Consider the following 1,153,433-nt stretch of genomic DNA (forward strand, 5'->3'; position numbering starts at 1 on the left):
ATCCTCTAAATGTTGGTGTTTGCCGATCAGCTCTTTTTCCTCAGTTGCCCCCTGAGGCATCTCCATATGTGGTGGTACTAACTGGTATCCCTCCGCTGCTGGATGACCGCAGCGAATCACACACTGAATTAAAGAATAAAACAATCCATTGGTTAAATCGCTATAGGCCACTAACAAAAACATGCCAGGGCGAAATTCTCACAGTTAGAAGAGTGACCTGGGTGGGTACCACAGTGAAAGACATAGGAGGGGAATGTGTGATTGTCAACTTCAGGGACCCTGGAGTGGTCAAGCACATCCTTGACTGGGGTGACTCAGGTGATAAGGGTGAGATTATACCATTACCCCTGGGTTACTTCTATATCAGGGATACTACATCTGGGAGGCCAAGATCAAATTACCACTCTAGGGACTCTCGGGTGGGTGACTTCCGTGTTTCTCTAGCTAATCGCTATTCCTGTTTAGGTTGTGTAGATTGACTTCTTCAACCTTCCAGGCTCAATTCACCTGCCCCTTTAGTCTTGGGGGGCATCGTGGATGCTTTAGAGGCTTTGGTAGCAGCAGATCCTGAGGCTGGTGGGGAATCAGTATCAGCATCTTTTCCAACTATTAATGCAACACTAACTTCTAGCTGGACTCTGGGGGGACCTTCTTCTGTCCATTCTATAGAGCCCTCGCCTATCTCTCTTCCCCCTAGTTCCCAAGCTCTGGCTTTCTCAGTCCATTCTATTGAGCCCTCGCCTATCTCTCTTCCCCCCAGCACCCAAGCTCTGGCTTCTTCAGGCCCTTTAGTGGGCTCCTGGAATGCTGCGGGCTTGACTCGAAAACTAGCTGACCCTGACTGGGGGGAACTGGTGGATCAATATGACCTATGCCTGTTCCAAGAAACCTGGATGCTGTACCCCCCCAATAGGGTGGGCTTTGCAACTTTTCATTTACCAGCAGTCCAGGGTCCCAGAGGCAGACCGTCGGCGGGCTTGTGCATTTGGGTATCCTTGTCTCTTGGATGCTTGGTGAAAGTCATTGATTCCCACTCCCCAGACCTCCTTACTGTCATTCTTAATTTTATGGATGGCTCTTCAATGCTGGTTGCCAATCTATATTTACGCCACCCTCCCATAGAGCTGGGGCTATCCATGTTAGAAGCCTTGATGAGCTTCTATCAGGGTCTTTACCAACTTCCCACAGAATTATAGGGGGTGACTTTAATTGCCACTTTGAACCCCTGGCAGGGCTTCCCTCAGTCACTCAGGACGAGGATACTATCTGGCAGATCCAGGAGTGCTAGGCGTATCCAGCCAGGGGCCTAACGCCAATAGCACTGCAGGTAAATAAGCTCCTGGCAACCCACGCTCTTAGGGCCTGCAATGGCAGAATCCCTCCCGATGTCCCAGGGAATTTTACATTTAATCGAGTTGGGAAGAGCTCTATTATTGACTATATATTAGTCAACAGAGAGCTCTGGGCCCAAATAAGGGCCTTCCGTGTCATCCAGAGGGTTGATAGAGACCATAATCTCCTCTCTCTGGAATTAAAACACAAGCTGGGCCATTCCCATGGTAGGGAGGAGTCGGAGATCTCTGTTGCTACGAACCTGGTCTCAGTGGCAGGCGGCAGACGTATTATATGGGCTAAGTTTGTGTCCAATCCTGGTATGGTGGCCAAGCTCTATTCCTGTGTAGTTTCCAAACTTGGGGAGGCTTTTGATCTCCCTACTGGGAATTACGATCCATCCTTCTTTCAGGATTTGGATCGTATTCATTCCAGTTTAATAAGCAAACTCGCAGAATACTTTTATGTCCCAGCAACCAATAGACCACGATTAAATAAAGAGGGCCATTGGTTTAACAAAGCCTGTAGACAGGCGAAAAGAGAATTGGTTGGACTGGTCAAAACCGGCCACGTCTCGAATGTGAGAGAGGCTAGAACCGCCTACAAAGCTTTAATAGTGTCAGCTAAGCTTGAGTGGGAAGAACAAAGATGGGCAAACATAAAAGATGCCTTGGACAGGCGTGATTTCACTGAGTTTTGGAATTTGGTGAGAACAGGCTCGCTGAAGGGATCACCAGCTTTCTCGCCGAACCTGAGCGAAGAGGTCTGGCTAGCTCATTTCAAGCCCCTGTATTCTTTCACGAAAGACTTGGTGGTGCATCCAGGCTCACAATATGGGAGTTCGCCCCCTTTAACATCCCTGGGCGGGGACGAGCTCCTCTCTTTCTCTATCTATGAAATCAAAATGGCACTTAAAAATCTGGCCCCTGGGAAAGCACCCGGGTTGGACAGAATTCCTGGTGACCTATTTTTATGCGAGCAGAAAGTCTGGGTCCCTTATATTTGGCTATTTTTCAATGCAATTTTAAATGGCATGGAAATCCCTGGAACTTGGTTGGGGGCTGAGATCATTCCTATTCATAAAAAAGCCTCTTCTCTTGATCCGGCTAATTACCGCCCTATCAGCCTTATTGATGTTTTGCAGAAATAGTTTTCTCGCATCCTATTAACAAGGGTACAAAGTTGGATTGATGATCATCAAATCCTGACCCCCTTCAAGCAGGGTTTCGTAGTAAGGTCTCCACCATTGACCAACTGTTCAGACTTCAGTTGGTCTTTTGGAAAACGGTAACATTGGGGGGCGGCAGTTTGTATCTAATTTTTGTGGATCTCAAATCTGCTTTCGACTTGGTGCAAAGGGATAAGCTCTGGGCTATTTTGAGGGAGTTGGGGGCTCCTACATATCTATGTAATCTTTTTACACGATTACACCAAGGTACCTTTGCGAGGGTAAGGTATGGACGCAGCGGGGAGCTCTCGGCCCCTTTTCCGGTTGAACGGGGTGTGAGGCAGGGGTGTGTGCTGGCCCTACTCTTTTCTCCCTGTTCAATAACGGATTAATTGACCATCTTTTGGGAGCTAGGGACCTGGACTCCCCTAGTCTGGCTGACCGGAAGATCCCAGCCCTGATGTTCGCTGATGACACCCTACTTCTATCAAAAACGTCCATGGGTTTACAGCGAACATCGGAGGCTTTTTGCCTCTTTTGCAAGTCGAGGAACTTGGAGATCAATTTGGCAAAAACTAAATTTATGGCCTTCAATGCCAAAATCTCCAGCTGCTCGCATCCACATTTGGACGGAGTGGCGTTGGAAAGGGTCTCTACTTTTGATTATTTGGGTGTTACTCTGAGTGATCGGATGGGGTGGGGGCCCCAGGTAGCCAAAGCAAACATGAAGCTGGCACAATCTAGTGGTGGCATTCTTAAAGTGCACACTGGGTCCCCATTGAAATCAGTTGGCCCACCCCTAGAAATATATAAGATCCAGGCTAGAGGAGGGGCGCTTTATGGGGTGGAGCTATGGGGTCACCTGTCTGCCACTTCCCTGACAAGCACCGAGAATACCTTTATCAGACGCTTATTGAACTTACCACAGAGTACCCCTCTGCTTCCCCTACGCCTTGACTTGGGTTTACCCCCCATTCAGGGGGTCATTTCGAACCGCCCTTTGTTCTACTGGAGATGGCTCTGGTCTACACCAGAGCTGCTAAGCTACAGAGACGATCTAAGGGACCTACTCTCTTTAAGGGGGGCTGGGAAAATTCCCTGGCTCCAGCATATTAAAAACACATGCCAGTCTTTGGGATTGGTAGATATTTGGGACGCCCCAGAGCGGACATGCCACTCCCTCTCTAGAAGAGAGTGGGCTGTCACACTTAACAAACATCGTTTGGAATTTGTGATCACTAAATCCTCCCTGGGCACGCTGACCAATAGGTTCCTGGAGGCCAAGGACCATTATCATTTTGAGAAATGTCTAGATGACATCCAACCTCCCTTGGCTAAGAAGCTTTACATCCAATTGAGACATGGGACACTTCCTCTCCGGCAGCCACATCTAATTGGTCAGCCGCCCCTGTGGCCTCTAGTCTTTGTGTTGGTTGTGAAAGGTGCGTAGAAACAGATCTGCATGTTCTGCTCTTCTGTCCGCTCTACGCTAGGAGCAGAGTCAAGTGGATTATTCCTCTTTGCAAATTGCTGGGCCTTAGAGATTACAGGGAGGTGTATAGATTCCTTAAATATGACACTACTTTTGTAATTGTTTTTGCGACTTCGAGATTCCTATGGGCCATCTGGAATGCTCGCAGTGCTAAAATCAAATTGCATGTACCCGCTGTATCTCTGTCTTTTTAGGCCTACTATTTTCTTTACGGACTGATTTCTTTTCTATAACCCATGCTCGTAGTGCATAGGGCTATTCATCTCTTTTAATCATATTTTTAATTTTTTATTTGTATTTTATCTACATATGAATTTATTTGGTGGTAGCCTGGAAATGCTGTCTTTTTTTTTCTTCTTCATGTGTTACTGCTTTTTTGGTTTTTAACCGACAATAAAGCTTATTGAAGTTAAGAAATGTTGTAGAATATGTATATGTAGCATATTTTTAGTACTCATAATATGGTTAGTACTAACTGTGGCCATTCCTTATTGGATCGTTACTAATGCACAAAATAGCACTAATACACATGAAAGGGTAGATACCATTAAAGCAGACAAAGTAGAATTAGAAGCACCAGATGAGTTAGATTTACATCACACTGTGAATAAAAACAATACAGACTTAAATGTTTTTACAAACTTGTTAGTACAATATGTAGAAACCCTGGAGATTACTGACTGGTATGTATGTATGAAATTTACCCGCATCTGTAGCAGAAGGAGTAACATATCATCATTTACCATTGACATACGGTATTTTGTGTAGTATTTTGGCAAGCTTATTCTATAGACCAGGGAAACTGCAGTATTATTATTCTAATGTAGATGTAATCTTTTCTGTGGTTCCTATGCGAAAGAGCATAAACCCTGTCCTTAGTACGAGAGACTCACAATTTATGGGTCAATATTTTCTAACATTGAAAGCAATGGATATAGCTGAAGCACACAAGCACAATTTAACTTGTAAATTGCATGAAGAATAGAAAATATTTTTAAATTTAGTTGAGACAAGGAGACAGGATTTCCAAAGGAGAGATGCTGAACCTAAACCTCAGACACCTAAATGGGCTGAGGGGGAAGTGCATTATGCAAATGGCAAGACTCATGCTGCAATGTCTTTGGATTTTGAAAAGAAGGAGAAAATCTGTCTTCATAGGTTAAAGACCGAATATAACAATGTGTTTATTGGTTCCAGTGACTGTGAACATAATTTCTTAGTAATTGGGGGATGGGGAATAAAAGGGGGAACGGATCCAGTATTTCCTGGACTCTATTATGTGTGTGGCAATAAAGCCTATTTTAGGCTGCTAGACCATTGGTATGGGAGTTGCTATTTTGGAATAGTATTCCCTATAGTTTATCATGTAAAGAGAATCACTGGAAGCAATGAAGACAACAATGAACTAAAACGTGTAAAAAAAGCTAGTTTTTCAGAAATAGTGGGTGACATTTTCGGTGCATTGATACCTTCAGTGGGAGTTCTTCTAAATTCACGGAAACTTTGTCAGTTGTCTACAGTAGTTGATCGGTTATCTACTGACACTGCTGGAGGATTCTTGATGATCAGCACTGAATTAGTTGCGGTCACATCTATGGTGATGCAAAATCGACTTGCTCTTGACATACTATTATAGGGTGGAGTCTGTAAATTATTGAAAACGCAACATTGTTGCACATATATTCCAGTGAAATCATTTATTGTCACATTCTAATGTGTTTTTTCTGACTTTAATATTAGTTCACGTTTGGGCCTCGGAGGGTGACTGAAATCCCTACCCCATATGATCCGCGCACATGCGCATAGAAACTTGCCAGAAACCAGGATGACACACTTGAATCACAGCCAAGGCCACATTAGGCGAAGACGCCTGGGAAAGTAAACCCCTGAACCGGACGAAAGCAACAATTTTGAATAAAATGTATAACTTGTATTGATCATAATGTGAAATGCGGATGGGAATAAAGCTCTGGGAAAATAAATTAAGGGGTGGAAACATAGAACAATAGTCCACAGTGAAATTATTACTTTTAATATAGTGTGATGAACTGACCTCCGCGCCCTGACCAATCAGAATAGGGGAAAACACAAATATTGCAACTTTTGGGGGTTGTCCATGAATACAGAATAGTATAATTGAGGTAAGTTAGTTGTAGACTTTGTCAGACTTGTCAGATCCGTCATTCCGACTCGTCACCCAACACGTATGCTGCTACAGATTATGTCCCAGACGCTGTCTCAGACCTTGTTTGCTGCCAGAATTTCTGCTCGAGAAAACAAGATACTGATCGAGAATCTAAATCAGCTAGAAGGGAAATTTCGGAAGAGGGACATTCGAGGAGAGTAGTACCAGAGAGGGGTGCGACGCTGGCGTTGCACTTAGAAGAGGTCACCTTCCCAGGTCCGAATTTGCCCGATCCTCTGTCTACATCCTGTCCTGGGAGATTCTATCTGGCCCATCTTTAAGGAGTTGGGTTCATCTATCACCTTAGGTAAATATAAATCTGTGAAACCTGTCTTTGTACCTCTCTCTCTCTCTCTCTTTTTCCCTTTACCAGGTATCGTCCTCATTGATCATTATAATGACTTTGCTATATTTGACCTTTATTTTACCTCTTGAGAGAAGGTGCTAAACTGTATTTGATTCTGACTCACAAAAATGTATTGATTTAGATAAAGATTTTAAAACTTGTCATTATCTACCTTGAACTATCTCAGCAACCTGATTCATCAAGTAAGGAATACTTAAAGAGATCAAAATTGGTAAGACTTGGTAAAGGTGATATCAAATTACCAGTAAACTCAAAATTGATATTAGCGGGGTTTGCTTGTTCATCAGAGTGAATGTTTGGGCCCAGGTGACTATTAGGTATGTGTGTGTGTAATCCGAGCTGGTAACCCGCGCTCTATCAGTAGACATTCCCTTTACAAAATCCCTAGCATGGCATTTGCCTCCCAGGGTACTGAGGACGAGCTGTCCAAGCGTTCTCAGGGAGGTAGTGTAGGGAGCAGGAGTTCATAACTCAATATTCAACCAATGGACTCAATCGCTTATTGTCCAGCCTAGTGCTTGTCTTTTTAATTAAAACAAGTACTTTAATCACACCACAAAACTACATACTGCACAATGCAATTAGGTTATCAAATACAAGATTTTAACCCTGGTTGTGTTTTTAGTAAACGCTCGCCGTTTCAGTAATCTCTGCCTGCCTGGCAGTGTCCGCCACCACATACAAAAAGTGGTGGGTGGAGGGAAGCGGTGTGGGGGAGGAGAATCGCAGGATGGGGTTCGGGGGAGGCGAGGGACTGTCTAAAAAAAGAATACTTTTTTTTTTTAAAGTTAAACTTACCTGCTGCCGGCTGCCTCCTGCAATGTGCCTCGGTGTTGTGATCTACATCACATACTCCCTGCAGAGCAGCGCGGGGATTGGCCTGAGTGGGCTGGAAAGACGCTCCCCTCAGGTCAGGGAGTCGGTGGGGCTTCTCTTACCCGGCAATTGAATACAGTCGGGTTAGAGAAACCTTAGTGCACATGTGTGTATTGGTCGGCCTGAGACGGCCGGCCAAACACACATGAGCACTCAGGGTGTGTACGTAGTACTCCACCTCCCCCCTCCCATGCCTTGGCCTGCCCCTCCCTGCACACTCTGGCTGTGCCAGCGGCATAAAAATAAGACAATAAAGAGATATTGTTTCATTTTTTGAGCTTCTGCCTCTGAGTCAGTGGGGTAATGCCCCTCTTCCATTGCAGAAGAGCTGCCCATGCTGCCTAAGCAACCCTAACAGTTACAATTCCCATTTTCTGTGGCAAAGGCATAAATTAGGCGAAGGTGCTGACTAGGTCACTACTCATCCCCAAAGGGTTTGAATGCACAACTCAGTCAATAGCTCTCACCCCACTTTTAAGGCGGTCAGAAAATCTCCAGTCCTCGCTTTTAACTTCCTTAGAGTGTTCCTCAGTCCTTTGCTCAGGTTGCGGGTGAAACCTTGTGGTGCCTGCTCAATGATCTCACTAGTCAGGTGTGGTGATGTATGCAGCCCGCGCCTTCTGTTTCCACAACAACCACTCTTCTGCATGCATGTTGATGGGTGGTTGCAGTGCTGTAGGTCTGGTAGTCATGGCATGGCTCCTCCAGCCTTAGTGATCTTTCAAAACATCCAGCTCCCCTCAGTGGAAATTTGTCAGTATTGTTGCATGATCACAGCAGGTCCTGGGGTCATGACACAGCTTCTCCAGCAGTTGGCTTCTTTCAGCAGTGACGTGTAGTTGTAGTCCGACTGAGCTACACTCAGTGGTGACACATCTTTGCATTCGGCAGTGGCAGAACCAGCTCGCGGCCTGCATTAGCTGTCTGTGAATATGGCCAAATTCTAGTTGTTGGAGTGTTAAGGGAGGAGTAAGGAGGGGTTTAGGGAGGAGTAAGAAGAGATTTAGGGGGTTTAGTGAGGGTTTTGGGAGGGAGGTAGACCCATCCAAAAATGAGTCACCTCACTACGATTCAATCCTATTCAAAAACGACATTTCTATAGTTACTGCTGGCAAACAAAATCCAAAACAGTAAAACATTGAGTCCTGCTCAGAGCTGGAGTAAGACCAGCACCCTACGTGGCCCTTTTTTAAAGTACTGCAACACTCTCCCATACAAAATAATGGAGACATGATTTAAAATAAAACCCCACAGGAAATAATGTTACTTTAAATTATTTAAAATATTTAAAAATATAAATAAATATACTTTGTTTAAAAAGAATCTAAAAATAAAACATTTTTTATTTTGCATTAACATATTTTAATAGCTCTTTTTGAGTTAAAAAGTTAACGTAAGATAATTTTTTAATCATACATACACTTTACCATGGGGAGATCTCCACTACTTGGGCGGACACATCCCTATGGTGAAGTGCAGAGAAAATGTTTTACATATTCCTTATACTTTATCATAGAGAGATCTCCGTCCTGTTGGCAGAGATCTCCACCAACAATGAGTAACTTTACACTCTAGTAACTTCACGCTAGGATTTCGTGAATAGCCCAAAGTAGTAAAGTTACTACAAACAATATTAGTAAACACACACATGTAAATTACTCACAAGTGTAAGATGCCATTGTGAATAGCCCCCAAAATCTTCATCAAATATTTGAAGATAGCCCTGCCTCTCTCCTCCTCACTTCAATGCTTGGATCTCCAGCCTACAGCTACCGGAATGCAGGTAATATACTTCCACTTTCTGGGGAAGCTAAACTTACCGGCTATCCTGCACCGTTCTACACCAGGGACTTCCAAAACAGAGCCCATTACCATCAGTCAGTGTGTGTTTTCTCTCTCTCTCTCTCTCTCTCTCTCTCTCTCTCTCTCTCTCTCTCTCTCTCTCACATCCGGACAGTAGTTTTGAAATGCTCCAAGGCTGCTGCTGGCACCATTCTGAACTAGTGTCTCTGGTGTGTTTTCCCTTCCCCCGTTTTTTCTGGGTTCCTAACCAATGTATTATTATTCAGCCTCTTAATTGGAACAGGTGGACATTTGGGATTATCAGCTATATTGCTTTTGGGGAATTACACTAGCCTGAATTCCTGACACTTTTACGTAGACAATAAGTGTGCGGAATCGGTTCTACACCAGGGGCCCATTACCATCAGTCAGTGTGTTCTCTCTCTCTCTCTCCCTCTGCCATCAGTCCGCTTTCTCTCTTTCTCTGCCCATCCCCTCCTAGTCTCTCCCCCTTCCGTCCCTCTCTCCCTCGTGCTACCACGCATGAATCAGTGACTCGTTGTAGAAGCTCCTGCACATGACATACACACAGAATGCTAGTGCAAGGCCCTTAGGTTCACTTAACAGTGTAGCTTTATACCATTGGGGCCACTAGGCCACATGCTCATTGACACAGATAAAAAAGGTATGGTGAAGTAAAAAAATCACACAACATGGTATACTAAGACCACTGCTTTATGGAGTACACCTAGGACAGAGACAGTAGTCCTTCATCTTCCAAGGGACCTCTGTGCAGATGCTAGCATGATGCCAGGGTCTACAATAACAGACGGGATACCAGGTTCCCATGCAGTTGGGCATTCAGTGCAGAGAAACACACCTGTGTACCATGCAGGAGGCAGTCCCATCTCAACAGCAGCTATGTGCTGTAGGGCCAAGCGGTCACATCTGCATGTCTTCCTGAGGAGATGCAAGTGTGGACACGAGCCTGGGACATGAACTGCAGTGGCAGCATAGAGGACAGGCCACGCGGGAGCGTGCAGAGCACAGCAGAGCGAACAATGAGGAATGGAAGGTACAAGGGCCAACCACGACGAAAGAGCGCGTTCAGCTGTGCGGTTGTATCAAGTGCAGTGTGAACCCAACAGATTTCTCTTGCCGTTGCACTCTAAGGTTGGAGGGAAACTAGATGCACCATGGTGTTAAGAGCCACTGGGGAATATTTACGATAAATTGCCGGAGAGCGGTGTTACTACAAAATTGGTAATGCCGCGCTCCGGCATTTTTTAAACACAGAGATGTGCTGTATTTACAAAAATATGGTGCAGCTCTGCATTCCCATGCTGCATGGGTGTGTGCACTGCAGGGGAGATTGTTTACATGCAGGAAGGGACAACTTTCTACACATAAACAATCTTCAAAGGCGATTTGCTCTTTCTATTTGTGCTGCAGAATGCAGCACACATTGAAAGAGCAAAATACGAGGAGGAATTAATAATTTCTCCTCGTATCGCCAGCCTAGGACCAAGCTTTACCTGTTCTTAGTTTTTGGCAGTGCCTCATCGTTCTAAATATGGGGCAGCGACAAAAAGCAATAGGTGTTGCAGTGGAACACCCACAGCAACCCCCAATGAACACACCTTTGCCGCAGTGAACTGCTGCAGTAAGGGGCATATTTACAAGATGCCGTTACGCCACCTTAAGTGGCTTCATGCCACCTTGTAAATATGGGGTAGAGAGCAACACCACCGGAGTGTCCGAAAAAGTGACGCTCCAGTAGCATTAGGAAGTACAGCAAACAATATTCACAAGGAACTCATTTATAAACGTTCATCTGTTAAATGCAACATCAATGGTTGCTTTTGAATCAATCACACACATAAATGTCAAGAAAAATGACCAAATGAAACTACAATAAAGCCAAATTAATAATAATCACAGTAAGCCCACACACGACCTATTTTCTTTTAAGATATACTAAACCTCAGCCGAGGTTACTTTATTTAATATACAATGTTTGAATCACATATAAAACATCTTATATATACAAAACACATTTATTTCCTACGTTCGCAGTGCAAAGTGAGCCCCAGTGAAAGAACCATAACCTTTTATAAAGTGACACAGTAAAAAAAGAAGAATTTATAAGGTTATTGGAAAATTATAAGGACAGATTATATACAGTATACAATAGTTCAGTCAAAGCTGTCTCTTATTCTATTGTCGACGGCGTTTCGACCCACTTTAAATACTGGGTCTCATCAGGACTGTATTTCTGGGGACTAAAAAAAGAAGGAAATGTAACTATACCATGATCAATATCTTAATATAATGCTTACTGAAGAAAAATAGGGACCATAGGGGCATAAAAATTCTTGGCTTACCAGTGTAAAACATACATTCGTCCGTATAGGATCCAGTATGTGAAATGATATGCTGGATGATGAAGTATATCCAAACCTGTAGGCAGGAAGTATTATTTTTAGTGCTTACTCAACGTTGGAAATCACAATTGAAACACCCGGGTGCAGTGTAATTTGGCACACTTACTTGGACTTATCTTCCTCCAAGTATTGGATTCAAGTCGTAAGTCAAATATTTAGGGAGAATCTTAAAATATTCAGATTTCCTAGGGTTTACTTCACTCCTAATTCGAATTTCTGTAATATATTAACGGGGCTGTAACCAACGGAATCTCCGAAAAACTGATCTAAAATAAATTTACTCACATGATTCGATTTCGTGAGAGAAGGACAAATCTTCTTACTTCAATGGGAACACTACTGGATACACTTTTAGCGGCGCTGACCCACTGTAATTATTTAAAAGTTCTCCAGGTTAGCGCCATTCCCCTATTATATTCTAGACCTACATATAACTATTTTTAATTACCTTCAAACGTCTACTTACTTCGTGAACAGTCGCCGGGTCCACCCATAAACCGTATTGTATTCTGTTCTTTCAGGAAAGGAAGTGTAATTAAGATCACTTTTACTATTAAAAGATGGCCGCTATTCTTGCCGCCTTTTTTTCACAGCCTCGTATATAGAGAGACTGTTGACTTCCAGGTTCGTGTGCGAGATTGAGTCAGCCACGAACAGAATACAATACGGTTTATGGGTGGACCCGGCGACTGTTCACGAAGTAAGTAGACGTTTGAAGCAATTAAAAATAGTTATATTACACTGCACCCGGGTGTTTCAATTGTGATTTCCAACGTTGAGTAAGCACTAAAAATAATACTTCCTGCCTACAGGTTTGGATATATTTCATCATCCAGCATATCATTTCACATACTGGATCCTATACGGACGAATGTATGTTTTACACTGGTAAGCCAAGAATTTATATGCCCCTATGGTCCCTATTTTTCTTCAGTAAGCATTATATTAAGATATTGATCATGGTATACTTATATTTCCTTCTTTTTTTAGTCCCCAGAAATACAGTCCTGATGAGACCCAGTATTTAAAGTGGGTCGAAACGCCGTCGACAATAGAATAAGAGACAGCTTTGACTGAACTATTGTATACTGTATATAATCTGTCCTTATAATTTTCCAATAACCTTATAAATTCTTTTTTTTTCACTGTGTCACTTTATAAAAGGTTATGGTTCTTTCACTGGGGCTCACTTTGCACTGCGAACGTAGGAAATAAATGTGTTTTGTATATATAAGATGTTTTATATGTGATTCAAACATTGTATATTAAATAAAGTAACCTCGGCTGAAGTTTAGTATATCTTAAAAGAAAATAGGTCGTGTGTGAGCTTACTGTGATTATTATTAATTTGGCTTTATTGTAGTTTCATTTGGTCATTTTTCTTGACATTTAGGTGTGTGATTGATTCAAAAGCAACCATTGATGTTGCCAACCAGGTGCAGGACACGCCTCTGCGTCAGAGACCACACCTTCATTCTCCTTATAAAATTATGTGTGCACACCGGACGCGCAGCGGACGGGCGCAGCGGGCGCAGCGGGCGCGCCGTCTGCGCGCCGAAGGCGCGCCTAAGGCAAGCCCGTCTGGGCCCGGACGGCCCTAGGCCCGGGCACTATGCCCAATTGTCCTAGGCACTGCCTCACTTATACCCGGGACATGCTTCTGGCACTGAATCTGCGTAAACACTCCACCTGTAATTACCTCTATACTGGTGATAATCTCTTTACCTGCTGTAGTCTCTGCCACCCGCCTCGCGTTGAGACAGAACGCCATGGCCTACATTTTGGCCTCCTCAACTGCAGGTCGCTCGTCAAACATGCCCACGAGATAAACCTTCTCATTGTAGATCACGCCATCGACATCTTGTTTCTCACAGAAACATGGCTTACCTCCAACAACGGCCCTGATATTGTTAATGCCCTCCCTCCCGGCCACCAAATCTGCGCATTGAATAGACCATGTGGCAGAGGAGGTGGATTAGCCATAATCTACAAAGATCATCTCATTTGCAGAATCGATGATGGCAATATTAAAGACTGTGAAAGTTGTCATTTCAACGTACAAATCTCGCCAGAAACGTCTCTGTCTGGGTTGCTTGTATACCGCCCCCCAGGCCCGCTCACCGAGTTCCCCAGCAGGCTCATTGACCACGTCACTCTCAAGGCAACGACTTCTCCTAACTTCCTTTTATTAGGAGACTTCAATCTACACTTTCTGGATCCAACTGACACCCCCGCAGCCGAATTGCTGCTGGACCTCTCATCCATTGGCCTTTGCTTAATGAATTTACAGGCCACCCATGACAAAGGACAGTTACTGGGTCCGATTTTCACTAACATTCATGACCTTAAAACCCGCGTGCCCCTCCCCCTTCCTTGGACAGACCATTTCCTGATCCCCATTGACTGGCCCCTTGATACTTCCCCCCCCCAACTGCCTAAAATCAGAACTTTCATCAGGCGCTGGCACAAACTTGTACCAGAAGAATGGGCATCCAAACTCAGGGAATCCACCCCTTCCCCCACTCATAACCCCATAACTGCCGACATTGAATTTAATGCCTGGCTCACCCAATCATTGGACTGCCTCCTACCTCGATCTAGCACTCTTAAACGAGCCAAGAGAGTCAACCCTTCCCCCTGGTACACCCCTGAACTGAATGTTCTTCGGAAGGAATGCAAGAGGACGGAACGCGCATGGAGGAAAGATAAGTCAGCAGATAAGAAAGCCGCGTTCCGGTCTTCCTTAAGAACCTACAAACTTGCTCTTCATAAAACCAAGAGCTCATTTTATGAGGAACGAATTAAAAACTCATCTTGCTCCGCTCAGGAAACTTTTACCATTCTAAAAGAACTTCTCCACGTCCCAGATCCCCCTGTGAAACCCATAGACCCTAAATCCGCGGAAAATAAATGTATCAAATTGGCTATATTCTTCGATGAGAAAATCCCAAACATTATCGCCTCTTTACCATCTATCGATGTAGGCTGCACAGGCGATGACAGCCACAGCCCCCCCCCTTGTTACAGTTTGTCCTCTGACACCCCTGCACCCTATCTTGACACTTTCGGTCCAGTAACCACAGAAGAGGTAGCCGCGATGTTTGCCACAATCAAAAGTGGCTCTCCCAGCGACCCGGTCCCTTTGCGCTTCCTTAAGAAAGTGGCTCCCACTGTTATCCCTCCGCTCACGGCCCTCATCAACGCTTCGCTATTGCAGGGAGAAGTCCCTCCTAGCTGGAAAGCAGCCGTTGTCAAAGGTCTTCTAAAAAAACCCTCATTGGACCCTTAGGACTTAGCCAATTATAGGCCAATCTCCCTCCTCCCAGGAAATAGCAAAATCACGGAGAAATTAGTGAACAAAAAGCTATCACAATTTCTAGAAACTAACTACTTGCTTAGGAGCTCTCAGACAGGCTTTCGCCCTGGCTAGGGCACTGACACCGCCCTCCTGGCGGCAGTGGAGAAGGCCAGATGCATTTTAGATACAGGGGGATCAGTGGCAGTGATCCTCCTGGACCTCAGTGTGGCCTTCGACACTGTCAATCACCAGGTTTTAATCCAGCGTCTAAGAGACATCGGAGTGACGGGTACGGCCCTGAAGTGGCTCGCGTCATTCCTCAATCGCCATTCCTTCCAAGTTTGGGAGAATGACAGCCACTCCCATGCGGTACCCCTCCGCTGTGGAGTACCGCAGGGTTCTTCACTAAGCCCGACGTTATTTAACGTTTACATGTCTCCATTGGAGGAATTGGTCACCCCGTTTGGAGTGACGATCATCAATTATGCCGACGACACCCAGCTGGTGGTGACCCTTTCCCACCCCAACCGAGAACCCTCCAATCTCCACAGCTGCCTCACTGAAATCCATGGTTGGATGAACACCTCAGCACTGAAACTTAACGGGTCCAAGACCGAGATCTTGTTGCTTGGTCAAAAAGGGCCCTCCCTGCCGCCCAACACCAGCCCGCCTGTTTAGGTGACCCCCCTGTTCCCAAAGACGAGGTTAAGAGCCTGGGTGTATGGCTCGAGAAAGATCTGACCTTCAGATCCCAGGCAAAAAAAACGGCGGGAGTCTGTTTTGGACTTCTTAGGTCATGCAGGAAGGTGCTTCCCCTGCTCCCCCCCACCTCCCGGAAACTGCTGATCCAGGGCCTTATTTTGTCTAGGCTGGATTACAGCAATGCAATCTATCTTGGAGCCCTGGAGGCCACATTCAACACCTTACAGAGAATCCAGAACGTTGCTGCCCGACTTCTTACGAACACCCCGGTCAGATCATCAGTAAAGCCAGCCTTGAAGCAACTTCACTGGCTTCCAGTCAGAGAGAGGGTGGTTTTCAAGGCCCTCTGCCTGGCACATAAACTTCTTTACAATAAAGGTCCCCCCATCCTTAAAAACTTCATCATTCCTTACAAAGCGACCAGGCCACTCCGGTCAAACCACGAGAACTTCATTACTGTTCACAGAGTAAAAAAAGCCCGGTCTGGAGGCCGCCGCTTTTCGGTAAATACAGCAAAGCTCTGGAACGGTCTCCCCCGGAAACTGAGAACAGAACCAAACCTCCTTCATTTTAGAAAAGACCTGAAAACTCTTCTCTTCCCCTGATCCTCCTGTCTTTTCCGCTACTGTTCCCTCCTGATTTTCTAGGTTCTAAGCGCTGGGATGCTCAAGGGTTACTACGCGCTCTACAAAAACCTTAAATAAATAAATAAATTTAACAGATGAACGTTTATAAATGAGTTCCTTGTGAATATTATTTGCTGTACTTCGTACTTACCCGGTTCACAGGGACATAAGGGTTGCTCTTGTGATCTAAAATACCAGTAGCATTAGGGGCTTGTAAATATACCCCTCTGGTTGAAGATGTTTTTATTCCCTTGCATGTCTCCTGCAGAATGCAAGAAGTTGGACCATGGCCCCTTCTGCACTTTAGTGGAGTTAAGTTTTGATTGTTTCTGATGATGGTGCTTTTTCCTTCTGCTAGTTTTGAAAATGAGCAGCTGAAGCTGGATTGTACTTTCAATGAGTTTGTTTATAAAGCTATGTCCTGTGTGAATGGAGGCTGTTACCAAGCACAGCACTGCTGCCCTTCCTTGAGCACTCACAATGGTGTTAAAGGCTGCGAGAAAGGCTGCTCTTAAGAACAGGGAAAAGGAATCATCTGTTCAAGCTTTGGGCTGATTCCAGGGAACCCTGAGCAATGTAAACATCACTCCACCGTTTCCCATTCTAAGAGCCATCTATCAAGGAAGGCAGGATCTCCATCCCTGCATTTGTCCACATTTGCCAAGTTTAAAAAACTTTTGAAGCCCTGGTTGTTTTAGTTTGTTGCGGTTCTCCTGCGTTGGCTAAGCGCCAAGATGTACCTGCGGGTATGAGTCGTTGCGCTATATCAAGGGAAAATAACATAACACAACATGACATACCAGGAGATGTTTCAATTATATTGAGCAAACACTCCCTATTGTAATTCTTTCACCTTATATTTTTTAGGCCTGGTCCACAGAGAGCTTTAGATTTTTCACCAGACTCATGTAATCAAAAGCTTCATAACTCAAAAATACATACATATGAGCTTTTCATCCATTGGTTTGTTCAACTGTCATTCATCTGTTGCTTCCGCCCACCACAGAATACAGCATGGGGCAATGAGCTGAGCTTTTCATCCATTGGTTTGTTCAACTGTCATTCATCTGTTGCTTCCGCCCACCACAGAATATGGCATGGGGCAATGAGCCAGAGTGGAATGTATACAGTAAATTGATGAATCATGATGTTATCTGTGGATGTGGATCCGAAGGGTTCCATCCAGTGGTTGAGGTTGATACAACAGACGATGGCACCCTGCGGTGCTCCAGAGCAGACAGTGAATTTCTGGGATCTTGTGGCTCTAGGGTAGATGGTGGATGGCGCAGTTGGAAGTGAACAATTGCGTGACTGTTATAGAGAAGCCTTCGCTTCTTTCAAGGTCTTTGGTTTGATGGCCAACTCGCAAAGAATTGTGATGTCGAAGGCGTAAAGAAGTCCGGCAGTGGTCTTTACTCTCATCAGTGAGGAAGGTATCGGCAGCTACTGGAGGAGTGTCTGCCTCTGTGGTGCAGCATGAGTCAAAGCCACAACAGAAATATCTTAGCTATATTTTAATTACAGATCTGGTTACTTTATGAGATCTAATTTATATCTTGTGATGAATACTATGCTGGGAATAGCGTTACAGAGAGCAGTTCCAGCAGCATTTACCAATTTGTTGGTAAAGATGTGGACGAGCAGAGGTTTCCTCCATGGAAGCGGAGGAACAACATCCCACCCCAAGGACCACTGCCCCCCGCTGCTGCGCAGAACGCTGGGGAAAAAAACTTGATAATACAATTATTTTATTTCCATTTTATTTTTACGGCTTTCTGCCAAACGGAGAGGACAGGGTGGGGTCGGTGCGTCATTGCTGCTTATTGGCAGCAATGACGAGTGCCCTTACAGTGTGAATTGCGCATGTTGGTTTGGCCGGCTACCTTGCTAGGGCCAAACCGACATGCACAATTCAACCTCTCCAACCCAGCTGTAGTAGACAGCTTGGTTGGAGAGTAGGCACAGGCCTTGGGTGCTCTTCGGAGCGCTGAGGCAGCCTGCTCCAGCCAATCCAGACGCTTCACTCATGCAGCATGAGAGCAGTGCCTGGATTGGATAAGGACCTGCGGGAGCTGTGGGACCTTGCGCTCGGAGAAGTCTGGAGCCGGGGACTGGAGAACACCTAGGACGTACTGCAGGCTCAGGTAAGTGAAACTTTGTTTCCGTATTTAAATGTTTGTTTATTTGTATGTATGTATTTTTATTCTATTTTTGCCGACTCACCATTTTTGGCAATCAATCAATCAGGGTTTGTAAAGCGCGGTCACTCACCCGTGAGGGTCTCAAGGCGCTGTGGGGATAGGGGCGCAGCGGATTAGATGAGGACTAACTAGCAGTAACCTTACACTGATCAATCATTCACCTTTACTTTACTGTAGTGATTTCCAGCAACCCTTGGCTGTTGTAATCACTTCCACAAAATAACCAGGATGACGCAGTAATAAAGAGTAATGTATAGATACATCAGAATGCTACAAATGCCCAGTAACCCAATAGGAGCAGATATTTTCCCTGCTCTGCGATATTAGCATAAGGACATAAATGATCGGGGATGGTCTTTTACCAACCACTGAGAATTAGCTGGAGTGCTTCCTGAGTTGCTGCGTTACCCGGGTTCTCCTTGTAACTTTGAAGGTACCAGTTACCGTGTTTACCTGACAATATATTTACGTTTTCAATTTTTCCTCCTTCCCAACTGGTGAGTTCCTTGCTGGTTGGATAACTTGATGAGATATTCTGTAGAACATCCTGAACATCTAAGATTCACTTTATTTCCAAAAGGATGAATGACAGCAAGGCGGGTTAGGGACATCAGAGTTTCTTTTTATTTGCCGTTTATATCCTATTTAGGTTTTTTTAGTCTTCCTTATATAATTAAACCATGTCTTCAGGTTACATTAACTGAAAGGCAAAAGTATCTTTTCTTTTCCCCAATAAGAACCATATTTTTCTATGGTGTTCATTAAAACTAAAAATAGTTTCTATGCCTGGTCTAAGTGCACCTTGCCTGGTAGAAAGCCCTGTTCTAATAACATCTTATGCAATGCTTAATTTTTTTGTTACATTTAAAATGTTTAAATCAAGCTAATGGCTGCCACTTTTAGGTGGAATATTTTCATTTTTTTGATTTCTTCTTTTTATTTTTGTAGCTTATGCCTGCAATAAAAAAATCAATGAACCAACACATCTGCTTGCCACTGCCCGACCTCTTGGCTTTGCCAATGATTCACACTCCTGTTTTCCAGAGTCCAGACGAAGATATAGGAATCTAAAGACAGTTCATTGCTGCTGAGTGCCCCTGGCCTCTGCAATCACTAGCAGGCTCGAGACTCACCCTCAGGTGGATGTCAGAAGAGCTTTCCCTCATAGACAGGCGTGTGCAGCCCCCTCAGGGATTCAGCCTCCGCCTCTGGTGCATGAGCGACCTTCATACCTTACTCCTTTAAGTTGGTGCTGAATCAGTTCCTAATGCAGAGAGACACCTCTGGTGGTACAGAACAGACAGATGCACAGAGAGGGCACATCACAGGGAGCAAGCACACTCTATGGCTGCGACAAAGTACACCTGCTGCTGTTAGTGTGCAATATAGGGTGAAACACACCTGCACCGCATGTCGACGTGGACAGCCTGGTGCTGCGCCCTTAGGAAAGTGACCGCGCACCTGACATCAAACACCACCGCACACCCACTGCAGACACGAGGTCTGAACACACCTTCTACCATTGTAGCTAGTTGAACCAGGGCGCTGGTTCCTACAAAACAGCGAAGGGTACCCACTTTTGAGAGGATGCGTCGGTGCTGAGCCCACCCCAGGCACCAGTACAGGACACAGAAGCAAGCCCTAACAGGCCTTCCCTCCTCAATCCTTATCCCTTCCCAGCACTTACCCCGTGAGATCCTACTTCCCACTTCTAGGCACCATGTGACCCAGCAAAAAAACTAAAACCACTCCTCCTCATAGGGAGACCAGACGTCCTGGATATGACAGGACAGCCTTGGATTTTGGACTTATGTCTGTTGCCCTGAGAGTTTTCTCCAAATGTAATCCATGCACGGTTTTGAGAGGGGGTTAGGTGAGGAAGTATTGCTCATAGATCTGACCCCCTCTTGTGGAGATGCTTTTCACAGCGCGCTCTTTAGGCAGCCAACTCTTTACCTAAAATACCTGCTCCATCCTCTCAACTTCATTCGGGGAGGAGTAGCAGCTGAGCTTGACATGTAACATGCCACACCACATGCCTTAGCATGTCTTAGTCTTCTGGCATATGCTGTTTTAAAAGCAATTGCTAAATCTTTTGGTTGTGACCCGCAAACAAGGCATTACTATAAAAACAAGAACCAAGAGTGCGCACGAAGCAGTTCGGGTCAGCCGGCACCACCATATCAACAATTCCCATTGGCAACCACCATATCAACAATTCCCATTGCCAACCACCATACCAACAATTCCCATTGCCAACCACCATACCAACAATTCCCATTGCCAACCACCATATCAACAATTCCCATTGCCAACCACCATATCAACAATTCCCATTGCCAACCACCATACCAACAATTCCCATTGCCAACCACCATACCAACAATTCCCATTGCCAACCACCATATCAACAATTCCCATTGCCAACCACCATACCAACAATTCCCATTGCCAACCACCATACCAACAATTCCCATTGCCAACCACCATATCAACAATTCCCATTGCCCAGCTTCACATCCCAAGCCCGGTCTTGATGTCGTCATTGCCATGTTTTTATGTTGATTATGAATCACAACATTTGCATTTTTTGTCCTCTACGATTACCACCAAAATGCCTGCCTAGTGTTGCACAAGGCTTATTGCCGTAAAAATAAAAGTCCCATGTGTGTAAAATAGCGGCTGATTTAGAGGTTGGCAGAGAGGGCACTCAGTTTCAATGGCAGTTCTTGCCAATGTTGAGAGTTGAATTATAGAAGTGGCAAAGAGAGATACTGAGCAGTGTTCCTCGTTTGGGAATAGGAACACAGAAATGCAACCCCTAGGAAGTTCCCTTTTAACACAGGAGATTTGATAAAATGTGTAATGTGCATTCTTTTTACGGATATTGCTTGGTTTAGTGCTGTAGGTATATTGATTTCTGTACTGTTTGCTGTGCTCTCAATGTTTCGTTCATTCACTGCACTCCATAGGAGCCCTTTGTTTCTGCAGCGTTGCTCTTATAACAGGGAACACTCCCCACTCGTGTTCCAGACCCTGGCTGCCTTTACCCCGGTGTCTTTTCACCAGTCCAGCCTGTCTTCTATTGTTATTGAAACCTGGCTTGTCCGTGGAGTTGGTAAAGCCAAAGTGAGAGGGGTTTTCCATTGGCTAGCGGACAACTCTAAATTTGATGGACATTAGACCCTTGGCATGGGCTTGGTATACCAATTGACTTTTCTTCACCTCCCAAATTGTAAATAAGCCCCATTGTCTCTAACTTTTGTGTTACTGTAAATGTCGTCAAAGAGAGCTATAATTACAGTCCTACTTCTATGTCTGTAGCATGTCCCAGTTTTGGGTTTTGGAAAACTCACCCAACCTCTGCAGATTCTCTTTAGCCTTCCCCCCTTAACCAGCCCCAAAGACTTCCTGTTCTTATGATCTTCTTGGAGTTATTTGGACTCTGCTTCTAGATCCAGCCGGGATATGTGTTTCTCCATTAAATGAGAGTAGCCAGAAATTGCAACAACCTTGTTCAACATTTGGGACTAGGATTCTGCCCCGCATGGAGTGGATTTAAATCCAGAGACACATAATACGTCCAAGCTTGGATGGAGGAGTTTAGGAACCCTGTGCAAATGTCCACCAGAAGATTACAAGCTGGTATCAGCTTGTTATTAGTGATTCTTCTTAGGCATCCTGTGTGTTTGTGGTGCCTTGGACTCACCTTCCACTGGGGCTATTTGTTTGACATCTACCCCAGCAGTGGTAGCTATCTTCACAGAATCTCACTTGTCAAATTCCTGTAACCAACTAGATTCAAGTAGCTCTGCAACAGTGGATTATTACCATAAATGTGAGCAAGATTGGGTTGGGATCAACGTGTGGTAGTCACAGATCAAGGAAGGTGGCTCCCAGAAGATAAGTTTCATTCATGGAACTGGGAGGAGATGATGGCTGTTTTCACACTCTTCTTTACTTTGCTCCTCATTAAAGGGTCAAATCCTGGTGAGGACAGACAACACAGTCACCAAGGCTTAAATAAACAAACAGTCATGACATGGTCTTTCTCTTAATACATCAGAGAACCATCTTGCAACGCTCCTCGTCTCTCCTATTTAAGGAAAGGAGAACAAACAGATTAAGCAGAATCTTTCCTCATTGCCATGACTTTTCAAAGATATATGCCAAAGGTTTGGGACTCCTCAGATAATCCTGTTTGCCTTTTCCCAAATCACTCTTCTTCTATGTTTTCTGTCCAGATTCCAAGAGGGAAAGGCCAGAGGAGTGAATGCACTAACATCTCCTTGGTCTCTTCTCTTTCTGTACGCCTTTCCTCCCTTCCCTTCGAGAGCCAAGTGTTTGGCTTGTCTTCAAAGGGAGAGAGCGGATTTCTTTCGTCTACCTCCATCGTGGCCACGGATAGGCTTGTTTCCTCTCCTCAGGCTCACGGCTCAGATGCAGATGTTTCCTCTGAAGCCAAGTCCCAGGTGCAGCATTCCCTCCTCTCAGTTTTCATCTTAGAGGATGCGTTTATCAGCCTGGCTCTTGAAAGGAGGAGATTGAAGGTTGTGGGCCTCTCTTTTCCTGTTGCAGCTTCAGTACAAGAATCCTGGTGACAATCTACTGGACCATCTTATAATCATCACAAAGTATCCTCTTCTCCTTGGGGTTCTGCGAATACCTTGAATCCCCCAGATTGTGAGCCTAAGGGGGGTGGGGAGGTCCTTCAATGCCTACTGCCCTCAGATTTGGGGAACTGGGTTATTTGTCAATTGATCCTCTGTATTTACAAATCTTTCCAGTTACAGTAGTTTTACATTAGGGACCTGGCTTTTGACCAAAGTTATATCCTCTTTCTGCCAGAAACAGGAAATTACCTTTCCTTCATTTTCTTCTTCTCATTCTTCCCCAGAAGAAGAGTTCTGGGATACACTGGACGTAGCCAGAGCTGTACATATTAATCGTGCTAGGTGTCATGACTACAGACAATGTGAAAATATTTTTGAATTTTTATCACCTTTCGGCAGAGACGAAAGGCTTCTTGTTCTATTTTGAAATTGATGGGTTAGGACCATTATTTCCATGGCATGCGTTTGCTAAGGATCTTCCTTCCCAGGGACAGATGAGGGCAAAGCTACTCAAAAGTAAACACTGCATCTTGTGGCTAAGTCGGTGGTGCCTCCATCCAGGACATCTGTAGGATAGCCGCTTGAATCACTGCATCTACTTTTGTATTTCATTGTAGACTAGGTGCTAGGAATCAAAACTCTCTGGGGCCGATTCACAGAACTAATCTGAGACAAAATCCTAAACTTACTACTTTTGGTATTCACAGAAGGCATTTAGTAGTAGTAAAGTTAGGAATCCTAACTTTACTACTATTAAATGCCTTCTGTGAATACCAAAAGTAGTAAGTTTAGGATTTTGTCTCAGATTACTTTTGTGAATGAGGCCCTCTGGAATTAGTGGCTGAATCCCTAAATGAATTTTTTTCTCTTGAGTATTTTTTAAAATTCATATTAAAGTAGACGTGTTGCATCGACCAGGAAATGGGTATCAGGTTGCTATTTCTACTCTTGCAAATTCTCCCATAGTAAGCACTGGAATGAGATATGGGTTGTCCTGATTACATACCAGTAATCTCCCTTATTTTGATTATCCTTTTCTAATACCAGTACCTGCAACCCTCCCTCCTTTCCCAACTGTGACCGCAAATCAACCTGGCATGGGAATGGCAGGAAGTGTTTTTGCCCATCCCTAAATTTGCTCCCTAGGTAAGGAGTGGGATAAACGTGGCGGCGGGCTAAGCAAAGGAGGTAGTGGTGCTTTTTAATTTTTTTTTACTGGGACTCAAGGTGAATGAAAGAGGGAGGTGGAACCACATGTAGTAATTATTTATAAGAAAAAAGGCTAATTTAAGTAATGAACATGACAGGTACATTATCAAGCATACCTGTTATCAGGGTAGAGTGTTGACTGTAGCACGCATGTTGTTGCTATGTTTAGGGTACTCCACTGAACACACTTCAGGTCTTGGGATAGGAGATATCACAGAGCACACTCAATCCTATCAAGCTAGAGTTAAGACATGAGCATGGTCGCTGTGCTGAAATAGGGTTCAGTGCGGACCCCATTGCTGCAGACTCAACAGGACCATCACTGAACATATTTACAGCCTCTAGGACAGGCTCTAGGGTGGAGTGTGCACTCTGCAAGGACGTGGTGGAGGCCTCAGATATCCGCTGCTGCCAGGTTAGGGTGGAATGTTGAACCCATTCCTGCTGCCGTGAAAGGATACCGCGCTGAGTCTGGCTACCACTGCCAAGATAGGATGCAGCACCTACAGCTGTCTTCAGGCTAAAGCATAGTACCGAGGACACTCCTACTGCCGCTGAACTTCTGCTTCCAAGACTTGGCATAGATCTGAGCACATCTGCTGCCAAGATGGCTACTGGCGCCATTACAGGATGGAGCACAACGCACCCTTGAGGTTGCGTATGGTACAGCACTGAGTCCAAAGGCTGCTGCATGTCAGAGTAGAGCAAACACGTTCCCACTATTAGTAGGACAAAGTATAACACTGGGCGCACCATTGCTCTCATCTCAGGGCGCAGCACTAAGGGCCTGATTATGGCTTGGGCTGTGTAATGCGACCCATGCATCTCTTGTTTATGCACGGGTCAGAATTAGGAGTTCATAGGTATTTAACGCATTTGATCATTATCAGAAGCGTTAAATACCTAATCCTTTGTTACATTTCAGAAGGTCAAACTTGCCGAAATTTAACAGGGAAAAAGATTATGCGATTTACCGTATCATGCATATTTTGGTGCGTTAAACACCAAAATCCGTATCTTATTCACCAATAACTCACAAGAGTTGTTTATAGCACCCGAAAAATAACGTACCCTGTGTTATTGATATTTATCAGGTGTGATAAATAGCACTTAAACTTGTAATCATGCCCTAAGTATACATTCTGCTCCTGGAATGGTGCAGCACCCAGGTTATGCTGGTGCTGCAAGGCACAGCACTGAGCCAAACCCCTGCAGCCAAGAGAGGGCACAGAACTCAGCACTATTGCGATCAATGTGGAATACAGGTCCATGTGTACCCCCTGCTGGAGGGAAAGGGTACTGCACAAAGAACACACCTAACTAGTGGAACAGTGTGTTCAGCTAAATAATCGTACTGCCAGAATGAGGTATAACAGTGAGAATAAATGAAAACTAGAGGAGCACTCCTATTTCCACTTACTATCTAACTTTTTTACAATTTTTATCCTAGCGTGCTGCAGGGGCTGGCATACTGTCTGGTCATGCCAGTAGATAAAGCAACATATTACAAGTTATTAGAAACTTGACCTCTGCGCACTGTGGCTGTGAAGCAGTTGTTACACACTCTTACAAATGTTCTATCCCACTGTATTCTTAATCAGTCATCAATATAACACATCAAAATCTTAATTCAAATTTGCTCAACATTTTACTCTGTTCAAAATCATAGAAAATTCAAATGGATTCATTCATATATATTCATTCATATATCGAAGAGATCTTGTTGGTGCCCTTGAAGAATACTTTTTTGCAATGCCCAATGCATTTCGGGCCGATTTGGCCCTTCCTCAGGGGCTTGATTCTATAAAAAACACATAAATGTCGTATTTACAATATAATATGCATGGAAGCAATTAGAAATTACATACGAACGTACATGCAAATGATACATGGCGGTGACAAAGATGATACAAATGCACATATTTTGTCCAAACTTTAGTAACCCAATGGCTTGTTGAATATTTCCATAAGTCAAAAACTTAAAAAACATGAGAAATTATTAAAAATTATTAAAACAACAGTGCTCTTAAGGTGAGACGACCACCACAAACCGAACATCAACCCAAGTGGGGATAAACACAAACTTAAAGACCGCTCTCGAAGACTATTTCTTATGGCGGGCAACCATACGTTAGCTTCTGTGGAAAGATTTAAATAAATCCTTAATCGCTACGATGAAAATGATAAAAACCATGAATTAAACCGATGTGCACACTCATATTCAGAACTGACCTTGCAAAATGCTGCCGTAGACTTGAAGATTAATTCACTTGGCTCAAATCCGAATACCTACAAAAATCGCAAGAGAGAGTTGTTCTCCCCGTAAAGTAATCTTAATAGATAATACCTCCAAGGAATACTGCTGTCTATAGCCAAATATTCTTACCTCTCTCAGCGCTCAAGGCTGCCGAAATGTTGTTACGTCTGAAACAATCTCATGACTACCAACCCACGTCGGGCGCCATTATCCCGCAAATACAATGACGTGTGCTCGTATACATGACGACCATAGAAATGAACATAGGACTACAACTTTGTAGTTCTCCTACTCAATCCAAATGAAAAACTACCCGATTCACGACAGAAATCATATGGTGAAAAACCAAAGATAAAGCTAGTAGCATTATTGGAAATAAATATAAAACGTACGCACCCCATATCCTCTCTAACAATAGATCAAACACATGAATCGGGCTAAAAAAACAACGATGTGCACAACAAAGGTTAGTGAGTGCAAAGAAAGAAAACATAAACAAAAAGATATAAAAAATATTTTGCTATAAAAACATAGTCACATAATACATGTGTAACATGAAAATTGTTCAACATCATATCCACATAAATATGTGTATGAAAACACTCTCATAACGCCCACAGGCACAATCCCCAGTGATGTGCTCACAAAAAGCAACCTAAATCTACTTTGTCATTAATCCCTTTCGGGTCCTGAGTGTCCAGCTTTTTTATTCAATAAACCTCTCTTTGTAACAAGGTCTTAGTTAAATCTCTTCCAGGTATATGGTCTATTATTTCTATAACCTGGAATTTTAATTGGGCTATTGAATGCCTTGCTGTCATCCAATGAAGTGCTAAACTACTTTTGGTATTACTATTTCTGATAGTACTTTTATGTTCGGATATGCTGGTATTTATTTTTCGTCCTGTTTTACCAATATAAAACAGACCGCACGGGCATTTTTTTCCATAAACCAGATTTTTAGAATTACAGTCTGCGTTATGTTTCAATTTTATAGTTTCCCCTGACATTGGATGTTTAATTACATTACCACATATTACATTTTTGCAGTGCACACAATTGGATCACCTTTTGGTGCCCTTAAATTCTTTACAAGGTGTTATAGGCCTTTGTGTCAACATTTCCTTTAGATTTTTAGAGCGTTTATAAGCGTGTAGTGGTCTCTCCTTAAACATATTACCAAAGTCACTTTCATTTGCTAAGATTTCCCATCTGTTGTTGATTATCCTCTTCAGTTGTCTAGAACTAGTAGAATATTTAGAGACAAATACTTGTCTGGTCATTTCAATTTTAGGTTTATTTTCCAACAGACTGACACGTGACCTGTTTTCCATTTTCTTAATCGATTCATCCAAAATATTTTCTGGGTATCCTTTTGACAGATATCTTCTTTTAAGTGTGCAAATATTGTTTTGTAATGAAGTGTCATCAGAACATATTCTTTTAGCACGTAGAAATTGAGAATATGGAAGATTGTGAATCAAATTTTGAGGATGCAAACTATGAAATGATAAAGCATTATTCTTGTCCGTCATTTTGTGGTAAACCTCAGTATGAATATTTGATTTTCCACTTTGACCAGTACGTTGTTTTAATAAGGCCCATTCCACAGCTACAATTCCTCCAAGGTGAGGAATGGAGGTATATAATGCTTTGACATCTAAAGTGCACAAAATCACTTCCTTGTGCAAAGTTACTGATTGGAATTTTTGAAGAAAGTGTGTAGTGTCTTTAACATACGAATATCATTTTTGAATGAAAGGTTGTAAAAAATGATCAATATACTGACCAATAGATTAAAAAATTGTCCCACATCCTGTCACTATTGGTCTTAAAGGCGGGTCTTTGAGGTCCTTATGGATCTTAGGAAGCATATAAAATCCCGGTCTTCTCGGGTTAGCTTCCGTCAAATAAGATTGTGTTATGTGTGTAATCCATCCCATTTCTACAGCTTTATTTAAAATATTTTCAAGAGTAAATGTCAACTGTTTCGTAGGGTCTTCATCTAATGAAAAATAAATAGGCGGATCCATGATATGTTCATTCACCTTCCGATTGTAAAAGGTCTTGTCCATAATCACGATAGCTCCTCCCTTATCTGCTTTCTGTATCACTATCTGAGAGTTTTGTGCTAAAGAATTGAGTGTATTTCTTTCATTTTTAGTGAAGTTGACACTTTTCGAACAATTGGTATTTACTTTCCGAAGATCATTTTTCACAAGATTCTCAAACGCGTCAAGCACTTTGTGCGATGTGGGAGCTTGAAATGTAGATTTTCGTTTAAACTCGATAAATTCAGGTTCCGGTCTTTCAATTTCCGTGGTGTTCACATTCGAAAAGAAATAACGTAAACGTAAAATCTTCATGAATTTAAAAAAAGCTATCTCATTCTCCAGAGCATTTGTCTGGTATGTGGGAACATACCCTAATCCTTTGTTCAAAATCCTAGTTTGATGAGAAGTTAGTTTAATAGATCAAATGTTAACAATTAAGTTGTTTTCTGACTCCTCAGGTTCTGTCGTGATTTTTCTTTTACTTCTCCTTGTTTTCCTGTTTGTTTCCCTGGTGGTTGTCTTATATCCGTCTCCTGAGCTAAAAAAGACTTAGAAGTGGATGCTGTTGTCAGTGCTGTTTGATCCCCATTTGATTCTTTGCGGGCAGTTTAAATTCTTTTTGCAACTGATGGAGGTGGTCTGTTGACATTAGTGTCACCCTCTGTAGCCACACTTTCTTCTGACGACGTATTTGTGTTTTTCTTAAAAAATACTCTTCTTTGGGCATAAACTTCTGCCCATGTGTAAACCTCATTAAATTTATAATCCAAGGTATCTGTTTTGTACTTTCTTAGTTTCCCTTCTTGCAATTCCCTTGAGTACACATCCAATTTCGTGTTGATTTCCTCCAGAGTTTTATTCAAGTCGTCTGTTTCCATTCTTGTTTCTAAATCCATACGAATGACTGAAGTTTCTTCAGTGATTTCATTAATTACTGTTGCCAATTCTTTGATTAATAATAAATCAAATCTAGTGAGCATTTGTTTAGCACTGCAGACCAGCATTCCCTGAATTCCTTTTTCAAATGAAACCTAAATAACATAGGTTTAATAGACAATCTTGGGATTCTTTTTGCACGGTCATACTGCACCAAGGTGGAGGCATGTAGGCGCTGATTGAGTTGTCTCCTTGTTAAAAATTCTAGTTGTTTCAGTTGTTGTTGTAAAGTGCTTCCCTGCACATTAATTGATTTGAAATCATGTACAAGAGAATACTTTTCAGATGCTTGTTCATTTGTATAGGCCAATGTAGTGGCCCGATTTTCTGTCAAATTAGTAATCGCATCAAAGGACATATTTAAATGTGGGTGCTCCCTCTAAACCAGACTGTAGAAACTTGAAATAAATGAAAACTAGAGGAGCACTCCTATTTCCACTTACTATCTAACTTTTTTACAATTTTTATCCTAGCGTACTGCAGGGACTGGCATGCTGTCTGGTCATGCCAGTAGATAAAGCAACATATTACAAGTTATTAGAAACTTGACCTCTGAGCACTGTGGCTGTGAAGCAGTTACTACACACTCTTACAAATATTCTATACCCACTGTATTCTTAATCAGTCATCAATATAACACATCAAAATCTTAATTCAAATTTGCTCAACATTTTTTTTTTGTGTTGAAATTTTTTATTGAGTTTTATAAGGCGAATACATTAGAGCATATACAATAATAAATAAAAGAAAATAAATTCATGTTAAAAGGAATCATGGAATAAGATATTGATAAATAAATACGATATAAATATGCGTTTAAATAGATAAATACTAGTTAATGCAACAATGAGATCAAAACACAGAATGAAATGTAATAAAAGTGAGCTATAGGGAAAAAAGAGGAGAAAGACCTAGAAGAATAAAGAGTGCTGAAAATATAAAGAAATAAAACAAAGAAAAGGTAATTGAATAAAAGCAGAAGAATACCACAACGGAGGAAGCAAAGGATTGGGGGAAAACAAAGAGAAGAGAAAAAACAAAGGACAGAAAAAGTGAAAGCTGATTAATGTGTTTGGGTAGAAGTGGAGGCCGGAGAATCAGCAGCATTTGATTTAAGAAATGGAGACCAGATTCGAAGAAAAGTGTCAGCTTGATCCTGAAGGTTACAGATTGTACGTTCATGGGAGGCAGTTTGCATCATTGCCACCAACCAATCCTCCTGGGAGGGAGGTAAAGTTGATTTCCAATGACGCAGTATACATATTTTGGCAGTAGCAATTGAAGTATGAAAAAGGCGGAGTTGTGGCTTCGTGAGCTTTGGGGAATGACGTAAATCATGCAGGAGAATGTTAGTAGATGTAAGTGGCAATTTTAGGGGCATAGTGGAATTCAAGTTAACACCAATAAAAGTCCAATAGGATTGGATACTAGGACATTCACAAATGATATGAGTAATATCACAACCTGAATTGGAGCATCTCCAACAATTAGAATGAGAGAGAAGGCCAGCTTGGTGTAATTTGACAGGAGACCAGTGCCAATCATGCAGAATCTTGAAAAGACAAAATTTGAGCCTTGATTCACGGGCTCCCTTATTTAAATTCTCTAGAATCAAATCCCATTCAGTATCGGAAAAGGAAATTGAGAGGCGAGATTGCCATTTACGCTGGAGATCATGTGAAAGAGATTTAGAAAAAAGATGAGATGAAAAAATTTTGTATATACCAGAAGTAACACCCTTAAGTTTCCCCCAAATGTGCAAATAGGATAATATAGGGGAATCTTGCAGGAGCCATGGTGATGTTCCCATATGGGTCTTCAAACATTGTTGAAGTTGAAGATATTTGGAAGAATGATGAAGGGGAAGATCAAATTCTACCCTAAGCTGAGAGAATGACTTAAAATCCCCATCATGCAGAAGTTGATCCGGATAGAGAATACCTGCAGCTCGCCATTCAGGCCAGGATAACATACGACCATTAATACGGATCCCCGAGTTATTCCATAGGGGAGCCTTAGCATGGATTCTTGAGTTTAAGCCTAATAATCTATGACTTCTCTGCCAGGATTTATGCATGGCAGATAACATTGGGTTTTTTGGGTCAAAACGACTAGTGCCACTACCATACAGAGGAGAGAGGTTCGATTCTGAGGATAGGAGATGTCTTTCTATTTGAACCCATTGTGGTAAATCTTTGATGCCAGGTAAAAAATATGAGATTTGGGAAACATGTAACGCCAAAGAGTAGTGTTCAATAGATGGAAGGCCAATTCCGCCAGATAACTGGTGAGCCTTTAACTTAGTGATAGCAAGGCGAGGCTTCACAGTACCCCAAATGAAAGTTTTAATCTGGGCATCTACTGATCGAAGTAAAGATAAAGGGATCTGCAGAGGAAGCATACCTAGAATGTATATAAATCTCGGAAGGGTAACCATTTTAACCGCCTGAGTTCTGCCCCAAAGAGAAAGACCCAAAGCCTTCCATTTATCAAAATCCCGTTGCATTTGGGATATAAGAGGAGATAAATTATCTGCAACCATGTCTTGCAATCCTTTATTAACGAGGACACCCAAGTATTTAAGGCGTGAAGACTGCCAATGAAAAGGAAATCCAAAAATGGCTGCTTTTGTGGTACCGTTAGAGATGGGTAAAGCCTCACTCTTGTCCCAATTAATCTTATAACCTGAAAAAGAGGAGAAATCATTAATAATGTGAAGAAGAGAAGGAATCGACCGGGGAAGACTAGTAAGGGTGAGTAGAATATCATCAGCATACAGGTATATTTTAGAATGTCCAATTGGAAGGGGGACACCAGAGACCTCATCAGATTGATGAATGGTAGCAGCCAGAGGCTCCATAGCCAGAAGAAACAGAAGGGGGGATAGTGGACATCCTTGGCGTGTCCCTCTCTTAATCGTAAAGGTGTCTGATAGAAACCCACCACAATTTACCTGAGCAGAAGGGTGATCGTATAATAAGCGTACCTTATCAATAAATTTCGTACCTAAACCGAATCTATCCATGACCTTGAAGAGATAGCTCCATTCGATGCGGTCGAACGCTTTTTCTGCGTCAAGTGAAAGGGCTAACGCATCTTCCGTAAGATGTTGAGCCGACCATAGCGCATGGGCCAGAGAACGCAGATGGTTCCGGGAGGAATGGCCCGGTACAAAGCCTACTTGAGAATGGTGTATCAAAGAAGGCAAGACTTTACGCAAACGCGAAGCAAGAATGCTGGCCAAGATTTTAATATCAGAGTTCAATAGAGAAATGGGGCGATAACTACTGCAGAGCTGGGGGTCTTTACCTGGCTTTGGAAGCACAACAATAATAGCCTTGTTAGAAAGGGGTCCTAGTGAAGATGTACTGTCCGCCTCCTGGAATGCGGCATGCAGGGTATCAATAATATTGTGACCTGCCCAGCGATAAAATTCAGGGGGAAATCCATCCTCTCCAGGGGCCTTGTGGTAAGGCAGGGCAGTAATCGCACTAGAAACCTCATCTCTGGTTATTTCACCCTCGAGGATGGCTCTGCCCTCCGCCGAAAGAGAAGGAAGATGCACTTTTGCAAGAAATGCTGTCATTTTATCCGAATCCATGCTATTATCGGAAGTGTAAAGAGATTCGTAAAAGGAGGCGAACTCATTAACAATGTCTTGAGGTTTTGTGCACAGGTGTCCTTGCGCAGATCTAATGGCCGGAATGGCCATAGACGCCTCCCTCTGACGCAGCTGCGCGGCTAATAACCTTCCCGCCTTTTCCCCTTGCTCGTAATGTCGACCTTTCATTTTCTGTAAAGCGTATTCTGCTTTAGATGTAAAAAGGCTATTTAAGGCCATTCGAGCTTGCTCGAGTAATTTACGATTTTGTAAAGACGGAGATATGGTGTATAAGCGAGAATAAGTTTGTATGTCAGATTCGAGCTCACTTTGTCTCTTTGCATTTTGTTTATTAGCAATTGCTGCATCACGCATTAATTGCCCCCTCAAAGTAGCCTTCGCCGCAGCCCAGAGAGTCCTGCTGGAGGTGACAGACCCCTGATTAGTAGAAAGATAATTTTGAAGGTGAGATTGCAGTTGGGACTTACCAGTAGGAGTCCTGTGGCGTTGGAGATTCATTCGCCATGGCTTACGTCCAGGCCGAGAAAGACCCAGATCAAGGGAGAGGAGAACCGGAGAGTAATCAGACAAGGCCGCTTCCAGGATGCAGGAGTCTGGAACGAATTGAACTGTGCTATGTGAAATGAGGAAGTAATCAAGACGAGAAAATGTACCATGGGCCGATGAAAAGAAAGTATATTCCTTATCCGTTGGATGGCTGAAACGCCAATGGTCAACCAGTCCAATATCTGATATGATGTCCCCTAACAAGGCTCTGTCTGACGCATTGCCCCTATCTAATGGACCAGTTTTGTCTAGAATGGAATCTTGCGTTACATTCCAGTCTCCGCCAATCAAATATTGCGATGCATTAATTTCAAGCAGCAAACGGGATCATTGAAGAAAGAATGTTTTTTTGGTACCCGTAGGAGCATAAACAGACCCTACACAAATGTGAGACTCTCCAATTTTAAGTTTGGCAAATACATAACGGCCATTTACATCTGACCATGTTTTAGAGACAGTGACCGGGAGGGATTTGCGAAGGAGGATTGCTACTCCACATTTGCGGAGGGGGCCTGTATCTGAGGAATCGTCTTGTTGAACGCTACTATGAATAACCTTGCCCACCCAGTCTCTACAAAGTTTATCTGATTCTAGAGCATCCAAATGGGTCTCTTGAAGCAGGGCCACATCTACATGTTTGGTCTGGAGATAGGAGAGTACTTTCTTCCGTTTTATGTAATGGGTGAGGCCATGTACATTCCAAGTAATCGCATTAAGAGAATGTGCCTGTGCCATAGTATAATAGAGCAAAAATCAGAAACAGGAAAATGAAGCACAAAACAACGTGTTGAACCAGACAAAGAAAAAAGGAAAAGAAATGACAAAAGGAAGGGGAAACAGAAAGAAAATAAGTGGAAGCAGTACTTCTAATTTAGATGAGATGCATAAAGGAAACAATAAAAGAGATAAAGACGAAAGGAGATAAAATTTAGAAAATAGTACAGTAATAAAGAAACTATAGAATATTAAATAGTAGCGAGTAAAGAACAAGAAACCGCAAACTGTTACCCGCGGGTCTGGGCGCACTAGAGCGCCGCCGCGGGAAAAGACCCCACAGAAAGAGAGAAACAGTTAGGAATGCATTAATAATATAGAAGAGAAACCCAAAAGAGCATTGTAAAAGAGAACAGAAGAAGGTAGAGAAAGCCAAATAGAGATTGAGAAGCGACATTACATAAGAAGAGAAATCTAACAATAATTAAATGTCAGGTAGCCTAAGTGCATAAGACATATCATACACATATCAAAAAGCCTATACCAATATGCATGCGAGCAAATAAAATAATACAACTATAATCAAACAATTAGGCGCCAAGGCACCCAAGTAACTGCAAAACCAGTTAGAAATATGCAATAAAATTGTAACATGGAGATTAATAAATGCAGGGAGAAAAAAAGAATAGCATTATAAGGCAGAGAAATAGCAGAAGGCAAAGTGAAAAGGAAAAGAAATAAGATAAGAAGCTAGTGAGAAAGAGGTGAAAAAAGGCAATCAAATATTATAAGAACAGCAAAATATGTCAAAAATATAATAATGAATTAACAATAGAAACAAGACTCGCAAGGACCAGGAGTCTACCATTAACTGCCAATAGGTCTGGAAGTAACTATTTCCACAGGAGGAAGTATTATTCAGTCCGCATCTGAAGGGGTTTTAAGAGGAGAGCGGGACTTGTCTCTTTGTAAGTCTTGTGGGAATGTGGCTGCCGAAACCGATTGTATTGCAGATTTCCTATCTTCTTGTGAGCGATGAAGTCGTTCAAGGTCCCTGCCCCGAGGTCTAGGGCTACTGGGAGGGCGCCTGTTACGTTCTGACATTGAAGTAGAAGATTTAGGGAGTGATTGGGACGGGATTGGCTGTGAGGATGCAGTGAGAACCTCCATATCTTGAGGTTGAAGGCAGTCCAAAAATTGCTGAAGATGTTCTGGATCAAAAAAGTCCTTAGAGACTCCATCTTTGGTAACACGAAAACGTGCAGGTTCAAATAGACCATATTTGATATCTAACTGACGTAATTGAGGTCGCATGGAGAGAAAGGCCTTCCGCCGCTCATTGGTTTCCTTGGAGAAATCGGCTGCCATATGAATGCGATGGCCTTCAAAAGAGAAGGAACCTTGAAGTCGAGCAGCAGATAGTAGTTGTCTAGTTTGGTCATGTCGGAGAAAACAGGCAATGATCGGCCGTGGGCGCGCGGCAGGATCACCACGTGGAGGACCAATTCTATGAGCCCGCTGTATCTCCAGAGGTGGGGTAAAAGAAATACCAGTCATCTGAGGAAGTATACGACACAGAAATGCACTGGAACTCTGCCCTTCAATGCGCTCTGGAAAACCAAAAAAACGAACATTATCCCTCCTGCTTCTGTCCTCCAAATCAATAAGTTTGCTATGGAAGAATAGGAGGTCTCGGTCTTTGTTGGGAAGGGAGTCCAAGCGGTTCTCCACCGTCTGAACTCTGGAGTCAAGAGATTCAATCTTCGCATGAAAGCCAGTGAATTCTGCTTTAATTGATTTAGTCTCCTCAGCTAATGATGTAATTGTGAGGTTCATGTCATCTAATCGACGACTAACCTCAGATATTTCGTGTAGAATACGTTGCAGAGTTGCCGCCGATGTCTGCCCCCCATTAGAGGTCGAAGCCGAGGGTAAAGCGGGAGGAGAGGAGGCAGTACCTTTCGTTGGCATGTTGATGGTCTGCTTAAGAGCTTCTGCAAAAAGAAGTGGCTTAGATGACTTATTTCCTTGCTTAGGGGCAGGCATTTGAGGAGAATATTTGACAGAAACTTTGAAAATGCGTGAAGGCGTCTTGCTGGTAGACGATTCTTGTATATAAACACAAAAATACAACAATTCCAGACACTAAAATGCAAAAGTACATCACATGAAGGGGAAATCCCTGCTTAGTGAGGAAAATAAAAATCTATGAGGCCTATGTGTCCCCATGTGCACCCCCCCAACGCTTATGTGCACATACATGTAACCTATGTATTTCCCCTCCATGGCCTTTCTATCATGATGCTTATGCTATAACGTGGCCTGCCATCATCCAGTCTCCCATGAGAGAAACGACAAATCTGTATTGAGGCCTACACGTTTTTCATCATGTTTTCCTGCATTTTCATGAAGCCCATGTTTATGGCTCAGCCAGAGCCGAAAAGAGGTTTCAGGCCTCAGAACGCTCTGAAAGCTGCAGCTGCGTATCCTTGGCCTTGCACACTTGGGCCTCAGCCAAAGGGGCCCCGACCGAGGTGCCGAGACAGTATTGAGCACGGTTATCTGCTTACTCCTACTGAAACCACATTCCTGCCTGGAGAAGGAGGAATATAAACATGACCCATCTGCAAAGGAGAAAGCCTAGCCTTTCTGTCTCTTTTTGTGTGATTACAAAGCTCACGTCAGTGAAAAGCTCATAGCCCCCGTGCAAGACTTCAGCAGTAAACGAAGAAATAAATGCCACATTGGCTTTTGGTGATGAGCAACCTATGTCACAAATCAGTCCCTGCTCCAGACTTTAGATATCAGATAATACAAGATGTGCTGGTCGTCTTGACACTGAAGGCCTAACTTCCAGACTTCCTGACTGCACAAGCAGCCTTCCCCACGTCAGTTACACGTCATGCTCGAGTTGAGCACAAGTAAGGCAAAGTTCCAGTACAATTCCAGCTGATCACGCAACCCCCTCCAGGTATCCACCCACCTATGACAAATTACCTATTATCATCAAGTGGACGCCCACATGGACGCCCACCTTCACGCCTACTTACACGCCCACATGCTCTTATCTCATTCTCTCTTGCTCTTTTGCTTACGTACAATTGAGAAATGTATATATACTGTACTCTGTGAATAATGTTTTGAGAATATTGAGAATACTTTTGAGTCCCTTCCAGATCCCTTGTGGTGATGATACTATTCTCCCTTTGACTCGAGTTATTGGACTAAAGCCCTTTTTGAACCTGATACCACAGACTCAGCCTCTTGCTTTATGCATGATCTTATTAATATTCTGAAATTCTGAGAGCGTAATATTTTATTTACGACATAATGGCGCCCGAACAGTTCAATCTCTTTCCCCACACGCCGGAGATGAGGGTCCAGTTTTGCCCCCTTCCATAGCCGTGACGGACTTCAAGCGCGCACGTCGCGGGTCTTCCCGCCAACTCCCTCAGGCCAACGAAGGGGACGGACTGCGACCAGGCATCCAGACGAGGCGGTGAGGAACGCAGATTGTCCTACCCAGAGCCCACCTGCGAGAGAGCTGTGTCCGAGGTATACAGAGGCCCACCAGGTTCCAAAGTTCCGAAGTACCTACGTCACGAGTCCGGTCCAGTCCAGTTCAGAGTTTCCGAGGCCTTCCGTTCCGTGCTTCCCGGTGAGTACCGTTACTGGGGACGCATCTAGACGTGCGCATTAATTTGTGCCGGTCAAGACGGGTTTGGGTACACAGACCCGGTCTGCACTGTTTTAGCGGTGTATCTGTACTGTTTAGCAGTACATCCAGTATTATGCAGTTAGCTAGTTTTATTCTAATTATCGTTGTTCGTTTTAAAATGTTTTAATGTGTTTTAAATGTCGTGGTATGAGTGATTGTTCGATCTTCATTACTGTGTTTATTGTATTAATTGTGTTCAAGTCCGAGTAAGAATCAAGTAGCAAGGTTTAAGATGCCGTTATTCTCAAAATTAAGACAGATAAAAACTAGAAAAGAAATGGTCGGAACAAGGAGGGGTACTGACTGATCAGGGTTGGATGAATAAAGGGCAAATCCACATGGTTTCTTCCTGATTCGATGGTACAAGTGATTATAAATACCGCACATAGTCCTGCACGCTTAGGAGAGAAAGCAATGATAGATAGCTTACAGAATATATGGTTCAACAAGCACCTGCGTGCAGCAGCGAAACAAAAGGTCAGAACATGTATGATCTGTTGCCAATTCAATCCAGGTAAAGGCATTCCGATGGAACAAGGTGGATTCCATCCACCTGACCATCCTTTTTTTGAATTGGATTATATCCCAATGAACAGATGTAGAGGTTACAAATATGTCCTGGTACTAATGAAGCAGGTGTCCCTTCTGTTAGGGTATACCTGGAAATTCCATTGTGTGCAACATCCTGAAGCAGCAGGCCTTGTAGAAAGACATAATCAGACATTGAAAATTAGACTAGCAAAGATTTGCGCAGACAAAGGTGTAGATTGGATGGTAGCCCTACCGGTTGCCCTCTTTTACATGCGAATGGTAGCTCATTCTAGAACAGGCTTATCTCCCTATGAAGTGGTCTTTGGTAGACCACCGAATATGTGGGGCACTCCAATGCCTAAAAAGATTACTGATGTTGATAGTAACATGCTGACGGATTACCTGGCGTCCTTGATGTCTGCACTACTCTCTTGTTGTTCGCAGGTTGCTGCCGCCTTCCCTGACAACACCCAGGTCAAAGAATACTCCATCGCTCCTGGATGGAAGGCGCCGAAGTCAGTGCTCTGGACCATGGGGACGGCCGTTAAAGTCAAAGGGCGGAAAGGATGGTTGCACCTTCACCACTCTTTTACAAGGGAAAAAACCTTTTTCAGACTTTGAACACCATTTTCTAGAGGAGACTCCACAGCAGTTTCCATAAAGCTAAACTTAGATCTAAAAAGTCAGAACCCGTTTGATCAATTAAGTCCACTAGGTGGTGAAGCGGTTGAACATGTATTCTGGCTTGCATAAGATCTTGGACAATAACATTAAAAAAAAAAAGAGCAAGATAAGAAGCAAATACTGTAAAATATTACGTGGTAGATGTATAGTGACTGTGATTTTTCTATCTCTTCTGTGCATCACGATAATATGTATCAGCTTAATACTACATGCTATTTTTCCTCCTATTGCCTCACTCTTATACTCCTCCACTAATGATACCATAAAGCACACATTTAGTGATCTGCCATCCCATGAGTTATCATATCGACTTGCCTTACGCAGCAATACCTTCATTCAGATGCTGCACCATTCACATCAGGTTAGCAATGCTACAGACTGCTGGGTCTGTGGCCGACTACCCCCGTATCAGAAGGTAAAGGGAGTCTTGCCTCTTTTTCCTTTTCCGTTCTCCCATAATGGTTCTTGCGGAGCATGGTTTGCCTTAATGACATCCATCAACGGTGATGCCATAGAATGGCAAGACAAGGAGTGTAGGGGCGAGTGGGTATGGGGTAACTTGAATAAAGTCATGAACAAAGCATGTTTCCCAGATGAAGAGGGACTTCCCCAAATGAAAGGTACAGATCTAGAAAATGAAGAGTATCTGCAAGGAAATGCGACCCTCGATTTTATAGTGTTGAACGTAAAGCCCCAACACATGTCAGGTCCGCCTTCAATTACTGTTCTGCCAGTGAAAGGGAACTTGTGTGTCAGAAAAGAAGGCTCAGTACATTTGGGGCACAGTGAGTGTGATACTATAATAGTATTCAAAGACAAAGGAAAGTCCTATTTCAGAGCATCACGACACACCTACTTTATTTGTGGCCAGACAGCCTATGTGCAACTGCCCTTAGACTGGGGTGGGACGTGCTACATATCATTTCTTTCATTCCTAATAACGCACCGTCTGTATACAAAACAATAACAAGGCTCCACAAGATTGCCCAAAGCATAAATCAAGACCCAGGCACGTGGACATGGTCCGGTTGGCTCTGGGGATTAATATCGGCTTGGGGATGGAAAGTGTTGACCGTCTGTGGGTTGATACTATTAATATTATTCAGTTGTTGCCTATGTCTGCAGTGTGGCCCGGCCATTTGTGGCCTGTGTGCTACTGCATGTGTTCCACATCCCCATTTACAAAGCATTGAAAATTGAAAAATAATGCTGCAAGAACAGATCGACTGTCTCATGAAAATAGACGTTACATAGGGGGTTCACTAGGGTACAAGGAGGGAATGAGGAAAATAAAAATCTATGAGGCCTATGTGTCCCCATGTGCCCCCCCCAACGCTTATGTGCACATACATGTAACCTATGTATTTCCCCTCCATGGCCTTTCTATCATGATGCTTATGCTATAACGTGGCCTGCCATCATCCAGTCTCCCATGAGAGAAACGACAAATCTGTATTGAGGCCTCCACGTTTTTCATCATGTTTTCCTGCATTTTCATGAAGCCCATGTTTATGGCTCAGCCAGAGCCGAAAAGAGGTTTCAGGCCTCAGAACGCTCTGAAAGCTGCAGCTGCGTAGCCTTGGCCTTGCACACTTGGGCCTCAGCTAAAGGGGCCCCGACCGAGGTGCCGAGACAGTATTGAGCACGGTTATCTGCTTACTCCTACTGAAACCACATTCCTGCCTGGAGAAGGAGGAATATAAACATGACCCATCTGCAAAGGAGAAAGCCTAGCCTTTCTGTCTCTTTTTGTGTGATTACAAAGCTCACGTCAGTGAAAAGCCCATAGCCCCCGTGCAAGACTTCAGCAGTAAACGAAGAAATAAATGCCACATTGGCTTTTGGTGATGAGCAACCTATGTCACAAATCAGTCCCTGCTCCAGACTTTAGATATCAGATAATACAAGATGTGCTGGTCGTCTTGACACTGAAGGCCTAACTTCCAGACTTCCTGACTGCACAAGCAGCCTTCCCCACGTCAGTTACACGTCATGCTCGAGTTGAGCACAAGTAAGGCAAAGTTCCAGTACAATTCCAGCTGATCACGCAACCCCCTCCAGGTATCCACCCACCTATGACAAATTACCTATTATCATCAAGTGGACGCCCACATGGACGCCCACCTTCACGCCTACTTACACGCCCACATGCTCTTATCTCATTCTCTCTTGCTCTTTTGCTTACGTACAATTGAGAAATGTATATATACTGTACTCTGTGAATAATGTTTTGAGAATATTGAGAATACTTTTGAGTCCCTTCCAGATCCCTTGTGGTGATGGTACTATTCTCCCTTTGACTCGAGTTATTGGAATAAAGCCCTTTTTGAACCTGATACCACAGACTCAGCCTCTTGCTTTATGCATGATCTTATTAATATTCTGAAATTCTGAGAGCGTAATATTTTATTTACGACATTAGTTATCCCCAAAACCATAAGCAAAGGGTTAAAGCATTGATGAAGATAGTGTAACTGTCGCCATGCTCAAAAGCGCATAAATAGAACTGAGATAAGATGAAACAACATATGCGCACTTATGACATTAATAACCACAGTTGTATTTGCAGAATGAACAGGGAAATCATGAGCCATATCAAAGCAAAGAATACACAACCTGACTGAAAAGATTGACTAAAGCACTATAATGACATTGAATTAAAACATGCTATTATATGCGTCACCCAAGTTGCGTTAAAAAGAGTCATTTCCAGGCAGCACCAGTCGAAGGGCGCAAAACTACAACTATCACAAAGGTGAGGCCACTCATAAAAGGGTGAAAAAATTAAATTTGAAAGGTCAGTTTTGAGTGACAAATCGCGACTTGTTCTTGCAGGAAGATCGTTAACTTTGCAGAGGGTGTGGCGCAAAATGACTGGCTGAGGTGAATGACAAAAAGCGCCACAATGAAATTATAAAATGAGTTAATCCTACCAGTAGCAGACCAGCAGCACAACAAGAACCATGGCTCCTGTGAGGTAATATTGCTGAGGAAAATAAAGCAGCAGACAAAATTGAAGGAGGCGCGGCTACATGAGGAGGCAGGTATTCAGCAGTAATAGTATTCAGCAGGGCGGGACTTCATGAGGAAGGCGCTTGACAGCAGTAGCGAAGGCGCGGCCTCATGAGGAGGCGGGCGCTCGACATCCACAAGAGCACGACCTCGTAAGGAAGCGAGTGCTCCTCAACAGCAACAAAGGCGCGGCCTCATGAGGGGGCAGGCGCACTCCATGGACAGCAGAGGCGCGGCTTCAGGGGGAGGATGAGGCAGCCGAAGGAAGCACGTCAGGCGGGCTGCGTCAGGCAAGCAGCGCCACACAATCTCGTCGAGACGATTAACACCAGGAAGACTGCGCCGTCACATCCCTGGAACACGCTCAAATCGTGCCCCCCACCTTCCGGCAAGCACAGGGCACGTGAAGAGGACTCCAAAGCCGGTAAGGGGTAAAATATTTCCGTTAAGAGCCCATCCCGCGGCGGAGCTCACTCGTCAGGCGGCCATCTTCCTGCGTGGCCAGACCACGCCCCCCTTGCTCAACATTTTAATCTGTTCAAAATCATAGAATATTCAAATGGATTCATTCATATATATTCATTCATATATCGAAGAGATCTTGTTGGTGCCCTTGAAGAATACTTTTTTGCAATGCCCAATGCATTTCCAATAAGGCTACTAGCTTTATCTTTGGTTTTTCAACATATGATTTCTGTCGTGAATCGGGTAGTTTTTCATTTGGATTGAGTAGGAGAACTACAAAGTTGTAGTCCTATGTTCATTTCTATGGTCGTCATGTATACGAGCACACGTCATTGTATTTGTGGTATAATGGTGCCCGACGTGCGTTGGTAGTCCTGAGATTGTTTCAGACGTAACAACTTGTCGGCAGCCTTGAGCGCTGAGAGAGGTAAGAATATTTGGCTATAGACAGCGGTATTCCTTGGAGGTATTATCTATTAAGATTACTTTACGGGGAGAAGAACTCTCTCTTGCAATTTTTGTAGGTATTCGGATTTGAGCCAAGTGAATTAATCTTCAAGTCTACGGCAGCATTTTGCAAGGTCAGTTCTGAATATGAGTGTGCACGTCAGGTTTAATTCATGGTTTTTATCATTTTCATCGTAGTGATTAAGGAATTGTTTAAATCTTTCCACAGAAGCTAACGTATGGTTGCCCGCCATAAGAAATAGTCTTCGTGAGTGGTCTTTAAGTTTGTGTTTAATCCTCACTTGGGTTGATGTTCGGTTTGTGGTGGTCGTCTCACCTTAAGAGCACTGTTTTTTTTATAATTTTTTATAATTTCTCATGTTTTTTAAGTTTTTGACTTATGGAAATATTCAACAAGCCATTGGGTTTCTACAGTTTGGACAAAATATGTGTATTTGTATCATCTTTGTCACCGCCATGTATCTTTTGCATGTACGTTTATATGTAATTTCTAATTGCTTCCATGCATAATATATTGTAAATACGACATTTATGTGTTTTTTATAGAATCAAGCCCCTGAGGAAGGGCCAAATCGGCCCGAAATGCATTGGGCATTGCAAAAAAGTATTCTTCAAGGGCACCATCAAGATCTCTTCCATATATGAATGAATATATATGAATGAATCCATTTGAATTTTCTATGATTTTGAACAGATTAAAATGTTGAGCAAATTGGAATTAAGATTTTGATGTGTTATATTGATGACTGATTAAAAATACAGTGGGATAGAACATTTGTAAGAGTGTGTAACAACTGCTTCACAGCCACAGTGCGCAGAGGTCAAGTTTCTAATAACTTGTAATATATAACAGCGAGAATGCCTAAAGTTGTTATGATAAGGTATCACCTCAGGCTCTTTTCTTGTTACTGAGACAGGTGACTATTTGTAATAGTTTCTTTGCACAGTTGTTTAACATTGAGCTTTCGGCATGTGCTAGACATGTTGTATGTTCTTTCTAAGAACCCCATGGTTACATCCTATGTGGGACACTGTTTAGATCTGATTGGTGTGCCTACTTATGTACTACATGTTGGCCATTTTTTTCAGCCCCTGCCTGACGCGTGGTGTGTGGACTGTGTGTCACAATACATCTCCTTTTACACATTTCATCTTACTTGTGCTTATGTGTCTACTTCACAAGAGAGAGGCCCAGGCCCGTGCTTGCAAGGGATGAAACTATATTTGAAATTGTGGTAGCCCTGCTTGCAGCTGTGGAATCTTTGATTTTCTTTCCCTCTAGTGAGGCTAAATGTTGCTCCAATGCATCGAGAAGACTGCTTGGTGCCTGAGAAAGATCTGGAATGTCTCCTCCATCAATCCCAACTTGCTCAGCAACCTTTAACAACTCTGAGATCCTGGTCATTTGAATTAGGAATTTCTTATAGATGTCGAGGCCTACTTTGCATTGTGTCGTTTTCATGTCAAAATACTTTTCTTAGGGAGGAGAAGTCGGGTCGTCATGAGCATTCGGCGATGGGCCCTTCAGAATGGAAACGAGGCACACCCTGTCCCAAGCACATTCTGTGTCGACAGGACGAGGCACAGCACTAGGTACACACTGTCCGATGCACACTCTGTGTCGACAGGACGAGGCACAGCACTAGGCACACACTGTCCAATGCACACTCTGTGCTGATAGGAAGGGGCACAGCACGAGGCACGCACTGTCCAATGCACACTCTGTGCTGATAGGAAGGGGCACAGCACGAGGCACGCACTGTCCCATGCGCACTCTGTGCTGATAGGAAGGGGCACAGCACGAGGCACGGACTGTCCAATGCACACTCTGTGCTGATAGGAAGGGGCACAGCACGAGGCACGCACTGTCCCATGCGCACTCTGTGCTGATAGGCAGTGGCGTAACGAAACTTGAGGGGGCCCCCCTGCAAAGTACATGGAGGGGGCCCCCCATTCTCCTCGCCAGTCAAGAGCCCTCAGGCCAGCGACCCGCCATACTGCAGGGGCTCACCCCAGCCATAAAAAAAGGATTCTGGTTCCTCTATTGGTCACATCCGCCCTCTCATCGAGCGATTTACATACATCAGTAAATGCTGCTGCGCCCTTCAGCAAAGTTACATAGCACTGCCTCCAGAAGGCCCACCAAACACATCCTCCTACTTGATGAGCCACCTTCAAGCGAAGCCCTCTCAGTTAACCACCTCCAAACTCAGAGCACTTCCGTCGTGCCTGCTACTAACTCATCCATTACACTCTACCCTCACCCCTATGAAACCCGCAATTATGCTTTTCTGCCCGCCTTTAAAACCACCCCTCGGATGTCACTGCAAACCTGTGACCGCCGCCTACTGCTCCCCTGTCCATCACCCACAGAAAGACTGATGACCGGTCACCATCTAACCACTGCCTACCAGTAAAGACAGAGCCTTTCAGCTGCTGGCCTCCCCAATGCCACTATGGAAGTTTTAAAAATGTTGAACAATCTCTGCAACTGACCACCTCAAAACATTTCTTCCTGCTAGCCTATACGGCATCAAAGCCGTTCCTGCTACTTTTCATCCTCTGCATGATGCACACAATAATATCAAATGTACAAAGGGTCAGATTTTTGTTTCCTCACGCCAACATTAATTTACACTATGTACCCCACTAAACCATCCCTGCTGTCAAAGGCAAACCAGATCCCATATGTAGCACCAGTCAACAAGTACCCCAAGGACAAACACCAGAGAGAATGAGCGATTCATGAATTAAACCTACAATGACAACGTAGCATTTCCCCACCAACTGTCAGCCCAGCGAAGTCTGCAACCGCACAGTAGCCATCAATACCAGCAACGTCTAAAGCGCATTTCCACTTCCTTTCTTTGGCAGCTCCTGATACATATACGTATGCCTTCTGGGCGCCATCTACCACAGACCACAGCATTCTTTGTGTCCCTAAGACTAACCAAATGCTGTCGGTGAACGCTTCTCTTCCCCCTTCCTTACTAATAACTAATGGAGGATAACGAAAAAAAAATATAGTATTTTCTTATGCAAATAGCGTATCAAGCACTTGCTGCCCAGAGTCCTCGCCAGATCCACCCAAATCAATATTCTGCTATCGCACCATCCTGTCACCCCTATTATTATCTGAAGATATTTTTGTATCCCTTCCTTGAACTGGGAAAAGCAATACTTTGCACAAAAACAAGTCCCTTTAAAACCTTTGCTACTTACAGACTCGCAAAGCACTTCCTTGTTTTACTAACTGTTGTAAAGCAAACGGATAACTCATTCTAGGATTGGGATTATTGTTTAGAGGTGTGGAAGTTAATACTGAGACATAGGATGATTTTTTGCATACATTCGTTCTTCCCTGCATGCGCACACAAAGCAACATTACAATTTAGCTAAACAAATTGTTCAGAAATGTACCGGAAGGTAAAGAAACAGCCCAAATAATTTTTACAAAGAAAAATAGACAATCGTCAACTTTATACCCCATGACATAAAAGCCTTAGCGTGCACAGCTTGCTCAAATCCACGCTACCTAATTCTACCAAACTCAGCACATTTGAACATCTCATAATTCCATGCCACACAATTCAACTATAAATAATTTAACCCTACATTCCATACCACATAATTACAATCCTAAAAATGAAAAAACATATATTTCTACTTCACTCCATACCACATAAGTCCACATCACATAATAACATTCCACACAACTTAATAGCACTCCAAACCACATAATTACACTCCACACAACAAAATTTAAGTATACATAATTCCACTTCAACCTATATAATTATACATCACACAACATATTTACACTCAACTTTAAAACACAGAATTACCCTCCACAAAATACAACTCTGCAACATGCTACATAATTCCACTCCGCACAATTATACACCACACCATGCCACATAATTCCACACGTCTCACAATTCCACAATTCATCCCCACACAATTCATCACACATAATTACTCCACATAATACCACTCAGCACCACATAATTAACCTCCACATAATTATGCTCTCATCCATATTGCATAAATACACTCCACATAAATCTAGTCTATGCCACGTAGCAACATTCCACATACACTCGTTCTTTCCTGCATACGCACAAAAAGAAACATCACAATTTAGCTTAACAAATTGTTCAGAAATGTACCGGAAGGTAAAGAAACAGCCCAAATTATTTTTACAAAGAAAAATAGACAATCGTCAACTTTATACCCCATGACATAAAAGCCTTAGCGTGCACAGCTTGCTCAAATCCACGCTACCTAATTCTACCAAACTCAGCACATTTGAACCTCTCATAATTCCATGCCACACTATTCAACTATAAATAATTTAACCCTACATTCCATACCACATAATTACAATCCTAAATATGAAAAAACATATATTTCTACTTCACTCCATACCTCATAATTCCACATCACATAATAACATTCCACACAACTTAATAGCACTCCAAACCACATAATTACACTCCACACTACACAATTCAAGTACACATAATTCCACTTCAACCTATATAATTATACGTCACACAACATATTTACACGCAACTCCAAAACACAGAATTACCCTCCACAAAATACAACTCTGCAAAATGCTACATAATTCCACTCCACACAATTATACACCACACCATGCCACATAATTCCACACGTCACAATTCCACAATTCATCCCCACACAATTCATCACACATAATTACTCCACATAATACCACTCAGCACCACATAATTAACCTCCACATAATTATGCTCTCATCCATATTGCATAAATACACTCCACATAAATCTAGTCTATGCCACGTAGCAACATTCCACATACACTCGTTCTTTCCTGCATACGCACAAAAAGAAACATCACAATTTAGCTTAACAAATTGTTCAGAAATGTACCGGAAGGTAAAGAAACAGCCCAAATTATTTTTACAAAGAAAAATAGACAATCGTCAACTTTATACCCCATGACATAAAAGCCTTAGCGTGCACAGCTTGCTCAAATCCACGCTACCTAATTCTACCAAACTCAGCACATTTGAACCTCTCATAATTCCATGCCACACTATTCAACTATAAATAATTTAACCCTACATTCCATACCACATAATTACAATCCTAAATATGAAAAAACATATATTTCTACTTCACTCCATACCTCATAATTCCACATCACATAATAACATTCCACACAACTTAATAGCACTCCAAACCACATAATTACACTCCACACTACACAATTCAAGTACACATAATTCCACTTCAACCTATATAATTATACGTCACACAACATATTTACACGCAACTCCAAAACACAGAATTACCCTCCACAAAATACAACTCTGCAAAATGCTACATAATTCCACTCCGCACAATTATACACCACACCATGCCACATAATTCCACACGTCACAATTCCACAATTCATCCCCACACAATTCATCACACATAATTACTCCACATAATACCACTCAGCACCACATAATTAACCTCCACATAATTATGCTCTCATCCATATTGCATAAATACACTCCACATAAATCCAGTCTGTCACGTAGCAACATTCCACATAACTACACTTCACACCATGCCTCATAATACCACTCAACATAATTTTCACCCAGCAGCGAACACTTCCACGTCACACATTTCAACTCTACACATTTCCATTCCACACCACATAATTCAACAACAAACTACATAATTCAAAGCAACAACAGAATTACATAACACACCACATACATCCAATCTACACCACAAAATTCCACATCATGCTATAATATTTAACAGCACACCACATAAGTAAACTCCACTACATACTACTCCACAACGCAAAATACCATTCCAGATAATCTCATTCCAAGACACACAATCCCACTCCATGACACACAATCCCACTCCACATAATTCCAGTACACTCAATACCACAGAATTACTATCCACATAATTACATTATTTCGCTACACAGATCCAATCCACACAATACAATTCCACAACTAACAATTCCAATCCAAACCACATATGTCCACTTGACACCACACACATTCACTCCACTCCAAGCAGAAAACACATAGGTAAAATACACTGTCCTTTACAATGTCAATAGCTCTAACTCTCACAAATGCGAGACCAATTGCATTGCAAATGCTTGTTTACCTTCCAATGCGACCGAGCAGATCCTGTTCATTTTTTATATTTTTATTTATTTTATGGAGTTTTATATAGCTCGAACTTGACCCGTATCGGGTATCATAGCGCTTTACATGAGCACCAGTTGCGTTACATGAGGACACATTCATATTTGTTAGGCACAGGTAGATTAAGTGATTTGCCCAGAATCACAGGATGTTCAGCGTCATTGTTGAAACTCGAACCCAGTTCCCCAGATTCGAGGTCGACCGCCCTAGCCGTTAGGCCAACTCCTCTCCCAAGTATGAGTAAGAATAGGCATAAGAAGGGCTAAACAGAAGAGCTGAAGTATTTAGATGTAAAAGTAGTGGAAGGTAGGTTCAAGTAGGAGTATGCAGGAGTAAGAGTGCAAGTAGGATTAGGTAGGACTAAGTTAATGGTAATAAGGGCATTGGTAAATACGGTAGCAAAAGTAAGAATAGCAGTTAGAAGTCGTAATAGGAGTAAGAGGAGAAATGAGTAAGAGCAGGAGGAAATAGGCGTAATAAATTGTAAGTGGAAGCAAGAGTATGTTGGAATAATAAAACGTAAGAGTGGGAACAAATATGAGGTGTTAGAGAAAGGTAAAATTAAGAGGTTACGTAGCACAGTAAGAGGAAGTATGCAACATATGAGTAGAAACAAAAATCTGCAGTAGGCATAAGTAGGAAAAGTTAGTAAATTAAGTGCAAGATTAATGAAAGTAAGATTGAAAGAGACCAAGATGAGAAAAGAAAGACGAAGACAGCAAATCCTTCCATATTCTTCTACGACTCCAGTGCTAACAAAGCATGACATGCTTTTCATTTTATGCACACATCAGATGAAGAGCAAGGACCTTCCATTAAGCGATATTGTAACACGCTTCAGTTGGTAACTTGCGTGCAGCTGAAATAGGTACAATTTATGTGTTTTATAGCGCTCACAAACAGCATAAGCGTGTTTCTTGGCACTATTTCAACAAAAGTTAACACTATGCCACTGGCAGAGGTGCAATTTGTTTTATTAATGGGTTGCACACAGACCGGTCTCTGTGACGTGCTGTTCGACGAAAAAGTGCAAAAAAAGACTTCTTAATACCACGTGAGCAGCACTTCAGAACTGTTTGGATAAAGCTTAGCCGATGCCCGGGAGCCGAATAGTGATTTTTGTGTGTCTCTGGCGCCCAGTAGCAGTGCGTTTACCCCGAGGGCCACATTTCGCATGTTCTGATTTGAACTCACCATTATAGAGAGAATGAAATACTAGGTCATTTATTGTCACATGCAACAAGGGTTGTCAATCCCGGCCCCCTTTCTCTGTAGTCCCCGGCACCTGTTTAGAGGTGGACAGGAAGGAGCTCTCTCTCCTTCCAGCACAGCAAGCAATACCACAGAACAGCGCCAAGACCAACACAAACGGCTCCCGGTAGCTCAGCTCATGTGCCCCGGTAGATGTGAGGCTGTGAGCTGATGAGTAAGAGGTTTAGGAGCAGGGTGAGGAGCTGGCAGCCTACACCAGGGTGGAGCAACAGCACCGAGGCGTCTACAGCAACAGGGGATGGGTCTCCTCAGCTCCGAAGTGTGAGGCCAGCACGTGGGAGCCATGCAGCGGCAGCCAATGCTTGTGAAGCAAGTAATCAAGCATTGGCAAAGGTAAAATAAAACCAAGCTAGTGCCAACTAACACGAAGGGTGGGACGGGGAATGGTAAAATTGGGGGCAGGAGGCAGGCCCCGCTCCAGGAATTTTTATTTGGGTGGGCCAAGGGTACATTCGGGTGGGCCACTGCTGGCCCAATTTATCGCTTATATATCTAGCCAGGCCTGCTTCTGGGCCCTCCTTTATCTCTCCTTACTCTTACAAGGCACAGTAAAACGCACTCTTTTCAAAGTCTCTTTCTAAATGTTATCACTCTCAAAAAGTGCTTTTCTTCCATGCAATGTCCCTTTGATGGGAAGAGGAAGTTTCTAAGGTGGGAGTATCAAGCAAGTGACACTACCCGGGCTTCCTCTGTGCGAGCCTTCAGGGAGAAACCCTCTTCATTACTACCTCCACCAGACCTCTGACCGTGCCTCGCACTCCCTTCCAGGCTTGATTATCCACTTTTCTACCACCCCTCTCCATCACACCTTATCTCACACCTGACCTTGGGCCCTAGCCCCATATCAGCCACCATTCAGTTCCACTTTCACTATTCCCAGTAAAAAACAATAGTAAAATCACCTTCAAACTTGAAACATTGAATATAGCAGTAAAAATAATTAGCATGCATGATAAAGTATGCTCCACAGTTGTCCTAATCACCTGACTGTTAATTAAATAAATGAAGACAGGGCCGGCTTTATTGCTGGTGCAAACGTCTTTTTGACCTCTTTTTTGACCTCTTTCTCTGTAGATAGCTTAACTACCACCCTCCACCAGTGCCCTTCATCTCTCCGTAGCCACTCCCCCTGATGACCTCCTCCTCAGACTCTCTAACTACCACCCTCCACCAGTGTCCCCCATCTTTCTGTAGCTCCCCCACACCCCATGACCTCCTCCTCAGATACCCTCAGTGCCACCCTCCACCAGCGCCCCTCATAGCTTCGTATTTCCCCCCACTCCATGACCTCCTCCTCGGATTCCCTGCCACCCTCCACCAGTGTCCCCCATCTTTCTGTAGCTCCCCCACACCCCATGACCTCCTCCTCAGATTCCCTCACTGCCACCCTCCACCAGCACCCCTCATAGCTTCGTATTTCCCCCCACTCCATGACCTCCTCCTCGGATTCCCTGCCACTCTCCACCAGTGCCCCTCATCTCTCTGTAGTTCCCCCCCCATGACCCCCTCATCAGATTCCTTCACTGCCACCCTCCACTAGTGCCCCTCATCTCTCTATCGTTCCCCCACCCCATGACCTCCTCCTTGGCTTCCCTCACTGCCATCCTTCACTAGTGCCTCTCATTTCTCTGTAGCCCCACCACCCCATGACCTCCTCCTCAGATTCCCTCACTGCTCCCTCAACCAGCGCCCCTCATCTCTCTGTAATTCCCCCCGAGCCCCATGACCTCCTCCTCGGATTACCTCACTGCCACCCTCCACCAGTGCCCCTCATCTCTCTGTAGTTCCCCCCCACCCCTGACCTCCTTCTCAGATTCCCTCACTGCCACCCTCCACCAGTGCCCCTCATTTCTCCATAATTCCCCCCACCCCCATAACCTCCTCCTCAGATTCCTTCACTGCCACCCTCCACCAGCACCCCTCATCTCTCCGTAGATCCCCCCACCCTTGACCTCTTTGGATTCCCTCACTGCCACCCCCCACTAGTGCCCCTCAGCTCTCTGTAGTTCCCCCACCTCATGACCTCCTCCTCCGCTTCCCTCACTGCCAACCTCCACTAGTGCCCCTCATTTCTACATAGCCCCCCACCCCATGACCTCCTCCTCAGATTCCCTCACTGCTCCCTCCACCAGCGCCCCTCATCTCTCTGTAGTTCCCCCCCACCCCATGACCTCCTCCTCAGATTTCTTCACTGCCGCCCTCCACCAGTACCCCTCATCTCTCTGTAGTTCCCCTCCACCCTGTGACCTCCTCCTCGGATTCCCTCACTGCCACCCTCCACTAGTGCCCCTCATCTCTCTGCTGTTCCCCCCACCCCCGTGACCACCTCCTCTGACTCCCTCACTGCCACCCTCCACCAGTGCTCCTCATCTCACTGTAGCTCCCCACCCCATTACCTCTTCCTCGTTTTCCCTCAATGCCACCCTCCACTAGTGCCCCTCATCTTTCCGCAGCTCCACCCCCACTCCAGGACCTCCTCCTCGGCTTCCCTCACTGCCACTCTCCACTAGTGCCCCTCATCTCTCTGTAGTTCCACCCACCCCGTTGACCTCCTCCTCTGACTCCCTCACTGCCACCCTCCACCAGCGCCCCTCATCTTTCTGTAGCTCCCCACCCCATGACCTCTTCCTCGGATTCCCTCACTGCCACCCTCCACTTGTGCCCCTCATCTCTCCATTGCCCCTCTCTCATATCCATTCCATTTGTTGTACAGCGCTACTCATATGAGTGTAGGGTGTCACAGTACTTTACATAACAGCACGCATTATACAGAGACAATAAATCAGTCTATGGGGAATGTCACATAAGCCAATGAGGATTACAAGGTGTAGAAATCACGTCATCCATACTGGTGGGCAATATATTTTACAGGGGTTTGGACTGGAGAAGCACAAACTCAGGATTTAAAGAGTACTCCAGTGGTTGGGGGTCAGCTTTACTGATTAAAATGTATAACTGCCCAAACAAACTCTTTTTGGCAACATTAGAATAATGAAGGAATGGAGAAGTTCTAACTATATCACAATACAAAAAAGCGAAGTTTGTATGCAGCTCTTTAAAGACAGTTCATAGGTCACTGTCCTATGTTAGGATAGTAACTTCTGAACTGCAAGCAACACAAGGATATCTGTGACAGAGGTAGTAACCCACTGAGCTATTCTCATAAAATACAGTTTATCAGCACTTAAAAACTACCAACAGACAAATGGTTAGTCTGCAGCAGGATCGTAAATCACCAGTTATCTGCACAGTTTTTATTGTAGTTGTACATCGGTGGCAGATTCACTGGGAGGGCCAAGGCTCATGTTTGGCCCACCCCACCCTCTAGAACCGGGCCTGGCAGGAGGTAACATATCCTGCACTTGTTAGTGGTGTGAGACAAAGAAAAGGGTCAGCGGCAGGAGGATATTTACAGCTGGGACTAATTAAAGTCCCAGATAACCTATCTGTAGAAATGTAAATGCTGCATTTTAAAACATATCAGGCATTTGTTATCAACCCACAACATAGCATGTTTTTTGAAGGAGCTCACAATGAAAACTCACAATTAAAACTGCTAGACTTACCGACAACGCTGCAGAATATTATCTGTCCTGCTCTTTACCAGTCTAACCTCTCTCCCTGAAAGCCCCGGTGTTTCTGAAGAGTGCAGGGCCCCATCCTTTTTCCCGCCGGGCTCTGACTGAAGAGAAACAATGTAACTTGTTACTTTGTTTCTCTTCAGTCCTGCCCTGGGTCAGCGCGAGGAGCTCTGAGCAGGCTGCAGACTGCACCTGCTTTCTAGAGCAAAGCATTTCTCTCCCAGCTCTTTACCGAAGAGCTGAGGGGGCCCCCTTCACCTAACCGAAGACTGGGGGCCCCCCCGCACCGCGGGGGCTGCGGGGGCGTTTGTTACGCCCCTGCTGATAGGAAGGGGCACAGCACGAGGCACGCACTGTCCCATGCGCACTCTGTGCTGATAGGAAGGGGCACAGCACGAGGCACGGACTGTCCAATGCACACTCTGTGCTGATAGGAAGGGGCACAGCATGAGGCACGCACTGTCCCATGCACACTGTGCTGATAGGAAGGGGCACAGCACGAGGCACGCACTATCCCATGCACACTCTGTGTCGACAGGACGAGGCACACACTGTCCCATGCGCACTCTGGCCGAAAGAACGAGCCACTGCGCTAACCTCCTGGATTGGAGGAGAACTGAGCAGTTCTCTTGTGGATTTTCCTGTTTGGCTCCTTAGGAACTGCAGGCGTGGGTCCTTCCTGGCATCCCAAGTGAGCTCGGTAGTCTGCTGCTCACCCCCCCCCCCCAATATTTGTGGATTTCTTGACAAAGACAAGTCTGCACACAGGAGTCAATGTGCGTTTTTTCCTTCACGCCCTTGATCCCTCATCGCACCGTATGTACATTTCTTTTTTTTGTTTTTAGATTTATATGGGTCAGTGCACTGCCCGTTGGACTCCTAAGGCTACGAAACAGTGAGGGTATTTGTTTTCCTCTTGGGGGCCGTAACAGTTGCAAACAAACAACTGCAAATGCTGTTTTGGACATACACTGAATCCTTCTCTAATGTTTCGTCTCTGCTACCTTTGGGCACCTATCCCCTATGACGTGCAATAGGGGTAGACCCCCACTTACCTCCTTTACCTTCCATGTTCTTTCAGAGGGTGAGTGAATTCATAAACAGGAGAAGAAAGGGGAGGGAAAGCAGGGGGGTGTATGGAATGAAGCAGTCTTCTCCTGTGTGGTATGGTTTCCAGGTACTTACCTGTGTTTTGTATGATTGTATTGTATAAGAGTGCCGACACCCTCGATCTAAAGGACGCGAGATCAACCCCATCATGTGTCCTGGCCTTTCCAAAGTAAACCTGTGACCCTACTGTGTAGACGACTTCTCCCACTTATATGGTATCCCTCCTTCTTCCTTTTTTCCCTGGGACCAATTGCCCGTGCTGTTTGAAGTAGCCTGGAGGGTTGGTCTAAAGGTGAGAAGGAGGACAATCTCCGTTTCCATCGCTCCTGGCTTTCAGGTGAGTGGGGACGCGACACCAGGCCTTCTCTAGTGGGAAAGAACAAGGCACCCTTGGGTGTGGGAAACGCTGTTTGCTACTGGTTGCATGCCGCTATTGCACAGTCTCTGCTGTGGTATATTTTAAAATTACCCCTTCGTTTTTTATTTGTGTTGGGCTTCATTTGTTTTGCCCTGTTTTTTACCGTGTGGCATTGGATGTCCGCGCTATTTCCCCAGTTACGCATTTCTTGCATTTTAAATCGTTGCATCCACCGCTTCTAGAGCGGGTCCCTGCCCGGTATAGCTCGACATTGCCGCCATATTGGGGGGTAGGAAGGTCCGTTTTGGTCCGTTTTGGAGCGCCATTTTTGTCAGCGCTCTAGCGCTCCGTCGGTCAGGTCAGCAGCCTACTTAAATCCCATACTCAGGTGGGTCAGTCTGAACAAGGCACCCTTGGGTGTGGGAAACGCTGTTTGCTACTGGTTGCATGCCGCTATTGCAGTCTCTGCTGTGGTATATTTTAAAATTACCCCTTCGTTTTTTATTTGTGTTGGGCTTCATTTGTTTTGCCCTGTTTTTATTGTGTAGCATTGGATGTCCGCGCTATTTCCCCAGTTACGCATTTCTTGCATTTTAAATCGTTGCATCCACCGCTTCTAGAGCGGGTCCCTGCCCGGTATAGCTCGACATTGCCGCCATATTGGGGGGTAGGAAGGTCCGTTTTGGTCCGTTTTGGAGCGCCATTTTTGTCAGCGCTCTGGCGCTCCGGTGTCAGGTCAGCAGCCTACTTAAATCCCATACTCAGGTGGGTCAGTCTGAACAAGGCACCCTTGGGTGTGGGAAACGCTGTTTGCTACTGGTTGCATGCCGCTATTGCAGTCTCTGCTGTGGTATATTTTAAAATTACCCCTTCGTTTTTTATTTGTGTTGCGCTTCATTTGTTTTGCCCTGTTTTTATTGTGTAGCATTGGATGTCCGCGCTATTTCCCCAGTTACGCATTTCTTGCATTTTAAATCGTTGCATCCACTGCTTCTAGAGCCGGTCCCTGCCCGGTATAGCTCGACATTGCCGCCATATTGGGGGGTAGGAAGGTCCGTTTTGGTCCGTTTTGGAGCGCCATTTTTGTCAGCGCTCTAGCGCTCCGTCGGTCAGGTCAGCAGCCTACTTAAATCCCATACTCAGGTGGGTCAGTCTGAACAAGGCACCCTTGGGTGTGGGAAACGCTGTTTGCTACTGGTTGCATGCCGCTATTGTACAGTCTCTGCTGTGGTATATTTTAAAATTACCCCTTCGTTTTTTATTTGTGTTGGGCTTCATTTGTTTTGTCCTGTTTTTATTGTGTGGCATTGGATGTCCGCGCTATTTCCCCAGTTACGCATTTCTTGCATTTTAAATCGTTGCATCCACCGCTTCTAGAGCGGGTCCCTGCCCGGTATAGCTCGACATTGCCGCCATATTGGGGGGTAGGAAGGTCCGTTTTGGTCCGTTTTGGAGCGCCATTTTTGTCAGCGCTCTAGCGGTCCGGTGGTCAGGTCAGCAGCCTACTTAAACGACTCATGGATACGCGCAGCGGTCGAGCGCAGCGGGAGTGCCGTTTGAGCGCCGGAGGTGTGCCAGAGGTAAGCCCGTTTCGCCCGTTCGCGCCAGGTCGGGCCCAGGGCTTGGCCCCTCTGCCCCAGTATGCATGCCACCTCTTGTGTATTCACGTCAGTCTCTATTAGTATTAAATGGCAATGTACTTCCGACTTGTTACCATTCGTTAAACTTAGCCCGTGGACAATCCACGTGTACTTATTGTGCATTTGGGACTACAGAGAGTGACAAGCCGAGAAGCCCACGTGAACGGGACTTAAAAATGGCATTAATAAACTGTCGTTCATTGCCTAAACATGCTGTTGAGATTTCTTTCTTACTTCTCGACAAGTCCCTGGATATCTTGTTTCTCACGGAAACTTGGTTGAGCCCTACCTCAGACCCTGATATTGTGCGGTCTCTGCCCCCTGGGTATCTGATCCAGCACAAGGACAGAGCTGTAAAGATGGGGGGAGGGGTTGCTATCATTTACAAGGACAACATTACATGTCGTTTACTTGAGTTCTCAATTTCGGATAGCGAGAGTGTACATTTTGTCATTACAACCTCCCCAGCCACCTCCTTCTCAGGCTTCCTGATCTATCGCCCCCGGGCCCTTTGGAACTTTTTCAGGAAAAACTGACTGAATCAGTGATGGATGTAGCCACCACTGTCTCTAATTTTCTGGTGCTGGGGGATTTTAATCTTCACTTTAATAAACACTCGGACTGGGCTGCCTCTGAAGTCACAAAGGATCTGGGTAGCTATGATTTAAGCCAAAAGGTATTATATCCTACTCATTCGAAGGGCAACCTTCTGGATCCTATTTTCTGTAACATTCCTGGCCTCATTTCCGAAGCCCCTGTCCCGGTCCCCTGGTCAGACCATATGGTGGTTCCTTTTAGTTGGAAGATGGCTCAGTCTAATTCCTTCTCAAATCCTCACAAAGGGCTAGCTAGGCATTGGTCCAAGCTTGACCCCTCTAAATGGGCAAACATCCTGAAGCATACTGAACCCTCAGTCCATTTGGACGTGGAGAGAGCCAATCAGGAGTTTAACCTATGGATAGAGCGGTCCTTGGACAGTCTGGTGCCCAAACAACCGATCACAACTAAGAAAGGCCTCATCAAGCATCCTTGGTTTAATCAAGAGTTGAGAACTCTAAAACAAGAGTGTAAAAGGGAAGAGAGGCAATGGAGGAGAGAATTTAGTGGTGAGAAAAAAAGCAGATACAGAGCGGCCTTAAAGAAATATAGGACCGCTCTGACCAACACCAAATCTGCTTTTTTTGCCAGTAAAATCGAGTCCTCTGCCAATGCTCCCAGGGAAATATTTAGAATAGTGAAATTGCTGACTAAAGTCCCCGACCCGCGGCCTGATTCGGATGAAGCAGGCAGGCGATGCGAAGAATTGGCGACCTTTTTTCGCACCAAGATTAAAAAGATCATTGATACGTTTCCCCCTTTATCTTCTACCGACTTTCAAGTGTCACCTGCCAGTCAGAACCAACCGGACCATCCCAGGCTCTCCTCCTTCTCTCCTCTTAGGGAGGATCTTTTGCCTACTTTGTTGAGCTCCATAAAGAGTGGTTTCCCATGTGATGCCGCGCCGATGAACATCTTAAATGCAGTCTTGCCGATCGTTAGTAAATCAATTGCGAACATGGTGAATGCTTCTTTGCAATCAGCTATTGTGCCGAGAGAATGGAAGGTAGCAATGGTCAGGGCTTTGCTTAAGAAACCTAGTCTGGATCCAGGGGATTTCTCCAACTATCGCCCTATTTCTTTACTACCGGGCATCAGTAAACTGATTGAGAAATTGGTCAACTCACAATTAGCTTCCTTCTTGGAAACTAATAATTTGCTTCATCCATCGCAAACTGGGTTCAGGAAAGGGCAGGGAACAGAAACAGCCTTGTTGAGGGTGGTGGAGGATGCCAGGAGGATTCTGGACGATGGTGGCAGCGCGGCCATTATCCTCCTGGACCTCAGCGCCGCCTTCGACACGGTTAACCATCATATTCTGGTTTCCCGTCTCAGTAATGTGGGAATCACGGGCAGGGCTCTTAAGTGGCTAGAATTCTTCCTCGAGGACAGATTTTTTAGAGTCTTTGAGGATGATTATTGCTCCGGTTCGGTTCCATTACAGTGTGGGGTTCCGCAGGGGTCGTCCCTCAGCCCCACATTGTTCAATGTGTACATGGCTCCTCTGGTGGAGATAGTGGCCCCTTTCGGGGTCCAGCTGGTGAGCTACGCCGACGACACTCAGTTGGTGTTCTCCCTGAATCAGTGTAGACAGTCTCCCCCGCAGTTGCGTAACTGTTTAGAAGCTGTGGCATGTTGGATGGATCAGTCCCATCTTAGACTGAATGGCGGGAAAACTGAGCTGCTGTTGTTGGGACGGCGGGCCAGTTTTGACAATGCTACCTTTTGGCCTTTGTGTATGGGGCCGGGCCCCACTCCTAAACCAGAAATTAAAAGCCTTGGGCTCTGGCTCGATGCGGAACTATCGTTCAGAACCCAGGCCAGGAAAGTTGCTGCTACCTGTTTTGGGCTTTTAAAGACCATGCGGAAAATTCTCCCACAACTGCCGGAAAGGGCCAGAAAATTTTTAATACAATCTCTGATCCTTTCCAGGATAGACTATGGGAACACCATGTATTTAGGAGCGCCAGCCTCTACGATTAAACGACTTCAAGTAGCCCAGAATGCGGCGGCAAGACTTCTAGTGGGCGTTAACCACCGCACATCAGCCAAACCCGCTCTTAAATCTCTTCACTGGCTTCCGGTGAAAGAGCGGGTCTCTTTTAAATCTTTGTGTCTGGCACATAAACTCTTCCATGAGAAAGGCCCTCCCATTCTGGAAAATCTGGTCATTCCCTATAAATGCCCCCTAAATCTTCGGTCTAATGATCAGAGTTTGGTAGTGGTCCCTCGAATTAAGAGATCTCGTTCTGGTGGGCGCCTCTTTGCAGTAAATGCATCCAAACTATGGAACTCTCTTCCTCTGGTTCTTCGCCGGGAGCCGTGTCTGCTTGTATTCCGGCAGAAGTTGAAAACCTGGCTTTTTCCGAGGACATAGAGTCGCGCTTTGGGACTAGTTAATGGTGTTCCTTTTGTCCTTGGGTTACCCTTTGTTGAGCGCTGGGATGCTTTCGAGTAGCCATGCGCTATATAAGAGACTCTTCAATTCAATTCAATTCAAAAGAACACCAACTCCTATTATCAGTACTCCCCGTGCAGATGTATTGTCTCCTCCCTGAGCCTAACTCCGAAAACAAAAGCGTTATTCTAACTAACCAAAATGGATTCCTCCACCCGTAACTGAGACGTGAGAAAGAACAAATCCAACATGCACATGAAATTCGAATATCAAACCTAAACGAGAGCGTCCAGGGAAAATGCATTTCAGGCCTACAGAAATCAGCCAACATAAGAGAACAACGTACAGGCCCTATGAAGCCACATATAAATAAACATTATTACTGAGCATTTCTAAATCAACACATTACACGAGCACATCAAATACAGAAATAATTAAGAGCATCCGGCACAAATTCTGCACGCTAACATTTTCAACTAAACATGGATGCACACTTCAGCTGCACCACTGTGAGCTGTGTTTACAGCTGGGCAGACTACAGGAACAGGCTCCTAGTCAGAAAAGGGGCGCTGTGTTAGCCTGCGCAGACCAATCATATGCTACCTCTCATGCTGAAAACAGCATGAGAGCAGCTTCATGATTGGTTACGTTTGTTGACTTTTCACTTCATTGTCAGGCTTGGAGGCTCTGTGGTTTGTGAACATTGGATGGTGGGCCCGCATCCTCCCTGTGCACCAAAGTCGAGTAAGTACTTTTTATTTTTATTTATTTAAACAAAGTACGTTCTCCGACTCGAAAGGCTGCTGTTTCATGTCAAGTAGTTGCTGTATTTATTTCTACCCACGCGCTCCGTGACCTCTTTGCACGTCATCGGCATAAGTATGCTGCTAGCTTGCTGTGTGAAGCACAGGGCTTTTGTCTACAACTGTGTAAAGATTTTGGTTCATATGTTTAATGCCATGAGGAGGGCCTGGTAGTCATTTATTAAACTATTCAAATAAAATGTATGGGTTATTTCCTGCTCCAGGTATTATGTGGGGAAGCCAGAATCTGTGAAGGGGGCTGGGGCAGACACATTGTAGGATGTGACTTCAGGCCCTGTGGCAAAGAGCTGGGAGTGGGCGGGAGTTCAGCATGGTTAATCCCCACAGGCTGGGGTGCAAGGGAGGTGAGGGGAGAGCTCCAGATATGGAAGAGGCAGGCAGACGGAGATTGGAAGCGATGTGGGGAGAACTGAGGGAAGACAGATGGGGGGGAGAGAAGGCACAGAGTTGGCGCCCATGAAGGGAGGGAGGGATGGATGGAGGGAGAGAGCCCCGGCTATGAGAGAGGAGGGGAGATGGAGGAGAGGGAGGGTACCTTTGTCATCCCCGTCTTGCCTTGTCTGCTTAGGAGAGAGCTCTTCGTTGAAAGGAGCTGAATTAATTAAGCTTGTGCTCAGAATTAAGAGGGCCCGGACAGGGGGCCGCCTTCTTTCGTACAACGCCTTTAGACTCTGGAACTTCCTTCCTCTCTCTATCCGCAAGGAAGCCAATCACTTAACATTTCGCAAACAACTGAAGACATGGCTTTTCCCATAATTCCACCTGCTGCTCTACTCGCCTCCGCAGGGCTGGGATGCTTTCGGGTAGCCATGCGCTATATAGGAATATTTTCAATTCAATTCAGCTTTCCAAAGAAACTGGGTCCTGAGCACAGGACCCCGCCCTAAAGCCCCATATATATCACAGCAACGCCACCATACAGCCCCACCCCCTCATTACAGCACCTCCACCATACAGCTCCTGCCTCAACTCGCTCTACACTCAGCGAGCCTTGGTGCCTCCCTGCTGGCAACCTCTGACTTATGTCCGCACCCCTCCCCATGCCAGAGAGTCTGTTATGTAGATTTGGAGCAGTTACTGTTCCTTGTAAATACATCTTAGAGCCTTTTCATGCCCACCGCTGCCAGGACGAGAGAAGCCACTGCCGCCAGCCCTGCATTCTTGTCTGTCTCGCCTCTTCCATGTATTGTGTTGTTTTTGGCCTGAAAACATGTCTCGGTTGCATGGGGTCACGCTAAGCCACCCTTGCGTTAGCTCCTGCTTTCTTTAGTTTATTCACATAGAGGCGCATTACTAAAAATAACAGATTACACGTTGTCGACCTCGGAAGGATGAAATTCAAATTACAGGATTCAAACTCATGGCCAGATGTGAGCTGGGCCACCTAACGACTTTACTGCGTCATCCGTGCACCCTTGCCGGATTTGTATTGTAAAGTAATCTGAGGTCACGCATTACTCAGTGGGAGATCAGTATGGCAGCTGCGGAGCAGGTTTTAAAGTGCTTTATTCTTTTGATATTTGAAGTATGTTCTGGGGAAAATACCAGCGTTCGGAGATTTTCCTAATGTTTCACCTGGTTCCGGACATCCAAGGGCCTCGTCATCAGTGCGGACTCCTGACATGACTTCAGCCTTGTTGTTCCTCTGCAGGGCCTCCCACCCCCTCTCACACACACTGCAGGACTCTGCTTGAGAGTGTGGGTGCAGGGAACATTTGGGGGCATATTATCAAGCCAGGCGATAAAATTATCGCCACTTTAGCGGCAGAAAACTGCCCCTAAAACGGCGATAATGGGCTTGATAATATGCTCTATGTAATTCCAATTGAAGCTCATGTTAAATGTGAAGGACATCTAACCCGAGCTTCAATTGGAATTCCATAGAGCATATTATCAAGCCCATTATCGCCGTTTTAGCGGCAGTTTTCTGCCGCTAAAGCGGCGATAATTTTATCGCCTGGCTTGATAATATGCCCCCTAGTTCTGCTGCAGCCTGGGGTATGTGTGCGTATAGGTTGGATGGTGATGGTGAATGTTGAGACTGTGTGCGATTGCAGAGTGTGTTGTGTGCGTTTATAATTGCAGGGTGAGCAGTGCGCAGGGTGAGTAATGAGAGCCCACTGGGTGAGTAGTAAGATTGTATGTGTGAATGATGTGCTTGAGTGAGCGCAGAGTGAGTTGTGTGACTGTGTGAATGCACTGGATAAGTGGTATGCCCTTGTGAGTGCAGGATGAGCAGGATTCTTCTTATGTGAGTGTAGGATGTGTGAAGAAGTGTGCGCCTGTGATTGAAGGTGAGTGAAGCACTGTGTCTGTGTGACTGCAGGGTGAGTGATGTGCCTGCATGAGTTAGGTTTTACGAGTCTATTTGTACCTTTTCTTTTTCAACCACCCCCAGGGTTTGATTGGAGGTCGCATGCACTTTATACTCAACTCAAACCTTTCTGCCTTACCACTTTTAACAACCACCAGCCGCCACTGTCGGGAGTATCTACTGGTCGATTAGAGAGCAGTATTGCTGGAACAATATTTCAGAGTGGGGGTACTGCCATGAATGTTATATTACTGAGGCCTTGTGAAAAATCCAAGAGTCAGAAAAAAACAAATGTAGCAAATGTGCGATCCCATTAAGCAGGCGTGTGGTATTGATAGGGCATACAGTCGATGGTGCATTTTGGGGCACTGCTGTGGTAGCACACTGTCATTTTCAGACAGCACAGTTTCTGTTGAAAGGGCGTCTAAATTTGATTAGAACAATGGAATGTTGGGGGCTCCATTGAAGACAATAGAGTGCTCCGGGCTTCTAATGGCTGGTAGAAGCCTGGAGCATCAGCATTCCAATGTTTGTTCACAGCTGTTGCTGTTAACAAAGGCCTCAAGGAGCTTGAGGGGATTTCAACCCCTTGGGCTCCGAGAGGCCTTAGTTTTACAAATTAGAACATTCTGCCCTCTAGGGGCAGAATATTCTAATAGCCTTAGAGGCCTCCGTAGCGAGCTCTACCGGCTATTAAAAGTTTGCTCCCCTGTTAAAGGCCGTTGCTGACACTGGTGTGGGCCTTTAATGGCCGGTATAGCCTGCTACTGCGGGCTATAAGGCTATAACTGACATGCAGTTTTACTGGTAAAACTATGTGGCGCACAAACAATAATGTGTGGAAATCGGGGTTTGCCGAATATTTATCATTTGCGCATCACCAATTAAAGTGTCTTTATTTGTTTGAATCGTATTAAAATCTCTCACTGCAGAAGTACAAAAATGTGCTTCATTTGTTCTTTCCTAATTGCTAATATATTTTGAAGGGTGTGGAGTTCATTAACAGGTATTTATAGGCTGTTGTATGTTAGAAAAAGACTGACATCCTACTGCCTTGCCTTTCCTTTACTGTACTCCAGCAAGCAGTCGCGGTCGGTAGTAGGAGTAGCTGCAGGGCTGTGACGTGGGGAGGGGGAGGGGCAGGGTGGGGGGGTAGTAAACTATGGATTACGGAGGTTTACAGGTAAGTTAACATATAAATTAATAAAACTAATTTCGTTACGTGCACTGCATCCCCAAATGCGATGCAGTGCACGCAACGAAATTCTTTTAATTAATTTATATGATAATTTACCTGTAAACCTCCGTAATCCATAGTTTACTACCCCCCACCTGCCCCTCCCCACGTCACCGCCCTGCAGAAATAAAAATTAAAGGCCAGTTTCTGAATAAGCAACAGTTTTGTGAGAAGGCAAAGCCTGACATTGGACCTTGTCTCTGAACGCGCAGCAAATGTGACAAGATAAACACAAAATGTAAATAATGGCATCGACAATGCTCGTTTACCTTCTAACCTCTGGTATAGTTATTCTGGGGGTGCTACCGCCCTCCACCACCCCATCCCCCCACACTTCCAGCGCGTATGTTAGAGAGACATGAGGAGTAACTGTGCTCTAAAACACATATGGTATTCGCTCCTGAAAAGGGGACCAGGAGTTGTATTTTCTGAAACACTGTTCTGCAGCACCATCTAGCGGCTACAAGTCGGTATTGCTGTTTCATGTGATAGTTTTCTTGTTTCCCAATTCGATACTTTTTTCAACACCAGGCTGATATCCTTTAACCCCTTCAGTGCCCGCCCCTTTCCCCGCCCTGTGCCGGCCGTTGTATTAGCGGGCGGGGTCTATGACGAGCTGGACTCGTCATGGGCACAGCGCCACCGCGGCCCATGACGAGTCCAGCTCGTCATGGGCACTGAAGGGGTTAATGATGAATGGTTTTCATCTACAAGAGCAAGCAGTTTGTGATGTTTTGTCCTCTATGACAAGTTACTGTGATTCATTTTGTTGAGATAACTTGTTTTTCTCTCTATTTGGTATTAAGAATGCCATAAAGTATCGGATTCGGCCTTATTTCTCATTAAATGTTTGTTTAGGAGTGCCTCTCCAATCAGTAGTTTTTCTTTCTCATGTTTGTTTGGGTCTTTTTTGGACGGTTGCCCCAGGGAGTGAGCACCCAAATAATTTTGGGAATTATACAGAGTGCGGTATTGTGTAACGCAACCGTTCTTGTTCTGTTAGTAAATAATGTACATATTATCTCTTTGGAGGCTTAGAGCAGTGGCGTAACAATATTTGAGTGCCCCCCCTGCAAGGTACGTGGAGGGGCCACCTCTGGACTCTTATCAGGAGCTCCCCGGCCGAAGTGCAGTGCTGAGGGGGCCACCTGGAGCTTGGGGGCCTCCCCGCCCTGCGGGGGATGCGGGGGCCTGTGTTATGCCCCTGGATTAGAGGATGCCTTGGATGAGGGTTTATGGCATGGCTCTACATTAGCTTTAAAACCATGGTGTAAATTTTGGTCATGCACCCAATAAGAAGGTTGTTTTAGCAAAATAGAGGCATATTATCTGCTTCCGCATCAAGGAGGGCTGTAAGCCTATAGTTTCTGTGGCCACACTGGTCAACCTTTTTTGTACCTGGGTCTCCAACCTTCTCTGTAGTGAGAGCTTCTTCTGGTCACTGAAAAGCCTCATGAGCTACTGCCTAATATTCTGGTGTTAGATAATCGTACATAAACTCCCAGTAACTTAAAGACTGCCCCTAGAGTATCCCAGCCCTGCTCCAGTGAGCATATAGGCCACTTGAGCTATACAGCAAATTTTAACTTGTGGGTCCCCAAGGATCAGGTTTGTCCCTTGTTCATGAATCACACTGAGAGGTGAGAGTCTAATTTAGACTTGTGTTCTCATTGTCAGGCAGTACATAACATGACACTGCTCATTTCGAGAGTTAGGGCACGAAGGACCATTAACAATAATATATTTTCCATGACCCATGCAGACTTTACAGCTATTTATAAGTAAACATATCTCGACAGTGCCTAGCACACTGCACAGCAATTAGAAAATAATGAAACACACATTGACATATGAAGAGGTTGCTTTAAGAAGGTAGGCACTCTTTTAACAAAGGAAGAAAGAACAGGAGAAAGACATAAACAAAGCAACGATGAATGGAAGAGAAAGCAAGGAGAGGAAGAAAGGAAGATAAATTAAGGAGAGGAAGAAATATAAAGGAAGTAGAGGTAGAAAAAAGAAATGGGAGGAACAAAATGGAGGGGAAGCAAAAGACAATCAGAAAAAGAAACAGGAGAGGAAGAAAGAAGTGCAAGGAAAAGACTGAAAGACAGTGAAAGAGAGAAAAACAGAGAAGGATACAAAAAGAAAAAAGCAGTAAGAAAGGGGAGTGAATGAGAGGGAAAGGAGAGAGAGAGAAAGGTGGATTGAGGGAGGGCATGTGAAAGAGAAGGAAAAGAAGAGAGAATGAAACAAAAAATGAGTGGAAGAAAGAAGAGGACAAGAAAAACAAACAAAAAGGAGAGAATTAGAGAAAGAAGATATGGGCGAAGGCAGAGTAGCAAAGAGAAAGAACCAGAATAAAAAGGGAAAAGAGAATAAGAAAGCAAGAAAAAATTAAACAAGCTAGACAAAGAAGAAACAATAAAGAAGGAAAGCAAAAATGACCAAAAGAAAGAAACAGAGGAAGAAGTGAAAGTAGAGGAAGAAAGAAAAAAGAAAGAGGTAGAAAAAGATAAGACTTAAACAAGAAAAGAACAAGTCAGAAAGAAAAAAGGCAGGCAAGGAAAGAGGAAAGGAATGCTAATAGAGTACAAATTGAGAAGGAGTAGTAGAAAAAAAGTAGAGCAAGAAAAAAAAGTGAAAGAAAGAAAGAAAAAACAGGAAAGGGGGTAAGGGGGTAAGGCAAGCTGGCAAGATGAAATGAACATGAGATGAAAAAAGTAAGTAACACAGAGAAAGAAGTGAAAAAGAAGAGCAGCAGAAGAAACAAGAACTAGAAAGAAAAAAGTGGAAGAGAGCCAACAAGAAATTGCAAAAGAGAGAGAGGAAGAAAACAGACGAAGAGAAGTTGAGAAAAAAACCTGAGAATGAAAGAAAAAAGAAAGAAGGAGAAAGGCGAGAAAGTGGGGAAAAACAAGAAATTAGAGAAGAGTGAAATTAAGCAAGGAAAAAAGCTGTAACTTACCAAACATAAAAAGATGGATAGAAGAGAAAGAGAAAAAGACATAGCAAAACAAAGGAAACCAAGAAGCAGCTATCGAAAGAAAATGAAAGAAAAGTGAAAGAAAAGAAACAAGGAAAATTTCAAAAGGTGAGGGCTACGTGACCATGCATTTTTACTTCTCCAAGTCCCCCACAGAAAGCAGTGAACTGTGTTTTAGTGTTGCTTTAGCATTTTGCCAGCTGCCTATTCTCAAACCAGTTGACATATAATTCATGTGAGAGCTGCTCAGAAGTAGTCTGAGAGCTACTGGTAGCTCGCGATCGACCTATTGGAGATCCCCGGTAGCAGATGAAGAAACATGGCCCCTCCATGACTGTCAGAATCGGATTTTTAAAAAATTGAAAATTCTATATGAAGCTGCATTCTCTATACGTTGTTTTGCAGCGCCATCTAACGGATATTGGTTGGTATTGCTGGTGTATATCTCTTTTTCTTGTTATTGTACAGTGAGTGAGGTAGTTTAAAAGATCACGCTGGTGCCCTTTCCATCAGACGTCTTGAGGCGTGACAGCAGCAGCTCAAAGCCTTTGAGCCAGAGGGAGAGAGAAGGTCAATCCGAGGGCAGCACATCGAATACAGCAGGAGCCTCATTTATGAGGAAGACACGTAGTGCAGCGTAGCAAGTCACCTTACTGCACTCCATCTGCGTTACAGGGAAAGGGCAGGAATGCGTCGTATTTAAGCAATATGGTGCATCCCTGATCCTTCTGCAGGCTAGCGCGAATGCAGGCACCCTTGCACCAAGGTGCAGGGGTCCCTGCATTGCAAGCAGGATTGTTTTTGTGCAGAAAGTGGCACCTTCCTGCACATAAACAATTCTCGAAGGTATATTCCTCTTTCTATGTGTTCTGCAGAAGGCAGCACACATAGAAAGAGGGAGAAATGAGGAGAAATAGAGATATTTCTCCTTGTTACGCCCCGCCCCCATGTTTTTGCGCATCCCCAGGTTTACAGCGTCCTGTAAATCTGGGGATGCGTCAAAATCCATGGGAGTTGCATGAGAACACCTGCACACGCCCCTAGAAAGCCTATGCTGGGCAGAGTAATGCAATGCAGCGATTTGTGCTGCGGTGCGTTACTCCAGATGTTTTAAGCCACCCAGAGCCACCCAAAGTGGCTTTGTGTGGCTTCAAAAATCTAACTTAGAAGGTTGCGTCATGCATGTTCCAAGTTGCGTGGTGCAAACATGATGTAAGCCTCTCATAAATGAGGCCTCAGGTCTAGACCGCTGATGCTTTAAACCATCTGCAACTGGATTCAACCAGGATCAGACTGGAAAGAAAACTGGCCTGGGCATTGCATTAACAGCAGCTCCCATTAGTGAATCAGGTAGCCAAAAATGTAGCCCTGGTTTGAAAATCAGGGTAGTTTTAAACTTGTAAACGCGGGCTTTTTAGGGCTTTATAGGTGTTTTGCAAAGCATAGAATACCAGGCTCTTGTGCTTGCTGCAGGCAATGTTTGTGGTAATATCAGTGAAATCACAGTAAAAACCACCCTACCAGGTCATTGCATTTTCACATTTTCCCTGAGCTTGACATTGCCTTTTAAGCTCTTTATCTTTGCATTGCTGTTGTTTGTTTGGTTTGTTACACACAGCACCTCACACATCCTCTCTGATGATAGCTGCCCAGTCCACGTTAGGAAAGGCGAACATAGGGTTTTAGTTTTTAGAACCAGTTTACCTCTGTGGAATCCTCTGTGCAATGTGGGGGCTCAGCACATTTCACATCAAGACTGAGCTCTCTTCCCCAAGGCCTGGCACTGAGTTTGCCAACAACAGGAACTAGTAACTAGTACCAGCAAGGACAGCCCCTCTCGATATCAACCGCAGGAGCTCTCTTAGTCATGGGTTCCTTATACTGTTACTCTGGGTTGAGGGTTCTTAGTGCACTACCCAAGACTAACAACTCAACTCGACTTACATAGTTTTTGTAAAAAGGGTTCCTTTATTCACATCTTCCTTCATATTCTTTTTAAAACGTTTCTTCTATGTTTTTAAAGAATAAGAAGATGTGAATAAAGGAACCTTTTTACAACAGTTGTGATGGAGTCTGTACACTATGTACCTTAAGTGACTCACAATTCTTACACATCTGTTATGGTGAGTGGCGGGGGCTGATCATCTGTGGGTGAATTGTTCTATGGAGCTGAGCTCCTGTGTGGGAGATCAGGAGACGGGTCTTCTCGAGCGATGCACAGAAAGGTCTCACTAGAAGTGAAGGGTGCGATTCTGGTTGTCTCATCCTCACCTTTGTGAATCACTCATTCTTATGCAGCAGAATCGAGCTTATGCCCGAGGTCGGATAGTATCAGAAAGGCAGATCGCTTACTAAATCCAAATAAATACTGGAGCTGACGGGAAAGGTTGATGCCCAGGGTAATGCCAGTCTGCACATGGGTACAGAACCTCTGCATAAGCTGCACAACATGGCCGGGGGGAGGATTCTACTCAATTTCCAAAATGTTATGGTTTTCCAAATACCCTACCAATTTTTTGCTAATGTATTGTTCCATTACTTTTATGAGATAAGGGAGTTGTGAGATTAGGCAGTCATTATGCTCCAGCTAGCTGAACAACATCTTAAAAAATCTGTTTATTACCATCCACAGCAAGTAAACTGAACCCCCCGACTCATGCAAACCACTGCTGACTACCTGATGTCACTACCAGAAATAATCTCAATGATGTCTACAACACAGACACCTAGATCACACTGACCTCCACCCACATCATCACCCTGGTCCCGCAACCCTACAGCATGCAGCGCATGAACAGGCTAAGCCAAGCAGGAGCAGGGATTGCACTTACCAACCGAGTGTCTTCGCCCTGCACACTCTTTGAACAACTGCAGGCCAGTGGGTGTCAGCTGCTGTGTTACGAGGTTTATCTAACTACAACACCAACTTTTGGGTTTCATCTATTGTCAAAGTGACCTCAACCCAACCTTCACCACCAGTATGTCTGGTTTCATCATACCAGCCTCGACCAGTCTACAGACACATCTACCCCGGCCCTCATCATCCCCAGTGACCCGGATCTGAGCCCAGTGAAGGAAAACTTCCTTAACAACAAGTAACTGCAGGTACATCACAGTGCATCGAACACTCCGAATGATCACTAGCCTACCCCAAAGAACCCCTGTGCTCCCATTACTAAACGACCTCGGAAGGAAATCACTGGTAGATATAGCCAGGTTACGCCCCATTTTACATTAACGTAGAATTTGGTGTACCCCGGAACTGGTCACTTTTGCAAAGGGACTCAGGGATGTCGTTGAGGCCGATCACTTCCACAAAATTGGCAGGTTATGCCAAACCTATGGGGAACCCCATCTAGTACCCAGTTCCCATCAAGAGAAACAATCAAGGAAAGATACTGAGAAACGGTGGGTCAAAACAGCATTAGACCAAATGACAGTACCACACTGACAGGGAGGTCTGACCTGTACCTGTGACCGGGAAGGAGTGCTGCCTACCTGATGGACCAGGTGCGCTGCCTGCCTGGCTGCCCTGGTGTGCGGAGCTGAGCAGAAAACAGCCTCGGCGACACTGCAGTGCTGAGGCCTGGGGCGATCGTTGGATTGCAGCATCTACTGCTGGCCGTGGTGCGGTGGCTGCTGCACGGAACGCGGATTACTTGACGGTGGAAGGTGCTTGGTCTTGGAGGACCACTCAAGTGTCGTCAGGTAGGGCAAACCTATACGCTTGGCAGTTCGCGATCGCGCAGATGACCCCCTCCCCGTCTTGCGGGAAACAGTGGCGCAGTCCAGTTGAACCGCGTTAGGCCTGGGCCGCCATTTTGGAGGCCTGGCGCGGCACACTGAGCGAAGCTGCCCTCGTGAAGATATAAGGGCGAAGGTCTTACATCCAAAACTGGTAAGGCTTGTTTAAAGGTGCTGAGGCGAGCTAGTTTGTTCCAGCACACACATTGGGCATGCCCTACCCCAGCACATAACTGGACTTGTGCCACAGCCCTGTCTGTGAGATTGCAGCCATTCAGACGCCACTACTGCCTCCCCGTGGAAACGCCTTCGGGGGCTGCCCAGACATGCAGCTTGGTGCTTTGGTGAATTCCCTTGTCCAGTGCGGTGAAGGGTTTGCGGCGAATTGCTGAGTGAGTCTGTGACCTAACGTGTCTTTCCCTAAAAACACAGTCTTGCATGGTGCTGCCCTGGCTGTGAGTGAATTGAGGCCACAACCTGTGGTTAAAGAGGGGGCACACAAACTGACAGCTTGAGTGTGCGGAGCTAGAGTTCCACAAAGTTTACTGTGAAATCTGCTTGGTGTGGACCTGTGCTGTGATTATGGGACAAGTGGACAAAACGCAGCCTAAGCTTCACTTTGAGCAGAGGAAATCCAGACTTAGGGAGCAAACTCCGGAAGAGGGCTTGGACGCACACGCTGATATGTCATATCCAGTGGAGGGGGGACATTCATAACTTATTGGCTGCAATGCAAAAAAGCTTATCCACCATTGAAAGTAAAATTGACTCTTTGGCGTACCACATGGATCGTATGACTGAGCGTATGGATAAGCAGGCGGAAAGGCTTGATATGACGGAGGGCAGAGTTATGGAGGTGGAGGAAGCACAGACAGAGATGGATTCTGAGCACAAGCAGATGGGAAAACTGTTGAAAACATTGCAGGACAAGGCGGAGGACCTTGAATCTCGGTCCCGATGGAGCAATATTCGTTTTTACAGGCCTTCTGGAAATCACCAACGTCGGGAACATGGAACTGTATGTGGAGGAGCTATTGGTACACTGCTGGGTTGGGAAACATTCTCCTCCATGTTTGTAGTGGAGCGGGCTCATCGCTCGTTGGGCCCGAGACCACCGCAGGAGCAGCCCCGAGGCCTATCATTGCCAAACTGCTGAATTATAGAGATAGGGATGCGGCACTGGAAGTGGCTCGGGAGAAGCAAACTCTACACTATGAAGGCTCAGCAATTTCACTTTATCCTGACTTCACGATTCGAGTACAGGAGGCAAGTAAATAATTTGCACCACTGAAGAGACAACTGCGGGAACAAAACTTGGACTATGCCATGTTGTATCCAGCGTGATTACGTGTGAATGGGCAGGGTCGCTCTCGTATTTTCATGGATCCTAAAGTGCTACAGAAAGCCTTGAAGAATAGTCAAAGGACAGAGCGCACAACAAAGAACTGTCTGATCACGAGGGAGCGACTGGAGGCAGCCTGGAGGAATAGGACTAATTGCCTTGATGCACATATTGGCAGATAAGATTTTGATTTGCGGGGGTGGAAGTGATGTAAACTGTGTTGAAATTGTATAGCTATCAACATTGTGGAATGGGGGAGAGCAGGTCAGCAGACTCATGACGGGCACTAAGAAGTCTCATCTGTAACCACAGCCTTTGGTAGGGTTAACATATTTAGGAGTTGTACCATGATGTGAGTAATTCATAATAGTTATGGGGCTGTGGAGTTGTTAGACAGGTGCACGGACTGTGCTTGATGGCAGACGGATCAGGCGAATAGCCTATAGAGGGTGAGTGGAAGGTGTGAGCAGGTACCATCCGCCCACGTGCGTAAACCACAACCTGGTGAAGTGCCGATTTTGTTTGTTGTTTAAAATCGACATATGTAATTTTTATTACAAAGTAGTGATCTTGGAGGGGGGTTCTCACCAATGCAAAGTTGGGGTATGCATGGCGTGGGTGGGGGGGAGGGTAGAGAGACCTAATTCACTTGTTGTGATTTATGTGAAGTTACCTGATTTGACCATGCATGACTTAAACTGTAATGCAGTAGACCAAAGCGACACCCAAGCAAACGTACATGTTGCAGTGGGGATGCCTACCAATGAACATGACGCAGGCACAAACCAGTAGGATACACATTTTAACACGGAATGTCCGAGTTCTTAACGACCATAGGAAACTGAGGAAGGTTCTAGCTTATCTCACTAGATATGACATAGATATAGCTCTATTGCAGGAGTCGCACTTGCCCCTTACTAGCAGTATGCTACACAACAGTGGGCTGCAGGGAAACACACTTATAGCTGGGTTCACTTCTCATGCCAGAGGAGTGATCACTTGGGTTAACCCAAAATCAGAGCTAAAATTGGAAGCAGTGCACACGGACTCGGAGGGGAGATTTGCTATCTCGAGATGCAGTGGGAAGGGGCTTGATTTGGTTTTGGCAAACATTTATGGCCCAAACTATGATAATCCAAAAGTCTATGAAGACTTACTGGAGAGGATGCGTTGCTATGGGACTTGCCCCCAGCTTTGGGGTGGCAAATTTAACTGTGTATTAGATCCGTGGCTTGATCGGTCGGGAGGCCCGGTTCGTCGCCTCACAGCTACTGCTCGACCAATCATCGACGCGGCGATGCAACTAGAATTATGTGATGTATGGAGAACGCGATCGCCCGGGAGGGGAGGATAAACCCACTACCCTGAATATCACGATTTACATACTAGGATTGATTATTGGTTTGCTTCAAGGGCCATGTACACCCAGATCTGGGATTGCGTTACCTCCCCCGCACCTTCTCAGACCACTCTCCAGAGCTGCTGGTTATGGATAGTCCACATAAACATATCCACCCTTTTACTTGGCGTTTCCCTCCATACTCACTGCTCGATTCAGTTTTTAAATCGGAGCTGACGGTAGCTATAGAAACTTTCTTTGAGAGCAATATTGGGTCTGTTGACACATTCTCCGTGGTATGGCTAAACATTCAGAAGTTCACTGTGCGCTCCGAAAACGGCTTTCGGACTTGGAGAGCAGCTTGAAGTCTCTAGAACAAAGGTTCCTATCCAGCACAGACGAAAGAGTGAAAGAGGAATTTCAAGCATTGCTAAAAGAGTACCATGATACGGCCGATTCAGAAATCAAACACTTAGGTAAATATGTGACGGCCCGCAATTACGGGGAGGGAGAGCGACCAGGCTTGGTTCTAGCCTCACTGCTAAAGAAACGCACAGAGACGGCAGGTGTTGTAGAACTTAACAATGAGGACGGGGCACCTTTAGTTAATTCAACGTCGATAGCCGGTTGTTAGAAGGCGACCTCAGAGGAGCCCGGAGGGGGCCCTGACTATCCTGAGACCAACCCTCGAGGTATCGTAGCCGGGCACTGCCGGGAGACTCCTCAGGGGAGGAATCTCGTATCTAGGATCGTACACTCGGCACCACACGACAAAGAGACACCACACCGGGAGTTCTTAAGAACAAATCTTTATCAGATCGGAGTTGTAGGATCTTTATGATCAGCAAGGCAAATATATACAAGTGGAGCGCGGGCTCACAGAGTCTTGGAGGGGGGTAGGAGGTAGCGGGACAGTCTTTGGGGATATGGATCAAATGCAGGAGCGTACCCGGCGCACAGCTCACAATCCTCGAGCTGGGGGATACGCTTGTCGTCGTCGGGGTCCGGCGGGACCAAGAGAGTCTGTGGGAGCCGCGAGTCACTCAGCGGGGCTCAAGCACACGTCGGAGGTCTTACGATCTTTTCGGGGAGCCGCGAGTCACTCAGCAGGGCTCAAGCACAGGTTCGGATGTCTTACGATCTTCAGGGAGCCACGAGTCACTCAGCAGGGCTCAAGCACAAGTTCGGAGGTCTTACGATCTTCAGGGAGCCGCGAGTCACTCAGCAGGGCTCAGGTGTTTCCAAAGGCGAATCTGCCGGACAGTCCCAGAGCACCCCTTGTTATAGGACGACTCCTCTTTGATGTCCGGAGTCTGTGCAGGCAGGGGTCTTGTACCTGGGGGTCGCTTGTCGGGGTTTCCTGCCATTGTCTTTTGATCCTTTCAGGGCCGGGTCGGGAGGAGTCCCAGACACCCAGCAGGCGTGGAGCCAGCCCTCGGTGGAGGCCGGCGGGCCGATCGAAACCCACCTTCCCAGGGAAGCTCAGAGGTGCGATGGAAACTGCTCCTCCCTCTCTCATCCCAATGGGAGCGCGATGTCCCCCAGCCGGAGTGGCGCCTCTAGGCCAGGGTCGTGCTGGGGCCGGGCGGCCATCATGGTGCATGAAGTGGGCACGCGGGCCCGGTGTGGCCGAAAGGAGGAAGGCCACGGACGGGGAAGTCCGGGTCGGGTGTGTGTGGGTTCTGGTGGGAAGGATCGGCTAGGCCGTGGGCTCGGGGGCTGCGTGAGGTGCATGGGTCAGGTTATGTGGTGCGGGGACAGGGATGGCTTATGCTACGAGGCCAGGTCTAACACGCGTCCCCCCCAGCTGAAAGCCGGAGAGAACTACCCATCCTCTTGGGGGTTCTCTTCGCTGAGGCGGCAGAACCGGGAGAGGCCATCGGCGTTGGCGTGGTCAGTACCAGGGCGATGTTCCACGGTGAAATCCATCCCCTGGAGGGAGATTGACCACCGCAGTAGCTTGGGGTTTTCTCCTCGCATCTGCATGAGCCATCGCAAGGGGCGATGGTCGGTTTGGACCTTGAAATGGGTGCCGAACAGGTAAGGGCGTAACTTCTTGAGGGCCCAGACTACGGCGAACGCCTCGCGCTCGATGGTGCTCCATCTGTGTTCTCTGGGCAACAGCCTTCGGCTGAGGAAGGCTACGGGCTGGCCTAGGCCTTGGTCATTCACCTGGGACAGGACGGCCCCAATTCCATGCTCGGAGGCGTTCGTTTGTACCACAAACTCCTTGGAGTAGTCGGGAGCCTGAAGGACGGGGGCTGTGCACATGGCCGTTTTTAGGGCATCGAACGCCTCTTGGCAGGCAGGGGTCCACTGCACTTTCTTGGGCTGTTTCTTGGACGTGAGTCCCGTGAGGGGACCGACTAGGCTGCCGTACCCCCGGATGAATCTCCGGTAGTAGCCCGTGAGGCCCAGAAAGGCTCGGACCTCCGTTTGGGTAGTGGGGGGTTCCCAGGCTAGGATGGTGTCGATTTTGGGCTGTAGAGGGGCGACCTGGCCGCTTCCGACCTGGTGCCCCAGGTAGGTTACCGAACCTTGCCCAATCTGGCACTTGCTGGCTTTCATGGTGAGGCCTGCATGGCGCAGGGCGGTTAGCACCCTCCGGAGGTGCTGGAGGTGCTCACTCCATTCGGAACTAAAAACTGCGATATCGTCTAGATAGGCAGCGCTGAATTTTTCCAGCCCGGCCAGGACTCTATTTACCAGTCGCTGGAAGGTGGCCGGGGCATTTTTCATCTCAACGGGCATCACGCGAAAGCGATAGTGCCCATCCGGGGTGGAGAAGACGGACCGCTCCTTGGCTCCTTCTGTGAGCGCAATTTGCCAGTAGCCGCAGGTGAGATCGAAGGTGCTGAGGAACCGAGCAGCCCCGAGTCGGTCAATGAGCTCGTCGGCTCGGGAAATGGGGTGGGCATCGGCTCGGGTGACTTCATTGAGTCCCCGGTAGTCCACGCAGAAGCGGAGTTCTGGGGCGACACCGGGGGCAGCTGCTTTCGGGACCAGGACCACGGGGCTGGCCCAGGGACTGTCTGAGGGTTCGATCACTCCTAAGGTCAACATCTTCGAGACCTCGACTTGAATGCAGGACCGGACCCGATCAGGGACTCGGTAGGCTCGGTGTTTCACCGGCGGGCTGTCTCCGGTATCCACGTCATGGACACACCAGTCGGTGACTTGGGGGACCAGGGAGAAGAGGTCGTAAAACTGCCCTAGGAGCTGGCGGCAATCCTCACGTTGCTGGGAAGTGAGGGATGGGGGAGAGGTTCACTCCCTCTACGGAGCCGTCCTTCTCTTTGGTGCACAGGAGATCAGGGAGGGGATCCGACTCCTCCTCGGACCCGTCATCAGTGGCCAGCAGGAGGTTCAGCTCCGTCCGCACAAAGTGGGGCTTGAGGCGGTTCACGTGGAGGACCTGGAGGGGGTCCCGTGGTGACTGGACGTCCACCAAGTACGTGACCTGGCTCTTCTGCTCAACCACTTTGAAGGGCCCGGTCCATTTATCCTGGAGGGCGCAGGGTCTCACGGGGGCCATGACCCATACCTGCTGGCCCGGCTGGAACTCGACCAGAGTGGCATTCTGGTCGTACCAGCGCTTCATCTCTTCCTGGCTCGCCTCCAGGTTGGCCTCGGCCATCTCTCGGAACTTCCTAGTCTGGTTTCGGAGGGTCAGGACGTATCGGAACACATCTCGCGGGTGGCCTCGGTGCACCGCCTCTCACCCTTCCTTGACCAGGCTGAGGGGCCCCCGGACGGGGTGCCCGTAGAGTAACTCAAAGGGGCTGAACCCCAAGGATTTCTGGGGAACTTCTCGGTAGGCGAACAGGAGGCAGGGGAGCAGGACGTCCCACTTACGCCGGAGGGGCTCTTCCAGTCCCGCGATCATCCCTTTCAGAGTTCAGTTAAACCGCTCTACCAGGCCGTTTCCTTGGGGGTGGTACGGGGTGGTGAATTTATAGGACACTCCGCATTGTTGCCACAAGGACGTCATGTATCTGGAGATGAAGTTCGTACCGCGATCGCTCACGACCTCGCGGGGAAAACCCATACGGGAGAAGATTCCCATCAACGCCCGGCCCACCACGGGGGCTGTGACGGTGCGCAGGGGTATGGCTTCAGGGTATCGGGTGGCATGATCCACCAGGACGAGGATAAAGCGGTGCCCTTGGGAGGTTGGGGGGTCCAGAGGCCCCACGATGTCGATCCTGACCCGCTCAAAAGGGGTACTGATGACAGGGAAGGGTTGGAGGGGAGCCTTGCGCTTTCCTCCGCTCTTCCCACTGGCCTGGCACGTGGGACAGGACTTGCAGTGGGCTTCTACATCTGCTTTCATTCTGGGCCAGTAGAAGTGAGTCACGAGGCGACTGTAGGTTTTGTCCTGGCCCAAGTGGCCTGCGAGGGGAACGTCGTGGGCCAAGCCCAGGAGGAGGTCTCGGAAGCGTAGGGGTACCACCAGCACCCGGGCGGATCCTAGCTCCACCGACTTCTGCTCGCTGTACAAAAGGTCATTCTCCCAATACACCCGGTGCGTTCCAGTTTGGTCGCCCGCGGCCTGGGCCTCTGCCTGTTGCCGGGGCCCGACCAGGGAAGGACAGGTAGCCTGCTCTCGGCAGAACTCCTCTCAGGAGGGGCCCCCCTCGTGGCGCCACTGGGCCAATTCGGGCAGATCGCCTAACTCGGTGACCTGTGCGGAGTCGGAAGGTGGGGGTTCGTCACTGGAGACCGACCCTCCTTGTGGGGGGATGTGGGGACCCTCGGCGGGGACCATCCTATCTTCAGTGGTTGGGGCGTCGTCGTCTTCCCCCAGGGGGGTCAGTCGGGCCGCCATGGATCGGGTGGTGGCGCACACCCACTCAGGGAGACCCATCATCCCTAGGTGGGTCTTGCGCTCGACTTGTTTCCAGGGGGAACTTTCCAGATCGTTCCCCAGGAGACAGTCGACTGGCTGGGAGGTTCTCACTGCGACTTTCAGTTTACCGACCACCCCTCCCCATTCAAAAGGCACCAGGGCTACCTTACACAGACTTTCTGTATTGTCAGCGGAAATGACCGGGCAAAAGACGTTGGGGAGGACCTGGTCTTCGTTGACCAAATGACTGAGGACACCGGTGATGCTGGCCCCGGTGTCACGAAGGGCTTCTACTTGGTGGCCATTGATCGTTACGAGCTGCCCATATTTCTTCGTGTTGGAGGGCAGGAGGCTTCCAGGGACCATTTCTCTATCTCCTAAGGATACTAGGGCCATGGCTGCGGGTTCCCACTCTACGGTCTCCTCAACCTCCTCCCCCAGTGCTACATTGGCTATCTGTCTAGCGGTGGGTGCTGCCTGGGTGATGTGTGGGGCCATGGGGCATTCAGGGTCGTTGGCGTAATGCCCGGGCTTCTGACAACGGAAACAAGTGATGGTCACCCGGTGCCCCCGTCTCAGGGGAGGGCCGGATACAGCTGGTGGGGGTGCCGGGAAAGGCGGAGGTTGAGTTTTCGGGGGACTGGACTGGGACTCTCTCTGCCCTCCCTGGTTCCCCCCCCCTCTCTGGCGGGGTGGTCCCTGACTAGCTCGGGGGTACTCTCCTACAGGGCCCCGGGAGACCCGGGTGTTGGTCCAGTGATCCGCCTCGACAGCCAGCTTTCTCGGATCCGTGAGCTTGCTGTCGAGCAGATGCTGGCGCAGTTCCACAAAGCAGTTCGCAGCCAGGTGTTCCCACAACATAAGGTCGGTTAGTTCTTCTAGGGTGGTTACCTTGCTTCCCTTGATCCACCCATCGAATGCGCGGCTGAAGAAGTTTACATACTCCACCCAGGTGGTGCCCGGGATCTTCCTGCAGTCCCGGAACCGCTGGCGGTACATCTCCGGGGTGAGGCCGTACCTTGTGAGGAGGGCCTCTTTCATGTGGTCTTAGGAGGTCTGCATGGAGGTTGGTAGGTTGAGCAGGGTGTCTCTCCCTTCGCTCAGGAATCGTCCCCACAACCCGGCCCCCCAATCCTTCTGCGGGACCCGATGGGAGGTCATGGCGACCTCGTAGGCCCTGAACCACTGTTGAATGTCATCGTTTTTGTAATAGTCTTTGACCACATCCTTGGGGATGTGGACCTTCTGCTTCGCCGGGGAGGCCGCCTCTCGGTTCCCCGGGGGCCGCGTTTCTTCGCTTTTTGCTTTTAGCTCCATTTCCTTCAAGCTGCGTTCGTGCTCCAGTTGAAGTCTCCTTCCTTCGTGTTCCCGTTGGAGTTTCTTCTCTTCTAGTTCTCCTTGCACCCGCATCTGTTCCACTGCTAGCTTTTTCCCGGCTAATTTCAACTCGCCCTCGATTTTGAGTTTGGCTAATTCGAGTTCGTGATGGCGACTTCTTTCTCTGTCTGCGAGTTCCTCCGGGGATAGGCCCCCGTCTGGTACGAAGCTTCGCACCTGGTTGCTGCTGTGTTCTCCTTGGGAGGGTCCAGCTTCATCGTGGGGCTCCACCGCTCCTTCTGGGCGGGGGGCTCCCGAATCCACCCAAGCTTTCAGTGCCTTCTGCATATCTTCTTTGGTGTTGAGACCAGTGGTAGCGATTTTGAGTTCTTTGCAGAATTGCTTCAGTTCTCTGTGTGTGTACTCCTCCAGTTGTTCCGCCTGGAACACGGTACTGGTGTCGTTTTCTGTGAGAACCACGGCGTTTCCTTCTGCCATCTTTGTCGGTAGTGCGTCAGCCGTTCACGGTACGATCTCTAGATTATGGGCCCGAATCCCGTCGCTTGCCACCAATGTTAGAAGGCGACCTCAGAGGAGCCCGGAGGGGGCCCTGACTATCCTGAGACCAACCCTCGAGGTTTCGTAGCCGGGCACTGGCGGGAGACTCCTCAGGGGAGGAATCTCGTATCTAGGATCGTACACTCGGCACCACACGACAAAGAGACACCACACCGGGAATTCTTAAGAACAAACCTTTATCAGATCGGAGTTGTAGGATCTTTATGATCAGCAAGGCAAATATATACAAGTGGAGCGCGGGCTCACAGAGTCTTGGAGGGGGGTAGGAGGTAGCGGGACAGTCTTTGGGGATATGGATCAAATGCAGGAGCGTACCCGGCGCACAGCTCACAATCCTCGAGCTGGGGGATACGCTTGTCGTCGTCGGGGTCCGGCGGGACCAAGAGAGTCTGTGGGAGCCGCGAGTCACTCAGCGGGGCTCAAGCACACGTCGGAGGTCTTACGATCTTTTCGGGGTGCCGCGAGTCACTCAGCAGGGCTCAAGCACAGGTTTCGGATGTCTTACGATCTTCAGGGAGCCGCGAGTCACTCAGCAGGGCTCAAGCACAAGTTCGGAGGTCTTACGATCTTCAGGGAGCCGCGAGTCACTCAGCAGGGCTCAGGTGTTTCCAAAGGCGAATCTGCCGGACAGTCCCAGAGCACCCCTTGTTATAGGACGACTCCTCTTTGATGTCCGGAGTCTGTGCAGGCAGGGGTCTTGTCACCTGGGGGTCGCTTGTCGGGGTTTCCTGCCATTGTCTTTTGATCCTTTCAGGGCCGGGTCGGGAGGAGTCCCAGACACCCAGCAGGCGTGGAGCCAGCCATCGGGGAGGCCGGCAGGCCGATCGAAACCCACCTTCCCAGGGAAGCTCAGAGGTGCGATGGAAACTGCTCCTCCCTCTCTCATCCCAATGGGAGCGCGATGTCCCCCAGCCGGAGTGGCGCCTCTAGGCCAGGGTCGCGCTGGGGCCGGGCGGCCATCATGGTGCATGAAGTGGGCACCCGGGCCCGGTGTGGCCGAAAGGAGGAAGGCCACAGACGGGGAAGTCCGGGTCGGGTGTGTGTGGGTTCTGGTGGGAAGGATCGGCTAGGCCGTGGGCTCGGGGGCTGCGTGAGGTGCATGGGTCAGGTTATGTGGTGCGGGGACAGGGATGGCTTATGCTACGAGGCCGGGTCTAACACCGGTAGATTTAAGATGCATTACTTGTCACTATATTGCTCTAAGAGTGCGGGAGACGATGCCGAAGTACTAGATTATCTGGCACACATTAAACTGCCATGGTTGACGAACGAGCATAGGGAATGCCTCATGCGACCTTTAGAGGCTGAGGAAATAGCTGCAGCACTGGCCGGGATGAAGTCCGGTAGTGCACCAGGCGTCGATGGCCTAACGGTAGCCTTTTATAAAGAGTTTAAAGAACTGCTCATCCCACATTTAACTACACTGTTTGAAGAGATGAGTGGGAGCAGCCTCATGCCACCCTCAATGAGGGAAGCTTTAATTGTTACAATATTAAAACCAGATAAATTGCCGACTGAATGCGCATCGTACCGCCCGCTGTCGCTCCTGAGCGTCGATACAAAAATATATGCTAAAATTTTAGCAAACCGTCTAGCTCCACTGGTACCGCTATTGGTTGCGCCATAGCAGGCTGGGTTTGTCCCTTGCCGAAATCTGACATATAACTTGAGAACGGTTTTCGGGGCACTACAGCACACAAGACAAGCCATCAGGAGGTTGCAGTGTTCCTTGTAATGGAAAAAGCTTTTGATTCTGTGGAATGGTCATTCATGATTCACGTATTGGCGAGACTTGGGCTGGGAGGCATTTTTTTTACAAATGGTAGGAGTTCTATACAATTCCCCCACAGCCAGAATTATAATTGGCAACATGGTGACTGACTCGATTAGAATAACTAGAGGCACGCGTCACGGGTGCCCGCTTTCCCCGATGCTTTACGCTCTGGTGGTGGAGCCCCTGGCCTGCGCACTCTGAGAGTACCACAGTCACAGGGGAATCCGTTTCCCGGGATCTAATTTGATTATTTCCACATATGCTGATGATACATTATTATATATTAGAGACCCTGATCATAATTTGTCACCAGTACTGCGCGAAGTAGTTAAGTCCGGAGCGATGTCAGGGCTTAAGGTCAATTGGACTAAATCGACCATCTTCCCGCTCACTCCGGCTACAGCCCCCTTCACCCCCGACTACCCACTTAGTTGGACGACCGAACCGGTGCGATACCTGGGAGTTAAGGTTCACACTGATTAGGAAGTAGTTTTCAAGGAGAACTACGGGAGAGCAGTCAGTAAATTGGAAGAGGACGTTGATCGATGGATACGCTTGCCATTGTCACTTGCGGGTAGAGTCTCGATTATGAAGATGGTGGTGCTACCCCGGTTTTTGTTTTTATTTGCAAATATTCCAATGGTCCTCCCTTGATCTTTCTTTTGGACGATTACATCATTACTAGTCAGATTGGCTTGGGCTGGGAAGCATGCTCGGTCAGGTGGGATATACTCACGCTACCATACCACATGGGCGGGCTGGGTGCTCCGGACCTAGATTTGTATTATAGAGCGGCGCAAAGCGCACATGCACACTACTGGATTCATGGCTCTGCTGGTACTGCTCACATTCAGATTGAGAACGTTGTAGTGACACCTCTCCCATTGCCAGCTCTCTTGTTTAACCCACCTGATCGTAGGACTGGAATTCTTAATTCTATTAATGCGACAGTCCATGCTTGGCAGCATCTTCTGAAATTGCAAGCAGGGGCTATTTTATATTCTTCACTGCCACCACTGGACTGGTGCCTCTGGCTACCACCATGTAAGGAAAAAGGGGTAACTAGGACCTTGAACTCCATAAAAATTAAGACGATAGGGGATATGTTTTTGGAGGGCAAAGTAAAAATGTGGGGTGAAGTAGATACACTGCTCACAAGATTCCAATTTCACAGGACAAGGCAATCGTTGAAGGAGATTTTAGGCAGCGACTTAGCAGAACCACCTAAAGTGACTCCTCTTACATATACGATAATAACCCACTCACCTGAGTGAATAGTTTCTACTATTTATAAATAGGCACAGAGGTACCGGGAAACTCACTACACTAAGGCTAGATTGGCTTGGCAGGCAGATCTGGGTAAATTTATTGATGACAAAACGTGGAGATATTGCTGTGAGAGCACGAAACGTATTTCCTTGAATGAGCGCCATAGGCTGATTCATTTTAAATTTCTAAATAGGGTATATTGCACCCCAGAGAGGCTGTGCAGGTACAGGACTCTGCAGAATGTGAACGCTGTGGTGAAAGCTCGGCCGACTTTTTTCATCTAGCCTGATTATGCCCGGGGATTGCCAACTTCTGGGTCCTGATTTTTAAAACTTTTGGAGATATAACAGCTATGACATTGGTTCCTGACCCTATGCTTGCCCAATAGGGGTATTCCTTACACTTGCCAAAAGCGATAAGAAGGCTGGTTGATATGGGGCTATATTCATAGCCCCATATCAAATGTCAAGGTACTTATAGAGCGCACTGTCACCAGACGGCCACCTTGCGGTGACGCCTTTGCGGTTTCCTTGCGCTGATACTCATACCGCTGTGGAACCCCTCCTGGCTTTCCCTGTGAAGTGTCCACTCCTGGGCACCCCCAGGGTGAAGCCAGGCATCCTTAGCGCTGTTGGGGCCGGTGTGGAGGCTAAGCAAGCTATTGCCCAGAGTTGCAGCGTGGGGCCCGTGATTAGAATAGGCACCGAGGCGAGAATAGACAGGTCTGAGGAAATTGAGCCCGAGCCCCGCCGAGGTGGGAATCGAACCCTGGTCCCTGGCCAGAACTCTGCTTCAGGGTCTGCCGCTCTAACCATTGAGCCACACTCCTCAACCAGCCTTCTAGGCGTAGAGTAGCAATCTCCTAGTCCCGCGGCCCGATTCCCACTGTGGCATGCTGGTCAAGGGATATGGTGTGCTGCAGTACACAAACTGAATATTACAGTGATCTGCTTCCCCCACGTAATCAACCTAAAATCGTCTGGGAATTATATCAAACTTATTTGGCTACCAAAGATAATGAGACTATGTGTGCAGACACCCCTGAAACATGAGTAAGTTGAGTAATGGCATGTAGCGCTGTTGAGGAGGAAGTGTGCAGTTTAGTGGTTATCTTGGGTCCTATCCTCCGACTGCCGGTTTGGATTGCTGATGCGGGCTGGTGAGGCGATCTAAAATGCTGGTACCGTCTATTAGTCTTACAGCGTGCTGTTCTGTTTCACAAGTGTTATTGTTGTGGGCTGCAGCGTACAATTATGAGAGGGTATATCATTTGGCACTAATACTGCATGACGGATTGTGATATTGTATGCCATGCACATTGATGCATAAACTGTCTCTGTTTTATGTTATTAATAAAATTATAATTAAAAAAAAAAAGAATTAAGGGCAGTGTGACTGGCAAACAATATGAGAAACAGAGGCTCTTCCCCAGGTGGCATTAAGGCTGGTGGCAGGTGATGCCCACACAGAGTTATAGTGGAGCAACCCAGAGTGTCTTATGCCATGATCTGTAAGTCTGTTCCCAAATTAACTGAATGACAACGATGAAATAACTCTTTTTTTTTTTTTAGTACTGCAGCAAGTTTCTGTCAGGAATATCAGGAAATATTGTGCTAGCGCAGTACCTTAACGCGGGCATGCAGGGCTTAGAGTCTCCTTTAAGTCCAGAAGAGGCCAAGGTTGGTGAGTACGGAGGAGGAGGAGTAAGCCTACTACTCACTTCTGGGTTGTGGGCAGGACTTTTGGGGCCTTGCGAGTCAGTGACTATCAAAGCCCAGTGTCAGCACTCAATCAGTGGCTGGCAACATCCAGTTATTTTGACTTAATATGCTTCTGTTAATTCATCACTTGGCATTTGCGAACCCTCATGGTTTGTTAATTTTACCTTTCTCGATTCACTGCCTGCATTTGTCCTCCATCTTTTGTTTTCTGTTGACCCTTTGGTGCCTGCTAAGTCCTTTTACTTCCTTGAGTCTGTGTGCTTTGCATCTAGAAGTGAGCCGATGCGGCTCTCCATCTTCTCAGCACCTCTGTGGTGAATGTATCAGTTTCTGCTTCAAACTCTGCAGCCATTGGCTGACCCGGCATGCTGCCTCGCTCATTCCAGCAGTCCTGGATCTTCTCCTTGCCTCTTCGCCTCCAGGCCTGATTCTTGGTATGGCTGGGACTAGTCGCAGGATGTTCTTGCCAAAAGACAGGTAAGCTATAAACGCCATTGGTGTGATATATCCTGAGTTCCTGACACTTTTACAAAGACGATGGGTGTGCAGAATTCTTACAGGAGGACAAGGGGGAGCACTGGTGGCTGCCACTTGAACTGGTGTCAACAGTTTTTGTTTCTTTGCAGCTTGTGTAGGACCATGACAGGTACAGCACCCTCATGCTCCCATTTTCCAGACAGGGAAGTGAGAAAGAAAATCCACTTGCATCTGTGCCTTAATTCTTGCATATAGACTATGAAAATAATGCCCATATGTGCCTTAACGTGTGCTCTTAGATTTCATTAATCAATTGGGGACATATTATCATGTTAGATGTGAAGGACATCTAACCTGAGCTTCAATTGGAATTCCATAGAGCAAATTATCAAGCCCATTATCCCCGTTTTAGCGGCAGTTTTCTGCCGCTAAAGCGGCGATCATTTTATCGCCTGTCTTGATAATATGCCCCAAAGTACTTAGTTTTGTTCAGCTTGAAGGCCACCAAAGCCTTAGATATTGCACACTTACATGCACTTTGAACACATTCTCGTTCCGTTATTCCATGTCATACCACTGCACACTTCAGCTGAACTCTCCTAGTAAGTGTTCTGAAGTTACCACATCGTAGCAAAGATTTCAGAAAGTAGTAGAGTCGCTCTTGGTGGCAATACATGTTTCTGTTCAGTTAAGGGTCTTTTCCAATTCCTATCATATGGAAAGTCTGGCACTTGCTGATTAGTGCCTATCTGTAGGGTTTTGATTATATCACATGCTCTTGCTTCCATTCACTCCTGTTGAGAAATAGTGTATTAATGTGGCACCACAAGGGCTGGATTTTAGCACTATATGCTCCAGCTGATTGAGGGAGAAGCTCTAGTCCATTGAATAGGTAATTGCCTTGCTTCTCATCCCTGCTAATCTCTGTCCTAACATATACTGTGTACTGTGTTGGGCTAACCCCATATTAAATGTTACCTAGGACACAGGTGAAGATGTATATAATTATTAATTTGTGTATTAGCATTAGAACTGAAATGTGATGTACTTTATCTGTTGCAATCCGGTTCTTTCAGGTACTGGGGACACTGAGTTGTCTGATGACGCTGCACCATCTACAAGTGGGGGAGCAACAGGCAATCAGAGGAGAGAAACTGCTCCTCCTCCAGGCAGCAATATGTGTGACCAGCATGGCTCAAGAAGAGGAGGAGGACGAACATGAGGAGGGGCTGGTCGAAGAGGAGGACAAGGATGAAGAGGAGGGCATTGTTGCCCCAATGCCTAAAAGATGGAAGGCCACTTCACACCCAGGCATCAATATTCCTCCTATTTCACTTTGGAGGATTGCCAGTCCACAGCATTCACCCAAACAGCTACAGAGGCCTATGTCACCATCACCTAAACACAGCTCTCACATTCCAGCTCGATGTGTAGATTCTCCTGCAGGCTCCTTCGCTGAAGGTGCATCTCAGGTCTACACTCAATGATGGTATACATTGGGAGAAAAATTATCTCTTGGTCTCCCTCGATGTTAGCAGTTTGTACACCAGTATCCAACATGATCTGGGTGTACGGGCTGTGAATCACTTCTTCAAATCCAGATCCATTTCATTGACTCAACTCACCATTCCCAGATGATTTTGAAGATGATTGAGATCTGTCTCAAAAATAATTTTTTTATTTTTGATGACATCATATACAGGCAGTCACAGGGCACGGCCATGGGAACCTGCTTCGCCCCCAGCTATGCGAATCTTTTCATGGGCTGGTGGGAGGAGCAGGTTGTCACGGAAATGGCGGAATTCATCAATGTGGCCCTGTGGCTGCGCTACATTGATGACATATTCTTTATATGGTGTGGTGACGAGAAATCAGTCAGAAACTTTATTGACAAACTTAATGACAATGAACTTAATCTTCAGTTCACTGAACATGTCAGTAATAAGTCATTGGAATTTCTGGATGTACTCTTGGAGGTAGTAGATAATCAACTATGTACCAAACTTTTCCGTAAGAAAACATCGGGAAATAGTATACTGAGTGCTAACAGCAGTCATCCACGCAATTTGATATACAGCATCCCTTACGGAGAGCTACTAAGAGCCAAAAGAAATTGTAGCTCTAGTGAGGCATATAAGCACGAAGAGAAAACTATGTGCCAGAGATTCAGAGAACGGGGATACACGAATAAAGTTATCCATGAAGCAATTTCTAGAGTAGAACTGAAATCTAGGAACGAACTTTTGTATCCCCAATGTAAGGATGAACAGGAAGAATGTCTCAGATTTGTCACCACATTTTCAGGCCAGGCCACTGAAGTACGTAAGATCTTCAAAAAACATTGGCATGTGTTGCTCACTGATGATCATCTCAAAAAGGACTTGGCCAGTAACCCCCAAATTACCTTTAAGAGAGGACGATCATTGCGAGATTTATTAAGTCACAATCACATCACTGAACGGGAGAGTAATTTCTCTAAGGGGACACCAGGTTTCAGGTGCTGTCGGAAATGTAAAGCATGCAGAAACAGCAGTGATTGCAACACATTACCGGTACCTAACTCCAATAGAGAGTTTGTAATTAAGAAGAAACTTACATGTAACACCACGTACTGTGTTTATGTTCTGATCTGTCCCTGTAACATGTGGTACATTGGGAGCACGAAACATGAGGCGAAAAAAAGAGTCTTGGAACATCTTCGTGCTATACGAAATAATAACAAACAATATTCCTTGGCACGACATTTCTTTGATAAACACATGCAAGATAACACACTAGTTCGCATGGTGGTAATAGACACAGTTGATCTGGGTGTAAGAGGTGGCAATAGAGGATTGTCACTAAGAAAGTTGGAATCTCGGTACATTATTGATTTGGGCAGTCTGGCCCCTATGGGGTTGAATCTAAGTGAAGAACTGGCAGTGCATTTGCACAATTAAATTGAATATGTATTGTCTGCTGTAAAGAGGTTTTCATGATTTTAACTAGATTTTGTTTATTTTCAGATACTTCTCTCACGTGTGGACTATTTAGTTGAAGATTATCTAAGATCTATATGTATGTGGACTTCTGTCAATATGCTCTTGTCGACACAGTAGCCCACTTGGGCGTGATTTTTCGAGGCACATGTTATTCAATGCATATGTACGATGTTGATAGATTAACCAGAGAATATGCTCTCCTGTCTTCTCTTATACATTTGAGCTGATAGTTATTTTTGAGAGTTTGGTTGGCACACTTCCGATATGAAACCCATACACGCAGCTAATGTGGCCATTGTTTACTATGCTTATTATGCGGCATGTACCAATATTTTGTTTTTTACTGTCCATTTGGACGATGAATATGTGGTGGTTTTCCTCTTTCCAACTTTTACAGCTAATATTCGGTAAAGCGATTTTTACATTATTCCATTTATGTAAAGATACGGTTTGATTTGGAAGGTATATTGATTTATAAGCTGTTTTTTGCATTTCATCCAAATGATCATGAATTCATAGTAATAATTATTAATTTTCTGTGTCATGAATGGATTTGGGATTAACGTGCTTGCATTTCCATGTATAAACAACATTGTAAAATGGCCACTGCATTAGCACTTGGATTAAGCTACACGAGTATGAGAAGTCCGTTTTCAATTTTTATGGTTAACTTACTTTCATGGTGTATTTAAACATGGTGTAGTGTTGACTTTACGAGCGTGATAAAGCCGTAAAGGTGAAACGCGTCGTTCTGCTTGCTGGATTAAAGAATTTGCTTTCTACGGAGTGTCCGAGTGTTTCCTTGGTTTGAAGGGGACAGTGAGGAATATATATATATATATATTCACAGAAAAAACCATAGGTTTCAGGCACGTTATAGTTAGGAATTAGCATTTAAAAAACCTCAGAAATTCACTGAAAAAACCATAGGTTTCAGGGGTGTTATAGTTAGCTGGACTTTTCACTTGTACAAAACCATTGAAATTCCCCCGTTATAGTAAGTTCAGCTAACTATAACTCGGGCGCCCGCAATGCACTGCTGATGACGTCACATATTACATCACTCATGACATGGTCAGTGACATCACTCATGACATCACTGATGACATCTCAAATGACATCACTGATGACATCATCCAGTGAATGTGTGTTTTTCTGAAAATTAAATATGTTTTATATATGTATATCTCAAGGTCGATGGAAGAATAAATGGGTATATAAGTGTCTAAATGGATGATTTGTTTTTGAAAAATTAAGTGTATCATAGTGAATACATGGCTTAGTGAGTAATGTTTAAATATGTAAATATCTGTATCAGTCTCTCACTTTGTGTATAAGTGGCTGCATGGGTTGGTGAGTAGCTACATGGGTGTCTATATAGGTTATTAGTTGGTTTTTTGAGTATCAGTCTGAGTGTCTGCATGGTTCGGTGGGGGGTATTACGTAGTGCATAGGTGCATGAATGAGTGACTCACTGTTTGTATGTGTTGAACACAGCATGTGTGCAGGACTGTATGGGTGGATGAGTGTGTGTATGGGTGTGTTAGTGAGTGAATGACTGTCTCAATAGTGTCTTTATGAGTAACTACATATGTTTTAAACTAGTATATGTGACTATTGGTGTATATATGTGAGTATATGTGAGAGTGAGAGATTGAAAGAGTTCCTGTATGAATAAGTATGTGTTTCTATAAGTGATTGTTTAAAAGACTAAGTATGTGTAAGTTTCCGTAGAATGAAGTATGGTGGTGTGTGTATAACTGTATATGCAAGTAAATGTATGTTTGATTCTTTATTAGCATGAGTGACTATGTGTGTGAGTAACTCTATGGATGAGTGGCATTGTGTAACAGGATGTATAGGTGTATGAGTACATATGATGAGTGAGTACATGTATGAGTGACTGTATAAGACTGTTGGTGAATGAGTGGATGTGTATGTGGATCTTAGAATTACTAAAGAGGTTGTTGTAACTGGTATTGGTATGTCCATTGTTTTGAAAATTTTAGTCTCTATTTTTGAATGTGTGTATCAAAGGTTATATTAGGGTGAGAGGAGGTCTGCCACTCTATCACAAGGATGATGTCATCAGTGATGTCATCAGTGATGTCATTTGAGATGTCATCAGTGATGTCATGAGTGATGTCACTGACCATGTCATGAGTGATGTAATATGTGACGTCATCAGCAGTGCATTGCGGGCGCCCGAGTTATAGTTAGCTGAACTAACTATAACGGGGGAATTTCAATGGTTTTGTACAAGTGAAAAGTCCAGCTAACTATAACACCCCTGAAACCTATGGTTTTTTCAGTGAATTTCTGAGGTTTTTTAAATGCTAATTCCTAACTATAACGTGCCTGAAACCTATGGTTTTTTCTGTGAATTTCAAAGGTTTTTTAAATGCTAATTTCTAACTATGCCTACAGAGATAGGACATGTGAAGAAAGAAGAAAAAATGCACAGAAAGAAACAAAAGAAGTGCAGAAAGAAGCAACAGAAGTCCTCAAATACGAAGATAAGTGCAGGAAGAAGGATAACGTGCAGAAAGAACAAAAAGAAGAGCAGAAAGAAGCCTTGTTGCAAAATCATCCTGTACCCTCAACTTTTTCAGATGGATACTGGTGGTAACTGAGCCTGACTAACCAGTCCTAGAGCCAGTGCTATGTTAAAAGACACTTAGAATACAGTGAAAACACCTACATACACTAGGGAACATTATGCGTTGGGGTCCCCCTGTGATTAGCATGACCTCCTCTGTAAGCCCCTAGTATATAAGAGGGCATGGGGATTAAAACTACCTCTTAAAACAGGCCACAGGGCGTTTTTGCACATGTTAACTCAGGCCCCGTCCCCTCCCTTCACCACTGTGTAAACACGCCCTGTGTCCTTTTTTAGTTGGGAGATTAAGTTCATTTGAATCCTGAGGGTCCCTGGGGTCCAACTAGCCCACTAGGTACCTCCAGTAAGTGCCACAGAGCTGCGTTGCAGAGAGGTGTAAAAAGTGGCACGGCCTGGACCACCTCTCTGCAATGCAGCTCAGTGGCGCTTACTGGAAGCACTTGGTGGGCTAGTTAGCCCCCAGGGGCCCTCAGTATTGAAGGGAAATTATATCCCCAATTTAAAACGTGCCATAGTGCGTGTTTGCACACGTCACCTCAGGCCCCGTCCCCTCCCTTCACCACTGTGTAAACGCGCCCTGTGGCTGTTCTAAGTTGAGAGATTAAGTCCCCTTGAATCCTAAGGGTCCCTAGGGTCAAACTAGACCACTAGGTACCTCCAGTAAGCGCCACAGAGCTGCGTTGCAGAGAGGTGTAAAAAGGGGCTTGGCCTCAGAACACCTGGCTGCAGCGCAGCTCCCTGGCGCATACTGGAGATACCTGTTGGGGGCGCGTTTGCAGAGTGCTGCACGGAGGGGGCATGGCCTCCGGCACGATGCCAGTCTTTTATTTATTTTAGTTTTTTAAGAAGGGGGGCTGTTTGGTTCCCCTTCTTATTCTAATTTATTGGCCCTGATGACCCCATCCCCCAGGGCCAGTCTCCTAATTATATTTTTTTGACCCCAATCCCCAGGGCCAGCCACTGTTTTTTATTATTTTTAAAAAATATATATTTATAGACACACCTAGGACATGCTGGACAAACCGTACGTACCTATCACCATGACGATTTGCGTGATATTCATTAAAAGGCGACTATGCATGCAATGAATCCACGTGGAATGTATTTACACGACTAGTGAAGCTCTGACATGTCTGATGCCCTACCGTGCCTAATCCCGGTAGACACCCTTGTCGTTTATTTATACAAACTTGGGTAGCTATTGACGGGCACATTTAATACACATGCACACCAAGCCATTCAAAGGGGATTCGACAAAAATTCGACCAAAACTATGCAAGAAACCCCCCTCACGGTTAATAAAACACACATCCACTGCCGGATGTGTAATACTTTTTATTTTACTCTCTGGAAAGGGGACGAACATCACTTGAGAGTCACAGCGCGCTCCTGACAGAGCCCAATGCTGTGTTACACCCACCATTGCCTGCCGTGTGCCACACACCTCTGTGTTGTATTCCACTAGCTAGTGCATATGCTATGACACTCTCTAGCCCATGTGCACTGTAACACCACCCCGTGAATATGTCATGCCACACTTGTCTTCGCACGGGTTATATTGCCCCATCTAACGTGCCTTTCTCGATGCCTATGTTATAACGCACAGTGCTATGCCATACATATTACAATCTGGGATCCATATCTTTGTCACAGTGCATATGCAACCTTACACTCCCCAGCACATATTTTATATTACAACTTTAGAGACTAGTTAGGTTACACAACACTGCCCTGTGCATATTACACTCCAAGGCGCATATCGCATAGCACGCGCTAGTGCCTGTGCTATCTCGCGCTCTCCAATGAATCTGTCATTGCGCACAATGTATTGCATATTATATTTCACGCCCGGTTCATCTTATATCACACTTTTTGGTGCATAGTTTATACCATACACTATATCTAGTTTTCATTTTCAATCGTGCTCTCAGGACTATGTTCTATATAACACTGTGTTCACCTACCCTTTTCACGGGCATTACATTTTGCGATAGGGGGTGGAGGGTCAGGGGGTGTTTCTGCCAAGTGAGCCCGGAGTCACAGTCACAAACGTCCTCTTCTTCCTGAATAAAAGTGAGATTATGCTGCATACTTGTTCATATTTTAAGTAGTTCGCACAGACACAATGTTTTAAAAACAATAAAGTTCCTAATACCCGCCTTCTCTGAACAGTTAGCTTGCTGCCCCATCCCCTTCCTCCCTATCCTCTGTTGTGTGAATCCATGGACTAGCCTCCTCCCTCCTGCCATGCATGGTCTGATGTGCTGCCACTGCCCTCAGTATGATGTACCAGTCCACTCCTCCTGCCCTCCATTGCCCAATTCTATGCCCCATCATTGACCTCCTGCTTAAACTCTGTGCTTAGCTTGCTGCCCCTATTCTCCTTCCCCCTGCCCTCCGATGTCTTTGTGCATGCCCCTGCTCCATCCTTTTTGCCCACCATGTCCCATGGACCTGCCACTCCTATCTACTCTGAGTGTTCTGTTGAGCTGCCACTCCCCTCCCACCTGCCTAGCATTGTCAGATGACTGTAACCTGTCCCTGCCACCTCCACCCTGCCTGTCCACATGCCATGCCCCTACCTCTTCCTCCTGTCCTGCATGGTCCATTGTACTGCCACACCCTTCTGCCCTCCCTGGTCTGTTGTGCTGCAGCTGCTCCTCCTGCCTGCCCCGTGTGGTCTGTTGTGAGGTCCCTTCCCCTGAACTTTCTTGTCTGTGCACAGGTCCTGACCCTCCCTTCTATCCTCCATCATCCTTTGTGCATGCCCCTCCACCCTCCTTCTTGCCCATCATAGCCATTGTGCTGCCACTAACCCTCCCACTTGCCATGCATGGTCTTCTGTGCTGCCATGGCCCCTCCCACCTTCCCTGTGTGGTCAGTTAGCTGCCCCTGACCCCCTCCCACCTTCCCTCCATGGTCTGTGTGTATGCCATCACAGTCTCACTGTTGCTCTTCATGGTGTGTCTTGCTTCTAGTGCCCATCCTGCCTGACCTCCATGGCTATCTTGCTGCTCCTGCCCTGCCCCCTTGCCCCCAGCCCTACTCCCTCCCTCCTGGCTTGTCTGTTCCATTGTAATGCCCCTGATCCGTCCCTCCTGCCCTTTATGGTCTGTTATGCTGCAGCTTTCTCTCCTGTCTGTCCATTATGGTCAGCTAGCTACCATTGCCTCTTGCCCCTCTGTTCTCTGTTGTCCATGTGCATGGTCCTGTCCCCTCCCTCTTGCTTTCTATGGATTGTTGTGCTGCACTCCCGTCCTGCATGCCCTGTGTGGTGTATTGTGCTGCTGCAAACCCTGATGCCTGCCCTGCAGGGTCAGTTTGGTGCACCTCTCCATGTCCCTCCTGTCCTCTGTTATCCAAGTCCATGTCCCTTTCCCATTTCCTTCCATGATCCAATGTACCATACTTGTGAACATTTTGAACTTGGTAAGAGGGAGATTTTGAAAAAAAACTGGGGTATTGATTTTCCCTTTTGAGTTACATTGAAAAAGAGGATATTGTAGACAGGAGACAGATCAAATAAAGCCCATTTGAGCTTAAAAACATTGGACGTTTCCTGGCTGAATCGGGTCTGTTGGCATGTATGGTTGTACTACCATTGCCTCTTCCTTCTGCCCACAATGTTCTATTACATTGCCACAGGCTTGAAGGAGGGTAGATTTTGTATCACAGGGGGCCCCTGGCCCGTTCTGTCCACACCTGAAGTATGAGACCCTTGTCCTTGCCCTGCCAGCTGCATTTGTAGGCCGTATTAAATTGACCAGCGGGTCCTGTGTTGCTATATAATTATCCTGAGACATCCTTACCACTCAGCCAGTATAAAACCCCTGTGTAGGCCCTTCTGTTCAATATGTAGGCCTCTTTGTTAAATTGACCATAGCTCTGCAATTTTAGTGTATAGCAGTCTGAAGGCAGGTCTGCGAGGCCTTCTGCTCCAAACCAGTAGCCCCCACCTAACCCGAGTGCTCCGTGCTCGGTATCAAAGTTCAACATCCCCCTGAAGCTGTCGACATACAGTAGGCTGCATCCTGGACTGGTACTTGCTTCCTGGGCAGGTTTCCCGCTTTTAAGGAAGTGGCAACCGCAGAGCGTCAAGTTAGGAGAACTGAGGAGATTTTATACATGAATATATTGAATTCCCGTACAATACCCATTATTTTCTGCTTGCTCTATGGAACTTACGATAAGCGATTGGCCTGAGAGACTGACCTTTTCACCCAGTCCATTGTCAGCATTAAGTGGGTAAATGACGAAATGTCTGGTAAAATCTGCAGACGAAGCTTTTGGGTAGCATACGTAGGTAGATGTAGCGTGCAAAGGAGCCCACAAAATGATATAAAAAGGGAGCACCCACAGATATCGACGGACTACCTCGCCGTCTGTATGTAGGTTAACAGGCAGTGCAGGTTTTCCCCAAGAGCTGGGAGCTCTTGTCTTCCTTTGCTTAAAATGTCTTGCTCTGCTTTGCTTGAAGTATCTTATTCTATTTTACCTATATGAAATGTCATGTTATGTTTAACCATTGTTCTCTTTACTTTTGCATTTAAAAGATTTTGTATTGTAATTGCAGGAATGCTTGCTCTAAGAGTAAACGTGAGTGTTCCTAGGTAACATTTTCCTTGGTGTAACTTGTTTCTCATGATGCATTTATAGATGTGTTTTCTCTATCTCTCTGTCAGTACATTAATTGAAATACAGAGAATATCATGACAGCTGTATGATTATCTGGATTCTGTATTTTGTACTTTATGTCTCTATTCTGCGGTTTCTTTGAAGTTGCATCTTCTCATTAAACTGCCATTGTATTCTGCCTCCAATTCCATGTCTCATATGTCTGTTTTCTTCATTTTTGGAGCAAGCGTTCCTAGGCACCCCGGCTCAAATTAAGGTGCCCCTTTTGTCCCTGACTCACTCTCCTGCTCAGTTCTGTGGTGGCTCCCGGGGATCTGGGGACCGCCCCTAGCTTCCTTGACCCGTAATAGATCTTGCCTCCAACAGCCTCTCTTGCAAGTCCTGTATTGTTGGTTTGTTGCCCCTGCCCCCCTTTCCACTGCCCTCCATAGTCTGTTGTGCTTCCACGGCCCTTCCTGCCTGCTCAGTGTGGTTAAATTGTTGCCTTTGCACCCTCCTACCTGCCTTCAATTTTCAGAGTCCGTGCCCCTGGCCTCTGCCTCTCAACAGTATCCTAATGAACAACTAGATTGCTAACATTCTATATTTATTACAAAAGTGTGGAACGCCTGACATCATCTTGATGTAATCAAAACTGTAATACCTAGAGCATTTCCTTTAGAAATTACATACATGAGAGGGTCTTATTGGCATCAAAATTATGGTTAGTGCTCTAAAAGGCTAAAATAAGGACATATTTTCTGAGTTTTCAAATAGCGACAAAGCACTTTTAAATTATTTGTTATCTTTATGTTTTTTTATCCAGTTGACCACTTGATTAAATGTTGCACTTAGGGGAGATGATGTGGTGTTACTTCCAGAACTGCAGACTTTGCAACTGGGGAACCAGGTTGAAGTTTCTGCTTCAGCTCGACATTCTGTGATTCTGGTCAAATCACTAAGTCTCCCCATGTCTACAACCAAAATGAATGTGTTCTTGTGTGATGTAACCAATGCTCATGTAAAGCACTCCAATACCTGACAAGTCTGCACTATATAACACTGCAAAAACACAAAATAATAAGTGTTTTGCACACTTCTGTCATTGGGCTATATTTGGGCTACATCTGGGTGATTTTGGGCTACATTTGGGCTCTTTTGTCTCCGGTGGCCATCTTGGGAGATTTATTTGTTATGAAGTTTCCTAATTTCCTCATGTACTGCAGTCTCCTCAGTAGGAAATGCTTTCAGTTTTTTACTTTGATTCCATCATGAAGGTATTCAGATATGTCACACATTTGCCATAAATTCTGAATGTTAGCACTCTAGTTGCTCATTAGATCACTGTAGTAAAACTACTGCACCATGGAAGTCTGCTCCTGGTATTAAAAGTGCATGTTTCAGTCTGCATGTCAGAATTTTTTAATGAAATAGAAGAGGATTTGAGAAGTCACTCAAAATGTGCCCTCATTTTCTTTCTTCAGCATTAATCATAATTTCTATGGCAAAATGAACCTCCTCATTGTGTTCCTTTTTAAATTAAATGTTTTAAGTGTTACCAGTTTATTCCAATCAAGATGGCTTCAGGTGTGCCATACTTTTGTCATAATGAAGACAGTAAGCGCTCTAGTTGTTTTTAAGAACATTCTGGGACATTCTGTCATTGGGCTATACTTGGGCTACATCTGGGTGATATTTGGGCTACATTTGGGCTCTTTTGTCTCTGGTGGCCATCTTGGGAGACTTATTTGTTATGAAGTTTCCTAATTTCCTCATTTACTGCAGTCTCCTCAGTAGGAAATACTTTCAGTTTTTTACTTTGATTCCATCAAGAAGGCATTCAGATGTGTCACACATTTGCCATAAATTCAGAATGTTAGCACTCTTTTTGCTCATTAGATCACTGTAGTAAAGCTACTGCTCACCAGGGAAAACTGCTGCTGGTATTGAAAGTGCATGTTTCAGTCTGCATGTCAGAATTTTTTAATGAAATAGAAGAGGATTTGAGAAGTCACTCAAAATGTGCCCTAATTTTTCTTTCTGCAGCACTAATCATACTTTTTATTGAAAAATGAACCCCCTCATTTTGTTCCTTTTTAAATTAAATGTTTTAAGAGTTACCACTTTAATCCAAGCAAGATGGCTTCAGGTGTGCCATACGTTTATCATAAGTAGGACTGTTAGCGCTCTAGTAGTTCTTTGGAACACTCTGGGAAGCTGCAGTAGAACACAAAGGAATCAACTGACAGTCTCTGCCCTTGTTGGATGTACATGTTTTACTGAGAATGTCAGACTTCATTCTCACATGACTGAGAAAGATAATGTGAATTTACAGAAAATAAGCTCTCAGTTTAGCCTATAGATCACCTTCCAAACCTCTGTGGTAAAAGCATGAGAAAATATTTTTCTCTCAATCATGATATCCCAGCAGAAGGCTTTTTCACATGGTGAAATCACCTTAGAACATACCACAATTCCTAAAATGAGTATGGTACCATCAACAAATGATTTATAATGTAACTAAAGTCTTAAAACCTTCTATTAACTGCAATGCTTTTTAATGAGGTGCTATCATGTATATTGGTCCCAAGATGGCTGCCAACACTTCTTGGATGAAGTGCTGACAGCCAATCAGATCTCAGGATGAGATGTGTGGTTAGGCTCCGCCCACATATATATATGCTTTTAAATGCTATTTTCTCAGGATCTACTGAACAGATTTACACCAAACCTACAAAAGGCACTTCCTTGACCTGAGGACTACCTCTCTGCCAAATTTCAAGTAATTCTGTTCAGCCGTTCGGGCTGTAGCTGTGTCTAAAGGTCCTATTGAAAAATGCATGGGAAAAACGCGTTTTGGGACCCCCCTTTTATCTCAGCCCCCGCTTGACGAATCCCCCCGAGACTTTCAGGGTAGGAGCTGAGCGTAGCGCCCCACCTATTTTGAAAAATTCGTGAGGATTCGTCAACCGGCGCCAAAGTTATTCAAAATAGAATGTTGCGGATTTCCTATGGAAACGTGGTCCTAACTATAACTACCTACTGGCGACCGCCAGTAGGTAATATATATATATATATATATATATATATATATATATATATATATATATATATATATATATATCTTTTATAAAATGTAACACTTTCTCATAGGAAATGGGACAAAGGAACACAAATAAAGTATTCAGGCAGAATGTGAAAGGTAACTTAGAGGTGGTTTGGCAAAAGGAATCAGTCAGGGGCACCAGTCTATATACAAAGGGGCAATCAAATAAGTCTAAAGTCAAAACGTAGTTCACAGTCAAATAAAATAATAATATCGGACCCCAAGCCATATGAAGTCTTGAAACTAGAGTCCTAGCTTGGGCGACAAAGTCACTGGCCATCCTTGCTCCAGTTTTTGCTGGGATATTTAAATCCTACACCGATGCGGACTATGTTTGAATGGCCAGTGCAGGGCAAGACACCCCATGGGAAGAGACAACACGAGGAGTAGCAGGAAAAAAAGTGAGGACAGATAAACTTGAAGACGGCACAAAAGTTGGTGGGATGTGTTTGGGAACCAAAGTAGACAATATAGCTGCAGTCAAGCTAGTGATGGTGGCATTTAAAGATTGCAGGTGCCCACAGACTGGCTCTTGGAGCATCTGGACCTCTCCCGTTAAGTCCTGGATTTCCTGAGAGAATGCTTCCTGAGCATATACTAGTGACGTCATCAACTCCTTGAGTGAAGCCACACGGACAGACTCACATGGAAGGGAATAGGCCTGAGAAGAGGGGTGTGGGGTGAGTGGGGCAGGTGTGTCCCTCAACTCATGGTCCAGTAGGGGGCACTTGGAGGAGAAGTACTTTTAGAGAGTGCAGCTGGAGGCCCTGATCAAGTGGGCGCCTCAGGAGTTAAGAAGTGGCTGGGGCAGACCCAGATGCTGTTGGGCCAGTTTTAGTGACACCACTTCAACTTGCTCTTCTTGTAGGCTAGGAGAAGAACCTACATTTTCCTCCACCAAGTTGGTGGTGCCCACTTCCACTCCTCCACAGGAGGCCTCCACCTGGAGTAATTTGGTTGTTGAGTGTGTAATTCTCCGGGCGGGATCAATACCTCTGATGGTGGTCGGTTCCTCCTTCTCCTCACTTGTGGTGTCAAGCCTAAGTGCCCGCCTCTGAGCAGAGGGTCTTCTTTGCTGCCCCAGGTCCTGCTCAGATGCTGCTAAACCAGCCTGATCCACTGTAAAAGAAACAGAAACACAAATATATATGTGGTTAAAATATTAGCCAAATAAATGAGCCAAGTTACATATTACAGGCATTGTAATTGCTTGACCAAAGGAATGGGTATCCTCTGCAGTTACATGTAAATGATATAAATTAGATGTACTTTAATTAACTAATTTACTATAAAAGATAAAAGAAGACACATTTCAAGTATTTACAAGTTTTTTTGGCAGAGTTTGGAAATGTTGTTGTTAACAAATAACTCAAGGGAAATCCAGTTTTATAAACTGGGTACAGACATTGTTTACTTTACAATTAAAAAGTATTTCAGCAACATATTACAAGGCATAGAAAATGACTTAGTACTGCTATATGTAAGTTGTTGAGTACATTTCATCACAGTCTTCATAAAATGTGTGCACTTACTAAACTAGGGATGTGCATGTATTGTATGAAGTAAGGTAAAGTTACAAAATGTCAGCCTTTACGATATTACAAACAACAAATAGTAGTCAAGACAAACAACAAACAAAACACAGGCTTGTTGGGACATAGTAACATCACAAACGTTCATACTACTAATAAGCATGTTAAAGAGAAAAGGTCAGCATCCCTTCAAAGTTTAAAAGGTCCTTGTGTGATTGGTTTGCCAGTTGCAGTATTTTTGTAGAAAACATGCACTTGTAATCCTATTGTGCCCATTAGTGAATGAGGACTACAAGGCCCAGAATTCTAACAAAAAAGCAGAACTGACTGTCATACATGGACCTGGGAAACTTGGCAGCTATGACACAGGTTAAAGGCCACACACAACACATGATAGGACCTCTCTCTCACAAGTCACATCAAACGACGTGACAAATAAGAAAGGACTGTCTCTCTGCTACTCAACCTCTTCCAACACAGCATAGAGGGTCAACCAGGCTGCTCACAGGACCCTCTGGTACAGTCGGTCATGCGCATAACTCATGAGCACAACATTCTAATTACATACATTATGCAACATTAACAAAGTTGTCTCAGGATGGAATTTATACACATTGTGTTAAATGTCCACCAATCATCATTGACAACAGACTGTCCAACCACATGAAGGCCAAAGCTCAACTAGCAGCTGAAGAGAAAAAAAGAGTTGACCATCAGATCATGCACCTGCGTACCCTGACTTCAGTTCGGGATAACACTCCAGTTCCCTAGATTTAGACTTTGGTGAGCATTCAGAGGCATGAGTAAGCCCTGTTGTATGGCAATATTGTGCAATACACAACAGGGTACCATTATCTTGCACACAACTTCAGGGGAGTACACCTGCATCCCTTGTGTGGGCAAGACATCTAAATAGCAAAGTTTGTTTGTTGTTTGCCCCTGTTGCAATTTTTCCCTCAACACCAGACACGATCAGGGGAGGATCAAGGGTTCGCGCATGACCCTTCCAAAGCCTCCCAGGCCCTTTGACCTAAAAGCTTGCTTCATTAACTGTAGGTCACTGCCAAAGCATGCCCTTGACATACATTAATCTCTAGTAGACCATAACTGGGACCTTATGTTCCTGACTGAGACATGGCTACGTGAAGACTCTAACCCAGCTGTAGCCTTAGCTATCCCCCAGGTCTATGGCATAGTTTGTGCAAATAGACAAAACAATAGACCCAGGGGGTTTAGCGATCATCCATAAAGACACCTGGGAGATCACTACTTCCTACTTGTGGCAGATAGGCAGTATTGAAGGACTCCCTTTCTGTAGCAAACTATCCGCCTCTGTCTCCTGCTCGGGGCTCCTTCTCTATAGACCCCCAGACTGTTGCCATAGTTCCTCCCTCACCCTGGTTGACTACATTGCCCAGGCTAGCACGCGCTATTCTAATTTCACAATTTTGGGCGATCTTAATTTTCATGTTGACGATCCCTCTTGCTCGCATAGCGCACGTTTTATTGCAGCGCTTGCTGGTTGCAACTTGGTCCAACTAGTCTCTTCACCGACACATAAAGCAGGTCACACACTGGACCTTATATGCTCGAATCTACCGGACATTACAGTTCACACCCCCGATCCGGTGATTTGGCCGGCTCATTTCTTGTTCCTTTTCCAGTTACCCTTGAAGGGCGGGCCAAGGGCCACTTCCTTGCCGAACGATTTGAGGAGGAATTGGAGTAGGGTTTCCCCTGAGTCCCTCACCCTGCTTCTGAAGGACTCCGAGCCCTCCCTTTCAAATAACCTTGATGACAACATCACAAACCTGAATGCTTGGGTCAGTGGTGCCCTTGATTCAATTGCGCCTCGGAGGCCTGTCAACTCCGTGAGAACTTCCACTTCCTCCCCTTGGTTCTCAGCAGATATCAGAGCCAAAAAAAGGGATTGCAAAAGACTGGAACGCAAATGGAGATGATCTTATTCTCAGAAGGACAAAATTGGTTATCGAGCAGCGCCGAAAGAGTACCGTAAACTTCTCATCGAAAAAAAAGAGATTTCCTAGCCGGTACGCATTGCCAGCGCCAAGAAATCTTCTAGAGAAGTTTTTAAGATTGTGAAGTCCTTCGCTAATCCATTAGCATTCATGCACCCAATTACCCCATCACAGGAGCTATGCAACAGGCTTTCGAATTTTTTGAGGAGAAAACCTCCCAGATAAAAGCGTCTTTCCCAGCAGCACCCCACCCCTTAGGGGTGGACACATCTAGTAGCCTATATGCCATCCAGCTAGTGTTCTCGGAATTTGCAACGATCCCCATGGAGGCATCCCTGGCTGAGCTCCAGAAATGTAAATCCAGGTCACCTGGCGAAACCTGGCCAGCGAAACAATACAGTGCATTGGCTGAGTGGCTTAATCCCCCACTTAATGTCATTTGGAATTCCTCTCTCAGGCAGGGGATCTTCCCATCGGCCTGGAAACAAGCGTTTCTTTTCTCTATATTGAAAAAAGCTAACGCTGACCCTGAGGTCACCAGTAATTACAGGCCCATTTTTCTGCTCCCTGCCCCTGATTAAGTCTTAGAGAAATTAGCGCATCAGCAGCTTGCGGCTTTCATTGAGTCCAATAGTATACTGCATGAGTCCCAGTCCGGCTTTCACCCTGGTTTCAGTAAGGAATCCGCACTGATTGAGATGGCTGACTCCATTCACTGGGCGGTGGATGGAGACTCCGCGGCCATGCTGGTGCTTCTCGACCTGTCAGCGGCGATTGGCACGGTGTCCCATTCCCTCTTACTGGATCGCCTTAAACGGATTGTCATCCAGGGGATGTCGCTGGACTGGATCGCGTCTTACCTACATGACCGTGAACAACAGGTCTCGATCCACCTTTCCCCTCCCCGCTAAACCATTAAGATGGAGGGGTGACGCGGGGATCGGCCCTGAGCCCGCTACTTTTTAATATCTATTTGACACCACTGGCGGAGCTCATTTGAAAACTGGGCTCAAGGTGACATCCTATGCGGATGATACTCAACTGATGTTCACCTTCAGCGAGGTATCGGCATCTACCTTTGACTCACTAAAAGATTGCATTAAAAGCATCTCTGCCTGGATGAGCAGCAACTTTTTAAAGCTTAATGCAGACAAGATCGAGGTCTTGTTTTTTAACCAAGCTGTACCACCCTCAACGGCCATTTGGTGGCCAGCTGAACTGGGATCTGCCCCCACACCTAAGGACTCGGTCAAGAATTTAGGAGTCAGGTGGGAAAAAGACCTGTCCCTCGCTACCCATGTTCAACTTGTATCTGTGGCCTGCTTTGGCAAGATGAAAACCATCAGAAAATGTACTGATTTCTTGCCAGTCAGCTTGCAAAACCGTTGTCCATGCGTTAATCACCACCCATCTCGACTACGCTAATGGACTCTACATGGGTCTGCCGATCGGCCTGATCTGTAGGCTCCAGATAATTCAAAACACGGTGGTTAGACTGGTCTGCAAGGTCCCGCTCCGCCAACCTATTTCTCCTCATCTTAGGCAACTCCATTGTCTCCCAATAGCCAAGCGCATCGAATTTATGAACCTTACGTTTGCTTTCGGGCGTATCAGGGCAGAGGGCCCAACTACTTGAGGAAGACCCTTTGCCCCTACCAGCAGGACACATCCCTAAGGTCCAATCACAAACGCTACCTCACCACCCCCCATTTCGCAAAGGCAAGAATGGTGGAAGGACATTCTAGGTGGGTATCACTAAATGTTGGAACAACCTTCCTGCTCAATTACGCACAATGCATTCTGAACAGGAATTTAGAAAGGCCTTGAAGACCTGGCTTTTTAGTTGCAATGACTAGGTGTGTACATACCACTACTTTTGTCGCTGTCCGTTTAAGTGCCGGGACACCCCATTCAGGGTAGCTGCGCGCTCTACAAATATCTTTTAATGTTATTATTAAGGAGACCAAAAGTGTGGTCTATAATGACTCGTGTACGAATTGTGCCCTATTGTACCTCTGCTGAGATACTGTGCTTGGACATCTGTAAGGTGCTGAGGTAAAGATCATATGGCCCGACTCCATCTTGAGCAGGCTGAGACTCCATTTTCTCTCTTCTTGTAGAATCATTGCCATGCCTGCCTTTGATGCAGATCTTGTCTGCCCTTATCTTTCCAATACCCGGTGAAAGTGTCAAGTCATTCAGACAATGACACAGATAAGACACCTAATGAGCAGACATTGACATTGCTACGACACCTCATGCTACATCAGTCTATGACAAGTGCTATGTTATCTCTATCTGAAGGTCAAGAAAAATAACCAAGTGTATTCTGAATTGATGTGTAATTACCTTAATTGTGTATAAGAATGCGTCTAAGAGTAGCATCTTGCTGCACACAGGCTACATCAGAAATTCCCATCTCAGATAAGATATAGTATAAAAGGGCTGCCACTTGACCACTTGTCAGGTGAGGTCCTTCCCCCCAGAGTATCGTGCAAAATACTGCCAGAAAGGATCTTGACTGCCGGAGATGCTGCTGCATCTTACTTTCTACTGAAAGCTGATATTGAACCAAGTCCAGGAGGAAAGGAGCTGATGCGATGAATTTTTACCTTTTGCAGGGAATACAGCCTCCCTGACTTTTGACAACTACAGTGCTTTGCTGTAAACTGGTATGCAGTGCTCTGATCCCCCCTAAGAAAATTCTAGATGCAAGTTAACAACTAGGACTCCCAACATACCACTGTCAGCCTCAACAACCTTAACCAACCAGCAAACACCTGCAGAACGATCACCACCTGGTCTCCGCTCACCACTCAGACCACCACTGCCATCATGTCGCCCATCCACTCTGGGGTGCCCACTGACCCCTGCCCACCATCTCTTCAAACCCAGAACCAACCCAATCAGCATGGAACACACCTGCATTCTTAACACCTCCATCTCCACAGCAACCTTCCGGGATAGATGGAAAATTCAAAGGTGTTTTGGCAATGTCGACCGTTTCCAAGAGTGTAGGTTTTCAGCAACTAAGGAGGCATTCTTGGATCTTTCTTGAAAAACAAGCAAAAACAAATTGATCACGTATGTAGATGTCGGATTGAGCCTCAAATTCACATGTGGAAGCAAAAACTCGTAGTTCCAAAATGTATTTATCTACACTCTAATCTGCACGCTGTCTTCTCCTAAAGAAGTTATCTCTTTGTAACATTAAGCTAGGCTCTTGATCATACTATTTTGCCAAGCGAGCTAATACCTCTTTGTAAGCATTCCAGTGCTCACTATCGCCAGCCTCTCCTAGGGGCGGAGGAAAAGAGGGTAGATTTTCAAAGACATGCTGAGCAGCTAGTCCTAAGCAACCATACAAAATTGCTACTTTACGAGCAGGTGAAAACTTGACTGCGTTAATGGCCACAAGATGCATTTTCAAATATTTGTATCCATTGCCGCCAGCTGATACTCGGTTTTCCTGGATGTTGTAGAAAAGGAGACGGCTCTGCGAATTGCTGTGACGTTGCCATGAGCAGTCATTAAAAAAATTGAACACTGTACATGCAACTAAATGTAAGGCTGAAAGCAGCAACAAAATTAAACACTGCACAGGCAAATGAATGTACGTGAATAAAGTTTTCACATATGTCCCTGAAAACACACTTTAGCGTCACGTTATGTAAAATATTCACTTGTTCTTTTCTCTCTTTTTTTTTTTTTAAATTAACAATGCCGCAGAGCAAGTACAGTTGAAGGTGAGCCTGTCACCAAAGTTGCAGGCTGATAATTAAGTAATGTTTTGTAAAAGGTGAGCCTATCACCGAATTTGTAGGCTCCAAAGTGGCAAATGAGTTAATAAAGGCTTTTCGACATAAAACAAAAAGGTGTGACTGTCATCGTAGGTGTCGTCAAGCTTAGATATTACCTGAATATTGATGTCGATCGTTGAAGTGAAAACGGGCCTGTCTGGGCAGCCCAATCCAAGATGGCCACCGGTGTTATGGCGTTTTACCGTGCGTGCATGGCAGATTCAGTGTGGGTGTGCCGACCACTCGGGTAGAAGTGACGTCAGGCCCTGAAACAAACTCCGAGCCTGCTCCGCTGAAAGTGCCGCCCACACATGTAGCGATGACATCAGGCCTTGAATCAAGCTCTGTGCCTGCTCCGCTGAAAGACAGGAGCGAAGGTGCCCAGCAAACAGGCCCAAAGAGAAATGACGAGGGCCACAGTGAGCCGCAGTGCTGCGCCGCCCGTGAATCGATCCTTCCTGAGAGTAATCTGAAGTCGGTCATGGGTGCTTGGCATGTAGGTTTGTCCGGTTGTCCCCAGATGTGGAAATGAAGAGACAGGCTTCCAAGAGGTGCGGTAAAACATAAGAATTTATTCCGTTTCAAGAGCCCCCACAACCGAGAGCTCCCGCTGTGTACTAGGATCTCTGCCAACTGAACTAAAATTCACAGAGTCCTGGCACACATTGTTCCAGCCTCAGTCGTGGAACCACAATCAAATAATGCATTACATACATAAAGATCGGAGACATCCACGCGCTTGGTGCAGCGCGAGATGCCTCTGCAAGATGCTGCCTACCACAGTAACCCAGAAGCATGGACACTGTTATGTGCCCAGGTTAGGCCCATGTACCAACCCTGATCATTTTCTTACATTGTCCTCTTTCTGCACAATAACTTTTCATTGTAACCTTTTGCACAAATTTGTGTGCGTGGCAATGTTGGATTAGTTTCTCTGAAATGGCTTTGCTTATACATCTGGTTTCACTCAACACTATCATGATGCCTCGAACACTGAGTACAAGGCCTTTACCTCCGCTGTATAAATGTCGGTCTATCTTCATCCATGGGGCGACAGCGCTGTCTGCATATTCATAATAATACTAATCTGCATATACATCACAAGGATGCTTTTTATTATAAATAAAGAAGCATTTCTGGGGGTTAGTGAGAGGAGACACTTTAGCTGACGTCAAGGGGGCCCTGCATGCTGAGGCTTCACCAAACAGCTGCCTAACATCTCCGTGAGGGGTGACCAGTTCATGACCAAGACCGGGGTCCTACATTTTGTGTGCCAGGTAATGAGATTGGATCATCCCATGGGGGGATTCTTGGGTCTAGAGTACACACCTGCACATACTCTAGACGCACATAGAGTAGGGATTGCATAGTAGAAGTACGCCTGATTACCACCTTGTTTTATACGCCTGCATATATACACTGTTTTAGCACCGTGGTGGAAATATACCTGCTATTTACTTTGTTGGTGCTCGTAATTACTTTTGTTAGAACTGGAGGGGCTCTAGTTGGCAGAGGTAGGTACCTTTGACCAAATAGGGACCCTTGCTTCTAAGTCAGGGAAAGGGGATTAAACTATTGGATAACCTCTGCACACCCCCTTGGTAGCTTGGCACTAGCAGACAGGCTAATCTCAGAGGCAGTGTGTTAAGCATTTGTGAACACTTACAGTAATACAGAGAAAACACTACAGATGGGCACCACACAGGTTTTATAAAAATAAGTATTCTTTATATAGACTTAACACAAGACTACAAATGACAAAAATTCACAATACTGTACTCAAAATAGACTTAAAGATGGTAGAAGTCACTTAGTTCAAGTTGATGATAAATGCGACATAGTTCTCACAAAAGTACCTGGATGCGTAACGCAAAACAAACAAAAGGTTTGCAGGGATGGAGATGCGTCGGTTCCTTGCTTCGGGGGAGATGATGCGTTGTGCCTCAATGCTTGCGCAGAGTAGGGGATGCGTCTTGGTCCTTACCGGAGAGGAGGTGATGCGTTAATTCTCGTACTGAGTTACGTTTATGATGCGACAAGATGGCTCCTCGATGCGATGCGACAATCCGGTGCTATGCCATAAGATGGCGCCCTTGATGCGACGACGTGAAGACAATGCGTGCACACCCAGCGGCCGTGCGGTGGACTCTGCAACATGGAGCCGCAACAGGCCCTGCGACACGCTTCTCCGGTGATGCGACGGCGACCTCTGCGGCGGCGACATGCTTCTCCGGTGATGCGTCGGGTAACAGCTTTGACGAAGGCACGCTTCTCTGGTGATGTGGCGGTGACCTCTGTGGCAGCGACACGCTTATCCGGCGATGAGACAGCAACAGCTGCGACACGCTTCTTCTCAAGTCACGCTTCCAGCTCCCAGCGACATGCAGGCTTCTGCATATAGAATTCCCAGCAAGGAAATTCAGAGGAGAGCTGGTGGTGAAGTCTTTTGTCCCTGAGACTTCAGCAGGAGTCAAGCACAAGTTCAAGCCCTTGGAGTAATATTCTGCAAGATTATGAAAGTTCTTTGAAAGTTCCTTCTCCTCACCTTGGCACTGAAGACACCACTGTAGGCCAACCCAGCAACACAGCACACTGGCAGGGGGGCAGTCCAACTCCTACAGCTTCCTTGGTTCTTCTTCTTGGCCGAGGTTTGTCTTGTTGTTCCAGAAGTGATCTAAAGTCTTGGGGTCTGGGTCCCCATATTTATACTACTTAATCCTTTGTCCTCTGAAGGCAGAGGGGCCTGTACCTAGTCCAAACCAGTTCTGTGCAGTCCTGGAGCACTTTGTTTACAGGATTCCTTCTTTCCTTTGTCAAGGTGGGCCAGGGTCATCAGACGCACCACAGGAGGTGAAGCCAGCATTTTGAAAGGCAGGCACTGCCCGATTCAGACCCAGGTGCTACTCCTCCCACCAGTCTACATGCAGATAGGTCTATTCAGCCCTGTGCTGACTCACCCTGTCTCCTGGAATCCCTCATCCCCTGTCACTCACAAAACTAGACACACAAAACACAAGCTAGCAGAGGTAGGCTGGATGGTTAGGTAAGAAAATACCTACTTTCTAAAAGTGGTAATTTCAAACACAGAACGTAAAAAAACTAACTTCACTAAAAGATGTATTTTATCATTCTGAGTTCAGGCACACTAAACTCGAATTTCTGCCATGTTCCCTGGGTCAGTTAGGATTATAAGGTGTTATAATCAAGCTGCCCATTCTGGCCTATGTGGACTGGTAGCCTTGCAATAGTGAAAAAAGGCTGTAACTCACTATTGGGACATGCCACACACACCAGGGCATGTCCTACCTTATAATTACAATGCACCCTGCCCTTGGGCCTACCTTAGGGGTGTCTGATATGAAGAAAAGGTTTAGGGACTGGCAAGTGGGTGTACTTACCAAGTCGACATGGCAGTACTAGACTGCACACAGGCTCTGCAATGGCAGGCCTGAGACACACTTTACAGGTTGCTTCTGTGGGTGGCACAACCAGTGCTGCAAGCCCACCAGCAGCATTTGATTTACAGGCCCTGGGCACACAAGGGTCACTATTCTAAGGTCTGACAAGTAAATCAAATAAGCCAATCATGGAGTCACTAATCAATACATCAATTTAACATAGAGAGCACTTGCACTGTGGCACTGAAAAGCAATGGCACAGTTCCCAAAGCATCTAAGGCAGCAAAACATATAAAAAACAGAGGAGGCAATCAGTAAAAAATGGAAGGGAGACTCATGCCAATGGTACCAGGGCTAACAACTTTCATATGCTTTTCTCTACTTATTATCACTGCACATGTATTCTACACGAGAATAACGATGGTTCAATAACTATATTGAAAACATCCCATTGTGTATTCTCTGTATATTTCTCTGAGAACAAGAGTACACAGGTGTCTGGGCGAAAAGCTTCTAGATCTGTTACCACTATCCCTGAGGGGCGAGGGTTGTCATGTTCAGTGGTTGCCAGAAACCATTCACTCCCTGTTTAGGTTAAGAGGACTTATGGTGACACTGTGAGATAGCTGCTCTCTAGGCCAACATATACTGCAGGGTGTATGGAATCAGTCTAAGCACCTCACCCACAGTTTATGTTGTCCACAAACGCACTGATCCTATGGATTAGTGGGAACTACACGACAACACCACTTCAACCTTGTATTGGGTGGGGTTCTGCAGGGCTACAATAACTACTATGCACATTTGAATTTGATGTATTGAACTAAGTTCATTCATGCCACCCATGAGTGTGAAAACAAACCTTGTAAAGTGTTACTTTACACGACAGCGTGAGGAGATGGGGAGCGAAAGCATGAGCAGCATCACCTGAAGGGAAAAAACTAAATTAGATTTAAACTGGCCTTTGTTGTATTTACTGCCCATTGTGTATCCCTATCTACATGCAGTGTGTGCAAAGGCCATGTATGTAGCTTGAATTGTAGTAATTTTTTATTACTGTGGAAAAGCCACTCACACTATTAAGACTAGCCCTGTATGGGGAAATAGTATGTACCAAGAAGCCACATGCCACCAAGTTCACCAGCAACCAAATAATGTGCAAGAGGTGACTGCTGGAAAATGAAGCTGGCGTGTGTTCTGCCAGTAAACACAGCATACACCCCTGGCATCACAGACCGCCTCCATGATTATGGAATGCCAGTGGTGTCCTTTGCAGAAAAGGTGTGCAGTTTGGTAAGGTGACAAAAGTGCCACCTGGGTAAAATCAATAGGACATAGCACACCAGGGAAGGTTGGAAAGGGCATAAAAATCACTAGCAACCCTTTGCTTTCCAGCGAGTGATTGTGACATGCGTATGTATCACTCTTCGGCTGCTACATCTCAGGAACTGATGCAAGCATCTAGACTGACCTGCCTGTGACATGGCTACAATGTCACAGGACACCCGCTGGAATGATCCAGAGGCAGCAAAAAGGAGAGCACCTTCACATAGGCTGGGATAGTCTGGACGTAGCACGTGTTTGAATCCAGCACCTGCTCCCACTCAGAAACCATGTTCATGATTACATCGGGTAGGAAGTGGACTCTGGAAATCACATCTTGACTGGCAATCCCAAAGATATTAATCCTCTGCCTTTAAACTCTCTCCTTTTGTCTTCTTTTCCTCTCATAATTCCTAAACAAAAGATTGGGCAAAATCAAAAAACTCATTCAGCGACATAGTGAAAGCAGGGAAAGTGTTCGTGTCTGTTCCTTTTTTATGTATTCAGCCTGGCTGGGATTGGCTTACTGTGTAAAGAGATTCTGATGAAGATGGGTGGGGGCTTGTAGAACATCTGTAAACTAATTCATAGTTGTGTGAGAATTGTTTCAAACAATGTTTGATATATGAGTTCCGAATTTAGCTCTTTACATATCAAGTACACACAGATTTTAAAAGATTAAAAACCACCAAAATACAGAAAAGGTTACTCAATATTAATTTTGTAGAGTGAGTTGAACCTTTGTTAGACAATAAAAAAATGATAAGATCTTTTTAAAATGGAAATTACTAAATTACATTTCCATGTCATTTATTGCATTATAACTATGAACGCCTATTGACAAAAATATTATAAACAATATACCTAATTAATGTAGTTATTGTAATTACTTTTAAGACTATTAAAGGATGTTAAGCTGTACAACACATATATGTGAGGTTGTTGCAGTACCAGGGTGCCACCATGTAAGGGCCCTTGACTTACTAAATTGTTATTTTGCCTAGTTGTAACTAAATGAGTGCAGTGTGTACATGGCAAGGGAATTACTCTTTTATGGGTGTGTAACAGGCATCTGTAAACCCCTCCAAGCTCTTCCCTAAACACCTCCTTTCTCCTCCCCATTCCCCTCAGATTTAGTAGTCAGTTAGTCCCTTTTTCCCACCACTCTCCTGTTTCCCTCACTCATTTACTACCAGAATCTTTACTTACATGTGCTTAGAGTCAGCAGTCAGAGCAGAGAACTCGGCACATAAAAAGATAGAGCAGGCGAAGTCTGCGGACTCTTTCCCACAAGTGCAAAGTCTCAGCAGTCGTAAAATTACCAGTGGTAGTTTGTGAATATAACATAAGATTACATAACATGTGTATTTGCAAAGTGCACGTTTACCCAGAAAAGTATCTTGGAGCTGAATATTAGATGTTTATTGTCACCCAACTCAATGGTAATTAAAACAGTAGTAAATTTATTAAAAATGTAAGTTGACCCATGTGAATCACGCCCTTTGATCCAAAAGATTTCAACATTCATTAAAGCTATAGAATTCCTATTTTGAATGTCAGCTGGCAAAATCAATGGTAGTAGACTGGCAGTGTTATTCTCATTCTGTGTAAATAAGGCATCTACCCTACCATTACTGGAACCAGATTTATCATGAATGTATATTCTTAACCCCCTCCTTCCTTGGGTGCAACAAATCTGAAGAAAGAGTTCACTGAATATTGTGATGGTCTGAGCTATAGAGACCTCAGATTTCAAATCTATTTTGCCAACATAGCCTTGGTGTGAAAGTAACAGACTTTGGGGCAGATTAACAAGCCCCTTGCGTGACTTTTGCGCTGCAGTTGCGTCACTTTTTTGACGCAACAGCGGCGCAAACAATGCGGCCTATTTACAACGTGACGCTTCTAGGGAGATGCGTCACGTTGTAAAGCCCTGCGTCACATTATAGCTGCGTCAGATATAATGTATTCAGGGTGGGCGTTCCCATGCTGGAAGGCCTCGTAAAAGTGACTCAGTGAAATCTACAAGATTTCACTGCGCCACTTTTAGGACCCCACTGCGTCAAAACCTTACGCCTGCTTCAAGCAGGCGTAAGTAGTGACGCAGTGTAGTGGGACTAGGCCTCACCACGCATTTCTGGAGTTGCGTCGTGCTTGCGACACGACTCCAGCAAATGCGTGACTTTTCCGCCAACAGATGCGTCAGAATTTCTGACGCATCTGTCAATCCTTACGCCATAGTGCGCTGTATTGTAAATACGGCGCATCTATGGTGGCGCAAGGGTTTCTAAGGTTGGCGCAGAGAAAGTGACGCATCTATACAGATGCGTCACTTTCTTGTAAATCTGCCCCTTAGTTTTCTGACACAACTGAAAATTCTCACTTAAAAAAGGAACATTAACTGCACAACCAGTAACAGAGTTGCCATTACTACACAATGTCTTTAAAGGATAATTGTGAGCTTGTTATTCAAGTTTTAAATCAATTGATACAACGATCAGAATGTATTTGTTTTTGCTGCCCAATCAATATTAGGATGTAAGGTTAACCATGACATTCTCAAATTGACATGAAACTGAAATTTATCCTTAAATCAATACAAATCTTCTCAATGACTTCCAAAACATTACAAAGAAATCATGTGAGAGTGCACACGTAGAAGCATGAGGATAATGCTGAGACATCTACTTCCTTAACCTCTTCAGGAAGAATTTTCTTGATCACTGGCATCTGTAAAGATTGTACAAACGTAATGTCCAAATATGTCCCTGGTTCTTCTGCACCTAAATGTCTTAGATAATATAATCCTGTTCATAAGAAATAATTTTTAAGAAATTGGGTCATTGGTTGAGGAGATTGGAAGCCCCACCCAGGCATCAACCACAACAAGTCACTAAATTGATCCATAGCATTATTCCTAATAGCTTGGCACAAAGCAGTCATCCTTAAAGCTTTCGCTGCCAGGCCTCCCCCGTGCCACGCCCTTTTTTGGCTATTTGGGGTAGTTCGCACTTAGGTACCCATAATGTTTTGTCCACATGAGGCATCCACATCAAATTGGCATTCTGTTCTTCCAACATACTGACGATTCTGCAGATACCCAGGGTTTGCAGATTCCCTGGAGGGGATCGAGAAAGTATGGAAAATACAGCAAAAGTTTAGCTTTTTGGGGATAAATTTGAAAAAAGTGCTGCAGAAGAAAGCGTCCTTTTTTTCCCCCTGCAAATTGTATCAACAAAGGGTTTCTACTAATAAAATCACCATCTTCACAGCTTTCAGGAACAGGCAGACCAAAATGTTCTACACAGTTTGGCATTTTACTGGGACTTAGCCTATGTTTACACTTTGTTCTGCTCTCAACATCCGTCCAGTTAGTGGTAGAACTTGGTATGAAACCGATAATGGATCCCGGTAAGCTATATATTTCTGAAATGTAGACAATATTCTGAATTCAGCAGGGGTCATTTGTGTAGCTCCTTCAAGAGTTTCCTATAGAAAGTAGCAGTTGAAATAAAAGAATATTAAATTGGAAAAAACAGCCATTTGTGCCTACATTTTCACGTGTAACTTCTTCTAAATATGGTAGTTTTTTGGAAGCTATAATCTGTTATGTCCGTGAGACCTTATTGGTTGCGGAGATATATGAGACTTGTAGGTTCACCAAGAACCCGAGGTACCCAGAGTCATTAACTGGGTTGCACTGTGCAATGGGTTTTCATTGTGTACCGCGTATACAGTAATTCATTTGGTAAAATATAGGACTGAAAAATAGGTATCCTAAGGAAACCTATGTATATTTCAAATGGGAATAAGATATGGAGTTTAGAAGCAGTGGTTATTTGTGTATCTCTGAATTTGTGGGTACCCATATTAGCATCTGAATTGGAGGGTAATGTTCAAAATGAATTCTTTTTTACACACTATCTTACATTTGGGAGGAAGAAATGCATAGAAAAGAAAATGGTAATAACACTTGTTCTACTATTCTGTGTTCCCCTAAGATTCCCGATAAAAATGATACCTAACTTGTGTGGGTAGGCCTAGTGTCTGTGACATGAAATGGCCCAAAACACAAAGTTTCCATAGAAAACTGACCCTTGTTCCTCAATGTGCCTAGCTATGGATTTTGGGCCTTAGCAAAGCGGACACCTAGTGAAACCTAGCAAACCTGTAAATATTTTAAAACTAATGGCACACAATTGATGGACGGAATGCAGAACAAATGAAAACATTCACCCCCAGTCAAGAGATCTGGGTTAAATCCATCATTCTCTTGCTCACCATGCCACCCCAGTTTAGACCTGGCCATATGCAAATCAGTCTTGACCCTGTGCCTCATGGGAACAGTCCAGCCCGAACTGCCAAGCCAGGTCCTCCCTGGACCAGAAACAACCATCCTAGGACCGGTTTCTGGGTTTCACCCCTCTTCAGCCAGGATAGCTGGATTCCAGTGGCACAGTGAGCCCAGGAGTCACGTCTGAGCATACCTGGCACACTTAGAGCGAGAAAGCAATAGATACAAAATTGATGGACGGAATGCAGAACAAATCAAAACATTCACCCCCAGTCAAGAGATCTGGGTTAAATCCATCATTCTTTTGCTCACCACGCCACCTCAGTTTAGACCTGGCCATATGCAAATCAGTCTTGACCCTGTGCCTCATGGTAACAGTCCTGCCCGAATTGCCAAGCCAGGTCCTCCCTGGACCGGAAACAAGCATCCTAGGGCTGGTTTCGGGGTTTCACCCCTCTTCAGCCAGGATAGCTTGAATCCAGTGGCACAGTGAGCCCGGGACCTATGTCTAGGCGCACTTAGGGCGAGAAGGCAAAAGACACACTATTGATGGACGGAATGCAGAACAAATCAAAGTGAGCAGCATTTTTAGTCTTTCTGAGTGCATTTCTCTTGGTGCAGGCCAGGGGTTTTAGCAGGGCAGTCCTTCTTTTTCTTGTTGTTTCTTCCAGGCAGGTATCTGAGATGCTGGGCAGCACTCCCATATTCATCCAGGCTTACGGGCTGCCAAGCCGACTAATGGGGTGCAGGGTGCCACCCTCAATGATGACCACTTTCCCAGAAGTTTTGCAAATTCTTTTCGCAGAGAGCACTGTTCCTCAAAAATTAAAATGGAGACAGTCTCTCCAGGAGCTTCAGAACTGGCTATGTCAACCCACAGGTGTGGCTAACTTTCCCTAACACTCTCCTTCCAGACCCTCTCCTAATTCAATTACAGGGGCTCCCATCTGTCTGGGGATGCGAGAAGTGGGTGTAGGCCTGGTTCCTGTTCTAAATGCCATTACCTCTTTAAAGACCAGTTTGGCTACCCACCCCTCTTCCTGCCTTTTGCTCTGCAGCAGCAGATCTCATCCCACCCGATGTCCCCTTTATCCCTGTTCAGGCAAATTCACACCTCATTAAGAGTGCTTGGCTCAGCTTGTCAAAAGGCTGGCCAATCAGAAGAGGGCTGGTACAGGGTTGGATTCAGGCACATCAGAAAAGCAAGTGCTATAACTTATTTTCTGTAATAGTTATAATAAATCCAATCTTGGTAAGTTGTTGGGTTCATTCTTACTATGATTTTAACACTTTGAATTATTATTTTAGCTCAATCCTGTCAGAACTTTATTAAAATTAAATAAAGCCTTCCCATTATAGCCTATGGAGCTAATGTACTGCAATGGGAGAGGCACCCTAGCATTGGGGCACCTAGAGAAGACCTTAGGGGTGACTTACAGGTATAAATAGGGTAGTTTAGGACTTTGGAAAAATATTTAATTCTAAGCTAATTTGGACATAGTTTTATTCTAAAAGCAGCCTGCAAGGCAGGGCTGGCTCTTAAAATGACCGCAGGCAACACAGCAGTGCTTACTTAAGTGCACTAAATCTACTGGGCCTCTAAACCTAAAGGCCCTACCATACACTAGGGACTTACAGGTAGGATGTCAGTACCAATTGTAATAATACCTAATTACCATGTAACTTTTACACCGAGCACAGGCCCTGGGTCTGGTTAGCACAGAGCCCAAGGCACAATCAGAGTCAGAAAACCAGCATCTAGTATTCAAAATGGGGGCCAAAAGTGGGGGGACACTGCAAAAAGTCCTGGTTTCTCACAGTGGTGCCCCTGTCTCATCTAGGAGCACCAAATGCATGAAACTATGCACTTTTAAAATGCCCAAGGGCATTTTGGGGTACTCCTTTCTAGAAGCAGTGAACAATAAACGAGTGACTCCTGCCACTCTTTTATTATTCATTTAAAAAATATATTCTGGGTGTCTCGTGCTCACTTGGGACACCCAGATTCTTTTGTTTTGGTGGGTGCCACAGGGGGAACCCCAGAGCATCCACCGCTTTGCCAGCTCCCCTACCAGCACCCATCACAGGTCTGCCAGCAATTTTATTCAGAATAATAGTGGGGCCACCCTCCTCAAACCTTTAGGGCACCGGGGACCCCATTCCCTGAGCCTGTTTTTTTAAAATTAAGAGTATGGGGCGCACAGCCTCTTCCCAAGCCACTATGGACTCCGTGGACCCCATCCCTTGGTCTTTTACGTTTTTTGAGGGCTTGCAGCACCCCTTTCTAAGCCAATAGTGGTGCCTGGGACCCCATCCCAGGAACTCTTACATGGATGCCCCGGTGCCAACTTGGGGCCCCCACAAAACACTATGTTGGGACCAAGGGGGGAGCCCTGGGCCAAAATATATTGAAAGGGGAGGACAACGTGTGGCCACCCTACTCAAGCCACTATAGGCCTCAGGAACCTCATCTTCCAGGGCCTATATGTTTTTTAAGGGGAGGGTTCTGTAGACCCCTCCCTGAGCCAATAGTGGCCCCAGGACCCCAATCCGCCAAGGCCTTACATGGGACCTAATCCCCCACTCAGCCCCGTCGTTTACAAGCATGCACCCATCCTGGCTGCATTGAGAGAGGACATAGCTCCCGCCAGGTGGGAGCAGGTGACTTTCTGAGTTGCCCTGCCCGCAAGAGCGTGGGCAGGGAAACACATGTTTGCTCCCACCCGGCGGGAACATTTTTAATGATTCCGGTGGGTGGGTGCAGACATGGCTTCCCTACCCACGCACCTGCGGGCAGGAAAAATACTCTTTCCCGGCAGTGGGCTTCCCGAAACACAGTCAGGGAGCTGAGCCCAGGGGATGGGTCCCCGGGCCTTCTTGGGTTCAGGGAGGGGGTGTCGCACCTCATTTCCATTGTATTTGGCTCAGGTTAAGGGCCATGCATGCACCCACTATTTGTAGTATTTGGCCCCGAAGAGATGGGGCTATAGGACCCTCCCAGAGGCTTGGGGAAGTAGGCCGAATGCCCTCCTCCCCAAAACATCTAATTCCCCGGTCCCCCAGGCCCTGACCCCCTGTGGGGTAATTTTTTTTTTTGGGGTAGCCTTCGTTTAAAAAACAAAAATATTCTATTTTGCTGCGGATCCTTCATGAATTTGCCATAAAAAAATGACATTTCAAATTTAAATTTATATTATCCAGCAGTGGTCAGCAAAAGACTATCTAAGGAAAGTGCATGTGATTTTCTAACAAAGAACTCTGTATTTGCTTGAAGCAGCCAGAAAAATTATACAAAAGTGGATCATTACGTTCAAATAATGGAATACTCCAATTTCAGCATTTCCATTCAGATAATACAGAACACAGACTGCTTGGGATTGATTATTTGGCAAGGCCATTGGCCTGCACAAAAGTGTAATTGATGCTGATTACAAAACAATGTCTTTAGATCACCTATAAATCTCTTGAGATGTGCTAGGGGCCTAATGGTTCCCACTAGGCAATCTGTCAGGGTGCAAAAACATGGAAATCAGATCCGACAGGAGTGAGGATATGTTTCACACTGTGTCAAAATAACAGCCAACTCCACAACTCTGTAAGCCTGGAGAAATGAGAAAGATGACAACAGAGTGAAACAGAGACACTGGATATAATCTTACATTTAGTCACACAGCTGGAATTAATATTCACTGCTGAAGCACTGACATCTAAAAAGTAAAGAAGAACTTCAAAATAACAATAGTTTAAATATTGACATTTTAACCTGAAGTGTCGTCTAAGATATACTTGTTGAAGAACTCCGTATTTCCACTCTCCATCACAATTTGAAACTCTGCCTTTTTCTGAGCTGGAAAACAATTACGTTTTGATACAGCAGCTGTATGACCATGAAGATCTTAATAGGTTTTATTAGCAATGAGAGCTACATTCAAAATGTGAAAACAGCTTTCCATGCTTGGTCTGTGGTCACGATAACAAATGGATAACTGTAACTTGAAAGCATTTGTTAATGCTGCATGTGTAGTTTTGAATATGTATTCAATATCTTGGGTATCAGAAAACCATACAATAATTCTTCTGTGGTAATACTTACATTGGAGTTTGCAATATTTCAATGCAGTTCATAATCCTATCGAAACAAGTCCTAAAGAGATGAACATTTATTGGGACAACTCCTCTAGAAACAAGTAAGTGCTGTAGAGTTTGTTATACCTATGGGGGACTCCAAACAAGTGCAAGATACTTTTCTGGTTTCCAGATATCTTTGTTGACTTCACGAAAGAACAAATAACAGAATTCCAACAGGAAGTTCTGGCTACAGCTCTATGTGCCAGGAATGCTTAACAGGGATACTAGAGATCATGAGAGACTTACGCCTTGTTCTTCAAGATGACTTCCTCCTGCAGCACGTCTTGTGAGAGTCTTGTGGACTCATCAGACATGTAGGGGCATATTATCAACAAACGGCGTTAAAATTATCGCTTTAGCGGCGATAATGGGCTTGATAATATGCCCTGGAGAATTCCCATAGAAGCCAATGTTCTGGTGTCAACATGGGCTTCTATGGGAATTCTCTGCGGCATATTATCAAGCCCATTATCGCCGCTTTAGCAGCAGTTTTCAGCCGCTAAAGCGGCGATAATTTTAACGCAGTGCTTGATAATATACCCCCCAGTCCTTATCTTTTTCCTGTACAGCGCTCTGCTGCCTTTTGGCTTAGTTCACACTATATAAATACCACATACATACTTATATGTAAACAATTGCTTCTTCTGTCAAAGCAGCATCCAGATGCTGCTCACCCTTCCATCCTCCATGGCTGCAGAAGACATACATGCTAAAGAGCCTTGGGGTAGCACATCATGTGGGACCAGCACACAATGTTAAGCATACCCTATGCTGCGTCCTGACATTAATGTCGGAGGGTGCATTGAGGTACAGGAGGAAGCTTCTTCGTTGGCTAGTGTTCTTAAAATGCGTGATTCTAAAATGGCAACATCTCACAGGGTTACATTAACAGTGCAACTTGAAGTCAATATGCTAATCTCTCTGGAAAATCTGAACCTCAAGACTAGTCCCCAGTAACCACACAATACATCTTCATGCTGGAAAAGTTAAGTAAGTGTTCCAATACAGTCTCACTGAGCGTTTTTGTAACAATACACCCCTTCCAAACTTCTGCTCACTGGTTCGGGTGTGGAAGGTTACTCACTGGTTTGGGTGTGGAAGGATATAGATGATAGAACTGCCGTATCAGCTGTGGGCATGGATAGTCCTGGCTGGTATCTAAAATCTATTCTCAAAGCCAAGTCGTTTCCAATGTATTAAATGCATCTATTTTTTCACGTACTCTTTTAGAATCAAGCATAGCACTGATTTCATTTTCAGGTTCTTTATCAATAACTATTGGAGGTTGCTTGGGTGGTATTCATAGTCCATCTGCTATAATTTTGAGTAAAAAAACAAACAGGATGTATGCACAATGAAGTTGGTCATTCCAATTTAACTGCCACATGTTTACTTTATGAGGTCCAATGAAGCAAACCTGGTCTCCAATTTGTTAATCAGGTGCTACATTTAGATGTTTGTTAGCAAACATGTTCTGCTTATAATCCTTTTTTTTATCTTTCTTATGAACTTCTTGCAAAAGATCAAACAAATCTTGTAGTTCAGGCACGCCTTGTGGTGGAATGTAATAAATTGCAATCATTAATGGATGAGTCCCTGTTAATAAAAAGGAGAAACATTTAGAGATGCATGAGGGTTGTTACTGTATGCAAACTCAGCAAGCCATAAGGATGTTACCCAATCATCAGAAACTTGTGATAAACAATAATGTAAATATAGTTGAAGGCTTTGATTCACTCTTTCTATCTATCCATCCAATTGTGGATGATGATTGGATGACAGACAGGCCTCACAGCCCAATAAATTAAAAGGGGTTCTCCAAAATCTAGAAATAAACTGTGCCTTTGTCAGAGATGGGATTCCATGCAGAGGCACCATGTGTTGCACACAATAAGAGGCTAAATGTACTGTTGAGGACCAACATTTTAAAGGTATAATAAACTGCACCATTTTAGTAAATAGATCTACTACTACCTTATCAAAATATCTTTTTCCAACTGGTAACTCAAAAATGAAATGGTATACCGAGGAGGTGGTAGAGGTAAACTTTGCAGTAGCTCAGCAAGTGGTAGATGAGAATCCTTAGATTTGGCACAGATTACACAGGTTGTCACATATTCCTTTGAATCTTTGAACATTAAAGGCTGCCAAAAATATCTTGACAACAACTATACAGTTTTACTATTTCCAAGATGACCAGATACATGTGAAGAATGACATCACCGTCAAGACAGATTCTGTAATGCTTGAATTAGTTTAAATAGCTTGTCTTCCACATTAAACACATATTTGCTATATGCCTTCCTTTAGCTTCTAACCAAGACTGGTCCACTGATTGTTGCACTTTACAAACATTTTCAATAAAATTATTGGGTACTACACTTATTATTGCATCTGATGAAATAATTCAAGGTGTTTCAGGAATGTTATCCATAATCTCATAGACATATCTAGAAAAATGTATCTGCTTTAGCCCTAAGATTGCCAGGATAAAACTGAATAACAAAATCAAAATTGTTAAACTATTTTGTTTTGCATATTTATCATGCTGAGAAGGCTCTCGCTGATTTCAGCAATTGGAGAGTATGATGATCCGTTAAAATAATTACTGCATAGGCCTCCCCACTGGAGGACAGGATACTTGATGGTCACCTGCCCGAAAAGACCATATCCTTAATATATAAAAAGCTGATAAACAACATGGAAAACCCCCTCCAGGCACTGCGGGGAAAATTGGTGAGTGACGGCATTGAAATGGATGACGAAGAGTGGCAGGAAGCAATATCCTCCCCGAGAGTAGTCGCAATCCCAGCGCGCCTTCGGTTGGTGCAGCTCAAGATCCTCCACAGAGTATATGTCACGGGACCACGATTGCTACATATGGGAGTCTCCGGGGGGGGGAACTGTAGAAGAGGGTGCAATCAGATAGGAACATTTCTTCATATCATTTGGGAATGCGATCATATCCAAGCCTACTGGTGAAAGATATATGAAGTACTGGGTGCAGTGTTGACGATCCCTCTCCGCTTGGAGGCTCGCAGATGCCTCCTCAACATCTGGGAACCCACAGATCTTAACACTCATCAAACGCAGTGGGTCACACTAGGGCTAATGGTAGCAAAAAGAAATATCGCACAGCTCTGGGGAGCAGCAAATGCGCCCACGATTGTAGATTGGAAAAAAGACCTCGATTGGTGCATGTACAGGAAAAAGTTTATATATCCCGTGGTTGCCCCTGAAAATGGTCCAAAATTTGGAGCCCCTGGAACTCTTATCAAGGAAATATATGTATCCTGCCCCGTAGTGTTGAAGATGATGATGCCCCTACTCCGCAGCATCCAACGAAAAAGTAATGTTGTATTGGTGCATAAATGTTTGTCTCCACTGTATGCGAACATGCTAAAGTCTTTGTATTGTATGCTTTATGTCGATGATTGTTAATAAAAAGAATTATAAAAAATAAAAAAAATTACTGCATGTCTAGTTCCTAATCGGTATTGTCTACAGGCGCCAAAACAACCTTTATATTGCAGTAACTCTTTATCGGCAATTGAAAAATTACACCCTGGTGTAGCTGATTGATGAGAATAGAATGCCACAGGGTGTACTTGTCCAGTGTCGATGTCATGTTGTAAAAGGACTCCTTCAACAGCTATTTCTGATAATTCATTTTTATTGATTTAAGAGATATGTAGAGCACCTAGTTACTCTAAGGAGTGTCCCCGTGCTAGACAGTAGAACCATGTCATTGTCAGGTAGAGTCAGAAACGGTTAAGGCTCACCAGTTCTACAAACTCTGCCTAAAGAGCCAAGTCTTAAGGTTTTTGCGGAACCTCACCTCGCCTTTATTTATGTATGGTATTTAAAGGCACTGAACTGTCACCAAAACTGGTATCCTTGTGCTAGCATACAAAGAACTTAATTATCTTGCTAAGAGTGCACATATCAATTTCCTACTGCAGAGTGGAATTTACTTCGGGAAAAGCCAGGTCTTTATGGGGCCTTCTGAATTGCAACAGTTCTGATTAAGCCCTCAATAAGTACGGAAGCTCATTCCATATCTGAGCTGCTTTTACTGAAAACACCCGGCCCCCTTGTCTTGATCTTCGTTACTTATGGATACAGACAAGGTTTGCAATGCTTGATCGGAAAGATCTTGGAGGATTGTATCTTTTAGATCTAAGTGGCACAGGACCATATCCTTTTAGAGCCTTGAAAACAACACACATGGCCTTAAACATAATCTTCTGCTTCAGAGGAAGCCAGTGTAATTCCTTCGAAGCATCACTGGACGAAGTGCCCATTGAGCCATGTCTACATGTACTCTGTACAGTCGCTTAATTAGGTATCCAGGTGATCCAAGAAGTAGGACATTACAATAGTCCAGTCTGCTCAGTATGACACTCAGCACCATCATAGTTCTGGATTGAGGGGGTAACAAAGGAACCACCTTCCCAAGACTACGTAGTAACACAAAGCACATGCCTACCACTTTAGTCACTTGATTCTCTATAGACAATTTATTGTCAAACACAATCCCAAGGTTAAGAACTGAGTCTGAAGGCAGTAACACCTCCTTCGAAGGAAGAGGCCAGATATTATGGGGTAGTGTCATAGGGATTCTACCTGATGCACAGCAAAGGAACTCAGTTTTATCCCTGCTAAGTTTCAGTGAGTTACTATTCATCCACTCACTGATTTCAACCATGGCTCTCTGAAAGGCTGTTACTGTCTCCCACTGATGATTGGACAAAGAGAGAATCAGTTGCATGTTATCCGCATAGTTGACCAATTTCAGGCCATGTTCCTTAGTAAAAGTGATAAGGGGTTTTCTACACACATTGAATTGCACAGGGCTAAGAGCCGATCCCTGTGGCACTCCCTGGTGCAATTTTTTGTTAACAGGAGGAGTAATACGGTGGCAGAGCAACAGTAGGACATCGATCTGTTAGATAAGATTCCATCCATTTCAGGACTGTGTCTCCCACTCCAATTGTTGCTAGTCTGTCCAATAAGATTGAATGGTAGACTGCATCAAACACAGCCAACAGATCGAGCATTATGAAGACTGTCGACTGGCCACCATCTACCCTCATCTGCAGTTCATTAAGGGCAGTATTCAAGGCGACTCTGTGCCATGACCCAGTTAATCCCTGAACTGCTCCTCCTCAAAGAGAAAGTGGGTTTCTAAGAAATGAGAAAGACTTCCCCTCACATATCATTCTACTAGTTTCACAAAGAGAGGAAGGAGCGATATGGGTCTGTAGTTGGTTAGAATCAGTGGATCTGCAGAAGATGTTTTTTAAGAGGCGTAACTATAGCCTTCTTCCATGCAAATGGCACGATCCCTGACTCCAAAGATTGCTTACATAGTTGCAGAGAAAAGGGGCTAACTCTTCCTCAAACTCTTTCCACACTCTATGAGGTGTGGGATCTAATAAAGATACTGAGGTGGTGGATCTAGCAGTGGACAAAAAAAACTCCATTGTGATGGGTTCGAAAATATCGAACCACTGGGCTTGACTTCCGTTACCTCTACTCTATTCTGAGCCAAGTTGGAGCAAGTTTTAATAGGAGCACCAATCTCTTCCAATAACCTGCTAATCTTATCGAAGAAGTTAGAAGGGTCATCGCAAAGCTCCTTGGATGGAGTGATTGCCTGTTTAGTGCAGTCTGAGTTGGAAAGCTCCTGAAGGATATCAAAGACCTTTCTTGTGCTATTTCCGGGAACAAGAATTTCATTGACCTTTTTTGTTTTTAACAGAGTTTTATATAGCACGAACTTGACCCGAATCAGGTATTAGAGCACTTTACATAGCACCAGTTGCATTACATGAGGACACATTCATTTTTTATGTATTTTTCTGTTAGGCACAGGGAGATTAAGTAATTTGCCCAGAATCACAGGGTGCTCAGTGGCATTGCCAAGACTCGAACCCAGGTTTGAGGTCAACTGCCCTAGCCGTTAGGCCAACTCCTCTCCCTTGGCTTTGCTGACCTCTTTCTTGTAGTTGTAAAGAGATATCTCTAAGTTTTTCTTATCAGCGTCGAGGTATCCCCACCGCCACTTCCTTTCCAGCTGTCTACATGCTAATTTAAGCCTTTTTAGAGAGTCAGTATACCACGGTGCAGAGGACCTATGCCGAGCTTTTGAGATGGTGACCGAGATCACATTGTCCAGGGTTTCACAGATCTCCTGCTTATACACTGAGCAGTTAACTTCTATGGAGTTCTCCAGGTCAAACTCATAGCGGAGATCAAACATAGGCAGCCCATCTGTTCTGTTAAGTTTATTCTAGGCACTACCTGTCCTTAACGGCAGAGGAGCTGGGTTGAGGTGGCAGGGCTCCCTTCCATTATTAGAAATGAGATTAGGGCATGTCAGTCCAGCATAATGGCAGAATATCTAGTACTGGGATCAGATCATTAAAGGCACAAATGAGGTTTAGGGTGTGTCCTGCGTGATGGGTGGGGCCACACACCCGTTGTTGAAGACCTAGATACTCAGATGACTCAGCAATTCCTGAAAAGGAATCCCCTAAGATAATAAAGTTTGAATGTGCTAACGCCATGTTGGTAAGAACTTCCAACAGGGGGGTGAGGTATGAATTTGGAGGCCCAGGGGGCTGTAACATAGAACCCCAGAAAACGTATTGCCTCTTTCTGTTTTTAAGGCAAAGCCTACGGTTTCTGGGCCTTTAATGTCATCCAGCAGAAGCAGCAAAAAATTCTATTTCCCCCTTATTACCTCTGAGTTTGTGAAAAAACTTAAATCCAGGGGGACAAGCCAGACCAAGAGCTATTATTGACTCGGAAATAGTCCAGGATTCTGTAACAAACAGAGCATTCCAGATCCCAGTCTCGAGTAGCAAATGAATTTCCATGCTGTGCTTCACCACAGACTTTGCCTCCAGTAAGTCACAACTTAAGGCCAAAGGTAACTTGTTCTTAACATCTACAAATGTCTCAGTCTGAGAGCCTCCCCCTCAATAATGGCTTCTGAGATATAGATTCCAGATTGCTTACCTATATGTAGTAATTTGTTTCCGGTGTACTGAATCCTAGAAACACAGCAATCCTTTTCCTAAAACCTGCACCAACCTCAAAAGGTCTAGTTGTGTCTGAGAGGGTCAGAGAAATGGTGCACCTACAAAACTAAGGGGCATATTATCAAGCCCCTATCGCCAACACAATGTCACTTTTTGTGACGTTGCGGTGGCGATAGGGTCAGTGCCCTATTATCAAGGCAGCGTTAAGCCACTTAACGTGGCTTAAAGCCACGTTAAGTGGCTTAACGCTGCCTTGATAATAGGGCCCCTTTCGCGCAAAACTTAGTGTGAAAGGGGGTGTGCAGTGGGTGTTGCGGTGGGCGTTCCACCGCAACACCCATTGAAGTCGACGCTGCCACCTTTTATCAAGTTTGGCGATAATAGGTGGCAGTGCCGACCTTAAGACCAGAAAAAACCTGGCCTTAAGGTGACGAAACGAGGAGAAATGCTTGATATCTCCTCGTTTTTGATTTTTCCATGTGTGCTGCCTTGTGCAGCACACATGGAAAAAGAAAAATGCCATGGTTTGTTCATGTACAGGAGTGTGTCCCTTCCTGTACATGAACAAACCGTTTTTCAAAATGCCATTTTGTAACTTCCATGTGTGCTGCACGAAGCAGCACACATATGGTGCAGCCTGCCGTTTCCGAAGTGGCGAAGAGAGGCGTGAAGCCAAGACGGCTAACGCCTCTCTCCGCCACTTCCTTGGCAATATGCCCCTTAGTTTCAAATGACAATATGCCTCATTAGCTTCTACAATCCACACAAAATGTACCCCTTTACGTAACAATCATGTAATTGGATAAACAGTAGTGGAAAATTATCAATAAAGAGACTGTAAAAACTAGCAAAACACACAACAGACTTGGAATATACTTCATGGATGTTGGAGCCTTCCAAACCGAAATAGCTTTCACCTTTTCAGGGTCCATAGTTACCCCTGATGGATAAATAACAAAACCCAAACATTCTAAAGAATTTACGAGGAAACCACATATTTGCAACTGTGCAAAAAAGTGATTTTCTCTAAGACATTGCAATATTGATTGAACAAGAGTAATTTGTTCCTGAACCAAATTAGAATATATCTTAACGTCATGAATATTGAACACTGGACATATCCCCAAAAATTCCCATACTACTTCACTAATAAAGATCTGAAAAGCTGCTGGGGCACTAGAGAATCCAAAGGCATGACGAAATGTCCAAGCAATCCAAACTTTGTTCTGAAAGCTGTTTTCCATTTGCCACCTTCTCAAACTCTGACAAAAAGATTTGCCCCATGCAGATCCAATGTTGTGTAGATAAGATTTCAAACTTGGTCTATTTATTCAGAGACCAATGGCAATGGAGAGCAATTCTTGATGGTAATCTATACAAGTTCTTACTTCCCCATATTTTCAGGCACGGAAAAGTGGTGCATATGCAATAGAGTTACAATGACGTATATCATCTATCTGTAAAAATTGATCTAGATTTTTTTTAGATATTTGTTTTCCTTCTCTGTAAGTGCATAAATACGACTACAGGATAAAGTAGATCCTGATTGCAAATCAATGCCGCAGTCACGGTCTCTATAAGGTGGTTGCTTTTACCTTAGCAAAGACATCCTAGAATTCTTCATATACAGGGGCTCATTTATGAGTCCTTGCGTCACTTTTGCGCCGCCGGTGCGTCACTTTTTGTGATGCATCAGCGGCGTAAAAACTGGACCTTGTTGCACCATATTTACAAAGTGACGCATCTAGGTAGATGCGTCACTTCGTAAACCCCTGCGCTACATTATACCTGCGTCAGGTATAATGTATGCAGGGTAGGCGTTCCCACGTAAGTAAGCATCGTAGAAGTAACGCAGTGAAATCTACGAGATTTCACTGCGCCACTTCTAGGGTGCAAATGCATCAATATCTTGCGCCTGCCACACAGCAGACGTAACACTGACGCAGGCCCTTTCACATGGGGCTTGCCCCATGTGAAAGGACACATTGCTGGAGTTGCGTCACTTTTGTGACACACTCCAGCAATGCGTCACTTTTGCGCCTACAGATACGTCAGAAATACTGACGTATCTGTGGCTCCTTGCGACATGATGCGTCATACTGTAAATATGACGCATCATTGGAGTCGCAGGGAGGGCGCAGTGAAAAGTGACGCATCACTGCTTTCACGCAGTGATGCGTCACTTTTCATAAATGAGGCCCTTAGTAGGCAGTCTAACACCATCCTCCTTATTTTACTCTTGGTCCGCAAAACATTGCATTTTTTCTTTTCCATGTGGTTGACAGTTTGATTGACAGAATTCCGAGGCAAATGTTAATGAACATCTTGCCCAATCAATACTTGGATAATGCTATTGAAGCCAGGATACACCGACAATTAACTGGAAATACGGGGCATTGATCAAAATCAAAACTAGTTTCCACTTCATGCTTATTTGAACGGAAAAAAACACTGGCATTGTGGCTAGCGCGGTCGACCTCAAAGCTGGGAAACCGGGTTCGAGTCTGGGCATAGGCGCTCAACATCCTGTGATTCTGGCCAAATCACTTAATCTCCCTGTGCCTAACAGAATGAATGTGTCCATCTGTAACGCAACTGGTGCTTGTGTAAAGCGCTCTGATACCTGATATCTTCGGGTCTAGTTTGCGCAATATAAAACTGACTAAAACGCACAGATTTTTTATTTTTTGTTAGGCACGGGGAGATTAAGGGGCAGATTTATGTTCCCTGGCGCATCCCTGCAAATCAGCATGGATGCGCCAGGGAAGATGCGTCACAAAAGTTTACCCTTGCGCCACAATAGATGCGCCGCATTTACATTGCAGCGCATTGTGGCGCAAGGATAAACAGATGCGTGACGCATCTGATGGCGGAAGGTTGGCGCATTGCTGGAGTTGCGTCGCAAGCGCGACGCAGCTCCAGCAAGGCTCGGGGGTGCCCTATCGTTACAATGCTGCATCAATCCTTACGCCTGCTTCAAGCAGGCGCAGGGTTTTGACGCAGCATGGCCGGAAAAGTGACTGTTTCACTCAGCCCCTTTTCGGAGGCGTTCCTGCACCGGAACGCCCTCCCCTGTGCAGGTACGCCCACATGTGGCGCAAGCTTTACAACGAGACGCATCTCCCTAGATGCGTCACGTTGTAAATGGGGCGCAATATGGCGCAGGGTTTACGCCGCCGCTGCATCACAAAAGTGACGCAACGGCGGCGTAAAAGTGGCGCAACTGCAACATTGATCTGCCCCTAAGTGATTTGCCCATAATCACAGGATGTTGAGCGCTCAGGCCCAGACTCGAACCTGGTTCCCTAGCTTCGAACCTGGTTCCCTAGCTTCGAACCTGGTTCCCCAGCTTCGAGGTCGGCCGCTCTAGCTGCAAGGCCAGTGTTTTTTTCTAATGAGATAAATGCAACCATCTCCCCCGCCTCCTATCAGAGGCACTTTCCTGGAGGGTCGGTGTGGCCCTGCCGAAGCCCTAACTCTCAATTTCACCTCATTAGCTAGAAGCCTTGCCCAACCCTCAATAACACATGGCGTCTTAGTTCTGCTTGAGAATAGCCTGGTCCCACCAGGGCCGAGACGTCTGTGAAAACACCGATAAAAGGCTACTAGAGGCAGGTGGGGTACTTTCAGCAGCCCCCCGGTACTGGGCAGGGGGTGTAGAAAGGGAAGGGGGCTTCTCTTTGATGCGAGCCCCAGAGTGGCTGTGGAAGGGGTCCCGCCTCATTATATGTAAGGCTGCCCGGGGGGGGTTGCGCAGCGGCCCGCCCCTTGGAGGGCGGCCGCCTTAGTGCCACAGGAAGGCACAGGGGTGGGAGGTCGAGTCCCTGGGCTAGTCCGGGGGAGACCCCAACAGATAGCTGTTTCCGGCGAGGGCGGGGAGGAGACAGGGGTACATATACTGTCTCCGCCCCCTCCTCGTCCTCTTGTCCGCTCGTTCGCCTTGAAGGGCTTGCGTCGTCTTGTCGCTGATATCTCCGGGCCTGGTCGTGACTCGCGCGCCTTGGCAAGGCTCGCCGTCCATCGTTTGCTGGCGAGGTGCCACGGGGTGGCCCGCTGGTCTGGCTGGTGCCCCTCTTCTGTGTGCGGTGAGTCGTGGAGCTTGTAGCTCGGAGGTTGTGTTGTTGGTATGGCCGTCTCGCATGCCCTGCCCCTGCTGGGGATTTTGGTGGCGGGGTGTAGCAGTTCAGCACAGTCCGAGTAGTCCGGGTGTGTTTTGTCCCTTTTGCAGAGCCTCCACGCCGTGTCGTTTCACGTGGTTCGTTGGTACCACAGGTGTCCAGGTTTTGCGTGAGGCCGGTTAGGATGAATTTTGATCGCCCCTCCCCTGTGACTGGTTGGTATTGGGGAGGTTGCGTTTCTGCCGCGACAATTACCGGGCCTCACATTAACGTCAGATAACTCGTGTGATTCGTTATCCTCCTGGAGAGCGAGCGGGATTTTGTATTGTTGAGGGTTTTGACTCCCGTGAGGTTCGTGCAGAGGGTTGGTGTGCCTGCTGCAAAGAACGTGTGCCAAGAGGATTACAGAGTGCGTAGGGTGTAGGTGGGTCAGCTGGTAGCTATTTTCAAAAGAGGCATCCTTTTGTTACTTGCAACTAATAAATTAAGGTCCTAAATTCAACAGTGTGCTGCAAACGTTCATCTAGAACTGCATACACACCGCAATGCATTCATTATTAGAACATTATTTAATGTTGCAAAAGGGTTAATTTGGCTAGATATCGACTGGGAACTTGTGATTCTTGACAACGGGCAACCTTAAATTATACTGCTTACCAGTAAGGATGTCCTGAGATGGCCGCACTTATCTCCGGGGATGGGCGCCCCCCCCCGTATATGTACGTTATCCAGATGTCGGCTGAAATAGGCTTTCACTTATCTCACCGGACATTATTGAGTATCGGTACCGAACATAAAGGCCACATAGCCTCTACGTGCCATGCACAATTCAGGTTCTCGTCCCCAGCGTTATTTGTCCAACCGCGTGAATCTTATAAAGCCCGCAAGGGCAGTGCTTTAGTACAAGGCCCCTCCAAGGGCGCACCATTACCCCTTTCATGGAAGGTAATATGGCCCCCTTCTTTCTGGTTCCTGGTTTCTGTGGTCCGGGAGGCGGACTCCTTTTCGCCAAATATTCTAGGGAGTGATGCCATAATATTACTGTATAACACCGGACCTAACTCGCACAATTACACAATGTGTTTGTACGCTGTGAATTAATTCGTTTTGAAAATTTTCGGCTTTTTAAGTGATTGAAATTTGAGTTTATTTGGTTACACAGGTAGAATACCCAATTTACAACGTTTTGAGTGTAACAATGCTAATTGGGTAGAAATTTAGACCACAATGCTTGGGTTTTTAGCGTGCTCTGGCAGCACCTGTCTGTGAGTTTGGCATGACGCCGCCAGTTTCTGCGGGCTGATCTGCTCCACTGCACCACCTGAAGGGCAGAAGCACTGTCACATGTATAGTGAGCAATAATTTGTGTGCTGCCTTTTTAATAATCTAATATGAACCTCTAAACCGGCCTGTATAATTCTCCAATAGATCTCTATAGATTCTGCATTTCCCAATCTAGTTAGTTAGAGATACAATTATTTCATATTGTCACAACATTTCTATAGAATCCACTTGACTACAGTTTTATATACAAAATATATATTTTTTTATTTGTTTTTACTCTTTTTTCATCTTATTAGAATTTATACATAATTTAGAAAATCGAGCTTGTTAAATTTTATACTCATAATTTGAAATACAAACTTTTTTACAAAACGAATAATTGTGAGAAAAGACATCCTAGACATCTACAATATAAAAGAAAGAAAAACATTTGCTATCCATTCATACTTCATACTTGCATTTAGACAAGAAAAAGTAAGGAAAATAGTCTAAAATTGAAAAGGAAGCTAAAACTTTAAATTGGTCAGATTTCTCCAGTTGACTGAAAATGGGAGGATGTTGGCTTTCAATATCTTCGATATTGGCAATTTCGCGGTCAACGCGCGTTTCAGTGGGTGAACCACCTTCTTCAGGACCAACTGCCAGAGTTAGCAAGTGGGAAAGTTAAAAAGGATGTCAGGGTGTCTGTAAGATAAACACAAGGAATTTGAAATTGTCAAATGATTGGGAAACACTTAATTTCATTTTCTAAAGTTAGAAGGGGTTGCTATCATGCACTTTAGATGTGGAGTTTTTTTGAGCGGGGGAACATGCATATTGGGGTGGGATGTGAAACTTCAGAAACAAACCAGGGGTGATTTGTGCATAACATTGAAGTAAAATAATAGAAGGTGAGGTGAGTTGTGAAAGTGAGGTCCCAGAAAATAGGTTTATAAAGATCACAGGAAAGTGTACGGAAAAACTACCTATAAATCCATGAGATGATATATAGGTCTTTGGCCTCACAAGTCTATTGTGACTTGAAGCGACAGATGCTTGATATTTCTAAAGTAAATAGAACATTGAGAACTTAGACAAGGATTCGATCTGTGGCAGCATTTAAAAGGCTATAATCAGAGTGTCTATCTAAATACCTTGGAAGGTCTGAATATGGGCATGTATACTCACTCAAGAGTATGTATGTACATCTTCCGGTATTTGTCAGAGAAGCGAATGCTGTGAAACTACAGGAAGGAAAGCTTTCATGTCATACTGTCTCATGGTGATTGATAAAAATGGAGCTGGGTAATTGGAAGGTCAGTCATGTACCTCGTGTTTGATTTCCTATTCCAAAGTGGTTTCCACGTTCAGGCAGCAATTCTGGCGCTCCTTCTATCTATTATTCCACAGGATGAACGTTTGATTTAGGTAGGTGCGTCCTGTTACGGCATAGCGCTGTGAAGGGAGAGAGGCGTTATATAACATTTTGAGTTGCGAGTGGGCATGGCAACTGCAAGATGTAATGACATACAATAATGGCTGAGATAGACCAAGAATGTAATACTATGGAGGTTTAGAACTGATATGAGTCTCTCGAATTAAATGCCCGATATAACCGGACCAGATCTATAAGGTCTCCAAGATTGTGCTAAGCGAAAGTCTATAGCGCCATGCGTTGGTCATACAGAAACCTCTTTTGCGTGGCTATGACGTACTTACTGATGAGGCAATAGGTTAAAACAGACAAAAAGCGATCTCTATGGGTTTTTATTATCCAAAAAACTTTGCGATGACACTATCGCTAGTCTACCTGTCTGCCACAGAGAACCTGTTAGCATCGGGAAGATTGTGGAGGATACTCAACAAAGGTCGACTGATACCCGACAAAGTTTCAAAGACCTCGAGTTTAAACAAAAAGTATAGCGGCCTGCTATGACCTCGCCAAAAGCTTCATGTTATCGTTAAGGGGCATACCTCAGTTCGCCTTGACGCCGTGGAGCATCCATCGCCAGGAGTCGACACCTGGTGTTGTGGCATTGTCGAATTATAAGCGAAATGTAAGTCTCGCGAGATGACGTACCTTCGATAAATGAGTGGCTGGTATCTAAGTCGATATCTAGGCGCCATCTTGGAATGGGGTTCTAATCTTACTAATTGTAAAGTAAGTTGCGTGAAGGGGAGGCAAGAATTCGTAGCTGTTTGTATACAAGACGAATAAAGATGACAAGCTGTTTATATGTGAAACGAATAGAGATAACATATGAATAAGTTAGAAATTAGCATCCGGCCTTACTTTTCTAAGTACGAATCAATGCATCGCAACGAGAATCTCTCGTGTGTGGTCCACATAGCGTGATGGATATCCCTCTCATGCTTTTCTTTCTAAGAAAATGTAAGTTGTGAGCGAGCCGCAATACTATTGCGAGTCACGCCCAGCTTATGGCTGCAAATATCATTTGCAAAATCAGCGCCATATTAGAGTGGGTGGTGGTTCTTACGTGTTGACCACAAGTGAGGCCTTAATGCTATATCAATTAAGAGTGACAATCATAGATTCACGATTTGGTAGGGTCTCCTGACAGCTGCATGTAGGTTAGTAGTAGAAGGCGCAAGATTCCAATTGGTTCACTGAGGGGAATGCCTACAAGATGGATATATGGGGTGACGCTAGGCTGGTGTCAAGCAGAATAGTATGTGCAAACAGGACAGGCTACATATGTGTGTTATTATGTGGTTATCCAGATAATCTCTTCATTAAGGCCTTGCCGGACAGTATCACAATGGAATATCCAGAAGGTCTCTCTGTTTTTTCGTACTTTGTGCGTATCTTGGCCCAATTTTGGAATTACCTTTTCTAAAATAAGCCATTTAAGGTCTTGTTCCCCATGGTTATGTTCCAGATAATGTTGAACCATCGGGGCATGTTCTTTTCGAGTTCTGATGGCCGATTTGTGCTCCGAGAGCCTAATACGGAATTCACGGCCAGTTTCTCCTATATAGCCTAGACCGCAGGGGCAGAGGATGAGGTAGATTATGTTGCTGCTCCTGCAGTTTGTGTGACTTTTAAGTCTACCTCCTCTGGTTCCATATGCCCATGTGTCTGTGATGATGGCTGTGGGGCAGGCGTGGCAAGAACCACATCTGTGGTTGCCTAGAATTTCTGGTAATCCATTTATTGTGCTTTGGACCAATCGGATGTTAGTTTGTCGCATTCTGCTATGTACTAGCTTGTCCTTAAGGTTGGCATTTCTCCTAAAAGCTACTAAAGGTTTTTCAAGAGCTTTGCTGCTTTCATTCGTGTTAAGAATTTTCCAATTCTTATTCAGTATTTGCTGGACTTTCTGATTGTAGTTAGAATGGTTAATTACACAGACAAGTCGTTCCATGGGATTTTTTTCCCGGCCCTGGAAAAGGCTGTCACGGTTAAAGTATTTAGCTCGTTTAAGAGATTGTTTGATGAGGCGTTTAGGGTAGCCTCTAAGTAAGAGCCTTTTCTTTAGGTCTTCTGCATGTTTGTTGTCTTCATGTAGATTAGTACAGTTGCGTCTGATTCTAAGAAATTCCCCAAAGGGGATAGAGTCTTTTTGGCAGGAAGGATGAAAGCTAGTGTGTTGTAGAATAGTGTTCTTAGCTGTAGGTTTACGATATAGACTAACCTCTATGTTTCCAGTGCCGCTGTTTATCCATATGTCCAAAAATTCAACTTTTTCTGGCGAGTAGTGTGCAGTGAATTTTAGATTGTATTCGCTATGGTTGAGCCAGTCAATGAATTGATTGAGGTCCTCTACAGTTCCTGTCCAAATAAAGAAAATATCGTCTATGAACCTATGCCAGGTGGCAATGTTTTCGTAGAAGGGAGCAACTTCGTTGTAGATATGTTTTAGCTCGAATTCCCCCATATACGTATTGGCTACACTCGGTGCACAGGAAGCCCCCATGCTGGTGCCTTGTACTTGCTTATACAGTTGGTCCTTGAATTCAAAGTAGTTGTGATGGAGTACTGTATCTAAGCATTCCAAGATAAAAGCATTGGGTCTCTCACCCTGTATTCTGTTCAATAGGGTTTCCACTGCCTGTAGTGCTCGGTCTTGGGGTATATTAGTATAGAGAGACTCTATATCTAATGTTACCAAAAGTTGGCTTTCTTTGTTAAATGGCATGTGTTCCACAGTTGCAATCATGTGGCCTGTGTCCTTGATGTATGACCGATATTGTTTGGTGAGGGGGCAAAGAAACGAATCTACGTATTGTGACAACGGTTCTGTAAGCGAGTTAATAGACGAGATGATAGGACGCAAGGGGGGATCCCGTGTGTCTTTATGGGTTTTAGGAACACCATAAAGTGTCGAGGTTGTCGCGTTGTTTTTGTTTAGGAAAGTCAGTTCTTTTTGGCAAATATAGCCATCTCTGAAAGCTTTTGACGTGCTAGTCTCTATTTTTGTGTGCAGTTCCTTCAAAACTGATCTACGGGCTGGTTGGTAGTGCTCTGGTATTTTGAGCATTGCTTCTACTTTTTGTGAGTAGTTGTCACTGTCAAGGATGACAATACCACCTGCTTTGTCACTCGGTTTGATTATTATGGAGTTGTTGCTAGCTAATTCTTTGAGAGCTGTGGTTTCAGATTTTGTCAAATTTGGAGTTGGTTTTCGAATGAATTTGGTGACTCTCTCCAATTCTTTAATTACCGTCTTTTCGAATATTGCAACTTCAGGTCCCACCATTTCCAAAGTTGGTGTAAAGTTTGATGGTGGTTTGCAACCCGAGTAATTTTCTTCCTCTTCTAGCGGAGTTAAATCTGACATAAACTTCTGTAGGCGGACTTTCCTAAAAAAGGAGAATAAGTCCTTGACTTTCCTAAAAAAGGAGAATAAGTCCTTGACTTATTCTCCTTTTTTAGGAAAGTCCGCCTACAGAGGTTTATGTCAGATTTAACTCCGCTAGAAGAGGAAGAAAATTACTCGGGTTGCAAACCACCATCAAACTTTACACCAACTTTGGAAATGGTGGGACCAGAAGTTGCAATATTCGAAAAGACGGTAATTAAAGAATTGGAGAGAGTCACCAAATTCATTCGAAAACCAACTCCAAATTTGACAAAATCTGAAACCACAGCTCTCAAAGAATTAGCTAGCAACAACTCCATAATAATCAAACCGAGTGACAAAGCAGGTGGTATTGTCATCCTTGACAGTGACAACTACTCACAAAAAGTAGAAGCAATGCTCAAAATACCAGAGCACTACCAACCAGCCCGTAGATCAGTTTTGAAGGAACTGCACACAAAAATAGAGACTAGCACGTCAAAAGCTTTCAGAGATGGCTATATTTGCCAAAAAGAACTGACTTTCCTAAACAAAAACAACGCGACAACCTCGACACTTTATGGTGTTCCTAAAACCCATAAAGACACACGGGATCCCCCCTTGCGTCCTATCATCTCGTCTATTAACTCGCTTACAGAACCGTTGTCACAATACGTAGATTCGTTTCTTTGCCCCCTCACCAAACAATATCGGTCATACATCAAGGACACAGGCCACATGATTGCAACTGTGGAACACATGCCATTTAACAAAGAAAGCCAACTTTTGGTAACATTAGATATAGAGTCTCTCTATACTAATATACCCCAAGACCGAGCACTACAGGCAGTGGAAACCCTATTGAACAGAATACAGGGTGAGAGACCCAATGCTTTTATCTTGGAATGCTTAGATACAGTACTCCATCACAACTACTTTGAATTCAAGGACCAACTGTATAAGCAAGTACAAGGCACCAGCATGGGGGCTTCCTGTGCACCGAGTGTAGCCAATACGTATATGGGGGAATTCGAGCTAAAACATATCTACAACGAAGTTGCTCCCTTCTACGAAAACATTGCCACCTGGCATAGGTTCATAGACGATATTTTCTTTATTTGGACAGGAACTGTAGAGGACCTCAATCAATTCATTGACTGGCTCAACCATAGCGAATACAATCTAAAATTCACTGCACACTACTCGCCAGAAAAAGTTGAATTTTTGGACATATGGATAAACAGCGGCACTGGAAACATAGAGGTTAGTCTATATCGTAAACCTACAGCTAAGAACACTATTCTACAACACACTAGCTTTCATCCTTCCTGCCAAAAAGACTCTATCCCCTTTGGGGAATTTCTTAGAATCAGACGCAACTGTACTAATCTACATGAAGACAACAAACATGCAGAAGACCTAAAGAAAAGGCTCTTACTTAGAGGCTACCCTAAACGCCTCATCAAACAATCTCTTAAACGAGCTAAATACTATAACCGTGACAGCCTTTTCCAGGGCCGGGAAAAAAATCCCATGGAACGACTTGTCTGTGTAATTAACCATTCTAACTACAATCAGAAAGTCCAGCAAATACTGAATAAGAATTGGAAAATTCTTAACACGAATGAAAGCAGCAAAGCTCTTGAAAAACCTTTAGTAGCTTTTAGGAGAAATGCCAACCTTAAGGACAAGCTAGTACATAGCAGAATGCGACAAACTAACATCCGATTGGTCCAAAGCACAATAAATGGATTACCAGAAATTCTAGGCAACCACAGATGTGGTTCTTGCCACGCCTGCCCCACAGCCATCATCACAGACACATGGGCATATGGAACCAGAGGAGGTAGACTTAAAAGTCACACAAACTGCAGGAGCAGCAACATAATCTACCTCATCCTCTGCCCCTGCGGTCTAGGCTATATAGGAGAAACTGGCCGTGAATTCCGTATTAGGCTCTCGGAGCACAAATCGGCCATCAGAACTCGAAAAGAACATGCCCCGATGGTTCAACATTATCTGGAACATAACCATGGGGAACAAGACCTTAAATGGCTTATTTTAGAAAAGGTAATTCCAAAATTGGGCCAAGATACGCACAAAGTACGAAAAAACAGAGAGACCTTCTGGATATTCCATTGTGATACTGTCCGGCAAGGCCTTAATGAAGAGATTATCTGGATAACCACATAATAACACACATATGTAGCCTGTCCTGTTTGCACATACTATTCTGCTTGACATCAGCCTAGCGTCACCCCATATATCCATCTTGTAGGCATTCCCCTCAGTGAACCAATTGGAATCTTGCGCCTTCTACTACTAACCTACATGCAGCTGTCAGGAGACCCTACCAAATCGTGAATCTATGATTGTCACTCTTAATTGATATAGCATTAAGGCCTCACTTGTGGTCAACACGTAAGAACCACCACCCACTCTAATATGGCGCTGATTTTGCAAATGATATTTGCAGCCATAAGCTGGGCGTGACTCGCAATAGTATTGCGGCTCGCTCACAACTTACATTTTCTTAGAAAGAAAAGCATGAGAGGGATATCCATCACGCTATGTGGACCACACACGAGAGATTCTCGTTGCGATGCATTGATTCGTACTTAGAAAAGTAAGGCCGGATGCTAATTTCTAACTTATTCATATGTTATCTCTATTCGTTTCACATATAAACAGCTTGTCATCTTTATTCGTCTTGTATACAAACAGCTACGAATTCTTGCCTCCCCTTCACGCAACTTACTTTACAATTAGTAAGATTAGAACCCCATTCCAAGATGGCGCCTAGATATCGACTTAGATACCAGCCACTCATTTATCGAAGGTACGTCATCTCGCGAGACTTACATTTCGCTTATAATTCGACAATGCCACAACACCAGGTGTCGACTCCTGGCGATGGATGCTCCACGGCGTCAAGGCGAACTGAGGTATGCCCCTTAACGATAACATGAAGCTTTTGGCGAGGTCATAGCAGGCCGCTATACTTTTTGTTTAAACTCGAGGTCTTTGAAACTTTGTCGGGTATCAGTCGACCTTTGTTGAGTATCCTCCACAATCTTCCCGATGCTAACAGGTTCTCTGTGGCAGACAGGTAGACTAGCGATAGTGTCATCGCAAAGTTTTTTGGATAATAAAAACCCATAGAGATCGCTTTTTGTCTGTTTTAACCTATTGCCTCATCAGTAAGTACGTCATAGCCACGCAAAAGAGGTTTCTGTATGACCAACGCATGGCGCTATAGACTTTCGCTTAGCACAATCTTGGAGACCTTATAGATCTGGTCCGGTTATATCGGGCATTTAATTCGAGAGACTCATATCAGTTCTAAACCTCCATAGTATTACATTCTTGGTCTATCTCAGCCATTATTGTATGTCATTACATCTTGCAGTTGCCATGCCCACTCGCAACTCAAAATGTTATATAACGCCTCTCTCCCTTCACAGCGCTATGCCGTAACAGGACGCACCTACCTAAATCAAACGTTCATCCTGTGGAATAATAGATAGAAGGAGCGCCAGAATTGCTGCCTGAACGTGGAAACCACTTTGGAATAGGAAATCAAACACGAGGTACATGACTGACCTTCCAATTACCCAGCTCCATTTTTATCAATCACCATGAGACAGTATGACATGAAAGCTTTCCTTCCTGTAGTTTCACAGCATTCGCTTCTCTGACAAATACCGGAAGATGTACATACATACTCTTGAGTGAGTATACATGCCCATATTCAGACCTTCCAAGGTATTTAGATAGACACTCTGATTATAGCCTTTTAAATGCTGCCACAGATCGAATCCTTGTCTAAGTTCTCAATGTTCTATTTACTTTAGAAATATCAAGCATCTGTCGCTTCAAGTCACAATAGACTTGTGAGGCCAAAGACCTATATATCATCTCATGGATTTATAGGTAGTTTTTCCGTACACTTTCCTGTGATCTTTATAAACCTATTTTCTGGGACCTCACTTTCACAACTCACCTCACCTTCTATTATTTTACTTCAATGTTATGCACAAATCACCCCTGGTTTGTTTCTGAAGTTTCACATCCCACCCCAATATGCATGTTCCCCCGCTCAAAAAAACTCCACATCTAAAGTGCATGATAGCAACCACTTCTAACTTTAGAAAATGAAATTAAGTGTTTCCCAATCATTTGACAATTTCAAATTCCTTGTGTTTATCTTACAGACACCCTGACATCCCTTTTAACTTTCCCACTTGCTAACTCTGGCAGTTGGTCCTGAAGAAGGTGGTTCACCCACTGAAACGCGCGTTGACCGCGAAATTGCCAATATCGAAGATATTGAAAGCCAACATCCTCCCATTTTCAGTCAACTGGAGAAATCTGACCAATTTAAAGTTTTAGCTTCCTTTTCAATTTTAGACTATTTTCCTTACTTTTTCTTGTCTAAATGCAAGTATGAAGTATGAATGGATAGCAAATGTTTTTCTTTCTTTTATATTGTAGATGTCTAGGATGTCTTTTCTCACAATTATTCGTTTTGTAAAAAAGTTTGTATTTCAAATTATGAGTATAAAATTTAACAAGCTCAATTTTCTAAATTATGTATAAATTCTAATAAGATGAAAAAAGAGTAAAAACAAATAAAAAAATATATATTTTGTATATAAAACTGTAGTCAAGTGGATTCTATAGAAATGTTGTGACAATATGAAATAATTGTATCTCTAACTAACTAGATTGGGAAATGCAGAATCTATAGAGATCTATTGGAGAATTATACAGGCCGGTTTAGAGGTTCATATTAGATTTTTGTACTTGCTCCCTCCTCTAGGGCCTCAATTTAAATAGGGAGACCCTCCTCTCATTGTTTGTCTGCCTTTTTAATAATACACAACGTGGTCCCGATCTGGGGTAGCTTGTACCTGACGCTGTGGTATGGTGTCTTGTTCGGAACATGCAGGGCATTCGGCAGAGGTAGATGGCGCCGTGTGAGTTGCCTGGTTCTTTCGGGTCGTTCCTGCCGCTACAATTCACGAGAGCGCCCGAGTGCAGGGGTATATGGTGTGCCCGTCACCCCCCCTTTCCCTACGTATGGGGCGGAGGAACGACAGGCTTGTTAGGAACGGCTAGACTGCCGAATTTGGTGCCGGCAATCGGTGTTCGATCCTTGGGGTCGCGTCCACATCGCTTAGTCCGCCCGTGCCGGATCATGTAATGCAAATACGGTGTTTGGGTTTAGCGCTCCATTACTTTCTGGTACAGCTCGCGACATTTTGCACAAGATTACTGGTTCGGGACAATTCGCGAGCCTGCCAGGGTTTGGGTGTATACTCTCCACTTCATTGAGCCTTACTGTTCACTTCGACAATGTACAGCGTGATGTGGAGAGGCAGACTGTGTCGGTTATCCTGGTTGGAGGGGGATTGGATCGCGGGGGATGGGCGGCAGGAGCATGCATAGCTTTCCCTCCCGCGGGGGCCGGGCTGCTTATATAGGTTTCAAATATGCACTTTCCTGCTTTCGGGTACGCCACTAATGTCTAAGGATGTCTCCCTGCTATGTAACTTTAGTTGTGTACGTCGTCCCCAGTAAGGAGTTGCTTTCTGTGAACAATAGTTACCTTTTCGAGTGTCAGACTGGTGTAGAGAGCCAGACTTTCTCCAGGTGCAGGGAAGCAGTTCTCACTTTCCAAGTTGGTTAGCCAAATCGGAAGGGTTGGTGGTCGGAAATTAAATTCGGAAGTGCCACCAGCCCTGGGACGGGGGGCAGCCCGTCGGGTAGCTTTGATAGCGAGAGGGCATTGGCGTGTTTTCGAAGCTTGCCAAGGTATTTGCCAGGCGTTTCGGGCAGCTTCTCGAGAGAATGGGTTTCACCAGGTGTCCTGCCCTCATTGGCAGAGGGCAGCATAGAGCTCACACGCGCGCTTGACGCTACGTGCGGGGGTCATTGATCAAGTTGCGGAAGAGGTGTGGCGCCGTGGCCAGAGCGACTGCCTCTTGAATCTGGGGATCACGGTTCGATCCCCGGCACCGGCGGCAGATTAGCCCAGCACCATGTGGCTCTGGGCAATAGCTTGCGTAATCTTCCCGATGGCCCCCAGCGCCTAGAGACCCTTATGGGTGATTGTTTGCGCTTTACAAATGTGGATTATTATTGGCGACCGGGTGTGGCAGAGCCCGAGACATAGGCGCTCAGCAACGGTGTGGGGCACTTTGACTGCCCGTTGCAGTTTGCCTAGGTAAGCGCGGCGCTCGGCGGTGGTAAGTCCGGTAGAGCTACCATAGTTTAATTAATTGGCGTCTCGAGCGCAGGCTCGCATGGTCGTCCACCTTCACCAGGATAGTCCTTCAGCACAAGAGCACACTACTTCTGTCCCCTTTCCTGTATTTAGACCACTGGGAGGTAGTGCTGCGCATTGGGAACATTACTTAGGCCTTCGAGTGCTCATCCGTTTTGGCTAATATTAGGCGGCCGAAGTTGGGAGAGGAAGTGGTTCGTGGGTGGCGCTGCCGCTTCTGGTGCAGGAAACCAGGGTTCGAGCCTCGAGCTTCCGTACACATCTTGTCAGTCTGGCCAAATCACTTATTTCTCCTCGTGCATGAGTGTTTAATTTAATTAGCGATGTACAGCGCTCCATTATCTTCGGATTGAGTTCGCGCAATATATATATGGGTGCAATTTACGCACAGCCAGCCTGGATCCTTGTGGTGTAAGGGAGCTGGTTCTTCAGGGTCGCCCAGGCAGGGAAGGGTCTCTTAGCGGCAGCCGGCTAGAAGGTGGTCGGCTTTTTCGCCAGCGCTGGGTGCACATCGCCAGTCCGGCTTCATTATGCCTGCTGCTTTCCAGTGCGGGCACGCGCACTGTGTCCCTGTTCTTCATTCGCTTCTGCGGGTCTCAGCTGGTTAGTCATTAGTGGTCTTGTGGAAGGGGGTGCTGTTTGTAGTAAATATAGGGAGGCAGTGACAAGTGCTCAGTATGGCATGCAACAGGAGCTCACGTTGAAACGTTTCTACACCATGAGTGCACACACATTTACTTGTATATCTGAGATGCTATTCCCTATGCGCGTTAGATTAACGCTATGAATGGTGAGCAGTCAGGCCTTGCATCGAGCGGGTCATCTTACGAACGTACGGTGGATGGTGGCCGGGCAGCTTGCCATGGCATTGCCTGAGCTAGTCGAGGAGCCCTGCAGACCAGTTTTTCGCTCCTTTTCATTTTGAAGCATGCGCAGGGTGCACTCGGCGCTGGTAGTGTCTTTCCTAGAGAATTGGCTGTTTACACGTTTGGGGGGAAAGCCCAGCGGTCGTACTCGCAGGCAGGCTGACATGAGGTAGAATAGCTCCTGGTGGCCCTTGCAACGGAGCTATGATGGGGATTTATTTCTCTACACTCAATTATAAGCACTGATCAGCCGATAGATGGGCGGACTAGGTGGTGCTCTTCGCGTAGTACATACAGAGATGCGATGCCAGGTGCGCAGTATGTCAGGTAACTGGAGCTCATGTTTATCGTTTCAACACCTTTGCGCTCACATACAGATATTATTATATCAAATGTATTTCCCTATGCGCATTAGAGTAACGCTATGAATGGTGATCATGCAGGCTTCCACGGAGCGGGACAACTGTCAGGCGTCTGTAGCTGCGCAGGGCTCCCTCGGCTTGTCGAGGTCTTTTATATTAACCGAGCACTCCTGGGACTCTTCCCACTATGTCCGGGAGCAGGGGGAGGTGTCACATTGCATCCAGCACCTAGGCCAAGCAAAGAGTTACGCCGCGTGTTGAGTGAGTGTTAATGTTACCTGGTCGTTCATTGGGGCCCCTTAGGGTAGGATGATCTAGTGGCAAGGAACAGCTAGGGTGGTTCACGTGTGCTCAGCGATCATGCAAAAAGTATGCATCGCGGGTTCTGGCTCACACGGAAGTGGGCTAAGATCACTCACATCACAGGTGCCGAGGCCTGCTCCGATGCCTGGCACTGGGGTCCCAGGTTTTCTTCTGAAGGGCCAGGCCTTCAGATGCTGAAAGGATGTCCGGTTATCTACTCGATTGTTAAACGATTGGTTATTTCCTGGGTCATCCGCGGGTGTAGAGCTTTAGCCGCTGGTTGTCTTTCCATCGGGTCGGTTTGATGCGGGATGGTGGCTTTTGGGCACAGCCACGTGGTGGGTCTTTCTGTGTCTGACTGGCCTTCCTTTAATCTCCCCGTTTGTCACACACGGTTGTAAGACGGGGGGCAACTAGCCCTGTGCTGATGGTGTTGTTACTACTGTTATTAGTATCAAACACATCAGGTGCCCGTTGCACCCAACATTAGGTACTCTAGGTCGCATCTCCAGACAGGACTGCCCCTCCTTCCCCCTCCAATTCCTGGAGCAATAAGGGTCCGCGAGCTTCCACATCATTCGGTAGGAGGATTTCGTACAGTCTTGGGGCAGGTCACAGGCCGCTTCCTCTCGCTGTGTTTGTTCTTCTAGGTGTGGTCGGGTCAAGTGACGGAGGAGAGCTATCATCGCGTGGTATATCTGGGCATGAAGGAACGCCGGGCAAGATTGTAGCGTAGGCAGATAGTGGTACTTATCGGGGACTGGATGTTGGTCTCAATGGCATGCCGCCATGCAAGGGGACCATGTACCTAGGTCACGTACATCAGGCAGTGACAGGTGAACTGGGACCATGTGTACTAGAATATACAGGAGTGGTTCCCACCACGGTCGGTCAGATGGGAAGCTGTCATCTTGATTCTCCTTGGATACCCTTACTCCAGCAAGCCTATGGTAAGCTGAGGATGCCGGTTGACGCCGTTAGACCGGCTATTAGTTAGTACCTCACTGTTTTGCCTTGGCTCGGTTGGTTTGTCTCGCATCAGGGCCAGTTTAGGGTTTCTGGCGAATTGTTTGCTCTACGGCTGAAGCGGGCGCTTCTAGAACAGGGCAAGATTGATTAGGCCAGTCAGCAGGACAAAGGTTTTTCGGCACTGGCAGAATGGTCCAGGCTGCGAAGTAGTGCCATTGCAGAACATAGATTTGTCAACATTCTGCTAGGAAATGATGAGCAGCATTAAGGTATTGAACCATGGGGAGGATTTGTTGTGGGTTCCGTGCTCAACAGGAGCAAGGGAATTGCATTCGGTTCATCAAGCTACAGGTACGGTCTACAGCACCAGAAACTGTAAAGCTGCTAGGTTCGCCCGGGCTGGGCTGCCAATGTCATCTAACTTTACATCCAGCCACTGAGTAGGCAAAGACATATGCGATGGTGCAACGGGCACTCAGCAGTAGTTAGTTGAGTGTCTTCTTACCCCGATATAACGTCAGGGATAAAACGTAGGTTGTGGCCACACACGACCAGGCACTCTAGGGCAGCTGGGGCGGGAGTGTGCCAGTGCCAAGAGGGTGCGGGTTGCCTGGCTAGGGCGGCTGGTTTGGAGGGAACACTAATATGGATCGCCACAAGAGCACATTTTGCACTCATAGGAGGCTGAATGGATACTTTTATGGCATGGTGCCAGTTGCGGTAGTTATGCGCAGGTTTCTTGGCTGTGTCAGGAACATTCAGAATGCAATGCTGGTGGTTAGCCTGTTGTCATGCTGTTGAAAGGTGTTTTAGCTCAGGCATGGCCAAGCATGGGTCATAGGCCGGTGGCCTGCCTTGGGATTCGTGCTAACAGGCAGGTGAAGCAGCCGAACTTGGACGGGCTTGGTTTTGACCCTGGATACAAGGGCGGAGCCTGGTACTCACTTAGTAGCCCGTCCTTGAGTTCGACGAAACAGGTACCTTTGATGTGAGTACCGGGTAACTTCTCTCACCCTCCAGCACCGGCTGGCAGCTAGGCAGGTGGTGGAAGTGGCTTTCCAACGGGGGCGAGATGGTCCATATGTTTAAGGGAAACCCCGGGGTGACACTTTGGGCTAGAATTCAGCTGGAGAACAATTGGCTTCCCCAGTATTCAAAGTAGAGAAGAATTTTACACGCTGGTTCTCCTCTGTGGTCACCCTGTCCTGTCTCTCCCTGGTATACTAGCAAAATTTGGGGAGGGCAAGGCTTCACATTTGGTGGTTACTGATAGAGGAAGTATGGCGTGCTTGTCAACTCTCACCCCCTCCCGCATTGGGCCAGGCAGGAGTGTCTTGTTGTCTTGTCAAAGGGGATTGTTCTTCAGCCATGCAATGGCATCCTTTGACCATAGCCTAGTTTAGGTTTAAGGTAATTCCAGTCAACAATCCACGGGGGAGTTTAGATAGGATGGGGGCTCCTGTCCTGATGGTGCATGCTGGTCGCCGGTCCGGTGGGGCGTAGACTTGTTTTGGCTGGACCTGGGAGTAGCCCGGTATCAGCATGCGGTAGGCAAAAACCTACCTGGAGCCATGCGCAGTTGCGCAGAGCAAAGAGGTTTTGGCTTCATCAGGCATGGTCTTAGACCCGCCACAGGGTGCCTAGAGGTAGATGGGGTGCACCTCTCTAGTTTAGGCATGGATCTTTCCTACTGGACCTAGGGGAAGCTTGGGCTGCAGCAGGTTGTAAGTAAACAGGTCTACCTTGGTGGGGGGCCCTGGTAGTGACGGTGGCCACTCCCAAGGCTGTGGAGGAGTTACAGGGCGATCCAGGGTCTGCACATACCAAGGGGTACAGCATGCAGCAGCACCGCGGGGTGCTAAGCCAGGATACCCAGGGATGTTTTAGCGTGTCCCCTGGAAGAATGACGGCGCCCCGTTAACCGAAAGGCGGTTGTGGGTCTGAGCAACCGGGGGCTGCCATGTATGCTCCGCCCACCCATCACGGGGGGGCGTGTGAAGCAAGTGGACTGGTGGTCCACGGATGGGAGGGGTGGACCCTCCCAATATTTGGTATACACCAGTTGGCGTTGCCATGGTGACTCTAGGCTTATCAGACGGGCAGGCGGCATAGGGCTGGCCTGCCCTGGGATCGCCCGTAAGATAACCCACCTTGTTTGCATATTGGTTATGCTAATAAACCTGCAGCAATATTTCTCCACTTACATTACAGTGTCGTGTGTTTTATTTATGTACTTATGTGCTTTGTGATAACTGTTGCCGATATTGGCACTATTAGGACTGCGGCAGGGAAGGGGTTAAAGAGGTCTTATGATGCCCAACTCATTGAGAGAACTTGAGTTGGCTGCTTCGAGCTGGGCAAACATCCCTGGAGATAGCCTCATTAAAGTGCCTGGAAATTCCATTTCATGCCAGGGGAGGATGCCACTGCCGTGCCCACACACTGAACCAGCGCGGGTCTATAAATGAGGCATTCAGAGTTAAAGCGGATGCTAGAAAGAAGCCAGGCGGCACAATGGGGCAGGCGCGATCTGTTTCCAAAAATACCATTTATTTTGGGAAAAAGTTCTGAGGCGGTGTGACAGGTTTCATCTATACACTTTCTTTCCATCTGACGCCGCGGTTACCATGGTTACTTTCTGCGGTGTTATAACAAGAGCTGTTGTGATAGATTCATTAGGACACAGTTTGTTCTGTTCCTTCTGTGTTTTTTCTCTGAATAAGCCAGTCTCCTGGCTGAAACCGCGGGTCGAGAGCTGTGAATCGATAAACGGAAGCAGGGAATCGAGTAACCACAGTGCCGTGCAATTAAATGCGTGTATCACGCATGAATCAAAAGCAAGGAGGACCTACCCCCAGAACTGGAGCTATGGATTCATGCCTGTCATGGCGGCACTTCCTGCTATAATTAATAATAACAATAGCATATTGTTCTTATGCAGTGTTGCGAAACACTGCTCTGTCACTTCTAAGCACTGTATTTCACAGGTGTTACTATTGCTCAATGCATGGCACTCAATGTAGCAACCTCAGAAGGATAGAACACTGAACTGGCGTTGTTGGGATTCAAACTTGTGACCTGGATATCTCAGTGAGGAGTGTTCAGCTCACTGAGGCATCCTATTGCCATATCCCTTTCAGTCTGTGCAATAGCAGATTGAGGCTATTACACTTGGATTGTCCTTAACCTTCCATTGCCCATCTTTCACCTCACGGATGTACTTTTCAAAGGTCCAAAATGGCTTTTCATTTGGTTCTGATTTAGAACAGCCCTGGACACGCAAACTATCTCAACGTTGTTAAATTGAGCGGACGGAGTAGTGTGAGAAGCTGCATAATAACTTATGCAGCTCTTGACAGGGTCTGTGGCATTAGGGCCACTTCCAACCCTGATGAATGAGTAAAAAAAAACTGTGAACGCACTTTCATAAAGATATGTCCTTCAACCCACAGTTAAATTCGGTGGTCAAAACAGTAACCTCCAGCTATCAATGCTCTGGAAGGAGGTAACTCCTGTCTTGCCACCTCTAAGAGGAGCATTGTTCAGTTCAATGCCGGACAGCTGCCTCCGCGCATGTGCAGACCGAAACACTCTCAAACCCGGAAACTGCAGAGCATTCAAAAGCAAGCAGCCAGAATGTGTCAACTTCAGAAAATGTGAACTCTACTCACCTTCACGGAATTCTCACCACTGACTCTTGGTCAACACAGGGCCAAATCACATTCAAGGGTCTCCACAGCATGCACACGGCACTACATACATAAGGACCTACATAGCTGCATAATCTGACCTCTCCTCACTGCGGTACTGGAACAATTTACAGGGTGGGGCGCTGCTTTCAATGCCATGCCACTGAAATCATAGGGATAGTGAAACATCCAGGTGTGGCACAAGGAACAACTGTAGCCAATGAGCCGCGCCCACTCAGCAGGAGAGTGGTAGGGGAGCAGTGTGTGCACGGTGGGTGGTGCATTTTGGAGCGCCCAGTACCGAATGCACGAAACAGGCAGGGCACTGCCATTGGCAAGGAGTGCATTACCCATGGATAGTGCCCTTTGAAACGGGCACTGCATTTTCATCAGACATGTAGTGTCACTGCTGGAGCACCATGTATGGAGAGTGTGCGGCAAGCAGGGTTCATCACGTATCTACCATTTGCGCATCACTCAAGTAAAGTGTTTCGGTTTGTTTTGACTCTATTAAAACCTTTGTTGTGAGGAGCGTTAGGAAACATTTGACACCCCGCATACAGCCTTTACTTTAACACCCCCCCCCCCCCCCTGTACTCCAGCGAGATTGTCCCTTGAGTCCTTTCTTTAGCTGCAAGGTTATCTTCATAAACTTGCAGCCAAAGAAAGGAAATGTAAATAGCAACCTCCATATTAAAAGAGCGAGCAGCAGTCTGTCAGGAGACTTTGCCTTCTATTTCATCTTTGTCTATGAACAAACAGCAAATGTAATTTGATGTTTTTTAAAACACAAAATGTAAAAAGCTGTTTATTCAGGGGCGGGCTGGCCTCAGGGGCAGTAGAGTGTTGCCCACTAGGCACCAGTGGCATAAATTAAGTCCTTTCCATGTCCATGGACTACTGCGCTCCCTGGCTGCTCCGTAGGTTCAGCCTGCGGAGGCAGGGCGCTGTAAAGGCAGAGGATGGCCAACCAGGGACTGGAGATTGGCACTGAATGCCGACCACATCCGCTGTCGTCCAGTGCGCATGTCTAGTTGGACCAATCTTGGACTGTGTCCGATCCGACATGCGCACTTCAGGCCTCGAACCCAGTGCTCTGTTTGGGAGTTTGGGAGCCAGGGGAACACAGCACAGCGCCTCTGGCCTCCTTCAGAGCGCTGTGTTCACCTGCTCCAACCAATCGCTGGTTTGCTCTCATGCAGCTTCAAGTATAAAAAGCATGAGAGCAAAGCCTGGATTGGTTTGGGAAGATTGGCTGACAGAGTCGGAAGCCTGGATATTTCCAGTGCAGGCAGCAGCCGAGAAGAAGACAAGAAAGAAGGCGGAGGAGAGGCATGGGGCGGATGCGGCAGCCAAGCAGGCAAGTTTATTTACATTTTTTTTACCCCGACTCGCCACCCCCATTAAGAGGCAGCCGCCACTGGCTACAAAGCATCTACAAACAAGTACTGTATCCATTTGATCAACGCTGCATCAACCCCATCAGTGTCTAAAAAAGCAACAATGAAACTGTCAGCTACATTGTGTCTACAAATTAGCACATTATCAATTCCCCCACTACTTACGACTACAAGCAGCTACATATAATACCACCTGCTGCGCTGCACCCACGAGCAAATACTGTATCAATCTCACCAGCTCCACTAGCGCCATCAATGGCTGCGACATTCTCAGATAAATTGCAATAACAAGCAATGACTGTATCAGTCTCATCAGCACCACTAGCACCATCAATGTCCGCGACATTCTCAGATAAATTGCAATAACAAGCAATGACTGTATCAGTCTCCTCAGTTCCCTCACAGCCACCACCAGAGCCTACAGGCAACTATTGACAACACTCGATACATTGCCTGGAAAAACCAGCCCTACATCAACCATGTCGAGTCCTCTACTACCGTGGAAGCCACGATACCCCCAGCGGCATCGCATCTACACACAAGTACTGTATGAATCTCGTTCACTCCCCAGCAGCCCCACCGACTGCCAGCAGATGTAACACACCAGCTGCAGTGCACTTACAAGCAAGCACTCCATCATTCAGCTCAACTCCACAATCACCCCCTCGTCGACGGCTGCCCCATCGCTAGTAACACTTGCCCCTAACATGGACGCAAGGATGCATTTTGCGCTAAGAAATAGCGCTGAATGCAAGAGAACATGCATAGCAAGCGCGAGGACTTGGTAAATGTGCATGTGGGGTACGATTTAGCCCAATTTATCCCTGACATTTTGAGCTATTTTCCTAGCACAACATGCAGGATGCATAAATAGCGCTATATGCATGACTGTTATAAGGAAATGAAAGCAGGCTTTGAAACGCGGATCACAGACCTCTATGTATTAAACAATTGTTATTGATAATCTAATCCCACTGGAATAATGAAGACCGAGTTGATCACGCCTAGACTTTAATCCACGGATCACATCCAAACCTGAACACAGAGCAATTGACCCCCCCGCCTCCTGTAATGAAACCAAAGGCACCAGCAAGACAAGGCATTAGGGATTCCCTGGCTTTCACCCATGACAAGGGACAAGCAAACCGTTTAATCGAAGTATTGCAGCCCTGCGGAGAAGTGCGGTCGTTGGCCTTGGACGGTACATCAGCCGGCTCACAAAAAGTGGCGCACCAGTGACATTAAAAGTCCAGTACCAATGGTCCTGGCTGCTGCATGTGGGAGCCCTGCTGAGAATGTGTGCACTGCACTGCAGAAAAGGGTTGTCACTGTGGAAAAAGTGATGGCTGCCCTTTTGAGAGGTGCTGGTACAGAGTGGAATGTACAGGTGCCCTGTTCAAAAGTGGCAGCATTATCCAATAAAGGGATAGCAGTCTTCTGAGATGCATTGGTCCACTCCTGTTGAAGGTATGTCACACCCGAGGAGACATATTGTGTTGCACAATACAAGCGGGTCCTCGGATGCTTGCCCTGCCCACTAGAAGCACAGCAGCCTGCTGGGAAGAAGTGACGCTGTCCAATAAAGGTTCAGCAGACCTGCTGAGAAGTACCTGCCTTGCACAATCAAAGCATGGCATGACGTGCTAGTCCTGCCCAGTATATGTGCAGCAGGCTGCTGAGAAGATTTGGTGCCATCCAAAAAACGTATGCCAGCCCTGCTGAGCAGTACTGATGATGTCACATGGAAGATATATCAGCCCTGCTGGGACATGGCAGTACTGCCCCATTAACAGTATGGCAGTCTGTGAGAAAGTGGCTCTGTATATACTGTTCCTTAATAGGTACAGGGTGTACAAAGTCCACAGACCCCAAGGGTTTAACAGAGGTTAAAGTTAGATATAACCTTACTCTCCAAAGTGGTAGCCTGGTCGAGCAGTAAGGCAGTATCAGAGGACGTGTAAAGCATTTGTTGTACACACTCAGTAAGCAAATAGTTCCACACACTCAATAACTGAACTCTAGGCCAATGGATTGTATATAAAAAAATATATGCTTGTTTTATTTTAGAACCAACACTTGGAATTAAAATACACTTTCTCGACAGGAGATGTTTCATAAAAATACTTTTGTATATGCAATAGACTTTTTAGTAACCAGTTACAAATAGTTGCAGTAGGCAACTCTATTTCTAAACACAATACATTGAGCTCAATGATAAATTCAGATTATATGCAACAGATTACTTTTTAGATTACTTTTGTAATTCCAGGCTTGGATCCTAGATCCAGTCCTGGGTCAGTTCTCAGAATCAGCTGTTGAAAGTCGACTTTGGTACTGTAATGATTTTTAACTAATATTTAGCTATTTCAAAAGTGAGCACTTCGAAAATATTTCAGAGCATACAATCAATGAATCCCTATGGAAGGAAATGTAGGTTACAGGTACAGTAGGTTATCGTTACTTTTGTAATCCAGTACTGGGTGTCTAGACTCAGTACTGGGACATTTATCCAAAACAGGTAAGTAATTACGTTTTCAGATGTTATGCGATTTTTGAGGAATATTTAGAAATTGCAGAAATCAACACTTCGAAGAAATTTCACAGAAAAGCAGTCAATGGTTTCCTATGGAAGAAAAATGGGTTAAAGGTAAGTATAGTTGTGCGTACTTTTCAGAGTCAGTGCTGGGCACCAAGATCCAGCACTGGGAGCTCACCTAAGAGCAGGTGAGTAAATTCATTTTTGGCACTCAGCTGATTTTTGGTGAATATTTTGAGTTTTGAAAAGTTCACACTTGGAAGAATTTCCAAGAAAAAGCCAGTCAATGTTACCCTATGAGGAAAATGAAGTTAGCGGTTTAAGGGTAAGTACTCGACTGGCAGAGTTGAAATTCTGGGCATAGACTCAGGGGTCCCCCAGTGTCGGGTAGGTACAGTCAGTTCACCCTCAGCGGTTTCAGGACGGCCGGGTGCAGAGAGAGTTAGGCCCAATGTTATCCTATGAGGGATAGGGGGGCCTGGGTTGGTGGCTGCTGTCGGGCAAGCCACGCGGCTGTGGGAGCTGGGCTCCTGGTCACTTACTCAGGGCAAGTGGGGAAGTAGGATAGAGTAGAGTTTTCACTGCCAGGGCCACTCGGGCGGCTGGGTGCAGGGTGCTTTTGAGCCGTCGGGCGCTCAATTGATTTCTATGGGAAATCTCCGGTTTGGAAAAAGACTGCAGGCTCGGGGACGAGGACTCTTCAGGTGCCACCACCAATTCGAGGGGTAAGTTGGGTAGTTGGAGAACAGGTAGGTACCCCGGGATTGGGCACAGAGGGCCGTGGGGCGCCAGGTGCAGGGGTGCCTTTTGATGTCGGAAATCTTACCCTCTTGTTGATCGCGGTTGGGGTGGCACTCTGTTCTGAGGCTGCAAGCTTCTTCAGGATAGTCGAGGGGGGTCCTTGGGTGCCGGACTCGGGGTCACATTCGCCGTGGGGTCGTCCTCGTGGGTTTAGTTCACTCCAGCACCGGCCAGGCTTGGCGGGTGCAGAGCGGGCTAGGATCGCGGTTCCGGGCTGCTGCCAGGGGTGAAAGGTAGGTTCTGAGTAGAGCCTCTACTCATGGTAGTCCCAGGAGATCAGAGTTCAAAGGTAGCCAGGTCCTCCGGGGTTTCTGAGGTTGCTGGCCACAAGAGATGCCGGGCTTAGAGCAGGAGCAAGTCCGAGGTCGACAGGCCGGTAGGGCTGGGGCCAAAGCAATTGGTGTCTCCCTCTCCTTTGCAGCTGCAGGGCAGGTCTTCTTTTCTTCTCGCTCTTCTTGTAGTTTCGGAATCTGGAATCTGGGGAAGGAAGGTTCAGGGTGCCCCTAAATACTAGATTTAGGGGCGTTACAGGTAGGTGAAGGCCAGGGACCAATGGGTCCTTGTCCTGGGGTGGGTACACCCCCTATCCTGTCCCTCTCCTGTGGGAGGGGGGCAGTAGCCTAATCCTGATAGGGTAGGGCCTCCCATCTTCAAGATGGCGAGAGCCCGGAGATGTGCTTCACCTCCCCTCCCCCACCTGAGGGGTGGGGTGGGCAGGCTGGCACATCCCCTGTCCTTGTATGGGGTTTCCGGCCAAGCTTCCCGCCAGAGTGGGGGGTTGCAGTGGCCTGGAGAAACTCCTGGAGGCGGCAGGCCTTTGAAGCTTTCCTTTGCTCATCCTGGGGGATGAGATCTATCACCTCACCCAGGATGTGCATTGTTGCAGGCCCGGGAGAGCAGGGGCTCTCCCACCCAGGGGTCCAGCAACGTGTCTGCTGTGTGGCAGCCTGGCAGTCTCAGAGCAGACGTGGATTGTAGGTTAGATGTAGGAGGGCATCTCCAAGATGCCCTCTGGGGTGCTTGGTACATTAAATCTCACACTGGCATCAGTGTGGGTTTAATGTGCTGAGAAGTTTGATACCAAACTTCCCAGTCTTTAGTGTTGCCATTATGGTGCTGTGGAGCTCGTGTTTGACGAGCTCTCAGCACCATGTACTCTTAAATGGCAGCACTGCACTTACAGGGCCCGGGAATGGACCTGGGTACTGTAGGGGCACAGGGCTCCTGCTCCTGTGCCCACACCATGGGCATAAGGCACCCAGCCAGAGGGGTGACTGACATATGTCTTGGCAGTGTGGGTGTTGGGCATGGCACACAGAGATGTGTGCCATGGCACACAGAGATGTGTGCCATGTCGACTCTTCATTGTGTCCTGCACCCAGACACTCAGCCTGCAAAGGCAGTGTGTGTGTGTAAGGGTACCGGGCCCCTAAGGGTGGCACAATGAGTGCTGCAGCCCTTAGGGGTCTTCCCTGGTCACAAGGCCCTGGGTACCTGGGGTACCATTTACTAGGGGCTGACATGTGGCCAGGGTTTGCCTTGATAGTGAGGCCTGCATTGTGCAGGGCCTCTAAAACTTTCCCCAGGTGGATCAGGTGATCCTGCCAGGTGGAGCTAAAGGCAGCAATATCATCAAGATAAGCTGCACTAAAGGACTCCAGCCCAGCCAGGACATGGTTCACCAGCCTCTGGAAAGTGGCAGGGGCATTCTTTAACCCAAAGGGCATCACAGTGAACTGATAATGTCCATCAGGGGTGGAGAATGCTGTTTTTCTCTTTGGCTCCTGGGGCCATGCCAATCTGCCAGTACCCTGCAGTTAAGTCAAAGGTACTGAGGATTTGGGCAGCCCCTAATTTATCTATCAGTTCATCTGCTCTTGGGATAGGGTGAGCATCTGTCTTGGTGACAGAGTTGAGCCCTCTATAGTCCACACAGAACCTCATCTCTCTCTTTTCACCCTGTTGATGAGGTTTGGGGACTAGAACCACTGGGCTAGCCCAGGGGCTCTCAGAGGGTTCAATGACTCCTAACTCCAGCATCTTGCTGACCTCAGCTTTGATGCTCTCCTTGACCTGGTCTGACTGTCGATAGATTTTGTTTTTGACAGGTGCATTGTCACCAGTGTCCACATCATGGGTACACCAGTTGGTCAGACCAGGGGTCAAGGAGAAGAGGCTAGCATACTGCTGCAAGACTTGCTTGCAGTCAGTTTGCTGTTGGGCAGAGAGGGTGTCTGATAAGATCACACCATCCACTGACCCATCCTTTGGGCTGTAAGAGAGGAGGTCAGGGAGAGGTTCACTCTCTGCTTCCTGCTCCTCATCAGTCACCATCAGCATGGTGATGTCAGCCCTGTCATTGTAGAGCTTGAGGCGGTTCACATTGATGACCCTCTTGGGTGTCCTGCTAGTGCCCAGGTCAACTAGATAGGTGACCTCACTCTTTCTTTCTAGGATAGGGTAAGGGCCACTCCATTTATCTTGGAGAGCCCTTGGTGCCACTGGCTCCAAAACCCACACCTGTTGCCCAGGTTGAAATTCAACCAGTGCAGCTTTTTGGTCATACCAGTGCTTCTGGAGCTCCTGGCTGGCCTCAAGGTTCTTGGATGCTTTTTCCATGTACTCAGCCATTCTGGACCTTAGGCCAAGCACATAGTCCACTATGTCTTGTTTGGGTTCTTGAAGAGGCCTCTCCCAGCCCTCTTTTACAAGACAAAGTGGTCCCCTTACAGGATGACCAAACAGAAGTTCAAAGGGTGAGAAACCTACTCCCTTCTGTGGCACTTCTCTGTAAGCGAAAAGCAGGCATGGTAACAGGACATCCCATCTCCTTTTGAGTTTTTCAGGGAGCCCCATGATCATACCTTTCAATGTCTTGTTGAATCTCTCAACAAGGCCATTGGTTTGTGGGTGGTAGGGGGTAGTAAACTTATACTGCACCCCACACTCCTTCCACATGTGTGTTAGGTAAGCAGACATGAAGTTGGAACCTCTGTCTGAAACCACCTCCTTAGGAAAACCCACCCTGGTGAAGACACCCAGGAGGGCCTTGGCTACTGCAGGAGCTGTAGTAGTCCTAAGGGGAATTGCTTCAGGGTACCTAGTGGCATGATCCACTACCACTAGAATAAATTTGTTCCCTGAGGCTGTGGGTGGCTCAAGTGGACCCACAATGTCCACTCCTACCCTTTCAAAGGGGACCCCCACCACTGGTAGTGGAATGAGGGGGGCCTTTGGGTGGCCACCTGTCTTGCCACTGGCCTGACAGGTGACACAGGAGCTGACAAACTCCTTCACCTTTTGGTGCATCTGGGGCCAGTAGAAGTGACTCACTAGCCTTTCCCAAGTTTTGGATTGCCCCAGATGTCCAGCTAGGGGGATGTCATGAGCCAAAGTTAGGAGGAACTCCCTGTACTTCTGTGGCACTACCACCCTCCTGGTGGCTCCAGGAGTGGGGTTTCTTGCCTCAGCATACAGTAATCCCTCTTCCCAATAAGCTCTGTGGGTACCACTGACATCTCCCCTGGCTTCTGAAACAGCTTGCTGCCTCAGGCTTTCAAGAGTGGGACAGTCTCGCTGCCCCTGGCACAGCTCTTCCCTAGAAGGTCCCCCTGGGCCCAAGAGTTCAACCTGGTAAGGGTCAAGCTCCATGGACTCAGTTCCCTCAGGGGTATCCAAATCCTCTCCCTGGGGAGAGGGGTTCTGAATGGTTTGCTGTGTAGAAGCTGGTTCCCCAGTCTTCTTTCCTTTTCTCTTGGTTGGCTGGGCCATTATTCCAGGCTCCAGACCTACTTTTTCACCCTTCCTCTTGCTCTGTGCTCTGGTTTGCACACACACCAATTCAGGGATGCCCAGCATGGCTGCATGGGCCTTCAGTTCAACCTCAGCCCAGGCTGAGGTTTCCAGATCATTTCCAAGCAGACAGGCAGCTGGCAACTTTGGAGAGACCACTACCTGTTTCAGGCCAGTAACCCCCCCCCCCCCCCCAGCCTAATGTTACCATGGCCATGGGATGACTAGTGGTGACACTGTCAGCGTTGGTGACTGGGTAAGACTTCCCAATCAAGTATTGCTCAGGGGAAACCAGTGTGTCTTTCACCATAGTGACACTGGCACCTGTATCCCTCAGAGCTTCTACCCTAGTTCCATTCACCCAGGGGTACTGCAAGCATTTCTTTAAGTTGGGTTGCCACACAGCTACAGTGGCAAACTCCACTTCTCCCAAGGAGACTAGACTGGCTTCAGTGTGTTCCCAGATTTGCTCAGGGTACACCTCTGATCCCACTTGTATGCTTGCTGCCCCAGGAGTAGCTGTACTGGGTGCCTTAGGGGCTTTGTTTTGGGGGCAAGCTACAGTTAAGTGTCCTTGCTTCTTGCAGGTATTACACCAGGCCTTTAAGGGATCAAAGTTCTTCCCCCTATATGGTTGGGGCACATAGGGAGTAGTTTGGGTCCCACCCACCTGAACAGGTTTTTGGGGCCCTTTGGAAGACTCAAACTTTTTATCTTGGGGATTCTCACCACCTTTCCCCTGGGGAGGTTTTGGGACCACTTTCTTTTGGTCACCCCCAGTGGTTGTCTTAGCCACCCTAGTCTTGACCCAGTGGTCTGCCTTCTTTCCCAATTCTTGGGGAGAAATTAGACCTAGGTCTACCAAATGCTGATGCAACTTTTCATTTGTGCAGTTACTCAAAATATGTTCCTTCATGAATAAATTGTACAATCCATTAAAATCCTGCACACCATGTCCAGCTAACCAACCATTCAGTGTCTTCACTGAGAAATCTACAAAATCAATCCAGGACTGGGTCTGGGTTTTGTGAGCCCCCCTGAATCTAATTCTATACTCCTCAGTGGTGAATCCAAATCCCTCAATCAGAGCTTTCTTCATGAGGTCATAGGATCCTGCCTCTGGCCCAGAAAGAGTCAGAAGCCTGTCTCTGCAGTTACCAGAGAACAGTTCCCACAGGAGTGCCCCCCAGAGAGGTTTCTTCACTTTTCTGATATCACAAGCCCTCTCAAAGGCTGTGAACCATTTGGTGATATCATCACCTTCCTCAAATTTAGGGACAATCCCTTTGGGGATTTTAAGGTCAGAAGTTTCCTCCCTATCCTTATTTTTATTATTATTGCTGCCACCATTAATGGGTGCTAAACCCCTCTCTCTCCTTTCTTTTTCTAGAGCCAGGAGCCTGGACTCTAGCTCTAATCTTTTGGCCAGCCTCACAAGGCTGTCCTCTTCACTGGGGGTTCCCCAGTGTTCTCTCTGGGACCAGAGCCACCGGTGTAGTCTCTAGGTTCCCAGATGCTAATCCTTGGATTGGAGGGTATGGGTGCCCTCTCCTCCCTAGGGAATAGCATGGGGGGGGGGTTGTTGTCAACCTCCTCGGCTTCCCTTTCCTCATCTGACTGGCCATCACCATGTTCAGATGGGTGGTCCTTAGCATACTCAGCCAAGAGCTCCTGGAGCCCTAGTTTGGTTGGATGCAGGCCCATTTGTAAATTTTTAAGTTTGCATAAGGACCTCAATTCCTTGAAAGACAAGTGTAAGTAAGGTGTGAGGTCGAGACCTCGCGATTCTTGGGGAAGATGGCGGCCGGTTAATGTTACCGGTCGGGAGCGCCTCGTCACCAGTCCGTGAAAAATGCTAAGTCCGTTACTTAATGTCCCTTTTTTAGTGATCTCTAACTAATGTTAAAAACCTCAAGCTGCCTATGCCTGAAAAATGAAAAGCGACCTACGTGTACAGATCATCGACACGGGGTTGAGAGCGTCAGGGGTTCCGCGGACGCTGCGTTCAGATTCAGGCTGCGGCTCCTCGCTTGGCGTCTGGGCGGAGGCGCAGGAGGCAAGATCGGGTTTCTGGCGAGCGGTGGCTGGTTTCTCCTTCCGGGTCGGTCAAGGCAGAGCAGCGGCGCTTGAGTCAACACCGTCAGCATCTCTGAAACTGACACAAGAGCAGATTCCGGGACTTCAGAGATTACAGAGATTTCAGACCCTGATTGTCGGCGCTAGCTGTAATGAAACTGACGTAGCTAGCGAAAATTCAGCGTACAAGGTAAGGGCAGGGGGCTGCATGAAGAGGGTAAAGAGATTTGGGGGAATCCCGCCTGTAAAGGCTTCTATCATCAAACCCCCTCCTGTAGCTGAAAAGGAAACGAGAGATAAAACCTCTAATGATAATACAGTTCTAGTTCTGTCCTCGTCTTCGCCAGTAATACCAGTAACATTAATAGCGGATAACTTGACCTTGGAGAATACAGAAGAGGCCAACAGTGACTCTGGAGAATTGAATAGAGGGATCAGCTACTGTCTAAGAAATAAGCAATTTCTGGCTGAATGCCCTTCGACTAGCCCTAACTCAAAAAACTCCCAGATTACCCCTACCAGCACCAAGAAGTCTAAGGGTAGAAAGAGAGGCACTGCGACAAAATCATTATCGTCAACCTCTAATTTAAAAAATAAAAATAAGCAGGACAAGGCAAACGATTCCCTCTTAGAGACAAGCCTTAAACCTAAAATTACTCCTTCTCTTAGATCTTTCTTTAAAATCCAGACCCAAGAGGAAAAACAGCTGAGTGGTCAAAAATCGAGTAGCCAAAACGTGGTAACTACCCTGCGAGCCAGTGTAGACCAAGATAACGTGTTGGCAGAAACTAACGTTACTGCCATGAACTCGGTAGGGATCCGACCCAATGTCAGGAGCAGCTCGAGTGAGACAGAAACAGCGGCCATGATTGAACCTAGTTCCGACCCAAGATCGGCATCAAAGATCAGGGGGGAGTTGAGTCCAATATGTATACCCACTGTAGTTAACGATTTCTCTCAGGCCGATTCACCCGAAGGTGCGTCACTCGATTCCAACATGGTTGACCATCAGATACCAACAGCCTCCTCGAGTAGCCTACTTGAAACTGTTTTGACAGAGATGAGGAACAATTTTGCAATCTCAGAGAAAAACCAACTAAAAATTCAAGAGACCTGCGAAGCTTTTGATACTAAGTTGAATGCTCTGGGAGAAAGAGTTAAAATAGTAGAAACCACAGTGGAATTTCTGAGTAAGGAGGTAGCATCTTCGCAAAATGAAATCAGCATTTTGAAATCTAATGAGACCGCCCTTCGCGATAAACTGGAGTCGCTTGAGAACCAATCCAGAAGGAATAACATAAAACTTCTTAATATTCCAGAAGGTCGTGAGGGTGGAGATATGAAAGGCTTTGTTACGGGCTTACTTAAAGAATACTTCCCTTGGGCAGATCTAGAAGTGTTAGCTGAAGATATACAAAGAGCACATCGAGACCCATTTGGGAAAGATAATCTTAAGAAAAACCCGAGAAAAATTCTTGTCAATTTCAAATCCTAATCTCTTAAAGAAAGAATACTGGGTGAAGCTTTAAAAAAAGGGATTTACAACAAGGACGATTGGTCCTTTAGAATTTGATCTGATGTCGCCAAGGTCACGCAAGACAGACAATGGCAACTTGGACAATTTATGTCAGAATTAAAATCTCTTGGGGCGACTGTGCAGATGAAATTCCCTGCATCTTTAAAAATCATGTGGAGAAACAAAATGCACAATATTAGAGATCCTAGAGAGGTTGAACAACTACTAATACAAATAAAGGAACAACAATAAGAAAATAAGTTATGGACTGGTAGACAAAGAGCTCAAAACGGCAAATTAATTTGCCAATGGAAATAAGGGAGGCTTCCTCAGGGTGGGTCTCTAGAGACATTGTAATTCAAACAAGTAAAAAAAAAAGTGCACAAAAAGGGTGGGGAGCAAATCAGGGAAAAAATTAAAAAAAAACGTCCTCAAAATACAATCAAGAAGATGGAAGGGGATCTAAGTGCAATAGAAATCTCGCCTAACACAAAAGAAAAGAAGTATCTCATGGATGATTCTTTGACTGTAAAAATTTTATCCTGGAATGTTAATGGCCTTAGGAGTAAAAATCGAAGAAGGGTGATACTAGAATATTTAAAATTGTCCGAGTGTAATATTTTGATCCTTCAAGAAACTCATCTGCTGAAGGAAGAATGGGCAGACACTATAAAAGACCTTAGATGGATAGATTCATACGTTTGCACGGACCAGAATTGTAATACAAAGGGAGTTATTATTTTATTTAAAACAGCTGCTAAAGTAGCTGTCACAGCGAGTATAGTTGACAAACAAGGGAGATGGGCTGTAGCTAACATAAAACTACAAGGTAATCCATTTACAATAGTTGGATACTATGGTCCCAACTGTGATGACTCTGAACCACTGCAAAATCTCTATACCCAGCTATTATCATCAACAGCCCCCATAATTTGGGGGGGGGGACTTTAACATCATTTTAGATCCAAATCTCGACAGGCATCCTTCAAGGAAAGAACTAAACCTACCAAACATGAGACAATGGTTATCATTGAGCATAAAAGATCTTGGTCTAGTGGATATCTGGAGAGAAAAACCCCCCGGAAAAAAGGGATCTACTTTCCACAATAAAAGACTGGGCCACTCCTCCCGAATCGATTTCCTTCTTCTTGATTCCAGTCTAGGGCCAAATATCACTCGAGTAGATCATATTCCGGCACACTTATCCGACCATTCAGCAATAGCCCTGGACCTACAGGTGAAAAAAAACAGCGTTCCAGGGCGCTGGACAGTAGATCGTACAATCTTTTTGGATAACCAGAGCATAGATCATCTCATGACTGAAACAACAGAATTTTTTAAGATCAATAAAATGAAGATGTCGCCACAAATAGTCTGGGACACTTATAAATCAGTCATGAGAGGAAAAATTTTAAACATTGCAGCCTGGAAAACCAAAACGAGCAAATCTAAGATCAAATTTATGGAGGATGAATTACAAATTATTGATACCAAATTGGCAGTAGAAGCATCAGTCTCAAATAGAGCGCAATTGATAATGGAAAGGAACCAAAAAAAGATAAATCTAGCTGACCACATAGAGATTAAATTAAAAGAAAAATGGGAGATGAGCAAACTTTCACAACACGAGTATGGGGAAGGATGCGGGAAACTGCTAGCATGGAAACTAAAAACTGAACAAACTAGAAACAAGATACTCAAGATATTTAAGGGCCAATCGGGAATATTAACAATAGAAGACGATGAAATCAGAGAAGAATTCCAAAATTTTTTCAGTAGTCTTTATAAAGAGGACTGCTATGCGACTGAGGCCCAAACCCAAGACTATTTAGACTCTATAGACCTTCCCTCTATCAGCGAGCAAGAGAGGGTAGAAATAAACAAGAAAATAGATGAAGAAGAGGTCATAGAAGCTATTAGGAATCTTAAAAGGGGAAAAGCACCCGGGCCAGATGCCTTACCAAATGAATTCTATCAGTCACTAAGCAAAGCCCTAACTCCACATCTCGCTGAATTAATGAATGACATTTTCATCAATAAAAAGAATCTCCCGACTTCATGGAATGAAGCTATTATTAGTATTATCTTGAAACCCGGAAAAAACCCAGACCAGTGTGAATCATATAGGCCCATATCCCTTCTAAACTGTGACTACAAAATTTATACCCAAATCTTAACAACAAGACTGACTAAAGTAGTCAATCCCCTAATTGATAACAACCAGAAGGGTTTTATGAAGGGCAGACAAATTCAAGAACTAACTCAGGAACTCACTGCAGCCATAGACATAGCAACTCATGAAAAACTTCCACTAGCTATCATCACCTTGGACGCAGCGAAGGCGTTTGATAGGGTTAACTGGGCATATTTGAACGCGGTTTTGAGTAGATATAAACTCGGAGACAATTTTCAAGATTCAATTAAATTAATATATAATAACCCCTCAGCTAGAGTCCTAGTCAACAATAGCCTCTCAAATAAGATACAAATTACGAGAGGAACTAGACAGGGCTGCCCTCTGTCACCCCTTCTCTTCAATCTGTATATAGAACCCTTAGCAACAAAATTAATGAACAACTCTAATATATCCCCGTTCGCTTATAATGGATGGACGAAAAAAGTTGCCCTTTTTGCAGATGACTTGATGATCTTTACTGATAATTTCTTAACATCTCTTCCTGACATTGAGGCTTCTATTAATCAGTTTGGAGCACTTTCTGGATATACGGTCAACCAAGCAAAATCTGAAATTATGGTGTGGAACTGCACCAATAATCACCCCTTGATAAAAACAAAAATAAGATATCTAGGGCTAGACATAATTACTGATATAAATAAAATTGCGGAAGTAAATTTTAAAAGGCTCCTTGGTGAAACTAGAAAGCTTCTAAAAACCTGGAGTGGTTTGCCGTTAACTTTTATGGGAAGGTCAAACATCATCAAAATGACGATACTACCGAAATTTACTTATATCTTTAGCACGATCCCGTTAGAGTTTGATAGAACATCAATAAAGAAACTACAGGGAGAGCTAAACTCCTTTATATGGGCCAATAAATTCCCCCGAATTGCATGGAATAAGCTTAGAAAGAAGAAAGATCAAGGGGGTATAGCTAGTCCAGACCTATTGCAATACTGTCGGGCCTTCCAGTTTAAATACGCAAGAATCTTATTAAATGACTACGAATCTTATCCACCTCACTTGCAAGCCATAACGAGACCTGTGGGAAATTTTTTATACAAATTTGGTCACCCAAAATTCTACAAAAAAATAAAACTAAAGGTCCTCCTATCCGCAGTCAAACTGTGGACACAAATAAGAAAATCAACTAAAATCCCTTACTACAGTGAATACGCCCCGATATGGGAGTCCCCTGGCACGCCAGAATGCCTCCAAGATAGTCTTTCAACTCCTCTCTTCCTAAATGGGGTTACTAGATGGGGGCAACTGATAAAACAGGCTCCCATCATAAGCTGGTCCCTCCTAAATAACATTATGGGAGGTTCTTTATCTAAATTTAAGTTTTATCAACTATCCAGCTGGATCAAGACCCTGACGGAACCCTATGAAGGAGACAGAGAAATGGAGCTTAAAATGTTTAATATCGGAACTCATAAGAAAGAAGTCTCCTTATGGTATTGGATGCTTATAGAAACAGGAGAAGACAACCTCAAGACATTAGAGAAGATCTGGAGTAATGCACTGCCGACAAACGACATCGAAAACCTATGGCAAGTATCTATGGGGAAATGCTGGGGTGTTATAAAATCTGCTGCCCTAAGAAGAAATCATCTGTTCACTCTTCATAGAGCGTATTGGATGCCGAAAAAGCTTTCGAAATTCAAAAATTCAATTCCGAAAAAATGTCCGAAATGTGATGAAGTTGAAGCAGACGAATTTCATATGTTTCGGCAGTGCCCCCAGATTGATGTCTTTTGGAGAGAGGTGTCCAAAACCTTGGAGAAGGTATTTAAATATCCAGTTGATGTAAGTACCCATCTGGTTATATTTGGGATTAGAGAAGAAGGGGCAAAACTTGTTAAATTAACGAAAGAGCAAGAAAATCTGCTCTTTACCTTAATTCTTCTTGCCAGGAGGGAAATATGTGTGAATTGGTTAAGATCTGACACCCCCTCACACATGGGGTGGGTAAATACTGTACATAGGATTTCAAGACTAGATAGGAGTGGGAGGGCCAACAAAAGATTTAAATTCTGGGAAATTTGGGAACAGCAAAATGTCTCGACTAGTTAAACACGGGTCCAATGATTATGCAATAACAATACACCTGAAGTCTTGACGACTAGAGTAGCCTGAATGGCTAGCTCCACACACTTTCCGTAAAAGGGTCAAAGAGATACAGCATCCTTGACAACTCTCTACAATGGGAGTCACGAAAGAGAGCTATCCAAATGTCAAGAGATCCCTGAAAAATCTCATACACCCGGTATTGCACAATGAGGACTAAAAGACAAAAAAAAAAAAGGCGTGAGGTCGAGCTCCTCCACCAGGTCCATGATATTATTATCACTAATAGCTGGGTTTGTTTGAGACATTCTAACCTGACAGTTCTAACCCTCTACCCTGACTATAGTGACTTTTATTTTTCTAAAATTCTAACGGGACTTAAGCAAGGCCCTAGCAAGACTTTTAGTAATTTTGGAAAGACCAATCAGAATTCTAAAGACAATTTTTAGGAGTTCTGTCGTGTGGTCAGATGGTAACCAAGTAGTCCAACAAATGCAAGTTTGTTTCCCACCGCTGATCCACCAATGTGAGAAAGTGGCTCTGTATATACTGTTCCTTAATAGGTACAGGGTGTACAGAGTCCACAGACCCCAAGGGTTTAACAGAGGTTAAAGTTAGATATAACCTTACTCTCCAAAGTGGTAGCCTGGTCGAGCAGTAAGGCAGTATCAGAGGACGTGTAAAGCATTTGTTGTACACACTCAGTCAGCAAATAGTTCCACACACTCAATAACTGAACTCTAGGCCAATGGTTTGTATATAAAAAATATATGCTTGTTTTATTTTAGAACCAACACTTGGAATTAAAATATACTTTCTCGACAGGAGATGTTTCATAAAAATACTTTTGGATATGCAATAGACTTTTTAGTAACCAGTTACAAATAGTTGCAGTAGGCAACTCTATTTCTAAACACAATACATTGAGCTCAATGATAAATTCAGATTATATGCAACAGATTACTTTTTAGATTACTTTTGTAATTCCAGGCTTGGAGCCTAGATTCAGTCCTGGGTCAGTTCTCAGAATCAGCTGTTGAAAGTCGACTTTGGTACTGTAATGATTTTTAACTAATATTTAGCTATTTCAAAAGTGAGCACTTAGAAAATATTTCAGAGCAAACAATCAATGATTCCCTATGGAAGGAAATGTAGGTTACAGGTACAGTAGGTTATCGTTACTTTTGTAATCCAGTACTGGGTGTCTAGACTCAGTACTGGGACATTTATCCAAAACAGGTAAGTAATTACGTTTTCAGATGTTATACGATTTTTGAGGAATATTTAGCAATTGCAGAAATCAACAGAAGAAATTTCACAGAAAAGCAGTCAATGGTTTCCTATGGAAGAAAAATGGGTTAAAGGTAAGTATAGTTGTGGGTACTTTTCAGAGTCAGTGCTGGGCACCAAGATCCAGCACTGGGAGCTCACCTAAGAGCAGGTGAGTAAATTCGTTTTTGGCACTCAGCTGATTTTTGGTGAATATTTTGAGTTTTGAAAAGTTCACACAGAATTTCCAAGAAAAAGCCAGTCAATGTTACCCTATGAGGAAAATGAAGTTAGCGGTTTAAGGGTAAGTACTCGACTGGCAGAGTTGAAATTCTGGGCATAGACTCAGGGGTCCCCCAGTGTCGGGTAGGTACAGTCAGTTCACCCTCAGCGGTTTCAGGATGGCCGGGTGCAGAGAGAGTTAGGCCCAATGTTATCCTATGAGGGATAGGGGGGCCTGGGTTGGTGGCTGCTGTCGGGCAAGCCACGCGGCTGTGGGAGCTGGGCTCCTGGTCACTTACTCAGGACAAGGGGGGAAGTAGGATAGAGTAGAGTTTTCACTGCCAGGGCCACTCGGTCGGCTGGGTGCAGGGTGCTTTTGAGCCGTCGGACGCTCAATTGATTTCTATGGGAAATCTCCGGTTTGGAAAAAGACTGCAGGCTCGGGAACGAGGACTCTTCAGGTGCCACCACCACTTCGAGGGGTAAGTTGGGTAGTTGGAGAACAGGTAGGTACCCCGGGATTGGGCACAGAGGGCCGTGGGGCGCCGGGTGCAGGGGTGCCTTTTGATGTCGGAAATCTTACCCTCTTGTTGATCGCGGTTGGGGTGGCACTCTGTTCTGAGACTGCAAGCTTCTTCAGGATAGTCGAGGGGGGTCCTTGGGTGCCGGACTCGGGGTCACAGTCGCCGTGGGGTCGTCCTCGTGGGTTTAGTTCACTCCGGCACCGGCCAGGCTTGGCGGGTGCAGAGCGGGCTAGGATCGCGGTTCCGGGCTGCTGCCAGGGGTGAAAGGTAGGTTCTGAGTAGAGCCTCTACTCATGGGAGTCCCAGAGGATCAGAGTTCAAAGGTAGCCAGGTGAAATTCAAAATCAGAGGCCTGCTCACCTGCTGGTGGTCCCGTTCGCTGGTCTGCTCTGCCAGCCAGCGCTGCTGTTGCCGCTACAAGGGTTCCTTCAACCGTGTCTCTCCCCCGCCGCCATAGCATTCTGAGGCCGAGAGAGAGGGGGAGACTACAATACCCAGACTTCCTTGCGGACCCTCACGTCCTGACGCCACCTACGCGCCCGGAGGCGCACAAAATACCGAGGCTCCCTCTGGGGAGCGGGAAATTCAAAATCAGAGGCCTGCTCACCTGCTGGTGGTCCCGTTCGCTGGTCTGCTCTGCCGGCCAGCGCTGCTGTTGCCACTACAAGGGTTCCTTCAACCGCGTCTCTCCCCCGCCGCCGCCATAGCATTCTGAGGCCGAGAGAGAGGGGGAGACTACAATACCCAGACTTCCTTGCGGACCCTCACGTCCTGACGCCACCTACGCGCCCGGAGGCGCACAAAAGACCGAGGCTCCCTCTGTGGAGCGGGAAATTCAATATCAGAGGCCTGCTCACCTGCTGGTGGTCCCGTTCGCTGGTCTGCTCTTCCGGCCAGCGCTGCTGTTGCCGCTACAAGGGTTCCTTCAACCGCGTCTCACCCCCGCCGCCATAGCATTCTGAGGCCGAGAGCGAGGGGGAGACTACAATACCCAGACTTCCTTGCGGACCCTCACGTCCTGACGCCACCTACGCGCCCGGAGGCGCACAAAAGACTGAGGCTCCTTCCGCGTCGCGGGACGCGTGCGGGCGGCGCCGGGCTAAGCCCGGGCAAAGGGCGGGCCGTCTGTGGCCGTCCGGGACAGGAGGAGGCAGGGCTGGGCCAGATCTCCTTCGTTTGCGTACTGTAAGTAGCCCGACTATGTGAAGTTGTGTGTTGCTGGGACCGAGTATACCAACTATTGTGACAGTTATAACGAACAGTTTACAATCTCTTGTGTGAGCTTCAGAAACTGCTATTCACACCTATATACTGTTGTCCAGCTGAAAGTTTTCGGGACTGAGTAATTTGAAGTGTACAGTGCCTTGGTCTGAGGATGGGGAAATGGGCTTGCACTGTGAGACAACGCGATCCTACCCCCTCAACGAGCATGTCCAAACCCACATCCATAGATAGAATGTTGGAGAAAGCCTTAGGTGTAGTGGCCACTGAAATAGAACGCACTGAACGGCGTCTTTCTATTACTCCAAATCTAGAGCAAATTACTCAAGTTTCTGATTCTTTAACCACTACACGATCACTAGAAACAGAGCCCCCCAAAGAACATTCCCTAATTGAGGTGATCCAAACCTTAGATTGTCCAAGAGAGGAGGTTCCCCGCTGCTTTGGTCGTAAATGTAAAGAAAAAACCAAACACATTACGAAACCACCCATAAAAAAAAGCAAGGGACAGGCCTTGTCTTTGGAGAAGGGGAATCAAGGTAGGCCTACTGAGGCTGATACTGCAACTGCAAATGTTCAACTTGAGTGGGTCACTGCACTGATGACGAATCTGCAACTGCAGATAAGACTCATCATTAAAGAAGAACTAACCCCTGTACTAGCAAGGTTGGATAGCTTGTTATTAACGTGGAATGCACGGGCACAAAATCAAGAAACGTCCATCAATATAAACAACGAAAGGAGTATGGTGAATGTCCCGGCCCCAACGAGCAATAAGCAATCTGGGTCGACCTTAGCAACTAAGGCCCCCTCAAATATGACCCCACAGGGAATAACGGTTGACGACAGGGTGGGTTCTGTCCTTAATGCGGGTTGTAGTCTGGCCCCAACCAACTTGGCGTCCCAGGTCCGACCGCAAACGCCATTAGAGGTTACACGTAGACGGGGGCCGGTCGAAACTCTTCCAAATCAGGATTACAACGATTTTGTACCAAACTTTCAAACACAGGGTCCCCCAACTATCAATCTACCACCCGAGTCTGCACCTTATGTTTTGATCCTAGCAGGAACCCCTGCTCTAAGGGAGGGTACACTCGAATCTCATGAAGAGCTAAAATATAAAACCATTCATTGGCTTGCTAATCACAGTAACTTTAGCTATGAGTATACCCATGAGATCTTGACCACAAGAAGGGTAGGATGGATTGGTAAACACCAAAAGGACATTCAAGGAGACTGTGTAATAATTAATTTTAGGAATTCATGTATCATTGAGCACATTCTAGCGACAGAGCACGGAAAAAACAGGGGGTCCATTATTCTACTTCCTCTGGGATATTTTTACCCCCCGATAAGGCCTCTCTACCAAAAACATCTATTCCAGTTGAAAAGGAGAGCTCCTTTTACAAAGATGGATCCTCCCAAACCGGCTCAATTGTTTTATAACTATCCAATTTTTAATATCCCCACCAGTAATAGGTATAGTTCACTTGAAGGCGTGGATTGACATGGGGACCCAGACACTATCACCAATGTGGGAACTGTTACGACAACACCTGATTTTGAGCTCTAGGATAGGATAAAAGGGATGACTTCTAAGACTAGGGAAGAACTAGTTAAAGTGAGTCAGATCGGCTCCAGTAATCTAAGTTTTTCTTCTCTGCGTTGTGATCTTTCTGAACCCATAGATCACTCGAGTCACCTTGTTTGTAATCCTGTTGCCAGTGTAGAACTATTAAATGTTTCCCCATATAAAATAGCTATGTTACCGTATAAGAACTCTTCTATTGCCGAAATTACTAGGGTTTTATCTTGGAACATAGCGGGATTGACCAGTAAACTTGATGATCCTGAGTGGGGTACGTTCATTGATGGGTTTGAAATCTGCATGTTCCAAGAAACCTGGGCAAGAAAAGAGGTTCTTAAATTAGGATATGCCAATTTTTAACATCCTGGCATCCTCGAGGGGAAAAGGAAGACCCTCTGGGGGTCTTATTATTTGGGTACGTTCCCATCTGGGGTGCTCTGCAACCGAAATAGACACAGGCTCTAATGATATTCTATGTGTCAGGTTACAGTTTTTGGCTAGGCCCCCCGTTGTTTTAATAAATGTATACTCACGCCCGTCTCCAAAAGGTATTGAATCCAATACTTTGGAGGAATTAACTACCTTCCTCGGTACCATTGATACTAACCAGTTGATCATATTAGGTGGGGATTTTAATTGCCAATTCGAACCGCTGGAAAGTTTGCCACTGGATGGTCTGTATGATGAGGACCAGTTTTTAAAAATCCCAGAGTCAGGGTGCCCCAAAGTTAAAATTTGGTCCCCTTTGGCGATCCAGATGAGTTGTCTCACTATGAGGCATAGTCTTCGTGCCTGTAATGGGAGAGCAACATCTGTGACATCGAATAGCCATACATTCTACAGCAAGAACAAGGGGTCTATACTAGATTATATTTTAATTAATTCACATTTTTGGGACATGATGCTGGATTTTAAGATAATTCCCCGTATTGACAGTGATCATTCCGCCCTTGTGGTGGAACTTAAAGCGCTGAACACAGGGAGTCTGCTGGATATGGGTAACCCCCTTGACCCTAGGCTTGTGGTCTCCTATTGCAGAAAGAGAGTGAAATGGTCTAATTTTATCCAATCAGAAATAAAAATGGCCACTTTATACGATGCCTTGCTCCCAGTTTTTATAGATGCGTCCAACCTGTCGAACTTGACCAAAGAGAGTTTAGACCTTCAGCAGGCCCAATTAAATTTTGATAAACTAGGTAAAATTACCTATGATTTCTTTTTCCCAACAAAAAAACTGAAAAAAGATAAGCAGCCTATCCATTCTTGGTATAATAGCTCCTGCCGTAAGGCAAAAAAGGTTTTGGTATCAGCTATTAAAAATAAAGATCGTTCTTCAATAAGGATCGCTAGAGCACGCTACAAAATAGTTATAAATAAAACAAAACAAAGCTGGGAAGTAGAAAACTGGGCTACTATGAAAATCGCTTTGGGTGATAGAGACATGAGGACCTTCTGGGGAATAGCCAATTCAGGCACAACTACTCTACGCAGTGCGGTCGAACCAAATTTAGATGAACAGACCTGGCGGACCCACTTCGAAACCTTGTATGCCAAGGAACCTGAAGCTGTCCATGCTCATGGCTGTGATCCACCAATCTTTGGCCAAGCGATTAACGAAGATTTAAATCCTTTATTTGAAGATGATCTGATATTGACCATCTCTATAAAGGAAATAAATACCGCATTAGCTAGTATAGCTCCGGGCAAAGCCCCAGGGTTGGACAAGATACCCGGTGATCTATTTAAAAGAGAATCTGTTATCTGGGCTCCTTATCTTTGGATGCTTTTTAATTCAATTATGCAAGGCATGAAGATTCCTAAAAGTTGGTTAGGTGCGGAAATAATTCCGATTTTTAAGAAGGGTTCCCCACTTCTCCCGACCAAATACAGACCCATAAGTTTAATAGACATCTCCCAAAAAATTTTGCGAGAGTTCTCCTCCTCAGACTACAGTCCTGGATGGAGGAGAGGGACATCTTGTCTATCCTCCAGGCCGGGTTCAGAGAAAAATTATCAACTCTGGACCAAGTCCTAAGACTGCAATTATTATACTAGAAAACTGTTTGCCTGCAGGGGGGTAGTCTTTTTTAATATTTGTTGATCTAAGATCAGCATTTGATCTGGTCCCAAGGGAGAAATTATGGTCTGTTTTAGGTAGGATGGGGATTCCTGTTTATTTAATAGATCATTTTAAACGTTTGCATGAATGTAATTACGCCCAAATTAGGTACGGGAAGGATGGTAATCTCACTGCTCCTATTCCAATCAATCGTGGAGTTAGACAGGGTTGTGTTCTTGCACCAACCCTGTTTAGCCTCTACATTAATGGCCTAATTGATACCCTGTCAGCAGCAAAAGACCTAGATGCCCCCAAGCTAGCCTCTCGTAGAATTTCGGCCATGATGTTTGCCGACGACACCCTTTTGGTTGCCAAATCATCCATGGGGATACAAAAGGTTTTGGATAAATTTGAGGAGTTCTGTAGGGATCGAGGTTTAGAAATAAACCTTCCATTTAATTGCCCAAAAAGTACACGTCCCAATCCATGCCTAAATGGTAAACCCCTCGAAAGGGTGTCATCTTTTGTGTATCTGGGACTTACAATAACCGAGTCTATGGACTGGTCAGCACACATTACAAAATCTACGTTAAGACTAGCACAAACTTCAGGAGGGATCATGAAGGTTTTTAATAAGTCCAGCAAAAGAAATGTTAGTCCAGCTGTGGAAATTTATAGGGCTCAGGCAAGGGGTGGAGCATTGTATGGCGCAGAGTTATGGGGCCACCTAAACACGCCAAAATTATTGCAGGTGGAGAACCAATATTTAAGACAACTATTTAGACTGCCCCGTAGTACCCCTCTGGTCCCGCTACGCCTGGATACAGGCATAACGCCAATAGATGAAGTAGCGGGACTTAAACCCATTATGTATTGGCGACGTCTGTGGACAACCCCCGAGCTTATATCATACAGGGAGGAGCTCTGAGAGGTACTAAGGTCATGTGGTTCTTTGAAAATTCCATGGTTTGACCATATAAGACTTCTCCTAACTAGCCTGGGCCTTGGAGATTGTTGGCTTCATCCCGAGTCTGCTTGTTTGTTAATATCAAAGGGTCAAATGAAGGCATGTTACAGTGATTATAGACTAGCACAACTTAATAATTCCTCTGGGACAGGGAAATGTACTAGTGCCTTTTTAGAAATCAAAGCCTTTTCACGCTTTGAACCGGCAATTGATCTCATTACTCCACCTGCAGCCAGGAAGCTCTTTTTACAATTTAGATACGGGGTACTCCCACTACGTTGTTTTACATCTTAATGGAGTAAACAAAACCCGACCCATTGTCCAATGTGCGATCACCCCGAGGAAACAGAGCTCCACGTTTTTTTCTGTTGCTCTGGGCACCAGAAGGCAAGGAGTCGCTGGTTGGCTCAGATCTGCAGGAATCTTGGCACCAGGTCTTGTTTTGAAGCATTTAGGATACTGAAATCGGATACAAGTATCCCAATAGTTTATTCGGTGGCCGGCTTTTTATTTTCAGTATGGTGCACTAGAAGGGCCCATTTGAGAACCCAGAATGTAAATTGATTGCGTTAGCATATGCTGTATTTTTATCTCTTACCTATTTATTCATGCATTAGTTTTAATTATAGGATTCTATCTTCCTATTTTTACTGGAAAATTGTTTTTAGTTTAATTTATATACTTATTGCTCCATGAACTCTCTAACTAAAACCGTGATATCTCTGTCCAAATTTTATGATGCAATGATTCGATGATTTTCTAAATCTGAAACTGTATGCATAACTGTATTGTTTTTATTTATTTGTATGTACTTTCTAGGACATTTTGTCCGAAATAAAGTTTTCTGACTTGACTTGACTTGAGTAGAGTTTTCACTGCCAGGGCCACTCGGGCGGCTGGGTGCAGGGTGCTTTTGAGCCGTCGGGCGCTCAATTGATTTCTATGGGAAATCTCCGGTTTGGAAAAAGACTGCAGGCTCAGGGACGAGGACTCTTCAGGTGCCACCACCACTTCGAGGGGTAAGTTGGGTAGTTGGAGAAAAGGTAGGTACCCCGGGATTGGGCACAGAGGGCCGTGGGGCGCCGGGTGCAGGGGTGCCTTTTGATGTCGGAAATCTTACCCTCTTGTTGATCGCGGTTGGGGTGGCACTCTGTTCTGAGGCTGCAAGCTTCTTCAGGATAGTCGAGGGGGTTCCTTGGGTGCCGGACTCAGGGTCACAGTCGCCGTGGGGTCGTCCTTGTGGGTTTAGTTCACTCCGGCACCGGCCAGGCTTGGCGGGTGCAGAGCGGGCTATGATCGCGGTTCCGGGCTGCTGCCAGGGGTGAAAGGTAGGTTCTGAGTAGAGCCTCTACTCATGGGAGTCCCAGGGGATCAGAGTTCAAAGGTAGCCAGGTCCTCCGGGGTTTCTGAGGTTGCTGGCCACAAGAGATGCCGGGCTTGGAGCAGGAGCAAGTCTGAGGTCGACAGGCCGGTAATGCTGGGGCCAAAGCAATTGGGTCTCCCTTTCCTTTGCAGCTGCAGGGCAGGTCTTCTTTTCTTCTCGCTCTTCTTGTGGTTTCGGAATCTGGAATCTGGGGAAGGAAGGTTCAGGGTGCCCCTAAATACTAGATTTAGGGGCGTTACAGGTAGGTGAAGGCCAGGGACCAATGGGTCCTTGTCCTGGGGTGGGTACACCCCCTATCCTGCCCCTCTCCTGTGGGAGGGGGGCAGTAGCCTAATCCTGATAGGGTAGGGCCTCCCATCTTCAAGATGGCGAGAGCCCGGAGATGTGCTTCACCTCGCCTCCCCCACCTGAGCGGTGGGGTGGGCAGGCTGGCACATCCCCTGTCCTTGTATGGGGTTTCCGGCCAAGCTTCCCGCCAGAGTGGGGGAGTTGCAGTGGCCTGGGGAAACTCCTAGAGGCGGCAGGCCTTTGAAGCTTCCCTTTGCTCATCCTGGGGGAGGAGATCTATCACCTCACCCAGGATGTGCATTGTTGCAGGCCCGGGAGAGCAGGGGCTCTCCCACCCAGGGGTCCAGCAACGTGTCTGCTGTGTGGCAGCCTGGCAGCCACACAGCAGACGTTGATTGTAGGTTAGTTGTAGGAGGGCTTCTCTAAGATGCCCTCTGGGGTGCTTGGTACATTAAATCTCACACTGGCATCAGTGTGGGTTTAATGTGCTGAGAAGTTTGATACCAAACTTCCCAGTGTTTAGTGTTGCCATTATGGTGCTGTGGAGCTCGTGTTTGACGAGCTCTCAGCACCATGTACTCTTAAATGGCAGCACTGCACTTACAGGGCCCGGGAATGGACCTGGGTACTGTAGGGGCACAGGGTTCCTGCTCCTGTGCCCACACCATGGGCATAAGGCACCCAGCCAGAGGGGTGACTGACATATGTCTTGGCAGTGTGGGTGTTGGGCATGGCACACAGAGATGTGTGCCATGTCGACTCTTCATTTTGTCCTTCACCCAGACACTCAGCCTGCAAAGGCAGTGTGTGTGTGTAAGGGTACAGGGCCCCTAAGGGTGGCACAATGAGTGCTGCAGCCCTTAGGGGTCTTCCTTGGTCACAAGGCCCTGGGTACCTAGGGTACCATTTACTAGGGGCTGACATGTGGCCAGGGTTTGCCAATTGGGAGGTTGTGTGTTTAAGGAAGGAACATAGGCCCTGGGCACCTGATTGGCAGGAGTCCAGGGTACACTCAGTCAAAGTTCATTCAGCAATTTAGCAAAAAACTGGGGGCATACCATGCAAGAAAGAGGGCACTTTCTCACACAGTCACGCTGAGAAACGTAAGTTGTATCGATGAAAGTATTGCAGGCCTCTTAAGGGCTGGCACTGAAATGCTACTGAAATTATTGATTACTTTACTAAAGTAAAGTTCACTCAAAGACTCGCTATGGGTTTAGGTAGCAATTTAGTGTATTTTACATCAGTTTTATAGACAACATGTCCAATGTAGTCCTTAAACCTGATGATATTCTATGTTGATCCATCCTTAAGGTGTTGTGAATTGATACTAGAGACACATTGGCACATTAATAATTGAATAAATGAGCAGCGTATGAGCTGCATGATTCCACGATGTTCCATACCTAGGAAGCTCGTGCACGCCCTTTACTACAGTAAGAGCCCAGGATATGTTTCCCCATTTCCAGCACTACCATAACATCTCCTACTCAGTCCAGTGACAAAAAGATGGGAGTTCTAAGCAGCCTGGCATGCATGACTCCCCAAGAAAGGGTACAACCTGGTAGTCATGCAAAAGAGAAGGGGTATGGGAAGCCTGAGTGGTCAGACCTTCCACACCCACCTTGCATGTTAAGGGAACTGCAGAGAGTGAGAGAAAGAGAGAGACACACACAAAGAGAGACAATAGAGTGCTAGAGAGGGTGGGGGGAGTACACAAAATTGAACAGGAGTCCATGTCCATCCTACAGCACTACCGCTCACTCTCAGAGCATCTGATGTTTGGGTTTGAACCCTGGATGGAGTGTGTCTGGCTAGTCATCTCCTGTGACTGGAGACTGAGCCGGCACCTCCATCTAGACCAGATCCTCCCATGCACTCCAGATGTAATGTGTACTTGTCTCACTGCTGAATGCCCCAGAACATATGCCTACAGGACGCACGTGGATACTCATGTCTGTGTGTGCACTGTGGTTCTGTGAGGAGCGTGTATGCCCTTGTTGGTGTGCTTGTGTCTTTAGACCTCCTGTGAAAACTCACTCAATGATTTGTTCATTCAGTTTATTAAAATATCCTCAATTTCACATATTTTGCATTATTTCAATGGAGACATTTTATTTCACCTCCAAATTCCTGTACATCTTTTTAAAAACAAGTCTATTGTTGACCAATGATTATACCCAATGTGCGTTAAATGGTAAAAAGTCCTTAGGATGTGGGGGTGGAGGGGAATGCCAAAGTTCCTTGTAAATGAGAATTATAATCTATCTAGTTTTCAGCAGCAGTGTTAGACTAGTATGCTTTAATGCACACCACCTACTTTCCCAGAATTTATTTGGGGAGATCTTACAAGCTCTTTTTAAAATTTCAATCCCATCAAATTTTGAGAAATCCTAATGGTTTTGTGTCCTTCTAAATACATCATTTGCAAAAACCTTCTCAGAAAGGTATAGGGGAGAATGACTGGCCCTTGTCAAATTGCTGTCAGAATAGAACATTGCTCCTGGCCCACCATGCTCTAAATTGCTTCGCTTGCTGACAATATTTGCAAATATTGCTTGGGGTAGAATAATATCAATAATTAAAAAATACCAAAAATGTGTTGCATTCTTAAAATGTCATGGGGGAAGTTAGGCTCAGTGCTTGTGATGCTCTTAGTATTCTGATCCTTTTTCCACAAAGGATGCTGCTGCTGCACAAATTAAATTCACTTTGGTTGAGGCACAGACAAAAATCAGCACTTGAACTATCTCATTTTCAAGATTTATTTAAAATATTTCTTCCCATTAGATTACTTTACAATCTATTGAAGAAATAGTCATTCGTCTTTAGCCATGTTTCGCAGTATCTTCCACTTCTTCAGGGCTTCAGCATGTTTCTACTTCTTCAGGGCTTCAGCATGTGTCTACTTCTTCAGGGCAAAAAACAACAAAAGAGTGCACAACAAACTCATTTAGTGAGTAGAAACATAAGAGAACAGAGATAGCGGGAAAATAGTCTCTCTTGTGAATAAAAAAGAACCCTCACTCACCAACCTGGTTGGTGACATGCTTCATCACTGGGTTCCCACCAGAGAGACCGAATGCCTCCCTGGTGTGCTACAATGCCTGGTTACAGCGGAGCGGGTTTCTTTCAAGTGTGATGAAACAGAAAAAAGTGATTTAAAAAGGGCTTGGTTTAAACCCAAAAAAACTTTATTCACAGTAAACAAAGCACTGTTAAAATGGTGATTGGATGTCAAAATTGTCTAGCCAAAATTAACCAGACTCATCCAAAGTGTAAGTGAATAAAATCATGGTCAACATTTTTCTGGCTCCTGTTAGCTATTTTAGCGAGGCTTTCGTCAGGACCAAAATAGAAAAAACACACCACGGCGGTATGCACACCCTAAGGTGCACCCTAACCTGTGATGTTTGTAAGAAATTGTTTTGAACTTACAATTTGTAGTCGGGCTTACCACTTTTCAGAAAGCCATATGTATTTTTAAGAAGAAGGGGAATTACCCCATGGGTCCGGATGGGGGGCGCGTACTTATAGTCACACTTACTCCAAAGTCCGCCGGGGTCCTGCTATTGGGCAGAAGTAGGTCAGTTGCGGGCATTGGACTTTGGAGTTAGTGTGACTATAAGTACGCGCCCCCGTCCGGACCCATGGGGTAATTCCCCTTCTTCTTAAAAATACATATGGCTTTCTGAAAAGTGGTAAGCCCGACTACAAATTGTAAGTCCAAAACAATTTCTTACAAACATCACAGGTTAGGGTGCATCTTAGGGTGTACATACCGTGGTGTGTTCTTTCTATTTTGGTCCTGACAAAAGCCTCGCTAAAATAGCTAACAGGAGGCAGAAACATGTTGACCATGATTTTATTCACTTACACTTTGGATGAGTCTGGTTAATTTTGGCTAGACAATTTTGACATCCAATCACCATTTTAACAGTGCTTGGTTTACCACAAATAAAGTTTTTTTGGGTTTAAACCAACCCCTTTTTAAATCAATTTTTTCTGTTTCATCACACTTGAAAGAAATCCGCTCCGCTGTAACCAGGTGTTGCAGCACACCAGGGAGGCATTCGGCCTCTCTGGTGGGAACCCAATGATGAAGCATGTCACCAACCAGGTTGGTGAGTGAGGGTTCTTTTTATTCACAAGAGTGACTCTTTTCCCACTTTCTCTGTTCTCTTACGTTTCTACTCACTAAATGAGTTCGTTGTGCACTCTTTTGTTGTTTTTTGCTTGAATTTACCAGGGGAATAAGAGTGTCTTACTTTCACTCTCTCTCTTGTTTTTGAGATATATACTTCTTCAGGGCTTCAGCATGTGTCTACTTCATGAGGGCTTCAGCATGTGTCTACTTCTTCAGGGCTTCAGCATGTTTCTACTTCTTCAGGGCTTCAGCATGTGTCTACTTCTTCAGGGCTTCAGCATGTGACTACTTCTTCAGGACTTCAGTATGTGTCTACTTCTTCAGGGCTTCAGCATGTTTCTACTTCTTCAGGGCTTCAGCATGTGTCTACTTCTTCAGGGCTTCAGCATGTTTTGTGGGAATCTTACTTATACATTTAATCGGACGACTCCTAACATTGTAAGTGCACATTTTCCAATTGTTTTACACCATGAACGGTCCATGATGCAGCCTGAGTTTAGGGGCGTAGCTAACAATAACGCAGCAGGTGCTGTAGCACGGGGCCGGGATGTATGGGGGGCCCACTTTACCTCCATTAGTAGCTATTTTTCACTTCCAAACCAGAGGATTTAGGCCCAATTTCCATGTCTGCATTAGGGCCTGCTATACCACGGAAAAAGAAGGGGGCCACAGCCATGGCAGCTCCAGAGTACAGATGTGGGCAGATCCCGCGGGAGGGCAAGGGGGGGTCCAGTGGCCACTGAAGTTGAAGTTGAAAGGAATTTATTTAGCGCTCTATCACCAAACGGTTTCTTGGCGCTGTAGACAGGAAACTAAAACCTGAGAGAGAAAGAGAGGAGAAAATTTAAGAGGGGTAGGCTAAAGAGAACAAATGAGTTTTGAGTTTGGCTCGAAAGTCCAAGTAAGAGGGGGTGGATCGGATCACAAGAGGGAGCGAATTCCAAAAGAGAGGGGCAAGAGTAGAAAATCTGGTGCCGCCAGATTTCTTCTTGCGAAAACGGGGGACCTTAAGAAGAGACAGAGTGGAAGAACGAAGGTCTCTGCAAGGAACATATGCAGTTATTTTAGATCTAACAAAAGAAGGGGCAGTACCAGTAAGGGACATGAAGGTCAGGCAGCCTATCTTGAAGAGTGAGCGTTCCCTGATGGGAAGCCAGTGTAGAGTCCGTAGTACAGGAGTAATGTGACTAGTTTTAGGAAGCCTGTAGATAAGGCGGGCCGCTTGGTTCTGGATAAGTTGCAGAAGACGACATTCATATGCGGGAATGTCGACGTAAAGGGCATTGCCTTAATCCAGACGGGACGAGATGAGTGCCAAAATGATGAGTTTAAGAGCTTCGGCAGAGAAATAACGAGAGATTTTGCGAATGGTTCTAAGGGCCATGAAACACGAGGAGACTACAGAACTAATCTGAGGACGCAAGGAGAGGTCTTGACTAACTTTAATGCCCAGAGTTTTCACAGCGGCTGAGGGTACTGGAGGAGAGCCAAGAATGGTGTCAAGACAAGCGAAAGAAGGTACCACGCACCTGAAATTCCCTTCCTCCACGGGAACAGCTGGACTGAAGACCTGGACTCAATTGACGAGAATTTCCCAGCTCCCCTGCCTCGCTACAGCGAATAAAATTCACTTCCAGCAAGAAGGGGGAAAGGGGAATGGGATAATAGAGAGACTCCACTGTGATGCCTGTTTCTCCCGGGCTAGTCTGCCTGCTTCTCCTGGACTAGGGTGGTTACTCTGGCATCTGATCTCTACTGTGGATTTGCCCCTCTCTTTTAGTTGCCTTTTTTGTGCTCCGCGCTAAGCAAGCGCTACTGTGCTTGATGACTGCTGCTGCGCTTGATGGTGCTCCTGCGCTTGATGGTACTGCTGCACCTGATGATTACTGCTGCGGCAATTGGTGGTAAGCAATATATATATATATATATTTAACATACAACGAGATGAAGTAGATTCTTTTCTTGTTATCGGCACTGCAGAAGAAAGTTCCTCATGGAAACTAAAAGCCAGTAGACTGAATTGTACTCTCTTGAAATTTCTGTCAGGAACCCCAAACAATGATTTAGGAAGTCTATGGGGACTGCTTCTTGTTCTACTACCAGGAACGTAGTAGGGAATATCAGTAGCCTGGCAGTCTCAAATTGTTTAATGCTTCAATACGCATTTAAGCATTAGGCCACTCACCGAGGAATGACTGTTGACCTTTTCTCTGTAATAGTTCCTGCCTTGAAAAACCTTCCACAAGACACCGCTGGTAGAGACTCTGGAGAATTTCCACTCACTGGAAATTACAGGAAAGTTCTTGTGACACGAGATGAGATAGAAGACTTCTAACTCCACCTCCGGAATCTGTTGAGCAGCGAAGAATATCCTTCTCAACCCCCAACGAATACTTTCTGAAGTTCTGTGAGAGACTCGAAAGACACAGCCTCCTCACAAATTTCTACAGTTGAAGTGCGCCGCGGTCAGGGAACGCGCGCACGTTCAAACATCTGCCTGTCAAACACTAGACCGCTAACCCACAGACCGCCCTGAGAACGGGCGCCCTGTTGGTAATAGTTTTTAACAGACTAGTCTTCTTTTGGGAACGTCTGAAGGAAGGGAAGTGAAACAGCCGACTCCAAGGGTAATTGAAAAGTTTTCTTTTGCGATCAGAACCAGGGGAAACCGTGCAGGAACACGTTTTGCCGTTCTTGACAGTACCCCCCACCAAGAACTCCCCTCCGCTCTCCTTTGGTTTATTGGGATATGTCCTATGAAACTCACGAACCAATCTGGGGGCATGGATATTTGAACTGGGCTCCCAAGAACGATCCTCCGGACCAAACCCTTTCCAGTCAATTAAATAGAAAACTTCTCCTTTCTTCAGTTTTGAGTCTAGAATCCTCTTGACTTCAAATTCTTCTCCAGCCTGTCTGTGAACTGGAGCTGGAGGCAAACCCATTCTCATACCCACGGGGTTTTTCTTTACTAATGATACATGGAACACTGGGTGAATCTTTAGACTAATGGGAAGCTTGAGTTTCACTGTAACTGAGTTCATCATCCTTTCTACCTCATATGGACCTACAAATCTAGGCTGGAATTTACGATTCCCCTTGAGGCGCATGTATCGAGTGGATAGCCAAACCTTGTCCCCTGGCTCAAAAACGGGATTCTTCCTTCTTTTCTTGTCTGCCTGCACCTTCTGTGTTGCCTTTGCCTTAATCAAGTTCTGAGTTGCTACCTTATAAGTCTCTTGTAATTTACGCACCTTCTCTTCCACAGCTGGTACTAGACTTTCAGACTTATTCACTAAGGTATTGGGGTGTCGACCTGAATTCAAAAAGAACGGGGAAAATCCGGTAGAAGAGTGAACTGCGTTATTATACGCAAATTCAGCTGCCCAAATTAACTCAGGCCAATCTCCCTCCTGATCCATCAAGTACAAGCGCAAATATTGCTCCAGTTCTTGATTTACTCTCTCCGTTTGCCCATCAGTCTGTGGGTGAAAACTGGTGGACAAACGAGAGTCCACCCCTAATTTGCCTAGGAAGGCTCTCCAGAATCGTGAAATGAATTGAGGACCCCTATCGGATATGACCACCTTTGGAATCCCATGTGCCTTGACTATGTGTTGAGTAAACAGAGTGGAAAGCTGAGTTGAAGTTGGAAGGGATTTCAATGGGACAAAATGAGCCATCTTGGTGAAATGATCTACCACCACCCATATAACGGACAACCCCTGACTAGAAGGAAGATCCACAATAAAATCCATTGAGATGGTGTGCCAAGGAGCTGGTGCTATGGGCAAAGGTTGAAGTAACCCTTGTGGGGCTTGTCTTATGGCCTTCCCCTTGACACAACTAGCACAAGATGCCACATACTGTCTCACCTGAGCTTCCAGACCGGGCCACCAAAAGTCTCGTTTGATCAATTCAATGGTCTTCGTGACCCCTTTGTGGCCGGCCAAAGGATCATCATGACAATGCTGTATGACTCTTTCTTGTAGATCAGCCTGTGGAACGAACAATACTCCGTGATGATAGGGTTTCCCATCTCTACTTTCTCTCTCTGGGTCCTCTTTCAACCACTTTGCCAGATCTTCTTGTGACATGGAATCTCTGATCTTCTCTTCCAATTCTGAGTAGAGTATCGCCCCAATAATCTTTTCCTCAGGAATTATGTGAACTTCTCGGGAAGTTTCTCTTTGCTCACTTGAATTTAGCCGGGACAAGGCATCCGCCTTTCCATTGTCTGCTCCTGGTTTGTATGTCAAAACAAAGTTGTAATCTGCGAAGAACAACGACCATCGCAATTGTCGTGGCGAAAGTGTTCGCGCTGACTTCAGGAACTGCAGATTTCTATGGTCTGTATAGACTGTTACTTCATGCTTGGCCCCTAATAGGTAATGTCGCCAGTCCTGAAAAGCATCTTTCACTGCCAAAAGTTCCTTGTCTGCAATGGAATAATTGACTTCAGCCGCTGTTAACTTCCGTGACCTGTAAGCAACAGGATGAAGTTGGCCAGTCTCTCGATGTCTCTGCGACAAAATTCCTCCAATCGCCTGATCAGAAGCATCCGCCTCCACATAAAATGGTTCCTCTATGTTTGGATGCTGCAGAATTGGAGCGGAAATGAAGGCCCTTTTTAAAGACTGAAAGGCTTCCTCAGTCACTGGTCCCCACACGAAAGGTTCTTTCTTCCTCAAAAGGAGAGTGATTGGACGAACTTTCTCCGAAAAATTTGAAATGAATCGCCTGTAGAAGTTAGCAAATCCAATGAATCTTTGTATTTCCTTGACATTTTGTGGAGGGGGCCAGTCTCTTATTGCTTTTACCTTGGAATCGTCCATGGCCACTCCTTCAGGGGACAAAATGAATCCCAGAAATTCAACCTCTGTGGTGTGAAAAACGCATTTTTCCAACTTGACAAAAAGCTGATGATCTAGCAACTTCTTCAAAATGGCGCGCACATGTTGTACATGTTCTTCCATATTAGCAGAGAAAACAAGGATGTCATCAATATATACCACTGCAAAGCGGTCAAGGAATTCTCGAAGGATATCATTTACAAAATGCTGAAAGGCAGCTGGGGCATTGCACAGGCCGAATGGCATTACCTGGTACTCAAAGAGGCCGAATCGCGTCCGGAAAGCTGTCTTCCACTCATGCCCCTCAGCCATTCTAACCAAATGGTAGGCTCCGCGAAGGTCCAACTTAGTGTAGATGCAAGCATCCTTCACCTGATCTAAAAGTTCCGAAATCAGTGGTAGCGGGTATCGGTTCTTCTTTGTCACCTGGTTCAAGGCACGATAGTCTATGCATGTGCGAAGCTTCCCATCCTTCTTCGGAATGAAAAATAAAGGAGAAGATGCCGGAGACTGAGAGGGTCGGATGAATCCATTAGCTAGATATCGATCCAGATACTCCTTCAGATGTACATTCTCAGCTTCAGAGAGGGCATAGATTCTACTGCACGGCAAGAGTGCCCCTGGTTCCAATTCTATGGTACAATCATACTCCCTATGTGGGGGCAATTTATTGGCCTCCTGTTCATCAAAAACATCTCTCAAATCCAGATATTCGCTGGGAATCGCTGGAACCTCCAAAGCACAGACCACCAAAGACGGCTCTGCCAATAACGTTGCTTGGGAGGGCTGGAGATGGGTTTCCTCTCCTTGAAAGCAATGTTCCTTGCAATAATCCGAGCTCATTTCCACCGATCTTCTTGCCCAGTCAATCCTTGGGTTGTGTTCCGTGAGCCAGGGCAAACCCAAAATGAGCTGAAACTGAGGGGCATCAATCAAGGCAAACTTTAAAATGCTCCTATGGCTCCCTGGACCTTCCAAGATGATCTCTTCAGTATCCCAAGTGATGGGGCCAGAAGAGAGATTTGTTCCATCAACAGCCCGCACCGGTTCTGGCTTGATTTTGCGGACAAACTGGATTCCTAGGGATTTGGCAAATCTTATGTCGCAGAAATTCCCTGTTGCCCCAGAATCAATCATGACAGAAATGTTCTCCATAGCTTTTATTCCAAATTTTATCCCACAGGGGATAATCAAATGAGGGGCCGCGGACTGAAGGGTATTAGCAAGCATTTGTGGATCTGGAGTTGACTTCTCTTCTGCGCCCACCAGAGCAACTCCTCCTACTGGTGGGGCTTGTCTTTTGGCACTGTGCTAATCTTAGGCCTTCGTGAACATTCCTTGACAAAATGCCCGGCAGTTCCACAATACATACACAATTTTCCATTACGTCGCCTCTCCCTTTCCTCCTTAGTTAATGGGCCTCTAATTGACCCAATTTGCATTGGTTCTTCCCCCGAAGTTGTCTCAGATGACTTAACCGGATCAGACCTGGCTCTGTCGAAACGCGGAAGGAAAGGCCGTACCTCCTTGCGACGCTCACTCCGCCTCTCATTTTGCCTCGAATCAATCTGAAGTACAAGGTCCATTAATTCTGACACATCTGTGGGTCTCCTAGGGATTTGTGCCAACCCATCTTTTATTTCCTCTTTCAGTCCTCGATAAAAAATGGCCGCCCTCTTTTCCTTTGGCCACTTGGTTTCCACTATTAGTTTATTGAATTGGGCAATATAGGCTACTAACTCCCGACTCCCTTGTCTGAGATCCAAAAGTTCATTGTCTGTCGTTTGTGACACTGTGCGCCGATCAAAGATGCGAAGAAATTCTTCCTTGAATTCCTCAAAGTTATACAGAATTGAGTCATTGCAACTCACAAGCGGCATAGACCAGGCTGCCGCATCTCCGCTCAGGTAAGACAGTACAAAGGCCACCTTGGATTGGTCCTCTTTAAAAACGATAGGCTTGCAAAGGAAATGCAAAGAGCATTGGGTGAGGAAAATTTGCGCCTTATGGGGATCACCTGTAAATCTTTCTGGGGCTGCCAAAGGTATAGTGGGAGACATGGCATGGATAACCTGAGTGGTCAGTTCAGACGTAGATGACGTGGGCGAGAAATGGAAAGATTTAGGGGCCTTAAACTCAGCACTATCTCCGGAAACCAATTCTTCCACCCTCTGCCTAAGGAAATTCGCTTCCTGACTAGACTTCCTGACCTCCTCACTGAGAGTCTTATTTGCCTCCATGGTGACATTTAACTGCTCCTGAATTCTTTCTAGCACTGCTGCCAATGTCTTAACATCCAGACCCTCAGCCATACTGCTCAGGTGGGATAGTTGAATGGCACTTCAATCTGTCAAGACAAGCGAAAGAAGGTACCACGCACCTGAAATTCCCTTCCTCCACGGGAACAGCTGGACTGAAGACCTGGACTCAATTGACGAGAATTTCCCAGCTCCCCTGCCTCGCTACAGCGAATAAAATTCACTTCCAGCAAGAAGGGGGAAAGGGGAATGGGATAATAGAGAGACTCCACTGTGATGCCTGTTTCTCCCGGGCTAGTCTGCCTGCTTCTCCTGGACTAGGGTGGTTACTCTGGCATCTGATCTCTACTGTGGATTTGCCCCTCTCTTTTAGTTGCCTTTTTTGTGCTCCGCGCTAAGCAAGCGCTACTGTGCTTGATGACTGCTGCTGCGCTTGATGGTGCTCCTGCGCTTGATGGTACTGCTGCACCTGATGATTACTGCTGCGGCAATTGGTGGTAAGCAATATATATATATATATATTTAACATACAACGAGATGAAGTAGATTCTTTTCTTGTTATCGGCACTGCAGAAGAAAGTTCCTCATGGAAACTAAAAGCCAGTAGACTGAATTGTACTCTCTTGAAATTTCTGTCAGGAACCCCAAACAATGATTTAGGAAGTCTATGGGGACTGCTTCTTGTTCTACTACCAGGAACGTAGTAGGGAATATCAGTAGCCTGGCAGTCTCAAATTGTTTAATGCTTCAATACGCATTTAAGCATTAGGCCACTCACCGAGGAATGACTGTTGACCTTTTCTCTGTAATAGTTCCTGCCTTGAAAAACCTTCCACAAGACACCGCTGGTAGAGACTCTGGAGAATTTCCACTCACTGGAAATTACAGGAAAGTTCTTGTGACACGAGATGAGATAGAAGACTTCTAACTCCACCTCCGGAATCTGTTGAGCAGCGAAGAATATCCTTCTCAACCCCCAACGAATACTTTCTGAAGTTCTGTGAGAGACTCGAAAGACACAGCCTCCTCACAAATTTCTACAGTTGAAGTGCGCCGCGGTCAGGGAACGCGCGCACGTTCAAACATCTGCCTGTCAAACACTAGACCGCTAACCCACAGACCGCCCTGAGAACGGGCGCCCTGTTGGTAATAGTTTTTAACAGACTAGTCTTCTTTTGGGAACGTCTGAAGGAAGGGAAGTGAAACAGCCGACTCCAAGGGTAATTGAAAAGTTTTCTTTTGCGATCAGAACCAGGGGAAACCGTGCAGGAACACGTTTTGCCGTTCTTGACAAATGGGGGCCAGAACGCAGAAGACTAGGGGTTGGAAAGACCTCCAAAGAGGACCAACTCGGTCTTTTCGGGGTTCAGTTTCAATTGATTAAAGTTCATCCAATTGAAGATGAATGTAAGAGTGGAGTGTACCTTAAAGATAGAGTCAGGGGAGGGAGAGAGATTGAAGATGAGCTGGAGGTCATCGGCGTAATTAAACGCTGTGACCTCCATATCCTGTAAAGCAACAATAAGGGGGTGAATGTAGAGATTAAACAAAAGGGGAGATAGTGAAGAGCCCTGGGGTACTCCGCAGATGACGGGGTTAGTGGGAGCAAGAAAACCCTCTAGGCGAACGGCCTGAGTGCGGCCGGTTAAGAAAGAGGTGAGCCAGGCCAGGGCCGAACCCCGCAGGCCGGCGCCCCCGACACGGTAGAGAAGGATGGAATGATCGACCGTGTCGAAGGCGGCAGAAAGATCGAGGAGAACTAGGGCCTGGGGGGAATTGATGTCGGCACTGCGCTTGAGCTCATCTACTACAGAAAGGACAACCGATTCCGTAGAATGAGCTGGCCGAAAGCCAGCCTGATTAGTAGCTAAGAGGTGGTGAGTTTCAATGTAGTTGGAGAGTGACGTGGTAATGTGACTCTCCAAAATGTTGCTTAAAAGTGGCAACAGTGAGATGGGTCTGAAGTTTGAGGGTACAGCAGGATCGGCACCAGGCTTTTTGAGAATAGGAACAACAGTAGCAGTTTTGAACAAATCAGGTACAATACCGAGGGCGATAGAGGTAATGATTTAAAATGATTTAAAATTCCATGTGAGGGTAGCCCACAAAAGCGCCCCCATACTTATTGGCTGCCAGAGACCAGGGTGTCACGGGAGGGATTGGGAACGGGTCACTTTGCAGATCTTTAAAGTGCATATAGTTGCGTTGGCCCCCTCTGTGCACTGCTGACCCCCAATGTGACAACTGCACCACAATTAGGAGCTGTTTTTCACTACCAAACCATGGCCCCTACTCCGCCACTGCACTGAAGCTCTTCCATCTAATGTTCTGGTCTCTGCATGTGTCCCCCTGACGTCCTGATGATGAAATAGGAATCACTGAGTTGAGTGACAAGATACAACTGGTGTCCAGCGCCAAGAAACCTGAAATGGCAAACTTGCACTTTATAAATACACCTTATGTAACATTATCTTAATTTTTCTTGCATTTATGGTTTTTTTCCGAAAACTGACAACTTTGTCCTTCCCCAGGTGACGTTGCTTGGGAGTAATTTTGTCAGTTCGTTGTAGCTTCACCTGTCCGAGTCCCCCAAACTGTTCATACTCATTACCGTGAACAAGACCAGAGGTTGTCTGAGAGAGATCTCGGCTTGTGGCCAGCACACCATACATGTGTCTGCATCACGCCTTCAGGTGCAGAGGGTGTTGTTTCCACACACATAGCCTATTAACACACAAGTAGAGAAATAGCAGAGAATGGGTGTTATTAAACAGGCTACTGGGTAATTAGCACACAAAGAATGTTTGCTAACTTGTGACTAGTAAAAGAGGCATTACCCCTGCGAAAGAGAACAGAAGGTTAATGCACCTGCTGATAAGATCAGTTACATAAAGGCCACAGGTAAGTTGGCTGAGCTCCTCCTTCTGCTAAGTAGCAGCAGAGTTGCATTGTATTTCCACATTTTATAGTGCTTGCTACCCCTATGTGGGCCGCTAAAGCGCTTGCCTACAGGAGTAGCATGTTACAGCATGAAGGGTCTGTGGCTGGAAGGATGATGTTTTTGTTCTTATGATTCTATGTGGGAAGTATTTCCATGCTGTGCGTGACGATCACCGAGGTGCGGTTATCGTATTATGATATGCAGCGCGTAGCAGTGTGTTGAATGATCAAGTGTAAGAGGCAGCTTTTTAGTTTTCAGTATCCTGGTAGCTTTGGACAGTTCTGCAGGTCCCTTTATGGTATTTCATATTAAATAGTCTGCTTACATGGCTACAGGATTAGGTTGTCCAATCTGAGGCTTGTACATCATTGTTGTCCTCAGGGGCATGGTTGGAGGGAGAGAAAACTGGAGGGATCTATTGGGATGGACATTTTTATTATCATCCCATATATGAGTATCTATGTTTCATGGCTGCTAATGCATGCCCTGAACAGGGCCGCACAGTGCAGTCGAAAAACAGGAAGTAGTGATGAAGACTGAGTACGTGGTCTAGTCTTTCTGCGTCTCCAACCTTGGCCCACCCTTCCGGAAGCCTGTGCTTGTTTGTTGGCATTCTTGAGTGAAGACCAACAAAATCTGCCCTGGAGAAGTCCCATTTGCCTGTAATTGAGCTATACATTGTTTACTTAACAGTTTCCACGTGGGATTCTCAACATTTTCTCCATTACTGATTCCAGTGCTGCTGGATTCCTGGCATTTTGGCTCCTGCTTTTCTCCCTCTTCATAAAAAACCCTGCAGAGACAAAAAGATATAAAAAGGTATACCTGCATGTAAGCTTACTAAATGAGGATATATACTTACCTTCCATTGCAGTGGCTGCAAGAACCTTATGGATGGTAATATTCTTACTCTGCAGAGCGTAGCATCATGGTGGATGCTCCTTAGGACCACTCATTGAAACTCCATGCCATCCTTTATAATCCTGTCCCTGTGAGCAGCGGCATACGTCCTTAGGCGGCTTGGCACCTGCTGTGACTGGGCTGGACCCATGAGTCGCACCACCAGGAGCTGGGAGGACATGTAACTGGAGCAACGACATAAGTGATGAGGCCTCACTGGAGCCTTTGAGGGTGCTTAACTCTGGGCTGAGAGAGAGGAGACTGCTATTAGATCCTGCCCGTGCTGAAACTGTCTGCATGGCTGCACTGTGGGAGGGCCGGGAGAGCTGGACGACGATGTCTTAACACAGCCGCCCACTGTGCACCACTGGAACCTGCACGGGTGAGCACCACTGAGGGGTTGATACCATATGCAAGCCTGAACCATCTCCCTTTCTCCTGATGGTGCAGCGGCACTGGGACTGACAACGTGGGCACAGTGATTGGAGAGTGCCCCATCTACAGAACTCCCAAATCTCAAGGCGGGGTGGCTGCCGACTACTCTGAATCCGGCACGTTGAGGTCTGTGCTCCTACTGGGCTGGCCCCTGACGCACCTAGTCTTCTCTGGCCCTGGCCCTGGCCCGAGGCCTGCTCGAACTACCATGGCCCTACCAGTGTCGTGAGACTGCCTCTCGCACAGACAAAAGTCAACTGCTTGTGCTGCCCCCTACTAATCACTTTTGCCTTGGCCCTGGGGCAAGTGGGTTGACCACTACTTGTGACGGGTGTTGGACCACTCTGAAGAGGAGCTGCACCCGAGGTATGTATTAAGTGCGCCGGACACACAGCCACAACATGGTTAGGTACAAGGGGGCCTACTCTCCAGCCCAGCTGAAGAAAATTGACAAATTTGCTACCTCGCAGACCGGTGCACCCATCCTCCATGAGGATGGCCCCTCAAGACAAGGGGAGCTGGATCCTAGTAGTACAGAAACCATCCTCCAGGCCATACAAGGCTCTAGTGAAGCCGAGGAATTGAAAATCAGGGATGTACGAAAGGATGTGGCTCTGCTAAGACAAGATCTCTGCAACATCATATCCAGGGACAAGGAAGCTGAGGATAGGGTCTCCACACTGCAAAATGAACTCTCCGCTAATAAAGCCTCTGTCTTCAAATAATTTGCACATCCAAGCAGCTGGAGTTGCACGCAGAGGATGCAGAAAACAGGTCCAGGTACAACAATCCCCGCTTCCTGGGTTTTCCTGAAAACATAGGACAACATCCCAAAACTTTCATTGAATCCTGGCTACCGCCTGATCGCCTCTCTCAGTGGTTCACGCTGGAACTAGCCCACAGACTGCCCCCTGTTCACCTCCACAGCAGATCAGAGCTCGTATATTAAACTTCCGAGACAAAGTCATCATTCTTAGGGAAGCCTGACTAACCAGGGACCTCCACTTCCAATCTACGCGCATCATGATTTTCCTAGATTTTCCACCAGCGGTGCAACACAAACGCAAGGCCTTCCGAGATGTCAAAACCGTAGAGTGATGAACTTGCAATACACAATGATGTTTCTTGCCACCTTATAAGTATGATCCATCACTCACGCTTACTTCTTTGAGACCCTGAATCAGCTTGGGATTGGGCAGCTGTGATGAAGATCCTATGACCCGTCACAGGTTCTCCCTCTGGCAAACAAACAGGTAATCGTACCTTTGCCCGAAACCCCTGCTTTAGCGTTCACGGCAAAGGATGAAAACCCTTAAGCAACATGGCACCACTACCCATGCATCCGCGGGTATTAAGGCCCCAGGAGCCCACCGGGGCTCTCCTTTGCCGACCCACCAGCCAATGCAACCTATTTTCAGGCCCTTTTGATTCACCGCCCGATTTAACCCCTATGCATTTGCAGATCCGGGAAGCCTAAGTGACACATTGATGGGCACTCTTGCAAGTTTTCAGCGTAGTGGCGTTTCCAGCTTAGTGGAGTTTCCTATGATGTGTAACCCCCATAGCATACATTGACTGTTTTTGTTTCTTTTTGAGGGATTGTTGAGTGATAGATGCTTCTGGGAGGGAGGTATGGAGTGGAGGGAGTTAGTGGGGTAGGTGATAGTTGTTCTTGGGTTTTGGGTTTGTTTTACAATTCTTGTGTGGATTATACTCACCAGCCACACATTTCACACCTTGCTCTCACATGTCCCGATAGCCTCACCCCCATACTGCAACAATGGGTCCAGCCACTCCGGGGACATCCCATGAGGCTCTGCGCTTGACCATGATTCTCCCTGCTTGCCATGCCTAACTTCACAATACTCACCTGGAACGTTAATGAGCTGTTGGACCGTATTAAGAGGAATGCTGTCTTGCGGTACGCCAAGCAGTGGCTTTCCCTGGTCCTCATGCTGCAAAAAAAACCACCTGGTGGGCACGAGAGGCCCCTTCCTGGGACGCTATGGATACGATAGGGTATTCCATGCGAGCATGTCCAGAGATTCTTCTTTCTTTTGGAGTAATTGATGGCATGATGGAATTCTTTTTGTTTATGGTCAGCCGTAGATCAATTCTCTATTGGGTGCCATAGTGGTGTTTAGACAGTAGTACTAGTGTAGGATTTTCCTTCCTCTATATTTCTTATTTGTTTCAGTCCCTTAGGAATTCATCGTCATTTACAGGATTCCAGCTGCTAGGTTATAGATAGAAAGTGGGGGGGGAGGGGGCTTGTTAGGTAAGAAAATACACATACCAATTTCTGTTCTATTTTAAAGCTTTGTTCATGCCTTAGAGGCGAAAGACCCAAACACGTATTCCTGTAGACGCATATCACTAGAACTTTAAAGAAATCTGCTGTATGGTCCATTGCAATTACCATGATATCCTTGGATGCTATCTTTTCTTTTTAACTCCACGTCCCCCTTCCCCCAGGGTGCTGTTCTTACCTGGAAGTATAGGAGCCGATTCACAGAACTAATCTGAGACAAAATCCTAAACTTACTACTTCTGGTATTCACAGAAGGTACTTACGATTTAGGTATTCACAGAAATCACTCAAGACTCCTAACTGTACGTCCGCAGTCGGGCCGGAATCTCCGCACCCGGACTGTACTCTCCGCACCCGGACTGTACTCTCTGCACCGGGACTGTGCTCTCTGACTAGGGCCGTACTCTCCGGCTCTAGCCGTAATCTCCGTTCGGGACGTATAAAGTGTAATCAGTGGGTTGGAATGCAATTTATACAAAAAGGAACATTAGGAATGTGTGATTAATGGTAGAGGAAGTCATGAAAAATAGTTTGGGCAGGGAAAAGGTTATGGCCAGACACTACATCATAACCCAGAAAAGTTTGCTCCTTTGCATCCTGGTACATGCAGTGCACAATTTGCGCTCCTCTCCGTGTTGACTACGGTGTCAACACTACAGTCAACACTAAGGGGACCGCCCTTAGTGTTGACTGTGGTGTTGACACTACAGTCAACACTGAGGGGAGAGCAAATTGTACCATGAGCAATGCCTCCTACAGATTTCTTATGGATAAGCGTATGATGATAAATGGTGCAAGCCTGGAGCACAGTGTTCTGTGTGCATTTAACTTGTAGGTATAGCATTCCTTTTCCTTGGGAGAGTCTGTGGACACTGCAGAGTGCCTTGAAAATCCCCTTCTAGCTACAGGTAGCCAGTGGACTGACTGAAAGACTAGAGTCATACATTCTCTTGGGTGATGGAGGAGAAGAGGGCTAGCAGCAGCATTTTGGAGTTTTTGCAGTTTATGTTGGCATGCAGGGTATTGGAAGATGCGGCGAAGTGGTTTTATTGTGTAGAAGGCACACTTTGTGACACTATTAGCATGAGGAATCACAGATAGGTATGAATCCCTCCTTCCACCTAGGTTTCTAAATTCTCTTGATGTTATTGGAAAGGCTTCAAGTTCTTTAGGCCATATGGCGGTAGGTTTGTAGTTTTCACATTGTCCACCTATCCTAATTTCTGTCTGTGTGTTTTTACGCTTTAGATGGTTATTCATCATCCGTGTGTTTACAGCACAAAGGCAGTCATCGAGTTTTGAATTGTAGAATTGGAAAATCATTCGGCGGTCACCTGCATAGTTGTAACAGGGGGCATATGATGAACCCCTGAGAAAGGCCAGTGCTGTGTGTGAAGAGGTGATTTGAAAGGGGTAGTTGGTACTAACACCAGCTACTTTAAAGTGGTGTGAAGCAGCAAACCTTGTACAAAGCACTGTTTTGGCCATCAGCAAAACCTTATTATTTGTGAGTGTTGTGTACCAAAAACATACACAAACACATTTTTGTTTTCCAGAACTTGGTGTTCTTGCAGTCACAATATGGAGCTTTTGATTTTTTTCAGGTACCATAGTAACGTTGCCAGTCCCTACAATACCCAGTTTAATGTGCCGACTGGCGCCATTGAACCCTGTGATTTTATCTCACTGGACTAATTCACCCCTCTTATTGAAGTTTACTTATTTAAAGGGACCATCCAGTGTGGGGGAAAAAACAGTCCTCTTCACCCAGCCCAGCACATATACCAATCACCAATAATGAGCATTCTCTGAAGTTGCCTTGTTTGATGTCAGCCGCGGTTTTGAAATATATTGTGACGTCGTTCCCAGGATGGCCCTTTTATTTACCATTCAGCAACACTTTGTATACCATCAACGTGCAGTGAGATTCTTTTCCTTAAATCATGGCTGCACTGAACAACATCTGAAGGGGGCAATAGTATGAGGTCTGGGATCTGGGGCCCTGAAAGTGAAAATGACTCAGACATCTGTCTGTGTTTGCCCATCAGCATGAAGTAGAAACATTGCCACAAACAGAGGGTAAGGAGGGCAGGTTGTGAGCTCTGCACTCACCCCTGAGACCGACATGTGCCCTCAGCAGTGCCACTTCAGCGCCAGGGTCGGAATGGGACAGAAATAGGCCTGGGTACCAAAATACAAGTGGTCCCTATTACAGAAGCAGTTAGTTTTAAAGCGGCATCATTTGGAAATCGGGGCTGCTTTCCAACTTGTAAAGACACCCTGTTGTGTGTTGATAGTATGGGACACTGCATACACTTGTGCTTGCTGCAGAAAGTGTGTGTGGTAATATCAGGATATCAACAGTAAAAACATGCTCAATAGCCCATAAAAGGGACCAGCAACAAGCCAAGCATCCGGCCTAAACACTGGCTGGTGAGACTGCCCTATTGGCCAGTAGGACCCCATTCACTGCTTTGTGATTGTGTGGTAACTTTCCATCAAGGCATACAAGTACTGTGCCCTCTGGCGATTTTAATTTAGCAGAAATAAAGGTGTTATACCTAGATTCTGACTGGATATGGGTAACAACATAAACCTCTCCGTCTGTTTTATTCATTATGAGTTGTCTGCTTGTCATCCCAGTGAACTCAAGCTAAGCATTTTAGATCAATTTATGGTGGGATTATATTTTTGCATTGTCTCTAGGTACTAAAGTTATCTGTACCCTTTTTATCGGTGTTGGAAAGTCAATATTCTGTATCTGTTCTCTTGGTGCAAGGGAGTTTAGCACTGTGAACTCACTAGGAGGCTACATGCACGCTCTCTAGTCATGAAGTATTCACTGACAATGATTTTGTTGGTCAATAGTTCAATGGAAGCAAAAAGAGACACCCAGAATACATTAGGCTCTCACACAAGGGCCCAGGACTGGAAACAGTGAATGTAATGTTCTGGGGGGAGGCGGTCCCTTCAGCTCTCAATACCAACCCTCTCTTCCCCCACCGTCTTCTGCACTTCCACCTTGCACCATATGCTCACCTCTCATCCTACACCTGTCAAACCCTATCATCTCACCCTTGCAGTGTGTGCCCGCTCCTCACAACATATTGAACTCTGTGGCCTTCTGCGTAGAGACATTCAATTTAGTTTTTCTTTAGTGAAAACATGACCCGGAAGTACAAGAACAACGTGAGAAGCAGCAGTGCAAGCGCCCCCTAACACCAAGGCCAGTCCCAAAAGAGAACACTGTATTCTTTACCACCAAACATAGCACATACGACATGTAGAGCAGGAAGGCAAGAGTTTCTTGGGTGACAAATAAGCATTCATTACAGCTACCCAAATATTAACCTTCTAGTGCACTTCTCAAGCTAGAAAGCATTTAAACACAGGAAAAAACGAAATGATTAGCATTACCAGTGCATTTTTAATTCACATTTATAGGGTATCCTGCTTCATGAAAAGTGGAGTCTTCATCTGATGTTTGTAGTTCAAAGCAATTGTAGAGTAGCTACTTCAGAAATATCTTGGGAAACAGTTTTTGCTTTCACAACTCTATTTTTACTTTGTAAATTCTTTGATATTTGTACTTTCACATATCTATCCATCTTTTAGTAGAACACTCCCTTAGACAACTTAGGAAGGACAGCACTATGATATATATATATATATGTATATATTACCTACTGGCGGTGGCCAGTAGGTAGTTATAATTAGGACCAAGTTTCCATAGGAAGAGCATTTTTTGTTTTGCTTATAACTTTGGCGTTGTTTGATGAATCTTCATGAAAGTTTCCAAACTAATTCTTTGTTCACATCAGCTCCTATGTTTAAAGTGTGGGAGTGATTCATCAAGGGGGGGGCGAGAAAAAAGGGGGGGTCCCAAAATGTGTTTTCTCCATGCAATTTAAATAGGAAACTGTAGACAAGGCTACAGGTCGAACAGGTGAACGGAATTACCCCAAATTTGGCAGGGAGAAGGTTCTTGGTCTGGAAAGCACGCTTTTGTTTATTTGGTGTAAATCCGTTCAGTAGTTTTGGCTAAATATCTAAATTTACAGATATCGATATTTGGGAATTCTGCCATCTGATTGGCTGAGGCATTACAAGCACAAGCTTGCTGCTTATTGGCTGCGAGCTGTTGCAACTAGGAAGTGTTGACAGCCATTTTGTGATTCAGGTGAAATGAGTTAGGGGAAAAAAGGACGAAAAGAGTAGGAAACAGGAGGATAGGAGCACTGTAACCTCTGTGGGGCAGTGCGAAGCAAAGTACTCACTCCTACCGGTCTGAAAGTGCGGTGTTGCTCAGGGTGACATGATGCTGAGATGAGATGCTGCTACAGTCGGGTATGAAACCGAGAGCCTAAACCATGCGCTCATTGCTGTAAAGTGATGTGCTCTGGTCTTTGTAGCATACCTGTGCAAGTAGTGTTAGTAGGCGTTTATAACATACAGGGAGTGGGAAGCGAACTACTGACCCCTACTGTGCGTTTATACTATACCGGAAGTGGGAAGCGAATTACCCACGCCTACCGGTGTGAAGACTCGGGGATCAAACCGAGCTGATTGCTGTAAAGTGATGTGCTCTGGGCGCTGTAGCATACTGGCCACTGTAGTATTACTGTGTAAGTAGTGTTAGTATGCGTTTTTACTATACAGGGAGTGGGAAGCGAACTACTCACCCCTACTGGTCTGAAGACTCGGGGATTAAACCGTGAGCCTAAACCGTGAGCTCATTGCTGTAAAGTGATGTGCTCTGGGTGCTGTAGCATACCTGTGGAAGTAGTGTTAGTTTGCGTTTATACAATACAGGGAGTGGGAAGTGAACTACTCACCCCTACCAGTCTCAAGACTCGTGGATGAAACCATGAGCTCATTGCTGTAAAGTCATGTGCTCTGTGTAGTATTCCAATGTAAGAAATAGCAGAATGTTAGTATGTAATGCTACTAGAATGTAAGTATGTAATGTTAGAATGTAGGGCTGGCATGAGGGGAATCTTGGGGAGTTTGTACACGGTGCTGGAGAAGACGGTTGCCTTGCTGTCTGCTCCTGTTGGTAGCTGTTTAAGCTGTCTGTTTTTCCTGCAATAAATCTACTTATCGATCCACTGCTGTCTTCCTCTTCACTACATAAATTTGGCGACGAGCGAGAGAAGGTAAAAAGAAGGCAGCACTCACCAATATTTTGAACTTCCTTGCGTTCTGCTGAAGACCCGTTTTCTTGGTCAAGCTGTTTCTACTCATCCCAGGGTCATCGGCTCATCGAACTATGTGATCCTACCTCTGGTAGGATTTATATTTTTTGATTTTGGGCTTCCTATGCCTCTTCACTACACGTGTGCAAGTAGTGTTAGTATGCGTTTATACTAATTCTGTAGTTATACAGTAAACAATGCATCATGGACCTATGGAGCGCCACCTCCCTGGCCCAGCTCATACAATGTCCCAGGGTGTGCATCCGCGGGACATTTATGTTTGCTATTACAGGGCGGGAGCATGGCTTCCACCCTGTGATAGCAAATCCTTGTTTGCCTCGTTGAAGCGAGAGGAGGAAAACCTCGTATCCCTTCAATAAAGTGGATACGGATGGTAAAAATGGAGAAAAGAAAATGAAGCGGGATCTCACCCATTCATTTAAATGAGCCCTCTGGTGGGTAATGTTCCGGGGCCAATCCTATTATTATATTCCGGGGTCTCTACAGCACTGGGGACCTTAATCTCACATGTAAATTAGGCGCGGGTGGGCATAGAGACATTTCGCAGCCTAGGGGATCGCCACCTCCCCGGGTATTGTTTACTAATTGTTCGGGGGGCTTCGAGGCTAACTCAAGTCCGGGGATCGGCAACCTCTGGGGCTTTACTTAAATATGCAGGATGGGCCTCGCCAGTCCCTGAAGCCTCGGTGGCCCTAGGCAGTGCCTTATTGGTTCGGTAATCACACGGGCAGTACTCATGGTGTTATAAAGTGATACACTTATAGAACCCTTGCCATTGTAGAATTACCCAGGCTTCATTTATGTAATAGTCTGTTGGTTTATATTTGGTAGGTGCACCGCAAAATTACAAATGTTTTCCCTCATAACCTCCTATCAACCGCCAATTTTCACAATAAACTACAGAAAAAGAAGACCCATACACTCACTTATTTATTGGTAAAAAAAAAATAACCTTTATTAAAACAACACATATAAATGGAAACACAACTTTATTCGAAGAAACAACAGTATAACATGAAATAAGTGGGTGGGACTCCTCCAGGAGCAGCGTACAACACCTGCAATAGAAAAAAGAACCATAAGTATGTGTGTCATGTCCAAGAGAAAAAGAAAGGTAGTCAGAATGAAAGGAAGAAAGTGAGAATGGGACAGAGAGCGAGTGGGTGGAAGGGAGAAGGGGAGGGAGAGTCAAAAGAACAGAGGGACGAGGACATGGAGCGTCGGCCTACTGCACCCAGCCCTCACTGTTCACCTCCCGTCACCCGTGTGTCTGGGACGCTGGGGTTAGCGAGAAAGAGTGCGGTTCAGCAAGTCTTTAAAATGAAACAGAGAATATGAATGAGGCCAGAGATTGCATTATTATCTACGGCAACCTGTGCACCCAGGCTGCTGCACCTACATTATTATCTACATGTGTGTCATGTCCAAGAGAAAAAGAAAGGTAGTCAGAATGAAAGGAAGAAAGTGAGAATGGGACAGAGAGCGAGGGGGTGGAAGGGAGAAGGGGAGGGAGAGTAAAAAGAACAGAGGGACGAGGAGATAGAGCGTTGGCCTACTGCACCCAGCCCTCACTGTTCACCTCCCGTCACCCGTGTGTCTGGGACGCTGGGGTCCGCGAGAAAGTGCGGTCCAGCAAGTCCTTAAAATGAAACAGAGATATGAATGAGGCCAGAGATTACATTATTATCTACGGCAACCTGTGCACCCAGGCTGCTGCACCCCAGCCCCTTCCCCCGCACTGTGCTCAATTGCAGCTCCTGCGCACCAAGGCTTCACTGCTCACCTGCCACCACCGGTGTGTCCAACGACATGCCGGTGCGAGCTCCAACTCCGGGGTGCCTCTCTCAGGGTGGCACAGCCGGTCTCCGGTCTGGGACGGTGTATTAATACCACGATGGAAGGCATCAGAATGCCCAGGGCATCATCATGGGCTGAACACCTGCTGCGCGCATTTTGGTGCAACTAACTCAGTGTCTGAAAAGGGAGAAATAATATAATGCTGGAAACGTCTTGAGGTAAATTAAGGTTTATTTCAAGCTTAATAGAGAACACCAGTTGAGTGCATCCTTCCTTCTTGAAGTACGATCTACCAACTGTTAGTGATAATCGTGGTTCAAAGAGGAGTTGGAGTGTACGAGAATACACAAGGTTAACCCCTTCGATGCGAGTGACGGAGCGGTTCCGTCATGCGCGTCGGTTGTGCTGTGCGCATGACGGAACCGCTCCGTCATGGCCCCGCCCGCGCACGGAACCTTCAGCGCGGCGCGGTAATCCACGCCGCGCTGAAGGGGTTAAATAATAATATGTTATGCCAAAGTTCACATACAAAGGAACAGAGCGCATGCTAGAAGCATAATGTGCGCGTGTAATGCAGTGATGCAAGCCTGTGTGCATGTACACTTAGTAATCAGCTCACTACAGTGCCCCAAAAGCCAACGCCACGTGTCTGTAGGGCAGCGCTGCCCGCTGGCTCAGGCCTACAGTACGGTCCAGCAGGTCCTTAAATTGAGATAGAGATGTGACTGAATGAGGTCAGAGATCACATAATTACGCACGGCAACATCGCTTGTTCGCACCTGCGCACCCAGGCTGATGCACCCCACCCCTCCCGCAGCACCGCGATCAATTGCAGCCCCTGTGGACCCAGGCCCCACTGCTCACCTGCTGTCATTGTTGTGTGTCCAAACATGACGGCCAGCAGGGTTCACAATTCAAATGGAGTTTTGATTGCGAGGATGGTGTACACCTCATGGATCCCTTTTTTTAATTGCGCATTGTGATATGCGAGGTGGATGCAGCCATATCACCTGAGGCAGTGTGGAAGAACTGGGACATGTGGCGTTGTCGTTATCCTATTTATATGTACGCAAAGTGGGCTGGGCTTGCGTACGCCATGCCAGCGTAGGGGTGTGAATAATTATTCCGGGGACCTGGGCATTGTTCAGTTCCTGCCTGGCCAGGAAGTGTACTTATGTGTGTGTCCCTGTTGCAGTTTTGACGTCGTACAATCCGCAATCCGTCGTACAATCGGCATGTACCGAGAGGGCGGCTACTATCGGTAATGAGATGCTGTCCTAAAACATTGAATGGTCAACATCACATGTCGTTGTCAAGCTTGTGTATAAGCGCAGACAAGCATGTCAATGGTGTGCGGTATTATTGAAAGTTTTGCTATTGTGAAATGCACACATGTGAATTGGCTTGGATGGAGGGAGGATCAGCAGTAAGGCTACGTCATACACAGTGATAATGCTCATTACAGTCAAGCAATGCATGTCAAACGTGAATCTGAAAGTCTCACATATGACACACTAGTATACTGGTGAAGCCTGACAACAGAGCATACTGCAACACAAATATACACATTACTCTTTACTGTTTGTCACATGTGATCTAGGATGTGCACTCTTCGAGCCACCAATACCCAGGCTGAAAGGCAGCACAATAATGCGGACACATACACACCAGGGGCATCATGTAACACACATTTTTTTTTTGATGTAACATTTCAGATGCATGGCCATCACACGTGGAAGGCTACTGTACAGACCACAAATATTGATCAAGATGATCGTTGCATGTTGTGTGTAGTATAAGATATGTGTACACAGCAAAAAACTTTTCAAAAAAGCTCTCTAAGCAGAAGAGGTGTCTCTCATCAAACGCTGTAGAGAGAATGACTAAAATGGGTGGGGTCCTCCAACTGTTACAATGGGAAATGTTATGAACCAATCAAATGCTTTTTTTTAAGGTCACATGGCAATCACGGACCAAGCGCGGAAGGAGACCGCACCGACGCAATTTTGAGAAAATATATTTACCATTATATAAGTTTATTACAGTTAGAAATATATAAATGTTTAAAATATTTTAGATTATCGCTTGCTCTCATATACACTTTAAACTTATTTAGATATAGTTTTGAGACATTAAAAAAAAATGAGGGAATGGCGTACCCGGCGCTACACCATACATCTATGATGTAACACAGGGCCTGGCAGCGTGCACTCATCGCAACACTCAGCGGGCGTGACCCCATACGTACATGACGTAACGCGCGACTTGGTACTGCGTACCCATCGCATACCAAAGTAGCAGCTGGCGCGACCTCATACATATAGGATGTTATGCGGGACGCGGTGCCACGAACCCATTGGATACGAAATATGCATCATTTACGAGTTTAGCAATATGGCGGATAGGATTTGCGTGTTGATAGAGCTTGCTACACTACCGGTGCGGGACTCCAGTTTTCTAAAAAAAAATATATATATATACATTTTGTTTTTGAAGATACAAAACATTACATAATTTTTAAAGTAAAAAAAAAGGATAATAGAGTTCCAAAATATTACAGGAAAAAATATAGGTTTTATAAATATTAAAATATGAAATTAACATTTCAAAAACCTTCGAAATTCACTGAAAAAACCATAGGTTTTACAGACGTTATAGTTAGGAATTAGCATTTAAAAAACCTTTGAAATTCACAAAAAAACCATAGGTTTCAGGGACGTTATAGCAAGCAGTGGCAGCGCAGGTAAGCGCACTGGGCATTGGGAGTGATTCTAAGACGGTCATAAACCTTACCGATACTGTACTAAGTGAACAAGAAACTAACATTTTGGCATTAGGACTAACATTCAGTGCTAAAAGTAATTTCGATTATGCCAATACTAAAATCGATGTGTTCAGATTTGTTCGCAAATTGAAATTGCGTAAGTTCTATTCAACTCACAAATCTACCAAAACAACGGTATCTGCACCACCAAATTTAAGTCCCACTCTATTAACGGCAGGAGATGCAGAGCTCCTACAGGACTTATTGCATATGCAGGATGAAACCGCAACTCTATCAGCTAATCCAGGTTTGGGACATGGAGGATTAATAGCACCTACCCCATTTAAACCAAAATCAACATTTTGTCCCCTGATGTTGAAAGATAACATAGATATGTTTCAAGACAAAGTGTCACAAGAATTAAAGAATCTGCATCAAAAACAAGCCAATGCAAATATGAAACATCGGTATCGTGACTTTCCCTATCACCAGCTTGTCAGGAAGTTGCAGAACAATGTAGACATTGTTATCCACCAGTCTGATAAGGGCGGAAACGTGGTACTATGGCCAAGAGATATGTACATGGAGGAGGCACTGGGCCAACTGAATGACAGGCAATGTTACAAAAGATCATCTATGACTGAGGTTAAACAGGCTTGGAATTTATTCCATACAAACCTAATGGCTTGGAGAAGTATGGGTTTAATAACAATGGAGGAGTTTAAATTCCTGAAGAATGACCATCCGGTGATGCCGATAATTTACTTTATTCCTAAAATTCACAAAAACAGCGTGAAACCACCTGGCCGTCCCATCATTTCCGCTTGTAACAACATCATGGAAAACACTAGTAAATATGTTGATTTTTTTCTGCAGGAATTTGTAAAGAGACTTCCATCGTACATTCTAGATACAGGTGATCTATTGAAGAAAATAGAGGGAATACCGTGGCAACCGGGGTACCTCCTTATCTCTTTGGATGTATCCTCCCTGTATACTAGTATTCATCACAGGGATGGAATGAAGGCCATAGAGTACTACCTTAATCTGAGACCCATCGATTTTCATGAGCATAACAGAATGTTACTGTCAATGATTAAAATGTGCCTTGAGAACAATTTTTTCTGTTTTCTAACCAAGTATTCCAGCAGGTGAGGGGCGTGGCTATGGGGGCATGTTTCTCCCCTAGCTACGCCTGCTTACATTTGGGGTATTGGGAGGAACATGTCCTCATACCTACATACACTAAAATCATGTCTGAGAACATTGTAAAGTGGTATAGGTATATTGATGACCTTTTAATAATTTGGAATGGGCCAGAATGTGAAGCTAAACAATTTATAGACAATCTGAATAATAATGAATTGAACCTTGGCTTCTCCGGGCAAATCAGTGATACATCTATTTGTTTCTTGGATGTAGAAATCCGGGTTTGTTCCAATACATTACAGACTAAATTGTTTAGAAAACCCACGGCTGGGAATGCCATATTACATGCCACTAGTCATCATCCGGCACATGTAATTAGAAGCATTCCGTATGGGGAAATGCTTCGTATAAGAAGAATCTGTAGCAATGATATTGACTGTATTATTGCGCAAAGAGAGTGCAGGGCAAGGTTTTTGAGTAGAGGTTACCCCATGGAACTCATCAATAAGGCCATATGCAAAGCTAATGAATCAGGCAGGGCACTTGCACTTACAGGCAGAAAGAAATTGGTTCCCAACGAGCAAAATGAGTCTAGATTGATTCTGACGTATAATAGCCAACATCAAACTATCCGCAAGATCATAAAGAAAAATTGGGCATTGATTGTGAATGATCCGGTATTGGGGAGCCAATTACCGCGATCCCCTAGTATCACATATAGGAGGGCAAGATCCTTAAGCAATTGCCTAGTATCTAGCAGCCCAGAAATATGAACCAATAGTTCCTGGCTCAAAGTAGCACAGGTTTTTTTAAATGCACAGTCTGTAAAGCCTGTAAAAATGGGGCTAACAAAACAGAATATATGACTCCCCTTAGCACAAGACCTGTCCGTATACAGCACAAATTGACTTGTAAGACTGAGTACGCGGTGTATGTGCTGGAGTGTCCGTGCGGCCTGCGCTATGTGGGCAGCACCAAGCTGCAGGTGCATAAGAGGATACTCCAGCACCTACGAGCCATTACCAATGGGGACACCGCGTACCCAGTCGCCAGACATTTCAATGAGGTTCATGATAGAAACCCGGCAGGCCTAAAATATTTTGCCATAGATACAGTCCCGCCCCTAAGAAGAGGTGGTAATCGTGAGTCATTACTGCGCAAATTAGAAACAAGACACATTATCCTCATGGACTGCAAAACACCTCATGGACTGAATGCCAGTGAAGACTTTTTTACCTGTCTCTAAATAATTTTAATGTAAACTTATAAGGCTGCCTTCTCCCGTGACCTATATGGTCTTTTAATGATTAGATAATTTTAGAGTACTATTTTATACACTTGGTTTGCACATATTTATGTTATTTTATCTTTGCATCTTTGCACATATAGCAATAGGATAGAAGTGGAGGAAATGACTTACATTTGTCTTCTATTTTCGATGAAATGTTTGTTAACATCTGAGATGTCGTACACAGAGCATAAAAACCTTTAGTATCCCCAAGGAAACTAATGTTTAACAAACAATCTTTTTAAACAGATATCCGATTATTTATATATGATATTTACCTATTTATTTATCTATATTTATATAGGCATAGTCCGTTTTTATATACTTGAGAATTCACATATGTTTTAAAGTCAATATGTGGAGGATTCTGTGATATATATGTTTTTATGTATGTATTTATTTATTTATATATAATCTGTGTAGATATCCGTATTCACTCCATTATCGTATTTTACGATGATTTCAAATCATGTATTTTACATTGATTCTGTTCTCTGATCTATCATACATCATTTTTAAGTTGTGATGTGATCAGAGTATATTTTCTATGTCTATTGCTAAACAGCACACCTGATGCAATTGGTAATGAGTTTTGCACTTGCACTTTAAATACTTCCTTCACGCCCTCAAACGTTGTCATGTGATCAAGGCCCCACGAGGGCTGAAACGCGTAACGGCGGCATTGGTGTTGGGCACTAAATAAACGCTGGCACGAATTTACTTTGGGTTCGCTTCGTCTTTTCCAAGGATTGGTTACCTGTAGGCAATTTGCTTCATATATATATATATATATATATATATATATATTCAGTGAAAAAACCATAGGTTTCACACACGTTATAGTTAGGAATTAGCATTTAAAAAACCTTAGAAATTCAGTGAAAAAAACCATAGGTTTCACACATGTTATAGTTAACTGGACATTTTACTCGTAAAAAACCATTGAAATTGCCCCGTTATAGTTAGTTCAGCTAACTATAACTCGCGCGCCCGCAATGCACTGCTGATGACGTCATATATTACATCACTCATGACATGGTCAGTGACATCACTCATGACATCACTGATGACATCTCAAATGACATCACTGATGACATCACTGATGACATCATCCAGTGAATGTGTGTTTTTCTGAAAATTAAATATGTTTTATATATGTATATCTCAAGGTCGATGGAAGAATAAATGGGTATATAAGTATCTAAATGGATGAATTGTTTTTGAAAAATTGATTGTATTACTGACTGATTAAGTGTATCTTAGTGAATACATGGCTTAGTGAGTAATGCTTAAATATGTAAATATCTGTATCAGTCTCTCACTTTGTGTATAAGTGGCTGCATGGGTTGGTGTGTAGCTACATGAGTGTCTAAATAGGTTATTAGTTGGTTTTTTGAGTATCAGTATGAGTGTGAGTGTCTGGTTCGGTGAGGGGTATTACGTAGTGCATGGGTGCATGAATGAGTGACTCATTGTTTGTATGTGTTGAAGACAGCATGTGTGCAGGACTGTATGGGTGGATGAGTGTATGTATGGGTGTGTTAGTGAGTGAATGACTGTCTCAATAGTGTCTTTATGTGTAACTACATATGTTTTAAACTAGTATATGTGACTATTGGTGTATATATGTGAGTATATGTGAGAGTGAGAGATTGAAAGAGTTCCTGTATGAATAAGTATGTGTTTCTATAAGTGATTGTTTAAAAGACTAAGTATATGTAAGTTTCCGTAGAAGTAAGTGTGGTGGTGTGTGTATAACTGTATATGCAAGTAAATGTATGTTTGATTCTTTATTAGCATGACTAACTATGTGTGTGAGTACCTCTATGGATGAGTGGCATTGTGTAACAGGATGTATACGTGTATGAGTACATATGATGAGTGAGTACATGTATGAGTGACTGTATAGGACTGTTGGTGAATGAGTGGATGTGTATTTGGATCTTAGAATTACTGTATAGGTTGTTGTAACTGGTATTGGTATGTCCATTGTTTTTAAAATTTTAATTTCTATTTTTGATTGTGTGTATCAAAGGTTATATTAGGGGAAGAGGAGGTCTGCCACTCTATCACAAGGATGATGTCATCAGTGATGTCATTTGAGATGTCATCAGTGATGTCATGAGTGATGTCACTGACCATGTCATGAGTGATGTAATATGTGACGTCATCAGCAGTGCATTGCGGGCGCGCGAGTTATAGTTAGCTGAACTAACTATAACGGGGCAATTTCAATGGTTTTTTACGAGTAAAATGTCCAGTTAACTATAACATGTGTGAAACCTATGGTTTTTTTCACTGAATTTCTAAGGTTTTTTAAATGCTAATTCCTAACTATAACGTGTGTGAAACCTATGGTTTTTTCACTGAATTTCTAAGGTTTTTTAAATGCTAAGTCCTAACTATAACGTGTGTGAAACCCATGGTTTTTTCAGTGAATTTGCAAGGTTTTTTAAATGCTAATTTTGTTTTTTTTCTTCTATTTTTTTAAACATATTTTTATTTTAATTTTCTATCCTTTTTTAAAGACTATGGTTAAATTTTTAAAATTCTATAATATGTTTTTTTTAATATATTTTATAAAATAAACATGTAAAATTTATTAGCAATACATTTTTTCCTTTTTTTAAAATTTTTTTTTAGTACGCGTACCGTAAGCTTACGGTAAGCGTACGGTTTACGCAACGTCCGTAATTTATCTACGCTGTTTGCGTAGAGTTACGCAATTTGCGTAGCCGCGCGTCCTCCGCGTGGGATGCGTACGCGTGTACGCTACACGCGCACGTTACGCGGAAGTGTCGGGTAGTGACTGTTATGCGCATGCGCGCAAGCGCGTGTCTTTTTTACGCGCATGCGCACTTTTGCCGTAAGCGTACCGTAAGCGTACCGTAAGCGTACGGTAGGTCATGTGATCATGAAACACAACTTTTGATTGGTTGAAACTACTTTCAGTTCTAGAACTCTCCTACACCACACCCATTCCCCTCATTTCTGCTTGTGATCCCTTGGGAGAAGGAGCTGGTTTGTCTTTGGGATACGATGGCAGAACAGCAGGGCTCTTCTGAGAGTGAGGCTAGCACTAGCAGCACTGTCTTGAGGCAGAGATCGAGGAAACAAAAGCCCTCTTATGTATGGGATTATTTTACTTTTCCTGAAGGCCAGCAAAAGGTGAATGTACCCTTAGTAACTTGCAGGCTGTGTCAGCGTGTACTTTCTAGAGGTAATCCTGACAGGAAGTATTCCTTTGGGAATCACACCATGAAGAGACACCTCCAGGATGTACACAGAAGGACACATGGTCATCTTTTTGGAGGTAACTCTTCAGAAAGACAAGCAAGTACATCCACAGCAGCTCTGCCTGGACCATCATCTGCAGGGCTGACTCCTTCTTCTGCAGGTCAGGTGAGCCCTTCATCTGTGGGGGGAGCATCTCCTTCTGCTGGCCCTCTGGAAATTAACCCTCGTTTTCTGAGGGTTGATATTCGATGTGCCTCTTGTCATGATCTAATTTGTCATAGGGAGACCAGTGTTTCCCTAGTGAACAACAAAATAGATCAGCACACTTGTCACAGAGACTAATTTTTCCATGCTTTCTTTCCTCTGTCCCTGCATGAACACAACGGTTCTTTTAAGAGCCAACCTTATCTTTCATCTTTTTTTTACATATGAACAACAAATCTGTTTCTGCTTTCCTCCGTGACTATGGTATGGGTGCCATTTACCACAACAACTTGCGTTTTGACATGCAAGACATTTATAGAGGAGATGGTGTGCACTTCAATGATAAAGGGAACAGAGTCTTCCTCTTGAACCTTAGACTCTGCATCGGTACTTACTTGTAGGTACCACTAAAAAATCATTTCATAAACACAACGGCTCTTTTTAGAGCCCCCTAATATCTAAACACTTAAATCTGAATTTCATTTATTTTTTTATTTTTTTTCTACCGTACGCTTACCGTAAGCTTACTGTACGCGTACCCCGTGATTTTTTAAAAAAATCAATAAATGTTTTCTTTGTACTTTACAGTCCTTCTTTGACCCCCTCACCAATGTAAGGGGGTCTGTAACTTTCCTCATTGCCCCCTTTTCTTGTTTTCACTCTTTTTTTTCTGAGTGAAACACACAAAATGGCGGCCGCCGCTTCCTGGTTTCGGCCGATTCGAATGTTTTCTAAGATCTAACAGCCAATCAGAATCGCGCTCGCGCACGCCACCGTACGCTTACGGTAAGCGTACGGTAAGCTTACCGTAAGCGGGCTCAGATATATATATTGATTTAAAGGCTATTTTCTCAGAATCTACTGAACAGATTTACACCAAACCTACAAAAGGCACTTCCTTGACATAGGGACTACCTCTCTGCCAAATTTCTAGTAATTCTGTTCAGCCGTTCGGGCTGTAGCTCGTTCTAAAGGTCCTATGGAAAAATGCATGGGAAAAACGCGTTTTGGGACCCCCTTCTATCTCAGCCCCCGCTTGACGTATCCCCCCGAGACTTTCAGGGTAGGAGCGGAGCGTAGCGCCCCACCTATTTTGAGAAATTCGCGAGGATTCATCGACCGGCGCCAAAGTTATTCAAAATAGAATGTTGCGGATTTCCTATGGAAAAGGGGTCCTAACTATAACTACCTACTGGCGACCGCCAGTAGGTAATATATATATATATATATTCACTTAAAAAACCATAGGTTTCACACATGTTATAGTTAGCTGTACATTTCACTCATAAAAAACCAATGAAATTCCACGTTATAGTTAGATCAGGTAACTATAACTTGCGCGCCCACAATAAACTGCTGATGACGTCACATATTACATCACTCATGACATGGTCCGTGACATCACTCATCACATCAATGATGACATCTGAAATGACACATTGTGGATTGCGGTCGCGCAAGTTATAGTTACCTGATCTAACTATAACGTGGAATTTCATTGGTTTTTTACGAGTGAAATGTACAGCTAACTATAACATGTGTGAAACCTATGGTTTTTTCAGTGAATTTGTACGGTTTTTTAAATGCTAAGTTATGTAATTATTTTTTATTTTTTTTTCTGGTTTTTCACCGTGCGCACACCCTGCGTTTTGGGACCCCCCTTTTTTCTCAGCCCCCGCTTGACGAATCCCCCCGAGACTTTCAGGGTAGGAGCGGAGCGGAGCGCCCCACCTATTTTGAAAATTTTGCGAGGATTCGTCAACCGGCGCCAAAGTTATTCCAAATAGAATGTTGCGGATTTCCTATGGAAACACGGTCCTAACTATAACTATCTACTGGCGACTGCCAGTAGATAATATTATCTACTGGCGGTCGCCAGTAGATAGTTATAGTTACAACCTAGTTTCCATAGGAAATCTGAAAATTCTATTTTGAATAACTTTGGCGCCGGTTGACGAATCTTCGCGAAATTTTCAAAACGAATGGGGCGCTCCGTTCAGCTCCTACCCTGAAAGTCTCGGGGTGATTTGTCAAGCGGGGGCCGAGACAAAGGGGGGTCCCAAAACGCGTTTTCCCCATGCATTTTTCCATAGGACCTTTAGTCGCAGCTACAGCCCGAACGGCTGAACAGAATTACGTGAAATTTGGCAGAGAGGTAGCCATAAGTTCAAGGAAGTGCCTTTTGCAGGTCTGGTGTAAATCTGTTCAGTATTTCCTTAGAAAATAGCATTTAAAAGCATATCAATATCTATACGCGCGCACAGTGCCGTGCGCGAGCGCAATTCTGATTGGTTGTTAGATGTCGGTAAACATTCGAATCGGTCGAAACCAGGAAGTTTCGGCCGCCATTTTGTCTCTCGCAGTCTGAAGGGGTGAAAAAAAAGGTGGAGAACGTGAAAAGGGGGCAGAGTGGACAGTTCCTGACCCCCTAGCCTTGGTCAGGGGGTCACAGAAGGACCCCCAAGTGCGAAAAAAACAATTTTTTTTTTTTTAAATCGCGAGGTGCGCGGACGGTGCGCGCACGCCCAACCGTGGGCGCTCAGTGCGCGCACGGTGAAAAACCTGAAAAAGAAAAAAAAATAATAAATACATAACTTAGCATTTACAAAACCGTACAAATTCACTGAAAACACCATAGGTTTCACACACGTTATAGTTACGAATTAGCATTTAAAAAACCTTGCAAATTCACTTAAAAAACCATAGGTTTCACACATGTTATAGTTAGCTGGACATTTCACTCGTAAAAAAACAATGAAATTCCCCCATTATAGTTAGTGCAGGCAACTATAACTCACGCGACCGCAATCCTCTGCTGATGACGTCAGATATTACATCACTGATGACATATGTGTCTTTATGAAAAATAAATATTTGTAATATATGTATAGCTAAAGATTAATGGAAGAAGACATGGGTAAATAAGTGTCTAAATACAGTGATGTAATATCTGACGTCATCAGCAGAGGATTGCGGTCGCGTGAGTTATAGTTGCCTGCACTAACTATAACGGGGGAATTTCATTGGTTTTTTACGAGTGAAATGTCCAGCTAACTATAACATGTGTGAAACCTATGGTTTTTTAAGTGAATTTGCAAGGTTTTTTAAATGCTAATTCGTAACTATAACGTGTGTGAAACCTATGGTTTTTTCAGTGAATATATATATATATATATATATATGAGCTTGCTTCGCTCACACGTTTCTCCAAGGAAAACAAGAACGAACGTGGACCTCGTTGTGTGGTTCAAAGATATTTTATTCCTCCTTGCCTGCCATTACGCGTTTCAGCCGTCAAAGCGGCCTTGATCACATGACATATACTTATATAGATATATATATATTTATATATATATAGGTATACACACACACGCACACACACATATATACATCAATAATTTATATATTATACACCAATATAGGGCATTTACTGCCAGGTCCAACATTAGCACTGAATTCCAATGGTTTATCCTTTTGTGTGTTATGTGATGTGATATTGGTACAGCCAGTGTGCATCACATGCTATAACCAGAGTGTTTTGCCCTGTTGCCTGTATGCACACTCTCGCCATCACGCTAATGGACCAGCCCAACATGAAAGATAGCCAGCATATATTCTTACACACAAACCTTCTAAAACACGCAGTTGTGATTTTGAGAGCAACAATTATTGATCTTAACCCAGTACATCTGCACTCTGCAGACAACCATCTTCCAATGCCAATAAAGGGATTCTGCTTTGATTGGGGCTATTGTGACGACTGGAGAACACCTCCCAACCTCATGCATAACACTAACATTCCACACAAAGGCTACACTTACCAATAATGCATAGCAAAAGGTGTAGCCACTTACTCGTAAATCTAGTAGGTGCATTTGGTCCCCTGGAATAAAAATGCAATGCATGCAGTGCAGCAACCCAGGCAGAACCTGGTGACAGTGCCTGCTTAGGGTGGATTACAGTAGACTTGGTTGCCTAGCTGGGAAAAGCCTTTAAAAAAAATTCAACGCATGAGTGATGTTCACTTGTGCTGGGGAAGCTTCTGCATATGCAGTGCCAGGTTGGCTTGTCAGTTACAGATTCCCACATCTAAAAAAATAAAAAGAAACACATTAATACTCTCGCACAAGTCTCCAGAGCAGTGTTCGTACCTGCGTGATTCCTGCTGGGTGTGCCAAGGAGTGTAAATTTGCTGTCGTTTGTGAAGGATCCAGAACTTGCATGGAGAAAGAAGTATGAAAGGCAGGCATTTGTGAAAAAATGCTAAATTCCACTTTCTTGGGTGTATTGTGCATTTGGCATTTATGCTGGGACTACTCTGGCCATTTGCACGTTCGCTTCACTTTTAAGTAGTATCAGGTACATGATTGCATTTAATGTCAGGGACGGCTGAAGTAGGTGCTCACTTTGTGCATGCATGTCAGAAGTGCTTGTGGGGCCCGGGCCATCATAGCAAAGCGTGGCCATTTCAAAGGGAGGGGACCCATTCCAAAGTTTACAAATATCTCTTGTAAGGAAAGAGAAGGCAGGCGGATGGGTATCAGGCACCATAGAGTGGAATTGGCATGTTAACTGCCTCGTCAATAATAAAGATGGCAGCTTAGGGATTATAGTTTCCGGTCCAGGAAGTACCTAGTTTGGCAGTTCGGGCTGGACTGTTCCCATGAGGCACAGGGTCAAGACTGATTAACATATGGCCAGATCTAAACTGGGGTGGCATGGTGAGCAAACAAATGATGGATTTAACCCAGATCTCTTGACTGGGGGAGAATGTTTTGATTTGTTCTGCATTCTGCCCATCAGTTGTGTGTCTTTTGCTTTCTTCAAAATTGCAGGGCCTGGGGAAGAATGTCCCCACAATGTCTTTAAGGTTTAAGAAATCTCTGATTTCTCATGTGCCACAACAATTTGCACTTTTAAGTAATACTCCTATATGTGTGCATGCACAATTGTTTCCCATCCTTACACTGTTTGTAAATCTCTCTCGTTGTTCCTTTCCATGATATGCTGGAGGGTACTAGAAGGAGCTTCATTGGCCAACAAGTAAGGTATCCTACTCTTGACACTGGAATGATGCGAGATAGACCGTATCAGCAGTCAAAGCAGGCAGTCCTACTAAGGTTGCCACCTGGTGGCATGGCTAGTAGTTTAATGTCTCCATCAGCACAAACATTAGGAAAGTCATCTAAACCCTGTATCTTTTCCCCTTTTTAGTACATACTTTTAACAGTAAATGTAACAAAACACTTTAAAATGTGTTCTTACAGCTGCCTGATTGCCCCCAGGGTGATAATTAAAATAAATACAGAAACTCCATATTAAAAATTAAGGTAATTTCATATAAAGTTCAATGCAAGAGTCATGTATAGGGTTTTGCAGAGTATTACAGCAAGAACAGATGGCTGATATTGTTTCATGGGAAGGCGGCAATCCTTAGCTAGAAATAAAGACATTGGTGCTGTGTTCCCTGTAGTGAGTCACCCAGGGCTCTCTGGAGAGGCCCTCACCCGGATGCACACAAAGTACATCCTCTGGCCAGGCTTGGCCAGAAGCTATAAAATAAAGGAGCGTAGACCGCACATGGTCTTACTGCCCATACCGTACTCCTGTGTGCATAAGCATTATGTGGGCTTGGGGGTCGCATGAGGCCTAGTCAGCAAGGTCCCGTACCGACATCAGGGCGCCTTGCAACCTTGGCGACGAAGGTGTCTCCTCGCTCATGTCCTGTAGCACTGGCTGTCTGCTGCCTCGATCCGGCCAGCTCCAGTGCTCAGTCATCACAGCCACTGCGCGGCCACACCTCCACCTATCAACAGCTGCCTGCCACGAGGCCTACCCACATGTGGATCTGGGCCGCTGCTTGACCCCTGCAGTCGGCAGTGCTCTCTGGCTCCATCTGAGGCCCCTGCGCTCCATGAGGACAACGTCGGCCACCATAGCCTCTCTGCTGAAATGCTTGCCCTGCGTATGTGCATCTGGTGGGAGCCACGCCGGCTCTCCGTTAAGTCGCACTCCTGTCCAGCGGCGGTTCCTGCTCCTGCCTCAGTGCAGCACAAGGGCATTCTGACCCCTTCCATTGTTAAACCCCATCTGCCTACCTGCTCTAGCACCAATCAGCCCACCAGGCCCCGCGCTTACTGTGGCTCAGACTTCTTCAGTCTGTCCTTCCCTCAGCTATCTCCTTCTGCCTCGAGGAAAGTGGGTGGAACTTCAGTATTCTACCTAGTTCCATTGAATCCAGGATTTTTGCCAATTTAAAAGAGAGACAAAAAGACATAATAAATTTGAACTTTAAGTGCAGCAGTGCAGAGAACTTTGGGCCACACCTGACCTCATTCCACCCCCCACCACCACCCAGCTATGGTGGATGATGCAAATGATGCGCCCCTCAGAGGTATTCATTCCACAGCATGCACTTGTGGGTGTGCTTCAGCCTTTCAGTGAACTCGCTGACAGAACAACAGCGTCGCCTGGCTAGAGAGGCTAGAAACCTATTTTGCTGCCACACGAGAGACTGGCAGAGCCATAAAATGCTGCCTCCTGCTCCACTATGCAGGAGAAGAAACTCAAAAACTGTTTGAACACCTGCCCAACACCGGCCGTGCCACTGACTATGACGCTGCTGTCAGAGCGCTAAACGGTCACTTTGACCTGCAATTAAACGCCAATTTTTGACGATTACAACTTTGCCAATGCAAAGGGGCGTCGATTGACGTATTATATGCGTGACAGCACAAACTAGTCAGCACCTGTACCGCAGATGACCAACTAAAATAGATAAGGGCCCAAATAATAAAGGGGTGTCGCAACAAGACTGAGATGCCTCATCCTACAGCAACCTAATATCAGTTTGGACGATATCCTAATCATAGCACAGTCCAATGACCTGTCCGCCATAAGTGCCAATGAAATGGACATCACCATCACCCAGGCACCAGAGAAGACCTCTGTCTAACGCCATACGCACAAAAGGGAGAGCAGACATGACCAAGACACGTGGACCTCTGCTGCTGGAACCTCGCTGACGTTACTGCAGCCATGAGTAACACTCCCTGGATTATTGCCCTACACAAGACCGAACGTGCTCCAGCTGCCGAAAGAGTAACCATTTTGCGTCCATCTGCAGAGGTGAAGCCAGGAGAAGTGGCTCCAGGGGAGGAGACCGCTACCCAAAATGGTCCGACAGCTGTCCCTGAATGATCCGGCGCTGCCAGACACCGCCAAAGGTACACCATGGTGATGTCGGCAGCTAGAAAACTCATCCTCTGAAGACGAGGAAGAAGAAACATTCCTCAACACATTCAAGAGAGAGCTAAAGCGTCGCCAGAGACCACAACCCTCCTGCATCTTCCATATCGCTTGGTTTGAAGTCAAAGCTGTCATTGACAAGGGGGGGCATCGGTAAATCTCAGTGGAATCCAGTAATACAACAGTCTCTAACCCAAATCAACACTCACCCCGTCTCATACAAAGATGTTCACATATGGCAGCCAATCACCACTACCCTTACGAGGGCGCATGTCTGTGCAGGTGAGATCCAGTAATCAGGAAGTCACAACAATGTTCCACGTAGTCTACAAGGAGGCTGACACGCTTCTGGAGAGCCACACCACCATAGATCTGGGCCTTGTGTTATTTGCCTACAATGCAAAGGTACTTCAAATTGACGATCTTCTCAACCAATTCCCTGGTTTGTTTGACGGCCTTTGGTGCTTGAAGGCCTCTCCAGTCAAACTACACATTGATCAATCCATCAAGCCTGTGGCACTCCGCCACTGCCGTGTCCCATTCCACCTGAGACCACAAGTTGAGCAAAAACTTGACAAACTCAAGAAGCAAGGTGTGATTGAAATGGTTCAGGGCCGACACCCTGGGTGTCCCTGATGGTGATTGCTGAAAAGCTGAAACAACCTGGTCAAATACGCCTCCGCATTAATATGCATCTCCTGAACCGTGCCATCAAGCAGGAATGCCATAATACACCCACTATGGACAACATCATAGCTGACCTGAACAGCTCAAGGTGGTTCTCAAAACTGGACTCAAATGCTGGCTACCATCAGCTTCTCTTATCTGAAAATATCAGATATATCACAACATTCACCACTTATCTAGGGTTGCATCGTTACAAACGACTGCATTTCGGCATATCCTCGGCAGCCGAGGTTTTTCCAAACTGCAATAAGAGAAACTCTATCAGGACTTCAAGGTGTCATGAAAGTCAATGATGATATCCTCATTCACACAGTGACAGCCAAAGAGCATCACAAGCACTTACTAGCTGCCCTGAAATGCCTCACAAGGCATCAAATAAGTCCTGCACCATCCTCAGTCTCCGAAGTACACAGTTTTCTTGGTATGGCCACATATTGAGGCCGATTCATTCCAAACCTCACAACCCTTGCCGAACCACTAAGAGCCCTGACTAAGGCGAATGCCTGCTGGCTATGGGTCTAGAGAGAGATGACACATTCCAGAAAATAAAAGACGCTCTTCTGAAAACCACCACCATGGCTTACTTCGATTCAGAGAAGCAAACAGAACTGCTCTTTAATACGAGTCCAGTGGGAAGTCATCAACCAAGAAGTTGAGTCTGGCAGATGGGCACCGCTAGTGTACGCCAGCAAGACGCTGACCCCAACTGAGACACGCTATGCCCAATTTGAAAGGGAGGCATTGGCCATCAAGTGGTCATGTGGACATTTTCACTTGTACCTGAGTGGTAGACCTTTCAAAGTAATCACAGACCACCTGTCTCTTGTCCTGCTCTTCACCGCATCCCCCATGTGAATCGAGAAGTAGGCCATTCTACTGCAGCATTACCATATGAAAGTAATATATCGGCGTAGGTCCAAAAAACCCACAGACTTCCTCTTCAGTCACCCCCTCTAACGGGTGACGTAGGGACTGACATGGTGGATGCTGTAGAAGATTATATCCACATGGTCTCGGAGACTGCCTGCCCGAGATCACTTAGTCTCAGTGGCTTTGAAGAAGCTAGGAAAGGGGATGCTGTGATAATGAAGGTGAACGTGGCCGTGAAGAAAGGATCCTGGCAGAACTTCCTGCCGGATGCCAATAAGTGGATTAGCCAAGACAATTAGAGGTTGTTCAAAATGTGGAGAGTACACGACGAATTCAGCACATCTCAAGATGGCATTCTACTGAGAGGACACCGACTCATACCTGCCAAGCTACAACATCAAGTGACACTGCTGCCCCACTGCGGACATAAGGGAACTATGCGGATGAAGTCCTGCATGCAAGAAAAGGTGTGGTGCCCTGACCGTGAAGCCATGGAAGACAAAGTGGTAAGACAATGCCCTGTGTGCCAAATCTCAAACCCTCCTTAAAAGCCAGTGCCCATCATCACGGAGTAACCAGGACCACCCGTCGTCCAAATTCAGCCTTGACTTTGGGAGTTTTTTAGATGGAAGGATCACTATGGTTATGATCGACAGCTACTAAAAATATCCTATTGTTGAAGTGATTGACTCGACCGCCTTCATGCATGTGGCACCAATTCTGGAAAGGCATTCGCAATGTTTGGCCAGCCATCCGAAATAAAACCGATAATGGACCACTTTCCCAGGGGTCAGAATTCTAGGATCTCCTCAGTCACCTGCGTATACTCCACCATCACATCACTTCCCAAGGGCCACAAACAAACAGCGAAGCTGAAAGATTCATGCGTACATTGATTAAAACACCCAGGATTGCTGTTGTGGAATATGCCAATCCTGAACTAAGCCTCCAGAAGTTCCTCTGCGAGTATTGCGGAACTCCGCACTGTACCACCGAACAAGCCCCGTGAGCTCTAATGTTCAACGGACCCCGGCAAGACACTATCCCAACAAACCCTGGGTGGAACCTCTTCGCCTTATGACCCCCAAGAAACTCAAACCTGGTGCAACATTTGCGTGAGCCAGATGCTGCGAGCAAAGGCACCACTGATCCTGCCAGGAGACAAAGCCATCCTCAGAGATCGCAGGCAACGGTGGAAGTTCAGGACACCCTTTAAACCAGGGGTGTGGACAGTACTGAGGGTTGATGGCACCATGATCACGGCAAGTAAGGGCAGCGAGACATTTGCAAGAAACATCTAGTGGCTCAAGAAGGTGGACACAGCCAACCAGCGGACAGCTGCTGATGATGACACAGAGGAGAACGCTAACCCCAACGTGACCATTCCCAGCCAAAGAAGACACAACACGATAGAAGAGAACAAGGCAACCAAACACACTCAGACCACTTGCGTTGCCAAAGACACGCCAGACTGCTCACACCGCCATCAGTATCACTTCCAGCCCAACCCACGGCCAAATCAGCATTTCAGAGACTTTGTGTGCCAAATCTAACAATGACAATTTATGTCTGAGTTGAGAAGAGATATGGGGCTTTGGGTCACCCACCATGCCGCTCGATTGTCCCCCCGCACAGCACCATACTGTTGGGGAAAGACTTGTGTGGGAGGGGGCTGGCATACCCTTGCACTCACCGGGACAAAGCTGACGCCAGGGACACGACAGCGGGGGAACTGACGCCAGACCAGGGACACGACATCGGCACACCACATAAACGGCGTGAAGGGTAGCGGCCCAAAGAGGACGCCAGGTAGGCGGGAGAGGTACTTATACCTAACTCCCCACCCACCCCTGGCCGGAAATGATGCGGGGCGCGCAGACCCGGAGGGGGTCTCTCAGCACTAGGCTGTATCTTGTGCCCTCATGTGGCATTAAGGCGGCCGTCCTCTTATAAGGGTCCCTTGCGTGGACCGCGGGCAGCCCCAGAGCCAGGCTGGCCAGAGGCTCTAAAATAAAGGGGCGTCGACAGCACGTGGTCTTACTGCCCCCTAGGTGCGTGTGCATTCTGTGGGCTTGGGGTTAGCATTATGCCTTGTCAGCAATGCCCCGTACCGACTTCAAGGCCATACAAAATTCCCCTCACTGCAAACATTAGAGGGGGTCTGGCCTTAAACACACATTACACACATGTACAAAGTGACAACAGTGGGCAGCGCGCTCTAGGGGATTTCATTGTGTATCAATTTGCCCCACTGCATGTGGATCACCAATTTAGCCAAAATGCCAACACGCATGCGCACCACTGTTGGCTAAAAAGCCAGGACTGGTTAAAGGTACCCTGAACAAAATAGTGAGACGCGCACGGTTTTGGAAGACTTTGTTGTTGCCTTCATGAATTCAGCATTGGAGACAAACTTATTTGAACAGTTCCCAGCCTAATCCTTTATACGCCTGGCACCTTTGAATGGAGCACCGTGCTGTTGTTTCCTCTGTTGTGCTCTTTTGTTGGTAACGTGGCCCTGACTGACTGAACAAAGCTCCCCTCTCTCTCTCTTCACGAGAAGGCGGAAGGGAGCGGCGCGCGCTCTTTGTTTTGCACTCCGAATGTTCTCGCGCAGGCGAGGAGCGCTAACACTTCCAGTTCTTTGCAAAGTGTTTCTCTTGACAGCACCCTATTAAGATTCAGCGTACCAGCAGCGGTGGCAGCAGGCGTAGCCTAGCAACGGCATCGAGGTACTGGCACTGCCCCTGCAACTCCGTAAGGTAGCGTGGGCAAGTGGTGCACTGGGCAAAGCCTGTGGGTGTGAGAATAGCACTGGTGGGCGCCAACTATGTCATCTCTTTATCATTCATTCTCTCTCTCTCTGGTCTCTTCTCTTCGCTTTACCCATCGCCCCTTGCTTTCCTTATTTCTATTCATGAATTTATACCTCTCTCCGATCAAACTAGTGTAATTATATATATGTGTGTGTGTGTGTGTGTGTATATATATATATATACACACATTTATATACACACATTTATATACATACATTTACATACACACATAGATGTGCACACACATATGTGTGTATATATATATATATATATAACACACACACACACAAACGCACACACACAATACACACGCATGTCAGAATCCTGCAGTATGAACAAACAAGAGATTGTGGGGACCCGCAGCTGAAACTCACAAGTAAGGCCTGTGCTATGATTTTTGGCTGCTCTAGTTGAAGTGACAGCTTGCTGCCTTTTGCTTCCTGTTGGTAATACTGATTGCTGTTAGTAGGTTCCACTTCTCGTGCCTCCCAGCACTCCTACACTAGAAAGGGGCCTATAGATGTCATAGGGGCAGTAGTGACTGTCAACTCTTCCCCTTTGGTACCTGGCAATGCCCTCGCTCACCCTGGTCTCAGAAGTCAAGAAAGCAGAAACAGAGTAAAGGGTGCTCTGTTTACTTTTTGTTGTGGGAACATCTTACCCTTTGCCTGGTATTTACAAGTGAGCAGGAGACCGCAGAGGGCATAAGGGTCGGACAAGGGGCATCACAGCTGTCTTAGCTCATCTCATGGAAGCTCTGGCCATGAAACGGTTAAACATCACACGTGTGGATGACTTATAGCGCCAGCAGGAGGCAACACTCCCCAACCCCCCCCCACAGTAGCATGCATGTCAAACGCATAAATAAAACACACCACACAAATTTTGTTTGGGTAAGAAACTGCTGCAGGTTTATTACATACACCGTTATCTAATATGGTGGGTTATCTTACGGGCGATCCAAGGGCAGGCAACCAACTGGGCCGCCTGCCCGCCTGATGAGCCACGCAGCACTGAGGCGAACCCCATCTGTGCTGCCCCTTCGGTGATCCTCTTCCCGGATCACGGTCCCTTATTACTCACGCCCCTTTCAGGGCGGAGCGTAGCAAGGCAAGCCCCCTGTTGTTCAGGCCCACAACCGCCCGAAGGACTAACGGGGAGCCGACACGGTTTTCCAGGAACCTCCTATGAGGTTCCTGGGCTCTGGCACCCCCTATGGTGCCGTGCAGAGGTACCCTTTGGTACCCATTTGCTTCCAGATCGCCCTGTAACTCTGCCACAGCTCTGGAGGCGGCCACCGTCGCCGCCAGAGCCCCCCACCAAAATAGCTATAGTCTTGCCCGCTAGCTCTCCTGTCTAGAGCCTCCTGCAAATCTAGATGCAAGGCAACATCCCTGCTGGTTAATGATGCCCCATCTATATCCCAGTAGCCCTAGATGTTAGCATTGATCAGCTGTGTCTGAAGAAACAAAACGCCCTTTGTGCCTGTGAAGTTGTGCTAAGCACTATACACCTCACGCCGCAAAGGTCCACTGCGTCACAAGACTCAGCCCGACCCACTCAGGGCGGGACAGTTTCAGACACCCTGGCTCAAGATGCCCCACCTATTTGCTGTTCACACTGGATGCCGCCCTTCTGGCACCATGTGTGGCTGGACACATGTGTCTCCGATCTCTGGGACAGCAGCTCACTTGTTAGGAGACCGTTACTACCCCCGCTAGCCAATTAAGCTATTAGGGCGGGAAGGGGCACCGTCCCTTTCCTTGCTAAATCAATGCGCACATGGATGTCCATAATGGCGTATGAACATTGAGCACGGCTGCACCCCAGCAATTGCCCTGCATCTCATATACTTTATAGGAATTGCGACCGCTCAGCCCCCTCTGGGAAGCCCCCTAGGCATACCCGCTTAGAGAAACTGCTGATTCGATACAGGGCGCACTGTCTGTAATCTATTGCCTAACCTTTGATGTGGAAGATGCCACACACCGCTTAGGTCATGGGGATCTAAAGGAGCACACCATTATCCCCCGGGCGTACCTCTATGTGGGACTGGCTCCACCCAGCTGTAACGCCAGAGACACACGGGAAAGGTAGGCAAGTCCTCTTGTCCTATCCGGGCCTAGGTGTACATTAGCCAGCATTATGATTGCCTAGGACCTCCGATGCGAACCCACAACGCGACCAGCAAATGGACCGGCCCCTGCGGACCCAGCGGGCAGCGTGCCCAGCCGCACGACAGGACCCCCTGCCGGGTGATCCTTCATCCCCACAAGCCACACCGCCAGCCCAGGAACCGGGGGGCAAGGTGGCCTGGGGGCAACGTTCGCGCTTCAGTGCCGGTAGGGACGGCCTGCAGGCGGGGATCTGGTGCGGCCCCCCCTTAGAGCGGGAGGGCCGCTCAGGCAGATGGCTAGTAAGAATGGGGGGAGGCCAACGCACTACAGCCCCCACCATCGCCGTTCGAGCCGGGGGCATCACGCGGGCCATCACCCGCAGTCCCTCGGCCCCGTTCAGGCCAGGACCCCAGCCGGGAGGGCATTCAGACTGCTACCGTTCTATGCCCCCTACCTGGTCGTAGCCCTCCCGGAGCTGGCATCCATCCCCCCTGGCGGGTCACCGCCTGGCCGAACCTCGTCAAGCACCCAAAGGGAGGTGGAGGGGGGGGATGTGAAGACTCACCGCAATTGTCGCTCCCAGATCAAAGGCGACCGAGGGCAAACACGCGACGAAGACGGCGTGTCCGGGGCGCAAAAGAGGAAGGACAGAGGGTGGGGGAGGCCTATATACCTCCCCCCCGTTCCTCGCACCCCGGAAATGACGTGCCCTGCGCACCGCCGCCACAGGCTGCCTGAGTAGGGGGACTCCTCCTCGAGTGGTCCCCATAATCAGAGGAAGGGGGGTGGGCTGCTGCCTTGCTGGCACTAGAGGCCCGCCCTTCTAGGGCATCCTGCAGGCGCCAGGGCAGGCGCATTTTAAACAGGAGTGGCTATACATCTTACATTACAATTTCAAGAACCACAAATGTTATTCGAAGGCTTAAGCTGCCTTAGAAGCAAATTAAGGCCAGTCCATTTTACATAGCGGTGAGGAGTGGGGACTCACCCTGTTGTATTTTGTTATATAGGATGGTTGCATTGTACACACAAATTCCACAGACACTAGTGCTTGAAATCTTCCTCCTTGGCGCTCGTCCCACTTGGTTGCCTGCAAATGAACTTTGTTTTGCACTGAGCGATGGGTCGCTTATATTGCAAAATCATTTCATGAAATGGAAAATCCACCTGTACCGTTAAGGGGCTCTTTTTGCAGCCAATGAGCTTGTGTGTAGTTTGTGCAGAGCCAATGACTGGACTGTCCGTCCTGCCACTCTATTGTTTTGCTGTGTGCTGCAGGACATGCCTGCCTCGATCCACCCATCAAAGCCCTTCGGGCCCCATGCCAGTTGCAGTCTTCTGCCATGTGAAGCTGGTGGGAGCACAGTTGCCCGGGGCTTATTTTGGTTTCCAGTCAGGGCCTGGCTAGGCTTCACACGCAGGGTCAATTGTTTTGAGGATTGTTCTCTGAGAACATTTCCTCTGCCATTAGCTTAGAACAACAAGCATTGGCAAAGCAAACAACGCCTCTCCTCTAACAAGCTAAACTATTAGCTTTGCACACATGGCCGATAATCGTGCAGTAGGTTTTCAATGAAAGAAAACCCATTCCAAGATGGTCACCAGTGAACACACATGCATCATGATGCACGTGTGTGCATGCCTGGTGATACATGGTAGCAATTTTTAATGCACTGCTGTATCTTGGTAGAGGACCATATTAGAATGGTGAATTATAATTAAAATAAAGAGAAAACCAAGTGCGCACCAATGCAAACCCGAAACTGCTCTGAACTCAGGGGTATATTTTAAGGGGAAAGAGCGCATCTAGTGTGGCTCTACCTCATTTCAGTGAAGAACTGTGTTGCTTCTCCTAGCTAGAATTAGACTTGTCAGATTTTTAGCCTAGCAAACAACCATTTTTGTTTCTAGATGTCTGCCTTTCAGCTCGGTGTCTGCATTATATTCTCCTGGGAGCATCAGAGATCGATTTACAGCTCTTAAAAGGCCTCGTGGAGTTCACACACATCACTAGAACAAGCATTTTGCAATGCAATAGGTCTCCCATTTACGCGAGTTTGAGCTATTGACATTGCAAATAACAATGCCTTTTATTTTTGTTTTCATTTTTAAAACATAAATAAAAGGCATTGTCATTTACAATGTCAATAGCTTACACTCGTGTAAATGCGAGACCTATTGCATTGCAAATGCTTGTTATTTACTGCTCTAAAATAGGCTTCTGCCATCTTTGAATGGTAAATAAAAAAACGACTACAACCTGCCATATGCATGTATATGTGTGGTGAGATATATGTGTTCAGACATCATGCCGGGCAGCCGTACTGTGCTGACCTATACATGTGCAGTGCATGCCTGATCATGCAAGTGCTTGTACATCATTGCACTTTTTTTTGCCAATGTTCGGCATTGGCAAACATTATTAATATTTTTTTGATGTGGAACAGCATTGACAAATGCTTTAGCAAAGTCAATAGGTGTCCATTGCTTTTATAAGCAAGACTGATTGGCTTTGCCAATGCTTGTTGTAGTTTTCGGTAGCTGCCTGTATGTGCTTTGATGCACCGAAGGGAGAGGGTATAGCCAGCCTGGCAGCAGTAAGGGCTGCAGGTGGGCCTGGTGAGCTCGTGCAGGAGGGTTTAAGGGTAAGCGCAGTGGCAAAAGGTGCTTGGGCCATTAACATCGGTTAGAACCTTGCAGGCGACAGATCCCACATATTGCCGAGGGCGGAGAGTAGGCAGAGTATTTCCACACCATGATCTTGCGCCCGAGGTGAGAAGTGTTTTTCACTCTGTGAAAGTCTGCGCTGCGTAAAGTAGCGGGCTGGGGAAGGGTGAGAAACAAAAATTCAAGGCATGGTAGTGACATAGCGAGTTGCAAGTGTTTTGGGACTCACCACTTCAACAATGGGAACTTTTGTGAATTTGAAGAAAAAAGGAAGATTTAGTGGAGCGTTAGCCCTTCCAGCGATTCGAAAGTAAATGTTTCAATCATTGCCGGAAATTCCAATCCATCCTCAAAGTCTTTTCTTCGTTCTTCCGGTCATTATTTTATCACTTTTCTCCTCCCACAGACCTTTTTGTTCTATCTTTATTTTTACTGAAAAGAAGCTGGAGTCCTTCCCGGTCCATAATGGTCTTAAATATTGCCAAATATATCTCTATAAAAGCTTAGGCTCGTTGTTGCCTTTTATTTTCACACATTTAACACTTCAAAAAGTTCAGATTTTTTCTTTTCAAAAGGACTTGTTTGCAAGTACCTGGGCAGAATGGCGCTGTTTTCCAGAGGCGCTTGGGAAGCCTTGAGGAACTTACACTCCTTGACACTGACCTTGCTCCCTGCACACCCGTTTGGACCCCTTCCTGTTGGAAGACCATGAGTTGATTTATTGGTTCAACTTTAACAAAGTGCACGTGCAAGTAGGGCTAATCTCCTGTTGCTGCAAACATCTGACAGATTCGCAAAGTGTAGAAAGTAACGAGACAAGTTGGAGAGGGGGTTTGCTGGGGTGTCCAGTGCAGATCCAGGAGGGCAGAATGAATGCCATATTTTCTGGATTTTCTCTGCCTATGAGAGTGAACCCCTTTTCTATGTCGTCCTGAAAATATGGCAGGAATCCGACCCTCCTGGGCCTAACTTGTACAACCTTGCCGAGAATAAAATTGTGCGCGCGCGAAAAATGATTGATTGTGACTCTGAGTGGCTTTTTGGACAAATAGGAATGTAAGGCCCATTGAAAAATATGGCCATTTATTGCTCAATCACGGAAAATATCCAATATATTTCTCCGTGAGGTTCTGATAAATTGCTCATTGGATAATATGAATATTTCGAGTAGTCGTTGCAACATTTACGCTTTGGGAACCTGTTGTCAGTGCGGCCGGGTGATATGGCGCTTACAGTCTTATAATGTGTTTACCTTCATATCTCCAGACCACCCGTTCAAGATCAGATTGGCCAGGATGAGTCACGGTGTTATTCTGTGTTGAGGGAAGGCTTCTGCTAAGCAGATGGAGTTTAAACAAGCCCGCGAGTGGTGCGCCTGCGCGCCACTGCGAGACATCTGGTTTCAATTATCGCGCCCGTGTCTGGGCACGATAATTGAAACCACATGGCCTTTGGTGCGCGTAATAGACACCAATAGGCCATGGGTAGAGCAATGCGTCCGCCTTTGGCCTATTGCGTGCCGTCTTTGGGAAAAACACACACGCAAAGGCCAATCGCGGAAGCCAAAAGGAAAAGCACACTCACAGGTGTGTGCGATTCCAGGCTCCGTTTTAAAACCCTGTACAAAAGGGCTCTCGCCTGCGCTAACAGTGCTGCACACTGCAACGCTAGGGTGTTTGCCCTAAAAAGGAGCCTCTGTGAAGGAGTCAGGAGTGACTTCGGCTCGTTGATCGGGAACCCAAACTATGTCAAGAGGTCGCTCGTCATCTGGAAGTGGTTTAAGACTTACTGTGATGAGCCCGCATTCAAAAGCCTGTAGTCAAGGTAGGGAAAAAACGGTATCCTGAACCTGCAAAGGTGGACAGCAATCACCGCCATCACTTTTGCGAAGACTTGAGAGGCCAAAGGGGAGCATGGCACACTGAAAATGCTTCTGGCCAACCATGAAACACAAGAAATGTCTATGGGACTGCAGGACGGACACATGAAAGTACATGTCCTGCAGTTCCTAGTTCACAATCAGGTCGCATAGATCCAAGGCAGACAGAAACTGGGCCAGTGTTCGCATTTCAAATTTGTTCTTCCATGGAAAAGCATCAATAGGACTAAGATCTAAAACAGGGTGAAGGCCTCCGTCCTCCAGCACAGGGAAACAGCAGGAGTAATAGCCCATCCCTATTTCTGAGGCCATTAGCCTCTCAATGGCCTGTTTCAGCAGTAAAGCTCAGCTCTTGCAGTAAGAGGCATAGGTGCTGCTCTGAAAGCCATTCTGATGTGGGTGGAAGCGGTGGAAAGTCGGACAGAAACAGAAGGGGAATAGCTCTGCTGAACGATCTGGAGGACCCATCTGTCGGATGTGACAGATTGTCACCCTGGGAGAAAATGTCCAATCCTGCTTCCCATTGGGTGGTTGTAAGCTGCTAAGGATGAACTTAACTGACTTGAAGGCTGATGATGCAGGGTAGGGGAGCTAGAAAGATCAGTGTCTCCGGTGTCCTGCAGCTCAACAGCAACTAGTGGACTGGGGTGACTGCAGCGGGTGAGTTGGGGGCCTGGAGTTTCCTACATGCCAAACTTCTGGTGTAGCATGGGAAGGGCTGGAACATCCGAGACACCTGTCTGGCAGAGGATGGAAGGCCCAAAGAATGCACTGTGTCCAGGTAACCACCACCAATAGGTAATGGGCGGAGCAATGTGCCCGCCTTTGGCCAATTGCGTGCTGTCTTTGTTAAAAAGATGCACGCAAAGGCCAATAGCGTGGGCCAAAACAAAAAGCACACGCACAAGCGTGTGCGATTCTTAGGTTAATTTTCGAAAGCCCCTACATGAAGTCTTCGCCAGAACAGCGCATGCGCTGTTACAGGCTCGACCTGAAAAGGTACGAAAGAAAGGAGCTAGAGCTAGACATGGAATGAGAGTACTAAGCATTGACACAAGCAACAGCTGTGCCTTTTTTGATATTGAAATATTCTTACTTACTCAAATCCCACACATACGGAAACCAGATCTGGTGGTCAAGCCTTCTACATTGCTGCCAAAGCGTGGAATAACCTGCCACTACACATAAGAGCTTTCTTCTCACTTCTTGAATTCTGCAAGAACCTGAAGATCTGGCTTTTCTAGGTGTTGTGACTGCTGCGCTCCTGGTTTCGGATGCGGCAGGGACAGAACCGTCAGGTTTAAAAGCCCTCCTCCTATGGTGGAAGATTGCTTAGCATTCTATTTTATTTAGCTTGTTTTATAAAGCGCGCACATGAGCCATGGGTATCAGAGCACTGTACTTAGGGTTGAATGAAACAAGATGAAAGGTATAGATAGATACATCAAAAGTAATGGGCTGTTGCAACAGATATCACACTTATACAACCGTCAGTCCATTAATATTCCATTAGTCGTTATTGTTCTAGCAAAATTTGTGGTGGGTATTTGCTGCTGCTCTGAAACTGTTGAGATTCATGTACCCAGAGAAGCAGAGTGTTCGAGGGTTCTCCTGTAAACGACGTGCCTCTGACCAATCTAGAAGTTGTCGACATTGAGACGTCTCTTGTGCCCTGTCTCTCCAAAAGACTATGCCAGGAATCTATTAATTAGGATCTTTTTGACCTCTTTTTTGAAAAAGTGGGTCGATGGATTGAGCGTACCTTGGGTGGTAAGGAGTTCCGGATCCTTGGCGCTGCCCCGGAGAAGGATCGTGTTTAAGTTTAGTGTTTTCGAAATCTAGGCAGTTCAAGCCTGAGAGAATTATCACGTCTTAGGTAGTGGCTGCCAACGGAGATTCGAATCTTTTCTGCCAGTTAACTTGGTTCTTTAAAATGTAATGCTTTGTGTGTGAGGCAGGCAATTTTCACTTCAGTTCTTGCATCAAGGGGAAGCCAGTTTGGATACCTGATGGGGTGATGTGGTCAAAGCGTCTAGTTCCTGTTACCAGTCTCGCTGCCGCATTCAGATTCATTTTGAGTTGAGATGTTCTTGTTTTGGGTAGCCCTGACAGGGTCGCCGAGTGGTATTCTAGTCTGGAGACCACAAGTGCTTCTACTGCTTGTTTGAAGTCCGAAGGTGGAGAAATAGTTTCAATTTTTTCTGTATTCTGAGTTGAAATGTCGCTCTATCTTTTGTGCCTGCAATCTTCTGCTGCAGAATCACATTCTTTCCCTTCCGGGTCACTGGCACATTGTGTCCGACGCCTTCGGTGGTGTTTCTGGCCATCGGCCTTCTCCTCGGTTCTCGGCATCTTATGATTCCTGCAATCTGTCCAGCTCTGCACACAAGCATCCCCTGCAAAACACAATAGGAAAACTTAAAGAATCAACGTTTCAAATGGTGGTAACGCGCGCTGTGCAAATGTGAAGATGATGACCGTAGATGCAATTCTTATCTGATATGCTCAATTGCCTGTCAGACTTTGCTTTTGTTCCACAGTGGTGACTTTACTGAAATAGACAATTCAGAAAGAAATATTAGTTCCTTGTTTCTGACTTTCTAAAGAAATACGTATTTCAACTTAATAAGGCTCTACACTATTTTTGTGTGCTATTTTTATTTTTTGACCTTAGTCTTTTTCCAGAAATATATATAAAAGGTCATTGTGTGTTGATAAATATATATATATATATATATATATATATATCTCAGAAGAAAGGTTGAAGCACTCATGGGTTTTCAGGATATTTTAATTCACAGACGTGTTTTGGAGTAATTCTTATTCAATGCTTGTGAGCTTTCAAATGAGATCGGTAGTTTGCTCAATTTAAACCCATTGGTAAATTTCATCTGTGAACATCAAAGAGGGACTCACACGTTGTTTACTTATATGATCTTTTTTAGTTGCGAACTTAGAGTGATATCCTTTGTTCTTCCATGGATGGTAGTGCCAGTGTACTGCATCGATGCTGAGTATTATAGGAATGATTTCCAATGTCCTATGACGCCTTCAATGGTTCCGAGCACACAGCCTTTATAAACATGCTAATATGGCAATAATTAGAGTCCTTATTTCTCGATTAACCCTGCATGGGTTTGCATTTAAAAACACGCTATTCAGGCTGTGGTATTTATTAGGGCATCATGTGAGTAGACTTATTTAAATAGATGATATTATTTGTTTATTCTTAATGTTAATTATTCACAAACGTAATTAATTTTCACTTATCCTATAAATTTGTTTTTCAATGGAGCTCTGTGTTTAATGGGGTTTTGGGTAGGTAGTGTTTTTTAAAAGATATATTAATGAATAATATCTGATGATTTATTGCTTATCACATTTCTTAAATGATAATTTCTTTTCTAATTTGAATTCTGTTACAAATAGATTTATTATTTTATTTAAACTTTTGAGGTTTAGTAGTAGATTACTAGGTATATCAAAATATTTTAAATAATAATTTATTATTACTTTTTTGTTAATGTTTTACTTGGTTATGAATTATTTTCATCGTTAAATGTGTCAAATTATTTTATATATTTGAAATTTTGGGCTTTTTGAGTTTTTTGCAAGATATGCTAATGTTAAATATTTAATCATAATTATGTTACACATTTGTAATTATAATTCATTGATTGGTTGATTTATAGGGCTCAAAACTTTGTTGTATATTTTTTTAAGTATATGAATTTTTAAAACATTTTGGGGAGAAAATTGTGTTGTGACATTATTATGAATATGATTTTTTTAATTTGAATTGTTATTTTTTTTAATATTCTTAATTAAATTTACTTTGTATAATTAAAACAAAATATGTTATATCTAAGTGTACTTTTAGAAAAAAATTAAAATTTTATTTGGGGGTTTAGAATTATTAAATTATATTTGTCCATTTGTAAGACTCTCTAAAATGTATGCACTTTCAGCATTTTTGTGGGATTGATGTTAAAATAATAAATCTGTCCCCACTCTAAATATATGCATTTTCGCCAATGTTTGTGGTACTGATGACCCTTTCCCACTGCCGACAATATATGCACCATTTATGTAAGACTGGAAGTACAGTAGTTAATTTAGCATTTTCCTAATTTCCTCCAGATATATTCTCTTTTCCAAATATTTTTGGAAGACTGGATTTAAAATAGCAAAATCGATTGCCCAAATATATGCACTTTCCAGAGGGCTTGTGGGATTGTTGTTAGTTCAGAAATACGTTTATTAAGGGAAATGCAAATGGGGCGCCAACGACTCCGGAGCCCACCCTGGGAAATGCGCAGGCAGTCCAAGCACCCGGTGCCTCGCGGAGGCAGACACCACAGGTCCCACCGCCAGGTTCCTCATAGGCTATGATCGATGCTCCCGCCTCCCCTGCCCCCTCCCCTCGTCCGCGTTCGTGACCACCCCGACCTTCTCCCATACGATGGTCCAGCTCTCGAGCGCATAGCTACAAATATTCCTGATAGGCGACATAGTGCACCCCCATTCCCTAGTTCTCTGCCCCCAGTTAGTTCACGGTTATTTAATGGCTGCAACCCTATAGCCTCTGCGACACCCCTCACAGGGGTTCAATCACATTGCACGGCACCCATGCGGCGAGGCGATCACTGCGCGCTCCAGTAGGGCATACCCAGAGGCTGGTCCCGGACACATACCTGCAGCCCACTCAGGGTGGAGGCGAGCGGCCTGAGGGCCCACGAGACTGAGAGACCGAAAGGGCTGTGACTGGGCGCTCCTGATATGCAAGTCTCTATGATAATGGCGATACCGCCTGTGCCTGCGTGTATTATTGTTTATAAATGCCAATAATAATGTTTTACAAAAAAAAAAATTAAGGGAAATGCAAATCTCAATATAAAGAGCAAGATAACAGTACATAGTCACATGAAACATGTTTTGAGTACAAGGAGGAGGTAGGTATACATGCAATTCAAACTGGTTTATCTGAAAAGAAAGGATTAATAAAAAAGAAAATCACAGAATGCGTAAACTATAATGCAAAAGAGGAATAATTTTGCAAGTAAAAATTACAATAAAAGAAAGTCATGGAGGTTTGGAAACTTCTTGTTGTACAGGAGTTAGAGAAGATGAGCGTCTAGCACAAGCTTCGATGAATGTTGTAACAGGTAGCCATAAACACAGACGTTTTGTGGCCATGCTAATGGGGTATGTGAGAAGTTGGCCTGGTATATGCTGTCCACTAGTTATAGTGGGCACCTTGCACCAGTCCAAACAACCCCTTATTGATGATAAGGTTAAAGACAACCTTTATTGAAAGCTATCCTAGTGGTAGCTATGGAGAGCAGCCTTCAGGCTAAGTCTTGAAGGAATGTAAAGCAGCTTGTTTTACCAGTCTATAATCGCATGAATGACCAAATGAAAGGAGAACCACACCAGGTATACATATATAAAATATATGTATTTATTACTAAACCACTCCTACTAGTCTCTTTATGAGGCTAGAGGTCAAAACACACAAGTTACAAGCATTTAATCAACAGTAAATGGCACAGTAAACGATAGGCCCCAGGGGGAGACCAAACCATATACTAATTAGGTGGTATAAGAACCACGACTTGACTAGACACAAGGCCTAGAGCCTGTAGAATCGCTGGGACTCCAAGGAACCACCCAGGGTAGTGACACAGGGGACCCACGGAGAACGTGTGCAGTGTGAGAACACAGCCGCGGTATTCCGTTAGCTTCTATGGGGAAAGTCACGGTTGGAAATTTAAAGTTTAAGGACACTTAGGAGAAGACTTTCAGCAAACCCCTTTAGACTTAAGGGTTTCTAGGGCCCACACCCACGGGAGCACTGGAGTACTCGAGTTACCTCACCCAGGGAAGCCGGGTGCATAGGTGTCAAATGGTGTCGGGTCGCGTCGTTGTTTTCAATGGCGAACTGCTGAAAAGTGCTGCTGCCGGGAAGAGAAGAAGTGTCCGAAGAGATCCAAGCCTGGATCGAAGAGGTGGAGAACCTAAAAGCAGAGGGGACAGAGTCTGGGTCACTTGACAGTGACCAGGTGTACGATAGACGAATGCCCACTGATGTCGGGTGCTTCAGGTGAGAAGACGGGAAGCTTGACTCTTCAGCCACGAGTATCAGGAGGTGTCGAGGACAACCAGGAGATGGATTCGAGCTGTCACATAAAGGATGTTGAGTGCTGCAGCGTCGGTGCCCGGATTGAACACAACAAGCCTTGGCAACAGCAACCCACGCAGGAAGAGAAGAAATGCTTTGGTGCGGACCAGCAGGGTCTGAGGAACTCCCCCAGCAAGGAGGAGTAAGGGCACATCTGGAGCAATAGGGAAGCCCAGAGTTACCTTCACAGGGACCAACCAGTCGACGGACCAGGGAACGCAAAGGAATCGCGAGAGGAATCACATAATGGCGGCCCACGGGTCACTCGGAGTGGGTAGGGCAACAATCTTTGGTAGATTCTCTGCTTGGGGTCTGGGCTACAAGTAACCCAATGCACAGTCTCAGGGGACGTCGATAAGCTGATGCACTTGCAAATGTGCATGGTGTCCATGGGTTCCGGTTCCAAGGTACCCACGAGGGCTATGGGTCTCAGCTTTGCTGGGGACTCTTTTCGGCCTCTGGGAAGTCTGGAAATCCCCCTCTGGTGTTGCAAAGTCTTCGGTGTCCGGCGGTAGCTTCAGAGATGCAGACCGGACAGATGCTTCTTTGGTGCCTGCCAAGCAGGGGAGTAACTCCTTTACTCCAAGGGAGATTCTTCAGTCATCTGGCATTGAACAGATTGTCGAAGGTCCAGGATTCAGTTGCAGAGTTTCATCCAGGAATATCTAAAGTCCTGTTGCCAGGTGTTCCTATCTTATACCCAAGGAAGGGGTTGGACTAATTCAGGGGACCCACCTATGGGAGGGTTTGGAAAGAGGGGTGGCTACATGCATTTCCTTTGTCCAGTTTCGCGCCAGATCAGGGGCTGGTAGCCCCTGAACCGGTTTGAGCTGGACTATGCACAGGGACACCAAAGGTGCCCCCAGTGCAGGACTTCAAAGCACTTTCAGAGGGCACCCACCCAGCCCCAATACACTAAAGCAGCCTGTCTGGGAGGTGGGAACACCTCCATGTGACAGGAAACCTATTGTCCAGGCCTCCCCTGCTGGAGTTTCGGTCAACAGCAGGAGGCCAGACTCGTGTCTGTGGCTGCAACATCCATTTTGTGATGCCAGGGCTCTTTTAGGCAAGTACGGTGCTGTTATGTCTCTCCCTCTAGAAGGGTGGGATCATACTCCAGTTACTGGTGTGGGGGTATGATTCCAAGGTGTTTGACACCAAACACGACATGTTTCCGTGCAGCCAGTCCAAAGTAAGCATTTACCGTTTGGTCAGGCTGCATCACAGACAACCCCGGAGAAGAAATTCTGAAGGCTGCAGAGGGGCTCTGCTCATGCATGGGCACCCTCTCACACAAAACCAAGCACCCTGCCTTTAGGATTGATAAGGCCTGCCATAGGGGTGACTGATAGGTTTATATGTGCAGTGATAGGGTGAGATATAGTGAACCTATATCAGGGGTGCATGCACCACCTTACTCAGGCTGCAGTAGCAGACCTGTGGTGTCATTTTGGAGGGCTTCCCAGGGGTGGCATAATACATGCTGCAGCCCCTGGTAGGCCTCTGGGGTACCAATGCCCTGGGTACATAGTATACCATATACTAGGGACTTATAAGGGCACCCCAGAATCCAATCTGTGGTGTACCTAAGGTACAGGGAATCCATTTATGAGAGAAAGCAGATAGGCTGGGGACCTGAATAGCAGGTTCCCAGCCAAACTAAGTCAAAAACCATCAAAACACCATGAAAAAAGTGGGGGCAACCATGTAGTCAGATTCCGCTTTCCTACAGAGTACACGAAAGCTGTATCTAGTCTGTGATTATAACAAATAGCATACCACCAATCTTGGTAGGATAATTTGGTGAAGTCTTTCCAATTTTTAGTAATCTGTTGAAAGGCAACCGCCAATAAAAGGTCTACAATATTTGTATTAGAAGTATGGTCTGACCATACCGGGGATAAACTACCAAAAATACACTGGAAACAGAAAAAGGAAAGTTGGAGTGAAAAATGTAATTGATTTGGGTCCAAACCTTTTTACAAAAACACATGAACAGGTGGGCATGTAAAAAGTAAGTAGTGAAGGGCCACATGAGGGGAAGAACAAGTCCAACAGTCATCCAAAACACAAGCGTGCCTTTTATGCAGAACAACTGGAGAGAGTAAAAGCCTATTATAAATAAAAAAAGAGTGTCTGCGTGGTGTTGGCAGCTCTCGGGATTTCCTAATTTTACCCCATATCTTGTTCCAAAAAGTAGTTGACCAGTCAACATCCAGATCTTTCTCCCAGGAGAGTTCTATCTTGGATTTGTCCCATGGAGTGCATGAAAATTGTAAATAATAGTAAATGGCAAAAGCTTTGGGGTTAACTTGTAATAGGGAATGCAATTTATCAACCGGATAATTGACAGGGGTAATGAAGGAGTTGGGAGGTGTGCAACGGGTGTATGTATCCAAAATAGCTTGTTTTAAAAGTGTATATTTAGATTGGAAGGAGGATGGTAGACCAAACAAACTTTTAACCTGCGCAAAGGACATGAATTGGTCTTGTGTGTATAATTGGTGAACCCATATTAGACCCTTTTGCCTCCATGATTTCCAGGAAAAAGGTTTATCACGTATCAACATCAAGTTGTTGTGCCATATCGTGGAGTTGGAGAGAAGAGACCCACTTATAGGATCGGTTAAGTGTGCAGGTTTCAGAATCTTAAATGTATATTTAATTATTGGGGACAAAAGGTGTGTGGTTTTCGCGAGAACGAGAGATACTCTTGAAAGGAGAAAGGGGATAGGAAGGAGAGCTCAAGTTTAATCCACAAGGGTGTCACGGTTAAGCGCAGGTAGATTGGGGAGGGTTACAAACGTCATGCACACAGAATGAATATGGAGACTACGACTCCCAGAATGCCTGGGAGTACTGGCCAGTCTTTTCTTTCTTTTCTTTATTTAAGCCCCACCTGACTGAAACACGGGGCTTGTCACTTTATTGACAAATGGCCTTCCGACAGCCGCTCCGTATCGCCTGCTCATTGAGATCGCCTGGAAACACCTCTGCCTTGGAATCAGGAGGCTTCACAGAATCCCAAACCCAGCAAAGAGAGTCTGCCTTTCGGGAGAGTTGCGCGGATGCGAGCTCTCCCGTTTCCTGGAGCAGACTGCTCTCACCCTGATCGCGCGCTGTAGCACGATCGCCTCAAGACCTTATCTCGTGCTGCAACTGACACGCGACGAAGAGAAATTAATCTCTTTGTAGGAGACTAGGCCTGGGCGGTAAATTCCGTTCCGCTCGCGGAATTTGCGGAATTTCGGTAATTTCGCGTTCCGCTGAGAACGCGAAATTGCCCAAAATTCTGCTTTCCGCGACTTCGCGAAATTTTTTCTTGTTCGCGTTCTCAAAATGCGTGTTCGCGAGATATTTCTCCCCGAGCACGCAAACAGCAACTGCGAACAGGAAAAAAGCATCGCGAACAAGCAATTCCGCGTGTTCGCGGAATTTCTGCATGTTCGCGGAGATTTTTTACCGTTTCGCGGAGATTTGCGTAACGCGATTACGCAAATTCCGCCCACCCCTATAAGGAGACACGAGTTAGCGCCATAGAATTGTACTTAGCCCCAAAGCTAAGAAACGGCAATCCACGCTCAGGAGATCGTTCCTCCCATAACACTGGCTGCAGAACTAACAAAGAAAGGAAAAGAGACTCTGAGTACTGGGGGCTAGTATTATTTTTGGTTTTTGTTTCTTGTTGAGCATGGTCGTTTACTGACACACTGGAACCGCGTGTAGGGAAAGAAGAGACACTTCTTAATAGACAAGACTTAACAACTACAAGAGGATTATCTGCACTTAAGATAAGTACCTCTTCTATTTTTTTTTAATAACTTTATTAGTACCGGACTACCTTTGGAACTTATCCTGACTACTATAGGAAGACTTCTCTGGATTCCTTTTTGTTGCTTTATTTTTATCTTTTGTGCCTGTTTGAGTCTGGATATGTGCGGCATTACTGACTGTAAGTTATCACACATAAGAGTATATTGTTTATGGTGGTACGGGAGGGATTTCACGAATGTTGTATTGTGTCTCATCTACAGGGAACACGGGGCAGTCGTAGGAGTGAGACCTACATCTCCTGAAGATTTTCCCATTTGTGGTTTCCGCTGCTGCATCTTTTTGTTTCGTTTGTCCCTTTTTTCGCTTTCCCCTATGGTGGTATGACCTCTGGAGTGGATATATATATATATATATACTCGCAATTGATTCCATAAGGAGGAAAAGATTAGCTGGCATCTTTCATCGTTCCCGCTGTACCCGGCTTCAGAGGTCAGTGATTAACCACTCTCTGTTGTGACAAAGGGGTGTTTTGCAGAGGAGTGTGAGAGCCATCTGGATGATTGCCGAAGCAAAAAAGATTTTTGATATATAGGAAAGTTAGGAAAATTAACACCACCCTCCGATTTTGGGCGGGTCAATTTTGATAAGGACATGTGAGATTTTTTATTGCACCAAAGTAAAGAGGATAACAAGGAGTTTTTTTTTAAAAAAAAATTGAAGGAATGGATAGTGGGATGTTAGAAATCATATAAAGAACTATGGGGGACAGCATCATTTTTATGGTATCGAGACGGCTCCACCAGGATAGGTACAGAGGATGCCATTTAGCAGTTAAAGATGATAATTTCTGTATACAATTATCCATACATCTTGAAATTGTATTTGAGATGGAGGAAGTGAAATGGAGACCCAGGTACTTAATATATTGGGGACACCATGCAAAGGTTGAGAGAGCAAAATCATCTTTAAAGGTATATTTCGCCAGGGGTAATATTACACATTTATCTTTATTTAGTTTATACCCAGAAACAGCTGCAAAGGAGTCAACTTCATTTAGAAATGCAGGAATAGAGGATTGGGTTGGGATATAAATAACAATATATCATCAGCATATGCTGCCAATTTAATGTGAGTATCATTAAAATTAAAACCCTGAATGTCCTTATTTTGACGGATCTGCAAAAGAAATGGTTCTAAGGCTAGGTTAAAAAGAAACAAGGACAGTGGACAGCCTTGGCGAACACCCCTTGCCAAGGTAAAGAAAAAGGATGACGCGCCATTAGCACACACTGCTGCTCTGGGGTTAGAGTATAAAAGTGAGATTAAGGAGATTATCTTAGGTCCAAAGCCAAACCATTTGAGGGTTTGGAAGAGGTACGACCACTCCACTCTATCAAACACTTTTTCAGCGTCCAGTGCTAAGGCGGCCAAAGGATGTGTACATGTGAGGATTTAGATAAAGTATCAAAAAACAAACGGGTGTTATCTGTGATGAAACGCCCTTTAACAAAACCTGATTGTTCCAAACCCAACAAGTCAGGAAGGTGGGAGTCTTGTCAAAAGGCTAAAGATTTAGAGAAGATTTTATAATCAACATTGACTAAAGATATGGCCCGAAAGTTTTTACAATATCTCAAGTATTTCCCCTCCTTGGGGATAAGGCAAATGAGAGCTTCAGAGAAAGAGCCAGAGGATTTACCCGAAGACAAAAAGGAATTTAACAAAACATGTAATTAATAAGGAGGCAAAATGTGTAAAATAATTCGACTGTAAAGCCATCCGGGCCAGGGACTTTGTCTTTTTTAAGTGCCAAAAGTGCAGCATGAAGTTCTTTTTGTGAGAGGTTGAATTCTAAATTAGAAAGGTTGGGTTGAGCAGAAGGAGATCGGTGAATGTCAGACAAAAACCGAGAGATGTGCTGCTCTGTAGGAGAGGCTTCTGAAGTGTAGAGCGTTTGATGGAAATTAACAAATTCATTTAAGATTTTGTCGTCTTTATATTTTAATTCCTGCTGGGCATTCATAATAGATTCTATATTAAGCTTGTTATGCTGAACTTTTAAGTAATTGGTTAGAACCCTGCCGGCCTTGTTCTGTCCACCATAAAACTTTGCACTGGACCTTAATAAGTAGGTAGAAGCATAATTCGCTGATTCCTTATTGAATTGAAATTTAACATTAATAAGTTCTGACAAACAGTCTTTTGACCTAGACGAGCAAAAAGAATGTTCAAGTCTCTTTATCTTAGCTAGGAGAGATGTGGTAAGCTCTTTTGACTTTTTACGTTTTTTAGAGACGAAGGCCCACATGCATCAAAGCAAAAACCGGTCGCAAACGGGCAGATTCTCAGAATCTGCCCCTTTGAGACCGGTATTTTTGCATTTGGGATGCATCATCCCAAATGCAAAAATTGCAATTTAAGTAATCTCTAAATTGCGATTACTTAAATTGCGATTGTATTCAAGGAATCTCAAATTGAGATTCCTTAAATGCAATGCATTAAAGTAAAAATATTAGCGATTTCGCTAATAGGGGGAGCAAATTACCATGAAGTTGAACTTCATGGTAATTTGCAAAAACTTTGAAAAATGCACTAAAGTGCATTTGTCAAAGTTCCATTTTACACACACACATGCCCTTGGGGCATGCGTGTGTGCAAGATGTACTCATATGCAGATTTCAGGGGTGCAACAGGGAGTCCTTTTGACACCGTGGCACCCTTGAAATTGCATGAGCAATTTGCGATTCTCTAATTGAGAATCGCAAATTGAGAAAGTCTTCCCATTCATTCCTATGGGCCTCTAGGCCCATAGGAATAAATGGGGAGGTATTCCTTAATTGCGACTCGCAATTTGCGAGTCGCAATTAAGGAATGTTTAGAAATCGCTATTTTTTAAGCGATTTCTACATGCATAGCCTTTTGCTATTCCTTATTAGCGAATCCTTATTTTTCGCTAATAAGGAATCGCAAATGGCATTGTTGATGCATGTGCCAGATAGCCAATAATAAAGTATCCAGCCGTTGCCTTAAAGGCGTCCCAAATCACATGAAAAGAAAGGTCATCAGTCTGATTGAATAAAAAATATTAGTTGAAAAAGGAAGTAAATGAAGAAATGAAGGTCTCGTCCAAAAGAAGAGAATTGTTAAAGCGCCACTTCCGTGGGGTGTAGGGTTTCTGTAAAATGTCTAATTGCATAGTAATAGGTGCATGATCAGAAATTAGAATGGATCCAATCTCTGCTGCTTTTAATGACTGTGATATGTTATGAGAGATGAAAAAATAGTCCAATCTTGATTGAGTATGGTGAGCTGGAGAGTAATAGGTGTATTCTTTAGTAGTGGGATTGCACAGTCTCCAGGCATCAATGAGCTTGTATTGTTTTATAGTCTGTACAAATGATTTGTGGGCAATATGAGGAACAAAGGAGACCATTGAACTACGATCCAAAAAGGGGTCATAAACTTGATTATAATCACCTGTAAGTATGACATTTTCATCAATAGAGTCTGCAAGTTGCTGTGCTAAGGACGACCAAAAGGAGGGATCGCCAACAGTAGGCGCGTATACATTTAACAAGGAGATTGGAACTTTATCAATCAGAAGCTTAGTAAACAACCATCGACCATTTTCATCAGAACATTGTGATAACATTTTAACAGAATTGATTTACAGCATAAAGTAAGAACCCCATTCTGTTTGCCATTACCTGGCGTGTAGAAAACCTCCCCAACCCAACCTCTTTTCAATTTTATGGATTCCTCTGCTGTTAGATGAGATTCCTGTAAACACGCTATATCTGCACCAAGCTTGGCTAGGTGAGTCAAGACCCTTTGACTTTTAATGGGAGATTGGAGACCTCTCACATTCCAAGAGACAATATTTAAAGACATACGTAAGATAAGAGGATGAGTGTGAAACAACTATCCATATGAAAAAACAAATAAGAAATTGCATACCAGAAGACAATCAATCAATCAGTACATTTATATAGCGCGCTACTCACCCGCGAGGGTCTCAAGGCGCTGGGGTGGGGGGTGCTGCTACTGCTCGAATAGCCAGGTCTTGAGATGTTTCCTGAAGGTGAGATGGTCCTGTGTCAGTCGTAGGTGTGCGGGGAGGGAGTTCCATGTTTTGGCTGCCAGGTAGGAGAACGATCTTCCTCCGGTGGTGGACAGACCAACTAATTGTAATACGAACCATTTAATGTTGTTTTTTTTTAATGTTTTAATTAAAAACACACAATATTTAAAATTACATCTTAAAAAGTTCATTTCTATTAAAACATTAAAATATTAAAATACATCTTAAAAACTCATTTATACGTCTTATAACCTAAGTTGCACATAATCTATTTGCTGCAGCTCAATAAAGGTATTCAAAAATACTTTCACTTTTTGCATAAACTTCCCCATAGCAACAGCAATATCTAAATTAGTAATTTCGGTTAATAGTGCGGCAGCCTGTGTCCTAGTTTTTATCTCATATAGCTTAAATAATGGTTTTAAGAACATCAATCGTAATTCTAAAAGCCTGTGGCAATCTAATAATATATGTAACAGATCACAACGTGTGTGCAAAGTGCAAGTACATCTTCCCATCTTGTCAATCATGGCGCTTTTTACCATATGGTTTGTATAACATGGGTTTACCCCAATTCTTACCCTAAGGACCTCCCTCCGTAATCCACAATCTGGTAGCCTATCAATATAAGGGAAACATTGATTATCTTCCCAAACAGTAATCATGAAATCTACTGATGGTTTAGTCCCAAGATACTTTCGATCCTCTACAATAGAAATTTCCTTCCCCAGCGATTTGAGGATCTTTTTTATCAATATTTACCAAAGAATCGTTAGGGCCCAGGGTAACCTCCATCCTACGGTATAACTTCTTCATGGTTGCCCTGATCTCTTTTGCCCATCTTAACTCGCTTTTCTCTACCTCGTTTTTACACCATTGGGATACTTTTAAGTTTCCATCCGCCCCTAACCGTTGCCAAAAACGAAGCAGGGCCATACCAGCCAACATACCCCATGAAGTCAGTCCTAATTCCAATCTTACGGCCTGAACCATTGACGATTGAGGGAGCGCAAATAAGTTTTTTAAGTTTTTACCTTCCTCAAGGTCCCAGGTCGTCTTCCCACTTAGATATATCAATTCAGCACCATACAGAAATTGTGGGGGTACCATAGCGGAATAAGCTTTTAACACTGGGCCATCCGACAATTCACCATAGGCTTTGTTAAATATTTTCAGGCCACTGATTGTTGTTGAGGATCTCAATTTTAATGCATCTAGATGGGTATGCCACTTCATGCTCTTCTCAAACCATATCCCCAGGTATCTGTATTCAGAAACTGATTCCACCTTCTCGGCCCCCATCCACCAAGTAAAGCTGGATTTCTTTCGACCAAAAGTCAAGGTTTTGGTCTTATCCATATTAATCACCAGTTTTTTCTTCAGACAATAAGCTTTAAAAGAATTCAGTTTCCTTTGCAGGCCCACTTCGGTCTGGTCCATAATTACCAGATCGTCAGCATAGAGTAAGCAGGCAATATGCTTCCCATCAAGTTTCGAGCTAGCCCCAATTGGTTCCCCTAGAATCGAAGGTAGGTCTGCCAGGAACATGGAGAACAACTGGGGAGCCAATACACATCCCTGCCGTAGCCCATTTCCAATCTCTATTTTCTTAGATAAACTACGTCTATATCTAGAATTATCTGGGCCCAATTTTTGGTATGCAGGATTTGTATCAAGCGTAGCAGTTCATTTGGGATCCCATAGCTAGTTAGGTCCTCCCATAGGAGCTTCCGATCCACCAGATCGAAAGCGGCCCGGAAGTCTACAAAACAACAAAATAAATTACCCCGTGTTTCCATTGACTTCCGTGCTATTGCCCATAGCGCAAAACAATGATCAATTGTAGAATGGCCTGCTTTAAACCCCCCCTGTTCCGGTGGGATAATCTGTTTTTCCTCAGCCTAGTCTTTTAATAAATTCAATAATGCTTTTGCAAAGACCTTTTCCCCTATATCTAGGAGATTTATCAATCTATAATTTTTCGGTAAATTATAATCACCCTTTTTATGTATGGGTCTTATAATGGCACCCTTCCAACTTTCTGGGATAATTCCTGTTTCCAGGATTATTTGGAACAGTTTTGTAAAAAGGTCGACCCACCATTCCGGTCTTGTTTTTATTATTACAGCCGGTAAGTTATCTGGGCCTGCCGCACCGGTGAGCTTCAAACTGGCTATTATATTTTTTATGTTTTCTGAGGAAAAATATTCTTTTATGTCCTCTGGCAACGGCGTCCAGTCGATAGCTCTTGGATCTTCTTGCGTTGGCCATTGCCCATAAATTTCTCCCAGGTAACCCACCCAATACGAACCAATTTTATAAAAAAGAAGTAGGGACAATAACGATAAAGTGAATTCCCATGTGACAAATGCAAAGTACAATAAGGGAGAACATTATATGCAATATTGAGACAAGCAGAATAAGATAGGAGTATGTCAAGGAAATAAAGATGAGGAATAAGATAAAGAGTAAAGGATAAGAACTGGAAAAAGAGGCAATGTGCAAAGACAAATTAGAGGCGAGTGACAATGAACGAGTGGAGAAGAGAGAAGGTACTATTGAAAACAGGGAAAAGAAAAAAAAGAAAGAAACTATACCTAGAATGAGTCCAGAACATAAAGAGGGTGGGGTGGAATGAGGCCACATGGAACAATGGCACGTCCCGACTCCACAAGGTGAGACGGGTAAAACTTCGGGAAGAGCAACCATAAAACATGGGGGAGAGACAATACGAAGAGGAACCTGTAGGGGAGAAAAAAAGTTAGTTAAAACAGTTACGACATTATAAAGATATAATCGACTAATAAATCCTTATAATTGTAAACCTGCAAAAAACAAACATTGAATTACACTAGATAGAACACAACAAGCTATTAAGTAGCCTGTGAACTACACGAACAACTCAACGGAGTAGTTATATGAGTTCGTATCTAGAGTTCCTGCAGAAAGAAAGACATCTATGACGAGATTGCGAAATTTCCATCTTGTCAGGCCAATGAGAGTTCAAGAAACTTTTGAGCTTGATCGGGTCATCGTAAGTAACGGTACTGTTGTTGAAAGTTACTTTGAACAAGCAAGGGTGAAATAAGCCGAATTGGGCACCGATGGAACGCAAAGCAGGTCTCATGGTTAGAAATTATTTTCTTCTGTTTGCTGAGGGCTTTGCATAATCCTGCGAGAAAAAAAGTTGGTCTCCTGAGGATGAAATCTGCTTCAGAGATCGGACTGCAGCTAGTACTTTGAGAAGATCTGTATACTCTAGAAAGTAGAGTATAACACCACGTGGTTTGCATTGAGCAGATGACGAAGGATGTAGGGGGCCTAGCCTGTGAGCACGTAGAATGTTCAAGACGGTAGTTTCTGACAACTTGAGCACCGTTGGCAAAAAGGATTTGAAAAAAGCTATAGGGTCGGACCCCTCTGAGCCCTCCAGCAAGCCATAAATGCGTAATTATTCCTCCTATTCCTGTTTTCAAGGTTTTCAATCTGCTTCTGGCAAGATGCAACCTGTGATTGAAGAACTACCACCTGAGCACAGGTCGAACTTAGGGAGTCCACACAGTGTTCTACTGCAGTGATTCTCTCTTCCATTTTTGCCCAGCCATCTGTCAAAACTTGTATCTTCGAATTAGTCTCCTCTAAAAATGGACGAAGCGCACGTATTTCTTCCAAAACAAGGTCCAATGAGACTGACGAAGTTTGCTTTGGTGGTGACGGTGGGTCTTTTTTCAACCTCTTGGTTGAAACCTTGGTGACTGTAGAGGAAGAGGCAGAGGAACGTTTTGGAGAAGAGGCCAGAGAGTCCTCCATTTTGATACGATGAGCATAAAGGTGTGCACGAGAAATAGATGAGTGATTTGCAGGACACACCAACGATTTAACTGTTTTCAGTCTGCCCATGAAAATGACAACTATAAGTGGTCATACCTAAAAAAAAAAAATAATTAAGCAGACACAATTTCTATCGCAGGTAAATAGAAGCAGACACTTGAGACCACAACGAACTTAATAGTGAAGAAAAGTGCACTCAAGAGCTGTAAAAGTTGTCATGTCCATTGAACCATAAAGAACATGTAATACATAGGAAATATCCAGAGTAGGATATGCAGGATTAGATAAATAGTTCATACCAAAGAGAGGTGCCATAAAAGCCCCTGGTTTAAAGAAGAGACCTTAATTATCAAAGAGAGTGCCTAATATCAAGTATATATTAACAAACATGTCATTAATATCAAAGTACATATGCAATAGAACAAACAGTGTCATATTTAGGAACCTCTCCGTAAGTATCATGGAGTCTAAAAGAAACCAGGAATAAACGTGCAAGGATGGTCAATGGAGGTGAGTGACTTGTGGGGTTGAGTAGAGCGCATTAATGTTCATGAGGAATCTTGCATGAAGGGGCTCCGTAGAAGCAAAATGGCCGCTGGCAGCTCAGGCAAAGCAGGAAGAATTCCTGTCATTGACGGCAAAACACTTTTAAATAAAGCGCACGTTAAGGTAAAACTGCTTGTGAGCTATGTGCATCTTAGCGCAAGGGGGTTAAGAGCACAATAGTGCAGAATTGAGTGGCTCCAAGGGGAGAGAAAGTCTCCTCAGGTCACGAGTAGAGACAAAATGGCAGGCGCCATGAGCATCGGAAGAAAAATGAGGAATGCAAACCGAATGACGTTTCCTCCCGCGACGAAAGTCACTCCGCTTGAGTTCCAACATCTACGCTGATAATTCCGCCGGTTCTCTTCACTTGCAAGTCATTGCAAAAACCCTCGTCTACACCGCCGTCACCGGGAGCTCTACGGAGACACCAGCCATCTTCCGTGGGTGCTAGCCACGCCCCAAAATTGGGATTGTTGTTAGACTAGTACATTTGACCCTTCCACTCCCCCCCAACTACCCCCAAATATATGCGCTTTGCCCAGTGTTGGTGAGACTTGAGTGAGAATAGTAAAATCTGACTTCTTCACTCCCCCCTAATATAGGCAATTTCCCAATATTACTGGGACTGGAGTTAGAACAGTAAATCCTTTTCTCCCAGTTATGTGAACTTCCATCAATATTTGTAAATGTGACCCCCGCAAAATGTATACAGCTTTCCCAGTGTTTTTGTTATTGGTGTTAGAACAGTAAATTTGCCCCGTTTACTTCCTAATACATATATACTTGTTCCCACGTTGGTGGGATTGGAGTTAGAGTAGTAAATATGAACCTCCCAAATATATGCACGCTTTCCTCAATTTATGTTGAGCTGTAGTTAAATAGTAAAGCTGCCCCTCACCCAAAACATTTCCCAGTGTTTCTAGGACTGGAGTCAGAATAATAAATCTGATCCACCCCCCAAATATATGCTCTTTTTCTAGTATTTGTGGGACTGGTGTAAGTGCAGTAAATCTGACCCTCCCCATCACTTTCTCCAATATTGGTGCATCTGGAGTTAGAATAGTAAATCTGACCTCCAAATGATATGCCTTTTCCACAATGTTTGAAGCTTTGGAGCTATATTAGCAAATGCTATCTCCACATCACATTATATTTTTTATGTTTGAAATGTGATTAATACACTTTATTTCACATTTTTTATGTAATGATTTGTTGAGTTCTTGGTATTTTTTGCTATTTTATATGTTTCCCATGTTTAAGTAATTTATTAAAGAATTTAGAAAAGTATGCAAATATAATACTTGATTATTTATATCATATTGAATGGTTCCATGAGTATTGGGTATGTGCTATGAGAATATTATGTTTACGTTTTAATTTTATATCTATTAACATTACATATTTCTATATTTTAGTTGTTTTTAAACTTGTATTATTATTTTTCAATACATTTGTTGTTATTATACTTTTATATAGTATATATAATTTTAATAATCAGATATAATTATAGAATATAATTAATTACTTTTATTAATATTTAGAAGTCTTTTTACAGTGATACTGGAACACTATATTTTCATAGTAGTTATTTTTTTTAATTCTCTTGATTTAATTTAACATACTATATTTTTTAGTCAATATTTTGGTCATTTACTGTTGATCTATTGGAACTCGATATTTTGGTCATGGATATTTTGACCTTGATATTTTTGTAGGCCATTATTTCTGTATTTGATATTTATAACTATAACAATAGTTTAAAGGGTTACTATGTCAGCCTGCTGTACAGTTGATAGTTTGCAGAACCCAGGTTCCAATCTTGCTCAGATAGCTGCGTAGGTGAATATGCCTACTGTGCAGATCAGCACATGCCCTGAACTTGAGTGGTTCAAATCTAGACCGACTACACATAACTTTCCATTTATAAAAGGCTGCAGTAAGGAAGAGCCGGGGCTACCTAATGTTAAATAAAATAATGATCTAAATAACACGCAGTTAAATTTAATGGCCTTAGGCTATATTTTCTGGTAGCCTTCATCAATTAAATCTGATAGTTAATTATGAGAAGCCAAACAACCCCAGTGTATTTTATGATTTTTATATTTTGTATTCTTAGGACTAAAAAGTATGAATTCAACATCCCCTTTTCTTTGTGAATTGCATTCGCGGGCTCCACTGAAATGTTAAGAAAACACATATATGTGTTTCATGTTTATAACAAGAAAATGCTTCCACACTTACCTGTTCCTCTGCTTCCCCCATATTTCTGTCCCTGTGCTATCCTCATCGCCACAGACCCTTGGTTCCTTTTACATCCTGCTGAACTTTGAAATAAAAGTGGTGTCCAACATATGAACATGACAAGAGGCTTCTATTTAATTGATCATCGCATTATGCACTCCGCGGCATCTCCCACTTTCTTAGAGAGAAATGCCACGTCTGCTACATGAAGAAAAACACACGCCATGTGAAACACTGGGTGAGATTGGCAGTGCCTACCAAACAAGTGTGGCGGTCCGGCTGTCTTGCTACTCTGAAGTGGAGCTGAGTCAAGCTATGATTAGCTTTCGTGATGCATATTTCGGGTTGCACCCCTCTACTGTCATGCCATGTGTCACATCTTTTTGATATGTATTTAGATTTATAGAGCACAACTGTCACTTCGGGGAGCATCCTGGCGCTCAGACTTTAATGAGACAACAGAGCAGGGCAGCGGGATATTCTACCAGATAAGATGAGTGAGAGGACTAAAGTGTCTGAGGCTTCGAAAATACAAGTTTTCAGGGATTTCCTGAAGATAGATTGGAGATGGATGGGTAGGGTGTTCCAGGCTTTGGTCCCTAGGACTGCCACTTATTTGTCCTCTTTAGAAATGAGATTGAAGTTGGGTGGCGCAAGGAGATTTGCTGATGAGGATCTTAAGAGGCGTTGTGCCACATATGGGTTAACTCTGGCGCCACGATATGTGGGTCCTGATGACCTAAAGGCTCTGTAAGTAATAACCAGGATCTTGAAGAGAATTATTTTATGTATAGGCAGCCAGTGTAAAGATTCTAAGGCAGCTGAGGAGCCACGAGGTAGTTTTAGAACAAGGCGAGCTGCTGCATGTTGAACTCTCTGTAGTTTCTTCAAGACAGACTTTTGGCTCCTGCGTATTGGCTGTTACAGTAGTCTAGTCTGGACGCAATCAGAGCCACTGCCTTTCTAGCCACACCAGGTAATAAATCAAAAAACGTTTTAAGAAACTTTATCAGGTGGAAACATGTGCCGGCCACCGAAAGAGCTTGTTGATGGAAGGATAATGAAGTGTCAAATTTTACTCCCAAATTCCTCACTACATTCGCTGTATTTGGCGGAGGGGGGATATCATTCGGCCACCACGGGCTGGGCGAGAAGGTGTTAGATTTTCCAAGCAACATGATCTCGGTTTTTTGGTTGTTGCCTTTCAGGTGTTTGGATTGCATCCAATGGAAGATGTCTTGTTTCAATGTTCCTTTCTTTCCTAATTTGCATATCTTCTCATTTCTTTGAGGCAAGCGTTTCTTTTTTTATGTTATGTGTCCATTAGCTCTGTAGCACTTTCATGATTCTGCACACTTTCTTATTTATTGCATAAAAAGTAGCTCTTTTATGTATCACCGACAGCTTGTTTAGAGGCCTGACAAATTTTTTAGGTCTCGCTGAGCCCAGCGCATGCGCTGGCTCGGAGAGACATTTTGGAGGTGAGTTTTCAAAGTGCTGCTGGCTGGCCTAGCGCTTGCGTTCACGCGATCTTGCACGCGCGAACCGCTAGCCTTCAACAGCACTTTGAAAACTCGTGCTTTAGCGCGTCATTGCGATCACTTTCGCTTTCAGAGCGATCGCGATCGCTATGACTTTCGCTTTTACGGTGTAAATAAAACGTTATAAAAATAACCTTTTCTTTTTATTTTTGATTAACCCCAATTAAAAAGAAAACTGGCCTCTAACCCTTTTCTATCATTTCTTTGAAAAAAGAATGCAGCAGGAACCTCAGAGAGGGAAATTAGATAGTTATTTTAAGGCAGCCAAAGTTCTCAAGATCCCTACCGCAATGCACTGCATTGTCTGTTATTGTCCGTTTCATTTTCCCCTCTGAACAAGTACCACAGAACACCGGGCTTTTTTTTTTTACTTAAGAAATTCAGATTTTGGCAAGGGGAGTAGAGAAATGTAGTGGCTTTGTGACTTGTATTCCAATATGAACTGGCGTATGGCAGCTGATTAAGTTGTATATTCTAATACGCGTACTGTTAATCACGATCGCCCTGATATAAACGTGCTTGATGATTTGTCATGATTTGTTCTGTATCTTGTTTCTTTTATTTTCTACTCTTTTGGCGTAGAAGGTAGGGTAGATTGTACTTTATTGAGAAGCAGACCCTACATTGACCATGACGGTGGTCCTGAACTTAGTGGTGGTTGTATTTTTAAAAAGTACAAAAAAAATCAATTAAAAAGGTTTTGGGGTAGTTCAATTTGCTTACCTCTGTGCCTTTTGGTACCTGCTTGTTGTGGTAAGCTTTTTGTGAAATACATTTTTTGGAATCACTTAATAATCGAGCACCTGAAAACGGATTCTAAAACTTCTGGAACATGCTTTCGAAAGCTTCTTGACACCAGATTGACCAAATGCATGCAAAGGTGTCGGTGTGCACAACTACCTGGAGATGCCTGGCAGCAAATACTCTGTTTTGTGTGCGCACACTTGGGCAGTAGGTTTCTGGCATTTCCAATGTAGGCGTCGACTTGAGCAGTGAAGAGAGCTGAGCAAGACCATAGGGTGAGCGCAGACTGCAGCTTAAGACCTAGCAAGGGGTGATATTTCATGGTGAATGGAGTTGGCAACATTCACATTTTCCTCTGCTTTGTAGGACTATCTATTGTTTTGAGCTTTGGTGGCAGTGGGCAAAGCACATTAACCTGGTATGGAAAGGATTGAAAGTCTGGATGAGGAAGATCTCAACCCCCTCCAAAAGCAAATTTAACTAGCAAACAAGTGGATTAAAACCATTTACACAACCAGACTTCATAGGCCATGCAAGCTTTGACATTGCTGTCCAATAAATTTGCACACATGAGACATCACCCGCAACAGCGAACCAGAGAGAAATATGAAATTTCTTTCTATTTTTGACTGTTCACCCCTCTGCCAATGGATCATAGGTATTTTCCCACCTCAGACTTTTTGGCGGTTGCAAAATATCTTTCGGAGAGGCACTTTTTCACCATTTCAGTGTTTTAGGGCTTTAGTAGTCACTCTCCCTTTTGAGAAGTTTGATTTCCTTTTCCTAATTTAAACCAGTCATTCCAAATGTGATAGCTGCTAAATTGAAATAATGCATTTATCTGACATTCTGTATGTTTTAAGGATGTATGCAGCAGATACATTAAACAGAAGTATTAGGTGGTATATGCCCTGTTCAAGAGAACCCTACATAATGTTCTATTGCAATATAGGACTTATGTGAATTGCTGTTATTTTGTTCCGAAGGTAAATTATGATAGCAGGTGAAGAGCATTATTTTTTCCTCTTTTTCTGAAAACAATAAAGCTCATCTGAAAACCTGCGGTTCTTTCCTTCTAAAGCAAATATATTACATTTTATGAGTAATTATTTTTCTTTCAGAAATCTTTCCTAAGTCGTCCTATATTTTATTGACACATTTGCACATGCTAGTCAACTTCTATTCAATCCATTGGCCGATGGATAGTCTTGTGCGTTCCCAGACGTTCTCAAAAGGCTGACCAACCGTTCCTCGCAGGCCTACACTCGATTTACATATGGTTAAACTTGACGATTGTTGCCCCTCTTAACCCCTTCCACGCGCATGACGGAACCACGCCGTCATGAGCCACGGGCAGCATGTGCTCATGACGGCGTGGTTCCGTCATGCTGCAGCCGCTCCGCCCACGCGGCACTAATTCCCCACCTGTGCGGGCGAAATAATGAATGGGCGGAGTCATGACGGAACCACGCCGTCATGAGCACAGCTCGCCCGTCACGAGCATGGCGGCACCGCGCTCACCCCGCACCCCCCCAGCACCGTGGTGGATTTCACGCCGCAGCGAAGGGGTTAAGTGTTCTAGTTAAGGAAATAAACTAAACAACAACTTGGAGATCACTTTTGCTCATCACTACTATCTGAATTGTCCGCATAGCTGCACACAAGCAAGCCGGGCCTCTGTGACACCTGTTTAATTGACCTAAAATGTTTAATTCCAGGGTATCTTTACACTTCTCCAGGCGTTCCCACCATCTTATGCAGCGGTTGGGTTAGGGAGCTGGCAATTCTGTTTTAGTGTTTATGAATATTGACGAAGGTTTCATGATGGGTAAAATATTAATTACTTCTCCTTCTCTCACCTAGTTGCCAGTGCAGCACATCCTGGGGCTCGGTGGCAACCTGCCTGCCTTAAGTGTCGAGATCCTGTTTGAGACCCTCTGCCTGTTCCACTTTTTTTTAATTTTCTTTATTTAAAAGGAAGAAACCTTTCTCACCAGTTATCGATGGCACACACAGCGCTGTTGAGGGTTCATTAAATAACAAAAGGTGAAGGGGTTATTCAGTTCAGCGTCTCCATCCCGCATGCAAGAGCCCGAGTCCGGACAAAAAGGATACAAGAAGAAACAAGCATTGGCATAGCCAATAGGTCTCGCCTTTGAGACCTTATAAGTGTTTAGCCATGCAACAGTTGATGTTGTTGCACCAAGGATATTGTACTGCATAACTAAATACTTATAAGGTTCCAAAGGCGAGACCTATTGGCTATGCCAATGCTTGTTCTCATTGGTATTGTGGTAAGAGGTCTGCTAGGTTTGATCATGAATAAAATGCTTTTTTATTGCTCATTTCCAGCTTGACTTCAGTTGATGGTGCTGTGAGCTATCTTACTGAAACTTTGTTTGTTCTTCGTGGCTGGGGCTGGTCATACTCTGGGCCTTTTTCTGCTGGTTTATAATTCTGAAATTACCTAGTATTTGCATTCTTAATAAGTGTAATGAGATACAGTTTCCTGTAGTCCCCATGTGATCTGATGTCTCTCCACTCTAAAGAGTACCAAGGATGGAAAATACAAAGTTATTAGTGAAGAAAGTCTTTGAAGGAGAGCGACAGAAAGGGACAACAGACTAAACAAAATAACACAGTTAGAAATAAAAAATGGACAGAGTGAGGCGGGACAAGCACTATAAGTGGAGGCAGTGAAATGGGCTTGGTTTTGGAAAACGGCAGAGTATAAAAGGACATAATCGTTTGTCTCATAAATAAAAAGCCACTTTGATGATTCTTAAACACATGAGATGTAAAGAACCAAGAGCTTCTTTTTACACGATAAATAAGAAAGCATGCAGAACCATGAAAGCACTACAGAGAGACTAGTGGGAAAATGGACACATTAAATAAACATATATAATTTTTTGAGAGAATCGTGAAACCTGAAGACAGTAAAAGTAGGAGGGCAACTAAAAGAATGCAACATCTTTCAGAAGTTCAATAAAGAGAGAGGAAAAGCCCAGATGTATAAGAAGCTAAAAGTACAAAGTAGAGAAATTCTGGCTCCTCGCTCACAATGCACCAACAGATAAACACCGTCTCCTCGGCCCGCTTCAACGTATTCCGCCTGCTTTAAAAGACCTTCAGATGGATCCCCACCGAATTCAGGAGGACAGTCCCCCATGCCCTCATTATCAGCAGACTCAACTACGGCAACGCACTCTACACCGGTGCATCACAAAAACTCCACCGAAGACTCCAGAATGTCCAGCACAGCCACATCACTCATCACCTCTGCAACCTCCACTGGCTTCCACTCGACAGAAGAATAACCTTCAAACTCCTCATTGACGCATACAAGGCTCTTCCCAACGCCTGACCTACATACCTGAATCACCGCCTCACATTCCCCGTACCAAACAGACACCTCCGCTCCACCCAGCTTTCCCTGGCTACCATCCCATGAACCCGCAAGCCCAGAACCGGAGGAATGTCCTTCTCCTACCTCGCCTCCAAGACAAACCAAATCTGCCAAACCATCCCAGGAAATCACCATTGCTGATGCAATTCAGGAAGGACCTCCAGACTTCACTCTTCGGATGAACTTAGCACGTAATCCTCTCCACTGCGCACCCCTTTCCCCCACAGTGTCTTGAGACCCTCATGAGTTAGTAGCCGCACCTTACAAACCCTGATTGATTGATGAAAGAACAAAAGTAGTTTACTAAAAAGGAGGAAAAACACAACTAAGGAATACTATTCTTGTTTATCCTTTGTTTCATGCATATCAATCTGTGTTCTTTTGCAAGGGTACAGCTGGTGGAAGTGAAACGGAAGCGTCTGCACCATCAGCTTCTACACCATCTGGAAAAAAAGTGGAGAAGAAGAATTATGTGAGAAATAATTTTGTTCGGTAGAAGATTGAGTCATGCATAAAATGTATTCTTCTAAAAAACATATTCCTATACAGATAGTTTCTAGGTAGTTCTCCCCAATGCTGCATTAATTAATACCCCTCTCCAGCAAAGTGTTGTCAAGGCTTAAATACAACATCTGTCAGAAAGTCAGAAAATTTGTAATGGACCTTAGAATGCTTTTCTGCTCTTCTCAGTAGGAGAGTAGCACAATACAACAAACTATTCAGTCACATTCTCACCAAATAGCTCAAGTATCTGTTTCTCAAGATACTGCTGTTGCAAAGCTAGCTGACATTTTTCCCAGAACCAAGGAGGGCCCAATGTCCCTTCTCTGGTATTACAGAAGTACCCACTGGGAGAGGATCCCAACTTTGTTACAAATTTTTAACATATAGCTAAAAGCGTTGTTTGGTCTGTCCAAAGATGGGGATAGTACGTAGCGCAGTTATTATCAGAGGATCTCCAGGGTTGATTATTAGGTGGCAAATTATGGAGAAGTTACGCCTTATCGTGAATTAAAGAAAGCCATCCTTGAGACACTTGGCAAAGACTGAGAAGCCTCTCCAGTAGGGCTGGGAAAAGGAGAAATGGGTAACAGGAGAGGCTTGTGTGGCTTTATTTTATTGCCTCAAGGAATTTGGTGATAATTGTCTAAAGCCTGAGCCTTCTACTAAAGAGGAGATAATAGATATAATTAATCTAAAACAATTTTTAAATGCTATTGCCCCTAATATTCAAAGATGGGTGCGGCGGCATAGAGATATCAATTTCACTGCTGCAGTTTGTTTGGCATGTGCATTCTCTTGTGTGCATGGCCAGACACCTAAGCTTCAGGAAAATAACTTGGGAAGAGAGAGACATCCCTTGGTAAAGGTGTCAAAAAACCTCCATTGAATAAAACCGAACTAGCTTTTCCTTCCAAACCCAGAATCTCTGGTAGTACATCTGAGGAACCCCGGTGCTTTGACTGAGGTCCCTCAGGTGTATGCCAGATTCATTCCCATATTTTGCCCATGAAGAAATAATGAGGAGGCTATGGTGATTGGGTTAACAAGAATGCATATTATATAGGTGAACAATCAAAGCCTTTCCACTGGCCATATAAGTAAGTGGGGGGCCAATGATGGCCTTGCTTGGCACAGGAAGCTATCCATCACTAACTTAGAGTCAATAACACCAGAACAAATTGACCTTAGGGAAGGGGCTACTAATAAATGTGTACATGGGTATAAAAAAAACACATCCACTCGCTCATATATAAATTTAGAAAGATTCCAGTGCAGTCAAGGTGGAGTGGTTCCCAAAGGCATTCATTATTTGGACTGGCAATCCACATTTTGATTCTTTGCTTGACAAAAAAAACAAAAGTTGAGAAGGGGACAGAAGGAGAGATGAAAAAGAAACTAATTTGTCAACTATTCCTGTTCTCGTTAACTGATATGATTGGAAAGGCAGTAAGGATTTAGGGCGAGTGCAAGTGAAGTGTCTGCCAAGGACCGCCTGTGTGAGATCTCTCAGAGACATTCTGATGTGCTCACCTATTGCATTCAGTTTTACAAGGTTGCTGCTGACACTACCTGGGTGGAATACACTCAGATTCCTTTATTACGGAGAGTGCCAAAGGAAGAGCTAGCAAGAGTTTCCCAAGCTTCCGAAATTCCAGGTGGACTGAGCCAATTGCTGAACCAGTTGTTTCTTCTTCTGAGGTGCCTGATCAGCTAATGCAGCTCAGATCCACTAGAAGTCCCATGTCCAGTGTCAAAAGGAAACAAAGACGTAAGGGAGGTTTGTATCTCTGTTGTCCACCCTTACCATTTGCTGTATAATTGTTCTGTTAAACCCTTCAGCCACTAGGAATTGCCATGTCCTGCCTTTGTAAGGTAGACGGGGACAGGAGATTCCACTCTTCGTTCCTCTGATGCATCCAATTCATCGTGTTAGAGTTGATCCTTCAAGTCCTTCCTGGCCAGCATGTCTCAGTTCCTGTCCTGTTAGATCCCAGTGCCTCTAGGATGTATATGGGCTTGAGTTGTGCCCAGAGACTCCAAATTCTGATCAGGAAGAAGTTATCGCTAAATCACTTACAAGCAATCAATGGATCTCTCTGTAATTCAATTTGTGTGACCAATTTTTTCTGCTCTTAGTGTCATTAGGCAAGCATAAGGTGATGGTTGCTTTCGATCTATTCACATCTCCTAACTATGCCACAGTCCTTGGGGTACCCTGGCTGGTACAACACAATCCTTATGTCGATTGGGACAACTGAACTGTATCTCTATCATCACAGTTGTGCAGATATACATGTTACTCAGATGGAAGTTATTGGGTTCCAGTGGTACAAGAATATTCTGAAGACCATTGTCAAGCTACAATACATAAACTTTGTCTATTCCCATGGGTTACCAGGAATTTTCTGCCATCTTTCAGAAGCCTAGATCACTGTCTCTTCCTCCTCATAGAGATTTGGATGTGCGTTCCCAACTATACCCAAAGACATAATTCTCTTTGGCAGAGTTTACTCTCTATCCCAGCATGAGGAACAGGTTCTGAAGGAATATTTGGATGAGACTCTTCAGAATGGCCTGATTGTCTGGGCTACACATCAGCTGCTGGAGATGCACTTTAATTTATCCCTAAGAAGCCTAAAGAACTGATACCTAGCAATTATTATCAACATTAAGGACTGTTGCCCACTTCGACTTATCAAAGACATTTGTGAGTTCATTCGTGATGCACAATATTTCACAAAGTTAGCTGTCAGTGGAGCTTGCCACCTGCTCCAGATTAAGGAAGGTGATGAAAGATGGCCTTTTGAACACCCATCTGACATACAAATATTGAGTCATGCCCTTTGCTCTTACTACTGCTCTAGCGGTTTTTCAGTGGTTCATCAATAGTATAGTCTGGGATGTCCTGAACCAGTTTCATTTGGTATACCTGGATGATATTCTGATTTTCTCTGCTTTCCTTCAAAGCATCGATTGCATGTTCATTCAGGTCTTCTTGGCCTCCGAGAAAACCATCTATCCTGTAGGGCATAGTACTATGAATTTGAGAGGACAGAAGTGGAGTATCTGGGGTATTGCCTCTCAGAGGATGAATTGTCTATGGATCCTGTTAAGATCTCTGCCATTTTGAATAGTCCAAGTCTATCAAGGAGATCCAGAGTTTTTTGCAACTGGCTAACCTTTATACAAGGTTTATTAAAAACTTTGCTGTAATGAACAGACACATTTCTGCCACTCTGCAGAAGAACTTATCTGAAGTTTCTTTTGGACTCAGGAATCCTTTATCAACCTCAAGAAGGCTTTCACCCAAGCCCCTATTTACAGGCACCCAGATGTGTCCAAGACATTTATTGTGGTAACCGATGGCTCTAATTTTGCTGAGAGCAGGTTTGCTTCAGCTCCAGGACGTGGATAATCTGAAGCATGCCATCTTCTATCTCTCCCAGGTCTTAAACCGTTGTGAACAAAGGTATACCATTCTGGAACACGAGGCATTAGCCCTTAAACATGCCTTAATGGAGTCCCAGTTTTGATGGGAGCAGTCTCACCATTTGAGGTTTGGACAGACCATTGAAATCTCCAGTTTAGCAGAGCATGCAATGTAGAAATAGCAGACAAGCTCGCTGGGCCTATTTCTTTTCACAATCTGACGTTTTTGTAACTCATATTCCTGGCACTCAAAACATTCTGCCTGATGCATTGTCTATATGGGACACTTCGTTCAAGAAATCTGAAGCACCTATACCTTTGCTCCCTCACAAAGTTGTCTGTCTGCATGGTCATTCTTACAGCATGTGATGGACACTCACGCTGAGATCTCTCCAGAAGACCATGGCGCTCAAGAGTCAAGTGCTCGTGGCCAAGTGCCAGAATCCATATTTTTTACAGCAGACCTTGTTGATTCCAACTAAGAGTCTTCAAAGCAAGGTTCTGGAAATATGTCATGATTCATCAGTAGCAGACCGTCATGGAGTGAAATCAACCATAGAATTTGTCTTGTGTTTCTTCACGTGGCCTACTGTTTAGGTTACGTCCTGTCCTAGCTGTACACAATTCAAGGTAGTCCATGATAAGCCATTGGGTTTTTTCAGCCTTTGAACTTCCTCCACATCCTTGGCACACAAATTCCACTGACTTTATTGTGGACATACCCCCTTCATTTGGAAACCGAGTTATCACGGTCACTGTAAACCATTTTTCCAAGATGGCTCACTTTTCCCTATTTCAGAGGTTTCTGTCTGACGGCATGATGGTTAGGAAAGGGGAACAACCTTTACTACGCAACTTTTACAACGCACTACCATTACAACGAAACTGTTACAACGCGAGTGCATTGACAACGCAGGACATTACAACGCAAGTCTTTACATCGACTTGCACTAGATGGCGTGCTAACATTAAAAATAGTGTAGTTTACTATCCCAACACCTTCCCTACTGTTACGTGGACTGGAGTTGGAATAGTAAATTACACTTTTTTAATGTTAGCACGCCATCTAGTGCAAGTCGATGTAAAGACTTGCGTTGTAATGTCCTGCGTTGTCAATGTAAAACTTTTGTTGTAACAGCATGCGTTGTAACAGCATGCGTTGTAACGTCATACATCCGTTAGGAAATTCCTTGTCTAGGTTTTGGCACTCAGGGAACCCTGGGTGTCCAGGAGGTGAACCAGCGCTGGGCCAACCCTCTTAACAAGTGACCTTTTATATGTCGACTGAGAAGTAAAAGGAGTTAGCCTGAATGAAACAAATTGACAGTGTAACCCATTAGGCTACACAATAAGGATCAGGAATCAGTGAATACAGTTAAAGGGCTTTGTTACAAATTTGCAATCAGGTTAAGGTAAACGAATCTCAAAACCATGCTGTAAAGATACAAAATAACAACTGGATAACCCAACCTCCTAGACACGAGTAATGTTGAAAATCATCTAAACCAATAAGGGTGATTAAGTCAAAAAGGATCTCAATAAGTTGGGGAAATGCAGAAAAATAGGAAAACGCGGGAAGTGCTGGAAGGTGTTAGCATTCCAGAAGCTCGGTCAAGAGTCTTTTAGGGATAAGGGAATAAGTGTTATCCTAAGCCAAACACAGCAAAGAGTCGAAAGGGAAAGCATAGAGGTCCGTACCTCTCAAGGTTCAAAGGAATAATGCTCTGACATTGGACAGTGTGAGCACCAGTTATTACCACAAAAATCTCCAAAGTAACACCCCTTATTGACATCATCAGGGGCTCCATTGTTGCTTCCATTCTCACATCATGAGCTGCAACATTTGTGGATTGTCCCAGACCAAATCTGGGAATTATATCATCCTTGGAGAAAGAATATAGGGGCATATCAGCAAGCTGGCGATAAAAAATTATCGCCGCTTTAGCGTCTGTTTTTGGACGAAAAGTGGCGATAATTTTATCGCTTAATCAGCAAGGTCACGCTAACGCATGATTCCTTGCTTTAGCTTCCTTTCCCATAACGCCCACCTTTGCATCTCTAATGAGATGCAAAGTGGGCGTTCCGTCCCAAAATAACTGGAGAAATGTCGTTAACCGACATTTCTCCAATTATCAAGGGAATCGATAACAGGCACAGCGATAAGAAAAGTAGCGCTAACCACAGTTAACGCTACTTTCCTTACGCCTGCTTTCACCCTGTGCTTAGCGATAATTATCGCCGGCCCTTGCTGATATGCCCCATAGGCCTTCTGATGTCAACTTAAACGGATTATTCAGTTGTGCATTTTAAAAATGCGTGTTCACATACAACTACAAACAAATGGAAAATGTCAGTACATTAGGTTCAGAGGATCATTCATGTTACCCTTTGAGTAGAGGTAATATTACTTTTGGATATGTGTATTTAAATGTGATTAAGAAGTACATTGTAAATGCAAATATGAAAACATTAGTGCACATGTTACAGAAATCTTTCTAGTTCCTTAAGTAAACACGTATTAATAATGAAAAGGATCATTTTATCAGGGTTTTAAGGAGCGCATTTCATTTAATAAGGTTAAGGCACACAGTTTATATAAATCTCTAATTCTACAGTGAATGCACTTCAGTAATGAGTTTTAGTGCAACACTGTACATAAATAATGTTAGGATATACAGAGTATGTGGTGAGTGCACGTATATATTACGTATTGTGACGTGTAAGGGTGGAGCCAAAATTACGCAGCTTCAATACCCCTCTGATGGCGAATAAAGCCATCATATCAAGATATAGAACTCTTATCAGATGGACCATTTATAATCTCATAGGCTTCATAAATGCTCGTCTGGAATCCTCCAGATGCTTCATGTCATTATAGTATTTATTTTGTCTATCTTCTAATTTTATGTCTGCTCTGTTTCCTTTCACTCTCCTTTTCTCTTGTGCTCATTGGTATCCCTTATAGACTACAAATAGGAATAATCCACAAAGAACAATTATCGGTAGCGGTCTCAAGATGCTTCCAATAATTCCACTCCCTAAGATTCCAAATCATCTGTCTACAGTAGAAAATCTATTCACTATTGCTTCCCAGGCACCTGTTGCTTCCAACTCTTTCAAATCTTTCTTCGGATCAGTAATGTTACTAATGTATTTATTTAAGTCCTGACTTTGTCAGGAATGTAAGTACAACATTGTTGAACCTTTAATATTCTGCAGACTCCGCCCTCCTTTGCGAGCGGAATGTCTAACGCAAGTCTATTTTGAAAAATGATTGACCTAATAGATACCATCTCAGTATCTACAACTAAAAATCTTTCGGCAGTGCTAGTAGACAACTTGTCAACCACAGTAGGCAACTTCCTATTCTTATGAGAAGTCAGTATCACTCCTACAGATCGAATAATTGCACCAAAGATGTTGTCTACAATTTGACCAACACTGGCACCTCTTTTGGTCCTAGCAGGTTCTTCCCACATGATAGACATTTGGAAAACTATTCCCATATAACATGAGCCATAACATCTCGTAGGTAACCTGTAATAGGCGTTTTCCCACAGATATAATACACTCTGAGAATAACAGGATCTTCTCTTTCTGAATACAATCACCAATTTCCACAGGTTTCAAAAGTGTGGTCACATTCACTCCTACTTACAAAAGTGGAGTCTAAATTGGATTTTCTAGTATATAAACACAACTTTCCTTGATGTTGCCAATCTAATACTAACGTTGATAAATGTCCTGTTAATTTATATGCAAGCTTTTCTTTGGCCCAACTCAGTGCATTTGTATGGTTTGCTGCTCTAGCCATCATATTTCTCTTCCTGTCTTGAACTGAATCTGTGAATCTCTTCTCTACATCTGTCAACATACAAATCAAATTGTGTCTATGAGCATAAGCAGTAACTAATGTCATGGTAGATTTAAAAAAAATGTCCCTGTATGTCTAGTGTTCCAGCATCAGGTTGATGATTCAAATATTTCAGCGAAGGAATTTTTGAAAAAACCAAGTCATAATTGGAATAATAATATTGGTGATGTCCCTTTCCATAGAAAAGTCTCATCAACAGATTTTACACAACACACCATAATTTAGAGGCAAGTGGTGATAAGTGAGGCCCCATACGGTGTAGGCGGGTAACTGCATACACTCTTAGCAATCATTGGTATTTATAGTATCAACATACTCATAAAGCAATTATGAATAAATATTCAATGCATAATCTCCTCTATATGTGTCTACATGTAAGTTTTTCTCCTCAAATGAAGGCAAAATACCATCAGTAGGAAGTGGTGCTTTAGGGACACTTGTAGACCTAATTTCCACCATATTAGAACCCTACAAGTAAAGCAATTAATATTATGATTACTACTACAAACACTCCTGCACATATGCATCTATGTCTACCACTATTGTAATGCAGATCCATGGTTTCTCTGAGATCAGACCATTTGGGTGTAATATAGCAGCAGCAGAATCATCTCTGTCAAGTTCCACCTGTGCAAATGGAAAACAAAATCCATGCAATGAAATGCATTCTATGTCAGGACCAGAGATTCCGATTATGCTTCTCATTTCTTTACTACTATATAACCCGCAGCCAATTACAATAAAGTTTAAACATTACTACATTTTTTCCATCATACCCTGATATCATGTGACGAACCATAGAGCCACTGCCCTATATAAGCCCCTTACAGAGTCTGTGTCCTCTTTCTTTGCTGCTTCGCAGCCAGTTAAGTACACTTCCAGTCTTATCTCTAGAATATAGGATTTTGCAAACTGGCCAGTAGCATGACTACGGAACACGACTATAGCTCCTCTTCTGAGGCTGAGGTCCCGGACTCATTCCGAGAAGACGATGATGGTTCCACTTCTCACCAGAGCTTAGATCAGAATTATGCCTCCAGGCCTGCCAAACGCTCGCGGAAGGAGCGCCATCTGGACCTTCCCCTGCAACCAAAGTTACTCACTTTCGAGCCCTCAGAGATTGTTCACCCCAAGTCCACAGCCTGGCAGCCTCCCCAGAATGGTAGCCGAGTATGTGCAGGCTCATCTGCATGAAGCTCCAGACCAGACCTCCAGGGTAAGGGAGCTGTCCCCCAGAAGTGGACCCCGCAATGGTTACCTACCTCAATAAATACTCCAAAGACCTTAAAAAGGGAATAGAGAGGGCCTGGCCCTCCTGCCTGGACAATCTCCTTGACATGACCGGCCACTTAATGAAAATAATTGAATTAGGTTACCAGGCAAAGGAGTTGGCCACTGGAGACAGTGCAGGGGTACAAATTAGAACTGTACAGTTCCCCCAGACAAGTTTCCCTTCCTCCAATGATGTCTCTTTCCCTTCAAGATCAAAGCTTTATCTCCGCCGAAATTCAGACCCTTTTACAAAAAGGGGCCACAGTAGTCACACAACCTCATCCCCTAGGTTTTCTCAGCAGTATCTTCTTAGTAGAGAAGAAAGGGGGTGGAGCACGGCTAGTGTTGAACTTAAAGGATTTCAATGGTTGGGTCGTTTACTGACATTTCAAAATGGAAGGCATCCATCTGCTCCGTGATCTCCTCCAGGAGAGGGACTGGATGGTCTGTCTGGACTTAAAAGACGCATACCGTTTCATTCCCATTTTCGCACCCCATCGGCGTTTCCTGCAGTTCCTGTGGCAAGGAGTATATTACGAGTACAAAGTCCTCTCCTTCGGTCTCTCCTCTGCGCCATTGTCTTTGAGACTCGGGAGGTCCGGCTGATCATTTACCTGGACGACATAATTATCATGGCACGGTGTCCCATGCTGGTGGTCACTCACCTCGAGTGGTCAATTATGCTCCTGCGGAGCTTAGGATTCATTGTGAACTCACAGAAGTCGATTTTTATACCAGCTCAAACAATTGAATTTCTGGGGTTTCAGATCGACTCTCGTATGTGCCAGCTGATGCTCCCTGCACAGAAGGTCAGGAACATCAAAAAAGAGTTGAGATTGATTTTGAGCAGGCAGACTGTATCCTTGTGATCAGTATCCCGAGTAGTGGGTCTGTAGGCCTCCTCGATACAGGCGATTTTTTCAGGTCCCTTGCACTATCGAGCACTTCAAAGACTCAAAATTCGGCATCTCCAGAAAGGCTTCAGTTATGCCGGGCACATTCACCTCTCAGAGGATACGAGGTCGGAGATGGTGTGGTGGTTGGATCACATGGAGGCCTAGAACAGTGGGGCAATCTTTGGTTTCACCCCAGAGATAGTGATTGAGTCAGATGCCAGCCGCTGGGGTTGGGACGCCAGGTGTGGACCAATCTCCATGGGGGACATTGGTCCCAAAACGAACTGACCATGCATATCCATTGCCTGGAGCTTCTTGCCGGCTCCTGTGCAATTCGCAGCCTCTCTCCTATAAAGATGGACTGCTGCATTTTACTTCGTATGTACAATGTCTCAGTGGTTCGCAATGTGAACAAGCTGGGGAGGCAACATCCCGTGTGTTGGCGGAGATTGCCAAGGATTTTTGGCACTTTTACCTTCAACATCAGATATCGGTGGAGGCAGAGTTTCTACTGGGCCGCATCAACACTGTGGTGGATTGGCAGTTGCATAATCTTCGCAACTTCAGTGATTGGAGACTTCATCCCCAAGTATTCAATGCACTGAATCATCTCTGGGGCCCCTGCCAGATAGACCTGTTCACCTCACGCCTCAACTGGCAGGTCCCATCCTTTTTTCAGCTGGCGTACGGATCCGGAGGCCTTGGCCACAGATGCTTTTCTCCAAGTTTGGAATTACAATCTGTGCTATGCGTTTTCTCACTTCTTAATGATTCTCAGGGTACTAGCACAGATGCACCACCAACAGGCGGAATTGGTGTTGATAACGACACTCTGGAGAGCACTAGCATGGTTCCCAGTCCTTTTGGAATTGTAGTGTGCTCCCTGATCCTTATCTCATTTCGGTGGAATCTCCTTCTGGATCCGGGGGCTCTCCACATCCACTGATATTGTCAGGGCAACTCTCCCTAGTGGCGTGGCGAGTTTCTGGGACAGATGGAGTTTCCTTGGACTTCCGAAAGAAGCTAGTAACTTCATTAATGATGCCTGGTCAACCAATACTCACAAGCGATATGCCTCCTGTTAGAAAGGATGGTGTGGCTGGTGCTGTGAACGCGACGTCAATTCCGTTGGAGCACATTACACTTTGGTAATTAATTTTCTGTCTTCCCTTGCCTCCACAGGTATGGCTTACAGGATGGTTAATAATTTCCGGTCAGCCATTTTGGCAGGCCAAGATCAGGTGAATGGTAAACCAGTTGGTGAACATCCTTTGGTATGAAAACTTCTGAGAGCCCTCCGTATGGTCCACACTCCATGTCCAAAGTACTTGGTGTTATGGGACGTGTCCATTGTTCTACTATTTTCAGAAGCATGGCCAGTCAATAAATTTCTCTCGAGAAAACAATTGTCCCCCAAACTGACCATGTTACTTTGTCTTGTATCTTGTGAAAGAGTTTCAGATGTCCGCGCCTTAGATTTGGTGGGATGCAGTTTTTCCCTTGGAGGTGTTACGTTCTCCATTTCCAAATGTACTAAATGCAATACTTCTTCGGTCTCGTATCCGGCCTTTCTGGATAATCCCAAGCTATGTGTGGTTCAATGTTTTAAGGCATATGAAGCGAGTACTGCTGGATTTCTTACAGATATGAATGGACAAGTATTAATTGCAAAAACCTTTTCGCCCCGTGACTCTGGCCACTTTCGCGAGATGGGTGCGTCGGGTGAGGAGCAAAGCAGGCATTGAGGTCTCCATGTTTGGAGCGCACTCGGCTCGAGGGGCAACGGCTTCCAAATGTTTTGCTTTAGGCGCCAACCTCGCTGACATCATGAAGTTGGCAGATTGGTCGACAGAGTCCTCTTTCAAGACATTTTATTGTAAACCTGTTGTTGATGTGGCTTCTGTTGTGGTGGCAAAGCTATAAACAAGCTTAATCGGAACCTCTGGTCTGGACATAGAATTAAAAGTTTGCAAACATTTGTGACAAGAATTTTCAATTCTATAAGGACACGGAGGCGAGGATTATCCCACCCAGATTAGGATATTTTACAGTTTATTGATGTAATAAATCTAATTCTTATTGTTTTTCCCACTCCTTTTGTTATTAATGTCATTGATTTATGACATGTGTGGCAAAACCAGTGTTACAGTATTTTCCTTTTCCTTCCCAGGTTCGGACAGCAAGTGAGATTTTCATGAAGTGGTGGTCTTGTTTTTTTCCAAAGCTGACCGAAATCTTCACTGAAGGATTCTTGGCATCCTGCTAGTCAGAGTTTTGAAGCGGATCCCTGTTGGCTCTTGTGTTATGATTCATAATAGAAGGTCGATTTGCCTGGACGGGACTCATTTTGAATGTTCTACAAAGTTGAATGGTTTCAAATTGATGTAACTGTTTCTACTGGATTCTAGACAACGAAAGAGGACACTGAGACGCTGTAAGGGGCTTATATAGGGCAGTGGCTCTATGGTTGCCCACGTGATATCAGGGTATCATGGGAAATGTAGTAATGTTTAAACTTTATTGTAATTGGCAGCTGGTTAATATAGTAGTAAAGAAATGAGAAGTATAATCCTCACTTCTGTGTCCTTAATAGAATTGAAAATTCTTGTCACAAATGTTTGCAAGTTTTTAATTATGGTATTTACAAAGTCTTTGTGAGTCTTCCTTAGCCCTACTTCGTGTTCTTCTAAATGACAACCTCACACGTCATCAGCAGACTCAGGCCTAGGAACTCTACTTCCTTCCCTAAAAAGCCTATTCAAATGTCTCTAATAAATGCACAGTTCACTTTCACAAAAGATTACATCCAGGATAAAGTGCCTCTGTCTGTTTAGTGGCAATGCAAATTCAAAACGTAGTTCTGCCATGAAATTCAGTTCAGGAAGGCTCATTTGAATACGAATCGTTATAACAAAATGTCCAAAATTCACACTCCCAGTCATTGATGGCAAGATATGTCCATTCAGGTGAGGCGCACTTCTGACAGGGTACTTTTGCTCTCTTTGATCTTCTTACTGCTGGCCCTTCATCATCATTGTCACTTAGGCCAGATTCCCGAGTCTCTTCTCGGATTGGGTGTGGTACACGCACTTCAGGCAAACTCTGTCCCCTACTCTCCTGTCCTCTTTGCCACAGGACTCCAGGCACTACTCACGTTACTGCTGCACTAGGCCCATCTCCAGCATCTGATTCTGGCGTTGTCAACACTACAGGATAGCACCTTCTTGTTCCAACTTCAACTGTTGACTCATCCAAACCCCTTTTAGCCCGAACATGTGCTGTCCCAGATTTTTGCTGGTCCCTTACAGCTTGACTAACCTGTTCCCTTGTCGCACTGTAATACCGGTACGTCAGGGAGAGGTGCTGTTATATCATCAAGGGACACAGCACTCGGCGAGTATGGACGGCGTGCTCCCAATTGGGGAGACCTCCACACTTAACAGCTGTTGTAGTGACCAAGATAACTTGATAGGGTCTTTACCACCGAGGCTCCCAGCGCATTTTGCACATGTGTTTCTACACTATAACCCAGTTGCCGGGACTGAGCTCATGGCACTGCTCCTTTTGGGGCAGGGCTATAGCCTCTCCAACCTGATGAGACACAGAACGCACCACATCAGCCAGTCCTTTGCAGTAATCATGAATCATATCATCCAAAATGTTCACAAGTGCATTTGCAGGCACAGCTGGCAGTCTCGTGGATCTCCCCATGATTGTTTCCTGCGGGAACTGTCCTCTAAGCAGGGGTACTGAGTAGACTCATCAACACCAGAGGCAAAGCATCAGGCCACTTCAGAGATGTTGAAACATACACTTGAGCCAATCTGGATTTCAACGTTCCAATCATCTGTTCCACAATGCCTGAAGCCTCAGGTCAGTAACTGCAATGTAGCCTCTTCTCCACCTGCAATGCTGCACACAACATCTTCAGGATCTCATTATTAAAATCAGTTCCTCAGTCTGACTTAAGAGAAGTCATGAACCCGAACCGTAGCATGAGCTCTCTTAACAACAACTTAGCTACTTTGAGACCGTCATTTCTCCTGGTTAGGTACGCTTCAACCCAATGCGAGAAGATGCACACAGTCACTAAGACATATCTCAACCCAGTGCACACAGGAATCTCAATAAAGTCAAACTGCATACTGTTGAAGGAACCACCTGATGTCCCAATGTGACTCAGTGTTACTGTGGTTCTTCTCCCTCCATTCATTTGTTGACACACAGCACACCTGTGACACAACCCTTCAGCCATCAATCTGAACCTGGGGTTAAACCACATTTGCTGAAACAAACTGTCTGACAACACAGGTCTTCCATCTCCTGAACCCCAAATGTCATCCTTGTCTGTATTGACACAACCTGCTCTAACCCAGCCTTGTTGTTCTACTTCTGACATGTCCTCCTGCAGTCTCTTAACTTCCTCCCATGTATTAGCTATGGTTGACATAAGGTTGTAATTGGTCTCATGTTTTCCCTTATTTTAATATTCATCATTAAAAGTACAAGCATTAAAGGCACAATATCTGGCAGTCTCATCAGAATACCTGTTGCCCACAGTGGTGTGCAGAACATTTCACAACCACAATCTGGGCAGGTAGCTATAGTGCCTTCAACAAATTATGCATCCTTTCCCCATTGTGTATTGGTGACCCTGAAGAGGTCATGATTCCATGTAGTGTAGTCATGGAGGGCACCAAAGACATACTATCAGTGAAAATGGCCACTTCCAGCTGGTCTGGAATACAGCATGCTTTAGTAAGAACAAGCAATTAGGTCACTTGTGCAGAAAACACTCCTTGAAGCCGGGAGGCTTCGACAGCACCTGAGACAGTATAGACTGGATAGGCAGCGCTTAGGCTTCCTTGGTCTCGTAAGCAGGAGCTATCAACAAACTTTACATAATCTGATTCACGTAGTGGCACATCTTGTATGTCAGATCTTGGCGCACAGTTCAGTAACATCGAGACAGTCATGCTCAACCTCCCTTCAACAACATCATTTCCAGGAATGAGCAAAAGGTTAGCAAGGTTTAGAGTATTACACCTCTTCAGAGTGATATTGTCTGCTGGAAGTATGACCTGCTCATACTTGTTCATACTGTTGGTGAGATACTGGGTTCTGGTGTGAGTCAAGATGATTTCTACAGAGTGGGGGACAAAAACAATCAGAGGATTATCTACAACAATACTTTCACACAGCTCAATGAGGACACTTGTGGATGCCACTTCTTTGAGACAGCCAGGTAAAGCAGTAGCTACTGCGTCAAGTGTAGCTGAAAAATAGGCAACGGGTCTACTAGCATTCGCATGCATCTGGGTAAGCACTGAGAGAGCACAGCCCTCTCTCTCGCTGCAAAAAAGTGAAGCATTTATTGTAATCAGGCATTCCCAGTGCTGGGGCACGACAGAGACTTTCTCTCAGCTCTGAGACGACACGCATGCAGATGTCATCCCATGGTACCAGATCTGACACATTCCTGTGTGTCAGCCTCTGTGAAGGCCTGGCCACTAGGGAAAAGTTGGGAATAAACTGTCAACTGTAGCCCATTATTTTCAGAAACATCCCGACTTCCATCGGAGTAATTGGCAAATTCATTTTCAGAATCGCAGAGAATCTCTCTTGCGACAGCTTCATTGCTCCTTTCTCAATGTGATGCCCAAGAGACAGAACCTCTTTCTTACAGTACTGCATATTGACCTGGTACACTTTATGTCCATTCTCAGCTAAGTGGCACAGCAGGGCAATGGTATCTCATCTACAAGCCTCTTGTATGTTTGATGCCACCAATAGGTCGCTAATTTACTGGACCAAGACTGAGTGAGAGGGCATTACCAGGGACTCCAGATTCTTTTTGAGCATCTGGTTGAAGATGGACGGACTCTTCGTATACCTTTTGGTACTCGGCACCATGCCAAAACACGGCTGACGAACAGAAATGCGAAGAAGAATTGATTGTCCTCATGCAATGGTATGAAAAAAAGGCTTGCCACAAATCGATGACCATTAACCATTCAACCTCACTTGGAATTTGGAATAAGATCACAGCTTGACCACAGGACAACAAGGAACAACAACGGTGTTAATTCTCTTAAGATCCTGCACTATCCTACAATTTCCATTGGACTTCTGCAAGCCCATACAGGGTGAGTTACATGGACTCCCCAAAATCTCCTTCAAAATGCCTTGTTGAATCATTGAGCCAATCACAGAAGTAATCCCAACAATGATTTCAGGGGTCAGATTATATTGCGGGATTCTCAGATACTCCGCATTGGGTTTCACTGTTATGCGGACAGGTTCAACACCTTTAATGACTCCTATGTCTTTCCCTGAAAAGTTCCAGATTTCAGGTAGCACTGTATCTCTCAACTCAGGGGGCAGATCATCACTTGTCAACATATAATACAGTCGGATATCTGTATTCTACTTACAAGTTTGAAGACAACATCTTTATCATGAGTCTGAAAATTCAGTGCCCCTCAGGGTACAGTAAATGGAGCAATTCAGTTTGCACAAAAGGTCTCGTCCAAGCAGATTTGTAGGAATCGAATTACACACCACAAATCAGTTATTATCTTCAAAGAACCCAATTTAACAGGTTCAGCGACAGGGCTAGTCAATTGTTTGTTGGCAACTTTTACAACTTGGATTCTTTTTCCCATGAGGGTTAGGTTGGGAACCTCTATTGTTCTAACAGTAAAGCAGGTAGCACCAGTATCAATTAGGAATGATACAGGGTGGCCATTCACATCACCTTCCATGAATGGACCACTCTAGTCCACCTCTAAGGTTGCACCAAGCATGCAATCTTCCTTCCCTCTCAGGGACCATCATTGCGACAGGTCAGAACCGGAATTCCCGTCTGCTTGTATCATAGGGTACTGCTGAGATGTACCCTGATTTACAAAAGGGTTGGTGTAGGAGGCTGGCTTAGTATATGGTGCTCACTTATGTAAGTGTTACCAAAGGGGATGGTGGACGGAGCGTTTGAGCAAATCAAACACTCACCCGCAGTCAACTGATCTGGGTTTAATCCATCATCATTCTTTAGCTCACTCCACCACCCCAGTTCAGACACGGCCATATGCAAATCAGTCTGACCCTGTGCCTCATGGGAACAGTCCAGTCCGAACTGCCAAGCCATGTCTTCCCTGGACCGGAAACAAGCATCCTGGGTCTTTTGCTTTCTCTCCCTAAGTGCTCCGGGTATGCCTAGACGTAGGTCCCGGGCTCACTGTGCCACTGAAGAACCGGGGTTTAACCCAGCGACGTCAGGGGCCCGCCTAAGATCTTCGAGTTCACCTGTCTTGGTATACAGAGACACGGAATACTTCTGGATGGCATCAGAGACCAAGTTTATTAGCTGCAGCTAGTAACAGTGATCCTAGAAATACATCACGGTGTAAATTCTCAGGAGACTGCTCATTTTACTAAGGCGAGATGTCTCCTTTTATACCCAATATTCACATTATAAATGTACACCCACTGCACAAAATTCTAGCCAATAAGGTACATTTTCAAACAAAGTGTCACATAACAAAAACTCAATTTACAGTATCCCAACCCAAAAGTTAATTATTAGGAATGTCCCAAATTCAATCTCCACAAGCTGGACAAACCTATAATTGAAAGCATAACCCATGTAATGAAGAAACATTAAAAAAAAAACGGTAACAGATGCTGAACAAGATAAGGCATGTGCAAGGAAACTAAAAGTTAACGGATGTCCTGAACATTGATTGGCAATCTCAGACAAAGATCGATCAGGGAAATTGGCTTTGCGGGGTCAGTTTCAGATGCAGAGGTCAGTTTCTTACAGTTCATTTCAGAGTCAAAAAGAAACCTAGTTAATGTATACATGAACTAAGAAGGCCAGGCCACTTTATTCGCCGGGCTACCTTCACAGGCCTACGTGAGGGCAACACAAAATGGTGGCACAGAACAAAATGGAGTCAGACTCGAGAATTACACAACCTCAGACCCTCCTTTTGCCATTACGTAGGCAATAACCTAAGACTCATGTTAATCTGAATCTAGGTCTATGTCGATATTCATTAGGTCATCAAGGTGTTGCTGTAGCATCATCTTATTATTCTCTACTTCTCTCGGGACAGGTCTCCGAACACACATAGTAGCACAAAGACTACAAATGGCGGGACCACACTGGATGCAAAGACAACAAGAGAAAAGGATGGTTAAAACCATACCAAGGAATGTCAAAATCTTCCATCCCCATTTGGACAGCAGTCCCCAAAACCATCCCGTCAATGACCAGTCTCCTTCGTCTACATGGATAGACTCAGAGATTTTATACAACCTAGAGATGGCTTGGTACACTGTAGGGGCATTATCTGGTATGTAAACACAGCAACTGGATCCAATCAATTTACATACTCCTCCTCGATCTGCAAGTATGATGTCTAATACCATACGGTTCTGCAAAGTCATAAGGCGGTCTGCTTGAAGCTCAGGTGTAACATTACTAAGAGCACCTGCTGTCTCATTAATAGTAGCTTCAACAACGAGGACAAGCTGTCGAATATGCCTACTATTGATCATAGGACCCCAAAAGGGCAAGAAGCCCTTGAAGAAATCTCCTACTTCGTGTGCTGCGGTATCTTCCTTATTGAAGACACCTCTACCATATCTCGTTCTATGATAGTCTGAAACAGTAGTGTATGTAGGGGGAAGTAGAAACATCACATAACACGTTCCTGAAAAATCAGGTGGCAACCATGTGTAGGCTCTGTCATGACAAACAAAATATGTGCCTTTAGCTGGCACAAACGGTGGAGCAGTCCGAGATGAATAGACATAGGTTTGAGCACACACACTCTTACCTAGCTGAGCTTTCGGATTCCGACCATTACCTTGAAAACAAAAGTTGCCTCGGTGGGGTACAATCCAAATAGGGGGGAGACCTTTTTCGTCTCTCCTTCTCTGTCAAACTGGTACTATATCCAGTCACGTTCCAACCAACGTAAGCCTGCACCTCATCCTTAGGGATAGCATTATATGCATCAATATCTCGGATCATAGCTACTATTCCCCTTATTAAGGCACTATTGCTCGAGTTATCTTTAAGGGAATGTAAGGGGCGTACCTCATTTGCATAGATAAACATGGTCCGAAAAGCCCACACAGACCCATTAAAAGAAAAAGGCAAAACCAAATATGGCATACCTTTATCTGTCGTATGAGGCATAAGACCACAAACCCAACAATTAGTGGTATTTACTACTAACTGATGCTGATGCAACAACTGTATAAACGAGTTGTTGACAAATTCTGATCTCCTTGTCTGTTCATGTTCAGGCAACGTATAAAACTGGTGCAAAGAAACAGTAGTGAAACAAAGCACAGGTTGGGAGGTGGGTGCAGATGTCTGTTGTGTAGCATAGACAGTCCAACCCACACAAGCTAATGTGATACTTAAAAACATCAAAAAGCACAATATTATAAAACATGTACTATGTATCAATGTACAAAATCTTGTCTTAAGATCTATTCTCTCAACATCTCTTTCAGTTACAACAGACTCCATCCTCTAACGTGCTGCTCGCGGCAATTTTCCTTCTTCACTCAAGTGTGCGTCCAGGCGTCCTAGACGTCCCTAGAACCGCAGACCTTTCGTCAATACGCTGGCCACCCCTTAAGTTCTTATACCGCGACCCTGCAGCTGAACCCGGATGGTGGTTCGAAAAAGAAAAAGAAAAATAGTCTCTTGTCTGAAAGAGTGTAATTCACACAAAAAAATCAAATTTTATTTGTCCTTTTTAGACCTTAAGAAGTTGTAGCATTCTTTACCAGACACAGTTTGATCCTGAAAGAGTGTCTCTGGGTGCGTAGTATCAAGTCTCAAACACGGCGGCACAGCTTCTTGCAAGACTTTATCATCCGCACGTTCTGACTGAGTCCATTCCAGATGTGCATTGCTAAAAGGTACAAATCTCGGAACCCTTTCACTCTCGGAATCGGCAACACCTTCCCGGACCCACTTATCGTACGGTAAGGGCAAAGGTATCTTCTTACAATGGGTACCATGTACCCAGTTTTTCTTGCCGAACACCTTAATAGCAGTCCGAGTTGATAACAGGACTTGGTATGGACCGGTCCATCTTGGTTCCAAGTTCTTTGACCTCTGGAAATTCTTGGTTAGAACCCAGTCGCCAGGTTGAATCTTGTGGCCTGTGTCTACAGAAACTGAAGGCAAAGTGTCATGGACCTGTTGGTGAAGAACACGCAATTTAGCAGTCAAATCATGTAAGTAGTCAACCAACATAGGGTACTCGATATCACTGTACTTCTTAGGCCTCGGCATACCCCAGACATTCGCCGGGCGTCCAAAAACAATCTTGTATGGGCTAAGTCCCACGCGAGAATGTACTGTCGTTCTCGTGGACAAAAGTGCCAATGGTAAGGCATCTGGCCATGTAAAACCAGAGCTCGCTTGCACCTTGGCCAACTTCAGCTTCAGAGTGCCATTATAGCACTCCACCAGGCCTGCTGACTGGGGGTGATTCGCAGCGTGAAATTTCTGTTTAATACCCAGACCCGCACATACTTTCTTCATAATCAGACCCACGAATTCACTTCCATTATCACTCCATACCATCCTCGGCAAGCCATATCTGGGAAAGAATTCTTTAAGCAAAACCTTGGCTGTAGACAAGGCAGTATTATCCTTTAGGGGGTAGGCCTCTATCCATCTGGAAAAGGCACAAACAACCACAAGGACATACTTCAAGTTATTGCATCTTTCCATATGAATATAGTCTATCTGCAGCACCTCGAACGGATACGTTGGAGGAGCAAAACGACCCACTGGAGTTGGGGTTCCCTTTCCAGGATTATGCATCAAGCAAATCATGCAGTGTTTAACCAAATTCTCAGCACACTTAGGAATTCCACCATTCTGCCATACCGGAGCCAACAACTTACATATCCCTTTTGAACTAATGTGAGCCAACCCATGAGCCATAGTAACCACCGGAAGCACATATGCATCCGGCAACAACCATCGCTGGTGCTCTGACAACTCAACCCAACAGCCTGTTGAATCCAACATTCCCGTACTCTCTCTCCACATACTCAATTCTTTCTCAGTAGCTTCTGCCTGAATCATCTTCACACTTTCTGTTGTATCTTCACACATTCCTCCTTCCATAACCCATCTGGTAGGACCTGCAACATACATCCGACTCGTCACATCTTTCGCCGTTTCTCTCGCTACTTCATCTGCAAACGCATTCCCTTGACCCACATCATCCGTAACCTTCTTATGCGCACTACACTTCACTATCGCAATTTGGGTCGGCAAAGTAAGTGATTCAAGAAGTTCACTCACTAATTGTCCATGCTGAATTTTTGTACCATGGGAAGTAAGAAATCCTCTCTCTTTCCACAAGCAACCAAAACTGTGAGCCACGCCAAATGCGTATTGGCTATCAGTATAAACATTCACTCTCTTTCCTTTTGACAACACACATGCTCTAGTCAATGCTATCAACTCCGCTGCTTGCGCTGAATTCTGTGCAATACGTGCTGTTTCAACAATCGTGTGCAAATTTGTGACAGCATATGCTGCAGTCGTCTCTTCATTCGGAAGCTTAAAGCACGAACCATCTACCCATAGGGTACCATCAGGATTCGAAAGAGGAGTATCTTTCAGATCAACTCTACCCTTCGTTTCCTCCTCTGTCCGGAGAACACAGTCATGCTGTTCCTGAGCATCTGTCTCTACAAAAATCGGCAACAATGTAGCTGGATTCAATGTGTTGCACCGCTTGATGTGCACATGGCTAGCCAAAAGCGTCAACTCATAACCTGACAAACGCGCACTGGTAAGATGTTGAGTCTTCGTTCTATTTAATAGGGTATCCACTGCATGTGGGACCATCACAATCAATGTATTAGCCAATACCAAACCAGCAGACTGTCGGATAGAAACAGCCGCTGCCGCTGTAGCTCTTAGACAACTAGGCAACGCCCTAGCTACCGGATCTAAAGTAGCTGAAAAATACGCACATGGGCGCTGCTTGTCTCCAAATTGTTGCGTCAACACTGACAACGCACAACCTTCTCTCTCGTGTACATAAAGTGTAAAAGGTTTACTGTAGTCGGGGGTACCCAACACCGGAGCAGAACACAATGCATCACGCAATTCGGAAAAACTCTTCTGACATTCGTCAGACCAAGGAAGAGGGTGTGGTGTGTCCTTAAGAGTAAGTGCCAACAAAGTTTTCGCTAGCAAAGAAAAATTCAGAATCCACTGTCTACAATACGAGGTGATACCTAAGAAGGCACGCACCTCTCTCTGTGTGCATGGCACAGTCATTTGGACAATCGCTTGAATACGCTCTGGGGTCAATCGCCTTCCCTCCTTCGACAAGAGATGACCTAAGTAGGTCACTTCTTGGCAGCAATACTGCAACTTCGAAGGTGACACTTTATGATGAAGGTCAGACAGGTGTCGCAACAAAGAAAGAGTAACTTCTTTACAAATCTCTTCATCATCAGAGCAACCAACAGATCATCAACAGACTGGATAAGAGTAACACCAGAAGGCAATGCAAGAGTATCAAGCTGAGTTTTCAAAGCCTGACTTTAAATGGAGGGACTCTCACAATAACCTTGAGGAGCGCGCTTAAACCGGAAACTGCGGCCTCCTAAAGAGAAGCCAAAAATATCCCTACTTTCCTCAGCAATCGGAATACTGAAGAAAGCGTTCTTCAGATCAATAACAGAAAACCAAGCAGCTGAGGCAGGGATCATAGTCAATAAAGCAGTAATGTCCAGGACGACAGGAAACTGTGGCACAACGATCTTATTGACCTCTCGAAGGTCGATCACAAATCGATACACAGGTGGCTGAGAAGAGTCAGTACGCTTAAGAAAAGGCAGAACAGGACTGTTGCACACATTACCTCTCGTTTCTTCAACCACACCTTTCTCAACCAAATCATAGATAATCGCTAAAAGAGCTCTTTCACCATCCCTGGAAATTTTGTACTGGGGAATGCAAGGTAATTTAGCATTCAAGGGTAACAACATAGGGTGTAATCTGCAAGAGACCAACATCATTGGGACCTGTAGCCCAAAGTGCATCAGGGAGAGAACGCAGTTCCAGTGGAAGGCGATCCTTAGACAGATACATCGGGGAAATCACTTTCTTACCCACCGTAAGATGTACTCCCGAAGGAGAACAATGTAATGTCGCATGCAATCTTTTCAACAAGTCCAAACCCAACAGATTCTCGCCACAGCCCGTCGTTAGAATAAGGGGAGCCTCCAATTCACAAGGACCAATAGAAAGGGGCAAAGGACAAGAAACCGGATTACAAACTGGGGCGCCAGAAAATCCTACTGAAACATTGGTCAAGCCAGACAAAAGGTGCGCCGGGGAGTTTAGAGTGCATGATAGAACTCTTTGCTGCACCAGTATCCAAAAGAAAAGGTTCTGTCACACCTGATGTAATCACCTCAACATAAGGTCCACTCTGGTCTACTGGAACTGACACTACTCCCTCCCTTTGTTCATGGTTGTCCTAACTATCATTAAAACCAGCACTCTCACTTCCAACATAATAATCATCAGTGTAGTACTGAGCGGACTGGACGGTCGGAACATTCTGTCGGTCAAAATAATTCATAGAATTCTGAGGGGAAAAGGAACGTTCATTCTGGGGAAACGTACCACGTCCCCTACCCCTAGGTACTTGTTGGAAACCACCACGACCTCTCAGACCAGACATACCATTCGCACGCTGTAGCAAAATCGGGCAACTATTTTTGAAGTGACCTTCTTCTTTACAATAAGCACACTGATTAGGGCCTAGCGGGAGTCGCGAAGCAAAAGACTCAGGCTTCTGCAACAGTTTCTGAAACTGTGGGGGTTGCTGAAACTGGGAAGGTTGCTGAAACTGACGCTGATTAGGGCGAGGCGGATAAGCCTGCTGCAGAAGAACTTTCGTTTTGAATTCTCTTGTCTTCTTCTCTACTTTATCCTTCTCATCTTTATCTCTATTCTCATAGTATTGTGCAGTAGCCAATATCTGAGCCGAAGAAGAAACAGCCCATGAACTCTCAGAGTCCTTTAACTTATTAGAAAGTTCAGGAAGTAAATTAAAAACAAACTTATCTACAAACAACCTCTGACTCGCTGAAAATGAGCCGGTGCAGCCGCAATACCATGAGCGGCATCAGCCACAACTGCCTCTCTCCATACAGGGGGAACCGCCCTCATAGGATACTGCTTCACTTTTCTCCTAATAGAAGGGTCAGGTTCGAACAATGACTGAGGTGGAAGTCTAAACCTAAAAGTAAGTAGTGTCTCTACCGCTTCCTCAACATCGGAACCCACTATCGTCCCTTTAGCAAATTCAGACTGAACATTAAGCAATTCCAGTGGAATTGAACCCAACTCATTATCTTCCCACTCCTGACGAAGGAAGGTACACATGACATCAAAAACATACCTTTGTTTTGGTGCCTCCCACTGTAGGAAGATATCCATAACCACTTGTGGACTGTACTTGGAGGTATTCGAAACCCATCTACGAGCAAGGAGATCTAACACTGCCCGCTCTTCGGGACCAGGGAGCCGACTACGTCTCTGCTTACGTTCAGAAACAGGGGTCATATTCAGTGACCCAAAGAAAGGAGACACAAGACTAGTGACAGTCTCAGTCATTCGTTGACGAGCGGAAGGAGAAGAAGTTGACATGAGGACAGGAGACAAAGTGTTTTGAGGTGACAGAGACGTAGGGACAGAAATAAGAGAAGTCGAAGATAAAGGAGTTTAAGGCAAAGGAGTTTGAGGCAAGGCTAGTGGCAAGGCTGGCGGCCCTGGAGGGGGCTGCGCCAGGGGAGGAAGGACCACCTGTGAAGCAACGGGTGGCTGAACTACAACAGGGGGTTGAATGACAACAAGGGATGCAACAACTGGAGGTAACGGAGGTGCAGTAGTACCCTGCACATAAGGGGGTGGTAATCTCAGTAAATGTGACATCAAAGGATCCTTTTCAGGGTCTACAGTCACATTTGAAAGGGGAGGTGGCAAAGCCAGGTAACATTTGTCAATGGCCATGCAATGTTGTCTATCTGACACTTCAATCGCACGATCTTCTTCATCTTCCTTAAACTGCCTAGCAGCTTGCATTACCGATATATTCCTTTCCTTCCTATCTCTCTTAGCTTGCTTAATTTCTCGCTGTTTGGCTTCCTTACGCCAAAGGCAGAAAGAGTCAAACATCGCCGGCCGGGCTTTCTTCTTAAATAGTGCAACTTCTAGGTTATCTAAAACATCTGATTCAAAACTACCATGTTGGGGCCATCGTAAAACACCATCTTTCCTTGTATAACGGACCCATACTGCAATAAAGTTAATGGGACCTACACCATGCTTTGAATAGAGCTCATAAGTTGGAGTTCCAACCGGAGGTATCGGACACGAGTCCTCCAATCGGGAATCCCTATTACAACTACAACAAAACCATTTCCTAAATTTGCTAAAACCAGGCATCTTTTACCTCACTAGTCTTGCTTCAAACTTCAAGCGGTTATCAAAAATGATACACTTGCAAATATACGAACCCCCCGGCTTCGACTATTGCAATGGCTGAATCAAAACCAAGAAACAAAACAAAGTCGTGGGAGCGACCCACTTATACTTAACCAAAATGTCTGTCACGCCACCAGAAGACCGTCTAACGTCTCGCCTTACAAATCATCACAAGAGGGTCCAAGACAGGGCGACAGTCACGGCAGCAGTCCTTCGCAGCCGTCGGAAAGGGGAAGCCTCGCAGAAAAAAACCTTCGGTCCACGTCGACATGCAGGGGTCGATGAAGTGGCGGCCGTCCTCCAGAATTTCCTCACAGGGCTCCTCACAATCTTCGGGCTTGGACCAGTACTGCTGAAGTCACCCAACGCTGGGCGCCAGTTGAAGAACCGGGGTTTAACCCAGCGGCATCAGGGGCACGCCTAAGATCTTCAAATTCACCTGTCTTGGTATACAGAGACACAGAATACTTCTGGATGGCATCAGAGACCAAGTTTATTAGCTGCAGCTAGTAACAGTGATCCTAGAAATACATCTCGGTGTAAATTCTCAGGAGACTGCTCATTTTACTAAGGTGAGATGTCTCCTTTTATAACTAATATTCACATTATAAATGTACACCCACTGCACAAAATTCTAGCCAATAAGGTACATTTTCAAACAAAGTGTCACATAACAAAAACTCAATTTACAGTATCCCAACCCAAAAGTTAATTATTAGGACTGTCCCAAATTCAATCTCCACAAGCCGGACAAACCTATAATTGAAAGCATAACCCATGTAATGAAGAAACATAAAAAAAAGAAACGGTAACAGATGCTGAACAAGATAAGGCATGTGCAAGGAAACTAAAAGTTAACTATGTCCTGAACATTGATTGGCAATCTCAGACAAAGATCGATCCGGGAAATTGGCTTTACGGGGTCAGTTTCAGGTGCAGAGGTCAGTTTCTTACAGTTCATTTCAGATTCAAAAAGAAACCTAGTTAATGTATACATGAACTAAGAAGGCCAGGCCACTTTATTCGCCAGGCTACCTTCACAGGCCTACGTGAGGGCAACACAAAATGGTGGCACAGAACAAAATGGAGTCAGACTCGAGAATTCCAGAACCTCACCACTGGAATCAAGCTATCCTGGCTGAAGAGGGGTGAAACCACAAAACCGGTCCTAGGATGCTTGTTTCCGGTCCAGGGAGGACCTGGCTTGGCAGTTCGGGCTGGACTGTTCCCATGAGGCACAGGGTCAAGACTGATTTGCATATGGCCAGGTCTAAACTGTGGTGGCATGGTGAGAAAAAGAATGATGGATTTAACCCAGATCTCTTGACTGGGGGAGAATGTTTTGATTTGTTCTGCATTCCGTCCATCAATTGTGTGTCTTTCACTTATGTAAGTGTAGCACCATATACTAAGCCAGACAACCCTTATGAGATTTTGGTGGTCCTAGACAACCTTAGAAATCTCTCTAAGTGGTAGCTGTGGTGTGGAGAGCAGCCTTCAGACTTAGTCCAGAAGGTGTGTGAAGCAGCTTGTTTTACCTGTACTTAATCTTACGGTATAGGTTAAGTGAAAAAGAACCACACAGTGATGTTATAAAAATATGTATTTATTATAAACACTCACTAACACATTGCAATATCTCCTACCCGGAGATATAACCACAATATACACAATACTTTGATCATAGAACACGTAAGTCGCACAAATACACAGTGGTCCCCAGAGGAGACCAAACCATATACTAAAATAGTGGAATGCGAACCACGACCTAAGTCGAGAATTGACCCAGAAGACATAGAAGAGCCAGAGACCCAAGTAACCACCCAAGGCGAGTATCTAGGAACCCCATGGAGGTTGTGTGCAGAGTGGGAACACGACCGCTTGCTCAATACAAGTCAACAGGTAAGTCGCGGTTGCAGTTTTAAAGAAAAAGAACCCTTACCAGCGGACCCAGAAGAAACCCAGTGGTAGATGGAAGGTTGGAGAGTCACCCCACCCGTGTATACCCCAGAAACCAGGATACCTGGAGTAGTAAGTGGGACAACTCTAATACAGTGGTAGAGGCACTTCAGGATTGTAACCTCTTATCACAATACTAACGCGGAAGCGTTTTTCTTCCCTGATCTTAATAGCATTTGACTACAAGGCTACCCCCCTCCCAGGACCCCGTGATACGCATTTTCCACTCTAACAGGGTAAGGGTGCTTAAAAGCGTATGGGCAAAGATAATGGCACGAATGACATATACTGACACTCTTCTCCCAGTTTGCGTGAAGCTTCCGCACAATGCGACAACTACAGCGGCGACATCCTTGTTCAGAAATGCGACGGCAGCAGATCCGACGGCGGCGAGCTTCTCTTGGGATGTGAGGCGCTTTCCTCGATGCGGTACAATGCGACAGTTCCAGCGGCGACACCCTTGTTCAGAAGTGCGACGGCAGCAACAGCGACGGCAACACGCTTCTTCCTCATTGCGAGACTCTTTTCTCGATGCGGTGCAGTGCGACAACTCCAGCGGTGACACCCATGTTCAGAAGTGCGACGGCAGGCAGCAGCGACGCGCTTCCTCTTCGTTGCGAGACGCTTCTCTCGATGCGGTGCAGTGCGACAACTCCAGCAGCGACACCCTTGTTCAGAAGTGCGACGGCAGCAGCAGCGACGGCGACACGCTTCGGCTTCGTTAAGTTGCGCATCCAGCTCCTTGCGACACACAGTTCCTCAGAAGGCCCACAACAGCATCAGGCACTTCCAAAGAACTCTGGGGAGCTGGGGGTTGAAGTCTGTTGTCCCTGAGACTTCAGCAGGAGGCAAGCTCTGTTCCAAGCCCTTTGAGATCCTTACAAGTTGAAATAAGCACACAAAGTCTCTTCTCCTTCCTTTGCAGTCAGGCAAACCACTGCAGGCCAATCCCGCAAGCAGCACTTCAGCTTAGGGATAGTCTTTCCTCAGTTTCTTCAGGTTCCTCTCCTCAGTAAAGGTTTCTTCTTGTTCCAAAAGTGATCTAATTTCTTGGGATCAGGGTCCCAATATTTATACCCCAAAATCCTTTGTCCTCCGAGGGCAGAGGGGCCTTTGCCCAGTACAAACCAGTTCTGGAGCACTCTGTTTACATGACTCCTTCTTTCCTTTCACAGCGCAGGGCAGAAACATCAGACGCCCCACAGTAGGTGGAGCCAGCATTGTGGAGGGAAAGCACAGCCCTGGAGAACTCTGTTGACATGATTCCTTCTCTCCTTTCACAGTGCAGGGCAGAGATATCAGACGCACCACATGGAGTGGAGCCAGCACTGTGGGGGGCAGGCACTGTCCTATTCAGGTACCAGGTGCAACTCCTCCCTTCCATCTAGATGCAGATCCCTCTATTCACCACTGGGCGGACTCACCCTGTCTCCTGGAATCCCCCAGCCCTGTCACTCAAACTCCAGACAAGGAATACACAACCTAGCAGAGGCAGGCTTGAAAGGTTAGGCAAGAAAATACCTACTTTCTAAAAGTGGTATTTTCAAACACAGAATGTTAAAACCACCTTCACTAAAAGGTGCATTTTATCATTCTGAGTTCAGGCATACTAAACTCGAATTTCTACCATGTTCTCTGTGTCAGTTAAGATTATAAACATGTAATAATCTAACAGTCCATTCTGGCCTATGGAGAACAGGTAGCCTTGCAATAGTGAAAAACGAAAATGGTTGTAATTCACTATTAGGACATGCCACACACATCAGGGCATGGCCTACCTTATGCTTACAATGCACCCTGCTCTTGGGCCTTCCGTAGGGGTGTCTGATATGAAGAAAAGGGAAGGTTTAGGAAGTGGCAAGTGGGTGAACTTGCCCAGTCAGCATGACAGTACCAGACTGCACACAGGCTCTGCAATGGCAGACCTTAGAGACATTTTACAAGGCTGCTTCTGTGGGTGGCACAACCAGTGCTGCAAGCCCACCAGCAGCATTTGGATTTACAAGCCCTGGGCACACTCAGTGCACTGTACTAGGGTCTGACAGGTAAACCAAATCATGGAATCACTCATTTGTACAATAGTTTACAATAGGGAGAGCATATGCACTTTAGCACTGATCAGCAGTGGTAAAGTGCCCAGAGTCATAAAAAAGCCAACAACAGGTCAGAAAAAATATAGGAGGAAGGCAAAAAGTTCAGGGATGACCCTGCAAAAAGGGCCAAGTCCAACAACTACCGAGTAGATAAGTATGGAAGATTACGAGGCAAAATTAACACAAGTTTTTTTTTCTCAATCACGAACATCTGTGTTTTGGCAAACGTGAGTTCACCTCTCTGAATTGTTTGAATTATGTCATGAGTGAGTTGATATTTGAGATGTGTGTGGGAAACTGAAACAGGCTCTCTCATTCTTTCACTTTTGAAGTACAAATGGTACACTATGCTAATACGCTCACTGCCGCGTCTGGGCAGTTTTGGATTAATAGTTCCAAATAGAACTTTACAGGGTGTGGTCACAGAAACACAGACCATGAATGAACAGGATGAGTGCACCCACGCATGATGAAGAGTTGCACTTTAAGATGACAATTGAATTGCAATGTTTTTGGTCTTTTTCCTTGTTTTCTCCTTTTTCTCCCAACGGGCGGAATTTTTCGTTAAAGAAGAAGGGAGATAAGTATTCTCCATATTGTGATTGTCTTTACTGTCACTTTGAGCCACGAAGATTGCAGCTTTCTGCACCTTCAAAACTAATATATACGTCAGCGTAGTTTGTTTTTGATCTATACCAGGGAGGGAATTACATTGTGCCCTGACAAAAGCCCTGGACCATTTTTGGCCAACCATTTTTGGGCTGAAATATGTTGGCAATCTTTTAGGGTCTTAGGACCATAACCTCCATCAAAGACCCGTTTTACACCTTTTAAATATCCACTACATCCCCATTAATAAAGGGATACCTGGAGGTGTAGTAGGATTTTTATCTTTAAGTCCCCCTGGCCTACATCTCCTAAGAGCTCCCTGAAATTCGGTCGAGCCCACCCAGACCTTTAGGAGTCTGGGTGAACCCGATGATGAAGCATGACACCAATAGGGTGTGTGAGGGTTAAATAACAAAAAGGAAATCTTTCCCTTCCACTGTTGTGGTTTCTGTCATCTAAGGAGTTAATTAGGCTTTATGAGCCTTTCGGGGTCTGGATACACTTATTGTGAGTAGAGTTTGATCTTGGGAGGAGGTATCCTCACTCTTCACCTCTCTTACCCCTCTATGTGGATAGTGGGGTACCTTCCACTGCCACTAAGTGGTCACAGTATATTGGTTTACCAAACACTACAATTATAACTGAAATACCTTGGCCCAAAATATCATCATAGTAGAAAGAGTATCTTGGTTGGGAAAACTGCCAAAAGATGGCCAGGGAGACTATTTTGTTATTTCTTTCTGAAACCTGGAAATGGTTAGATCTTTTTTCGAGGAGTTTTATAGTGGAGGGATAATGTCATTAAAGTCTCAGAAAGAGGTCATTACCCCAGCCCCTCTAGGCTTCTTTTATAAACCAGGCATGGCACATCTAGGTCTTCCTGTAAATAGATTAGCACTGGCAGACAGGTTGATATCAAATACCTTGTCAAATAGATTTTTACCTCTCAGAAGATGCAGTGATTTAGACTGACAACAACATGTTGCCGAACATAATCCTGCCACCATCAAACCAAATCAAGTTTTAAAACAAGCCAAACGTTTAAAATCTAAGACCCTGATGTTGGTAATATGGAACATTGCAGGTATTAATAAGAGACTGAGTGATGAAACCTGGTTGGATTTTGTAAGTAAATGTCAAATCATCTGTATGCAAGAAACTTGGCACACAAAACCATTCCATATTGATGGCTTTACAACAATTGATACACAAGCTACCCCCTCTCGAAGTGGAAGGGCTAAAGGGGGTTTGGTGGTTCTAGTTTCCGTCACATGCCCATTGACTTTTATGAAAGCTTACACTGATTCACCTTATTTTCAATTCTTGTGTTTTTTATCTGCGGATAACCAGCATTTCGTTATAATCAATTTCTACAATAATGTTTTTGATAATACTAGAAACCAAGTTATATTGACCCTTGAGAATGAACTTGATTTATTCTTAAAAAATAATAGAAGCAATTGTTTCCTGATTTGGGCTGGTGATTTTAATAGCAAGAAATATGAAACCTTAGACGGAAAATGCTGTGGATACGGGGACGAGCTTGGTGAAAGTTATTTCCATTTTCCACATAACATGTAAGGTGATACTGTAAATGGGGTTATGTACAAATATAACTTAGAATTGTTGGACCAATTTATGCCGGAGGGACAACCTCAGCTATTAACCTATGAAGGTCTTGGCCAGGGCTCAATTATTGATCACATACTAACGTCTGTATCTGGGAGGGATCAAATAGTGAGAATGAAGGTACTAAAAACCTGTTTTAGTGACCATCACCCCCTATTCCTTACTGTTAAATTAAATGAGATCTCCCAAAAAGGGCCTTGTGTAGCGCCTTTCATATCAACGCAAGGTGGAAAGGGTATCACCATCAAGTGGTCTGGAGTGAGTCCTAATTATTTTGTAGACAAATTAAAGCATGATTGTAAAAACGAAATGGAGATTTGTACTAAGGGAGACTCCACTGACCATCAGATTATTGGGTCTTTCTGTATTATTACTTCTGAGATATCAGGGGGCTTGAAAAGAAAGAGTAAAAGGAACATACAGAAGAAAGTTAGCTGGTTTGACCCTCAATGTTCAAAGGCCAACAAATCTTTTTAAAAAGACCTAAAAACTAGGCCCAGAGATAGTGCACTTATTAGTACCCAGAGGAGGATTTACATAGAGTCTATTATAAGAAGGAAAAGGGATATTCAAGATCACGCCTGGGAAAAACTCAACCAGGCTGCAAACAGAAAGGATGCTTCCTTATTCTGGAAAACGATTAACCACCCTTATTTTAAAATTGAGAGCCTGGTACAGCCGTCAGAATGGGTAAGCTATTTCAGCCAGGTTTTCAACCCAGAAGATAAACATCCTATCCTGTCAGAAAATATAAACTCAAATGGAATCTTGACACCCCTAAAAAGTACAGTTTTTATTACGATCGAACCCCCTAACCTAGCTTTTATTACTCAGGAGGAGGTCATACTGGCCCAGGAGAGATGTACAAATGGGAAGGCTCCAGGCCCTGATGGGATGCCAATAGATATTTTTAAAACTCACACAGATCTTTGGGCCCCTCTTCTACAAAAAGTTTTTAATGCTATATCATGTGGCCTGGTGCCAAGAACCTGGACAGATAGCATCATCGTCCCAATTTTTTAAAAAGGCGATAGAAGTAATGCTAAATGTTATCACCCTATCTCCCTTCTCGACACAACTTCGAAATTGATGGGCAGAATCCTCCTGGAGAGGTTGGAAACATGGGCAGACGAAAATAAAATCCTCAATGAATCCCAGTACGGTTTTAGAAGAGGGATAGGGACAATCGAACAGTGTGTATACTTACATCTTATAATCAGCAAATATACAATTATTAAAAATGGTCATTTACATCTTTGCTTCATTGATCTTACTAGTACCTTCGACCTAGTAAATAATCCGAAACTATGGCAAACATTGACACGCATGGGAGCACCCAATGACATCATTGTATATCTCTCACAAATATACAGTCGTTTGAGTACTAGAGTCCGTTATGGAATGGAAGGTGAATGCACAACTACCTTTCGGGTAACACGGGAAATCAGGCAGGGTTGTGTAATCGCCCTACTTCTTTTTTCTTTATATGTCAATGGAGTAGACGAAACTTTGCAAAAAGTAAAGGCTGATGTCCCTAGAGCAGGCAATCGTGATATACCCAGTTTGCTTTATGTGGACGATGCAGTTCTTTTATCAAGAACTGCAAATGGGCTGCAAACTCTAATTGAGAAATTTGCTGACTATATGCAGGAGAAGGACTTTATTTTGAACTTGAAAAAGACCTCCACGATGGTGTGTGGGAGGGGAAAAACAAAGACTAGGACCCACTACATAAATAATGTCCCTATTGCAGCAACAAACTCCTTTGTTTATTTAGGCTTAACATTTCCAGCAAATGGACAATGGGGAGCCCATATTGAACATTGTTAATTAAAATTTACCCGGATAATAGAAGCAATATTTAGATTCTCTAAGATAATGGGTAACAAACCCATCAGGGAAATTATGACATTGTATAAAAGTAAGTGTCTATTTATAATATGTTATGGTGCTGCGCTATGGGGAGCAACAAACCATTCCATCCTCCAGACCCAAGAAAATAATTTCCTACGGAGATTGTTAGCTGTGCCAAAACCTACCCCCACGTACAGCGTACATAAAGAGCTGGGTGCCCCATATATTAAGGACTTTATTAGCCTGGCAAGTCTAAATACCTGGTATGGAGAATGGAGTAAGGAGGGCACAACATTTACCCAGGATATTATTAAGGATTGCCTTGAACTAGAATACGGGGAAAAGATTCCATGGCTGATGCACATAACAGCAAAAAGCTCTTCAACATCGTGAAGGAACTCTCCAACCCCAGCTCCAATTCCAACGACATCCAGCCATCACAAGACCTCTGCGACTCCCTAGCCACCTTCTTCCACCACAAGATCACAGACATCCACGACAGCTTCAGCAACCAGGCCCCCCCCACCCCCGACAGACAGTCACCTCAGACGCACCGCCCCCCAGCCACTTCGACCCTCTGCTCTCCTGGACCCACGTCAACGACGAAGACACCATCAAAATCATGAACACCATCCACTCCGGCTCACCATCTGACCCCTGCCCGCACCACATCTTCAACAAAGCAAGCTCCACCATCGCACCCCATCTCTGCAAGATCATCAACAGCTCCTTCGAGACTGCCACCTTCCCGGAGAGCTGGAAGCACGCCGAGATCAACGCCCTTCTCAAGAAACCCAAGGCAGAACCCAAGGACCTCAACAACTTCCGGCCCATCTCCCTCCTCCCGTTCCCGGCAAAATTCATCGAGAAGATTGTCAACAGGCAACTGACCTCCTTCCTCGAAAAGAACGAAATCCTGGACCCGTCCCAATCTGGATTCCTCAGCAACCACAGCACTGAAACAGCCCTCATCGCCGCCACCGATGACATCAGGGCCATGCTGGACAATGGAGAAACCGCGGCCCTCATCCTCCTGGTCCTCTCGGCTGCCTTCGACACCGTCTACCACCACACCCTCCACACACGCAGGGCTCCGCGACAAAGCACTAGACTGGACCAGCTCCTTCCTCACCGGCAGAAACCAGAGTGTCCGCCTCCCCCCATTTCCCTCTAAAGACACCAAGATCATCTGTGGCGTACCCCAAGGATTGTCCCTCAGCCCGACACTCTTCAAAATTTACATGGCACAGCTCGCCAACATCGTTCGATCGCACAACCTCAACATCATCTCATACGCCGACGACACCCAGCTGATCCTCTCCCTCACCAAGGCCTCCACCACCGCCAAATCCAACCTCCACGAAGGAATGAAGGCCATCGCCGAATGGATGATGAAGAGCCGCCTGAAACTGAACTCGGACAAGACGGAGGTCCTCATCATCGGACCCACCCCCTCCGCCTGGGACGATTCATGGTGGCCGGCCCCACTGGGAGCTGCACCGACGCCCACTGACCACGCACGCAACCTGGGAGTCATCCTGGACTCCGCGTTGTCAATGACCCAGCAAGTAAACTCCGTCTCCTCCTCCTGCTTCAACACCCTCAGATTGAGAATGGGAATAGCCCATTTTTTAATTGCCTTTCCATCCATGGGTAAATGGACAGGAAACCTTCCAAAGTGTCCTTGAGATGGAAAGTCAGACCAGACTACTTTGCATTTTGTTTTATTTTGTGGCTTTCATAGAGATCTAAGGAAAAGTTTACAATGGCCACTGTTTTTAAAGGAGAGACTGTTCACATACAAAACTGCTTTCGAGTATATTTGTAATCTTGCAAATACTAGAATTTGTAATGCAGTAGCAGTTTACATCCAGAAGGCGACTAGAATTAGGAAAAATAATTCACACCTTGAGGCTCTTACATATGAAGATGATAGGATGTACACTGATAACTGACAATTATCTGTTATGAGTTATGCTTTTGATTGTATATCATACACATGACATTTTATGTATAAGGTTCTTTGGGCTCGCTACTGGAACTCACATGCACTTTATCGTACTTCCCCATGATGAAATGTGAAAATGGCTTGTTTTTGGGATGTATTTAAAAACTGTATATCCTGCACATGACACTTTATGTATAAGGTTTGTTGGACTTGCCAGTGGAACTTAAATGCACTTTATCGTAATTCCTGCAATGAAATGGGAAAATGTTTTTAGTTTTAGGATGCTTTTATGGTTGTATATCTTGCACATGACACTTAATGTACAAACCCAAAGGCATTTTATCATACTCCCCTGCGATGAATTGTGAAAATGTTTTCCACTTTTTGTTTTTAGGATGCTTTTATGGTTGTATCTTTTAACCAAATAAAGCTTGTCTTGACTTTGAATGAAATAAACAAGAAGTTCAGTCACCCCAATAAAGAAACTTAAGAGCAGAATTTGATGCTCAGAGGAGAATTTCTGATCCTGTCTCCTAGACATGAGTAATGTCCAAATCATCTAATTTAAGGTCGAAACCAATAAGGGTGGTTAAGTCTAAAAGTATTTCAAAAAGTCAGGGAAAATGCAGAAAAATAGGAAAATGCAGGAATTTGCGGGAAGGTCTCAGCATTTCAGAAGCTCGGTCAAGAGTCTTTTAGGGATAAGAGAATACGTTTTAGCCTAAGCAACACTCAGCAAAGAGTCGAAAGAGAAAACATGTGCGGTCTGAACCTCTCAAAGTCCAAAGGAATAATGCTCTGATATCAGACAGTGTGAGCACCAATTACCACAAGAATCTCCAAAGTGATACCCCTGATTTGCATTATCCGGGGATCCATTGTTCCTTCAATTCTCACATTATAAGCTGCAACATTTGTGGATTCTCCCTGACCAAACCTGGGAACAATATCGCCCTTGGGCATCTACAACTCCTTGCTACATTACTGTCAGCTTATGCTCTGGTTCTCCATGTTCTTTGTCAAGGTCCTCTTCTCAGGCTCTCTCTATCACTAATAAAGCGTTAATTAATTCTCACACTAACAACCCATGTGAATATACCTGCAAGGAAAAGAAACGCAGGCAAAAATGGAAAAGCAGCATCTTATGCAGAAATAATATAGGCCTTCTAATGTCAATTTAAACATGTTATTCAATGGTGTATATGTAATCTGCATATGTACATACAACTAGAAAAAATGGAAAATGTCAGTACATTAGGGTCAGAAGTAGATTCATGTTAACCTTTAAGTAGCAGTTATATAACTTTTAGATACATTTGTGTAAATGGGACTAGGAACTACATCAAATATGAAAACATTATGCACACGTAACAGAACTCTTTCTAGTTTCAAGTAACACGTATTAATAATGAAAAGTATGATTTGATCAGGGTTCAAAGGAGCACATTTCATTTAATAAGATTAAGGCGCACAGTTTATATAAATCTCTAGTACTACAGTGAATGCACTTCAGGACTGAGTTTATGTGCAACACTTTACATTAATAATGTTAGGATACACAGAGTGCGTGGTGCGAAGTGCACATATATTGCATATTTGTGATGTGTAAGGGTGGAGCCAAAATTACGCTGCTCCAGAGGCCTCAGCAGTGCCCCCGAGCCCCCAATGCCGCAGATGGGCTAGCTGGATGCAACGGTGGGCGCTCCAATCATGGAGCTCAGGCGGGAAATGTCTTGCCTGGTCCTGCCCCTGGGCAATGCCTCCCCATCTGCTTTTTAAGGCAACTCCACAGTGTAGGAGAGTAGGATCTGCACTTATGTTGCCCCCACTTTTTTTCTGATGTATACACTGGTTTCTGGCTATAGTCTGGCTGGGTCCCTGCTAATCAGGGCCCCAGTCTCTCTGTTCTCTCTAAACGACTTGGTGTGCATATCAGATGCACTAGTGATTGGATACTGTGGTACCTTATGAGCCCCTAGTATATGGTACCTTAGATACCTAGGACATAGGTACTTCACAGGCCTACCAGGGGCTGAAGCATGTATTATGCCACCCCTGGGAAGCAGACTCAATCTGACACCACAGGCTTGCTACTGCAGCCTGTGTGAGGTAGTGTTAGCACTCCTCACTGAGATATAGGTTTCTATATCTCACCATACACACACATATAAACCTGTCAGCCACCCCTATGGTAGGCCCTATCAATCCTGAGGACAGGGTGCTTGGTTTACAATGTGAGGGGGTGCCTCTGCGTGAGCAGGGCCCCTCTGCAGCAACCAGAGTCTATTCTCTATGGCTGTTTGTGGATGCGGTTAAACCATATACTCTTAAGTGCATTTAAATGCTACCTTTGGAATTATTGCATCAAAACATGTCGTGTTTGGTGTCAAACAACTTGGAATCATACCCCCACATCAGTCCATGATGTGGGAGCATGATCCCACCCTTCTAGAGGGGACGACATGTAAAACGATAGAAATCGTATAGAGCCCTGGCATCACAAAATGGATGCCACCAGCACAGACACTGGGCTGCCCTCCTGCTGCTGACTGAAACTCGCAGTGGAGGAAGCCCAACAAAAGGCATCCTGTCACAGGGAGGTGTCACCACCTTCCAGACAGGATTTAGTGTATTGGGGCTGGGTGGGTGCACTCCTAGAGTGCTTTGAAGTCCTGCACTGGGGGAGCAGTAGGCTCCTCTGTGCATATGCCAGCTCAAACCGGTTCAGGGGCTACCTGCCCCTACTCTGGCACGAAACTGGACAAAGGGAAGTGGGTGTAACCACCCCCTCCCCTGACCCTCCTAGAGGAGTGGTCATAGAGCTAGTCCCTCCCCTATCTTCACTATAAGATAGCAAACTTTGCCATTGCAAAACAGATAACCCTGGACGACACTCTACAAAGAAGAATCCTGTCCCTTCGATGTTCCACTACCTTTGGAAGACAGAAGAATCTCCCTTGGAGTCAAGAAGTGACTCCCCTGCTTGGCAGGCACCAAAAACCTTAATCAATGGTTGCAAACTTTCCCGCTCCCGTCGGAGTTCGAAGTCCCGGCTGCCCCGGAAGTGGATTTCCTGACTTCTCGACGGCCATTGTGAGTCCCCAGCGAAGCTGTGGTGAGTGGACTCCACGACTGCCGAGGAACAGCAATACCCGGGGACCGTGCACTATTGTCAAGTGCAAACCCTTCACAACGTCCTACGGACTTGTGCTTTGGATCACTTATGGCCCAAGCCTCCAGCAAGTTTTTCAGTGAAAATCAGAGGCCTACCCTGTCCCGAGTGACCGTGGGCTCCTGTGAAGCATTTCCTAAAGAGGCGTCTTTGCGATCCCTTACCCATTGGCTAGCGTGTCCCCCGAAGACTTTTTGATCAACTAAAAGAGCTCCCCTGGTTGCTCCAGGCCTGACCTCCCTCACCTTCACTGGGTGAGTCCCTCAGACCTTGCTGGTTTGCACCATCGACTTTCTTCAGTCTACACGAGACTTGCAGTTGCTAAGGCTTGTTGGCTCCAATCTGGGTGCCGACAACGCCATCAGCTGCAGACTTTGTGGGACTCTCCAAATACAGCCGCTGGTCATGCTCGATCTCTCCTGGACCTCGTGAGCGAAGAGTTAAAACTCCATCGATGACCTGAAATCACCCGACATCCGTGGTCATCCATCTTCCTGGCCACCGGTCACTGGCAAGTGACTCTGAACACTGTCCCTTCAATTTTCAGGTCTTCTCCATCTTGAATCCAGGCTTGGATTCCACCGGACACTTCTTCAGTCAACGCAAGCAGCAAGTCTTCTTTGGTCTCCATAGAAAACAGCGACGCGACCCGACACCAAAAGACACCTATGCACCCGGCTTCCCTGGATGAGGTAACTTGTGCACTCCGGTGCCCTAGTGTGTGTTGGCCCTCGAAGTACTTACCTTGTAAGTGGCTTGCTTGTAGTCTTCCTCGAAGTACCCTAGAACTTTAAAAATCAAACCGCGACTTGCACCATTATAATCAATAGGGAACCCGCGGCTGTGTTCACACACTGCACGCGTCTCCCGTGGGCCTGTTACTTACCTGCTAACACTGCAGTAGTGAAGCCCCAGCGATTCCCCAGGCCCTAGGCCTTGTCATTTTGCAAGTCGACATCCTTATACCATTTTATTAGTATATGGTCTGGTACGCCCCTAGGGCTCCAGCCATATTTGTTCTTCATTTATTGTGAAACGTTGACATTTGAATGTGTATCTGGCTTCTAATCTCATAAAGAGATTAGTAGAGTGTGTCTAGTAATAAATACATATATATTTGATATATATACCTGTGTGGTGTCCTTTCATTTGGTAATTCAAGAGAGTATAAGGTAAAACAAGCTGCTTTACATTCCTCTGAGACTTAGCCTGAAGGCTGCTCTCCACAGCTATCACTAGGATAGCTTTATTTAAAAGGTTGTCTTAAACCTATCTACCATAAGAGTCGAATTGGACTGGTGCAAGGTGGCCACTATAACTAGTGACCAGCATATGCCAGGCCAACTTCTCACACACAGCTAGTCCACTTCAAGTTTTTGTTCTTGTTTCTTTAACCCTTTTCATCATGACTTTTCCTCCCTCGGTGTATTCCTGACTTTCCCAATCCGCTATGCCTTCTGTCATGTGGTGTTTGATGTCATTTAATTTTCCTGTTCTTTTACTATTTAAAAATGCCAGTATGGTTGGAGGGGGCTTCACAACAAAGCTGTGTTACTTTGCTTGTTTCCTTGTGCCCTCCACTTGCTGATCCTGAATCTTCACTCTTCCTCGCCTGGATTCCTGACTACAGGTTTTCTCCAACGCTATGAAGACTTCATCAGCAAGGATGTTTTTTTACGCCTTTGGGTTTTTCCTCCTGTAAAGCTGCCCGCTTCTAAAGGGCACTTGACTACCACATATTCCAGTGTGTGGTGACATTGTGGCTTCTGGAAATTGTCCTAACCTCGGACAGCAGAAGACCTGGATTAATGGTCAAGTCCAGCCCTGAACAGTCCTATTTGTCACCCGTTACTATCAATGCCCATAATAGATGCACTGTTTCAGGGAGTGGATATACGCTTGGTAACCCCCTTAGTGCGAGGTTATAAATATATTTAACCCCTTCGCTGCGGGGGGTAATTGCCCCACGGCGCAGGGGGGAGGGAGGCAGCGGCGCTGTGCTCGTGACGAGCCCAGCTCGTAATGAGGCACAGTGGAGCTGTGCTCATGACGAGCTGAGCTCGTCACGACTCCGCCCACTAATTGATTCTCCCGCAGAGGCGGGGAATCAATTGCACGTCGGCGGAGCACAACCGTTATGACGAGCCCAGCTCGTCATGAGCACAGCTCCACTGTGCCTCATGACAAGCTGGGCTCGTCATAAGCACACAAGGGGTTAAGTGACCCTGGTTTATGCAACATGGCATAATCCAGAGGTCATGACATTAGGACAAATAAGAACCACGCAAACACCAAATGCCATGATATGTCTTTTCTCCTAGTGGTTTTCACAAAGACTCAGTGATTGCATATAAACTTACTTGAAACGTGGGAGGGTCCTGCCCCTACTCTACAGTTCATTCAGTAGAAAGTAACCCTAAACCAGAAGTGGACATTAACATTGAACTCTATTTGAAAGATCCCCAAAAGAAAGAGTTAATGCAAACGCTTGACTTTTTCCCAGGATTGTTTTCAGGTCGCCGAAGAGGAACCCATGTGATACAGCCATAGAACCTCGAAAAGTAATCTGACAAGGGCCTTACTGTATACCACAAACTCTTCGAGTGGCTCTAAAAGAGGAAACTAAAAAAGATGCTCAAATAGGGGTGATAGAACCTTCAAATACTGATTGGAAGCCCCCTGTAATCATAGTGTCCAAACCCGATGGCTCTATACATTATTTTTTTATTGAATTTAGGATTTAAAACCAAATGTCAAAAATGCGATTTTTTTACTAAGGATAGATGAGATGAGTGACAGTCGTTAGAGGCTCAATACATAACAATATTAGACCTGACAAAGGGTTAATCCATATCCCTTAAACCCGGCTGATTAAATAAAACGCTTTTTGTCATCTCCTGGTGTTTGTATATCAATTCATAGTACTCCCTTTTGCAGTGCATGGGGCCCCAGCCATCCCCCAAAGGATTATGGACTCTTTTTCATCATCTCCTCCAGGGTGTACATCTGCCTAGTTAGACATTAGACATTATCATTTTCTTTTTTTTTTTTTTTTTAATTTTTTATTGAGATCAGGACAGGAGACCGGGACAACATATAATCATTAAAGTTACAGACAATAAAACAAATTAATCAAACCAAATCATACAGACAAATCAAAGAAGGGCATGTAAATACAGATCAGCAATCCTATCAGCTTTGTCCAAATCAACTCAGTTACATAGAAATATGTGTACATCAGTCTTTACATAGAGTTGACGCGCCCCAAATTCTATTAGTTTTTGGGAGAAATTTGTGACCTCTGATCTTAGCTAGAGAAGTTTCCATAGTGTGGATTTCTTTGACAAGAAGCCACCACTCCATCACGTGTGGAGGGTTACATGAGATCCATGTCCTAGCAATAGTGAGTCTGGCACAACCGATCAAAATATTGAAAAGATCAGTTTGTGAGGCTAAAGATGAGTGATTCAGCAGGGGGATGCCGAGCAATACATTAGCCAAGCTTATTGTAATTGGCTGTGTCAGAATCTGCGTGATACCCTGGCTAACTTTAGACCAGAATTCAGTAAGTCGAGGACACGTGAACATCATGTGTTCAAGATTGGCGGCTAGCAGGTCGCATTTGGGACACCTAGTCCGTTCGCTACTGGAGCGGTTACTGGACCATTTTGAGATTTTATCCGGAGTATAATATAACTGAAATATCGTTTTATATTGTTGGAAGCGTAGGCTGGAAGACTGGACTGAGCGGTTAAAACTACTTAGCGAAGATGATATCTGATTAGCTGAAATATTCAAACCCAAGCGGAAACTCCATTTGTCCGCAATATTCCCGCAGTCGTCCAGTTTGAGCGAGGTAAAAACTTTATAGCCTAAACTAATGAGTGAACTAACCTTAACAGGATAAAAGCAGTTCCATATATCTGAATCTTCAATTTTTAGTAGCTTTTATCATTTTCAATAAAACTTGGAGAGACCACCGTCTACATTTAAGAGCAGTTTTCAACACCTTAAGGAGGCAAGATTACACATAAACCCAATGGGGCCGATTCACAGAACTAACTTAAGACAACATCCTAAACTTACTACTTTTGGTATTCACAGAAGGCATTTAGTAGTAGTAAAGTTAGGATTTTGTCCTAAGTTTGACTTAAGACAGACTTAAGACAAAATCCTAACTTAAGTCTGTCTTAAGTCTTCATTAAGTTTGTCTTAAGTTTGTCTTAAGTTTGTCTTAAGTTTGTCTTAAGTTTGTCTTAAGTTTGTCTTAAGTCTGTGTTAAGTTTGTCTTAAGTCTGTGTTAAGTCTGTGTTAAGTCTGTCTTAAGTCTGTCTTAAGTCTGTCTTAAGTCAAACTTAAGACAAAATCCTATTTTTACTACTACTAAATGCCTTCTGTGAATACCAAAAGTAGTAAGTTTAGGATTTTGTCTTAAGTTAGTTCTGTGAATCGGGCCCAATAAGAGCAATCTAGCCACTATCCAAATGAAGAATTTAAGGTACAAATTCCGACAAGGACACAAAACTTCTCAGAAAAAAAGGTAACAGCCATCAAAGAAGTACGTTTACCCCAAACCACAAGAGGTTTTAAAAAAAAAAATTAGTTTGTAAAGGTTACCATGGAAGAGTCACACCAATCTTTTGCCACATCACAGCTCCATTAACAGACCTAATTACCAAAGGAAAAAAAAAACAAGCCACTCAGTGTATTAGTTTTTGAACAGTGCAGAAACTACATTTGTTCCTACCCCATATTGCAGTCTCCAGATGTTTCTAATGTTTTCTTATTACACACCAATGCTTCTGGAGTAGGGGCATTGAAGAACACCTTCACAATAATGGGCCAGTGCGGCTCCACTGCAGTGATATGGATAAAAAGATCTGGTCCCAACAATGGATTCACAAAGCACAGTACTCCTGCCTCCACGGCTCTTCATGCTATACACGTGAGAGGGACTGCAGTTGTCTGTCGCATAACCAAGGATGTGCTTCCTGCGTCCAGCAAGGTCGCGGGCAGGTCCAGGACCCACCTCATGCCAAGGGACAGGCCTAAGCCTTCACGCACACACTTGATTGGCAAGACGCTAAGGGCAAAATCAACATGCAGGATACCAGACACAATCAGCCAATCTGTAGAAAGGATCATCATTGCACACCATGCAAGGGACATTTCAGTCTATCAACCTTGGAAGAATGAAAGACTAAGTTGGCCTTGCATGGATTCGAACATCCAGCCTGCATATCACACTTATCTCAGCATCAAGTTTGCAACTCACTGAGCTATCTTACCAGCTACATACCTGCTAGCCTCAGCCTGCCTGCAGGAGACGGGTGGGTGCACTGGGCACTATGCTTCTTCGAGACTCCACGTCTCTAAAATATTTTCGCCATTTAATTCACTTAGTCAATGTTCCTTGTGGTTTTGGAAATCCAGATCATGACTGTAAACCCCTAGCACTATAAAAACGCGCACATGGAACACTGAGTCCGAGACACATCACAACACTTAGCTTGCTTCCAGTCCAAACAGCAACAGGTCAGAGGTCAGCAATATGCAATACTGATCAAGAACACTGTGCATTCATCTTTGTCTATCATGCTTATGGTGCATGTGTGTGCACAATTTTCCTTGGGAGCTAGACGAGCTCGTAGTCAGTACAATAAGTATGTTTAACTTAGAGTCAGGTCTGTTTGACATGGAACATACGAAGTGCCTCTTGGTATGTTGAGTCCTGAGACAGGAGTCAGCTGTGTGGCTGAGAGATTGTGGGGTGTTCAGGAACTCAATTAAACTAATGTCTCAACTTTTCAAGTATCTTGCAGTGGCAACGTAGCGAAAGGTATGGATTTTGTGGAAACAATTTGCTGAGCTCTGGGCTATCGAGTGAAAGTTTAATTTACTGAACTGTTGAATCAAGTTACACTCAATGACTCCTCCTGAAGGCAGTCCTGGGGATGTCTTGCTGTCCATCCGCACTGTCAGGTCTGACCACCACCCAAAACATGGTTTGGAAAAACAATAGGTCTGTATTTAATGCGCTAACGCATGGAAACATAGCCTCGGTATAGTAAAGCCAGACACATATAAGAAATCAAAACTGCTCTACTCCTTGGCCTTCACGACAGTCCTGCTTTTGTTTCTATTTGAAGTGAAAGCTAGATGGGAAAGGGAGTCTTCATTATGATTCTTATATCCTTATTATAAAGAATTATAATGATGCATCCCTTGACACGGGAGCCATCAATACAGACCACCTTTCGTTTGTGAGAAAAGGTAGAAGGAATGGCAAGGGAGCTTTCATAAATAAAGGTTCCCTTGACATATATTCACTTCCCAAAAATAAATAAGATTTAAAAAAACTTTACAACCCCAGTGCCATTGAGAAACCACCAGGGTTGGACTGGGACAAAATGAAGTCCGGGCACTAAAGTAAAAGTGGCCTTTTGTTATTGAATTAGAAAGCTAAAAATGGCCTTTGTTTGCAAATTGTGGCAATTTTGAACTTGCAAAGACATGCTGTATAAGTGCTTTGCAAAGTATGGACGACTGCGTGGATTTGTGCCTGCTGCAGGCAATCTTTGTGTTAATATCAGAGAAATCAACAGTAAACACCATCCAGCATACCATAAAACAGGTTCATAAACAGCAAAAACTGGCCCATGCAATGATCTGTGAGACCAGCTCTTTGGGCACTGCTGGATGCCCTGCAGGCCAGTCCGACTCTGGAGGATGGGCAGGGGAGGGGGAACAATGAGAAACTCACAGGGGAAAGACAGCCATAGGAGGGAGGAATGAGATGGGGCGGAAAGTGGGATAAATGAGAGCCAGACACAAAAGAAAGAGGGTGTCCAAGAGAGGAACAAGAGGCAGGTGGAGCAACGAAGATTGACATAAAGGCACGGGGGTGAGCAGGGACGGCTACTCCTTTGGAGCGGAAGTGCATCGCCCCACTTAAAATCCACCAAACCCCAGAAAAAGAAAACAGTAATTTATTACCCTTTTATTTTTCTTCCCCGTCCTGAACAGAGCATTAGGACGGGGCGGGCTGCTGCTGAGTGACAGCAGCATGTCACTCAGCAGGTAGAAGGGTGGGCTGGTATGGCACCGTTTAAATTGTGCATGTCTTTCTGACCAACTGTCTTAAGATGGCCAGCTACACATGCGCACTTCAAACAGCTATAACTGAGCTAAGACAGCTGGGCTAGAGCAAGCCAAAGCCTAAACAGCGCTGCCACCAAGCCGCTGCTTGCACAGAGACCTGTGAGCAACACACTTCGCACCGCCTCGCTTCACACCGCCACCCTGGTCTCACCGACGATGTCGCTGCAAGCTGACATCGACGCTGCTGTCTGCACTGTGGTTTGGGGCACTGCTCATAAGTTACACGATGCACCGCCCCGTCCCACACCACAGTCTTGAGCCACCGATGCCAGCACCATTGACTCTAGAAGATCATCCACCGATGCAGCTGCTTACACTGCGACCTGTGGGCCCCACACACTGCATTGCTCCATCTCCCACCACACCCTTGGGTCTACCGACAACAGCGCTTCAGCAACGATGACACTGCTGCTTACACCGTGACCTGGCAGCACCGCGACGAGCTCCGCTCCACTTCACACTGCAGCCTCAATGCCTGCCGATGCCGGCACTCCTTACTTCAACCTCACAAAGTACGACCTGCAACAAGTGGGATCTCAATGGCCAGACGACTCCTGCACCGACCTCCGGAACGGATGCCTGCCGATGCTGGCCCTTTGGAACTCCTCGTGAGGTCCCTCGTTGCCCTGGATTTCTAAAGGAGCTGTTTTGCGGGTCTTCCCGACACCGTAGCAGGACCGCGACGCCACGGCCGGCCTGAACCGTTGGATTGGTTTGTTCACGACTCTGTGATAGCCCCAGATGGAGCTATGTACTACAAGGAACTATATTTAAAGTCTATGTTTGCATTATTCGTATCTTAATGACTGTATGTTGGATTTTTATCGTTTTACCCAGAAAAATATTGGCTAGTTTTCTAAAACAAGTGTGGTGTCCTTTTGTAGTGTTTTCATGTATTATTGTGTGTTATGTGCAAATGCTTTACACATTGCCTCTGCCATAAGCCTGACTGCTCGTGCCAAGTGTATCCCCCTTATCCTGACTAGGAAGAAGGGTACCTACTTGGACAGGGTAACAACCTGCCAACTAGAGACCCCCATTTCCAACATTGGTTGTCAGCGGTGTGGATAGGACTTGCATTTGCCCTTGACCTACAGTGATTGGTGTATACTACTACCATACCACGTTCTGTTTCCTTCTTGGTCTATTTTTGTATTTCCATCTTTTTGAACTTGAACTTCCTGCTGCATCATGGCTGAATCAACAGCACCATCAGCATCCCTAGAAGTGGCTTTTGATGAGGATAGGTTGGAAGCCTACAACGTGAGGGAGTTGAAAGCTGTATGCAAAACCCTGAAAGTTAAAATCAGAGACCTCACCAAGAAGGAGGAGCTACAAAAGGTGCTGAGGGCATGGTAGCAGCCAGAAAAGCCAGTGGGCAATCTGAAGTTCCTAGTGGGAAGGCCGAGGAGCCAATTCAAAGGGTGGATGTGCTTTTGTGAGGGGAGGCACCCTCCAAGCCAGGCAGCAGTGGTCTGTCCCCAGAAGAGCTGGAGGACAGGTGAGAGGCAAGGAAGTTTGAACTTGGAAAACCTTAGGCTGGAGAATGAAAGGGAAGACAACAGAATAACAATGAAAGAGAGGAAGGTGATTCATGAGCGTGGTATCAAGGAGCTGGAGCTAAATAGTAGGTCCAGCACAGATAGTGGCAGCAATACCTCAGTGCACTCAGATAGAGTAGTACATATTCCCAAGAATGTAGGAAACAAATACAAGAAGGGAGATGACATACAAAGGTGGTTTCAGGGCATCTATCCACATGAATGGGGTCCCTGACAAGAATTGGGGGCAGGATTGTGGCCTCTTTTCCTCGACGAGGGGAGGGACACCTTGTTGGCTTTGGGTATGGGGTGCAGCCTACTGTGAGAACAGCAGACATCCCAAACCTACCCCTCTCGGGAGATTGCATCCATGTTGTAGGCGTTTCAAATCAGCAAATTAAAACCCCACTTACAAAGCCAATAGAAGTGCACATTGGAAAATTTAAAGACATGCATAGATTCATAGTCTGCGATTCCAGTCCTGTAAATCTATTAGGTAGGGACCTGTTTTGCAAAATGAATTGCACAATCTATTGCACACCGGATGGTGTCACATTCCAAACTCCAGATGAAGATCTTATATATAAGGTAATGCTTGCTAAGCAAGGTACTCAAGTAAATTAAATGTTTTCCTTGATGACTCCAAATGAATTACTAGAAGAGTTGAGAACCACAGTGAACCCAGAAGTGTGGGATTTTACAGGAAAAGAAATTGGATTGATGGCAAATGTAGATCCAGTGAAAGTGACCGTGAAAGAAGGTGCAGTCTATCCAAACACACGACAATAAAGGATGAGTACAGAAGTGAAAGCAGGAGTTGATCTAGAACATGGGTACTCACAAACTTTCTCTTTGGGGCCAAATTTACAGTGTGGTTTGTGGCTGAGGGCCGCACTGGTAGGGGCGGGGTCAGAGGGGGAGGGGCGGGGCTAAAGCAAAAAAAATTGTGACCATGAGGTTGAACACAGGTCCCTGCAGCAGACGCCTTCGTCCACTGAGCCACCAGACCCAGCATACACAGATCTCTCTCTCTCTCTCTCCCTCTCCCCCTCCCTCTCCCTCTCTCTCCCTCCCTCCCCCTCTCTCTCTCCCCCGGTCTCTCTCCCCCTGTCTCTCCCCCTGTCTCTCCCCCATCTCTCTCCCTCCGCCGCCCTCCCTCCGTCTCCCTACCTCTGTCTCCCTCCCTGTCTCTCTCCCTCACTGTCTCCCCCTGTCGCCCTCCCTCCATCTCCCTCCCTCCCTGTCTCCCTCCGTCACCCTCCCTCCCTCCCTGTCTCTCTCCTTCTCCCTCTGTCTCCCTTTGTCTCCCACCATCTCCCTCCCTCCCTGTCTCCCTCCCTCCCTCTCTCTCCCTCCCTCTCCCTCCTTCCGTCCCCCTCCATCTCCCTCCCTCCATCTGTCTCCCTCCCTGCCTCTCCCTCCCTCCCTCTCCCTCCCTCTCCCTCCCTCCGTCTCCCTCCATCTCCCTCCCTCTCCCTCTCTCCGTCTCCCTCCCTCTCCCTCTGTCTCTCTCCCTCCGTCTCCCTCCCTCTGTCTCCCTCCCTCTCTCTCCCTCCCTCTCCCTCTGTCTCTCTCCCTCTGTCTCCCTCTCCCTCCCTCTCCCTGCCTCCGTCTCCCTGCCTCCGTCTCCCTCCCTCCGTCTCCCTCCTTCCCTGTCTCTCTCCCTCCCTGTCTCTCGCCCTCCCTTTCTCCCTCTGTCTCCCACACTCCATCTCCCTCCATCTCCCTCCGTCTGTCTCCCTCCGTCTCCCTCCCTCCCTGTCTCCCTCCCTCTGTCTCCCTCCCTCCGTCTCTCTCTCTCTCTCTCTGTCTCCCTCCCTCTATCTCTCCCTGTCTCTCTCCCTCCCTCTTTGTCCCTCCCTCTCCCTCTGTCTCCCTCTCCCTCTCTCCGTCACCCTCTGTCATCTCACCCGTGTGTGTGTCAGCCCTCAGCCTGGGCTGAGACAGCTTCCCAGTGCACACACACAGCCCCCCTGAGACAGCTTCCCAGCACTCACACACAGCCGCACCACACCTGAGTACTTCACAGGTCTTTAAAAGACCATTTACATGTTAATAAAGCTTTGTTGTATTTCACCTCTTAGGCCCCTGCATCTCCACTTTGACAATCACTGTAATCCCCCGGCCCCCACAGGGCAGAGTCTCAGAGTCCGGGCTGCTGCAACCGGCAGTGTTTACACTATTTTTTTTTTAAAACACATGTAGGATGTCTGCAAGGTCAGCGGGCCGCCGAGGAAGGCTTGCCGGGCCGCTGGCGGCCCGCGGGCCGTACTATGAGTAACCCTGATCTAGAAATTGAACGAATGATTGAACAAGTCATTTTAAAAGAAATAATGAGTAGTCCTGGTAATTCGCCCATAATAGGACTTAAAAAGCCTAATGGAAAGTATAGAGTAGTACAGGATTTAAGGAAAATAAATAAAATTGTAGTGCCTTGTTGCCCAGTAGTACCAAATCCTGCAGTGATTCTATATCAGATACCCTGGAATGCAGGCTGGTTTAGAGTAATTGACTTATGCCAAGCCTTTTTCTCTATTCCCTTACATCCAGACAGTCAGTTTTTGTTTGCCTTTAGGTTTGAAGACCGCGTCTTGGCATGGTGCCGGGTTTCTCAAAGGTATACAGAGAGCCCCTCGATCTTTAATCAGATCCTGAAAAAGTGTTTAGGAACACTAGTCATGCCCCGAAACTCAGTCCTGGTACACTATATCGATGACCTACTGGTTGCATCCAGGACTCGTGAAGACTGTGTCACTGATTCAATTGCATTACTGAATCATTTGGCAGAAGGTGGACACAACAATTCTCCAGAGAAATTGCAGTTTTGCCAACAAGGAGTGAAATATTTAGGCCACAAATTAGAAAGAGGAGTCACAAAAGTAACTCCAGAAAGTATAAAAATAATCAAACAGATGTCACTACCCCACACCCAAAAGGAAATGAGAATGTTTCTGGGAGTAGTTGGGTACTGTAGGCAGTGGATTATGGGGTTCTCCCTGTTAGCTAAACCATTAATTCAGATGACCCGAAGATGTGCAAAAGACCCGATTGTTTGGACTGATGAATGTGTTGAAGTATTTATGAAATTGCGTGACTGTGTGAGGCCCCTGCTTTAGGCATGCCTGATTATACAAAAGAATTTGGTTGTTCTGTTGTGAGAGAGAAGGTTGTGCACTTTTCGTTTTGACCCAAAGGCATGGAATGAGCAGACATCCAGTAGCTTATTTCTCTGCTACTCTGGACACCGTGGCTTCAGCTCTACCTGGCCACTTAAAGGCAGTTGCTGCTACTTGTTTGAGCCTAGAGCAAAGTGAACCGATTGCGATGGGACATTCAGTTAAGGTTTTCGTCCCACATTCAGTTGAGATTCTTTTAACAAGAACTGGAACTCAGCACCTTACTCCCAGTCGGATGACTAAGTATGAAAGAGTGATTCTGGGAGCAGAAAATGTGACAGTAGTAAGATATACAATATTGAACCCTGCCACACTATTGCCAGATCCCTATTGTGAAGAAGTGAAAGGTGACGTGGATCATGATTGTTTGGATGTGACTGAAATGTGTACAAAGCCCCAACACATTAGGGAGGAGCCTCTGAAAGAGTCAGATCACAAACTCTTTGTCGATGGCTCTTGCCTGAGAATTGAGGGAGGAGGACTTAATGCAGCTTATGCAGTTTGTAAAATTTCAGGAGTCATTGAAGCATCCCATTTACCAGGAGTCAAGTCTGCACAAGTAGCCAAATTGATGGCCTTAATTAAGGCATGCAAATTAGGTAAAAATTGGAGGATAGCCATATTTACTCTCAGTCAATATGGTTTCGGGATTGAGCAAAACTATGGCCAGATTTGGCTGCAGAGGTGATTTCTGACTTCATCAGGATCTCTGATAAGAAATGGGAAAATTGTGAAAGAATTATTGGAAGCAATACAGTTGCCAAAAGAAGTAGCAGTGGTCAAGTGTGCTGCTCACCAGTCAGGAAATGACTATGTAGCAGCCGGTAACTGATATGCTGACCAAATTGCTAAATATTGTGCAAAAACTAGCATGGCACTAAATTGAAACAGATGGCAACTTATGTTTTTCTCAGCTCCAGAAACATGGGATGAGGTGAGACAATCACAGGATAAAGTTGAGGTGAGTAAAATGGAAATTTGGATGAGAGCAGGTTGTACCAGAAGAGCAGAAGACGATGTATGGGTTTACCCTGATGGCAGACCAGTTATGCCAGATTGCCTACTCTCCCCAATGACCAGAATGTATCATGGTGACACTCATGTAGGTAGAGATGCAATGATTAGACTATTAAGGCAAAATTGGTACAATCCAAAGTTCAGGGAAGTAGCAGAGAGTCTTTGCCAGAGATGCTTAATGTGTCAGCAGCAGAATCCAGGCAGGAAAACAGTAGTCTCTTGGGGAAAAATTGGACAGGCAGAAGGTCCATTTGTGAGACTGCAGCTCAACTTCTTAGAATTGCCTCCATGTAGATCAATGAAGTACGTCCTTGTCATAGTGTGTTTGTTTTCACGATGGGTGGAGGCATATCCCACTAGGAGAAATGATGGTCTCACAGTGGCTAAATTACTGTGAAGGGAATTAATTCATCGATTCGGTTTACCAGTCACTTTGGAATCAGATAGAGGACCTCACTTTAATAATGAAATAATTCGATTAATCTGTGAAGCATTCAAAATTGATCAAAAACTGCACTGTGCATACCGCCCAGAGGCTTCTGGAGTGGTTGAGCAAATGAATGGCACAATCAAGTCAAGACTGGCTAAAATGTGTGCATCCACATCATTGTCATGGTCAGATGCATTGCCTCTTGTGTTGATGGGCCTCTGAAGTATTCCTGACAGGAAAACCGGACTAAGTCCCCATGAAGTCATCATGGGAAGGGCAATGAGACAAGCATTTATTCCTGGAAACAAATTGATGAGCATAAATGATTATTTGGTATTGGACTATTGCAAAGGATTGGCTGACCTAGTGCGTTCTGTCTTTCACCAGGTTGGAGAAGACGCAGTTGCCAGGCAGCCAACGCAAGTGCGTGATTTGAATCCTGGAGACTGGGTGGTAGTGAAGAAACACGCCAGAAAGACGTGCCTAGAACCCAGGTGGGATAAACCTCGCCAAGTCATACTGGTCACTACTACAACAGTGAGGTGTGCAGGGTTACCCAATTGGATACATGCTAGCCATATCAAACGGTTTCCAGATCCTTCTGATGAAGAACTGACTGAATCAGTTGAAGTAGCTGAAGGTTGTGAAGTCGAAGAATCTAGAGTGATAGATTCCGAAGTAGTAGACTTGGAACAACCGAGCACAAGTCAGGAAGGACGGATACCAGAAATTGATATCCCTGATGTTGTTATCCAAACAAGAAGCAGAACACAATTAGAAAGACAGGACAGTAGTGAGGACCAGAAAGGTGTAGAAGAACACGCTCAGGACGAAGAGAACAAAGCAACCCTAAAACCTGAGCAGGTACAGATAGGGAAAGAAAAACACACTCAAGTAGAGCTGACTGAAACTGACCACAATCCTGAGAAGGGACAGATAGGAGAAGAAGAACACGTTCAGGCAGCAGCCAAGCAAATTGCAGTAAGTCCTGATAGGGACCAGTTACGAAAAGAAGAACAAGTTTGGGCGGAAGAAGAAAACCAAGTTGAAAATAGACCCAAACAGGGCCAGCTAGAAGAAGAACATGAACATGTTTAGGCAGATTAAATAATAATAAAAAGACCTGAACACTAACAAATAGTGAGTGATTCAAACGAAAAAGAACAGACGGTGCCAAGACCCTCTGAAAATAAAATAACATTGAGTAAGGGCGAAGAGGGTGAAAGTGCAGTACAAATAAAAAGAGCCAGAAATGGTGATAACTGGCCAGCAGGAGTGAAAAGACTTAGATATGTTCTGAGATTAATAAAAGAAAGACCAGAACAAGTAAATGAGATCTCAAGTCAAACTCGGACAAGACAAAAGAGGGAGAGAAACTTACGAAGAAGTCCATGATTGAGAATTCTGAACAATAAATACCAAGGCCCTGAGTGCACCTACGTTATATTGGAAGAATTTGAGATTCTGGACATAAGAGAGGAATCTGTAATTCAGAATCCTGCACAGATTCAAGAAAAAGAGTGAGACTTCCTTAAATTAAAATCTGAAATTCCTGGTGCTAAAGTAAGAGGAGAAATTATCCTCTCAGAGTAAAATGACAAGAAATAGAGTCACTGAGCAACCGAAACAAAGTTTTCTATGAAGATGTTGTAAAGCTTGTATATGTAGTGTGATATTAGTGATACTAATATGGTTATTCTTAACAGTAGCAGTTCCTTTACTTATGATAACAAACAAGAAGAATGACACAGGTACTAGTGAGATTACAGCTACATTTAACCCCTTCCTTGCGGGGGCAATTCCCCCACGGTGCTGGGGGGGAGGGGTCCGCGGCGCCGCTGTGCTCTTGAAGAGCTCAGCTCGTCATGACTCACAGTGAAGCTGTGCTCATGACGAGCTGAGCTCGTCACGACCCCGCCCACTGATTAATTCTCCCGCAAAGGCGGGGAATTTATCGCGTGTGGGCGGGCCGCGGCCGTTATGATGAGCTTAGCTCATCATGAACACAGCTCCACAGTGACTCATGACGAGCTCAGCTCGTCATGAGCATGGAAGGAGTTAAAGGAAATAGGGTAGAATTACAAGCAGCAGATGAGACAGACTTCCATCACACAGTAACTGATAATAACACATCTTTAAATGTTTTTACAAAGTTATTATTTCAGTATGTAGATACAGTGGAGATTAGTGAGTGTTACATTTGAATGAAATTACCAGCGTCAGTATCAGAAGGAGTAACATACCACCACATACCATTAACATCTAGTATATCATGTAGTGTATTAGCAAGTCTGTTTTATGCAACTGGAAAACTTCAGTATTATTATTCAAACTTAGATGTAGTATTTTCAGAACTTCCTATTCGAAGGAACATGAATCCAGTACTTAGTGCTCAGAGTGCACAGTTCATGGGTGAATTCTTCCTGACAATGAGGACAATAGATTAGTTAAAACACCCAAGCATAATTTAACCTGTATTTTTGAATTTAGCTGAAGAAAGAAGGCAGGGCTTCCAAAAGAAAGCTGCTGAACAGAAAACTAATGTACCAACATGGGCTGAAAGGGAGGGAATTTATACCGCTGGCACGGCTCATGCTGCGATGTCCCTGGACTTTGTAAAGAAAGGGAAGACCTGCATTCATAGATTAAAGACAGATTATAATAACGTATTTATTGGTTCCAGTGACAGTGAACATAACTTCCTAATTATGGGAGGTTGGGGACTAAAAGGGGAAACTGATCCAGTATTTCCTGGGGTTTACTATGTGTGTGGTAATAATGCTTATTATAAGCTACCTGCACAATGGTACGGAAGCTGCTATCTGGGGAATGTATTTCCTAAGATATATCATGTTAAACAAATCACTGGAAGCAATAAAAACACTAATGGACTAACACGAAGAAAGAGGGCTAGTTTTTCAGAAATAGTAGGTGATATATTTGGTGCATTGATACCTTCAGTGGGAGTCATACTAAATTCACGTAGAATTTGTCAATTGTCAACAATAGTTGATCGTCTATCGACAGATACTGCTGGGGGTTTCTTGAGATAAATACAGAGATGGTTGCTATTAGATCAATGGTTTTACAAAATCATCTTGCACTTGACATATTATTAGCAAAAGAGGGCGGAGTCTGTGAAATGCTGAAAGTTCAACATTGTTGCACTTACTTTCCGGACAAACGTAAAGAAATTAGAGGGTACATAAAGAATATTACAAAACTTCATGAAATTTTGAAACCACTGGAGGTTGACAGTGTTTGGGAAAGACTAACAAAAAGTATAACCAAAAGGGACTTGGGTTACTAATATAGGAAAAGGTCTTTTAGGTCAAATAATCCTACCCTTAGTTGGTGTAACAATAATAGTATTAACAATAATGATTTGGTGTAGATGTTGTAGAAGAAGAAGAAAATATGAAATAAATGAAAAAGGAAGGAAAAGAAAGACGGAAAAATGGAAGAAAAATGGAAGAAATGAAAGGAAGTATTTATAAAAAGATGAAAGATTTTGAGAACACATAGAAAGATGGAAACGTGAAATAGGAAATAGAACTTGAGGAATACTGAAAGCTGGAATCTGTTTTGGGATGGGTAATTTATGATGGTACAAAATGCCATCAGAGAGGGGATTGATGGAGCAAGGACTCGTTCATATGAGACTTGCTTGTATCCAATTTGCTCGTTTAACTCATTAACATGAAATACTAATTGTGTCTTGGGAATAATCATTGCACATTTCATCAACATAAAGGGATAGAGAAGCTTGCCTATGTGTTTACTAACCATTAATACGGATAGTGGACTAAACGCGGCTTTAACAGGGAAAACCTTTATTGCGCATGCGTCAATTTTATCTGCTCCATATGACGTCTAACAGCTTGGAGGGAATTTCCTGCGCATGAGCAGAACGCATCAATATGGCGTCTTTAAGACCCACATGCATGAACCTGCTTTGCTGTTTAGAAAAGCTAATGTGGGGAAAGTACTAATAAATAAAGGGAAATAGAGTAGAGGTGGGTGGGTGGTGTACAGTGAAACCGTTTATTTGTGAAATTCATATTTTTTCTTTTTGACCTTTTCATTAGTTCGTATTTGGGCCTTCTCACAATGACTCGAGTGTTCTGAATGAAAGTCGTTTGCGCATGTCTGACCGAGGTTCACCCGGAAGGATGACTCCATGTTTGAATCACAGCCAAGGCCACGGACTGCTAAACCCTGGGAACCCAAATGTCAAAAGTTCATCTAATAGAATCATATGGGACATTATTGACAATTTGTTGCAGATATGAATAAAATCCGAATGGGAAAATAAAGAATGAATATAAATTAAGGGCATGGGTTTACGAACAATAGACAACTTGAATAAAGTGCTAAACCAGCATGGTGTGATGACCTAATGCCTTTGCCTGTCCAATTAGGATTCGTATTTTTACGATATTGCAACTTTAGGGGGTGGTACATGAATCCCAAAATGTATAATTGGGGTAGTTTAGTTAGTTAGTTGAGAGAATTCTTGAGAGAGAGGAGAGTGAGCATGTTGTGGAAGTGATGCTGTGAGCCAGAGGTGCTGTCGAGTGACGAGTGATGCTGATGAAAAATTAAATGCAGAATTTCCTACCTTAAGCAATTGATTAGATAAGAAGATCGCGGAAGAATCTCGAGGAGGAAGAGTGTGTCAAAGAGGGGTGCGACGAGTCAGTCGGTTCTAAAGAGATCCACTATCCTGTCCTGAAGCCTTTGTCGTGTGTCCTGTCACAGGGGACCCTTACCAGCTCTTTGGCCAGGAAGTTGGTCTTCACACCATCTTTGGTAATAATTCAATTTGAATATTTTCTGATGTACTTCTCTCTTTATATTCTCCTTTCTGAGCAAAAGCCATTGCATTGAATCTATGAGTGTGTTTGATTAATTTAATCTTCCTTCCTATGATTGATGGTGCCAGTAGAGTGCATTTGAGATATTTCACTCATTTAAAATGTAGATGAAGTTTTAAAAACTTCCTGTGTCTGTGCTTATTTTGCATATAAAAATCATAAGAAAAATTAAGGTTATGTGCATCTTCACCATCAACTAGTTCCAACTAATTTGGTCCATCGACCAAATGGAAAGAACTTATTGATCAATGAAAGGTTAGTTAGGATGAACAACTAATCTTGAGGAATTAATCAATATATAAAACTTTTGACTCCATCAGTTTACCAGGTATTGTGTATGTTTTGATGGGCCCAGGTGAGTATATGGTATTAGAGTATCTGTTGTTGGTGCTCCGCTGTATCAATGAGAGTGGGGGGGAAGTGTAAGGCTCCTCTCCAACCTTTTCCCGTTATAGGCATCCCTTTTGAGCGGGTGGGGATGGACATTGTGGGGCCTCTGGGCTCCAAGACATCCATGCGTAACAGGTACATCCTGGTCTTGGTGGACCATGACACCCAGTACCCAGAGGCTATCCCTCTCAGGACAACGACCGCACCCGTGGTGGGTCTGGTGTTAATGGGGATCTTTTCCCTTGTGCTGTTCCCCAGAGAGGTGGTATCAGACCGGGGTGACAATTTCATATCCAAGTATTTACCATCCCTATGGGAGGTGTGTGCTGTATCCTACTGGTTCACCACGCCATACCACCCCCAATGTAACAGTTTGGTAGAAGGATTCAAACAAACCCTGAAGGGTATGATCAAGGGTCTGATTGAACCCATGAGGAGTATGCAAGAAGTCCTCTTACCATGCCTTCTCTTTGCTTACAGGGGGATAACGCAGAATTCATTAGGATTCAGTCCCTTTGAGTTACTGGATGGGCACCCTCAGTCTGGTGAAAGAAGGCTGGGAGACAGCTCCCAGGAATACTCCACAGGATGTATTTACCTACATGCTGGCCTTTAGAAACCAGACTGCTCCAGGAGGCTCACTCAAGCTCCAGGAGACTCGCTCAGGCGAACCTAGAAGACAGCCATGAAGAGATGAAATGCCTGTATGACCAGAACACCACCGTGGTAGAGTTTCAACCTGGCCAGAAAGTGTGGGTCGTGGCCCCAGTAGAGTTGTGTACTCTTCAGGACAAGTGGAATGGGCCTTTTGAAGTTGTAGAGCACAGGAGAGATGCCACCTGCCTGGTGAACTTGCAGACCCCCAGGAACCCTTTGAGGGTCCTACATGTGAACCGCCTCAAACCTCACTTTGAGAGGTCTTGGCAATAGATGATGGGGTGGAGGCGGAGTGAGCCTCTCCCGGATCTCCTATCTACCAAGGAGCTTGATGGGTCAGTGGAAGGTGTGAACCTCTCCCCTACCCTGACCCCAGAGCAGCAGCGTGACTGTCGCCAGGTGTTGGGACAGTTTGCCATCCTGTTCTCCCTGACCCCAGGTGTCATCCACTGAAGTCCAGGCACCGAGGCCTTGTCTAGGAAGTAGTCTTCCAGGTAGACCCATTTGGGAGGGTTACAACCAGAGGAACTGTATGCACTGTATAACTTGTTGTGTGAGCACACCGTGGGTTACCTATGGAAGGGTGTGGCTGCAGTTCTCCACCTTTCCCCGTCCTTTCCTGGAAGGGGGAGGAACCTGGTATACTCAGGGCCAGCAGCAGTGATTGTGCAAAGGGCACGTAGGAAGTGATTGCAGCTTCCGCACCAGGGGGGTTGCAGGCCTTTGTTGAGCGCATCCACTTTAGGTAGGGGGCATAGGCATCACCGCACCCTGCATAAATAATCTCATATAATGCTTCAGCGGTCTGCTTACCTTTCTATATGGGGGTAGCTTGTTATTGCTCTTCACATAACACAACCGCTTATGCAACCTACACGAGTACATAAAAAAACACTCTCTCAAATAATGGCATTAGTCAAGGATCAAACAGTACATCAGGTGGAAAACCCGGGATTAGAGCTCAAGAAGCCTATGACGAAACCAAAGGACTAGCAGGCGGTTCCTTAGGTAATTTTTTTTTATTAATGTCGATAATATTTCACCATAGCAGGCTGGCAACCGCGCCCTGTCCTTACAAGAGAAAATAAACGAAAGTGGATGCAGGCATGTGGGCGCACTGGATGTTTATAAACCATCACTGCGCGCGCTGCGTGCGTCAGCCGGGGCACTGCACGCGCTGCGCACCCACAGTACCTGTACTCCCGGCGGTCGGCGCCAGTGCACACTGAGGTGCAACCTGTGACCAGAAGGGGCACGGCCAGGGGCTGGTAACGGCTCGCGCGCATGCTGCCGCTCTAGTTCTCGGCTTTATTTGTGCCCCGGAGGCAGCGGGCACGGCTTCCTGTGCGAGCTTGTGCGCCTGAGCCTTCGCCGCTGCTGCCTCTCTACCTCACCGCCTGTGGTAAGTGTGAGTGTTCAGAAAAGGCAGCATTTTGAGGAAGTGTGCGGTGCACGCCGAAGGGTGGGGTTAAAACAACGGACAGCCCTCCCCTTCGCCTCCTCAGTGGGAGGAGGCGGGAGAGGCGGCAGTGTGCAGTTTCTTCACCTGCCAGCATTGCACATACCAAGGGAGAGAGAGAGGGAGCGAGTGGAAGGAAGGGGCACGGAGCGCACCGGGCGGGGGCAGGGCGAGCACCCCTTTTCCAGGTACGTGCGTGCTCCCCTTCTTTTAAACTGATGTGTTTATTTGTTGCTGTTTGTGAACGTTGGTCGTGTTACTGTAAGCACAGAACACCACTTGACCCCTGGACAAACTCGCAGATTAATTGTCAACATTTGAGAAGTCCAAGCTGCAGGGAGATGTGGGTGTGTCTCACGCGCCCCGCAGCGGGGGCCGGGCAGTCATTTCTCAACCAGGGACATGCTGCTGGAAGAGGCATGCAGCTGGGACAGGAGTCTGGGCATCGGGGCCCTTCGCATTGGCAGGTTGGCAACACCTGGGCAGCCTTGCTGTGGGGGCTTCCTGGCGCATGCAGCCCTGGAGGGCACACACTCAGAATCCGGAAGTGAGAGCCAGGAAGGCTACTGTGCGCGCGGGTGTGCAACCGCGCGGCCTCAGAGCACAGATCAAATTGCGTAAAAGCACAAAAGGCTGTTTACTTTTTGAGTGTGCGCACTTCTCTCGCCGTCTCTATTTTCATAGCCCAGGGGGCTGGAAGGAGGAGGCTGGAATCCGGTGGCGAGTGCAAAGAAAGACAGAGGAATTCTTCTTAAGCAATCAATCGGAATGCAGTGGCATTTTTCTAGTGAGGGTGCAAAAAGTCCTACCTTGGGGCTATGAGCAAATTTCCAATTTGCACTGCCCTTTTTAAAATGTCCCTGGGAACTCCAGAAATTCTAATGTTGAGTTGTCACCCATGGAACTGTCTCAACAAGGGACATATATGGTCTTGAAAGCTAGCTAACAAAACTATGGCGTGGCCTAATAAAAGAATATTGTCAGTAAAAGTCTTCTTTGTGCTTAGAAACCACTTTTCTTCTATCTGTTACGCTAGTTCTCTTCCCCAAGCTCTCGGGTTTCTGTGGGATAATTGTACTGGACAGAATATGTTAAGATACAGATTTTCTGTACAGTTTCACGGATCACACATGTGGACACGGGCGATACTTTGAGTCCCAAATACTTCCCTTCTCTGCCAACAGAACCGTGCAACTTGTTGGACTGTGATGGTTCTGTAGGAACTGCAATACATTCTATGTTTTTTCGCAACTGATTGGCTAATACCCACACAGTGCAGTAACTGCTACATGATTTTCCAAACTGAAATCCTACATATTTTCCATAGAAAGCGAGCAATTTAGTGAATAACTTGGGCAATTGTTATAAGGTGCAGCTTCCAGGCGCTGCGCGAAGAAGGCAGTAGGAAATATCTCAAGGTAGAATTGGAGAGGTATGCTTCAGCAGATCTAAAGTTTTTAGGAAGATGGCTTCCACCTGCAGATATTTAGTTTTGGAATATTTCCTTGATTGTGCAGCCTCTCCTGCTGGAATGACTGCATTTGGTGATTTCACAATGGGCTGCCATGCAGTGAACAATAATTCAGTGTCTGTATTAGAAACACAACTGACTGCGGTGGTATCTGCGCGACCATTGGTTATAAAGCACAAACAGGCTGAAAACTGGATATTTTCCAGGCACCTGATTAATAGGTGTTGATAATACCCGGCTCACTGGAGCAATCTCTAAGGATAGGAGTCTGGGATGCTTTGCTGTTATTTTCATCTTCAGCTTGCATGTTTACAAACAGGCGATCTAATGATATGTTGTAGACCCCCTGTAGCTCCATGGGTTATACATGACGTATATTGCATGTGTTTTTTTTTTCTCTCAACTGATACAGTACATTTTTTACTACTATAGATCAAATTCCGACATGTCATTTAGATTTTGTCTCTTAATATGAACATAAATGCGATAATTCCTTAGAGCTACTTGTCCACAGTGATCAAAAACAAAACTTTGGAAGTGAACCAAACTCTGAAGGGGAAGGAATGACAAACTCACTGTCGCGCTGCCCATTGCTGTAACTGCCGACATTTCACAAGTGTTTCCCTAGACACAAAGCAGAATGGATTGGCAAGGAACATTTTACTGTTTAATGTACTTATTTTGCTGGAGAAGACAGAAATATTGTAGAGGAGATGTGGCGTAGTGGGTAAATGCTAACCTTGGAAGGTGAAGACATAGTTTCGAATCCTGGCTTTGGCCCTTGACCAAATGCACCCTGTGAACCTGGGCACATCACTACCACTACACTCCGCTCTGCCCGATATTGTAAATATGTGTAATGTTAGAATGATACACTCAGAACCCCATGTTTCCAGCACGTCCTAGTGCATGCGATCCGTTCTCTGCTGGACCCCACACCCATGATGCTCTCTGGCCACCCTCCTATCTGAGGCTTGTCACATAGTGGGAATATTTTCTCTCATGCGCTTAGCTACTAGGGCCGTACTGTACAAAAGTAGCCTCTGGCACCAGCAATTTTTGGGAGATCACTCCATCCACACAGCTGCTTTCATTCCCTCCACCTTGCCCCTCCCCCTTTATCCCTATATATTCAAGGCAAGTGATTTCCATCGAGATAGTGTGTGCCAAGGCACTTTGCCCAAAAAGCAGCACTGCCCTAAGGGGCAACAACGTGCGGGTTTAGAGAGTCTGTGCCACAATGCGTGTGTGTGCGTACGCCTCGGCGTGTGCGAGAAGGATACTTATATTTCTAAAGCATTCACCCCCCCCAGGGCTTTCTTTTATTCTAATTCCTGAAAAAATGCCATTGCTATGGAGATGATGGCCATCGCTGACATGTAGTAGCAGTCACTTCCACGCGGTGCTGCTCTTTTGTTTACTGTGCCATCCCTGGCATAAAGAAGACCATCCCTGGCATCTGATGGGCATTTCTGGCATATCTACACCTTGCATGCAGTTGCCCTCAGACCCTCCTTGCACGTGAGAGGTCTCACTGAGTTCTGAGGGCCATCACTGCCATTGGCTGGCCACCGTTGGCATAAAATGTTGATCTGGTGGCCATCTCTTTCATCTGATGTGCCTCCATGGGGAAAGAAAAGGCATCTCTGGCAGTGATTCGGTAGGAGTAGTCACCCCTGGTATCTGGTGGCCATTCCTGGCACACATAGATAACATATGATGGTGCCGTCATTGATGACAGAACCCGTCCCTGGCATATGATGTGGAGAAAATTCATATACAAAAGTTTCTATTTGAGGGACAAATGATTTTATTTTCAGAAAACAACGATTCAGTGTTTAGGAGAATTGGCAATGGTCTTAGTCAAAATAAAAGTGTTAAGCGGGCGGGGCAATATTGCATTTTCAGAGAATTACATGCTTTATTTGGTGAAAAATGTGTTTATTGGGCCAAGTTGTATTTACAGCCAAAATAAGTGTTTTTTTCCAGAAAATGGGCAGTTTATGTTTATCGACAAAAAAGTGAATTTATTTAAGGATATTCAGAGCTGATATGTGAGTAATAATATATTCTGAGAGTAGAAGGAAAAGTGCTTGTTACGGTATAATTTCCTTTTTTAAAGTTATGGTTTAATTTCCTTTGTGTCGCTGTGTCAGGGGGCACGCACTTGCTGTCTTGGTGATTTCTTCATTACTCTTCTGGAGGCCTTTCATGGTCTATAATGATATATGTTTATTAAATGATTATCTATGCACGCCTGACACTGTAAGATCAATGCAACCTCTACCTGCTGTCCGAACCCGTCATGTGCCTGCAGTCTGAGCCTGGAATACCTGTGGGCAACAGAGATATTGCTCTGTTTAGGGCTGTAAAGTCTATGTAACCTTTGAGAAAGCTTTACAGGTTAAAGGCGCAGATTGTGAGATCCGTGTGACTTTTTATTTTTACATGCTGTATCTCAATCAATCAATCAATCAATCAATCAATCAGGGGGTTTAAAATGTGCTACTCACCCGTGATGCTGGGGGGGGTTGGGGTGCAGCTCTGGTCAGCTGAAGAGTCAGGTCTTGAGGCTCTTCCTGAAGATATACAGAGTAGGGGCGCGGCTAATGTTGACTGGGAGCTCATTCCAGGTTTTGGCTGCGATGTATCTCGCAAGGACATTTTCAGCTGTAAGACTGGGAAGGGTGGGAGGGAAAGTCAGGTAAAGGTGATAGAGAGATGCTTTGTACATTCAGAAAAATGATGGGCCACGTCAAATGCCATGCATGTATTTGTAAAGTCTGCAAATCTATAGGTTTTTCGCCAATTTCTTAGGACTATCGTGTTATAAAAGGTACTATTTGGCCCCATTTCTTAAACAAGCATTTACAATGCAACAGGTCTCGCATTTGCGAGAGTTTAAGCTATTGGCATTGTAAATGACAAAAGGCCTTTTATTTATCTGTTTTGATAATTAACAAATATATAAAAGGCATTGTCATTCACAATGCCAATAGCTCGAACTCTTGTAAATGCGAGACCTATTTCATTTTAAAAGAAGCGGCCACCATTGTCCATTGGAAAGTGAAAGCGAGCATGGAGCGCTGAATGTTGCAGGAAAGCATGTCATGCTTGCAGTAGGAGAAACTCATTAAAGAAAATAGTGCTTACAGAATAAATAAGACATACCCTGTATCAACCGAAGTACAAGGGCCAGTCCTTATGGGAGGTTACAAATGAAGACAAGGTGGTACTAAGGAGGGACTAACAAGCCTACTAATGAATCATAAGCCAGCATTCACAAAGGACAACGACACAAGCCAATGAAAAATATGGGCAGAGAGTGGGCGGAGTTTCAAGTCCATACTTGAATACAGCATGCTTCGTAGAGCAGCGCATGCGCTGACCAGGGTCGACCTAACAAAAATATAAATATATATATGTATATCCCTAAAGCCAAACTCGGGGGGTTGGGGGGGGGGGAACGTGTGTTGGATGGTTCGTCGTTGTTGCTCTGTGCCCGTGTAGGCAGAGGTAAGATCGCTGTCCCACCTGGCTCAGGGTGTCTTGGGGGGATGGGTTAGTGCACTGGTTCTCCTGGCAGTCTCAGCAGCCGCTGCACGACCAGCAGCCGACTCTGGGGCGGTGCTGCATGTGCAAGGAGCACAGGGGGGTTCTCCATGTTGTGAGGACTGCATCTGGGGGCGGAATCTCACAGTGTGGCCAGAGGCCACTGGGGCATTAAAGGTGTCACCAAGGTCAGGGAAGAGGCCTCGCCTGCTTGAGGGATAAAGGCAATGTTTCCAGGCCCCTGGATTTGCCCAATATAAATGCTGCACTTTGTAATTTATTTTAATTGTGGTAAGCACAGCTGGTACCTCTTTCGGTTTGATTGTTTTCCTTGCCCATTTCTGTGATAGAATGTTTCTAAATTGTGTTTACAGTTTGTTGTATCTTCTGTTTTTTGCAAGAAGGCTTTAGGATAAAGCCATTTGGAAATCCTTTGCCAGACAAGTCCCCGTTTTAATTAAATATTGATGAAACAGGGAAAACTATGTTTTTTAAAGTTAGTTTTAGTAACTGGCTATTATAATTTAAAACTGTTTAATAGATATGCTTCACTGTTAATTTTCAGTAAAGATTGTTTAAAACAAGCTAACATACAGTGACCCATCATTGGGGTGGGGTCAAAGGTTCTGAGATGTCATCATTGGTCAAGTGGGTGTGGTAGACGATGTTACCGCCACAGCCCTTAGGATTGTGGTGAAATTACATCGCCAAACAACCTTTCATCCATTCATGGCCGACCCAATGAATATTGTTCTGAACGTGTGGAAGTTTGTAGCGCATAGTTACAGAAGTAACCGCCTTGATGTGCTTATGATAGCAATGCCTTTTTTCATTCATCAGGATTGGTGGCTGTGCATTGCTATCAAAAAGTAGCTTCAAATTTTGTAAATAATATTTTAAACTAAAAAGTCAGTGTAAAAAATTCTTCTGAGGCCATGTTGCAATGATTCTAGAGCAACTTAAGTAAATCGTAGGAACGGTCACATCTTCTTCCCTAAAAACCATCTGAAACCCACCCACTCATGAAATAGTTGCGCCTACCTGCCTCCTCTCCCTCCGACACCCCTTTCCTCCTCCCAACCCTTTGAACACATCCAACCTCACCTCTTCTGATTAAACCATTGGTCCTCAGTTATCCTCTTGACTTTGTTTCTTCCTCATCCCCTCACACCACTTTCTAATTCTTAGCATTTATACTTGCTAATAATCAAAGTATGTGTTTTTGCCTGCTGTCACCATTATTTAGGTATATTATGTTAAAAGTAACTCAGACAACAACTTTTACTTTCCCAGTTCAAACCTACATGTAAACCTCGTGTGAAACTGAAAGACTTGCAGCTAATGCCAGACCTATTGGCTTTGCCTATGCTTGTTTGAATTTGGGCTTTTTTCAAGTTTTTCCTCTTTCCATGCTGAAAACGTTCCTCAATCACTCTCTATTGTCTATTGATTCATCCACTCTGAACACCTGCTAACTCCCTGCCCATTTCTCCAGTTTCTTCTCCCCCCTGCTCCTTTCCTTGCATTTTTCAAAGTTATCCCACTTCACTTCCTACTGACATCCAATTTATCTCCTTTCTCCTTCTGTTTCTTTTCCTGTCCCCTCCAGTCTGTTAAACATTTCACTATTTTCCCTCTCTCTGGTCCAGGCTCGTTTTTTCTTTTTTTCTTTTTTGGACTCGTTTTAATAGATACACAAGACTAACTAATGTTTTTTTAATTTATTTTTACTTTATTCGATCTCTTGTGTACAGATCATAAAAGTACATAAAATCAGCTATAAGACAATTAAAATATGGCCAATCACAATTCTTCCATATGAGCAATCCCCCCTTAATCAGGATTGCAAGTAAATTCCATAAAGTTAATAAACAAACAATAAACATATTCTCCTGATATTAATGCGCATATTTCCATTTCCTCATACATGCCCAAAGGAAAGATGCTACTGTAAAACAGATAAATATATTCGGAAGCGATTTGAAAAAATACAGTGCAACTCGGGATTGGCTAAAATTAAGACTCTTTAAAATTGGTACAATAAAATACTTTCTTTCTTGGGCATACAAACTACAGAAGAATAACAAGTGCAAATCATTCTGTGTGGGTTGCAAGGGCACGTTGGGAGGGAGATCAAAGATTTCAAGAATGTATTTTTGGTTAACTGTAACAATTCAGACGGAGCCATGCCCCATACACCTGCCCCGTATGTCGCAGCCGACACTGTTTTGGCCTGATAGATCTTTTTTAAGGTGCCCAGGGGTCTGGCACCCAGCCGCCTAGTAAATGTTTTTAGAGCCACTAAGCTCCTATTCATCATCGATGCTCAGCCTTCCACCTGCTGTGTCTAAGACTGATTCTTATCGAAAAGGATTCCTAAATAGGAAAAGGTATTAACCACTTCAATTTTCCTAGAGTCCATATGAAACTGCGGTACTTTATCTTTTTTTCCTGCCCCTGCAATTAAAATGTATGTCTTTGATTCGTTGACCCTTAGGTCCAGCGAGCTCATAATAGCCGCATATGCTGTTATCAACCGCTGGAGCCCCACCCCAGTTCTAGACAGGAGTACGGCATCATCGGCATATGCCAAGATAGGGAGCTGAACTAATGTATTTTTTTTATTTTTGCCTTAAATAAGAATTTTTTCAGTTTCTAATGTTTTTACAGTTTGTAAGAATCTTTCGAAGGCCTTTTAGTTTTTCATGCTGGACACAGGATTTGAAGCATAGTTTGGAAGTTTTTTTGAATCATTTTGTAAATATTTCGATTTTTATTCACATAAATCAGTCACCAAAATGGATAATCCTGGAAAGATATGTTCTTTATTCTGGATTCAGAAGGCTGTGTGTTTTTAAAATCATGTTTTCGCCAGTATCACAAATCGCCCATAAATAGTACATTGCTTTCATAAAGTGATATCATATCCCAGAGGAACACATTGAATTCCGTTGTACAGGAGAGCTCTCCCTCCACTCACACCCATCTCTCTCGAGCAGTTCCTGACCCAAAATAAACAGAAGCACAGCTGGAAAGGCCACCTATTTTTAGCCAAGTCACGCCTGAGCCAGGCCTCCCCAAGCATGCTGCTCCGTTTCTTCCTCAGTGAATTCTTTAGCTCAGGTAGTTGAGAAGCACATGCAGGGTACTTGGTTTTGTTAAATCCATGTAATGGTTCATCACTAGAAGTCTAGGCCAAGCTTGGGTATAGTTTGAACCCTCCATTTTTTCTACAGTCTTTCACAGGCTTCACCCATGTGCAGCGTTGAAGTGAGGGAGGGGCTGTTAGCCACATTCCTGGACATCACATCCAGCGAGGTTATTGTGAGAGGGGATTATCTCGTTATTCCAGGAGACTGTGTTCCAGCTATGCAGAAAGTGGCCGATTCCCACAGGCTCCAACCATGAATGACTACTAGTCATGCCACAATACACAAATTTATATTAGGACGGATCCCTAGTTAGGTTAGGGGGCCGAGAGGAACTCTATGAGGGAGTACACCCTCCCGTGGATAAACACTCGATCACTATAAGTACTCCCGTAATGGACCAATCAGCAATAGAACACTCTGCAATAGGGTCCTAGGACCATAATATCCCTAGCAACCCTTTTCTTTATATTTTAACATCAGTGCCAAACCCAAGAATAAAGGGAAACTGGGGTTTGACGCCGATTTTTAATCTTTATACCCCCTGGCCAAAAATCATCTCATCAAGTGCTCCCTGAGATGTTGGTCGAGCCCACCCTGACCTTTAGGCGCCGGGGTGTCCCAATGATGAAGCATGACACCACTAGGGTGTGTGAGGGAAAATAACAACAAAAGGACTTGCCACCTTCCCCACGCCTAGGTGGTGTTATTTACTTCAAATAGGGCATACCAACACCTGAGCTGGCAGCAGAGTGTTCTATTGCTGATTGGTCCATTACGGGAGTACTTATAGTGATGGAGTACTAGTCATGCCATCCTGATACGTGAAGCATCATATTAAACATTTATATATATATATAACTAATATTGACACATATTTCTCATTCTACAAACCTATGTATGATGAAAGGCTGAGTCAGTCTTACCTGGCTCTATACCTGTGCCCTGCAGGTTACTTGTGTATGTGTTTCTCTATATACACATGCGCACACACACACACACACAGATATAGATTTTTCATTGTCTCAGCGGGCTGCCTACATGCACTGGGGAGAGGGGCAGTTGGGGGGCGGGGGGGAGAGGGATGCCCAGCAACAGACTAGGACAGCCCTCCTCAAATATTTTATTTTTAATCTATCACCTCCACTGCCTTAAAACTGGGGTCCCAGCTGCGTGACTTGATGAATATGCACTTTGCAACAACCCTGAGTGAGTGCCTTTTCCTTTCTGATGCAGTTCAGGAGATAAAATAAAATATAAACAAAACAATGTATGTGTGTGTGTGTGTATTCTTTCTCTCTTTCCCTTTCTTCCCAACTCGACCCCCCTCACACCTCCCTAAGCAAGTAGTAACAAGGTCAGCCTTTTGATAGAAAAATATTTCTTGGTTTTTATAGTAACTTGGGCGCTGTTTGACGAATCTGTATGAAACCTTTTAAAAACACAGGTTTACCCACTTTGGCTTCCTCGTGGAAAGTTTCGCACCGGCCTGTCAAATGAGGGGGTGGAGGGGTTCTAAACATTGATTTCCCATGTTGATTCTTATGGGAAAGTTTGCTCTCTGATCCCGCTGACCGGAATTACACTAAGTTTGGCAGAAAGCTAGAACCTTACTCGGAAAGCAGGCTTCTTGTTATTTGGTTTACATCCATTCAGTAGTTTTCAAGAAATTAGCATTTAAATAAGTGCATGGAATGGGCATAAAGGGATAATAACCAGAAAAAGTTGGTGATATCTAGTATGCTGGTGTCCAGATATGCTCCGATTAGCCAATTTGTTAATTCTTTGATCAATCTTGATTAACTGGAAACAACATGGACAATATGTGGTGGCAGCCATTACAGGACTCAGGGATATGGCCACTGTGTCCTGAAAATGATTACGTTTGAGTGCGTGGCATGGCCAGCGTGTTTGAAAGTGCTGCTGGCGTGGAGCTGCAGCCGCTGGCACAGAATGCGAGCCTTGCAGTGCTCGCTGAGCTGGGAGAAGTAAATAACCTGCTGCTAGGAGCACGGCGTCTCCTTTGCATAGAGGAGTGGTGCCAGGGGTGCCGCTTACACCCACCACACACTGGAAGTCTGTCATACGGTGCACGTAAACAGTGCCACCCCCTTCAAGCATGCCTCACACTCCCAACCCAAAGACACACAAACCTGCTGACGGAAAACGCCAGTCGGAGGCTGGTGGGTGGGCAGTGCCAATCACGGCCGTCCCCCGCCCAGGGACTTGTTGCACTCTCCTCCAAGGAGAGCAGGCGGCACCATATCCAATGTCACTGACCCTGTAATCTGCCCTCAACCCCACAACATTTAAGCCAAGAAGCTCGGTTACGAGGGAACCACGCAATGCTGGCCCAGGGGTAGCCACGAGTAAAGTGTGAGGTTTTATTGTGGGTTATCACAGGTTAAAGCCAGTTGAGCAAGCACAGTGCAAGCGCTGTGCAGGTAAAAACCTTTTTTTTAAAGTTCCGGAGAAGCAGATGGAAGTTGTATTTCGGCACCAGCACAGGAGGAACAACTGTAAACAGTGTGCTACAGCCAATAGAAACAGAAGAAATGTAAGTGGCAGGCACAGGAACCAATGAAAAGCAATGTAAGCAAGGGGGGGAATGTAAACCCCTTTTAAGTTTTATATTAAAAACAAAAGATTTCAGAAGCACAGCGCAAGCGCTTTGAAGGGGAAACCTATAAAGGGCAACTTGCAGTGCTTAATTTGTATAAAAAAACCTGATGGGCTCAATGATTTCCTCAAAAGACTGCTGCCTGTGCAGTCAGAGGTTGGGGTTGCCAAATTCCAAGGCTGTCTAGTTTTGATTCCACCTTGTGCCTCTTTCATCGACTGCCACACACTTCCTGTTCCATTATCTCACTCTTGGAGGTTAGTTTTCATCTCTGCTTTCTTGATTTGTCACAGGTTTCTGTTCCTTCTTCTGCATCTCCTCTCCCCCGCCCTGTCTCCTTTTTTTGGTCTAGGGTCTGCAGCTGAAAATAAGCTCCAGTCCCCCAAAAATGAGTTCCCATAGGCCCCTGCTTGCAAGCACCGGCTCAAATTTATTTTACGACTGGGCGACTACAACAAAGCAATAAAGTATAATGGTGAACACCACAAGTAGGTTCAACGCTGATTAATCAATGAGCACAGAAGAAGCGCTCCACTGTAAGCACTTATGTTGGGGGCGTATGTAACACACAATACTTAGAGGCCACTACTGTTTTATGGGGTGTTCAGAAAAGACTATGATTGAATAAATCTGATATGTATTCACCACACACACAAGGACACATTCCGGCGCTATTTGTGCAAGTTTAGGTCGTAGAACTCTGCATTCGAAGCTCTTCATAAAATGCAAACATTGAAGATGCAAGTTCCAGAGTTCAAAGTGCTGCTGGCTACAAGTGCTATGTTTGTATGTATTGGTATTTATACAGCGGGAACCTCGCCAGGAAGCCATGAAGAGCTGTGTATTCCATTGGGGAGGATGAATGGGGTTGGGAGACAATCTTAGATTGTGTAGATCAAGTGGGTAGTATTGAAATATATGGCATACATTACTTTCTTTAGGCAAAGGAAGAGAAAGAGATTTTCCCAGAAAGAAACAATTGTGAACCTCGAGCTGAGCTGGGATTCCTGCTTGGGTCCCCAGGTTCCAAGTACAGTAACTCTAACCAGTAGGCCACATCTCTTTCCACTAGTGTTTAGGTGAAGGTGTCATGCATAACATAAGATACCACGTATGTCTGGCGCTAGGATGCTCTTATGGGTGACAGTTTCATGTTTGCAAGAACTGCATTCATTGATATTTGTAAAGTGCACACAATCCTGTAGCTAGTAACAGATCTTTAATCTAATCCAACTATGTGTTCTCCAACTCAGCGGTTCTCATTTTATCAACCTCAGGAGAATTAAAGGCTGAGTGGGCATGCTGGGATCTCAATCTCTGACCTTGAAATCAAACACAGTTCCCTGCAGCAGATGAATTAGCCCACCCAGCAGTCAGACCTGAAAAGGTACAGGACAAGGGGAAAGGAAACATGCAATGATATCCTGACAGTAGGACTGCAGATGATTGTTCTAAGGAGCATGCCATACTGTTCCTCCTGAGCAGACTTGCTACCTTGCAGCATATTGGCCAGAGGCCAAGTTTGCAGCACAGGGTTTTCATATGAATACTTGGTGCTTTCTAGTCTTTGACTGTCTCGCCAGGTAATGAAATAATAATAGAAAAGCCCAAGGCTGACTAGTGCGTTGCCTTGCGTAGTTCCCGTTCTCCTTGGGAAGTATAGACTCATGTACCAGAATGCTTAGCATTGTTGAATGAGCTGACAAACGTCTACTGTTAGACTAAATTTATCGAATCACTGTTTTTGAAATCTCTCAATATGACCTCTTCATCAACTCCGAGTCAGAAATACGTGGTCAGACGGCGGGCACTGCATTCTATGCCGGAGGCAACTGACGGACAGATCACAGGTGGGGTGGCACATAACCAGCAGGACAAACTTGCGAACAGGAAAAACCCAGATCAGTCCCACAGATAGGCAGTGACATCACAATGGTCTGGGGAGACTGGTCCCAATAAACACACATGGCTGGAGGGGCGCGCATTCCCAAAACACCATAAAGTTAGATGGCACATGATGTTAGGAACACTCAGCCAATCAGAACACAGCAATCACGGCTCCCCATTCTGGACATCTGGACACGTTACCCACTGACCCTCACTGTGTCCACGCAAGGTCGAGACCCAACTGCATTCGTCATCGGGTGGGAGTAATTTATGGCTCCATGACTAGGCATACATTCCTCTCACAGAACGGGATCTATAAATTGTTTCATGATGCGTCAAGAAATGTATATAAAGACGCTCACATCGATTGAGCTTTGAGTCAGTCCTCAGACCTGTTTCTGAATGCTGGACTCCTGGCCGCAGTGTTTAATTAAACCAACTGCCCCTGTTTGGCCAAATGCCTCTTGTCTTTGTTTTTTCAAGCTAAATTCATATTTGAGCAACACTTATTGACCCAAGGGATGGGTCCCTCAAGCTGTGGAGGCTAACCCCTTCACTCAGTCCGCTGGGACTCTAAATTCCAATTCAACAGCCAATAATTTATTCTAAACTGTGGTTAATGTTTAATGGCTGCAGTTTCATTAACACATTCAGTCATACACTCCACTCAGTGGTGGATGCAATACTGTTTAGCAGTGGCGGCTCGCCGTGGGAGTGCTGCGGGGTGGTGGGCGGGGGAGGGAAAGGTGTCGGACATACGACGGCCAGGAGTAAAGTAAGTAAATACATAAATAAAACTATTTACCTTGCACTCGCTGCATCGCCGAGTTGGCAAGCAGTGGGTTACGGGACCTGGGTGCGCCTTGGGGCGATGTTTTTGGGGTGGGTGGTTTGACCCCTTTGTTTTTTTCCAGCAGGTTCTTTCATTTAGAAGCCTAAAACCTACTTGTTGAAAGGCCACCCCGCTCAGGCTGTCTACGACTGGGGTTCTAATGCCACGAGTCTTATTATTTATCAGTAGTCAAGCGAGAATCCTCATCTTTCTTTACAGAGTATTGAAAATTCATTCAAAACTGCCACTGGGTTGGTGGGTCTTCCTTCTCTGTGCCAAATGGACCCACTTTCTAAGGTCCCTTAAACTGGCCCACTTGAAAGTAGCCTGCCAATATTGTCTGTTGGGAGATTTGCACACTTTTCCTTGGCACGGCTGCCACCCCCCCTCCAAGGTGAACATCATGGTGCTCTGTGGATTCCAGTTCCCTACTTGCCTTTTTCCTCTCATCTTGGGTGGTGTATGGGGCATCATTTCGTTCACTTTTATGCGCTAGTAGCGAAACCTGGGCCAGGTTGCCTCTTCCATCTAATGCCTCCACATCATAATTCCTCTGCTGATGACGTCTCCCAGTGGTCTTGCGAGCCCACTCTGCCCTCTGTTGCTATGTTCTTGGGGGAGGGGGGAGAGGAGGGGGGGGGATCGAGCATGGCTTGGAAGGAGCTGATGAGTCGGGTGAGCTTGGGGAATGGAAGGCACTGCTGGCCCTGGAACGCAACACTGCCAAAGGGGGAATGCACCACTACTTTCACTCAGCCCTCCGGAAGGGTCAAAAAGACCCCCGTTAGGTTACCCAAGCCCTAGAGACCACACATGCACGTGGAACTGTCCTAGCCCAAACAATAGAAGCAGGATAGGCCTCCTTTCACTACACTGTCTCTTTCTTTCTCATCCTCAAATGCCACTCACTTCCAATAATGAAAGCAGAAGTTGCCTGGAGGAAATTCTAGATGGTAGTGAGGATGCCCCCTTATGTAAACTAGAAAGCGCAAGGGTCTCTGGGATTTAAGAAGAGTTTTGGGCTTGCATGGAGGGGTAAGGGCAGAAGAGCTACACGAGGCAGGCCAGTTTTCTTTTGCTCTGTCAAGGCAGCCACCAACCAAGCACTTCATCTCGCCCCTTCGCATGTGCAGGAGGCCAGTTTGGCCAGAGTCTGAGCAGCAACCGACTAGGGCTAGCTTGCCTCTGGGAGCCTGTGGGGCTTGAAATGTGCTTGGTGGGTGAACCTCTCTTCAAAGTGTTGGCTTTCTTTGGCCTAGCAAGAGTAGATGGAACCTGGGCCTTGTAAGGGTTGTGTCATTTCTGCTCCGGTTGCTAGCCTGGATTTATCTGCCTTTGCTCGTTCGTGGGGCGGATACATGTACTCGTTCAGCAGCAGGCCTTATTTTTGCCTTTATTAAAACAAAATGAAACAAGCATTGGCATAGCCAATAGTTCTCGCCTTTGGGACCTTATAAGTGTTTAGCCATGCAACAGTTGCATAACTAAATACTTATAAGGTCCCAAAAGCGAGACCTATTGGCTATGCCAAGCGGCCGTGCGGCCGCGAAAGTGAAAGTAATCGTGGTAAAGCGCGCGCGCCCGCGCAAATGCACTGTAGCTCTAGGCTGGCCTGGTAGCACTTTTTGGAGCCCTGTCAATAAGTCTCGCTAGACCAGCGCATGCGCTGGGTCCGGCGAGACCTAAAAAGGGTGATTGATTTCAAGTCATGTCGCCAAATTCCCATTTTTGCCATGTTGGCATCCTTTTACTGATTCGCCACCGGCTGTGCCTGGAGAATGTTGCCAATGATTACACTTCTTTTGGGTGAACTTTCAGAGGGCATCTGACCGCCCTATAGCTAGTCTGGAGTTATGAACTGCCTGTGTAGTAATGCAAAAAGAACAATTGATGGACAGAATGCAGAACAATGTCATACATTCACCCCAGTACATAGATCTGGGCCTAAATCTATCGTTTTTCTGCTCACCATGCCATTCCAGTTTAGACCCAGCCACATGATAGCATGCAAGTTGTATGGTTCCAGATGTGTATTACAACAGCCCTAGACACATCTGGTTATCTCAGCACCCCAGGTGGTAATGCCCCTTTGATGAATTGTTTTTATTCCTCTTAAAGTTTTATCTGCTTGTATATCTTTGTGGCTGTTCTTTGATGGTGAAATACCAAAATAAAGTAATATTGGTATGGTATGGTAATGCCCCTCACGCCCTTATACCCGCCACCTGTGGTCACACCGTTATAGTCCTCACCTGTGGAACCTCATGAGAGAACAGGCATAGGGCCAAGTAACAAGAAAAAACCTGTTTGCATCACAATGCCGAAACTCCAGGCTTCTGATGCAAGCTACATTACAGCATTACAACAACCTGTAAGTTGTAGTCCTTATTACAAGTATAATTGGTACTTCTAGCTTTCCCATCCCCTGACCCATCACACCGCCAGCAGCTGCAGCCCATGAAACGATACCTGCACCTCGGCGGGCATCATGTAGGATGGCATGGAAGCAAGGCCCACCCAGGCTGAAATCAAAACCACTCCCTGCACAGTGCAGCGTGCTCTCCATGTGGGTAAACACCTCAGCGCCTCCCACAGCAAGAAGCACTGTATAAATGCGCCAATACAATAACAAGGCACGGCGGAAGGCACCGCCCACAGACTAGCGCTCTACGCAGGCAGGAGACAACGGTACTCTCTCCACAGTACCAGTCTCAGGGTTACCAGACGTCCCACAGGCCTGGTAATCCACTCCCGAACCTAATGCATTCTGGGATATGGAGTCCGGGCTTCACCTGAGCTGTTGCAGTTGATAACAAGCACCCATCCGTTGTTACATGGAGGCAACGAGTTTCCTTGCTTTCAAGGGCGCCTTTGTACGTTTCCCGCTGAACATTGCTCGCCTTCTGTGTGTTTACTCTCTGCAGGAATTTAGGCGCAGAGGCTCGGCCAACAATGCCTTCCAAACGACAAGAACTCCCGTTCCCCAGATGCAGTCTCGAGAGCTCAGGGAGTCTTACAGAAACACTGCGGCCTTCAAGTGTGGGGGCGTCTCCTCCAGATCAACCCTTTTCTAAAACCTTCCCCAGGCCAGAATCAGGCAGTTACCTGACAGCCTTCCAGCCGCCCCTCCCAGCCCAGCAGAGACGTGTTCAGTCAGTACCTGCTGTCTCTCGGCATCTCTGGCCGGGCGGTGGAAATGCCGCGCAGGCGTCGACTCCCAGGCTTCCACTCCGGGGGGAGGAATGTAGTGGCCTCCCCCCCCCCCCCCTGCTGCTCTGGTGGACACATGAGGTCAGCAGCAGGCTCCTTCTAGTCTAAGTCTGTCGCCTACCGCTCACGACCGTTTTGTTGCTGCAGAACTGTTCCAGAGTCCTCATGCAAGGCAAACATCAGCGCCTCGTCGGGTTTTTTTTTAAGCGCTATGTAAATACAAAGTTGTGTTTTTTGTTTCTTTACTAGTTCGAAGGCGTAATGTTCCATCGCCCAAATAATACAGTCGGACAACCCAAAAAAGCGCTACATCAGGACTGTATAAGCGCTATACATGTATAGTTCAGTAAACAATGTCGGGTCAACAATGTCTGTCACGTCACATTATAGTTACCCTCTTCTGCACTGAATGCAGCACGTGGTGCCAATGTTTGCTGAGAATACTTCCTTGAGTTAGACTTTGCGTTAGGTAGTTCAGCAGGTAATGCACCTTCAGTGGAGAACTCTATGATGTTTTCTTTAGCAGGTGACTCCATGCCCCTGGGATGCAGTTCTTCCCATCCAGGAATTTCTTTTTACAAATCCTTGCCGACAGGTGTTTTCGAACATTTGGTTCAATTAAAGTGGAACATGACTACAGCTCCTGGAAGCATGTATGTGCTCAATGAAAGCGCAAGACTGTAAAGATGGTGTTTCTGTGCCATGGAGTCTAGTCATCCTAATTTAGTCCGGAGGCCATATCTTTGAATTCCAGTGTGACTGGTGTACTTTTCATTTTAGTGAGACTTATCACCAAGGCACTGGAATTATCCAGTTCTGCGTTTTTTCCCCTGCATATTTATGGATTTTCGGCTCTTGCCACATAAACCATCATCTTCTGCATAATTTGCAGATTTTAGCAATTTTTTTTTTGTAGCTCAAACAGATCAAAAGATGCTACCACATGTGTCGCTGCGCAGAGACGGGCATTTTGTCACACGAAGGCAGAACACCTTACATTTACTAATCGCTGTATTTAGGTGTTAAGCGGATCTTAATGAGGTGAAACCTTTTGGCTTTGCTTACGGTTTTTATCCAAGCTATACGGCATCCCCGAAACTGTGCAGCAGCATGGATAAAGAGGAAAGAAAAAAATATGATGCAGGAATTAATTTGTATTTATTTATCAATCCAAGTTGGATCGGTTCAATACAAAGAAAAAAAGTAAAATAAAAGTGATTTAAAATAGGTGGAGGATGGGGGAACCAACACGGAGGGGGGGGGGGGGGGGTAACTCAGCGGGCTGGAGGGGGTGGGAGCAACACAGAGGACTCAGGTAGGGGCTGTAACAGAGCATGGAGAGAGCAATGCGGGAGCGAGAAGAGGTGCACACTGGGGAGAGAGCAACATGGAGCTGGTGAGAACCTCACTGGTGAGAGAGCAATGCGCGGGCAGGGTGCGGGGGACACTTGGGCAGACGTATCATGGAGGAGGGTGGGGAGAAGAACACAGGTGAGGGAGAGAGCAACACGTAGCTACAGAGGAGTCGAGAGAAGTACACGAGGGACGCAGCTGAGAAACACAAATACTTTTATGGAGTGTGCAAACAAAAACAAAAAAGTAGTGCCTGAAAATCAGTGGTGGAAGGACACAAGTAATGAGGTGATGCTTCAGAGGAGGGACAAACACAAGAAGAGGAAGGAAAGCCCACAGAAGGCATCACATAGAAGCCAAGCAAGGAGAATGGCACTTAACCAACCAACGGTAAGCAATGGGCGGGCTTTAATCTCACTATGAACTGGCAAGAGGTCTTTTCACCAACAGTCTAGTGGGAGAGTGTTGAGAGATAAGGACGGTGCACAATATAGCACAAGTTAAGTAGTTTCGGTCTTGTGACACAATCTTTATTTTCTTTTTACAATACGGCACAGCCAACGCGTTTCGTTCCCACGGAACTTCGTCAGGGCTTTTATTGCATCCGTTTAAGAAAAATCCTATATATCCATTTCATTCTAGCTTCCTGATATTGAAAGCAAAAATTGCGTTGATCTCCCAATATAATGAGATAAACGTAATCCTCACGACAGAACGAATATCGGTCCTATCCAATCAAAAGTTTCATTTCTGGAAAGTCTCCATGCCGACCATAATAACGGTCCACTCGTAGTGTTTCAAGCAAATTTGCTTGCATGACACGAGGCTGCTTGTATGGTAGCCAAGTGGGTTACATGCCTGCTGCTGGAATCCGTGTGCAGCTGCAAGTAACAGATTTTAATTCTGTTGGCAGTCCATCTGCTTGTCATCCTTGGGAGATTGCCAAGATCAGTGCCACCGAATAAAAACAACAACACCTGTTACTCACGTCACTTTGAAAACGCTTGACAACAGGGGGTATATATATACATATTTTCTTATTAATGAGCTGTATCAAAAATTTGGGAGCAACGCTGAGGACTCCAGCAGTGAAGTCTAATTAGTTGTTGAATTATTTTAGTGATCTTAATAATACCAGTAGTGATGATGTCAAGCACATGCTGATCTTGACATCTCACATCTCTACATGTAAATCCTTTTTTTCAAACTTTCCTTTTGCCTTACCTCCCCTTCTCACCTCACTGCCCCCGTTTCCCTTTAGTATCCAGCTCTGTTCATTTTCAAGCCTGGCCCAGCAATAGCTTTAGCTGTCTCATTAGCTCCATGTTTCCCCCCCCCAAAAATCATTAAAAAAACATATACATACATACAAACAGGCTCCTAAGGTCTGCCCTCTATCGATTGGTCTGTTGAAGTGTCACTCACATTTTTTCCCCGCTTACTATAGCATACAGTATGGAACAGCGGGTCAGCCTGCTTCATCCATGGGCTGTCCGGAACTGTGAGTGACAGCATTTTGCCTGTTCACATGTGCACAGCTGCCTGAAAAGAATTACTTTTCAGTGTTAGCAGTGGTGAGTCTAGGCTGCCAAACCTTTCCTTTATTTGTTTATTTTTTATATTTTGGCAACCCTTTATTTTTATATATTGAATTTGTTGGCCAGTAAAGATAACACACTTGCTGATGTAGTGGTATTTACCAATGCTTGCCTCTTTTTTTATATTCGCTACGGTTAAGTGCTTAGTAGCACTGCTCAATGTTTTTCATTGATTATCCTTCTAAATTCCTCTTGTATAGTGAGCTAAGCCCAAATATCCAAGTGCTTAAACTAAGAAAACCGGAGGCAGTGCTGCTGACATGTTTCAGCCGCTTTCGGTGTTACCGCAGAGAGGCAGGCACTAGTTTCTCTGAGAATTAGGCGCAGGCACCTGCCTGCAACTGGCATGAGGCCGGAGAGCTAGGAAAGTGTGAGTCTGATCTTACAGGTCCTCTGATGTCAACAAGAGCCTGTGTCCAGGTGCTTCCTAGCCTGGAGACTATAGGCCTTGTTCTAAAGAGGGGGGATTCTGACCCTGTACAGAATGATGCCACACTGCCTGCCAATTAGATACATTCTGTCAGGTTACCGTCAGTGGCAAAAGCACCCACAGGTAGAGCATTACCATCTGAAGCAGTTTCATTACAGCTAGAGTTTTCCATCACAGGAAATACCACCAAAAATTGCATAAAAAAAATCATCTTTATTGATTTCAGACACAATCCAGTAGTTGTCACCACAGTAGTCAAACATATTAGCACGTAAAGGCAATTTGTGAAAACAAAACGAGAATGCAAGCCTGAGACCCCCCCCATTCTCCTGCTAGACAGGCAAGGATTGGCACAAACTCATAAAGTTCTTCAGTAAACCGTCACAACGGAATATGAGACATTACCCAGTATCGTTCGTACCTCTCATCAGTAATCGCCAATATGTCTGCGGCTCATAAAGATCTCAACACTAGAGGGTTTGAGCGCAGTCATGGTCAGCGGGGGCCTCGCTAGCTGATTTGCCACCCGGTGGGTTGTCTGGTGACTAAAGGGCCGAGTCGCTCCCTCCTGCGTACCCCACCACTCAATCCTCTTGTTGGACATGCAGCTGCCTCTAGCGTGTAGAAGCATGCTGAGCCACTCGTCCCACCTGGGGTTGAGGTTACTGGCCCAGCTCCAGAAAGATGGTGACCACCTCCCTCCACTGATCTGCCAACAGTCGTCTGCGTATCCCTCTATAGTTGTCAGCATGCAGCAGTTCCCCTCCAGTCATCTCCCATTATTGTACTTCAGCCCTCCATCTACTCTGATGCGGGACATCAGGAGACTTCTAGTGGTGAGCAATGCCCCTGCGCGTTACCACCAAGGCCAGATCCAAGAATTGGTAATCCACTTTCCTTTCAGGGCATACCTTATACAGCCCCAAGAGGAAGATTTTAAACGTGTGCCGCTGTCTATGGTTTAATGTGCGTCCAGGTGTGTTACGACCTGCAACCAAAATCGCACTACAATCAAGCAGTCCGAGATCATGTGTAGAAAGACCGCATTAGCCTAGTACATCTAGTAACACCTCAAGTCTGTAGTTTGTAGCATGGTATTCAGCCTGTGTGGGGTGTGACAGGTGCGTTGCAAGTAATTGAATTGCGTGTACTTGAATCTGGTATTGCACGTAGAGGAGTAAGTGCGCTCAAAGATTTGGGGTAATTCCTTATCTCAGAACGTCCAACCAATATGAGTCTCCCATGTAGCCTTCATTACCGGTAATTCATCCGTCCACATTCTCACTGTGGACTTGTACAACCAAGAGACCAGGTGTAGGAAAGTAGGTTTCTTTTGCAGTACCCCTTACTTTTTGCCTGACTGATGCATCTTTGACTGAGCGTGCACTAGGTTTCTGCTAACCAGTTCCCAGTTCCTGTGTTCTTTCCCAAAACTGTACTTTGCAAAAGGTATCAGTGGTACCAAGGGTCTTGTGACCAAAGAGGGTCTATAAGGGCTGCAGCATGTATTTGCCACCCTAAGAGACCCCTCACCAAACACAAACATACTGTCACAGCAGCCTGCATGTTTTGGTGCCGATAAGTTAAGAGTCGACCTGGCACACATCCCTTTGTGCCAGGCCTACCAGCACTGCAAGAGGCATAATCAAGTCACCCCTACATCAGGCCTTACAGCCCTAAGGCAGGGTACACTATACCTTGTGTGGGCATATCTGCATGTGCAAATATGCCCCTATAGTGTTCAAGTCCATTCTTAGACATTGTAAGTGCACAGTGAAGCCTTACTGAGTATATGGGCTGGGAGCTTGTCACTATGAGTTCTACAGTTCCATGATGGCTTCACTGAATTCCAAGATGTTTGCTGCCAAACATCTCAGCTTAATAAACCCACACTGATCCCAATGTTGAATTTATTTAGAAATGCACTCAGAGGGCACCTTAGAGGTGCTCTCTGCAATCCTACCAACTCGCTAGTGTGTGTCTGACTGAGCCGCAATAGCCTGCTACCTCTAGACATGTTTCTGACCCCCTGAGGTGGGAACCTATTGCTCTCGTGGGTCAGAAACAAAGCCTGGTCTGGGTGGAGGTGCTTCACACCTTACCCCAAGCAGGATCAGCATAGAAAGGCCTCAAAGGCTTCCTGCCCTTTGTTATGCTGACCTGGGCCACTCCAGCTAGTGGAAATGCCTGCCCTCCTGACCAAGCACCATTTATGGCGGCAAGGTCGGCAGTAAAAGAGTAACCAAGAGAGGTGTGTCCCCTCTCATCCAGGGCCACCCCTAAGGTGGCCTGAGCTGAAGTTACCCTCCCCCTTTCAGAATCCTCCATATTGTTTTGGAGGACTTTAGCCAATAGGGTTAGGGATATGCCCCTCCCCAGAGGAAGTGGACATAACAAGGGTGTAGGCACCCTAAAGGTATGTAGTCCATTGGCTACTACGTTCTGACTCCTGTAACGCCCCTAAAGTTAGGATTTAGGAGCACCCCTGAACCCTAAATCCTCAGATTATCGACGACCTATGAAGAAGAGGACAAAGAAGAGTTGCTCCTATAACGATAAGAAGCTCCAACCCTTGACTTGGTCCCAGCCTTGTCCAGCCTGTCTGCGAACTTTGAACTTTGCTAGCTTCCACGACTCGTCCCGCAGACCCGCGACCTCCAAAACCCTGGAATCCTGATCTCCTGTGGACAGTGGACTTATCCAAAAGAAAATCAGCTTCCAAAGACCAAAGCTGTGCCTGCAGAACCGCAAAACCAACTACCTCTGCACCCAAGGCCCGAGTCCCAGTGACCCACTGGTCCAGCGAAGGTCCCCCAGTGTTTCTGAGCAAGAGTCCACCGTGGGCTGACCCCTGCCGGACTCCACGTCAAAGCCTGCAACCCCTGCACGATGAGCCCCCCAACTACGACCTGCACCGGTAAGCTGTTTTCCGATGCCAAAGGACATCCCTGCACCCAGAGCCCCTGGGGATTGGGGAGATCAACCGACGGTGCCCTGAAGGTCCAGCACATCCCATCTTACCTGTGCAACTATAGGTCTCTTTCAATCGGCCTCCTGGTCTGAGCCTGAAGACTTTTTCCTACTTTGAGATTCCTTATTGGTTTTCATTGGGCGCCCGACACTGTGTTGGCACTCTGCACCCGGCCGCCCCTGAGCCGCTGGAGGTGTACGTTTGGTGCTTATTTGTGGCCCCCTCTTGTGTTTACCTTAAGAACCGGAGACTGGGTTACCAAACTGTGCTACTTAACTGTAAGTAGTACCACTTTGATTGCCCCCTTTCTTCATTGGATAATATTGGCACCAGATACTGGGTTTGACCTCTGCACCCAGCTGCCCTAGTGCAGCTGGTGGTGCAGTTTTGTCACTTGCCTGAACTTTGCCTTATACTGATTCTTTGTCCAGAAACTCAATATCGTAAATCGTTTACGTTCCTGTAAATTGCTGTGTTTTCTCCCATAGGATAACATTGTATGGTTGGAAAATGCTCTGTGTCCACTTTTTACATTGAAAAGCATTGATATTGCAAAACATATTTACATGTAACAAAAGTATCTTTGGTTCTATAAAATAAATATACTAAGTATTATTTTTACAAACCATTTGTCTTGGATTTAGTCATTTAGTGTGTGTATTATTTATCGCCTGTTTGTGTACAACAAATGCTTAGCACTGACCTCTGATAAGCCTAACTGCTCGCCCACACTACCACAAAAGAGAGAATTAGTATTACCTACTAGAGCCTCTGTAAAGCCTCTGGGGATCCACTGGACTCTGTGCACAATATACCTCATTTTTGTATAGTATATACAGAGCTAGCTTCCTACACCAGGTGCCTCCCCCACAAAATATTAAGAGAGTCTGCAGGAGCTCATTTGCAGTGGACTCTGGCATGAGGGCCCCAAACATGTGACTTAGGGCTCAGGTGAGCGCCCCGCATGCCAGGAATTGGGTGCAAGGGAGGACGTCCTCGGTCATTAGCCCCTCCAATGGTCAAAAGTAGCCTTTCTCACAGCAGTGTCCTACCGTCTCCAACCCTGCCTCTGACCTAGGCAGCATCCTCCTTGCCATGAAATAGCCACCTCTGGTGGTCAGTAAACCCACAAACAGCATTGCTGGTGCACAGAAGACTGCAGGCCCAACTCGGTGGCACACTCCTCCCCAGCACCTGAGGGCGACACAGAGGAGTCTCGACTTGCAGGCCTGGAGAAGCTGAACTCCCAATAGTAGTGCCAGCTCACTGGCCACTACTGACCAGCTAGGTCAGAGTCCACCTCCAGGAATCCAGGGCAAGTTAAGGGTGTAACTGCTCCCTTTGGCTTTACACTTACGATACAGAAATGGTCGGCCAGTTCTCACTATTTTGTCAATAAAGGGGTGCCCAAAAAGTTCAGTGGCCTCTATCTCAATTTCAAGTGCTCAAGTTTGAGGTTTTCTGGCGGCGCAGTGTCCAGAGGGACCGGATGCATCCACAACAATCTAGGGTGTCATCAAAATCACTAGCTACTGGTGAGATAGGTTGTAAATGGAACCAGAACCCATTGGGCTATAACCAGATCTTTCGTATATAGATTGGTGTTGATGTCATCAAGATATGTGAACGGGTTAACGTTGGGTTGAATGAGATTAGCCACCCATGACCTGTGCCATATTATCAATCACCTCCCTCCAGTACACCTGGATAACTGGACATTCCCAGATCTGACGGAGAAGAGAAGCACATGCAGAGAGGCACTTAAGAAATAACAAGGTGGAGTCTCGTCCCATATTGAAGAGGCATGCTTGTGTGTAAAAAACTCTGGAGGTTCTTAAATTGAATCAGTCCGTATTGGGCTGAAATGGCTGCTTCTCTTGGAGGTACAAGAGGGTGTCTCCAATCTTCCTCGGACAGATCGCAGACTTCACCCACACAGACCTCCCGTAGTGCACAGAACGAGTCTGGGGAATTAATATCAGATGACGTTCAGCTTTTGAATAATGATGCCATGTGTAAGCCATCCAACCCTCTCTGCAATAGTCACTTTAGTATTATCCATCTAGTGAGCTATGTCTCTGAGCAACAGAGCCATCAGTGGCTTAGATGAGGAACTCTTACTTTTCTACAGTCAAGGATGGCAATGGACATCAGAGTCTCCACCTAAGAGTCTGCTGACTCACAACCTTACATTTATAATATGCCAACTTCAATGGCTGTCAATCACTTCTCAACCACTGAATTTGCTAAGGGCTTTTCTTCTGTCTTGGTATGCCAGCTAAGACGTAACATACATACTAAGTTTCCGAATTGGCTATGTTCGATTTAGGATTTTGCGTGCAGATTGTAGTGGATTCATAAAAGTGTTTGGACATACCCGAACATGGAAAGCAGCGTTTAGCTCAGAACTTATGGGCATAATATGGGCCCAACCCTTCAGACCCTCCCTGCCATCAGCCTTATGGCTGTGAATGTGGTTGAGATATGGGAACGCAAGGAACCTTCACCACACTCTGTGGGAGATGAGAGGCTACATCATTTTGCAGTACGCTACTGTCAGAACTGGTTCTTTCTTGGCACACATGAAGAAACAGAAAAGATGGCAAAACCTAGACCAGCATTTGCTTCGAAATAGGTCTAGGTGAGTTTGCCAAGCTGGGCTTGGCAGAGAGTCCACTTAACAGTAGGGGTGGGCATTGCCTTTTCCCCATGATTCACTGCCATTGGGCTATGGATTTGGGCCCCACCATCGGTCACATCATCTTCGGGCAGAGAGAGAGTTCCTATCTGCAAAATATGAATAGTAAAAGATTCATAATTGTAACTGTGAACAACACACCACCTTTGAAATGGCTGACCAAGAGCTTCCCGAATAACTCAAGGATAGCTTCTGGCAAGATACAGAAAGGACTGGTGGTAAGAAATGCAATGGAAGAAATGGTGAAGATGAAGTGGAAACTTATAGGGGATAAACTGTGTTCAACCACAAGTAAAACATCTCAAGGAACAAAAGCGGAAAAGGAAAGGACTGGGTGGTAGAGTTGAGCAACCACTGAAGGAGTAAGGTTGTCTCTAAACGTCATTCAGTGGCCAGAGTGCCCCACTTCACTCATAATTAGGGCTCCCGGTTTTATGGTAATCTATTTTTGGACATTTCCTGCCTTAATTATCCATATTTATATTTTGTCAACTTTATCTGTTTTTATCCATTTTTTATGGGATTTGTGAAAAAAATAAAGCAGAAACTGGTATATTTCCACTTTATTTAACCAATAAATATGAAGTCATGCTTGAATGCCTGCCAGGTTTCAGTGATATGAACACCCGAAGAAGATACATCAATGCATTTATATGAAAATATGCACATTTCAGGATCAGCCTTGTGCATATCTGCTGCAGTTTGAGCCTCTTTACTAAAATTCCTTTCCTTTTTAACCCCCTTACCTATCAATCCACACAGTTATTGGCCTGGGAGTCATGGCAAAGTGTTTTTAAAATCACTGAAAAAGCAACCCAATTTCCATTTATATCCACATTTAAAAATAAATACAGACAAGAAAATAAATGTTTTTCTGTCTGTATTTATCTGTAAAAATCAGGAAAAACGGAAAACAGGGAGCCCTACTCATAATCTAGGGCCAGATGTACGCGTTCTTTTTTGCGTGCGCAAATGGATTTTAGACGCGTTTGCGCATGAAAAAAACCTGTGGCCCATTTACTAACCCTATTTTGCGAGTCGCTAATTAAATAGCGACTCGTAAAATAAGATTAGCTAATCGCTATTTGGAAGGGGCATTTCAAGGGCGTCCCTTCCTAATAGCGAGTCCAACACCTATGTAAGAATGTTTTGCGACCGCAATTACCGTCGCAAACACTTCAGTTTACCACCCTCTTCAAGAGGGTAGTAAACCATTTGCAAACGGAAAGGGGACCCCAGGGGACCCCTTCCCCTTTGTGAATGGGTGTGCAAACATTTTTTCAGAGCAAGCAGTGGTCCCAGGGACCACTACCCGCCCTTAAAAAATGAAACAGAAACGTTTCATTTTTTTTTTTTTTAAATGCATCCCGTTTTCCTGTAAGGAAAACGGGCTGCAGTAAAAAAAAATGCTTCATTTAAAAGCAGTCCCAGACATATAGGTCTGCTGACCCCAGCAGGCCACCATCCCTGAGAGTGCCAGCCATTCCCAATGGGATTGCAAATTGTGCCAGCCTCATTAATATGCATGAGGCATGCAATTTGCGACCCCACTGGGAATCGCAAACAGTGTCTCAGACACGGTTGTACATTGGAAATTGAGACTCGCAAATTGCGACTCGCAATTTGGCGCGAGTTGCAATTTCCAATGGACATACATCTGGACCCTAGAACCTGATTCAAAAGCCTCCAGTGCTCCATTGTACCCATTATGTAGGATCTTACTGAATAACCAGCACTCAAATCCTAATCTCCAACTATATGCAACTAGTACGTAACCACATTCATAAGCTAGGAACTTCTACTAAACTAGATCCCCGTTTCACCCCTAGCCTAAAACCTTATTGAACAACCATGAACCCACCACCATTCTAATCTTCAGGCATATACAACTAGTACCGAACCCCACTCATAAAGTAGGACTTTATTCAACAACCAGGGCCCTATACTATTCTACTCTACAACTATGTACAACCAGTGCTTCACCACTTAGAAATTAGAAAACCTTGTTCAAGAACCACTACCCCACCAACCTCAAAGTCTTGCATCTTGATGCGGGGAACTGGTTGTTGTATAAGGTGCTAAGTTATGAGTTTATTGAAGCAATGGTTGTTGTCTATGGTTGTAGATCATGATTGTGGTGGGGCACTGTTGTATAAGATTCTAGATTGAGTGAGGCGGGGCACCTGTTGGATAATAGTGTATATATTATGAATCTGGTGGGGTACTGTTTGTTGTATAAAGTTCTGTATCATGAATGAGGAGTGGCACTGGTTGGCACTAAGGTTCTAAATCATGAGGGAGATGGGGTACCGGTTGTTGAATAAGGTTCTAGATGATTAGTATAGCAAATCACTGTATGTAAATTAGGACACTTATTGTATAAGATTCTAGATTGAGTGAGGTGGGGTGGTTCAATACGATACCAGATAATGAGTCTGCTACCAATGAGTACGATGAGGTACGGGGCCCTTTTGAATATGGGTTCATATTGTGAGTGAGGTGGGCACTCCTGACTATTGGATTAGGTTGATAGACAGCCATAGTCCTTGGCGTTGTTGTTGCAAAATTCTTCCATTCACTCCTTTCCTTTCCCTGATTGTGTTCTAACACAGTACAACAGTAAACTGGAGGTAGATGTTAACACGTGCCTACAAAGCAGTGACGTATCCTCATCCCGAGGTGGTAGGATGCTTAGGGATACAGACATTGCAGTGACCCAGATAGAGCTGTGATGGCAGTGCAGCAGCATGCAGGGGATATATGCACCATCAGTAGTGTGTCCACTAGATGATCAATGGGACACCTCCCCACCCAACTGATGTAAGAGCTTCTTTATATTTATAGCAGAGTTAATTACAATCTCACCAAGCCTCCTCGGCTTCAGACTCCAGTAGATCCCGAGGGATGTACCGGCCTACTTGACTCACACCTAACTTGATAGAGGTAAACACCGAAATGTACTTGATATGACTTGATTTGTTTGTATTTTATTAGACCTTTTCTAGAGCACCAAGAGGCCCCCGTGGGCTGTTAGAATAGTGACCGTGTGGCTAAGCCTTGGAGAAGTTAAACAAAGTCATTTCTATGTATACAGGACCCAGCCCAGTACAAATGGACACTGAGCTACATGTACAGCAGAGCGGAATGCACCTGAGGTGGAAGAGTCAGAGGTAGTGCAGCTTAATGTGCTCAGGAGAGGGTGGGATTACGTGGGCGGGGCACAGAGGTAAAAAAACGTAGGTGTGAGGGGCGGAGCGACGGATACCAGAGCTGTGGTTGCTGTAGAGGCATAGTCGACATATTCTGGTAGCTGACATATAATTCAACTCACTTGTGGAACAACGTTACTTATGACTAGGAGGGTGGCGAGTGGGGAGTAGGAAGATGGAGGTCCAAAAAGGCAACACAACCAATGACAAAAAAAAGAACAAGTAGCTGGCATAAAAATGCAGAGATGGATCACTCATGTGGCACCTCACTAAATGTATTCAAGTCCGGGGTGGGGTGCAGACTTCACCACACTAATGACTGTTAATAGCCCACTCTAGAGAGTGTGAATGAGGGCACAGGGGGTCTGGCAGGATGACCTAGACATGCCAACATTTGCAGTGTTGTACCCGTCGCTTTTCCAATTATTTAATATCTGATCTAACTAAAATAACCTGAGGGCCAAAATAAGAATTCTGAATTAATTTATCCCAAGTTTGGCCTAGATGATCATTCTGCATTAAATGAATATTCTGCATTAATGTATTGTATCCCAGGAGTGCAGATGAACCTTCTGCATTACTGTATTCTTTTCCTTCCCTAGAACCCTAGATGAACATTCCATGTTAACTTTATTCTATACTTAAAGCCTAGATGAACATTCTGTATTACTATATTCTTTTCCTTCCCTAGAACCGTAGATGCACATTCCATGTTAAGTATATTCTATACTTAGAGCCTGGATGAACATTCTGCGTTTTTTCCCTGGTGCGTAGATGAATGTTCAGCATTATGGTATTCCATCCCTGGGGCCTAGGTGAACATTCAGCATCACTGTATTATGACCCAACAGCCTAGATGAACATTCTGCATTACTGAATTCTATTCATGAAGCCTAGATATGCATTCTCTTTACTGCATTCTATTCCTGGTGCATAACTGTATGATATCCCTGAAGCATAGATAAGCATTCCACGTTAACTGTATTCTATCCCTAGAGGGAGTTTCTGCATTACCATATTCTATCCCAGGAGCCTAGGTGATCATTCAGCATTACTGCATTCTGCACTGGAGCTTAGATGGATGCTCTGCTTTACTTTACTCTATCCTTAGAGCCTAGATGAACATTCTGCATTACTGCATTCAATCTCCATAGTATATATGAAGATTCTGCATTATCGAATTATTGGTTTAAAGCCTAGATGAACATTATGCCTTACTGTTTTCTAGGCCTAAAGCCTAACTGTGCGAAATCCTTGGAGCCCATATGAACATTGCACATTAACTGCATTCTATCCTTAGAGCAGAGATGAACATCCAGCATTACTGTAGTCTATCCCTAGAGTCTTAATGAACATTCTGAATTTCTATATTATACACCTGGAGCTTAGATGAACATTGTGCATTTCTGTATTCTATCCTCAGAGTCTAGATGAACAGACATCATTAACTGTATTTTATTGTTGGAGCCTAGCTGAACGTTCTGCTTTACTGTAGTCTATCCGCAGACTTTATACATGAACATTCTGCATTATTGAATTCTTTGCCTAAATCCTAGTAACATTCTGCCTTACTGTTGTCTATCCTTAAAGCCCATCTGTGTGATATCCTGGAGCCTAGATGAGCATTCCACGTTAACTCTGTGGCGGCTCCTCTGCTTATGCGGAGAAGCGTCTCCACTGCTTTGTAGGAGTGAAATAAAAGAAAATGAAAATTATAATAACACAAAGTTATTATTATTTTATTTGTTCCTGCTGTGGCAGCTTTGCCGGTGGGGCTGCTTTGATGACAGAGGAGCAGGGGAGGAGTGGTGGCACACTGTGGGCTGGCCAGTCATTCACACTTTGAATGTTCTCCACCCAGGCTGTATTACAGCTTGGGTGGAAAACATGCCCAGGCTCTTACTGCCAGTCTGAGCGCCGAACCATGGCATTCATACCAATCACAACGCTACATTGCAGTGTTGTGATTGGCTTAGGGGAGCCGTGTTGGTTTCTGTTCTGGCCTGACACGGAGGAGAGACGTGGCAATAATGTAATTTTTTTTCATTTTTGTACACCCCCCTCAAACACCACCCCACCCCATGCCCCGCCACCCCAAATCTGTGCCGGACGCCACGGCGTTAACTGTATTCTATCCCTAGATGAACATTCTGCATTGCTGCTTTCTAGCCTCAGAGCCCAAATGAACATTCCACACGAACTGCCTTCTATCCCTAGAGCAAAGATGAACAATTAGCATCTCTGTATTCCATCCCTAGAGTCTTGAGCAACATTCTGCATAACTACATTCTGTACTTGGAGCTTAGATGAACAGTTTGCATTACAGTATTCTACCCCAGAGCCTAGATGGACATTCATCATTAAATGAATTCTATCTCTAGAGTCCAGATGAATGTTCTGCATTGCTGCAGGTCATCCCTGGATCCTAGATGAAGATTCAGCGTAGAATTGTGCATTACTCTATTCTATCACTGGAGACCAAATGAGCATTCCTCATTAACTGTACTCCTTGCCCAGGTGACAATTCCGCATTACTGTATTTTATCCCTGAAAACTATATGAATATTCCACATTACTGTATTCTATCCCTGGAGGCTAGGTGAATATTCAGCATCACTATATTCTATCACTTAGAGGTTAGATGAACAGTCAGCATTAATTTATTTCACTTAGAGCATAGATAAACATTTACCTTGTACTTATTCCAATTCAGAGACTAAAATAACATTCTGGGTTAATGTATGTTTAGAGTATAGATGAAGCGTCTACAGCAATTTAATACAACCATTGAGCCTAGAGTCAGCATACTGCATTAACCTATCCAATTCCTAGAGCCCAGATGAACATTCCGCATGAATGTACTACATCCCCGGAACCTAAACCGTGTGCAATAAAACATTCACCCATTGAGCCTATTTGAGTGTTCTACATTATTTATTATTTTCTGAGAGCCTCTATAACATTGTGTATTCATGAATTCCATCCTTGGAGTTCAGATGAAGGTTCTGCATTGTTTTTATTCATCACAAGAGCCTAGATGAACATTCTTTACTGATTCATTTCAGTCATAGAGCCTACTTTATTATACAGCATTCACTTGTTCCTGTTGTGCTTAGAGGAACGCTTGTTTTTTTTATTCCAACCGTAGAGCCTAGATGAATAGTCGTCATAAGCGTATTTCGTCAGAAGAATTTAGCAAGCCTCCACCCTGTGCTTGGAGGCTTTCTGAGTTGTTTTAAACCAGAAAGGGATGGTTGAGGGATGCAGGTTTGACATCCCTCTTGAAACCTCCTGAGGCACAGCCGGGAGTAGCTAGACCAGGGGTCTCCAACCTTTTCTGTAGTGAGAGCTACTTCGGCTCAAAGAAAGTCTTCCTGAGCTTCTACCCAATTTTATAACTGTAAAACAGTGACTGCACTATGACCACCCTAAGCAGGATTATCAGTAGTTATCACCCAAGTACTCCAGGTGCGGTTACCATCAGAAATGCCAGGAAAACATTCCATCAATATACAATGCCTCCACCTGATTTATGAAGCAACATTCAAATCTCCTGACTTATGAAGTAACATTCAAATCTTGACATGCCCTATGGCACAAAGGACATAAGTACAACAGTAGGTCTCCCCAGCTTAACTTGAATTATCATTCATCAGTTTAGTTTCTGAAAATGTACATTTTTCAATCAAATACCACTTTCCACTTTGGGCAAACAAACTCAATTTTCCAGAAGATAGGTCAGAAACCATATATCAGTCATGACCATTAATATTCCAGGAATAGGTAAATGTAGGCCAGTCATGCTCCTAGTATGTAAATGATGGCTGCCAGTATACCACAACTTGACCAAAAATACCCAAAATAGTAAAGGATGACCATTAATATGCCATTGGCACTATTATGCCAGGAACGGGCACAATTATATCAGCGATAACACCCTTATAATGGTGGCTAGCTTACACATTTGCTGGGGCTTGACACCAGGCATAGCTTTCAGGAAACAATCGTGTTAATTATGAACGCACATAAATGCGGTTGAGTCTCTTGATTTTCTCTGGTCTGGATCATGCCCTGTTCTCCTCAGGTCTTAAGCTGATCATGCACCCAACTGTCACATTTTCACTGTAACTCCTGCAGTCCCACACTTTGGTGGGTCAGCACTGATTACTGCGCATGCTACTGCTGCCTACTTCTTTCATGGTCCACTGTTCACACACATGTTGTGATTGATAAAGCAGGGACTAGTACATGGTCAATCTCCTTGTGGCTTAGTTATATTGAGATTGGATACAGAGTGTCAAGTGGCAGGCCCTGTACGCCGATACAGTGTGTGTTTGAGTGTAAGTATGAGTTACTGCCATAGGTTTTGGTGACTGTCACTCTAAGGATCTTGAGATGAGCAGTGCTGCCTTCTTTAATAGAAACCTACTCTCTGAATTTCATACTGGGCTTGACTTCACCTCTGAGAGCTACTTTGAAGGTACTGGCGAGCTACCAGTAGCTCCCGAGCTACTCGTTGGAGACCCCTGAGCTAGACAGATCGAGCACTTCACTGTTTTTAAAACTGTAAAACTTAGCATTTTTAAAAACTCACTCACCCCTCCTGACACACGATTGCAGTGTGCAGGCACCCCTTCACGCAGCAAAACGAGCGCTGGTAAGGGCGAAATCGCTGATCTTCCTCAACCGCCATTCCCCATGCCCTGACTGGGACACGCCCACTCCAAGGCCAGGCGCCCTGCAAAGTGTTATAAAAGGCGTGCTGACTCGCAAGTGTGCAGATAACTCTTGAAACCTCCTGAGGCACAGCCGGGAGTAGCTAGACAGATCGAGCACTTCACTGTTTTTAAAACTGTAAAACTTAGCATTTTTAAAAACTCACTCATCCCTCCTGACACACGATTGCAGTGTGCAGGCACCCCTTCACGCAGCAAAACCAGCGCTGGGAAGGGCGAAATCGCCGATCTTCCTCAACCGCCATTCCCCACGCCCTGACTGGGACACGCCCACTCCGAGGCCACGCCCCCTGCAAAGTGTTATAAAAGGCGTGCTGACTCGCAAGTGCGCAGATAACTCTTGATACCTCCTGAGGCACAGCCGGGAGTAGCTAGACAGATCGAGCACTTCAATGTTTTTAAAACTGTAAAACTTAGCATTTTTAAAAACTCACTCACCCCTCCTGACACACGATTGCAGTGTGCAGGCACCCTTTCACGCAGCAAAACGAGCGCTGGTAAGGGCGAAATCGCCGATCTTCCTCAACCGCCATTCCCCACGCCCTGACTGGGACACGCCCACTCCGAGGCCACGCCCCCTCCCTCCATCACATCTCCATAAAAATGTGCATGTACCGGAAGCACAGCGGACGAGCGCAGCGGGCGCGACGATTGCGCGCCGAAGGCGCGCTTAAGGCAAGTTCGTCTGCGCTCGTCCGCGATCAGGACGCGACCGGGGCCGGTCCCCCTCCCCGACCCACTAGCCATAACACCGCGACATACACTCGGACTGAGTTGATGTCTCTGAGACCCCCCCTTTGCGTGACCTGCCCTTGTTCCACCTCTGACGCTCGGAGCCAGGTCTATGCCTGCACAGTCTGCAATTTCTCCCTTCCTGCTTCAGATCACACTATCAGTACGGCGTACGCTCTGAACCCTGCCTCCACCCGCGGAGCTCAGTCCTCCCTGACCCTCAGAGCTGCGCTGATCAACTGTAGATCACTGAGCAAACATGCCATTGACATCTGGCAGTCCCTTCGGGACAACAACTGGGATCTGCTCTTCCTAACTGAAACGTGGCTGAACGACACCACGAACCCCGCTATCACCCTTGCCTTACCGGAGGGTTACAGTATTATCTGTGCCAACAGACCCAATGGTAAACCGGGAGGTGGTGTCGCCTTAATCCACAATTCCAAATGGACGGTTACCCTCCCTCCATTTGACCAAATTGAATGTATAGAAGGCCTGCCTTTCAGTGTTCAAATCTCCCCGTCCTCCTCTTGCTCGGGAATTCTTATCTACCGCCCCCCTCATTTCAATACTTCTCACTTACCGGCTCTGGCGGATTATGTTATTCAGCTTAGCACACGTTACGCTAACTTCACCGCTTTAGGAGACTTCAACCTCCATGTTAACAAAGATTCCTGTTCGCACAGCAACTATTTCATCTCTACGCTAGCGGCCTGCAACCTAGTCCAAATAATAACCCTCCCACGCATAAAGCGGGTCACACACTGGATCTGATCTGTTCCAACTTACCATCTATTCGGGCGACTCCCCCTACCCCGGTTATTTGGTCGGACCATTTCCTCATCCCTTTTGAGATTGGCATTCCCTGCTACATTAGACCCGTTATCACCCCCAAATCATCAGGCAGAAACTGGAGTCGCATCACCCCTGAAACGCTCCTGGAATACCTAAAAAATACCCAACCTTGCCTGTCGTCTGATCCTGACCTACAGATTGACCACTTGGACGCCTGGATCGGTCAGGCCTTAGATGCTTTGGCCCCTCTTAAACCCATCAAAACCCATAGGGCTGTACCTTCAGCACCTTGGTACTCTGACGAGCTTCGGCAGAAAAAGGCCTCCTGTAAATCTCTTGAACGCCTCTGGAGACAGAATTATTCCCCGGATAGCAAAATCACCTACAAAACAGCCCTCAAAGAATACCGGAGAATGATTGAGGAGCACAAACGGGATTTTCTGGCCTCTAGAATCAAACTCACCAGCAACGGCGTCAGGGAGATTTTCAATATAGTTAGATCCTTCACAGACCCCAACGCGTTGACTCGAACTCAGCCCGCCTCACAGTCGCTATGCGATAAACTCTCACAATTTTTCGAGGACAAAATCGAGACTATCTATTCCTCCTTCCCCACCCCCAACACAGAAGGACGGGAAGAGGAACCCACTACTCTCTCGCCACCGCTGTCCACCCTATTCGAATTTGCAGCCGTCTCAGAAGCTGACTCCATGGCCGAACTACTTAAATGCAAATCAGGCTCTCCAAATGACCCTTGGCCAGCCAAGCAATATAAAAAACTAGCACCCCTACTTAATCCCTACCTGAACCACATTTGGAATGACTCCCTCAGAACGGGCAGTTTCCCTGCTAAATGGAAACATGCTTCTCTGGTCCCCATCCTTAAGAAGCCCAATTTGGATCCGGACCACCCCAGCAACTATAGGCCTATTTCTCTCCTGCCTGCCCCAGCTAAGATCCTGGAAAAGCTGGTACACTCTCAGTTGGCGAATTACATCGAATCCAATGGGCTTCTCCATGACTCCCAGCACGGCTTCAGGTCGGGCCACAGCACGGAGTCAGCCCTTATTGAAATGGCTGACTCGGTGAGGTGGACGTTTGACCGGGGGTCGAGGGCGGTGTTAGTGCTGCTGGATCTTTCAGCAGCATTCGATACCGTCTCTCATAAGATCTTGCTGAGAAGGCTGGAGGACTTAGGTTTGGGCGGCGCTGTGTTGAAATGGTTCTCATCTTATCTCTCGGACCGCACACAGCAGGTTTTCACCCCTCCCTACACTTACCCCGCCAGACCACTCAAATGGGGAGTCCCACAGGGTTCTTCCCTGAGCCCGCTCCTATTTAATGTTTATTTCACCCCCTTGGCCAAGCTGATCGCCCAGACTGGGATTAAATCCACCTCCTATGCTGACGACATTCAGCTACTCTTCACCTTCGATACCCCCTCCGTTTCAGCCTTTGATCCGCTGAAATCCTGCCTTAGGGACATTTCTAGTTGGATGGATGCTAACTCCCTCCGACTTAATGCCGGAAAAACGGAGATCTTGTTTTTCAACTCACCATCCCCTCTGGATTCTAGTCTGTGGTGGCCAGAAGATCTGAGCCAAGTCCCCATCCCTAAAGACTCGTTGAGAAATCTAGGAGTACGTTGGGATAACCACCTCAGTTTCAACACTCAGGTACAAACAGTAGCAGCCTCCTGCTTCGCAAAGATCAGGACTATTAAACGGCTTATTACCGTAAGACTGTGATCCAGGCATTGATAACATCCCATCTTGACTATGCCAATGCCCTTTACCTTGGTATCACAGCAGGCCTTTGTCTTAAACTTCAGACGGTCCAAAAACGCCGCCGCCCGGCTGGTGGAGAGAATCCCTGCTAGACATCATATTTCTCCACACCTTCGCAAACTGCACTGGCTACCCATTGCTAAAAGATGCGTTTTCAAAGCCATGACGCTGGCCTTTCGAGCGTCAAAAGGCAATGGGTCGGACCATTTGAAAAACACCTTGCGACCATATGTCAATTCCAGGACATTACGCTCCAATTCCCTATTTTTCCTGGAAACTCCACGATTTAAACGATCTCGTGCAGGTGGAAAAACCTTTGAGGTCTGTGCCACTCAGCGTTGGAACAAGCTCCCGCTAGCCTTACGCACCTGCCAAACAGAATCAGCATTCCGTAAATCCCTGAAGACCCATCTCTTCTCTTCTTAAACATGCTTTCTGATCCTATGCTCTCTGTTTCCAGAGTTCTCAGCGCCGGGACGCCCCGTTGGGGCATCTGTGCGCTTTACAAAATACACAAATAAATAAAATCCCTCCTCTGGGAGCACCGCTGGGATCTATCACTTTGGGTACTGTGAGTGAGTGCCAGGTTTCCCAAATCATCCCAATTTATAGTTATTTCGTCAGAAGACCCTAGATGTACATTCTGCATTAATATATTTCACCCCTAAAGCCTGTGTGAAAATACTGCATGAATGTATTACATCATTGGGGCGTCTAAACATTCTTCATTAAAACATTCAATCATTAGAGCTCACATAAGTGTTCTGCATGCATTTATTTTTTTCAGACAGCTCACAGAACATTTTGTATTAATCAATTCCATCCTTGGAGCCCTGATAACATTCTGTATTATCGTATTCCATCATAAGAGCCTGGTTTCGGTATTGATTAATTTCAATCTTAGAGCCTAGGATAATATCCAGCATTCATATATTCCACTTGCAGGGCCTAGATAAACACTTTTTATATTCCAACATTAGAGCCTAGGTGAATACTCCTCATAAATACGTTTCACCATAAGGGTCAGGATGAACATTTTATATTCATTCATTCCATCATAAAGCCAGTATGAAGAGTCAGTGTTTATTTATTTCAAGCTTGGAACGTAGATGGATTTTCTGCATTATTCTATGCAGTCTGGGAGTCAGCAACACTTGGCTTTACTTTATTTGAAACTTACAGCCCAGATGAACATTCTGCTTTGATTTCTTCATCACTGTCCATCATTCTTTTGTATGTTGTAAGAGTACCTGGGTCTGATGGGCTGTGCCTGCGAGTATTTCCCTCCTTAGGGCTGCGCAACGTTGCAATGGTGTTCCAAAAAGATTTATTTAAAAAATGTTGTCAAGTAGTAGAAGAGAAGACTTCTCGTACAGAATTTTACACAACTTTGCAGAGGCGGCACAGGTTTTTCATTACACACTTGTCAGCATTTGCCTTGTAACTCTCTATATATCTTACTCTTCTGTTGGGGGAAGTTGGCTGAGGGGGATTTGACAATTCAGTATCCCCATGGATCTGTGTTTTCTTTAATGCACTTCCTATACTCAACATTTACCTTCTCATGTGTCCCACCCCATCACCTTTGTGCGTCTTCCCCTTTTGTTCAAGGCCAAAGTATTTCATCTATGGGCCCTAGATTTTCTGAAACTTGTATGGGCAAGCCCTTCCTTCATGAACACTCTTCCCCCATTCATTGTTCCGTAGCCAAGCACCTTTGGGCGGATTTCACGTGTTTCCCTATTCAGGCGCTACATTGCTTTTTGCTCCAAATAGGCAGAGGGACCAGAAGGTCTTTCTTCTTTTGGGCCTGCCCAAAAAATATAAACTGTGGCACCAGTGGAACCTCAGCCTTCAGTGCCAGAGTCAGGGCAGTTCATATTTTTCAGCAAATATCTTTTATTACCCTGCTGCTCCATACAGAGCATGGATCAAGGTGCTTGCATCTCCCGAACACCCCATGCAGTGATTGACTGCCTCAATTCCTCTCTTATCTGGCCAGCGTCAATGATAATATGCCTTGTGTAGAATTTTAAGCTGTATTAGGCTCAGGCTGGCTTTGATGGCTACTTCTCGGGGTGCATTAGGGCTGCCACCCAAGCTATATCTTCCAGTGGGCCATCACCTGATCGAACTTTACCCTGAGGTCCTGCAGATAATCCGCTATGTTCATTGGAGTCTCACAGATCGATGCTTTGTCCTTCTTGCTAGTTGTTCATTCAGGACTCTCTTCCCCATGGGATTGGTCTAAGGTGGGGGACACTTAGTCCACCATGGAGGAGATAGTGGTCTTTTGGAGCTATGTGTTACAGTATTCTTGTATTTGCGACAAGTTGGTACTCTTCAGTCACCTGGCAGAATGTTGTGGGTCCCTGAGGGCACGCCATATCCCTAAGCCTAGAGATATCTGAGGTCCCATTGCCAGCATCGCTTTAACTCCACTCTTTCTCCAGTAGTGGGGGTTTCCTGTGCTAGACTACCTGTCCAGCCTGTGCCATGCTGGCTCTTTGCTGTGCTTCAATTACTGCTCTCATGGCATCAGGAAGGCTACACCTCCTGACCCAAATATATGCAGTGCACGTAAGATTTCACACCCATGGGTTGCCTGTGCTGTCGTATTGATCGTTCCTCGCCTACAGGTGGGCACATTTGTTCATCCCCTGTACCTGGGCGGCCCTGTAGTAGCATTGGACATTGGGAAGCCCAATCCCTCCATTGTAGACCAGCGATATAAAGCAAACAGTGCAATGTGTGCTGAGCCCCCATGTTACAACACATTTCTCAGCTCTCCTTCCATCTGCTTAAAATAGGCATTAGGGGCCGTGTAAGGAGTATTCTGAATTTATATATAAATTTGGGGAAATGAAAATACAGCAATCCTCATGAAGCAGAAGGAAAGAGGAGAGCATGGCAACTGTTGGAGGTCTCTAAGCTTCCAAACTCACTTTTCTTGCATACGGTTTCCTTTCTTGAGCAACCTCAGATTAAACATCTGCCCACCAGCTACAGATATTCAAGAGAAGGTGAATCATGTTGTATTTAATAGATGAATCATCTTTGTAGAGAAATTGAAATCAACTATGAAAGGTTGCCACTTTGAAAAACGAAAAGGAACCTATTATTTATTGAGAACATATGTTTATTGCTCTAAATGCAACAGGAGAATAGTTATGAAATGTGGATTTGATATTTTCCTTTCTTTCCATCGATTGTCTCCGCTCCAGCTCCAGCCGAACAAGCTCACTTTTTGCCTCTTTTGTCATTGGGTATGCTTGGATGTCTAGAGCCATGCATGCTGCTGCTTAGCCATTCATTCCGCTCTAGTTATCCGCAATGGTTGTCCTCTTTAAATCGAACTAGTCTGTCCACATTGGTCTTTTACCCCCTTAGAACTGACTTCTTCAATTCAAGAATAATCAAGAGAGAGAGTCAACCCTCCTACTTTTGGCAATGAGAACTCCCTAAATCCACCCACGAAAAGATTTTCCTGAATGTAAAATGAACTCTAAACCACGGATCATTACAGTGGCATGCTTCGTCATAGGGTTATCCCCGATACAAGCTGTATCTGGATGCTTCCTACCGCAACCCTCGAGAGAGTACTGGTGTAATGGGTGGGACGTGGAAGTGTAAAATTGCCTACACGGTACCCTGATCTTTTCTTTTAACATGGGACCACTTGGCAATATTAAAAAAAGGAAGCAACACCTTTGAGATCCAATTACTCACGCATCTTCGATTTTTGATTGGTGCAGCAAGACAAGACTGAATGTGTTATGTGAGAGGAATTGAATTTGAAAGCAGGATTTTGTCTTTGAAAATAAAAAAAGCCATGGCCCCCTCACCACGGGAGCTTTCTCTCATGGGTGGGGGTCATTTTGCAGTCTCACTGCCTCTTACCGCCAGGTTTCACCTGGTGGTGACAGACAGTGAAAACATGCCATTTGTCTGCCCACTGTAAATAGTGTGGGCAGTCAAATATCACAATGTCCAGCGGCCCTTATTCTGTTGGGCCATCAGAGGGGAATGTCGCTGTCAACATAATGAAGGTCTGACGACTATATGAGGTGGGCTGAACTTAAGCGTGAGTGAGAAGCTACTCCTTTGCAGCTGCGACGGAGTACCCACACCAACAAATTCTAAATTCTGCCCAAAGTCTTCCACAAAATGGGAAACTTCATGGCAGGAGAATACTGGGATCGGGGGAGTGCTTCAGAGTGACAACAGCCAGAAATAGAGGTTAGTACAGATTAGGGACAGAGCAAGAAGAGGATAGACTGCACACCTAGTCTCTTGAGCAAATATGTCTTCTCCTCTCTGCCACTTTCTTTTGAAAAATGAACCAATGTAATCATCTTTTTTTATATATATACCTCACTCCATCCCTGTACAGCTCCATCTCACCTGCCTTTCTACAGTCTACTCTTGAATTTCTCCCTGGATCCCTTCAGAAACTGAGATCTTTTATTTTGCTACTATGTTTTCCATCGCTATTCTCCCTCACCTTCTTCTGTCTTCTTCCTGCCCTGAGTCCCATTTCACACTGTCTCTCTGGGTCTACAGTCTGTGCTTCATCACTCACTCAAACCTTTCCTGACCTCAGCACATAAACTGCATCTCCTACACCTGTTGTATCCAGTTGCACAATCTTTGTAAAATAAATCTATATTTAACTACTTCATCTACAAAACTTCTCCTTCTGAATCTGATTTTGTCATGTCTGGTCTGCTTCTCTTCCCTGCTCATTGCTGCCCCAGTTATTCTCGTCAGTCGTTGAAATTTGTCTTCAGCTTTTTCTCCTCAACTTCTTTATGTCTGCTGTCTTTCGGTCTAGTATCGCTCTAGTTAGGACTTTTGTTCATGCCTATGTCCTTATCTTTCATCCTTAATCCAGTTTTGTGCTACACCCAATTTCCTTTTTTGTGCGTCCCAGTTTTGACTGGTCTCCCTCCAGCTTTGTCTCTTCTGGCGGTAAATCCTTTTCTTTGCTGTCTTCTAGCACTGTAATTCCCTTCCACTCAAAGTTTGGTGCTTTCTAACTCTTTCCACCTCCAGACACCCCTATAAGGCCTACCACCACCATAAGATCTTCCTTGCATGCTTCCCCTCTACTGCACCTCTATAACTGGGTCTCACTTTAGGCGTTACTCTGTATCTCTTATTCGTTTGTCTTCACTGTTTAGAGTGTACTGTTTTGTAATCTTGAATTGCCTGCTCTTTATGCTGCACTTGGGCGTAAGGCCTGGGCAAATATAAATACATTATTAAAATACTCTGACCAATGGTCTAACCTCAGATCAAATCTCCTTAAGGCTATTCGTCTGTCCAGGTCCTGGGGCTGTGAGATTCCCTGGATTGTGTATACTTTAAGGATTGTGAGACAAATTTGCCAGTTTTTTAAACAGCATTATCTTGCACTTTTCTATTAAAAGCTGAATGTGTTTTAATATATTTTCCACATTTAATTCCTTTTCTTCTGTTGTAGTCCCAGGAAGTTTTAAACATTAACTCTTGTTACTAGAAACTCCTGGACTCTGTTATACATGTGCTTATTATTCAAATAAGCAGGCCCACTCCTTCCTAAACACAGAGCTCCAAAGATGTATGTCAGAAAATCATCTACAGATATCATCTCAGATGAATATCTATAATTAAATACAATGGGGTGATATTTTTGTAAATTATATTTGGGACAATATTTATGTCGGATGATACTCTAATAATAGTGTGGTATCAAACGGGAGTGATGTCACTGTTGAAGGTGTGGATAAAAAAGTGTGGACCACACAGCTGTGGAAAGCTAATATGAAGACTGTGAAAGGGTTGCAAACTCACCCTTTCTCATTCCACTAGGGTGCAGAGGTGATTCAGATGAAAGAGAGCATGGAGTCCCAAGAATAGAGGCCAAACGAGCAGGATTTGGGGGCAGTGTTGCCAGGGGCATTGTGAGGAACAGCAAGCATACACAAAACTGGGCAGTAGAATTTGGAGGGGCAGAAAGGATAGAAGTGTGCAGCTTCAGGAGATAGCAGGAATGGAAAGAGATGCCTCAGGTGGCAACCAAAGGACAGTAATGTGAGGGACCTGCTCACCATCAGTCTGGAGGATGCTGAAAGTGAAAACATGATACTAGCCTGTACGGTGGAGGACGCTGACAGCAGTAACATTTAAAGCATGGGCTGGCATCTGCCATCACAGGATACTCTAAAAGCGGGTAGAGAGGCTCACCAGTGTGGAAGACGTTGATAGAGGTGAGGAAGAGGAGGGCACTGAAGAAGAATTCAAGCGGGACTGATTGATTCCCCGAAATGACCAGGAGTACAGTTTGTCATGGAGCCCACGTCCAAAGGATGGACTGTGGGTAGGCAAATGCAAAAAGAACAATTGATGGATGGAATGTGGAACAATGTCAAACATCCACCCCTGTATAGAGATCTGGGCCTAAATCCATAATTTTTTCGCTCCCCGTGCCATTCCAGTTTAGACCCAGTCATATGCAAATCAGTCTTGACCCTGTTCGTTATGGGAACAGTCCAGCCCGAACTGCTAAGCTTGGTCGTCCCCGGACTGGAAACAAGCATCCTAGGACCTGTTTCAGGGTGTCATCCCTCATCAGCCAGGCTAGCTTGATTCCAGTGGCATGGCGAGCACGGGACCCACGTTTGGGTATATCCGTCCTACTCGGGGTGACAAATGCAAAAAGAACAATTGATGGACAGAATGTTATTCAATGTCAAACATTCATCCCCAGTACAGAGATCTGGGCCTAAATCCATTGTGGCAGAAATTGGGGAACGGGGTGGGGGAGTGGGGGGTTTGCAAGTGACAAGAGATAAACTGAGATATGTGTTTTCACTGTTGGTTTTCTTGCTTTGTCCCCCAGTTTCCTTGTTAAAAATCTCCTCTACCCTGAGAGAGGGAGAACGAGAGAAAGAAAACGAGAGGGGAAAGGGTTATAATTCAGAGATGCTGATGAGCAATGACCAATTCAGTGACGGAGACCGACAGAAGGATTAAAGAAGATACGTTGATAATGAAAGAAGACTCTTAAAGAGTAAACCAAGTTAGTTGGTGCATATATAAAATAGTGCTGAAACAATAATCCTTCTTGGGAGAAAAGAAGTGTGAATGAAGTAGTACAAGAGGAATGATATGAAAGACGGTAATGCAATAAACACACAAAAGAATGGGAAAAGGAACAGAGATGACATAGAAGAATAGAAACATGTTATGTGCCTCAAATCAATACTGATTATTAACCTGCCTGTTGACTCGATGTCTCGGATATCTCCTGGTTGGATTCAGCAAACACAAAATAAAACCAGATAGGAAGTCCTGGAAAAAGAAGCGATAACGGATTGTAAGGAATAAGATAACAGCATATTGGTCAAATTTAAGAAGAAGGGTAATAATATCTCCTCACTGCGTCTTAATTATAGACTTTGTGTATCATTCGAAAACACTCTCCATCGGAGATAAATAAATATCTGGGAAATAGCTTGGAAACTATTTAAAGAAGCAGGTACGAGTTACATTCAGGTTTGTAACCATCCGTATGAGCATCACATTGACAACCTCAGTGCAGGAATTAACATTTCTATTTTTAAAATGTACCACAATGTTATAGCAACCATATGGCCGAAGAGGATGCCTCCAATATTTGAAAAGTAATTTCCAGCATTTCCTGGGGATATGACTATATTTCGATATTTATTCTAGACTTCGGATGTATGACATTACAACGCGTGTCATTACAACGCGTGCAGTTACATCGCATGCGTTACAACGCATGCGATGTTACAACGCTATGCCATTACAACGCAAGTCTTTACATCGACTTGCGGTAGATGGCGTGCTAACATTAGAAAAGTGTAATTTACTATTCCAACTCCAGTCCACTTAACAGTAGGGAAGGTGTTGGGATAATAAACTACACTATTTGTAATGTTAGCATGCCATCTAGCGCAAGTCGATGTAAAGACTTGCGTTGTAATGGTATTGCGTTGTAACATCGCATGCGTTGTAACGCATGCGATGTAAAGGCTGCGCGTGGTAAAAACCGTGTTGTAATGGCTGTTCCCCCTAGACTTCTGTCAAGTATTGTAGTGTGCCCGCAACCGTTCTACTCAACCCTCCAATGGCTCTAAACCTTTTTGACTGTTATCATTGGTATTCTGGTAGGGGTTGACAGGAAGTGGAAGATAAAGAGAGTCCATATGGGAGCTGTTAGAACCGGCGGTCTCTAGTTGGCAGAGGTATACACTTCTGACAAATAGGGACCAACCAACTCTAGTCAGGGAAAGGGGATTACACACTCAGATAACCCCTGCTACCCCCTTGGTAGCTTGGCAGAGCAGACAGGCTTATCTCAGAGGCAGTGTGTTAAGCATTTATGACCACATACAGTAATAAAGTGGATACACTACAGATGGACACGACACAGAAGTTATTATAAAAATAGTATTTTTATATAAGGCTTAGCACAAGACCAAATAACGACAAAAATATACCACAGTCTTAATAAATACTCTTTGGAAGGAAAAATAATAGTTCAAGTAAGGTTTCTTCTTGGCAAATAGTTCTTTAGCAAAGTATTCTTCTGAGCACAGTTCTTTGGCAACAATGTAACCCCCACAGGAGTCACACGACGTCGAGTCTACCAGATTCCCAAGGTTCGGCGTCGACCGCGAGGAGCGCTACGTCAAGCCTGGAGTCGCAACAGACCCCACAAGTACAGTACCTTGAGAAACGAAGAAAACGAGGATCCACGGCGTCGAGATGTCGGCGTCGAGGTCGGCGTCGATCGTGCCTCGGAGTCGGGTCAATCCGCAGCGGCGTCGAGGGATGTCGGGCCGGAGCAGCGCTCACGGCGTCGAGACGGGCGTCTAGTCGATGCGATCAGCAGCGGCGTCGGGACGGGGTCGCTTGGAGGCAGAGCCGATACTCACTCCTCACTGGCGTCGATACCGGCGTCGAGACGGGGTCACTTGGAGCCGGGGCCGATACCCACTGCTCACTGGAGTTGCTGCTGGCGTCGATCGGGCCCGGCGGCGTCGAGACTGCAGATTTTCCCTTGTGTACTGGAAACAACACTTTCCAGCAATTCAGCAATTCAGTAGATGGTGAAGTCCTTTGGCCCTGTGACTTCAACAGGAGACTGGCACTCTTCCAGTCCTTGGAGATTTTCTAGCAAGTGTTCAGAGAGTACACACCAAGTTCCTCTCTCCTTGTTCCTTGGCAAAAATAAAGAAGCAGCTTTCAGGTTCCTCCACAGCAAAACAGCCCTCTGGCAGAAAGGGGAGGCAAGTCCTTAGATCAGCAGGCTTCTTGTCCTTGGTACAGGTTTCCTTGTCAGAAGTGATCTGAGTTCTTGGTTCAGGGGTCCTTCTCTTATACCCCTTTTTCCCTTTGTTCCCTTTGTCCAAGCAGGGAGATTCCCACCATCTCAGGTTTGTTGTGGGTGTTGCCAGGCAGAGGCACCTGGCCTATTCACTGAGCAGGGCAGAGTCCTCAGCCGCCCAGCAGGAGGCGGAGCCAGTATTGTCACTGGCAGGAGCAGGGCTATCAGCCGCCCAGCAGGAGGCGGAGCCAGTATTGTGTCAGGCAGGGCAGGCTACTCTTCCCTCACTCTAGGTGTAAACGCCCCATTCACCCCACACTGACTCACTCAGACCTCTGGAGCCACCCAGCCCCTGACACACACACCAAACCAGCAGAGACAGGTAGATAGTTGGACAAGAAAATAGCCACTTTCTAAAAGTGCTATTTTCAAACATAGAATTTAAAAACCATCCATCCTAAAGGGTGTGTTATTAAATTCTGAGTTCAGGGATACTAAACTCGACTTGCTACCATGCTCCCTGAGTCAGATAGATTATAATGGAGTTAATAATCAGTCTGCCCAGTCTGGCCTATTGGAGGCAGGTAGCCCTTCAATAGTGAAAAACGAAAATGGCTGTAATTCACTATTAGGTCATGCCACACACATCAGGGCATGACCTACCTTTTACCAACAATGCACCCTGCCCTAGGGCCTACCATAGAGGTGTCTGAAATGTGGCAAAGTGAAGGTTTAGAGACTGGTAAGTAGGTTTCCTTACCAAGTCGACATGGCAGTCAGGGACTGCACGCAGGCGCTGCGGTGGCAGGCCTGAGACACATTTTACACGCTGCTTCTGTGGGTGGCACAACCAGTGCTGCAAGCCCACCAGCAGCAGTTAACTTACACGCCCTTGGCACACGCAGTGCACTAGACTAGGGTCTGAACAGTAAGTCAACCAAGCCAATCATGGTAACACCAATCAATGTAACAATTTAACATAGGGAGCACTTGCACTGTGGCACTGATCAGCAGTGGCACAGTGCCCAAAGCAATAAACCAGCAAAAACATCGTAAACAGAGGAGGCAACCAGAAAAAAATGGAGGAGAGACTCATGCCAATGATGCCAGGTCTAACACGTGTCCCCTCCAGCTGAAATGTGGGGAGAACTACCCTTCACCCAGGGAGTCCTCATCACTAAGGCGGAAAAATCTGGACAGACCATCAGCATTGGCGTGATCTGTACCAGGGCGGTGTTCCACCGTAAAGTCCATCCCCTGTAGGGAAATGGACCACCTCAACAGCTTTGGGTTCTCACCCCTCATCTGCATTAACCATCTGAGGGGCCTGTGGTCCGTCTGAACCCGGAAGTGAGACCCAAACAAGTAGGGTCTTAGCTTCTTCAGCGCCCAGACCACAGCAAATGCCTCACGCTCTATCGCACTCCACCTTTGTTCCCTGGGAAGTAACCTCCGGCTGATGAAGGCTACAGGTAAGTCTCGGCCCTCCTCATTCATCTGTGCTAGAACAGCCCCCACACCATGCTCTGAAGCGTCCGTCTGGACAATGAATTCTTTTGAAAAGTCGGGTGCCTGGAGGACCGGTGCTGTACACATTGCAGTTTTCAGGGTGTCAAAGGCTTTCTGACAGGCGTCAGTCCAGATCACAAGTCTCGGCTGCTTCCTGGAAGTCAGCGAGGTCAAGGGGTGCACAATGTTGCCATACCCCTTGACAAACCTCCTGTAGTAACCCGTGAGACCCAAGAAGGCTCTCACCTGAGTCTGGGTTTTGGGCGGTTCCCAAGCCAGGATGGTATCTATCTTGGGTTGCAGGGGGGCCACCTTGCCGCTCCCTACTTGGTGCCCCAAGTACACCACTGAACCCTGCCCAATCTGGCACTTACTAGCCTTGATTGTGAGGCCTGCTCTGCGCAGGGCCAACAACACTTCCTGGAGGTGGCGCAAGTGTTCCTCCCAGCTGGCGCTGAACACTGCTATATCGTCCAGGTAGGCGGCGCTGAAATCTTCCAGCCCGGCCAATACCTGGTTAACCAACCTCTGGAATGTGGCAGGGGCATTCTTCATCCCAAAGGGCATCACACGGAACTGGTAGTGCCCATCTGGTGTGGAGAATGCAGACCTCTCTTTTGCCCCATCAGTCAAGGCGATCTGCCAGTACCCAGACGTTAGATCAAACGTACTAAGGTACCGGGCAGCTCCCAACCGATCGATGAGCTCATCAGCTCTGGGGATGGGGTGCGCGTCAGTCTTGGTGACCGAATTGAGTCCTCGGTAATCCACACAGAACCGAAGTTCTGGTGAAGCACCAGGCGCTGCAGCCTTTGGGACCAAGACCACTGGGCTGGCCCAAGGACTGCTAGAGGACTCAACCACCCCTAAGGCAAACATCTTGGAGACCTCCTCCTTGATATATGCTCTGACCTTTTCAGTCACCCTGTAGGCCTTGTGCCTCACAGGAGTGCTGTCCCCAGTGTCCACATCATGGACACACCACTGAGTGACACCAGGGATTAAGGAGAACAGATCAGGGAACTGTACCAACAGATGGCGACAATCTTGCTGCTGCTCAGGGGTCAGTGTGTCAGAGAGGACAACACCATCCACTGACCCATCTTTTTCTTTTGCACACAGGAGGTCAGGAAGAGGCTCACTCTCCTCCTCCATCCCAGCATCTGTGGCAAGGAGCATGCCCACTTCGGACCTTTCTAAGTGGGGCTTTAACCGGTTGACATGCAGGACCCTTAAGGGGTTCCTGGGAGACTTCAGGTCCACCAAGTAGGTGACATCGCTCTTCTTCTCCACAACCTCAAATGGTCCAGTCCACCTGTCCTTGAGCGCACAAGGTTCCACAGGGGCCATGACCCAAACTTTCTGACCAGGTTGAAGCTCAACCAGAGTGGCATTCTGATCGTACCACCGCTTCATCTCTTCCTGGCTGGCCTCCAGATTTGCCTGAGCAAGATCTCTGAAGCGCCGAGTCTGGTTCCTAAAGGCCAGCATGTAACTATATACATCCTGGGGAGGTTTCCTGGGAGATTGCTCCCAGCCTTCTTTGACCAGACTCAAAGGTCCTCTTACCGGGTGACCATACAAAAGCTCAAAGGGGCTGAACCCTAGAGACTTCTGTGGCACCTCACGGTAAGCAAACAGCAGGCATGGCAAGAGGACGTCCCATTTACGCCTCATCGGTTCTTCAAGACCCATGATCATGCCTTTTAGGGTCCGGTTGAATCTCTCAACCAGCCCATTACCTTGAGGGTGGTAAGGAGTGGTAAACTTGTAGGTTACCCCACACTCCTTCCACAGGGACTTCATATAATTCGAAATGAAGTTGGTGCCCCGGTCTGACACCACCTCTCTGGGGAACCCCATGCGGGAGAAAACACCCATCAGTGCCCGTCCCACCACGGGGGCCGTCACTGTTCGGAGAGGGATGGCTTCCGGGTACCGGGTGGCATGGTCCACCAAGACCAGGATAAACCTGTTGCCCATGGCTGTCTTGGGGTCCAGTGGCCCCACAATGTCAATTCCCACTCGCTCAAAGGGGGTACTGACGACGGGAAAAGGTTGGAGGGGAGCCTTCTGCTTCCGCCCACTTTTCCCACTTGCCTGGCAAGTTTGACATGTCCTACAATGGATATCTGAATCCCTTCTCATCTGCGGCCAATAAAAATGGGTGACAAGCCTGTCATAGGTCTTGTCCTGCCCCAGATGTCCAGCTAACGGAACGTCATGAGCCAACCCCAGTAGGAAGGCTCTGAAGCGCTGGGGTACCACCAGCACACGGGCTGACCCAGGTTCAGCAGCCTTAGGCTCGCTATACAGGAGGTCGTTCTCCCAGTAGACCCAATGTGATCCTGACTGATCACCTGTCGTTTGGGCTGAGGCCTGCTGCCTCATACCCACAAGAGAAGGGCACACTTTCTGTTCAGCACAAATTTCCTCCCTGGAGGGACCACCATCCTGCTGCCAATGGGTCAGCTCGGGCAGGTCTCCCAGTTCGGCCACTTGTTCTCCTGTCGGTTCCAGGGCATCCCCCTCAGGGTCTGCTCCCTCCTGGACCGCGGGAACGATGGGGGACGGTTTCCCGCGCCCCCTGCCTCTTCTCTTCACGGTTGGGACCTGGGCCATACTTTCAGGCTCCGGGCCCCCATCAACACCCTTACTGACTGACATGGACCGGGTGGTCGCACACACCCACTCAGGCAGACCCAACATTTCCAGATGCGCTTTTCTCTCCACCTTAGCCCAAGGGGAGTCCTCCAAATCATTGCCCAAGAGACAATCAACAGGCATGGCGGGCCTCACAGCAACCTGAAGAGTACCTGAGACCCCCCCCCACTCAAAAGGAACTTGAGCTACCTCACACTTACTCTGTGAGTTGTCAGCAGCTACAACGGGGTAGAATGCATGAGGGACCACCTGCTCTCTGGACACCAAGTGACACTTGACAGCTGTCACACTCGCTCCGGTGTCTCTGAGAGCTTCCACCCTATGGCCATTAATGGTCACCCACTGCCTATATTTCTTAGTGTTACTAGGCAGAGGGGTTGGAGGGACCATTTCCACGTCTCCTAAAGAGACCAGGGACATTTCTGCGGGACCCCACCCACCGGGGGCACCCATCTCCTCCCCTCCCAGGGCTACACTCGCTACCTGCCGAGGGGGTGCACGCGGCGGTGCATTCGAATCCTTCATGGGACACTGGGGATCATAATAACGGTGTCCCACCTGCTTACAGGCATAGCAGGTCATGGGGCCCCTGTGAACAGGTTTACCTGTCGGGGCCTCTGGCTTCTTTACAGGGGGAGGCTGGGAACCCTTCCCTTGGTTCCCTTGGGGACTACTTTGGGGCCCTTTCTGAAACTCCCTCTGTTTACCCCTGTCCCCCCCACTCTTCTGCTGGGGACCCTGCCCACCTTTGGCTGAGTCTCCCACTGGACCCTTGTGGACCCTGGTACTGACCCAGCGGTCCGCCTCCTCAGCAAGTTTTCTAGGGTTAGATAGCTTGCTGTCAACAAGGTGCTGGCGTAGCTCTGGAAAACAGTTATTAGACAAGTGCTCCCAAGCAAACAAATCATAAAGAGCATCATAACTATCAACCTTGCTACCCTTTATCCAACCATCCATGGTTCTGCAGAAAAAAGACACATATTCAACCCACGTAGTACCAGGCAACTTCTTACATTCTCTAAAGGTTTGTCTGTACTTTTCTGGGGTTAAGCCATATCTCAGCATTAAAGCATCCTTCATATGAGTATAAGACATCCTATCCTCAGCAGGAAGGCTCAACAAGGTATCTCTCCCCTCGTTTGTAAAGCGGCTCCACAACCCCGTTCCCCAATCCTTCTCAGGGACCCGGTGGGCCAACAATGCTAACTCATACGCTTTAAACCATTGGCTAATATCTTCATTCTTACTGTAATCTTTGATCACATCCTTAGGAAAATAGAACCTACTTTCTGCAGGCACGGATGGAGTGCTGCCACCAGAGGGATTCAACTCTAAACTCTTAGTTTTAAGCTCCATCTCCCTCACCATCTTCTCACGTTCAAACGCTAATTTCTCTCTCTCAAAATCTAATCTTTTGCTCTCCATTTCAGCTTCTCTCTTGCTTCTCGCATTCTCTAATTCCAACTGCCCTCCTAATTTAAGTTTCGCCATTTCTAACTTGTACCCCCTCTCCTTCTCCCTGTCTTCTAATTCTTCGGGGGAAAGGCTCCTAGAGGACGCACTACTGCCTGGAGATGACACTGGCCCACCTGTGGGCTCTTCCTCTTCCTCTTCTTCTTCCTCTTCCGGTACCACCACCGGATCAGAGGGATTTCTGGCCTCTAACCAGGCCTTCAGCGCTTTGAGGAAGCCCTCTTTCTTTGAGACACCTGTGGTAGGAACTTTAAACTGCTTGCAAAATCCTTTTAGATCTTTTAGCGTGTAGGAATCTATCTTCTCCTTATCGAATTCCCCCACAACATTCTCCACAGGTGTAGCAGCTCCGGCATTCTCCATGGTCAAAACTGGCAGTGTTTAAGAAAATAAGCTCCAGGAAAGCGGAGAACAAAAATAGGATATCCTACCAAACGGACTGTGGCTGCGTTATGGTCTGCTTTCACTATGTAGCGTACACTAATCACTGCACATGAGTCATAAATGCAAAGTTCAAATCCTCACCGCTGACCACCAATGTTAGAACCGGCGGTCTCTAGTTGGCAGAGGTATACACTTCTGACAAATAGGGACCAACCAACTCTAGTCAGGGAAAGGGGATTACACACTCAGATAACCCCTGCTACCCCCTTGGTAGCTTGGCAGAGCAGACAGGCTTATCTCAGAGGCAGTGTGTTAAGCATTTATGACCACATACAGTAATAAAGTGGATACACTACAGATGGACACGACACAGAAGTTATTATAAAAATAGTATTTTTATATAAGGCTTAGCACAAGACCAAATAACGACAAAAATATACCACAGTCTTAATAAATACTCTTTGGAAGGAAAAATAATAGTTCAAGTAAGGTTTCTTCTTGGCAAATAGTTCTTTAGCAAAGTATTCTTCTGAGCACAGTTCTTTGGCAACAATGTAACCCCCACAGGAGTCACACGACGTCGAGTCTACCAGATTCCCAAGGTTCGGCGTCGACCGCGAGGAGCGCTACGTCAAGCCTGGAGTCGCAACAGACCCCACAAGTACAGTACCTTGAGAAACGAAGAAAACGAGGATCCACGGCGTCGAGATGTCGGCGTCGAGGTCGGCGTCGATCGTGCCTCGGAGTCGGGTCAATCCGCAGCGGCGTCGAGGGATGTCGGGCCGGAGCAGCGCTCACGGCGTCGAGACGGGCGTCTAGTCGATGCGATCAGCAGCGGCGTCGGGACGGGGTCGCTTGGAGGCAGAGCCGATACTCACTCCTCACTGGCGTCGATACCGGCGTCGAGACGGGGTCACTTGGAGCCGGGGCCGATACCCACTGCTCACTGGAGTTGCTGCTGGCGTCGATCGGGCCCGGCGGCGTCGAGACTGCAGATTTTCCCTTGTGTACTGGAAACAACACTTTCCAGCAATTCAGCAATTCAGTAGATGGTGAAGTCCTTTGGCCCTGTGACTTCAACAGGAGACTGGCACTCTTCCAGTCCTTGGAGATTTTCTAGCAAGTGTTCAGAGAGTACACACCAAGTTCCTCTCTCCTTGTTCCTTGGCAAAAATAAAGAAGCAGCTTTCAGGTTCCTCCACAGCAAAACAGCCCTCTGGCAGAAAGGGGAGGCAAGTCCTTAGATCAGCAGGCTTCTTGTCCTTGGTACAGGTTTCCTTGTCAGAAGTGATCTGAGTTCTTGGTTCAGGGGTCCTTCTCTTATACCCCTTTTTCCCTTTGTTCCCTTTGTCCAAGCAGGGAGATTCCCACCATCTCAGGTTTGTTGTGGGTGTTGCCAGGCAGAGGCACCTGGCCTATTCACTGAGCAGGGCAGAGTCCTCAGCCGCCCAGCAGGAGGCGGAGCCAGTATTGTCACTGGCAGGAGCAGGGCTATCAGCCGCCCAGCAGGAGGCGGAGCCAGTATTGTGTCAGGCAGGGCAGGCTACTCTTCCCTCACTCTAGGTGTAAACGCCCCATTCACCCCACACTGACTCACTCAGACCTCTGGAGCCACCCAGCCCCTGACACACACACCAAACCAGCAGAGACAGGTAGATAGTTGGACAAGAAAATAGCCACTTTCTAAAAGTGCTATTTTCAAACATAGAATTTAAAAACCATCCATCCTAAAGGGTGTGTTATTAAATTCTGAGTTCAGGGATACTAAACTCGACTTGCTACCATGCTCCCTGAGTCAGATAGATTATAATGGAGTTAATAATCAGTCTGCCCAGTCTGGCCTATTGGAGGCAGGTAGCCCTTCAATAGTGAAAAACGAAAATGGCTGTAATTCACTATTAGGTCATGCCACACACATCAGGGCATGACCTACCTTTTACCAACAATGCACCCTGCCCTAGGGCCTACCATAGAGGTGTCTGAAATGTGGCAAAGTGAAGGTTTAGAGACTGGTAAGTAGGTTTCCTTACCAAGTCGACATGGCAGTCAGGGACTGCACGCAGGCGCTGCGGTGGCAGGCCTGAGACACATTTTACACGCTGCTTCTGTGGGTGGCACAACCAGTGCTGCAAGCCCACCAGCAGCAGTTAACTTACACGCCCTTGGCACACGCAGTGCACTAGACTAGGGTCTGAACAGTAAGTCAACCAAGCCAATCATGGTAACACCAATCAATGTAACAATTTAACATAGGGAGCACTTGCACTGTGGCACTGATCAGCAGTGGCACAGTGCCCAAAGCAATAAACCAGCAAAAACATCGTAAACAGAGGAGGCAACCAGAAAAAAATGGAGGAGAGACTCATGCCAATGATGCCAGGTCTAACAGGAGCCATAGCACATCATTGATCTACATGAATGAGCCATTCCATTTAGAGGTTAAAATTGATGTGGTAAGGATGGAGCCCTGGGGTACCCTGCATGAGACAGGGTGATCGGCAACCAGTTGAAGAGGTGGGATGTCAACAATTCCAAGATGGTGCCCGAAAATCCTATGTATGATTTCAGAGTGTTGATGGAAGTGTTCATGGTGTTGAGGAGGGCATTGTCTGCTTTACGTGAGGCTGTCTCAGTGCTGCAGTCTGCTCTGAAGCCTGATTGGTAGACCTGAAGAACATTATCCTTTCCGATGGGCACCTGCAGCCTGGTGGCACCTACTTTCTCTACGATTTCCCTGCTTTTCTTTGTTTCCATATACAGCACTTTTGCTTGAAGTGCTGCACAACCATTCAAATAAATACAGCAAAATCTCAAGAAACAAAGTTGTAAACTTTGAACCCCCCCATGAAATGCTTAATATTTTATGGCATGAGGCCATCAATAACAGGTCCCAGCCTGATTTTCTCTAATTCCAAGGGAAACAATGGGTTTCTTAGACTCGGTAGCTGCTCCCATCATTGTTAAATCTTGGTGGTTCACAAACTTCTTTTCCCTTTAGTGTGAACACCAATGTTGTCAGAAAGCAGGAAAACCACTCCAAGGGCTGCATCAAAGACACATTTTGACTGGCGCTATCTCCTGGCCTTAGCGGTGAGTTAAGGCAGTGCTTCCTCCAAGCACATTTACCAAAGTATTATGAAAACAGGATTCTCAAGGTGGTAATGTTTAACAAGAATGGCTGTGCTCATTTTTTGTCTGCCATTATTTTGTTGTGGAGGTGTTGTGTTCTATTGTTTTTTAGTGCTGCTTGGTTTTTGTGCTGCATTATATCAAGGTGATTTTGTGTGTTGTACTGCAGTTGTGTTATGTTTTGTTTTTACTGTTTTTATGTGATGTGCCATTGATTTGTGTATGTTATTGTGATATGTTATATGTTTACTTTAGATATGTCAAAAAAGGCCACTACATTTCCTGCCAAAAAGGCAGCACATGCCTTGAAAGTTCCTGTGACAAGCAACCATGACACTATTCAGCCCCAAAACCTTTGCATGTGTCTAAATGTAGTAGTCTCAGCGCTCACTTCAAGTGATACGGCACAAGTCACAAATTAGCGCTTGCAGTGCTCCCTGTATTTGGTATGGCCCCAGTACTCCAAGTTAATTGGCTGGGGTGAATTTCTGAAAATCAATATGTGGGACCCTGAGGTTCTACCAGAATGATTCGACGGGTCCTGATGGTTAAATGATGCTACGCTGATATTGTCCTTTCGTGGTTACATAAAAGTGTTCTGGTAGGAAGTTTTTAGGTCTCACCTGCGTGGATATTGCTTTGAATAGTGGGCTTGTAGCCTGCCCATTGCTTATTGTTTTTGACCTTTGTTGTGTCTTTTATTTGCTGCCTTCTAATTAGGCAGCGTCAGTTGTCTTCACTTCCTCTTCTTTTTAAAGGAGCATGGACCAGGTACTGATTGCTTCAAATTTATTAAGGGAGAGTGTGTGGCCTAACGGCTAGGGCGGTCGACATCGAAGCTGGGGAACCGGGTTAGAGTCTCGGCAGGGACGCTCAACATCCTGTGATTCTGGGCAAATCACTTAAACTCCCTGTGCCCATCTGTAACGCAACTGGTGCTCATGTAAAGCGCTCTGATACCTTTGGGTCTAGTTTGCACTATATAATACTCTCCCCCCCTCCCAAAAAAAGGCCCATCTTCTGTTGGGGTTGTGATTAAGGTACTATATTTTTGTTTCTTTCTTCTCCTCCTCCTGCTTGCCCCGTCCTTGTTTCTTCTTTGCCCTTCTTCCTGCCCCCATTCATGTTTCCTTTTTCCCTCCAACCCTCCCTGTCCATATTACTTTTTGTTTCCTAACACCCACCCCGTCCCTGTTCTACTCCCCCACCTAACCTCAATTATTCTCCCTCCTCCCGACAGATGCAAAAAAAACGCTATGATGCGGCCAGCGCTGTCTGTTTCATGGCACTATTTTACATTGTCCTGCTCTCCACCCCCTCCTGCTTACCACCTCAACCTGACTGCCAAAGCCAATAGCTCGTCCATAGGAGAGACCTATTGGCCAATTCTAGTTTTTATTGACTGTCTGATATACTGTGGATGAACAACATCTTTAGCGCAGTTAACAGAGGTTGACTGTTTCCATGGTCTGCCCTAACACATGGTTTTTTACTCGCTCTTATGCTTAGAGTAGCTGCGAAGTTCTGAGAAGTACCAGGGTCTCATCACATATTCTTGAAGCATCACGGGCAGGATTGGTCGTCTATTTTGGCAACCCTTTTTCAGGAATCGAGATGACAAATAAATAGATGTGAAGTGGTTGCCATGAATCTATGTGACTGAATTTAGACCTCTTCCCTTAGCCTATATGTACTGGGATTATGCAAGCAACAACTAAACACACGTCTTTACATAACAGAGGCCTCTCTTGGAAGCACTTCTGATGTGCTGAACATGAGTGTTTTCTTGCTCCATGGGGTGGTTGATTGTCACAAAATTGTTGGACGTTTGTTCCTCGTGTCTCAAACTACCATGCTGCGAAGCTAATGGGGAGGGATGGTTGTCATTGCACTTGACGCTTCTTTTACTCAAAACATTTGTGCTTCTCCATAGGGCATGTAGTGTGAAAATAAATGACGCAAGCAAAGGGACCTGCGCTAGAAAGCTGTGTGAGTCACCTAATGGCTGCCACCTACTGCAGGTTCTCGCCGCGTGCGATCGTTGTGTTCCAGTGGCGTTTACCCAATTTAGGATTTCAACAAAATAACACCGGGCTTCTTCGATTTTCTGTTTACCTCCAGGGCCAGGGAAACAAGCCAATTGGATTGCTCAGGAATCCCAAGGTGCCATTTATGAACACAAGCAGGACGCCATGGGCAGTGCAGGCTTATGTCCTGGTTGCGGATGCCAGCTTGCATGTGCTTTGTTGTGGGAAGACACTTCGGAAAGTTGTGCTGGGAATTCCTGCTTTGCTATTCTTGCCAATGCACAAAACACTACCCGATGCATTTGGCCATCTTAGAAACAGATTTTTAGTACTTAGTAGGCTGGTGGTGGATGGGGTTTCCTTTTCAGAGCTAGGGACAACTGCTGTCACCAAATACACACAGCTTCTGTGCTGGAAACGTCCGATTCTCATTTCCACAAAAGTGTCATAGCTTTCTAGTGCTGATTTAGGCTTGTGAGACGAAGATCGTAGTGTGTGTTGTAGGGAACTCTTCTGAAGAGTTTCTAACACACACAAGTATAGATTTTTTTGTTTAATCGTTTTATATAGCGCTTTACAAGAGAAGGAGAACAGTATCACATTCAAGACACAGGAGGCTGGGTGATTATCCCAGGATCACAGAATGTTCAGCTGACGTCAGGATTCGAACCTTGTTCCCCAGGTCCAGAGTGGCAGCAGTAGCCACTACGCCACATCTCTTCTTTTAGAGTATAGTCTATCAGGCTTAGTTGAAAGCGTTATACTTTTAAAACTAATTTGTACAGGAATTTATTGATCAGGCAAGCCTAAATGGTTATATGTTCACCTGACACTGCTGAATGTACGTCAACGGCTTCCCCCGGAAGCGACTGCAGAGAAACACCACCCGGCGCTTTCAATTCGGCGTTTAAGAGAAAAGCAGATTAGAAACTAACCTCAGAGCAGTGCGTATACTTCTACCGTGTACACTGGATGTGGAAACACCTGAGGTGCAAGACTTCAGAAGGAGCCTTACCTGCACCCCATTGTAAATCAGCGAGCGTTGGGGGGGCTGTGATACCTGATTGGACCAGAGAAACTCGAACGCATTTTAGGGTCCGAGATTCGTGCGAGTTTTTACTTCAATAATCTTTTATAATTTTTTTTATAAAGGTTTAACATCAGAGGATGTATATATCTCACTACACTAATTCACCAGTAATACTTAATGGGTTCAGGAGTAGCGCGGTACTCGCAAAAAAAGCGCTTCAACACCCCATCAGGGGTAGCAAGCGCTATATAAATGCAAATCGTTTTCCTTCTTCTATCCCTCCACTATCCTTCTCAATCCAAAGAACTGACTAAACAGATCCACCACTCAAATTACTTTCATATTTCACTCTACTAATTCACCACTGATCCTTTATGGGTTCTGGAGTTGCATGCTACTCGACGAAAAAGCGCTTCGACACCTCGTCAGGGGTAGTAAGTGCTATATAAATACAATTACAGTGCAATACAATATATAGGAAGCTGTGGATCACTGATTAAACAAAATACATTATCAATATTACTACAAACTTTCCCCTGCGCTCCCTGTTCGAGAGTTCAACGGCCCACCTGCAAATGATAATTCTGCATGTATCTCATGGTCTATTCACCTGCATGCTTTTATGTACATGACATCACAAGATGACAATATCTAGGGTCCCAATATGCAAAACGCATAGAGCTGAGCTTTCCAGGGCAGCACAGAGATGGACTGTGCTCTTCTGTTGACCCATGAGTGGCGTTTCTGGGTTCATTGATAATGGAGCACATGGGCATCTCCATCGCTAATAGGTACCACAGTCTCTGAACCTTGAGAGTTCAAAAGGATGAGTCGGCAAGAGCAAAGTCATCAGTTCAGGATCAGCTTCAAGGGCGGTGAACGTGGGATTGCACGAAGAAATAACCATATGAATTACTCTACTGCAGTTGTCATAGTTGTTTGGTGCGACTGTTTGTCAGAGCCACAGGGAAGAGAGTGAGAGACGTATAAGGGGAGAACCTTGAACCACTCCATGAAGCACACTGGAAGAAAACACCACTCAGGAGGCTGGAGGGTACATGCGGTCAGTGAAGGTACACACGATCAGTGAAGGCACACGCGATCAGTGAAGGCACACACGATCAGTGAAGGTAAGCACTGCTGGAGATCTGAGACAGAAGCCTCACATGTTCAAGAAGGAACCAAAAGGCGTGCTCGGATCCAGACTGATGTGTTCATAGAGCTGAAGAAGGGAAGAACTGCTTATTAACACAACACAGATGCTCGCTGGTCGCATCCTCTAAGAACATTTCTTCTTCTCTTGTCTACATCAGCTGACCATGGAATGTCGAGAAGATCTGGCACTCTGAAACGTAAAAAGACAGTCCCTACATCTACCTGGGTTATATCAATGTCCATTTTCAGATGCCCAGAGGGGCTGACAATCTATGCCAAGAGGTAAAAACATTGGCTCTCATTTAGTTTTGGAGGGGCGGAGAGGCTGGAGCGCAATGCATCGCTGTAATCAATGTCACCTTTATTGGTACATTCCCCAACAGTATGGTTTTGGATTGTGTGTTAGCCTTTCTGTGGTGTTTACTTGTTATATGTTGGCCCTCCTTGAACTGATCTGCTTCAAACTTATGTTTCTGAGTTGTGATAAACCCTTGAAAAGCTTCAAAGTTTATGGACTGTCTAAGAGATGGCTACTTGATGGTTAATTTTACATCCCCGCAGAGCAGATCACTCTTGGGCAGTGCAGGTCTCAAGAAATGTAGACGCTACACAGGACGCCCCACCCAAACCATTCGTGGCACTTATATTAAGAAGACGCTCTGCTTCCCTTTTCCTGGCATGACATCTGAGTCTCACTTCTCTACCAGAGGCTTAAAGTTTCTTTCTGATATACGTGTTCTAAACAGGTCATTTACCCGAGCTTAGTAAACACTTATAGAGAGGGGAGCTAACCTAGCAGAAGTACATGGAGGAGAAGTGTGCTGTTCAGAACCGTGACTGACAGGTAGGTAACATTTTTGTTTAAATGATGTACTTCGTTGTGGAGGCACTATGTCAAATAAAAAAGTTGTGGAGGTCCATTCTCCCCCAAGGGGTTCAAAAAGGCACGCGGCCATCCAGCCTGTGGCCCTCTCCCGCTTGGCTTAAAACCCTCAAAACGTGCATCAAGCTATTCTGAATTGACCTCCCTTCCTCTGCAGGAGATGGAAAAATATTAGTGGTGGTTTACCTGAAGGACTACCTGAAGAGCTACCTGAAGGACCATCTGAAGGACAGCCTGAAGGACTATCTGAAGGTCTACCTGAAGGACAACCTGAATGACTACCTGAATCACTACCTGAAGGTCAATCTGAAGGACGATCTGAAGGACTACCTGAAGGACTACCCGAAGGACTAAAGGTCCTAAAAAAGAAAAACCCTCTGGTGCAAGCCTTCAGTGTTTGTAACGTCACATCCATTGCACTGAAGGGTTTAAACTCTGAGTGAGTACGTCTGACACCAGCCTGGTAGTAACTCCATTGTGGCGCTAGCCCACCTAACCACCCTACCACTTTCACACACTGAAGTGTGTTATCCTCAAATTCTGCACACCTTCTCAGTGTCCCAGGTTTTTTCTTTTACATTTCTGACCCTGTACCTTGGATATGAGACAGCAGCCATGCCTCTGTGGTTAATGCGAGACCACAGGCATGCCTCTGTGGTTAATACGAGACCGCAGGCATGCCTCTGTGGTTAATAAGAGACCGCAGGCATGACTCGCTGGTTAATACGAGAACACCGGCACGCCTCTGTGGTTAATAAACGTAGACACAATACTACTTAGCGTTGTATCCTTAATGACTTTGCCACGCTCCCCACCCATTCCCTCCCTGCCTACTTGCAACACAACCTTGCAAAGCATGGGTCAGTGGTCATGCTTTCATTGAGCTACACTTGATGCAGATTGGTAAAAGCTGTCAAAGCATAAAAAAGCAGGTTTAAAAATTAAGCAGTATATGGATTTAGCATGGGAATTCCTATAGGAAACTTGAGCCACAAAAAACACAGCAACTGAACGAAAATACACCAAATGTGGCAGGCGCGCAGTGCCAGGGTTTATGTTGCGCCTTTCCTTACTTTGCTACCCTTGTTGTGCTCCTGTTTTGAAATTATAAAGAAAAAGTAGTCATAATTGAGCATCTGTTTGTCATGTATATTTCTCTGGATGTGTGCAAAAATATCGATAGAAAAAATAACGTGCGATAGACTGAGTCTTAAATATAATTATTAGCGCCAATGGGGCGATATTTTTTATAAAAGATATTTCGGAAACAATTTTGCTGCCAGACAACACCTTGGTTACTGTAGTGCGGTACCTGTCAGTTCCATTTAATGTATGCAAATTACAAATAAAAAAATAAATGAGCATCCTTGATGTCAAGTGGGTCAAAAGTGGCAATGTTTGCGAAAGTGCACTGACATGATTGGCTGGAATCCTTGACCTAGATTCCAAACGATTACATTGAGGATTCGGCCGGAATGCATAAGTACCCACTTATGCATAATGTAGTACCCACTGCTGTAGCATGCATAATTAGGCAGGCCTCAGCCCACCATCATAAACATATCTCCCTTGGCTATTATGACAGGCATGTGAGAGGTCAAATACATAGGATGCTTCAACTCCGATATTACACCAGCCAGTCCTGGACAACTTGCAGTGCTTAATTTGAGCCGGTGGCGACAGGTGGGGCCCACAGCACTTATTTTTGGGCCACAGGCACTTATTTTTCCTTATCAGGCTTTGACCCAGAACAAGATAGAGAAAAACACAAAAGGGCGATAGAAGGAGGAAGAGAAAGATGAGAAACCAGTGATGAGAGAAGGCAGAGTTGAAGAAGAAGGTGCAGGAGTGCGCCTGAAGGGCAAGAAGTGTCTGGTGATGGATTAAAGATGCATGAGGTGGAATCAAGGCTACACAGCCAGGGTATTCAGCACCACGACCTTCTGTAGTGTCAGTGCATCTTCTGATCAAAAGTGTGACCCCGCAACTTATTATTTTACAAATTAAGCACTGAAGTGGGAGTGTAACAACACAATAAATATTTCCCGAGTGACTAAGAAGAATATTTTGTGTGTTTTATTTTCTCGCTCTCTGCCTTGACGATCTTTGAAATTGTTTTATTTCCCTTCCTAGTCTTCATTAAGGACCAGGCAGGGTTTTAAATGCCCCAGCCCACTTTGGCAGGTGTAGGGCACGGGGGCATTGACCTAGGGAGAAACACTGGCTTTTTTCACGTGGGCTCAAGTTTATCCACACCCGCCTCACCAGAGGCCCATAGGAGGATTATTTATGACCCCTGCATCTGACCATGTCCAGAGGGATGGAAGATGTATTTGTAGCCTCCCACCTTGGCCAAGAGTGAAGGGATTGGTTTCTTTCAACAGAGCCAGAAGGGTGGGGTATGCATGAGAAACGTGGCATGGCTCAGAGATAAGGCAAGCAGGGACTAGCCGTCCGCGTCCAGCAGATCTTATGCCCCAGTATAGTACGGTGTAGGCCTGTGCCCGTGCTATGTGAACAGTAGACAGATGTTAGGGCTGCAGTCCAGTTCCCTGCGGGTGCAATGCAAAGGTGTAAAGTACAGGACGGGAAAGCATGGCCCCTGTGCATGAGTAGCATGTGGGTACTATGCACATGCTTTTTCGATTGCCCATACAGACCATTGCATGTAAGCAGTTCAGGGAGAGGCTGTTCTCTGTTTAAACTGTAGTTAGTGCAGAGTCGAAGTTTTTCATTTGAAAACCAACAAAATCCACTGATTAAAACGTTTGGTCATCTGTATTCTGGGTCTCTACCAAGGTCAAATATTCACCTGCAACCAGTGTGTGGCTTAAGATGGAGGGGAGCCGTGCTGTGATCTTCATGGGCTCACTGGATGTTGAGTGGGGGTGTTGGATCCTGCACAGTGCACTCGTGAGCACTTTAGGGCTGTATCCCTGGAAGGGAAAGAGAAGTACAGAAATGTGTATGTTCGTATTCAAAACTGCAAGAACCTTGGAGGACATCTCAGGTACCCATGGAAAGTGACCACAAACCATGTGACTTAAATATTTTTTCAAAAGAGACTTTTCTTACCTTAGTCGCATATTACTCCTGCTCTGTGCACACTCCCCATACATTTCTCAAATCACATCCCATGAGGTTACCCTTGCTTCCTCATCTCACATATTTCCGTGTTTCACCTCAACAGTTCTCTGCAGAATCATAACCGGAGCTGGTGACAACTTAATCCCATTAGCTCCAAGGCAGACTTGTGAAGACTAAGATCATTTTCACCTGTTAGACGTGTTGCAAAGTTTCAGCTGATAATGAGCTGTGCTATTTCAGGCTCATTACATCTGCCCCCAGGGCAGAAGTGAGACAGTCGCAGATCACTGAAATGGAAGGAATCTCTTCACCGTATCCTCATGGAGGGCGCGGTCATAAACACAGACGAACAAACATTCACCCCAAAAGCCCGTGCTTTGGAAACATGACCCTCACTCGGCCAAAAAAAGAGATACTAGTAAACACCAATGCATACCCCCAGCAACTGAGCATTAACACCGACATGCACAGACATTTCTTCCACCAAAGAAAAGGTACTGGAGACTGGCAGGTGCTGGTGTGGTGTTTCCACCTGGAAACATTGGCCATGTTGGGTCATATATTCTGGTCGTGCCATGAGATCTGACCTATAGGATTACAGGTTTACCAGATTATCATTAGAACGCTAGCCTTGGTTCCATATGTCACTCTTCATGCCCTGGGTCAGTTGGGAAACTGTATCCATTCTCTAAAGTTTGCAGTCTGTAAGGTGACTTTCCAGAACTGGAAGAACGATAGGTCGCCTGCATCCAGCATGTGGCCGGATTCAGCTACCGACACAAAGAGTAAATCTTTTGGTTACACGACTTACCTGGAAGAGGGACCCTACTGCTGAATCTGTCAGATGTTTGACACTGCAGACATCTATCCCTTAAGTGCATGGCCCCCTTCCTGTTGTCTGACCTTTTTATCCACATAGTCCCATCCCCATGAACTCAGAGGTACATTGCTTATGTCCCCCAGGTACCTATGAAACCTGGTAGATCATTCGATTTAATGGTTCATGTATTTTTCTGCCTGTTAACATGTAGAATGGTATAGTCATTTTAATCCATATTGACGATTTGTTTTATATATATAATGAACACTCTTCAAACAAGGCCCTCGTTGAGAAACAAGACTTGCTACCAACATTACCGTACTTTCTCCTAGAAAAACAGCCAAGTAATGGCACAAACTCTGCGGGACTTTAATCCACTCTTTGAATCTTATTTCACTTACTGATTAGAATCAAGCAACTGTGCAAACTTTCCTCAGGATAAAATTCTGCAAAACTTTATAGAAAGACAATGGCTGTATTTCTTGAGAACTGCCAAACCTTGGTAAATGCATCCATGCAAAATTGGCATGTTCTGGCCCCTTTAAAACAGGCCATTTAACTTCACTGTTTAAAAACCCAAAACGAAACGTATTGGAACTTTAACATTTCAATTCAGTTTTTCAACAGCCATATCTTTGTAAACTTTTTGAAAAAACTGTGTGATTCAACTTTAGACATTTGAGGTATTGCTTCATCCGCGCCTGTCAAGTTACAGATTGAAACTGAGACTTGGTGATAATGGCTACCATGGATGAACCGTGCGACCTTTCAGTCTCTGATGGTGTCCCAGGTCTTGCCGTATTGGACCTATCTGAGTGGGCCGTATAATCTTATTTAACAGAGCTAAACTTATTAGAAGTCATGGTCTTGTGCTATCTACGTCGGGAGATCGCCTTACTGTTTGCACTCCATGCCACTGTTTTTGTTATGTCAGTAAACTATGCAGGGGGTTCCCCAAGTTTAGAAATGTTAGTTGGGCCTATTTAATTTGCATGTCAGTCCACCAGCTTCACTCAGCGGCGGCTATTTCGCAATGGCAGAGGAGCGTCGCCCGCTGCCTTCAGAGGAAAGCCAAAAACAAAAAGATAATAAAACAGATTTATTATCATTTTATTTTTCGTCAGTAGCCGAGTCTTGGGGGCAGGGCCTTACTGGGAATGGTGAAGGAGTGGTGGGCACTGCTGTCAGTGCGCATGTCGGTTTGGCCGTCTGTCTTAGGATGGGCAAACCGATATGCTCACTGACATCTCTCCAACTCCGCTGCGTTGCTGGATGGAGAACAACAACAGCAGGCACAGGCTACCAGGGCCCGATGGAGCCCAAAACCAGCCTTCTCCACCCAATCCTGACGCTGCTGTCATGTGTATTACCACCGTGAGAGCAGTGTATGGATTGGCTGTAGGGGACACAGCCTGCGCCCAGAGGAGCAGAAGAGCGGCAAGCAGCAGGTGCATTTTATTTTGTTTGTTTGTTTTGTTACTGGCCCTCGCGCTGCCTCACCACATTTACCCCCGACACCAGCGCTTCTTGATGCACTCTTTTGGTTTGAAGCTATTTATGTATGCAGATGGCACTCAATTACACACAAACAAAGGTTATGTGCTGAATGTGTCATGTCATTCCTTCCAAACTCACCTAAAGCCATTTAGTAGTGGGTGTACCTCAATTGGTTAAAGTTAAACAGAGGTAAAACTTGAGGCTCTGCTTCCTTTTAATCCAGCCCTGTTTTAGAACTTAACCATTTGGCTCATAGACCTAGGTGAGCCTCCCAATCCTCAAATAAGGTGAAAAAAATTAGGATCAAAATTGCTTGACAGCTGACTGAGTTATCCCACACAACCCCCGATCAGTGCGGTGACTCAATCCTGTTTATATCAAATTCACTTCTTGAAAATTAATATATATATTGATTTAAAGAACCACACCAATTCATACTGATGAAAGAATTTGTTTCCATTAGAATTAACTATTCTAATGCTATTTACCTGGGTTTGTTAAACAATATATTTACAATTGAATGCATAAACAAATGAAGAAAACTTGTCAAGCTGTGGTATAACCTTGCTAAGAAATGCTGGTGCTAACAAAGGATTGGTTGAGTAGAGAACAGGGTGGACCTGAAGCTACACATCTATATTTACAAAGTCCTCAATGTCTTTCCGAAGGCCCGGTGGATAGCAACATTCCTTCGATGGGCATCAAGGGTGTTCCAATCCTTAACTGTGCCATAGGAGAACGAGCGTCCACCTAGACATCCATGTGTAAATGTTCAGGCTGGAGAGAAGGTTAGCAGAATCAGATTTCAAGGATCATGTAGTAATATAGTGTTGGAAATGCAAATGAGCGCAAAAAAAGGGTTCTGTTGGCTAAGTCCTTGTGAGACGTGCATAATGGTTTGAATAAGGCATGCTCGCCAATGGGAAGCCAAAGTGGAACCCTAAGATACTTTGAAATATGGACCTGATAAGGAAGAGTGAAGACTGGGCAGGCTGCTGAATTCTGAGTAACCTTTATCCAATATTTAGCATGTTTAAAACTGAGGCAGATTGTGTTTCCATAGTCCAACCTGGAAGATATGAAAGGATTTGTGCTTGTTTTATTGGTGACCGGTTGCTTTAATAGCAGAATTTTTGCAAGCAGTGTGCTGGGTAAAAAATCAGCTCCTGATTAAAAGCTAGCCCTAAATTACAGGCTTGATGGGCGAGTCGGAATTTTACAGATGAAGGATGGCCCCCATTTATGATGCCAGATGGAGCTGGACATGCCATTGATCAACATGTTAAACTTCAAGAGTTTAAAATACATCCATATAGCCATGTCTTCGAGGCAATCTCAAAATGTGCATAGAATGTCCTACAGATTATTAGGTATTTGCAGATGTAGAACAAGTTTGGTGTCATCCTCAGAACACCGAAAATTGAAGCTTTGGAGTCTAATAAGAATAGCTAATGAACGAAAGAGCGCTGGGCTCAGAGCCGAGTTCTGTGGGAGTCCAAAGGTAACCGGGAGTAAAGCTTAGTGAAAGGTGGAAAGTGCCACAGCCTTTTCTCAGTGTATGAGAAATGAGTTTGTCCTGTCCAACACTGTTTAGTGGAGGTAAAAATAGGGTAAGACTCTAGAGATGGTGTCTAAAGCTGCTAAAATAACTAAAGCAGCAGATCCCCCTGAATCCTAGTTTATCTTGGGCAGACGGACAAAATCTGGGCTTGGAGTGGTCAAGGAGAGAGCAGGGATCTAAAAAGGAAACCAGTTGTGGTTTAATAGCTGCCTCCATGATTTTGGAGATGAACAGAAGCAGCATTGCCCAAAAGATCCATGTTGGTACCTTAAGGAGGGGGCGGGGGCACAATCGTTCTTTTCCAAGAAATCAGGACCTTTGCTGAGATGAGAGAAGAATTACAAGGCTCGGTTAGAGGAGCAATATAAAATTAGCAACTTTCAAGTATTTTGTCAGAGAAGGATCCAGAGGGCAGCTTGTCTAAATAGAAGATTAGTACGGGTCACATCCTCCATGAGAAATGGAAAGAGTGACAATGCCGCCACCCAGGAGCATGATGGTAATTGTACCCAAAGCCAGTTGGAGGGACAGGAGAAGCAAGTGCATATAAAGTAAATCTTAGCATGAAAAAGTCTTCAAGAGTTTCACACAGACCTGGGGATGTTGGTATGGAAGAACTAAGACACACTGGACTGGAGTAGGGTTTTACTAGTGTGCTTGATTCTTCAATGGAGTTAGAAGCTAAAAAGAACATGTTTGGAAAATAACTCAAAGCTAGTTTTGAAGATAGCAGACCTGTATGTAATATGCACTTTGACTTAAAGGTGTTTCAGTAGAGGGTTACACATTTTACTTCAGCAGAGTTCAGCCTGCTTACGTATTAGCTTTCATTCATTCATTTTCAGATTTAAAAATATGTTTTAAGGCTAAAAATGCTACTGTGAAATGGACCCTAAATATAGAGTCGACTCAGACCACTTCTCTGAGGCCTCATTCTGATTGAGCTGGTAATGTTGCTTGAGGCGGAAATAGTAACTCCCAGTGTGGCATTACTACTGCATTTTACTTGGGTGCTCTAAATGAGTTTCAGTGTCTGATCTTGGACAGCTCACCTTGCCTTCTGTTGAGCCAGTTTCACAAATGTAAATAAGGAGCGCCTGGAAGCATCTGCGAGGAGGAACTTTCTAAAGCTGTCCTTCGCCCATTCCCTATGCTGACGCCTTGATAGAACAAGCATTGGCAAAGCCTATGTGTTTTGTCCAGTTAGTGTATCGATAATTTTTTTTGCAAGCATATGTCACAAAAACAAGAGGAAAACAATATGTATATATACTGCCACCCGATGTTGGTGGCTAGATGCTTGTAATAAAAATTTAAAAATGAAAAAATGATAACCATCATTCCATTGCATATACTCTTATGTGTATGCATTTTGAACTGGTACAGAAACCCTTTTAGTTTTACTGCTGACCACAGAGATAAATGAAATATTGCTTTTAAATAATGTAATATGAATACAGAGTTTAAATGCACGAGGATGACTAAAAATATATATTTTTTAAATCAAGAACGGAAACAAATAAGCATTAGCAAAGTCAAGTATTGGCCAATAAGGCCTGGCACCGCGGTGCTCTTCTTCTTAGTTGAATGTTCAAATGTGCAAGGGTGTCACAGCTGAAGTGCTGTAGAGTGCGGTGGGAAGAATCACATTATGAATGACTGTTGAACAGGCCAGTGGATGAAGAGGGCTGATCCAAAGCCCCTCTATGTATGTCTTTTTTTATTTCTATTTTGTATTACATGAGGCAGAGACAGCTGAGCAGTCTCCAGGGTAGGTCTAATGAGGGTAAAGAAGCATTTCCAACGAATGCAACACACATTTCACTAGTGCTAGGGTGTTTGCTTAAAATGCTTGTAATGCTCCTACTTTTAAACTGACGTGTTGTGTTGTGCGACTTGCAAAACTCCACCTGTGTGTTTTTCAACAAACGATTACACAGAGAATATGTAAAACTGGCACAAGTGGAGATGCCTCACCGTGAAACAAAATGGACAAACATTTGACTGGAGCTGGTAATCCCAGTTTAGTTGTGCGTGTTGGAGAGCAGAAGGGAACCTCAACTAATGTGTTCCCCAATCATTTCCTCTCGGTGTGTGCCTTGTTTCAATGCCACAAGTCTGCCGCTTTTTTTTCTACGTTGTAGGACTGCACCACTCTCGCCCCTCCACTTCTCGATTGTAAGACTCCACTCACTTCCTCTTTCCAGATTGCAAGGTTCACCACTCTCCCTCCTTTCTTTCAGATTGTAATGTTTGTGGTAGAGACTTTCCCTATTTTGGTAACTTTGCTTTGGCCTGTCTCTTGTCTTCTGAAGATATAACATTTAGAAATGGGCGTGGCCAGTGTGTAACTAATGGTTTCTACTGTTTTACAGCTCTACAAGGCCTAGCCCGTTTGTTAGGCTAACATAACCAGTGTATTCGTAAGGCGCAGGTTCACCAAGGGTATCTTGGCGCCGAAGAACACATGTTTATTTCTACCCAACTCAATGGTACTCATTTTATCGACCCCAGAAGTATGAAAGGCTGAGTGGACCTGCTGGGATTTAAACTTGTAACCTTAAAGTCAAACACAGGCTTCTACATTGGACGCATTAGTCCACTAAGCCACCAGACCCGGCACTATTTGTAGTACATTTGACATATTTCTATAAATCTCACAGTGACCAGGAGAATGGTTTCTTGGTGCTGGAAGATTTCTCTTAGGACTCTGGAGGCATACTTCCTTTTTTTCCTGCCTGGTATTGCCAAGAGTAAACAAGCATTGGCATAGCCAATAGATCTCGCCTTTGGGACCTTATAAGTGTTTAGTTATCCAGCACAATATCCTTGGTGTAACAACATCAAGTGTTGCATGGCTGAACACTTATAAGGTCCCAAAGGCGAGACCTATTGGCTATGCCAATGCTTGTTTTGAGTGAGTGGCTCGTGCAGGTATAGAGATTGTGAGGTAGAGATGCTGCGAGGGCTTTTACAGGAGCTCCTGTGACATTGCGCTTCTTCAAAATGTATCTTGGGTCTGGTGTAATACTTCTAGCCCCCATTCCTGTCTTCTCGCACCCAGTGCATTCTTAAATGTCCCATGCACACTCCTGTTACCCCTGCCCTCTAGTGACACTTAACCTGTCACGGGTGGTGGTGGTGGTGGACATGGTGGTGGACATGATGGTGGTGGACATGGTGGTGGTGGACGTGGTGGTGGTGGATTTGGTGGTGGTGGTGGACGTGGTGGTGGTGGATGTGGTGGTGGATGAGGTGGTGGTGGTGGACGTGGTGGTGATGGATGTGGTGGTGGACGTGGTGGTGGTGGATGTGGTGGTGGACATGGTGGTGGTGGCCGTGGTGGTGGTGGTGGATGTGGTGGACGTGGTGGTGGATGTGGTGGACGTGGTGGTGGTGGACGTGGTGGTGGTGGACGTGGTGGTGGTGGCTGTGGACGTGGTGGTGGTGGTGAACGTGGTAGACGTGGTGGTGGACGTGGTGGTGGTGGTGGACGTGGTGGTGGATGTGGTGGTGGTGGACGTGTTGGTGGTGGATGTGGTGCTGGACATTGTGGTGGTGGACGTGGTGGTGGTGGACATGGTGGTGGTGGTGGACGTGGTGGTGGTGGATGTGGTGGAAGTGGTGGTGGACGTAGTGGTGGTGGTGGTGGACGTGGTTGTGGTGGTGGATGTGGTGGTGGACGACTATTGGGTAGTAGGGTGCTGGCAGAATACGGGTGTAGAGGAGGATCTCGAAGGGGGCACATGGGAGAGCAGAAAGAGGCTGAATATTAGATAAACAAAATGGTGAGTAGATAGAACACAACATAGATTTAACGGGGGGTCCCTTCTTATAGCGTATGTGAATGTTCATTTGCACCCTGTTTTTAGTAAATAGGGGGACCATGGGGAGATTAATTGATTAATCACGCATGATGATCACATGCGATTAATTGATTAATCACGCATGATGATCGCGTGCGGAAGCTGGTGTTGTTCGAGTCACGGCGTTGGCTTACCAATGTGTGATTCTGGGCAAATTAGTTAATCTCCCGTGCCTTATAAAAGGCAATGTGTTCCTGTGTGAATGTGCTCTTGTGTAATGTAACTGGGTGTCTTGTAAAGGTCTCTACTACTCTTCAGTTCAGTTTGCGCTGTATGAATTTGCAAAACAAACATCCAGCAGACCTTGTAGAGCAAGACCCTATTATATCCGTTCATGTAGCTCGCGCACAGCAATGAGGGCTCTGTACAGCCCAGTATTGCATTTAAAATTTAAAGCGCATTAAAGCGCAATGCTCCGTTAATAAAAAAAATACGTCGTGCCTGCAGTGAGTGTGACTCACAAAGAAAAGAAACAAGCCACGGCATCGCTCTGGTTGATGTTTGGGAGGTGCGAGGGGTGTTCTGTGCTCTGTGCAGAAAGGCATTACGGCGCTCTAGTAAATAAATAAATAAAACAAGCGCGGTACGCGAAAGTGATAGCGACTGAGTTTGGAGCTGAAAGTGCACGCTGTGCTTAATGAGTCATGACGTCATGACGAGGGAGGAAAGCCGCGCTCGCTCCCACGGACCCTAGGCCAGGGCAGAGAGAAGGCGGGACATGCACCTGCCGTTGGCCAATTGCATGCTGCCTTTCTTAGAAAGATGCATGCAAAGGCCAATAGCGGGTGAAGAAAACAAAAGCACACGCACAAGCATGTAAGTTTAAAGCCCTTACTAAATGTTTCGCAGACAAAGCATGTGCGCTGGCTCAGGCGAGACCTAAAAATTAACATGCGGCATTGAAAGGCCCAGCCTAAATGAGAACTTCCTTCTGATGCCATCTCAGTGGGCTGTTGTGTGCCAGGAAGGGCGTTTCCAAATGCAGAGCGGTCTGTGGCTCCATTAGGAACCTAGCTCATCATCTGCATCTAAATGAGGACAGACGTGGTGTCTGGCATCCAGTGGCCACTGAATGCAGCCCTAAGGTCTCTGCAGATCTCAGGCTGTGACAGAAGAGTTAGCCATCAGATACAAAAAGTGTGTAACATCTGGCTTCATTCTGCAGTGCTACCCTATGAGATACAACCAATTTTCTGGTCTTCTGCAATCATAGCTGTCACTGTAGGTTCAAGTTTGCTGGAGAATTATCACTACGGTGATAGAAAGGTTACCAGGTAAGGTTCCAGACTGCAGAGCTCTCCCTCAGGGTTAATTGACTGTAATCAATTCTAATCCTTATAACAGTGCGTATCAAAGATGAAAACCAAGATTGTTATTCTAATGTCTTCTAGATTAATTTGCAGTAGAGCAAGCATCCCTCACAACTGGAAACAACAGTGAAAGCTTTACTCACAAATAACAGGTCCATTACATGCAGGGCGTGTGGTATCACTCACAACAGGCAGTCAAGAAAAGAGCAGCTCTTCATTTCTCATCACACACAAATCAGACACCGCAGGCAACAAACTGAAGGGCTACCTTCTAGCTCAGAACATGCCGTGCATGTGTCACCTAGCAACCAAAGAGGCAGCAAAAGAAGAGTCTTCACTCGGGCTCAATGCATACAACATTTGAGCAAGCTTCACCCGCATGCAGCTACTTGCATGCTTTCTAATGAGACATAGACCAAATACAGCAGTAAAAGCTTCTGTCACACAGAGGGTTGGTTTTTAGATAGGACCCACTAGACAGTGCAAGCACTGCCTTTTGAGGGACATATTGTGGGATTACCAAGAACATATAGGAGCCCACCCATCGCTTGCCATTTGTTAGTTATCCGGTCACCCTCATTTGCTTGCTTCTGATTCTGTGGCTTGCCTTGTCCATCTTGTATTTACCCCTACCCTGGAGTATTGTCCCTTTACCTGTGTTTTTCAATTGCTTGCTTTTAGGGCCCTACTTCTTTATTTTGGGTTAAGCACTCCACAAAAGTGTGTGTGTTTTCCAGCTTTCTTCCTGGTGTACTTACCTTGAATCTCCCCTCTGAGAACCATGTCGCCTCCATGTGCTTCTCCCCAGCCCCTGCATTGTGTTCTCGGCCATGTACTTCTGTACTTCTCTCCCGCCCGCTCCATATTCCTGGTCTCCGCTTGTGTGCTCCTCCTGTGCTCCACGTTGCCCTCACCTGCCCTTTGCTACAACTCCCCAACCCTGTCCTCCATGTTTTTAATTATTCAGTTATTAAGGGCCATATTTAGAGATTCCGTGACGGGATGCTCCATCAAAACCTGGCAGCTATCCCATCTGCTGTATTACAGGTGCCATGCGGGATATCACTCACGTTTGTGATGGAATAATAGGGTATAGCTATCAGTGGTGCAGTTGGTGCAGTGGCACCGTGGCCCAGCCTGCCATCGCCGACTGTAGTTTGTTTAAACAAAGAAATAAATATGGCGGCTTTGTTAACTTTTGTTTGTTCGACAACTGCTGGGCTAGGGCCGATTTCTGTTTCCTCTTCTCCTGATAGAGCGCCGGGTGGGAGCCACACCCACAGAGAGCAGTGTGCACTTGGGCTCTCCCTTCATACACTGCCAGCCTGCTGCTAGGCATGGACAGAGATGCTCTGACATTAGATGAATGGACCAGCCCAGCTCAAACAAGGGGGTGGGTGGGGATGGAGCAGTGCTGGACGAACCGGGCCACACTCAGGACTTGTAGGGATGGCAGGGCGGGCAACTCCACTGACAGAGAATGTATGATGTACCCAGGCAGCCAGGTGGCACATTTACAGAGAGATGCCACGTTCACCCAAAGATTAATGCGAGACAGTGGGGCTAGTTGTGCCTGGCTGAATTTAACCCCAAACTGCTACTGGCCCTGTAGAAGAAGCAGTGGTCAATGCATGCGGCTTTCAGTGGTGAGGACAAGAGCAAGAAAACTGAATGATTAACAATTGTAATACAAACTTTTCTTTACTGTCAACATTGGCAAAGATGAAACCTGCTAGAACTCCGAAAAGAAAATAAATATGTTATTAATGCAAACCTCACATAAAAGTGAATCAAGGGACATTCTGGCCAACAGTGCGCTGAGGGACACCCGAGAGAATGCGCTTCTACTGTTACCCACCCACCTCCTTTCCCAAACTCTTTCACGCCCACCTTCCTCAATGTCAAGGACGAAGGACATCTGTCCTCTCACATCAGCTCCTGCCTCAGGGTCAGGGAGCTCTTGTCTCATTCAGTGCTATGAGTATCAGGGCTGTTCTAGATGTTCCTCTGTCGTTGAGGCTCACGGATAGACCGACTCAGCCTTTCATCTTTTCGAGGTGTGTACATTGAGAACCATTAAACTGGATTATAGTAACTAGTGTCCTTGCAGTGCTTCGAAATGAAAGCTGTGCCGTATATTTAGGGCTGTATAAAAACAAGCATTGTTATTATTATTATTAAATGATTATTATTATTAGAACATTGGAATGTTGGGAGCTTCATTGAAGACAATGGAGTGCTCTGGGATTCTAATGGCTGGTAGACAACATCAACATTCCAATGTTTGTTCACAGCTGTAGCTCTGAACAAAGGCCTCACAGAGCCCGAGGGGATTTCAACCCCCTCGGCTCTGTGAGTTCTTTGTTTTACAAATTAGAACATTCTGCCGTCTAGGGACGGAATGTTCTAATAGCCCCCGAACCCTCCGAAGTGGGCCATTAAAGGTCCGCTCCCTTATTAGGGGCTTTTAACACTGGAGCGGCCCTTTAATAGCCGTTAGAGCCCGCTACGGCGGGATCTAAGGCTATATTGGCATTGCCTCAGATTTCAGTCCGAGCTTTGCTCAGGGTCCACATTCTGCATTGGTTGCTCTTTTGTGTCAATTAGATTTTGTAGGCAGCAGTAGAAAATTTGGGCCTGATTCACAAAGCCCATCTGCTCCGGATGGGTAAGTCCTGCATATGTAGCAAATTTGAACTTTTTAGGAAATCATATTGAATATTTTAAGTACTGTAGGAAATCAATGCAGTCACGGATTTCCTTGATAAATGCAATGTATATCATGCACTCAAGTGGGTTTTCCACAGGGCGGGTAGATCTGCATGTATACATGTGATTCAGGTCAGTCTTTTTACTCCATTGGGAAAATATTTGCCCTGTGGAACATGTCTTCTGCCGAAACTTCCATTAAGTATAAGGATGATGCCTCCTGAACCCCCTGGAAACACATTAACTTTATCTCTTGACTGTATCTGATGTGCATGCATGTGTAGGGTACCAAGATGCCTGGAGAGATTATGTGAAAGTCCATAAACTTAGTGGGTTTTCACATGCTTTGGCAGGGTATGCCACCCAGAAACACCCTCAAATCCACTACTGATCTTAAACCTCCAAGTGCAGCAGTTCCTCCATGCCGGTGGAATTGTATTTGTCACAAGCACATTTTTCTAATTGAAAATTTCACTAATCCGGATCCTTTCAATTAGGACATTAAGTTTACATTTGGAAAATGCAGTTTGTGCACACAGAACATCAACTTTGGTGCCCATGCAGGTGTGAGTGAGTCCCTCAGTGACGAACTGCATAAGGCCGTGCATATTTAGAAGCGGTGCACACCACAGTGCACATTTAGAAGCATTGCACACGCAGTGCACATTTAGAAGCATTGCCCACCACAGTGCACATTTAGAAGCATTGCACACCACAGTGCACTTTCAGATGCATTGCACACCGCAGTGCACATTTAGAAGCATTGCACACCACAGTGCACATTTAGAAGCATTGCACACCGCAGTGCACTTTAAGAAGCATTGCACACCACAGTGCACTTTTAGATGCATTGCACACCACAATGCACATTTAGAAGCATTGCTCACCACAGTGCAATTTTAGATGCATTGCACACCACAGTGCACATTTAGAAGCATTGCTCACCACAGTGCACTTTTAGAAGCATTGCACACCACAGTGCACATTTAGAAGCATTGCACACCACAGTGCACTTTCAGATGCATTGCACACCACAGTGCACATTTAGAAGCATTGCACACCACAGTGCACTTTTAGATGCATTGCAAACCACAGTGCACGTTAGATCTTAGTTTAGACTCCTGCGGAGCCTCCCTCTGCCTCGGTACCTCTGACTGCTAATGGCAAGAAGGTGGTGGAGTTGAGGATTGTATCCATCAGATCACAGAATTTTTGCCTCCACCAGGTGCCCACCACTTGATTTTGACATGATCAAGTGCTGAGGAACTCTGGCGTTGTGGCAGTTTAGGGGCTCACCAGAAAAGACCCACTGATGCCCCCCCCCCATTTCCCATGCCCTTGGAAGGGGGTCCTATCACCCATGCACCTGAAGGCTCTCGATTATCCAGCTCCCTACACCCCCAGCTGGCATTTCCCAAGGAATGTAATCCTGTTGGTTGCAAGGAGGCCTGGGGATTCTCAGAGTTTTCCCCTTCAGCGCTATGAGCAAGGCAGTGTGCACACCACCACGATAATGTCCTCTACTGTCATAGCATTCGCCTGCTGAGAAGTGGACGCTCGGTAATCGAAGACATTTCTGCCAGAGAATAGGATGGAGAGGATGGTAAGCAGTGCTTAATTTGTAAGAAATCATGTGCCAGGGCCCTCGTCAGAAGGCCACTGCTGCTTGCACCACCCATTGCCCCTGCCAGCGCTGCCAATAATAGTACCAACACAACTACCAACCATCAGAATCCTACAAGTGTGACAATCCAGCCTATTCCAGGCCACAAAGTCTATGAAAACTGCTTGGACGGCAAGTAAGAGTAATTTTTAAGGTATATTTAATTAGCAAACAACTGTTGTTATGCTGATCACTAATTCAAACAAACAGCGCCACCATGTGACAGACTAATAGGTGCCGGTGCTGACAATTAAGTGCCGGGCTGAGCACCAGAAACCACCGGCTCAAATTAAGCACTGACTGTAAGGTCTCAGTAGGGTTTATGACTTGGACCAAGGGATTGCCTCTGCCTAGGACTGACTCGGGCATTAGTTGTAATGTGTGACAGAACGCATACTTGAGTCTATGCTGCATAGAGTAATCTGAACTTGGTACTGCCCACAGCAGTACATAGATGGATGTGTTGCTTGCAACATTGAGGGCCGGAGGAACCTCAAAGCCAACTAGGTGCTCATGCAGAGCAGCAGAATTTTGAGGAAGGTGGTGATGCTGCATGATCAGTTATCATGTGTCAAATTTGCTTTTGTATATATTCACCTAGAGCGAGAAGGAGGAGAATAAAATCACAAGCACAGACTTACAGATAGGAATAATTCACAATAAAGGTGCTTGGGTTGTCAAAGAGCACACTTGATAGAGTCCTAAGTCAGCTGCAGGTACCCAGCAGATATGGATAGGTCACCTCACTCACTTATTGTGGCATGCTTCATCATTGGTGACCTACCTACACCAAGGTAGATGCCACCTTATTGGACTCAACCGATATCCTGGAGTTCAGATAAAATCAACTGGATATGCGGGGATCCAGGTAGATTAAAAATATCTTGGGGTATACCCCAATGGGAATTTTCTCCTTAATAGCAAAGTACCGCACATATGATTAGGAGGGCATAGTATGGCTTATTGATGGGATATAATGAACCGCCTATCCACTTGTATCTTACCTACATGTTTCAGACACTTTGAATGCCTGTACCTGTCAGCGGCCTTCATGAGGCCCAAACCTGCCCTGCCATTAAAACTACCCTTTTCCCTCCCCCTGCCATGAGGCCTAAAACACTGCCCCCTCCCATAAACTACCCCGACTGCAGCCACCCTCCGCTTTGAGCCCTAAAACTAACCCAACCAATTCCACTGCACTGAGGCCTAAAACCCTGCCCCAAATTTAAAAAAAACTACCACAACCCTCTCCACCCTGAGCCCTAACACCGCCCCCACTCCTAAAAACTCCACCCCAAAACCCAGCCCTTAAAACTACCCTGACCCTCTTCCCCCTGCACTGAGCCCTAAAGCGCTGCACCTCCTCCTAAAAGTCCCCCGCCCTGAGCCCTAAAAGCGACCCACACCTCTAAAAACTACTTCCCCCAACCCGGCCCTAGCCTCACTTACCTCTCCGCGTCTGGAGCTTTCTGTTCCGACGCTTCCTGTTCTTCTCTCCGCCCATCCTGAACACTAGACCGCTGTCTGTCTTTAACCATGCATATGTGTGGTTAAGGCAGATGCGGGGTTCAGGCAAGCGTGGTTATGCTTCTGGGGAAACGGCACGCATGGCTCTGCCTGCGTTGTTCCGGCCATTTCCCCTGCATGATGGAGTCTAAAAGCAAAGAGAAGCGATGTGATTGCCTCTAGGAACAGGCTGAGTGACTTGGTCGTGGCACTGGGCAGGGAGAGCGGATGGAAAGCTCTGGGTTTGAGAACCAGGCAAACAAAAAGTTACATGGGAAAACACTTAGTCATTTCATCTAGTATGGAAAACCTCTTTGCATTGACCTGGATAGCGGCGCTCAGTTTGATTATTAGGCCAAATGTTTAGATACTGTGATAAATGTGATGACATTACTATTACAGCTCCATATTGCCTCCAAATTGAGACTTTTATGCAAATGGAAAGACCCTGTTGTAACCTTTTGGCTGAATGTTTTTCGACATGACTCACATTTAGTTTTCATCTGCCCTACACTGGTAAAAACCATTCCAGGAATCCATTTTCCATTATATGAGGCATACTTACTGCGTCATTAATGCAGTGTTATTGTATCACTTTAAATCAGCACAAGGGCAAAAAGAGTAGTTTTCAATTCAATGTTACTTGTATTATGAATATATCTTACAGCAGTTCTCTTTATGACACCTCTAGTACTTGCCTGGTCGTAAAATAATCCACACGTGGAGTTATTGCGCACAAGAATGGACATTTGGGGCTGCCATGTTGCACCGTTAATGCATATAATATTTGCTTGCAACAGAACCCACCCAAAACCTGCACATCCTAGATATAATGGCTTATGGGTTGTTTCATCCTTTTGAAGTTGGTACAGTGAGTACTATTGAAATGCAAAATATTTCATTTTTCTCTGGCAGATGTACAGAACATATGTCGAGGAATGACACCTTCCTTGGAAAGAAGAATACAGGTAGAATGCAGCTATAATACAGCTAGAGTGCAGCTAGAGTACACCTAGAATGCAGCTAGAATACAGCTAGAATGCAGCTAGAGTACAGCTAGAATGCAGCTAGAATGCAGCTAGAGTACACCTAGAATGCAGCTAGAATACAGCTAGAATGCAGCTAGAATACAGCTAGAATGCAGCTAGAATACAGCTAGAATGCAGCTAGAGTACACCTAGAATGCAGCTAGAATACAGCTAGAATGCAGCTAGAATACACCTAGAATTGAGCTTGAGTACACCTAGAATGCAGCTAGGATACAGCTAGAATGCAGCTAGAGTACACCTAGAATGCAGCTAGAATACAGCTAGAATGCAGCTAGAATACAGCTAGAATGCAGCTAGAGTACACCTAGAATGCAGCTAGAATACAGCTAGAATGCAGCTAGAGTACAGCTAGAATGCAGCTAGAATGCAGCTAGAGTACACCTAGAATGCAGCTAGAATACAGCTAGAATGCAGCTAGAGTACACCTAGAATGCAGCTAGAATACAGCTAGAATGCAGCTAGAGTACACCTAGAATGCAGCTAGAATACAGCTAGAATGCAGCTAGAGTACACCTAGAATGCAGCTAGAATACAGCTAGAATGCAGCTAGAATACAGCTAGAATGCAGCTAGAATACAGCTAGAATGCAGCTAGAGTACACCTAGAATGCAGCTAGAATACAGCTAGAATGCAGCTAGAATACACCTAGAATGCAGCTAGAATACAGCTAGAATGCAGCTAGAATACAGCTAGAATGCAGCTAGAGTACACCTAGAATGCAGCTAGAATACAGCTAGAATGCAGCTAGAATACAGCTAGAATGCAGCTAGAGTACACCTAGAATGCAGCTAGAATACAGCTAGAATGCAGCTAGAATACACCTAGAATGCAGCTTGAGTACACCTAGAATGCAGGTAGGATACAGCTAGAATGCAGCTAGAGTACACCTAGAATGCAGCTAGAATACAGCTAGAATGCAGCTAGAGTACACCTAGAATGCAGCTAGAGTACACTTAGAAGGCAGCTCGAATGCAGCTAGAGTACAGCTAGAATGCAGCTTGAGTACACCTAGAATGCAGCTAGGATACAGCTAGAATGCAGCTAGAGTACACCTAGAATGCAGCTAGAATACAGCTAGAATGCAGCTAGAGTACACCTAGAATGCAGCTAGAGTACACTTAGAAGGCAGCTCGAATGCAGCTAGAGTACAGCTAGAATGCAGCTAGAATACAGCTAGAATGCAGCTAGAATACAGCTAGAATGCAGCTAGAGTACACCTAGAATGCAGCTAGAATGCAGCTAGAATACAGCTAGAATGCAGCTAGAATACAGCTAGAATGCAGCTAGAGTACACCTAGAATGCAGCTAGAATGCAGCTAGAATACAGCTAGAATGCAGCTAGAATACAGCTAGAATGCAGCTAGAATACACCTAGAATGCAGCTAGAATACAGCTAGAATGCAGCTAGAGTACACCTAGAATGCAGCTAGAATACAGCTAGAATGCAGCTAGAATACAGCTAGAATGCAGCTAGAGTACACCTAGAATGCAGCTAGAATACAGCTAGAATGCAGCTAGAATACACCTAGAATGCAGCTTGAGTACACCTAGAATGCAGCTAGGATACAGCTAGTATGCAGCTAGAGTACACCTAGAATGCAGCTAGAATACAGCTAGAATGCAGCTAGAGTACACCTAGAATGCAGCTAGAATACAGCTAGAATGCAGCTAGAATACAGCTAGAATGCAGCTAGAGTACACCTAGAATGCAGCTAGAATACAGCTAGAATGCAGCTAGAATACACCTAGAATGCAGCTTGAGTACACCTAGAATGCAGCTAGGATACAGCTAGAATGCAGCTAGAGTACACCTAGAATGCAGCTAGAATACAGCTAGAATGCAGCTAGAGTACACCTAGAATGCAGCTAGAGTACACTTAGAAGGCAGCTCGAATACAGCTAGAGTACAGCTAGAATGCAGCTTGAGTACACCTAGAATGCAGCTAGGATACAGCTAGAATGCAGCTAGAGTACACCTAGAATGCAGCTAGAATACAGCTAGAATGCAGCTAGAGTACACCTAGAATGCAGCTAGAGTACACTTAGAAGGCAGCTCGAATGCAGCTAGAGTGCAGCTAGAATACAGCTAGAATGCAGCTAGAATACAGCTAGAATGCAGCTAGAGTACACCTAGAATGCAGCTAGAATGCAGCTAGAATACAGCTAGAATGCAGCTAGAATACAGCTAGAATGCAGCTAGAGTACACCTAGAATGCAGCTAGAATGCAGCTAGAATACAGCTAGAATGCAGCTAGAATACAGCTAGAATGCAGCTAGAATACAGCTAGAATGCAGCTAGAGTACACCTAGAATGCAGCTAGAATACACCTAGAATGCAGCTAGAATACAGCTAGAATGCAGCTAGAGTACACCTAGAATGCAGCTAGAATACAGCTAGAATGCAGCTAGAATACAGCTAGAATGCAGCTAGAATACAGCTAGAATGCACCTAGAGTACACCTAGAATGCAGCTAGAATGCAGCTAGAATACAGCTAGAATGCAGCTAGAATGCAGCTAGAATACAGCTAGAATACAGCTAGAATGCAGCTAGAGTACACCTAGAATGCAGCTAGAGTACACTTAGAAGGCAGCTCGAATGCAGCTAGAGTACACCTAGAATGCAGCTAGAGTACACTTAGAAGGCAGCTCGAATGCAGCTAGAGTACAGCTAGAATGCAGCTTGAGTACACCTAGAATGCAGCTAGGATACAGCTAGAATGCAGCTAGAGTACACCTAGAATGCAGCTAGAATACAGCTAGAATGCAGCTAGAGTACACCTAGAATGCAGCTAGAGTACACTTAGAAGGCAGCTCGAATGCAGCTAGAGTACAGCTAGAATGCAGCTAGAATACAGCTAGAATGCAGCTAGAATACAGCTAGAATGCAGCTAGAGTACACCTAGAATGCAGCTAGAATGCAGCTAGAATACAGCTAGAATGCAGCTAGAATACAGCTAGAATGCAGCTAGAGTACACCTAGAATGCAGCTAGAATGCAGCTAGAATACAGCTAGAATGCAGCTAGAATACAGCTAGAATGCAGCTAGAATACAGCTAGAATGCAGCTAGAGTACACCTAGAATGCAGCTAGAATACAGCTAGAATGCAGCTAGAATACACCTAGAATGCAGCTTGAGTACACCTAGAATGCAGCTAGGATACAGCTAGAATGCAGCTAGAGTACACCTAGAATGCAGCTAGAATACAGCTAGAATGCAGCTAGAGTACACCTAGAATGCAGCTAGGATACAGCTAGAATGCAGCTAGAATACAGCTAGAATGCAGCTAGAGTACACCTAGAATGCAGCTAGAATACAGCTAGAATGCAGCTAGAATACACCTAGAATGCAGCTTGAGTACACCTAGAATGCAGCTAGGATACAGCTAGAATGCAGCTAGAGTACACCTAGAATGCAGCTAGAATACAGCTAGAATGCAGCTAGAGTACACCTAGAATGCAGCTAGAGTACACTTAGAAGGCAGCTCGAATGCAGCTAGAGTACAGCTAGAATGCAGCTTGAGTACACCTAGAATGCAGCTAGGATACAGCTAGAATGCAGCTAGAGTACACCTAGAATGCAGCTAGAGTACACTTAGAAGGCAGCTCGAATGCAGCTAGAGTACAGCTAGAATGCAGCTAGAATACAGCTAGAATGCAGCTAGAATACAGCTAGAATGCAGCTAGAGTACACCTAGAATGCAGCTAGAATGCAGCTAGAATACAGCTAGAATGCAGCTAGAATACAGCTAGAATGCAGCTAGAGTACACCTAGAATGCAGCTAGAATGCAGCTAGAATACAGCTAGAATGCAGCTAGAATACACCTAGAATGCAGCTAGAATACAGCTAGAATACAGCTAGAATGCAGCTAGAATGCAGCTAGAGTACACCTAGAATGCAGCTAGAATACAGCTAGAATGCAGCTAGAGTACACCTAGAATGCAGCTAGAATACAGCTAGAATGCAGCTAGAATACAGCTAGAATGCAGCTAGAATACAGCTAGAATGCAGCTAGAGTACACCTAGAATGCAGCTAGAATGCAGCTAGAATACAGCTAGAATGCAGCTAGAATGCAGCTAGAATACAGCTAGAATACAGCTAGAATACAGCTAGAATGCAGCTAGAATGCAGCTAGAGTACACCTAGAATGCAGCTAGAATACAGCTAGAATGCAGCTAGAGTACACCTAGAATGCAGCTAGAATACAGCTAGAATGCAGCTAGAGTACACCTAGAATGCAGCTAGAATACAGCCACCATACAGATGATATTTCCAACACTCTTCTTATCATCCTAGACCTACATAAAGTATTCCGTATGAGAGAGATGAAGGCCCTTAGCCTGATCCAGCAAGTCTTATCTCTTGCTCATATAAAGACCGTTTCCGCCATAGTCTAAATTTAGATGAACCACAACAAAAGTAGCTGATTACACAGCAGGCTACAAAAATAGCTGATTTTCAAAGAGCTAATTGATTATTAGCTTTAAAAAAATCGCTGAGCTGAAAAACTGCAATCTGTAATGGCATAAAAGGCACATCAGTATGCAGAGGAAGGGAGGGATTGTGGACTAAATGTGCATGCACTGCCACACTGAAGGAGGCCAGGCTCAATGCAAGAAAAAACTACAGAGCACTGAAGAGGGCAATAACTCATACTGACCTTCAAATATCATCAAAGGGCCAGATCCCTTCGGGGAAATATTGAACATCTTTTGCGAGGAGACCACTCCAAAACTCAGAAAATAGTATGTGAAAAAATACAACACATAGCTTAATAGGATATTCATACCTTCCTCTATGAATACCGTTCTGAGTTCTTCTTTACCCACTTACAAATCTTTGCACATAAAGAAGTTATGAATCTGGCAGAAAAACCCAAACCTCAGACCTGCCAGAGGAACACAGTTCTGCTCTGTGTTTCAGTGTGTTTTCCATTTGCTTTCCTTTGTTATCGCAGAATTATCAATTTACCCCTAGCGGAAGGTGCAGCTCCTGAATGCCTGAAACAGGCTGCTGGTCCACTTCTGACAAATAACGAGGTACTAGCCAAACACAGACTAGTTACAAATCTCTCCTAATTTAGCAAAATCTTTGAAGTGGGATTCACTTGACCACTGCAGGAAAGCATGGAACGATTTAAGCTGCTCCGTAACCGCCCATCAGCATTGAGAACCACAAAAGTGATGGAAACCTGGGTAGCCAACACCGAAGAGGTTGCTCGCATCATTCTAGATGGAGAACCTCGAGCAATATTGATCCTCCTGCAGTATAAAACAAGGCAGACCCAGTCAACCCACTGAAGAAGAAAAAAAGACTGTGAGAGAACTTTGGTCTGGATCTAACTGTTCCTCCACAATCGGTATCCTCAATTCCGAATATATTCCTGGGGTAGGAAAGCTCCTGGAGGGCTTTATACTTTATTCTTCTCTCCATGACTTTGCCTTAGTTGAAAAATACAATACAAATTGTAGATGTAAGTGATTGACTTATTGGCTTGGCACATAGAGCCTTAAAACAACTAACAACAAAGACGTCTTGCTCCACCAATATCACTGCATGAGTGTAGACTTCAGTCGTTATATGACCAGAACCTAAATTATATGAACTCAGAACAAAATGATCCAGTTAACTTGGCCTTTAGTTGTGGAAAAAAGTTCCAAACTTAGCTCGGAATTTGAGGTCCCTAATGGTAATTTTTAAGTCTGACCTGTCAGTAATCCCCTAAATGAACAGTGTTGTAAGAAGAACCAATATCGAGCTGTTGTCGCGTTGCAAGGTTCGGCTTCTCCTTCAAAATGGGTTGCTAGTTATGGCCTGGATGAACTATTTAATGTAATGCAGTTAACAAGGGTCTGCACAAGACTGTTATAATGTGGGCCTCCACACAAGCAACTTCAACGTGTTCATTAGCGCTGCAAGCTTCTGACTGGCAGGGTACAACCATTAGCAGAAACCAGTGTGAAATTTACTAAGGCAGCAAGGTTGGCCTTCAATTGACAGAAACCAGTTCAAATCCGCCTCTTAAGTCTTGATCCCAGTCTAAGTTCCATGCACAAGGTGTTTTGTAATGAAGGTGTATTCACATTCAGTTTACACAACATGTGCGCACAAAAGACATCAGTGCCACTCATTCAAACACCACTTTCCAACCAGCATTTATTTATTTAGATAGTTTTTTATAGTGCGAATTTGGCCCTTGCGGGTAACAGAGCGTTTTACAAATTTATAGAGAGCTGCACTGTGATAATGATAAGATCAAAAAATATAGGTAGCGCACAGAGAGGGGAGGGCATGCATTACAAGGTTCAGGGAGTAGAAGGGGAAAATCAATAAAAGACAAAATAACATTAAAAAGAACAATAGGAATAAGCAGGGTCAAGAAACGGCAGGGTACAGTCAGGACTGAATACGTTGAAAACAAAGAGGTCGCCGGTGAAGGTAGTCATGAGTGTGATTGAGGGCAAAAAGGTATCTAAGAGTCTAGGGAAGAAATTTGTTCATGAGGAGTTCTTTGACTTATTTCTTGAAGGTAATAGTTGAGGGATTCATTGTGACTTCAGGGAGCAAGGTGTTCCAAATTCTCGGGCCGTCCCAAAGAAAGATTGGTTGTAAGTTTTCTTCTTGAGGAATCTCTGTGGTTTCAAGAGAAGGGTGTCGGAGCTTCAGGAGGATCTGGAGCTGCCAGAAAGTATGAGCTTTTGAGCAATATACCTGGGGGTTGTGAAGTGGAGGGCTTTATGTGTCATGTAGGCAATTTTTTGCTGGATTCTTGCTTTGTATGGGAGCCAGTTGAGGGACTTCAGACCAAGGGTGATGTGGTTGATTCATTTTAAGCCGATAATGAGCCTTACAGCAGCATTGAGCGAGGCCCTTAACAGAGCCTGTTTGGATCTGGGCAATCCAGAGAGGGTTGTACTTCCATAGTCCAAACTGGGACTCACTAGGGCTTACACTGCATGCTCGAAATCATTGGAGGGGAGGACAGGTTTTCGTTTTCTTAGAATGTTCATTTGGTGAGTCGGCTGTCTGGTAGCGGCATTGATGTGCTTCTGCATGTTGAGGTACTTGTTGAGAATTAATCCCAGTGATCTCGCTGACCAAAAAAGATTTTTAAAACTGGATAGATCTGTGTCCTCTACCCAGCCTTAAGGGACTCTTGCCCTACAGGTGAGTGCATCACGTTGACAATATTTCACTTTTACAAGGGCAAAGGTGTTCCATCATTTGCATGCACCATGCCCCCAAGTAAATAGGGGACTGCCCACTTGACATTGATGGGTGCAAAATGTGCAGTGTGTAATGGGTATTAGAGAAGAAATCCTTGGTACACTTGTGGACTGAAACCTTTCCTTGTGTGCCCTGGTAAAAGCTACTTCTATTTCCGATTGTGAGGCTGCTGTGTAGTCTTTGCACTGTTGCCTCGGTCATGGAGAGCTTATATATATACCTAAGGGGTATACCCAACTCACCCTCCTATATCTGGGTATGAAATACAATCATGTATAGAAGAACAATGATACGGAGGAATTAATATATTATTTTTATTTCAGTGTCGGGAACATTCAATTACCCTCACTTTAGTTTTTAATTCTTGCGCAAATATTACCTGAATTAATTTAAGGTACACATACACAATGGGACCGATCTTCAAACAAAACCATACAAATGTACATTTAGAAATATATATACAACACTAAAACAAATACAAACAACTTTATGTTGCCAATACCCTGGAATATTTTTCTGTAGCTGGTGTCTGCCCACTTATTTTGGACGGCCCACTCAGAGGTAGTCAAAAAATGTGTGCACAGAGGCCAAAAGTATCCTTTCTGTAGCTCTCTTGTGTCACAAACAATATTTTATATATCACTCAATACATTTAGTGTGGACTCCTCCAAAGTGAATGACGTCGACTCGGACGCGTTTCAGCCTTTGTGAACTTTTCGGCCTCCTCAGGACGAAGGCAAAGAAACAGTACTAAATCAAGCCAAATAAATATATGCATTATTTCCACTCATATACATATTTGTACAGAGCATGCTGGAGAGACACCCAATATCCCGCACCATAGTGCAACCAGCGTGTGAATGAGGGACAGGATGGTGATGGTGATCAAAACAGAAACCCACTGGCCTTGGAGTGTATTACTCTGTATTACTCTAAACTGCTCAGAACAAGGACCAACTGCCTACTAAATAATACAGCTCATGCCAGTGTTGCATGCAGAATATGGTACGTGTAGTGCAACGCATATGGCCAAACTCCAAAAAGGCAACAAAATTCCTAAAAACTCACGTCATCAAATCCTCTAGAGGTCATATATATAGTGATGATCACCCGAGTTGCGCCTGGGAAGTGCCTAACTGGTGCCTGTTTCCAAAGTAATATCCCCTACAAAAACAAGACAAACGCATGTATGCCGGGCTGTATAGATACCGTCTCCCCAGTTACATTAATGATCTGCTTTTCAGACACTTATTAAATTTGGCCCTTACTTCTCTCCGTCGAAAGGTCAATCTACCGCTGTGAATCAGTGCAGCTGGTGTTTAACACTGCCTGCCAACGGAGAAACTAAACTTACTATAAAAACCAGTAAAAGAATCAAACCTACAATGCTAACACGGGGAAGGAACAATCCTAACGCTAACTCAGGGAGAGAGTATATACATAATGAACAGTAGCATTGACCTTTTGACTGAGAGAAGTAAGTGCCACATTTATTTAGTGTCTGAAAAGCAGATCATTAATGTAACTGTAGAGACGGTATCTATACAGCCTGGCATACATGCGTTTGTCTTGTTTTTGTAGGGGACGTTACTTTGGAAACAGCCGCCAGTTAGGCGCTTCCCAGGCACAACTGGAGGTCATCATTACTATATATATGACCTCTAGAGGATTTGATGACGTGAGTTTTTAGGAATTTTGTTGCCTTTTTTGTCTTTTTGGAGTTTGGCCATATGCGTGCCACTATACCATGTTCTGTATGCAACACTTGCATGAGCTGCATTATTTAGTAGGCAGGTGGTCCTTGTTCTGAGCAGTTTAGAGTCATACACTCCAAGGCCAGTGGGTTTCTGTTTTGATCACCATCACCATCCTGTCCCTCATTCACACGCTTGTTTTATGGTTGCACTATGGTGCGGGATATTGGGTGTCTCTCCAGCATGCTCTGTACAAATAAGAGGTGAGATATGTATATGAGTGGAAATAATGCATATATTTATTTGGCTTGATTTAGTACTGTTTCTTTGCCTTCGTCCTGAGGAGGCCGAAAAGTTCACAAAGGCTGAAACGCGTCCGCGTCGACGACATTCACTTTGCAGGAGTCCACACTAAATTTATTGAGTGATATATAAAATATTGTTTGTGACACAAGAGAGCTACAGCAAGGGTACTTTTGGCCACTGTGCACACATTTTATGACTATTTATGAGTGGACCGCCCAAAATAAGGGGGCAGACACAAGCTACAGAAAAATATTCCAGGGTATTGGCAACATAAAGTTGTTTGTATTTGTTTTTGTGTTGTATATATATTTCTTTATGTACATTTGTATGGTTTGAAGATCAGTCCCATTGTGTATGTGTACCGTACATTAATTCAGGTAATATTTTCACAAGAATTAAAAACTAAAGTGAGGGTAATTGAATGTTCCCTACACTGAAATAAAAATACTATATTAATTCCTCCGTATCATTGTTCTTCTATACATGATTGTATCTCGGTCATGGAGAGCTATCAAGTTATTTCAAAATCTGCTATTATTCCTTCTCACCAGGCTGAATTTACTAGGAGATGGTACCCAGGGGTGTAGTTTGGTCAGTAAGATTGGGTAGGGTTGGGGGGTAGCTTCAGTTTTTCCAACAAACAGGCTGGCATATAATATACAAATAAATTATGCGAATAGCAGTGTACATGAGAGGGGTCTGAAGGGCAGGTGAAAGGGAGAGGAATGCGGATTGGTAGGAGTACTAAGAGAAAACACAATATTTTGTAAACTAACCAACATTTTTGAGGACTTTCAAAAGAGAGAGGGAGAGAGTGAGTGTGCTTTTGTTATCTGTGTGTATGTAAAACTTTCTTGTGAAATCCAACAGACACATCGCCATACCCTGAAAGCACCTGTACCCAACTGTTGATCAGAAAATAAATGTATTAGGGGGGGTGTAACACCCCAAACAGCCCCCTGAAGCTACACCCCTGATGGTACCCTATCAAAAATGATAAAGTGCCCTATTTGCGATGCATAGTTGCTACTGTGTAGGTTGTTTTCCGTTGTATGTGTGAGAGTAGTGTTAAAGGACAGAACTTGAGGCCGCAGTGGTTTCTACAGTGTCTTCCTTTGGAGTAAGTTCAACTAAACCAGAAGGCTCTTTGTGAGTTGATGGATGTTGTTTGAAATAAGAGTGTGGAGGTACACGTGTGTTGAGGTGATGGTGGCCCGGACTCGCTTAGCCTAATAGGATAATCTTAATACATTTTTTTGTAGGTTGAGATTTGAAGTCAAAGCTTATCTGTAGTCCAGACACCCAGTCAGCCTGCGGTGAGCTTGTTGGTAGGTTCTCTGGGGAATTAAGGAGTAGGGCGTGGCAGGTGCATCATGTCCCCTTGGAGGCCAGCGGGGGAGATGAGGATGACGGAGTTATCATATCTCTTGGTTACTGACTTCAGCCCAGGTGCCAGGTGATGCTCAGCATTCAGTGGCGCTAGCCTGTTCTACTGACAACTATCGGAAAGGTGTCTCTGTACTGCAGACTTTGTTATTAGCTGTTTTACTGCTAATTATGTCTGACATTAAATCTTATTTTATTGCTTCTGACCTGGAATGGAGTTTATTTTCTAGTGTTTCTTTGATTTGTATGTTTATTTGTGTTTGTATCCCTCACTAAAGCGTGCAGTTCAGTATGAGCCAGAGATGTTCCTATTAATACTAGTTTTCCCTCGGTCTTGGGCCATTCAGAGGTTACTGGCAGGTGATTTTGTTGAGTATCTGTTGTTCACAGCGAGTGTCTCGCAGACAGTGTGGAAGAGCAGGCGTTGCTTTCTGGAGGCGGTGGTGGGGGTTGGAACTCGGATGCTGGATGAAACGAAGTGAAGGTCAGTGGATAGTCCGAGCCTAGCTCTTCATTAGCAACTGCAAAACGTAGGAGAGAAAACACACCGAAGCCGGAAGGGCTTGGCCTTTTGTGGTGCAGAGATAACACCCCAGGCAGCTGGGCACTGCCGCTCAGAACCACACACACATCTACAGGAGGATTGTTATCTGATGGGCTGAGAATCGAGGTCCTCTCATCTACAGACTGCTTTGGGTCTCAGATCTTTCCTGCTGGCTCTGTTACTCTGTAGCCACTGGAGACTGGCAGAATGTTACAGTGTACCAAGTATTTTACGACAGGGGCCTTTTTCCTGGCGTTCTCAGCAAACCCTGGTTACAAGTGAGACAAACCAACTAGTCTTGAGGGGCAGTACGCCAACCTCTCACAAAGCACAAACGCCCACCATGAAGAACAAATATGGTATTCTCAACCCCCTAACCTTGATGGTCGAAGAGCTGTTCCTGAAGCTGAAGTTCTAGTAGGCAGTAAAGAGTCACTGAACTAACCCCGTAACCCTGAACTCAGATCGAGAGTCTCCAACTGATCTCCAAAGGTGCTGTTAACAGAGAGTGGGGGCTACTGATGCAGGGAATGCCCTTAGCAGCCACATAATGCCCCCAGGCAGATATGGGGGCGATGTAGTAACAGGACCCGGGACACGTACAAAACCAGTTGTCCCCATTTGTAACTGCGACTTCGGGTCAGTACCTGCAAAAGATATCCTCTCTGGAACTGTGTGCTATGCAAATATGGCCAGATGGTTCTGAGGTCAGAGGGGGCAGCCTCCGCCAACCGGTCACTGTTTAATAAGGTGATGGAGGGCAGGTCGAGAGGCGCAATGTGGTATCAGCGAAGGTGCAGTCCTTGAATATTTCCTGTATCTTCACTACCCACTTGATGTTCAGATGTCCTTCTGTTTGGTCCAGCCCACCTAGGCTGCCAGGCTCCCTCGACTCCTGGATGGCTCGCTTTGCTGAAGTGTCCTCAGTGTGGTCTGTATACCTGTCTTTGACCTGCTAGTGAGGGTTGCTTCTTTCCTTGGCTGTCGGTCCATCAGCGTTTTCTAAACGGTAGGATGGGTAGAGTGTCCTAGACTTGGTCTCCGTTCTTGTTGGGTGCTGCAGTACAGGGAGTTCTGGTCCTTGTAAGGTGATGTCCCTGGATTGGACTATAGAGCTCTTTCTGTGTCCAAAGGGCAGAGAAGTATATGACTCTGGAGGGTCAGCCCTTAACTAGGAACTGGTGGAGGGGGGTGGAGGGGAGGGAAGGGAATGGGACACAATAAAAATAATTATCACTTTGAAAATTGTAATTCCCACCAAGCAAGTGCAGGGCACATTTTTGTGGGCTTTTCTGTAATTGGTGGAAGGGAGTGGTCAGCACTCAGCAACTGGTTAAAGAATTATGTTTTTCAAGACAGACATGCCCGACTCCCCAAATGGGAGTACCAGTTTCCTGACCGCTCATAGCTCAGTATAAATGGGGAGACCATTGACCGCCATCAGCATGTTGACTGGACCCAACGCAAATTTGACTTCCAGAGCAGGGGTTTTCTGGCTGATCTAGATTGAGGAAAAAGATCTGCCCTAGCTACATTATTGGTTATTTTTGTGCTGGATGCAGTACGTCACATGGCATGCGTTCATTTAACAGTGACGGAGACTGTAGTACTCCTCTCTTTGGGGTACTAGAAAAGATCTGTGACCCGGTCTGCCAATCAACTGACACTTACCCTCAGTCTCTCCATATCCTGTTGATCGGAGAGTGTTACCCTCCACTGTGAGTACAGACATGCTTTGGGTGGCCCTTAATCCAGCAGAGTCTTACATTCTTGTGGGAGTGAAATTAAGTCTTTGTTGAGAGCCACAGGTGGCCTTGAAATGTGAGGCCATTGGTCAGAAGTAAAGCAGCACTGAATAGAAGGAACAAAATGGAGGCATAAGATCTCAATCGATCGACCCAGCACATCTCCACTACCGTGAGGCTTTCATCCATTGCTGCGTTGGAGAGCAAGAGGGGTTTGGCAAGAGAACTATGAATTCTGTTTTAGATGACTGCAGTTTCAGATAGTCCAAAATCAAGCCCTGAACATGCTCCAGGCAGCGGATGCTTTGTGCACTCTCTTGTTTCATTGTTCAGTTGGGTGCCATCTGCAAATTGATGCTCCGGTGCCCTTCCTCTGCAACTAGGTCTCACAAAGATTCTGTTTACGTGTTGAACCATCTGGGTGAATTTTCAGCATCATAAAACCAAAGAGGACTTAGATAATCAATGTCTTCACTTTTAAGTACTTGCATTTGATTCTGCTCGATCAAGGCAAACCACTGTGGGATATTTCCATCATTCTCTATGTGATTTTCCATTGTATTGTGCAGTGTCTTTGGGTCCGCTGTGTCAAACGCCACTGAGAGGTCAAGAAGGATAAGCAATTGCGCTGCTCTTTTTTCAGCAGTTGGCCATATATTAGGTAGAACCTGAACGGTTGTGTTGTGTTTTTGGTTCTGCATCCTGATCAAAAAAACGTTTGACTGCTGTGTTCCTAGAAAGCGGTCAGGGATGTGTTTTTTGAGCAGCACAGTAATCGCCAGATTAGTTAATGGTGATCCTCATTACTCACGGTCCAAGTCTTACTCGGCATAGCACCGGATTCCATTCCTCCCCGTCCCCATGGCGATGGACCACAAGGACTGGTGACCTGTGCTTGATCTGGCAGAGCGTGTTTGCATGTCCTGGTGACGTGTCATGCTAGAGTCTTTTGGTTTTCAATGATGTCACTGGGTGTTGGGGTGTCTGTGACATTGGATATGTATCCAACCACATGTAGTAAGAACTGTAACTGGGAAACAGTCAAGGAAGACATACCCCAAAAAGCTGGCATTTTCTCTACTTTGACTCGCAGTCCTCGGTTTCCTCCCGTTCTGCCCCACAGCGGTTGCCCAAAGGGATGTTTGGCAGGAAGAGCATTCACCTTGGTCCTCCTCTGTGGTGATGTGAAGGGAAGGATTTCTGCAGAAGTTAAATCTAGAAGAAAACCTATGTATATAAAAATGTAATATTTTATTACTTTGGTTTGGAAGGGTAAATCCTGTTTTGGAATGGGCCTAGTCCTCTTAACCTCCTCCAGTGAGGACTGTGATGACAGAGGATGAAGACTGACATTACTCTCCTCTGCCCTTTCCAGTAAAAGGAGGGTGGTGATTGGTTGGACGTTGTATGAGTGGGCTGGGTCTGCAGATTGTTTCTTTAGCATCGCTGTGACCTGCCCTGTGTTGAGGTTTTATGGTAATGATGCCTATGAGGCAATGATAAGCTCCCCCACTTCAGCTAATACAGCCCAGGCCTGGGCCGGCCTCCTTCTCTAGGCTGGCTGTGATTGGGTCTCCCATGAAACCTGGGACGGTGATTGACAGCGCGCTGGAAACTTGGCAACGCCTCACTCAGGTTGAACGAACAGCTCATGACGGCTTTTCTAAACAGATCATTCATAATAGTAACGTGTTTGAAAATAGGTTAATTCAAAGTTTTGGCGCCCTGCATTTGTGAAGTTAACTGTACCCTGGCCCAACTTGTTGATGGTGTCTGCAGGGCCACGTGCTGGGCGTCCACAGCTATTGATTGACGCATCTTCTTTCGGTTACACACATCTGGAGCCGGCTGCTGCGGGTGGGGGCCAGATGTGCGCTCTTCTATATACTTTCCAGAGTTAACAGCTTCATCTGCTCTCTGAAGCCCGTTTCAGGCTTTTTGCAGAAACCATTTAACAATGGTATGTTCCAAAAGCAAGAATTTATTGTGACACTGTCCTTATGTGGTAAGTATATTTGACTGTGAGCAGCTGCTAAATTGGGGTCACGCCTTGCGGGTGTGTCTGCGTGTGACAGGGCTGTGCGGACTATAATGCTTACAAGAACTACTTCCAGATGTCACACTGGGCGGAAGCAGCGTGAATCATCCCGGCAAAAGCCTCAGTCCGAGCTGCACGGCGGTCACGTGACAAGAACGCCTACATTCTGCAGGAAGCATGCACTTACTTCTGGGGCGGGTTTGCAAGCCCTATGCTTGCTTGATCCCCTTGCATTATGCACTAAGCCCACACGAGCCCGTGTTGACACACACGTTTCCCAAGAGATTCATAGAAAGATGTTTTCCAAACAAAAGAAGGTCAGTGCGTGAACATTGTTTTCCGCCCTCTCCAGGCCAGCGGCCGAGCATGTCTCATGTTTTTTTTCATGTTTAGAGCGAACCCCGAGCCTGTACTGTTGCTGCTGTTGTTGGGGTGCAGCACCCTGGCTTCGGATATTAAAATATACACTTTCGAGGCAGGCAGTAAGGTAAGCTGGCAAGGGGGAAAAAAAATCTGCCGTGGGACATTTCGTCCCAAAGAAAGATTATTATATTTCAGCTATTTTTCATTTCCGAGTTATGGAGGTGCTTCTAAGCACTTCAATAGCCTAGCAAATGCGAGCCTCCTTTCCAGTGTCGTGAGTACCGTTTAAAATAACTCATACGATATAAATCCAGATCCCCAGCCATATAATATTGACATACAATAAATCCTTATTCTTCATTGACAACCCAAATGACATCACACAATAGATACATGAGTTCATCAGACTTTACAACGTGGTACACTATGGACACACCTCATTGGCGATACGTGACAGTGTGTAGTATGGCTCCCCATGTGTTTTATTTTTTAATTAGGTATAATTGTAACATTTCATTATGGCATTCCAAATAGATACTCTCGCTGCACATGTTTCCGTGTATTTGAACTTCCCGTGTAGAGCTTTGACTCAGTTCTAGACGCTAGATTTGACGCGCCTCCCAGCAATGATCCTTTTGTCTTGCCCTCTGGGGCTCGATAGGAAATGTATTCTTACTAGATGTGAGCAAGAGTACTGTGAGCTTTCTTTAGTGCAGCGCCTCATGTCTCTAGAAACTTTAAGCACTAGAATTCCTTTGCCTAACGCAGGATGGCCCAGTGAGTTGAACGCCGAAAGTGTGAGCTATGCAGGTCAAGTTAGTAAGCAACTGAGGCATTGCTAATGAATCAGGAACACAATATGTGACTTCAAAATGTAAATGAATCCCTGTCTCTCGTGCCTGAATGATTAGTTGCGAGTGGCGGCCACAGAGCCCACTCAGGCTGGGCAGAAAGGCAGTTTCAAAGGGGTGTTAGGACAAATCTTGGTTATTTGTGATTATTTGCGGAAAAAATTCCAGGAAAACAATTTTAGTTTTATGCAAACTTGTTTTATACAGTTGCTTGGATACTGAGACTTTCTCTGGGGTGAGCAACATCAAGATACAGCCAACACGTGTTTCGCCCCATTACATGGCCATCCGGCCTGGGTCTTCCTCAGGGCTGTAGTGTATATGTGACATAAGCATGCAGTATGAACAGAATGTGCAAGAATTAGTGGTAAGAAAATCATTGGTACGTTTGTAAGATCGTATGTGCAGTATATTACAGTGTTTGGGACAGAAACATAACATAAGGTATATCATCATGCATATACGATGTCAATATAATTCATCAGACGTAACATTTAGTAGGTGAAGGGTTTAGACGTTATCAGCAAAAACCGAAGGTCGTACAGATAACAAGAAAAAGTTTATATGATAGGTATTTAGAGATATGAAACAAGGTTTAGAAATTGGACAATGTATAGGTACATACGAAGAGTGGAGGGGAGAAGTAAAAGGTAAGAGGTAAATGTGAGAGACTAAAGAATAAAGCCATAGTAGAAAAAGAGAACACTTCGATATAAATGCGTGTAGTGTAATAATCAAGTATAGTCAAGGACACATGGAGGGAGAGAGGAGAGACAGAGGAAACAGATATGCAGATCAATTAGAGTCATGAGGATGCTGCAGTGAGCATATTGATAATTAGATATACAATAAGGACCATATAGTGTTGCATCACGCATGTTTTAGTTAAAATATGCATTACAACGGTGAATACAGATCGAGGTGAAGCAAAATATTCGCGATATATATTACCGTAATTGTCAGGTATGTCAAGGTCCCGGGTCAGAATGGATGGCGGGGATTGCGAAGAAAGGGTGGGAGTTAGGTATAGATCCTTGATCATGGGAGGGTGATCGGAAAAGGGAAGGACCCAGGCGGTAGCCATTACGAATACTACTGGGGTATCTACTAGGACTCTTGTGCTATGGGGAAGCTGGGAAATGGCTATGCTCAAGTGCTAAGAAAATGGGGAGCTAGTGGAAGTAAAGAAAGTAATAAATAAGTGCAGGGAGCGTGAGTGAGAGCGCGGGTGAGAAAGGAAAGTTATGGCATAAGTGCAGGAAAAGCGGCGGTGTGATCGAGGTAGCGTGTCAGGTTCAGCATGGTTACCGTAGGGAAATCTCATGGGATCCTGTATGTCCCGTATTAACAGTTGCAAAAATTCGTCCTTTAAATCTGTAGGAAACATCAAAAACAGACCTGACGGGTTAGGGACTGAAATCGCAATCGGGTGCCACGTAGGGAGGAGCGGACTGCCTCACAGGGGCCAGAGTGCTTGCTTACCTATTATCATAAAGTTGGAGGCGCATCGCCTATGTGCAGTCTGTCCTTGCGGTCGGCATGAGCAGTTGACTGTGGGAGAAGGGACACAAGTAATGTGTCTTCTCCCGATGAGTTCCGGGTCAAAGGGGGGAGGATTTGGAAGGCGGTGGTTATTGGCTCTTAGAGGAACCGGGTCAAGTTTTGATGGCGGGTGCCATCTTGGAGTGTGGTTCCCGAGAGGCAAGTGTATTGCAAGGGAAGTGGTGGCTATAACATATCGGCGGCAATGAAATAGATAGGGTACGTTTGGGCATAAGGTAAAGAGAAGATTATATGAAAGACTGACATTATAGATTCTCGGTATGAAAACCCTATAAGAGGGAAGTGAGAAAGCATATATAGAAGTGACTGAGGGATAACAAAGGATTATATATACTAAGTTGGACTAGAGCTTAGGGAAGGAAAAAGGGCAGTAAGCATAAAAGCAATCACATAGTCTCATGTTAGTCAATGTCACTGTAATGTTATAGAAAGTCCGTCAATTAAAGTGTTAGTTGTCCCTATGAGAGTAAAGTGGAACATGGTACAGTGGCATATTTGTAACAGTCATTCTTCACCTAACCAAACAAGCATCTCAGCGTCTTTATTGAGGCCGATTTTGACCGTGTTGAAGTGGAGGATGAGTTCACTTTCTCTCCTCCTGAGTTTGAGTTCACGATTGCCCCCTCGTTTGGCTGGTCGTATGAGTTCTAAGTCGAAGAAGAGGAAATCTTTTTTGTGCGGATGTGCACTGTGGAAGTGTTCAGTCAGTGGAGGGCCAGTGTTATATTTGTGTATGTTCCTGTAGTGTTCTTGGATCCGAGTGCATAGGGGTCGGATGGTACTCCCAATGTAGGCTCAGTTGTAGGGACAGATGATGACATAGATAACAAATTGGCTGTTACAGTCAATCCACTCTCTGATAGTAAAGTTTTTTTCTTGTGGCATAGGTACTTCGGTGGTTTTGTTGATGCTGAGTTTGCATATGTTGCAATTGCGGCAAGCGTGGAATCCAGCTGGTCTATCTAGGAATGTGGTGACTTGTTTTCGTCTGTAAGTGAATTCGGAACGGCACAGCATTTTCTTCAAGTTTGGTGCTCTTCGGAAAGTCATTTCCGGGTGGTCCTTAGGTGTTCATTTAGGCTCGGGTTGTGTTTTAGTAGGTGCCAATGTTGTTTCAGAATTTTTCGTTTGTGTTGATGTCCATTATGAAAGTGTATTTTTTCATTCAATTTTGGAAACTGTCATTGGTGTGTTTTACAGAGTATTGCGGTTATATCCTCGTTGTTCTAATCTGGATATTATTTCTTTACCTTTGTCCATGAATACTTGGTCTTCGCTGCAATTTCTACGGGTTCGTAGAAACTCTCCTTTTGGGATATTTCTTATGTTGTAAATGGGGTGGCAGCTATCAGCCCTTAGGATGGAGTTAGCCGTTGTTTCTTTCCTATGGAGTTTGCTGTGTAGGATGTTTTCTTTGACATACAGTGTCAGATCCAGGATGTTGATTTCTGTTTTGGAGAAATTGGCAGTGGTTTCTATCTCGCAAGGATTGTTGTCTCCTTGCCAGATGCATAGGATATCGTCTATGTCTCTTCGCCACATGATAATGTGGGTGGTGAAATCCGAGAAATTTGAATCCCATAGCCAGTATCTTTCCACTTGGCTCATAAAGATGCAGGCGTACGGAGGAGCAAATTTGGCTCCCATGGCGGTCCCGCGTGTTTGCCTGTACAATTGACCATTGAATCTAAAGACGTTATTATTTAGACAGAGTTCAAGCATCTCTAATACCATTTTGTTAGTCTCCAAGAAATTGGCTGGTTGTGTCCAGAGAGATCTTAGTGCTGCCTTTATGCAATCCTGGTGTTTGATTGAAGTGTATAGGCTCACGATATCAATGCACACTAGTACGAAATCTGGTTCCCATATAATATCCTGTAGTTTAAGGAGAATGTCTTTTGTATCTTGGACATAAGATGGTATGTCTTTCATAATGACTTGAAGTTTTTTTTCAATGTATTCTCCCAGTCTGGGGCATGGTGAGTTTATTCCAGCTTTGATCGGTCTGCCTGGAGGGGGGTATGTGCCCTTATGTATTTTTGGTAGCAAGTAAAACGTCGGCATTGTGGGATATTCAATGAAGAGGAATGTTTTTTCTTCATAAGATAAAAGCTCCTGGCTGTACCACCTCTCAATTTTGTCTTTGATTTTGCGAAGGATTTCTGGTGTTGGGTCCTGTGGCAGAGGCTGGTAGCATGTCTTATCCGCTAGTTGGCGCTCGGCTTCAATGATGTAGTCATCAATGTGTAGGGCCACTGGATTGCCACCTTTGTCAGCTTCTTTCAGGATGAGGTCCTTCCGATCTTGTAGGGTTTATACTGTTATTCTCTCTTCCTTAGTTATATTTTGTGGCAAAAATTTCGATTTTTTTCTGATATTTGAGGTATTCTTTTTCTAGGTCATGAGTGACCGCCGAGTGGAAGGCATCAGTGTTGTTCCCCGCTGGCAGCTAGGCAGCAAGCAGTGGGAGACAAGGGCCTACGGCTAGAGCTATTGAATTTGGAGCTGGGGAACCAGGTTTGAATCTGAGCATCAGCTCAACATCCAGTGATTCTGGGCAAATCGCTTTATCTCCTCGTGCCTCCAAAAATGAACATAGCTGCCAAGGTTTCAGGTTGCTTATGTTTGACATTTTCATGCTCTCAGTGTAATTATGAGTGGCATTCAATGACTATGAGTGACACTTTCTCGCGAGCAAATCAAGCAATGAAGACGAGGGAAACGTATACATATCAGACATTACACCCATTTGAGCAACGAGAAACTCTAAGAAGATCGATCTTAAAACTGCTGCAAAGCACCAGAAATAGACGGGCACTTACCTAGTACCCTTGTAACCTGATCGTACTGTTGAACAAATGTGTAACCATGATATTAAACATTATACAAGCCTTTCAGAGGCACTATTTTATTAAAGTTCTGTGCACATATGCAGACATGCGCAGTTAAATACAAAAGATAATACTTACTGAATGCAACATATTGTCATTTGCATTATAAAATAAACAATATACTAATAAAGAGGCAACAGTCAGCTGACTCGTGGACTCGACAGCTGCCGCAGACAGCAGCCTCAGTAGAGTGAGCCTGAGACACACATGGGTCACTGCCAGCCAGGGCGCTGTATTATTTCAAAAAGACTTACTGCTCAACCCTAATAAAAACCATGCAGCAGACCTGCCCGCGACGGTCGGCGTGCTGCTACCTGCCCAGCCCCGCAGCACTAGATCACACCAGCCCGTAGGCTGTCACAGAACTACGCCAGGCTACTGACTTTAAGTGAAAGTAATTTGTTGGTCCAACTCCACAGTCAGTGGCTCACCCCGACTCAAAATGATTAGTTTAGTCGACTAGAAATGCTCTCGTCAGTGAATACTACAGTGACCAGACATACTGTGACTGCAGTGTGTGTGATTGCAGATTTCAGCTGTAATACAGGGCAGGCAGCTGAAGATCATGACCGCGCGCTACTGCTATTAAAAGGAAATAATTTTTATGAAGCAGAGTGAGAGATACCTAACTCCTAGCACTCGCTTACTTTGCGAGGCAAGCTTCAATTTGGTACGGGCTGCCTTGTGGCTGCAGCGACTCCTGTGGCAAAACACAGGGGCATGATTGAGATTCCGAGGCCCAGCAGCAGCTGCAGTAGACTGGTGTGCTCTGGGCTGCTGAGGAACTACTCCAGCGGCTGCCGCATTCTGTGGGGTCTGCTTAGCCGTCGGTGAGGTTGGGTCGCTGGGTCATTTTAGATAAAATGATTACCGCGGTGCGAGCAGTGAGCTGCACTGCCATTATCATTGCCACTGCTGCAGCCTGCTAAAACTTTATTCTAAACTGCAGCCATCTGTTCACCTCACCGTGGGTGGCAGGACATCCTGCCTATTAAAGTGTGTGTCACACAACTCATGTCCTGGCTGATTATGTCTCAGTATTAGCCATTGAGCACTCTGACTCTTGACGTCAGTCTGAGTCATCAATCAGTAATGCTACATGGTGTCAAGAATCAGTATTGTTACATTGTAGCCGCTAGAACAGCGGAGCAGGCAGCTGATCCAGGCCCCAAGCCTGCCGAGTGCAAGCCAGCGGCGGCTTGTCCATAGGGGTGCCGGAGCTGCGCCCCACTACGCATCATTAACACAAAAAAAGAAACTGCTAACTGCGGTTCGGGCAACAGGAATGTAAGCAGACGAATTGACAGCTTTCACAATTCGTCTGTTTACATTTCCGGCTTGTGCTTCACTCGGGTGAAAGTGCGCATGTCAACACACAGCGCACGCAGGCGAGGGCAGGAGTCCAGAAGATGGACTGCGCATGTGAGAGAGGAGCACTCTTCATTTCAGCTCCTTACTCGCATTCACAAACCATTAGGTATGCTGCGCATGCCTAGTGTAGTGCAGGCGTCACTGCTCGGGCGGTGACATGTATTTCACACAGTCGCCCCATGCCCTGTCAAATGCCAGGATACAGCTGAGTAAACAAGGGTCAGTGACCCCCAGTTGCATCCAGTCTTCTGATTTGGCAGTCAAAGTACTTCCAAGAGAGCAAAAGAAAAGAGCGGGGAGAAGTTAGTTCCACGTTGCACGTCTTGTATGGAGAGGAGACGTGATGCGACCCGGGACTGGAGGAGATGCCTGGAAAGTTTTTTTTTTTTTATTCATTAAATTAACACCCGCCCTCCCCACGTTCCCCCCCCCCCCTGAATCATGCTGGCCGCGACTGTCATGTCAACAGCAAGAGGACTTCTTAGAAAAAAATTGTTGCAGGAAGTGAAAGACGAACAAGGACTCCCGCTAGTGAAGGGTTGGAGCCTGGTATCACTGCTGCTGCGTGCCGATGGCCAGGACTATTTGCTGTGCCCTTTCAGTGAGATGTCAGTGTGGCCTCTCATGGCAGTGCGGGCGAGTGCTATATACCCTCGGAAAAAACAGAGCGCTCTGAGTTGTGCGCTTCTCCGACAGGCCGAGGCTGTGACCCCCCCAAAGAGGTCTTAAGGAGACACAGCACACAGCCTTGTCTCCTTAAGAGGGACACAGCACACAGCCTGAACTCTTCAGAAGGGACGCACTGCACAGCGAGGTCTCACCTCATTTCCATCCATGCCACATATTTTCATTTAGAGTTATGACTCTGTTATCAAAGATTCCAGCGTGCTGTCAGTTTAAATTTGTTAGCCCTTCTCCTACTGATAAACTACAAAGTTGCTGCTGTCATAATTGTACTAGCTACCTTTTACCCTGCGCCGCAAGAGAAGGTACATTGCTTTTCGGTGACGTCCGGCTCAAATCTACTCTGCTCATTACCTTAGTCTTGCTCCCTTGCGGCACTGTGCTCGTCGAAGCCTAGATTTGTTTTTACATTTTTTATCTACATGTTTTTTTTATAGGCCTTGGGGGTGTAAGAGTGCAGTACAGATGCAGTTGTCACACAAAGGAAGAAGGTGCAGTGCAAAACATCTTTACAGATTCACGCATACAATGTCAGAAACAAAAACACAAAAGCAATGAATCACAATCAGGAGACAGATAAAGGGTCAGTGACACACTAGGACCCGGGAGAAAGGTCCCTGAAAGAAAGAGCAGAGGATCATAGTCTGTGACCATGAAAGATGTAGCTGACCAGGTGCGAGAGCATGCAGAAAGGATTGAGGACTGCTTGACAATTAGGGGTAAGTGAGGGTCCTTGAATTGCACAGAGAACTCTGTGGTATTCAGGGGATTTGAAGGGGTATATTTAGCCGAGAACAGGGATCACAAATACAACCACTACCTGTATTGTTTGACTATCACCGAGCAGCTTTCCGATGCCCATGAGGCCCGGCCTGTGCCATACAAAAGTATATCAAAAGCTACTTAGGTATGATAACGAATGGTTTTTAATCTGTCTGAATACAAACCTCGCCGCAGTGCAGTATGCCAATAATTTTACGCCTCACCACTTTCAAATGTCACCAGCCGCCACTGGGAGCAACACGCTACTCCAGTATTAGTTTCAGTCACTATGGTGCATGATTAGCAGCGCTCCAGCTTGACAGCTGAGGGGGAGCTATTATGCGTGATTTTGCATTTCAGTGAGGTGATACGGACCACCACACTGAAATTCGTTAGTCTAACGCTTGACGCAGGGCTGAATGAATGTGTCCTTGTGTAATGTACCTGATGCTCATGTAAAGCGCTCCAATTTCTTCGGGTCAAGTTTGTGCTATATATATATATATATGTTTTTTAAATGCAGTTAGAAAGTGCACCAGCTGTTCCCATGCTCACTCCAATGCTCACCATCGGCCACCACAAGCACAAAGTCCTTTCCTCAAATGGGTGGGTAAGGTGCAGCTAACAATCCTTGCAGTGAGTCGGAGGCAGCCTGTTGCCCTTGTCGCCACTGTCTCCTGAGGAAGTACAGTTTGCCAAAAAGACTAAAATCAAGTCACCCATCACCCCTAACCCCTCATGGCCCCGTATTGCATTCATTTCTGGGATGGGGACTGCCCTGATGTGGGGCTGTTACCATGCAAGTTGTTACATCGCATGTGTAAGAACGCATGCAATGTAACAACGACTACCATGACAACGCAAACAATTATATCGGATGCGCTTTTAAAACGCATGCGATGTAATGGTAACGAGTGCTATTCTATGCATGGGGTAGTAAAAATATTATTCTTGCTCCTGTAAAGAAAGGAGATGAGTTATACCTGCTGCTCAGCCAGTGTGACTGGGGTGTGGAGTGATGGTGTGTGCTGATGCTGTGGAATGTTGTATGTTTGAGAGTCAGTTGGATCCTGGGCTGAGCAGCAGGAAGGCTGCACCTGGTGGGGCTCTTCATGGAAACTACTAATAAAACATTTTACTTAATCTACACCTGGACTACTGCAATTCTTTTGTTCACAACAGAGAAGCTAAATCAGGAGTTTTGTAAAGTGCCTACAAATATAGTCTCTATGGGAAGGTGCAATCAGACAATGGGCTGCTGTTCGAAAGGGAAGCATCCAGAGTTCTGAAACTACCTCCTGAATTTGGGGATAAATCCACATGGATTACTTCATGCTGACCGTAAACTCAGGGAGCAGTGAGGGGTTTACACAGACTCAACAAGATTCTTCACCTAGCAGATGCTTTACTACAGTCTCCCTGCCATAGCAGAGAGAGGTTGGTTCATCAATGCTTCAGAAACCAGGGACTGCCACCCATTTGTAAAGGACGAGCTCTGCCGGCTCTGGCCTGTATGGCGGGGTGGTAAACAGTCGCGGTGCGTCCATTGGGGCGTTGGGGCGTTGCCCCCCCGCACCCGCCTGCGCCCGCAGCTCCTTCCTCGGTGTCTCTGAACTTAGTTTACTTAAGTTCAGAGACGCCGAGGGTGGGGAGAACTGACAATGCATGTCAGTCAGCATGACATCGGACCGTGGGCGGTCCGGCGTCATGTTGACTGACATGCATTGTCAGACAAGCCAGGGAAAGGCAGCACTGCAGCACAAGTGCGCATGAGTGGGCATGGAGAGTAATTTTTAGCCCGTGCCCAGTCATGCGTACTTGTGTTTTTACTGCCTTGCGCATGCCCATTAGGAGCCCCTCAGTCTCCTAATGGGCAGGCGACGGGCGTAGTGTAAGCTGTGCCCTCAGCCAATCCTGGCGCTGCAGCAGCGCCAGGATTGGCTGAGGGGTTGCCACTCCAGTGCTGACGTGGTGTTCCAGTTTGAAGGGGGCAGAGGTGCCAACGCGGACCAGGAGCAGAGGCGGTCAGGTCAGTTTTTGTTTTAATTTTATTCAGTTCTCCCGCTGCTGGTGGTAGGGTTGGGGTGGTGTTTAGGGTTTAGGGTTGAAATTTGCTAGGGTTCCCGGAGTCTAGGGCTCAGGGCCCGATTCAGGTTCGTGCATAATGGTGTTGGGAAGGTTTTAGGGTGGTTTTGCAAAATTCCATCCAGATTTGGCTGATTTTGGGGTGTTTTTGTGGGTTTGCGAAGGGGCTTGTGTTTGGGTGAAAAGTCTTACCCCTTCCAGTGGATGGATTTGTGTAATTCTTGATGTGATTCTTGGGAATGGCTGGAACTAGTGTCCCAGTGAGTTTGAAGATGATCTAAGTAGTGGAAGTGTGAAAAAAGAGCATTTTTTGTGAAGGCCCTGTTTGCAATGTTATCCAATGGGCGGTGTTGGGGTGCGTGGAGAAGTGTTTTTAGGGGGTTCCAGTGGATCGACAGGAACGGGGCTGCTGTGAGTGGCAGGGAGGTGGAATTGATGGGTGTGCAGGAAGTTTGGGAGGAATTGATCGATGGGAAGGGTGTTTTTTGGCAAAGTCGAGGAAGGGAAAGAGCTGCCATAGGAGCCCATGTTAAACGTGAGTTTTGCATGTTTTTGGGGTTCGATTGTAGAGTGTGGCAGGTGGTTCAGAGTGGATTTGCTTAGCTTGGCTCAGAGTTGGGAAGGTCTAATTTTGATTGCAAGTGTTTTGAAGAAAATCCATGGAGGGGAAGGTGTGTTTTGGGCCTAGTTTCAGAGTGCCTTTTGACGCGACTTTAGGCCCTTGGGAGCTGGCGGTAATGCACATGTTTGGGATGTTAATTTAGGGTGTTCTAGTTTTTTGGGAATGGGTTTAGGGGTGTGGGAGCAATGGTGGGAAGGTCTAGTTTGTGTGAAAAAGAGCAGTTTGGTTGTAGTTGAAGGGGAAAGGGTAATTTGGCCCTGTTTTCTAGGTGTATTTTGTGCCATTGGCGAAGATTGCCTGTACTGGGTAATTGCAGGTGTGCTTGATACGAATAAGCTAGAGCGATAGAAATAAACAGATAGCGGTTGGAGAGAGAGAGGTGAGGAGAGGTAGAGGCGAGGATAAACGGAAGCGTGTGACCACACCAGGGTTGGCAGCTTTATCTCCCACCTTTGCGCTGAAGTGGTAAGCTAGCGTCCAGGTTATGTTACGGGGCACTCCTCCAGCACTTTTACGCCCCGCCATTTTCAAATGTCACCAGCCGCCCCTGGTGGTAAACGCTGACATTTCAACACATGCTTTCTAGAAGCCCACCGATTAGCTCAACCAGTGGTGCAGAAGGACAGGAGTAACTACGGTCTACATATGAGCTGTGACTGAGCTCCCAGAAGGCCCACTCCAACTGACATACAGAGATAACTGTGAAGTAATCCCTCACTCACTGTCCATGGCTTGTCTCAAGTAGGGAAGCCTGCCTCAGAAAAAATGTTTGTCATTCAGGCGTAGCAACTAGCTAAACAACAGCACAGGTAAGCAAAAAAGAACTTCAAGGGAAGTTGAATAAACTATTTTTTTTAACAATGTGATAAAAATGAACAAAGGTGTAGCTAGGGATTAATAGTTACAAATAAAGCAAAAAGCCACTTAGGAAGCATTAGAAAAAGTTTGAAATGTTACCCTATGAGAAATGCAAATGTGAAAACGTGAGTGTTCTCTCTGCAGTTCTCGCTACAGTCGACTGAGTCCTGTGGACGCTTTGAGTCTGTTGGTGCTTCATCAGGGTGAAGGTTTTTTACCTTTAGACTTGGAAACATTCCTGGAGTGTGAACAATTTAAAGCTGGTTGGGCATCGCAAAGTTGGATGGGTGAGAAAGTGAACCCTTGTCACCTCAGAGAACCTATCTAAATGCTCTGAAGTGGAAAACTACAAAGTTGGATCCACTGAGGTTGCATCTTTTTTGGAAAGCTTGGCAAGTTGCCCTAGGTCCTTGCGTATATGTTTCTTGAACTCCAAAGTTAATTGCACATGGTCTAGTGCTGCCTTATGGAAAAATCCTCAAATCTTTTAGGATGAGCTTTTCAAACTCCTGCCCAGGCCTTCCACTTTAACTGGGGTCTCTACCACTCAGCCTTTTGGTCCAAAATAATACTCCTGGTTCAATTTCTCCTTTAGAGTCAACGGCATTATGTGTCTCAAGACCTTCTGCACTCTCCAGCGCCAACATGGAATTTGTACAGGAGTATGCAGGCTTCACTGGTGGGACTTTGACACATTAAATTCTGTAGGTGTGCCGACGCGGCCAGGGCGACTGCCTCTGGAATCTGGGGATCACGGATCGATCGCCGGCGGCAAATTAGCCCAGCACCATGTGACTCGGGGCAATAGCTTGCTTAATCTTCCCGACGGCCCCCAGCACCTAGAAACCCTTACGGGTGATTGTTTGCGCTTTACAAATGTGGATTATAGGTGCCACCTGTCCTGATCCAAAATACCAGAAGCAGAGATTCAAGTAGACCAAGAATCCCTCTCTCCAAAGGTCTCCGGTATGCGGGCAGGGATTCCGGAAATCAGCAGGCAAGGAAGTTGTCTCTCATTTTTAGATGCAGGCAGATTGTCTTTTTGGAGAGGGTCAAGCAGGACATTTTTAAAGGTAAACCAGCCAATCATTTGTGGCGAGATCTGGCCAATCATACGCCATGTTTTGCAGACAACTTATGAAGTTCCTTTCCTGGGCATATGTCTTCAGACTAGATTCAGCTCCTAAATAGGAAAAGGTACTACACAATTAGTTTAATCTCAAATGTCTCCTCTTGACAGGGCAAGGTGGGTCCTCACTGCCATCCTAGACAGTCAGTCATTTGAAATAACAGCTCTGAATGGGACACATCCCCAGACTAGACTGTGTATGTGTTTTATAATACACTAAATCTGAAATCAGGCAGAATATATTTCATATCTCATATCTGCTATAAAGATATAACATACGAGGAAATAACTTCTCTGAGTGTCTTTTCAACCTAAACTACCTACATGCAGCAAATATGGTTTTGCTATGAAAAAATAGCCAGTTTAATGCCACACTACATCTTGTATACCTGACGATGTGTCATGCAGCAGAGGCTGTAAAGAAATGTACACTCTAAAATGTTGTGTTGTGTTTTTGAGGTATCTGCTTTATCAGAGCGATGGTTATACCATTTGGAAATAAATAAGCCTTTGGTTTGAAAAAGAGCACATCTGGCTGGACCTGACAGCAGGCTTCTCCCACTACAGATGTTAAAATACCAGACGTCCAGAGAAAAATTAAAAAGAAGGGAACACAGCATACGACATTATTTCCTTACAAATAGGAAAAGTGAAATAACTGTCTGAGCGAGGATGAAGGAGGGCGATGCAATCCTAAAACTGGCCTGCCTGCTAAAGGAAAGCCAGTCTGCCAGAGTGAAACTTCACCTGTGGAAGCAATCGAGAGAAGGCACCACTGGTAACAGCAAGAACTCACCAAGGGATGACCCTGAACCCTCTGGCTTTCAAATAATGCCCACCACTTGTGTTGGAGTGAACCCAGAACTGAACTTTGATGCCAACTTGGAGAGCTTCACCAGAGGCACCATCTAGATGTGCGTATGGGATGAGCTCAGTGGACAGAACCCCTTTACCCGAGTAATGTTTTCCCATCTGTCCAGAAAGCATTAATGATCTCCAGATTATGGGCCAGATGAACCAAGCTTTTTGCAAATTCGGGCCATTGGCGACCACATTTTTTTATTTTTAATTTAGAAAGGCCCAATTTGCGATTCAGTAACCTATTACCGAATCGCAAATTGGGTTTGCGATTCGGTATTAGGAAGGGGCGTGTTTAGAGGGTCCCTTCCTAAAACTAGATTGCAGTGGTATGTGTGAATGTTTTAAGACCTAAATGCGGTCACAAAGCGTTCACATTTTATCACCTACTTCAACTAGGTGGGAACCCATTCGCAAATCGGAAGGGGTCCCAAAGGGACCCCATCCCCTTTGTGAATGTTTGTAAAAACATTTTTAAGAGCATGCAGTGGTCTTACCAGACCACTGCCTATTCTTAAAAAATGGAAAGAAAACTTTTCATTTTTCTTTTTAAAACACATGACTCCATTAAAATAAAAAAGTTCTATATTGAAAAGCAATCACAGACATGGTGGTCTGCTGACCCCAGCAAAGCACCATCCCGGTGATTTTTGCGATTCCCAATGGGTCGCAAACGGTGAGCTACCTCATGAATATTAACGAGCTAGGTCTATTTGCGACCTCCTGAGAATCTAATACTGTGTTAAACACACATTTGCACATGGGTGTTAGCGATTCCCAAATAGCGAAATGCAAAAATTCGCTCTTTGGTGATCGCAAACACTTTCCTACGTACATGTGGCCCGGTGTCCCTTCATCATGCTCGCTTTGTGTATTTCGCAGTTGGCTTGTGCATTGTCCGCCACTTTAGTATACAGTTTGTTTCCTGTTTGGGGACAAGGAAATCTATGAAATATGTTTTTTAGAATCCCACAAAGATTGCAGGAGGTCCGCTGTTAAATCAGGGTGGGTTTCATAGTACCTGTGTGACACAGTGCCAGCCCTGAGAGTCAAGGACATAACATAAAGTAGGAGAATAATTTGCTCAGTGGCATGCAGGGACTGTGGCTGCTCAAACATATTTCCCTAGATTCAAAACGATAAGCGCAGTTACTGTAATGTCCCTCTACTCAGGAACTGTAGGAGACATGAAAGCTTGCAATTTACATTTGCCTACCTCATCTTGTATTTGGAAAACCTCATCTGATACTACTTTTAGCTGCTTCTGAGGGAGCTTGCCATCAGTTTCGAACTAGCCTATATAGTAATCAGGCAGTGCCCGAAAGGCTGGCCTGTGAGAGATCAATGTGTGGGTCAGTTTTTTGTCTGATTGTGGACCAGTTTTATGGTCTAGTGGGCCAGTTTTTATTGTTAATTTCTCTGATATTACCACAAACGTTGCCTGCAGCAAGCACAAATGCATGCAGTCTCCCATGCTTTGCAAAACACTTATGCAGCTCGTATTTACATGTTCAAAACTGCTCCAATTAGCAAATGTGGCCCACTTTTTTAGTTATCTGATTCACTAATGTGTGCCTCTTTTATTTTGGTGCCGAATCTATTTTCTTTCCCCGTCCAACCGTGCTTTGCCACCTCCATACTGAACATTTGCTTTCCCTGTATTGAACCCTAGTGTCAACGTCCTATCTCTCCTCCAGGCAGGAAGTGAGTGTTATGGCTTCTTCTCCTTTCTTCAGGTAGAAAGTGACTTCCAGTGCTTCCCGCCCGGTGCCAGGATGGACATTAGTATCTGGAGCGTGCTGCCCTCCTCTGGACAAGTAGTGGAATAAAGAGTTTCCTGTCCCTCCTCCTAGCAGGAAGTGATGTCTGGCTGCCTGTCCCTCGCCAGAAAATGGTACCTAGGCCTTTCTCCCCCCCTCCAAGTTGAAAGAGATGTCCAGACTTCCGGTCCCTTCATCATGCAGAAAGTTAAGTCCCGGCCTTCATATACCTTCTCCAGGCACACGTGGTGTCCAGAGCTTCCGTCCCTCATCTAGTGAGGACGTTCTTGTCCGTCTCCAGGCAAGAAGTGGTATCCAGGGCTTCCTGTCCATCCTCCAGATAGGACTTATGTCCTGGGCTTCCCATCCCTATTGCCTTCCTGCTCATAGTCCAATCAGGAAGCTGTGTCCAGAGCTTCCTGCCTCTCCTCCAGGCAGCAAGTGGTGTGCAAGTCTTCTTGCCCATCCGCCAAGCCTTCCTGTTCCTCCTCCAGGCAGAAAGTGAGGTTAAAAGCTTATTGTTACTCCTCCATGAAACAAGTGTTGTGCAGGGCTTCCAGCTCCTCGCCCAGTCAACACATAGTGTCTAGGGATTATTGTCCATCCTCAAAGCAGAAAGTAAAGTCCGGGGCTTTCTGTGCCCCCTGCTCCCTCTTGCTGCTTGAGGCAGCGCTATTTGAATGTGTGCACCAAGTACAGTAGCATGTAACAAATCCTACAAAAAGTGCCTTTGAGCCCCTGTGTCCCATGAAGTGATGGGTTAGAGGACATAATCCTTCAGAAGTGTGCCAGATTATTGTATTTATTCACATGTCCACGGCTAATTGTAGTTTTATTTATAATTGTATATTGTAATTATATAGCACTTACAACCCCTGACGAGGCCTTGAAGCTCTCTACGGCAAGTAGTGTAGTCTAGTTCCTATATCCCTGATAGGCTCATCGAATTGGAATAACATACACTATAGATTTGACATAGGACTGAGGTCAGTATGTCTCTATCGAGTATATTAAACTTAATTACTTGTGTGTGCCAGCTAACTCAGAGGTCACTAGAAACTTTTCGAATATACAAGAAGGGATTAGTCTCTGACAACCGCATAAACATGACAACTTTGTTTCCCTTTAGAATCGGAACAGTCTCAGAATCGTGGAAACAATTGATAACAGTTTCACTCAGTCAATCGTGCATGCTTCGTTCCTACAGAGTTGCACAGAAATAGAGAGACGGGCGTTTTCAATAAAAGGGTTTATTGACCAGTCTTATTTCTCGTGCAAGAGATATGAATTGCTACAATCGTAAGACAGACTGCGAAGTACAATATGTACGAGGTTAGCAGTAAGATAAAATAATACTGCAATAGCATGGTTTGTAGCTATGACTTATATTAATCAAAATACATACATAAATAACATATGCTAAAATGTGATACTCATCTGGTGCTTCTAAATTGTTCTACCCCAGTGTACCTAACCTAAGTTTAGTACGAGGTTTGAAGTAGGTGCTATTTCTAAAGTATAGCTAGCTATATTTTAGTTTAGCCAAGAGTTGCCAAAAGTTTCTCTAAGTTCTAGTCAGCTTCATACCTGAGAATTAGAGAGGTTGAAATCTCTTTTCTGGACTCGATAGTCTAACCCCGCAAGGGAAGTCAGAGAGCACTGGAGCTGGATTCTCTGCGAGGAGGATGACAGCGTCAGGTCAGTGCATCAGGCTGGAACTAGATCTCCTTCCGAACTTGCCGCGGCAAACCGCATAGTCTGGGTTGGATCGAATCCTCCGGGAGCCGCAATTTGCCAAGGCAAGTGCTGGTATATTTATACCTTGAAGGTGTCTAGGAATGCCAGTATTGACGTAAAAGTCGGGCAGAGGAACGTCATGAATGAACCCCTAAGGAATAGATGTTCATGCATACTTAATGAGTTCTTGGAGAAATCAATATTCAAGCTGGGGGAAATTCCTTAAGGCTTAAGGATCTGGTTTTCCAAGAAATCGTTGTGACGTGGATGGACGGATGTAGGTGGCCATACCTGTGTTTGGTTTGTACGGACAATGTCTAAATAAGGGCCGTATTTCTATGTCCAAATAAAGGCAATGTGAATTGTACCTATATAAGGGCATAAATCGGGATACCTATAAACGGAATATAAATCTACACACCACATTAGCATGCCACTGTATCCTAAGATTGGTGGTAAATAGTATATAGATTAGTAATATGTTCTTCCTTTTCTTTTACTTGTAGATTAGTTGTGGTAAATGTGTTGTTTGTTCTCTCGAGTTCTCATTTGGTTAGGAGTGAGTTGAGTAGGCATAGAATAATGGACGTGGATTAGTAAGGGAAAGTTGTTATTGGGAGTACTGGACGTGCGGTTTGGGATGAGTCCGAAAGAAGAGGGATGGAGGAAAAAGATAGAAGGAAATTACATTATATTAGTCCATTTTATTTTTTTTGTAAACACATACATGTATAGAGACATACCGACACATCGAAATAGGTACATGTATGCATGCACACATTTACACATGATTAGGGGCGTCATGAAACCCCTGCTTTAGTAGCTCGGGCAGGAGTGGAGTTCTTTATGGGCCTCTTCTGTCTGGAACTTGGCAAACAATACAGCGTCGATAGAAGAGCAAACAGAAGCAAGGGAAAACAGCATTGAGTAAATAATATAGGGAAAGAAAGAAGAAATACTGGAAGGAAGGGTGAGTAGAAGCAAGTATGGATGAATTAGTGGTTGGATGAATGAGTGAATGATAGGTGGATGGAAAGGTGAAAGGATGGCAAAGTAAAGGGATGGGTGGGCGGATGAGTGAGTGAATGGATAGGTGGATGGACAGGTGAAAGGGTGGCAGTGTAAAAGGGATGGATGGATGGATGGATGAGTGAATGGGTAAGTATATGGACATGTGAAAAGATGGCATAGGAAAGGGATGGATGGATGAGTGAATGGGTAAGTGAATGAACATGTGAAAAGATGGCATAGTAAAGGGATGTGTGGATGAGTGAATGGGTTAGTGGATGGAGATGTGAAAATATGGCAGAGTAAAGGGATGGATGGATGAATGAATGGGTAAGTGGATGGACATAATGACTGGATCACAGAATGTAAAGGTGAAATAGTGGATATCATCAGGTGGATGGAAGGGTGAAAGGATGAATGGATAGATGCATGGATGAGATAAGGGAGCTCCTTTTACGGAGGGCTTGGCTCACTTGCTTCCCTTGCTTCGTGGCATCAGCTCTTTAGCTCTTTAGCTCTTTAGCTCAAAGTGGGGTCAATTTTAATGTTCTGACTACTCCCTTACACATAAAGCTTAGTAAAGTTTTAGTACCAGGCAAAGGCCCCTCTATATGTACTGCTAGAGCTGGTGCTAGTTGCAGATAAGATCCCACAGGTACAGTGCTTTGTGGGTCTGCCCGACGTCTTATCTGCTTGACCTTTTAGAGCAAACATTCCTAGCGTGTTTTCAAGTTTATGTCACGTGCGGTCTGTGACTCCTGCAGTGCTGCTGACGTGTGTCCTAATCAGGCCTGCGAAGGTCGTGCATCAGAAACCTGTGTGGTGCGGATCACCCGGTTTCATGCACTTCTTTCTTATTTTTTAACAGCTGTGTGATCTGTATGAGATAAATGATAATTAGCATGTGTGTGTCTCACAAACCATGCTCAGTGTACATAAAGCGGCGTGGCCACATACATCCATTTTCCATGCAATGCACTGTTTTTGCATTAACTTGATCCATGATGGTGCCTAGTGTTTGTTTATCAGGGTGTTTGCCAGTTCCGTATCCTCTTGGTGCTTGAACAGGCAGAGTTCTGCCCGTGGCTGAGGGGTTCCAAGTGCATGACATGGTTGCAGTTGTACCTAGCCCCTGTGAGCGTGGCATGTGTTGGTAGTCGTCTCTTCGAGGGTGATTTGCATTGGGAGTTCGGGTTTTGCACCGTTTGCATTAGTTGGCACAGCTGTGGTGTGATTCTTGGTGCATATTGTGGTCCTGATGGACGTCTACAAGCAGCAGCGAGATGCACTACCAGCAGACTAGATGCTGTGGGTTTTATGAAGTCCTAGAGTGATAACAGCCTGAACTGCTTAGGTCTTGGTGTTGTGTTTCTGCTTTGGGATCTGTAGAGTTGAAGGCGTGCTAGTGTTTCATTTTTCTGGTTCCCTTGCCTCTGCGGGTATGTCTTGTTGCAGGACTCTAGCCTGAGACTCAGGGACCTCGTATTTCGGCAGTGTGACCGTGCAGCCATTTTGTTGGCAGTGCGGTGGGAGGGCTGTCCACTGATTCCCCATGCTTCCCTGCACATATCAGGCCTGTACATGTTCCCGGCTCGTTAAAAGGTGCTCTACACTTTCCCTTCAGGGTGTCCCCCATAAGGGAGAGCAGTTTTGGAGGGTAGGCAGTGTTTTGACCAAATACACCAAAAATATGATTTATGTGGTGTGTGGCTTTGATCTTTATAAGGGGGTGTGCTGTGGAGTGGCTCAAGACATGTAAGGCCAAGCAGGGCGTTTAACTGGGACACAAAATGTGTGGGGTCTCTAAAGGGGAAGTGGACTATGTAATTAAGGATGTGGCTTACACACATGAACTAAAGTTCTGTTATTCCCAAAGTGTGCCACCCGATAGGGCCAGCTTTATCGCTCGTGATGCCCGGTGCTACAATGTTTGTTGGTGCCCCCCTAACCATGGTGGAGGTGCTGACAACCTCCACCACGGATCCCCTCACCACCACCTTTTAACAGTGCCCCTCAAGTCTCCATAACCACTCTTTTTCAGATGCATTTAATTTGTTATATAGCGCCACCCATACCAGCGTAGGGTGTCAGAGCACTTTGCATCACACACACATTACACAGAGACAATTGTATTGTATTGTAATTACATTTATATAGGACTTACTAGCCCTGACGAGGCGTTGAAGCGCTTTTTCGGCGAGTAGCACGCTATTCCGGAGCCACTAAAGGATTAGTGGTGAATTAGTATAGTGAAATATGAACGTAATTTGAGTGGTGGGTATGTTAGTTATTTGGATTGAGAAAGATAGTGGAGGGATAGAAGAGGGAGAAAGGTTTGCATTTACATAGCGCTTGCTACTCTGATGGGGTGTTGAAGTGCCCATCTAGCTGCCCTTTCTTGACCTTAAATAAAGCTAGGCAATGGAACTTACTTCATGTGATGCAGTTCATATGGACCTCAATTCATGCCCTCCTGAAAAGTCACTCCTCCCTCACCAATTTATCAGGCTACGATGCTCACTAAATGTAATGATATATCCGTCACCTGCTGCTGTATAGATACAATAAGAGGCAGTAGGAACTACCCTTTGATTAACTCATACCACCCCACCCCTCCGCCCCCCCATAAATGCCTTTCTTTTTATTCTTGGTCTCAAGTCCCATGAAGGGAACAGAAGGAACAAAAAGCAAGCAGGGATATTGGGGGTTCAGTGTACACTCCATACCTTGCCTGCAGCCCCTCAGTAGAAAGTCAAAGGTTACCCAGGGGCCAATTTTGGGACACTGGGTCAACTTGAGACTTTATCAGGGGCATAGAGTATGTGACATCACTTTCACTTCTAAATAATCATGTGGCTACAAGTGCCAAAGAACAAAGGATTGAAATAAATAAACTTTCCTGCAATGCTAAAGAAATACCTGCACGAAATGCCACAGTGACAGCAGTAACTTACCACTGATGAAAAGTAGAAAGAATTTCTCCGAGTTATAAAAATGAACAAACCTTTGGAAGTCTGAAAGGATCTGTACTAGCCGGCACTCGAGTCAGAATGGGATCATGAGGGGCATTCTGAAGACAGAACTGCTTCAAGTCTGCGGCAGCTTGACAAATCTTCAATCAATCGTACATGTGTAAATTAGTGTATAGGAAATGTTACATAAGCCCGAAGACTACAAGGTATAGGAGTGACATTTCATCCATACTGGTAGGAAGTATAGTTTAAGAGTGCTTGGTCTGGCGAAGCCCAAACTCAGAATTGAAAACAGAACAACATAGTTGGGGGTTCGCTTTAATAATAAGAATCGATTTCTACCCAAATTAACCCTTTCTCAGTGCTTTAAATGGGCTGGTACTCACCGGTACTGAGTATCGGCACTTCTAAAATGTATCACTCTGAGTACCGGCACTTCTCTACTGCCGAGGAGAGTACCGGTACTCAATAAAAGGTAGGCTCATTGGCTGAGAGTGCTAATGAGCAGGAGTAGAACGTGTCTGGTAGCCAAGGTGCCGCTTCTGCAGCCCCGACCTGAGCCCCAGCTGAGCTGTTCAGCAGGGCTCATCTGAATAATGTCCGGTGCTCACCATCACGCTGTGCTTGACTGAGCAGGGACGTAAGATTCATTTTACCTGCTAGTGTACACGTGTGATTTTCAAAGCGCAGCACTTCAGGTGGTGAAAAGTCAGTGCAGGGTAATACTTTAAACAGAGTCAAGGGCGGCGGATTCTCACACTTCCTGTACCTTCTCTCGATCGGAGGGTTAATGCCCAGACAATGCGATCGAAGAGGCCCCTGGAGCGCTAATCTAACTGCTTTCTGCACTGAGGCACCTACCTGCCTAATGCCAAATGCCTTAAATACCCGGTCTGTGCATAGACGGCTTCCTTATAAGCCAAAGAAGCTCAAAACTAGCGCCGCCAACCCTGCTTGCTGTGACTGCTCCCCGGGTCACGTCAGGTACCACACACACCGTTGCGGAGGAGCCATGTCTGGTCGGCGCCCATGCTGTGGCAGGATGTTGCATATCCTGCCTGCCAGAGGGGCCCCAGGGCACCCAGGAAATCCCCTGCTGTATGGAGTTAAAGGAGGAAGCCGGTGTTATCGATCACCTGCTCACCTCCTCCTGACCTTGACATGATGTGCTATTGCTTTGCTGTGCCCAGCCCAGAAGAGCCCAACTTCTGCCCCAGACTCACCACGCATCGTGAGTCTCATAGTGGGAGCAGATGGCACAGGCTGAGACACTGCAGCAGGGCTCGCTGTCTGACTCTCTGAAGAAGAAGAGACAGGCTGGAGACCCACGCGAGGCCAGGCCAGCAACTCCTCTCGTTGGGTCGTTCTGACAGCTGTAAAGACATTCAGGTAAGTCAGATATTAATTTAATAATCTCCTGCTGCTGACATTTAAAATGTTTGTTACGAAAATGATTAGGGGGCTCCAGCATGGCATACGGCCTTGCGAATGGGCACACTAGAGTTGTCTGTCTGTGCTGAAAACGCACTACGTTTTGTCTAAACTAGCAGTGTTGCTGATTTATTAGTAGTGCAAAGTGTCTAACATCCCTGCTTGACAGTGACACTACGAAGCAGCACCCTTTATTTTCTCAGCACAGTTAGACTTGCCCAGTCAGAGATGTCATTGTTCCCGCTGGAGAGAGGTCAGAGTTTTCTCTGCTGGCAGTTTTCACTCTCACCGTTAATATGCCTCCTTCAAAAAAGCATATTGTGTTGTACTGTATTGTATGTGGATAGCTCAGTGAGTTGCTGTTTTTGTCACAGAGATCCATTTGTTACGTGTGGTTTGGCCGCCCCTGAAGCTAAAGTTGGGGTGGGGGGTGCTGAATTTTTTTTAGAAATTAAATAATAGCTTCAAAAGCACCTGCTGCAGAGTTTGACTTCCTTGTTGCTCAAATGAGTGTGATTTCTGATATATGTCTATTTCCATTGACTTCATACCATGATTGTGGTCGAAAGAAAGTGCCACTCTAAGTGTTACACATCTAGTTGTTGCCTGACTCTCGTGAATCCACTGAATCTATGAAAATGTCACACATTAGCAATCTGAAACGTTAGCAGCTATACTCAAATGGGTGTCATTTCTGATATTTATATGATTCCCTCGTCTTCATTGCTTAATTTTGCTAGCGAGAAAGTGTCACTCATAGTCATTGAAATGTCACTCATAATTACGCTGAAAATATGAAAATGTCACACATAGCAATCTGAAACCTTGGCAGCTATGGGGTCCATTCAGGCCCTGTGCTGTCAACCACATTCACACTATCCTCTGCATTTGTGCAAACACAGGAATCATGGCAGTCCCCTGGCAGTGGCAATTAAAAAAGCCATGGTATGTGAAGAGTATAACATGGCTTTTAACATACCCGAGTCTTTTGTGTGTCTGCTTATGTTTGTGTGTTTGCCTGCATTTTGTATGTCTGTTTTTTGTTAGAAAAAAGTGATAGAGAGGATCAAGACACTCTCAGGAGGTATTTTAAAGAAAATGGGTGGCACTTTGTGTGTACATGTCTGCTTGGCGACAAAGATTCATAAGTAACGTAAAAGGGTGTGTTGGTGGGTGGGTGAGTGGATGGATGAGTGAGCAAGGGTGGATGTATAGATGGATGAATGGATGAGTGGATGGATGAATGGGAGAAAGAGGGTGGATGACTGGATAAAAGATGATGGGTGGGTAAGTGAAAGATTGGATGGATGAATGAAAGGGAGGGAGGATGGGTGAAAGGGTGGATGATGGATGAGTGAAAGGAGGGATTGAGTGAAAGGGTGGATGGAATGAAAGGGTGGATGGTATAAAGGAGTGAAAGGGTTGATGGATAGATGAGCGAAAGGATTGATGGATGAGTGAAAGGGTGGATAAAGAGATGGATGAGTGAAAGGATGAATGGATAAGTTTAAAGATGGATGGATGGATAGGTTTGGATATGAAGGGCGGACAGACGGAATGGTGAAAAACTGAGTGATGGATTAAAAGCTGAATAGATGGTGGACATCAGCAGGTAAATGGTAGGATGAAATGAATGGATAGATCGATGGAAGAGACAAGAGATATCTTCTGGGGAGGGTCATGATGCTTCATTTGCTTGGTGCCATAAGAGCTTTGGTTCGATGTGGGGGTATTTTCAGTTTCTTCCTACTCACGTGCTCAAAAATATATAGTATTGTGCCAAACATCAGCAATTAACAGTATGACATTAGGAAGGTGCAACTATTGCAAAAAAAGGGAAATGTTAACATATTATTGCATTTCTCTTTCATTTTGTGTAAAGAGTTAACCTCCTTTGTTTATATAAACACATTTCTCATGTGTATTGGTGTGTGCTGCAACTATTATAGAAGTCGTTAAGTATCATCATGTCTTGCTCTTAGCCACGCCCACTCACTACATTGCTAGCTCATTTCAATGAGTACCTGCACTTATTTTTTCCCATTTAAAGCACTGCCCTTTTTGCAACATGAATCTATGCTCTTATCTATACTTTGCAGTGTGCATGCAGTTCTTCGATGACAGTTAATAATTCACTGTTCTATATTAGGATTTTAATTTATAAACTGCAAGTAACAAAAGGAGGTCTCCTAGAAAAGAAGTAACCCACTAACCTATTTACATTATATGCAGTTTGTAATCTACATGGTACACGTTCTTAGCAGCAGGCATGTTAACCCTCTGTGATATTTTATGACCAGTCAAAACCTCAACTAGACAAAACTCTGAACATTAATCTTGACATTTTTATGGTTGCCTGGAAATAGGTGGCAGCAAAGAACGCCGCAACACGTGCTTTTAAAATCAAAATAAACTTGCTAACACAGCGCCCCCTGAAGCCAGCGCCCGGTGTGCTGGCACCTGTCGCTCTGCCCTAGAGCTGGCCTTGCCATCCGACCAGTATTTTGGTGCCACTATGAGCTTTCTGATATTGCATACAGATATATAGCACAGAAACTGACATACACCTTAAAACAGCCAGTACCTTTGGCTTTGTCAATGATAAATGAGGAACAACAATTACTGAGGTCTGTGCAAGGAGTAGTGTCTTCAGAGTGTCTCAGTCACTCTTATATCTGCATATTGTACACCTCATCTCTTCCCTCTTCATATTTCACACTGAATGCACTTCCTCACCTCCTTGATTTCACCACCCCTAATCACTCAATACACCCATTCACCTCTAGCACTGCATTTTTTTTTTTACTTTTGCCTTGTCAATATTTTGGCAACTGTATACCTCCTTCACAAACATGGACACAGAATCACAATTTTAACTTGAATACTTGACTATTTCTCTGTGTGCTCTGCAGAGAGGCCAAGGATTGGATGATCAGTTATTTTGGACACCTTTTTGACCCGCTGACAGGCAGTGTGAGAAACCTGCACTGCCTTCATCCTAAACTCCAGAGCTCTTAATGGTGGCCGAATGTAAACATCTGGACGCGACTCTGTTCAAAATATGCACAATACAAGAGTGATACACAATAAAGTACAAGAAACACAACATCCTGAAAATGGCTTACACGCTTAGGAAATTCTAGATTAAGTAAATAGTGTGAAATATAAATAGGAACTAAGGGCCATATGTAGGAAGCCAAATACCGGTCGGTAACGGCCGATTTTCGGTAATTATCCCGTTACCGACCGGTATTTTGGCATTCGCTATGTAGGGGGTATATTTCAGGATTCGGTAATTTACCGAATCGGTAAAATTACCGAATCGGTAATTTTACCGATTCGGTAAATACCGAATCCTGAAATGAGATGTAGGTAACAGTCTAATGAGTGTTGTGAGGGAATTGAAATTCGGTATTTAACACCAAATATAGGTTGGTGTTAAATACCGAATACATTGCAAAAAGCAATATTTTGCTGAAAAAAGAGTGCCATGTGGCAGACATACATGCCCTTAGGGCATGTATGTCCGCCACATGTGCACACATGCAGGAATCAGGGGGGCAACAGGGTGTCAATGTGACACCCTGCCACCCTTGAATGTGCTCCCCCCATTACTGAATCGGTATTTACCGATTCGGTAATGAGGCATACCTTCCCATTGATTCCTATGGGCCTCCAGGCCCATAGGAATCAATGGGAAGGTATGCCTCATTACCGAATCGGTAAATACCGATTCGGTAATTACCGAATTTCTCCGATTCGGTAATATTTACCGAATGATTACCTACATACAAGTTACCACTTCTTAAATACCGAATCGGTAAAGTTCGGTATTTAAGAAGTGGTAAATTGTATGCTACCTACATATGGCCCTAAATCACTGACATGCGTTACCATAACGCTTTTTAAATTCATTGTCCAGAAATCTATCCATGTTTTTACCAGTGAGGTTAAGGAATGCTACAGGGATCCATTTTATGTCTATTTTTAATTACCTCCGGGGGTCGGGGGGGTGGGGTGGGAGGTTGAGACCCAGAGGGACCCGGCCTTCTTAAAGCGCTCAGGACAAGTGTATTGCTTTTTATATGGTTGCTCAGCAAAGGAGCTGAGACCGCTGCCGAGTTTAAGCTGGTCAGGATTCTAGAACAATAAAGGTTTTTTTCATGTGTTTTAGACGGGCCGGGTCCTCTCTGGTTTCGTTGCAATGCCCAACAGCTACGTCATCGCGGAAATAATTTCCAGGAAGTTAATGATCAGAAGCTGAATTGTGTTCCTGAAAACATTTGTTGACACTACTCTCGGAGTTTAGCAGCGTGTTCTGTTCAGGCCCTGCCGAGAAGGGACAAGTGCTGGCCCGGACCCAGCACTGGAGCGGCTGCACAGATCCCTTCCTCAGAGCCTGGGTGTAAACTTGGAACGCGGGAATCTTTACATCTCGGCTCTTTCCAAAACATTGCCGGCCTCGAGGTCTCCAACGAACCCGGAGATGTGGCGCGGGGCAGACAGTTTGAGCATTAAAAGGGAAAGGTGTTCCATTCGCTTCTTGTGGTGCCTGGATCACAGGCTGAATGACATGTCCCTTTAAGCACGTGCGGGCCGCTCCGCGAGCAAACATGCCCATATAAGGACACCCTCTTAGTTCCATCCATTGGGGCCGATTCGCAAAGGCATGTTAGAGTATTTACGAGGGCTAATTCATAAAGGCGTGTGAGGATATGTACAAATTCTCTTTTACATTCTCTTACAGGCATTCGTGAATTTGCTCCACAACAAAAACTACAACGCCACCCATGATACATTGCAATTGAACCAGCCAGGCCCAACCAACCTGAGCTCTATTGGCTCATTTAAGTGCAAGAACACTTTCAAAGTCCATGCTTTGCTTCAAAACAATTGTATTAAAAGTAGGCTCCCCACCAATCAGAACTACTTCCTTCCTCAAGCAAAGCCGGAAATCCTTACAGGTTGAGGATCTTGGGCAGTGCTTAATTTGAGCCAGTGGCTCTCTGGTGCTCAGCACCGTAACTTAATTGTCAACACTGGACCTTATGACAGCTTGCCACATTGTGTGATTTGGAGATGAGCATAACAACATGCATTTATTAGTTCAATATACATGAAAAAGGACTAATACATGCCTTCCAAGTCAATCTTGTACCTTTAAGAGCCTGGACTAGTCACACCTGTAGGAGTGTAATGGTTAATAGTCGTGTTGTTACTGGCACTGGCCTCATTGGGGGCAATGAATGGGTGGTGCAAGCTGCAGTGGCCTCCTGAAGAGGGCCCTGGCACTTTTTTTTTTTTACAAATTAAACACTGATCTTGGGGGTCAGAGCCAGGGCCAGCGCTAGGCATGGGCAGCTGCCCAGGGCCCTGTGCCTGCCCACAGCCATGGGGCCTTGCAAAAAACTGCAGAGTTTCGAGGCCCAGGCGGCCCCCTAAGAGTTTATATTTTTTCTATTTTTATCAATTTCCCCAGCTAGCCCCTCTTTCTGGGCCTAATCGCTGCATCTGCATGAGGATAACAGCGATTAGACAGGTAATTAAAGAGCCCTTAGGTGTGAAGTGTGCCCTGCTCCTGTATGAATGAAAAGCAGGATAACCGCAGAACAAAAGATAGAATGATGGCGCTCAGCTCACCCAGGATGAGGGAAAGGGAGCAGAAAGGTGAATAAAAGGGGTAAGACAAATAGAATAAAGTGAGAGGAGGGGGAAAGCAGATAGGTATGAGTACAGCAGTCAGACAAGAGGTGCACGCAGAGGAGCAGAATCGGAATGTAAAAGTGGCTGGAATGGGGCTTTAAGTGTGCTGGGTCCCGCGAGTCTTAGACCTGATGATAAATTAAAACGGACATTGAAACAGGCTTCTATCGGGCCTTGTATTCATGTCCTTTACTTTACCTGCAAAAACAATGATCCAGTGTCTGCAATATTAATGTATAACACAGCAGCCAGGTGGGGCTGGCCTATAGGGCAATCAGGCAGTGCGTGATGGTCTAACCTGGCAGGTTAGTATGTATGCCGTTTTTGGGCTGTTTGTTGGCCTGCTTTATGGTCAGGTCAGCCCATTTTTACTGTTGATTTTCATGATATTAAAACAAACATTGCTTGCAGCAAAACCAAATCCATGCAGTCTCCCATACCTTTCAAAAAACGTATACAGCATGTCTATACAAGTTAAAAACTGCCCTAATTTGCAAACATGGGACACTTTTCTAGCTAACTAATTTACTAATGGGGGCCACTTTGATTTTGGTGCCGGGGCCTATTTCCTGACCCAATCTCACACTGTATGTTAGGGTAATCCATGGCAGCAATTTTGTTCCTGTTTATATTTCACATGTTTTACTTAATCTTGCATTCCCCAAGGGTGTTAGCTATTTCCAGGATGTGTTTTTCGGTATTTCATTTTACAGCATATTACTTTTGTAGGAGGCACACATCGGAGTGAGTCGCCTCCAGGTGTTTATAACAGGCTACAGTTGAGGGGTTTGAAGTTGAAGCTGAAAGCAGTACAACTTTCACACTGTGCCTGTGGGTCTGAAAGGTGTCCATAATACATGATCATTCAATACATGGCCTCTCTGCAGAGCACACAGAGCAACGGCCCAGTATTCCAGTTGCAGTTGGGATTCTGTGCAAATGTATGTGAAGGAGGTACTCATTGGTCAAAACAGTGACAGGGTGAACGTAAAATAATTTATTGTTGATACTCATTTATCTTAAACATCTAACAGCCATTGACAAAACAAATACTCATGGCTGTTTTTAGATGTAAGTCAGTTGTTGTCTTATATTTCTGGATTCAACCACAAAAAGCTGAGGGAAAGATGAGAAAAAGAGAAGAACATTGAGGGGAGGTCAGCACCAACAAGAAAAGATGAGATGCTCCAGGAGGATGAAAAGGGAGAGGTGGATGTAAATATAAGAGAGACAGAACCAGCAAGGGAACATAAGAAGAGTGGAGAGAGAAGCATTGGTGAGAGGTGGGTGGAAGAAAGCAGGTCCACTGAAAGATGTCTGAGGTTGGGCGGGATGAAATAGGAGGGGAGAGGTGGAAGTTAGAAGGGTCAGAACCAGCAAGAGAAATTTGAATCCTTGAAAAAAGAAGTCAACTTCCAAATCTCTATCATAAAACATAATTTACTCATTGACAATGTGCCGGCTTCTGACAACTCTAGGAGTTTGAAGTAGCATTTGTGCTGTGTCAGCTGATTTGTGGCTGACTCTTGATCGTAGACGTAGAGCAGCCTTAATACTACTAAAGCTTAGCACCACATTTGACACTGTTTCCCAGTCAGTGCTTATAAATCTTCTAGTACAACCTTGAATTTAAGTATCCCCCTGGTGTGGCTTACCTCTATCCAATTTGAGAAATCTGAAAAAACCACTCGCCTCCTATTTCTATTATGTACTAAACCTCTGACTTGTGGAATGTATTGGGTCTCCACTGTTCAATATATAAAATTCCCAGTTAGTCTTACTCCTACAGTCCTTTGGTTTCTTGCTGATATCTTGCACATATTGACACCCAAACATCACTTTCCTCAGTGGCAATCTGGTCTTTCTCCACGAATATGTTTGGACTTGTATGCTAACATTTGATTTCTGAATGAGGACAAATTCATTAAAACTTTATATTGACAAATCAAGGGTTCTCATTTTTATAGGATCTCATGCCATATGGTGTTCTCTTAAGTGGCTGGTGTAGCTGAGTCTATCGCCCACATTGCTGGAGTCAGCAAAAAATCTTGGATTCATTTTCCAGCATCGTCTATTTTTTTTGGAACAGATTAACCATGTTTCCTCCACTTGCTTTTACTACATGCATAAGCAACACAAAATCATCCCTATATTCCCTCTCGCTACAGTGAAGCTGTTGTGCAGTCAGTTATCTTCTCACTAGATTATGGGAATGCCCTCTCTATGGGCTTCCCACCTTTTAGCATTCAGTACCCTTCAAATCGTTCAGAACAGTGCTAGGCTCCTCATCGGAGGCTGCTGCATCGCCATGCTATTTCTTCTCACCTTCCTGCTGTCTGCTGTGCTTTTCGTTTGCAACCCTACATCTGCAAGGCACTATCCATTTGTCGTTGAGCACTGCATTAAAAAGATTCTCTCTTTCTACAGCACTCCATAATGTTCATTTTAGAATCCTATAGTCTGTGCCATCCAAACTCCTGTGCCATCCTAAAGTGTAGATGGCCCTGATTGGAGACAGATCCTTCTCCTTTCTAGTCGTGCAGGACTGAGACTCTCTCCCTCTTGAGCTATGGTGTGACTCCAATCTTCTGGAAAAACACTTAAAACTGCCCTTTCTCGACGTTCGTAAAGCCTGCACCTCTACTTTGGGGCTCTCTTGGTGCCAGAATGCTCAATTTGCATATCATTTTCATTCATCCAATTCAAGAGACCAATAGCTAAATTCAATTAATTTATTGTATTTCCACTTATTAGAGATTTTAAAACTTGTGTGTGTATTTTATTAGGATTATTAATGCTATTTTTAACCATTTTACTTGTATCCAAACTAGGTAAGTATCTTCTTGCAAAGTGGCTTCAAACAATGCATATAATTAATCTGCAATTGATATTACTTCCTATGAGGTCACTTCCTGTTAGGTTAAATCTTATGCAAATAATAGGGGCCTCGCATATTCCTATTCTGCCTGGGACCCCACAAATCCTAGGACCAGCCCTGATCAGAACATATCTTGCCCGGGAAATAACCATCTTGGAAATCCTAACCGGTCAATATCAGAGCTCCGCCCTCTTCCTGCCTACAACAAATAGCTGAAGACCCCTCTTTTCCACATCTTACGGTACCGATATGGTTTTCTCCCAGGCAAATTCTTTTTTTCATTCCAGCGAGTTATGATGCGCAATGTCTTAATTTCAAAATTAGGTTCGTACTCTCCCCTTTCTAGGCAACCTGTGTCTGAGCGCTTTACACCTGTTTTACAGTATTGTCGTTTGTAAAACATCCAGTTAGAAAAACTCCTCATGGACTCCACACTTCTGCTGTCCGTGCTCCTGCCATATATTTTGTATGATATTTGAGTTGGATGTGAAGTGCCAGAATGCCTCCAAGTGCAGGCGTGCTGTATAAAAACATTACATCAATACATGGCGGGGTGTGATGGAAACCACATCAGACTCTATTGCAAAGACAGAGTTCATGTTTTTGAGTCTGATGTGAGGGGCACCTCTCAGCCCAATAGTTGCCTCTTCAAGGAGAATATCCATTGTTGCTGCTGAGTTGGAGCCTTCGCAGGCCTCATTCACTGACGTAACTACACCAGGAGTCTACACTAATGACACACAACCCCTCTATATCTTATTTCTCTTCAATCATTGTGATTATCCATGGTTTTAAATCTTATCCCTTCCTTGCCCCACTCCTATTGGGCAGCGGGCTGCGGCTGACATAGCTAGGCTGGTGTAATATGTTCCCAAGCGACATGGGGAACATTTTTGTAAAAGACAAAATCTCAAAGGGTAGATTGTCCATCTGTGGCTCCTCATCAGACCTTTTAGCCCCCTTCCTGTCCAGGCAAGTCAGGCCAACCTCTGTAGGGCTCCCTACTCTAGTGTGCATCTGGGAAACCGATGAAGACCCTTCTTACTAGGAGGAAGGCTTCCCTCCATGCTTAGATATAGAGCTCCTCGGAGACCCCGTTGTTTGCCACAAAGAAGGAGAAGACCTCAGTGCGAGGTTAAATGGGGGTCTGCCCCTTCAGAATCCCTGTGAACTTCCCGGAGAGATCCTTTCCATCCGAAAAGAAGTGTCCTTATCTGTGCCATGTAGAGCCTTTGTCCACACCCTTGCTCTTCAGAATATATTCTAACATGTCCTACAACACCCTGCGCTCCAACAAAAATATCATGTGACTGAAGCATCGTGTCCTAAACATAATTCAATTGTTATCCCATTGAGTGTAGATTTGCCTTTATTAACTCCAATGAGTCTTTATTGTAGGCAATGTTTAGGAGACAGATGTAATTTTGGTTCCTATATTCTGGTACCACACTACTTTCTTAGACTAATACTGAGCACTTGAATCGCCCTGAGCCATAACTATGCTTCAAAATCTTACAAAATACAAGATTCCTCCTACGCCGGTCATTATTGATATCAGAATTCATTTGGAATTTAGCTTTCACAGAGAATCACGCATTTGTAATGACCCTCCTGAATGATCAACAATTTTTTACCCGGTACAGCTAGGATAAATGCCATGATTTCCCTCCCAAAAGGCACACCATGTTTAGCTAATAGACAGCTGCTCAGATAAAATGTAATGAGTTACAATGAATTATTCATTGTAAACATCATCAAATAATAGCAGATCTCTACTCGCTGTTTCAATTGAAACAAGCAACATGCACAGTGTATCAGTGTGTAGCAGCTCTTCATATATCCAACAAAATGCCAAAGTGACTTCTTAGAAATACTCACAACAAATCTTTTAGAGTACAATATGTAAAGATTTGCTGTAGGAAGTTGTTTGTTGACAGAAACACTACTCTTTAGCCTTCCATACCTGGCAGTCCCAGATCTGTCAATGAACAAACCTGTACTTTTTGACTTGGTAGAGAGTTCACTGTAAGAGTACAGGAAGGTCACAGACAGGTCACACTAAACCCCAAGTGATTGGACTGTCTCTTATCTTCTTCTTCTTCCAGTAGATGTCCAGGAAACACGGTTTCATTTCTTGGGTCAATGGAACAAGCTGGATTCTGTGCTCCGCTTGTGATGGATACCGGTGCTGGTCGCTTCAAATTGAGCCAGCCTTTTTCGTGAGTGGGGTACTCCTTTCCAAAGCGGGGTACCACTCGTATCCCACTGACTTTTGTTCTTTCCGAGTGGTTCTTGCCAGGTCCAGCTAGTGGAGTCACTCTGCTCTTAGCATTTTATTTCTCTGTGCAGAAGGCTAAACCGCTTAGCGGAGTCCTCGCCTGCAAGAGACGCTAACATGAAGTTAGGCATCTTATGTAACATACATTGTGGCCTGCACATAATGCACCTGTCCGATGATAACTTTTTTTGTATAACATTCTGATTGAATTTTCCATCAAAAGGACTACATGGTTAATGTATATATTTCGTATACCATTGCTTGTCACTGTATATATTCCGTATACCATTGCTTGTCAATGTACACATTTCGTGTACCATTGCTTGCCAATGTATATATTCCGTATACCATTGCTTGTCAATGTATATATTTCGTATACCATTGTTTGCAATGTATATATTTCGTATGCCATTGCTTTACATTTCTGGGGACATTTACATCCGACTCGTTTCTTGTTCTCGAGTGGGATCATTGCCAGGCTACATCCCCTTGTATTGTTTAGTGAACCACCGCTCGACTTGACAAACTAAAGACAATGTTAGCAGAGAGCTAATATTTAAGTAAGAAAAAACAACTCGCAACTCCCCCACATTTTGATAGATATTATATTATAGCGTGTGCACATTAACCCACTGAGCTAATATTACCGGGTAGATGATGTGGTGCAGTGGCCAGGGCGGCTGACTCCAAAACACCGGGGCTCATGGTTCGATCCCGGCGGCAGGTTAGCCCAGCACCCTGTGACTCTAGGCAATGTCTCCCTTAATCTTCCCGACGGCCCCCAGCGCCGGGAAACCTCTCCGGAGTTAGCTGGGCGCTTTACAAATGCTCGTGTTTCCTTATTGACACCACTTGTCCGATGCTGATGATTGGCAGTGGGCCTCTTTGATGCAGTGGTAACATTAACCTGCTGCAACACGTTGCCGGCTAGGTGGGTGCCAATGGACAGTGCCAGTTGTTGGTACCCTTTTGAGGGTGCTCATTGATACTGCCTTTCAGATGAAGGTTGGCAGAGGACATTATGCAGGAGCGAGGCTCATTAACCGACTGAACTATCTCACTACGGAGAGTGCCCATGGATGCTGACTCTCAGATGGGAGTTAGCAGAGGTCAGCAAGCACATTAACCCGCTGAGCTATCTCACCAGTTAGGAGAGTGCTCACTAATGCTGACTCTCAGATGAGAGTTGGCAGAGGCCAGAGGGCACATCAACTCACTGAACTATCTCACCAGTTAGGAGAGTGCTCACTAATGCTGACTCTCAGATGAGAGTTGGCAGAGGCCAGTGGACACATCAACTCACTGAGCTATCTCACCAGTTAGGAGAGTGCTCACTAATGCTGACTCTCAGATGAGATTGGCAGAGGCCAGTGGACACATCAACTCAGTGAGCTATCTCACCAGTTAGGAGAGTTCTCACTGATGCTGACTCTCAGGTGAGGGCGGCAGGGGCCGGTAGGCACATTAACCCGCTGAGGTACCTCTCCAGTTAGGAGAGTGCCCTGTGACCCTGCCTTTCAGACGAGGCTTCTCGGGGGCCATTATGCAGCCCCCGCTTGTCTGCTTCAGCCTGCACCGAGTGTGGTTTCACAAAAGAAAGGGCTCGTTAGAACGTTCTTGGATTCTGCTTCCTGTCCCCATCTGTTCTGATCCGGTTGCCTACAGTACACCAAGCTGTCATCAGCCGAAGCTCAGTGTAATGATGTGCTCTACAACTGAGTCACCTTTCCTTAGTAACTTGACAGCCCGTTGTCATGGAAACCATGGATTGAGTTCCCGAATATAAGCTGTCAGTTCTGGTGGGAAAAAAAATCTGTGTTAGAATACTGCTAATGTCGCGCAGCGTGCGCAACATTTCAGGCCCTTATTAGGAGTGAAGTGATTTTTATGCATGTCACACATTTCATCATTTCCGTTCCTTGACGGTTGTTTCTCTGGAGAGCAGGGGGCGATGTCCAGCTCTCTGCAACGAGCATGGGCAGGGTACCAAGGTGGGTGCAGAGAGCCATTTCCTCTAAAGCAGGTGGTTAAGGCGTGAACTCACGTGGGACACCAGCACTTGTTCTCTGGAAAGCCTCACATGACTGTGAGGGCAGCCCAGAGATGGGCACGAGTGGTCACTAGTGATGCCCTGAATGGTCTTCTTGGGAAAGTTGCAAGGACGATTGACTTAAGGGCTGTTGCTGTTATTAGAAGGGATTTGTCATGAGCATCAAATAATTATCACCTAAAATTGAATTTTTTCACTTTTCCAGGGAGAAGAGACCAAAAAGCACCCGGGAACAGAAGACAGGAACCTCATGTGAGTGTTGAAACTTTTTACAGTTTTTACATTAGAAGTTAATACTGACTTCATGGTGTTGTGTTGCTAAATGCAGTTAGGTCGCAATCTTCTAGGGGGCCTTAGCCTCAGTGCTGTTTCCTTGGGTCACTGTGCAGGGGCGGCTGGTGATCTTTAAAAGTGGTGGGGGTAATACTAGCCAAGAGTTCACCCCATTTTTTTTTCTACATGTGCCTCTGGAGTTGCCCATATGTTGAGTTACCTTCTTTATGCCAATGCCCGGATTGTGTACCCCCACGACAATAATTACATACAATATTCCTGCACCAGAATGTTGCCACTGATATTCCCTGAATCTCCCATATGTCAAATATTATCTTCAGTATTTCAGAGGCAGAATTTTGTCCTGGTTTGCTTCCCCCGACCTGCTCCCTCTGCACCAATAGGCCACGTCTGCCATCTCCAGAGCAAGAACTGTCGACATTATGCCGGCGCCAGCATTATGCAATAGTTGTCCTTTTAGGTCAAGTATTTCTTCAATTTTTCTCAGGGTCTGCAGTTTGCCTGGGGTGCCCTCCCTTATGCCAAGAATGACCTCTAATGTCCCAGTGAAAGAATTTTGCCATGGCTGCCTTCATGCCCAGAATTTCCTTCGGTATGCAATGGCCGGCATTTGTCCTCAGAACTATTTCTCATATGTCAGGGCCTGCATTTTGCCGTGGGTGCCTCTTCTTATGGCATGAATGCGGCAGCATGTTGCTTTGGGGGTCAACATAACCCCAGAATTATAGTGAGTGTGCCACAGCTAGCAGCAGATTCACAGTCAACAGCACGCAAACAAACACACTCGCACTCACACTAACACTCACTCCCTCTCGAAATCCCTCTCTTCCCCTCTCTCACTGTACCTCACACTCGCTCACCCACACTCACTCCCACTCATAGTTACTCACTCACAAACATACTCATTCTCACTAGTTCTCACTCTCCCACAAACACACACACTCACCCTTTCACACTCAGTGACTCTGGGCCCTGGTGCAACTGCATCTGTTGCAACAGGGATTGCTACACACTTGATGCCCTCCCACGCCCTCTCATAATCTCCAATCATTCACACCTTGTAACGCAGTCACACTCATTCACTCACTCCCTCACACTGACTTACACTTATTCATACACTCACAAACTCAGATTTTCACTCTGATTGACTCTCTAAAACACATTCACGCACACTCTAACTCAATTAAAATCACTGCCAATCACTCACAAATAAAACCACACTTACCCACACATGCACAGAGGAACAATATTTATTTTTACTACCTAGCTCCCTTGAAGTCTCCACGGCGGCAGCGGCAGAGCAGGAATCTGGTGCTGGGCATTAGAACCAGCAAGCATGACTCCCGACAAGGAGCCAGGCAGAGCAGCTGGGCCGGGGCGGGTTTGAGGAGTGGAAGGCCCACCTCCAGCCCTCTCCCAGCTTCTTGATAGGACTGGAAGCACCGCCCTATCTGGGACAGTGCTTGGGATCCCGCCCCTGCTGCTGTGTCTGGCTCTTCATTGGCTTCAGTGATGCACTGATATGCGCCTTGGCAGTTACATTTCAGCAAATACACTGTGCTGTCTGAGGCATGTGTAGTGTCTGCTAAATAGAATGGATTTTGCCCTGTGAGGGGATGTAGTTGAACCGTGCCCCTCACATGTGCAATCCAGACATCCAGATACAGAGTGCTGTATTTCGTAGCAGCACTCTGAAGCTGGATCATGCCTCAGTCCCCTCCCCTCCTCCTGCCCCCATGGTTTCCCCCACATCATGTTCCTCCTCCTGTCAACAGAAGCCTGGAGAGGAGGCCAAGAGGGCTAACCTGTGTTCTGACAATATTCATGAAAACCCAAAGCTTGTGTTTTCCTGAATGCCTCTCAGTTTAATCTTTAGCCGCAGAGGCAAGGGGCAGAAAGTGGTACCTCACAGGAGGCGGGGCTGTGGCCCTTAGCCCCTAATGAGGAGCCGCTCCTGACGTTGCGTACACTTTGGCCCTTTTTGCAAACTTGGCACAAATTGTGCGCGCGGCAAAGAGCGATACTGCTGGAGCGACATTTAGTCCATGTTCAATTTACACTCAACTCCCTGTTCTGGACCACGGAATGAGGGATAACACTCTAGTGCCTTGTGCTTTCCCACAGGCTGAGGTGTGTGAACCTAGAATTCTGGCACTTTCTTACCTGCTGAAAATTGTTTGGGCAACGCCCATGGAGGACACAGTTGGCTCCGGAGCCGGCGTCCCGATCTGGGCACTTGAGGAGTTTGCTCCTGAATCATGACTTGTGCTCTGATCTTAATGAGGCCCTAAGTGCCGCAGGGAAGTATGATGGTAGATTGTGTGTGAGCCACTAAAGAAACTGATGCAGACAAACCATTTCTGGAGAAACTTTTCACCAAGCCCATCTGGGGAAACTTTTCACCAAGCCCATCTGGGGAAACTTTTCACCAAGCCCATCTGGGGAAACTTTTCACCGAGCCCATTTCCCACTATTATTTTGAAGTGAGTGACATTGAGTAAGATGTTAAATCCATCTTGTTGACTACACTACATGTTGAAACAAGCATTGGCAAGGCCAATAAATTGGACCTTTGCAAGCTGGTGCCCTGGTTAACTTTTTTTAGTCAAGCATGTGCCATAAAAATAAAAAGAAGAAAGAAAACATACTTCTGCAAAATACATTTTAAATTAAAATAAATAACATCTGCATGCCATTTTAACAAAAAACGTACTAGTGCTTCCTAGCAGGCACATTTTTGCAAATTATATTTTAAATTAAAATATATAACATCTGCATGCCATTTTAATTAAAAAAAGTACTAGTGCTTCCTAGCAGGCTGGTGTACCTAAAGCAGGCATAAGAACCCTTTATCTCTTTAATGTATATCACAGGGAAATGTGGTTCTTATTACTGTAACCTGACGGCCTACATTAAACATATTATGATGATCAGAAGAAAAGGATAACAGATGGTAGACACAAGTATTGACAAAGTAAAGTGTTGGCTCACCAGCCCTGGCACTGAATTGTACTTATTTTTAGGTTGTTAGGCACATGTGAGTGAGCAAAATTTAATCATTACAGATCAAGCTAGCCAATGGATAATGTGGGCTGACCCATTTCCCTTTCCTATGACGAGTGGAAGTAAAATGTGAATTGACAGTTGAACAGGCAAATGGATAAAGAGTGCCAACCCATCCCCCAATCATCCCCTCCTTCTCCCCCCTTGCCCGAAATTGCTTAATCATTGCTCTTTTGCTCCTTTCTGGCCCCTCCTCCAAACTTGTCCACTCCTGCCAACCCCATTCACTTTTGTGGTTTCTGTTCAGGGGCGACCCAGGATCTTCCCAGTTCCCCTTGCCCTCCTGCCCCGGTCCTGGTTTTTCATATTGCTTCTTGTCGAGTCTTCATTTTTACCGTGTCCTCACTGCCTCTCTTGTAACTTCTTTTGAACATATATTTTCAGTTGCTGCACCCTCACCAGACATTTTCTTAGTTCCTTATCACCTGCACCATTTGTGCAATAGCATTTCTCCTTTTTTTCTGATTCATATCTGGGTCAGACATATTTTTACGTGGAAATAGTTTTAACAAAAATAGCGATGCTCCATTTTAGTGTCATCTGGAGTACATTTGTCATCCAGGTAACACATTAGCATCCTAGCAGAGTCGAGAAAACAAAGACCTTTATTGATATTTAGATAATGGTGGATGAGGCATTCCGTGGGTAAAATGCATTGTACTCTTCGTGATCACTCTGAAAGGCATAAGTATCTCCAGGGGGTATCAAAAGGTGTTATAATACTCCCTCTGCATTGGGCAGCCATAAGAAAAGAATACATTCAGAATATCAGGTACTTCTAACATGCTTTACTATCCTCCCCCTTCTTGCAATCAAAGTGAATTTGAGATGTTAAAGACATTATACCGAAGAACCCATCAAGCCACATAAATAAATTGTCAGATAAACTTGGACCGTAGTAGAATCCAAGATATCATGTGATTTTGGCCAGCACAGTAAATTAAAATACACATTAGCCCATCCTTTAGTGAATGGTAAATGACCACCCTAATTACTTATGTCTTTCTGGCAATGTATGAGAGTGATTACCTGCAGACTGTACTACTCTGACTCATTTAGTCATTACCCGCTATTACTGTGCCCCTTCGTAGTAATTTGGGTAGTTAGTACTACCAACTGTGGGCTGCAGGAAAACAACACAGTAAATATGCAGTGTTGATCCATGGTAACCAGGTTGGATGACTTTGTAGGTGACGCAGCTGGTCTTAAAGGTCCTAGAGAATTTGGAAGGGAGACCAGTGTAGTTCTTTAAGTGTGATGTGGTTGACTTTGAACTCTTTCATCATAAATGGCGCACTGTGTAGGATGTCTTTCAAGTGTGCCAGTGGGGCATCTGTAAGACCGTTGAAAAATTCATTGCTTCAAACTAGATAGGAGTTCCAGGGCTTACGTGGTTCTCTTGAGGTTAGCTTCAGAAAGAAAGAGTTTCTCTTTCTTTAGGAGGAAGAGTTGGTACCATACTGTCTTGTTTTTTTTGTCAACATGTTCTCTGACTGTGAAGTCAGAACCAATAGAGAGGGAGGGGGGAGAGAGAGAGATGCATGTTGGAGGGCTCGAATCAATGGTTGTTGGAGCTGTTGGTGAACAAGGGGCATTAGGTCTCTGTCATTTCCTGTTTGGTGTCTGAATGTGGGCAGAACCGTCTGACCACAATGGCTGACTGTACCCAGTTTTGTTATGTTGGACTTGAGTGTATGCTCCTAGTTTGGTTTCATATTTCCCCTTTGCTTTTTATCTTATTTTTAGGCTAGTTCCTTATTTTAAATGCCAACACTTTCATTCCATATGTACAGCACTTGCTCCATGCCCGACACTGGGCTCTATAGGTACAGATACATATTTACTGTTTGTTTTTGCTCTCTGGCCTGTGAAAGTTTGGATCCACGGGGTTGTTTAGATTTCACTCAAGGTCACCTGCACACCCACTCCTCCCCCGTTATGTGTCCCGCACTGGGTGGAAATGCATAGATTTGTCCTGTTATGTTCACTCTTAAGTGAAGTGAGGCGTAGGTGTGAGTGGGTGGATGAAACAGAGATGCAAAGTGGAACAATAAAGAGTAGTTCGTCCTTCAGCTCTGGAGTCTGAGTCAACTTCTCCCTGTTGTGGAGATATTGGAGCCTCTGTGAATCTACTTCTGCAGCTCTGTGCTTCCATGGTGACCATGCAAAGGATGCCTGCAGGCGCCTCCTCTGAATGTGGCCTTATTATGAAACCTAAATAGATGGGCTGGCTAAAGCCAAGCAGTCAAACATATCTGTCGATATGAAGTATGTCGGAAATAGGTCCAAGGGTTCCTGGTCCACCGCAGATTTTCAAGGTAACCTCTCATAATGGAAAGCAATTCTGTTTAGATTCAATGTATTTAAGTTTATTTTTTGAGGAAATCTTGAAACTCAGGAATGGGTCCAGCCCACCTGGACCTAAGTTGGGCGACCATGATATAAAAGTACTGAGGTGATTGTATAAAATGGGTACCAGCATTCTCCTCTGTGTGGCTCCCTCATCACCGGCTGTGCATGGTTCATGTAGTCTGTGTCCATGTTCCAAAGCGGCTTTACCATCATAGCGTCAGCGAGCATCAGTTAATGTATGAAGACGTTGCCACTTGTGGTGTGGGGCCATCCTGGGACACTCAATGTCAGTGTGTACCATTTCTGTTCTGTAGGTGGTGGGGAGGCCGGCACTTCTTAGATTGTTCGGGTCCCACCATTCCTGGATTGAGCCGGTCGCACTGGTCGTGCTGGGGGGGAGGGGCCGTGGGGGCAGCAGCGGCGGGGAAAAACGGGCTGAAAAAGGCAAAAGAAAAAAGGCAAAAAGGGAGAGAAAAGTGCAAATAAGTCAGCAAAAATGCAAGAAAGAGGGGAGGAAAGACACAGAGGACACAGGAGAGTGAAAGGGGGAGATTGAGATGAGGGTAAAAAACGACAGAAAATGGAGGAAAGACCCAGAAAGAGCGTGAAGGGGGGAGATAGAAGTGAGGGCAAATACTACTGAAAAGGGAGAGAAAAGCAGAGCAAGAGAATGGAGACAGAGGTCCACTGGACCACCAGGGATGAGGCGCAGGTGAAACCTGCGGGTGGAGGAGGGCGTCAAACACCAACACTCGAGAGTGCAGGGGCTCGGGGGAAGGCCTCACTTAATGGTGGAGCTGCGAGGGCGGGAGAGCAATTTCACTGACAATGAGTCAGTGGTCTTGCTCCTGTTAGGAAGAGGATGCTCATTACTTGTGTTTTGTGAGCACTGCTGGTTTGGTGGATGGGTTGGTGGATAGGAATTGTGAGGGTGAGGCTGCAGTTTCTTTTGCTTAGGTGGGGGAGTTACTAGGCAGGTCCTTTTCTTTGTGTGTCTGGCTGCTGTTACCGGAATGCTAAAAGACAGCCAGCGGCAGTATGTTGTGCTTCATTGTGCTTATGTTGTGGGTGTTCCAGGTTGGAGATGGGCCCGGTGCCACCTACCCTGAGAAAAACTGCTCTGATTACCAGACAGAAAGGGGAGGAGCATCTCTAGCACAGACATTTAAAATGCAGCAATCCTGTTTCAGTGGTGTCCTCTATCACATTGTTTTGGACAATGAAACCATATTTAAATTGTATTTATCTTGTGGGTGGTGAAGGTGTATGTGCATGCTTGGGTTCTCATGGTGAACAGTGGTATTGTAACACACTCAAGTAGTACTGTATCCTTCGCCGGTTTTGCATTCTATCTCATAAAGCCTCCACATTATTCCTAAAAACCCTGCATGGAAACTGATCTCGACTTTAAACCTCCGATTGTCGACTCATCTTTCTTTCCATCCTCTGCATGCCTCCTCTCTCTGAGCATGGCCTACTCCAAGTCACATGTATGTTTTGCTTTAACCACTATTACTGTATCCGATTGGACTACCCGCACCTTATTTAAAAAATCTCAACCTCTGCTTAAAATTCAATCCCGGCACTCTAGCAATACTTAATTTCCTGCATCTCATCTGTTAAAACCACCAAACTGTGCATGAATTCGCTTGTCACACCCCTTCACTTAGGATCATACCTAACTCCGAATTATTCTATTAATTTAATATACTGCATAGAAACTGGAGTAAAAGCGTGGCATGCTTTCCTTAAGCACACAAGACTAGTCTCAATAACCAAACATAACCAAAACCCTACTAACCCTGGGATCCGGAGCAGCGTACTGCCCGCCGTAAAACAATACCGCACCTCTTATGATATAGTAAGTGCTATAAAACTACAACTACAATCCAAATACGATATGTAACTCATGCTAACAGTAATATCAGAGCACTTACTGGGTGGGCAGAAGATTTAAGTTCATAGAGGCTGCCTAATAATTCCCTTATACTGCTTGACAGTCATATACTCACATAAGACAAAGCTGCTAAGGGGATGTCCCTCACCCAGTACTGTACCAGTCCACAGCAAATAAACCACCCATGACCAATCGAACAAGCATGGAGTCTGCCACATGCCCATAGCCAACAGAGGTTTCTTATTTTTTTCCACAACTGCATGTCCCAACTAGCTACATACTAGGACCACTTCTTGACATCTCACAATGACCATCGGATATACGATGGGATTAACTAAGTTCATCCCGGCAGATCTCTCCACCATTTCTCTGTTTAACCTATGCGTGGTCAGGAACGTTAACTTTAAACAAAATATCTCAGAATGTAAAACCTAGTGCAGTGGACTATGAACATCAGAAATAGTATAAAGGGTTCTGCAGAGCTGTGCAAAGCTGCCAGCACCCAGACAGCCATACGCCGAGCACCTCTCTCATACACTTCTTCATCCATCACGATGCTGAGCGCTGTGTCCCATTTCACAATAACTGCACCTCGGGCATCATGTAGCACATGGACGCACTTCCCACATAGGATCAAAACAAAGACCACATCCTTCCAACCACACAGCCTGCACGGTGTAGCATGCGGGCAAGCACTTCAGCGCCTCTCATAGGGGTAGTTGGCGCTGTATGAATACTACAATAAAATACAACAAATCGCTGCTTTCATCAAGTGTGTTAGTCTAATTAGTTCAATGGAACCAAAACAAGACTCCAACACCCAGAATGCATTAGGTTATCACACAAAGGTCAGGACTGGAAACAGTGTTCATAACTGGTCATCCTAGTGCCGGCCCCTCAAACAGTTTCCCAGTTTCTGTGGTGACTCAGGGCCATGGGCAATGGCCGCTGAGTGTGTGGCTCTGTGCATTATAAATTACAGCCACATATAGAAGTTGAGTTAAATGAAAAGGGGTCGTAAAGGCAGTAGGAAGGGACGGCACACAGGCATTTGTGTGTTTTGAGGAGATGGGTGGTAGTTCTTTAAGTTTGTTAGAAATTGGGTGAATTAGCTTAGGTGACCAGCATATGCTCCTGAACAAGGCCACGACCACATTACAAACACTGAGCCCGATTCAGATCCATGCAGCTCAGGAGCAGGTACACGCGGACAGAAGATGCCATTTAGTGAGGCCAATTAGAGGCAAGTAAACAGAGCCAGTGAAGTGTGTGCAGAGAGGCTGGGTGATAATTGCACAGCTATTTCGGGAGCTAGTGTGGAATTCACATCTCCTCCCCGAGCCGCATCCTTTCCTTGGGATGCACTCAGCAGGTCCCTTTCTGCGCGTGAGTCAGCCGAGCCTCCATGTATCCCATGATGCATCAGGACCCTCGTGGAGGGGCAGGAATGCCCGTCCACTGCTGCCATGCTGTGAGATGTACCAAACCTATCTCTCGTGCCTTCTACAAACCACACGACGTCACCAGGGAAACTCTTGCCTCTGGTTGGAGATTCCACCCTACCCCAGGCAACAAAAACAAAAGCTTCAGTCACTGCACTGAGAGCGCCTATCTTGGACTCATCTCGCTTCCGCTTATCTCACAGGGGCAGGTTTAGTCAGGCTCGCGGAAGTGACTCGCTGCCGTCTGCAGCAAGAAATGGTCCCCACAGCCTCTGCGTGCGCACTGTACACCGTGCACTAGTAGAAACCCGACATTTGTGCCAACAGCACCTTGAACCACTCATCGACCGCTTTCTCGTGTTCTCTTCTCTCGACTGTACCACGTCATTCTACGGAGGGGACGGTCAGTGTACAGGATGCTTAACAGATTTGCTACTTATGCGTAAATTAGCGTTTTAGATACAACGATTCTGAAGGGAAACACATAGTCAATGATTACTGTAACACTTTTTGTAAAAATTTACAAATAGGCATTGTTTTAGGAAGCGATGCAAACACGTTTCATTTGCTGCACTAGGCCCTTAATTTAACCAACATTATTGGTCTGTTGAAATCGACAACTCACTCCCTTTGACACCCGCCCCCCCCCCCAATAATAGCAAATGGCCTTTGACGTGCTAACATTACAGGAAATGGATGTAAAAAAACAAAAGTACACACTACCTGCTGGTTTATGTCTGATTAACTGTATGCAAACAGGGACGCTGCTGGAGTCATTTCTTGAATCAAGGGTGATGGTCTGATGGAGAGGAACCCTGAGTGAGATCACGAGGAGTGTGTGTGTGTGTGTGTGTGTGTGTGTGTGTGTGCGTGCGTGCGTGCGTGCGTATGTGTGTGATGATAAAACGAAACTGCTGCAAAAACAGATACAAGGCAGTCATAATTGCCACAGTGGAGAGGTGTGGTGCAGCGGCCAGAGCAGCTGACTTCGGAGCACAGGGTTCACGGTTCGATCCCCGGCCCCGGCTGCAGCTCAGCACTCTGGGCAATAGCTCACTTAATTTCCATGATGGCCCCCAGTGCCTTGTGACCCGTAAGGGTGAGTAGTTTGCGCTTTATAAGAGATGTGCCCCCTGCCCTGAGTGCCCATCTGTACAGATCCATAATGCTATAGTGGGCGAAGGCTACTGCCTTACCAGGAGTTAAGCAACACAAGCGCAGTGCTGGAAACATACCTCGGAGTGAACAGGACCTGTGTCACTGGAGTGAGGCCTACAGGCTCACTCACCTTTTAAATGTTTCGCTGCTGTGTGCGTAACTCACCCATGGCCTACGTCAGGTAGATGTGGAGTGCTGCGCAGCGCAGGAGTAGTGACTCTGCGCTGTTTGTATTTGTGCCTGGGAAGGGAACAGGTCAGGGATAGAGCAGTATTGAGCAGTGCCTGTGTGTGGTTAGTGTATGTACTGTGTGTGTGTATGCCTACGAGGAATACATTACATGAGAAATGTATTGCTGAGCAGCGCATACGTCATGAAATAATGAGCTGGATGTGTGTATGCTTGCATGAACTACAATACATGAAGGATGAAGTGTTGTGCAGCTCACACATGGTGTGTGTGGGTTTGCAAATAGCAATCCTTGATGCAATAAAAGCTTCAGGGATGAGCAGTGTGCGCAGACCGAGTGTGTGTGCTGAATGCATGTGTACATCTACTGGTACAATGCATGGAGATAATAGTGCTGGACAGTAGGTGTGCTGTGAGTGGTACATTATATGGAAGACCCTGGGTTCCATTTTGGGAAGGCCTGGCCTGAGGAGAAGAGGAATCCCCCCAGACAGATGTGTATTCCTGCATTCTTGTGAGCTGGGTAGGACTTGAGCACAAAGAAAGGAATAAGTGACTCCTTTTACACTTCAAAAGAATGCTCTTTCATTCAATGACAGATCACAGGGAAGGGGCCTGGACACATCTCAGGAAAGGAGATGGGTCTGATTAGAGAATCATAAAGAGTAGGGCAGGGAGTCTTGGATTGCACATATCACGGTAGCTGACATTCAGGTGTGAGCTGTGGTCACTCCCATGAATTGTTGTTTTCCCGAAAATCCACTCCGAGTCTTGCCTGAAGTGACAGACATCCTTTCACAAGGGAAGATGAATGAGAGAAGTGCCCACTTCAAACAAAGCAGAACCCCAACAAAAAACTTCGAAGACTCAGAAAATGGATTACATTTTGGTGTCTGGAATTGGACTATAAGAAGGGGAGGTTGTGTCCCAAAACTTTGTCACCTGTCAAGCAGCCTGATGAGCTGTGTGGGAAGGGAAAGCTCAGGCTGTATTTAAGATTGGGGGCAAAGGCCTGCTAATCTCCCAGCTGAGGTGAGGGGGCATCACCCAGGAAAACAAAGGCCACCTGTTGTGGAGCCTGGAGCACCAGCGCTTGCCTACTTGCCAAGACCAGTTGCCCTATGGGGAAGAGGAGAGCATTGGAGGGAGTTAGGTCCAGTGGGGAGCCCTATCATGAGGCCTACCTGTGTGAGGTGTCAGCATTCCGCTGTGCCCCAATCGGGCTGTTGCCTTTGTGCAATGTCAGCTTGTCAACCCCTGTATGCCAGGAGAGGGCCACTGTGGACTGAGCCGTGTGTTGAGCGCTGCTGCAGTGACCCCGTGTGCCAGAAGGGGGCCACAAGTAAAGTAGCTACTGAGAGAAATGTTGAGACTTGTAATCGCCGTGGCAGAGATACTTGCACCATAGTTAGCCTGCACACGTATCATTCTGTACCACTCCAACTCCACATGTCAGGAGGTGGTGCCGCTACCAATGTTGCTGAAGGATTCGGGCCACCACCTGAAAGAGAAACTAAGGCTGCGTTTGGCAAATCGAACCCACACTGCGAGGAAACTGTCCCCGAATAACCACTGAGGGCTGCCAGGGATGCTGAGATGACATTGCACCTTTACTGGCTCCAGTAGGGAGATGAAGACAGGATTTCCCCCTCCCACCACTGAGTAAAGTCAACTTACTGTGTCTTCGCGAGCTAAGAGCTGCTCCAACAACTGAGAGAACTATGACGAGATCTGTGGGCTGCCCATCTTCTCCAAGCACAGCAGGACTCGCAGGTGCTCCTGCTGAAGAACACCCACAGCATCTCTGAACTCTTCTGTGAGAGTGGGTAAGACATGAACTAGGGCAGTTGGGCCCCGGGGGAGTCACTGCTACAGACACTTTTGGCTAAAACCTGAAGAGTCAAAGAGTAACTCTTGAGCACAGCCTAATAGCGAGCATTCCCCGGTTGCGGCAACCAGTGAATGTTGAATGACCCCGAACATGTTACATGAAGGAGGGTGGGACAGGGATTTTCCTGATAACTACTGGAGCCCGGACCTCAAATGGATTGTGTTGTTGCTTCTGAATGTTGTATTCGATTGGACATTGATTTATTGTTGGTACAGTTTGCACTATAAGTTGAGTTGTCTTCCCTGATCTTTATCTACCCCACCCCCGAGGGAGACTTGACTGCTTGACCACTGTTACTACTGAGAGTCAAATGCAGACTCGGTACTTGGCCCAGTTGCTTAGGATCCACAGTAGGTTGGGCATCAAGACATCAAGAGTAAAAGGCCTCAACTACCAGGGTTGGGCCCAGTAACCCTTTGTGCCCTGTGGCCCTTTGAAAGGGGTTCTGACAGGCTGCATTTGCAACTTCTATTCATCGTGATTGGTCTGGTTTTTAGCAGTGCAACTGTCAAACTGACCTATTGCAAAAAAAAAACAATGAGTGGGGTTTGGGTGCACCACTTTCAACCAATGGGTTTCTTCACTGCGCCACATGTGGAGAGTTTGGTCTGCCTGAGGAGAGAAATTAGATGAAAATTCACTCAAAACAACTCTGCAGGTAGCTAGAAAATTTCTGCTCTGGATTTCCAGCATGACCAGCCCAAGCTGTCCAATTTTCAGTGAACTCAGAAATTTCAGAACGGGTTTATGGAATTACCACCTATGTTTTGCCCTTTTTATATTTTGGTCAGTCCATGCGGATGCAGAAACAGCGCTGTGAGAAGTTGGCCTGGCATATGCTGGTCACTAATTATAGTGGCCACCTTGCACCAGTCCAATTCGACTCTTATGGTAGATAGATTTAAGACAACCTTTTAAAGAAAGCTATCCTAGTTGTAGCTGTGGAGAGCAGCTTTCAGGCTAAGTCTCTGAGGAATGTAAAGCAGCTTGTTTAACCTATAATCTCTTGAATTACCAAATGAATGTACACCACACAGGTATATATATCAAATATATATATGTATTTATTTCTAGACACACTCTACTAATCTCTTTATGAGATTAGAAGTCAGGAACACATTCAAATATCAACGTTTCACAATAAGTTAAGCACAAATATGGCTGGGGCCCTAGGGGCGTACCAGACCATATACTAAAAAAGAGGTTTAGGAAAGTCGACTTGCAGAGGGACAAGGCCTAGGGCCTTTAGAATCGCTGGGGCTTCACTAATGTAGCAAAAGCAGGTAAGTAAAAGACCCACGGGAGACGCATGCAGTGTGAGAACACAGCCGCGGGTTCCCTATTGATTTCAATGGAGCAAGTCGCGGTTGGATTTTTAAAGTTTTAGGGTACTTCGAGGAAGTCTACAAGCAAGCCCCTTACAAGGTAAGTAATTTGAGGGCCAACACATACTAGGGCACCGGAGTGCACGAGTTACCTCACCCAGGGAAGCCGGGTGCACAGGTGTCTTTTGGTGTCGGGTCGTGTCGCTGTTTTCTATGGAAGCCAAAGAAGATTTGCTGCTTGCGAAGACTGAAGAAGTGTCCGGTGGAATCCAAGGCTGGATTCAAGATGAAGATGACCTGAAAGCAGAAGGGACAGTGTTCACAGTCACTTGCCAGTGACCCGGGGCCAGGAAGATGGATGCCCACGGAAGTCGGGTGATTTCAGGTTATCAAGGGTGTTTTGACCCTTTGCTCACGAGGACCAGGAGGCATTGATGATGACCAGCAGCTGGATTCGGAGTGGCCCACGACTTCTGCAGCTTACTGAGGTGTCGGCAGCCGGATTGGAGCCAACAAGCCTTGGCAATAGCAAGTCTTGTGGAAAGTGAATATAGTCAATGGTGCAGACCAGCAAGGTCTGAGGGACTCACCCAGCAAAGGTAAGTGAGGGCAGGCCTGGAGCAACCAGGGGAGCCCTTTGGTTCAATCAGAAAGTCTTCAGGGGACCCACGAGCTAACGGGCAAGGGATCACGAAGACGCCTCATGAGGAAATGCTTTACAGGAGCTCACGGTCACTCGGGATGGGGTAGGCCTCTAATTTTCGGTGCACAACCTGCTGGAGGATTGGACCACAAATGGTCCAATGCACAAGTTTGTAGAATGTCGTGAAGGGGTTGCACTCGACAATAGTGCATGGTACCCGGGTATTGCTGTTCCTCATCACTCGTGGGGTCCACTCGCCTCAGCTCTGCTGGGGACTCACAATGGCCTTCGAGAAGTCAGGAGATCCACTTCCAGGACTGCAGGGACTTCGGGCTCCAGCGGGAGCAGGAAAGTTTGCGACCGTTGATTCAAAGTTTTGGTGCCTGCCAAACAGGGGAGTCACTCCTTGACTCCAAGGGAGATACTTCCGTCTTCCAAAGGTAGTGGAACGTCGAAGGACCAGGATTCTTCATGTAAAGCGTCGTCCAGGGATAACTAGTTTGCAATGGCAAGGGTTCCCTATCTTATACTAAAAGAAAGGGAGGGACTAGCTTTATGACCATTCCTCTGGGAGGGTCATGGTAGGGGGTGGTTACACCCACTTCCCTTTGTCCAGTTTCACGCCAGAGCAGGGACAGGTAGCCCCTGAACCGGTTTGAGCTGGCATATGCACACGGGAGCCTACTGCTCCCCCAGTGCAGGACTTCAAAGCACTCTAGGAGTGCACCCACCCAGCCCCAATACACTAAATCCTGTCAGGAAGGTGGTGACACCTCCCTGTGACAGGATGCCTGTTGTTGGGCCTCCTCCACTGCGGGTTTCAGTCAGCAGCAGGAGGGCAGCCCAGTGTCTGTGCTAGTGGCATCCATTTTGTGATGCCAGGGCTCTTTCAGATTTCTACCATGTTTCCACAGTGGGTACATGTCGTCCCCTCTAGAAGGGTGGGATCATACTCCCACACCAGTAACTGGTGTGGGGGTATGGTTCCAAGTTGTTTGACACCAAACACGACATGTTTTGATGCATTCATTCCAATGTTAGCCTTTACCGGTAGATTATAATGCACTTAAGAGTATATGGTTTAACTGCATCCACAAACAGCCACAGGGAATAGACTCTGCCAGCTGCAGAGGGGCCCTGCTCACGCAGAGGCACCCCCTCACATTGTAAACCAAGCACCTTGCCCTCAGGATTGATAGGGCCTGCCTTAGGGGTGACTGATAGGTTAATATGTGTGTGTATGGTGAGATATAGGAACCTATACCTCAGTGAGGAGTGCTAACACTACCTCACCCAGGCTGCAGTTGCAGGCCTGTGGTGTCAGATTTAGTCTGCTTCCCAGGGGTGGCATAATACATGCTTCAGCCCCAGGTAGGCCTGTGAAGTACCTATGCCCTTGGTACCTAGGGTACCATATACTAGGGGTTCACAAGGTACCACAGTATCCAATCACTAGTGCATCTAATATGCACTCCAAGTTGTTTAGAGAGAAGAGAGAGACTGGGACCCTGATTAGCAGGGACCCTGATTAGCAGGGACCCAGCCAGACTATAGCCAGAAACCAGTGATAACATCAGAAAAAAGTGGGGGCAACATAAATGCAGATCCTACTCTCCTACCCAACCCCCCCCCCCAAACACAGGGACACTAAACTAACCTTGACCAGTTGAGTCTTCGTGTTCTAAGTGGAAATACCTTGAGAGTCCATCTGCATTGGCATGTTGGGTCCCAGGTCTATGTTCCACTGTATAGTCCATCCCCTGTAGGGAAATTGACCACCTTAGCAGTTTAGGATTTTCACCTTTCATCTGTTTGAGCCATAGGAGGGGCTTGTGGTCAGTCTGAACTATGAAGTGAGTGCCAAACATGTATGGCCTCAGCTTCTTCAGGGCTCACACCACAGCAAAGGCCTCCCTCTCTATAGCTGACCAACGTTTCTCTCTAGGGGTCAGCCTTTTGCTTGTAAAAGCTTCTGGCTGGTCTTGACCTTCATCATTCAGTTGAGACAGTACAGCTCCCACACCCAGCTCAGAAGCATCTGTTTGGACAATGAACTTTTTTGTGTAGTCTGGACTCTGTAAGATGGGAGCAGTGCACATGGCCTGATTCAGGTCCTCAAATGCCTTTTGACAGCTAGCTGCTAACTTAACCTTTTTTGGCATTTTCTTAGAGGTAAGATCATTTAAGGGGTTCACTATAGATCCATATCCCCTAACAAACCTCCTTTAGTACCCAGTCAGGCCTAAAAAGGCTCTAACCTGTGTCTGGGTTGTTGGAGCTACCCATTCCATTATGGTGTGGATTTTGCTCTGCAATGGTTGAACCTGGCCTCCACCTACAAGGTGGCGCAGGTACACAACCTGACTCTGCCCTATCTGGCACTTAGTGGCCTTGATAGTGAGGCCTGCTTTTTGCAGGGCCTCCAAAACATTTCTAAGGTGGACCAGGTGATCCTGCCAGGTGGAACTAAAGACAGCAATATCATCTAGATAAGCTGAGCAATACGTTTCCATACCTGTCAGAACTTTGTTCACCAACCTCTGAAAAGTGGCAGGTGCATTTTTCAAACCAAAGGGCATCACCACAAAGTGGTAGTGCCCACCAGGGGTTGAGAATACTGCTTTGGCCTTGGCATCATCAGCTAACTTAATTTGCCAGTAGCCAGCTGTTAGGTCAAATGTACTCAGATATTTGTCTGAGGCCAAAGTATCAATGATGGTCAGGTTGCCTGTAGATATTACTCTTGACAGGCAAACTGTCTCCAGTGTCCACCTCATGGGTGCACCAGGAAGTCTGACTAGGGGTCAGGCTAAACATATGTCTGAACTGCTGCAGAACTTGTCTGCATTCAGTTTGCTGATAGTCAGTGAGGCTGCTTGCCAAAGCAACACCATCTACTGACCCATCATCAGGGTTCTGTGACAGCAGGTCAGGGAGAGGGTCACTCTCCTCCTCCTGTACCTCATCAGTTGCCATGAGCAAGCCCATGTCAGCCCTGTCCACATATGGCTTTAATCTGTTGACATGGAGTACCCTAAGGGGGCTCCTGGGAGTTCCAAGATCCACCAAGTAGGTGACTTCTCCCTTTTTCTCAACAATTGTATGGGGCCACTCAACTTGTGCTGGAGAGCTGCTGGGGCCACAGGCTCCAACACCCACACGTTCTGTCCTGGCTGATAGACAGTCAGTACAGCCTTTTGGTCATGCCAAGCTTTTTGCAGTTCTTGGCTAGCCTCCAGGTTTTTGGTTGCCTTCTTCATGTATTCAGTCATCCGGGAGCGGAGACCAAGTACATAGTCCATCACATCCTGTTTGGGAGGTTTGAGAGGTAACTCCCAGCCCTCCTTCACCAAACATAATGGACCTCTTACAGGGTGTCCAAACAGAAGTTCAAAAGGGCTATAGCCAACCCCCTTCTGTTTGGACCTCCCTGTATGCAAACAGAAGGCAGGGAAGTAAAAGGTCCCATTTTCGCCTAAGCTTTTCTGGGAAGCCTTTAATCATTCCCTTTAGGGTTTTGTTGAACCTTTCAATGAACCCATTGCATTGTGGGTGATAGGGAGTAGTGATCTTGTAGTTTACACCACACTCCTTCCACATTGCAGTTAGATACCCTGACATGAAGTTGGTACCTCTGTCAGATATAACCTCCTTAGGGAAACCCACTCTGGAGAAAACTCCAATGAGGGCTCTTGCCACCACAGGGGCTGTGGTGGTCCTGAGGGGCATTGCTTCTGGGTACCTGGTGGCATGATCCACTACCACCAGGATAAACATGTGCCCAGATGCTGTTGGAGGGTCAAGGGGACCAACAATGTCAATCCCTACCCTTTCAAAGGGAACCCCCACCACAGGTAGTGGTATCAGGGGGGCCTTTGTTGTGCCACCTGACTTGCCACTGGCTTGGCAAGTGACACAGGAGCGACAAAACTCCTTTGTGTCCTCTGACATGTGTGGCCAATGAAAATGTGGAACAAGCCTGTCCCAGGTCTTGTTTTGGCCCAAGTGTCCTGCCAATGGGATATCATGTGCTAGGGTCAAGAGGAACCCCATAAACTTCTGAGGTATTACCAACCTCCTGGTGGCTCCAGGGGTAGGATCTCTAGACTCAGAATATAGGAGTCTCTCATCCCAATAAACGTTATGGGACCCACTAGCACTCCCAGCAGCCTCAGCAGCAGCCTGCTGTCTGAGGGGTTCAAGAGAGGGGCAGCACTGTTGCTCCTTACTCAGATCTTCCCTGGAAGGTCCCCCTGCCCCCAAGAACTCAACCTGACCAGGCTCAAGTTCCTCTGGGGCAGTTCCTTCTTCAGGCTCTGCTTCTCCTCCCTCAGAAGTGGAATCTGAGATCTGAGACAGATGGGAAGGCACTGCCTTAACCCTACTGCTCCACTTCTTGGGTAGCATCTGGTCCATAGTTTCAGGATCCAGAGCTGGTTCAGCTTTATGCATTTTGGCCTGTGACCTGGTCACAGCAAATACCTCTGCAGGTATGCCTAACATCTCAGCATGAGTCCATAACTCTACTTCAGACCAGGCTGAAGTCTCCAGATCATTGCCCAATAGACATTCGACAGGGAGGTCTGCACTGACTACTACCTTCTTTAGGCCAGTTACCCCTCCCCAGGAGAAATTCACAACTGCCAGACTATGGTTGGTCCTGACATTGCTTGCATTGGTAACCTGGTAAATTTCACCCAGGATGATCTGTGCAGGGTCCACTAGGTCCTCTGCCACCATGGTGACACTAGCACCTGTGTCCCTGAATGCCAAAGCCTGTTTGCCATTTATTATAGGCTGCTGTTTGTATTTGCCCAGATTACTGGGGCTCACTAGGAAGGACATGTCAAGGTCTCCCTCACAAACCAGCAATGCCCGAGTGGGTACTCTGACTAGGCCAGAGTCCACATCAGAACCCAGGGTCAATCCTACTACATCCTTATTCTGATTATCACCTCCACCAGTAGCTGCACTAGGGGTAACAGTTGCCTTAGGGGCTGGAGTGGTGGTGGTTTGGTCTTTGGACTTGGTACAATCAGAAGTCCGGTGTCCTTTCTGTTTACAGAATTTGCACCAGGGCTTCTTTTGGCATTTTCCCTTTGTAGACTGTGAATCCCCACCAGATGCAGATTGTTGGGGCCCTTGTGAAGACTTCTGGTCTTTTGACTTATCCCCACCTTTCTCAGAGCCTTTAGGATCCTGCTTCTTAGTGTCACCCCCTTGGTTCTTGGTTTTCTGCCTCACCCTGGTTCTGACCCATTTGTCTGCCTTCTTTCCCAATTCTTGGGGAGAGGTCAGATCAGAGTCCACCAGGTACTGATGCAACAACTGGTTTTGGCAATTATTAAGGATCTATTCTCTCATCATAAGATTATACAATCCCTTAAAATCCAGTAACTCTACTATCAACCAGCCAACCCTCCAGAGCCTTGGTTGCACAATCTACAAAGTCTGTCCAGTCCTGAGTCTGTGCTTTTTCGGTGTCTCTGAACTTCAACCTGTACTGTTCAGTGGTTAAGCCAAACCCATCTATTAATGCACTCTTCAGGACATCATAATCATCAGCATCCTCTTCTCTAACAGTGAGGAGCTTGTCTCTACCTTTATCTGAAAAGGAGAGCCACACGATTACTGCCAACTGTTTCTGGGGGACCTGCTGAACTTTACAGGCCCTCTCCATAGCAGTTATTCATTTGTGGATATCATCCCCACTCTGGTAGGGAGGAACAACCTTGGACAGGTTCCTATGGTCTGGGATATAATCTCGGATTCTAGGGACACTGTTGCTGCCACCAGGGGTTTTCTAACCCCTCTTTCCTAGAAGCTCTCTGGAGCTCCAAGGCTTCTTTATCTAATGCCAACTGCATGGCCTTAATGGCATATCTTGCTTCCTCATACTGTAGCAGTTTGTACATTCTTTCAGTGGAGGTCTCTCTTCTAGTAAAGTATGAGCTCCTCTGATGAACAGATTCTCTTCCAGAGTGATATGATTGGTGAGATTCCCTTGAAGGGGACCTAACCCTATCTTCTACTCTGTCAGTTCTCTTAGGGAGAATCCCTCTGTTCTGTTCAGATCCTTCTGGATCTGGCCCTTCAATCACAGAGTCCTGGCCATCTTGATTTTCATCATCTGACCCAGACACTGTAATTGACCCACTCCCTGATTCAGATCTGTTAGCTCCTAGAGCCAACATCAGATCATCTGCTGTCAGCAGATCTATCAGGCCTAGTGAGGAGGGACTCTGTCCTAGCTTCAGGTGTCTTGCAACACACATGGCCTTCAGGTCAAAGAAGGTCATGTCCTTATACTGAGGCTGGGTGGACACACTGGCTCCATCCCTTGAGGACATTCTAGTGTTATGCAGTGTTGCACTACCTACACTTGATTGTGGCCTACTGATCCTAGCTTGAGCTGTAGCAAGGGTGTGCTATCCCTTAACAAACAACTCTAAGTTCAGTAGAACTTATTAATACTAAGCTTGACTTTTATATGTACCTTGAGTACCTTTAGTGGTTTTCAGTTAGTAATTCAAATAGAGATTTTCTGGTAAAACAATGGCAAGCTGGAATCCCACACACTGCCCACCAATGTGAGACGTTGGCCTGGCATATGCTGGTCACTAGTTATAGTGGCCACCTTACACCAGTCCAATTCGATTCTTATGGTAGATAGGTTTAAGACAACATTTTAAAGAGAGCTATCCTAGTGGTAGCTGTGGAGAGCAGCCTTCAGGCTAAGTCTCTGAGGAATGTAGAGCAGCTTGTTTCACCTTATAATCTCTTGAATTACCAAATGAAAGGACACCACACAGGTATATATATCAAATATATATGTATTTATTTCTAGACACACTCTACTAATCTCTTTATGAGATTAGAAGTCAGGAACACATTCAAATATCAACGTTTCACAATAAGTTAAGCACAAATATGGCTGGGGCCCTAGGGGCGTACCAGACCATATACTAAAAAAGAGGTTTAGGAAAGTCGACTTGCAGAGGGACAAGGCCTAGGGCCTGTAGAATCGCTGGGGCTTCAATAATGCAGCAAAAGCAGGTAAGTAAAAGACCCACAGGAGACACGTGCAGTGTGAGAACACAGCCACGGGTTCCCTATTGATTTCAATGGAGCAAGTCGCGGTTGCATTTTTAAAGTTTTAGGGTACTTCGAGGAAGTCTACAAGCAAGCCACTTACAAGGTAAGTAATTCGAGGACCAACACACACTAGGGCATCGGAGTGCACGAGTAACCTCACCCAGGGAAGCCGGGTACATAGGTGTCTTTTGGTGTCGGATCGCGTCGCTGTTTTCTATGGAAGCCAAATAAGATTTGCTGCTTGCGAAGACTGAAGAAGTGTCTGGTGGAATCCAAGGCTGGATTCAAGATGAAGATGACCTGAAAGCAGAAGGGACAGTGTTCACAGTCACTTGCCAGTGACCCGGGGCCAGGAAGATGGATGCCCACAGAAGTCGGGTGATTTCAGGTGATCAGGGGTGTTTTGACTCTTTGCTCACGACGACCAGGAGGCATTGATGATGACCAGCAGCTGGATTCGGAGTGTCCCACGACGTCTGCAGCTCACTGAGGTGTCGGCAGCCGAATTGGAGCCAACAAGCCTTGGCAACAGCAAGTCTCGTGGAAAGTGAAAATAGTCAATGTTGCAGACCAGCAAGGTCTGAGGGACTCACCCAGTGAGGGTAAGTGAGGGCAGGCCTGGAGCAACCAGGGGAGCCCTTTGGTTTGATCAGAAAGTCTTCAGGGGACCCACAAGCCAACGGGCAAGGGATCGCGAAGACGCCTCGTGATGAAATGCTTTACAGGAGCCCGCGGTCACTCGGGACGGGGTAGGCCTCTGATTTTCGGTGCACCCGGGTATTGCTGTTCCTCGTCACTCGTGGGGTCCACTCGCCTCAGCTCTACTGGGGACTCACAATGGCCATCGAGAAGTCAGGAGATCCACTTGCGGGGCTGCAGGGACTTCGGGCTCTAGCGGGAACGTTTGCGACCGTTGATTCAAAGTTTTGGTGCCTGCCAAGCAGGGGAGTCACTCAAAATACACGGAGAAACAACCCCTGTGACAAGATAACCTCTTAAAAACCACAGAAAAGGAACAGTGAATTGTTATCTGTTTTTGTTTTATTTATAAAAATATATATAATTGCTAATCAATTTCTTTTTTTTTTTTTTTTTTTTTGAATAAATCATTTCATTTTTTTGTAAATAAATATTCATACATCACTAACTATAAATCAAACTGAAGTGGACGAAGCAATACAATCAACAAAGAACATATATAAAAAGTGACCAAAGTACAATTTACAGAATAATCATAAACAAATATCAACAATACAATACAAAAATCATATAAACATACATTTGCGCCAATAAATACACAATTACGCCGACGAGCGTTTCGGAGTCTTCCTTCTTCAGGGCGGTATAGGTATTACAAGGGCGGAGAAATAAATGATGAGATACTACACTAAATCACACAAAACTAAAGAAATAATAAACATACATTGACTTTAAGCCTCGTCACAAAAAATTCTGTGGAGAAAAGGATATCGAGGTTATCAATTGTCAAATATACGAAAAATATACATTTATCGAGCACATAATGCTTCCAAATTGCTAGAATATGCGGAGAGCTAAAGTATAAAAATACAAATAAAGAGATATAGATTAGAAAGGAAATAATAATAAACGTCCTTTGGTGAAAAAGTAATAGAGTACCCATTGTCCATAGGAAGAAAAATAAAGATTTGAAAAAAAGAGAGATTTTTAGAACGTAAAAAAGAATAATGAAGCAGGGGAGTCACTCCTTGCCTCCAAGGGAGATTATTCTGTCTTCCAAAGGTAGTGGAACGTCGAAGGACCAGGATTCTTCTTGTAAAGCGTTGTCCAGGGATAACTAGTTTGCAATGGCAAGGGTTCCCTATCTTATACTAAAAGAAAGGGAGGGACTAGCTTTATGACCACTCCTCTGGGAGGGTCAGGGTAGGGGGTGGTTACACCCACTTCCCTTTGTCCAGTTTCACGCCAGAGCAGGGACAGGTAGCCCCTGAACCGGTTTGAGCTGGCATATGCACAGAGGAGCCTACTGCTCCCCCAGTGCAGGACTTCAAAGCACTCTAGGAGTGCACCCACCCAGCCCCAATAAACTAAATCCTGTCTGGAAGGTAGTGACACCTCCCTGTGACAGGATGCCTATTGTTGGGCCTCCTCCACTGCGAGTTTCAGTCAGCAGCAGGAGGGCAGCCCAGTGTCTGTGCTGGTGGCATCCATTTTGTGATGCCAGGGCTCTTTCAGATTTCTACCGTGTTTCCACAGTGGGTACACGTCGTCCCCTCTAGAAGGGTGGGATCATACTCCCACACCAGTTACTGGTGTGGGGGTATGATTCCAAGTTGTTTGACACCAAACACGACATGTTTTGATGCATTCATTCCAAAGTTAGCATTTACCGGTAGATTATAATGCACTTAAGAGTATATGGTTTAACCGCATCCACAAACAGCCACAGAGAATAGACTCTGCCAGCTGCAGAGGGGCCCTTCTGACGCAGAGGCACCCCCTCACGTTGTAAACCAAGCACCCTGCTCTCAGGATTGATAGGGCCTGCCTTAGGGGTGACTGATAGGTTTATATGTGTGTGTATGGTGAGATATAGGAACCTATACCTCAGTGAGGAGTGCTAACACTACCTCACCCAGGCTGCAGTAGCCTGTGGTGTCAGATTTAGTCTGCTTCCCAGGGGTGGCATAATACATGCTTCGGCCCCTGGTAGGCCTGTGAAGTACCTATGCCCTTGGTACCTAGGGTACCATATACTAGGGGCTCACAAGGTACCACAGTATCCAATCACTAGTGCATCTAATATGCACTCCAAGTTGTTTAGAGAGAACAGAGAGACTTGGGCCCTGATTAGCAGGGACCCAGTCAGACTATAGCCAGAAACCAGTGTAAACATCAGAAGAAAAGTGGGGGCAACATAAGTGCAGATCCTACTCTCCTGCAAGCGCACATAATGGGTTTACTTTGTGATACTTATCTGCTTACCTGGGCCCAAAAAATTGCTCAGCCCTACTCGTGATGTTTCTCATAAGTTATTGTGCCACAGAGTGCACTGCCTGGTTATTGCGGGAGTGGATGGTGCGCAAAAGCACCAATGTCTCCAGCACTGTGAGCACTAGAGACTCTGGTGTGAACTCCTAAGAAAATGGCATGTCCCTGAAGAATACTCGTGTCAGCAAAACTATATGGTTGACTTCTGAGACCCCTGTGATCCCCAAACCAGCATGTAGAAATATCATCATGTGTCTCAAAACCTAAAATATCGGTGCATCTTAATTTCTAAGCTTTTGAATCTAAATAGATGAAAGAAAGTGACCTTTAAGATTTTACTACGGAATATTGACCTCAACAATATTAAGGGCCAAAATATTGAAAGCTGAGTGCATATAAGGAAGTATAGATATACTATTTCTAACTCCACATACCTTGAAGATATATGTACCGTGCAGGTATATATATGTATATGTGAAGTTAGGAATAGAAAATCTAGAAGTACTTACCTGTCAATATTATTTGTGACATTTTGTCCTCGACGCTCTGTCCCACCGATATTGTGGGTTTAATATTGGGGGGCAGGCCCCTCTTAATTGCTAAAAGATTAGGATGCAGCATAATGCCAGCTGTTTACCGCATAACTGTGTTTATTTAGTTTCTGCTTAGTGCATTTAGATCACTTCTTACATTTTTTGAACATTTTAACAACTGAATAAATTGTAGCATTTTTAGGGGACAGAAGTTTGACAGTAACCTATTAGGAGATATACAGGAAGGTTGTTAGAATTTTGACAACAGACCAGATTGGGAGACATCCGTTACATCGCAGTCTTCACACCGCGATACGTTTACAATGCAGGCATTACAACGCAAGTCGTTACAACGACTTGCGCTGGATGGCGCTATACACTAAGGAATAGTATGATTTACTATTCCAACACCTTCCCTACTGTTACGTAGGCTGGAGTTGGAATAGTAAATCATACTATTCCTATGTTTAGCACCCTCCAGCGCAAGTCGTAACGACTTGCTTTGTAATGCCTTCGTTGTAAACGTATAGCGGTGTGAAGACCGCGATGTAACGTCATATATTCGACTAGACTACCAGGTCCTTCCAGTCTGCTAATGCCCTTTTCTTGTTAAGCCGACATTACATGGTCTCAAACTTGGCTTCTGCGTGGTGTCCTCTGCCCTTAGCTGGGTCATTTAATCTGCGTTCATTATCTTTCTGTTCGGAATTTCAAAGCATTCACTATACTTTCTGTTAACAGAATATTATGAGGTTATTCTCCAGAGCCCACCAGGACAGGATGTTCCTCAAATTCAAAAGCAACCCCTCGATAAATGTATGCAAGCTGCTTCTCTGGTCTTGACATCCCTTCATCCCGGTGCATGGATACAGGCGAACACTGGCTGTGTTGGTCATCTAGAAGATTTGGGTGGGTGTGGGAGTTCACACACACATTTCTACAGCTCATAACCGAGAGCGGCCATTCCAACAGCAGAGTCAGGGCAGTCGTGACCTGCCCAAACATCACCTCACTATGCTTTTTGCTGGAATTAAATTGAAGCTCGAAGATAGGAATCACTGGGTTCTGTCTCTTGTGAGTGTGCATGTTCTAGAGATCAGCTGAGATTTCGAGAGCATTAACAGTGGCAGAAAGCATCCTGGACTACTGTTTTCTCACATCTCAGTAGGAACATCTTGTATTATGCTAGAAAACGAACGCCTACTTCTCATTTGCAACTGTTAGTCTTAGATTACCCCGAAGAACCTGTTTTGAATTGCTGCTCAACTGTCTCCTTCGGTTGCTGCGTTGCCTGCCAATTCAATTCTGTTGACTTTTGGGCACCTCTCTTTTCATTATGCTTCTAGGCTATGCTCGGGTCTCCCTTGTATCAACTCTGCTTCCACGATTTGTGAGTCATCTCTGATACCCCTCAAATTCCACCTCACTAGTACCCATGCAATGAGACTTCCAGGTGCACCAGTTCTCCTGGAGATATGCTTTCACCTTCCTGCTGGCTTGTAGCAGCTACAATAAAAATTGGGTAGCCCCATTGAACCTTCACTCACCCGTCTGACACCCAGTGAGGCATGTACCCGCTGGAACACTCATTGAAAAAATGTTTTGTTTCCTGTACTGCATTCATTGGTATCTGAATATCTCTCCCATGTTCCCCACTCTCCGCCTATTCATGGTGTCATACATGCATATGTAAATACCTGAGAGTTCCTCAGAAGATGTGTGCTTTACATCATCTTCTGAAGGTAAAACCTCCAGATCTGGATACTGTAAATTCAGATGAGACACCATCAGTGGCATATAAGGTGTAACGCACCACCTCGTTCTATAGTACCCGTCCTCACGTGCGCAACATTCTTTTAACTGTCTCACATGCTGTGCCACAGTTTGCAAGCATTATTTGTGCATCAGATCTAAAAATCCATATTTTCGTCTGGTCTTTTGGCTTTAAAGTCCCATATTCATAACGTCCATGTTTCGACGCATGTCCCTTTGGCACATTGTTTTCCATCCGTCGTGGCAGAAGCATTGATCCTTACTTACTATTGAGTCATAGGTGTGTGTCCCCCTTCTTCCACCGCCACATAATGTGAGAGGAGAGTAATATTGAATATCAGGCCTTCGTAACCTCTGAAGTGAATTTGAATTCTATTGACATGTATTTATTTATTTATTTTCTAAAGCACATGTACACCAAATGCTTTAAAGGGGTTGGAAGCTTGGGAAAGAGCAGGGCGAATGGTTGAATGAGTTTGTTTTCAGAGCTATTCTGAGGGCTCAGCAGTTCTCCAGTTTTTCTAAATACCAGGAGCAAATCGTACCATAGTCCAGGGGCAAGATGATGAGAAGACCGCGCCCTCCGTATCTATCCTCTTCACTTGTGGAACTACCAGCAGAAATCGGTGTCCATAATACATGAAACGAGGCATGTAGCTGTCTTCGGGTAAAGGAGGGCATGGTCAAATTTGTAGATACTGAGTAGGTCCACTACAAAGATCTTTTGACCAATAGGAGAGGCAGGGAGACATAGATATAGAATATTACAATATTATATTTTAGTTAATTCACAAGCTGCCAGCATCCATGTGATCATCCAAATTGAGCAATAGCGCCCCCCAGCGCCTTGAGACCCTCACAGGTGAGTAGCGCGCTCTATAAATGTATTGATTGATTGATTGGTTGAGAAAGGGGAGAACCATTTCAAAATACGTAATACTTGAAAGCAGGAGGTGTTCAGATTGTTTGGAATGATCTCTACTATGCAGCGTATGCTTACTGTGTTACAGTTGATCTGCTGCTGTGAGATGTGCGGTGTATACACAAGCTGTTGTCTAGAGCATGTCCCCCCATTGAGTTTTGCTGAATATGTGACGTTACAATGCAGTCGTTACACCGCGGTACGTTACATCGCAGTTATTACAACGCAAGTCGTTAAAAGGACTTGCGCTGGAGGGCGCTGGACTTGGGAACAGTATGATTTATTATTCCAACTCCAGCCTACCTAACAGTAGGGAAGGTGTTGGAATAGTAAATCATACTATTCCTTCGTGTATAGTGCCATCCAGCGCAAGTCGTTTTAACAACTTGCGTTGTAATGACCGCGATGCAAACGTAACGTGGTGTAACGACCGCGTTGTTAAGGTCGTTCGCCTGTTTTGCTTGCACAGAGCCTCGGCTGGAAATACTAGGATCATACTATGGTCACATTTTAGTGTTGTCAGTTGAGGATGTGGAGTGCTGAGGATTATGGGAATCTGAAATGAGTACTCTGCTGGTGTTATTAGATGGATATATATAATATTTCAATTCTGTGAAATAATGGATATTTTTTCAATGATGTCTTTATTTAGTTCACCTCCTTTGTACAGGGATAATTCCCTGTATGAAAGTTAATTTGCTGTGTTTTCAAGAAAGTAAGTGAAAGTGCCTTTCGGTATTGGTCATAATTTACTAAACAAATTAGCAAATATAAATGTGTGGGTTTATTCCTGCAAAATCTATTTTAGCTGACTTTTTATCCTACATTAATTGAGACAGTTGCACATTTTATTCAATTCCTTCTTGGCGTTTAATTTGTAAAATGAGTTGCACTTAAACTCTTTATAGAATTAAATGTCAAAAGTTGCGGTTGACACAGTTCTTGTTTGTAGTTTGGAATGCACAAATAATGCGGGTGAGAATTAGCAAGGGCAAATGTTTCACTGTTCATGATAACATTCAAAGAAGTCGCCCCTGTGCTTTATGAACAGATTAATAAATGCCCCAAATCTAGCACGAGTTATGTAATCTGGTTCCAGCGTGTTTTTTGTATTTCAGGTATTGTTTAGTAGTCCTGGCAAATCTTGTGTCCAGTACTCACACTTTTTTGCATCCCATATATCTTTAGAGTATCTTTCAAATTTTTAATCTTAAACCCTGTTTAATGTGTGAACCATACATTTATGAGGGGTGTGACCACACCTTTGAATGTTGAATGGCTGCCATCGAGCTTTGAATTCAGATGAGAAGTATTTACCATAATTATATTGTGGATTATCCGGCAAGCATCCTCACTATGACAATTTATAATTATTTCTAGAGCCTTGAAGAAGTTCCATAAGGAGTTGGAATGAAACTCGTTAGCCCTTTGTTTAAGTTTGCTATAAAGTAAAAAAGTTATTGAACACAGTGAAACTCCATTGGTCATCCTAGGAAATGCATATGGAATCATCCATTGAGGGATTTGCGAACGGATAATTATGTATTGAAAATTGTGACGGGCATTACTATTCAAGCCTTGCATTCCTCATTTTGCACCAGTGGTAGCAAGGTTTGGTGGCAGTGGGGTCCAGAGGCTTTGCACCACATCATATGTGAACATATAAGGAATGACTAGGGTGTGCATTTATCAAAACCATAGCTGCTTTCTGTATTGTTCAGTTCCTTTCAATTTCTCACATTTTTTGGCATCCTCTCTTTGTGTTTGCAGGGCAAGTGTTTTAGCGTGTTGTCTATTCCTGTTATTGAGTTCACATTTTAATGATTGAATCGGTTTTATATTGGTGGTGTCCTGGCCTAGGAAGACCGTGCCTTTTTTTCTTGCTTTTCCAAGTAGGGCCACGCTTATTATCATTTTATATGCTAACTATACCTCTTTTTGGGGTTTATTCATTGAAATTGCACCATTCATGGGAAAACGTTGCATCTAAAATAAAAGAAGCGTACTAAGAACTGCTTTGCCTTTGAGAGAAAGGATAGACAGTGGTTTGCAGATGCCATTGCACAGGAATGAGGTTTTTCTTCCTCTCACAGTAGTGGAATGTGTGCTCTTTTATTGGTGTCCGTCTGGCGCTGGCAGGAACAAAGCGCATTTGTACACAGGGCACTTTGAGGCAGGCATGTGTTGTGACAGCTCTCTGAAGTCCTGTCAGTGGTTTACTGGTGGTATGGTCCTCAGTTTCAAAGCATGGGTGCCACACCGCCTTTGCACTGCGGTGAGGTATAGCATGAAAGCAAACATGAACAAGCATTGGCATAGCCAATAGGTCTCGCCTTTGGGAGCTTATAAGTGTTTAGCCATGCAACAGTTGATGTTGTTGCACCAAAGATATTGTGCTGCATAACTAAACACTTAAGGTCCCAAAGGCGAGACCTACTGGCTATGCCTAAACCCTCTACTATAGCAGCTAGAGGTGCGGTGGGTGTTGACATGAGCCACTTGGCTGATAAGGCACTAAAATATTGACTCTTTTGAGGGCTTCGTCTGTCTTCAGGTTTGCAGAACAGAAAGAGCTGAGGCGTGTAGGCCTACGGCTGACAACTGAGCCAAGCGCGTGAAGGAGACAGAGGATTGAATGAATAAAATGTGTAAAACCAGAAAAGTAGAGGCATCAAACAGATAGAGGTACATACAAAGATAATAAAGTAAAAACATCAAAGAGGGAAGAAAAGAAATAGATTGCTAAATATAAATGGTGAAATAAGGAAGGGACAAAAGGAAGGAATGAGGAAGGATACAAGTATGAATGGAAGGATAAAACAAAGAAATGTGAAGGGAAGAGTGGAAGGAAGTGTGAAACAAAAGAAGGGTGCAAAGAAGGAAGTGTGGAAGGAAGAATTAAAATTGGGACAGAAGGACAGGGGGTTGGAGGAAAAGAGGAAAACAAAGAAGGGTGAAAGAAGGTTTGGAAAGATGAAAGGACGAGTGAAAGGATGGATGAAAGAAAAGAGGACTGGAAGACTGCTGGAACAAAAGGATGAATGGAAGGGTGGAAAGATGGAAGAGTGCATGGAAGGGAGTTGGGTGGCTGGATGAGTTGAGAATGTAAGAAATAAAGGATGGGTGAATGGATGAACAGTGAAAGGATGACTGGGAGGATCGATAGAGGACAGGAAGGAGGGAAGGGTGAAAGGATGAATGAGTGAATAGATGGATATTAGGTGAAAGGATAATAGAAGAGAAAGTGATTGATAGAAAAATGTGTGAGTGGATGGAAAGGTGAAATACTGGATAAATGGGTCGTGGATTGATGAAAAGGTATTGGCTTTGTCATTGTCTTTTATCCATGTTGTACAGCAGCACGGCTGCCGTGTAGCATGACTGAACGAAAAAACATAAGTGGTATAATGCGGGCAGTGCTGGCTGTGTAATAACTTTTGTCAAAGCACTACAAAGCAGCACTGAGCTATTTTTTAAATACTTTTCAGCCATGCAACATGGCTAATAGTTATGGGAAAAGTGCTAGGACGGCGGGCACGGTTTATTATGTTATTAGAGCAAAGGTTTGAAACACGTGTACATGTATATTGGTTTTCCATATCGTGACAGTGAAATGTGCCTGCCTTGCTTTGCCTGCTGGTGCACACGATCTCTACACATGCACTCAGTGGACAGAAGAGAATGTGTATATATATATATATATATATATATATATATATATATATCCAACGAAACAGGTAAGCCCCAAAAGGAAGGAAGCCTCAGTCACATTTGACTCCTGAAACGCGTCTGGCACTTTTGATTTACCGATGTCTGAAGCCTGTTTTCTGCCTGCTTGCAAGTTTTCAAATAAACGGCATGAACAACTTCGTGTGGTTGAACTCCTTTGGGGCTTTCCTGCTCGTGTGGATTTATAACGGCTGTTGCCAGCCGCGGAGCTTCGACCCACCGCTTCTGAGCGGTTTCGAGCGGCGCCACGAAGGTGCTGCGAGGTACGAAACGAAGGAGTTTGGCGCCTTTGCAGGACTGGTGTCAGCTTATGTTCATTTTGGATCCTGTAAAGCGGGGCAGGCACATGAACGGGACAGAGCACAAACCCACTGGGGTAATAACTTTGATTCATTGCACAGGCACAAGAGCATACCCACTGAGGAACACTGCAGCGCACTACGTGTACCAGAAGGCTTTGAGAAAGGCAACGCCCACTGAGGCAGGTGACATGAATATAAAAGGTGCGTCAGAAACTTTGCTCTTAGTCACTATGCTTTGTCACTGAAGAAGGGAACATTTGACTCCTGAAATGCGTCTGGCACTTTTGATTTACCGATGTCTGAAGCCTGTTTTCTGCCTGCTTGCAAGTTTTCAAATAAACGGCATGAACAACTTGATCTTCGTGTGGTTGAACTCCTTTGGGGCTTTCCTGCTCGTGTGGATATATATATATATATATATATATATATATATATATATATATATATATATATATATTACCTACTGGCGGTCGCCAGTAGGTAGTTATAGTTAGGACCCTGTTTCCATAGGAAATCTGCAACATTCTATTTGGAATAACTTTGGCGCCGGTCGACGAATCCTCGCGAAATTTTCAAAATAGGTGGGGCGCTACGCTCCGCTCCTACCCTGAAAGTCTCGGGGGGATTCGTCAAGCAGGGGCCGAGAAAAAAGGGGGGTCCCAAAACGCGTTTTCCCCATGCATTTTTCCATAGGACCTTTAGACACAGCTACAGCCCGAACGGCTGAACAGATTTACTTGAAATTTGGCAGAGAGGTAGCCATAAGGTCAAGGAAGTGCCTTTTGCAGGTCTGGTGTAAATCTGTTCAGTATTTCCTGAGAAAATAGCATTTAAAAGCATATATATATGTGGGCGGAGCCTAACCACACATCTCATCCTGAGATCTGATTGGCTGTCAGCACTTCATCCAAGAAGTGTTGGCAGCCATCTTGGGACCAATATACATGATAGCACCTCATTAAAAAGCATTGCAGTTAATAGAAGGTTTTAAGACTTTAGTTACATTATAAATCATTTGTTGATGGTACCATACTCATTTTAGGAATTGTGGTATGTTCTAAGGTGATTTCACCATGTGAAAAAGCCTTCTGCTGGGATATCATGATTGAGAGAAAAATATTTTCTCATGCTTTTACCACAGAGGTTTGGAAGGTGATCTATAGGCTAAACTGAGAGCTTATTTTCTGTAAATTCACATTATCTTTCTCAGTCATGTGAGAATGAAGTCTGACATTCTCAGTAAAACATGTACATCCAACAAGGGCAGAGACTGTCAGTTGATTCCTTTGTGTTCTACTGCAGCTTCCCAGAGTGTTCCAAAGAACTACTAGAGCGCTAACAGTCCTACTTATGATAAACGTATGGCACACCTGAAGCCATCTTGCTTGGATTAAAGTGGTAACTCTTAAAACATTTAATTTAAAAAGGAACAAAATGAGGGGGTTCATTTTTCCATAAAAAGTATGATTAGTGCTGCAGAAAGAAAAATTAGGGCACATTTTGAGTGACTTCTCAAATCCTCTTCTATTTCATGAAAAAATTCTGACATGCAGACTGAAACATGCACTTTCAATACCAGCAGCAGTTTTCCCTGGTGAGCAGTAGCTTTACTACAGTGATCTAATGAGCAAAAAGAGTGCTAACATTCTGAATTTATGGCAAATGTGTGACACATCTGAATGCCTTCTTGATGGAATCAAAGTAAAAAACTGAAAGTATTTCCTACTGAGGAGACTGCAGTAAATGAGGAAATTAGGAAACTTCATAACAAATAAGTCTCCCAAGATGGCCACCAGAGACAAAAGAGCCCAAATGTAGCCCAAATATCACCCAGATGTAGCCCAAGTATAGCCCAATGACAGAATGTCCCAGAATGTTCTTAAAAACAACTAGAGCGCTTACTGTCTTCATTATGACAAAAGTATGGCACACCTGAAGCCATCTTGATTGGAATATACTGGTAACACTTAAAACATTTAATTTAAAAAGGAACACAATGAGGAGGTTCATTTTGCCATAGAAATTATGATTAATGCTGAAGAAAGAAAATGAGGGCACATTTTGAGTGACTTCTCAAATCCTCTTCTATTTCATTAAAAAATTCTGACATGCAGACTGAAACATGCACTTTTAATACCAGGAGCAGACTTCCATGGTGCAGTAGTTTTACTACAGTGATCTAATGAGCAACTAGAGTGCTAACATTCAGAATTTATGGCAAATGTGTGACATATCTGAATACCTTCATGATGGAATCAAAGTAAAAAACTGAAAGCATTTCCTACTGAGGAGACTGCAGTACATGAGGAAATTAGGAAACTTCATAACAAATAAATCTCCCAAGATGGCCACCGGAGACAAAAGAGCCCAAATGTAGCCCAAAATCACCCAGATGTAGCCCAAATATAGCCCAATGACAGAAGTGTGCAAAACACTTATTATTTTGTGTTTTTGCAGTGTTATATAGTGCAGACTTGTCAGGTATTGGAGTGCTTTACATGAGCATTGGTTACATCACACAAGAACAAATTCATTTTGGTTGTAGACATGGGGAGACTAAGTGATTTGACCAGAATCACAGAATGTCGAGCTGAAGCAGAAACTGCAACCTGGTTCCCCAGTTGCAAAGTCTGCAGTTCTGGAAGTAACACCACATCCTCTCCCCTAAGTGCAACATTTAATCAAGTGGTCAACTGGATAAAAAAACATAAAGATAACAAATAATTTAAAAGTGCTTTGTCGCTATTTGAAAACTCAGAAAATATGTCCTTATTTTAGTCTTTTAGAGCACTAACCATAATTTTGATGCCAATAAGACCCTCTCATATATGTAATTTCTAAAGGAAATGCTCTAGGTATTACAGTTTTGATTACATCAAGATGATGTCAGGCGTTCCACACTTTTGTAATAAATATAGAATGTTAGCAATCTAGTTGTTCATTAGGATACTGTTGAGAGGCAGAGGCCAGGGGCACGGACTCTGAAAATTTAAGGCAGGTAGGAGGGTGCAAAGGCAACAATTTAACCACACTGAGCAGGCAGGAAGGGCCGTGGAAGCACAACAGACTATGGAGGGCAGTGGAAAGGGGGGCAGGGGCAACAAACCAACAATACAGGACTTGCAAGAGAGGCTGTTGGAGGGAAGATCTATTACGGGTCAAGGAAGCTAGGGGCGGTCCCCAGATCCCCGGGAGCCACCACAGAACTGAGCAGGAGAGTGAGTCAGGGACAAAAGGGGCACCTTAATTTGAGCCGGGGTGCCTAGGAACGCTTGCTCCAAAAATGAAGAAAACAGACATATGAGACATGGAATTGGAGGCAGAATACAATGGCAGTTTAATGAGAAGATGCAACTTCAAAGAAACCGCAGAATAGAGACATAAAGTACAAAATACAGAATCCAGATAATCATACAGCTGTCATAATATTCTCTGTATCTCAATTAATGTACTGACAGAGAGAGAGAGAAAACACATCTATAAATGCATCATGAGAAACAAGTTACACCAAGGAAAATGTTACCTAGGAACACTCACGTTTACTCTTAGAGCAAGCATTCCTGCAATTACAATACAAAATCTTTTAAATGCAAAAGTAAAGAGAACAATGGTTAAACATAACATGACATTTCATATAGGTAAAATAGAATAAGATACTTCAAGCAAAGCAGAGCAAGACATTTTAAGCAAAGGAAGACAAGAGCTCCCAGCTCTTGGGGAAAACCTGCACTGCCTGTTAACCTACATACAGACGGCGAGGTAGTCCGTCGATATCTGTGGGTGCTCCTTTTTATATCATTTTGTGGGCTCCTTTGCACGCTACATCTACCTATGTATGCTACCCAAAAGCTTCGTCTGCAGATTTTACCAGACATTTCGTCATTTACCCACTTAATGCTGACAATGGACTGGGTGAAAAGGTCAGTCTCTCAGGCCAATCGCTTATCGTAAGTTCCATAGAGCAAGCAGAAAATAATGGGTATTGTACGGGAATTCAATATATTCATGTATAAAATCTCCTCAGTTCTCCTAACTTGACGCTCTGCGGTTGCCACTTCCTTAAAAGCGGGAAACCTGCCCAGGAAGCAAGTACCAGTCCAGGATGCAGCCTACTGTATGTCGACAGCTTCAGGGGGATGTTGAACTTTGATACCGAGCACGGAGCACTCGGGTAGGGTGGGGGCTACTAGTTTGGATCAGAAGGCCTCGCAGACCTGCCTTCAGACTGCTATACACTAAAATTGCAGAGCTATGGTCAATTTAACAAAGAGGCCTACATATTGAACAGAAGGGCCTACACAGGGGTTTTATGCTGGCTGAGTGGTAAGGATGGCTCAGGATAATTATATAGCAACACAGGACCCGCTGGTCAATTTAATACGGCCTACAAATGCAGCTGGCAGGGCAAGGACAAGGGTCTCATACTTCAGGTGTGGACAGAACGGGCCAGGGGCCCCCTGTGATACAAAATCTACCCTCCTTCAAGGCTGTGGCAATGTAATAGACCATTGTGGGCAGAAGGAAGAGGCAATGGTAGTACAACCATACATGCCAACAGACCCGATTCAGCCAGGAAACGTCCAATGTTTTTAAGCTCAAATGGGCTTTATTTGATCTGTCTCCTGTCTACAATATCCTCTTTTTCAATGTAACTCAAAGGGGAAAATCAATACCCCAGTTTTTTTTCAAAATCTCCCTCTTACCAAGTTCAAAATGTTCGCAAGTATGGTACATTGGATCATGGAAGGAAATGGGATAGGGACATGAACTTGGATAACAGAGGACAGGAGGGACATGGAGAGGTGCACCAAACTGACCCTGCAGGGCAGGCATCAGGGTTTGCAGCAGCACAATACACCACACAGGGCATGCAGGACGGGAGTGCAGCACAACAATCCATAGAAAGCAAGAGGGAGGGGACAGGACCATGCACATGGACAACAGAGAACAGAGGGGCAAGAGGCAATGGTAGCTAGCTGACCATAATGGACAGACAGGAGAGAAAGCTGCAGCATAACAGACCATAAAGGGCAGGAGGGACGGATCAGGGGCATTACAATGGAACAGACAAGCCAGGAGGGAGGGAGTAGGGCTGGGGGCAAGGGGGCAGGGCAGGAGCAGCAAGATAGCCATGGAGGTCAGGCAGGATGGGCACTAGAAGCAAGACACACCATGAAGAGCAACAGTGAGACTGTGATGGCATACACACAGACCATGGAGGGAAGGTGGGAGGGGGTCAGGGGCAGCTAACTGACCACACAGGGAAGGTGGGAGGGGCCATGGCAGCACAGAAGACCATGCATGGCAAGTGGGAGGGTTAGTGGCAGCACAATGGCTATGATGGGCAAGAAGGAGGGTGGAGGGGCATGCACAAAGGACGATGGAGGATAGAAGGGAGGGTCAGGACCTGTGCACAGACAAGAAAGTTCAGGGGAAGGGACCTCACAACAGACCACACGGGGCAGGCAGGAGGAGCAGTTGCAGAACAACAGACCAGGGAGGGCAGAAGGGTGTGGCAGTACAATGGACCATGAAGGACAGGAGGAAGAGGATAGGGGCATGGCATGTGGACAGGCAGGGTGGAGGTGGCAGGGACAGGTTACAGTCATCTGACAATGCTAGGCAGGTGGGAGGGGAGTGGCAGCTCAACAGAACACTCAGAGTAGATAGGAGTGGCAGGTCCATGGGACATGGTGGGCAAAAAGGATGGAGCAGGGGCATGCACAAAGACATCGGAGGGCAGGGGGAAGGAGAATAGGGGCAGCAAGCTAAGCACAGAGTTTAAGCAGGAGGTCAATGATGGGGCATAGAATTGGGCAATGGAGGGCAGGAGGAGTGGACTGGTACATCATACTAAATTGAGGGCAGTGGCAGCACATCAGACCATGCATGGCAGGAGGGAGGAGGCTAGTCCATGGATTCACACAACAGAGGATAGGGAGGAAGGGGATGGGGCAGCAAGCTAACTGTTCAGAGAAGGCGGGTATTAGGAACTTTATTGTTTTTAAAACATTGTGTCTGTGCGAACTACTTAAAATATGAACAAGTATGCAGCATATTCTCACTTTTATTCAGGAAGAAGAGGACGTTTGTGACTGTGACTCCGGGCTCACTTGGCAGAAACACCCCCTGACCCTCCACCCCCTATCGCAAAATGTAATGCCCGTGAAAAGGGTAGGTGAACACAGTGTTATATAGAACATAGTCCTGAGAGCACGATTGAAAATGAAAACTAGATATAGTGTATGGTATAAACTATGCACCAAAAAGTGTGATATAAGATGAACCGGGCGTGAAATATAATATGCAATACATTGTGCGCAATGACAGATTCATTGGAGAGCGCGAGATAGCACAGGCACTAGCGCGTGCTATGCGATATGCGCCTTGGAGTGTAATATGCACAGGGCAGTGTTGTGTAACCTAACTAGTCTCTAAAGTTGTAATATAAAATATGTGCTGGGGAGTGTAACGTTGCATATGCACTGTGACAAAGATATGGATCCCAGATTGTAATATGTATGGCATAGCACTGTGCGTTATAACATAGGCATCGAGAAAGGCACGTTAGATGGGGCAATATAACCCGTGCGAAGACAAGTGTGGCATGACATATTCACGGGGTGGTGTTACAGTGCACATGGGCTAGAGAGTGTCATAGCATATGCACTAGCTAGTGGAATACAACACAGAGGTGTGTGGCACTCGGCAGGCAATGGTGGGTGTAACACAGCATTGGGCTCTGTCAGGAGCACGCTGTGACTCTCAAGTGATGTTCGTCCCCTTTCCAGAGAGTAAAATAAAAAGTATTACACATCCGGCAGTGGATGTGTGTTTTATTAACCGTGAGGGGGGTTTCTTGCATAGTTTTGGTCGAATTTTTGTCGAATCCCCTTTGAATGGCTTGGTGTGCATGTGTATTAAATGTGCCCGTCAATAGCTACCCATGTTTGTATAAATAAACGACAAGGGTGTCTACCAGGATTAGGCACGGTAGGGCATCAGACATGTCAGAGCTTCACTAGTGGTGTAAATACATTCCATGTGGATTCATTGCATGCATAGTCGCCTTTTAATGAATATCACGCAAATCGTCATGGTGATAGGTACGTACGGTTTGTCCAGCATGTCCTAGGTGTGTCTATGAATATATATTTTTTAAAAATAATAAAAAACAGTGGCCGGCCCTGGGGATTGGGGTCAAAAAAATATAATTAGGAGACTGGCCCTGGGGGATGGGGTCATCAGGGCAAACCAAACCAAACAGCCCCCCTTCTTAAAAAACTAAAATAAATAAAAGACTAGCATCGTGCCGGAGGCCATGCCCCCTCCGTGCAGCACTCTGCAAACGCGCCCCCAACAGGCATCTCCAGAATGCGCCAGGGAGCTGCGCTGCAGCCAGGTGTTCTGAGGCCAAGCCCCTTTTTACACCTCTCTGCAACGCAGCTCTGTGGCGCTTACTGGAGGTACCTAGTGGTCTAGTTTGAGCCTAGGGACCCTTAGGATTCAAGGGGACTTAATCTCTCAACTTAGAACAGCCACAGGGCGCGTTTACACAGTGGTGAAGGGAGGGGACGGGGCCTGAGGTGACGTGTGCAAACACGCACTATGGCACGTTTTAAATTGGGGATATAATTTCCCTTCAATACTGAGGGCCCCTGGGGGCTAACTAGCCCACCAAGTGCTTCCAGTAAGCGCCACTGAGCTGCATTGCAGAGAGGTGGTCCAGGCCGTGCCACTTTTTACACCTCTCTGCAACGCAGCTCTGTGGCACTTACTGGAGGTACCTAGTGGGCTAGTTGGACCCTAGGGACCCTCAGGATTCAAATGAACTTAATCTCCCAACTAAAAATGGACACAGGGCGTATTTACACAGTGGTGAATGGAGGGGACGGGGCCTGAGTTAACGTGTGCAAAAACGCCCTGTGGCCTGTTTTAAGAGGTAGTTTTAATCCCCATGCCCTATTATATACTAGGGGCTTACAGAGGAGGTCATGCTAATCACAGGGGGACCCCAATGCATAATGTTCCCTAGTGTATGTAGGTGTTTTCACTGTATTCTAAGTGTCTTTTAACATAGCACTGGCTCTAGGACTGGTTAGTCAGACTCAGTTACCACCAGTATCCGTCTGAAAAAGTTGAGGGTACAGGATGATTTTGCAACAAGGCTTCTTTCTGCTCTTCTTATTGTTCTTTCTGCACGTTATCCTTCTTCCTGCACTTATCTTCGTATTTGAGGACTTCTGTTGCTTCTTTCTGCACTTCTTTTGTTTCTTTCTGTGCATTTTTTCTTCTTTCTTCACATGTCCTATCTCTGTAGGCATAGTTAGAAATTAGCATTTAAAAAACCTTTGAAATTCACAGAAAAAACCATAGGTTTCAGGCACGTTATAGTTAGGAATTAGCATTTAAAAAACCTCAGAAATTCACTGAAAAAACCATAGGTTTCAGGGGTGTTATAGTTAGCTGGACTTTTCACTTGTACAAAACCATTGAAATTCCCCCGTTATAGTTAGTTCAGCTAACTATAACTCGCGCGCCCGCAATGCACTGCTGATGACGTCACATATTACATCACTCATGACATGGTCAGTGACATCACTCATGACATCACTGATGACATCTCAAATGACATCACTGATGACATCACTGATGACATCATCCTTGTGATAGAGTGGCAGACCTCCTCTCACCCTAATATAACCTTTGATACACACATTCAAAAATAGAGACTAAAATTTTCAAAACAATGGACATACCAATACCAGTTACAACAACCTCTTCAGTAATTCTAAGATCCACATACACATCCACTCATTCACCAACAGTCCTATACAGTCACTCATACATGTACTCACTCATCATATGTACTCATACACCTATACATCCTGTTACACAATGCCACTCATCCATAGAGTTACTCACACACATAGTCACTCATGCTAATAAAGAATCAAACATACATTTACTTGCATATACAGTTATACACACACCACCATACTTACTTCTACGGAAACTTACACATACTTAGTCTTTTAAACAATCACTTATAGAAACACATACTTATTCATACAGGAACTCTTTCAATCTCTCACTCTCACATATACTCACATATATACACCAATAGTCACATATACTAGTTTAAAACATATGTAGTTACTCATAAAGACACTATTGAGACAGTCATTCACTCACTAACACACCCATACACACACTCATCCACCCATACAGTCCTGCACACATGCTGTGTTCAACCCATACAAACAGTGAGTCACTCATTCATGCACCTATGCACTACGTAATACCCCCCACCGAACCATGCAGACACTCAGACTGATACTCAAAAAACCAACTAATAACCTATATAGACACCCATGTAGCTACTCACCAACCCATGCAGCCACTTATACACAAAGTGAGAGACTGATACAGATATTTACATATTTAAACATTACTCACTAAGCCATGTATTCACTATGATACACTTAATCAGTCAGTTACACAATCAATTTTTCAAAAACAAATCATCTCATTTAGACACTTATATACCCATTTATTCTTCCATCAACCTTGAGATATACATATATATAAAACATATTTAATTTTCAGAAAAACACACATTCACTGGATGATGTAATCAGTGATGTCATCAGTGATGTCATTTGAGATGTCATCAGTGATGTCATGAGTGATGTCACTGACCATGTCATGAGTGATGTAATATGTGACGTCATCAGCAGTGCATTGCGGGCGCGCGAGTTATAGTTAGCTGAACTAACTATAACGGGGGAATTTCAATGGTTTTGTACAAGTGAAAAGTCCAGCTAACTATAACACCCCTGAAACCTATGGTTTTTTCAGTGAATATATATATATATGAGAACTAGCCATGCTTTGCAATATGAGCTACTCATAGAACCCGGGGGTCAGCTGATGAGTGGTAAAGTCCCTGCGCTGGTCTCTGCTTTCTGTTTGGAATTATTAGCACGGGCCTCATTTAATGGACGTCTGGGCTCTGCTTTTCTAAGCTCCATCCATCAATCATCATCTATTCCCTTTCAGACCAACCCCCTCCACCAACAGTCACCCGTGAATGCGGATCATTTCACCTAGCAGTATAGTGTACTACTATTGAGACGTTGAATACAAGCCATGTTTTCTAAGACTCCTCAGCTGGGCTACAATCTGGAGTATCTTGTGCTTGACATACAGCAAACATACCTTATAGCACTAATGAGCTCTGTGCTCGGGCCCAGCCTGGTGCAGCCAAAGATGTGTTTGTTGTGGCTCCATTCATTCCTACTAACATGTTAGAGCGCTTTTATCAGAGCGCTCGAATGCACCTCAGCGCTATTTCATCATAACTTTCAGCCATGCAACACAGCTAAAAGTTATGGGAAAAGCGCTATGATGGCAGGGTTGTGAAGTTAAGAATAACAAGCTAATGAGGAGGGAGGGGGAGAAGGGAGAGAGGTAGTGAGAGCAGACAGCAAGGGGGTGGAGGAGGCTTAATGAGCCATGACAGAAAGGCAGATGGCAGCTGCGGGTGTGCACGCTCACGTGCACTCAAGCTTTAGGCCACCAAAAGCCTCTGGTGGCACTTTTAAAACGCACTAACTAAATGTCTCGAAGAGACAGCATGCGCTGTCTCAGGCGAGACCTAAAAATCAATAGAGGCAAATATCTAACGATCATAAAATGCTTAAAAAGAACATGTGTAGTAGTTCCTGTTCTAGCTGACACCAAAAACATTTAATTCGAGTGAAAGTGAGACCACGAAAATAAGACTTCACAAACTCTAAGTGTATTTTTGCCAAAATAAAATAACTCAAATGTGCTTCGCATGCGTTTTTTTTCATCCTATGAAAAATCAAGGTAAAATGTGATTGTTTGAAAACATGGCTACAAACATAAGTAAATCGTTGCCTTGATGCATGCGTGCTGGACACTGTGGTTTAAGCCCTGTCTGATCCTTCTTTTAAGAAATCAGTGCATTCTGGGAGCTGTGGTCTACATTCGCTTTAAGTAACACATTAATTTATAATATTGATTTGTAAGGGAAGCCTACAGTGTTAGGTATAAATAAAGGGAAATAGAAAACTTGAAAAAGTCACGTTTTAGTGTTAAAGAAATAAAGGTACTGAAATGTAGCGCTAAAGATACATATTAGTAGAAAAGCGGCCAATCACTTGCAGATAGTGCTGCGTTGTTGCAGACAGGTCATCATTCCAGAGGGGAATCCTTGCATGGGCCTGGGGGCTGAATTATTATGTCACCCAGTAGAGGAGAGGTCAGTAATTGATTGGGTATGTACAGCAATCTTTCCTCAAGCTCATTTGTATTAAATTACGTTTGTAGATTTATAGAGCGCGGCTTATCACCCATGAGGGTATCCAGGCGCTGTCCATGGGCGTAGGGATATTAAGTGATTTGCCCAGAATCACAGGTTGTTAAGCCGACACCGAGACTCGAACCTGGATCCCCCGCTTCCGAGTTGGCAGCTCTGGCCGCTATGCCACATGCTCTCTTTAATGTATGAAAACATCTAAAGATTAAGTGCACTCGACACCTGCATCCATACATTCATCCTTCCCATTCTTTTTCCTCTTTTACACTGGTGTGGATGCTTGTATTACACAATTAGCAGTGATGTCAACATCTTAATGTCACAGAGCAGAAAGATTCAATATGATTTTGCAGATGTGATACGAGTGTTGTGAAATGTGTACTTCATTCAAAGGAGGCCACGCCTCAGTTAGATTTCCCTACCTTTTACTGATTGGTCTGTGTGAATGACAGCGCATTTAGTCACTCACAGCCTCCAGAACGTCACCATTGCTGTTTGCTTAGCGAGAACCCTTTTCAGGAAAGTGGAGAAAAACCTTTCTTGTTGCAATGAAGGCCCATTGTTATCTGAAACTTACAGGCCCATTGTTATCTGAAACTTAAATAAAGCAAGCAAAAGACACACAATTGATGGACGGAATGCAGAACAAATCAAAACATTCACCCTCAGTCAAGAGATCTGGGTTAAATCCATCATTCTTTTGCTCACCATGCCACCCCAGTTTAGACCTGGCCATATGCAAATCAGTCTTGACCCTGTGCCTCATGGGAACAGTCTAGCCCGAACTGCCAAGCAAGGTCCTCCCTGGACCGGAAACAAGCATCCTAGGACCGGTTTCGGGGTTTCACCCATCTTCAGCCAGGATAGCTTGATTCCAGTGGCACAGTGAGCCCAGGACCCACGTCTGGGCATACCTGGCGCACTTAGGGCGAGAAAGCAAAAGACACACAATTGATGGACGGAATGCAGAACAAATCAAAACATTCACCCTCAGTCAAGAGATCTGGGTTAAATCCATCATTCTTTTGCTCACCATGCCACCCCAGTTTAGACCTGGCCATATGCAAATCAGTCTTGACCCTGTGCCTCATGGGAACAGTCTAGCCCGAACTGCCAAGCAAGGTCCTCCCTGGACCGGAAACAAGCATCCTAGGACCGGTTTCGGGGTTTCACCCATCTTCAGCCAGGATAGCTTGATTCCAGTGGCACAGTGAGCCCAGGACCCACGTCTGGGCATACCTGGCGCACTTAGGGCGAGAAAGCAAAAGACACACAATTGATGGACGGAATGCAGAACAAATCAAAACATTCACCCTCAGTCAAGAGATCTGGGTTAAATCCATCATTCTTTTGCTCACCATGCCACCCAAATTTGCCCAGACGTGGGTCCCAGGCTCACTGTGCCACTGGAATCAAGCTGGCTGCATTCCGTCCATCAATTTTGTGTATTTTGCTTTTAATAAAGCAAGGCATGATCCTTTCCTAAACCTCACCTTCTCAAGTGGTGACATTCAGTCTAGGGCTTTATGATGTCAACAGTACTCCTCAATGGGTGTGCAGGACCATATGACACAGTTACCTGCAAAATATCATCTACATAATGTATAGTTTAATCTAAAGTACAACACTTAAAAGCCGAAGTTTATTTAATGCATCTTTAATCTACATATTCTACCTTCCTCTAGGCATCTATATACCTTCCATGTACTTAAGGATCTATATATGTATTACTTTTCTTCTAATTCAGCATATCCAACGTACCACCCTATTTTTCACCCTATACTGCTCTCAATATATCATCTACCTCAACTCTCTGACTCATCTCAACCCTCTTTCTACTACTCTTTCCAATGCACCACCCTATTTTTCACCCAATACCTATCAATATATCCTCTACCGCCACGCTCTCATTCATCGCAAACCCCATACCACTACTACGATCCCCAAAACAACTCTTTCTAGGCTCTTCCCTACTCTACCCCTCAATGCATCATCTCATACCTCTTTTACTATTCTGATCCCCCAAAACAAGACTTTCTAAACCCTTACCTCTGACTTTTCCCCCTCCACCGCCATTTTACTCATCCCAAGCCTTCTACTATTGCTATGAGCTCCAAAACCAACAAACAAAAAAAGAAAAAAATATATTTCTAAATCCTTCCCTCTTCTATCACTCCACTATCATTTTCAATCCAGAAAACAGACTAATGTCCACAATTCAAATTGCTTTCATATTTCACTATACTGATTCACCACTAATACTATATGGGTTCCAGAGTAGTGTGTAACGCGCCAAAAAAGCACTTCAACACCCCATCATGGGTATCAAGCGCTATATAAATACAAACCTTTTACCCTCTTCTATCCCTCCACTATCATTCTCAATCCAAATAACTAACATATCCACCACTCAAATTACTTTCATATTTCACTATACTATTTCACCACTAATCCTTTATAGGTTCCGGAGTAGCATACTACTCACCAAAAAAATGCTTCAACATCCCATCGCGGTAGCAAGTGCTATATAAATGCAAACCTTTTTTCCCTCTTCTATCCCTCCACTATCATTCTCAATCCAAATAACTGACTAACATTTCCACCGCTCAAATTACTTTCATATTTCACTATACTAGTTCACCACTAATCCTTTATGTGTTCCGAAGTAGTCTGCTACTCACCGAAAAAAGCGCTTCAACACCCCATCAAGGGTAGCAAACAGTATATAAATGCAAACCTTTTTCCCTCTTGTATCCCTCCACTATACTTCTCAATCCAAATAACTGATTAAAATCCACCACTCAAATCACTTTCATATTTCACTATACTAATTCACCACTGATCCTTTATAGGTTCTGGAGTAGCATGCTACTCTCCAAAAAAGTGCTTTGACGCCTCGTCAGGGGTAGGAAGCGCTTTATAAATGCAATTACAATACAATGCAATACATTACATGTTTGACTCATTTATTTGCAAATCAAAGTCGTTAAAAACCTGTGTTTTACAATTGATGAGGTAGTCCTTGTGAGATATTTGTATTGTGTGGATACTACATCAGTCATGGCCCAGTGTTAGCCATATCTTGGAGACAGCAATGCCTTTTTTTTACTACACACACTAAAAGAATAACAGCACAGTATTTTATTTCCTACTTTTAATAACTGTTTCCCTCCTCTAAAAACTATGCTTTTCAGGCAAATTGTATCAAAATTAACTTGTAAAAGAAATATTCAGAGGTAACATGCATTATGGCCCAACAAAGGCATCTCAAGTTTTGGTGACTTTGTGTGGAGACGGTTTCATATTTGATATCTCCAGCACCCATCGATGAAATTATTAGACCATAGCACAAAGTCCATCCCTCTCCCTCTCTCTCTCTCTTATGCTTGACTTTGCCATTCTTACCCCTGCACTATTGCGCACACACCTCTATCTGCACCCTTTTTAATTATTTCTTGAAAGACCTAAAATACCTGCGGTGGACTTTGGGTTGGCTCATTGCTGAACATTGGATGGCATTCTTGTCTGTCTCATTTGCTTACTTCTTATGCAACAGCGTTCCTTCATCTTCCTGTGTTTGTCCCTTCCCTGGGGCATAGCTTCTTGACCATCTTTTAGTGTGGATTACTTGCATTCTTTAATTGTTTATATTCAGTGAACTACTTTTGTCTTTTGCTTTCAGCACTTTAAACATTGGTGTTTGTATGTTATTAGCTTTTCACCCTTTGTTCACAACCCTGCCCCATTCTCTACAGGTTGCTCTATGTTGCTCCTCCACCCTCTAGCTCATCTGTTTTTTCTCCTATCCCTCCCTGTCCAGGTCAGCTTCTCCACTTCACCCTGTCCATCCTGGCTACTCACCACCCCTGGTCAGTAGCACGACTTGACTTGTTACCCTCTCGTTCCCAATTTTTAAAATTTTATTTTTAATTTACTTTTTAGGAGGGCCTGTCAATTTCCATTTGCCACCGGGCCCCTTCTCTCATTAAATCCACTTTGACAGACTTTTTATATATTATTTTAAATATATCGCTCCAAGATAGGCAGTTGCCAATTAGCAACAGTAAATTAAAAGAAAACAAATAGGAGTGACTTATGAGGAGTGTGCCTGCACGGTGACACATCCACAGGCATACTTCATTCATGCTGGTACCGGCGCTTGGGTTATTATTATATATTTTTTGCCAGTACTCTTGAGGATTGGCAGTAAGCTTTATTTCTTTTTGCTGGTGCTGTATCAAGCAAGCCAAAGCCAGGGTTCAGCTCTTGTGTTTCTGTGAGATCGTTTGGCTTTACCAATGCTCTTTACTCTATGTTAACAATTTATAGTTCTATACACATGGATGTTCATGTGTGCTGCTCTTATGTTTAAAATGCAGGAACGGTGGTTAAATATACATCTCTTCTATTAGATCCTTAAATGATCAACATTAAAAAGAATTATGGACCAATACATTTGATGAGTTGTGATTCAATTTTTCATTCATCTCTCCTTAATGTGCTGCAGTCTTTTTTGAAACAAGGTGTGCAATGTATCTGTTAGTAATTTCCTTTTTGGTCGTTGTTACTTGTAAGTCCCTAGTATATGGTACTACATGTGCCCAGGTCCTGTAAATCAAAAGCTACCAGTGGGCCTGCAGCACCTATTGTGCCACCGACTTAAGTAGCCCTTTAAATATGCTTCAGGCCCGCCATTGCAGAGCCTGTGTGTGCAGTTTTAAACTGGTATGTCGACCTGGCAAGTTAAACCTCTTGCCAGGCCCAAACCTTCCTTTTTAATGTATATAAGTCACCCATAGGTTACGCCATGGCCAGCCCAGAGGGCAAGGTGCAGTGTATTTAAAGATTTAGGGCCTCATGTAGGTAGCATACCAGTTACCACTTCTAAAATACCGAACGATACCGAATCGGTATTTTAGAAGTGGTAACTCGTATGTAGGTAATGAGTCGGTATTTTTTACCGATTCGTTACAATTCGGTAATTACCGAATCGGTATTTACCGATTCGGTAATGAGGCATACCTTCCCATTGAGGGGAAGGTATGCCTCATTACCGAATCGGTAAATACCGATTCGGTAATGGTGGAGAACATGCAAGGGTGGCAGGGTGTCACATTGACACCCTGTTGCACCCCTGATTCGGCCATGTGTGCACATGTGGCACACATACATGCCCTAAGGGCATGTATGTATGCCACATTGCACACTGCTACGCGCTTCAAAATGCCCATACACAACCATTAATTATTTACCACCAACTATTAGTTGGTGGTAAATACCGACTCTTAAACACACCCACACACTCCCCCTACATCTCGATTTTGGTTTCGGAATTTACCGAATCGGTAAAATTACCGATTCGGAAAAGTTACCGATTCGGTAACATTACCGATTCGGTATTATTACCGATTCGGTAATTTTTCCGATTCGGTAAATTCCGAAACCAAAAATTGTCCCCCTACATACCAATAGCCAAAATACCGGTCGGTAACGGTATAATTACCGAAAATCGGCCGTTACCGACCGGTATTTGGCTACCTACATGAGGCCCTTAGTCTTGTACTTTTAGGTTTTGTATGTCCTGGTAGTGAAAAACTCTTAAATCTGTTTTTTCACCACTGCAAGGGGTACCTCTACCATAGGATAACATTGGGATTACCTAATTACATTTTATGAGCGTAATTTCCAAATGGGAAGATATAATGTGTTATGCAGAGAGTGGTCCAGAGGACTGCAGCATGCTCTCTCCAGGGACAATCTCTTTATGTCTTGCAGGTCTCAATCGCAGCATTCACAGGTGTTCACAGGGTGTCGCAAAAGGACCGTCGGACTCATCAATATTAATAACAAAATAGTGAGTTTTAGACAAGTATTGAGTTTTGATCTCGTATGGTAACAAGCGTGTAATCTTCCCAGGAAGGGGGCGTGTCACATCGTGGGGAGGAACATGTGCTGGGGGGCCTGGAAGCTCTTAAGCTCCCAAAACAGTAACTTTACCATTCAATTTAGTCTGTCCCATCCATCAACTTTGTAACCTGGTTCTACACAGTTTTTGAACAATAAAGGAAGAAAATCACCATTCCTGATGCAAGATGGCTTGAAGCTTGCTACAGCAAGAGCATTCCTTTGGCATGTCATCACCTGAACAGGCCCTAACCTGTCTGCCCCGAGATGAGCAGGAACAACCAAAATATTTGGGACCGGGGCCGCCAGCCCACACGTCTCTTTGTGTCACTGATTGCGCCCTCCATCATGGCACCTTTCCCTTATCTGCCCTGAAAAGATACATGACTAATGAGAGCCACATGGTCTCTGAAGCATGTAGTCTCCGGTACAAACATGTTACTTGCAGATAAGCTCATTAATGCGTCGTGACATGCTGCATTTGGCAATTTACATACAGAGCATGACATACATACCTAGCACGGCACTGATTTCCTTATTCAGCTTTGGTGTCTTTGGAATTATAATCAAACACCCTAACTTATGGCAATGTCAGATTTTAAATTACAATTTTGAGAATGCCACTTTAGGAAAGTTAAGTAAAGTAAAAAAATAGGGGAGATATGCTTATATTTAGAAAAAGGGACAGGGCGAGTACAGACAAAAAAAACAAAAGGTCCCTATTCTCTATTTATATCATTTAATCAGGATCATGGTTAGTTTACAGTACTAAAGTTTAGTTAATATAAATTATTTATAACTTCTTCAATTATAAGAGTCAGTATCACATGGAATGTCAATTACAACTTGAAAGTCAAATACACATTTTTTTTAATTCAATAAAAATTACACAAGTAGAGTTAAAAAGCATATCGTATTAAAAACCAATTCATACACGGATGAATCACAAGAAAACAAAAGTCGACGCTGTGTTTCGGTGAGTTGGTGTTTGATCACCTTCTTCAGGACAGTTTTCTAGGTGACAAAAGCATTATATTAATAATATTACAATTCTCATATGACTTAGCTGTATCTCATTTGACCTAAAGCAGTCCATATTCAAATAGCAGTTTATTTAATCCTCTTCAAGAGTCACATAGAGAATGATTTACTACCCATGATCCATTATTAAACCTATTAACCAGAAATGTAATTGCATACCTACCTAATGTAAGAAATCGCTAAGGTTAAGATTCCCTAGTCAATTTATGAAGCAAAATGTGCTTGAGTTGGGTCAAGGGTTTTTGACAATATCCCTGAAAAGTGGAGAGGTAGAAAGAGAAAATTAAAAATAAGGATATATTCAGTATTAATTAGGGTGTCTCTCCACATCGGCAATAATTGTACATACCTTAATTTAAATGCCGATTGGCGTTTATTTTGTTCGTTGGTACCACCAATATGTAGTAATTCATAGGATAAAATACAAGGTCTAAAGAGAAAGATTTTGTTGCGGAGATTGTTACTTAAAGCATCTCTATATGGTAGCCAATTAAAACAAAGAGTCGGTTGTATAGAAAGTCTTACCCAGGGATAGACTGAACTGTTATATATAGCCCTCACAGATTTGCAGTGATTGAAGGAAATAATTTACAAATGTATCCCCGTCTGTATCCAATCTGGCAGAGCAAGAACTGTTGTGAAGGCAAAATAAAAATGCTATTATACCCTATAGTAGTGATGGCGGTGTCTAGATCGCTATAAAGGTTCTCAATTGTTACCTGTTATAGTTGCTGTAGTGGTCATGCAGCTGATAAAATGAAATAAAAGCCTGTAAAATCAAGGCGTCAAATTACTTTCCATGAAAGTGTAAGGAAATAATTAAATTATAATAGTGCGCCCTGTCGATTTATCGTTTTGGCTTGATATGCCATTTGATCTATCATCACTATTGATAGTAAAAAACATTCACATATTTTATTTGTTAGAAATTTAGGCCTAATTTTTATCATACCGTTATCTACACCTAAGATGTTACTAACAGTGTGCTTTATTACAAAAGTAATGTTTTATTTAAACACGAATCCTGAGCCTCCTATGATACGAATAACAATGTACTCTGTCACGGGAGGAATATTTTGTTTAAACAAAGGTATTGCGATGTCACGGGAGTGGTATTTTATTTAAACAAAGGTACAGCGATATCGATAAAGTCTACAGGCACCATAAAACAATATTGTTTCAAAACTAACAGCCAACAAAAGTCAACGCGTTTTATGGTGATATAATCCATGCTCAAATAGCCGTTCTGTAGTCTCACTCACCTTTTAAAATCAATCTGGCCTTCCTGCACCAACGAACAGCTTCCGGGTCGGGTTACCCATTTATGTCCGACCCGGACCTTCTTTATATATTCGAAAAAATCTATCCTTCTTTGACAGCAGCCTTGATGATGATTCCAAACTCCACATTGCAGCACTTGAGAACCAACGCATCGCCCCGACTGTGCACCGCTTCCTCGACACCGAACTTCACATCGCAAGCCCTGTCTACGGGTTCCCCGACAACAATGCAGGGCCTCGCATCCCAGCATTCCCGCATCTCGGACCAAAAGCAAAGCTTCGGCTGCTAGACACATCTTTGATGCCGATCCTCACAACGCTCCGCAAAGCAAGATTTAAGACACTCTGTTCAGTGGACCTAACTGGGTCCCTGTGGCCAGCCCGCACTCCATCGCGATTGGCTTGATCGTGATGAGGACAAACAAACTACATGAAGGAGGCCATCTACTTCCAGAAATTCCTGAAGTTGTCTCTTGACGTGGTTTTCCGTGATTCTTGATAATGCTGAAAAGAAATTAATGGGCCTGAAATTGGGAGGATACATTGGCGCTGCCGATGAATCCTTTATCATGAGCATCACATAAGCTTGTTTACCATCACTTGGTACCCGTTCCTCACAAAGTGTTAATGGTTTATGATGTCAGTAGGACATGTGGGGCCTCCTGGGGAGAGGAGATATAATTGCACCCACTGTCACTGACTGAGAGGCCTAGTAAAAGCCTGGATCTTGCATGTTTCTAGGATGATCAACAGTAAGAATTTGTCGTTTTGAACTAATTTTTAATGCTGCTTATTTCAATTAAGGAGAGTTCAGAAAACAATGTTTAGATTGTGTTGTGTGTTCATTATGCTTCCTTGTTTGTACAATAAATGTGTCCAGTAAACTCAGTTTGCAGAGTGTTCAGCTTGAGACTTGTGTAACGTGTCATCTGTCCGTAGTGTGGCCTCACAGCGCTATCAGAGTTTGGGCACATTCACAGACAGGAGTACTTTCTGCTCGTTTAAAAATTTAAATAAATACATTGTGTGGTTGTGGTGACGCCCTCGTGTCTTGTGTTTGGTGCATGTGCCAAGAGGTCTTCGTCATTAAGGGAACACGCATCTGCGGAAATTGGTACATGCACTGATGTCTCCAAAGTCATTTAAAGTATTGTGTCACTAGTGCCCTTTAACTAGGATGACTTTAGTCTGTTTAGTTTAATGTTTTATATGTTTTTGTGGACTTGTATACGGTTTGTGGCGAGTGGGATGCTGTTTTGAACTTTGTGACACCCACGTATATGGTAGGCTGCGTTTGATGTATGTGCGGTGTACTGTCCAATGTGTAATACACAACTATGAAACACATGTACTGCTGTGTACTTTTACAGCATTCACTCACACATAACTAACTGCCAGCAGGTTGCTAGTGGAATAGAAAACTGATATATGTGTATATTCAACTACATTTGGTCATGATTACTTCTGTATAAACAGTAAATAAAGTTAACAGAGTAATGAAAGAAAAAGCAAGACATTCATTATTTTAAACTTTTATCCTCTTGGCGTAGGTACTTAGGTTTGGATTACTTTTCTTGTTAAACCAGCATCAGCAGCCAGCTTTCTCCATGCCAGTATCAGTCACTTAATACTATTAAAAATAAAATGTCTCAGCCTATACTTAAAAGTGAAATAAAGCTGTGAGAAACAGCAGGGGTTTGTAAAAGTGCAACTTTGACAGAAACATTTCCTGGATGCAATTTAACGCTTCTGCTGGAGGCCAACAAAAGGTATTCCAGATGTGAGAGGAAGGATGTAGTGTAAAGGAAGGCTCGCAAGAATGTAATAACTTTAGGATTTGTGCTTGGAAATTGGTTTTTCAGGTGCCAGGGAACTAATTGTTGTTGTTTTCAGAAGGCATTAGGACAGCCGTTTTCAGAGAGGAGGTCAAATGACTTGCTGGGATTCACACCAACAGCAGCAGTCAAAATATTAAAATAGTTGTGAGGGGAGTGCCTTCCGTGAGGAGCCAAAAGGCCAGATGTGGGGAGAGTCCAAGAAAGCAGTGCGCCATGTGAGAGTAGATGTTACTTCCTGTGGCGAAACTACCATAGGTGTAAAAACATGTTTTAATCAAAAAGAACCTAGGGGTCTTTAATGAAGCAATGGAGAGACCATACTCTGGATGAAGTGCTTAAAAAATTATAATAATTCCTATTTATTTCTTTGACTATCACTCAGTGGTGCAAGAAGCTACTTTGCAATGTGAGGCAAACAAGGCGGACACCGAAAAAGGAAGTAAAGACAAAGGAGTGTAAGGTACAAAAGGAAGAGTCACTTAGGGGCATGGAGAAAGCGTATCTTTGCTTATATATTGAAAAAAAATGGATTCAAAGGAACTGGATTTCCACGCAGAGATGTGCGTACTCTGAGGTAAAGGTCTGCAGACGTAGCAGATTTTCTGCCTATGAAAGGGGTGCAAAAAAAAAAAAAAGATTTGGGACATGATGTTGGCTATCAAATGTTTGGGATCTACCACAAAAACATACCTTTGTGAGATTCCTAAACCATTTGAGGCAGTTCCCCACCCTGGAAACATTTGTTAAAGTACACCAGCAAAATGCTGATCTCGTGTGTTGGAAAAAAGGAAGGAATCTTACCAGAATGTTATGGTTTGTAGGGTACAGTCCAGTGCAAATGTATTTTCATGGTGGAAAATCGGCCTAGCCTTTGGTTAGGATTTCTGGGTATACTGCTGGAACACTACATGTACCAGATTTTCATAATCCAGGCATGTAAAATAAAGAGGTTTGAGAATTTCCATAGCATTGTAAATCTAACGTAATACATGAATCGGTTCTTTTATCTACAACTTCATTTCTCTCTATGGTAAGCCACTCTGTGTGTCTTTGTTGCTGGCTCTGCCCATAAAATGTGTTTACTGATGGCCTCAATAGCCCTTGCGTCATTCACTTATTCGTTCACCCCAAAGTTGTGCACAGCGTGTTTGGTATTTAGCACTGAACTCCGGAGTGGTCTTGTCGATCCAACGGGACACTTTCCACGTACCAAAAGGAATCTCCGCTCTGCTGACCGCGCCCTGGCAGAAGTCCCCCGCATCCGCAGAACTAGAACAGGCGGGAGAGCCTTCTCCTACATCGCAGCCAAGACCTGGAATGAGCTCCCCGTGCACATCAGACGCTCCCCAACCCTGCGAACTTTCAGGAAGGGCCTTAAGACCTGGCTCTTCGAGTGATCTGAAGCAGCGACTGATCCGGAACTGCCCCCCTCCCCTAGCGCCTTGAGACCCTCACGGGTGAGTAGTGCGCTTCACAAACTCTTGATTGATTGATTGATCCAGATTGGTGATTTCTTTCTCATGTGGACCATTCACGCTCACATAAATATCAGTCTCTATTAGCTATTACTCCAGAATGAGACACTGCATTCCTGATATGTCTTCAGCTAGGACAGGGTCACCCCAACACTCCAGGTGACTTCCTAGCAAGTCTCCTCACTCTGCCCTACAGGTTTGAACAGTGAAGCTGTGAGAGAATGATGAAATCATGTGATCTGGTGTGAGGGCTTATCCCATCTGTGTCCCATTAAGTGTGTACAATAATATAGACACTGGGTTCAATACTTGTTTTAAAGAATGTGACTTGCAGCATGTCTACATGCTATAGTCGTGGAAGGTTCTGCCCTTGGACCTTAAGTAGGGGGAGGGGGCTTCTCTCATCCAAATGAACTGGCCCCTTCCTGTTTCCTGCATCCCCATCATGGTCCTTTACTAGCCGGATGGCCTGGGGTGAAGGAGACTCTAGGTAATCCTTCCGCTAGTGGCTGTGAACAGCCTTGTGCTGAGCTTGCCAAGGAGCCAGTTCCTATTCTCTGGAGTTGTGCAGTCTAAAAACCTCCAGGAGAGACCATCTTTCCTGAGTGCACATGAATCTGGGAGCATGGACCAAACTTCTGTTGATGGCAACGTTAGATCTGTCACCCATACCAGTTTCTGCCATGCACACTGCCTTCAGTACCTTGTTGCTTATTCGCAGGATTACTGTGCTTAAACAAAACCCTCAAAAGTCTTGCAAAAAAGGGGCTACATTAAATAGATACAATCATCTGTAGACTTTACATGCTAAACAACCAAATTGCCTAAAATGCGTTTTTTCATATAGTCATATACAGATTTTGGAGATAATAGACAATATACTATGGATTAGATTATGGTATTTGTAAAAGGGTGTCAACTGGGGTGAAATTCTGGACCCTTTCCACCTGCTGTATTATTTTACTCCTGCCATTTGCAGCCAGGAACAGGTCTTGATTTGCTGCAAACGTTATCGAGGAGACATCCCTCATTACTAATTGTGTCACTAAACTGTGTTTGCAAATTCTTCCAACTTAATTAGCTTTCAAAATCTTTCAAATTGAAACTGTCTTTTTTTGCTACCGATAGAGGATAAGAAGAAAATATGGGTTTATAATATTCCAGGTTCTCTGCTGATCCCTATTTACCAACCCAATGTATTGATATTATATTATTATTTATGGGTCTAGCAAATTTATTTCAAACCAAGTTTTGAGATCATTCTAATTTGTGGGAGTGTGACTAACCAGTTGACCTCTAAAAGGATTTACTATGTGAATAACCAATCATAACAACTTTTTGGGTTATAGTTTGTGAAATAGTTGTTAAAGTATTTGCATTTCTGATAATCTCCCATCTTTTAATCCTTTTTTTATTCTACTAAAGAAATTACTTAAATTCTGCATTTACTCAGCCGAATAGCACTCGTTACTTAGCATGCGTTTAGTACGCATGCCATTACAACACGTTCGTTGGAACGACAGCGTTGTTAGTTCGCATACCTTTACTACGCAATTCGGAACAACGAATTGCAGTAGGGGGCGCTGGATGTTGGAATAGTATAATTTACTATTCCAACTCCAGTCTGTGCAGACACTAGGGAAGGTGTTGGATTTGTAATCCAACACCTTCTCCCCCTTAACGCAAGTAGTTGTTCTGACTTGCGTAGTAAAGGTATACGAACTAACAACGCGGTCGTTCTAACGACCGCGTTGTAATGGCATGCGAAGTATCGCATGCGAAGTAAATGCTGTTTACCACTCAGCCATCTCAACTATGGAAACTCTCATGCACAATTACTATTTGTCTGCACGTGGTGGACGTGGAATTTATATTTTTAAGAAAAGTGCATCTTTCCCATAACAAAATTCATAAATCAGTGTTATTTTATCAACTGTGTTGTAATCCAGAAGATATGTAAATTGCATCAATGCCTTCTGATAACAATTTATCTTCTGCAGAATGAATTTGTTTGATTTCGGTACATGACCATATGGTTAAAACTCTTTCAGTTGAAATCTGCATAGCTCAAATCTAACCAAATGGTAGCAGAGAGCTGTGCAGTGTTGAGGGCAGAGACACAATTAGAAAGTGAATCTAGGCTGGGATGCCAGGTTTAGAAAGATGACGTGGACTAATTGCGCCAATAGGTGGTATTCTTTTTGGAAAAATGTGTCTTCAGCTACTTCTTAAATTGAAGTAGGGTTGGGGCGCTCGTGATGGATACAGGCATTCTGGTCTAAATTCTGGAGGTGTAGAATGAGAAGACCTCCTGCCTAGTTTTTCTTTACAGAACTTCATCTCCTGTCTAATGGTGTTGTGGGTGTGGATGTGCTGAGAGCCACTGCAGATGGTAAGCTTGTGAGAGAGATAGGAGGGGTTGCTGGTTGAGATGGCTTTGTTGATGATGAAGCTGCTGGTCTTAGAAGTACTGTGGACTGGTAAGTAGGAGTTCCATTATAGTGGGCATAGGGTTGCGATATTAGTTCTTGCTAGGGTGTAGTCTAGGAGGTTACAGAGCAGGACTTTGCCTCCATTCAGATTCAACAGTACAAGGACTTGAATGGCAGTTCTGAAGAGGCTTAGCCACTTTCTGGGAGGAACAGTCTCACTTTCTTTGGTAAAGTAAGCTGGTACCAAACTGCCTTGGTTTCCTCAGTGATTTCTTCCTTGTGGGTAAGGTTAGTATCAAGAGGGAGTCCAAGCAACTTCGTGTCACTCGAAAGTTGGGATTTAAATTCATCCAGTTCTATGTTGGCAAGCCAGGTTTGGACTGGTTGTTGCGTATTGTTGCCAAACATGAGGACATTGTTTTTTGTGGCTTTATATTTCACATACGTGCTTGACAGCCAGGTCTGGATGAGGTGCTGGCAGTGCTTGAGGCATTGGATAACCACAGCGGTGAAGAATTACGTTGAATCACAAGTGAGTGGAGCTCCTGGTCGCCTGTTGCGTGCAGGAATGTGGGCTGCTCCATGCAGGGGGTAATGCAGGGGAACCAGGACAACTAAATGGCACTTAACTGTTTGTAGTGAGACTACTTGTTTAAACCATTCTACTGCGAAAAGTCTGCTAAACTCCTTCACCTTAATTTTACTATAAGAGTTACAAAGTAATGTGAATATAAACGAATAGCAACCAATTACACAAATTATTTAAATGGGAAGAATTGGCTTCTCGTTTGGAGAAAAGGTAGATCGTGCAATCATGTGTTCCCTCCTACACCTAAAGACGCCCACAGTAATTGCAGAATATTTTATATTGTAATGAAATGCACACAGCCGCCCACAGAGTTTCAGAGAAGAATCCTGATGATTAAAGTAAAAGATGTGGTCGCGTGTTAGCACGGGTTTAAATGTCTTAGGTTGTACCTGTAGGATTAATTGAAGCAAGTTGGTAAACACTCGCATTGCCATTGCTTCGGGATCTTACAAACCCCTCTTTTGCAATTGCTAAACCTTTGCTTCCCACACAGGATAAAATGTGGCCACAGCTAAATGTGGATGTACCTAGAAATCCCTCATCTTTTAAGACTGAAGACAGAACATCCGGTGTCTACAACTGTATGCAAGGAGTTGTTTCAGTTGTGTTACTGATTCACTGCAGGACTGTTGACCATGAAGATGACTGGGAAGGATTAGCCCATTTAGTTGACCTCTATTTCAGTAGCTATGAGAGCTATTGTACATCTGAACACTAATGGTAGACTGGCAACAGACCATAAACACCTTTGCACTGGGTAAGAGACTTAACAACATCCAATTGAGCAGGTAGCAGAATCTCTCTGCTGTCACTGAAGCAACTAAACAGGAAGTCATGAAGTAAGGCTCCAGGAAGTCAGCACTTAAAACTCTCCAGGCATCACTCTATTATCATCATATCATCAGGGTCCAAGATGTATGTGCCCTCCTTGTTAAATATTGGTACCAATGAAAATTGACAAATTCCCTTGAAGAGCAAGAAGGAGAGAATTGCAGCTGACTCGCCGAGGAGTCCGGTTTGTAGTAGGTATTGTAATGTACTTTCTGTCAGTGTTATGTTGTAGACACTTTAATTCGCTGAGTGAGTAATGGTGTCTGCCATGGCTGTTCTCCAAGTGGCACATCTGGCTTCTCCAGCTGCACTTCCACCTTCCCTTTTCCAGAATAAAGGAGAAGAAACAGCAAGTCCAGCAACAATTGTCGGTAACACACTTGGCCTACTATGCAAACCAATGAGAATATTCAAAGTCACAAGCTTTTAGATTAAAAAAACTAGTAAATAAAAACGCATGCAATAGCAAAGATTGTATTTTGAATTTTTCAGAGCACTAGGTAGTCCTTTTAAAGTTTTGTAAAAGATGCCCTTAAATAGCATAACAATTCTGTCTATAAATCTTTCTATGTCTGCTGGAATGGGACACTGGAGTAGGGTTCTGTGAACTCCCCCATTTAATCATTTTTGTAATCTGGGACCCCCACTTACTCATTGTTGGAATCTGTGGACTTTACTAAAGGGAGGTCCTCAGCCTAAGCAATTTTGATAATTTGAACAGAAAAACAAAACACAAAAATACAGACACAAGCATTCATCAAACAAATGCAAAAAATGGTTACCAAACATATAAAATAAAAAATAAAAACGTATCTATATATATATATATATATATATATATATATGATAAAAACTTCTCCTCGCTTCTCCTCCAAATGTCGAAGGTACGTCGTCGATAAGAATCACAGCACCACAAAGTACAATCCAGTGATATTTATTTATAAATGGAACAGGGCATACGCAAGAGACGGTCTACGCGTTTCGGCACTCGGCCTTCGACTGGACCATAGAGTCTCGAGGCCCAGAGTGTCAATTTAAAGTGTTGATACAAATTAACAAGTAGAAAGTGAAAACATACTGGGCATTGTCGACAAAACGTTTTTTTAAAGTAAACAATGATTTTGCTATTGATTGCTACAATTCATCCACAATTACAAATGGTTGATTGGATGAATAAGTATTAGCATTTTGCTCACGGTTTTTAAGATAACTAAAAATCAAGGTGAAGTACCGATTTAAAGAAGGGGGAGGGGGGAACATAGTTGGGAAAAAGAGTGATTCCAATTGATGTTGACTTCAACTCTGTCAATAAGTAATATGTATAATATACATAATATTTACAACAAATTCCTTATAGTATCTACCTATAATGTCATTTTAATTGTTGTTTCTTATAAAGAAAAATATATGTACATTATAAATCATGTATTCGTAAAGTACTAGGTGGTCAAAGTTGGCACGAAAAGATGTTAATGATAGAAATCACATCAGATAATGCGTTCCCACTTTCCTGAATAAACCACTTGCAAAAAGTTTTTGATCAGTCTAATCTGTTACAGAGGAAATGAAGGGAATACAGCAGTGTGCAGTTTTATAATATGTGTAACGAAAATCAAGGATCAACTAGTGAAATAGTAGAAACCAGATTGATTCTGTCCTTTTTAAAGGGGATGTCCATGTTCTTCTTTTCCTAATTTATAAGTGTACATGTAGTTCAGCATCCAAATTGTGACCCCATGGTTTTTCGGTGCCAATTGACAATATTGTTCTTGACTCTGCTCTTCTTAGCTCAAGTATTCTGTTACCACCCCTCTCTTTCTGTTTGATGATTTTGATGCCAAAATATTTTAAAAGGTTACTGTCACCAGTGTGGAATTCAGAAAAATGTTTGGCCATGGGGTAGGAAAAATCTCGATTTTTGATGGCACGGAGGTGTTGAAGGATGCGGAGTTTGAGTTTATTGATCGTACTACCTACATATAGTTTCTTGCATGGACATTCTAGAATGTAAATTACGAATTTAGATTCACAGGTGATGTGGTCTTTGATTAATTCTTCACGACCGTTTTGTAATTGATATGAAGTTGTGTTCTTTCCATGTTCACATGCTTTGCACTTTGAGCACTTCCAAAAACCTGGGGTGTTCAGCCAGGATGTTGTAGTTGTTGGTTTGATCTCATAGTGACTATGTGTCAGTAGATCACCCAGAGACGTAGTTTTCCTGTAGGTGATCTGTGGTCTCAAAGATAAGATGTTTTTGACAGTTTCATCCAGTAACAATATTTCCCAGTGTTTTCTTACAATTTTGCGTAGGTCATCACTTTGATTATTGAAATCAATGATTAACCTGGAGGTTGTTTTAGCATCTTTCACCAGCTTAGTTTGAAGAAGATCAGATCGATTTTTTGTGCTGACTCGGTCTTTAGCTGTGTTGATGACTTCCATAGGGTATCCTCGTTGTAGGAAACGTTGACTCATTTCTTGAAGTTGGAAGTTTAGGTCAGAGAGCTCTGAACAATTTCTTTTTGCTCTCAACATTTCCCCATAGGGTATACTCCATTTGAGTTTTTTTGGATGTCCACTGTTGGCATGAAGAATGCTGTTGCCGGCAGTCGGTTTCCTATGCATTTTTGTGCAAATTTTGCCGTTTGAGATATAAACTTCGACATCCAAAAATACAATGTTGGTAGTGCTTATGGTAGAGGTGAAGGTCAGCTTGTATTTGTTAATGTTGAGAGAGTCAAGGAAATTCCTGAGGCCATCAATGTCGCCTTCCCATATGATGAAAAGGTCATCGATATATCTGGACCAAGATCTTATGTTCCTCGCTTTCTCTTCTCTTAAAACCTCCGTCTCCCATACAGCCATCAGGAGATTGGCATACATTGGAGCAAATGAAGTCCCCATCGCGGTCCCTTGTCTTTGCAAAAATAGATCTCCTCTAAAAAGGAAAATATTGTGTGTCAAGCAGAATGTGAGCATGTGTATTAACATATTTGAATGTTCTAAGTAACAAATTGGTCGGGTATCAAGAAACTGTTTCACTGCTGCTATTCCGTCTGAATGATGAATGGATGTATACAGGGATGATGCATCGATGGTGGCCATGATGTAATTTTCTTTCCATTCCAGTTTTTCAATTTTTTGTAAAAAATCCATTGTGTCCCTCAAATAGGATGGTAAGGCTGTGACATAGTTCATCAGGAAGATGTCAATGAAACGAGATGTAGATTCCAACAGAGAGCCGATGGAACTGACAATGGGCCTGCCTGGTGGATTGATGATGGATTTGTGGATCTTTGGGAGAAAGTAGATGGTTGCCGTTATGGGATGGTTTGTTTTTAGGTATGAATATTCTTCTGAATCAATAAGGTCTCTTTCTTTCCAGGTCAAAAGGTTTCCATGGTATTCCTCAGTCCAGTCCTTGATCAGATTTACCGTGAGCTTCTCATAATGCTCCTCAACATTCAATTGTCTGTAGGCTTCTTTAACATAGTCTTCACAGGATTGGATGACTATGTTACCGCCTTTGTCTGAGGCTTTAATGATTATACTTGAATCTTCCCGTAGTTCTTGTAATGCCGTATGTTCAGTGGGTGTGAGATTCCATATCTTTTTCCTTTTGATTTTTTTCTTTGAATGTGACATCGGATGATTGGTTGACATTTTGTTAATTTCCTCTACCATGATTTCTTGGAAAAGATCTATTTTATTTCCTGGAGGGAGTTGTGGGCAGAAAGTTGATCGTGTTTTGAGGCCACTGTTGCCACCTCTGTTGGTTTCATGACCCGTTAGTTGGCAGTATTGTAAGTCAGATACTTGGGAGGATTCACTCATTATTGCTTGTGAGCTTGACTCAGTTTGTAGTGAGGTTGCTGTTCTGAGGGCTGGAATATCCTTTATGCTCAACGGTGGAATACTTTGGCTTGTGAGTATGGGTGATGATTGAGACTTCCTTTCTTCGAAGTATTTTTTGAGTTTAATTTTACGGCAAAATTTGTAAAGATCAATACGTATATTTGCCAGATCCATGTCTTTGTTGGGACAAAAAGATAAACCTTTGTTTAGCAGCGAGGATTGTGCTGTGCTTAAAGTTTTGTTGGAGATGTTAACAATCAAATTGGTTTTCTGTAAAGCTTTCTTCAATTTTGCTTTGTTCTTCCTCTTCCTTTCTTGGGTCTTGCCACCTCTTCTAGTTCTTCGTTTTGGGGCTGTGATCGTCCTCTTCCCCGTGTTGATCCTCGACCTCGTCCTCTTTGTCGCGTTATCATCTGCATGAGGCGCATTTCCCCGGAAAAATCCAAATTTGAAGTGGTTTGATCCTCATCTGCTGAGCTCAATTCGGAGCTTTCCGCTGTTCCTGGTGTTTCATAACCACTGTGTTTGTCCATCACGACACGATTTCTGTATGTGTCGTACTTTCTGGCAAATGTGTATATCCGCCCATTGAGATAATCCAACCTATCCCTGTTGAATTTACTTGCTTTACGTTTTTCAATGTCATCTTCATGTTTGTTGATTTTCTTTTCCATGGATTCAATAAGTTTACCTGTTTCTTCTTCTGAAGAGTATTGGTTTAATTCCTCCTCTAAATCCTTAATGAGTGTAGTGATGCTGGTTAATATATATATAAATCAGAACACTTCTTGATTACACTAAGTACGAGCCACGCCAATCCAGTTTCCAGAAAGTATGTATTCACGGGCAAAAAAGAAGACTTGTTTCGTTTTGGTCACATGACCATTTACGAGAAAATAAAGAAAAGACTCTGGATTTACATCATCATCCAGAGCAATCGTAAGTTCTTTTATATACATAACGATTATGTATATAAAATATTCTGTACAAAAATAAGTGTAGGACTTACTGTTGCATTACTGCATAATTGTGTACAAAACTTAACAAGTTAATTGCGGGAGACGACTGCCTGCTGCTGATCATGGGTCTAGTACCCATCTGTGTCATTCTTAAAATGCGTCTCAGGGTGTAGTACCCAGATTTAACGGTGGTGCTTATGTTATGTGTGAAGAGTGTGGTACAAAAAACAAATTGTGAAAGAGTGCACATATCGTAAAGAATATCAAAAGACTAATCGTAAATAGTCTCACAATTGCATGCCCAGACCGTGTCTATCAAAGGAGAGCGTGGTTGCAAGTACAAACACCTAAAACTCCATGCTCGTAGCTTTATTGGTAGTTGGTGACCCACTCACTCCATCTGGTCCAATCTATGAAAAGGCAATCAATGGTACAAAAGGTTAGTTATATCTTCATACTACATATTCTACAAACTTTATCTACAAGAATATTTACACAGATCAAAGAGTCTAATGATTATTAAAACACAGCTTGCTAGCAGTCAAATCGAGGCATAAAAACATGCAACAGAATGTCAAAAATTGCACTGATAACATCAGTTTAGACAGGTAGTGCAATAACAGAACAGTAGTAAGTCCCAATAAAATAAACAAAATTATTAAAAACCTGTTCGGAACAGGAGTTCGTAGCGAAGGTATCGGGAGGTTTCAATTAATGCAAACTAGAGCTGCAGATGCATTTCTTCATCAATATTCACCCCAAAAGGAGCGACACTACCAGCCTGCAGGATAAACCTTGATTCTGCTCTACGTAATGCTAAGACCCTGTTGCCACCCCTGGGGTTTCTAGGAATTGTGTCTAGTGCAAAGTACTTTGCCTTTGTCCAGTCACCTTCATGATGTTGGTGGAAGTGTCTGGCAGTGTTGTATGTGAAGTCTTGGTTCGTGATGGCTCGCCAGTGTTCGAGTATTCTTTTCTTAACAGGGAAGGTGGTTGAGCCTATGTACCACTTGCCAAATGGGCATGTGATAACGTAGACTACAAACTCAGTGTTGCACTGTATGTTCTTCCAGATACACCATTTCCTGTTGGTTCTTTGGAGTGTTACTTCTCTCACATTTTTACTGTGGCTACAAGCTTTACATTTGCCACATCTGTGGAATCCTCCCCTTTTGTCTAGCCAAGTAAGTTACTGATGTTCCATGTGACTCCTCACTATTTGATCTTTGATAGATTGGCCTTTCCTATATGTTATGGCTGGATGAGGGCCTAGTTTATCTTTTAGTGATTTGTTTTGCAAAAGTATGTCCCATCTTTTCCTCACTATTTGGCTAAACTGATGTGATTGGGAGTTGTAAGTTGTTATCAATCTTATGGTGGAGTCTGGTCTCGTTTGATGGTTCTTAGGTGCTTTGTATAAGGCCTCCTCCCCCTCTATCTCATCAGCTTTCTTTTCCCCCATTCACAACATGTTCGGTGGATATCCTCTAGCTCAAAATCTTTTTATCATTTCATTCTTGTTTTTCTTGTATGCTCCATCTGAGCTACAGTTTCTCTTGGCACGGAGAAACTCACCAAAAGGGATGCTCCACCTGAAATTCGGTGGGTGGCAACTTGCAGCGCGTAACACTGAGTTTCCAGCTGTTTTTTTTCTAAACAAATCTGTTTCTAGTTTGTTCCCCTGTGCTGTTATTCTGATATCAAGGAAATCTACACTTTCTTTACTGTATTGCATAGTAAATTTTAGATTTACTGAATTGTCATTTAGTTTTTTTTACAAAATCAAGTAGATCCCCTTCTGTGCCTTCCCAGACAAAAATAACGTCGTCAATAAATCTGAGCCAGATATTGACTTTGTTGGTCCAATACTCAAGGGCTTCACTCCAGAGCACCTGCTTCTCCCACCAGCCTACCAACAGATTGGCGTGGCTGGGAGCGAAGCAGGTGCCCATCGAAGTACCCTGGATTTGTTTGTACAAGACTCCATTAACCCCTTCAGTGCCCGCCCCTTTCCCCGCCCTGTGCCGGCCGTTGCATTAGCGGGCGGGGTTTATGACGAGCTGGACTCGTCATGGGCACAGCGCCACCGCGGCCCATGACGAGTCCAGCTCGTCATGGGCACTGAAGAGGTTAAATGTAAAGATGTTCTCAACAAGGCAAATTTCGATCATTTGCAAAAGCATCTTAGTGTGTGCCAATAAGTGTATACTTCTAGTTCTCAGGAAGTGTTCACATGCTCTCAGTCTGTCAATATGCCTAATGCTAGTATATAGACTCTCGACGTCTAAGCATACCAGCCAGTAATGCTTGTCCCAATGTCTATTCTCAATTTTTTTGAGAAAATCTTTGGTGTCTCTAATATATGACTTTAGGTCTTTAACATAGTCTGCTAGAAAATAATCCACATACATGGAGACATTCTCTAGCAGACTATTCTTCGAAGACACAATTGGCCTCCCTGGTGGCTGTATCGGATCTTTGTGTACTTTAGGGAGTAGATAAAAGGTGGGTATGGTCAGTGTCTCATTTCTGAGGAATTTATGTTCATCCCAGTTAAGCAAATTCTCATCAGACCACTCCTTAAGGAGGTCAAAGAGTCTGGTCTGAAGCTTGGTAATGTAGGATTTATCTACCCTAGTGTAACAGGTTGTGTTGTTCAGCTGTCTCATGGCTTCCTGAATATAGTTTTTCTTCTCCCATAAAACGATGTTCCCGCCTTTATCAGATGGCTTGATGATTATGTTTGTATTGTTTTGGAGGTTTTTTAAAGCCTCCCTTTGTGCTTTGCTTAAATTGGGTCTCGTAACTGGTCTTCTCAGAAGTTGCAGGATGTCATGGTTCCCTAGCTCGTGAAAGACATCTATGTTATCTCTAGGAATCTGGGGCCGGTATTTGGATTTGGCTCTGAAAGGTGTTGTTTCGGGTGTCATAGGATCAAATCCTAGGTTCTCTACTGTGGTGATAAGGTCACTCAGGATCAGATAGAGCACTGGCCTGTGACGTATGTGCTTGTTGCTCATTCCCTAAACTATCAAGAGTTCTTAAAATTTCTATGTCATTAATAGAAGTGATTACGGGAGTCACATTATCTGCCTGTATTAGATCCCCCTGCTACCTTGATTTGTGAATTTTAAAAAGTTTCAATTTACGTACAAACAGATACATATAAATTTGTGTTTGTGTGTAATCGATAGGAGAGTCTGGGCAAAATGTCAAGCCAAGTTTAAGAACCTGTTCTTCAATTTCTGTCAAATGTCTATTAGAAAGGTTCATTACCGTTAATTCTTGGTCTTCCATTATTTTCCCCTCTGGTTCTGGCTCTTGGTTCCCACGCCAGTGCTGTCGTTCTTTGCTCCGCCGGTCTCGCCGTCTTTTACTTTTGGTTTTCGTCCTCTGCCTTGATATCTTGTTCTATATAAAATTCTAATGGAAAGGTCGGATCTCTTCTAAATTCAATTGAGGCCACCCATCCTCCATATTATATTATATTCTGTTTGATGTACTTGCACTGCTCTCACGAATCAATCTGAGGATACCAACTTAATTTTCAGCCACAAATTTTTAATCCCTTTACATTTACACAACGTTTTACAATTTCCAACTATACAGTTTGCTTCTTTAATTATATACACTTTATTAATATGTTAGTATTGTTTAATTTTTAAAGCATTCACTGACCCCCTAAGTTGACACCACAGATTCCCTGGGGTCCCAGGGCCACAGTTTAACAACCCTATGCTGTAAAGATTAGACGCATAGCTACAATGTCTGAGCTTCTAGGTTTTGACATACTATATTGACTGGTGTTGCTTTGTGTCTCACGGTGAACCAAAGGTAGCAGTGCACTAAATTAAAAACCACATAGAATGGAAGGTGGAATTGGATGTACGCTTCTCGTCTCACACAAAATTGAGCGGAAGTGGTTACAAAGCTGGGCCACAGTCTGAGCTTTCGACACAGCGACTGAACCTGCAGGTATATAGGTTACCGGTCTATGGCTTGTGGTGTAGGCACGTATCTGTACTGTCTTTCTCCTGCAGAGTTTCCGTTTTCATTACAATGCCCTGAGTCTCAATGTTCCATCAGCAATGGAGAAACTTTTTTAAAACACTGCACAAGCATGTAGAGCCTCTGGGTCTCCACAAAATACTGAGTAGAAACAGGCTTGTAGCTGCCAGCTTAGATAGTTTTTAGGATGTAGATTTGCTGTGATAGTGCTTTACGGTCTATAGGGTTGGTTGGCAAGACTTTAAAACTAAAGCCAAGGAGGAGGGTGTGCTTTGGGATGATTGTGAGACCGGACTTCCTTGAACGATTCAAAGTGAGACGAGTCTGCAACTAGAGGGTGGAGGAGGATTTTACTCTGCCGTCCTCCACTAGCTGTCAGTTAAAAAAAATAATAAAAGGCTGCATGTATGGTGCATATGGAATTGCCAGGCACTGGCCCACAGTACTCAAAATCTATACCTTATTATCCTAATCTAATACAGGGTCTGTTGCCTCTTTGTTGCATGTGCATGAATTTTTCGAAAGATGCAAAGCCATCTCTTCAGCATATGCACAGTTCTGGAAACCTTTACCCCAAATAAAAATGTAACATATTACATTTTGAAAAGTATAAACAAGTTAGATGATCTGGACATTATGTAGCCCATACAAACCTCTATTCTACATGTCTGTTTGAACATCTTTTAGGAGTTCTGTGTTCCTTCTCTGGTTGGCCAATCTCTGTGCTTACACTCTGGGCCTCTCCCGAGGCTGTCAGCCTTAAGATGAGCAATTCTCTGAATATTTGGTGTAAACAGATGTAGATATACATGGGTTTTTGTGCACCACCTTACCTCCATAATTTAGCAAGGAACCTAGCGACCATGTGTTCTGTGGCCCGGTAATTTACCAGTAGAGGCTTCATTTAGTGGTCATCAGCAAAGGCACCTGTAATCCAAAGGCACCCACTTGGATTGTCTATAGCAGCTTTTTATCAGTATCCATTGGATTTTGAAGATATGTTTTAGTTCAACAATTATTGAAGCATTCTTTGCCCACTTCCTGTGATTTCATCATGTTGAGAGGCTGCAGGGTATGACTTATGTGTGACTCTATAAATTAACAACAGGAGAGAGAGGGAGTTTTTTTTGGAGCCACTCTTAGTCCCCCAGGGCTAGTATAGATCAACAACAGAAGAGTGTGTCCATCAGGTGTGAACGAGTGCAGAGCGATGTAAAAACGTGAATCACTATATTTTTAAAAGAACCCTCACTCACCAACCTAGTTGGTGACATGCTTCATCATTGGGTTCCCACCGGAGAGACCGAATGTCTCCCCGGTGTGCTGCGACGCCTGAATTACAGCGGAGCTGGTTTTTTGTGTGTGGATGCAGTGCAAAGGGTGATAGTGTAAGTTAAAATATGCCACAGTTTAAACCAATAAGGAATTTTAATAGTGGTAAACCGGACACAATTAAAAATAGTGTGGCGGACGTTAAAAACTGGTGATAATTGGGCCAGCTACGTCCTAAATCTGGTGCAAAGTGATTAAAGTGGTCAACATGTTTCTGCTTCTGGCGTTAATACACGAAGCATTCTTCAGGACCTAGTGTGAGACCACCACGGCGGTATACGCGCGCTAAGGCGTACCCTAACCTGTGGGGTCTGATACCGCTTTAGACTTACGGTCAAGATTGCCCTTCAGGAATTTCTGAGAGCTTCAGTTGTGATGTTCAAATCAGTTTCACTACATGAGTCCGGGTGGGAGGCGGGACTTGTAGTCACACTTACTCCAAAGTCATCAGCCCTCTGCAAAACCTACTTGGCCCTCCTGCGGACTCGGATATGTGTGACTCTCTCATCATGGAATCAAAGGTGGCGTGATGTCAATTCTGCTAATCTTGTGATTTTGGTTCCGTGTCTTACTGGGGCGAGTGTAGGTCTGGGTCTTGGTCCCTTCAAGTTCATGTGTGGGAGAAGAAATGGTGGTATGACTTTCAAGAGCTGTTCTCAGCAAGTGACCCCAGCATACCACAGCTTCTCCACCTTTTCCTACAACTGTTGTGGATGAGAATGAGGGAACAAATCCACCTTTTATATAAAAGGTCTGAGAATACCCTTATGCCTGTTGACCCCCGTCCATGATAGAATGAATAGTTCACTCATTGAGTGCACCTGCCACTTGAAACTGAGCATCCTGGTGCTAAGCTGAGGGCCCACATAAACCATATGCGATGGCACTGGAAGAGAGACGAGCTTGAAAAGGAAGGGGTTAGATTAAGGAGTAACAGAGAGCATCGGGGGCTCGAAAAAGCCAGGTCTTCATAGTCTTTTTGAATTTGGCTTCAGTGTCAATAAAGCGTAAAGACCATGGAAGTTGGTTCCAGGCTTTGGTGCCTAGCACCGTAAAGGGCTTTCTGCCTCTGGATTTAAGTCTGAAGTGTGGGTGCTTCAAAACATTGGTGTTGGATGATCTCAGCACCCCCCTGGGTCTTGTAAAGGCCGACATGGGCTGTGAGGTATTTGGGTCCTATGGAATTAAAAGCTCTGAAAACCAGTAGGAGGATCTTGAATAGGTCCCTCTTGTGGAATGGTAGCCAGTGTAGGTTTTCCAAGGCCGTGGAGGCTGAGCTCCATTGAGGGAGTTTGAGCACCAATCTGGCAGAGGCATGCTGTAGCATCTGCAGCTTAGGGAGTAGCTGCTTGGAGCATTCTGCGCACAGACCATTGCAGAAGTCCAGTCTTAAAGTGATTATAGTGAAGGCGACCGCTTTCCTTACGCCCAATAGAAGAAAATCAAAAAATATTTTTAGAGCTTTTATGATATTAAAGCACATTCCTGCTACTGTCAGAAATCGTGGGTGGAAGGATAGTGCGGTGTTGAATTTGACCCATAGACTAGTTGCCACTTCAACTGTGGCTGCGGGCAGGAGCACGGAGTTGGGCCACCATTGCATCGGGGAGAACAGGTTCTACTTGCCGAATAGCAGGATTTCGGTTTTATCCGTGTTGCATTTGAGGTGGTTTTTTGCATCCAAAGGATTAAATTGGAGAAGCAGTTTAAGAAATTGTGTTCAGAACTGAAAGTGCCTTTGTCTAGGGATAGAATAAACTGAGTATCATCAGAGAAGGAAGTGGTGGAGATTCCAAATGAGGATATCAGGGTAATGAGGGGAGCCAGATAGATATTAAATAGCGCTGGGCTGAGGGATGAGCCCTGCGGAACTCCCATCACTTGTCTTTCTGGTGGTGAAAATTGAGGTGAGAATTCCCATTGCCTCCTGTCAGTCAGGAAAGAATTGATCCAGGACAGCAACTTATGAGGGATATGCCGCATTCTTGGATCTGTTGCAGGAGTATGGTGTGGGAGGTGGTATCAAATGCTGTGGAGGGATCAAGCAGTATCAGTACTGCATTGTTACCAGTGTCTAGGGTCATTTTAATAGGTTTGGAGACTTCCAGTAGGGCTGATTCTGTGCAGCGTTTGGGTCTGAAACCGTCTTGTCGCAGGAGTAGTGATTTGAAATTTTCTAGAGATGAGTTGACCATTTGCAATTTTTTCCAGCATTTTGCCGATCATGCAACTACCTTTTTGGGGTATTGATATTGCTACAGAACCGGTGACAAAGATGCCAAGGTGGAAGAACAAATTAATGAATGCAGTGAAAGCTTTCCAGCTTCATCAGTCGCCACAGGCTTTTCAATTCTCCAGAATACAAAGTCAATGTCTTCCACATGTGTATCTGGTCTGTCCTGAGACCAGAACACAAAGCCAGTGTCTTCCACATGCGCATCTGGTTTGTCCAAAGATAGAATTCCAGACGGGGGAATATACGTTGAAATCAAGGATGTGATGACAGGTTAACTTTGCATCCCCATGAATCCTTCTAAGTAAAGAAAATATACACTGCGGCTTGTGTGTCGATTGCTCTGTGCCATGCATGGCCTGATATTGACTACTGTGGATAAACACAACACCGCTCTGCAAGTGTTGTAGAAAGTGTGCAGCTGGCACAGCGACCGCCCGCCCACTCACACCACTCTTCATGAGTACAAAGACAACCTGCAGCATTCTATTTCTGTTTCTCCTTTGAGTTCTGCCTCAGTTCTAAGAATTAATTTTATTCGCCTGCTTTCCTCACACATATAGACTTTTCAAAAGCTTTAACACAAAGTCAGGTTCTAAATTTTAATCTATGTCACCAAATTTATATTTATGTACATATGGCCAAGTGAAGATATGTTGAAGGGTAGTTATGGTTCTTCTTTCCAAAGAGAATCATTATACAAATGGATGTTCCCCAAAAAATGTAATTTGGTGAGACTTTATGGTTATAATGCAAAACCTAAAAAACACAATGAAATGTGACACTTATGGTGAGTAACTCAGCTACAGTAGATACCTCCACCCCGACTCGTGCATTGCTCATGATCCCATACATGAAAGCACAAGTAACATTAACTGATGACATCACTGGTGACATCACATCACTATTAAGATCACGCTCAGGGAGTACAAGCCATGAGTTGATTGTAAAAGGGTTTTGAAACCAGTGCTCGCTACAGTGGTGAACAGCAAGATGTTGGTGCTGGACCTGATATGTGGCCTGGTTCCACGTTCATCCCCGCTCACCGTAGAGACCACTGGCTAGGCCATGAGCCATGGCGAGTTTATTCTGTGTCATCTTTGGTGAAACACTGCAGACCTGCCAACCTACAACTAAGTTTTGTTGTGTCAAGAGGGGGCGTGGCCTTGGAGTGCGAAGCCTCATGCAAAGAGTTACATCGCCATAATAATCAACACAAACACTTCCCACACTTGATATGTTTACATTCGGTAATATATCCAGAATAATATGTCCCACAAGACTTTTTAGTTTAAATCATTTATTATCAAAACATGTATATATCATACTTTTTTATATTTTATTTATTTTATAAGAGTTTTTTCTTTCTAAAGCACACATATTCAGACATTATACATATAATAGACAATTAGCAGCATTGTACACAAATAAGAAAAGAGCCCCAAACACATGATAAAAAACCATGCAATAGCTGTACGTCTCCAAAATAACAAACACACAAAAATCATATAGTGAAGAAATAATACAATAATATACTAGGCTACATTGAACATATATACAACATTACATACAATGTGCAAAAGACACAAAAGAAATGCGCCGATGCGCGTTTCGGAAGTACCATGTACTTAAAACTCCTTCATCAGGGCACAGAGTTCACAATTTAAGCAGTGGTCAGAAAGGCCATCTGTAACTCTTGCACAGTATCCATATATTATAGTGCCACAGGGCTCTGTGCAATATAAAGCACAAGTTGGCCAGAGGTTCCAAACCAGGGAAGCAGAGCTTCTAGAGATGATAGCGGGTCCCAAACACAGGAACTATATCACTGATAATTCGGAAAAAGCCAGAGGATGTCTAAAGGCTGAAGTGGCTAGTTTTCATATAGTCCTCAAGGGGAGGGGAGGGGGCAGCATGGACTCAGTCATGAAGGTGACACAATCAATGGTTTAGTAACGATAAATAAAATCTAACAATCACGGCAGCGCAGTTAATATTTTTATAGAAATATAAGACAGTGAGCTATTCGGCTGTCCTATAGTGTTATATCTAACCCTGGGCGCGACACTACGCTTCGCCCACGTAGTGTACGTAGCGCTGCCTGCTTCGCAGTTTTCGAAGTAGGCGAAGCAGGCAGCGCCTACGCACACTACGTGGGCGAAGCGTAGCTGCCTGCCGCCCACCACCCGCCTCCCGCCCGCCGTACTTTTAAAAGAAAAAATTAATTTGTAATAAAGGAAATTAGGCACTTACCTGACGCGCGGCGTCTCCCGGGGCTCCCTCTTCCTGTTTTTCAATTTTCCTGACTAATGCGCATGCGCGGACGCCCGCGCATGCGCATTTCTCGCAAGAAATGCGCATGCGCGGGCGTCCGCGCATGCGCATTTGTCAGGAAAATTGAAAAACAGGAAGAGGGAGCCCCGGGAGACGCCGCGCGTCAGGTAAGTGCGGCTTTAATTTGCTTTATTACAAATTAATTTAATCTTTTAAAAGTAGGGTGGGTGGGTGGTGGGTGGCGGGTGGCGCGTAGTGGGGCTACGCGAAGCGCGTAGTGTGCGTAGATTTGGGCACACTACGTGCTGCTTCACGTAGCCCCACTACGCCCACTACGCCCACCCTTAGTTATATCCCAGCAGCCAAACTTGAGGGGCTCATAAATCACGGAAATGTCATGGATGCAGCTGTCCTAAGATGCTGAATTCCAGCAGCAAAGATCGAGGGGCCCATGCTCCAAAATAACATCAGGGGGAAAAACGCCGATGCGTGTCGTCCGGCTCCGTCCGGCTCTCTGATTCTCCGTAATCGTACGTGAAGAGTTACATCGCCCCCAGAATCTGAAACTCTCTCCCACCTGAAATAAGACTGACTCCCTCCACTACCTCTTTCAAGAAAAAAATCTAACTCCTGTTAATGAACACATTCTTGGTATAGATCAACAGAATTCTGCCTCTTGCGCTTCTTGTTCTCCGATCCCGTGTGTACTTTTACTACGCTTAAAGATTTGTATGTCATCGCCTCATTTACTTGTAAAGCGCTCTGATACCCGCAAGGGTCACGTTCACGCTATATAAAACTTTTCAAATAAAATACCTAAAAGGCACTCTTCCCTCCACAATTCCCACCAACGGCCCTTTAAAAACAAGCATTGGCATAGCCAATAGGTCTCGCTTTTGGGACCTTATAAGTATTTAGTTACGCAACTGTTGCATGGCTAAACACTTATAAGGTCCCAAAGGCGAGACCTATTGGCTATGAAGAGGACTTAAAGAGAGGGCGAGCCACAATGGATGCAGAGTAGAGGAATAATACAAAGGAAAGGGTGTCAAACAGTACAGTAGAATGAAAAGATAGAGGAAGCGATAGGTAAATGCAGGAGAGCAAGAGAGCCAGGATGAAAACAGAGATTAGAATATGTGCAGGGAAATTGAGGACAGCAAGAGCGCAAGAAAACAGAGTACAATATGAGGGAAAGGGAGACAGCCAGTCAGAATGTAAGGAGAGAGGAACTGGAAGGCAAGAGGAGGGTGCGCAGGAATACGAAGGAAAGTACACCGGGAGGCGAAGAGGACCGAACCGATCAAACATCAAGCGAAAGTGAAAGTGATCGCGATCGTGAAAGTGATCGCGATCAAGCTCTAGGCCGGCCATGGTAGCATTTTTTTAAGCCCTCACAAAAAGTCTCGCCAGATCAGCGCATGCGCTGGGTCAGGCGAGGCCTAAAAAAAGAAAAGGGTGGCTGAGGCTGCCGCCGATGTCCTGTGGTGTTTTCACACCTCTTGATGGACATCGCCTACTTACAGCCTGCAAAGACAAGGTGAAAAGTAAGGGTGGGCGTAGTGGGCGTAGTGGGGCTACGTGAAGCAGCACGTAGTGTGCCCAAATCTACGCACACTACGCGCTTCGCGTAGCCCCACTACGCGCCACCCGCCACCCACCACCCACCCACCCTACTTTTAAAAGATTAAATTAATTTGTAATAAAGCAAATTAAAGCCGCACTTACCTGACGCGCGGCGTCTCCCGGGGCTCCCTCTTCCTGTTTTTCAATTTTCCTGACAAATGCGCATGCGCGGACGCCCGCGCATGCGCATTTCTTGCGAGAAATGCGCATGCGCGGGCGTCCGCGCATGCGCATTAGTCAGGAAAATTGAAAAACAGGAAGAGGGAGCCCCGGGAGACGCCGCGCGTCAGGTAAGTGCCTAATTTCCTTTATTACAAATTAATTTTTTCTTTTAAAAGTACGGCGGGCGGGAGGCGGGTGGTGGGCGGCAGGCAGCTACGCTTCGCCCACGTAGTGTGCGTAGGCGCTGCCTGCTTCGCCTACTTCGAAAACTGCGAAGCAGGCAGCGCTACGTACACTACGTGGGCGAAGCGTAGTGTCGCGCCCAGGGTTAGTGAAAAGCCACTTCCTGCATTGTCTGCCACTGTGGGATTTCGGCTGTTCACCGGAAGGGGCGTAGCTTGGTCAATAATATGGTAGGGTGGGAGGGGGGGTGAGTTTCAGATTTCCCAACAATCACGCTGGGGTATTTTGTTAAAACAATATATGAGAATCAGAGATGAGGGGGGCTCAAGGGACAGTGGAAATAGAGAGGAGGCCAGATTGCTAGGGGCACTTAAAAATGTATATATATATGTATATATTAAGTGGGAGATCTGCAGTTGGATTCAAAAGTGGAGGCGTGGGGCTGGTTCTCAGTGTAGCAGTGGCATCTGAGGAAGACTGGTCGAAATGCATTATGCCTTACCTGCGTGTTCATTAAAGGCTTCTTTCCTGAGTTCCTCGTGTGGCCTCTTCCTACAGTTTTGCTCGAGGGTTCGTGGACATATATATATATATATATATATATATATATATATATATATATATATATATATATATATATATATATATAGAGAGAGAGAGAGAGAGAGAGAGAGAGAGAGAGAGTGTGATAGTGTGTTTGGGAGAAATAGCAGGCTAAATCAGACAGTAACTTGTACCCAACTGTTCAATACAGAATCATTTTTTAGGGGGTAGTAACACCCCAACCCCCGAACCTATGCCCCTGTTCCCCGGGTGATCGTGTGAAGGAAGCAGACATTGTGTGACACAGTGGTACTGTGTGAGCTCGCAAGCTTGACACTTCACCCGGTCTCATGCCTCCAGAACGTGCTACACATGACATGTGGCAGGTTTCTCTGAGCGTAGGTTGTGGGGTAGGGCCTAAGATTATGCCACTGAGCAAAGCTTTTGGCCGTGCATAGACAACTATGCAAAATGTGTGTCACACACCCTGTATCATCCACTGTGCCCCAAAACTATGCTGTGGACCGCCTTTGGCTGTGCAAAACGGGCTAGGAGGACAGGGTGCGGCGGGATGCCACAGGTAGCAACAAAAGGAGGTTCTCGGAACACTCTCAGACCTCAACCAACAATCAAAAAAAGGTAGCTTCAAGATTCCCAACATCATGCTGCCCCATAGCGCATTCCCTCATTCCTAAACTTCAATATTCCCGGTGTCATCCTGCCCCATAGCGCGTGCCCTCCTTCTTAGCCTCAAGATTCCCGATGTCATATTCAGGGGCGTAGCTTTAGCAGCCACAGCGTGGGTGGGGGTGGTGGGGGGGGAGGGCTCTTGATGGGCCTCTTCTGACTGCAACTCAGCAGATAAAGATTCGTACTTAAAGTGAATGTTTGGGAGGGTGAATGGATGGGTAAGTGAGTGAAAGGATCGATGTTAGCAGGGCCGGCTTTAGCGCTGGTGGCGCCTGGTGCGACAATCAATTTTGGCGCCCCCACACACCATGACCCCTCCTCGGATTCTCTCACTATCAATGGGCAAAAGTGTGCCTCATCTCTGCAATCATAAGCTATTGCTAAACATAACGCCCCACCTGAGGTCAGCGCCCCCTCCACAGGTCAGCACCCAGTGCAGCCGCACCAGTCGCACTGCCCTAAAGCCAGCCCTGGATGTAAGGATGAATGAGTGAAAGGGAGGAATGATGGATGAATAGATGGGTAAAATGATGAATAGATGGATGAGTAAAAGGGTGGATGGATGAATGAGTGAGTGACAGGATGGATGATGATGAAAGAGTAAATGGATGTATGGATGAGTGGATGAATGGAGTTAAATGTTGGGTGAATGGGCGGGCTGAAAGGGTGGATGGATGAGTGAAAGGATGGATGGCTGGATGAGTGAGTGCCAGGATAGATGTAAGGATAAATGAGTGAAAGAATGAATGGATGAGTGAAAGAGAGTATGGATGGATGGCTGGGTGAAAGAATGGATGGATGAGTGAGTGAAAGTATGAATGAATGGATGGAAGGATGAGTGGATGAATACGTCTAAGGGTGGATTGGTGAGTGAAATCATGGATGGCTGAATGAAAGGGGGGTCAGTGTAAGGGTGAGTGAAAGGGAGAATGGATAGATGTGTGAAAGGGTGGATGAGTGGATGAGTGAAAGGGTGGATGTCTGAGCAAAGGAAGGATTATTGAAAGGATGGATGAATGGATGAAAAGTGGATGGATAAGTGAAAGGATGGATGACCGAGTGAAAATATGGATAGATGAATATGTTTGATGGATAGGTTTGGATATACATGGGCGGGAGGATGGACGGAATGGTGACAGACTGAATGTTGGAAGAAAGACTGACTAGCTGACAGAATGTACAGGTGAAATAGCAATATCAGCATTGTGGATTGAAATATGAAAGGATACATGGATAGATGCTCTGATGCAAGAGACAGGCAATCTCTTCTGGAGAGGGTCCCAATAACTTGCTTGCGTTGCTTGGTGCCATGAGAGCTTTGGTTCAAAGTGGGGTGGGGTGGGGGTATTATCATTTTCTGGCTGCTCCCTTGGTCATACTGCCCCGCAGCACGTGCCCTCAGTGCCCTCATTCGTAGCTTCAGTATTGCCAAAGTCATACTGCCCCACAGCAGGTGCCATGACTCTTTGCTTCAAGATCCCCAACGTCATACTGCCCCACAGCGCGTGCCCCCACTCTTACATTCTACTGCTGCTGTGAGCTCACGCTCAATGTCGCCACGGCACCACCCCACACATTTAATGAACAACTATCTGTCTCTCTCATACAAAAACACATCACACAAATACGCAGAGACAACTAGTTCAGTGTTTCGATGGTTTCGAGAGATTGGAGCGGCCCATGTGATCAATCCTCCCACGAGGCACTTTTTTTCCATTTTCCATTCTGAAAGATAGCGCAGAGGTGGGTGCACATCATCAGTGTGAGCTTGCCGCCTTCGTAGTCTCCGCTGGATTCACCTGCTCTCTGCGTGCTTGCCAAAGGTCACAGGTGCGCAGCCGAAAAGAGCACGCCAGGAAATGGAACAAAGAAACCCATATCGAAAGCGAAATTCGCGATTGGAGGTCATCGCTTTCGTTTCTCAGATGCAGTTCACTGGGCGAGGGTTTTTTGCTGCGTAATTTTGTCTTTAGCATTTATAATGTTTGCTAGGAGGAGGTGGGGAACTATCACGTAAACGGTTAGGAGGTAATCTGGGAAAAGTAAGCATGTTCGCTGTCTTTACTGTAGGTTGAATAAAGTACTTATCTGCTTCCCAATTAGTTGCATTAGTGTCCTCGCAAACTTGTTTTACGGTTGTCAGAAATTAGAAAAGGCTAGGGCCAATTACCCAAATGGTCCAGTCTCAGGTTGCAACTTGATTTTAAAAAGAAACATTAAACTTAATGTTTTTTTGTCGGCGATGTACGTACATTCTAAGTTGAACCAGCGCTCTAATACATTATCCAAATGTTATGTAACAAGATTTTATTAAGCGCACATATCACCCGAGGGTCTCAGAGCGCTAGCCAAAACCATGGAAAGGAGGTAAAAAACAACAGCGAGGGGGAAAAGTGATCAAAATAAACAGGTTTTTAGCATTTTTCGAAACTGGCGATGGTCAGAGACCATGCGTAGATGCAAGAGGAGAGCATTCCGCAGAGTGGGTGCAAGATGTGAGAAGGATTTCCGACCATGCCTGGAAGTACCTATCCTGAGTGGAGTTAAGAGATACTTGGATCCCGATCTCAGAGTTCTACTGGGCTAGTACCATTTAAGTATTTTTGATAAGTAACAGGGCCCGTTCCCAGAGGTAGTTTTATGAACCAGAGTGATGATCTTAAAATGGATTTGTTTCCTGATGGGAAGCCAGTGGAGGGCTCTCAGGCTTGGGTCTGACGGAGATCGCGACGGTAGATTTAGAGCAAGTCTGGCGGCAGTGTTTTGTAGAACCTGAAGTTTAGTGAGAAGCTCTTCATTAATGGAGGCCATAAGAGCATTCCCGTAATCGAGCCGACTGATTATTAGACCCTGCACACGCGGTTTTCTTGATTCAGATGGAATCCATTGGAGAACCTTGCGCAGGCTCCGCATTATTCCATAGCAGATGCCTGCTACCTGATTGACATGGTCTTTCATGGACAATTTGTTGTCAATTATCATTCCCAGGATGCGAACAGCATATTTGGGGGAAGAACAGGGGCTGAGATTCTGGGGCCACCAGTCATTAGACCAGTGCTCATTCGTCTTTCCGAAATGGATGATCTCCGTTTTGCTTGCATTAACCGAAGGGGATTAGTTTGCATTCAGGTACTGATATGGGTCATGCAGTTTATGAATCTGAGCTTGGTGTCGGATAGGTCAGTGTCCATGGTGATCATAGTTGCGTGTCATCAGCATACGACACCGTGTCGAATCCATAGGATCTGATCACCTCTGCAAAGGGGGCCAGATAAAGATTGAAAAGAGTGGGGCTTAGGATAGACCCCTGGGGGACACCTTTATCTACCATCTGACTTTGAGAGACAAAGGTGCCTATTTGGACCCTCAAGGTTCGATCTGTTAAGTAGCTCCTAAACCAATTTAAAGCGCTCCCTCTAATCCCTTTCTCCCACAGTCGATGTATCAGTGTACTGTGGGAGATGGTCTCAAACGCTCCTGACAGATCGAGTAGGACAAGCATAGCTGACTGCCCGCGGTCCTAGGCTAGTCTTACACTGTCAACTACCTCTATCAGTGATGTTTCAGTGCTGTGGGCGGCCGTGAACCCTGATTGAGAAGGGTCCAATAATTTATTTTCCTCCAGAAAGATGGAAATTGGATTATTGACCAAGGACTCTAAAACCTTTCCAAAATAAGGGAGAAGAGATATTGGTCGATAGTTGGTAAGTTCTTTAGGGTCAATAGAAGGCTTTTTCGGGATGGGTTTGACCCTTGCTGCCTTCCAGATGGTAGGAAAAGCGGCACTTTTTAGAGATAGATTAAGAAGATCGGTTAGACTTTTGAGGAGGACTGGGGCGATGTTGGACATAATATGGGGTGACAAATGTGTAAATTTTTGTGCCTCTTAACCGACCTTTCTTACTTTTACTGGTAAATACTCACAAGAATCAAAATAACAACACATCAATGTTCCCCATAAATACAATGTCTGCACACAATTATTGCTTTTTTTCTTAGTTTTTTTTATTTTAGTAAGAAGCAAAAAGATTTTTTTTGTATCAAAAAATATATTCATATTACATTTCCTTTTTTTGTACTTAACAGAAATTCTAGAGATGAATAAATATAAATAATCAATAATGTGAATAACAATTACCTTGGTATCAAAAAACCCCACTTGAACAATTGAAAATGCCCCTCATCAAGCAAACATAAATATCTTCATTCACAACTTGCTAACTAATCTTGCATCACAACATACATACCATACACAAAGAAATATACACAAAGGAAATTGTAAAAACACACAACTGGATAGATCTTCTACACATTAATTTTACAATTTGTCGAGTTTTACTTTGATGACATTGACATCAGGCTGGATTTCTTTTCTCATTGAGTTAAAATTAATCCATTTAGTGCTTGTTGTCCAGTTGTGAAGTAGCTGGTCTACGTACGTTTCGGTGAAAGTATAACTATATTCACCTTCCTCAGGACCATCAAAAAGTAAAAAGGAGGGAGAGGGGACTTTTATTCTGAAAATATAAACACATTGTATATGAGATATAGGGAAAATTGATGTACTAAATGTTTTATTTGGAACAACTATTTATGTCTATTTCTTTAAGATTGCTTATGCATGCAAGTCTCAGCAACGAAAAAGTGAGGGAAACCTTCAAGGTAGAAGAAGATAGAAAGTGAATTCACACCCTACCGTTACGTAGAAGACTCTACTTATCGTTTAGAGACAGAAAGCCATATAAGTCTTGATTCATACACCCATTGATTAAGGAAAGAAAGAATAAACGAGCCCAGATACCCTGCGTTAAATTAAAACCAATAATTACTAAAGAATACCTGTTTGAGGATGTCGAGTGGTCATTATATGTGTTGATAGGCCATAGCTGCCAGTTCCTCTAGGGTGGCTGTCAGGTAGGACTTGATCCGATATATACGTGATCTATTAATAACTAGAAATGAATTTGAATCAGATTAGAAGGGTATTCTTATTTCTAAAAGGGTTGTAACTCAAAAAGGGTGGTGTTTTCTCTTACTCTTCGAATATAGAATTATTCAGTGTCAAAAGGTCTTGTATCGGTAATATTCTCTCTGGATTAACATGTGTCAGCGCCAGATATCTGTTGTCTCCTGGATTAGGGTATACCTACAGTGGAAGGACATGTAAGATGATGATTCTAAAGTGCAGAAAACTTATGTCATTGGATGTATCCAAGGTGCCTACTATTAATCTTACCTTCAAAGAAGGTGTGGGAGACAAAAAAGGTGTTTTCCTTTGGCCTTGCTTAACTTTTAAAGAGGCTTAAATGATAGTTCACCACATAGGGTTTTGAGTGGCTATGTTTATCGATCAATTCTAGAAGACAAAATAGACAGGTTTCTAATTATATTCTAATCAAATATCAGGGTTTATAGGAAACACACAAAGAGTACATTTAAAAATGCTTAGCATCACTATATCACGTTATGGGACTGTCTCTCTGTTCATGAATCATCTATCTAGGACATGTCGGTGTTATTGTCAAAAGGATAGCTGATACAAGAGCTTGATTGGAATATAGTTGAGGTTTTATTGGAACTCTATGTTTCATTTACTTATTGTGGCATAGATGAACGGGTTATCATTTTGCTAAAGCTACATGTTAAATTCACTTGTTATGGTATGAGTGGGCAGGTAGTCGATTACATAAATGCAAAGATCCATTTACTTGGTTTTATAACGTAATTTTTTTTTTTTGAACAATATTGTCACATGAGGTGCGTCTCTAGATAGACTAATCTTAGACTTGATCATCGAAATTTAGAATTCTATCGACGCTAAGCATTTCTAGAAAGTGTGTCTTGTCACTATATATCCCTTGTAGTGTGTATGACATAAAAAGGCTTTATCGTTATTTAGAACCGGACTAGAATTGTACTGTTGCTGGTACAATGAGGAAAAAAAAAAAAAATGTTGTCCTAAAAAGGAAGAAAAAACATCTGCTAACATACGAATATGTCAGTCACTAGCCTAAATCGATAATAGTTAAATGAATCAAGTGAAAAGTAAAGCAGGAAGGGATCTCTATCTCTAAATATATTAGACAGGCATATGGTCTTCTCGCTCTCAAGTTCAAAGATTCATTGTCGTAGAAACGGACAAAGTAAAACCGAGTCCGTAGAGTAAAGGAAAGAAAAATCTAAATCGTGTTGTCTGGAATTCACTTACCTTCCGTAATTCTGTAGAGCGTTGCCTTGTTTCTGCCCGATACACAGCTTGTGTCGGTCAGTTTTTAGCGTGTTTAAATATCCTGCGTGTCATTGCGTGATCTCGCGATATATTATCTTTATTTCCAGTTTTGTGTAACTACGGTTATTGTGACATTGAGCGCCATGTTGGAAAAGGCATCTCACAATGGAGAAAGACATGCGTGTCATTACGTAGTCTCGCGGTATTTTCTTTATTTCCGGTTCTGTGTAACTACGGTTATTTTGGCGTTTGAGCGACATTTTGGAAAGGACATCTCACAATAGAGAAAGATATGGAGTGAGAGAAATCCTAAAGCAATACGCTAAGTTTAAGGCGGAGAACCGGAGTGCCTAGGAAAGCGGTTATTAGTGTATGTGTTTGGTTGTATTGTGTGCGAACAGAGTCGTCATCTTTACCTGAAGAAATATCTGTACATGGGATCTTTCTATAAAATCAAACTGCAAAAATGGCAGAACAGGCAGCTAGTGGCAAAACGCCTTCTATATAGTAAGGCAGACGTAAGGAGGAGCTACCCGCAGCGAAATAGTATGTTAGGGCTTCCTAGATGGTAATCTCTCAAACTAGAGAGTGCGTCCTATTGAGTGGTAGAACATATGGACGCCATCTTGAGAGGGTTAGATGAGACAAATAAATCCATAGATTGTCATAATCTATGGTGTTAGTCGTACGTGTAGTACTTGACAGGGAGCGAGCACATAGATATCTTATGTGTTCAGGAGAGAAGCTGGTTTCTGTAGAGATGTTTATTTCAAAGAGATACAGTGTATCAGTCTATAATCCGAGTATCTATTGTTCATGTGATGGAGCAAAAATACGCCATCTTGGAGAAGTTTAAAAGATGTAGAACAGATACTAGTTCTAAAAAAATGAAGAGGAGAAAGTTCAACTGAATATCGTTTATAATCAAAAGGAATTCTTACTACAAAGAGATCCAGAGTCCAGGGATTTATTCTTAGCGTATAGTATTTCTGAAGTAGACCAGTTGGACATAATCTAAAGGGGAGTCATAGATACAGGAAGACAAATTAGATGTAAATCTCCATATGGTTACTCGCATTGGTGTAAATCTTAATCAGAATAAGGCGAATCCTAATGAGCTTCCAAGGGGAGTTCGTACTAGGAGAAAAATCAATTGTTAGTATGGAACCTGATGCTGCCTGTGGAGTTACTAATTGTTTAGTAAACATGACAATGATATTGATATAAATAGATACTCTAACAAACTCCTGTGTATAAGAATCAGGCATAATGAGGATCAACTGAGAGACATCATTGTCTATTAAATATAAAGGACATGTCAGCTTGAATGATAGTAATCAAAAAGGTAAAATACATGGATTTATGATGTCACTAGCCATGTAATATCTTCATTTAGACCTTTTTTTACTGTGTCTAAAGAGAAGATCCAAAAGGTTTCTCGTTGTTTGCGGGTTTTAGTTGGGTCTTTACCCGGTGTGCATCTGACTCGTTCCAAAATTAACCAACGAAGGTCTGTTTCTGTGTGTTGGTTTTCTACATAATGTCTGACTAGAGGTGCTTGTGTTTTGCCTGTTCTTATGGCAGATTTGTGTTCAGACAATTGTATTCGAAATTCTCTAGACGTTTCACCTACGTAGCCTAAGTTACAAGGACATAGTATCATATAGATCACATTGGAGCTTCTACAGTTAGTCATAGTTTTTAAAATACCATTTCTTTCTCTGTAGGTCCAGGTCTTTGTGATAATGGCTGATGCACATGCGTGGCAATTGCCGCAGCTATAATTGCCTACTGGGGGAGGTAGGCCATCTATAGTAGTTTGTTTAGTTGGCACATGGGGTTTGTCTCTGCTATGTACTAGTTTGTCTCTGAGGTTGGGGTTTCTTCTGAAAGCCACCAACGGTTTCTGTGTTGGTGTTTCTTCATCATTTACATTAAGGATCTTCCAATTTTTGTCTAGGACTTGCTTGATCTTATAGTTCAAATTGGAATGATCTATAAACGACACCGAATAATTCTGTATTCGAAGAGTAAGAGAAAACACCACCCTTTTTGAGTTACAACCCTTTTAGAAATAAGAATACCCTTCTAATCTGATTCAAATTCATTTCTAGTTATTAATAGATCACGTATATATCAGATCAAGTCCTACCTGACAGCCACCCTAGAGGAACTGGCAGCTATGGCCTATCAACACATATAATGACCACTCGCCATCCTCAAACAGGTATTCTTTAGTAATTATTGGTTTTAATTTAACGCAGGGTATCTGGGCTCGTTCATTCTTTCTTTCCTTAATCAATGGGTGTATGAATCAAGACTTATATGGCTTTCTGTCTCTAAACGATAAGTAGAGTCTTCTACGTCACGGTAGGGTGTGAATTCACTTTCTATCTTCTTCTACCTTGAAGGTTTCCCTCACTTTTTCGTTGCTGAGACTTGCATGCATAAGCAATCCTAAAGAAATAGACATAAATAGTTGTTCCAAATAAAACATTTAGTACATCAATTTTCCCTATATCTCATATACAATGTGTTTATATTTTCAGAATAAAAGTCCCCTCTCCCTCCTTTTTACTTTTTGATGGTCCTGAGGAAGGTGATTATAGTTATACTTTCACCGAAACGTACGTAGACCAGCTACTTCACAACTGGACAACAAGCACTAAATGGATAAATGGATTAATTTTAACTCAATGAGAAAAGAAATCCAGCCTGATGTCAATGTCATCAAAGTAAAACTCGACAAATTGTAAAATGAATGTGTAGAAGATCTATCCAGTTGTGTGTTTTTACAATTCCCTTTGTGTATATTTCTTTGTGTATGGTATGTATGTTGTGATGCAAGATTAGTTAGCGCGTTGTGAATGAAGATATTTATGTTTGCTTGATGAGGGGCATTTTCAATTGTTCAAGTGGTGTTTTTTGATACCAAGGTAATTGTTATTCACATTATTGATTATTTATATTTATTCATCTCTAGAATTTCTGTTAAGTACAAAAAAAGGAAATGTAATATGAATATATTTTTTGATACAAAAAAAATCTTTTTGCTTCTTACTAAAATAAAAAAAACTAAGAAAAAAAGCAATAATTGTGTGCAGACATTGTATTTATGGGGAACATTGATGTGTTGTTATTTTGATTCTTGTGAGTATTTACCAGTAAAAGTAAGAAAGGTCGGGTAAGAGGCACAAAAATTTACACATTTGTTTCTTTTCCCCCCTCTTGGACCTCAAAGTAACTGGGGAATACCTTTTTTCTATAATCATAATATGGGGTGAGACAGGATCAGTTGGGGAACCTGATTTTATTTGAAAGAGGGCGCGATTCATGTTCTTCTCAGTGAGTTCAGTGAACTCACAGAAATGATTTAAAACAAGATCCGGACTACTAATAACAGCTGTCTCAGGATATTCAGTCGTTGCATTAGACTATGAATAAGGTACATTTTTTCCTCAAAGAATGCTGAAAGTTTGTTTGCCCATTCAATAGAGGTGGGGCTTTTGGACTGGCAGGAATGGGGGTTGGTGAATTCCTTTAATATTTTATACAGTGCTTTATTTGAGTTTGCAACTTTATCAAATCGATTGCTAATGTATCTTTTTTTGGCTAATTTTATATTGTCAAGTTAATGTCTATGTATGAGGTTGTACTCCTTTCTATCCGCAATCTTTCTGGTAATCCTCCATTTGTGCTCGGCTTTCCTACTGGCCAATTTATCCGGTTTTAGATCTTCGATAAACCATGGTGAGGCTTTATACTTAAGTTTAACTTTAGTTAGGGGTGCTACAATATCAAGTGCCTGAGTAATTGCCTTCTCAAAAGATTCAGCTGCTTGATCTATGTTATCGGTGACTTTATAGGATGGAAGGCTGAGGTGGGGTACAAGGGTTGATGGACCGATTTTTTTCCAAGGTCTGCTGAGCCTTTGTTTACCGATTCGATTACTATATATTGGGGCGGACTGTAGGCAAAATTTTAAAAGACAGTGGTCTGACCAAAGCGTAGGAATAGGTAATTCTATTTCAATGTTAGATGAATTTGTGAACAGGAGATCTAAAGTATGGCTTGCTTCATGCGTGGGCCCTGTTATCAATCGCCGTACGTCCAGTGATTCAAGAGCAGAGATCAGTTGGATAGTCTCGGGATCATCTAGGAGTTCTGCATGAAAATTAAAGTTGCCGATAAGAAGAAAATTGTCGGCTGCTAGCACATGTGGGCAATTATCTCTGTCAACTTATTGGTAAAGTTAGTTTTAGTACCAGGTGGTCTGTAGACTAACGCACCTCTCCAGGTTCCATCAGTGTAGTTCTCTATTTTTAAAACACACCGTTCCACCCATTCGGTATGGAAAGTATCGAGTAGGTTGATCTTAATGTCGGCCCTAGCAGCAATTGCTAGTCCTCCTCCTCTCTTTTTGGTCCTGTCAAGGTGGTGCAATGGGGAAAAGCTACTGCAACATCGGGGAGGGCGGCCTCGTGAGGCCAAGTTTCAGTGACATGACATATGTCCGGTTTTTCCGAGTCAAGTAGGCTCCATATCTCCAACGTATGCTTAGGAATCGATCGAGCGTTAAGATAAAGCCCAGTTAGTTGTTTGGTTTGCATGGAGTGTTCAGCCCCTGTTATCCCTTCCGCGTTTGTCCTCGTGTTGGTGCAGGGGGAGGGTACAGTGATAGCGTGTTTGGTGTCTGAATGATCAGGAAATAATGCTGGAGGGTGGACCATGGGGTTGGTCTCGGCTTGGCCGGGCTTGCTTATTTAATGCTTTGAGTTCTGCGCTTGAGTAGTGGTAAGCTGCCATTTAAAATAGTTAAAAATGCAAGTGAGCCGATGGCTGATGATCTACAAGATAAAAGGCAGTGAATATTTTTTAATGTGCAGGGGTTCCGGCAGCCAGCAGCGTCCAGGCGCGGACGGGTGCAACGGGCGCAAATGCGGTAAAGTCTTTGATTTATTGTTTTAGGCTGGCATTTGTTTTCTGAAATTACTAAACATGAACATATATGATTTTGATCCGCCCTTTGTCGTAGGTTGTCCTTGTCTAGGAGATTGGACACAAGCTGCAGATCCTTGCACTGTTATTGCTTGCTCTTATTACTTATGGGCATATCCTGCTGACCAACGCGTATGGTTGACGCTTGGTAGACCTGTCAAACAAACAACATATAAGAAGCATTTGCTTGCATATAGAGGTCCACATCAGCACTGTACCCCACCACCAACGCAGGGGGTCTAACTTCAGCAGCTACTGATCTGTGGAATAATTGCACCATACGTGTCTACAGTCACCAGGGAAAATAGTAGCCAATTGAAGAGCAATCAATGGAACATTCAGCTATGCCCAGAGTGGTCACCCGTGTTTCCGTACCACACTCCCTGTCAATACATTGAAACCGCATTACACAAACTAGATTTACTTGGAAGATACAAGGAGGGTGATCTACCCGTTTCCAAGGCACACAACCCTGGATCTTGCCAAGCCAAGAGCTGAGAAACCATCCAGATTAAATCTGAAAGGATCACATTCACTCCCTTTCGAGATACTACAGTTACTAACCCTGCCTCCGAAAGAGAACCAGGCCTGGCAAAGTAAAATACAAATCACCTTCCTACTTCTCCAGAAAGATCTATCTTGCCATATCTCTCACACATGGAAGATATTCATGGCATGAGGTATGCCTGTGACCACAGCCTAAAGTTTCCAGATCACCAGCACCAAAGGTAGCAGCAGAAGACATCAGAGGCAGGGGCTCACATGTGCAAAATTAAAATGAAATTTAGCTTCGGAATATAGATAATACATGAGAAAAAAGATTGAAGCAGAGCAGCAGAGGTATATCCAATCTGCAATAAGAGAAAAGTACTAGCGGGATGTCAGGCTTTGGCCGGGGATGTAGACGTATAGAGAATCCCTGTCTTCCCCAACTCTCTTTAAAGGAATTGAGAACTCAAATACCTCTTTAGAGAAAGATAGGAGAAACAGTGAAGGGAAAGAGAAAAAACAGGTGCACTTGCTGGGGTGCGGCACAGTCTGGAATAACTGGCATGGACTGGCATGGACTTATGTCTGTTAATGGTCTGCTGTGCATCCGTAACCTCAGGGGTGAATGGAGGGAGTGCTACATAAGTAAGGTACAAGTCAGTTGGTCAGTGTACAAGAATTAATAAATATGAGCTGGTGCAAAGAGGGGTTCCCCATAATCAGAAAGAATAGGCCACCCTGATCGAGGGTTCTGTTGGTAGTAATAACATTAGAGATTTATCTGGGTTTTACTGCCGATCTCCAGGATGCCAGGAGCAGTAGAGTACAGCACAGCAGCAGGTAAGTGGTAGGACAAAGAACATATAAACAAGATATGGCAACAAGCCCTGGAGGTGAAGGGAAATGACAAATCTAAGGAGGAACCGGGAGGGAGGAAAGCATCAAGGTGATGGGATGCAAGGTCAAGCATATGAATTGAAGGGAAGCATAGAGCCAATACAACCACAAAATGTCAGGCAAAGCCACACGTGCAGTGCTGTTAAGTGCTGATTCTGTCATTGTTGACCTGTGACCCAGGAAGTCTCATCCCCTGTGATGTTTAGCTTCTTAGGGTTCCCCACATACCCCTGCCCAGTCTTCCTGTGTAGCGTGCCACTCCTTTCCCTGTCTGAGTCGCCTGAGCCTACAGCCGAATTGAGAAGTGATCGGACGCTGTTGTTTGTGTACCAGAGGCCTTAGCAGGTCTAATTTTGCATACCTGTCTCTGTAACCTCTTTTCTGACCTGTAAAACTGACAGGGAAGAGGACATAAAGGGAACAGGGGGATCAGTAGAATTATGAAGTGGAGGGAGGGGCGGTGGGGGCACGGGCTGCAGACTTAGTCTGATAGATGGGTTTTGAATGGTGAATCTTAAAGTTATGGCAAAACCGGGCTGGACTGTTCCCAGGAGGCACAGGGTCAGACTGATATGCATATGGCCATGTCTGAACTGGGGTGGTGGAGTGAGCTAAAGAATGATGATGGATTAAACCCAGATCAGTTGACTGGGGGTGAGTGCTTGCAGTGTTCAACACTCCGTCCATCATCCCTTTGGTTTTGCCCCGAATCTTAAAGTTATTACTGAAAGAAAGTCGATTCAGTTAGGTGTAATGATTGAAGGTATCTGGTTCCTAATCTAAGGCTAAAGAAGAGAAGGCCTGGTTCTGAGTCTTGCTTCTCAATCTTCCTTTTCCTTGATTTATCAATCTCCTTAAGAAGGTGGGATTGTCTTCACGGTTCTAATGGTCTATGCCTGCTTTAGGATAAACTCTGCTTTGGTCTGGCATATGTGAGTAAGAAGAAAGAAGATCCAGAGAAACGTTCTGACGAAACTCAAATTGCATGTATTCAAAGAATATTTATCTATAAAGTGAAGATCATCGTAACACAACATAGCGAGTATTTAAAAAGCAGATGTTATGACTCATTAGTTGAAGAGTCATCTTTTTATTATAGGATAAGACTCTCGAGTATGTTTGTGGTGTCAGCTTTATTTGCACCTCAATATTGTCTGATGAACTATTTTTGGAGTATTCTTTTTCCAATCCATCCCAGTGGTATGATTCCCAAAGAGATGGCTCAGGTGAAATATTGTCCTTTGTCTCCGTACACCAGTGAGATTCATTTGGGGCAGGTAAATTGCCTCTAGAACAGAACCATGCGACAACAAAACACCCTCTCCATGCTTCAACCTGGCACCACCAGGCCCTTGTTCCTGAATTTGCAGACTCAGTGGTTGTTTGCCAGTCAAGATGTGCTTGTGAAATCTTTTCCAAGGACTTTATGCCATACAGTGTCCCATTGGGGACAGTCCTAAAGAAAGACTTTATACCATACTACTTTTGTTAAGCATACATATTTATTGATGATTTATTAAGTGTTTTTATACAGTGTGTACAAGGATCAAGAGGAACAAACAAGTGCATTTTAAGAATGCCAGAGAGAGAATGTCATTGCCATACTCCAATCTGGAAATTACAAAAGTTTGGAATATTTCTTTGAGGACTTTTTTCTGGTAGGAATGATTAGATCCCCATTAAGAGCCTGAGCTGGTAGTTTTCATTTTGTTTGTGTTGTTAGTATACTTTCAGCGCTGCGCGGATTCCCCCGCGGTGCTGAAGGGTTCGAGCGCGGGCGGGGCCATGACGGAACGGTTCCGTCATGAGCACAGCTCAACCGATGCTCATGACGGAACCGTTCCGTCATGAGCATGGAAGGGGTTAAAGGTTCAGAAGTTTAGATGGAACCCGTCAATGTGCTGCTTTCGATGATGGCAGTGGTGCAGTCCAGGATGTTATCAGTGGAGTCAAACTAATTTTGAATATGCCTATAAGCAGATGGAAGTGAAATAAGTATAAACTATGTTTAAGGAGGTGGGAATTCATTGAGGAGTTAATGTTGTTAAGCATTGACACCAAGAGGGAGATGTCCTCGGGAGTTGGTATCAGCTTATTTATTATCGGATGCTCCAGATTCTTTGATAATGTCTTCCAATGATTCGAGATATAGATTTAAGAATGTGAGATCTAGAACAGGTCTTTGGGGACCTCCTTGTGTACTTGGAATTGGCATGGATAAGAATATCATGGTTAACAATGTCAAAGTCCACTGATAAATCAAGTGCTATCAAAAGGCAAGAGTAACTGTTATCCAAGATGCAGAAAGCAGCATCTAGGATTACCAGGTATAAAACCAGAATGAAGGTTGTTCAAGAGATTATTTTCATTTAATAACCAAGACAGTTGACTATTAGCAAGTCCGTTAAGGATATTCAGAAGAAATTGTAAACTGGAATTTGGATGAAAATTATTAAGATCACTTGTATCTGCAGATGGTTTTTCAGGAAGAGGAATCCTGGCCAACTTTAAGATAACTGGGGAAAACTCCTTGATGTGTAAACGGTTGAGCTTTTACCAGTGTGGCACCAGATGTGATCACATCTCTTTGGTGAGGTTAGCTAGCATGGGGTAATTGACAAGATTTCTTTTTTTGAGATAATGGAGTGGAATTCTTATTATGAAATGACACAAAAGGTTTTCAAGCTCTTAGAGAATGTTCTACTCAAAACTGGGCCGAGTAGTAGGAAAGAGATCCTTCAATCATTTTGATTTGAGTGTTAAAGAGTTGGGAAGCACCTTGCCCTTCTTTTGAGGTTCAAATACAATAAACGTAAGACAGGAATTCCTAAAAATTTCAAAGACCTTCCTTGCTCAATTTTTGGCTTTGTCGCGTTGACATAAACGGACAATGATTTGACTTTGAACGACATTTTTGGTAAGATTTTCTACCAGTGTGGACGCTTTCAAGTTTATGTCTGAAGGGATTTCCTTGCCAGACACTCTATTTCTCTTACATGCAGGATTATCGCATTGCGTAAGAAGGACGTGGGCCACGGATGGGCAAGGACCTCCAACAAATAAACTAGACCATATGTTGCATTTAATGGGGAACGGTAGCCACTTGACGAAATGGTTGTACACGGGCATCATGGAAACACATGCTTCTCCACTAGGAGCATTGCTGGCTAAGTGGGAGGCAGATATGGAACTAGAACTGACGGACAAAGAGTGGACAACGCTTCTGGCCTACCCGAAAGCAGTGTCACGCAATGCGCAATTTAAATTAATTCAATACCTGATTACGCAGAGGGCATACCTAACACCACATAGACTCCACAAGATGTTCCCTACAGCGTCCTCGGGCTGCCCGAGATGTATAGAGACAGGTGCAGGGTTCGTTCATATGTTGTGGGCATGTCCAGCACTCACACACTACTGGGTGCAGATAGCGCAAATACTAACGGATGTGGTTGGTGGGTCGACATGGAATACGGCAAAGAGCTGCATACTAGGGATATACCCACAACCAAAGGGATACAAGGTGCAGGCACGTTTTGCTAACCTAGCGTTACTACTAGCAAAAAGGCACATTACTAGGAGGTGGAAGGCAACGAGGCCACCAAAAATAGAGACGTGAAAGGAAGAAGTAGTGAAGTGGAACCTAGCCGAAAGCGCTGTGATACGCAGAGAGGAGCAACGAGGGCAGAGAAAAATACCCATAGCAATGGCATGGGACATGCTGTGTGAAGCCTTTAAAGCACGGGATGGGTCTGCGCAGGCGGAAGATGACCCGATAATTGAAACATTATAGGTGTCGGCACTGGGCACTCATTTTGATTCAGTGTACTTTTGGGCGGCCCTTATGAGAAGCAGGGCCAATTGTGTTGGGGAGTGAGGTATCGTACATGGGATGATTTAGAATGAAATATGCTAAACTGTATTGTGCTGCTGACCCATGCTGCTTTAATATCTCGACTGTAATAGATTACTACCATGTACGTAGCGGATTCCAGATGTGTTTCCCAGTTAGTTACTGCGGGAGGGACTCGGGTGGTTGACTTGAGTGTAATAGGAATATGCATTGCTCGCTCAAATGATCGAATGTGGTTCACACAGACAGTGCACACATACAAAGCCGAAGGATCATGCTATATAATTATATGCACTGTAGTAGAGGACTAGCGAGTGTATGTCAAGGCAACTGTAATGCTTGCAAATGAGAACTGCATTGGTATATACATGTATCGGCATGGGTGCAAAATGTTTGTTTGCACACTTGAAAAAATTCAATAAAGTTTGTCTTAAAAAAAAATGTCTGCACCAGTAGTGTTCTGACAATCTAAGGCATTTTGCTTTCCTTCATTGAGTTCTTTGGTGTACGAAAAGCCAGATTTTTTCCTTAAAATCTTCTCTCCTTGAGAGGGGCACAGTCACTTATAATATGTGTCATAGTATTATTAGAGATATTGGTTGAAATTTTCATACATATTTTTATTTCTTTTTGTTTCAGGAAACATGTAACATTGACTTCATGAAAAAGTGAGGCAGCCCTTCTTTTGTAGTTGGTGGCATTGGTAGAGATACTTGAATATCTGTAAACATAAGTTAGTGCAATAGGCGAGGACCCCTACCCTACAACTATGGAAAGTGAAGCAAACCATATTTCTTGCAGCACTTTCTGCGCAAGGCTATGACTAATAGTGCAGAGAGCTCAAGTCAAAAATGCAGAACCTATAGGGAGAGGAGCTCAAGTAAAAAATGCAGAGCTTATAGGATGAGAAGCTCAAGTCAAAAATGCAGAGCCTATAGGGAGAGGAGCTCAAGTCAAAAATGCAGAGCCTATAGGGAGAGGAGCTCAAGTAAAAAATGCAGAGCCTATAGGGAGAGGAGCTCAAGTCAAAAATACAGAGCCTATAGGAAGAGGAGCTCAAGTAAAAAATGCAGAGCCTATGGTAGGCTCCCCGAGATTCCCATATGTTTAAGAACGTGTGAGTTCACCCTGTATTGTCATATATCATTTGCTTAGATGCAGCACATTGATCCATACCTACCCTCCATTTTAAGGCTATACGGCCTAGCTGATTCACCCGTTCCCTTGCAATATCTCACTTTGTGACCATCAGCCTCAGTGAGCATGACATAGGTCTGTTCCTGGGCATTCCGACGTCATTGTGAATCCCGAGGATAGTAAATTGTGTGGTTCTCAGGATTCTCATGTCCATTACTTCGGAGAGCTCATGCACTATATCCCTGCAGTACATTTGTTTCACTTTGCAATCCCAGATCCTGTGGAAGAATGGCCCTTCTACTCATTTCATTTCAGGTCAGTGTCTGGCCAGTTTTATTCGTCACCTCCCTTGGAAGCACACGGGTGGCCTCGCAGTCCACATCTTCCATGGGACAGATATCTCCCTCCCATGTACACCTGACATGCTGTTACTGGCCCATTGTGCTATATATTAGCAGCTTCAGTTATTACTCCCCTGTCTTGTATCTCTGACACTGTCCTGTAATCCAGGGGAGCCTCATCCTGTAGAGTGAGCCATTTTAAGGGGCAAATCCCAATGCATGTAGTAATTGCTCATATTTAAATCCCTCAGAGAGCTCTAGTTCGTTTGTACACACTCTGTAAACTGGCTGAAAGTCATTAGTGCAGCCCCCCGCATGTATGACCTACCCTGGAGATTCCAATGTTAGTCCCAGTGACAGAAGTCCTTCAGTTTAGGCATCTCACATCAGCAGGGACGTTTTCATTTCATCATCCCACATCCATCGCACACGACTCTCTTGCTCTCTCATCTCTGCCTTAAAACTTGGGTAGTTTGAAAACTGTTATTTTAAGTATCCCTAACAATCCTCACTCCTCAATTTTCTTACTGCCCCTTAAGCCACCCTCGTGTCCTGCGTCTCATAATGTATTTTAACTTACACCCCCCAATCTTGCTGACCAAGCTATGCCCATTCTGACCCTTCACTTGCAAAGGCCAGTGATGATTCTGCATTCACTCAGGCACACCCCTCACAATGCACTCACAAAGCATGGTGGCTATCCTGCACTCTCACACGCACACTGCTCACACACAGGAAAACTCAAAAACATGGACCAAGTGTGGTACTGCAGTGCTAGCCAGTGAAAGCTTCCTTTAAAGATATGGATCAAGTGTGCTACACAGGGCCAGTCAGCACAAGCTTCCCTCAAAGGCATGGATCAAATGTGGGCCTGCAGGGCCAGTGCAAGCTTCATTCAAAGTCATGAACAAGTGTGGCACTGCAGGCTTCCTTCAAAGTCATGGAACAAGTGTGGCACTAGGCAGCACCATTTAACACCTCTCTTAGATACAAAGAATAAACAGCATTTCAGATTTGGTATAAATGTAAAGGACAACACTTGGGTGTTTGAGTGCAAGCTTAACTCACAAGCATAGCAAGATTTCCTCACACAAAACCAGTACAGCACCGGGGATGAGTACACGCTTCCCTCACAGCCTTAGAGCACACACCGGTCTGGCCAGAGAAAAGGCAAGTTTCCCTCGCATGCACAGAAAGTGGATTGCATCTGCAGCAGCAGTCCAAGCCTGTGTGTATGCACACCCACAACCAATGTGCAGCATGTGGCAGCCGTGTGCATTCCCCTCACACAGCACAGGTAGAAGATGGTCAGCAGCAGCGAAAGTTAAGATATACTCACATTCAAAACTGGTATCTCACCGTCTGCAGCATCTGATGTGTAGAGATTTGTGTGTTTGTGAGCCACTGATGACTCGAGCCAGATGCTAGGCACTGGTTCAGCTCACTGCCATCTTGAGCACAAAAAGAGCTGAACTTTCATGTGGCTTCTGCCTGCTACCCAGACTCTAATCCCATGCACCTAGAACGAGAGACAAAGCCATAACTTTGACGTCCAACAGGAGTGAGAAAGGGATATCAATCTAGTGGCTAAGTTACACAATGTGAAACCAGAAAACTTAGGATACATTTTGGCTTGGCCGCTTGACCAAATTGTGTGATCACAGGAAATTGTTTTATTTGATCATGCCTCTGAATTTTAATTATTGCAATGAGAAAACCTTGAAATACTTGAGGATGTGTACTGTATACAAATCTCTCTAGTGTTTGGCTTAATCAGCTATAATACTGTTCCTTGTAAAATAAGAATATAGCCCACAAATAGGGTGTACATGATCATTTACTTGCTTTTTAGTTCACTAATGGTGTTGTCTTAGGGGTGGGGAGTGGCGCATGAACATTTCTAAGGTAATGTTTAAAAACTACCACTTTTCAATAAATGCCTCTCAATGCAGTGATATAATCTGATGTACTAATGTGAAACACTTGTTAAGGAAATATATTTTTTTCAAATTTGAGGACTCTTTATCATATTTTTATATAATAGTTTTTTGCACGATTTCCATGTCCATTGCTCAGCTTGTGTCTAGGATCTCACAGACAAGATAGACTGTTAGAGCCAAGAGAGACCCTTGGCCCTGCTCTCCCTGTTAATTTGTTGGCTCACTCACCTCTACTACACTATTGGTTATAACAGTTACTTGAGTTCCCCGACGGTCAGTAACTCGCTCTGAGGAGCTACATCTTGTTTATAGGTCGCGCATTCGAGACCTCTTGTATACACTTTAGTATATACTTTAGTATATATACTTTAGTATATACTTATATGTGTATGTACTTTGTGGGCTCTGGAGATCAGCCCTAGGACTTCTCTGCTTCCGCTTAGGGATTTTTTCTGTTTAAATGCCTCTATTTAACTCACTTGATAGAAAACGACCAGCAGAGGTCAGTAAAATACCAGATTTGCTTTCTGCTGAGGGACTTTGTTTTTTTAATTTTTATGGCAACTGCTTCTATTTAACTTTCTTGATAGAAAACGACCAGCAGAGGTCAGTAAAATATCAGAATTACTTTAGCATTCTCTAGATTTCAGTCCATAGAAATTGTCTTCCACGAGCACCCGTAGACAATAATATTTTTTCCAACTCTTGTATTTTCAGTGATATGACCACTGAAAGCCCTGCTTTTGCATTAAAAACAGAGCTTTGGACTATACCATTTCCCACAGAAAGGCAATATTTCTCTCCATATGTTCCCATACCTGGCGTGTCGCGCATTTTGATGCTTACTTTCCCTCCATGTTAAAGAACAGTAGATGTTTCAGCACCCAGGCTAACGTGCTGCATAGCTAAATACATATAAGGTCCCAAAGGCGAGACCGATTGCAAAGCAAATGCTGGTTTGAGATTCTGACTGGTTTCCACGGGTCTCAGAAGGATAACTATTCATAGTTCTGGTTTTAATAAGGAAGAATTATGCATTAGCAACTCCGAGAATATGTTTCAAAGTCAACTGCACATTTTTGGATATAACATGAAACAAACAACACTCAAAAAATTCATTTTCCCAGCTCTATCACAATTAAGTCTATGTTCTTTTCGATCCGCCATCATCTGCCCTCACCCTCAGGCTGAACGCAGGGATTAATGTCACTGTCTTGTCTTCAGAAGTCACACAGTAGTATGGGCATACTGTCTTTGAATTCTGCTGCAGACGGACAGCCAGGCCTGAATGGCGAGCTCTACATTGACAAAAGTGAGCATGCGCACTGCTCAGCCGTTCAGTGCTCAGTCAATGAGGCCTTGGCAGTGCCCTTGCAGGTGCTTCTGTGGATTCTTCTGCTCGGTGTCCAAGTCCTGCAGCTGAGTGCTCTGGGCAGAGCTAACAGCAAGGGTTGCAGAGCTGTAAGAGCTCTTGTGGCCCTAGTAGGCAATGGTGCTGGAGCAATTTTCAGACTCGGTGATGCCATTCATTTTGCATCCCTGAACTCAAAGGGATTCTGAAAAATTCAAGCATCAGACGAAGAAAAAGGGTTACAAATAAGTCACGTCCAGCCAGTAGGAGAGTGGGAAGGGTGTAGCATGTAGCTGGTGTTGCATTCTGTAGCACACTGTCACAAATACATTACTAAAGCATGGTGTGGTAGCACATCGCTATTTACAGACTACACATGTTTCAATTAAATGACCACTAAATTTGCACAGACTTGCAGTTTTTACTTATAAAACTATATAGCGCACAAACAATAATGTGCGGAAACTGAGCTTCAGTGAATGTTTGTCATTTGAGCATTACTAGGTAAAGTGTCTTGATTTGTTTGGACCCTGTTAAAATCTTTGTTTCCATCACACTTCAGAATTAGAAAAAAGTGCTTAATTTGAGCTTTTCCAAGGGTTTATTTAGTTAGAAATATAATTCTACAGTTCATTTAAAAGTATTTAAATTTTGTGTGTTTTAGAAGAGACCAACATCCTACAGCCTTCCAGTTCACACGCAAGACTATCACATCGTTCACTTTACAAAAACCCACACACTTTGCAGGAAATGAAAGACAAGTAAGCACCAGTCTCCGTGTTAAAAGAATAACCAGCAATTTATCAGAAGACTAGACTGACATTTTACCTCTGTGTTTGAAGGCATGGCAAATCTGACTAGATAAAAAAAAATATTTTTAATTCTCATTCATCTTCGAAACTCGAGGCTGCAGTTGGGCCCTCTCCTACCTTTAGGCCCGTTCCACCGCCTACACCACTGGTAGCTACGTCCCGGCTATGGAGGTTGAATCTTGTAGCTCTGCTGGGTATAAAGCTGCATTGGTGTGAACGAATTAGGGACGCTATCGCCTTCCGAAGTCTGCTTCTGTGTCGAATCTTCTTCTCGAGGTCCACTGGCTGGACGTGGATAAGCGAATGCAATTTAAAGCCTTGCGTTAAATGCACCAGGCCAGATCTGGCACAGGCCACGATATGCTCAAGACCTGGTGGTGCCTTACACCCCACGGGCATGCTTCCATCACTGATCCAGTCCCTCTGCAAAGTGCTTGAAATCCGCCCGGTGCGTATAGGAGGTTGGTCCTTCTGGCGTACCTAGGCCCAAAGTTGTGGAATCCCCTCCTGGAATATTCACAAAGTTGCACCTCCTTAATCGTGTTCCGTAGGAACTTGAAGACCTGGTTATTTTAACATGTGGGCTCAATCCATCCTACCTTTGTCCAGCACTGAGAAACCTTTTGGGGTAGCTGAGCGATTTACAAGACGTAATAATAATAACAACACTATGGCAGGTAGGAGTCTATTGGCCGTAATCTTTGCGAATATGTTCATGTCCATGTCAAAGAGCGAGCACGGGCAGTAGGAGGAGCATCTCTGAGGTCACTGGGTAATTCCTCAATTTCACGTACTTCCTGGCACGGGTTCAGCAGGTGGGGACCAATCTCTTGAAGATTTCAGCTAGTAATCCATTGAGACCTGGTGCTTTCATACACTATGACTGTCAAACGAGTCCATTATCTCATCAACCCTCATGTCACTCAAACTCAGATAGTTGTGGAAGTCCCAGGCTCTCTGGGAAAGTGGATATCACCCTATCTCTCACCTTTACATTTTAGTAAAGACAGAAGGAACCTGGGCTCATGGACATTATTTTCTTTTTCTTATTAACAATTTCCCCAACCCATCTAGTCTTTTCCTTCCGCCTACTGAGCCTCGCCAGTAGTCGGGCCATCTCATTCTCATCTTCATATCGCCACTTTTGTGGTTTTATGGATTCTAGCTTTGACCTGTTTTAAACCTAACTTTTACAATTTGCAAGTCAAACATCTTCTTCCATGGGGAGGTAGACATGCCCCTTTCTACGTTGGCCATGCTTCCCTCTACAGTATACCAAGCCTCACTCTTTGTATGTCCTTTCTTATCCTAGGTTACACCCCTCAGCACCATTTAATATTCCTTTCAGTGTGTGATGTGGGGTTGTACTGGCTCAATATTTTCACTGAAGTAATTATCAGTCGCTACTATCATCTCCCTGACCATCTCCCCATCACGAGTTCCCACGTTTTCAATCACCAGATGCCGTTGTTCCATTTGGATTGTATTACTGTGACCAATAGCATGGGGGAACGGTCCGCTCACCAAATAGCCATCAATATTTGGGGGATCCCAACCATCGGAATTAAAAATAGTCCAGTCGGGAGAACGTCTTCTGAAGCCCTGAGAAAAGGGAGTATTACTGCTCAGTGACATGTGTTGATCACCACCCTACGGTCAAACCTAAACTCCCCGTGCACAGGGTCTAATGAGTGAGGTGACCAGCACTATTTGAAGTGCTATTTCACCTACCTTTATATCTGGATTCATGACATCATTGTAGTCACTACCATTTATGTGCAGGGTGGATGTGTCTCCTAAAGCAGGGAGCCAACCTTATCTATCGGTTATCAATGTAGCCGTAGATGGGCATGTGCATTAAAGTGTCTGTCCTGTCCCACGTTCCCTGTATAAGTACTTAGCATCCACTGGAGTCCACTCCTTGATCCCTGATTATAAGGGGAGGATAGTTTTGGTACGATTCCGACCACTCGTAAGCCGTTAGTAAATGGTGCATGAAACTCAGCGATATATTTCATCCTTCTGAGTAGCCTAGAGGCATTACCCAGTGGGTGAGTTTCCTATAGAAGGAGTAGGTCGGGGCCTGTGCATTTCAAGTTCTGCCCCACTACTTCTCTCTTAGTCCCAACCACAAGGCCATTAACATTTAGTGGTAGCACTTTCAACTGTTTCTCATTCCCTAGGTGTATGTCTATATATGCGATTCATGCACTCAGCCCTGTCAATCCAGGGTGCCTCTGCTGTAATTAAACTAAAATTTGGAACAGACTGTAAAACTACCGAACATCTCAATATCCCCTTCCTTAGTGTTCTCCAGCCTTCTGTATATTGGTCTCTGATATGTTAATCTCTCCAGTATATAAAAGATCTGTTACCTCCCACCTCCTTAAACCCTAGTTAATTGTGAAGCTTTACAACCTCTAAATCTATGTGTCCCATACGGTTACAGTTAATGTGCGGCACCGTAGGAGATGAGCCGGTTAGACCTCCCGGGGGGCCATGTGAGTGTGTGGTTTACCATGGTCCTGCATCACCACACGGCAATGCACACTGCAGAGTAGAGTTCTTGGGTGTCCTGTTGGAACCCAGTGGAGTGACCAAACTTCTCATCCTCCATCCCTTGTTCCAAGTCACAGCCGAGCCCGTCTCCTGCATTTCTGCATCCCCCATCTACACCTGTGTAGTGGCCAAAGGGGAGCGGGACGGTTCCCTCATGCATTTATTTTCTCTCTTGCCTTCCCCAATCTTTGTATTGCATCAGTACCCTCTGGTGCTGAAGTCATTTTAAGCATCTCTGAGGATGTGGCCTTACGCCTAGAGCGGTTGACCTAGAAGCTAGGAAACCGGGTTCGAGTCTCAGCAGGGACGCTCAACATCTTGTGATTCTGGGCAAATCACTTAATCTCCCCGTGCCCAACAAAAATGAATGTGTCTGTCTTTCAACGTAACTGGTGCTCATATAAAGCGGTCTGATACCTTTGGGTCAAGTTCGAGCTATATGAAACTCCGGAAAAAAATAAACAAATCTCTGATCCATTTTGGTAAAGTCTTGCACTCCGCCACGTGATGAAACGTCACCTCAATGGTATCAAATAAAAACTGTGGCAGTTGGGTTAGAGAAGCACATATTCCAGATGCAAAACTCCCATTTCATCTTTTACTTCTTCAAATGATTGTCTCTGCTTGTGGACCTCTCTAGGGTAGTCTGGCAACAACATCATATGCAATGGCTAAAATTCCATCTGCCTCTTTAACCTTGTTACTTTCAAAATATCCCCATCTCTGTAGTTTGTGATGAGGGGGACCAGCTGGCCCCTGGTGGTGGTCTTTGCACCATCGGTGAGCATGTTCAGTAAGGAAGCATGTGCATTCATCAATTGTATTTTGATTTTAGAGTTGTCTTATTGGTTACCAAGCCCTCAAAACGGTTACAGACGAAGAAATTGTTAGAATCGGCAGCAATGTTAACCTAACCTAGTGCGCAAGTGTTAATCCACGGTTCCAGTGTCCATATCAAATGTCTAAAAAGCTGGAGGACTATTGTACACTGACTGAAATGTTTGAGTCTTTGTAGGCATCTTGGTAACTCTTTGTCTATCTGTTTTATTGTCATATGTATGTGTAGACAATGATGAATTTCCTTTTTAAGTAATGTGTAGCATCAAAATGATAACACATTAAAAAAGCATAAACTATTTTTGTATGAAAAAATAATAAAAAATACATATTTTTGGAATTAACACTGTTGTACGACACTGATATTGGGGTTGCGTTGTCCATGAGCCTCGGGAGGCCACACTAAAAAGTAATATAGCTCAGTTGAGAGGCTCCTTCTTCTAAATTTGACAGAAGATGGACCATAAATAGGGGCCTGTTATCTTCTTTGTGAACTAGACTAGGGATGAGGCCTCTCTGATGTGAAGGATAATAATGTACTTCCATTACGCAGCTGTAATAATGTCATTCTGTGCATCTGGCAGAACAGTGGAGCAAGTGGGGCGATCCGCGGTCATCTATTGATCCCAGGCCGCGGGCGCTCAAAGCTCGCCTCTTGGAGGCACTAGGTAAGGCGCTCTTCCAAGCAAAGCTCAGGTCGGACTGCCCACAGGACGCTAGCCACCCGGCCCTTTCCTTTAGCAGAGCACTACTGAGTAACCAGCTCTTGGCCAGCTGTTCCCTGCTACTTGGGCTGGTTACAGGGCAGCCCTGAGGAATGCACTCAATCTGCTGCCCGCTCAGTCACCACTCGTATTTCACTATGAAAACAAGCAACAGTGCCTCCCTCAAGGAATGAATTTAGGGGGTCGGCTGAACTCCCCCACAACCAGTTGAGCAGGTTTTAGCCACACACCTTCGCTTGTGAAATGTTGAGGCAGTTATGAGACGGACACGTCGAGGCCTGCTTCCAGCCCTGTGAGCAGATCCGAGCATCAGTCGCCTGATGGCCCACGGGCTTCCACAAGCTTTGGCTACTGCGCTTGTTCTCCTCTGTTATGTAAGAAAGTTACACTTAGGCTTCACTGCGTCCTGTGACGTAAACTGCGCTGGTAATGCCACACCCGGCGGTGCAGTAGTTTGTGGGGCGTGGAATTACCGCGGAATATCTTCCCCTCAGGATTGGGGCTGCTGTGATTTCAGAGAATGATTCTCCTGTGCAGGAATAATTTGATGCCCTTGCCCCTGAGGATAACCTGACATTTCGGGTACAAGTGAAGCCTGCGAGCATGTAAAGAAAGAAGAAACATTAGCAAAGTAGAACTGAGATCGCCAATCCACCACACATTACAATTCGGGTGCAGATATTCTAAAGCGAAAATCATCATGTGCAGATTGCTGCATGCAAATGAATGGTTCATAGCCGAGAGCCTCCTTTGGGATTGATATGGGTGTGTTGATGGGTGTAGTTTCAAATTAAAGATGGAGCTGTTGACTGGTTAGAGTGTGTGGTGTTATATAGGGCTGGCACAATCCTTACTGGTGTTCTTGGCCAGCTGAGATTGTTGCACTCCTCGGTAAAGGGAGCAGTGGTCCACTTTCCCTCTCAATATCTAAGGCACCCTAGCGGTGGCCTCCCGGAGAGGGCCCTGGCACTTAGACTTTTACAAATTAAGCACTGCTCCCTGGGTCTAACCACAAGTCAGGTAGACACAAAAGCAATAGAATTGTGACTTAGGACACAAATAACCTCGCCCTAAGAAACGTAAATGATGTGGAGCTAGTAGTTGAGTCAGTGTAAATATTTAAGGCAACAATACTAATGGAAAGCAATAAACAATTAAACGATCAGCGATTCTCCACGCTAACTAGTTACGCGACCCCCAGCGAACACAACAGTGAAGTATTATTGTGCCACAATGTTTGTTTATGAAAACGAACACTAAATATCAAAAATCTATGAACAATTGTTTGCAATTTATATGTTGTTTTTAAATTGAGTGTAGGTTGTATGAGATGTGTGACTGTAGACATGACTGGAATAGTATGATTGAATCTCTTTATTATTGAAATGATTATTAATAAAATACATTTTGTAATTTTTGAAGATCAGTAGGTTTTTTGGCTCTTTTTCCCAATGAATTCCTTGTTTTTCATTGATCGTTTAATTGTTTATTGCTTTACATTAGTATTGTTGCCTTAAATATTTACCCTGAGCTAGTGGTTGCTAAAGGTCGGCTCCAAAGTGAAGCTCACCCACAGCAGCACTTTACTGAGCCTTATATTTGAGTCTTGCGTGGCACTGTCCGCAGACACTCCTATAAGCCTGGGGAGTAGCAAGAGGCGGACCTGCCCTGCCCTGCATGGCGTTCTACCCCTCCGGGTCTAATGGCACCCATGGCAAAACCCTCTCACTCCTCGATAAACACGCCCCTCCTGCCACTGTACAGCTGTGTAACTTGTCATCCCTCCTGATGGTGTCATGACGAACACCGGTGAAAGCTGTGCTCTAACTTGACGTTGAATACTTTCTGTGAATTGTGTGCACATCTCTAGGCTAGAGACTGTCCGGCACATGCATCAAGCATTTTCGCAGAATCGGGCCATTTATGGCCGGTAAAATGCCATTTCCGATGCATCAAACCCAAAACTCATTCGCAATATAGGTAATCGCAAATCTTGCGATTATCTAAATTGCGAATGCTTTTAGGGAATCGCAAATTGTGATTCCCTATAAGGGATGCATCAAAGCCTTTCCTAAATGCGACTTCGCATTTAGGAAACGCTAATTACCATCAACTGCAAGTTGATTGTAATTTGCAAATACTTTGAAAAATGCACAAAAGTGCATTTTTCAAAGTGCCATATGGCGGGCATATGTGTGCGCCACATGATCATGCATGCCAAATTTGGGGGTGCAGCAGGGTGGCCTTTAAGGCCCCCTAGCACCCTTCAAATTGCAAATGCAATTTGCGAGTACCTATTTGGTACTCGCAAATTGCGAATGGCTTCCCATTCATTCCTATGGGCCTCTAGGCCCATAGGAATGAATGGGAAGGCATTCCGTAATTGCGAATCGCTATTTGGGATTCGCAATTAAGGAATGTGTAGGAATCGCAAATATTTTTGCAAAACCTACATGCATAGGCAATTGCGATTCCTTAATAGCGATTCCTTAATAATCGCTATTAAGGAATCGGAATTGCCTAGCTTAATGCATGTGCCCGTGTGTTCTTTGTCGCAGCTGAGTGGAGACAGTGTTGTAGCAGTGCAGTACAACGCATGTGCTGTTATTGGAACACTGGAGGCCCCCTTATGACTAAGCCTACGAGATGCCAGTCGTCAGTGTCACACACTTCATTGCCAGCTGAATACACGTCACCTGGCACGGACTCCATTGTCTTGAAATAGTACAAAAACCAACTGCGTCATTTTAGATCCAATAATACACAATATCTCGTTGGAACCGAGCTTCTTTAAATGTTGTTTTTGAAAAACATGCTTTTATTGAAGCCGTAAGTATATTTTTTGCTATTGGTTTTGCTGTTAAGGCACTACACCTGCATTTAATGAATTTAATTGTATATTCATCAACCGGCTTGTAGTTCCAATTGTCTTATCAGCCAGTGTAATCAAGTAGGCTGCATGGAGTAGTGGTAAATAATCTACAATTGCTTTTATAGGGTCTTGACCAGTGTTTTGAAGTCTGAAGGAATGAGCACCAGGCACATTATAGTTTAATTTAAAGATGCCTCTCTGTTGAGTCTCCTTCAAAGCTTCAGTGGCTCACAATGGACAAATGGACGCAGTTCAAAGCATTATGCTACATGCATAAAGCCAGGTCGAGCACTGGTCCGTGGTACCTACACGAACTGGTGTTACCTTACCAGGGTACTCGCTCCCTGCAGTAGAGCAACTGGTACCTCTGTACGGATCCCAGAGTCAAGCTGGCCCACATGGGCGGCCGCTCCTTCCCACCTTGCCCAAGTCCCTGAGAAGCTGCCCCTCACTGACCATCTTTCGCAAAAATCTGAAAACCTGGATCTTCTAATCTTGTCTTATTCTGCTAGTCCCCAACCATGTTGCTAAAGCGCTTGGAAACACTGTTGGGTAGCTATGCGCTATACAAGACTTTATACTAATAATAATTGTTATCCTGAATAAGGTTTATCGATTCTGATATTGAAAAAGAGATCATAGACGGGCTAATACAATTGACATAGCTTAAGTATAAAATGTTATTACTAATATGTGCGATAACATGTTGTTTACTGTTGATGTGTGTCGATTGTTGTTTTCTTGCACATCTTTCCTGCCTTCAAAGTGTTCTGTTTTCTCTTTGTACTTTTGTATATAGCTTATACTGCTTTCCTTAAAACAAAAAAGTTATTTTCACACATACTGGAAGACCAACTTAGGTATGCATTTGTCTTCCAGTATGCATCAAACAAGGTATATGTTTCTGCATGCCTCACACCTAGCAAAAAAAATAATTGTTTATAAAAGCAACCTATACTTTTTTTACTGAGAATATTGTCCTTGAGAATTTTTGCAGAATTTCAATCAATTAAAGGGATTTGTATAGCGCTACTTTTCACCCGTGAGGGTGTCCAGGCGCTGCAAAGTTACTGGACTCTAGCATATACTATTCTTAGTGTCTCATTTCAAGTCACTCGTAAATTGGTGGTGGAGATACTAGGGGGTGGAGATAAATATACCCGCCGGTATTTGCACCACAGTTACCAGCTATTATAAGTTTCTGGCCCTGTAACTGGGGAAACATGCAGCTCTCTCAATTACTAGACCTAAACCCTCATGCAATTCCATGATTCCTGGCCTTTTACCACGCACATTTTGCATTTATTTTCAGTAGATGGAATATGTGCCTGGTAATGGAATGGGTTTTACCTTGTATGCTGCCACACCTGATTAAACTCGTAATTCAATAGGGGAACTATCTTACACAGGAATATCATGGTGCCCTGCATGTAAGCGGGCCTGAGTGTGAAAATCTGAGCCAAGTTGAGGAATAAGTTGGAGTTGGTGGACAATAATTAGGGGTGAAACAATTTTCTGTAACCATTAAGGTAACCACCAAAAGGCCATGAGCGCTCTCAAATCAGGGCATTTACTGGAGCTCAACACTAATCTAGATATAATTAATTGGATCTATAGGTTTTGAAGTAGAAAAAGTACTATTTACCCATAATTTAAGATTCTCATCCCCATATTTGTTAGATCGATTGATCCAGCTCATTGCAACCTTTAGGATTTGTGAAGTGCCCACACCACTGTACAGCCTAACCGCTGTAGGAAGAGAGATGCCCTGAATAGCCGAGTCTATGGCCTTGTCCCATAGCAGGCACCAATCTCCCAAGCACCAAGAGCCATGGAAAGGACAAGTGGGAAGAGGAAAGGGCGGCAATGACAACTTCATGAAACACTTCCATGAACCACCATGCTTGCTTTTCTTTCTCAAATCAAACTGGTTGGTGAAGGACTGGCTGATCCATGGTGATTTCTTTCCAACATGTTGCTCCATTGACGGAACGTTCCAAACCTATTGTTATGGTATTTTGAGACAAGCAGGAGACTATTGATAATTTTCAAAATGGGTCTTACAGTGTGGTTCTGCACTGTTTAGAGCTGTATCATTGTTTTGTGCAGAAGATGTGTGGAGCTGTTATAACTAGGCCTAAACAACTTTTTGGGGGATTTCATATTTGGAAATACTTGGTTAAAGATTGAATACCAGAATATTGTTTACAGAAATATTGCCTGACATAAATATTGTGTCTTAAATCTCATTAAAAAAATATCATCCCATTGGGTGTGATTTTCTATTAACTTTAAAGGTGTGATATTTTTGTAGATGAGATTTAGGGTGCACTTTTTATGAGTCCCTACATTTTAGATGCCTCAATGGGCAATGGAGATTTTCCCTAATTTAAGAGAGATGTGCACACATCCATGTTGTTTTTAGCTTTAGGCGGTCCTATAAAAATGTATTTCGGTCATAGAATGGCTGCCATAAATTGAGGATGCTAGATTCAGAGAGATCCTCATTGATTATCTGATAGGTACCAAGTATTTCCAAATATGAAATCCGAAAAAGCTAAAAAAGTGTAAAACGCTACCGTTTAAAGAGCTAGGAAAATATGGCCATGTTACTGCTACTAGGGTTTAGGTAAACACCCAAAATATCGAATCCAAAATATCTACTGCCCAGAATATCGAAGTTAAAATATAGAGTGGACAGAATATCGACTCTACAAAATATAGATAGGTCAGAATATCCAAATTGGGGTACAAAATATCGATTACCAAAATATAGACCTTAAAAATATAGATTACCAAAATATAGACCTTAAAAATATCGAATACCATAATATCGAATTGTAAAATATAGATTACCATAATATCGAATTTTTTTTTGTGTTATGTATGGTAGTATATGTGTTAAAATGATGTATTATTGTTGTAATGTATGTTTAATTTATTTAAACAAATGAATGTTATGTAATTTAATTATTGCGTAATTTAATTCCGTAGCGGGTTGTGGGTTTATAGGGGAATAGGGTGGGAAGTAATTTAATTATGGTTAATTAAATGTTAATTATATTTATATGTTTTGATAATTAATTAATTAATAATTAATTATTAATTGGTAATTTATTTTTATTAATTGGTAATTAATTGGTAATTAATTTATATTAATTGATAATTATGTTAATTGTATTTGTTATTAATAGGAGCGGGTTGTGGGTTTGTAGGGGAATAGGGTGGGAAGTAATTTAATTATGGTTAATTAAATGTTAATTATATTTATATGTTTTGATAATTAATTAATTGATAATTAATTATTAATTGGTAATTTATTTTTATTCATTGGTAATTAATTTATATTAATTGATTAATTGATAATTATGTTAATTGTATTTGTTATTAATAGGAGCGGGTTGTGGGTTTGTAGGGGAATTGGGTGGGAAGTAAATTAATTGTAATAAAGTAAATAATTATTTATTTATGTGTGTTGATAATTAATTTTTAATTGGTAATTAATTATTATTAATTGGTATTAAATTTTTATCAATTGATAATTAATATTTTTAAATGGTAATTAATTGTTATTTTTAAAATTAAATTAAATTAAAATTATTTTTAATTAACTTTTTATCAGTATTGATAATTAATGTCATTTTATATTTAATTTAAATCATTACTTTCCCTACTTTTGCACTCTCTGGAGTGGGAATAGTAATTTTTACCTCTACGCTATCCAACGCTTTCCCTACTGTTGCACTCTCTGGAGTGGGAAAAGTAATGTTTACCCCTACGCTATCCAACGTTTTCCCTACTGTTGCACTCACTGGAGTGGGAATAGTAATTTTTACCTCTACGCTATCCAACGCTTTCCCTACTGTTGCAATCTCTGGAGTGGGAATAGTAATTTTTACCCCTACGCTATCTAACGTTTTCCCTACTGTTGCACTCACTGGAGTGGGAATAGTAATTTTTACCCCTACGCTATCCAACGCTTTCCCTACTGTTGCACTCTCTGGAGTGGGAATAGTAATTTTTACCCCTACGCTATCCAACGTTTTCCCTACTGTTGCACTCACTGGAGTGGGAATAGTAATTTTTACCCCTACGCTATCCAACGCTTTCCCTACTGTTGCACTCTCTGGAGTGGGAATAGTAATTTTTACCCCTACGCTATCCAACGTTTTCCCTACTGTTGCACTCACTGGAGTGGGAATAGTAATTTTTACCCCTACGCTATCCAACGCTTTCCCTACTGTTGCACTCACTGGAGTGGGAATAGTAATTTTTACGCTCTCAGTATCCAACAAAATCTCGACTTTTTTAAAATTACTTATATTATGTTTACATTTTAAGCTATTTTATATTATATTATATATGTTTTATTTAATTATTTTTAATATTTAATTAATTTTATATTATTTTTAATACATTTAAAAAATTCGATATTTTGGCTAACTATATTTTGACAGTCTATATTTTGGAATCGATATTTTAGTACTTACCTGTTTGTAGATAGGGAGTCGATATTCTGTCCCTCGATATTTTAGTGTCGATTTTTTGTATAGTCGATATTTTGTCCCTCGATATTTAGTCACTGAACCTAGGGTTTATGCTCACGAGTTGCCAAATGCAGACAGTCCTCTACCTAAGACATCTGCCTGGTTCTACAAACAGTGCTTAATTTGAGTCGGTGGTTTCCAGTGCCCAGCACCTGCATTTAATTGTCAACACCGGCACTTATAACATTCTGCCACATGGCTGCGCTATTTGTCTAATTTAGAGAGAAGGTAACAGCAGTTGCTTTTTCATTCAATGTACATTAAACATTGACTAATACCTGCCTCCAAAGTCACTCTTATAGCTTTGGGGGCTTAGAATAGTCAGAACTGCCACACATGTAATAGTGTGATGGTGTGTAATTAAGCAGTTACTGTAATTGGCAGATCTGAGGGCGTCAATGGGTGGTGCAAGTGGAAGTGGCCTCCTGACGAGGGCGCTGATGGTTATAATTTTACAAATTAAGCAGTTTACAAATGTGGTCTCATACTTAAGTTTAAATAATTGACGTACACTGAAATCTGCAGAAGAACGTCTGCTAGAAGTGCCTGAAATTAAATATTAAACTAGTGAAGCCAGAAGGTTCTCTGTCGTCATTACCAACAGCCAGAACAAAATACCTAATCTGTTTGCGTGCAATGGCCTCTCAGTCCACCTTGCTGGGGGAGCTAAAACAATTAATTTTTCAAATAAATTTGAATTAACAAAATGTAACCAGCACTAGTTTGAGAGGCGGATTGATCAGGTTGTCCTGGTGCTGGTATGTTTTTAAAATCAACATTTCTAGATTGCAGATATTGGGCTGCTGTATGTGCAATTTTGCACTGAGATTTTCACTTACTGGCAACTTGCAAACACAAAATTTCCATAGATTGACCCGTATAAAAATTATATTTTTTAACTGTTAAAAATTGTACTAGCTGTGTAATATTTATGCTGTCGTTACTGCTACCATCAGCAATATCAAGGCTTGAATAATTAGCCGAATGGCACAGAGCAGTAATTTATAGCCTGTGGTCTGTGGACCGCGAATCCTTCTCAAGGCGTCTGCGACTGCTTAGAAAATTAGATAATATAACAGGATAATAAAGTGCATGCAAATAAAGAAGGAAAAGGTAAAATGTAAAATTTGAAAGCGTTCTGTAAATGGGAAGGAATTTGAAATTGGAGGCTAAAAGTTAGTATCCTGAGATTGATTCGTGGGAGTGGTGCGAGTGCATCAAATAGAATAAAGTACAGGCGTTGAGTGGGCTCAATTGAATTTAGAAAAGCTCCAACCTTCCCATTAAAATTAAAATTTTGATTTATAACAATGTTGTTTGGGAATTAAATCAAATATTTCACCATATATGTATTTGTTTAATGAATGCTTGTTTCTGTATCTTTTGTGTATTGTTTTACAGTTCAAATCATCAAACATTCTAAGGCCGGGATCCCGGCTTCCGTAAATGGCTCAGTGGGTGTCCCTGGATTCCAGTAATGATTCAGTGGGGGCCCATTGTTCCAAGGATAATTAAGTGGGGGTCCTTAGAAGTCAAAGGTTAAGACACACTGGCATAGAGCAACTGTGGTGCAGTGCAACTGTCCCACAAAATGCACATTTACCTGCCAGTGTACAAAAAAGTGCACATGTTGACACAACATTCACTGCAATAGTTTTGCACTATGTAATCTGGACCTGGCCACTGCTTTATGTAATTCACACTAAAGCTAGGCAGTTGCATACTTAGTTTGTAGCGACCGACTCAGCTCATCAAAGGGACATTGTTTTGCCTTTGGATGTAAATATTTGAGCCTGGGTGTTGTGTAAATCTAGTAGTGTGCCCAGATCCTTTCTTTGGCTCACTAAATGAAACAAATGACATGTGATGTAACTCCGGGTGATGTCACAGGAGTACCATCACCAGGAGTTCCTTGCACGCCTCCCTAGGAAAGTTGTACTGTTGCTTGTGGGAGGTAGGATTCTGGAAACATGTGAATGACTTTCACTTCCTCTCACAAAAAGTTAACTGAGGCTCTGCCCATTAATATCACATTTTAATGTGCAGTGTCTTCACTAGCTGGCACATGCATCAACAATGCCATTTGCGATTCCTTATTAGCGGAAAATAAGGATTCACTAATAAGGAATAGCAAAAGGCTATGCATGTAGAAATCGCTTACAAAATAGCGATTTCTAAACATTCCTTAATTGCGACTCGCAAATTGCGAGTCGCAATTAAGGAATAACTCCCCATTTATTCCTATGGGCCTAGAGACCCATAGGAATGAATGGGAAGACTTTCTCAATTTGCGATTCTCAATTAGAGAATCACAAATTGCTCATGCAATTTCAAGGGTGCCAGGGTGTCAAAAGGACTCCCTGTTGCACCCCTGAAATCTGCATATGAGTACATCTTGCACACACACATGCCCCAAGGGCATGTGTGTGTGTAAAATGGAACTTTGACAAATGCACTTTAGTGCATTTTTCAAAGTTTTTGCAAATTACCATGAAGTTCAACTTCATGGTAATTTCCTCCCCCTATTAGCGAAATCGCCAATATTTTTACTTTAATGCATTGCATTTAAGGAATCTCAATTTGAGATTCCTTAAATGCAATCGCAATTTAAGTAATCGCAATTTAGAGATTACTTGAATTGCAATTTTTGCATTTGGGATGATGCATCCCAAATGCAAAAATACCGGTCTCAAATTGGCAGATTCTGAGAATCTGCCCGTTTGCGACCGGTTTTTGCTTTTATGCATGTGGGCCTAGATGTCGTCCAGTCTAGGCTGATGGTTTGCGTTGATTATCCATAGTTACTATGTTCTCCGTGGCCGCTTGTCTAACATAGAAATTGGTTAATGGGCGAGAGTTTGTTTATTTATAGCCCAAGTGAGCAATCATAAGTTTTTAATATATATTGGGTAATTGCATACATTTTTATTGCATACTTTATATGTTAAACAAAGAGATTGAACTTGTATTGTAATGTATATCCTTGTCTCTTCTTTGTTGCAGTATTTACAGGAACAGATCATGCACTCTTAAGGGTTCTGTCCCTTGTCTTGCCTGTTCTGGTGCTGTGGTACTCTGAACTCGTAAGTACCTATTTTTACCTTCTTGTGCATTCCACCTAAGAGCCTGCCTTTAGCCTTTGCTTTGTATTACATATTTTATGCTAAGATGTTGCCACCTGCCTACTAAAAGCAATGACTTCTAGAACACGTGGTTGCTAACACAGCTGCATGAAAACAAGTGTAAAAGGACAATAAGTCATTTCTTGTATTTCCTCCCTGCAAATGTGAATCGGAGTCGGGAGCTAGTATTGCACGAAGGTGGTGGGGCACAAAGTGCTTCCGACCAAGTTCATAAATGGAAGTCAGGAATTTGCTCCTCTCTGCCCTAGGTTTGGAGACTTGTGCTTTTCCAATAGTATTAACGTACATATCATTTATGTATGAGGAATCTCTTCCTAGTGTAACTCCCCGCATATTGAGATGTAACACAAAAGTGCATGAATTCTTCTTACATCTTTTGTTTCACTGCAGAAAAATGATCTTATCTACTGAGAAAGTCTCTAAACCCCGCCATTTATTATGGAGGTGTTCTTTCCCCATCATCATCCTACAAATGCACTTTGCTGTTGCACATGGAATGTTCCGCCAATCCAGAGTCTATCAGTTGGAATTTGGAGTATATGGCTACAAAGTGAACATTTTGTTGACTTATATTGAAAGTAGGTGTGCAAAATCACCTTTGAATTGTGGTTATTCACTGTGGATATTGTCCAAGGAGACTATTTGATCTCCAGGCCCAAGTGTATCTTGGCGTTTTCTTGACCAATGTTCATGTGACCAGTGTATTTTGTTGTGATGTCATCTGATATGTGACAATCACAAATTGTCCCTTGATAAAATGAATGTGTATGTTGCTTTTTTGTTATAATATGAGTAAAAACTGTCATAACTGAGGGACTTTCTTTTACTACTGCTTGCATCTTCAATATATCATGGTTATAATGAACTTCCTTGTGACCAGATGTATTGAGACAAAGAACTACCAACCTGACCACTACAAAGAATGACCAGATAAGAACAAGAACCATTTAGGAAAAATAAATGGGTCTTTGTGGTCAAACGGGAGAGTATTCTAAGAAAGCACCAACCAACTCTTGCTCTCACGAACCACAAAATCAAATTAGATGCCCAAGTGTTTATATTGGTGTGTACCAAGTAACAATGATTTTCATCAGTTTTAGACCACAGCCAGACACTGCTTTGTCAATCAAGCACATTAGTTTAAACCAAATTTATTTCTGCACTAGAAGCCTCAGTAACATGGTCGCAGATATTAAGCTTTGGAAACTATCTGACCACATCTGTTTATCAAGAGTAAGGACCCTAACCAGAATAACTCCTAGACTTTTGACCTTTTCTGGGTGTCAGCTGTTGGTGGCCAAATATTGTGGGTCCATGTTGAGGCCTGACGTCTCACTAGCATAACCTTCATTTTATCAGAAATCAATTTAAAAAATGTGTTCTATTTTGCTCAGACATTGCCAACATGGCCTCCTACAGTTCCTGACTTCTGGTCCACGGTAATCACAAACCGTTTATCATCAGAGCAGGAAACTGCTGGGAAATCAAGGGATCTGATACCTCCCAGGGATTGGACATTATGTTTGAAGATTACTAGTAAAAAAGGATCTCTGAGGAACCTCCCAAGTATTTCCTTATATTGCTAATGGAAACGGGTGGAATCACCCTCTTGGTCTAGTCTGTCAGACAAACATCAAACTACTTCAAGTCTCTATCATTGAGGCCTGTTGCTGTTAGACGGTTTACCAAAATGTTATGCTCCTACATGTTAAATGCTACTAGCAGACTCCAGGACTCCAATAGTACCCTTCAAATCTAGAGTTGTCCTTTCATTTGTCTATAACCAAGGCTAACAAGGTCTGAGAGCAAGCATGGTTCATTTCAAAACTGTTTTCTGACATGTACAGATTGCATTGTTTATTAATTGTCCTGCTTGGATATCCCCAGCAGTTCCCAATTTGAGACATCTTGGTGAACTTATATGAAACAAGTGTTTATTAACTCCTTTGATGGTTCAGAGTGGCTTTTCACTTCCCTCTTGGCATTATTTTAGACGGTTCTCTCTTTCGGTCTCAGTCTGCAGCCCTTTGATAGTTGGGTCATACGAGTGCTCATTTTGCCAAGGCAAAGTTGCACAACACTCTATGGGAAGTTTATTCAGACAGACATTGTGTCACCAGAGTTGCAGACATACCCTGCTGCGAGATGAATTGATGCTGACCAGCAACAGGCATGGACCAGGGAGGAAATAGCCATGCTGGGCCCACATGTCAGTATCTGGCCCCAACTAGTGGTTTAAGCCGTGCCAGGTTCCATGAATTAACAGGGCAAACTAGCTTCAAAACCAGTAGAATTTCAGCTCAAGCTTGGAGGCCTGTGGAAGAAGGACCGCTGCATTTCTGGTGTTCCTGACCTGCAGCAAACCTGGGGAAACTGGATATTCTATTGAAGTTTCTTATTGGCAAAGGTTCATCTCCTAGAATTCAGACAGTATTGAAGCACACAGAGAGAATTCCAAGCACACATAGAAAGAAATAGCTGGGAATATATTAGTACTTTTTCCTGGTGCCTGGCAGACTTGTATTTGTGTGCAAGCTTCGACCTTGAAATTATAATTTCCGACGTGACCTAAATTTAACACGAGATTTACATTTGAGATTAGCCCTGCTTCATGAAACAAGTGATCCCCCTGAGTTAAGCTACATCAGTACCCGATCGTCGGCCACTGCCCTGGGAGTGGCAAAAGTAGGACTACTGAGACATTGGAAAATGGACAAAGTCTCACTGTTTAATGACTGACTGGACCACATGTTTGCCAGTATGCTGATTGTTAGATGGTTTTATGGAATAGGGGGTATCTCTGCTCCATTGTATGTTTCTGTATGTTTCCTTCTTTTTTTCATTATTTTCATCCCTTAATTTTCTTTATTGTTATAAATATGTCTGCACTGATTTCCGTCGTGAATAAATAGAGTATTATCAGTTAGCTTTGATAGGACTTGTTGAACCTGGCATCCTTGCTGTAGTTTCCTCCTAACTTTTTGCCTTCAGACCTTCTGTTTGTTCACTTCGTTTTTTTCCAGCTTTAGGATTCTGGACACTTAGCCACTGCTAACCATTGCTAAAGTGCTTGTTCTGTCTCCTTAAAATATGGTGGAATTGGCTTATCCCAAATTGGAATATTAATGTATTTGTAAGTCCCTAGTAAAGTGGCACAGGGCCTGTAAATTAAATGCTACTTGTGGGTCTGCAGCCCTGATTGTGCCAACTACTTAAGTAGCACTTTAAACATGTCTCAGGCCTGCCACTGCCACCTGTGCATGCAGTTTTAAACTCCCATTTCTGGTGTTTTGACCTGGCACAATAAACCTTTTGCCAGCCCCAAACCTTATTTGTTAAGTTACTTCTAGGGTAGGCACTGAACAGCCCAGAGGGCAGGGTGCGATGTATTTCAAAAGTAGGACACGTAATTTTAAGTTTTACATGTCCTGGTAGTGAAAAACTCTTCAATTCATGTTTCTCTATTGCAAGGCCTGCATCTACTATAGGATAACATGGTTAACCTATTACATTTAATAAGCTGTAAATTCCTAATGGGAACGGGTATTTGATTCATGTTTGGTATCTTTGGAATTGTGATGAAAAATCCTAACTTATGGTGACGCATGATTTTAAATTATGATTATAAAGTGGCACTTTTAGAAAGTTGGCATTTTCCTGTCCTAGTCATTTAGTGCCTGCAGCAGTCTGTCTCTGGGTCACATGACTGGATGTAGTCAACAGTTGGGCTTTGTGTATTTCTCCTAGACAGCCACACACAATAGGGAGCTTAGGTAGCCTGTATGGACCATCACTGAAAGGATGGAAGGGAGGAGCTGGGCACGGCCCCACTCACACTTCAATAGGCTGTGTACTTCCTCCACACAAAGGACTGCATACACTCTGTAGTTAGCCTGAAGCCAGGGCAAGGGAGACCAGGAAAATGTGCACTTCAAAGGCAAACCTCTAGAAGCTTCTCCCACTTCAAAGGCAGAACTGGGTACAAATATTGAACCTCACACAGCAGCTCTTCAGTAAACTTTTTGATCTTCTGCCAGGAAGAAGGACTGTTGTGCTCCTGAAAGGACTGCTGCTCTGCTGGACTGCTGCTCTGAAGGATTGCTGCCCTTCTGTGCTGGCCTGTTTCCTGTTGCCCTCTTGCCTGGTTGAGAAGGACTGGACTTGCATCTGCTGAACCCAGGACACACGATTGACTTCAAGGTCTAGTTGGCTGGCCTCCTGACTTAAGCATCAGGAACAGATGGATCCAATAACCTTGACTGCAGCATCTGGACACTGCCATCTGTGAGTCAACCCTAGCAGGGGGTGCCACCCCAGTCCTGGACCCCTGGAAGTGGGCCTAAATTGTTTTGCCAGTCGCTTTGGTTTCAGTGGAACTGACACCAAGTCCTCTGTTGCTGGGCGCCATTCTGAGCACACCCTCTGCGTGGGTCTCATCTGTCTCAAAGATCGGCAGTGCAATGCAACTTGCCAGACTCCGATCGCAGCTTCGCAGCTCCTCGGAACCAACGCATCGTCCGACTGGGTGATGCATCCTTGAAGTCGATCTTCCCATCCCAAGCCCTCATTGATGGGAGCCTTGACGACAGCGCAGGACCTCACTTCACAGCCTCCCATATTCCAGAACCGACACATCGCTTCTGCTGCGTGATGCATCTTCGACGCAGACCCTCACAATGCTCCTCAAACCAGGATTTAAGGTACTTTTGTTCAGCAGGCCTAACTTGGTCCCTGTAGCTGGCCCACGCTTCATGGCGATTGGCCGGAACATGTGACTTGGTCCCAGTATGGTGCAACCAGATATCCACCATTTTCGCTTTGTGCTTTTTACCGCTATTTTCACTGAAATCTTTACATTTGCATATCTCTGGTTCTACTATTTGGATTTTTGTCGTGTTGGTCTTGTTTTATTTATTTTAAAAATGAGATCCGTTTTGTGTTTTTCTCTTTATAACTGTTTGAAGTGATGCCTTTATACTTTATACATTGCAACTGATAGCTCGGTTCAAAACTACTAGAGGGTTGAGCACAGGTTAATTTAGCATTGGCTTGTGCCTCTCCCTGACAAGAATTGCGGTTGCTGCTTGACCAGGACTCCCACCCCATTTAACCTACAACCCAATTTCTTACAGGACTTATCCTAATACACCAGTAGTTTTAGAGGTAAAAAACGATTACGCCCTGAGGTTATTATTGTTATAGGAGTATCCTTTATCCATATATATATATATATGGGAAAAGTACGTGGAGACTATATGTGGGTGGAAACCCCTGTCTGTGTCCTGACTGGTGTTTGATGGGAAATGTAAACGGGTGCTTCGCTGATTTTTTTTGTTCTACTTAGTTTGATGAAAAACGAATAAAGACTTGTGATAAAACATTATTTACTTTTAAAGTGATATCTACCATGCAGAACACCGACCGCCTGGTTTAGTAGTCTGTGCAGTAGAATCAATGGGAGCACAAGAGTTTTTAAGGCTTCTGATCACGGTTCCCACTAGCTTTGGGTTGGTGGTAACATTGAGTTTGAAAAAGGCAGTAACAGTATACACAAAACTGGTGAACCAAATATTGGTGCGTGTTAATTCACTTCTGAACTGTAAAACAGATGCAAAGACACAGCAAACATCTGGCAAATGTGTAATGTTCTGCTGTCCCTTATTATTGCAATACTTTAAGTTAGTAACTATGGGCCTTATTTAGAGTTTGACAGACAGTTTACTCCGTCACAAACACAACCGAGTGCCCGGTCTGCCAAACTGAAGGTTTTCTGCATCATTTGCAGTCAGGCAGATAGTCGGCTCTCTGTTGGTGGTGCCCCTGTTGCCTCTGTCGATGAAAAAGCTTCATCCGAGAGCCTGTCAGTGGAAGGGCATTATATTGCCTGCTCTATTAAGGGTGGATGGTGTTGTGCCCTTTTTTCTGTCACTCACTACAGGTCTCGGTGAGGGACTGGAAAACAAATAATGATCCTCCACATGCAGTGGGAGTAAATTCCCTGAGTGTGGGAGTGATTAGTTATTTGATTCAAATAACAAGCAATAGTAATCTCCCACTTAGTGAGTTTGTTTTTAAACAACAAAAGCTTTTGTAAAGTTTGGTGGATAGTTGCCAAAACAGACGGCTGCCATCCACCAAACGTTTTGTACCTTGTCTGCGATTCGTGTCAAGGCATAGAACACACTGCTGGGCCGGCAGTGATCTCTAAATTTGGCAGACAATAGTCCTTCAGGGTGGTTGACGTAATTTCCTCCACCACACTGGCAGACTGTACTCTGCATCATGGGTGAGGGCAAGTACCGAAACACCGGGTCCTGGTGGTACAAAGGGAGGAGAAAGCAGAGCAGCAGGCTGACACCGGGATCTGTTTCACTTGCCTCTGGTCACTCCATGTCTGCACCATCACACAAGTATGTGCATTCTCACCCAGTCCTCCTCCTCTGCCTTCAATTCACAAACATGTCCTTGACATGATGCAACTCAACCACTGTGCAGCTTTATTTGATTGCCATATAAACTTCAGGTGGTGCAGATTGTGGTAGTTAAAAACAACTGCAAATATGTCACCTTAACGCTTGCTACACTCTTTTATACTAGCATCACTCTTTTTAGTATGGAATCACATCCCGGTGACCGAATGACAATACATGGCTTAGCCCATGGGTGTTGTAGAGAAAACTTTCCAAGGGAGGAAGGTCCAGTGCTTGATCAGGTTGATGCCTATCACATGCCTGAATGTTGAGATTGTGCATTCTGTTGACCAGGAGATCAAGCCCACTCTGTCTTGGAAGGGGTTCAGCAGGCTGGTGTGGGTTTGCACATTTATAAGCTTGAATTCAATGTGAATGTTGTGGCTTTGAAAAGTTTTTTCTGACAGTTCTGGGCTGTCCAGTCCTACTTTACTTGGTATAGCCCAAAGAGAACAAGAGCTGTCATGGCACACCTCTGACTTCCCACTGTACGCGTCAGCTCTGTTGCCACTCATTGAAATCCTAGCTTTATATTCGGATTCTCAGGCTATTATATGGAGGAAAGTTCACCCCAACACAATTTTTATATTCCTCAACAGCATTATTTTTGCTGTAGCAAAAGGGCAGATGACAGTGTGAGATACTGTACTGCTGTTGACACCCCGGCTTCCTGGGCGGTTTCTGGGTGTCAATGACTGCAGCCGCGAAAGAACAAAATAGCACCTAAATCTCGGGGTGCGAAGTAACATGTGGAATAACACCCAGAAGTCTAGAAGCTGAGTTAATTATATCAGGCTTTCTGCTGTGCACGCCAGATATATTCAAGTGATGATTATTTTGCTAAAAACATCCTTGCATGTGTATGCGCACCCTGCTCCCTCCGCATGCAGACAACCATCCAGCTGGCCTGGACCTGTCTTGTGATGGTAACTTGTGCTAGTAGTTGTTTAGATGTCTATGCACCAGCAGAAAAGACACATCTAGGTGAAAGGTTGGTGAGTAGGGTCGGTAAAGCTTAAATTCAGAGATTGGATCATTTTCCATAAAGTGCACATAGGAAGCTTCAGAGAAGAAGGGTTTTAATAATCTGTTACAAACAACAATATTTAATTATGTGCTGACTGGAATGCCTGGTTTGTATAGAAAGAATAAATTAAGTTCTACTAATTTGAGGGTGGTGCGTAGATTGTAAATTTGAGGTTTAATATAACTTTACAATTTCTAATGGTTGCATACTTTAAGTTTGGTTTGTATAGAAAGAATAAATAAAGTTTTGCTAACTATAATTAGGCTTTAAACTTTGTGTTTTTTCATTGAATTTGTGTTATTTTTTTATTTGGTAACATATTCTGTAAATTCATTATTGTTTTTCTTTTTATACAGTGGTTTGGAGTGGCACAGAGTAGCGTAGAGTGGAGTGGGGTAGATTGTGATGGGATAGAGTGAAGTGGGCTACACTAGGGTAGCATACAGTGGAGTCGTGTACAGTGGAATCGCATACGGCAGAGTAGCCTATGGTGGAACAGTGTAAAGTGGAGTTATGTAGAGTGAAGGGGAGTGGAGTGGCGCAGAGTGGATAGGTGCAAAGTGGAGAGCACAGAATGGAGTAGAGTGAATTGGGGTAGAGTGAAATGTGGTACAGTGAAGTGGGTTAGGGAACACTGGCATACAGTAGAGTGGCATATAATGGACTGGGGTACAGTTGAATGGTGTAGAGTGGCATAGACTGAAGTGGGGTAGAGTAAAGTGGCATAGTGTCGAGCAGCATAGAGTGAAGTGGAGTACAGTGAAGGTGGGTGGAGTGAAGTGGAGTACAGTGCAGTGGCGTAGAGTACAATGGTGTACAGTGCAGTTGCATACAGTAGAGTGGTGCATAGTACAGTAGAGTGGTCTACAGTGAAGTGGGGTAGAATACAGTGGCGTACAGCAGCATGAGGTAGAGTGAAGTGGAGGTAGAGTAGAGTGGCATAGAGTACAGTGGTGTACAGTAGAGCGGCATGCGCGAAATTGGGTAGAGTAGAGTGTTGTACAATAGAGTGCTGTAGAGTATAGTGGTAAAGAGTACAGTTGCTTAGGGTACAGTCGTGCAGCTTCCGAGCAGCACTTTGGGCACCGGCACACAATATTTTCCAAATTAAGTACTGGCTGTTGTCTAACAGAGCTTTTGTCGCTACCCTGCTAACAAACATTCATACAATGGATATAAGGGGACTCCAGTTTTCTCACTTCATGCTACTGGTCTATCGTGATGCCTCCTAATGTTTCCCTTGCAATGCAAGATGAACTATTTTACATCTGAAAAGTACAATTACGCTTTTAAATGTCAGCGGGCCGAAGACCAAGGCAGCGTAGTGCTGAATTCCCCTCAGGCCTCTGTAATCCACTGTCAGACACTCCCTGCCCCCTTTTCTCACACTTGTAGGTTCCCGCTTTCTCACGGGGTAGCAGCTTTCCATGTTCCGTTTTTCCCCTCTTACCCCGTTTGTGTGTTGTCACTCTCTTGCACTTGGGAAATCTCTGATAAAAAAAAATGTGTTCCGGTCCCCGAAAAACAGTGCCCGCTGTGATCACCCGCGCCCTCCACCGGCTCAAGTAAGCACTCACAACAACGCAGTCAAGAAAGAACTAAAAATACGGGAACTACAGATCGGCTTAGACAGCTTTCAGTGTGATGTAATGTCTACCATGTCACAGAGAAGATAACGTAGATGCTGCAACGTAGCGTGTTTGCTTAGGTTTGGTAAATTCTGTACAACGGCTAGACTGGGAAAGAGGAACTCCTGCCAGTTTCCTTTTACTGCAAAACCAGTTGTCGCCTTCCTTTCTGTGGCTGAGACTTTGAAGTGTTGCTTTTAACCTCACAGTGCAGCCATATATTGTAACATCCACGTTGAGTCTTGCTAGAGTTTCATAAGAGTTCTTCTAGACAGGCCCCTGAAGTGCTTCCCTGAGGCCAGCTGAGTTCCAGCTGAGTTCCAGCTGTCCTGCCAGGAGCCAGTCCAAGTAACACTAGAACAGCCTTCTACAGTGGGGCCATTCCAAGTCAGCTCAAAGCCGTGGCACAATACTGTACCATCGTCAAGCAAGAAAGATGCCCTGCGGCACCAGCGTCTCAACACCTGTCCAAACTCACACATCACTTCCTGCATAGAGTCGCCGGCTTCAGAGGTGGTTGGGACATACCATGAAGAGCCGCACTTATTTCAGGTGGACAGTCCTGTTGGGTGGAATTCCTACCTATTCTTCAGACTTGCACAAAATATCACACTTGCATATTACAGCAGCATTCACCATAATATGCCTCATTATCGACAAACAAAAACAATGCATCGCCTTAATATCATGTACAACGCCCATGCACAACACCCCAACCACTCCATCAACCATTTCAACTCACACAACCATGTCACACTACATAAACCCTGCAAGACCATTTCAAAATACTAAAACCTGCACCCATTAACTACTTCCAACTATGCAACTACAACACATAGCACAGTAGCACCAAACACACCACACCTTCAACATCAAAGTACCACGCACTACTCCCTCGATCCATTCCACACCTCACTTGACCAGCCCTTTGGAGGGCACACCCATACTTGTGTCCTGGTTATAACAAGGACATTGGAGATAAATACCAGTCACTGATACAATTGAATTAAAATACAGAGCTATCCAACAAAGAGATAGTCAAATATTATCAAGACGCTCTAGGGCTATCCGTTGAGTCATGTTTTTCATAATCAAAATAGTCCTTACTGATGATCAGTCACTGACCGCAAACAAAATAAGACGAAAGCTGGGAGTAGGAAATGAGACCGGGCAAGCCCATGCTTTACACTCACACTGGCTGAACAGAGGAGCGCTCTGCTGCTCTACCGTGAAGGTCATGCACCTAGCACAACTCCACAACACATCAGTAACCATCAAGCAGTATTAAGACACTTCAAACGTTACACACACAATGGCAAAAACCCTGCCAGAGTAAGCAAGCGTTGGTGTTCAATCACAGGTGCCGCTCCCACATGGGAACCCTCAAGGGCTCTAACTTTCAGGTAGGACTATAGAGAGCAGGAAGCTCCTGGAGAATAAGAGCGGTGAGGTGTTTTCACCAAGTAAACCTATACTACAGATGCAGAATACTCACCAAAGCAATAGTGCCCTGGGATGCTCTGATAAGACAATCATTTAAGCACTTGCCAAATGCCAAACAACACGTTTCCCATGAGAGCGCCCTCCCTTCTGGACCACCCTTCACCAGGACACGAACATCAAAGATTGACAAGGGGCCATTGTAGAAGAGTGCTATATAAAACACTTTTAACTGATGTTAATATTTTCGTTTGATAGTTTTATGTGCCTGACTTTGTTATGAATGTTTGTGTAATCTGGAAGTCGTGTTCAAATTCCAGTGGGTGGCTATAACCCTTTCACCTTCCATAAAAGTAGTAATATTGACAGTGTAAACACATAGGTCTCAACTCACAAAGTGTGGAAGTGTTAGTAGTATTCCCTTGGTACTCATACATGTATAAACATCTAAAATGGGATGAGTCAGGAAATCTACATTAACAATTAGTGCACATGGAAAGGACAGTTCCCTTTTTGCGCTTTTACTAATAGGGGCTGGATATTTTGGAATTGAGTCACAAAGGCATTTATGAGTACCTGAAGTAGTACATGAAGAGTACTATCACGTACTCACAAATACCTTTGTGCATCTACCCCATGATTATTACTTTCTGATCCTTTGCACTCACAGGGCGATCCCTCAATGCCTAGTAACCCCTCTTGGATTAAGTGGAGGCTGGGATCACTTTTAAATCCTTGTATGAGCTGCACCTGACTCTCTGCTGGAAGAAAGCATTCCTGCCTGAACACCCACACAGGTCTGCAGATGACAGATTTCATTTCTGGATGAGTCAGTTTTTATCCTTTTTGAGAATTTAATAAGGAGGGATAGGAGAATAGGCAGGGGGCAGAGATGGAAGAAGCTGCAATTGTGGAGGTGTAATATATGAGGTATTTAAAGTTTGTGCAAAGAGACTGTAGCCAATGCAGAGATAATTGCAGCAATGGGCTACCATCGAAGGGTGGAAACGGGGGGATTTGTAAGGAGGAAGATGTGAGCAGAGCGGAATACAGAAGGGCAGCAGAGATGCTGCCCATATTACAGCAAGGGGACGGGGAGGGGGAGAAGAGAGGACACAGGGGGAAAGAAGATAGAGAAAGATGTATGAGAGGGAGGGGTGGAGTTACGTCTGAACAAGATGGTAACTCGGTTAAAGAGTGCCGCTGAACCCTATTCCATTAGTTTTTGAGTGCTTTTCCCCCCGACAGTCAGTCCTTGGCTAGGGTTGATGGTGCCACTTGACCCAGCGCTACCCCCAGAGGCTATTGAGGGTACCCGAGTGATGATTTGACAGCGCGTGAAGAGCGTCGGCCATGTACTTATGTGTGGGCACTCAATGAGGCTATTTCTCTAGGGGAAGTGTGAAATCCTCACTTAAGAAAGACAGCAGGAAACAGGCAGGTAAATGATAGTAAATTTAATCCATAGAAAAGGATCCCATCCATCCAGAAGCTGGGACAAACGATCACTGAACCAGTTTACATATGAACTTTCCACATAGAGTTCTGTGACATCACAGATGACACAGCTAACATTCTTAACCTATCAACCAATAGAAAACTGAGAGATTAAAAGAGTATGTCATGATCTTGACATACTACACACCTCCCTTTGTTACACAAAATTAAATTACAATTGAATCACTTGTCTATGCATAACATATCCATGCATGCCAAACAACAGGATAAACTTATTAAACATAGTCTGATAAATAAGATGGTTTCTTACAACACCTAGATGAAACACGATTCCTACCACCTATAGTTGATTTCAGATGTGCATTACCATCACCTTCACTACGACAACATTCCACTCTACCCTTTACTACTACTACTCTGTTTAAATTCCAGATTCTGTGATCCTGAGTTTTAACAGCATTCCTAAATACCTTAATCACTTTCATGGGTTTCATAAACTTGGAGACCGAATTCCCCACCAAGCCAGGACGTTTGATCATTATCAAATCACCCACCACAACATTAGTTGTTTTAACAGTTTTTTTTTTATCAAAGTAAGACTTCCTTAATTTACCTTTTTCTTCATCACGCCTTTTAATCAACTCATTGTCACACTTCCTTTCTTTACCTTTCCCCAACTCATACCTATTAACCCAAGTAGGTTCCACACTGGTGTTAGGGATTCTTCCTCTAAATAACAGAAAAGGTGTTTTACCAGTGGTGGAATGAGGAGTTAGCCTATACTCTTCAATTTTTTTGATCACCTCATCTTTCCAATTTAAAGACGAAGATTTAGCTAGTGCAATTGTTTCTTTAATCACTCTATTAAATCTCTCCACCATCCCATTTGCCTCTGGATGATAAAGAGAGCATGTTTTATGTGTTATGCCTTTAGATGCCAGAAAACTCTTCATCTCTTCTGAAACTAATTGCACTCCATTGTCCGTCAATATAGATTCAGGTATCCCCTCTTTAGAGAATAAATTCCTCAAACAATTAATAATGTGAGATGAATCAATGGTTGAAAGAAAGAACACCTCAGGCCACCTTGAAAACATATCAATTACCACTAATAGAAAAGTTTGAGACCCACTTGAATGAACTGGACCTAAAATGTCTAAAGCAATGTCCTGCCAAGGATTAGCAGGACGTCTCCTTAAGACCATAGGCTGGACATGTGTGTTTTTGGATTTATCACTTAACGTACATGGAATACAATCACGAATTGCACGTTCCACTTCAATGTCCATCCCCGGCCACCAATAAGACATTCTCAACCGTTCCTTGCATTTTGTAATACCTGCATGAGAGGAGTGCACCAGATCTATGAGTTCCTTCCTGAGACTCACAGGAGGAACTAGTCTTGTGCCCCGAAATAAGAGGTCATTCTCTATCGACAATTCATTACGCACACCCCAAAACCTTTTTGAGTCAACCGATCCTTGCTTGTTACTGTTCCAACCTTTCTTTACAAGATCAATAATTTCCTTTAACCCGGAATCTATGGCCATTTCATCACACCACCTCTTCTCACAAATGATCTTTTGCTCAATGGCACATACAAGTTCATCAGAATCCTCACAATCCTCATCTGAGGAAATAGATATGGGAGTAAGCCGTGACAGAACATCCGCCACATTGTTCTCAACTCCTGGTATGTACTTGATTGCAAAATTGTACTCCTGTAACCCTATTATCCATTTGGTAATCCTGCTAGAAATTGAATCCAGACCCTTTTTTGTAAATATCTCCACCAAAGGCTTGTGATCTGTCCTCACCTCAAAATTAACTCCCCAAAGGAACTTTTTCAATTTCTTAATTGCCCAATAAACCGCGAGAGACTCCCGTTCCACAACTGAATATCTAGTTTCAGGATCCTTGAGGCTGCGTGATAAGCACATTATTGTCTGCATGCCTTCTACACCTTGCTGTTGTAGAACAGCCCCCAGTCCCTTTTCACTAGCATCAGTAATAAGTATAGGCTTAATCTCAGGATTAAAGCTAGCAAGTGAAGGAGCCGCCTTAAGTTTATCTTTAATATCCTTAAATTCCTGCTCACAACTTTCAGACCAAGTGAAGTCTACACCCTTCTTTAACAGATGTCTCATATTCACTGTACCATTTGCAAAATTCTTCACAAACTTTGCGTAATACTCCACAAGTCCTAAAAACTTCATTAGTTCACTCTTGTTCGACGGCGAACTCATTTCCTGAATTGTATTAATTAATTCGACTTTGGGTTTTACACCATCACAGGTTATATTGTGCCCTAGATAGTCAATCGAGTTTGTTCTGAACTTACACTTTTCAGCTTTAATTGTTAAATTGTAGTCTGAAAGCCTTCCCAAGACCGACCTCAAGCGTACATCATGTTGGCAATTGTCTTGCCCGAAAACCAAGATATCATCTTGATAAACATGCGTACCAGGCAAGCCATGCAAAATCTTTTCCATTACCCTTTGAAAAACCGAAGAGGCCGATACTAGCCCAAAGGGCATACGTTTGAATCTAAACGTACCAAAAGGTGTTATAAAAGAGGTGTAATCCCTACATGACTCCTCCAACTCTATTTGGTGATATGCCGAAGTCAAATCGATTGAACTGAAGACTTTGGCACCGCCCAAAAGAGACAATAACTCATTTATATTTGGAAGGGGATACTTATCAATCACCACAGACTTATTTAATTGTCTTAAGTCAATGCAGAGCCTCAGGTCCCCATTGGGCTTGCGAGCTGCCACCACCGGAGCCAACCATTCAGTCCCTTCAACCTCCTCTATAATGCCTCCCTCTTTCAGTTTTACAATTTCCTTCTGCATGTCATCCTTTACCGAAATCGGAACATTTCTTACTTTACAACATACAGGAGTAGCGTCCTTCTTAAGTACAATCTTGTGCTTGTAGCCTTTGAGACATCCTAATTTCTTTTCAAACACCCTAGAATAATCTCTCCTGAGATCCTCAACAAAGATATCCCCCACTACCTTCTCAATGGAATTAATGTCACTTTTGAATTGGATAGGAGGATCTCCATTGGGGTCAAGAAAGACCCCCAGATCACCTTGGTGAAACCAACTGATGATACTATCACCCTTTTTAGATACATAAACTTTTCCCGAAATTAACCTCCCTTTATATTCAATAAGGCCTATGAAATACCCATGCAACTTGATAGGCTCTCCCCCATAAGCCAATGGTCGTATGTCAGGCTTAAGAAGCTTAACTTTGCCTTTCAACATGTTCATAAAGAATTCACTTGAGACTATGGTGATCTTAGCCCCTGAATCAAATAGAACTCTAGTACTTGCTCCTTCTACCAAAATCTCATCAAATGGTGAGTTTTTCTTCTTTTCACCAGTTACCACCTGTACTACAATTTGACCACACTCATAGTCTTCGGGATCATATTGATTGTAACTGTAATCATGAACCTCTACCTCTTTTACTTTCGGTGTACCCTTACGATTGCACATAGAAGCGAAATGACCTTTCTTTTTGCATTTAGGGCATAATAACCCTAAGGCAGGACACTTAGGATAATTAGCCAAATGTCCCACTTTTCCACACCTGAAACACTTGCTATTACTCCATTTCTCTTGCATTTTATTCTTTACAGACATGGATTCCGTTTGTGCCCTATCACTACTTTTACGAGTTACTTTGCTATCCCCTTTCACCTCTTGAACCTTACAGTCATTATTAAAATCCTTCTTTATCACAGCAACACACTTTATGGAGTGTTCAATCCTTTTTGCAACCACAAGAACCTCATCCAAGGTAGGTTCATCGCGTAACCATAACTCTTCTCTAACTTTCTCCATATTACATCCAAACATGAATTGATCACGAATGCGTTCATCGGTTAATCCCTCAAATTTGCATGAAGATGCTAATTTTCTTAAAACAGTAATGTAACTTTCTACTGTTTCTTCCTCAGCCTGCATTCTCTTCGCAAATGTATACCTCTCCAAGATAGTGCTCACCTTCGGTAAATAGTGTTTGTCCAATTTTTTTATACAAACTTCATAATCATTAAGACCATTTGCCTCCTCCTGAGTTAACTCAGGAAGATGGTCAAACACATCTTGCCCCTCAGATCCTAAACAGTGTAGCAAAAGAGCAGATCTTCTCTCAGCGCTTAGTGAAGGACCGCACACCCTAGCATACCTCTCAAATACCACCTTCCACTTTTTCCATTTTATTTGAGGGCTGCCAGGTTCGGACAAAAAGAAAGGGGCAGCAGTAACATTTTGCATTCTCGCAGCACTAATGTTTTACCTGAATATAGAGAAAGATAATAAGGTTAAACCTTACAAACAATAAATCATGTTAAATGACAAAAATAATAAATGCTGTGCGTATCAGCGAGAAGAAGGCAGCTGCACGCAGAATCACAGAAAAGTGATTGAATAATCCAGCAGTTATTAGTACATCCAAAGTATGCAGATCAAAAGGAACGAACAAGTTACCTCGTTTTAAATAAAGTATTTTACGCGTATGCAAGTCTCCTAATTTTCCCAGAGAAAACGCCAGCAAAATAAGAACAGCAGAACCTGTAAGCTGAAATCCGTGTATCGGTGTGTGCTTTCCCGTTGCCTAGATACGCAATGCACACGCAAAAGCAATGACGACTCGTTTGTTGCGTTGCTTAGGAACCTGACGCTCTATCACTGAGATGGATATCGAGTCTGGAGCGTGAAGACGTGATGACGACGGTGAAGGCCCCAGGTTCTCGCGAGATGACGGAAGCGATTCCTCGCAATACGAAGAGTTCTAGCGAGATGACGGAAGCACAGAACAGATTCCTCGCAATCTGAAGAGTTCCAGCGAGATGACGGAAGCACAGAACAGCTTCCTCGAGATCCAGTTCCTGTGAAGCCACTCTCGGAACACAAACAGGTAAAGTTCCAAAACGTTAAAATTCAAACAAGACGTCGAGTGCACAGTGTCCCATCCAACGTGTATGTTTAGAAAAAAAAACAAAGTCACAAATCAAGCTAGGCATTTCGTAGAGACAGCTCTAAGAGAGGGGTTTTCAAAGCTCCACAGTAAAACGTAGATAACGTTAATTGAAATCACAAAAGATTACCAGAATACAGACGAGCCCGCATCGATCATCCACGTACATCCATTGAAAATGCGGCGAAGCTCCCAGTCTTTCCTGATAAAATATGAGGATGCATGCATCCGCTCCTCCGTTGCAGCAAAAATATGTCCAGCTTTAAAAATTCACAAAGAATTGTCCGTGTTAGGATCCCTCATGGATGCGCTCTGCCGACTACGCCAGTGTGAAATCCTCACTTAAGAAAGACAGCAGGAAACAGGCAGGTAAATGATAGTAAATTTAATCCATAGAAAAGGATCCCATCCATCCAGAAGCTGGGACAAACGATCACTGAACCAGTTTACATATGAACTTTCCACATAGAGTTCTGTGACATCACAGATGACACAGCTAACATTCTTAACCTATCAACCAATAGAAAACTGAGAGATTAAAAGAGTATGTCATGATCTTGACATACTACAGGAAGCTCCTACCGCAACTGCTTCTTCAGCGTACATTCGAGTACTGGTGCTGCCGGGGGCTCAACCCCCACTACCCCTGGTAATCTGTACGCCTCCGCGGTGCAGCCTGCCACTTGTAACCAAACTGGGAGCCGGCGGCCCGGCGCGACAGACCAACACGCCAGTGCCTAATGCTCTACCATACTGCAGGGCGCTGAGTGAGGCTAGTTCCCCGGGGCCCAGGGCGTCGGCTCCTACCATCACAGCTTCTCCAGTGGTCAGAAGTGCAGTCAGGGGCTGGTGCTGCCAGGGGTTCATACCAAAACAAAATTGATTACGCCCACCCCACAATATTTTATGAATTGCTAATGAGTCTCTTGTATGGTATATCACAATACATTAACGTTGAGCCCAACACGAACTAAAATGTGCAGTAACATTTTTTTGATTTCCACAGCAATGTTTATCTCTCATGTGAAAGATATATTTAATGATTCAGATGGCTTATATATATATATATATATAGACATAAACTTTCCAACCTTTGTCCCTTGTAATGTACAAGACCCCACCATCCCAACTTCAGTCACCTTATAGAAAAAGATATAAAATCACAGATCATTCAACACTCACTCTTTCATACCTCATTCATACCAATGATACCCCTCATATCTAATCCAATCAAAACCAACAAAAAATAAAGAGCTTCCTAAGTCCAATAGATCACACAATACAAATCAGTTCAGGTAAACATCGATGCATCTCTTTCGACATATTCATATTTATTTTACAGATTGACCCCTCAGTATCACTTCAAGGACAATTACAATAATTCATGTCCTCGAATAACCAGATTTATATCTTCATTTAAGTTCCCAACTGGTGCGATGCGTGATTTGATGTGAGACTACCAACGAGTCATACACCTTCTTCGGCGCACATTGATATATCCAAAATGAAGAAGTAAGGAGGGTCAGAAATGGAGGACGAAAACATTCCTGAAACATAATCTATACTGGCAAATAGATTAATTCAAGCTTATATTGGAAAATGATTTCGCAGAAAATAAATCAAAAATACTAGAAGTACTTAGTGTTTCGTGTTATGTGTGTACTGTAGGAAGCTGGCTCTGTATATATACTATACCAAAGTGAGGTATAGTGTGCACAGAGCCCAGTGGATCCCCAAAGGTAGGCAGAGGTAAAGTTAGGTAGCACCTCACTCTCTAATTGTGGTAGTGTGGTCGAGCAGTAAGGCAGTATCAGAGGACAGTGTTAAACATTTGCTGTACCCACTCAATCAGCAAATGATTTCACACACTCAAAGAATGAACTTCAGACCAATTGGTTTTGGATAAAAATATTATTTTAGCTTTTTTATTTCCTAGAACCAAGCAAGCCTGACACAGGGAAATTGATAAATAATTTGCAGTAAATATACAGTTTGAAATGCAATTGTAAATGTTCTTTGAAATGGTTACAGTTTTAATGACTGGTAATGCAATACTGTGAAATGATGTAAATATACTTTGTATCGATTTTGCAATGAAAATTACAGGTAAGTTACTTTTACGGTACTTTTGAGATTACTTTTTAGATTACTTTTTCCACTCAGTGGGATATGCCTAGATATCACAGTGGCACATTTCCTAGTGAAAAGGTAAGTAAAGTCAGTTTTGCACTTTTCAGGTTTCCATACAAATCAACTCCACACTTTGAACATTTTTCAGAGAAAACAGTCAATAGGTTCCTATGGAGAGAAATGAAGTTAACGGTTACCAGGTAAGTAATCGGTCTTTGGAGTTGAACTTTTGGGGTTAAAACAAGGGTTCCCCCCCAGGGTCAAGGATGCACTCCCGTTACACCCTCTGCGGCACGAGGGCGGCCGGGTGCAGAGTGTTGAGGCCCAGTGTTATCCAATGGGGGATAGGGGGCCTCCGGTTGGTGGCTGCTGGCAAGCAGGCCACTTGGGTGTGGGAGCAAAGCTCCTGGACTTTAGCTCAGGACAAATGGGGAAAGAAAGTAGCACCAAAGGTGCACCCGCAGCGGCACTAGGGCGGCCGGATACAGGGTGCTGTTTCAACGTCGGGCGCCCTGTTAGTTTCAATGGGAAACCTCAGGTTTGCAAAGACACTGCATGCTCGGGGACGAAGGTCTTCTGGGTGCGACCACCACTTCGAGAGGTAAGTTGGGAAGTTAGGGGTTGGTTAGGCACCGTCGGTTTGGGCACACAAAGCTGTGGGGCATCAGGTGCAGGGGTGCCTTTTTGGGTCGGATTTTCTTACCAGCTCCTGGTCGCGGTTAGGGGGGGGGGGCTTCTGGATTTAGGCTGCAGGCGTCGGCTGGAGGCTTGAGGCAGGTCAGGGGTCACCGAATCTCAGGTCAGAATCGCTGGGGTTACCTCCTTGTGGTGTTTGCCCACTCGAGCTCGGGTGCAGAGTGGGGCGGATCCACGGTGTACGGCCGGAGCCAGAGGTTGCAGATGAACAAATCCGGTGTTCACGGGAGACAAAGTCTTTGTGCTTGAAGGCAGGCAGCTCCTCCAAAGTTTTCGAGGTTGCTGGCTGTAGGACACACCGGGTTTTTGCAGGTGCAGGTTCGAAGTGGAGACAGGCCGGTAGGGCTGGGGCCAAGTCAGTGGGCGTCTTCCTCTTGCTAGCCTCGGCATGGCTGTTCAGTCCTTCTTCTTCTTTTCTTGTTGCAGGTTCTTGTCTGAGGAAGCAAGGTTCAGGGGTGCCCCTAAATCCTAGATTTAGGGGTGTTACAGGCAGGTAAAAGGCAGGAACCAATGGGTCCCTTCCCTGGGGTGGGTACACCCCCTATTATGCCACCCTCCAGTGGGAGGGGGGCATGAGCCTGTCCCTGGTTGGCTGATCCCCCCCATCTGCAAGATGGCGGGGACTGGGAGTTGTGCTTCACCTCACCTCCCCCACCTGAGGGGTGGAGTTGGCAGAGTTGGGCACACCTCTCTTCCTCACTTGTTTTTCCCACCAGTTCTCCTGCCCAAAGTGGGGGCAGAACCAGTGGAGACCAGTTGCTGAAAGCAGCAAGTGGCCTGAGGAAGCTCACAAAGGCGGCAAGCCTTTGAAGCTTCCCCTTCGTGAACCTTGCCCATCCTGGGGGAGGAGGCTTGGCACCTCGTCCCAGGATGTGCATTGTTTCAGGCCCAAGAGAGCAGCAGTCTCACGACCCAGGGGTCCAGAAACATGTCTGATGGTGGCAGCTGAAAGCAGCCACTCAGCCTGGACACTAGTGGTAGGTCATTTTTCAGGGAGCATCTCTAAGATGCTCTCTGTGTGCATTTTTCATTAAATCCCACACTGGCATCAGTGTGGGTTTAATGTGCTGAGAAGTTTGATACCAAACTTCTCAGTTTTCAGTGTAGCCATTATGGTGCTGTGGAGTTGGTAATGACAAACTCCCAGCAGCATATACTCCTAATGGCAGCACTGCACTTACAATGTCTAAGAATGGACTTAGACACTGTAGGGGTACAGGGCTCATGCACCTGTACCCTCACCACTGTTATAGTGCACCCAGCAAGAGGGGTGACTGATCTATGCCAGGGCAGTGGGTTGTAGGTATGGCACACTTTGTTCTGCACCAAAACACGCAGCCTGCAAAGGCAGTGTGTGTGTGTAAAGGTACAGGGCCTCTAAGGGTGGCACAATAAGTGCTGCAGCCCTATGAGGTCTTCCCTGGTCACAGTGCCCTGGGTACCTGTGGTACCATTTACCAGGGGCTGACCTGTGGCTAGAGATGCCGATTGGGTTAGTTTTGGGGAAAGAACACAGTCCCTGGGATCCTGATTGGCAGGGACCCAGGGCACATCAAGTCAAAGTGCATCAGTAGTCTGGCAAAAAGTGGGGGGGTTACTGCAACAGAAACCCACTTTCCTACATGTACTCGACAAACAGAGAAAAACTATAAACAGACCGCCACCCAAATCACCAATGTGAAACAGAAATAAATAAACGAACCACTACCTGATCACCATTGTGAACACCTAGCATAACTCTCATACCTTAGATATACCACCACCAGGTTAAGTTATGAATGAAGGAATGTACAGTGGAAATTAAGTTATTCGACTCGGATGATAGCCATCATGTTCAATAACCACATCAATGCCTCATAGTTCATTAATGATCACTTCCAGGCTATCCATAGAAAAACAAAATTCTGATAGGGACTGGAGAAAGGTAATCAACCAGAAGTGGCTAGACATGAATAACAAACCAGAAATTAGCCAAAGATTGCCCAATCACAATAATAGGTAAAAATAGCTGAGTTTCTAAGGAGAAACCAACTCATACCTCAATATCTATCTCACTTACTTTTGGAGAAAACTCATAATCCAATAGTAAAATATGGAGGACCAATCATACATTCTATATATTTAGTATAAGTCCAAGTGGTTCATACAGCTTAAAGGTGGCCAATAGCGTCCAAACTATCCATTCTACAAGGAATGATTAAAACAATAATGAACAAAAATAAAAGCATAAGGCTAAGCACATTTCCAAATGATAAACAAATCTCACGATCACTCATCTTTATATATAACATCTTTATATATAATGGTAGTTCAAACCTATCTCATTGATGAGCATATTTCTATTTAAAAGCCTCCCCGTTGCACTGTACATATAAGTAGCATACTCATAGGTATATTTTGAACATGCGTACTTCAACCCTAATGTAAAAGAGGCCCGATGTAATACCCTTTTTTATTGGGACCGTCTAATGGCCCGATCCAGAAAGCCCCAAGATCAATCCCCAATACACTCCTTACCTCATTCATCATTCGACGGTCACATGGTTAGAGATATTCAGCATACTGATCTACTCCAAATATAGAAATCCGAGATGCCTTAACTTCCCTTTTTATCCACCTCCATGCACGTCACATGACCCTAGAGTTTCTGGAGTTTGCATATATAGATGACACTAACTTGCTATGAAATGGAGCCGCCATCTTGGAACGGTTCTTTGGAGGTACTACCAACCTAACATATTCCCGATTGTAGCCGATACGGATATCCTATGCCACAATGCTGACTATGTAAAGGTCAAAAGACAAACATTTTTTCATACTGGCCAGAACTGTAGGCTTGTTATTCTACAGAGAAACCACCATTGGTACTAAGTTAAACAGCCCATCTTTGTGTATCTTTGGGGCAGCCATTTTAAGGTGACGTGTAAAGCAAAATTTTCCTAAGAGTATCAGATTGAAAATGAATAAAGAGATAGCTAACTAGGAGCAACATCCTGAAAAATTCTACTAGAGATGTACATAATCTACTTCAATTACCCTCATAATAGTGTTTACGATAGTGAGTAGGACCATCCCTACCTGAATAGGCCTGCAATTAAAAATCAATAGTACAAATTTTGAGCTCCAGAAAGGCTTGTATGCTCCCTTATGAATCCCAAGAATTTACTGAGAATACACATCTTCACTAGTTTAAGAACGGAATTATCCCAGTGATCTACCTATGGGATAGGTATGGAGAGCTGTTTTTACAAGGGATCACATCAGTAAGGCTCTCCTTGCATGTCCCCAAAATGAATATCCAGTATGCTTCAATTTTCTAGCAATATCCACTATTGTCTCTCCTTTTAAAAGAATGGATCTTTTCCAGGATGGTCCATTTTAGGCCACTTTCAGAGTGTTCAAATTGAGCCCGGTGCTGTGCTGATGGAGCCTATGTTCTGTTGTTTTGTATGGCTGACTTGTGTTTACTATATATTATCCTAAATTTGCATCCTGTCTCCCCTATGTATCCCAGGCCACATGGCTGCAGAATAAGGTAGGTCAAAATTCAAATTCAAATTTAGCTTTATTCGATTTTAGTCATTTAAAATCACAAAAGCATACATATTCATAAAAAATGGATAAAAGCATTTGATAAAATACATTAGTTAAAATACATTATCTGTCATAAAGTGGCGAAAAGTGCTTTCAAGTATAGGTGAGTTAGCCTGCAGAGTAATGCATTCCAGGCTTTGATCATAGTAAACATTATGCATTTACACTTTTTCTAGCTCTCAGTGCATTTTTCAGAAAACCAGACATGGCACATACAGATAATACACTGTCTAAAAATTGTAAATATAAAAATAAGGTTGGTCACATTGGAAATGCAACAATTTATAATTTCCTTCAAAGCGACTTCCACTACTTTGTATTCAATACTGTGGAATGCAATAGCCCCATCACATGCACGGCAATGCCCACACTTGTGGTTACCACACACCAGGTTCTGATGGATTTCCGACAATAATCAACCCCATATTCATCCTAGATCGTACCAACATACTTCTGAGATTGTGGTTCCTTCTGAATGCATAGAATGGTTGAAGCAATTTCATCTCTCCTTCATTCGTATCCAATATATGCCTTAGGGAGAGTATACTCTGTCTCACTTTTTGGTCCACATTGGAATACCGTGTCACACACACCAAGGTATCATTGCATTGTTTTGTGCTCTGTTGGAACATGGCATCTCTATTGTTGTATTTATCTCTTTTGAAATAATCGCAAACCAGTCGTTTGGGATATCCTCACTTGATTAACTTCTCTTGAAATATTTCAGCGTTTTTTACAAAGTCCTGAATGTTGGAACAAATTCTACTAATGTCGAGGAATTGGCTAAAAGGGCTGTCTTGCTTCAGACATTTCGGGTGGAAATCTTGAAAATGAAGCAGAGTGTTACGAACTGTTGGCTTGGTGTACAAGGAGACCTCAAGCCTTTGATCATGGTGCGGTATCCAGATGTCTAGGAACTCAACCCTCTCGCTGCTAGTATTGGGGGAGAATTTCAAATTGTCATCACAAAGCTTGAGCCACAGAAAAAAAATTAAGAGTGTTCTTCTTAGCCGTGCCAAACAAAAATATGTCATTGATAAATCAAGGGCAGTGCTTCATATTCTCAAAGAATGGCGCCATCTCATTATATATGTATTGTTCCTCAAAAACACCCATGTAAATATTAGGTACACTGGGGGCACGTACGAAGCAAAGCCATTGATCAAAGGTTTTAAAAATGACACAATATATTTAGACAATGGTTCAGTGGTCACTCCAATCATAGAGAGCACCCCCGGTAAAGCGCCTGACTACGCGGTGCTGCCTTTCGATTATGCTTGAACTAGGATTCGGCGGAAGGGCATGCCTGACCTGCACACCGGAGCCTAATGCCTGACCACACTGCGGTACAGAGATTTTCCACCTTGATGCCTGATCTTCAGTTCTTGCTGTCCTGACGGCCGAGCCTCCCGCTTCCGGTCCTGGAACTTTCTGGCAGCCGTCTTGGACTGGGCTTGGCGAGCCTGACTTATGTCACTACTCTTACTGGGCACCTCCATCTTGTACTACTCATATCTTTATTGTATTGCCTCACTGCCCATATCTCCCTCCCGTATCTAATGCAACTTTCATCGCCCTGAAGCAACATCGCATCTCCTAATGCCATTTGTTGCTAAATGGGAGCGTAGCTTGGTTTATAGCCTCTCTCTTGCAGTCTAGGTCACAGCATCCAGCTAGGTCTCTCCATGCCTGGCAATAAGGCATTGTGGCAATTTCCTTTTTCTAAGGCTCTTTTGGGAAGACAACAACCCTCTGCCCCACCACTAAACTGGACATGGCTTCCAGCGCTCTGGAAATTATATTATCAGAGCTCAATGACATCAAACTGTCCATCACCAATATCGACCATGTGACCTTGGAGACCACTTTCAGACTGATCTCACCACCTTTAAGTCCCAACTCTTACGAGTTGATGGCAGGCAGACTGATGTGGAACAAAGGATTAAATTACTGTGGGGTTGGAGCACTGATATCTGGAACCTCCAATGTAAGGTAGTGGAGCAAGGAGTCTCTGGATCAAGATAAAAGTGTGAGATGGTGTTGAATGCTGCGGATAGGTCTAGTAATACCAGCATGGCTGTGAGACCTTCGTCAAGAGAGAATCTGATGGTGTCTGATACCACCACCAGCGCAATTTCTGTGCTGTAGGAGGCACGAAAGCCTGACTGAGAGGAATCCAATAGGGAATGGTTTTCCGGAATAAATATGAGTTGTTCGTTTACCAAAGTTGAGGAATGGAAGCAGCGATATCGGCCTGTAGTTGGATAGCTCAAGGGGTTCTTCATTAGGTTTCTTTAAGATAGGCATCACTTGAGCTGCTTTCCAGCTCGAAGTAAGGGTTTCAATACTAAGAGAGTGATCAAACAGGCAAGCCAGAGCCAGAAGAAGTGCCGGGGCAGCAGTCCTCATGATGTGTGGGGTGAGAGCTCAGATGGTGAACCTGATTTAATTTTGTTCATCAGGACTAGGACTTACTCTGAAGTAATGGGGTCGTAATCCTTTAAAAGAGCCAAGTGGTTATTGGCTGAGAGAGCGTAGGTGGGCATGTCTGCTTATGTAAAGCCGCTGGATAAATTACGGTAGATTTTGGACAAATGTTTCTTCGAAGTGATCTGCGAGGTCATCGCACAGAGACTGGGATGCTGGAATGGGAGAGGTGCAGGCAGTAGGGTTAGTACACTCTTTTTGAATCTTATATAATTTCTTGGTCAAGTTTCTAGCATTAATAAATCTATTCACTGAATGGGTCCTCCGACCTTCTCTAATGTTTATGTGGTAAGTGCCTAATGCCGATTTACAGGCCATTTTACCAGGGGGAGATTTTGTGGTTCGCCATTTCCTTTCATGGCTTCTACACACCGATTTTTCCGTTTTGAGATAGATCCTCCAATTACAAAGGGGACAGGGCTTTATTCGGCCTTGGGTGTCTAACTTTAGCTGGAGCAATTTTATCTAAAGCCTTAGAAAAGGAGTTCTAGAAATCTTGCAGGTCGAGGTTAACATCTGAGTGCATTGAGGAGGGTTGGGTGGGAGAGAATGGCATGAAAGACCTTCTTCTATGGCCTAATCATTCTGGGGTCTGCTGCCTTGTGACCAGTTGGTTCCCCAATGTGGAGCTGAAAGTTTATGGAGACATGATCCGTCCAGACCAGTAGGATAGGGGCGTCGGTAAAAATAAGATCCAAGGTATGACCCGCTATGTGAGTGGTGCCTTCCCAGCGACTCAAAACCTGAAAGCAGAGGTATAGTTTCTAGAGTGAAGTACAACTGTGCATGATAGTTGAAGTCACCTATCAGCATAAAGTTATCAGCAGCGTGAATGTACAGTACTAGACAATCAATTTGCTAGTTTCTGAACTCTTTTTTAGGTCCTGGAGTGCATTAAACTAAAGCCCCTTTCCAGACAGCATCCGAAAGTGTCTCAAGTTTGAAAATATAGAGCTCAACCCAGCCAGTAAGGAGAGAATTCAATAAGGTGATTTTTGCCGGATTGCGGAAAGCATTAGCCACTCCACCTGCAGTTTTAGGCTCTATCTGGTCTAATCAGTCTGTGCTCAGGGGGAAATGCTATAGGAATACTGGGAAGTGCTGAGGGATGGAGCCATGTTTCAGAAATAAAACAAATGTTGGATTGGTCAGTATCAAGAAGATCACATAATCGAACAACATGTTTGGGGATGGATCAGGCGTTACAATGGAGGCCACGAAGCTTATGCCTCAATGGGGCTTATTATCAAGCACAATGTTAAAATTATCGCCGCTTTAGCGGCAGAAAACTGCAGCTAAAGCGGCGATAATGGGCTTGATAATATGCCGCAGAGAATTCCAATAGAAGCCCATGTTGACACCAGAACATGGGCTTCTATGAGAATTCTCAAGGGCATACCATCAAGCACATTATCGCCGCTTTAGCGGCAGTTTTCTGCCGCTAAAGCGGCGTGATTTTGACGCTGTTTCTTGATAATATGTCCCAATGTTCTTGATGGTCAGCACTGCAGGAAATAGCCAACATCTCTTGTATGCAGTGTCAGGTGTAATATCCTACTGATTATTATATTGCCAGTGAAATAGGTATATCCTTGTTCCATGCAACAGGCTGCAAGTAGAGTATATGCAGGGCCGCTCAAATTATGCATCACTTGAATTATGGGAGACTGAATTATGTCTCACATAGTTTGTGATTCTTCTAATGTCCGAGTGCCATGTTGAAATGATTATAGCAATCAGTAGCTGGTTTAACCCCCATTACAAGTTGGCCAGAATGCAATCATTTTTATGGAGGAATTGCAGTTACCAGTGGTGCAAAATTTACCACTCATGGGAAGATGACATAAAGACCACATCTGACATTAAATTTGAACAGGTCATGCCTGTTGAAATTTACCAGGAGAAAAGCCTGGTAAATAAGAGAGCATAAGGGTTTTTGTGTGCAATGCACTAGTAACACACGCTATCCTCATTTTTAGAGCAAAACCTGTGATTCGAGTAATTTATCTCCCAAAATATATTAGGCGCCCAGAGGTTTCAGATTTTATCAGGGGCAATGTCTTATGCCACTCCTAAACAGGGCTTACTTGTGCTGTTCCATTGCTCTATGTGTGCAGCAATTATTTGTTCTTTTTCTGGAATATAAGTTGAGTGCAACAAATTCATATTATCTGGAAAACGCTGTGGCCGCACAATCACATTTTTCAGTGCTTCTGACTGCATGTTGAATTTAATAAAGACAACAATGTGTGCTTGTGTGACATTTTGATATCATAACACAAGTCCCTATCTTTGACGTATTGTGTCTCCTTCTAAATTTCTAAAGAGAAGGCATACACGTAGAATAAGTGCTAGCCAGCTTCTTTTTAGGTCTAGCCTAAATAATTCCTTAGCTGTCTTGCCAGCCTCATGTTTTCCAGAACATATCATTCAGAAAATACATACATGCATAGGAGCTCCCAATCAACACTCTTTCACCACTGGTCTGTTGACCTGTCACTCAAATTCTGCTCCCTTTCACCCCAACAGAAGGTATACATCAACAGACTGGCCCACTCCAGCCACTGGATGCTTTCACTTTGACTGACTGCATTTTGCGCTTGTACACATACATCTAAAATTAGTTCTACAAAAAAAGAAATTGTTAGACACTTGCACTTCCCAATGACTGATGGTCCTTATATATAGTAGGGTTACAACAACTATTTTCAGAACTCAAGACATTTGTAAAATACAAGGGTCATTCCTCGCTAGAAACCAGTTTAGGCATATTTATTTATTCTACTAAAAATGAGCGCAAGTCATTAGAGTAGCTAGAGTGTATTTGCAAATGTTTGAACTGAAGACACCCCCACAGGTTTGTGATAGACATTTCAGCCACTTTTATCTGACTTGCGAGAGCCCTCGAGTAACTACTTATACTATAGAACTTTTTCTCCCCTACTGAAGTGTTGTAGGATTACTGTCAGTGTGCAGTAATCATTCCTCTTAACTGCAAGACAAAGTCTACTCCCATTGAAACATAGACAGCCTAAATGTACTTCTACTTACCAGCTAATACAAGTTCCTCTAAATAGAGTGGTGTGATCAACTCTTAAATTTGTGTAAGAATGTCAGTGCTTTTGCAGTTGACAGGTGAGGGACACCAAGTAAAGACTAATGGAACTGCAGCTTCATGCTTTTTCATCTGACTCAATAGGGACCCCTAGTAATGACTAGTGAAACTGTGGCTTTATGTACAGATTTCAAGGCTTTTGCAATTGACTAGAAAGGGACACCTAGTAAGAGCTTGTGGAACTGCAGCTTCATGAAATATTTGCAGTGCCTTTGCGTTAAATTTTTGAGGGACACTAGTGACTACTAGTGGAACTGCGGCTTGTGTAAGCGTTTGTCAGTGCTTTTTCATTTGACTTTTGAGGGCCTCCTTGTAAGGACCTGTGGAACTGCACATTCAAAAAAGATTATCAATGCATTTTACTTGAGGGACACCTAATAATGACTAGAGGAACTGCCGCTTTAATTAAGAATTTCAATGCTTCTGCATTTGCCTTTTTTAATCAATTATTTTAAACCAAAATTACAAAAATCCAATCAGTAGAACTGGAGATTTGCAATTTTAAAGATTTAAGTGAAAATGGTGCCTATAAGTATAAAGCACCAACTTTAGTTATTTGGTCACGCTGGACCGAGACAAAGTCGCAAGTTCAGGCTGACTGCAATGGAGCGCCGGCCGGATACAGGGACCAAGTTAGACCAGGTGAACTAAGGATCTTAATTACTTGTTTGAGGAGCTTTGCGAGATCCTGCTTCCAGGATGTGTTTCTTTGTTCGAAAGAAGCTGCGGTGCAGAGTCCTGCTTTGTCATCTAGGATGCTGTTGATGCAGGGCTTGTTATGTGAAGGCCTGCATTAAGGATGCGTTGTGCAGCGGCAGTTCCAAGGAGACTGCAGGCTGTGATGCAAAGTCCGGCATCCGGATTGCATCGCACTGCAGCAGTTAAGAAGCAGAGCTGTGAGGAAATACGTCATTGTGGGATTCTGCCCACGATACCAGAGCTGGGCTGGCAGAGCATCTTTAGACCTACTTCCAAGGGTCCAAGACTGGGGTGGCACAACTTGGGGGGTAGGACTCACAGTAGGCAGAGTCCAGGTGCTGAGTTTAAGGTGGTTGGAGTCTTTGGTGTCCTTGAGGCTCTGATCAGGAAGCCAGCCAACTAGCCCTTGGAGTCACTCAGGTGGTCTTGGGTTCAAGATGAAGGGTCAGTCCTTTCTCACTCATGCAGCAGGTCCATAGGTGTACTAGAGAGTTTGGTATGAGGATACACTATGTTCGAGGCATATGAGCTGCAGATTACACACTTTTGCATAGATCGCCATCTGGTGTTGGGCCCGGATGTTTGCAGTTTGTTTTTCCTCTTGGAAAGTCTTTGGAAGTCACGAGGTCGGTGACTCCTCCCTTGGTTCGTATTGCGCATGGGCTTCGGCTCCATCCTCAGATTGTTTTTTTCCGCCATCGGGCTCGGATGTAATACTTCGCGCTCCGGTTCCGAACATTTCCAGTTGGACGATCGAAGCGGAATCCTCGCTCTTCGCGGTATTGTTCAGATCCTGATCTCCTCAATCACCTTCTCTCCGACACATCTTCGATTCCAGTCGTCGACGCCGGCCTTCGGGCCTATCCAAGCTCCGGTCCCGGCTGATGGAAAGAACTCCATTCAAGAAGTGTCCTCGATGTGGGTCCAAATTCCCCCACACCGATCTTCATGAGGTGTGCAACCTCTGCCTCTCCCCTGAACTCGAGGCTCGAGACTGTCCCGCCTACAAGTCTTTCAGATCGAAAAAGACTATTCGAGATCGAAGGGCCAGACGAAACATGGCGCACTCCTCGACCTCCGTTCCAGTCGACATCTTCGGGGACGACGTAGAAGCTCCGGGACAGCAGCACACCGAAGAGGACCTCGTCATTGCTTCCGAAGCCGACGACTCGGATGTGGAGGACATCACCCCGGCGCAGAGGGTCGTGAGTACTATACCCCCTCCCACACCCGCGCCGACACCGAAAAAGGCTTCGGTCACGCCTTCGCCTCCGGGCCTAGGCAAGACCAAAGACGCTGCTTCGAACACCCCACCTTCGGGCCCGGTGAAGAAGCCTAAAAAGCTTTCCGGCGGCTCGGGCTCGAGCCAGCCTGCCACCGGTGCCGATAAACACACTTCAGCACCGAAAACGAAACCAGCCTCCACCTCGACACCGAGCTCCGCACCAAAGCCCTCGGTGTCGAAACCCAGCCTTTCGGTACCGACCAAACACCATAAGGCCCTCGGCACTGACACTTCCGTGCCGAAGCCTACCTCGGCACCAACCAAAAAACCGGAGGTTCCAAAAAAGCACGGCACGGACAAGCCTAAAAAAATCATCGGCCCCGAAACCTTCGGCACCGACGGAACAAACATTGTCTCAGAAACTGTTTACACCGGATCCCTTGCAAAAGACACTTACCAAGGATCCAAAAACTGGACATTTGGCACTTTCTTCTAAAAAGAGACATTTAGACAAACCGGCTCCGCCTCCACCTCCAAAGAGGAAAGACTGTGCTACCTCCCCTTTCAGAGTGCCTTCCCCACCTCTTCCACCTCCTCCACCCTCTCCACCCCCGCCTCATCGCTCTCCGACCCCATCTCCAGACCATGATGATCAGGGGGACCCATACGACGATCCAGGGGATGTGCCACAAGACCCCACCCCTACAGGATCCCCAGACCCATGGGACAATTATAATAATCCAGACATTCCAGATGTCCCACAAGTTGACCTTTATCCATCCAGGCCATCTCCACCAGAGGACTCATTAGGTTTTCACCACCTACTTCAGAGGGCGGCACATTATCACGGGGTAGAGCTACACACTGACCCGGTAGGGGAAGATTTCCTCCTCGACACCTTTGATACCGCACATAAGTCTACTTCCATACTACCTATGCTCAAGGGGGTAATAAAACATGCGCCAGAGGTTTTTAAAGACCCAGTCAGGGCTAGGGTCATTAACCCACGCATAGAAAAAAAGTATAAAGCTGCCCCCACAGACCCTGCCTATATCAAAGGGCCAGCGCCACTGGATCCCTTAGTGGTCTCCACTGCACGGAAAAGGTCAAACTCCCAAGCGTCAGGCGAAGCACCACCACCTGACAAAGAGTCAAAGCTACTGGACGCGTCAGGAAAGCGCACTGCGTCACAGGCAGCCAATATATGGCGTATCGCCAACACTCAAGCGCTATTGGCCAGATGCGACCAAGCGCATTATGATGAACTAGAAACCATCATGCACCATCTCCCAGAAAAATACAAAAATAGGGCCAATAAATTAATTCAAGAGGGTACGACCATAACCAACACCTCTATAGGCTGTGCCTTAGACGCAGCAGACACAGCCTCCAGGGCCATTAACACTAGCGTCCTCCTCCGTCGCCATGCTTGGCTGAGAGTTTCAGGGTTTAAACCGGAGGTACAGGCCTCCATATTAAATCATCCATTCGATCAAGAACATCTATTCGGTCCAAAGGTAGATGAGGCCCTCGAGAAGATGAAGAAGGACACAGACACGGCGAAATCTATGGGAGCCTTGCAGTCACACCCTCCTAGGTGCTCCTTTTGCCGCTCTTCCTTTCGGGGCACGGCCAGAGGCTACTCCTCAGATAGCGCGTCCACGTCCTACAAATCCCTTGCTCAATCCACCTTCACAAGGGGTTATCAAAGAGGCGGATATAGAGGCAATAACAATAAAGGCAGAGGCCATACAAATACCGCCCGCTCTGCCACACCGCCTACCCAATGACTTCCCCCTGCTCCCTCCAGACCATCCCACTCCGGTCGGGGGCAGGCTACAAAATGTCCTTCATGTCTGGGAGACCATCACCTCCGACAGATGGGTGACCCAAATTATTCGTTAAGGGTACTGCCTAGAATTGACATCTACCCCCCAAACATTCCACCCAGGCAACGCCCAATGTCACAAGAACATTCCACGTTACTAAAACAGGAGATAATCTCCCTCCTACAAAAACAGGCGATAGAACAAGTCCCCGCCAGTCAACAAAATTTAGGAGTCTACTCCCTATATTTTCTGATACCAAAAAGAGACGAGACTCTACGACCTATCTTAGATCTCCGGCCTCTAAACACATACATACATTCGGACCATTTTCATATGGTAACACTTCAGCAGGTACTTCCGCTTCTCTCCCAGAACAACTTTCTCACCATAATGGACTTGAAAGACGCATACTTTCACATTCCGGTACACCATGCTCACAGAAAGTACCTCAGATTTGTAGTGGATGGGCAACACTACCAGTTCAAGGTGCTCCCATTCGGGGTCACAACAGCACCAAGGGTATTCAACAAGTGCTTAGCGGTAGTGGCGGCACACCTCAGAAGACAGCACATTCACGTCTTCCCATACTTGGACGACTGGCTAATAAAAGCCGCGTCCTACAACCAATGTGTACATCACACCGCCACTACAATCCAACTACTTCACCAGCTAGGTTTCACGGTGAACCACCAAAAGTCCCAGCTAATACCATCCCACATAAAGCAATACCTCGGTGCCACCATAGACACCTCAAAAGCCATAGCCTACCCCAATCCTGCCATGATTGCAAGCATTCAGGCTTTGCGTCAAAGATTCATACCTCAACACTCTCTCCCAGCAAGAGTGTTTATGCAACTAATAGGGATGATGGCCTCTTGCATTTTCATAGTGCCTCATGCAAGACTCCAGATGCGTCCACTCCAACAGTGCTTAGCTCGCCAATGGAACCAGGCCCAGGGGCAACTGACAGATCTGGTGTTGGTAGACGGTCGCATCCATCGCTCTCTGCAGTGGTGGAACACCACAAATCTTTCCAGAGGTCGACCGTTCCTGGACCCGGTTCCACAAATAATACTAACAACGGACGCATCGCTCTCCGGCTGGGGAGCTCATCTACTGCACCTCACAGTGCAGGGCACATGGACGCCGCAACAAAAGTTACTCCACATCAACCATCTGGAGTTACTGGCAATCTTTCTAGCCCTAAAATCCTTTCAGACACAGGTTTTAGGCAAGGCCGTCCTTATTCGCACAGACAACATGACGGCCATGTGCTACATTCAAAAACAAGGCGGCACACACTCTCCACAGCTCTCTCAACTAGCACAGAGCATATGGAGATGGGCAATTCCACACAAAATCTTTCTCCTAGCCCAACATGTCCCAGGAGTCCAAAACACCATGGCAGATCTGCTCAGCAGACAGATGCAGCAGATCCACGAGTGGGAACTTCACCCGCAGGTTCTTCACCCATTCTTTCAGATGTGGGGGCATCCACACATAGACCTCTTCGCCACCCACGAAAACAAAAAATGCCCAAGCTTCGCCGCCAGATACCCACACCCATTGTCCAAAGGCAATGCGATATGGATGAACTGGTCAGACAAATTTGCGTACGCCTTTCCACCTCTCCCACTAATTCCATTAGTGGTGCGAAAGCTACAACAGCACTCCCTCACACTGATTCTAGTAGCTCCTACATGGGCCAGACAACCGTGGTACACCACGCTGCTGGAACTCTCGGTAGTGCCACACCAAAAGTTACACCTCTCACCATGCCTACTAACCCAGAACCATGGAGAGATCAGACACCCGGACCCAGCTCAGATCAACCTTGCGATCTGGCTCCTGAGATCCTAGAATTCGGATACCTTAACCTTCCCCCTGACTTTATGAACGTCATCAAAGAAGCTAGACGCCCTACCACTAGAGCCTGCTACGCTGCAAAGTGGAAAAGATTTGTTGTTTATTGCCACAACAACACAATCAACCCTCTAGACGTATCTATACAGCACATCATATGCTACTTACTCCATCTACAAAGGTGTAACCTAGCATATACCTCCATTCGGCCATACCTCGCAGCAATTGCCGCTTACCTACAAAACAGACAGCACCTATCACTTTTCAGAGTGCCTGCCATTAAAGCCTTCATGGAAGGCCTCAAACGAATAATTCCCCCCAGAGTACCACCCTCACCTGTGTGGAACTTAAATATAGTTCTCACAAGGCTAATGGGTCAGCCTTTCGAACCCTTGCATAAATGTGTACTGCAATTTCTCACATGGAAAACAGCTTTCCTTGTAGCCATCACTTCCCTTAGAAGGGTCAGTGAGATACAAGCACTTACTATACAAGAACCTTTTCTCCAAATGCACCCCAACAAGGTTGTCCTCCGTACTAACCCAAAATTACTACCCAAAGTCATTTCCCCCTTTCATCTAAACCAATCAGTAGAATTACCGGGTTTTTCTCGCAACCTCAAACTGTTGCAGAAAGGGCTCTACACACACTGGATGTTAAAAGGGCCTTACTTTACTATATCCAGAGAACACAACCTTTCAGAAAGACAAAACAACTGTTTGTCTCTTTCTCTCCACCACATAAAGGCAACCCCATCTCTAAATCAGGGATAGCTAGGTGGATTGTAAAATGCATACAGATTTGCTACCACAAGGCAAAACACACGCTATCTGTTCCCCCTAAAGCCCACTCTACACGAAAGATAGGGGCTTCTATGATTTTTTTAGGGAACATACCATTAGATGATATCTGCAAAGCAGCTACATGGTCAACACCGCACACTTTCACTAAACATTACTGTGTAGATGTGCAAACCAAGCAACAAGCTAGTGTGAGCCAGGCTGTACTAAAAACAATTTTTCAAACCACTGCAACAGATACCGGTGGTCGCCGCTAAGGTTGGGAACTGCTATATAGTCTATGCAAAAGTGTGTAATCTGCAGCTCATATGCCTCGAACGGAATATGCTACTTTCCAGTATGCATCTGTTCTTGGCACGTAGAGCTGCAGATCTACACACGCCCACCCGCCTCCCCGGCTACCTGTATCTGTTCCAGTCTATCTTATTTAGATACAACACACATGGGTTTCTTCACTATTATTACTACGCTCCATCTTTCCCTGTTGGCGAAAAACAATCTGAGGATGGAGCCGAAGCCCATGCGCAGTACGGACCGAAGGAGGAGTCACCGACCTCGTGACTTCCAAAGACTTTCCAAGAGGAAAAACAAACTGCAAACATCCGGGCCCAACACCAGATGGCGATCTATGCAAAAGTGTGTAGATCTGCAGCTCTACATGCCAAGAACCGATGCATACTGGTAAGTAGCATATTCCTTATACCTGGTGCCCTCTTTGAAGTAGGAGAAAGTTCTAAAGGTTTCCGTTTCCACCATCCCTGCCCCAGCTTGATTAGGGACACAAAAGCCTAGTGTCAAAACTCATTGTGAGTGTGCTGGACAAAGCTGTTGTGATGTGCAGGCATGGTTGGTGACACCTACCCTCCCATTATCAAGTCAGAGATGGCTCTTCCTGTCAACATCAATTCCCCCTTTGTCTCACTGTCTGGAAGCAATATACACAGATTAACTGCCAGCTACATCCAGTCATGTGGCCCAGGAGAAAGGCTGCAGGCACCAAATGGTTGGGACAAGAAAATGCTAACTTTCTGAAAGTGGCATTTTCCAAATTGTAACTTAAAATCCAATTTTTTCATTAAAGAGGGTTTTAAATTGATTGCAATTCTTTAGACACCAAACATTCCTCCTAGCTACCAATTGAAAGTTATCACTTTTTAAATGTAATAAGGTAACCCAATGTTGTCCTATGGGAGAGGTAGACCTTACAGTAGTGAAAAATGAATTTGAGTTTTTCAGTACCAGGACGTGTAAACGTTAAAAGAACTTGTTCTGAATTTTTAAATACTCTGCATCCTGCCCTATTGGTTGTTTAGGGGCTACCCTAAGGGTGACATATTTGTAATAAAAAGGAAGGTTTAAGCGTGACAAAAGATTTCTTTTTCCAGGTTGAAATGGCAGTTTAAAGCAAATTGCACACCTAGGCAGCAATGGCAGGCCTCAGCCATGTTTAAAGGCTACTTAAGTGGGTGGCAAAGTCAGTGCTGCAGGCCCATTAGTGGCATTTAATTTACAGACACTCATACATAGGCTAGTACTTGGTGCACACATTCTTCCATGTTAAGTATAAATGATCATGGTGACACAAATCTCTCTAATAACTTAAGGCTGCTTACAATACTTAGTATCTACTACGTAGAATCTTTGCCCTGTTAGAAACTTTTTCTGCAGAACCAAAAAACGTACGTGGAACTTACTGGTCACGAGTTAGAAACTGTCATCTGCACACAGAGTCACTCTTCAATCCAAAGATTTATAACATGTTCAATACATGTACACAGCTATGATGCATAAGAAGCACATGCGTTTTGTAAACACACATATTAGCTGGGCATAGGCTGTACAAAATAAGGTAGAAAGGTAATTTCGTAGTTACCCGACACTATGTAAACTATAAAAAAAACTAATACACTCCTTGGATTATGTCATCAATGATCTCATCAGTGATGTTATTTGAGATGTCATCAGTGTTGTCATAAATGATGTCATAGAACATGTAATGAGTGATGTAATATGTGAGGTCATAAGCAGTGCATAATGGGGGAACAAATTATAGTAAGCTTTGCTAATTATAACTGACAAATTTCTGGGTTTTGTTTTTTAGTTCAAAACGTTAATGTTGTCACTAACATATTCACCTAACAATGTTACTATAATCTTTGGTTTGTTCAGTGAATTTCTGAGGTTTTATTTACACAAAACAGATCTTTTTATCACACCTAACTATAGCGTTACTTTAAACTTTGTTTTTCAGTGAATTCTTAGTGTTTTTTTAAATGTAAAGTAATATTTTATTAACATACGTAAAGTGGCGGGGGTTGGTCACAGGGCTTGGCCTGCAGCAAACCTCCCACTGACAGCCAACCCCACGCTGCACACGACCATTGGCCATGCACAGCAGGGAGTTGGCAACAGGGCCTGGTGTTGGCAAAGTGACCCGAATACAGCAAACCCAACCCCCTCCCTTGCAGACAGCCAACCCCCATGCTGTACACAGCTTTCATTGCCTGTGTCGTAGGGTTAGCTGCAAGGCCTGCTTTGCAGCCAGGCTCTGCTTCCTACTCCCCGCAGGCAGCCGACTCCATGCTGCACACAGCATTTGGCCATGGGCAGCAAGGTGTTGGCCACAGGGCTTGGCCTGCTGCCAGGCCCTGTAGCCCCCAGCAGGCTGCAAACCCTACACTGTGCACAGTCTTTGGTGTGCGCAACGTAGGGCATCAGGGACCCTATCCCGTGGGGCAAAACATATATATTAGGAGGAGGGGGCATGCAGCCCTCTCCCTAACACTTAGTTGGCCCCGGGGACTCCATCCCTGGGTCCAATTCCAATAAAACAGGGGACGAGATTGTGCAGCCCCCCTCCCCTAGCCTTAATAGATCCTGGGGACTTCATCTTCTGGGGCCTAATACAATAAAAACCCCTCCCTGAGCGCTAATATGCTCCTGGGACCATATCCCCTGGGGTCAAATGCAATAAAAAATGGGAGGCGTTGCATGGCCCCTGTTTCCGAGCTCTAATAGGCCCCAGGGACCCCATTTTATTTTTAAAGAGAGGCGCTGCACGTGGCTCTCCTCCCTAAGCCTCTTTTGGCCCCTGCAAACCCATTCGCCAGGGCCCAGAAAGTACTAAAGGGTGGAGGTGCACAGCACTCCTCCCTGTGCCTAATTAAACTCCAAAAACCCCACTCCCTGTGGCCGAAATTTAAAAAAAAGCATAGGGGCAAGGCCCCCTCCCCGAGCCTTTATAAGCAAGCCCTTGGAACCCCATCCTGCAGAGCTGTACCTTATTGTCGGCCCCCACACACCTGTCCTTCTCAGACCCCATCCCCCAGGGCTGTATTTTGTTTTAAACAAAGGATGAGGGACATGCGTGTCACCTCTCCCCACAATAATTAATTTAAGCACCTGGGGATGGGGGACCTAGGGTAGGAAAAAGCTTGCAGCCCACTCCCCTTAAAAACAAAACAAAAAAAAGTCCCTGCGGTCCTCAGGACCTTTATGGTCGCGCGGCCCCTCTCCCCTTAAAGTTAAGTAGTGGACCTGGGGGATAGGACTTGTAAAGACTCGGGCAGGGCGCCACAAAGACCCCCACCCCTTTAAAAAGCATAAGGCCCTGGCGGAGGAGGTCTCCTTGGGGAGAGGTGCAACATGGTCTTACATGGACCTAGTTGTTTCCTGAGGCAGAAGCCGGGAAACGCGCGCCACAATTCGTATTTTTTCTGCTAATTCTCTTTCATCGCTGTTAACTATTAAATTGCCACTTTGCAGTTACTTTTAATATTACGCTGTTTTGCCATCCCGGGGACCCACGCTCTTGGGGATCGGGGGCAGAAACCCGACTTCCTGTTAGGGATGGCCACCATTTTGGAGGCTACAAGCAGGCAGCGGGCTAGTTGATAAGCTCCTACTTCTATAAATGCCAGATCCTGAGCGCACGCGCAGCACCTAGTTGTTTCCTGAGGCGGAAGCTGCTACAGTTCGTATTTTTGCTGCTAATTCTCTTTTATCACTGTTAACTATTAAAAATAGCCACTTTGCACTTACTTTTAATATTACGCTGTTTTGCCATCCCGGGGACCCACGCTCTTGGGGATCGGGGGCAGAAACCCGACTTCCTGCTTGGGACGGCCGCCATTTTGGAGGCACAAGCAGGCAGCGGGCTAGTTGTTAAGCTCCTACTTCTATAAATGCCAGATCCTGAGCACACATGCAGCACCTAGTTGTTTCCTGAGGCGGAAGCCGGGAAACGCGCGCCACAGTTCGTATTTTTGCTGCTAATTCTCTTTTATCGCTGTTAACTATTAAATTGCCACTTTGCACTTACTTTTAATATTACGCTGTTTTGCCATCCCGGGGACCCACGCTCTTGGGGATCGGGGGCAGAAACCCGACTTCCTGATTGGGACGGCTGCCATTTTGGAGGCTACAAGCAGGCAGCGGGCTAGTTGTTAAGCTCCTACTTCTATAAATGCCAGATCCTGAGCGCACGTGCAGCGGACGCGCGCCGTGGGCGCGCCTAAGGCAAGCCCTTCTGCGCCCGTCCGCGCCCTTACAAGCCCTGAGCCAGGAACGGCTGCCCAAATTAGGGCTATCGCCCCCCACCGGACCCATGTAACTTACTCCTCTAAAGCCTTATTGGATATCAGAACTAGGGAAGTCGCCCAGCTCGCCCCAATGTTTAGCTGCCTCAATGCTTTTCTTTTAAATCTTGAAGGGCCAGTAGCATGCAAGACCTGTCTCTTTCACTGCAAGCTAAACACCCCTGACTCGTCTTCTGGGGTAGACCCGTCTGACCTAGGCTATCTTAGCCCTAAATTTATTCTTTGTAACATCAGGCCATGGTGATCAGTCGCCTCGACTACGGTAATGCCCTACTGGCAGAATTAGGCCCGACGCTGCTAAAAAAACTGCAGGTCATTCAAAATACCGCCGCGCGAATGATTCTAAACCGCCCTGCGGATTCACCTTCAGCCCCTCTGTTGCGAGACCTTCATTGGCACCCGGTCGGGAAACGATCATACTTCAAGACCTGCTGTCTTACATACAAGGCCCTAAACGGCAAAGGTCCCAAATACCTGTTAAGTAGGCTCACTAAACAGACTTCGACCCGCAACCTTAGATCAAACTCTTTTGGGTTCCTGAAGATCCCCCGAATTCGTCTCTCCCGCTCCGGGGGAAAGGCTTTTTCATACCTTGCCCCTCGCTATTGGAATATTGTGGTAAATATTCTTTTTTTACCTTGACTGAATTTCAGACAGAATCTAAATTAAAGTAAAATAGCTCAGAATAACAAGAGGCAGAATCCGTGGTATAAGAGATTTTCTGAATGGGCTTTATTCCAAAATGGCCGACTCGAGTGGCGGCCTTCAGGTTCCGTCACCACGAGGGTTCAGGAAGTGAAGTACAATACTTTATTGACAAGAAGTAACTTTTATAGTTCATACATTACAATGAAATGAATGCAAAAGGCGTAACAATTGATAAGAGAAATGACCTATTGGTGCGTAATCGAAACTAGGCGTAATAAGGAGCAGAAAGAAACATGATTGGCTCTGATTATCATGCATAGGTGGATCTATAAGATAATACTTAACATAGATGCGCGCGCAACAGCATGACGTGTGATTGACGTGCAACTAGGGGGTGAAGGGGACTTGACATTTAGCTCTACATGTGGAGACGAGAAGTCTGGGGGGTCAAGTCAACCTAATCCCAAATCATATCTAACATCCTATGTTTAGAGAACTATGTTATCCACAAGAAAAGACTCTCGGACAGAATCTATTCTATACTGACTGTGTGTGCGTGTACAAGCGTCTAAGTGTCTATATGAGATGCGAGGGGCAGAAAACTTTCCATGGCAACAGGGCTATGAATTACTTGCAGGAGGACGGAAAGGCCGAGTCCTTTGCTTGTGAGCTTAGAGGAAATGTTTACCTAAATCACCGAACAGGAATGCATCGGCTGAAGAGCAAAGTAGATAATTCGAAGGTGAAATACAGCTTCTTGGCAGGCAGGCAAAAACTGGCCGAGGCAGGCACCGTTAGCTGCACAGGGAGTAGGACAAAGTTCATGGATACAGATGCGAGCTCAAGCTGAAGCTGTCAGAGACAGAGAGCAGGGAAGGCTTTAAGGACAGGATCGGGCCTACTTGCCTGAACTGTAAAAATGGAGTAACTTAGCCATATAAAGTCGGTGGCCTTTCATACTTAGGAATCGAATATCCAGCCCATTGATGGCGGATCTGACAGAGAACATGTTGACGGTGGACGCACATATGTTTGCGTTTTGGAAACTGGAACTGGAGGGAACATACATGTACTTGTGACATGCACATAGAACCGTTGGGGTCCAAGATAGGGGACATAACTGACCAGGAAAATCCACATTTCCACATTCCCTCCTTGTCCCCTACTTGCCCTTCAAGAGATATCAATCTTCATCATTCCATCGATTTGCTCATGGAGCATCATTTCTTCTTCCTTCTTCTTCCGGCATTTTGAACGAGAACCTTGATATGGAATGCATGATGTGGCACACAGACCACAAATCGCTGGTCCACATTGCAGGCATAAACAACAACTGAAGAGCATAAGAAGGCCAATACCTAGGAAGGATAGAACTCTCCATCCCCAGGCTGATATCACACTCCAAAACCACCCGGACCACGTCCAAGTGCCTGGATTTTCGTGTATCTGGCTCACAATCTTATGAAGGCGTGTTATAGCTTTATATACAGATGGCGAATTTTCTGGTATGAATATGCAGCAGCTGGATCCGATGACCCTGCAAGCTCCGCCCCTATCGGCCAGGATGACGTCAAGGACAAGACGATTCTGGAGAACAACAATTCTCATTACTGATTGTTCCTCTGTCAGATTGCCTAGGGCGGCTATAGTCTCGTTTACTACAGCTTCGAGAGTCTTGGTTAGTTTACGTATCAGCTTACTATTTGATATTGTACCTATATAGGGAAAGATACCTTTATTGAAATCTACATACTTGTCCCATGCCGTCTCAGTATAATCGACAACTGGGAGATCTCTTCGCTCTCTATTGTGTACTAAATGAACATTTCGATGATAATCAGGTGGAGCTAGGAAAACAGGTGGCAAAAGGAATGCTATGTAACAGGTACCATCCCAATCTAGGGGCAGACGCATATATGCCGTCTGACCACATATAAAGTAAGAATGGCGAGAAGCTCTAAATGAAGATTTACCTTGATCACTATATTCTACTGTAGTAACGCATTGGCTATGGCCCATATGTATGGAACCAACTTTTCTTACACATAATTCACCCTTAACTGAAAATACTGACATAGTGGGCAGAATTAGTTCAACTTCGGATTTGACATTCAGAATCATAAGATTAGGTGTAAAATTACCTAATTTATACACTTCATTTTCTAGATCAGTTCCTGTTCTACTGGGGCGACCCTCCTTATTAGGATGACAGACTTTGAATAAAACTAGATTCAGATTTCCCCATATCCAATGTTGTTGATAAACTGCTGTGTCTGGGTCTATGGAGTTTAGTAAACTAAACCATGCTCCACAGGAGCCATTGTGTGTGAACGGATGTGGAAAGAAAGGCAGAACTCCTTTGTTATTCTGATAGGGAGGGAGTCGGCCACACACCCAACAATTGGTGGCATTACTAGTCTGATGGGAATGATGTAACATACTAATGAAAGTGTTATTGCGCAGCGCAAGTCTATAAGATAATTCATGTGGCGGTAGGTCACTAAAAGAATGTTCAGCAGCAACATTATAAACATGTCTAGAAATAGGATGATATATGTGCAAAATCACACTCGTAATAATTACTAAAACACTCAATAAAAACAAAATTAATAATGTCCTCATACAGTAGCTACGCAGTGATTTACAATACGCCTGTCGTTTCAACATTTCTCGGGTATTTTCTCTACTCAGGTCCAAGGGATACATGTCGGAGACAATTCAACCGCTTCACCTTGGAGAGGACTTAAACAATCAAATTGCTCGACTGTTTGGGCCTAAGCTTTAATTTATAGCACTGAGAGTCATTCTGTTCAACAAAAGGAAGTTTTGAATCAGTCTGTGAGGGAGTGCAGGGCACAGTGTCTATATCCGAGGATAGTCCATGAAATTTCTTAATGTTGCTGGAATGTATCCAGCCCTTGCTGCCCTCAACTTTCACGGCTGTTCTTGTGGTCAGCAGGACTAGCTTCGGTGCTTTCCACCTGGGCTCCAACTGGGTCTTCCGATCAAAATTTCTCACAAACACCAGATCCCCCGGAGCAACGTCATGGGGTTTCACCTCAGTGTTGTCAGGAAAAGCTGCAGTTACCTGTGAACGACAAGATTGTAGTGCAGACATCAAGGAAGCCAAGTAATCTGTCAGCATATTACAATTAACATCAGTTATTTTACGTGGTATAGGCGTCCCCCACATATTTGGTGGTCTTCCGAAGATCACCTCATACGGGGATAGCCCTGTTCGAGAGTGTGCTACCATTCTTATGTAAAATAGTGCAACTGGTAATGCTACTATCCAGTCAACACCCTTCTCCTTACATATTTTAGACAATCTGATTTTCAAAATTTGATTATGTCGTTCCACGAGACCTGCTGCCTCGGGGTGTCGGACACAGTGGAATTTCCACTGATATCCCAACAAAAGTGAGACATGTTTCATTAATTCGGATGAGAAAGGCTGGCCGTTATCTGAATATACAACACGTGGTAAACCGTACCGCGGGAAGAATTCTCGAACTAACTGTTTGGCAGTAGTCGGGGCCGTGTAATCTGATACTGGGTACGCCTCAGTCCATCGGGAGAGAGCGCAGACAACTACCAGAACATATTTGAATCCTCGACATCGTTCCATCTGGATATAATCCATTTGGAGCACTTCAAAAGGATGATCAGGAGTCTGGAATCCACCCTGTTCTACGGGAACACTTTTTCCTGGGTTGAACTGACAACATATCATACAGGTACGGACTTTTTGTTTAGCTGCTGCTCGTAAATGTTTGTTGAACCAAATGTGTTGAATGCTATCTAGCATAGCTTTCTCTCCTAAATGCGCTGGGCTGTGAATTGTAGCTATAATGGCCTGGACCATAGAGTCAGGAAGAAACCATACAGATTTCTCCTTCGTCATCCATCCCTGATCTGTCTGGATCCCTCCTAGTTCAGTCCATTTCTTTAATTCCTCTGCAGTAGCATGTGTCTGTATGTCAATTACGTCAAGTGCGGGATCCTTAATTGTCATACACTGTGTTGGTGTCTGAACTATTGGCTTTGTCATGTCTAATGTGCGATTCTGAGCAGTCTGTTTAGCTGTTCTGTCAGCTAAATCATTGCCTTGAGAAATGATATCAGTAACCTTCGTGTGTGCTTTACATTTCATAATCGATATGGCAGTTGGTAGATGTATTGCGTCTAACAAGGCATGAATGAGGGTTCCGTGCTGAATGTGGGCACCATGGGAGGTTAAATAACCTCTCTCTCGCCACAGCACGCCGAAGTCGTGTACAACTCCGAATGCATAACGTGAGTCAGTGTATACATTAACTTTCTTATTTGTGGCTTGAATACAGGCTTGTGTTAGAGCAATAAGTTCTGCTGCTTGGGCTGACAAAGTATCTATACAATTTGTCTCAATAACTTCAGTGTCTGTTGTGACTGCATACGCGGCCACTAAGTCTCCTGTACTTGCTCTCATGCACGATCCATCTACATACAACGTCAGGTCTGGATCTAACAATGGAACGTCTGTCAAGTCTTGTCTAGGTTTCGTCTTTATTTCAATAATTTCAACACAATCATGAGCTAGTGGGTCTGTTCCAATTACAGGTAATAGTGTAGCAGGATTCAATGTATTACACCGTCGGATCTCTATGTGTGGCTGAAACAATGTCAGTTCATAACCGGTAAGTCTTGCTATGGTCAAGTGTTGTGTTTGTGTTCGGTTCACAAGAACTTCTACTGCATGTGGTACTTGTACTGTCAATGGATGTCCTAACACTATGGCATCGCTTTGTCTGATTGCTAAAGCTGTTGCTGCCACTGATTTCAGGCATGCGGGCAAAGCCTGAGCTACGGGATCTAATGTACTGGAAAAATAAGCACATGGCTTGCGTGATCCTGCTTGTTCCTGTGTGAGTACTGACAAAGCAGTACCTTCGCGTTCTGTGACAAAGAGTGTAAAATGTTTGCTATAACATGGTGTTGCTAAAACAGGTACTTGACATAAAGCTTCCTTTAGGCTTTCAAAAGCTTGTGTATGTTCCTGAGTCCAAGGGAGAACAGTCGATGTGGCTGCCTCCTGTGTGGTTAACTGAATGAGTGGTTTTGCTAGAAATGCGTACTGAGGGATCCACTGCCTACAATATGAAGTGAGGCCTATGAAAGCCCGCACCTCCTTTTGTGTCTGGGGTATTGACATGTTAGCAATTAACTGGATGCGATCTGGTGTAAGCTGCCTTCCCTCCTTGGACAGCGAGTGACCAAGATAAATAACTCGCTGGGCACAGAATTGCAGCTTAGAGGGAGACACTTTGTGCCCCTTGTCGGCTAGAAAATGTAAAACTGTCAGAGAAGCCTTTTCACATTCAGGTTCGCTTCTCGCGGTGATCAGCAGATCATCGACATATTGAAGCAGTGCAGTATTGACTGGCATGTGGATACTGTCAAGTTCTCGTTTCAGTGCTTGGCTGTAGATGCTGGGGCTTTCTGTGAATCCTTGGGGAGCGCGTGAGAATTTAAAGCTGCGCCCATTTAAACTGAATCCGAACAAATATTGGCTTTCCGGATCTATTGGGACGCTAAAAAAGGCATTCTTGAGATCAATTACAGTAAAGAATGTTGCTTCGGAATCAATTGCTGTCAATAATGATGATATATCGGGGACCACAGGAAATTGTGGCACAATGCACTTGTTTAGTTCCCGCAAATCAATAACCAATCGGTATACTGGCGGAGCAGTAGGGTCAGTTCGTTTAAGAATCGGAATTATCGGTGAATTACATACATTGGAGTCTGTTTCTACAACTACTCCTTGGGCAATTAACTCATCAATGATTTTCAGCAAAGCCACTACAGCATCTTGCGGTAACTTGTATTGTCGCATTCGTGGTAATACCACTCCTGCCTTGAGTGTAACTCGGTATGGTGTAATGTTCATGCAACCAACATCAGTAGGGCCTTGTGCCCATAGATGTGCTGGTAAAGTCTGTAGTCGGGGATCCATGTCTCTAGACACATAGTGACCTTTAAAATCACGTAAAAACAACCTTATTCCTTCCGGAGAACAACATATTATGGCTCCTAGGGCTTTCAGAGTTTTAATTCCTAACAAATTTTCTGGGCATGATTTAGTAAGCAATAAATCTGTAGTTCGTGTCAAAGGTCCTATCGTAAGTGGAAGAGGCTGTGATACTTCGTTAACAATAGGTTTTCCTGAAAAACCAAGGGAAACATTTTGAGAGCCTGAGAGGGGTGCCCCTGGAACTTCACTACGTTTTATAGTTGTACGACTTGCCCCTGTATCGAGTAAGAATTTTCTATCTTGACCTAATAATTCACTATGTACATAAGGTCCTTCTTGATCTACAGGAATCTCGATAAGCGGTAAGTCAACTTCCCTCTCTAGGCTGGTTCATGCGTAACGCTGATACTCAGGATATTCATACTGTGCGGTCTGATACATTTGTCGTGTGGTGGTTTGTGTGGCAGTAACAGGCAACGGTGGTGCAGCTGGCACAAACTGTATTGGCTGTTGTGCGGCTGGCATGGCCTGGGAATGTGGCATAGCTCCTTGTTCATTCTGATCTTGTCTGAGTGGCCGTGATCTTTCTTGTGTTTTACCTATGGCGATATTGTGTTTTAAAACTGGACAATCGTGTACGTAATGACCTGGCTTTTTGCAATAATTGCATGTCCCTTTTACCGGTCCTGCTGAATCGGACTGTGTCATACCCTTTTTATGTCCTTCAGCCGGTACTGTCTGAGACACTAGCATTTTCATTTTTGTATCTTTCATACGTCTTTGTTCGTGTTCTTGTTCATCTCTAATTCTATTGTGATGATACTGTAACATTTGTAGCATTTGTGACGGAGTGTTACTTTGCCAGGTACTCTCGAATTTCAATATTCTATTCTTTACTGGAGGTAATGCATTTTCTACTAATTTTGTCACAAATAAATGTGGATACGACTCACTACTTGTTTTTATACCACTATTTATTCCAAAACATTTTTCAAATCGGGCATAGTAGTCACTTGTGTCTTCATCATGCTTTTGTTTACAGGCCGTGATTGCACCCCAATCTTCCTTTTTCGTAGTTAACAAACGTGGCAGTACTTGTACTAGTAAACCTGGTAATGCTTTGACTTTATCCCCGAGCCCTGAACCTGCAGCTCGGGCCTTTTCTTCCGTTTCTAATGCTGTCCAATCTATCTTTTGGTCTCCCACTTCCCACTCTTTTTCTTTCAGTTTTTCATAAATACCAGCAGGTAAGAGCACCTTTAATATCGTCATAATATCAGGATAGGTATACTCTCCCATCAGCAACATGTCCTTAATTTCTCGGTGGAAACCCGCTGGGTCTTTGTCATGACTTGGTACTACTTTCTTCATTTCTAACAATTCAATTTTTGATATGGGTGTGTATACAAATACACGGTGAAACTCATTGTCTTCGCCTTTTATTGGGTGCACTTCTCGTAAGGGATTTTGTCTATCCATATAATACGGCGTTCTTTCTCTGCGGGGCAGCGGGAAAGAATCCGGATTTACAAAAAGGACATACTGTTTACGTGATACTAATATTTCTTTAATCAACTTGTTACTAGAACCTCTCCATCTGTTCGTGAGTAGTTCCGTTAATATATCAGGTAAAGGACCAGGGTCAGCATGTTGGCTCTTATATAATATAAGGAGTTGCTGAATCATATAGATTCCAGCTAAACGTTGTTCATCTGCACTAAGGTTAAAAAACGTGTGTGCTACGGTCTCATCACCGTATTTTTCAGGACTGTCAATCCAGTGAACGGCTGATCTGGCCAATTCTTGCTCATCCATGGAATCGAGGAGGTGGTAACCCCTTCGTTCTCGTAGTAGTTTATCTGCGGCTTGGAACAGATGTTCAGGAGACTTTAAATTTATTACAGGCGTCGGATACGTTCTGCTATTATTTGGACATACAGAGTGTATGGGATCAGAAAAACATCTAGTATAATCACAGGATCTTCCTCTGCCTACGTATGCTATGGTTTCTGACTGTCTTGCGGAATTCCCTGATTCGGAGACTTCATCTTGCTCGAACTCGTCTATTTCCAATCTTTCTTCGTGAATGCGTTCTATTTCTCTACGGATTTTTCGGCACATGGCTATTATACAGTTTTTCTTATCGTGTCTCCCTTCTGATATATTCTGGCTCCATCTTGTAAGAATAAGCATTGTATTCGGGTCTACCCCCGGACGGTCTTGATTTCTGATCACACAGTTTATGAGGAAACGTAACAGTTCCCCCTGTATCTCTACTTTCTGGAATTCCATAGCTCTGTTAATACATTCTGGGTCTCGCCCTGTTTGGACAAAATGATATATATTATCTAGATGCGTAGTCATTCCTGGTAACCTCGCTAAATACTCTGCGGCTCGTCTGATACGTAATGATGCCAGGACCATTTCGTCCTCTTTACCGACCACCGGGTCATATCTACAATCTATAAGGAGTTCCTTAAGCGTACGTTCACTTACGAATTTGGGTGTACGTGAATGCGCTGATTCTTGAAAAATAAGTTTATTTATTCTAGGTGGCGTAAAAGTATTGCTTGCACCTCCCGTGGCCCCTTCAGGGGCGTCGGGTGTGAATGGATTCGTCGAACGTGACACAGCAACTATAGGTGTCGATACCACTGTAGAATCGATTGCGGGGACAGATGCGGAAACAGACGTGCTTGCCGGAGCTCGCGTCGGGACTTGCTGTTGCACGGGGACAGATACCTGATCCTGACGTTGAACCCCTCCGCCAGACGGTCTATGTGGTGTGGGGTTAGCATACTCGGGAGCTGCGTCATCTAGATATGAGGAAAGAAAAACATCTTCTGCGGTTCTGGGATGCCCTTTTGGATGTACCTTAATTGGAAATAATGGGGGTGGCAAGTCTTTTGGCATCTCTGGAACAGCCTTAGGTAGTCCTTCGGCTAGGAGGGGATACATACCACTCATAAGAGCGTTTCTTTGTCTATCTACTTGTTCTGATTTTACTCGGATACCTTCCTCAATTAATATATTTTCTTGAACTTCCTTTGAACTCTCTTTACTCCTCTCTGCCTGTCTACGTGCTTTTTCTGTACGTCTATGAGATTCTTTACGCCATAACTCAACAGCGTCTTTCTGTGACTGTCTGACTTTTCTTTTCCATAACTCTTCCTCCACTTTCATGATGCACTCTGCATCCCAGGTTCCCGCTGCGGGCCACCTTTGACTTTCCGGCAATCCCTTGGTATAATCTACCCATAGATCAAGAAACAATATGGCATCTAAGCCATGCTTATGATACATAAAATGCCCTGGGGTGTCCCTAGGAGGAATAGGAACTGCTTCTTCAAGCACCCCTTTTCTAGTAGTAATCTGTCTTAACTTCGAGAAGAGCGGCATCTCGACAACTGATCTGATACTTACTCTTGAATTCACTTAATACGGAAAACACAATAATGAACGGTGAACAATGAACAATCATTCATACCACAATATGCAAGACATTTGAACACTTTAAACATTTAACATTAAACATTTTAACCTTTAAAAATGACCAACAATGATGACAGTCTGCATAACTAATCACCAAGCAGAATTCTTGACAATAACTGAATACTTCGGAATACTTGATATACTGCTAAACAGTACATATACACTGCTAAACAGTGCAGACCGGATTTGTGTACCCAAATCCGTCTTGACCGGCACAACCTATGTGCTGTCAACACGCCTCCCCGGCGATGGTACTCACCGAGTAGCTCCTTGAAACGGAAGGCCTCAGAGAATGAACGGGACTCGATGACTGCGGACAGCGGACCCTCTGGACATCGGGATTTCGACAACCTGGTGGGCCTCTGTATACCTCGGATCTTGCTCTCTCAGCTAGGCTCTGGTCGGGATACTTCGCACTTCTCACCGCCTCGTCTGGGTTGATCGCAGCCTCAGTCGCCCCCGCTTGACCGGAGGGAGCTTACAGGAAATCCTGCTGGTACGCGTTTATGGTCCGTCCAGCTGTGGCAGGAGACCGGGCCTGCAACGCACCGCCGGCGCGTGAGATGAGAAAGTGTCCCTGTTCGGGCGCCATTATGTGGTAAATATTCTTTTTTTACCTTGACTGAATTTCAGACAGAATCTAAATTAAAGTAAAATAGCTCAGAATAACAAGAGGCAGAATCCGTGGTATAAGAGATTTTCTGAATGGGCTTTATTCCAAAATGGCCGACTCGAGTGGCGGCCTTCAGGTTCCGTCACCACGAGGGTTCAGGAAGTGAAGTACAATACTTTATTGACAAGAAGTAACTTTTATAGTTCATACATTACAATGAAATGAATGCAAAAGGCGTAACAATTGATAAGAGAAATGACATATTGGTGCGTAATCGAAACTAGGCGTAATAAGGAGCAGAAAGAAACATGATTGGCTCTGATTATCATGCATAGGTGGATCTATAAGATAATACTTAACATAGATGCGCGCGCAACAGCGTGACGTGTGATTGACGTGCAACTAGGGGGTGAAGGGGACTTGACATTTAGCTCTACATGTGGAGACGAGAAGTCTGGGGGGTCAAGTCAACCTAATCCCAAATCATATCTAACATCCTATGTTTAGAGAACTATGTTATCCACAAGAAAAGACTCTCGGACAGAATCTATTCTATACTGACTGTGTGTGCGTGTACAAGCGTCTAAGTGTCTATATGAGATGCGAGGGGCAGAAAACTTTCCATGGCAACAGGGCTATGAATTACTTGCAGGAGGACGGAAAGGCCGAGTCCTTTGCTTGTGAGCTTAGAGGAAATGTTTACCTAAATCACCGAACAGGAATGCATCGGCTGAAGAGCAAAGTAGATAATTCGAAGGTGAAATACAGCTTCTTGGCAGGCAGGCAAAAACTGGCCGAGGCAGGCACCGTTAGCTGCACAGGGAGTAGGACAAAGTTCATGGATACAGATGCGAGCTCAAGCTGAAGCTGTCAGAGACAGAGAGCAGGGAAGGCTTTAAGGACAGGATCGGGCCTACTTGCCTGAACTGTAAAAATGGAGTAACTTAGCCATATAAAGTCGGTGGCCTTTCATACTTAGGAATCGAATATCCAGCCCATTGATGGCGGATCTGACAGAGAACATGTTGACGGTGGACGCACATATGTTTGCGTTTTGGAAACTGGAACTGGAGGGAACATACATGTACTTGTGACATGCACATAGAACCGTTGGGGTCCAAGATAGGGGACATAACTGACCAGGAAAATCCACATTTCCACAATATGCTACCTATTTCCCTGCGTGGATGTTCTTCCATTAGTATTTTCAGAAAACAACTGAAAACCTTTTTGTTCTGATTACTGGGAATTCTCTCTTCCGTCACGTGTTTCTCTTATCCTCCTTAGTCTTCAACTAGGTACAGCGCCGAGAAGCCCCAGGGTGAGTCGTGCGCTTTAGAAATCTCCCTAACATAACATAACATAACATAACATAACATAACATAACATAACAATCTCAGGCCGTAGCCAGCAGAGAAATCTCTCATGTTAGACAGATCTCACATTCTCAGAAACTAGGGCTGCTGTTCAGGTTATAGATATAATACAGCAAACATATACTTTATGTGAACCATTCTTAATGATTCTGGCTTCACTATCTCAATAGTATGATGAAATGTCTCCACATCAGTCATTGGAAAACCAGTGGGCAAATTCTTACTTATCCTTTTGGTTAAATAATCTAATGCCTCCAAACCAAAGCTTACCCTCTGCTAAAGAAAAGTTCCCTTTGACCTAAAATATCAGCTTTTCATTTGGGTTAATGCGCAAGTTTGAGTTTTTAAAGATTTCCATCAAATATTCACTTTTATTACTGCCCCACCTTGTATCACTATGTTTGTTGTTGTTATTATTATTTTTATTACTATTATTTTATTTATAGAGCACACTGGCACTGTGCTAATGCCTGTATACCGGTATTTGGTTACATGAAGGTTTTGGTGTTGGTTACCACCTCTGACTAACTCGGGAAGTAGAATATTTGCTCTGTGAGAATCCTCGTAAAGCCCTCCTAGTGGCAGATGTATATTGTTTTGCCAACTGTGACTTTGTACATATTTCTAATGATGGCACTGTCTGCTTGATGGTTACCTTGTGGGAAAGCCTATGCTCAGTACAGCAGGTCTGAGTTGCTTACAATGGCACACCAATGATAAACACTCGGCGGCAGCGGGGCGTGTAACATAGGTATACAGGCGGTGACCGATCTTTGACTACAAGACGGCACCATAGTTTACTGACCCGCATGGTGCAAGTTAGCACCATTCAGTAGAAAAACTACTGGATCAGTAAGAAACATAGGTGAGTGCAATAGGCCTCATTTGCTCTGCATTAACATATTGCTTAACAGATAGCAGAGATACTTTGGAGTAGACATTCTAGCCCTGAAGAAGGCCCCAGACCCGAAAGGGCTCACGTCGAAGGCCGAAACATGTTGGTATTTTATAGAGGGTATATTTGAATAAATTTAATTAAAAAAAAACCCACTGAATTTCACAATTGTATCTTATACCCCGGGTACCCTAAGAATAAAAATAGAGTTTGGCTATACCTGTAGATATTTTTAATATCACCCATCTGGTTCCCTGCATAACCAGTAAATACTTTATATAAGAACTCCCATAACATCTTTGGTTGAGTCCGCCCAGGTAGTACCATCTTACCTGGGTGTGGAAAGACGCCAATGATGAAGCATGTCACTATTAGTGAGTGAGGCGTCTTCTCCAATATCTTTGGATATCCTAACACTCAGAGTGGTTATGTACTAGGACAAACCATTTTGTCGGATTCTTTCCTTTCCCTCTCTCTAAAAAGCTTTTGTTCACCCCTTCGTCGAATTTATTCGACAATCTGTATATCCGTTTGGAGAACAGATAACAGCAGTTGCCTTTTGTGATATTACACCAATGATGAAGGCTGCATACCTGATTGGTTTGTTGGAAAAAGGAATGTCGGATGCCATAGGTTCGATCTGTCTATTTAGAAAAGTTGAAACAAAGGCAGAAAGCTTGACTTATGCATTGTGGAAAGGATATGTTAACCCTTTTAGCGCGGCGTAGAATCCGCCGTGGTGCGGACGTTTCCGTGCGCGGGCGGGGCCGCATCGGCCAACGGATGTGCGCAGCACTACGGAGGTAGTGCTCGCGACGGCTGTTGGCTGACGCACGCAACGGAGGGGTTAAAGGCAAAAGTCCTTTAAGGGTGTTTTGTTATTACATTGTGATAGAGCCTGTATGCAGTTATTTTGTTACATGGAATTGCACTGATTATTGTATTAGTTCAGGGTTTTGATGTTGGTTACCCCTGTGACTAACCCTGTCGATAGAAGAACTACTCTTGAAAATCCTTATTAAGCCCATTAACGATTGGTTGTATATTGTTTTTCCAACTGTTATTCAATCATTTATAAAACATTTTAACGCTATGCCTAATGGTTTGTGGATAGGCCTATGCTCAATACAGTAGGCCTAAGTTGGTTATGGTGACAAGGCAATGATTAAGGCTATAAGTCAGTTTGATTAATTGGGAAATGTTATGTCTGATGCCGGAGTCTGATTTGTTTATTTGGAAAATTCATGACAAAGGCAATAGGCCTGACTCATTTATTGTGACACACATCTTCTTTCTTTATGTGCTTGACATTTGCAGCAAGGACACCCACATCCAACTTGCAAACACTAAGGCTAATTAAAACAGCTTATTATAGTTTCATACATAGCGATAAGAGGAGTCAGAAAGAGGACATCATCACAAGAGGGTCTCTACTTATGTGGCATGTGTAGTATAAGCTGAGCGGCAGAAAAAAGCACGGAATGCTCATTAACAACTGAACTATCAATCTGACAAAAAATATATTAAACATGTATGACAGTCGTGACCACATACCTCTACAGAGACTTGAACTACGGAATATCCTATTTTTGTATTTTGTTTTGGAAATAGGTCTCAAAGAGTGAAACAGAGGTAGTTCTTGAAAGCCAATGAAGTTATGACAGCATTGGACGATAAACATTTGTAGATAAACTAGACAAGGAGTGCACAAACAGCTAACTAACTAAACTATCCCTAACACAACCACTCTCTGAGTAGTGGTGGAGGGAGAAGATCAAAAAGACAAAAAACCTTCAAAATCACTGGAACATTGCTCTACTAAAGTCCCAAAAATCCCAGGGAGCAGGCTGACACTGACTCTAAGACAAACCTTTCCATCAGGATAGGATTGGCCAGCAAAGGCTTGTCTATCACGCCTTCCTTTACAAAGGGTGATGAGGATCTAGCATCTTGCAATCTGGATCACCTCAACCATAACTGATGTGTTCCCATCCTTGTGAACTGCCTTGGAAGTTGTAGTTCATTCCTCAAATGCAATCATCCATCAGAGAATGTCTCCCACTAGTGCGCACTTGACAGGTTAGAACATGGCTGGGAGGATGACAGGCACCCAGCAATTAAAATCACTAAGAGCACGAAGAGCACTGACAGTAATCCAGGATTTTAGTTTTGGGTACCATGTCTCACAAATTCTGGCAGTAAAAGATTTGCACTGCGGAAATGGTTGGTAGGCTTTGGGGCTAAAGTACATTGTTCGGGAAGAGATATTTAGGTGTATGATAATTTAATCAATGTAATGTGATAGTGCGTTGTTGTCCACCATTGGATTTATGAGAACTGGCTCCATGGCAGAGTTTAAGGATATCCAGTCAAAATACATTCACATATAACAAACTTAAATAGAAGTTGTCTTCTAGTCCACGATGCATTCACTTTTCATTAATTTAATTAGGGATTGCATCAGTGATTATCTTAAACATCCAGCCCTCATTGACCAAGCAGTGAAATGTTAATTCATGTTTGGCAAATGATTTAGTGCATTTTTCTGTGGTCCCGTGTCTCTAGGAAAAATGTGATGCTGCATGAGTGTTCTGCCTTGTTTTTTACATCTGTGGAATGCTGAAGGATTTGTTTTTCTCCATCCCACAGGCAAGTGATGCTCCACTCTTAGTAGACCTCCACATCTAAGGATGTCCTTGAACCCGTCCACTCTCTCCCGGTTGAGGGGTATTTCATTTCGAAAGGAAGAAGAGCCATCTGAGCCCCTGATAGATGACGATACCAACAAGGATGATGTGCGAATTCTCAAAGTCTGTTTCCACAGTAACAACTCCTTCTTGGGAAAGAACTTCAAACTGGTCAAGTGTAGCATCCAAACCGAGATAAAGGTGAGTGCAGTCTGGATGCTGTCTTCCTGTAGGATGTAACATGGCGTGCAGTCATGCTGGTGAACAGTGAAATGTCTCAATTTATTTATGTATTATTTGGAAATTTACGGGAACCCACATGGCAGCTGAGGTCGTTGTATCAGAATACTACTTTATAAAAGCAACGCGTTAACAGAAGTTGGTGTAATTGCGGATATTTCACTGACACTGGCACATTCTGAACGTTGATGTTCTTCAAAGTTTTATTATTTCCCATTCCCCAAAGGTGAGTACACGTTTTTTTGGTGGGGGAGGGGTCCCTTTCCCAATTCCTTTGCTCCCCTCCCCATCCTGCCTATGGGAATTTCACCAACTCCAACTGCAGCATGGTTTAATTAGATGCTGCAGTGCAGGCGGCGAAAATGTCCGTCAGCAATAACAACATGGCTCAAAGTCTGCATACAAAGATGGTGGACAAAATAAATAACAGAAGATAAATAATAAAAAAATATTTAAAGAGGTAGGTACAAGGAGTCAGCAAAGCTTAGTCAGGTGGTCCGCTACTGGTTAGAAAATTAAATAATATTACAGATTTGTAAAGTCTTTATAAATAAAGAAGCAAATTGTAAACTTAAAAGTTCTTAAACATTCTGTAAATGGTAAGGAATTTGAAATTGGAAGCTAAAAATTAAGTTGGTATTCTCAGATTGATTCACGGGAGCAGAGCAAGTGCATCAAACAGAATATAGTATGGATGATGAGTGACTTCAATTGAATTTAGAAAGGCTCCAACCTTCCCATATAAGTTTTATTTTTTTTATTTTTTATATTTGTTTGTGAATTAATGTAACCATTTATGTATTTGTTTGATGAATCCTTGTTCCTTAATTTTGGAGGAATTGTTTTGCTGATTAAATAATTGAAAATGCTTAGGCTGGAGTCTCTGGCTTCCAGTAATGACCCAGTGGGGGTCCCTGGGTTCCAGAAATGATTAAGCGTGGGTCCACAGAAGTCAAAAAGTTAGTATAATCCACCCAGGACCATACTTTTCAGGAAGAGAAGGCTTCGTTACTTAGTTGGAAGTGACAGAGGAGGTGTTGGTCCTGATAGTGCGGGTGATAGAGTTCCAGATTCTGGAGTTACTTCCCAATAAAGACAGTTTCGGAGTTTTCATTTTGTTAAGAGAAGTGTGTAAAGTCTCAGGGATTTGCTGCTCTGAAGGCAACAGGGCGCCCTTGATACACTTAGATTGTTTGATTAGTAGTTTGCCTGAATGAATTAAAGTACTTTCTCTCACAGCTGAAGTTTTTGTGTGAGAGTTAGTACGGTATTACCTTTACATCGCAATACTCCTGGGTGTATACTAAGCTTGGTAGACTTGTATGGAGTGATTGTTTAGGCAACAAGCCGCGTACAAATGTAAATGTTTAAACAACATAGAATATTTCACAAAAGACCATAGGGGTGTGGGATCCTAGAATTCAGGGAGTTAGATCTTGTAAGTGTGGGTATTGAATAATCTCTTGTGAAGGTGGGATGGTACGTAGCTAACAAATACACATGAGTTTTGCTTATTTGCTTCTAGTGCATCAATGTTTGCAGTGTGCTTGTGTTTGGATTGTACACTGTTTTGGTTGTCTGTTTGTATTAATAAAGGGTGTCACTGCAGACATCATGGATTGCGAGGAAACTTAACAAATTACAGAACTTACAAGAAAGCAAGGCTTCTATTGCTTATGCAGAGGGACCTCAGGTTTTGGTTTGCAATCAAGTTCTTAGAAGCTAATAATCAACTGTTTTCAAAACTGAATACCCAATTTCTATTTCTGTTCTGTGCAGCTGTTGGTGAGTACTGGCATAAATGCCCCAAACACAGAGCAGTGTTCTGGAATTCAAAAAAGCTTCAGCAGACAATGAGATTCAACATAATTACTAGATACAGAAATAGCTGGTTCTGTTGACAAGACCAGTGCAATTTGCAGCATTTCACATACAGAATAAGGAATGGGATGCACCCATGAGATTCACAATAATAGACATTTAAAAGGGAAGGGTAGAGTCTAGACTGTTCTTCCGCTATTAGCTGCAAGCATTAGAAGGACACCGACTTCAATAAGAGGACACCGACTTCACTTACGTTGACGGCATGCCAAGGCCACCAGAGAAGCTAGTTGATACTTCGACTACTGAGCTTGCATGGATGACTTCAGCATCACAATCTCAAACAAATAGCTTGATTTCTAAGGCCTGAATAAGACATTAGTGAAGTAGTCGCCCCGGAATGAACAATTTCTTTCATATCAAATATTGAATATTTCTTCAACTTCAACTTCTTGGAAAGGTAGCAAGGCAAACACACTGAGTTGAGGACATGTGCAAAATTAGACATTTGGGCAACATAAAGGTGTCTAAGGACGTAAACAATATTTGGGCCATTCTCTGTTAACACAGTGGCCACATGCACATAGCAAAAGGAAAACTGTTAATTTATCTTAAACTAAATCTTAAAAATAATAGTTATTTACTGTAATGACTAGAGGTATTTAAGTAGAAGTCTCAAATAGTAGCCTATGACATTGCAATGGCAAAAACAAACCAGCATTATTTAGTGTTTAATACAGTGCGCAGGTTGAGCTAAAAAGGCAGTAGACTGAAACAGCCAGCCCCAGAGGATAATAAGGAACCTCTTGAACAACAACGATGCCGTATAAATAGCAGGATCACCTAGGGTGAAGCTGTAAACTGCAAGCGGGTTCTCGTCAAGGCTTAGTGTGGCCCAGCAAGGGACACCAAGACTGATCTCAGCAACAGACTCTCTAAAGTTAAATCTCCCTATCACATTATTAAGGTACACAGACGTTGAGGGTATGACCATTGACCACAGTCAATGCACAGTTTTTACCCTGGCACCAAATATTTCCCTTCCAAGTTGTTTACACATTTTGCTAGGAAAACCTGACAAAATGTGTGTGGAGAAAAGAGGTCAGAGAGATAAACTGCTTGTAATAGTTGGTGCATACATTGTGATAATGCATGTTTTATCTTGGGCCAACCTAATTAACTCTGAATCCCTTGAGGATTTCCCAGTAGAAATACTGCATACTGTACCGTTGGTATTTCATACAGCAAAGTTCACTGCCCTTACATCCTGCACTCTTGTAACCAGATCCTTAAGGTGTATCAGTCTATGTGTGAGCCGGCTTTTCCCCAGGTCACGGTTGCTACTGATATCCCTGTATGAGCTCAATCTGTTTTTCCCCTGCTACTAAATGTGCATGCATCTGCACCATCAGCATTATCGAATTCTTGTGCTAATAGTTTAGTTGCTTGATGTGTGGTTTTGTGGTTAAACCAGCAGGATTCTGAACAAGCTCAGACGAATACACTGAGAAAATAGGAGGACTGTGCTTATCGCCTTCTTTTCAGGCATTTAAGATGTTCCCACAGTGATGTCAGGTAAAGGCCTCTGCAGGAGACAAAGTTAGAAAAACCAACCATATAAGGACCTGTTTTCCCAAATACTCAAGGGTATGGACGTTGGGGTTTCAATTATGTGTCACACTAAGCCTCTGGCATTGAAGCTCAATTTGCACTACTTTCTTAAGTGCAACTTTGTTTTCTGCGCCTATTGTAACACAGACATTGATCAAAGTCTAAAATCACTGTATTAGCAGGTATTAATAGTGTAATTTCATCATATAAATTCTGAACAAGGCATTATCTCGATTGGGGGTTTGTGTCAGGCAAGTTGAAGATGATATGTGTAGGAGCTACCAATGTTTTGGTTTAAAATTGATGGTCTCCAAAAATGACACTACGGCACTGCAGCAGAACAACCACTTGTGCTGTTTAGTGTCTTTTTATGTCACTAATTGGACATATGTATCGGCTTTTCAAACTAAAATGTCAGATGTTTGGGGAAGATTCAGTAGGATGTCAACAGAAAAAGTGTGTTCAAGGAGACAGGAATCCATAATGTGGGTCAGATGTTGGACCCAACATTGTCTCATGTCAGTATCAAGAGAAGAAGAGATTGAGAGCATTTAAGTCTTAGCAAATCATAGCCTGTCCATTAGGATGGGCTCACCATGGTGATGTTTTGTTTGTAATGAATGACTATGGTGAGATGGACCAAAAGTGCAATTTGAAAGAGGCCAAGGAAATATAAAACTGTGGCTGCTCCCATTGTCAATGTAATTAAGACAGTTCGGAGCTTCTAATTTATTAACTACCTCCTTGAAAAATCTCCCTACAAGCTTACAATCCTCTTCTAACACACAAGTTGAATACAGCAAATGGCCTTCATGGTGACCTAAATTAATATGATCACATCATCTCCCTCCTGATGGAACTCCACTGTCATCAGTACCAGCTGCATCTATACAAAGCCATCTTGACCAGAGACCTCAACTATTTGGCTGACAATTTCATCCTTTCAGGTGGATCTTGCACACCTGCAGCAAGAACACTGCATTAGATAAAAGATTAGAGATTAGGAAGTTAAAAAAACTAGCACTTGGAACACCAGTTGGTCTTATCAGGAATAAGCAGGCCCAGAGCTATTTGTTTTGCCAATGCCTGTTTGCTTTGCAATTGTGCAAAGTCACAAGAACAAAACATCCAAAATGTCTGTTTGTGCATCAGTGTGCATGCATGGGTTGCTATTTTGGACACTGTATATTTTTAACAAAAAAAAATCCAAATTGGAGCTAGTACACCAGCATGCATTTCACTTATGCGCAGCTTTCTTGCAATGATTGCATGCAAATTTGGCCAGCCCTGAGTTATAATTTATTGATTTTGCAATCCAAGATGGCCGACAGCTATTTTTAAACTGCAACTTAAAAAATATAGAGGCCAGTTCACAAACTGCATATACTACTAATAAATTTACTGCAGTAGTATTTTTATGTTATATTGATTTGTATAGCGAACTAATCACCCAAGAGGGTATTCAGGCACTTATGCATTTGTGTAGGCTTGTAGTCCCCAAGGTGCTTATATAAAGAGCCAGCTCTTCAGCTTCTTGCGGAACTCAAGAAGTGAGAAGGAGGCTCTTATGTAATAAGGGCGGTCGTTCCATGTCTTGGGTGCGATGTAGGAGCATGAGCGACCTCAAGCTTTGCTTTCGTGGATGCGGGGAATGTGTGAGAGTGAGGCAGAGAGTAAGTGCCTGATGTGTTGGTGAAAGTGTATGCAGCTGTTCGGTTATTCTGGTCCTATGTTGTGTAGGGCTTTGTACGTGTAAAATTACTACAAAATGCTATTAATAAAGCTTTGAGTGTAAATCTCCACTTTCCTATCTTTTCTATGGGGAAATCCTCACATGTAAGTTTTCTACTTGCCACTCTTGAGGCTTGAGCCGAGAGTGAGAGGGAAGCGCTCATCGTTCCCTGTGAGTTCCTTTTAGCGTTTTTACTGATCAAACAGCGATTTTTAAAATTGTAAACTGTACATTTTCTGTGTTCTTGACCTGGTCTGGGGGCTGCTAAAAACGGGGCTTTTAAGTGCTTTTATTTTCACTTCCTGATTCTTAACTCCGGTTCGATTCCACTAAGTCTGTGCTACCATAAGTGAAGCTCACCTGTTCTCATTTCATTCAGTCCCGACGCGCCCGCCATCTTGGGTGTAGTGCAGGGAGCAGTTCTAGCGTCTGTCTCTCTTGCACTATATCTGGGGCGATGGCGCGAACGCGCAGTGTTGCCACTCTTGAGGCTTGAGCCGAGAGTGAGAGGGAAGCGCTCATCGTTCCCTGTGAGTTCCTTTTAGCGTTTTTACTGATCAAACAGCGATTTTTAAAATTGTAAACTGTACATTTTCTGTGTTCTTAACCTGGTCTGGGGGCTGCTAAAAACGGGGCTTTTAAGTGCTTTTATTTTCACTTCCTGATTCTTAACTCCGGTTCGATTCCACTAAGTCTGTGCTACCATAAGTGAAGCTCACCTGTTCTCATTTCATTCAGTCCCGACGCGCCCGCCATCTTGGGTGTAGTGCAGGGAGCAGTTCTAGCGTCTGTCTCTCTTGCACTATATCTGGGGCGATGGCGCAAACGCGCAGCGGACGCGCGCAGCGGGCGCGCCGCCGGCGCGCCGAAGGCGCGCCAAAGGCAAGCCCGTCTGCGCCCGTCCGCGGCCGAACGGGGCCCGGGGCCCTACCCCCTGGTTCGCTTGTCCCCCGGGACTTTCCGGCAGTTCACAGACAAAACTTACATTACACTAAACAAGAACTATAATCCCTATGCCCTACACTGTTAGATAGCTGCTTCCACACCGCGCAGGCGGACGCTCTACCCCTCATCTGCGAAACCTGCAAATGCACCTTCCAACCCTTGCTAAAGGAAAAACGGGCGACAGCGAAATTAAAAATGCTGCTATTAAACTGCAGATCTTTGAAGAAACATAAATTGGAAATACACGATCTATTGACGGAGAGTTGTCCGGATGTTCTATTTCTTACCGAGACATGGCTTGACGAAACTTCATCGCCCGAAATTCTCGAAGCCATCCGTTCTGGTTATTGCATACTCAGATTAGACAGACAGAAACAGAGAGGGGGGGGCTTGCATTATTGCATAAAACACACTTAGAATGCACCCTAGGGAAGGCTTCGCTACCTAATAGCGAGGGTGTTTTTTTCACTATAAAGGCAGGAACAAAAAATATCATTAATGGGCTACTTATATACCGCCCGCCCGGAGGGGCAGCTCAGTTCGGCAACCTACTCACAGAACTAATCACCCAACCAGCACTTCGATACAAAAAATTTCTCATTTTAGGAGACTTAAACCTTCATTTCGATGTTGCTGATTGCAGGGAGGCACAAGACGTAGCAGAAGCACTGAAAGCCCTAGAATTTAACCCCCAATCCAATTCCCCCACACACTAACTAGGCCACCTTCTCGATCCTATCTTTGCCAACTGGGAGGGTGTAATCGTGTCCCCCCCGATCAGAACTATTTGGTCAGACCACTTTATTATTCCGTTCGATATAGAAAACACGTCCTCAGAAACAAGATCCAACAAACCCCTACCCCTGAAACGGAGAGATTGGAAAAAATTCAATCAAGATGCATTTAATCTTGCCCTACTTGAAAAACCTCCACCCCCTAGTAACACCTTACAGGAGGCATGGAATAGCTATGAAACTTGGATGTCCAACGCGTTAGATACGGTAGCCCCCTGGACACATAAACCACCAGCAAGACATACCAAAACGGCCCCCTGGTTTTCTGAGGATCTTAAAATAGCCAAAGTTAAATGCAAAAATTTGCAAAGACAATGGAGGAAAAACTATAACCATAAAAGTAAGTCACTATATAGAACAGAACTTAACAAATATCATAAACTTATAAGAACAGCAAAAGGTGCCCACTTTAAGAGTAGAATAGAATGCGCCGACAATCCCACCAGAGAACTCTTTACCATCTACAAAGAGTTAACGGTCCCTACCAGACTCGAAGCGCAAGACACCTACTCCAGTGAATTATGTGATGCTATTGCTGATCATTTTGTTGGCAAGGTTGATAAAATACATGCCACTTTCACAATCAACACCGATGCCCCTAGTAAGCATGTAGCACCTACAGACAATCTTACCACAATACCTGGTCTGACACATTTCAAAGTTCCCGAAAGACAAGAATTGCTGAACATTGCCTACAGCATACAATCCGGCTCCCCCTGTGACGTGTGTCCCCCTAAGCGCTGTAAGGGAGTCCTGGATAGCATGATTGATCAGATCACTCATATTGCCAGCCTCTCCTTCCAAGAATGCCATGTGCTTGATGCATGGAAAACAGCACAGGTCATCCCACTTTAAAAAAAAAACAATACCCACATCTCCCAACTTCAAAATCTTTGTCCCATCTCCCTCCTCCCCTTTTGCTCGAAGATTTTGGAAAAAGTGGTCAACGGCCAACTCATGACCTATCTAGAGGAGGAATCCCTTCTTCACCCCACCCAATCGGGTTTCAGAGCTGGCTACTCAACGGAATCAGCCGTCCTATACTCCACCGAATGCCTTAGACAGATGGTGGATGAAGGACAGACAGCAGCGTTGGTTTTACTTGACCTTAGTGCAGCTTTTGACACCGTGATGCACACCACGCTGCTGTCCCGCCTCTCTGATATGGGGGTGAAGGGATCCGCCCTTGCCTGGATAAAATCTTACCTAGATAACAGGAGTTTCCAAATGCACTGCCCACCCTTTATATCTTCCCCCCGCAAGCTGACCCATGGGGTTCCACAAGGCTCCAGTTTGAGCCCAACTCTGTTTAACCTTTATATGGAACCCTTGGCCCATATTGTTGAAGCTTTTGGTGTGGATATTGTCACCTATGCTGATGATACCCAGTTAATGATCAAGCTTACGCTCGACCACACGGAAGATGCCACTAATTTCTCCAACTGCCTATCAGCAGTGGCAACATGGATGAACAACAACTGTCTGCGCCTTAATGGCGACAAAACGGAACTTTTAATCGTCGGAAAAGCCTCAAATGCCTGGACGCATATGTGGTGGCCTGCAGAATTGGGAAATTTTCCCACTCCCGCTGAATCTGTCAGAAACCTCGGAGTAATGATCGACTCCGATCTCTCTTTCAGGTCTCAGGTTAGCAAAGTAATGGGTAGATGCTTCAGCACACTAAAAACTCTCCGTAAAGTCCTTGACCTGCTTCCCATCAACACTAGAAAAACACTCGTCCATGCCTTAGTCACACCCCACCTTGACTACGGCAATATTTTGCTCCTAGGTTTAAGTAAAACAGGCCTACATCGTCTTCAGTGCGTACAAAACGCGGCGGCTCGCCTGGTACTTAACCTGCCTCGCAGAGCATCTGGGAAGAATGCTCTAACTAAACTCCACTGGCTCCCGGTTAAGGAGCGCATTAAATTCAAAGCCTTATGCTTCACGCATTGCATCGCCCATGGCAAAGGTCCTAGATACTTACAAAAGCTTCTCACTATCCATCGCCCCACCCGGAATTTAAGGTCATCCGGCGCGATGCTGTTTAAACTTCCCCGCATTCGCAGAGCCAGAATGGGAGGTTGCTCGTTCAGGTACCTGGCCCCTAGGAACTGGAATGAACTACCGCTTGACCTCCGTATGGAACCTTCTGAGACCAGATTTCGTGGCAAACTTAAAACTTACCTATTTCCATCCAACTAATTCCCCTTCTCCACCCCGCCCCTTTCCGCTCTCATGACTCATTGCCTCCTGTGACATAGCAGCAATTCAGCGCGGGGACACACTATTTTTAGTGCAGCCAGGCGCTTTAGAAATGGCTTTCTTATTATTATTATTATTATTAGCCTGAAGCATTATTGTATTTTGTTCTATAGTCAAAATAAATAAATGACATTCATTTACTTTAATATTTAATATTAAAATGACTCAATGAAATTTGAGAGCATTCATCAGGACCAATATATATATATATATATATATATATATATATATATATATATATATATATATACATATATATATATATATATATATATATATATATATATATATATATATATATTTCCCCCTTTTTTTTTTTTTTTTTTTTTTATTAAATAAACTTTTTTCCTTTACTGCAGGGAGACTCCACAGTGGGGGTGGAGATCTTCCTATGGTAAAGTGTAGGTAAAATTGAAAACGTTTCGGGAAATTTATAATAAGAGTATAAATATTTTATCTTAGTTTCCTAATTTCCTGCTGTTAACCTTGTCTAAGAGGGCAGGCCACCCAACTTCTGATTACCACCAACAGAGAATCAAAAAATTAATTTAGCCTCAGTGTCTCACACCATCAGCATCTCCATCATTCCCCAATTACACACAGGGACTTCTCTTTCTTTGCGAAACACGCATGAACTAGGCATAATGAGATGGGGTATTGAAACCCCTGTACATTTTGAGGCATGGGTAGATTACCGAGTGGTTAGCACACATCTGAGATTGAAGCAGATGCTGTTCAGTTACCTACGCAAGAGGTGTAGAAGGTGATATCTAATTTGGCATGGTGTCCATTGTGTTTTCATAGGTCATACATATAGACTGTACAAGAAGTGTTTTTAATTGCATTGCCAAGACTGATTTGTGGAGGTTGCCCCCTTCTGTATTGTCACAGACATGCTGAAAAATATAGACTATATCACTAGTCATAGGAATTTCCTCTGGTTAACATTGATTCGGTTATTTGACCAATCACTTTTCTGTTGCTTCAGTGAGTCTCCCCAATTGGAGGGGTGTGCCCAAACAGGGGTCTCGAGTGTGCCGTTCGATAAGAACCCAAGCTTCATCTCACTGAGAAGATCTCATAAGTCGTCGCTTGTGTCTTTATTCAGAAGGGACTTAACGGACAGTAAAGGCTGTTGTACTCCATTTTTTCGCGATCAACAATCATTGGAATCCTTGTATAGCCGCAGTCAGAGCTAAAAATTAGGGATTGAAATACTACCCACATCTATTTTCAGAGGTTAAGATCGATTCAAGCCACTTTGTCTATCAGGTATAAGCACTCATCCTGTAATTACGCAGCTCTTTTAGTCAATGCAAAGTCTATCTGTTTTGATTATTCTGGTTAAAATTAAAATTCTGAAAAATTCTCTGTTTTAGGAAATTATTAGCTCTATTCTTTCAAGTGGGAGAATTGGACCAGATATCCTGCACACTGATTGCTACGGGCTCCGTCTGAAACACTTGAAGTCTGACGAGATCCACTGGCTGCACCCAGACCTTACGGTGGGCGAAGTCCAGGAGAAGTACGAGTACCTGCACGTGGAGGCAGAGTGGAGGTAACGTTTAATGATATTATGCATCTTCTTCTGGAGCTTGTGATCAAGAACAGCTGTGATTGGGGGATACATTGTGGTCAGTGTAATATGGATACATTGGTTAATAAATATTGAACAAACCAGACCGCTAGATCAGCAGTTCTTAACCTATTGCCTTCTGTTGACTCCCATTGATTCACTACCGGGAACTGGGGACCGATAATTAAGCAATTTCTACAATTTGAAGCATAAAATAATACTAAAAAATAAAGAAACAAGTATAAATAAAACATATTATAAAATACTAAATTCACAAAAAATGCTCAAACATCGAAAATTTTATTTTTATGTGAAGATTGGAGCTTTTTCAAATTTGATTTTATTTAAAAAAAAACACAAAAAAACCCCAACATTCTGGATTCTAGCTTATCACTGTGACTTTTTTGCTCCCAAGGCATGCTTTTTTTGTTGGCACACACCTGTGATTCAATTAAGGCCACCAATTGGCCATACTACATTCTGTTTGCTGTACTTGCTCTGTGTGGTGCTTTTTTTCAAATCCAGCTAATGCTACCAACTTAATCTTTAGCCTTCAATTTTAAATTCCTTCATATTTACAGAGGGATGTAAAATTAGCAATGTGTATATATCTTTAAGGTATCTTTGGCTAAGATGGGGGAGGCATGGTTGGTGAACAGGGTCAGTGATGTGCCTTAGTCAGTATTTTCCCTCAATAAGTAGAAGTGGAATTGTCCTAGTAAGCTACCAAGAGCCCTTCATGATCATGAAAGTGATTAATTGGTTTGATGCATGCACTCTCTAGGGAGATTGAAAGCAGAAAGGGTGGTCCATAAGTATTTGTCATGTACAGATTCCCTCCCACACCTACTCACCCACTTCCAAGTGGATGCTCCATTTTTTGGTGTTTGGACCTCCAGGAGTAGAGGGAGTTGAGATAGTGTCAACTGGTAAAAGGTTCACACTTGAGATGTTCTGGAAGCCAGGAAGTCAATGCTTATCACAAATAATTGAAATTTGTTAGGGTGAGTATAAAACAGGCCACAACTTCTATATGTCTTCAAACCCTTCTGGAGAGGAGAGATCTAGGAGCACAGAGAGAGATAATTATAGGGCGCAGTGACTGCAGTTTTTCAATTTGAGCAATGCACAGAACCAAATGGGGATTTCTTCACAATATTCTCCAAGTATTCACTGAATGTGAAAAGTAGCAATAAAGGAACCTTGTATACTAGATCCCTGATATTAGAACTTCTAAATAGCCAGCAAACAGAAGTAAGTGGGCAAATTAGTAACACCAGTTATTGAGCTCACTTTACTAGTTGACAGTCTAAAGACTCTTGAGGGATCATGTAGAATGTTCTTTGAAAGGAAGGCTGACATAGTAGTATCCAGAAAAAAGGCGGTGATTTGCTAATAACATTTGTGGACTTTAATCTCCTCTCCATTGTATTACTTGAGAGATGCTAGAGGATGCACATTCACCATTTTGTTGCTTGGAAGGACCATGTGGGCCAAGTGCCCCACAGAGGAATATCAAATTGGAATGAGACAACAGTTTTCCAGGTTATGTTTTGTCAATGTATAGTTAGGAAAAGTTACATATAGCATCATGACGAGGCGTTGGTGTAAAATAAAATTGCCAGACTACCATTACACCTGTTTTGTGGGTGCTGAAAGTATCTCTATGAGAATTTAACACCTTTGCCAGCTGCCTTATACTGGAAGTGCCAGGTTGAATATGTATCTTCTGTATTAGAAGAACAGGTTTGATCTCAACATTGGGAATGTTTCCTATATTCTGAGCCAGATTTGCTGAAGGCAAAAATAGTTTGTGCTATAGAGGGAGTAGACAAACATGAGACCTGATTTACAAAAACCAGGAGATTTGCAGTGGAGTGAAAATGAAGGTTGGATGAGTGAATGCAAAACCATGTATTTAGTGCACAAAAAGGCAGAGTAGCCTGGAAAGAAGGCTTGTGCTACCAAGATACAGAAACATGGCGTTTGTTTCTGTCGGAGGTCCTATGGTGGGGATACAGAGTGATGAAACTGTTCGAAGAACAAGTGGAATGATGGATGCAAGAAATAAACACAGAAAGTAGACTGCGGTATTGCTGTACTCTGTCTTTAACAAATCATGTTGAGTATTTTGCTCTACTGTGGAGGCCATCTTTCATGAGTATAAAGCTAATTGAAGCTCACAATAGTGTGTTATTTAAGCAGAATTACTTTTAGTAGAGCCTAGAGAACATAAACATTGAAAGAAAGATAGAGGAGACATGGTGGAGTCATCCAATATGCTTAAGGGAATGATAACCGTGGAAGTATCAAGTCATTACTAGCAAAAGACGACACCTAAAGTTGATGTCATAATATTAGTTTGTTGAAAAGGGTCCTAGCTTTAGAAATTTAAGGCTAGAAAGGGTAGTGAATGAACTAGATGATCTCCCAGTAAACGTGCTGAAGTAAAAAACAATATATGCATTAAAAACTTGCACAAGGGCTAAGTAGAAATCAAGGATAAGAATAGAAATTGGTATTTTAGTTGGACGTCTGTGTTTGAAGAACTAAAACAATGCCTGACTCTAAGTTAGCTCTCAAGTGGTTGTCATAGTATTCCATTATTCCATAATGACTATTCTTAGCAAATTGAGCTTCTTTTTTGATAGAATGTCTATTTACTATCTAGAGGCCGGGTTTTAAATGATTTGTGGCACAGAAGAAGATCAGTGATTATTTGCACACTTGGATCAGATTTAATCCTTATCACAGTCTGGCAGTTTTTAGCATTATGCTTAGTATATGTTTGTAGATATAGGATGTTGTCCCAGATGCTTGGTGCACAGGTGAACAAAAGGCCTGCTACCTTGTTTTTTTTGTTTTTTGCACTTCTTAGCCTTCAGTCTAACAGTGTCCGGGCTCTGGGGGTGCAGGTCACCACCAGAAATGGTGAGCTTGTCTGTAATATAAGCAGGGGTTCTGGTTGTGGTAGCTTTGTAAATTATGCTGCTGGTTTTCAAGATGGTACGGAATGGCAAAGAAGATAATAGAGTTCCATCAAAATGGAGGTGATGTGATCATATTTACTCAGGCCTTGGATAAGACGTGCCCTTAAAGAGGGCCAGTGTGTAGTCTGAGAGGCCACACAGCAGGTTATCACCAGGTCCAAATGCAAGAGTACGAAGGCTTGAACAGCACTTCTGAAGTTGTTTTCTGAAAGAAACTATTTCGCTTTTTTAGAAAAAATAACTGATACTTGGCCGTCTTTGTGTTTTTTGACAATATATTCCTTGAGGGTGAGGCAGGTGTCCAGGGTGAATCTCACTAACTTGCTATTTTAAGGTGAAAGTTGGAGGTCAAAGCTGTTAAGGTTCATGTTATTGAGCCAGGTTTGTATTGTTTCATGTTTATTGTTCTTGGAAAATAGCAGGAATTCTGTCTTGCTGGTTTGAGCTTCAGGTAGGCACTGGACAGCCAGGTCTGGATGATGCGAAGACAATGTTTGCAGCAGAGGAGAATTTTAAATAGAGTGTGCATCATGTGTCGTATTGGTGAATCTTGATGCCGTTGTCTGTGAGTGGAGGACCAAGTGGCTCCATATAGAGGTTAAAGATGACAGGGAACAGTATGGACTCCTGTTGGACCTATTCGGACCAGGAGGTGCCCATATGAAGAAACTGGTGTTGTGTGGAAAGGCAGAAGGAGACCCTGTGAAGGGCATTGCTGGTGAATCCCGTTTGCGACTCCAGGTTGCTATGATTTTGCAACTGTTTTGAAGGTAACCAAGAGTTTCAGGAATATCAGAAATCATCTTCATCTGTGTTCAAGAGGGCATCATCTACCAAGGTAGATGTCTGTGTGCTGCAGTGTGAGCTGAAGCTAGATTGGTAGTTGTGAAGGAGATGATCTTGGAGTTGAAGATAGACCTTTTTTTCAATGATCTTAGCCATAAATGGTAGGTGAGTGATGGGCTGATAATTGGTGCAGTCATCATGGTCAAATGCAGGTTCCTTTAAGACAGCGGTCTTCAACCTTGTCTGTAAAGAGAGATTCTGATCAATGAAAATCATTGTGAGCTACTGAAGACCACACAACTCGTGCATTGTTACCAGGAACCCTCAAGCCCATCTTCTATGCCTAATGTCCATAGAGCCACATACTATGGTTTGAACAAAATACTTTGACTAGGGCACTATGACAGGACTGCCATGCATGGTCTTTGGGGATGTCTGAACATGTATGCATATGAATGAGATATATGTGTATGGGTGACTGAAAGCCTGTGTTGTATGTTCTTTTTGCACAGGACATACCTTTTGCAATATGTGGCACTGTTACATTTATAACACAAACATACAATTATTTTTTTTAAATGGGAGAAATTTAAAGTGCAGAAAATGTTTCTGCATAAATGCTTCATAATATACACCATTATTCTCCACTCTAAATTTCTTCCACCTAAAATAATGGCTGTATTTGTCAGAAATATATATGGCACTGTGTCTACCAGATGCTTGCTGTGTGTAAAGGTGACACTTTAAAATGGTAGAAAATTAAACTGAAGAGTTGATTTTATGTCAATATGTATTCCATAGAACCCACCATTTAAATTTTCTCACATTTCCAAGTGTCATATTTACAAACACCATGCATCTTTGCCCAGTGGCATGTAGACACAGTGCCATATTTATAATAGGAAAATACAGCCATTTATTTAAATGTGTGGAATTTAAAGTGAAGAAACATGCCCCATAAAACATTAAGCCATAATTGACTTAATGGAATGTAGATAAAAACATTAAGGCTTAATGTTTCATTGAAATATCTTTCTTCACAGTTAAATAAAATGACTGTATTTTTCAGTTATATATATGGCACAGTATCTACTGGCCACAAGGAGCAAGAGACCTGCTCCCAGGTCACTTTGAATAGGGAAAAAATTTAAATGAAGAGAACTTAATCATTAAGTTAACTTTTCATTTTGATTTTCTCCCATTTAAAAGCATTCAGAAACATTAATTTGTTCTCACGCTCCAATATTGAATTGTCAAGGACTTTGATTTGAGTTAAATACCTCAGTTTCAGTTCTTCACCTCTGTGCCCCAGGCTGTGTGATAAATCTGACTGAGCATTGCTCATTATCAGGCCCTGCTATCTGGAGTCTGAAGATAATGATGTAAAATTAAAAATAGCCCTCCCTTGACTTTAAAATGAAAATGTGACCCTGTGCTTATTTAAAAATGAACTCAAGGCTGTGAGCTACACTGAAGGTCTCTGCGAGCTACTGGTGGCTCGCAATCTACTGGTTGGAGACATGCTTTAAGAGTAGGAGGAACTGGCCTGTTTAGAAAGTTTCTGTGAAGATGCCTTGAGTGAGGAAGTCATTGGCAATGGTGAGAACGGGTGAGAGGTCATACTCCATGAGAGCTTTGAGAAAGGAAAAGGTTAAGACATCTTCATAAGAAGTGGCTTTTTAAGGGAGTTGAGTATGTCGGTGGGAAGTGTGAGAGATCGTGCTTTGAAGACTGATCACTGTGGGATTGTACGCAAAGGGATGGGCATTGGTGGTTTCATTGAATATATATGTTGTGTTTGAATTTTGCTTTGGCTGCTGTGATGAGCTGTCTGCTTGTTGTATGGACGTCCTACAGTATCGTGAGGTCATCAGGAGTTCTATTTTTTTTCATTTTCTTTTCTGTTTTCAGATAGATCGTTTATTGTCAGCAAGGTATTCAGCAAACCAGGCAGATTTGACTTACACATGCATGGTTTAATTGAAGCATGGATTTTCACATAGTTTTCCTCAAAAATGTTGAAGCTATTTGAGAGGGTTTTAGCATCAGATTTAGGTTAATAGGGTGAGATGAGTTGAAACATTAGGTTGACTCTGGGGAAGTCTTTGAAAGACTGAAGGTTTGTTCTTCTCTTTTGGATTGACCTTGATTTGTTGGTAGGACGTTGCGCATGGATGGCAACGGGAATGGTCCATTCCTGCTGCAGAGGTGATTTGTATTGTTTTTTGGGTGATGTTGAGAAGAAAAGATTGATGATGTGGTCTTTAGAGTGTGTTGGATGTGTGGCATGCTGAACCACGTTAAGTGTGTTAATGAGTCTGAAGTGGGTGTCTCTTGGGTTTTTGAGCTTGTGTTGTCTGGGAGGTTGCAGTCACCGAGGAGGTTGATGTTGTCAGGCTGGATGGATGACGTGGAGAGGAGATCACTTTGTCTCTGATGGGTGACCAAATTTGTCTGATGTTTTTCTTTAAGTCTCGCCTCCAAAATTCTGCGAGCTACCAGCCGAGCTGAGATTTTGAAGTAGTAACTTCATATCAGCTAGGCAGGGGATTTCAAGTAGGTATTGACTCTCTTATCTTGTATTTATCAAGACCGGAGTGTGCTTCGGTTTAAGATATTCTGTTTTCCTGGCACTTTCATGGCTACTAGACACACAGACTTACAGGCACCCGGGACTCCACAGCAAGTTACAGGTTAGGTATGAAATAGAGTACCACACTAGTGCCAGGGTGTGTTGGGGTATTGACTTTTCAAACCTTGGTACCCAAGTTCAGCCCACAGAGACACTGGCACTCAGAATGACAGGTTTCTCTTTTTCCTTTCACCAGTCTTCATAATCCAGACCTACTGAATAGTCAGTGCAATTAATATCCTAAATGTCACCAATGGTAAGCGCTCTCTAAACAAAGCTATGCCCAGCTATAGCGTGAAACTGTGCCAGTTAGTATGAAGCCCATAAAATGCCACAGGATGCTTTTGAATTCCAGTATGGCAGAGGTCACTTCTTTTTAGCAAGACATCTTCTGGTCAAAAACAGAGGAAAGGGCTAGGCCCCTATGCTAGGCTTGTAGGTAAAAGAGCTGCTCTGGTACCAGCTAAGAACAAGCATTACCAAAGTCAATAGGTCTGGCTTATAACTGAATGTGCAAACTCAAGGAACTTCTTATTTATGCAGGCTGAAATGTGTCCTTGTGAACAGAGCAGTTAACGCAGTACCTCTCTAAAGAGCAACCAGGGTTGGAATCAGAGGATCCTGCAGGTGTCTTGCAAACATAACATACCTCTGTTCTGCAGAGAGGTGGCCGGACACATCAGGGTGTCATTTTCTAGAGTTTTAAAAGATATCAGCAAACTGGGGAAAGAGGGGGCATAGGTGTGACGTCGAGGGACGGACCGAGCACCGTGTGCAAGGACAAACTCGCAAAGTGTGATGACAAATCTCTGCCACTTCAAAATTGGCACAATACAACCTGTGTATCTACTAACATATGTTCCATGACGAAAGCACTGACCCTTATTAGTGAGGTTAAGCTCGCATTTCTATGAATGAATCAAGGATTCAAATTAATTGCACCACCCTCCGTGACACATGTAGGTCTGGCTTGGCAGCACAGCTGTCTGCAGATATATCGTTATCAACTCTTTAAACTGGGCTTTGGGGGCAACCAAAGGAGTGTTCCTCCCTCCCTCCCTCACCTCATGCCTATTGGCTAGTTGGTGCATCAATCCCCATTCCATTGGACTGCATGAGGGACAATACTACATCTGAAAAGTACACTTGATCACCAAACTGTCTCTTCATATTTAATTATTTACCTCCTACGTGCATTCTGTTTTGAAAGCAAGCACTAGCAAAGCTGATAAAGTAAGCTTCAATGCGATTAGAAGTATTTGCAAGGAAACACATATAAATAGCATTTGTGAATGCCTGTGTGTACACGTGTTGGAACATGAAATCCAGGCCTACTGGCTTTGTCATTTAATGTTTTTCTTTATATTCGCCAGAGGTGTTTCCTTTATATTATGCATTAATATTCCGCATTTTCCACTTTTCTCATGCAAGATGGCAAAGACCACATTTTGCATCTTAGTCAGTGGAGAGAGTGGTGTGTAAAACACAGTACTATGTATATTTTTAGGCAGTGTATGTATATTTTTAGGCAGTGCAGTCGGTCCACTTACCACCAAGGTTTGGAGGGCCGAGCATCTCCATCAACTCTTACAACCGCCCTCGGGAGCACATCAGTGGGAAACAGCTTTTACAACGTAGTTTTTACCACGTTGTGCCTTTACCACACATTTTGTAGCACGCATCATTTTGCCACATTGCATGTTTTTTACAACACATGCCTTTACCACACATTTAAGGTGAGTTGGGGGCTGTGGGTGGTCTCCCCCCAAAAATACATTGTTAATATATATATATATAAACAATGCATGGTAATGGCATACGTTGCAAAAACATATGGCTTGTAAAAAAATGTAGGTAAAAGAATTCATTCTTAAGGCATGCGATGTATTTCCCTGCATTGTTCGGTCGTACAACCACATTAGTACCCCAACGTGATGGCTGTGCCCTGGTGGTGAACCACGGCCACGCCACTAGTGAGAGTACCAAATACCAAGAACTTATTTAAAAGCAGTGCTTTGGGGATGAAAGGAGATAGCAGGGACTGGGAAACACATAATGATGTTTAAAATGGACAATTCGTGCAAAAGCTAAACCCCAATATCATCAGTCCACTTGGGTTCAATTTATATTGAATAAATATGGAAGATTTAAAAATACCCACTACAATTTTTACTAATCCAGTGGTCCTGGGCAGCACTGCCAACTCTTAACCTTTAAAATTTTTTTTATTTTTATCTTAGTTTTTCTTTAGGGAAAATGGGCTGCATTTAATTACTTTATTTAAATACGGTCACAGGCATGGTGGCCTGCTGACCCCAGCAGGCCATAATCCCTGTGATGGCATCTGATCAGAGAGAATCACAGTTTGTGACCTACCTCATGAATAATAATGAGGAAAGTCGAATTGCCATCTACTCCGATTTTGCGAACGGACCTAGCAATACATAAATGGGTGCGCAAAATCAGAATCAATTCGCAAAAAGCCAGTGCGCAATTTCCAACCCCGTTTTGTGGATTAGTTATTTGTACATCTGATCTTAGATGCATTAAATTATGGTCCATATTCGCAACCAGCTTTTTTCCTACCAGTACAGAATTTTACGAACTAACTTATGTACTATTAGGTTGGTTCCTAAAATTCTGATTCAGAAGGGGTTGTAATCCTTCATAACTCATGAATAATATTGAGGTAGGTTGCAAACTGTGACTCAATCTAATTGGTGGCCTGCTAGGGTCAGCAGACCACTGTGTCACAGATTGCCTTTAAATAAAGTTAACTTTAAAAAAAATGCTGCCCGTTTTCCTTCAAGGAAGCAGTGCTACCTTTAGAACTTTAAAAAAAAGTTTTTTTGAAAGTTGGAAATGAATCTTTAGAACACAGCCTACCTCCAGTAAACGTTTTTTGCATTCACAAAAAGGAAAGGGTCCCCAGGGGGACCCTTCCTTTTGTCAAATGGTTAACCACCCCCGACTAGGAATTTGGTAACTTTTAATGTCTTGTAACCAGATTACAGTTGCAAAACATTGATACATCACATAACGATTGGGTATTTAGAAGGGCTGCCCAAAATATGCCCGTTTCAAATGCCAAATCAGTGTGGGGGTCTCAGTCCCATTTCTAGAGTCAGTAAAAGTTTAATGTACATTAGAAGAAGCATTAAAAATGCTTTGTACATCTGCCACTTAGTGTGGTAGTAGTTGGATGGCTTGATGTGATGGAAGGGGAAGAAGGCAGGGTAGACAGACATATGGACAGCTGGATGGATGGCTGGGTGAGTGGGTTGGATGGGTTTTGTGGGCATGTTGGATTAGGAACATAATGGGTTATTTGTGGGTGTGTAGTTGGGCATGTTGCTTGGATGGATGAGTGAAGGGGATGGATAGATGCATGCACTTATGGATGGACAATGAAGAGATGGATAGATAGTCAGATTGGCATGTTTGACTGCCAGACGTAGAGTGGAGTGGAGGGAGAGATGGTTTTAAGGATAATAAAAAGCTGGTGATATAAACATGCAATATATGCATTCTTGTAATTCTGCATGCACTGTAAATCTTCTTACTGGTCAAAAAAGGTTTAGGTAACTTTGTTTCTTTTTCCAAGGTATGACCTTCGAGTACGGTATCTTCCAGAAGACTTTATTGAATCTTTTAGGAAAGATAGGACTACATTACTATACTTTTACCAGCAGGTGAGATACACGATTTTTTAACCTTATATTGACTGCAAGGCTTTTTTCGTAGTTCCAAAGTGTAAATGTTTACAGTTACAGTACTACATTTATTATATGTAATTTGGAAATGCGCAGCTAGTACGGTATTGTGATGTCATTGCGTAGCACTACTATTATATGATAACAGGACTGCTCTGATGACATATATGTGCTAAGAGCATGGGTGTGATGTAATGTCTGAACAAGTATCAGTTTATAAGCTGAGCAAGGTAATTACTTCCTTTTATCATAAAGTGATCACAGTAAAGCTGTGGAAATATGGATTTTTCTGGTCAGTTATGTCCCCTATCTTGGACCCCAACGGTTCTATGTGCATGTTACAAGTACATGTATGTTCCCTCCAGTTCCAGTTATGAAGACGCAAATACATGTGCGTCCACCGTTAACATGTCCTCTTTCAGATCCGCCATGAATGGGCCGGATATTCCATTCCTAAGTACGAAAGGCCACCGCCTTTATATGGTTCACTTATGCCATTTTTACAGTCCAGGCAAGTAGGCCCTGATTCTGTCATCAAGCTTTTCTTGCTTTCTGCCTCTGAAGCTCCAGTCTGAGCCTGCATCTGTGACCATGAACTTTGTCTCATTCCCTGCGCAGCTCACGAAGCCTGACATCAGCTTGCTGCCTGCCAAGAACTGTATTTCACCTTCGAAATTATCTGCTCCGATCCCTGCCCAATGCATTCCTGTCTAGTAGTTTAAGTAAACATTCTGCCAGCTACCGAGCAAAGGCCCGGCTTCTCTGTCTTCATGCAAGTAATTCATAGCCCTGTTACTATGGAAGATTCCTGCCCTCGCATCTAGTGTAGACACTTAGACGCTTGTACACGCACTAACAGTCAGTATAGTCAGTATAGAATAAGATTCTACTCTAAGAGACCTCTCTTTTGGATAACATAGTTCTTTAAACATAGGATGTTAGATATGATTTGGGATTAGGTTGACTTGACCCTCCAGACTTCTGTCGCCACATGTAGAGCTAAATGTCAAGTCCCCTTCACCCCCTAGTTGCACGTCAATCACACGTCATGCTGCTGTGTGCGCATCTCTGCCAAGTATTTCTGCTGACATTGCGAAATTATTTCATAGGTCCACCCATATGTGACATCACAACCAATGACGTTTTTTGTTACTCCCAGTTCCACCTACTTTTGCTACGTATGTATGTCTTATCTCCACTATCAATTGTTACGCCTCTTGCATTTGCTTCGCTGTAATGCCTATTGTATAAAAGTTATTAATTATCAATAATGTATGTACTTCACTTCCTGAGCCTCCGTGGTGATGGAACTTGGAGTCCACGATTTCGAAATCGTCCATTGGAATAAAGCCCGTTCTTAACCTCTAATACCACGGATTCTGCCTCTTACTTATTGAGCTATTTTTATTATGTTCTGTATCAAATTAAGTCCCGGTAATTAAATTATTTACCACATAAATGGCGCCCGAATAGGGACACTTTCTCATCTCACGCGCCGGTGGTGCGTTGCAGGCCCGGTCTCCTGCCACAGCTGGACGGACAATAACGCGTACCAGCAGGATTTCCTGTATCTCCCTCCGGTCAAGCGGGGGCGACTGAGGCTGCGATCAACACCCAGACGAGGCGGTGAGAAGTGCGAAGTATCCCGACCAGAGCCTAGCTGAGAGAGCAAGATCCGAGGTATACAGAGGCCCACCAGGTTTCCGATGTCCTGAAGTTTCCGAAGTGTTCGAGTCGAGTCCAGTCCGGTTCAAGTTCAGTTCAGTTCCGTCCCGAGGCCTTCCGTTCCGAGCTACCCGGTGAGTACCATTACTGGGGAGGCGTTCTGGCGTGCACATAAGTTGTGCCGGTCCAGACGGGTTTGGGTACACAAATCCGGTCCGCACTGTTATAGCAGTGTATCTGTACTGTTTAGCAGTATATCTAGTGTATCAAGTATATAAATTCAGAATAATTCAGATAATGCCGAGTATTATGTTTAAGTGATTAAGTTTTTCTTAATCGTCATCATTATTGTTGCTCAGTTAAATGTTAAATGTTAAATGTTTTAAGTACGTTCTGCATATTGTGGTGTGAATGACTGTTCATTATTGTGTTTTATTGTATTAAGTTTGTTCAAAACCAAGTATCAGATCAGTTTTCAATATGCCGCTCTTTTCAAAACTAAGACAGATCACAACTAGAAAAGGGGTACTCGAAGAAGCTGTTCCTATTCCTCCTAGGGACACTCCAGGGTACTTCATGTATCATAAACACGGCCTAGACGCTATATTATTTCTTGATCTATGGGTAGACTACACTAAGGAATTACCAGAAAGTCAGAGGTGGCCCGCAGCTGGGACCTGGGATGCAGAGTGCATCGTGAAAGTAGAGGAAGAATTATGGAAAAAGAAAGCTAGACAATCACAGAAAGACGCCATTGAATTATGGCGTAAAGAATCATATAGACGTACAGAAAAAGCACGTAGACAGGAAGAGAAGAGTAAAGAGAATTCAAATAAAGTTCAAGAAAATCTATTAATTGAAGAAGGTACACGAGTGAAATCAGAACAAGTAGACAGACAAAGACATGCCCTTATGAAGGGTATGTATCCCCTTCTGGCCGAGGGATTACCTAAGGCTACTGCGGGGATACCAAAAGACTTGCCACCCCCATTATTTCCAATAAAAGTACATCCTAAAGGGCATCCTAGAACCGCAGAAGATGTTTTTCTTTCCTCATATTTAGATGACGCAGCTCCCGAGTATGCTAACCCCGCCCCACATAGACCGTCGGCCGGGGAGGTTCAACGCCAAGATCCTGTATCTATACCTTTACAACAACAAATCCTGACACAAGTTCCGGCAAGCACATCTGTTTCCTCATCTGTTCCTACAGCTACTTCTATAGCTATGTCCACACCTATAGTTGCTGTATCGCGTTCAACGAATCCTTTCACGCCCGATACCCCAGACGGGGCTACGGGAGGGGCTACCAACATTTTTTCTACGCCACCCAGAATAAATAAACTTACCTTTCAAGAGTCAGCACATTCACGTACCCCCAAACTCATAAATGCCCGCACGCTTAAGGAACTTCTTATAGATTGTAGATATGACCCTGTGCCCGGCAAAGAGGACGAAATGATCATGGCATCATTACGTATCAGACGAGCCGCAGTGTATTTAGGGAAGTTACCAGGAATGGCTGCGCATCTAGATAATATATACCATTTTGTCCAAACAGGGCGAGATTCAGAATGTATTAACAGAGCTATGGAATACCAGAAAGTGGAAATACAGGGGGAACTGTTACGTTTCCTTATAAATTGTGTGATCAGAAATCAAGACCGACCGGGGGTAGACCCGGAAGCAATGCAAATTCTTACCAGATGGAGTCAGAATATATCAGAAGGGAGACATGATAAGCAAAATTGTATAATAGCCATGTGCAGAAAGATCCGTAAAGAAATAGAACGCCTACACGAAGAGAGATTAGCGGTAGACCAGTTTGAACAAAACGAGGAGGAGGAAGGATCAGGACTGCCCACAAGACAGTCAGACACCATAGCCTATGTAGGTAGAGGAAGATCTTGTAATAGTACCAGATGTTTTACTGATCCGATACGTCCGATATGTCCAGATAATAACAGGAATTTCCAAACACCTATAATAAATATGAGGTCCCCCGAGCATTCGTTCCAAGCCGCTGACAAATTACTGCGAGAACGAAGGGGTTATCATTTACCCGATTCTATGGATGAACAAGAATTAGCCAGGTCAGCCGTTCATTGGGTTGACAGTCCCGGAAAATATGGTGATGATACAATAGCACACACATTTTTGAACCTCACCCCAGATGAACAGCGTTTAGCTGGGATTTATATGATTCAACAACTTCTTATACTATATAAAAGCCAACATTCAGATCCTGGTCCCTTACCTGATATATTGACTGAATTACTCACGAATAGATGGAAAGGTTCAGGTACTAAGTTAATTAAGGAAATACTAGAATCCAGAAGGCAGTACATTCTTTTTGTATGTCCAGAACATGTTTCATTGCCCATCAAGGAAAGACCGATGTATTACATGGACAGACAGAATCCCTTACGAGAAGTGCACCCAATAAAGGGCGAGGACAATCAGTTTAAACGTGTATATGTATATACGCCCATATCAAAAATAGAATTGTTGGAAATGAAGAAAGTGGTACCCAGTCATGACAAAGACCCAGCGGGTTTTCACCGAGAAATTAAAGACATGTTACTCATGGGAGAGTATACCTATCCCGACATTATGACAATATTAAAGGTATTGATGCCTGCTGGCATTTATGAAAAGCTCAAGGAAAAAGAGTGGGAAGTGGGAGACCAAAAGATAGAGTGGACAGCATTAGAAAATGAAGAAAAGGCCCGAGGTCCAGGTTCGGGGCTTGGGGACAAAACTAAAGCATTACCAGGTTTATTAGTACAGGTACTGCCACGTTTATTAACTACGAAAAAGGAAGACTGGGGTGCAATTTCAGCCTGTAAACAAAAGCAAGATGAAGACACTAGTGATTTCTATGCCCGATTCGAAAAATGTTTTGGTATAAATAGTGGTATAAAAGCAAGTAGCGAGTCATACCCACATCTGTTTGTGACAAAATTAGTTGAAAATTCTTTGCCCCAAGTGAAGAATAGAGTATTAAAATTCGAGAGTACATGGCAAGGTAATACCCCATCACAAATGTTACAAATGTTACAGTACCATTACAATAGAATTAGAGAGGAACAAGAACATGAACAAAGACGCATGAAAGACACGAAAATGAAAATGCTAGTCTCCCAGACAGTTCCAGCTGAAGGACATAAAAAGGGTACGACACATTCCGGTGCTTCAACAGGACCTGTAAAAGGGACATGCAACTATTGTAAACAGCCAGGACATTACATACACGATTGCCCAGTCCTGAAGCGTAATATCGCCACAGGTATTACAAAAGAAAGACCACGGCCACCTAGACAGGACCAGAATGAACAAGGAGCACCGCAGCATGCACAGGCCATGCCAGCTCCACAACAGTCTATACAGTTTGTGCCGGCCGCACCAGCGTTGCCTGTTGCTGCCACACAAACCACGACACGACAACTGTACCAGACCGCACAGTATGACTATCCTGATTATCAACGATATGCATGAACTAGCCTAGAGAGGGAAGTTGACTTACCCCTTATCGAGGTCCCTGTAGACCAAGAAGGACCTTATGTACATAGTGAATTATTAGGCCAAGATAGAAAATTTTTACTTGATACAGGGGCAAGTCGAACAACTATAAAACGTAGTGAAGTTCCAGGGGCACCCCTCTCAGGCTCACAGAATATTTCCCTTGGTTTTTCAGGAAAACCTATTGTTAATGAAGTATCACAGCCTCTTCCACTTACGATAGGACCCTTGACCAGAACTACAGATTTATTGCTTACTAAATCATGTCCAGAAAACTTGTTAGGTATAAAAACACTGAAAGCTCTAGGAGCTATAATATGTTGTTCTCCGGAAGGAGTAAGATTGTTTTTACGTGATTTCAAAGGTCACTATGTGTCTCGAGACATGGATTCCCGACTGCAGACTTTACCCACACATTTATGGGCACAAGGCCCTACAGATGTTGGTTGCATGAACATTACACCATATCGAGTCACACTAAAGGCAGGAGTGGTACTACCACGAATGCGACAATACAAGTTACCCCCAGATGCTGTAATGGCTTTACTGCAAATCATTGACGAGCTTATCGGCCAAGGAGTGGTTGTGGAGACCGACTCCAATGTATGTAATTCACCGATAATTCCGATTCTTAAACGAACTGATCCAAAGGCTTCCCCAGTATATCGATTGGTTATTGATCTGCGCGAATTAAATAAATGTATTGTACCACAATACCCCGTAGTTCCAGACATCTCTTCATTACTGACAGCTATTGATTCCGAAGCAACATTCTTTACTGTAATTGATCTCAAGAATGCCTTTTTCAGCGTCCCAATAGATCCGGAAAGCCAATATTTGTTCGGATTTAGTTTAAATGGACGTAGCTTTAAATTCACACGCGCACCTCAAGGATTTACAGAAAGCCCCAGCATCTATAGCCAAGCACTGAAACGAGAACTCGACAGTATCCACATGCCAGTTAACACTGCTCTGCTTCAATATGTCGATGATCTGCTGATCACCGCCCGAAGCGAACCTGAATGTGAAAAAGCATCACTGACGGTTTTACAATTTCTAGCCGAAAAGGGGCACAAGGTGTCCCCTTCTAAGCTGCAATTCTGTGTCCAGCGAGTTATTTACCTTGGTCACTCGCTGTCCAAGGAGGGAAGGCAGCTTACACCACATCGTATCCAGCTAATTGCAAATATGCCAATACCCAAGACACAAAAGGAGGTGCGGGCTTTCATAGGCCTCACTTCATATTGTAGGCAGTGGATCCCTCAGTATGCATTTCTAGCAAAACCACTCATTCAGTTGACAACGCAGGAGGCAGCCACATCGACTGTTCTCCCTTGGACTCAGGAACATACACAAGCTTTTGAAAGCTTAAAGACAGCCTTATGTCAAGCACCGGTTTTAGCAACACCATGTTACAGAAAACATTTTACACTCTTTGTTACAGAACGAGAAGGTACTGCCTTGTCAGTACTCACACAGGAACAAGCAGGATCACACAAACCGTGTGCTTATTTTTCTAGCACATTAGATCCCGTAGCTCAGGCTCTGCCTGCGTGCCTGAAATCAGTGGCAGCGACAGCTTTAGCAATCAGACAAAGCGATGCCATAGTGTTAGGACATCTGTTGACAGTACAAGTACCACACGCAGTAGAGGTTCTTGTGAATCGAACGCAAACACAACACTTGACTATAGCACGACTTACAGGGTATGAACTAACATTGTTTTAGCCACATATAGAAATAAGACGTTGTAACACATTGAATCCTGCCACACTTTTACCTGTAATTGGAACAGACCCACTAGCCCATGACTGCATTGACGTTATTACAATCACGACGAAACCCAGACAAGACTTGACAGATGTCCCATTGTCAGATCCAGACCTGACGTTGTATGTAGATGGTTCATGTATGAGAACAAGTACAGGAGAGTTAGTGGCCGCTTATGCAGTCACAACAGACACTGAAATCATTGAAACAAATTGCATAAATACCTTGTCCGCTCAAGCAGCAGAGCTCGTCGCTTTGACACAAGCCTGTATTCAAGCCACAAATAAAAAAGTCAACATATACACTGATTCACGTTATGCATTCGGAGTTGTACATGACTTCGGCGTGCTGTGGCGAGAGAGAGGTTATTTAACTTCTCACGGTGCCCACATTCAGCACGGACCCCTCATTCATGCCTTATTAGATGCAATACATCTACCCATTGCAATATCGATTATGAAATGCAAAGCTCATACGAAAATTACTGATATCATTTCTCAAGGCAATGATCTAGCTGACAGAACAGCTAAACAGACTGCTCAAACTCAAACATCCGACATGACAAAGACAATAGTCCAGACACCAACACATTGCATGATGGTTAAAGATCCTACTCTTGATGTAATTGACATACAGACACATGCTACTCCAGACGAAATAAGGAAATGGACTGAGTTAGGAGGGATCCAAACAGATCAAGGATGGATGACGAAGGAAAAATCTGTGTGGTTCCTTCCTGATTCAATGGTCCAAGTCATTATTAACACTGTCCATAGTCCAGCGCATCTAGGAGAGAAAGCTATGCTAGACAGCATTCAACATATTTGGTTCAACAAACATTTACGAGCAGCAGCGAAACAAAAAGTTCGTACCTGTATGATCTGTTGTCAGTTCAACCCAGGAAAAAGCATCCCCGTAGAGCAGGGTGGATTTCAGCCTCCTGATCACCCTTTTGAAATCCTCCAGATGGATTATATCCAGATGGAACGATGTCGAGGATTCAAATATGTTCTCGTAGTTGTTTGTGCTCTTTCCCGTTGGACGGAGGCATACCCGGTTTCAGATTACACGGCCCCGACTACTGCCAAACAGTTAGTTCGAGAATTCTTCCCACGATACGGTTTACCACGTGTTGTTCACTCAGATAACGGCCAGCCGTTCTCATCCGAACTAATGAAACACGTTTCACTTTTGTTAGGTTATCAGTGGAAATTCCACTGTGTCCGACACCCCGAGGCAGCAGGTCTCGTGGAAAGACATAATCAGACCCTGAAAATTAGATTGTCTAAAATATGCAGGGAGAAAGGTGTCGACTGGGTAGTAGCATTACCAGTTGCACTCTTTTACATGAGAATGGTAGCACACTCTCGAACAGGGCTATCCCCGTATGAGGTGATCTTTGGCAGACCACCAAATATGTGGGGGACGCCTATACCACGTAAAATAACTGATATTGACTGTAATATGCTGACAGATTATTTGGCTTCCTTGATGTCTGCACTACAATCTTGTCGTTCACAGGTAGCTGCAGCTTTTCCTGACAACACTGAAGTGAAACCCCATGACGTAATTCCGGGGGATCTCGTTTTAGTGAGGAACTTTGATCGAAAGACTCAGCTGGATCCTAGGTGGAGGTCGCCTCAGCTCGTGTTATTAACGACGAGGACAGCCGTGAAGATCGAAGGCAGAAAAGGCTGGGTACATTCAAGTCATATCAAGAAATTTTATGGACTACAATCAGATGTGAATACCACACCTCGTGTGTCTTCACCCATTGACTCAAAACTTCCTTTTGTTGAAAAGAGTAATGCCGAACATTATAAACTAAAGCTCAGGTCCAATCAGTCAAGCAATTTGATTGTTTAAGTCCTCTCCGAGGTGAAGCGGTTGAATTGTCTCTGACATGTATCCCTTGGACCTGAATAGAGATAACACCCGAAAAATGTTGAAACGACAGGCGTACTGTAAATCACTGCGGAGTCATTGCATAGTGACGTTATTAATTTTGTTTTTCTTAAGTCTTTTAATAATTACCGCAAGTATATTGTTGCACATATATTATCCTATTTCTAGACATGTTTATAATATTACTGCTGAACATTCTTTTAGTGAATTACCCCCGCATGAATTGTCATACAGATTTGCGCTGCGCAATAACACGTTTATTAGTATGTTACATCATTCCCATCAGGTTAGCAATGCTACAAATTGTTGGATATGTGGCCGACTCCCTCCCTATCAGAATTATAAAGGAATTCTACCTCTCTTTCCATACCCGTTCACACACAACGGCTCCTGTGGAGCATGGTTTAGTTTAATTAATTCCTTAGATTCAAATTCTGCAGTTTATCAAGACAACTGGGTATGGGGAAATCTGAACTTAGTTTTACTTAAAGTCTGCCACCCCAACAAGGAGGGACTTCCCAAAAGAACAGGAACTGATCTAGAAAACGAAGTATATGGATTAGGTAATTTTACGCTTAATCTCTTGATCTTGAATGTCGAATCCGAAGTCACTCCAAGTTTGCCCGCCATGTCAGTATTTCCAGTAAAAGGTGAATTATGTGTAAGAAAGAATGGTTCCATACATATGGGCCATAGTAGATGCACCACTGTAATAGAATTTAGTGATCAAGGCAAGTCGACATTTAGAGCTTCCCGTCATTCCTATTTTATATGTGGTCAGACGGCATATGTACGTTTGCCTCTAGATTGGGATGGTACCTGCTACATTGGATTCCTTTTGCCACCTGTTTTCCTAGCTCCTCCTGATTATCACAGAAATACTCATTTAGTACACAATAGAGAAAGGAGAGATCTCCCAATAGTCGACTACACTGAAACGGCATGGGAAAAATACACAGATTTCAATAAAGGTCTCTTTCCCTATATAGGTACCGTTACTAATAGTAAACTGATACGTAGATTAACTAGAACCCTTGAAGCAGTAGTGAACGAAACTATTTCCGCCTTAGGCAATTTAACAGAAGAGCAGTCTGCTATGCGGATTGTTGTGCTTCAAAATCGTCTTGTCCTTGACGTCATCCTGGCCGATAGGGGCGGAGCTTGTAGGGTCATCGGATCAAACTGCTGTGTATTCATACCAGAAAATTCGCCATCTGTATATAAAGCCATAACCCGCCTTCATAAGATTGTAAGCCAGATGCACCAGAATCCAGGCACCTGGACTTGGTCCGGTTGGTTTTGGAGCGTGTTATCAGCCTGGGGATGGAGAGTTCTATCCTTCCTAGGTATTGGCCTTCTCATACTATTCAGTTGCGGCTTATGCCTGCAATGTGGACCAGCGATTTGTGGTCTGTGTGCCACATCGTGCATTCCACATCAAGATTTTCGTTCAAAATCCCGGAAGAAGAAAGAAGAACAAATGATGCTATATGAACAGATCAATGGATTGATGAAGATTGATGTCTCTTGACGGGCAAGTAGGGGACAAGGAGGGAATGTGGAAATATGGATTTTTCTGGTCAGTTATGTCCCCTATCTTGGACCCCAACGGTTCTATGTGCATGTTACAAGTACATGTATGTTCCCTCCAGTTCCAGTTATGAAGACGCAAATACATGTGCGTCCACCGTTAACATGTCCTCTTTCAGATCCGCCATGAATGGGCCGGATATTCCATTCCTAAGTACGAAAGGCCACCGCCTTTATATGGTTCACTTATGCCATTTTTACAGTCCAGGCAAGTAGGCCCTGATTCTGTCATCAAGCTTTTCTTGCTTTCTGCCTCTGAAGCTCCAGTCTGAGCCTGCATCTGTGACCATGAACTTTGTCTCATTCCCTGCGCGGCTCACGAAGCCTGACATCAGCTTGCTGCCTGCCAAGAACTGTATTTCACCTTCGAAATTATCTGCTCCGATCCCTGCCCAATGCATTCCTGTCTAGTAGTTTAAGTAAACATTCTGCCAGCTACCGAGCAAAGGCCCGGCTTCTCTGTCTTCATGCAAGTAATTCATAGCCCTGTTACTATGGAAGATTCCTGCCCTCGCATCTAGTGTAGACACTTAGACGCTTGTACACGCACTAACAGTCAGTATAGTCAGTATAGAATAAGATTCTACTCTAAGAGACCTCTCTTTTGGATAACATAGTTCTTTAAACATAGGATGTTAGATATGATTTGGGATTAGGTTGACTTGACCCTCCAGACTTCTGTCGCCACATGTAGAGCTAAATGTCAAGTCCCCTTCACCCCCTAGTTGCACGTCAATCACACGTCATGCTGCTGTGTGCGCATCTCTGCCAAGTATTTCTGCTGACATTGCGAAATTATTTCATAGGTCCACCCATATGTGACATCACAACCAATGACGTTTTTTGTTACTCCCAGTTCCACCTACTTTTGCTACGTATGTATGTCTTATCTCCACTATCAATTGTTACGCCTCTTGCATTTGCTTCGCTGTAATGCCTATTGTATAAAAGTTATTAATTATCAATAATGTATGTACTTCACTTCCTGAGCCTCCGTGGTGATGGAACTTGGAGTCCACGATTTCGAAATCGTCCATTGGAATAAAGCCCGTTCTTAACCTCTAATACCACGGATTCTGCCTCTTACTTATTGAGCTATTTTTATTATGTTCTGTATCAAATTAAGTCCCGGTAATTAAATTATTTACCACAAAGCTAAGGCGCTACAACTGTGCAAACGACTCATACACTGCTTTAGCAAGATATGATTTATATGCATCATCTCATCCCTGACAGCCAACATGCATCCTCCTATCCAACAGTGAGCTTTCCTAAGCAGAGCACTGCGACGATTCTTCAACTTGGTCAGGATCTTTAGCAAGCTAGGTATCTACCATAACCTGCCTGAAACTGGACTGACCCTACCACTTCTGATAGAGGAGGTTCTGCCTTAAAGACTTTCAGAACTGCCATCCCTTCTATCACTTCCTGTTTTGAGCAAAGATGATTGAAAAAGCAGCTACCTTCCAACTGAAAGACCAAATCAGCTGCGACCAACACAAGTTGCAGATGATGTCTACACATCACATACATGAGTGATCATTGCCACCTGGTCTTGCTAAATCTCGCTGCAGCTCTGATTACCATCCAAGCTCTGATCAGCATCCGGGCAACATGCATGGGAGCGAATGGCAACAGACTAAGGTAGCGTTCCTCCTATGTTGCCAAACAACTCTTCCAGATGGTGATTTCCATATTCCAAAGGCTACAGCTGGCTTTAGAAGTTCTTCAACGATTATTCTTATCTGCTGTGATCCTCACTTTGCATGTGGGGCATCTCACTTTCATCAAAAATGTATAAAACCCTGGTGAAATCATGTCTCTACCTGGAAGTCTTGATAATTAAGGTGATCCGTTTATTCAAAGATTGCCTCTCCCTCATCCTGTACTGGATATAGAGCGCTTACTACAGACTGAAATATAATTAATCTACCTTCTTTGCCAGCATCACCATGTAAGCTACACCCTGGAAAGTTTCTTTGGCTGGAAGCTTGAAAGTTTTTGTACTCCAACTCTGCGCAAATGCAAAATCACTTGCAGTCACCATTGACAGTGGGTTCTGTACAAACCAGACTACCAAGAAATCTCAGAGAGCCTGGTGCCTGCTCTCCCATTTACTCAGAATGAAATCCTCTCTACCAGTCTCAGTCCCAAGAAAAACCATATCTTGTGGTCCATATGGATGGTAGCAACAAATGACTGTAGTCTGGCCCCTTCAAACGACTTGCGTAGTAAAGAGACATTGCTCCTTCTATACTGGTTGACCTGCACTGGCTGCTTCCCAGGCCTACTTCACCATCAATATCTGCTGTGCCAACAATAAGACAGTAACACCGAGTGAACCATCCCTCCTGCACAGGACCTAGGAGGCCAACACAAGAAGTAGTAACATCCCCAGCCTTGATTTCAAATACTGTGAAAGCGATCAGAAGGAAAGCCTTCTCTAGCTCTGGCCAAAGATGCCTGCACAGCATCCTTTGACACAATAGGAATGTCCACTGGCTGCTGCACTTCAGCAAGAAGCTCACATCATCTCATTTCAAGGAGCACCCTATCCACCATGATTAAAAACCTCTGAGCTCCACAAGGCTGAGGACCAAAAACATACATCTTCTCTCTGACCCCTTCAAACAAACACACAAATGTTTGTTGTTCCCTACTTGGCTGGTTGCATGTATGTACAGCGCTTCATTGCTCCCTAGCTAGGCTTCAGCTATATCAGCACCAACGATAATAAAGCATTCTTCTAGAAAGACACACACATTCTGAATATCATTTAAGAAAAAAAGTGAATTTTTCTTTAGTTGAAGACCTACTTTGTAAGTGTATTTGTTGTCAAGCATTGGACAAGGTTATTTCATAACCTTTGGTCCTTTGAAGCTAGCATGGTGCTCATCTACAATGCCTAGCCTAAGTGTCTCCATTTTCAAAATAATGGGGTGACTAAGAGTAAGGGTAAATAAGTAATCATAGAATTATGTGTTACAAATGAATTGAAGAAAAGTAACTTCAGAAACCCAAAGTAATTTACCCTTTTCCTTTGACAGTTACGGAATGACTACATGCAGCAGTACGCAACAAAAGTGAGCGAAGGCATGGCTTTGCAGCTTGGATGTCTCGAGCTCAGGTAAGGATGTGCATTTACTAATTATTTTTGTACAGATTGACATTTCCTTTGTGTCCATTATGGTACCAAGATCTAACAGACCTATAGATAGATTTCTGGTAAAGCAAAACCAATAGAATGAGACTAAGTATATTTCCACGTTTTGCAGAGTGAATAGGCGTGAGGTATACCAGAGCGCATCCTGTATACTCCGCAGTGCATACAGATGGTAAACCACCAATCGCTGCCTATTGGTTGTAAGACCTCCAGTGCTTAACCCACAGAGAGATACGTGCACATATACACCTGTTGCAGTCACTGGTTCTCTTAAAATTCTGATAAATTGATGACCGCTGAGGCTGTGTTTATATAAAAAAAACGTACAAAAAACCCATTCTATGCAACTTTTTTAAAGCAGTACATCCACAATAAAATTATGAGATGGAATTAAAATAAAAAGAATATTAGGGCAAGCAAAACCGAATGAGAAATGTCTTCCATCACTTTTCAAAAGATGGGCACTTGCCACAAACATAACCACTGGAGCGTGAGAATTCCATTTCATGGGCACTGTGTTCGAGGAAGCCTTAGGGGCTTCACGTTTGGCAAGAAAAAACTGTTCTGAGGATTGAAGGGTAGCTTTGTATCAGCAGTAGGAGATAACATCTTTCTAAATAGCCATCAGTTGTAAAACCGCAAGACACAAAATGACTTCTAATTTTGATCCAATCGTATGACACTACGTAAAACATGTTATTTCCCCATGCCGCCCCTCCCACATTTACAGCAATTGTGGTGTCCTTAGAAAGGGGATTTCTACTAGCATTAAACATTAATCACAAGGGAGCCAGCGTTTACAATGCTGTCTTTACCATGCAATGGCTTTTCCATGATACCTTTACCACTCATTGCCTTTACAATGTAAGGCCTTTACCAAGCATGCTTTTACCACGCATATGCCTTTACCACGCATGGCAGGGTATTTAAGATAAGCGTGTGTATGTGTTTATTTATATGTATGTTTATAATTAAAATTTAGAGGCGGTCACGGTATTGGGGGTAAGCATGTTTTTAGGATTATGGGGTGGATATGGGTACAGGGTGTTTTTAGGGTTTGGGGTAGTTTGGGATATAAGGTGGTAAGGGTGCTTTTAGGCTGTGGGGTGGGTAGGGGTGTAGGCTGACAAGGGTATTTTTAGGGTTTAGGGGTGGTAGGGGTATAGGGTAGTAAGGGTGTTTTTAGGGATTAGGGTGCGTCGCAATGGTCTTTTTAGAGTATAGGGTGGTAAGGGTATTTTTAGGTTTTAAGGGTGGGTAGGGGTATAGGGTGGTAAAAGTAATTAAAAAATGGGTGGCTTGGGGGGTTCCCCCTAGCAAAAAAATTAATTACACACACACACATTCTTTAAAAAAACAAAGGTTGAAGCTCAGTTATACTTATGGAAGCTATTTATTCTTTCTACACAAATCAAACTTAAACTACACAAGCATTAGAAATTTGAAAGTTATAGTTATACCTTAAATTTGCAGCTGTGTGAACAGCGTTTTCAAATCGCTAGCCTTAATACACAAACTTTAACTTACCACTCTACCATGCACACAGTGTTTTCACAAATAATTTAATTTCAGAGGTCATTAGTGTTGTTATGAATGCTATGATTTCACATAGTATAAGTGATGCAATATGAAAAGGTATAAGTAGTTTATTGTAAAGGTGCAATTTATAGGTCATACACTGTGACTAGCAAGGTGACAACACTGTGTACAAAAGTTTGATGACATCATCCAGTGAATGTGGTTTGGTTAGTTATTTAAATATGTATTATATATATATAGCAATTTGCATTGAAGAATGAGTGGATATATAAATATAAATATCTGGATGGAGGATTTAGTAGCAGTGTGATTGACTGTTTACTTGACTAATTTATAGTGTCTCACTAAATATATTGGATAGTGACTAAACTGTGTCAATATCTGTATCACTTTGTCAGTTGTTGTGTAAACTGCTGCACCAGTTGGTTGCTAGCTACGTGAAAGTCTATATTATTTATTGATTAGACTGTGTATTTGTATGGGAGAGTGAATGTGTGTGTGGTTCGGTGGGGGGGGGTGTGACTGCCCAAAGATGTGTGAATAGTTGATTCAGTAGGTATATGAAGTTAAAACTACATGTTATAACAGTTGTTTGGGTGAGTGTATATCTTTATGGGTGTGGCGATGAGCAAATAAATATATGTCTCAATGGTACATGTCCAACAAACTAGAAAAATAAAAGCCAGTGTATGTGTCAGTTGTTGTATATAAATAAGTATACATAAGACTCAGTGACTGTATGGATAACTGTATAGTTGTAATAGTGATTTTATAACACACAAAGTATGAGCTATTATCTATCTCAGTTAAAAAAAAAATTATTAAAGAGAAAGGTAAAAAGGTGGCAAAAACGATACATAGTTTCAAGCAAAAAACAGTACAATATAGGGGTATCCAGCATAAATACACAAATGAGAATATAAAACAAGATCACAGCAAAATAAAATTAGGAATGATACAGCACGCAGTTTGTAAGAATAAATAGAAAAGCGACAATAAAAATCATGGAGGTTTAAGAACTTCTTGCTGAGATGGGAGTGGTAAAACATGTTGCAATGCACACTTGTCAAAAAAGGCAGTAACAGGTGACCATAGCTGAAGTCTTTTCGTAGCCATATGGAAAGGAAAAAGCAAAAATGTATCCAGTCTATGATGGTGACACATATCATACCACCAAGCTTTGTAAGACATTTTTGCAGTCTTTCCAATTTCTCATAATCTGCTGGAAAGCAACGGCTATTAACAAATCCACAATTTTAACATTAATTTCACAACTATCCCATACTGGTGAGAGGCTTCCCAAGAAAATGTCCCCTACGAAAAACGGGAAATTGGTGTCAAAAATTGAGTTAATTTGAGACTAAACCTGGATCCAGAACTTACGCACTGAAGGGCAAGAAAAAAGCATGTGAAAAAGAGTGGCATCAGGAGACGTACAAGACCAACAAGTAGTTTGTACTGTGGGGAACCTTTTGTTTAAAGAGTGTGGAGAGAGCAAAATCCTGTTATATACGTAAAACAATGTTTGTGTTAAACTTGCCGTTCGTGAAGTTTTGCGTATTTTAATCCAGATCTTGTTCCATGTTGGTAGGGACCAGACTACATTAAAATCTGTTTCCCAAGCAGATTCAATCTTGGATTTTTGCCTTGGTATGCCTGTGGATTGGAGGAAAGTGTATTAAGTGGAAGCTTTAGGTTTGGGACGTAGGATAGTAGACAATCCAGTGGATGGGGCGGTAGTTGAGGAATCAGCAGAATTATTGGCAAGTTGAGTGTAAATTTCAGGTATAGTGGTACGGAGGGTATGATATTTAGACAAAAAGGAGTCAGGCAAATTATAAGACTGCTGAAGCGAAGAAAATGAGATAAAGCCATCTTCTGAAAACAATTGATGGGCCCATAATAAACCATGTTGTCTCCATGTTTTCCAATAAAAGGGCTTATTATGTATTAGTAAGATTTTATTATGCCAGATAGTGGAGGCTAAAAAAGAATCAAGAGTGTCATGAGTCAGAGGATATAAAGGGCAAAGAAGTTTGGAAGTGAATTTAAATAGGGGAGTGGATAGTGTTTGGGGTTTACGAGAAAAAGAAAGATATTCATTGAACGAAAATGGAGATAAGAGCGAACGTTCAACTGATGTCCATATAGGACAATCAATTGTGGAATCAAGTAACCAGTATGAAGCCTGTCGTAATAAAAATGCTTTGTGGTAAGAAGGAAAATTAGGAAAGTTAACTCCTCCCTCAGTTTTAGGACGTGTTAACTTGTAGGCCGATAATCGGGGTTTTTTATTGTTTCACAGAAAAGCGGATAATGCTGAATTAATAGATTTAAATAGCTTAGTTGGAATAGGGACCGGAATATTGGAAATGGTGTAGAGAACTATGGGGGAAAGCATCATCTTTATAGTATCTAAGCGACCCCAACAAGAAAGATAGAGGGGGTGCCATTTAGTAGTAAGCTCTGAGATGTTTTTTAAAACAGTTAGTCATACAAAGGGTTACAGTGTCTTTTATTGTGGACTTAAAATATAGGCCTAGATATTTGATATGGGAAGACTTCCAAGCGAAATTAGTTGAAATAAAATCAGCCTTAAAGGTGAATTTAGTCAAAGGTAAAATTTCACATTTATCACTATTTAACTTGTATCCTGAGATCAGCGAAAAGGCACGTACTTCCTGCAAAAAAAGCGGGGATGGATTCAGTAGGATTGGAAATAAAAAGCAAAATATCATCAGCGCAAGCCGCAAGTTCGATGTTAATATCTGGCGCCTGAAAACCATGTATGTGTGCATTCTGACGTATTTTCGAGAGAAAGGGCTCAAGAGCTAGGTTAAAAAGAAAAGGGGATAAGGGACAACCCTGACGCACTCCTTTGCCAAGACTAAAGAAAGGAGATATGAGACCATTTGCACAGACAGCAGCACGCGGATTAGAATATAAAAGGGAGATTAAGGAGATGAATTTAGGGCCAAATCCAAACCACTTAAGTGTGAAAAAGAGATATTGCCATTCAACTCTATCGAAGGCTTTCTCAGCATCTAGTGCTATAGCTGCAAGAGAGTGCTTTAAATGCGGGGCTCTAGATAAAACATTGAAAAATAATCTTGTATTATCACTAATGACTCGGCCTTTCACAAAACCAGACTGCTCCTTGCCCAAAATGGATGGCAAAATGGGATCCAAGCGCAAGGCAAGTGCCTTAGAAAAAATCTTATAGTCTATGTTGATGAGTGAAATGGGTCTATAATTTTTACAATAATTCAAATCTTTACCTTCCTTAGGAATTAGGATGTTCCCCGAAAGGCAAAAGAATTAATCAAAGTGTACAGTTTAGGCAATAATAATTTAGAGAAATGAAGATATAATTCGACAGTGAAACCGTCAGGTCCAGGTGCCTTGTCCTTCTTTAAATGCTGGAGTGCGAACAAAAGTTCTTGTTGTGTCATGTCTGTTTCTAATGAAGACAATTCGAGGGAATGTTGATGAGGTGCACGTAACGAGGCAAAAAAAGTTTAGAGCATGTGACTAGAAGGGTCTGTTTCAGAGGCGTATAATGACTGGTAAAAGAGGGCAAATTCATCCACAATTTCTGCATCTTTGAGTTTTAAAGTGGAGTTATTATCATAAATAGAGTTAATATTCAATTTGTTGTGTTTGGTTTTCAGGTAGATAGCTAAAATTCCCCCCCCCCTTATTCTTCCCACCATAATATTTTGCACTAGGTTTCAATAAATACAATGAAGCATTTTCAGTTGATTCCTTATTAAAGAGTAATTTTGCTTTTATAAGGGTATCAAGAACAACTTTCGAATTGTGCTGTAGTAAAGAAAACGAGCGTTTGCGCGCAATATTGCGCTTACGGGCCACAAACCGTAAAATATAATCTCTTGCTGAAGCCTTAAAGGCATCCCATATAATGGAAAAAGGTAAAGAGTTAGTATCATTCATGGAAAAATATTCCTCAACAAAGCCAGCGAAAGTAGAAGAAAATGTCGGATCCAATAAGAGGGAGTTATTAAATCTCCATCTTTTAGGTATATTAGCTTTAGGTAAAACGTCTAAATCAATTAAAATAGGTGCATGATCCGATAATAGTATAGGTTCTATCTCTGCCTTTGTAAGTGCTTGTGATAAGCTATGAGATATAAAAAAGTAATCAATACGTGATTGAGAGTGATGCACAGGGGAATAAAAAGTATATTCTCTCGTGGTTGGATTGCACAGCCTCCATGCATCTAACAGTTTATGCTGAGTAATAGCATGAACAAAGGATTTATGTGGCTTGTTGGGAACAAATGAGACTTTGGAATTTCTATCCACAAAAGGGTCAAAAGTCTGATTACAGTCCCCTGCTAGTATGAAATTATCCTCCATACAGAGAGTAAGCTGTTGGGCAATTGAGAGCCAAAAGGAAGAATCACCACCAGTAGGACCATAAACATTAAAGAAAGAGACTGGAACATCCTTCAACATTAATTTAACATTAAGCCAACGACCATCTACATCAGACTCCTGTGAAAGAACTGTGAAATTAAGCGACTTGCGACATAGTATCATGACTCTATTACGCTTACCTGTGGAATAAAATACTTCCCCCACCCAACATTTTTTTAGTTTTAACGACTCATTCTCCGTGAGGTGAGTCTCTTGCAGGAAAATTAGATCTGCATTTAGTTTCGCTAAATGAGACAAAACTCTTTGCCTTTTTATGGGGGAATTCAATCCTCTAACATTCCATGATACTAATTTCAGCAGCATAACAGAATATGAGTGTTAACAAATAGAAAATACAAAAAAGAACTTTGAAATGCAGTAAAGAAGTCATGAAAGAGAATAAGAAAGAATAAAACAAACAAAGGTCTATTCATTAGGAGTCATGTACGAGAGTATAATACAGATGAAAAATAATAAGAGAAGATGTCAAAAGTCCAAAGTAGAAGAAGGAAAATTGGAAGAAGCAAAGCTGGAGCTGTGATTCAGCAAGGAAAGACGAAAGCAAACGAGAAATAAGAGAAATAAGTAACACCTGAAACTGGGAACAGACCACCTCGAGAACGAAATTGAGTGAAGTACAAAAGGAGTTAAAGCGTAAAATACGGAGAGTAAAAAGGAAAACAACACAGAGGGTAAGAGGGAAAGGGGAATGCGAAGAGAATAGAGAAGGTGAAGCTAAAACGTGAGAGCAATGGAAACAGTGGGATAATGACATACCTACACGGGGAAAGACCAAGTGGAAACGAGGGAGGGGGTGGAACCACATGGAATGGACGACACATCCAGGGGTCGGCTAAACGGACAACCGGAAGGACATCATGAGACATGAATGAAATATCTGCAGAGGCAAAACAGAAAAAGAAAGAGAAAAACATTAGAATAAATATAACAAGATAAATCAATAACATTAATGAGGAAAAATAGAACAAGAGATACAATCAATAATTAAGACCTAGAAAAGGTCAACAATAGCAGAACCGAAAAACCTGGGAAGAGACCATTCTAAGATATGAGAAAGCCCATTATGGGTAACAGCAACTTAATTAACAGGTACAACAAATAATCACATCAGGCATTGAAAGAGGAGGCATGCCCTGAGGAGTCCATAGCCATCGGTTTACAAGAATAGCTGTAGAGGATCTTCATAAGCAATTGTTTTGCTATTATGTGTAACTTTAAATAGGCAAGGATGAAAAAGACCATATCTGGCTCCTATTAAACGCAGGTCTGCCCGCATGTTTAAGAATGCTTTGCGACGGTTTGCAGTAGCTTTAGCATAGTCCTGTGCGAAAAATAAAGACGAGCCAGACCACGTGACCTTCGGTGAAGCTCTTCCTGCCGAGAGGACTCTTAACAAATCTGTGTATTCCAAGAAGTATAAGATAACACCTCTAGGTCTTGACGAGGACGAGGCCTGTGATGGAAGACGACCTAAGCGATGCGCCCGTTGAATGTTGAGCACTGTTCCGTCTGGCATGTTGAGCAATTTTGGAAGGAATGATTTGAAGAAGGAAATAGAGTCTGCACCCTCAAGACCTTCTCCCAGGCCATAAATGCGTAGGTTATTCTGCCTGTTACGGTTTTCCAAGTCCTCGACTTGTTTCTGAAGTGTAGAGACTTGAGAGTGAAGATGAGAAATGGTGACGCACGTTTCTTTGAAGGAGGAGATGTTTTGTTCAACAGAGGAGACCCTTGTCTCAAGCTGAGACCAATTATCTGTTAAAGTTTGTAATTTAGTGTTAGTTTCTTCCATTAAAGGACGAAGAGCTCTTATTTCCTCCAGAAGTAGCTCCATTGACACAGGCGAAGCCGACTTGGGTGGCGACTGAGGGTCTTTTTTTAAGCGCTTGGTGTTGGACTTCCCTGGGGCAGTGGATGGGGGCTCCATTGCAATGTGCAAGTCTTGAGAAGCAAAGACTGAAGAGTCTATTAGTTTAGAGAACTCAGAGAAAACTTTCGAATTCTTGACAAAAATATGTTTTGGCTTGGAACATAAGGAGTGGGTCAGCTTCGTTCTGCCCATAAAGCACACTCCACGCACTCCGTACTGACTCAGGCAAATTGGGAAACAAACGCAGCGAAGTAAAATTATCACAAGGGAAGGTGGATTCACAAAGAGACGATGCAAGGTGCTAAACAATGGAGAGCATCAACAGGATATGGCAAAAGCGTCCTTCCCACTGAAGATAAAAATTCCCAGTCACATTCCAAACAAGCTGCATGCCCACCAAGAAGCCAGGAGGCAGGGGAGGTGGAAAAACCCAAGAGGAGGACGAAAACACTCTCAAAAGGGCATAGCACAGAACATAGCACCACCTATGAAAGTAGAAAGGCACTGCACTGTCAATTTCTCAAGGTTGCTAAGGTAAAAAATAATAGTAATAATAATTCAGGCTCAAAATAAGAGCATAAAATGGCTGCCAAATGAAGAGCAGAAGATCTGCTGGGAAAGTCTGTCAATGAAGAAAATGCAGCATCAAAGGAGTAAATAGCCGGATAAAAATGCAGCCAGAAAGCAATTAAAAACGTTCACAGGGGGGCAGATGGGCATGAAAAAATCCAAATAACAAAGCCACAATTTCCTGTCAGGAAACGCGCACTCGCGCATCAAAACAAAATGGCGGCCGCGCTATGGAGATAGCCGCGACAGCAACTCACATCGTAAATCTTCATGAAGACGCGTCGCACGGAGGTCCGCAGGCATTCTCCAACGTGCTGCAGACTCTTAAACAGCTTTTCCTGCCTCCAGCCGGGCAGCAGAGGCGCACGAAACATCGAGTCCTTCAGGCGAGCCGGGAGCCTCACCCGCACGCCGCCATTCGACTCGGGCGCCAAGCCACGCCCCCAGCTATTATCTATATGAATAGATGAAGTGGTGTTTTTATAAGTGTATAGCTAAGTAAAAGTAAGTATGATCCATTGTTTGCATAAGTGAGTAGGATGACTTCATAAGTGATTAGGATGTGTGCTGGTGTGTAAAGTCGATATAGGTGTAATAAGTATATTTGATAGTGTTCTATTGATCATTGACAGCATGTATGAGTGAATCTATAGGTAAGTGATTAGATGTGTGTATAGATCTAGTAATCACTGAGTGGGTGTTTAGAAACTTGTATTGGTGTGTCAATTGTTTTAAATCTGGCACTCTGTATTTTACAGTGAGTGATGAAAGGTTATACTAGTGTATGATGAGGTGTATCTGATTGTCACGTGGATGATGTCATCAGTGATGTCATCAGTGATGTCATTTGAGATGTCATCAGTGATGTCACTGACCATGTCATGAATGATGTAATATGTAACATCATCAGCAGTGGATTGCGGGCGCGCGAGTACAACTAACTATATCGGAGGAATTTCAATGGTTTTGTTCGAGTGAAATGTCCAGCTAACTATAACACCCCTAAAACCTATTGTTTTTTCAGTGAATTTCTAAGGTTTTTTTAATGCTAATTCCTAACTATATCAGGCCTGAAACCTATGTTTTTTTCAGTGAATTTCAAAGGTTTTGTAAATGACAATTTTTAATGTATTAATTGTTATACTGATTTTTTTGAAACTGATTTACTACATTTTTTAAACTGTTTATTCTTAGATATTTTATTTTTCTAATTACATTATACATTACAATACAACATATACTTTCTCAGAATGAATTACTTTAGTTTAAATACTTTGCAAATAGGCAGTAGACTTTTAACTACAGTAGTTACAGTTGTTGCAATGGGCAACACAATTTCAAACACAAAGCAACATTGAGCTTAATGTGAATTTCTAGTCAAATGCAATTAGTTACTTTATGGATTACTTTTCTAACCACAGGACTGGATCCTAGATTCAGTCCTTGGATATCTCCTGTAAACAGTTGAGTAAAAGCGTTTTGGTTACAGTAGTGATTTTTAAGGAATATTATTGTATTTTAAAAGTTGACACAAAAATGTTTTCACATAAAATCACCAATGTTATCCTATGGCAGAAAATTCACTTAGCAGTTATGTAGTGTTATCGTTACTTTTTCTTACTCGGTGGTGGATCCTGGATCCAGCACTGGTAAATCTCCTGTAAACAGTTGAAAGAATGTGTTTAAGTCATACAGATGATTTTTTAGGAATATTTTTAGTTTTTGAAAATAGACACTTAGAAACTTTTCTGCTGAAAACCACACAATGGATTCCTATGGAAGGAAATACAAGTTACTGGTAAGTACGCTTAGAATTACTTTTCAGGGTCAGTGCTGGTCTAAAACATGCAGCACTGGGTTCTCTGATAACAGGTGAGTAAAATCAGCCGAACTACGAATTCCGATTTAGAGGAATATTTGTACAATGGTGAAGGAAGGGGGCGGGGCCTGAGGTGACGTGTGCAAACACGCCCTGTGGCACGTTTTAAGTTGGGGAATTAATTCTGCTTCAATCCAGAGGTCCCCTGGGGGCCAACGAGCCCACCAGGTACCTCCAGTATGCGCCAGGGAGCTGCGTTGCAGAGAGGTGTTCAGAGGCCACGCCCCTTTTTACAACACTCTGCAACACAGCTCCGTGGCACTTACTGGAGGTACCTGGTGGGCTAGTTGGCCTGGATTGAAGAGGAATTAATTCCCCAACTTAAAACGCGCCACAGAGCGTGTATGCACAGTATCACCTCAGGCCCCGCCCTCTACCTTCACCACTGTGCAAACGCGCCCCGTGGCGCGTTTTAAGTTCGGGGATTAAGTCCCCTTGAATCCTGAGGTCCCCTGGCGGCCAACTAGGCCACCAGGTACCTCCAGTAAGCGCCACGGAGCTGCGTTGCAGAGAGGTGTAAAAAGGGGCGTGGCCTCATTACACCTCTCTGCAACGCAGCCCCCTGGTGCATACTGGAGGTTCCTGGTGTGCTAGTTAGCCCCCAGGGACCCCCAGTATTCAAGGGGAATTAGTTCCCCCTCTGCAAACGCGCCAGGGGGTGCGTTTGCAGAGTGGTGTAAGGAGGGGGCGTGGCCTCCGGCCCGATCCCGTCTTTTTTTTTCTACTTTTTTTTTTTAAGGGTGGCTGTGTAGCCCCCCTTCTTTTTCTATTTTTTTCTATTTTCAAGAAGCTCCGGGGGGTGGGGGACCCCATCCCCCAGGGCCTGCCCCCAATTTTTATTTATAAAAAAAAAAAATCGGGAATAGGGCCGCGTGGCCCCCCTCCCGACGCCATAATTTTCCCAGGGGACCCCATCCCCCGGGGCATGGTCCTTTTTTTTTTTGAAGTTTTTTATGGAGGGGAGCTGCGTAGCCCCCCTCCTCTGGCCACTTTAAGGCCCCTGGGACCCCATCCTCCGGGGCCGGCCATTGTTTTTTGTTAATGGTGGAGGGGGGCCGCATGGCCCCCCTCCCAGGCCACTAATGGCCCCGGGGACCCCAACCCCCGGGGCCAGGCCTCTGTTGGAGGCCGTGGGGGGGCCCCAATCTCCCCACTGTCCCGGGCGGCTCCCCGCGTCCTGAGAGAGCCGTCATTGCTTTTCCACATGGGGAGCAGCTAACATGCTGCTCCCCATGTGGAAAAGCAATCAGCTTTGCTTCATTGTAGCGAGAGCAGGTTTCCCTGCTCTCGCTTCAATGAAGCAAAGCAGTTTGCAATGAGAGGGCGGGAGCCGCGAGGCTCCCGCCCTGTCATTGCAAACTACAGTGTCCCGGGGGTGGACACCCCGGGACACTGCAGGAGCCGGCCCTGGGGGGTGGCGGTCCCCAGGGCCTATGCAAGGCTCCAGGAGGGGGGCCATGCGGCCTCCCTCCCACATTGACAAGTTGCCCAGGGGGGTGGCGGTCCCCGGGGCTGGGGGGGCCTGAGAGCTCACCCCACCCCAAATTATTTCAAGCCCCGGGGGGTGGCGGTGGGGCTGCGAGCCCCCCACCTATTTTCAAGAAGCTCCGGGGGGGTGGTGGTCCCCGGGGCTGCGGGGGGACCGTGAGCCCCCCCCACATATACTGTCTTCGAGCCCCGGGGGGTGGCGGTCTCCGGGGCAGTGTTGGGGGGATTGGGACCCCCGCACTTTTATTTTTTATTAAGCCCCCGGGATTTGGCCCCCCGGGGGCAAATTAGCATATTCAGCACAGGAGCTCGCGCTGAATTTTTCTTTTTTTATTTCGGCCGAAAATCGCGCTGGGTCCGCGAATCTCAACAATTTTTTTTTTATTCTTTGTTTGACCCTGGGGGTCCTTGTGGGACCCCCTGAGCAGGCCTAGGGGGTCAGGGTGTTTCTACCCTGCCCCCTTTTTGCGTTTTTCGTGTTTGTTTTTTAGGTTTCTTGTGCCTCGGTTCCACCGAGGCACAAAATGGCTGTCAACACTTCCTGATCTGGAGTGTTGACAGCCAATTAGAATACAGCTCGTGCACGGCAGGGTGCGCGCTGGGTGCGCATAGGGTGCGCGGTTCCTCCGAGGCCATAGGTATATATGTACTTTTAACTCTAATTTTCTCAGGAACTACTGAACGGATTTACACCATTTAAGCAAAAGGCATGAGTCTGAACTGAGTACTACCTCTTTGCCAAATTTGGTGTAAATCCGTTCAGCAGTTCGGGCTGTAGCTGCGTCAAAAGGTCCTATGGGAAATTGCATGGGGAAATCGTGTTTTGGGACCACCCTTTTTTCTCGGCCCCCGCTTGACGAATCACCGTGAAATTTTCAGGATAGGAGCGGACCGGAGCTGGCCAAAAGTTTGGAAACTTTTGCGAAGATTCATTAATCGGCGCCAACGTTATTCCAAATAGAATGTTGCGGATTTCCTGTGGAAAATAGGTCCTAACTATATCTACCTACTGGCGACCGCCAGTAGGTAATATATATATATATATATATATATATATATATATATATATATATACATATATACATACACACACACTTGTTGCTTAATAGCACGCTGTGATTAAACATGCTGACACCAAATATATTATCAGGTGGACAAAATATAAAAAACTGAATTATTATAAAATCAATGAGATTCATCAGGGGGTCGTGTCAGTAGATACTCCGATATACTTAGATAGATTAATAAACTGTGTGCACTCCAATATTGTATCTTGGGCTTAATTTTGACTACAAAGTCATACAGAGGCATACAGAGAGGTGAAGTGAGAAACTCATTTATCAGACTGGATGTAAATGAGACAGTGTGGGTTTTATCAAGACTTTGCTGGGGCAATATTTGCCAGAATGTTTTTTGTTGTTTGTCCTGGCAGCATGAACTAAGTCTTGCCACACTTTATCTTCCGCGACTCTAGTCATCTTCTCTAATGTCTGCTTGTGCTGGTGTCCGGCATTCTTTGATTTCTGGCTGTGGGAGCGATCTAATGGCTTGCTGCAGTTCTCTTTTGGCTTCAGCTCATTCTTGATTAAACCAAGGTTTTACTTTAACACAAGGGAGTTGGTTATGTGTGACCTTTTTGTAAAACAGCTCCTGCTACTTGGGAAATAACTGAGCATGAACCTCTATTATGGGAATATTCTCTTCAAGTCATTCATCAAAATTAGCTGTGTTCTTCAGTGAATCCATGATAGATCTCAGACATCAGGTTCGAGTTTGACAAAACCTGGGCCAAGAGACTTGATGGTGATTATTAGCTAGCAATGGAAGAGGCACCTTTGTGTGATCCACAACAAATGGTCTATCAAAGAAAACGCTCTTAGTGGTAGTAATCAAGGAGTTATGATCACTATAAATGCAATTGTCGATATTCATATCCTCGAGAAAGGGCAATAAGTGCAAATCGAAAAGAACATAATCAATGTTGCTCTGCTAGGCCCCTCTCTTAAAGGTCGGTGCTATCTCTGGGTCAGATAGAGTTCAATTGTTACAGGCTGTTAGGCTCCTACCCACCACAATTTAGGTTAACTGGAGAGCTAGATTAAAAAAATATCTAAGAGGGGTACCAGTTAGTGTAGAAATATTCCATTGTTCATCCTACTCAATCAGAGTATTAATGCTAGTGCAGAGCTCAAAGGTGGCATTGAAATCACCAGCAACAATAAGTTTGGCTTGCTTCTGCTGCAATTCAATAAGAACGTCCAAAAGTGCTACAATTGGTGAATCTACACCAGCTGGTAGCGATCTTATATTAGCATTAACATTTCCACACTCACACCCTTAGGAAACTTAAGATGAACTCCCATTAAATCATGGTAGTCAACTTTTAGCACAGTGTGTGTGCAAGGCACAGAATATTTTTTACAAAAACCAGTAACCCCCCAGAAGCACGACCCGATTTCCGAGGTGGTATGGCCTTTATGCTATAGGTGGTAAAACCATTGATATACACTTTGTTATATCCTGATTGTGTATTTATGTATGCTTCCCAGCCTAGCTGTCTCCTAGCTGCTAAGCCAGAATGAGAGTTGGTATTGGAATGTTGGTGTGACTGTGATGTATGGAATGCTTGGGTGCCTGTGTGGATGTGTAGTGACAGTTGGAGAAATGTTTATGGTGTTATAGCAAGTCGTTATAGTTGCAACATGGGTTTAGCTTTGTTGTAAGCATAGGTACTCTTACGCAAGGGAGGTTTCAGTCTGGCAAAACTCGGGTGAGTGGTCGCTCACCGGCAATGTGTTACAGATTACAAATTTACATGCTTATGGGCAAAGAAATGTTGTTTTCTTAAGAGTGTAGTGTGGACAAATGTTCATCTTTGCTTATTGTTATGTGATATCACAGTTTAGGATCCCTTACGCAAAGGGTGACTCTAGTCTTTTATGCTGCACCTCTACGCATGGGTGGTTCTTGTTTTGATGGGTGGTTCCCCACTTCTCGGTGTTGTTCTTACTCTACATACATTTTGTGTCGTGTTTAATGTGTGTAAGTCGTCATGAGCTGCACGTTTAGTCTGCACGTTTGGTCTGTTTTATTTGTAAGTCGCATTGCGCTGCACGTCTTATCGGTTTGTGTGTAAGTCGCCCTGCGCCTCACATGTTGTAGCCTAGGGTGTAAATTGCCCTGCCCCTCACATGTTGTTGTCTTGTGTGTAAGTCTCCATGCGCCTCACATGTTGTAGTCTTGTGTGTAAGTCACCCTGCGTTTCACGTGTTGTTGTCTTGTGTGTAAGTCACCCTGTGCCTCACGTGTTGCCGTCTTGTGTGTAAGTCGCCCTGTGCCTCACTTGTTGTTGTCGTGTGTGTAAGTCGCCCTGCACCTCATGTGTTGTTGTTGGGTGTGTAAGCCGCCTCGCACTTCACTTCTTGTACACTTTGTGTTTAAGTCACCTTGTGCTACACCTGTACATTAGTTTCACACCCTTACACAGGGTTGGTCTTTTGGGTATTGTCCCTTACACATTTGGTTTCACCCGTTAGTTTTGGTCTTGGGTGTTTGTCTAAGGGTGGGTCTACCCTTCTTCTTACGTTTTACGGAAATGTTTTGTTGGGGAGGATAGGTTTATTATTGCTTGCCTATATGTTTACCTTTCCTTTCGGATTAATTTGTGGAGAAGTGTGGCTCACTGGTTAGAGAAGGCATACCCTGAAGCAGAGGTCAGACCCGGGACCAATTCCGGACACGGCAGGGTCTGAGCCCAAGTGTCCACGGACTCGATAACTCTCACTTCGGTGCCTACTCGAATCATGGGTTCACACTCTGCAACTCTCGGCAATAGCTTGCTTAATCTCCACTACGGCCCCCCCGCGGCGGGATGCCTGGCTTTCACCTTGGGGATGCCCAGTACGGGTTATCTCACAGGGAAAAAAGCCAGGACGGGTTCCCAATGCAAGCGCCGAGATGCCCAAGGGTAAGTCGAGCGCTATATAAGAACACACATACATACATACATACATTTGTGTTCAGACTCTTAGGTGTATTTTAGTTTGCTTCCCTGAGTCTTGAACTTTTTCTCCGCTTATGTAAATGCTTGTTTATAGTTCCTCCCATGTTTTATCACACTTTTATTTTTCATTTAAAAGGAGGGAGATAAAGTTATATCCTGATTGTATCTATGTATGCTTCTCCTAGCTGCTCAGCCAGAGTGAGAGTTGGTATTGGAATGTTGGTGTGACTGTGATGCGTGGAATGCTTGGGTGCCTGTGTGGATGTGTGGTGACAGTTGGAGATGGGCTGAGCAGCAGGCGGGCTGCTCCTGGTGGGGTTGGCATAATAGGTTCACTTGGCTTATAGACTGATGTATATATTTACTTACTTGCAACTTAAAGTCAATAAGGAAATACTGAATAAACAACTTGGCCACCTGTGGTAAGATACAACACACCTTATCATTAGACCACGGATGTACACCAGTCAAAGTTTTCTATATAAGAGCCCCATTCAGCTTCACATAGTTTTGAATTAATACTAGCCACATTCCAGGAGATGATGGAAAAATTGGCTAACCTCACTGTCTGGTTTATCCCAGGGCTTGTAATTAGCCTGGCTGTGTATTCCTTGTTCCTCCTCATCAGACCGTTCTGGTGACTCAAGATCCAGGTGCCATGCTTCCATCACTGTCACAGGGGCAGCATATAAACTGGTTACATAAGGACCTAGTATAATGTTTGTAACTGATTCTACATTGAAGGACAGATTACCTGTCAGTGGGCTCAGTCAATCAATTGCATCAGTGCTTGACCAAACCCTTCCAACATTTGGTAGAGTACTAAAAGGATAGTTGCTTGGTCCTGCTTTAATGGATGCTTTAGGGCCTAAAGAAGGGTTTAACCTAAGCCCAATAGCAGGAGAAAAGTTGGATACTTCTAAATTGATTAGCCCGAAAACCATTGCCTTATCATTAAGCGTCACAGAAATGTAGTCATACTGAGTCAAGCCCAGTGGATAGCATTTAGTATGTATGATGTTGGACCTTATTATGGCTAGGCATTTGCGCCTAGTTCTGATCCAGTGTATAACCTTGTTAACTAGTGATTCTGAATCTTCGAACATGATTGGGACAAGTTTAGGAACAAGGGTCATGTACACTATCTTACTGATCCCACCAGGTGCCACTGCATTGGGAAAGCACCACTTAGAATAATAGGATATCTAGTGGATGGTTTCCCAGTAAAGCCAAACCACCTCGATCTCGTCAGTTGACATTTGGGCAGCTGGCGCAATAGCTCGCCTGATGTGGGTGGGGGAGGGGCATGATAAAGTGCTTTTAATCAAGTTGGAAAGGTTGTTCTCATAGTTATGAGTAATACGGGGGTCGGACACTGGTAAAGGAGGACCCAAGTTACCCCCCTCCGAGAAATCTAGGCTAATTGAATGAGCAACAGTTGGGGTCACTTTATGTACCTGTGAGGAGGGAACAGACATTGCGACATTGCCTGTGTCAAAATCATCAATACAGTGTTTGGGATTCCCCCTTTAGATCATTTCCCACCCCACATCTACAATTGGAATAATACATCAATTGTAACTTTGCCACGTTACGATTCTAGAAGTAAGCTTCCCGACTAAAAGTTTGAGTTTGCATAAGTCATGACGCAGGGAGTTTAGTCCATCGCCCTCTGCAGAGAGTGTGATCACAGGAATCAGTGGATTGCACAGAGGCCAGCGTAACTGTCTGCTCGATATCTGCCAAAGATGGAGGGAAACATAGGCAGGATTCCTCTAGAGATTCATACTTATTATGGCAGGGGATAGTAGGGAATATAACACTTTTAGGAGAAAGGGTGGAGTATCCAGTCAGTGGTGACACAACAGGAATCGTGTTCTCAATAGTACCATTTAATCCAGTAGCAAGTACAGATGAATGTACCACCCTCAGTTGAGTTTTCACTGCCTTCCCTTGCCCTTTTGTGTTTGAACATTGCTGTCACTGCCTTATGGTCAGGCTTAGCTGCCTGTGTGGGTTTTTGATATTTTTCAAATGGTCTCAACCTCTTCTATAACTGAATCTATGTCGTCCAATGTACAGTTAGACCCACAGGTCTTTCATATTTTCTTAGAACTGGAGGGATCTTTGGTAGATTCCAGTGGATTGTGTTTTCCCATATTGAGTTAACAAAGCAGTAGTCATTTGTAGCTCATATAAATGCTACCAAGTTATAATTCTGGTCAGAGAACAATAGTTGCCCACTAAAATAGCAATTTCAAAATCAGCAGAAGATGCACAAATTGGATACGTGGTGTATAATGAAGTAATCTAAAGTCTGAGGGCAGTTGAAAAAGAGTGGGCCTTGCTCTGCCTCTTCCTGCCACTGATGGGCACAGGACGGGCCAAGGATTCGGTCGGGCATGGCTCGCACGCGCGTCCCGTGCAGTGGCAACACCGATAACGCTGTGTAGCACCAGAGGGGGTAATAGTCCTGGCGAAGTAATTCCTGGGACTAGGAGTCCCCGTATGCTGCACAACAGTGGGAACACCGATGGCGCTATGTAGCGTGAGAGGGGACACCTCCCCTGGCTTCATCTGCGAGGGTGCCTCCTGGCGAAGTAATTCCTGGGACTAGGAGTCCCTGCATGCTGCACAACAAACTTGCACAGGGGGAACACTGATGGCGTTATGCAGTGCGAGAGGTGGTTCCTCCCTCTGGCCTCAGCTGCAAGGTCCCCTCCTGGTGTGGTAATTCCTTGAACTAGGAATCCCCGTATGCTGCACAGCGGCAGCCCGCCATGCACAATTTTCTTATTGCAAATGTTGTAGTGATATTATCAAAGATGTCATAGGAGATGTCATGACTGGTGTAATAGGTGGGGAACTTAGCAGTGCATGGGGAGAGTGTGAGTTATAGTTTATTGACTATAACTACTGAATTTCTATGGTTTTATGCCTGTAAAATCTGAACCTAACTATAACATCCCTGTAACCTTAGTTTTTTGTGTGAATTTCTAAGGTTTTCTAAATTCTATTTCCTAAATATAGCATCCCTGTGACCTTAGGTTTTATCAGTGAATTTCTAAGGCTTCTTAATGCTATTTCCAAACTATGTTTTCTTTAAATGTAAACTACTAATTAATTACCATATGTTAATCCAACCTTCTGTACACACGGCCAACCCCCCATGCAACCAAACCCACGTTGCTCACGGCCTTTGGCTATGCACAGTAGGGGGGAATCCACAAAGCATGGCCTGCAGCCAGGCCCTGTGGCCAACCCCCATAGGCAGCCAACTCTCGGGCCCCTGGGTGTGTAAGTGGCTGCATGGGTCTGTGAGTGGGTATGTCATTAGCTTTGAGTGTGTATGTGTGTGTGTGAGTGTCTGAGTGCCTGTGATGGTCTGTGAGTGGATGTATGAGTGATGCTCTGGGTATGTAAGTGGATGTGTGAGAGGCTGTATTAGTATGTAAATGGGTGTGTGAGTGGTTTTCTTGGTCTCTTAGTGGGTTGTGAGTGGCTGTATTGTTGTGGGTGTGTGAGTGCCTGTGTGGGTCTGTGGGGGGTCTATAAGTAGTTCTCTGGGTCTCTGAGTGGATCTATCAGTGAATGTATGGGTCCGTGAGAGGGTGTGTGAGTGTCTGTATGGGTGTGTGAGTGGTTTTCTGGGTCTCTGACTGGGTGTGTGAGTGGCAATATGGGTGAGCGAGTGGGTGTGAGGGGTTGGATAGGGTTGTAAGTGGATGTGTGAGTGTGTGGTGGGTGGGTGTATGAGTGGTTGTGTAAGTGGCTATATGGGTCTCTGAGTGGTATGTGAATCATTGCATGGGTGTGTTAGTGGCTGTGTGAGTGGTTTTTCTGTATGGTTGTGTGAGTAGGTGGGTGGATCTATGAGTAGATGTGTAAGTGGCTGTATTGGTGCGTTTGTGGCTATGTGAGTGGGTGTGTAATTCCTGTGTGGGTCTGTGAGTGGGTGTGTGAGTGGGTCTCTGGATCTCTGAGTGGATGTGCGAGTGACTGTATGAGTGTTGTGTGGGTGCGTGAATGTGTGTGTGTGAGTGAGTTTTTTTTAATTTGGGTATGAATCCGCGGATCTGCTGCGGAATCAAATAGGTGGCCACGCTGAGTGTTGCAGTGGATCCATGGATCCGCGCCCACCAAACATAAAGCATTTTTGGATGATTTCTTTCCCATGAGAGGTCCCTCACAGACCCCTACACCAGTCACATGGGGTAAGGATCCCTCTATCCTCATGCCTTTATCCTATTTAGACTTTATTTCTCACCCCCAGGAACCTTGTCCCAACTTTTCTCTCAGGTTGCGGCCAGCCTATCATGGCATTGCTGTAGGCACATGGATTCGTGGATCCATCGCAGTGGCCCCTCCCTGGATTCACTTTTCTAGATATACATAAATCTGTTTTCTTTATTAACTCCAATACTACTGAACAGCAACACCCCCTCCTCATGAAAAATAGGCCGGTCCCCAGGGTATGAGGTCCCCATGGCCGAAATCGGCCTGGAGTAGGCAATGCAGCTCCCTCCCCCATTCACTTAAGGCCAGTCTCCAGGGGATGGGGTCCTCAAGGCCGAAATCAGCCTGGAGAGAGGGGGCCACTCATGCACTCACTCACAGACTGAATCATGGAGGCACTAGCAAACACACTCAGACACTCACCTACTCACAGACCCACTCAGACACTCATATATCCATTCACAGACCCACTTAGAGACTTGTGCACCCACTCATAGATCCACTCAGAGACTCACACACCCACTCACAGTCCCACCCAGACACTCGCACACACACCCACTCACAGATCCACTCAGAGACTCAATCCCCACTCACAGACTCACTCAGACATTCCTGCACCCACTCAGAGACTAGCGCACCCACTCACAGACCCACTCAGATGCTCATGCACTCACTCACAGACTGACCTACACACTCATTGAGGCACTAGCAAACCCACTCAGACACTCACCTACTCACAGACCCACTGAGACACTTGTACACCCACTCACAGACCCACTCAGAGACTCACAGACCCACTCAGAGACTCACGCACCCACTCACAGTCCCACCCAGAAACTCACACACCCAATCACAGATCCACTCAGAGACTCACTCAGACATTCATGCACCCACTCAGAGATTAGCGCACCCACTCAGACACTCATGCACTCTCAAAGACTCCACTCACACACTCACGGAGGCACTAGCAATCGCACTCAGACACTCACACCTTCTTACAGACCGACTAAGACACTCACTCAGACACTAATGCATCCACCCACAGACCCACTCAGACACTCACACACCTACTCGCACACCCAGTGAGACATTTATGCAGCCAGACCCATACAAACAGTCACAGACCCACTCACTCACCCACTGAGTTACTCACACACTCCCTCACACACCCACTGAGACACTCATGCACTCATATACTCACTCTCAAAGGTTACAGGTTACAGTTAGAAAATAAAAGTTTTAAAAACTTTACAAATTCACTGAAAAAATAAGTGTTACAGGGATGTTATAGTTAGTGAATATATATATATAGGTCTAACGTACCTAAAATATAATTACCCTGTGTTTAGAGGTATGCCTGGTAAAGTCATATTCATGGTAAAGGCATGTGTGGTGAAGGCTTTGTGCTGTAAATGCATGCGTGGTAAAAGCATGTGTTTTAACATCATACAACCATTCATGCCTACAGACTTCTCCACACTTTTTTAATTGTGAAGCAGGTAATCCATGGAACCGGTTACTACTGATACAGGTCCCATCATAATCTCTTATTTGAACTCCACATACACCTGAGTAGTTATAAATATCCCAATGTTTTATCATGATGATGTTCTCATTGTATTCTTTTCTTCCTATAGGAGGTTCTACAAAGACATGCCACATAATGCACTGGATAAGAAATCCAACTTTGACCTTTTAGAGTAAGTCCCTTCTCATATTTTATGGATCATGTCTCAGTAGCAGCAGCCTACAACAGTTCCTGTCAAGGAACAAGTATTTGCAATTCTTTTTATGTTGTGCCAGTTCGCTATATAGGATTACATTAACTGAGAATAAACATTGATGTCATTGTGGCCATTGAATTATCAAGTTTCTTTTAGACGCAGAGCTGAATAATTACATGCATGGCTTTCTATACTATACTTCGGAACCACAAAATATATCTAGGAAAAAACGTCAATTCCTAACAGCCTAACAGTTCGAATAAAATAGGGTCAGTAAGAACTGGGAACACAGTTATAAATTGCAAACCGCAGACACGCACATTGTTAATAGCTGGAGAGGTGTGTAGGAAATATTGCTTATTTTGTCTGATAATTTCCCACTTCTTGTGCATGACAGAGATTTGCTATGAGACATTGAGTATTGTCCAATTATATAGCCTTATAGCCTGCTGCCGAGGGCTAACCCAGTTGATAAAGGTCTTGAACCTGAGTTATGGCCTATAATGAGACAGAGGGCCTTTGACAACTAGTATTTTTTTTCTTTAGTATTTTTATTCAGACAGTATAGCAATACAATATATGCTAACCTCGAGAATATAAGTAAAATCCTTGAAGTAAAAGCTGGACTGTATAAAATGTAATTAGAGGAAAACATTGTAAGAAAAGAGTTAAGGAGAAAATAAAGTAAGAAGAGAGGGAGAGAGAGAAGAAGCGAAGAGGCTACAATCTTAATATTATATAATAGAAAGAACTTACTAAAAAAAACTTGTGGATTAATTTATTATACAATACAAAGAGCGATAAATTCAATGAGTTAAGCCTAACAGTGGCTTAAGCTTATTTATTGGAACAGAAAGATAATTAAAATGTATTACTTGCTTGTAAAGTTAAATAATGAGTCAAAGGTACCCACAATGTTTTACCTTTATCTGCTAACAATGTAGAATGGAAGTTGTAGCCATCCAATCGATGGTTATGACATACCAAATTCCACCACTGTTGAAGGGTAACATGTCTGAGGATTTCCAATTAGACGTAATTACCTGCAAGCCAACTGCAAGCAACAGATCAGCTAGTTTACAAAGCATTTTATTTTGTGGTCATGAATTACTAATTCCCCCAAGAAACAAACCAACAATGGAGAATAAATTTGAACCTGAGTGCGGTCCCCTATTCTTGTCCATGCCTGTACCCAAAATTGAGACAGCTTAGGACATGAAAAAAACACGTGAAGATAGGTTCCAGGGTTATTACAATGCCAACAGATGTCCTGCTTAAGTAATTTGAGCTTAAATAAATGTGCTGATGTATGATATTGCCTTTTATAAAAATAATATAGTATTTGAGTGAGATTGGGTTGGCGAGTGGTAGGATGGATTTTTTCCCATATTTTCTGCCAGAATGATACAGGCCAACTGGAAAGCAAATCAGATTCCCATATTAGCTCCAACTTGGATTTGGGTCAGTCAGAAAGAGTTATCAATCTTCTTTTGCCAGACAGGCTTCTCATGGAACCCCAATAAGATTAAATGCCTAGGGCTATTATTTCGCAGCAATCTCAGAGACACACTTAACTCTAACATGGAAGCCCTCTTTGAAAAGATTTAAAAAATCAGCGCAGGCCTGGTCACCTTTATTACTCTCATGGTGGGGTCGCCTTGACACAATTAAAATGATGCTACTTCCTATCATAAATGTTTTTTTCTCATCATTCCAGCAATAAAAATTCCTAATTAATATTTGCTAGCTATTGATATGGTTTCATCTCGATTCTTGTGGCATGGGAAACCATTTTGTATCTCCCTACAGCGCCTAAAATTCCCTAAATACTTCAGAGGGTTTAACTTCCCTGATTTCTCTTATTATCACAAAGCATTTGGTTTTAAACATGGTCAAGACTGTTTCTTGTTCCGTTTGCCGCTCAATCTAAACTTTGGCTTTAGTCGGAGCGCGCTCTTATATTTATGTTCTCTCATACAAAGAGACTGCATATGTCCCACCCTCCCAAACATTCCTGTTCTCTTTTTAAGCCATATTTGGCAGCTCACCTCTCTTCATTTGAGCAGTTTGTTTAGAGTCCTATTTGGTATAATAAAAGGATCAAAGTAAATAACTAATCTCTTTTATGGCAAAACTGGTTAAATTAGGGCCTTTTCATTTTTTTGCATTTACTTCTCAACAACAATGTTATTAGTCACTTTGATACTCTCTCCACCTTTTTCAGTCTTTCTCGGAAACACCTCAAGCAGTATCAGCTATTGGAAACACTGTTGGCTCCAATTCTGGCCTCTTTCCCTACTCTTTCCTCCCAGGTACAAAGTACAAAACCTTCTCGCACTAATATCACCTCCCTCTCCAAAGATTCATTAATTTAACAAATAGTGTAAATGAGGCAGAAAGGCTATAAGGCTATTAGAACACTCCGCTAGCCAATGGTAGAACTTTCTCAATTAGGAAAAAAACAGAAAGACAATCATTGGAATGTTGGAGCAGAAGGCTCATCCCAGCCATTATAAGCCCGGAGCTACTCTATTGTCTTCAATGGAGGTTTCAACATTCAAATGATTTAATATAGCGCTTAGAGCCTAACTTAGTTGGCTCTACCAGCCATTAAAGCCCCGCTCCAGTGTTGAAGGGACTTGGCGTTTAAAGGCCGGTAGAGCCCGCTAGGAGGGTTCTAAGGCTATTAGAACATTCCGCCCCTAGTGTGCAGTATGACCTAATTAGTACAAACAAAGAACTAGCGGAGCCTGAGGGTTTTAAATCCCCTCGGGCTCCGAGAGGCCTTTGTGCACAGCAGCAGCTGTGAAAGGAAAACCACTTTGGAATGTTGCCATCTGGGCTTCTATTAGCCAGTAGAAGCCTGGGGCACTCCATTGTCTAAAATTGAGTGCTCAACATTCCAGTGTTCTAACGTAGATTGACTTCTAAATCGGGTAACCTTGCTCAGCAAAAAACTGCCACATCCTTGGCAACCAAAAGAAGGCCACTCCATTTTGTGAGAAACGGGAAATGAGTTCCTTTAACTCATTGCTACGTTTTTCTCAACCATGGCACAGTCAGGAGACCCACATCTGACGGACCATCGACTAGTTCTGCACAGGGGGAAAGGCAGGCAGCACCTTGTTATGCAGCTGAAAACGTTTGTGTGGGAATTCTTTATCCCCCCTAAAGAGTGGAAGATAATAAATGCTTACAGTGTTATGTGCAAAGTCTGAGACATGAATCTCATCCAATGGGCAAGAGGTCACTACTCCTTTGGGGGCGTAAACAATCCAAAGACACCGAAATCTGAAGCTTGGGCACTAGCGTGGAGGTAGAGGAGGGCGCAGTATTTCCTACAGTGCCTGAAGAAGTGGCACAGAAGTAAAAAGAATCACGTGCAGAATGCTCTGGGTGTTTCGAATCGTAATTGCATCAGATCATAGTCGAGGATGGTTCTAATCCTCAAAGACGGCTTAGTCCTGTGAAAAGACATACTTCCTTGTGCATTTCGCTATTCAGTGATGTAGTTATTTGTTCATACATTTTTAGATGTGTATACATTGTTTTATAAAGCTAATGCCACTTTCTCTGCAGGGATAATGGGTGACATTGTTGTATGTAAGTACTTGTATTGAGAAATTACATTTTATCAGCTAATATAATTGAAATGATAACAACATGTATCAGGTTTCCTGTGTGGGATTTCTAGTTTGCAAAGGGCTGACTCAAGTTGCAGTCACATCAATAGATGATACAGCATTAGTTCTTACCTTTATTATTTCTGGCTTGCAGAAAGGATGTAGGCCTGGACCTTTTCTTTCCAAAGCAGATGCAAGAAAGCTTAAAGGTAAGTCATAAGTATGACACTATAGTGAAGCACGTTGCTCTCAGCGCATGCCCTGTTACCATGGTAATATAATATCAAGGTGAGTAATACCATTTATACAGCACAGTGAATAGCGCCGAAACACCCCAGGGTATTTGTGTGCTATATAAATTGCATAAATAAATAAATAAATAACTGACTTCATTAAGTGTGCTGTACGATATCGGGGAGGGGGTTGACTTTTGAAATCCCCCTTCACTAAGTGTGCTACACACGATTCGAGGAACGGGGGGTGGGTGGCAGAGGGGTTGTTGTGTGATTTTGAAAATCCACTTCATTATGTGTGCTATGCAAGATAGGGGGCGTTTTGTTGATTTTGAAAATTCAACCGAGATTTTACTGAAAATGATACAGTAACTTGCTACACAATTTAGTCTTGCAGGATACTGGTGATGCAGGCTCAAAATATTACCTCCTCCCAATCAATCAGGGGGTTTAAAGCGCGCTACTCACCCATGAGGGTCTCAAGGCGCTGGGGGTGCAGCCCTGTGTCAGCCGAAGAGCCAGGTCTTGAGGCTCTTCCTGAAGGTGAGCAGAGTAGGGGAGCGTCTGACCTTGACTGGGAGCTCGCTCCAGGCTTTGGCTGCGATGTAGAAGGCTCTTTCACCCGCTCTGGTTCTGCGGATGCGCAGGGTTTCTGCTAGAAAATGTATCCGAGCATCATCAGATCTGAAGTGGCCCACACTCAGAAACAGCCATGCTTTTATGAGCTTCTTATGCTTGGTTTGGGCTTTTATGGGGTAAACTTTCAATGATATTTGTGGGCATCAATGTTATCTTGTGCCCACCAAATCAGGACTACTTTCATGGTTCACAGGACCAGGCTTTGCATATTTACTGTGGAGAATTCACAGACGACTTAACAAATGTCTACTTCCATGAGGAACATTTCTGCATGAGTAGATTAACCACCGCTTGGGAATATAGTCGTTGGGGTGTATTTTCGGGCAGGCCACCATGCAAAATGTTTGGAACACTCACAAACTAAAAGCATTTTAAGTTTTACAATCGTATTGCTGGTCCTTTTGCTTTGTTCCACCTCTCGTAAATTCATTTTTGTAAAAGGTAGGAATACGTTTGTTTCTAGAGTGGGGAAAAGTATGGAACACCCCATGAAATGAAGGTGTAATGGAACGGATTTCTCCAAATGGAAATAATGCACATCTGCAGTACTTACTCCTCCAGAATGTCAGCATGTGGACACTTCATAATATTACAGGACAGTGAGAATGCACTTTGATAATACATGGGAGACTGCATAAAAGCCCATCTCCAATTTACGTATTACAGGTGATTTGTGACGTCTCTAATCACCTGTAATAAAGTAATGACATAGCTGCTCAACTGTAATAAGTTATTACAGTTGGGTTGTGTGTCACAATGCCTGCTGCCAGAGCCAACAGCCACTGATAAAGGCAGGTCACAGAGCATATTTACTGCTGTAGTTTAAACAAGGAAAATGGAAACTGTTTTTTTCTTTTGTTTTCTGAAAAGAAAATGTGATCAGCAGAAAGGAGATACCTGGGGCTTTGAGTACCATTGAGTTAGGTAACAATAAACATATGTTCTTTAGAGTCAAGATACCCTTGGGTGAATGTGCACTTTACAAATGCACATTAAGTTATGTTATCAGAAGAAAGGAGATACCTGAGGCAATAGGTTTATTTGTTTACATACTATAGGCCCTTAAAGGAATCTCTGCATGTTTCCACATATTCTGAGGAACAGCATTTTTCATCTGCCTTAAATTAAGCTAATTTTAACATATTTTTGCAAAAGTTGCTAACTGCAATTTTGATGTGTTTAATTTTGCACTACTGATTCTGCTTGGCTTTTTCTTGTCTGTAGTGTACATGAAAGTGTAAAGACACCAAGGATCTAAGTGGACGAAAGGGTGATGATGTGATCATTTGTTGTAAGGAATAATGTACCCCTTGCTGCACAAAACAATTATTTCCATAACCTTCGGCCTTCTTCCCTTATATGGTCATGGACCTCCTCTGTGACTTGCAGTTTCCTCATAATGTATGGCAGGGGAAACTTATATATATAACATATATGAATTAACTTGTATTCATTACTGTGCACATTTCTTTTAAATCCACTGAAAGTCACACAGTTCCCACTTGTGGATTTGTCCACAATGGAGAATTCTTCACATCTAAAGTAGTAGAACCTCACAAGACCCTCCCAGGAATACATATGGACACATGCGCCTGGTGCAGCTTTCCATGCACATAACTGGAAATGTTTGTGAAATCCAGACCGCCGTACATTTAAACATAGGTGCACATCTGCAAGTGCAGTTTTACAACTACAATTGTGAATGTGTCTCCTTGGTTTCAAAAGACTGGATATGATTGCAAGTTAGTGCTGCTTTGTTTTCTTTCTACTGAAATTATTGTGTATGTTGAAGTGAAGAGCAACAAAAGTACTTCATCGCTACTATATGGATGTATATGCATTGTTATATGTTGCTTTTCAGCCCAAGCAGTTTCGCAAAATGATCCAGCAAACGTTCCAACAGTACGCCTCAATGCGCGAGGACGACTGCATCATGAAGTTCCTAAACACGCTTTCCAGTTTTACGTCTATTGACCAGGAAACCTACCGCTGTGAATTAACGGTATGTCCGCGCAAATTTACCAGTCATGGAGTTTGTAGCGGTAATAATAGGAGATTGTTGCTTGCTTTGACCATATAATACATATCGTTGTTGTAAATACCGTAGTTATTGTAGTTTTTGTGGTTATTGTTGTAAGAGTTATTGTTGATGATAATCCTGGAATTGTCCGCCTTGGATATCTGTTTTTTTTTCTTTTTCTTCTGTTGAATTATTGGAAGGGACCTTTTTATTGTTTTAACTTGGAAATATGTTTTGGAAGTTGATTGTAGTTTGTGGTTTTGACATGGTGATTAGATTTCAAATTTGCTAAGGATAAAGATTACACTTATTAGATATGCAATACATTGCATTATTACTAATCATACTTTTCTAAATCTTTATGTGTATATATTTGCTTGTGATAGATATATAAGGGACACATGTTTTGTGATATTCTCATCACAGTATTTGTGATATGTATTTATTGACCTAATCGTGTAGTTTTGTGATGTATCCATCACATACAATCCCCATATCAAGGGTTGGGAGAACAATTCCTTGTGCTGTTTACAGCACACACATAACATGTAAAACACATGCATGCATGTAAATCACACTTATTGTTGGTGCAAATAAGTCATGAACTTTTCGGGGTGTAGGTCACTCTTGGAACTGAATACAATTGTCAATCTACCCTTATGAGTTTGGTGGCACTGTCCTGCTGGAATTCCAAGGTAGTGTATTGTTGATGCCCTCTACGTCCTGATGGATTTCTGACTGTGATCATGTCAGATTCACTAGGATCCCAAAGAGGCTGTGTGCAAAATTGCAGTCAGCACAGAATGCAGGTGCCCTTTTGATCCAGGGAGCGAGACTCCTCTTCCTGATGAGAGCATTAGGGTCACAGGTCATTCAAGGTTTTAGGTCTCTCATAAAGGAGTCAGTGATGCAGAACCTTATTACTTTATGGATGGAGTATTAGGGAAATTTAGATTTCTCCATAATCAATAGAAAAGACCATATGTACTAGGACTATCCCCTCTCCTTCCAGTCAGGTCCCTCTTTCCAATACCTTCTGTCCCATCCCCCAGCCCTTTGTCTCACTCTTATGCTAGGATAAAGCACTTTACAGATAATTGGCGTAACTACCTGTGACATCTGTTTCTGTGTCTTTCTTTTCCAGCAAGGATGGAGTGTTACAGTAGATCTGGTTATTGGTCCCAAAGGCATCCGCCAGCTTACTAACAAGGAGGCGAAGGTAAGTGAAGGGGGTGAGTGGAGCTTATGATATGAAAAGGGACTGGGCTGTAAGGGAAATACAAACATATCTAGGGAGGGGACAGAAAACCGAAAGCATACCAGCCACGCCTGCTCAGTTGTAAACACTTACAAATAAATGGAAGGCCTAGAACAGCACGAGGACTGCTAATGGCCAGTGTAGTAAAATTAGCAGATAGAAATATCAGATATTATCAAAATGTAATCATTGGATTACCTTTTTGTTTCACTTTAGTACCATGAAGGTTTGTGACATCAAGGCCATAATCAATGAAAATGTAGTGTTATTTCTTTAGGGAGACCCCAGGTGGCAATTATCAAAGTGCTGCACAGTGTGCTTGTGGTATACTGTTCATGAGGCTGTATGTTTGGGGTGTAGTTGGTTCCTATGCTGAGGGTGAAGTGTTCTCTTAAGAGGTGTGAAGAACCAGGCTGAATTAGGCCTGGTGGCGCAGGGTACACCTGAAATCTTCTGAGTTCGCCTTAAATGTACAGAGACACGGAACACTCTGTTGGCATAGGAACTTCAATTTATTAGCTGCAGCTAGGTACAGTTGTCCTAGAAGTACAACAGTGGTAGGTTCTCAGGAGACTGCCACTTCAATCCGTGGCTCACAGTCTTTTATAGCGCTTGAATCCCCTAAGGCAACAACCCCCTCAATGTGCAATAAAAACAAACAAATCATCCACTAGCAAACATTCTTTGTACAAGATACAGGATAATAGGTAATAGAAATTCCTTCCCTAGGGTCGTGTTCTCTACCTGACCCTATAGGTCAGGTGGCATGAGCATTCCTAAGTTAAATTAATTTACAACAGGACGTGTTTGCGTGTTGCAGGTGGTGATTCGTAAAACAATTGGAGAGGCAGAGAAGGATCACCAAGGGTCAGTAGATGGTTATCACGGGAATTAGTTGCTTCGAGCCAGGTCTCAGAATGTACTTTGCTCAGAGAGACAGGAAAAGGTCATTTAACATGTTACAGTACAGAGTATGAAAGAAACGCTACGAAGGTTGTCGGTGCCTGAGTGAGGGCAACATCACAATGGTGTCAATACGCAAGATGGAGCCGTAATCAAATTTCCTCAGACCCTCCTTTTGCCATTACTCAGGCAAAAACACAGAGGCTGTTGTTAATCAGAATCGACTTCAATAGCCATGAACTCTACAAGCTGTTGTTGCAGCATTATCTTCGTGTTCTCTGCTTTCTGGGATACAGAATTTGGAACACACAGGGTGGCGCAGAGCCCGCATATAGCGGGACCACATTGTAGGCAAAGGCAACATGAGAAGAGAATAGCCAAAGTCGCTCCGACAAAGGTAAGAATCTTCCATCCCCATGTAGACAGTAGTCCCCCAAACCATCCCATCAGAGACCAATTCCCTTCTTCCTGGTGAACGGACTCAGCGATCTTATGTAGTTTAGAGATGGCTTGGTATACTGTAGGGGCGTTGTCTGGAATATAAATGCAACAGCTAGATCCGATCAATTTGCATACGCCCCCACGGTCAGCAAGAATAATATCTAATACCATCCTGTTCTGAAGCGTGACAAGGCGGTCAGCAACGAGTTCTGCAGTGAGATTACTCAAAGCTCCAGCTGTTTCATTGACAGTGGCTTCTACAACTCGAATTAGTTGTCTTATATCTCTACTGTTGGCTACTGGAACCCAGAATGGAAGAAGTCCTTTCAAGACATCCCCGACTTCTTGTCCTGACGTATCCTGGTCTGACGCCACCCTTCTTTTCTGTAAATGATGCTTGGCATCTGCTATATATGTAGGGGGCAGCAACCAAGCGATATAACAAGTGCCTCTCCAATTACCAGGTAGAGAAGTGTAAGCCTTATTTCCACACACGCAGTATGTATTACGTGAGGGAACCATGCGAGGCCAATCTGTCCCATTCAAGGTCACAATATGTTGCCATTTGCTTGTACCTTTACATTCTAACCCTCCTTTCCTAATACAGAATGGTGCTTGTCCAGGAACCACTAGAAAAGTTTGTCCTTTTTGAGAGGTTTTATTAGAGGGCAGGAAATACAGATCCGTAGATCTGGTTTGGCGATCAGCATATTCTGACTTCTCACTATTCGTCCCATATATCCTTTTTCTATCCCGCCAACATAAATGGTATAGATGTACTCCCAAGCTCCTTACATCTCGGGTATCACCATCTCCAGAAAATACCCAACTGGCACTCAATTCCCACCATGCACTACACGAACCATTAAATGAAAAAGGAAGGGTAATGTATGGTATTCCAGTATTCACTGAACTTGGCAGAAGACCACAAACCCAACAGTTTGTCGCATTAGTAGCCAATTGATGTTGGTGTAGCATAGAAACAAATGTGTTGTTACGGAATTCACTCCTTCTCGATTCAACATGAGGGGGTAGAGCGACATGTGTATGCATTTCAACGGTAACTTTGGGAATAGGCTGCGTAAAAATTACATGTAGTCCCTATCCTATGCAAGACAATATAATACACATTAAAATCAATATTATTAAAGCCACTACAAAACGATTATGCAATAATTTACAATGCTTCGTGCTCATTGCTTGTATTTTGTCCATTCCCTTTTGAACAGTCATTTCCATTTGTAAATGTTGCCCATGACGGGAGGTTGCTTCACTCAGCTGTGATTGTCTGTAGTTCTTTTTATTTTCCTACAAGTCCCACAGGCCTAGAGCCACACCTTGGGTCACAATTCTGAGACTACGATCACGGCCCTGCAACATGTGGAAATCGGGATAAAGACAAAGTCAATGAGGCGCTATTGAGGTATTTTGTTCAGTCTGGGCCTCAAATTGTACCTCTGGGAACCAGGTACAGTTTGTTCTTGGAAAAGGAGATGTGGTTTAGTAGTGTCCAATTTCAATGCCGGTGGTATAGCTGTTTGGAGGACCTCGTCGTCGTCTTTCTCTGATCTGGCAAAGTCTAGGTGTGCATCGCTAAACAGTCCAAATCTTGGTATTCTTTTGCTTTCAGAATCGCTAATTGGGTTACGAACCCACTGATCATAAGGCAAAGGTAGGGGCACTTTCTTGCAATGTACCCCATGTACCCAGTTCTTTTTGCCGACCACCTTCACTGCAGTACGCGTCGTTAGAAGTACTTGACGAGGTTCTCTCCAGCGAGGTTCCAAGTTTTTCGACCTCTCGAAGCTTTTAATGCAGACCCAATCTCCGGGCCGTATGGTATGACCAGGATCCGTTGAAGCCTGAGGCAAAGTATCTTGTACCTGTTGGTGAAGGACACGTAACTTAGTGGTGATATCATGCAAATAGTCAATTAACAATGGATGCTCTATCTCGGAGTATTTCTTTGGCCTTGGGACTCCCCAAACATTTGCAGGGCGTCCAAACACAACCTCATAAGGACTAAGCCCCATACGGGAATGGGTGGTTGTTCTGGTGGATAAGAGAACCAAGGGCAAGGCATCAGGCCAAGCAAGACCCGTGCTGTCTTGTATTTTCGCGAGTTTAAGCTTAAGAGTGCCATTATAGCATTCCACCAAACCTGCTGACTGAGGATGGTTTGCTGCGTGGAACTTTTGTTTAATGCCAAGGCCTGTACATACTTTCTGCATGATCTGACCCACAAATTCACTTCCGTTGTCACTCCAAATAATTCTGGGTAACCCAAATCTCGGCAGAAACTCCTTCAAAAGGACTTTTGCCGTGGATAGAGCAGTATTATCTTTCAGGGGATAGACCTCTATCCATCGGGAGAAGGCACATACCACAACAAGAACATACTTCAGATTGTTACATCGTTCCATGTGAATGTAATCTATTTGCAAAACCTCAAAAGGGTTGGGGGAGCAAAGTGGCCTGCCGGCGTTGGTGTTCCCTTCCCCGGGTTATGCATCAAGCATATAATACAATGCTTAACCAGATTGTCTGCACATTTAGAGATCCCCACAATCTGTCATACCGGAGCCAGAAGTTTGCATATACTTTTAGCGCTAATGTGGGCTGGACGATGTGCCATGGTAACTAATGGGAGTACATAAGCATCTGGTAACAACCAGCGTTGATGTTCCGACAAGTCTGTCCAGCACCCTGTCACATCCAACCTTCCTATACTCTCTTTCCACGTACTCAATTCTTTCTCTGTGGCTTCTGCCTGGATCATCTTCACACTGTCCACAGTATTCTCACACATCCCTCCTTGTGCAACCCATCTAGCAGAGCCCGCAACATACATGCGGCTTGTAGTGTCTCTAGCTGCCTCTTTCGCTATCTGGTCTGCTAAAGCATTTCCTTGACCTACATCATCAGTGATCTTCTTATGTGCACTACACTTCACAATTGCTATCCGAGTGGGCAAGGTAAGTGATTCAAGAAGGTCATTTACCAATTGGCCATGCTGTATCTTAGTGCCATGGGATGTGAGAAACCCTCTTTCCTTCCACAGGCTGCCAAAACTATGGGCCACTCCAAACGCATACTGACTATCAGTATACACATTCACCCTTTTTCCTTCAGCCAACACACAAGCTCTAGTCAGTGCTATCAATTCAGCTGCCTAGGCTGAATTATGTATAATACGCGCTGTTTCCACAACAGTGTACAAGGTAGTGACTGCATAGGCTGAGGTCGTTTCACCATTGGGAAGCTTAAAACAAGAACCGTCCACCCATAGGATCCCATCCGGGTCCGGGAGTGGAGTATCCTTTAAATCAACTCTGCCTCTTGTCTCTTCCTCCGTGTGGAGGAAGCAATCATGCTGCTCCTGAGTACCATTTTCTACTGGAATTGGCAGCAATGTTGCCGGGTTCAGGGCATTACATCGCTTAATGTGTATGTGGCTAGCCAAGAGTGTCAATTCGTACCCCGAAAAGCGGGCTCTCGTGAGGTGTTGAGTCTTTGTTCTATTTAGGAGGGTGTCTACTGCATGCGGCACCATGACAATGAGGGTATTATCTAATGCCAATCCAGCGGACTGGCAAATGGAAACTGCTGCTGCTGCTGTAGCCCTCAAACAGCTAGGTAATGCCTTGGCCACTGGATCTAACGTGGCCAAAAAATAGGCACAGGGACGTTGCTTGTCCCCAAATCGTTGTGTTAAAACTGATAATGCGCAACCTTCTTTCTCATGAACATAGAGTGTGAAAGGCTTACTGTAATCAGGAGTTCCTAACACAGGAGCAGAGCACAAGGCAGTACGTAAATCAGTGAAACTTTTCTGACATTCCGCAGTCCATGGGAGAGGGTGCAGTGTATCCTTAAGAGTAAGTGCCAATAGCCCAGGAGTGTCATCTTTTTTAGAAATTGTCTCCATTTTGGGACTTAAACAGATGGTTCAAGGTCCATCTCACCGTGGAGGGTATACGCTTGACACAGTTTGCACCAATTTAAAGTCCTTACAGATTAGTAATTCATTACCACAGGTTTGGTCGGACCACAGTTTTATTCCCTTTGCCCTCTCAATTCCCCACAAAGTTAGCACAGGCATAAGTGACAGTGACCTTACTAATGTTTTCAAGCGGAAATGGCTCTTATTAGCCTCCAACCCCCTTTTGTTAGCTACGGCTCAAGACACCGCACCTGCACTCATTGGGGAACCAGAAGAGGACTCAGTTAGAATGTTTAACTGGATTACATCTATAGGGAACAAATTGGAACCCCCTAGAAGAGGTACTAGAATTTCTAAAAGGAAAATCCACAATGACCCTTGGTTCTCCAGGGATCTAGAGGATCTTCACCTACACAGTAAGCAGCTTGAGCGTAAGTGGAGGAGGGGATATGAAACATCCAACCTGCATACTTTCAAAGCTTTCAGGAAGAAATATAAGCTGGCTATTAAAATTGCAAAAAGGGAATACTTTTGCAATCAAATTATTATAGCCAAGAATAACCAAAAAGAAATATTCAAAATTGTAAAATCTCTTACAGATCCTAAGGTCCTGCATACCACCATTCCTTCGTCCGTGGCACTCTGTAATGAAATTGCATGCTACTATGATAACAAGGTTAAAAACATTCAAAGGAACTTTAGGACTTTTAGATCGGAAGATTTTACTGATGAAAGATCATCAGATCCTGGTTCAAACCTTCCTGTTCTGCAATCATTTCAAGCTGCCACATTAGCCCAAACTAAAGAGGCCATCTTAGCTTGTAAATCTGGTTCACCATTGGACGTATGTCTTCCAACTTTTTTACATCATATCATTGATGTGGTTAATCCAGTTATTAATGGTATAGTGAATTCCTCTCTCGCTTTGGGTATTGTCCCCAAGGACTGGAAATTTGCCATTGTAAAACCGCTAAAAAAGAAACAGAATGTAGAGTCCTCAGTCTTATCCAACTACAGGCCTATATCTCTCCTACCTATTTTGGGTAAGATCACTGAGAAAATAGTATATCAACAACTTGTCAGCTTCACTGAGTCTGCATCTATCCTTCATTCTCGACAGTCGGGGTTTCGTCCAAAGCATTCGACAGAATCAGCTTTACTGGAGATATCTGACACCCTAAAATTCATCATGGACAGTGGCAGGAAGGCAGTCTTGATTCTTTTGGATTTGTCTGCCGCGTTTGATACCATTTCCCATAACATCTTGGTAGCCAGATTAAGATCATGTGGCATCACAAATCTGGCATTGGCCTGGATCACATCATTCCTGTCTAACAGGAAACAGGTCGTCTCCTTGGGTTCTTGTGTGTCATCTGAACGCACTGTCTCTACGGGTGTCCCACAAGGGGCATCTATCAGTCCCCTGTTGTTTAATATATACATGGCCCCGCTGATCTCATTAATCTCGTCATTTAGAATTGAGACTACATCTTACGCTGACGATACCCAACTCATTCTGTCTCTGGAAGATAGATCAACAACAGTGGAAGAGAATTTCAAAGCTTGTCTCTCAGCGATCATTAAATGGATGAATAACAACCATCTCTGCTGTAACACCGATAAAACAGAGATTCTTCCCATTGGTAAAAAAAATACGTTTCAACCCAAAGACTGGTGGCCAGATGATATTGCAGCCCCCCCCTCAACGGTTGAGGTTGCTAAAAATCTGGGGGTACTGTTTGACTCCTCCCTTTCATTTAAGCCCCATGTTTTAAAATTAACGGGGATCTGTTTCAGTCATATCCGTACACTGAAAAAGTTCTTCTATCTCATTCCATCAGCAGCAAAGAAAACGGTGACAGTAGCTCTCATACTGTCTCGGCTGGACTACTGCAATAGCCTTCTCGTTGGGACGAATAAATCCTCCCTGAGACGGCTTCAGGTAGTCCAGCATGCAGCTGCCAGATTGGTCTTGGGACTCCCTCGTAGATCATCTGCTTCGGCCGCACTAAAGACCCTGCACTGGCTTTTGATTCCTAAAAGAATCCTCTTCAAACTACTTCTGATGACTTTTAGAGCGGTACGGGAGTCGGCCCTGCTTATCTCTCCATCAGATTTAAATCATACACTACAACCAGGACATTACGATCAAGCTCTGCAAATCTTTTGGCAATAGGTATGTTTAAATTGTCATCAAAAGGAGGGAAATCAGCCACGATACTGGGAGCAAAAGCATGGAATAATCTGCCAAAGAACTTGAGGGCAATACAACGTGAAGATCTGTTCAGACGAGCCCTTAAGACTTGGATCTTTGGCCTTACAGATGCCTGCTCTCTGGCCCTGATCTAGTCTGGACAGTTACAGTTAGTCTGGTTATCTGCAGCGCCAGGAAACTCCGTCAGGAGTGACAGTTTGCGCTATACAAACCTTCCTTTTCATTTCATTTCAACAAGGGTTTCGCCAGAAGGGAAAAATTGGGGATCCATTGTCTACAATAAAAGGTAATACCTAAAAAGGCACGCACTTCTTTTTGCGTACATGGAATAGGCATTTGGGCAATTGCTTGGATACGTTCTGGGGTCAATCGCCGTCCCTCCTTTGACAAGAGATGACCTCTTGGCAGCAATATTGCAATTTTGATGGTGAAACCTTGTGGTGGTGGTCAAATAAGTGGCGTAACAGTGAAATGGTAGCCTTTTTACAAGTGTCCTCAGAATCTGCTGCAACCAACAGGCCATCCACATATTGAATGAGAGTCGCCCCTAGTGGTAAAGACATAGTATCGAGCTGTGATTTTAATGCTTGACTATAAATGGAGGGGCTCTCGCAATAACCTTGAGGAGCCCGCTTGAACCGAAAGCTTCGGCCTGCTTGGAGAAGCCAAAAATATCCCTACTTTCCTCATTAATGGGAATGCTGAAGAAAGCATTTTTGAGGTCAATGACAGAAAACCAGGAAGCTGAGGCGGGTATCATTGTCAACAGGGCATTAATATCCGGGACAACAGGGAATTGAAGTACTACAATCTTGTTTACCTCTCTGAGATCAATCACAAAACGATAGACAGGTGGCTGAGAGGGGTCGGTTCGTTTAAAAACAGGCAGAACAGGGCTGTTGCATACATATCCCCATGTCTCTTCAACCACACCATTTTGTACCAAATCATGAACTATAGTCAAAAGAGCTTTTTCGCCGTTACTGGAAATTTTATACTGTGGAATGCGAGGAAATTTAATATTAGGCTTGAGGGTTACAATGTAGGGCGGGATCCGCAGGAGGCCCACATCATTGGGGCCGGTGGCCCAGAGGGTGGCGGGAAGAGATTGTAATTCAGGGGGGAGCTGGTCTTTAGACAAGTACATCGGTGAGGTCAATTTCTTACCTAAGGTAAGACGTATACCAGATGGGGAACAGTGTAATGTCGCATACAATCTCTTCAATAAATCCAAGCCCAACAAATTTTCACCACAACCGGTTGTTAAAAGGAGCGGGGCCTCCAATTTGTAAGGACCTATTGAAATGGGCAAAGGGCGTGAAACTGGGTTTTGAACTGGGGCGCCAGAAAAACCTACAGAAACATTCGTACAGCCAGACAAAGGTGCCCCAGGGAGTTTAGAGTGAATCATAGAGCTCTTCGTCGCACCAGTGTCTAATAGGAATGGCTCTGTAACACCTAGTGCTACCACATCAACATAAGGCCCGCTTTGGTCCACTGGAACTGATACTACTCCCTTACTTTGTCCATGGCTGTCCTAGCTAGATTGGGAATTCTGGCTCTCATCCTCAGTATAATAATCATCATTGTAATAGTTGGTAGACTGAACATTTTGCTGATCAAAATAATTCGTGGAGTTTCCAGGGGGCATGGAACGTTGGTTATTAGGCGGCATACCCCATCCTCTACCTCTGGGTGCTGACTGATAACCACCCCGGGCTCGTGACCCGGGAATGCCGCTCGTACGCTGCAACAAAACCGGGCAATTATACTTTAAATGGCCTTCTTCTTTACAGTAGGCTCATTGATTCTGGCCCAGTGGGGGTCGGGGAACAAAAGGCCCAGGCCTCTGCAACTGTCTCTGAAATTGTGGAGGCGGCTGATATTCAAGTTGGGCAGGGCGAGGAGGATAAGCTTGTTGCAAAATAACTTTTGTTTTCAGCTCTTTAGTCTTTTTATCAAGTTTCTCTCTTTCCTCTTTATCTCTATTTTCATAATACTGAGCAGTAGCCAATATCTGGGCCGAAGAGGAGACCGCCCACGCACTTTCGGAATTCTTCAATTTATTAGATATTTCCGGAACCAAATTTGACACAAATTTGTCTACAAACAGTCGTTGGCCACCTTCCGTGCTCATATCCTGACCACTATGATCGATAAACGTCTCCTCAAAACGAGTGAAGAAATCAGAGACGTTTTCATCCGCTTTCTGCTTACAAGCTGCTAACTTATCCCAATTAACTCGCAGAGGGGGCATCATAGTTTTCAGTAAGGCAATGATCCTAGCTGGGAGTTCTGTAATTAAAGCCTCAGGTTTGGCACCACCCACTTGGAGTCTGTCCGCGGCAAGTATGGCAGCCCAATCACCCCCCAATTCCCCGGGATGGTCCTCCTTTCAAATCCTAGCCCATAATGGTTGTGGGACCACATTACCCATTAGCATGTCTATATCGGCCAAATTCATAATACATGCATCGACAGTTTAGGACAACTCTTTGTAGTACCCAGCAGGATTTTTACGGGGGTCCGGTAAGGACTGTTTAAGGGCCAATACCTCAGATCGTTTCCAAGGAACGTGTACCCACACACGTTGAAAGTGAGCAGGTATAAGAGGATTACCACCCTGAGCTGCAACCTCCTCTCTCCACACTGGGGGAACCTCTCTCAAAGGATAGTGTTTTAATTTTCGTCTAACAGAGGAATCGCGTTTTGGCAAAGACCGGCAAGCAAACATCATTCTAAATGTGACAAGCGTCCTTACCGCATCCTCAAGCTCTGCGCCCACAATCAGCCCTTTATCAAACTCGGCCTGAACATCTAGCAGGCCCTGAGGGGCTGGTCCCAATCCCATATCCTCCCACTCTTGACCTAAAATGTTACACATAGTATCAAAAACATATCTCTGCGTTGGTGCCTCCCACTGTTGAAAGGTGACCATAATGTCTTGCACACTATACTGGGGGCCATTCGTGATCCACCTTCGGGCAAGGAGATCTAGCACTTCCCGTTCATCTGGACCTGGGAGCTGACTACGAGTTTGTCTACGAGGAGGAACAGGGGTCATTTGAAGTGTCCCAAAGAGAGGGGACAAAAGGCCAGAAACGGTATCAACCATTCGCCTCCGAGCGGAGGGAGAATTCGTCATTAGGACAGGAGACAGAACATTAGGCGGGCAGAAGAGGAAGTAATAGGTACAAAGGGAGACAAAGGTAGGGGAGAGCTCGGTAATACCGGAAGAGGCTGTGATGGGGGTGCAGGAACCGATTGAGGAGCGATGGGTGGAACAACAGGTGGAATAGGTGGGGCAGGTGCTAATAATAAAGGTGCATTCGCTCCCGGGGCAGGCGGTAGTGCAAAAGGTACATTAGCCCCCTGCGCATAGGGCAGAGGTAATCTCAACAGATGGGACATTAAAGGATCCTTCTCAGGGTCCACATTTTTCTCTGTAGGGGAAGTTGGCAACACTGGATAACATTTATCTACCGCCATACGATGTTGCCTATCTGAAACCTCAATCGCATGATCGGTCTCATTATTTTTAAACTGTTGGGCAGCTTGTAAAATAGACATATCCCTCCTATCTCTTTTAGCTTGTTTTATTTCTTTCTGTTTGGCCTCCTTACGCCATACGCGAAAAGAGTCAAACATAACCGGCCGGGCTCCAAATTATCTAAGATATTGAGCTCAAAACTGCCATTCTGCGGTCACCGTAAAACACCATCTTTCCTAGTATAGCGAACCCACGCCTCATTAAAGGCTATGGGGCCAATACCATGTTTAGAATATACTTCATAAGTGGGAGTCCCGGCCGTAGGAATTGGACAAGAGTCCTCCAGTCGGGAATCCCTATTGCAACAACAACAAAACCATCTTCCAAACTTACTGAAACCAGGCATCGCTATCACACTAGTTTCTTTACAAACTTCAAGGGGTTAATTAGTCACTTTATAGTACAAAAACTGCACTCACCCCTCGGTTTCGGCTTTTGCAAAAGTCGAACAAAGACAAAACAAAGACAAAGGAGTGGCCACTATACTTAACTTAACCAGATGTTTTCTTACGCCAACAGAGGTCCGTCTAATGTCTCGCAATACCAATCATCAAGGGAGCCAAAGCGTGGCGGCAGTCAGGGCAGCAGGTCTTCGCAGCCGTTGGAAAGGAGAAGCCACACTGTAAAAACCTTCGGTCCACTTACGACATGCAGGGGTCGATCACGTTGTGCGCGTCCTCCGGAATTTCCTTGCGGGGCTCCTCATGATCCTCGGGCTGGACCCACGACCTCTGAAGCCGCCTCACAGAGGGCACCATTTGAAGAACCGGGCTGATTAAGCCTGGCGACGCAGGGTACGCCTGAAATCTTCTGAGTTCGCCTTCTAAATGTACAGAGACACGGAACACTCTGTTGGCATAGGAACTTCAATTTATTAGCTGCAGCTAGGTACAGTTGTCCTAGAAGTACATCAGTGGTAGGTTCTCAGGAGACTGCCACTTCAATCCGTGGCTCACAGTCTTTTATAGCGCTTGAATCCCCTAAAGCAACTACCCCCTCAATGTGCAATAAAAACAAACAAATCATCCACTAGCAAACATTCTTTGTACAAGATACAGGATAATAGGTAATAGAAATTCCTTCCCTAGGGTCGTGTTCTCTACCTGACCCTATAGGCCAGGTGGCCTGAGCATTCCTAAGTTAAATTAATTTACAACAGGACGTGTTTGCGTGTTGCAGGTGGTGATTCGTAAAACAATTGGAGAGGCAGAGAAGGATCACCAAGGGTCAATAAATGGTTATCACGGGAATTAGTTGCTTCGAGCCGGGTCTCAGAATGTACTTTGCTCAGAGAGACAGGAAAAGGTTGTTTAACATGTTACAGTACAGAGTATGAAAGAAACGCTACGAAGGTCGTCGGTGCCTGAGTGAGGGCAACATCACAATGGTGTCAATACGCAAGATGGAGCCGTAATCAAATTTCCTCAGGTGTGCCTTCACCTCTCTTCTGCAGTGCAGGGCGGTGGGGCAGTTCTGATGTTGAGGGATGTCGGAAGCACTATTTAAGTGAAGTGCACAGTAACTGCCTGTAACTGACATATGACCACAGATTCGTGAAACAGTTTTAAGGCCTTCTTTGCACGTGGCAGATGACGGAAGAGAAGGGTTGCACATTTCTGTTGGGAACTTACCTATACAAAATGATTGTGCCCTTGGGAATGCAAACATTAGCTAAACCACAGAGCCAAACTTTGAAAATGTCCAACTTTATGGCAGAACACTACACACCAGGGTGCCACCAGCAGGGTGGTGCAAGATTGGCCCTACAGTTACCAAATTTGGCCCAACTCCCAGAAGAGTTCGGGTGATAAAATGCCACTTTGCATAGGACACTTAAAATATTGTCATCGGCCCTGACTGGAGAATTTTGCGATATCTCAGTGGGTTGTGCTCCCACCACATGGATTGTTGCATAATATGCAGGTTAGAGGTATGATTCAAAGAGGGGACCCCTCGGCCATTCATCGTCACAACTATATTTGTAACCAGTTTGTGTGTAACGACTGCTTATGATCACATAGTACATGACAGGCGTGCACACCAGCCAAAGCTTTTCGCACCACTCTTCACCATGTACCTTCACCTCAGTTGCTAAAACCCAAAGAGCCCCCCAGGGTAATATGAGGCAACATAAAAAGCTATAGATAAATGCAGTTAACCTTTGATAGATCGATATGAAAGAGTACCAATTTCAGTCTGGTAATGGTGCAAGTGTACACACTTTTTGATCGGTCAAAATGTAAAATAAGTGATTTTTCTCTCAAAAATCATAATGACTTCAACGACCCACATTGCTAACACTGTTACAGTCGACACAGTGTTAGCAGAGAGGGGTAGCAAGAATATAGACACTTTTAATACAAATTGTGGTTATTCAATCAAGCCTAATAAAAAAAAGACTCTAGACAGCCCTGCAGAAATGTACCTCTTTAAACACGTATGTCCTAATGTTTCAACCAGTGTCTTTGGGCTTCATCAGGGTTTTTATCATTCCAAAGTCATTTGGACCTTTATCAAGGACCCTTGATCAGTTTTGCCAGCTACTCCTGTGCTTTTCACCATTAATGTACTCATGCAGCCCAAACTTCAAGTGCCCTCTGCATCCAAGCAAGAATGTCTAACGTATCATTTCCTCAATGATGGTTTAAATAATTACAAACCTACAATGAAGCCCTCTGTGTGTTTATTAAAAATATAATGCAGTAACTGCAATTATCCCTATCAATTAAAGAACCTTCATTATCAGCTGTACATGATATGTTCACAAATAAAATTCAGTAGTAGTTGTCTTTATAAGTAGTAAATACTTTAATAAAAACTCTCTCATCATACTGTTAGTGTGACCCCAATAAAAGGCTTAATCTTGATGGTACAGGCAGCCCACACCTGTGAAAACTGAGCGATGGGACAAAAAGGAAATTCTGATGCCAAAGCGCCATACACGAGGAAGGCGGGGAGGGGAAAAACACATTCACATACACACTGAACAGAAAGACATGAATGGCCTTATGAAAATGGTCCACAGTCACCATTTCAAATTTCTTTCTGACAGCCTACCTGCCTAGCAGAATTCCAGCAAATTAAATCCATCAAGTGCTCCCCATTGGAAGACGGCAAGGCGCTTCTTTTGGTGACCGTGGCGGGTGCTCCCCAGGTAAGTTGTTTACTTTTATGTGGCAAACCAAATGCTCCTCTGGTTAGAACATGTGCAAAATTGGAAAAATGCAGCAAGCATCATCATTTATTTATTTTTAGAATTATGAAGAGTGTGAACGGGGAGTGCATTGTAGCATCTTCCCTATGGGTAGGATATCAGAATGCTGTACATAATTTTGGGGAGTTCATTTACATATTCAATCAGGAAATAAATTACAGATATATTAACATCAACAAATTTCCCCAAATGTAGAAATCACAAAATTATGTGTGTTGTAAGGCTAGGATGAATTGAGGTATAGAGGCCGGGTGCACGTACAGTGATGGCTACGGTGTTTGAAGTTCTAGTGTTGGCGAAGAGGCATAGATAATGGCTTGGTCTCTCTGTCGAGATTTTGGCTTGAGGTGCAAAATCCCTGAGTGTGAAAGGGAAAAAAGTAAACTGCCTTTATTATGAAGAGACTTATGTTGTAAACTGGATACCTACACCACGCATTCTTTCATTGTAAGAAATCTAATCTGGGAACTGAGATGTAGTTGTGCCGGCTTCTGTTCAGCAAGCATTGTCCGGTCCATTACTTGCCCTTGGGGCAGTGGTGGGATGGTGTGGATCCTACAGCCTGGATTGTGAGGCCAGTGATAATAACAGTAATAACAATAGTCTGGCCGGCTTTGATTACCTTTTCATGGAAGGGTGACGAAACACTGTAAGAGAAATACCTGAATGAAGTACAGGCAACTCACGATGATTATGTACGTCCATCTTTGTGGCTGGTTTTGTTTTGTTTGCCATAATGTTCCAACTTTGGCAGTTTCAAGCTATATATTCAACGTATATCACCACAGGGGGATGAAGAAAACAGGTCCATTCAGCTGGTAACCCGATGTGTCTTCTGTTGTGTGTATTTTACGTATGTTGATAAGATGGCACTAACAAACTTCTTTCTAAAGCCCTTAGCTATTAAAACCACCTCCCTGGCCATGGCTGAGAATATGGCTGACCTGATAGATGGGTATTACCGGCTACAAAATGAAACAGAAAAATCTCTCATAACCAGTCTCAATAAAGGTGAGGAAATGCTCAGGCTGCCTGTGTGTTCTGATTTGTGGTTAATGTTTGTAATTTGCACCATCAGCATATCAGCATCTGGCTTGATGGACAGTAGAGTTGATATGCGGACAGAGGGCTGAGACAGAAAAAGCGAGCATCTGTAGGATAGAAGCCACAAAGTAAAACAACACATGTTGACCACAACTATTTGCCTGCAGTCCTTTCTCAGCAAATGGACCTCCACACCTTACTGTATGTCATCACATTGGAAACAATCATGGGTAACCTTGGTGATTGAGCATCCTTTGAGCAACCAAATCATGATCTGAAGACCCTGAGCCATAATGAAAGATGTTCCATGGGTCTGATGTCTCCTCACGTGCCTTGTACAGACGTGTTTCCTTTGCATGTCCCAATTGTGGATTGTTGTTTAATTCATGGTGAGAAATCCTCACTTAGATAAGTCAGTGAATTTACCCATTTGGAAATGCAAAATAACAATCAACATCCATAACTTATGATCTGTGAATATGTTCTTTCCTTCCTTTATGTTTCGTTCTATAAGTCCTTGCGCTGAGCCCCTGTGAGGACACAGCCCACATTGCAAGCCCTTCCGTTGTTCACAGTAGTCCAGCACAGGCCCTTGGCGTGGAGTACTCTGTGTGTGGCTTTTGGCTGTGTGCAGCACATGTTGGGTTCAGGGCCTTGCTGAAGGACCTTCTACATGTCCCTAGAGGTCATAGTTCTTGGCCTTGACCATGGCACGTAGGTTGCCCTATTTTTTTACATTTCTTTTTAAATCCAAAGATCTAGATCCATGTAACCCAAAATGGCACTGTGGATCTGTGCCTAAGACTTATCCTTGTTCACTATGAATCCAAATCGAACTGCATTCATACAAAAAGTCTACTCCGGTCATTTGCAAGTTTGCAGGCTGGATCATGTGTCCATTGCAAGAACTTTTTATTCTTGTTGTTTTTTGGAGAGCACTTTCTACCACTCTGTTCCCTGTGGATCACTCACATTGCATAATTGTGCAACCATCAACCGTTTGCAGTTACAGCTAGACATTCCGGCTGCAAGTAAAAAAACACTCAAGTGTAAACTCAATGCGGCTGAATCAAATGACTCACGTTATTCAGTATTCAAAATGCATATCTGACTTTCTGTTTGTCTGTCTGTCTATATATCTGTCTGTTTCTCTGGTTGTCTATCTGCCTGTCTGTCTTCCCTAGCCTCACTGCTTTCTCTACACATTAAGTCAAATTAGACATTAATTCATATGTCCAAGACGCTGTTTCTTTACTCCGTAGATGAAAACCTACAAAATGACAACAACTTTATCTATCTTAAGTCTGATTTATCCTAAGGTATACTGAATATCGCTATTCAACCTCATAAACATATAAGAATCGTAGGCATTTCACCCAGTAAATGGCTAAATGTCTGAATTTTCACTTAATATCTTCTTTTTATAGATCAAGACAAAAGGATCAGTCTGCCACAGATCCCGTCACAGTAAGTACACCCCAATGTTACAGTCTGACAACAACACATTTCTGTGCAGATATTTTATTGTTGATGGGTGATTTACCGATGCACAGCATCGGCAATGATGCTTCACTTCTACTTGAGTCTTCATAGTGAAGGATTATAATAAAATAAAACAAGCATTTGCAATGCAATCGGTCTCGCCTTTGGGACCTTATATGTATTTAGCTATGGAGCAGAAATATTGCCTTTCAGCGGGAAATTGTATAGTCCAAAGCTCTGTTTTTAATATAAAATCAGGGCCTTCGGTGGTCATGTGACTGAAAATACAAGATTTGAAAAAAATATTATTGTCTACGGGTGCTTGTGGAAGACAATTTCTATGGACTGGAAACTAGAGAATGCTAAAGTGATTCTGGTACTTTACTGACCTCTGCTGGTCATTTTCTATCAGGACAGTTAAATAGAGGCAGTTGAACAGAGAAGAAAGTCCCTAAGCGGACCAGACAAGTCCTAAGGCTGATCTACAGAGCCCACAAAGTACATACACACATATAAGTATATACTAAAGTATGTACAAGAGGTCTCGAATGCTCAACCTAAAAAATGACTCTATCATAACAAAACAAAAAATGAAGTATTTGCATGTTGAATATTGTTAAAAAATATATATGTTTTTTTCTAGATGTACTGTTTCCTACTGTTTTACAATTTTTCTGTTTTAAATTTTGTGTGTGCAATGGGATTTATTCACATGTATATACCATGCAAAGCACATTAATATGAGTTCATTTATTATAAGGATAATCAATCACCAATATATGCACAAAAAAGCTGTATGTGCCTCTCCTTTTCTGTGGAAAATATATTTGTTCCATCAAAACATTGACAAGGTGCTGCAGTCAAGTGAAATAGTGCAGATGGTGCAGTGCTCAGAGAGGAGTAAACATGCACAACAAATATACAAGCACATTAGATTCCTTGGTTGGATACCAATTTTCTAGTCATGATGACACCTACAATGACCAGTCCAAAGTTTCCTCATTGATGAAATCTAAATCTAACCCAGGACTTGTGACCCGCTATAGTTCGGCAGGTCTCCTAAGGTCAGTAGCCATCTGTCTAAGTACCTCTAAAACTTCCTAAGAATCGGTGTGAATTCAAATATGTTCTGTTTATGATCCATATGATTCCAGTTGAGAAGAAAACCATAGTTCATACAGATTGTCAGTAACAATGTAGGCAACTGGTATTACTGGAACTGTGGGTGATACAAAGTCTGAATGATTTATAGCAAGTCTGCAATTCCCAAAACAACCAATCTGTGGTCGTGGAGAACAAGCGTGGCTCAGCACTCACCGGTAATCTCTGCAGCGCTCAGATCGAAATCCGCCAGGACATTTCAGAGAAGTTTTGGTTGTGGATAGTCCATACCTTAAGAATTGACAGATACTTGTGTTTTTGAGGTGGAATTCTTTTTAAAACATGGATCTTTCCCCCCTAAATAAAACATAAAAGTAACATGTCATGTTCACTTAACATATTTTTTGCATCAGACTGACTTCCTGAAGTGTTAATAGGCCCCTCAGGCAAATGACATTTCATGATTGGCACCATTGTATTTCTGCTTTATTATGATCTGATCACAGGACACCAGTGTGAATGTCAACCAGTGTAATGCTGTCTAGGGGGTCTTCCTCGTCAAACTATTCTGTAGAAAATCGATTTCACAGAAAGCCATTCTGTATTACTTAGATAGCGCGTAGCTACCCGAAGGCCTCCCAGTGCTAGAACAGTAAGCAAACTAATAGGCTTCAGAGATGACTAATTACTATAAAGTCAAGTTTTCAGGGTCTTCCAGAATAAAAGCTCATTGGATAGCAGAAGTAGTTCAAGCGGAAGGGTGTTCTAGAGTTTATGAGCCAGATTGGCAAACGAGTGACCACCCCAACCAGATCTTCTTAATTAGGGGGTCTGCAGTAGATGTGCTGAGGAGGATCTGAGAGACCTTCTAGGCATTTAGAGAGTAGCAGACGGTCTAAGAAGAGCAGGACCTTTTTGTGAAGAGATCTATGCAGGATGCAAAGGGCCTTCAACTGAACCCTCTTTTCAACGGGGTGCCAGTGGAGGTCCTTTTAGGCCGTTTTTGAAGATTGATCTCCAGGAACAGTCATAAGAAGTCGAGCAGCAGCGTTCTGTATGGTCTGCAACCTCCTTATCACATAGCGAGGTGAGCCAAGAAAAGTGCATTGCCATAGTCGAGGCGGGAGATGATAAGAGTGAAAGTACTAGACCTTTTCTAGAGACACTCTCCGATGGTTGTTTTCCGCGGCATGAAAGCGTAAACGGGGGAAAAAATCATTAGCACACAGTTAATTAGCCAATAATTCTCTTTGATAACCCACTGACAACTACATAAGGTTAGTTAGGTAAATACAAAGCCACAAAAAAATGGACATAGAGACAACTCAACATGAGGGAATAGAAATACAATGGAATTAACAGGAAGCAAAATCTACGCATCCAGTTTAAATGGTGTAGCATGAACAAAACTATTAATTCAAGAAGTAGAATACAAAAAATCAGGACGTATGAGTCCAAATTTCTCTGCATCGAGTTTTGATAAGTGGAAAGCCTTAAATCTATCCCTACTCTAACTCTAAGTTGACATCCCTTCATAAGCATGTTCAGTGGAAAGGAGCCTCTCCACCATCAATGGGTCAAGTAGCATAAGACCAGTATCACGAAGAAAGAGCTTGTTCTAGGATGCTCTCTCTCTGAAGGCAAGAAAGAAGTGGGGCACTTTCCCAAGTTTCAACAATCAGTTATCCACAGGTAGAATTCCCATAGTGCACCTCCCACACATGCCATCCACTCTGGGTACAGTCCTGAGCGTACTTTCCATGGTGTTTTCCATGTACAACCTTTGCAACATTTTGTCCTTGGCTCCCAGGCCTTCTCTCTTGTGAAACCCAGTGTCTTTTCTCTATCAGTCCGAGTCACACCATTGTAACTTCTTCTCTCCTTGTCTAGCTACTAAAACAAAAACATTTTTCTGCCTAGAAGAATGCTTCTTCACCTGCAATACAAAACGTGAGAAAGAACAGATTCCACAGTGCACATGAAAAGTAACTTTTAATTCTAAAGCGAAAATTGTCAGGGACTTGCATTTCAGGTCTACGATTTCACCTAACATAAGAAGAACATCTCATTTTAAGCATTGCAGATTGGCATTACCCTATTGCGTTTTACCTAACACATTTACCAAATTATAGAAATATCGGTGTTAAACACTTTCAGTATATGAGTGCATTAACTTCACTACACAAGTTCTTCATTTTACCATTTTCTGCTAGTTACAGCCATTTCCTACGCTAATACTCCATGCTACTTGACAATAACCTAAAATATGTCACGTAGTTACGTTAATACATTTCACAATTCTAACACCTCGCGTTAATATATTTGTAAGATTATATGTGGGTGAACTCTACGCGCGAATATGATGCATCTCTACAAATGAAGTGAGATTTCCACCCCATCAAGAGGCAGAACAATAAATCTACTGGTTAGAAAGGAAGAAGATTTAACACATGTCTAAGTAGTCTCAGAGCACCAAAGATGTTTTGCTTGGTGCTCCATAGTGAGACTAGAGTCTAGCCACATACCCAGGCTATTTATCACCCCTTTAGGACTGGGGTCTGGATAGGTAGTCTGGTACAGGAAGTGGCGTAATTATATTAACATTGTTGCCCAGTATGATAATCTCGGTTTTATCCCCTTTAAGCTTCAGTTTACAGTTAGGCATCCATCTGGCCAACGCCTGAAGACAGGGGCACAAGCAGAGGTGACTAGAGCTGGGGTCGAGGGAGATAGAAATCAACAGCTGAGTGTCGTTGGCATACGTGACCAATGCCAACCTGAAAGAATAGACAATCTCAGCGAAGGGATACAGATAAAGATTTAAAAGGTAGGGCTAAGGGAGGAGCCTTGTGGCACCCCACAGCCCAAGGGGAGACTCTGAGAATACCAGGAGTGATCAAGCACCTTGAAAGTTCTATCCTTTAAAAAGGACGAGAGATAGTTCAGAGTGCGGCCAACTATGCCAACTTTAGATATCCTGTGGATAAGTGTATTGTGATCGACTGTGTCGAAAGCCACGCTCAAGTCCAGAAAGATAAGGGCTGCTGACCCTCCTTTATCCAACAGAGATCTGAGTGCTTCGCCCACAGCCGGCTGGACTGATTCTGTGCTGAGGTCTAAACCTCATTTGTGTGGGGTAAAGAATATCGTCAGACTCAAGGAAGGCGGAAAGATGTTTATTAACATGCCTCTCCAGGAACTTCGAGAATGCTGCATCAAGGGCCTTTACTAAGAATGGACCGTATTAAATATAAGCTCAAGAATGTGAACTGGCTCTTCCTCTGTGCAAGTGTAGCATTTAAGTTGCTTCCCGTAATGTTTTGTAAATATCCAATCTATCCAAAGGATATTCTACCAGTCAACCAGGAGCTCCTAAGATTTTTCTCTTGGTCACGTCCGGTTGGATAAGTATGTTTCTATTGTGGGTAGAGTATTTTCATATGTGTACCCAAAATGCGGTAGTGCTCAATCCCTCAACCTACGTGCCTGTGAAACGGCATCTTCTTCAGGAACAAGTTGAACCTCCTGTCTTTAAGCTCTGTTGATGGGGAGCTGAAGAGAGCCATTTTGCATTTTGTAGATTTTTAGTTCCCTCCACACTCTTACAACAAGATTACACTTTTCCATTGTTCACTCAACTATTAATGCTGGACCCAGGACTAACTTTGACAGTCATGCAAATGGTTAGAAGATTGTATTGCGAGGTAAAGGAAATGGAGCCTAAAGTAAAGCTGGTGAAGAGCCAAGGCAGAAGAGTGAGGTCAGAAAAGTATAGTCATTGGAGTATGGAGTCAGTAGAGTGGAGATGCAATAGTGGAAGCAGAAGTCAGTAATGTGCTTAATTTTTGAAAGAATAATTGCGTCAGTTACCAAGGATGCATGTTATTGAATCCACGTCATGCTTCTTTAATCCACTAGCAGACACCCCCTGCAACTCTAGCTCCCTCTTGCCAGTTATGACAGTCTCCTTTTGTTACAGTGTGTTGTGTGCTATTGTTTGCAGTGTGGATCAATGTGTTAATGTGCGAATTTGATGGTCGGTTGAATGGAGTGGAATTTGAAGCCACATGAAAGCTTGGCTCGTTATGGGCTTGAGGTTTCAGCAGGATCTCGAGCCGAGTCAGAGCCGGGCTTCAGTCTCGAGCTTGGCCCAAGCTTTCAGCGGCTCACCCACCTCCACTAAGCAAAACTGAAGTGCAGCATTTATAAGGGAAAATTGCATAGCTGCGTCACAGGTTTGGGTTTATTCGTATTTTGCCCAGTTTGATTGAGCTCACACTTGTAGTTTTTACTCTCACGTGGTTTATAATGTTAAGAGTAAGTCGTCTTACATGCTAGGGTAATAGCCATTCCAGGGAAGATGAGACACCTGATCAAGGGCGATGAACACTAACAAATAGGATTTTGAGTATTTGTACAACCTTTGTTGGAAATTTCCCGCTGTGAAAATTGGTGGGCAGTTGGCTTTGTCAAGCACATGAGTAACCGGGCAAGGGGGTTTCTTTAAGGCGAAAAAAAAATGTTTCTCTACGAAGAAAGAATAAATAGCCATTGCAAATGTACCTTAACGTGCACATGCAGAAATATATGCAGGTATGTTATGGTTTTGCGTACATGTGTGTGCCTGTATGTTTTGCGACTGTCGCAGCTTCCCTGACTCTGAATATTTCATTACAGTCAGAGATTTATTCAATTTGTATTTATAAGTCAGAGTTGGCACATTTCTTACTTTGGGAGGCTTGTGAATTTGGCCAATCCGCACTGAGATCTGATGCATACGGTTTGCTCTTCCCAGAGCTTGAGCACTCAGTAATTCGTTAATTAAGCATTTCTACTCTGGTTGTGTGAACTGATTTACATTGTATATTTAAATAAGGTAGGCATCCGAAATAATTATTCATATCACCTTGCTTAAGGGTATAATTGCAGGCAAGTAAGGCATAGAAATCTTAATGTGATGTGTGTACTTTTGGTACAACTCCTGCTCCCTAATTTATGGCATGCTTTAATTTTGTGAGGTTTTAATTTGACTATTTAATGAAAAGGTGTTGGCCAGTTTTGAAAACCGAGCAGGGTTCTAGCAGTGTAAAATGCCAAGCTCGAGATAGTGAGAACTGAACGGGGAAGAACACTCAGAACTTACATGAAACATGAAGTGATTATAGGGTTGGATATTTGCCGGATCCAACAGATTCCCTGTCACAGTTGCTTCACTCACCAGGCTGGAAGGTGTGAGCACATCTGTATGCTTTCAAGAGCCCTCCAATGCATTTCCTCCAGGCCATTTGAATTTTAAAGTCTCCACCATGCACAGAGAGGACATGCTCTGCTCCCCGTGCCACGAGAATGCTTGGTTAAATTGTGTTGACCTTCTTCTCCCTGCCGAACCGAGGACAGTCTGACCCTGATGGGGAGAAACGTCCTTTTTTATTCGCCATGGTCTTGAATGACCTTTTGTAGTAAAGTTCATCCATCCTACAATACCTAAGAAAAAAGCCCATTCTCAGATAAAGATGCCACTGACATGTCTCATTCTTCAGAACATGCAGATGTGTCTGTTCAATTCTCAGTAAAGTCTCTGAGTGAAGTTATCCAATGGATCTATTTCTCAGAAGCTTCCATGTGTATGTTTGTGGACATAAGACAGCCTGAAGGTGGATAGAAAGAGATGGAGTGCTGTGAGTAGTGGGGGATACAGTGCTCCACTGAACGGCACCGGAGGGCAGATACCGTGGAGTATGAAAGCTCCAGGTAAGAGGGTAGGGCTTTGCAGGTGTAGTCTGGTTAGGGTACAAGGGGAACACCAACGGGGAGTTCCCGGATGGTTTCTGGTCTCAACGGTAGGGAGAGCAGGTCTGCGGAGATACTTTCAGAGAGGACGCTCTTCAGATGCATCTATGAACCAGTCGAATAAGTATTACTTGATTAGTTAGATCTTGAGCACTTTTCTGAAGTGGAGGAGTGTGTGTATCATTGTTGGAATACAGCCTGACATAAGTATCTTTACCTAAATATTCATAAAAATATTGCTCCATTTGAGTTAATAATAGAACTGGTACCCCTAGTGGGATATTTTGTAAAACGTATTTAGGACACAGTATTTCAGGAGCCTCCAATCGGTCGATCACAAGCTACTGGCAGCTCGCAGACACCCTGTGAGTAGCTTGCGACCTGGTATCTCCTTTTACCATTGTATAGCCAGTCTTTATTATTGTGTTTAATTTCATGCCTCTTTGCACCTTTTGCCCATCATCAAACAAACCAGCTGCACTGATTGGCTCAATTTAGGTTAGCTGGGGCTGGCAGAAGCAGGTGACATCATTGGCGAAAGTCGGACTCCGGCATGAGCAGTATTAGACTATCCAGCGGTAATAACACGGCCTGCCTTCTGCAGCCGGCCACTACCATGCCATCTTACACAACCAGTGTGCCCAGTGTGCCCAGTGGGCCAAAGCTGCTGCCTTGACACCGAAGCCTAAGGATAAGGCCAGGGTTTTCTGGTTTGCAGGTGGTGCAGCATACAGCGCAAGAGCGCAATCAGTGAAAGTCCTGTGCAGATATAATTTCCAACTTGAGAGGTAAGCTGTCAGTAAAATGTAAGGTACTTTAGTTTTAAAAAATGCGAAACTGTGAATTAAAATAATCATTGTTGCCAGGACCAGATGAAAAGCACAATTGCGTTGTATTGGGAAGAGGTGTGGCGCCGCGGCCAGGATGACTGACTCCGGAATCTGGGGATCACGGTACGATCCTCGGCGCTGGCGGCAGATTAGCCCAGCACCATGTGATTCTGGGCAATAGCTTGCTTAATCTTCCCGACGGCCCCCAGCGCCTAGAGACCTTTACAGGTGATTGTTCGCGCTTTACAAATGTGGATTATTATTATTATTGAACAGGTTGACTTTTCTGTCTTGTGTCAGCTATTCTTCCCATTCTGGAAGTTCAAATGGATATGTGTTTATTTCTGGTGTGTGTTAATTCTTGCCCTATAAAACAGAGAGAGGAGTGAGTTTACAATAAAAGTACTGCTGTTTGTAATTTACTGGAAGCTGATGAGATGAAAATGTTTTTATTTATTGAAATGCCCACATGAAACTTGGTTCTTCTCCGCGGTGCTTGATTAAGAGTGAATTCCCTGTTGATCTCAAAGCTTGTTTATTACTATAGAATTCACAGTTGTATTGACGCTGCCCTGAATGGGCTGACTTCTTTTCTGATTCAGCTTTTTTCCACACTGGACGTACAAGCTGAATCAAGAAAGAAAAGTTAGGTTGTTCAAGGCAACTTTGATGCAACTGTGAATTATATAATGATAAGTAAGCTCTGAAGTTGAACAGGGAGTTCACTCACAAACATGCAGAGCCGAGAGGATCTGAGTTTCATGGGGGCATTTCAATGTAGGATCTGAGTTTCATGTGGGCATTTCAATATAGGATCTGAGTTTCATGGGGGCATTTCAATATATGATCTGAGTTTCATGGGGGCATTTCAATACATAAAAATGTTTCTATCTCATCAGCTTCCATTGAGTTCAAAACAGCACTACTTTTATTGCAAACCCACTCCTCTCTCTCCATACTATAAAGTATGGTGACAACACAAATCCAAAGTCATTCTTATCAGTGTTTCTAGGGCACTCTTTGTGTTTTGTTCAAACCACAGTATTGGCTTCTTAAAAATTAGGCTTAAAGTCAGCGAAGCTGGATGTCGGGGGTCTCTATGAGCAATGCACAATTTGCTCGGCCTTTAGTAGATCATGATGATTTTCACTGATCAGAAGTAGCTCTCACTACAGAAAGGGCTGGAGACCACTGATGTAGATGAAGGATGGAGCTATTTGAGGTCTCTGAACATTGTGATTATCATTTCAGACTTCTAGAAACATTTCATGAGTCTGAAACCTCCAGGCATGAAGAGTCTTCTTCAGTGATAACCAATGGGCTTTACGGATGCCAGCTGGTAGATTGTTGCTGCCTTCAAGGGAGCATAGACCAAGTGACAGAAGGGCATTTATGCAGTCCTTTTCACATAGTAATGGCATCACACTGGAAACCATTCTCAGTTGATGCCAAGTGGTTCCTTATGTTCTGCATGCTGTGTCCTGAAACGAGGGTGTCATAAATGTGGAAACCGAGGTATTTGCACTGTTAGCTGATCGTGGTGCAGTGCAGTCCCAGTTCATTTCATCTAGTCCTACATGGACCTGACCTTGCTTGTTGGCATCCTTTATCTTGGTTATCTTGGTTATATTCAGCTTGAGATAGGACTTAGAACAATAAAGCTTAAAATGCTGCCTGATGCTGAATTAAATGTGTGTATGGTCCATGCCTGCTGAAAATCGCTGGCAAAAAGATGGAGAATTGGCCGACACTTCATATTATGAGGATGGGCTCAGACTATTAGGAGCCCCTCTGCACCAGCTGGGATCTGTTCTTCCAGTATGACTCAGACTTCAACAAGAAGACGCCATTGAAACCCATTTCAAGAGTGAGGTGTTGTTCCGGTCTTAGAGATTGGGGGCTTAGAAGGTTTCACAGTGACCAGCAGGACGAGCATCATTGCCCATCATGTTCTTCAGGCAACCATATTATATACAGATCTACACAAGTAGATATATTGAAACGAGATGGGTAACTCTATTATGTTGTAATATTACCACCGTAGTGTCCTGGTGACATAAACTACGAGGTTAAAGGTCAAATTGTTTGTAAATGTCACAAGATCCCCAAGATGACCCAGTTGGACCATATTATATGTTAGCCGTTATGTTTTTCTGAAAATCTTAATTATTTGGGGTAGTTTGTTTGAAATGCAGTTTTTTAAAAAAGTTTAACATAGCGCAAACTCAGCTCGAAGGTATTTGAGCGCTGTACACGAGTACAAGTTACATTACCCAAGGCCCTGAGAGATTAGGTGATTTGCCCAGAATCACAAGATGTTGAGCCGACACCGAGGCTTGAACGTGGTTAACCAGCTCCAAAGTCAGCAGCTCTGACTGTAGCTCCACAATCTCTCCCCTTCTTAAATGTGCAGCAAACAATGGGCAATGACTGGAATGAAAAGGTTTAGGTTTACCTTTCATGAATAAATTGTTGATGCAACAATAGACAGTGGTAAGCCCTTGCTAGATAATTATGACTACATTTGCCATAAGATTTGCATATTTCAAAACATTATTTCTAGCTAAACTAGATGAAAATAATCCTGCCGGAGAATGTGTCTCCTTTAGTGGCTTTTTACTGCAGAATTTAGATAACATTGCCACATATTCCTAGTAACCCCTCCAATGGTGAAGCTTTGCATAGTGTCTGGGGGATACCATTATAATGATGACCCTCTACTTCACAGGAAGTGTGAAATATTTCCAATAGTTCATGCTTCCCTCTGAAATGAGTTTTTTATGCCACTCCATGTTGTGCAATAAATGCACCCAAACTTGTTTTATATAGTAAAGGGCAGGGTCAGGGTTGTTGGGAGACTGGGGTGTGAGCCGTGGTAAAACAACAGCCACAATCCCATGCAGGTTGAACCACAGAAAGTCAATACATTAATCTGTGCTTAACCATGGGTACCTTGGCACAAAAAGCAGTCAGGATTAAATTAGAGGCAATGTGTAAATTATTTATGCAGCACACAAACAGTAATAAAGTAAAAACTCACAAAATAAAAATCCTAAACCAATTTAGAAATAAAGGGTACATTTAAAATAACATTTGACACCAACACAACAAAAATCCAATCAGTAGAGTTGTTAGTGAAAATTAGTGCCTAAAAGATCAAAGTGCCAATCTAGTCTCCCGGGACTGGGCCAAAGTAAAAAAATTTGACCAACCCTGATGATCCACTGTTGGAATACAGAAAGTGTATTGGGGTCGGTCAGTGCTTACATTTGGACGTGAAAGAAATTCTAAGAAAATGTGTCAGAAGGTAGTCTTCGGGGCAAGGCTGCAGGAGGTGTCCACGAAGGTAGGTCATTGTCGGATAGCCTTGGGTCGAAACCAAAGCAAAGATTTCTACGTACAGACTTAGTCTCTGAAATGGAAATTGAAACATTTCCTGCAGTACGAGGCAGAGGGCTGTAGCCGAAGACAGTTCCACGAGGTCCGATACCCCTTCTAGAGAAGGATTGCCAAAAAGTGTGGGCAGGGTGGCAAGCACGTTGGTCCCAATCTCCTCCTGATTCTCAAAGCACTTATGAGCCAAAGTTTGTCCGAATCCCCACTTTTGGAGTTTTGCTATCTAGGGACCTTTAGCACTACTTCCAAGGGTCCAGGACTGGAGGGGCACCACTTGGAGGGTCAGGACGCACTCAGGAATGGTCCATCGGCGAGTTCAAGAGGGAGGAAGCCTTTTGTATCCCTTTGGCTCTGAACAGGAGGCCAGCAAACTAGCCCTTGTGAGTCACTGTGGAGGTACAGGGAATGATGAAGATCCGGTCCTTGAACCCAGGCAGAAGGCAGTTGGGCAACAATCTAGCAGTGCATCAAAGTGGCTGTCCTTCCAGCAGCACACCAGTACTTCTTCCTGTCAGATTATACACAGTTCCAGAAGTGTACCGAAGAGTTGGTGTCTGAGGTCCTATTTTTATACCCAAGTGCCCTCCTTCTGGAATATGGGAAAAATATTCTAGACAACGACTTTGAAGTGCATGGAATTTCCTGCATTCCCTGCCCTTGTTCCAAGCTGGATACAGTGATAACTTGGGGTCCTTAGGCCCTTTGTGTAAAGGTAGAGCACAGGCTATTCAGTTGCAAGTGGGACTGTGCTCACCCCCCCCCCCATCCTGCCAGCCAATGGCCCATTTAGGCACAACTAGTCTCTCTATTGTGTGACTGTGTGGAATCCACAAAGCCTAACTTTCCCTTACACCCAGCCATGTAGGCAGTAGGCACAAACGGGCTAAGAGCAGAAAAATTTCAACTTTCCAAAAGGTGCATTTTCAAAATTGTAATGAAAACTCCAACTTTACCGTTAAAGAGGGTTTCTCATTACTATTTCATAGATTCCAAATATGTCATAGTTACCTGCCCCCAATTGGAGATTACAGCTGATTAAATGTATAAAGGAATCCCCAATGCCATACAGTAGTGAAAAATGAAATTCAGATTTTTTCACTACCAGGGCATGTAAAACTTAAAAGTACATGTCCAACCTTTTGATTACACAGCACCCTGCTCTATGCGCTACCTATGCAGGGTTGGGAGAGTGGATTCAAAACAGAAGACATGATGGATTCACTGCAGGTAAGTCAGAATTTTTGTAGGTGTCCATAAAGGAATCTTCATTAATGACTGTGAACAACTACGTCCGTGGTGAAGTTAGTTGACCAAGCACATCTGCAGTGATGATATGTAGCTGCAGAATGTTCAATGGGGGATATCCTATGGCTGAACAACCACAATCACGTTGAAGGTGCTGGGGGATTTGTGTATGGTGTGTCTCCTCGCCGGGCAGAGCACATAGTGGTGGAGGGATCCGAAGGTATGCTTTCTTGGGGGGGGAGGAGTGAGATGCTCAAAGTCAGGGAGGATGGGGGAGCCATGCATTGAAGGATGTTGTGGGCTTCAAGCATGGGACTGAGAACAGCTGTTGAGCAGCATTAGTCGACTTGGTTCCCTGGCTAATAGCAGGAATCGTTTCTCAGTACCACAAAGCACACTTTATTTTAAGCTTAAAAGCTTAACCATATGTTTAAAAAATATGCAGATATTCAAGTCTGCCCACACTTCCGCTTTGAATACCCTTGCTGTTTTGTGTTAACCATCTATTGCTTCCATAGCTGTGTCTGCAACGCATGTGGGTCATTGGCACTAACTCAGTAAAAGATGGAGATGATTCTGGTGCCAGTGCTGGGCTTGGTGATTGACATTGGGTATTCATTATATTCCACAGAGACTCAGAAGAGAGAAGATCAAGGATCATGGGAGGGGACAGCATGGGTAAGTGTTTTTAAGGCCTGTGGTACACAGACATAAAGGCAGATGGGACCAAAGGCATTTGTTCCTGGAACTTGATACTGTTTGTTGCATGACATATCCCTAGGGGCATATATGCTGGACCTATAAGCGCCCCTAGTCCCTCCTTTTTATTTGTTATACCAAAGGAATTTGGCCACTCATCTATAGTGCATGTCAGTGGCAATCATTTCAAGATGGCTTCTTCCATTGCAGAGTTCTCCATCACTATCATTACTCATGCAGGTGCTAAAGAATGACTCAAACACTGGAGAAGGGACACACGGTGTCAGGAACATTGACCAGACAAACGGGTTTCAGTGGGGTTTTGTAAAGACAGGGAAAAGCAACACAATTTTGACTCATGATTTTTTACATTAAACTTTACTTTGTGTGTTATATTTGTCAATTCCTTGTATACAAACAATACAACTTATTGTATACAGATTTCTTTGAAATATTAAATTTAACAATGGTACAATATGAAATAAACATCCCTTAAATTAGGATAACATTATCATTGTATTGTGACTATATCTGTCACTTGATGTCCTTTCAATATCGTTGCAATATTAACCGATAAAAGTAATACAGGCAAAAACAACATTGTTACTGTGTCAGCGCTATTTCTCAGATAATCTACAAGATAGTCACAGCGCCGATGCAGGGTCGGGGCAGTGTTGTCCTCAAGTACTGATGACGAAATATGTCCCTAAAGGTAAGAGTCAAAACTGCAATAAAGATTGACTCTAAAAGGGATCTAGATCAGTAAATCAGAAAACCATGAAGGTTTATTAAAATGCAATACAGAAGGCAGAAATATGGTAGGTCTCAATAAATCAGTCAAGAAGTTTAGAAATCAATTGCCATAAAGGCCCTTAGCATTCAAAATGGATGCAGCATGAGCAAAGTCTGGAAAATAGTCCAGAGCGCGCAACAAATCAATAGAGAAACTGACCCACCCTCCAATCAGGGCTTTTTAAACATTTTTACAGCCGAAAGCAATGGAAATCACACAGTCAGCATAGGGTGAGCAACTATATCAACAAATTGTCAAATACTGTACAACATTATTAAATGTTAAAGGTTAAGTTATACATGGTAGTAAACAAATATAGTTCTAATCAGAAAATAGCTACAACAACTGTTATTATTATGATTATTTTTTACCTTGAATATTGATAATAATGCTGAGGCAGCTAATAAGCCATTTTCTTTAAAAAAAATTTACAAGGCAGAATCACACTTGGAAAATGAGAGCAAAGATGCAGCCACAATCCGATCCGTATTATCCAGAGTGGGCTTAATTCGTTTCTGGAGATGTGACATGAGGTTTCACAAATCCTTTGAAGTGTCTTGCTTCAGTGAGATATATCCCATACCGAACAGCGCATTGGATTACAGGAATCTGTGCTATTCCCTGACAACCCCTAGGAGACATGGGGTGAGCTTGACATGCATCCCAGTATTTTAAACAGTGCCTGACTCATTTCCTTTCTGTATTTTTGGAATTTGTACACAACTTCAGACCATGTGGCACCAGTTCTCTTCAATTTCAGTGCATCATGGGTAGGTTGGTGATCTTAGCCAGCCCAAGCGCCACAGTCGTTTGGGTGAATAGTAGGACCTACAAAGGTATTTTGTTTGATTTAGCCGTAGACGTGCTGGATTAGAAACATCCCACTATTCCAACCTGGCCTCCGTGCAGTCTTCATCTTCCAACTGTCCTGTATTGTGTTCCTGTAGGTCACGTAGTATGGGAAATTGGTGCTTTTATTGTTAATTATGTATAGATGTTTGAAGTTCAATGGCTGCCCAAGGGTTGTAATGTTACTTTTGCCTCAGGGGGTTCAATTCTGGGACTGATATAAACACAGGACGTTACCGGTCTCATGTGTGTCACTGCTGCAGATACTTACAGATTCCTAATTTGTGTAGTTCGTAATCTTTGGCTAAGGCATCAGATAACCTGAGGTGTGCAGGTCCCAAAATATCCTCTGTGTTTGAAGTTCCAGTGGCGGAAGCCCTTGAGTTGCCACTTGATAGACATTGTACCACACCATGAGGGAGTCCCTCATCTTGGTGTGTTATGCAATCCTCACCCACTAATAGCACTGTGTCAACACTTTAGCATCATTTTTGTGGAAATCCGTAAGTAATCGGGTGGTGATCACTGTAGTGATAGAGTGTTGAGTTGGTATGTATCTCTATTTCACCTCTGATCTTCCTTAGTATTGTATTGAAAAGCCAGTTATTGATAACTGGTGGCTAAGAGACCCTATAATATATTTGTAGACGTCTGCCATGCTCAGGCCTCCATCAGAATTGGAGTGTTTGCATGCATTCAGAGATATGCGGGCTGCTTACCCTTCCAAAATAAAGTTTTGGTGCATGGCTAACATTTAACAAGCATTTGCAATGCAATAGGTCTCGCATTCACGCGAGTTTAAGCTATTGGCATTGTAAATGACACTGCCTTTTATTTAAATTTTAAAAAAGAAAACAAAAATAAAAGGCATTGTTATTTGTAATGTGAGTAGCTCAAACTTGCGTAAATGCGAGACCTATTGCATTGCAAATGCTTGTTCTGCAAATGTAGAGGGGAGTAGAATTACGTGTTGTCAAGTAGAGTGGAAATATGCAGAGTGAAATTATGATGTGTGGGGTGAAATTATGTGGCATGAAAGTATGTTGAGTGGCTTGGAACTGTGTGGCATGGAGCTGAATTGTGAGATGTGGAATTCTTTGGCGTGGTGTGGCATAGACTGCAATTGTATGGAAATGAATTATGTTACCTGGAGTTAAATTATGTGGCATGGTGTGGAATTAAGGGATGTGGTGTGGAATTAGTTGGCATGGCGTGGAGTAGGATTATATGGTGTGGTGTGGAATTGTGTGGCGTGGAATTGTGTGGCATGGAATTGTGTGGCATGGAATTGTGTTGAGAGGAATGGAAGTATGTGTCATGGAATGGAGTGGAAATATGTGGCATGGAATGAAATTATGTGGTGGACTTGAATTATGTGCCGCTAAGTGGAATTATGTTATTGAGTGGATTCATTAATAGTGGAGTGGAATTATGTGGCATAGAATTACGTTCCATGGAGTGTAATTATGTGGTATGGCATGGAATTAATTGGTGTGGATTTGTGTGGTGTGGCCTAGAATTGTGGGGTGTTGAGGGAAATTGTGAGACATGGAATTGTGTGGCGTGGTATGCAATTGTGTGACATGGAGTGCAATTCTGCGGAGAGGAAGTATGGGGGTGGAGTGGAATTATGTGATGTGGTGTGGAATTATGGGGTGTGGTATGGAATTATGTGGCATGCAATTGTGTGCCATGGAATAGAATTATGTGGTGTGGATTTATGAGAAGTGGAGAGCACTTTATGTGGCATGGAATTATGTGGAGTGGAATTATTTTGCATTCACTGAGATAGACATGTTACTGTGTGGCGTGAACTACAATTATGTGACGTGGTGTGCAATTGTGTGGAGAGGAATTCAGTGCCGTGAAGTGGAATTATGTGACATGGTGTGAAATCAAGTGGTGTGGCATAGAATTAGGTGGCAAGGAGTGGAATTATGCTCCGTGGAGTAGAATTATGAGATGTGACATGGAATGGTCTGGCCTGGAATTGTCTGGTGTGGAATTGTGTGGTGTGAAATTATGTTGGTTTGGGGAGATTAAATTTAGGTGGTACAGTGTGGTACAATGTGGAATTATGTGGTATGGAGTGGAATTATGTCTCATGGAGTGGAAATATGTAGCATGATGTGGAGTCGTGATGTTGCATGGAGTTAAATTATGTGGGATGGAGTTGAATTGTGTGGCATGGAATTGTTGGGTGTTGACTAGTGGAATTATGTGGTGTAGAGTAGAATTAGGTGGCGTGAAATTATGTGGAGAAGAATTGTGTTGCATGGAATTGTTTGGCATGGTATTGTGGGGCATTGAGAGGATTGGAATTATGCGACATGGAGTGGAATTATGTGGCTTGGATCGGAAATATGAGGGTGGAGTGCACTTAGGTGGCATGGAGTTGAATTGTGTGGTTCAGAATTGTGTTGCATGGAGTGTAATTGTGTTGACTGGAGTGGAATTGTACAACGTGGAATTGTGTGGCGTGAAATGCAATTGTGTGATGTGGAGTGCATTTGGGGGACATGGAGTGTCACTGAGTGGAGTGGAAATCATATAGCATGGAGTGGAATTATGTGACATGGTAATGAATTGTGTGGTGTTGAGTGGAATTACGTGCCGTGGAATTATGTGGCATGGAGCCGAATTATGTTGATTTGAATTGTGTGGCATGGCATTACATGCCATGGATTGGCTTTAAGTGGCGCAGAATTCTTTGGCATGAAATTGTGTGGTGTGAAATTGTATGGTGTGCAATTGTGTGCCATGGAGTGAAATTTTGAGACATGGAATTGTGAGGAGTGCCACTGTGTGACATGGAGTGCAATTGTGTGGAGTGGGATTAAGTGATGTGGAGTGGAATTATGTGACGTGGTGTGGAATTATGTGGTGTGGAGTGAAAGTGTGTGGCATATAGTAGAATTATGTGGCATGGATTTATGTGATGTGCAATTGTGTCGCATGGCAAGGAATTGAGTTGAGTGGAAATATGTTGATCAGAATTATGTGGCACGAAAGGGAAGAGGCATTATGTGACAGAGTGGAATTATGTTGTAGGGAGTGAAATTATGTGGCATGATGTGGAATTATATGTTGTGCACTGAAGTGGAATTATGTGGTATGGAGTAGAATTATGTGGCATGGAATTGTGCGAGTGGAAATTTGTGGCATGAGTGGAATTATGAGATGTGGAATTGTGTTGCATGGAACTGCGAGGCCTTGAGTGGTGTGGAATTATGTGGCATGGGGTGAAATGATGTGGTATGGAGTGGATTGAAAATAGGTGGAGTAGAATTATGTGACTTGGAGGGGTAATATATGGCATGAAATTATGTGGTGTGGAGTTGAATTACGTTGCGTGGAACTTGGTTGCGTGGGATTCTGTGGTGTGGAGTCGAATTGTGAGACATGGAATTGTGCAGCATGGAGAGCAATTGTGTGGCATGAAGGGCAGATGTGTAACTTGGAGTGCAATTGTGTGATGTGGAATGCCATTGTGTGGAGTGGAGTCATGTAGGGAGGAGTGGAATTATGTTACACTTTGTTGAATTATGTGGTGTTCTGTCAAATTATGTGGCACGATGTGGAGTGGCATTATGTGATGTGGAGTAGAATTATGTGACATAGAATTGTGTAGCATGGCGTGGAATTGTGTTGCATTGAGTGGTGTAAAATTATGTGGCATATAATAAAGCATAATTATGTATAGAGGTCATTTAAGTGCCTGCTGCTTGTTTACTCTGACAGATGGTCACTTGAGAGCAATGTATCGGAGTTTGGAGCTGATCAATAACGTGTCCACAGGACCCAATGTGTTCTCGGCTCAGAGGGGAAACAGCAATTAAGGAGGATGTCTCTGTCTCCCTTCACGCCCAGGGAGGAGGGAGATGCGAGCAGAGCATCAAAGGGCTGGGTGAGAAGGGAGGGGGGGAATGCAAGGGTCAAAGCGGCGAAAGTGAAAGTAATCGAGCAGAACATCAAAGGACTGGGTGAGAAGGGAGGGGGGAATGCAATTAGCAGAGGAGCAGCTGTGCACGTGCATGTGATCTCGTGCACTCAAGGTTTAGGCCAGCCAAAAGTGTGGGTAGCACTTTGAAAATCCCACATATAAAATGTCTCTTCGAGCCTTTGGCTCACGAGACCTAAAAAGTGACACTTGACTGAGGGTATTCAAAGGGAGAGCATCCCAGGAGCAGAGATCCCCTAGCTGATAAACCCGAAGGGGTGTAAGGTTCAGCTAGCAACATTGTGTTGGATCTGTGTCAATGTGAACTCCTAGATGCTTAAAGTTTGGATCAATATCTTCAATCGGCAACCTACATTCCTGCTGTGTCTCATATTGGGAAAATTGCGGACTTGTTCTGCATTAGCCTATCTCCGGACAATGCCAGATATCAAAGAAAGAACAGTAGATTGTCCACATATACAGCTACTCAGGTCTCTATTTTTGCCTCCCGCTGAAATCCCTGCACCAGTCCATCCTCCCCTTCAGTCCAAATCACCTACGGTTCTATTGGTAATGCCAAGAGCAGTGGTGACGGAACAAACCTGCCTAGTCCCTCGCTCAGCTGGTCTTAGACAAAGTCCCATTTACCCTTATTCTCTCCCAGGGTACCTGATACTGGGTGAGGGTGAAAACCTGGAATGATGGATCAAAATTGGGATCCTCAAACCCCTGAGGAGACTGTTCAAGTGGATACCAGCTGAATGGCAAAGAACAATATTCCAAGCTGTTATGACAAGCAGACTGGACTATGGCAATGCCTTGTATGTGGGTGTGGCAGACCATCTATTTACTAGACTCCAGGGGATTCAAAACGCTGCTGCCAGGCTGGTTTGAAACATGGACAGATTCAGCTCTTCCTCAGCCTGCCTGTCAAACTTGCATTGGCTGCCTCTGAGACAAAGAGCTCGTTTTAAGCCTCTGTGCCACGCTTACAAGGAAATTTACAACACTGGACCCATGATTCTACAGGCCAAAGGGGAAGCCATATTTCACAGCACAATTTGAGGTCAGAGAACCTGGCTCCCGCCAACGTCAAGTAAATAAAAAAAGTTAGAACTGACAGACACTCATTTCACACCTGCCGCGTCCTACTGGAAGGCTTTACCCCTAGATCTCCGTCTTACCGAAAACCATCTCTGGTTCAGGAAGAAATGTTTTCTTTGAGGATCTTATTTTCAGTCTTGTTCTCACAGTTGTAGGGAAAGGTAGGGAGCTTTCAAGCGTCGTGATAGCCCCTTGGCAATGAGTTTTGCGCTCTATAAATAAAATTAATCTTTTTTAGAACCAGCCACCAGAAGTCTCAACTAAAGGAGTCAAAAGTTTTTCTAAGTCAGTTGAAATTAGAGCACAGGGTTATATGAATTCTTGGGCTCGTACAAGTATGATCTGAATTTGCCCTACTCAATGTTGAATACCCCTACCTGTCATGAAGCCATTTTGGTCTTTGTCTATTAAGGATGTAATCGCCCTGGTTATTCTGTTGGCTAGCACCTTTCCTAGGATTTTACCCTCTGCATTGATCAAGGCGATGGGTCTGATCTGGGAGTTGATCTGCATTTTTGACAACTGAGATGGTTGCGTTTCTCAGATCATAAATTTACATGATGCATATTCATTATAATTATTTTTATTATTGATGCTAATGATGAATCATTACGATAATTGCCGGGTACTATAGCTGCTTTGATTAATTTATTCCAACAGTTCAAAATATAAAACATAGCCATATAAACATCTTTTTATAAACGCTTGCTGTCACGGTGGGCGTGTGCGTCGGACGGCCGGGGGCAGTCCGATCTGCGCACGCGTGGAATTCTTCAGCACAGCAGGGGAATTCCGGCCTCAGCGTAGCGGATAATGTCATTTTTGGGGGGAGAAACTTGAAAAGAAATGGAGCTGAACAGTCACATCTTCCTTTAATTGCAGTAGTTGTCTCTGGTTAGGAGGCATTGTGACTTCTTATCTCAACTTAATTAACTAAACAGGATTTCCGGATTCAAGTAATTATTATTATTTTTATTATAATTGTTATTGTATTTATTAGTTATTATTATCGTCATCATCCTCGTTGTTCCTCTTCTTTGCACTAGTAGTATACTAGTAATAGTGTTTAATTAGCATTGTTTTTGTTGTTATTATTGTGGTTATAATTGCTATTATCTATTTATCATTTTTATTATTGGTGTCATTGATGTTATGATTATTTTGCTCTTGTTATTTTTGTTATTGTTTGGTTTTTGTTACTTTTTTTTAATTCTAGTAAAGATTATTACATGGTTTGGGGAGGAAAAATGTATATTTGTTCTTCAGTGTACAGTGCTGCACTTGTGACTTGAAAGGTTTGGATGTATAGTAGGAAAGTTCATACCAGCTGCCAAAGACTCTAGTCTAAGAGGCTGGCATCATTGGAACAGGTATTTTATAACAGTAATTTCAGATTGTCCCACACAGATAGTTACGACACGTTTGTATCAAGACTGATTTAGGGACAGTTACGTAAAGTCAGAGATGCAGAAATCTTGCAAAAGTGATTTTTTAACGTGTATATACAGAACATTCATGCAAGGGGCATAGTTCATATACTTGTGGCACTGCAGAGCCTGGGAACCCCTCCTCCAAGCCTTTGGTATATTTCTGTAATGCAGGCACACAGTGTTAACTTGTTGGGGACTCTAGGCACATTTTGCATGGGTACCCCTCATTTTGCTTTGCGCGATAGGGTCATGGGGCATTCCTAGATCTTTGACCAATGCAGAAAGGCATGGACCCAAATAAGTAGATGGCATTGCAACCTTTTACCTGACTGATTCCCAGTTATCACTGCAAGCCAAAGTTTCCCAACTGCCAATAACATAACTTCATAGATGCTGGTTTTAATAGCTATAACTACAATTCCCTATTCTTAAAGTAAAAGTCAGAAATTGCTCCATTTGTAAGAGTCAACCGTAACTTAGAAATGACAAAATGTATACCTATGTCTGAACAGAAGTCATACCTGCTTGCAGTACTCAGAAAATTTCCTGCAAATCAGTTATATCACAGCACTGCCAGGAGGGACAGAAGAAGCATATGGAATTGAAAAAACAAACACACGTCTGCTTCTTTTCCTAGTCCTCCTTTTCCTAGCCATACATTGTATGTGGCACATTTTCAGTTTGATTTCGGAGGTCCTTATTCGCCCACTAAAAACATTTTCCATACCATGTTTTTCCTTCCTAGCTCTAGCCCTGTTCCCACACTTTCTGCAGCACATGGATGTTGGAGCTTCAAGGATTTTTAAAGCGCGACTTATTACATGTGGATGTTCCCCATGTTAGCACAGAATTTCTTGTGGACTTCTCTGATGCTCCTTTGGGTATAGCCACAAGTGTGACTTAGAATGTAGCTGGTCAGTGCCTAGTGCAGACACAAGGGATTCACAGACTAGTAATACACAGACGTATACCAGCTCTAACACTTTTTAAAAAAATGTTATCAGCTCTAACACTTTTTAAATTATGTTACCTTGTGGAGGCATATAGTTTATCCTGGTAAAAGACTATCCTAAGCAGGAAAAACATTGGTAAACAAAGTTCTCCTTGAAACAACATTATGATAAATCATTGTTGTAGCATGATCACACAGGACACATTTTATTGTAAAATATTATTTGGGAAGGTGTAGTGCAGCAACAACTCGCCAATGGAACTTACCGCTGTATAAAATCTGCCACGAGGCCCACTTACTACTGTTGACATTTTGGGAAAGGGTAGAGCTATGGTTGTTACCAGAGGAGGGTAAATTGTGTGAATGTAGGAAACACACAGAAAGCTGTATCTTTGTGGCCAAAAACAAATACTACCCCTAAACTTGGAGAATGTCCTCCTACAGTTTGTCCACAAGAATAGGTTTTGAGAAAATAGCACCTGAAATCTATGATTTTCCTTTATTTCCAAACATAATTCTGAGTTTTTTTAGGAATCTGAAAGATTATTAGATCTGCAAAAATTCATAGACTTGTTCGCCTTTGAGAGCCTGTCTTTGTGAGTAGAACATCTTCAGCCGTGGAATAGGCCCATGGGTAAATGCTGATTAAAAAAACACCTTGAATCCGAGAAGCTTAACTTGAGTTAATAAGCAAAAGTGATTGTTTTAGCGGCATATTAAAGTATTTTGTTTTTCTATTTCAGAATCTGACATCTATGCTGAAATTCCAGATGAGACTTCAGCTCCCAAATCTTCAAGTAAGTTATATATAAGTTAGGCATGTGTCTCATCACCTGTACAGATGGCTGGTTGAGGAATCATCTGTGGAGCACAAAGCATTCTTAGGAAAAGCAAAGACACCTATCGCCCTGCTTGATTAATCATTTACCTTTTGGAGTCGGTCTACTTAAGAGTCATCCTACTTTGTGTTATGGGAGAAGATTCATGTCAGAATGTTCAGGTAACCTTACACCTTATGAATTACCCTAGTGTATATTCATTGTTTGTACATTTGTATCTTGTGGATATCCTAAAAGCCTGACTTTAATCACCTACCCATAAAGCAGCAGAGGCCGGCCCCAGTCAAGCAAGCCGACGAAAATTGCATTAGCTTCATTAAACTTATTGTTTGTTTAGGGTTTATCTGCATATATTAAAAGTCAAGGATTATGTATGAGAGTAAGTTTTCAAGCTGTCCAAGAAACATGCGTACGTCTTTCAAGACAGTGCCGATTTGAAAGTAGAATTACAGACCTATGGGTATTTAGCTTTTTAATTCATTACTCCTGACATCAAGGCGTGAACAAAGAAGTTGAGAAGATGATGGTGGACGAACTGGAAGAAATTGTTACTGGCCTACATGGTGGGATTGCGTTGGGGTTCTGCCAATTACAGTAATCCTTTTTCTTTAACTTAACATTCCGTCTCTGGGAGCACACTGGAGCAGTCTGCGGGTCACTATAGGCCGTAGAGATATAACTGGGGAGAGCAGTGTGTACTTCTCCAGTTAGTTTACTATCTCGTAGTAATTATCATTTTATGTGTCTCAGTGTCAGGCTAGTGTACTGACTTCTAGGCAGGACAGTGTCAAGAGCTGCACTGAGAGTGATAGGCAATGCCATTTTTCAAAGCGTATGCCAGTAGTTGAGGCCTCATCAACAGCTGGGGACTGACAAGGACATAGGAAATTTTCGACAGGCAATATTCTAGTTTGTGAAATCTGTGTTTGACAATAGGACCTTCTAGGTCAGTAGAACATGGTAATTCCTACATGAAGGGTAGATTGTATGATTAGATATAATGTAGCAAGACCTTGAAAAAGAAAATATTTACAGAGTGGTTGAGAGTCACATAAAAAGGAAGAGGTAGTCAAAGTGCAAATATTGTGGGGAAATAATATACAATTTGTGGGACTTGCTTTAATCTTTCATCTTCCTTTATGAAATTTCAGCCCGCAATAAAATGCAAAAAATAATTATTTGGTGGGTGAACATTGTCACTCCCTGAGCAGTTTTTTCAGGAGTTTTCCTGAAATCCTAGCAAATATGATTTTCACATAAGCAAAGGTACCTAAGTATCATGAGAATACTGGCAGTAATGCGCAAAGACTTGGTAACTTTACTTTTTTTTTTCACAACCAGGGATAAATTGCATCCAAAATAGTTTTCCCAGTGGATAAACATTACCTTACACTCAAATGAATTTGGGGAATACTGTTGACATCTTCCCACCAGAGAAAGGGATTTACTAGTGTTTGCAGTTCTAAATCTCAGACACATTCCATGGAGGAACTAGATGGGAAAGAATTGTGTCCACAAACCAGTACATATGTATGTAGGCACAAAATCTTAGGTCCCGATCGCATTGTAATGCCCATTTTACTCCCCTGCTTGTATACTTGCTCATACAAAGAAAGATAATATATTTTTATAAGTGTAAAAATATCTTTTGTGGATCATAATTGTGTTTTTTACACTTGTAAAAAAAGGTATTTCACATGTCAGCTAAATGTATGTGTGCCAACAGCTTTGTGAATCAGTCATTATATTTTTACTAAAAGGAATATCCAGCAAATACTGATCAGCAACTAGCTTTATAAACATAGCTAGTTTTGTGACGTCCTTCAAATGAATGAGGATATATACTAATAACATGCTCAAAGTGATGGAGACCAGTGACAGAAGTCACAATATTTTTCCTCACACAAGGAACCACCATAGAGACTTTGGCATTGAGGAGAGAGCACTTTATGAGCAGTAGAGAGCATACACAAAAAAGCATGTGCATATAGTTCATCAGCTATTTCCAATGTTTACTGAGATGCACATGATAGTTAGATGCTCAGAAAAAAAGAATGCAAACCATCAGTACAACAGCACTTCAATGTGACAAAATTATAGGATTGCAAAACGGAGAAGGCATTTGTCTTACAAATCGAAAACAGGTTCGAACTCCTGGCAGACGTGGAAGATCAGTCTGAGCCGGCTGCAGACGCAGTCAACAATAAATGGAAACGGGTCTCTTCAATATATGTGAAGAGCAGCAAAATATGTCTGGGGACAAAGCCAAGGAAGAGGACAAAATGTGGAAGACAAGACACATGGCAAGCTATTAAAGACAGGAGGCCAGCAAAAAACAAACGTATGGAGGCTAAATCTGAGAGGCTGCAGGCGAAGTACAAGCATCAGTACATAGAATGGAGGAGTGGTAAATCGTGTGTAACATACAACACCCTTCTCATGGACACGCAAGGCAGACTGCTCACAACAGAGAAAGAGCAGGAAGCACTTTGGGGCCAGCACTTCAAAGACTTCTTAAACAAACAAGTGGCAACAAGCGAAGCTGACATCCAAGAAGCAGAGACAGACTTGGATGTGAACACCGCCCCACCACAGAAAAAAGACAATGTCACTGCCATCCGATCTCTCGAAAATGGGTACCCTCCTGGCCAACACCACCTGAATGCAGAAATGTTTAAGGCAGACCCTGAAACGTCTGCCAAGATCCACCAACCACTGTTTACATCGAGTGGCAATGAAAACAATACATCCACGTCATTGATTTTGAGAAAGCTTTTGCCAGTATCCGCCATGACAGACTCTGGGATATATTGGGGGTCTATGACATGCCACAGCAGATAGTTCTCCTCATTAAGAGCGTCTATGATAATTTTCCCTGCAACATAGGAGATAGTGAGTATAGCTTCGAAGTCAAGGCCCATTGAGACAGGGATGCATGGTGTCAGTGTTGCTCTTCAACCTAGTCATTGACTAGGTGATACATTGCGCTTCTGAAAAACAAGTCAGAGGCATCAGATATATCTTATCCTCTACACAGGAGGACCTTGTCTATGTGGATGACCTAGCCTTGCTCTCTCACACACAGCAGCATATGCAGAAAAATATGTCTTGCCTCCACATCTATGCACAGCAAGTGGGCATGAAGATCAACATAAAGAAATCAGGAGTCGTGACACTCAATATCCCAAACCCTTCACCAACCAAGGAGCTGGAGAGGACATAGTCATGATTGAAGATTTCACCTACCTAGGCAGTACTATCAGACATGATGGAGGGGCAGGCAGTGATAGTAAGAGCAGACTAAACAAGGCCAGGAATGCCTTCAGGATGCTGAAGAATGTGTTGAGACCATCTCATCACAACACCAACACCAATCTTGGCTTTACCAGAGCTGTGTTCTGTCCACACCCTCGTATGGATCAGAGGCTGGCAGATGCCGATAAGCGACATCACCAAACTGTCATCCTTCTGCGCCAGTTAAACAAGAAGAATCTTGTGTATTTTCTGGCCACAAACATCTCCAACCAGGAACTGCTCACCAGGTGCAACCAAGAGAGTGTTGGAATCATTATTATGAGAAGAAAGAGATGGATTGGACCCACAATCAGAAAAGAACAAGACTCCATCACACAGGCAGCCCTCCACTGGCCCCCAAAAGACAAACAGAAGAGAGGCAGGCCAAAGAACACCTGGAGGGGTACTGTGGAAATAGAAATGAAGACTTTGAACCACAGCTGGGGCACCGTACAGATACTTGGCTAAGAGAGACAGAAGTGGAGGTCCTTCAGGGCCGCCCTTAATGGCAGTCGGCATAATGTACAATAAGTAACATGATAGAGTAACAAAGTAAGTTGTTAAATACCGTGCGAAGAACAGTGAATTTGCTGGTAAGTTTGACTTAAAATCATTCACATATAGTAGACATTAATTTATTAATTTTTTGCAACCTTTATTTATCTGTTTTCAATATTAATCAACGAAATACCATGCAATACAAACAACCATGCCAGACATTCCAGGAATACAGGGGGGAGACAGAACCAACCCAGGGATAGGGGGCCTTAGACAGGAGACCCAGGTAGGCATGAACAACAAATGTGCAACCGTGCACATGCCGGAATCATATCGCAGGTGGGCCCTTTCCAAGCAACTAGGTGCCACTGGAACTCTCCCTGTGCGGTGTAATGGAGTCGCTGCTCTGGATGGCCATTCCTGACAAATGGGGACATTTAATAGTAAACAAGTATTTTCAATGTTTCCATGTTTTACAGATTCAGCACACACATACACATTAGACATGATCATACACTATATATACACAGAAGCATTTAGGAGTTCGAGAAGTAGTAGTACAGGAGCTCTCTTTGACGTACTGTTACCAGCCTTTGTGAATCAGTCCTAAAACATCCAACTCCCTATTTGTGAAAGTTCAAAGAGGGCACAATCATTTCTCATTGTGCTAACTGTACATGAAGGCTCCCTGAATATTATTCCTATTTTACATGTTTTAGGGCTAAATCACAAAGGCATGTAGGAGTATGTAAAAGTACTTTAGGAATACTACTTTACATACTCCAGAATGTCTTTGTGAATAGGCCCCACAATTTGTTTTATCCCACTTCTTATCCCTGTATAACAGATTATGCCTAAAGAATTACTGCTCATTCAAAAGTGTTGGGCAGGTTGATTTGAAGGTCTCCTTCATTGTTCCATCAGCTCTCCGCTTCGGAATCTGTCGGGAAGATGTGGCACTGGGCCGGATCCTGGGAGAAGGTTTCTTCGGTGAGGTGTATGAAGGAGTGTACAGGAATCAGGTGTGTTGAAACATTAAAGACCTTCCAGAGTGTTATGCAGATCTTAGAACAATTGAGTAGTAGTGTTGGTGGAGGGTCAGGCAGCCAGGTATTCTCCATAGTGGTATATTTGCAGTGTGCTGGTCTCCCAGAGTTCCTGCATAGGCTTGGTAGGCAAATTGTATTCTGGAAGTGGAAAAGAACCAGGATAGCATAGCATTTGTTGAATTTATGCAAATATGTGTTGATGTTCCCCTATCCAATTTAATTGTAAATCCCACCGGCTATCTGGCCTGCTCCCTTGATTTAGGTGTACATTTTGTAAAAGCATTTCAATGCATGCATGCCATCAATGCATTATATGTAAGTCAACTATGAATTAAGTTTAGTGCAAAGCTGTGGCATCCTTAAGGATTGGATGACTTTTCACATGATGTCTCTGCCCATTGCTTTGTTTAAAGTCATTGATCAATACTGGGATCTAGCATGAAATAAAAACCGAACAGTAACCATGAAAATGAAGAAAGGTATTAAAGTTAACATTGCATGAAAGTACACGGTGCAATCCCTTGAGCTATGTTCCGGGCCCATAAAGCTTTATTGATGAAGGGCTAACAGGAGCAAGGCAAGAGGCTCCGTTGGTGGTGAGGTTGAATCTCCACTGTTTACTTTCCATGGTCCATATGAGCATGAACTTGCGCTAGTTTACTATAGCCTTGCATTGAACTGAAGAGCAGGATCTCATGAATGGGTGAAAATGAGGAATTAAGGAGAGCAGATATCGAATACGCTGAATGCAGGAGAATGTTCCATCTGCCAGTTCCTGCAGGGATCTAATCACATACTCCTACCTCATGTGGTCTGTGTCAAATTTTGCAAAACCCCGTGCCCATAAGTGGTGTTCCATCCTCAGGGCCACAACATAGCAACACGCGTGCGCCTGCATATTGTTGCTCTTCCATAGTATCCCCGGTTGAATAAATATGCAGTTGGTTGTCACCCAACACAAATTCTCACTGTGTAAAATTAACTTACTGCACTGCAGGTATTCGTGAACTTGCTGCACTAATAATGCAACATTGTTGTTATTACGGCAGGTGTGCAGTGTTGCAAAGACGATTCCCCAGCAACTTTTAACACTGTAGCCTTCGTAAAGTAAAGTTCAAGTTTTCAAAACTAAAGACTAATGCCAAATAAAACGTTCCACTAATAGTAGGCACGTGGTAGAAAAACTCTGTAAAAAACTCGGCAGGATAATTGTCTTGTAAAATATTTTGCAAGCAAGCGCCTCAGAAAAATGCGCTTCTGCAAATGAAGTTAGCCAAAGTTGAGAAACTCGGAAAACTTTGCAAACCGTGTGCAGTATGAAGCAGGCCTCCTTTGTCAATCTATGAAGTTTGAAACTTTGCTAACTGGTAGCCTTGTACTTGAGGGGTGACGAGATCTTTACAAAGGAATACATAGAAAACTCCACATTTGTATCATCACTGACAATGGGTAGTGGAGATGCTAAAAACAAACAGACCTGGAGTTGGTGCAAATTAATGCTTTGCACACAGCCCTGTGCTCTCTCATCAGTAGCGCCATCTACCGCCGGGTTTCATAGGAATGCTTTATGCACGTGCTTTAATAATGTTCAAACCAACCCCATTTACAAGGTAACAGAAAAATCCATTATGTTCATCCTCGACCTATAGAGGTGAGAACGGCAAGGAGCCTGTGGATTCACACTGATGGATGGCAGCAGTCATGCTACAAGAATGAAAAAAGACAACACTGAGCCTCACCATGAAGGAAGACCATTATTATGAGCTTTTTGGGTCAGATCAAGGATGTTTATATAATAAACATGAATTCTGCACCAGTGTCCCTCCAGAATCCAAAATTTGAGATGTGTTGAGAGCAATAAAATTAACATTAAAAAAATAAATGATGCCATCATGCTTACAGAAGGGTCAAAGATAAACACTGAATTATAAGTGAGTAGATATACATTAGATGCGTGTAATGTGAATCTACAAACTTCCTCTGGCCGGGCACCTACCAACTTTCTCAAAGGAATCTTTGATCAGGTTTGTCTTCAAATATAGTTTGTCTTTTCTGACTGTGCCCCTCTCCTTTTGATAATGAAGTTCTCTGAACAGGCTTTTATAGTCACAGCTTTTGTTGCCAATTGCCCTTGGAATCTTAAAAGCACCTTCGGGAAACAATGGAGATGGTTTACAAACAGGAGATGAGTGTGAACTGCTGTTGTGTGCAGTTGTATGGTACAGTGTTGATCTCATATCATACATCAATGATAAAAGAAATGTGTTTTACATGATCTTTGAATTGTTCAAATGTTAAAGACATAAGAAACTAAAATTTAAACATTTGAAAGAAGGTAGCAGCAAATATAGCAGGTAGAATGCCCTGTTTGGTCTTCGACCATCTCATTTGTAATAAAAGATTACATGCAGCTTGTGAAATTCTTTTTTATTACAGGCATTTTCTTATGTCAGAGTGTGCCCGAAGCAATGAAATAGGTAATAAGACTGTGTAGGAAGTTAGGACTCCCTTTTTATATAAATCATGTCAAACAAAATTAAGTTGTCACCTTCTGTATATGGAGATTAGGATGACGCTGCTTGGATGAAACATTTTCTAAATAGCTCCTTCTTCTTTCAGAGAGGAGATCGGATCAATGTGGCTGTGAAGACCTGTAAGAAGGACTCTACCCAAGAAGTTAAGGAGAAGTTCATGAGTGAAGCTGGTTTGTACCTGGTCCATACTAGAAATGTGAACTCATTTAGGATAGACATAAATAGCTGTAATCATAGAATAAAGAAATTTCATTCATTGCTAATTGTAGCGTGTTTGTCTCTTGCTGTGTCGCTTCCGACTGCATTTGGCAACTAGGAGTGCGACCAGTATAAAACATGCTGCCCTCTAATGCGACTTGCTTTTTAAAGACATTTTTTTAAAGTGAAGACACAAGCATTTCATTACATATAAATCAAATGTTCTTTTTTTTTCTAATACAAGCTTCATTCAAATCTAGGGTTTATTTTGTGTTCCCTAAAGTACCACATTCTCCCTTAAAGGTATTCAGCCCTTAACTTCGTTCTCTTGAACTTTTTCTATTTCACTAGCCTTAAACAGTGGTTTATAGATGGGCTAGTAATAGCGAAGAAACGTCTTTAAATGTTTGAGAGAGTTACACATGTTTGCTCTTTGTGCATGCCAAAAGTGTTGTAGTGGTCCCAAAGCGTATAGAGAGCGAGTGGGGCACTTTAATTGCAAGATTGATCTGTGCTATGTGCCCCCTGCATGATGCAAGGATTTTCAGATTTTGTAGAGATTTTATGTTTAGACAATACGGAGTATGCATTGTAATATAGGTGAGAGCAGCACTGCTCTCAAAACCACAGTGATGTGATGAGTGATAGGGTGCTAATAAGGATTAAACATATATTTAATCTAATCCATGCACTCGTTATCCAATCAATTTGCAATTCGACATCTGGTGTCGAGGATGCATCATACAGTCGAGGTGATGCATCGGTGCCAAAGGCCTGCAATGCTTGTCATTGAGGCTGCCTTCAACGAGAGTTTTGCGATGCAAGGGCCTGTGCTGGTGAAGCTTTGAGTAGAGGCAGTTCCGATGTGAGCGGCAAGGTCATTGCAGAGTCTTTTGTGTTGGAAGAACCCTCGCAGCAGAGACGATGCGTCAGTTTTGCTCAGGATTGCGCCGCACTGCAGAGGAGATGCGTCGGTTCTGCTGGGTCCACAGATGGGCTGGTAGAGCACCTTCAGGCCCACTTCCAAGGGTTCAGCACTGGGGTGGCACCACTTGGCAGTGTAGGACTCACTGATGCCAGAGTCTAGGTGCTGGGTTCAAGGATGTTGGAGCCTTCTGCCCCTGAGGCTCTAGTCAGGAGGTCACCCAACTAGCCGTTGGAGACAGTTTGGGGTCCTAGGTTCAACAGATGCAGATCCAGTACTTCTCAATCAGACAGACAGGAGGGCAACGAGCAGCAGTCCAGCAGAGTCTGGCAGTCCTTTCAGCAGCACAGCAGTCCTTATTCCTGGTAGATTATCCACAGGTCCAGAAGTGTACTGAAGAGGTGGTGTCTGAGGTCCAACATTTATACCTGGTACCCTTTCTCATGAAGGTGGAAGAAGCTTCTAGAATTCTCTATGAGGTCACCAGGTATCTTGCATGCCCTGTCCTGGTTCCAGACTAACTACAGGGGTATGCAGCCCTTTGTGTGGAGGCAGGACACATACTATTCAAGTGTAAGTATGGCTGTGCTCAGCTCCACCCTCTCATCCTGTCAGAGATGGCCCTTTCCAGCACATCCGAGTTCTCTATTGTGTGTGTCTTGTTAGGAGGAATACACAAAGACCAACTCTCCGCTACACCCACTCATGTGGCCCAGGGACTGGCTACAGGCATTGAATGGCTAAGGCAGGAATATGCCAACTTTCAAATTGTGGCATTTTTAAAACTGCAATTTAAAATATGATTTTACCATGAAAGAGGATTGTCCATTACAATCCCTAAGATACCAGACATGAACTGGTTATCTGCTTCCATTTGGAAATTACAGCGTATCAAATGTAATAAGGTAACTCAATTGTTATCCTATGGGAGATGAAGGCCTTGCAGTAGTGAAAAACAAATTTAGGAATCTTTCTCTGCCAGGAGATCTGAAACTTAAAATGACATGTCTAACTTTTTTAATACTTTGCACCCTGCCCTCTGGGCTGCCCAGGACCTACCCTAGGGGTGACATATGTATTAAAAAAAGGAAGGTTTGGGCCTGGCAAAAGGTTTATCTTGCCAAGTCGATTGGCAGTTTAAAAACTGCACACACAGGCTGCAGTGGAAGACCTGAGACATGTTTAAAGTGCTACTTAACTTAAGTGGTTGGCACAAACAGTGATGCAGGCCTGCTAGTAACATTTAAGTTACAGGCCTTTTAGTGCCAATTTACTAGGGACTTACAAGTCAAATAAATATGCCAATTAGGTGTAAGCCTATTCTGCCATGTTTTAGGGAGAGAGTGCAAGCAGTTTAGCATTGGTTAGCAGTGGTAAGGGCACAGAGTCCTAAAAGTCCAAAAAAACGGGTTCAGAAAATAGGAGGTTGAAGGCAAAAAGTTTGGGGATGACCCTGCAGAAAGGGCCAAGTCCCACATTGGCTGTATCTCGTAATGAAGTTGTGAGATGCGGGACGTCGATAAAATAGTATTCAAACAAAAAAACAAGTGTTTGAGAGCAAATTAGATTAACGAAAATGAGTGATGAAAATAAACCAGTGTTTGAAGAGATGAGGACCTCACAGGAATATATGTCGGTACACCGCAATGCCAAACAACGCATACTTTTACCACAAAGTTATTAGTTCGCAAGCACCATTACAACACAATTGTTTTCTATGCATACCATTAGATAACACAGAAAAGCTTTTAAAATGTCATTACAACGGATCCCTTTACCCCGCATACTTTTTCCACGAATTTTTTGTATTAAAAAACACCCCTATACTACGCTAAATTCTACATCCAAATACACTACCCTACACAACACAAACTCAAAACACTACCCTAATCCCTCAAACACTACCCCCACCACGACACTACCCCTTCCCCCAGACCTGTCCCTACACGCAAACACTACCCTGCACGAATCCCCCGAGACTACCATAAACCCTAAATCACTACCCTACACTACTCAAACACCACTACACTACCCTCATCCCTAAAACACTAGCCCCTGCACGACCTTTCCCCTCCCCCTAGTCCTGTCCCTACACTCTAACACTACATGCACGACCCACTTGACACTAGCCTAAACCCTAAAACACTACCCTACACTACACAAACACCACAACACTACCCTCATCCCTAAAACACTAGCCCCTGCACGACCTTTCCCCTCCCCCTAGTCCTGTCCCTACACTCTAACACTACATGCACGACCCACTTGACACTAGCCTAAACCCTAAAACACTACCCTACACTACACAAACACCACAACACTACCCTAATCCCTAAAACACTACTCCCTGCACAACCCTCCCCCGACCCCCACTCCTGTCCCTACACACAAACACTAACTACCCTGCACGACCCACGACACTACCCTAAACCGAAAAATACTACTCCTCAAACACAACACTACCCTTAATCCTAAAAGACGACCCCCCCCCCACCCTAAACCCTTTAAAACTACACAGCCCCTCTTACCTCTCTCTCCTCGTGGTTCCTCTCTTCTCCTTCCAGCGTCGTCCGAGGTGCGGTGTTCGGTGCACGTCGTTGTGAGGAATCGAAAGAGCCTCAGTTTCCTCACAACGATGTGGATCGCATTACAACGCTTGCGTTGTAACAGCGTTTGCGATGTAATAACATGCGTAGTAAAGGCTACACGCTGTTACAGCGCATGCGTTGTTACGCTTGCATTGCAGTGGTATTCGGATTAAAAGTCGCGTACTAATTTCAAACACTCAAACTTCCATCCCTTACAGAAACAAGGCAAATCCCACAGATGGGTCAGGGTCACACGTGAGAAGTGACTTGGTAAATGTGAAACAACAATGAATATATTAATAGACAATAAGGTCCCAGACTGTACAGATTCCATTCAAAGATTATTCTTATTTTAGGGAAGATGAAATGCTGTTTATATATTAATACGTAGAAAACAATCACGTTAGTAACGTTTGCCATTGTTTTTGCAACAATTGGAGGTCCTACAACAGCAAGAAGACAATAAACACCAATAGACATTGAGACCTTTTTGAAGGTGCTTTGACTTGTGGTACCTTCTCCAACACATATAAGCGCATATTTAAAACTGAAATAGTTTGCTTTGTAGTTTTTCTCAAGGAACAGTAGATGGCGATGTGTGACAAGAGAAGGAACTTTGGAAAGCTACATTTCTGCTTTGTGCGGTTATACACAGTTCTGGCAAACAATAGAAGTTACGGGGCATTGGAATTTACGGAAGAGACGTCCAGAGAAGAAAACATGAGTTATATTTGCATTTGGAATTCATTAGAAGGTGGTGTATTCAAAAATGAAAATATGATTAATATGCGCACTGTTGAAAATAGTGTGGTTATATCAAAGAAAATGACTAAATAAAATGTATCAGGTGTTAAAATGTTAAAATTTTAAAATAAAAAGGTTTTATAGTAGTACCAGTTGGTGAGGTGCCGCCACAATTCGAGGAACATCCTAAGATGCAGAAACCTCTTGGTAGATCACCTCCAGTGTGCAAATATGCTAGTGTTCGAAATAAAATGTATATACAATTTTATAAACAAGTGGCCCTGCATCAGAATGTAAAGTAAAATTAAAGACACACAGGGCCGAATGACTTGATAACAAAAGTAAATGACGCCTGTGATGAAACTCAGCACAACCCAACAGGCTATATCCTGGAATGAATGAGCAAGAGGCATTTATAAGCGGCGGGATCTGTTGTCTTACCGGGCAGCATCTATGTAGAAGGCACAGGGTTAAATTACTATTCGGAGTCAGTTTGAAGGCATAAGGACATCACAACCCTACAATGTCTTATGTTGTATTTAATATAAAGGTAACATCCTTCTGTCAGACACTTCTTGAGGGTTTGCGAAAGCCCCAGAGAGTTGTCCGGAATGCCGGTCTTCTCAATGCTTGTCATCAATAGCTTTACATGTGTAATTTGATGAAGGCATATGAAAAGGTACAACAGATTATGCTCTTGGTATTAAGGCTGGATGTCTAGAGAATATTTGTTAGTTTTGTGAATAATTCTTTGAAGTCCAAGCTGTAGTCTTTGCGCGAGTTTCAGGTGTGGATGTTGGGCTCTCTGCCAAGACCTTGCTTTAACCCACACCTCTTGCCTTTGGTTGTAGTGTTGATGAAGAAGCTGGACCACCCTCACATCGTGAAGCTGATCGGCATCATCGAGGAGGACCCCATCTGGATCGTGATGGAGCTCTACCCCTTCGGGGAGGTGAGTTTGGGGGCCACTCTCTGGGAGTGGGGAGAGCGGGTCTGACCTCACTGTTCGGTGGTGGAAGTGCACGTGATTATGATAAGAAACACGCCTCTTTAATTAGAAGAAGTGCAACCCTCTCTGCTCAAGCGTAATTGCTTATGACATGGTAACGAAACTAACCTAATTCAGTAGAAGAAGTACAACGCTTTATCCTGATGTGTAGCATATGCTAGTCCTCTATTCAGTGATTTGTTTTCTTTTGGCTTGTATAGGTCCTTGGCTGACTGCAGTGCTTAATTTGTGCTGGTGGTTGCTGGTACTTATTTCATGAGACTGGTCACTGGTCCTCTATGGCAGCTTCTTCACTGTTTTGGTCCTGGCTGCCAAGGCCACAAGAGACAGTTCATCATCAGTCCCTCTTTCATTTCCACTAAAACCATGGAAACAAAAGAAGGATCACCAATAAAGCAGACGTCCAACATTCAGTGTATTGGCAGCCCTTCTATGTCTACAGATTGAAGTGAAGATAAAAGTAGGGTTGTTTTTCACACTCCTGGACAGGGTGCTTGCTGAGCCGACTGGCTGGTGCTGTCAGTGATGGTTGGGGGCTCCAGCTGATAAGTGGAGCTGCAGCTGCTGATCACATAGTTAGGAAGGTAAGGCCTGCCTCCCTAATGTTGAGGACTTATAGTTTTAAAAACTAAACACTGCCTGGCTGTCTCAGGAAGAGGCAGGCAACTTGATGCTAAGGCCATGAATCCGAAGGGTTGTTGAATACACATGAGGAGCCTTTTCAACATAGATAACAAGATATGTGAAGCTGGAAGGTTGGCATGTAGTGGAACATGGCTGTAGAGGGAAACATTGACATCCCCATGCCATTGTGCTATCTGCAACATAAGCAGTGCACATTCATCCGACATCTTCCAGGAATTCTGCTCTATAGAAATGCATGACTCATTTATACCTGCATTTTCAGGGCTAGAATTGCATAAAAGCCGGTTGATATGGAAACTAAGTACAAAAGGCCTTCTAGTTTGAACACACCTCTCAGTGCACTCCGTTCCAGAGCTCTGCCAGAGTATGCCCTCCTACAACAGGCCTTTGTTAAAGATAAATAAGTGGTTGAACTTCTCCCAAGCTGAGGATCATCAAGAGAGCTCCGCGCCAGCTGACACAGCGATAAGACGGTAGATGGTCTGTTCACAAGGGGGCAAAGCAGCAGCTGAGGCAGGATGGACGAAGGTCGTTTAAAGCCAGATCTTTGAAGGAAGATAGCCCCCCAAGCAATTGATGGCTGCCAAAGGCGATAAGAACAGTCTTTTAGGTTTGGCTGTTAACACCCCCGAGAGAGCTTGTTGATCGGCATCTGCAGGGGGTTCTCTAGCCCTGAAGGAGAGGCAGGGACCGCGATGAGGGAAATTAGGGTAATTGTAATAGATGCAAACAGCATTGCTTATGGAAACGTGTTTCATCTTCTCTTTGTGAGACTGACCAGGTGCTTGCACCGTCTCAGTCTTCTTTAAGTCTCTGAGGTATATTGAGAGGGCCTCTGTGTCTCTACTTTGTGGGCCCAGTTTCCTGGGTGGAGTTTTGGTGGCTTCCCACTCCAGCTCCCCAGCTTTCATGTTGACCACTTACAAGTTCCTCTGCCAGGTCTTCGCTCCGGGGCAACAAATGAAGTCCCCCAGTCTCACCATAGACAATCATGACCCTAGAGGGTTTCTTTGGGATTCATGCTGGACTCTACCAAATCTTGACTCTGTGCTGCTTGTGCTAGTGCTGCTGTGTGAGTAGAAAATACACTGAGCAAACCCTGTTGCTCTATCCTCAGCAGCTACAATAACTCTACTGGCAGGGTTTGGCTTCCACCCTCCACTTGTGAAGAAACACCACTGTAGCTAGAGGTGATTCCCCGGCGTGAGGGAGAGGGTGCCGGGATCCGCTTTTCATTATTCACCTGTCATGTTCCCTTGCGTCCCTCACCAGCGAACTGGAAGCAGGGCACTCATCACTCGACACGGGACTCCTCCCCCTGGTTGTTCCCGGCAGGTTGCAGTCTAGTCTTTCGGCGTCGCGTAGTGGACGCCGCCGGCCGGCCGTCACTTACGGGCACCTGGGCATATCATAACTGAGAACGGCAGGCTCGGCGCTTCAGATTCCTTCACTGAGCTTCGTAGGCACGCAGGAGCGTAGCGAAGGCTCTTCCAGCAACCGGACAGTCGGTCCGGACCGCGCAAGGGCGCCCAAAGATCCCGCCTATTTCACTCGTACTTGGCACGGAGCCGCCATATTCCTTGTTACCTCCCCAGAGCGCAGTGGCGCTTTCCTTTGCTGAGACGACTCGTGCGACGGCACAAAGTCGCTATAACTGCTTTGTTCACCCCAGAGCGCAGTGGCGCTTTTCCTTTGCCGAGACGACTCGTACGACGGCACGAAGTCGCCATAACTGCCTTGTTCACCCCAGAGCGCAGTGGCGCTTTTCCTTTGTTGAGACGACTCGTGCGACGGCACGAAGTCGCCAGAACTGCCTTGTTCACCCCAGAGCGCAGTGGCGCTTTTCCTTTGTTGAGACGACTCGTGCGACGGCACGAAGTCGCCATAACTGCCTATTTTCTCCCCCAGAGCGCAGTGGCGCTTTCCTTTGCTTAGACGACTCGTGCGACGGCACGAAGTCGCCACAACTGTCGTTACTCCCTCTAGCGCAGTGGCGCTTTCCTGGTACTTGATCTTTTCTACCAGCGCAGGAGCGCTCGTACCCTGGCATACCTTCTGGGTCTTTTCCTTTGGTGATCACCACAATCCGCAAGGACCTCGTTGATGTCATCGCCTGTACTTCCTCAGTGCAAGAACACCTCGCTCACAGGTAACAGAGAAGAGAGTCCTGCTCCACATAGTATTGTGTCTCCCCCAAACGTTCGGGGTATGTGCATATTCTCGCTAACCCCAGCGATGTAGTCACCCCTGTCTCCTCTCTTGCCTTAGGTATCGTGGACTTCTACACAGACTAAGGAGCCACGAAGGGTGTCCCATCACGCCATCCACTGTCCCGCTCGCACCACCCTTCCTGGCAATCTCCCCCGGTTCCCTCCTGGAACTGGCTAGTGTATTTAGTCCTTCCAGTAACAGAAGGGTTCAGGTAGGGGTTGCTCCTGTCGTCCCTGTGGGATCCCTCCACAAACACGAGGTCAGAATTGTGGGGGTCTGACAGAATCCGAAGCCCAAGTCTATCATCCTACCCGGACAACATGGAGGGCCCCGACGTTACGTTACAGGACATAGCAGCAATTTTAACTAACATCCAGGCTGAGAATCGGAGCTTACGAAACGATGTCACTGCATTACAAGGACAGTTGGGTGCAGAACATACAGGAGCCTGGGGCGCACCCCAGGGACAACAAACCCGACCAGCTGGAATAGTGAGACCTCCTTTGTTTAACCCATGGGGTCAGGCACCTACCGTCTCGTCAAATCCTCCCCCTGTTCAGGTATTAGCCCAACCCATGGCACAATTGGCCGCACCAGAACGTTATTACGGCGATAGTACAAAGTACAGCATATTCCTCAACCAGTGCCACCTGCACTTCATGGCCAGAGCAACTGCCTTTCCGGATGATGCCTCGAAGGTCGCCTTTGTTCTATCCTATTTAGGGGGTGACGCCGCTCAGTGGTCCATTTCCCTGGTAGAGAACGACGAACCTCTGCTATATAACTTTCCAGTTTTCAAGGAGACCATGAGACGCATGTTTGCCCGCCATACATTCGTCCAAGCCGCGGACAACGAATTGCTCAAATTAAAACAGGGCAACACTGACTTGTTGCACTACATCACAACGTTCAAACGATTGGTGGTGGAGGCTCACTGGCCAGAAGATAAACAAGTATCAGTGTTCTACAGAGGTCTTCGGGAAGAATTGAAGGATCTCATCTCACAGATGACGGAACCTCCTGAGGACATAAACCAGTTTATTGATATGGTAGTGAAACAAAACTATCGCCTGCAAGAGCGGAGAACCGAAAGGTTCAAAGGAAGTGAGACCAGACTTCCGGTGTACAGGGAAACTCCAAAACCCCGTGAAACACCCGAGCCTATGCAGATCGGAGGCGTCCGGGCTCCCTTGACGAAAGAAGAAAAAGAAAAGAGGCGGAAACAGAACCTATGCCTGTACTGTGGCAAAACTGGGCATTTCGTGCGGGATTGCCCTGCAAAGCCACGCCAGCCCAAGGAGAGGAACCCTTCGGCTCTATCGATCACCAGAGAAGAAAGGACGGGAAACGAGACCTCCCAGTAGATAATGGGGTCTGTCTACTGGGACTACACACCGAGAAGACGCAGACCTCGAACACCTGCGCCCGCCACCACCATATGGGTATACCCGTACTCCTTCAGTCGTCTACAGGGTCCTCCTGGCGTGTCATAGCCTTAATCGACTCTGGAGCAACCGGGAATTACATCGATGCACAGTACATGAGGGGGTTGGGCATGCTGACACAAGCCAAGAAGACACCCGAGATAGTCAAGGCCGTCGACGGTACGGACCTAACCTCAGGATTGGTCAGATACCAAACAGAAGATCTGCGAATGGTGTTGGAAAATCAGCATACCGAGACCATCGCCTTCGATGTCATTGATGCCCCTCAGTTCAGGCTGATATTAGGCCTTCCCTGGCTGGTCCAGCACAACCCCTTGATCGATTGGGTTACAGGCAAAACAACAGTGGACTCTGTTTATTGCGCCCAATCCTGCTTCCCCTCTGCGGGGAAAAAGGCGACCCGAGAGATCCTAGCCTGTATCCTACCTAGAGACGGCATGGGCTTGGTCACACAGGAGTCTATACCCCAGGAATACAGGGATCTGGCCCGAGTGTTTGACAAACAAGGAGCATATACTCTGCCTCCACATCGACATTTTGACTGTAGTATCGATCTGATTCCGGGATCCACGCTCCCTTGTAGTCGAGTATACTCCCTTACAGAAAAAGAAAACAACCATCTCCGCAACTACCTCACTCAATACCTTCAAAACGGGTTCATCCGTCACTCCAAATCTCCGGTCTCCTCCCCTCTCTTCTTTGTGGCAAAGAAGGAGGGGGATCTACGCACGTGCATTGACTTTCGGGCAATGAATGCCATAACCGTTAAGAACAGGTATCCTCTCCCCTTAATTCCTGACTTACTGGACCAAGTGAAAGATGCGGCCATATATACAAAGTTGGACTTGCGAGGGGCCTACCATCTAGTCAGAGTCCGAGAGGGTAATGAATGGAAAACCGCCTTCCGGACGCGGTACGGGTTATTTGAGTACCGCGTCATGCCCTTCGGACTCTGCAATGCCCCGGCCGCATTTCAGTACTTCATCGACGAGGTTTTACGGGAGTTCCTTGGCCGTTTCTGCATAGTATATATCGATGATATACTGATCTACTCGGCGAACATGGAGGAACATCGCCAACACGTACGAGCCGTTCTCCAACAATTGCAACAACACGGGCTGTACGTGAAATTGGAAAAAAGCGTGTTCCATACCACAACCGTGGAATTCCTGGGACACGTTCTGACACCAGGAGGTGTTCAGATGGATTCCAAAAAAGTCGATGCCATTTTAAGGTGGCCAGCCCCGTCCTTCGTGAAACAAGTCCAGAGATTCCTAGGGCTTGCGAATTACTATCGCCGCTTCATTGATGGTTTTTCCCGGATTGTCGCCCCCATTACCGGTCTTCTGCGCAAAGGGGTGCTGTTCGCATGGAACGCCAAAGCAGAACAGGCATTCCGCGACTTGAAAGACCGATTCACCTCGGCTCCAATCCTGAAACATCCTGACCCTACACGGCCCTTTATCGTGGAGGCCGATGCCTCGCAAAACGCCCTCGGGGGAGTATTATCACAGAAAGACGACAAGACGAACATGCTTCACCCAGTAGCATACTACTCCAGAAAGTTGCAGCCCGCTGAATGCAATTACTCCATTGGGGATAAGGAACTCCTGGCCATCAAAGCAGCGTTCGAGGAATGGCGACACTACCTCAAGGACGCCAAACATACGGTGACCATCTTCACCGACCATAGGCATCTACTGTTCCTCCGTTCAGCCAGAGCATTAACGGCAAGACAGCTACGCTGGACCCTCTTTTTTAACAAATTTGATTTCCAGATCACTTACAGACCCGGAAGGGAGAACGCCAAAGCCGACGCCTGGTCACGAATCGAGGAAAACGGAGACCAGAAACCCTCCACAGAACCAGTACCCGTTATTCCCCTCCGCTTCTTTCAGGGTGCAGTTACGCCTTCCAACTTCTTGACACAACTCCACCAAGAGTTACAACAGAAAACCAGGGACGACTGGGCCGGAGACGTCCAAGGGCTCACAGAAAACAACAGATTCCTGTTCAAAGACGGGCGATACTATTTACCGTTGCTCACTCAACAACAACAAGCAATGGTCCTGTGCCACGACCACACCCTAGCTGATCATCCAGGGTATAAAAAAACCAAGGAATTACTGCAGAGACACTTCTGGTGGCCAACCCTTAACCACGACACACAAGCCTATATCGCCCGCTGTGCCATCTGTACTCAAGGAAAAACGCTCTCACAACCCACAGTAGGGTTGTTACACCCCATTCCGGTTCCGCCTTGCCCGTGGCACACTGTCTCGATGGACTTTGTGGTAGAGCTCCCTAAGACCTCCACAGGACACACTACCATTCTTACTATTGCTGACCACTTGACAAAAATGGCGCATTTCATACCTCTAACGCATCTACCTTCAGCGGCAGAACTGGCAACCCTGTTCATGCAGAACGTGGTACGGTTACATGGCATCCCATCAGTTTTGATAACGGACAGAGGTACTCAATTCGTATCCAGATTCTGGACTGAAGTCTGTTCGCTTTTACAAATGGAAGCCTGTTTATCGTCCTCCTACCATCCCCAAACTGATGGCCAGGCCGAGCGAACAAATCGCACTATGGAACAATACCTCCGTTGCCTGCTATTGTCCATGGAAACCGAATGGTCCAAAGTTGTGTGGATCGTAGAGTACGCCTACAATAACAGCAAACATGCGGCAACAGGGGTTTCTCCGTTCTATTGTCTCCAGGGATATCATCCCAGAACGACTCCCTGGGTGGAGGCTCGGACGTGTGGAGTACCTACTGTTCAGGAACACCATGCTTCCCTCCGCACCATATGGCAACAAGCTCGTTTTGAACTCGCAAAGGCCAAAGAATACTACAAACTCAACACCGATAAACACCGACAACCCGAACCAGCCTATGTAGTGGGAGATAAGGTGTGGTTATCCATCCAGAACCTCAACACGCATGGACCCAAGAAACTGTTACCCCGATACGTAGGTCCCTATCCCATAACCCAGATCATCAACCCAGTGTCTATGAAACTTTCACTACCGTCTCACATGAAAATACACCCTGTCTTTCATGTTTCCCTCTTACGCCCTGCACATCCAGACAGCTCATTGGCTGCACCCCCTCCTCCTGTTCCCGTGGAAGACCACGTGGAATACGAGGTTCGGGCCATTCTTGATTCCCGCAGAACTAGGGGAAAACTGTTTTACCTAGTGGACTGGAAAGGTTACGGCCCGGAAGAACGCTCCTGGGAACCCCTGTCACACGTCCGTAATGCTCCTTCCTTAGTCAGAGCCTTTCATGCCCGGTATCCCCAGAAACCTCGCCCTGTTACCCCTCTTTGACCGGATGGGTTGGTCTGTTTTCAGGGTGGGTGCTGTCATGTTCCCTTGCGTCCCTCACCAGCGAACCGGAAGCAGGGCACTCATCACTCGACACGGGACTCCTCCCCCTGGTTGTTCCCGGCAGGTTGCAGTCTAGTCTTTCGGCGTCGCGTAGTGGATGCCGCCGGCTGGCCGTCACTTCCGGGCGCCTGGGCATATCACAACTGAGAACGGCAGGCTCGGCGCTTCGGATTCCTTCACTGAGCTTCGTAGGCACGCAGGAGCGTAGCGAAGGCTCTTCCAGCAACCGGACAGTCGGTCCGGACCGCGCAAGGGCGCCCAAAGATCCCGCCTATTTTACTCGTACTTGGCACGGAGCCGCCATATTCCTTGTTACCTCCCCAGAGCGCAGTGGCGCTTTCCTTTGCTGAGACGACTCGTGCGACGGCACGAAGTCGCCATAACTGCTTTGTTCACCCCAGAGCGCAGTGGCGCTTTTCCTTTGCCGAGACGACTCGTGCGACAGCACGAAGTCGCCATAACTGCCTTGTTCACCCCAGAGCGCAGTGGCGCTTTTCCTTTGTTGAGACGACTCGTGCGACGGCACGAAGTCGCCAGAACTGCCTTGTTCACCCCAGAGCGCAGTGGCGCTTTTCCTTTGTTGAGACGACTCGTGCGACGGCACGAAGTCACCATAACTGCCTATTTTCTCCCCCAGAGCGCAGTGGCGCTTTCCTTTGCTTAGACGACTCATGCGACGGCACGAAGTCGCCACAACTGTCGTTACTCCCTCTAGCGCAGTGGCGCTTTCCTGGTACTTGATCTTTTCTACCAGCGCAGGAGCGCTCGTACCCTGGCATACCTTCTGGGTCTTTTCCTTTGGTGATCACCACAATCCGCAAGGACCTCGTTGATGTCATCGCCTGTACTTCCTCAGTGCAAGAACACCTCGCTCACAGGTAACAGAGAAGAGAGTCCTGCTCCACATAGTATTGTGTCTCCCCCAAACGTTCGGGGGATGTGCATATTCTCGCTAACCCCAGCGCTGTAGTCACCCCTGTCTCCTCTCTTGCCTTAGGTATCGTGGACTTCTACACAGACTAAGGAGCCACGAAGGGTGTCCCATCACGCCATCCACTGTTCCGCTCGCACCACCCTTCCTGGCAATCTCCCCCGGTTCCCTCCTGGAACTGGCTAGTGTATTTAGTCCTTCCAGTAACAGAAGGGTTCAGGTAGGGGTTGCTCCTGTCGTCCCTGTGGGATCCCTCCACAAACACGAGGTAAGAATTGTGGGGGTCTGACATCACCTTTGAACCCCTGCTGCCTTCACTTGAGGGGAGACAGTCCACACAACCAAGAGAGGTGACCCCCATTAATTGTTTGCGCCAGTTTGAATCGATATCAAATGATCTCTAGTATCAAAACAGCCATAAAACTCAATTTATAAAGGGATATCATGTTTTCGCTGATAAAAAGCATAAGGTGACGCATGGTCACCTCTTTCTACTGATCCTTTTCAAGCCTTCCATTATTCTTGGCTTCCTGACATGATTCATCCAAATGAGACACATTTTTCTTCCTGCCCCAGTTAGCAGCCCAGTGAGTGGACTATAGTTCGGATGGGTCGAAAAATGTGATCACGAACCTCTCAATCGACCATTATATCACGCTGAATATTGGGATCTCGCAGTAAGATGTAACTGAGGCTAGGTGTAAGGCAATTACGAACCAGAAATATAAGAATTAAACTGAGTTCCTGGTCTAAGAACTGAGGCAGGAATCATTAGTACTATGACTAGTCGAACTCCTTGATCATGATAGGCCCTGGACATCACCCTATGTAAGGACCCAGGGAGAGAATACGCCTTCTCCAGCTGTGTCACCTATTCATATAACTCCTGTCATTTTCGAATTCCTGTCTCAATAATTCCCGCCCTCCTTGTCTTTCTTTTTTCTCCGCTCTTCTTTGACCAACTTCGCTACGCTCTCTAATGCTAACAGTCCTTCTTCTGTTCTTGCAGCTTGGACACTATCTGGAGAAGCACAAGTCGACACTTACAGTTCTGACCCTCATCCAGTTCTCCTTACAGATCTGTAAAGCGCTGGCCTACCTGGAGGGGATAAGCTGTGTTCACAGGTAACAGCGGTGGGTGGGACACACTAGAAACTGTCTACATGCATGTATTCCTTTTAGAGAACCCTGCTTGTTTTTAGCATGTTTTTATTTATATGTCTAAGGTGTGATTGTACAGTACTCGATAAAAACTGTTTCAGAACATTTTCAACTGAAATACTTTGTGGAAAACACAGATAACCCAATCCGAAAGTGGGATCAACATACTTGCATGTGGCAGTATGCATAGGGCGGATCTTAATTGTGTTGCATACATTAGGATGTCTTCGAACAGTGAGTGGCATCCATATGCAGCCATCCTCCGAATGCTAAAAGGGAATTTTAACACATTTTAGTCAGTTCCATGTGGAAGCACTGCATCCATATGTGGTATCTAAGGGGCGGATTATGATGACTTGTGTACTTGAGTCCGCCCGCCACCCTATCTGAAATTGGGACAGCCCGACAGGCTGTCAGTGGTTCCCTAAGAGGGATTATGATGGTGGCGGTCGCAGTGCCTATCTTTTGTATTGCGGCGGGTGCTGCTGGCTGCAGCACATGACGCAATACAAAAAGCGGTCACTTTACATACCCCTGCCCTACGTGGCAGGCACCATGTGGTGCCTGCCATATGGTGCAGGGATATGTAGGTGCCCCCAGTGTCCACATCGGAGGGCAGCCAAAGTCCCTTTCCGCCAGCCTTTTGATTGGTGGGTTAACCGCCATGAAAAGGGCGGCGGAAAGAAACATTGTCATCCCTACGGTTGTGCCTGGCTTGGCACCGCCACCAAGGAACCCGTCGGATGCATGGCAGTTGGTGTTTCCGACCGCCACCCCTCCGCCCACCATCCTAATGTGGCAGGAAGTTAGAATAGTTCAGATGGAGGTGAAAGCGCCACCGACAGTCGTGGCGGTCTCACCACCATCCTAATCAGGCCCTAGGTCCTGAAAAAACCAAAAGTGATGAAAATAGCACAGAAAAATACCACAAACAAAAGTACCGGTCATACCAAATACAGTGCTGCCATTGTGAAGACTGCCAGTCATGTATGTGTTCATGCTGCCAACACCTGAACGATAAATATCTTTCTAGCAATGTTAGGGCATGTTATTGGCAATTTAATAGCTGTACAGGGTATCAGGCGTGACCTGGGCATGTGCATCATTTCCCCAATGCAGCGAAGAGTCCCCAGCGTTGTTGGTAAATGTGAAAACCATGCTGTAAGCAGTTGTGGGGTAACCACACACATGTATTATCACATCTCCTGGTAGTAGTTGTTATATACCTCCATTGGATAACTTCCCTGGCTGTTGCACCAATCACTAACTGAGGGCGTGCTTGTGAAGTGGGCACGCAGGTGCATTCTTGCTGTCGTTCTATCGCACAAACAGTGCGGACACAGTGAGGCCGCGTGTTTTCATTCATCTTAATTTCGTTTTAAGAGGGATTCCAGGGAATGATGTCACTGTATATCTCAAAACCCAAGCTGACCTCATCAATGCAGCATTCTAGAATGCTTATTGTTGGTGAGTGTAAGAGATACACGGCTGGGTAAAGGGAACTCTCTACACTGGATGGCCCTAGAAACAGCAACTCTAAGAACACCTTTGGGATTTTTGTTCCTACAGCTAGTGAGAGGTTTTGTAAGGAGCAAAGCCGAGTGTTTTTTACTTGATGCATAAATGGAGCATTCGCTTTTGTTGGATGAATTCAAGGTAACTGCTGTACACAGGAACCGGTACTGTTTAATAAACCCATGCAATACAATTTGCATGAATGCCCCTGGTGGGAGGAGGCTGTGTGCCTGTCTCTAGGGTCGGACCAGGACAGTAAAAAGGCACCAAAATAAAAGTGGTCATAATATTATCTGCAGGTATCTTCCCTGGTTTTGTTTTAGCAGAGGGGCTTAAACTGTGAAAGTGTCAATCTGGTTAGAGCATACTGTTGTTATTTCTGATTAAAATTGAAACTGTAAATACATTCTACAAACATGTCTTTGAGTCAAAGAATATTGTATTAAGGGTTACAAACCTTAGGAAAAGTGTACAAATCATGAACCTTCTTCTGCTCTTTTACATTTAATTCTTTATGTTAGTTTGTGTCATTTACATTCTTTAGCTCATTCTACCATTGGTATGGTACAGTGTTGCTTTATTATAGCTCCAAATATCCAATAAATATGCAAACAATGTCCTCAGTTTCAGATGTGGCGAGAGACCGAAACCTATCTTCAGCTATCAAAACACTCTTCCTGTTTTCCTGACCAGTGCTGCATAGAGCAGAAAGGTTTCGGCAGGTTGAAAATCCTTCAAAATATTTTGTAATAAAAACTTGCAAAATCTACTTTTGGAAAAGAGGTTGAATTGAAAAACAATTGCTGGAAACATTGTAGCGACAAAACTTAACTGCTGGACATTTCAACCTTAGACAAAGTTGTGTGAAGTTGACAAAATCATGACAATGCGAGTTTCACAACTGGAGATTGAATTTAACTCTTGACCTGGGCTTTCTCAGACTTTTTCCCTTCTAGAATTCCAAGCCTCTGTACTGAATAGGTATGCATTCTTTGCCCTAGTTTGTAGTTCAGCTGGATGTGTATGTTTGTCTCTTCGATTATGGTGTCTCCAAGTTCAAACAAGCATTTGCAATGCAATAGGTCTCGCATTTGCGAGAGTTTAAGTTATTGGCATTGTAAATGATAATGCCTTTTATTTATGTTTTAAAAACCAACACATAAATAAAAGGCATTGTCATTTACAATGCCAAGAGCTTAAACTGTTGCAAATGCGAGACCTACTGCATTGCAAATGCTTGTTAATTCAGTTTTGTCCACCTCAGAACCACCCACCAGGGTTCAAAGTGAAATGTGAAGTTCACACACAGATTCATCCTGAACCCACCTACAATTCTGACAGGCGTAATTCGGCGTCCACCTTTCACGTCAAGTAACAGATGTGTATAGTGTTAAATTCTAACAAGTACCCTAAATCGCTTCTGCAAGAGCCTTTCCAGTTGTCCTTCAGAAAAAAAAACGTCATGAATGCAAGTACCATAGTCCATAGTCATATATGGCAAATCTCCGTAAGTCTCTCTCATTCTTCAGCTCAAAGTTTAAAAACATACATTTTAAATGTTAAACTGTAGATTATCAGATTTTGACCACCATTCCAGTTGTCCAAGATTAACAGATTTTGATCACCCCTCCAGTTTTCCAACATTTCAGATTCCTACTCTAGACAGCATTGTATTACAGTTTGTCCTTCTGAGACTGTGACCGTCTGCAGCCAGCAGATGGCAATAGAGAGTAACCCCTGACAGCAACTAGTAGAGAACAAGCCTGAAAGCGTCCTGCGCGAAAGTGAAAGCGCACCAGCCCTATGCGGGGACAGGAGATGTGCACGCGTAGGGAGTGCACATCTCCTGTCCGTACACGTGCACATCTCTTGTCCCCCTTTGCCCACCAAACCGACAATAATAGGTCTTGCAAAGGCGAGCAACGCATGCGCTGCGTTGCTAGGCGAGACCTAAAAATATCTCTTTTGGATTTCTAGAGCTGAAGTCAGTGTTTCTTGATCTAGAATACTTTCTCCCACTTTTCTCTTTGTACAAAGTGTCCTTCCCTTTCCATTGACTGCAGGTTGAAATAGGATAACAGGAGTGTGGAGATTGACTGGCCTAGTATAGCACACCATGTTCACCATAATTGGGAAATGAACGCTTGCTCTCTCTTTGGTTTCCAGGGCGCTCATGTGTTTCCTCTTCACATTCATACTTTGTCAGGACAGGTACCTTGGCTCTGCGACTTGTGCATATACCTGGGACATCTGAATAGATTGGGTAGCAGACCTTCTAAACACACATATGGGAGGCCAGCACTGGTTAGCAAAGCATTTGTGTACTTCCTCAAAGTGTTGTAATCCATGAGGTAGTCCAATCTGTTCTCACCCAGTGAACTGTTCACTTAATTCAATTACCTTAAAGTGTGGTTAATGTATCTAAAACAAAGTGCTCCCCATCTGTACTCTATAAGGCTATTGTGAGTCATTGTTTAAACCCAGTTGTAATTCTGTTCCATGATCTGCCCTTCACGTTGCTCAATGAAAATTGCAGACATTGTGATGCCACTACTCAACTGTAATTGGTTATTATAGTAAAGTAGCTATTTACAAAAATAAATACTGGTGACTAGTGATGTCACACTTTGAATGCAATAACACAATGAAAGATATGTTCTAATGCATTTAATGATGGCTTCCGTTTGATAATGATTTAGGGATGTATCACCAGCACTGCATCATCTCTGATACCTAACTGCCTGATCCCTTCACCGTTGCCCAGACTGAGTTTGGTTGTGTACGTGCTCTCTTCCTCTCCGCAGGGACATCGCAGTCAGGAACATTTTGGTTGCTTCTCATGAGTGCGTGAAGCTGGGAGACTTCGGCCTGTCACGATACGTGGAGGATGAAGAGTACTATAAAGGTAGGACATTGGAACGGTCAGCTTCAACTGGACACAGACATCTACATGTCAGATGTTTAATTTGTTTCTGTGGTTGAAGAGCGAATTTGAAAACATCGTAACAGGAACACAGGTTTGGCATGATCCTCCAGAGTTCTCTTTATTAAGAATGATAATAATGTGATATGTATATGCTATAGATGCAAGCAAGTGACTATCTACCTTTGCCAAAGTCCCTGGTCGCTGCTTACTAATTCTGAATCAAGGTAGCGCTTGTCCTTGCCCCGGAAGAATGTATTTATCACATCCACCCAAGATAATTAAAATAAGAAGTGGTAAATATCTGGCCAACATATGCTTCCCCTCTGTTATGACTGGAATCTGGGGTGGGTGCAGGGTTCTGCCTGTTATCAGTTCACTTAAATACAACTCTGCAGAGTAACTTATCTTTCTTTCACGGATTAAATAAAGTATATATATCCGCTTGCGCTCTTGAGCCTCCCTCGTCTTATATTTGCTCATGTTTTTAAGCCTTTGCTTGTGTGTCTTACTTATGATGCCTTTTTCACTCCTGTCAAGTATGGCTGGCCTTAGGGCTCTCCATATAATTTGGTTTTGTTTTAACTCTTGGTTAAACCAGGCTGGTGTGAAGTTCCTCCTGTGACTCCTTTGAAACACTGGCAGCATGCGTTACACTCAACCTTGCCTGTTTGTAGACAAGGCACTTGAACTCTCCACAGAAACATGATTGAGTCAGGGCACAGCTTCCTCCATGGTCCCTTCGAGGAGGGCTTGTCTCCGCCACAGTTTTACCAATACCCCTGTCTACAGTGGGGGCTACATTTGGAGCTCGCACAATTGAACCATCACATAATTCCCGGTCTTAGCACTGTTCCAGCCCTCTCAGGGGTGCAGATCTCTGAACACCACCAGGTTCACCACCCAACACTGCTCAAAATGATCCATTTCCATTTGGAAGCACAGGCTACAACCTCTACAGGAGTGGAACTCTGACTAGGAAAGAAGGTGCATGCTCTAACAGACATCAGTGACCCCTAAATCTTAGAGGCTGCACTAGATCAGTCCCCATCTAACCTACCATCCAAGTTGTGGAACCATCTGGGAGAAAATAAACCAAACTGATATTAGTGTGCTAAATCTTTGTTGGATTTGTAAATGGGGGACATGATGTTTGACAATCACCTTCAAAGCCTACGGTACCCTTGTGTTGATCACCTTTATTGCTGCAATTAGCGACACTAATCGGGGATTCATGAAAGTCCCAATCCCTTCAAAGTTCCACATAGCCTGGTTAATTGGCTCATTGCCTCAGCACTTTTGTTCGTCACGGGGAGAAATATCAGTTTTCAAGCACCAGCTCCATGTCAAGGAGGCTCACTGATCGAACAGCAGCCTTGACGGCCAGAACTTATTTCGTGTATTGACTCAAGACAGTTGCCCTATAATTAGGTGCCCTACACTACCTTATGAATAAGTAGAACACTAAATGTATGTATGTATGATATGGTTTTCATGTGGCATGCAGTATGCAACATGCAATGTGATGTCCGCATTACAGACCGTTGGACCAAAAATGGTGGGAAAATGGAGAAAGCATCTTGAAAAAGTTTCAGGAGAAACTTGAGTTAAGTGTGGTTAAAGGTAGACTAGCTACATCATTGGTCCATTTCAATTTGGTAAAGACAAACATAGGTTTGCTAAGTAAATACATGCATGTGCTTCATACTTTAGAGAGGACAGCATTCAATAAATGTAGTCAGAGATCCGCAAAGCATTGTGGGTACAGTGCATCTGTCAGTTTCTCTGTTCTAGACTTAAAAGACCAATAGCTTGACGTCTGTCAAATTATGGTTGTACTCGATAAAGTCATTTTCTGGACGGACTTCTCACTCATTTTTTATACGGCTATTATGGTATCGTTTTTTTTACATGTTTTAACATTATTCACACATTTTACTTCTTAGCCTCCGTGACCAGGCTTCCAATTAAGTGGATGGCACCGGAGTCCATCAATTTCCGTCGCTTTACTTCAGCTAGTGATGTGTGGATGTTCGGTGAGTACCATGCTTGTGTGTTGTTATCACTTGACAGCAGTGAATCAAATATCTGTTCTTTTATCCCGAAAGTTTGCCTGATTCCTTTACATTTCTGACATCCTTGCAGATGGTTATCATTTAGTCAAAACAAACTCAAGTTAAGAGAGGGAGTTGATGTGGTCTTGCTTCTAAGATGGGACTAAAAGGCTAATTAATGTTCAAATACCAGAGTTGCCAGTAACTCAGAATTAGGCCTGGGCGTAGTCCGCGAAGTAGCAATTCGCGAAGCTACACAAAGTGAAGTTCGCACTACGCGAGCTACGCGTAGCACTTCGCGAACTGCGTAGTACCTTGTTCGCACTGTGCCAGATGTCGTTTTCAATGATTGCACAGTGCGGACAAGCAACCGGCACTGTGCAATCATTGAAAATGGCATCTTGCACAGTGCGTGCTGTCGTTTTCTGCTGCTCGAGTAGATTTTTACTCGAGCTTCAGCTTTCTCAACGCGAACTGGTAGTTTCTCATCGCGAGCGGTCGCGAGCATACGCGACCACTCGCAATGAGAAACCTGACCTCCTCGCGTTGGGAATCTCGCCGGGAGGTTTATTTTCCATGCTCGCGATCGCCAACTCGAAGTTGCTGATCGCGAACAAGGAAAAAGTCTCGCCGGGATGTCATTTTGCTTGCTCGCGGTCGCCAACTTGACGTTGAGGACCGCGAGCAAGCAAAAAATGACCGCAGCACTACGCAACACTACGCTACGCGTGTTCGCACTGTGCTACGCGAGCGTAGCGTAGTGCTTTGCCCAGGCTTACTCAGAATCATGTGGAAGTGGGCAAATCACTAACAGGCACATGCATCAAAGGAAAAACCGGTCGCAAACGGGCAGATTCTCAGAATCTGCCCCTTTGCGACCGGTATTTTTGCATGTGGGATGCATCATCCCACCATCAAAAATCACAATTTAAAGGAATCTCTAAATTGCGATTACTTAAATTGCGATTGCATTTAAGGAATCCCAAATTGAGATTCCTTAAATGCAATGCATTAAAGTAAAAAAATAGCGATTTCGCTATTAGGGGGAGCAAATTACCATGAAGTTGAACGTCATGGTAATTTGCAAAAACTTTGAAAAATGCACTTTTGTGCATTTTTCAAAGTTTCATGTTGCGCACACACATGCCCTTAGGGCATGTGTGTGTGCAAAATATGTGCACAGATCAATTTCAGGGGTGCAAAAGGGTGTCATTTTGACACCCTTGCACCCTTGAAATTGCATGAGCAATTTGCGAGTACCTACTGGTACTCACAAATTGCTCATGCAATCTCCAATTCATTCCTATGGGCCTGGAGGCCCATAGGAATGAATGGGACGGCATTCCTTAATTGCGACTCGCAATTTGCGAGTAGCAATTAAGGAATGTGCAGGAATCGCTATTTTTATAGCGATTCCTACATGCATAGGCTTTTGCAATTCCTTAATTGCGATTCCTTAATAATCGCAATTAAGGAATAGCAAAAGCCTACGTTGATGCATGTGCCAGTAAATGCCCTATTTCTCTGATTGTTAATACTTGTAATGTAAGCACCTAAAACTCATCTTTCCGACCTCTAATCTCACAATCTCCTCCTCTGCCTGGCTGGAGATCTTGGCACAAGGACACCCATGTGGGTAATAGCGAGTATTGCAAATAGTAAATCAGTCAGTCAATCCAATCAATAAATCAATGTTTGCTAAAAATTATGTAATACCCCGACTGAAGTACATTTCTCTGTTACTCCCCACAGAGATTTCTACTATATAAATACTAGTACATACAATAGTCATACTATTCTTGGGCCAATAATGGCGTATTAGGGACCCCGAAGGTAGGTCTTACATAAAGGTATCACTCTTTCAACTCTCTAAAACTTCCCAGACCGCTTCTAACTTTAATGAGATTTCAATAACTCACTCATGAACTTCTCTGGTGCGAAGAAAAATGAGGGCACAGCATGTTAACTGCAGGCTGATGCCCCATTTCTTATTTAATTATTTTTTTGTTTTCCTTGCTGGATTCAGTGTCATACCCAAGAAACACTAGTTCAGTTTCCTTGCAGCTCATTAAAGGTTTGGTATTTAAATGTTAATATTCTGGTAGTATACTAAAACACTTGGGCCTGACTCACAAAGGTAGGTTACACTTTTGAGCAAGTTAACACTTTGAGGTTAAGTTTACTACTTTTAGTATTCATAAACTCCGACTGCAAAATGACTGCAAAAGTATAAGTTGTATGCCTCTGCCCGCATACTAATGCAATGGACGTATTTTTGTGTAAGTGAGGGACATTCCTCTCTGAACCCCTGTTACTCCTCCCTAAGCTTATCCCCTTAGAAGTAAGTGTGCCATTTTTCACACCCACTCTCGTGTCCCTCCCACTTTTATTACTAAATTGTATACTTAAATATGAGGAAACTCTGCTCATATAAGTATAGGAAAAATGTACATTTGGTAGTACGTTTTATAGTAATATAAAACGTACACCAAAGTACAGTATTGTAATCAGGCACATTATAGTGCCAACCACATTGCATATTATTTAGGTACTCTCTTAGGGGCACCTATATTGATCCATTTCTTTGTTCCATGTGTATAACAAAGGGTCTTTATGTTGTTTGGGTTCAGGGGTCTGCCTGTGGGAGATCCTATGCTTTGGAAAGCAGCCCTTTTTCTGGCTGGAGAATAAAGACGTGATCAGCGTCATTGAAAAAGGTGACCGCCTGCCAATGCCAGAAGTCTGTCCACCTACTCTCTTCACCTTGATGACACGCTGTTGGACCTATGATCCCAGTGAAAGGCCAAAGTTTACAGAACTGGTGTGCAGCATAAGGTAGGCTGTCCCTGAAAGCAAGAAAGTTTGTTTATGGTAAAATGGGGCCATTAGATTTGTCATAGTAGTGTGAATTTTAATGTTAATTACTTCATGGGAAAGAAATGATTGCATGTAATATTCCGAAGCAGTCATTCTAGTAGTTCTCTAACATAAGGGATTGCAAATAAATGTAATTTATCAAAATGTCAGTTCTAAAACAAACCTTAACAACATGAAATTATGCAAAGGTCTCAAACATCCTTGTGGCACCTTTTCCTGGATGGACTTTGGATAAATTCTGCATAGTTAATTAATTTGAAAATGTATTGTATCAAATATTCCAAGTGCTAACCCTGTCAATTCTATGCTTAGCCCCTAATAATCTACAGTGTTTGGGGTAAATGTATTTTTAAATCTTATGCTTTTTCCCTAAATTCATCATGATGTGTTGACAGGTCTGCAAATGGCTAGACCAGTTTTGAGAACCTGTTGTTTTGGCTATGTATGTGTTTATATGGATTTTTCACACCTGCTCAGCCAGGGCACCATCAGACTGCAGACCAAGAAGTGTAAAGAATTAAAACAAGCATTTGCAATGCAATCGGTCTCGCCTTTGGGAACCTTTATGTATTTAGCTATGCAGCACATTAGCCTGGGTGCTGAAACATCTACTGTTCTTTAAAATGGAGGGAGAGTAAGCACCAAACTGTTTGACACGCCAGGTATGGGAACACATGAGAGAAATATTGCCTTTCAGCGGGAAATGGTATAGTCCAAAGCTCTGCTTTTAATATAAAATCAGGGCCTTCGGTGGTCATATCACTGAAAATACAAAATTTGAAAAAAATTGTCTATGGGTGCTCGTGGAAGACAATTTCTATGGACTGGAATCTAGAGCATGCTAAAGTGATTCTGGTATTTTACTGACCTCTGCTGGTCGTTTTCTATCAAGACAAATAGAGGCAGTTGAGAACAAAGGTACCCAAGCACACGCAAAAATAAAGTTTACATAAATTAATGCGTCAAGTAGAACATGTAACACAATAAGTAAATCTCCGTTTCTTTCTTCAATTTAATATTCCTGTTCGCATAGTAATTTTGCAGTCTTCACAGTGGTTTCCAAGCCAACACGTGTTTCGTCGCCTCTAGTATTATTGTACATGCGACTTGTTCACGGCTGAACACTGTCTAGTTATCAATCATTTAGTAGTGGAGAATGTATCTGTTGTAGGCGGCTGCCCCCATCCGCGTCTGACTCGAATTGGAGCCAGACGCGGATGGTGGCAGCCGCCTACAACAGATACATTCTCCACTACTCGGAGATGGGAATTTTTCCATAAATATTGAGCACAGCTATCGAAGCGATTCGTCTACCTTACAAGGATTGGGCCCCCCCGTCGATTGTCTGTATGACCTGGAATTATCGTCATACATAAATGATTGATAACTAGACAGTGTTCAGCCGTGAACAAGTCGCATGTACAATAATACTAGAGGCGACGAAACACGTGTTGGCTTGGAAACCACTGTGAAGACTGCAAAATTACTATGTGAACAGGAATCTTAAATTGAAGAAAGAAACGGAGATTTACTTATTGTGTTACATGTTCTACTTGACGCATTAATTTATGTAAACTTTATTTTTGCGTGTGCTTGGGTACCTTTGTTCTTGACTTTTGTGGCTCTGGCCACAATCCTTTTGGGAGGCTAGTGGTTCTCCCCTACCCTTGAGCACCGCCTCTGATTTAGAACGTCACTAATACCAGGTGTACTCACTACAAGCGCCTAGTCTCTATTAAAAATACCACTGCCTAGTTCAAAACCAAATAGAGGCAGTTGAACAGAAAAAAATGTCCTTAAGCGGAAGCAGACAAGTCCTAGGGCTGATCTCCCGAGCCCACATAGTACATACACATATAAGTATATAATAAGTATATACTAAAGTATATACAAGAGGTCTCAAATGCTCGACCTAAACACACAAAGGGGAAAGAAGGAGGATGAGAAAGACTTAAGTACCATCACAAAGGGAGACAGCAGGAACCAGCAAGAGGAATAAACGAGCCAAGAGTGTCAGCTACTGGATTAAAGAGGCCTGGGGTGGTTTCAATTCTACAGAGTCCTGGTATTCGGCCCGCCGACATTTATTTAATAGGGCTTCCGGGCAGAGCTTTGGGCACCCATACTCATTATTTGACAAACTAAGCACTGACGCATCTGAAAAATACTTTTCCTTCGACGATGCACACAGCACTCATCCCACTGTGGCGCAGTGCTTTCCTATTCCAATCGCAGGCTCCCGCACCCCGCGTGCGGAAGTGCTTCGGGCTTGTGCTCTGACCAACTTTCTCCTTTAAGGGACTGTAATGGAAGTGAAGTTCTTTGTGCGCTGCAGGGCTCGGGGTTTACTGCTCCGGTGTCCCGGTGGGAGAAACATCGAGCAGATGAAGCACGAGGCAGGAAACGCGGAAATTACTCGAGAGCATAGCTGCCAAGGTTTTAGACTGCTATGTGTGACATTTTCATAATTTCTGTGTAATTATGAGTGCCATTAGAACCACTATGAGTGACACTTTTCTAGCCAGCAAAATCAACCAATAAAAGATGAGGGAAACATAAATATCAGAAATCTGACCAATTTGAGCAACAAGAAACTCTAAGATCTTAAAACTGCTGCAAATTCATGAGGTGGCTGAGTCATAATTACAACGAAATTATCAAAATATCATACATAGCAATCTGACACCTTGGCAGATATGAAAGAGGGCGAGCATCACTTCACATGACATAGCATTGAAGACCATGCCCATACGTCTGTTCCTGACACTGAGTCTTGTTTACTTAAATATTTCATAAAAGTGATAGTAAGTATGTGTTTTATTCTATTACTATTTTAATGCTTCTCTTGTACAATGCTGATCATATAATAAACTTGTGAATTTTGGTTGGCATAATGTATTGACTAATAAGAATAAAAAGGCAGAAGCAATGCCAATTAGAAAAAAATAAAAGAAAAGGAGCATGGTAAAACGAGGAGAATAAAACAAATAACTTTTACCAGGTGGTGGTCATGACAGCATGGTGCTGGGCAAGCCTCAGGAGAGGCTGGGAGATACACACAGCGGTCACAGCAGGCTGTATTATTTTAAAATGTAACACCAGTGAAGTGAGCAGTCCAGGAGTCTGGCGCACCACAGCTACACAATTCACTTACTTGAACAAGTCAATAAACTCAGAGAACTGCATGTACTCTGTAGCAAAGAGAAACCTTTTAAGTCATTTTTAAAACATACTGCATATTTGCTATGCCGTGGGTTTTAGAACAAGCTGCGCACGGTTCACCCTGCAGCAGAGCCTCTCTTCCTCCTGCAGAGTACATCTTCTTGCCCGAGCTGTGACCTTGGAAATGTCTGGGAGCCCCAAGAGATTGTCACAGACAGGAGACTGGTCGGGCCAGGATAGGTAGGGGACATGTTTGTACTCAGCAAGGCATGTTCGAGTACTTAAATCTCAGATTTCTTTTGATTAAATCCCGGATGTTTATTTTCCAGTGTAAAAAACACTTAAGCCACTCTTTTTAACGAATGGATGAACCTTTCCTCTTGAAGCAATATCGTGATCGGAACAAGAGGACAATACTCCCTGGGGTGCACAATTGAAAACGTCTGAAATCAGTTCTTAAGTGTGTTGGATTGCTGAATTTTACTTAGCCCACATGTATGGAAATAGAGAATTTTCATATTCTGCAGCGTACATTGAAATGATGGTTCTGAGATGGACAGTTTGATTGTCTTGAAAATAAATTGCTGTAAAGTCATTTTGTTTGGAGCTCTGCCGCCGTCTTGTGGGCTCTGTCGGCACTGACATTGGCGCGGTGGATAAGGGAAAGCTGGAGAACATAAATTTTCTTTCGTCTAATTGCTGAACCGCGGATATTGTCTCATCTACAGGGTAGGTTATATACTGTCGTGACCCTAAAGCACTGCGGAATACCAACAAGCATTGGCAATGCAATAGGACTCGCATTTACGCGAGACCTATTGCATTGCAAATAGCAATGTGTGCGGGTGACGAGCCACAAAGGGAGGGGCAGCGGCGAGAAGGCATCGGAATGCGGGAGGGAGGGCACAGGAAGAAAGTAGTCTGTGTTGTGAAGGGGCCAGTAGCCATGGAAGGACACAAATGACTGACATGGCTATTATGGGGAGGGACTAACAAGCTAGGCAGCATTTAGAACCTAAGCCAATGAAGAAGATGGGCTGGAGAGTGGGCGGAGCTTCCACAAAGCTTCCACACTGTAGTGCATACTGCATGCCTCACAAAGCAATGGCAGTGCATTTGCGCTGCAATGCTAGGCGAGACCTAAGAAGAAGAAAGTAGTCTGTGCTGTGAAGGGGCCAGTAGCCTTGGAAGGACACAAATGACTGACATGGCTGTTATGGGGAGGGACTAACAAGCTTAAAATCATCAATCGGAAGGCAGCATTTAGAACCTAAGTCAATGAAGAAGATGGGCCGGAGTGTGGACGGAGCTTCCACAAAGCTTCCACACTATAGTGTATACTGCATGCCTCGCAAAGCAATGGCAGCCCTAAAGACCTAAAAACGATACAGCAGACCTTTTCCATCTATCCCCTTATTCATCCGGATCACCCCAACACTGCTCCAATTTAGGAAGGATGTGAAAACTCACCTCTTTAAACAACTCTACATCACAGTGTATTACCATCCACAACTCAACACCCTCTCCTATTACTCGTTGATTTATGCTTGCCTTTGGCCATGTTCAGCTCTCACAGGCCTTTTGGCTAGGTTTGGCTGGGTTGATGCTATAAAAATACAATTTGCATGCACACAAATACATGCTCTTTATTTGTATAATTAGAGTAATGGTCATTCTGGAAGGCTTGCATATAAATGATCAGCAATCAAAGATACTGCTGGCCAATGTCTACTTCAACTTCTTTGGATCAGGGCGAACAGACGAGTTGATTCAATTTTGTGAATTCCTGGAAATTGTGCTTTGCGAAAATACCAACTATGAAGTCAGTATCTATGGTGATTTCAACCATCGTCACCTGGGAACAGCCCTGTCAGACTCCACCGCAGTGGGTCATTCCACCAATCTGCTTAGCATTTTGATTAAATATCATAGCCTAAAGTCCTTCCAGCACACATTGTAAAACAAATCAGCGGCACTAAAATTTCTAAATACTTTTAAGGGAATCAGCACCCTGGATTATGTCTTCTCCACTGATAAAATCTTAGATTCGCTAGTGAGTTTCAAAATACCAACTTGCCAAGAGAGCGATCACTACCCTCTCCTCACCACCATAAAAGCAGCACGAGCAGGCATAAAAATCTGACAGTAGCAGCCAGCTCAACTGCTGATAAAAGCTGGCAGCTAATAGGAGGGTAAAATGGGGACCAGTGAATATGCGTAAATTCAAATCATCCGGAGGGCTTCACATCAAGAACCAGAACGGCAATTTCTACTGGACAATTGGGACTCAATTATTAACGAAATTCATCAAGCTCTAGGCAATAACTTAGTCCCTCCAGAAGACGTCTACTCATCTAAACAAGCATTTACAATGCAATAGGTCTCGCATTAGTAAAATTTCGAATTTGTGGCGTAGCAAAAATGAATGCAACATTACTAGCTCGAATTTTGTTAATGTAGACCTATAGAGTGTATTGTGGTACAGTGAAGTGGTGTAGTATAGAGTAGAGGACATTATTATAGAGCGTAGTAGAGTGGAGTAGTTTAGCGTGGAGTGGTGTTGAGTAAAGTGGAGGAAAGTTTATTGAGTGGGATTGTGCTTGCTTGTATTATGATAAAATATAGTAATATTATGTAGGAATGAACGTATGAGAAATATAGGTTGGTGGTACTACATTTGCTGTACCAATTTATTTATAATGTGTTTTGTTGTGCAAGGTGACTTTACTTGTAACTGCTTGTTTAGTTGCCTGTTTAGGCTTTAAGCAGTGCATATAAAATAAGTTTTAGCTATTGGCATTGTAAATGACAATGACTTTTATTTATGTTTTTGTTTTTTAAAATGTAAATAAAAGGCATAGTCATTTACAATGCCATTAGCTTAAACTCAAGTAAATGCGAGGCCTATTGCGTTGCAAATGCTTGTTTCCTAATGCATTCATATTTCAGATGCTTTTGTCTGTGCTTGCTCCCCAGTACACAAACAATCATTGGCAAACCCAATAGCACTTCAATTCGATTAGCTTCCCCAATGCTTGTTTTCTACAAATCTGTTTAGCTTATGATTTAGTTCTCTGAGGTAGCATAACACTGATACAAGGCGCCCCAAAAAAAGCGGAACTGCAAGTCCTGGAATGCAACACGTTGTTGCTTATCCGGCCAGGAGCGGCACAAGAGGGCACACAACAACACGGAACCGCCATGTAGCTACAACTATTTATTTGAGCATGCGCGTTTGAGAGGATTTCTTTCTTCATTTAGGGAGGTTGCTGAATGTTTGGTCAAATGTTACTTGAAATGTATGCAACTTCTTAAAGTCGATTTACAGAATAATTGAATAAGGCGATAAAAGGTACCCACAAACAGAAGTAGCCATTCCTGGCTAGAAGGAAATGTGCAGGAATTTAGGAGAACATTAATTCAAGAGAGTAAAACAATATTGCTTACATGTTGGCTCAGATCAGACCTCATCACGGCCTCCTAGGTTATTCTGAGGATCTGTGCGAGGCTGGAGGGTGAGACGTGAGAGAGACAGAGAGGAGAACGGGGCGGTTTGAACGGGCGAATGAGAATTAAAGTTAAAGTTAATGGGGAGTTTTATGCGGCAAAGAGAAATAGGAAGAGATGATGACTGCCAGAAAGAAGACTCAAGGGGAGAAACATGAGATGACAGAAGTGGGGGAGCACGATAAAACGTCCCACTATATTTCTGAACATCTACAACCTAAAAACATTGAACGGTGCTTTAGTCAGCACTCTTGCGGTCCACCGATACATCGGAATCCAGATGCTGCCCTTGCACTGGCCTGTACGTACAGATTCCGATGCAAAATTACGGCGCCATGTCCCTATGGCGGTGCATTTAATAATTAAAATAATTTGTGAATTGGTAACATGAATAGTAAAAGGCGCACCTACGATAAGCGTGCGTTTAGACGTGCTCCGATGCAAACCTGGGCAAGGAGCTTTTATTTTGAACCGGCCTCCGCCTTGTGGAGCAGCTCTGCTTCTTAACTGATCACAAATGTCTGTGCGGTAATGATTTCCATTACCGTGGCCAGCTGGAGCCTCCATCCTCTCCTCTGCCGCAAGAGCCTCCCTGGTATGCGTCTCAAAAACTCCTACATTACTAAACTGCTCTTTCTAACAACTTTGCAGCAACATTGTCATGGTGTCACTAGGGCTTTAATTGGAAGCTTTTTCAATATTATATACAAGCCATAGTTGTTGCTTATTTATCTTATGCAACTGACAACTATTGACAAAACCAATAGTCCTGACTTGTTGTAGGTATGATGTTACTTGTTGTATCATATATCTGGTTGCAATGACAGAAACAGCAAAATAGAAGTTGGGGGACACACTATGCTAAGCACAGATTTTTAGCTTACTGTTTTTAAGACACGCCCTTAATTACACTGGCCACGCCCATTTGAGTGACACCCCAGGTTTTTCATCCCACTTAAAGCCTGAGTATGTCACATTCATAATTTGAGGCAGGGTAGATTAAGTGATTTGCTCAGAATCACAGGATGGTGATCCCGCGCTGAGACTCGAACCTGGCTCCACCAGACTGCTAATTACAAACACAAGCAACTACAGGGTCAAAGTCAGCAGCTTTGACTGGAACGCTACACCCTGGGTAGAGGGAAGGTGGCAGGCAAAATCTATCCACCTTTAGGGGGCCGGCAGATTACACAGCAGTATGAACTCAATTCGTTCCAGACTAGTATGCTGTCATGTATGGGCTGTCCTTCCATTCACCAAAAATATTCAGAAGAACTTGTGGTACCATTCCTTACACGTAGAATACGCTGTATAAGAAGCGGTCACTGGCTCTCTTGTAATTGAAGCAATGCAATGAAAGACGGTCCAATACCATACACACCAACAGTAATTTAGGAAATTGACGCGTGCTTGAAGTTGCGGAAATAAATTGTGCTAGATAGTAAAGAAAATCAGGTTCAAGGAATACCAGTACATGCAGCCGTCGGAAGAAGGATCCTGGATCAGCTGACAAAACTACAAAAGCACTCAAAGGTACACACGTTGAAGAAAACGTTGCCAACAGACTCCTGTGTAATTAAGATGAAGAACCGGGTTTTAACCCAGCGGCGTCAGGGGCACGCCTAAGATCTTCGAGTTCACCTGTCTTGGTAAACAGAGACACGGAATACTTCTGGATGGCATCAGAGACCAAGTTTATTAGCTGCAGCTAGTAACAGTGATCCTAGAAATACATCACGGTGTAAATTCTCAGGAGACTGCTCATTTTACTAAGGCGAGACGTCTCCTTTTATACCCAATATTCACATTATAAATGCACACCCACTGCACAAAATTCTAGCCAATAAGGTACATTTTCAAACAAAGTGTCACATAACAAAAACTCAATTTACAGTATCCCAACCCAAAAGTTAATTATTAGGAATGTCCCAAATTCAATCTCCGCAAGCCGGACAAACCTATAATTGAAAGCATAACCCATGTAATGAAGAAACATAAAAAAAGAAACGGTAACAGATGCTGAACAAGATAAGGCATGTGCAAGGAAACTAAAAGTTAACGATGTCCTGAACATTGATTGGCAATCTCAGACAAAGATCGATCAGGGAAATTGGCTTTGCGGGGTCAGTTTCAGGTGCAGAGGTCAGTTTCTTACAGTTCATTTCAGAGTCAAAAAGAAACCTACTTAATGTATACATGAACTAAGAAGGCCAGGCCACTTTATTCGCCAGGCTACCTTCACAGGCCTACGTGAGGGCAACACAAAATGGTGGCACAGAACAAAATGGAGTCAGACTCGAGAATTACAGAACCTCAAAGAGCACCTACACTGCACAGCTGATAAACTGTGAGGCGATCTGTGCACGCGTCAGTGATGCGCATAAGTATACACTCAAATATTCACCAGCCGAAACACAGGTGAAAGTAAAGTAACTTGGAAATGCGCTTGGGTCCCCCACTCACCAGAGCCTAATGCAAATCAACGAAGAACCAAGCAGAATGTTTTGTCGTCATTTTTTTTTCAAAGTTGCTATTTTAACTTGGCACGTACAGCACCCACTCTGCGACGACGAAACCAACAGGGAACAAGCTCGCGAGTGGTGTGCGCGCGCGCGTGCGCCATTGCGAGCCATGGCCTATTGGTGTCTATTATGCGCACAAGCGTGTAATAGACACCAATAGGCCATGGGAGGAGCTATGCGCACGCCTCGAGCCAATTGCATGCAGTCTTTTACAATAAGACGCACGCAAAGGCCAATGGGGGAGCTCAAAAGGAAACACACACGCACAAGCATGTGCGATTCCTAGGTCAGCTCACATTCCCTGTTATTCTCATACAAAATGTCTCGCGCTGCTCGAGCACTGCTAGCAGTGCACCGCTAGGCACGAGACCTAAAAACCGCATAAAGCCAAATATGACAGACAAGTAGGTAATACATAGATTTGTAATAATCTGGTCTACTGCTCCTAAAATTGTCAGACTTCAATGGCGGACGACAGAGCTATTACGAACAGCCAAATAAAAGTCACGAAAAAATATGAAGTGCATCATCTCTGGGAATCTCTTGGGAAAAGGAGTAAAGGGTCGGCCATACAATACCCAATGTACACCGGGTCAAGGGACAGGGTTTATAAGGATTCAGAACCCAGCTAAGGAGCAGCTCTATCTCCGACAACATTTCAAGCCTAAAACAGGTTCACACATTTTTGTTAGTGGACTAGAAAGTCCAACACATTATTAACGATCTCGGAACGTTTTCATTAGCCAACGCTAGTCTGGAAAATAGTAATATTCTGACCGAATCAGCTTTATTCTCCACTCTATAAAAACTGCAAAAAAAATGTAAATGAAAGCGGCCGGTCATGCTGCCATGGCATCTGTGTACAAACAACAGTAGGTTACGGGGTGACACCTAGCACAGGGCAATGCATGAAAACTCCCGCCCGGTGCAATCACATGGCTCCTCTGGATGCTCGTATTAAGTGGTGAACGATGCACAGCATCGCGCAACTCGCCTAAGATCCCGCGGGCTGTCAGGGTCTGCGCCGATGCACGAGGCGTGCTTTCATCACTTTCATGCGATAAACACCTTGGTGCATTAAAGGCTCAAACACGTAAATAAGAGGGCATGTTTGTTTTCATGTACAGTATTTAAATTACTTAGGCAAAGGATCCACACGTTTGCTTAAGGGATGTTTAAGCCATCATTTTAAGTAGACACACAGATTTCCCGTTTGCTTTCGTGTCTCGTTTAAAAATGATTCATTTATATTTCTGCTAAATTGTATTAATTTGTAGTTCTCTTGCACTTATGTATACATCAACACCGCCCTTGTGTACTTTGGGGACAAAGTTATGTCTGTCCTGATTCGGGGTCACGTGCAAAGGTGTCATTCTTTGAACGAGCATAGGGCTTATAAACCGTTGCAGATATTTGCATTAAGCAAGTGTGCGCATCCCAATGTAAAACAAGAAAATAGAAACTCTTCTCTGGGACTTCTCAGTTGCATGTGTTCTTTTGTTCTGAATTGAACAGTGGGCCATTTGGGCTTTATGGTCATTTTGGCAAAATGAAGAGATTAACCGCAAGTGGAGCCACATCCCATGCCTGCTTTTATTTCAAAGGTGTGGGCTGCGATGAGATGTTAGGTAAGGTTGCGAGATAATTATATATATATAAACGTAATTTAATTACCTCTAAAATTGAATTGGAATACAAGGCTGATGGCTCGCAAAAACCATTTGTCACACTGTCCTATTGAAACGGCTGAGGCCCGGTATTATTAAGTGCCTTTAATCTTTGTCGTTGTGCTTTCTTTGGAAAATTGACTATGTTGTCTGCCGCCCCCCCCCCCGGCCTCCCAAACGGGCTTGTTAATACTAAATGATATGTTTAATCCTTTGTCTGATCTGTATGCATGCATGCGCGCGCCGCAGCCATTTGATAGAAGGATGATGAAAAGGTGGTTAGTATTACATACAAAGATGAAGCAATTTTAACATCAAACGCACGAGGGCCCCGGCGATGAGACAAACAGAAGCCGAAGGGATGGCGTTTACATTGTAAAGGTATCTGAGTAAATATTGTGAACTCCTGTAAATGAACAGCTCCAGACAGGGACTACGAGGGATAATTACCCTGATTAGAGCACACTTTGCGGGCCTGAAAATTACCCCCAAATTAGATCTATATGGGGGCCGCTGCATTTCAAAGCCTCTCCGCCTCCACTGTGAGCCATGGCCTATTGGTGTCTATTACGCGCACAAGCGTGTAATAGACACCAATAGGCCATGGGAGGAGCTATGCGCGTGCCTCGGGCCAATTGCGTGCAGTCTTTTATAATACAACGCACGCAAATGCCAATGGGGGAGCTCAAAAGGAAACGCACACGTGTGCGATTCATAGGTCAGCTCACATTCCCCGTTTTTCACATACAAAATGTCTTGCGCTGCGCGAGCACTGCTGCGCAGTGCACCGCTGGGCACGAGACCTAAAAAGTGCCATATAACGACAAGCAAACAGATAATACGAAAACTGCAAAAAGCAAGTAAAAAAAAAACAAGTGAAGTGGAAATAAAATCAAGGCTATGGTCTTTTTATAAACAATATAAACAGCTCGTTTGGGTAGCTAAACGTGCTCAAGTGGACAAAGAATGGCTACATGTATATACTCTAATGGGTATACGTAGCCAAGCGTACCTATGGAGATATATTAGAAATCAAACTTGCTCGGAAACAGCCAAAATAAACGTCATTGACAAATCTCTGTGGACACAGCGTGTAGAAATACTATGTGTGGGTATAACTGTAAGCAACGATGACTGTGATACACTGGGCACCCCTACAGAAACCCAGAACCCACATGTGCTGCTAACCATCAATGGCATCTCCAAAATCCAAGATAGTCAGAGCCACTGGAATGCCTGGCCCCAATGGTATCCCAGCACAGGTCTTCAAAGATAACACTGATCTGTGATCAGCAATACTATTTCCACTATATCAGTCCTGCCTATCGAACCAGCAGGTCCCGGCGAGCTGGACGGGTTCCATCTTGTGCCCTATATTTAATAAGGGTGACAGGCAGGATCCAGCTAACTACCACCTTATTGCCCTCTTGGACATTGAAGCAAAGGCTCACGCCTCTGCCCACTTGAAAGAGCTGGAGCATTGGGCAGATGCGAACAAAGTAATCCCATTCTGCCAAACTGGTTTCAGGGCAAACTCCTCAACAATGGATAACATAGTGGCACTTTCCTACTTAATTCAACAGGCAACCAACCAGACGCATGCACCTGCACTATGTCTGTTTTGTCGACTACTCTGCTGTGTTTGACTCGGTAGACAGGAACATCCTGTGGAGGAAACTCAGAGGGTGGGGCTCCCCAAATAACTTGCTCCAAGCAAATATATCTTTACACTCCTCAACGTTGGTCAGGATCAAGATACCACCGATTGCAGCTACAAAGAAAATTATGTTGAATAAGGGCCAAGAACCAGGGTGTGTGCTTGTGCCCTTACTATTCAATCTGTACACAGCCGACATGATTTTGGCTTTGAAAAAGGCAAACTTATTTCCCCAAATAGTTGAGACACTAAAGTTACGACATTACAATATGCAGATGACATTGTCCTTCTGTACTACACCAGAATAGGGATCCAGAAAGCACTCAGTGCCCTTCACAAATACAATCTGACCAATAAAATGGTGTCAAATTGCTCTAAGACCAAATCCCTAATCTTTGGCAAACCATCTTAGAAACTAAAACAGAAATGGAGCCTGGGTCCACTAAAAATTAAACCACTGACTTGTGTAATTACTTGGGAGTTTGGGTATCATCAAAGGGAGGTGCCAAAACACATTTGACACATTTAGAAGCAAAGGCAGAATAAATACACATCAGAGCTTGCCAATTTAATAACTCTCTTGAATGTCCCTCCACAGTTCCAATAAGAGGCTTAATAGGAGCAGCACTCCTCCCGATGATCAAATATGACCCGAAAGTCTACCCGGGTCAACTTTTCAATATCATGGAAAAATTCCAACTTAAAGCCTACAAAAGGGTTTTCAGACTACCATGATTTATATGTGGATGCCTAGAATGGTTGGAATTTGGACTGGATAGCCAATAATGTGCCAGTATGGTGACCTTTTGTAAAGTTCTACTACAGAATCATAAAAAGTGCCGCTCAAGACCCTGAAAGAAACCCTCCAGGTTTTCTTTAATTCAGAAGGGAATCCGTGGTCACACTCTCCAAAGATCAATTGCCACCCTCCAAATAGACTAGTCGATATTAAACAAGCTACAGCTCTCGCACGCAGCACTTAAAGCAATACTGAAAAAGAAAACAAAGATATTTTTGAAAACAAGCGACCTTGACAAACTTAAGAACTCACCGCTATTACAAGCTGTGGAAAAATCGTATGCCAAAATGCAGCCACATTGTCTCAGTCCGCAGCCATATCTCGATTGCGTGCTCCGAAAATGTTGCCTTAAGGAAATAATGGTTGCAAGGCTGATGGGCTTACAGTCTGAAGAATTAAATCCCAAATGGCTTTCTCTTTCTAAGATCACCAACTGCAGCCTCTGCGCTTATAAGTTTTGGTCCTTCAACCATCTACTATGTTGCTGTCTGGGACTTCTGCACTCCCGTCACACTTGGTTAAACCACTCTTTCTCGCATACGCAAGTCGAACTTGTAACGAGGCAAGGAGCCTTGTGTTTATGACCACTGAGCCCACTGAGCTGGCCAGATTTGGCAAATATATCAGCCTCCTACAAGCACATATAAAAGATGCGAATAAGAAGTGAAAGACTACACCTGGGAAGGGCTACCTCGGATTTGGCTTGCCATCGCTGTATAGTGGCAACTCAGCAGCCCACACTAGCATCGTTTACTACTCTACTGAAAAACTAGGGAGCCTTTTCTACTGGTCTTCTGAGTTACCATCAGCAAAGAAGGAACTACTTAAAGGTATTTTCATCATCATTTATTTAGGGATTGCACTGAGCGCATGCTAATGATATTCTCAATGGACCTACTCCCAGAATGTCCAGACTGGGCTCTGATAAAGGCCCTAAACATGCTAGGGTGATTCCAGTACCAACTTATTTTTGTGCTGTTAGCATCAGGAAAGTGTTGAATCTTAATGTCAGAGACTTTGTTTTGCCCACCACTTCTTTAGCATATACGGCTCCAATCCAGCAGAACCAAATTGCCCTTCCAACTGGCATTCTTTGTCTAACCTCGTCCACATTATGATAGAGGACACGCTGTTAAACAATTTTCCTCCACTCTCTCATGCTCATAAACACTCGCTTGGTACAGAAAAGGCATCTCAACTTTGCAACTTCATCACTCACCAGAACCTAGACACCCAAAAAATCACTAAAACCTAGTTCATCGTCACATCATCTACTCATCTTCAGTCATTCCAGTTCCCTTAAAACACATCCATCCATCCTGCTCACACCAAAATTGTGGTAGGCTTGTCATCATACACAAAATATCCAGGTCATCATTTTTCTACTGGCCTCTATGGCTTCGTTGGGATGCTTTGCTTGATGCCTCCCATTCCCAGCTCTTCGCATTTCCCCTAAACATGAGCCAAAACATGGTGAATGACTTATCCACCTGAATGAACCTCTTCAACAACCTTCTCCAGCACAGGCAACGCCTACCTTGGCAACCTTACTCTGTTCAATTCCCACCACATTACATCCAAAAAGATCTCCCTTTTAGCCATCCTCCCCTAAATCATGTTCACCTTTTCATTTACCCTCAACCACACACGTAAGTTAAAAAGTTCATCTTTATCCATTACAAACTGCTGCTCTCTTACCTGTGTACAACCCTGGCAGTTATGTTTAACTAACCGCAGTGCTATACCACCACTCCAAGGAATGCCCAGACCCCCACAGATCATGTTCAGGCCCTTCAAAAAATGTCCTCATTGACAGTCTACAAAAAAAACAAAGGTTTGCTATCCAAAACTAAGTAACCCAGATGTCCATCAGAGAAAGATGAAGGCAGCTACGGCATTATATTCCAAGCAATTTCAATTGAGAACATAATTTCTTTACATCCCTGTTTTAATGTTGATTTAAAAAACAATCTTTTTAATTCAATTAATAAAATGCAAAATAATAAAAGTATTGTCTTGTCACAAAGGTGAACTAAGAATTTAATTGTATGTCAGAATATCTAGAACAAACCTATCTCCCTGCCAAAATATGGACTACTGGAATATTGTGCAGGGAAGTATATGCAGCATATATAAGTATATATCTTCTATTCTTAATTCTTCATCCACATACCTATACATATCATCAAGGTACATATCTGTGGACTTAAGTATAGTAAGCCTATATATACTTGCCTCTATGTTTAACTATCACTTTTTTCTAGTTGTCAATATTATGCAGTATTATACAGTATTTTGGCAGCTCATTAAATGTTTGGTATTTAAATGTTAACATTCTGGTAGTATACTAAAAAAACTTGGGCCTGACTCACAAAGGTAAGTTACACTTTTGAGTAAGCTAACACTTTGTAGTAAGTTTACTACTTTTTGTATTCATAAACTCCGACTGCATAGTGACTGCAAAAGTGTATGTTGTATGTCTCGGCCCACATACTAATGCAATTGGCTTACTCTTGTGTTAGTGGGGAAATACCTCTCTGAACCCCTGTTAATCCTCCCTAATCCTATCCACTTTAGAAGTAAGTGTACTATTTTTCCCATCCTCTCTCTTGTGTCCCTCCCACTTTTATGACTAAAATCTATACTTAAATGTGCGGATACTCGGCACATATAAGTATAGGAAAAATGTACGTTTTATAGTAACATAAAACGTACATCAAAGTACAGTATTAGAATCAACCACATATAGAGCCATATGTAGATAATTTCTATTTACCGATTCATAAATACGAAATTTTACCGATTCGGTATTTATGAATCGGTAAATAGAATGTAGGTAAACATTCGGTAATTATTACCAAATCGGTAATATTCGGTATTACTGATTCGGTATCGGTAATAATGCATCCCTTCCAATTCATTCCTATGGGCCTGGAGGCCCATAGGAATGAATGGGAAGCCATTCACTATTACCGATTCGGTAAATACCGAATCAGTAATAGGGGGAGCATATTCATGGGTGGCAGGGTGTCACATTGACACCCTGTTGCACCCCTGAATCGTGCATGTGTGCACATGTGGCGCACATACATTCCCTAAGGGCATGTATGTCTGCCACATGGCACTTTTCAAAAAGCACAAAATTGCTTTTTAAAAGGTATTCGTTATTTACCATCAACTTGTAGTTGGTGGTAAATAACGAATCCAGAAACCAAATATGCACTCACTTGAGTGCCCCCTACATAGGATTTCAGGTTTCGGTAATTTACCGAATCGGTATTTTACCGATTTCTTAAAATTCCGTTTCGGTAAATTACCGAATCCTGAAATCCAGCCACCTACATCTCAATTGCCTAAATACCGGTCGGTAACGGGATATTTACGGATTTTCGGCCGTTACCGACCGGTATTTAGGTACCTACATATGGCCCATAGTTCCAACCACATGTAGAGTATTGCATTTTATATAGGTTCTCTCTTAGGGGCACCTACATCGATCCATTCATATGCCAAGCTTACCTGTTTTTCTTGATAATATGCAGTCATTCCAAAGCTATAAGTGAAGGCTATTGTTCCAGTTAAGCATAAGGCTTTTTATTACTTAATAAAATACCATTAAGCAGGTTCCATTTTGGTAGTATATGCCTCCGACACCCTCAGTGCCACCAAAAATTGGATTCATTTTAATATTTTCACAACACAATGGCAAATTTAAAAGAACTCTAAAAACGTGATCAATTACCAAAGCTGTAATATATACTCAAAACAAAAATGACGCACTAAGAAAGACCTAATGATTACTAAACTAGTTACAAAATTGTAATCTAAACATATATGTATACAAAAAACAATGGGTATAGAACAAGGGGCTATCATAAACTGGAAGCCATAATTCTTTGTAAGTATGCCACTCACCTACCAACCAATTAGCTGACAATGAAATTCTCTTTGACAACCTCAGATCCTCTCTTGAGGTTCTCACTGACACCCAGATGCCTATTTGAGCAAAGAAAGTCAACTAGAACTCAAAGCACTATGGTATACACAATATCACAATCCTTAATTTGAAAGTTTGTAAATAGTTGGTGTGCAAAGGTTTCGGGGCCTTCAAAACCATACACACTGACAACACCCTCCACATCTGCAAATCCATTTGCTACATAAAGACCATCTTTGATATGCGAAATCTGAAGATCACTGAAAAGGCCAACCCCTGTAGGGTTCATTCTAGCCAGCCTTTGACCCTGTTAATTTGCAAGTCCTATTCAACACCCTTCTTCCCCATCGGTAGACAGTCCTCAACTGATTCACCTCCTTTCCTGTAGTCAGACAATACGTCCAGAAAGTTTCCTTCAAACAGCCCCCACACCTGGTCCAAAACATACTCTTCCTATAATATGTTTGTGGACTAATTGATAGTACATTTTCAGAAAATCTGAACTGGATACATTTCCATACAATTAATGTAAATGGTAATAGTTTACATGGTTGGTGTTTGTCTGTAGAATCTGGTATTGATTCAGTCAACGTGGTACAAAGTTTGACACCCTTATTAGAAGCATAGCAGCCACTTGTTGAATGCCTAATTATTTTTGTAAACACTATGCACTCAATATAAGGTTCAGAGGACAGGGTTAGTTTAGGCAACCACTGAGAAGAGAACGCTTCTGTAATAGCTTTAAACCAATTGAACTATTCTGGAGTGCTTGATAATCTTCATTGAGGTATGGAGGACACAGCTCTTCGTGACTAATCTTGCAACAATTACGCCCACTTACTTGGATGACTTACCATCGGTGCTACTTTTCTGCATAACTTTGGTACGGATGGAGGATAATGGGCAGATTTGAAAGAAAGCCTGTGGGTGTCCGGTGAGTGAAACCTCAGTTGGATGGCAAGGGGTGAAGTAGGTGGTTACACTTGTGGCTGGACTGCAAAATTACCAAATACTATGTAAGACTACTTGCTCCTTCCTTTCCCATTTTGAAAACAAGTAAGTGAATTGTATGTGCAGATCACTGTGGAATAACTTCCACTTTTCATATGAAAGCACCGCAAATAGCAAATAATGTATCCTCAGCAAACTTACTGCTTAAGTGGTATCTTCAACTAAACAAGCAAAACGTAAATGTTCCCAAATATATGGGATATGCAGGATTGTTATTAGTTCTATCTAAGCACTTTTGTTCCTTTTGTGTAGTGATATTTATCAGACGGAGAAGGACATTTTGAAAGAACAGGAGAGGAACAATCGTCACCGGCCTCCCAAAATTGTGGAACCAGCTATTTGTCATGAACCACCTCCAAAGGTAAGGGTCTTGTTATTGAACAAAGCATAATATGTTTCATGTATTTCTCTTTTGGTCAGATCAGAGCAATAAACCCTGCTCTGTAAAGGTCCACATGGAAAACTGAGATGTGCTATTCTTAGATATCTCAAAGCCTTTGATCCAAACTTAATGTTTTTTGAGTTTTACAAAAATCAAATTTGTCCTTTACACAAGAGGCATGCATGAAAATCTTATAAACTAAGCTCGGATGTGACATATTGGATGTATATATTCTTCCTAAGTGCCTGCCAGTGGCCTGACCTGGTGGATGTATTTCTCTTAGCGGAGACAGGAGCAGGTGAGCAAGCAAGGATGAGAACATTTAGAATATGGGCCAAAGTTGTTATAAATTGTCTTCCACTTGAGCCTGTATCCTATTTGCATATTTAACAGTAGGATTGTCCTTGTTTGGAATTAGTCTGTACACAGCCTGCCACAAGGGCACCGTGGCTTCACCTCTTTCTCATAAAACTCTTGTTGAGGCCTCTGTGCAACCTTTAGTGGATCTATTTTTATCAACAACTGTAGGGAAGTGGGTTGTTAGTTGGTGTGGTATTCACCCACAGACAGAAATAATACAACAGTCACTTATAGTTCCAGTCAAGTCTCAGTAAATTAATCCTTGCCCAACCCTTGGCAGTTTAGCAAACAAGCAGTCAGGCTGAACTAAGGAGACAGGAATGCATAAAGCATTTAATACCACCAAAACAGTAAATAAGTTAGACACAACACGATAAAAATCAAACACTAATGTATAAAACTAGAGAATATTTGTACCTTCAAAGCAACATCAAAACCATAAAAATCCAGAAAAAACATAAAAACCCGGAGACATTAGGCCAACCACGATGGCGGGTCGGATAGGCTGAGGGATAAATCCTGGTCAAAAGTTTACCTTCTGACTTAGTCTTTTTCTTGGAGCTTTTCTCCGGACGAGTCCTCGGGTTCCACAGATCTGGATATCGATTGACGATGGCAGCCTGCTGCAGCACAATGCTTCGGTAAGCCTCTGGAAGTCTGTGTTCTTGGTGTCAATGGCGGGGAACTCTGGAAATGTAAGTGGGGCGAACCAGCGCACACAGTCCGATTTGAGAGTCGACAACAGCAGCTTGACTCTTGATATCGAGACGGTCTCCTCCTAGAGCTCATCTGCAAAACTTTGCTGAAAGTTTCCCAACTTTGAGATCTTACTTCTTGTTGGTTTCTTTTGGGAAAATAAGGGTCCAACAGCACCATCCAAGGGTTCAGGTTCAGAGACTCTGGATTGCCTTCTGGGGGCTAGGACTCAATTTCCCGCATTGCACTTGTGCAGTCCAAGAAACTCCAGTTGCAACTGTTCAGCTGGGGTGTTCCTCTCTTTGGCTTTGCAGAGGACTTCTTCCAGCTGTTTTACCTAATGCTGGTCATGTAGACCACTCCTTTTTCTTTGAGTCAGGCATGTGTGTGGAGCCTGGTGAGTGCAGCTGCTGCAGTCTTTCAGAGTGCAGGCCTTTTAGGGTGCAGTCCAAGGGTCCTGCAGGGCAGTAGTCCTTCTTCTTCCTAGGGTTCCAGGCAGTGTTCTGAAGAGCTCTTGCAGCTCTGCCATATTTATCCTCCATTGTGGGCTTGCAGGAGGGGTGGACACTCCAACCAATGGAAATAAAGCTGCTTCCTTTTGCCATTACCATTTCCTTTGAAGTTTGGCATATTTGTAAACCAGAATGCACTAGTTTCCTAAAAATCAAAATGAGGAGAATATCTTCTTGGTATGTGTGTCTCTGTAACCCAACCCAGAGATGTGGCTAACAACTGAGTACACTCCCCTTCCAGACCCTCTCCTAATCTAGCATTGGGCTAGAGATCAAGGAAGTGGGGGTTGTCTGGGTCCTGTGACATCTTTTTCCTGCAAAGGCTCCTGCCTTTGAAGTCCAGCTTATCTTCCCAGCCCCCTTCCTCCCTTCCTTTCCCTGGCTTCTCCAGGAATCAAATCTCCTCCCACCAAATTGCTGTATTGTTGCAGCCCCAGGCATCTTCACGCCTACTCACCGAGCAGCTTGGCTCAGTCTGCCAAAGGCTTACCAGTCAGAAGAGGTTGCTATAAGGAGGCTCTAGATAACTTAAGGATAGCAAGTTCTAACGCTATTTTGCTATAATAGTTAAATTCGACATTCAATGATGTTTCTGCTTGTACTGCCATTTCACAATACAACATCTTACATAAAGACACTCAACACATATCTCACCCTTCTGCAGTGATGAGCTCTGAAACTCCAGGCTGTTCATTTGTTATGGATTTATACTTGTGTCTTCACCTTTTTATGTCAACCATGCTGGAGACTAATATGGTGGATCACCTGTCTGGTAGTAATGAAGCATTCAAATACAGAGAGTAATGCAAGTGTTTCTTCAGAGTCCCAAAAATGTTTTTGTAGGACATTTATCAATGACCTTGTGGTAGTTAAAGCTCACTGCAAGGTTATCATTGTTTTGAAATGGATGGGGTAGAATGTAGCCCTGTCTGCATCGCATCCAACTCTGCTGTCTGAATATGCTTTTGTTACCAGTGGGCTCCCACAAATTGTATCATATAATTTAGGTGAATGTATAAACCATTTTTTGGTACTACTGTTAGGCACTACTTTAAATCTCCTGGAAGGGAAAAATGTAATATTTAAACTCGACATTAAGGTGTGCTGCGTCAGTAGCCTGAATTTTAGTCTGTGGTGAGCTTCATTATATGAGGACCACTAAGTTTTCAACTACTGTGAAGTGGGCAAAAGAGTAGAACTCTGTCAGGTGCTTGTGTTTTAGGTTGAGGGGATATCTGCAAAAGCAGTTATTTCTCCAGATAAAAATGCTGTCTAATTCCCAGCTAAAAAGTTCCTCTGAAGTTTAGTTAACCTGTCATTGTTAGCCAACACCCTCTGATTACCGTTCCAGCTTGAGCTCTGTCCCCTCTTGTCTGAACATCGCAGCCTGGTCCTCCTACTTTGGTGTTAGATCGATGTTGTTTGGACCAAGAGCAATTCCACGTGTCCTGTCACCATTCCCTGTTCCCTCTTACCCCCTTTGCTGGCAGTACATACACACAACCTAGTCAAAGGGGGAGAGGTGGCATCGAGAGACTGTAGTAAAGCGGAAGAGCTCAACTGAGCCAGTGGCCACTGTAAGGTTGGCATGGCACACAACAGGGCGCTCCTGGTGATGCCAAGACCATGCAGGGAGCTTGAAGCTACTGGCTCGCATGGTCAGTTTTTGTAGTAAAGCTCACGCTTGTCTCTGAGCCAACACACCTGAAACCAAATGGTTTCATCAGATAGCAATCAGGGAAGGACTACAGAATCACACATCTATACAAGGGCAGTGTCACAGCAACCTCTGTAGGTCTAGAGATGAACTGCCAGTCATTTCCAATAGGTCAGACCTTCTACTGGCCTTCTGACCTTAACTGCTTGAGTAAGTAGTCCTTTTCCTGTCCTTGTTCTAGTTTATGCCTTAACTCCATCCTCCATTAGGAGAGTTCCTTTGAGTATTGTTCCTTCGTACACCTCCCCCCCCCCCTTGCACTATCATAGTTTAGCTCATTTCTTCTTGATCCAGTGAAGGCGCTCTTTGCGGGTTCCCCTCTGACTGAAGATGCTCTCCTGTACTTGTGTCCGCTTCCTATGAAAAATTGGTCAGCGTTTCTCAGAGGTTGCTAAAGTGGATACAGGGTATCAGCAGCATTTTATTTTGGATCAGGCACTACACTTGGAATGTTTGCAGGGGACAGGTGAGTTTGCTAAAAATATTTTGCCATAAGGACCTCTCACTGTTTATTGTCCTTGTCTAGTAGCCGCTTCGGTGTCACTGCTCTCTGTTTCTCTACCTCTCTTTGGGTTCTCTCGCTGTCCAGTCTGCTTTAGTTGTGAGCAGAGGTCCCTTACAGGAGTAGAGAGCTGCATTTTATGTCTAAGGTACATCTGTCTCAAGCCATCAGGACTGAACAGATATCTGTAGCCTACCAATTGGTTGCCTCCTGATTCCACCAGGCAGGCTTGACTGGAGGGATACTTAGTTGTGGAATAAAGCTAAGGAGAGTGCTTTTTGTACTTAAGGCATGTACTTACTACCTCAAGAGGTGTGATGTTTCTTTCAGTAGGCTGGCTGTGTTCCCCTTTTCTGACAATTGTCATTCACGGCTGGAAAAGGTGCAACAAGATATTTACTCTGGGATGCCAGCCGAGATATAGGAGCAAGTAAACAAACTTAAAATGGTTCTTGGGAGACAGCAAGTTAGCAACATTTCCTATATAATAAATGTTTATTTTTAAATTAGTTTTATTTTCATTAATAAAACATTGCTGTTAAGCCACGGTTAAATGAAAGTAGGTGTTTGAAGCCACAGTCTTATTCAGTATGTGGTGCTACAGGATTCCTGAATATGGTACTTCCAGCCTATGTTTCCCTCATAAACACGCAAGTCCAAAAATTGTACTCGCTTTATATCTGTACATTATGCAATTAGGCCTTTCTGCTAAAAGGCCCACTTACTTTTATCTTATGGCAGATTTATTATTTAATAAGTTAGAAGTGGGTTCAATTGGCATTTCAACTTTGAGACATTGCCCACAGAGTGCATTTTGCCCCATGTGCTAGGGTTTGAGTCCAGCAAACGGGTGGTAAAAGCTTGGCTCCAACCTACATAGGGGATTAGACTTTAATGCCATCTGAGCTGTTTGTGCATAATTACACTGCACTTGCACACAATTTAAATATACTTATTCGTTTATCTAAAATGGTACCGGGTTTAAGAGAAAGATGGATGCTGTGAGAGCTTTTTAGCCGCCTCTCACCGTCCAGAGGTTCAAACACCAGCCATCCAAGTCCATATAAGCAAAAATCCAAGGAGAACACTTGAAAAGGGTAGATTTCATTCACAATGTGTTAAGAGAATCTACTAAGTTTCTACACCTGCATTCTCCCCTATGACATCTCTAATAGTCCACGATGTTCCACTTCTCTATCCTGTTCCCTCTCCAAGTCTCTGCCATTCCACTCCAGACTCCTTTCCAGCAACCCCTGATGTTCTCCACTCTGTCTTACTGTGCCTCTTGCAACATGTACTGCTGTTGTCTCTCCTGTCACCCTGTGTCCCCTTCAATAAGTGCTGCTCCTCCTAACTTAAGACATCCTTTGTCTCCACCAGCAAACTCTGTAATGATCCCCTCCAGACATCCTTTGCTCCCTACAACACTCTCTGCTGTTCCTTTTCCCTGATCTGCCTTCTTTCAGCCAACCACTTTTTGCCTTTCATCTCTCTCTCAGTCCCTTTCATCATTCCCTGACTTTCTAGCACTGCACATACAACTGCATGGCCTCTTCTGGTCAAAGTCAGTGGTTTTTCTGGCCGGGAGCAATACCAAGGGGTCTAGTTATTAAAAGGTAATACTGTATTTCAGGTTCTCAATACATTAACCATAATGTTGTTTGTTTTTCATCTACTCTCAGCCCAGTCGACCAAAATACAAGCCACTTGCTCCAATAAACCTGTTAGCGCCCAAGCTTCAGTTTCAGGTAAGAATCCATGGTGTTTACAATGCAATTGTAATTTGTTTTCATTTGTGAATTTTAGTTCTTAGTTAGCAATAAGCATGGTGAGCAACATTTGTTATGCTTCCAAAGGTTTATAGGAAAAACAAATGGAATCATGCAATGTGCAAGATAGATCGATTTCTATCATCCACTTAGACACGGGCTACTGGTCACTTTATTTGTTTTTCTGTTTATAATTACATGTTCGAGGCATATGAGCTGCAGATTATACACTTTGCATAGATCGCCATCTGGTGTTGGGCCCGGATGTTTGCAGTTTGTTTTTCCTCTTGGAAAGTCTTTGGAAGTCACGAGGTCGGTGACTCCTCCTTTGGTTCGTATTGCGCATGGGCTTCGGCTCCATCCTCAGATTGTTTTTTTCCGCCATCGGGCTCGGATGTAATACTTCGCGCTCCGGTTCCAAACTTTTCCAGTTCAACGATCGACGCAAAATCCTCGCTCATCGAGATTCTTCAGATAACAAATCATCTTAATCACCTTCTCTTCGACACTTCTTCGATTCCAGTCGTCGACGGCAGCCTTCGGGCCTATCCCGGCTCCGGTCTCGGCTAATGGAAAGAACTCCCTTCAAGAAGTGCCCTCGATGTGGGTCCAAATTCCCCCACACCGATCTTCATGAGGTGTGCAACCTCTGCCTCTCCCCTGAACACGAGGCTCGAGACTGTCATGCCTGCAAGTCTTTTAGATCGAAAAAGACTATTCAAGATCGAAGGGCCAGACGCAACATGGCGCACTCCTCGACCTCCGCTCCAGTCGACATCTTTGAGGACGACGTCGAAGCTCCAGGACAGCAGCACACCGAAGAAGATGACGACAACCTCGTCAGCGCTTCCGAGGCCGACGACTCAGATGTGGAGGACATCACCCCGGCGCAGAGGGTCGTGAGTACCATACCCCCTCCCACACCCGCGCCGATACCCAAAAAGGCTTCGGTCACGCCTTCGCCTTCAAGCCTAGGCAAGACCAAGGACATTGCTTCTAACACCCCACCTTCGGGCCCGGTAAAGAAGCCTATGAAGCCTTCCGGCAGCTCGGGCTTGAGCCAGCCTACCAGCGGCGCCGAAAAACACCCTTCGGCACCGAAGAAAAAATCGGCCTCCACCTCGGTGTCCAAACCCGCCCTCTCGGTGCCGACCAAACATCATAAGGCCCTCGGCGCCGACACTCCCGTGCCGAAGCCTGTCTCCGAGCAAGAAATCGGAGGTACCAAAAACGCATGGCACAGACAAGCCTAAAAAGCCGTCGGCTCCGAAAACCTCGGCGCCGACCGAACAACCAGGGTCGCAAGAACTATTCACGCCGGATCCTCTGCAAAAGACCCTTACCAAGGATCCAAAAACTGGACACTGGACACTTGACACTGTCTTCAAAAAAGAGACAGTTTGACAAACCAGCTCCACCTCCAAAGAGGAAGGATTGTGCTACCTCCCCTTTCAGAGTGCCTTCCCCACCTCCTCCACCCCCTCCCCCACCTCCACCTTCTCCACCCCTGCCTCATCGCTCTCCGACCTTGTCTCCAGACCATGAGGATCAAGGGGACCCTTACTACGATCCAGCAGATGTGCCACAAGACCCCACCCCTACTGGATCCCCAGACCCATGGGATGACTATAACAATCCGGACATCCCAGATGTCCCACAGGATGACCTTTATCCATCCAGGCCATCCCCACCAGAAGATTCGTTATGTTTTCACCACCTACTACAGAGGGCGGCACATTATCACGGGGTAGAGCTACATACTGACCCAGTGGAAGAAGATTTTCTCCTAGACACCTTTGATACTGCACATAGGTCTACTGCTATACTACCTATGCTAAAAGGAGTAATCAAACATGCACCAGAGGTTTTTAAAGACCCAGTCAGGGCTAGGGTCCTAAACCCACGTATAGAGAAAAAATATAAAGCCGCCCCCACAGATCCTGCATACATTAAAGGCCCTGCACCACTGGATTCCTTAGTGGTATCTACAGCTAGGAAGAGATCAAATTCTCAGGCGTCAGGCGAAGCACCACCACCTGACAAAGAGTCCAAGCTCCTAGACGCGTCAGGAAAGCGCACTGCGTCACAAGCCACCAATATATGGCGTATCGCCAACACTCAAGCGCTATTGGCCAGATACGACAGGGCGCATTATGATGAGCTAGAAACCATCATGCACCATCTCCCTGAAAAATACAGAAATAGGGCTAATGAGTTGATTCAAGAGGGTAAAACCATAACCAATACCTCTATACGCTGTGCCCTAGATGCGGCAGACACAGCCTCCAGGGCCATAAACACCAGTGTCCTCCTCCATCGCCACGCCTGGCTAAGAGTTTCAGGTTTTAAACCTGAGGTGCAAGCCTCCATATTGAACCACCCATTTGATCAACAACATTTATTTGGTCCAAAAGTTGATGAAGCCCTCGAAAAGATGAAGAAAGACATCGATACGGCGAAATCCATGGGAGCCCTACAGTCACACACTCCTAGGCGCTCCTTTCGCCGCTCTTCCTTTCGAGGCACGGGTAGAGGCTACTCCTCAGATAGCACATCCACGCCCTACAAATCCCCTCCTCAGTCCACCTTCACAAGGGGTTATCAAAGAGGCGGATATAGGGACAATAACAATAAAGGCAGAGGCAAAACAAATACCTCCCGCTCTGCCACACCGCCTACCCAATGACTTTCCCCCGCTCCCTCCAGACCATCCCACTCCGGTCGGGGGCAGAATACAAAATTTCCTTCACGTCTGGGAGACCATCACCTCAGACAGATGGGTGACCCAAATTATTCATTCAGGGTACTGCCTAGAATTAACATCTACCCCCTTAAACATTCCACCCAGGCAACGCCCAATGTCACAAGAACATGCCACGTTACTAAAACAGGAAGTAATCTCCCTCCTGCAAAAACAAGCCATAGAGCAAGTCCCCATCAATCAACAAAATTTAGGGGTCTACTCCCTGTACATTCTGATTCCAAAAAGAGACGAGACTCTACGACCCATTCTAGATCTCAGGCCTCTAAACACTTACATACATTCAGACCATTTTCATATGGTAACCCTTCAACAGGTTCTTCCACTCCTCTCCCAGAACGACTTTCTCACCACACTGGACTTGAAAGACACATACTTTCACATTCCAGTACATCATGCTCACAGAAAGTACCTCAGATTTGTGGTGGACGGACAACACTACCAGTTCAAGGTGCTCCCGTTCGGGGTCACAACAGCACCAAGGGTATTCACCAAGTGCCTAGCAGTAGTGGCGGCACACCTCAGAAGACAGCACATTCACGTCTTTCCATATTTGTACGACTGGCTAATAAAAGCCACGTCCTACAACCAATGTGTGCATCACACCACCGCTACAATCCAACTGCTTCACCAGCTAGGTTTCACGGTGAACCACCAAAAGTCCCACTTGATACCATCACACACAAAGCAATACCTCGGTGCCACCATAGACACATCAAAAGCCATAGCCTATCCCAATCCTGCCAGGATTGCAAACATACAGGCTCTGCGTCAAAGACTCATACTTCAACACTCTCTTCCAGCAAGAGTGTTTATGCAACTGATAGGGATGATGGCCTCTTGCATTTTCATAGTGCCTCATGCAAGACTCCAGATGCGTCCACTCCAAGAGTGCTTAGCGCGCCAGTGGAACCAGGCCCAGGGGCAACTGACAGATCTGGTGTTGGTGGACGGTTGCACCCATCGCTCTCTGCAGTGGTGGAAAACCACAAACCTTTCCAAAGGTCGACCGTTCCTGGACCCAGTTCCACAAATAATCCTAACAACAGACGCATCGCTCTCCGGCTGGGGAGCTCATCTGTTACATCTCACAGTGCAGGGCACATGGACGCCGCAACAGAAGTTACTCCACATCAACCATTTTGAGTTTCTGGCAATCTTTCTAGCCCTAAAATCCTTCCAGGCGCAGATTTCAGGCAACGCAGTCCTCATTCGCACAGACAACATGACTGCCATGTACTACATTCAAAAACAGGGGGGCACACACTCTCCACAGCTCTCTCAACTAGCACAGAGCATATGGAGATGGGCGATTCCGCAGAAAATCTTTCTCCTGGCCCAACACGTCCCAGGAGTCCAAAACACCATGGCAGATCTGCTCAGCAGACAAACGCAGCAGATCCATGAATGGGAACTTCACCCAGACGTTCTTCACCCGTTCTTTCAGAAGTGGGGGCATCCTCAGATAGACCTCTTCGCCACCCACGAAAACAAAAAATGCCCAAGCTTCGCCGCCAGATATCCACACCCATTGTCCAAAGGCAATGCGATATGGATGAACTGGTCAGGCAAATTTGCTTACGCTTTTCCACCTCTCCCACTAATTCCATTAGTGGTGCGAAAGCTACAACAGCATTCCCTCACGCTCATCCTGGTAGTTCCAACATGGGCCAGACAACCGTGGTACACCACATTGCTGGAACTCTCGGTAGTACCACACCAAAAGTTACACCTCTCACCATGCCTCCTAACCCAGAACCATGGAGAGATCAGGCACCCGGACCCAGCTCAGCTCAACCTTGCGATCTGGCTCCTGAGGTCCTAGAATTCGGATACCTTAACCTTCCCCCTGATTGCATGAATATCATCAGAGACGCTAGACGCCCTACTACTAGGGCATGCTATGCTGCAAAGTGGAAAAGATTTGTTGTTTACTGCCATAACAACACAATCAACCCTCTAAATGTATCCATACAGCACATCATATGCTCCATTTACAAAGGTGTAACCTAGCATACACATCCATTCGGTTACACCTCGCAGCAATTGCTGCTTACTTACAGAACAGGCAGCACCTATCACTTTTCAGGGTACCTGCCATCAAAGCCTTTATGGAAGGCCTGAAAAGAGTAATTCCACCCAGAGTACCACCCTCATCTGTCTGGAACTTAAATATAGTTCTCACAAGGCTAATGGGACCGCCTTTTGAACCATTGCATAAATGTGAGCTGCAATTTCTCACATGGAAAACAGCTTTTCTAGTGGCCATCACTTCCCTTAGAAGGGTTAGTGAAATACAAGCACTCACTATACAGGAACCTTTTCTCCAAATGCATCAGAACAAGGTTGTACTCCGCACCAACCCAAAATTCCTACCCAAAGTCATTTCTCCCTTTCATCTGAACCAATCGGTAGAATTACCAGTTTTTTTCTCACAACCTCAAACTGTTGCGGAAAGGGCTCTACACACACTGGATGTTAAAAGGGCCTTACTTTACTATATTCAAAGAACACAACCTTTCAGAAAAACCAAACAGCTATTTGTCTCTTTCTCTCCACCACATAAAGGCAACCCTATCTCTAAATCAGGGATAGCTAGGTGGATTGTAAAATGCATACAGATTTGCTATCACAAAGCAAAACGAACGCTATCTGTTCCCCCTAAAGCCCACTCTACAAGGAAGATAGGGGCTTCTATGGTTTTCTAGGGAACATACCATTAGATGACATCTGCAAAGCAGCGACATGGTCAACACCGCACACTTTCACAAAACATTACTGTGTAGATGTGCAAACCAAGCAGCAAACTAGTGTGGGCCAGGCTGTACTAAAAACACTGTTCCAAACCACTGCAACGGATGCCGGTGGTCGCCGCTATGGTTGGGTACTGCTATATAATCTATGCAAGGTGTATAATCTGCAGCTCATATGCCTCGAACGGAATATGCTACTTACCAGTATGCATCTGTTCTTGGCATGTAGAGCTGCAGATCTATACACAAACACCCGCCTCCCCGGCTACCGGTATCCGTTCCAGTCTATCTTATTTAGATACAACACACATGGGTTTCTTTACTGTTATTACTACGCTCCATCTTTCCCTGCTGGCGAAAAACAATCTGAGGATGGAGCCGAAGCCCATGCGCAATACGAACCAAAGGAGGAGTCACTGACCTCGTGACTTTCAAAGACTTTCCAAGAGGAAAAACAAACTGCAAACATCCGGGCCCAACACCAGATGGCGATCTATGCAAAGTATATAGATCTGCAGCTCTACATGCCAAGAACAGATGCATACTGGTAAGTAGCATATTCCTTTTCACTTTTTACTTTTCAAGAAGAACAAGTGGAAAAAAAGTTTAGAGCGTATGAAAGAAATCCACAGAAGCTCAAAATGTCTGAACCAAAGGCAGTTTGAGCAGGACTGTCAATAATTAAAAAACAAGCATTGGCAATGCCAATAGGTCGTGTTGTAAAGGAGTGTTGTATGGTAATGTGACGCATTACAAGTAAATAACTTAGTTACAGTTATGTATTTATGTGGAAGCAGAGAACTGTAGAATAATATTGGTGTAGGTTAAAAGGTCAGGTGACGGTTGCATTATAAATGCAAACCTAAAAATCCATGTAGGTTAATGACTGCCCTACTCCCATCTGTTCTGTTGCCAGAGAAAAACAACATAAAGTATGCAGTTATCTAAGACACTTTGATAACATTCCAATGCGATGTTATTGCCCCTGAAAGTTCAAGCGTAAGCAGCTGGATAAATAAACAAAATGATCACAGCTTTGTGGAAGGCAAGCATTTTTGTGGAAGGACACAACGTCTGCCCATTCAAAACATACTCCTGGCTCCCAACATGTGGACATAACCAAAACCTCTCATATATGCTCACATAATTGTATGGTGGCAGCTGCGCTGTCAGGGTAGACCATAGTAGTATATGACTTTGTACTCATGCTCTCCAACCTACATCAAGCTAATGTGAGCTCGAATAGGAAGCGTAGGAGCAGTAAGGTGGCAAGGCTTGAGGTGTGTTTTTTTACTGACAGATACTGACAATTGGACACACCTCACTTGGAGAGAAATGGACACATAATGTACTGGCATCACCATCTGAGCCTGACTCCAGTCTCCAAAAGATGCCTCAAAACAAGGTTCGAAGGACCCCAAACTTTCAGTAGCACAGCGAGGCCATCGTAATCGCAGAATGAGTTCCATCCAAAGGCCTCCTGTGCAACGCATAATAGTCTCATATTGGCTATGTACTTCATGTTTGGTGTAACTTAAAGTTCATTAAATAATCACACTTCTAACGCTGCGCAAATCCTTGTGGGTCAAATGTGCCTTGGACCTTCTCTACGTTAGTGAAGTCATTCCTCATGGGCAGTCAAAGTAACGTCTTATATTTGTAGTACCATTAATCTATAATGCATGTTTGTGGTAAGATTTCTTATAAAGTGATTGTTTTTTCAAGAGTATGTTCTTAACATATATTTGTCAACACTAGTAACTTTTACAAGAACATGAAAGTATTGTTTGTATTTTGATTTTAATAAAATTGATATTTAGAGCATACAGTGTCCAAATTAGAGGTATTAGGTGCATTTCTCTATGTCGTTGCACCAAATGTGGGGGGTGTACCTATTAGGAAAAATGATTACATTGTATATCTGAAGAGTAAATTTTCAACACAGATAGAACGTTGTGGAGTATGTAAGGTGTCAGGAATCTAAAATGACAAAAGCAAATTTAGTAAATACATGAAGTTGAGTTTATGAAATCTGTGCAGAATTAGATATTAAGCGCCTGAGGGCATAAAGAGTTTTCGAGTGGTTCTCTTTGTGTGTTTCTGTGAATGCCACAGAGCATAGCACAGTTGCCCAGAATATTCAATGGCTGATCAGAGGTTGTCTGTGTCTCTGCATATTGGTAGACATCAGATTCTGCAGTAGATACAGAGCACGCAACATTCTCTTGCAGAACATAAAATGTCTGAGTTGCAGTCTTGAGTCGAAAAAGGAGCATTGTGTGTCTTCTGATGCAGATTCGTCACAGCCTTGCTAAAATGCTTTTTCAGTGTATGTTTGTTGAATTGTGTCTCTGTTCCTTTCGTCTGCTATTGCTGCTGCTGCTGCTAACTCTTTCTGTCCATGTTTGCACCTGGCACGCCTCCTCTACAGATGCCAGAGAGCCTGTGTGCGAGCTCGCCCACCCTCTTTAGCCCGACCGACTATCAGTCGCCATTGGACTCGACACACAGCCCGCCTCTCCAGCGTCACAATGTGTTCAAGCGACGCAGTATGCGGGTAAGACCTGCATGCTTCCGATTTGCCTGATCAAGGGAGGTGTTGGCATGTTGTGTGGCAATAGGGCATGTTGTTGCCACTCTCTTGAGGACTTTTGCCTATGAAGCACCGAATGACACAGAAGGCTATACCAAGGGAATTTAAACCTCACTTCGACACATCAAAAAGGTGACATTGTGTCAAGTGCACTTGACAGGCAAAAAAGGCTAATACTTGCTCGCTCTCAGCCAGCCAAAATATCATAGAGATGAGTTAACAAATATGGTGAACAGCAAGCTCAAATGAGTGTGTATGATGTTTTCTCTTTTGCATGTCCCTATGATCAGCATTCAAAAGACATTAATGTAGGTGTTATTCTATCATCCTTGTATTATTATTTGTATTTGTATACCGTGCTTCAACCACTAGTGAGGTCTTACAGAGGTTTTTGTTGGTGTGTCTGAGTGGGTTGCAGGCGGCTGCCTTCGTGCGGAGTTGGGAAAAAGTGTGGTTGAAGATTTCATAAGATGCACAATGTTTGAAGTTGTGTGTGAGCCTGCTAAGAGTAACAATATTCATTTACATTGACACTTTACAAATGTTGCTTGTGTTGAGAAGGGTATTTAGACAGAATATCGGAAACAGAAATATCAAGGACCAAAATATCGTGAAAATAGGTTTCTATAGGTAAGCAAAGTTTTACTGTCTATAACGCCACATATATGTACCTTGACAATATATATCTTAAAAGTAAGTAAGTGTGGGGTTCAGAATACTATATCTATACTTAACTATTTGCACTTTCTATCTGGATATTTTGTTCCTCAATATTTTTCACACCGTATTATGTCCACCCAGTATTTCTGTTACCAATATTCTGTCAATGATCCGTTGAGAAGGGTATGCAGCAAATATGGTTCTTAATTAAACATCAAGCGAAGGCAGATTGGGTGCTAAGTACAAACCCATTTAGGGTTTACCATTTCTCTACAACTGTATTTTCTTCAGGAATCCTCAGAAAAATGAACGGGACTGAGAGAATGGGTTTTGTTCTTAGAGAGGATGGTCCTGTTGAAAGAACTGATTATATGGTGGAGGCCATGAATCTATTTGAGTGATTCTCAGCCGAGATGGTGTATTGTGTAAGCGAAAACATCCCAACTCAGCTGGGACCAGACAACTCAAAAGCCTGTTGAAGTGGTCAAGTGCTATTACAAGAGCCGTGGCCCCAGAATTTCCGTGCCCGATCCATCGAGCACTAGCCCAAATTTGCTGCGTACACTGAGTGTTTCCCTCAGATAAGTATAATTCCTTTAATTTAATTCACACTATTTGTGCCATTTTATATTTTCACAAACACATTAAGAAGTCATTAAAACCCGCAGAGAAAAACAGGATGTTCAAGAGAAAGGAATGATAGACTATAGGTTGTGTTTGAATGGATTTTGGTCAGTGTGAAAGTAGGAGAAGACAAGTTGTTATTGGGATGGGATTCTAAGGTTGAGGTCAGGAGAAATAAATATGACACATCAGGTGGGACAGGAAAGAGGCAACACAACGCTTTATGAAAAGGGCACAAAGGTGTGTGAAGGGTGTTTCCTAAAAAGAGATAATACAGGCAAGAGAGGGAAGGCTAATGAAATGTAAATGGTCATTAGTTACAAGAAGCTTGTGACCATTGACTAAAGAGGAAGATGATAACAGACATGGGAGTCAATAGTATTCTGAAGAGTTAAAAAGTAAAGGTGAGGAAACTGACAAAGGACTAGCAGCTGTAGTTTAGAAGAGACAGAAGCTAAGGTTAATGATGTGATTTGAAGAATAGATGTTCCTCTCGTTTAAGCAGAGTGGGCAACTTCATCGGTAAAGACAAATAAGGATTGAGTGCCCAGTGCTTTCTAGCAAACGATTAAGTGGTCATCTGTTGTATTAGAGATGAAAGGATATTTAATTGAAACTGTAAAGGGCATTTTGATTCATTTGAAGTAATAGCTTATTGTGTTGTGTTCAGTAGTTTTTTGTTTGTTGTTAAGGGTTCTAACTGCATTGCAGTGTCTTTGAAACTTTACTGAAGGACGTGTAGTGTTCGGCAGACTGCTTTTAGCTGAATAAGCACACCAGTAAACACATGTTTGGCTCAAATAGAGTAATTTTCAATTACAGTAACACTAGCTTAAGTTACCATATTTGTGCATTCACATAAAAGAGGGTATGTCTGTTGGGGTGTTCTGCTTCAATAGTAGGTATTCGGCTATTAAATAAGGGATACAGTGACCCTGTGCACCCACTATGCACCCTTCGAGGCATCTATGACATGCTCCTACTCAGACTTGTTAGAAGAACGAGCACAAACTGGAAAAAGAGCAAATGCTGACCCTATTTCGGCCACACGTCCAATTGTACCTCAGCTCTGATGCAGAGTATTAGCTGTGCTGCGATATTTTCAGTTTGCACTTCAACGAGCGGTGCACAGAAATGCTAGAAGGGTCCATGTGAGGCCAAATAAGGACGTCTTCAGGATTTCCACTGTGCTGCCCAAGGAATGGGTGCTGTCTGTCTTCAAGATTCTGTCTGAGTCTCAAGTCGAACTGCAGATCCAGTTGTAAGAGGTGGGGGAAAAGCCACCTCCTACATATGCAGTATACACTATTTAAGTAGCTTTTTGTTGGTCATAGGCCATTCCACCCTCTCACAATATGTCTGTACCCTTTGTAAATCTGAGACCTGTGCATTTCCAAAAAAATGTCAATCAACCCCATTGGGTCCACATTTATTCTTTAATGTGAATAATGTGCACCCTTTCAGATAACATTTGAAGGGGGGCTACTGGGACCCAACTGTGGTGGTTGTGGTTGTTTGCATCTGGTGTCCTGGGGTCTATCTTACTATGGCTCTGCAAACTGAGCCAAGTCTACCCTTTAGGCATTTGTCTCTCAGGGTTATGAGGTTGAGTCATCACAGGCTTATCAAGGAGGTACTGTGAGGGGTAAGAGCTTGGAACTCAATAGTCAACCAACAGACACAATAATGCATTGCCCAGGCCAGTGCTTATATTGTAGTTAAAAGAATGCAATTTAATTAGGGTTGTAATCCTGTTTGCGATCCTCTTTGAGGAAGACCCTCTCCTCGCTATAAGAGCTTCCTAATGGCTACAGCCCCCGATGTATAGCTTGGGTATCAGCATCGATTAGGCATTGGTACTAAAATGTACCCCAAAGCCTAGACGCACAGTTCTGCTTTCTTTCTCCAGTGCGAGTTTACTAGGCCAATGTCTTCAGATTATGCAGCAGAATAGTTTTTCTACCTCCTCTGTCACTCATTCCACTCACAGTTACCTGCATTACCAGCGTTCAGCGGGCAGCTTTTGTGGCAGAGGCTCTTGTACTGTGGGGGCCACAGCGATGGCCTCACTCAGAACTTCACTGTTGGGCTGAATTGTCATGGCAGGCCCACATGGTGGCACACAACTTCAGCAGCCTCGCAGGCCGGGTTTGGTCAGGACACATGGATGTGCAGGTGCAGCTTCCTGGACGGTCATCATAAAGTGGAAAGCTGATAAGGGCTTCCACATCTGCAGCGATGAGAAATCTTCAATCAGATGTTGTCAGTGACAGCACCAGTCTCTAGGACACACAGCATGATGCCTTAAAACAACAATGTTTGCCAGTTCAGCGTGTTGGCACAGTTCCCAGCAATAATTAGTCCATGATCCCTTCACACAATGATCGCTCCTGGCTTCCCTCTTTTAAAGTTGTCAGCTTCCTCAGGTTTTTCTAGATGCTGTGAATACACTGGGCTTCTTCTCCTGGACAATCCTCCTACGCAGTCCTACATGCTCCTTCTCTCTCTTAGTAGGCATGCAGAATCTAGTGTGTAAGCAGAAAGGGCAAATGATGGCTCCTCACCTGTGGGAGACTAGCTGTCATGCAGAAATCAGCCCAGGTCACACCAGCATCCCCTCGAGTACTGTGCAGAGCACTATATTCCGTGGACATGAGGAGCTTGGAACTGGATCAAAGTGTGGTGCTTTGGATCCTACTTTTACATTTCTTTTCCAGCCGAGATGTGAATCTAGTAACTAAGGCATCAGAACCAGCTTGGCTGGTTCTCATTTCAATGCTAACCTGCTGTGATGGTTCCCACAGTTTGCAGCATTGGTACTGACTCCAAGCAGGAGTATCCAAAGCAAGGGCCCAATGAAGTGCAAGATGTCTGCATCAGGATGTCATCAGCCTTCCTGGTGCAGTAATGATGAACAGACAAAAGTGCAGGCCCTGCATCGAAAATTCCTCACCTTGAACAAAATAGACTGCAGTCCTACACCTTAGCTTTACAATCTAGCAAACGGCAGTGCCCAAAAAGAACTAAACAGCAGCCCCTTGCTTGACGGGACCTCTTTGAATTTCTAAGGGAAGTCCTCTCTCCGTCCTCACTAACTTCAGTGTCTGGATATCCTCCCTCCAGATGTAGGAAAGCAGTCAATACACTTACACATCCTAGAGGGGCTGTATCTACCCCCATCTTGTGCCATACTCAACCAGGGGCCATTCAGAATAGGTTCAACAGATCCCAGTACTGAGACTCTCACCACACAAAGTCCTAATACCATACACGTGCTGTACACTTTTGAAGATACATTCACACGGGGTGTCATCGTAAGGATCTGGGGCTCACATAAGAGCAAAACTGTACATGCGAGGGGACTGAATGCTTAGGATGCTGACAGTGACTATTTTTGTTTGCCTGTATTCTAAGTGCAGCAAGATTGTCTGGCCAGGACATACAGTAGACAGGAACAATTGGTATTCATGTCCACCTCTGTTGTATTATATGTGAGGGAGATCTGCTGATAGCATTGTTGCCTACAACATTACCCTCATTACATGCTCTCTGCATCAGCTCAGACCCTTATATGCGGGGAGGGCTTATTAACAGTAGTTACCACCCTTTGCAGAGGGCAGGAGTCATTATAAGCGATTTTTTAAGTTGGATAGTGTGAGGGGGGTGATACCCTACACAAGCAACGGCCACAATCCTTGTCAGGTTGAACCACAAAAAGTCATTAAATTGATCTGTGCTTAACCCTCTGGTATCTTGGCACAAAAACAATCAGGCTTAATTTAGAGACAACTTGTAAAGTATTTATCCAACACACTAAAGAGCAATAAAGTGAAAACACAACACAAGACAAATCCCACCCCAATTTAGACAAATAGAGTACATTTTAATAAAGTATTTGACCCCAAAATGACACAAATCCAATCACTAAAACTTGAGATATGCAATTTTAAAGATTTCAGGGAAGTATAGTGCCAAAAAACACAAAGTGCCATCTGCAGTTCTCTGTTTGTGTGACTCCTGGCAAGAGTCAGAAGTTCAGGCTGACTGCTGTGGAGCTCAGGTCAGAGACAGGGATTGGTTAGTACTGCTGAAAGAGTTACCTTCTAAAGTCCTGTGCGAAGAGTCCAGTTCACGGTGGAACAGGCCACAATGAGCAGGAAGAGCGTCACAGATGGGCGTCACTGTATCATGATGAGCAGGCCAGGCATCGTGGACGGTCGTCACCATAGCGCAAAGATCCTGTCGGGCATTGCAGGCAGTTGTTGGAGTGTCATGTTGGAAGTCACTGCGGGTTGTCAATGCTGTAGCACAAAGTGCAGATCTCGCGTTCCCGGTTGTCACTGGCGGTAGTTGTTGTGAGAAGAGTCGGGTTCACCAGGGCTTCGCGTTTACTTTCAGCATGGGCTGCAAGATCTTGGCATGAACTTGTCTGGTCGTGGTTGCAAAGAGCCCACAACTTCAGAACTAGCTAGACTGATGCCAGCCAAGGGCCCAGGACCTGGTGAGGCACCTCTTGGGGATCAGAAACTCACACCAGCAGAGACCACAGAAACTCACACCAGCAGAGACCAGCAGGGCCCAACTGCAAGTCTGGGCAGGTCCAGTGCAGCAGGTCAGCTGGGGAGTTACAGGGGAGCCTCTGGAGCTTGTTATGTCCCTGTAGCTCAGAACTGGTCAGTCAGATCACCCTTGGAGTCACTCAAGCTGGGTTGAAGGGAGCAGGCCAGGTCTTCCTTATCAGCAAGCAGGACAGACCCCAAGTAGCAGGGCTGCCGTGCATCCTTCTTCTGTAGTATCCACAGGTCCAGGAGTGTACTCAAGAGTGGGTCTGAGGGTCCCATTTTTATACCAGTTGCCCCTTTTGAAGTGGGAAAAACATCTGGAGATTTTGCCCCAGAGAGCAGTCATGATTTTCCTGCCTCCCTGTCTCTAAGAGGGCACAGTAGGCTAATGTGACATCCTTTGTGAGTGTGCTGGTCCATTGCCTTTGAAGTACAAATGTGGTAGGTGACAGCTCAACCCGCCATCACTTATTATATGTAATAAGGTAACCCAATGGTATTCTATGGGAGGGGTAGGCCTTGCAATCATGAAAAATGAATTGTGACTTTTTCACCACCAGGACATGTAAAACTCAAAAGTACATGTCCAACTTTTAAAATACACTGCACCCTGCTCTATCGGCTGTTTAGGGCCTACCCTAGGGGTGGCATATATGTATTGAAAAGGAAGCATTAGGCCTGGCAAATATTTTATTTTGTCAGGTTGAAATGGCAGCTTAAAACTGCTCACCCAGGCTGTGCTAGCAGAACTGAGATGTGTTTAAAAGGGCTACTTAAGTGGGTGACACAATAAGGGGTCCAGGCCCACTAATAGCATTTGAGTCCCAGGCCTGGGCACCTTTAGTATCAATTTACTAGGGTCTTACACGTAAATAAATGTGCCAAGTGGGCGTAAGCCAACTTTACAATGTTCAAAGGAGAGAGCACAAGCACTTTAGCACTGGTTAGCAGTGGTAACGTATGCAGCATCCTAAGGCCAAAAAAAACAAATCAGCCAAAAACAGGAGAAGTGAAGACAGAAAGTTTGCAAAAACCACCCTACGGCTGACAAGTCGAACAGACAGCTAATCAGAATATCCCCTTTGTGGGCTACAGAAACTGTTACAGACCCATAAAGGGAGCAGTCTCTGTGCTTTCTTTGGTGTACCCTGCTTTGTTGCCCACTCCAGCAACTTACTTTTTATGAGTGACTGTGAAGGGATAATGGCTTCTCTCTCCCAAATAGAAAATAAACAAGCTGACATGTTTGTGTTTTTTCAAGTGAGCTTTTGGGCTTATATTCCTCCTTAATGAAAGAAGGGGAGCTGCCTCCATAGCACGAAAGAGAGCAGCTTCTGATGAGTGAGCGAGAGCGGTGCCCCTGAAATGGTAGCATGGAGCTTTATGTCCATCGACCTCAGTTCTGCAGTCAAAGTAATTCAAACCTGGAGAGATGGTTGAATGCTAATAGCCTCATTGCCCTTATCTTAAGAGTAGTAATGGCTTTTAGTTACCCTCCTCCTCATTATGTGCCTTACAGCCAGTATTGCCCATATTGTGGGCAATAATGATTAATTAGGGAATAGGATATAGGGATTCTCTTAGAGAATGAAGAGTTTTAACAAGCATATGGAAAATTGACAATGACCATGCCCTTCCCTCCCTCCTTCCTAAGGTATCCCTTGGTGGTTGACCAATGAGCAATACATCACACTGCTGTGCCAGTCCCAATGGCAGGTGCTGTGGTATTCATGATAGCAGAAGCCTGTGCTAAGTCTTTTCTAACTTCATACATGAGGTCTAACTTAGAGCTGTGGGTAACAGAAAACCCTGATTTCTGGAGGAAGTGCTACATCTAGGGGAGAATTCAGCGGAGAACCATACTTTTCCTACAGTGGAGGAAATTCTGTCTGAAAGAGGGTTGTTATCTTTTGGATGAAATGGACATTTGACGTAGTTACTAGATTTTAAGAATGTATTAGACTGATTGTGTCACCGGCAGACATGTTAATTTCATAAACGATTGGGATAACAACAAAACAGAAAATGAGCATTACATTTCATTCACGGCTTTTAAGAATGAACACAAATGGGGGGCATGGCTACGATGCTGAACATAGTGGTCGTTCTCTTCTGAGCTCTCCCGACTCTCTACTTCTAATCCACATAATATAAAGATCCAGGGGGGCCCGATCACTTTACTGCTTCATGCCTGCCTGAAGACTCATGCCTGCCTGATATCTCACCACTTGGTTCTCACTCTGGCCATCGCAGACCCAGATATAAGCTCGTTGGCGAGAAGGCCTGTAGACCGCGTAGCAGAGGTGTGATCTGGAACTGGGAGGGCACTCGGCTCTCTCTCTCTCCTGCAGCTACATCAGGGGTGTCATACGTCCAGAAAACTTTTATCCCTGACGTATGAGACACAGCGGGCCTGGAGTTGTGACCCCACTGCTGCAGACAGCACACCACCGCAGGAGCCACGGTGCAGCCAAAAGTGTGACAGGCACCCCTCCCTCTTGCGCCGCCATGCTTACAGAGGCAGAGGGTGGAGCTTAGCACCAGAGATGGCGTAGAGACCCAGAATCAAGGGACCGCTATCATGGAGTGTGCAACGAAACGATGATAGAGGAGACAGGATTGCTGTGAATCCCAAATGAGGTCAGTGCCTGGAAGCCTACGGGCCAACCTAATTGATTGCCATGGGTGGTTGGAGCGGTTGCGATTAGGCTCATGAAAGTCCCAGCTACGCTTGGGCCTAAACGCCTTGTAGCTACAGGATGTCACAACTAAGAGACATATCCAAACGGTCTTAGGATATTACCTCAATGTAAATAGTCGCTCTGTGGAGTTCCTGGAGATCCTCTGAGAAGTGCGCAAGGCCATGATCAACATTTCAGAAACTGGTAAGAGACAAAGGCAAGACGGGACAGCCCTTAAGATCCGCGTTTTAGAATTAGAGACAGAATACGAAGTATCTTGGTGCTCCTCTACTCCTATAGACTCCTTCTATAAATAGACAGTTCGACAACAAATTGTCCTGGACAAAACACAGAGCTGTATATACCACTGGTGAGACAAGGCGAGCAAGACATTGCACTGGCATTGTACAACCAGTTGCAAACCCATTGCCTGTATATCTGATGAAGGTGGCAGACACACTGGGGACGCCGCCATTGCCCAATGTTTTACCTCCTACTGAGCGGATTCATATGCTCAACCCCCAGGGGGAACAACCTTTACAACGCAACTTTTACAACGCACTACCTTTACAACGCATTTTTTACAACGCATAATCCATTACAACGCATGACATTACAACGCATGACACTACAACGCATTTTAAAAAACTACCTTTACAACGCATTCCATTACAACGCATACTACCATTACAACGCATACCATTACAACGCATAATATTACACTACACTATCCAACACTTACCCTACTGTTGCACCCCCTGGAGTTAGAATAGTAATTTTTACCCCTATACTATCCAACACTTACCCTACTGTTGCACCCCCTGGAGTTAGAATAGTAATTTTTACCCCTATACTATCCAACACTTACCCTACTGTTGCACCCCCTGGAGTTAGAATAGTAATTTTTACCCCTATACTATCCAACACTTACCCTACTGTTGCACCCCCTGGAGTTAGAATAGTAATTTTTACCCCTATACTATCCAACACTTACCCTACTGTTGCACCCCCTGGAGTTAGAATAGTAATTTTTACCCCTATACTATCCAACACTTACCCTACTGTTGCACCCCCTGGAGTTAGAATAGTAATTTTTACCCCTATACTATCCAACACTTACCCTACTGTTGTACCCCCTGGAGTTAGAATAGTAATTTTTACCCCTATACTATCCAACACTTACCCTACTGTTGCACCCCCTGGAGTTAGAATAGTAATTTTAACCCCTATACTATCCAACACTTACCCTACTGTTGCACCCCCTGGAGTTAGAATAGTAATTTTTACCCCTATACTATCCAACACTTACCCTACTGTTGCACCCCCTGGAGTTAGAATAGTAATTTTTACCCCTATTCTATCCAACACTTACCCTACTGTTGCACCCCCTGGAGTTAGAAAAGTAACTTTTACCCCTATACTATCTAATACTTACCTTAAATGCAATTTAATATTATGCGTTGTAATGGTATGCGTTGTAAAGGTAGTATGCGTTGTAATGGAAATGCGTTGTAAAGGTAGTTTTTAAAAATGCGTTGTAGTGTCATGCGTTGTAATGTCATGCGTTGTAATGGATTATGCGTTGTAAAAAATGCGTTGTAAGTGCATGCGTTGTAAAAGTGTGCGTTGTAACGACATACATCCAACCCCCAGGGATGGACCCTACTGCTCCCAGGACTTTATAACAGGCCTGCCTAATGCCCCCTGACTGACTCTGACAGAAACTCACCTGAGAGCGATATCACACAAGAGGAGTGATATTACACTAGAGAAAGCCGTGTCCGGTAAAACTCCCAGCCCCAATGGCTTCCCGGCGGAGTTCTTTAAATTGTATAGAAACATGCTTCTTGGCCCACTACATGAGTTCTTTCTAGGTCCCTATGGGATGGGGAACTCCCTCCAAGCTGAATTTTGTGGTCATACACAAACCTGGTCTTCCCCTGGCTGCTGTTCCTCGTACAGTCCCATATCCCTTTTGAACATCAAAGTAAAAATTTGGGCTAAGACCCTAACTAAGAGGCTGATGCTATTGCTCGCCAATCTGGTCTACCTGGAATAGTCTGGCTCCATGCGCCATTGGGCCACAAGACACAATATTCAATGCATCTACAATGCTTTGGCATTGCAAACAGGATACCTGGGGTGTATACAGTCTTCCTAATGGACCTTTATTAGGCCTTCAACTCAGTCCGTTGGGACTACCTGTTTTGTCTACTTCACAGTTTGACTTTGGACCCAGATTTATCAATTGGATCCGATTGCTAAACACTGACCTGACGTCTTGAGAGATGGCGGGTGGACTCAAGGTCAGACTCGTTCCCAGTACAAAAGGGAACGAGGCAAGGATGCTCACTGTTGCATTTATTGTTTGCTTTTGCGATTGAACCCCTGGCAGGATGGATGAGGATAGATGCCTTGGTCAGGGGCTTTGAATGGGCTCCTGGCCTTTGTGGGACAGGTTTGCTCATTATGCTGAAGACGTCCTGATATTTCTAGAGGTTCGAAAGAAGTCCAGATCCCAAGTCCTTCAGATGCTCAGCATTTTTGGGAGCTTCTCTGGACTCTCTATGAGCAGTGCTAAACCCTTAGTATATCCCCTTGCTTGCCCCCCGTCCGCTCTCTGCTGGACTGACAACTTCGAGGTTCTGATGGAGGGTTTTAAATACCCAGGGATGTACATCACAGCAGGCCCAGGACGTGCCTGAGCATGTAATATTCAGCCGCAACTAGATTGCCTGAATTGCGATCTAGGATTTTGGTTGACATTACCTTTATCCATTATGAGGTGCTCCTCCATTTATAAAATTATCGTCCCACCCAGCTGCTTTATCAATTACATATCTACCCCTTCCATCTGCCAAGGGCATCTTTTTGGAAAATAGACTCGCAGCTGCTGGATTTTCTGTGGAGCCACCGCATCCTGAGAATAGCCCTCTCTTAACTTCTATAACTCTACATAGAAACGGGGCATTGCGTATTGGAACATGCTCTCATACTACAGAGCGTCCCACCTCATAATTGTGAATGAGTGGTGGTTTGACACCGAGGCAGATCCTGCCTTTGCAATTCAGAAATAGGCAATGTGAGATACCTTCCTAGTGCATCTGCTATATGGTGGGGTACTCCCTGTAACTCTTATACCGGCCACAACAGTGGCACTTCAAATTTGGAGGGATAACCATAAAGCTCTCAGATGGGTGAGAAGTCTGACTAAGAAAACCCCACTGTGGTGCGGGACCCTACTGCACCAGGTCTCCGACTTATAGGGGTTCAAATCATGGGTTACAATAAGCATCTCCAAATTGAGTGATCATGTCAGGCCAAATAACTAAATCTACAGACAGAATACGACTGTGACCGCACACAGTTCATTAGATATCTGCAGCTACAAAATTCTCTCGGACCCTACATAGCTGGACTCACGGACATACCAGACCAAACCCCTTGGAGGCCATTGATCTTTGATAAATTGACCGACCACAAAGTTTCCCAAGTGTGCAGGTCCTTGGTGATTAACTCACCATATGTATTTGACTGTCTGAGGGAATCTTGGGTGGGGGAACTAGGACAACTCTCTGAGGATGATTAAGGAGAGGCACGCGCCTCCCTCATGAATTGGCAATTGCCTCTCAGTTTCGACTCATACAATGCAAATACCTACACAGGATTTATTACACATATGATAGACTTTGGAGAACGGGGTTGTTGCCTCACCACATTGTCTGTGATGTGATACCAAATAAGGGGACCACCTACACTCATTATGGGCATGCGTAAAGTTGATTCTGTTTTTGGATGGGGTGCTGGCATGCCTAGGGCATGAGTTGAGCTGGTCTTTAGCGCGAGACTCCAGGCTCATTCTCCTTCATGTTACGGCGGAGATAGCCACTGACAGATACAAGACCTCATTCTTAAGGTTGGAATTGGTTGTAGCGAAAAGGGACATTGCTAAGACCTGGAAGGACACAGAGCCTCTGACCCTGGAGAAGTGGAAGTCAGGGCTGGATCAATGCATGACCATGGAAATCCTTATCTACAAAGCAGGAAGTTGCCTGTAATAACACTACAGAATGTGGGCTGCATGGTGCCACTATCGGGGCATTGCCCTCCAACACAGTGAAGACACCCATTGCTCCCTGGAGGATGAAATCAAGAGAAGAACTGGGGGGTTTGGAGGGGAGGGGAGAGGTGAGGTGAATACTAATGAATGTACAGTTGTCGGGTGTTTTGGGGGGGTTAATCCTGTGATGGCAACCCTGTTGCTTATTTATTTAGGCCACCTCTGTTTTCTGGCTCAATTCTTCACAATAATGTCTGAATAGAAAAACAATAAAATGTTGCATATAAAAAGCATAAACACAGACCCTGGATCTCATTACAACCGTTTCACCATCTCAACTTCGACAGAGCAGAGGAATTAATTTTGTTGCAGTGTTAATAATTGATAAACATAATGTTTCTTTTAAAAGTGAGGAGACGCATGTAACAAAATATGAGCTTTATCCTGTAAAACAAAGCTCTGTTTTTTTCTGTTTGTTCACAGTCTGTAATTTTGACAGCAATTTAAAGGAGTTATTTAGAGTCTGGCGAATGTCTCTGTTTGCCCTATTTAGAGTACGTACATGAGGAAGGACAGGACATCGGCCAACTTTTGGCACATGTCAAACATCCCCCAAACTCTAAATTACACCCTGAGCTCTTAGTCTGTGATTAAGTACTGGGTGAGTGAACGAAGGAGTAGGTGGAGGAGTTTTGTTGTGCCTTATGTTCTGAGCTAAGACATTGTGGCACTCAGGTGAGTAATGATACAATCGTACAGAACCTGTAGAACTGGTCATCACTTACAGGTATGAACTTTCAGGACACCCATCATTATCTCTAATAATTCTTTCTCTCCAAAAAGCACGAAGGCATGAGGAATAAACAATGGGATGTGACCAGGGTCTTGAATATAATATAGCAATTCCCCTGTGGAGGAAAATGGTAGAATTGTTAAAGAATGTCCAAGTCCATCTCCTCCAGTGTGAACCAAACAACCTATTGATCACGTTGGGGTCCCACCGTGGCCAGAGACTGAGAAGGTTGCTGTGCTAATATGTTACATTATTTCTCAAAGGAGGAGGACTTTGTAAAGCCAAGCAGCAAAGAGGAAGCCCAGAAGCTGTGGATGGCAGAGCAAGCAAAAATGAGGCAAATTCTGAGCCGGCAGCAGGAGCAGATGGTGGAGGACAACAAGTGGCTGAGGCAGGAGGAGAGATCGCTGGTGAGTCGCGGGCCAGGAGGGAGAGGGGGCCTCTGTATGGGAAGCAGCCATTGCGGTATCCTCATTTCTATCCATGGTTCTGCCATGTGCACTGATGGTGATTGATTTCAGATGCAACGTGAGGGAGCCAGCGTACACGAACAAAATGCTATCCATCATGATTTAATTTGAAAAATTTAATTGGCAAGCAAACGTAAATATTCAATGTGCAATTTAATGTGTGTATCGCCTGAAGGATGCTATTTTTATATAAATCTGAGTATCATCTGCATACTGATGAATTGCAGTGCATGCTTTGAAAGTGAAGAACATAGGCACACTTATAGGGGTTCGACACAAAAGTAAGCGATATAGGTGCATCTTTAGGAGCTCGAAGGATTTCCACATGGGTTTGGGATTAGGTCAAAGGCTGTGTTGCCTAACCTATTCATTTGTTTGATGTGTCTAGGAAAGAAGCAAGCCAACTCAGCACTTCTCCTGTGAAGTACATGTGCGTTTTGACAATGTGAATAAGGTATAGTGGTCAAGGGTAGCTAGCAGGATTGAAAAGCTGTTAAGAATAGAAAAGGACGAGGAGGCAGGCATAGCTATTATTATATAGCATTTTGATCCTGCAAGTTTGAGTGCTGATGCCTTATTCACACAGTGGAGGTTTGTTAGTCATAGAGTGAGTTAAACTGGTCAGCAAGACAAATCTCACCCAGTCGGCGGAGGCATGTGATAGGCCTGTTGTTGGTATGTTTATTGGGTCGGCCATGTGTTTCTTTATGTAGGACTTAATTTGACCTGTTTTGACCTGTTTTTAGAGTATCAGTAAAGATACCTTCTTGTACAGATAACTTACCAGGTTGGCACCCGATAAAGCTGAAAAATACTTTTAAACAATTGTATCTGGGATAGTGTCAATGTTAGAAGATTGGCTTTAGAAATGTAGTGATATTATTTACTTATTCCTGGGATTTTCTTTTAAATAGATATTGGAAGGCAGAGTTAATTTATCATTATCCTGTTAAGGCGCTGTTGTGCTGATGGATTATATAAGAGGTGAAATTGTACTGATATAAAATTCGAGGAATTTCTGGCATTCGGAGGTTTTGAATTCAGTTTCCCTCTCTGGAATAGTTATTTTGGTCTATTCAGGGAAATTTGGACTCAAGCTTGACAATATTGTGCTTTGGTTTTGATGGTATCAAGAGTGTGCGGTTTCGTTATGGCTTTTATGACAGAGAAATTCCTTAGGGTTTTGTTTGATCTCTTGGAGGACCAAAGGCTCCAGACATTAGGGATAATCTTTAGGTGTTTCATGAATGCAGTTTTGTGGTCATCCTTTATAACAGCATTTCTATAGCTAACAAACGTATCATTCACATCTTTTCCAATTTTGGTATTGAAGGTGTGGGCCAATGCCATTTCTGAGATGGAGTTGAAAAATTATTTTTGAGATTCTCTTGTGAGATGAGTGTATTATCCTATGAGCCAGCGACAGATGCATAACCGAAGTAGTAGTCAAACGCCCCATTAATGAACTCGATGAACATTTACAAAATGATTTAACAACTCCATTACTTTAGTATTTCACTTTCGGTTTACCCTCTGCTTTATTTTTTTGTTTATCCAAGAAGAGGCATTTTCTGCATACACATTCTGGGCTTGATTCACTCAAAAAAGTTCTGCTGTGGAGTCACACCTATGTGTTAATTCTCATAAAACTTCCAGACATATTCCTAGGAATCCGGAGCAGTAGCAGCTTTCTCAATCAATCAGTATTTACAAAGCATGGCTAATCACCCGATTGGGTATCCAGGCACTTTCAGGCCGCCGAGGCTTATTCGAACAGCCAGGCCTTGAGGCCCATTTGAAATTCAGGAAGTGAGATGATGGTCCAGAGGTCTTTGTTGTGATGTGGGAGAAGGAGCATCCTCCACTTCTGCTTCGGTAGATTCGGGTAGTATGGCAAGTGAAAGGAAGGCGGAGCATAGGCTTCTCGATGTTTGGTAGAAGTTCAGGTGGTGGTTAATGTAGGCAGGTCCCTGGTTTTGTAGAGCCTCGTGTGTGTGGATCAGCAGCTTGAATTGGCATCTCTTCTGCATGGGGAGCCAGTGGAGTTTCCTGAGGTGGGGTGTGATGTGGGTTCATCGTGGAAGGCTGAGGAGGAGTGTGGCTGTGGTGTTCTGTATGGTCCGAAGTCTCTGTAGAAGGTGTGTGGTGATTCCTACGTAGAGGGCATTGCCATCGTCCAGTTGGCTGGTGATGAGGGCTTGTGTCACAGTGCGTCTTGTATGTAGAGGTAGTCACTTGAAGATCCTATGGAGCATGCACAGAGTGAGGAAGCTGACGGAGAAGATGGCTTTGATCTGTGATTTCATGGTGAGCTTGTTGTCGATGATGATTTAGAGGTTTCTGGCGTGGTTGGAGGGAGTGGGGTTGGGTCCTTGGTCTGATGGCCACCAGGAGTCGTTCAATGTGTTGCTGCTGTTGCCAAAGATCAGTACTTCCATCTTTTCTGTGTTCAATTGAAGGCAGTTGTTCTTCATCTTGTCGATGTTTGTCATGCATCTGAAGAAGGCGGTTCTGGTGGTGGTGGGGTCGTCGGTGAGTGGGAGGATGAGTTGGGTGCTGTCTGCGTAGGAAATTATATTGAGACCATGGGATTTGACGATATTGTCCAGCGGGTTCGTTTATACGTTGGAGAGCTTGGGGCTGAGGGATGAGCCATGGGGGACACCACAGGTGATCACTTTGGGTTCAGAGGTGAAAGGTGGATCCTCTGGGTTCTTCTGGGGAGGAAGGAAGTGATCCATCTGAGCGCTTCCCCTTGGATGCCGATGTGGTGGTCTTTCCATCAGTGTGTGGTGTGATATGGTGTTGATGGCTGCAGAAAGGTCGAGGAGGATCAAAGCTGCCGTTCCTCATCAGTCGAGGAGGGTTTGAGTGTCCTCAGTGGCTGCGATCAGGGCAGTTTCGGTGCTGTGGTTGCCAGGGAAGCTGGCTTGGGAGGTGTCGAGTATCTGGTTCTGCTGCAGGTGTGTCATGAGTTGATTGTTGATTATCTTTTCCAGTACCTTCGCTGGGAATGGGAGCAGGAAAATTAGCCAGTAGTTTTTGAGTTCACTGTGGTCGACTGAGGTTTTTTTTAGTAGTGGTCTGACTTTGTTGTGTGTCCGGACATCTGGAAATGTTGCGGTGGTAAAAGGGGTGTTGAGTAGAGTGGTGAGTTCCTGCCTGATCCTTTGGTTTCTGAGGTTGAAGATGTGGTGCATGCATGGGTCTGTGGAAGCTTCCAAGTGGATGAATTTCATGGTGGAAGTGGTGTCGTGGGTGGAGAGGATGTTCTTGGTGGTCAGTGTGTGGTTCATGTCGGTTTATGGTGATGGTGGATCTGTCGAGGAAGTCCTTAGGTGTAGGTTCGGGTTCAAAGCTTCTGTATATGGTTGCAATATTGTGGTTGAAGAAGTGGGTGAGGTTGAGGCACGCCTCCTGTGAGAGTGTAATGTTGTTTTCGCTGGCAGCCAGGTTGGAGGGTTCCTTAATGATGTTGAAAAGTTCCTTTGTGGTGTTGGCGCTGGTTTCGATGGTTGCGGCAAGGACTGTCTTCTTTGTTGCCCTCAGCAGGTGGTGGTAGAGATTAAGGGAGGTCTTGAAAGCTGCTCTGTCAGAGGTGTCCTTGCTAGTGCGCCTTCTCCTCTCCAACTGTTTGCTGTCTCGTTTCTCTGTTCTGAGTTCTTGGGTGTACCATCTGGCCTTTTCGTAGGATTTTCTGTGGATCTTGCTCTTGATGGGAATGATGCTGTCTGCGCAATAGATGGTCCAGGCATTGACGTTTTTTACTCCCTGTTCAAGGTTGGTGGTGGTAGCAGGGTTGGAAGTGTTAAGGGCATTCACCCAGCTGGTCTCTGAGATTTTGTTCCACCTCCGGTGGGGGACGTTGATCATCTTAGCGGTAGCAGTGTGGGGGCTGAAGTGGACGATGAAGTGATTGGTCCATGTGAGTTCTGTGCCATGGCTGTATTTGACGGTGTGGCTGGAGGTGAAAATTGGGTCCAGCATGTGTCCTGCAGTGTGTGTCGGGTCGTGGACTATCTGGTTCAGTCTGAGGCTGCTCATACTATCGAGGAGGTGTGCGGTATTTTTGTCATTGGGGTCGTCGATGTGGAAATTTAGGTCACCGAGCAAGATGTAGATTTTGTAGTCTAAGGCTAGGGGCGCAATGAAGTCTGTCTTCCCTTTCATCCTCTTGAGTCTGTCTACAGCCTATCATCCAAACCTGAAGTACAGCAATACTTATGGGTTGCATGAGCTTTGTTTTTGTTTTTTGTAGGGGGGGGGTGTTTGAAATCAAACGTTTGCATATTAGCAGAAAGGGCCGTAAAGGCACATTTTATGGATTACACTTCTGTCCCCTAAATAATTGAAGGCCAACGGGTCATTTGGTGGCATCTCTTTAGTCATAGTCAACTAGTCTTTGTGAGCCTATGCACAGCTAAGTATGCATTGTAAAGTCAATATGGCTGTTGTGTCCTGCTGGCCTTAGTACAACATGAACGCTTGACTTCTGGGCCTTCGTTTCGTATAATCTTGGGCACAAATCCCGGTATCACATATTGTACCTCCCTGACGTCTACCAACAGCTTTGATAATTCTTGCTTGTGGAGCCTGATCCAGTAAACACTTTGCATGTTTATATTCAGGCTACAGGTCCACATTGCAAATTTTATGTGTGTTAAGCATGTTTGTGAATCACAAAATGTGAAATTATGAAAGAATAATTTTCACAGAATTTTTTGTCATACTAGATCTTCTCCTGGGGGTGGGTTGTGGGAGTTCCTTGCAGGAATGCCTGATAAATGTGACTTACAAACGTTTGCATCACCAATTCTCATCCTGGATGTGGTCTGACATGTTCTTCTATTAAGGGAAGGAGAGAATCAATTTTCAGGGTGATAGGCACTCGACACCTATAAAATTGGGGGAGCAGGGGAGAAGTCGTTTCCATTGAGAAAAGCATTTTTCCTGACAAGAAAAATTTTGCAATTGCACTAATGCAATACATCTTCTTAAGCATACTTTCTCATTATGTGAATTTACACGCACATTATGCAAATTTACAGTTGCAGAAATGGTGGCTTCACTATATCAAGAAGTCATAGGAATTTACAAACGTTTTTTCTAGATTACACACGGGAATGAGTGACTTTCATAGCTTCCCAGGCAACCTCCTTATAACATTCAGGGGACGCGCGCTCACCTGGTTTACTTGTTTTGTGTTCCTTTTGAGCCAGCCGTGAGGGGCACGGCTCGTCTGAGGGGCATATCGAGTTCCGACATCCCTGCCTTGGACATTGCTGGAAATCCACGCCGTGAGGGGAACGGCCCGGGAAAAGACTACATTACCCAGAGGCCTTAGCGCCCGGCGCGCACTGCACACGTCATCTTGCAGCGCCCGGGCCCTATTTCAGGCCCTCAGTAGCACCGCAGCGCGGGACGCGCGCTCACCTGGTTTACTTGTTTTGTGTTCCTTTTGAGCCAGCCGTGAGGGGAACGGCTCGTCTGAGGGGCATATCGAGTTCCGACATCCCTGCCTTGGACATTGCTGGAAATCCACGCCGTGAGGGGAACGGCCCGGGAAAAGACTACATTACCCAGAGGCCTTAGCGCCCGGCGCGCACTGCACACGTCATCTTGCAGCGCCCGGGCCCTATTTCAGGCCCTCAGTAGCACCGCAGCGCGGGACGCGCGCTCACCTGGTTTACTTGTTTTGTGTTCCTTTTGAGCCAGCCGTGAGGGGCACGGCTCGTCTGAGGGGCATATCGAGTTCCGACATCCCTGCCTTGGACATTGCTGGAAATCCACGCCGTGAGGGGAACGGCCCGGGAAAAGACTACATTACCCAGAGGCCTTAGCGCCCGGCGCGCACTGCACACGTCATCTTGCAGCGCCCGGGCCCTATTTCAGGCCCTCAGTAGCACCGCAGCGCGGGACGCGCGCTCACCTGGTTTACTTGTTTTGTGTTCCTTTTGAGCCAGCCGTGAGGGGAACGGCTCGTCTGAGGGGCATATCGAGTTCCGACATCCCTGCCTTGGACATTGCTGGAAATCCACGCCGTGAGGGGAACGGCCCGGGAAAAGACTACATTACCCAGAGGCCTTAGCGCCCGGCGCGCACTGCACACGTCATCTTGCAGCGCCCGGGCCCTATTTCAGGCCCTCAGTAGCACCGCAGCGCGGGACGCGCGCTCACCTGGTTTACTTGTTTTGTGTTCCTTTTGAGCCAGCCGTGAGGGGAACGGCTCGTCTGAGGGGCATATCGAGTTCCGACATCCCTGCCTTGGACATTGCTGGAAATCCACGCCGTGAGGGGAACGGCCCGGGAAAAGACTACATTACCCAGAGGCCTTAGCGCCCGGCGCGCACTGCACACGTCATCTTGCAGCGCCCGGGCCCTATTTCAGGCCCTCAGTAGCACCGCAGCGCGGGACGCGCTGGCCGCGCCCGGGCGAAGCCCGGGCCAAGGGCGGGCCCGTTTGTGCCCGTTCGAGACCGGACGAGGCTGGGATGGGACACTCCCCTGTCAACACGCAATAAGGTCAGTGCCTTTACAGATGTTCTCAAACGTGTTTGTGCAAATACATGCTTCACTGGTTCAATCGAGACAATTAAAAAGTGTGCTGGTTACAATAGCACCGCGTATGATAATGGCAGGCACAAAATCTATCGTGGGAACGCTTGACCAATTCTTGGTGAGAGTATCCTCGATCCTCGACAAAGAAATAGACCAAACAGAGAAAAGACTATCCTTGGGTTCTGTGATAGAAAAGCGCTCTTCCCTGGGCCGTATATCCAACGTGAAATCTCCGGTCCCAGCTGTAAGATCAGGACCTGGCAAAGAGGTTACCTCGGCGTCTTGTGAGATTATCGCAAATAACGATGTTTCTGATGAAGAGCATCCTCGTTGCCAACCCCACTCAGAAGGACAAGACTTGAACTCAAGACCTAGGGAAAGCCAAGATATCAGCCACGTAAGGGCTAGTATCCCTGCTTGTGTTAAAACCCGATCTGCCAAGAACCCAAAAGATAAAATTATAATGCCATCTAATAGGGGAGCTAGCAAGACCCAAAGACCCAAAAGGAAATATGGCGATCCACCAAACGGCGGACAAAAAGCAAAGACCAGACGAACTATCCCAGATGAGAGCTATACGGAGATCCAAGCTCCCATCGAGAAATCCATCCCTGCTTCTATAGATGTTGCATCAGTACCCTCTACTCGAGCTCTATTTCCACCCTCGCTGCAAGCTTTTGGCTGTGATTTCTGGGGGAAATTAGAATCGATTTTCTACAAAACATGTCTCCCAATATATGATAGACTAGATGCTATAGAGAATAGATTGACCTGTTTAGAGCTTTCGTATGCATCTGCATTGTCAAAGTATAAAAATGCAAGTAGCGAACTAGAGCCCACGATCGCACTTGATAAATTGCCAACTAGAAGCTCTTCTATAGTGAGTACCATCCCTAAACCCACACCCATTCCGCCTATTTCTAACTCATTAGCACTAGATCACATATCACGAGGAGCAACAAACGATATAACCCGCAACACGACGGACGCTAGGGGGCCAATACCACAAAAAGCGCATGTAAATAAGGCAACGAAGAGGGAACTCCCCAAAAAGGTAGTTGGAATATTCCCTAGGCTACATCTTCCCCCAGAATCTACACCCTATGTGGTGATTCTGGCAGGGGTTAAAGCCCTTGAGTGACGATAAGCGAGAAAACTATGGTGAACTAAAAAATAAGTGCATCTTCTGGCTAAACCAAAATCGTCCCTTGCCTCTGAATGTCTCAACTGAGATACTTTTTGCCAGAAGAGTGGACTGGGTAGGTCCCATGAATAAATCAATAAAGGGAGATTGTGTCGTAATAAATTTTAGAGACAAGAAAGCAGTCGAACACATTTGTAATTGGCAGAGATCTAATTTTAATTCGCCTATTCTCTCATTACCTCTGTCTTTCTTTTACTACGGCCAATCACAATCTATCTTACATACGCCTGGTTTATTAGCTCCAGCCAATGAAGGTAGGATCCACTGCCATTTAAATCTACAGGATGGGCTGGACAAGCCCTCTAGTTTAGAGGACTGCGATTGACGTCAGCCCCTGGTTAGGAAAGTACAACATAACATAGATCAAGATATCACCACGAATGCCCATAGCTGTAAACCCATTAACTTGATTACTAATATCAATGATTATCGTTACAGTAGCAAAATTAATTCGCAGAATGCTGAACCATTATTGAACACAAACCAGCTAGGGGCAGTATATGGGAAAGCACCAGGGGGAAAAACGGGATGCCTAATACACTGCACAGATAGCCCAAGCGGTCTGCTCAACATGGGTACATGTTTGGAAGACAGCTTGGACTATCCTGAGAGAACCGGCCAAAGAACCCCACTACAGAATATAGTATCCAACAAGGGGGCAAGGGGGGAAGGAAAGAAAAGAGAACTCTGTCAATCTTGTCGTGGAATATTGCAGGTCTGAGCTCCAAAATCGAAAGCCCAGATTGGATGGCCTTCACGACGGGATATGACATCTGTCTCTTCCAAGAGACATGGGCAATGGATCCTATACACTGCAGTGGTTACCTTAATTTCTACGTACCAGCTAAAAAAAGCAAAAGAGGCCGCCCTTCTGGTGGCCTAACTATATGGGTAAAGCAGGATACGGAGATCCACATAAAAGCAGGTCCCAAGTCTAGCAATGATATAATCTCAATAAGACTGACCCTCCAGTCTGGTCACAATGTGGAACTCTTTAACGTATATGCGCGTGGTCTTCCGGGGGGGAAAAAATCTCCTGTTGTACAAGATCTTGAAGATATTTTAGACCTCTTGCCATCCAGCATACTGCCTTTAGTAGCAGGTGATTTTAACACTTCTTTTGAGCCCCTTGGCCATGACATATCTCAACTTACTGTTGAGGAAGATACTAGATGGGGAATCCCGTCCCTAGAAATTGCTCCCATAAAAAAATGGACAGAGGCTGCAATCCAGCTAAAAGGTCTGTGCTTAGGAAGCCATCTGAGGGCCGCAAATGGCAGAAGTAAATCGGATATACGCGCTAAGAATAGCTTTGTTAGCGGCCATAGGGAGAGCCGTATAGATTATTTTCTTATTCACGTACAGTTTTGGGCAAATCTTATTGATATGACCGTTACTGACCGTATTGAGAGTGACCATCAACCACTTGTGGTGCTGTTTGATCAACCTCCTAAAGGTGGACCTGCAGCACGGCAGCTGAATCCCGTGCAGAATCAATTCTTGGCCAACAATCAGCGTTATCTAAAATGGGATAGGATTATAGAAGACCCAAACTCATTGGTTGCAATAAAGGAAGAAGTAACTAATGTTTTACAATCCCTCGAAACTCTGACAGACATGTGTTCCCACCAGTCTGTCGTAGTAGCCCATAACATATTTTTTGAGGGCTTGAAGAAATACTTTATCAAACCTACTCCCAAAAGACCTCCCAAATACCATAATACTGTGGGTTGGTACAGCGCTGACTGTAAGGAAGCACGAGCAAAACTTGGTAGAGCACTCAGGGCGAAAGATGCTTCCTCAGTAAAATTGGCAAGGGTGGAATACAGGAGAACAATATATAATGCGAAAAGAATATGGGATAATGGAAAGTGGAAAGATCTTCTCGAAGCCTGTAGATTAAGGAATAGCAAGCAATTCTGGGACATCTATAAGTGGGATAGGGGAGGTCTCCCTGAAAAGCCCCAGAATAATGTGGATAAGAATTCCTGGATTGGTTATTTTAAACCACAGTATGCAGCTCCTATAGAAGATGCACCTAGTGGTGACACTAACTACCATGTGTACTACACAGAAGTAGTATTTCTTTTAAGTGACGTGGAACAGGCCTTAGATAAAGTTATCAAGGGTAAAGCCCCCGGGATGGATGGAATCCCTGCAGACGTGTTTCTTAGTGAAAGGTACCTATGGTGCAGATACATCCTGCACCTTGCTAATGCAATTGCTCAGGGTGCCAACATTCCCGCCTCTTGGAAGGGAGCTGAAATAGTCCCCGTATTTAAAAAGGGAGACAAGTCTATTGCGGCTAATTATAGGCCAATTAGCCTTATTGACTCAATCCAGAAGATAGTGGCCCGCCTATTCTTACACAAGATCCTATTATGGGTCGAAGAACAGGACATCCTAAGTCCCGCTCAGGCGGGTTTCCGCAAGCGGACAAGCACAATTGATCAAATCTTCCGCTTTGTTATCATATATTGGAAGATAGTGATCTTAGCTAAGGGTGCATTATATGCCGTTTTCGTGGATCTAAAAGCAGCATTTGACCTGGTTCCACGAACCAAACTCTGGGCTGTTATGAGGGAGATGGGTTGTGCACCTGAACTCCTTTCTGTAGCCATCCGCTTTCATGAGGACAACGTGGCATGGGTCCGCTGGGGGGAGGTGGGTGAGGTGACGGAAGACTTCCCGGTTGACAGGGGTGTGAGACAGGGGTGCGTTTTGGCGCCTACCCTGTTCTCGCTCTTTGTCAACGGTGTGGTGGACTTTCTCTCACGGACCCCCACCGATGCACCTGTTTTGGCCGGTTCACGAGTTCCCATCCTCATGTTTGCGGATGACACGCTGATTATCTCCAAGACCCCAAGTGGCCTGCAGAAGGCACTTGGACGCTTTGAAGAGTTCTGCAAACTGAGGGGTTTGTTGGTAAACACCGAAAAGACCAAATTTATGTCCTTCAATGCACATAGATCATTCGGGGGGAAAATATTCATGAATAACCTACCCGTGGAGGAGGTAGCCTCCTTCACATATCTTGGTATTACACTTCAGAAGGATATGCGATGGGACTCCCAAATGGACCGAGTGATACTAACACACAAACAAAAATCAGGTGCCCTTTTGACCAGATTTAATAAATCTTACACAAAACCAATTTCCCCAGCTCTGGAAGCCTACGGTGCAATGGTGCTGAGCTCATGTTTATATGGGTCTGAGCTCTGGGGCTTTAGCAACTTGGATAAACTGGTAGTGCTTGAAAATGCATTTTTACATAAAATCACAAGCTTACCTGCCAGTACACCACTGCGCCCTTTATTGTTAGATTTAGGTAAAAAAACATTGGCACACCTCGTCAAGCTCCGCCCGCTGCTATATTGGCGTCGCCTTTGGTGCACAGACGAGCTTGAGCACTATAAGTGCGGCTTCATGGACATAATTAAATCTAATTCATCACTTAACATTCCTTGGTTATGCAGCATAAAATCCCTTCTGCGCAGCATAGGTCTGTTTGAGCCTTGGAACGACCCAGAAAATGCTACCTTCCCTTCTAAGAGCAAACTGAAAGCTATCTACTGGGAATGGGTCTACATGATAGAAACTACACAAGGCCTCTCCTCCCACTTAACAGGTCGCTTTCTTGATTTTAAAAATAGTCCATTACTCGAAAGCTACTGGGACATAATAGAGAGGCCCTTTGACCGCAAGCTATACTTTCAGCTACGGGTGGGTGCCCTTCCGGTTGCAGAATTCACTTCAAATTGGAAAAATACTCAAAACAAAAATTATAAATGCTACAACTGCACTGAGGAATGCGAATCTGTCGAACACTTGCTATTTTTCTGCCCAATGTACATACAACCCCGTAAAATTTGGATAAAACCTGTATGTAAATTGTTGGGCATTAGGAACTATCGGACAGCCCTTCGCATTATGAGCACTGACCCTGCCCCTTTCATTTGTATAGCAGTGGCCAAATTTCTAGGGTGGGCTTGGGGCTTACGATCTAAAGCACTGAGATATGATGGCAAATTGTAGCAATCGATTGCACTAGTACAAACCTATTGAAACTTTAACTTTTATGATGGAAACACATACAAAGGTCTTACATACGTGTTATTTTAACTCTGTGAATATCTATATACAGTTTTTAATAGTTTTTTAGCTTATTGATGGTTGAAATATTGAATTTAATGCTTGTCTTAAATATTTTTTAGGTAATTTATATGTGAGATGTTTGTTTGTGCTTTTATGACTCAACTGTCGAATAAAGCTTAATTGAATTGATATAACATTTAAGAAATCCCTTAAAATATGAAATTTGTCCAGCCATTTGCGGAAACTTATTGTAGTAAATATCCAACTTTTCAGTGACTGGCCCATAGTACTTTATAGTCGATGAGAAGGATGTGCCTTTTAGTGTTGTCCTATGTCTCTCATACAATTAGACATTTTTATAGTTCATTGGGCATTAAAGTAATTTAAGGACAATTTAAGCCTTGTATTACAATATTATATTTCTTTCTCCAATAGGATCCTATGCAGAATCCAAAGGACAAAGTCCCAGAAGTAAGTTGAGAAGCATGTACATCACAAAAGTCACTTAACTAAAATAAGTTGTTCACCCTTTTTTATTTTACTTTCACTGAATATTGACACATTGAATCAGTGAGTGTTACTTTTAGAAGTTGTTTCCTTTATATTTGTATGTGCAACCTTTGTCTAAAACAGATTCCTGATAGATTGATCACGTTTTCATCTCGTGTTGATGAGTAGTTTCCAGATGAAATGTTTTGTTGGCTCATCTTCATTTGGCTTACCCATAAAAAATGTTAATTAAGATAGCTGAGCCAATAGCAGAAGTGGGGGGCTACATTTTCAAGGATAATCTTACAGCCTTGCGAGGTCTACACTGGTTGCAAATTTCTGTGACAGTGGGTGGTGAAATATCTGCCTTACCGGCTCCTTCCTGAACTTCTGGTGTGCTGGCGGGCTTAAGACGATGATGCAGGGTCAGCCTATGGCTGTCAGCCGCTTCTGCTTGCGGAAAGAGGGGACAAGTACTGACAAACATTTGGGACAGCAGACTTATGTGAACCTTTGAAATCTCCCACCTGGAATACAGAATTTGGAGAGATCTCAGGGTGAAGTATTTATATATGTACCACTATATTGACTGAAGCAACTCTACTAATGAGAAGGTAGTTATTAGGGAAGAAAGTAGCAACAGCCCCTTTGGACAATAGTGAAAATCCCAACAGAGGTTGGGGGTGGAGGGATCCCAGGGTACGCAGTCCTGTTCAATGATTTATAGATGTTATTGTTATAAAAGGTCCTTAAGCAAGTACTAATTACATGTCAAACATCAAGCTTGAGTTTAAAATCTTTATTTGCTTATTTTGTCTTTCAGCCACCTGAAAAGGAGTCTGTATACAGTAAGAATATGATCATTTTAAGTATTGTTTCTATTCCATACAAAAGTTGTTTAGAAAAAAAGACACCCTTATAGCAAATGCACAATCAATGTGGAAACGGCATTGTGCCTTATAATGGTTACAAGATATTGAGTATTCGGTACATTTCCGACTGATTGCATTGTCCCATTAATGCTTAGTAGTCATTTTTTGCAATATCTTGAATCAACACTAAAAATTTGAATTATAACATTTTAAATGATCGTAGTTTACCACGGGATCCGCCTGAAACCATTTGCACCCTGAAAGTAGCATTTATGATATGTCTATGGCTTTCTTTCTAGGGTCTTGTCCATCTGTTTTTTCTTGTTACTTTGATAATGACTCATTACCATAATTATGTACAACTGTAACTTAGTTGCACAGGATCTCACTCAATTTAATGTGAAGTGGCAGAGTGGCAGGGCACAGCATTTATTAGGGCTCATGTAATTGTAAGTCATATGCTGTCAAATGTAAGTATAAAACCCTCCTGAAAAAGCCACACACCTTTTGTTTTTCTACCATGCATGAAAATACTAACTTACACCTGAAGACCTGGACACACATATTTGCCAAAATAAGTCTGTCATTGTTAGGTTTTTATTTATTACGTCTCTTAGGCATATATAAAGTCATGAGGTCATATGTGGGGTTGGGGGGGGTGCAGGTGAAGTTCTACACAACGCATTTTTATGGGCTTGGAATAGCTACCTTTTGTCATTTTCTTCCAGTTTTAACAGCTGAATGTTAATATTTGGTGGCAACCAGGTTTATCCCTCTGTGCTATTCTCTGACACACTTCAGGTGAAAAAGAGGCACTTTATGTGACACACTCATGCAGTGAAGGAGGTGAGGCATTTGTAATTTAATGTTTGGAATCTAATACCACTTTTTCTCAAGACAACCTATACAAGTTAGGTTACATTATCTTTAGTATATGTAGAACAAAACACCATAGAACGTCACCTCTCCTAGTTCAAGGAGCTAGAATTACTCCACCCTAAACATACCATCTCCTCATTTTAAAGTTGACATTGCTCAGATTAGTGTCAGTGCAAAGCCATGAACAGCCTGATGTGAAGCTCATGTGAAAGAGGACCCAGTTGTTAGTGGACCCTTTCCACAATGGTCTTATTAAACAGAGGCTGTAAACATTTATGGTTCCAGATTGTTTCATTTTGTTTGATATTCTGTTTTTAGCACAACATCAGAAGTGGGAACAAAGTATATTTTAATTGAAAGATTTAAAAACCTGTTTATTTTCTTGTTTAGCAGAATTTACAGCACCACCGCCGAAGCCAAAAAGGTTAACTACGCAGGTGTGTAAAAATGTTTAACCTAATCTTTCCATATCTACATATTACACAGTGTGAGACAGGTGACTGTGCATGGCTTGCTTACCAGTAGCCTTCATCGCTCTTCGTACGGGTTTTACTCCACAAATCCCTTTATATTACTGAGGCGAGTTCTTGCCATGGAAACAGATGACTGAGTTATTCCTAAAATTTAAATGTTTTTCCCAATATTTTGGATTTTATGTGGGATTTTGTCTAATAACACTCTCCGCCTGCTGTTTATATAAAAATATTCACCGCTCGCCATACGTCCTGGTTACTTGCGAGGAGTAGCTCTCGCAGACGAGGGCTGCTGAAGGTCCTAGAAAGGAATCCATGGACTTTCATGAGAAAGACCTATAATCTGCGTAATGAAGATTACCATTAGCTATCAGGCTACTATCGCCTTTTACATCTTATCACCATATCTGTTTATTGAGGATGTATCACGCAATCCCAGATCAAATCCACCTAAGAGTCCCCCGCACTAGGCTGTAAATACACCATGCACAAATTGCAACTCAAAGCACCACTCTAGAAATTGAGTAGTAAAAAGGTTCTTGTAGCATAGAAATTATAAACAAAGACTTAAGAAGAAAAAGCCACATATTTACCAGGCTGAGCAACTGCTAAGAAGAACTGGTCCAATAGGTGTCAAAGACTAGTGCCTGGTGCACAACTGGGAATGTGTGTGAATTTCTAAAAGTAATAATTATGCATCCATTTGTATGGGTACTACTAAAGGTTCAGATTTAGGACCCATTAACAAAGCCATTTGGAGTACCTAAGGTAGTACTCCTGTAATAGTCATTTACATACTATTGAATGCCTTTGTAAATTTGACTCAAAACTTCTAAAATAGAAATACAATGGGATTATGCTGCGACTATACATATACATTTGATGCATATAGTGCCTTGATTCCACTTTTATTAACAGCTTTGGACTTTTGTGGGCAATTGAAAAGGCATATACGTGTATAGAAAATAGTTCTCCTGCACAACTATTCTCTGCACTCATAAATGCTTTCCGGGCCCTAACTTTTTTTAATGAGAAGGGGCTCATATATTTGTAATATATTTGTATCAAGAAACAAAACTAACATGTACTATATTTAGGTAAAGGAACTTTTTTTAATGAGAAGGGGCTCATATATTTGTAATATATTTTTTATCAAGAAACAAAACTAACATGCACTATATATGGGTAAAGGAACTTTTTTTAATGAGAAGGGGCTCATATATTTCTAATATATTTGTATCAAGAAACAAAACTAACGTACTATATTTGGGTAAATGAACTTTTTTAATGAGAAGGGGCTCATATATGTGTAATATATGTGGATCAAGAAACAAAACAAGCATACTATATTTGGGTAGAGAAACCATACACTATCTACCACATGGATCAGTAGTAAGCCTGGGCAAAGCACTACGCTACGCTCGCGTAGTTTGCGAAGTTCGCGCTACTTCGCACTACGCGAATTGCACGTAGCACAGTGCGAACACGCGTAGCGTAGTGTTGCGTAGTGCTGCGGTAATTTTTTGCTTGCTCGCAGTCCTCAACGTCAAGTTGGCGACCGCGAGCAAGCAAAATGACATCCCGGCGAGACTTTTTCCTTGTTCGCGATCAGCAACATCAAGTTGGCGATCGCGAGCATGGAAAATAAACCTCCCGGCGAGATTCCCAACGCGAGGAGGTCAGGTTTCTCATTGCGAGTGGTCGCGTATGCTTGCGGCAGCTCGCGATGAGAAACTACCAGTTCGCGTTGAGAAAGCTGCCGCTCGACTAAAAATCTACTCGAGCAGCAGAAAACTACAGCTCGCACTGTGCAAGATGCCATTTTCAATGATTGCACAGTGCCGGTTGCTTGTCCGCACTGTGCAATCATTGAAAACGACATCTGGCACAGTGCGAACAAGGTACTACGCAGTTCGCGAAGTGCTACGCGTAGCTCGCGTAGTGCGAAGTGCAGTTTGCGTAGCTTCGCAAAGTGCTACTTCGCGAACTACGCCCAGGATTAATCAGTAGCCACTATGATTCACCAAGGCAAACCAAAACAAGTTGGTGGAGGTGTGGGTTACGATACGGACAACAGGGAATAGATCCTGTGGAGGGTAGATCCATTACTAGAGGTTCTCTCACTCTGCTGCTTCCATCCAAATAATTCTAACAAAACGTTGTCACTTTGCTGTCCAATATGGAGTCTTGTCCCATCAAAATGTCCTGGATGGAATATACTCGACCACCAGACATTACTTGTGGATATCTCCACTCTGAATCCCAATAATCAGTGACTTGGATACCCAAGAAATCCACAGTATCTTGATGCACTGTTTAGGTACTTCTGCGACTCACTTGTTCAAGATAGTCTAATGGACATTAATTTCAGTGTTTGCATTAATCTTTTGTCAGCTCTTCTTACCTTAATATTTGTTGCAGAGGCTTTGTCAATTGAAGCTATGAAGTTCCTCTTCCAAGCTCCTGTGCTGGTCTAGAAACAAGTTGGCTAGTGGTAAAACTTGGGTGTGTGGTTCCCTCTTATAGAATTTGAATTTGAATTTATTAAAGTGCTTTCGGGCCACAATAAAAACAAACCTGCCTTTCACATATACAATTAAAAAATATAAAAAGGATTTCAAAAAGTTTAAAAGAAAACTAAAATGCAGCGTACTTTAAAAATCAACATCAGATAAGTCAGGCCCAATTAGTAAAAGGACATAAAACAACGGCTCTGAGCAGACAATCAAGATGGCTCACGAGGTAATAAAATCAATATAGCAAATATTGACGCTGAAAGTGTTCTGATTAAGTATTCAGGAGATTTGTCCAGATGTCCCAGCTGAGCCTCAGGTATAGGCCTGTTGCCCTGGTCACATGTCCCGCAAAGTCACGGAGCAAAATAAAGTTTGGCCCGCTTTGTTTCCAGGTTGCTCTTTGCATTGGATCTTAGTTATAGTAATGGACCTAACTTTGCCATAGTAGCTACAGGCCACATAATATGTTACAGACCCTCGCGACCCAGAAAAGTAATGTCAGAGACCTACAAGTTGCATCTGTTCTGAATTTAATTTAGGAGCAGGCACCCCCCTAGCTATAGTGAACAATCTTCTTTCTCTGTGGTTTTCTAGGAGAACAAAATATTGTTGAGCGTAGGGGTAGGGGTCAAACAGGCCAACATGAGCACTCCATTTTAAGTTTTCAAAGGCCACGGTTGTTTCTTGGAGTCTTAAGCTCGAGGATGGCTTGCTTATTAAGGCGTTTTTCCTCTTGCTTGGTAACAGATTAAGGTTCTAGTATGGCAATATGTCCCGCCTCTCTGCTTTCTTATTCCATTGAATCACGTAGCTGGATTTAGGCTGCATGGAGAAGTGTTCTTTCCAGGCTTTATCCACGTTGTGAGTAGTTCTTGAACTCAACCTTTTCAGTCTATGTTTGGTGGCGGCTATTTGACATTTCGACTTGATTGAGGAGCAACCGACATTCTCCTCCAATACCGCTGTGGGGAAACTTGCTGCCAAAACGTCCTCTCACATTGTCATATCCATTCTCTTGACCTGCCAAGCCCCCCACTGCTCGGCTCCATGGGATATTTAACTACCCACTTTTGCTTAAAAAGCTTTGTCAGTGAAGCTGGAGAACCTGTGATGATGCTCATCCACCAACCTCAAAATTGCATTTGTGGCGGCTTCTGAGTTGCCCTAATGGTTTGTATATGGGTTGTCAATGTTACTGTTTTGGTAATTATCACACCTAGATTTTTAAAGGCTGCAACTTCATCTAGTTTCTCATGGTTTATGAAAAATAAAATGCATACTTGCCGTTGAAGATCATTTTTTTTGTTTTACTGATGTTAAGCACCAAGTTATTTTCCTTGCAGTACATTTCCATTGCCAGAAGCTGGTTCTGCAGGGCTTTAGGGGGTTTTGCTATGAGGATGGAGTCATTGACGTAGAGGAGAGCTGGGATCTTCAAGTCTTTAATTCATGGAACATCTGCTGACGCTTTCATGACTTCCTCACTTATGTCGTTAATATATTCCCTGTTATAAAAAGTCCACAACCAGGTAGAATGAGATCTTGCAATAACTAATGCAAGGTTGACTGGCAGGAGGCTAGCACTCAGACCTTCTGCACTAACCTCCACCCCCCAGAGCAACAAGGGACCATCCTCGTGCACAATGAACTGAGGAGTTTAAGCCCTCATCGCCTTGACCTCTCTAGAGGCATGAAGCAGAGTTAAATTACTGGCTGCACGACACCCTGAGATTGAGATCTGGCGGGTCATAAGGAAGAGTGAGAGCAGGTTCTGACACCTATAGTTTCTAATATACATACAGTATGTTTTGGGTCAACCCTTTGTTCATAATTGGATAACTTCTTTTCTATCTGAATTGCCCCCTCTTTATTTAATGACTGTCTTCGTTTTTCTTATTTTGGGTCCACCCAAGAGCACTTAAGACTTGCAGTGCTTAGTTGAGTTGTATCCTTCCACATTACTTCCATTCAGTTAACTACTTTTTCTTTTCCTTTAAGTACATGTGTTTTCTTGCTCACTTCCCATGTGCTTCTTCAGCATCACTTTAGCCCAGCCCCCTCACTTTCTCATTTTGCTCACCCCATTCCTTTCCTCAGTTTGTCCTCTTTCTCTTTTTGCTTCTCCAGCCCCTCCCCAATCACTTCTGTTGCTTATCCCACCCACTTCCCTCTTTTTATTTTCTAAATATTTCCACCCCTACTCCATCGTTACTTCCTGCTTCTCCCCCGCTTGTGGCCCCCTTACCCGCCCCTAGGCAAATTTATTGTACTTTCTTTGGCCCCCTACACTATCACTGTGCTCCTATCGTAAATAATTTCAAGATGGCCGCTGGTGAGTACCCCTGTGCATGCATACATAGTAGGCACCAAGAAATCGTTTTGTATTATTTAAACAAGCCCATTAAAAAATGCCCTCAATTGATGTGTGTGCATTCACCGTGGCCATTTTTAAATGGGTTTATTGAAATATTCCAAACCCATTCAAAGATGACTGCCATGGATGCACATGCATCCACTGTGGCCATCTTTGAATTGGTTTGCTCGTAAATAAAAAATGCCTTCTAAAAAAGGTTCCTGGATTCACTTCTATCAACAGCAGCTATTTGATACATTTTAAAAAATATTGGCAACGCCAACGGTTTTCACTGCTGAGACCTATTTGCTTTGTCATTTTGCAACAGTGTGATCAGACATATGTCAATGTGGAGGGATGTGTGGGTCTCTGGTGTTCTTTGCAAGCCTTTTCCTTGGTTTCATAGGGATCAAGCATAGCATTTTGTATACATCAATTTGCAAATTTCTGAAAGCTATGTACTCATTCCTCTAAATGACATTTGACATGTTATATGCATGAAAATATATTTTAAGTACTTTGATACTATCAGTTGGTAAGAAGTAAGTTAAATTCCTAGCCTTGCTGACACTCTTTATGTACAAATCACACTCAGTTTCCTGCAGATAATTTAGTTTTTAGAATATTGGTGCGGGGTTTAGCAGTTCCTCCTTCTTATTGTGTCTAGGGAAAGTGCAAGCTGGATGCTATACAAGTTACTTGATCAAATGTACAAATAGATTACATTTAGATTTCCCAGTAAAACCATATACAAGTCATAGTGTCCAATACTTATTACCTATTTTCGGTTTAAAATGTCTCCTCTTTTCCTGCCAGTCATTGGCGATATCTAAGTTGAATAGGTAGGCATTAAGACCTTTCCGAAGAGCTTGATGGATGATTTTCTATTGATGTCAATGGGTATCTGTGTTTCAAGATTTTGGGGCAGCAACAGAGAAGGCTTTGTTACCAAAGTTGAGGGTACATGATTTGGGGAACAGGATTTGGGAATCATCAAAAGGGATTGATTGCCAGATCTGAGTATTCCTTGAGTATGGCGCCAGACAACTCTCTTGACCATTTTGTGTACAATAGTAATGGCTTTAAAACATATTCTATAAGGAACTGTAAACCAGTATAGGTTTCTTCTGGCACTGGAAATCAACTTTGACTTTTTACGCCATTTATAAGCCAGTTTGCTGTATTCTGGACTCTTTGTAACTAATTCAGTAAGTATTTGGTAGTTGGCAAGATAGTGGCATTTCCATAATCCAATTTATTGAATTATGCCGTTTATGATCGGGGTTCTGAGCTTCAGATTAGTGTATAGAAAGACGTATGTAAGTGTTTTTTCAGAAGAAAGAAACAAGGCTGACCAACCTTGGTTGCATGAGTCCGAAGGCCCAAGTCAGAATCCAACCTGGATCCGGAGGTTGCGTGTGGAACTGTCTGGTTTTGGGAGAGGACCCATACAAGAGGGACACGATAGTTCAATGTAGGAAGTACTAACCAAAAGAAGCTCAGTTGTATCTGGATTTAGCTTTAAAAGATTCTTGACATCCACCACCATATCATATGGGGCTTCTAAGACTGGCATGCATGTCTTGCTGGAAAGATATTGCTATCAAAAGTGCCTAAGATTCAGGATCGCCAAAGAGCATTGCATTTGTTTGTGCAATTGAAAAACGATACCTACCTACAACTAAGCACAGTGCTATTATTATTTCAATGCAGATGAGACTGAATGAAGTCTATTGCCAAAAAGTAGATAATGGGGAGGTCTTTCCCAAGAACCATTAAAATATATAGATCTCCAAAAATTGTGCAAGAAAGCAATTAAATGCTTAATGAAGCCACTGTTTGTGATTACCGTTCGCTCATTGGCCAAGTTGAGTGCATGATAACAAGTACTCCTGTGTCGCAGCCTGGCCGGATACCCATCTTGAGTGGGCTGTTTAGGGCTCTCATCTCCAAAGCTGCAGCAGTGCATAACCGCAGCTCGGAATTACGTAGGAGCTTCTGTTTTAGTTCTAGATTATGGTTAATTTAAATTTTTCCTCACCAACAATGTGCATTGTTTAGGACTTGTAAAAATCCATGTTTTGCCAGAGCCAGTGCTTCGATAAGCCTTTGCTGGTTGCATGCGAAAACATTTTGTCTTGGCCAGTCTTGGGCACAGCCCTGGACTTCAAAGTTTGCCCACATTGCCATCTGACATTGAAGTTTCCATAAACATATGGCATTCAGTCAAGACTCTAGAGCTGTTTCACACTTCAAATTCTAAAGCATCTTCAGCCATTCTTGCCTGCCCAGCATAGCTTCTGCTACTTCCACCTACCACTAGACACTAGTTTGTCATGTCCAGAGTCAGGGCTTGCTAACCTAATGATAACCGAGCCCGAACCGCTCCATCTGGAAACTCTGTCAAAGTTCCTATTAGGCTGAGTGTGGCTCCTTCAGCCAGCCCTGACTTTCCAGCATAAGCACTTTGCATGCTGGGAATGTTATACCTCTAAGGGTAAACGTGTCATTGGCAGTATGACAGCTTTGCACCATGAACTTGGCTTCACATGTCATGCACAGTGCTGTTTCACAGACTTCCCATCAGCTCCTCTTTTATGGGATTTCTTAGACCCATAAGGCAATAACTGGTGCGAAAACTATCCTAGTGCAAATAACATTAGTTCCAGTTAACTGCTGTTCTATTGTACCTGATTATATCCTGTGGGGATAAGATGTTTTTGCACCTGTTTTTGTCAATGCTTGTACAGATTGCACGCTGTTTGACATGAACGATTACAATTACTTATAAACTAGTGTTTAATGCCTATGCCAATTTGATCGTGCATCCTAATTAAATCAATTGCTCATAGGTGTGCAGAAATTTGCACCCATTTTAGCTCTCAGGAGTCTAAATGATGCCATTAGCATCATGCAGCTATTTGCATGTTCACACTAGATGTTAAATGGTTTATATTCAATTGTTTGTTCCAACCACTTTTTAAAAAAATATTTGATTTTCAATTGTAGGTGTCTTTACGTTTAAAAACAGGGTTTTTTTTGTTTTACCTTTCTTTTTAAGAAGAGCTTAATTCCCCTTCGATTACGGCTCTGTCTAACATCTCTGCTTCCACTCCATTTATTTTGGCATTCATTATTTTCAATGCTGTAGCACTAATATTAACTTGTAAGTAGGCAGCACTATTACAGGAATTTCCTGCGGTCAAGTTCATTTCTGTGTGTGGGGCTGACCATGGTTTGTGTCTGAGATTACTGGAAAGGTTTACAATTGCTGGGCAGGGGCATGCCATTTTCTCATCTACATTATTGTTATTATTCATCATGCTTTTGACTCCATGCTTTACAAGTTCTGCTTTTTACGGTTTTAGGCTCAGCCCATCCAGCCTATTCAGCCAACTCCAACTGCAAACCTGGACCGAACAGAAGATAAAGTTTACTTCAATGTGATGGAGCTGGTCAAAGCAGTGCTTCAGCTCAAGAATGATGTTGGCCAGCTTCCTCCTGATGGGTATCCTCTTGTTGTAAAGGTGAGCACCAAAGACCCCCCCTGCTATGGTAGTGATGTGTGGTCCTCTCCTGGATGCTCACTGGCTGCTGAGTCTTTTAGTGTCTGCCAGAGAATGGACATGAGACCCTTCTCGGATTATGTAGAGGATGTGTGCTGATGCCATGGAAAGCCAATAGTCCTTCTACTGGCTGATGGAGAGGATCATTATCCTTTGTGAGATTTGTGTTAGATCCTGGTCATAGCCACGATCAGCTTGAAATATGAGAAATAGGGTTCAGGGTAAGCTACGGAGAAAGCATCCGAGGCTTGTAACAGAAAGCACTATACCACCAAAATCTATTAAAAAACAATTTATCTCCTCCGGATCCAGTGCAGGGAGCTGTTCACATGGCAGGATTGTCCCGAGCATGACAAATTAGAGTTGTATGCTCTAAATTAAGGGTGGTCTTGGGGCACTAGCCTCTGAGTTAAGTGTTCTGACTTGGCAGCACAGCAGTGTCACCAATTAGTGGCTGAGCTCCAGAAAACCCTAAATGGTCACCAACTATTTTATGGGGGAGTAGGTGAATGGTTTTCTTTACACAGAAAATATTTTCTCTGTGGGAAAAAGTTTTAAAAAGTAGCACTGACAAATGCATACTGTTATACTTACCTAATGAATGATTTTCACAAGTGCCCGTGGAGTAGATTCAGGGTCGATAGAGTTATGGAAATTCAAAAACTTTAGAGATTTCCGTTCATTGCTTTTGGTATTTTTGTGAATAGAATTTTGAAATCCACTCCAAATTTAGGAGAGAACTTATGAAGAGTAGATTTCTACCTCTTAAAACAATATTTGTGATTGAGCCATGTATTTTGAATGTATCTATAGAGCTTGCATTAAGGCATACTGTCTGAGATGATTATTGGTTAAGGGTTCTATTATTACAATTAAAAGCAGACATTTTTCGGAAAAACACCTCTCTGTATAAAATGATGACTTCCTCTTTAGCACTTGTGGTTTCAACCTATAAACTATACAATATGCGATACTGTGGCAAACGTATTCCTCTGTACTAGGATGTATTTCTATATTTGTTTGATGCATACACATCTAGAGTCTCACAATGATGAAGGCCACTCATGATCCATGGCCCCCATTATAGAACATTTATGGCCTGGCAAGGTGGATTGCAAATATCCCCACCTGGTATACATTCCCAGGTGGTAAGGAAAGAAATTACATAGTGATATCTCCTTCCACCCAGTCACATCTCCCAGGGGTCCTCTGGACTACCATTGAGAAATGCCCCTGCTCGGTAGATTCGGACAATGTGGTGAAGGGGCACTCTGACGCAATGTCCCTGGTAGAAACACATTTGCACCCAGCCGCACCTTCAGAAGAAGATGGATATCATTTGAAAGAGGCATATCCCCATGCATTGAGGTCTATGTGAGTGAAATGTAAACCATCACTGTGTCCCACTGGGACAGTTTTATCACTGATGAGAATCCTCAGCTATTCTGTACCAGGAGGCGTATTTTATGTAATGGCTTCCAAAGTTTTAACAGGATGTGTCATTTGGTCCAAAGACTATTTTTTTAAAGTAGAGAGAAATATTGTTTGTGGGTGATCTAATGTGAATATGCTTTTCCCCACAGTCGGCACACACGCAGTTTGGAGGAAAAAAAATTCTGAATCTTACCCATAACTTGCAGGGGACTGAATTGTAATGACCAGTGTATGTGATGTCACAGCACTGTGTTCTGTGGTGTTGCAGGAATTAGTTCTGCAACACCGTGCTCACTGTCAATGCAATCCTTAGTGATTTGGGGAGCCCCTGTTCTCTGCTCTAGCAGTAGGAAGGATGGCATGATTCTGTTGCAGTATGTTGCTTGCATTGTTCAAGCTGGTGTTATCTTGTTTACAGAATGTGGGACTGACCCTTCGACTGCTAATAACAAGTGTGGATGAGATTCTGCCGACACTACCTTCAACATCACGTACTGAGGTAGGCCCAGGGAATGTTATGAGGATAATGATGCTGAGTATTTGTGCATGCCCATCGAAGGTTAATTAGAAACAGGCAATTATGGGAAGCCTTTAAAGTAACACTGTGGGTTGATGAAAAAATATTTCCATACTCATAGCTACTGCTTTGTGCCTTAGTTCTTGATAAAACTATTGTAAAAGGGCTCCCTCAAGGGACTTTTTTATGAATTTTCACGGTGAAAGGATTTGCTAATTTATTTATTTCGTTGCAGTCTTAAAATTGATAGGACAACATAGAATTCTTTTTACAAATATGTTCATCCTCTAGGTGCAATTGAAATATGGTGGTGATGATCAATTGAAAATACTTTGAGTAGGTTTACCTTACTATACTATAAATTGAGGAAGGGTCATAATATCGTTTAGAAAAGGTGATGAACACATGGATGCACGAATAGCTAATACGGTAATATGAAGGTATTCTTTCAAAAAGACAGAACAGATTAGTTGTTATTACACACACATAACGGCTAAAAGGGTTTCAGATGATAATATTTTTTTGTATTAATTTTAAATATGCATGCTTATCAGGAAGTTAGCTCTTTCTTGAACGTCACAATATATGTTTTCCCACAAATGGCAATATTAGATGTACTTCAGGCATGCTGCTGTGGGCCAAGCATGGTGTGGATAAAACACTTAATAATGACCTTGTGCAGAGTCAATTCTGTGAAAACACTTTCAGATACAAGAGGTTTTTGTACATACCAGACAAAAAGTGAAAATATCATGTGCAGGTAAAAACAATTTACCCGTTTCTGGAAGGCGAACATGCTGTAATTTCAGTTCACATATTTGTCTGACGATCTCTATTTTTTGTTAATTGCAGATCGAAGGGACACAGAAACTACTAAATAAAGACCTTGCAGAGCTGATCAATAAGATGCGCATGGCCCAGCAAAACTCAATGACTTCACTGAGCGAGGAGTGCAAGAAACAGATGCTGACAGCAGCTCACACCCTGGCTGTGGATGCAAAGAACCTGCTTGATGCTGTTGACCAGGCCAGGGTGATAGGCAACTTAGCGAAACCCGCCATAGACTGATGGGAGTCAACACTCCAGCGCAGGATCCAAAATACAGCTTCAAGCTCAGCGCTGCTTCCGGCCAGATACCCTCCCTTTGTGTTGTATTTATCGATTTTACGAATACAGAGAGGCTGCTCAGTCCTGGTGGTGCATGTTCATCGAGGGAATCGCAGACGTCTTTGTATCCAATGCTGCTAAAGGTCCATGAGGAACAGAGTGGAGAGGAGAATGGAGCTTCCATAAAAGAAAGACCCCTCAAGACTTGTCAGGATGGGCCATGAGAACCTACAAGGAACAGGGACATTTCCAAGTCGTGTAGAAATTATTTTTGCAGTTCTAGTTGCAGGTTTTCCTCAGGGTCGACGTTGAGCCCCTTGGCCGTTGTGCTGATGTCCTTTTTTATTTGATTGGAAGTAATGTTTATTTGACAGAGCATACTGCAATTCATCCAGGTGACTGTATTTCTCAAAACAGGGACACCATTTTTATTTTTTTCTTCTAACTGGAGAATGAAAATGGCAATTAGGCTTGAGGTTCCAAGGAATATGCTCTTTAGTGGTCCACTAATTTATCTCCAGGTGGATGTCACTCCTAATAGCAATGACTGCAGTAGATTGCACATAAATTTCCTTTTGTCTATTTTGAACTGTGAGTCAAAAATATAAAGTGCTTCTGAGCTCTGGGAGGTCCGTTTCAATATGAACAGGAACAATATTTGCATTAAGGCTCTTTAAAATAGTATATAAGCGAGAAAGGCCAAAAGCAGAAGCCAAAACACAAGTAGTCTGACATAAATGTATAAGTATTTTTGTGAAAAAGTCTTTATATTTGATTATTTGTTTAAACAAAAAACAGTGGTTAAGCTTTGTTCAGTATTTTCAATCATATCAATGGCTTATTTACTATTACTTTTTCCTTATCTATATTTGATTTTCCGGTGAGAGGGGACATTTTTTGTAGGCTCTCACTTGTACTGATAAATAAGGTGTTCATGGGTTCTTGCATGCATTCTTCTAAAAGTCTTCAGAATCTTAGCAATCTTCTCCAGTCACAGTCTCTTCTTGGTAACATCTTTTACGTTCCTTGTAAAATTGACTAGGTGATAGATTGGTGTTTACTAGGAAGCTATGCCATTTCAGAGAAGACTACACAAAGGATACCATTGCACAGAATTTCCTCAAGGAACCCACTACAATGTTTCTTTTTTCAATTAACTTTACTTCAGTACTCACAACCCACCTGCTACAATCAGTTCTTCCTATCCCAAACCTTTCTGTATCCCTAAGCGTAACCATAACTATTACAGTCTCTGTTAAAATGATCTTCTTTGTAGACCACTGCCCTGTAGTGTATGAATGTTTGATTTCGCAGGGTTTTGATTTTGACTTACCCATAGTTGTGTAGTTTCCATTTTCTACACGCTATTTTATTTTTCCCTTGGAATTGTTAGCTGGTTCTAAGCAATCACAAGTATTTTGTGCGTGAGTGCACCCCATGGTTATTTTTTTATCGCAAGCAAATCAAGATAATTTGTAATAGAATGCATATCTTGCTTAGCTTTTACTCACAACCGACTAAATACAAAGTGCACCCATGTACAAAATGCCTGTGAAAGTGTATAGATTCAGTTGGAACCTGTCAGTCCCTCCACCCACAGAAAAAATGGGAATTTGTATGGTTTTTAGAGGATTACACAAACTTCTCAAAGAAAAAATATAAATAACTGAAAATACACTTAATCCTAAGCCTTACCCTAACACTACCTATAAACAACCCATAATGAAACTCTAGCCTCCCATAGCGCCTGGATACTCTCATGGGTGATAGTGAGCTATAAAAATACCGATAACAGAACATAACATAGCAGGACATGTTCTTCGCATTGAAGGAGGAATAGATTAAAGTAATTCAAGCCCAAAGTGTGTTTTCTTCCATACAGTAACACTCCATTTTAAGAGGCAGCTGATCTTTAAGGACCTGGGGCCTAAACAGTGGAGCTTATGTTGAATCTAAATATACCATGAACTTAGCTCTCCAGTAAGTAAGGACATTTTATAGGAATGAAAACTGGTACCATTTTACATTACTCTGAGGAAGGGCACGACAAAGGAATATTTATTTAGAATCGGGCCACTATATTTTTACTGTGAATAAGGCCAAAAGTACCTTTTACTTTTACTTTTTAAGTGGGTGTTTTCTGCACAAGATTATTCCCAGTGTTTGTTCCTGCTCCTCATTTCCTGTGTACTCGGGTTCACCCTGCTGTTGTGGGGTTGGGCCCATGGAAAACAATTAAAAATGTATGTTGAAAATGATCTCTCATGTATTTGGTTTTCTAAAATGGTAGGAAGGTCAACTTCCTTCCACTGGGTCCTCCTCTACCCTTCTTTCACCAGCTCTTTCTGTATCCGAATGGCCGTCATTCAGAAAAAATTAAGTGACATTTTTAAATCGCTGCAAATCTAATAATCAGGTAAGTCTTAAGCACCGCCTCGTCCAACAGCAACGTCAAAGTAATTATAAACGATAGATGCCAGTGTACTAAAAAAAAAATTCAAACAAGCTTCTCATTTTCAAAAATATAAATACAATTTTTTTAAATAAAATATTGTTTTGCACAGATCCAGAAAAACATTTATGTTGGTCTCCATAGTGCATTTGTAAGAGATTAAATGCCTCTAGCAGTATCTATTTACAATTTATAATATTTCAGTTCAATTTATTTAAAATTTTGAAAATCAATAAAATAACGTACAAAATGTATGGTACGATCTAAGATAAAGCACTATTACTTCAATATGCAGAATAAAATAAAATATGAGTAAAATAAAATCCAAATCTCTGGCTCGGTCCTGGACCTGAGGCTGTTCCTTCAACAGCTCAACTTCGCGCTCAAGTCAATGTCCATTTCTATACGCAAGCATAGGAAAGCGGAGCAATACTTGGCCCAGCCCTGCCATTCTAATACCATAGAAAAGGCGTGAGAGCGTCACAATGCCAGTTACATCAAGGTCTTCAACTACAGAACCAATTGTTCAGCTCGTCTCAACATGCCTCAAATGTCCCAGGCCTTCCTCCAAATTGAGACCTTTAAGGAGGTCATTCTGCAAATGTTTAATGCATTTCCTGCTTCCACTTCTGCACCTTTGGGCTCCCCCAGTTGGGTTACTCACACTGTCTGCCCTGTTGGGACTCATTACTATGTATAATGCCATCTGCTCCAGCCCTGAAACCCACTTTACCCTGACCCCGAGGGCAGCGCCACTGGAGCTGGAGGATGATCTCGTGCAGAGGCCAATGTCAGACCCTTAACCTACTTTGGCTTGAGTCTGATTGATGTGCTATGAAAGAGCAATTAATCCTCCTGCAACTTGAGTCTATGTTCAAAATAGTTTATTGAGTTTTCATATTAAACAATAAACAAGAGACAATACAAAAAAATAGTACCGAAAAAGTACCCAATTACAATTGAATTATAATGAAAAACAGCCATTAAATTACAATAGGAAAAAACTGTAAATATAATATTCCTAGAAAAATAAAAGGGAGGGAAGGGGGCAAATATAAATCTATATAATGATGATAATAAAATAGAGCTACTATAACAATGAGACTAGACTATTATAATAGCAATGAACAACTGGATATAAATGCATATTTAAGAAGATAAATATATATCAACAGTTTTCCAGAAAGAATGATAAGAATTAGAATTATGATTAATGCCATTCAAAGATAACTGAGCTCCTCTTCTAGTAAAAATAACCCATGACCACCAAACATGAACAGATAATAATGAAATGTCTTTCCAACATGTAATGGATTTAAAAGCTGCTGATAATAGAAAATTGAAAAGTTTACCTTCTAAGTTATTTACTTTATGTGAAAGAACAACAGATTTACAAATTAACAGTTTGAGTGAAACATCCTCATGAATATTAAGTACCTTCTTTATAATATCCCAAACTTTGGTCCAAAACTTAAAAACAGTAGGACAGTCATAAAGCATATGTTTTAACGAGCCAGTATGTAAATTACAGTGCCAACAAGTTGAGGATGGAAGAAGTTTTGCTTGAAATAAACGTAGTGGAGTCCATAAACAGTTATATAAAATATATAAATTAGATTGATAGAGCGAAACAGGCAACAAACCAAAAATACTATTAAGCCAAATAACTTTCTATGTATCAATATATAAAAAGGTTGAAAGTAGGGGTGGGCGACAGTTTCCCTCCGCCCGCGGAAATTGTGACAATTCGACATTTTCGTGTTCCGCGCGGAACGCGAAAATGTCGAATTGTCGCGATTTCCGCGGGCGGAACGGAAATTGTCGTCGAGTAAGTTGAACAAAATAAATTCAGTATAGCATTAATCAGCACAAAACATTCAGGAGCTAGGTCGAGGCTGGGCAGGTGTGCTTTTCTCCCCATATCTACCGTCAAAAATCACCTGTGGTCCTGGCGACTCCTTACCTGATGGAGCTCTGTGCAGCCATGACTTTCTCGAGCGCAATCCCCATGTAGTTCCTGACACCAGGAGGTTCTGTCTCCTCGTCTGCTGCTCTGATCGGTCTCTGGCCCTTTATAAACAAGAGGCATGTGAACTGCATGGAAGCCGGGCCCCACACACCAGCGGTGGGCAACGTCTTCCAGCCCTTTCCCCCACTGATGGACAGCTGACTCGAGGGGCCCATCGGCGCCGTGGTGTGCTGTGCTTTTCTCTCCATATCTACCGTCAAAAATTAGCTGTGGTCCTTGATAGAGCTCTGTGCAGCCATGACTTTCTCGAGCGCAATCCCAGTGTAGTTCCTGACACCACGAGGTTCTGTCTCCTCGTCTGCTGCTCTGATCGGTCTCTGGCCCTTTGTAAACCAGAGGCATGTGAACTGCATGGAAGCCGGGCCCCACACACCAGCGACGGGCAACGTCTTCCAGCCCTTTCCCCCACTGATGGACAGCTGACTCGAGGGGCCCGTCGGCGCCGTGGTGTGCTGTGCTTTTCTCTCCATATCTACCGTCAAAAATTAGCTGTGGTCCTTGATGGAGCTCTGTGCAGCCATGACTTTCTCGAGCGCAATCCCCGTGTAGTTCCTGACACCACGAGGTTCTGTCTCCTCGTCTGCTGCTCTGATCGGTCTCTGGCCCTAAACAAGAGGCATGTGAACTGCATGGAAGTCCCGCCCCACACACCAGCGGCGGGCAACGTCTTCCTGCCCTTTCCCCCACTATGAAACCCCAACCGGAAGTAAAATCTCAGCGATCACGCGAAATATCGCGAGATCGCGGAGATTTTGTGCCGTTTCGCGATATTTGGCGAAAGGCACTTCCGGTAATTCCGCCCACCCCTAGTTGAAAGCTCATTATTCCAAAATGTTGAGATCATATCAATGTTGGATCCTTGAGAGAGAGATAGACATTTTTTTATATAATACAGAAACGCCATGAGATAAAGTAGAAACAGTTTGAATATAAATTGATAAATCTGATTTAACATTAGAAGGAATATTAGGAGGACATTAATCTAAAATAGAATTACATAAAGATTCATATTTGAGAAAATCAGAAGGAGGTAAAAGATATTTTATTTGTAAAGTTTCAAATGATATAAAAGCATTATTATAATAAACATCTTTAAGGTAAAAAATACCAGCTTTGATCCATGATCGACAAAATCTAACATTTCTATTAAGTTTTATGACTGGATTATACCATAATGACATGTCTTGAGTAGTGGATATGGGTGATTGAAAAATTAAATCTAAATAATTAAAAATTTGTTTGGTGGACTTTAAAATAACAGATTTATGACAAAATGGAGATTTATTAGACATAGTTAGCAAAGTGGCTAGAGGAAAAGTTCTGTCAAAGTTTTCTCGATAAGAAGCCAATTAGGAGGGTTACTCAGAAAAGAGTGGTTAAACCACAAAGAGCTTTGTTTTAAAATAAAAGCTTTGTGATAAAGAAAAAAGTCAGGTAATCCAAAACCCCCATTACAATTGGGTTATTTTCAATTTTTTATAACTGATACGAGCTGACTTGTTATTCAAAACGAAATTTGGAGAGGAGTTTGTCAACAGTTTTAGAAAACTTTTAAGGAAATTGAGTAGGAGTCATAGCAAGGGTATAAAAAAAATTCAGGTGCAATAGTCATTTTTATAGAGTCCATTCTGCCCCACCATGAAAGATGAAGTGAAGACCATTTGGAGATTTTATCCTTAATATAATTTAAGATGGAGTTACAATTTATAGATATTGTTGATTTCATAGATGAAGAGAATATAATACCAAGGTATTTAAATTTGTCCTTTTGCCAAATAATGTCATTCAAAGGTAGCATATCAGGAGTACAGTAATTATTTAAAGGAAAAAATTCCGTTTTATTGGTATTTAATTTTTTCCCAGAAACAGTGGAATAATACGAAATAATTTCCATTAGGGAGGGATAAGAGGATAAAGGATCACTAATAATTAAATGTACATCATCTGCATAAGCTAAAGTTTTAATAATAACATCTTTGATATTGATTCCAATAATTTTGTTACATTTTCTTATAGAAGTAAGTAAAGGTTCGATACCAAGAAGAAACAAAAGCGGGGAAAGAGGACAACCTGGTCTTGTACCTCTGAAAAGAGAGAATTGGTTTGAAATTTGGCCATTATTAAATAAACGAGCAATAAGTGAAGAATATAAAGTAGAAATAATACGGATAAACATGTCACCAAAATTAAATGATAATAAAGTACGAAATAAAAACTGCCAGTGAATTTTATCAAAAGCTTTCTCAACATCTAGAGCGAGAATTCCTGATGGTAGAGATAAAGTAGATCCTTTTTCAATAACATGTAGCAAAGTTCTCGTATTATTAGCAGAATATCTATTCTTCATAAAACCAGATTGATCCAGATGTATAACAGAGTCCAACACAGAGGATAATCTAGTAGCAAGTATTTTGGCAAACAACTTACAATCTTGGTTTATTAAAAAAAATCAGACGATAATTTAACACAAGAGTAGGGTCTTTATTCGGCTTGGGTAAAACAATAATTAAAGCTTCAGTAAAAGAACCAGAAGTAATTCCCGTAGAACCAAAAAAAGTAAAAAGTTAAAATAAATGAGGAATAAGCTGTAGGTGAACTTCATTATAAAACTCAGCAGGAATAGCATCTAGTCCGGGGATTTCTTTTTTTAAAGAGATTTTATGGCTATTAAAATTTCATCTTGAGTAATGGGCGAGTCAAGATCAATTTTATCAGATTGGAAAATCTTGTGTAATCCACATTTATCTGAAAAAGAATCAATTAAAGAGGCATCATCAAAATCAGGTTTATTATATAAAGTGGTATAAAAATCTAGAAATTCATTAACAATATCATTTTGGAATAAAGCAATTTTACCATCAGAGCCATGAATTGAATTTATTTGTGCTTTATCTTTTTTTAATGCGTAAATTATTGGCTAACAATCTTCCAGATCTGTTAGCATTAAAGCCAAATTTGGCTTTAGAATTTGATAGTTGAATACCTGCTCTTCTGCTAAGGTTTGAATTAAATTCATATCTAATTTTTGCAACTTGAATCTATATTGAGGATCATTAGATGTAATAAAAATTCTTTCATATTTTGCGATTTGTTTATCTAAATTTTTAATATTTGCATTAAAAGACTTATTTCCATGGGCCATAAGAGAAATAGAAACTCCTCTAATTATATGGTCTTTAAAAGCATCCCATCTATTCACCATGGAAGTAGGGGGCATATGTATGAAAGGAAAAATTAGTCGCAAACGCTGCGAATCGCAAAAAACAGCGTTTGCGACTGATTTTTCGCTATTTCATATGTATATTCCAAACTGAAAAATAAGAAATCTCTAAATTAGCGATTTCCTAGGCTGCGAAACAAGAAAACAGCGAATTTCCTAGTGAATACTTAATTTGCGATTCCTTAGCGTTGCGAATATCGCTAACAAGAAATCGCTAGCTAAGAAATCGCAAACACATGTATGAAATTGTCGCAAATTGCGAATTCGCAAAAATCGCAATTTAAGAAATCGCTATTAACACCAATTGCTTGCAGGTGGTAAACTGGTGCAAGGTACAAAAACCAGCCCACAATGCAACAAACACACCCACAATGGCTGCAATGTACGTGATAGCCAGGAGGCTGCGTATTCGGGCCCTTGCTCACAGGAGAATGCGACAGGAACGTATCTTCAGGCTGCGCATCACCCTGTTCCAGAACACTGAAGAGGACATCTATGACAAGTACAGACTGCACCCACAGACCATAATGGACCTGATTGAGGAGCTGAAACCCCACTTGGAGCACCCTACTCGCAGGACACAAACAATTCCCACACATGTGCAGCTCCTGTGCTCCCTGCACCTCCTGGCGTCAGGGAGTTTTCAACGGGTCATAGCGGAGGTTGGTGTGGTGTCACAGAGTGCACTTTCGCGCTTCTTCCATGCCTTCCTAGATGCAATGCTACTGAGGCTCTCACATCACATTTACTTCCCCACCACCCAACAGGCATTACAGCAAACGATACTGGACTTCTACCAGATTGCACGTTTCCCCCACGTCATTGGCTGCATTGACGGGACCCATGTGGCCATCACACCCCCAGCAGAAACTGAATATGTCTACAGGAATCGGAAATGCTACCATTCCCTCAACATACAGATTGTGTGCAACGCTAAGTATCTCATAACAGACATCGTAGCCAAATACCCCGGCAGTACACATGACTCTTTCATCTTCCGACACAGTGGAATACACAGACGTCTGAGTGCTGGAGAGTTTGGGGAGGGGTACCTGCTCGGTAAATACATTGCACACATCAATACATCCACTACATCACTTGAGGGGGGGGGGGACATTGACTCACCTATTGTGTTTTTTTCCATGCAGGTGACAGTGCCTATGCAGTGCACGACTTCATCCTGACCCCATACCTGGATCCTGCAAATGCAAGTGAGAGGAGCTACAATAGGGCACACAGATCTACACGCTGTGTCATTGAGCGAACCTTCGGAATCCTGAAGAGCCGCTTCAGGTGCCTGCATAAAAGTGGAGGCGCACTGCAATACAGCCCTGAGACCTGCTGTAAAATCGTGGCAAGCTGTGCAATGCTACATACCATGGCAATGAGGAAAGGCACCACAATTGATGTGACCGATACAGACACATCGGATGACGAGCGCCCTGCTCCCCCTGCCAGACCAGCACCAGGAGTTGGGGCAGCTGCTGGACGCCAGATACGGACTGAGATCACACGAAACTACTTTTAGGTGAGTATTGAGGAAATGAGACTACAAAGCCTGATAATGTGTCAAGTGTTTAATCACACTTCACATGAAAGAAATTGTAATTGTCCCCAGCACATGTTGTACACACAGTGCAGAGAAGGCACAAGTAATAGGGCAAACATACTTTTCGGGTAAAAGCACCCGTGTTGCAGTCAATGTCCCCGCAGCTGCTGCGACTCGATGTGTCCTCACTCTCAGCAGAGGCCATTAGTGCGCTGCCACCAGCATTGGCTGTCTGCAGCTGTTCCACAGCAGTGGTTACCTGCTCTAGCCCTCGTGCAATGTCCTGGCAGCAATGTGCCATGTCCACCTGCATGGTTACGCTTTCTGCGTGTGAGGGCGCTGGTGGTGGTGCAGAGGCAGTTGACTGCCTTTGTATAATTGTGTAGCCGTGCATTGGCACGTCGTCCAGCCCTGTCATTGGCAGCTTGGGTGTCCCTCAAAGTAGCACAGAGCTCATGTATTGCCGCTACCATGTTGCGATTGTCCTGATGTATGCGGCCTAGCTGGCGATTTATTGACCGCATTGCCTTGCTTTGCAGGCGCTGTTCCTGCAGCATGCACTGTTCCAAGCCGGAGAACACGGTGCCTTCTCCTTCTGTTGCAGTGCTGCTCCTGGGCCTTGACCTGGATGTGGCTTGTTCCCTTTGCCTTGGTGTTGGTGCGTCATGACAAGGCATGTCTGTCACACCCTGACTCCCCTCTCTCCTGTCGGTGTCATCGCCTGTTGCTGGGACTTCGTCCTCAAATGGAGGCAGTGGGGGCACATGTGCGCGCTTCCTGCGCTGAATTGGCTGCTGCTCTGTGTCATCGCTGGAGTCCGCAGGGTCTGCAGGCTCCTCTCCCTCTGCGCTGTCTTCTTGTGGCATGCCGTGTGCTGTGGATGTAAAGGGGACTACATGAGTTTGTGTTACTGTCTGCATGTGGCACTCAATAAAGTTACTATTCTTTGACGGCTAACCTCTGACACATTTCCATTCAATGATCCCCAAAACACATATGTTGCATTTAATTGTGATGGTGTCATGGACACACAGTCAGACACAGTACTACGAGTCCCATGATGCATTGCTGGGTGTGCTGTAAGACCTGGGCTGGATTGGCATGTTGGGAGTTTACTATGCGCATTTGGGGGAGTGTGCAAGGGATGGGGAGGAGTGCAGGGTGATTTGGCATGCATGTTACCTTGTCTGCTGGATGAGGGGTCGGAGCTGTCTATTGCAGCCAATCCACCAACGCTCTCAGGCAGGGGGGTAGACTCCACGAGCTCCTCATGGGGGGTTGGCTGCTCTGCAGTGGATGGTCCTCCTCCAGTCTGATTGGCATCCTTGAGTCTGGCTGCCACCCTCTCCTTGGACCTCTGGCGCATATCATACCACCGCTTGCGCAGCTCCTCGATGGTGCGTGTGGTGACTCCAACAGCATTCACCTTGCTCTGTATTTCCAGCCAGATTTTCCTCTTCCTGGCCTCTGGGACTTTGAGTGCCTTCTTCCCAAAGAGGAGCTCATGGCTGCAGACCATCTCCTCAATGAGGACCTCCTGCTCCTTTTCTGAAAACTTGTGTTTTCTCTTTCTTTTTTCTGCATCCTTGCCCTGCTGGTTTTGTTTGGGATCCATTGCTGGTTGCTGTCTCCAGGAAAGCCTCCTCACACTCCACAAGCAGCCTCTGGGTGTGGCTCAGGTGAGCAGGTGCAGGCAATCACTACAGTTTCCTGTTTGTGATGTCATCAGCCTGCACCAGGCTTGCAGATTCCCGTTTTTGCGATTTCTTAATTAGCGAATTTCGCTATTAAGAAATCGCAATACGGGATTCTGCGAATTATTTGCGATTTTTAAGTAATCGCAAATGATTAGCGATTTATTTTATACATCCCGTTTAGCGAATCTGCATTTGCGAATCGCAAAATCTCGCAAATTAGGATTCGCTAAAGGGGAGTTTGATACATATGCCCCTAGATCCTTCTGGAATAAGAAGGAAGTAATCATGACTAGCATTTAAAAGTTTAGGTTTATTTTGTTCATTAAGTACAATACCAGTATTCATTCTCCATCTGGATTGCGAAGTAAAATTTGAATTCAATTTCAAAATAAAAGAAACTAAGGCATGACCCGATATATCAATATTATCAATTATAGGAGTGACTACAGAGTTAATTAGTTGTCTGGAAATTAAAAGGTAATCAAGCCTGGAGTGAAAGTTGTGTGGGTTATACATTTTTTAAAAATATTTTTTCTGTAGAAAAGTGTAATCGCCAAATATCAACTAGTTTGGTAGTTTGAAGAAATGATTTAAATGCAAAAAAAGCTTTAGAAGGTCGAAATTTAGTAAGAGCTAATCTATCTAATAAGGGATCAGATATAATATTAAAATCTCCTCCAACTATAAGAGGAACTTTACCCAATTTAAGAACTTCTGTTAGAGTGGACCAAAAAATAGGATCATCAGCAGTTGGACCATACACATTTAGCAAAATCACAACTGAATCCTGAATTTTAATTTTAGCTATAACATATCTGCCATCAGTATCTGAAAATGTACTCAAAATTTGACAATGTAGCCTTTTTGCAAAAAGGATAGCAACTCCATTTGTTTGCCATTTGCAGAAGAGACAATACTATCAACCCATTTTTTTTCATATAATCAAAGATTTTGTCATCAATAGGAGTTTCTTGTTTAAAACAAATATCCGCTTTACAACTGCCTAAATTATCTAAAATTTTTGTTTGCTTAACTGGATGGCGTAACCCCTTGACATTTAAAGAGGCTATTTTGATATTATGAAAATTAGCCATAATAAAAAGAAGGAAGAAGAGGATCAAGAAGAGGAGAAAGAAGTAAAGAAAGAGTGTGAAAAATAGTAGCTCCAGAAACAAGTGAAAAGGAGAGAATAGGTAAAAAAAGAAAACGAACAAAACGTGGAAAAATGACAAACAAGAAACATTAATAACAGGAATGAAACGCACACACTCTTTACAAGCATGACCGGAACCATTGGAGCCCTATGAGAAAATAAATCATCAATTTGTCAAAATATACGTAACAGTAATATTCAAGTAGCAGAGTCGCGAATATCCATTGAGTGCTGTGAATGTTGATCCAGCAACAGTCTTAGTTTTTCAGGACGATGGAAGGATTTAGAGAAATTATCTTTCCAAATGCACATTGTTGATTGATCGAAAAGGCCATATTTGAATCCAAGACTTCTTAGTTGAGGACGAAGAGCAGTGAATTCCTTGCGAATTGAAACAGCCTCCATGAAGGAATTTCTCTTGCTGCTTTGCAAAATGGTGGTGGCTGAGAACTTTAAAGATCATTTGTTTAGGCTTTGTCTGATGAGGGTTGCGATGAGAAGGAATCCTGTGTGCCTTATCAATTTCAAATTTTTCTGAAAATGTGATGTTTAAGAGGCCAGGAATCAGGTTTCCCAAATACAATCTGCAATTGGAACCTTCAACATCTTCTGGTAAATTGAAAATGTGTAAGATATATTGTCTATTACGATTTTCCATATCCAAAAGGAGTGTAGATATAGGTGATATTTTCGCTACAAGTGGAGTAAAAGCGTCAATTTTAACTTTATTATCTTGTATTTTAATTGAATTATCAGAGATTTTCATTGACAAACTAGCCATATCTTTACGCAAGTTTTTAATCTCTGACGCAATTGTATCTGTATTAGCCCGAAGTGCCTGAATTTCATCAATAATTAATGTCAAAGAAGGTTCAGTTGACTCTATCACTTTAGATTTAACTGGAGGTGGTGAAACTTGCTGTCTCCTTTTATTATGAAGAGAATGAGCATTTTTATCTTCCATTTTCTTGTAGAAAGAATTACATTTATAGAATAATCTAAAGTTAAGGAGAAGTTAGAGTATTGATTGAGAAAAAAGCCTGAAAATTACTGGTGCAGCAGCTAAAATAGACTGTGGGAGTGGTTAGGCCAAAGGCAGGCCTTCTCTTGAGCACTTACTCCGCCCCCCTGACAGACAAGCTGGGCAATACCTCGATGCAGAGCTGGGTACTGGAACCAGAAGGAGGAAAACATTACTTCTGCTGACCATAAACGCTGGAAAAACATCACAGCAACAGGTAATGGCTTCTAGATTACAGCGACCTCATAAAGAAAAAGATGCTGACAGAAATTTGTCGTTTTATAATCAAAAACGGGCGAAAACAAGCTGGAGCTCACCGGGAGGTGGCCATCTTGGATTGCGCGCTCGCGCGTTTCTCCCTGCAACTTGATTCTAACCCGGGTGCATCTGCCACGTCATACCTACAAGCAGAGGCTCTATTACTGGGGCAGCTAAAGCACTAGAATTGCAGATATCCTCCATTGCGATCAAGATAAATGTTCTAACGGAGGTTTTGCAGCATGAGCCAGCAACTGCTGAGCCCTGGGTTACTATTAATGATGCCCTCACTGGTTCTTTGATGGCCACTTAGTCAAAGCCTTGTCCTTGCCCTCCTTTGGATAGGCGGGTGGGCAGAAGTCACAGACCAACACCTGGTGACTCAGGCTTTTCTCACCAAGTTCCATCCTCCAGGCACCCTTATTGTACAGGCCTTGACCAGAAAGGTGAATACTAACCCATTTCCAATCACTCCCCGGGATAGAGAATCTAAATGGAGTGATGCTTTTGGCAAGCACGTGTTTTCTTCCACCAGTCTAGCACTGCGATCTATAAATGCTGTTTGTTTGCTGAACTGTTGCATGCATGCCCAACAGAACATGGCCAGTAGTTCTTGAAGTCCACAGGGCGTCTTTGTCTCAGAAGATCCATGATGGACAGGACACAGCAAAGTATGTTATCTGCTCTGGCCTGGATACTACAGATTGCTCGGGAGGGCATTTGGTACCAGTGTTGTCTTTTGGCGACACACCTGAAAGCATTCTACATGGTACAGGCTTGGATCCCACCAGTTTGTTGAGAAGGCAGACTGCATTTTGAGTGCTTTAGGACAGCGTTCAGGCTTACCAGTATTCCCATACATAAACAACTATCTAGCCATAGTGAGTCGTGTACACCCTCCGAATGACCGCAGACTTATTGACATCACTTGTATTCACTGTCAATAAACTGAAGTCCCAACGAACTTCTATGCGGAGGCTTACATTCACTGAGGCAACCTGGAGACAGTGGGGTTCAGGGCAACCGCTATAAATCCATGAAAACCGGACAATGATCCTGATGTTTCAGGCTCAGTCCTGGGTCAGAGGATCTCAGGCTTTTGGCCTTTTATCCTTGTGCATCCTCCTCGTCTCCTATGTCAGATGGCACATGTATGCTCTACAATAGAACTTGAAGTTCCAATGGGTCCAGCATCAATGCAGTGGGACTGATGCAATCCAGGTTTCAACAGAGACAGCTTGAGATGTGCAGTGGCGGCTGCTCGAAATGCAATTGGTCCAGTGGTAAGCCTTCCTCTCTCCTCCGCCCAGAGGTGAAGGTGGCGGCAGGTGTGACCTTGCTAGGCCATAGAGGTCATATGGGGGAGGAGGTATGATCTCTGAGGAGGGCTAGTTCCACATCAGTTGAAGTCCTACCTGTTGTCCGTCAAGGGAAGGCTGATGCAGATTCTTTGACTGACAACACCACCACCAGGTGTTACTGCAACAAGCAGGGTGGAGGGGGGGTGGGGTCCTCAGACATGTGTCAGGAGGCTCTGTGCCTCTAGAAGTTGCTGGTGTGCCAGATCATTTTTCTATGCAAAACAATAAAGGGTTCTGACCCGTAATCAGTAAGGCTATAATAGATACAACGACACAACTGCCAATACTGATAATTCTTCACTACTTCACTCTTACCAATCACACATGACACACAACGTGAGTTGGAGAACATATAAATGTTTTTATTTTTGTATTTTTTTACTTTTTTAAAGCATTATTTTAGAACAGCAGTTCATGTTATTATTATCATGAATATTTCAAGCGTTCATAGGACCACAAAAACAATACACCATATAAAACAAAGTGATTCAATTACACATAAAACACTACAATACATTTCATACTAAAAAACGTTTTACAAAGTGTGATCAAGTTCAGAATCCAACAGACACTAAAGAAAAGAAGGAAACAGAAAAGAGACCCGAGGGAAGTTCGGAAAGGTACACCACGTTATTAGGATGCAACATAAACCCAGGGGGAAGAAGCTGGTCAAACAGTTTTATATTCCGGTCATGTGAAAATCAATTTCATTAGTTGTCATGACACACTGTAGACCGGATATAAAAATTGAACACAGATACTTGTTTGGACACAACAAAACGGTCAACGCGTTTCAAACCCAAAAGTGTTTTGGGGTTATCCTCAGGACTTGGAAGGTGAGCTAAAAACAAAAGAAAAGGGTGCATGTGTTACCAATCAAACCAAACCATTTGTAAGCACTCAAACTTGTGTCAGCCTCATAAGAAAAAAAAATATTTACCTTGGCTCAGGGGCCACACTGTCCATCTAGGTTTTGGCCGCGAAGCGAGTTTCTCAGTCTGCAAGAACAAACACAGGGAGGTACGATGTCAATCTATAATGCGCATCAGAGTCAAGTTGTTCACAAGGTGCGCCACCGGTCACGATGCGCTCCATATTTACCTCCCGCTTTCTTGTTTATCGCCATGTCCAATCGCCTGTATGTGCTGGAGCCGGGTTTAGGATACAGACAATGGCGCTTTTTAATGATGGCAATGACATCGCGATGTCATGTGACACATGTGTCGGTAAAGATCCTCAAAACATCAGCCTTCTTTTTCGTGTCCCAAAACTGAGTTAAATGAAGCAAAGTAAAACTTTGTTTGCTAGAAAAGCGGCATGATTCTTCTATAACCTCCAATAAAGTGATTCAAACACTTTTTCGTTTACATAGTGGTACTGGCATCATGGCGTCACGTGACTTATGTGTTGAATCAATTTTGCTCAGTCTCATAACGTGAACTAGTTTCTTTTTTTTAAAGTCTGCATGCTAAAAACCGAGAAACCGAAAGACGAAACATTAATCAACTTTGGGGCATATTTACAACGAGGCGATAAAATATTATCGCTATATTGGCAAGGTCACGCTAACGCGTGAAACCTTGCTTTAGCGTGGGGATTTCTAACGCCCAGCTTTGCATCTCTAATGAGATGCAAAGTGGGCGTTCCTGACCTGACATGATAGGAGAAATGTCGCTAAGCGACATTTCTCCTATCATCAAGCCCCACGCTATGAAGCATAGCGTCAGGAAAAGTAGCGATAACACCTGTTATCGCTACTTTCCAAACACCTGCTTCAGGACTGACTTAGCCATGATATCCTATGGAAGGAGGATATCATGGCTAAGTTTGTGAGTCCCTATCAACAAGCTAACGTGAGATTATCGCTGGGTTTCCAGCGATAATCTCACGTTAGCCAGTTAGCGTGAGGATTTTTATCACTATTGAGATAAGCGTTGCTAATAGCACGCAATCTCAGCGATAAAAATCCACGCTAGCCGGCGATAATTATCCTAGTGCTAAGTGCGCTTTGCGATAATTATCTCCGGTTGTTGTTGATATGCCCCCAAGTTTGTAGTGAGGCGGTATGGTTTTTTGGGATGTCGGTGTGACTTAGTTTTATCCGCAGAAGAGCTGCATTATGGATGCCATATGCTTCATTTTGAAATAACTAGATTCACACGGAGGATGGTATAAAAAAAGTCGTAAACTGAAGCATGGAACAACCTTATTTATGGTGAGGCGGTGTCGTATCTAAATTGTCGGTATGCCTTTGTTTAATCCACAGAAGAGATACATTGTGTATGCTGTGTACTCCATTTTGTAATAACTAGATTCACACGGAGGACGGATTATCAAATATCTTATGATGTCTTGCCCAAGCTGTCAAAATGTAATTGGGTACACCACAGAGATTCCGTAAGGAACTAATCAGTAGGTATATATGTTTTTTTACAGATTGTAAATTTCTGAAAGTTCATTCAACCTGTTAACAGCAGTGTTAAATGTTACTATTAACATTGCTTCTCTCTGCAGCAAAATCCTCTCTGTGTCTCCTCCTCAAGGATTGTTCTCAACTTTTGATAGTATTGTCCATTTTAGTTCATTCACAGTGTGACCTTTCAACATCCAATGTTTGACCAATGGCGCATTTGCTACTTGTTTTCGGATCCTGGACATGTGCTGTGTAATCCGTTGGCGGGCTTCTTGGTTGGCTTTGCCAATGTACAATTTTGGCCATGGACAAACAACGCCATATATCACGTTCTTACTTTTACAGTTAGTGAACAAATCGTGTTTCCATTTGCTGTTTCCTAAACTGAACAGGGCACCCTCAATTGTTTGTGGACAACAAACACACGTTCCACATTTGTGGTGGCCAGTGATCGGGGGTAACTTCAACTGTGACCTCAATGTGCTCCTATTTAGTGTTTTCTGTGCTGCTGCACATACAATTAAGTTCCCCACGCTCTCATCCTTTTTTAAGGCAAACAAAGGTTTACTCCAGGAGGTGTGGACTTTTGTATTAGGTGTCAGGTTTGATTGATCACCCTTTTGACAAAGTTCGTGCATGAGCAAAATGTGGTTACACAAACCAACCGGTCCATGGGCTCTTGCTTCTCTTGGTGTCCACCATGCCCGCTTCATCGCTTGTTTCAGAAGCTTTTTGGGATAGCCTTGGGATTTCAATTTTTCTAGGACAGTGTTTGCATGAAACATATATTCTTCCTTTGTTGAGCAATTGCATTTAATTCTAAAAAAACTGTCCTACCGGAAGATTATCGCTTAAACTGTGCGGATAATGGCTGTTGTAGTGAAGGGCTTTGTTTCTGTCAGTCGGTTGTGTGTATAACGTGGTCATCAAAGTGCCATGGGAGCTGTACACCTCTACGTCCAGAAATGTTATGGTACTTGGGCTAGAGTTCAAACTGAATTGAATGTCAGGTGTACGTTGATTAAGCCAATTGTGTAATGCCGTAAGTTCCAATGAGGTCCCATTCCAAATTCAAAAGATATCATCAATATATCGAACATAAGTCGATTTCTGAGGCCAAAAGGGGTTGTTGTTGTAGACAAAACATTCTTCATATTGTGCCATGAACAATACAATCTGTGGTCATAAGTATCCATCAGAAGAACAAGTTACTTACATTTGATAACACTGTTTTTGGTGGACAATCCATTGAATCACATATTTAGCACTACTCTTCCCTCCTTCCTTTTGTGTGGAGTGGCCTCTTTTTAACATTAAAACGGTCCCACGTTAGTACTGAGCACACCGTTACTAACCGTGGTTCACGCTCAACATCTAAGGGCACGGAACAGGTAAAAGATAAGAACCACTTAGCGCTACATGGGTGCATTGGTGTGTAAAAGGTTTTCTGGAACCAGTCTGAAGGTTGGGGAGCATTCGAAGGTGAGGAATCTGCTGTTAGATAGAGCATCCACCAGAAAGAGCATTACTGAAGGTAACGTGTTCATCAGTACAACTGCGGTTACAATGAAATGTACAAAGTGTCCATCCACCACTTCTTATAGACTTGATACCCTCCGGAGTTAGCTTCTAATATCAGACTTATCTTGCTTGAGCCAAAAATAGAAATGTTAGAAATCCTGCAGTGCTCCCGCGCCAAGCAGAAAGAGTTTGGTCATTAGTCCTCACGCTGCCCAAATTAAATTAATTACAATAAATTGTATGTAATAGGGGAATTTTTACTGACAAGAAAAATGTGTGTGACCTATGCCTGCATTAATATTGATTCAAGCCAATAGAGCCTTACCATCTGATAAGGGTAGGAGAGCAAAACATGTAATTCCTCTACTAGGCCTACTAAGTAACAGTTACAAGTTGAGGATGAGTCAATTGACCATTTACCAGAAAAAAGCTTTTAAGGAAAGAAGTCTGGAAAATACTTCTTCCTACAAATGTCCCACCTGATAAATATCCTCCAAGCGCTAGACTAAATCTGGAAATTATTTCCCCCAGCAGTAGCTTTCTAGAATCACCAGGTGGTGTCATGTGGCTTCAGCTTCATCCACCCAGAATGTGATATCATAATATATTTGGTACTGAATGCTGGTGCTTGTGACAGTACCTGTTTATCAAACACACAAAAAAGTGATGGGAGGAATGCTTACAATAAGTCTAATCACTGGCAATTACTAGCGTTTGCATTCCAACCCATCATTCTTTCGCCTACAATGCCACCCCAGATTAGAACCAGCCATAGCCAACTCTGTTTTGGACTTGCTCCAATAGGAACAAAAAGGGTCCAGCCCGAACTTCCAAGCCAGGGTCTCTCTGAACCGGAACACAAACCCAAGACCATGTTTGGCAACATTGGGCCTCCTTGGTCGAGTGTAGCTTGGATCTAGTGGCACCATGAGCTAGAGACCCACATCTGGGCATACACTTGGTCACTGAGGGTGTTACATCTAAAGGAGATGGGAGGAATGCTTGAAATAAGTCTAACCACTGGCAATTGTTCGGAATAGCATTCCTAAATATTGGACGCATTTCCAGAGAGCGGGAGTCTTAAAATATTTAAATCCTTACCTGCCGTGAGGGGAACGGCCATCGTTGGGGGTCAAAGTAAAGCGCAGTACCACCGCCGCCGTGAGGGGAATGGCCATCGCAACTACAATTCCCAGCATCCCGAGCCCTGGGCGCTCGCCGGTGACGGCGTCTGGCAGCGCCTGGGACACTTAAAAGGATTCCTGGTGCCCCGCAGCACGGGAGGCGCGCGGGCCAAGGGCGGGCCGGTCCTAGGTCGTCAGGGGCCGGAAGAGACTGTGCTGTGCCACCCCTCTGAGATCTTCTCGACGGTAAGGTGTGGTGGCCGCGGGGTTGATAATAGATGATGGGTAAAAAGAGGGTCACTGGAGCTAAGCTAAACGGGGCGGCAGGGGCCACTCTGGACTCATATCTAGTTAGAGCCGCAACCATGTTGACTGCTGAGATAGAGAGAACAGAAAGGCGTCTGTCTATGGAGGTAATGAATGCAACATCAGCTCTAATCCACAATTCCGATGAGCCTCCTGATGCTCAACTGTTATTATCCTCTCCATCGCCAACGCTTGGGATACCTAGAGACCTGGCAGACCTGCCCGCGCCAATCGCATCTCTTTCCATCGCCTCCATTGGGAAGGAAGTGTCTAGAACTGGGTCAGTACTCAATGATGATTTGCCGATTATTGTCCCCTCCCCCCTCACCCCTATCCAAACTAGGCGTACAAGGGCGGCGGGTCTGGTAGAAGGTGTGAAAGTTAAGAAACAACAATTGAGAAAGGTTTCTAAAGCTGGGTCGGCCCCTCAGCTAAGTCCTGAGTCCCTCTCCAAAAAACTTTGGGATAACATCAAGGAGAAGATTGACACCACCCTGGCCCCCCTAATTTGTAGATTGGACTCTATTGAGGAGATGGTTACTGCTCTAGAACAAAAACTTAGATATATTCCCTTAAGTGTACATCCCCCCCTGCTTAACATGGCACCCCCTTGTGCTACTGAACAGCCTGAACCTCCTGAGACTATAATGCCAACTGATTTTTCCTCAAATGTTGACGCTCCTTCCATTTCATCTGGAGCAGGTTGCCCCAATAACGCCCTAAAACCTAATTGTCCTTCATGGGTTCATAACCCCTTAAATCCACCTGCCCCCAAAGCAGGGCAGCCTTCCAGCGCTTCAAATCCAACTTCCAGGAGTCTTTGTGAAACTGGTTCCGGCAAGGGGTTTACGTTAGTCAGGGAAGCTTTCCCTCTGGTCCTTGTTCTCGCCAATGTGCCACCTTTGAGACCCGACCAAATGGAATCATCTACCACCCTGATGGACAAAGCATTATTCTGGTTAACTAACAACATGGACATTAATGAAAGGGGTGGCTATCAACTGGCTAAGGAGATTATTATGGCTAGACGAGTACCATGGGTGGGCACAAATACGAAAAAGTTTGGGGGGGGGATTGTATTGTCATTAATTTTCTAGGAAGGATGTATTACCAAATGTACTTGCTAACCTGCTCCCACCCCAGAAAAGGGTCCCTGGTATTATACCTTTAACCATGGGTTTTTTCCAACCGAGTGTTATTCGAAAAAACATGCCTTCTAATATATCTAGGGACCAGAACGGCATGTTGTTTAGGAGGGTACTTTCAAGTTATCCAAGTGATCTTAGACTAGACAATAGATACTCTGCTTTGACAGACCTGGAGGAGTGTGATTGACTCTGGGTGGAACCCATACGTTCAGTGCCAGCTCCCTCTGCAGGTATTCTACAGCCCTCTGTTCGGGCAACAAATGATGGTAGCAGTGGAGCTTTATGTACTCTACAATCTGATGCCAGGAATTCCCATTTGATAGCACCCTCTGGAAGTAACCAAGTTTGTGAGCCCATAAGTTCAACCTTGGATGGAATCCAAAACGCCCCTCCATCAGATCCTAGAAGAGGAGGTAATATGTCTATATTATCATGGAATATCGCAGGTATTGGCCAAAAACGTTTACTAGAGGATTGGGGTAAGTTTATTGACAAACATGATATTTGTCTAATACAAGAAACATGGGCCGTTCATCCAGTATTCCGGATGGGGTATCTTAATTTCCATATCCCTGCTTCTAAAAATCTTAAAGGGCGCCCTGCTGGTGGTCTGGTGATATGGGTTCGCCAAAGTTTGTCCTGTAGAGTTCTCCCTATACACTCTACCGGAAGTGACATCTTAGCAATTAAACTTATTTGGCCCCATGGGTGTACCCTAGCCCTATTTAATGTTTATGCTAGGGGTTGCAGGGGTGGGCTAAGGTCTGAGGTAATAACCGCCTTGGATTTGCAGTTGGACACCCTTCCTGGTTGCATAGTACCCATTGTGGGAGGAGATTTTAATACCACCTTTGAACCCCTGGGAATTGAGGAGCAGGAGCTTACCTCAGCCCAGGATATTAAATGGGGTATCCATGTACTTGAGCTTCCACTCGTCCAAAGATGGACTGATGCTGCTATTCAACTTAAAGCACTATGCCTCGAAAGAGGGCTTAGAGCAGCAAATGGCCGTACTAGGTCGGACCCCCTTGGGGCTAACACCTTTGATAATGGACGCCATAGAAGCCGGATCGACTATCTATTTGTAGACGTAAGGCTCTGGTGGCGCCTAGAGGATATGAAGGTAGTGTGGCGTCTGGAAAGCGATCATAACCCCATCTGTTCAGATTTCTTGATAATAAATGAAGAGAGGGCTGTGAATCCAACAGAGGCCCTAACATCTCCCGATTTGGTAATCTCTAATGATAGGCACCATATAAAATGGAATAAGATTAGGGATTATCCCTTGAAGCTGGCTGCCCTTAAAGCAGAGGTTATGGAGCATACAGCTTTTATTGAGTCTAGAGCTACTAGTGCCGAATTCCCGCAAATTATGATAGATTCCCACTTATCCCTCTTTGCCAAGCTAAAAACTTACTTTGTCCAAGCTTACAGGAGTGGTAAGCAGGCGTCAAAATTTAATAAGGCCGGATGGTTTAACACCAACTGTAGGCTGGCCCGCCAGAAATTAATTGAAGTGCTTAAATCTAAAGATCACTCTGGGGTGAGAGACGCTAGGGACAACTACAGGCGAGTGCAAAGGGTGGCAAAGAGAATGGGACTATGAGGGCGTGGTTTGGACGCCGATCGGGATGGCGGCGTGAGCCTGCAGCTCCGTGCCTAATCCCCGATATTTATCCTGAACTCCGGCCAAACGCGCCGCAGCTGGCGCGAAACTGCTGCGCTGAGCGCCGGGACGACAGTGGACGCCGCGGAGGTGACGGCGGGGGCCCAGACGAGGTGATAGAGCCGGGACACGGAACGGGACGAACGGCGTATGCAGCTCAAGATGGCGGCGGCCCCAGACGGAGAAGAGTAAACAGCCCCAGACGGTGGCTGGTGACCGCGGAGAAGCCGGCCGATGGTGTAGCGGGGCGGGGCTGATCGCCTGCTGCCCAGAGCTCCGGGACCACGGTGTTGGAGCGAGGCGCTCTCCGCCGCGGCGTCGACGGCGGATCCCGCCGGCCCCTCCCCCCCTCGGGGCGCCCGGCACAGACTACGGAGGGGATAGCGGAGCCGGCGCTGGACCCCGGAGCGAAGCGCCTGCCCACTGGCGATTGCGGCAGCTGGGCTGTGGAGGGGACGAGAGTGAGAGCGGCGAGGGAGCTGGCGGCGGAGCCGGGCGACTCGCGCCCGTTGGTGGTGGCGGATGGTGATGGCGGCCTGAAGAGATAGCAGCGCTGGGCTGCGGGAGCGCCGCGGAACGGAGGGCCTGCAGACCACGTGGAGGCGCCCTCCCCCCGGAGGTGAGGTTGACCCATTGGGGTGAACTGAGCCCGGCCCTGGAGCAGGAAGGTGGTGAGCCCGCGCTGCGCGCTGTCGTTGGGTGAAGCCGCGAAGGACCCGCAAGCTGGTGGCGGGTGGCCCTGGCGCGAGGACGATCTGCTGGCCATGAGCGGGGGGACCCTGGGCTGCTGGACTGCCGGGCCCTGGGGGAGCGGACCGCCCCGAGGAGTACATCGAGAACAGTGAGCGGGTGCCGGGCCCTGGCCCTTCTCTCCCGGAGTGGACGGACGGCGAACTAGATCTGCCTGCTGGTGGGGCCCTGAATTGGAGCTGGTGCAGGGCGGGATGGCCACGAAGGGTGTCGCGCCGCATGCGCCCCCTAGGCACCACCGGGCGGCGGAATCGGCCGCAGAGGGAGGACCCCAAGATGACCCGGGGGACACAGCGCGGGAACAGCGCTTAAACAAACGGCTGGATGGGATCCTGGAGGCAATCACGGCGACCAAGGAGGCCTTGCATCAGGACATTGCGCAGGTTGCTACTGGGCTGGGACTCTTACGGGCCGATCATGCCAAACTGGCGGACAGAGTCAAAGACAACGAGGTGGCGATCCGGGAGCTCAAGCCGGTGGCGGCGACCGCAGAACGCAAAATCGCTGAGATCCTGGGCCGCTTGGCGACGCTGGAGAGGCGAGCGGAAGACGCCGAAGGGCGCAATCGGAGAAATAACGTGAGGGTGGTGGGCCTGCCGGAAAAAGTTGAAGGGGATGACGCCGTGGCATACATGGAGGACTGGTTCAGGAAGACCGTGGCCCCGGAGGGCCTCTCCCCCTTCTTCTCCCTGGAGCGGGCGCATAGGGTCCCGGCTCGCCCGCCGGCGCAGGGCCGCCCTCCCAGACCCATGTTGGTCAGGCTTTTGCATTATAGGGATAGGGACCTGCTGATCCAGAAGGCGCGTGCAAATGGCCCCTTCCAGGTGGCCAACAGCTCGGTCACGGTGTTCCCCGACTACACGCAGGAGGTACAGAAGAACAGGGCTTCCTTTCTGGCCGTAAAAAAGGAACTGCGGATCGAGGGCCTACAGTACTCCCTGCTGTTCCCAGCGAAACTGCGGGTAATCCTGAGCGGGACGACCCACTTCTTTCAGACCCCTGAGGAAGCGTGGATTTGGCTGGAGTCGTATCGGGCGGGCACGGCCCGGGGAAGGTCGGAGGAAAAAGGGAGGCAGAAACCGGTCCAAGTGCGGAAATCTCAACGTATCCGCAAGCGCAACAAACTTCAGAGAGCGGAGCGGGATGGACAGATGGCGGACGACAGGCGGAGGGCGCTGGCAGCGACGGCGATCATAACGGGCTCTCAAGGGGAGCAGACTTCAGTGGGCTCGGATTCTGGCGAGGAGGCTGGGCAGTCCGGCGGAGAGATGTCGGAGGTGGACAGCTCCGGGGGGCCGGTGGTCACCCCACAGACGGCGGATGGACTATTTAACGGGTGATGAGGAGGGTGGGGCCACATTTGAGACTCCGGGTCTGACTGGGGGGTCCCGGTGCTCGACGGACTTGCAGGTATGGCGTTGAGACATTCCGGGGATGGAGGGTGCGGGGCGGGGGGCTTGGCCTGCCCCAGGTCGGTTCTGACCACCCTCGAGCGGCCCTTAAGGCTTTCTGTGGAGACGACCACAGAGTAGGGACGGTTTGGTGGGTTGCAGGTTTGGATGGGGGCTGATAGTGCGTTATTGGGTCCTGTTCTGGGGAGTGGGTGGGGGGGAGTTTGTGGGGTTGTTCTGGTTGCGGGGTTCTGTTGCGCTGCTGTAGGTGGGCCGGGGATGTTGGTGTGCTGGGGGGGTACTGGTTGCAATGGGGACATTACCTAATTTGAAATGCCTCACGTGGAATGTTCGTGGCCTCCGCACTATGTCTAGACGACACAAGGTCCATGCCCATCTGGTGAGGCGAGGCATACAAATCGCACTCCTGCAGGAAACCCACTTAACTCAACAGGAACTCACTGCGCTGCAGAGGAGATGGCGTGGCCAGGTGTTTGGGACTACATGCTCAGCGTTTCCCAGGGGAGTGTTGATATGGGTACGGGCAGGAATCCCATTTCAGGCCACGACTCAGCTGGTGGATCCGGGGGGTAGATTTGTGGTGGCGGGTGGGAAGCTCTATGGTCAGGATGTGGCCTTATGCAGTATATATGCCCCCAACACGGATCAGGCCCGCTTTTTTGTTAGCTTGACGGGTTCCTTGGCGCACTTCTTGGCGGGCCCCATATTGATAGGAGGGGACTTCAACTCGATCACTGATGTGGCACTGGACCGGTCGCACCCGCCACTGGCTGACTCGCCGGTGCGCCGATTAGCGGCGCACAGGGCGGACTGGCAGGAGAGGTGGGGACTGATAGATGTGTGGAGGGAGCAGCATCCGGGACACAGGGACTATTCCTTCTTCTCTGCGTTACACGCGCTGCACGTTAGGATAGATGCTATGTTGTGCAGCAGGGACTTGGCGCCCGTGATGGCCCACACGGAGTACCTCACTAGAACTATATCAGACCACAACCCGCTGCTGTTGACGTTGCAGTGGCGGCGGCCGAGATCGGCGGTCCCGACATGGCGCTTGAGGCCGGAGGCATTGGAAGATCCAGTGTTTGGTGATGCGGTCAAGCGGGGCGTAGAGCAGTACTTTACGGAGAATGAGGGTTCAACGGCCACGAGGGCGATGGAATGGGATGCCATGAAGGTGGTGACCAGAGGCGTTTGTATGGGAACATTTGCGAATGTGAGGACTACTATCCTGACGGCTCTGGAGAAGGCGGAAGGGGTGTTGAGGGGGCTGGAGCAGCGTAGGCCTGAGCGACCAGAGTTGCAGGACAGGCTGCTTGAAGCGAAGGAGGTGGTTGCGACGGAAACTGAGCGGCTGCGGGGCTTTGATTACAAGCGGTATCTCGTCAGAGTGCATGCGGAACGGGACAAGGTAGGAACGCTGCTGGCTCGACTAGCGAACCCGGAACCCCGGGGCTGCCCGGTTCTAAGTATTAGAACGGAGACGGGGGAGATGGTTTACTCGCAGGGGGCGGTGCTCCAGCGGTTCAGGTCATATTATTCGGTCCTCTATGAGAGCCAGTTGGGGGTGGAGACCTCCGAGATCACTGAATACCTGGCGACTCTTTGCCTCCCCCGGGTAGATGCGGAAACTGCGATGGTGCTGGGAGGCCCCATTACGCTGCAGGAGATTCGGGTGGCTATTAAGCAGATGGCCAGAAACAAAACACCGGGGGTTGATGGCCTGCCGGTCGAATTCTACGCGCAGTTTGTGGATGCCTTGGCGCCCAGGCTCTTGCTGGTCTACACTGAGGCCATGGAGCTGGGGAGACTCCCCCAGTCGATGAGGGAGGCCTTGGTGGTGCCGTTGTTGAAGCCCGGCAGGGATGCCTCGGATGTGGCGTCATATAGACCTTTGTCTATGCTGACGGTCGACTACAAAATATTGAGTCGCATATTAGCCACTAGATTATTACCGCACATGACCAAATTGGTTCACGGGGACCAAGCCGGTTTTATCCCCACCAGGAGCACAGCCTGGAATATTCTCCGCCTGGTCCGTATCATGGACAGCGTCTGGGACCCAGCACAGCGGCCGGTAGTGCTCGCCGTGGACGTCGAAAAGGCTTTCGATAGCCTCGAATGGGGATACCTCGACGCGGTGCTCGAGAAGTCCGGCCTGGGGGAGGGGTTCGGACATTGGACACGGGTCCTTTACTCCTCTGCTACGGCCAGGGTGCGGCTGGGAGCGGTCGTGTCCGCAGCATACCCAGTACGCAGGGGCACACGGCAGGGTTGCTCGTTATCTCCCCTGTTGTTCGCCTTGGCGATGGAGCCTTTGGCGGCGCAAGCGCGGACAGGAGCGGTGTACGGCGGGGTACGTTGTGGGGAGGAGGAACATCATATATCCCTGTACGCGGATGACCTCCTGCTGTACCTGGAGGACTCTGGTAACGCCTTGGAGGGGGCTGTGGAGATGCTCTCGCGCTTCGGCGAGCTCTCGGGCCTCAGGGTCAACTGGACCAAAACCTGCGTTTTCCCGCTGCGGGCAGATGTCCCCTATTGCCCTCCCACTCGGGATGTGGTATGGGAAGCTAAATGCTTTACTTACTTGGGAGTCCGGATATACCACGATGTCGAAAATCTCTTGGACGGTAATGTGGGGCGTTGCATAAGGGCTTTGAGGGGATGCATGGCCTTCTGGGCTGCCCTCCCGCTCTCGGTGCTGGGCCGGGTCGCGTTGCTGAAGATGGTGGCTCTGCCCCGACTGCTCTATTACTTCCGCACTCTGCCGATATGGATCCCGCAGAGGATCTTTAAAGAATTGAAGTCGCAGATCATCAGCTTCCTATGGGGGACGGGACGGCGACGGGTAGCCCTGACGGTACTGCTGCGGCCTAAACTAGAGGGGGGGCTGGCGGTCCCCGATTTTGAATTATACTACCTGGCGGCGCAGCTACAAGTGCTGACACAGAATGTGGCCAGGGTGTTCCGGGGCCCGGAGCAGGGACGAGGGACGGGCATCCAGAGACATGTCCTGTCTTACATAGTCATGCAACAGAAACTAGACCGGAGAGATTTGTCCATCGAGGAGCGGACTCTCCGGCTATGCTGGCAGAGGGGCATGCGGAGAGCAAAGACGGTGAGACCTTATGCACCGGAGATCCCGCTGGGGATGCTGACAGCGCTGCCGCATGGAGGCGACTGGTCCCCGCTAGCGGAGTGGGAGGAGCTGGGGTTGCAGATGGTGGGGGACCTCTATATAGATGGGGTGCTGGCCCCCTTCGGGGCTTTGCAGGAGCAGTTTGGCCTCCCGGATGGGAGTTATCTCCTGCATGCGGCGGTGAGCGCGGCAATCCAAAAACACTGGAGAAAGGGGCTGGAGGAGCCCTCGGTGGCACTAACCTGTCAGTACGTGGCAATGGCGGCGGGAACGATTAAAGCGGTGACATGCCTACAGGCTAGGCTGCTGCAGGAGGGGTTGGAGCCGCTTGCGGCATTGAAGGAGCGGTGGGAGGAAAGCCTAGGCAAACCCATTCCGGACACGATCTGGAGCCACATCATGCGGAGGACATGGAAGGGTAGCGGGAATGCCCGCTTTCAGCAGGTGCACTTCTTCATCATTCACAGAGCGTATTTGACCCCGGGAAAGATTAGCCGGCACTTTAAGGTGCAGGGGGCCGCTTGCCCGCGCTGCCTCACACTGGGAGCTGAACTAGAGCATATGCTGTGGGGGTGCCCGAAGCTTGGGTCGTACTGGACTGAGGTGGGAGAGATCTTGAATACTGTGACGGACCGGGAGGTGGAGTTTGATATGGGGGCATGCCTGCTGCTCTGGTTCCCTCACACAGCAAAGACAAAAGTGACGAGTAAATTTATTGACTTGGGGCTCATGTTGGCTCAGAGAGAGATTACGTGGCACTGGAAGTCCCGGGAGGGCCCATCAATCGGGCGGTGGATCTCCGAGTTATTAAAATGGTCTAGATGCGAGAGTGAGGTCAGACGGCGGCAGGCGCTTAAGGCGGACAATGAAAAGGGGTTGGAGTGGGTAAGGGCGTGGGAGCTGATCGAGCAGGCCCTGCAGGATTGCCGGCTCGAGCGGGCGGAACGGGAGCGCGAGGAGGACGGAGTTCCTTGAGGCTGAGGACAATAGATGTAACCCCTGACAGATGGCACGACTCAGAGTTAGGGACCACTGGAGGGCCCACGACAGCAGCAGTTGGGGGGTGGGATGGGAGGGGGGGGAGTTCCTGAGGTGGGAGGGTAATGCTATATTGAGTTGGGTGAGGAATGTAGCTGTTGGGACAGAAAAGCAGAGGCTCCCATGGGGCATGATCCAGGCACCGCTATGAGGCGATAGTTGTGTTACATTGCTTAACTGTCTATATATGCCGCCCGGCCCCCGGGATGTGGGCTGAATGGCTGTGTGCATTGCTAAACCGAAGAATGTGATCGGAGACTGTAGGGGGTGCCGATTGCCCCGATGGTTGTTTTGCTGAAAATGTTGCAATAAAAAACATGTTTTAAAAAAAAAAAAAGAGAATGGGACTATGAAAAGTGGCAGGAACTCAGAAGTGCTTGTGTAGCCAAAGACTCTAAATTATTTTGGAATATTGTTAATTGGGATCGGGGAGGGTGTCCGGAACCGCCCCAAAATAATGTAGCGCAAATGCAGTGGCTTGACTTTTTTATAACCCAGTACTCTAGAGGCCCCATAGATGATGTTTCATTTTTGAATTCTTTTCAATTTTATCAAGGTATGGTGTTTTCCCCAAAGGACGTAGACATAGCACTTGATTGTGTGTCGGGTGGGAAGGCCCCCGGCATGGATGGTATTCCTGCTGATGTTTTTTTAAGCGATAGACCAACTTGGTGCCAGTATATAGCTTTCCTAGCTAACGCTTTGGCCAACGGGTCCCCAGTCCCACCATCATGGAAGGGAGCCGAAATTATCCCCGTTTTTAAGAAGGGCGATAAATCTCTTCCTAGTAACTACAGGCCCATTAGTCTTATTGACTCTATACAGAAAGTAGTGGGCCGATTGGTGCTAAACAAAGTACAAGTGTGGGCTGAAGAAGAAAAAATGTTGTCTCCGCTTCAGGCTGGCTTCCGTTCCTGTACTAGCACCATTGACCAGGTGTTCCTGTTTATTACCATCTACTGGAGAACCGTGGTCTTGGGCAAGGGGTCATTATATGTCGTCTTCGTAGACCTCAAGTCGGCTTTTAACTTAGTCCCCAGGGGAAAATTGTGGGGGGTGTTGGGGGGGAATGGGGATGGAGCTGGAATTGTTAACCCTACTCGTGCGCCTACATGAGGACAATTTTGCAAGGATCAGGTGGGGGTCACAGGGGGAGGTTACCGATTCCTTCCCTGTCGAGCGTGGTGTACAGAAAGGCTGTGTGCTGGCTCCCACTCTGTTTTCTTTGTACATCAACGGGGCGGTTGAATACCTCTCCCGGATACCATCTGACGCCCCCATCCTAGCGGGAACTCGTGTCCCGGTCCTCATGTTCGCCGACGATTCGCTGATCGTCTCCAGGACCCCGAGTGGTTTACAGAGGGCTGTGAATGCTTTTAGTGACTTCTGTATAGAAAGAGGGCTTGAAATCAACACTTCTAAAACGAAGTTCTTGTCAATTAACCAGCACAAGTCTTTCAAGGGAAGGATTTTACTAAACAATGTGCCCCTTGAGCAGGTGGATGCTTTTACGTACTTAGGCATAACACTACAAAAGGACATGGGCTGGAAAAGTCATTTGAACTTCACAATTTTAAAATTTCACCAGCATATAGGTGCCTTGACAAAGAAGCATAAAATGTCTCTTACAAAACCTGTCACCCCGGCCCTTGAAATTTATAACATTAAGGCGGTGAGTTCAGCTCTATATGGAGCAGAACTGTGGGGATTCAATGACTTAAGATGTATAGTCCTGGCAGAGAACAAATTCCTACGTTGCCTCACAGGGGTCCCTCAAAGTACTCCGATGGTTCCTCTACGCCTAGATTTGGGCAGGAAAAATTTAGAGGATATGGCAAAGCTACGCCCGCTTTTATACTGGAGGCGTTTATGGACTACACCGGAGCTTTCACATTTTGCCCAGGGCCTCAAAGATGTGATTGCTTTAGATCGCTTTCATAAAAAAGGATGGCTCAAAGAAATTAGAACCATACTTACGAAGCTTGATTTGGTGTATCTCTGGGAGCCCGGAGACCTCAGATTTTCCAACTAAGATGGTTCTAAAGCAGAAATATTGGGAATTGGTTTTCTTAACATCTTTTCAATCTATTTCTACCACTAGCTTATCAGGCCGGTTTTTGGATTTCAAATCCTGGCCTATGTGTGAGAAGTACTGGGATCTTATCGAGAAGCCATTTGATAGGAAATTGTTCTTCCAATTTAGGATCGGTTCTCTTCCCATTAAATTTTTTACATGTAAATGGGCTTCTAGTACTAGTGGCAAGTTGACTGAGGATGAAACCATTCCACATGTATTTTTTATTTGTCCGCTATATGCGGTACCGCGACGCAAATGGCTGAGACCAATTTGTTTGTCCTTTGGTACACGGAGTTGTATTTCCACTTTAAGAGTTCTAGGCTCCGATTGTAGTCCTTATATAGTTATTGCTGTCGCTAAATTTTTAAGTTGGTTTTGGGCCATCCGCACACGCACTTTAAATTTTACTGTCACTGTCTAAATTCTAACAATTGTTACCATACCCATGTTCTGATAAGTGAAGTTCTTCCCTTTCCTAACTGGGGAAATACACATACAAATGTTTTATACTGTTTTTATGATTTCTTTTAATTCATAATGGAGCTTTATAGAATTTTATAACTTTTTTAATTGTGCTAGTGTGAATTGTATTATTTATATAGTCTTGTCATGTTTGTTGTATCTTTTTGTGCTTTTATGACATATGTCGAAATAAAGCTTTATGAATGAATGCATTGTTCTTTTGCCCACCATGCCACCTCAGGTTAGACTCCGCTATAAGCAAATCATTCATGGTGCTTCTCCACTAGAAACAGTCAAGCCCAAACTGCCAATCCAGGTTCACTCTGAACCAGCACACAAGCAACCCAAGACCTGGTGCTACTGAGGTGTCATGGTGTGCAAAATAACGATGGACAGGGATGTTGCCCTGAGCAAGTACCAGTGGCTGAGATTAATTCAAACACTCCACCCATCACTTGTTTTTTTGTACACTTCAGTTCCAGTTCAGACAGGTTTGCAGCTGCCTTTTAAAGCTCCTCCGTTTCTAGTCTGGTTCATGTTTTCGTTCTGGTTTCTTTCCATTTTTCAAGGCTGTTTCTTCCTGGATTCCTTTCTGGTTTTCCCAATTCTGTGTTTCCTATCATGTGCTATTTGATGTAATTTCCTTTTTAGGTCTCGGCTCGAAGGCTGCGCTTGCGCAGTCTCGATCCGAGATTTAATGACTTGGAGAAGAGGGGCTTGAACCCGCCCCTCTTCTCCCCTGTTCTCCATTGGCTGGCCTCTTGAATGCTGGCCAGCCATTGGAGAAGAGGTCCGTCACTCCGATCAGGCCCCGTCCTTTTCGGATTCGGGGGCGTGTTTTTTTCAACAAATCTAATTATCTCCTCCAGCCAATGGCAGGAGGAGAGTAAAGGAAAACACGCCCCCGAATTCGAAACCGCCACTGCGTTTCTCCGAGGCATTTCTGCTTCGCCTCGGAGAAAGGCGGTGGTGTCTCCTACCAGCTCCATCTGACCACATTCAGGCTTACTCTGGCCCGCGGGCTGCAGAAATCAGCTTAATTGGCTTCGGAGTTTGGGTCTAGTTGAGCCCGTGTTCTTGTATTTTTACTGCCCTTCGCCGGCCCCTGCATAGCGGCGCTTGAAACAATACCGTGTTCCAAGCTAACACCTTGTTAACCCTTTGCCCTGAATTTTTACTGTCGTGAATGTGCCTTCTTGGCAGGTGGTCACCCTATTGTTCTTCGAGGTAGCACTGATTGTACTCCTTTTCTCAGTGTACACAACGTGTGTGTGACTCAGTGATCATAAGACCGCACGTCATGAAACCTGGGAAAAGTGGAGCTGACGCCCGGGCAGCAGGAAATTGGCGAATATGGATGAAACAGGAAACACCCAGACATTACACATTCCTGAAACATCAAATCATAAGCGAGTCATTTTCTACCATTGAGGGGAGACATAAAAATATTGAAGGACATGTCTTTACACCTTCCCTCCGCTTCCGGTGTGAATGGAACTATGAGGGACCTGAAACGGTTAGAGCCGTGGCGGCGCCGGCCCCTGCTGCGCCGCTTGTGCCAGGGCCCAGATGTAGCCGTGTTTCTTTGACCGCGCGCCCCTTTCGTCACAGACGGCCGCGCGGACCGGCTCAGTGTAGAAGGCCGGCTCTGGTGCTGCTGGTCCACGCCTTCCGGTACAGCTGGACGTCACTTTGGGGTCAGCCTCAGGGCTGGTCTCTTCCCAGGCAACGGGACGCTCTTTTCCGGTGCCCGGGCAGCTGGTGTTTTTCTGGGGATGGGGAGGGCCGTGTGTTTCGGCGCGGGACAGGCTTCTAACCAATCGCAGGACTTGCTGAGAGGGACTCTAGTAGTACCGCCCCGTAGAAGGGTTAATCAGTTTAAAAACACATTTTTTTATGGCATCAGCGTATTGCGGCTGTTTTAGGTTAGAGTGGAAAGCCAAGTAGGGCCGGCCGGATGTTTATGAAACGAGTGGCGAGCCATCGCACCTGCCAGGCTATAAAGAGTTGGCATGAGGGGCACTTTATGATAAATCAAAATTAAAAAGGAAGGGAAAATAGCTAAAAGCCAAGTCCCTTGCTGTCAGCGCCCCTCACATGACCACCTTCCAGCTGGTGTGACGGCCCCCAGGTGGCACACCGGACCATGACGGACCAGGACTCAATGCCGCTGCGGCAGCGGCTGAGTTACTCCACCTGCCACTTCCTGAACGACCTGTGCGCTTCCATGTGGTTCACCTACTTTCTACTCTACTACCACACGGTGTTGGGCTTCAACACCACCTACGCGGGGTTCCTGCTGCTCCTGGGCCAGGTGGCCGATGGCATCTGCACCCCTCTGGTGGGCTACGAGGCGGACAGCTCCCCCGGGTGCTGCTGGTACAGCCGCCGAAAATCCTGGCACATGGTCGGTAAGTTGGTCGTTTTGTCATTTGTGTATTGGTGTCCATGTTTCAGTGCCAATTGTTATTGTTTTAGAGATGTTGGATTGGGAGTACCTCTGATATATCACGTTTTCTCATTTCTGGTTTGAGTATCTGAGAGGTCTTATGATGTCCCAGGCTAGGCTTGAGCAGTTCAGGGATCCCAAGTTGCCTCACTTTGGGTATGAATGGTTCAAGAGTCTCACCTTTAATGTGTGAGATATGTGTATTTAAGACACTTGTGATCGTCCTGTGCTTGGTCTGAGATGACCAGAGATCTCAAGGTGACGTGTGTTCAGAAGTTCCAGATTGTTGGTGACAGATGTGAGTACCTCAGATATTCCCAGCTGTCCAGTGCCTGATGTGAGTACTTCACAGTTCGTTGATTGATTCTTGGCCACATTGAGGCTTACAAGATTATTGTGTCCAGAGTGAGGAGTTTGGAAATTTCGAATTGTCCATTGCAGGCGACCTTAAGTTGTAGTGTGTCAGATGTGAGGAGGCAGAGATCTTTGTCTCATGCTGGCATAAGAAGTACTTCATAGATCTCGAGTGGTCTGGCCATGCGTGAATAACTGGTCTGGCCATGCTTCTTCTTCCATTTTATACTCTCTAGTTTGGATTTTCCCATTATTGTATTGTAATTGCATTTATGTAACACTTACTACCCCTGACAAGGTGTCTAATCGCTTTTTTCGGCGAGTAGCACGCTGCTCAAGAACCCATAAAGGATGTGTGTGTGGGTGGCTCTGTGTGTGTGTGGGAGGCTCTGTGTGTGTGTGGGAGGCTCTGTGTGTGTGTGGGAGGCTCTATGTGTGTGTGGAAGGCTCTATGTGTGTGTGGGTGGCTCTGTGTGTGTGCCTCTGTGTGGGTGGCTCTGTGTGGGTGGCTTTTTTTGTAGGTGGCTCTATGCGTGGTTGCTCTGTCTGTGTGTGGGTAACTCTGTGTGTGTAGGTGGCTCTGTGGGTGGCTCTGTGTGTGTGGGTTGCTCTGTGTGCGTGGCTCTGTGTGTGGGTGCAAATGCAATAGGTCTCGCATTTGAGAGTGATTAAGCTATTGACATTGTAAGTAACAATGCAGTTTCTTTAACTCCTTCCGTGCTCATGACGGAACCACGCCGTCATGAGCCACGGTTGCCGTGTGCTCATGACGGAGTGGTTCCGTCATGCCGCGGCCGTTGGCGGCCGCGCCGCCCACGCGGCGCTAATTCCCCGCCTGTGCGGGCGATTAGCGCAGTGGGCGGAGTCATGACAGAACCACTCCGTCATGAGCACAGCCCAACCGTGGCTCATGACGGCGTGGCTCCGTCATGAGCACCGGGCCACCGCGCTGCCTCCCCCGCACCCACCAGCGCTGCGGCGGAATTTCCGCCGCAGCGAAGGGGTTAACCCCTTGAGTGCCCATGACGAGATGGTCTCGTCATGGGCCGCGGTTGCGCTGTGCCCATGACGAGACTATCTCGTCATGAGCCCCGCCCGCTAATGAAACGCCCGGCACAGGGCGTGGAAAGGGCGGGGCACTCAAGGGGTTAAATGTTTTAAAAACAAAAACATAAACAAAAATAATGTCATGAGCAATGCCAATAGCTCTAACTTTAACAATGCCGAGACCATTGCATTGTAAATGCTTGTTTCTGTTCTTTTACTATATAAAGCTTTAGTCTTGTCGGAGGGTGCATCGTAAGAAAACAGTGTTCTTCTCGCTATGACGCTTGGATTCTGGATTTCTAGTTTTCTTCAATCCTTTGAAGGCTTCATCCAGCAAGAAGGTCTTTATGCCTTTATTAGTTTTCCTCCTGAGAAGGTGGCTGAATTATGAGGGCAATTGCCTACCACATATTCCAACGGGACCTAATATCGCAGTTTCCGGAAACAGTCACTCATAAATAAGGCAAAAGACGCACAATTGATGGACGGAATGCAGAATAAATCAAAACATTCACCCCCAGTCAAGAGATCTGGGTTAAATCCATCATTCTTTTGGTCACCATGACTCCCGAGTTTGGACCTGGCCATATGTAAATCAGTCTTGACCCTGTGCTTCATGGGAACAGTCCAGCCCGAACTGCCAAGCCCTCCCTGGACCTGAAACAAGCATCCTAGGACCGGTTTCAGGGTTTCACCCATCTGCCAGGATCTGTGTGTAATAATTGCATCTGTTTGAGAGAGTATATGTCTGCCTTTAGGGTGGCTAGCTTATCCAGGATGCTCAGTCATTTAGCTGAGTTATTGAGGCCACTAGCATTTTATGTAATGAGGGGATTAATGTAACTAAATTAGCCAACCCATACAGCTATGCACCATAAACGGCAATTTAATCGTTCATGGTAGTAAATAAGCAAGGTTCTTCTTGTTATCTCTTTTATGCTTGAGTAATGCTGTGGAGTATCTGAAATGCTTTCCATTTTAATGTGCACTCCAGCTTAGTGTGTTAAGGATATGAATAACCCCCTGAGGCAAGGCATTTTTACATATATTTCCATCTATCAGAATTATGACCTTCAAGCATTTAGCTTAAAGACCATGAACCGCATGGATTTAATTAAGAAGCATTGTTATGCCATTATTCTCTGCAATTATTAAACAACACTATTCATGCATGCATTACCCTTCATGGCGTCTGCTTTTTGTCATTTTTATGAATTTTTTTAAAAAATGGTGATGTAGTATGTTTATGACATTGGTGCCCGCTTCAGGCCTCTCAGAACCCAATGGGCTGCAGCTCCTGTACCCGAACCTCCCCTGGCATGGCAATGGAAACAGGAAAAAGGAGAGACACTTTCTTTTCCCTCCAGTGACCTTCCCATGAGGATATGAATAGTGTTGTTTTTTTTAAATCTCTATTGCTTTACATAGTACCAAGTTCAACCAAGTGCACCTGCAAGTGCCACAGTATCCCATACCAATGGAATAAACGTACCATTAAACTCACATGAGTAATAAGCAATAACAAGAAAACGCACACATCAGCATCAAGGGCAAATATATCGTAAGCGGTTGTACATGTTATGTATATATCGTAAGCGGTTGTACATGTTATGTTATGTTATTAAAGCTTGTAGAGCGCACGATTACCCTAAGGTGTCCTGGCGCTAAGCACTGATTACCATCATGAAACATCTAAATTAACAACTAACCAAGATTATAACCTGTGATCTGCTGTGGTTGCATCTGGGTGTCAGACAGAACATGGGGACCGCATTAGGCCCCAAATCAATTGATTACGACATACCGCAGACCACACTCCTCAGTCCACGAAAATGCAAGACATCAACCTGTAGTTAAAGCTCTCTGACCCCCCGTGCACAGTGCATTTGATTTGCATCCGTCACAATATTCCCCTGCTACATTTGGTGCAACTAAAGGCCCTCTTGCTGCCACATCCTTGCCTCAAGCAGCCAACCGGCCAGTTCTGGGCTATCCATCCATACTCTTCAGGAGTGACAGTCTGTAACTCTCGGGGGACGATCGTCCATTTTCACTCCTAGTTTCAGAATGCACATGTCCCATATTGTGACAGCTGATGCCCCAGTGCCCGGTCTAGCTAACAAGAGACGATGGTCTGTGGTTTTCACCCATGTGGTCAAGTATCTAAGCCAGGTTTTAATATCAGGTGGTGTAAGAAATTGGTTTACTGGTTGAGGGGAGTTAAACCCCACTCAAGCAGCAACCACAATTCTTGTCAGGGTGAGGCACAAGGAAACCCCAAATTAACCTGTGCTCAACCCTCTGGCACAGAGCAGTCAGGCTTAACTTAGAGGCAATGTGTAAAGTATTTATGTAGCACTTCAAACAGTAACAAAGTAGAAATATAACACAAGAATTCAGTAAAATAGAGCAAAATGTAATGAAAAATTGACACCAAAATGACAAAAATCCAATTAGTAGAACCGGCGATATGCAATTTTGAATATTGAATTAAAATAGCACCAAAAAGCCCAAAGCACCACGCAGTGCTTTATGGTCGTGCGGGACTGGGAAAAAGTCAAAAGTTCAGGCCAACTGCAATGGAGCGCAGGTTGGATACAAGGACCAGATTAGTCGCTGAAAAGGTGCCTTCTCACTTCAGCGCAAAGCATCCTTTTTGCAGTGGAGGGGGCAACGAAGAGCAGGGAAGCGTCATGGATGGTTGATTTAGTACGAAGAGCAGGCTTGGCCTCACGGACGGTTGTCACTGTAGCGTGAAAACCCTGTTGTCATTATGAACTCACTGGAGCTTTGCGGTGGCGCTCCCCGTGAGTGGTCAATGCTGTAGTGTGAGGGGTTGTGTTGACGGAAATTTGCATTGACAGGCAGTGCGAGCAACAAGATTTTGGCACCAACTAGCCTGTTTGCGGTTACGAAAAGCCTAAAAACTTCAGTTTAGCTCCACTGAGTCCACACCAAAAGTCCAGGACCTGAGGGGCACCCCTTGGGAGTCAGGGGCTCACTCCATCTGGGTGCTGGTTCATGTGGTTGGGAGCCTGTTATGTCCCTGTGGCTCTGAACAGGAGGCCATCAGACTAGCCCTTGGAGTCACTCTGGGTGTCCTGGGCTCAAGTGCAGGTCCAATCCCTCTGACTGAGGCAGGAGGGCAGTAACCCAACAAGGCAGCAGTCTCGCATACTGTAGTCCAACAGGGCAGACGTCCAGCAGAGTGATAGTCTTTTCAGAAGCACAACTATCCTTCTTCCTGACAGAGTCTCTACAGGTCCAGAAGTGTACTGAAGAGTTGTATCTGAGGTTCAATATTTAACCAGGTTCCTCCTTTGAAGTGGGAGAAGCTTCTAGAGGTTTAAAGTGCACAGGTTTTCTGCTTCCTCTGTCCTGGCTTCAGACTAACTACAAGGGGTATGAAGCCCTTTGTGTGGGGACAGGACACAGCCTATTCAAGTGTAAGTAGGGCTGTGTCACGGTCCACCCTCCCATCCTGCCAGTGATGGCCCATCCAGGTCCACATAAGCTTTCTATTGTGCGGGGCTGTCTAGGAGGAATACACAAAATCCAACTGCCAGCAACACCCAGTCATGTGACTCAGAGACAGGCTGCAGGCACCTAATGGCTAGGACAGGAAAATGCTAACTTTCTAAAAGTGGCATTTTCAATATTGTAGCATTTACTTTACAGGCCCCGGGGAAACACATGTTAATGTTACCATATTTTAAGGAGTGCGCACATGCCTTTTAGCACTGGCTAGCAGATGTAAGGTGCACAGAATCCTAATGCCAGCAAAAACGAGATTTGCAAAAATGGAGGAGGAAGAAAAAAAGTTTGGCGGAAGACTATTCTAAGGTTGACAGATCTAACATGTGCCCCCCCACAGCTGAAAGTGAGGAGAACTATCCAACCTCTTGAGAGTTCTCCTCAGTAAGGCAAAAGAACCTGGATAGACCATCAGCATTGGTGAGGTCTGACTGAGAACCGTCTTCCATCATAAATTCCATTCACTGAGGGAGATGGACCACCTCAATAGCTTGGTATTTTCACCCCTCATGAGCCATCTGAGGGGCCCATGGTCTGTCTGAACCCGGAAGTGAGTCCCAAACGTGTATGGTCTCAGCGTCTTTGGTGTCCAGACCTCAGCAAAGGTCTCCTTTTCAATCGCACTCCACCTCTGTTCCGTGGGAAGTCACCTCCGGTTAATGAAGGCTACAGGTTGATCTAGGCCTTCCTCATTCAACTGTGTTAAGACAGCCCCTGTGCCATGCTCTGAAGCATCTGTCAGCACAATATACTCCTTAGAGGAGTCAGGAGCCTTGAATACTGGTGCTGTACAATGGCTTCCTTAAGGGTGTCAAAGGCTTTCTGGCAGGCGTCTGTCCAGATCATTGTTCTGGGCTGCTTCTTAGATGTCAGTTCAGTTAAGGGGTGGTGTCATGTGCCTTAACAAAGCTCATACGGGATCCTGTGAGGCCCAGAAAGTCACTCCCTTAGTCTGTGTCTTAAGGGATTACCAGGACAGGGTAGAGTCAATCTTGGACTGGATGAACTTCACCTTGCCCATGTCCACCATGGGGCCCAGCCATACCATGGAACCCTGCCTTATCTGGCATTAACTTGCCTTGATAGTTGGGCCTGCCTGCTAGAGAGTAGATGTCTCTCGAGTAGAAAATCTACTCTAGCAGCAGAAAGAAGCAGCGCCCTCTGGTGCACTGTATGCTTCCATTCACGTTAATTTTAAAGCATGAAACAAGCTCATGGCACTAAAAATCAGCGCAACTCCACGGTGTGTCACTGAGTTTTTTTGCAACTCCGTGGAATTCTATGCAGTGAAACTCCAGAGTTCCGCCCACCCTTAGTGTAAACCCATTCAAACAGCAGTGAGCGTAGCCTGTTTGATCTGAGAATGTAGAATTGTTTTTGTGGAAGGAATTGTGGTTCTAACAGGGAACTGTTCCTCACACAGGGCAAAGTTGATTCTTGGCATGACGAGATGCCAAACCAAGGTGCAAACTCACAAGTGTCACGCCATTCCAGCAAAGATGAGCATTTTTTAAAATTGTTTTAGTAAGACATTCCACAAAGTTGGAGTCATAAAGGAGATTCCCCAATCAACTTGAAAGTTATGCAAAATAAGGCCCCAGCATTTATTCATTGTTGACAGAAGATTCTACAGCCCAATTATGCCCTACACCTGTCCCAGGCAATGGAAGTGTTGAGGAGACTCAACATAATGGCCTAAAGGGGACCCCCTTCTACAGTGGGAACTTATAAACTGTCTGTCTATAGTGTTCCACAGAGCTCTGAGCAGCTGCATTTTGGACCACCTAAAGTAGTAGAGGCGTTCACAATACATAATCAATTACCTTGATCAGGTTGCTGAATGTGTATGAGTTATCTCTGAATATACAGCCTCATTATAGTAGAGAGAGAATGTGGTTTTACACTTTTAAGTTCAAAAGCAAGCAGAAGTCATCATCACCTGAATCTGAGGGCATCACATAATATACTGAAGGTTTCATCCACATTTCACAGTTATGACACAGGCGTTGGTCCAGTCTAGTTGGCTACACTTTTTGGGGCAACAAATGGTTGGTTTTCTTGACTATCATGGCTTCATTGAATTTAGTTTAATCTAATGCGAAATTATCCAGCTACGAATATATACCATTCAAACCCCAAATCTGGTCACCACTGGCTCCCAATCAAACTTGAAGGCAACTGAATGAGCTGTGGGAGAGGAAGAAGGTGGATATTGAACACTATGGATTTGTGGCAAGGGCCCTAAAGCTACCAGTCTCCAAAATTAGCTAGTGCAAAATAAGATTTAAATAGATGGTGTAAATTACAACCCTAGTATGGGTTGAGATCACTGTCCTATGCAAAGTGAAATATGTACATATGACCATGATTATGCACACCAAAATTCCAAGTGTATTCCTCGAACAAATAGGAAAGAGCACAAAGTATCTTCTCGCGCGATATCTTCTTTTTTCTCTCTGTACTTTTTGTTCGTATTTTACAGAAGAAGGTTAATAGTCAACATGTTTCAACCCATAATGAACGCAAGCCTGCGGCTTTCTCACAGCCATGTCAAGGTTCGTGGCATTAACCTTCTTCTGTATATCTGGATCCTAGGCGTGCTTGTGTTGTACCCCCCCTTAAGGCTCCCTTTCGATATATTTATTTTGGATTTGGTGCTCTGCTGGGCAAAGCATTTGTGGTACTGCACTCTCCATCACCTTTCCGTGCAAAATAGCTTTGGTGCGGGAAAGATGATAAACGCTGCTGTTTCTGCTCCTATGTGTCACACAAGTGCCAGAACAAATCCATATTAAATCTGGCCTAGTAAGGCCCATAATAGAACATGTGAATATACCACAGAAGGCATAATCGTGATATCACTGCGAATGGTTGCAAAATTCACCTCACAAAAGAGAGATTTCCCCCATATTTGTTGGGAATGGCGCACCCTTACGTTCTGGGGTCAAATGTTGAGAAAACTCTTTCACCACTCAGAACAGTTCCTTCTCTACGTTACTGGCTGAACAAAAGCGTGCTCCCTTGGCTCAGAAAACACCTACATTTTTACTGTTCTCATTTACTGTTTGACCTGAGTCGTCTGGGCAGCATCATCTAGAACTGTAAGCAGCCACTCTGTAGACTTCAGCACAGCAGCTGCAGGACCAGCATCCTTCATTAGCCTAGTCTGGTGGCTCAGCGGACTAATGCGTCTACTGCAAGGGCTTGTGTTCGACCTCATGGTCACAGGTTCAAATCCCGGCGGGTCCACTCAGACTTTCATCCATCTGAGGTCGATAAAATGAGAACCATTGAGTTGGGTAACAATAAACATCTGTTATTCAGTGCCAAGATGCCTCCGGTTGAACGTGCGCTTTACAAATACACTTGTTATGTTCATTAAGAATATCTTGTGATGTAAGGCTGTAGAGATATTTACAAAGATGATTCCAGATGTTGAGCCTTTGATTTTGTCTGGTGCAGGAGTGCATCATTTGATTGTGACTAGCACCCATCCTAAATCTTGACTGCCACGTGTGGCTTGCCTGGGGTGCTACTGTCACAACAAGTAGGAAGCTGGCTTGTGAAGTCACGTCAGAAAAAAACAAGCATTGGGAGTTGTCGGTCCTTTGCTTGAGTACTCATTGAATGCCATGCCCATCTTTCAAGAAGTATTAGGAAATAGACCAATTAAATGCTCCCATATTTAAGGTGCACAGACTCGACAATCTACTCCTGACCATCTCCCGTTGATTGTATCTTCTCTGGCGCCGAGCTCTCTGTTCATGGCTCCGTTGCTCTCAAGATACGCTCTAGGTTGCAACACATACCTGAAATTAATACTGAATACTCATACAAGAAAGAGAGCATGTACCTATCGTCCCATAAAAGCAAGGATACAGAATGCAATGTAGTTGAAAGAACTCAAGTGGCGCACACGCGACTATGCTCCCAGCGTAGTGGTGCCCCGATGGGTTAAATAGTGCCGATAGGTTGACAATTCGTGAAAGAGACCACTCTGATCCTGCTAAATTCTTCAAACGTGTGTCACCTGTCACTCTTTAGGATGGTTTGTCGGTAAACCCACAATGTACACAAACACGTGAACTCTCACAAGCATCTCATCCAGCAACCACTTGACAATCCATTCAAAACCACTGGCATCTGACGGACACACACTGTTCACAGGACAACAGCACAAAGCTTTATTTTTATGCAACAGGTCGTACACTAGTTGTAGTGTGCAGAAGGTATTTATTCATCTTTTTCTGCAGGGTTTTCAGCACATGTTGGTGAAAAATGTCCCTCTGCGCACATTCAGTTACATTGTTACTTTTTAAATTAGCTCCCAATTAAAAACACTTGGATAAGAACATTGTATCTTCCTGCAACACAGGAGTACTCCCCAAGCGATTCATGACATCTTACAATCAATATCATATACTGACTATTGTGGTTTTCTAAACAGCCTTTGCCTCTGGAAAAGTTTTGATCCATCTTTTCCCATTGTTTGCGATTTCCTTGCAATGCAGTTTCATATTTTTTTTCGGATGCGTCTTTCTGAGTTTTAATTATGTGTGTTTGTTAGTGATTAGAATGTAATGTTTTATTGAGGATATGTGTTGGTCTGTGTGCTTTATCGCCTTGTGATTGTACTTTTACATTTTATTTCAAGTATGTGTGAATTGTCTGTATGTGTCTGCAGCGATTTGTGTGTGTGCCTGAGGGTTAACCTGTGTGACAAATACTTCATTGTAATGACTTCCACGCTCTGCTTCCTTTTTGCCTAGTTGCTCAAAAATCCAGTATATTGCTCTACTTTACTAGAACTGACATAGCACTGAAAGGAGTATATAAGTTAATGTTGTTACCTAGCAGTGCTTAATTTGTAGAATATTAAGTGCCAGGGCTCTGACCAGGAGGTCACTGCTGCTTGTACCACCCATCTCCCTTGTCATCGCTGCCAAAACAACTACTATCCATCTCTCTCGCATGTAAATGTGTCAGTTCAGATTATTCCAGGTCCCCAAAGCTAAAGCAATGGCTGGGGAGGCAGGTATTAACAATTTTAATGTATATTGTATGCTTAAACTACCATTGTTCTGCACCTCTCTAAATTAGATGAGCAGCGCCACCATGTGGTGGACTGTTCTAAATATGGTGTTGACAATTTGGTGCCGGTGCCAAGCATCGGAAACCAATTAAGTGCCGGTGCTTAGCACCGGAAAGCCCCGGCTCAAATTAAGTACTGTTACCTAGAGTGAAAGGCCTGCAGTGAACTCTATGAGCGTTCTTGGTGGCCCTTGATGTTGAAAAATATCTTGACGTTTTACAGAATAGGCAACTGAATTTCCATTGCGAACCTGAAAATGTGTCCATGCAAAATGTTTTTTCATACAAAAAAGTACAGAAATATGAATTCAAATTGCAGGGGGGTTTTCCCTTGTTTACGGGGAGAGAACCTGAAACGTGGTAGTTGACCTGACTCTCGGCCCCTTATGGTGACTCTTTAAATATGATTTAAAATATTAAGAACCTTGCACAGCTGAATGCTATTGGATCAAGATCCATCAATATCCCCTTCTCCAAGAGAGAATCTTGTGGCGTATAAGTAGGGCAGACTGGATCCTGCATGCCGTGATCTGCACCGCACACCACAAACCCACACGTGCTGTCCCCACTGAGACCATAGAGAGGCACGCGCGCACACAGTACACCGGTCACTTGCTTTACTCTCTTGGTACTGCCCAGCAAGTGAAGTGCTTGCTGCGTTGCTGACCTTACCTGCGAGTGAATAAACCTTAGAACGCTACATGACCTGTCTGATGTTTGCTCAGCCGTTGGCCTCCTCATGTGTAGGGCATATGGCCCTACCAATGGAATATCCACTACAAACGGAGGTTACACCAGGTCATGAGCCTGGCTTCGGCGACACCCTAAAGGCCACACCAACCCTATATCATTCCGGCCAGAAAAGGTGGGAGGAAAAGTCCAATGGTCCCAAGCAAACATACGATGATGAACATCCAGAGGAATATTCGGTCAATCACCATGGCAACATACTTCCAGTCTTCTTTTACCTGCAATGAAGCATATTGGACATTAGAAGGGCCTGCAAACACCTCACATTTCCATTTATAGATAAATATTATAGGACACAACATTTCCTTGGCTCCAGAAATATGGAGTTGCTTTCTAATCGGCGCCAATAATACGAGTGGGAAATGGGAAAGGTGGTTGAAGTTGCATTGTGTGACCTGAATATGTCATGTCTTTAAGCCAGTTTTCTATCCGTTCTAAGCTGTTTTAGCAGAATAAGTTAAAGACAATTGCACAATGTCCTCCTGCCTATCATGTAAAGGATACACTTCAATGCAACTGAACAGAAAGTTGTTTGTTTGATGTGGGTAGATTGGAGATGGTGCATGTGTGGGAGTTGAAGGATAAAAGGCCACATGGAGCACACAGTCTAGTAATCTTTATGTAATAAAAAATCTTGGAAATCTTTTAAGTGTCTCGCCCAGTATGCTTCCCTATGTAGAAGCACTAGACCACAATTTTTGCCACCATCTCTTTTCAAAACCAGTTCTAATATCCAAAACTTCAGTTAAGACTCACTGGATAAAAAGCCTTACTGCCCTTAAATTGAAGGATTTAAATATCACCTAGTGAGCTGTGTCCTCAGAGGGTCCACACAAGATATAGAAAGATTTTAACTTGACACATGGGTTAGATTGACTCTTTAGGGCTATGGAAAGTAGAAGCGAGTTAATATAGAGAAAGTGAACTGAACAGCCAGATGGAGGGCGCAATCTTGTTAGTCAATTGCTCATAACCCAAAGTGTGTGAGAACAGGTGGGCACGGTGTGGCATAATGAGATATTTCTACTTTCATACAATTAAAGGTGTATTGTTTCTTTCTTTTTACTTTAAATTCAGAGGAATATAAAAGAGAAAATGCATACCTCCTGACAAATAACTTTCCTGTATCATGAAATTTGTCGGGGAACTGATACTGAAAGTTAAAAAGACTGAACTTGAGTTTAAAGAATCAAAAAAGCAATGATGTGCAATATTAAATAACCTTAATAAAGGGACTCAAACAGAGCTGGAAATTCTTGTGTTGTGTATTATGAAATCTGCTTTTTTGGCATTGCACCCAGGATTTGTCATCTTTTTAAAAAAATCTCTTTTTGCTGCTATTTTGACATTGTGATACTGGCATTCAATAGCACAGTGTGTAAGTTCTGTCTTTACAAATTTATTATAAAATTGGTTTCACCAAATTGGTGTATTTCAATTTCCTGTAAGACCACTATAGGCTGACACAGAAACCGCAACAGTGGTTTGGAAGTTAAATGGCTTAACAGCTGAAGTGGATATTTACATCAATACGTATGTGACACAATATATGGCTTCATAGTGCTCTAACTGGATTGCAGATTAAAAGCACTGCAGTGACGCATGGCAGCGATAAATGCATTTGCCATGTAGAAATAAAAAAGACTTTTATAGATTAGCTACGTCACCCCAAAGGGTGCCTTGTAAGTCCACATGCCTTGGTGTTTCATATGTAAATGTGGCATACTGCACATTAGGAAGAGCATGTGCTCACAGGGAACAGTTACCCATAAATCTGTTTTCAGTGCGACGGTAAAACCATATTTTCAAGTAACAGGCCTAAATATGAATTAAACCACGTTCACAAATATATGAGTTGGAAATGCTAGAACAATGATTAAAAGATATTTTTATCTAGTTTCAAAAATCGAATTCAATGGTTAAAGAAGATTGTTAATGCCATTTACGAAAAGTAACTTTCAGAATAAATACTTTGAGCTGCCAATAAGAATACAGATTTGGAACTAGTTTGCCTCTCAGTGGCATCCGTGGCTGATTTGATAATGATATTCTCCCTGGAAGACAATGGCTTGGTCTTTAACAACAGGAAGGCAGGGGTGTTTAAGCAAGTGGCTACTTAGTAGGGATTAGCCATCTTGGATAAAGACAGAAACAGCTTGCAGAACAACGGACCGCTTTCATATTTCTTTCTTTGGCTTGGAAATGTCCAATGGAGCCGTCAGGGAATGCAAGCTTTGAGCCCAATGCCCTCCTAAACGTTCTAGCCCCATCCAAAGAAGAGAAAAACACTTTTATTCCTGACAGAAATGACACCTTAGCTCCATCAATCAATCAAACAATCAAGGCATTTATAGAGCACGCTACTCACCCGGAGGGTCTCAAGGCGCTTGGGGGGGGGGGGTGAGGTGCCGCTACTGCTCGAACAGCCAGGTCTTGAGTTTCTTCCTGAAGGAGAGGTGGTCTTGGGTCAGGCGAAGGTCGGTAGGGAGGGTGTTCCAGGTCTTGGCGGCCAGGTAGGAGAAGGACCTTCCTCCTGTTGTTGCTCTTCGGATGCGGGGGACGGCGGCGAAGGCGTGGTTGGTCGATCGAAGTTGGCGTTTGGGAGCGTAGAAGTTGAGGCGGTTGTTGAGGTAGCTCGGGCCTTGGTCGTGTAGGGCTTTGTGTGCGTGGGTGAGGAGACGGAAGGTGATTCTCTTGTTGACGGGGAGCCAGTGCAGGTCTCTCAGATGTCCGGAGATGTGGTTGCGTCGGGGGATGTCGAGGATGAGTCTGGCTGAGGCGTTCTGGATCCGCTGGAGTCTCTTCTGGAGCTTGGCGGTGGTTCCGGCGTAGAGGGCGTTGCCGTAGTCCAGTCGGCTGGTGACGAGGGCCTGGGTGACCGTCTTCCTAGTCTCGGTGGGGATCCACCGGAAGATCTTCCGTAGCATGCGCAGGATGTTAAAGCAGGACGCGGAGACGGCGTTGACTTGTCTGGTCATGGAGAGGGAGGAGTCCAGGATGAAGCCCTGGTTGCGTGCGTGGTCTGTCGGTTTGGGTGCGGTGCCCAGGGCTGGGGTCCACCATGAGTCGTCCCAGGCGGAGGGCGAGGAGCCCAGGATGAGGACTTCCGTCTTGTCTGAGTTCAGTTTCAGGCGGCTGGTCGTCATCCACTCGGCTACGTCTTTCTTCCCTTCGTGGAGGTTGGTTCTGGCGGCGGCTGGGTCGTTGGTCAGGGAGAGGATCAGCTGGGTGTCGTCGGCGTAGGAGATGATGTTGAGGTTGTGTTGGCGTGCGATGGCCGCAAGGGGGCTCATGTAGACGTTGAAGAGGGTGGGGCTGAGCGAGGAGCCCTGGGGAACGCCGCAGATGACTTCCGTGGCTGCATATCTGAACGGTGGTAGGCGAACTCTCTGTGTCCTTCCAGCGAGGAAGGAGATGATCCATTCCAGTGCCTTCCCCTGGATTCCGATGTTGCTCAGGCGCTGCACTAGGGTGTGGTGGCAAACAGTGTCGAACGCCGCAGAGAGGTCTAGGAGGATGAGGGCCGCTGTCTCACCGTTGTCCAGCAGGGCTCGGATGTCATCGGTGGCAGCGATGAGGGCGGTCTCGGTGCTATGGTTGGCTCGGAAGCCAGACTGTGAGGGGTCGAGGGATCCATTTGTCTCGAGGAAGGCAGCCAGCTGCTTGTTGACGGTCTTCTCGATGACTTTGGCTGGGAACGGGAGGAGCGAGATGGGGCGGTAATTCTTGAGTTCGGTGGGGTCCGCTGTTGGTTTCTTTAGTAGGGCGCTGAGTTCGGCGTGTTTCCAGCTCTCAGGGAAGGTGGCGGTGTCGAAGGAGGTGTTGATGATGTCCCGCAGGTGGGGTGCGATGACAGCGTCGGCCTTGTTGAAGACGTGGTGGGGGCAGGGGTCGGTCGGAGATCCGGAGTGGATAGAGTTCATCGTGCAGATGGTGTCTTCTGTGTTGATCTGGGTCCAGGCGCTGAGGGTGGTGGTGGGGGGTGTTGGTGCGGTCGTTGGGAGCGTTGTTTGTGGGCAACGTGGCTACAGAACAAGGCAGAGATCTTCCAGATGGAAGACAACAATTGCCAAATTGGTTTAAGTACTCTGGGAATGTTTGTAGTAAACCAAGAGAGGGAGTGCTGAAAAGGAAGTAGGGATTGTGCAGGAGAGTCTTAGGACGGTAGCCAAATATACATTTTAAATAAACAAGGAAACATTGGCTAGAATAGAATGTGCTCTTTTCAGGCTGAAACAAACTTATAGGTAAGTTGAGGATAACTGTAGAAGATATCAGAGATATTGTAAATTAATTTCATGATTATTAAGAAACTTGTTCTCTGAAGCTTTTGCATCTAGATGTTCACAATGTGGCAATTTCTTCAATTACTTCCAATTTTGTACTATAGTTGGGGAGGAAGCCAAAACCTGCCTGGTCTCTTAAAAAAATCATGAGATTGCTGCGGCTATTAAACAAATGGAAAGGGGATATTCCCCAGGTTTTGATGATCTGCCTGTTGAGTTTGAGTCATTTAGTTAAGTATTTATAAGTATTTGCCACAAGCACATAAAGGCAATATTATTAACTGTAATATGTCACACTTTGTCAAGCCAGCAGTAATTACAAAAGTAAACTAGCTGAAGAATTTGGCAACTATTTGCAGCTTTCTCATATTGGTATGAATGGCAAAATACATGCTATAATTGTAGTTAACAGACTGCAGAAGTTAATGAATAACCTAGTCAACATGAGAACAGATTTTGTTAAGAAATAAGGAGTATACAATTACCAGATTATTTTTGTGTTCTGAACATAGTGGTATATAATGCCAAACTCTTCATAGAGTTAGCTAGATTTTTATATTTAGAATATTCTAGAAAAAAGTATTTAATAAACTATTCATAGAGATAGTATACATTGGTTACAATCAACAAGAAACTTGTATTTAGATAAACAATTTGGTCTGACATTTTCATAATATGCCTTGGAACGTGGCTCAGTGTCACACTCGCTCGCGCCTTTAATGTCCACCATAGTAACAACAGCATTAGCAAAGCAACATTAAATAAAAATTACATATCTGATATAACATTACTCAGTGAAGTGTTTAAAGATCTTATGTATGTGGATAAAAAGCTTATATTTGTATCAAAGCTCGAGAAAACTATTCCTCAGCTTTTTCCTCAATCCAATATGTAATTCAGACCACATTATCCAAACTAAAATATTAAATTGATTATAGATTTATTTGTGCAGTTGAGAATTGTTTTCCTTGGGGACTGTAAAAAAACATCACAGGTGAATTTTTAAACACTTTTAAGAACAAAAAAATGTTCTATAGAAAGCTTTCAACTTGTCTACTTGGTGTACAATTAATTTTAAAATGAATACATTTTCAAGGATAACAAATCTGCTCAGAGCATTAGCAGTAATGCTATATTAATCATACATGGAAAAAAATTAATTAGGTTTTCCACACTTTTAAATTGAACAGTAGTATAAACCCATGACTCTCTATGACCACACTGCATGTGAGGGGAACCTATGGAGAATTCAATAAGAGATGTGAACTTATATCATGAAGTGAACTAATACTGCAAAGTAAATAATTGGGACTTGAAGAGTGCGACTTTACTTGATAAAGAATACATCTCAGAGATCATATCTTATGTCCTTTTCAAAAGCTACTCTTGTGAATAAATAAATATCTCTGTCTGTCTCATGCATTAGAGCTGCCGGACAGGCAATTTTCACTGGGTTAGCACAAAGATGCACGGACATATGATAACCATATATTAGATTATCAAGTAATCAAAAGAAATGGCTTTGAATTAAACACACCCATTTAGTTTCTTTTCTGAATATTTGCATCAACATGTTTTACATCATTTGGGCAAAAAGTCACCAATAATACAGTTTAGAATAAGATTCTGCGTTTTACCATGTATATTGTTAACCCCTCTGTGAACTATCTATGAAATGAAAATGAAGAACAAGAATAGACATCCCTATGTTTACGAAAATAAACTAATTGGACATATAAACTTACCTTGCCCTACACAAATTCAAATATCTTAAAATAGGGAAAGGATTAGTTGGAGAAAATGGATTATGATATAGTATATCTAATGCTGTCTAACATCTGTAAGAAAACTAGGAGGTGTTCTAAGGATTTAAAGATCGTGTGGGTGCAGCACAATTCTTTTTATTTTATTAGAGACACTGGAAAGGAATGTATAAACATGGATTAATTAAATGTAATCTGTTTTGGAGTTTAACACAAGCTAACAATGTGCTGGCCCACATGTGTAGAATCTGTTAAAATAAATAATGATTTTCATATTGTGGTCATCAAAATGATTATGCTAGTAGCCTAGCTTTTTGAGGCTGCACCTGTAAAAGTATTAGATTTAGAGAACGTGCAAGCTTGTGGATTTTAGAATGTACCCAATATTTTTTATTTCTCTTTTTGCATTTTTTAAATTATTTACTTCTTTCTGCCTGTACTTCTTTATTTAACACTTGAAGCGTATTCTTCTTTAGTTCCCTTCTTCTCACACCCACTTTATTTGTGTTATCTTTTTTATTTATCTATTAGTTTATTTCTTTATTTGTTGCTACTTTCTCTTTTGTGTTTGATCTGCTGTTTTCTTTTGTTTTGATTTTTTCTGTTCTCACACCATTGTTTTTCAGTGGAGTAAACCATCCCATGCCCCTGTGTGTTCCTTCTTCATTTCCTTTATTTCTTCTCTGTTCTTTTTTGTTTTCCTGGTTCCAAAGGCCACTATTATTTATGCGTGTCATGTTTGCTTGTGTGTAAGCTTTGACTCTTTTTTTCAAAATTTGAGAAGTTACATTTTAACATAAATTGGGATCTACATGTTTTGAAGTATTACCCGACATTGAAAGTTAAGAGAGAAGTCTTATAGTTCTGGATGCCAATAACATAACTCTCTGTGGATTGAAAGTGTTGGTCAATAGTTCGTGTGGAGAAGGCTTCTTATAGAATACAACATAGAAAAAAAACATTTGATGATGCTTAACTCAATTTGTTTCAAGTGAATGATAACTAATGATAATGTTTGGTGATTAAATGTGGGCTTCTTCCCCTCAACCTTCTGTCCCAGTATTGGTCTTCTTTTTACTGATGTCATTTACACCCTCTAAATTCTTCCATTTTCATACTATCCTTAAAGTTTGATTTGGATAGAAAGAATATAAATAATAATGATGATGTTCTGAATGAGTAGATAATCATAACTACATTTTGTAAGAAGAATTTGTGATGTTCTGACCAAGTTCCAGATATTCAGCAAAGGTTTGTTATCCATTTTACTATGCTTGACTGAATGAATTACCAAGTATATTGTAGTTCAGTAATGCGATCACTAAAATGAGTGAGTGTGAAAGGATCATTAGGATTTCTCATAGCCAGCATGTTCTCCCTGGAAAGACAAATAGGTACCTGTATATGTGGAAAATGTAAATGTTTTGGACCTCCCTGGTCGTTGAAAATATAAATGTTTATCTTTTACATATAAATATTTTTCCATTGTCGAAGAAATGACTTTAATACTGAGCATTTCGTTGAATTGGGTAAAAATCCCAAAGCAGTTTTGCTTTTACAAGTTTTGCTCAACATATAGAGAGGAATCTCTTGAATAAATGCATTTTAACTTTGATATATGAAAGTTGCCATATAGGACAACTAACGACGTTTCCTATCACTACAAGACTACTTGGAGCAAGTGCACTTTATTAAGTAACTATTCGCATAGCCTAACATATCACAGGAACAATAGCTATTTAGATTTCTTATGCACTACTAGATGTTTTGAGCTCCAGGAATCAAAACATATTAGCGTTCTAGATTTGCCCACTACATCTAGTCAAAAATTCTGACATTTAGAAGGCAAATTAGGAATTTTAGTTTCTGCTGAGGATTTTACACATTATTGGTATGTTGATGGACACACCATGATGTAAATTAAGGATTGCCACTAGCAGTACTAGAAACCAAATAGACCAGTTGGTGCTGGTAAGCGGCCTTGCAGCAAGACAATCATTAAAGATGTGCTGTAAAAAATCACCTATGTGAGTTTAGATGCTATGTGTCACACTCGCTGAGGATTAGGCAAAGCCAGTAAGCAACGAGGTTTGTACTTGATGGGCGGAAGATGAAGAAAACCGGGTTTATTTGTGGTGTGTGCCATTTTAGTCAGAACTACATCTGGATGCTTTGGCTTTAAAAGATGAAAATATAGAAATTGAAATTCCATGTTATGGATTGTTTGCATGGTATAATTCCTATTAATATTGTCTCTATGCATACTGAAACTATCTTTATTCATATGGTAAATACAAGCATGTTGTTTTTAGGACTGGCCTTTTAGTACCAGACTATTGCTTTTTATGGGCTTTTGGTCAGCAGGCTTCATCCACTGGTCTGTTAAATTGCTTTTTACATTTTCTATTCACTCACCATAGCATAAAGCGTGAAGCACGGGGCAATAGGTCAGATCTCTTTACCCATTGGACCCTTTTAACTTGAATGACTGCACAAAGCCAGTGCGCATTGTTCACAGTAACATAATTATAATTCCTTTCTTTCAGTGATAAATCTGGTTCACTGTGGTTTTTTTTAATCTTAACTTTAAACACAGGCTATATATTTTGACCAGTTAGATGGTAACTTTTTTCCTTGTGTACAGTGCCTGGAATAAACATATATAAAGTGTTGAAGTGACATTGTAACATGGTGGCTGCCTGTGATTTAAATGCTTGGTTTGAAGAAATTTACACGCATCTCCTTCACAAATATTTATATAATACATGCATAATTGAAAGGCTTGTTATTTGAAAGCATCACAAGTTACACAGCCACATTAATGTTTTTTGTGTGTGTATATTTCTGATTGCAAGTCGATGGCAGCCATGTTTAGGTGACTGGGTTTTCTTTGTTTCTATTTATTTTTATGGCACATGCTTGCATTAAAAAAAAATAAACTTGCATCAGCTTACCAAGATCTTATCTACTGCCCTTGTCAGTCCTTGTACTGACAATGGCAGTCAGTAATTTTTAACATACTTAGATTTCTGTGTAATTAGCCCATTGAATCTAGGTAATGCTGCCACAATTATTCTTAGAGTGAAGCAAAAAGGTTATAGAAACACACCCAGTGGTATTTTCAATATTAGTGCACTCTACTACGTGGGAAGCTTTTTTTCCACATTACCCCTTTTGCATGTCAGTTTCCTTACTGGTAATGCTAAGTAAATGTCACAAGGCAGGTAACTATGCTTTAGTATATCATCAATGCATAAGCACAGTGATGGGGAAGTGAGATAAACTTTTATTGTGTACATTTCATATCAGTAATACTTCCTCTTGACTGATATCCTAGTCCCTCACTCCTGAACCAGAATGATCTAGATTTCTAAAACTGAATGGTTGTTCTCAAGCATGTGTCCATATAAAGGGGAGGGGCAGATCAAAGTTATGTTTCTTACAGTGACAAGTGTGGTTGAATGTCTTCTATTTCTATTAGCAAGGACAGGGATGCGGAACTCAGTTTAATGAAGATTGGCACTGGGTAAATTATATTATGCCAACCTCTATGATACCACTTCTAAATAAATGACTCATTTGTAAACAGCATTATACACACACACACACATACATATATGTGTGTGTATATATCAAGCAAGAGTTTAAGGAGTTTAAGGAAAAGTCACAAATAATTTTAGTTTTCAAGAACTTACTGAGAAGTCTGCGTCTTCAGCTCTCAGGTGGTCTGCTATGTAATGCACCCCTTCGAGGGCTTTTAGGATACTTGGTGACAGCAAGAGACTGGACTCTGAGGCTGCATTGTCCACCTTGTTCGGACGTTGTGTCTGGCTCTGGCTATGGCTGTGGCTGTGACTCTTGCTCTGCGTGTGACCTTGCGCGTGGCCCTGGCTGTGGCTCTGAGCTGCTCCAATAAGGCGGCCGCTGTCACAGCGGTACTGCATGTTAGGGTTGTGGGAGCCTATCTGCCTCATGTGGCAGGGATGGATCTCCGAGTCAGGCTCCCCCCACTTTGCATCCACGTCAGTTTCCATCCAGTACTTGGAGGTGCTCAGCTTCAGCTCAGGTGGGTTGTACTGGGTGACCACCGCCTCCTCCGTGGGTGCTGGCGGGCGTTTCATGAAGAGCCACCGAGGGATAAAGTCGAGAAAGACAGTTCTCACCCAGTGTGGCATCTTGTGCGTGTTGGGCGAGCGGTGGTGCACGTTGAGCACAAACACGGTGATGACGATGGAGAGTGTGACGAAGATCATGGTGAAGAGGAGGTACTCTCCAATCAGAGGAATCACCAAGGAGGTGGACGGGATGATCTCTGTGATGAGCAGGAGGAAAACAGTGAGGGAAAGCAGCACCGAGATGCAGAGGGTTATCTTCTCTCCGCAGTCAGATGGCAAGTAGAAGACCAGGACAGTCAAGCAGGAGATGAGCAGGCATGGGATGATTAAGTTGATGGTGTAAAAGAGAGGCAGCCGTCGGATGATGAAGTAGTAGGTGATGTCTGGGTAGATCTCCGTGCAGCAGTCATACTTCTTGGTGTTGTAGGTGCCCACGGCATTGACAATGGCCCACTCGCCGCTCTCCCAGTAGTCCTTCAGGTCCACGTTGCGCTCCATGCTCTCCAGGTCAATCTTGGCCTTGTCGTAGGTCCAGGAGCCAAACTTCATCTTACAGTTCTGCTGGTCGAAGGGGAAGAACGTCACGTCGATGCTGCAGGAGCTCTTGTAGATGGCGGGCGGCACCCACTGGATCTTCCCCATGTGGAACAAGTGGGCCTTCGTCATGTGTGTCACTGCAAACTCACCGTCAGCACTGGGAGACAAGAAAGAACCACCATTAAATTCTGCGGGAACATCCTAATAGAATTGATAACCGAAGTCAGATATCAGGAAGGGGGGACAACCAAACTAATGAACAAATAATACCTTAATATCTATCTAGTAGGACCCGGTAGGGGGAGGGGGGAGTTAGTTGGGGTATTAAATGGGTAGTCAATATATTCAAGCTGTAAAACTGAAGATCCAAGAGGAGAACATGTAACAGACATATCCTTTCCTTGGACTAAGAAAAATGAATCTACAGTATACATTTATGGTACAAACCTATGTATGAACATTGACTATGTTTTATGTTTGAAATAATAATAAAGAAACGTCAACAAAGAAACCCATTAAATTCTGCAAAGAAACAAAAAGGATTCCCACTCAAGGGGAACTTAACAAGGCAACCTTGACAAGTCTGCCATAAACATGAGACATATTCAAACAGTAGACACGCTTACAGTATCACTTACCCCTCTTAATTTATCAGTGGGTTACCAATAGGTTCCTTTAAATGTAAAACTTTTACTCAGGAAATAGAAGTGCTTCAAGGGAGTCGACTGAAAGACGCGCTGCCTGCTTTGGAGTACAGCTTTAAGTTTTGAACTTTTACCCAGAAAACACTGGTGCTTCAAGGGGACAAACTGACCCATGTGCTGCCCACGTTAGAGTTGGTGTCAGTATTACCAGGTCTTAAGTCTAGTAGTGCCATGCTCAGTTTCGTGATCACAGCAGACTATAGAGCAGTGACACATAATGACTAGGCAGGCAGGGCACAAGCCAGGGGTACACGCAGGTAGACGGCGTCCACCCACTATTTTCACAGGATGGACGCAATCCACCCTGTCAAGAAAGACCCTACTGAAATCTGATGAATGCATCCCAGGGTCATTTTCAGACACCCGGACACTTTCAGCAGCGCCTGCATGTTGTCTGCTTTCATTCTGAGCAGCAACCTGCGGCGGTCAGGGGTCTTAGCAGATTCCAGCTCGGCCCGTAAAAATGGCCGAATGTAAGGGGGTGTAGGAGTCATCAGTCCTTCATAGGTCAACTGTGCTATATTAGAAGGATTTCAGTTTATGAACTGCAAGTAGCAAGCAAAAGGATCTCTGTGTTAAAAGCAGTAACCCACTATTTACATTAAATAAAAACACGTAATTTGCATGTTACATGATGTGCTTAGCAGGAGACACAATAAACCTCTAGGCTACTTTGATACAAATCTGGGATGAGACAAAACACAGATCTCGCCAACAAATGTGTTGACCTCCATAGTTTTCTTACCATTGTTATTATTTGCTGATCTTTATTGAGCACACAAAGATCTCTGCAGCAGGTGCTTTAATCTCATAAGATATTTTAAAATGCAGATTTTGCAGCCAAGTAAGCGGAACAGATTTACTGTCAAGTTTCTACTTGTTGCCAATTTATTTGTGGTTGTGTTTGTAAAAAATAAATGTATAAGTTGAAGCCTAGATTTTGCGTCCGGTTATGCCACTTTTTTGGCACAACCCTGACCCACAATCTCATTTTTTAAATCTCATAATGCGCTTAAACGTACTCACGATAGACCTGCTAAACATGTGTGAAATCTTAAGATCTGATGTTACTTCTTGTGTTGTCACTTCCTGTGAGATCCTGGGTTGTGATATCACTTCCTGTGATGTTGCGCCATGATATCACGTGCCGTGATGTCATGCTCTGTGATGTCACTTGCATACTGCCTAGCTAAGTTAGTCCCCACATTTCTTTTTTAGGACTTGAGCCCTGTAGGAAGGAGAGTACTCGGTGTTCTAAAACCAAACCTGGTCTGTGAACGTACAAAAAAGTAATTATTATTAATGACAGACTTGGACATAACGTGATGAGCTGGTGCATAGAAGGCAAATAGAGGATTCAAGTTTCTTTAGCTGTTCCATTGTCTACGTCATCGAGTCTTACGTAGGAGGACTGAAAACACGCGGATCACTAGCAGGGTTTGAGTCGGGTTTCAATCTATCACAAACCAACACTGCGCTGTGAGTAGCAGTGTTTGGGACTTTTAACTTTCACCGCTCGCTGTACTTGTGCTCTGAGTACCCTGGTACAAAATGCCACTTTCTGAGTTATAACTGGATTCCTAGTTGCTGGTGAGAGACTTGTTGGCATCCTTAAAATAGTTACTGGGGTTTTACACGCTGTAGAGTTTGTGTAGGGTTCAGACACTAGGATCCCCCTTGGTTTCCTGTTGCACATATATAAACCAATGTCCAGAGACACATATGTCTGAACCGGATCCAGTAGAAACTACTATTTGTAGCTGCACAACTGGTAATTCAACATATACACGCAGGGGCTTATTTACAAGCCCTTTACGCCGCTGGTACCTCACTTTTTCCCCATCTTAAAAGTGACACTGCCTCTGGCGCCGCCAGTGCGTCCTTTTTCATATGGGAAAAAGTGAGGTACGGACGGCGCAAGGGGCTTGAAAATAAACCCTATTAAAACCCAGAATGTTGATAAAACAAAGCGCGCGAGACACACAAAAAAAAAACACGAACCTCTCAACTGGTAACGTTCAATCAATACCTAAACTGAGCACATGCGAAGAAAGCGTGTTTTATCTTTATTATATATAACAGCCACTAGATGGCAGTAAAAGCCAAAGTCACAGTTTAACAATCATTTATGCAGTCAGTTTGTATCACTGACTCTTACGTCCATTCTTTAAATATTTAATTACAATATTCTTTTCCTCATAAACCTCGTTATGTTTACCATTAACCTGGTTTGATTGGTGCCAGTGATCCTCAAATTTCTAGTATCTCCACGGGGCTGATTTAATAATAATATGCGCCTGTGCAAAGTCACAAAAGGTGACAAATTGTTGCTAGAGTTCTTTGTTCCCAGTGCAAAACTTTATTTGCGCAGGAAAGTAGCCTATACAGTAAAGCAACTGATGTTTATGGTAATTTCCATCACGGGAGTTACCGCGTTCCCACACTACCACCCTTAGTTTTTAATGCAAAGCCCCATACACTAACATTAGCATTGCCTAAAAACAAGGATGTCTTCTCAAAGCAGGCACTAACAAGGAGAAACGGATTTATTTCACCTGTCAAACATTGTACATGTGCTGCACCTTTTGGGCACATGCAAGGGAAGAAAAGTTATAAACTATGTACAAGCATGTACTTTGTACTGGGCAAAAAAACTATGCTAGACATCACACACACACACCTTTGCACTATAATCAGGGCAACTGGAATTATGTGGCAGGACAGGACCAAATAATGCAGCAGGGTGGACTCAATCACGGGGCAAGAAAAAGCAAATTATGAGGCATAATGTGGCGCATTTTGTGATAGTATTACTTCAATATTTAGTCATTTTTACACATGTTAATAATGTCTGGACAAAGGTCCCACCCCATTATTACGGATTTAACATCTAAATATAGCAATAAGCAAGAGATAGGTGACCAGTAAACATTTGCGAAGGGCCTTTTACTGTGCGGCAATGCTTGTTGCTGCATTTGTAATTCCTTTTAATCAGTTTGAGGTAGAGCAGATTATGCAGCAGATGATGGATTATGCGGCAATTGCAGCACATCCACAATTATGTGGAGAATGCAATGGCCACAAAATTGCATCATTCAAGTGGCCATGACAATAGTGCAAAGATGAGTAGGTGTGGCACTAGGTAGCCCGTTTGCCACCCGTGCTGGGGAGACAGCAGGGCAGCACCATATCTTAGGTTTGTGTGTCTATTGGCTCTCTTGAACCTTGACCTGCCTGACTCCCCTGAGGAGCTGAATTGTGCTCTGCTGATAAGAGCACTTGCAGTAGCATGGCTCTTTACACAGGCTTATTACTCATGTGAGAAAATGGTTTCAGGGCCTTATTTCCAGCTTTTTATAAGGCCCGACTGGTCTGCTCCTTCCCTTTGTTAGAGTGAAATCTGTCCTTACTTTCCTTCCTTCTTTAGTGGCTGTTCCTTGTGTAGTTGCAGCTGAGCTTAATGTCACTCAGAAGAAACACAAGACTCTTGCATGTGTTTCCTAAAAACATTTCAGCCCTCTGGGCATTTTAACATGGATAAATACACTGCACTGCACACATCCAATGTGTGGATTACTTTGCGTTTTGTCTAGGTTTAGGATTGTGTACTAGAAGGGTAGGCTTCAAGTACAAAACCTGTGCTATTCATCATGCATACACCTGTGCGCAGGGTGCCAAGGTGTGCGGCGTTAGTCAGTCTGGGGCATATTTACAAGCCCTGTGCGCCACCGGAATGTCACTTTTTGTGGCGGTTCGATGGCCACAAGACTTGGACATATCTACGGGCCACAAAAAGCCGCCCTGCATGGCTTCTGATGGCCTTGTAGATATGGCTTCTGATGGCCTTGTAGATATGGCTTCTGATGGCCTTGTAGATATGGCTTCTGATGGCCTTGTAGATATGGCTTCTGATGGCCTTGTAGATATGGCTTCTGATGGCCTTGTAGATATGGCTTCTGATGGCTTCGTAGATATGGCTTCTGATGGCCTTGTAGATATGGCTTCTGATGGCCTTGTAGATATGGCTTCTGATGGCCTTGTAGATATGGAGTAAGTCAAAGCAGCGCAGGTCGCAGCCTTGCCTCACTCTGCGTGAAAGAGGCGTTCCATCAGAGCGTCGCCCCACTGCTCGCTGAACAGTGCATACAAGGCATGGGTCGCAGACTACTAATTGCCCTGGACATCAAAACCATATAGTTATTAACTTTCTTCTACGGGCATTTAGATGGACTGTGTTCGTTTTTAACAACCTGTTCTTAACAGGCTGCTCTATCTTTCTATGCGTTTGCACTTTTTGCTCTTCTCCCCAGAGTTTGTGGATCATCAATTGTTCTGGATTTCTATCTTATGCGGCTATCAATCCCCGCATTTGGACACACAATGTGCTGATTGTCATAAGGAAGGTTTGGCGAACCCACAGTTAATGAATTTATTTGCCTGTTTTTATTTCTTTTGTATTGTATGCGCTGCACTTTTATGGTCAAAATAAAGTATTCAATGGGATAATAAGTTATCATGTTATTTTTCTGTGCCACTCAAAACCATGTTAGGTGTGGGGCAAGGCTGGGCTCCCCGCCGTCAGAGGGAGAAGGAGTGGTTTGCACTCCCTAAGTGCGCATGACAGCTTGGCCGGCCCCCTGGGGCTAGTCAAACAGTCATGCACACTTAGCATGTTCTCTTCTGGGCTGTGTATCACAGCCCGGTGGAGAACATGCCCAGCATCTCAGATACTGCCTGAGCGGCCAGAGAGGCTGCTCAGACCAATCACAACGCTGCTCATGCTGCATCGTGATTGGCTGGGGGAGTCAGGGAGCCTGGGTGCTTCCGGTGCTGGAGTTAGGATGGAGGAGAGACGTGAGGAGGCAAACAAGAAGGTAAGTTTCTCTTTTATTTTTTCATCCCACCACCCCCGTTCCGAGGCAGCTGCCACTGCGTTCCATGGGTGTTGCTGTGGGTGTTTCCACTCAACACCCATGGAATTTGACACTGCTCCAGATTTACATCAGGTAAACCTGGGGCAGTGCCAAAACCTGGAGCCTCCCTAGAGCAGCCATAACAAAGAGAAAGCTTTACATTTCCTCTCTGCAGCACACATAGAAAGAAGAAAATGCCTCTCATGATTTTTTTGTGCAGGAAGGTACCTCTTCCTGCACAAACACATTCATGCTAACCACACAGACACCCTTGCACGATGGTGCATGGGTGCCAACATTGTCGCACAGCTTCTAAATGTGGGCTGGCACTGGCTGAAAGGACAGGAATGCAACATATCTAGTAAATATGGTGCATTCCTGTCCTTTCAAATTGGCATAGGGATGAGCAGCAAAATGATTTGCAACACTGCCCTATGCCAATTCCTTGTAAATATGCCCCTACATTTGTGCACCAGCACAGGGGAGGAGAGCAGCAGCAGGCCGGCCATGTTTTAATAAATATTACTCTATGCTGCTTCATTCACCTTGCAAAATGCAAAAATGTTGGGTGCTGCACTGCATTGTGCCAAAAAAGAAAAAATGTTCCCCTTGTGTTGCCCGGGGCCACTGGTCGCCACAAGGCTTAATTTGCACCACCTGACCCTGCAGGGCTGCGGGGAGAGCAGGAACATGTGCAGAGTTGCTGGGAGAGCAGAAACATCTGCAGAGCTGAAGGAACATCTGCATGGAGAGCAGGAAGATGTCCAGAGCAGCAGGGAGAGCAGGAACATCTTCAGAGCTAAAGGAACATCTGCAGGGAGAACAGGAACCTCTGCAGGGAGTGCAGAAACATCTGCAGGGAGAGCAGGAACACTTGCAGGACAGAAGGGAGTAGGAACATCTGCAGGGAGAACAGGAACATCTGCACGGCAGCAGGGATTGCAGGAATATCTGCAGAGCTGAAGAAACATCTGAAGAGCTGCAGGGAGAGCAGGAACATGTGCAGAGCTGAAGGAACATCTGCATGGAGAGCAGGAAGATGTCCAGAGCAGGGAGAGCAGGAAAATCTGCAGAGCTAAAGGAACATCTGCAGGGCTGCAGAGAGAGCCGGAACATCTGCTGGGCTGCAGGGACATCTGCCAGGCTGCAGGGAGAGCAGGAACATCTGCAGGGAGAGCAAGGACATCTGCAGGGCTGCAGGGAGAGCAGGAACATCTGCCAGGCTGCAGGGAGAGCAGGGATATCTGTAGGGAGAGCAGGAACATCTGCCGGGCTGCAGGAAGAGCAAGCACCACCATGCTGATGTCCACTTTCTTCCCACTATAGGCGCACCACAGCAGACCGCCTCTGCAGTCGAGAACGATTACCGCTGGCCAGAGTTGGCTCTAGGGCGGTGCGTCCAGTGACACCGCACCATGCACTGACTTTGTGGAGTAGGGTTGCCATGTTTGCAAGTATATTGTGGTTTTAAAAGCACCTGCTACCCCGTTCCTTGTCTCCAGCAATGTTCAGGCAGCACTAAACATGTCAAGATCACATGGTGATTAATGTTCTTCCTGGAGAGAGATCGAGTTTTGACTCAACATGAGGTAGCGCAGAGGGTTAATGTGCCTGCTGCAAAGAACATGTACCATGCAGATTTCAAAGTGCATATAATGTAAATAGGTCAGTGGGTTTCTGCTTTTGTGAGACAGATCCTTTGGTTACCTGCAGTTTATAAGATAAAATCCTAATATAGCACAGTGAGCTATTAACTGTCATCAAAGAGCTGCATGCAAACTGTAAGGAATCGATTAGAACATTGTGATTTTTTCTCCAGTCTTTTATTATCCTAGAAATCAATTCTTATTATTAAAGAGAACTGCCAACTATGGTGGTACGTTTTAAATTCTGAGTCGATGCTTCTCCAGGCCAAGCACTCTTAAACTATACTGCCCACCAGTATAGATGGCATGTGACTCCTACACCTTTTCTTATGTAATATTTCCTATACACCGATTTGCACATAAGATTGATGGTCTCTGTGTAATGTGTGTGTGATGTTAAGTGCTCTGACACCCTACACTGGTATGAGTGGCACTATAAAACTAGTTAAATGCATCTTAGAGAGAGTGGTTATGGAGACTTGAGGGGCACTGTTAAAGGGTGCTAGTGAGGGAATCCGTGGCTGCGGTGGTCATTGGGGGCGGCAACAAACACTGTCGCACCGGACGCTCCCAGCGTGAAGCCGGCCCTGCCGCGGGCAGCCATGGCGGGAGTTTCAATTGCAGAAAAAGTGCATGCGTGCTGTTCTGAAATCAATCAACAGGTTGACAAATGCGAGTGACAAGAGAATAAAATGAATTTCTCCCTATGTGTTACAAGAATTATGCGTTAAGGCAGATCACAAGACAGAGACATAGGTACAACTAGTTACCAGTTAAGGCGTAGTAACACACCACAAACTAGTATCTAAAGCACCAATGACACCACTGACAAGATAAGCAAAGAGCACAGTTAATCACAACAGCACGCGAGCAGCCGGGTGGGGCAGGGTTAATAAACACACACTGCCATGCTCTCCTGGACAATGTGCAGAATCTGTGCACGTGGACATGTGCCCCTTAATCTAATCCTGAACATGAAAGGGGCAGCGTTGTGCTTCAGTCCTGGCTTCTTCAGATGGTTATACAGTGAGATGGTCTCGGCCGTCTGTCCGGTGGAGCCCAGGGGACAGAGGGATGACTCATATCTTGGATTATAATGAGGACAAACACAAATATATATGTCAGAAGCTGCCCTCGGTCCAGGCTCCCGGGGGGCGAGGGCCTCCCCGGCCAACGCCATCAGCTCTCCGCTTCTCCTGAGGCCGGAGACAGTGATGGAGACCACTGGTGACAACTACAGCCCTTGGGTAATGTCTTGTGAGCCATGAGGCGAGCATCTGATCAATGGAGTGAGGTGGGGGGGAGAGGGGGGGGGGGGTAGCGGGGGGCTGCCTCCCGCTCAAGGAGCTCGTCTTTAAGGAATGCCAGAGTCCTTCTAGGAAACACTGCCTGCCCGGAGATCGCCTTCGTGTGGAGGTAACCGGCCCTGAAACGTGTCCAGTGAGCTCTCTGAATGTGTCCAGGATAGAACCGCCCCTGAAACCTGTCCAGTGAGCTCTCTGAATCGGTCCAGGATGGAACCGCCCCTGAAACCTGTCCAGTGAGCTCTCTGAATCGGTCCAGGATGGAACCGCCCCTAAAACCTGTCCAGTGAGCTCTCTGAATCCCTCCAGGATGGAACCGCCCCTGAAACCTGTCCAGTGAGCTCTCTGAATCCGTCCAGGATGGAACCGTCCCTAAAACGTGTCCAGTGAGCTCTCTGAATCCGTCCAGGATGGAACCGCCCCTGAAACCTGTCCAGTGAGCTCTCTGAATCCGTCCAGGATGGAACCGCCCCTGAAACGTGTTCAGTGAGCTCTCTGAATCCGTCCAGAATGGAACCGCCCCTGAAACCTGTCCAGTGAGCTCTCTAAATCGGTCCAGGATGGGACCGCCCCTGAAACCTGTCCAGTGAGCTCTCTGAATCCCTCCAGGATGGAACCGCCCCTGAAACCTGTCCAGTGAGCTCTCTGAATCCGTCCAGGATGGAACCGTCCCTAAAACGTGTCCAGTGAGCTCTCTGAATCCCTCCAGGATGGAACCGCCCCTGAAACTTGTCCAGTGAGCTCTCTGAATCCGTCCAGGATGGAACCGCCCCTGAAACGTGTCCAGTGAGCTCTCTGAATGTGTCCAGGATGGAACCGCCCCTGAAACATGTCCAGTGAGCTCTCTGAATGTGTCCAGGATGGAACCGCTCCTGAAACGTGTCCAGTGAGCTCTCTGAATGTGTCCAGGATGGAACCGCCCCTGAAACATGTCCAGTGAGCTCTCTGAATGTGTCCAGGATGGAACCGCCCCTGAAACATGTCCAGTGAGCTCTCTGAATCAGTCCAGGATGGAACCGCCCCTGAAACGTGTCCAGTGAGCTCTCTGAATGTGTCCAGGATGCAACCGCCCCTGAAACATGTCCAGTGAGCTCTCTGAATGTGTCCAGGATGGAACCGCCCCTGAAACGTGTCCAGTGAGCTCTCTGAATGTGTCCAGGATGGAACCGCCCCTGAAACGTGTCCAATGAGCTCTCTGAATGAGTCCAGGATGGAACTGCCCCTGAAACGTGTCCAGTGAGCTCTCTGAATCCGACCAGGATGGAATAGGCCCTGAAACATGTCCAGTGAGCTCTCTGAATCCGTCCAGGATGGAACCGCCCCTGAAACCTGTCCAGTGAGCTCTCTGAATCCGTCCAGGATGGAACCGCCCTGAAACGTGTCCAAAGAGCTCGCTGAATGTGTCCAGGATGGGCCACCGATATGTAGGACAAAATCAGGGATGTGGCTTCCATTGCTGCTGCAGGTGCAGCGGCGCCGGGTCCGAGAGCCCTGAGGGGCCCCCTGAACCCTGAGATTATTGCTGTATTTTCTCATTCAAACAGCAGCCAAGAACCCACTTTCTTCCTAGCACCAGGGCCCATGGCACACTGGCGGCACTACCGATCACAATAAGAAAATGTGGAGGGCTTTACATTGCTCTGGGGACAGGGCGCTTGTTAACCATTAAAATCCGTTTTTCCCCCCAGCCTTGGAGTTACCACGGGTTGCAGTCAGTGCTTAATTTGTAAAAACAACATTATTGCCTGGGCCCTCGTCAGGAGGCATCAGCAACCTTCACCACCCATTGGCCCTGCCCCCGCCAGTGACCATACCAACGCAGCTACTAAACATCACACTCTTACAAATGTAACAATTCAGATTATGCCAGGCACTCAACATAATAAGAATGACTTGGGCAACAAGTATTAGTCCTCTTTAATGTATATTGAATTAATAAACAACTGCTGTTATGCCTATTTCTAAATTAATCAGGCAGAGCCACCATGTGGCAAACTGTTATAAGTGCTGTCGTTGACAATTAAGTGTCAGTGTCGAGCACCACAAACCACAGGCTCAAATTAAGCACTGGTTCTAGTATTTCCAGGGCTTAGTAATTGCAAAGCAAGGTAAATAACGGTGATTGTTGGGGAATAGCTTACTGGAAATAGTGTGTCTGCGTTGATTCCCTCACATTTTCAACTTGAGCTGCCCAATAAAAATGTGCTTTTGCTTCAGGCAGCTGAAACGTCCATGTGACATAAAACCAAAACATACAAGTCTGCCAGGCCCTGTAACTTCAGTTACTGCACCCCTTGGAATGCACAGGCCACTAGTAATGAGAGCCGTGGAGCGTGAAGAGAAGAGTGACCAGTCGATTCCCTCGCTTTAGGACACCACGCTTCTAGTCCTGAGTTTTTGTTTAACACCAGGTGGGGCTTCGTCCAATTAGGAGGAACTGAGTGAATAGTTAGGGAGTTAAAATATGCAGAGTACACAATTCTAGGAAAATTTATTTAAAACCTAATAAATAAATAATATTAAGATATCAATATTTAGGGACACCAATGGCTTTGTTCGTTGAAACTGCCGGCTGCTTCAACTAATTTGGGACTGCCCTTGTTTAACACATAATTACTGTCTGGCAAGTGTATTCTTGGCTCGTTACAGTTAAAAGGGTAGGAATAAATTACATGATAACCACTTGAAAAGATTTAAAAGGCACAAGACTAGAGAAATGGAGCCCCGGTGATGAAGATAGCTAAAGGCCTTGATAATCGAGAGAGCCGGGGCCATTCATCAGCAGAGACTAGACATATTTTGTAGTTCATGGATGCTTAACCCTGCTGAGCTGCAGGGAGCATGACTTGTACATGTGATCAATCGCTCCAATGACCGAACTGGCCATCATGTATCACATGCACCGTTTTTGAATGGCAGGTGGCGGCTATAGTTGATTTAGCCAAGGTACAGAGAACAAGGAAGGAAGATGACAGGATCTGAACTGAGGTGCAATTACAAGAAACAGGTCACACTGCCTAGTGACTCTGAATTCCATGTAACGCCTTGCCAAGCAGTGCTTAATTTGTATTTTTTTTAAAACATAAGCACCAGGGCTCTTGTTAGAAAGTCACTACAGCTACTAAACATCTCACTCTTACAAGTGTAAAAATTTTGATTATTCCAGGCACTCAACATTATAAGAATGGCTTTGGTATTGAATTTTCTTTTTTTTTCCCAGCGTTTTATATAGCGTGAACTTGACCTGAATCCAATCAGGTATGAGAGCGCTTTACATAGCACCAGTTACGTTACATGAGGACACACATTCATTTTTTGTTAGGCAAGGGGAGATTAAGTGATTTGCCCAGAATCACAGGATGTATTTAATTAATAAACAACTGCTATTGTGCCTGTTTCCAAATTAATCAGACAGCACCACCATGAGGCAAACTGTCAAAAGTGCCGGTGTTGAAAATTAAGAGAAAGTGCCGAGCACCGGAAACCACCAGCTCAAATTAAGCACTGTTTCCATATACCTTAATAATGGCCTGAGCATTGGGTAAAGGCTGGATTGTTATAACTTTTGGAAAACTAAAGTAGTAGTCGATCATAAAAGGAGTGTTGCCACAATGGCCTGTGAGAAACTGAATCTGGGTTGCAGGTTTCATCACCATTAACAATATCTAACTATGCAAAACGTACAGGTTTAGGCAGTGGTTAATTTGCGCCAGTGGTTGCCAGTGTGGCCACCAGCACTCTTTTGTGAGGACATTGATGAAGGGCAAGAGAGGGAAAAACAAATACAGATGAAAGAAGGAGGAAGAAAAGGGTGGAAAACCTGTCACAAAGGGAGAATGCAAGAGTGAGATAAAGGGGAAGGGAGTGTCGGAGAGTGGATTAAAGAGGCGTGAGGTGGATTCAAGACACCACAGCCTTGGTATCAGATGTTTAATAGACCCGGCCACAGACTTCTGAGCAGAACCTTGGGTACCGGCAGTTATTATTTCACAAATTAAGCACTGGGTTTAGGCCTCTGATAGCTGAGCCTTAGCACTGAACTTAAAAGTTCAAGCCGCAGACAGCATAGCTATCTCCCGAGTCACAAAGATCTGGAAATCTGAGGACTTAGAAAAGGCAACTTTCACTTGGGTCACATTTCTACAATCACATGATTAATTAAACATAACATTGTGTGAGATGCTCAGGATCACACCATGTACAATCAAGGAGCTGGGACCTCATCATTTGAGTCCACGCCCATATAGTTCTTACTGGCCGCCCATTCTACCCATTCCTTGATGTATGAAGCATCAAAGAATCCCAGTATTCAGAGTTAACTATGTTTTTTTAAATTTGTTTTATTAGTTCAGTCATGCATCAAGTTTGGTTTCCGCACTGTGAATTAGCACTAATGGGTCACTTACATCCTTGTGGTGTTAACAGGCTTGAAACACAAATAGTGCAAGTATGCATTTGCTCTGTTTATCTGCTGTTTTCTCCATGTGTTTAATACCTGTGTAAAAAATGTGCACTAATGTTTTTTGTGCCTTTAGGCACATTGGTTTGCACCTAGATTTATTGCCAGGTAACCTTGGTGATAATTGCCCTTGATAACACTGGTACAATGTTTCTCTTTATAGAAGTGGCCCCAGTGGAAAAGGGGTCAGAATTGCATTTAGCCAAATATTATTATCACTTGCACCAGAGTCTGCAAGATCCCATAAGTGCGCACGCACAACCCCTGACTTATCATTTCTCTATTTTTGCTCTTCTTTAGCACACTTCTCCTCAAGTTTTTTAGAACAGGCCACCCTGTCCAGCAACATGTATTGTAGTATGTGATTCTGGTGTAGAAAAAAGTGATTGATGTGGCATGTGGGTGTGGAACACAGCTGTCTTAATCAAAGAAAACATATAAATGTCACCGTTAATTACTAAATGAAGTCATATTTCAAAGGCACATGTAGTCCACCCGAAAACAATCAAGTCTTAAGAATGCAGCACACATAGAAAAAGGAAAAACAAGGAGAAATAAAGGTATTTCTACTCGTTGCGCCTCGGACACATTCCCAGGTTTACAAAACTTTGTAAATCTGGGAATGCGTCAGGTTCCATGGATGTTGCATGGGAATGAATATATGACGTTCCAACGCAAACAATTACAATGCATGCTTTTACAATGCGGTTTTTACATTTCAATTACCATTACATCGCATGATTTTACAATGCATACCATTACAATGCATTTTTAAAAACTACCATTACAAAGCATTCCATAACAATGCATACCATTACAACGCATAATGCTTTTAGGGCAACAGTAGGGAAAGTGTTGGATAGTGTAGGGGTAAAAATTACTATTCCCACTCCAGTGAGTGCAACAGTAGGGAAAGTGTTGGATAGTGTAGGGGTAAAAGTTACTATTCACATCCACCTCAAAACCCATACCCACCCTAAAACTAAAAAATCTCCATTACTTACCTTATAATGCGTTGTAATTGCATGCGTTGTAGTGGCATGCGTTGTAGTGGCATGCGTTGTAGTGGCATGCGATGTAGTGGCATGCGATGTAGTGGCATGCGATGTAGTGGTATGCGATGTAGTGGCATGCGATGTAGTGGCATGCGATGTAGTGGCATGCGTTGTAAAGGCAGTTGCGTTGTAACAGTTGCATTGTAAAAGCAGTGCGATTTAATGACTGCGTTGTAATGGATGTTTCCCCATGGGAACACCTAGAGCAACACCCATAGAACGCCTCTTTCATGCAGAGTAATGCATGAAAGGGGGCCATACTTACAAGGCCATTAAAAGCCTTTACGTGGACTTGAAAATATGGGCAGGCACACTGCGCTGCCGGTGCGTCTAAAAAAGTATCTTACCGGTGGCACAATGTGCTTGTAAATAAGCCACTATGTACATAAAACTTACCACCTCTCGTCTAACCCAATCAACATTTATATCTACATGTGTCAGCAGTATAGTCAATATTACCAACCAGGTCTGGGCTATACTAGGCGAGTTCAGGAAAGAGGGAGGGTAAGACAGACAACTACACCATGCACAGACAAAAAAATACGTTTTATAAAACGTATTTTCTGCTTTTTCCCGATGGCCACCAAATTGTTCCCTTCTTTTAACCTACTTGTTGTAGAGCACAATGTCTGGAATCCAGATCATCTCGGAGGGAACTCGGATGGAGGTGACATTGTCATATTCTGCTGGGTTCCAGCGCAGCTTGTAGTCATTCCACTCCTATGGAAACATAAGCATAATAATGTATAGGGGACTTAAAGGGTAGCCATCGCACCACCTTCATCGCCACTGGTACGACAATGACAGTGAAACACAGAACCTAAAGTGGAAGTACTCAGACCAGCACACACTCACACCATATGGTCAAATGCCCTTAAGGTATGTAAACACCCCAAAGCAACAGTTAAAGTTTGTAGATTTATATAGCACGGCTTATCACCCGTGAGGGTATCTAGGCGCAGTCTGGGAGTTTAAGTGATTTGCCCAGAATCACAGGATGTTGCTCCAACGCCGAGACTTGAACCTGAGTCCACAACTCCCAAGTCGGCAGCTTTACCTGCTGTGCCACATCCTTTACCTCATAATAATAATGTCATAATAAGATAATATAAAAAGTCAGAAACCTACAGCCAATGCAGACAGTGATGCTTCTATGGTAGAAACACACAAAGCATCACCTGGTCAGGATGCACATTGACACATATGCCCAACGCAACAGCAAAAGTCCCCTGTATGCCGAATGTCGCAACTGACATGGATGTGAGAACAAAGAAATGCCAGTGCTGATAAATCAATCTAGATAATTTAAAGAAAGTAGAAGAAGAAATGAAATAACCGCGTCAGTACTAATTAATAGTATTTATTTCAAAATATTTTCTTGAAGTTTTTTTTGTCTATCTTGTATGAAAATTCTTTATATACAAGAGTGAAAAGCTGTCAATACATATACATACAAAAACCTATAGACACATAATGAAAAGAAAAATCATTTTTTGGGAAATAAACTAAACTACTTGATCCAATAAACATACAAACACCACTCCTCATCCATCCACACAAACAATCACAAAAAACTATTTTTCGGAAGATTGTTCCTTGCTAGTTAGAAATTGCCAAAGGACCACACAAACCTGGTGAGCTTTAAACAACAATGAATTTAAAGGTGCATATCGATAAATTTAGATCAAACCTACACAATTCAGAAAGTTTTTTGAGAATGCACCCATTTTTGCTATTTACACCAGTGTTTGAAAAGACAATAAACAAAAGGTCGACGCGTTTCGAACCCCTGGTCTTAGAATGTCAAATGAGGGGTTCTCTTCAGGACCCAGACACAGAGTGGCAGCAACAGTCAGGCCTTTTGAAGAAGGGCCAATTCTATGGCGAGCGTATTCAATTTGAAAGAGGCAGAAATTTTCTTCCATGCAAAGTTGGCAAATCCCATGCAAAACGTGGGGCGGGGGAACTCTTAGTTGTCCATTGCACTGCCCGCAGTATGTACACTCAAACGGGGGGACTGCAACGCCGAATCTTGTTAATCGACGAGCAGTACTTGGCTTACAGCTGAATGCGGAACTAGACCTCAACTGACACGGAGCATGGATGTACACACACAGTGAAACTAACACTGTTTGAATCATTGACTGAGATGATTAGTGTCCGACAGGCGCAAGGGATGTGTCACTCTTGTTTAATAAACATATAAATGAACTACAATGAGAACTTGAGACAGGGAGATTTTCTACCCCTTAATTGGGGCCGGCAAATCTCTGCCTTTTTCTTAGCCAACTATATAGGGCCTAATTTAGATCTTGGTGGAGGGGAATACTCCATCACAAAGCTGACGGAGATCCTGTCCGCCGTATTATGATCCCTTTATATCCTATGGAGATCGTAATGCGGCAGACGAGATATCGGTCACACTTGTGACGGAGTATCCCATTCGCCAAGATCTAATTCAGGCCCATAGTCTTCATGAGCAACATCAGAGTTGATCTCCAACATAGAATGGACCAAATTCAGATTACTATAGAAACTATCTGCTGCCCAACCACTCCAAAACATAAGTGATGCTTTTTGAACGTCAGAGGCCTTGTAACCAACCGGCTGTATCTGGACAGCACTGCACTTGCAAAGAACATTAGTACTTGGAGGTCATAGTTAATACTAGACTGACTTGAAAGCTTCTGTACTCCACATAACTGCTCCAATGAGCAACAAGTTTTACACAATTTTACAAGATTGTACATGGAATTTAAATGGTGGCCATCCAGATGGACAATAACGCCCAAGTTATTCCGTTGTTTCTCGAAGGAGCAGCTGCCTATTATCCCGGTGCTAAGAGCTGGCTTCTCTTAACTTGGGTAAAAGAAATGCTCTACCTTTTGAGACTGTAGCATCCTCCCCAGCCTGGGAGCATGCAAATAAATACGCCACACATGGAGCTCTGTAACAGACGTCTTCATTCTTCCGCGTACGATCACACACCGCACTCTCATTAAGTCATGACTGTTAGTAATCACACCGTAACACCTCCCAGAAAGTTACGTAATTCCTCTGTTGACTCCGCACAGAACTGCAAGGGTCCTACCACACATAGTCTCAAGACTCCACAGAGTACCACCCTACTGGAACTAGGGTTAAAATCTTGGGTCTTAGATTTGGAATATCTGTTCACTGAAAGTACGATACATAACCAGGACAGGAGTCTTTGCTAGAACTATTGTGAAACAAACTTCGCTAGGTCCCCAGCAGCATCTCTAGTTAATTTGATGGGTGATACACAGGGACACTGGAATTATGCGATTGTGTGGCGATTTTTGCATAATTATGGAATTGCCGCATTTGCTACGTAATCCATAGTCTGCAGCATAATCTGCAGATTTTAACCAACAAAATTTTGTTTCTAGCTCAAACTGATCAAAAGTTACTAAAGATATGGTGACTCGCGTTCCTGTGCTCCAGAAGGCTTTTTGCAATGTTGGCTGATCATCTGTCAGTTGCTTACTGCTGTATTAGGGTGTTAAATTGGTACTCATTAAGGTGAACTGTTTTCTCAGACATTACCAGGTGTAAAAATGACTAAATAATAATCACAAAATGTGCCTCCCTATGCAGCATATTTTGCCATTTCTTGTCGCAAAATTTAGTCAATTCTGCTGCATAATTTGGTCCACTTCTGCCGCATAATTCCAATGGCTCTGGTGATGCCACAGATTGGAAACTATTAATGGACGTTTGGACTGGTATTAAAAAGAGGAACATAGGTACATCTGTGCTATTAGAATTTCTGAGTGCCCTCAAGTGACTTATAGGCAGGCATGGGAGGATAAAATCCTTTATTATGTACACACAACTATTTATGAATAGAATTTGATAATTGCTGTTGACCCCCGTCTTGGAACTTGACCCTAGACACCATAATACACACTTCAGATCTGGTCTAATGCAGGCCCATTCTACTGTCACCCCCTGGCATGCCTCCCCTGAAAACAAAAGATTGTGTTGTTTATGCAGCAAAGACTGTGAAACCTCCATTCACATTCTTTTTAGGTCTCGCCTGGCGAACGCAGCGCGAAGCGCTGCTATCGCTAGCGAGATCTATTGTTGCTGACTTGCCTCGGAAGTGGGACAGGAGATGTGCACGCGCAGGCTTTTGGCGGATTTGAGTTGGTTACGCGCTTACAGCCACGCGGCGTGCACATCTCCTGTCCCCCTTCCCTCACAAGCCAGCATGAAGTTTCACTTTCGATTGCCATTAACCCCATGGTCCCCTCCACAGTCCCGTGATTCCCGCTTCCTCTTTAACACAAGAACGTCTGGATACCTGCCCCCACAAACCAGCCCTCCCGCAGACGGAGCTCAGGCAAGAGTGCAACTTCTGCCCCCCACCCCCATTCCTCGCCGCCTCACCTCTGGGGGCAGACTGGTCGCGGTGCTCTGCCGGTTGTTGTTGGTTCTCCGGCCCCGGCCCTTGGGTGCCTTCTTACCCTTGGGCTTCAGAGCGGCGCTGCTCTCCAGGCCCGAGCAGAAGAGCTCGGCCATGCGGACCTCCATGGCGCAGCTCCGACCCCCGGACTCCCCGCCCCCCACCCGGCAGCAGCAGCTCAGTTCCGCAGGCCCTCTGACACCAGGCCGGAGCCGGGCCTGCGAGATACACAAGTGGGCGGGGCCACAGCGAGCACACTGGAGCATTTAAAGCACTGCTTCGACTGGCATGGATTTCGATGATTGCTGCGGGATCACATCAGACTTGCACAAGATCTCTCCCAGGATTCCTGCCAGGTTCCGAGCGCACACAGGTGGGTGGCTGAGCGCTCTGCCGTAAGAACGGGCTTGCGCACTGATAAGAAGACGCCGCGCGGCCTTTCATCACCTTCTACCGGTCGCTGCAGGAATAAGGTAGTATACCGCGTCTCTCAACCAGGCGCTTCAATGAGTAATTAGTAAGTAAATCTTTTTTGGGCATATTTCTATAGCGCGAACTCCACCCGAAGGTATTGGAGCACTTTACATAGCACCGTATTTACATTACACATTCGGGCTCGGGGAGATGAAATGATTTGCCCAGAATCATAGGATGTGGACGCGACCTCGAGGCTCAAACCCTGGTTTCCTGCACCAGATGCGGCAGCGCAGCCGACGGACCACATCCTCTCCCCAAAACCTTCAAGATCCGAAGCGGGTGCCAAGCCCAAGGGCCACTGACCCTTTTCCGATAGGTAGCTACAATGGTTTTCACTGTCCATATTTAGGCTGCGTTTACTGCTAGTTCATTTGTACCATTACAAGCTGCAATGTTGCTGTCTGTCATCGCGCGCACAGATAGCTTACCGTTACATACTTGAAATGTATGTCCGCAACAGACAATGAAGAAGTATTGTATTGTAGTTGCATTTATATAGCGCCCACTACCCCCAGCGAGGCATCGAAGTAGGTGCTTTTTTAATGTAAAAGGTATACATTTGAGATATTTGTTGTATTTTTCCCACGTTGCAATAGATAGTATACAACATACTCTACTGATCTACAAATGACTCCACCACCTTCCCTAGAATGACATACGCTTTTGTTCACAAGCCATTTCAGACCTGCACGTTACCTTAGTACCTGTTCATTATCTTGTTTTCCTTGCTGACAACTCCTTCATCCAACACAGAAAGAAGTAGCACGGTAACCGTTTTACCGTGCCTAGGACGTCTTTTTTCCTGTTCTGTTTTTTCGGTGCTGTGGCCATTGCTGTTAGGGACTGTCCTGTATGTTACGCAATCGAAATAACTCATGTAAACGTAAAATAGCTTTGTTTAATATTCATTACGTACGTTATGTGAGTGTGCACCTGTGGTTTCAATTCGTTAACGAGGATAACTCGGTAGTGAGTCAGCGACGTAAAACAGAACTCCCCTTTTATTGCTTTCCCATCATAATTTTACCTTGTTTGTAACTTTGATTTTTTTTCTGTGAAAGATACGTGTTTTATTAGTAGCACACATATTATGTCATATGGTTGTAACCTTGACCTCTCTGAAGCCAGCTGTTTTTCTGAGTGTAACTTCTGTTGAACATTATAACTGAAAAAGGATAACCTCAAAATGTAAATGTCAGTGTGCTGTATGAAATTCAACTGACTAAATGAGGCATTTTAAGGTTTTTGCAACATAAACTTCTACAACAGATATCCAGGTGCTTTTACAATAGGGTGCCAACAAGTCGACACCTATTGCTTCAATTGTAGGGAAATATTCAAGATTGTGTTATCTTATCTATTGACCAAATATAAATCAAAATAAATACAAAGAAGGGGGTTATCTGAGGGAAAAGGACGAAAACAATGTGCAAAAAATGTTTCATACACTAACGTGCACATATAAATGTAACATATGAATTCAGTGCATTTAACATCTTCACTCGTGGGAAAGGCAAATATCATAAACAAAATTAGGTTATGTAATGAAATCAGATTATATGTATGATGGTTTTGTAGTTCTACACTTCTTAGCATACAGCTGAAAGTCCCAATATGAGGAAGTGCACACAACATCTATATAAAAGCATTTGCAGTGCAATAGATCTCGCATTTACACAGGTTTGAGCTATTGACATTGTAAATGACAATGCCTTTTATTTTTGTTTTCATTTTTAAAACATACATAAAAGGCATTGTCATCTACAAAGCCAATAACTCAAACTCTCGCAAATGCGAGACATATTGCATTGCAAATGCTTGTTCTCTTCTCTGCAGCGACAGTCGAGCAGAATCAATATCGAATTCCTTAATTAGTAAATTAGTAAATGGACAATTGGTACTGACGTGTGCGAAACTTCGAAACAATCTATTATTGAATTTAGCAAATATTCGGGAATGTAAAGCAGTTATTGATTTTATCAAGCTTTTGTGTAAAAAGTGACTTAATTTAGCCAGGAAAGGAATAATTCACTCCTATTATGTTTACAAGTCTTTGCAGCTCATAAGGATTATATGATTTGTTTTAAACAAATAAACTTCTATGTAAAATACAAAAAAAGAATTAAGCAATTTAGCATGTACAGCTAAAAGTGATTTGGGCTATTGGTACAGGGCACACAGGTAAGGAAAGGGGCTTCTATCACTGAATACCACACCCAGAAGGGGTCCTCGTCTCTATGCCAACCTGCACGAGGCGCTGCTGCCGATGCTCATAAGAAACACCCCCCAGAGCTGTAATCAGGTTGGGGTTGAAGAGGATGATTCATCGGGAAAGAAATTGAATCTGGGAACTTTCTTTCCTGCAATCAGAGAGGCAGAGAATAAAGAGACCAGAGATCATGTCTGTGATGAGGTCATCAGCAGGGGGCTAATGAGTCAGGACTTAATTTTGTGGCACCGACCATCTCATTTGCAGACATGGCTCAGTGTGGTAGGTAGTACTCACCAAGGTACTGTTTATTACCTACTCGAGGCCGATGGAAGGGGGGGGGGGTCCTATGCAATACTCTCTACATGTGATAATACTTAACACATTCAGAGAGGAATAGATGCCCAGGCGGTTAGGTGTGCATAAGGCCCTCACCTGAAGCTCTTATAATAACTTGTTTTATGTATAGTCCTCACTCCCACAGTTCTGGCACATTCAAATAATGTAAACAATGGCTGTTGCTATGAGCTCTTTTAGTAGCACAGAATTTCTTGATATCAGAAGGATTAAAGGCGGGGCTGGCCCTACTGTAATTCGATATCTTGCCCCGAGTGCCACCCAGATGTTTTCAATCATTTCTTGGCTGGTGGAGCTATCCAACCAGTAGCGGCTGGCAGGAAATGAGGGGGGAGGTTGCGTGGAGTGGCGAGGGTACAAAATAAAAAATAACAAAATACACCTACCTATTCCGCAGGCCGTATCGCTTCTCTGCTTCTTGGCAAGTCCAGAACCAGAAAGCACCCAGGCTCCTCATAACCAATCACAGCGCTGCAATGCAGCGTTGTGATTGGCTCCCCTAAGCCAATCACAATGCTGCAATGCAGCATTATAAGTGTGGGGATTGGGGTCCAGGGCATGTTCCCCACCAGGCTGTGTAACGCAGCCTGGTGGGGAACATGCAAAGTGCGCATGACTGGTATGGGTGGCCCGAGCAGGCCGGTCAAACGGGCACGTTCACTTGGAGTGGGCAAACCACTCCTCCCCTGTGCCTGCAACCCCGCCCCACCCCGACTGAACCCCGAACCTGTGAAAAATAAAATTAAACTTTTATTATCATTTTATTTTTCCTGCTCAAAGAGCAGTGGAGCGACGCTCCTCCGCCTTAGTGGAAGAGCCGTCCCTGCATCCAACCACCGAAGAGCTGGCAGTGGGGTGGACAGAAAGGAGGAAGTGGGGGTGGCAGTGTCTGCAGAGTAGGCATTGTTGTTTTTGGAGGCCACTTCTAATTCTCATTATTGTGTGTGGCTCTCAGTGAGACACTGGCACAGGTACCAGATATCACACTGTGGCTATGTCAGTCATCCCAGGCTGCGTTGGCCGGGCTCCCAGGGAGCCTGTCGGAGCAGGGCTGGCTCTCTGCTCTGATGGCGAGAAGAGAGCAAAGCTTTAGGCACAGAAGGGATGGTGGTGGGGTGGGTGGCAGGCGACATATTAGTTCTATATTTAGGCGGGAGAGTTGGCTTGAAGAGGAAGGTGTGGGTGGCAGGATAAAAGGCTGTTTAAAATTTGGGTGTGAGGGTTCGTAAATACAGAGGGTGTTGAAGATGGGTGGAAGGACACAAATACATGTTTTTAATATTTAGGGGAGGGTAATACGGAGTATGGTGTGAAACTTTGGCAGGATGCAATGAATTCTTTTTTAGGAGGGGCTACAGGCATTGATGGCCATAGGTTGGAGGGGCTGGGTGGCAGGTGAAACACAGACCAGGGGGCTGAGGCCAGTAAGGCCAAGTTGTGTATGGCTCACATATGGCTCATATACCCCTGCATAGTTGGTGAAAGCAGGGGATGAAGATCCAGGCGGGCCATACAGAACAGGAAACTGGAGATGGAAGACATCGATGTACTTACGAGTCAGTCAGTCCGCTGCTTCGTGATCTGGATAGGATTAGAGGGGCGTTCAGACACAGGAGACACGCCCACCGTAGCTCAGTCTTGCCATATGACAACATGTGATCATATTTCCCGTTATCCATGCAGAGAAAAAGCAGAGGTAGCCACTGACGGCAAACTAACTGACACCACACCTACACCCATTCACCTGTAAGGCAGCTTCTGAACACGCTACACAAACCAACAACAAGCATTGGAAAAGCCAATAGGTTTGGCCCTAGCAACCAGGTGCATTGGTTACTTAATCTTTTTTTGGAACGCATATGCCACAAAAGTAACAAACAGTGACAAGTGGCCTACGTGAGAGCTATTGGCTTTGCCAAAATCATATAGCCATGTCATATAGCAGCATGGAGTGGATTGGCGTACAGTGGTGAGGAATGGCATGGCATAGAGTGGAGCAGAACGGAATAGAGTCGAGTAGAGTGGCGTACACTGGAGTGGAGTGGTGTAGAGTGGAATAGCATAGAGTAAAGCAGAGTGGAATGGACTGGCACAGAGTGGTGTAGAGTAGAGGAAAGTGGTGTAGAGTGCAGGAGAGTGGATTGCCATAGAGAAGAGTCAAGTAGAGTGCATTAGAGCAGTGTGGGGTACACCAGAGAGGAGTGGAGTGGAGTAGAGTAAAGTAAGGTAGAATAGAGTGGCATAGAGTAGAGTGGAATCATAGGGGGGAGTGGAATAGAGTAGAGTGGAGTGGCTTGTAGTCCAGTGGTGTAGAGTGAGTCAGAGTAGAGTGCAGTGGCGTACAGTAGTGCAGAGTAGATAGACTTTATTGTATGATTACTTAAAACCATTACAAAGGTATCATAAGGGCGAGCTATAATATATATGACAAGACAATATTAAAAGATTAATTCATATAAGATTCTGCTGTAATTCATAGAACAAATGGATTCAAAAAGCCTACGGTAATGATATCTGGTTTATAAGTGCAATACTCATTACACAGTGGGCAGCTCCCTAATAGAGGACGGGGTAATGCCTGGCCAATGGAATGCAGTTTCCGCCAACCTGTCCTTTAGCAGTGTCCGCACCAAGTGTATACATTTGTGAAATTTTACCATGTCAGTCACTGTTGCCAAAGAGAATAGAAGGGTTTGAGCCTCCTTGACAGATTGTGTGCCGTGGTGTAAAAAGTATGGCCTCAGGAGCATACATCAGGCGTTGTGTAAAGCCTGGCAGTGGCATAGCAAGTGAGCCAACAACTCCTTTCTGTAGTCGCACAGTCCACAATGTACGATATTAGTGAGTGAGTGGTGTAGACTAGCGTAGAGTGCAGTGGGGCAGAGGGGTTCATAGTAAAATAGAATGACGTATAGTGCACTGTGGTAAAGTGCAGTTGAGTAAAATGTAAATCCAATATTTGTAATGTGTGAACAATTACCCAAAGCCGTCAAGGCGCTGGGGGCTGTCTGGAAGATTAAGCGAGCTATTGCCCAGAGTCACATGATGCTGAGCAAACCTGCCGCCGGCGATCGAAACGTGAGCCTCCGTGTTCCAGTATCAGTCGCCCTGGCCGCTGCACAACACCTCTTCCCCCAGATGGGGCAGTTCCCAGTGCAGTGGGCCACCAGGGTCTGGTCAGAGTTGAGTTTGAGGCAACGCTCTTTCATTCAGGAGGAAACTGTCTTTCATCCAGGTGGCAAGGCCTTCATCCCGCAGTGAAATTTCATTCTGGTTGGTGTGGGTTCCATGGTGAGGGAGAAGATCTGCTGGGTGTCGTCGGCATAGAAGATGATGTTGATTCCGTAGTTCCAGACAATGGCTTGGGGGGGGAGGGGGCATGGAGACATTGAAGAGGGTGGGGCTCAGGGAGGCATACTGGGGCACTCTGCAGCTGATCTTAGTGGGTTCTGAGAGACATGGAGGTAGTCTGACTTGCTGTGTTCGACGGGTGAGGAAGGAGCAGATTCTGTCCAGTGCCTTGTTGCGGATGCCGGCATTGTGGAGTCTCGTGATTAGGGTGCGGTGGGAGACGGTATCAAAGGCGGACAAGAGGTCCAGAAGACTCAGGGCTGAGGCTTTGCCCCAGTCAAGGAAGTAGCGGGGTCACCAGTGGCAGCAAAGAGTGCGGTCTCGGTGCTGTGGTTGCTTCGGAAGCCGGATTAGGAGATGTCCAGGACATGGTTTGCTTTGATAAATTCCGTGAGTTGGGCTTTGATGGTCTTCTTGATGACCTTGGCTAAAAAGGGGAGCAGGGAGATGAGTCTGAAGTTCTTGAGGTCTGTTAGGTCAGTGGATGGCTTCCTCAGCAGGGGGTTGCTCTCGGCATGTATCCAGTTGTCGGTGAAGGTGGTGGTCTCGATAGAGCAGTTGATGGTGCGCCAAAGCTTGGGGCGATGGAGGTGGCAGCTCTATGGAAGATGTGGTGCGTGCAAGCAGCCGCAGCCGATGCAGGTAAAAGTGGTGGGGCCGGGTTGGGGTGAGGATTCAGCAGACGACCACGAGGGGAAATGAAATGAATAATACATTTTCCCTTGTCTGTCGAAATCCTCCCACCACCCCACTGCTCTTATCTGCACAGGCCGCGGTTGCATGTAAGGGTTCGAGGCGGCTCCGGAGTGGCGCTTTTCATGATCTTGAGTGTGTCATCTGGTGAGTGAAGTCCAGTTGAGCAGGATCTGGTGTGGTGCAGCGTGGTTGGGTGCGGCGGTGTCGGGCGTAGTGGGAGGGTCTTGGGTGTTGAAACTGTTGTAGATCTGCCTGATCTTGTGGCGGAATAATGTGCAGAGTTTGTTGCAGAGGTCTTAGGAGGGTGGGACGACTGATCATGCTGTTGGGCATGGCAAATTCCTTGACAATGGCGAAGAGTTCTTTGCTGTTGTGTACGTTGGCTTTTATTCTGTCTTGGAGGGCCGTTTTCTTTGTGGTTTTGAGGAGGAGGTTGTGTGCGATGACTGCGGTTATGAAGGTTGCATGGGTTTTTGGGGTTTTGTTGTTTCTCCATCGCTTCTGGAGTTGTCTACAGGTGTGTTTGGACTCATGGAGCATGGGAGGGAACCAGCTGGCTTTCTTGGAGTGTTGCTTGCTGGGTGCCTTCTTGAGGGGTGCCGGAGTGTCCGTACAGTTGGAGATCCATTGGTGGAGGTTGCATGCTGAGGTGTTAGCATCTGTTGATGTTGCCAGAGTGGTAGTGATGAGAAAGGTGATGAGATGTACTTTGGTGACCTTTTCCTGCTATGACAGGGGGGCCGTGGTGTACGGTGGATGTGGTGAAGGTGAAGTGCATGCAGTGGTGGTCAGTCCAGAGGAGTTCGGTGTTGTGGCTGTAGGCGATGTTTTCACTGGCGGACAATACGGGCTCAAGCACGTGTCCCACTGCGTGGGTCGGAGAGATGACTAGCTGCTTGAGTCCGATTCTGGTGAGGTGTTCAGGTCACCGGGGTGGTCTAGGTGGAAGTTGAGGTCTCAAGTAGGATGTAACCGGTAGATGCCAGAGCCTGGGGTGTGGTTAAGTCGACGATGGTGTCTGAAGGGCGGGTGGGGCCGTAGACGAGGGTGCCGCGCAGGGAGGTGTTGGGGCTTGTCTGGATCTGGAAGTGGAGGTTTTCCATGCTCGTCATTGGTTTATCCGAGTGGGTGGTCAGGCGCAGGGTGTTCCTGTGGATGATGGCGATGCCTCCTCTCGGTCGGTGGGTGTGATCCTGGAGGGTGATCTTGTAGTCTTCCAGGATGGCAGTGGCGATGTCTGGGTCAGAGCTGGGGTTAGTCCAGGTTTCAGTATGGAAGGCGAAATCGGGAGAGATGGAGTTGAGGAGGTCCCAGATTTCTGTAGCGTCTTTGTGGAGGGAACGCGTGTTGAGGAGGATGCAGCAGTGCTGGTCGGGTGCGCTGTTGGTTGGCTGGGCGGTGAGAGGAGCTGGATTGCGGGTGTGGGCGAGGGTGTAGCTGCAGTTTTGGTAGGCGAAAGGTCCTTGGGTGTCCTTCGGTGACGTGAGGGTTCATGTGGCTTGGCGTCCTGTGTTGTGGGAGAGGAGGGTGCTGGCAGTACTCAGCACATGGGCAGAAAGTGCCTCACTGAAAAGACCTAGGTGCTAACAAACCTGCAGTGCAAGTGTGAAAAGATAAAGAACAGGGGGCCCTAATCAGCCTCCAAAATATCCATAACATGCGTGTTAATGTTTTTAAGTAGAAAGTAACCAGCACACCACAGGGCCTTGATGAGCCTACGTAAAATGTAGATATTTTCAGTGAGGCGCTTTCTGCCCATGTGTCGAGTACTATTATTGCGAATTTCCAATATCGATTTCAACCTTGAAAATGTCTTGAAGAGGAACACGTCGGCTGCCTGTTTGTATTGGATAACACGTCCGGATGAAGGACTGTAAACAAATCTAAAGACAATAAACTACATACAATATACCTCAAGCTTGTTTTTCTTTGAATGCATTTCATGCTTTTGGACTTCCGTGTGTGCTCCGGTATTTTTCTCTGATGAAGGAAAAAAGGGTATGTACTCCTCATGAGAGTGTCAGCTGCCACAAACTTCTGATCTCACTATAGTTTGGTGAGGGCAACAAGGCAACAAACAATTATGAGTGGGGGTACAATCTGTGCAAAGCTGGCACACAACAGATTCTCCGGGTAAATCAAAGCAAGAACCCATGAATGCATCCAGTGAGCTCTGAGAAGTCAAGTCCACAAACAAAAACAAGCAGGGCCAGCAAGAAAGTTTAATGAAAGGACAGAAAGCTAAACCTCGGTTGGATGAGATCTGAGACACTCATGATGTGACAGGTACCACATGTTTGCGAGATACCCTAACCTTACGTGCTTGGTGCGTTCTGTAGGGAGGTGACAGACCAATTGACTCCACTGATAGGTAAACACAACCTAAAAATCCCAGAACTTTTCTTACTCTGCTAAATGCCAAGGCCCACTCGTGATAGGTCACTCTGCAAATGTAGTCATTTGGGGACAAATTTATCATTATTTTCTGTAGCAAGCCACTGTGCAGTGCTGCATGAAAGTGCAGGAATGCGCCGTATTTACCATTCCTAGCGCTGGCGCACGCTTGACTGCTTAGCTTCAATGCAGGCATCCTTGTGTAATGTTGCAAGAGTGCTTGTGTTGTAGACAGGTTTGTTTTTGTGCAGGAAGAGGCACCTTTCTGCACAAAAAACAACCCTGAGGTATTTTCCACTATCTGTGGGTGCTGCAGAATGCAGCACGAGCAAAAAAAGAGGAAAAAACATACACCTAGAAAGAGGAAAAAACAAGGAGAAATAAAGATAATACTCCTCGTTATGCCGCACCTGGGGAGGCGTAGCAATTCGGCACATTCCTAGGTCTACCACAAATGGTAAATCTGGGAATGCTCCAAAATCCATGGGCGGATGTGTGGGAACACCCACGCTCCACCCATGGAACACCTCCTTGGGACAGGGTAAAACAAAGCAGTGATCTGCGCTGTGTTGCATTACTCTAGAATTATCAAGCCACGCAGGGCCACACAAAGGGCCCTTGCGTGGCTTGATAAATCTCATTTAGGTTTCGCTTCGCCCTTGCGTGGCGCAGGGGCGAAATAAAACTATCTAGCCAATCAATCAATCGCTGGGACCTCTTCCTGGAGGATGGAATTTCTCAAGTGGGCGCCTGCGGAGACCGAAAATGGGTGTAATTCAGTTTGGACAGGGAAGGGGGTAATCCAACGGAAAAGGAGCGGCCGTGAAGCTTGTGAGTCTCGCCTCAAAGTCAGATAATGTACTCACCACCTTCAAAGTACAGATTAACAGGCTGCAGAATTACGGGGTTTACTTAACTCTGAGATAAATCCAAAAAAGTAAGAATACATTTGTGAATAGAACGGGCTGGGAAGAAAGTTGAACTGGGAAAAATGTGAACAGTTTAGATGTCCCTGACCCCCTACACTAGGGTGACCAGGCATCCTGCATTTGCCAGGACAGTCCCGGGTTTTCACCACTGTCCTGGCAGATTTCAGCAAATGTGGCTCTGTCCCGATTTTTTTGAGCGGGTAGGCTAAAAACAGTGGGAGGCACTTTTTGTGTGTTCGAAAACAGGACTAGCAAGCAGCTCTTATCAATCAATCAATCATAGCATTTGTAAAGCGCACTACATACCCATGAGGGTCTCAAGGCGCGGGGGGGGGGGGGCTGGGATGCTGCTACTGTTTGAAGAGCCAGGTCAGGTCGATTATCAGAAAGCAATTCAATTAGCAGGTAAAAAACTGGGCTTAAAAATTACATTTTATTTCCTTAGTAGCTCCTTGTCTGGGTTATTCAGTGCTGTAATTCTGTGCCCCTCGGCTTATGTAAAATTATAGTCTTGCTTCCATTTTTGCGAAATGTCCCAGTTTTTGGTTTTCAAAATCAGGTCAACCTACCCTCCGCCATACATGTGCCTGTACCCAGTAGCTCTCAAATTAGTGATGTGGCCTCCTAACCACTTTGTGGAAAAGAATATCTGAAAGTGTTGGCGCAGTTAGACACTAGTCACAGTAGGGGTGTACGTTTCCAAAGGCAAGAGGTCTTGGCAATGTCCATTATACATTTGTTTTATTTTTATGACTTAAGATATTCGACTCTGCTGTGGTTGAAACACGACTTGATGGCTAAATGCTAACACGACGGGTGTAAAGAATTATATAAATGTATATCTCACCCGATAAATACCGACTTTGCTTGGTCGGAAATAATCGGGTGCGATAATTACAACCCAATTAAGAGTGATATTGATAATTGGCATTAATATGTGCATTGGTGGGCTTATTTCACCAAAATCCGTTTATCCAGGTATGCAGCAGGCAGTTTTTCTCTGCTAAATATTGCTAGTTTTGACCTGCTGAAATTTATTCGGGGGTTGTTAATGGCCAACTCATAATGAGGCCATATGTAACTTATATGGAACATATAAAACACATATTTGAGGACCTCGTAACCTGGCCGTAAGACCACCCTTCCTGCTCTTGTCTTGTGGACATAGTGAGCCATTAACTGACCCAAGACTACAGCTCCCAGAATGCATCACTGGGTTAAACGAAAGCCCAAGGCTAGAAATCAGGCATCCTTTTACAGCGAAGGTTGGGTGCATTTAGCATGAAACTCTGCCATCGAGTTGCCAAATCTTCCATGTTATCAAGAGTCAGATATTTCAGTGCTGAGGAATTTAACTCTGAAACGTCATCATTACACCATAAAGACATCCCTCCATTGATATCTGTATGCACTGTCAGTAAGGGGAAAACGGAGAACTGAGAAAAATCATCTGACACAAAAAAGACAACTCAAATCACTCATCTTCACACACCAACAACAACATACAAATAATATTTGTAGCAATTTGTTTTCACACAAAGCAAGAAAACTAGACCAGATATCGTTAAAACAGAATGGTAACACTCTCCTCTCCGGAAACACTTTCCCAAATGACTCTAGCTCAGACGTATTTTTTTTTAACAACCTAATGGATTATGGGATTCGTAGTTTCGGTGCACTTGGAGAGCCGATGGGCCCAACACACCCGAAAAATGAGCTGTAAAAGGCAACCATGACAGTAGCGCACGTGACCCCGGGAGCCATGGAGACCGGGTAAGCTGAAGGCAAGAGTGTCTGGGGGGTGCTGATACCGAGTCAGTGCGTTTATGAGAAGCAATCACTCCTGTGGGGAGTTAAGCCCTTACCTGCTTCAGCCACACGTTCGTCGTCATCATCTGGTTTTTCTCATCCTGCAGGAAGGGTAAAAAGAAGAAAAGAGGGCGGGGGGGGTAGAAAATAGGAAAAGAGTTAATTTAGTCCGAGTGGAAGGAGCAATTTATCTGAATTGAAATCAATGGCTGGCAGGGAGCCGGCGCTCCGGAAGCGGCCGCCCTGCGCCTCAGTTCATCTCACAAATTAGAGGCCCGCTGTCAGGTTATCGGCCCCGTCAGCTGTCTGCGGGGGACAAAGTGCTTCCCCTGTCTGAAAGGAACACGGACTAATAGGGTTATGTGTATTTTTTCCTGCAGCTTCAATTTGAAAGATTGTAGCCCGAATATCGGTTTTAAAAGGCAAGGATTGCCGGGTTTCAGCCGCCACTGAGGCCGGAGGCGGCTTTGAAGCAGCCTGCCGCTGATGGACCGCAGCCCGCCTGACAGCAGGCCTCGCGCCGCTGCCGGGCCCACGGGATAACCACGCGCATGCGTGAACGGGATGGTCTGCCGCCCTCCATTAAGGGAGGTGCTGCAAAAACTTTTATCAGGACGGAGAGAAGCTATTTTGGACAAGTACTGGCGAAGCAAATAGGTCTCTGCTGTAAAAGCTGAGCTGAGCTATTGGCTTTGCAAATGCTTATTTTCTTTGGTACCACTTAATGCCAAAATGGCCGCCACATTATGGGAAGCATGCGGACGCAAAGGAAGCCACCTTGGGATGGAGTTTTTATTAAAGATAAGTCATTCTAAGATGGCATCCAATGCATGTGTCATGATGCAGGCACATGTATGCATGGTGAAGCAATGGTGGTCATTTTTAATTTATTGTTCGAACATGGCTGATGGCCATTTTCAAACGGTAAATTAAAAGTGAAAAAGAGTGCAGCAGTTCCAAAACAAACATTGGTAAATGCATTAGGTTTAGCCTATGTGATAAATAGTAAGCTGTTTGTGCAGGCAAAACCTAAAAATAAAGATATCCCATTTGATATCCGAGCTGACTACAGGTACTCTGTACCCAAGCAAAATAAAACCTGAAGAGAAAATGTATGCAAGAGCAATTTTCATATACAATTAACAAATAACCGGTAAATGGCAGTATTGTCCAGTTCCTTCAATATGAGAGAGAGTGATGTGAGAACTTCACAAGGCTCATACAAGTACACTAATATAAATGCCCAAAACAAAGTCGTAAAATCGAGTTCAAGAACTTAAACCCACAAAAAATGTAGAGTGAGATCAAATAAATACTCCTGGGCGACGTCACAATGAAAAGAACAGGAATGTGACACAGCTGTTTCAATGAGTGCAGCCAGGGAAAGTAAACAAAAAAAAGTTCCACACAACAGTGGATGGACATAGTATTTGGACTACGGGAACTGATAAGAACCTCCTTTTAAGATATATTAAATACAAGAGATTTCACAAGCACAGGGCAAGAGCTGTGCAGGCGAAACCTAAAAAGGAAGTTAGTGGCTCAGTAGCAGTTTGCAGCTGCATGTCCTAGTAAAAAAAAACAATTGGAAATGGAGAGGGAACTAAGGCTGGGAGTAATGGACCAGCAGGAAGGGGAAGAGTAGTGACTAAAAGTGGGAGCCCAGGGCCACTTCACAGTCCGGTGCAACAGGCGTAGGAGGGACCAAAGAAAGACATGGATTCCCTGCACCAGAAAAGCCAAGGACAAAAGTCCAATCAAGCCAGGCGTGGAAGGATACAACTCAGAACACTGGCACTGAAATGCTTCTAGGCAGAACAAACATGAGGGAAGGGAGGCAGGGACATTTTAAGGATTTTGAGGGCCCTGGGTCAAACGGATTTTGGGGGTCCCTGTTGAACAGCTTTGAATTTATAATCTAATTTCAGCTCTTTTATGCCTTCTTTGGCCAGGTCCCTGACAGTGCACAGGAACGCTAGTCCAAATTCTAAATGCCTTTTTCATCATTTTCAGGTATAGTGATGTGTGTTTTCAAAATTGTAACACAGCAGCTGCTCACCAATATGACTGGAAAAAAATCTCTGGGACCCCCTCCCATTTCTCTTATGTGAGGCCCTGTTTTGATCTAAAAGAATCTTTTTATGGAGGTTGCATCAAATGCAACATTTCTATGCAAAATGTCTGTACTGGACTCACACACAACCCACATTAAAAGTAAACTAAAAGAAAACCGTATTTAAAACAATCTGTTTAAGAATTATTGAAGGTCATTAGGGCAAGACTCTGCAGAACGGAGCTGGCTCTATCAGGGGTCCCCTTGAAAGGCTGGGGGCCTGGGCCAGAGCCCACTTTGCCCTTGCCTTAAAAAGTATTTGAAGGGAGGAAAGAATAGAGACCTGTGATAGACAACAAAGCTGTCCAAGCATGAGCAACAGGCTAACTGTAAGCCCGCTCTAAGTATATGTTATTCATGGGAAACAAAAGAGCTCCAACAGACAGCTCAAGGCATCAACAACCGAGACCTAATGACCTATAGGCATGTTTATGTAACAACAGTTCAAGTTGCTGCAAGAGGTCAACCCCACCGCTTAGGTTCTACTAGTTGATCACCATTCCGGAGTGCGATCTATGGTGCCAAGGTATAGTCATAAGCCTTTCTTAAACTGGGCTTTATTGTAAGGGTGGGCGTAGTTCGCGAAGTAGCACTTCGCGAAGCTACGCAAAGTGACGTTCGCACTACGCGAGCTACGCGTAGCACTTCGCGAACTGCGTAGTAACATGTTTGCACTGTGCAAGATGTTGTTTTCAATGATTGCACAGTGCGGACAAGCAACCGGCACTGTGCAATCATTGAAAATGGCATCTTGCACAGTGCGAGCTGCAGTTTTCTGCTGCTCGAGTAGATTTTTACTCGAGCAGCAGCTTTCTCAACGCGAACTGGCAGTTTCTCATCGCGAGCGGTCGCGAGCATACGCGACCCCTCGCAATGAGAAACCTGACCTCCTCGCGTTGGGAATCTCGCCGGGAGGTTTATTTTCCATGCTCGCGATCGCCAACTTGATGTTGCTGATCACGAACAAGGAAAAAGTCTCGCCGGGATGTCATTTTGCTTGCTCGCGGTCGCCAACTTGACGTTGAGGACCGCGAGCAAGCAAAAAATGACCGCAACACTACGCTACGCGTGTTCGCACTGTGCTACGTGCAGTTCGCGTAGTGCGAAGTAGCGCGAACTTCGCAAACTACGCGAGCATAGCGAAGTGCTTTCCCCAGGCTTACTTATTAGGGTGCAGATTTAAGTCCTGTAGGCCAGATGTGTCCAAGGTAGGCTCAGAAAGGCTCGTTTCATGCCTGATTTTCAGCATACCCTCTGACTCTGTAAATTAGTTTAATGTAGATTCCCCACACTAATACATATATTATATATTGATATTCTGAAATTCTAGCATGGATCTAAGTGACTTGGACCTATGTTGGACATCCTGGCTGTGTGCTATTCAGTTTCTGTTTAGTGAGCACTGACCAGTGCAGCTGCCTTATCTTGGGCTTTGTTATGCACAGACCTTTCAGCTAATGGACGGTTGAATGCCAGGTCAGCAGTTCTCTGCAGTTGTTTGTTTGGGCTTTTGTGGGTGTGTACAGGTTGTACTGTGCAGTTTGGCACTGCAAGTTGTTGATTAGCACCTTAGTGGTTTCAGGTTTTAACAAGCATTAGCAAAGCCAACAGGTCTTGCCTTTATGACTTTTTTGCTTTGCCAATGTCTTTCGGCAATGTCACACAGCATCAGTAAACAGCAAAATGCTGTGCTGTACTGGCATTAAAAAGGCATCATTTCATTAGCTCATGCATTTTCTATTTATCGACCCAAGATGGCAGAACCACTGTGCGCAGTAAATGAAAATAGAAAACCTTTGAGTAGCACAAAAGCGCTTTTTGTACTGCAGAGTGGTCTGGCAACAAATGGCAGCTGCTGAGCTGACCCAAAATAATCAAATTAAAAAAAAGAAATTACAGAACGCAGGTGGGTATGGGAGCAGCAGAGGAGATGGCAGAGGAGCAGGTCAGTGTCGAAGCAATTGGAAGTGGGAGGAGGGGCCAGGGAGCAATGGATGGACTTGGATCTGGGCTGGTGGGGGGGGGCATAAACGTTGGGAAAAGCAATGGATGAGCTTGGGATAGGGATGCGGAAACAACACAGAACTGACGGGGAAGGGGAGGATGTTTGAGAGAAGGAAGCAGCACATGATGGAGAGCGCTCGGACACACATACTCTGTGCAGCGCTGAATAAAAAGAAAAATGTAATTCCCTGAATGTGAGCATTGGAAGAATACAAGTCAGCCAATCAAGAATTTAGTAAAACGCCGATGCTACAGGGGAGGGTAAAACACAAGAAGAGGCTGTCAAGATATCGAATATGATGCAAACTAATGATATGGACAATTATGTTAATGAATGGTAAGCAGGCTCTAAACCCAGTGTCCGTTTTTGGTATGGTCCACAAGAGGCTTTCACCTACAGACAAAACTGTAATATAGGCAAGACCTAAAGAATAAAATGTAGTGGTTTTTAATCTACCACTCTCCATTTGTTGGTTTGATTTCAAGTTACCCTCAACGTGGTTGCAGAATACTTATCTGTCCTAATTGCATGGATCACCCCTCTTCGACCACTGTAGCCTTCCTACCTCCACCTACTTGCTGTATCCAAACACCTCCCTGTGTCTTCATTTCTTTCAATAGCTTGGGCCTTAACTTCGGAACACCATCCCTATCCCGACAAGAGCTGCTCACTACATCACAGAATTGAAATGGTCACTGATCCTCCAAACCCAACTCTCCAACCAACCTCCTATGATCAATCTCTCCGCCACCTGACCAAACCCAACCCTTCCCACCAACCAACCACAAACATGTAAATACGTAATATATGTAGACAGTTGCCTTCTGTGTTTTTTTGTGCCCTGCGGCCTCCCCTCCCTGAGCCATCAGTGATGTCATAAATGATGTCATAGAACATTTCATGAGTGATGTTATATGCAAGGTCATAAGCAGTACATGGCTGGGGCACAAGTTATAGTTAGCTCTGCTAACTATAACTGGTGAAGTTCTGTGTTTTTTATTTAGTTCAAAACATCAATGTTGTCACCGACATATTCACCTAGCTATAACGTTAGTTTAACCTTTTGTTTTTTTGTGAGAAAAAAAAAAAGATATATAATATATATACACACAGTTATACCTTAAAATTATAATTTATGCACCAACTTTAAATTATTATCACTTTATTTATTCTTTAGCTGCAGACTGCTTATACCATTTTATGTTATCTCACTTATACCATATAAGATAACAGTATTTACAAGAACAGTTATAACATCACAAAGCAGATCTTTTGTGAGAACACAGTGCATGGCAGAGAGGTGAGTTATACTTAATGTAGTGTGGTGACCAAGTTTTTAAAATTAACATTTTTCAGTACTTTAACTTTTGATTGTACCTAAAGAATAAATGATGTTATATTAATTTAATGTTGGTGCATAAGTAATTTATAGTAGAACTATAACTTAAGAATTTCTACAGTATGTGTATTTTAAATTTAGTGTGTATAGAAAGAATAAATAAAAGATTTCCTAACTATGACAAAGGTTTAACCTTCGTTTTTTACATTGAATTTTAATGGTCTTTTATTTTTAATAAAATGCTTTTGAAATTGCAGAGTTTAATGTCACTGAGAGAAGGGTCATTAAGTGGAGGGTGCTACTGTTGACAGGAGGAAAGTGTTGTAAAGTGTACTGGCGTAGAGTGGAATGTGGTACAGAGGAGTGGCATACAGTGGAGTGGTGTAGAGTGGAGTATTGTGCAGCAAAGTGCAATATAGTGGAGTGGAGTAGAGTGGCATGTAGTGTGTAACAATGTAAATGGAGTAGTGTAGAGTGCAGGGGCATACAGTGGAGTGACATACAGTGGTGCGAGATAAAGTGTAGTGGCATACAGTACAATAGCTTATAGTGGAGTGTTATATAGTGGAGTGTAGTAGAGTATAGTGGCACAGATTAGTAAAACATATAATGGAGTGGCAAACAGTGGAGAGGTGTAGAGTGGAATAGCGTAGAGTGCAGTGGGGAGAGTGGAGTTGTGTACAGTGGAAAACCACAGAGTGGAGTAGCGTAGAGGGGACTAGCATAGAATACTATAAATTAGAATGGCGTACAGTGGAGTGGTATAGAGTGGAGAGGCATAGAGTGGAATAGCGTGGAGTGGAGTTGCTTTCAGTGGAATCATGTAGAGTGGATTGGCCTGCAGTGTAGTGATGTACAGTGCTTGTGTTCGAGTGGAGTGGGTATAGCTGAGTAGCATAGAATGGACTGGCATGTAGTGGAGTGCCCCAGAGTGAAATGGCATTCAGTGGAGTGAGGTACAGTGTAGTGGCGTACAGTAGAGAAGCATAGAGTGGAGTCAAGTAAAGTGGAGTTGCGTGCACTGGAGTGGCATACAGTAGAATCGTGTACACTGGGGTGGGGTAGAGTGGAATGGCATACAGTGGAATAGCGTAGAGTGGAGTGGCATACAGTGGAGTAGCGTACAATAGAGTGGTGTGGAGTGAAGTACAGTGTAATGGCGTAGAGTGGAGTGCAATACAGTATAGTGGCGTAGAGTGGGGTGTTGTAGAGTGGAATACCATAAAGTGGAGTGTTTAGAATGGAGCGGGGTACAGTGTATTTGGGTAGACTGTAGTGGAGTACAGTGTAATAGAGTAGAGTGTAGTGGCCTACAGTGTAATAGAGTGGTGTAGAGTGGAGTGCAAAACAGTGGAGAAGTGTACAGTGGCGTGATATAGAGTGCAATATCATAGTGTTACTGGCATACAGTGTAGTCACATAGGGTGGAGCAGAATATAGTGGAACAGCGTACTGTAGAGTGGCATAGAATGGAGTGTCGTATAGCAGAATAGGGTAGAGTGGATAGGCGTAGAGTGGCGTACAGTGCAGTGGCACAGAATGGAGTGATGTACAGTGGACTGTCGTAGAGTAAAGTGGCATATAGTGGAGTATCATACAGTGCACTAGTGTAGAGCGGAGTGGCACAGAGTGGGGTGGAGTATCATGAGTAGCGTAGAGGGGACTAGCATAGAATACTATAAATTAGAATGGCGTACAGTGGAGTGGTATAGAGTGGAGAGGCATAGAGTGGAATAGCGTGGAGTTGCTTTCAGTGGAATCATGTAGAGTGGATTGGCCTGCAGTGTAGTGATGTACAGAGCAGTGGCGTACAGTGCTTGTGTTCGAGTGGAGTGGGTATAGCTGAGTAGCATAGAATGGACTGGCATGTAGTGGAGTGCCCCAGAGTGAAATGGCATTCAGTGGAGTGAGGTACAGTGTAGTGACGTACAGTAGAGAAGCATAGAGTGGAGTCAAGTAAAGTGGAGTTGCGTGCACTGGAGTGGCATACAGTAGAATTGTGTACACTGGGGTGGGGTAGAGTGGAATGGCATACAGTGGAATAGCGTAGAGTGGAGTGGCATACAGTGGAGTAGCGTACAATAGAGTGGTGTGGAGTGAAGTACAGTGTAATGGCGTAGAGTGGAGTGCAATACAGTATAGTGGCGTACAGTGGGGTGTTGTAGAGTGGAATACCATAGAGTGGAGTGTTTAGAATGGAGCGGGGTACAGTGTATTTGGGTAGACTGTAGTAGAGTACAGTGTAATTGAGTAGAGTGTAGTGGCCTACAGTGTAATAGAGTGGTGTAGAGTGGAGTGCAAAACAGTGGAGAAGTGTACAGTGGCGTGATATAGAGTGCAATATCATAGTGTTACTGGCATACAGTGTAGTCACATAGGGTGGAGCGGAATATAGTGGAACAGCGTACTGTAGAGTGGCATAGAATGGAGTGTCGTATAGCAGAATAGGGTAGAGTGGATAGGCATAGAGTGGCGTACAGTGCAGTGGCACAGAATGGAGTGATGTACAGTGGACTGTCGTAGAGTGAAGTGGCATATAGTGGAGTATCATACAGTGCACTAGTGTAGAGCGGAGTGGCACAGAGTGGGGTGGAGTATCATGAAGTGGCGTAGAGTGGAGTGGGGTAGAGTACAGTGGCATAGAATGGAATAGCATAGAGTGGAAAATTGTACAGTGGAGCTGCATACAGTGGAATAGTGGAGAGTGTGTTGGCGTACAGTGTAGTGGCATACTGTGATGTAGTGTAGACTGGAGTGCCATACAGTTGAGCAGCATACAGTGGAACAGCAGACAGTAGAGTGGTGTTCAATGTAGTGACCTCCAGTGGAGTATATTAGAGTGGCATACAGAGGAATAGCATACAGCAGAGTGGTATACAGTGGAATAGCATAGAGCACAGTGGCACACAGTGGGGTGTTGTAGAGTGGACTGGGGTACAGTGGAGTGTGGTACAGTGTAGTAGCATACACTGGAATAGCGTAGAGAGGAGTGGCGTACAGTGGAGTGGCATGTATAAGTTGTGGTGTACAGTGGAATAGCTTACACTGGAGTGGGTAGAGTGGAGCGGTGCAGAGTGGAAAGAAATAGAGTGCAATAGTATAGAGTTGTGTAGAATGTAGTGGCGGACAGTGGAGTGTTGTAGGGTGGAATACCGTAGAGTGGAGTGTTGTAGAGTGTAGCGGGGTAAAGTGTAATGGGGTAAACTGTAGTGGCGTACAGTGTAATAGTGAGGATGTGCATAAGAGTCAATTTCTGAATGGGGCTGACTCAAATGGGTGGGTGTGAGTATGTGCACATGTGTGTGCTTGTGGATGGGTGGGTGTGAGTGTGTGTGCTTGTGAACAATGGGGTGAGTGTGTGTGTGTGTGAGCTTGTGGATGGGTGGGTCTGAGTATGGGTGCTTGTGAATTGGTGAGTGTGAGAGTGTGTGAGTATGTGTGTATGCATACTTGCTTGTGGGTGGGTGGGCATGTGTGCATGCATATGTGCTTGTAAATGGGTGGGTGTGAGTGCGTGAGTATGTGTGCATGCATGTGTGCTTGTGAATTGGTGGGTGTGAGTGCATGTGAGTATGTGTGCATGCATGTGTGCTTGTGAATTTGTGGGTGTGAGTGTAATGTATGCATGCGTGTGTGCTTGTGAATGGGTGGGTGTGAGTTCGTGAGTATTTGTGCATGCATGTGTGATTGTGAATGGATGGGTGTGAGTGCATGTGAGTATGTGTGCATGCATGTGTGCTTGTGAATTTGTGGATGTGAGAATGTGTGAATATGCATGTGTGTATGCTTGTGTGACAAGACCCCACAACTTGAATAAACAGGGTTCCGCCAATGTTTTATATGGAACCCATTGGTACGGGTGCATGCCCTTACAACAAGCATTTTAAAGCTCTGTGGGGGAAAAGCTAGAGGGAAAGGGCGAGAGGGTAGACTGAACCAGGAGTGAGCAGAAGAAACAGCATCACAACACTGAGACAAATGAAACGAAAAGTGATTCCATTTGTATAGCATATCTTCAAAGTGGTTCCTCTCATCACTGTGCAAACCCCCACGAGGTCGGGCTTAGCTGGGGGTCTGCCACTTTAAGGTTGGCGGGGGTCAATCGCTCGCAGCGGGGGCTCCGCTTGGGGGCGCGGATCTCACAAACTCACATTTTTCATATAAATCATTAATCGTTCCTCTTGTTGCGGAAACACATTAGTGTTTATGACATGATGCCCTCGCTCCCCATGGCATAAACAACATATGAAGTGAAGTATTAACTGACAAAACGCATTAGCTTCACAGCAGTAGCCTGGCAGGGGCGCCCCTCCCCCCTCCGTTCGGGGAATCAGCTTCCCGTGCAGTGATGCCTGGTCCTGAGTCTGTCTGCTGTTTCTATTGAGAGGACGCTTCTTGGTGGGTTTCAGCTGGAATCTGGGCGCTGCCATGTTGTGTCGTGATAGGGGTGTCCGACAGAGGTCCTGCTTTAACCTGCGGGAGAACTTCAAGGTCCCAAAAGTGTACTTAGTCTTACAGTGAAACTTTAACAGGTGTGACCTGCTTTTCCTACTTGAACCCTGATCCATCGTGGTTGGCCTGTAATCAGAACTAGGTCTTGTAAACCGCTAAATGAAGTTCTTTCTGTGTGCCACTTTGTTTTTTCTTGCCTGTATACTTTACAAAAATCATATCTCTGGTCCCCCTTATCAGATTTTTTTCATCTTGATGTCTTTTTTCCTTTTTTATCTTTCCTGTATTTTTTTTTTTGTCTGGAAATGATCTTGTGTTATTCCCTAAACTTTGAATTGTTGGCAGTGCTTGAATGTGAGACATTTCTTTGGGGAATGGCATGCTGTTGGAGCAATCCTAGCTTCAGCACAGATTTTAACTGTGTTTTGACATATGTACTTACAGAGGCCATAAACCCAAGTTGAGTTTATTGGGGTACCCCCCTCTCAAATTAATAACCCAAATTGTGACAACTAGTTTCTTTTTTTGTTAGTCAGATGTGGTTGCTAGGTATATGATAGACTGTGTTTAGCACCCACCTCCTTTTAGCAGTAGCCATCTTGCAGGCACGTGTTGCGTGGGAAGGCAGTGCACTTCGAAGTTGTGGATTTTTGGTTGCTTCCCTTATTACAGCAAGTGCCTAAAATCAGTTTGTGTGAATTGATTGTATAGAACGTAAACTAAAGGACACATGTTCAATCTTAGATTACAGATGTTGTAATAGGTTTGACACTTGTACTGTAAACACTCCTTGCCTGGCAAAGCTAACTTGTGTAACACGCTTCCCAGCAAGGTGCACATATATATATAACATTCTGTGTAAATACAGTGGCATAACTACAAATACCGCCCCCCCTACAGAATGTGATAAGGGGGCCCTGAATATCCCATACCGCACAGATAATCATTAGCCTGAGGTGAGTTGGGGTCCCTTGAATTGTTTGGGGTTTATGGCCTCTGTAAGTACATTTGTTTCAATGTCTTTTCTCCTGGAAATGCAAAGTCACAAACATTGGTGCAACTCTACATTTATTAAGATTTTTTGAGTGAATTTGCCTGACACTTTAAAAAAGTGACATGCTACAACGTATATTACCTTCCAGCAGATGGGTCTATTGCAGTGCCATGTTTCAACATTATATCTTTAAAAAAATATTCTATTGGTTCATATTTCCCCGTTGTCAGTATTTTTTTAATAACAAATTTTATTGGGTTTTAACAATATATCCGGGCTAAGCCGACAAGTAGTTTTTGATTGTGAGTTTGTTGGGCCTAATACTCGTCCAGTAGCGGTTCCCTAAATATTTTGCTCTTTCCTCCTGAGTTGTGTGGCCTTAGGGCTCTGGGCCCTTTCCCACTGTAAGTGCAGTGTGAAAGTGCACGCACACTTCCTACGCGTGTTAAGAAGTGGTGCTAAACATGGGGCAGGTCTAGCATTGCAGACTCGCCTGCGTGCACATGTACCCATGCTGATTGTAGACCGGTGTCCAGCGTGCCATTGCAGGCCGAGGCGCCCACTTGCAGAGTGTGCTTTTAAACGTGTCCAACCTGCCATGGCAGGCCTCTGATAGCTCTATTCCGCATGCGCTCAGGCTGTCCTCTCGTAACCACTGACCATCCTGAGGGGCCCTTGCACTTCCACTCAGAGTGGAAGGTGAAGGGCCGTGCAGGTACACACGTGTGTGCCCTGCCCGGGTAAAATGGAATACCGATGCGTTTTTCCCTACCTATGAGGCTCGCTCTTCGCATAGGATAATACGGGGAAGTGGTTGAGCGTACTTGCCGCTGCAATAGTGGATTGCAGTGGCGCAGCCTCATGATGTTTCTTATCAGTGGATTCGCAATGGCAAACACTTTCCAGTGGTGCAGGTGGACTTGGCATAGCTCGCTGAGAAATGGCACTTATATAAACGTGGACATTTCTATGCTCCAAACTCTTTATGTGCAATGGTGCGTGCCGCCGGTCAACTGCAGAGTCCGGGGAAGCACATCTGGGCATTCCTCAGCGACGGCCATAAACCATTGGGCATGCAACTGGAACGGGCGACCTCTGCCATTTGCGGGCCTGGCGGAATAGACGGGAGGAAGGGGTTATGACATTTAGCCTCTGGAGCCAGATCATGGCCCCCCCATAAAGATAGAGAACTGCATTCCGTGGCGTCATGGCAGAGAGGATGGAAATGTAGGTGAGACATATGTGGTTCAAATGAATACCCTTTGAACCCCCCAACTTCAAAGGCCCACTACAGTATAACTACTGGTGCAACCCTCTTTCAAGGGAGAGATCTGCTTGTGGGGACGCATGACCATAGAACCTGGAATGCGTTGGCATACTGCCAGATGAAATATGTTGTGCACAAGGAGGATACTGCCATTGGAAAGGCTCGCCTGCCCTTTCTGAATAGTGGCTTACCTGGGCCGACTACCTGCTGAAATGTGACACCCTGAAGTGGGCTCCCCAAGGGCCAGTTGGCTGACCCACTGTTCGTTTGGAGATCTCAGCTACAAAGATCTCCTATGAGGCACCCACAGCCTCTACCGGTGACATCTGGAGAGCGGTGCCCTCTAAGTGCCCACATCGCATTCTGAATTCCAATGGAATTCACGGTGGGAGCTTGGAACTAAGAATAGTGACTGGAAATCAGAGTGCCCACTACGAAGCTGCTTAAATCCTGCCCGCATCTCAGGTGAATGACCCATGAACTGCGGGGACTGCGGAACACATAAGTGTCTTGTTGTTGGTGAGCGGATTCACGTGTTGCGGGATCCAAAGTGGTCCCCTATGTTGATTGTGCTGCATATCTCTTGTGCATCATGGCGACTGCATGCTCACTGCATGTGGTGTCCGATTCACCGGGTGTGTCCCTCTTGTACCAGTTGCAGTGTCACATTCTACCTTGTGAGATATTGCTGAACTGGTACCTGTGGGTGTGACCGGCATCGTCTGATAGAACCTACATCAACGGGCACCAAACAGAGTGCCTCATTTCCAGGGAGGTATGAAATTTGCAACTCGTTGTTGCTTGACCTGAAGTGTCTGGTGTGACCCATCTCATTGCACGCTAGACCTTGTGCCCAGATTGCCTGGGTATGAACCTGATCAACATGTACCAGACTGGGTGCCTCCCCAGGCCGAGAGGTTCCCCCTGTGTTATTCCCCATTCATCGCTTGTGTCCTTTCTGGCCCGATCATGGTGGACCAACTGCCCTCTCCTCACCTGGCCACTCTCGATGACATCTTGGTGCCAGGTAGGAGTGAGAGTGAGTGACTAGGCTGGAGGGATGCCTCTGAGAAAGTTTGGGAGCAGGTCAAAAGACTGAGTGACCCCCCATGTGCTTTGCAGAACTGGGCTGGTGCTGGAAGGCTCAGATGGACCCCTGTATGTAACCAGTTATTACCCTCAGCCTGCTTCTGCTTTGCAACCTGTTGGAGAACTTCCAGAGTGGCGCCAAAACCCCTGTGTTTACGTCTGTCTCTTGTTTACTCTTGCTACCTATACCCACCTGCTTTCCGGGGAACCCAGACTACGCGTGACCTCGGCCACATGCGGCCTAGTATCCGGAGGAAGGACCTGGTGATCTTCCCTTTGGGGGATATGGGACAGTAGGAGGGAGAGGGTTGGAGAGAGACTTGGGGCCATGGGGCAGCGTGCTATCCTTTGACCTTCTGGGTATCAGTTACATCTCATTATGGTGGTGTGTGGGTGTCCCAAACGGACCAAGTTGGTACCTGCCACACCATGTAGCGGTGCAGATTGAGTGTGTGTTAGGCACAGTCTGTGGATCGCCTGTGATTCTGGACACTGGCCGGCTGTGTTAGTTTATGCGTTGATTTCTTGCCAAAAGTACCTTATATTGGTTTTACCCACGTGGCCCCAATCCGTGGTGCTGCTAAAAAATCCTTGTATGCACATATTTTTGATGTTGTAGCCCAGGGTCCACCGTATAACTGTGTGATATTGAATTATTTGAATTGGGGGGTGGGCTTGGGGATGACAATGTATCGCACCGCATAAGGGTGCTGTGGGGTTTAGAATAGAAATTGTCCCATGTGTGCATATCATCAATATCTTATCAACATGATTGGGCCTAGTACTGCTAGTAATATTGCCAAGTGTGATTTATGCCCAGAAATACATGATATTCATGTTGCATTGATTAATGTGTGTGTTAAATATACACAATATTTACCTATGCCCTGTGTGAAGTCTCTCTTTTGTGATGTGCCGTGTATTTACTGTGGTTGAGTGCTGTGCCTTTGCTTTATATATTGCCTCTGTGTTTAGCCTGACTGCTCAGTGCCAAGCTTCCTTAGTGTGAACGCAGGTTGTACAGTGTGTGTAATCACCTGCCCTCGATGGGAGCAGTGTATTCTGCCTGGTTGGGGCATCCCTTTAGCCAACCAGAAAGTGCTGGTTCCAACATTTGGTGGCAGCGGTGCGTCAGGACTTGCATTTGCACAGCTTCACACGGTGAATTATTGCGCACCACAACTTCACGTAAGAAAAGTGTTCCTTTGTTTCCTAAGGTGTCCCTGAAGGGGACAGCTGGAGAGTGGTAACTTGTGTTCCTCAGTAATCTCTACTTCTACTGGTGTGCTAACATGTCTTAGGGCCTACCTGAGGTAGAGTTTGGATGAGCTGGAAACCTATACGGCCCAGCTAAAGGATGTCTGTCAGGCAAAAGGGGTGGCTTGCAAGGGAAGAGCCAAAAAGGTGGAGTTGCAGAGGGCAATAAGTGCCTGGCCAGATGCCCATCCCAAATGAGAAGTGACTAAGGAGGGAGAAGCGGAATATGGGGAACAGTCTGAGCAGGGTCAGGGGCACTGTTATGGACAACTGATGGAGGGGGTGGACCCTCTTTCCCCCCCGCCAGTGCCAGCATAACCTCAAGGAGCCTGTCCTCCGAGGGGCTGGAGGACAGTTGGGAAGAAAGGAAGCTGAAGTTAGAACTTGCCAGTTCTGCCAAGGAGCAGGCCCTAGCCCTTGCTAAATTAGAAAAAGATCAGGCCGTGGCTAGATTGGACCAGGAGCAAGCTCTACCGGAAAAGAGACTAGCCATGGAAGGGGAAAAATGGCCCATGAGCTTAGCCGCCGAGAGTTGGACATTGGAGCCCTACAAATAGGGTACAACAACGGTAATGGTGGCAGCGCCCCTGCAGTGCCTAGCAGCGAGAATAAGGATTAAATCCTCAAAGATGTGTTACAGGATTACCAGGTAGGGGACAGCATCGATAAATGGTTGGCAGTCTACGAGGTGATTTTGAAGGTACACCGGGTCCCAGAAGAGAACTGGGGAGAAAGTATTTGGTGGTACATGCCCCCGTAGGGAGGGACACCCTCCTGACACTGGATTTTGGGGGACCAGACTTGTTACCCATCTAGGAAGACCATGTTGGTCAGTACATTTGGACTGACCCCAGAAAAATACTGACGAGGTTTATGGCCAGCCTAAGCTGGTCACCCAGAAATGGGTAGACTTCTTAGACTATGCGAGTAAGGCACTGGAGGGTTGGGTGTTGGGCATTAAGGTTAAGGATTATGAAGGTTTGTACAATATGGTCTTGAGGAAGCAGTTTCTCAAGACCTGTTTTACCGAGCTGCATTGAGAGCAAGCTGGTGGATTTCTGGAAGCTTGCTGAAGAAGCGGACCTCTGGGCTAGTACCAGAGCGTCCAGAAGGGGGGGGGGCAGGGTCCCCACCAAAAGAAGGAGGGGGTGACAAAAAGAAGGAGTCTTCGGACAAGCCTCACAAACCTTCCCTGGGGAAAGGGTCCGGCCCGAATCCCCAGTCTGGCCCCTCAAAGAAGACTCACCCGAAGAAGAATCTGCCGCCGAAGACCCCTTAGTATTACGAGTATGGACATTACAAGGGAGATCTTAAGTGTCTAAAATGAGGGCCTCTGCCCGCTGGAGGAAGGGCTCCAGAGGTGGTGAGCATAGTAATGGGGGAGGAGGTGGCCACAGGTGATGGAGTTTGGTGGTGTTCCTCTAGTGTTCCTGGGCGACAGTGAAATGGTTCCCAGGATCTATGTGTCTGATAATACAACAAACCATAGGCAAATAGTCACCATCAATGGGCAGAGGGTGGAAGCTCTTAGAGATACAGGGGCCAGCATGACTATGGTAAGGAGTCAGCTGGTCTGCCCAGAGCAGGTAATTACCCAACCCTTCCACCAGGTGCTGGTGGCTAACAGAGAGGGTCATTTCCCGGTGGCCCAGGTGCCATTTGGTGGGGGGGTGGGCCTGTTGAAGGTTGCTGTGAGTCCCCCCCATGCCAGTGGCTTTTCCGTTGGGTAATGACATGGAGCACACTATCTGGAAGGAAGTGGAGCTCCAGGCTCATGTGGAGATGTTGGGTTTACCCGAATGGATCTGTGCTATCACACGGTTCATGCTACCCGAGAAGGGAGTCAAAAAAGGCAGGAGCCTGGGACAATGGCCCAGCGCTCTGCTAATAAGGGGAGAGAACAAAGACGGGGGAAACTCACCTCAAAATGTTCCTCTGCTGAGACAGATGGGGAACTGGCTGAAGCCACCCCAGAGTCTACTGAAGAGGATATTACTTCTCCTGGAGCCCTTCCTGAGCTTGCCTGTTGGCAAGTGGAAGGAGGACCCACTAGGGAGGAGTTCTCTAGGGCACAGAGAGAGTGCCCCACCTTCGAGGGCCTGAGTCGGCAAGCCGAAGCGTAAGCAGCCGAAGGTGAATCCCGGACTCATCACCTTTACTGGGAGGACAACCTTCTGTACAGTGAGTCCAAGGCTTCTTGCCAGGGGACCTACAGGGCCCTGGTGGTACCCCAGTGTTATAGGTCTTTCATATTAGAATTGGCCCCTGACATTTCCCTGGCAGAATATTTGGGCCAGGACAAAATATTCGCCTGGCTTGGTCCTCACTTTTATTGGCCCAGATTCAGGGTGTTCTCAGATGCATTCTGCAGGACCTGTGTGACCTGCCAGGCAAGTGGCAAGACTGGGCAGAAGCTTTAAGCTACCCTTCACCCCTTGCCCATCGTTGCCAGCCCCTTTGGAGGGGTGGGCATCGATATCATAAAAACTATGAACCCCTAGACAGCCGCAGGGCATAGGTTAATCCTGGTTCTGGTGGATCATGCTACTTAGTACCTAGAGGCGATCCTTCTGAGGACCAACCATAACTGCACTGGCGGTGGCAAAGGCTATGATGGAAATTTTTCCCCGAGTGGTATTCCCCAAGGAGGTGGTGTCCGATAGGGGCACAAACTTTTTCTGCATACGTGCAGGCTATGTGGAAGGAGTGTGGAGTGACATATAACTTCTCCACTCCTTACCACCCCCAAACTAATGGGCTTGTGGAGAGATTCAACAAGACACTGAAAGGCATGATCAGAGGCCTACCAGAGGCTCTGAGGAAAAAGTGGGATGTCCTCTTACTGTGCCTGTTGTTTGCCTGCCGGGAGGTCCCTCAGAAGGGAGTGGGGTTTAGCCCCTTCAAACTCCTATTCAGGCACTCGGTCAGGGGACCTCTGAGTTTGGTCACGGAGGGCTGGGAGCAGACTCCCAAAAGAATTACCCAGGATGTAGTAAGCTATATGCTGGCCTTCCAGAGCTAAATGTGCAGGTTGTGGAAGCCAGCCACCCACAACTTAGAAGCCAGCCAAAATGTTATGGATGAGTGGTATTATAGGAATGTCCTTCTTCTGGAGTTGTGACCTGGACAAAAAGTGTGGGTGGTGGAGGCGGTGGAGCCGGGGGCCCCCCAGGACCAATGGACAGGGCCCTATGAGGTGTCTTAGAGGAAGGGGAACACCACCTACCCCGTGGATCTCAAGACCCCCAGGAAGGCTGCAGGTACTTCACATCAGTCACCTCAAGCCACACTTTGAGAGGTCTGAGGTCACCATGCTAATGGTGGCAGATGGGGAGGCATAAGAGGAGAGTGAACCTCTCCCTGACCTCTTAGACACTAAGGGGATAGATGGGCCAGTGTAAGTAGTAAACCTGTCCCCCACCCTAACTCCTGACCAGCCGAGGGGCAGCCACCGAGTGTTGGGGCAGTTTCCCTCTCTGTTCTCTCTTATCCCAGGGACTACCCACCTGTTCATGATGTGGACACAGGCGCCAACATCCGTCAAGAGCAAATCTTACAGGTTGTCTGATAAGGTGAGGTCTAGCATCAAGGCGAAGGTGTCTCAATGCTAGAATTGGGGGTCATCAAGCCCTCTAGTAGCCCCTGGTCCAGTTGGTACCAAAAACCGCCCTGATGGGTACCACACCTGAACTAAGGTTCTTTGTGGACTATAAGGAGCTGAACTCTGTGACCCGAATGGATGCCCATCCAATTCTGCGGGCAAATGAGTTGATCGAAAGGTTGGGTGCGGCCCAGTATTAAAGTGCCTTCGACCTCCCCTCCAGGTTTTGGCAAATTGCCCTCACTGAGCGAACCGAGGAAAAAACTGCGTTCTCCACTCTTGAAGGGCATTATCAGTTCAGTTCCACGCCTTAGGGCTCAAGAATGCCTCTCCACCTTCCAGAGGCTGGTGAACCAGGTCCTTGCTGGTATAGAGGCCTTCTCAGCAGTGTATCTAGATGACATTGCCGTCTTCATTACCAGCTGGGAAGATCATCTGTTTCACTTCCAGGAAGTACTTCAGGCCCTGCAGCAAGCAGGCGTGACTATCAAGTCCAGTAAGTGCCAGATAGGACAAGGATCTGTGGTATACTAGGGTCATCGGGTGGGCCGGGGTAAGGTGCAACCCCTCCAGGCCAAGGTGGGAGTCATCCGGGCCTGGGAGCCCCCAAAAATGCAAACGGTCATCAAAGCATTCTTGGGCTCGCCGGGTACTACCGGAAGTTCATCAAGGGATATGGCACCAATTTGACCCCATTGATGAAGCTGACTTCAAATAGGCAGCCCAGGAATGTAATATGGACCGAGGCCTGCCAAACAGCGCTTGACTCCCCAAAATAGGCCATTTGCACAGCTCCTGTGCTCCGGGCCCCTGAATTCTCTTGGGAGCTCATTGTTAAGACGGATGCCTCTGAACATGGTATCGGCGGTACCGTCCCAGCTGAACGAGGGGGGTCTAGACACATTGCTGCTGAGATAAGCGTGACTGCAACACAAACAAATGATAAAAAAAGTAACCTGGGCAAATTAAAAAAAAAGTTAGGAAGGGTCTTATGTGGGAAGAAGAAACAGGGACGGGTTTGGAGAAGAACCAGGATGTTGGCGGGTGGCGTAAAAGATTTTTTTAAAGCCCTGTGATGCAGCCAGCGTTGACCGCGTCATAGCGTTTTATAGTACATAATTTGCAGCACGAGCAGCGGAGAGACACTAATTAAATGTATTTAATCTGTGCTTAGTCCATGCACTGCTGCAAGAAAAGAAAGTGACGCATAGGCAGTGCTGCCCCAATCAGAAGGCAGCAAAGAAGAATGACAACACAGCAAATGAAGTGTAAGTAATCTACAGAACACAAGAGTCTCGCTAACTCTGGCAGGCGCAGCCTAAAAGGGACTACCTCGCAGATGAGCTGCTCATCTCATATGTCCCTAGCCCACCCGGAACCAAAACCGGGTCAGACCCGTGATTAGGAAACATCACAAAGAAAACTCCCCCATGCCAGCAGTTTCTTCACACTGCTCCAGAATCTGGAACAAGTCTCCTTTGACCCTTTTGTATACTCTGTCTTTCTTATTATGGACTAAGTACAACATCTTTAGAACCCTAGCATGTTAACACTGACTTCACTTGGAAAGTTGTTAACATTTCTTAGTATTTTAAATATTTGCTTTTTTAAAGGTTTGTATTAACTATAAAATATGACTATTCTCTCTGTCACTCACTGAGGCCTCGCACTCTGAGGAACCGCTGGGTACCAGGGGACATCTGTCTGCTAGAACACACCCTGTCTTCTGCCCCCTGGACTCTGGAAGGGTGTATGTATTTTCCTGTTTGCTTCTTCTGGAATCAATGCTTGTTTGACTCTGTAGTGCTCTGTTGCTGTCGAGATTTTGTGTCATGACATAGAAATCCGCCAAACGAATTAATAAGTGATTAAATAAAAAACGTTCCTTTTGTCGTTAACAAAGGGAAGCACGGTGTGATGTAAATGTGTTTCCAAAAGAGTGCGGAGTGACTCCGCTGAGGGCCAAAGAAAGTGAAGGCAGCAGCCAACAGGCCAGCTGTAGTCGCGTGCAGCCCTCGCGGCCAATGAAACTGTGCGACAGGCAAAGGGCTTCGTTCCCAAAGAGGCAAAGGTTGTGACCCCTGTTCGAAGACAGGAAGTGGCGTCCATCATTAAAGTGGGTAGAAAGGCCCCGCCCACGCCTCTTCGAGTGTGAGCAGGGTAACGCCTGACACTCTTGACATTAAAAATGTGCACCCGTCATTACAAAACATGCTTGATAAGCTGCTTGCCCAGCGATCCCAGCCGGCATTTCTTCTTTTTATACAGCCCAGAACCAATGATCTGTCACTGGGCTATAAATTTCAAACATTTACTGGCCAAAGCTGCTCTTGCTTTATCTTGTGTCAGCTACAATTTGATAGACTACCGCGCCAGCAGCGGAACGCCAGCTTCCTCTGCCCGGTCCATTAATCTACGCGCCCCTCCCCAGCCCTCCTTGCCCCCTCTGCAGTTATAAATTAAGGGATGGAAGAAAAACTGCTAGACAGAGGTTCGACCCCTGCTGTGCCCTCCCCCCCCCCCACCCCCCCCTCCACATCATGAGACTTACCACATCTATCAGCTGCGCGATGGACAGGCCGAATTTGACAATGACCACGTCCGTGATGTTGGGCACTGGCCGGGCCCAGCGGTTGTAGCCGGAGAAGAGGCGCTTGAAGAGGCGCTCCTCGGCGTGGGAGCGGGTCCGTTCGGCGCTCGACACTGGGGGAGGGGAATGAAGCAGAGGAGAATCAGACAGGGTCTTTCCTTGTTTTGTTGTTTCTGTTTCTTGGCATAACATAGAAATAACAACTGCCCTTGATTGTTTTTAACAAGAGTTGAGGAACACACTATGCAAAAATATACCTCTGTTATACATTAGGGATAAATATACGAAATAAAGGACCCCCAACTGTACTGAAATGGAAAATAACTATTTAGAGGCTGCAAGTCAGTTTCTTTGATGAGGTTGTGCGATTTCTCTGTGATTTGCCGCGTCTTGGATATAAGTACATGGGTTGGGGTGGATCAGTGACAGAATATCTGATGCACAAATATAGCGTAGACACAACGCCGTGTCAAGAATATCGAGGACAAGTTTATCGAGAAGGCGAGTGGAAATAGGTAAGTACAGATTTACTATTCTCAACTCCAGAGCTACATATCTTGAAGATATATATATATATTACCTACTGGCGGTCGCCAGTAGGTAGTTATAGTTAGGACCCCTTTTCCATAGGAAATCCGCAACATTCTATTTTGAATAACTTTGGCGCCGGTCGACGAATCCTCGCGAATTTTTCAAAATAGGTGGGGCGCTATACTCCGCTCCTACCCTGAAAGTCTCGGGGGGATTCGTCAAGCGGGGGCTGAGATAAAAGGGGGGTCCCAAAACGCGTTTTTCCCATGCAGTTTTCCATAGGACCTTTAGACAGGGCTACAGCCCGAACGGCTGAACAGATTTACTTGAAATTTGGCAGAGAGGTAGTCCTCAGGTCAAGGAAGTGCCTTTTGTAGGTTTGGTGTAAATCTGTTCGGTAGAATCTGAGAAAATAGCCTTTAAATCAATATATATATCTGAGCCAGCTTACGGTGCGCTTACGGTACGCTTACCGTACGTGTACGGTGTCGTGCGCGAGCGCGATTCTGATTGGCTCTTAGATCTTAGTAAACATTCGAATCGGCCGAAACCAGGAAGCGGCGTCCGCCATTTTGTCTCTCGCACTGAGAGTGATTTTTAAAATATGAAGCCCAAAAACATGTAAAGGGGCTGTTTTGACAACTCCCACCCACATAGCCATGGTGATGGAGTCCCCAAAGATCCACCAAGAGCAAAAACGGAATTTTTATTTGTTCGGCAATTTCGCCGATTACGCGTACCGTACGCGTACGGTAAAAAAATTGAAATAAAAAAAACACTATCCACACTCACCCCACCCCCTGAGCTTTTGGTGGCCGAAGGCCACCAAATGTACAGGGCATATTGCTGGTGATAACAAACTAAATATTGTAAACATGGAATTATAAATTCGAAATAAAAAAAACACTATCCACACTGACCCCACCCCCTGTGCTTTTGGTGGCCGAAGGCCACCAAATGTACAGGGCTTATTAAAGTTGATAAAAACCGTGCACGGAACGAACTGCGTTAAGTGGGCGCGCACGCCACGAATGGCGTAAAGTAACTTAGCATTTAAAAAACCGTACAAATTCACTGAAAAAACCATAGGTTTCACACACGTTATAGTTAGGAATTAGCATTTAAAAAACCTTGCAAATTCACTGAAAAAACCATAGGTTTCACACATGTTATAGTTAGCGGAAATTTTACTGATAAAAAACCAGTGAAATTGCCCCGTTATAGTTAGTGCTGGCAACTATAACTCACGTGACCGCAATCTTCTGCTGATGACATATGTGTCTTTATGAAAAAAAAATATTTGTAATATATGTATAGCTAAAAATGTATGGAAGAAGACATGGGCAAATAAGTGTCTAAATACAGTATTAGCATCAGCAGAGGATTGCGGTCGCGTGAGTTATAGTTGCCAGCACTAACTATAACGGGGCAATTTCACTGGTTTTTTATCAGTAAAATTTCCGCTAACTATAACATGTGTGAAACCTATGGTTTTTTCAGTGAATATATATATATATATGGACAAGGTGCATATATGTAGAGTTATATACAGTAAAACTTTACTGACCTACACAATATTCTTGTCCTTGATTTTTTTTTTGGCACAATATTCTGTCCGGCGATATTTGTGTTTCCAATATTTTGTCCAATTCCCGGTTGGGGTACAGTATGATTTATAATCCACCAGGCTCTCCTGCCGTGGACTTTCCATCACCCGGGAAGGGGTTTGGTTTACTCAAGAACTTTTTTTAGCACACTTACCCGTGCTATACTTGGCTGCCTGGCACAAACCAGCACATTACAAAACACATACATAAATAAACCACACCCCCTCAATTTAAAACCCTTTAACTTTTATTCATATATATATATTAGGTTTGTTCTATACATTTAGAGAAACTTGTCAGCCTGCTTTAGAGTCCACTATTGCCAGCTTAATGGGTTGAGGTCGGTCTGTGAGGTCGGTGTTGCACGTAAAACAACATAGTGGCAATGAGGTCATTGTACTAGTGTCACTGGCATAACAAAACTTGAGGGGGCCCCCCTGCAAGGTATGTGGAAGGCCCCCCTCCGGACTCAATCAGGAGCTCTCTGGCCAGAGTACTGTGCTGAGGGATGGAGCTTTGGGCCCCCCTGCACTGCCGGGGCTGCGGGGGCCTGTGTTACGCCATTGACTATTGCGCATGTGATGTAAGTAAGATAGCAGGGTATACATTTTCTGTGGGTTCCTCATCTAATAATGTATGGAACGTGAAAATGTTGTTGGGTTAAGAAGTTCCCTAGGGAGGGCATGACTTGTTTCTGCTTCATGAATGGCACAACTGTGCCCCGGATATGGTGCTTCTGCACCCAAGGGCCCTACCACCATGCTTGACCTGCTTGAAGCTTGGTGTAATGGCAGGACGTGGCAGAGCATGATGGTATGGACTGGGCAGGATGGGGGAGACAGTCTCTTTAAGGAGATTGCTGACCGGTGGGATAAGACATCAAAAGTGGAGAACATCCCAAGCTGCTTCTTCTGACCACTGAGTTTATCTCGTGGGAGACAAAACTGTTACAACCTAATAGAACTCCTGGGTTCTTTACTTTAAGGTCGGCCTGCTTTCAGATGACCTGTACCATGCTGTCCTTTGTGACCCTCTTCTGGGCCAAAACCAGCACAGGCTGTAGAATCTACATTTGATTTCCTTCCAGTATAAAGCGTAATCGTGACATCACACTATGCACTGTTGCACTATGATGCAAAGGTGTGTGCGTGGTACAAGACACCAAGAGTGGTCCAGCACAGGGGGAGAGGGGAACAGCACCTATTCAAAGACCTGCCAGAGACTCGGGCATGATCATGATCTTGGTAGACAGGGTTACTCGGTCTCAAACCGGGTTGGATATCCTGTCCACCTTTTTACGATTCCATCATATCCTATGGAACTTGTTAAACGGCGGACGGGATATCCAACGCGTTTGTGATGGAGTATCCCATCCGCCAAGATCTAATACAGGCCCCAGGTCTGTGGGACATCTGACATCAGCCGGCTGACTTTAGGGCATTAATGTCCAGTCAGCAGGACAGCGGTGAGCTGTAAGGGTCATTCCTGCGCACTCACAAAACAGGAGGGTGAAGAAGGAGCTTCACAGCCACACCTGTCCCATGGTCCTGTCCCATTTTTTTGAACAGGCAAGAATGGTCCTTACATCTGGCGCTGGTGCCGCCTCATAGGGCAACTCCCTGGTTAGTGTGAGTGTTTTTTTATTTTGGGGAATCTGCCTGTTTTGAGGAGTGGCCTTGAGGCTCTCTCGGGACCCCCAACGCTTGTCTAATGCATGCCTTATACTCTTCTATGGACTGTGCAAACTGTCCTGCATTTAAAGACTGGTGCACATCAGCTTTATTCACATTTGCTTTTGTGTAGCAGTGTTGGAGGGTTGGCACTTCGTACCTTGCTTTACCTCTGCACACATGGAATACGCGCCACAGAGATGATGGATGAACTGCAGAAGCTGGGAGCAGGGGGCGGTGGTTGCCTTTCTGTGTTTCTGAGCTGTGCTGCCTGCTGCGTTTATTTGGAATGATATGTGTGCACTTTTCACTGGCAGATGCGTAGAGAGCAGCTCATCTGTGCACGGAGCCTGCTCACTTGCTCAAGGTAGGACCCCTGGGCCGTGTGTGTCTTTCTGGTGTCTGAGTGCACACATGATCTTGGGAATCTAGGAGTTAATGCATGTTTTGCTAACAGCAAAGCTCGGGAACACAAAGCTGCATTTCCAGCCCTGAGTTTTCGAGCTCCTCGGCCTGGAGCCCGCGCCCTAACTCAAGTTCATGTTTGCTTCGAAGATGCCAAACAGAAGGGCACAGGCCCCTGCTGCGCTGGTGCCAAGCAGATAATGGCATCATGATATTTGTATGCAGGGCTGGCTTTTGGCACTGGTGAGCCGGGCCCTGGCCTGTGGCGCCTAGATTTAGGAAAGTGCACAGAGGGGATCTCACCAGCTGCTTTACATCATGTTTTTCCATCCTCCATTGCAGCTCATCTTCTCAAAAATATCTATACAATCTAATTGTTTTGTTCCTTTCCTTTCTCTAAGCCCTTTTTGCCTCCTCTCATTGGCTGTCACTGGAGGTGGGCAACCCACCTAAAGCTTGAGGCCGGCTTGGGCCAGATGCCTTGGTCTGGCTCAGCTCAAGGCCATATTGGAACCTGAGCCCAAAACGAGCCGAGGTTTCACAGGAAGAAATGTGGCGTAGTGGCTAGAGCTGCTGACCCTGCCACATTGGGAGCTAGGTTCGAAACCTGGCCATGGCTCAACTAAGATCCTGTCAATCAAGGGCAACACTCTTAATTTCCCTTCGCCGAAAATGTATAACGTGTTCTGGGTCTTTTGTGAAGTGGTCTTATGTCCACGGGCCAGGTTTGTTCTATGAAGAACTTCAAAAAGATTCCTCCCACACTCGAACCTTCTATCCCAAGAATTGCAGACCATGCATTCAACTTTGATATGAGAAAGAGATATCCGTCTAGTGTCGGAATTGTACGGTGAGAAACCAGAAAACATGGGATCAATCATGGTTACCCCACTTGACCAAACTGTGTGATCCCAGGCAAATACTTTACTTCACCAAATCTCTTTTTTTTCGTTACCACATACGAGTTGCGAGCGCTCGCTAAATGTGCTCTGTAGGATTTTACCCCTAAATTACTCTTAATTACAAAAGTGGAAGTAATCACGCCATTATTTGTAATTCAACGTCAAAGAGTAGCGCAGAATTGCTGAAACTACTCCAGCATAATTGAAATTCCACCAGGCCTAATCCTGTCCCCTCTACCGATGGGACTCCTCTTGACACCTCACAAGTACCCTCTTTTGTGCTGTGGGGCTTTGCCAATGCAAAGGTACATTCGCAGCTCAACGCGCATGCAGTTTTGGGATAAAGCACAAAGCGAGCTCTATCTGCCAACTCAGCAATGCGGCCCATAAGGTTTCGAGGTTGATTAGAACCATTGGCCCCACATATGTGCCCTTTTTCCGCCTACTCTTTAGGGATATAGCCTATATGTTCTCTAGCCTTTTCCGAACTTGCTCGTTACTATTGCTACCTTGCCTCACTTCTAGTCCATCCCAAATTCATTCACTCTTTTGTCTCTTTTTAAAGAGTCAGTTACCTGCAAACTCTTAAAAACCAGAGATATGACCTTGGCCGGCTCCACTTTGAAGTTTCCCCACTCTGAAGTTTTCCTTTCTGATATTTTGTCTCTGCTGTATGCCCGACCCTCTTATGCTCAATGCTGTTCTTACTTCACAATAGATTTTGTGTCCTCGATTTTTAATTCATCATCATACGAGGAAACAAACCGAACAGACCTCTGACGTGCAGGAATCTGGGCGCCATCTTGGTGACCTTTCCAGGTGGTCCTGCAGGTTTCAATTATGCAGTATCTGAACCTGATGCTACCAGGCAATCAGTAGCCATCGCTCTGGTGCCCTGCAGCCCATGCTCGGAGCATAAATAAGTAATGGGCTTATTTGACTGAAATAACTTAGTTAAGACACCACAAGTGATTCTGCCTCCAACCCATTCATTTAGTTGTCTGTATCTTCAAAACAATAAATAAATCTTCTTAAAATTTGACAGTCTGATTTTTTTTTTTTCAATCTCCTTTGAATCTGCAACATTCGTGAACGCTGGACAATAGACGGATCCCAAAAACTGGTAATTCAAACAGTTTTTCAGAGGTTTCATCATACGGAACCGAAAAAAACAGGCCCAGGCGGTAGAGTAATTTTGAGGGTTTTTTTCTCCTAAAGGCATGTGGGCTTCATTATTTTTTTCATATATATTTATGGAGAGCCAATAAATGAAACGCGAGAAAACTGGTAAATATACATTGCTTAAAAATATAAAACATTAGAAAGTAAACATTGAAAAAGAAGGCAACTGAGAGTTCGGATGCAAAATGAATACTGTTAAAAATTAAATTAATAAAAATATGTATGTTCCAAATATTTTATGTAATAGGAAGTATACTGAAATATATATTTTAAAAAGACATCATCTGATGCTCTGAACGCAATGTGCATCAAAATTGAAAGTTTATTTCCATGACTGCAAAAAAATGGAATCAATTCAAGTCATACAGGTGAATATAACACTCTCCATTCTCACTTAAATTCTAACAGAGGGACAGCATATAAACTACAGGTCCAGTGAAACTGTGCAAGAATTTAACAAATAGAAAACAAACTTGTCTTCGATTGGGTTGCCAAATAATGCTATACCCTAAGCTCCTTCCATACTTCCCACAAGTCCACGTTACATCTGCAGCTCCTCAATCAAGACAACAAGAATTGGCAATTCCAGTAGGCCTGGTTTTAAAGAAATGTATGGCAATGTGGCTTATTACAAGTAAATAGCATGGGAATGGGTATGTATTTTTCTGGAAGCAAAGAATGGTAGAATCATACTGGATAAGGTTAAAAGCTCAGGTGACTGTGGAAATGTCAAGCCAGACCTAAACATCCATGTAGGTTAATGACTGCCCAACTGCGATCTTGCTGCTTCCGGAGAAAGACACCATGAATGTTCTAGTTATCTAAGAGACTCTTGTAGCTTTCAATGACGTGTGTGTGCCCCTAAAGTTCAAGCTCAGGTGGCTGGAGAAATAAACACAATTATTATGGCTTGGCTTGACAGCACAGCTGTCGCAAGACAACTATATGAGGAACACTAGAAAGGGGCTTTGGCTCCGCCTACTCTTTGGGAGTCAGGAGTACATGTTATGATTGGGCAGGAGTTGTGTGCTTCCACACAAATAGTGCTTGCCCCCCACACATCTGTGATAACATGTGGGTGGAGCCAAAGGCCCTCTCTAGTGTTCCTCATATAATTGTCCTGCGACAGCTGCGCTGTCAAGCCAGATCACAAAAACCATGAGCATAGCACAGAAGAACAGGGTTGTCCAACAGGAATACATGCACATTTTAACTCCTCCAATGTGACTGACAAGGGTATGTTTGCCAGTGCCTTATATATGCAGCCGCGTGTTCCACCAGTCTGAGTTGGTACTTCAGATGGAGCATGAGATGACCTATTTCATCCAGGAGCGGGCAAGGATTGCCCTTCTTTGCAAGTTGCGCAGAGCCACTGTGTCAGGGTCCACACACGAGTCAGACCACGGTCACGCCCATATTTCTCAAGAAAAGGGACATTAGTCAAAACCTACACAATCCTTAGCAAGTGGGGAAGGGAATAGACCCTATGGAAGAAGGTACAGTGGTGGCGAGGCATTCGCAACAGTCTAGACAGCATAACAGACATCCAAAGACAGACACTTCCAGGTTACCTTGATCACTTCCACTGTAACTAGGCAGAAGAGTGTTTCAAGCGAAACATTGCATGGTGCAGATGACTAGCAGTGTTTTTGGCTTTGCGCTGCACTGAAGTTTACAGCTAGCTTTGTGGCCCTCACCTTTCTTTTTTGTTCCCTTTCTTGTTCCCCTTCATTTAGCCTTTACTTGTTTACTTTGTTTTCTCCCTTCTTCGTTCCTCTGCCTCATCCCTGGAAACTAAGGATATTGACTGCTGGTGAATCAATGACTTGTTCTGGTGTCCTGAAGCTACAGACTGGATTCCTGGTCAGTCTGGGGCTCGCAACGGCATCTCTCCACCAAGAGATTGGTAAGCCAAAGTATGAATCCACCTTTGCAAAAGTTGTCTTAAAACTGCTATACTGGTTAATGATGTTATACTGTTACCTTTTTGCGGGTTGACACACATGGCCCATTGACAATTTCATCTGGTGTTGGTGTTGACGACGATTCCAACCCACTGAACAGAGGACTCGAGTTCAGGTTTTACCTCCTACCATTCATAGGCCATCTGGTCTCAAACCACTAAATTGGCCTGACTGTCAATAAATGCAAACATGCACACACACATTTACACGCACACAAACTAGAGGTAGGCGAGCCACTGAAGGCTAGAGCCGGGCTTGAGCCAGAGGCCTGGCTCTGGCTCAGCTCGAGGTCTTCTGGGACCCTCAAGCTCAAAAGGAGCTGAGCTTTCATCTGGCCTCTGCCTGCCACCCGCACTCTACCCTCATGCACCAATAATTAAAAGCCAAAGAAATTGATGTTGAAAAGAAGGAGCTGAAAAGGGATTAAAAGAACTAGTCCTCTAGCAGCTGAGTTGCATGATCTACATAAACACAGATAATCTCTGACCAATCCTGGCTGCCCCACTTGACCAAATTGTATTATCCTAGGCAAATATTTAATTTCACTGAACCTCCTTTCTCCTTATTTTCTTTATCCTCTTATCTGAGAGCACCTCCAAAGACAAGAGTTGAGAATGTGCGCTGTACAAACACATTTTGTGTTTGATTTGATAACCTATAATGTTGCTCCAATGAAACTGATCAGTAGGGAGAGGTCACGAAGGGGGGTAATTCTGAGGGTGTGGGGGAAGTGGGTGAGTAGGAGGGAAGGGTTAGTGGGGGTTGGTAAAAGGTTGGGTAAGAGGGGAACATATTAAAAAATTGAAATGTTGCTCGGTTAGCGGTCTCCATTCATTTTGGTTATGAGTCAGTCAGTACAACCTTGCCAACCGCATGAGGAATTTATCCTGGTGTGTGAAAGATGTTCGCTCAAATATTAAACTTCACAGCATACCGGAAGAAGTTTAGCACATGCCTCTGGAGACAGAGGCAGCCGGCACAGATGAGTGGAGAGGGGGTGACGAGGGTGGGGGGCCGAGGGGTTTAAAAAAAAGAACAATATACCTGATTGCCGCGTCCCTCCTTGTCTCTCCTGTTTCCTCTCTTCAGGCTGGAACAGGGAAGCAGGAATCACCCGGCTCTCAGACTCCTCATAGCCAATCACAACGCTGCAATCCAACGTTGTGATTGGTCTGAGTGCCGTTGTTCGGTGCTCAGCCAGGGACTAGGGGCATGGGCATGTTCGCCGCCCAGGCTGTAATTCAGCCTGTGTGGTGAACATGCAAAGTGCGCATGCATGTTTGGCTGGCCTGAGACAGCTGGCCAAGCATTCATGCGCACTTGGAGTGGGCAAACCACTCCCCCACTGCCCTGCTGTGAGAGCAGAGTAGCCCCGCCCACAGTGCTGCTGCAGCAGGGAAACATAAAATGATAATAACAACCAGTTCTTATCATTTTATGTTTCTTTTATGTACACTGCTAAAAAGCAGGTGGGTGACGCTGCTCTGCCTTAGCGGAGGTGCCGCCTCTGGAGATCTTTTAACTCTAGGAAACCAATCAGACTACACACCGCCGTGTGGGGGGAGCAACATGAAGGGCGTGGGTGCACGTGAGCGCTGTGAGGATCTGTTGTGGAGAGCAATGCAGGATTCGGAGAAGAGATGCACTGGGCGTCCGAAAAAGCGGGAACAGGTGGGGGAAGAAACACGGAGGGCGGGGTTGGGAGCAACATGGGTGTCATGGAGTGGGGAGGGCAGGGAGTGGGGATTAGAAGCAACAGGTGACAGAGCAGGAGGGCGCGGGTTGGGGAATTAACAAGGAGTAATCAGAAGGACTAGAAGCAACACAGAGGTCAGCGGTGGGGAAGAGAAGCAACAAAGGAGAGAGAAACTTGCAGTCAACAGGAGAGAAACACATGAGCAAGAATGCAACTGTGGGAGAATACGAGAGCTGATGCAACACGTAGGAGGGCGGGGAGAAACATAGCGGCCAAAGAGTGCAGCACGGAGTGCAGGGGGAGAGAAGTGCATGAGGGCGACGCCAGGAAAATACTTGCACCTTTGTCGAGTGCATAACCAAAAAGAACAAGCATTTACAATGCAATGGTCTCCGCATTGTCAAAGTTAGAGCTATTGGTATTGCTCATGACATTGGCCTACTGCTCTCTCCTCTAAAATGTCAGACTTCTGGGAACCTGGATTCCAACAGCAAGAACAGTATTCACCCTCTGTTGCTCCCGTGCATCTACTCCACCTCACAACTTCACTCTTGTATGCGAGTGAACACATTGAGAAACACTAATAACTTAGCAGTTGTTAAGAGCCCTTTTACCTTACAAGACAGGCTTTCGGCAGTTTTGAAGACTTTAAATATTTCCTGAATACAGTCATCTTGTCAAAATGATATGCCTTTGAATTCAAGTAGAAGAATACGATACAGGGACAAGAGTACTCCACCGCACGAGGAACTAGCCTTTCCGGTTAGAAAATCACAACTTGGAGCACTTGTAAGTACAACAAACTGAGGGCGATTCTAAGTGAAGTTACATATTACAATTACACACCCCAGTGGCTGGCTCACACTTCTCCTAGAAACATACACCCTGAGCCTGCTAGCAAAAGAGGCTGAAATAAGATATAAAGCGCTAGAAAACAGCCACAGTCGCACAGTGGTGTAACGAAAGTTTGAGACCCTCACCCGCCGCAATGCACACAGAGGGGCCCCACTCCGCATTTTATCCGGAGGCCGCAGACCGTAGTTCTGTTCTGAGAGCCCCCCCCTTGAGCTGGACCCCCCGCACTCCGGGAGATGCGGGGGCCTGTGTTACGCCCCTGCAGTCGCACAGGGAAGGGAGATTCCACAGAACGCTAAATAGAAGCGAGACTACTTTCTAGCACAATATGGAATTCCAGTCAGCAACACAAAAGACAGACAACTGTGATCGAATACAGTGTCTGCAATCACCGACCGGAGATTACAAGGGGTCAAAACACACAGACTTGGGAGGCAGAACCAGAAGCGATTTGTCAGCTATGTGACTTGGGACTTGTGGGAACCGGATGTACTTCCTCATACACTGCTCTATTAGGAAAGGCTGGTGCGTAATGGAACCCGAGGCTATACCAATGGCAGCACAGCGCAAAACCGATCTCAGTTACTACAGCACAGGAAACTCGCCTACAGGTTCAATGGCGAGCTTTGCAGCCTGCAGGAAAAGACCCGTAGAGTGATCACACATATCCTTGAGAAAAAAAGATTACAACACCCGATGAATCAGTAAAGCTTTGGCAACGCCTACACACTCACAATCCATGCCCCTGCAGCTCTGTTGCACTGTACACAAACAGATCTGGGCAGTTTGAAAGAACTCTCAGCACTTAGGCTTTCACTTTTTATGTCTAATGCGAAGTGCTTCTTTTGGGATATCCTTACAAAACGTTAGTGGTATGGTAAAAAGACCACATCCCTGGACGCAGAGCCGCAGTGCACATTTTGTTTTCCAATCCACACTTTGCAGTACCTCCAGGATTGGTGCACTAGTTGCAAGCCCCGGGGAAACAAAGACAAGAAAACAACTAGCCTTGCCCCCGTATCCTCCCCAGGCGGCCTCACGCCCCCTCCCCTCTAAGGTTTCACAGCAGACCTCTCTGCCGTCTGACCGCGGCCCCTCCCCCCTGGTAGGCCCCAGTACTCACTCAGGCTCCAGCGCGGGCCGCTTCCTGGCCGCCGGCAGACTCCATGGAGCGCACCGTCACCATCCGAGGGGGCGGGATAGAGAGGGAAAAAAACTCAAGTGCGCCACAACCTACGTGAGGAGAACGGAAGCAGCGGTGCCAGCCCGGCAACAACAAACGGCCCGTGGATGCGACGCTCGCGGACGTAAGCGGCGGTATCCTGATAGCGTGCGCCAGCAGCTATGCTGCGCATGCGCGGGGCAAGGCGGGAGACAGTGCAACCGATCGATACTGGCTGGGATGGAGATAGCGCTCCACAAAGTTCTAATCACTTTGGCGCCAGCCTGAGAGGACAGGGGGGAGGAGACCAGAGCAGCAGCCGAACACGGGAGCCGAGAGCCGGGGGAGAGGACGCCATTAATACCACCGCCTTTCTCCGAGGTAAAGCAGAAATGCCTCGGAGAAACGCAGCGGCTTTTTCGGATTTGGGGGCGTGTTTTTCTTTCTCTCCTCTTGCCATTGGCTGGAATGTTTACATTCCAGAGGAGAGAAAGAAAGTAAAAAACACGCCCCCGAATCCGAAAAAGACGGGGCTTCTTTGGAGAGACAAAGCTCTTCTCCAATGGCTGACCAGCATTTAAGAGGCCAGCCAATGGAGAAGAGGGAAGAAGAGGGGCGGGTTAAAGCCCCACTTCTAAAACATTAAATCTCGCGAGCGAGACTGCGCAAGCGCAGCTTTCGCTAGCCGAGACTTAAAAAGGTAGTGCTTGAAAACGAGGCAGTAAAATATATAAAACGTACAAAAAAGTGATGGATGGAATGCTAGAGTTAATCTCAGCCACTGGTAATTATCTCCAGTTTTCGGTTCATCAAATAATCTGATTTCAAACGTTGTCAATGCCTAGCAGGAACATGCGCACTTCTTTACCACTGGGTGCTGCCTGCAGTGGTAATGCCACCACTGGTTCTATGTTGCAGAAGGGTGTGGGTGCTGTGTTTAGATGGAAAAGATGCAGAATGCCTGTCGGTAACCAGGTTACACTTGGGTAACTCTGCATATTTTCCTTGTGCTTAATTACCAGTGGTTTTCTGGCTGTAATCGGTGACGGAATTATCGTTAATGGCTATAGTAATCCTCTCACTGTTTCAAACTGGGGTAATTAAAAAAATGTTCAGTAACCTGACTACCACACACTTTAGATTGACGTTTTGGAGTCATTTGTGGCCGGGCTGGTCTTGAGCGGCCTGGGCAGTCCTTTTCGTATTCTTGTATTGTCAGATGTTTTGCTTCGCAGCATGTGGATTGCAGGTGCAATGCTCTCTCCCTCTTGAAAGGAATGGAGTTTACTCGAGTGGATTGTTGTTTTCAAAAGCAATTGATGGTAGAAGAGGCAGTCCGTTTGTACCTGGGGGTCTATTGCTTGATGTGTTGCATCACATCTTCCAAGTTGTTGGCATATCCTGTGTGGGCACAGTCTTTTTAACCCACATTGTGTCTATCTTCTGTAACTTCCACATCTTCTGCTTCCAGCGATTGGCTGTGGGACAGGAAGGCAGCGACAGATGGGATAAAAGTGATTGGAAATGAGAAGAGCATTGGACAGATACTAGGAGCATCAGTGGTCAGTAAACAAGATTGAAGCTGGGGCCGAGCTGAGACTACAGTGTAAGAGTAAAGCAAACACAAGGAGATGATGGAAGGAGTGCTGAAACTTTTCAGACACTCACCCCCAGTCACAGATCTGGGGTGAATGTATGACATTGTTCTGCATTCTGTCCATCAATTGTTGTTTTTGCATTTGTCACCGCGAGTGGGACGGGTATGCCCAGACGTGGGTCCCGTGCTCTCCATGCCACTGGAGTCAAGCTATCCTGGCTGATGAGGGCTAAAAGCCCGAAACCGGTCCTAGGATGCTTGTTTACAGTCCAGCGAGGGACTGGCTTGGCAGTTCGGGCTGGACTGTTCCCATGAGGCACAGGGTCAAGACTGATTTGCATAAGGCTGGGTCCGAACTGGAATGGCATGGTGAGCAAAAAAACGATGCATTTAGGCCCAGATCTCTGTACAAGGGTGAATGTATGACATTGTTCTGCATTCTGTGCATCAACTGTTGTTTTTGCATTTGTCACCCCGAGTGGGAAGGGTATGCCCAGACGTGGGTCCCGTGCGCTCCATGCCACTGGAATCAAGCTATCCTGGCTGAAGAGGGCTGAAACCCCGAAACCGGTCCTAGGATGCTTGTTTCCAGTCCAAGGAGGACCTGGCTTGGCAGTTCGGGCTGGACTGTTCCCATGAGGCACAGGGTCAAGACTGATTTGCATATGGCTGGGTCCGAACTGGAATGGCATGGTGAGCAAAAAAACAATGCATTTAGGCCCAGATCTCTGTACATGGGTGAATGTATGACATTGTTCTGCATTCTGTCCATCAATTGTTCTTTTTACAGTGTAAGAGTAGGCAACAGAGTAGGGGAGGGATCTGTCTGCCGTCTGCATACGCACAGTGTACTACTATATGCCGATTGCGATGAGCTACAAAATAATGAATTAACTGAGTAATGCCTGCGGGCTCATGCTTTCGATGTAAATTCTTTGATTGCTGTTAAATGGTTCTTGACAGAGCCGGTCATCAAGACCGGAACTGCTGGAAACAATCCCCCTGTTCATCATTAGCGCAGGCGCGGGTCAGTGAAGGTCAACGCCTGGTTGGTTCGAAGTGCTCTTGGCAGCCATTTTGTGCCACGGGATAGACTGCGTGAGAGACACTTTTATCTTAGCAACGCATTGTGATGAGCAGCAACCCAACGCGCGGTAATGGTATCTGCAAGCCCGCCCACCCACGCACGCTGTTCCTTTAGTTAAATGATCTTGGAGCATCAGCATGATGTTTGTCAAAGGAAATCAATGAGATATGTTTTTCAATTATTCTTGCATAGCACTAGGGCATAATGGCCACCAATCTCTTTCTCCATGGTGCCAAGCCAGGTGCAAGATCGGGGTGTGTCTCGTGGCCTTCAGGTGGCTGGAAGCTTGATGCTGGAGGAAAAGGCACGCTTTGTTCTGGTCCAACAAAGAGCTTTGGAAGTCCCAGTGAAGAGGTTTATATATTGATGAACATCTCCATGAGAAGAAGTGTTCACCACTCAATATAGAACAGGTCACACTACAAATATCCTCCCCTTATACTTTACCTTTCCCACCCTCACACATGACCTACGACGGCCGCTGACGTTGGGTGACTTTGCCATTCTAAAATTTCACTTACTTTGTTTCAAGTGTGTACAATTACGCTACGCATGGGTGGCATTGTTGTCTTGCTGTTGTGGTATTTTAACACACAGTTATTGTTACAGAATATCCAAAAAAGCTATAAAAAAACACAGACTGCTTGTAAAACAATGTGTGTCTATTTTATTCTAGATATCTGAGAAATGTTTTAAAGTCTCTTTTCTGAGCTCAGAGCCAGTGTCCAAAAGTGGGGCTCTTGGAAACCCCTCTGCTGATCAGAAAACAGCCTTGTGAAACTCTATAATAAATTAATATTTAATATATCTTTCCATCCGGGAGCTGTTTTAGGATTCAAGACATTACAAAGCTATGCTAAATGCTCAGAATGTCTTCTAAAGCCGGTCTTCTCTTAATATTATTGCTGCGTTGAGAACACTGTGATTTAAACATAGATTGGAATCAACTGAGAAACAAAAAAAATGCCACATCAAACCTCAAATAACACCACCTGGGCAAACCGTTCACCTTGCAGCCTGAATACAGCGAGCACAGGTGAAAGGGAACCAGTTCATTTTCGCCAAGTGTCCGAAGCATTCATTCCATATCCAGTATTCATAGTAAGTTTCGATCCGTTTCTAGTCGAAACACGTTTTTGCTGAAAGGCATACATTTACAGTAGATTGTAGATTATGTGCAAATGTAGCAAATTAAATATCCATATGTAGAAACCCAGCACGAGCCCTGCGACTCTGTGTATAATGCTTGCTGAAAGTCGTGACGTGTGCTACCGAGAGTAAAGTTCACAGACAGAACTCAACAGGTCAAGAACACCAATTGTCTCCATATAAGGGTGCTCAAAACTATACTCCCCGCCCCCAATGTTTATGTTGCAGCTTGGACAGAATTCCCTTACTTGTCAATGGAATGCAGAACCAGGCATGTGACGCCCCTCCCTCACCTCTGCCTGTTCCAAGCTTCGCGCCGCAGAGAGCTACCCGATTGGTAGACGTTTGTGCCATCCAGGTTGACCGATGCTGTCCTTTGCGCTGAGTCAATCAATCTAACAGGACTTATAAAGCACAGCTAATCACCCGTGAGGGTATGCAGGTGCTGAGAACCGGCTGCTTTGGGAGGGTTCTGTTGAACAGCCAGGTCTTGAGTCCCTCACTGAATTCCAACCCAGAGGATGAGGTCCAGATGTGAAGGGGGAGGTCGTTGCATGACTTCGCATGAATGTAGGATAAGGAGCGTCCTCCACTGTTGCTTCGGTGGATGCAGGAGTGTGAGTGAGGGAGATGGAGGCGGTGCGCAAGTGTCTGGTGCGTTGGTGGAAGTTCAGGCGGTGATTGAGGTATGCTGGTCCTTGGTTGTGCAGGGCTTTGTATGTGTGGATCAGCATCTTGAATGGATATATCTTCTGAGTGGAGAGTCTTGGGGTGGGGGGGATTTGGGTTCGCTTTGGGAGGAGGAGGATGAGCCTGACCACTGAATTCTGTGTGGTCTGTAGTCTCTTCGGGAGGTGCTAGGTGTTTCCTACATAGGGTGTGTTGCCATAGTTCAGCCGGCTGGTGACTAGGGCTTGAGTGACAGTTCATCGAGTGTTGACGGGGAGCCTTTGAGCCTTTTGAACATCTTACAAAGCAGGCAAAGAGTGAGAAAGCAGGCAGAGGAGACTGTGTTGATCTGGTTTTCATGGTGAGCTTGCTGTCCAGAATGATGCCACGGTTGCGGGCATGGTCTGTCAGAGTGGGAGAGAGTCCTAGTTCAGAAGGCCTCCAGGCATCGCTCCAAGGGGAGGTGTTGCTCCTGAAAATGAGGACTTCCATTTTGTCTGTGTTGAGTTTTAGGCAGTTGCCTTTTATCCAGTCGGCAATGCTCGTCATGCACCTGTGGAAGCTGGCCATCATGGTGGAGGATATGATGTTTAGTCCATGGGTTCTGACAGTGTTGGCCAGAAGGGTCATGTAGGTGTTGAACAGTGTAGGACTGAGGGACAAGCTTTGAGGTACGCTGCAGATGATGTTCCTAGGTTCTGATATGAAAGGTGGTAGGCGGATTCTCTGGGTTTTTCCGGTGAGGAAGGAGGCAATATATTTGAGGGCGTCTCCTAAGATTCCAATGTGGTGAAGCCTCTTAATAAGTGTGTGGTGGTGTTGGACCTGTCAGCCCTAGGGTGGTCTCCCCTTCCATTTTTGTATCGTGCCTCATTTTTTCCACCCTCATTTTTATGTTGGACTAGGTCTCCGGGCGCCTTTTCATTGCCAATCAGTGTTAAGGTGCAGGTGCTCCCTTCTCCCAAGATGGCTGCCACAGGCCCCTGCTACTGCAGAGTGGTCTTTCATAGTAGCACCCTAGCTGCCAGGAGCTGGCTGGAACCCCACAACAATGTTGCGACTCCAGCCCGCCTTTTTGTCCCATAGGTAGAGTGGGGAAGCTCCTGGAATGTGCTGGAACCTTCTAGAAGGGAGGTGTGGTTTTTCTTTTGCCGCCTTGGCCAGAGCTCACCTGACCTAGGGCTACTTAAGTGAGGGAGGGAACCTTTTTGTGGTGTGTTGGCCATTGGGGTGAAGCAGAGCTGGAAGAATCCACCAGGAGTGTAGGCGGTAGGGCCTAGCCAGGGACTTATGCCTCTGAGAGTGACAGGGCTTAGGTGCTGCCTCTTAAGTGAGTGAGGGACCCTGTGAAACCCACTGATCTTGCCCAGCAGTAGGAGGACCCAGAGACTCTCTGCCCAGCCTGACTAGGAAGGATCTAGTCGCCCTCTCCATCCCTACCCCCCTGTAACAGAACCCCTGTAAGGGCGCCAGATACATCTGCGCCAACAAGACTTCATCTAACATCTGAGAACAGAACTTATATGCCAAGCACTGAGACTGCGTGTCCAGATTGAACTCTCAAACTTATATGCCAAGCACTGAGACTGCGTGTCCAGATTGAACTCTTAAACTTATATGCCAAGCACTGAGACTGCGTGTCCAGACTGACCCCTGAAGCCGTATGCAAAGCAGATTGAAGAGCCACCGGGGATCGACCAGGTATTAGCGCTGTGACCCCTGCGCTCCCTGACCTGGCCTGGGACCCCAACCTTAACTTGAGCCCCCCCCCTGTGACGTGGAAGCCAGCGCGCTCACCGCCGCGGCCCGGAGGCCGGAAGAAGTGCCCTGCAGAGTGGCGAGGCCCGTGAGAAGCCCGGGGCCCGCCGCTGCCGTCGCAGCTGTGAGAGAAGGTGCGCGAGGCCTGGGGCCGAGTTTCCCCCATCGTCGCTGGAGCGGACGCCGGCTGACGCCGAGAACGAGGTAAGCCCGGAGGCTGGGATTGCCCCTGGTGCGCCCCCTACTGGTCGGGAACCGCACCGCACCCCCAGCCCGGGTCCCCTCTCCGTGGGAGTTTCCCCCCTGCCCGCACGACGGAGAGACCCCGCCGAGGGATCCACTCCTTGTGCCCCCGTGACTGCTCTGGAGCGAGGTGCCCTGCGAACTGCACCGGAGCCGAGAGACTCGCTCCTCCCGTCCCGGGCGCTTCCCGCTAAAAGCTCCGTGAGGCGCATTGACTGTCCTACCCCACATTGAAGTACTCAGCGCCCACAATTACAAGTAGCGCTCTGTTATTCATGTGCCATATTGAAGTGCTTCGTGTTAGTGATTATGAGTAGCGCTATGTTATTCATGTGCCATATTGAAGTGCTACGTGTTGGTGATTACGAGTAGCGCTCTGTTATTCATGTGCCATATTGAAGTGCTACGTGTTGGTGATTACGAGTAGCGCTCTGTTATTCATGTTCCATATTGAAGTACCACGTGCTATTGATTACGAGTAGCGCGCTGTTATTCAGGTTCCATAATGAAATGCTAAATGAGATCTATTACGAGTAGCCCTATGCTAGATGCCCCATTCTGAGGTCGTCACCAGTTAGCACGCCTAGCGCCATCGTCACCTCCCTAAGGCGCTACAAGAAAGTGAAGCGCGCGTGTACCTCTAGGTGAAGGGTAATTGTACCTCAGGCAGTACTGAAATATAATGAATGTCATTTGTGGTATTGCCAGCTTATGAAATGTACTGCTACCTCATGAACTGCATCTAACGTGATCTGCTTGGATAAACTTGAGTATTTACTTAACTCCTACAGTGTGGTGTCACTTATTTTGTGTGTTCCTCGTCACATGTGAGGTGCGTGTTGTATGGTTGTTTTACACACAGACCTTTGGTGGCCCGACCTCTCGTGTCACGTTACCGCCCCATAGGGCCTGGAGACCCCAGGTCCTACGTTGTTGGCGAGCGGTGGGATCCCTAGGACCTGTGACCATACAGCACCCTTCCGTGAGGCGAAGGGCGCCACAATTAAACGCCTAATTGTTCCAGAGCTCTGAAACCATTGATTGCTGCATTGTTATTTCCACTGTCCAGGTTGAGAGTACAAGAAGCCTGGTTAGCTGAGAACTGTTGCCTATCCCCTAGGAATTTTTCTCCTTAGTGTCTAGGTCCCCACCTGCCAGAATGGAATTCCGGTTAGCTGACCTCGAGGGGTACAGTGTGAAGCAAAAAAGGGAGTTCGGGCAGGGGATGGGGGTGCCTGGGGTACGGAGGGCCAAAAGACCGGAACTCCGCACCGCCATTAGGGCATGGGTAGAAGCCCACCCAGACGGGAGAGGGGATGAGGGACAGGAGGCGCCAGATGCACCTCAGGAGGAGAGCGCCCAAGAAGTGATCGACATACTAAATGTAGATGTATCCGAAAATGTGCCCCCAGGGAGACGTTCTGGGGCCAGTAGTAGGACAGGGTCTAGAAGGAGCGCGTCTCCAGAGGAGTACGAGGACAGGAGGGAGGAGAGGCAGTTAAAGTGGGAGCTGGCCAAGTTGGAACATGAAAGAGCAAGGGAAAGAGAGAACAAGAAATGGGCAATGGAAGAAAAGAAGCTGGCGCACGAGCTTCAGCTAAAGGAGCTGGAGTTACGCGCCCTTCAATTGAACGCGTCCAATAAGGACAATGGTGGCAGCATACCTAAGGAACCTCAAGAATCAAAATTCTACCTACCTAAAGAGGTAATTGCCAATTACACAGTGGGGGACGACATCATGAAATGGTTGGAGGCATACGAGGTAGCCTTGACGGCCCATGGGGTACCCGAGAGTAATTGGGGAGGTGGTTTATACCGGTATATACCTCCCAATGTTAGGGACACCCTGCTATATTTGGCCAAGGCGGATCAGGTAAGGTATGCCCCCATGAAAGAGGCCTTGTTAAAAAAAGTTTGGTCTCAACCCCGAGAGGTACACGCAAAAGTTGTGTGGCAGCCATAAGCTGTCCACCCAGACATGGGTAGATTTTTTTGATTATGCGAGGAAGGCACTAGATGGTTGTGTGCGTGGCAGCAAGGTGCAGGACTTCCAAGGGTTGTACAATCTTTTTTTAAGGGAGCACCTCTTGGATAAGAGCTTTCCGGAGCTGCGCCAACATCTGGTGGACCGCAAGTTGATGGATCCCCGTGAGCTTGCGGAGGAGGCAGATATTTGGGTGAGCACCCGGGTGTCTCACAAGGGCCCCGGGGGAGATGGCTCGAAAGGCGGACAGGGTTTCCCCCAGAAGAAAGAGGGGGGAGATAAAAAGGTGGTGTTCTCGAAAGGTCCCCAAAATAAGTTTGGGAAGGGAGTAGGAACCCCACCCCCGTCCAATTCCACAAGACCCACTTACCCTGACAGGAGTCAGCAGCCTAGGATTGTGCGGTGCTACGAGTGTGGGGAGATTGGACACTACAGGGGAGATCCCAAGTGTCGTAAGCGACCACCAGCCCCAACGGGCGGGAAAAGTCCCGGGGTGAGTAGTATAGCGCTTGGGGTGGAGCTGCCCTTAGATAGGGAAGGGGAGTGGACAGGCCTGACGCTGGTTTCACTCGGGGATAGAGAGTTGGTCCCCGTAGTGTCCCTGCCCCCGAACACTGCTAAATATCAGCAGAGGGTGAGAATTAATGGGGAGGAGGTGGAAGCTCTGAGGGACACAGGGGCCAGCATGACCACTGTCGTGGGGCGGCTGGTGTCCCCAGACCAAGTAGTCCCCGAGGAGTTCCATCCGGCCGTATTGGCTGGCGGCAGTATGAGTCACTATCCAGTGGCTCGTGTTCCATTTGAGTGAGGAGGAGTCAGAGGCCTGCTGAGAGTTGCTGTGAGCCCTGCCTTGCCTGTGGGGTGTTTGCTAGGGAACGACCTGGAGCACACCAAGTGGAAAGATGTCGAGTTTCACGCTCACACCGAAATGCTGGGATTACCAGGGTGGACTTGGGTCAGCACGCGGTCCATGGCTGCCCGGCATGGAACTCACCCTGGGTTGGAGCCTGGAATCAGGGCCCAACCCAAAGCCAAACATGGAAAGAAGAAGGTGGTAGAGGACATGCCCCGTGAGATGGATGGGGAGGCCGCAGAGGTGCCCCCGGAGTCCGCGGAGGTAGATGTCGTTCCTGTGGAGGACTTGCCGACCCTTGCTGACTGGCATGTGGAAGGAGGGCCTACCCGGGAAGAATTTTGTCAGGCACAAAGGGCGTGCCCCACTCTTGAAGGCATGCGGCGGCAGGCCGAAGCCCAAGTGGCCAAACAGGAACTGGGAGGTTATCACGTGTATTGGGAGGATGATCTCCTATACAGTGAGCCCAGGGTGCCGGTACATGGATCTTCGAGGGCCATAGTGGTCCCCCAATGTTACCGGGCCTTTCTGCTGGAGTTAGCGCACGAGATACCCTTAGCCGGACACCTGGGTCAGGACAAAACCTTTGCACGGTTGGTCCCCCATTTTTATTGGCCCAGGATGAGGATTGCATCAGACACCTTTTGCAAGACCTGCAAGTCTTGTCAGGCTAGTGGCAAGACGGGGACTAAGTTGAAGGTCCCGTTGGAACCGCTCCCCATGGTCGGGACCCCTTTTGAGAGGGTTGGTATCGTTGTTGTTGGGCCATTGGACCCTCCGACCGCAGCGGGACACCGGTTCATCTTGGTTTTGGTGGACCACGCCACAAGGTACCCAGAGGCTATTCCTCTGAGGAGCATCACTGCACCGGTGGTGGCGCGGGCACTGTTGGGGATTTTTACCCGAGTGGGATTCCCCAAGATCGTGGTGTCGGACAGAGGCACCAATTTCATGTCGGCCTACATGCAGGCCATGTGGAAGGAGTGTGGGGTGACCTACCGGATCTCCACTCCTTACCATCCCAAGACTAACGGACTTGTAGAGCGCTTCAATAAGACATTGAAGGGGATGATCCGAAGCCTTCCAGAGGGCTTGAGGCGTAAATGGGACGTCCTCCTCCCCTGCTTGTTATTCTCCTATCGGGAGGTACCACAGAAGGGAGTCGGGTTCAGCTCGTTTGAATTGCTCTATGGCCATCCCGTTAGGGGTCCCCTCAGTTTAGTGAAAGAGGGGTGGGAGAAGACTTCACAGAAGCTTCCCCGTGACATTGTCAGCTACATGCTGGCGTTCCGCAGCCAGATGGCCAAGCTGTGGAAGGCAGCCACAGAGAACCTGGAGGCTAGCCAGACCGTGATGAAGGAGTGGTATGACAAGAACGCTCGGACGGTCGAGTTAGACATTGGACAGAAGGTGTGGGTTATGGAACCTGGGGAGCTTTGTGCCCTCCAGGACCGGTGGACTGGCCTGTTCGACATTGTGGAGCGGCGAGGCCAGACCACGTACGTAGTCGATATGAAAACCCCCCGTCAGCCCCTCAGGGTGCTCCACGTCAACCACCTGAAGCCGCACCATGAGCGATCAGAGCTTGCTCTCCTTATGGAGACGGATGGGAGCGAAGAGGAAGAGAGTGAGGCTCTTCCTGACCTTCTAGCAGTACATGAGAAGGATGGTTCGGTGGAAGGTGTAGTCCTCTCCCCATCCTTGACCCCAGAGCAACAGAGGGACTGTCGCCATGTCCTGGGACAGTTCGCCTCGTTGTTCTCACTCACGCCTGGAATCACTCATTTGTGTACCCATGAAGTGGACACAGGGGACAGCCCCCCGGTGAAGAACAAGTCTTACCGGCTCTCTGACCGAGTGAAGGATAGCATCCAGCGTGAGGTGGCAAAGATGCTGGAGCTGGGGGTGATAGAACCTTCCAGCAGCCCGTGGGCTAGTCCAGTGGTGCTGGTGCCGAAAGCGGCCCCACCGGGTACAACACCGGAGCTTCGGTTCTGTGTGGACTACCGGGGGTTGAACTCTGTCACGAAGACAGATGCTCACCCCATCCCACGTGCAGACGAGCTGGTAGACCGGCTGGGAGCAGCCCGGTACCTCAGCACCATTGACCTGACATCCGGATATTGGCAGATTGCCATGGCCAATGGAGCACGGGAGAAGACAGCGTTCTCCACCCCCGAGGGCCACTACCAGTTTCGAGTGATGCCCTTTGGGCTCAAAAATGCTCCGGCCACATTCCAGCGGTTAGTGAATCAGGTACTATCTGGCCTGGAGTCCTTCTCAGCGGCCTACCTGGATGACATAGCTGTCTTCAGTGGCACCTGGGAGGACCATCTGCAACACCTCCAGGAGGTATTGCAGGCGCTGCAACGCGCTGGCTTAACAATTAAAGCCAGCAAGTGCCAGATTGGACAGGGATCTGTCGTGTACCTGGGACACCTGGTGGGCGGAGGTAAGGTGCAACCCCTCCAGGCCAAAATAGAGACCATCTTGGCTTGGGAGCCCCCCAAGACCCAAACAGAGGTCCGAGCTTTCCTCGGCCTCACTGGGTATTACCGCCGGTTCGTCAAGGGTTATGGCACCATCGTAGCCCCCTTGACGGAATTGACCTCAAAGAAGCAACCCCGCAAGGTCATATGGACAGCTGCATGCCAAGAGGCCTTTGACACGCTGAAACAGGCGATGTGTACCGCTCCAGTACTAGCAACACCAGATTTCAGCAAGGAATTTATTGTACAGACAGATGCCTCAGAGCACGGCATAGGTGCGGTGCTCTCGCAACTCAATGCCGAGGGCCAAGATCAACCTGTGGCCTTCATATCCAGAAGACTCCTCCCTCGGGAACGGCGATGGAGCACCATTGAGAGAGAAGCCTTCGCGGTGGTCTGGGCACTGAAGAAGTTGAGGCCATACCTCTTTGGCACTCACTTCCTTATTCAGACCGACCACCGGCCCCTTCGCTGGCTCATGCAGATGAGAGGCGAAAACCCCAAGTTGTTGAGGTGGTCCATTTCCCTACAGGGGATGGATTTTCGGGTGGAACATTGGCCCGGAGTTGACCACGCCAATGCTGACGGTCTCTCCAGGTTTTTCCGCCTTAGTGATGAGAACTCCCTAGAGGTTGGGTAGCTCTCCCCTCTTTCGGCTGGGGGGGACGCATGTTGGACCTGTCAGCCCTAGGGTGGTCTCCCCTTCCATTTTTGTATCGTGCCTCATTTTTTCCACCCTCATTTTTATGTTGGACTAGGTCTCCGGGTGCCTTTTCATTGCCAATCAGTGTTAAGGTGCAGGTGCTCCCTTCTCCCAAGATGGCTGCCACAGGCCCCTGCTACTGCAGAGTGGTCTTTCATAGTAGCACCCTAGCTGCCAGGAGCTGGCTGGAACCTCACAACAATGTTGCGACTCCAGCCCGCCTTTTTGTCCCATAGGTAGAGTGGGGAAGCTCCTGGAATGTGCTGGAACCTTCTAGAAGGGAGGTGTGGTTTTTCTTTTGCCGCCTTGGCCAGAGCTCACCTGACCTAGGGCTACTTAAGTGAGGGAGGGAACCTTTTTGTGGTGAGTTGGCCATTGGGGTGAAGCAGAGCTGGAAGAATCCACCAGGAGTGTAGGCGGTAGGGCCTAGCCAGGGACTTATGCCTCTGAGAGTGACAGGGCTTAGGTGCTGCCTCTTAAGTGAGTGAGGGACCATGTGAAACCCACTGATCTTGCCCAGCAGTAGGAGGACCCAGAGACTCTCTGCCCAGCCTGACTAGGAAGGATCTAGTCGCCCTCTCCATCCCTACCCCCCTGTAACAGAACCCCTGTAAGGGCGCCAGATACATCTGCGCCAACAAGACTTCATCTAACATCTGAGAACAAAACTTATATGCCAAGCACTGAGACTGCGTGTCCAGATTGAAAACTCAAACTTATATGCCAAGCACTGAGACTGCGTTTCCAGATTGAACTCTTAAACTTATATGCCAAGCACTGAGACTGCGTGTCCAGACTGACCCCTGAAGCCGTATGCAAAGCAGATTGAAGAGCCACCGGGGATCGACCAGGTATTAGCGCTGTGACCCCTGCGCTCCCTGACCTGGCCTGGGACCCCCAGCAGCGTGCTCCGCTGAGCGCGGAGTCCCCAACCTTAACTTGAGCCCCCCCCCTGTGACGTGGAAGCCAGCGCGCTCATCGCCGCGGCCCGAAGGCCGGAAGAAGTGCCCTGCAGAGTGGCGAGGCCCGTTAGAAGCCCGGGGCCCCGCCGCTGCCGTCGCAGCTGTGAGAGAAGGTGCGCGAGGCCTGGGGCCGAGTTTCCCCCATCGTCGCTGGAGCGGACGCCGGCTGACGCCGAGAACGAGGTAAGCCCGGAGGCTGGGATTGCCCCTGGTGCGCCCCCTACTGGTCGGGAACCGCACCGCACCCCCAGCCCGGGTCCCCTCTCCGTGGGAGTTTCCCCCCTGCCCGCGTGACGGAGAGACCCCACCGAGCTCCGTGAGGCGCATTGACTGTCCTACCCCACATTGAAGTACTCAGCGCCCACAATTACAAGTAGCGCTCTGTTATTCATGTGCCATATTGAAGTGCTGCGTGTTAGTGATTATGAGTAGCGCTCTGTTATTCATGTGCCATATTCAAGTGCTACGTGTTGGTGATTACGAGTAGCGCTCTGTTATTCATGTGCCATATTGAAGTGCTACGTGTTGGTGATTACGAGTAGCGCTCTGTTATTCATGTTCCATATTGAAGTACCACGTGCTATTGATTATGAGTAGCGCGCTGTTATTCAGGTTCCATAATGAAATGCTAAATGACATCTATTACGAGTAGCCCTATGCTAGATGCCCCGTTCTGAGGTCGTCACCAGTTAGCACGCCTAGCGCCGTCGTCACCTCCCTAAGGCGCTACAAGAAAGTGAAGCGCGCGTGTACCTCTAGGTGAAGGGTAATTGTACCTCAGGCAGTACTGAAATATAATGAATGTCATTTGTGGTATTGCCAGCTTATGAAATGTACTGCTACCTCATGAACTGCATCTAACGTGATCTGCTTGGATAAACTTGAGTATTTACTTAACTCCTACAGTGTGGTGTCACTTATTGTGTGTGTTCCTCGTCACATGTGAGGTGCGTGTTGTATGGTTGCTTTACACACAGACCTTTGGTGGCCCGACCGCTCGTGTCACGTTACCGCCCCATAGGGCCTGGAGACCCCAGGTCCTACAGGTGGGATATGGTGTTGAAAGCTGCTGAGAGGTCGAGGAGGATCAGGGCTGCCGTTTCTCCCTGGTCAAAGAGGGTTGTGATGTCATGGACGGCAGCGTTCAGGGAGCTTTCAGTGCTGTGGTTGGTGTGGAATCCGGAATGGGAGGTTTCCAGAAGATTGTTGTTATGCAGGTGTTCTGTGAGTTGGCAGTTGATAGCCTTTTTGAGGACTTTTACGGGAAAGAGAGGAGATGAGAAATGTGATGACATTTATTGAGGGTGCTGGGTTCGGCGGATTGTTTCTTTAGAAGGGGTTTGACCTTTGCATATTTTGATTCTTCGGGGAAGGTGGCCGTGGTGATGGATGCGTTGAAGATGGCGGTGAACCCGTTGCTGATTATCTTGCTCAAGAGTTGATAGTATTGATTGAGGTATGTCTTGACTGTGGCTCAGTCTTTGGGTTCCTTGTTGGTGCGCCATTTCCTTTCCAGTCACTTGCAGTTGTTGCGTTTTGTGGTTCTCAGTTCCATGGTGTACCAACTGTCCTGTTTGGAGGATCTCGTCAGTTTGGTGGACTTGACAAGGGTAACTCTGTCGGCGCAGTCAGTCATCCATCCAGAAGTTCTTGACAGTCTGTTGTAGGTTGGTTGTGGTGTCAGAGTGGGAGGAATCGGGGACGTCGGTCCACTGGCTCTCTGAATCTCTGTTCCAGTTGCAGGTTCTGGGTGGAGTGCTGGGGCTTCCTGTGATGATGAAGTTAACAATTGTGTGGTCTGTCCAGGTGAGCTCGTGACATGTCTGTCCTTGACTCTGCTGCTGGCCATGAAGATGGGGTTGAGTGTGTGTCCTGTGATGTGTGTGGGGTTGGTGACAAGTTGGGTGAGGCCAATGTTGTTCATGCTTTCGAGAAGGGCAAGAAGCAGTGACGTAAAGAAAGAGAATGTGGTGAGAGGGATCCCTGGGATTGCCATATTTTACAGATATTCATAGCCTAGGGATGAATGGGCGCCCCCCAGCTCCTCGGAACCTGCAGGGGCCTGAGTTACACCATTGGCAAGTATGAAAAGGAAAGTGTGCATGTGCAAATGACTTTCATGCATGTCTTAGTGGCATTTCGTATGCTCACCATACTCTAAAAATCTATCTTTGAGATTCTCTATTGTTTAATGTGTGTCATGTATTTAGATATTGTATATCCAATAAATGTAGCGTGAAGACTAATGTGAAGTTGCTTGTATCACAGGAATTTCCCATTGGCATCAGCCTTAATGCATTTTTCACATACTCATGTAGGTGCTAATATATGTTGCGCACATGTCAATCCAAACAAGTGTCGCAAATGAAAAAATATGCTGCCAAAAACAACTTTTGTTTGCAGGAGGAACCAGGCGCTGGTAAGACAAGCAAACAAGTCTTTTACACATGCACACCTCTCTATAGTTCGAAATCATCTATACGCGCCTGTGCTCTCACTCACTAAGAGCCCTAGCACTCACAGCTATGCGTTTGTGACCTTCCACTCATTTTGCAGGACTCTATCCCAACCTCTTGCACCGGCGCATTAGTGACGCAGACAGAACCTGTCGCCAGGAAGAGGTAGCTTGTAATGCTAAAGCAGCAGTATGAAATGTGCTTACATCTGTTGAGTGGAGCCATATGAACAACATCATTATTCCTAATTGCATCTGTTTGCTGTTCTCACAGCTGGAAACAATAACATGCTAAGCAGAGCCCATTTATCTTCATTATGCCCATAACACCCTGGGTAAAGTGCAGTTGCCATGGATGCCCTGAGGAACCTCCTGGGAGAAGGAAGCAATGTGCCCTTTTGTGAAGATTGATGAGCTTTCTGCCAAAGCCCTGCCAATTTAGAGAGAAGCACACTCATTGGACGGAAGGATGAATGAATGAACATACGTGATGTAGGGAAAGAAAAAAGGCCTGATGATTTCAGAACTGATCATCGGACAATGGACCAGAGAGAGGATGGAAGATCTTTAGACAATACTCGCACAGAGGAAGCCAGGCACAGACAAACATACACTCGTGAGCAGCCCAGACTGCCCATCAACAATAATCTGATTTTTATATGCCACACTTCATTCATTTCTGAGCTCTGTAAATAACAAATGTTATTATTACCCAATTGTGAGAAAGTGGTTTATTAGTTGGGATGGATTGCTGTCTACCACACGTCATAAAGTCCCTCTCCTGTCGGGTCTAGTCAAAGGTTTCAGTAATTTAAACCTGAACTCATCCTCTGGTTGCTATGGTGCAGAGCAGACGGGCTTAACTTAACGAAAATGTGTACAACATTTAAAAGTACCAAAACAATTATAAAGATAACTGGAGGTATGTTTAAGAGAAAATTGCATTCAAAAGCGGAAATTACTACTGGTAGTTCAGGGCAGCGGTAGACTGGGACTTAGGCGTGATTTGAGGCTGACCGCGATGGTGCGTGGGACAAATATACCAAGTCGATTGGCCAACTAGGGCCTGGAAGTACGAAAGTACAAAACACTTTATAAGTCTTATTCTGAAAAGGGACTTTTTTTGTTCTTCCGTGTAAAAACTATTTTCCATGCCAGACAAACCCAAAATTCAATCCAGTGCCATTTAATTGCAAGTCAGATACTTTTAGTGGCCGGTCCCTTTAAAGCTCTGAAACAAAAGTTATGAAGTTCCCAAGCTTCTTTTGGTGCCAAAACACCAACAGGAGTACATATCCAAGGCCCTCAGTACATCAGGGGGAGCACTTAGAGAGTCTCCGGATGTCAGGCAGAAGTTAACAGCAAAGACCAGTCGAGGTCCATTTGTCACTGGTCAGCTGGGATTCTTCGCAGGAATGTCCTCTTCGGCTTTTTTATGCTCCTGGAGCCATCCAGGGGATCAGCCTTATGATCCTTGGAGATCTTTCTGTCCTAGGAATTCGGATGGAAGAGGGTCGTATATCCTCAGGTTCATCTCGTAGATCACAACTGCCAAGTGCAGCACATTCAGTCCAGTGGGTATCCTTTTGCAAGTCCAGCAGTGTTCCGATGAAGGTGCTTTGGGATGCCATTTGCCACATTTATGTATGGCATCCACTAATGAGTGGGAAATGACTTCTGGCCACTCGTAACCAATGGGGTCAAAGTTCTGGGGGGCATCCCTACCTGCTTTTTCAATAGGTCCCATTTGCTTTCCTGGAAAAAAACAAAACAATGCCATGTGCCAGGGCGTTTTCAAGATGGTGAAAGTCTTATGAAATTGTGCTCTGAGGGCTGAAGGTGAGTGTGTGGGAATGTCGCAGGGAAATCAGCAGTGTCCTCCCACATATAACACAGTTTGAAGTAGGCACTGTAACCACAAGAAACTCAGAGAGAGACGTCTGGAAGAACAAAAGCAGGGTCCTTCAGCAACCAGACAGGGGATACACAAGAAATGCCTTGGTATCCTGTTCCCCGCCTTTCAAGTGTGCCCTATATGTTACATGTGGCTCAACAGATCTATCAAACACGATTTGGCAGTGTGGTATCTACAGGATGCCCATAGCACCCCCACAAATATTCTGTGTAGTTCAGAGGAGTCATCTCTGCCCATTCTCTTCAGCCTATAGTTTGCTCTCGGGAGGCATTCTACACCTATTCCCAGGCTTGAACATAGGCTGGGAGAGGCATATGCTAATTAGCCCTCTGACAGTTCATGCAGGTAAATTGTAACTTTCTAAAAGCTACTTTTCCTTAATATTCATTAAAAATCATACTTCATTGTTAAATTGGATTTTTAATAACTATCGAAAATAGTGGTTTCATTTTTTTTGTAGCTGGTCCAATTCCAAAGATATAGCATTGGAATTGTGAGCTATACTCCGGTTTTCTACATAGGATAGCAAGACCTGCCAGAGTGAAAATAGCTTTTAGGGCTGAGTCACAGTAGAGACAAAGTAACATTAATTTTCTACATGTCCCACTTTTAAATAACACAGAGTCTACTTTGTCAGCTACAAGGCATATGTAGGGCTGACGTACTAATATTTTAAAATAATAGGTTGTTAGCTGTTAAAAAGGGTTATTTGAACAGGTAACCCTGTAGGTTTTCCCCTGCAGCAGTCTGGCTAGTACATCAGACCTTCTACTCTAACTAGGGCCGATGTTTTTACTTACTTGTACTGACAGTCCCAGGTCCATCGATCTAATGTTTCCACCAGCAAAGCCAGCAGGCGCACCACCTTCGGAAGCATGGTGGTCAGTCTGTCTCTAAATAGAGCAGCTAGACAGTCAGTTTCACAGACAGGGTACCCTGCCACATTTTCAAGAAGCTGAGGGACTGCAGTATTCTCTGTTAACTCTACTGTATCCATTTGAGGAGGTCTAGTGGAACTCCCATGCCTTGTTCTATTGACAATAAAAGTCACATCATTTGATTTTACCATCACTTGCTACAGCTGACAGTTCAGGTTGTGGTTGTAGTAAACTGTATTAATCAGGCCTTCAGGTGGATGCTATAGGAGAAGTGAGAGGTGTGATAACCTTATCTGTAATCGGCAGTATGAAATGCTCCCTCATGGATCCAGGGGCTGTATGGCAGTGTATGGCAAGTGTGCACAAGGAACACTAATTTACTGTACTGGATCAAATCTTATTAAGTGAGCACTGCAAATGCTAAGTTAAGAGAGGATTAATCCACTATCTTGGGCCGAATGGTGTCTTAACTAGCTGGAGGGCGGGGCAAAGTTATTTTACCACCTTAGACATTTGTAGTTCATTGATTTTTAATAGAACTTTGAAGCAATGTGCTGTTTTTGAATCATAGTGTAGCAACTTCTTTTGACATCTCTATATTAAACAACAGATCATAATGCAACACATAAATGCAATTAAAACATGCCATAGCACAACACAACCAAACAGTCAAAACAGAATGCAACACAGCAACCAGAGCACAACACAACAGCACAATGCAGTAAAGCAGTGCAAAACAACACAATGCATCACCACCACAACAAATTACAGCATAAAAAAGAATGGTTACTTTGATGCATGTTGAAGTTTGCGAATACATGCAAACCAATGATTATACAGACTCCGTATTGCAATTTATAGTATATTTGCAACAGTGGGGACTGCCGTAGCAGCCTGAAAACCAAGAGCTCTACTTTTTACTTCTGAGCACATCATCTTGGTATTAAAATGTTGAGGTTTTCCTTTTAGGGGTGGGAGGGAGGGTTTGTATTTTCTTTTCCATTCATTCATGTGTTGCTATTAGTCTAGTTTTTTATTATTGTAGATGGGTTTGTCCACACATCCAGACAGCCCCTGAGTTGTAGGCTTTGAAGCTGTGTAAATTTGACTTGCTCATTGACTCCACGCTGCCGGTCAATGTGGTTGTAGGCACACAGCTGTGTATTGCCATACTAATAAAAGATTGGTTCCATAAAATGCTGAGATTATCACAGCTAGGTGTCAAGGTTCCGACTTTAGGGACCGAGGATACATACATTCTACTAATGAAAGCCTTAGAATGTAGATCAGTCTCCCAGGTTACAAATACCATGTGGCGGAGTTCTTGTTGGCTCTGGTCCAGGGTCCAGAGATTACTCACATCAGACAGCAGATCTATCTGACTTGTTGCACACATCCCTCATGCTTCGTACAGCAAACCAATCCTTCATGTTTGCAGATGACACAGACTAAGGCTTCATAAAGGAGAGCCAGCCATCCAGTTACCTGGGTCTTACACTCCCAGCCTTTGGACAGCAGACCTACCCTTCAGCTTACAGTTGTTTCTTACAGACTGAAGCTGCAGGCCGTGGCATCTGAGAGCAGAGTTGTCCCTTTGGCTGAACAAATCTTAAAGGATCTGACAGCAAAACAACTGCACTTGTCACAGACATCATACAAGGTCAGGTTTCCACCAGCACAGCACGGACGGAGCAGCCATTGGTGCAGCAGGTGCAGTGGCACTGGGGCATAGAGACCTGAGGGGCCCACTGAACACTGTAATTTGCTGTATTTTGCTAACCTATCAGCAGACAAATGGACCATTTTTAGGTCTCGCTGAGCCCCAGCGCTTGCGCTGGCTCGGAGAGACATTTTATAGTTGGTATTTTCAAAGTGCTGCCGTGGCCTAAAGCCTCAGTGCACGTGAACGTGCACGCGCGCAGCGCCATGTGTCTTTCCTCGGCAGCACGCGATCGCGATCACTTTCACTTTCGTGGCCGAGGAAAGTGGCGAAAGCTTGTTCTATTTCTTTGTCTTCTTGTTTTATTTTGCAAGTGAAGCCTTGCTTTCCTGCAGCCTGGACATTTCAGAATAGCATCGCTTTCCGTCCCTAACCCCTCGCAGCTTATTTATTTGTTGGTTTGTGAGTTGAGGAAGATGATCTATCTGATGCTTTTCTTTTCACATTCTTGCCGATCTTCCTGCGTGTTTTCCTTCTTTCAGGGGGAGACCAGGGAGAGGGCTTTTCCTAATGGAAAGAATGCAGGGCGTGTGACTTAAGAATGTTTGGTTCTGAGCTAGTTAAGGTGCTATAATGGACGTTTCTTCAACATGTTTTAATGCAGTGTCCGTACCTGAGTCAAATTATTTATTAGGCCTAATTACTTTCACATTCGGCCATTGCTTGTTATACACTTGTTTTGTTTTCTTCTCTTTCGTAGTTAGGGAAATGTGATGGTGAAAGGCAGCACGAGTACATTTAAAGTGTAAGAATGCTTGAGTTTTCGTCTGTCCTTGTGCTTTCATTTTGCACCCTCTTTTATTTGTTTGCAAAGCGCTCTGATACCCACGGGTCTCGCCAGCGCTATATAAAGCTTTATAAATAAAAACTCGGGCGCACTTCAAATTACAAGAACGGTTCTGTTTCTGGCCAGTCCCGATCACTGACCCTTGGAAACACTCTCTGCTCACTCCCAGCTCAGCACATCCAACTCTTCCCTCAGTCCACAGCACAGAGAAGCCGATTTAAAGGGGGCGCCGTTTTTCCACAGAAATTGCGTGCACTTCGCCCCGGAATCAGACTTGGCACCAAGATAACAGGCCACAGACATGCCTCATAGCTGAAAATAAAATAAATGCAAGTCCAGTCTGGTCATTAGATAAAGCTCTCTAACAGGTTTTATTGTTGTAGCCCTCTCCATGGATGTTTCACGGGAGCCATTTCAATCAAATGCTAGATGTGTACTCTGTTTTCAGCTGCAAGAATTTCCCTGAAACATGAGCCTAAACGTCTGACTGTTGCATGTGGGCACTGATAGGGCTGATAAGGAAGAGTGATTATGGCAATAAAGGAGGCCTGTGCGAATTCTGTAGCCTTCACTGCTTGTGGATAAGCACATTATATGCGTGCTCTCCCCGTTACTTTTGAAAATGTATCCATGTGTTAAGATGTCTAAAATGGCCGCAAGGAAGCTCTACAAATTAGTGCTCCGCAGTAGCACTAATTTCTGTTATTTATTAACAAAATAAACAGATACACATTTGTGTAGCACCCAAATCAGATTTCTAAGAAACTACCGTTGTGAAACCAACACACCAAGAGCCCCACTGTTCGTTCTCTTGAACCATCAGACTGACACATCTGAAGCACTGTCCATAGCACACTGACACACACACACTCACTGCACCCCGCACTGAATCCTACTCCTGCATACTTAATATACTTCTGCAAGTCATTCATACACTGGCACACTTTAAATCCGTATAGAAAGCATAGCATATTGTGGCAACTAGCTCATACACACATCCACTTGGCTTGTCTTTTAGGTACATCTAGGCTAAACATGCATGTCACCATTTGGGATGCATCTGCGGTTAAAATCTACTGTGACACCTCACCTATTGATCATTTTTGCTATTAACTATGGAAAAAGATCATGTGGCACTTTAAATACTCTTGAAATATCACCAGTCCCAAAAATCTGCATAAGTGACAAGTCAAATAGGCATCATTTCTAATTATGCCCTTTTGGCTGGTGCTATCATCTCACCACACCAAGTTCCCAGTCCTATTTACTTTCCATTCTGCAGAGGTCTGGTAAAAATAGTGCAATTTGTTAAGTATTACATCCCATAATGTTTGTGTAAGTTACCAGATCTTTAGCTGCCACGAAACACTTAACCATAGTATGGTCCTCCAGAATAAGGTCAAGACACACAAGCAACCACAACCAACCACAACCAACCACACACACACAACCACACATACAACCACACACACAACCACACACACAACCACACCCAACCACACACACACACCCAACCACACACACACACAACCACAATCACACACACAACCAAACACACACACAACCACACACACACACACAACCACACACACAATCTTAAACGCAACCTCAAACACACACACAACCACACACACAACCACACACACACAACCACACACAAACAACCACACAACAACACACACACAATCACACAAACAACCACACAACACACAAACTAACACACAACAACACACACACAACCAAGCACACAACCACACACACAACCATGCACACAACCATACATACAACCACACACACAACCACACACACAAACACACACACTCAACCACACACACTCACACAACCACACATACACAACCACACACACAACCACACACACAACCACACACACAACCACACACACAACCAACCACAACCAACCACACACACAACCAACCACACAACCACACACAACCACACACACAACCACACACACAACCACACACACACAACCATACACAACCAATCACACACACACAACCACAACAACACAACCACAACCACACCCCCAATCACACCCAACCACACCAAACCACACACAACCACACTCACACACAACCACACACACACAACCAAACACACACAACCACACACACAACCACACACACAACCACACACAACCACAGCCACACACAATCACACACGCACACAACCACACACACACTCACTCACAATCACACACAACCACACACACACAACCACACACAACCACACACACACACACAACCATACACACACAACCACATAACCACACAAACAGCCACACAAACAACCACACACAACCACAACCACACACACAACCACACATGCACAAAACCACACACAACCACACACACACACAACACACAACCACAAACAGTTTTTTGGGCTGTCAGCATAAATAGGCTGTCACCAAACACGATGAACACCTCGGGAAAGTTTAGGAAGTCACCCTCAACTTTGAAACCACTTGCTGTTGCAGAGTGTGTGCTGTACACATGGCAATACCTTGACACAGCGGACTGTTGCAAGGAATGCTTTGAGCCTCGGAGGCTGACAGACTTCAGCCTGTGCATTAGTTCACCCCGACTTGGCGCTGCATGTAAACAGGGTGCCCACTGTCCAGCATGAAGTGAGACATTGTGATCGGGGCTGGAGATGCTATTTAGCAATCTGCTTAGAACACTGTGTTTCATTTATGGCATTAAACATAAAGGAGCACTGGCAACGCTGATAAACTGGATTTCAATTTGAGTAGTGACTAAAACTTTAAAAAAACCTTCAGTACTGAAACAAGTGCAATAGGTCTTGCATTTGCAAAAGTTTAAGCTATTAGCATTGTTCATGACAATGCATTTTTATCTATTTTATAAAACAAACACCTGAATAAATGTCATTATCATTTACAATGCCAATAGCTAATGTTGCATTATTATTAGCAATGCTAACTGCTCACACTTTTATAATGCGAGACCTATTGCATTGCAAATGCTTGTTCTTACTTGCCCCAGGGCATCGTTGCTATGCTACTTGAGCACAGCACAAGACACCTGCAGGACTTCAATGGCATGCCCAGCTCAGAAGGTGCATCCCACATTGAAAGGTATATTGATTTGAGTTCCTTATACCTTTACAGAACCAGGTCTTTGATTTCTCCAGTCCAGAACCCTGAAACAGTATTTCATTTTAGGCCTTTATGGATATATGCAAGTCTGAGCAATATGAGTCAGAAATCCAAGGCATGCGTAAACCCAAGGCATGCGTAAACCCAAGGCATGCGTAAACTGAAATGTCTCAAAATATAACTTCAAGCTGTAAAGCAGTGAAAGTACACTTTTCACGTCCGATGGTCTATGAAATACTGCAATTATTTCCCCCTAGTTCCCTATTAAAAACAATCACAACATCTCTTCACACATTCAACAAATAATACACATTAATATTCAAACCCAGTAATGATCTCAATTCTTGCTTACCTAAATACTGGCACGATGAGGACCACAGCACTTAATGGTTAAAACAGGTACCGATATCATCTCCTGACATCACAGTCCACTTCAAGATCTATGTTATATTCGTCTCAACAAAGGAACTTAAGTGCCGTGATCCTTATTGTGCATTTATTTCGACATGCAACAATTTGAGATCATTACTGGATTAAGTAGCGATGCTTTTAAAAAACAAATTTTAAATCTTATGGAAGAGAAAAAATAGTTTCTGTCCTGAAGAAGGTGGAAATTATATTTTCATCCCACGGAAACGTGTTGACAAGTAAGTGTGTTATAATCCGCCCAGACTTGACATTTACCCTTGATTGATGAACTTTATTAATACTCAGTGATCTATATGGTGGGGTACATGTGCCTAGAGAAATATTGACATATCTTGGGATGTAGTTTCTTTTTCTTTAAATACTTATGTGGATTAATATATGCAATGTAATATGTGTTTTTAATGTGATTACATTTATTGTTCTCTAGACATTCGGTATTCTCATTAGCTTTATTTTGCTCATTTGAATGTGTATTATTTGTTGAATGTTTGGGGAGTTTTGGAATTAGAGGGAAATAAATCCAGTGTTTGGTTTCACAAAACCTATCCCCTTTGGTTTTAAGGGTTTGTTCTCTCTGTAGGTGACCATTTGTTTTTTATCAAACATCACCTTCCCTATGCCCAGATTTAGATCCTTACAATTCTTATTGACTTCCTGTTTTGCATCTCACCTGAAAGTTGTCTTCCATTTATGCCATAGAAGTGACTTTTCCAATATTTTAAGCATGGCAGCAGTTGGTTTTCTCTCAAAATTAAAAATGTTTTTTAGATTTTGAGGTCAGGGATTTTTTGATTACCTCTCCCAAAAGGTTACCTGTAGGTAGATCCTGAAGCATGAGCAGGTCATGTCTGCTGCAGGGCTAAATCAACTGCTGCCCACTCTCCGCGCGCACCCACACACATACTCCGTGAGAATCCAGATGCCAACAGCGGTTGGCTCACATACAGAAGTAAAGTTCAGCACCAGGCAATGGTCACAAGGAGAATGAGACCGCCCCCCCGGGATCTCCGGGCAGCATATCAAATCCTTGAGAATCAGCACTCACAATCAATTACCGGTGTTCACTGCAGTTAATCAGGCATGGTTAGCAGCAGTAATGCAAAAATTACTTTGTATTGTGCTTTGTTAATGTGGAATACCTGTATGTGGGTAATACAGAACAGCCACAGCTTCGGTGCCCCTGGCACCAAGGTAATATTATTAGTAATTGGTGTCCTCAACTCCGCTTGATTTCTCTCTCAAACATCAGTTTGAAATATATTTAGGGAATTCTGCCATTTTACTCTAAACATATGGGTATGAGTTCTGAAAATGCACACATTTTTACCTCGAATACACGCTTTTTAATTTTGGTATTCATATATTAATTCAACCAAGCAAATGCTTCTAACATATTAGGCTGGGATGCACACAGAAGCATGGTCTAGGCCAAATGGCAATCTCGCTTCTTCCTGTGGGCCTTTAGTACAAAGTAGCTGATGATTTTCCATTTTCAATCCACAACATGTGAATACTTTGCCACAGGAATTGTTCAGTCAACTCAACCTGCAGCTCCTTTACTTCCTGTAAAGGTTCATCTTTCAAGGTCTATCCAGGTGACCTCGATCTGCCAAATAGAAGTTCATCTAAACCTTAAATCCTGTCAGCAAAGTCTCTTTGGAACTGGTTAGAGAAGCAATCCAGGATTCCTGCTCTCCAGTTCTCTTGATTGGGGCCATTTACTTCTGCTGTTCTAGGCGCTCTTTGCTATTGGATCCAAATCTTCTGGCATTCCTGGCTCATTTCTTAATTCAAGTTATAAGTCAAAAGGAATCTTACGCCTGGAATTTAGGAGAAAGCCAGGAGTACTACAAGAGTAATTTCCGCCTACTTGTGGTAAAATATTTGTAACTAGAGCCCCTTTTTAGGTCTCGCCTGACCCAGCGCATGCGCTGGTCTGGCGAGACTTATTGAGAGGGCTCCAAAAAGTGCTGCCAGGCCAGCCTAGAGCTACAGTGCATGTGCGCGGGCACGCGCGCTGGACGCGATTACTTTCATTTGCCGCTTTGATGTTTGATCGTGACCACGATCGCTTTCACTTTTGCGGCCGCTTTGCATAGCCAATAGGTCTAGCTTTTGGGACCTTATAAGTATTTTGTTATGCAACTGTTGCATGACTAAACACTTATAAGGTCCCAAAGGCGAGACCTATTGGCTATGCCAATGCTTGTTTAACATGTTCTTTATTTTCATCTTTCCATCATTAATTTGCACTTTTACCAACGCAATGATTAATAAAGCAGTTTAACTCACAGGTTTGACCTTGAGCAAACGCCACGCTCTGGACATGTACCTATGCAGCCTTTTTTTGAAACACCTGCATAATTATTTTAAAAAATACCGCATGTGCATAGTGAGCCAGTGCACAATTTGAGTCGGTGAAGGTTCAAATTGCACTGGTTGCACCTATGGTTTTATTCAGAGCAGATATGATCCTTAAACTCTTGTGCCATATTTAATGGAGATGCCTTTCTGGTTTGCACCCAACCTGGGTGCTGATACTCACCCCGAGGCACCCAGATCTCTGCTCATGCGAGGTCAGCTGCATAGGACAGACAAGCAATATGGCTGCCATTATCCACTCACAAGAAGCGTGGCCTGTTCATTGGTTGCGTTCTAGTTTATTTCATACATCATCCAGGATTATTAGTGCTTGAAAACCATCAACAAAGAAGACTGCTAAAACAAGTTTATTATTCTTTGTTCCCATTTGGTAGTATAACCACATATGGTCTTAATGAGGTGAATTAACCTACTCTCTTCTGAGAAGCTTGTTCCACACTATTGGTCTAGGATTGCTGAATTCCATTAAAACTCTATGGTCTTTCAATCTGGTCGACAACCAACGCTCCGTCACCAAGTGTGGATTGAGGTCTGGCAATACAAATGTATTTACTGTTGGTGCTCTCCAAATGTAAACCATCTTTCCATCTCACAGATGCCTCAGAGAAAGGAACTGCACAACTTTGTCAATCTGCTCATCGCAATCATAACGCGAGTAAGAATTATATCGGTTAAAGGTTCTTAAAATGTTGACTGCTGTCGACCCCACTGAATAGTTACTGGAATCCAGGGACCCTTACTGAATCATTACTGGAATCCAGGGACCCTTACTGAGTCATTATTGGAAGCCAGGGACCCCCAGCCTAAGCAATTTCTATGATTTGAAGCTCAAAACAATACACAAAAATATAAAAACATGTATACACCAAACAAATGCCCAAATATTGGAATATTTATTTTGATTCACAATCAAGTTGGGAAAAGTTAGCAAATCCTCAATTATGCTTCTTTATTTGTACATACTTTATTAATATTAATTCATCAATTTTAATAATATTTAACTTTGTAAAGCAGAGGGGGTCCCCTGGAAGAGGCCTCGTGGCCCCCTTCGGGTCCCTAGACTACAGATTCAGAACCACTGCTATTGGTGACTCTCTTTACAAAGGGGTGTCACAGATCAGTTTTCAAGCCACTGTTACTACAGGTCTTGCGTTCACAAATGTCCTTATTACTTCCCGGTATTTACCAGTAATCTGAATATAGCGTCCTCGTCCCAGCCCTCACCAATCCGAGGTGAGCCTACAAACACAACTTATGACACAGGCATTTTCATCCCTGATAAAAGCAATATTTGCCACACCATCTCACCGCAACTGGCTGCGAAGATGATCTCTCCCGCAATCCTTTCGGTGTTGTTACCCAAGCCAATGAGAGCTAAACAAAAACACCTTCTGAGGTCCTTGGTATGGCTGGTTATCAGTGGCCCACCAAATGGAACATTTGACCTGGTTTTCAAAATGGCAAAACATGTTTGCTGGTGGGCTGAAGACACTGGCCCTATGAATTAGAAATGGGATAAAGAAGAAAGAACTGCAGTACCTGGGTTTACCACTAAACTTTATTACCTCCTCTTTCATACCAATACCTTCTAATCTGAGGCTATTCCAAAGCAGTATCTTTTGCTCCAATCGCAGAATGAACTGAGCTGGGAGCTGCATGGAACACATGCAAAACGTTGTTAATGAAGCCTGAAGCACTCTGGTCTTTAAGTGAGCAAGCTGAGAAGTTTGAATTTAGTAAAGAAAGAAGTAACCACCATGAGCACCACTAAGACCGCCCCTTGAACTCTACTTTTGATCAAATACCCAAGTGTGGAGGGAGATCACATGCATGACTGAGACCCCCAATTTCCCCCCAGCCTCCGACATTAGTGGAGATAATATATGAGATAAAGTACCCCTGCAGTACATTATGAGGGTATTACGATCAGCAAGGAGGTCCATAACCATATAGAGGATAAGGGCTGAAGGCCCAGTCCCTTACTAAAGTCATGGATCTCCGAAGTGACATGTAATATGATTTTAAAGTACAACAAGAGGGTACTTTATCCCGTGTAATACATGGTCACGTCATTACCCTTCCCCAAAAAGGCTTAGGACTTGGCCTCATCCTCCTTCACATGAACGAGCGGAGATTAAAATAGGGAAGACTCATGTAGTGAGAAATGATATTCACCAATAATCAACTAGTAATTTGTGGCAAAAATTTGTTGTATGCAGCTTAAAGTAAATCACTTTAGAAAATAGCTATAGTTCATAATGTGGGGTAGAGAACAAAGACATCCTTGCTTTAGTGATGAACTGTACCTGGGCAAAAATGCTGCCAGACGTGGCTCATTTCCTCTAATGGCGGTGTATTTCTGAAAAACAGCTCAGGGGAGCAGGGAGCTAGCTCTTTACTTCTGATGTTTTAATGTCTGTCTGGCAGCATCACAACTCGATTATAATAATATTACAGCAGAGAAGCTACATTATGTTCTTACAGGGGAATAGTGATGTCAAAACTATGTTGCAATAAGAAAATTAGAGACAGAGTTTTATACAGGGATTGCAGGCTCCCAGGTATTATAGCTGCATTAGTAAGAACTAGAGACACCCCAAGATAATGTAAGTCCTTTCCAGTTTCAGCCACTACAAAAAGTGGCTGCACATCTTCTGTTTTCATTCTTGAGGGCTTGTATAGAGCAAATGATCCCCGGAGTGGTCTGGTCCAGGAGACAAGAAAGGCTGACACGGGCTTCGCAAAATGTTAACTAGGGGACAAAGCTCCCCTTCTTGGTACATTCTCCGACTCCCTAGACCCAGAACCAGTTCCTGGCACAGGGCTAAGTTTCAATGGAGGAGGGAGACAAAAAGATGCCTCTACAAGAACCACACTGCAGATGTACTGAATTATAGCACAACGAAACACTGCAACCAAATGTGCTGCTTTTCACAAGAGGGAAAGAGCAGCGCAAAGCCATATTTATCAACTAGCATTTGTAAAACCAATAGGTTTCGCCTTTGGGACCTATTAGCCTTGCCATTTCCTTTTAGGTGTGATGTGCAGCATCTCTGATGCTGTGAAGAATGGCGTCATTTTGTGGCCAGGCGCATCACACATTTAATTCCTACAAAATGATGAGGCCCCTTTTTTCTTTTTGTAAGCTGATACAACTCGGACCTGCAAAAACAAATAACAAAAAATATGCTAAAGCATTTTTTTAATTTTGGAAAGTGGGTCATGGGAGTGTGGAAGCAAAACGGGCAAAGCAGGCGGGAGGAGGCAGAGGCGTTCAGAGGCAATACCTGTGGGGTTTGAATTAACATGGGGTGGCAGAAGCAACATGGAGGGTGTGGGCAACAACATGGAGGTAGGGCCGAACTGGCCGCAGCGGGCACCGGGTGTTTCCCTGGTGGGCTGCCAGGGTGGGGGCCGGTTTTGGGCCCATAGGGGGGTGTCTTTGTTACTGGGGGCCAGCAATATTTGCCCCCTGTAACAAAATCGGCTGAAACCAGCCATTGCAAACAGCTAGGCCGCACCCCCCCCCCACTCCCTGGGGGCCAGTTGAGCAGTTTGTCAGGGCCAGTTTCGGTTCCCAGTCCGGCCCTGCATGGAGGGTGTGGGGAGGGCAAACAGGCAAGAGGGAGAGCAACATGGAGAGCTGAGGAGAGAAGCAAACCGGTGAAAGAGAGAGCAATGTGGAGCTGGGAGGGCCGAGAAGCAAACAGCAAGTAAGAAATGCGGGGGAGGGACCACATCCTGGAGGGGGTCAGGGGTGAACCACGCAGATGAGTGAGAACAGCGTGGGGAGGTGAAGAGAGGGAAGGTAGGAAGGCAGTCAGAAAATACGCAAAGTACCTAAAAAAAGGAAAATGTAGCATCTGAAAAAGGGGGAGTATAAGGACCCAGTAATGCATCCATGCTCCGGGGCAGGGTCAAACACAGGAAGAGGAATGGAGGTCCACACATGCTAGCAAATAAAAAGCAAGCAAATGAGAGTGACATTGAAGACAACCAATGCTAAGCAATGGGCAGGGTCTAAGCCCACTGTAAGCTGACAATATGCCTAGACAATTTGTAAAACATATCACACATTGGATATGTTCTGTAAAGTGCAGCACACAGACAATAAGTGAAATCTGAGGATAAATAAAAAAAAAAATCTCCAACTGTGAACCTGCTTCAAGGAGGTTTTTTTATACAAAGCCCAGTCTGGTCATCGCAGTAGATTGAGCTTTGTGTTAAAAAACACACGGGTGCTTCCACTGTAATGCTCAAATAGCAGCTGTGGCATGCCCGCTTGGTGCAAAGTGGTGCACAGCAGCATAAAGCACAGTTTGCACCGAGAAAAGAGCACATTTCTAGTGCTAAATACCTTTGGAAATGGAAAGTAAACTGCCTCCCCAGACTTTGCATTTGCACTCCTTTTGGCCACTTTGCAAGACTTTTCAGCAGAGTTTGCAACAGAGTAAAGTCCCACTAAAGGTGCTCCTGCATGTTACACTGATAACAGAGCTCTAACTAAAGAGCCAGGATGAATAAAGGGCACGCCAGCTTCCAGTAGATGTGATCGAAAACCAGTATACCCAACCTCCCCTCAGCAGGCCTGGCACTAGGTAACTCTCATGTTTATAATCTTTGTGAAGCGCACAGAGCACAACTCAATTGCTTCCAGGGGCTCTTGGAAAGCATTGCTAGTATGAGGAACCTGCTGCGTGGAGTTTCCTGGGGACTCTTTGTCAGTTACTTATGGTCTAAGATCATGACTGTAGGTTAGGTGTGTTCTTGTGTGACATCACATTAAATAAGGGTAAAAGTACACCCTTCCGTACATTATAAGGATATTGCAAGTGACAGAGGAGTTCTATAACCATATAGAGGAACAAGGCTGAAGGTCGAGTTCCTTTATAAGGTTATGGAACTCCAAGATGACTTGCAATATCCTTATTATGTACACCAGGAGGTACTTTATCCCATATAATACATGTTCACACTATCACCTTTCCAACAAACCACTTAAAATCTTGGTGCATAGCTCTTTCCTATGAAAGAACGAGCATGTTTGCAAATGTGAAGAATAAAAATTAAAACTCTAGTGCCAAAGTAAACACATCGAAAACCTGTTAGAAATGTGTTGCAAACAGATATTGGAAAACGTTCAATGCATGTCCATTAAAAAAAAAACTGCAGTAGCTGGGAATGTGTAGAAATATGCAGAAAGACTCTAGCTTTTCTCTATCATAGTTGTCCCAAAAATAAACATATACTCTCTTCTTGTCACTGTAAGTTATTAAAACATAGAGCAGAATAAAGAAAAGCAACTTTCCGTTTTCCTTGCTTTAAACAGCTGCTTGAATTGTGCTCCGTGACCTGACCTGCATTTCACCTTGGCTGCTGGCTCTGCAGCAGGCAGTGTGAGGTCAGAACTCAACTGTACAACTTATAATAGTTCTGACATGGTTTCTGATCATAAAGAAACTAGAGACTGCTGTTTATACAAGGAGTGCAGGACAAGCACATGCAATGTGTTCGATCGATTCCCGGGGAAAGTTTCATAGCCGGCATTTGGCCCTACCATCTGGGTTCCCCTACTTCGGGGCCAGGTCAACTGTTGGGAAGACTCTAAGCTGGTGTCCGAAAATCTTCCATTTCACTGCTGCAGAAGGTCCAGCAGCCAGTAGGGTTGGAAGAGCGGGGCTTTGTAGCTGTTTATGACAAAGGAGGCATGTGCCAGCGGACTCTTATCTGTAATGAAAGTGATGTGCAGCAAGGCTATATTTACTATAGTTCTGGGGGCCAGTGGTGAGCATGCCTCACTCCATGCTACGCCCAGTGTGAGATTTATAATTGCCTGATCCAGTTATGCTCCTTGTTTCAGGCCGACTGTAGTTGGGATTTTTCTTGAGACAGTGCTCCCGTCTCCCGCCTTTATGCACACCCAGGTGTTGTATGGAGCTCCTGTATTGCATTGAGTAGGTGGTGTGGGATCCCGAGGGCGCTTAGTTTTGCCCAAAGAAGAGCTCTTGGGACGAAAAAGAAGGCCGCCTTAAAGTCTATGAAGCAAACGTAGAGAAGGGGGGCAGATTGACTTTAACTTTGCAATCATGAGAGCGATGGCCGTTAGGTTGGCGTTAGTACCCATTCCTTTCTGAATTCAGTTTGGTTTGGCTGTATGATCCTGGTATTGGATACCCAAGACTCCAGGTCCTCTTGGAAGAGGCCCCCGTAATATTTTGCATCATTGTCCAGCAATGAAATTTGCAGGTAGTTTCCCGGGATTGAGGGGTGTCTGCCTTTGAAGATCGGGTGTGTGATGGCCCTTTGCCATGAGTCTGGGATTTGACTGTTCAAGGAGCGCTTGATTGTAAGCGGGGTTAGAAGCTTGGCCCATGTTGGGGGATTGGCTTTGAATATTGCTTGTGGAAGGCCATTGTAGCCTGGAGCTCCATCTGCCTTGCTTTTGTTGATAATGCGCACTCTCTTTGATTCTGAACATGTAATGGGCAAGGTAATGCAAGAAGAAAGGGGGGCAGGTTTGAGTTGAATTTCAGAAATCTCTTACATTTGAATGGTTTGCCGAAAGGTCTTCTGGTATTTGAGACTGTGGCAGCTCTTCAGAGGTGTAGTACCTTAGATTGGAGATTCTTGGGAGTTTACTCGCGTACACTGCTCTGCTTTTGCATCACTGGCATTACAAATGAGCTAAGAGCACTTCTGAAGGAGTTTCATGTGTGATTTTGTTATGCTGTTCAATGGGCACTTCACGTTTTTGAAAGACAAATGCAATGAAGCACATGCAGATAAAGTGAGTCATTTGCCCAGGGTCACACACATTGGTCAAGTAGAGGATAGGAAGGATTTGAGCATAGGTTTTCTGGCCCCAAAAGCCTTTATTCCCATTATATCCAAGGAAATAACTTTATTATTTATTTGTTTAGTTATTTATGAATTATTGTGCAGAGCTGGCATGTCATTGTGTACCACCTCTCAGTACTTTGATGTACACTGCAATAGCATGTTAAGGGATAGTTCATGGTGGGAAGTTTTGTAGAGTCATAAGTGCTCGTACCCTGGTGCTGCCTGTGGACAGACAATTCTCGCACTATTTCTAACCAATCAGGTTCATTGCTCTGAAGTCCTGGTGAGTCTGTGGTAAGGTCGCTTGCTGAACACTGCTTCAGAACCCTTTGTGTAACCTGCAGCTAACAGCTACGGATCAGTAGCTCTTCTAACACAGCATCAAAGTTTTAATATTGACTTGCCCCTTTATTGACTCAACAGTATTGACTACCAGCACATCCTCAAGGTCAGTAGATGTGGAGTTAAATATAGTACATCTATACTTCATTTTATCTGGTGGCCTGTATTGTGTAGTGATAGCTGATATCAGTGGCACTTCCTCTGAAAGGGCGGAAGAGCGGTGCCCCGCCTGCTGCGAAAACCGGCCCTCACTATTCTAGTGTGAGGGCGGAGGTGGAACTGATTCCTCCTGATTGGTGGCAGAAGCAGGATGACTATAAACCGTGAAGAACACTTCCTCAAAAAAACAGGATTCCTGATCAACACTTCAGCCCCAACATTCCAGTGTCTGAGGAGAGAAGAATTCTTCAAGTCAAATCTGCTTTTGTATTTTTCTTGGTGAAATCTCCGTCTCGAAACAACACGCTCATCCATTCGCACATCATTCTCATACAACCCTAACCAGGCAGGGCTCAACTTGTCATGTGGTTTTTTGCCTCTCAGAATTGAAAAAGGAGAAACCAACGTCAAACAATTTGGAGTATTACGGTGAGCCCACCATGTATCCCTGAGCATTTTCTTAACGTCTTCGATGCGCATGACGGAGCGGTTCCGTCATGCGCATCGGTTGCGCTGTGCGGATGACGGAACCGCTCCGTCATGGCCCTGCCCACGCACGAACCCTTCAGCACAGCGCGGTAATCCACGCCGCGCTGAAGGGGTTAAGCGAAGACCTGGTTTGCAAAGCCCTTTGAGCACAAAACTTGACCAACGTATTCATGCTTTCAGCCAAACCATTGGCTTGCGGCGAGTATAAAGCCGTCTTGAAATGAGTAATGGATAATTCTTTTAGAAACCTGTTCATCTCGTGTGAGACAAACTGAACACCATTATCAGTGATGAGGTGCTTAGGAATTCCTTCTCTTGAGAACTCCTCACAAAGAAATTCAATAACAGTTCTAGTGTTCACAGCAGGCACACATTTTGTGGCTACCCACTTGGAAGTGTAATCCACTAACAACAACACATAACGCTCATCATAAGCAAACAATTCAGAAGGTCCAGCAATGTCCAAACCCAACTTGGACCAGGGCTTGGAAGGAACTTCCACAGGGGAGAGTGGTGCAGTACAAGTATTTTTACTTTTATCACTGTTGGCACATTTCCAACAGTCTTTGGCAACTTCCTCAATCTGTCTATCCATCGGCAGCCACCAGTACCCCTCACAAACCCTGTTTTTTTGTCAAATATCTCCCCAAATGTCCCTCATGGGCTAAATTAATGAGCATGCACCTAAGATCATGAAGAGGTATCACTGGACTACCCCTCAACAGTTTCTCATCAAAAACACACAACTCATCCTTGACATTAAGGAAGCATTTCAAATGTTCAGGTACATCCTTGTCTGCTGGCCACCCTCCAACTGAAAATGTCTTGACCATTTCCAATTCACTGTCACCACGAGAAGCAAAAGACCATTCATCAGAATTAACAGCAGACTCATGTACCCATCCGACAAGAGAATTTTCCACTTCCATACCAGATTGATCCAAAGGTAACCTTGAAAGACCATCTGTAATAGCATTCTTCGATCCAGGAACATACTCAACCACAAAATTAAATTCAACGTTTGATTCAAGGAGAAATATTGTCAACCTCCCGGCATGTGAAAATTTGGCATAAAGGACGATGGTCAGTCCTAACAACCACATGCAAACCCCAAAGATAAAACTTGAAGTGGTGGATGGGCCAGAAAACCGCCAACGCCTCACGCTCAATCACCGAGTAGCGCTCTTCAGCTCCCGAGTGAGCGAGAGGCCACTGTAAAGAAGTCGCCAGTGTAAAGAAGTCCAAAGGGGCACACTGGAAGCTTTAAGTAGATTTATTCAAGAGTACATGTCAAGGACCACCAGCCCACGCAGCAGCCAATCTCCAACTGCCAGGGATGCAGCCCCAGAGAAAACAGAGCATTCTGTTGTCAAGCAATGACACATGGAATGCAGGGACGCAGCCCAGCAACAGGGGTAAGAGGAAATAAAGGCAGGACACAGAGGTAAGGAAAAGTAAGGGAAGGAAGATAAGTAAAACCACAACAATTTGTCAATCAATGTTATTGACCTTGATATTGTGGCATACAACCAATCAGTACCAAAGGTCTAGTTTAGAGTTTGGAGGTAACCGGAAAGTTCTAAATCCACCAGCAGAATCACCACTGCCATTCTGACACTATGACGGAAGCAGGTGAGCCAGAGCATTCTCCACTGACAGAATCCTCCAACAGAAAACCTGCTCCACAAATCAGGTGACGTGTTTGTTACTAATCATGTTACAAACCTTGAAACAGACCTACATATCTTCTAAAAGCCCAGATCCTATTATTTTCTTCATCATAGCAACCTAGAACCTGTGCCATCACTTTGTACACAAGGTCAGTTATTTCAGACTCTGGAGCCCATAGCAAGCCTCTACATCTGTTTGAGGGAGACAAAATGAAAGCCGGTGGCTGAGGAAAGAACAACCAATAAAAATAATAGACAAGGGGCCGGCAGGGGCAATAGCGCCCAGGCATAACAAGATCAACTTTTTTTTTAAACTGCAAAAACAATGGAAAACTGTATGTGTCCAATACAATTGCATAAATATGTATTGTGTTCAATAAATTGTTGTGCTGTAGTTTAGCCAGTCATTTAAATATTCACTGATTTTGTGTATGCGTGCTTTGGATTCGGTGTCTATATGTTTCTGTGTATTTTATTTTTGTATCTGTGTTTGACTCTGCGTATGTTCGATTATATCAGCATTTGTGTTTTTGTATGTAAGAATGTTTGTATCTGTAAATATATGTATACATATTTACATATGTATTTGTGTTTTGCTTGATTTGTATCTGCATGTGTGTTTCTACATATGGCTCTTTGTGTCTTTGTGTGTTTATCTTCTTGATTTGCTGTGCATCTCTTTGAGTACGTGTGTGAGGCAAACTTTGTGGGTGTGTGAGCTTGCAAGGAGTAGCCTGTCTATATATTTCTGTGCATGTTTTTGCATTTGTTTCTGTTTCTACATATTTTGCTTGGTGTGTGTTAGACCTGGCTTTTCCAGCAGGGTTATCCCCAGGCTTTTTGCTTTTTGGTCTCCTGTTGTTGACTCTGTTTGCATTGGTTTTAGGACTCTGGGCATTTTACCACTGCTGTTCAGTGCTAAAGTGCATATGCTCTCCCTGTAAATTGTGATTATGGATTGGTGTTTCCATGATTGGCTTTTTGACTTACTACTAAGTCCCTAGTAAAGTGCACCAGGTGTGCCCAGGGCCTGTAAGTCAGCTTCTGCTAGTGGGCCTGCAGCAATGATTGTGCCACCCACACAAGCAGCCTTGCAAATGTTTCTCAGACCTGCCACTGCAGTGTCTGCCACAGTCTCTACTGCCATGTCGACCTGGCAAATGCACCCACTTGCCAGGCCCTAAAATTCCCTTTTCTTACATGTGAGTCACCCTTAAGGCAGCTCCAATGTACCCCTGTGGGCAGGGTGCAGTGTATGAGAAATGTAGGACTTGTACTGATCTATGTGACATGTTCTGATAGTGAACTACAGTGTATTTTGTTTTTTTACTATTGAAAGGCCATCTGTCCCATAGGATAGAATGGGAGTTTATTTATAACATCTCATAAGTATAATTTCCCGTTGTCACAAGATGGAAAGATGGACTTTAGTATGCCTGAACTCAGAATATAAAAATTCATCTTTTAATTATTTAATTCATTAATTACAATTAAAATTCAAATACAGCCACTGGTTGGGTTGAGGTGTGTCCTGACCTCCTGAATGAGTCCGGGCTGGGCTGAAATGGCCTGGGCTGCACCACCCAATGACGAAGCATGACATCCCCAGGGATGAGTGAGGGCAATAAGAGACATTCTTGTTTACTGTTTTTTCTTGATTGGCACAGTACCTAGATACCCTCTCCTCTCTATCCTCCTTTTTTCAGACACAATCTGTGGATTTATATCGTCTTTGGAGCAGGGGTACTGGCTCAGCCGAGGGACTACCCTATCTTTATCTAGTGAACGTCTTTTCTCTCACACACCCTTCTCTTTTCTTTTCAACACCTTTAATAGACACATATTCACCATGGATGAGAATCTTCGACTCAGCTTTGGGGAAGATATTGTAGCAGAAATTCTGCAGGCCCCTTCACTAATCAATACCGATGGCAATATGGCAACTATCAGCACCCATGTGGATTGGAACTCCATTGCTTCCCTCAAGAAACAACAGGTGAAGATAGCACTCCATGGAGCTGTGATGAAAGAGTGATGAAAAATGATGATGTGATGACATGTGTCACCACCTTTACCCCTCTGTCAAATAAAATCAGAAACATTATACTAAAACACTGGAAAATTCTGAACACAGACAACCTGAATATGGAACGTCCTAGGTTTGACTTTCAGAGAACCACAAATCTGAGAGACTGGCTGGTACACACCAGACCACGCCCCAAAACAAGCCCAACAGAGAACACCCTGTGGCATCCCCCCCCCCCCCGTAACAGGTCAACACCAATGTGGCACTTGCAACGCTTGTTATTCCACAAAACACACCAAAACGCTGAATCTGGGCACCTTCATCTGGACACAAAGGCAGCACACGAACTGTCACACCAAGAATTTTGTATATCTTATTACTTGCCCATGTGAACTTCTCTATATAGGGAACACAAAAGCACTATTCAATGCAGATGCATTTACACCAGACTGTGCAGCCACTTCACTGAAAAGAAAACCTCCGCAGATGATATAAAGTGGACCGTCATAGAGGCAAACCCTACATGGATCATAACCGCTCTATTCAGTAGGGAACAACAATTGGTACACTGTCTCCAGACACACAAGAAGGGGTTAAATGAAGATATCCCATGGACTGAACTATAACTTAACCCAACAACCTATGGCCCTATGGATCAGGCAAAGGCGAAACGAATAAACAAAGATTTGGCTAACTAGTTAAATCACACATATCCCAGTCCTGAAATGCACACTGCTACAATATGACATCTCTCCCTCTATAACCACCAGGGATAAACAATACACAATCACTTGTAGAACCCTCAAGACAAAAATTACGAGCCAAACAGACTACAAACACTGTGACACTAAGAAAAAAAAATACTTCCTGAAACCCAACACTCGTATTGACCAGATGGGAACGAGGAGCCAGTCAAAGGAACAATTATTGTGGATTGAGACTGACCTTATAAAACAAAATGAGACTTGTTTACAAATGTTAATTCCGGATCACTATCAAATATCTATCCAAGAATTTTTAAACATAATAACTTGAGTGACCTCTGTCTTATACTTGCCATTACTTCTTTACCAAATTTTAACTACATGAGATACCACCGAACATTACTTGAATAGCAATCCCCAATTTCGATATATGTTTGGAATTGGAGCCCTCTGCTCCATTTCAAGATGGCACCTGGACATACGCGATGGCGTAGAATACGTCAATTGAAGGCCAGGCAGCCGGAAGTCAGGCATCAGGGGGATTCCTTCTTGAGGGACGCCGTTGAACCGTGCGGCCACTATTCAGTCACGCATGGTCGAGGGTAGGTGCAGCAAGTCGTGCACCCAACAAAACTGTGAGTAACATGATTCTCCCATCAGAGGTGCTAATTAGCAGATCGTGGCTCATGCCAAGCACGAGCGCAACTTTTGATATATGCCTCCCTTTCTCTTTTTCCCTCCCCCCTTTTTTCCAACTTATACTAGCAGCCCGTAATGGTGCGGGTCACTGTGCAATAGCCTATGAAGCCTAATCTCTAGAATAATTAGGTAAGACTGTGCAATTACCTATCGCTCAATATTCTTGTTTGTTCAAATGCTATATTACCACTAATTTACGCTATGGTACATAGGTGACACTAACAAATAAAGGGGCATGCAACTCAGACAACGTTACCTGTGTGCATATATATAAAATAAGTGTTTATGGAAAACATAAAAGGCGCGATGACCCTGAAATGAATGATTGTGCCTGACTGTGTTATTATTTGTTTTCCCCTGTATGACCAGTGAGTCTATATTTGATGTCTGTTCACCAACTAGATACCTACAGTTGAACTTTACCTAATTTGTATGTTTTGTGTTTGTCTACGTACCACGTGTCTTTCCTAGGTCGGACCAACAGTGATAATTATGACGAGCAGGTGCCACCCTAATAAAAGAAAGGGGACACTCAATCAAAAATGTACGATTGGGGTTGACTCACCAACACTTTTCACTCTTCATGATCCTGATGAAGCGCAAGGGATCAATTTGACCAATTTTAAGTGCAAAACATGTCAACCTTTTCCTTTTTCAATTATTAGGTGTAAGAAATTGGCTCTATATATACTACACCAAAATGAGGTATAGTGTGTATAGAGTCCAAGTGTCCCCAGAGGTAGGCAGAGGCTAAAGTTAGATAGAACCTTACTCTCTAAAGTGGTAGTTTGGTCGAGCAGTAAGGCAGTATCAGAGGACAGTGTTAAGCATTTGACGTACACACTCAGTCAGCAAATGAATTCACACACTCAAGAACTGAACCTTAGGCCAATTGTTTTTGTATAAGAAATATACTGTTGTTTATTTTTGGAACCAAGCAAGCCTGGCACAGGTAAGCATGAAATACTTTTCAGTAATAAGTTACTGGATATAGAACAGTTTGAAAATGCAATAGAAATTGTACTTTGTTTGATTTACAGGGGAGCAGTAGTATGCAAGTAGTATGCAACACTTAGCAAATACAGTCCATTGAAATGAATAGGCTATTTCCGTAAATTGCAGGTAAGTTCCTTTTTACGTTACTTTTCTAACTCAGTGCTGGATACCTACATTCAGCAATGGGACATTTCCTTCAAACAGGTTAGTAAACCCGTTTTGGTTATTTGTGCGATTTTTAAAGAATATTTTTAGATTTCAAAACTCCACACAGAAACTTTTTGGAGAAAAAGTGTCAATGTTATCCTATGGCGGGAAAACAGGTTAACGGTTCTCAGGTAAGTAATCGACTGTGGGAGTTAAGGTTCTGGGGTTAGACTCAGGGGTCCCCCAGGGTCAGTGAGGCACTGTTGTTGCTCCCTCAGCGGCACTAGGGCGGCCAGGTGCAGAGTGTTGAGGCCCAATGTTATCCAATGGGGAATAGGCAGTTAGGGGGGGGGGACCTTCTGGATTTAGGCTGCAAGCGTCGGCTGGAGGCTTGAGGCAGGTCAGGGGTCACAGGATCTCAGGTCAGGATCGCCAGGGTGACCTCCTCCTGGTGTTTTTCCACTCGAGCTCGGGCTGGGTTCGGCGGGTGCAGAGTGGGCTGGATTTGCGGTGTCCGGCCGGAGCCAAAAGCTGCAGTTTGAACAAGTCCGGTGTTCACGGGAGATTCAGTCTTTGAAGGGAAGGCAGGCAGGTCCTGCGGGGCTTTTGAGGTTGCTGGCTGCAGGACACACCGGGATTTTGCAGGAGCAGGTTCGAGGGGCGACAGGCCAGTAGGGCTGGGGCCAAGTAAGTGGGCGTCGTCCTCTTGTTAGCTCTGCAAGGCTCTTCTTATCTTCTTTTCTTGTTGTTTCTGGATCTGAGACAGCAAGGATCAGGGTGCCCCCTAAATACTAAATTTAGGGGCGTTACAGGTAGGTAAAGGGCAGGGACCAATGGGTCTCTTCCCTGGGGTGGGTACACCCCCTATTCTGCCACTCTCCAGTGGGAGGGGGGCAGGAGCCTGTCCCTGGTTGGCTGGGTCCCCCCATCCACAAGATGGCGGGGACTCAAGGTTGTGCTTCACCTCGCCTCCCCCACCTGAGGGGTGGAGTTGGTAGAGGTGGGCACACCTCTCTTCCTCACTTGTTTTTCCCGCTGGTTCTCCCGCCCAAAGTGGGGGGGGGGGCTAGAACCAGAGGGGACCAGTTGGCTGAAAGCAGCAAATGGTCTAGAGAGGCTCACAAAGGCGGCATGCCTTTGAAGCTTCTCCTTCGTGAACCCTGCCCATCCTGGGGGAGGAGGCTTGGTACCTCGTCCCAGGATGTGCATTGTTTCAGGCCCCCCGAGAGCAGCAGCTCTCGACCTAGGAGTCCAGAAACATGTCTGGTGGTGGCAGCCTAGGCAGCCACTCAATTAGGTCACTAGAAGTTGGTCGAGTTTCAGGGGGCATCTCTAACATGCCCTCTGTTGTATATTTTACATGAAATCCCACACTGGCATCAGTGTGGGTTTAATGTGCTGAGAAGTTTGATACCAAACTTCCCAGTCTTCAGTGTAGCCATTAAGTTGTTGTGGAGTTCGTAATGACAAACTCCCAGCACCATATATTCTTAATGGCAGCACTGCACTTACAGTGCCCAGAAATGAACTTGGGCACTGTAGGGGTACAGGCCTCATGTACCTGTACACTCACCACTGGCATAGGGCACCCAGCTAGAGGGGTGACTGATGTATGCCAGGGCAGTGGTTTGTGGGCATGGCACACAGGGATGTGTGCCATGTCGACTCTTCACTTTGTTCTACACCAATACATGCAGCCTGCAAAGGCAGTGTGTTAGTGTCAGGGTACAGGGCCTCTAAGGGTGGCACAATAAGTGCTGCAGCCCTTCGAGGCCTTCTCAGGTCACAGTGCCCTGGGTACCTGTGATACCATTTACCAGGGGCTGACATGTGGCCAGAGATGCCAATTGGGTTTAGGATTCAATGCAGTTTTAGGGAAGGATATAGGCCCTGGGTACCTGATAAGCAGGAGCCCAGGACACACTCAGTCAAAGAACATCAGCAATTCAGCAAAACGTGGGGGCATACCATGCGAGAAGGAGGGCACTTTCTCACACTAGGGGCCACTACTACCCCACAAGTAAGACTAACCTACTGTTTTTTTACTCCGACAGGGGACTCAACATATTGAAACGTTTTGGGATATCCCCTAGCCAGTTTTAATATTTAGTCTCACACTCACCTCTCACGACCCCACCAAAGACACACTCTCACACTCATCAGACGGCAAAATAAAAATGATCTCTGCCAAAGTGACCGTTTGGGGGTCCCGTAGGGCATTGCAGTGCCGGTCCAACGAGGAGCACTGCCCAATGAAGCATTACATCCCCAGGGATGTGTGAGGGCAACAAGACACATCCTTGTTAACTGTCTTTTCTTGACTGGCACAGTATCTAGATACCCTCTCCTCTCTATCCTCCTTTTTTCAGACATGAACTGTGTCATATTAGGAACAGTAACCCCCCTTATTAGCTCCTAGTAGCCCTCTTTATTATATATATATATATATATATCAAAAAACACCCGTCCCGATAAAGACGAAGGCTGTCTGCTGGGCGGTCCGTGTGGGGGTAATCGGCAACCCCAATTATGCAACACCATACACTTCTCCTCCAGGAAGTATACACGGACACCAGGGATATTTGCAGTTATCAAATTGGTTTAATGGACTGCACAAACAACGCGTTTCAGCTTTCGCCTTGTTCACGTTACAATGACGTTTCTTTGTATAAAGTTAAATACAGTTCCTGTGCACAAAAATAAACAAAATAAACAACAGACTCTTAACACCAGAGAATGTGTAGAGTGGCAATTTGGTAAACTTGGCGGCCATCTTAGCCTAGTGCAGAAGATCAAACAAAGGGTATCAGTTACCCAGTAGCATTTCGAAAATTACACTTCATGCTTGAAAAGTTAGTACCTGAATTTTGTATAAATATACAAAATAAATGGACATATCCACTGCCGAATTACATCGTGATTGAAAACGCATTGTCATGTTATATAACATAAAGAAGTGTATTCAGCCCTAGTGGGCGTGCTTTCATGAATGATTTCTAATGAAATAATAAACAATCACAAAATTATATAATTTCGTAAAGGATATGCAAACTATCCTTTACGAAATTATATAATTTTGTGATTGTTTATTATTTCATTAGAAATCATTCATGAAAGCACGCCCACTAGGGCTGAATACACTTCTTTATGTTATATAACATGACAATGCGTTTTCAATCACGATGTAATTCGGCAGTGGATATGTCCATTTATTTTGTATATTTATACAAAATTCAGGTACTAACTTTTCAAGCATGAAGTGTAATTTTCGAAATGCTACTGGGTAACTGATACCCTTTGTTTGATCTTCTGCACTAGGCTAAGATGGCCGCCAAGTTTACCAAATTGCCACTCTACACATTCTCTGGTGTTAAGAGTCTGTTGTTTATTTTGTTTATTTTTGTGCACAGGAACTGTATTTAACTTTATACAAAAAAACGTCATTGTAACGTGAACAAGGCGAAAGCTGAAACGCGTTGTTTGTGCAGTCCATTAAACCAATTTGATAACTGCAAATATCCCTGGTGTCCGTGTATACTTCCTGGAGGAGAAGTGTATGGTGTTGCATATATATATATATATATATATATATACACGTGTGTGTGTGTTTGAGCATGATTATGTGTTTTTACTTATGTTGGTGTGTTTTATGTGGTTATGTGTGTGACTTTGTCACCCTTTCCGTCTTTATACATTTATGTATGAAGCTGTGTGTTTATACGGAGGTCTTTGCATTAACACTATGTTTGCATGGTACTGTGTGTCTATGTGTGTTTGTATGTGCAACAAGCTTGAGTTCCTGCCTGATTTTTATTTATTTTTTCATATTTTTCAGTCTTGCTACAGACAGCTTTAGCTGATTTGCAGACCTCATGGCATTAAGTACTCTAAAAAATGCAACAAGAAGATGTACATAGAGATACTCGACTTTGAATCAGCCACTTTCTGCTATTAGTTTTCTTGTGTTTTTCATGGTGTTCCATTGTTTAGAAGGGAGGGCCATCAAACCTATGGAATTTTATTGAAGTTTAGATTCTCTCATTACTGTTCCCATTAAATTGTGGTCATAAGGTTCCAGAAATAGTCCTACACATCTCATCTCGGTCACTCCCTGTCTTGCCACCACAGGCCCTGCCCTCCCATGTCCCCCATTACCCATGCCCCTCCTTCCCCTGCTCTCCCATCTCCTGTCCTAGCAGCCATTGCTCCCGCCTCTGCCCTCAGTGGCCTTAATAATAATAATAATAATACAGCATTTTGTAGAGCGCGAACAGCTACCTCACAAGGAGGTGTCCCGGCGCTGAAGACCGCTGGGGAACCCGTCCTGGCTTTCCCTGTGAGATGGTCCCTTTCTGGGTATCTCCAAGGTGAAACCAGGCATCCCCGGCGTCTGTGGGGGGCCGTTGTAGAGATGAGGCAAGCTTAATGCCCAGAGTTGCCGAGTGTGTTCCTGGTTAGAGTAGGTACCGAGGCGAGAATTATCGAGTCCGTTTTGACCCTGGTCCACAACCCTGCCGCATCGGGAATTGAACCCTGGTCCCTGGCCGAATCTCTGCTTACGGGTCTGCCGCCTCTAACTAGTGAGCCACACCTCTTCAGCCTTCCCTAACTGCCTCACCCAGCTTTCTGTCCTCCTGCTCTCCCACAGTTGCTTTCTCGTCCTGCTTCTCCCTTATATACAGCTACAGAGCTGTGTTCGATAAAGAGTAGATGTAAGTGCAACATGCAAGGGACTGATAATATATTTCAATATGAAGGTACCTTCATCAGGCAGTGGCCAGCATCACTGATGAGGCATGAGACACCTCACTGCTCTGCAGCAGGATGATTGGGAGGAGCATCCACTGACCTCTTACCCAGAATGCTCCAGACAGGAATGGACAGAAACATAGAAGGCACGCTAAATATGCAAGCAAGGCCCCGCCCGATGGGAGGTGGGTCACAATATTGTGGTTGCATTATTAGCGACCCACAAGAATAATCAGTCTGCAAGACTGACTACTCCTACATTGTTAATGTATGTGAAATTAAGAATAGTTCATCTACACTTTTCTATAGGTGCTTGCCTTGGTGATATAGAGGCTCTTTGTAGTGTAGATTTAGGGTCTGATTTACTTCTTGGCGGGGAGGTTAGTCTGTCACAAAGATGAAAAATCGTCCGCAAAATTATAAATCCCTTTATATCCTGTAATATTCATATTTTGGTGGACGAGATATCTGTCAACGTTGTGACGGAGTAACCCGTCCGCCAAGAACGAAATCAGCCCTAAATATTGTTGCAGGTCAGTAGTGTTGTAGTTGGTATTGTAACATACCTACCCAGTTATCCTCGCATGTTTATTCTAAACACGTATTAGATGTTTACTTTAAATGAGTCCTGGTGTGAACAAGTCTTGTTAACAAGGAGTCATTGCATCCACCCTATCTATGCCCACATTTGGTGGGAACCTGTTTCCAGAATCATTCAGGGGGAGTTGGCAGGGGTGGGTGCTCATTTCAATAAGATAGGCCCTGAGTAGGGGGTTTGGAGCTCTGGACCATGGACAAACATCCTGCCATCTTGAATGACCACAGAGCATGGAACTCTGGAACTCTTTGCAGAAGGCAAATTATAACTATTTGGAAAGTATATAACTGTTAAGGGGTGGGGTCAAGAGATGGAATGTGTAAAGAAATTGCCAGATTTTCTTGGCGTTCATGCACTGTTCAGATTACTGGACATGTGGAGCTGTCATTTTTGTCCTGCATTGCCCCATGTAATATTCTTTCTTAGCTCCTCCTCCTCAGTACAGGGTCCCAGTTCACAGAATCTCTCATTTTGTTGTCTGTCACACCTACCTCTGCTCAGCATTGAACCCTTTCCTCATGCCACCTCATGCCCCTGCCTGCTGTGCCCCTTCTCCTGATGAGTGGCACAGATGCTCACCTACACTATTCCCCTGGCTGCCACCCATCTCCACCGCAGAATTCACTCCACAACCTACTTTCATGCCACGTGCAAGGGCATAAGTAGCTCATCTACACAACTCTTCTTTAATTCTGGGACTCATAGAGGTTCACAAATAAAACCAAATGCAAAGTGGATTCCATGAATGGGTTGATCGCTGATGCCTAACATGGTATGACGTGTACAGTGACACGTTCTAAGACCCCATCCCCACTTCCTCGGTTGCCCCTGTAGGATGGAGGCTCCCCTGCCTTGCTAAGAAGACCCATTGCAGGTGTGATGAGGAACTCATTCTGATCCTGTGTTTCCTTTGTAATTTGAAATCTCCAATCCCTAGGGCCGACTGAAGGTATAGAGGGGCCCATTTCAGATCCACTCATGGGGCCCCATGAAATAAATGGCCCAAATTCCAGTGACAGATGTGTGCTATGTAGATACCAATACAAATAGCACATAGAATTCATGTAAATAAAACTTCTACATAAACTATTGACTTCTAACACAGTGTGAGCACCTGTGGTGTGGAACAAAGCATCATGGGAATGTCCTGAGCCTGCCTTGAGCAGAAGCTGCAGGTTCCACACTCTTTCCAGTCTAAAGTGGCCCCCAGTGCGTTGGGGCCCCTTCTATTGAAAGGGATAAAAAGCTTTGACGCTGCCACTGACATTTCTTGTGAATGAAACAAAATAACGAGTACCAGAATGCAAAGGGAAATCCAGGACTGGGCGAGATCCGCCGCCGTCCTCCTTCACAGACACTACTTCTAAGACATCCACAGTGTGCTCAACAACACCTGTCCTACTTTTTCTCATTTACACATCTTTCATTACTGGGATTTGCCGATTTATACGCAATGCAGCACCGCCACCAAAGTTGCTGCACTGTGTTGCGCTAGGAGACAAGAGCAGGACGTGGAATACCTCGTGTGATGTGGCACTACTGCTGTCTCCTACTGCGCTGTCACTCTTCCACACTGTGCCCCTACATTAACACATACTGTGCTTAGGCACACCTTCAAGCTTCTCCCACATTGTTTGTGTGCTGTACAGTGCAGCACGAATGCAATGTGTGATGTTGGGAGAGATGGAATCAGTTCTTGTTAGTACTGCCTCAGCACGAACCCTTGTCGACCACTGTTAGTAGACAGGGCTTTGTGTCAAAAACCATGGGCGGTTGCCTGGAAACGTCCATGAACCCCTCATGGGATGCCTTCTTGACTTCAAAATATTACAAAGTAGCGCACAGCGCTCTTTGCGTTCCTTTTCGGCTACTTTCCAGTAAGAAAAAAGTCTAACACTGGAAAGTATATATGTTATCAACACTTTGCACTGGCTTGCATTACTTTTGGTGATTGTGCACCGGCGGAAAGAGTGGATTAATCTGTCCCCAAGAGCTCTTACAAAGGGTCACGGAACAGGGTGCTGGTCAGGCCAAGGGCACCGGTGTGATCAGTGGAAACATTGTGGTGACAGAAGTGCCCGTTATTAGACACAACCCAAGTACTGCTAAAGACCCAACACTACTCATGCTCTGTCCGCCATCACGACAGGACCAGCCAAGAGGGCCACAGAAGCCACTCACAAAACCAAGAAGCAAGCTGTTTGGCCCACTGGGCTCTCCATTGCGACAACATCGAACACAGCCACATGCCACAGTCTATATTTACTTCTGGAAGGCGAGCTTGGAACTATAACTCCCATGTAATTCCAGTGTCTTCCCATGACAGTTCAAGCTCTCGTGTGAGTTCAGTGGTGAGAGCGGCCATCTTATGCCTCCCTCCGCCTTTAACCCATTAAGGAGCAGAAGCTCGTTCCTCTGGAGGAAGTAATGCGTACGCACGTAGACGTACTGGAATCCTAGACTAGCACCAATTTGGGACTTCACCGGGGGTCCCACCGCATCTTCAGATTACTTTGTATAGTAGGGGACAGCTGAGTAAGCACTGGCAACCAGACTCAGTTAAGCTTATATACTTTCCCAAATATCCGTAGTTACTGGTGAAGGTATGCAGTGGCGGCCGGCGGCAAACAAAACAGGTAGGGCGACAGGTGAATATGTAACCCACTGACAGGCACCAATCAAAACCAGCAGTGCCCTTAGGTTCAAAGCCAAAAGTGTCAATTATGGTCCATTTTAAACAGTGTTTATAATGGACCGTGTTTGAGAACTCTGGAGTTTAGACGGAAGGCCCTGCTAGTTTTCCACATAGCCTGTCAGTGAATTAAATTAAATCAAAATAAAGCAATAAAGATTTACTTACCCATTGCTCCTCTTCCTCTTGGCAGTCGGAGGCTCCTCAATCACAGCAACTCCCAGAGCCTTGTCCAACTCCCCTATATCAGTCTTGGCGCTGCTCTCAGGCTGTTCAGACCGCATGAAAGAAGCACCAGGATTGGCTGTAGCTCGCTGTTTTGACTCTCCTTGAAGCATTGGGGGCCTGTACATTCTCCCCATCCAGCTGCAAACTTCAAGAGCCTCGTCCAACTCCTCATAGCAATCTTGGCACTGCCCTCAGGCTTCTCAGGCCGCATGAAAGAAGCACCAGGATTGGCTGTAGCTCGCTGGTTTGACTCTCCTTGAAGCATTGGGGGCCTGTACATTCTCTCCATCCAGCTGTCGAAGACCGCTCGGGTTGGAGTGTTTAAAGTGTGCATGTCAGGCTGTCCCGTCGCAATACAGCCGGCCAAAGTGACATACGCACTTTAAACTGAAGTGCACACTATTTCTCCCTGCAGCTGCCCCACCCTCAGACTTGGCTGCTGCCAGCACAAACAACACAAATTGATAACAAATCAGTTTCATTACCATTTCGTTTTTCATGTCTCCTGTCCTCCAGCTGAGGGGCAACGCTCCTCTGCTCTCATGGAGGCCCCACTGCTGCGATATGTACCCAGCATGTACAGTCTTTAAAAGCAAGGCATACTTTGGATTTTGCAAGCAACGGTTCAACATAGTTACTATTGCAAGTGCATGGATGGGGTAGTGCAGAGAACTTGCAAGTGTGTGAACGTGTGTAGAGAATCAAAAGCTGTTTACAGGATGTTCAAAGAGGCCCTTCTGAACTGAGCACAGAGGCGCACAAAGCCATCAGCAGCCACTTTGATAATAATAATAATAATAATAAAGCCATTTGTAGAGCAGATGGAGTGTCCCCGCGCTATGGAGATCACCACAGTGCAGACCCCAACATAACATGCTTGACAGGCCCTAGATTTGCCTAAAGCACCAGGTCTTAAGTTTGTTGTGAAAAGCTGATTCTGAGCCTTTCTGTCTCATTTGTAAAGGCAAGGTGCTCCATATTTTGCGCCCTCCCATCTAAACTTCTTTTTACTCTGGGGATAAACGTAAGCATGGTTCCTATGGACCTAAGACTTCTGCAAGGGTGATACAGCTTCACCAGAGAAGGGGTCCCTTCCTGTTTACAATTGTATGGCAAAGACAGAGCCTTAAAGGAAACTCTCTTTCTCACAGGAAGCCAGTGCAGTTTGGTGAGAGCCGTCCCCATAGATGAACGCCTCTGCAGCTTGACCAGACTACCTTGAGAAACTCCCAGATATAACACATTACAATAGTCCAGTCTGGACATAACCAAAGAGTGGACTACTGACTTCCTGGCTGCCGCAGGAAGGAAGCCCAAACTTTTGCTCAGACATTTCTGGATACCGAAGCACTTACCGGCCAGGCAAGAGATTTAGATGGTGAATGCTTTATTAGCATGAATCTAAATGCCAATATTTTTCACTTTTGGCTCAGAAATGAGTATTAAGCCAGGTACATCTGGCCACCAAGCAGGGGACCAAATCGAAGGCTGTTGCCCTACTAGGAAAAACTCAGTTTTTCCAGCATTTAGCCTGAGGCAGCTAAGGTCTTTCCACTCTGTAAAGTCAGCCAAGCAAGATCTAAGCCAAGCTGTGGAGGCTCCCTCATCCTGAGACAAGGTGGTAATAAGCTGTGTGTCATCAGCATACAACACGATATTAAAGCTGTGACACTCGATGACATCAGCAAGGGGGCACACATGGAGATTGACCAACGTAGGGCTCAAAGCAGAGCCCTGAGGCACCCACTGCCGCAGTGGGGCAGCCTCCGACAAGAATGGGGGCGGATCCACCTGAAATGGTGGGCCGCTTTTGTTACTGTTTTGCACCAGAGCTGCAAAATCAGCCCCAATGTAACAAAAGCGGCAGTGGTGCTTCTGTTGTGTGTATGTTGTCACAGAATCCAATGCAAGGTATATTGCCTGATTGGTTAATGCACTGGCTGCAGAGATGGGCAGCCTGAAGGTTACATGTTCTGTTCCTTACATTAAAACGTGTCACATTAATGACCCTACTGCAGGTATCTGTGAAACAGGTAGCTGGAGCTATGAATCACCTCTGAAATTGTTTTGTGTTACCTGCAGTGGCCAGTGCCAATCGCAGTAAAGTTTCTGAGGGAGTTAGCCAGCTTAAGAGAGGTGAGGTGTGTAACGTGCAGATTACCTGGACCTATCACAGAAAAACGACTCATATGCATGGTCTAGTTCACCCCCCAGATCAGGGTTAATGTGAAAACTACATAAATCTTCTAAACTGCAGGTGCAAGAGGCTGAGCCCCCCGCCCATCCACGCTCTCGATAGCCAGTGGGCAGACCCCCTTCCCTTGCCCCCCTCCTCCCAACTACGATTGATTCATGGTGTTCCTTCACAGCTCCCTGAGGCACGCTAGCCCTCTTCAGCGCCCCGTCCAGGCCCCCATGCTGTTTTCCTGTGCTTAACCCCCTTAGGGGTCACGTTCTCAGCCATGGTTTATCCCTGGGAGTCCTCCTCTACGTCACACTTCCTCCCCTGCACGCGGACGCCCTCGCGGTGCCATGTTGATTACCCCCTTGCCCCAGTTCATTCATTCAGAGGTACCCAAACACATTCATGGTGCGATGGAAGGACACGTTTCCTCTCACATTCGATCCGGACCCCTCCGCTAACGCGCGCTCACTCTCTTCCAGGGGTGGTCCGTGTGTGACGTAGATCCCCCCCCCCCCCCCCCGCCCTTCTGCCTGCCCCGTGCCTTTCAGCGTCCTTACCCCGGATTTCGTATTTATATCACTTTCTTTCAATCGTGATACACATGTTCGGTTATCATTATCCTTGCATGTCATATCATATTGGTAAAATGCTTCAATTAACAGAATTGCGTAGAGCCGGAGGGTCAGAGGCTCGCATTCATGCAGGTCCGGCTGCCCTTTCCCAGGGGTACGTTAGCATCAAGATGTTAAAGTTACAGCCCTTTATTAGATTGGGCGTCGGGGCTCGGGGAGGCTGGGCGTAAACCTGTCAGATACGGGTCTGGGATTCAATGCCTCGCCTTGAAAAGGTCGAGTTAAGGATCAGAAACAAACGCATCAAAAGCTCTGGGAACAACTCAGACTTCCTACGGAATAACAAAGCTTCAGACCTCTGCTCGACAGAGAACAAACAGAAGAGTTGAGGTAGAGACCCTCACAAGAAAGGCAGGAACCTGCCCGGGGCAGGTGGACAGTGGGCAGTTTCAACATCAGAGAGGTTCCTCTGCAGCAGCCAGTCAGGGGTCGCCAGCCTTCAGCAAGTAGTAATGCGCAATGGACGCTGCTGTTTGTGGGGTCATTCTGGACTTCTGTCCAAGGACAGAGGGAGGCGGCTCGGACAAACATCGATCAAAGCTTAGAGAGACTCTATCCCTTGAGGGCTGATAAGTGTAGAGACTAGAAGAAAACAGGGCAGGCAGCAGGGCACACAAGGCAGGCAGCAGGGCACACAAGGCAGGGAGCAGGGCACACAAGGCAGGGAGCAGGGCACAAAAAGCAAGGAGCTGGACACACTAGCAGGGAACAGGGCACACACCAGCAGGGAGCAGGGCACACAAGGCAGGCCACACAAAGTAGGGCACACAAAGCAGGGAGCAGGGCACACAAAACAGGGGGCGGGGCGCACAAAGCAGGGAGCAGGACACACAAGGCAGGGAGCAGGGTGCACAAAGCAGGGAGCAGCGCACATAATGCAGGGAGCGGGGCACAGAAACCAGGGAGCAGGGCACACAAGGCAGGGAGCAGGTCACACTAAGCAGGGAGCACGGCACACAAAGCAGGGAGCAGGGCACACAAGGCAGGGAGCAGGTCACACTAAGCAGGGAGCACGGCACACAAAGCAGGGAGCAGGGCACACAAGGCAGGGAGCAGGGCACACACCAGTAGTGCACACAAAGCAGGGAGCAGGGCACACCACTGCAAGAAGCGGGGCGCACAACATTAGGGAGCATGACACACAGCAGGAAGCATGGGTACACACCAGCAGGGTACAGGGCACATGCCAGCAGGGAGATGGGAATACACCAGCAGGGAGCAGGGCACACGCCAGCAGCGAGCACAGCACACATCAGCAGGGCGCACAGCTGTCCGCAGCCTCACTGCGCCTCCCCTCTGTGTGCGCCGACATCGCATTCTTCAAACTTTGTGAAATTGTCTTGGAACCCCTCTCGCCCACGCACACGGCAAAGCGCGGGCCTGTTCGTAAGTTCCCGGCTCATGCATGCCACGTTAGAAGCGTTTTTTTCTTACCTGATCTGAACACGATGATGCAGCAAACCAGGACGCTTCTGAGGTAGAGCCCCGGCTCCATGGTGTCGGGGAGTGGTGGGGTTCTGCTCCGGCCCAGAGAGAGACACGGCGATGGCAGGTCTGGGATCCTGTGAGGTGCGCCACTGCCTTCTCATGGGGCTATGCACAAGGGAGGCCGGCCAGGCTGGGGTTCCTGTGTGACACGGCTTCGGGGCGGTTGCAGCTACTTGAGAGAGGTTGGCAGGGCTGGGGCTCCTGTGAGGTGCGCCGCTTCCTTGTGAGGTTGTGTGCGATAGGTTGTCCGGGCTGGTTGTTCTGTGATTTGCGCCTCGTCGTGAGGTACTTACTTCATTTGTTTGAGAGAAGCTAGTCTGCCGGGGTTGGGGGCCCTGTGAGGTAGGCGCTGCTCCAGCTGTGAGGGAGGGGCCTGTAGGGACGTGTGCCTCTGAGCCCTTTCACTGAGTTGCTACTTCAGCTGTGAAAAATACGTAGCTGTAGGAGGCTGTGGCCAGCGAGGCTCGTCCCTGACTGGCCAAGCTTGTACACAGGCTCGCGCTGCTGCTTCAGTGGGGCTGGCAGGGCTAGCGCCAGTCACTATTATGGAGTAGCGCACATTATATTTGTACGCATCAGCTGTCTGTGCAGGTGGCTTGAGCTCTCCAGACGGTAGCGTAAGATGTTGTATAGCCAGGATGCGTGGGAGAGGCGCCGCCTGGAAACCCTGCAGCATGTGTCTGTTGCAACTTGAGAGCTGGTCGGAAATACGTGTAATTTCCCCGGAAGACTCCTTAGCGCGTGAAGCGCAGGCAAGTATCAAAATCTGAATTTACTGTTCTAACACAGGCTGGCCCAGAGACCTTCGGCACTGTGAGCTGTTCTTAGTGTTGAAACACAAGCTGTGCCTGTAGTTGTAACGCCCCTTTCATCCACTCTGCGCCCTTCTCGCTGCTGAAAGGCAGACTTGTCCGAGAGCCTTACTTGGAGAGATGTAGCACACCTTTCATCCACTCTGCGCTCTCCTTGGTGCTGAAACACAGATTCGTCCTAGAGACGCTATCCACAGTGAGCTGTCCTCGGTGCTGAAACACGGACTCGCCCAAAAGAAGTCATCGCTGTCCGCGCTCCGTGGTGTCCCGGAACCTGTATTTGTAGCTGCAACACACCTTACATCCACTTTGCGTTCTCCTTGGTGCTGAACCACAGGTTCGCCCCAGAGACTTTAACTATTGTGAACTGCTACAGTAGCTGAAACACAGACACTACAGAACACGCTGCCTCTGTCAGCGCCCCTTAATGATGAAACACACGCCAGGCCTTGGAGCTGCATATGTAGTTGTAGCACACCTTTCATCCACTGTGTACTCTCCTTGATGCGAAGTACAGACTCGTCCCAGAGCTGTACCTGGAGGTGAGACACGCCTTTCATCCACCCTGTGCCCTCCTTGGTGATGAAACACACACTGGTCCCATGAGCTGTCCCCGATGAAGAAATGTAGAGTAGCTTCAGCGCTCTCTCTGGAGAGTACCCAGCAATCTCCTCGCTTGATTCCACGTCACCAGGCCCACACCCGAATCCTGAAGCTCAACCAATCACATCCAGAGCCAAAATGGATTCCAAGAGCCGGGCTGCGGAGGCTCGAGAGGCTCTGCGCGAGGCAACAGGCAAGAATTATCCTACAAAGCAAACGGGACATTGTTATACAACTGCCATACAAAGTTGTATCCATGCTGCAGGTCAGGGTTCAAAGGGCACATCAGACAAGTGCATGCACGTTTGTGTTCTCGGGGTTCATAAAACACAATAGCGTCTCGAGACGTGCTATATGGCTCGATGTACTTACACTCTAGGTATAAGTTCACCGTGTGGTGTGGGTTAGCACTGCAGCCAGCTGGTTAAATCTGTCGACGAATCACAGGTCGATAAAAGGAGGAGCACAGGTGAGTTGGTATAATCATGTGAGCTGTTATGTACGGTCTTTCGCCGCTGCTCGTTAGCAGCATTCAGCAGTATCTCAAAACTACAATATTGCACGTACTAGACCACCGTGCATGTGCACGTCTCTTCTGTCACGCACGTGCGGGTGGCACTGTTATGTGGATCACGTGTGCTGTTCGTGTAAAGTCCTTGCTCAGCGATTGCGTGAGTTTGCGTGTTTGTAGTGATATGTGTATGCTGTGTTTGTATGGTCTGTTTTTGATAGGTGTGCGTGTGCTGTTTGCTGTTTACTGTTTTCTATTTTCTATTTGTTGGGTGAAGTCTATAAACACGCACGTGCTGTGTGCGCGTGTTTGTTCTCTTATTGAGCACAAACACACGCCCGCGTGGTTTGAGTGATTACTTTCAACTTTAATTGCTTTGTGTGTGCGTGTGTTTGATTGTACGTCGGAAGTTTTACACGTCTGTTTCTATGTGGCTGTAAGTTTTGCGGTTCAGTGGTCGTCTCTCCTTTTCTCTGCGTTCGCCCCCTCCCCAACCAGGCCATCTCACACTCTCGCGCTCGTTTTGTGTGCGTGAACGTCTGGCTCGTGCATGGGGGTCATGTCTGCTTCCTCGCTGTGTGCGTCCTCGAGCATCGTATGTCTGTAGTTCTGAGGGAGTGTGTTTGTGTGCATTGTGAAACATCAGTGCAATGTGTGTGTCGGTATGTGCATGCAATGTATGTAGCCTTGTGTGTGTGACATGAAAGTGCCGTTGTGTGCAGTGAGTGCGATAGACCTACACCAGCCTGCCCCGGCACACTGCAGGCGCTGGGGGCGGAGATCGCCGTGTACAGCCGGAGAGGCTGTACACGGCGATCTCCGCCCCCAGCCCCCACCTCAGCCACCCCCACCCCATTCTCCCGAAGATAAATTCTGAGACTAGTAATGCAACCGGTTGTTTACAGCCGAGGTGAGCACAGAAAATCCATAGTAATTCCGGCCGCGGGTGAGTGATGCTCTCGGGGCGGAGAAAGGAAAGGATTTGTGTGCCGCGGGTCACAAGGCTGATTAACTAAGAGAGCCGGGAGTTGAGAAGGATTGCGCAATCACCAGAGCGGCAGTCAGTCTCCCTGGTCGATGTTGTAGGGGTGCCGACTCCTTTAACGGGGAGCACACGGCGGGTACATAACTACAGATGGCTCTATTGTGTCAGCACACCCAGACTGGGGGTTGGAATACTGGTCACAGGGCGTGCTTAGAAATACTGATCTCAGGAATGTGCGTTGGAATAGTGGATTCAGTGGCGTATTGGGAGATACTGGTCTCAGGGGCGTGCTTGAAATGTTGGTCTCAGGGGCGTGTTGAAATACTGGTCTCAAGGGTATGGGCTGCAATACTGATCTGAGGGGTGTGGGTTGAAACGCGGGTCTCAGGGGCGTGTGTTGAAATTCTGGTATCAGGAGCGTGCCTTGAAATACTGGTCTCAGGGGCGTGCCTTGAAATGCTGGCCTCAGGGGCACGGGTTGAAATACTGGTCATAGGGGTGTGGGTTGAAAAGGGGGTCTCAGGGGTGTGTGTTGAAATACTGGTCTCAGGGGGTGTGGTTTGAAATACTGGTCTCAGAGGCCTGGGTTGGAATACTAGTCTCAGGGGAGTGTGAAATACTGGTCTCAGGGGTGTGGGTTGAAATAATGGTTTCAGGGGAGTGTGTTGAAATACTAGTCTCAGGGGAGCGTGTTGAAATACTGGTCTCAGGGGAGCATGTTGAAATACTGGTCTCAGGGGAGTGTGTTGGAATACTGGTCTCAGGGGTGTGGGTTGAAGTACTGGTCGCAGTGGGCCTGGGTTGGAATACTAGTCTCAGGGGAGTGTGTTGAAATACTGGTCTCAGGGGAGTGTGTTGGAATACTGGTCTCAGGGGAGTGTGTTGGAATACTGGTCTCAGGGGGTGTGGTTTGAAATACTGGTCTCAGAGGCCTGGGTTGGAATACTAGTCTCAGGGGAGTGTGTTGAAATACTGGTCTCAGGGGTGTGGGTTGAAATAATGGTTTCAGGGGAGCGTGTTGAAATACTAGTCTCAGGGGAGCGTGTTGAAATACTGGTCTCAGGGGAGCATGTTGAAATACTGGTCTCAGGGGAGTGTGTTGGAATACTGGTCTCAGGGGTGTGGGTTGAAGTACTGGTGGCAGTGGGCCTGGGTTGGAATACTAGTCTCAGGGGAGCGTGTTGAAATACTAGTCTCAGGGGAGTGTGTTGAAATACTCGTCTCAAGGACGTGGCTTGAAATACTTGTTTCACGAAGCCTGGGTTGAAATACTGATCTTGGGGACGTGGATTAAAATACTGGTCTCAGGGGCACGGTTGAAATTCTCGTCTCAGGGGCTTGCCTTGAAATAGTGGTCTCAGGGGCGAGCCTTGCAAAACTGGTCTCAGGGGCGCGGGTTGAAATACTGGTCTCAGGGGCTTGCATTGAAATAGTGGTCTCAGGGGAGAGCCTTGCAAAACTGGTCTCAGGGGCGCGGGTTGAAATACTGGTCTCAGGGGCTTGCTTTGAAATACATTCTCAGCAGCATGCGTTAGTCTCAGGGGCACAGGTTGAAATACTAGTCTGAGGGGCCTGGGTTGAAGTACTGGCCTCGGGGGCGCGGGTTGAAATACTGGTCTCAGGGGCGTAGGTTGAAGTGCATATTACAAAGTATTGGAACTGTGGTCCTGGGTGAAGTGACGTCAGTGAGTGTGGGGGAGGAGCCAGAGAACAAAGTATTCTGCAGCTATTCTGTTGGCCTTTAATCTCCAGCTAAATGCATACAAATTGAAGCAAGCGCCCCCCCCCCCCCAGTGAAATTGACATCCACTGTCCTTCTTTGGCACCACCACTATGGGCAAAACCCATGGCATAAGACCAGTGGAGCACTTAACTATTAAATACAAATGAGGGAAAAGGGGCGCATGTAGGTCCAGCATACAGGCCCCAATAAACACAACGTAGCACTGAAGGAGCATGCAGTTCCTATAGGGCGGGGATGAGTGAGAAGGAGGCTAGGTTGGTCAACACACCTACTCAAGAGTGGAGTGTGGGTGTCTCCCAATTTGGGAAGTGGGGCGCTCACACACCCATTTGGGTGTCATGCTCCATCATAGGGCTTGCTCCTCATCAGGCCGGTGCTGCAAAGCCTGACGGGCAACCTATGAGGGGCTCTTTGTCAGAGATCTTTTTCCCAAGCCGTATAGGTGAAGTGCGTGTGAGGGGCCTAGTGGTGTAGATGTGAGGTGATATGAGGAGAAATAAAATAGGGTGAGGTGGTGCTACAAAATGAATTTTAATCTGCGAGCCCACTTGTCTCAATTAAAACCAAATAAGGAACTCACCACCGATTGTAATGGTTGGAGGTGTCTATATGTGCGTGGTCATGGTCAACATGTTTGTCGCCTTATGTTTAAAGATCACTCGACAATTCTTCAGGACCTATAGTGATGCACTATCTAATATGGGTGGTTGGTTATGGAAAATGAACCAATAACTCAGTTGACCTGTCAATGAGGTACCTTAATTATTCCAATCCTAGGACCAACCTAGTTCGGGTTCAAGTTCCGCCTCATCAATTATTAGGCAGAGCAACGATCGTGTACAAAAGTCAATGTCATGAGTTGTCCTGGAAAATAGGTGCCGGGAACCTACCCCTCACTCTGCTTCATTGGGAGGAGGCAACTGGGTGATTGGTTAATTTTCCCTAACCAACCACAGATGAATGACAGGATGGGGCCTGGACTATGGACTGAATGTTCATTGGTGGAGGAAGGGGTTCATTCTGCACAGTAATGAAAGTGGTAACAAGGTGTCTGAGCCTTTTTCTTGATGTGTTCTTTGAAGGGTACAGAACAGTCCATGAGTTGAAAAAGCGAGTGATTGGAAGAAAGGCGGGAAGAAGCCATCTTTTCCCAGGTTTTTGGTCAATCATGGATAAGAGGCTCAATGATGTCTCCATTTTTGAATTGGGTGGATGGGTGAGTTGGGTGGATGGGTGAGTTGGGTGGATGGAAGAGTTGTGGGCTGGAGCACTACAGCAATTGCTATCTTTGCTGGGCTTTTTTAAAGCAAGTGATGCATGAGTGATAATATGCTCTCAGAAAAATTTGGTAGCCATCTGTATCAGAAAAGCTTTCTATTTGTTTATATGAATATCTGTCTAAGTACATTGATTTAAATAAAAAGCACTGGGGGTATGGATGGATGGATTATTTTGTTTTACACAGAATCTGAATGCATATTATAAGGAACAATGGGTGAATTAGGAAGCAGATGAATGGGCCAATCAATCTAGTGAAAGGGCAAAGAAATGAATAAATCCTTTTCGCCCGGGTAAGAGCAATAAAGTGGACGATGGGCCGTAAAAGCTCCGATACGATAATGACTTCATGCTCTATTGTAGATTTTATTATATGCGTCCTATGATATATGATGATCGGATTTTAATAGCCGTGTATGCTTTATGATGCAAATGTTAATAAAAAGATTTATAAAAAGAAAACAAAAGGAATGAATAAATGGCTGAGTAGATGACTGAAAGTAAAGTGTGCAAGTTCATTCTATAAACCTTTGAGTGTACATAATAAATGTGCGATGAGAACACAAAGCAGCCAGAGATGTGTACAAAACAGTAATCTCACAACAACTCCTCACAATATGAGGCATATAACTTTAGAATCGTGCTAGTTGCGGTCCTAGGCGCTATGTGGCTGACAGTGGATGAAGGGCTTGTCACTGCCTCCTTTCTATTAGGGCTCTCAGCAGCTTTTGATACAATCACCCACTCTGGGCTGCGTTTGAGGTTTACCCTGAGGGGTCCATCAATCAGGGGGTTTGTAAAGCGCGCTACTCACACGTGAGGGTCTCAAGGCGCTGGGGTGGGCGCAACTCCGCTCCACTGCAGGTGGCTGGACCCGAACCTACCCTACAGACTGGTCCCAGGCTGTCTTCTTGTCCCCATATCTTTCTGAGTATCAATCTCTCTGCTGTGGCCTCCCTCCAGGCCACTGAGGAGTCCTGCACTCTTTACTGCTCATGCCGCATCCCTGCCAGAAGTTATCAACTCTGAAGTGACCGGGGTCCTTGCCCTGGGTGTTTCCTCCCTGGACTGGATATCACTGGTCCATGCCCTGGGTGCTTCCTCCTAGTATAGACTTCAGTGGTCCTTGCCCTAGTGATACTTCCCTGGTCTGGACCTCAGTGTTTCTTTCCCTTTGTGGTCCCTCCCTAGTCAGCTCCTCTGTCATCTTTGCCCTGAGTGGCACCTTGCTGGTCAGTGGTTGTTTCCTTGGGTGGACCCTCCTCAGGTCCTTGCCCATGGTGGTCCCTCCCGGGTCAGAGCCTCAGTAGTTCTTGCCCTGAGTGGTACCTCTCAGGTCTGCATCTCCATGGTCCTTGCCATGAATGGTCCCTTGCTGGTAGTCATTCTTTCCCTGGGTGTTCCCTCCCTGGTCTGGATATCAGTGGTCCCTCCCTGGTTGGCACCTCAGTATCCCTTGCCCTGAGTGGTACCTTGCAGGTCTGCATCTCAATAGTCCTTGCCATGAATGGTCCCTCACTGGTCAGTCATTCTTTCCCTGGGTGTTCCCTCCCTGGTCTGGATATCAGTGGTCCCTCCCTGGTTGGAGCCTCAGTAGTCCATGCCCTGAGTGGTCCTTCTTTAATCTGGACCTCAGTGGTCCTTGCCTGAGTGGTCCCTTCCTTGTCTGCGCCTAAGTGGTCCTTGCGCTGAGTGGTCCCTTCCTAGTCTGGACATCAGTGGTTCCTGCCCTGGGTGGTCCCTCCTTGGTCTGCGCCTCAGTTGTCCTCGTGCTGAGGGGTCCCTCCCTGATCTGGACATCGTTGGTTCTTGCCCTGGGTAGTCCCTCCCTTGAAAGGGGGCCCCTTTTCTGGTCTGGACCTCGGTGGTTCTTGCCCGAGTAGTACCTTGCAGGTCTGTGGTTCTCTCCCTGGGTGGCCCTCCCTGGCCTAGATCTCAGGTTCTTGCACCGAGCGGCCCCTTCCGGTTCTGGACCTCAGTAGTCAAGGTGATCCCTCCCTGGTCGGCGTCTCAGTAGTCCTTGCCCTGAGTGGACCCTCCCTGGTCTGGACTTCAGTGGTCCTTGCCCTGGGTGTTCCCTCTCTAGTCTGTATATTGCTGTCCTTGCCATAGTGGTCCCTCCCTGTTCTGGACCTCATTGGTTCTTGCCCTTGGTGGTCCCTCCCTGGTTGGCTCCTCAGTAGTCCATGCCCTGAGTGGTCCTACGCTGGTCAGTGGTTCTTTCCCTGGGTGGTCCCTCCCTGACCTAGATCTCAGGTCCTTGCCCTGGTGGTCCCTCCATGAACGGCGCCTTAGACGTCTTTGCCCTGAGTAGTACCTCGCTGGTCTGCACCTCAGTTTTCCTTGTCCTGGATGTCCCCTCCCTGGTCCGTGGTTCTTGCACTGGACGCTCCCTCCCTGGCCTAAACCTCAGTCCCTTGCACTGAGCGTTCTGTCCCTAGTCTGGACCTCTGTGGTCCTAGCCTGAGTAGTCCCTTCCTGGTGTGTGCCTCATGGGTCCTTGCCCTGGGAGATCCCTCCGTGGAAAGGGTGGTCCTTTCCTGGTCTGGACCTCAGTGGTTCTTGCCCTGAGTGGCACCTTGCTGCTCACTGGTTCTTTATCTGGGTGGACCCTCCTTGCATAGATCTCAGGGCCTTGCCCTTGGTGGTCCCTCCCTGGTCGGCGCCTCAGTAGTCCGTGCCCTGAGCGGTACCTCGCGAATATAGCATGTTACTACACATGCTATTACATCGCGTTGCATTACAACATGGTCATTACAACAACCGCGTTGTTAGAACGTGATACCTTTACATCGCAAGTCATTAGATCGACTTGCTGGTGGGGGCATGTGCTGGACTTAGGAATAGTATAATTTACTATTCCAACTCTAGCGTGTGCAGCAGTAGGGAAGGTGTTGGATTAGAAAAATTATAAGATTCCTCAGTTTAGAGTGCCGCCTACAGCAAGTAGATCTAATGACTTGCGATGTAAAGGTATCACGTTCTAACAACGCGGTTGTTGTAATGACCATGTTGTAATGCAACGCGATGTAATGGCAGCGTTGTAAACGCTGTTTCCCTACCTCGCTGGTCTGCATTTCAATGGTCCTTGCCTAGGTGGTCCCTCCCTGTTCTGGACCTCGGTGGTTGTTACCCTGGGTGGTCCCTCCCTGGTCTATGCCTCACTGGGGCTTGTGTTGAGGGGTCCCTCCCTGGTCTGGACATCAGTGGTTCTTGCCCTGGGTGTTCCCTCCCTGGTCGGCACCTCTGTGGTCTTTGCCCTGGTTGATCCCTCCCTGGAAAGTGTGGCCCTTTCCTGGCCTGGACTTCAGTGGTTCTTACCCTGAGTAGTTCCTTGCTGGTCAGTGGTTCTTTCCCCGAGTGGATCCTCCTCAGGTCCTTGCCCTGGTGGTTCATCCCTGGTCATCTCCACAAGTAGTCCTTGCTCTGAGTGGTCCCTCCCTGGTCTACGCCTCAGTGGTCTTTGCGCTGGGCGGTCCCTCCCTGGTCTGTACATCAGTGGTTGTTACCCTGGGTGGTCCCTCCCTGGTCTACGCCTCAGTGGTGCTTGTGTTGAGGGGTCCCTCCCTGGTCTGGACATCAGTGGTTCTTGCCCTGGGTGGTCCCTCCCTGGAAAATGTGGCCCTTTCCTGGTCTGAACTTCAGTGGTTCTTTCCCTGAGTGGTTCCTCCTCAGGTCCTTGCCCTTGTAGTCCCTCCCTGGTCAGCTGCATAGTAGTCCTTGCCCTGGGTGGTACAGTGCTGGTCTGTGATTCTTCCCTAAGTGGACCCTACCTGTCCTAGATCTCAGGTCCTTGCTCTGAGCAGTCCCTTCCTGTTCTGGAGCTCAGTATTCTAGCCCTTGGTGGTCCCTCCCTGGTCAGCTCCACAGTAGTCATTTGCCTGGGTGGTGCATCACTGGTCTTCGTCTCAATGGTCCTTGCCATGAATGGTCCCTCGCTGGTCAGTGATTCTTTTGCTGGGTGTTCCCTCCCTGGCCTGGATATCAGTGGTACTTTCCTTGGGTGGTACATTGCTGGTCTGCATGTCTTTCCCATGGTGGACCCTCCCTGGCCTTGATCTCAGGTCCTTGCCCTTGATGGTCCCTTCCCAGTTGGCGCCCCAGTAGTCCTTGCCCTGAGTGGTACCTCACTTGTCTGCTTCTCAATGGTCCTTGCCCTGGGTGGTCCTTCCCTGTTCTGGACCTCAGTGGTTCTTTCCCTGGGTGGACCCTCTATGGCCTAGATATGAGGTCCTTGTCCTTGGTGGTTCCTTGCTGGTCGGCACCTCAGTAGTCCTTGCCTGGGTGGTACCTCACTGGTCTGGACCACAGTGGTTCTTTCCCTGAGTGGACCGTCCCGGGTATAGATCTCAGGTCCTTGCCCTTGATGATCCCTCGCTGGTCGGCACCTCAGTAGTCCTTGCCCTGGGTGGTACCTCACTGGTCTGCATCTCTTTCCCAGGGTGGGCCCTACCTGGCCTAGAGCTCAGGTCCTTGCCCTTGGTGGTCCCTCGCTGTTCTGCATCTCAATGGTCCTTGCCCTGTGTGGTACCTCCCTGTTCTGGACCTCAGTGGTTCTTTACTCTGGTGGTCCCTCCCTGGTCAGCTCTACAGTAGCCCTTGCGCTGGTCTGCGTCTCAATGGTCCTTGCCATGAATGGTCCCTCGCTGGTGAGTGATTCTTTCGCTGGGTGTTCCCTCCCTGGTCTGGATATCAGTGGTCCTTTCCCTGGGTGGTACGTTGCTGGTTTGTGGTTCATTCCCAGGGTGGACCCTCCCTGGCCTAGATCTCAGGTCCTTGCCCTAGGTGGTCCCTCTCTGGTCGGCACCTCAGTAGTCCTTGCCTTGTGTGGTTTCTCCCTGTTCTGGACCTCAGTGGTCCTTTCTCTTGGTGGTCCCTCCCTGGTCGGCGCCTCAGTAGTCCTTTTCCTGGGTGGTACCTTGCTGGTCTGCATCTTTTTCCCAGGGTGGAGCCTCCCTGGCCTAGATCTCGGGTCCTTGCCCTTGGTGGTCCCTCCCTGTTCTGCATCTCAATGGTCCTTGCCCTTGGTGGTTCCTCCTAGTTCTGGACCTCAGTGATTCTTTCCGTCGGTGGTCCTTCCCTGGTCGGCGCTTCCGTAGTCCTTGCCCCGGGTGGTACCTTGCTGGTCAGTGGTTCTTTCCTAGGTGGATCCACCCTTACCTTGGTGGTAGGACTTGCCCTAGTGGTCCCTCCCTGGTTGGTGCCTCAGTAGTCTTTGCCCCGAGTAGTACCTCACTGGTATGCATTTCAATGGCCCTTTTTTCTTTTCTTTCTTTTATATAGACCCGAAGATATCAGGTATCAGAGCGCTTTACATGAGCACCAGTTTAGTTACAGATGGACGCATTCATTTTTTTTTTGTTAGGCATGGGGAGATTCAGTGATTTGCCAAGAATCACAGGATGTTGAGCGATGTTGGTCCCTCCCTGGCCTAGACCTCAGCTCCTTGCAGCTGAGTGGCCTGTCCCTAGTCTGGGCATCTGTGGTCCTAGCCCTGGTTGGTCCTTCTCTAGTCTGGACATCTGTGGTCCTAGCCCTGGTTGGTCCTTCCCTAGTCTGGATGTCTGTGGTCCTAGCCCTGGTTGGTCCTTCTATAGTCTGGACATCTGTGGTCCTAGCCCTGGTTGGTCCTTCCCTAGTCTGGACGTCTGTGGTCCTAGCCCTGGTTGGTCCTTCTCTAGTCTGGACATCTGTGGTCCTAGCCCTGGTTGGTCCTTCTCTAGTCTGGACATCTGTGGTCCTAGCCCTGGTTGGTCCTTCTCTAGTCTGGACATCGGTGGTCCTAGCCCTGGTTGGACCTTCCCTAGTCTGGACGTCTGTGGTCCTAGCCCTGGTTGGTCCTTCTCTAGTCTGGGCATCTGTGGTCCTAGCCCTGGTTGGTCCTTCCCTAGTTTGGACGTCTGTGGTCCTAGCCCTGGTTGGTCCTTCTCTAGTCTGGACGTCTGTGGTCCTAGCCCTGGTTGGTCCTTCCCTAGTTTGGACGTCTGTGGTCCTAGCCCTGGTTGGTCCTTCTCTAGTATGGGCATCTGTGGTCCTTTCCTGGTCTGCACCTCAGTGGTCCTTGCACTGAGTGGTCCCTTCCTGGTGTAGACCTTAATGGTCCACGCCCTAGGTGGTCCCTCCCTGGTTTGAACCTCGGTTGTCTTTGTCTTGGGTGGTCCCCACCTAGTCTGCCCCTCAAGGGTCCTAGGCCGGTTTGCTCCCTCCGAGGTCAGTGGCCCTTGCCCTCGAAGGTCTCTCCGTAGCCTAGACCTCAGTGTGGCGGCTGATAGCCCTGAGCCCTCTTGGTTCACCTGAAAGTTTCTGGCCATTGACTCATCAGTGATAACAGGCTCTTGCCCCGCCCCCGGTTGGTAAGATGGCTGCCACAAGTTTTCTCTTTCGATATTTTCTGGGCAAAAACCTTCCTTCATTCATCCTGATAGAGTCCCGCAGCAACATTTTCTCGTGGTGACTAATAAACCGCCCTCTTCCCAGGGCTGCCCATGTTTCTCATCACCCCATTGCACAGGGTTTTAAATTAGATGAAAAAACTGAGGGGGGGGGGTCTCTCAGAGGGGCGCGGCCAAGGTAATTTAGGGCGTGGCTTAAAACATGGAAACTTAAAATCTGTGCCGCCCGACTGCTCTTTTGCTGCTTCTGTCATTGCATCCAGATGTATAAGATAACAAGGAACATTACACCTACAACAAGCTAGGACTATTGGCTTTGCCAATTTGTTAGTTGCCGAAGATAAATAAGCAACAACCACGGCTTCATTGTGTACAATATCGCAAATGCCTCCATTCTGAAGTGATGAGACTGAAAGTACTAGACCCAGTCTCCGAGCTGCATCAAAGGCAGTGAAGGGCGTCACTGCTGCAGAGTTAAGATTTTTGTTTTTTCACGCTGAGGGTGAGGGCAGAACGGGAGAGTCCGATAGAGACCCGTCTCAGCACCTGCTGTTTAGAACTGCCGGTATTGAGCACCGGCAGGACCCGGCCCGCTTAAAGCACTGCCGTTGCAACTAATGCCGAATACCACAGGTAGGCTCCCGCTGGCAGTTAAATATCATTAATTTATCTCCGAACTTCTCGTCGTAAAGCGCTTTGGCGTCAAGGTTATCTGCTTGGGCAAGTGCGTCTCTTAATTCACTAGTCCAACCTGTCGTTCCGCGTTTACTCTGAGCTCCTACCCCTCTGATCCTCTCTCGATACCACGACTTGTCGTGACTGGTCAGGAGGTCGAGCCTTTTCCCTCTGCGCCTCTGTCCTCTGGACACTTCTCTCTGAAACTCCAACCCGCCTGCAGAAATCATGCTTTCCGAAAGCTGGGCACTGACATCAGCTACTACTAACTGGTGACCCTAGCGCTTAGACGCCTTCGGTAACTGTGCGGACTAGTAAACCATCATTCAATCATGCGTGAACGTGTGGGCAAAGAGTACCCCCCTACCCCACCTCGCCTCTTCCTCTCTGCCCCACAAGGTCCCGAAGACAGGTGACCCCAACCAACCAAGAGGTATCGTCTGGGTCAGAGGGGGGGGGGGGGGTGTTCGGGGGGAGCTGTGCTCCACCTTCAGCTACAAACGACAGCTCTAGTGTCCTCTCACTGCCAGGGACCATCAATCATGCACGTGGGCGGGGCATTGAGATTCAGTGTGAGGAGTGCGGCCTGGTGTACGGGACGGGGTGGGGGGGTATGTCTACCTGCTCCGAATCATAATGGATGAAAACTGATAAAACAAGCACCCGGCACTTCTATTTACCGAAAGAAACGTGAACAAACTGTGACGACAAAAGGGCGAGAGAAAGAGAAGGGTCACGACTCTTGTGAAATGTTTGCACGCCTGCAGCTGGGGGCTCTCTTAAGATGCCCTTGTGTTGTGGTAAAATGCTGGCAGGACAACGCTTTGCACCACAGGGAGCAGATCATTTGCGGCTTCAGGCCTGTCTCACGCTGGTGCACACTTGTGCACCTGTGGGCGCGTGTGTTAGGAGCTTCTGTCCTAGGGATCTCAAGCCGTGTAAAACTGAATAGCTGTGTCCGTTAGAGTGACCCTGCACTCTTTCTGCCGAGGCAAGATGTATTGCACGTATCTTGGTGTGTACATGTTTAGACGCAGCACCATCATTGTGCCACAGCCCCCATCCACTTTCAGTCTTGTGCATAACCTCGTGGCCTGCTTGTACAGCGCACGTTCAGCACCATGTGGGTCTCTTGGCGCTAATGACACGTGTTTCTAATCAGCCATCTCAGTGGTGCTCATGTTATCGACTTTGAAAGGATAAATGGCTCGATGGGGCTCGATCTGGTAACTGAAGGTTTAACCGCAGACGCGGACCCCTACACTGGGCCCACTCAACACGCTGAGCTAACTCTTTGCAGCCGGTAGCGCTTTAAAGCCCGCATTCCACCTGTTGATGCACCAGAGTGTGGGGTCACACACCAGGGGTCGGGATCCGGCCCCCTTGGCAGGCAGATAGTGCCAACGGTGACATTTCAAGACAAAATAACGAGTCTAGTGATTGTAGAGAACAGTTAACGTCACATCCGGAAGGGCTTGTACTACGGGCCAGTATGTGTAACGGCCGGAGCGGGGAGCCTGTTCACTCTAGTCGCATCTACAATAACCGCACATCTGTTTTCTTTGAAAGCTCGCATTTTTAGAATCCGACGCGTAGAAAATAAATGATCGTATAGCGCCAAATGTACCACTGTACCTGGTGTGTGCTATTGGTGTCCTCAGTCTGTTAGTTGTATTGCGCCAAGAGGCCCTTTGTGGGTGGCTGGGGGTGGGGCATCTACAGTCAGCCTGTCATTTGCATTGGACCAAGAAACCCTCTTTTGGTGATGCGCGCTCTAGAAGTGTCCTCGGTCAACTGTATAGCGCCAAGAGATCCACTGAAAGGGATCGCTGCATGAGTATCTTCAGTCAGTAGCAAAGCGCCAAGAGGTCCTTTCTGAGTGGTGATGAGCTCTATAAAAGTGCCCTAAGTCAATCCTTGGAATGTAGCGCGCCAAGAGCCCCGGTATTGGAGTCTGCGCTATATAACCGTTTGGACTCGGCCAATTACAATGCAGCGCCTCGGAGCACGGAAGCAGCGCCGCTTACCTCTGTGTTGCACCAGGGATGCCCTCCTCGGCAGCCACAGGCGGGTCCGGCTGTCAGGCTCGGTTTGTCCTGGGTCCAGCTCCGGGATGGGTACAGGCAGAGCTGGAGGAGGGAGGCGTGCGCTGGGGTGCCTGGGAGGAGGCAGTGTCTCCGCCTCCGTGGAGCAGCCTCCGTCTGCACAGGAACAGAGGGCTGAGGTCAGAGGCGCTGTGCGCTGGAGAGGAGTCCAGGAGAAGTGTGAGCGGCTCCCTCTAAAGAAAGCCCCCCCCCCCCACCCCTTCTCTCTCTCTCTGCAGAATCTGCACAGGAGCAGAGGGCTGAGGTCAGAGACGTCCAGGAGTAGTGTGAGCGGCTTCACTCTACAGCGTCCATATGCAGAGGAGCAGAGGGCTGAGGTCCGAGACGCCGTGCGTTGCCGCGGTACAGGAGTAGTGTGAGCGGTTTTACTCTATAACCTCGCTCCGCAGAATCTGAACAAGAGCAGAAGGCTAAGGTCAGAGGCGCTGTGCGCTGCCTAGGAGTGCAGGGGCAGTGTGAGCACAGTGAGCTGCTCCACTCTACAGCCTCCCTCTGCACAGGAGCAGAGAGCTGAGGTCAGGGACGCTGTGCACTGCCTAGGAATGCAGGGGCAGCGTGACCGGCTCGACTCTAGAGCCTCCTCCCTCTGCACAGGAGCACAGGGCTGAGGTCAGAGACGCTGTGCACTGGCGTGGAATGCAGTAGTGTGGGAGGCTCCACTCTACAACCTCGCTTCGCAGAATCTGCATAAGAGCAGAGAGTTATGGCCAGAGGAGCTGTGCGCTGCCTAGGAGTACAGGAGTAATGTGAGCGGCTTCACTCTACAGCGTCCATATGCACAGGAGCAGAGGGCTGAGGGCAGAGACGTTGTGCGTTGTCGGGGTACAGGAGTAGTGTGAGCGATTCCACTCCATATCCTCGCTCCGCAGAATCTGCATAAGAGCAGAGAGTGATGGCCAGAGGAGCTGTGCGCTGGCTAGGAGTGCAGACGTAGTGTGAGCGCCTCCACTCTACAGCCTCCCTCTGCAAAATCTGCACAGGAGCACAGGGCTGAGGTCAGAGACGCCGTGCGCCGGCTGGCTAGAGGTCCAGGAGTAGTGTGGCCGGCTCCACACTACAGCCTCCCTGTGATGTGGGGGGAGGGGTTGCCCCGCATTCACCCGAGGGGCTTCTAATCCTATGATGACGGAGCGAGTGCCAAAAGGGAGCTGTCCCGTGTACTCCTATCTAAATGGCGGTAAATTGAGTTTTCTGTCCTGTATACCGGCCAGCAACTCTTATGCTCACGAGGCGCGCTGTTGGTAGCGCTTGTCCTGTCACGGATACCGGGTGACTCTACCCTGAAGACAAGGAAGGGGTATTCTCCGGAATACTACCCGTAGCCGCCTGTCTTAAGGTGGTGGGGTGGATGGGTGGGCTGGGGAGGGTATCGCTAGGGTGCCCCCCAGAATGCCTCCGGTTATTTTGTGTGACATTGGTGGGGGCGGGAACGGTGCTAGCCACAATACCGCGGAGTCTCCCACGAGAGCTGCCGGATAGGGAGCTGTCCAGGGTACTGCTTGGCCACTCCTATCCTAATGAGACGGCGGAGGGGAAGAGAGCTATCCGGGATACCGCCCGATGACTTTTAAAATGAAAAGACATGTGCGGAGTAGGGAGTTGTCCAGGATACAACCTGGCGGAGTATGGGGGCTGTCCATCGTACCGCCGGTGTGCGTGGGGTGCGGTGGGAAGTGCAGGTTCTAGCGCTGTATATTGAAATGTATATAGCGCCTTACACTGAAGCGGTTGTCTTTGGCGCTGTGGAGATAACTTGAGAGTTCAGACATGTCTGCCCCCACCCTCCTCACCAGGGGCACTCGCTGCTCGGATGCTCCCCTGTGCACGCCAGGCTCCCACCAGGGTGGGCGTGAGGTCCTCGAAGGGAGGAGGCTCCGCTTTTCGCCCAGATGGCTCGGAGCGGAGGAAAGAGGGCGCTCTCGGTCAGGGACAGACATACAGGTATCCGGACCGTTCCTTCAAACAAGCAGCCATCCCAGTCCCGAGAACACCTAAAGGGGAGCTGCGGACAGGCCACGGTCCTTCGAAGCAGGTCCTTGTCAGCCACAGGGGTATGTGTTCGGAAGTCGTCTCTTTTCTAGTTAATGAAATATATGTATTTCATTAATACGAGACAACACGGATCACTCACGTCGGACTGTTTGCCTTTTTCAAGCCAAGAGTTTACGACGAGCGCGCGTTGTGTGGAGATATGCAAGGAAAGTTCAAGAGACCTGCACTGCCGGTGAGCTGAACGTTTCTAATTGCGGACACCACCTGACTGAGAAGAGGCAGAGGTACGAAGACCTCCCAAATAAATAAATCGAATATTTCAAACGGCTTGAAACTAAATAAAAGAAAAGGCAAACACGAATGCGCGCTAATGATACAATTCACATGAAGGCTGCAATACGAACTCTAGCCAGCAGGGGGCGTGTCAGTCAAAGTGATCTCTGCCTTCGGCTCAAACAGCTCACCTTCGCGCTGAGGTGGGCGTTCCTCCTTCCCTCTAGTTTCGGGTGGTGCAACGAAACGAAATACCACCGGATTCAAGGTCGATCCACCAGAGAAGAAAGGGACCTTGAAGCCTTGTAAAACCAAAGTACTAAAGTGCTTGTGCCCTTTCCTCAAAACATGGTGATATTGGCCTACATCTAACTGGCGAATTTAATTTACTTATAAGTCCCAAGTAACTGGTACTCCAGGTACCCAGGGCCTGTAAATCAATTACTACTAGTGTGCTGCAGCGCTCTTCCGGCCACCCACTAACAAAGCACTTTAAAACCTGCCCCAGGCCTGCCACTGCACCCCCAGTGCAGTTTTAAAGTTTCATTTCCACAAGGCAAACATGGACATCATTTTACTAAAATGCAAGGGGAAGCGGAAACAACATCAAAAGCGCCATCACACACCATTTGACCTTTACTTTCACTCACACACTTAAACTTAAACATGCAGACACCTTCACACAAACATGCACACTCTTTCACATAAGTACACTCTGACCAGCAGGCACACAAACATACATTTAAAAGCTCTTTTTACTTACCTCAGTTGCCATGAAGGGTCATATTCCAGCTAACCGTACTCCACTTTTATTACACTAATAGTGAATAATGTATTATTAGTCAATACTGGTGTAATAAAAAAATTGACAGAAAACGTAGAAAGTGTCCATGAAGACGAGTTGCCCCTGTGTCCCTGACACTGTTTTTGCCACCTCTGGGGCCTTGGGTACCAAAGGCAGTGCAAGGGGTCGCAGCAGTGACCTCTGGTGACACCTAAATGATCTTCATGCAGGCAAAATAAACAATTTGCCAGGCTTAAACCTTGTTTTTTTAATACTTATAAGTCACCTCCAAGATAAGCCCTGACCACCTCTAGGGCAGTGTGCATGGTATTTAAAAAAAACGAGGACATGTGTGTTCAAGCTTTACATGTCCTGACAGTGAAAAACTCCTAAAGTCGTATTTCACTACTGTAAAATGTATTTCTGAGATATCCTAACATTGGATTACTTTATTACACCTAATATGTGCTAACTACATATTGGTAGGAGATGGAGAAATACTGTTTACACTCAAATGAATTTCAATGTAAAATCCTCTTTAATGTTAAAGTCAGATTTTAGATTAAAGTTTTTATCAATGCTACTTTTAGAAAGTTTTCAAAGAAAAACAGGGGTTAGACCAATATTGTGTCAGCAAGGCTGGGCAACTATGCAATAGAAAAACAGTATGAATACCAATGCTGATGATCCTTGGATACATTCACTTATTTCGTGAGCATGCAAATTCATTACTGCGGTCACCGTTTATTTTTTTAATAATCTGAAATATTCTCAAATCATTTTTGTGTATAACACCTCATATACAGTTGGCCTACATAGAAAAAAAGATACCACAAACTTTTTATTCAAATCAATTACCCACACAGCATTACACATACATCATGATTTAGACATGTAAAAGAACTTCAACAACTTGACAACACCTATGTGCAAACACATAACAATATTTGTATCCCAGTTCTGAATTTAACAGCCCCCCAGAAGCAACCCTAATTTCATCATTCTTAGCTCCATCATTTGGGCAAAACCAGAAGCGTAACAAGAACAACTTCGGGTCAATCGCTGATAACAGAGATATGTACTTCACACTTTGTACATATAATCATGTTCTTTGTGCACCAATAATGTCTTAACAACACACTCTCTGGTATACAACACTGTCGACACGTTTCAAACCATGCTTTATTTGGGGGTTTCCTCAGAATACAGAACAACTGGATACTAAAAAAGAAGAAAGTACTATGTTTTAGTGATATGTAATCTAAATCAATCAATCAATCAATCATAGCATTTATAAAGCGCACTACATACCCGTGAGGGTCTCAAGGCGCTAGGGGAGGGTGGACGCTGCTACTGTTCGAAGAGCCAGGTCTTGAGGAGTCTCCTGAAGGTAAGGAGGTATTCGGTCTACCGCAGGCGGATAGGGAGGGTGTTCCATGTCTTGGCGGCGAGGTGGGAGAATGATCTGCCGCCGGTGGTCACTCTTCGTATGCGGGGGATGGTAGCAAGGCCGCGGTCTGCGGAGCAGAGCTGGCGGGTGGGGGTGTAGAGGCTGAGTCGGCTGTTGAGGTACGCTGGTCCTGTGTCGTGGAGTGCCTTGTGTGCGTGGGTGAGGAGCTTGAAGGTTATCCTCTTGTTGATGGGGAGCCAGTGCAGGTCTCTCAGGTGGGGTTTGATGTGGGTGTGGCGAGGGATGTTGGCGATCAGGCGTGTGGAGGCGTTCTGGATGCGTTGGAGCTGTTTCAGGAGTTTGGCCAGGACTCCTACATAGAGTGCGTTGCCGTAGTCCAGTCTCCTGCTGACGAAGGCCTGGGTGACCGCCCTTCTAGTTTCGGTGGGGATCCACTTGAAGATCCTGCGAAGCATGCGGAGGGTGTTGAAGCAGGAGGAGGAGACGGCGTTGACCTGCTTCGTCATGGAGAGGGTGGAGTCGAGGGTGACCTCTAGGTTGCGTGCCTGGTCGGTGGGTGTGGGGCTGCTCCTACTGCAGTCGGCCACCAGGAGTCATCCCAGGCCGAGGGGGAGGATCCGACGATGAGGACCTCCGTCTTGTCTGAGTTCAGCTTCAGTCGGCTGTTTCTCATCCAGCCGGCAACGGCCTTCATTCCTTAGTGGAGGTTGGTTTTGGCGGTGTGGGGGTCTTTGGTGAGGGAGAGGATCAGCTGGGTGTGGTCGGCGTAGGAGATGATGTTGACGTCGTGTCGTCGTGCAAAGTTGTCGAGTGGTGTCATGTAGACGTTGAACAACGTAGGGCTGAGGGATGAGCCTTGGGGTACGACGCAGATGATCTCGGTGGCTTTGGAGCGGAATGGGGGGAAGCAGACGCTCTGATTTCTGCCGGAGAGGAAGGAGGTGGTCCAGTCCAGGGCCTTCTCTTGGATTCCGGCATTGTGGAGGCATGGTTGTAGTGTGCGGTGGCAGACTGTGTCGAAGGCGGCTGACAGGTCCAGGAGGATGAGGGCCTCGGCTTCTCCGTTGTCTAGCAGGGTCCTGATGTCGTCGGTGGTGGCGATGAGGGCAGTTTCTGTGCTGTGGTTGCTGCGGAACCCGGACTGGGACGGGTCCAGGAAGCTGTTCTCCTTGAGGAAGCTGGCCAGTTGTTTGTTGATGGCCTTTTCGATGACCTTCGCCGGGAACAGGAGCAGGGAGATGGGTCGGAAGTTCTTGAGGTCCTTGGGGTCCGCCTTGGGTTTCTTGAGTAAGGCGTTGGTCTCTGCGTGCTTCCAGCTCTCTGGGAAGGTCGCTGTCTCAAAGGAGATGTTGTTGGTTTTCCAGTGATGGGGTGCGATGGTGCTGCTGGCTTTGTTGAAGATGTGGTGTGGGCAGGGGTCTTCCGGGGATCTGGAGTGGATGGTGTTCATGATCTTGATGGTGTCGTCGTCGATGTTGGTGCAGGTGAGCAGGTGGTTGGTGCGGGTGGTGGTCGTGGGAGCGGGGGTCTCAGCGGTTGCCGGGGTGGTGATGGCTTCGAAGCTGTTGTGGATGTCGGCAATCTTGCAGTGGAAGAAGGTGGCCAGCGAGTCGCACAGGTCTTGTGACGGTGGGATGTCGTTGGTGTTGGAGCTGGGGTTGGAGAGTTCCTTCACGATGCTGAAGAGCTCTTTGCTGTTGTGTGCGTTGTTGTCTAGGCGGTCTTTGAAGGAGGTCCTTTTGGTGGATCTGATGAGGTGGTGGTGTCTGTGGGTGGCGTTCTGGCGGGCTGTGTAGCTTTCCGGTGTTTGTTCGCGTATCCAGTTTTTTTCGAGTTTTCGGCAGGTTCCCTTGGAGGCCTGGAGGTCTTCGGTGAGCCAGCTGGCTCTCTTGCTGGTGTGGGTGTTAGAGGGCTTCTTGAGCGGGGCGAAGGTGTTGGCGCAGTCATCAATCCATTCTCTGAGGCTGCGGGCTGCGGCATTGGGCCGGTTGGGTCTGCGGGTGGGCTCTGGGAGAGGGGTGTAGGGTCTAACATAAATGTCTATTGCCTTCACTGTTTACCTTATTTCTAACACAGACCCAGTCATGTGCTAATGCCACTCTTCTTTCTGTATGTAAATCCCTTTTCACTATTAATGCTTCGGTGCTCAGGGGCATATTTCAGCCCCACGAGCACAGAAGCACATGGGAGGGTTATCGTTGGAAATGGTAGAATCTCACCTTACAAATGGTACCCTTCCCTAGTTCATTTCTCCTTGGGGATCGCGGCAGGAGGGCGATCCCCAAGCAGGGATTTACTCCACTAGACACAAGGTACTCTTTTTTTGAATGGTGAATCTGCCTTCTTGCAATGGGCTAGTGTTTCCACCCCGTCACCCCCCCCCCCCCCCTCCCCCCAGGCCCTTACATTTTTCTGCCACCCCACTGAAAGCAGATTGGAGGTTCTTACTTCCAATCTACCCCGAGGGGGGCAAATAGCCCACTACACACCAGGGATTGATTTTTAATGGCAGAATGGGTGGGGGCAGCCCTCCAAGCCATCAGGCCTAGCCCCCACCCACCCATATAACCCCAGTAGTCTTTCTGTCTCCCTTCAGGGCCAGATAGGAGATACTTTCCTCCCATCTGCCCCCGGTTGGGACAGAGAGCCCACTAGACCACCATGAATTATATTTGAAGGGGTAGCACCCCTACCCCGGCAATGGGCTAACGGTCCCCCTACCCATAAGTCCAAATGTTTTTTTGCCCCCCTGGGGAAGATTGGAGGTTATTACCTCCAATCTGCCCCAGGGGGGGCAAAAAGTCCAGTGGACACCAGGGTTGATTTGTGTGTGGAGACATGGGTGGGGGGGTCTGCCTAGGCATTGCCTAACCCCACCTTTCAAATGACCTGCAACAGTCTTTCTGCCCCAACACCCAGGAGTAGAGAAGAGATCTTTAACTCCAATCTGCCCCAGTGAGAGGGGCAGAAAGCCCACTAGACACCTGGGTGTTTTTTATTGCTACAAGGTGAAGGGGTGACCTGCCCACCCACCCCCCACACACACATCGGACCTAGTTACCAACTCCAATATGACCCAATTGAGTCTTTCTGCCCCTTGTGGACTGAAGCATCCCCAACTTTTTGGTAAGAAGGGAAATTTTGATTTTAGATGTTTTTTTTTATACATATGGGTAGCAGAGTTGGGCTAAGTCCCAATATCATCCAAGGCTGAATGGCTGCACTTTTCGGACACAGGTCAGCTGCCACCTGGGGTAACTACCAAACCCAGACATTTCTATAAACCAGACATCCAGGGGAGTGTAGGACAGCATACATTGCATGGATCCTATAAAGTTTCCTTACCCACAATGCCCTGCAAACCTCAAACCTTGCCTAAAATTGCACATTTGCCTTACATTTCTATGACGTAAACTTCTGGAATCAGCAGAAATCCACAAAATTTCCTACCACCCATCGTTCCCCCACTTGTCCCAATAAAAATGCGACCCCACTTGTGTGACTTGGCCTAGTATCCCTGACAGGCAGAAATCAATCCAGGGTCAATGAGAAACTCACATTGACCTTGGTTTGATGCTTGCCTGTTGCTACCCCTGTTGCCAAATCAGATCAGTTTTGCGAGAGGAAATGATGATGTATCCATGTTGCATTTTGGGCCATTTCCTGTCGTGGGCACTAGGCTTACCCTTACAAGTGAGGTACCATTTTTATCAGCAGACTTAGGGAAATGCTGGGTGGGTGGAAGTTTGTGGCTCCCTGCAGATTCCAGAACTTTCCATCACAGAAATGCGAGGAAATTTGTTTTTTTAGTCAAAGTTTGAGGTTTGCAAGGGATTCTTGTTAAAATAACTTGGCAAGAGCCATGCAAGTCACTCCTTCCTGGATTTCCCTTGGTGTTTAGTTTAAAAAATTTACAGGTTTGCTAAGTTTTCCTAGGTGCTGGCCGAGTTAGTGCCCAAAATCACAGCAACCCACTTTGCAAAAATCGGGTTCGTTTTTGAGTGGAAAAATTTGATGTATCTATGTTGCGTTTTGGGCTGTTTCCTGACGCGGGCACCAGGCCTAGCCTCACAAGTGAGGGTCCAGTTTTATCAGAAGACTTAGGGGAATGCTGGGTAGGAGGACATTTGTGGCTCCCCACAGATTCCGCAACTTTCCATCACAGAAATGTGAGGAAAAAGTGTTTTTTTACTCAAAGTTTGAGGTTTGCAAGGGATTCTGGATTAAACAACCTGCTGAGAGCCACACAAGTCACTCCATCCTGTATTTTTCTAGGTATCTAGTTTAAAAAAATGTACAGGTTTGCTAGGTTTGCCTAGGTGCCAGCTGAAATAGGGCCAAAAATCCAGAGCTACTCACATTGCAAAAAACAGGTCGGTTTTGAGTGGAAAAATGTGATGTATCCATGTTGCATTTTGAGCTGTTTCCTGACACAGACACTAGGCATAGGTACAAGCCGGGGAACTCAAGTACAAGTAGGTTCCAGCAGGGCAGGACCTTTGACGAATGTGTGACTACAAGGCCTCCCTCCTGCGCTCCCTTGGGACTTATTTAGGCCAGATAAGAAGGGCTGAAACATATTGGTGCTGAATTTAGAGTCATGGGACCATCACATCCTAATACCCGTTTGTATATTTTTTAACCTTCCCTCCTACTCCGTTATAAAAGAATTCTTTAGGAGTGGGTGAGTAATTTTATCTTTAATGGTACGCCCCAATACACAATATCTTTAAGTGCTCCCTGGAATATGGTTGAGCCCACCCCGCCCTTTAGGAGTTGGGGTGAGCCCCATGATGAAGCATATCACTATTCGAGTGAGTGAGGGCTATTAAAATAAAAGGGTCTCTTTCCCTTCCCACCCGTAACAACGGGTTGGCTATACATATATTCCTCTCAAGAATTTTGCATTTGAGAAAATTACCAGCACACACTTAGGAACCCCCAACCCACCGTTGGTTGTCTTTTTGTTTTCCTCCGCCTCTGGAGGTTATGACAATTATACCAAAAGGGAGTCACCTCGAGAGGCACACAAGTGACACAGCCCAGATGCACCGGGAGAACCCTCTCAAGTGACCCTCACTGATCTCATGGGACCTTACCCTACCAAATAAGGGAAGTTCTACTCCCTTCGTTTATCCGGGGGCACTGAACAATTCGGCCCACTGTAGATACAACTTTCTTACTCGGTCCTGACGAAGCGCCCTGGATCTCCCCCTGAGACCACTAAAACACGAAACATGTTAACCAGAACATATGCCCACTAGGGACATATAGTTACCCAGCTACCAAGGGACATAATACCCCTTAAAGCAGCACCATACACTTTGTTTTAATAATGACAGAGGGATCACCTTAATGAAAATTAATCACTCTCCCTCCAACCATTTTTTAATACACCTTCTAGGACTTCACTGCCACTTACACCCACACACCCATACGGCTTCATCAAAAGATCTCCGAAAAAGAGACCCTTCGGGGGATCCGTAGGGCATTGCAGCGCCGGCCCGACGAGGAGCAAAAGCCCAATGATGAAACATGACATCCTTCGGGGTGTGTGAGGGCATCAAGATGAGGACACACTGTTAAAGTAGCACACGACAAAAGTACCTCTTACTTCCCTTCTTTTCCTATGTACTTGGGAATGGTGACACCCTTTTGGTATAAGTTTAACTTCGGGAGCATGGGTCACTGGACCTTTTGTAAAGCTCCTAGAGTCCCCCTCTTTTGATAAATAGGGTTATAACAATTAAGCAGCAGAAAGGACACTCTTTTGGTTAAAAACAGGCATACCCACACATGTGAGGTACCATTTTTATCAGAAGACACGTAGCAGCACATAATAATAGGATATTTATCATTACCAATTGGATTTCACTGCATTTGTGCCTTCCAAGGGTGAACCAGTGTGTAAGAAAGAAGACATTTTAAAAAATACCCTCTAAATCATATGCTAGTGTGAATACCCACACATTCAGAGATGTACAAATAACCCTTGCACTTAAACTCCATATTGTATGCCCATTTCAAAAATACATAGGTTACCTTGATACCTATTTCTCACTCTACATATTTCACTGTATGAATTGGACTATACTCAGTAAAAAATGAAAAAAGTATTATATGGTGCCACTCAGTTGTTGGCTCGGGGTACCTCAGGTTTTTGGGGAGCCTACAAACCGTATATACCCCCGCAACCAAAAAAGGTCTATCAAACGTAATGGCAAATAGTTATTGTAAATCGGTAATCATGACAAAAAGATTCAGATGAAAACATTGTCACAAATGGCTGGTTTGTCCTACTTGTTTTCAATATATCTTTATTTCAACCATTAGGTTTTCTTGGAAAACCTTTAGGGATCTACACATATGACCCCTTGCTGAATTTAGAATTTTGTCTACTTTTCCGAAATATATAGCTTTCCTCGATCACCCATGGAGTACATACTGATTTGCACAACAAACTGAAGTAGGTGGAAAGCACAAAAAATGGGACAAATCGGCTACCTCTTTTAAAAATACCAAAACTGTGGTTAAAAAATAGTTTTTTTGGTTCAGCTCAGCATGTTCCTGAAATCTGGGAAGATGGTGACTTTAGCACATCAACCCGTTTGTTTTTGCCATTTATATGACAAAAAAAAACAGACACTTTTTTCCAAAGCACATCTTTCCTATTTTTACCAAAAGACTCAAAATGTAGCTATATTTTTGCTATTTTCTGGGTCCCCTCCAGGGGACTCCACAAACCCTGAATACCTTGTGAACGCCTATGATGGTGTGAAAAAAGACACAAATTTGGCATGGATAGCTTATGTGGTTCAAAAGTTATGGAGGCCTCTGCGCAAACGACTCCAAATAGCCCAAAAAAGTCTTAACAGGAGTGTGGGGAGGTGCAGGGCCTCGCCCCGAAAGGGTTAATAAACCTTTATGGTTGAGCTAAATTCCTGAACTCAAGTTACCTTTTAGAGTGGGTCTTTTCTTGTTTATTATATTTTGAAATGCTGTTTTGAGTCTTGTCCCTGAGACACATTACCTCATAGCACTTGAGGCTAACATCGTCCCCAACCCCTGCAAATTCTGGGTGCGCCACTGTCATGCAGATTATGTAAGCGACAGAGCATGCACACAACTACCTTCCACTTTGCAAAGCAGGGGATGTTCGCACTGCAGTTTAGGTGGGGTGGCGGAGTCTGTGGCCAACCCTGCTATATATGGTCAAAGGCCATACACAGTGTGGGTTGTCCTCCCTATAGGTGGTCTGAGGGTCTGGATTTAAGACAGGCTCTCTGCCCAGCCTTTACAGACCATGATCTTCCAGCAACAACTGAGGGTGGCGGGGTAGCTGCATGGTAGGTGGAAATACTAGAACAGGAGTTCCATGTAGTATATATAAAACTGGAAAAAAATAGTTTGCTGGAAATCATTTTTATTGATTTGAAGTTAAAACAATTGCACTCTTCATGCAGTTTAATTACATTTATATTTGTATGCATATCAATAAATATGTTTCCATTTAATGTCTCAAGTGGTGCATTAATCACAACAGAACATTGAGAACCCTTCTCAGCAGTTAAAAAAGAAAACGATTTCTGTGACATTAAACTTTGCGAGCGGGAAGATGCAACTATTACACGGGGATCTAAATAATCCATTTATCAATATCTAACGCAATGATAAAATCGAAAGGGGGGGGCACTCCGCAAGAGTTTGTTCTTCTGATTGGCGCAGGATTACACTACTACAGTATGAGAACCTCCACAGAATATAACATATTGAAGTTGCATCAACTTTGGAATCATAATCAAGGGCATGATGGCGGCAAATTACAATCTTCACTGGTCCTCGAGAGGGCTAATAACAAGTTGCTCAATTGACAACCACAGGATATTTCCTCAGCTCCCTTTTCCCCTCCCTGTGTAATGGTTTACTTTCTGCCTCAGCACATTGCAGCCCATCCTTACACATTGTAGCCCTTGGCGGGGACATAGTAGCCTTCCGTTACTGCTCTTCTTGCCAATAGCAGGGCCAGATCCAAGAATGTTGACATGCTCTTAGCTCTTTTGGCTACGCCATACTTGGTTACTCTTGGCAGGCCCACCGGTGCAACACCTCACCCACGGTCTTGACTGGGGCAAGTCAAGAACTGGGCCCGCACCATTCACCTTCCCTATGGTCAACCCTTATCTCGTAGGGCACAGTAAGGCCATTGGGAGCAGGCTTTGTGGAGGGAGGAGAGGGGGAGTGGGCTGAGGACAAGCACTCACCCGTATCTTCTTCTACTTGCCCCTTCGCTGTCCCCACACTCTACATACCACTCAGTCTGGGCCCCATGACTCTCTGTTGTAGGAGGCTCTTCCCCTTGCTTTTTGAGTTGCCACAAGACTCTTGGCGTCCTCCGATCTGTGGACCGTGATATCGGGAGTCCAGCACTCACCAGTCCGGAAGGTCAGCGCTTTCATCTATATAGGTGGCGAAGAAGCGGGATGAGTCCAGCCAGGACCTCATCCTGAGTCTGTCAGCCCTGGCCTCGGGTGGCGTAGCTTGGTCAGTATGTTTGGGGGGTTGGGGGGTGAACTTCAGATTTCCCAACAATCAAGGTGGCATATAATGTTAAAATACATTATACGACAAACAGGCTGCATGAGAGGGACTTAAGGGGCAGTGGAAAGGGTATTAAGTGAGAGAAATACAATAGTTTGTAAAATAACCATCATTTTGAGGAGTTTAAAAACAGAGATGAGCGAGAGTGTGTGTGTTTCTTCCAATGTGTGCTTGCAAAAATCCCAGGTGAAATCCGGCAGGTACCTCACCACACCGGACTTAAAGCACCTGTACCCAACTATTCATCAGAAAAGACATTTATTAGGGGTTGTAACACCCCAAACACCTCATCTGTAGCTGTGCCTCTGCTGGCCTCTCTTCTGTGGTACTGATACACGGCCCTCCCCCGTTGTATTGGCTCACAATTTCAGAACTACAGCATTGATTATGTGTGGACCACAGGTTGGATCCTATATGGTTTGCCAGCTGAGTCCATAGCTTGATTTTTGCTTCCTGAGCTCTAAACTATTGGATGGTGGCTGATACTCCACGTCGAGGCCTGGAGCTCTACTGTAGTGCAGCCATCGTGATGGGTGGTGCAGCTATGTCCCCTACTGAAAATAATCTATTATAGGTAAGTTATGATTTGTTTTGCTCATTTGAAATTAATGTATGTTTCTAAAATCTCAAAAAATCACTGACAAAGTGGCAGTTCAAGTGATGTTGTGGTTATGAAAACAAACCTAAAACCATTAAAATTAGCCAATTATGGTTTGTTCATAAGTCACGACTGAGTAGACCATAACTTGTTACCAAAGCATTGCGTGTGAACTTCAACTTGCATGTGATGTTACAGATGACATCACAAATGACATCCTCTAGGACATCATCAGCACATTTCACCTCACCATTGACATAATCAATTCTATCCATATGGACATCCCTTTGCTGTATTAATGGCAGTGGCGGCGCCTCTGCTAAGGCGGAGGTGCGTCGCCCCACTGCTATTTCAGCAGTGTAAAAATTAAATGATACGAAGAGGACATTGTTATCATTTTATTTTGTTACCCGGGACTCGCAGCCAGGTCGGGCCGGGGCTGGGATCTGTGACGCCAGAGCAGAGTGAGGAGTGGTTTGCACTCCTCTAAGTGCGCTTGATGTTATTGTCGGCCCTCTGGTCATGCGCACTTGGCATGTTCTCCTTTGAGCTGTGTTGCACAGCCCCGTAGAGAACAAGCCCAGGCTCCCAAGCACTGCCTGAGCGGCCAAACAGGCCTCTCAGACCAATCACGATGTTGCTCAGGCAGCGTCGTGATTGGCTAAGAGACTTCGGGGCCCTGGGTGCTTCCGGTGCTACCAGCAGATGAAGAGGATGGAGAAGAGGCGTGCAACGGCATGGGGGCAAAGGTGAATTATTATTATTTCTTTTTATCCGCCCCCCCCCCCCCCCATTCCGAGGCAGCTGCCACTGACTAATGGGAAAAGAATGCAAACGGGAGAACCCGTTATTGTTGTGGAAAGGGTCCTGCTTCCACATGAAGGCTGACTGCAGGGTTCTGACCATGCGCCTGGCCCCAGCCTCACCCTATGCTCAGCATAGTTGAAGGCTGTGTGCAGTTACTGTGCCTGTGCTTGAACTGTCCTGTGCACAACTTTACATGGCGCAAGGCTGTGTGCTCAGGGTTATGTGCAGATGACAGCTCAATGCAGGACCTGGCCAAAGACCTGACCCTGGCCTCAGCCTGTGCTCAGCATAGCTGGAGGCTGTGTGCAGTAACTTTATGTGCACTTGAATTGTCCTGTGCAGAGCTCCCTCTATACATGGCTCTAGGCTGTGTGCTCAGGGTTATATGCAGATGACAGCTCAATGCAGGGCCTGGCCAAAGGCTGGATCTTGCACTCAGCCCCCTGCCTACAACCGAAGACTGTTCATAGAGGATTATGTCTACACAGGCATTCACCACAGGGCCTGATCTTCGGAAAGACAGAGCAACATACCTGTACTATGCACATCTAAATGATGTGCAGTGGGCACAGTACACACAGGGGAGGGACTAAGGGCTGGCCAGGCCCTGTACCAAACCTTAAGTGTGCGTGACCTCATGCTAAACACATTGCATTGTGATCATTCGTGGTGGAGCCAGTGTTTGACTGAATGTGAGGTCACATTTACAACCAGCCGCAGCCCGTGCAGGTAAGAGCGGTGGGGCCGGTTTGGGGGGGATTCGAAAGACGACCACGAGGGAAAATTAAAGAAATAATTAATTATCCCTTGTCGTCGTCTGTCAAAAAACCCCACGCCCCAAGCCCCACCGCTATTACCCGCATTGGGCCGCGGCTGTTTACAATACATAACACACAACACCAGTAAATGACAACACACAACCAAAGAGACAATTGTGCATCCAGACAGGAGCAGAGGTAGCCACCATTCCCTACTCGGTGGCATTATATCTCAGTGAATCAGCGCTCACTGCTGACAAATGCGGTGTTCTCTGGGTCTCAAATTTGAATCCAACTTATCTTTACAGCCCTCCAAGTTGGGCACATTGAGAACCATTAATTAGATTTATACTAGCACCTGGTATTTTCATTTTAAGGCCACAAGTGGGCGTTAATGAAAGCGTGTTGCAGGACCATAGAGTTAAGGATAGGGGGTGCAAGGTGTTAGCTAGGGGATGTGTGTTTATGCGCAATCATAATAAAACCAAATATTCTTATCCCTTGGAGATTTTTCTTGAAGCATTTTGCCAGTGGAATCACTGTCCGTTTATGGAAGGGCTAACACATCCTTACAGATATATTCCACAAGCTGACACGTCACCTTTACTGAAAGCACAGAAAAGACCAGCTTGTATGACCAATCATAGGCATGTGGCAACCAAAGGATGGGGTCCGCTGATGTAAAGGCTAGCTTGATTGTCTTAAATAGGCTCTTCAAACGCTGATGAGCAGAGGCGCTGAGGTTTGTTCCAGTCTGAACAGGAAGAACGCTGTTATCTCATCTTCTTGCTCCTCCTATACATTTACTCTACTCCCAGCCGCTGCAGAGCCCAGTTTATAGAAGGTACAAGGGGGCATATCAACAAGGGCTTTATCTCTGCTTTTTTGGCTTTAAAAGCCAAAAAAGGAGAGATAAAACTAGCGCCCTATCAGCAACAGGGTGCTAACACGCAAATTTGCATGTTAGCACCCTTTTACTCTACGCTTCCCCTTGCATCTCTAATGAGATGCAAAGGGGGCGTTCCAGAGTAAAATAATAGGAGAAATGTCGCTAAGCGACATTTCTTCTATTATCAAGAATGTCGCTAACCCTGTTAGAGACAAAAAAAGCAGCGCTAACCGCGGTTAACGCTACTTTTTTACGTCTGGTATTTTTCTGACTTAGCCATGATATCCTATGGAAGGAGGATATCATGGTTACGTTTGCCTGTCCCTACCAACAAGGTAACGTGAGATTATCGCTGGGTTTCCAGCGATAATCTCACGTTAGCGTGAGAATTTTTATCGCTATTGAGATAAGCGTTGCTAATAGCACGCTATCTCAGCGATAAAAATTCACGTTAGCCGGCGATAATTATCCTAGCGCTAAGTGCGCTTAGAGATAATTATCGCCGGTTGTTGTTGATATGCCCCCGAGGTGCTGCTAAAAGATGCCACGCTCAAGCAAAACTGGAGTCACTTGAAATGTGATACAAGCACCCTGCTCTCCAAGGATGCTCTAAGATCTCAACCCTTCCAAATGGTACCCGCCATCAGCTCCAGCGTCCACCAGCCTGATGATGGAGCAGCTTATGTCCTTCACATCCGATTCCCACACACAAACACACACATATGTTCAACCAGACCCTGCAGGGAATGCCTGCACCCAACCCTACAGCACAGCCTAAGTAGATCCACTCTTGACTACGCATTAGAGGAGAGCGTGGCCATTTCTTACCATTTGTTCTTCTTGTCATCTACCCACCACTTAAATCATTGCAGCAGCCACGGCCCTTGTAGGTAAGATTGGTGAGGCTGGGTGGCAGGGGATTTCGACGAATGATGACCAGGGAAAATTAAATAAATAACTAATAAATAACTAATTTTCCCTTCATCATCGTATGTCGAACACCCCCACCTCCCCCGGCCCTACCGCCCCACTGCCCTTACCTGCAAAGGCCGCAGCTACAATATAGCAGCTAGAAGCACATGCATGACTAGCAATATACCAATAAGACATATAATTGAATCCAAACATACATGTTAGTGTTGTGGGAAATGCGGTATGTATAGGTTAAATAAGGTGGGACCGAAGGGGAATGCTTGCCCTATACCTTCATGGAGTTATTAACCCATTTATCACCAACCTGACAAGCAGACAATGTCTGAATGACAACAGCCACCTTAATACCGAGTCTGCAACAGAAAGTCCCAATGCACCATATCAAATGCCTTTACAGTGTTGGTCGTTATAGCTGCTGCTGGTTTTGTGTCAGCGGTGCCTATATCCATCCTCCAAATAAGTCATGATTCAAGTCAGCCTCTTGTCTCCCGGGAATAAGACTTTTTAGTTATCATTAGTAAGCATGAGCAAATCTGTATTTACGCTGGTCACAACAACTTTAGCAAAGAGCCTGGTGTTGGTATCATGAATTGATATTGACCAATAATTTTCCAACTAGAATGAGTACTAGCAAAATCAACTAGAGCTGCTGTAAAAATCAACGAGACCGCTCAGACAGCATGTGAGGCTGGACGACAGAGAACTAAATGCAAACATGGGATCTGACAGTGTATTCAGAAGGACAGTGGGTACCCATGTGGGAGGCAGTGAGGCGTTTCGGTGACAGGAAGCTCGGGATATCTTGACTGCCGGGTAAGTAAAACCCAAACACAATCTGGGTCATTTGCTGTGAGGATTTGGGGCTTCTCCACAGGTCAGAGCAAATTCACCCCTAATGAGTTGAGTTGCTTCTTTAAGAGGCTCGTTTGGTTTCTTGCGACAAATTGTCACTGGCCCTACAATAAAGACCATTGGCCTGCTGTCATCTTTTCTCCTTTTCTTGTCAGGTCATGTCCCTTCTAACTCTCTACATGGTTTCGGGACTTGTGCTTAGGTCACTGTGTTGTCATAACAGGTTGAAATGTATGTCTCCCCCATAGAACAGGGTGTAACTGGTTGAAATTCATGTCTTTGCTCTTCTCGATGGTCAGTAATACTATGATCAGGTTTTAGTGCAAGCTCTAAAAACACGAAATTCTAGCCCACTCGAGTCCCATGCTCAAGAGGTCCACCCATTTTGCTTCTGGACATTCCGTTTGAATGATCAGTTTCTTAAACTGTTTACAACTCCCTATTGCATCCTCTCATGTCTAATGACCTAACTCATTGCCAACCATCTGCCCTCTAAACTCTGGTGAGCAGCAGTCGTAAAAGCGAGGGATGTCCTGGTTAATGGACCAGACTGCAGCATCTCCTGTCAAATAAGACAATATTCATGATTAGTCACAGATCATTGTGTCAAATATATCTGTTGCATATGGCTTACATAGGAAGCCTTCATTGTGAATAACTGGATCGAAATCAGGAGAGTCACTGCAGTGACGTCACAACAGTGGTTAACCAGAGAGATTGACACTGTGGCGACCCCACCAGGGGAAGCGCTTGTTCTGCTGCCCCGCCCAGGTCTCCAGAGACCCGCGTGCAGGGTCCTTCAAGGACATTTGGTGTCTGTGGACAGCTTCATCCCACCAGGATGCCCCATCGCCTTTGGGTATGATGGGCTAGTGAGTGTGTCCCTGATTCTTCTCACACATCACTTTAAAGAGCCATAAGTGTACCTCGTGTGCAGTTAAATTGCTACTTTTGCCCCTGTTAAACTGCACAAGGACTGCCTGCCTTCCTGCAGTATGTTTCATGCCACATAACTTCCTAATAAATCAAGAGACTGTCATAAGTATTGACTGACTACCCAAAGTATTCACTTCCTGCCAGGGGTTAGGGAATGGAGTGCGGTGGTGCAACCTATCTGCAGCTTCGAAGTGTTGCATCCACTCTACTGGCAGGGCAAGTTTACACCAACATGGGAGTGCGCTCACACGCGGGCTTCAATGTGCACAATCACGTTTATTCCATTATCTAGGGACTACTTCATGCCATCAGTGCCACCCACCTCCCAACAGTTTCCTCTAGAAGAGTCTCTACGTCTAAACAGAAAGGTTGATTCATTTTGGGAGATGTCATCGCTTGCACTATGATTCACTGTCTGGAAACCAGTGCAGGAGAGCACGAGAAATGCGTAGTTTTACACACCAACCCCCCCCCCCCCCTTGAACAAAAAGCATTCATTGAAGACTAATCAAGGCAAGCCCAACCAGCCAAAAGGTGGATGAATGAATGAATGGATGTGTGGCGTATAGATGGATGAATGCGATTATACATGGATGCATTAATAGATGTTTGAATACCTGAGAGGGTGCATGTATGGATGAGTGCATGAATGGATAAATAAGTAAGCAATTAGGTGAAGAGGGGGTGCACAGATGGGTGAAGGTAGACTGTCGGGATGGTCACAGACCCATTAATGCTCACACCCATCTAATCACACACACAGACAGACAGACGCGCGCGCGCCAATCCACGAAGAAGCACATTAAGTTATGAAAGGCGAGATCTATTGTGTTTTTTTTAACCAATGTGTGTGTTGTCCTTGGTGGCATCTGTTGCAATTCCCGCGTTTGCACTGATACTCAGAGAGGAAAAAACATGTGAGGCAAATAATACCACGAAAGAAACAGGATCCTCTACAAGGTGCACACGTCATGAGAGAAGGTAACATAGATGTAATTCCCCTCAATTTATTTCATGCCGCGCAGAATGTCAAATGGTAAAGCGTCTGACATTTGTAGGTTTCCTATTATTCGGTTCTTCGATTGAACACGTGAACCAGCAGAGGGCGCTCGCACCTCTGGTCTCCCTGTCAACAGCTCTACCTATTGGGCAAGGGGATCAGCATTTGTGGCGAAAATGTTCCCCTGGCAAAAAACTGCTAATCTTATCTTAAGCAGGGGCTCCACAGTGCAAACATGCACACGGTAACACGAGAATCTCGTTCATGAGTCCCCTCGTATGCAGTCGTTCCAATGTGCAAACATGCGCAAGATAACACGAGAGCCTCGTTGGTGGGTCCCCTCGGATGCTGGGGCTCCACAGTGCAACAAGCGCATGTTAACACAAGAGCCTCGTTGATGGGTCCCCTCGTATGCAGGGGCTCCACAGTGCAACATGCGCAAGGTAACACGAGAACCTCATTGGTAGGTCCTCTCGTATGCAGGGTCTTCAAAGTGCAACATGCACATGTTAACACGAGAACTTCGTTGGTGGGTCCCCTCGTATGCAGGGGCTCCACAGTGCAACATGCGCATGTTAACACAAGAGCCTCGTTGATGGGTCCCCTCGAATGCAGGGGCTCCACAGTGCAACATGCGCATGTTAACACAAGAGCCTCGTTGATGGGTCTCCTCGTATGCAGGGGCTCCACAGTGCAACATGCGCAAGGTAAGTAACACAAGAACCTCATTGGTAGGTCCCCTCGTATGCAGGGTCTCCACAGTGCAACATGCGCAAGGTAACATGAGAACCTCATTGGTAGGTCCTCTCGTATGCAGGGTCTTCAAAGTGCAACATGCACATGTTAACACGAGAACCTCGTTGGTGGGTCCCCTCGTATGCAGGGGCTCCACAGTGCAACATGCGCATGTTAACACAAGAGCCTCGTTGATGGGTCCCCTCGTATGCAGGGGCTCCACAGTGCAACATGCGCATGTTAACACAAGAGCCTCGTTGATGGGTCCCCTCGTATGCAGGGGCTCCACAGTGCAACATGCGCAAGGTAAGTAACACAAGAACCTCATTGGTAGGTCCCCTCGTATGCAGGGTCTCCACAGTGCAACATGCGCAAGGTAACATGAGAACCTCGTTGGTGGGTCCCCTCGTATGCAGGCACTCCACAGTGCAACATGCGCAAGGTAACACAAGAGCCTCGTTGGTGGGTTCCCTCGTATGCAGGGGCTCCACAGTGCAACATGCGCAAGGTAATACGGGAGCCTCGTTGGTGGGTTACCTCGTATGCAGGGGCTCCACAGTGCAACATGCGCAAGGTAATTAACACAAGAACCTCATTGGTGGGTCCCCTCGTATGCAGGGGCCCCACAGTGCAACATGCACATGTTAACACGAGAGCCTCGTTGATGGGTCCCCTCGTATGCAGGTGCTCCACAGTGCCACATGCGCAAGGTAACACGGGAACCTCGTTGGTGGGTCCCCTTGTATGCAGGGGCTCCACAGTGCAACATGCGCAAGGTAACATGGGAGCCTCGTTGGTGGGTTCCCTCGTATGCAGGTGCTCCACAGTGCAACATGCGCATGTTAACACGAGAACCTCGTTGGTGGGTCCCCTCGTATGCAGGGGCTCCACAGTGCAACATGCACATGTTAACATGAGAGCCTCGTTGATGGGTCCCCACGTATGCAGGTGCTCCACAGCTCAACATGAGCAAGGTAACACGGGAACCTCGTTGGTGGGTCCCCTCGTATGCACCGGCTCCATAGTGCAACATGTGCATGTTAACACAAAAGCCTCGTTGATGGGTCCCCTCGTATGCAGGGGCTCCACAGTGCAACATGCGCAAGGTAAGTAACACGAGAACCTCGTTGGTAGGTCCCCTTGTATGCAGGGTCTCCACAGTGCAACATGCGCAAGGTAACATGAGAACCTCATTGGTGGGTCCCCTCGTATGCAGGCGCTCCACAGTGCAACATGCGCAAGGTAACACAGGAGCCTCATTGGTGGGTTCCCTCGTATGCAGGGGCTCCACAGTGCACCATGCGCAAGGTAACATGGGAGCCTCGTTGGTGGGTTCCCTCGAAATGCAGGGGCGCCACAGTGCCACATGCGCAAGGTAACACGGGAACCTCGTTGGTGGGTCCCATTGTATGCAGGGGCTCCACAGTGCAACATGCGCAAGGTAACACGGGAGCCTCGTTGGTGGGTTCCCTCGTATGCAGGGGCTCTACAGTGTAACATGCGCATGTTAACACGAGAGCCTCTTTGATGGGTCCCCACGTATGCAGGTGCTCCACAGTGCAACATGCGCAAGGTAACACAGGAACCTCGTTGGTGGGTCCCATTGTATGCAGGTGCTCCACAGTGCAACATGCGCATGTTAACACAAGAACCTCGTTGGTGGGTCCCCTCGTATGCAGGGGCACCACAGTGCAACATGCGCATGTTAACACGAGAACCTCATTGGTGGGTCCCCTCGTATGCAGGGGCTCCACAGTGTAACATGCGCATGTTAACACGAGAGCCTCTTTGATGGTCCCCACATATGCAGGTGCTCCACAGTGCAGCATGCGCAAGGTAACACGGGAACCTCATTGGTGGGTCCCCTCGTATGCAGGGGCTCCACAGTGCAACATGTGCAAGGTAACACGAGAACCTCATTGGTGGTTCCCCTAGTATGCAGGGTCTCCACAGTGCAACATGCGCAAGGTAACACAAGAGCCTCATTGCTGGGTCCCCTCGTATGCAGGCGCTCCACAGTGCAACATGCTCATGTTAACACAAGAGCCACGTTCATGGGTCCCCTCGTATGCAGGGGCTCCACAGTGCAACATGCGCAAAGTAACACGGGAGCCTCGTTGGTGGGTTCCCTCATATGCAGGGGCTCCATTGTGCAACATGCGCCAGGTAAGTAACACGAGAACCTCGTTGGTGGGTCCCCTCATATGCATGGGCTCCACAGTGCAACATGCACATGTTAACATGAGAGCCTCGTTGATGGGTCCCCTCGTATGCAGGGGCTCCACAATGCAACATGTGCAAGGTAAGTAACACGAGAACCTCATTGGTGGGTCCCCTCGTATGCAGGGGCTCCACAGTGCAACATGTGCAAGGTAACACGGGAACCTCGTTGATGGGTCCCCTCATATGCAGGGGCTCCACAGTGCAACATGCTCATGTTAACATGAGAGCCTCGTTGATGGGTCCCCTCGTATGCAGGTTCTCCACAGTGCAACATGCGCAAGGTAACACGGGAACCTCGTTGATGGGTCCCCTCGTATGCAGGCGCTCCGCAGTGCAACATGCGCAAGGTAACACGTGAGCCTCGTTGATGGGTCCCCTCGTATGCAGGTGCTCCATAGTGCAACATGCGCAAGGTGACACGATAACCTCGATGGGTCCCCTTGTATGCAGGGGGTCCACAGTGCAACATATGCATGTTAACATGAGTGCCTCGTTGATGGGTCCCCTCGTATGCAGCGGCACCACAGTGCAACATGCGCAAGGTAACATGGGAGCCTCATTGGTGGGTTCCCTCGTATGCAGGCACTCCACAGTGCAACATGCGCAAGGTAACACAAGAGCCTCGTTGGTGGGTTCCCTCGTATGCAGGGGCTCCACAGTGCAACATGCGCAAGGTGACACGAGAGCCTCGTTGATGGGCCCCCTCGTATGCAGGCACTCCACAGTGCAACATGCGCAAGGTAACACAAGAGCCTCGTTAGTGGGTTCCCTCGTATGCAGGGGCTCCACAGTGCAACATGCGAAAGGTGACACAAGAGCCTCGTTGATGGGCCCCCTCATATGCACCGGCTCCACAGTGCAACATGCGCAAGGTAATACGGGAGCCTCGTTGGTGGGTTCCCTCGTATGCAGGGGCTCCACAGTGCAACATGCGCAAAGTAAGTAACACAAGAACCTCATTGGTGGGTCCCCTCGTATGCAGGGGCCCCACAGTGCAACATGCACATGTTAACACGAGAGCCTCGTTGATGAGTCCCCTCGTATGCAGGTGCTCCACAGTGCCACATGCGCAAGGTAACACGGGAACCTCGTTGGTGGGTCCCCTTGTATGCAGGGGCTCCACAGTGCAACATGCGCAAGGTAACACGGGAGCCTCGTTGGTGGGTTCCCTCGTATGCAGGTGCTCCACAGTGGAACATGCGCATGTTAACACGAGAGCCTCGTTGATGGGTCCCCACGTATGCAGGTGCTCTATAGCTCAACATGAGCAAGGTAACACGGGAACATCGTTGGTGGGTCCCCTCATATGCACCGGCTCCATAGTGCAACATGTGCAAGGTAACACGAGAGCTTCGTTGATGGGTGCCCTCGCATGCATTGGGTTCAACAGTGCAACATGTGCATGTTAACACAAAAGCCTCGTTGATGGGTCCCCTCGTATGCAGGGGCTCCACAGTGCAACATGCGCAAGGTAAGTAACACGAGAACCTCGTTGGTAGGTCCCCTCGTATGCAGGGTCTCCACAGTGCAACATGCGCAAGGTAACATGAGAACCTCATTGGTGGGTCCCATTCTATGCAGGGGCTCCACAGTGCAACATGCGCAAGGTAACACGGGAGCCTCGTTGGTGGGTTCCCTCATTTGCAGGTGCTCCACAGTGCTACATGCGCATGTTAACACGAGAACCTCCTTGGTGGGTCCCCTCGTATGCAGGGGCACCACAGTGCAACATGCGCATGTTAACACGAGAACCTCATTGGTGGGTCCCCTCGTATGCAGGGGCTCCACAGTGTAACATGTGCATGTTACCACGAGAGCCTCTTTGATGGGTCCCCACGTATGCAGGTGCTCCACAGTGCAACATGCGCAAGGTAACATGGGAACCTCATTGGTGGGTCCCCTCGTGTGCAGGGGCACCACAGTGCAACATGTGCAAGGTAACACGGGAGCCTCGTTGGTCGGTTCCCTCGTATGCAGGTGCTCCACAATGCAACATGCGCATGTTAACATGAGAGCCTCGTTGATGGGTCCCCTCATATACAGGAGCTCCACAGTGCAACATCTGCATGTTAACACAAGAGCCTCGTTGATGGGTCCCCTCGTATGCAGGGGCTCCACAGGGCAACATGCGCAAGGTGAGTAACACGAGAACCTCATTGGTGCTTCCCCTAGTATGCAGGGTCTCCACAGTGCAACATGCGCAAGGTAACACAAGAGCCTCATTGGTGGGTCCCCTCGTATGCAGGTGCTCCACAGTGCAACATGCTCATGTTAACACAATAGCCTCGTTCATGGGTCCCCTCGTATGCAGGCGCTCCACAGTGCAACATGCGCAAAGTAACACGGGAGCCTCGTTGGTGGGTTCCCTCATATGCAGGGGCTCCACAGTGCAAAATGCGCCAGGTAAGTAACACGAGAACCTCGTTGGTGGGTCCCCTCATATGCATGGGCTCCACAGTGCAACATGCGCAGGTTAACACGAGAGCCTCGTTGATGGGTCCCCTCGTATGCAGGGGCTCCACAATGCAACATGTGCAAGGTAAGTAACACAAGAACCTCGTTGGTGGGTCCCCTCGTATGCAGGGGCTCCACAGTGCAACATGCGCAAGGTAACACGGGAACCTCGTTGATGGGTCCCCTCATATGCAGGGGCTCCACAGTGCAACATGCTCATGTTAACACGAGAGCCTCGTTGATGTGTCCCCTCGTATGCAGGTGCTCCACAGTGCAACATGCGCAAGGTAACACGGGAACCTCGTTGATGGGTTCCCTCGTATGCAGGCGCTCCACAGTGCAACATGCGCAAGGTAACACGGGAGCCTCGTTGATGGGTCCCCTCGTATGCAGGTGCTCCATAGTGCAACATGCGCAAGGTGACACGATAACCTCGATGGGTCCCCTTGTATGCAGGGGCTCCACAGCGAGAGCCTCGTTGATGGGTCCCCTCGTATGCAGCGGCTCCACAGTGCAACATGCGCAAGGTAACATGGGAGCCTCGTTGGTGGGTTCCCTCGTATGCAGGGGCTCCACAGTGCAACATGCGCAAGGTAACACGGGAACCTCGTTGATGGGTCCCCTCGTATGCAGGGGCTCCACAGTGCAACATGCGCATGTTAACACAAGAACCTCGTTGATGGGTCCTCTCGTATGCAGGGGCTCCACAGTGCAATATGCGCATGTTAACACGAGAGCCTCGTTGATGGGTCCCCTCGTATGCAGGTGCTCCACAGTGCAACATGCTCATGTTAACACGAGAGCCACGTTGGTAGGTCCCCTCGTATGCAGGGGCTCCACAGTGCAACATGCGCATGTTAACATGAGAGCCTCGTTGATGGGTCCCCTCGTATGCAGGGGCTCCACAGTGCAACATGCGCATGTTAACACGGGAGCCTCGTTGGTGGGTTCCCTCCGTATGCAGGGGCTCCACAGTGCACCATGCGCAAGGTAACACAGGAGCCTCGTTGATGGGTCCCCTCGTATGTAGGGGCTCCACAGTGCAACATGCGCAAGGTAACACGGGAGCCTCGTTGATGGGTGCCCTAGTATGCAGGGGCTCCTGAGTGCAACATGCGCACGGTAACACGAGAACCTCGTTGGTGGGTCCCCTCGTATGGAGGGATTCCACAGTGCAACATGCGCAAGGTAACACAAGATACTCGTTGGTGGGTCCCCTCGTATGCAGGGGCTGCACAGTGCAACATGTGCAAGGTAACACGGGAGCCTCGTTGGTGGGTTCCCTCGTATGCAGGGGCTCCACAGTGCAACATGCGCAAGGTAACACGGGAGCATCGTTGGTGGGTTCCCTCGTATGCAGGGGCTCAACAGTGCAACATGCGCAAGGTAGCACGGGAGCCTCATTGGTGGGTTCCCTCGTATGCAGGGGCTCCACAGTGCAACATGCGCAAGGTAACACGAGAACCTCGTTGGTGGGTCCCCTCGTATGCAGAGGCTCCACAGTGCAACATGCGCAAGGTAACACGAGAGCCTTGTTGGTGGGTCCCCTCGTATGCAGGGGCTCCACAGTGCAACATGTGCATGTTAAAACGAGAGCCTCGTTGATCGGTCCCCTCGTATGCAGAGGCTCCACAGTGCAACATGCGCAAGGTAACACGAGAGCCTTGTTGGTGGGTCCCCTCGTATGCAGGGGCTCCACAGTGCAACATGTGCATGTTAAAACGAGAGCCTCGTTGATCGGTCCCCTCGTATGCAGGGGCTCCACAGTGAAACATGCGCAAGGTAACACAAGAACCTCTTTGGTGGGTCCCCTCGTATGCAGGGGCTCCACAGTACAACATGTGCATGTTAACACGAGAGCCTCGTTGATGGGTCCCCTTGTATGTAGGCGCTCCACAGTGCAAACATGTGCACAGTAACACGAGAACCTCGGTGGTGGGTCCCCTTTTATGCAGGGGCTCCACAGTGCAACATGCGCAAGGTAACACAAGAACCTCTTTGGTGGGTCCCCTAGTATGCAGGGGCTCCTGAGTGCAACATGCGCAAGGTAACACGGGAGCCTCGTTGGTGGGTTCCCTCGTATGCAGGGGCTCCACAGTGCAACATGCGCAAGGTAACACAGGAGCATCGTTGGTGGGTTACCTCGTATGCAGGGGCTCAACATTGCAACATGCGCAAGGTAGCACGGGAGCCTCGTTGGTGGGTTCCCACGTATGCAGGGGCTCCACAGTGCAACATGCACATGGTAACACGAGAACCTCGTTGGTGGGTCCCCTCGTATGCAGAGGCTCCACAGTGCAACATGCGCAAGGTAACACGAGAGCCTTGTTGGTGGGTCCCCTCGTATGCAGGGGCTCCACAGTGCAACATGTGCATGTTAAAACGAGAGCCTCGTTGATCGGTCCCCTCGTATGCAGGGGCTCCACAGTGAAACATGCGCAAGGTAACACAAGAACCTCTTTGGTGGGTCCCCTCATATGCAGGGGCTCCACAGTACAACATGTGCATGTTAACACGAGAGCCTCGTTGATGGGTCCCCTCGTATGCAGGGGCTCCACAGTGCAACATGCGCAAGGTAACACGAGAGCCTTTTTGGTGGGTCCCCTCGTATGCAGGGGCTCCACAGTGCAACATGTGCATGTTAAAACGAGAGCCTCGTTGATCGGTCCCCTCGTATGCAGGGGCTCCACAGTGAAACATGCGCAAGGTAACACAAGAACCTCTTTGGTGGGTCCCCTCGTATGCAGGGGCTCCACAGTACCACATGTGCATGTTAACACGAGAGCCTCGTTGATGGGTCCCCTCGTATGCAGGGGCTCCACAGTGCAACATGCGCAAGGTAACACGAGAGCCTTGTTGGTGGGTCCCCTCGTATGCAGGGGCTCCACAGTGCAACATGTGCATGTTAAAACGAGAGCCTTGTTGATTGGTCCCCTCGTATGCAGGGGCTCCACAGTGAAACATGTGCAAGGTAACACAAGAACCTCTTTGGTGGGTCCCCTCGTATGCAGGGGCTCCACAGTACAACATGTGCATGTTAACACGAGAGCCTCGTTGATGGGTCCCCTTGTATGCAGGCGCTCCACAGTGCAAACATGCGCACAGTAACACGAGAACCTCGGTGGTGGGTCCCCTAGTATGCAGGGGCTCCTGAAAGCAACATGCGCAAGGTAACACGAGACCCTCGTTGGTGATTCCCCTCGTATGCAGGGACTCCACAGTGCAACATGCGCAAGGTAACACAAGATACTCGTTGGTGGGTCCCTTCGTATGCAGGGGCTCCACAGTGCAACATGCGCAAGGTAACACGGGAGTCTCGTTGGTGGGTTCCCTCGTATGCAGGGGCTCCACAGTGCAACATGCGCAAGGTAACACGGGAGCATCGTTGGTGGGTTACCTCGTATGCAGGGGCTCAACAGTGCAACATGCGCAAGGTAGCACGGGAGCCTCGTTGGTGGGTTCCCTCGTATGCAGGGGCTCCACAGTGCAACATGCGCAAGGTAACACGAGAACCTCGTTGGTGGGTCCCCTCGTATTCAGAGGCTCCACAGTGCAACATGCGCAAGGTAACACGAGAGCCTTGTTGGTAGGTCCCCTTGTATGCAGGGGCTCCACAGTGCAACATGTGCATGTTAAAACGAGAGCCTCATTGATCAGTCCCCTCGTATGCAGGGGCTCCACAGTGAAACATGCGCAAGGAAACAGAAGAACCTCTTTGGTAGGTCCCCTCGTATGCAGGGGCTCCACAGTACAACATGTGCATGTTAACACGAGAGCCTCGTTGATGGGTCCCCTCGTTTGCAGGGGCTCCACAGTGCAACATGCGCAATGTAACACGGGAGCCTCGTTGGTGGGTTCCATTGTATGCAGGCGCTCCACAGTGCAAACATGCGCACAGTAACACGAGAACTTCAGTGGTGGGTCCCCTCGTATGCAGGGGCTCCACAGTGCAACATGTGCATGTTAAAACGAGAGCCTCGTTGATCGGTCCCCTCGTATGCAGGGGCTCCACAGTGAAACATGCGCAAGGTAACACAAGAACCTCTTTGGTGGGTCCCCTCGTATGCAGGGGCTCCACAGTACAGCATGTGCATGTTAACACGAGAGCCTCGTTGATGGGTCCCCTAGTATGCAGGGGCTCCTGAGTGCAACATGCGCAAGGTAACACGAGAACCTCGTTGGTGATTCCCCTTGTATGCAGGGACTCCACAGTGCAACATGCGCAAGGTAACACAAGATACTCGTTGGTGGGTCCCCTCGTATGCAGGGGCTCCACAGTGCAACATGCGCAAGGTAACACGGGAGCCTCGTTGGTGGGTTCCCTCGTATGCAGGGGCTCCACAATGCAACATGCGCAAGGTAACACGGGAGCATCGTTGGTGGGTTACCTCGTATGCAGGGGCTCAACAGTGCAACATGCGCAAGGTAGCACGGGAGCCTCGTTGGTGGGTTCCCTCGTATGCAGGGGCTCCACAGTGCAACATGCGCAAGGTAACACGAGAACCTCGTTGGTGGGTTCCATTGTATGCAGGCGCTCCACAGTGCAAACATGCGCACAGTAACACGAGAACTTCAGTGGTGGGTCCCCTCGTATGCAGGGGCTCCACAGTGCAACATGTGCATGTTAAAACGAGAGCCTCGTTGATCGGTCCCCTCGTATGCAGGGGCTCCACAGTGAAACATGCGCAAGGTAACACGAGAACCTCGTTGGTGATTCCCCTTGTATGCAGGGACTCCACAGTGCAACATGCGCAAGGTAACACAAGATACTCGTTGGTGGGTCCCCTCGTATGCAGGGGCTCCACAGTGCAACATGCGCAAGGTAACACGGGAGCCTCGTTGGTGGGTTCCCTCGTATGCAGGGGCTCCACAATGCAACATGCGCAAGGTAACACGGGAGCATCGTTGGTGGGTTACCTCGTATGCAGGGGCTCAACAGTGCAACATGCGCAAGGTAGCACGGGAGCCTCGTTGGTGGGTTCCCTCGTATGCAGGGGCTCCACAGTGCAACATGCGCAAGGTAACACGAGAACCTCGTTGGTGGGTCCCCTCGTATGCAGAGGCTCCACAGTGCAACATGCGCAAGGTAACACGAGAGCCTTGTTGGTAGGTCCCCCTCATATGCAGGGGCTCCACAGTGAAACATGCGCAAGGTAACAGAAGAACCTCTTTGGTGGGTCCCCTCGTATGCAGGGGCTCCACAGTACAACATGTGCATGTTAACACGAGAGCCTCGGTGATGGGTCCCCTCGTTTGCAGGGGCTCCACAGTGCAACATGCGCAATGTAACACGGGAGCCTCGTTGGTGGGTTCCATTGTATGCAGGCGCTCCACAGTGCAAACATGTGCACAGTAACACGAGAACCTCGGTGGTGGGTCCCCTCGTATGCAGGGGCTCCACAGTGCAACATGCGCATGTTAAAACGAGAGCCTCTTTTTTTTCTGCATATTTATATAGCGCGAACTCGACCTGAAGGTATTGGAGCGCTTTACATAGCACCGTATTTACATTACACATTCAGGCACGGGGAGATTAAGTTATTTGCCCAGAATCACAGGATGTGGACGCGACCTCGAGGCTCGAGCCCTGGTTTCCTGCACCAGAGGCGGCAGCGCAGCCGACGGACCACGGGTCCCCTCGTATGCAGGGGCTCCACAGTGCAACATGTGCATGTTAAAACGAGAGCCTCGTTGATCGGTCCCCTCGTATGCAGGGGCTCCACAGTGAAACATGCGCAAGGTAACACAAGAACCTCTTTGGTGGGTCCCCTCGTATGCAGGGGCTCCACAGTACAACATGTGCATGTTAACACGAGAGCCTCGTTGATGGTTCCCTTGTATGCAGGCGCTCCACAGTGCAAACATGCGCACAGTAACACGAGAACCTCGGTGGTGGGTCCCCTAGTATGCAGGGGCTCCTGAGTGCAACATGCGCAAGGTAACACGAGAACCTCGTTGGTGATTCCCCTTGTATGCAGGGACTCCACAGTGCAACATGCGCAAGGTAACACAAGATACTCGTTGGTGGGTCCCCTCGTATGCAGGGGCTCCACAGTGCAACATGCGCAAGGTAATACGGGAGCCTCGTTGGTGGGTTCCCTCGTATGCAGGGGCTCCACAATGCAACATGCGCAAGGTAACACGGGAGCATCGTTGGTGGGTTACCTCGTATGCAGGGGCTCAACAGTGCAACATGCGCAAGGTAGCACGGGAGCCTCGTTGGTGGGTTCCCTCGTATGCAGGGGCTCCACAGTGCAACATGCGCAAGGTAACACGAGAACCTCGTTGGTGGGTCCCCTCGTATGCAGAGGCTCCACAGTGCAACATGCGCAAGGTAACACGAGAGCCTTGTTGGTAGGTCCCCCTCGTATGCAGGGGCTCCACAGTGAAACATGCGCAAGGTAACAGAAGAACCTCTTTGGTGGGTCCCCTCGTATGCAGGGGCTCCACAGTACAACATGTGCATGTTAACACGAGAGCCTCGGTGATGGGTCCCCTCGTTTGCAGGGGCTCCACAGTGCAACATGCGCAATGTAACACGGGAGCCTCGTTGGTGGGTTCCATTGTATGCAGGCGCTCCACAGTGCAAACATGTGCACAGTAACACGAGAACCTCGGTGGTGGGTCCCCTCGTATGCAGGGGCTCCACAGTGCAACATGCGCATGTTAAAACGAGAGCCTCTTTTATTTTCTGCATATTTATATAGCGCGAACTCGACCCGAAGGTATTGGAGCGCTTTACATAGCACCGTATTTACATTACACATTCAGGCACGGGGAGATTAAGTTATTTGCCCAGAATCACAGGATGTGGACGCGACCTCGAGGCTCGAGCCCTGGTTTCCTGCACCAGAGGCGGCAGCGCAGCCGACGGACCACGGGTCCCCTCGTATACAGGGGCTCCACAGTGCAACATGCGCATGTTAACACGAGAGCGTCGTTGGTGGCAATCTCTGGGGCAGCTTAGCTGGTGTGACCGTAATGAGAGTTAATTCATTGCCGTGTGCAGGATGACAGTGACAGCCCTCTAGAGATGGTGACCCGGGGGGCATTAACAGGTCCCAGGCAGCTGATGTCCACTCGAGCAAGTGCTGTAAGACACGCGCACCGCTCCTGGCGAGACCACGTCTGCGTCTTGTGCAAAAGTGCCTGGAACTAAAGGAAACGGGGTGCCTTTTAGTAACCTGAAAGCACAATTTGATGTATTTTGCGGGACTGCGTTCGGACGTAATTGTTTTATTTTTAATAAAATATGTACGCTGAGGCGTTTCAACGCGCTCGGACAGTGTCAGAAACAGCAAATGAAAGGCACACACGCCTCAAAGATGTGACAAGGATACTCGCAATGAGGAAACGTTCCCTCTAATGCCCTCATTACCAGCGCCGGGCTCTTTAAATTCGTGTTGAGCGATAACACGACGTTTCTTGCACGATTCATACCAAATATGTGCTAGGCTCGTTCTCACGCTCTTAGAACCAAGGCATACACTTTCTGGCTCGGCTCTGGCTCGGCTCTAACACTGTTACTGCAATTTGGAGTTCTGCTGATACCCCCAACTCTCTCCATTTCCTCGAGGTAAAATTCCACAGGTCAGACTAGAATTGAGAGTGAGGGCAATTTAAGAGGGAGAACCGAGGCAAGAGTCTGCCTCTAGGTCCTTTGTCAGGCTGAAGAGGTCCCACCCACAGGAGCTGTGACTTCTTCAGCCCGTCAAAGTTCAGCTCGGGGAGCACGGAGCCTGCGCATATAGCACATGTCTAGCTCCTGGCTGCCTGACCTGAAAATGAACTGTGTCAGCCTGACAGACTTGCTTTATAGTGGCCAGAAGGTGAGGGGCCGTGGCCCCTCAGCCCAATAGGATGGGCCACGGCTGGCCACAACATGTTTCATGCCACACATCATTAGAAGAATCTCCAGCAGGGAGGGTTGATGAGTGCGGAAGCAGGTGGGCAGGCAGAGCGACGAGGTCCATGTGGGGAGTTAGGAGCACATTAGAACAAGTGAGCGGAGAAAGGCAAAGAGTGTTCGTCTAGGCCTGGCACGCGAAGTCTAGAGACACCTCCGATCATGGCATGGCAGCTAGTCGGAGCGTTGGGATGTAAGGTGCCATGATGCGGACCAGAGTTTCGTTGTGATTGGAGTATCTTCAGCCTGAAGGCCTTTTTGATGCATCATGATGGAGCAAAAGCGGAAGCAAACCGAGGAGAGCTCCAAAATTTGGTAATTTGGACATTCAGGTCGAGGCGCAGCAAACAAGAAGTGGCAATTAGGACGAGAAGAGGGATGGGTGGCGTCATGATAAGGAGCAGGGTCAGTGTGGGGTTTGAAGTATTTCCAGGCGTGAGGCGCTTCTGGAGCGTGGTGACAGAATTCATTTGTAAATCCCCCTGGTTCCAGGTTTCGGGTGTTGGATAAACAATGCCGTCCCCATGGCCAAGGTTTGTTGTATCTTTTGGAACCAAATTTTGGAAGGATCTCAGGAAAAGATTCCTTTTGGGTGTGATGGTTTGCATGAAGGTATGCTCCAGAGTTTAGTGGGCATCAGGCACTGATCCACCTTCAATTAGCTGCAGAATCTTTGAACCATGCTGCGTCTGGGTCTCTACAATCGTGGGAGTCAAATGATTGGGGGCTGTGATCGGCATGTGTACAGCCAGGTGCTTATGGGCCGGAGAAAAACATGCTGGTCATGAATATTCTTCATCAAGCCGTGAAGGAACTTTCAGAGTTTGGTGATTAACGTTGGGCTTCCCCCACAAGATTTACAGAAGGCTAGGCTTGCATCCCAAGCCTGCTCTTACAGTCATGACTTTGTAGGGGCCGGTAGATCCAAAGACTACTTTGGAGGAATAGAGGTTCGGTGCTCGGTAGGGTCTGGTGGATGATGCAAATGAAAGTATAGGAAATCTGGCTACAGGGAGACAAGGGAAAGCATGCAGGCCTTGAGCGATGCCATGCCAGGGGCACAATTCTGGTAATAGTCTTGCCTCTGGGATCTAGACCCATTAAAGTTATTCTGGACGGTTAAATTAGGTCCATCTGCATAGTCCAGATGGGAGATCATGATAGAAATGCTGGCCAGAAAGAGTGAGGAAATCCAAGAAACATCAAAATACACCAGAGGAGTCTTAAAAAACAGAAGGAGAACTTGAATACTTGGTGAACTGAGGTACCAAGGATAAGCTGACATAAATACATTTAGTGAGGTGGACAGGATTGACAATGGGCTATGGCCAGTAGGCCATCACATGATAAGCAATGCCTGTGATCATCCACATAGCAATAGGGGAGTTGGACAAAGGATCCAGTGATGTAGGGGAGCTACCTGAGGTATGTATCAACAGCTCCAGGAAGGGCCAGTAACCATGAGGTCAACAGCACTATTTCTGCCTCAATAGATCACAGGATTATCCCCCGTAGCAGTGACAGAGAATTCAGTTTCATCACGGGGAGGGCAGACTCACTAACAGGACAAATGTGAAAGCACAGTCTGGTTCCATCCTCTGGTAGAAGTTGCGGTTGGTTGTTACAAATAGTTTCAAATGGACCAAGTTGGACTTGTTGGGCATAAGATTGCATGCAAGCATATAATAAACTGTTGAGAGGGGCATTTCAGATGATTCCTGTTGGCTCTGGGTAATTGTATTTGATATCCAATGTCTGTTGGTTCATTTGCTTTGTCTTCTTATCTGTAGATCTTACCTAAGCTACAATCCCTACAAATGAATCCAGAAGAAGCCATTTGCAAAGGGAAGTTCTACCTGAGTCTACCTTGAAAATGAAGTTGACTACGAGACTTTGATGAAAGAAATGCTTCTGTTTGTCAAACAAATGTTCAGTGCATTCAAAGCCAGTTTCTGCTGCAAATGTCCTCCCACTTTTGACGCTGAGCGTGAAAAGAATCTTGACCTTATTTCATGGAGGAGTCCAAAAGTGAGGTGGACCTACCAATGCAAGGGCTTGTATCTTTGTTACTCTTCTAGCAGGGTTTGTATCCCTGCTAACATGAGATGCAACATCATCTTGGACCTTATGGTTTAAGCGCCAAATTTTTATTTATTAATTAAATGATCTATTTATTTATTGAAAGTTTTTCATAGCACGAACATGACCTGAGGGTATCAGAGCACCGCACAGGGTAAAAACATCCACAGAATAGAAGTTCTTGAAAGGGTAGTATGGGCCTGGAGAGTTAAAACTTTACACCAAAAAAATGAACAAAAAAGTTACCGTAGCATCAGTATAATATGCCGTAGCATCCGTCCATCTCTGCGAGCCATTATCAGTTATCTACGAAGGACCACGGTCAGTTTCTTGATATGGCCACATTCGTAAGTCTTCGGCACATCTTGATCAGCAGAGTTTTCACACTTTAATCGAAGACCAGATCTGAGCATTTTTATGCACATCCCTGGAGTTCTAAATCTTGGGGAGGAGCCAAAGTAGGATGGTTATTTTTATGGCTGTATCTTGGGCCTGTGATTGCAAGTGTTTCTGATGTCATGTGGAACAGGATGATATGGTGGTCGGACCATTCGATCGGGTATGGTGCTCACATTGGTCAGTTCTTCCTTTTCAATGAGGAGGTGTAGGGCGGTGGAACAGGATTATATGGTGGTCGGACCACTCGATCGGGTATGGTGCTCACAGTGGTTAGTTCTTCCTTTTCAATGAGAAGGTGTAGGGCGGTGCCTTTGCTGTGGGTGGACCTGTGCATATCTGGGTCAATCCTTGTTAGGTCTCGCCTGACCCAGCACATGCGCTGGTCTGGCAAGACTTTTTGAGAAGGCTCCAAAAAGTGCTACCAGGCCAGCCTAGAGCTACAGTGCATGTGCGCGGCTGCGCGCGCCGCGCTTGACCGCGATTACTTTAACTTTCGCGGGACCACGGCCGCTTTGATGTTTGATCGCGATCACTTTCACTTTCGCTGCCGCTTGGCATAGCCAATAGGTCTCGATTTTGGGACCTTATAAGTATTTAGTTATGCAACTGTTGCATGGCTAAACACTTATAAGGTCCCAAAGGCGAGACCTATTGGCTATGCCAATGCTTGTTTTTCAGGAAGTCTCTCAGCTGGGTGGGTTGGGCGCCGGTGGGGTCATTCCATTGCAGATTGAAATCTCCTCGGAAGGTGTCGTTTGAGGGGAGGAGTGAATGCTGTGTGATTGGTTACATGATGTGTTCGCTGAAAGTTGGTTGCCCCCGGGCGGAAGGTATACTAAGCTGAGTTTGGTTGTCTTTCTCTCTGTGAGGTGAGTTCCACCCCGAGGAGAGGCGCCTCCCACTCCACCCCCACTTGTGGTCGGTTTCCACCCGGATTGGGCTGCGCGAGCGTCAGTAGCGCGCGCTTCTGCTCTGCTTTGGAAATGCTGTAGTTTGTGTTCACTTTTCCAGACACCTGCAGCGTCTCCTCGGAACAGTCACGCAGATCGCGGAAGCTGCAGTTTGCCTTTGCAAGTCATTTCGATCTGTCTCTTAAACGAGCACACAGGGACCTGTATAGGGCAACAGCCTGTAAACATGGCCAATCAGCTAAACGTGATGAAATCTGCAAACCTCGGTCAGTGGTGCAAACAGAGCCGAAACTGCAGCCATCTCTTCCATGGTACTAAATATAGCAGTGTGGCAAATAGAAGGATCACACTCTCACAACCTCAGAGAGAGACACGGAGAGAAAGAGACGTAGACTGCCGGAGACAGTGTGTGAGAGAGAAACAGATATGGGGAGGTTGGGAGAGAAGATAGTAGAAAAGAGAAACAAAGGAAGAGTGAGAGAAAGGAAGGAAGAGAGAGAGAGAGTGAGGAGAGAGATGGATGAAAGAGTGAGAGAATGAGTGACAGAAAGAGGAAAACATAGTGAAAAGAAAGTCCTAGAACGAAAAAGTGAGAGCACGAAGAGAGAAAGAAAGAAAAGAGCAAGAAAAGGAAAGACGAGAGAGCTTTGAGAATGAAGAGATAAATAGAAAATTAGGGTTAGAGACAGACACAGAAAGAGAGATTATGCAACAGTGAGTTAAGAGAGGTGCGAGAGAATGCCGCTGACCGCAGCCCCAGGAAGGCTCATCAGGCGGGCAGGCGACCCAGTTGGTTGCCTGCCCTTGGATCGCCCGTAACATAACCCACCCATTACATATCCTGGAACTATGTAATAAACCTGCAGCATTGTTACCCAACACCAACTGTCTCGTGTGTGTCATTGGGTAACCTCTCTTGGGGGAGGGGGGACAGCGGGGTGCCCCTGGGGGTACTATGCCGCTGACCGCGGCCCCCGCAGGGGGCCAATCGGCGGTCGGCGCCTTAGTGGCCCCGGGGCACCGGTCAACCCTCCCCACCCCCTCCCATCGGGGGGGGGCGGGGACGCAGACTGGAGCCCCCCTCCGTTGGCAGGGCCGGAAGTGACGCGCAATGCGTGTCACTTCCTGGCCCAGGTGTGAGGGGGAGGCTATTTAGCCTTTCCCCACCCTTCCTGGCGACCTCTTTGTCGCCCACCTCGCCTTTTCCCTCCCTACCGCTTACCCGGCGTAGGCGTGGGTGGGGTTTTTTTTTCCGAGCGTTGTAATGTTTTCTTTTTTCGTTGCAGGCGGAGTTACAGGGCGATCTGGAAGCAAGCCGGTACAAAGAGTACCTCTGCGCGGCACCAGAGGGGGTGCCTGAGCCAAAACGAGGAGCCTCAGGAGAGCTCCCGGAAGCCGTGTCGGCGCCCCGCTAGTCCTGCGGGCGGTTGTGGGCCTGTACAACCGGGGGCTTGCTATGCGACGCTCCGCCCCGATAGGGGGGGCGTGAGTAGAATTACCAACGGCACGTGATCATAGAAAGAATCACCTGGAAGGCAGCAACGGCGGGCTTCGCTCCCGTACTGCCCGGCTCATCAGGCGGGCAGGCGACCCAGTTGGTTGCCTGCCCTTGGATCGCCCGTAAGATAACCCACCCATTACATATCCTGGAACTATGTAATAAACCTGCAGCATTGTTACCCAACACCAACTGTCTCGTGTGTGTCATTGGGTAACCTCTCTTGGGGGAGGGGGGACAGCGGGATGCCCCTGGGGGTACTAAGAGAATGTAACAAATGCAGCGAGGGACGAGGACGTGTGATAGAGAAAGATAGGGAAGACAGAATGAAACAGAATTGGAGAGAAAAAAAGAGTTAGAAAGAAATACGAAGAGAGGAAGTGATTAAAAGAGGAAAACAAAGTGAATGAGCGGAATGAGAGATAGAGAAAGAGAATCAGAGAGAAAGGTGTATCGAATTCAAGAGTAAATGAGAGAATATAGCAAGAGAGACAGAGATAGAAAAGTGAAGGACGAGAGGTAGAGACAGAGAAAGATTATGTGGATAAAAAGTAAAAGAAAGGGGGAAGCAGAGAAAGATAGGAGCAACAAATGAGAAAAAGAGCGATTAGTAAAGAGAGCTTGAAACATGAAAGAAAGTCAAGATGTAGTGGGCAAGGCTCTCCTCCCCATACCTCCCACCCAGCTAAGCAGCGTTTCTGTGCATGAACGACGCTCTAGTCTCCAAGACAACATGCTTCACGAGGGACATATTCAGGAATACAGCTGTATGTACCACTTTCACGAAGGACGTGTTTCGGGGCTCCCTTCCACTGCAAGCTGAAGTGCAGATACATGAGGTAAGAGTAGGACATTGTCATCGTCACACATAATGCCGAAACTCTTCCCACACAGGCCACACTCCAGCTGTAATAGTCTCAGCCAACAACAACCTGTGGTACAGCTTGATTCTCATTGGCTAATGCGTTTCTGTGCTACGTCAGGCTTATGACGCACTGCATAAATATTACTACAATACAATGTAATATACGGGATGAAGCTGGATTTCAGTGCTTCGTCGGTGCTATGAAGCACTATATAAATGCACTTACAGCGCTACGCAGTATATGCTACATATAGGCAACGACAAATATAAGGGATATTCCTCGTGGAGCCTGCAAGGGACCAACACATTTATTCAACAAAACGTCTGGTAAGTGTGTTCGACGCTGTGGTCTATTCTATACCAATGCAACATATATGGACGTTTGTTCACGTGATATCTGAACTTTAAAATGTTGACATGTCCTTGTGTGTTTACAGGTTATTTTCCTGACATAGATACACACAGATTTTATACATTATATAGGCTTTGATACATTGGCTCCAGATTATTAATAAAAAGGATTTGAATTGAAGATTATTGGCAAAGCAGAATATAGCGCTTCGAAGCCACAGAAGGGCAGTTGAAAGATGAGCAACGAGAGACCATGGGAAGGAGATTTTTGCCAGCGTGTCTTTGGGTTTTCAGGTGCCCGGATCAACATTCTGGAAAAGAACTCCAATTAGAGAATTGAACTTTGCAAATGTGGCATAATCCATCAGTTACGTGCAAGTGTATAGCTGAATAGAAGCTTATTTTTTAGACTCATTATGAAACATTAATCATGAATAGAAGAAAGGCTTCTTGTTATTGGGCTAAGTGTAAGAGTATTCTATCTGTTCCCTAGTGTGTGTTCTGGAACAAGGAGTTCTCGATTTCCTAAGGGGTTTCTGTACTGGGGTGGTGTGGTGAGCAAAAGAATGATGGATTTAACCCAGATCTCTTGACTGGGGGTGAATGTTTTTATTTGTTCTGTATTCCGTTCATCAATTGTGTGTCTTTTGCTTTCTCGCCCTAAGTGCGGCAGGTATGCCCAGACGTGGGTCCTGGGCTCACTGTGTCACTGGAATCAAGCTATCCTGGCTGAAGAGGGGTGAAACACCAAAACCAGTCCTAGGATGCTTGTTTCTGGTCCAGGGAGGATCTGGCTTGGCAGTTCGGGCTGGACTGTTCCCATGAGGCACAGGGTCAAGACTGATTTACATATGGCCAGGTCTCAACTGGGGTGGCATTGTGAGCAAAAGAATGATGGATTTAACCCAGATCTCTTGACTGGGGGTGAATGTTTTTATTTGTTCTGTATTCCGTCCATCAATTGTGTGTCTTGTGCTTTCTCGCCCTAAGTGCGGCAGGTATGCCCAGACGTGGATCCTGGTCTCACTGTGCCACTGGAATCAAGCTATCCTGGCTGAAGAGGGGTGAAACCCTGAAACCGGTCCTAGGATGCTTGTTTCCGGTCTAGGGAGGACCTGGATTGGCAGTTCGGGCTGGACTGTTCCCATGAGGCACAAGGTCAAGACTGATTTGCATATGGCCAGGTCTAAACTGGGGTGGCATGGTGAGAAAAAGAATGATGGATTTAACCCAGATCTCTTGACTGGGGGTGAATGTTTTGATTTGTTCTGCATTCCGTCTATCAATTGTGTGTCTGTATAAGGCAGCAGTCGAATACTGTTGGGAAGAAAGATGCGTCCCTGCGTCCTGCTCTTCAGGGGTGGGGAGGAAGTGAAGGGTTTTAGGGGAGGGGGGTGCTAACTTATAGGCAACTTCAATAAACCTCTTTATTTACATTGATTGTTGTTGAAGATACATTTAGTAGATCAGTAGATGTGTCTGGCTCTTGTGCACTTCCGGCAAGTCAATCCAAGTGGACCGTATGGGATTTGAGAAGTAGGTTGTTTGGAAAGTGTGTTTTGCTTCAGTTTGTGAGGTGTGGGAGAGAGACCTATGACGCTGCCACTACAGAACCTTTGTCAATAACATGCAATATACATAAGATGGCCGCCAACACATCCAACATTAACAGAGGTAGGCCTCTTAATTACTCTGATCGCAATAACTTATTTTCTCTGCTCTTATTAGTTTCATCTACTTTACCTCTCTTACTATTGCTTTTTTCCTATTTCTAGATGGTATGAAACTTGGCTATTAATGTACAGCGTGATTTTTAATATGCTTTCTATCTGTCACGTGATCCATATAGTAATGAAGTTAATAATTACTGCTTACTTGAAAAACTTAACATGTCATGTTCTCCCTCAATTGATATATCAAGATAATGTTATCCTGCTGTACATCGTGTGTCATTACTGTTTCTTTTTCTGTTTTGTACTGAAACAATTAATACAAATATTTGAAATTGTAAAAAAAAAAAAAGATCGCCGCCGACAAGTAGAGCTCCTCCCACACCCACTGAACACCCGCTACTATCTTCGTTACCAGGGGGCATCAAGGGCTATGTAGAGCGGGACCCAAGAGGAACTCCCCCGCCATGTCTATTGATGCGCTCCAGACCTGTCTGCAAGGGGTCCCGCAAACCCGTCTTCCACTCCCACCCACGTTAAACCATGCAGCATCTGTGGCCGACCAGCTTTGCAGAGAAGCCGGTGGTCTACCCACTGAGACGTTAGTTGGGAGTCGAGTTCCCCTTCACACACTGGCGCTTTGGAGCACTGTACCATGCAAGGCTGCTACACAGTCTCGCAACATGTGTTAACTTTGTTTTTTTCGAAAAAAAATGCAGGTCTCATACCCCATTTTGGCTGTGACGTTTGCTACAAATATTATGTATCATGTAGGCAAACTCCTAATTTCATGTCTCAGTAAAATAATGTTTTAATGTGCTTTAATAAGCAAGATAAAAACCTTCCCAAGAATATTAAAATGTTTCAGCAGAATTGTTAGAACTGGAGGTCTCTAGTTGGCAGAGGTAGGTACCTTTGACCAAATAGAGACCCTTGCTTCTAGTCAGGGTAAGGGGGTACACTCTTAAAATAACCCCTGCCCACCCCCTTGGTAGCTTGGCACGAGCAGACAGGCTGTATCTCAGAGGCAGTGTGTAAAGCATTTGTGAACACATACAGTAATCCAGTGACAACACCACAGATGGACACCACACAGGTTTTATATAAAAAATAAGTATTCTTTATATAGACTTATCACAAGACCACAAATGACGAAAATCCACAATACTTTACTTTAGAAATGGTAGAATTAGCTTAGTTCTCTTTAGATGTAAAATGCGACACTTTAAGTTCAATGTACCTTTGGATGCGTAACGCTGTACAACGAAAGTGTTGCAGGGAAGGTGATGCGTCGGTTCCTTACACGCAAGAACGGTGATGCGTCGGGTCCCTTCATCTGCGTAGGGGATGCGTCGGTTCTTCTCGGCGTAGGGAGGTGATGTGTCGGTTTCTTACTGCGCTTCCGTGGTGGTGCGACCCGCAACGCCGTGATGCGATGAAGATCCAGTGCAATGAAACAAAATGGCGTCTTCTTCTTGTTGCGACACGATGCGTGCATGCGCGACAGCCGTGTGGCAACTCAATGATTCTTCTGAGCCGCGACAGGCCTTGCGACACACTTCTCTGGTGATGCGGCGGCGTCTGATGCAACGGCGACACTCTTCTCGGGGGATGCGAGACGCTTCGGGGATGCGATGCGACAGCTGCAGCAGTGACACCCTTCTTCAGTGATGCGAGTACAGCGGCAGAGGTGGCGACACGATTCTTCGGTGATGCGAGACGCTTTGGCGATACGATGCGACAGCTGCAGCGGCGACACCCTTCTTCAGTGATGTGATGACAGTGGCTGCGGCGGCAACACGCTTCTCCAGCGATGCAAGACGCTTCTGCGATGTGAAGCGACAGCTGCAGCGGCGACACCCTTCTCCAGTGATGCGACGACAGAGGCTGTGGTGGCAACACGCTTCTTCTTCGTGAGTCGCACTTCCAGTTCCTTGCGACACGCAGTCCCTCAGAAAGCGCAACACAACTGCAGGCACTTCAAAAGGACTCTTGGGGATCTGATGGGTGAGGTCTGTTGTCCCTGAGACTTCAGCATGAGGCAAGCTCTCTCTCAAGCCCTTGGAGATCCTTCACAAGTTGAATAAAGTACACACACAATTCCTTTCTCCTTTCTTTGGCAGTCAGGCAACCACTGCAGGCCAATCCCCCAAACAGCATTCAGCTAGGGATAGTCTCTTCCTTAGTTTCTTCTGGTTCCTCTCCTCAGCAAAGATTCTTCTTGTTTCCCAAAGTGATCTAAAGTTCTGGGGTTTGGGTCTCCTCTTTTATACTCATATTTCCTTTGTTCTCTGAAGGCAGAGAGGCCTTTGCCTTGTCCAAACCAGTTCTGGTCAGTCCTGGAGCACTTTGTTGACAAGACTCCTTCTTTCCTTTCACAGTGTAAGCCAGGGACATCAGATGTACCACGGGAGGTGGAGTCAGCATTGTGGAGGGAAGGCACAGCCCTATTCAGGTCCCAGGTGCAACTCCTCCCACCCATCTACATGCAGATCTCTCTATTCAGCCCTGTACTGACTCACCCTGTCTCCTGGAATCCCGCATCCCCTGTCACTCAACTTATCTTTGACTGCCCTGCTGCTGGTTGTGTGTTTTTCAAGAGGTCTTTCTAACTTCTGTGCTGTGTCTCCATGGAACAACAAGGCTGTATGGTCTATGTATCCTTTTCACTATACTTTTATCTGGGTTAAGTAGGATGGGCTAATTGTAGAACAACTAAACCCTTTGAAGGGTTTCTAAAGGTCACTGTCCACTGTCCTCTTCATTGTACCTATGTGAGAGAGTTTTGTTGATGTTTGCTATGTTCAGGCCTGCCTACATTTTCTGCTTAGCCTATATTTCCTCTCCGTTCCTAAAGGATGTCTGGACTCTGTGTCTATTCCCTCTCTCTTGCCTCTTCCTTGTACCCTCTATGTCAAGCTCACACCTCCTCTTCACCTCCTTCTCCACACACTCTCCCGGAGATCAGAGGTCCTTTCTCTCCAGTTAGTTGACTGTCACTTGACCGTAGACCTCTTCTGATACCCATGTAGTCCAACCCTCCTACATCTCTCCCGATCGTTGGTTGCATCTCGCTCTGGGATTCCCTTGACAACCAACCCTCTCTGAGTGTGTCCTGCATTTTGCTCTCCTGGCACCTTTTTGTAACAGCTCTCACTACCCACATTCAATAGGCGGTGTGGGGAAATCCCCTTCTAACGCAGCTCCAACCCGACCATAGGCCACTGATGCAATCATTGTTAAATGTCAATGAACTTACATACTACATCAAGCGAAAGAAAACTGTACCCTACCTAGCCATCAAGTCCCCAGATATTGCTGTCCTCCAAGAGATGTAAGTTTGGTCGCTCACGGGTCAGAAGCTGAAGAGAGATTGGGTGCGCAGGGGTTTCCATGCTCATAGCAAGCCAAACAGAGTCCTGCTGGATAAGGACAAGCTAACTTTAAATGGGATGGGGCAGCCATTCAAATCTGGAAGTTGCTACCCACCTTCACCCTTCTGACATGGGTGGGTGACAAAGACCATTATGTATTCATGAAGTTGTCTATAGAAGGGTTGATCATGGTCATAGGGTAAATTTGTGTCCCAAATGGACACAAGCATCTCTTCTTTTCAAGGTTGACCAGGGTACCACTGGAGTTGGGCAGGTGTAAATAAATAATAGGGAGCAGTTAGAACCTCACAGCTCACCCCCATCTTGAAAATCTCTGGTAGGCCTGACATGAACAACACTGGAAACTGCGGGCGCGTAACTGAACTTATGGACGACCATGTACTTAAAGTGTGGTGACTCACACACCCGTGAGGCAGGGTTTTATGTCCTGTGAACATGGCACCTGCACGCGCATTTACTTTTTCCTTGGCATCAGCCTTTGTTTTTCCCAGTGAGGTGCTTTGTTCCATTCTGGTGAGCAGAATATCTGATCATGCCAGGGACACTGCAGGTGGATCTTGGGGATTATTGATGCCCCTAACGGGTTGCTGGTGCATGAATGTTTATAGATATAGGCAGCAGGAGGCAAATAAATTGCTGCAATCGCATACAGGGGATCTTTGTATGGATAATGAGGGCTCTGTCTTTTCTGACCTGTCTGTGTGGGCAGTAAGCAAGGCATACATCAGGGGGCTGATGATGAAAGGTTCTGCTTTGCAGAAGAGGAAAGTGAAAGAATACCAAAGGGTGATAAAGGCATCTGTTAGGGACTTTGCGGAGTGTTATAATGCTGCGCTGAGTCCGTTGCTGCAGCAGGGCCTGACTAGGGTTAAATTCTAGCTCAATACCATCTTCACTAAGAAAAGAGAGTTTGTGTTGCAGCGGTTGAAGAGGAAACATTATGAACAAGGGGAGAAGGCTTGGAGATTGTACATCATGCAACCCAGAAAGATGGAATCTATTTCAATAATCCCTGCAATCCTGGGTTACCAAGGAGACCAGGGGTGTAGCTATCAGTGGCAGGGCTGGTGCCCAGCCTGCCCTGCACCGGCTGCATTCTAATTATCATGCAATCAGCACTGATTTGTTTTGGAACTGGGTCCTGGAAGCTCAGGGCAGATTTACTATAAATTTTTATTGTGGCAGCCATGCCGCAGAAATGGTAGTAGATATTTACAAGCCACAAGGGGTGATTTGTGCCGCCTTGCGTGGCTTTGTAAAGAAATGTAATGCAACGCAGCGTCTTGCACTGCATTGCGTTACATTTTGTTCTGAGAGACGTTCCAAATGCCTCTCTGAACAAAACGTGAAACATGGCCGCTCCCGAGCATTCACTCAAGGATTTCACCCAAACTTTATTTACACATTTTGTAGACCTGGGATTGCATGAAATCGCTACGCCACCCAGAGGACGGCGTAACAAGTAGTACAATCTGGGGTTTCTCATTGTTATTTCCTGTTTCTATATGTGCTGCATTGTAGATCACAAATAGAAAGAGGAAAATGCCTCAAGGGATTGTTTTTGTGCAGGAAGGGTTGCCTTGCTGCACTGCGTTGCACGAAAGGTTAGTGAATCTGGTCCTCAGGGTTTATTCCTGGCGGGATAGAAGGAAGCATGGGAGGTAGAGGGCTGGAGGGCTGGAGGGCACCGTCACAGAGAGCACGGCAGGCCCCAGGCAGGCACAGAAGCACAGGGACGCAGTGAAGCTTTTCAGTTCATATCAACTTTCCACTTTTTAATCTATCTCAATCTCTCTGCACTTTTCCATCTATCTATCTGTCTATCTATCTGTCTATCTGTCTATCTATCTATCTGTCTGTCTGTCTGTCTGTCTGTCTGTCTGTCTGTCTGTCTGTCTGTCTGTCTGTCTGTCTGTCTGTCTGTCTGTCTGTCTGTCTATCTATCTATCTATCTATCTATCTATCTATCTATCTATCTATCTATCTATCTATCTATCTATCTATCTATCTATCTATCTATCTATCTATCTATCTATCTATCTATCTATCTATCTATCTATCTATCTATCCTTCTACCGCTTGTCCTCTCTCTCTGTATTGGGCCGGTTCTGCTGCCCCAATCACGGTTATCTCCGGCTCTCCTGAGGTACTCGAGGGATGAGCTTTTGCTCAGGCGGCCACCGAAACATGCTACATGTAGGTACGTGCATAAGGGAGGGCAATCGGTCCGGCCCTGTGGGGTATGTAATATGGGTCGGGTACCAATCAACGACAATTGTGCGCTGGGAATAGCATTGTTGAATTGTCGATCCCTCCCCAGTCATGCAATAGAAATTCATACTCTCATACTTGACCATAAACTGGACATCTTGTTTCTAACAGAAACTTGGATTTCGCCCAGTTCTGGGCCTGATATGGTTAGAGCACTTCCACCAGGTTTCCTCATATCTCATCTAGATAGACCAACAGGGCGGGGAGGTGGAGTGGCCATACTGTATAGGGATACCTTATAGCTCTGCCTGCACTGCCCTTGCCCTGGACAGATCATTTTATGGTCCCGGCCCTATGGCACTTTGATGTCCCAGCAGCACCCACTCCCAGAACCCATATGGTGGCAAGAGCCTGGTCTAGGCTCCCAGTGGACACATGGGCAGCACACTTGGAGGCGACTGGTCCCCCTCCTGTGTGTGACACGTTAGCCGCCGACGCGAATCTAAACACCTGGCTGATCAACTCGCTCGACGTTGTCCTCCCTAAGAAAAGATTACTCACTAGGGGTAAGAGGGTGGGCTCAGCACCTTGGTATACGCTAGAGCTGAGAGCCTTGAGGAAGGGCTGTAAGAGACAGGAACGGATTTGGAGGAGGGACTGGGATGAAGCTAGCCGGAGAGAATACCGGACCTTACTTAACTCCTATAAAACTGCCATTAGGGCAGCAAAATGCAAGTTTTACGAGGAGAGAATAAGTCTCTCTTCTATGTCATCGAAAGAGTCTTTTAAGGTCATAAGTGAACTGTTGTATGTTCCTGAACCTCCGGTCACGCATGATAACCCGCGTGAAAAATGTTTAGAACTAGCTAAGTTTTTTAAATCTAAAATAGAGAACATCTTGGGGTCCCTTCCTCGGTTAGTACAAGACGCATCGGTTGATTGTAATCTTGGGCCTCAGAGTAGTGAGAGGACAGTTGGATTGGATTCTTTTGGCCCTGTCACTGTGGACGAAACTCTTGAGGTCTTGACAACTTTGAAGAGTGGGTCCCCACGAGACCCGGTACCGGTGAAATATCTGAAGCAAGTAGCTTCTGTCATCGGCGGCCCAGTGACGGATCTTTTGAATTTATCCTTTTCCCAAGGAATTGTGCCTCCCAGCTGGAAAGGAGCGGTAGTCAAGGCCCTCCTGACGAAGCCCAGCTTGGACCCTGCCGACCTTGCTAATTTCAGGCCCATCTCCTTGCTCCCGGGCCTTAGCAAGATGGCAGAGAAATTGGTGAATAGGCGTCTTTCGGGCTTTTTGGAATCCAACTCCCTCCTAGGTGACTCCCAGACGGGATTCCGCCCGGGTCAGGGGACGGATACTGCCCTACTGGCAGTTGTGGAGAGTGCCAGGAGCACTTTGGACGCAGGGGGATCGGTGGCAGTGATCCTCCTGGACCTTAGTGCGGCGTTTGACACCGTAGACCATCAGGTGTTACTCCAGAGACTGTCGGGAGCAGGGATTTCCGGACTGGCCCTGAAATGGCTCACGTCCTTTTTGAAGGATCGGACGTTTGAGGTTTGGGAAGGACTCGAGAAATCAACCTCGACTCCCCTCCAGTGTGGTGTGCCACAGGGCTCATCATTGAGCCCCACACTATTTAATATCTATATGGCCCCACTGGAGAGTGTAGTACTCCCACTGGGCATTAGGATCATCAGTTATGCTGATGACACCCAGCTGGTGGTTGGCCTTCCCCAGCCGGTGAATCACCCCGATGTGCTGCATACATGTTTAACCAGGATTTTTACCTGGATGTGTAATTCAGCTCTCAAACTTAATGGTTCTAAAACCGAACTAATGATGCTGGGGAATTCTTCCCCTTCTCTCCCTCTTAGTAGCTGGCCCAGCTGTCTGGGAATGCCTCCTACCCCAAAACAGGAGATCAAGAGTTTGGGGGTGTGGCTTGAGCAGGATTTATCTTTCAAGACACACGCAAAGAAGACCGCCGGCGTGTGCTTTGGCCTGCTCCGGTCAGCCCGGAAGATCTTACCCCTCCTCCCGATGGCCTCCAGGAGGTTACTTATTCAGGGCCTTATTATCTCCCGCCTGGATTATAGTAATGCGCTGTTTCTGGGGGCCCCTGAGTCAACTCTTAAGAAATTGCAACAAGTGCAAAATGCTGCCGCCAGGCTTCTGATGGACCTTCCTAGGTGGCAGTCAGCTCGACCGGCGCTGAAGGCGCTTCACTGGCTCCCAGTTAAAGAGAGGGTGAAGTTTAAGGCACTTTGTATGGCCCATAAACTTCTCCAGGGAAAAGGGCCTCCGATTTTGCGGAATCTGGTTCAACCCTACAAGGCCTCTCGTGCTCTCCGTTCAGACCACCAACATCTTCTTCAAAAGGCGAAAGTAAAAAAAGCCAAAATTGGTGGAAGAAGATTTTCTGTCAACGTGGCAGCACTATGGAACTTGCTTCCGTTTGCTATTCGTGCTGAAACGTGTACTTTGCGATTCCGCAAACTCCTAAAGACTCACTTGTTCCCCGCTTAGTCGTGCTGATAGTGTGTTTTGTTACTCTGGCAGAGCGCCGGGATGCCTAAGGGTAACCACGCGCTATATAAGACTCAATAATAATAATAATAATAATAATATTGCTTTCCCTCTTTCTGTCTCTGTTCCACCCCTTTTCTCTTTCCTCACCTCTCTGGTGCCGATTCCGATCCGGGTCGGAAAGCACTCCGACCGAGCCGGATCCGGAGTGTTTCCCGACCAAGCCGGAGTCCTGCAGTCCGACCAGGCGAGTACGATGCGGCCATATGCTGCCAGACTCGGTTCGGTCGGACTCCCATAGAAGCCAATGGGAGCCGGTCGTACGACGTGTACATAGGCTCCCATTGACTGAATGGGTACGTCTCGCGCAAGGGCGCCCCCTACAGTGAGTACGCGTTTGTGCCATCCGCACTGTACAGGCCTGTGTTGGGGGGACCTTTGGGTCTCCCCCTGTGTCCGAGTCGTAGGGCTGCGGGTGACGGGGTCCGACGCAGACCCCTATAGGCAACCACCCGGACGCGTGCATCATACTGGCTCAGTCGTGAATCGCATCCATTGCACGCCATGGTTAGCTTCCGTCCGAGAAGTACGGAGCGGTTCGGACCCAGGAACGATTCGGTCGGTGAACTTCACGTAGCTCGCATCATACTTGCTCGCTCGTACAGCTGTACGAGTCGGGCGGAAAACACACGTATGGCTCGTAGTTTTTCCGGCCGGATCGCGTTCGGTGCCCTTCCGACCCGGATCGGAATCGGCCCCTCTGTAGAAACTCTTGGTACCGCTGTTCATCTCTCTGTGCCCACCACTCTCTCTGCCCTCTTCCTTTCTTGAGATAATGGAGAGATCTGAGCAGTGAACAGATAATGAAGGGGGAGCAATAAGCAGGGGGTAAGGAAAAGAAGAGGGCAGAGAGTTACAATGGAGGATCAAGAAAATATAGAGAAATGGACCAGAGGAGAGGATTACAGAGCAGAATGCAGAGATGAATTGGAGAGTGGTAAGAGAATAAAAGGGGGTGGAGTGATGCAAAGGAGAAAGTGATATAGTAGAGCATAGATAGAGAAAGAGCATAATAAATATGTGCTGGGGAAACCAAATGAAAGGATAGGGACGTTTAGAGAATAAGGAAAAGATAAGGTGTAGACATACAAAGGAGAATGGGAAAGACCGGAATGGGAGAGAAAGCAGGGGTGAAGTAGAGAAACAGGGGTGTTGTGAACCCTCGCTTTGGCAGCTGCTGCGAGGTGGGGCTCTTTATGGGCCTCCTCTGTCTGTAGCCTGGCAGACAAAATCTCATAATTAACACAATGAAAGAATACAGTGTCAATAGAAAAGAATACAGGGGCAAGGAAAAATGAAAGATTGGCAAACAGAAAAGGGAAAAAAGGAAGGACTATTGAATAGAATGGGGGATGAAAGAAAGAAGGGAAGGATGGATTGATGAATAGGTGGATAAATCAGTGCATGAAAGAATGAGTGAATGGATAGGTGGGTAGAACGCTGAAAGGATGGCAGAGTAAAGGGTTGGTTGGTTGGATGGATGGATGGATGGATGGATAAGCAAATGGATAGGTGGGTGGGCAGGTAAAAGGATGGTAGAGTAAAGGAATGAATGAATAGGTGGATGGACAGGTTAGTGGTCAGCAGAGTAAAGGGATGAATGGATTTGTGGATGGACAGGTAAAAGGATGGCAGAGCAAAGGAATGATGGATGAATGGATGATGGATGGATGAATGGATGGTTTGGGTGGATGGATGGTAGAGTGGATGGATGGATGACAGAGTAGATGGATTGATGAAATGTAGAAAGATTGAATGATGGATGAAAAAATGACTGGATCTAAGACTGTAAAGGTGAAATAGTTGATATCAGCTTGTGGATGGAAGAGTGAAAGATTGAATGGATAGATGCTTGGATAGAAGAGACGGGGAGCTCTTCTAGGGAGGTGTCGGCTCATTTCCTTCATTTGCTTCGTGCCATCAGAGATTTTATTTCAAAGTGGGGGTTACTTTAATTTTCTGGCTACTCACTTGTAGAGAACTTTAGGGTGTGAGCGTCTGGATACCCTAACGGGTGATTAGCTGCACTTTATAAACTCTGATTGGTTGATTGCTGAATGGAGAGACACAACAGAATAGAAAGACAGACGAGATAACAGTAAGAGAGAAAGAAGGGGGGCAGTGGAGGGTGGATGAATAGTGGATTATTCAGAAGAAGCCAGAAGAAAGGAGCGTGGAGATATATAAGGAAGGGTGTATAGATGTAGGAAGATTTATAGGAGAAGAACACGAGTTTGCAGATATAAGAGGAGAGTGAAATGAGGGCAGTAACTGGAAAAGAATGAAGAAAAGTTGGTGAGAGTGAAGAGAAGTGGAGAAAAAGGGGAACAAAAATGACCTGAGTGATGCCAGAGAAAAAAAAGATAAGGGTTAAATACCGTGTATAATTTGAATATCAGTGGAGGGACAGGTTATAGTTTGGGGAAAGTGAAAGCTGGAATGTAGTGATAGAAAGAGAGAGGAAGCAAGAGGATGGGAGTGTGAAGACATACAAGGAAGGACATAAACATGAGCAGAATGAAGAAGAATGGGTAACTAAAGATATACGGGGCAGTGGAGGAAGTGAGAAAGGGAGGAGAAATGGGAGAGAAGGCTTGGGGCTAGATGTATCAAGCATTTTTCCAGTCACAAACGGCCCTATTTGCAGAATCAGGATGTTTGTGACCAGAACAGTGCAATTTTGTATGCATCAATCCCAAATTGCGATTCGGTAACAAATTACCAAATTGCAGTTTGAAATAGCGAATACATACCAATTTGGTATTGTTTGTGCGTCCTTCCTAATACCGAATCGCAGACGTATGTAAGAATGTTTTGTGACCGAAATGCAGTTGCAAAACATTTGCATTATACCAGCTACTTCAATTGGGTGGTGACTCATTTGCAAATGGGAAGGGGTCCCATAGGGACCCCTTCCCCTTTGAGAATGTTTACAGAAAATATTTTTTTAAGAGCAGGCAGTGGTCCTACAGACCACTGCCTACTGATAAAAAATAAAAGTGAAACTTTTACATTTTTCTTTTTAAATGCATCCCGTTTTCCTTTAAGGGACACAAGCTGCATTAAAAAAAAATGCTTTATTTAAAAGCAATCACAGACATGGAGCTGCTGACCCCAGTAGGCCACCATAATGTGATAAACAGGTAGAAAGGTGCCTTCAAGGGATTTGTTTGGTAAATAATTTGTATAATTTCGATTCTTAATTAACGGTAGGGCAGTTGTATACCTACAAATTTATTAATTATCACTTTTTCAATACTTAAATCAGCTTAGTTTGTCAGAATCAGTATTGAATAAGGTGTGAGTGAATCATCACATATTAACCTGAATACAATAAATTCAATAAACCAAAAGGAGGAGAAACAAGCGGGTGTATATATCAAAATTGAATTTATATTTCTAGTTCAAAAAAGGGTACTTCAAATTGCAACAATTAAATACAGTGAAAGGAAATATTTCAATATTTGATGCCTTCACTTGCAAATTGATCCAACACTTTTTCACAACAATGTTTTCCAGAGAAATGGCTATATATTGTTGTGAAAAAGTGTTGGATCAATTTGCAAGTGAAGGCATCAAATATTGAAATATTTCCTTTCACTGTATTTAATTGTTGTAATTTGAAGTACCCTTTTTTGAATTAGAAATATAAATTTAATTTTTATATATACACCCGCTTGTTTCTCCTCCTTTTGGTTTATTGAATTTATTGTATTCAGGTTAATATGTGATGATTCACTCACACCTTATTCAATCCTGATTCTGACAAACTAAGCTGATTTAAGTATTGAAAAAGTGATAATTAATAAATTTGTAGGTATATAACTGCCCTACCGTTAATTAAGAATCGAAATTATACAAATTATTTACCAAACAAATCCCTTGAAGGCACCTTTCTACCTGTTTATTCATATTTGCCCGAGCCCTCAAGGGTATATTGGGTTGTCCACTGCACTTACCTTACCATATTGTGATGGCAGCGATTCCTAATGGGTCGCAAATTGCGATCTACCTCATTAATGTTCATGAGGTGGTTTTGCGACCCACTAGGAATCAATAAATGAAACTCTATGTGTTTCATACGGTGCACAGACATAATATCGAGTACAAAAATATCGAGTTGGAAATATCGAAGGGACAGAATATCGACATCAAGAATATCAGTGACCAGACTATCGACATGAAGGTAAGAAATGTCGTTTTTCTTAATATCGAAGTCAGTAATATCGTTTGTAAAAATAGTGTTGTTAATAATATTGATCTTTATATTAGTGCTATGTATTTTAGTATGTATTTTAAATTTATGTGTTCTATATTTTTTGTTAAGTATTGTACTTTTTTAAAGATATGTATACATTTTTTGGAAGTTATTAAAAAAAATGTAAGTAAATTTTGCATTTTAGTTCCATAGCGGGTTGTGGGTTTATAGGGGAATAGGTTGGGAAGTAATTTAACTATAGTAAATTTAATAATAATTTTAGAAGCTATCAATTGTTTTTAATTACATTTTGTGTTTTTATTCCGTAGCGGGTTGTGGGTTTATAGGGGAATAGGGTAGGAAGTAATTTAATTCTAATAAATTAAAAATAATTTTGTATTCATTGGTAATGATAATTAATTTATTATTAATTAGTTATTAATTGGAAATACATTTTTATTAATTGATCATTATATTAATTGTGTTATTTTCTTTTTAGGAGCGGGTTGTGGGTTTATAGGGGAATAGGGTGGGAAGTAAAGTAATTTTAATAAACTAAATATAAATTGTACTTATTGGTATTGATAATTTATTGTTAATTAAGTATTAATTGTTAATTCATTTTTATTAATTGAATAATTGATAATTATCAAGTCGAACTTTATTGCGGTTGAATTTACCATAAAAGCACAGAAAAAAGAAAAAAACAAAAAAAGCACAACAAAGCGACAAATCGAGCAATCCATTTCAATGCAAATAATCTCAGATTTTTAGTTGATTGTTAGACATTGTTTTTTTAAAAAATTCAAATAATTCACAAAATTCTAAAATTGATAAAACACAGATCAATCTAAAAATGATAAAATATTATCTGTTCACTTAATAGTCATTAACTTAATACTAAGGTACAACAACATTGTTTATCAAGTTCCTTCGAGTTATCCACATAGAATATAGGTATTTAGCTACTGTAGAGACAATCACTGCATCTGTATCTGTTTTCAATATCCAAAAAAAAAACAGATATTGCTTTATACACAAATTTTTACACAGCTGAATTATCCATTTCTTCCTAATATAGGCATAAGCTGGACAAAAAAGGGTAACATGTACAGGAGTTTCTTCCTCTGAGGAGCAACCTGGACAAGGACGTGCCGGACCCCCTTTCCACCTATCAATTTTGTGGAAAAGGGGCAAAGTACCATATCTAAATTGTAAATACAGCTTCTTTGCTAAAGTAGGTTGGATTATATCAATCTCGGGCTCAAAGCTGTAAAAGGGCTTAACGTCCAAAAAAATGTCGGTTAAGCTTGACGTTTTTACAGAGCTAAAGAGGTTCCTTAGATTAATTTCTTTGACAGTACTTATCATAATTTTCTTGGAGATGGCTGGGCAGGAAGCCTCAGGATTAAACCAGAGTTCCTCAAACCCAGTCGATATAAGTGACTGTTTTACGAATCCCAACCAAGGAATCTTACCAGATCCTAATGAAGCCGTCACAACTTTAAGCTCCTCCTTATAGTGCACCAACTCAGGAGTGCTCCACAGGCGCTTCCAATATAGTAAGGGCCGGACAGCAATAACTTCTGCGATTGGGCAGATATTTAAATCTAGTCTTAACGGGACCAAAGGAGTGCTTTTTGGCAAATCCATTAATTGTCCTATGAAATTGTTTTCAGTTAGTGATAGGTTGCTAGCTGATATGTGTCCCCAAAGTTCAGCCCCATACAGGGAAGATGCCCTAGCTTGAACTTTAAAAATTTCAAGGGGGGCACTTATTATTTTGTGAGTGCAATTCTTCTGTACTTTCAAGATTCCCCCAGCTGCTTGGGTTAATCTTAAGTTTGCTTTGGCCACTTGTGGACCCCATCCCATTTTGTCGTTCAAAGTCAAACCCAAATATTCGAAGGTTGGGACCCTTTCGAGGGGTCTGCCTTACATTATTGGATGTGGGCAATTAACAGTGTTAGCATTAAAAACCATGTACTTAGTCTTGTTTATGTTAACCACCAGATTTCTTTTAGTGCAGAATTTGGAGAATTGATTTAACACGCGCTGCATCCCCATCGGGGATTTTGAAAGCAGAAGCGTGTCGTCCGCGAACATTAAGGCGGGGAATCTCCGGGTACCCAATTTGGGGGAGTCAATGTCGATTATGGCTAAGAGATCTTCGATAAGCCCGTTGAGAAAAAGAGAAAATAGAGTCGGGGCCAGGACACAGCCCTGCCTGACACCTTTCTCGATCGGGAAAGGACCAGTTAACTGGCCTTGTTTACCGAAGCGTACTCTCGCGTAAGTACCTTCATGTAAGATCTTAAACTGATGGCATAGATATGGTGGAACCCCCATTGTTAGTAAAATGGACCATAACTGGTTCCGATCCACCATATCAAATGCGGACTTTAAGTCGACAAATGTGAGATAAAGGCTACCCCCTTCCAAGGTCACATGCTTCCAATAGAGCACTTGCAACCGGAATAGTTGATCAATTGTTGATGTTTTGGCCCGGAACCCCGCCTGTAGCGGCGTCAGAATGTTATTGTCACTAATCCAAATCTGTAGACGTTGTAACAGTAACCTGGCGTAGATTTTTTGTGTAACATCAATAAGGCTAATCGGCCTATAGTTAGAAGGTTGGAGCGGAGAGTCCTTCTTGTGTATTGGAATAATCTCCGCCCCTAGCCATGTACTTGGCAGTGGTAATCCCTGCAGTATCGCGTTAAATAATACCAAAAGGTATGGGCCCCAAACTACAGGTTCTTCTCTAAATAGATCACCAGGGATCTTGTCAAGTCCTGGCGCTTTATTAGACTGAATGCTTAAAATGGCCAATTTTACTTCCTCTAATGAAAAAGGTTGCGCTGGCCACATAGGGTTCGGGGTCAGAAGGCTCAAAGGAGCTTCGAATGTACATAGGGGAGAAAGAGAATAGAGATCTTTAAAATAAGTAGACGAAGCTTCTTCAGGTATGTTAGGGGCAATCGTAGTCCTACCTTCTGGTTTCCCAGTGTGAACAAGGTTCCAAAAGGTCCTTGAATCCTTTGCCGCAAGTGCAGATGTGATAGCAACCCAACGGTCTGCCTCCCATTCTGATTTTGCATTTTTTAGCAATTTTTTATATTTTTTTCTGGCTACAATGACATTAGGCCTATTTCCTTGCCTTAGGGCCAGCAATAACGCTTTTTTTGCGTCCCTATAGCATCTGTTAAACCATAAGTTATTGTCATAGCGTAGGTTTAACAGTGCCTATCTTGTAAAAGGTGTCCTTTAGTATAGCAACCATTCCACTATGAATATCATCCATTAAGTCGATATCCATATTCGAGGGATTAATAAGGGTAGAATTTGCACTTTCGAACAGGGGGATAACATCTTGATATAGTTTTGCCATTGTTTCAGTAGATGAATTTGCGGCCGCCCATCGAATTCTTCTCCCACCTTCCACTAATCTTAGGTTGCTACTTGGGGAGCTAACTAGGGCACTATCCCCACTGATTAATTGATAATCCATCTCGATTGTCAGGGGATTATGGTCACTTTCTATACGAGGGGATACACTAAAATCTAAAATTTTTGGCCAAGATGCCAAACTCACCAGGAAGTAATCTATTACGGATGTGTGCCCCAAACCATTGTAGGTGTGCTGGGCTGGGGTATCGCTCTTAAAACGTCCGTTACAGGCTCTAACGGAGAACGTGTAGGTGAGAGAGGTCAACTGGAGGGCTAGGGCAGACCAGTTTTTTACAGGGTAAGCATTAGATGGCGGAACTGACCAAGTTTCATCCTCAGCCAATGTGATTGGAGGGACCCCTTGTAATGGTTCAAAATGGCAATTGAAGTCCCCTCCGATCAACAAGACAACATCGCCCCCAAGCGTATGTAATAAAGCGGTTAAATTATCCAAAGTTGTAGAAGTTCTACCAGATTGTACTGGCCGGGAATAGATGTTGATCAAAGACATTTTTGGTGTTTTGTTGTGGGACATCAGGATGCATAAGAGATCTGGACTATTTGTCTCTAGCTTTTTCAGCGTAAATCCAAGATGAATACCCACCCAAATACACAACCCCCCTGACGGTCTTCCTCTTGTGCCTTTTATTGCAGGTTCCGCAAAGGTTACAAACCCCACTCTATGGGTAGAGCCTACCGCCCACGTTTCCTGGAATAGACAAATCCCATGGGAGTCCCCAAAAGTGCACCAATCCGGGATATCTAAGTTGGATATAAGACCCGCTATATTCCAAGATAACATTTTTAGGGACCCATTTGGCAGTGCCTGCTTGTTTCTCAGGCTTTCCTTATGGGATAACCCGTCATGGTCAAATGTCCCAGGGCCAACTAAATGGGGAACTAAGTGTGCGTTGGCAGTCTGGAGTTGTGTGTCCAGGGTACGATTATCAATCGTGGAAAAAAGTAGGTCAACCCCTGGCTCCCCGGTAGTTACATAAGGCTTTTCCTTGGGCATCATTCTGCCTGCTATAAGGGGCAAGGGGTTGATTACGACTTTTGCCACCTCCATGAGCTCCCTCCTGACGGTCTTCAAAGCTCCTTCCGTGTTGATAACATCTATTTGATAGGCCGAGGTGGAGCTGAGGGGCACAGGGAGTCAATCCACTTGGTCAAGCACACTATATCTATTATTCAATGAGATTCCCGTCACTTCTCCCCTGAGTTGACCACCTCTACTTCTATGAACATAATGCCATGAGTCCTCCTGCTGTGGCCTCAAAACATTCCTCCCATGATCAGACGGGAGATAAACATGATCTGTTGAATAAAAATAGTCTAACCTCAGAGATTTAATCCTTGTGTTAAAACTTGTCTGTTGCCAACTACATACATGATCAACTGCCCTATAATCCTCAAAGTTGATGATTACACAGTCCCCATCCACATTTTTTGATTTACAGCCCACCCACCCCACCCTTCTAACAAACAAAATCTTGCTTTGGATGGATCTAGGCAAAGGTCTATGGGTGTTCAGCCAATGGAGTGTCTTATTTTTGAGTTCCTCATATGATTCCTGTTTGGAACTCATCAGCTCAGGGACCTCCGTAAGAATCACTACAAATGGGGCACAATCCGGGGGTAAATTAATACATGGTAAGTCTCGGGAGGTAATTTTTCCTCCATGGTGATTTAAAGACTCCTTCCCTGGGGTAGCGATATTTGGTAAATTTGCCAATTGTGGGGGATGCGCTTTTTCCACAAGGGAAGGATTATTTTTTGAGCCAAATAAATTAGAGCCCGAGGTCGGCCCCTGTGTAGTAAGCAAGGTAGGTTGATAATTTGCAAAGGTGTGCGTTAGCTTATGTTGTGGCTGTGGGGCAATGTCTGTTATTGTTAAGGCTTCAACTTGGGTTTGGATAGCAAGAAGGTCCTTTCTAAGACCCATATTTTCCACGAGCAAAGCCTCCATTTTTCCCAGTCTATCGTCTAGGAGTTTCAATTTTTGCTCCACAGGCTGAATAAAAGAGGATAAAACCAGACTCAATTTCCCCACCAATAAATCTAAGTCAAGGGGGTATGTAATTGCAAGGTCTCCGCCAGCCTTAACGGGACTATCTGTTAAGGACACAGAGGGGCAGGGCTCTGTAGGCCGAGGTGCCAGAGTACTGTTAGATTTAGGCTGTTTGGGTTTTCTGCCCCGGGATGAAGTATCAGCCTTCTTCTTTTTTGGAATTGCACCCTCCTTAGGTCTTGTAACCTTCTGTTTGTTTGGGCTCACTTCAATTAGGACTGGAGTTGTATTTGTGGGCTGGCCGAGTGATGATTGATTTGGGCCGTCTGCCTGGGCACCTAAATTGATCCCAATATCGTCTGGGTTAGTAGGGGGGTCCAAGATAGCTCTATTTGGCTGAGTAGAGACTGGTGAACATACGTGTGCAACAGGGCCCAAAGAGGATCTCCTTTGAAAGATCGGGTCTTGGGACAAACAGCGTTGCGTCAGTTCAATTTCACGTTCAAGGACCGATGATGCTCTCGTTATAAATTGATCGAGAGTCCCTGCTACCATCCCTATTGGTGTTGTTTTAGCACCCCTTCTGGCAGCCATTGTACAAGGATATTATGATTGTGAGGTGGTATTGTCTATACTCACAGTTTGAGCTGAAAGTAAGAGGGCTGGCCCAGCCCAGCCTCCTCCGGCCCCGGACGGCCACAGACGGCCCGCCCTCTGCCCAGGCTCAGCCCAGCACTGCCCGCGCGCGGTCCCGCGACGCGGAGGGTGGGCTCGATTTTAAAGCGCCTCCAGGCGCGTCCAGTGGGCGTAAACTTCCGCCCCGCCCCAGGTGCTGCTGGGATGTGTAGTCCCCCTCCTAGCCGCAACCGCTAGCGTTCCAAGCGTGGCGGCGGGATGGAGACACACGCACGAACACAAACAGGCAGGCAGGCGGAAAGCTCCAGAGACCGCAGGGCAGCACGCAGGATCCTCCCGTGGACACCACAGCCTCAGGTAGGAGACCCCCGCTCCACCGAGGGTGGGCTCGATTTTAAAGCGCCTCCAGGTGCGTCCAGTGGGCGTAAACTTCCGCCCCGCCCCAGGTGCTGCTGGGAAGTGTAGTCCCCCTCCTAGCCGCAACCGCTAGCGTTCCAAGCGCGGCGGCGGGAGGGAGACACACGCACGAACACAAACAGGCAGGCAGGCGGAAAGCTCCAGAGACCGCAGGGCAGCACGCAGGATCCTCCCGTGGACACCACAGCTTCAGGTAGGAGACCCCCGCTCCACCGAGGGTGGGCTCAATTTTAAAGCGCCTCCAGATAATGATTATATTAATTGTGTTATTTGTTTAGGAGCTGGTTGTCGGGGTATAGGGGTATAGGGGAATAGGGAGGGAAGTACTTATTTTTATTTATTTATTGATATTGATAATTAATTTATTTTTAGTTATTATTAATTGGTAATTAATTTTTATTAAGTGATTAATTGATAATTATATTTATTTTGTTATTTTTTTAGGAGCGGGTTGTGGGTTTATAGGGTACTAGAGTGGGAAGTAATTTAATTATAATGAAGTAATTATAATGTTTTTGTTATTATTTATAAATAATTTATTATTAATTAATTATTAATTGATTATTTAATTAAAACAATTATTTAATTGATAAGTATGTTAATTTTAACCCTCTGCTATCCAACACTTTCCCTAGAGTTACACTCTCTGGAGTGGGAATAGTAATTTTTACCCTTACGCTATCCAACACTTTCCCTACTGTTGAACTCTCTGAAGTGGGAATAGTAATTTTTACCCCTACGCTATTCAACACTTTCCCTACTGTTGCATTCTCTGGAGTGGGAATAGTAATTTTTACCCCTTCGCTATCCAACTCTTTCGCTACTGTTGCACTCTCTGGAGTGGGAATAGTAATTTTTACCCCTATGCTATCCAACACTTTCCCTACCGCTGCACTCTCTGGAGTGGGAATAGTAATTTTTACCCCTACGCTATCCAACACTTTCCCTACTGTTGCACTCACTGGAGTGGGATTAGTAATTTTCAAACATTTATAAGTTATTAAAATAATTATTTATAAATATAATTAAGTATATATATTATATGTTATACATATATATGTTTAATTTATTTTTACATTTTATGTATTAATTATAATTTTAAACATTTTAAAATAATTTTAACTATGTTTCTTTTAATTATACGTATTATTTACTTTATTTTACATTATTTTTTAAAAATTAAAAAAAACTATATTTTTAACCTCTTCAGTGCCCATGACGAGATGGTCTCGTCATAGAGCACGGTTGCGCTGTGCCCATGACAAGACTATCTCATCATGAACCCCGCCCGCTAATGTAACGCCCGGCACAGGGCGGGGAAAGGGTGTGGCACTGAAGGGGCTAACAACGATATTTTTTACAACAATATTTTTTTCTCTTGATATTTTTGTACTTACCATTATGTAGATAGGACTTCGATATTCTGGACATCGATATTTTGGGGTTGATATTTTTATAGATCGATATTCTGTCAGTGATCCGTTTCATACATTGAGGTGCCGATTCCGATCCGGGTCAGAAAGCACTCCGACCGAGCCGGATGCGGAGTGTTTTCTGACCGAGCCGGAGTCCTGCAGTCTGACCCAGCGAGTACGATGCGGCCGTATGCTGCCGGACTTGGTTCGGTCGGACTCCCATAGAAGTCAATGGGAGCCGGTCGTACGACACGTACATGGGCTCCCATTGACTGAATGGGTACGTCTCGCACAAAGGCGCCCCCTACAGTGGGTACGCGTCGGTGCCATCCGCATCGTACATGCCTGTGTTGGGGGGACCCCTGGGTCTCCCCCTGTGTCCGAGTCATAGGGCTGCGGGTATCAGGGGGTCCGACGCAGACCCCCAAAGGCAACCACCCGGACGTTTTGCGAGCCGGACACTCTGGCTCGCACAGGCTGTCCGACACGTGCATTGTACTGGCTCGGTTGTAAATCGCACCCATTGCACGCCACGGTTAGCTTCCGACCGAGACGTATGGAGCGGTTCGGACCCGGAAACGACTCGGTCGGTGAATTTCACATAGCTCGCATCGCACTTGCTCGCTCGTACAGCTGTACGAGTGGGGCAGAAAACATGCATATGGCTCGTAGTTTTTCCGGCCAGATCGCGTTCGGTGCCCTTCTGACCCGGATCAGAATCGGCCCCTTAGAATAGCGAATTACTAATTGCACTTCGCAGAGAATCACAATTAGTTAATCACTAATTCTAATGTTGATACATCTGGCCCTTGGAGTCTTGCTGACTCAACCACTGGTACTCTTTTATAAATTCACTACCTATGTATGAGCTGGGGAGGACTTTTTTCAGGAAGCAGCTATTGGTGATGTAGGCATCTCGAGGTACAATTGTGCTATCAGATCAGTGGCTTCATTTTCAGAAATAACTTCTAAAATTGACCATTAGCGCCCATATATCCATTCCTAAAATGTGACAGGGCTTATGGCTCTGCAACATTTGATATAGCCGAGACCACTGGTGCACTGGCCAGGTTGTGAACAAAAGAGATCCTTGCCTTATTATCGAGCTATGAGGGAGCTGCTTGGCAGCACAAAGACATCCAATTAATTTTGGTTTAATCATATTCGCTTGTCAATCTGCTATAAGAAGAAGCTCAGAGGATGACATTAAAGCCACATATTGTAGAGATGTAACCCAGAACAGGTTTAATATTTCTAACAATGGCAAGCTGGCAGACTTGTATTTGAATATTTGCTGTTCAATTTCACATGAAACTTACCTGGATTGGTTTTCTGCACAATTTGCTATAGAACTGCATGTTACATTCAGATCGGCCTCACTGCTATTAGCGGCTTCACAGACAAATGGCCACCGCAGACCTTTTACGTGACGATCACAATGAAACTGAAATTCACTTCTTATTTTTCTGCGTCCTGCACATGGCACAGATAAATAAATGGTTGATCCCACTCTTAGAAAACGTGGGTAGTTTATATTTTCAAATGACTGTCAGTATTGACACGTGTGGCACCTCTTTTCCCATTCTGTATCCAAGAATCCATTGCCACGTGGTTTGCTGGCATAAAACAGTCCAGTTTAGCTCCATGGCACCTTTTTTAAGTTCAAAGAGTTTTTATTGAAAATAAAATCAGGGTGTCAGCACAAAATATACACTGTAAATCGTACAACATCATGTTCCATAGTTAATACCAAGAAGAGCAAATAAGAATTGGACTAAGAATACAAAATTAAGACATAGAACAAAAAAAAGAAAACACAATGTAAATGAAACGTATACACATAAAGGTACCTTAAAGAAACTTGTGGAATTATCAGGGAAGTCAGGGAGGTTTGGGAACTTCTTGTTGAGAGGGCTTTGGTAAAGAACATCGTCTAGCACTGACATCAATATAAAGTGTAACAGGTGACCACAAATCAGCACGCTTAATAGCCATATGAGGAGGATATACAAAGGCATTATCTAATCTGTGATTATGGCAAACAGTATACCACCAAGCCTTGTAGGAAATTTTCGAAAAATCCTTCCAATTAACAGTAATTTGTTGAAAGGCAATTGCTAATAATAAATCAATAATCTTGACATTGAGTGAGATCTCGTCCCAGACAGAAGAAAGACTGCCTAGAAATATATGAATGAAAGAGAAAGGAAAAGTGGTGCCGTAAATTAGATTAATTTGAGACCATACTTGTTTCCATAAGCTAAGCACCTGTGGACAGGTGAATAACATATTAAACAAGTTAGCGTTGGGCGAGGAACAGGACCAGCATGTGTCCGGAATGCCTGAAAAACATTTACATAATGTGGCTGGCGTGAGTAAGAGTCTGTTATAAACAAAAAATAAAGTTTGCGTGGTATTTGCTGCTCTAGAAGCTTTTCATAGTTTGGACCAAATACACTTCCAGAGGGATATTGACCAACACACCTCAAAATCTTGTTCCCATGACTCTTCAGTTTTCATTTTCTGTCGATCAATATCAATGCCCTGCAGGTGACTATAAATAATAGAACCTTTGGGCGTGGTTAGTAACAAAGCACGGAGTCGTGAAGAGCAAGCCGGGCTATTGGAGGTGTCGATTGTGGTGTGAAAGTGAGAGTAAGTTTCCAACACTGCACTTTTGAGTAAGTTATATTTATGAATAAAGGAGGTCAGTAGATTGAACGTCCGCATGAGTGTACCAAAAGGCAAGAATTCTGAATTCAAAAATAATTGATAAACCCAAACCAAACCCCTCTCTCTCCAAGTCCGCCAGTAAAATGGTCTGTTGCGGATCAACAAATCTTTATTATGCCAAATTGTGGAGTTTAAAAAGGAATCCCTAGGGCAATGAGGAGGATGGGGGGGCAAATCAAGTAACTTGGAAGTGAACTTTAAAATAGGGGTAGAAATGGATTGTGGTTTGAGCGAAAAAGAAAGATATTCGCGAAAAGAGTGCAGGAACAAAAACAATCGTTCTATTGAGGTCCAAAGGGGACAATCATCCTCGGAGTCAAGCAACCAAAGTGAGGCTGACGTAATAAGAAAGATTTCTGATAAGCCTGGAAATCTGGAAAATTGACTCCGCCCTCCATTTTAGGACGTATTAATTTTAATAAAGACATTCTAGGTTTCTTATTGATCCACAAGAATGAGGATAAAATTGAGTTTACTTTTTTAAATAATTTGGAAGAGATGGGGACCGGAATATTCAAAATAGTATATAAGACTATGGGAGACAACATCATTTTTATGGTATCTAGGCGGCCCCACCAAGACAAGTAAAGAGGATGCCCTTTAGAGGTTAAATCCATAATCATCTGAAGACATTTACTCATACATAATGTTACCATATCTGAAATTAAAGGGGTAAAATGTAGACCCAAATATTTAATGTGATTTGGGCTCCGTTTGAACTGAGAAGCCTGGAACTGTGAACTGAAAGTATATTTTTTTAAAGGTAAAATTTTGCACTTATCATTATTTAGTTTATAACCTGAAATGAGAGAGTAAGATTTTACCTCTGCTAGAAAAGCCGAAATTGATTCGTCTGGTTTGGATATAACAAGTAAAATATCATCAGCATAGGCTGCAAGTTTGATGTGGACATTTGGTACTTGAAACCCATAAATACTTGAGTTTTGTCGTATTTTGGATAAAAAAGGTTCTAAGGCTAGGTTAAAAAGAAAGGGAGAAAGAGGACAACTTTGACGCACTCCTCTGCCCAAGTCAAAAAATTGGGAAATTAAGCCGTTAGCACAGACTGCAGCACACGGGTTTGAGTAAAGGAGGGATAATAAATTTATAAAATTGGGACCGAAATCCAAACCATTTGAGGGTGTAAAATAGGTATCTCCACTCAACCCTTTCAAAAGCCTTTTCGACATCCAGTGCGATTGCTGCTAAAGGATGGTTAAGTAGTGAAAATTTGGATAAGACATCAAAAAAGAGTCTAGTGTTATCCGCGATGACTCGTCCTTTGACAAAGCCAGATTGTTCTTTACCTAATAAGTTTGGTAAGTAAGAATCAAGACGTATAGCTAAAGCTTTAGAAAAAAATGTATAATCAATATTAACCAGTGAGATAGGTCTATAGTTTTTACAGTGCTTAGAGTCTTTGCCTTCTTTCGGAATAAGGCAAATATGAGCTTCAAAAAATGAACCCGAAGAACTTTTGGAGGCAGAAAAAAAGTTTATAAGTGAATGTAGTTGGGGTATGAGAAGCTTAGAGAAATTAATATAAAATTTGACGGTAAAACCTTCAGTGCCAGGAGCTTTATCCTTTTTAAGAATATGAAGGGCTTTGAGGAGTTCAAGCTGGGAGATTTCCAATTCTAAGGGGGAAAAGTCCAAAGAATCATGTTGAGGCCTATGAATATTCGAAAAAAATTGCGATAGTGCATGATCCGTAGGTTGGGTCTCTGACGAATATAATGATTTATAAAAGAGAGAAAATTCATTTAAAGTCTCAGTGTCTTTGAATTTAGTGCTCATCAAATATAGAATCAATGTTTAACTTATTTCGGCGGATCTTCAAGTAATTAGCCAAAATATTCCCTGCTTTATTTTTACCTCCATAAAACTTTGCGCTGGATTTTAATAGATAAAGTGAAGCATCTTCCATTGATTGTTTTTTAAATTTTAATTTAGCATTGATGAGAGTTCTGAGACAGTCCTCTGAGTGGGATGTGTAGTATGAGTGTTCCAATGTTTTAATGTCTTGAAGGAGGTCCTTCGTAATCTTACGTGCAGATTTTCGCTTCTTAGCAACAAAACCTAGGATAAAACCCCTTGCTGATGCCTTAAAGGCATCCCAGATGGTTGCGGGAGAAAGGTGTTCTGTGTGATTTCTCTCAAAGTAGTCCGTATAAAAATCAGTGAAGGCAGCAGTGAATTTGGGATCCAAAAGGAGTGCATTATTAAAACGCCATCTTCTGGGAGCAGCATTTTTAGGCAGTATGTCAAAGCCTATGGAGACAGGCGCATGATCCGAAAGGAGAACAGGGCCAATTTCTGCGAGAGTGAAAGACTGCGAGATGTTATGTTTGACAAAAACATAGTCAATTCTTGATTGGGTGTGATGGGCTGAGGAATAGAAAGAATATTCTCTAGAAGTTGGGTTGCAAAGGCGCCAAGCATCAAGCAATTTATGTTGATGAATAGTGTGAGTGAAAGATTTATGTGTCTTATTAGGAGTAAAGGGCACCTTAGAATTACTGTCTAAAAAGGGGTCAAACACCTGCTTGCAATCCCCAGCCAAAATGAAATTGTCTTCAATACAGAGGGAGATGTGCCTGGCTAAAGCTGGCCAAAAGGAGTCATCACTGCCCGTGGAAACATAAACATTAAGGAGTGATACTGGGACCCCCTTTAGTGATAATTTCTCCCATCGACATCTGATTCTTGTGACAACAACGTAACTGGTAGAGACTTACGGCATAATATCGCAACTCCATTTCGCTTACCATCCCCTGCGGAGAAATAAACCTCCCCCACCCAACCTCTTTTCAATTTCAAAGATTCAGTATCCGTAAGGTGAGTTTCCTGTAAGAAAACAATATCAGCGTTTAACTTGAACAGGTGTGACAAAACCCTCTGTCTCTTGATAGGAGAATTTAGACCCCCTAATATTCCAGGAAACTAATTTAAGCAGCATGAAACATTAAAATAAGGTAAAAAAACTGTTGAAAGTAACAGCCTTTTCAATATAATGAAGATAATACAATTAAAATAATCTAAGCGTAAAAAACCAAAGTTCAATTCATTGCGCAAACAATGTAGAGCATCAAAAGAGATAGAAAAAGTAGGAGAAAAGAAAAATAAATAAAAACATAGAAGAAGATAAAGAATATGAAGGCAAAAACAGGAGCAACAAGGGAAGATATAGAAAATAAGTGAGCAAAAACAAGAAGGAAAGGAGAGAATATTCATATGAGAAGAAATTAGTGTAGAATTTTGATAATAAAGGAAAGAAGTAGAGGAGAACATTACAAAGCACGGACCAGAAGACAGAACAAGTAACAAACCTATAGGGAGAGTATGTAGAGAAGAAGAAAACAAAAAAAAAGTAAAAATGTGAAATAAAGGTCCAGTTCTTTAAGGGTATAAAAAATTATAAGAGAGGAAAAAAGATAGGAGTAGAAGATCGAGCAAAAGAAGAAGAGAAAAACAAGTGGTCGAAGCCAGAGATATAATCCAAACAGAAAGTTACAAATATAACTGAAAAAAATATATGAGTAATGAAGAGGCAGGGAGATAATGAAATTTAGAAATGCAGTATAGAAAAAAAGAATGAACATGAGAGTACAAGAGGAAAAGAAAGTATTAGAGACACCAGGAGAACGAAACAACAAGAAATGCAGGAGAAACAAAATGACAAAGGATAAAACACAAAACATACCTACAAAATAAGAAATGTAGAGGTAGGGGTATGTGGCACCAAAAGGAACAGACGAACGTCTAGGGATGACCGGACCAGACCAGGGGGAGTCACGTCAGAACGTAGATGTAGCTGTGGAAGCGAAAGAAAACATATTTAATCATGAATAAGAAAATGAGCGAGAACAGCTAAATGGTGAAACCCAATAACATCAAACTATTATTAACAATAATAACAAAGGTAATGTAAACCTATTAATGAGGAATAAGCAATACATAGAGGAAAGTAGCAAAATATCTCGCATCTATAAGCTCAAAAAATTTGAGACAATGTAAGTGTAAAATGAAGAAAAGTCATGTAGCACTTGAGGACGAGGGACCTGAGACCACCATATGATCCATATCGTGCAAGTTGATGAAGCTTTGCAAACATATTGGATCCTCGTATGATGTTGTTCTATTATTGTAGGTAACCTTAAAAAGACTAGGATGGAATAGGCCATATCTAGCCCCCATAGAACGAAGAACTGGTCTCATGTCCAAGAAGGCTTTCCGTCTAGCTGCTGTAGCTTTAGAGTAATCTTGTGCAAAGAATAACGTAGAACCACACCAGGAGATCCGGTTCATGGCCTTAGCAGCCGCTAAGACTCTCAGCAGATCTGTATATTCTAGAAAATAAAGGATAACACCTCGTGGCCTTTGTGAGGTTGAAGAATTTATAGGAACGCGACCCAGTCTGTGGGTACGTTGTATGTTCAACATAGTGTCCTCTGGCATGTGAAGAATCTTGGGCAAGAAGGATTTGAAAAATGCAAGAGAGTCCGAACCTTCGGCCCCTTCAACCAGACCGTAGATTCGTAAATTGTTCCTTCTGTTGCAATTTTCGAGGTCCTAGTCCTGCTTTTGAAGTGTTGAAACCTGAGACTGCAAAGAACTCAGGTTTCAAGTACCAAATGTCCACATCAAACTTGCAGCCTATGCTGATGATATTTTACTTTTTATATCCAAACCAGATGAATCAATTCCGGCTTTTCTAGCAGAGGTAAAATCTTACTCTCTCATTTCAGTTTATAAACTAAATAATGATAAGTGCAAAATGTTACCTTTAACAAAATATACTAACTAACTTTTGGTAGCATCACCTCAGGAAGAAACATTTTGCCCAACCACTGTAAGTCTTGTATCCAGTTGAAGCCAATTGTCTGAAAGAACTTGTAATTTGGAATTGGTTTCCTCAACAAAAGGTCTGAGGGCCCTAATTTCCTGTAGTAGTAACTCCATTGAAACCGGCGGATTTGATTTAGGTGGCGAAGGGGGATCCTTTTTCAAACGTTTCACGTTGGATTTCCCCGGTAGCACTGGAGCGGGATCCATTGTGGTAACTGTGTTTTCTGGTACACTTAGGCCCGGATCCTTCCAGCTTGGAAAATTTCGAAAAAAGTTTTGAGTTCTTGACGAAGGAGCGCTTTGGTTTGAATGTAACAAGGAAGCCTTTTGTTCTACCCATTAAATTATAGAATGAGCGGAAGAGGGTTTGTATATACGAACTTGCAAAGCATGAAAGGTAAGCGTAATAGAAGAGAAACAGTTCTGGCCAAAAAGTGATAGTTATGCCTTCAGGGTGGAAATTCCAGCTAAAAATGTTATAGAAGCCAGTTAAGGTCCATAAGTAGTAAAAACTTCAATAACAGCAGTAGTAGTGATGACAGGAGCTTCTTAGTACACCACACTTCTCATAATGCTTGTAAATCACACAAATAGGGAGAAGCACCGGAGCTTAGTGGAAATGTATGCATAAAGACTGCAGAGGATGATTTACAGAGCCATAGTTGTAAACCAGCGTGAGCAACAACAAAGCTGAAGGAGGATTCCACAAAATGGCGGCCGCAGCTCCTCCCTCTCATGAGGTGTGGGAAAAAAAAAGAGAAAAAAAACAGGCTTCTGTACTAATTAGGGTCATTGTGAAACAAAACCGTCAGGATTTCACGTGTCAATAAAGGATAGAGCACTTGAGAGAATGAGGCATGTTCACCGCCGTGAGGAGAGAAACGAAAGCGCCACACTGCCGAAATCCAAGATGGCGGCCGCGATATCACCGCCGCGAATGCGGGCAAATACCTTAAAATTATGGTGCAGAAACGCAGTTTAGGGTCCGTTCGAGAATCCCCTCATGATGAGCAGCATTTCACACAGACTCGCCGCTGGACAGCTTCGCTTGGGATGGCCACCAGACGCGATTCCACCGCGGCAATCCGGAGAGTCCTACATAGACGCCGCCGTATCCACTGGGCGCCAAGCCATGCCCCCCCATGGCACCTTTAACTCACCCTTGTTCTTGTCCTGCAGATGTGGGTGTTTGTTGTTGATTGATGACTTGATATGTATGGCAGGATGCCTTCGACTTGAACATTGTATGAAGCACTCTGTACTCCTGATTACATGTGATTGGTTTTAGTGCTGGTATGGTGTATATTAGATTGTATTTTTGTATTGGTATAGAGGCTCCGCCAGGTATAAACCTACCCTCTTACCGCTACTCATCCTCCTGCCTCTCCTCATTCTCCCACCACCCCACCCACCCCTTTTCCTCATTCTCTGAGGTGACCACTACCAATACCCCTTATTATACCCTTAGGGGTAGATTTACTAAGATTTTGCACCGTGTTTGCATCACTAAAGTGACACAAATCGGCACAAAGTCTTTTCTTCCCAATTTACTTTCCAGCGCTCAACTTGTTCAGTGCCGGAAATAATAGAAAAGTAGTGCAAAGCAGCGCATATCGCTGCTTCACATTATTTTGCTTCATGGGGGCGTACCAAGGGTTCTCACGCTAAACCCAATTGACTAAATAAAGTAGATTAAAATCTAGCGAGAGAAAACTATCCTTTTCAAGTAGGTGCAAGGACTGAGAAATGTTTTCATTTCTCCTTCCTTTTCCGACTTTGCATGTGTGCTACACTTTACAGCACACATACAAAGTAAAATGGTTAAAGGGAGTTTGTGCACAGTATTATGTACTGGAAGGGTTCCTTTCAGTACAAAACCTATGCTAGACTCACAGAGACACCCTTGCATCATGGCGCAAAGGTGTGTTGCGCACAGCAGCTGATTTCAGAGCCGGTGCTTGTGAGAGGGGAACAGAGTGCCTTATTTTAGTAACTGGGGCGCTCTCCTCCTTGATCCTTTTCGTGCAGCGCAGCATTTGTGGCTGCTGCAGTGCGCTATGTGGAAAAATAGTAAATATGCCCCTTAGTGCGTTATATGTAGTTCACAAGTTGGAATCTTGGCTAGATCCATTCATTCTTTCCCAGGCACTGTTAAAAAATTGAGGGGACTATTTATGACAGGGCTGGGTCACAATGGCACCACACAAAGTGGTACATGCGTGATGCACACCTCGAAGACAGATTTGCGTGGCTCTGGGTGGCTTAAAAAATCTGGAGTAGCGCAATGCAGCGCAAATTGCTGCATTGCGCTACTTTGCTCTGGGTAGGAGTTCAATGGGTAGTGCGGTGAGTGTTAACATGCCACTCCCATGGATTATGGTGGATTTTCTGATTTATTAGGACTTGTAAACCTGGGAATGCACCAAAATTGTACTCCTTGCCAGGGAAGGCGTAACAAGAAGAAATGCCTTCATTTCTCCTCATTGCTTCCTCTTTCTATGTGCGCTGCGTTCAGCAGCACACACTGAAAAGGAATATGACTCTAGGAATTGTTTTGTGCAGGAAGGTCCCCCTACCTGCACAAAAACAATCCTGCATACAAGGGAGGCACACTTGTACCGTGGTGCGTGGGTGCCTCCATTGGCGCCAGCTGCCAAAAAAGCACCAGTGCAAGGGAACGGACAGGAATGCACTGTATTACCCTAAATAAGGTGCACTCCTGCCCTTCTCCTATGGCGCAGCGCAGAAAGATGATGCTGCGCTGCACCATAGTTTCATAAATATGCCGGTAAAATTTCTAGATTAGTCAGAAGAATACTTAGCTGTCATTGGATGTGGAGTAGGCAGCTTCCCAAAATCTTTGTATCAGACTTTGAAAACAGGGAGTGGGAGCTTGGGCTTCAAACCTGTCATTAGGTCTCTTCTGTGACCTTTATGTCACCTATGGATGCTGTTTATGGGAGTGGTACACATCTCACTCATTCTCTGAACACTCTGAGCACGTGTCCTCTTGATCTTCCTGCTAGCAGTTTGCACCTATGCGGAGCAGTGATACCACAGCCCCTTCCACACTACCCCATATCTAATATTTTAATCAGTCATTGTTTTCAATAATTGGTATTAATTACTGTCCTTATATTTTTATTGATCGCTTTATTTGTGTTGCTTTAACTGATGCTTTATAGAGCAAGCAGTGTTTGCATTTTATCTCAGGTGAGAAAAGTCTCTTCCAGGGGATGGTATGGGAGGTGAAGTCTACATTTCTAGTATGTTTGTCAACTGAGAGGTTCTCGAACATTTCTTATGAGTATTTTATGAGGGATCGATACATTGATTCTTTGTAGATGATTGTCACTCCACCACCCATCTGGCCATCAGGACTATTCTGTATTTGGGAGTCAGTAAGATGTCAGTGAGAGGAGTGAGTGAGGAGGAGAACTGACTTTTCTTGATAGCAAGTTTTGGTCTAGAATTAGAGGAGAACATAACATTTGACTTGGTGGAGCTACAGCTAATTAAAGCACATCTGATGGGTGGAGTGCTTTCTGTGAGTTGAGAGGTATTGATGCTGATGTGATTGTGTATTGATCTACTACGAGTTCTGCTCGCGCGTGGTCTGGAGATGGTCGCATGGAACGAGAGGTGGTATCAGAGTACTTTGTGGTGTACGCAGAATCCATCTAGGTCAGAGCCCTAATAATAACGGGGTGTTCAGAGCCTTCCTTGGTGTCAAGGGAAGTGCTGTTATGGGCGTTCTTGATTTTAGATACTTCTGAGGTGCATGTGAGGGCATCGGATGTGTCCTCTCTTAAGTTAACTGCCCCTATTGTATACAACTGAAATCAGGGATCCGTAGGAGGTGCGAAACATATAGACCGAAATGTTGCAAACGTGTTGGCCTTCAACTCGAGCATCATTGTAAAGACTGACAGCGCTTAAACAAGTTCCTATGTGGTTTATGTGGGAATTAAAAGTTTTGTTTGAATTATATGTACCTAATGTTGAAATGAGGAGCCCCTATATACGTTACAAGTGCACTTATGCCTTCTCTGAAGTAAAGTGCAACCAAACAGGATGGCATCTTCACACTGCTAACCACCGAAATAGATGTCTTCAGGGAGCTAACATATGCCCAAGCTAGGGAGAAGGACCTGCTGTCCAGGTCCAAGCCTGATAGAACTGCTTGGAATGTGTATTCCAATCCCACACCATAAAAGGACATTCAGGGCCATATCAATTAAAGTGAGCCCTGCAAGGGTCAATTTAAGGGATGGCGCCATGTAACAGAAGATTTTTGACTGGGGCTGTTACATGTCACTGGTGATAAATAAGGCGGTGCTTGGGGCTAACACTTTTTATAAGTTAGATGTTATTAACATTCAGTTTGGTGTGTCACAGTTGCACGGTGCAGCATGAAATAGCCAGTCTGCAGACCCAATCAAGAGAGTGAACATTTTCTAAGTTTACTTCCAAAACATAGACAACCAAGCACCCCCACATCACTCCCCCTCAACCTGTCTGGCTAATAACTGTAATTCGCGAAAGTACATAAAAACAGGCAGATGTATGTACTTCTTGCTATATCTCATATTACATGAAGAGCTGTAGAGCATTTAGTCTTGGAGGACATCCCGTATTTGGTTGGCTCTTGAGAGGAACTTAATCGATGGCTGCCATGTCCCTTCACAGTTCACATATTACCCATTTGCATTACTCACCAATCGCTCTTTAGCAACCACGTGCCACCATCTGCTGCACCAACGTAAAATCTATGGTGGGTCCCCCTTTTCCCACCAGAAGGTTAGTGCCAATTTAGCCACCCAAAGTAATTCCACAATATTACTTTATCTAATGTCTAAATCGGATACAGTAATGTTGCAGTGTGTTAGACCTGGCACCTTGGCGTGGGTCTCCCTTCCACTTTTTGTCGTTGTGCCTCATGTTTTTGCTGGTATTAGCTGCTCAGAGCACTGTGCCACTGCCAACCAGTGCCACAGTGCAAGTGCTCCCTGTTGTAAATTGCTGTATTGATTGAATTCCATGATTGGCTTATTTCATTTACTGTCAGACCCTAGTACAGTGCACCATGAGTGCCCAGGGATTGTAAATCCAAATGCTGCTGGTGGGCTTGCAGCACTGGTTGTGCCACCCACAGAAGCAGCCTTGTAAAATGTGTCTAAGGTCTGCCATTGCCATCGCAGAGCCTGCGTGCAGTCTGGTACTGTCATGCTGACTGGGCAAGTGCACCCACTTGCCCGTCCCTAAACCTTCCTTTAACTTCATGTTAGTCACCCCTATGGTAGGCCCAAGGGCAGGGTGCATTGTAAGCATAAGATAGGACAAGCCATGATGTGTGCGCCATGTCCTAATAGTGAATTACAGCCATTTTCGTTTTTCACTATTGCAAGGCTACCTGTTCTCCATAGGCCAGAATGGGCTGCTGGAATTATTACACACTATAATCCCAGCAGACTCAGAGAACATGGTAGAAATTTGAGTTTAGTATGCCTGAACTCAGAATAAGAAAATACATCTTTTAGTAAGGTTTATTTTAATATTCTGTGTTTGCAAATACCGCTTTTAGAAAGTTGGTCTTTGCTGCCTAACCATTGTATCTGCTGTCTGGTTTCTGTGAGTGACAGGGCTGGGGAATTCCAGGAGACAGGCTGGGCAGCCAGGTTCAGGTGAATAGAGAGATTACATCCAGATGGGTGGGAGGAGTACACCTGGACTCTGAATAGGGCTGTGCCTTTCCACCACAATGCTGTCTCCACCCCCTGGGGAGCGTCTGATGTCTCTGCCCTGCACACTGAAAAGAAAAGCCAGAATCCAGTATACAAAGTACTCCAGAACTGGGCTGAACTGGGCAAAGGCCCCCTGGCCTGAAAGGACAAAAGAATTGCAGTATAAGTATTGGGAACCTGAGCCCAAGAAATTAGATCCTGCTTTGACAAGAAGAAACCTCTGCCCGACGAGAAGGAACTGGGAAAACTGTAAGGAGGAATACTGTCCCTGACCTGGGGGATTGGCTTGCAGTAGTTGCCTTGCTGCTGAAGGAGAGGAGAAAGACTACAAAGACTTTATTTTCCAACTTGTGCTTAAAGATCTCCAAGGGCTTGTGAGTGAGCTTGCCCACTGAACGAAGTCCCAGGACCAGTGGACTTCACCCGCCTTGAGAGGAGCTGCTGAAAAACGCTGTTCTTCCCGTAGCGCTGAAGCAGAGAGAAGTGTGCGCCTCATCAAGGTCGACGCGTACACTGGGAAGCCCGTGCCAAGCTGTCCTGCCCGAACAACGCGACTTTGTGGCCCCCACGAGCCGTAGCTCGCAACGTGAGGGAAGGACTTCGCACCGCACCTCGCTTTCCCCCGTCCGAACCGCACTACTCAACGCGCACCCTGCCACTGATGTGGGGAGGCTGCGGCACGTAGAGCGGCTGGGTACGTCTCGCACCACTGCAGCGTACAGTCTGCTTCGCACCACGCTCAGAGGATTACCCGAGCATCAACTCTCAAGTTACGGCTCGTACGCCGCAACGAACAGCAACCGCACCACACAAAGCACCGTCCCCTCAAGCAACGCGACTCTGGGCCTCTACGAGCCGTAGCTCGCACCGGGAAAGAAGGACATCGCCGCGTGCAACGCTTTTGTTTTCACTGCTTCGTCCGTGATGAACTCTTCCATCTAAGGTACTGTGTACGACTCGCACTCCGGGTTTGAGCGCCTCGGACAGAAGCGTCCGCTGCGCACGTCAGACTCTTTGGGTTCATTTCATCACCGTAAGGGCCGAACCGAGGAATACGAATCGCACAGACTTTTTTAAGATACGCTTTATACAAGAATTCTTTTATTGCTCATAGTATTGTGGATACGTCTGTCGTTATATGGTCTTGTGCTAAGTCTGATATAAAATATACTTATTTTTGATAATCCTAGTGTGGAGTCCATTTGTGGTGGGTCACCTGATTACTGTATGAGTTCACAAATGCTTAACCCATAACGCCTCTGAAATAAGTCTTGTCTGCTCGCACCAAGCTACCTAGAGGGTGAGCAGGGGTTATTTTAAGAGGGTAATCCCCTTATCCTGACTAGAGGAGAGGGTCGCTGCTTGTCACAAGTGCCTACCTGTGCCAACCAGAGACCCCCAATTCTAACATTGGTGGTCAGCGGTGAGGATTACGAATTTACATTTGTGATACATATACAGTGATTGGTGAACACTACTTAGTGAGTGCAGACCAATAGCGCAACCACGTACTTTTGATTCTTGTTTTGCTAGAAATCTCCATTTTTTGAAAGTCATGCCTGGTTCTGTCATTGTTGAGAAGGCAGCATCTGTAGTCTCTGAAAGTGAAGACGTTGAAAGCCAGTGCAGGTAGAATCAAGGGTGTACATACCAAAAGATGTGGTAAAGGAATTCTTTAAAAATGATGACATAGGGCAGTGGTCAAGGCCTATGAGGTAGCCATGTCCTCCCACCGGGTCCCTGAGAAGGATTGGGGAGCGGGGTTGTGGGGACTGTTCCTGAGTGAGGGGCGGGACACACTGCTAGACTTGCCTTCAGATGTTTATAATTCTTATCCCCATATGAAGGATGCTTTGATGGCCAGGTATGGGTTAACTCCTGAGTTGTATAGGCAAAGGTTCAGGGGTTGCACAAAGATTCCTAACAGTACGTATGTTGAGTATGTAACTTTTTTCTGCAGAGCATTGGATGGTTGGGTGAAGGGTAGCAAGGTTGAGGATTTTCAAGGGCTTCTTGATTTAATTGCATGGGAGCACTTGTCCAGTAACTGTTTTCCTGAGCTACGCCAGCACCTGATTGATAGTAGGCTGACTAACCCTAGGAAGCTTGCTGAGGAGGCGGACCGCTGGGTCAGTACCAGGGTCCACAAGGGTCACGTGGGAGACTCCGCCAAGGGTGGGCAGGGTCCCCAGCCAACGAGTGGGGGGGACAAGGGTAAACAGAGGGAGTTCCAAAAGAAGCCCCAAAGTAATCCCCAAGGGAACCAAGGGAAGGGTTCTCAGCCTCCCCCCAGAAACCGACCCGGGCCCCGACAGGTCCCCCTGTTCAAAGGGGGCCCCCAAAATGTTACAAGTGTGGTGAGCTGGGCATTTTGCCAATGATCCCAAGTGTCGCCAGTTTGGTAAACCAGCACACCCTGGTGCAGCCCCCCGGCAGACGGCTAGTGTAGCCCTGGGTGGAGAGATGGGTGTCCAAGGTGGGTGGGGTCCCGCAGAGATGTCCCTCGTCTCATTAGGAAACTGTGAGGTGGTCCCCAAGACCCAGCTGCCTGATAACACTAAAAATACAGGCAGTGGGTGACCATCAATGGCCATAGGGTTGAAGCTCTGAGAGATACAGGAGCCAGTGTGACAGCTGTCAAGTGTCACCTGGTGTCTCAAGAGCAGGTTGTCCCAGGAGCATTCTATCCGGTTGTTGCCGCTGACAACACAGAGAGTCACTGCAAGGTGGTTCAGGTTCCCTTTGAGTGGGGGGGGTGGGGTCTCTGGTACTCTTCAGGTAGCTGTGAGGCCCGCCATGCCTGTAGACTGTCTGTTAGGGAACGATTTGGAGAGCTCACCTTGGGCTAAGGTGGAGCGGAGTGCTCACCTGGAGATGTTGGGTATGCCTGGTTGGGCGTGTGTCACCAGACGGTCCATGGCAGCAAGTAGAGGTGCTCAAGAGGTCCTGGAGCCTGAGAGGGAGGCCCGGGGACCGGCCTTAGAGAGAAGAGGCAGGGGGCACGGGAAACCAGCCCCTGAAGTTCCCACGGTCCAGGAGAAGGCAGACCTTGAGCGGGATGCCCTGGAGCCTACAGGGGAACAGATAGCTGAACTGGGGGACCTGCCTGAGCTGACCCATTGGCAGCAAGAAGGAGGCCCCTCCAGGGAGGAATTCTGCAAGGGCGCAGAAAGAATGCCCTTCTCTCGTGGGTATGCGGCAGCAGGCTGCAGACCAGGACGCAGGTGATCAATCTGGGTCACATTTAATTTACTGGGAGAACGACCTTCTGTATTCAGAGCCTAAGGTTGCTGAGCCTGGGTCAGCCCGTGTGCTGGTGGTGCCCCAGAGCTTCAGAGCCTTCCTACTGGGGCTGGCTCGCGATCTGCCATTGGCAGGACATTTGGGGCAGGACAGGACCTTTAAAAGGCTTGTCACCCACTTTTATTGGCCTCAAATGGGCAGGAGTTCAGACACTCCCTGCAGGACCTGTCAGACTTGCCAGGCAAGTGGAAAGAGTGGGAGGAAGCAGAAGGCTCCTCTCCAACCATTCTGTGGTCAGTACCCCCTTTGAGCGAGTGGGGATTGACATTGTGGGGCCCCTGGACCCCAGGACAGCCATGGGCAACAGGTTTATCCTGGTGCTGGTGGACCATGCCACCCGGTACCCGGAAGCCACCCCTCTGAGGACAGTGACGGCCCCAGTGGTGGGACGTGCACTGATGGGAATTTTCTCCAGAGTGGAATTCCCTCTAGAGGTGGTGTCTGACCGAGGTACCAACTTCATATCCAAGTATATGAAGTCCCTTTGGCAAGAGTGTGGTGTCACCTACAAGTTTACCACACCTTACCACCCCCAAGGAAATGGGTTGGTTGAGAGATTCAACCGAACCCTTAAGGGCATGATAATGAATCTTGAGGAACCTATGGGGCGTAAGTGGGACGTCCTCTTACCATGCCTACTCTTTGCTTACCGTGAGGTGCCACAGAAGTCTCTAGGGTTCAGCCCCTTTGAGCTTCTGTATGGCCACCCAGTGAGAGGACCTCTAAGTCTGGTCAAAGAAGGCTGGGAGCAATCTCCCAGGAAACCTCCCCAGGATGTATTTAGATACATGCTGGCCTTTAGGAACCAGACTAGGCATTTCAGAGAACTCGCAGAGGCGAATCTGGAAGCCAGCCAGGAGCAGATGAAGTGGTGGTACGACCAGAATGCCACTCTGGTTGAGCTTCAGCCTGGACAAAAGGTGTGGGTCTTGGCCCCAGTGGAGCCTTGTGCGCTCCAGGATAAGTGGACCGGCCCCTTTGAGGTTGTGGAGCGCAATAATCCAGTTACCTATTTGGTGGACTTGCGGTCTCCCAGGAACCCCTTGAGGGTCCTGCATGTCAACTGCCTGAAGCCCCACTTGGAGAGGTCCCAAGTGGGCATGCTCTTGGCAACAGATGCTGGGATTGAGGAGGAGACCGAGCCTCTTCCTGACCTCCTGTCAGCCAAGGAGCAAGATAGGTCAGTGGATGGTGTCATCCTCTCTTCCACCCTGACCCCTGAGCAACAGAATGACTGTCGCCAGTTGCTGGGACAGTTTTCTGATCTGTTTTCCCTGATTCCCGGTGTCACTGATTGGTGCGTCCATGAAGTAGACACTGGGGATAGTACACCTGTGAGGCACAGGGCCTACAGGGTGACTGACAGGGTGAGAGCATGCATCAAGGAGGAGGTCTCCAAGATGTTTGCACTAGGGGTAATTGAGTCCTCAAGCAGTCCTTGGGCCAGCCCAGTGGTCTTGGTCCCAAAGGCTGCAGCGCCGGAAACCACACTCAAACTCCGGTTCTGTGTGGACTACAGAGGACTCAATGCGGTCACCAGGACTGACGCACACCCCATCCCCAGAGCTGATGAGCTCATAGATCGGCTAGGGGCTGCCAAGTACCTCAGCACGTTTTGATTTAACGTCTGGGTACTGGCAGATCGAACTTGACTGATGGGGCCAAAGAGAGTTCAGCATTTTCCACCCCGGATGGGCACTACCAGTTCCGGGTTAGGCACTTTGGGATGAAGAATGCAACTGCCACCTTCCAGAGGTTGGTCAACCGGGTGTTGCCTGGACTGGATTCGTTCAGTGCTGCCTACCTGGATGACATCGCAGTGTTCAGCTCCACTTGGGAAGAACACCTGCGCCACCTCTGGGAAGTGTTGATGGTGCTGCGGAGGGCAGGCCTGACGATCAAGGCGAGTAAGTGCCAGATCGGGCAGGGTTCCATGGTGTACTTGGGGCACCAAGTTGGGAGTAGCCAGGTGGCACCCCTACAACCCAAAATTGAAACCATCCTGAATTGGGAGTCGCCCAAAACCCAAACCGAGGTGAGAGCCTTCCTAGGTCTCACCGGGTACTACAGGAGGTTTGTCAAGGGGTATGGCAACATTGTTAACCACTTGACAGCGCTGACTTCCAAGAAGCAGCCCAAGAAAGTGATTTGGACTGACACCTGTCAGAAAGCAGCTTTCAGGGCCTCAAAAGCTATGTGCACGGCGCCCATGCTCCTGGCTCCCAACTTCTCCAAAGAGTTTATTGTTCAGACAGACGCTTCAGAGCATGGTGGGGGGACTGTTCTTTCACAGATTAATGAGGAGGGCCTAGATCAACCTAAAGCCTTCCTTAGCAGGAGGTTACTTCCACGGGAACAGAGATGGAAGTGCTATTGAGCATTTGCTGTGGTCTGGGCACTGAAGAAGCTAAGACCATACCTGTTTGGATCTCACTTCCGGGTTCAGACAGACCACAGGCCCCTAAGATGGTTGATGCATATGAGGGGTGAGAATCCTAAGCTGTTGAGGTGGTCCATTTCCCTACAGGGGATGGATTTCACGGTGGAACATCGCACTGGTTCAGATCACGCCCATGATGACGGTCTGTCCAGATTTTTCCGCCTTAGTGATGAGAACTCCCTGGGGTAGGGTAGGTCTCCCCACATTTCAGCTGGAGGGGACACGTGTTAGACCTGGCACCTTGGCGTGGGTCTCCCTTCCACTTTTTGTCGTTGTGCCTCATGTTTTTGCTGGTGTTAGCTGCTCAGTGCACTGTGCCACTGCCAACCAGTGCCACAGTGCAAGTGCTCCCTGTTGTAAATTGCTGTATTGATTGGATTCCATGATTGGCTTATTTGGTTTACTTTCAGACCCTAGTACAGTGCACTAGGAGTGCCCAGGGCTTGTAAATCCAAATGCTGCTGGTGGGCTTGCAGCACTGGTTGTGCCATCCACATAAGCAGCCTTGTAAAATGTGTCTAAGGTCTGCCATTGCAGAGCCATGCTGACTGGGCAAGTGCACCCACTTGCCCGTCCCTAAACCTTCCCTTAACTTCATGTTAGTCACCCCTATGGTAGGCCCAAGGGCAGGGTGCATTGTAAGCATAAGGTAGGACAAGCCCTGATGTGTGTGGCATTTCCTAATAGTGAATTACAGCCATTTTCGTTTTTCACTATTGCAAGGCTACCTGTTCTCCATAGGCCAGAATGGGCTGCTGGAATTATTACGCACTATAATCCCAGCAGACTCAGAGAACATGGTAGAAATTTGAGTTTAGTATGCCTGAACTCAGAATAAGAAAATACATCTTTTAGTAAGGTTTATTTTAATATTCTGTGTTTGCAAATACCGCTTTTAGGAAGTTGGTCTTTGCTGCCTAACTATTTCAGCCCGTCTCTGCTAGGATGTGTATCTGCTGTCTGGTTTCTGTGAGTGACAGGGCTGGGGAATTTGTGGAGACAAGCTGGGCAGCCAGGTGGTGAATAGAGAGATTACATCCAGATGGGTGAGAGGAGTACACCTGGACTCTGAATAGGGCTTTGCCTTTCCACCACAATGCTGGCTCCACCCCCTGGGGAGCGTCTGATGTCTCTGCCCTGCACACTGAAAAGAAAAGCCAGAATCCTGTAAACAAAGTGCTCCAGAACTGGGCTGAACTGGGCAAAGGACCCCTGGCCTGAAAGGACAAAAGAATTGCAGTATAAGTATTGGGACCCTGAGCCCAAGAAATTAGATCCTGCTTTGACAAGAAGAAACCTCTGCCCGACGAGAAGGAACTGGGAAAGCTGTAAGGAGGAATACTGTCCCTGACCTGGGGGATTGGCCTGCAGTAGTTGCCTTGCTGCTGAAGGAGAGGAGAATGACTACAAAGACTTTATTTTCCAACTTGTGCTTAAAGATCTCCAAGGACTTGTGAGTGAGCTTGCCCCCTGAACGAAGTCCCAGGACTAGTGGACTTCATCTGCCTTGAGAGGAGCTGCTGAAAAACGCCGTTCTTCCCGTAGCGCTGAAGCAGAGAGAAGTGTGCGCCTCATCAAGGTCGACGCGTACACTGGGAAGCCCGTGCCAAGCTGTCCGGCCCGAACAACGCGACTTTGTGGACCCCACGAGCCGTAGCGCGCAACGTGAGGGAAGGACTTCGCACTGCACCTCACTTCCCCCCTCCGAACCGCACTACTCAACGCGCACCCTGCCACTGATGTGGGGAGGCTGCGGCGCGCAGAGCGGCTGGGTACGTCTCGCACTACTGCAGCGTACAGTCCGCTTCGCACCGCGCTCAGAGGATTACCCGAGCATCAACTCTCAAGGTACGGCTCGTACGCCACAACGAACAGCAACCGCACCGCACAAAGCACCGTCCCCTCAAGCAACGCAACTCTGGGCCTCCACGAGCCATAGCTCGCACCGTGAAAGAAGGACATCGCCGCGTGCAACGCTTTTGTTTTCACCGCTTCATCCGTGACAAACTCTTCCATCTAAGTTACTGTGTATGACTCGCACTCCGGGTTTGAGCGCATCGGACAGAAGCGTCCGCTGCGCGCGTCAGACTCTTTGGGTTCATTTCATCACCGTAAGGGCCGAACCGAGGAATACGTATCGCACAGACTTTTTTAAGATACGCTTTACACAAGAATTCTTTTATTGCTCATAGTATTGTGGATACGTCTGTCGTTACATGGTCTTGTGCTAAGCCTGATATAAAATATACTTATTTTTGATAATCCTGGTGTGGAGTCCATTTGTGGTGGGTCTCCTGATTACTGTATGAGTTCACAAATGCTTAGCCCATAACGCCTCTGAAATAAGTCTTGTCTGCTCGCGCCAAGGTACCTAGAGGGTGAGCAGGGGTTATTTTAAGAGGATAATCCCCTTATCCTGACTAGAGGAGAGGGTCCCTGCTTGTCACAAGTGCCTACCTGTGCCAACCAGAGACCCCCAATTCTAACACAGTTCAAACACTTTTTATCACCATATTATTAAAACTGATTTCTAGAGGTGGAAAAGTGTGACAAGAATATTTGTGCATGAGTGTTGTGTTCGATTTTGCGTTGCTGGTGATATATTGTGTTTTTTGTGCTTTTGTGGTTTTGTACTGCATTCTTGCATTGTCTAAGTGTTGTGTTGTACAGAGTGTGGTGTTGCACTCTGTTTTGACTGTTTTGCTGTGTTGTGACTTTTTTTTGTGTTGTTATTCTGCTGTTATGTTAGTGTGTTAAATTAACTCCTGCATCACTGAGGGTCTTGCTGGTGTCACAGTCTGATCCGCATCCCTAGGCGGTGCTCCTCTTTGATAGACATGGCTGCCTTCTTCAAAGGCATGCTATCTTATTTTATTTTATACTTTTCAATGTAGCACCTTTTTATCTATTTGTTTCTATTTAATGATTTATATATTTCATTATATTGATGTAAGTTGATGTTCACCTGTTTCTCATATAATGGCTTCCACATTTCATTTCTTACAATTACAGTAATATTTTTTGAATTGTGTTGAATGTGTAGTATATTTAAAATCAACAAATACTTGTGAACTAAAAAAAAGGGGGGGCATCCTAATAGTATAGATTCCCTTTGGAAGAAGTGGGTGATCCGGAAGTCATTTACTGAATGAAAGAGTTCTATGAACTGTTTGGGCTTCAGAACCTCTTTAGGACTTATTTAGCGTAGCTTAGATTCTTCACGGTAACGCCACAAATTGGTAATTGTGTTACCCCATTAGATGATCAATATATACAGCAAATGTAGCTTTAAATGATGAATAATGTGTGGAATTAGTCTTTCTGTAAGTTTTTAACATTTAAAGCTCTGTTATTCGTACCAGGTTTTTACAGGTGTTAACTGGCATGGTAATCCCGCACATGGAAGTGGCATTACCCTTATTGTACAGTTAGCACAAAAGTGGATGTATTTAAATCTGCATACTGCACTCTTGACATAGCTTGTATCGCCTACGACCGACTCCTAATGGGTAAAAGACACACGTGGGTCCCGGGCTCACTGTGCCACTGGTTTCAAGCTATCCTGGCTGATGAGGAAAGCCCGAAACCGGTCCTAGGATGCTTGTTTCAGATCCAGGGAGGACCTGGCTTGGCAGTTCGGGTTGGACTGTTCCCATGAGGCACAGGGTCAAGGCTGATTTGCATATGGCCAGGTCTAACCTGGGCTGGCATGGTGAGCAAAAGAACGATGGATTTAACCCAGATCTCTTGACTGGGGTTGAATGTTTTGATTTGTTCTGCATTCCGTACATCAATTGTGTTTCTTTTGACTCTTAATAGGCGCATGTATTTCTACACCGGAAAAGGCTTTATACAGAAAAAGAAAGAGATCTATTGATATTCCTGGGACCACCTAAAACTTCGATTTTAGGGCAATGTGTGTTAACACTCAATCATTTCTGTATACTGCTTTAGTCAGTGAAACCCATTAAGGCTCCTATTTTTTGATATTTTGATTTTGTACTGCAACTTTATGGACACTCCCAGAGGCAGTCACTCCACTCTGGACAGTGTGTGAAATCATGGTTTATATTTCTCTGCTTCAATCACATTCTAAAGCTTTTCTAAGCTTTTAAAACCATTTTTTACACAACACAAAACACGCTTGAGGGCCTTTTGCTGGCATTCAGAAAACATTACACTGAATAATAATAAATAAATAGTCCGCAGCAGTTATGAAGTCTCATAATAAAAGAAACCAAGGGATATATCTTATGAATACAGAATTGAGTGCGATGGGTAAAAATAAAACTCTGCAGGCGAAGTTAGGAAAGTTGGCACATTGGGAAGTTTAGCTTCGTCCAGCCCTGTTATGTTATGTTATGTTAAAAACAATTTATAAAGCGCACATTCACCAGCGCTTTCTTGGCAAAAGAATTGCAGTATAAGTATTGGGACCCTGAGCCCAAGAAATTAGATCCTGCTTTGACAAGAAGAAACCTCTGCCCGACGAGAAGGAACTGGGAAAGCTGTAAGGAGGAATACTGTCCCTGACCTGGGGGATTGGCCTGCAGTAGTTGCCTTGCTGCTGAAGGAGAGGAGAATGACTACAAAGACTTTATTTTCCAACTTGTGCTTAAAGATCTCCAAGGACTTGTGAGTGAGCTTGCCCCCTGAACGAAGTCCCAGGACTAGTGGACTTCATCTGCCTTGAGAGGAGCTGCTGAAAAACGCCGTTCTTCCCGTAGCGCTGAAGCAGAGAGAAGTGTGCGCCTCATCAAGGTCGACGCGTACACTGGGAAGCCCGTGCCAAGCTGTCCGGCCCGAACAACGCGACTTTGTGGACCCCACGAGCCGTAGCGCGCAACGTGAGGGAAGGACTTCGCACTGCACCTCACTTCCCCCCTCCGAACCGCACTACTCAACGCGCACCCTGCCACTGATGTGGGGAGGCTGCGGCGCGCAGAGCGGCTGGGTACGTCTCGCACTACTGCAGCGTACAGTCCGCTTCGCACCGCGCTCAGAGGATTACCCGAGCATCAACTCTCAAGGTACGGCTCGTACGCCACAACGAACAGCAACCGCACCGCACAAAGCACCGTCCCCTCAAGCAACGCAACTCTGGGCCTCCACGAGCCATAGCTCGCACCGTGAAAGAAGGACATCGCCGCGTGCAACGCTTTTGTTTTCACCGCTTCATCCGTGACAAACTCTTCCATCTAAGTTACTGTGTATGACTCGCACTCCGGGTTTGAGCGCATCGGACAGAAGCGTCCGCTGCGCGCGTCAGACTCTTTGGGTTCATTTCATCACCGTAAGGGCCGAACCGAGGAATACGTATCGCACAGACTTTTTTATGATACGCTTTACACAAGAATTCTTTTATTGCTCATAGTATTGTGGATACGTCTGTCGTTACATGGTCTTGTGCTAAGCCTGATATAAAATATACTTAGCTAAGCGGAGTCAATCAGTTGCTGAGACAGTAAATGGAACTTTCACATGTAGACCTGAACAAATAACCAAGTTTTGAGAGATTTCCTGAACTGAGTATAAGAAGTGGACAGTCGCAGATCGGGGGGAAGAGAGTTCCAAAATTGTGGTGCCAGGAACGAGAATCTTAAGCCTCCGTGTTTTTTGCGTTTGAATGGGCAAGGGGACAGCAGATTCATATTAGCAGAACGTTGATCGTGGGTGGGGACATAGCGCCGTACTTTGGACCCGATGAAGGCCTACCACGGGCAGAGAGGGCTTTGTAAATTGTACAGCCTAATTTAAAAAGGCAGCGTTGGATAACTGGAAGCCCATGTGGCTTTTTCAACAGAGGTTTCACATGGTAAGATTTAGGTTGGCCATAAACAAGCCTAGCGGCTTGGTTCTGCACTAGTTGAAGCCGACGTAATTGGTAGGCTGGTATGCCGGTATACAGAGAGTTAGCGTAATCAATATGCAACATAACCAAAGCAAGTATAACTTGAGTCCAGGCCTTGGTGGTTAAATATCTGCTTATTTTGCGGATTCTCCGGAGGTGAAAGAAACAAGCAGAGACCACAGCACTTATCTGTGCCTTCATCGTAAGGTCGTTGCTAATCACAATTCCCAAACTTTTAACCGAGCTGACAGGAGATGGCGGGCACCCCAATGACTGTGGCCAAAAGTTGGAATTCCAGGGATTCCCTGGGCCACCAGTAAGAATCAGCTTGGTTTTATCGGGATTTAGCTTAAGGTGATTAGTGTTCATCCAGTTGCTCATGAATAACGTGCTAGACTGGAAGCTTTCCGTAGATGAAGGGGAGGAATCAATGTTAAACACTAGCTGGAGATAGTCAGCGTAATTGAATATAACCACCTCTCTTTTTTGAAGGGCCAAAATTAAGGGAAAAATATACAAGTTAAAAAGGAGGGGAGAGAGCGATGAGCCCTGAGGGACCCCTTTATTTTGATGGACAGGAACGAAGGCTGCTGGAAACTGTATCCCCCCTACCCCCTGTCACACTGTTCTGTCCTTAAACATGAGTGACAGCGGTGAAACACAATAGTCACTGCTCTGCAGCCACAGACTTCCCACTCGCTGCTACAGCTACTCCCGTCCTAAGAGTATTTATTTATTTATTTTTGCAGTTTTTATATAGTGCAGTAGTAAGGAAGTTCTTAATATTTTTTTTTTTAGCATTTTACTGTAGTAAATTAAAAGAAACAAAAATATTTTACAGTGAATGCACTTGAAGCACACATTTTTGTATTAATAACTTAAGCTCCTTTAAGAGGGAGACATGCAAAACCTTTTGTGGTCGCACAGTATACAATTCACAGAACTGTGGGCTTTCTGACCGCAGAAAGGCAATTGACAACGTATTAAAGTTTATGGCTTTAAGCTACAGTTCACTAGCCACTGTAGCAGTGCTTCATTTGAGCCTGTGGTTTCTGGTGCTCAGCATCGGCACTAAATTGTCAGCACTGGCTGTAGTGACAGTCCATCCACCACATGGTGGCGCTATCTGAGATGTGCACAACCACCGTGATTATTAAATTAAATGTCATTGAAAATGAGTAATACCAGCCTCTCATGCCATTATTATTGCTTTGTATGGCCTGAAATAGTCTGAATTGTCACACTTGTAAGAGCATGATGGTTAAGTGTTATGTTGGCACTGTCATTGGCAGTGGCAATGTGTGGTGCAGGCTGCAGCGGCCTTCCGAGAACGGCCCTGGCACTTCATGTTTTACAAATGAATCGCTGCCATGTAGCATTGAACTTAGCATTTATTTTTATATTAATATCGAAGATTGTGGCAGAGCTCAAAGCAGCACAGAACTTTTTTTCACACATGCCTGCCTTCAGTAAGGCTGCCTTCAGCAAGGCCCTGCAGCATTATGGTGGACGTAGTCCTTGCATCCTTAATTTTAGTTTGAATTTTAATTTTTACATTAAAATTCGGAGCAATTTCCAATGCTGTAATCCCCTTTCATTCAAACAGTTAATTTTCACCGTGGTAGTTGCTTGATTTTATGGTGGTGCGCAAAATAATGATGGATTAAACCCAGATCTGTGGCTGGGGGTGAATGTTTGACAATGTTCAACATTCCATCCATCATCTTTTTGTGTTGCATTTTCACCCTAAGGGGCCGATTCCGATCCGGGTCGGAAAGCACTCTGACCGAGCCGGATCCGGAGTGTTTTCCGACCGAGCCGGACCCCTACAGTCCGACCGAGCGAGTACGATGCGCACGTATGCTGTCGGACTCGGTTCGGTCGGACTCCCATAGAAGTCAATGGGAGCCGGTCGTACGACGCGTACATGGGCTCCCATTGACTGAATGGGTACATCTCGAACAAGTGCGCCCCCTACAGTGGGTACGCGTCAGTGCCACCCACACCGTACATGCCTGTGTTGGGGAGACCCATAGGTCTCCCCCTGTGTCCGAGTCGTAGGGCTGCGGGTGTCAGGGGGTCCTACGCAGACCCCCAAATTCCAACACCGGGAGCTTTTGCGAGCCGGACACTCCGGCTCGCACAGGCTGTCTGACACGTGCATCGTAACGGCTCGGTTGTAAATCGCATCCATTGCACGCCACGGTTAGCTTCCGACTGGGACGTACGGAGCGGTTCGGACCCGGAAACGACTTGGTCGGTGAATTTCATGTAGCTCTCATCGTATTTGCTTGCTCGTACAGCTGTACGAGTCGGCCGAAAAACACGTGTACGGCTCATAGTTTTTCCGGCCGATCCGGATTCGGTGCCCTTCCGACCGAGATCGGAATCGCCCCCTAAGTGGGAAGGGTATGCCCAGACGTGTGTCCCGTGCTCACTACGCCACCAGTTTCAGGCTAGCCTGGCTGATGAGGGTGATGCCGCGAAATCGCTCCCAGGATGCTTCTTATCCGTTCCAGGTAGGACCTGGCTTGGCAGTTCGGGCTGAACTGTTCCCATGGGGAGCTGGGTTAAGGCTGATTTGCTTATGGCTGGGTCTGAACTGGAATGGTGTGGTAAGTAAAATAATGATGGATTAAACCCAGATCTGTGACTGAGGGTGAATGTTTGAAATTCCTTCCATCATTTTTTGTGGGTTGACTTTATGGTATGTCACACCCATAACGTTCTTCAGATGAAAGCAATCATATTAGGTGTTGCTGTCTTTAAGAGTTGCATATCAAGTCAAATTGTGAAATCTCAAGTGTAAGAAATTGGAGTATTAGCTGAGGGAGATGAGAACCAAACCTGAAACAATAATCACAATCCTTGCCAGTGGGAACCACAAAAGTCACTAAATAAACCTGCGCTTAACCCTATGGTAGCTTGGTACAAAAGCAGTCTGGCTAGTTCCTAATTGGTCAAAAAATAACTCCCAGGGCCCTTTCCGTTTGGCTACTGAAGCCTGCACCATCCATTGCCCCTGTTAGCTCTGTCAATGACAGTATCAGCACAACTACCTAACCATCACAATCCTACAAGTGCGACAATGCAGACTGTTACACGCCACCCAAAGCTATGAGAATGGTGTGAGAGGCAATTATTTTTAATGTATATTGACTTATTAAACACTGTTGTTGTGTTCATTTCAAAATTAGAAAGACAGCGCCACCATGTGGTGGACTATCACTAGAGCGGTGCTGACTATTAAGTGCTGGTGCTGGGCACCAGACACCACCAGATCAAAATAAGCACTGAGTCAGGCTTAATTTAGAGGCAATGTGTAAATAATTTATGCAGCACTTACACAGTAATAAAGTGATAACACAACACAAGAAAAACTCTCACACTAATTGAGAAAAATGGAGTAAATTGCAATATATAAAATGACACCAAAGCAAGAAAAATCTAGTAACTGGAACAAGGGATATAATTTTTAAAGATTGAATTAAAAATAGTGCCAATCAGCACAAAGCGCCAAACACACTTTTCTGGTCGTGCTACACCGTGGTAAACTGAATAGTAAAGACCAATCGCAATGGATTGCTGGTCGGATACAGGGACTGATGGAAATCTTACCTTTGAGCTTAAAAACCTTTTGGGAAAAAGTGACAGTCGGCGAGTCGCTGACGGGGCAAGCTGAATCAGATAGCGGGCTCGCTGACGGAAGGTTGTTGAAGAGCGGGGCCCCAGTGCAGCCATTTTAAACCTTTGCTAGTGTTGAAAGACAGAAGGCGGTCCATTCATGCACTGAGTTTGTGGTTTTATGCTACTTCAAGGATTATTATTGCACAGAGTGTGAAGAGAAGTACCGCTACGCAAGAGTAGACCATGTGGTCAGCTCTGGAAGGCAGGGAGAATAGATGGGTATTTGGAATAGAACAATTTTAAGAACTTTCTTGATGCACAGGATTATGGATGTCTACATATTGGTAGTACTCGCAGCTTTGAGCATTTCCTAAGAAAACCCCAGGACAGCTTCTAAGCTAGTTGTCATCTGGCCCAGGCCGCTGACTTTGGTCAAGTCCTGTTTTCTCAGCCAATAGAACTAAGCCTGCAGATCCTGTAAGTCCATACCTGCAATAACGAAAGTGAAACTACAAGCCCTCACTACATGCTTTAGTGATGTTAGCTGAAAAGGAAGGACCGGCTGGCACACCTTCATAAGGTGAGCCCAGATTAATGCTATCGCACAGATATCGATTACAACTAGTACAGGTATCGATTACAACTATTCTAACATTAAAACCAACTAAAGGAGTGTGTTTGGTGTACATGTATGACTCCACAGTCCCTAAACAAAATCACCAATGATATTTTTTTTTACTGTCAATTAAGCGTAATTGGTCGAATGGTTACCGGGGATGCTTCCAGTGTCGAATGGGTACCAGGGATGCTGCGAGGCGCAGGCATGTCATTACTTGATTGGATTGCATGGCCGAGTGCAGTGTGACGTCGGGGCCACAGCTGCAGGCTCAGTGCAAAGTGACTTAAATACACCAGAGTCGGAGAGTGGTAAATCATCCTGCTGGACGGGTGCTTCTTGTGGCGAACCTACCCCAGGGGGTAATTGTATTGCATGGCGCATTCTGGGTTACTGCAATAATTAATTTTAAAAAGTTTGCAGTCGCTCTTTAGTAAATTGCAGCCTGTACCATTGTTGAAATGGGTGCTAGGTCAGCTGCTTTCTGAAAATGAAATTTCTCTGTTGTTGATTGTAGTGGAAGGGTTGGTGTTTGTTTTTGGGTTGTTTTTTTTACATTTAAGCAATTGCCATGGACAATTTAGCCGATTTGCTTAAATTTCCAGATCAGTACTTGAAATGATGTGAAGATTTTAAAAGGTTGAGTCCATCCTTCTCTCTCTCTCTCTCTCTCTCGCTCTCTCTCACACACACGCAAAACAAACACACACACACAAAACACACACACACGCAGAAATGCACAGCAACCATAATTCCATAGATGCCACCTCATGACCTTAAAATGATGCTACAGAGGCCTTGAAGCCTTGGAATTACAGGATCCACAGGAGTGTGGTTTAATAAGAGACAAGTGAGGCCGCATAGACACAGACTATGAGTGGTTCCCTTGATATATGACTAGATACAAGTCTGAGAAGAGCAAGGGAAGCCTTCTCCTTCAGCTTCAGCCGGGTCTTTGCTAGCGTTCAATGAAGAAGTATCATTCGCGGTTGCACTGTGGTGAAATGAAATAGCAGCGATCCATATAACCCAGGGTGAAGCTAGATGGGAAATATAGACTTGATTTATTCACATCTTTCTAGAGATATTGCAGAACGACCGGACAAAACATGACTCTTTGCAGGCGACACTGGGATCTGCAAAGATTATACCACTGAGGCAGTGGAACATTTAAGGCAGGACATGAGGCAGTTCGATGAATGTGCAGTAATGTTGTATTACTTACTGGTAGTCTTCTTTGCCACTAGTCCTACTTGTCTCACTCCTTGCTTATGAGGTGAATCCTACCTCAAGACAGAAAATTATGGGCAACTCCGCCCACCCTTAACTAGGCACCATAGAAAAGTCTGACATTCCCAGCATCCTCCCGATCATACCAAGCCAAAATGAAGTCTAGGAAAGGCTGACTCGTCTTTGTGACTGTGATGAGGATGTGTAGGACTAGGACTAATATAGCCTTATAGCCCGCCATGGCGGACTATACCGGCCATTAAAGACCTGCTCCAGCATTAAAGACCCGAGCAGAAGGTGAGGGCCTTTACCAAGGGAGCGGGACTTTAATGGCCGCTATAGCCCAGCTACGGATGGCTATAAGGCTATTAGAACATTCTGCCACTAGAGGGCAGAATGTTTTAACAAATAAAACAAAGGCCTCTCGGAGCTCCAGGGGATTAAATCCCCTAGAGCTCTGAGAGACTTTTGTTCACAGCAACAGCTGTGAAAAAACACACCGTGGAATGTTGCTCTCCTGGCTTTTACCAGCCCGTAGAAGTACGGAGCACTCCATTGTATTCAAAGGAGTGCTCCACATTCCAATGTTCTAACTATATTTAGATATTTATGCTAAATGCTCCTAATACTCCTAGTTCTTGTGTTAACGATGTGCAGTCTGTGTAAATAAAAACTTTTCACCTTCATGTAGCCCTACCAAGGAATCAAATGCTTTAGATGCTGGGCATCAATGAGCATGAAGGCGGTATATTAGTGGCCGAAGATGAAGTAGGGTGATATGATGAGCAGGTTCTGAGATGGAATCAATTAGCACCTGGCAGGCTGAGGAGGAAACCATGGCAAGACTGATAGTAGTTGATCACCTCCACACCCTCCGAAGCTTTTGCTACTAAAGAAGCATGTAGCAACTATTCAAGAAGGTATGGAAAAAAAGGCCAACCCTGGAAATTGAGAAGTTCCTCAATCAGTGCCACTGTCTTGGTGAAGACCCATGGAGCTGACTAAGGCCAAACCGCACAACACAGAATTGGAAGTGCAGCCCCTGAATGCAAAACCTCAGATAAAACGAGTGTTATCATAAAGTCTGATGATTTTATTAGAGGAATGATTCTATGCAGAGGCTCAGTCTTCAAGGGATGTGTTTCACTGAATGGTTTTATTATCTTCAAGGCTATAACAATTCTATAGTCCCCGATGGCGTAGGAACAAAAATATATGGTAGAGCCGGCTCCTTACACAGACTGCTCGACACCCTCTCACCAGACGTCGCCATCTTCACGGAAACATGGACCAACGCCACCTCTGCCCCGACATCGCCACCGCCAGCCCCGATGGATACAAGATCCAGAGAAAAGACCGCCTCCACCGCCCAGGAGGTGGACTCGCCATTGTGCACAAGAACTCCCTCCGACTCTCCACCTCCAGCTCGAGTGACCCCCTCTCCAACACTGAGCACCTCCACTTCAGATCCAGAACAGCCCTAGATCATGCTGCGCGGGACCCTCGCCTACAGACCCCCTGGGCCTCGCGCCTCTCACGCCACCAACATTGCCAACCTCGTCGCACCCCATGCCATCACCTTCACGGACTACATTCTCATCGGAGACCTGAACTTCCACCTCGACAACCGCAGCAACCCCGACTCCACCATGCTCCTTGACAACCTCGCCAACCTCGGACTAAAGCAGCTCGTCACCACCCCGACCCTCAGAGCCGGACACTTCCTCGACCCCATCTCCGCAGGAGGGACAAACATCCACTTCATCCACACCATGCAGCCCCTCTGGACTGACCACCACTGTGTACACTTCACCTTCAACACCACCACCGCACCCAATCCCTCCCCACGCCCACCACGAAGGAACTGGAGCAAGGTCACAGAGGAACACCTCAACACCACCCTCCTCCACGACCCCCCCCCCACCGCCATGACCGATGCCAACTCTGCAGCCAAAGAACTACACTGCTGGATCAACAGCTGCGCAGACAAGCTCGCACTCCTCCGCCACCCTGTCAGACAACGCCCCCTGAAGGCCGCCTGGTTCACCACCAACCTCCAAGAAGCCAGGCACTCCTGCAGATGCCTCGAGAAACTCTGGAGGAACAGGAAAACCACCGCAGACCAGAACACCAACAGGAACGCCATAAGTGAATACCACCAGCCCATAAGAGACACCAAGAGGACTTTTATCAAGAGCAAAATCCACACCAACACCAGAAATGCAAAAGAACTCTTCAATGTCATACAGCAGTTCACCAAACCCCCCAGCGAAGCCACGGACATCACACCATCCCAGGACCTGTGCAACAAGCTCAGCTGCTACTTCCACCTGAAAATCAAGGCCCTTTACGACAACTTCAGCGAATGGACTCCAGACACCACCCTCCTCTTCACCAGCGACAAGCAGCTCACCATCACCACATGGAAACAGGCTACCACCGAAGACACCGCCACAACCATGAAGAACACCTACTCAGGAGACCCCACAGACCCCTGTCCGTCGCACATCTACCACAGAGCCGCCATAGCACCCGAACTATGCAGGACCATTAACGCCTCCTTCGAATCCGGCATCTTCCCCGACGACTGGAAGCGGGCAGAGGTCAAGCCCCTCCTCAAGAAACGCTCGGCCGACTCGACGGACCTGAAAAACTACCGGCCCATCTCTCTCCTTCCCTTCGCAGCCAAAGTCACCGAGAGATTCGTCAATGCCCAGCTGACCACCTTCATCAAAGCAAATGCCATCCTCGACTCCTCCCAGTCCTGATTCCGCAGCAACCACAGCACCGAGACGCCCTCCTCGCCACCTCCAATGACATCCGCATGCTACTCGATCAGGGCCACACTGCGGCCCTCATCCTACTAGACCTCTCCGCACCCTTCGACACCGTCTCCCACCGCACTCTCACCACCAGACTCCACGACACCGGCATACGGGGAACCGCCCTCGACTGCATCCGTTCCTTCCTCACCAGCAGAACCCAAAGGATCAGACTCCTGTAGTGTAGTTCCTATATCCCTGATAGGCTCTGCGCATTGGAGTAACATACACTATAGATTTGACATAGCACTGAAGTCAGTATGTCTCTATCGAGTATATTAAACTTAATTACTTGTGTGTGCCAGCTAACTCAGAGGTCACTAGAAACTTCTCTAATGAACAAAAAGGGATTAGTCTCTGACAACCGCATAAATATGACAACTTTGTTTCCGCTAGAGTCGGAATAATCTCAGAACCGTGGAAACAATAGATAACATTTTCACTCAGTCAATCGTGCATGCTTCGTTTCTACAGAATTGCATAGAAATAGAGAGACAGGCGTTTCAATAAAAAGGGTTTATTGAACAGTCTTATTTCTCGTGCAAGAGATATGAACTGCTACAATCGTAAGACAGGCTGCGAAGTACAATATGTACAGAGTTAGCAGTAAGATAAAATATTACTGCAATAGCATGGTTTGTAGCTATGACATATATTCATAAAATACATACATAAATAACACAAGCTAAAATGTGATACTCATCTGATGCTTCTAAATTGTACTACTCCAGTGTACCTAACCTAAGTGTAGTATGAGGTAAGAAGTAGGTGCTGTTGTCTAAAGTATAGCTAGCTATAGCTATAGTTTTGCCAAGAGTTGCCAAAAGTTCCTCTAAGTTGTAGTCTACTCCATGCCTTAGAATGTGCGAGGTTGGAATCTCTTTCCGGGACTCGATATCTAACACCCCGCAAGGGGAGTCAGAAACACTGGAGCTGGATTCTCTGCGAGGAGGATGACAGCGTCTGGTCAGTGCATCAGGCTGGAACTCGATCTCCTTCCGAACTTGCCGTGGCGAACCGCAAGTAGTCAGTCGAGCTGGACCGTACCGGAACCGTGGTTTGCTAGGGCAAGTGCAGGTATATTTATACTATGAAGGTGTTTAGGAATGCCTGTATTGACGTCAGCCGCGGCCCGTGGAGGGAGTTCCGTGGGGCAGAAAGGCGGGGCGGGGTAGGGGCAGGGTGGGGGTTACTAAACACCGGAATATGGATAATTGGAGGTAAGTAAACAATTAAATAAATAAAACGAATTTCGTTGCGCGCCCTGCATCGCAAAATGCGATGCAGCGTGTGCCACGGCAAGTGACCCTGGATGTAACCGTTACTAGATACGGGATACCTGGCAACATGCCACAGCAGCTGTGATCATTCTACATAATGTAACTCCTGTTAGAAAGTTGGCCAAAAATTGGATTAATCACTGCAGCCGGTGAACCTTGCAGGTGACAGGATTAGTTTGTAGTGGAACCGTCACAGACCCCGTATAAGTTAATACCATGACAAAGGAGAGAACCGCTTAGTGTGTGTTCACAGTTTTCACGTTCCCCACTCCAACATCTATGTGTGTAAGGTAAATCCCAGGATGTCTTGGTGTATCCTTTACCCAACCTTTCATATTTGCCAATTGGTATATGTTTTAGGCAATACTGAAAATGGAAAGTTGTAACAGGAAGAGTAATTTTACCATGTATGATCCACTCAGTAGCCGTTTTTTCTACCACTGTGAATGGTAATTTCTCCAGTTTTTCAATGCTCAGCATAGTGTGCCAGTTTGATCTGTTTATCAGTGAGATTGAATTTTGAAAACAGTGACGTGATGTTGATTAAACGCCAAGGCACATAGCCTGCATGCAAGTTTTGTAGCGTCCAGCCCAATAGCATGATAGAACGTAGCTGAGACTGACCATGTTGCAACATGACCAAGTCTTGTTCCATGATGTCTATGACAAAAGACACAATGCTATCCAATGAATATATCCTGGATGACAGAGTTGTTAACCCATTGTCTACTACAGAGAGAGATTTCTCTAAATTAATATGATCAATTTCTCGTATTCGTTCTGCAGTCTCTGCTTGGTAACCTTCCATGCTTCATTATAAGCAGCGTAGATATCGGCATATATGAAACGTTTTTGACACAATTTTTCTTGGTCTGCGCCTTCTTGAAGTAAAGTTAAGTGTTGTTTTACATCCTTCAGTGTAGCTTTCTGTAGCCAATCAAGGCAAAGTTTCCCTACACTGTATGTTGTTACTACAGCTGGATGCTGTCTTTGGACATAGCATGGGTCTGGCCTATTGATAGTGAAACCCTGTGTTTAGTTCAGGAATCGATCTTGACAGTTGTTTGTGTCTGTGGGCCAGAGCAACCATGTTTTCCATTCTGGATACGGATCTGTTGTGATGCAAAATAGTATGTACGTCGACCTCCCCCCGTGATTGCTATTACTTGCATGTATAGGTATGGTCGGTGTGTTCATGTCTTTGATCTTGGCTAATCCAAGGCTAGTTTGTTGGACAGTGTCATTCAAAAACATAATTTCCTCAGGGAGGATACAGGCTCTAAACAAAGCTTCTACCCCATGTACTTGCCAATCTTTTGTATCCCAGACTGATTTTGTCTCAATATTGTCTTTCCAAAAGTCGAAACCCTGTCTAGACAGTTGGGCAATAAAGGCTGCAGAATAAATCTGTTTCGGATTGGATAACATATTTTTCATTCCTGTCCTGTTTACATTTTCAAAGTAAAACCTTTCTGGATTAGACAAATTGTTTCCTGAAAAATATGGAAATTTCATTGCAAATGTTTTTGAGCTACCCTTTGAAGGTGTAGGACAATGTTCCCATTGGTTATACAGAAATAAATTTCTAGGTGTTGCAGATTTATGCAAGAAATGATGACCATAGTGGTTATAACAATACATTTGTTCATAGTCTGATGAACCTTCTAAATATTCATGATTTGTGAATACTGCAGACATCTCTAGATCAGACATCATGTTATTAACAGTCTTGAAGTCCCAATCATCAGAAAAGGTACTAGAGGTAATAACGTCACTTAATGAAATCTTAAATAAATGTGGAATCTTCAAAAGTTCAGACGGGCCACAAATGTCATATTGAGTTTGGTCCCAAACTATACCATCATGTATAGGAACGGCTGTGATGTTCACTGCTGACAAGTCTCTTGCTTCACGATGGGATGATTTGTGCGGCTGGAGAAGTAAGTTCACTCTTTTACTTGCTGTTTCCATTGGAATATATCTTCCATTAATCAGCATACCCAGAGTTATTACCAGAGCTAACCAAAGTAGAAAGAAGAATATTCCCAAAACAATCCATAGTTCAATCCATGGTGAAACCAGATAAGTCTTTTTTAGGAGATGAAAAAAGTCTGTTGCTTGTTCTTTGAAAGTTATTTGTGCTGGTGTCATTTCAGGTTCGCTGGGTTCCTCAGAAAACGTATCAAAGTTCATGAAATAGCCAGAGGCAGTTCTGTCAATGGTTGGAATTACATCAGGTTTTGCTGAATTCGCTGGAACCAGTTGATCACTTGTTACTTCGTTGTAGATATGTGTATCTGGACGAACTTGTATTTGGGTCTCAAGAGGTGTAAGTTCCATGGCATTGTTGCTTAGTCCTTTATTTCTCACTGCAGAATCTTCAAAGGTGATGAGTCTTTCAGTTTGAACCTCTTGGATAGTAGCTAGAGGAGTGCGTCTGCTACATTGGCCATGTCCACTTGGCCTACTGCTTAGTATCAGCCACATAGTGTGGTTTGATCAGGTTGGTGGACACAAATCTTTTCTCCTTTTTACCAGCAAGGGGCAGCAAAAGTACTGTTCTTGATCCGTGGATTGCTAGCACAGGCACTGGTTGTCTGCAAGAAGGCCCAAATTCCTTCTTATTCGCGATCTTTTCTCTGACTAGATCACCAAGCTTTGGGATCCAGACAGGCCTTGCTGGGATTGCCGGTTTTTCCTCAGTGATGGTTGGCTTCAGGATCACGTTGCTTTGTTTTGTTCTCAGTTCATTTAAGTCCTGTAAAACAGCCAAACGATCTTTGATATCAAATTTCTTATTTTCCATCTCTGTGCCTTGCATATCAAGGTCCGGTACCAACATTCTAGTTCCAAATAGAACTTCGTATGGAGTGACACCCCCTAGAGAACCTCTTGGCAAGTTATTAAGTGCGCATTGGACCCCATAAAGATGTTTGACCCACCCATCACCCAAACCTAATACCCTAACTGTTATATACTGCTTTATGTCCCAGTTTTTTCTTTCCACGACAGAATTTCCCTCAGGATGGAATGTAGAAGAATACCGCAATGCTACGCCCAAACTGGCCATGGCTTCTTTGTAAGCTCGAGAGCTAAACGCAGGACCCTGGTCAGAATGCAGTGTGACAAATGCGTATGTGCCGATATAGACTCGCAACTCTTTTATAACAGTTCGAGTGTCAGCCGAGCGCCGAGGCCACATCCATAGGAACCTATCAACACGAATCCACTGCAACCATGATATATTTATAGTTACCATCCCTTTGTAAGGGACCGCAGTGGTCCAAGTAAACACATGATAATGGTTTATCTGAAATTAACAGGGGCGTCTGCGCAGGACGTTTCGCAGTAGAGACTTTCATCTTCTGGCATATTTCACATTCCAAAACATAATTCCTGGTCTGTTTCCTAATGCCTGGCCACCAGTATCTCTGTTTTAATAACGATACTGTGGCGGAAACACCTGCATGGGCAGAGGCGATCCTTTCATGTGCTGCTAGGATTAGTCCTAATCTATGGTCCATGTTTGGTATTACCCTGTCCCCCACTCCAGGGATTCGAGCAAATGGAACATTGTTCGCATCAATTATATATGAGTATTTGAGTGGAAACTTTTTAGGTAACGCTGCACCGCTGCCTTTGCTTGAAGCATTGACAGCCAGCATTATTTCACTGTCTATTTTCGTTTTTGAACGAGTGATTGCAGCTACGGAAGCCGTTTGCACAGCCCCTTTCGCGGCTTCATCAGCCAATTAATTCCCTTCAACGTGAACGCCATCATGTTGATGACTCAGCGTGTGTATCACGTGAGTGTTTTGTAGTCCGTTTCGTAACTGACCTACTTGTTCCCAAAGCATTTTATGCTTGATTGTGCCACATTTTGCATCTTTGAAATCATTTTGAAGCCAATTCTGTAAATATTCATTGTAAGATTGAACACAATAAAAAGAATCGCACACTATGAGTGTGGGGAATTCGCGATCCGTGTTTTCACGTGCCATTTTAATTGCATGTAGTTCAGCCCGCTGAGCTGTACAATCTCATAGAGATTGCGTTTTTGTGACCTTTGCCTCAGAGAACATTCCCGTGGAGTTTGGAGTTCCACAGGGTTCTAGCATCAGCCCTGTCCTGTTCAATATATATTTGCAGCCGTTATTCTCTATCATCAAGGCATTCGGGGTGGAGCTGATAAATTATGTGGACGACACTCAACTGGCCTTCTCTCTGGAAGGTAAACAAGCAGTTCCCCTGGAGCAGTTCCAAAGCTGCATGAGGCAAACCACAGACTGGCTTCAGAGAAACTGCTTGCAGTTCAATGGAGACAAGACCGAGCTGTTGCTCTATGCGCCAATGAAACAGATTCAACATCTACCTGTGGACTTTAGGCTCGCTCCGGACGTGGCCCCACTGACACCAGCTGGTACAGTACGGAATCTTGGGGTTCTATTCGATAATAATCTCCAGCTGGACTCACAGGTGAGCAAAACCTCCAGCACCTGTTTTGGCTTACTGCGACTTCTACGTCGTATTCTTCCGCTGCTGCGTGCCGACTCTCGTAACACGGTCGTCAGGAGCACCATTCTCCCGTGCTCACTACGCCACTGGAGTCAAGCTATCCTGGCTGATGACGGCTGATAGCCAGAAACCGGTCCTAGGATGCTTGATTCCGGTCCAGGGAAGACATGGCTTGGCAGTTCGGGCTGGACTGTTCCCATGAGGCACAGGGTCAAGACTGATTTGCATATGGCCATGTCTAAACTGGGGTGGTGTAGTGGGCAAAAGAACGAAGGATTTAACCCAGATCTCTTGACTGGGGAAGAATGTATGCATTGTCAGCACTCCGTCCATCATTTGTTTGTTGTAACGCTTTTCGCCCTGAGTGGGATGGGTATTCCCAGACGTGGGACCCGTGCTCACTACGCCACTGGAGTCAAGCTATCCTGGCTGATGACGGCTGATAGCCAGAAACCGGTCCTAGGATGCTTGATTCCGGTCCAGGGAAGACATGGCTTGGCAGTTCGGGCTGGACTGTTCCCATGAGGCACAGGGTCAAGACTGATTTGCATATGGCCATGTCTAAACTGGGGTGGTGTAGTGGGCAAAAGAACGATGGATTTAACCCAGATCTCTTGACTGGGGGAGAATGTATGCATTGTCAGCATTCCGTCCATCATTTGTTTGTAGGAGCACCATTCTCAGCAGACTGGATTATTGTAACTCGCTGTATCTCGGAGCCCCTCAATACATTCTGCAGGGGCTACAGAGAGTCCAGTCAGCCGCTGCCAAGATGGCACTTGGTCGCAAGATTGACTCATCCTCCACTCAGGCACTAAGGGACCTCCATTGGTTGCTGTTAGAAATGGGATTTCTGGTTGGCTGAGGCTTGCGCCAAAGCCAGGCAGAAACCACCACTCTAGTCTGGGCTGGGGAGTTACACGCCAAAGATAACCCCTGCTCACCCCCTTGGTAGCTTGGCACGAGCAGTCAGGCTTATCCCGGAGGCGATGTGTAAAGCGTTTGCGCGCGCACCCAGCGACAACACCCAAGGCCCACCACAAAAGAAACTGCACACAAGGTATTATATAAAAATAGCCTTTGTATTACCAAAACACATTAGATAAGAGCACACACTTTACAATGTGCCAACAGGCACGGGCAGAGTTTACAAGGGATTATATGTACAGGGGACAGGGCCACATGGACCACTGTCAGGAATTAGCACTTTGTAGAAATTAGCACTTAGAACATAGGAATAATACTTTAGAACATAGCACATACAATCACTGTAGCACTAAAATAGAACATGTAGCACACAACCAGTAACTACTGGTAACAGGTAAGTACCACCTACGCAACCCTAACCACCTTAGGAAAATGTCACGCAGGGAACTAGGACCTCACTAGCACCACCTGTACTAGGAGTAAACAAACAACCACCTAAGTATCACAATACCTGTAGGGGTAATAGCACGTTACACATGATGAATCACATTCAGAGGTGTAGGGAAGGAAAACACATGATGCATAAAAACATTCAGCGGTGTAAAACAAGGCACATGACGCATAAAAACACAGGGTGCGCAAAACATACTACACCGTACATTTCCTAGCACCAAAATCACATCAGAGTCCAGGTTGCGCCAGAACCTAAACGTAGCAGCTGCCCACTACTTGCTGGGCAGCTGGGGACAAGCACAGGGCCTAAACGCTGCAGCTGGAACTAAGTGCTGCGCAGCTGGGGAAGGCAAATAGCGGCAGGGGGCTCTCATTAGCCCTTCAAAACAAACTGCGCCAATCCTTGGAGCCCTCTAGGCTCTAGAACAAACAGTGTGCCAAACGTGGGAGCCATCTGGCTCTGGAAACCATGTCCCCTGGAGCACACTGGCTCCTGAAAACAACAGGCCCCCATAGCGTTGGAGCGCAGGAGCGCTCTAAAACAAATATGTCCCCAACGTTGGAGTCCTTCTGGACTCTACACAAAGAATGCCCAGAATAGCATTGGAGCGGCCCACTGGACACACGGGGCCGCTCTGACTCGGTGCCTCGCACCGAACACCAGGGGAATGCCCCTGAGTACCGTTGGAGCCTCGTGCAGGCTCTGGAGATACGTAGCCCCTCTACATTGGAGCCTCGCAGGCTCTAAAACTAAACATGATGGCCCCTTTGTTGGGGCGGCCCGCTGCTAAACGGGGCCGCCCAGGAAGTCGGCACCGGCACTGGTGCCTCTCTCTATCCCTCCTTTAGAGCCCAAACTCACCGGCTCGGATGCGGGGCTCATCTCTTCACCCGCGGTGGGGGCAGGCACCGGCAATGTGCCTCGAGCCCCCTCCGCCTTCAGTCTGCACTCGGCGCTGCCTGCGGGGCTCTCCCAAAGCCATGGGAGCCCCGCACCAGCAGGCGCCATCTTCAGGTCTCCTGGGCAGCTTCTCCGGTGGCGGCGGCGTGCGCAGGACTTCCTTTCAAAACCGGAAGTCCCGCCCGCCGTCAGGCACCTCCTTGCCTGACTTCCGCCCTGTCCGCGTCCTGGGCCACCGCAGTGATTTTCGCAGCGGCATGTGAGGGGTAGGCTCCCTCTGATATCCAAATCAATAGCGGGGTGGGCACCCGCGATGAGGCTTGACAAGCGGGGTGGGCACCCGCACAAGTTATAAAAGGGAAACTAAGATGCAGGGTGGGCACCTGCACAAAACCAACGCAAAAGCAGCGGGGTGGGCACCCGCGAGACCAGCATCACGGGGGAATCCCTACGTCGGGATTCCCTCGGCGGAGATCGCAGCCCAGCGCTGCAACGGCCCACATGTTCCTCCCTCCTGGGGGGAAAGAAAGCGCTTTCCAGGCGCTGGGTCAACAGGAAGTCCTGGAGGCATCAAGGGGGCAATGTAGGGCCCAGGGGCCAGCGCACAGGGCCCTCCAGCAGGGAGGCAGCCGCCATGGCGGTCCCTCCTGGGCCCCACCAGCAGCAAGCCCCCTCCTGTCCGGATCCAAAGCAGAACAACTTGTAAGGGGACACAGCCCCTTTTTATACAGTGAAACCCTTTGTCTCAAGGTGCAGGGAAGGGGCGAACCAGTTACAACTGGTCCATGAGCACTTTGTTTTGCTCAGCCCCTCTCCCTATTCAGAGGACAGGCCAGGGTCATCAGTTGCACCACAGGGGGCGGAGCCAGCATTGTGTGGGGAAAGCCCAGCCCTATTCAGGACCCAGGTGTACTCCTCCCACCCATCTAGCTGCTGATCTCCCTATTCACCACTGGGTGACTCCTCCTGACTCTGGGGATTCCCTGGCCCTTCACATGACCTCAACCAGCCAATCGCCAGACAAGGCACACATTTTACACTGCACACCGAAGTGCCCACTTCTAGAAGTGGCACTTCCACACTAGGTACATGCACGCCGCACACATCATCGCGCAGCATTCGATCACACGAGTCCGCACATACCAAACTCGAGCCTGCACACCCCACGCATCAGGAACTACCAGGGACACATACATTCCCGCAGCATTCCTATGGGAGGGCAGGCCTATCTCACCACATGCACTCAGAGGGCGCACGCACTTTACTCTGGGGCACAGGGAAAGTGCGCAGAAAGCAAAAATCACTACCACCTGGTCACCAATAAAAGCAAAATGTTCAGGGGTGAACCTGCCAGAAGGGCCAAGTCCAACACAACCCCCTTCCAGCCAAAACGCAGGGCACACCAATCACCACCGTGATGGTCTTCTCTGCTTGGGGCGATAGAACACGGACGCAGGCCCGCACTGCAGGGACACTCTCCGGTTCTACGCCATTCTCAATCAACATGGTTCCATCTGAAAAAAAACAACCGAAAAGAACTCAGGCCCAACTAGGCTACCCCACTGGTACTACCTAGTTGTCCACGGCCAGGACCAGGCCCTAGGCCACTCAGATACCACTGGTCCTTGCCAAACCCAGAGTGGGGGGTAGTAACCCCTGGCATACAAGCCATTCTCCACTCTCCCTCTCAGTGTAGTTCCCAACTACCACTGATCCTTCAACCTAGGGTCCGCACCCTCAGGCTGACCAGAGGTCACGGGCAAGAATGCCCCACCCTACCTCTACTTCTGGGGTTCCGCACCCTCCCAGGGAAGCACCCACCAGAACACAACTCTCCCACCAGTTCAGGACCTCTCTCCACCAACTGGTCTACCACCTGGGATCCAAGGGGTCAGAGGCGAGGACTCCCTCCCTCTGCACCCCCTTCCACTGTAGAGCAGGGTCTCTTCACTTAAGATGAGCCCCACCTGCCCTCAGGACTACAGCTGCCCTTACGTCCAGATCCGGAAACACCGACTACTGGCTCCCCAACCGAGGGACGTACCCTTTGGTCAGATGCCTGGCGAACCAGGACTTAACGAGGGTGACACATCACTAATGGGTCGTGTGACAGTCTGCCTGGCGCTGATCTCACTACCTCCTGTCCATCTGACAGTGCGTGCAGACCCCCCAGGACAGAAGTGGCAACACCACGGTCATTCAGTGGCGACTCAGCCCTCCCGGCTGGTCCCTGACCTACTGGTTCCCACTGGGGAATCCCTCCCCCTCTCACCCCTCCCTCTGGACTTCTGCACCCTCCCAACTGGAGCGGTACCACCAGACACCAGGACTACTGGAGCTCTGATTACAGACGCTCCACATCCTCTAGACACTGGGAGATCCTCCTCAAATGACCTATTGGTACAGCCTAGGCCCCCAACCTGATGTTCCCTAAAGAAACCATCCAGGCCCTGAGACTGGGTTTCGGGCACCTGGAGACACGCAGTCCCACCCACTCCTTCTCCGCAGAGACAGGCCGTGAGCCCCTACACCGAGACCTAGCTGGGTTACTCTGAACCTCTTCCACCACGCTGGGCTGGAAGACACCTCAGCCCCTACTTTTGGAATCACTCCCCAATGCAAGCTCCCTATCCCAGAGAACTCACACCCAATCAACCAGCAAGCTCCTTATTTCAGAGAACTCACACCATTCATCCACACTCACACACCCCCCAGACTAGTAAGACAGTTTCTACCGCCCCTGATTTCTCAACCTGACCACCACGTGACACAGGTACTATTACTCCGGGAACTGGGAATGTGACATTCACATTCATCCAGCACATTACACATTCATCCCCAAACCCCTCCCAAGACTGGTAAGACAGTTTCTACCGCCCCTGATTTCTCAACCTGACCACCACGTGACACAGGTACCACTACCCCGGGAACTGGGAATGGGAATACATGCACTGGACACACATCTGCTGCCACCAATGGATCCCTCCCTTACTGGTGAATCCAGAACACATTGCACTTAGGGGGATGATCTACCCTCCCGAGCTAGGGACACCTAACTCACAGTGCACAAGAAACATATTTCCACAGAAATGACACTTAAGAACAATAATCCCTATACCATGTGACTATCTAAATGCAGAGTTTTGTGGTGCAGCCAGTTGCTGCTGCGGTACAGCGTAAACGCAAGTCCAAATCCCACCGCTGATCACCAATGTTAGAAATGGGATTTCTGGTTGGCTGAGGCTTGCGCCAAAGCCAGGCAGAAACCACCACTCTAGTCAGGGCTGGGGAGTTACACGCCAAAGATAACCCCTGCTCACCCCCTTGGTAGCTTGGCACGAGCAGTCAGGCTTATCCCGAGGCGATGTGTAAAGCGTTTGCGCGCGCACCCAGCGACAACACCCAAGGCCCACCACAAAAGAAACTCCACACAAGGTATTATATAAAAATAGCCTTTGTATTACCAAAACACATTAGATAAGAGCACACACTTTACAATGTGCCAACAGGCACGGGCAGAATTTACAAGGGATTATATGTACAGGGGACAGGGCCACATGGACCACTGTCAGGAATTAGCACTTTGTAGAAATTAGCACTTAGAACATAGGAATAATACTTTAGAACATAGCACATACAATCACTGTAGCACTAAAATAGAACATGTAGCACACAACCAGTAACTACTGGTAACAGGTAAGTACCACCTACGCAACCCTAACCACCTTAGGAAAATGTCACGCAGGGAACTAGGACCTCACTAGCACCACCTGTACTAGGAGTAAACAAACAACCACCTAAGTATCACAATACCTGTGTGGAAATTTAGCGTGCAAACTGAACATTATCTGCGCCATCTTGCCTCTCCCCAGCGCCACGCACAGCGAATGCACGGCCGCCATTTTAGGCACCCCACTCTCTCCCCGCTCATTTTCGATCACCAGCGCTTTCCCCTAGCGCTGCGAGCATCCCCCGTGCGCTGGCCACCCCCGCTCTCTCATACAGGCCATAAACCCTCTCCTTCTGCGCAACCCTGCTACGGAACCACATCCGACCGACATCCCATACATGGTCATGCCTCTCCTTTGATAACCCCCTTCCTCTGCGCCCCATTGTCTGAACTGGTCCCAGGCCATCACCTAGCCCTGCGGATGTAGTTTATTGCCCCTACTGTAAGGGAAACACCCCACATCAAAGGGATTACAGTAGATCAAAGCCCCTACTCCCTGAGACCCGACCGGTCACACACACCCCCCCAGGAATTGGCGGAATACCCTGCTGCGCAATAGCCATCTCCTACTGTGGGTGGGGTGGGAACTTCTACTGTAACTATGTGTGGGATCGGATCTGAGCCGGGGCTTCAGGGGATGTTCTTTCATGCATCAAGAGAATCTCAAGAATGTACTATATGTAATAAAGCAATAAACCGGTGTATAAGAGACCAGGTCTCAGAGATGCGGTTAGAGCACCTCGTGACGATACCTTGCTGTCTGATCTGATGTGTTCTGCTCCGACGGAATAAAACTTTGTTTCCTGCCTTCCAGTCTCCGGCGCCTGCCTCTTTTATTGGTAAATTATCGAATGGTATGAGAGGCGATTACCGCCGGGCAAATACTTGAAAGGTTATCGACTGAAACTGCCGCTACCATTTAACAATTGGCGTCCCAAACGTGGGGCCCATCAGCGACACGTGGATCCAGTGGGAGAGGTCCCGACGACAGAGTGAACGACTGCAACGATCGGGAGAGCTCCTGCCCAATAGACCCTCGTCTGGCAGCCGATCATCCGAACTTCACTGGTTCCGAGCAGACCTCTCTCGAGTGATCTACGGTCCTGACTGGGAACCATCAGGAGTGCCGCGGCAAATACGGAGAGTAGAGGACGATCGGGCGCTGGAGGCGGAAGACGAGAAACTGTCCACGCGGTCCGGGTAAGGTCGTGATACACGACAAAATGCGAAATAATTGATTGATTGTTTAAAGCTTTGGAAATACTAGTATTGCTCATTGATTGTGCTCATTGATTGTTCTCTTTGAGATATTTGCTGTCTACAAACGGGGAGGAGTAGAAATACTCTCTCTCTCTCTCTCCCTTTGCAGATAGTGAAGGGTAGGTAACGCAGACTTTTGTCCCCGTTGAAACCCGTCGTGCCTATCTTTATCTCCCCATTGATTGATTGTCCGAACATTGATTGTTTTGGAGAATAGTGCTTTTTGAGATATTCTCTGTTTGCAAATAACGTAGAATAGGAATATTCTGTCTAGTCTTTGCAAATAGTGAAGGGTAGGTAATGCTGACTTTTGTCCCCGTTGAAACCCGTCATGCCTATCTTTATCTCCCCATTGATTGATTGATTGATTGTCCGAACACTAGTTGTTCGATATTGGTTCTTTGGAGCTATTCTCTGCTTACAAATAACGAAGAATAGAGATATTCTGTCTAGTCTTTGCAAGCAGTGAAAAGATAGGTAGTGCTGACTTTTGTCCCCGTTGAAACCCGTCATGCCTATCTTCTCCCCACTGATTGGTAGTTGGTTCTGCCCGGACCGCTTATTAGAGGTGAACCATCCGGCTCCACTGGAAGGCACCCCTAATAAGGACATGTTCACTAAATATGGACTAGTCGCCGTAGCTTATAGCAAACTGTGGCATAAATATACCAAGAAGGACCCCGAGAGTCAGTGGCCACTGATGGGATCCTTCGACGACCATAAGATAGAAGCGCTAGAAGTAGCTCTGCGTAGCAATAAGACGACGCCTACTATGCTTGACAGTATCGGCATGTGGCGCAAAGAAGCAACGCAACGGAAAAAGAGGGAAGAAGTAAAAGCAGAAAAGGAATTACGAAAGGCAGCTCACCTTGCCGCTAGAAGGTTAGAAGAAGACATAAAGGAGAGAAGGGAAACTAAACTAAGACAGGAGCCCGAAACCTCAGGCCAGTATGCTGTTAAGACCCCTTCTTTGCTCTACCCTGAGTTGTCCTCCAAGCAGCGAACGAATGATGAATTACTGTTAGGTCCCCCGATCATTTACATGCCCCCTCCATATGCACCCTCCCAATCAGTAGTGCAACACCCACAACCCCCGAACACGAGCGAAAGCAGTACAGGGGCCTCGGTCCTCACGGCCTCCGCGCCGGCCGAGCCTCCTGTGCTGAACACAACGTCGGCTATAACGTTAGACGACCCAGAGATGAGAAAGAAAGAGTCCACCAGAATGAATCGGCTAGCGAAGGATGAACGAACAGGAATCGACAAGATAGTAAAGGCACTGGTAGGATCCTTTTTGACCTTACAAAAACTAAAGTAACGCTAGGAGTTAGCCCTTTGTGGGACATATGAAGCCAAGGGAAGGAGTCAAGCTCACGGTCGAGACGACCACGAGGTAGCCCGACTCCATTACTCTCGCTACCCAAACATGTCTGCCCTACTGCCCACCCCGCCCAATAAGCATGACAAAATCCCGCACAAACGGAAGCCTGCTGACACCCACCATCAACGTCACCAAACTAGGGCTAGATCGCGCACAATTGAGCTATGTTATTTTTCCGATTGCACAGTAACCTCCTTGTGCTCGTCATCAGATTGCAAATATGTACAAACACTCCAACGACGTAGTATAGTTATAACATTTTAATAACTTATAAGATATAACAAACACACCAACAGGGTAAACAGGTTAAAACACGTTTTAAAACAACTATTTACATGACAGTCTGCTGCAACCTCCATCCCAAAGCCTTAACGTCCACGTGACACCGTCCTCGCCTCTCCTTCCTCGAAATTGCAACATTGGCCTGTTTTGGGCGGTTCTTTTAGTCGGCTTTGGGCTATAAAAGCCATGCAAAAATCCATTGACCTCAGTGGCGGACGACTGTGCGAATAGGCCGGAGGCTATACGAAGCGCCGAAGTTCTGGCAACCCCAAGGCGGAGCCCGCCACGCTGTGCGGGCCTTTCCGTTTTCTCTTCTTCTTTCTTTAATGAGGGCTGATGCCCTGGCGGGGGGAGGCGACGCAGACGGGCCTCCCCCACCTCCCCAGGTGGAGGCTCACCAGCAGATGAGGACGCCCCAACCGTCTTTTTCATCGGTCTGCTGGATCGCACCCTGCCACGTCGTGTGGATCCTCCCATTCTTTTCTTCTTCCTTCAATAACGGAGGGGTGCCCTGGCCGGGGGAAGCGACGCGGACGGGCCTCCCCCACCTCCCCAGGTGGAGGCTCGCCAGCAGATGAGGGCACCCCAACCGTCTTTGACTCGCCGGCCAGCTAAGCTGCACCCAACAGTCTTTGACTCACCGGCCAGCTAAGCTGCACCCAACAGTCTTTGACTCACCGGCCAGCTGAGCTGCACCCTGCCGCTGCACGCGACCACCGGACAACAGCCCAAGCACGGGTTCACCAGGATCGCCACTAGCTCCCGACGCGGGGAGTGGGCCCCCGCAGCAAGGTAATCGGGGACCCACCCCGGTGGTGATACCATCCAAACTGCTGTCGTCACTGCTACTGGAATCACCCCGGTGGCAGTACCATCCGAACTGCCGCTGTTACTGCTGCTGGCTCCTCTCCGGTGACTGTACCGAAGAGCTGCTGCTACTGCTGCCCTTGAACTCCGGCGGTCGACTCCTCCGGATCCAGGCCTAAAGCCCACCGTGAGACAATTCTGGACTCGAAAGCTTGTCTGCTTGGGCATGGGCCCCACCCTTGACAAGATGCTCCCCTAAGCCTTGCAGAATCGGCTGGAGTCATTTGACACTCGACTCCCGCGGACTTCCGGTAAGGACAAACCGCCGCCATTGCTCTTTGCCCCGGACGGCAGTCACCTTGCCTCCGCTTGGTGCAGTGAGAAAGACTGGTTCGAAGCGTCGGCGGAAGAACCCGCCTCCTGCCCCGCCCCAAGAACGAACCATGGCATTTCTACGGGGTCGCAGTGACGCCATGCTGACGCAAAATTGACGCTAACGAAAGTTCTCGAACTACTGAAAGGGATTCTGGTCCAACAGCTAATTCATGGAAAGACTTAGACTGTACTCTGGCCCGACCTCGCCCCAAGATGGCGCCGATGTAGGAGAGGCCTACACACCCTTGTGGCGTCCCAGTCACGTGACATTTGTGTTAAACAGATATATATATATATATATGCGATGCTTCCACACATGATGGTCGGGGAGGGGCGGCAAGGGAACCGATTTTATGCCGTAGTAGCGTTGCTTATGACACTCGACGCCTCCCCACCACGTGGCCGGCCTGAACGGTTGTAGGCCTGTATCTTGTATGCTGACATTGTTTTAAATAAAGGGTCTCTTGAAAGAATTACGGAATCAGTGCCATGACTAATCACATAGGTTGATAGAGATTACTTCATTTGAATAAATGATTGTTACCCCCAAACAATAGAAGACAGATAATGCAGTCCCCATTTGCCTGAATCTTTTTGATTAACGGAATTTGTACCCATCACACCTATCTTTTTCCAAGAATTGTTAAACCATGGTCAACCATAGCTCAGGGTATATGCCGAACGCAAGGTATGGTATCTTGCACCCTAATACACGACCGATTGAGAAATGCATATATGACAAGGGAACCCGAATTTAGGAAATGAAATAAATTAGAGCATCTTTGTCTCGGACAAAGAGAATAATAGGTCTGTGGTATCACCCATTCCTGCGACTAGCCTGGTACGTGGTAAGTAGAACTTTTTCGTGTCTGCGCGCGCTGGGGTACTTTGAATACTGCACATCCCCTCCCCTCTTTTTCCCCTCTATAGGTCACAACGAAGCTCCGACTGAAGAATGAAGTGGACATGGACCGCACCGAGTTCAATATCAGGGAAAATTTAGACAAACGTTGTGAGATAGTGCGTGAAGTGCAGACCACCATTGAGAACATAAGAAACTGTATGGCATGATTGTGCGTGTGTGCTATGATTACACGGTATAAATGTGTGTGCATCTTATGCTTAGGTCACTTGGAGAGAGCGTCACTGTATGATTGAAATGCTCACCATCGATCAAAGGGAGGAGAATACAGGGTCCGACACCCCCTAGGATAAACTACAAAATACTGAAAGTACGCAGCATGCATAGGAAAGGAGGACAGGAAAGGAGAGGTCCCGATGCTCAACGTAGCCCTGAGTCTCCATCTTAAGTTTCTGCACTTGATGCATGTACTGTCACACCCTATCCGGCATTTGTGTGTACGTGATCACCGAATTTATGTCTTTTCCCCGCTTGTGTTTTCTTACATGGAACAGACCCATGCTACTCCATGTTGTGTGTGCACCAAGTGGCCTATTTTCTTACCCATGTCTCTCTCTCGTTTTGTGTCGTATGTATGCCAAATAGCCTACTTGATGCACACCTCTCTCTCTCTCTCTCTCTCTCTCTCTCTCTCTCTCTCTCTCTCTCTCTCTCTCTCTCTCTCTCTCTCTCTCTCTCTCTCTCTCTCTCTCTCTCTCTCTCTCTCTCTCTCTCTCTCTCTCTCTCTCTCTCTCTCTCCCTCTCTCTCTCTCTCTCTCTCTCTCTCTCCCACTCCCTCCCTCACTAAAAAGCCTTCTTACCCTCTTTTCTGTTTGAATAAATTAACGACACATACCTCCTCGGTAAGTGTATAATTGGCCTGGAGCACGGTGGTGTTCGAACAAATTGACTGAAACAAAACGACCGTACTCTGCCACGTTACTACCTCTCCTTTCTACAAATATTGAGCTTAATTGGCTGAGAAAAGAAAGGACAGGTAAGACGACTGATGTCTCCCAATTTGGCCCTCATCACGGGGACTATATGTCAGTGGTTTCCGTTTTTCAGAGCTTTAACAACCCCATCTCCACCGCCCAGAATTACCCCCGCCCAATTACCCCGAAATAGAACGTCTAAAAGCACCTCGTCCTCCCAAGATAACCCCAGCCCTATACTAGCCGCCTCACTAATAATACATCGCCTAAACTGTTAAAGGGTTACCTATTGTCGCCAGCAAAAATAATGCTTAGCTTATGTTCCTCCCCGAAATGGATACTCGTGAACCCGTGACAGTAGCACCTCGCACTTTCTTTTCATAAACTTAGCAATCCTCGGAAGGAAATATATATTAACAAAACTTGTGTTGAGACGAACGAGCCTCTGCCGGAGAAGCCGGTTCGAATTTTTAATAGACTAGAAGGTTGACAGATGTCAGGCTTCCTGCAACCAGTATCGGGCGCAGGAATCGGCACCTAGGGGGCCAGACGATGGACAGGGACACCCACAGAAACTTGCACCACAGCAATGATTAATAGATTAGTAACGCACACACTAACATCAGAGTTAAAAGACACCAATCATGCAGCAACCGATAAAAACATGTCCGCAACTACTCGGTGGTTGGGAGAGAGGATGAAGTATGTAAATGTCTTCCCTGCCAACTCTCTAAAGACTTTTGTTTCTTATAACCCATTCAAAGATAACGTGCTGCCATCGGAAGGGAGGGGTCGGACGTGACGCACAGCCTGGCTGCAGACCTTGGAACATCTATGACATCGACCAAGGGGGAGGCTACGAAGCAAAAAGGGCGTGGGACGAGACACCATTTTCAGGATGATAAGCGCGAGGGGCTACATCGAGGCCCCCTGCTCACCGACCAGCGTGCCTGAAGTCTCAACCCGTCGGGCCCGATTGATGGGCCCAGTGCTGGAAGATTCTGCTCCCCTTGGTCCACATTTTTGATCTGATCCCACTCCACCCCCCTCTTCCCTCGGCGTCCCGAAGCACGTCACACCCTTCTCTCTCTCACCATCTTTTATATGGATTATGAATCTGACCTACCCACAGAAGAACAAAAGGCAGGTACCCTGTCTCAAAGTACCTATGGTGAACTGTGTTAAGGAACAGGGCTGTGATCGGAGAACAATGAATGATCACACCCTGCAACGTGAGAAATTGGATTTGAGCTGGACCTTAGCTCCACCGCCGGTGCTCAACAGTGCCAACAAAAGAAGAACAACAATGAGAGCTTACCAGTGATAGCTCTTTATAAAAAGGACACTGGAAAGAAGAACCCATGTCAAAGTCGAAAATCCTCTCCCAACCACCTTTTTATACTAACTATCTTCTTATCAAGTTTTTATGGTGTTGCATCAATCACTTCCGACTGTACACTGAGAAGTTAAGGAAATGTAACTTTGTATAGTAACATCCATACAACACCAGCCATGTACACGACTATACTGTAACTCTGTATGTACTACCTCCTCGCCTACTTTATCACCTGTAAGTAACTATAAGCAAATGTGTCAGATTACTCCTGCATGCCCTAAAAACTCTGTATCTTTAAGGAATGTACGAAAGACATTAACGATATTATAGCTGAAGGTTAACGAAGAATAAATGACGGCCAGGCAAGCTGGCGAGATATGTTAAAAGGGAGGACTGTGGAAATTTAGCGTGCAAACTGAACATTATCTGCGCCATCTTGCCTCTCCCCAGCGCCACGCACAGCGAATGCACGGCCGCCATTTTAGGCACCCCACTCTCTCCCCGCTCATTTTCGATCACCAGCGCTTTCCCCTAGCGCTGCGAGCATCCCCCGCGCGCTGGCCACCCCCGCTCTCTCATACAGGCCATAAACCCTCTCCTTCTGCGCAACCCTGCTACGGAACCACATCCGACCGACATCCCATACATGGTCATGCCTCTCCTTTGATAACCCCCTTCCTCTGCGCCCCATTGTCTGAACTGGTCCCAGGCCATCACCTAGCCCTGCGGATGCAGTTTATTGCCCCTACTGTAAGGGAAACACCCCACATCAAAGGGATTACAGTAGATCAAAGCCCCTACTCCCTGAGACCCGACCGGTCACACACACCCCCCCAGGAATTGGCGGAATACCCTGCTGCGCAATAGCCATCTCCTACTGTGGGTGGGGTGGGAACTTCTACTGTAACTATGTGTGGGATCGGATCTGAGCCGGGGCTTCAGGGGATGTTCTTTCATGCATCAAGAGAATCTCAAGAATGTACTATATGTAATAAAGCAATAAACCGGTGTATAAGAGACCAGGTCTCAGAGATGCGGTTAGAGCACCTCGTGACGATACCTTGCTGTCTGATCTGATGTGTTCTGCTCCGACGGAATAAAACTTTGTTTCCTGCCTTCCAGTCTCCGGCGCCTGCCTCTTTTATTGGTAAATTATCGAATGGTATGAGAGGCGATTACCGCCGGGAAAATACTTGAAAGGTTATCGACTGAAACTGCCGCTACCATTTAACACCTGTAGGGGTAATAGCACGTTACACATTATGCATCACATTCAGAGGTGTAGGGAAGGAAAACACATGATGCATAAAAACATTCAGCGGTGTAAAACAAGGCACATGACGCATAAAAACACAGGGTGCGCAAAACATACTACACCGTACATTTCCTAGCACCAAAATCACATCAGAGTCCAGGTTGCGCCAGAACCTAAACGTAGCAGCTGCCCACTACTTGCTGGGCAGCTGGGGACAAGCACAGGGCCTAAACGCTGCAGCCGGCACTAAGTGCTGCGCGGGAAGGCAAATAGCGGCAGGGGGCTCTCATTAGCCCTTCAAAACAAACTGCGCCAATCCTTGGAGCCCTCTAGGCTCTAGAACAAACAGTGTGCCAAAGGTGGGAGCCATCTGGCTCTGGAAATCATGTCCCCTGGAGCACACTGGCTCCTGAAAACAACAGGCCCCCATAGCGTTGGAGCGCAGGAGCGCTCTAAAACAAATATGTCCCCAACGTTGGAGTCCTTCTGGACTCTACACAAAGAATGCCCAGAATAGCGTTGGAGCGGCCCACTGGACACACGGGGCCGCTCTGACTCGGTGCCTCGCACCGAACACCAGGGGAATGCCTCTGAGTACCGTTGGAGCCTCGTGCAGGCTCTGGTGATACGTAGCCCCTCTACATTGGAGCCTCGCAGGCTCTAAAACTAAACATGATGGCCCCTTTGTTGGGGCGGCCCGCTGCTAAACGGGGCCGCCCAGGAAGTCGGCACCGGCACTGGTGCCTCTCTCTATCCCTCCTTTAGAGCCCAAACTCACCGGCTCGAATGCGGGGCTCATCCCTTCACCCGCGGTGGGGTAGGCACCGGCAATGTGCCTCGAGCCCCCTCCGCCTTCAGTCTGCACTCGGCGCTGCCTGCGGGGCTCTCCCAAAGCCATGGGAGCCCCGCACCGGCAGGCGCCATCTTCAGGTCTCCTGGGCAGCTTCTCCGGCGGCGGCGGCGTGCGCGGGACTTCCTTTCAAAACCGGAAGTCCCGCCCGCCGTCAGGCACCTCCTTGCCTGACTTCCGCCCTGTCCGCGTCCAGGGCCGCCGCGGTGATTTTCGCAGCGGCATGTGAGGGGTAGGCTCCCTCTAATATCCAAATCAATAAATCGATGAGGCTTGACCAGCGGGGTGGGCACCCGCACAAGTTATAAAAGGGAAACGAAGATGCAGAGTGGGCACCTGCACAAAACCAACGCAAAAGCAGCGGGGTGGGCACCCGCGAGACCAGCATCACGGGGGAATCCCTACGTCGGGATTCCCTCGGCGGAGATCGCAGCCCAGCGCTGCAACGGCCCACATGTTCCTCCCTCCTGGGGGGAAAGATAGCGCTTTCCAGGCGCTAGGTCAACAGGAAGTCCTGGAGGCAACAAGGGGGCAATGTAGGGCCCAGGGGCCAGCGCACAGGGCCCTCCAGCAGGGAGGCAGCCCCCATGGCGGTCCCTCCTGGGCCCCACCAGCAGCAAGCCCCCTCCTGTCCGGATCCAAAGCAGAACAACTTGTAAGGGGACACAGCCCCTTTTTATACAGTGAAACCCTTTGTCTCAAGGTGCAGGGAAGGGGCGAACCAGTTACAACTGGTTCCTGAGCACTTTGTTTTGCTCAGCCCCTCTCCCTATTCAGAGGACAGGCCAGGGTCATCAGTCGCACCACAGGGGGCGGAGCCAGCATTGTGTGGGGAAAGCCCAGCCCTATTCAGGACCCAGGTGTACTCCTCCCACCCATCTAGCTGCTGATCTCCCTATTCACCACTGCGTGACTCCTCCTGACTCTGGGGATTCCCTGGCCCGTCACAAGACCTCAACCAGCCAATCGCCAGACAAGGCACACATTTTACACTGCACACCGAAGTGCCCACTTCTAGAAGTGGCACTTCCACACTAGGTACATGCATGCCGCACACATCATCGCGCAGCATTCGATCACACGAGTCCGCACATACCAAACTCGAGCCTGCACACCCCACGCATCAGGAACTACCAGGGACACATACATTCCCCATGCATTCCTATGGGAGGGCAGGCCTATCTCACCACATGCACTCAGAGGGCGCACGCACTTTACTCTGGGGCACAGGGAAAGTGCGCAGAAAGCAAAAATCACTACCACCTGGTCACCAATAAAAGCAAAAAGTTCAGGGGTGAACCTGCCAGAAGGGCCAAGTCCAACAGTTGCCAGTCAGAGAGAGGGTCCTTTTCAAGTCCTTGTGCCTGGTCCATAAGGCAATCCACGGAACAGGTCCGGTCCCACTCCAGGAAAGATTTTCAAGGTACTCCCCCGTAAGGCAGCTGCGGTCATCTAAGGCCAACTTGTTGGCACAGCCTAGGTTCAAACGGGCACGGCTGGGGGGGAGGGCCTTTAGTGTGGTTGGAGCCCGCAGCTGGAATGCGCTTCCATCTGAAATTAGGCAGACGCATTCACTGATGGAATTCAGAAGGAGCCTCAAGACCTGGCTCTTTCCAGTAGCTTGACGCCCCTGATTTTGCCACTCTCAGCGATAAAACATCCTTTTTGGTCAGAGCGCCTGGATACCCGTAGGGTCGCAGTCATTGTGCGCTATATAAGTATTTATACAATACAATACAATACATTGGTCTGAATTTGCCATCGCGCATACGACCTTTAACGATCGCGCATGCTGCACTGTAAGCTTGTTTACTCTCCGTAGCAGGTTGTGCAAATCCGTCAGTATAAATTATAAATTTGTACTGATCAAGAGGGAGAATTTCAGTAGGCAGAGGACATTCGTGTTCATATTTCAGGAATGCTTGTGTTTTCAAATAAGGATCAAAAACATATTCAACATCAGTTGCAGCAAGAGAATTAACCCATTGTATCCATCTCGGATGTAATGCTTTTGCATTCGGAATGCTAGCTTTTGTAACTGCCTCTAAGGCTGGTACAGGAGTCACGACCATAATGCGTTTCCCCTGAGCTAGGGCTCTTTCTTTTGCTACAGCGGTTTGAACGGCTGTCAGAATTTCTGTAGAAGTGAATTTCATTTCTGCTTGTGTATACAAGTGTAATTTGTATGCAATTGGTAATTTTTCACCTTCGTTAAAAGTTAAGTAGGTGAATCCGCATTGACCCGGAATGATTCGGATCACTAAGTTGCGTACGTTTACGCGTGTTTGCAAGTGTTTTGTTGCTAACATGTCTGTTTAAAGTGAACGCAGAATTTCTGTGTGTTCTTGTGTCCAAGTTGTGGTTTTGATATCAGGTTTGAATAATTTGTAGAGAGATTTAACCCTCTCTGCGTAATTTAAGATGTAAGATCTTCCGAAATTCAGGAATCCTAGAATCAACTGTAAGTTTTTCAGCATTTTTGGAGGTTGGAGCATCGCACACTTTTCTAAAAAGTTGGCTACCAGGCTTTTGCCTTCACTTGAAAGTTCATATCCTAGAAAAAGGACGTTTAGATGGGCAATTCTTGACTTTTTAAAGTTGAATTCGTAACCCTCAGAGGCGAAGCCCAATATAATGGTGTTCACCCTGTTCAAGTGCCTGTCCAGGTCATCGTCTGTCAGATATATATCGTCGACATATGACAATGCCTCATCATCATAAATTTGTAGTAACTCCGTTACTCTTGCTAAGAATAACCCCGGGCTGGTCTTGAACCCCTGTGGGAGTCGACAAAATTGTCCCTGATTCCCAATAACTGGGAAAGCGGTCAAATATCTGCTTTCAGATGCAATATTTTGACAAAATAAACCATTTGAAATGTCTAATGTGGTTTTGTACTTTTTACGCACAATGGTATTCATTAATGCTGTACTGTGTGCATTTTTCACTGCAAATGTTTTGCAAAAAGAGTTTAGGGGTCAGTAATCCAAAACTAGACGATATGTATTGTCTGGTTTGGAAACAGGAAACAAAGGATTGTTCATTGATGAGGTGCATGTTTCAATCACCCCCTGGTATTCAAATTGATCTAAGATCTCCCTGACCTGTTTTTTAGCTTCTTTCTTAACTGGGTGCTGCCTTTGTGCAGTTGGTTGATTTTTTAACTAGATTTTATGGTGAGGTGGGTCCTCATCCCATCCTACATGATTCTTGTATAATGCTGGGGCTTGGACTACTGCCCATTTCCTGGCATAAGTATATTTTAAGTGTACTGGAACATGGTTAGAGAAGGCTGGCAAAATGATGTCTTCGCCATGTGGGCACTTCCTGACAAATTCTAGTGGCCAGTCTCGTTCTGCTAGAAGTATATCATAACCCCTTGAAAGATGCTCCCAAAAGAGTGCTTTCACTTTTCTTGGTATGTCTCTCTCCATCCGGAGTGTTATTTCATATAACCTATGCGGAGAACTAACCCTTGTGTCTGCACTTTCAACTTGAATGTCCTCATTCAAGTCCACTGTCTCCAGAAGCCCCTTCAGGTTCTGGCAAGCTACTGTAACTTCTGCTGCACTGTCCAACATTGTCTGAGCCCATTCTCCATTCTTGAGTTGTGTTCTCAGAATCCTCGGCATGTCTGATCTTCAGACCTGCTGCCTTCTTTTTGGAGAATTTAGGTTTTGGTTTGTTTTTCTGAACGTGTTGATCGTCTTTGGACTTCACGCGTTCTTCTTTGTTCTCTGACCGTCCTCTTCTTTCGGATGTCTGTGATGATATCTGAAAGGTATGAGAGGAACGTGTATCAGTATCTTGATATCCGTCAGGTTTTCTCAAATCATCCCTATTCCTGAGGTTGTACCTCCTTTCAGAGGGCTCCTTTTGAGGAGACCTACCTCAGGATTGAGAACGCTTCTCTTTTGAATGATGTTTGCTTTTTTCCCACTTCTTTTTAGAAGAGGTAGGAGTGTTTTTAGGAAAGACCTTATCAGGACTTTCAGACAGTTGTGGTTTAACTGTATATTTCTATTAACTTTTGTATGTTATTAAGTAATTCCTTGTCCAACATTGATTCAATGTCAGGGTCAGGTGTGTAGCCGGCTAAAATCAGCCATGTAGCTCCTGGTCAACATAGTGGGCCGAGTCTGGTAATGTGATTGTAATGTTTTAGGGCGCCTTTAAACCAGAGATCATGTTCCTGGTATGTGAGTGGAATTTCAATATCCTCGAAAGGAATATATTCCTCTGGTGGATCATCTTCTTTGTAGAAGTGAAACATTTTAGTTACTGGATTTGATTCTGGGAATACTATCCATGAATAGAATACCTCTTTCTGGTGAGATTCATGTGCCTCTGTCACAAAAACTGCTCTACCACCTCTTGGTGTTAGGCCATGTTTTATAAGTTTTAGAGTGATGGCTCTCCTTAAATTTGGTGGGATGTGTATAACACCCGCTTCGTCTTCATTAAAACCTGTAACGTCAGCCGCAGCTGTACCATTTTCAACGACAACATCACTGTGGTCGGACATTGTTTAATGAAAAATGCAGAGCAAGTTTCAAGGGAACAAAGATAAGGTGCACAATATTTTGGAACACTGTATCCTTTAACGTTGATCAAACCAAACAGCAAATACAAAGGATTTTTGTCCTACTCAGCTATGGCAGATATTATCCCTACCCACTCCAGACGTCTTATTGAGTATTATGAGTAGAGGGTCTCTGAGAAAAGCACGACTGAGTTACTCCAGTATCTAGCATTAAATTAGTGCCTTTCCAAACCATTGGGCGCCATGTAGTGTATTTCCTTTATCCCTGATGGGCTCTGCACATTGGAATAACATACACTATAGATTTGACATAGGACTGAGGTCAGTATGTCTCTATCGAGTATATTAAACTTAGGGGCATATTATCAAGACAGGCGATAAAATTATCGCCACTAAAACGGCAATAATGGGCTTGATAATATGCCCTTGAGAATTCCCATAGAAGCCCATGTTAGATGTGAAGGTCATCTAATCTGAGCTTCAATTGGAATTCCATAGAGCATATTATCAAGCCCATTATCGCCGTTTTAGCGGCAGTTTTCTGCCGCTAAAGCGGCGATAATTTTATCGCCTGTCTTGATAATATGTTCCTTAATTACTTGTGTGTGCCAGCTAACTCAGAAGTCACTAGAAACTTCTCGAATGAACAAGAAGGGATTAGTCTCTGACAACCGCATAAACATGACAACTTTGTTTCCATTAGAAACTGAACAATCTCAGAACCGTGGAAACAATAGATAACAGTTTCACTCAGTCAATCGTGCATGCTTCGTTTCTACAGAGTTGCATAGAAATAGAGAAACGGGTGTTTCAACAAAAAAGGGTTTATTGAACAGTCTTATTTCTCGTGCAAGAGATATGAACTGCTACAATCGTAAGACAGGCTGCAAAGTACAATATGTACAGAGTTAGCAGTAAGATAAAATAATACTGCAAAGCATGGTTTGTAGCTACGACATATATTCATAAAATACATACATAAATAACACAAGCTAAAATGTGATACTCATCTGATGCTTCTAAATTGTTCTACCCCAGTGTACCTAACCTAAGTGTAGTACGAGGTAAGTTGTAGGTGCTGTTGTTTAAAGTATAGCTAGCTATAGCTATAGTTTTGCCAAGAGTTGCCAAAAGTTTCTCTAAATTCTAGTCTACTCCATACCTTAGAATGTGCGCGGTTGGAATCTCTTTACGGGACTCGACATCTAACACCCCGCAAGGGGAGTCAGAAACACTGGAGCTGGATTCTCTGCGAGGAGGATGACAGCATCAGGCTGGAACTCGATCTCCTTCCGAACTTGCCATGGCGAACCGCAAGTAGTCAGTTGAGCTGGACCGTACCAGAACCGTGGTTTGCCAGGGCAAGTGCAGGTATATTTATACCTTGAAGGTGTTTAGGAATGCCTGTATTGACGTAAAAGTCGGGCATCGGAACATCATGAATGAACCCCTAAGGAATAGATGTTCATTCATACTAAATGAGTTCTTGGAGAAATCAATATCCAAGCAAGGAAAATTCCTAAAGCCTTAAGAGTCTGGTTTTCCAAGAACTTGTTGTGACGTGGATGGACGGAGACCATGCCTGTATTTGGTTAGCATGGATAATGCCTAAATAAGGGCTGAATTTTCGATGCCGAAATAAGGGCAATATGAATTGTACCTATATAAGGGCATAAATCGGGAAACCTATACACGGAATCTAAATCTACACACAACACTCCCACCCTTCCTCTCCGAACCCACAGAGATCAACTGCAAAGTACCCCAAGGATCCTCTCTCAATGCCCAGCTGACCACCTTCATCGAAGCGAACGCCATCCTCGACTCCTCCCAGTCAGGATTCCGCAGCAACCACAGCACCGACACCAAGCTCCTCGCCATCACCGATGACATTCGCATGCTGCTCGACCAGGGCCACACTGCGGTCCTCATCCTACTAAACCTACTAGACCTCTCCACAGCCTTCGACACCATCTCCCACCGCACTCTCACCGCCAGACTCCACAATGCCGGCATACGGGGAACCACCCTCGACTGGATCCACTCCTTCCTCACCAGCAGAACCCAAAGGATCAGACTCCCACCCTTCCTCTCCAAACCCACAGAGATTAACTGCAGAGTACCCCAAGGATCCTCACTCAGCCCCACACTCTTCAACATCTACATTGCCCCCCCCTCGCCGCCATCTTTAGACAGCATGGGCTTAGCATAGTTTCCTACGCCGACGACACCCAGCTCATCCTCTCCCTCATGAAGAACCCCAAAGATACCAGACTCAACTTCTAGGAAGGAACAAAAGACGTTGCAGCCTGGATAAACAACAGCTGCCTTAAGCTCAACTCGGAGAAGACAGAGGTCCTTATCCTTAAACCCTCCTCCACCGCCTGGGACAACAACTGGTGGCCTTCTGCCCTCAGAAACCCACCCACTCCATCAGACCACGCCTGAAACCTCAGCATCATTCTAGACTCCTCCCTCACCATGACTCGCCAGATCAATGCCGTCGCCTCCACCTGCTTCAACTCCCTCCGCAAGACCTTCAAGTGGATCACCCGAATGCAGAAAGACCGTCACCCACACACTCATAACCAGCAGCCTAGACTACGGTGTCGCCCTCTCTGCCGGAATCAACAAAACCCTGCTACACAAGCTCCAAACCATCCAGAACACCGCTGCCAGACTCATCCTCGGAACCCCACGACACGAGCACATGACCCAGCACCTACGAGACCTCCACTGGCTCCCCATCGAAAAGAGAGTAACCTTCAAGCTACTCACCCATGCCTTCAAATCCCTCCACAGCATCAGACCCAAATACCTCAATGAAGAGTCTCCTTCCACGTACCCAAAAGGAACGTCCACTCCGCCAACCTCACCCTTGCAGAGACCCCACGCCTCCACAGAACCAGAGCAGGTGGAAGAGCCTTCTACATTGCAGCAAAGTCCTGGAACGAGCTCCCAGTCAACATCAGATGCTCCCCCACTCTGCACACTTTCAGGAAGAGCCTCAAGACATGTCTCTTCAAATGATCCAGAGCTGCACACCCCCCCTCCCCCAGTGCCTTGAGACCCTCATGGGTGAGTAGCACGCTTCATAAACCCCTGATTGATTGATTGATTGATTGATATGGTATATATTCATGTTCCAATCACCAGCAAACAAACTGGAATCACACTTTTCTGCCAGTGCTGATTGAAGTATGAGTCCTGATCTCTTTGCAGGAGATTTTGGCCAGAGAGTCGGGTAGTATGCCGCCTGAATATCAAAACCACGGTATTGATAGGACAGAATATCGAGGACAGAATATCGAAAAGAAAATATTGACAGGCATGTAAGACCATATTTTCTATCCCTATCTCCACATCTATGTACTTACATGGTACATAGCTTCAAGGTACGTAGATTTGGAGTTAAGAATAGTAAATCTTAACATCCTCAATATTCTTGTACCACAATATTGTTGTTGCCGATATTCAATAGTAGAATCAGTCTGGTGATCCCCTGAATCTGTTGGGGGAAAGGAGAATTTTATGCTGTAGCATCTTTGGAGTACAGGGAGAAACCAAGCATCTGAACTAGATGTCTCCCATTCCCTCTGAAAATACTGAATGTGCCCTCCTACAGGACATTCAATGCACTAATGAGCATTGTCCGGAGTGTGCATGTTAAGAAAGCTAACTTGATTTATGCTCATGAGGATGATGCCCAGAAAATCCTGTTCAATTTGGTCATCTTGATTGGTAAGGCTGCTGTTGCTTTCTGGAATGTTGCTGAAGTGAATTTCCTCCCAAAGCACCAGACAATGACTGCTGTTGCTGTCTGAAAGATAATTAATACTTATTTCCTTTGAAAAGCCTGTGCCATTTGTTTTCAAGATATGCACCAATGAAACAAACCCCTTAAAAAGGCTTATAAAAGGCCATAGATTTCTGAGATATTTATATGCCAATCCTTCAGGCAAATATTATGACAAGCTGTCACTGATGATCCTCCAGTGAATGTACAGAATACATCTACGGAAACTTCTATTAAAAATTTATTTTGACATTTTATACCCTTAAGAGAGCTGAGCAATCATTTCCTTCCTTCGGTGATTCGAAAAAGTCAGAAAGCAGGGATTGAGACACATATCTCTCATTGATACCCCCAAATCCACTTTCTTGTTTTTGGGGTCACTCATATGGTAGCCGAACCCCTATAATAATCTGAACACCAATAATTGAACACCCCAAAATTTACCTAAGTAATTTGTCTCCAGTTGATCTAGCGGTTATAGAATACACTCCTTATCAGAATAGCACAATTTAGCAGAGTTAAACAGAATAAAAAATTGGAAGCATAAAAGACTGAGTTCTAGGACAAAAATAGGACTAAAAATCTGATTTTTTGAACGGAAGAGTCAAAATGTGGTAGAGGAAAATGCATAAAGTGCTATAAAGTCTCAAATGCAGAATTACAAATCATAAAACTCATTAATCCCTAGTTAGGAAGAATTTTTGTTTCAAATTCATATTGTGGTGACATATCCCTTTAATAATCTTAGTCAAATGGACATAGAAAATAAAGCCTCCAGCTACAGCAGCCCTAACGACAGGTGCACATTCAGCAGAGTATGATCATGGTTAGGGATGCAGTGGCAAATCAGAAACAACCGTGTAATTTTCTTATGTTCTAACACTAATCCATTTCTTAAGGCAAGAGAAATCTTCCATCTTCCCTCTCAGCAACTGCCCCTCAGAGATGATCAACACAAAATGTAACATCCCTTTAACAATGGCTCATAGAAGGTGCACATCCGAACTAACAGGTCCAGTGGATGTCCTTGAAAATGATACTTTGGTTACATGAAGCTTCAGTCACAAAACATGTTTACAAACAAAGTTGTATATTATTGTTACATTGATGTGATTCATATGATGCTCCGCTGAAACAAGGAGAGAGATGTCTTGCAGCAGCACTGATTGGGTGGGCAATGAGCAGGAGCAGGTTGAACAGAACACCAGAAGCTACATCCATTTTCGAAATAATGGCGGCTCGCACTAAAATGTGGCATAACTATTTATCTCATTATCTACTCTTGGAAGTGACTTGGGTAACTCGTTAAGTACAACATCATTAGTTTATCAGTTACAACTCTATGCTTCATTAAAAACACTAATTATGAAAAATAATTTTCTCATGAAATTTTCCCATTTTGAATATTTTTGAAAATGGTACAATGTTCACAATAGCATCCTTGACAATGTAAATGCAAATTGCCCCTGTGACGAGGTATCACCCCAAACGTCGATGCATGTGGTCCTGTTCTGTAAATATTATAAAGAACTAAGAAAAAAATGGATCAAACCTATTTTACAAATCTGGGGCATGAGACAATGCAGCCCAGCCTTGCTATGTTTAGACGCAGAATGCTTTACGAGAAATATTGCACAATTTTTGAAAACTAGCATTAGGCACAGAAAATATCTTTGAAAAATGTTTTTTACTATGAAATTTCTATAATGAATAAGTTTTTTTATCTTTTATTAGTTTTTACTGAAAACTTCCTGCTGGCTCATGGTGCTTTAAAATTAAATTATGAATTTGCTAATTGTATTGTATTTTTAAATTCTAATGTATAATGAGATTGGAAAATTGTTTTTAATTATTGTTTTAAATTGTACTTTTATGGTTTTTTTCTACCATCACATGAAAACCGTATAAAGATAATTTTTGATTTGATTTGACAATGTAGTCAGACTCTCTACCAAAGAGTCTGGCAGCTAGACTCCATATCGACTAACTGACTAAGAAAAGTGGCTTTTGATGTCTGCCCCTGGAGCAGCAAGAGCTGGAAGGCCATGAGACTGGCATGTGGTGATGGAAGACAAAAGGGAGTGGTGCAACAAGCAGAACATTGCTGTAAGTCTCTCGTGAGGCCTAACCAAGCATCTCCAGTCCCGTTTTATGGGCCCCATTTTGAAAGAATGGAGATTGTTCAGACATTGGTCAGATGTGACCTGCTGAGGGATCACTGACAGAATATGTAAACACAAATATCGTGTGGACAGAGTATCCTGTCAAAATTATCGAGGACAAGAATATCGAGAAGGTAAGTGCAAATAGGTAAGTATAGATTTACTTTTCTTAACTCCACATCTACGTACCTTGCAGAAATATATTGTCAAGATACATATATGTGGAGGTATATATTAAAACTTTGCTTGACTATAGAAACTTGTCTTCACAAAATGTTTGTCCTCAATATTCTTGACACGATATTTTGTCCACACAGTACTTTTTCTCCGATATCTTGTCTGCACACCCTGCTAAGATGGCATGACTCTTGCAAAAGTAGTTTTATTAACTAGAAAACAATACTATTAGAAAGACTAGCATCACTTTCAGTGGCGACTAGTGACGTTTTGAAAGTGGTGGGGCGTAAGAGCAGACAACCAATTTTTACTGATTAGATTGCCTATGATATACCCTGTCAGTAGCAGTGCATCCTCCGGGCTGCAGAGGGGGTTGAGGGGAAAATGAGGAGACAAGTTAACCATTAATTCTGTCAGGCACTGTACATCCTCTGAGGACCTCGAGGGTGGCTGGGCCTGGTGGGCATGACATGGGGAGAGCCGGGTTGACCATTGGCCTGTCAGGCTCTGTACATTCGTCAGGGTCCTCGGTGAAGGGTGGGGACTGGCAGGGAGGCCCATTGAGGCATTGGAAGCGGCATTAACCATCAACCTGGCAGTATTGACCCTCCCATCACCACACACATCAGATGTCCAGCGGGCTGGTACCTGGCTCTGAGAGTGATAGCCCCCAGTGATTTACTGTGGGACATTCATACCTGTCCGACTGGTTCTGATGAGGCCTGTGGTCTCATTTGAGGTCAAGATACTTTTTCTTCAGGTTTCTCAGGCCGTCCGTGTGCTCCGGGCTGTTTTATTTTATTTTTAATCCAACAATGACGAGCAGTTTATATCTATTTACTCCCTTATATGCTTTTGTGTGACCTCCGTCTGTAAAACATACCTTTAGCCGGAATTCGTGGCCTGAAATTTGACCTTCTGTCCTGAATTTTTGTCCTGAATTTTGACCCTTTGTCCTGAATTTTGACCCTTTGTCCTGAATTTTGACCCTTTGTCCTGAATTTTTACACTCACCATCCCGAATTTGCACCCATGCCAGTTGGTCACCCTAGGGAACAGGTGCGGTGGCGTGGATTAGAGCAAGGAATTACACAGTTTTTTTAAGAGCCATTAAAAAAGAGAAAGCTCATGCTGCCTTTGGACACTCCCATTGCTTCGATAGACATCGGTTCGGTTGGCCCGCACACATCCTGTCCACTATGGGCAAAAATGTCCTATTCGTCTGGGGGGTGAGGGGGGCGAGGGGCTCAGGTCTGCTTTGAAGGACACCCTAATAAACAACGTGTAGGTAGGATACTGCTTCTGCAAGGTCATTAGGGGTGGGGCAGCGCCGGATATACCTGCATTGCATAAGACATAGTTATGGAACTGGTTCGCCTCTCTCTACACTGAACCTGCCCCCAATGGGGCCAACTGCTAGACACAGGTGAGGGCCCGTTAAATGTTGGGAATTTTTGCTTGGGTTTCCACTCCATTAAATCTTCAATTTACATTTTCAGTATTTTCCGCGTGGCAAAGGACGAAGCTGCTGGGTGAGCTGGGATGGATAGGTGGGTGGGCAGGTAGATGTGAATGCCAAGCAGTTGTGCAAAGAGCAGTGTGGGGGGGATGGGTTGATGGCCCCAAGCAAAGGAAGGGCCGTGGCCCGTGCTTACCTTTACACCCACGTCCCTGTGGCTCCCTCTGGCTCCGGTGCTGATTCTAGCGCTGCTCAGCTGCCTCCAAGCTCCGCCTATGTTCACTGTCTCCTGGCGAGCGAGAAGCTGCTGCTAAGACTCGTACGATTGCAGTTAGTGCCACACGTCCAGACGCTGTTCTCTTGCTGAGAGCAGCGCCAGCATTGGATCGGGCAGGTGGACCCAGCGCTCATACTGAGTGCAGGTGGCTGTGGCTGCCAACCCCACCCCTGTCACTATGCACTGATGGCAAAAAGCCTCTAGTGCGCATGTCCGGCTGGTCGCAGGAAGGCAGACGGCCAACGTGACATGCGCACTTTGTAGTGCGAGTGTGTGTTGACAGCCTGGCCAGGACTGTATAATTTGTTAAAACCCGCCCACTAATCACTAAGCCACGCGACTCATGGCCAATTAAAAAAAAATGCACAGTGCACCACGCTGGAAAAGAATTATGTAAACTGTAAGTTTATTGACATTAAATTCGCCAAATATAGGGGGGCAATTCCCCTAGAGGAGCCGCCGCTGATCAGTTCACATTAGAAGAGATTGAGCGGTGCTAGATATGCTTGAGACATTTAAACCCCCCTGTGGGTTGATTCATTTATGGAGACCTGCCTATGCAGTAAGTATAGGTCGTTCATCATCACAGAAATAGCGATAAATGGATTGATCCAACTTCACCCATTGGGGCGGAGGGAGAGATAGAATATTTGAAAATAATTTAAAAACCTTTGGGCATAATCTCAACACTTTCCTGCAGACTCTCAAACTTTTATCTATATTTTATCCATATGATTATCCTTCCATAGTTATTTGTTATTGACACATTCATTTAAAGCATGATTTAGGATTGAGTGGCAAAAGGAATTCCTCCCATTTTGTTACCAGGGAATGAATTTCTATTGGTGGATAATCCTCTTGCAGAATTTCCTAAACAATAGAAATATTAGGTTGTACTACTATTGAGGCCAAGAATATCGACATACAAGAATATCAAAGACAGAATATCGAGGGACCCTAAATTGAAATGTGTAAAGTGCACATAGGGAAATATATATTTATAATTCCTAGCTCCACATCTGTGAGGGCTCACCTATGTTTACTGTAGGGACGGAATGGATGAACACGACGCTAGACCCCAACTTCCCTCACCCACCTCCTTAGCCCAAAAATGTTAAAGCCAAAGAGGGAAGGTGGGGAAGGAGGGAAACAAAACAAGGGAAGAGAGAAGGGGTAGACATCCGCTGGGTCTTCTGGAAGGGTCTACTACAATCCTAAAAAGGAAAACATAACGTGAGTACTAAGTATGGGTAAGGCAGGATATATACATATTGTCCTTACTAGTTCCTAAGGGATACCTTAGATAGGAGATGTTGGTATTTGCGAGGAAACCACTTCCCAGGGACGATAGAACATCTCTACTGTCTAGAAGGAGGGACAACACCCAAGGACCCGGAAGCAGAGGAACACAACAGGAGCCAGCAACACGAAGAATCACTGAAGACAAGATCTGGAGGACAAGCCTAAAGAACAGATAAGCAGGGAAATCCGAGAAGTGGTGGGAGGCCTGGCGGGATCAGAGCTCCATGTCCTGCTTGACTAAAGATGTAGTGGTCAATTTCAATGCCCGCGTAGCCGATAACTCCATACCTCCATTAGCCCATACCTCCATACCGCTTTGAAACATAATGAAATATTGAGGAAATATTGTATGAATGTCTGCAGTGCATAAAACGAGAGACATCCAGATCTCTCCGCACTTCCTGCATTAGATACAACACTATAGTTATACATTAAGGACATAAATAAATTATGTATTTCAAAGCACATGCATTTTGTTGTGCTCTAAATGTAAATTTTGTAATTGATGTATTCTCATCTGTGTGCGTAAAGGAATTTGAATGACTTAAGCGTGTAGGCTGGCTGCATAAATTGATTGAGGACTCACTGGTAGAGACTGATCATTGATGATACGTCACATGTCTTTACAAGTATTGGAATGAGTGTTTAATTGCATCATTTGTCCAAATTAGCTCCCATTGATGGGTAATCTTCAGACACAGTTTTTATAAAGACTCTTCTTTAATTATCTGTCATCTTTGGAAGAGCAGGTGGAATGTGATTAGTGTAATTACTTAATTAACAGTTGTTTAAGACTATTCATTGTGTTACGGTTAATGGAGATGTGTTGTTAGGACTCTTTTATGAAAATTGCAGTCACAGTGGCTGTCCATGGAGATGTTTTGAAAGGAACACGACTGAGAACAGCACTTTGTTTTAATAAGGTTTATTTTTATCGGGGTACCTAGCAACCCGGTAAGGTGGCATGATTAATACGGCGATGCCTACTCTGTGCCCCATTGGGTAGTCCTACAGTGGCTCTATGACTTGGAACAGTAAGTGCGTCTCCTACCCCTTCATATAAGGGAAGCACATCAAGAAATAGGAACAACAACACTAATTTTTTTAGACAGAGACCAGGGACGCCAAACCAACCAAGGGACTAAGCGACCCCCACGCTGGTACAGTGCACCAGGAGACAGGCAAACACGGCAGGGATATTACCAATGGTGAGACATCGGAAACACGACACAAAGGAGGCCATGACTACCAATATCAATAACATGCCTGACCCTGATTCAATTCCGATATTCAATCTCTCTAATCACCAATTGTCTGAGAAAGAATTTTCATTACTCAGTAAGGGCTTAGCTTTTGTTTCCAATTTTCTTGAATTACAAATTGAACTTCTGCGTTTATTTAGGAAGATACGTCTCCAAGCATTTTTCCTTGACAAATCTTATACACCACCCACAGCATAAACTACGTTCCGACCACCTTCCACTTTTTCTCCACCACAAAATAGTATACCATTTGAGTTTCAGACATTTGAAAAGACATTTCTAAGTTAGAACAAGAACACAGGTACATTCCATATAACCTTCCCTTGGAAGAAAAGAAGGCTCTACTTGACCTGAAACAGACTGAAAGTTTAATTATCAAACCAGTGGACAAGGGAGGCGGGATCGTTCTCCAAGATCTTGACACATACACTCAGGAAAGTTGGAGACAATTGTCCAGACCAGACCATTACCTAAGACTTTCATCAGATCCCACTGAGGAGATCCAATCACTGATTCACGACATTACGGAGGAGGGTCTCTCACAGGGTTTCCTTAGTAAGAATTCATTTTTATACCTTAACACCAGATCACCATGCACACCGGTGATTTACACCTCGCCGAAGGTACATAAAAATGCCCTCTCACCCCCAGGCCACCCGATAGTATCCGGGTGTGGATCGATTTTGGAGCCTTTGGGCCCATATGTTGAATATTTTATTAAAGCCTTTGTGCAAAATACGCTTTGTTACATTAAGGACACCATGGCTATGGTGAACCTGGTGGAGGAACTCCCCTTTGACCATGAGCATTGATTTTTGTGCACACTTGACGTCGAGTCACTCTATACAAATATCCCCCAGGAGGAAGGCATTGATATCATTGGTACCGCCCTTAACTCAAGACCCCGCCCACATCCAGTTCCCACCTCCTTTATTTTTCACTTACTTAAAATTTGCCTAACCTGTAACTTTTTCCTTTTCAATGGCAATTTTTACCAACAAGTAAAGGGAACTTCCATGGGGGCTGTTTTTGCACCAAATTTCGCTATTCTTTACATGGACTGGCTAGAAACACAGAGAATTCTTTCCCCTCTTAATCCATTTCTTCCAGCAATATTGGAATGAAAGCGATATATAGACGACATTTTTTTGATTTGGAACCACAGTGAGGAAACTCTCCTCCAGTTTCTTGACTGGTTAAACGCACACAGCAACGGCCTCAATTTCAATCTGACTAAAAGCAAACAAGAGGGCCTTCCTGGACTTATCTATCATCGCACAGAATGGCACACTATACACAACATTATACCACAAACCGACTGAAAAAAACACACTACTAGCCTACAATAGTCACCATCCCAGAGCTTTACGAGACTCACTTCCGTACTCACAATTTCTCTGCATTCGATGAAATTGCTACCGGAAGGATGATTATTTCTGCGAGGCAAAAATTCTATCCCAAAAAATTACCAGCAGGGTTACCCATGCAAATTGTTTAAAAACTCCCTCAAGCGCGCTTGGTACTGCCCTAGGGAGACACTCCTAAGCCCTAAAGTCAAGAACAATGAGGATAAGACCGTCTGTGTGACGACATTCTCACCTGTATCTAATGCAGTAAGGAATGCATTTTAAGACACTGGCCCATTCTCAATGTGGCTAACCTCAACCTCGAACGCCCCCTCTTTGCTTTTAAAAAGAGCAAAAGTATTAAGGACCATCTGGTTAGGGCAGCCCTTACTAGAAAGAAAAGTAATCCAACACTCACAGAGATGTAGGGACTTCCTCCGGGCACAGGGCACTTCAAATGTGGTGGTTGCAGTGTCTGTCACCTCACTACAGACACCCAAAGTTTCTGTTTGTAAACATTGATGTTACTCTTACTAACTTTTCTAACTGTAATACTGCTAAAGTTGTGTATGCAATCACCTGTCCGTGTAACCTGCTATATGTTGGGCAGACAACGCAGAAAATAAGAATCAGAATCTGCCAGCATCGCAGTAGGATTAGTTGTAGAACACCCAATGCACAACTGGTTGAACATTTCACGTCACACGGACACGCAGAAGATGACCTAAGGTGGCAAGTTATCAGTGTGACCCATAAGTCTCCCAGGAACTCCAACATCACCAGCATCCTCAACAAAGAAGAGCTTAAATGAATCATACGCACAGACAGTTTGCACACAGGGCTGAACCGGATGGAGGATTGGACCAACCTCCTATAACCATTTTCCTTGCATTGCACATCACACTCCAACATGGTTTATAGTTTATTTCCAATATACCTCTACATATGGTTATGTTCCTACTGTAATTGTCCCTAATGGCTTACCTTGTGCTTAAGTATCCTCTGTCGTAATTTCCTTATTTCTCTGATTTTTGAGGAGTTGTTATTCTGGCTTCTCCCCTTCGGTTACTGTCAGTTTCTAAATATGACTTTATGTAAGCTCATGCCCCTATTGTCACAAGCAGTTAACATGTTGCTTAGGCACCCGTTCTCACACCTGCTATAAATATCTTGTATACTCTGATTTTTGAGGGAATGTTATTCTGCCTTCTCCCCTTCGGTTACTGTCAATTTTTAAATATGACTTTATGTAAGCTCATGCCCCTAGTGTCACAAGTTGCTTAGGCACCTGTTCTCGCACCTGTTTTAATATTGTGTATATTGTGGAAATGGCACTCTGTCCGCATATAATTCCTTCTCAATGCTGCAATTGCCTATATCTTGTGTAAACCCTTATTCTTCTCTTACTACCCCGTACCCCATACCCTGTTCGCCCTACTCCTCGACCTCTTGGCTATCGCTCCCACCTTTCATCTGTACATCGGCTTATTCCCATTCACATGCACACTCCATTCACACCCACACTGACAGGCTGCTACCGTTCTAGCGTTCTAGCTTGACGTCATTTCCTGTCCCCTTCTGCAGACTTCACAGAACCTCTCTAGTGGTTGACACTTGCACTGCCCGCAACCACGTAATTTCCTGTTTCCGTACTCTCATAAGCACAGCTCACTTACCAACACACTAGCATCTATCGTGCATCACGGACAGCGGCGTATTCATTCACGTCTCTGAGCACTGACCTGACGTACCTTCATTGCCTTATCCCAGTAACCCTTCACACGGGAGCTGCCTTGCTCCCCCTACCCTCTCACCCATCCTAATCTCATTCCTTCCTAATCCTGACCTTCCGCAAATCCTTAGGCACCTTTCCACACCGGACCCCCAGTTAATTACCGGCTACCCATCTAACACACCCCTAATTGGACGGTTATTTGATCTACTCGTCGGATCCTCACTTTGGACGGACCATTTACCTACTCTGAGGCTACACACGCCCAACCTTGGTAAGCCTCATTTCTCACCACCTGCCGTCACTCCGGGCTCCCTCCTTCACAACCCACTCAACCCCCGCCATCTCTCTCCTTCCCCTTAGGCCACTGGTTCTCGTTCCCTTGACTTGGCCATCACCAAAACCATCCATCAGACCGCGGGTCTACTGATAAAGGTTAAGCCTCTCTACCTTCTTGTACCTCCGAGCTCTGACCGGCTCTTCCTTAATGTAATTTGACCTTCAATTTCATCCTCTGACACGCGGGTGCCTCCGCTGCGCTTCCCACCTTGCGATTGTGCCATAACATCACAACCACTTACATAATGGACTAGCGGCTTGGAATTCGTTCACCTGCGCAAAGTTTATCGACTACATAGTCAGTAACATTACGTGCATATTGGCACATCCCTTACTGCGATGGTTCCTACTTTGCATAATACTCACTAGTCCCAAACCTTGGTGCCAGCGCGCATTTTTTATGACACTAGCCGCCGACTCTACATGTGACCTATTGGATGCCGGTGCTCATACTTCCATATTTTAACCCTTTCCCCTCTATTTTTTTCCCCAATTTTTCCTATTTCTACTTACCTGTTCCCCTCACCTACCCAGACTACTTCCCAGGCAATTTGTTCTATTATTCAGTCCTGATGATGATCCCAGAATCCCTTCTTGGGATCGAAACGTCGTCAACACCTACATCTTAACTCTATACTTTAATTTTTCATATATGTGGAGTAAAAGATGTTTTGTTCATTGTGACTTTTGCATATTTACATTTTACTTCTAAAAAGTCACTTTTAAGTCACTTGCCTGTGGTAAGGAAATCGGCTGATTTCCAATTACACCGTCACGTCTAGCTCACTTATTGCGCATATTTTGTTGTCTTTTTTTCATTATTTGTGAATAAAGGTCTTGATACTGTCGATTAAGACACCAACTTAGCCATTTTTTGAATGTGATAATTTGGATACATCTGTGTTAACTTTCTTTTTAAAGGGACCATTGTCACTTAAAACTCATATTTGTCTACAGCCATCTGGATTTGAGGTTGATCCTTAATGCAGAAACAGAGCAGCTGTAAACTGGTGGCATTCAAGGAAAATGTTAAGCTTTTCGAGCAGTGACTCATAGAGCACAGCTGGGCTTATTTAAAGATTTTTTTAATTTCATTTAATTTTTTAATTTATCAAGTGCATGGCTCCCCAACACTACTTCCCAGTGCTGTAGGCACAACTGAGTCAGATTAATCTGGCATATTAAAACAACCAAGCCTTCAATTTTTTTCTAAAATATTTGTTGTGGGGGATGTTATAGACGGAATTGCAGAGAAATCCACAGCTTGGAAGCCAAATAAGAAAAAGAGCGTCCTCCTGGTCTGGATTTGAAAATTCTAGGTGTTGAGGCCAGTTTGCAATTGGGGGACCTCAGAATTCTGGTGGGAGAATAAGGTTTGAGCAGCTGCCTCAGAAAAATAATCCTCGTACCAGAAAAGGATTGAAAAGCAAAACAAAAGCAAAACACATAGCTCTGAATTGAATGCACTTACCAATAAAGAAACAGGTGAAGCAGTGCTTAATTTGAGCAGGTGGTTTCCTGTGGTCAGGACCAGCACTTAATCATCACCACTGGTGCTTTTCATGTGAACCAGTTAATGGCACATTCATTTATGGGCAGGGGCGTAACACAGGCCTCCGCATCCCCAGCGGTGCGGGGAGGCCCGAGCTGCAGAGGAGTGTTAGACCAGGCACCATTGGCGTGGGTCTCCCTTCCATTTTCTGCTGTTGCCTCTTTACTATGTTTTTGCTGGTGTAAATGCTCTGGGCACTCTGCCACTGCTATTCAGTGCAAAAGTGAAAGTGCTCACTATTGTAAATTGTTGTAATGGATTAGTGACTCAATGACTGGCTATTTGATTTACTTCTCAGAACGTAGTACAGTGCACCATGTGTGCCCAGGGCCTGTAAATCAAATACTACTGGTGTGCTTGCAGAACTGGTTGTGCCACCCACAGAAGCAGCTTGTAAAATGTGGCTCAGGCCTGCCATTGCAGAGCCTGTGTGCAGTCTGGGACTGCCATGTCGACTTGGTAAGTGCACCCACTTGCCAGTCCCTAAACCTTACCATTTCTACATATTAGTCCCCCCTAAGGTAGGCCAAAGGTACTCCTGTGGGCATTGTGCATTGTATGTAAAAGGTAGGACATGCCCTGATGTGTGTGTCATGTCCTGATTGTGAATTACAGGCAATTTCGTTTTTCACTATTGCAAGGCTAACTGTTCTCATAGGCCAGAATGGGCAGTTTGATTATAACATCTTATAATCCTAACTGACCCAGGAAACAAGGTAGAGAAATGAGTTTAGTATGCCTGAACTCAGATTGTTAAAATACATCTTGTAGTGTGGGTCATTTTTACATTCTGTGTTTGAAAATACCACTTTTAGAAAGTAGGTATTTTCTTGCCTAACCATCCAGCATGCCTCTGCTAGGTTTGTGTTTTCCATGTCTGGTTTTTGAGTGACACAGGGCTGTAGGGCCCAGCAGTCTGATGGGTCAGGGCTGGGCTAAATAGGACCTGCATTGAATAGAGAGTAGGGGGAGGAGATTTCCTTTCACTTGCCTGAGCCTTCATAGAATAGAGAATAGGGGGAGGAGATTTCCTTTCAGCTACCTGGCCCAGGTCTGCTTTCAACAATGCTGTATCCACCTCCTCAGGAAGCTGCACCAGGGAGGACAGAACTGGTTTTGGATGGGCACAGACACTCTCTGCCTTCAGAGAACAAAGGATTTTGCAGTATAAATATTGGGGCCCAGACCCCAGAACTTTAGATCACTTCTGGGAATCAAGACAAACCCTTTGCTAAGGAGAGAAACCAAGGAAGCTGAAGTAGGAGACTGCCCCTGTGCTGTTTGCTGTTTGGGGTTGGCCTGCAGTGGTTACTTATTGCCAAGGAAAGGAGAAAAGGAACTTTGTGTGTACTTTTACTATCTTGAGGAAGATCTCCAAGGGCTTAAAGCTGAGCTTGCCTCCTGTTCTGAAGTCTCAGGGACACAAAGACTTCACCACCAGCTTCCCCTGAATTTCCTTGCTGGGAATTCTACTGTTGTTTTGGGCCCTCTGGAGACTGCGTGTTGCTGGGAGCTGGAAGCACGATGCAACGAGGAAGAAGCGTGTCACCGCCGCAGCAGTTGCCATCGCATCGCCGAGGAAGCATGTTGCATCACCGGAGAAGCGTGCCGCTGCCGCAGAGATTGCCGTCGCATCACCAGAGAAGCGTGTTGCAGGGCCTCTCGCGGCTCCAAAGTTCATCGATTTCACGGCACGGCCGTCGGGCATGCACACATTGTATCCATGTTGTCGCATCGCATCAAAGACGCCATTTTGTCGCATCACAACAGACGCTCCTCCTCCTCTCCGGTAAGGAACATACGCATCGCCTCCGATGCGCTGGAGTAAGGAACAGGTGCACTGCCTCCCCCGAAGCAAGGAACTGATGCATCGCCTTCCCTGTGACCCTTTTGTTTGTATTGCGTGACGCACCCAAGGTACTTTGTGAGTAAAGTGTCGCATTTGCCATCTACATTGAACTAAGCTATTTCTACCATCTGAAAGTCATATTTCTAGTACTGTATTGAGGATTTTTGTCGTTTGGTCTTGTGTTAAGTCTAGTAAAGATTACTTATTTTTTCCAAACTGGTGTAGTGTCCATTTGTAGTGTTTTCACTGTATTACTGTATTTGTTCACAAATGCTTTACACACTGCCTCTGAGATAAGCCTGTGTGCTCGTGCCAAGCGACCAAGGGGATGAGCAGGGGTTATTTTAGGAGTGTATGCCCCTTTCCCTGACGAGAAGCAAGGGTCCCTATTTGGACAAAGGTTCAATCCATTGCCAACTGGAGACCCCCATTTCTAACAGGGAGATTATGTGATTTGCCCAGAATCACAGAATGTTGAGCCAACGCCGACACTCAAACCTGGTTTTCCATAGCTCTGAATTCGGCAGCTGTGGCCATTATGCCACATTCTCACCCCACTTTCATGGTTAGTAGTTGGTTCTGTTTTAGGTGGCACTAACAGGAGAAATGGGCTGGTGCAAGCTGCCTCATGATGAGAGCCCTGGCACTTACTTATTTTTTTACAAATTAACCACTGAAGTGAAGATCAGCCAAGTGGGTTGCCAAAGACTGCAGTTTGGGAACATACTGGCACATGCATCAACAAAGACTTTTGCGATTCCTAAATTGCAATTTTTAAGGAATCGCAATTAAGGAATTGCAAAAGCCTATGTATGTAGGAATCGCTATAAAATTAGTGATTCCTTCAAATTCCTTAATTGCGACTCGCAAATTGCGAGTCGCAATTAAGGAATGCCGTCCCAATCATTCCTATGGGCCTCCAGGCCCATAGGAATGAATTGGAGATTGTATGAGCAAATTGCGAGTACCAGTAGGTACTCGCAAATTGCTCATGCAATTTCAAGGGTGCAAGGGTGTCAAAATGACACCCTATTGCACCCCTGAAATTGATCTGTGCACATATGTTGCATTTTTCAAAGTTTTTGCAAATTACCATGAAGTTCAACTTCATGCTAATTTGCTCCCCCTATTAGCGAAATCGCTAATTTTTTAACTTTAATGCATTGCATTTAAGGAATCTCAATTTGGGATTCCTTAAATGCAATTGCAATTTAAGGAATCGCTATTTAGAGATTCCTTAAATTGCGATTTTTGCATTTGGGATGATGCATCCCAAATGCAAAAATACAGGTAGCAAAGGGGCAGATTCTGCTAGTTTTCTCGTTGATGCATGTGGCCCATAGAGTGATAAATGAGCAGCTGCACTTTGTATAATCTGTGGTCCTTTTAGCCAGGTCTGCCTCGCTCCTAAATAGAGGATATTTCCGTGGTGCATGCAGGAAATGATCATTGCCTGAACTACTGTTTTCTGGATGCGAGGAGAGAGAGTCCTCAAGGTGCTATGTAAACCGAAGCAATTTGCTGAAAACTTAGTAATGTGAGTTTCGAAGGAAAGCAGCTGCTCCCTTCTGAGCTCCTAAGCCAAACCAAATCTGGCTGACAGGGGCAGAGTGCTGGCTCTAAGTACATAGGGGTGTATTTACAAACATTTCCTGCTATGCAAGGAAGCAAGAAAAGTTACTGCTCTGTGTTGTGTGAAATGGATATAGCAGAAATGTGCCATAAATACTAAGATATGACATGCTTCTTCTCCCTCGAGGCACTGTCGCACTGCCAGCTGCCTAGCTCCAACGCAGGTCCCCTTGTGCCATTCTGCAAGGGTGCCTGTGCAGGAAAGTACACCTTCCTGCACAAAAACAACCCACAGAGTTATTTTCCTCTTTCTGTGTGATGCAGAATGCGTTTCACCATCCTCTGTGAGGCGCACAATTGGACGCAAACCCAGGTTTACAAAACTTTGTAAATCTGGAATTGCATCAAATCTATGGGTGGATGCACGGGAACACCGATGCTCCACCCATTGAGTGCCTACCTGTTTGAAATGTAATGCAAAGCAAGCTTCTGAGTTGCTTTACATATCCTTAGAAAGCCATACAAGGCATCACAAATTGTCCCTTGAGTGGTTTGTAAATCTGAAGTAAGGAATTGTGCTTCCTTGCGTCACCTTGATTGATGCAAGGGCAACACAGCTCCGTGATAAATCTTGCCCATAGACTGCAGTGAAGGAATTCATGATGTTCCTAGCAGCAAAGAACATATGAGAAGCAAATGATGCGAGATCAATTCTATCAAAGAAGGAGTACTTTTTGCCTGGAAGAACAGGTACTGCTCAGTCATTTGAAGTGTCCTGTGGAGTAGGGGTGGGCGTAACTGGCATAATTCTCTCTATCATAATCATTCGTAATTACAGCAAAATTACTCTTAATTATGCGTAGTTATGTGGCAAGCGTAATGCAGCATTTATCACTGTTTTCTAGTGCCAAATGGACCCTTACCTTCAAAATGGGCCCTTTGCACATAGAGAATAGCACTACATGCTACAGGACATGAACAGCAGTAGCCAAAAGCCACTCGCTCTCTTTCAGATCATTGTTCCTGTGCTCCTGCGGTAGTAGTTTTGCCCCAAATTACTCTTAATTACTCCAGATGGTGTAATCATGTAATTTCGCATCACAAGAGAAATGTGGAATTACTGTAATGAATCCGGGGTAATAAAAATTTCGCCGAGGCCTACTGTGGAGCCATAACTTAAGATCAGAGGAGAGATCAATGAGCCTGTGCATCCCTGGAGCGCCAGCTATATCTTAGATTCCAAGGATCCCTGCCGATGAACCAGATCAGGGGGGTGATCCATGGACACAAGATTGCCTCACAGGAACCCATGCCTGGGTTGTAGGTGATAGAGTCGACCCAAAAAATGACACAAGGTAATTCTGCAGCAATGCGCAAAGAGAGAGCACACTGAAAGTCATGCCCTGGCTACAGAAAGGTTATCTTGTGGAGGAAACATGGATGCCCATACAAGCCATGTATGCCCAAAATGAAGTAACATTTCAGAGGGTCATTTGGTGTCTCTTTAAGGTGATCTATGGAGCTTTAATAATGTGCTGGCCAATTAGGGCAAACTAACGGTGTTGCCCCATCGCCACAGGCATGACAGGGGAAAATTAACTTACTTCAGAGGCAATGTATGGTGAAACGTATCTTTCAGGGGAATAGGTGCATTTCAGCACCTGAGGAAAACAGGCTCTTAGAAGCTCCCCTGATATAGCCTTAGGGGGAATTCTTGTGATTTGCTTGCCCAAACTGAAAGTGTTGGGCTTCTGTTTCTGGGTTTCAGGACAGCAGGCAATGTTTATAGAATTCTTGCAGTGGAGGGCTTTGAGTGACAACTAACACCAACCTGGGGCGTGGAAAGGGAATGGACATACAAAGACGTGTCCGGATTGAGCTCCTTGGACTGGACTCTCTTTGAAACGGCCTGCTGATGGAAAAATCTATCCAGCAGGATCGCTAGCAAATGGACCAGGACCCGGACCTTGGTTAAAGGAGATAAAAGTTAAAGAAATAGGGACAGGGCAAAGAGGCAACTGAGATGCAGATGGCCAGATCCAAGATGGCTGTCACAAGAAAATAAATGAGCAAACAGAGCTCACGCTCATTGAGAAGGAAGGTCAGTGACTAAAATAACAGGGGACCACAAAACAAAGAACACTCACAGGAGCAAGTGGACGCTGGCAGAGGATCCACGGCAACGCACTCTATGCCGGAATAAACAAAAACCTTAACCGCAAGCTACAGAACATCCAAAATGCCGCCGCAAGACTGGTCCTCAACCTGCTAAGACACTGCCACATCTCCCAGCACCTGCGCACACTCCACTGGCTCCCCATCGAAGCTTGAGTCACCTTCAAGATGCTCACCCACGCTCACAAGGCCCTCCACGACACCGGACCAGCATACCTGAACAGCCGATTAAAATTCCATGCACCCCAAAGGACCCTATGATCAGCCCAGCTCTCCTATGCCATGGCACCCCGCACCAGAAAGACCAGATCGGGAGGCCGCTCCTTCTCCTTCCTCGCAGCCAAAGCCTGGAACGACCTTCCGCTCCACCTCAGACAGACAACATCGCTTCCCATCTTTGCAAGAAACCTCAAAACCTGGCTCTTCGACAGACCCCCTCCTTGTTGGACTGGAACCTGTGAACCCCCTACCCCCAGCGCCTTGAGACCCTTACGGGTGAGTAGTCGCGCTTAACAAACACCTGATTGATTGATTGATTTGATTGATTGACAAACGGTGGGGCCAGCAGACAGCATGAAAGTGACACAGAGCCTTGATGGAGGACCCTCAGTGGCCTGTGGCTCCAAATTGTTGGAATGTGGGCAGAAGGACAGTGCAGGGAGCTCTACGGAGTACAAAAAAGGCAGCAATAACACGATCGATCTTGGGTGCCAGTGTGCACCTGCTGGGGGAGACATGAAATGGGATTCTTAGAAGGATCCACCAAGGTTACTATCTCGCTCCCCGATTGGTATTCAGTAACAACTCAATGCCTGTTCATCCAGTACCACCTTCAATCTCAATATTCCAATAGACTTGGACATTTTGTATATCGAGAGGTTCAGCAACGGTGTGGGTAAAGTTGTTTTAGATGGTGGGCCATATAGTCAGATAGTGTTCTCTGTGAGAGAGGACCTGTAATCTGGATTCACTTTCTGCAATGGTTGTGTGTTGCTACCTCAATGCTCCACAAGGCACTACTATACCAATGCCACTACCTCAGTATCAAAAATAGTACTAAAATGAGATTTAAATGTATTCTTCAAGCAGATTGACCGCACTGCACTTTCCCTACTTGTACATTTACCTTTTTTTAATTAAAGTATAGTAAATGTAATACATTTTTGTGCAATTACAATATGTAATTAATGGAATCCTAACCATATGTGAAATCATCCATTTAATTCAATTAGATTAATTTAGGATTTTAACCTTGACCTAAATCTAATGTCAACCTAAACCCTTAAATAACTTGAAAATAATTAAAATAGTTAAATTGAAGTAAATAGTTATGCCTAGAGCTGGACTTTTAAGTCAGATACATCACCAAGCTTTACCATTTTCAGTATAATTAATTTAAAATACAAGAAATTTTTAAACCTAGACTTGAGCCAATCAAATGCAAACGAGTTTGTGTCTACGATTGAACACACTAACCGAATACCTCTCACATTATGTTTCACAGGTTCCAGTGCTATGACCATTTATCATGAATGACTGAAGGATAATAGGTTGTATTTGCACATGTATATGCAGAGAGATATTAATTATATTAATCATATTAGATATGATATTAATATGCAGTTCTAGACTGTTGCGTAAGTTACAACTTTGGCATAACTCTACAAGGAGTGCTTTCCCAGCCATGGGTGACACGGGTGAACTTGGTTCAATACACCAGCGAAGAATGTGAAATACAGGTTAATGCAGCTCTGCAAAACACTATTCAATGTGTAATTGACATAGAGGTATTGTTTTTTGGGTTACTAACAATCCCATAAAGGGATCAGGGGCACCCTTCTAACAGCAACAAACCTTCTTTCGTTATTCACAGTATCACAGTATTACACACACTGTACCAAGAAGAATGAACACTTTTGTGTAAAAAGTAGTTATTACTACAGGAATAATCTGTTTCTCAGTATGTCTAAAACAACTACACACAACATCATAAAAACAACAAGAAGGCATTTTATGAATAATTAGAATAAAATGAACATTTTTAGCATTGTTAAAAAAAATGTCATCTAAAACCTAACACCATAACATCTACTTCCATGCTCTATACTAAGAGATCATGGAAGGCAGAACAACTTACAGTCTAGCGTGTCTTAGGGAGAAGAGACACACTGCATCCCTTGTTGACAGCAAAGGCTGTCTTTATGAGCGGAAGCAAGAAGACAGGCTCCCCGCGAAGGGCAAACACAAACTGTGGTAGCAGACTGTCGCTCTTCCTCCGATAGCTGGCATTATCACCTCCAGGCTTCAGATGAGATGTAGCATCTGCAAAGTTTGCTGGCAGTAGATGAGACCGTCTCTAGCAGAATCTGGGCGAAGGACCTCTCCTGACAAGTGGTCAAGTGCTAGTCCTTATATACTAAATCTTAACAGAGACTGGAGTTTCTGACATAAATGTAAGATTTTCTGACATAGATTATGTGCATCAATTTGTGTGTCTCAATCATTTCCTTAAAAACATTTAAGGTAAAAGGATGTTAATTCAGACTAAACTAATTTGGTTAAATGTCTCTATGTGTTCCGATTTAACCTTCACATGATGAAAAGTAGACATTTGACCCAGACGAATGTCGCATTAATTCCTGCATCTATGTCATCAATTGAACGGGTTGACGCTTTCACAGTTCTTACAAAGATTAGTTCAGGTGACGTCTGCGTCTTATGTCAGACATGACAATGATTCTTCCATTTTTGAGAATGGGAAGATGGCAACCTCAATTAGTCAAGATGGAGCCGGACCTTAGGGACTTTACGTCAATGTGGGCCTGCCATATTCTTTCAATATACTGCTTGCAGGGCACTGCAGGAAGACAGTGATGGTCAATAAAATGTTCAAAACATGACCACTTAGATACAACAGCTGCATGCAAGTTAAAATCCTATAAAATCCTCAGCTTTCAAAATTTCTTACTAAGTCACTATTTTAAGTAACCCCGGGCGGAGAACTCCGCTCCGCCAGCGGAGTTTACGGAGTTTGCCTACTCCGCGCTCCGTTGAGAACGCGGAGTTCAGGCAAAACTCCGACTCTGTGGCGGAGCAGGGTTAGCCAGCCCCTCCACCCTCCCTAATTTAATTAGAAAAAAAAGGTACTTACCTGCTATGGCATCTCTGAGCTGCCTCCTCCTCGCCATGGTCTCTCTCTTGTCCTCGCTGTCCTCGTCCACAGAAACCCCTACGTTGTATGCGCATGCACGCGCATTACATGCAACGTAGGGGTTTCCATGGACGAGGACAGCGAGGATGAGGAGGAGAAGAGATACCATGGTGAGGAGGAGGCAGTCCAAAGTCGCCACAGCAGGTAAGTGCCTTTTATTTTTTTATAATTAAATTAGGGAGTGTTGAGGGGAGCGGAGCGGAGTTTCATTGAGTTTTTTCCAACTCCGTGGAACTCCACGTAGTGGCACTAAGCCAG

The 1,153,433-nt window shown here is 45.0% G+C and overlaps 2 protein-coding genes and 1 non-coding gene across 7 annotated transcripts; 1 reads left to right on the forward strand and 2 right to left on the reverse strand.

The window, feature by feature from the left end:
* Positions 1–312,956: 312,956 nt before the first annotated feature.
* Positions 312,957–822,940, forward strand: PTK2B (protein tyrosine kinase 2 beta). Of its 5 annotated transcripts, none has more exons than XM_085613103.1 (33): positions 312,957–313,205; positions 443,955–444,001; positions 556,523–556,602; positions 612,406–612,644; positions 623,231–623,409; positions 633,440–633,527; positions 647,048–647,127; positions 668,847–668,909; positions 672,711–672,765; positions 675,290–675,430; positions 676,593–676,667; positions 690,811–690,912; positions 691,866–691,983; positions 693,444–693,483; positions 706,492–706,538; positions 716,371–716,424; positions 721,183–721,280; positions 723,927–724,011; positions 729,148–729,248; positions 738,945–739,060; positions 743,416–743,516; positions 745,481–745,570; positions 748,219–748,423; positions 766,980–767,088; positions 772,579–772,644; positions 780,611–780,736; positions 794,416–794,562; positions 806,915–806,950; positions 807,792–807,816; positions 809,110–809,156; positions 817,430–817,588; positions 819,480–819,560; positions 820,431–822,940. In XM_085613103.1, exons 4-33 carry the CDS (start codon positions 612,447–612,449, stop codon positions 820,644–820,646), a joined length of 3,048 nt encoding a protein of 1,015 aa, XP_085469229.1. In that variant the 5' UTR covers positions 312,957–313,205; positions 443,955–444,001; positions 556,523–556,602; positions 612,406–612,446; the 3' UTR covers positions 820,647–822,940. The 5 variants fall into 5 exon arrangements, with proteins under 5 accessions (XP_085469229.1, XP_085469227.1, XP_085469230.1 ...); XM_085613101.1 differs by lacking the exon at positions 312,957–313,205 and adding an exon at positions 313,321–313,450; XM_085613104.1 differs by lacking the exon at positions 312,957–313,205 and adding an exon at positions 313,321–313,450 and having other exon boundaries at positions 809,113–809,156.
* On the reverse strand, positions 418,203–418,330 carry LOC146822000 (small nucleolar RNA SNORA49). Its single transcript, XR_014965192.1, has one exon. It is a non-coding gene; the product is annotated as a small nucleolar RNA SNORA49 (small nucleolar RNA).
* A 41,180-nt stretch (positions 822,941–864,120) lies between the features above and the next one.
* CHRNA2 (cholinergic receptor nicotinic alpha 2 subunit) lies at positions 864,121–1,008,808 on the reverse strand. The gene is made up of 7 exons (XM_085613107.1): positions 1,008,694–1,008,808; positions 993,613–995,286; positions 927,808–927,959; positions 907,196–907,240; positions 891,099–891,208; positions 875,451–876,564; positions 864,121–865,924 (listed from the first exon to the last, which is right to left on the reverse strand). The coding sequence occupies exons 2-7, from the start codon at positions 993,671–993,673 to the stop codon at positions 865,799–865,801; spliced, it is 1,608 nt and encodes a 535-aa protein (XP_085469233.1). The 5' UTR covers positions 993,674–995,286; positions 1,008,694–1,008,808; the 3' UTR covers positions 864,121–865,798.
* Between the last annotated feature and the right edge of the window lie 144,625 nt (positions 1,008,809–1,153,433).

This window comes from Triturus cristatus, chromosome 6 (assembly GCF_964204655.1).
Source record: "Triturus cristatus chromosome 6, aTriCri1.1, whole genome shotgun sequence".
Taxonomy (NCBI): Eukaryota; Metazoa; Chordata; class Amphibia; order Caudata; family Salamandridae; genus Triturus; species Triturus cristatus.

Coding starts and splice junctions, on each gene's coding strand:
- PTK2B (XM_085613103.1), top strand. CDS start 612,447: ATGTCCTTGAACCCGTCCACTCTCTCCCGGTTGAGGGGTATTTCATTT. Junction 647,128..668,846: donor CTTGGATGTCTCGAGCTCAG/GTAAGGATGTGC, acceptor TTCTTCCTATAG/GAGGTTCTACAAAGACATGC. Junction 739,061..743,415: donor GGGATAAGCTGTGTTCACAG/GTAACAGCGGTG, acceptor TCCTCTCCGCAG/GGACATCGCAGTCAGGAACA.
- CHRNA2 (XM_085613107.1), bottom strand. CDS start 993,673: ATGGAGCCGGGGCTCTACCTCAGAAGCGTCCTGGTTTGCTGCATCATC. Junction 907,241..927,807: donor TCGCGCAGCTGATAGATGTG/GTAAGTCTCATG, acceptor CCCTTCCTGCAG/GATGAGAAAAACCAGATGAT. Junction 865,925..875,450: donor CTGAAGACGCAGACTTCTCA/GTAAGTTCTTGA, acceptor GCTTCATTGCAG/GTAAAAGAAGACTGGAAGTA.